Here is a 989244-nt window from a genome sequence, read left to right on the forward strand (position 1 = left end):
GGTTCGATATCAGGCCTGGGACAGGCTGCAGGGCTCCACAGGCCTGAGCTCCAGAGCCGCTGCCCCAGGATGCGCAGAACCCAGTGCGAGCTCAGATCCTGTGGTCAGTCTGTTCATTCATTTATTCACTGACTCATTCACTCTTCATTTCCCAGCTCAGCCTGCCCCATGCACTGGGCTCTATGCTGGGATGGGGCCCTTGAGGAGCCACAGTCTGGTGGACACATAGGCCTGTAACCAAATCCTGGCCACAGAGGGTGATGATGCTGCAGGAACCCAGGGTGGCTCAGAGTGGAGCAGACAGACCATCCGCCAGCAGACGAAAAGGGGCTGGAATCTCCTTGGTGAGCTATGCTCTTGCAATGCCCAAAAACGAAATTTAGAAAACAATTTTATTTACAAACAGCATCAGATAATAAAATATTTAGGAATAAATGTCATAAGAAAAGTGAAAAACTTAAACCCTGACAACTACAAAACACTGTTGAAATAAATTCAAGAAGATCTAAATAAATGAAAAGATACCCTGTGTTAATCAATTAGAAGACTTAATATTATGAAGATGAAAATACTCCCCAAATTGATCTACAAACTTAATGTAATCCCTATCAAAATTCATCCAGCTTCTCCCAAAAAAATGACAAGCTGATCACAAAATTCATACAGAAATCTAAGGAACCCAGAGTAGACAAAACAATATTGAAGAAAATCAAAGTTGGAGGATTTCCAATTTTAAAATTTACTACTGCTAACCTACATTGATTAAGACTGTGGCACTGACATAAGGATACACATTCCAATCAATGGAACAGAATTGAGAATCCAGGAATCAACTCTTGTATTTATGGTCAAATTGATTTTCAGCAAAGGTGCCAAGACAGTTCAATGAAGGGAAGACTAGTCTTTTCAAGAAATGGTATGGGGCCACTGGATAGCCACATGCAAAAGAATGAATTTGGTTCCCTGCCTCACACCATATATAAAACTCAAAATGAATCACAGATTTAAATGTAAGAGCTAAAACTATAAAACTCTTACAAGAAAGCATAAATGTAAATCTTCATGATATTAGATTAGGCAATGGTTTCTTAACTATGACATTAAAAGCACAAACAACCAAAAAATTAGATGAATTGGACTTCAAAATTAAAACTTTTGTGCTTCAAAGGAAGTGAAATGACAACCCACTGTATGCGAGAAAATATTTGCAAATCGTATATCTGATAAGGGACAGATATGTAAGATCTGGGACTTATCAGATAAGGGACAGATCTGATAAGGGACTAGAATAGATAAAGAACTCTTCCAACTCAATAATGAAAAGACAAATGGTCCAATTTAAAAATGGGCAAAGTATCTGAAAAGACATTTCTCCAAAGAAGATATACAAATGGCCAGTAAGCACATAAAAAGATGTTAGACTTAATTAGTCATCAGGGAAATGCAAATCAAAACCACAATGAGGTACAAATTCACATCCACTAGAATAGCTATAATAAAAAAGACAGACAAGCCAGGCACTATGGTGCATGCCTGTAATCCAAGCTACTTGGGAGGCCAAGGCGAGCGGATCACTTGAGCCCAGGAGTTCAAGTCCAGCCTGGGCAACATAGTGAGACCCCATCTCTAATAATAAAAAATAAAAGACAATAACAAGTGTTGATGAAGATGTGGAGAAATTAGAACCCTCACATGCCACTGGTGGAAATATAAAATGGCGTAGCCACTTTGAAAAACAGTCTGGCAGCTCCTCAGAATGTTAAACACAGAGTTCTCACAGGAGCCAGCACTTCCGTTTCTAGGTCCATACCCAAAAGAAATGAAAACACATGTCCCCACCGAAACTGGTATACAGATGTTTATAGCAGCATCATCCATAAAAGCCCCAAAGTAGAAACAACCCAAATGTCCATCAGCTGATGAATGGACAAATAAAATAAATGTCTAGCCATACCACGGAATATCATTCGGCAATAAAACGGAATGAAGTACTGATGCGCACTCTGGCATGACGGGCCCGGAAAACATTCTGCTCAGTGAAAGGAGGCAGCCACAAAAGCCCGCGTATGGTCTCATTCCATTTTTAAGGAACGCCCAGAGTAAATCGCCCTGCAGAGGCAGTATGAAGATTCGTGGTTGTCCAAGGCTGAGATGGGGGTGCAGTGGAGGCAGGGGGAGGTGGTGGCTAAAGAGTATGGGGTTTGCTTGTTTAAGTGGTGGAAATAGGTTCATATTGATTGTGGTGATGACTGCACACTCCACGGATATACTAAAAGCCATTGAAGTATGTACTTTAAATGGATGATTACATGGTAAGTGGATTATATCTGAATAAAGATGTTTATTTAAAAATCCTCTTTGGAGAGGCATTTGCAGCTCTGCCCTCTTTTCCAGGGCGCAAAGCTTCAAGGAGAGGAAGGATCACCAGCCCTGGGGCCAGAGCCCAGCAGTACCACAGACCTGCTGGGTTACCTTAGCCAGGTCTCCGCCCCTCTCTGACCTCAGTCTCATCTCTGATCATTTCTGAGGGCCTTTTGGCTCTTTGAGCTGGCAGCCCCAGTTCTGGAAATCTAGACTGAGGAGCCGTCCTCATGAAGGACAAAGCTCTATGCTCAAAAAACATTCAGCGCAGCTTTTTCTGTAATGGTGAAAAACCAGAAGCCACCTGAGTTTCCGATAACAAGAGAAGAGTTACATAAATGAGGAGGTGCAGCTGTGCCATTCTAAGCAGGGCCTGCAGACACTGGTGAGGCGGGAAGTGCTGCTGCTGGGAGGTTTGCTGAAGGCAGGACACGAAACCCAGTGGCCGAGACAGCCTGGAGCTGGCAGGACGGTGGCAGTGGTGGGACTGTGAGCATGTCCTCTTCTACTCAGAAGCCCATCACTGTAGCCTTCATGGTGTCTGTGTGCCTGCACTGCAGACTGGAAGTAGATCCCTAATGTGTGATCCATGTGTACAGGCTGCCTGTAGGCTGCAGCAGCCCGAGGGTCAGGCAGACTTGAAGCAAGGAAGCCATTCCTCAGCCGGCCTCTGAGATGGCCCGATGGGCAGAGCTACCCTGGGGCAGCTGCCATGGACCCCAGTGAGCTCCAGCGGGGAGTTCTGCCAGTACACCCCATAGAGCGTCCTCACCCAGCTGGAATGGGGCTGACATGGATTAGAACGCCCCGGGAGGAACGGGGCTCCCTCTGGAGGGAGTCACTGCCCCATCCCAAAGTGCAAACGTCTCTTAGACAAAGACCATTGTTTGTGATCATTCTCCATCCTTGTCCCTCCACAACAGCACCTCTACACCGGCACTACCTGTGATCCAGAGCATGTTCGAGGGAGTGAGGAAGAAACGTGAGGGGGAAATGGGGCCTCATGGTCCAGCCGGGGCTCCTCTTCCCAGACTTACCTGGGCACTGGCAGTGGCCTCGAGCGGCAGGCTGGGTCCTCTTTCCCAGCCACGCCAGGCTTGGCCCCATGCCCAGCTCCCCTCCAGTCCTTTCACAGGCCCAGGTCACAGCTGAGTCGGAACCATAGGTCCAGGGGTACAAGCTTTCCGCACCTGGGCCAGGTGCCACCTCCCTTCCTTCCTCCGCCCCCTGCCTCCTGTGGGTGGCTCCCTACAAGCCTTTAGGTGTCTCGCTCCCACCCCACGCTGCACAGGGACAAATGAGGGAGCCCACACACTCCTGACCCCCTGCACCTGGGAGGAAGCAAAGACGGAGGGTGGAGGGTGGAGGGTGAGCAGGAGGGAGAGCCAAGCAAGGCTGCTGTCGGCACCACCCCCAGGCTGGCTTGTGTCCAGCACTGGCCATGAGAGTCCCTTGCTCTCTGGCGGCCTCTGTTCTCATTCGGCTGTCCTCAGCTGCATCTGGTCAGCAGCTAGCAGGGGCTGCAGCGTGGCAGGTGGAGAACTGCGAGGGGCCCTGGTGCGGATTCCAGGCCTCACCTGAGTCCTGCTTGGTGCCATTTGTCTTGACAACTGCTGACACTGAGTCTCCGAGACAGAAAAACAGGCAGAAAAGGGAACTGCGGCAGAAGGGGCTCCTGAGAGAGGGGCTGTGGCAGGGCAGGGGCTCGAGTGTGCTCTGGGCCAGGGAACCTGCTCCTGAGAGTCTGGGAGACTTTTCCATTTTCCAACGCGGTTTCACATTCAGGGCCTCAGTCCGCCTCACAGCACCAGCCCCGGCCTGAGACAGGCAGGCTCAGCCTCGCTAACAAATGAAAGAGCCACTTATGGGCCCTGTTTTGTGCCGGGCTTTGCACTGGCTGCATGTGGGACCCAGTCCAGGGAGAGGCAGACAGATAGATAACTGAGAATGGTGCCGCAAGGGAAGTGCTCCAGCTGGTGTGTCCCCAGGCTGCAAGTCCCAGGCCCAGGAGGAGAGTGGAAGCTGGGGGCTCAGAAAGGCCTCCTAGAGCAGTGAGCCTAGAAGGAGGCCCAGAATGCAGCCGGCTGGGAAGAAAAGGCCAGGATAGGGAAGAGACATGCAAAGGCCTAGAAATTGCAAAATAGCTTTAAGTACTGAGGGCTTACTAAGGGCCAGGTGCCTGATGGTCCATCTTTCCCAACATTTTTCAACGTAGGCATTATTATCTCATTTCACAGACGAGAAAAGTGGTCTCATGTTACACCACTTGCACACCGTTACTCCTAAGGTTTTTGTGAGTCAGAGTAAGCGAACTGCTAGAACAAAGAATCCCAGATCTCTGCAGCTGAGCACAGGCTGATTTCTTGCTCATGTCACAGTCTAGGGTGAATCCAAGTGGTGATTCAGGGACCCAGGCTCTATTTATTCTCTAGTGCTACCATCTTTAGCTTGTGGCCTGCATGCTTGCAACAAAAGGGAAACTGAGTAAAGGATCCTGCTTGGGAGACTTTCATGGGCCAAGTGGATGTGGCGTACGTCTCTCTTCCACCCCCTTTCCATTGGCCCAACTCATGCCTAGATCAAGGGGGCTGGGAAATGTGGTCTCAGGGTGGTCAGGAAGAGGGGGACACCAGGAAGAGGGGGACACCCAGGATGTCAGGGGACTCTGGATGGTACATCCCTGAGCAGCTGATCCTGGGCCTGTGTCCTTAGCCAGAGGCTACTGCCCTTCATGCACCAGGGAGGAACTGGGCACCCTGGGGAATGGCAAGTAACTGGGGTGGCGCCTGGACTTTGTCCTGTGGGCAGCCAGGAGCCACCAACAGGCTTTCAGGAGGGAAGTGCCCTGGGCAAGCCTGGGTTGCAGAGAGATAAGACTGCCGAGGAGAGAGCGTCGGGGAGGCAGGGGCGAGGTGACCAGGCCTGCAGTTCTTGTGAGCAGCCCAGAGCCCTTGGGGACCCCAGGCTGAGTCTCTGGACCCCTGCTCCAGCGCTCATCCTCCTCCTTCCCAGCCCATCATGAAATCCTGGCCACCCAAGCCTCAGCCATGCCTTCCCAACAGGGACAATAGGCAGGACACCCAGCTCCGCCCCAGAATGCAGCTGAGGGGAAGGCCGAGGGGAAGGCAGCGGAGGGCAGACGTGAGGCTATAATTCTATTGCCAGCTTCTGGGAGCCAGCAGGGGCAGAGGCACGGATAACCACATTTGGTTCATTGCAGGCGCCGGGGACATCACTCAGGCCCGGCAAGGAGCCAGTCATCCAGACTGCATGTGCCCTGCAGGGAAACCGTCTCCCAGCAGCCTCGTTAGGGTAGGGGCTTGAACAGGAGACCGAGGGCAGACCTCGGCAGGGCCATTTGAGAGGCTGGGAGGCTGGCAGCTTCTGAGAACCACTGCCAGGAGCTGGTCCCTGACTCTAAACCCCCTCTCCTGGAGCCATGGGTCGGTCGCACGGGGCAGTGTGAAAGGAGCCAGGTGGTGGGGGTGGTGCCCTCCCCAGGGGAAGCTTGGTGAGGCAGGCAGGGAATCGGGCCCTGGATCTTGGCTTCCTTAGCTGGAGCGGAGAGGCGTTTCCTGACGTATGGGAACACCTGGTGTGCAGTTACACGCTGGCTCCTGTAAACCTCCTCGCACCCATTCCCACTCAATGCTGCCTGGTAACAACACCTCTCCCTCTTCTGTCCCCTCCAGGCCCTTCCAGGCTTTGCAAAAGGAGATGGGTGTGGCCCCTGTGGGATTTCCCCAGTGCCCAACCCTGATGGCAGCTGCTGGCTCCTCCCTGTCCTCGTCCTCCCTCCCATCACAGGCCTCCTGCAACAACCACCCCACCCCCCAGAGCTGGCCCCCAGGACATGCCTGTTTTCAGGCTTGGCTTGCACTACCCTGCCTCGTCTCATGAACCTTGTGAGCCCTGTGCTCTCCCCAATCTACAGAGGATGGCCGGCTCCCCCAGAAAGGGGAGGGAGCTTGCCTGAGGTCGCACAGCAACAGGGGGTAGAGTCAGTCCATGAACTCACAGGGGTGTCCCGCAGGAATTGCTGCCACTTCCCTCCTGCCCTGGCCCTCCTCTCTATCTTCAGACCTCCACCCTTCCCTCCCACTGCAGGGTCCCTGGAGCTGAGGATATTATAACCATGCCCCACATACACACTCTTCCTTCCTGGTGCCCCAGGAATGGTGGGAAACCAATGCCCGCCTTTACTGGCAGAAGAAGCCAGAAAGGATCCCCAAAGGGCAAGAGGGAAGCTGGCAGCTGGGAGGCTCACCTGCAGGTCAGCCCTAGAGGCGCTCTGTGGCGGCCGGGGGAAGGTGGCAGCTGGGACAGGCTTAGAAGACAGGAGAGGAGGGAAAGGCTAAGGAGGCTCATGGTATTTAGGATCCTAGTTAAGGATCTTTACTCACTCAGCCATGTAATCCAATGAAGTATCAGCTTCAAGCCAGTGCCTAGGTGAAAATTGTTGATATTCTAATTCCTTCACAAACAGCTTCTGCATGTGCCCAAAGCTGTTGCTTCATCTCCTCCATATTTGGGCCTTGCCCCACCTCTCTCGCTGACAGGGTGGCATCCTGTGGGCAGAGGTCTGGGGCAGGCCCCTGGCAGGAATAACTCCTGTAGCACTGGCCTTTCTAGGGGCAGCACAGGGGAGGAGAGGGACCCTTTGGAGTCAGAGGCCTGGGTCTGCATGTCCAGCCTCTCATTTATGGGCTGTGTGCCCCTGGGCAAGTGGCTTCCCTTTTCAAGGATTCAGTTTCCTCTTGTGTAAATGGGCTAGTGTAGCCAAACTTTCAGGGTGGTTCTGAGGATCCCATGCTGGGCAGTTTACACCACACCCGGCACTCAGCAACCGGGAGCTCCCACTGTGACTTGCCAGAGTCTCAGCCACCTTGGGGCATTTCTTCTGTCCACTGTGCCATAGCCTTTAAGTCAGCTTCTGGAAAACCGAACTCCTTGTCTTGGTCTTCACTCCAGATCCTCCACTTAACTTCCACATTTCTGACCTGAGAATGACATTCCCCTATGCTGAGGCTAAAAGCTATGAAATAATCTTTAACTTTGTCTCTTGGCTTAAGTGGCCACCACGCTTTGATTAAGCCCCTCACTCAAATTTGCTTTCACCCCTTCACCCTTCACTCCATATTCAGACCAGGGTCAGGAACAGAGGCTGTCCATGGCAAGGGCCCATTCTGTATGAGCTACAGGGTGTGGGCTAGAGGTGGGGATACAGAGTGGGGGCCCTGCCCTCTGGGAGCTTCCACTCAAATGCAGGAGGACAACTTGCCCAATCTTCACCACGACAGAGGCAAGGGGCCAACAGTGCTGCTGACCATGAATGAATGGAAAGGCCACAGGGAGGAGGGGGCCTTTGGATGGTACCATGCAGAAGGAGGGTAAAGGCGTTCCAGGCTCGAGAACACTGACTGTTCATTTGATGATATTTAAGTGCCTGTTACGTACAGGAGGAGGCTTACACCAAGTAACTAGGACAGAAGACTCTGTTCTCAGAGGGTATATGAATTCAAACACGATTAGAATTATGGGGAAAATAAAACAAGGTCATGTGGCAGAGAGTGACAATGGGAGGCCTCTCTAAGGAGACATTTCCAGAAGATCTCAATGATAGAAAGGAGCCACATGAGACTGAAGGGAGAACATTCCAGGCAAAGGGAACAGCAAATAGACATATAGACTAGTGGAGTAGAATTGAGAGTCCAGAAATAAACCCAATATGTCTATAGTCCATTGATTTTCAACAAGAGCAGCCCGAACATTCAATGAGAAAAGAATAGTCTTTTTGATAAATGGTACTGGGAAAACTGGATATCCACATGCTAAATAATGAAAATGAAGCCCAACTTCACACCATCTATAAGAATTAACTCAAAATGGATCAGAGATCTTACATTTAGTAAGTGCTTAAACTATAAAACCCTTGGAAGAAAATATAGGGGTAAATATTCATGACCTTGGATTTGGTGATGAATTCTCAGCTATGACACCAAAAGTGTAAGCAACAAAAGAAAAAATAGGTAATTAGAATTCATCATAACTAAAAACTTGTTCCTCAAAGAATACCATCAAGAAAGTCAAAAGACAACCTACAGAATGGGAGAAAGTATTTGAAAATCAAATACTTACACACCTGATAAGGATCTAGTATCCAGAATACATAAAGAACTCTTTCAACTCAATAACAAAAAGACAAAGAACCCAACTGAAAAACTGGGCAAAGGACCTGAATAGGCATTTCTCCAAAGACAATATATGAATGGCCAAACAGCACATGAAAAGATGTTTAACATCACTGTTTGTTAGGGAAATGCAAATTAAAATCACAATGAGATACTACTTCACACTCGCTAGAATGATCAGAATTTTTAAAAGCAAACAATAAAAAGTGATATTACAGAGGTGGAGAAATTGGAACCCTCACACATTGCTGTTAAGAATGTAAAACGGTACAGCCGCTTTGGAAAACACTGGCAGTTCCTCAAAAAGCTCAACATAGAATTATCGTAGGGGGCCAGGCAAAGTGGCTCACGCCTGTAATCCCAACACTTTGGGAGGCCAAGGCGGGTGGATCACCTGATGTCAGGAGTTCGAGACCAGCCTGGCCAACATGGTGAAACCCCATCTCTATTAAAAATATAAAAATTAGCTGGGTGTGGTGGCAGGTGCCTGTAATCCCAGCCACTCAAGAGGCTGAGACAGGAGAGTCACTTGAATCCGGGGGCCGGAGGTTGCAGTGATCTGAGATCGTACCACTTGCACTCCAGCCTGGGCAACAGAGCAAAACTCTGTCACAAAAAGAAAAAAAAAAAGAATTATCGTAGGACCCAGCATTTCCGCTCCTAGGTACACACCCAAGAGAATTAAAAACAAGGACACTAATGTTCATAACAGTCCTAGTCACTATAGTTGGATGCAAGCCAAATGTCCCTCACCTGCTGAACAGATAAACAAAATGTGGTCTATCCACATTTCATTGCAAAAAGGAATGAAGTACTGATACCTGCTGCAACGTGGATGAACCTGGAGAAAATATGCTAAGTGAAAAAAGCCAGACACAAAAGGCCACAAATCATGCCATTTCATACCTATGAAATATGCAGACTAGGCAAATCCATAGAGACAGAAAATAGATTAACGGTTGCCAGGAGCTGTTGCAAGGCAGAAATGAGAAGTAATGCTTAATGGGAATGAGGTTTTCTTTTACGGTGATGAAAATATTCTGGACTGAGATACGGGTGATGGTTGTACAACATTGTGGATGTACTAAATGCCATTGAATTGTACATTTTTAATGGTTAATTTCACGTATTGGTAATTTTACCTCAATTTAAAAATACATTTTCTACTTCAGGAGGCCAAGGGGGGCAGATTGCTTGAGCCCAGAGTTCAAGACCAGCCTGGGAGACATGGTGAAACCCCATCTCTACAAAAAATACAAAAATTAGCCAGGCGTCGTGATGCACACCCATAGTCCCAGCTACTTGGGAGGCTGAAGTGGGAGGATCCCTTGAGCTCGGGAGGCAGAGGCTGCAGTGAGCCATGATCGCACCACTGCACTCCAGCCTGGGCAAGAGAGTGAGAACCTGTCTCAAAAAAAAAAAAAAATTCTGAGAAACTACCAATTTTCAGAATACATAAAGAATTTCTATAAGCCAGTAAGAAAAAGACCAAATAAAACAATTTTTTAATAGGTTAAAGGCTTGAACAGACACTTCATCAAAGAGGATATCCAAATAGCCAATAAGCACATGAAAATATGCTCAACATAACTAGCCACCAGGAAAATGCAAATTAAAACCCATTAGGATAGGATGGCAATTGTTAAAAAAAAAAAAAAAAAAAAAAAAAACAGAAAGAAAGGAAAATAACAAGTATTGGTGAGGATGTGGAGAAATTGAAACCCTTTTGTTCTGTTGGTGGAAATGTGAAATGCTGCAGCCACTGGGAAAAACAGTATTGCAGTTCCCTTTTTTTTTTTTTTTTTTTTTTTTTTGAGACAGCGTCTCATTCTGTTGCCCAGGCTGGAGTGCAGTGGCATGATCTCGGCTCACTGCTGCAACCTCTGTCTCCTGGGTTCAAGCGATTCTCCTGCCTCAGCCTCCCAAGTAGCTGGGATTACAGGCACCTGCCACTATGCCCGGCTAATTTTTGTATTTTTAGTATAGACGGGGTTTAACCATGTTGGCCAGGCTGGTCTCGAACTCCTGACCTCAGGTGATCCACCTGCCTCAGCCTCCCAAAGTGCTGGGATTACAGGCGTGAGCCACCGCACCCAGCTGAAAGCAAGATCTTGAAGAGATATTTGTACACCCATGTTCACAGAAGCAGGATTCACAAGAGCCAAAAGGTAGAAGCAACTCAAGTGTCCATGTACAGATGAACAGATGAACCAAATGTGGTTTGTACATACAATGGAAGATGATTCGGCCTTAAAAAGGAAGAAAATTCTGACATAGGCTAGAACATGGATGAAACTCGAAGCATTATGCTAAGTGAAAGAAGCCAGTCATTAAAAGACAAATACTGCATGATTCCACTGACATAAGGTACCTACAGTAGTCACAATCATAGAGACGGGGAGTAGAATGGTGGCTGCCAGGGGCTTGGGGGAGGGGAAGTGGGGAGATGCAGTTTTACATGATGAAAAGATTTCTAGGGAAGGATGGGGTTGATGACTGCCCAAGTTGTGAGTGCATTTAATACCACTGAACTGCGCACTTAAGGATGGTTAAGATGGTAAATGTTGTTATGTGTATTCGACCACAACTAAGAAAACTGGGAAGAAAACACTCCCTTCTTTTCCAAAAAAAAAAAAAATACCCACAAAGAGATACTACACACTCACCAGAATGACCAAAAGCAAGAAGACCAATAACACCAAATGCTGGCGAGGATGTGGAGCAACCGGAACTCTCAAACACTGGCGGTGGAAGTGTTCATTGGTAGGCTCACTTTGGAAGATTGAATATCCACGAAAGCTAAATATTTGCTTATCGTATGACCTAGTAACTCCACTTCTAGATATTTACCCAAAAGAAATGAAAGCTTCTGTGCACCAAAAGACATATGTATGAACGTTCCTATTGGCTTTACTTATAGTTGCCCCAAACTGGAAACAACCCAATGTTCATCAACAGGGAATGGATCAACAGTGATACATCCACACACTGGCATACCACTCAGAAATGAAAAGGAATGAACTCACGCTGAAACAACCTGGATGACTCGCCTAGACATTATATTAAGCAAAAGGAGCAAGACACAAGAGACTGTTTTGATTACATTTATATGAAAGTTCTAGAACAGGCAAAATTAATCCATGTGGTAGAAATCAGAATGGTGCTCCTTCTGGGTGGTATCGACTGAGAAGGGGCATGGGGGACTTGCCGGGGTGAAGAAAGCACCCTGCCACTTGTTCGGGGTGCTGCATGCCTCTGTAAACTGTCTCTGAGCTATACCCTAAAGGCTGCCATTCATTGTCTGATCTGGGTAATCATTTGTAAAGGTCCCTCTGAGTGCAAGGTAGAGAGGCGTTTGTAGAGGTCTCAGTCAGAAACGGGGGCCCTGAAAAACTGGCACATTCATCAGCAAGCATCCCCTAGCCCCCAAACCTGGCTAGTCAGACCTGAACCCCAGGAGCAGACCCAGTGTGGACCCCAAGCAAGAAGAGGTCTTTGGGAACGTTTTTTGTCCCACCACCCTGGCCTAGATGGCAAGGCCCAGGCCCAGAGAGGAGGAGGGACTCACCCCACAGTGCAGGGCAGCAGAGCGGGGCAGAAGCCAGGTTCCCTGCCTCCCAGCCCAGGGCTCACTCCCAGCAACAGGCTGTTCTCATAAAGATGCTCTGACGAAGGTGACAGTGTATCTTTTGAAAGTCCTAAAAGCATCTTTCTGGTAGGGCACAGGAGGGCAGGAGAGGGTCATTCTGAGACCAGATGGGGATGGACAAGGCATTTCCACCCCTCCTTGGCAGAACGAGGAAGGAACAGGGTCATAAGACCAGCAGTAGCAAGCTCTGAGGTGTCCAAAGAAATTAGGGCCCTGATGGGGCCACACTCCACCCAGGATCCAGTGGGTTCTGGCTCAAATTGAGAAGAGTCTGGGGAACTTGGAGAATAACCTACTTCCCTCAGAGAAAACAGAAAGGCCCTGCAGGAGAGGGGGTCCAGGACTGGCGGCTGCTGGGCAGAGCAGGCCAGGCCTGGACCTGGGCTCTCTGTAGTCCCAGTGTGGCAGTGAGCCCTGATTAGCCCCAAGACCTGCAGCTTCTAGATGAGGGATGGGGCTCACTTCTGAGGCTCCCACCATTGCCAGGCCTCTTTCTGGGTTGATAGCTAGGTGGCAGCCACCTTCTGCCTAAAGATCCCATCAACCTCAGAGGCTGCCACCAAGCCTTCAGGGCTCTCTGGAGCAAGAGGAATGGAGAAGGGAGGGTGGGGAGAGAGTGAGAGGACCTGGAGTTTGTGGTCCCCAGCTCCCTGAAATCCTTTACCCTGGTCTGGAAGAGGCTCTGTCGATGAATCCTGGCTGTTAAAAATAACCCACCTCTCCATCATCCCGACAGCCGCGCTCCGGGACAGTGTGTTCCAAGGCCAGGCTACTCTCCAGGGACAGGAGCTGTGGGGCAGGAAGGGCTGTGGATTCTCCAGGCCAGCCCAGGCTGGGAGAGAGGCCCACAGCCCTGCATCTCAGTCCAGGCATCCCAGCCACACGTGAGTCTACCTGCCTCCCAAGACCCTGGGTGTCAGGTCCAGTGACAAGGGCCTCCGGGTTCCAAGGGTGCTGCAGCTACCCCAGAGGCTCATGTTGTTACAGGATCTGTGGGCCTCTCCCGGTGACCTGGAACTCGCTTCCCCCTTACATAGAATTCAGCAAAGAGGACACTGTGCCACGTGGCTTCCTCCTCTGATTCTCAAAAATGCCTCTGGCTGGGACCACAGGGGGCTTGACAGGAATCAAGGAGACGGAGGGACTTGGGTGTGTGTAAAGCCCACATCCTTGTCCCACAGATGCAGTCCTCTCTCTGCTGCCATCCCCTCTGCATAGCACTCAGGGCTAAGAGCCCAGGCTCTGGAGGCAGATAGACCTGGGTTCAAATCCTAACACAGCCCTAACTACAGTGAGACTTGAGAAAGTTACTTAACCTCTCTGTGCCCTGATTCTCTCATTGATAAAATAGATAACTGTGGCTCTAACCTTGTAGGGTTGCTACGAAGCTAGATGAGTTCCCAGTGTTCCTAAATGCAGGGCCCGACACACAGTAAGAAAGAATGAGGAGGAGGAGAAGGAGGAGGTGGAGGAAGGGGAGGGGGAGATGAAGGGGGAGGGGAGAGAAATGAGGAGGGGGAGAGGCAGAAGGAAGAGAAGGGGAGGGGAGGAGGAGGAATGGGAGGAGGGGAGAGGAGTAGGAGGAAGGGGAAGAGGAAGGGGAGGGGGAGGAGGAGAAAGGGGAGGGGGAGGGGAAGAAGGACAAAGAGGAGGGGGAGGGTGAGAAGGAGAAAGAGGAAGGGGACCGAGAGGAAGAAGTCGTCCATCCAGCATCCTGGTTAAGAGCATTGGCTATGGAGTGGAATTTCATGTCCCACTTCCTCTACTGACCAGCTGTGTGGCCTTGAGCCAGTTGCTTGACCCTTCTGGTCTCTAATTTCCTGAGCTGTAAAATGGAAAGATGACCCCTCCTGGAACCATTGTGTGGCCTCTGTGTGGGTGCCCTTAGGATGGTGCTGAGCAGAAGTCGGCACTGGACAAGTGTGTGAAGCCCCAGTCAGGACAGCAGGAGAGCTGGAACCCCAGAGACTGTTGAGCTGAAGCTGGGGCGGGGTTGGGGTTGGGGTAAGGGCAGCTCCCTTGGCCACACTTCTGCAAGAGCAGTTAGGCCTTCCTGGCCACGCACACCACAGAGGCTGGAAGCTCTTGGGCGTGCAGCAACATGCCCACCCTGGGCTCACCTCACCCCAGGCTGGAGAGCCCGAGGGGCTTCCTGAGGCTCCTGCAGAGCAGACCCATCCAAGGCAGCAGGCCCCGCCTGTCCCCACCAGCCACCTTCCCACAACCCCACTGCATGCAGGGATGCGGGCAGAAGGAGGGAGGGAGAGCGAGAAGGGACCGAGGGAAACCAAGAGAGGAGGCTCAGGGTCCAGGAAGAAGGAAGGAGAGAGGAGAGAGTGAGGGAAAGGGAGCGGAGAGAGACCCAGGAACACAAAGGGAGACAGAGAAGAAATTTAGAAACAGAGGAGTGATCTCTCTAAAAAACTAAAATGGGAGGGAGGAAGACCAGCTGTGGAACCCCAAGGAGGGCTGTGAGGGACAGTGATGGAGCTTGGGGAGCTGGAGACAGCCTGACCCCCCTGCAAACAGGGCTTTTATCTAAGGATGGGTAAGATGTTGTTATGACAACAGATGTAGCATTTAGGGTAATTCCTGGTGAATAACCAAGAGAAGAGGTGGCAGCTCTGGTGGGTGCTGCAGTCCAAAAACAGGGTCTCAGAGGCAGCCCCAGGCCCCATTCGCCCCTGCCTCATTCCAGACCCTTCCCTCCACCTGAGCCTAGCCAGGACCTTCCTAGTCCCTGAGGCCAGGCCACCCCAGGACAGACCTTCTGAGCCACAGCCAAGCACCCAGGTCCCACCTCCTCACCCATCCTGCCTAGGGCTGACAGCAAACCCAGGCCCTGTGCATGGACACTGCCTCCGTGACAAGCATCTCAACCTAACTCTCCTCAGGACCCTGAGAGTGAGATGCAGCAGGAACCTCATTTTACAGATGATAATATAAGAGTCAGAGAAGTTGAGTAACTTCTCTGAGGTCACACAGCAACTAAACTGCTCTACACGGTCCCACCCCAGATCATTCCCAGGGCCAAGAACTGCTCCTGGGCAGATCTAGAGACAGGCTATTCTTACAAACCTCATCCCCTAGCACTTTCTGGAAAAAGTTAGAGACAGCACTTGTGGATGAGAAGAAAAGGAGAGACAGAAAGCGTTTTCTGCACCTGGCTCTCTACAACACTACACCACTGTGGCCCTTGAGATGATTATTTCTATTGCAACCCACTGGACACTCCCAGTATTTGGGAAATACTACAGGGTAACTGTGGGGCCTGGGCTCTATTTGGTGGAATCTCTCAAGTCTGGGGGACCCTGAAGGCCAAGGCTCCCATCCAGCCCCCTCCAGCCTAGGGGAGCTCCATGAAGCCTGCGGCATCCACAGCTGCCCTTTCTCCTCTGTCCTCTGGGCCATTGGCCTCACACCCACAGAACCTCCTGGACATCCACCCCAGGACTGCCTGGTCCACGGGAGGGACGCATCCCAGCCCTAGGGAGCTCGGAGGGTAGGGAGAGGGAGCCAAGAGCTGGGGCAGCCAAGAGCTGGTGGGGGGGGCGCAGCCTCTGCAGAGGGCCTGCTTGTCGGTGGATCCCAGGCTCTGGGAGGATGAAGCCCTGGCCTTTCACATGCCTCGGGGCTCCTGCCCCAAGCCCAGATCTCTGCCTGGCTGGCATCACTGGGATGACAGAGGGGTCTCTTAACAGCCTCCAGGGTCATCGCAAGGGAGCTTCCTCAAGGACAGGACCCAGACCCCAGCACCTCCCTGAAATAACACCCTGGACCTGGAAAGGCAGGCCAGGGGTGAGGGGCGACCCAGCTGGGAGAGAAGAGAGCCCAGAGGCTGGGGGCTTCCAGGGGCTCCAAGCTGACTGCGCCTGAGGAGTGGGGCTGTTGAGCAGGAAGGGATGTGTGTGTGTGTGTGTGTGTGTGTGTGTGTGTGTGTGTGTGTGTGTGAGAGAGAGAGAGAGAGAGAGAGAGATTACTAATGTGATGGAACTGTAGTCGGTGAGGCAGAGCTGAGGAATTTTTTTTTTTTTTGAGTCAGAGTCTTCGCTCTGTCACCCAGGCTGGAGTGCAGTGGCACAATCTTGGCTCACTGCAACCTCTGCCTCCCAGGTTCAAGCGATTCTCCTGGCTCAGCCTCCTGAGTAGCTGGGACTACAGGCACATGCCACCATGGCCCGCTAATTTTTGTGAGTTTTTTTGTTTTTTGAGATGGAGTTTCACTCTTGTTGCCCAGGCTGGAGTGCAATGGCGCAATCTCGGCTCACTGCAACCTCTGCCTCCGGGGTTCAAGCGATTCTCATACCTCAGCCTCCCTAGTAGCTGGGATTATAGGTGCCCGCCACCATGTCCAGCTAATTTTTTTGTATTTTTAGTAGAGATGGGGACTCACTGTGTTGGCCAGGCTGGTCTCGAACTCCTGACTTCAGGTGATCCGCCTGTCTCCGCCTCCCTAAGTGCTGGGATTACAGGTGTGAGCCACCGCGCCCAGCCAAGCTGATGACTTTGAGCCCTTCTAGAGAATTCTTCAACAGAAGATTTGATTTAAACAAAGAGAAGAGGAGGAATTGAGGAGAGGGAGTGCAGGGAGCTAAGGTCCTGCAGGACAGCCCTTCGTGCAAGCTGCCCCACTGCGTTGGACTCCCTTGCATGCCCCTGGATGCAGGTCTGTCCCTGCAGCTGTGGATGCCCTAGGTTGACAGGGGCTGAACATCCCCAAAGAGCTCGCAGCCAGCTGTGATCAGAGTGGCGCAGGTAAACTGCAACAGGCACTCAGCGGAGCGAGAGCTGCCCTCCGTGGCCCTGCACTGAGGCTCCAGGACAGCGGGTGAACCGCAATCTCAGGCAGTCAGGGTTCACCCCAACAGAGGGAGGTGGAGGGAAAGGAGGTGCACTGGTCACAGGTGGCCCCAGCCCAGGCCTGGGGAACTGGTGTGCCCAGGGGAGGCAAGGGGCCTGGGCAGAGTGAGAGCAGCCTGCATCTTCTGCGGCTCCACCTAGGCCAGAGTATGGACATGAGAGGCTGTGTTCGAGCCACCCAGGTAAGGTCTGGAGCCAGGATGGGAAGGGGGCTCCCCACTGGCCATGAAAGGCAGAGGGCTTGGGGCCCCCACACATTTACCCCTCAGTGATATCTGGAAGCCTGGCAGGTAGGCTGAGATGGGTGTCATGTGAACCCGATGGCTGCGGGACAGCTAGGGCCCGCCTGCCCCCGGCACTCCCATCCACACCCAGAGGCCTGTTCTCACAACTGCAGGCCACCCTTCCCTCCTGCTGCTGCTCCTCATAGTAGTGTGGGCTGATGCCCCACGCAGACGGCTGTGCCCTGTGTGTGTACAGACCTGGGCTCTAGAGTGGCTCCAAGCATCATCAGACACAGGACCTGGGATACATCCCTAAACCACCTGGGCCAGATTTCTTCATTTGCAGAACAGAAGGGCTAGAAATCAAATTCAAAGCACCACGTTGTTCTCTTCCTCCAAGCAGGCTCTTGGAAACCTGGTTCCTTTTGCCTGCACTCAACGGGGTCCTGTCTCCCGCCCTCCACTGACTGGGTTTCTAAGACATTCTCAGGACACAAGGGTGCTGGGTGTGCAGCAGGGCTCCAGAAGACCCGTGCCCTTACCAGATCCAGGGGGTAACAGCCTGAGACTTCAGGCCAGAGAAAAGAAAACAAGTTTGTTGGACGCCTTCAGCTGTGACTGCTGTCTCCTCCCCTTTTCCTCCTCCCTGTCTTGTCCCCCTCCTCCTCTTCCCCCTCCATCTCTGGCTCCCCTTCTTCTTCCTCTCCCCCCTTCCTCCTCCTCCTCCTCTTCCTCTTTTTCCTTCCCTTCCTCCTCTCCCCCTCCTACCCCCTCCTCCTCCTCCTTTTCCTTCCCTTCCTCCTCTCCCCCTCCTCCCCCCCCTCTCCCCCTCTTTCCCCCTCCTCCCCCATCCCCTCCCTCTTCCCCCTCCTCCTCCTTCCTCTCCCTCCTTTCCCCAACTTCCCCTGCTCCTCTGCACTCGAGGGCAGCTCCTGACACTCATCACTCTTCTCCACTTCCTGGAGACAGGAGACTCTGATATCCTAGCTTATTTTAGTCAGCTGCCTCCTGGAGCCTGGCTGCTGGCCTGGGGCCTCGCTGGCCTGGGGCCTCCCTGCCCTGTCCCTTGCCCCTGAGGGGGCAGCCTGGGGCCAGAAGTCACCTCAGAACATGAGCAAGCCCACACCCAAGCCACAATCTGGATAGCATGCCCCCTGTTCCCCTTCTCCTGCCTGTGAAGCTGGCCTCAAGCCCTCGGTAGGGTGCCACCCTCCCACAGACCCTCCTCCCTGCTCCCCACCAAGGCCCACCCACTCGGGTACCCGCTGATCCTTGCCTTCCCCAAGGGTCACTCACGCCATCCCTCAGTGCTCTGTGCCCCTGGCACCAGTGGCTTGACCCCATCTCACAGCCAGGGTTCAAGGTGGTGTTGGCTCTCTGAGGCCTTTGAGCCTGGCATGGAGCTTAGTGCACTGGAGACTAGTGTCAAGGTAGATTTGACACAGGGCACTCTAAATTGTGTACCCCGGACCAGCGGTCCATCCTGTTTCTGCAGCTGAGATGGGTGCAGTGGCAAAGGGCACGTGCCTACCTCCAAGGTCTCCAGTAATTCCCTTCCAGCCCCAAACTTGCCCATCCTACTCAGCAACACCAACACTGTGCTGCAAGGGCACTCAGCCCTGCCGCCCTCCACAAGGGCCACTTAAGAAACAAACAGCATCTGTTGTTGTTCAAGCTTGTCTCTGGAGGCCTCAATTATTCCTCCCTCTCTGGGAGGAGATCTCATAAATATAGTTTTCTCCATCTCACCACTTTTCCTGGGATATTTTTGCACCCCTGAGAGACTGGTGTCAGGGGCCACTGACAAGCCAGGCCAGCCCTTCCATTTTCACTATTTGCTGGGCATTGTCACACATGATCCTGGGATGCACAGGGAATGAGACAGAAATATCTTGACACACATGGATGAGGGCCCCCTGTGTTGCCAGGATGGGAACTGCAGGGTTGGCCCCATTGCTGTGGAGCACTGTGCTGGTGGAGGGAATTGGGGCACAAGTTCCACTCCTGGAGCATGGGGAGCAATGATGCCCACCATGGAACCAGGCAATCAGACTCACAGGCAGCACCAGAGGCCATTCAACTGTGTGGGCTCAGGCGGTGCTTGAACCATCCTTGCCTTGCTTTCCATGCTTCTGAGAGAATAGGACCTCCAAGTGCCCCTGCCTCCCTTCACCACCCTTCCTGCCCATCTTCAGCCTAAGTCAAGGTATGCTGGCTCAAGAAGCTCTCACCCCACCAACACCTACCCTTCTCTCTGCTCACTGGCTGTGTTTCTGATGCAGGCTTCTTCAAATATCAGGGTCCTCCTGAGTGCTGACATTTGACCCCTGGATGCCCCTACTGCAGCAGCAGCACAGGAATCCTAGAGGTCTCCGGAGATGGCCCTCTTTACTGCCCTGGATGACACCCCTCACACCAGGGTGGGCAGCCCTTTCCCCTGCACCCATCAAGGACAAGGCTGGGGTTCTCCACAGATCTGAGGGACAAACAGTTTCATCTTTCACACCAGCAATTGTTTTCCACCTGGGACTCCCTGCAACTTCGTCTCTAGTCATGGAGAGAGCTCTGGGGCCCATTACTGATGTCTGGAATGGGCACAGCAAGAAGGGCATAGGCTCACATGTGGCACATTTGACACAGCTGCCTGAGAACCTTCCCCTACTAGCTCCACACTGGAGAGGGCCTGCTGAAGCTCTCCATGGGAGAGTCCTGGAGCCCATGAAAGCATGGGGTGAGAGCAGGCAGGACACAGGGCAGAGTCCACCCTCCTTCCATCAGGCCTCTGAGCAGGAGTCAGAGGACAACTGGGGCAAGGAGTTCTGCCCACCCACTTTGAAGAGAACCTGAGGGTCCAGAGGATTAAATGTAATGGGTCTGCCATTTGCAGGTGCCCGTCTGTACCCTCACACTCTATAGGAACACCTTACATGTCATCTCTACCTCTCAACACGCTCCTCAATCTTAAAGTAGTTGATGTTATCACATTTATTTATTTATTTTAATTATTTTCTCCCTCACTTTTTTTTCTTTTTGATACAAGGTCTTGCTCCATTGCCAGGCTGGAGTGCAGTGGTGCAAGCACAACTCATTACAGCTTCGAACTCCTGGGCTCAAGCGATCCTCCCACCTCAGCCCCCCAAATGGCTGGGACCCCAGGCGCACGCCACCACACCTGGCTAATTTTAAAAAATTTTTGTAGAGGTGGGATTTCACTATGTTGCCCAGGCTAGTTTCCAACTCCTGGGCTCAAGTGATCCTCCTGCCTCGGCCTCCCAAAGCGCTGAGATTTCAGGCATGAGCCACCACACCTGGCCCTTTTTCTTCTTTCTTTCTTTTTTTTTTTGAGATGGAGTCTCACTCTGCCGCCCAGGCTGGAGGTGCAGTGGCGCAATATCAGCTCACTGCAAGCTCCGCCTCCCAGGTTCATGCCATTCTCCTGCCTCAGCCTCCCCAGTAGCTGGGACTACAGGCACCCGCCACCACGCCCAGCTAATTTTTTGTATTTTTTGTAGTAGAGACGGGGTTTCACCATGTTAGCCAGGATGGTCTCGATCTCCTGACCTCGTGATCCACCCACCTTGGCCTCCCAAAGTGCTGGGATTACAGGCGTGAGCCACCGCGCCCGGTCCACGTGGCACATTTTAAATGTGAGCAAGTCAAGGCTCAGAGAGGTTTAGCGGTCTGTCTGAGACCATATATCTGGTAAGCAGTAGAGCCAGCTGTGACTCCAAAGCCAGTGCTCTTTCCATGCTGCTCCAGGAATGGCCCCAACCATGCCCTCTCTCTGCCCATCCCCTCTCTGTCGGGCCCTGTCTGAGCCTCTGCTCTCTGGGTCTGGTCCCTGCCACCACCTCTGCAGATGCCCTGGTGCATCCCGGGTGCTGTGGGGACAGTTCTCCTGCCTCTAGCTCAGCCAAGGCCAGGATGGAATTTTCCAACAGAATTTCTCTAGGAAACTATGGAGAAAACAAAACAAAACAGAAAATGAAAACCCCAAATCAGAGACACACTCCCAGAGCCCAGGGTCCCCAGCCTTAGATAACCAAGGCTGCCCCAGTTTGCTGGGAAAACTCACTTCTCCAACAAATATTTACTGGGCAGCTGCTCCGGGCCAGGCTCTGCCAGAGGGCGAGGAGCACAGGTACAGACGAGGTAGCCAAGTCCCTGCCCTCTCAGGCTGTCCTCTCAGAGGAGGTCCCTGGGCACAGACCCAGCCCTGCTGGGGTGAAAGCAGGTCTGTTGTTAGGAGCTGCATCTTCTCCTGCATCATCCTGAGCCATGACCCCATGGGAGCCCGCTTTCCCAGAGCCCACCTCCCCACTTGCCCCTCCCAGAGTATCTCACCCACTTCCTCCTCTGTTGCCCCCCAACTCCAGTGCCCCTCCCAGCCTTACTATAGACACCATGTCCCGCCCAGGCAGGTGGCCACTCCCCTCTCCCACCCGCTTCCACCTGCCCTGGGGAATGTCTTTCAAGATGACCCTTCTGGGGCTCAGCCACCTAGATTTCACCAGGACACAGGTGAGGGGTGTGACTTGAGCCCAGGTGGGGTTGGGGGATGGAGGCTATGTGGGTGCAGGCTGGAGGGCAGAGGAGGAAGCCTGGTGAGCAGGGAGGAGAGCTGCTTCCTGAACAATCAACAAGTAGAAAGGTGGGGGGAGCGGGGGGCAGGAGGCTTCAGTTTCCCCTCATCTCTCCTGGGGCAGCACCCAAAACATCATTAGAACCATGCTCCTGTCCGACCCCCTCACTTGACAAGAAGGCATCTGAAACCCAGAGAGGTGAGCAGCCTTGCCCAGGGCCACCCAGCAATTTGGTGGGCCTCCTAGGATCACGTCCTGAGCCTCTAGACTCCGAGACAGCTGAGGAATCCCTCAAAGAGCTGCCAGCTAGGTGCCCACCCAAATCCAGCTGCCAGGCCAGCAGGGGCAGAGGGGCTGCAGCCTGAGGGGATTTGCAGCTGAACAGCTGCATCAAAGCTGCACCTGACAAACAGGGACCAGTGGAGCCTGCTGCTGTGGCTGCTCCACCAGCCTTTCCCGCACTGGGAGGAGGAAAGCTGTGTTTAACCCTTGGCTCCCCAACAATTGACTGGGGAATCCAAGCAGTGGGCCCAGGTAGTCTCTCATGCTCCGTTCAAGGCTGTGGCTGGGCTGGGCTGGGCTGCGACACCAGGACACCTGGATCCCCCACACCACAGCCCAGCCCTCTTCCCTCTTAAAGCAGCTCCAGTCCCCATGGGTGGGGAGGAAATTCCATCTGAGTCCCAGCTGCTCTGAGATTGGTGGGGTCCACTCTGCAGCTCCAGAAGGGGCCTGCCCTCTCCCCGGGGAAATCAAAGGTCAGGACCCTCAGCACCTCCCCCGCCTGCCCTGCCGGAGAGCTGGGGGCCCCATGGGCTGCCACAAGGACAGAAATAGCCCTGACTTTCCAGGGAGGGAGGCTCTTTTTTGGTCTCCAGTCTGTTCCAGTCCCCTCACAGGCACCACTGCTCCATGGAGCCCGTAAGCTCAGGAAGAGCCAGGACCATCCCCCTGGGCAAGGCAGGGGTCAGGGGATCAGCAGGAGGCAACAGGAGGCTTGGAGGAGGGGGAGTCGCTGAGGACCCGGAAGTGGGAAGGGCCAGGATAGGGGAAGGGAGGAAGGGAGGAGAAGGGAGAGCAGAGGAAGTTGGGAACATAGAATCCCAGGGGGTAGTGGTGCGCAGTAAAGGGGCACCTCATCCTGAAATCACTGCTGATCAATCGCTGGCCTCAAGGCCACGCCAAGGGCAGGAGCCTTTGGCCAGGGTCAGTCCAGGGTGTGAGAAGATCAGAGCAGACAAGCCCGGGGGAGGGTGCGAGCTGACATCCAGGCCCTTCCAGCCCTGGCCTTCTGACAACAGCCTTTCCCAAGCCCAGATGGAAGAGCGGACGGATGCGGGAGCACGAAGAATCCCGGAATCTAATTTTAGCCCAGAGTTCCCCGCCTCCCCTGCTGACAGTGAGCAGAGCCTGGGAGGGTGGTAGCCTTGCACCCCCTGCCAGGGGTCCTGCTCTCGTGGAAGGGCCAGCCAACAGGGAGAGCTGCCAAGAGTGGCTGGGGTCAGCAGGTGAGGCTCCCAAGCTCACACAGGGCAGGGGCGTTGCTGGACTGGGAAGGACCCAGAGCCTGAGCTCTGGTGCTGGAGGCAGGGCTGGTGAAGAGGCAGAGGTTGATGCTGGAGGCAGGGCTGTTGAGGAGGCAGAGTGAGGCCAGTGGGTGACACCACTGAGATGAGACTGGGTACGTTTATGTCCTGGTTCTGGATAACCTCAGCCAATTGCCTCTGCCTCAGTTTCCTTGCCTGTGAAATAGGCATAGTAATCACATCAATTTCAGATGATGCGTATCCGGCCCTAGACCCTAATGTCTTAGGACTGTCATGATTGCTTTCACCACGGCATATCTCAGAGGGCCCCAAACTGATCTGTTACTCCAGAACTGGTGCTTAACTTTGTGCTGAGGTACAAAGGTGAGGAAAACACCACCGCCATCCTGCCCATGAGCCTGATGCTAAGAACAACTGATTAACTCCAGGAACCTTCATGTCTGGACCTCCCAGGGAGCTGGGGCAGGGAGTGGCAGTGGGGGGAAGGCAGAGATGGAGCCCCAAGCTGGGGAACCCTGGGGACCGCAGGGGCAATCCTGCATGGGCAGACAAGGACACCAAGGCCCAGAGAGGGACCGAGTCCTGCCTAAGGACAGCCCAACAGGTGGTGGCAGGGACAGGACATGAATCCTGAGTTCCCCACCTTCTCCTGCCCTCCCACCCACAGCAACCAGGATCTGGGAGCAGAAAGCCCCACCAGTGCCAGGGAAGCCAAAGGCTGCCCAGGTCCGACTCCAGCTGGGCAGATGCCTCCTCCCCAGCCAGCAGCAACCCCATTTGCAGGTGGGAGTTGGGCAAGGTCTCAGACCCCTTGCCAGTGGCCCCCCACACACAGGGTGGGGACCATGCAGAGGATGGGGAGAGGGTCCAGGGCCAGATGAAGCCACAAGCCTCCTCCACCTTGAGCACTGATGGCAGATCAGCTGGGCCCTCCTGCCACAGGTCCCTTCTTAAACAAGTGTCAGGAGTCCCTTCAGCCACAGTGCTCCAAAGAGGAGTTCTCAGCAGCCCCAAAGTTCTCAGCAGCTATCCCAAGGTAGAGCTGGCTCTTAAGGCCCTCTCAAGGGTATCCTTGCCAACTAAGGACCCAGGCTCTCAGAGGGGAGGTGCCACTGTGGGATATTCCTCATCCTGCTCTGCCCAGCTCCTCTTTAACTGCATTCTGCAGCAGCGCCTCCCTTCCAGCAGGGACGTCTTAAGAAAGGGGTGTCTGGAAGGATGATGTGACCGGCTGAGACAGCTCCCGTCCACCTGGTGAATTGCCAGGTAAAGCACCCCTGCTGGCCTCACACCTGCTCCCCGCACCCACCACCCTCACCTCCAGGTGACTTGCCAGGATTACTCTTGGAGGCAGAGGGCTGCACCCACCCCACTCCCGCCTCTACTGTTCTCAGCCAGCCTCATCAACCTGTAGCCCTCAGATGGGCTCAGGGCGAAATCAAAAGCAGGTCCTACTCACAGAGAGCTTCAGGAATGGAGCATGAGAGAGAAGAAAGCCTGATCGGGAGCCAGGTCCTGGGCCCAGCTCCAGCTGCACCCCGTTAGTCAAGGGGCCTGGGCAGGTGCCTGAGACTCCGCCCCCCAGTTCCTCATCTGAGAACTGAAAGAGACAGCAAAATGGGGACGAGCCCAGCACAGGTCCTGCCACACAGGTCAGCGGATGTTTCCTGAATGTGGGCCTGTTATTCCTTGAGTTCGGATGCAATTCCTTCAGTGTGAAAGTGTGGCATGATGGGCAACCTGGGTCTAGATCTAGATCTACATCCAGCTCAGCCAGCTGTGTCTGTGTGACGCCCTCTGAGGCAATTCAACTCCTCTCTCTGGGCCCCAGTCTTTTCCTTCATACAATTCAGTGGTTGGACTGAGCTGTCAGGAATGGAAAGCCTGGGACACACCTGCCATCAATTACATATTCTGTGGCATTGACAGACATGAACAATCAATCACAGCATGGTCACCTGCTGAATCCATCCACGTGCAGTTTCAGGATCTTCAGATACCCAGCGCCACTGAATGAGAGCTGGCTGAAGAGATGGAATCACAATTCTTCATCACCTGAATTTCATAGTTTTGTGATTTCAAGACCTAGAGAGGCCACTTTAAGTCTCAATTTCGTTTTTTGTAAAATGATCATTCTCAGCAAGGTTGTGAGGATTAATGAGATAATGTATTCAAAATGGGCTTGCAAACAGTCCTGCTCTAGGAGGGGTACCTTTCCACCACCATTTCCAGAGTCAGGGCAGGGTTCTCTACTCCCAGGCTCAAGGGCCTGCCCCTTGCAGACGCTTAAGCACTGGGGACAATGTGGTCAGCAGAAAGAGCCTGGGCCTGGATGACCTCAAACAGGTCATTACAGCTTTCTCAGCCTGCATTTCTCTAGTATAAAAGGGGCTGATACTTACCTTACAGTCAGGCATAAGGATTAAATGAGGTCATCAGACAAAACCAGAAGAGCCTGGATCAGTAAAAGGGAGTCAATGAACCATCCTCATCACCCACATCAGGCCTCTGGGTGTCAGCAGTGGGTGCTTCGGCAGGTGTGGGAAGCTGAGAGCAGGGCAGGGCATGTCTTTCTTGTTAAGTCCTCAGCAAAGCCCATGTCCCCGTGTCTGTCAGTGATGGTGGGTACACTGGAGGTCTCGCTGGTTGTCCCTAGCAGAAGCATGGCCCACGCCAGTATGGAGGTGGTGAGAGTGAAGATTCTGGGCCAATGTGGAAGTAGAGGGGTGGCCTCACACTGAGGACCCTGGGGCTTCACGTGTCCTCCTTCCTCCCTCCCCTCCCTGGGCTGGCCACTGGCACTGGCCCTGCCCACGGCCTCCTGCTGCCAGCCTGCCATCTGCCCCCCTGCCCATGGGAGCAGGCCCACCTGGTTCAGGCTCCAGGGACTGCCCACTCTGTGGCCACTAAGTAGGGCAGGAAGGCTGTGGCACCAGACCACCCGGGGCTAGCTTGGGGCTGTTTTCAAACCCAGCCACAAATCCACCAATCACATCCTTTACACATGCCCTTCCCCCTACCCAAAACACCCTCCCATCTTGCTTCTTGGTGTACTCCTTCTCTTCCTCCAAGACCCAACCCAAAGGCCACCTCCTCCAGAAAACCCTCCCTTTTTTTCCCTCCCAGGGAGCCAGTCTCAGGCTCCTCCAGCCACCCTCACCCATTGGCTTGTGATGATGAGTAAGGATGCTTTGTGGACAAAGGCGGGTAGGAAGGGCAGGGGCTTGGGGGAACCAGCCAGCCACATCTCGGGGAGGAGAGGACTACTGGCCCTGGGAGGGAGCCCCAGGTCATTAGGCCAGCACCCAGAGTCTGCTGTGCCAGCAGCTGAGGAATAACTGCTCCAGGCAGCCTTTGGGCAACAAGGACACCACTTACTTATTACAAAATATCCTTTATTGATAAAATAGCTCAGAGTTTAAAAAAAAAAAAAACACCACCTGCATGTCGCAATAAGAGGTCACAGGCAAGAACACTGGGGGTCCCATGGGGCGCACACAAGACCGGCCAGCAGAGGGTCACAGTCAGTCCCTCTCCTGGCCCAGCTCCCCACCACATCCCAGGGCGATACTCTGGCCTCAACAACCCACTGAGGACCAAGCTGGGAAGCCTCCCACACCCCAGGAAGGACTCTTTTTGGTCCCCTCCATTCTCTCTACACCCAGAAAACTCCCTCGGTGCCCTTCCAAATCTAGCAGGTCCATCTGGCCCATTCCCCCGACACCTGCCAAGCTAAGATGCCTACTGGCCCAATGTTGAAGCCAGGCCCTCTCCAAGGGAAGGCCGATAAACCTCCTTTCCACACTTCCAACTGTTCTGGGTGCCAGGTTTTGGGGTGGGACTGAGAACCAGGAAGCAGGGGTCCTCAATGCACAGCCCCATCAGCATTGCGGGGAGCAGCGTGGCTGGGTCCGAGGCAGTCCACAAGCACCCACCTGGGGGGATCAGTTGTGGTTCACAAGGACTCATTTGGGGCTTGGAGACCTGGCCGGGCACTCCAGTGGGAGGCTCCCCTAGGGGCGCACCAGGCTCTGATGCCAGTACCCCACCTGGGGGCGCTGCCACCTGTCACAGGCTCTCATCTTAGACTGTTGCCGAGGTGTGGATATTTTGAGCTGTCTTGGGGAGACAATTTGCCTCCTTGATGACAAAAGACTTATCCCCCACTGGGGAGACCCAAGCCACTAAAAACCCTCTTGGTGTTGCCGGTGAAATGTCGAAACGTTGTCATGTAGCGTAATAACTCAGACCTTTGCAGCCAGAAGAACACATTCTCAAAGAGATCCTTTAACTTGAAATAGTGATTCTGTCTGCCACTCCCGGCTTCCAGTTCGGGGTAGGAATTCACACACCCCAGGGACAGAACAAAAGTCTACAGGAAGACAGGTGGTGGTAAACACAGAGGAAAGGGATTTTTATATCACCATATAATCACATTTTTGGTTCTCTAGTGTGTTCCCCCACAGAGCTCAAAGCTTTCTGCAAAGCCTTTCATCTCCCTGCAGCAAGTAGGCAGTGAGCTATTGTCGCCCCGATTTTTGCAGGGGGTGAATGCCAGTGATCGGGGATCTCCCGTCGAGGCAGAGACCAGGCCTCCAAGACCGCCCCAGCGAGGCATCCACGTGGCCACCCACCTACCGGAGGGGTGCTGGGTAAGGAAGCCGATCCATTGTTCTGGCTTTCAAAGGAACCACAGATCCGAAAACAGGCAAAGGGGGAAAGGAGGGCCCAGAGACGATGCCACCCCATAAGCCCCCATCCCAGCGCCTGCCAGGGACCGCGAGTGCCTAGCGTGGGTGATCAGTCTTCGTTTCTTCCTCCCCCTCAGCAGCAGGCCCCACTGGGAAAAGTGGAAGGCTGGCTCCGTGCTCTTTGTGGGTGGGGGGGAGATGAAAAAGAAACGAAAACACCACAAGCAAGTGACCTGCCAGGAACACAAGGTCCTCAAGAAAGGGAAGCCCAGACATTGGTCTGGAGAGCATGGGGCTCTGGGAAGAAAGTGCTCTCTCTTCTCCTGGTCTTGGCTATGTTCCAGAGGATTTGAACCACCTCCATCGGCCTGTGCTCAGGGAGAGGGTGGAGAAGGGGTCCCCCACAGCTAAGCCGGCAAGGGGAAGCTTCACTGGGACCCTTGCTAGCAGCCCCCCTGCCCACCCCTCCCAAGGGGTTCCTAAGATGAGGCCTACAGGATCTGGGCAGGGAGCAGAAAGCCCAGGGGAGGCAGCCACACACAGCAGGGCAAGAAGCAGGGTGACCCCGGCGCCACCGCACCAACCCCACAGGGGCAGCGCAGGCGGGCTCACCAGGCCGTCTGGGTCCACGGGCGGCACAGGATCCTCCGGAAGGCACGGCGGAAGTCCTGGTTGAAGATGGTGTAGATAACAGGGTTCAGTGAGCTGTTGCAGTAGCCGATCCAGAAGAAGAACTGGAAGAGGCCATGGGGCACCTTGCAGTGCTTCGGGCAGATGGCTCCCAGGCTGTAGCTGAAGAAGAAGGGGAACCAGCAGAGCACAAAAACGCCAATGACCACAGCCAGCACGAAGGTGAAGCGCTTCTCCCGGGTCAGCTGCGCCCGTCGACGCCACCACTGCCCACCTATAGCACCCACGCCCCTGCCCAGGAGCACCTGGCCACGTAGGGTGGCCAGCACCCGGGAGCCCTGTGGCTGCTGCAGCGGGGGGCTGCAAGCTGAGGCCGGAGACACTGGCACTGCCTGGGGTTCACACTCTTCCTCCTCCTCCTCCTCCTCTTCCTCCTCTTCAGCTTCATCCTCTGGAGATGCCCCACAAACACCCTCCTTCTGGCCCTGGCCTGAGTTGGGAAGGGCAGCCCAACTGGGTGGCAAGGCCCGGGTCCCAGTATCTTCAGGGGTCTCCCCCTCCTCCTTCTCCCCAGTGGACTTCGAGTGTCCGTTGACCTCTCTGGCAGAAGCCACAGAGGCCAGGGCTGGCAGTTTGGCTGAGGCCAAAGCCCCACCATGGTCGGGTCGGGGCTGCTTGGACTCACCCTGCCCAGGCCCCCCCTTGGCCCTGGGACCTCTGCGGTTGCTGCGTTTGGCGATCAGGTAGATGCGCAGGTAGACAAGGATCATGATGAGGCAAGGAGCAAAGAAAGATCCGATGCTGGAGGCCAGGATGTACCAGGCCTCCTGGTTGAGCTTGCACTGGGGGCGCCCGCGCGGCTGGGGGCCCTGGTCGCCCTTGTAGATGAGGGGCGGCAGCGAGATGACGGCGGCGATGAGCCACACAGTGAGGATGATGCACTTGATGCGGCGCGGGGTGCGCTTGGAGTTGTACTCCAGCGCGCGGCTCACGGCCCAGTAGCGGTCCAGGCTGATGGCGCACAGGTGCACGATGGACGAGGTGCAGAAGAGCACGTCGAGCGCCAGGTACACCTCGCACCACGTGCGCCGGAAGTACCAGTAGCCCAGCAGCTCGTTGGCCAGCGAGAAAGGGATGATGAGCGTGGCCACCAGGATGTCGGCGGCGGCCAGCGACACCAGGAACAGGTTCTGAGGGGCGCGCAGCGAGCGGCTGGTCAACACAGCCAGGATGACCAGAGCGTTGCCGAAGATGGTAAAGAGAATGAGGAAGGTGATGGCCGCCGCTATGGCCGCTGTGGCCTGCACGGAGTAGGGGTCCTGGTGGTCCATGACGGGGCGGGAGGTGGGCAGAGGGAGCGCTGCCCGCCCAGTGCGCACCGTGGACGACAGCGCTGCCCGGCTCGGCTAGACAAGAGCGTCGCCCCTCGGGCGGCGCCGAGGGCGCTGGAGCCCCATGGCCTGGACGAGCGGGGCCTAGGAGGTCGGGAACACCCAGGACCAGCAGCCGCCCTCCTACATCCTCCTCCACCGGTGCCCGGGGTCCCTGCCGTCCGCCCCAGAGAAGTTTCCCAAGTTGTCCCGCCGCCGTCCCCGTCCCGCCCGGGACCGGAGAAAGTCGCGCCCTCCCGCCACGCGGATGCCGTACGCTCTGGGGGCGCGGGCCGGGCTGGGCCGGTTCTTAAAGGAGGCGCGGAGGACCTTGCGCCCGCTCAGCTCGCAGGCTTTCGCCCCAGCCGCGCCTGCAGGGGAGTGGGGAGCGGGGAGAGCGGCTGGAGGAAGGCGGAGACTGGAGGCGGGCGCGGGAGCGGGCGGGAGGCGGGGCGGTGGGCGGACCGAGGTGGGCTGAAGGTGCGCTTCGCGGGAGGCGTGAGCCCGGGACTTCCCGCGCCCGGACCCCGCCCAGCGCCTCTACCTGCCTTCCTCCCGGCGGCCGCGCCTCGGGAGAGCGGAGGGGCCCGGCGGCCGGGGTCTCCGGCCCCCAGGCAGGACGCGCGCAGCTGTGGAGGGGTCGGTGGGTGCCGGGAGCCGGGACGCGGAGCTAGCGCGCGGGCCGGCACCGGGACGGGACACTTCTCCCGGGGGAACCGGGCTGGGCCCGGCGCCGGTGCGCCCTGCTCTGCCTTCCGCCGCTCGGGAGCCCGCAGGGAGGGCAGGGCGGGCGTGGGGCTGGGGCGCCGGGTCGCAATACACCACAACCCCGCCCGGCTCGGCCGTGGAGACGCCCTGCGGAGAGGTGGGGGAGCGGGGAGCGGGGAGCCGGTCCCGACCCTTTCCCAGGCGCTGCCCCTCGCGGACCAGCTCCGTCGGGCCAGCGCCGCGCGAGGAGGGCGCGTCCCGGCCTGCGAGCGCCCCCTGCTGCCGCCCGCGGGCCCAGCCCGTCAGCGGCAGCCCGGGTCCCGGAGCCAGCGCTCGCAGCCTGGGTCTTAGGACTTCGGCTTCTTGTGTCTCCGCAGCTGCCTCAGTTTCCTCCATTAAGGGCAAAGGAGGTAACAGGGAAACTGGCTTGGACTCGAATCACAGCATCAACTGCGATTCAGCCAAGGGTTTGTACGGGGCACAGGGCGAGCTGCCGCCCCTTGACTAATGCGAAGGGGAGGTCCCTTCCTTGCCGTGGGGGAGTAAAGGGTGGGGACTTTGTCACACAGCTCCGAGAAAAAGCAGGTCTCAGGGGCAGCCGTGAAGAGAGGAGCGTCCCTCCGCTTCTGTAGTGACCCCGGGGGAAGGGGTTGACCCTCCCTCCCTGCTGCGGTCCTGCCCCACATACACACTGAAGCCCTTCTGGGGGTGACAGTGGAAAGAGGGTTGGGGTAAAAAGAAACTTCAGACTAAGGCCCCCCACTCGCCTTCAAAGCGCTATGAGCAACTGTTCTCCCTCAGGGCCCCAACTCACTCTCCCTGCCACACCGCCACCAGCACCAGCCTGGGCAGCCCTGAGGGCATGTTTCCCCGGTTCTGGAGCCCCTAATGTCATAAGCCCCGCCTCGAGCCAGGCCTCTTATTCACAGCCCACGACTCTGCAAGGCATCCTCTGTATAAATAAGCACCAATCCACCTCTGACAGTGGGGCTCCCCCAGGCCCCGTCCAACCTGCTGGACCTCCTCTCCTCCCTGCTCCCTCCATGGGAGCAGAGCACGTGGCCTCTCAGTGCCCACGGACAATGTCTAGCGCCTCCCCAGGCTCAGGTGGGAGGTGCCCCGTCTCAGGTACCCAGACCAGCACCCCCAGCCACGGGGGTGTGTTGGGAGTAGGTGCCTCCTTGATCCCCCCATCCCTGTCATTCTGCCAGACTCCCCAGCTTCTGGTGAGGTGCAAGTGCCCACAGCCCATGGGGTGGATGCTGCCAGGGCTGGGTTCGGACAGGGCAATCAGCCTCCTTCCCACCCCCAACCCTAGGCTTCAGCTCAAAACCGACCACTCTGCTAGACACAGTTTCCTGGATGTGTCTTTCCCACCCTCTGGGCTGGGCAGGGCCTGGGCGCCGCCTGGGCATACATAACCAGTGATGGAGAGATGCCAGTAGCTCTTTCCCTGAGGAAGGACAGAGGGTGGCCATGAGAGCCTGGGAGCAGCTACTTAGGCAGGTGCCTGCCTATCCAGGGGCTCCCAAGGCCTTCACAGTCTGGGCCTGCTAGAGGCCCACATGGGCATCGGGAGGAACCGCCTTTCCACTGTCTCCAACCACACTTGGGCTGGGGGCCAGTGAGCAGCTCCCCAGACTCTGCAGCCAGCATCAGCCTTTGTCTTCTGACCCATCTTCCTTCAAGGGATGCTGCAGGAGCTGAGACTGGGTTGCCCGTGTGCCCTCCCCACCCTGCAAGTCCCCACTGAGGACGCTTACCTGGGCCTTCCTAGAAGTGACAACTTTGGGTCTACTGAGTGCCAAGCCTTGCTAGGCATCTTTCATTGGGCCAGCTAGGCACTAGGCCAGGTGGGGACAGCCAGGGACAGAGTCTACAGCTGGCAGACCTGGGAGATGTGTGCCCTCCGGGCAGCAGGAGCTGCCTTGGCATCCATACCGCTGCCCCAGGCTGTCACCGTCTACTGCAGCTGTCTCCTCCTGGCTCCACCCCAGGATGGACAAGTGCAGCGTGGGTGCGCCAGCTCTCCACGGCCACGCAGGCCATAACATAACTCAGCTCCTGCTCCTCTCGGCGGCTCACCATCTCCCCCCGCACACACACACCTTCAGGCCTTGCCTGCTCCAACCAGCCCCATGAGGCTGCCAGGTGCAGGAATTGGAGCCTACTAGCATAGCAAGGCTTCCTTCAGCTCTTCCCAAACTAGACCTGACCTTCCACTGTCATCCTGTTCCACAGGAACGGGCATAGTTCAGTCCCAGACCAGCAACAGCCAGCAGCAGGAGCAGCCGGAGCTTTCCCAGACACATAGCAGGGGAGTGGGCAGCAGGGCACAACCTGGATCCCAGCCCTCCATCCCTGCCCCGCCAGGCCAGTGTTGGATTCTGAATGTGCCCTGGGTCTCCACTCTCTAGACCTTCCCTGGGGCTGTTTGCTCTGATAGAGATGCCCTATCACCCTTCCTTCTGTGTTTGGTGGGCTCCTACTCACATTTCAAGGCCCACTCACCAGTCACCAGGCTCTCAGGCAGAGGGAGGACCTCCATTCTCCAGGTTCCTCGACGCCAGGCGGCACCACTTTCACACTCAGCACACTGTACTAAGATGCTCTCTGATGGGTTTGTTGCATCACCTCTGCCCATCAGAGTGGACATCCCTTCTCTGTCCCCAGTACCTGGCACAAGGTCATTGGCCGTGAGGGACAGTGGCAGCAGGCAACAGTGCACTCATACACATGAGCATTCTAAGACAGATAGCCCAAATGAGGGTGCCCTGGAGGGATGTCCTTGGGAAGAGGGGCCATGGGGAAAGGACCTAGCCATGGAAGCGATCCACCTTTTCCAAAGAAGGGCAAGACTGTTGTCCCATTGCTGGCTGTGAGACCTTAGTTGGAAGCCATGGAGACACTTCTCCAGGCCTGAGAGGTGAGATGGTGCCACCAGATCTCCTGGGCTGGGGCTCCAGCAGCTCACAACGGTGCCTTCCCTCCCCTAAGGGCCCACTGGGACAGACCCCCATCAGGCCACACACCCCACCTTTCTCCAGATGTACCCCGCCCCCCACCAGCCTTTCAGTCCCTGGGACTCTTAACCCCAGACCATCCTGTATGCCCCAACCTCCCCACTTCCCAGATCCTTGGGTCGTGTCCTCTATAATAGAAGTCAGTCGTCCTCTCTGCATAAAGATCTTGACAAAACCCCAGCTCTGGTCAAACCTAAATCATCCACCCACTGCCTGCCTTTGACCAAGCAGCTGCTCTTTCCGGAGCAAAACACTCTCTGCATCGACTGGCCTCACTCTAAATTCATGACCACAAATCTCCAAACTTCCCTAGTATGCTCACTTTCCCACTTGTTAAAATCGGCATCCCTCCCTCCCTCTCCAACCTCCCAGCCACTCCTCCGCCCCACCATGCTGTGACTCTGCCTGGTACTTAGGGGGAAACGGAAGTCCAGGCAGGAACTCACCCCCGCCGCCCACCTGCATCTGGCCTCAAACTCTCTCTGCTGATTGAAGGGCAAGTCCTCAACCTATGCCCTAGAGCCCAACCCCTCTCATCTCACCCCAGGGTTCCCCCGCTTCAGTTATCCCCCTCTTATGGTCACTGCCCCTACTCTACAAAGCCAGCCCCACCCCTTAGAACTGCCCCCCAAGCCCCATCACCTTTCTGCTGCCTCCCATAGCCACCTTCCCCCCGTGTCTGTATCCAGGCACTGTGGCTGACCCCTCACATTCTCTCCTTAACCCCCGGCAGGTCATCTTCAGACCCTCCACCGAGGGTCTTCTGTGGGTCATGCCCTACTCCACATCACCAAGCACCAGGCTTATTCTGCCCTCTTTCTCAGCAGCACTTGGCACAGCAGCCCTTCCCCTGGAACACTCACAGGGTCTGTGACCGCCTTGAAAGCCACTCCTCTGCAGCCCTTTCTTCTCCCAAACTCTTAAGTCAGAGGTTCTTGCTAAGAGTGATTCTCCTCCTCTAAAGGACGTTCGGCAATGTCTGGAATACAGGGAGGGGGCCGCTATTGGCATCTGTGGGTAGAAGCCAAAGATGCTGCCAAATGTCCTGCAAGGTTCAGGGCCGTCCCCACAATAAAGAATTACCAGGTACAAAATGCTGCAACGCTGAAATTAAGAAATGCTGCTCTAAATGCAGCAACCCAGCTCAGTCCGGGGATCCTTCCTCTTCCTCTACACGTGTGGCTCCCCTCCAGATTCGACAGCACTCCCCCAGGCACCTCCTGCCCTGCTCTCCCCGCTGAACCCCAGACTCCTTCAGCCCACCTACTCTCTGACCCCTTTGATGTCGCATGGACACCTCAGACCTGACATACCCATTTCCCCCAGCCCTGCCTTGCCCCGAGGTCCTCAGTGCTGGATTCTCAGTGAATGGTGCAGCTCCCACCCAGAGCCTGTGCCCTCACCCCATGCATGCAATCACAAGTGGGGCCACTGTGACCCCTAAACACTCCAAAGGCACCTGCTCCTGTCCATCTCTGTAGCCTCTCTCCCTTGCATAACCTCAGTGGCTTCCCGGCTGTTCTGCTTCCAGCCCATTCTCCAGAATGCATCGAGGACGTTTTAAACCTTAAGTCGGATGTGGCACCATCTTCCTTCAAACCTTCCAGTAGTTGCTGCCTGTTGCTTGTGGAATAAAACCCTCCCCATCTCTGACTTGGCTGTGGGCCCCTCCCCATGCCAGTTACACAGACCCAACACACCTTGCTTTCCCCTGCCTCAGGGCCTTTGCACTGGCTACTCAGGAATTCAGGAAATTCAGTTCCTGAATTTTCACAGGCAGCCTCCTGCCATTTAGGGCTAGGCTGAAATGTCACATCCTCAGAGGGGCCCTTCCTAACCAGCAGCCTAAGGGGGTGCTCTGCTCTGCCATCATTTGCCAATGCCAGATGTTTTCTGGTTTGCTGACTTATTGTCCAACCCTCCCCACCCTGAATAAGCTCCACGAGAAGAGGAACCCACCTTGCTCACTGCTATTCCCAGCAGAACAGAGACTGCCTACCTGGTATGTTGGATGAGTGAACAAATTGAGCCTACACAGCTGCATGGTCGGTGACTGGGGAGGTGAACAAGCCACAGACCCCTGGGAGGGGATGGCTAGCCGCCTGGGCTTGGTTTACACCCCAGGGCCCTGTACCCCTCCCACCACCCAGGCTGGGGCTCAAACGACTGAACCTTGTCCCTGTGCTCCCCTTAAGCCACCAGGCTCAGACAAGTGGCATCTTCAAGAGAACAAGATCGGAGACCAAGAGACAAATCCCAATGGAGGCTGGTGACGGGTGGCCCGAGCCCCAGGGTCCTCCCTGGGTACGAAGCACAGCACCTCCTTCCACCCAACAGCAGAGGCCGAGAGGAGTGCAAGCCTCTCTACTGTCCTTGATAAATGGGGCACTGCATGTACTGCCTCTGTCCTAGGGCTGCCTCAAGGTCTCTGCCTGGAAGCCTCCCAGCGGGGCTGTCCCCTACTCCTTGGGGCATGGCCAGAGCCCCTATCCACTCTACACTCACGCAGACCCCACTCCCCCAGCCAGGAGCAAGAGGAAGAACAGCACCTCCCTGCAGTCCTTCCCTTGTGCTAATGCCTGGGACTGGGCCACTGTTCAGTCTCAGGGTTCATGACTCATGACTGAAACCCAAGGCCGACTGAAGGTAGAGGACACAGTGTCCCCTGAGTGCATCCCCATGTCCTCAATGCGGCCCCAGCACGTGACCCTCCAGAAGGCTGGCAAACAGCAACCTCTCCCCAGAACTTGGGAACTCCAAGCTTCAGCCCTGCCCTGCTGCTTCTTGGCCAGGACCCCTGGAGCACTCGCTGAAGTCTTTGTCTTCCCTGGGAGGTGGGATAGCCACCTGGGGCCCCAGAGGGCAAGGGGTGTTAAAGGCACACAGGAGGTGGGAAGGTCAGCACAGCACACTCCACTTTATTTCCTCCCCCAACATGTGGGGCTCCTGCCCCTTCTACCCCAAGCAGGGCTTCCTTGACCCTCTGAAAGGCCACCAAAACAGTACCCTTGGGGACTGAGGGGCCTCTGGCCTAGGCCCACTCATTGGCACCCTGGATGCTTTCTTCATGCCTGGGACAAACCTCATGGGGAAAGCCGGAGCTGGGGCAGAGGAGTAGGGCCTGCCTGGAGGAGGCCAGGCTGGGAGCTGGGGCAGAGGAGGAAGGGGGCTTTCCTGGAGGAGGACAAGCCAGGTAACCCCAGCCCTTTCTCCTTCCAAGGCTGCGCCTGGCTGAGCTCCAGGGAATAGCGGTGTAGGGTGGAGACAACTGAGTCCTCTGTTCAGGGGCCAGCTGAGGTTCCCATTGTGCAATCTGGTGGGGCCCCACTTCTTTCTCGTCTCCCCAATGGTGGCCACACTTGACCTACCACCTTCCTGCTCTGCAGGGGAGTAAGTTGGGCTCTCAAAGCCTCCTGGAGAGAAGGGCTGGAGGCTACACTGCTGTAGAACATTCCCCCACACTTGGGCATGTTGGGTGGGATGGGAGGCTGTTCCCAGGGTCCCAGCCACAGGGCTGCCCTGAGGGAGAGGTAGGGACACCATTAGTCCATGCTGGGGGGCAGGGCCTCAGGCACAGGAGGGATTCCAGGGTTCTGCGGGGCTGGAACCTACCTCTTCCCCACCCCTTCCAGGACCTGTCCCTGGAGAATGTCACCTCCCATTCCCAGCATCCACCAGGGCTGGGCAAAAGTCAAGAGCAGGCACAGCCAGGCCTGCCTTCCCCTGTGGCAGAGCTAGAAGAACCCCTGGCCCTAGGAGCCCTTAGGGGAACACAGTGAAGAGAGACAGGGGAAGAGTCCTGGCCCTCTGAGATGGGGTGGTAGGTTGGGGCTGGAAGACAGTGGTGTGGCCCAAAGGAGCCAAGAGGTAGACGACCCAGCTCCACTGGGCAGAGGATGCCCTCCCTACTTGGGGACAGAAGCCACAGGCTTAATCTTCGGACATCCCCTTGAAATGATTTCTAGGTACACAGCCCCCTGGCAGAGCTGGGCTTCCCTGGACAGGGACTGGCTGGATTCCTGCTTCTGAAGATGGGACTGTGGGCTTGGTGGACACTCCGGCCAGCCAGGACTGCTCCTGAGCAACACCGGGGGCACCTGCTCCAGGCCTTGATCTTGGGGAGGAAGCTAGGGTCTGAGGCTGCCTTGCCGAGGCCTCTGCACTGAGCTTTTTCAGGGCAGGGGACTCCCACCCATGTGGGCTCTCCCCAGGCCCTGCAGGAACGGGCTGGCCTCCCGCACTGGAACCACTGGGGTCGGGGCTCCTGGATTCCGCCGACAGTGCCTCCAAAAGCCGCTGCAGAGATAGGGAGGCCGGAGCGGGGCTCCTACCAGTGCTGTGGGCATGGGACCCTGCAACAGAAAAGACAGGAGGTGGAACCTCAGAACTGTAGGATGACATGTGGCCCAGCTGTGCGGACCCAGAGCTGGCTCAGCTCACAGGAGTGGTGCCCACCCATGCCACGGCCTAGTGCATCCAAGACCCAGATTCCCACCCTACCAGAGACCAGGACAATGAAGCCATCCCATCTCTTCCCTGCCTGGCCCCTGAAGTCACCATCAGAATGTCAGTCCACTCAGGCTTCCACCACTGCCCCATTCACACCCGAGACTGCTGGGACACTTAAGTCACCTGACCCAGCACCAAAGCGCCCACCTTCCGGACCCTTCACCCAGGTTGTTCTGCCTATGGCCATACCCTACCACTTGCCCCGAACCCAAGACCTCCCCTAGAACTGTTCCTGCACTTAATGGCCACATCTAAACCCTGCACCGTGCCAGGAGGTAGGTTGGGGCTTCCTTGTTCTTCACTGTCATGCCAGACTACAACTGTACCCCACCTCTTTGTGGGCACTCTTCCTCATTCAAGCCCATGTTCTCTGGCTGGCCCCAGCCCCTCAGCACTGCCTCCCATCCCAGTTCCTCCTGCGCATGCAGCGAGGGCTTCACCAGGAGCCTCTTCCCTCAGCTGACCCTGACCAAATCCTCACTCCCACACTTCAACTGGTGACTCTTCTACCAGGTCCTGTTAGCCTCACAGCCCACACCGCCCTCCAGACCTGGTCAGCACCAGGAGCTACCACCACTGCAGCCTGTTCCTGGGGGCCACCCTCCACAGTACCGCCTCCACCTGTGCACACTGAGGTAGCGCGGCTCTGCAGATACTCCCCAGACCCAGCATCATCCTACACCAGCCCTCCCCACTTCAGATCACTCCCACCTACATAGGCTTCACAGCCCCCATGGCAGTCACCCCTCGGAGGTAGCCTCAACCACCTTTCCCTGCTGTCACACCTGCCGCCAGACCCAGCCCTAGAACGCTAGCATCCCCCACCTCTACCAGGTGTCTCCTGCTCTCCAGTCAGCGGAGGCACATCTTCTCCTTTGTTTCCATCCCCTTCTCCCTACCTCTGGTGGCCTCACCTCTCCTTATGTAACAGAGTCCCCAGCATCCATACATCAAGATCCTCCTGCAGACTTGGGTCTATTCCTGTCTTCTTCCTTCCCACTAGATCCAAGGAAATGCCTCAGCTCCCACCATGTGCAGCCTTTTTCCAAACATTCTGGGTGTCCTTTCTCCCCGCTATATCCACCCCTCTCCTCCAGCAGGTCATGGTTCCAGCATCTGAATGTGCTCCCATGCTCACCATCTTGATAGACCCAGCCCTTGACCACAGGCCTTTCCACCACCTCCCAATTCCCTAGTCATGGTAGTCAAACCTCTAGAAAAATTGCATACAAGGCCAAGCATGCTGGCTCACATCTGTAATCCCAGTACTTTGGGAGGCTGAGGCAGGCAGATCACTAGAGTTTGGGAGTTCAAGACCAGCCTGGCCAACATGGTAAAACCCTGTCTCTACTAAAAATACAAAACGTAGCCAGCATGGTGGTGCTCACCTCTAATCCTAGCTACTCGGGAGGCTGAGGTGCACAAGACTCCATCTCAACAAAAGAAATTACGCACAAATTTCTCACCACATCTGTCCTTTAGGGATTTTTTTTTTTAGATGTTTAGTACAGTAAAAAAAGTGTAGGGGAAAGAATGGTGCTGGAACAACTGGCTAGTTACATGAAGAATGAAGTTGAACCCCTTCCTTACACCCTGTTCAAGGGTTCACTCCAAATAGGTCATATACCTAAATGTAAAACCTGAAACTAAGACTTACATGGAAACAGGAGCAAATCTCCATGACCTCGGGTTAGGCAAAGGCGTCATAGACACCAAAAAGGAGTGACAAAATTGGTCAGTTGGACTTCCAAATTTAAGATGTTAGTGTTCAAAGGACATTATTAAAAAGTGGGAAAAACAAAAAACATAGGAAGTGATGAAATATTTAAGGGCAACATCTGATGAGGGACATGTGTCTAGAATATATAAAGAACTCTTACAACTCAGAAGAGAGAACCCAATTGAAGAAAAACAGACAGAGGATATGAACATTCTCCAAAGATGCAGATGACCAACAAGCACATTAAAAGATGTTCATCATTAGTTATTAGGGAAATGCAACTCAGAACTACAATGAGATACTACTTCACACTCACTAGGCTGGTTCTAACCAAAATGATAGATAAGAAGTGTCAGCAAGGATGGGAGAAATCGGAACCCTCGTATACCGCTGGTGGGAATAAAAATGGTGCATCCACTTGAAAATATCTTAGGCACAGTGGCTCACACCTGTAATCCCAGCACTTTGGGAGGCCGAGACGGGTAGATCACGAGGTCAGGAGTTCGAGACCAGCCTGACCAACATGGTGAAACCCCATCTCTACTAAAAATACAAAAATTAGCCGGGCATGGTGGCACATACCTGTAGTCCCAGCTACTTGGGAGGCTGAGGCAGGAGAATTGCTTGAACCCTGGAGGTGGAGGTTGTAATGAGGCAAGATTGCATCATTGCACTCCAGCCTGGGCGACAGAGTGAGACTCCATCTCAAAAAAAAAAAAAAATCTTAGCAGTTAAACATGGAGTTATTGTAGGACCTAGCAATTCCATTCCTAGCTGTATACCCAAAAGAAATGACATGTTGACACAAAATCTTGTACATAAATGACCATAGTAGCTCTATTCATAATAGCTGCAAAGTAAAAACCCAAGTGTCCCTCAACTGGTGACTAAGTATGGCATATCTATCCAACGGAATGTTATTCAGCGATGTTATTGATACATGCTACAACATGGATGAACCTTGAAAACATTAAGAAGCCAGACACAAGAGGCTATGTGTTATGATTCCACTTATGGGAAATGTCTAGGCAAATCCGGAGAGGCAAAGTAGGTTAGTGATTACCTGGGGCTGGGGGCAGAAGCAGGTAAGGTAGTGAGGGGAGGGAGAGGGCATTTGCATGCAAGATGACCTAGGAGTAGAATCTGGGTCAGGGGTTATGTACACTTCAACCTTCCAGGATGTCAAATTGTTTTCCAAAGTGGTTGCAGCCACTCATATTCCTATCAGTAGGGTCTAGCATTTCCATTCATCACTCTATATCCTTAACAGTATTTGGTATTATTGGGCTTTAAAGTGTCTAGTTTAGTGGCTATAGAATGGTATTGTAGACTTCATTTGCATTTCCTCAATTACTGAGGTTGAACATCTTTAGTGTGTTTCCCATTTGGTCTCTGAGATGTCTATTAAGTCTCTTCCCATTTTTCTATTTGATTTTTTTCTTTGCGACAGAGTCTGGCTCTGTTACCCAGACTGGAGTGCAGTGGCACGATCTTGGCTCACTGCAACCTCCGCCTCCCAGGTTCAAGTGATTCTCCTGCCTCAGCCTCCCTGAGTAGGTGGGACCACAGGTGCACACCACTATCCCACTAATTTTTGTATTTTTTTTAAGAGACGGGGTCTTACTATATGTTGTCCAGGCTGGTTTTGAACTCCTAAGCTCAAGCGATCCACCCACCTCAGCCTCCCAAAGTGCTGTGATTACAGGCATGAGCCATCACACTCAGCTGGTTTGTTCTTATATTAATGTGTAGTTCTTTATGTATTTTGTATACAAATTATGTGTTGCAAAAAAATATATTGGGGCCAGGCACAGTGGCTCACACCTGTAATCCCAGCACTTTGGGAAGCTGAGGCAGGGGGATCACCTGAGGTCAGGAGCTCAAGACCAGCCTAGCCAACATGGTGAAACCCCATCTCTAATAAAAATACAAAATTAGCCAGGCATGGTGGTGCGTGACTGTAATCCCAGCTACAAGGGAGGCTGACGCAGGAGAATCACTTGAACCTGGGAGGCAGAAGTTGCAGTGAGCCAAGATCGTGCCATTGCACTCCAGCCTGGGCAAAAAGAGTGAAACTGTCTCAAAAAAAAAAAAAAAAAGTCTATTTGTAACCTGTATTTTCACTTTCTTTTTGGTGCCTTTGGACAAAGTTATAATTAATGTAGTTGAATTTATGAATCTTTCTAGTTTTACAATTAGTGCTGTATCTCATTTAAGTGATCCTTCCCTATCCCAAGGTCATGAAGAGATCTTACTATATATTTTTTTTCTAAACATGTTAAAGTTTTTATTACATGTGTCTTTCATGCATCCAGAGTTATTTGCGCATGATATGAGTTAGGGATTTTTAAATAGATGCTAAATGGCTCTAAGACAACTAAGTAACTTAACTGTCCTTCCATAGTGACCATCAATGGCCCTTCATCAAGGCTCTGCTTCTGAATGGAATCTGTTTCTAAATTTGATTCTGTTCCAGCGGGCAATTGTCTAGCCTTGCTCCAGTGCTATGCATTTATGTAAAGACGTTTCATGAACTAGATGACTAACATCTGCTAGGACAAGTCTTTTTAGTTTTTCCTTCAGGGATGTCTTGGCTATTATTGACCTTTCATATTCTCATATAAAAACTTTATAATCACCCTGTCAATCGGGAGGCCAAGGCAGGCGCATCACTTGCGGTCAGGAGTTCAAGACCAGCCTGGCCAACATGGTGAAACCCTGTCCCCACTAAAAATACAAAAATTAGTTGGGTGTGGTGGCACGCACCTGTAAGCCCAGCTGCTCAGGAGATTGAGGCACAAGAATCACTTGAACCTCGGAGGCAGAGACTGCAGTGAGCCGAGATTGTGCCACTGCACTCCAGCCTGGGTGACAGAGTGAGACTCCATCTTTAAAAAAAAAAAAGAAAAAAAAAATCACTCTGTCAAGATCAAACTTATTTTGAGTGGGAATTTATAGATTAATTTGGGAAGACTGAATTTTTATAACATTGCCTTCCTTTCAATAACAGATTTATCTATATTTAAGTATTATTTAACGATTTTAATAAAGGTTCATTTTTCCTCAAATGTTTGATACAGCTGTCAGATTTATTCCTTGGGACCTTTATGATTGCTATTATAATGGTATGTTTACTAACAATTGTGTTTTCTAACTGGGTGTACAGAAATATGATTTTTATATTAACTGTATTTACCTTTTCTAATTCTTATTAGTTCTAATAACTTGTTTATAGATTGTTGCTTTCAATACAGGTAATCATCTATTATGAACGATTTTTTTGCTTCCTTTCCAATCCTCGGACCTTTAGTTTCTTTGGCTCTACCTCGGTGCCCAGGACCTCCACTGCCACACAATGTGGAGTAGATGGGACAATGGTGGGAAAACTTGTCTTGGTCCCAGTTTTAATGTTTTACCCTTAACTTTTGTTCTAGGTTTTTGGTAGATGTTTATTATCTAGGCTAAGCAAGTGAGCCCTATTCCTCTTTGGTTACAGTTGAGTCATAGTGAGTGTTAACTTTCCTCAAGTGCTTGTTCTGCGTCGTTGTGGCAAGCCCCCGTGATCTCACCCTGCTCCCCCTGCAACCTCATCTCCCTCCTTGTCACCCTCCCTGACACCATTAGAGCACAGGCGCCTTCTCCAGGTTCAAGTCACCTTCCTGCCATGCCACTCACCTCTCCCACGGGGCCTGGGGCCACTTGGGCTGCAGCCGTAGAGTTTGAGGACCCGGGTGATGTCCGAGGCACTCAGGTTCCATCGCTGGCCGATGTGGACACTGGGGGCCCAAAGTGGTGTGATGGTGGGCAGCCCACGCCGGCTGAAGGCGAGCCTGGAACCCAGCGGGAGACCCCTGAGTCCAGATCACCACGGGAGAGGCTGGGGGAAGCAGAGGGAGAAGAAGGCAGGGTCCTCACCTCCCATAGTGCATCACAGAGGAGTAGTCATAGGGCGTCAGCATGTTGCTGCTCTGAGACTTGATGAAGTTGATTTCAAAGCCTAAAAATACAAAAACAATACAACTTACTGATATATAAAGAGGGCAGGCAAGAAAGGGCAGGCAATGGCTGGGAGAGTCTTCTGGGAGCTCATAACTCACCCAAGCTGAGGGGCTGAGCCCACAGCCACCATGCTGCTTCTGGTACCAGTCCCACTTTCCCAGCCCTGGGAGGATCCCCAACCTGTACTAGTTGAGGTAGAGGCACAGGGACCCCATGGCTGGCCAACCATCACCTCCTAGCTGTTCCCTCCACCCATCCTTCCTCCTTGCATATTCAGTCTGCACGGGGCTGGTCTCTGCATAAGCCACAGCTGCCACGGGTCCCACACTGCTCAGGGTCTCAGATGTCCCTCCCACCCCAGATGAAATGTCTATTCCTTGACCCAGCTTTAAAAAGCTGCCACGCTGTCATCTGCAGTGGTGATGCCCTAGTCCCCAGTCACAGGCCCACCTGTTCTTCCTGTGTCAGGCCACAACACTTCCCCAGATTTGGAGCCCATCTCCCCCTCACTCAAGTCCCCCAGGCCTTCAGAGGGATTGCTCCCCCAATCCTCCCAAATCCAGCCAGCCAGCCACGCATACACGCCACCTCGGTCACAGCAGCTTCCTCTCCATGGAGCAAATGAGCCCTCCAGCACCTTCATACCCCACCACCTGCCTAACATAGCTGCCTCTTGAGCTCTTACTTCTTTTTAAAAATTCATTAAACATACTTTTGAATAAGTAGTATATTCATTTGGTTCAAAAGTCAAATATTGAGATGTAGTAAAAGTCTATTCCATCCCCTGCTTCCTGAGTTCCCACCTCCCCGCCCCACAACAGTTAATTACTGTTATTAATGTGTCTGCCCTGGCAGTTTCTGTACATGTTAACCTAATGAGAACATATTAACCTAAATGGGAACAAATATGTTCTCATTTTTTCCACTGGGGAACCCGTGTTTTAGCCTGTTTTATCATTAGGAATAATTATTAGTGCTGTTTTCCAACTCAATTTCTGCTTTTACCTTTTGAAATTCCCTCCTGCTTTCATTTAACTTGGGTTGACATGCTCAATTTGTTCTGTTTACTGATACGTAAGTCTACACATTTTCTCTGAGCATTGCTTTAGCTGTGAACCATTGGCTTTTCTAGTCTTTCATGATTTTTTTTTAGAATTGCTGTACTTTAACTCCAGAGCTGAAAGAAAGTTTTGTTGTTTTTTTCAATTTCTGAATAGGAGAAGCTTTCGGTTTTGATGTATCGGTTTCTACTTTATATCATGATCAGAATGTTTACATTGGTCTACTTTCAGAGTTGCAGGTTTTCATGGCATTTCATGGTATATCATAAAATTATCAGGGTAAACTTTCACAACTGTTCCACGAGCATTGGGAAGGATCAGTCTGTTTTCAGGGTACAGAGTCACTTGTCACCCCCCTCACAACCTCCCCAGCCTGGTCTGATTCAATATCCATCCCCTCCCCCTTTGTGAGGTGCTACCCACGTGCCCCGTCACCCCTTTCTCTGTGACTCATGTTTGCTGAGAGCCACTGAGAAAGCGGTGTTTGGGGCCTGGGAAGGTCCTTGGGCCCAGGCAGCTTCCCTGGCTGCCTCACCTGGCTAACATGACAGCCCTGAAAGGTCTCGTGCTGGACGCCCTCCACCTGCGGTAGGCCTTCCTGCTCCAACCCCTAAGCCAGACTCCCACCCAAACCTCCTCTGCCCCTCCCTCGTGGGGCTCTTCCTGCCTCCTGAACCAGACCATCAAGCCCACAATGAGAGAGACCCCACCATCACCAGGATCTGATCCCCGGCGCCACACAGCCGCTGCCAGCACAGGAACCACAGCCCACCTGCCTCCAGCCTCCACTCTCCCATGGCCACAGTCTGTGTTCCTTCTGCCTGCTCACTGGCACCACTGGCACATGTCCCAGCCCCACAGTGCTGCCCTCAGCCCGTGGCCCAGCACTTGGCTTGTGCAGCCTGCTACCTTGGGGTCCCACTTTGGCTCAGCTCCCCAAGCTGGCACACAGCCCCAGTCCATGGTGGTGGTATCTGGTACATGAGACCGCTGCTAGAGTACTCAACAAGCAGGTATCATGGGCACTGCCTGCCCCATCGCCAGGGAGAGGACAGTGTCAGGGATGAGAAGCGAGACAAAGCAGGTGGTGGCGCCCTAGCTAAGGCACAACTACAGGTGGGTAGAGGAAGGCCTGGGGCCCAGAGCAGCACCCAGAGTACCACCTCCAGGTACCAGGTACCAGACAGAAGTGAGACCCCCACCTTCCCCACAGGAAGCAGGCAGGTGATGGGGAGGATGGATAGCCTCACCCATGGGGACCAGGCGACTTGGGCCCAAGCCGTGCTGTCCCCTCCCCGGCACCAGCCTGTCCTGCGTGTGGCCTGGCTCACCTGGCAGGATCTCGTTCCAGTTGACACGGATATAGCGGTCCCGGTCGGCCCGCGTGTGCTCGTGCCAGAAGCCCAGCACATGCATGAGCTCATGAAGGACAATGCCCCGGCCCTTCTGGAGACACGTGGGCGCCAGGGAGACCACCTGCATCCCTCCACTGCGCCCCACACTCGAGAAGCACCTGCAGGGTGATGAGAGCAAGTGGGGTAAGTGCCAGCCCAGATCCCTCCGGACATACAGACCTGGGCTCTCCCTCCCCACACAACACAAGATAGACAAACTCCCAACAGGCAGGCCCCACTCTGGGCTCTAGTCTCAGGTTCACCATTCTCCAGGCCCCTTTACTGCCTGGACTTCTGTGAAATGGCCATACCGGACCCCCATCACCAGCCTGGGCTGCAGGGAGGCTGCAGAAACTGATATATGAACACAGAGGACAGAAGCAGCTTACTAAGTGAGCACACCCTCCTGGTCAGCCCTAAGCCAAGGCTTTCACACAAATTGCCTCAGGCCCCTGACAAGCTAGGAAGCAGGTATCGCCACCACTCGCACCCCAGAGGGGACAGAAGAGGCTCAGAAGTTAGGGGACTTGCCAGGACTCAGTGACTCACGCACTGTCTGCCCCGCAAAACCTCCTCTCCTCACCACCTCATGGAGTCCCCCGGGAGAGGAGGGCTTTGTAAATGGAGGGTCTAGCACCGTTCCCATCCCTTTCCCACATTCCGCCCTGGAGGTCCAGCTCACACTTGGCAGACCCCTCAGGGTGGGCAGGGAGACTGAGCCCTGGAGGATGGGCCCAGGAATACATTTTAGACAATGGCCAAGTTAATTCCGGGCTGAACGCAGAAGCGAGCTGAGATACGCATCCTGGCCCCGGCACTTACCCATACATGGGGATGATGGAAATGAAGTCTCTCTGGTCCTGATAGGTGACAAACCTGATGCACGTGGAACGTTCAAACTCCGCAAGAGCCTCCAGGATGACCTGGCGGCTGGGCTCATCTGGAAGACACCACCTGGCTGAGCCCCCAGAGCCCTGGTGGTCTTTGAGCTCTACCTGAGGGTCTGGGAGCAGAGCTCTGAACTCACTCTCCCAAAATAGCATCAAGAAAGGGCAGCTTAGTGGTGCCAGGAAGAAGCTGGGCCCCAGACAGACCCTGGCTGTGTGGCCTTGGGTAGGTCACTGTCCTCTGCACCGCATGGTCTCAAGGGGAACCAGATCCCCACTCGACATACCTTCCCATCAGATTTTAACCCTCCCTACTCAGGAGACCTTCAGCAACAGAAGGGCATCTGTGGACAGGTTCTTCGGGTGGGGAGGTGGAAGGGATGTGATGGTGTAAGAGGAAAAGGGAAGAGAGGAACACCTGCCGCATTAGGAAGAAGGGGCTGAGGCAGGGAGGGAGCGCGCCATGCTCACTCACCGTACTTGCTGGAGAGCAGGAAGGGGACCTCCACGACACCACTACCACCCATGGGCCATTTGTTGCTGGTTGCTGACAGCAGTCGGAAGGGACTCTGAGGAGAGAGCAGCAGTTCAACCCCTGGGGACAGAGGCCACCCAAGCTTTGTGCCCCAAGGGTACCACACCCCAGGGCACCAGAACCCCAAAGATGTGGGAGTCAGGACCTGTGTGCATGGGAATGGGGGACCATTAGAGATGGGACAGAGCTGTGGAAGGCAAGGGGCCAGCTACATGAACCTTGATGCACAAGACAGTCCCTTGGCCTATGATGAAAGAATTTCAATCTCAAGCAAACAAGAGATTAGTCCCTGAGGATGTTGGCTAGGAGGCCCAGCACCCCAGGGTGCCCTGAATCAGAAGGGCTTGGGCCAGCAGCCCCACTCCAGCATGTTGACAGTGCCCCTTCCAGAGGGGAACAGCCACCAGGCTTCCCTGAACATGGGACGATCATGGGAACAGAGCCATATGGAGTGAAAGTGAGGCAGCACCCTGGCCTCGGCTGCTTACTTCTGCTCTCCAGCAACCAGAGCCCTTCGGTGCCCAGGCTCCACAGCACCCCAGCGTGCCTGTGCCATCGGCTGGAGGCATTTGATTCTGCTCCGGGTGGTCGCACACCACCTGCCCGAGCACTCACTGCATAACCCAGAGGGTCTGCCCTGCCCCCGGAGTTCCTGGGCAGCCTTGGGCCAGCCTCTGGCTCTCCTGCCCAGCCAGAGGCTGTGCCGTCAGTGGCAGCCTCCAACAGGACAGTCTTGCCTTCCCCTGGGTCACTGTCCTATTCAGGAGCCTTCTGCCATTCGCAGTTGCCTGAAACACATGGCTGCCATCCTGGGCACAGTGTTCCCTTTTCTGTTAGCAAGGCGCCCCAATCCCCAGCAACCTTCTCCCTTCAGATGCGGCCCCTCGACCACAGCCAAGATGGTCAGGCTCAACATCACTCCTTGTTCCACCATCCCTAGGTCGCCACTGCCACCAGGCCCTTTATCTGCCACTGGCCACTCTGCCAACCCTTGCTCATCTCTTCCTTTATCTGAGCACCTCCCGAGTGCTGAGCACCTCCCCTGGGCAGGGTACCAAGCTGGGTCAAGTGTTCAAACCTCCTCCTTCAGGAAGCCCTCTCAGGCTGACTGTGCCAGCACTTCAGATACCAGCCTTCCTTAGCATTCAGGCTGGCTTATTCCTATTTCCTAACAGAACAGTCGCTCTGACCTTGACAAAAAGAGGCATCTACCAAGCTATGTATGTCCCTCACACATCAGGCCCCATGGCATCCAGGGTGGGCTCAGAGGACCTGTCGCCAACTGTGGGCTTATCCGCACCCACACACGTCAGTGTGTGCACTCACCGGCCGGATGATGTCCCCCTCGATGAGGAAGCTGCTCTCTGGGGTTTCTTCCAGGATGAGCCCTGGGAAAGGAAGAAGGACGTGTTGGCCCATGTCCCCCAGAACACTGACTCGTGGGACAGGCCAAGCAAATCCCTACTTACTTAAGTCTATTCTTGTGTCTTTCCTAGTGGATTGTTACTTTTATAAGTTCTTAAATAGCCTGATAAAAGTATAGGTCATCGGCTCTCCGAGCCTGGGTGTTTAGTTAAGTCATTAGTTGATGTTTGAGAATGTCAGCCACCCTGTGCGGACTGTCTGCAGGTGTGAGGGGGCTGGAGGACAAAGACAAAGGAGACTGAGGCTTGGGGTCTGTCCCTCTCCTGACTGTGGAGCTAGAGGTTCCCTGAGCACTGAGCCTGCGTGGCCTCAGGGAAGTCACACAGTCCCTGAGTGTGCAAGGCTTCTCGGCTGGACTGCAGCCTTCCCCTGCTCAAACACAGCCCATGACCCACGCAATCCAGTCCCAAGCCCGGGTCCCTGCTGTCAGGAAGCAGTGGCTTCTTCCAGCCTGAGCCACACTCCTCAGAACAGGCCCTGGGGTCTCCTGCCCACCTCATCCCCCATCTATTCCCCACCCATCTGTTATATTCAGGCCCCTTGAGGTGGCAATTTTGTTCCACAAATTTGTTCCACCATCAGAGGCAGGCAAATACCGGCTCTCGCAAGCCCCTCTCCCCTCTTAGTCCCTCTGCTTCTCATCTCTCCCTGAGCCGGGTCTCCCACAAGTGACTCACAGGGGGAGTGAGGGAAGCAGGAGAGAAGGCAGGGAAGAACCCAGGCACAGCCTCAGCCAGATCCCATGGGCGCTCCAGACCACAAATGACACCGCTGACTTGTACCACCTTTAGGCAGGAGCCAGACTCCTGTCCCTTAGAAGTCACAGTAGGCCACCTTGGGCAGACAAGGGAGTAGCCCCCGGGCATCTCTGGCTGAGGCAGCTCCTTCTGGCCAAGGGCCAGTTTTGGGAGGCAGACAGCTGTGCAGCATTAGCCATATTCACAGTGGCTGGAGATGGGCAGGTGCTTCCCAGGAAAGCACTGGGTAAGGCACGGGCAGCCCTTATGAGACAGCCTCACCGTAGGTGATAGGATAGTTGTTGGGGTCACCAGCATTTGGGAGTTTTCTCCATTGGTTCTGGTTACCTGCAGACCACTCACGGTGATCCAGGGGTGGGATGGTGCCTGGGGCTCAAGGCTCAGCTGGCGCTGGGCTCCCAAGTCAGCTCACAGAGGAAGAAGGGGGCAGATCACACAGTGGCTACCACATCTGGTAGGATCTCACCCACCCTTAGGGCAAGGTTGTCCCCTGTTCAGCCCGATTGCTTCAACCCTGAGTGCTTCAGCCCTCATTGCTCCAACATCTGAACTCCAGTCTCCATTTCAACTGGCTTTGTTCAGGCTATTTATACACCCTCATTCCTCAGCTGACATCCCCAGACAGCAAGGCCCTGAGCCTGACTTTTGTTTTTTGTTTTTTGTGAGATGCTCTGTCGCCCAGGCTGGAGTGCAGTGGCGCAATCTCAGCTCACTGCAAGCTCCGCCTCCCAGGTTCATGCCATTCTCCTGCCTCAGCCTCCTGAGTAGCTGGGACTACAGGCGCCCGCCACCACGCCCGGCTAATTTTTGTATTTTTGGTGGGGACGGGGTTTCACTGTGTTAGCCAGGATGGTCTCGATCTCCTGACCTCATGATCTGCCCGCCTCAGCCTCCCAAAGTGCTGGGACTACAGGCGAGAGCCACCGCACCCAGCTGAGCTTCAGACTTCTTAATCACACCTGCAGACAGTCCTGCACAGGGTGGCTGACAATCTCAGACTGCGACTAACCGCTTAGCTCCACGCCCAGGCCCTTTAAGAGCTTGGTTTTTCTTATAAAAGTAACAATCCACTAAGAAAGATACAAAAAGAAAGAGTAGACTTAAGCAATTGCCCATAGAATTTCCACCCATTCACACCTGTAGTCCCAGCTGCTCGGGAGGCAGAGGCAGGAAGATCACTTAAGGCCAGGAGTTCAAGACCAGCCGGGGCAATATAGCAACACCACTCCATCTCTTAAAAACCACTTAGAGCCCAGAGTAAGCTGGTCCATTTCCTCCCAGGCTCTGCATTTCTGAGTGTTCGGTGTGGTTTTCACACTACATAACGTCGTGCCCCTCCAGGCCGTGAGAAGATGTAGTGCCCTCACCTTGGTTAATTGCAGGAATGTCCTTGTCCCCGGAGGCCTGGGTTCCCTCAGGGGTGAGGCCATCTGGGAAGCTGGTACCACAGGCTCCTGCGCAGCTGGAGGCCAGGGGCGCTCCTAGGATCACACCTGGTCCAGACAGACAGGGGCATACACAGATGCCTGGAGCACCCACCGGTGAGACCAGACAGCAGGACATGGGGTGGGTGTGGGGGATCAGACGGTAAGACTCAGTCCCTAGGAAGAGTAGGCTCCAGCACAAAGCCAAGGAGCCTTCCCAGCCTCCCTGCTCAACCCCAACTGGTGCCAAGGTCTAGATGACCTCAGGGAAGGAGCTCCCTTAGGGGGACCAAAAGGGACCATGTGCCCCACCTATGAGGTAGAGGAGGGGCAGGAAGGAAGGAGGCAGGACAGACCTCGGGTTCTGACGCCCGTGACGGGCAGGGCCAGCCTCAGACCCCACCTTATGACTCTCTCTCAGCCCAGGCTCTTGGACAATGGGCTCAGCCTGGATGACTCCCTGCCTGACCAGGCTGGAGTGGGGACTTACAGCCTACCCCCACCCCAAGACAAGTAGGCCTGGGGCACAACACTTATCTTCTGCCAGGCAGGCCCTCTGCTTCCAGGGCCTTCAGGAGGCCTCCCCTTGGCCCCCCAGGAGCTGACTTCTAGAATAACCCTGGAGAGCTCTGTGCTCTGAGCTACTGAGCTCAGCTACAATCCCTGCAGGCTCCAGCCACAACCTTCTAGCCTCTCCCCAGCTTTCTCCAGGCTGGAGCCAGCAGCAGGAGGGACAGGCAGCCAGCTTACCTGGCAAGGAGAGCAGACCCAGCACCCAAGGCCAGAGACCCCCTACACCCTCCATGGTAGAGCCCTGCTGCCCCTTCAGCAAACAAGACCAAGCCCCAGCAAGACACAGTAACCTAATTGCAGAACCGGCACCACCACCCCCTCTTAAATAGCAGCTGCTCCACCTCCCACCTTGCTCCCCTCAACCGCCTCCACCTGCAGCCCCGCCCCAACCACCTCCACCTGCAGCCCCGCCCCAACCATCTCCACCTGCAGCCCCGCCCCAACCACCTCCACCTGCAGCCCCGCCCCAACCAGCTCCACCTGCAGCCCCGCCCCAACCAGCTCTACCGGCAGCGCCACCCAAACCAGGTCTACTGGCAGCCCCTCCGATGCCTACCTGTGGTTCCCACCCCAGCCCAGTCCCCTTCCTGGCTGTAGCAGGTGAAAGACAGGAGGGGCCCGCTTGGGAGTGTGGCTCTTCTGAGGTTCCTTCCTGCCTCCAGGGGGCAGAGAAACATCGCAGAAAGTTGCTCCAGGCCTAGCTGAGGCCCCAGCCCAGGTATAGACCTATTCCTCCAGCGAGGGAGACCCCCTTTCCTACCCCGGCCTGTGCTTAGACATGGGGAAAGCTGCCTGAGACCCTGGGGCGCCCCCCGTGTATCTCCGGAAGGAGGAAAAGGTCACTGCACTTTCACAAGCTTTTATTTTAGTACACATATAGAAAAGTTCACTATCACAAGCACAGGGCTCCAGGAAATTTCACAAACTGAACAGTGTGCAGCACCCTAGAAAGCCTGCCATGTGGGAAAGGTGGAACCCCCAGATGCCCAGAGCCTCGCAGGGAGTCCACCCCCTAATCCCACAGCAGCTGGCATGATCAGTCAGTATTTATTCCCATTTCACAGATTTGGAAATTTAAACTCCTTACCTATATCCCCCCTCCTCCATACCCCTGAGCCCCAGAGCCAGGTCACTCAGGGCCCCACCTGGATTGAAATCCCAGAGGCGGAGCATGTCAGCGCTGGGCAGCATTTGGGGACACCCCCACAGTCACCTGCACCCAGTGAAGGGAAGCGACAGAGCCAAGAAGAATAGCTATTGTCCACAAGGACCTTTCAGCATTCCCACTGTGCCTGGAATCCAGAGCTTCTCCAAAGATAGGAATCAGAATCACAGGGAGACCATGATGGAGGCAGACGCCCTGCTGCCAGGGCAGGGTATTGACAGATGTCAGGATACACACCATGGATATGCTAGTTAGCTTGTTGTGGTCATCATTTCACAAGGTATGCATATGTCAAAACATCACGTTGTATACTTAAACATATACTACTTTTATTTGTCGATTATGCCTCAGTAAACCTAGAAAAAATAAGTAAAATAAAGAATAGGACCCATCAAAAAACAAATGCACAAGGCTGACCACTTAAGATGAGTGTTCAGGAGGGCGCGGTGGCTCACGCCTATAATCCCAGCACTTTGGGAGGCCAAGGCAGGTGGATCACGAGGTCAGGAATTCAAGACCAGACTGGCCACCATGGTGAAACCCCATCTCTACTAAAAGAATACAAAAATTAGCTGGGCACGGTGGCGGGCACCTGTAATCCCACCTACTCGGGAGGCTGAGGCAGGTGAATCACTTGAACCCAGAGGTGGAGTTTGCAATGAGCCAAAATCGCGCCACTGCACTCTAGCCCGGGGGACAGAGTGAGACTCCATCTCAAAAAAAAAGATGAATGTTCAGTAAAAAAAAATAAAGTAGACCGGGCGCAGTGGCTCATGCCTGTAATCCCAGCATTTTGGGAGGCCAAGGCAGGCAGATTACTTGAGGTCAGGAGTTCGAGACCAGCCTAGCCAACACGGTGAAACCCCATCTCTACTAAAAATACAAAAATTAGCCAGAAATCCCTTGAACTCAGGAGGCAGAGGTTGCAGTGAGCCAAGATTGTGCCACTGCACTCCAGCCTGGGCAACAGAGTGAGACTCTGTCTCAAAAAACAAAAGAATTAAAATAATGATAAGAAATAATCACCCTGCTTGGGGAGAGAAACAGAGTCTTTATTAGGACATGCAGTTGGTCTGAGGATATTTTGCTGAGCGAAACAAGCCAGTCACAAAAAGACAAATCCTGCATGCTTCTACCTCCAAGAGGTGTCTAGAGTAGCCCAGTGCACAGGGACGGAAAGTGGAACGGAGCTCACAAGGGGCTGGGGACTGGGGAGGGGAGTTATCATTTAATAGGTATAGGATTTCAGGTTCGCAAGATGAAAAAGCTCTGGATATCTGTGCACAACGATGTGAATACACTTTACTAAACACTTGATAATGGTAAAGATGACCAATTTTATGTTGCATTTTTTACCACAATTAAAAGTTTAAAAATTTAATAAATAGGAAAGAAGGAAAGGAGGAAAAGAGAGAGAAAGAGAAGGGCAGTTTGCTAGATGACAAGCTATAAAAAGCACGGGGAAGGAAGGAGAGGGGATTGGGGCTGGGTAGGGTGGGATGGGGTAGGGCCAAGGGTGGGGGGTGGGCAGAGGCCTCAGCCACCAGTGCAGCTGTGTGTGAGATGAGGCTGTGTGGTGTGAAGTCCCCTATGACTTAGAGCCCCAGATGTCCCCCACCCACCCAAGCTGGGCATGGGGGTACAAGTGGGTCCCAACAGATGCCTACTCAGCTCCTAAGGAAGGCAGAATAGCAACCCCGGCTCTGCCCAGTTCACACTGGAGTGGCTCACCCCACCCCTCAGACAGCAGTGGGAACAAGAATCACCCTTCATTCGGCCTCACAGAGTGAGCGCCCACCTGTGCCAGGCTCCAGGCACAAGGCTGAGTGGACCCCAGGCCCAGCCGTTATGAGTGTCCATCCTGGTCCAGATGCACACCTCGCATGTGCACACCGGCACATCAGATCAACCTCACTCCTAGGGCCGTAGTTAGCTAACATTTTCGGAGCGCCTACTATGAGCAGGCACTACATGGATTGACTTGTGTAAGTCTACATCCTCAGAGGTGGGGGCTAACAATGAAACTCCATTTTACAGACAAGAAAACTGTATACAGCAAGGTGAAGCAAAACCAGCCCCCGGACTGTCAAACTACACTGCCCTGCCCCACAAGCACACCCTCCCAGGCATTCAGAATGCCGTAAGACAGCAGTTCCCAACCTTTGTGGCACCAGGGACCGGTTTTTGTTTGTTCCTCTGTTTGAGATGGAGTTTCACTCTTGATGCTCAGGCTGGAGTGCAATGGCGCAATCTTGGCTCACTGCAACCTCCACCTCCCAGGTTCAAGCAATTCTCCTGCCTCAGACTCCCAAGTAGCTGGGATAACAGGCGCCCGCCACCATGCCTGGCTAATTTTTGTATTTTTAGTAGAGGCGGGGTTTCACCATGTTGGCCAGGCTGGTCCCGAACTCCTGACCTCAGTTGATCCACCCATCTCGGCCTCCCAAAGTGCTAGGATTAGAGGCATAAGCCACCATGCCTGGCCCAGGATGGTGAGGGGGATGGTTTCTAGGTGATTCAAGTGCATTACATTTATTGTGCACTTTATTTCTATCATTACATTGTAATCTACAATGAAATAATTTTATACAACTCACCATAATGTAGAATCAGTGGGAGCCCAGAGCTTGTTTTCCTGAGACTAGACGGTCCCATCTGGGAGTGATGGGAGACAGTGACAGATCATCAGGCATTAGTTAGAGTTTCATAAGGAGCATACATCCTATATCCCTCCAATGCAGTTCACAACAGGGTTCAAGCTCCTATGAGAATCTAATGCCACCGCTGATCTGATAGGAGGCGGAGCTCAGGCAGTAATGCTAGCAATGGGGTGCGGCTGTAATACTGATGAAGCTGCTCACCTCCGGCTGTGCAGCCCAGTTCCTAACAGACCACGGACAGATCCTTAGAGGTAGCACTGTGCAGAGACAACCCTTGGCTGGATGACACTCCAAATGGCCGAGTGTCCCAGTGAGCCTGAAGCAGGACTGGCTCCCGCACAACCATTTCCAAAGGCCTCAGCACCCCTGCTCACAGGCAGATCACAGCACCCCCTCCCGGCAGCGTCGGCAGGTACCCCTTGGCTTCTGGCGTGGGCGGGGCCCTGGTCTCAGGTCTCCACTGAACCTTAGTCCTATGCTGGGCCCGTAATTGAAGCTCGGCCAAGATGTGCTAGTTGGGTGGGTGTGCAGAGCAATGAATCCCATCCCTGGTGACAGGTCCTCTGCACCAGACACAGGGCCACATGCCTTTGGGGGACATGAAGGAGCTCTGGAACAGGGGACGCTGTGAGCCCCAGCCCTGGGATGTGGGAGAAGAGTAGGGAGGCCATGCAGGCCTGCTGTGAGGAAGTAGAGACCCACACGGCCTGGGAAGTGCCTCTTGTGTGGGCGTGCACACACGCTCCCACAGGAACACCATGCGCAACATGCAGGTGTGCATGGGCCAAGACCACCCACCCCCACAGGACCACACCCTCAGGCACACACTCGCATCCTTCCACATTCCGAAAAGGAAGCGGGGTCTGATCGGGGCAGCACTGGGCCTGGCTCTGAGTCACGGACGGGACCCAGCCTCCCAGAAACAACCCTGTTCAGCTCTGGAGCGAGGTCCCTGTCTGGGAAAAGACGCCAGCCCAGGGAGAACTGGGGCCAAGAGAGCAGCCTTTGTGGGGAGGGTCAGACCTGCCCCTTCCGGCCGCTGGCCCCTCTGCCCATTCACTTCCCAAACCCCAAGGGCACAAGGAAACGTGAGGTCCAAGCAGGCTCCCGGGTATCAGATGAGACCAGATGCTGGGTTGTTGTTTTTTAAATATAACAATATTTTATTGACATATCCTGAATGTTCTGTATAAATATAAAGTGCTAAGTTTCCAACCCCTGCCCACAGGGCTAGGAGGAAGCGGGGGAGGGAGTGTTAAATGTCAGCTGAGCACAAATAATTTTCCAGCGCCAGCACAGGTGTGAAAGGCTCACAGACAGACACACGCAACATGACACACCCATCACTTCCCAAGTCCCCAGCTTCCCCAGGAACACAGGGCTTGGGCTCCAGGCCCTGGGCAGACGAACCCACAGACAGGGCTCCTGGTTGTCACAGCTTGTTCCTTGGAGCTCTCAGGCTGCCAAGGGCTTCAACATGGTGGTGGACCAGGGAGAGTCCACGGTATAGCGTCTAGCTGATTTCTGCCAGAGGATGGGGAGGGAAAGAGCAGACACACCCTTGGTTCCCGACCCCGAATGAGGGCCAGCCTCAGTCCCCCAGCAGAAGAGCACCAGGTCGGAAAGACCAGCATGCCGGCATTCCTAGAGCCCCCATGTGGGGGCTTCTGAAACTCTGAGGAGGTAGCAGCCCTGCCAGAGGTGAGGGGACTGTGCTGGCCCAGAGGGGAGCCCACCAGTCCACAGTCAGCTCCTGCCAGCACAGTGGGGCAGGCAGGCAGAGGGGCACCACCTCAGTGACACAGCACCTGGGTCTCAAACTGCAGCAGCTGCCCCATGAAACTGAAGTTGGGGGAGATGACCCCCCGGCGCTGCTTAACGAAGTCAAAGGCCTCGTCCAGCCGCACACGGCGACTCTGCATGAGGTATGCCAGACAGATGGTGGCAGAGCGCGAGATACCCGCCTGGCAGTGCACCAGCACCCGGCCTCCGCTGTTCTTCACCCAGTCTGCAAGGGAGATGGGGGAGTGGTGTCAGACGGAATGTGCACAGCCCAGGAGACAGGTGCCCCCAGTCCTCTCCTCTGGAGCCCCTCGGGATTTCTGGGCAGAGGTGCCCCCTTACCAATGAAGCCTATGGCCTCCTGGAACCAGGCACTGATCTCCACCATCTGGTTGTCCTCCACAGGGATACTCTTGTAGCGGAAAAGGCCCTCAAAGTGGTTGGGGCAGCTGGCGGACACGTTGAGGACGGCTGTGATGCCACAGGCCTGCAGCCCCTGCAGGTCTGACGAGTGACTGCAGCTGCCCAGGAACAGGTAGGGCAAGATCTCCACAGGGCCACCCTGGAGGGAACAGAGGGGCGGTGAGGCCTTTCCAGCCCAGCCCCGGAGAGCTGGAGCAGCAGCGGGTGGAGACCCCATGGGCTGGCCGAGACAAGAGGACTCCTCAGCCAGTCCTCCTGACCTGAGACAGGTCTCAGGAATGTGCGGAGGACACACCGGGACATACATTTCCCTTCATGCTCCCAACATACACATGCAAACATACACAGACCCATACAGGCACGCGCGAGCAGCCATGCCCCACCCCCTCCCCCAACACACACACGTATAAAAGTGTGTGTATATGGGCAAACTGCTCGCATCCCCAAATGGCAGGCTCTTTCCCTAGAGGCGCCCAGTCCGCGGCGGGGAGAGAGGGAGGTTCGGGGGAGGGGGGTCAATACTCACCTGGTCGTAGACAGGAGCCCTGGAGTCGGAGCGGCTGGTTTTGTCCCCTGTTGGCGGCAGCGCAGGGGCGGGGGCCTCAGAGCACAGATCGGGACAGCAGCCCTGGAAGCCGTCGAAGCCTCCTGCAAGGAGGGGAAGAGCACGATCAGCAGGGAAAGCCGGGCTGGAGTCGGGTGGGGCGGGCCAAGGGCGGCCGGCTTGCTCACCTCGCAGGAAGTACACGGCAGTGGGCCCCGCGCGGGTCTCGTGCAGCAGCGCGGCCAGCAGCACATGAGCCGGGCTGTCGGGCCGGAGCTCCGCCACCGAGGCACTGCCCTCGTCCAGCACCACGGCCCGCGCCAGCTCCCCGCGGACCAGGCGCGTCCGCAGCGCGCGGTCGGGCAGCAGGCAGGCGAGAACGGCGGCAGGAGGGCCGCGCGCGCGGCGCCGCAGCAGCGCGTTCCAAGGCACTGGCCGCGCGGCGCGCACGTGGCGCCGGCAGAAGGCCAGGAAGGGGCGGCAGTCCAGCAGCAGCGTGCGTTCCGCCTCCCGCGGATCCCGCAGCAGCGTGCCCAGCGCCGCGCACTCCAGCTCGCGCGCCGCCTCCAGCCCCATGGCCACCGGTGCCTCTTCCTCTTCCTTTCGGTCTTTCCCGCGTCCCGGGCTCTCGTGGCGGTGGCGCTGCCCGAGCGGTCGACTCCGGGCGCCCTCCGCGGCGGCCCGGGTTAAGTACCCGTGGGCCGGCCTCCGGGGCACCATACAAGGGCAGAGCAGGAAGGCGCTGGCGCCCGCGCCCGCCCCCGCCCCTCACGTGGGGCGCAGTCTGGGCTGACCTGGAGACTTCGGGGCGGGGGGGAGGTTGAGGGGGAAGGCAGGGCGCGGGGACCAACACACCGGGAGGAGGCGGGGACCAGCGACTAAGGGAAGGGAAGGTGTTACCCGGAGTCGGAGGGACTAGCACCCCTCCGTTTTTGCGCCCACCCTTTGACCTGTCCCAAGCCACTCAGTCCTGGGGAACCCAGCTTCTCAGATGCAGGTCCCCCTTTAGGGCCAACGATGACCCTTGGAGTACCCCACCCCCTAACCCCACGCTTCCTCTGCCTTTTCCCTTTCCCTCCCAGAATTTTCCTCTTAGAAATTTGTCACCACAAACATTGACAAATGCCTGCTGCCACGGGTGATTTCTACACTGGATGATGGGGGGGGTCCCTGCTGAGATGTCCTATTTCTCATCTATTTGGAGACCTTGAGCCAGAGGGACTTTCTCTCTCCTCCCCCTCCCCACCCCCCATTGCCTGGATAAGACCAGTACTCAGGGTCTTGCAGTAGGTTGGTGGCCAAGCTAGGCCAGAACACAGTCCCCGGGGCCCAGGCCCCTGGGCTTGGGCCGAAGGGAAATGAGGGGGGGTCCCAGGGCCTTTCATGGGGAAAGCAGGGGTCTGTGACTGGTTTCCAGTTATGTGTAGGGCAAAGCTTCTTCCTCCTGGGTGCAGGGAAAGCCCCCAGGCCCCAGAGAGAAGTACTTCCCCCTGCCACAAGCCCGCCCTGGAGGGAAGTCCGCTGACGCTCCCGGCCCTCCCCAGGCCTGCGGGGATTTCAAGACCTTGGCAAGGGGAAGAGGGAGAAGCAGAACAGAACTGGCCTCCCCCATCCTAGGCCTCCCTGTCCAGCCCCGCCGGGCAGCAAAGTCCAGGGCTAGCACTGCACCCGGAGGACTGGGGGCCTGGGTATCCCCTCCATTCCGCCCTCCCCCAGCCCTGCTGCCGGATGTGGTGAGGCCCAGGTGTGCGTGGGGTGTCTGAGCCACAAGAATTGTTGGCAGTGAACTCCCAAACTCAAGCAGAGAAGTTGAGGTGGGTGGAGACAGCGTCACTGCGCTGGAGCTGCCCTCGCCCTGCCCCCAGCTGCGTGGGATTTCAGAACCCACCCTCCAAGCCCCCAGTCTCCTGAGGCCCTCCTCCGTGCCCTCTGAAAGACCCTTCCGGCTCCCCCACAGACCCCTGTGTCCAGACCGTCTTGAAGAGTGACAGCTGGGACCTGTGGAGAGCCCGCAGCCCTTCTGGACTTGTCTGCCCTGAGTTCCTCACAGCAGTGTGCTGTATGCCTGGTTGTGTGCAGGGCAGCATCGTACCTGTGCAGTTCCACTATGTGTGAGAAGGAGCTGGAGCTTGTGTGTGCTGGGGTCAGAGCCGATGCAGAGGAGAAAAGCCCCAAGGACTCCAAAGGTCCCTGGGGCCACGTCACCCTCTCAGTGTCTCCATCTGTAAGGGGAGCACATCATGGTGCAGCGGCTCTTCCACACTGGCTCCAACGCTCTAAGGCTACTCCACTGTCTGGGCAACTTGGCTGAGGCCCCGCTGTCCCTGGCAGGCCAGTCTGGAGGCTGAGGCAGCAAAGCCCACAACAGAGCCAGGGAGTCTGGGCCACAGATCCCAAAGGCTGATATGAGCCCTTATCTTTGGCATCGGCCTCCAAATGACTTAATGCTTATTCCAGGGGCAAATTACAGAGCGTGCAGAAGGACAATCAGGTCCAGTCTTGCTGCTGGGCCAGGAGCCAAAGCCTTCCAGCTCTGTGGGAGGACCCCAGCCAGGTGGGATCCCTGATTCAGGAGTGAATTCAGCTCAGCCGTGTAAGGGGCTCCAGACCCAACTCCCATGCTGGGCTGGGCCTCTTCCCCTCCTTCTGGAGAATCTGGTATACCTTGCCGGGGAGTTCTGCATGTGGGGAGAGCATTGCTGAAGGTTTGCTCTCATAGCACAGTCCCTGGGGCCTGGCACTCTTGGCCATGACCAGTGGTCTCTTTTTCTTTTTCTTTTTAAGTGACAGGATCTTGTTATGTTGCCCACACTGGCCTCAAACTCCTGAGCTCAAGTGATCCTCCTGCCTCAGCCAACAGAGTAGCTGGGACTATAGGCACGTGCCACCACCCAGCTCAGGACTGGTGATGACTGCCTAAAGTGGCTGCACATATGTCACCCCCTTGAGGCCATTTGTCTTGGGGCTGTCCCCTTTTCAGCTCTGGAACGTGGACTTACGGAGGCCCAGCTTAGCCATGAAGGAGGGCCTTCCCTTTGCCTTCTTTCCCTACTCCCAAACTGGGGAAAGCCCCACCCCCGATTACTGGGTGAAAGCCCAGGGCTGGGGTAAGAAGAGGGGGAGAGACTTACCAGCCCATGTCCCTCTCCTGCTTTTGCTCTGACAAAAGCCCCCCAAGCCTTGGATGCTGCCTGTGGTGATAATGGTGCAGGACGCCTGCTCCTCTCCGCCACCCACTCAGAGTCTCCCCAACCACCGTTCGCCAGAGCCCAGCCTTGGGAGCCACAGCAGAGAGGAGGCAGGGCATTGGGTGTAGGGGTGAGGACACAATGAGGAGGGGTCTCTGCTAGACTGGATGCCCCACAGCCTGAAGGCTCTGGAAGCAGGACCCAGTCCTCGCCACTGGCTGGGAAGGGGCTGACCCAGGTTGGGGGTCCCTGCTCAGAGCTCTCTCTGTTTTTGTTTGTTTTTCTTGGCCTGGCTCTTACAGAGCAGACAATATCAAGTAAGTTTGGGCTCAGCACTGTTTTTAAAATTGAAAACCTGTGAGACTCACCGGGAACAAATGATGATTCTGCATGTTATTCTTTTTATAACCATCTATTTTGACGGCTGTTTAAGCGTCACTGGCTCCTGCCTTTGGGATTCCAGGTCTTTCCTGGCCCTGGCAGCACATCCATCAGCCCCCTGCACAGCAGGTCTCCCTCCCACAGCTGCCTCGCTGCTGCTGCAGAGCCTTCCTTCCTCCTTCCAGCCCCCACCTCCAAGCAGATGCCTCACAGGGGGCGGGAGGTGAGTGGCTTGGCTACAGTGCTTGCGCCAGAATAGGGATGGAGGTGAGAGTGACGGGCCACCCCAAGCTCCGCCTGAGTGGTGAGTCAGGGATGACGTCGGGTTTCCTGTGCCAGGCCTCTGACGAACACACCGATGCGGCGGCCACCCCCACAGGCTCCTGCCAGGCGCCAGGCTCCAGGGACAGCCCCTCTGTGAGGAAGGCGTGTCTGGCACAGAGCAGGGTGGGGGCGGGGGTTCACCTGGGGCACCCAGCCCTTAGCAAGGCCTCCTCCTGGCCAAGGTGAAGCGGGAAGCCTGCAGCCGAAAGGGCTGGTGTCTGTTCCCACACTCTGTCATGCGTCTTGTCACGTGTGTGTGTGTGTGTGTGTGTGAGCAGGACCAGGACCACCCAGGAGCAGGGCTGCTGGGGAAGACACTCTGAGGCCTCCTCAGGGGACCCGTCGCTCAGACTAAATGCATAGGGGCCCGCGATACGCCCCAACCCTGGCCCTGCCTCTCACCCGGGTGCCACCCTGAGCTTCAGGTCCCCTGGCGTGCACCCCCAAGCAGGACATTCGGATGCTCAGACACCTTGAGGCTGCATCCAGACCAGCACTGAGGAGTCCCCAGCCATGCGCGGAGGACGTTCTGCCTTTTTCAAGTCAATCAGTCCTTCTGAGTACATCAAGAAGAAAGTCTCCACGTGGGGCTGGCGTGGCTGTAACTTCTAATACCTGCCTTTCCTCATTTTAACCAAGAGGCTTTGCGCCCCTTTCTGCATTTATCACTTACTCAACCCTGCATTCAGAAATACATTTCAAGAACCTATTATGTACCAAGTACTATTCTACGTGCTGGGGATATAGCAGTAAATCCCAAACCACTGCCCTCAAGGCGCTGACCTCATTGCTTCAACAATATATATTTTTGTGATTATGTTGTGTTCATGGTAAATGATACTAATTATCCACCTAGAGTAATCATATCTTTTCCTTTTAAAGTAAATTTTAGGTTTGTAAAAACTGAGTTGACTTAAGGAAAACTGTTGGGAACAGATGGTACCCAAACATCTTAAAAAGTGAGGTGCATGGCCGGGCGCGGTGGCTCACGCCTGAAATCCCTGCACTTTGGGAGGCCAAGGCGGGTGGATCACCTGAGGTCAGGAGTTCAAGACCAGCCTGGCCAACATGATGAAACCCCGTCTCTACTAAAAATACAAAAAATTAGTCAGGCGTGGTGGCAGGTGCCCATAATCCCAGCTACTCAGGACGCTGAGGCAGGAGAATCACTTGAACCCGGGAGGTGGAGATTGTGGTGAGCCGAGATCACGCCACTGCACTCCAGCCTGGGCAACAGAGCAAAACTCCGTCTCAAAAAAGAGAAAAAGAAAAACGTGCAGTGCAGGCAGGAGATGCCAGAATTAGGCTGTGTTGTCCAGGAAAGGATCCTATGGCCCCTTCCAGCTTTGGGAGGTACGGTGCTATGGAATCTGGTTCCCCCTTCTGCCATGGTTTCCCATAAAGAGAGGAGGCCACAGCCTGAGGAAGGGACTCTGGGAGAGCTCATTGCCAAGGCCCCACTTGCCTGTGGGCCTATCCACCAAAGCAACTGTGTTTGTCTGTGTTCCCAGATGGGCCTGGGCCTGGGCCTGGGCCTGGGGGTGGAAGGGACCTCCTCTCTGAGCTTTTCCCTGGGCACCCACCCCTGGCACACCTGTGGCCCCCAACCGATGGGGGTCCCAGTAGTGAAACCAATTCCCACCCTGCTAGCCAGAGGCACTGTGGCTTAGGCCCAGGTATCTAAGGAGGGAAGAGGAGGTTGCTAAGGAATAGCTGTGGCCGGTGGTAAGAGTTGGGCAAGAAATGAAGGAGTCTCAAAAATATGACCACACTGCGGGCACAGGGCGAGTGACAAGAGGCCTCCTGGGGCTCCCCTGTGACCAGAGCTGGGTGCACTGTTGGGGGGGGGGTGACAAAGGGACCTCCTTCCCACCTCACCAGCACTGCTGACACCTTAACTACCATCGAAGACCAGGCCATGCTCTCTGCCACCCCCCAAAACCAGCAATACCAGCACAGCAGCAGCAGCAGCCGGGGAAGCTCTGGGCATCAGTTAGCTGTGGGGGCTGTGAAGCCACCTTGCCTTGGTCAGACACAACTGGGCTGCTTCCCTATAGTGTGATCTTGGTCTCGTCCCTCATTAAAAAAGAGCAATCACTAGCACTGTGTTCAGTGCCTTGGGAGCATCACTGCATCTGGCCTCACACCCTGGAGAGCTGCCTCATTACCCTGCTCTGCAGATAGGGAAACCGAGGCCCAAAGGTGTTAGGGGGCAGAACCAAGGCCACACAGTCCATATGCAAATGAAGAACTGGGATTGGAACCTGGGCTTAACCACTAGTCTGCCCTGCCCCTGGCCAGGGTCCACATGGGTCCGCCTGTGTGGCGTCCCCAGCACACACCCTCCTGCCTGGGTCTCTTGCTTCATGGGACAACCACAACAACTGACACCGATTGTGTGCTTGCCATGTGCCCTGACTTGTCCCAAGAGCTTAACAGAACTTATCTCATTTAAACCTCGAAGAGTCCCAAAAGTGGGACCGATTGGCACTCCAAATACAAATGGGGGAGCCACGGCTAGAAAGGCTGAGGAGTTTGCCCGAGCTCTCAGAGCCACGGCTTAAATACACAATTTTGTGTCCCCTCCTGACTGTCTCCAGAATCCAGGTCCCCATCCTCCAGGCCCTTCCCATCGGCCTCCCACCCTTGCCCACAGCCCTTCTTTCTCTCGGCTGCCGTCTTGGAGGACCTTCAGGGCATTAGTGCCACCTCCCCAGCTCTGCTGAAAACCCCTTGAGGATGCACAGTGCCCAGGGCACTGCCCCTCTGAGTCCAGCGGGAAGCACAGTGCCCAGCCCTGAGTGGGGCTTGATGCATCTCTGCAGGCATGAGGACTTGCCCCTGTGCCCCCAGGTAGCCCTCGACAGGAAGCTGACACAGGAAGCTGAAATCCACAATGTGGGATGGAAGTCACTGTCAGGCTAGGCCTTCATCCCCCACCATTCCTCAAGCTCCAGGGAAAAAGAGATATCCTCAGGTGCCCAGAGCAGCAGATGGTTCCCAAGAGCAGACAACCCAGGCATGTCAGTAAAAGAGCCCACCATGAGGCCGGGCATGGCGGCTCATGCCTATAATCCTAGCACTTTGAGAGGCCAAAGGGCAGATCACTTGAGGCCAGGAGTTCCAGACCTGCCTGGCCTATATGGTGAAATCTTGTCTCTACTAAAAATACAAAAATTAGGCTGAAGGGGTGGCACGTGCCTGTAGTCTCAGCTACTCAAGAGGCCGAAGCATAAGAATCACTTGAGCCTGGGAAGCAGAAGTTGCAGTGAGCTGAGATTGCACTACTGCACTCCAGCCTGGGCAACAGAGTGAGACTCTGTCTCAAAAAAAAAAAAAAGAAAGAAAGAAAAAAAAATCCACTGTGACGACCCACTGAATGTCCTAGGTTCAAGGGCAAGCTCTACCACACACATCTCTGTGGCTCTGGGCACACTGCGAGCTTCAGGCTTCCTGCGGGTCCCAGCACTCATTCACTCACCAAGTGTTACTGAGTGCCAGGCTGCTTTCATGGTGCTAGGGATGCAGCCGTGAACAAGACAGACAAGATTCCTGCCCTTTGGGGCTGGCCTTCCAATGCAAGGCCACAGAAGGATGGAGTAAGCAAATGAATGAGACCACGGCAGACACTGGGCGATGTTATGAATGATGCCGCAGAGGGGCATGAGATGGAGCAGGGGAGAGGGCACCAGGGAGGATTCTGGGAGGAGATGGCCTTCCGCTGCAACTCCAGGGATGACAAGGAGCCTGCCAGGGCTGGGGCAGGGAAGAGCAGCGGGAGGCAGAACGGCAGGGACAAAGGCCTTGCAGCAGGAGCTCTGGTTGAGCCCAGGGCCCTGGTCAGGGTCTGATTTCATTAAAAGGACAATGGGAACCGTTGGAAGGTCCTGACTGGGGGTGGGCTAGGGAGGGAACCTGTGAGTGGAGAGTGGACTGTGGGGGCAGGAGTGGTCATGGGGAGAGGTCAGGAGCTGATGCAGTGATTCAGGGGACAGGGGGCTGACTTGACCCCTGGGTGGCAATGCAAATGAAGGAGGCTCCAGGATCAGCAGGGGCAGGGCTGTCAGGAATCGTGGGCAGATGGGATGGGGTGGACAATGAGAAAGAGAGGGGCGGGGGTGGCTCCCAGGTCTGGGCTGAGCAGAGGGCAAACAGGTTCCTGAGGAAGGAGGAGGTTCCCTCCTCTCCCCTGTCACCCCAGGCCCTGCCAGGGCTCCTCCTCCCTGAGACGGGGCCTGGGAGCAGCTGAGAGAGGCCAGCTGCTGCCCAGTTTTATAATCTGGAAGAGGGACATGTATTCAGCATAGGGTGAAGGCCAGAGAAGAGAGGTTGCCCCCACCACAGCCAGAGAGAGCTGGGGAGCTGCAGGAGGTGGGGGCGGGTGAGGGGCATGGGGAGCTGAGGCTCAGGTTTAGAGCACAGATGGCCGGGGTGACGCCAGACAGGAAGAGACTGATCAGGGAGGATCAGGGCCCAAATCCGATGATGCTTCCTCAAGAATGACTGCGCCTGGAAAAGCTGAGGCCATCACTGCTCATGGAGCCACCCAGACACCCAGAGAGGGTCAGGTGTGCACACACACGCATACATGTGTTATGTGCACACAGACTCATACACACACACCCTGCACTTACATAGCCACACTCACACACCTGTCCTCCTGCACACAGTGCTGCACGGCCAAGCCTAAGCATCCTCTCCATTACCCATGGACACCCAGACACACCACAGTGATGTGGCCTCCCTAGTCCCAGGACAGCCCTCAGAGCCCTCCGTGATTAGTCCTGCCATGGTCCCAGCGGCCCCAGGAGCCAGCCCCCAGATCCATGGGGGAGGGGCCCACCCCGGCTCACATGCCCCAGCTGCCCCTCCGCAGCCCATGAACCTGTACTCCTGACCACCAGCCCTGAGACCCACCACCACCCACCAGTGCCCTGCCCACATTTCACGTGGACACAGCCCTGCCTGATACAAGCCCCGAGTCCATTTCTCAGACAGCACAGGTGAGTGGCCCCTTCCCTACTTAGCCAGCACCACCCAGAAGGAAGCAGGTTCCTGGACGGCGGGGGCGGTCAAGCAGGGCCATTTCTGGGGCCCTGGCCTCAGCCCTCTCCTCACACACAAACACAGGATGACCACACACCTGCCACACACACACACACAACACACATACCCCAGAACACACACACCACACATTTGTGACTATGAATGAATCTCTCATTTGAGTGTTGCAACCCAGAAGAGGTCACCACCAATGTCCCCTGATTCCTTCAGGGGTGTAGCTGCTGCCCAGAGAGGTGTGTGGCCCTATCCCCAGCTCAACTCACCCAGAGCAGGGCCTGGGCAGGAAGTGCCTGCCTCTGTTTCCCCAGGGGCAGGGGCAGGACTCAGGTTTAGTCTGAGAGAGGTAAGACCCTGGAGGAGTGGCTCCCAGTGGCCACCAAGGGCATCTCAGGCTGGGCCTGGCAAAGGCAGTAGCGACCTAGGTCCAGCTTCCTAGAGCCTGCAGGGGTCAGGCACACCCAGTGCTTTGCCAGCACAGGGCTGGGAGCTGTGGCTGCAAGATCACCCAGGAGCAGGGCCGAGTGAGGGCCCCCGGGAGCAGCCCCAATGACAGCAGTCACTAAGCCAGAACCCCCAAGCCAGGAGGCTCCTTTCTGCTGGCCTGGGTGCTGAGGGCAAGGGAGAGGCACGAGGGACACAGGATGGCCCGGAGGGTGTGCTGCCCTTACCCAGACCCCGTGGGAGGACCCCGGAGAAGGGCAGGAGGGTGGTGCCCAGGGAGGCGCCCTGTGTGCCAGCAGGGAAGGCCTGCAGCTGGGGGGCCACCTGCCTTCCTCCCTTCTCTCTCCTTTTCCTCTACGTACCCACTGTCTCTTTGTTCTCCTCCTCCTCACCCATCTCTCTCCTCCTCCCCAACCCCTCACTGCTCCCCATCTTCAGGCCACCCCCCTACCCTCAGTAAATATCCCCCTCAGCCAGAGGAGGCCAAGGGAGGGGAGCTGAGCAGTGGCTGAGGCAGGGACGCTGGTCCTGGCCCATGCTGTCCAGGCTCAGGGGATGCCCTGGCAAGCCTCTCCCAGGACTCCTGCCCCTCGTATGGACTTAAAGGACTGAGGCCCCTGATGCCAGTGCCTGGCCCAAGATGAACCAGTATAGAGCCTGCCTCTCCCTGCTCAGAGACCACAGTGGTGACAGCCAATCCTCACTCAAGGGCCTGGCTTAGAGGACTCGCCAACGACCCCCATTCACCCTGCAACCCCAACTTCCACACCTCCGCTCTTGCTGTTCTCTGCCCCTGGATTGCTGGAGCCGCCTCTTCTGTGGATCCTTCTGTGTCCCAGCCCAGCCCTCCCGACTTCTCCTCCATTCTGGGCTCAAGCACGGCTGCCTCTTCAGCCTGTGATGCACTCCTGGAGGCCAGAGGAGGTGCTCCGTGACCGCTCCTGAGCACTAGGTCTGCAGACTGGCCTGCACGTGCCCAGCCTTGCCCTGGCCAGGCCTGCTGGACCAGAGAAACCCAGAGGATAAAGGCCCAAGGTCACAATGCAGGGGAGTGTCCCATGCCCCCCAGGGAAGGCGCCCAGAGCCGAAGTCTTCTCCCTCTGGGGACTGAAGCCCCTCCTTAAGGCAGGGGAACGGGCACACCACCTCAACACAGGTTGCTCACCAGGCACAATAGGATTGTTGGCTTCTGCGTGCACCAGAATTTCACCTCCCTCCACCCTTCTCCACCCACCAGGCCCCTCTGCTCAGCCTCAGACCCCAGCCCAGAATGTCCAGTTGCTAATGGCCCCAGTCAGTGAGCTCCCAGAAGCTGCTCCATGCTCCCCAGATCCTGGAGGCCAGAGTAGCCGGGGGCCTGGCTGCAACTGCCTGGGCTGGAGACCCAGAGGGTTTCCTCGCCTCTATTCCAGCAGCACCAGGCACCTGGATGTTGTCTCATTCTGGCTAAAAATAAGAACTATTTGGCAATGTTTTCCAATAACTTCCAATTACTGTGAATCTACCGTGAGCTAGCTACATTAAATCATACTTCTCAGCCAGGTGCGGTGGCTAATGTCTGTAATCCCAGCGCTTTGGGAGGCTGAAGCGGGCGGATCACAAGATTAGGAGATCAAGACCATCCTGGCTAACACAATGAAACCCCGTCTCTACTAAAAATACAAAAAGAAATTAGCCAGGTGTGTTGGCGGGCGCCTGTAGTCCCAGCTACCAGGGAGGCTGAAGCAGGAGAATTACTTGAACCCAGGAGGCGGAGCTTGCAGCAAGCTGAGATCACACCACTGCACTCCAGCCTGGGCAACAGAGCGAGACTCCATCTCAAAAAAAAAAAAAAAATCACACTTCTCATCAGTTTCACATCACTTTGCGGGACAGGAATTACTTGCTATTCCCATTTGGCGGATGAGGAATTTTTTCCCCAATGTCAAGGCAGAACTGGGACTCCCGCCCATCCTTTCCTCGTTAAGGCCCCTGGGCTCTGTGCATTAGTCCTGCCTCTCCGATGGTGGTAAGGTCCTCCAAGGAAGAGGAGGCCTGACATGCCCATGGCCGCACTGCCACCCATGCCCCTGGCACCATCTGACCTTGGTTGGAGCCCAGCAGTCCCCCACCCCCACCCAGTGGAAACAGAACAGAAATGCGTGTGTGCCCAGGACCCGGGGCATGGGACCTCACATGTGGCTACAAATTAGATGGGCTACAGATTAGTTGTGGGTTAGAACCCCAGATGGGTTCACCATCTTCCAGGGGCTGGGGAACCCCCTCCACCTTGGCTGAGAGATGAGCCCACTTCAAACACACTTTTACCTTTTACTTATTCTCCAAAATTTGTTTGGAATGATGACATAAAATATGAGAAAAACAAACAAGCACTGTTTTTTAAACCAGAAAAGCAGAGAGGTGGTTAACTCCATGCCACAAAAGGATCAGAGACCCGGCATGTCATGTGCCCACACCAGGGCCCATGTTGGGGTGACTCCAAGCAGTGTGACAAACTGGTTTGGGGGCTAATGTGAGGTTACAGCAGAGGTTTCCCAAACCAACCAGTTGGTTTCAGAATCAGCCAGGCCCTGTTGTCTCCTAACCAGACTATGATAACAGCCACCCCCAGGTCCTGGGCACCTGCCTCTGCCTCTCCCGGCCCCGTCTGCCCACCCCCTCCCATCACAGCCCAAGTCTTCTTCCCCGAGGGAAATCTGAGTCCCAGCTCCCTATAGTTGCCTCTGGGATGCATCCACACCCTTCAGCAGGGAGTCAAGGCCCCATCTTTCTTCCCCTTATTTGATTCATGTTCTTCAGCAAAGCCCAGCTTAGTTCTTCCCACCACCCTGTGCCCATGGCCCCCAAACCACCTTGCTCACAGCAGCCACTCTGTCTGCAATGCCCTTCTTGTGGACTCAGAATGCCCTCATGCCCGCCTCCCTGGGGCCAGCACCAATGCTGCCTCCTCCAGGAAGCTTCCCCGTCACCCTGGCGGAGCGTGGTGGCTCCCTCTTGGGTGCCCTGCAGCTCTGTGAAGCCCTCAGGGACTTGCTGTCCCATGGGAGCTGCTGTCATGCAGCTGCTTCCAAGCAGGCTCCACCCTCTTGGATGTCTCCCTCTGTCCTCACCCCAGGGATTCTCATCAGCCCTTCTTTACAGATATGGAAACTGAGGCTCAGAGAGGGAAAGTGAGTCATGCTTGGTGAATCCTAAGCAAGAGGCTGGAGGGGCAGAAGACATGTCCTGTACAGGCTGCCCAGAGCCATGCTGCCTTCCCCCACCCTCAGCAGAACCTGCCTGCCCCCAGGTCAGCCACCGTCCCCCCAGGAGGCCCCCATGCCTGAACACAGGGGTGGCCCCTGCCAGAGCCACACTGGGCAAGTAGGGCTGTGGACAGGACCAGTGCACAGCCATGGTTCCCACAGGGCAGAAGGAACAGGTTACAGAAAACCACTGGGCTTATCCTCAGCCATCTCCTACCTCCCCAAGGAGCCCTTGGGGCCTGGGGACAGGTCAGTAGCAGAGGAAGGACAAGGGGCTTACAAGCATCTTGGCCCTGGCATGGAGTCGAAAATGGGTGAGCAGGTGGCCACATGGGTTGGGGACCACAGGGCCAGGCAGTGTCCGGCAGCCCAGAAGCCCTGAGCTGAGGCTAAGCGGGGCTCTCCCCACACCCCACCCTATAGAGGGTGGAGGAAGTTCCCTGCTGGGTCCAGGGCTGGGACAGTGACAGGCCCCAGCGGGGAGAAGGCCCCATAGTCCCAGTCCGCCAAGGGAAATAGAAACTGCTCACACGCCAGCAGTAGGGCGCACACGGGGTGCCTTCCCCTCATGGCGTGCAAGGAGGGGTGGCCCCTCTGTGTGGGCGGCGGCAGTGCTGAATCATGTCACCCTGCCCCTGCCGCTTCACTGGGAAAGGGGCCCCAGCAGCACCACCTCACCCTGCTGTTGTCGGAACTGAATGAGCCACCATCCGGGAAGGTGTTTTGGAAGCTGTGAACGGCCTGCCATACGTAAATAATTAAAATAATGAAGGAACAACAGACTCATGAGGGCAGGCAAGTGGGCTGGCCTCCCAGCACAGGGGGCAGCCCCCACCTATAGGGAGACCCCAGAAGAAGCTTTTCTTCTGTCCCCCAGCCTCTCTCCAGGCATAGGGCTCTTCCTGGCCCCTCTGCCCATGTGTAAGCTTCTCTCACAGCCGAGGACAAAGCCTTCCCCAGGACCCTCCTGCTCTGGCACCTCTCAGCCTCCTGGCCCTTGACTCCTCAACTTTGGATCCTGTGGGGCAAGAGAGGGCAGTCAGGGAGAGCAGAGGCCCCATGGTTGTCAATTCAGGGGGAGCGTCACAGACAGTGCCCCCCTGCCCCACCTAGCTGGGCCCCTTCCTCGTGCATCTCCGGGCTGCTTATGCTAAGAGAACCTTCCTCCTTTCCCTGATCGGCAGCCCCTTCTGTAGGCTCCATGCAGCAGGTGCTGGGACAGAAGAAATCCATGCTGGTGCACTGCAGCCGTCTGCTCCCGAGAGGGCCGCCTCGGGACCTGCTGCCCAGCACGGGCTCGGGCAAGGCTTGCTGAGAGGCTCAGGGCACGGGGGATCCAGGAGTCCAAGGTGGACCCAGGGGGCCTGGCCGCCTGCACAGCCCCTTCTTGTCCTAGCTTGGCAGGAGGCCCTCAGACCCTGGCCAGTGAGGTCCAGAGAGTCTGCACTGGGACAGCCCAGTCACATCAGCGGCAAGAAGAGTCGCGAGAGAGCCAGGAGCTGGGTCACGAGAGGGTGTTGCTGACTGTTTTTGGCCCCAGCCCCTTCTTGCCCCTTCAATAAACTTCTCCTCCTCCACCCTGGAATTTCCCCAGGAGGATCACACACATTAGAGGGGCGCTGCCCAGAACTAAGACCTCCGTGAGACTCAGCCATTCAACACATATTTGTGGAGCAGCTCTTATGCGCCAGGCACCGCTCTGGGCTCTGGGAATGCAGTGGCTTTGCTGGTTACTCTCTGTCCCCTTCCCCTTCCCAGACCCGTTCTCCTCCCTGCTCTGGGCCCACAGGCTGCCATGCACGGACAGTCAGGTGGGATCTCTCACTCTCTGCTTCCTGACTACTCAGCCAGAAGGCACCAGGAGGCGAAGTGGGGAAAGAGTCTCGAGGACTTCTATCCCTGCTCCTCCTCTGCCCTGACACCAAGGTGTGGGCCGGGCTGGGTCCCTCTGGGACTCCCGTTCCCATAGCTCGGCCCCTCTTCACAGCCCTCGCTGTCCCAGACTCTGACAACATCTTCCCTCTCCTTGTTCTCCCAGCCCAAAAAAGAAGAATGGCCTTGTGGTACAGTGCAAAAATGACTACAACATTTTGACGCTCTTCTATCAAGAGGTGGAGTCCAATTCTCCACAACACATCAAGGACACAGGACAGCCCAGCCTGTGGCACAGGTGCTTTCTCACACATCCTGCCCAGACGCCCACGGTTCCTGGTACTGTGTGTTTGCCCTCGCTGCAAATATGCCCGATTTGTTCAACTACAGCTGTGTTCCTCGTGGTCTTTGGCTGGAGGGAGTTGAGAGACCCCACCTCTATCCTGGTTCCAGCCTCGCCCCTCCTCCTGTAGCATCCAGAATGAACTTTCTAAGTTTCTAAATTGCTCTGCTGGAAACCTTTCAGTGGCACCCAGGTATGTCGGTAGCAGTTCGATTTGGCTGACAGGACAGTGGCCCAGGGTTAAGTGGGGACTAGGAGCTCAGGCTGGTATGCAGGCTCTCCTCCCCAGAACTCCCAGCATATAAAAACTATAAAAACCCTAGAAGAAAACCTAGGAAATACCATTCTGGACACAAGCCCTGGCAGAGACTCCAAAAGCAATTGGAACAAAACCAAAAATTAACAAATGGGACCTAATTAAACTAAACAGCTTCTACACAGCAAAAGAAACCATCAACAGAGTAAACAGGCAACCTACAGAACAAGAGAAAATATTTGCAAACAATGCATCCAACAAAGTTCTAATATCCAGAATCTATAAGGAACTTAAATTAACAAGCAAAAAACAACCCCATTTAAAAAATGGACAAAGGGCTGGGTACAATGGCTCATGCCTGTAATCCAGCACTTTTGGAGGCCAAAGCAGGCAGACCACTTGAGGTCAGGAGTTCAAGAGACCAGCCTGGCCAATATGTGAAACCCTGTCTCTACTAAAAATACAAAAATTAGCCAGCTGTGGTGGCTCGCGCCTGTAGCCCCAGCTAGCTACTTGGGAGGCTGAGGCAGGAGAATCACTTCAACCCAGAAGGCAGAGGTTGCAGTGAGCCGAGACCTCGCCACTGCACTCTAGCCTGGGTGACAGAGCAAGACTCTCTCTCAAAAAAATAAAAAATAAAAATAATAAAAATGGGCAAAGGCCATGAACAGACACTTCTCAAAAGAAGACATACATATGGCCAACAAGCATATGAATAAAATGGTCAGTATCACTAATTATTAGAGAAAGGCAAATCGAAACCACAATGAGATAACAATTCACACCAGTCAGAATGGCTACTATTAAAAAGTCAAAAAATAACAGATGCTGGAGAGGTTGTAGAGAAAAGAGAACACTTCCATGCTGCCAGTGGGAATGTAAATTAGTTCAGCCACTGTAGAAAGCAGTTTGGAGATTTCTCCAAGAACTTAAAGCAGAACTATCATTTGACCCAGCAATTCATTACTGAGTATGTACCCAAAGGAACATAAATCATTCTACCACAAAGACACATGCACGTGAATGCTCATTACAGCACTATGCACAACAGCAAGGAGGAGGAATAAACCTAAATGCCCATCAACGGTGGACTGGATAAAGAAAATGTGGTGCATATATACCATGGAAGATTACACAGCCATAAAAAAGGAGATCAAGTCCTTTGCAGCAACACGGATGGAGGTGGAGGCCATCATCCTAAGCAAATTAATGCAGGAATAGATAACCAAATACCGCAAGTTCTCACTTATAAGTGGGAGCTAAACGTTGAGCACACATGGAGCCTACTTGAGGTGGACGAGGAGGGTGAGGGTCGAAAAACTACCTGTCTAGTACTATCCTTATTACTGGGGTGACGAAAAAATCTGTACACCAAACCCCCATAACGTGCAATTTACCCATGTCACAAGCTTGCACACATACCCTCTGAACCTAAAATAAAAGTTGGAGAGAAAAAAAACAAAATAAACTTAAAATTTTTTAAAAGTTTCTGTATGCTCAAACTCACCACAAACAAAAGTAAAGGGTGAGTGACAAACATGGAGAAAATACTTAGAAACAGGCTGGGCGCGGTGGCTCATGCCTCTAATCCCAGCACTTTGGGAGGCCAAGACAGGCGGATCACCTGAGGTCAGGAGTTCAAGACCAGCCTGACCAACATGGCGAAACCTCGTCTCTTCTTAAAAAATACAAAAATTAGCCAGATGTGGTTGCACGTGCCTGTAATCCCAGCTACTCGGGAGGCTGAGGCAGGAGAATTGCTTGAACCCAGGTGGCAGAGGTTGCAGTGAGCCGAGATTGTGCCACTGCACTCCAGCCTGGGCAACAAAAGCAAAACTCCATCTCAAAAAAAAAAAAAGAAAGAAAGAAAATATTTGAAAGCAAGTGACAGATAAAATATTATTCATTCATTCATTCATCCAGCAGTTAATTGGAGGGTGCCTATTAGGCACCAGGCATTGTCTCAGGTACTGGAAACCTTCACATGGACAAATGACAAAATCTCTGCCCTCTTGGTTCTTACATTGTAATGGGGTGGGGAGGACAAGCAATAAAGAAATAAACACATCGTACGTCAGATGGTGGTTATGGAGAAAAGCCCAACAGGAAAAGAGGACAGAGAGTGTGAAGAAAGTGAGTAAAGATGTGAGGCCTCCAAAAACAAATAAGAAAAAGTCAAACAACACAACAGGAAAGGGGCAAAGAATAACAACACAGAATTCACAGACCAAGAAATGCAAATCTCCAGTAATCCACAAAAGCCATGCTCTACCCACTGAAACAAGGCAGCGCGATGATCCACCCATCAGGTTGGCAAACATTCAAATACTGGGAAGGGTGGTGAATGAGTGAACTTGTGCTCTTTTGGTGGGAGTGTAAGTTGGTTGATAACGTGTGTTTAAAGAAAGCAATTTGACAGAACCTATCCAAATGTTTAAAGCACATGCTCTTCAACCCTGCAACCTCTCTTCTGGGTGAAGAAACTTGTCCAAAGATTTCCAAGGCAGCATTGTCTGTATTGGGAGGAAAAATGGAATACAAAGTTTTTACACTTCTATCAAGTATCTGTAAAAACAAATAATGAGGTAAATCTACACACACTGATCTAGAACAAGCTTCAAGATACAGTGAAGACAAGTGAGTTGCAAAATAAGTTCGTATAGTATGATCCCATTTCAATAAAAACAAAAAAGAGAAAGCTGTACATTCTTGTTTGTTTTTTGGTTTGTTTTGTTTCAGTTTTTTTTTTTTTTTCTTTTTTAGACAGCTCTGTCACCCAGGCTAGAGGGCAGTGGTGCGATCACAGCTCACTGCAGCCTCAACCTCCCGGACACAAGCCATCCTCCCACCTCAACCTCCTGGGTAACTGGGACCACAGGCGCACATCACCACACCCGGCTAATTTTTTGTATTTTTGGTAGAGATGGAGTTTCACCGTGTTGCCCAGGCTGGTCTCGTGGGCTCAAGCAATCTGTCTCGACCTCCCAAAGTGCTGGGATTACAGGCGTGAGCCACCGCACCCGGCCTACATTCTACATGAACATAAATGTGTATGAAAAGCTCTAGGACAAAAAGTCTGGTTACAAATCAAGGAAAAAGCGTTGAACCACCAGAAGGGGATGGTGACTCAGTGAGCCTCGTGGCACCCCTCAGTTGGGGCTGCTGGGGAAGTGGGGGGACAAGCCTTCCACTAAGTGAGACTTGACTGTGGTCTGGACTGTGAAGGAGGACCCCGAGGCTGGCTGAAGGTGTGGGGGAGCCATGGACCTGACAAGGAAAGAGAATGATGGGCCAGAGGGGAGGCTGCAGACCTCAGAGAGGAGGGATCTCAGGAAAAGCCCTGAGCAGGCCAAGGGGGGCAGGCTCAGGCTAGGTGGGCACAAAGGCCCCGGTGACATTGACCACACCACTCAGGCCGGGGGTTTCCTCTGCGCCCTGTGCTGGCCGACCTGCCCGGAATGGCTTCACCCACCCCTCCCCTGCCCATCCTTGAGACCCCTCAGGTTTCGCTTCCTCCAGGAAGGCTTCCCAGATCCCCAGGCTGAATCAAGGGCTTCTCCCAGAGCCTCCCAGAGCTTGGGCTCGCCTCTGGCCTTCACAGGCCTCATCAAGGCACCCACCCAATACTGGTGCCTCCCTGAAGCCAGCGAGTGGGCCTTGGCGGGTTCGCTTTCCCCACACCTGGCTCAGGCCTGGCCTGCAGTGTTGGCTGATGGACAGCTGGTGAGCTATTTACCCTGTTTCTCCATTGGTGGCCTTGGGTAGGTACCAGGCCTCCCTGGGGGAGCCGGGAGCCCTTATTAAGGTTTGATCCCCATCTCTCTGAAAGGCAACATCCTGTCCTTCTCTTGCCCACCATCCCAGTGCAGGGGTCAGATTCTGCCCTGGCCAACAGCCAGGCCAAATGGGGGAGGCCTGTCTCCAAGCAGGATGTAAGGGCTCCCACGCAGCCCAGGGTCTTTTTCCGTGGCTCAGAACATGCTGTACCAGGTGGCCGCCTCTGCTGGGTGTCACCTTGCTTCTCACAGCCCCCTCTCTGCTCACATCCTGTTTCCACCCCTCCAACACTGCTGGGCCCCGCGCCCCCAGCCTCCGCCCCCAGCTGCTGGGTTTTCACGTGGCCTTTCCTGGGTTGCTGTAGGGGCACAGGCCTCTTATTTTTAGCTCCTTGGGGGCTGAAGGAATTTACATCTGAGTCTGCTCTCCTGAAGAGACAGACGGTTTCAAATGTGTCTAATGTGGTCTCCCGGGCAGCCTCAGCCTAGGCCAGCACTAAGGCAGAGGGGAAGGAGTGAGACGGCCAGCCCAGCATCCGGAGGCACACCATGTGGCCTCAGGCAGGGCCCGCAAGCCAGCTGAGCCCCACTTTCCTCAGCTACTAAGTGGGAACCCTGGGGAGGTGACCCCACTGCTGTGAGCCAGGAATAAGGATGCCCATGGGATGGGCAGGGAGGCCCTGGAGATGCCCATGTCAGGGGAAGGAGCCCTCACTCTGGGCCGGAGCCTCACCTACCACACCACCCTGCACAAGTCTATCACACATTTGTTATTTTCCCTAATTATCCCAGAAATCCCCCAACACTAGGAAATTTGGAACACACAGAAAAGATGGCAGAAGACAGAAATGCGTTGCTCATAACCCATCACAGTTCCTATGTGGAGCTGCCCCTCTCTGAGCCCTTTGCAATGCCCTCAGAACGAAAGGCAGGAGGGGAGGTCCCTTACTGAAAACAAAAGCCTACTGTTAGCCCAATAGGGCCTGGCAGGGAGCCCCAGGCAGTGTCCACCAGCCCTCCTCAGGCAGCATCAAGGGACCCAAGCCCCTCTCCCCCTTCCCTTCCTCCTTCCCGGCTGATCCCAGCAGCCCTTCCCTGGTGGCGGCGCTCCCAGAGCCCTGCAGTTTTTCCCCTCCCGAGGTGGGTCCAGGGATGGGCTGTAAGGCCGGGCCTGCCCCCAGGAGACCGGAGACCGCAGCACACATCCTGCAGTGAATATGACTGGTAGTCGCTGGTCCCAACCTCCTCCCTACCAGACGCAGAGGCTTACCCTACACAGACCTCTCACACTTGGCAGAGCCATGTGACTTACTCCAGCCAATGAAACACCACCTCCAGACTCAGGCAATAAAAAGCCCTGTGCGATTTTCCCACTTGCTCATCCTCTGCCATGTCGATGGAGGAGATCTTGAGTTCTCCAGGCACCGCAGCTGCATGACAGCCAGTCGGCCGCATCCGAAGGGCTCTGCCCACTTTTCGACTGGTGAAAACCCACTCCCTGTGGCCCTGTTCCACCACACCCCCAACTTCCATCCTATTTTCCAGTCTATTAAATGGTGGTGGCCACCCCACCACCACCTAGGTCCTGAGTTTCTCCTCAACCTTCAGACAGTTAGTGACATGTACGCTGTTCACTCCACTCCCATGGACCCTATTTATAATTTCATAAATAAAATAAACTATTATGAAATTATATTTTGGCATATACAAGGAATTTTTACAAATCAAGAAGAAAACCAGGGGAACTACAGGAAAAATATCAACATAAAAATGGATATAGTCGACCGGACGTAGTGGCTTATGCTTGTAATCCCAGCACTTTGGGAGGCCAGGGTGGGTAGAACACCTGAGGTCAGGAGTTCGAGACCAGCCTGGCCAACATGGTGAAACCCCGTCTCTACCAAAAATACAAAAAATAAAAATAAAAAATTAACCAGGCATGGTGGCAGGTGCCTGTAGTCCCTCCCAGCTACTCGGGAGGCTGAGTCAGGAGAACTGCTTGAACCCGGAAGGCAGAGGTTGCAGTGAGCCAAGATGGGGCCACTGCACTCCAGCCTGGGTGACAGAGTGAGATTCAGTCTCTAAGAAAAAAAAATAAAAAAGGATTATAGTTATAATAGGCAATTCATGCAAGGGAAATCCCAATGGTTAACAAGTATGACAAGAAATATTTAACTCCATAGTAACTAGAGAAATCAAAATTATAACTGAGATATCCCTTTTATACCATCCAGATTGGAAAAACTAAATAAAAATAAAAAATAAAAGGCAGATAATATTGACCAGGCATGGTGGCTCACTCCTGTATTCCTAGCACTTTGGGAGGCCAAGGCAGGTGGATCACTTGAGGCCAGGAGTTTGAGACTAGCCTGGCCAACATGGTGAAACCCTGTCTCTACTAAGAATACAAAAATTAGCTGAGAGTGGTGGCACATGCCTTTAATCCCATTATTTAGGAGGCTGAGGCAGGAGAATTGTTTGAGCCTGGGAGGTGGAGGTTGCAGTGAGACGAGATTGTGCCACTGAACTCCAGCCTGGGTGATGGAACAAGACTCTATCTAAAAAATAAAAAATAAAAAAAAAATAATGTAGGGAAAGCAACATGACACTATTGAGTAAAAACGGAGTATACTGGCTACCCCCATATTAGCAAATCTTTCTGTCTCTTTCCTCTTAAAAAACAAAAAAACAAAAACACATTTCCTATAATGTATATGGAATAAGGCGAGGGAGAAAATAATAGGGGAGTGAGACTCCCATTCTGCCTCGTACGAAATAAGAAATAATGTTGGAGACATACTAAATGTCATCTAAGACCCTTAACTCACACCACATATAAAAATTAACTAACTGGAACAGATCAAAGACCTAAATGTAAAATCTAAAATTATGCAATGTATAGAAGAAAAACATAGGAGAAAATATTTATATCTTGAACTGGACAAAGTTTTCTTAGAACACAAAAAAGCACAGGCAGGGTACGGTGGCTTACACCTGTAATCCCAGCACTTTGGGAGGCCGAGGTGGGCAGATCATGAAGTCAGGAGATCGAGACCATCCTGGCCAACATGGTGAAACCCTGTCTCTACTAAAAATATAAAAATTAGCTGGGTGTAGTGGCATGTGCCTGTAATCCCAGCTACTCAGGAAGCTGAGGCACGAGAATCATTTGAACCCAGGAGGTGGAGGTTGCAGTGAGCTGAGATTGCACTACTGCACTCCAGCCTGGCAACAGAGCGAGACTCCATCTCAAAAAAAAAAAAAGAAGAAAAAAAATCACACACACAAAATATAAACAATTGATAAGCTGAACTTTGTCAAAATTAAAACCTTTTACTCTTTGAAAGACACCTTAAAAAAACAAAAGGCCTGCTGGATGCAGTGACTCACACCTATAATCCCAACACTTTGGGAGGCCAAGGCGGCAGATCATGAGGTCAGAAGACCAGACTGGCCAACACAGTGAAACCCCATCTCTACTAAAAATACAAAAATTAGCCAGTCATGGTGGTGCACGCCTGTAGTCCCAGCTACTCAGGAGGCTGAGGCAGGACAATCTCTTGAACCTGGGAGGCAGAGGTTGTGGTGAGCCGAGATCATGCCACTGCACTCCAGCCTGGGCAACGGATCGAGACTCCATCTCAAAAACAAAACAAAACAAAACAACAACAACAAAAAAAGGCAAGCCACAGACAGGGAAGAAAATATTACCAACACATATATCAGACAAATGATACACATCTACACATCTAAAATATATAAATACACAACTCAACAATAAAATGACAATCTGATTTTTAACTGAGTGACGGTTTTGAATAACCATTCCCTCAAAGAAGATATGCAAATGGCCAATAAGCACATGAAAAGATGCTCAACATCATTAGTCATTAGAGAAATGCAATTCAAAACCACAATGAGATAACATTTCACACACATGGGGATGGCTAGAATAAAGAACAACAAATGTTGTTAAGGATGTGAAGAAGGTGAAACCCTCACAAACTGCTGGTGTGAACGTAAAATGGTGCAGCTGCTTTGGAAAATAGTTTGGTGATTCCTCAAAAAGTTAAACATCCATTAACCATGTTACAGGTAGTTAGACAGACGTGAGCCGGGCAGAGAGGACTCTCCCTCAACCCACTAGGAATGTTGGGTTGTGGTTCGGCAGTTATTGCATTGCCTCTCTAACAGTGATAAATTGGCAGCTGGTGCCAGGGAGAGCCCATTTCCTGATGGTCCACACCTGTTGCACTAACGTATTAATTAAATGCAGGTGCCAGGGAGAAGTAACTTCCCAGGCATATGCATTAAGAGACAAAATGATGGACCTCCTGGGGGCACCCCACCAGAAAAGGGAAGAAAGCCTCAGATGGGCATGCACACAACTTCCTAAACACACTGCCCCTGCTCACTTCCCAAGGGTAAGGAGGGCACTGCGCATGCGGGAAGCCCACCTGAGAGAAGAATCATGGGAAAGGGGCACAAGACGCCATAAGTGGGCCAGCCTATAAAGTCCTAGGATCAAGGTTAAACATCACACTTGTTCTTCAAGTTCCCGGCTTGGGCCTCTTCCAAGCTTGCTTTCCTTTCTTTCCTGTTTTAAAGGCTTCTAAAATAAACTTCCATTCCTGCTCTGAAAATTTGCCTTGATCTCTTTTTCTGCCCTCAGTCGAATTATTTCTTCTGAGGAGGCAAGAATTGAGGTTGCTGCAGACCCATACAGATTTGCCAGTAACTCTGATACCTTCCACCAGTAATAACCATATGACCCAGCAATCCCACTCCTACTTATACCCAAGAGAATTATAAACATATGTCTATACAGAAGTGTGCACATGAGTGTTCATCAATGGTATTATTCATAATAGCCAAAAAGTGAAAAACAACCCAAATGCCTAGCAGTGAATGAATGGACAAAATGTGGTATATCAACACAGCAGAATATTATTCAGCCCAGTGGCTCACGCCTATAATACCAATATTTGGGAGGCTGAAGCAGGCAGATAACTTGAGGCCAGGAGTTCAAGACCAGCCTGGGGAACATGGTGAAACCTCACAGCTACTAAAAATACAAAAATTAGCCAGGCGTGGTGGTGCATGCCTGTAATCCCAGCTACTCGGGAGGCTGAGGCATAAGAATCACTTGAACCCAGGAGGCAGAGGTTGCAGTGAGCCAAGACTGTGCCGCTGTACTCCAGCCTGGATGACACAGCGAGACTCTGTCTCAAAAAAAAAAAAAAATTATTCAGCCATAAAAGGGAATGAAGCATGTATCAGTAGATACATGCTATAATATGGATGAACCCTGAAAATCTTAAAAATGAAAGAATCCAGTCACAAGAGACCACATATTATATGACTCTTTCATATGAAATGTCCCAAATAGGCAAATTCATAGAGACAGACAGTAGATTAGTGGCTGCCAGGGGCTGGGGAGAGAGGGGTAAAGGGAGTGGTTGCTAATGAATCTGGAATTTTTCTGAGGGGTAATGAAAATGTTTTGGAATTAGGTCATGGTGATGGTTTTATAACCGTAAATGTGCTTAAAAACCACTGAATTGTATATATCTTAATTTTTAAAAAAGGAGAAAAATAGAAATACTCGTGTCAAGACAAACAACCCAATACAAAATGAGCAAAAGATTTCAAATGACACTTCACAGGAAGAAGTTTTATGACCACCAATAACCACATAAAAAGATGCTAAACATCATTAATCACTGGGGAGATGCAAATTAAAGCCATAATGAGAAGACAGATCACAAAACATTTTGGCAAGGAGATGGGGCAACTGAAACTCTTATACACTGCTCATAGGAATATAAAATGAGGCAACCACTTTGGAAAACAGTTTGGCAGTTACTTTAAAATATTTGAGGCCGGGCACAGTGGCTTGTGCCTGTAATCCCAGCACTTTGGGAGGCCGAGGCGGGTAGATCACCTGAGGTCAGGAGTTCAAGACCAGCCTGGCCAAGATGGTGAAACCCCATCTCTACTAAAAAAAAAATCACAAATTAGCGGGGTGTGTTGGTGCACGCCTGTAATCCCAGCTACTTGGGAGGTTGAGGCAGGAGAATCACTTGAACCCAGGAGGCGGAGGTTGCAGTGAGCCGAGATCACGCCACTGTACTACAGCCTAGGCAACAGAGCGAGACTTCGTCTCAAAAAATAAAAAATAAATAAATAAATATTTGAACATACTTTTACCATGACTCAGGCATTTCATTCCTCAGTATTTACCTTAAAAAAAAAACCTAAAATATATATTTACACAAAGACTTGTACACAAATGTTTACAGCAGCTCTATCTATAATCCTCCCAAACTGGTAACAACTCAAATGTTCCTCAACAGGTACATGAGTGAACAAATTGTGGTACATCCATTCAGTGGAATAATACTCAGCCATGAAGAGGGGTGAACTACTGATAAACACAACATGAACGATCATAGAATCATTATGCTGAATTCAAGAAGCCATAAACCACACTACAGCACATACTCTAAGATTCCATTTATATAAAACTCTATAAAATGCAGACTATTCTATGGTGGGTATGCTCAGACAGGGCAGGGGAAGACTTGCAAGGGGTATAAGGAAACTTTTGTGGGTGATGAAATGTTCATTATCTTCATCGTGATGATGACATCACAGGTATATCACATGTGAAAATTTCTCAGGTTGTGCATTTATTTAATGAATTTAAGTAAAATTTATTAGGTTGTGCATTTTAAGTACATGCAGCTTACTGTACTTTGATTATACCTCAACAAAGTCAATGAATAAAAACTACTTAATAAAAAAAGTGAGGACCTAGGTAAAGATGACAGTGGTTACCCCCTGAACCCATGCTTGACAGCAAAGAAGGTGAAGCAAAAGGCAAACCCCACACAATCAAGGAGAAAGGAAAGAAACAGGAAACATTTTTGGAAGGTGGAAAGTATATGGTCAAAATGGCAAATGGCTTAAGACAAAGAAAAAACTGAATTCCTAGCCAGTAGTGGGGACAGTTAAGAGCCAATCCAGTTTACCCAGTGGAATGCCCAAAAGGCTCAGGCTCAGTGAGGTACCATGTTGGGTGAAGAGAAGGGATAGACTAAGAACCAGCTGAAGGTTTGTGTAACAGCCAGCCAGCCTACCCTATAATGAGGTCATGGCCGGCCGCTCACATGCTGAGAACCCCCAGTCAGAGTTTCTTAATAAGAACCAACAACCAACAGCCAAGGAAAGCCTCAATCACAAAGGAGAGGCCACTAACAGGAAAAAGTAACTTGGAGGAAACATCGTGCAGGAAGAAAAAAAATTAACAAAAATCACTCCCATCCTCAGAGAGGGAAGATACTGTACCCATAAAATAAGAACAGTTGCCACAAAGAGCAAACACTCAGAAAATAGGTCTCCAGTTATTAAAAATAAGAAAGCAGAAATTTAAAACTCAATATCAGGCTGGAGGTGGTGGCTCACACCTGTAATCCCAGCACTTTGGGAGGCCGAGGTGGGTGGATCACTTGAGGTCAGGAGTTCAAGACCAGCCTGGCCAACATAGTGAAACCCCGTCTCTACTAAAAACACAAAAATGGCCGGGTGCAGTGGCTCACGCCTGTAATCCTAGCACTTTTGGAGGCCGAGGCGGGCGGATCACGAGGTCAGGAGATCGAGACCATCCTGGCTAACACGGTGAAACCCCGTCTCTACTAAAAATACAAAAAAATTAGCCAGGTGTGGTGGCAGGCTCCTGTAGTCCCAGCTACTCGGGAGGCTGAGGCAGGGGAATGGCATGAACCTGGGAGGCGGAGCTTGCTGTGAGCCGAGATCACGCGACTGCACTCAAGCCTGGGCAACAGAGCAAGACTCCGTCTCAAAAAAAAAAAAAAAAAAAAAAAAAAAGCACAAAAATTAGCCAGGCGCGCCTGTAATCCCAGCAACTCGGGAGGCTGAGACAGGAGAATCGCTTGAACCTGGGAGGCCCAGACCCCGCGGGAATTGAAATCTTACCACACCTGCTGCAGCAGCAGAGAGAGAGATCCCAATTGCCAGAGAGGGTGAGTGGTTTTGTTTATTTTGTTTTGTTTTGTTTTGTTTTGTTTTGTTTTGTTTTTGAGACGGAGCCTTGCTCCGTCACCCAGGCTGGAATGCAGTGGCGCTGTCTCGGCTCACTGCAACCTCCCAGGTTCAAGCGATTCTCTCGCCTCAGCCTCCGGAGTAGCTGGGACTACAGGCGTGCGCACCACCACACCCAGCTAGTTTTTGTATTGTTGGTGGAGATAGGGTCTCACGATGTTACCTAGGCTGATATCCAACTCCTGGTCTCCAGTGCTCCACCTATCTAGGCCTCCCAACTGCTGGGATTACGGGCGTGAGCCACCGCGCCAGCGAGGGTGGTTAGTGGTAAGGACACAACAGGGCCAGGCATGGTGGTAGGTGCCTGTAGTCCCAGATACTCAGGAGGGTGAGGCAGGAGAATCGCTTGAATGCGGGAAGCAGAGGTTGCAGTGAGCCGAGATCGAGCCATGCACTCCAGCCTGGGAGACAGAGTGAGACTCCATCTCAAACACACACACACACACACACACACACACACACTCACAAAACCCTGGAAGACAGAGTGAGACCCCATCTCAAAAACAAAAACATACACACACACACACAACCACAACCCTGGGAGACAGAGTGAGACTCCATCTCAAAAACACACACACACAGAGAGAGAGAGAGAGAGAGAGAGAGAGAAAGAACCCTGGGAGACAGAGTGAGACTCCATCTCAGAAACAAACACACACACAAAACCCTGGGAGAGTGAGACTTGGTCTCAAAAACAAAAAAACACACACACAACCACAATCCTGGGAGACAGAGACTCCATCTCAAAAACAAAAAAACACACACATACACAACCACAACAAACTAAATAAATGAAAAACCAAGTACTGGCTCTAGGAAAACAAAAAGTCGTGCTAGAAAACAGTGTAGTGTCTTGCCTGTGATATTTCCATGCTCGTAATACTGTAAATGCTAAATAATACTGTAACTAATTCAGTATAATTAAGTACTCTGGGACAAAGAGGGGATAAGGGGGGCAAGGAGGGGAAGGAAGAGCTAAGTCATTGCGAGGGGGTGGGGATGGGAAGAAAGAGCGAAGTCTTCATATAATGCCTAAAATGAAAAAGCAAGGAGGGGCGAGATAAGCACATTATTTAGAGACCTGGAGATAAATATCAATATAATATGCTGGGAGAGGTGAAACTGGCTGTCCCTGGGGAGGGGAGATGGTGGGAGGAGTTTTCATAACAAACTTTAAGAACGATTTGACTTTTTTTTTTTTTTTAGACTGAGTCTCACTCTGTTGCCCAGGCAGAGGGAGTTCAATGGTGCCATCTTGGCTCACTGCAACCTCCGCCTCCCTGATTCAAGCCTCCGGAGTAGCTGGGGTTACAGGTGGCATAAGCCATAGTGCCCGGCCATGACTTTTCCAACTATGCGCACAAATATTTGGATAAAAACTAAAAATGGTTTTTTAGTTTTTTGGGTTTTTTGAGATGGAGTCTTGCTGTGTTGCCCAGGCTGGAGTGCAATGGTGCGACCTCAGCTCACTGCAATCTCTTCCTCCCAGGTTCAAGCGATTCTCGTGCCTCAGCCTCCCAAGTAGCTGGGATTACAGACGTGTGCCACCACGCCCAGTTTATTTTTGTATTTTTAGTAGAGAATACTAAAGAGTGCTGAGATTACAGGCGTGAGCCAACGTGCTCAGCCAGAAAAAATGTTACGTACAAATACAAGTGGAGAAAAATACACTGATGCTCTGGGTTGTACAGATTATGTAATTTTTCTTTATATTTTTATGTGTAAAAGAAATGCTTAAGTTAGGCCAGGCGCAATGGCTCATGCCTGTAATCCCGAGCACTTTGGGAGGCCAAGGTGGGTGGATCACCTGAGGTCAGGAGTTCAAGACCAGCCTGGCCAACATGGTAAAATGTCTCTACTAAAAATACAAAAATTAGCCGGGCGTGGTGGTGCGCACCTGCAGTCCCAGCTACTGGGAGGGCTGAGGCACGAGAATTGCTTGAACCTGGTAGGTAAAGATTGCAGTGAGCCACTGCACTCCAGCCTGGGTGATAGAGTGAGACTCCGTCTCAAAAAAAAAAAGAAATGCATAAGTGCATTATCTTTTAGCCTCTTAATTAATACTGTAGAAAACAAAAGAATATGAAGGCAAGATCCAAAGGAGTATCCAGAACATTCTGGGTGATGAACCAGCAGGCCGCTGGTGTAACTATGTTCGAGACAGTTGGTCTCAGGAACGGAGTCACAGCTCACCCAGTCCTACTCTGTCCTTGCTACACAGGACTGAGGCTTTGCTGGTTCTCGATGCTGGGCTGTGCAATTATGTCTAGGCCAGGGTTGTCTCCCCAGCTGCTTTATAATTCCTTTGAAAGTCCTAAAGCACACAGTGGGCCCTCAATAAGTCCTTGCTGATTATCACCCCATCACACCTTCTTTCCTAGGCACAGAAATACAGGAAGCAATAATGAGTTTCATAAGAAGTGGAGGAATCATAACAGGAGCATTGGAACATCAGACAGCTGGATCCTCCGAGTGGCCTGGCAGTCCTGGCTCCTTCCGGAGTGGCCAACCCAGCTTCCTAGGCTGAACACCGGACTGGCCTCCAGGAGCAGGAGGGTGATGAGGAAAAAGGCAGCTCATCCAAGCTGCTGTCTAGTTATCCCCATCTGTCCATCTGTCTCCTCAGCAAACACATTCTTAGTCACCACCTGGAGCCTGTGACTCTCCCAGTTATCTAAAGGGACAAACCCTTGGCCTCCTCTTCCCACTGGTGCACTACTGTGCAACCTGCACAGGCTGTGGTCATCTGACCCACTTCCTCTCTTTCATTCATAGGACTTGATGTAAATCAAGGCTCTGAGGGGACGATGGTGCCCATATAGACCCACATTGAACTGTCAGTTGTCAGGAGCTATAAAATCCTTCCAGCAGCCACGGGCAGGCTGGCAAGACTCCTAGTGGGTGGCACAGCCCTGCCCCCTGCTGCTCAACATGGAAGCTGCAGGATAGGTGACCCTGGCCAGGCTGGGAGTCTTTATGGACTCTACTGGGACAGTGGCCTCCAGACACCGGTTTTGAAAATTCATCTCTTAAATTGAGTTCTCTGCAGATCTCCCCTTGTTCTAGATTGAATTGTATCCCTCTAAAATTCATATGTTGAAGGTCTAATCCCCAGTATCTCAGAATGTGACCCTATTTGGAGATAGGGTGTTACAGATACAGTTAAGATCAAGTCATAATGAAGTAGTGTGGTCCCTAATGCAATATGACTGGTGTCCTTATTAAAAGGAAATGTGGGCAACACGTGCATGCAGGGAACACAAAGGCAGGGACTGGGGTGATGCAGCTCACACGCCAGCAACCACAAAAAGCTGGGACAGAGTTCTAGAACATTCTCCCTCACTGCCCTCAGAAGGAGCCAGCCCTGCTCACACCTTGCTTTTGGACTTCCAGCCTCCAAAAATGTGAGACAATAAATTTTTATTGTTTAAGCCACTCAGTTTGTGGCACTTTGTTACAGCAGCTGATTATGACCAAACTAATACACTCCTCGTCCAGGGTGTTCTTAGGGTAGTTGGGAGTGGTTTTAAGGCTTTACGGCATGCATATTATGAATTCTAAAGATTTCTCCGAAAACTTCGCCAAGAAATTACACAGTGGAATGGAAAATGCATTGGATCCCAGAAGACCAAGGTTCTAGACCAGGGAAGAGCTGTGTGACTTGGAACAAATGCTAAGCTCTGAGCATCGTTTATAAATGAAAGATCTGTACCTGATGCCCTCTAAAGTGCCTTTCAGCATTAAACTACATTTGTTTAAATATTGGGCTCAATCCTGTCTAGGGAAATGCAAACTGAAATATACACACATACCCTGAACAGTCCCAAGCCCCCAAAAGCAGAGAACATTTTAAGAAAAAAATTTAAAAATAACAAAGTAAAGACCGGGTGCTGTGGCTCACACCTGTAATCCCAGCACTTTGGGAGGCTGAGGCAGGCGGATCACCTGAGGTCAGGAGTTCAAGACCGGCCTGGACAACATGGTGAAACCATATCTCTACTAAAAATATAAAAATTAGCTGGGCATGGTGGCATGCACCTGTAAGCCCAGCTACTCAAGAGGCTGAGGCAGGAGCATTGCTTGAACCTGGGAGTCAGAAGTTGCAGTGAGCCAAGATTGTGCCATTGAACTCCAGCCTAGGCAACAGAGCAAGACTCCAATGTCAAAAAACAAAACAAAACAAAACAAAAACACCAGACTGCGCAGGAGCTTGCTGACGAGCTCAGAAGGTGGTAGTGGGACAAATATAGCCAAGCGAATGCTCACCTGCCTGCATGATCACCACGAAACCCTGTGATTGGGCTTCCCATGTGTTTTGCTTACAGTGGAGATGACCCTGGTCGGGCTAGCAAGGCCTGACTCATCCTGCCAGCATGTATTTCTTGGACTGCTAAATGTGTCTTTCTCTTGGGAGCCTGGTTAGACACTGAGTTCAACCAACTCTGGTCTCTGACATGGTGGAGTTTCCCAGCCCACAGAACTGAGGTGCAGCTCCTGGGACACAGAAATGCACACAGCTGACCACTCCGGAGTCACCTGGGGACACCCCAACCTGCACCCACAAAGTTTCCCATTTCTGTATCTTCTTTTTTTTTTTTGAAACGGAGTCTCACTCTGTCGCCAGGCTGGAGTGCAGTGGCACGATCTCGGCTCACTACAACCTCCGCCTCCCAGGTTCAAGCGATTCTCCTGCCTCAGCCTCCCCAGTAGCTGGAACCACAGGTGCGCACCACCAAGCCCAGCTAATTTTTGTATTTTGTTAGAGACAGGGTTTCTCCATGTTGGCCAGGCTTGTTTTGAACTCCTGACCTCAAGTGATTCGCCCACCTCGGCCTCCCAAAATGCTGGGATTACAGGTGAACACCATGCACAGCCCACTTCTGTATCTTCTGTATCTTCTGATGGAAAGGGAAGATTGAACACATCGGAAAAAAGGAAACTGGATACCAAAACAGTTCCTTCTTCCTCTCCCATCACCTAAACTTTCCAAATGAATCCTGACCTCCAGATGTAGAACCACAGCCCAGGCAACTACAATCACTTGCGTATGGAAATGGGAAGTGTGCCAGATACTTGTGTTAATCTAGACAATGCTTGTGTTCCAACAGAGGAGCAAATTAGCCAACAAAAATATCAGACACAAGACGTTTAAAAGTAGAAACAGAAAGATATAAGAAAGAAAAAAACACACACACAAATAAGGGCAGGGACAGAAAGTGGATCTAGAAATGAAGCAAAAATACAAGTGCAGCAAGGCGTAGTGGCTCACCTCTGTAAACCCAGCACTTTGGGAGGCTGAGGCGAGCAGATTACGAGACCAGGAGATCAAGACCATCCTGGCCAACATGGTGAAACCCCGTCTCTACTAAAAATACAAAAATTAGCCAGGTGTGGTGGCACACACCTGTATTCCCAGCTACTTGGGAGGCTGAGACAGGAGAATCGCTTGAACCCGGGAGGCGGAGGTTGCAGTGAGTCGAGATCGCACCACTGCACTTCCAACCTGGCAACAGAGCGAGACTCTGTCTCAAAAAAAAAAAAAAAAAAAAAAAAAGCATGCCTGAGAGTCCTATTCCGGACACTGAGGCCAAGCAGATTTCTTCAGAGGGTCCTCAACAAGGACTAAATGTCTAAATTCCTGAAGAAAGAGGCACCGCTGATTGGAGATGGGCAAAGGCTATTAGGGTTTTCAAAAAGGGGATGAATTACAGGCCAATTGGCTTGATGTCGATGCCAAATAAATTCTACATCTACTGAGTTCTAGACTACTGAAAGTTCTAAAACATCTACTGGCGATTTTTCCCTTTTTAACTGAACCATTTGGTCCTTTGAAGTGATTCATTTAAAGTTATTTTCAGCTATAATTTGGCAAAGACTCCCAGCTGTCCTCCATTTCCATTCTCCCTTTCTTGCCCAGCAAATCACCTCTGAATTTTAACTGGGCACATAGCTGCTTAAAATATAAATTATTTCCCAGCAGCTGGTGTTCTTTGAAAGTGTGGCCATTGGCCGCAGGTAAAAATGGAAAGTGTCTTCAAAGGCAGAGGCCATCCACTTCTCCCCTTGTTCCTTCCCACTGGTGGAACAGACGTGATGGCTGGAGGTGGAGCCGGTCCCGCTGGGGCACTGGGAACACAGACACTGTCCCTTCCCTGGGGATGCCTACCTTCCAGGGAACAGAAAGGGGTCTAGCCCTGGGCTCTGCATTTTAGGAAGGGCATTGACAAACTCTACTATTTCCAGAAACGTAATCAGGAGAAAAGAAGACCGTGAGAATGTATGGAGTGCTATGTCTCAGACACCAGTCTAAGTACTTTACATGTATTATGTAATCTTCACAGTAACCATACAAGGTAGGTACTCATTTCCCTTTTACAGATGAGGAAAAAGGTTCATTAACTTGTTCAAAGTCACACAACCTTTGACTCTAGCTACAGAGTCCTTATTTTGAACCCCTTCGCCAGTGCTTCTCAAACTTTACTGCACATTAGGATCCCTGAAAACTTTAAAAAAAACAGGATGCTTGGGTCCCACCCTCAGATTCTGATGCAACTGTAATTCCACCTTGGTGGAGGCTGTATGGAGAAGACAGCAGGAGCCTGGGACCAGGAGGACTGCAGAGCTATCATACCAGTCCTGGACTGGCTACACTCACAAGAATCAAGGGTAAATTTGTTTCAGCCACATGGTAGCCTCTATTCCTCAAGGCTAAACATAATCCTAAACTCCCATACACAGCAGAATTTTAAGATATGACAAAATGCATTTACTGAAAAGCATTTACATATTACTTTTTTTTTTTTTTCGAGACGGAGTTTTGCTCTTGTTGCTCAGGCTGGATGTAGTGCAATGGTGCAATCTCAGCTCACTGCAACCTCCACCTCCCCAGTTCAGGTGATTCTCCTGCCTCAGTCTCCTGAGTAGCTGGGACTACTGGCATGCACCCACCACGCCCGACTAAATTTTGTATTTTTAGTAGAGACGGGGTTTCGCTACGTTGGCCAGGCCGGTCTCAAACTCCTGACCTCAGGTGATCTGCCTGCCTTGGCCTCCCAAACTGCTGGGATTACAAGCCTGAGCCACCACGCCCGGCTCACATATTCAAACACTCAGCCTACCTTTTTAGGTATGGTTAGGCTCTTTAAAAGTGGATAATAGGCCAGGTGCGGTGGCTCACGCCTGTAATCTCAGCACTTTGGGAGGCTGAGGCAGGTGGATCATGAGTTCAGGAGTTCAAGACCAGCATGGCCAAGATGATAAAACCCTGTCTCTACTAAAAATACAAAAATTAGCTGGGCGTGGTGGCAGGTGCCTGTAATCCCAGCTACTTGGGAGGCTGAGGCAGAGAATTGCTTGAACCCGGGAGGCAGAGGATGCAGTGAGCCAAGATTGAGCCATTGCACTCCAGCCTGGGCGACAGAGCAAGATTCTGTGTCCAAAAAAAAAAAAAAGGGGTGGGGGGCAATAAGGTCATTTATAAAATTTATAAATTATCTGTTTAAAAATGTTTTAAAGTATATGTGTGGGTCACAACCAACCCTGAGGTTATTAAAGCAGCTCTGACAGTGGAGAGCCTGAGGCTCTATTTGAATGATGCTCCATCAAGTACCCGCTGAGGCTTATAGGGATAGTACATCTGCATTAAGATCACTTTCATCTACACGTTACTGCTTGATTTTTAAAAGGCTTTCAAGTTTATTCATTAGAAATCATAGTTCTCAGATTTTATTGCTATTTTCACTTTGAGAAAAATATTTAGATTTCTGTCCTATCATGGTGGGTTCAGAGACTGGTGACTTTGAAATTTAATACCTTTAGAAAACGTTATTTCAAGATGTCCCCACCCCCCATCCCTTCATTACACAGTATGGTACTGGGAGTGGTGTACATTCTGAAGTGTTCTAGAGAAAAATGATTCCAGATACTTACAGAAACAGAACTCAAACAATTGGTGAAAGAGATAAAGTTCAAGCAACTGGCTATTATACTGGATGGAACTAGAGGGTAAGAAGTGTAAACCACATAAAATTTAACACAGAAAGCAAGCCTAAACCAGGCATAGTGGCTCACACCTATAATTCCAGTGCTTCGGGAGGCCAAATTGGGAAGATTGCTTGAGGCCAGTTTTGAGACCAGCCTGGGCAACATGGTGAAAGCCCACCTATAAAATAAATACAAAAATTATCCAGGTGTGGTGGCTCGTGCTGTAGTCCCAGCAGAGGTGGGAGGATTGCCTGAGCCCAGGGAGTTGAAGACTGCAGTAAGCCTTGACTGCGCCACTGCAATCCAGCCTGGGTGACAGAGTGGGACTCTGAAAAAACAAAAGTCAAGCAAGCAGGCAAGCCTAGGCCAGGCACAGTGGCTTACACCTGTAATTCCAATACTTTGGGAGATCTAGGTGGGAGGATCACTTGAAGTCAGGAGTTTGAGACCAGCCTGGGCAACACAGTGAGACCCCATCTCTACAGAAAAATTAGATGGGAATGGTGGTGCATGCCTGTGGTTGGTCTGGGCTACTCAGGAGGCTGATGTGGGAGTTCACTTAAACCCAGGAGTTCAAAGCTGCAGTGAGATCTGATGGCACCACAGCACTCCAGCCTGGGCACCAGCGAGACTATCTCAAAAAATAAAATTTTTTAAAAAGCAAGCTCATGGGGCATATGTTCTCAAGATCTCCTGAGGGCTGTGTCACTAGCCAAAAAATAAAAATAAATAAATAAATAATAAAAAATAAAGCAAGCTATGATCCAAGCTTCCAAACAAGTCAACTACCCCCAGGGGAAAGAATCTGGCAGTATTTATAAACATTAAGTTTTAGGGGGAAAATAAAAAAATTTAAAAACATAAGTTTTAAGCCATGCTGCCAGCTGTCTTTGGAGATGTTAGAGCTAGGTCTGCATCCTGGCTGTCACTTCCTGTGTGACCCTGAGCAAGAAAATTACTTAACCTCTAATGCCATCTCTTCATTTTATAGATGAGGCACTAGCTACATACTCACAGGGCTATAGAATTAGATGAAGGCATGAAGCATGGTGCCTGGCACAGTAGATGCTCAATAATGGTGGCTATTATTGGCTAATCCCAAACTCAGCATAAGCCAACAGTATGACAAGACTTACATCAGTAGTATGCGGATCTAGGAAGACTGTTGCCTCTCTAGCCTATTTGTCTCCCTTTGATCACATTCAACATTTAACACTTGTTCATGTACACTTGCACAACACTTGCTCACCCCTAGAGGTTTCAATGGTCTGGGGTGGGGCCAGGCTTTGGGAGTTTGCAAAGCTTCCCAAGTGCAGCCAAGCTTGAAGACCACTGCTCTACATTCTATTATATGAAGCACAGGTGAAGTTACAAAAGGTAGACTACTGTTCTAGATGAAAAGTGGCCAAAGAAGGCCGGGCGAAGTGGCTCACGCCTGTAATCCCAGCAGTTTTGGGGGCTGAGACGGGTGGATCACTTGAGGTCAGGCGTTTGAGACCAGCCTGGCTAACATGGTGAAACCTCATCTCTACTAAAAATATAAAAATTAGTTGGGTGTGGTGGTGCACGCTTGTAATCCCAGCTACTCGGGAGGCTGAGGCAGAAGAATTGCTTGAACCCGGGAGGTGGAGGTTGCAGTGAGCTGAGATGGTGTCAATGCACTCCAGCCTGGGTGACAGAGCAACACTCTGTCTCACAAAAAAAAAAAAAAGTGGCCAAAGAGACAAATGCAACACACGATAATTAATCTTGGGTTGGGGAGGCTATAAAAGTCATTTTGGAAATTTTAATATGAACTGCATTATTAGATATTGTGGCATTGTTATTTATCTTGTGTGCTCATGGTATTGTGGCTACACAGAACACCTGTATTATAAAAAGCATGCTCAACTGTTTAGGGGTGAAATACCATGATGTTTGCATCCTACTTTCAAATGATCATGACACTGTGTATATAGAAAGAGAAAGCACACACAGCAGATGTTAAACACCAGCAAAGGGAAGGGTATACAACGTAGTTTCTTCGTCTTTTTCTATATATATATACATTTTTTAAAATGAAAACCTCATACTAACACTCAACCCACGGTCACCACGCTGTGATAGCTAAGCCCACGCTAGCTATTAAAGCATCACTACTTTCCTATTATTTGGTTCTCCTGTTCATAGAACACTCAGTGCTGCTGTCTCACAACATGTCTACACAAACCACACAACAAAAACTGCAAGGCCTATAGAGAAATGGGTTTAGGTGTGCAATACTCAAATCTTTGTGACACATAAAAAGGTACCAGTTTCAAATATGTCAATGGTTAAGAAATAAAGCAGTCTACCTTGACCTGCAATTTGCAGGCAGAAACACACTGGACAGCCCACCCAGCTCCCACGCGTACCACCCTGCATGAAGAGGAAGAGAACAAAAGATAAGACAAAGTGAGAGAAAACATAGAGAAAAAGAAGAAAGATTGGGCTGGGCGCAGTGGCTCACGCCTGTAATCCCAGCACTTTGGGAGGCCAAGATGGGCAGATCACGAGGTCAGGAGATCAAGACCATCCTGGCTAACACGGTGAAACCCCAACTCTACTAAAAATACAAAAAATTAGCCAAGCGTGGTGGCAGGCACCTGTAGTCCCAGCTACTTGGGAGGCTGAGGCAGGAGAATGGCGTGAACCCGGGAGGTGGAGCTTGCAGTGAGCTGAGATTGCGACACTGCACTCCAGCCTGGGCAACAGAGCAAGACACTCCATCTAAAAAAAAAAAAAAAAGAGCTATAAAATTTGCCGGGCACGGTGGCTCACACCTGTAATCCCAGCACTTTGGGAGGCCAAGGCAGGTGTATCACCTGAGGTTGGGAGTTCAAGACCAGCCTGACCAACATGGAGAAACCCCGTCTCTACTAAAAACACAAAATTAGCCAGGGTGGTGGCGCATGCCTGTAATCCCAGCTACTCAGGGGTCTGAGGCAGGAGAATCGCTTGAACCCGGGAGGCGGAGGTTGTGGTGAGCCGAGATTGTGCCATTGCACTTCAGCTTGGGCAACAACAGCAAAACTCTGTCTCAAAAAAAAAAAAAAAAAAAGCTATAAAATTTTAGCCGGGCACAGTGGCTCATGCCTGTAATCCCAGCACTTTGGGAGGCTCAGGCGGGCGGATCACGAGGTCAGGAGTTTGAGACTGGCCAACATAGTAAAAACCCACCTCTACTAAAAATACAAAAAATTGGCAGGGCGTGGTGGCAGGCACCTGTAATCCAAACTACTTGGGAGGCTGAGGCAGAATAGCTTGAACCCAGGAGGCAGAGGTTGCAGTGAGCTGAAATCGAGCCACTGTACTCCAGCCCGGTCAACAGTCCGAGACTCTGTCTCGGGAAAAAAAAAAAAAAAAAGCTTTAAAATTTTATCACCAGTGTAGTTTTGTGTATCTAACACCACAGTTGACTGTGGTGGTAGACCAGCATCGCAAGGGATCCCTGGTGTTGCTCTGGTTTGTTGTTTGGTTTTTCGAGTTTCGCTCGTTGCCCAGGCTGGAGTGCAATGGTGTGATCTTGGCTCACTGAAACCTCTGCCTCCCGGGTTCAAGCAAATCTCTCGCCTCAGCCTCCTGAGTAGCTGGGATTACAGGTACCCACCACTGTGTCCAGCTAATTTTTTTGTATTTTTAGTAGAGACGGGGTTTCACCATATTGCCCTGGTTGGTCTCAACCTCCTGACCTCGGGCGATCCGCCTGCCTCGGCTTCCCAAAGTGTCAGGATTACAGGTGTGAGCCACCCTGCCTGGTCTATGTGGTTTTTTTTTTTTCTTTAAGACAGAGTCTTGCTCTGTCACCTGGGCTGGAGTGCAGTGTCGTGATCTTGGCTCACCGCAACCTCTGCCTCCTGGGTTCAAGTGATTCTCCTGCCTCAGCCTCCTAAGTAGCTGGGATTACAGGCATGCACAACCACACCCAGCTAATTTTGTATTTTTAGAAGAGACGGGGTTTCTCTATGTTGGTCAGGCTGGTCTTGAACTCCCGATCTCAGGTGATCCACCAGCCTCGGCCCCCGAAAGTTACAGGCATGAGTCACTGCGCCCGGCCATTTCTAAATCAATCTTCCATTTCTAAAATTTTGTCACTTAAAAATGTTATAGGCCGGGCACGGTGGCTCACGCCTGTAATCCCAACACTTTGGGAGGCCAAGGTGGGTGGATCACTTAAGGCCAGGAGTTCGAGACCAGCCTGGCTAACATGGTGAAAGCCCATCTCTACTAAAAATACAAAAATTAGCCAGGTTTGGTGGCACACACCTGTAGTCCCAGATACTAGGGAGGCTGAGACAGGAGAATTGCTCGAACCCGGGAGGTAGAGGTTGCAGTGAGCCGAGGTCTCGTCACTGGACTCCAGCCTAGGCGAGAGTGAGACTCCGTCTCAAAAAAAAAAAAATTAGAGAGGTAAAACACAAATGAGGTTGAAAGAGAATAAAGAGCAGAGTGTGAGGCAGAGCCAGGATGGCCGATGGAAGGGCTGCGGCTTGCAAGCATGAGATGGGGCGTGCGGTTCTCTGGAATCAGATGGTACACCACACAGGGACGTGTGCCTTGTGTGTTCCTATGCAGCTCAGTTCAACTGGGTGTGCTTTTGTGTTCACCTAGTGCTTCCCACAGGCAAAATTACACATAAACTCATGTTATGCTCAGAGCATGCCAGCAGGACTGCCCCTCCGCCAAGAGCGCTGACTTGACCCTCTCCTCAACCTCAACCCTAGACCTCAGGCCTGCTTCTGTCCCTCCTGATTTCTACCGTCTGCTAAGCTCTAGCACTGCTCCCTCCAAAGTGATCTTTTTTTAAAGGGAAAGGATATGGGTCAGTATATCAAGCTAGGGAAGTGGACATAGGTGGTTTATTTTCAGTTGCCAAGCAGGTCACTTGGAAAGGGCTCGTGGTCTAGGCAAACTGTGTCAGCCACTATCTACCAAGAATGAACAAGCCCTGCCACTTCCACCTCCCAACTCTCAGAGTAAAATTCTTTTCAACTTTGTGATCAGAAAGAAATGGTAAGTCCAATATGCAAGATTTTTCCACCACCATTTGTCCAAAGACAAACACTTTTTTTTGTACCAATCTTTATGTATTTATTCACACATTTGATAAAAATGTCACAGTTAGGAGTGAAATCATTACAATGACATGAGTAACTGTACAGACAGACCCCAAGTGCAGAATCAAATTGCCCTAAGTCAGAACATGGAGCAACCGCAACTCCTTCGCACTTGTGCATGTGTGTGCGCTCGCAGACGCACACACACACACACATATTCTCTCTCTCTCTTATGCACACATCCATCCACATCCCAACAATTGCAGGTGCTAAGTTTGGACATAACCCAGGGACTCTTCCCTGACTTCTGTCAGGTCCTGGAAAGAAGAAGTAATAAATGAAAAGCAGCTGGGACTGCTCGATGCATCTCTCCTCTTCCAACAATGACGCGGAGAAGGCAAGACATACACTGGGGCAGCTACTTCCTTGGCACAAAAATGAACAGGCAACAAGAAGGTCAAGGAAGTGTTTAAGTTAGTCTCAGGTTTAAACCACTTTTCAACACCACAAAACAGTAGCAAGCAGGAAAACAAAAACAAAAACAAAAACAAAAACTCTGGCCCTCAAGACTCCAGAAAAAAGGGAAGGAGGAGGATTTAAAACTTGATCCCTATTATTCTAACAAATTGCAGCATGACCATAAGCAAAACCAGCTCGGTCAAACTGACAGCATCAGATTGTGACCTTATCTGAACAGTGTAGTTCACTTTTATTTTGGCTCTGAAGAGAGGAAGAAAAACTTTTTAGAGGAACTTAATGGTAACATAAACCAAATCTCCACTGTATTAGTATTTGAGACAAGATTACATCTATGCATTCACACAGCTTGTCTGTAGATCTGAGAGCTCCAAGGGAGTGGCCCAGCCCCCATTCCTCTGACTTTAGCCTTCTGAAAAGAACAAGTCAAACCTGAAATATGAAAAATAATACCTGAATCAAAATGGTGTTTTCTATACAATCGGACTAGGGTAGAATCCTGCTCAATTCCTCAACTCCTATTTGACACAAAAGTTAAAAAATTTTTAAACTAAATTTAAATGTGATGTTTTGAGCATCAAAAAGCTACTATCTAAAAGGATTAGTCTCCCAGTGTTCTTGGTAAATGGGGAAGGTTAGGAAGGAGGCAATGATCCAATGAATATAGAAGAACTGGCCGATTCACAGGAAACTTGCTTTGGATAAGGTGAGTCAATGGGTGATATTGTGCAGGCAGGGAGGGAAATTTCTTTGTACAAATTCATGTCCCTGGCCAGGCATGGCCCAGGAGTTCAAGACCAGCCTGGGAAACAGAGTGAAACTCCATCTCTACTTAAAAAAAAAAAAAATTAATAATAACTTCATGTCTCTAGAGATAAAAGCAAGGTGCGGACAAGGCACTTAACATAGCCAAGTATCGTTCACACCCATTCACATCATGATTGTTACCAAGAGCACTCCCAGTAGCCCCTCATTTGAGAGACTCAACTGGCCAACTATACTTTCCAGGTGGACCTGGAGAACTGAAGGAAATCCAAAGCGCTGCACAATCGATGGTGGGATTTGGAATGTCAGCAGAGGAAACTACTCAGAGAAGCAAATGGAGGTCATCCCCTTCTGGCCTGAGGTGAGAGGTTTGTTCCAGATTAGCTCAGTGAGATACCGAATTTCAAAACAGTTGGCCTGAGAATATGACAACACTCCCACAAATGTAGCCTTCTTCTGTTTTGATAAGAGCAATAAGGGCTCTGAATGAAATGGGACATCAGTTATTGAATTATCTTGCACTGGAAGTTACAGCAGATGCCTTCTAATACATGTGGCATGTCCCCCTTCTACAGCAGAGTGATAACGGACTGAGACAGGGCTAGAAGCACCTTGTCCCTTCTTATCCCAAAGCCTGTCAAGCATACTCAATCCGAGCAGGGCCACAGCTGCCCTCGTTCTTTCGCTCAGAGGACTGGCTGGTGGCCTTGGCTTCACTACTCATTTCCAGAGGCTTAGCTGAGATGTAGTCCTTTACTTTAATCTCCATATTCTTGGCTTTCAGAGTGGCCATGTGCAGCTTCTCCAGGAAATCTGGCATGCCTGTCAGGAGACGAGAATCAGGTTAAGCTGACATACAAACCAACAGTAGGCTCAAAATGAGAAGACCCTATTTCTTTGATGGTAGGGAACTAGTTCTTCCTTATAAAGATCACAACCTGACTAGCCTGTGAATAAGAGCTGCCTCCCGGAATGTGTTCCCAAAGCATGGGTTGTGAAAACTCTGTCTCAGAAAAAAAAAAAAAAGAAGAACCAGAAGAGACGTTTTATTTCCCCATTAGGAAATAGAGAAAAACAAAATGCTCAACCCAGGTTCCAGGCCCTGTATACTTGCCCTTACTTACCACTGGAAACCATCCAACTAACACAGTAGCGAGGAAACACCGTTTGGGGATTGTCACTGTATGTTAGTAAGTAGTCAAAGCCATTCTGGAAAAGAAAAACAGCAAAAATGAAGATCCCTGAATCACCAACCACAACCTCCATATCCAGTACCATAGAATAACTATGATCTGATTCTGGAGCAGGGAGTGTCATTTCTTTTTTCACCCTGTGCAGAAAAGAGTTAACACTGAAGGCCTGAGAGACTACTATCTATAGAAAGGTCTCCTTGCAATGTTGACCCTTGGCCAACTTCGCTCCCAGTCAACAGTTAGCTGATATGGGTGGCTCCCTGTGCATAGACTATGCAAACAACGTGGTTTATGCTGAACACAGGCTTTGCTTTGCAGGGTTTGGAATTCTGGTATGTGCTAAGCAGACGGTACTAAGTGACCAGCTCCCAATAAAAATTTTGGGTGTTAGGCCAGGCATGGTGGCTCATGCCTACAATCCCAGCACTTTGGGAGGCCGAGGCAGGCGGATCACCTGAGGTCAAGAGTTCAAGACAAGCCTGGCCAACATGGTGAAACCCCATCTCTACCAAAAATACAAAAATTAACCGGCCATACTGGCACACACCTGTAGTCCCAGCTACTCGGGAGGCTGAGGCACAAGAATTGCTTGAACCCGGGAGGCAGAGGTTGCAGTGAGCCAAGATCTAGCCACTGCATTCCAGCCTGGGAAACAGAGCGAGACTCCGTCTCAAAAAATAAATAAATAAATAAATAAATTGGGTGTTGGCTGGGCGTGGTGGCTCATGCCTTATAATCCCAGCACTTTGGGAGCCCAAGGCAGGCAGATTACTTGAGGACCAGAGTTCGAGACCAGCCTGGCCAACATGGTGAAATCCCATCTCTACTGAAAGTTAAAAAATTAGCTGGGCGTGGTGGTACACGCCTGTAATCCCAGTTACTTGGGAGTCTGAGGCAGGAGAATCGTTTGAACCGGGAGGCAGAGGTTGCAGTGAGCACAGATTGAGCCACTGTACTCCAGCCTGGGTGACAGACCAAGACTTTTTTTTTTTTTTTTTTTTTTTTTTGAGACAGAGTTTCGTTCTTGTTGCCCAGGATGGAGGGCAATGGCACAATCTCGGCTCACCACAACCTCCACCTCCTGAGTTCAAGTGATTCTCCTGCCTCAGCCTCCCCAGTAGCTGAGATTACAGGCATGCACCACCATGCCCAGCTAATTTTGTATTTTCAGTAGAAACGGGGCTTCTCCATCTTGGTCAGGCTGGTCTCGAACTCCCGACCTCAAGTGATCCACCCACCTTGGCCTCCCAAAGTGCTGGGATTACAAGCGTGTGCCACTGCACCCAGCCAAGACTCCGTCTTTAAAAAACACTTTGGGCTGGGTGTGGTGGCTCACGTCTGTAATCTCAGCACTTTGGGAGGCTGAGGCAGATGGATCACCTGAGGTCAGGAGTTTGAGACCACCCTGGCCAACATGGCAAAACCCTGTCTCTACTGAAAATACAAAGAAAAAAAAAAACTAGCCAGGTGTGGTGGCACACACCAGTAATCCCAGCTACTCGGGAGGCTGAGGCAAGAGAACTGCTTGAACCCGGGAGGCGGAGGTTGCAGTGAGCCAAGATCACGCCATCGCACTCCAGCCTGGGCAACAAGAGCGAAACTCATCTCAGAAAAACAAAACAAAACAAACAAAAACAAAAAAACAAAAAAAACACTTTGGGTGTTTTTTTTTTCTTTTTTTTGAGACAAGGTCTCACTCTGTTGCACAGTCTGGAGTGCAGTGATGCAATCTCGACTCAGTACAGCCTCCACCTCCTGGGCTCAAGCAGTCATCCCACCTCAACCTCCTGTGTAGCAGGGACTACAGGCATGCACTACCACCACAACTAATTTTTTATTTTTTGCAGAGACTGGGTCTTCCCTGTGTTGCCCAGGCTGATCTCAAACTCCTTGGCTAAAGAGATCCTCCTGCCTCAGCCTCCCAAAGTGCTGCGATTACAGGCATGAGCTACCGTGCTCAGCCAGAGTGTTAAATTTCTAATGGCCTTCCTAAACAGAAACATTGCACACATATTGCTACATTTCATTGCTGGGGAAGGAAGCTTCACATGGACTCCTCCAGACTCCTCCTGTGCCTTTTTCTCTTATGATCCAGCTGCATATCTTTACTCTGACACTGTCATAAATCTTAGCTGGGGGCTGGGCACGGTGGCTCATGCCTGTAATCCCAGCACTCAGAAAGGCCGAGGCGGGCGGATCACTTGAAGTCAGGAGTTCGAGACCAGCCTGGCCAACATGGTGAAGCCCTGTCTCTAATAAAAATACAAAAATTAGCTAGGCGTGGTGGTGCACATCTGTAATCCCAGCTACTTGGGAGGCTGAAGCAGGAGAATTGCTTGAACCTGGCAGGTGGAGGTTGCAAGTGAGCCAAGATCGCACCACTGCACTCCAGCCTGCACAACAGAACGAGACTCCGTCTCCAAAAAAAAAAAAAAAAAATCAATATTTTGTACACAGTATGCACATCCTGAAGACAAAAAGACCACAAAATTTTATTCTTCGTATTATTGGTGATCTTACTGTATTGTTATTCTGAGGCTGTGTATTTCAACAAATTAGTAGTTGTGTTAGGGTTCCTGGGAATTGAGTTCTACAGTACAGGGAAAGACAAAAGATAGAAGATAGAAATAAAAACTCCATAGTCCTGAATTTGAATTAAAAGTATTAGTATATACTTAGGATTTATTTTATCTTAAAAATAAACATACCAGTAAAATGTATTACTTGGTTCTGTCTTCTGAAAAGGCCTACAAACAATAAACGACCCAATAGCTATGAATATTCTTAGCAGCCAAATTGTGGTATTTAAATGCCATTTTCCACTAAAAGGAACCAGGACTCCCTAAAGAAATGTTAATTTCCAGGTGTAAAACTAAAAATATACAAGATGAACCTACAACATCTTGTAACACCAGAAAGCAAGACAGCTTCTGGGGTCATGTCAAAGGGGCTTGAGCCAACAAGAAGACTCCCAATGACCAAAACTGGAATCAATTTGAGCATCAATAAGGATAATATATTTAAAAACTAAGTACATTTAAGTCTGTGTCTTTTTTTTTTTTTTTTTTTGAGACGAGTCTCACTGTGTCGCCCACGCTGGGGTGCAGCGGCACGATCTTGGCTCACTGCAACCTCTGCCTCCCAGGTTCAAGCCATTCTCTCCTGCCTCAGCCTCCCAAGTGGCTGGGATTACAGACACGTGCCACAATGCCTGGATAATTTTTGTACTTTTAGTAGAGACAGGGTTTCACCATGTTGGCCAGGCTGGTCTCAAAATCCTGACCTCAAGTTATCTACATGCCTCGGCCTCCCAAAGTGCTGGGATTACAGGCGTGAGCCACTGCGCCTGGCTTTTTTATTTTTTATTTTTTTTTTGAGAAGGGTCTCAAACTGTTGCCCAGGCTGGCATGCAGTGGCACAAACACGGCTTAATGCAGCCTTGACCTCCTGGACTCAAGTGATTCTCCCAACCTCAGCTTCCCAAGCAGCTGGGACTACAGGCACATATCACCATGCCTGGCTAATTTTTATTTTTTGTAGAGACCGGGTCTCTCCATGCTGCCTGGCCCAGAGCTGTTTTACAAATTTCTTACTTGGGCTGGGCACAGTGGCTCACGCCTCTAATCCCAGCATTTTGGGAGGCTGAGGTGGGAGGATTGCTTGAGTCCAGGAGTTTGAGACCAGCCTGCGCAGCATGGTGAGACCCCATCTCTACAAAAAATACAAAAAATTAGCCTGACATGTTGGCACACGCCTATAATCCCAGCTCCTCAGGAGGCTGAGGCAGGAGGATCACCTGAGCCCAGGAAGTCAAGGCTGCAGTGAGTTGTGATTGTACCACTGCACACTAGCCTGGGTAACAGTGGGAGACCCTGTTTCCAAAAAAACCCAAAATCCTTATTTGAGATAAATACTGAAATATATAATAGAAGAACTGGGTTCTCCTACAGTAAAGCTAGAATTTGCTTCAAAATAATCAGGGGAGTGAGAAAGGAAATGGGAAAGGGTATAGATAAAACAATTTTGGCCATAAGTTGATAACTGGAGCTGGGGATGGATACAGGGGGTTCATTATACTCTTCTACTTCTGTATCTTTTGTATCTATTTCAAATTTTCCATGATAAAAACCCCCTACCTTGGCTCAAAGATCTAATTCCCATTTGGCAAATCCAAACTCAGCTACATGGTTTTCGAGTACCCTCTGTACACAGTCAATGCAATTTATCACTTCTCCCTAACCTCTACTTTCCTCTCTAAGCATGTGAGTCTCTCAGTGCATACCTGGCTCATTCCTATCTTTGTCTTTGCTTGAATCATGTCTTCTAACCCTAGTGCCCTGCCTGCTTTCCTCTCTATCCAGTGTACTTTTTTTTTTGTTTTTTTTTACAAGGACCAACTCAAGTCCTTGAGGTGGTATAAATAAAACAACTTGATGAGAATAAGAAAACTACACTAAAGAACACTGTCCATATAGCCCTAAATCGAACACAAGCAATAGGGAGAAACAAAGCCATTATAAGGTGAAGTGGAACTAAAACCAGCAGCCACTAGCATCAATATCTATACTCTCAGTGGAGATTTAGCTTAAAAAGATAAAAAATAAACACAAAACACCTCATTAGGCTGAAATAAATATTCTTTTCAAAGAAAGGTCACAGAATTTTAAAGAAGGCAGACAGCATGAGTCCAATCTTCCCATTACTCTGGCAAGGAAGCAGAAATCCAGAAAAGTTTCCATCCAGTGCTCTGCCCACTGTAGTAAAATGTTGACAGGAGGTACTCGCTCTAGTTCCTGAAGAATGCTACTGATACAGGCTAATGCGTCAGTGGCTATGATTCTTTTAACTATCTCTCAGATAAGAGGGAACCAATGGATTGCCACTACTTTGTCCTTGGGGAACTTCCAGGTACATCACCTACGTCAGGAGTTCCCAAAAAATGGTTCCCAGACCAGTAGCATCAGACTCCCCCGAGCGAGAACTGTTCCTGCGCCACACCCCCTCCTCCCTAGTTCAGGTAAGACATCCCTTGAGAAAATTCCACAGCCATGACATGTTATCTCTTGGATGAGGTAAAACTCACCTCATCAAATGACTTGTGGGGACGGATAACCATTTGGGATTCATATGATCTGACCCTGACGAATTCTGGAGACTCTGGCACACTCGGATGCTCCACAGCACTGGTAAGGAGGAAAGGAGAAGCAAACTCTTAGTAATGTCTATATATAAAACAACAGGAGAGCTAAGTTAAGGGGAAGGCCTAAAAAGCTGGCTCTGATATTTTTAAATACACAAAACAAAGGAGTCACTAAGATGAATAAATACAAACTAAGTTCTAAAAATGAAGCGAAGGCCAGACGTGGTGGCTCATGCCTGTAATCCCAACACTGGGAAGCCAAGGAAGGAAGATCACTTGAGGCCAGGAGTCCAAGACCAGCCTGGACCACACTGTGAAACCCTGCGTCTACAACAAACAAATGAATTAATTAAAAATGAAGTGAGTTCCTTTGGTAATTTACGGCTCACTAGGCTGTGGGTCAAAAACAACAGCACTTCTTTTGATTACCAACATTAAAGAACCCAAAAAAACAGTTTAACTAAAAGCTTGTATCTCTCCATTCTTTCTAGACAGTCAGAGTCCCTCATCTTCTAGCTGGATGGAAGGGGCACTGGCTGCAGGGAAGCCTGTGGGAGACTCATAGGACACTAAGAATATACAAACTCAGGTACGTAGGAATGAAGGCCACAGCTAAAGGAACTCGGCAACAGCCACAGGCAGCCATACATACCGCGACACCAACACCATCATGTTGTTTTCCTGATCCACACTATACCGCCGAACATAAACATAATCCCGTGAGTACATTGGATACTAAAGAAATGGAGGAGCAGGATTAGTGTTCTGCATCACACAAACCTGGACAGAAATAAAATCAGAAGTAAAAATACTCACAGGAAAATGGGTTACCCAGTGAAGAACCTCGGAACCACTAACCACATCCCTCTCAATCACCTCCAGCTTGATTACCAGGGCATCCCATTTTTTTCTATACTCTGTGTCCAGCTGCAGAAAGAGAAAAGACCATGAATACCCAAGAAGACCCAAAACAAAAATGCAGAAAGCTTTCCAGATGCTTTGGTCTCTGATCCAAGAATCTTATTACAAGGAGAGAGTAATCTGACCTAACAGACAGTGCCAGAGTGTGAGAGACATGGCTGTGTTTACTACAGATGTTTCTTTCAAAATCACCTTATACAGGCTAATGTCATTACACTGAATGTGAATCTTCATTAGACAAACCAAGGAAAAGTGTAACAAAATATTTTAATAGACACATCTGGGGAAAATAATATATAGTGATATGAATGTGTAAGGGTAAGACAATTCTAAAAAGTTTTAAACAACAAAAAGTCCAAAAGTATTAAGTAGACACTTCACACACAAAAATGCAAGCAGCATATTTTTTTAAATTTCTGGCATCACTAGTAACTGAAGATTTTCAACTTAAGACAGATATACCATATACATAAAACCAACAAAAATTCACTACAAATTAACAAGATCCAGTACCTCAGGGAAAGTGCACTTGCACGTTAGAGTGAGTGTTATAACCAACGAAGTAGTTATCGGAAGTCAGCAAAACAAATGAAAAATCCAGAAAGAAAAAAATTTTGTTCTAGAACTCTGGGCGATCCCACCTCCCTGTTTCATTTTTTAAACCATCTTCCCCTACAAGGAGGAAAGCAGTCTTTGAACAGATACTCTTCATCTTTATGAAATAAACATTGGGCCAACACAGTGACTCACACCTGTAATCCCGGCACTTTGGGAGGCAAAGGCAGGAGGATCACTAGAGCCCAGGGAGTTCAAGACCAGCCTAGGAGACATAGGGAGACCCTGTCTCTAAGAAAAAAAAATTTTAATTAGCCAAGTGTGGTGGCGCATGCCTGTAGGCCTGGAAGCTGAGGTGGGAGGATCACTTGAGTCCAGGAAACAAAGGCTGCAGCAAGACATGATCACACCACTGTACTCCAGCCTGGGTAACACAGCAGGACCCTGTCTCAGGGAGAGGAAAGAAAAAAAAAAACCCTCCACTATGGAAATGTTCTTGATTTGAGGTTAAACAGATGTGACAACTAAATATAATCCTATCTGTACTGAAGTGGAAAATGCTATAAAGGACATTGAGTCAACTGATAAAACTGATAAATACAAACAGAGGACTACATGAAAGTGTTCCATCAGTGTTAAATTTACTAATTTCAATAATGGTATCATGATTAGTTAAGAAATACGGCATATGGCTAGTTTTAGGAAATACACACTGGAAGAATTTAGGAGTAAAGGACTATGATGTATGTAACTTACTCTTAAGTTGTTTGGGGAAAAAAACAATAAAGCCTCATAAAATACATTAAAGTATTCATATCCATTCCTCTATCTGATATTCCCAACAGTCCTGTGGGAGGGTAAAACTGATCTCATCCCCATGGGACAGATAAAGAAATTCTAAGTCAAATGTTTACCTAAATGCTATGCAATGTGGATGACAGGTAGATAGATGGATGTACTTAAGCCAATGTCACCTGAGTCAGATAAATGATTCATGTAGACAGTAGCAATTGATATGCTAGGAGGCTCCAAATCTGGAGAGAAAAATTAACTCACCTGAACATTGAAGAACTGCCGAGGTGTCACATCTGTGTAGGTTCCAAAAACTAGAATGAAAAGAAAGAATAAGGGATGCTGGCCATACTCCAGTCACTCGCCTTGTTTCTTTCACCTAGCGGCGTTTCAGATCTAAAGTACTAAGAGATCTTAAAGGCAGGTTCAGAAACTAGAAGTCTTAGTAGAGCAACAAAGAAAGACAAAGAGGATGTAAGCAAAGACAACACTGAGACATTTGTCATCTGGGAGAAGAAAAACAATAAACAAAAAACTACGGCAAATTTTCTGAGAAACAACCAGAACAGTTTAGAGAAGTATGAAGAACAGAAATCCCATGCACCTGTGCAACTATGGAACCCAAAAGATAGCCACACTGGGCTCACCTCGGTACTGGTAAAGGTGGGTGCCTGTAATTGGGCGCCGCCACAGCTTAAAGTGTTTCTTATCCATCACCATTTCCCAACGTTGCTCTTTGCCCTCTGAATCTTCATTCCCTTCTGTTTGGGCTTTTGGTTCTGGAGGGTGGTGCTGGACTCCAGAGCTCTGAAACATATTTGACATTTCTTCCAACCGCTTCATCTCATTAATAGATCTGTAAAGGGGAAAAAGAGCCATGGTGAGGTGGTTAGTCAGCCCTGTGAAATGAAGTGTCCACACAAAGGTCTGTGCAAGAAGGTTATACAGTAAACCACAGTATGTAGTATATAAACAGGACACAGTATAGTCAATAAAAACTGAGTTCCTGAGTTTGAATCTTAGTCCAACACTCACTAACTAGATTATTATTTAACCAGTTCCTATTTCTAAATCTATAAAATGGAAATAATAATAGTACCTATCTCGAGGTTGGCTATAAAGATTACAAAGTGTCAAGTGCTGCAGGGCGTGGTGGCTCACGACTGTAATCTCAACACTGGGAGGCAGAAGAGGGTGGATCACGAGGTCAGGAGCTCAAAACCAGCCTGATCAACATGGTGAAACCCTGTCTCTACTACAAACACAAAAATTAACCGGGCATGGTGGCGCGCAACTGTAATCCCAGCTACTCAGGAGGCTGAGGCAGGAGAATGACTTGAACCTGGGAGGCAGAGGTTGCAGTAAGCCGAGATCACGCCACTGCACTCTAGCCTGGGCGACAGAGTGAGACTCTTGTCTCAAAAAAAAAAAAAAAACAAAAAACAAAAAACAACGAAAAAAAAGTAAGTGTCAAGTGCTTAATATCTATGGCCAGGCACAGAGGCTCACTCCTGTAGTCCCAGCACTTTGGGAGGCCAAGGCAGGAGGACTCCTTGAGGCCAGGTTCAAGACTAACCTGGGAAACACAGTGAGACCCTACCTCTAAGAAAAAATTTAAAAAATTAGCCAGGCATAGTGGCACATGCCTGTACTCCAAGCTATAGGCTGAGATGGGAACATCACTTGAGCCCAGGAGTTGGAGGCTGTAGTGAGCTACAATTCTGCCACTGTACTCCAGTCTGGGCAATACAGTAAGACTCTGTCTCTTTTTTTTGTTTGTTTTTTTGAAACAGAGTCTCACTCTGTCACCCAGGCTAGAATAGAGTGCCATGATCTGGGCTCACTGCAACTTCCGCCTCCTGGGTTCAAGTATTTCTCCTGCCTCAGCCTCCCCAGTAGCTGGGACTACAGGCACGCGCTATCATGCCCGGCTGATTTTTTGTATTTTTAGCAGAGACAGGGTTTCACCGTGTTACCCAGGACGGTCTCAATCTCCTGACCTCATGATCTGCCCGCCTCGGCCTCCCAAAGTTCTGGGATTACAGGCGTAAACCACCGTGCCCAGCTACACTGTCTCTTAAAAAATAAAATAGGCTAGGCGCAGTGGCTCACGCCTGTAATCCCAATACTTTGGGAGGCTGAGGCAGGCGATCACCTGAGGTCAGGAGTTTGAGACCAGCCTAACCAACGTGGAGAAACCCTGTCTCTACTAAAAATACAAAATTAGCTGGGCACGGTGGCACATACCTGTAATCCCAGCTACTCGGGAGACTGAGGCAAGAGAATCGCTTGAACACGGGAGGCGGAGGTTGCAGGGAGCCAAGATCGTGCCATTGCACTCTAGCCTGGGCAACAAGAGCGAAACTCCGTCTCAAAATAAAATAAAATAAAATAAAATAAAATAAAATAAAATAAAATAAAATAAAATAAAGCCAAGCACAACGGCTCACGCCTGTAATCCCAGACTTTGGGAGGCCGAGGTGGGCGGATCACCTGAGGTCAGGAGTTCGAGACCGGCCTGGGAAACATGGTGAAACTCCATCTCTACTAAAAATACAAAAATTAGCTGGGCATGGTGGTGGACGCCTGTAATCCCAGCTACTCGGGAGGCTGAGGCAGAAGAATCACTTGAACCCAGGAGGCTGAGGGTGCAGTGAGCCAAGATCGCACCATTGCACTCCAGCCTGGGCAACAGAGTGAGACTCCATCTCTAAAATAAATAAAAAATAAAATAAAATAAAGTGTTTGTTATCTGGCACGTAAGTAGCCCTCAAATGTTAACTATGAAGGTTTATGGTTTTAAAATGTCAATTGATATCTTTTGTCCGTTTTTTATTGGGTTGTCTTATTATAAGTATGTATGTATTTTTCCCCTTTGTTTTTAAATTGATAAATTCACATACCATAAGATTCATTCTTTTACAGTGTACAATTCTGTACTTGTTAGTATATTCACAAGGTTGTGCAACCATCACCCCTAATTCCAGAACATTTTTATCACCCCCAAAAGAAACCTCTATCTATCATTAGTCACTTCCCATTCCTGCCTCCTCCCAGTCCTAGGCAGCCACTAATCTACTTTCTGTCTCTATGGAGTTGCCAATTCTGGACATTTCAAGTAAATGGAATCATATGATATGTAGCTTTTGTGTTGAGCTTCTTTCACTTAGCATACTTTCAAGTTCAACCATGCTGTACTTTATTCCTTTTTATAGCTGAATAATATTCCATTGTATGGATAGATCGCATTTTGTTTATCCATTCATCAAATAAAATTTGTTTCCACTATTTTATTATAGTGCTATTATAATAGCACTATATTATATTACTGCTATTATAATACTGCTGGCCGGACGTAGTGACTCATGCCTATAATCCTAGCACTTCGGGAGGCCAAGGTGGGTGGATCACTCTGAGGTTGAGTTCGAGACCCAGCCTGGCCAACATGGCAAAACCCCATTTCTACTAAAAATACAAAAATTAGCCAGGTGTGATGGCAGGAGCCTGGAATCCCAACTACTTGGGAGGCTGAGACAGGAGAATTGCTTGAACCCAGGAGGTGGAGGTTGCAGTGAGCCAAGATTGCACCACTTCACTCCAGCCTGGGCGAAAAGACAAAACTGTCTCAAAAAAAAAAAAAAGAATACTGCTATGGACATTTGTGTACAAATCTTCATATAGACATGTTTTCAATTCTCTTGGGTAGATTCCTAGGAGCAGATTTGATGGATCATGGTAACTATGCTTAACTTTTTAAGCAACTGCCAAAATGTTTTCCAAACAATTACACTATTTTATATTCACATCAGCAATGTTTGAGGATTCTAACTGCTCCACATCCTTGGTTCCAATTGCCCCACTTGTTATTGTCCATCTTTGTTATTCCAGCCAACTTAGTGGGTGTGAAATGGTATCTCATTGCGTCTTGACTGGTATTTCCCTAACCTTTTCATGTGCTTATACTAGTCTTGATAGTATCCTTTCATGCATAAAAGTTTTTAATTTTGATGTTTATTTTTTCTTTGATTGCTTGTTTTTGGTGTTATAGCCAAGAAACCACTGCCTAATCCAAGGTCATAAGAACTTATGCCTATATTTTCTTCTAAGAGTTTTAGAATTTTAGCTTACATTAGGTCTTTACCCCATTTCAAGTTAATGTTTGTGTATGATAATGAGGTAGGAGTCTAAACTCATTCTTTTGCATCTGCTTCTCCAGGTGACCCAGTGTCATTTGTCGAAAAGCCTATTCCTTCCCCAGTGAACTATCCTGGCATCCTTGTTGAAAACTGACCAAAAATGTAAAGGTTTATTTCTAGACTCTCAATTTTATTCTAACAATCTAGATGTCTATCCTTATGCCAGTACCACAATGTCATTACTGTAGCTTTGTAATAAGTTTTGAAATTGGGAACAGTGAGTCCTCCAAACTTTGTTCTCTTTTTTCAAGACTGTTTTTGCTATTCTGAGTTCCTTTCATTTCCATATGACTATCAGAAGTGGCTTGCCAATTTCTGCAGAACTGCCTAGGATTTTGATAAAGACTACACTGAATTTGTAGATCACTTTAAGTGGTATTGCCATCTTAGCAATATTAAGTGTTCTAATCTAATCCATGAACACGGGATGTCTTTCACTTATGTCTTTTTAAATTTCTTCCAATGATGTTTTGTTGTTTTTAGTGTTACAGTTTTAGTTGTACACTTGTTAATTTATTCGTATGTATTTATTCCTTTTATGCTACTGTAAATGAAATTGTTAATTTTATTTTCAGATTCATTGTTAGTGTACATAAACATGACTTCCGTGTATTGATCTTGTATCCTGCAAACTTGATGAACTCATTTATCAGCTCTAATTGCTTTCTGTAGATTCCTTACTATTTTCTAAATATAAGATCATGTCAGCTGCAAATAGAGATAGTTTTATTTCTTCTTTCCAATCTAAATGACTTTCATTTCCTTATGTTGCCTGATTTCATTGGTTATGACCTCCAGTACAATGTTGAACAGAAATGGTGAGAGCAGAATCCTCATCTTGTTCCTGATCTTAGGAGAAAAGCACTAAGTCTTTTGCCATTAACTACACTGTTAGCTATGTTTTTTGTAGATGCCTTTTATCAGCTGCAAGAAATTTCCTTCTATTCCCAGTCTGCTGAGTGTTTTCTTTTTTAATCACAAAAGGAGGCTGGAATTTGTCAAATACTTTTTGTGTTTATTCAGATGATCACGCAGTTTTTGTCCTTTTTTCTATTAATATGGTGTAATAAATTGATTTTTGTATGAAGAACCGACCTTGCCGTTCCTTAAATAAATCCTACTTTTCATGGCATATAATCCATTTCATATATTGCTGAGTTCAGTTTGTTAGTATTTTGTTCAGGACTGCGAAAAGTTGTGTGGTTTTTTTTTGTTTGTTCTGAGCCCAGGCTAGAGTGCAGTGGCATAATCACAGCTCACTACAGCCTTAACTCCCCAAGCTCAGGTGATTCTCCCACTTCAGCTTCCCAAGTAGCTGGGACTACAGACAAGCACCACCACATGCAGCTAATTTGTTTTCTGTATTTTTAGTAGAGATGGGGTTGCACCATGTTGCCCAGGCTGGTGTTGAACTCCTGGCCTCAAGTGATCCACTAGCCTGGGCCTCCCAAAGTGCTGGGATTCCAGGCGGGACTCACCGGCTGCAAAAAGTTTTAAAACATGAAAAACACCACCATATATTGTACTATGTATCACTATGTATCATTCAGGGGTATATACATATGTATAAAAACATAGGGAATTATATACAACAAATTGGGATAATGGTGACATCTTGGGGAAAAATAAGAATACAACTGGAAAAAGGTACAGAGGAACCCTAAGTATACTTGTAATATCTTATTTCTTAACATAGCTGTACTTGCAACGCTCGTGTTATTATTTAAACCTTTTTTATATATCTGAAACATTTTATAATAATAATTTTTTAAAACTTGGCTTGTATTTTTCCCATAACCTCTTCTTTTTTGAGACAAAGTCTCACTATGTCGCCGAAACTGGCCTCAAATTCCTGGGCTTAAGAGATCCTTTCACTTCAGCCTCCCAAGTAGCTGGCACAATAGGCGTGTGCTACCATACCCAGCTTCTCCGTGCCCTCCACCTCACCCTACCCCCTGCAACATTTAAAGAAAGGTTACAGATAAGAAACAAAAATTGCTGGCTGGCTGTCTTATACACTCTATTGCAATTCAAGACTGAAGAAGACCCAAATTACTGCTACACTGTCTGAAATGCCTTTTCACCCTTCAAGCTTCAAAAAACCACAAAGGTAACTGCTAGGCAGAGTTAACCATACACACTGATTTTTATTCCTTTACACAGGCATATTACACTATAATTAATCTATCTTTATATCTGCTTTCCTTACTAAACTATAAATTCCTTAATAGCCCAGAATCAGTCTTTTTCATATTTGTAGTTCCAGCTCCTAGCATGTCCTGGTAAACATTACATGTCCTGGTAAACATTACATACATTACATGAATAAATTTAGTAAATCAAGAAATAATAAAATGAAAATAGGCCTCAGTAATCCAAATTTTTATTAAAAGATTGCATTAAGGCCTGGGGCAGTGGTTCACGCCTATAATCCTCAGCATTTTGGGAGGCTAAGGTGAGCAGATCACTTGAGCCCAGGACTTCAAGACCAGCCTGGGCAACATGCAAAACTCCACCTCTAAAAAAAAAAAAAAAAAATTACACAACAAATAGCTGGGCGTAGTGGCATGCAGCTGTAGTCCCAGCTACTGAGGAGGCAGAGGTGGGAGAATCACCTGAGCCCTGGAGGTCGGGACTGTAGCGAGCCAAAATCATGCCACTGCACTCCAGCCTGGCAACAGAGTAAGACTCTTAAAAAAAAAAAAAAATTGGCCAGGTGCAACGGCTCACACCTGTAATCCCAGCACTACAAAAAAAAATTAGCCAGGCATGGTGGCCTGCGCCTGTAATCCCAGCTACTCAGCAGGCTGAGGCACAAGAATCTGTTGAACCCAGGAGATGGAGGTTGCAGTGAGTTGAGATCGTGCCACTGCACTCCAGCCTGGGTGAGAGTGAAACTGTCTCAAAAATATATATATATTGCATTAATATATTGCTGCAAAAGCCAAAAATTCAAAGGTATAGTGTCAATCCAAGATTAAAAGTTTAGAGCAATTCAAAATAATGGTAAGTCTAAAGATTTGTGTTCTAGTCCTGGCTCTACAGCTGACCAGCTGTGTGATCTTATTTTATTTTACCTTTAAAGTGAGGACGTTATTTCTTGAAGTCCTATTAGTTCTAAAATTGAATTTGCTGAATTTTAAGCTTTGGACTTGGATGAAAATATTTATATAGGGGAATATTTGTCATTTTGACTGCCTGAAATCCCTTTCTATTTGGAAAGAACCCAAATAGGTGAATGCAGCCCCCCTCCCGCCCACAAGCAGTTAAAGCACAGCTCCTAATTTAAGTGAGGTTAGAGACTTCTAGAAGGGGCTTTGCATCTTGAAGATAACACAAAGGCACAGGATCTTGAGGGAGCTGGGAGTCCAGGAGTACAACCAATCTGGGGGAAAGAATGCCAGCAACACTGCTCTAAGTAGATTATTCCTGCTGCAGGTCTTGGTCAACCTGTACCCTGGCCTTGTCAATACTGAGTGACCTAATACCGTTTTGATTAATTCCTTTTTGGCTTAAATTAACCAAGACCAGTTTCTTTGTTACAACCAAGAACCCTGACCAGCTGCAAAACCATAGAGAAACAGAGAAGGAACCTTAGGATAGGCATTTAGATGTTGCAGAAGAAGAGCAAAAGCAAAACCATAGCTAGATTTGCTCAGAGAACAATCAGGCACCATAGGGCATCGATTACAGCATTTTTGAGGTCTATAAAGCATCCTTCAACAATAACTAAGCACAACTCTTGAGTGTCATTCTTTAAAAAAAATTTTTTTCTTCATTGCCCAAGCTGGCCTCAAATTCCTGGGCTCAAGTGATCCTCCAGCCTCCCAAGTACAGGCACATGCCACAACACCTGGCCCGAATTATCATTCTTGCCACATAATAAAGGGGAGCATGTTTCCACTGGTGGAATGTCGTACTAAAACATCAGAGGCTCATAAAATAATTACATAGTTAATAAAGTTTTAAGAAAATTATTAACTATAGGCAACATTTTTTCATGACCTTCTAAGAATCAAGGTGGTTCAGAGCATCTGACCCACTGCTTAATCAAGCTCTCCTATATAATTAAAGGTTACTAGGTGGCTTTGACTAAAATTATGAAAAGGGACGGAAATGTCTTGTGGAGACACAGTATGAATGATAGAGCAAGACTGCTTCACGAAAATGTAAATGATCAAGTTATTTTTTCCCAAGGTTTAGGAATCCCTGAAGGGTCTGAACTTCTAAATGCTAACATGACAAGACCCAATTAACATACAGGAGCACAAAGTCATTCACTAACATATATGTGGAGAAAAGGAAAACCTCTCATGACACATCTCTTTAGGCTGCTGTGCCCAATCTTGTTTGGATGGGATGGGTGGCTAAACCTTCACATCTTAAGAGACTTAAGAGAGGACAGAAGGACAAAAGAGATTATTCCCAAAATAGTAAAATCAGCAGATTAGAAAAAGGATCAAGAAAAGAGAGACCATGCCTTTCTTTCTCCAAAACGAAAATCATTTCAATATCTGAAAAAGGCTGGACCGAAAGCTATAGAAACTGAAAGCAAACAAACCATGAAAACAAAGTAAGTGAAACAACATTTGGTTCATCTAGGGGTCCTGCCCTCAGCATGGAGCTTGGTGTAAGGCTCCAAAATTACTTAAATGAAACCATCCCTACAATTAGGAATTTCAGTCAGACAACAGCCTCACTTCACATAATTCTCCTCCTCTTCAAATTCCAAGTTATTGTCAAAGTCAGGTTCTACTGATACGGGACACACCTAGAAATAAAAGACATAGGAGTCAGGCGCAGTGGCTTATGCCTGTAATCCCAGCACTTTGGGAGGCCAAGGCAGGCGGATCACTTGAGATCAGGAGTTGGAGATCAGCCTGGCCAACACAGTGAAACCTTCTCTTCTAAAAATAAACACACAAAATTAGGTGGGCGTGGTGGGGCATGCCTGTAGTCCCAGCTACTTGAGAGGCTGAGGCAGGAGAACTGCTTGAAACCAGGAGGTGGATGCTTCAGTAAGCCCAGATCACACCGCTGCACTCCAGCCTAGGCAACAGAACAAGACTCCATACCCCCCAAAAAAAGACATAGAGCCAGGCGCCTGGCTCTCAGCACTTTGGAAGGCCAAGGCGTGAGGACTGTTTGAGGTCAGGAGCAGGAGTTCGAGACCAGCCTGGCCAACATGGTGAATCCCCGTCTCCACTAAAAATACAAAAATTAAACAGGCGTGGTGGCACCCCCGCTGTAGACCCAGCCACTGGCAAGGCTGAGGCACGAGAATAGCTGGAACCAGGGAGGCGGAGGCTGCGGTGAGGTGAGATCACACCACTGCACTCCAGCCTGGGCGACAGAGTGAGATTATGTCTTAAGAAAAAAAAGAGTCTGGGCGTGATGTCTCATGCCTGTAATCCCAACTCTTTGGGAGGCCGAGACAGGCGGATCACGAGGTCAAGAGCTGGAGACCAGCCTGTCCAACATGGTGAAACCCCATCTCTACTAAGGATACAAAAAATTAGCCGGGTGTGGTGGCAAGCACCTGTAATCCAGCTACTCAGTGGAGGCTGAGGCAGGAGAATCGCTTGAACCTGGGAGGCGGAGGTTGCAGTGAGCCGAGATCATGCCAATGCACTCCAGCCTGGGCGACAGGGTGAGACTCTGTCCCGGAAGGGGGCGGGAGGGAAGGGGAGGACAGGACAGGACAGGACATCAATTAGCTCATTGCAGTTCTAGGGCAACTAGTTAATGGTAAAATAATGAAGACAACCTCAAAAAATTGAGATCTAATTTTATGTAGCTCTGAAGATCTAACAAGGGGTTTAAGGGTTTACCAGTAAGATACCCTGAAGTGACAATGGCCAAAAAAAAAAAAAAAAGTTCCTTTAAGGCAAAAGGACTTTATGCGGATCATTTATCTAGTCAATAACACACTGAAGTTTAACATATCCCGAATGCCCTGAAAGACAGAAAAGAGAAAATGGCCAATTTTCTTTATGCAACTTTAATGGCACTTATTTACTCAAATTTCTGGAGCAATGAACTGTAACTTTTAAAAAACTATGAGGAGGTTAATGGAACATTTTCCCCTAGCCTTTCATTTCTTAACATCCTTCCTCTCTTTGTTCCTGTAACTTTTCTTTTTAACTGTTCCAAAGCAATCAAAAACATGACTACTGTATTTTTCCATTAGATTTGCCCTGGAATCACAGAATGCCAGCTAGCACCAAAAACAGCAATCCCAAGATATTTTCGTTGTTTAATTTAAGACAACTGGGTACTAGAGCAAGTATTAAAAGATCTGATTTCTACATCTGGCCACAGCAGCCAGTCAAAATCACTTCTCAAATTTTCTTGCTGTTGCTTGATTAATAAGACGCTATTTGGTAAGATGTTCTTAAGCACAAAAGACGAGAAGACAAGTTATGCTTTGTCATTCTGAATAGGACTCAAATAACATAAGGAAAACACATGCCACTTTAAGGCACACATTCAAAAAGACACCCTGCACATTCCACCCGCTTAACCAAAACAGCTATGTTAGAATTAGTTTGTGCCAGGACAAGTTGGTACAGAATCAGCACAGATGAGCCAAAGGCTGTGATTTAGGGGCCATGTGACAATCATGCTCTTTTTCCATTAACAATGAAAGAAATGCACTTGAGACACACTCCAACTGTGCTCCATTATGGAAGCTACCCAAAAATCATCTCACTAGAACAAACGAAATCCAAGATGTTCTAAGCTAGCTATGACAACCTCAGCAGTGCCTACTTTCAAGCAAATAGAATACTTAAACACAAAGCAAATAAGTTAATCTGTACCCAGAATATTTTAATAAAATATAAACATGACAAGCTATCAAAACAAAGACCTAAGGAACCACTGTGCAACCAAGATGTAGTTGTTGAATAGCATATTTGCCTTCCTATCACATTAACAAATATTTTAAAAAGAAAAAAAATCCTCAAGATGAACAACATGATCAAATTTTAATTACATGAAAAACCAAATTCAAGCATGAACCAAACAATGAAATGTTAAATGAGGGCCTTTACTATAACAACCCTAAGAAGGGTCAAAGTGCAGCTTGAAAGTGTTCTGGAGTTCATCTGAACTCCTGAAATTCCAAAGCTGGTTAACTCAGAGCAGTCCCTCTTGAGGAGTTGGAGTAGAACCAAGAGTATTTCAATTGCCTCCAGGTTTCAGGGACAGTCTGACCAGAGGCTCAGTCATGAACTGGTCTGATCTCTCTGCCATGATAAATACTGACTAACTCAAATGCTTACTATGTTCATTTCCTATCTTTTTTCCCCACTAACTCCCCACTAACTCTGTTTAGCACTGCTAAACAGAGGCTCCAGGATCTATTAATATCATCCATAAAAATGCATAAAATAAGCCAAAGAGTGTCATCTACTACGTAAGCCCCAACACTATTCAACTCCCACCCCCAAACTCTCCTTTCCTCTCTTTTGTACCCAGTAGCCCTTTTCCTGGTCTTTCTCCTCTTACCCCAACAATTCCAACTGGAGATTTTCCTCTCAAACTTAACTGTGGAACAAGGATATTTCATCATCAAAACTGAAAATTCAAAGTTAATGATAATTTTTCAACTTAAAAGTGGAACACGGCCGGGCGCGGTGGCTCACGCCTGTAATCCCAGCACTTTGGGAGGCCGAGGCGGGCGGATCACGAGGTCAGGAGATCGAGACCATCCTGGCTAACACGGTGAAACCCCGTCTCTACTAAAAATACAAAAAAATTAGCCGGGCGTGGTGGCGGGCGCCTGTAGTCCCAGCTACTCGGGAGGCTGAGGCAGGAGAATGGCGTGAACCCGGGAGGCGGAGCTTGCAGTGAGCCTAGATCGCGCCACTGCACTCCAGCCTGGGCGACAGAGCGAGACTCCGTCTCAAAAAAAAAAAAAAAAAAAAAAAAGTGGAACACGGACATTTCATCATCAAAAATGAAAATTAAAAGTTAATGATAATTTGTCAACTTAGAAGTTTTCTTCCTATTCTTTTATTTCCCACACCCAAGAGACTGTGATTATAACCAATGGCCAAGTAGCAAAAGAATACTAATAGGAACTAGGCAAAATACCTATCACGCTTTGATAGCTTAACTTTTTTGTGAATAAGGTTGTTTGTGGTTATTATTTTAAGTTGCATTTATAAAAGTTATCTTTCCTGCTAGGAAAAGTATTCCCAGTTCTTAAGATAGACTTGCATTTACCCACAATTCATAGTGTGGCACAAATAGCTGCCTGGCATCTGGGTGTTACACCTCCCACACAGGCCATGGTATAAACTTTATTGGGGTATTTCCATTTTTAACCTAACAAAAAATGTGGAATAACAGGTTGTTTCCCTGTGGAGGAAATATCAAGAATAAACAGGCGAGTGTGGAATCTGCGGAGGGAGGGGATTGTCTCTGGTTCCCGAAATCACGGCAAAGTACTTTCTGTGCAGGGAGGGCACAGTTTAAGAATATCTGTTGCAAAGAAAATACAGACACAAGGTAAACCAAAAACCAAAGCAAAGTTTCCCCATGACATTACCTGGAAACTACAGTCTCAGAACTACAGATTAACAAACGTAATCAATGGTACTGGGCTTTTCACAGTTTTGATGACGACAGCATGACTTCAGAGTCTAATGGGACACTATTCCCAAAGTTCTAGTTAACGTCGCAAAAATCTGACCTAATTCTTACAGGTTCAAATGTCTGGGCTGCTGGTTTGTGTAACCTGGACAAAATCGCTTCCAGGCTCTCAATTTTGCCACGAGTCACGATGACAGAGGGCTCTCCTGGCTTTTCTCACAGGCCTGAGTCCCATCTGGATTGAAGTCATTTTGCAAATAGCAGCCCACCACCCTTAGGCCAAATTTAAAATTTGTTTTGAATTTGCACCTTTCTGGTTGTGTTAAAGATTACAGATTACATGAACAAGGGCCTCCATGCCTTCGCTATCTAATTGATTTCTACAGTGTTGTTTCTTTACTGTCTTGCTCGCCCCACTCAAAGTCTCCCTCCTACACACCAGCCTACACACTTTCAGTTCTATTTTATAACCCGACAAATGCAAATTGACACACAGAGACAAATAACAACGCGGTTTGCTGAAGCAGGTTCAATCGACTGTATTGCCAATTAAAAGACCACCGGGTAAACAAGGGCCAACGACCACAGGGCAGGCCCCAGGGTTCACAAGCCCCCCCACCCCACGGCCCAGAAAGAGCTCGCCGCAGCGCCCACCTCTGCAACTCCTCCTCCTGGATCCTCTCCTCGTCCCAAACGAAGACGCCGGCTAACGCCGCCATCAAGGCAGAGGCATGGCCAGGACGGCCGTGCAGCCGGCGCCAGAGGCGGCCGAGGAGAACGCGGCGTGAGCTCTCGGAGTAGAGGCGGCCGTAGAGCTGCGCGATCTGCTGCGCGCGCCGCACGCGCAGGCCCGTGACGAAGCGGCACTGATTGGCCAGAAGCGCCAGCAGGCCCCCGCCCCGCGTCCCCGCCAGCCAGGCGGCCAGCAGCCTCCGCGGGAGCATGCCGCCTCCCGCAGGGCCCGCCGCGAGCTTCCGGGGCCCAAGGAACCAGTCCGGAGGGGCGCAGGCGGTGGTCGCAGCGTCCCCCTAAATGGCCGGCCACGAACCCGTCTCACGGTCCCGCGGCCAGGAGCCGCCGCTCATCTGTCTCTGCAGCCACCGCTGAGGAAGAGTCTCCTCTGAGGGGAGAGTCGGTCATGGCAGCAGACGCCGGGATGGCTCCGCGACTGCTACACCAGGCACTCCTGGGCCCGGGCAGCAGACCAGTCAGCCCTGTGGCTCCTCGGCGACCTCCAGCGGGCGCCCGGGGCCGGGATGCAGGGCGCGCGGACAGAAACGAGACAGACAGCTCAGGCCCAGCAGCACGCAAGCTCCCGCGCCTTCCGCGACTGCCACACGCGCGGCGCGCGCGCACCCTACTTTTTCTCCGCCACCTGGGCCGTGATTGGGCGCGACCTGGGCTCCTGGGTGCTCATTGGCGCCGTGAAGTGCTCGTCACCGCCCCCTCCTGCCCCTTCATGCATGCGCGGAGGCCGCCTGCTAGCAAGGTAGGTGGCTCGGCGGCGAGAGCCGTCAAGGGCGCATTGGAGAGTGACCCTCGGACCCGGCTGCCGCCGTCGCCGCCATCTTCCGGCCGTCCCAGCCCCGCCCCGCGGAGAAACCTGGCCAGGTTCCTGTTAGAATCCTGCCAGGTGTTAACTTGTTTTAAGAGGCCGGCACGCTGGCCCCCTTCTTTATTAGAGTGCAGGGTGGGGGCGGGGCTCCGCATGTCTCTGCGGGGGCTGGGGGCTCCCAGTGATAACCGCCATTGCAGAATTAAAACTGAGACAGTGAAAGAGATCTGACCTAACCAATTCCATCTTGCTTCTGTCCTTGTTCATTCCTGAGCTTAGGTGAACTAATTTTGGGAGGAACTTAGTTTATAGTTTAAAATAAAGAGGATAACAGCCCTTTCCCAAAACAAATCTTCTTATCTGGGAACTAGACTGCCTTTGTAGGACTAATAAGTTAGCCATAAGATTGGAAATTATGGTTTAGGAGTCATGCAGCTGGAGGCTACGATATTGTGATCCCCCTAAACTGCTCTTAAGATCAGTGCTTGAGATATTTTGCTGACCCCGCACTGGTTGGATCCTGGCACCACCCAGATGGATAAACTGGCTCATCTGACCTTGTGGCCCCCACCCAGGAACCAACTCAGTGCAAGAGGACAGCTTCAATTCCCTATTATTTCATCTCGACCCAACCAGTCAACACTCTGGACTCACTGGCCTTCCCCCACCCACCAAATTATCCTTAAACACTCTGATCCCGGAATGCTAAGGGAGACTGATTGAGTAATGTTGAAACAAACTCCAGTCTCATAGTGGGCTCTGCGTGAATTACTCTTTATTGCAGTTCCCCTGTCTTGATAAATCGGCTCTGTCTAGGCAGTGGGCAAGGTGAACCCATTGTACGGTTACAAATTTGGGGGTTCGTCTGGGATACCCCTTGTGGCTACCTGTCCATGGTTCGGTAGCCCCACCTCTGGTGACAGATCCAGAGGCCAGCCTAAGCGGCCACATAGTTCTCTTGGACTAGGGGCTAACTCTGGCACCGTCTCTGCCAGTGGGGCACTGCTAGCCCAATATGCATGGACTTAATCGCAATGGAGAAATAGTCCTGGGGAGACATCCCATAACTGTAGCCCTGTCACAGGGTATCTGTAGCTCCATAGCGGGGCGCTGTAGCCAGGTCATGGAGTGTCTGTAGCTATAGCCCCATCATGGGGTGGCAGGTTGCTGAGTATCCTAGGTGCTGCCAGTGCCTCCTTCCTTCTCCGGACTGATTCTGTAGCCACATGGTGGGTGTCTGTAGCTCCACCATGGGGTGTCTGTCTCAGTTTGGCTCCTGGGGCATCCCAGTTGGCTGTCCCTAACTAGGAAGAGTCTTGGTTCGGGAGACTTCTCAATCAGGAATATTTCAGGGAGATTTGTCAGATGGAGAATAGGAGGATAGTTTGGAAGGGGTACTCTTGGAGTTCTTGGTTAGGGACCTTAATTTGGAAGGCCTTCTGTCTGTCTTGTCTTCGTGTGTGTGTTTGTATATATGGAGGGGATCTCTGAAGGAATTGCTGATGAAAATCCAGCAGGCCTAACTTGGAGAACACTCCTTATTTATCTAGTCACATTCAGTGAGCCCTGAAAGAAGTTTAACAGGCCTGATTCAGGGTGACTGCTCAGAGACCACCCATTGAATTCACGATTCAATGACCCACCGTGCCTGGCCTTAAAAGGATTTTTTCTTAGAAAAAAGAGCTCTAGGCCGGGCATGGTGGCTCACACTTTTAATCCCAGCACTTTGGGAGGCCAAGGCGGGCGGATCACGAGGTCAGAAGATCCAGACCATCCTGGCTAACACGGTGAAACCTCGTCTCTACTAAAAATACAAAAAATTAGCCGGGCGTGGTAGTGGGCACCTGTAATCCTAGCTACTCGGGAGGCTGAGGCAGGAGAATGGCGTGAACCCGGGAGGTGGAGCTTGCAGCAGTGAGCCGAGATCGCGCCACTACACTCCACCCTGGGCGACAGAGCGAGACTCCGTCTCAAAAAAAAAAAAAACAAAGTTGACTTATAGAGCCAATAAGCCAAAAAATTGACTTATAGAGCCCCTTGGGAAATCTGGCCTCATACTATGTCAACACAGTCCCTGTACGAGGTTCCTGACCTGTGGTAAGTAAAGAATGTCACTTTCTAACAGGCTCAGGAGACCTAAGTTATCTTGACACCTCAAGAGGAGAGGAATTTACCCAACTCATAGGTATTCGAGGGTACAAACCCATGGCTGGGCTTGGCTTTAAAAAGGTCTTATCTAAGATTTCTTATGGAACAGAGTTCCATCAAAGCCAATTTTAAAAGCCTATGTGAAGGCCAGGCGCAGTGGCTCACACCTGTTATCCCAGCACTTTGGGAGGCCAAGGCAGGCAGATCACAATGTTAGGAGTTTGAGACTAGCCTGGCCAACATGGTGAAACCCTGTCTCTACTGAAAATACAAAAAGTTAGCTGGGCGTGGTGGCAGATACCTGTAATCCCAGATACTTGGAAGACTGAGGCAGGAGAATCGCCTGAGCCTGGGAGGCGGAGGTTGCAGTAAGCCACGATCGCACCACCGCACTCTAGCCTGGGCCACGAAGCAAGACTTCATCTCAAAAAAAAAAACAAAGCCTATGTGAAAAATAATTATTCTTGCTTCACTTTATGCAAATCATCAGGCCAAGTACAATAAGACTGCGGTTTATTTTGTAAACAAATCAGTTCTATCATGATTTGTTTTTAGTAAAAATGGGAACTGGAGAGAGAAAAATTATGCTTCAGAAGAAAAACTGTGGTACACCTTTTGTTAACTGTTCTTAAGTTTTTTTCTGCAGTTTGAACTAAATCCTAAATTCTTTGTGGGCTACAAGTTCCCAGGCTAATGCTTTTAAATCTTTACTTTTAAAACTGGGAACTGCACTCCTTACCCTAGTACTCATTATTTCCCTTATAGTACACGGTTCCCTTAAACACAGTACGAAAACTATAGGTGGCAATACTAATGCCTTTGCCATGCAAGCCTTCGAACCCCAGTCAGGCCTGCAGGAGTACACTCAGACAGTTGCAAAGTGGTTCCACTCCTCTCACCTTGGAGTCAACACCTACCCCTCACTACACCCCTGGTTAGTAGGAAGAAGTTAAGGTCTTTGCCCTTTTTCCATCTTCATTAACAACACCTTAAGATAAAGGTGTTATAAACCCAAAGGGAGGGATTAAAACCACCATTGCAAAATTATAACTGAGACAGAGAGATCTGACCTAACCAACTCCATCTTGCTTCTAACCTCCAAGTTGTCCTTATTCATTCCTGGGCATAGGCTGAACTAACTTTGGGAGGGACGTAATTTATAGTTTAAAACAAAGAGGATAACAGCCATTTCTCAAAACAAAGGTCCTTGCCTGGAGACTAGACTGCCTTTGTAGGACTAACAAATTAGCCACAAGGTTAGAAGTTAAGGTTTAAGAGGCTACAAGATTCTGACCCTCCCTGAACTGCTCCTAAGATCAGTGCTTGAGATATTTTGCTGACCTTGCACTTGATGGATCGGCTGGCACCACCCAGATGGATAAAATGGCTCATTTGATCTGTGACCCCCAACCGGGAACCAGCTCAGTGCAAGATGACAGCTTCAATTCCCTATGATTTCATCTCGGACCCAACCAATCAGCACTCTGGACTCACTGACCTTCCCCCACCCACCAAAGTCTCCTTTAAAACTCTGGGTTGGGGCCTGGCACAGTGGCTCATGCCTTTAATCCCAGCACTTTGGGAAGCTGAGGTGGGCGGATCACCTGAGGTCAGGAGTTTGAGACCAGCCTAACCAACATGGCGAAACCTCGTCTCTACAAAAAATACAAAAATTAGGCATGGTGGTGGGCGCCTATAATACCAACTATTTGGGAGGCTGAGGCAGGAGAATCGCCTGAACCCAGGAGGCCAAGGTTGCAGTGAGCCACAATAGCGCTATTGCACTCTAGCCTGGGTAACAGAGCGAGACTGCGTCTCACAAAAAAAAAAAAAAAAAAGGTCTCTTGGCCAGGTGCAGTGCGGTGGCTCACGCCTGTTATCCCAGCACTTTGCTGGGAGGCCATGGCAGGCAGATCACTTGAGGTCAGGAATTCAAGACCAGCCTGGCCAGCATAGCAAAATCCCGTCTCTACTAAAAATACAAAAGTTACCTGGGCATAGTAGTGCACCCCTGTAATCCCAGCTATTAGGGAGGCTGAGTGAAGCAGGAGAATTGCTTGCACCTAGTAGGCAGAGGTTGCAGTGAGCTGAGATCACGCCACTGCACTCCAGCCTGGTCAACTGAGCGAGACTCCATCTCAAAAAAAAAAAAAAAAATTGATCCCCAAATGCTCAGGGACACTGATTTGAGTAATGATGAAACTCTGGTCTCCCGCACAGTGGGCTCTGCGTGAGTTACTCTTTCTCTATTGCAATTCTCTTGTCTTGATAAATCAGCTCTGTCTATGCAGCAGGCAAGGTGAACCCATTGGGTGGTTACACCAGGATGGGGTAGGGGGCAGTAAAGACACCACTGGTGAAGGGGGACTCCTCAGGCCTTCGACGCCTGCCATCAAAACCTTCCTTCGACGCCTGCCATCAAAACCTTCCCCGGCCTCCCCTCCTGGCTCTCCCAGAAGCACCCCAAACATTCCTCTCTGCTAACTCCTCGGTCCAAGAATGGACCCGTGTCACAGCCTGAGCGCCCAGGACAGTCCAGAGGGAGTCACATGGGCAGGTGGCCCGTCGCAGTCTGCAAATATGTCAGCCTTTTGGTAAAAGAGCAACAGAAGAGAGTTTGTTGGGGCAGATGCCCTAGGTCAAGTAGTAGCTGTCCCTCTCTTTTTGACCCAAAGGTGACAGTGTTGGAAGGTAAACAGATTTACTCACCTGTGAGCAACCTGGCTAAATGATCTCAAAGTGTATTAAATTACTATTCTGTATCCAGCCTCATTAAAACAAAGCTGCTAAGTTGTTTCCTTACCCTTTTAAATCTTATATTTAAGCACCTTATTGACAGAAGAAAAAATATTATAAACTGTCTTGGTGTGAAATGGACTGCTGGTTCCAAGGCATTTAGGAATTTTACTGTAGCTAAAGAGTTATGCGATTTTAGACGTTCTTAATAAAAGTAACTGTTTCTCCAAAGAGAGATTATGCTTTCCTGGGAACCGAAATTTAGGTCTTTCCTATCCAGCCTGTCCGATTTTAGGTTGGATTAATGAGGTTTTATTTCATCTGGAAAGCAGTGAAGAAGAAATGTGTATGTAACAGAAAGTAGTATTTGACACCGTGTTTAGCCAGGGGTTTTTTGTTTTGTTTTGTTTTGTTTTGAGACGGAGTCTCACTCTGTTGCCTAGGCTGGATCTTGGCTCCCTGCAACCTCTACCTCCTGGGTTCAAGCAATTCCCATGCCTCAGCCTCCCAAGTAGCTGGGATTACAGGCCCATGCCACCATGCCCAGCAAATTTTTTGTATTTTAGTAGAGACGGAGTTTCACCATGTTGCCCAGGCTGGTCTCGAACTCCTGACCTCAGGCGATCTGCCTGCCTCGGCCTCCCAAAGTGCTGGGTTTGCAGACATAAGCCACTACACCCTCTCTCTAAAAACATTTTTAAAAGGAGCCAATGAGGCCTGCGCAAGCCCCAACCCATTGGTGGTTTGTTGTTGCTATCTGCCTCATAAAGCAGAGTGGAGGGTTTGTCTTTTGGGAAGATGAAGTGTCTTCTCTAAAAAAGCCTCCTACATAGTTGGCCTTGGCATCTGCCAGGAATAGAAGGGCAGGGCTTGAGGCTTCCTGAGTCTGGGTTTTCAGTTGAGGTGGAGAGTGAATACAGTGATTGTAACCAGAAAACCCGGAGTGGGGTGGAGTTACCTCCGGAACTCATCACTGTTAACTCAGCCTGGACTTTGTGACAGTTAGAGAAGTGGATTTCTTAATAATAATAATTTTTTTAAAGGAGCACTTTGGCCGGGTGCGGTGGCTCACGCCTGTAATCCCAGCACTTTGGGAGGCCAAGGCGGGCGAATCACCTGAGGTCAGGAGTTCGAGACCAGCCTGGCCAACATGGTGAAACCCCATCTCTACTAAAAATACAAAAGTTAGCCAGGTGTGGTGGTGCATGCCTGTAATCCCAGCTACTTGGGAGGCTGAGGCAGGAGAATTGCTTGAACCTGGGAGGCGGACGTTGCAGTGAGCCGAGATCATGCCATTGCACTCCAGCCTGGGCTACAGAGGGAGACTCTGTCTCAAAAAAAAAAAAAAAAAAAAAGGAGTACTTTGTGGGTTTGATTTTATATGTATACATAAGTTTTCTACCAATATCCTATAAACCAAACGAATCCTCAGAAACTCCTGCTGAGCCTCTCTAATGCAGCCATTTTCTCCATCCTACTGCCTGTTTCCCATCAGTACATAAACATAATCGAGTTCATCTTCAAAAAAGGCTTTGGGGATAAAAGTCTTTAAAAAGAGGCTTTAACTCTTCCCCTTTCTAGATACCACTTCTCTTTCCACTGCTAAGTTGTTTTTTTTTTTTTTTTTTTTTTTTTTTTTTTTTGAGACGAAGTCTTGCTCTGTTGCCCAGGCTGGAGTGCGGTGGCTTGATCTTGCCTCACTGCAACCTCTGGCACCCGAGTTTAAGCGATTCTCCTGCCTCAGCCTCTGAAGTAGCTGGGATTACAGGCGCGTGCCACCACGCCCAGCTAATTTTTGTATATTTAGTAGAGACAGGGTTTCAGCATCTTGGCCATGCTGGTCTTGAACTCCTGACCTCGTGATCTACCCGCCTCGGCCTCCCAAAGTACTAGGATTACAGGTGTGAGCCACCGCGCCCGGCCTATATATTTTTAAAAACAATGGCATATACAGGTGGCCCTTTGTATTTACGGGTTCTGCATCCAGGGATTCAACTAATTGTGGATGGAAAATATTTGGGAAAAAAAATTGCATCTATACTAAACATGTACCCACTTTTTTGTCATTATTCCCTAAACCAGCGGTCCCCAAACTTTTTGGCACCAGGGACTGGTTTCATGGGAGACAGTTTTTCCACGGACGGGGTAGGATGGTTTTGGGATGAAACTGTTCACCTCAGATCATCAGGCATTAGTAAGATTCTCATAGCAACCTAGATCCCTAGCATGCACAGTTCACAATAGGGTTCGCTCTCCTGTGAGAATCCAGTGTCACCGCTGAACTGACAGGAGGCAGAGTTCAGGCGGTAATGCGCTGTGAGCACCCCTCCCCTAAACAATACAGTATAACAACTGTAGAGCATTTACGCTGTATTAGTTATAAGGAATCTAGAGATGATTTAAAGTATATGGGAGTATGTACATAGATTATGTGCAAATACTATGCCATTTTATATCAGGGACTTGAGCATCCACAGGAGGTCCTGGAACAAATCCCCCGCAGATACCAAGGGACAACTATATGTTTCCTGCCTCTATTTCTGTACCTCCCTATCATTTCTTCCTGTTTAGAAATTAAAAAATCAATTTTTTGACAGAATTCTGTCACTTTTTTTAAGGTTCTAATAGTACTGTCTCAGATGACCTCCCTTCAAATAAACCAACTTTTTTTTTTTTTTTTTTTTTTTTGAGACAGGGTCTCACTCTGTCACCCAGGCTGGAGTGCAGTGGCTTGATCTCTGCTCACTACAACTTCCGCCTCCCAGCTCAAGCAATTCTCCTGCTTCAGCCTCTCAAGTAGCTGGGACTACAGGTGCATGCTACCATGCCTGGCTAATTTTTGTATTTTTTTGTAGAGACAGGGTTTTGCCATGTGGACCAGGCTGGTCTCGAACTCCTGGGCTCAAGAAATCCACCTGCCTCAGCCTCCCAAAATGCTGGGATTACAGGCATGAGCCATGGTGCTCCACCTGTTATCAACAAACTTTGTTTACTTGTGTATCCCCAGAACAATGTTGAAAAACTATATCCCCACTTTGCATTTTTTAAGGTGATCCAAGATTATGAGTTTAAATGATTGCACATTACACCATTTCTGGATTGTTGTAAATATTATTTTAAAATAAAGATGTTACATCATTTTCAAATGTATCCAATGGAATCTATATCATAGCAATTTAGTACCTATCATTATTCTTTTTAACTTTTTTTTTTTCAGTTGCAGGATTTAATAGAGTGAAACAGAGCTCCCATAAAATGGGAGGGGACCCAAAGGGGGTTGCCGCTCCCTGCTCGATTGCCTGGGTTTATATCCCGATCATTGTCCCTCCCCCTGTGCTCTCAGGCAATGTATGATTTGACTATTTCTTTACCTTCTGCTTTAGCCTCATTTGTATTTTAGTGAGCCCTCTTTACTGCCTGATTGGTCGGGTGTGAGCTGAGTTACAAGCCCCATGTCTAAAGGTGGGTGCAGTCACCTTTCCCAGCTAGGCTTGGGAATTCTTAGTTGGCCTAGGAAATCCAGTTAGTCCTGTCTCTCAGTCCCCCCTCTCAACAGGAAAACCCAAGTGATGTTGGGGAGGTTGGCCGACGGCCGCTCTGCTTCCTGCTGAATTTGGGCATACTAGGGATCATGCCGTTGATATTTCCTCGGGAGGGGTGCCTTCGATGTCATTAACATCGGAGCATGGGCTAGCAGGGGTCCACAGTAGATCTTAGTCATGGACTGCATCCGGGGCTCCATTTGAAGAACGATTTGTAGTTTTACAGCTTCGATTCTGGAAGAGACAAACTTAACAAGGAGGTTAAAGATACAGGGATTGAAATGTGTAGCCTGAAGTGCAGGGGCATAAGGGTGTGGGCAGTGAAAGTGGGGTTTCCGCAACTTTAGAAAAACTCCTATACGATGGGGCATCAATATTTCCGGGAAGCCGCATTCTTCATAGAAGCTCTTGGTAAGGGGAGCTACTGGTAGTACAGCGGCATACAGGGGGTGCAGTAAGAGTGAAAGGTTTGGTGAAGGCTTTTACATAATTTCTATTGATTAGCCGCAGGCAAAAGTATTTTTCCTTCTTCAGTGGCTAGCCATCCTGAGGGGAGGAAACTATGTCCTCCTGAGGTTCCCCGTTCTATTTCTTCTGCTGAGTACTGGGGCTTGGTTTCCCGGAGAGGATTACCCCATACTAGGGATCCTTCTATAAGCATTTCTAATGGAGGGTCCTGCCTTGCGGATCTTTGGCTTCAATATCCGCTTGGCAGTTCCCTTCTATTTCCCTTTACTTTCTGATGACCCTGGCAGTGTAAGACTGCCACCTCTTTAGGTTTCTGTAGAGCCAAGAATAATCTCCTAATGGCTTCCTGATGTTTGATAGGTGTTCCCTCGGAAGTTAGGAATTCCCTTTCTCTCCATATTGCTGCATGGGCATGGAGGACTAGGTAAGCATACTTAGAGTCTGTATATATATTTACCCTTTTTTCTTCTCCTAATTCTGGTGTCCGAGTGAGGGCTATTAGTTCTGCCAGCTGAGCACTAGTTCCTGGAGTGAGGAGATTACTTTCAGGTATTCCATTATCACTGACCACTGCATACCCCGCTTTTTGAAGTCCTTTTTCTACAAAGGAATTTCCATTAGTATACAAGTTGAGGTCGGGATCAATCAAGGGAACCTCTAGAAGGTCGCCTCGAGCAGCATAGGTTTGAGCAATCACCTATTGACAGTTGTATTCTGTCTTTATTGTTAGGAAGAAATGTGGCTGAGAGTTGCACAAATGTGCATTCGCAACACTGGCCCTTCAAGTAGTAGAGCCTGATATTTAAGGAAACGGTTGTCTGACAGCCACAAGTCTCTTTTAGCAGTGAGTATGCCGTTCACATCATGAGATGTCCGCGCAGTAAGATCTCTTCCCTGTATTATTTTAACTGCTTCAGATACTAAGACTGCTACTGCCACCACTACCCGTAAACAGTGAGGCCAACCCTTTGTCACTATATCAGTTTCCTTACTCAGTATGCCACGGGTTGCAAGCTGGTCTCTTGGACCTGTGTAAGGACTCCTAGAGCTATTCCTTTTTTTGTTTGCTTTTTGTTTTTTGTTTTTTTTGAGACAGAGTCTTGCTCTGTTGCCCAGGCTGTAGTGCAACGGCACCATCTGGGCTCACTGCAAGCTCCGCCTCCCAGGTTCACACCATTCTCCTGCCTCAGCCTCCTGAGTAGCTGGGACTACAGGTGCCTGCCACCACGCCTGGCTAATTTTTTGTATTTTTAGTAGAGATGGGGTTTCATCGTGTTAGCCAGGATGGTCTCAATCTCCTGACCTCGTGATCCGTCCGCCTCGGCCTCCCAAAGTGCTAGGATTACAGGCATGAGCCACCGCACCCAGCCGCTATTCCTGTTTTTTTCTGTGACATATAAAGAAAAGTCTTACCTTGTTGGCAAGCTTAACACTGGGGCTTGGGTTAGGGCCCTCTTTAGGGCCTGGAAAGCCACTTCTGCTTCAGATGTCCATCTTACTAAATGGGTATTGGCCTTCTGAGTTTCCTTAATTAGTGTATATAATGATCTGGCTATTTTGTCTTACCTGGGAATCCATATTTGGCAGAAGCCTGTTATGTCAAGGAACCCTCTTAGTTGCTTTAGGGTTTTGGGATGAGGATAAGCCAGTATAGGCTGGTTACATTTCTTATTGAGGGCCCTGGTGCCTTTGGATAATTTTAGCCCTAAGTATTTAACCTGCTGTGAGCAGAGCTGAGCCTTTGGTTTGGAAACCTTGTAGCCACAGGTGGCGAGGAAATTTAAGAGCACTTGGGTGGCTTGATGGCACAAGGTTTCTGAACGGGCAGCTAAAAGTAAATCATCCACGTACCAAAGGACAAGAGTGTCCAGGTATTAAAACTGTCTGAAGTCTTGGGCTAATGCCTGGCCAAATAGATGGGGGCTACCCCTGAATGCTTGGGTAGCCCCTGCTTTTGCTAGAATGTCTCTCCCTAACAAGGGAGTGGGGCGTTCAGGCATAATTAGAAAAGCATGTGAAAAGAGTAAAGTTCCCCAGTCACAACTTAGTGGCTGGGAGAAGTATCTAGTGACTGGTTGTCCTAGGACCCCTCAGATAGTGACAGATCTGGAGGACAGGACAGGAGAGTAAGACTGAGAAGGCCACAGCAGTGTCCAGGAGACAGTTAACCTCCTGGCCCTCAGTGGTCAAGCATACCCCGGGCTCTGTGAGGGTGATGGCATGGGCTGGCACTTGCCCCGGGCACCCTCAGTCCTGCTGCTTGGATCATCTGGTTAGTGGCCTCTGACTCAGAGGACCTTCATCCCCTGGGGCAGTGGGCCTTCCAGTGATTCCCTTGACATAAGGGGCATGGACGAGGGGGTGGCTTATTTCTATTCGGACAATCTTTTTTAAAGTGTCCTTGAAGACCACACTGGAAGCAAGCCCTATTAGGCATTTGATTTGCCCAGCCTTTCCGTGTTCCAGAGCTTCCAAAGTCTGCTTGCCTGAGAGCCCTGACTAAAGCAGTGGCCTTTTTCTTATCCCGTTTATCCCGTTCCACATGCTCCTCCTGATCTCTATTATAAAAAACCAAGGTTGCCAAATTCAATAGGGTTTCTAAGTTTTGCTCTGGGCCTAAGGCAGACTTTAGACGTTTTTTTCTAATGTCTGCAGCTGAATGAGTGATAAACTTATCATTTAAGATTAGTTGGCCTTCAACAGAGTCAGGTTGACAGAGAGGTATGCTTCCTCAATGCCTCCCTTAGTCTCTCCAGAAAGGCAGTAGGATTTTCTTCCTTTCCCTGTGTTATGGTGGACATCATTGAATAATTTATAGCCTTCTTCCTAGTTTTCCTTAGTCCTTCTAGCACGCAAGTTAGTAAAGGTCTGCGGCACCAATCTCCATATTCTGATTCTGCGTTCCAGTGGGGGTCTACACTGGGAACTGCCTGCTGGCCTGTGGGGAATTGTTCTCTTTCCTCTGTTGTCATCCTATCATTGACCTGACTGAGATACCAGAGATCGCCGAACTCTCGGGCTGAAGTTATGGCGGCACTTCTCTCATTTGGGGTTAGTGTCTGATCTAGCAGTAACATTATATCCCTATCAAGATGCATTCCCTTAAACAACAGTTCTTATGCAAATTCGTTTCAGAGAGGGTGTAGGTAACCTTTTGAGTAAGGATTGAGATAGAGTTTTTTGATTCTGTAAGTACTTTAAGGCTTGGCTGAGTGCAAACAGCTTGCACATTTGAGCAGACCAATTATTAGGCAATTTTCCTAACTCTGCTTCCACAAGAGTCTCCCTGTCAATTACTGAATACCCAGAGTCTCCCTATCAATTACTGAATACCCATTGTGGTTTGTTTCTCAATCATCTGGGAGGAGCCATCTATAGTCCTGTCCTGAAGGGAGTTCCTCCTAGATCTGGTCGGACCTTTGTATGGTAATTGAGATTTAAATCCCCTATTAGGAAATCTGCTGGGTTAAGGGAATTTTTAGTGGTTAATGTTAAATCACCTTTTTCTAACAGAATAGCCCCATACTTTAAGATTTTTGAGTTAGTGAGCTACCTTTTTGCTTTTTTGACTTAGAATAATTCTGAACTGGTGAGGTGTGCTCACAGTGAGGTTTCCTCTAAAAGTTACTTTTCTACTTTCTTCTGTTAGCAAAGCAGTTTCTGCTACAGAATGAATGCATTTGGGCCATCCGTGGGTTCCTGGGTTAAGGATTTTTGATAGGAAGGCTACTGGTTGTCAGTGGTCTCAGTGTTTTCAGACTATGCCCTTGTTTACACTGACAACAAGTTAGTATTGGAGTGTTATAGGGTCACAAAGAAGACCTTCAATTATCAATTATAGGCTTTAAATTTACCCTGGCTTTTAAAGGAATAGGGCACACTGTTTTTTTCTTTACTACTTCTGTCTCTTTTTTTCCCTGTCTCCCTCTCTTCTCTCTTTTCTCTCTCTGTCTCTCTCTATCTCTTCTCTCCTTGACTTACTCAATTTGCTTTCATTCTGATCTATTATGTTGTCGTAGACCCAGTTCCAATTGTTAAAGTACTGGGTCATCAGTTCTAAGGCCCTGGCCAAGGAGCCAAGGCTTAGAGATTGCATTGCAGAGGGGTAAGCTGGGTAGAAATCGGGGGAGGAGAGCATCTTACACAATGGAAGAGCAATCCTCCTAGGCATTTACAAACTTGGGGCCTTGGCAAGGGTGGTAGGGAATGGGTCCCACATAACTGCCCATGTCAAGAGCTGTATGCCTAAATTGGGAGGGACACCAGGGACAAAACTCCCTGGGTTCATAGCCTAGATGCCTAAGGACACAGCATAGAGCTTCCTTAGATCCCTTTGGAGATACAACTTGCTCTAATACTTGGGAAAGGAAATGAAAGTCTGAACCATTAGTACCTAGGAGGCAGGGATCAGAGGAAGTAGATTCAGAGGTAAGGAGAATTTGGGGGCTACACTTTCAAGAAAGTCATGGTCGGGACCCAGGACGTATGGGTCAGAAGGAAAGGTAGGGGTACACGCATGGGCAACTGTTGAGTAGAGACTTCTGGCTGTGCCATGAACTCAACCGGCTAATGCTGGGAGTTTGAGATGACAGCTTTCTGCCTCTAGTAGGCCCTCAGTTTCCCCAGGAAAATTGAAAGCAGAAGCTGGTTCCAGGCAGACCAACGCTTCCAACTCAGAAGAATTGGGGGTTGTTAGAAAGCCCTTTCCCAGACAGCCTCACACCTGAGTGTTAAGTCTGGTGGCCACACTAATCGTTTTTAACTAGCCGACAGGTGCCTGGTATTTTCCTCCAATTCTAAGGAAGCATAGGACAGAATAGCAAGTGAAAGTGGTCCAATATTACTCACTGCTTTGGAGGTCCCTTCGTGGTCACCAAAATGTTACCGGGGGGGTCCTTGTTCTTAGAGCTCCCAAGGTGGTGGTGGGCCGCTTCCAAGGTGGTGGCAAGCCTCTTGTTCTCTGACCTGGGGTTCTTGGCCTCACGGATCCCAAGGAATGGAACCTTGGGCCATGCGATGAGTGTTATAGCTCTATTGGAAGCCGTGGGTCATGGAAGAGAACCGTGGAACCCAGCGACTAGTGTTCAGCTTGATTAGGACGAACCCGGGCACTTAGCCATGTAGGAACAATAGTGAGCCTTTAGCCTGATCAGGAGAGGCAATGGGCACCTCACTGGATCAGGAGCACAGTGGACACCCTGCTGGATCTGGAGGGGTGGAAGTCAGCAGCAGGTCTGCAACGGTGGCAAACAGCAGTGGGTGGACAGTGAGCAAAAGCTCAGCTCGAGCCATAACAAACACAGACCAGAAGAGTATGTGGTTGCAAGATTTAATAGAGTGAAAACAAAGCTCCCGTAAAATGGGAGGGGACCCAAAGGGGGTTGCCCTTTTTTAACTTTTTTTAAGAGACAGGGTCTCACTATGTTGCCTAGGCTGGTCTTGAGCTCCTGGGCTCAAGCAATCCTCCTGCCTTGGCCTCCCAAAGTGCTGGGATTACAAACGTAAGCCACCACACCCAACCCTAGTCATTATTCTTTTTTTAAGAGTTGCTAATTTTACTTTTCACCTTCATCTGCTTACCCCACAGAATTTTATCCTAATGAAGTATATGTACAGCATAAATTCTTCTGTTGTTTTTGTTGAGATGGAGTTTCGCTCTTGTTGCCCAGGCTGGAGTGCCATGGTGTGATCTCGGCTCACCACAACCTCCGCCTCCTGGGTTCAAGTAATTCTTATGCCTCAGCCTCCCGAAGCTGGGATTACAGGCATGTGCCACCATGCCTGACTAATTTTTTGTATTTTTAGTAGAGACAGGGTTTCTGCATGTTGGTCAGGCTGGTTTTGAACTCCCGACCTCAAGTGATCCACCCGCCTCGGCCTCCCAAAGTGCTGGGATTACAGGCGTGAGCCACCACACCCAGCCAGTATGATCTTGGCTCACTGCAGCCTCCGCCTCCCAGGTTCAAGTGATTCTCCTGCCTCAACCTCCTGAATAGCTGGGACTACAGGTGTGCACCATCATGCCCGGCTGATTTTTGTAATTAGAGATGGGGTTTCACCATGTTGGCCAGGGTGGTTTCGAACTTCTGACCTCAGAAGATATGCCCGCCTCGGCCTTAAAGTGCTAGAATTACAGGTGTGAGCCACTGTGCCCATCCATAAATTCTTTATTGATCCCCCATCATATGCTCCTGTCTCTCACACACAAAATAAAAATTAAAAATTTTTTAAAATTTCTTATAAGTCTTTAAGGGTTCATTATTTTTCTGGACTGAATTTTTATTTCTATTATTAGCATACAAGATTAAAACAAGCCAGGCGCGGTGGCTCATGCCTGTAATCACAGCACTTTGGGAGGCTGAGGTGGGCGGATCACGAGGTCAGGAGTTCAAGACCAGCCTGACCAACATGGCGAAACTCCATCTCTACTAAAAAATACAAAAATTACCCGGGCATGGTGGTGCGTGCCTGTAATCCCAGCTACTCAGGAGGCTGAGGCAGGAGAATTGCTTGAACCCGGGAGGCAGAGGTTGCAGTGAGCCGAGATCATGCCACTGCACTCCAGCCTGGGTGACAAGAGTGAGACTTCATCTCAAAAAAAAAAAAAGATTAAAACAACATGTATCTCAAATGTCATTAAAAATCATAAAAATGTGTCCAGGTGCAGTGGCTTACACCTGTAATCCCAGCACTTTGGGAGGCCAAGGCAGGCAGATCACAAAGTCAGGGGATTGAGACCATCCTGGCTAACACGGTGAAACCCCGTCTCTACTAAAAATACAAAAAATTAGCTGAGCTTGGTGGCAGTTGCCTGTAATCCCAGCTACTCGGGAGGCTGAGGCAGGAGAATCTCTTGAACCTGGGAGGCGGAGGTTGCAGTGAGCCGAGATCATACCATTGCACTCCAGCCTGGGTAACAGAGTAAGACTCCGTCTCAAAAAACAAAATTATAAAAATATGTTGGGCACTTCTCATAATGAGATAGGTAAAACTGATAATTCTTTTCAATTAGTATTATTAGTTGAATATTATTAGGCTAGAAAATACAGTGTTGATCATCAGATCTCCTATTTTTCGTTTTTATTGAGATAACACTAAGAAAAGTTATGTAAGTACTTTGTAATGAAGGATGGTTCTTTAAATTTTGTGTGTGGATGCCGTATTGTTCTATTGTCAACTTGGTCAAGCTAGGTATTTCCCAGAATTCTCCTCCACATATAGAGTTGGCCAAACAGAAACTTGTTTGGAAAGCAGAAGTGAAACAGGGCCGTTATACTTTTGGAAACTCCACAGTCAGATGGAGTGATAAATAAAGGCAGAGGTAACTGGCTCATTCCAGCTTGTACTGACTCTTCTCTGCTTTAGTTCCAGGACTTCTTCCTGTATTACGAGCCTAATGACCAGCAAGGGCCTCACACCCACAGAGGCAACAGCTTCTCAAACTTCTCTATGACTTTCCAACTCCTTGTCCTCAACTCAAGGAGTCAGTTGGCCTTCACTTGGGTTCTCTCTTCCTATGCTGCAAAAGGGAAACTCTCCAGGCAGTCAAGGGGTAATCATAGATTCACTGCCACAATTATGCTGTGAAACATTACATTACCATCATTCTGAAAAGTTCCCTGTGCCCCTTCGCAGCCAGTCCCTTTCCCCAACCCCTGGCCTTTGACAGCCATAATCTGCTTTCTATCACTATAGTTTTGTCTTTTCTAGAATTTCATATGAATGAAATCATATAGTATGTTGTATCTGGCTTCTTTCCATTAGTGTAATGGTTTTGAGATTCATCTATTTTGTTGTATCAGTAGTTTGTAGCTTACTATCCCATTGTATGAATATACTGACATTTGTTTATCCATTTGATGGACATTTGGATTGTTTCCAGGTTGGGCTGCTATGAATATTTGCATGCAACTCTTTCAGGTAAATACCTAGAAAAGGAATTGCTAGGTTTTATGGTGTTTCACTTTTTTTTTTTTTGAGACGGAGTCTTGCTCTGTTGCCCAGGCTGGAGTGCAGTGGCAGTGTTTCACCTTTTAAGAAATTGCTAACCTGCTTCCAAAGTAGTTTTATCATTTTGTATTCCCACCAGCAGTGTATAAGAGTTCTGATTATTCTGCATCCTTGCCAGTACTCCATATTGTCAGTTTTTAAATTTTATTTAGAGACGGAGTTTCGCTTTTGTTGCCGAGGCTGGAGTGCAATGGTGCGATCTCGGCTCACTGCAACCTCCTCCTCCTGAGTTCAAGTGATTCTCCTGCCTCAGCCTCCCAAGTAGCTGGGATTACAGGTGCCCGCCACCACGCCCAGCTAATTTTTTGTATTTTTAGTAGAGATGAGGCTTCACCATGTTGGCCAGGCTGGTCTCGAACTCCTGACCTCAGGTAATCCACCCACCTTGGCCTCCCAAAGTACTGGGATTACAGGTATGAGCCACCGCACCCGGCCTTATAGTAATACTTCATTGTGTTTTTTCTTTTGGTTGTTTTTGTTTTGTTTTGTTTTTTTGAGATGGAGTCTTGCTCTGTTGCCCAGGCTGGAGTGCAATGGTACGATCTCAGCTCACTGCAACTTCCACCTTCCGGGTTCAAGTGATTCTCCTACCTCAGCCTCCCAAGTAGCTGGGATTGCAGGCATGTGCCACCACACCCAGCTAATTTTTATATTTTTGGTAGAGACAGGGTTTCGCCATGTTGGCCAGACTGGTCTCGAACTCCTAACCTCAGGTAATCCTCCACCTGCTTCAGCCTCCCAAAGTGCTGGGATTACAGGCGTGAGCCACTGTGCCTGGCCTCATTGTGATTTTAATTTGTACTTCTTTGTTGAGTAGTCTTGTTAAGCATTTTTTCATGTGCTTATTGACCATTTGTTTCTCTTTTATGACTTGTTTTTTGAAATATTTTGCCCGTTTTTAAATTTAAAAAAAATTATTTTTTATTATTTAAATTGTTTATATATTCTGGATACAAGCCCTTTATTCAGATATGTTTTGAAAATATTTTCTCCAGTTCCAGGCTTGCCTTTTCATTGTCTTACTTGTGTCTGAAGAATACAAATATTTGATTTTGATGATGTTCAGTGCATCAAAAAAAAAATTTTAATGGTTTGTGTCCTATCTAAGAAATCTTTGCTTATCCAAACATAACAGAGGTCTATGTTTTCCTTTAGAAATGTTATGGTTTTCATTTTTACACTTATATCAATGATACATATTGAGCTAATTTTTATATATGATATCAGGTAAGGATAGGGGTTCATTTTTTCCCCATATAGATATCACGTTGCTGTAACATAATTTGTTGAAAAGATTATCTTTTTCTCCCCATTCTAAAGGCCTTTGCACTGTGTTGAAACCCAGTTCACCATATATGTGTGGGCCTACTTCTAGACTCTGTTTCATTGATCTATATGTCCTTATGCCAGTTTCACCCTATCTTGATTAGTGTAGCTAATAAAGTAATTAGTGTAGCTATAAAGTAAGTACTGAAATCAATTAAATATAAGTCCTCCAACCTGGTTTTTTGTTTTGCAACGTTTTTTGCCTGTTCTGAGTCCCTTGTGTTCCCATATACATTTTAGAGTCACCTTGTCAATTTCTACCCCAAAAAAATGCCTGATCAGATTTTGATTGGGACTGCATTGAATCTTTAATTTGGGGAGAATTGATGTCTTAGCAATATGGAGTCTTCCCAATTCATGAACATAGCATATCTCTTATTTATTTATTCCTCCATTTAACTTTCTCAGCCATTTTTTTAGCTTTAGTGTATAGGTCTTGCATGATTTTGTTTAATTTATCCTTAAGTGTTTTTCTGATTTTTGGTCCCGTTGCAAGTGGTATTTTAAATTTTTCAATTTCCAATACTTCAATACTAGTATATAGAAATATAAAAGGTTTTTTTTGTTTGTTTGTTTGTTTGTTTTTTGAGACAGAGTTTTGCCCAGGCTGGAGTGCAACGGAGGAGATTTCAGCTCACCTCAACCTCCACCTCTCGGATTCAAGCGATTTTCCTCCCTCAGACTCCTGAGTAGCTGGGATTACAGGCATGTGCCACCACACCCGGCTAGTTTTGTATTTTTCAGTAGAGACAGAGTTTCTCCATGTTGGTCAGGCTGGTCTCGAACTCCTGACCTCAGGTGATCCGCCCGCCTTGGCCTCCCACAGTGCTGGGATTATAGGTGTGAGCCACTGTGCCCAGCTGAAATATAATAGTTTTTATGTTGACTTTGTATTCCACAATCTTTATTTCTTTTATTTATTTATTTATTTATTTATTTATGTATTTATTTATTTATTTTGAGACAGGGTCTCACTCTGTCACCCAGACTGGAGTGCAATGGCACGATCTCAGCTCACCGCAAACTCTGCCTCCCAGGCTCAAGCGATTCTCCTGCCTCAGCCTCCTGAGTAGCTGGGATTACAGGCATGTGCCACCATGCCCGGCTAATTTTTGTATTTTTGGTAGAGACAGGGTTTCACCATATGGGCCATGCTGGTCTCGAACTCCTGACCTCAAATGATCCACCTGCCTCAGCCTCTCAATGTGCTGGGATTACAGGTGTGAGCTACTGCGCCCAGCTGTCCCACAATCTTTCTATTAGTTCTAATAGCTTATTTTGATAAATTCCTTAGAGTTTTTTATATACACAATTATGTTTTCTGCAAATAAAGACAATTTTCCTTCTTCCTTTCCAGTCTGTATGTATGAGTCCATTTTCTGTTGCTTATAACAGAATACCTGAAGTTGGGTGATTTATAGAGAAAAAGAAGGTGATGGTGACACTAAAAGCTTAGACTTCACCACTATGCAGTATATTCATGTGACTCAACTGCACTTGTATCCCTTATATTTATACACATTTTTAAAGGGAAAAAAAGAAAAAAGATTTGTTTCTTATAGTTATGGAGTTCTCAGAAGTCCAAGGTTGAGGGGGCATATCTGGTGAGAGCCTTCTTGTTGATGGGGACTCTACCGAGTCCTGAGGTGGCCACAGGGTGTCCCATGGCAAGGGGGCTGAACGTACTAATGTGCTATGCTCACGTCTCTCTTCCTCTTATAAAGTCACTAGTTTCACTCTGATGATAACCCATTAATTCATTAACCCTTTAATATACTGATCTATGAATTAATCTATTCATGGGGGTAGAACCCTCTTGATCCAATCACCCTCAAAGGCCCCACCTCTCAACACTGCCACATTGGGGATCAAGTTTCAACATGAGTTTTGGAGAGGACATTCAAGCCATAGCACTGTACTTGTTTCTTTTTCTTGCTTTATTTCACTGACTAGAACCTTCAATACAATGTTGGATAGAAGTAGTGAGAGTAGACACCCTTCACTTGTTCCCAGTTTTAATGACAAAGCATTCAAACTTTTACCCTTTTCCAATCATGTTTCTCTAATGTAGAGCTACAACTCTGACCATCTCTCCTTCTAGGTAAAATGAGCAACCACATGCACCAATCAAAGTTTTGCCCACTCGGAAGATTTCCTTTGACCACTGTTCTCAGGACCACCTTGAGTGGGGTTATAACAATATGTGATGCAGAAACATCTGTAACAAGGAACCAGACTTGAATTTTTTTTTTTTTTCCTTAGGCAGGGTCTCACTGTCGCCCAGGCTGAAGTGCAGTGGCACGATCACCACTGCACTTCAGCCTCAACCTCCTAGGCCCCAGTGGTCCTCCTGCTTCAGCCTCCCAAGTAGCTGGGATCACAGGTGCATGCCACTGCACCCGGCTATTATTATTATTATTATTATTATTATTATTTTGTATAGGTGGGATCTTACCATGTTGCTCAGGCTGTTCTCGAACTACTGGGCTCAAGCAGTCCTTCCGGCTGGGCCTCCCAAAGTGCTGAGATTATAAAATGTAAGCCACCGTGCCCAGCCAGACTTGAATTTTTTTTTTTAATTTTTACCTCCTTGGTCAACTGGTGATAGGTGATTTCCCATGAGGCCATAGATGTGGGTTGAGAGAGAATAGGCAATGTAGCAGGAGTAGTTACTCAGAGAACTTGCTTCTGCATTTAGGACCTGCTCAGACCCAATCTCATTTATACCATTTCCATTTCATAATGACTCCATCATTAAGTAGATGGAGTGCAACTTTCTGGCTTGATGAGTCATATAATACCCAATTTAATTTATCATTAATAAATAATGATATTTAGGCTTAGCTCAGGACACTTGATAATTTGGTGGCCCACAGCCAAGGGCTTTAGTGTCCACTAGGGCCAAGTGACATGCTCGAAGCTGTATCTCAAAAGGAGAATAGTTACCTGCAGAAGATAGTATTGTGTTTCTTCTGATTTCATCTTGAGGCCTCTTTCTGGAGAGTGGCTGTAAACTCTAGCCCTGTCCTGACTCCAGGGCCCCAGGAGAGCTGGCCATGGATGTTTGCAGTGCGCCATTGACAGGATACTTCATTATCTGGCAGATGGCCTAATTCCTAAGTGTCAGACCCATGACCAGGTGTCCGTCTCACAGGAAACTTGTTGATACTGGCAGACACCTGTGTGGCTCTTGTCTGACTTGTGTCCAGTTTATTCCTACCAAGATAGCCACTCTGTAGGAGAACCCTCTATGGAATGAGAGTTGGGTTCAGGTATGATGGTCAGGTGAGTTGCAGAGGAGGCAACACAGCAAAACACATGAAGTAACAGAAGCAGTGTATTGCTTACAGAGCTCTTACAGAGAAGAGGGCAGCACGCCTCTCAGGGCCAGTGGGGAGAGAGCTGGCCAGGACACACGTGCTTAGCTGGGGAGCAGGGAATGAGAGAGAAAGCAAGGGGCCTGAGGGCTAATGTCTGTATTGGGTCCAGGCCATTACCCAAGCAGGTTTCCTGAGAGGAGTTTTTGTTTTTTTTGTTTGTTTGTTTGTTTTTGGTGGGGGGGGGGTTGGTTTTTGGTTTTGTTTTTTTTGTTGTTGTTTTTTTTTTGAGACAGAGTCTCACCCTGTCACCTAGGCTGGAAGGCAGTGGTGCAATCTTGGCTCACTGCAACCTCCGCCTTGCAGGGTCAAGTGATTCTCATGCCTCTGCCTCCCGAGTAGCTGGGATTACAGGTGCCCACCACCACACCTGGCTAATTTGTGTATTTTTAGTAGAGACATGGTTTTGCCATGTTCCCCAGGCTGGTCTCAAACTCCTGACCTCAGGTGATCCTCCTGCCTCGGCCTCCCAAAGTGCTGGGATTACAGGCATGAGCTGCCATGCCCAGCGGGTTTTTGGTTTTTTGAAATGGTCTCATTCTGTTGCCCAGGCTGGAGTGCACTGGCGCTATCACAGCTCACTGCACCCTCTACCTCTCAGGCTCAAGCAGTCCTCCCACCTCAGCCTCCTAAATATCTGGGATCACAGGAGTGCGCCACCATGCCTAGCTAATTTTTAAATTATTTTTGGTAGAGACAAGGTCTCGCTATGTTGCCCAGGCTGTCTCAAACTCCTTGTCTCAAGCAGTCCTCCCACCTTGGCCACTCACAGTGTTGGGATTACAGGCGTGAGCCACTGCATCCGATAGGAGTTCTAACTGGTAAGTTTAGAGCAAGCAGGCACAAGTATCATGGGGTCATGCTGTGACTCAGAGGTGGTCACTGCAGCATGTCTGGGCAGTCCATGTGGGGCGAGGGGGTTGGAGCAAGTCACATATGTAGTATCTAGGTGTCCACAGGGAAGTGGTCATCAGGAGGTGGTTGTATAAGGCAGGTATCTAGATTGATCACACTGAGGAGCTAGGAGGAGGTGGAGAACTGGACAATGTGTCAAGGGTGACTGAGTCCTGCTTTTTATATGAGAAAGGCTAACCTGTATTTAAAACAGATGCTGAGACAACATACAATTATAAAAATTTCGCCAGGTGCAATGGCTCATGCCTGTAATCCCCACCCTTTGGGAGGCCAAAGCTGGAGGATCACTTAAGCCCAGAAGTGTGAAACCAGTCTGGGCAACATAGCAAGACATTGTCTCTACAAAAAAAAAAATTTTTTAAGTTAGCCAGGCATGGAGGCACACGCCTGTAGTCCCAGCTACGTGGGAGGCTGAGGTGGGAGAATGGCTTGAGCCCAGGAGATCGAGGGTGCAGAGAGCCATGCTTGCACCACTGCAGTCCAGCCTGGTGAGACAAAGTGAGACCCTATCTCAGAAAAAGAAAAGAAAATATCCTGAGTTGCAAATGCCCTGAATACACCTAACCTACAGGACATCATAGCTTAGCCTAGCCTACCTCAAACATGCCCAGAACACTTACATTGGCCTACAGTTGGGCAAAGTGATCCGTCCATACAGCCCACTGTAGAATATTGGTCATCCAGCCTAGTGATCCTGTGGCTGGCAGAGCTGCACTCACTGCTGCTGCCCAGCATCACGAGAGAGCATCGCACCACATATCACTCACCTAGGGAAAGATCAAAATCCAGCATTCGAAATACAGCTTCTACTGAATGCACATCGCTTTCGCATCATTGCTGAAGTAAAAAAAATTAAGTTGAACCTTCATAAGTCAGGAACTGTCATGACAATGTCATCTTTTCTTCTGGGCCCCACTCAAAACTGATAGCCTTTTAAGTTATTCAGAAAATGGGTCAGAGAAGAACATTGAAATGAGGTATACATTGCCTTCAAAATCCAAAACCACTGGGCATTGTGCCTCTTAGTGGTAGTAGGGCCCAGCTTAACATGCCCCAGACCGTTAGGCCCCCCAGAAGGTTCACTGAATGTTTGTGGGATTTATTTCCCACCCTCTGGCATACATATATCTCGTCAAGGTGGCTAGAATAGTTACTACTTCTAATCAGCATATTATCAACACATTAGATGAATGTGATGTCCTGTGGAGTAGAGAAGAGGACAAGGTCTCCACAAACTAGATGATGACAGATGACTGCGAATTGATACAGTCCTGAGTTTGGATAACGAATAGGTATTGCTAGCCCTGTCAGCTCAAAGCAAACTGCTTTTGATGGTCTTTACTAAAAATTGCTGAGGAAAAAAGCATTCATCAGATCAATAGCTGCATACTTTGCTCCAAGGGATGCATTGATTTGCTTCATGAATGAAGGCACACCTAGAATAGCAGCTGCAATTGGAGTCACAACCTAATTGAGTTTATAATAATCCACGCCATTCTCTTGGATCCATCTTGGATCTGCACAGGCTAGAGAGCTAAGCTGAATGGAAATCATCAGCTCTGTGTCTTTCAGATCATTGATTAGTGGTGGAACTAATTTCTGCAATCTCTCCAGGAATGCAGTGCTGCTTTTGGCTCACTGCTTTTATAGGTAGAGGCTAACATTTATATGGTTTGTCTTTTTTTTTTTTTTTTTGAATAGAGTTTCGCTCTTTTTGCCCAGGCTAGAGTGCAATGGCACTATCTCAGCTCACTGCAACCTCTGCCTCCCGGGTTCAAGCAATTCTCCTGCCTCAGCCTCCCAAGTAGCTAGGATTTCAGGCATGTACCACCATGCCCAGCTAATTTTGTATTTTTAGTAGAGATGGGGTTTCTCCATGTTGGTCAGGCTGGTCTCGAACTCCGACCTCAGGTGATCCACCTGCCTCAGCCTTCCAAAGTGCTGGGATTACAGGCGTGAGCCACCTCGCCCGGCCTCCATTTTTTTTCAATTCAGCATAATTTGTATTGTCTCTGAAACTCAGCTTCCTCATCTGTGAAATACAGATAATGATGCCAGCCTTACTTGTGTTCAGAGGTTGTTGTAAGACTCAAATAAGATTGTGTAAGCTAAAATACATTACAAACTGTAGAACCCTCTACAGGGTATAAGGAATAAGCGCTAGAATTATTATTACCTCCTTCCATCCCCTCTTATATAGAAAATTTAGATTATAGTCCCCTTGTTACTATTTCAATCTATGTTTTTTGTTGTTGTTTTTGTTGCAAGTACTTGGAATCCACTCAAAGTAGTTTAAGCATAAATATGGAATCGAATTTGAAAGATCCAGGAGTGTCTCAAGAAGCTCAGAATTCACAGGCAGGAAAGGCACTTGCGCATCATAAGGTGGTAGAAAAAGGAACTGAAAAGGCATTGGGAGCTGTGGCCATGAGAGTGCACTGCTCACATCTCTGAATGCAGGGGAGCGTAACATGGCCCCCTGCTGCTGGGCTATGAAATTCTGCCACTGCATTTGCACTGAGACCACCCTTCTTGTGAGCTGCTCCCACCCGGTGACTGAGTGCAGGCCTGCCATACTAAGGCAGGCCCATTTCTGGGATATGGGGACTCCTCTGACAGGTGGCTTTGGCACAAGCACACCTCATCAGCTCTTGCAGAGCTTTCTTAGAACTACACTACGTTCTAAGCTGGGCATGGTTAGGCATGTGTAGTCCCAGCTACTCAAGAGGCTGAGGGAGGAGAATTGCTTGAGCTCAGGAGTTTGAGGCCAGCCTGGACAACAAAGGGAGACTGTCTCTGAAAAAGAAAGAACTACACTGCGTTCTAACACCTCCTCAACCCAGCCCTCCTCCATTCCTGTCTCCTGGCAGGGGCTACACCTGCATTGCAGCTCTCCCAGGCTCTTCCGGCTTCCTGCTATTCGCTTCACAAGTGTTTTCCCAGCACATCTCTTGCACATTTAGTCCTATCTGGGCATCTTCTCAGAGGACTCAAACCTTAGGACAGGAACCTAAGTAATTCCTCTTTTGCAACTCCAAGTCTATGTGGACTCTTATTTTCTTTCTACTTTTCTACTTCCTTTCTGCTTTACTCTTTCACCCAACCCCTACCTAATCTTCTCAGCTTTTCCATTTATATAAAGAAAAATGTCTGACCCAGTTTCTAAATTTACAAATCCTTCCAGTTTGAGCACTAATTGACACTGATGTCTTTGAATCCTCACTTCAAGCTCCCAAAAGAAAGAATCAAGTGCCTTCACTTGGATTAGGAGCTCATCCCCGGTCCGGTTGTGGTAATTATGGCCAAGGAGACAGGTCTCATGATACAGACAGTATTACTGAGATTCACATCTCAGCTGATGACTTGCTTTGTTTAATGAGAAAATGGAAGCAACTCAGGCCAGGTGCAGTGGCTCAAGCCTGTAATCCCAGCACTTTGGGAGGCCAAGGCGGGAGGATCACTTGAGCCCAGGAATTTGAGACCAGCCTAGGCAACATGACAAAACCCTGTCTCTACCAAAAATAATTTAAAAATTAGCCAGGCAGGGTGAAGCACTCCTATGATCCCAGCTATTTGGGAGGCTGAGGTGGGAGGATCACTTGAGCCCAGGAGATTGAAGCAGTAGGAGTTAGTGAGCCATGATCTCGCCACTGCACTGGGCAACAGATTGAGACCCTGTCTCGGAAAAAAAAAAAGAAACAACTAGACCAGAACTGCCTCATTTTCCCATCACCAAATCTACCAGCCTATACCTGGACACACACTGCCTTTGTTCCTTTTAAGATGAAAGCCCACCAAATGAGTGTGCTCCCTGGGGTGATTTGTTATTCCACAGTAGATAACTAATATAACCAGCCAACATAAGAAAGAAAAGGCAGACTGGGTACAGTGGCTCACGCCTGTAATCCCAGCACTTTGGGAGGCCAAGGCAGATTGATCACTTGAGGCCAGGAGTTCGAGACTACCCTGGCCAACATGGTGAAACCCCATCTCTACTAAAAATACAAAAAAATTAGCCGGGCATGGTGGCACACACCTGTGGTTCCAGCTACTCGGGAGGCTGAGGCATGAGAGTCATTGAACCCGGGAGGCGAAGGTTGCAGTAAGCCGAGATTGCATCACTGCACTCTAGCCTGGGCAACAGAGCGAGACTCTGTCTCTAAATAAATAAAAATACTGCATCCCAGGGGAATGGCAGAGATTAATGCCACCTTCAAGAACAAAGGATGCAGGGGTAGTGTCCTCCCTCAAATCTCCACTTAATTCACCCATCTGGACCCTACGAGATCCAGGTATGTCCTGTAGTGTGAAAGTAGACTACAACAAACGAACCGAATATCCCAATTGCAGCTACTGTGCCAGATGCATCCATGCTAGAGTGGATTTACATAGTCTACACAGTGTGAGGGAACTGACCACTGATCTGGCAAATGCACAATTTCCCATCCCCACCAAAAGGAAGATCAGAAACAGTAGATTCACTTGGAATTGACAAAAGTATATATTTATGGTTTTCCTACAGGGCTGTGTTAACTCTGTCAAAATACAGTCTAAAGACATAAGAACTGTCTGAATATTTCTTAGAACTTCGTATTAGTTCCTATGTTGATGATATCATATGCATCTTGCTAATGAGGCCAGGTGAGCAAGAAGTGTCAAGTACTTTGGGTGAGACACATACACTCTAGGAAGTGGAAGAAACGTCCTATGATATACAAGAGCTTGCCTCATCAGTGAACTTTTTAGGAGTCCAGTGGTCTAAGCGTGCTGAAACATTCTAAAGCAAGGAACAAATTACTGAAACTCATACCTACCACAGGGAAGAGGGAAGCACAACTTCTAGTAAATCCATTCATATTTTAGAGGCAGCATATTCCACAACTGGGAATACTGCTTAACCTAACACCTGGTAACACAAGAGGCTGCCATCTTTGACTGGGGGGCCCAGAATAGGAGAGAGCTCTGCAGCAGGTCCGGTTGCTACAAGTGGCAGACCCTACAGTCTTGATGTTTTAATTGATCCTCATCATTTCTCTTCCTCTGCTGTCCATTTTAGATTCCCCTTAACCTCAGGAAGCACCTCTGCTAAGGCTCTGGTCATTCCATTATATTACAGGTATCCAAGGTGGAGTTTCTAGCAAGCCCCAGCAGGACAATCACAATATAGGTCTTCAGGGTTCTGGAGCAAGACCATACTATCTGCAGCAGAGAATTAGACACCTTTTGAAGAATAGCTCCTGAAGGGCTACTAAACCCTGGCAGAGATGGAACACTTCACCAAGGGGCACCAAGTGACCACGTGTCTAGAACCGTTCGTTATTAGTTAGGTTCTGCCTATCAAACTCACCAAGACATAAAGTTGAATGGGCCTAGCCATAATCCATAGTAAGATGGAAATGGTATGTCCAGAACTGGGCATGAACAGAGCTACACAGTCAGATGGCCTAGACACACATGTCACCTGCCAGTGTGGCACCAGTGCTTCTCCCTCAGCTCATGCCTGTGGCTGCACAGGGGGGCAAAGTCCCTTTATGATCAGCTGACAAAAGAGGAGAGCCTTTGCTTTTTCTTGATTCACAGATGGGTCAGACAGGTATATGGCTGCAAGCCAAAAATGAGCTGTGACTACAATACAGCCCACCATAGGCTGATCTTGACAAAGAGTGGCAAGGGAAATCCCCCCAGTGGATCAGTCCTCTCACTGGTGCATCTGTTCATCCACTTCGTATGGAAAGACATGTAGCCCAAGGGTACACTTTATATTCATTCATGGCTACTAGTAACTGCCTTGATGGGTTGATCAGGGGTCTGGAAGGAGAAAGATTAGAAGATCAAGGACAAGGATGTCTGGGACAGAGGCATGTGGATGGACTATTTGAGTAGCTAGGAAGTGTGAAGAGGACCACCAGAAAGCATCTAACTTGAAAGAAACACCAAACAACCAGCTAGACAGAATGATTTAGCCAATTTGATGTCAACCAGATGCCATCAGCCACCCCAGAACTGACACAACGGGCATGTGAAGGAGCAACTGTGGTGGCAGGGATGGGGACAAACACATGGACCGTCACTCACAAGGGCTGATGTAGCTACCACCACTGCTGAATGTTCAGCCTGCCAGCAATGCATCAGTGCTGATCCTCGGAAATGGCAGTAGCTCTCAAAGTAAATAAGTAGCCGCTTGGTAATAAGTTGACTACAATGGGTCCCTTCCATCCTAGAAATGGCAGAAATTTATTTTGACTAGAATGGACACATGGTTTACCTTTTCTGCCTGCAGGGCCTCAGCCAACGCCACTATCTGAGGGCTTACTGAGTGTTTTACCCACTGACATAGGTTCCCACGTAACATCACATCAGACCCAAGGGCCCGTTCATTGCAAGGCGAAGGAGGCATGACAATGGCACGTGACCATGGGATCACTGGTCCTGTCACATTCTGCACCACCCAGAAGATACTGGCTTGAACGAAGAGAAGAAATGGGCTGTTGAAGGCGTAGCTGAGATGCCAGCTCAGAGACGATGATACCAAGTAAGGAGGGGTTACTACCTTCCAGGGCACAGTGTACACTCTAATCAACAACCAATAAGGCGCTATGTCCCACTGGGAGGAATATATAGGTCCAGGAACCAAGGGGTAGAGATAGGAGCGGCTTCACTTTACATTAATCCCATTGGGGTATTTCTGTTACCACAACTCTAAGCTTTGAGGGTTTTAGGTTCTGGTTCCCAATAAGGAAATGTTTCCATGAAGGGATACAGCAAAAGTACACCAAGGAACCAGTAGGCAAGAAGCAGGAGCCACCATCCTGGCAGGAGTAGTGGACCCTGCCCACCAGGAAGAGATGGGGCTGCAGTTGCACAGTGGGAGCCAGAAGGAATATGTCTTTGTACTCTTGCCCCTTGCTGATGATAAATGCACAGGTGCAGCAGCCATAGCCTGAAAAGGGTGTGGTGGCCAGGGGCTCAGCTGAGGTGCTTCCTGCAGGGAGGAGAATCTAAAATGGATAGAAGCCGAGGCGGGCTCAGTGGCTCACGCCTATAATCTCAGCACTTTGGGAGGCCAAGGTGGGAGGATCACCTGAGGTCACAGTTTGAGACCAGCCTGGCTAACATAGTGACACCCTGTCTCTACTAAAAAAAAATTACAAAAATTAGCCAGGTGTGGTGGCATGTGGCTGTAATCCCAGCTACTCAGGAGGCTGAGGCAGGAGAACTGCTTGAACCTGGGAGGCGGAGGTTGCAGTGAGCCGAGATCGTGCCATTGCATTCCAGCCTGGGCGACACAGTGAGACTCAGTCGCAAAAAAAAAGTAAAATAAAATAAAATGGATAGAAGTCCAGGTGCAGTGCTTCATACCTGTAATCCTAGCACTTTGGGAGCCTGAGGCAGGAGGATCACTCAAGCTCAGAAATTCAACATCAGCCTGGGCAACATAGTGAGACCTCATCTCTTAAAAAAAATTAATTAGTTGGGTGTAGTGGCACACACCTGTAGTTCCAGCTACTCAGGTGGCTGAAGCAGGAGGATCACTTGAGCTTGGGAAGTGGAGGCTGCAGTGAGCTGTGATCACACCACTGCACTCCAGCCTGGGCAACAGAACAAGTCTCTAAATAAATAAATAAAGATAAAATGGATAGAAGAGGGAGATGGGGAGTATCGGTGAGACCTCAAGAACAGCTGCAGTGGTGGGGGCTGTGGTCATCTGATGAACCATTAGTTTGTTCCAGAGAAAGACGAGCTGCTCCCAGAACTTACCCAGAGGAGTGGATCTGAGTGGCACAAGAGGCTGTGGACGCCCTGATAAACAATCCAAATCCCCCTCAAGACAGGCTCTGCCCCAGCTGCTGGGAGGATTGCTGGCTCACAGCCCTCCTCAGGAATTGCCCCCAAGTGAAGACAGCTTCCCCACCCAATGTCCCACCACCCCTCTGGGGACAGTGTGTACCCAGTGACTGGCTGAAGCTGGGGTACAAAGGTCTGGCCCCTCAGCTCAGTGGGGGCTGGGGGCATCTGAAGCTGGGACGGCCATGAGACTTTTCTAATGCTTCAACACCTTCCATGGGTTCAGCTGAGGGGTGTGTCGAGACTGCCTTGCAGCCCAGCTTCTCCCTGTGAGCAAGTCTGCTTCCTTCCCTTCTGTAGGTGCTGAACCTGAGAGCAGCCCCAGTACACTCCCTGCATGGGAATCTCCATCTCAAAGTCAGCCTCCAGGGAGCCCGCCCTGAAACAGATTCTGTCATGGAACTCAACAGAGTATCCTGGTGCGGATAACCAGTGTTGGGAGTTAGAGCACGGACTCTCTCCACCTGCACGGTGCTGGAGCTCTGCACACCCCCTCTGCAGCCATCCCTCGCCGCTGTCCCTTAGCTGACGCCCTTGCCCTCTGTGTGTCCTTCCTCATGGCCTGCAGGTTTCAGATCCCAAGCTACAGATCATGTCTTCTAGTCTGGGCTCTGGCAGAGAGTTCGGAAGCACTCTTATTATCTTAGCAGCAGCATGTGTGGAAATCATTTCTCATTACAGCGGAGGGCAGGCATTGTGCAGAGGGTTAAGTGGGCCTGCTTGAAGTTGGTTGTTGTTAGCTCTCATGTCTATGCCTTGGTCCCTTTCCCCTCAGGACTTGGAGAGCAAGCTGTTTGAGTCTGATGCAACCCCTGGGCTTTGACTATCATGCCAAAAGGCAGCAAATAAGTGCCTTTTCTTCCCTTCAGAATACATGGACAATCCAAAGCTCTATTAGTCTATTATTCAGAATGAAAAGTGTTTACAATATTCGTCCTCTTACTCCTCAGTATGTGAGACTGTTCCTCGTAGCAGGTAATTTCTTCCGAATTCAAAAACTCCTCATGGAAGCATCTGTTTTTGTCATCAAGGAGGGGGCTGTATGTGGAATTGCAAGGCCAAAGACATCTCGGGTCAACTCTTCTCAGGACCAGATCCAAGTCGCCAGTGAGAACACACATTCAGGCAGCCTCCACCAGCGCCCTGCCTCAGGAGCGAGGCTCCCTGCTTCATGTGGGCAAGAGCTGCCCTTGTTTTCCCAGCGGGCAGTTGGGGGTCTGGAGCCTAGGAAGCAAAGTGAAGCACACACTCCTGCTTCCTTCCTTCCCTGCAGTTGGTGAGTATCTGGCTCAGTTTAGGTTAATATCATCTCTTCAGCCTGGCCCAGTTTACCACTATGGGAAGGAGCCCAGCAGCAGGGGCTGCCAGACCTGGAAATAGATCTGCTCATTGCAGTGTGGCAGGTGCAGAGAAACAGAGCCAGCTATAGCTGGAAGAGAATCTTAGGGCACAGAGATGCACCAACATGTATGAACAAGTCGAGACCCAAGTACCAAGCTGTAGAGTTACTGCACCATAGCAACCCAGGCCAGCAGGCAAGGCAAGAGGGCAGTTATTACAGAGAGCCATGGGGCAAGAGTGGAGCCACCTTGACAGTGGGGGTGACCAGAAGCCACATCTAGGAGTGTTGGCCCAGAGTCTCTGCATTTCCTCCTGCTCAGGACCTTAAGAGAGGCCCATCTTAAATGCCACTGTCTCCATGAGCTTTTGGAAACCTTACCAGTTTCCTCCCCTGTTCAGGGAGTTCCACTAGGGTAACATTCCTGCCTTCTCTCCACCCCTCTATTACTTTGCCCCAGGGAAAATAAAAGATGACTGCTTGGATAGGTAGGTGGGGAGGGGAAACTGGTCCTGTGTAGGCCAGTGGGCCCCTCCATCACCTTGGGGGTGAGCTGCATGCAGGGTATAAAATCCCACTGCTCTCGCTGAGGGGGCTGCACTCCTGCAGGACTAAAGGAGGCTTTCTCTGGTTGAGGGCTACCATGGCTGGGCGGGTGAGCCTGCCTCCTAGTGGGATTTGCATTAGCAGCTCACTTAGTTCACAGGTCTAAAGCTGTGTCCTCCAGCCCAGCCCTCTAGCAGTAATTAAGAGGATATTTTGGTTCCTGTTGCCACTCCTTTGTTTTATTTCTCAGGGCCCTCAAAGACACCCCAGAATAGATTTCCTGTCCCCTTTAATCTTGCCCTTCTTTGAGTCCCCATTGCATTTTATGGTATATTTCTAGCATGACCTTTCATTCTTTCAGTAATTACCTCCTTATTTCCTTCACCCCTGCATTTAAAAAAAAATTTTATAGATGAGGTCTCACTCTGTCACCCAGGCTGGAGTGCAGTGGTGCAATCATAGCTCGCTGCAGCCTTAAACTCCTGGGCTCAAGCAGTCTTCCTGCCTCTGCCTCCCAAGTAGCTGGGACCACAGGTGCACATGACCATGCCCAGCTAACTTTTTTTTTCTTTTTTGTAGAGACGGGAGTCTTACTTTGTTGCCCAGGCTGGTCTCAAACTCCTGGCTTCAAGCAATCCTTCCACTTTGGCCTTCCAAAGTGCTGGGATTACAGGCATGAGCCACCATGCCCAGCCTCCTTCTCTTACTAGCTGAGAACTAAGAGAAGACACTCTGGAGACAGAGGAGGAAACAGTGACGATGCCACATGATGAATACATAATGGAGGGTGAAGACAAGGCTCCGTCAGGGGCACCAAGGAGGGAAACCCAGTTCTGTGGGGAAGGTATGGGGCAGCTTCACAAGCCCAGTGTCTGCTCCCTTTGTGGGAGACGTGTTGTTTCAGCATCCATTCCCCCTTCTTTTAGGAAAAGTGCTTGAATTTCCTTTTCATGGAACCACCCACCTCCCTCTCATCCATGCATTCTATTCCCAGTATCAGGGGTAGACAAGTGACTTCAGGCTTGGCCAATTAGGGTTCTGACTCTTGGTCAAATCAGAGTGAATCCTGAGTCATTTGTAAACTCCAAGGAAAGGGCTTGCTTTGTTTTCTGTTGAATGCAGTGCTCTGAGATAGCCGGAAATGAAACTGCTCTCTTGCCACACTGAAGGCTAGAGAAGGGCCTGGCCAGGAAATGATGCCAGTGATCAGGGGTGGAGCTGGAAGAGGGGGAGTGAGGAGGCCCAGACATCTTGGGAGCCCCAAATTCACCTCAGGATTTAACTTCTCCGCTGCTCAGCCAATAAATTCCTTTCTTCCATGACTAATTTGAGTTGAGTTTTTAGTTTTTGCAACTAAAACAGCACTGACTAATACACCCTTAGGTAAGATTAGAGCAAGAATTTCCAATATCTGTGTTCTTCATCCTGAAATTTGGTGAGGATATCTAAGGTTCTTTTGTCTTTTAAAAGAATTCTGTTGCAATGGAAAGTATCAATCCATATTTTTCCATTTCTCCAAAATGTTTTAGTGTATATCTATGGGGCACAAACTTAATCTCTGTAGGCCCTCTGCCATAGTTGCTCTGTGCCACTTGATAAGGGGCTGGTATCTAGAATATATAAAAACTCTTAAAACTCAGCCGGGCATGGTGGCTCATGCCTATAATCCCAGCTCTTTGGGAGGCCGAGGCAGGCGGATCACCTGAGGTCAGGAGTTTGAGACCAGCCTGGCCAACACGGTGAAACTCTATCTCTCTAAAAATACAAAAATTAGGCGGGCGTAGTGGCTCACTCAAGACTGAGGCAGAAGAACCACTTGAACCCAGGAGTTGGAGGTTTCAGTGAGCCCAGATGGCTCCACGGCACTCCATCCTGTGCAACAGAGTGGCACAGGATGGCAAAAACAAACAAAAGCTCTTAAAACTCAACAATAAAAGACAACCCACTTTAGAAATGAGAAAAGGGCCAAGTGTGGTGGTAATCCCAGCACTTTGGGAAGTTGAGGTGTGTAGATTGCTTGAGCCCAGGAGTTTGAGAGCAGCCTGGGCAACATGGCAAAACCACATCTCTACAAAATACAGAAAAGAAAAAAAAAAAATCAGTCAGGTGTGGTGTTGCACACCTGTAGTCCCAGCAACCTGGAGGCTGAAGTGTGAGGATTGCTTAAACCTAAGGAGATAGAGGCTGCAATGAGCTGCGATTGTGCCACTGCACTCTACCTTGGGCAACAGATGAAGACGCTGTCTCAAAAAATAAGAATAAAGAAAGAAAGATGGGAAAAGAATTTATTTCTTTCCTTTTTTTTTTTTTTAGACAAGGTCTGGCTGGTCCCCCAGGCTGGAGTGCAGTGGTGCAATCTTGGCTCACTGCAACCTCTGCCTCCCAGGTTCAAGTGATTCTCCTGCCTCAACTTCCCGAGTAGCTGGTACTACAGGAGCAAGCCACCACACCCAGCTAATTTTTGTATTTTTAGTAGAGCCGGAGTTTCACCATGTCGGCTAGGCTGGTCTCGAACTCCTGACCTCAAGTGATCTGCCCACCTCGGCCTCCGAAAGTGCTGGGATTACAGGTGTGAGCCACTGAACCTGGCCTTTTTTTGCTGCTGTTGTTGTTCGTTTTGTTTTGTTTTTGTTTTTGTTTTGAGATGGAGTCTCGCTCTGTCACCCAGCCTGGAGGGCAGTGGCTCAATTTTGGCTCACTGCCACTTCTGCCTCCTGGGTTCCAGTGATCCTCCTGCCTCAGCCTGCTGAGTAGCTGAGACTACAGCCGAGACACCACCATGCCTGGCTAATTTTTTTTTTTTAAGTAGAGATGGGGTTTCAGCATTTTGGCCAGGCTGATCGTGAACTCCTGACCTCAAGTGATCTGCCCACTGCACCTGGCCTTTTTTTCTTTTTTTTTTAATAGAGATGAGTACAATGGACTTTAGGGACTCAGGGTAAAGGGTGGGAAGGGGGTGAAGGATAAAAGACTACACATTGGGTACAGTGTGCACTGCATAGGTGGTAGGTGCACCAAAATCTCAGAAATCACCACTAAACGACCTATTCCTATAACCAAACACCACCTGTTCCCCAAAAACCTATTGGAAAAAAAAAAACTCACGTAAGTAAATAAATAGAGGCCAGGAGCAGTGGCTCACACCTGTAATCCCAGCACTTTGGGAGGCCGAAGTGGGCAGATCACCTGAGGTTGGGAGTTTGAGACCAGCCTGGCCAACATGGAGAAATCCTGTCTCTACTAATAATACAAAAATTAGGTGGGCATGGTGGCACATGCCTGTAATCCCAGCTACTTGGGAGGCTGAGGCAGGAGAATCACTTGAACCTGGGAGATGGAGGTTGCAGTGAGCAAAGATCACCCCATTGCACTCCAGCCTGGGTGACGAGCGAAACTCCATCAAAAGAAGAAAAAAAAGAAAGGAAAGAAAGATGCGGTCTGGTGGTGCTGCCCAGGCTGGAGTGCAGTGGCTATTCATAGGTATGATCATAGTGCACTGCAGCCTCAAGACTCTTGGGTTCCAGTGGTCCTCCTGCCTCAGCCTCCTGTGTAGCTGGTACTACAGGCTACAGCTAAACTGCTCAGTTCCTCAGTCCTTCTTCATCTCCCACAGTGGATACAGAGCGTGGCAGCCCCCTCTCAGGAAGTCATGGATCTTTATGGCTGGCAGGACTGTAAAGTCACCCAGTTCAGCCCCTCATTTACATATAAGGAAACAGTCCTATAGAGAAGGCGTGCCTTTTTAAGTCACACATTTGAGCAAATAAATAATTATCTCCTCACACATTTAAGATTGCTATTACATCCTTTTCTCTAGAACTTTTAACCTTTCATCCACTCAGAATGCTTGCCTGGACCCTCTCCAATTTCTCAATATCTTTCTTTTTTTTTTTTTTTTTTTTTTTTTTTTGGAGACGGAGGCTTGCTCCGTCACCTAGACTGGAGTGCAGTGGCATGATCTTGGCTCACTGCAACCTCTGCCTCCCAGGTTCAAGTAATTCTCCTGCCTCAGCCTCTCAAGTAGCTGGGATTACAGGCGCCCACCACCACGCCCGGCTAATTTTTGTATTTTTAATGGAGACGGGGTTTCACCTTGTTGGCCAGGCTGGTCTCAAACTCCTGACCTCAAGTGATCCACCCACCTCAGCTTCCCAAAGTGCTGGAATTACAGGCGTGAGCCCTCGCGCCCAGTTCAACATCTTTCTTAAGTGGGCCCAAGGTTGGGGGGAAAATCTCACCGTAGAGATATTTGTTAGATATCGAGCATGTGCTGAAGAAGGCATCTGTGATGATTAATTTTATGTGTCAGTTGGACTGGACCATGGGGTGCCCAGATATCAGCTTGAACATTACTCTGGGTCCATCTGTGAGGGCGTGGGGTAGGACTGGCATTTATGTTGGTGGAGCAAGTAAAGCAGGCTGCCTCCCTAACGCAGGGGATCCTCATCCATCAGCTGAGGGCCCAAATAGAACAAAAGGCTGAGTTGGAGGGCGCCCCTCCTGCATGACCAACTTTCAAGTGGTGACATCAGCTTTCTTCCTGTTTTTGGACTTGAACTGAAACATCAGCTCTTCCTGGATCTTCAGCCTGCTGGCCTTCAGACTAGAACTACAACCTCGGCTCTCCTGGGTCTCGGCTTGCTGACTCACCCTGCAGAACTTGGGACTTGTCAGCCTCTACATTTGTATGAGCCAATTCCTTATAATGTCTTTCTGTATATATACATATATCTCCACATCTTATTGTTCTGCTTCTCTGGAGAACCCTGAGTAATACAGCATCATTCCAAGATCAGCAGAAATGTTAGTGCTTCTGGGGAATTACTGCAAAGGGTACCTGAATAGCAGCACATGCTCTCAGTACCCCCGCCTTCTGTTGTCTGCTGTTGCCTGCTCCCTCCCCACCCTTTGGGTTGATTTCAGGATAGAGATATGGGGATGGGACTGGGGTTGGGTGTGCGGTTACCCAGAACAGCCAGGATGTGTGCACGCTGTGACCCAGGAGCATCAAGCACTGCTCAAGCTGCTTGGAAAAGAAAACAAAAGTCAGGAAAGTGAGGAGCTGGGAGGGTGCTGGAAAGGAGCAGGAAGAAACGGGCAAGGGTAGGAGAGAAGCAGAAAAAACAATCCCTGAGACAGAGCTGGTGTAACCAAGGCTCTGTTTCCCCCACGGTTTGAGAGTGGGTGAGCCTGACTTCAAGGCCCAGCTCTGTTCAAAGATAGGACACTGATTTTCTTCAAGAAGGCAGAGCTGGTGAGTGGCCTCATGTCTTACCATCATGGAAAGGCGAGGGCTGGGGGAGAGAGAAGGGGCAGCCAAGGCCTCAGAGTGGTGTAGGCCTCACCCTTGTGCTCACATGTCCCAACCACTGCCAGCGGTGCCACCTCTGAATCCCAGACCCCACATGTAACCATCCTCTACCTGGACCACAGGAGGAAGCTCCACGTTCTTTGCCAGGGTTCAGGGTAAGGGGCATGATCTAAGTTGGGCAAAAGAGAGTCATCCTGTTACCTTAAAAAGGAGTCTAGGGTGAGCCCCAGTCTGCTGGTGGCCATCTTCACCACCTTTGGGGAGAGATGGCCTGAGCAGACACACAAAGCAAAGAGGTGGAGAGAAACTGTGTCTTTGTGTCATTGTTTGAGTCCCTGGACCCAGCCCAGTCCCCCCGACTACGCTGAACTTTTCAATTGTGGAAAACAATAAATTCCATTTAGTTAAGAAATTTTCAGTTCTGGGTCTTGCAGCTGTGAGCATTCTGACAACCTTGATGTTCCAGGCCCTCCTGGGCTAGGTCCATGAGCTAATTGCTTGCCCTGCACCTCCAGTGGGAAGGAGCTGCTCACATCAACTCAGTGTTCCCCAAAGCCACGCCCTTCCTTTCCTGCTTTCACACCACTGCCTACACCATGCTCTCATGAAGGCCTGCCCCTTCTCCAAGGCCCAGATCAAGTCTCTTCTTTAGGAAGTGTTCCTTGGCTATCACGTTTCGGTGTCATCAGGTTTCCTCTTTCCTGGTGGCTGGATTGGAAGGCCTTAGAGGGCAAGGATCATATGTGTTAGAATTTCTGCATCCTCCACAAGGCACTTGTGTTCAGTGTATTTGCTGAATGAATGTCACATTAAAAAGCGTGACCCAGCCGGGTGTGGTGGCTCATGCCTGTAATCCCAGCTTTTTGGGAGGCCAAGGCAGGCGGATCACCTGAGGTCAGGAGTTCAAGACCAGCTTGGCAAACATGGTGAAACCCCATTCTCTACTAAAAAATACAAAAATTAGCCAGGCATGGTGGTGTGCGCCTGTAATTCCAGCTACTCAGGAGGCTGAGGCAGGGGAATTGCTTGAACCCAGAGGTGGAGATTGCAGTGAGCCAAGATCGCACCACTGCACTCCAGCACTCCAGAGCGCACTCTTGTCCACTCGCAACAGAGTGAGACTCCACCTTAAAAAAAAATAAAAACAACAACACGACTCCTGGCCTAATGGACTGATAAGGTAAACAAGAAGAAAGACACAGGCCTGTACACATAATAGAAATTGGGTGTGTACCAGCCTGGGCAACATGGCAAGGCTCTGTCTCTGCAAAAAATAAATTAGCCAGAGGTAGTGGCTCACACCTGCAGTCCCAGCCACTCAGGTGGCTAAGGTGGGAGGATCACTTGAGCCTGGGAGGTTGAGGCTGCAGTGAGCCATGATTGCAGCACTACACTCCAGCCTCCAGACAGAGCAAGATCCTGTCAAAGAAAAGAAAGAAAAAAGAAAAGAAAAGGAAGGAAGGGAGGGAAAGAAAGGAAAGAAAGAGAAAGAGAAAGAAAAAGAGAAAAAAAGGAAAGAAATTGCATGTGTGTACATGCAAGCAAATTTCCCATACCCCGTTAGAATATGAGGAAGCAAACAGATGGAAAGAATCAATAACGGGGCAGGGCGCAGTGGCTCACCCCTGTAACCCCAGCACTTTGGGAGGCCAAGACGGGCGGATCACCTGAGGTCAGGAGTTTGAGACCAGCCTGGCCAACATGGCAAAACCCCATCTCTACTAAAAATATAAAAATTAGCTAGGCATGGTGGTGCATGCCTGTAATCCTAACTACTTGGGAGGCTGAGGTTGGAGAATTGTTTGAATCGGGGAGGTGGAGGTTGCAGTGAGCCGAGATCTTGCCACTGCACTCCAGCCTGAGCAACAAAGTGAGACTCCGTCTCAAAAAATAAATAAGAAAAAATGAATGAGACATTCTTCTTTTATTAAAATAAAACCCATCCACCACCCCAAGGTTATTCCAGAAGGAAACTCTCCACCAATAGTGGTGGCACTAGACATATACTGAGAGACCCCCAAGAGGGAAGTGAAGCCATGGGGGCATCTGGGGCTACATGGTCTATCTCGCTACACAAGGAGGCCCTTTACAAGGCTAGCTGCCATTTTCTACCAAGACAGAAGGACAGGAACCTTCCAAACAGGGCAGCCTGCAGGCCCTGCACCTTCAGGCCCCATTCTCAGACACCTGTACAACCCCTTAAGCCAGACGGACTCACAGCTGTCTCTGGAAAGTTCTTCGTTACCTGACTCTTTAGACACAGGGTTGGCTGGAGGGGCCTCTCCCTCATCTTGTACATCTTATGAAGCCCCTTACCACCCACTGTGTTGCTGTCCCACTCAGCTGAAGGGGCTGGCCAGTCCCGCATAAACCCTCCAGCTCTGAGATCAGCCAATCTTCCCTGGGCACTGCTCTCTCCCCCAGCAAAAAAGCCAAGAATTTTCCCCAAAGCTTATGGTGAGGAACCTGTGTGTGTGTGTGTGGTGTGTGTGTGTGTGTGTGTGTGTGTTTGAGATGGAGTCTCACTCTGTCAGGCTGGAGTCCAGTGGCATGATCTCGGCTCACTGCAACCTCTGCCTCCCGGGTTCAAGTGATTCTCCTGCCTCAGCCTCCCGAGTAGCTGGGACTACAGGCACCTGCCACCATGCCTGGTTAATTTTTGTATTTTTAGTAGAGACGGGGTTTCACCATGTTGGCCAGAATGGTCTCGATCTCCTGACCTTGTGATCCACCCACCTCGGCCTCCCAAAGTGCTGGGATAATAGGCGTGAGCCACCGCACCCGGCCAGAACTGATCTTAATTCTCAAACCAGTAACCCTAATGAAGCGTCTTCGTTTCAGGTGGGCTCATTCAAAACGACATTTTCAGGCTTGGTGCAGTGGCTCAAGCCTGTAATCCCAACCCTTTGGGAAGGGAGGCAGAAGGATTGCCTGAAGCCAGTAGTTTGAGACCAGCCTGGGCAACATGGTGAGACTGTCTCTACCCACCCCCACAAAAAAAACATTTTCTCTTCTCCACAAACCTCCTGCCTCCCATTAAAATGTCACTCCCCCCAAAAAATGCAGAGGAAGAGGTAAGATTGCAGGCTATTTGAAAACAGGGGCATGAAGTTTGTCAGTTCCCTTCTGTCTCCCCATAGCATCTGTGTTCCATTAGTGTAGTGGCTGAGAGCGTGGATATTTCAGGCAAGATGCCAGCTGAAGATTCTCTAGTCATCTTGGGAAAGCCGCCCTGCCCCAGATGCACCACCTCTTCCTGTGTCCCAGGGTCCTCTCCTTGCGGCCCTTCACATCCCATGGCTTCTCGTGTGCGGGCCCCTCTTCGCCTGTGCAGTTGATGCCACCTTCCAGCTGCCACGTGACAGGTGGGCAGAGACTGGGGCTCCCGCATTCCCAACTCCAGCACCTGGCTGAGACACTGGGCCCTGGGATTGACTGTGACCGCCCTCTTCCCCTTTGGCAGGTCCTGTCTCCCACTTTCAACACCCTCACTTAAGGCCAGGCAGAACCCTTCCTACTGTCACCAGTCATTAAAATAAGGTTGCATCCCTCCCTTCCCTTCTGAAAATCCTTCCTGGGCTCCTTCTGCTGTTAGTGCCTTAAATGAGCACCCCTCACCTTTCTAACCTCGGCTCTTACCACCTCCTGGCCACCAGTGTGCTTTTGCTCTTGCCATTCTCTCAGCAGGAGTGTCCCTATCCCAGTTCACTCCCACATCAAGTGTGGCTCAAGCTGCGTCCTCCAGGAAGCCTTTCATTATCACTCAGGTCAGAACTGGCTCCCTTCTGGGCACAGGACTTTTCCGAGCCGGCCGCCCACTTCACTCTGCCTTTCTGTGGACAAGTCCATCTCCTGAACTAAGGACATAAAATCCTTGCAGACAGGGTCCTGTCCGTCACTGTATATTTCATGGTGCCTAATGGTGCTTTGTCTGAATGGACATGAAATGAGAACACACTCCCAGCTTCCAAGAAAGATGTGTATTCTCCCTAACAACAACAAAAGAGACCTAAATGGGCTGCTCCCTGAAGAGAGCCCTCAGCTCTTTTACCGTGATGCACACTCGGGGCTGGGTGTAGGCTGTGTGATCAAATGTATGAAGGAAGAAGGAACGGAGAGAACGTGGGCAATCAAGGCCTGGCACTGCCCTACAGGAGGCTTACAGGTCACACTCCCAGAACTGTCTCTATCCCCATGCCTCTCCTAGTAAGATTCATTACCTATGGTTTCAAAGAAAGTGCAGTTTCTAGGGAGTGAAGGAACACGTGAAATACAGAAAATAAAGACAGAAAAACACACAAATTATTAAATAAAATTTAAACAATAGAGGGAAAAAAAGTGTAGTTTGTTCTGCAAGCCACAGCCCAAAGAAGTCTATTTCCTCCCACAGGATGGCTAGAGTTTAGGAGCCACGTTCTCCTCTATAGCTCACCAGAGGATGCAGCCTGAAGAGCTCAGGGTTTGAAGGTTGGGCCTTGGGCGGGAGTCAGCTACTATTTCTAGCTGTTCTAGAAAGACCTAGAAACTTCCTGTGTGAAAACAGGATTAGGAAGCTCTGGGGGTGAAAATGCCATGCACGGAGCTGGCCCATGCCAAGTCCCTTCTAACTATTTTAAATTACATCTTTGGCCAGGCACGGTGGTTCATGCCTATAATCCCAGCACTTTGGGAGGCCAAGGTGGGTGGATAACCTGAGGTTAGGAGTTCCAGACCAGCCTGGCCAACATGGTGAAACCCTGTCTCTACTAAAAATACAAAAAAATTATCTGGGCATAGTGGCGCATGCCTGTAATCCCAGCTACTCAGGAGGCTGAGGCAGGATAATCGCTTGAACCCAGGAGGCAGAGGTTGCAGTGAGCTGAGATCATGCCACGTTACACTCCAGCCCGGGTGACAGAGCGAGACTCTTGTCTCAAAAACAAGAAAAAGAAAAAAAAATACAGCCTCATCAACATCTCCTGCTTCTCTGAGACAAAGGGAACAAACCAAATCAGGAAAATCGTGACAGAAAAATGACAGGCAGCCATTGTCATTTCCATTCTTATTCGTGGTTTCTGGTTTTTTTGGTTTTGTTTTCCCTTTTAATTTTTTTCTAGAAAAAAAAACACAACCCGGGGAATTTATATGACAAACTATCAGTGTCAGGATGGCAGAGGGAAAGAGAAAGAAGAGGAAGGCCAAAGACATGGGGAGTGAATAAAAAGTGGGTTCCGGATCGTGCGGAACAGTCCACAGGGTCATTTACAGGTCCTCAGGAGATGACCAGTCCCTTTGGCATGCAGGTCCAGTGCCTGGTCTTCTGGTCTGCCTGCTCAGACACCCAAGGGCAGAGAGAGCTGGCCACAAGTAAACCTGCCAATGACAAACTCAGGACTTAACAGAAAGACTTAGTTCAGTTCCTTGGCTTTGTGCTCAGGCATCACATAGCAGGCAGCCTGCAGCCTTTCTTGCCTGAGAGAAGAGTCCAGAAGAGCAGGAGAGTCACCTTTGAACACACTCTGGCATCACAGCAGTGAACTGCAAGCAGCCACTGGCTCGTGTGCAGATGTGGCCCTCACCACCCATGCAGGCATCTGTCCGGACATCCCCAGTCAATCTGGCCAAAGGATGGGACATGACAGTCCCTTTCTAGCCACAGCTTCATAGTGTTGTCCATTCTCCAGTCTTGCTCAAACTATCTATCACCTTAAAGGTTGGAAGAGATTGGAATCCATTTCCTTTTCAGCTCAGCAGGGGACACTGATTCCCAAGAAGCAAGTAACTTAACAAGGACAGGTTGGCCATCTGGATCTACACTGAAGGTCTTTCAAGTTTCATCCACTTTATGCCCAGATCTCAGGGCAGAAAATTCAGCCAGACCCAGAGCAAACAAGGTGACCAGAGTGATGGCTGAGCAAGAAAGTCCCAGCAGCACACTGCAAGACCAGAGTACATTCAAGAGGGGAGAGGGCACGTGGCAAGCTGGAGTCCCGAGTCAGAGTCTAGGGCAGCACTGGGTCTGAAGGACACAGCCCGGCCTGCTGGGCTGACAGTGTGGGTCTGATGCCTCACATGATGTGGCCCCACTGGTTGTATTCCTATGTGGAGGGTGGTGGGTTCCTGCCCTGTTGTGGCCCCTGTTCCTAAACTGAGGCCAGGTTCCATCTCAGTGCTGCAGTCCTGAGGAGCACCACGCTGGCCCGCCAGCCAGGCCACAGTCCTCAGCCCCTCTGGGTTCCACGAGAAGGCCCCAGGGAGTCACCGTCACTGAGAGGGAAGGGGCCAGGGAAGGGAGGCTGCATTCTACTGGGAGAGACTCGGGGAGGGACTACCATGGGCTTGGAAGGAGCTACAGCCCCAAATATTGCAGAGCCAAAAGGAATGGGATACATGTCTAAAAAGTGACAACAGTCTTGTCCCTATTTTAAAAACAGAATATTGTTGCTGTTGCCTGGTTTCATTTTTTTCCTTTTAAAACCACTCATATTTAAAAGGTGAAGGGCTGGGAGATGTAGTCCCCTTCACTCTGGTCCTTGATAGGCACCAGGGGGCCTCAGTCTCACGCTGGCTCCTGCTCTCCTTGCCTGGGCTCCAGCCACATGAAGCAAGGGCAGAGAGGGTTGCAACTGCTCTGCCTTCCCAACAGCGATTCCCTCTCCCCATAAAACCAGGGCACACGTGAGGAGAAGTCCAAAGAGTAAAGTGCACAGAACTCCCCGGAGCAGGTGGCCTGGGGGCGGGTCACTCCGAGAAGGAAGGGGTCTGGGGGGCGTCAGCCCAGAGCTACAGCTGTGGAGCAAACACTGATCCCTGTGAAGTGAGCCTCCAGGGCACAGTCCCCTTTCCCTTGGGCCCTTTGACACTTGTTTTTGGGACTGTCCGCTCTCAGCAGCTCTCCAAGGAAAGTCTCGGTCCCAAAGATATCGCCCATGCTGGAGGAAACTTGGATGACCTTCCCTGGCTGGTAATGACTCGTGAATGTGAAGGGGGCAGGATGTGGCAGGAGGGAAAGAGTACATTATAGAAAACCAGTGGACCTCCGGTTCTGAGAGCAGGGATACTTGGATGACCCTAAAGGCAGAGTCTCTCCTGGGGAAGGTTTGGAGAAGATGGTCAGGATCCTACCAGTGAGGCCTGCTGGGGAAAGGAGCTCCTCTGGGTGCGAGAGGAGCTGCAGAGTTGAGGGAGGGGCTGCCGAGGAAGAGAGCCCAGGGCTGGCATTAGGGTGTGTAAGCAGGGGGTGGCTGGAACTGGTTGATGACCTCATATTCCGCCGGGTAGGGCTCGTTCTCTTCCATCTCTGAGAGCAGCTCCAGCGCCTGCTCCTCTTCCTCTGTGGGGTAGTGGCGCAGGAGGTTGGCTGCCGTGGCCAGGATTGAGGCTCCACCAGCTCCTGCCACCAGGTAGAAGCTAACGGCGAAGGTGACATAGACCTGGGATCCATGGTACTTCTTATGCTGCTGCTGCTGGGCCAAGATGAGTTCAGAAGCCCAATAAGAAAAGCCAATGACGGTGGCACACTGCAGAACTAGGAGACAGAGGGACAGCACAGAAGGGGAATTAGTGAGCACTCCACAGCTAGGATGCTTGAGGACCCAATCACAGCCTCTCTACCCAAACCCCATTCTCAGAGAACCTGCCTGGCCCCAGACTCTGCAAGGAGGAGCTCTCTTGACCATGGGATTCCTGGCCTGAGGTTGGGGACAGCAGTCTGACCTGATCTAGGCCAGTCAGATTCCATCTGTCTTAAGGAGCAAATAGGGTCATGCAGCTTGGGAGCTGGAGTAGGCACACCACAATTCAAACCAGCACAGCAGTGCAGGCACGAGGGAGGACAGCAGCTACATACAAGAAAAGGCGGGTCTGTAGGGAAGCAGGAAGGTGGAGAGGAGAGAATCTGACCAGGAGCTCCAGGGGAGACACGGGAGACTGCCTGGTTCCTTCTTCACTCATGTCAGGTCTGAGCTTCAAATGCCATTTTAGAGAGCTGTGAGCTTCCTTGTGGAATTTCTAGCAACATTTCCCCTCTACAGCTGGGCTGAGTGGGTTTGTGATCCTGGCAAGTTAGCAGCTAGACTGGAGCAGGCTGCTGACACCCTGACACTCTGGGAAAGACTGGAGCTTGGCACATGAGCTCCTGGAAGGGTGCCTGCTCAGAGAAACCAGAGCCCCCACCGGCAACTCAGACAGGATGCCCCCACCCTGTAGCAGTTCCTCTCCCACTGTGAGCAGGCTCACGGCTTACCCGTTAGGATATGGGCGAAGGCATAGCGACGAGTGATCTTCAGAGCAGGATGCTTCGGCCCAAAGACATCCAGAAGGAAAGCGGAGAGACTACACAGGATGCCCAGGAAACAGAAGGCGGCGATGACCCGCAGGAGCAGCACTGTCTGGGGATTCATGCAGAAATCTGTAGAGGGAGAACCAAATTTTCACGGCCCCAAGTAACACTTGGTGCAGGAAGTCCCCACCTAGAAGGAGTTTGATTCCCCTCCACCACAGTCCTGGGAGCCAGGGCAGTTCTGGAGGACGCTGTCTTAGCCCCTGCTCCTGGGTGGTCTGCAGGGTAGCTGGAGCAAATTCCACATTAGCAGAGGCCACTGCTCTCCTGTACCTCAAGTCCTTCTCTTTCCAACAGGACTAGCCTAAGTGCAGGATTCTACTTCACTGTGTATGCCATGCCCTTCTAACCATTTTTAAAGACACTGACAGTTAACCTGACATGTTAATGCATTCTGCTAAAGGATATTTTGAGCTGGCAGGAAAAGCCTGACTTTGGAGCTGAGACAGCCAGAGAGGCTAAGACCATACAGGTCAATTAATGCTGATTCTCCATTTACTCACTCATTCATTCCCTTTTTGTTCCAAAAAGAAGTTGAACTTGAAGATACTATGCTAAGTGAAATCAACCAAATGTAGGACAAATATTTTATAATTCCACTCATATGAGATACCTAGAATAATCAGTTTATAGAGACAGAAAATATAATGGTGGTTGCCAGCAGGTAGGGAGAGGGGAGAACAGGAAGTTATCATTTAATGTGCACAAAGGTTCAGTTTGAAATGATGATAGTTTTGGAAACAGATAGTCATGATGCATGTGCTTAATATCAATGAACTCAACACTTAAAATGGTTATTAATACTTTGGGTGGCTGAGGCAGGAGGATTGCTCGAGGCCAAGAGTCTGAGATCAGCCTGGGCAACATAGTGAGACCCCGTCTCTTTGAGGAAAAAAAAAAAATTAGCTGGGCATGGTGGCGCATGCCTATAGTCTTAGCTCCTTAGGAGGCTGAGGCAAGAGGACTGCTTGCGCCCAGGAGTTACTGTAAGCTATAATCACACCACTGCACTCCAGCCTGGATGACCGAGAGAGACCCTGTCTCTTAAAAAAACAAAATATTGGCCAGGCATGGTAGCTCACGCCTGTAATCCCAGCTCTTTGGGAGGCCGAGGCGGGCAGATCACGAGGTCAGAAGATCGAGACCATCTTGGCCAACATGGTGAAACCCCGTCTCTACCAAAAATACAAAAATTAGCTGGGTGTGATCGCATGCGCCTGTAGTCCCAGCTACTCTGGAGGCTGAGGCAGAAGAATTGCTTGAACCCGGAAGGTGGAGGTTGCAGTGAGCCGAGATTGCACCCCTGCACTCCAGCCTGGTGACAGAGTGAGACTCTGTCTCAAAAAAAAAAAAAAAAATGTTGGCAGGGCACGGTGGCTCACACCTGTAATCCCACACTTTGGGAGGCCAAGGCGGGCAAAACACCTGAGGTCAGGAGTTTGAGACAAGCCTGACCAACATGGGGAAACCCTGTCTCTACTAAAAATACAAAATTAGCCGGGCGTGGTGGTGCATGCCTGTGATCCCAGCTACTTGGGAGGCTGAGGCAGGAGAATTGCTTGAACCTGGGAGATGGAGGTTGCGGTGAGCCGAGATTGCGCCTTCACACTCCAGCATGGGCAACAAGAGAGAAACTCTGTCTCAAAAAAAAAAAAAAAAAAAGTTAAAATGCTAAGTTTTATGTTATGTATATTTTACCACAATTTTAAAAAAAAGTAAAATAAAGAAAAGAGGAAGAAGGAAGTTGCGGCAGTTTAGAGAAATGTGCAGCTACAAGAAAGTATTACATAGATTAGGAAAGTTGGTAGACTATATCACATTTAGTTTAGCTCCCTCCCTGAACTCTACGAGAACAAAAGAATTCTTTTAAAAGGCAACCCACACAAAAAGAAAGGGAGGTATAAAACAAGGTTCCAAAAACTGGAAAGTAAAGGGAAATAGACCTACCTAAAAGGGACTCAGCAGACTCGGCAGAGCTGGGGACAAGCCATCAACAGGAAAAGCTAGGAAGCCACCACATTTATACCACAAAAGCCCCAGAAGCCTTGGACAGTGCCAACGTGCACACGTCAAGGGCATAAATGAAGGAAAAGGAAGAGGCTGAAAGAAAAGACACAGCACTCAAGGGGTTCCTGGGGGTCATGGTGCAGGGAGAGCCCATGACAACAACCACGCAGCAGACACACAGCAACTTGTATTTCCCTCCAGTACTTTAGCCATTCTTTAAAAAAACATTTCAACTAGACGACACTACCAGGCACAGTGGCTCACGCCTATAATCCTGGCACTTTGGGAGGCCGAGGCGGGTGGATCACCTGAGGTCAGGAGTTCGACATCAGCGTGGCCAACATGGTGAAACCCCGTCTCTACTAAAAATACAAAAATTAGCCGGCCGTGGTGGCGCGCGCCTGTAGTCCCAGCTACTCGGGGGGCTGAGGCAGGAGAATCGCTTGAACCCTGGAGACGGAGGTTGCAGTGAGCCGACATCGTGTCACTGCACTCCAGCCTGGCGACAGAGCGAGACTCCATCTCAAAAACAAAAAACAAAACAAAAAAACAAAAAACTAGATGATACTGTCTGTCTCCTTTGATAACTATGCAAACTGCAAAAGCTCCCAGAAGCATAGGGTAGAATAAAGGCTGAACCAAAAAGAAACCAGGCCATGATTAAGTATTTTAAGCTTTCATAAAAAGTAGAAATGGGGTCGGGCATGGTGGCTCACGCCTGTAATCCCAGCACTTTGGGAGGCCGAGGTGGGTGGATCGCCTGAGGTCAGCAGTTTGAGACCAGCCTGACCAATATGGTGAAACCCTGTCTCTACTAAAAATTTAAAAAATCAGCCAGGTATGGTGGCGTGCACCTGTAGTCCCAGCTACTCAGGAGGCTGAGACAGGAGAACTGCTTGAACCTGGGAGGTGGAGGTTACAGTGAGCCAAGATCACATCACTGCACTCCAGCCTTGGTGACAGAGTGACTCCGCCTCAAAAAAAAAAGTAGGAAATGGGCCTTAACTTCCTCTCCTTCTTCTGTTACAGCCACTGGCAAGTTCTTCTTTTATTTAGGCCATGGGTCACCAAGTGATTTAGGAAAATTTGGAAAGGGCTGGCAAGACTCAGGCTATATAGCGTCCTTTCCTGAACTTGATCTCAGGCTGAGAGGGTGTGGGGTGTGATCATCAATCTCTAGGGCATACCCAAATCACTGTGGCACTGGCTGAAAGCGTGTTCCCAGGTCCCCAGAGAGTCCGAGTTCTAGGTCTGGAGCAGGGCCTAGGAATCTGGATTTTAACAAGCAGCCCAGGTAATCCCCATGCAGGTGATCCAAGCCCCACACTTCAAGAAACACTGGTTCCAGACCTCAGAGGAAGGTGGACTGATGGGGGAAAGTCCAGGAACCTGGGGAGGGGACCTAAACCCAGCAAAGCTGACTCAGCCCAACAGATGCCAGCATCACAGGTTCTGGGTAGAGAGAAGCCCTGAGCCTCTAGGATTGAGCACGCATACCCTGCCTCAGGCTCAGAGTTCGCCCAGCAGAGGCTGGCTGGGCCCAGACAAGGCTCATACACCTCTGTCTGGCTTTGGGTCACCCACGAAGCAGCCCTCAGAACTATCTGTCATGATCTCTTGTCTGCTGACCATCTGTTTTGGGCCCAAGCATCCAGCCTGGGTAACTGTCTACTGCCAGAAAGCCTGCCTGTGTGTGAACCCTGCCAGCAACTGGGACCAGCCTTCATTGAACCCAGCCCTGCAGAGCCATAGTGCATGGGGCCTCACTGAAAGAAAAGCTCTAGGAGACAGGGGCTATCTCCTGGCTGTATTTTAAATCTTATTAAAAGCTAAGAGAGTTCTTCTTGGGGTCCACGTGGCATGTGGCAGGGATGGGGCAGTGTTCTTATAGTGCTTCCAAGAATAACCTACCAGAGGTCACATGCCGCTCTGCAGTAGGCCGTGTCAGATTCCACTCACATTACTGATGAGGCCAGGCAGTTGGAGTAAGAAAAGTAATATGTGCAGGCTTCAAGGAGCCTGTATTGTTTCTTTGGCTGGATGGTGAGCACAAGGATGTTCATTTGATTATCCTTAAAAATGTACATCCATGACATATACTCCTATTGTCTTATGTTTCATTATACATGAATTTTACTAGTAAGGAGACATGCACATGATAAAAAGCTTCCAAGAGGACATCCCTCCCCTTGCGGATGTCCACCTGCTCCTCTCCAAAGGCAAATATTGTTGGAGGGGCCTTGTATACCCCTCCTGGAACAGCCTGTGCACACAGATGGGTGAAGTGCCCCCCTGGGGGATTTACCACACAGCTCAGATGAGGAGTCGGGGGCTCCAGAAGGTGAAGTGGCTTCCTCCAGGCCACACGCTGCAGAGCTAGATTCCAAACCATGATCAGGCTCCCCTACACTGTGCTGCTCGGAATCACTAAGTACCAGACTCGGCCACTGTATTTTTCCCTGGAGATAATCAATCAATTCCTAAAGAGTTGTGCGTGAATGAGGGGTCAGAAGCTAACAGGAATACTGTTGGAGCCATCCTCAGAGCCAGCTGCTAAGCTCACTAGAGGAACAGCTTGAAGCAATGAAATCTCTCTAAGAAGCAAAAAAGGTTTGGGTCATTAAGTCCTCACATGGGGAATTATTGGGCAAAACCTGCCAGGCATGGTGTCTAAGCTCCTGCAGCATTGCAACCATCAGAGCCTGCTCTAGGAAGTGGTCAGGACACCGGAAAGGCTTGGGACCTGGCGCCGAATCCTAGCTCTAGCAGAGACTGTGTTACTTTGAGCAAGTCCCTTGAGTGCGCTGGACCTCTGTTCTCTCATCTATCAAATGAAAACAATAACATCTGCCCCACCCACCACCAGGGCATGCTGGGTCAGCTGACACCGTGCCCATGAAAGAGCAGCCACCTGTGCTGTTATTAACCAGAGGCTGTTTCAGCTGGGCCAGTGTGTCACCTCAGCATGCCTTTCCTTCTTCTACCAAGACTTCCTTGACCACACGTCAGCCCGTGTGGACCAAGGCCTACTAAAGCCAGACTAAGGGCCTACCCTACAAGTATGACAATATGATAGAGAGAAGAGACTTTTGACCTAAAACTCCAATAGGTTTTGTTTCAATATAACTGCCTTTCCCCACTCCAAAGCTGTGAGTAAACCCTCAGGGTTAGTGAGAAAACCAAATATGAAATTCCCTTTGGGTAACGTTAACAGATACCCCAGGGGCCTGCCCCATGTAACAGGTGGGTTTTCCTCAGAGGGTCTCAGAGCACACCGGAAGAACAGGCAGTTATCCTAGACAGGCTTGGAGCCCAGCTCAGAGACTCTTCTGGAGTCAGTATCTCAATGTCTTTCTCTCCTCCCTTCCTAGACGTCGGTACAGCAGGGAAGGCAACAAGCACCTGCTCCCATGAGGGGATTGCTAAAGAAAACCCCTGAAGGTTATGTATGTAGGATTTTATTCGAGAGAGAAATGGCATGCAACGCAGGACCCTAACTTGAAATTCAAGCCAGTGGTGCAGTCCACGATGCCCTGGCTAGACACAGAACACCTCCTACCTTCCAGCTGTGCTCTGGCCTGTTGATTTTGGTAAACACTGCTTGGCGGTGCCCTCTAGTCATCAGGGAAGTAGGCAGCTGTAATAGGATCCCATGGAACTGACTTTGCTCAAGGTCACTGGTGAGTCACCAGGCTAGATTTGTTTTGAAGGTCCTGCCTCTTCCTGTCTATCTGCCCATTGCTCTAACCACTCCTGACCCAAACAGTCTGCAGGCAGAAAGGCTTAAAAGGACTTCTGTCCCACCCCGCCTCCCTTCTTGCTGGAGTCCCTCTGAATTAGAGACACTTCCCCAATGCCCCAATCCCTCTTTATGCATCTGTGCAACCTGCTCAGCGTCTCCTCACTGTGACCTTTTTAGCTTCCAGACAGGCCTGCGACACAGGCCTCTTAACAGAGCCCTCTAGTGCCCAGCCAGGTTATCCCACAGACACCAACAGGCCCCGCAGGGCCTGGCAGTGTCAGCTGCCCCAGTCACCACCTATCAGGCACACAGGCTCTCCCTGGAAGGCCCTTGATCTTCCAGTGGCTGCTGTCAATTGTGATTCACCTGACTTCTACTCCCCAACTTCCTCATTCTCCAAAGATGCTTCCTGGGGCTGTTGCCAGTGCCCTTTGGTGGCCACACTTGAGAGGCAGAAAGGCTCAGAAGAAATGACTATCTGCGGCCCCTCTTTCTGGGGTCTAGAGGTGTGAGTCTATCTCCACCCAGGGCCAGGTTGAGAGCTGTGTGAGAAGCAGGCACCGCTTGCAGGGGCAGTGGAGAAAACCCAGGATGAGGTCTTTTTTTTTTTTTTTTAAAGGAAGGGTCTCACTCTGTCACCCAGGCTGGAGTGCAGAGGCACGACGATAGTTCACTGCAGCCTTGAACTCCTGGACTCAAGTGATCCTGCTGGCCTCCTGCTTCAGCCTCCCAAAGTGCTGAGATTACAGGAGTGAACCACCACACCCAGCCCAGGATGGGTTCTTTGGAGCCAGCTTTCATTGGCTAAAGCCTCTGAAGCTTTGTGAATGACAATGGGAGAGTGGCTTTGCCCTGGGATCACCAACTAAAGCCTCAACACTGAGGCGATGAAGTTATGACAAAAAGCACAGCTTTGGCTGGGCTTATGATAAAACTCAACTAGAATAGGAAAGTGATAAGCCTCAGGCAGCTTTGATGGGAAATAAACTCGGAGCTCACTAAGGTGTTGCAGTAAGAGTATGGACTTTGGAGTCAATGTCCACTCAGATTAGCTGAGCAAACTACCTAGCTTCCCTGAGCTGGGACCTTTTGAAGTGGGGCTGAAACAGTACCTACCAAATAAAGATGCTGTTTAGGAGGAAAAAAGCAGGCATGGGGTGTGCTTAGCATAATGTCAAAATGTGGCACTCAGGCAGGGGCTGAGAAATGGTAAGGCTGCTCCAGGGCCTGCTGGCTGCCCAACTCCCATCACCGGCAGAGACCTGGCAGGGTCTGTTCTCCCTCTGGAAGTATCTACATGTGGCCAGGAGCGGTGGCTCATGCCTGTAATCTCAGCACTTTAGGAAGCCAAGGTGGGTGGATCACCTGAGGTCAGGAGTTTGAGATCAGCCTGGTCAACAAGGTGAAACCTCATCTCTACGAAAAGTACAAAAATTAGCTGGGCATGGTGGAGCACCTGTAATTCCAACTACTCGTGAGGCTGAGACAGGAGAATTGCTTGAACCCGGGAGGCGGAGGTTGCAGTGAGCTGAGATGGCGCCGCTGCACTCCAGCCTGGGTGACAGAGCAAGAGTCTGTCTCATTTAAAAAAAAAAAAAAAAAAACTCTATATGCACCACATCTGTGCTTGACAGCTCTGCTCCCTCTTGAGATGTGGAATACTCCAGGCTCTCAGGTCAGGATATCTGTTAGGCCCTGAGGATCAGCACAGTCACACAGGATACTACATGTCTGAAGGCCCACTGGGTACCAAAAAACCAGTAGGTACAAAGAAAAGGGAGAGAAGATGCAATCAAGGACTTCCGGATTCCTTACTGATTCTTCTGTGATAGCTCATGAGGCACCACTGCCAACTCTCCTATTAATGGGCACAAACTGCTCTTAGGAGATGGCCACAGGCAAGCAAGTAGAAACTATACACAGGTTAAGGTCTCTAAATATGTGAGCAAATGTAATGTAAAGGTTAAGAAAACATGCTTTGCAAAAGACAAAACGGAGCCTGAATAATTTCTTTCTTTTTAATTTTTGAGATGGAGTCTCACTCTGTAGCCCAGGCTGGAGTGCAGTAGTGTGATCTGGGCTCACTGCAACCTCACCTCCCAGGTTCAAGCGATTCTCCTGCCTCAGCCTCCTGGGTAGTTGAGGCACCAGCCACTAGGCCTGGCTAATTTTTGTATTTTTAGTTGAGATGGGGTTTCACCATGTTGGCCAGGCTGATCTTGAACTCCTGACCTCAGGTGATCCATCCGCCTTGGCCTCCCAAAGTACTGGGATTACAGGTGTGAGCCTCCATGCCTGGCCTGGCCCGAATAATTTCTTAGAAAGGGTAAATACACATGTGAACAAAGAAGAACCTGCACCAAGAATTTACTTTTTTTTTTTTTTTTGAGATGGAGTCTTGCTCTGCTCTGTTGCCCAGGCTGGAGTGCAGTGGTGTGATCTTGGGCTCACTGCAACTCCTCTACTTCCTGGGTTCAAGCGATTCGCCTGCCTCAGCCTTCAGAGTATCTGGGACTACAGGCGTGTGCCACCACACCCAGCTAATTTTTGTATTTTTAGTAGAGACAGGGTTTCTTTCACCATGTTAGCCAAGCTGGTCTCCAACTCTTGACCTCAGGCAATCCACCCGCCTCGGCCTCCCAAAGTGCTGGGATCAGAAGTGTGAGCCAGTTCCTGGCCTTTCTTTTTTTTTTTTTTTTTTTGAGATGGAGTTTCGCTCTTGTTGCCCAGGCTGGAGCGCAATGGCGCGATCTCAGCTCACTGCAACCTCGGCCTCCCAAGTTCAAGCGATTCTCCTGCTTCAGCCTCCCAAGTAGCTGGAATTACAGATGCCTGCCACCACGCCCGGCTCAAAAATTTACTTTTATTTTTAACATGCCTTCGACAAGGATGCACACCAAAGTGAAATAATTATGAGATTGCTCCTTATGACAGCTGAAGTAAAACAAAGGATAAAAACTATAAATGACACGGCATCATTTTATATTGGCATCAACAGAGGTGGGGTAGTCCCAGCTCTGCCACCCTAAACTGGGTAGCCTTGGGGAGATCCTTCATTTTTCTGAGCCACAGCTAAGCACACCCCATGCAGTGCTAGATTTCGGAGATCTAGCTTTCTAGATCTGATGGGTCTAGTGGTGGGAAGGTGGTATGTGTGCTTCAAAGAAAGCAAGTACAGGGCAATGTGCTAAAAGAAAAACCACCAAGACTCACTCAAGCTTAATGCTCTTTGTGCCATTAGCAACATGACAGAGAAAAGGCTGCATATAAGGCCTCTGTCGTGTGCATAACTTTGGCTTTAATGAGCCAACCCAGCAAAGAGTACCATTAAGGTGAAATCTGGAAACAACCAGTTGTCCCCAACCTTCTACAAAATCACCCTACAGCTTCTAAAACTCAAGAGAGATGCAAAACAGTAAGAGAACACTCAGAGAAAGGCAACATTTGGCCACAAGGATGAGGCTTTTCAGCCTAGACCTGCAGAAGCAGAGTATGGTCCGATGCACAGCGGGGAACTTGGACCTTTTCACCAAATCCCAGTGCCTGAATTCTTCAGGAGGTAACACGCAGATATCTAACAGGAAGTGCTTCTGATAGGCGGTGCAGTAAACATCTGGAATGCATCACAGCCAGGGAATAGCACAGACAGGATAGCACAGAGAGGATATAAGACCTTCAAGATGGCTCAAAAGACCTTGGGGTTGATGAACTATGCTGTTACTAAGGACTGTTTGGGGTACATTGATCATTGTTAGGGTAAAAAGCAGGTGATACAGTCCAGTCCTGTCCTCACACTTCACAATTTTTACTGGAGACAAGAATGGGCAGGATAAACTATGGGGCCCATAGGACCCTCCCATCGTCTGCTGTCTATCTGGCCGGAAAGCATGATGATGAACAAAGCAACCTTGCCTCTGTCAGGCACACCTATAATGGTTCCAAGAGCCACATTCCGACTGTTGTACTGCGGGTGGCAATGGAACGGTCTTCCGATTACCTAAAATGCCACAGATTCCCTTCTTCTCTAATACGCATCCGATTACCATAGAACTCTAAGATATCTTTTAAAACCTAGTCATATTAAAAGTTCCTTTTTCTCCATTAATCAGTCTGCCCCAAAGAAGCTTTTCCGTATTTCACAGGATCCTTAGAAGAGGCCAGCTAACTGTGATACCTAGCACCCTTATCTTTTCTCGATACACAGCGTCCTTCCTCCAGCAGAATCCTAAAATAGCAGCAGTCCGGATTAACATGGCTGTGAGGAGTAGGTGCTTAGCTGAATAACATCAGAATTAATGAGGGGCCGGACCCCAAACAGAGCCACCTGGTGGGCATGAACACCAGGCAGTTATGGGGCCGTTTCCTTCAACCAAGTGTCTGGTCCCTGGCTATCTCTGCTTCAGCCAGAACACATTCTGTCCCCCACCGAGGCTTTAAGGGCCAGCGCGCAGCACCCTCACCTTTCAGCAGGTCCGGGTGCACATAGCCCAACACGTCGGAGACCCCCAGCTCCTGGCGCGAACAGGTGCCTCCGTGGATGTGCAACCAGGCGGGCTCGGCGAGGGCAGTGCACAGCGCCGTGATAGACAGGGCGCCAGGCAGGGCCGAGGCCAGGCTACGCTCCGGCTGCTTGGGCAGAGCGCTGCCTCCCGGGCTCCTCCGCCGGCGCCCGCCGGGCAGCCCTGCGCCTCCGGGGGCGTACATGCCCGGGGCCGCCCGCCGTCGCTCCGCAGTCGCTGCTGGTCGCCGCCGACCTCCGCGGGGCGCGCAGAGCCTGACAGTCCGGTGGAGGATAGCAACGCTCCGGGTTCGCTGCAGGTGAAGCCGGGACTGGGCTGTCAGGGTTGACACCAGAGGATAGGGGGGTGGGACCCGGGGCTGACGGAGACGGGGAGGGCTGCGGGAATTCGGGGGGCGGAGACAGGAGACTCCGGAATGGGACTGCGGGACGACAACCGAAGAGGGCCAGGGGCCAGATGGGGTCTGGGCAGACTCGAGTGGGGGGCGGAGGGATCGGGGATCGGCTACTGCTAGAGCAAAGACCCGGAGTCAGGGTCTCAGCCAGAGGATGCCGAGGGGCGGAGGACCGGGCTGGGCCGCGGGGATCGGGGACCCGTGATCTGGGACCGGCGGTTTGGGGTGCGACCTGTGCGCAGAAAAGACCCTCCCCACGCCGCCCACTGTTCCTCACCAGTCAGCAGGCCCCAGGGCTGGGATGGTGCTGCTCAGCCCAGTCACGGGCTTCTCGGCTGCCGGGGGCCGAGCGTTCCCAGGCCCCAATCCCGCAACGCCCGGACAGACCCGGGGCCGATGCACTTCCGGCTTCCTCCTCCTCTGCCTCCGCCTCCTCCGGCTCCCCGCCCCGTCCCCCGCGCGCGTCACAGCCTGGGCGCGCCGCCGGCTCTGCGCAGGGCCTCACGGGACTGGTAGTTCGAGGCGGTCCCGCGATGCTTTCCCTGCCGAGGTGAGGGGAGCGACTACAACTCCCAGAGGGTATGGCGGCCGCAGCAGTGGGCAGTTGAGTTTCCGGGGCGACCCAGGTCCTCCGGCGGAAGCGGGAGCCTCTGTCGGCCGCGGAAGCCTGGAGTGGGCGGTACGCAGACGCGCGCGGTGAGACCCGCTGTCTGCTCAGCGGACTCTGCCCGCCCCCACCTCCCCCTGCGTCGGGCCGACATGAAGGACTCGCTGGTGCTGCTGGGCCGTGTCCCGGCGCACCCGGACTCCCGCTGCTGGTTCCTGGCCTGGAACCCCGCGGGGACCCTGCTGGCCTCGTGCGGCGGCGACCGGAGAATCCGCATCTGGGGCACGGAGGGTAAGGCCCAGCCTGGTTGCGCGGCCCTCAGCGCTGAGGGCTCAGCCTGCGCGTAGTGCAGGCGCTCAGCCTGCAGGGGAGGCTGAACCTGTTCCTGGCGGAGGGAGAGTGGGATGTTAGCCACGCCGAGAAGGGCTTTACAGGCAAAGAAGTCTGCGACTGTTGGGAGGAAAAACGTCAGCAGACAAGCTGAAATGTCAAGGGAATTGTGTTAGCTGCAGAGGCAGGAAAATGGGAAAAGAGAGGTGTTAGGAAAGTGGCCTTCAGAGTAACTTGCGACTGGATGGTCACATTTTATCCCGAGGGCATTGGGGAACCAATAGCAATTTTAGATCAGATTTGTTTTAGAAAGATGCCTCCAGAGGTTGGGCGCGGTGGCTCACGCCTGTAATCCTAGCAGTTTGGGAAGCAGAGGCGGGTAGATCACCTGAGGTCAAGAGGTCAAGACCAGCCTGGCCAACATGGTGAAACCCCGTCTCTACTAAAACTACAAAATTAGCTGGGCGTTGTGGCGGGCACCTGTAATCCCAGCTACTCGGGAGGCTGAGGCAGGAGAATCCCTTGAACCCAGGAGGCGAAGATTGCAGTGAGCCGAGATTGTGCCATTGCACCCCAGCCTGGGCATCAGAGCAAAAACTCCGTCTCAAAAAAAAAAAAAAAAAAAAAAAAAAGCTTCCAGACGAAGTAGATTCATTTGCATCTTTGTAAAAGCTGTGAAATACACTCCCTGAGCTTTCCCCCACTAGCTTGATTCCAGTGCTAGCCCCTGATATTGAATGGCTTCATGGTGCTGCACCCAGCTCCAGAGCCTGGCCTGCGCTCCGCCTTTAGGTGACAGCTGGATCTGCAAGTCTGTCCTTTCTGAAGGCCACCAGCGCACCGTGCGGAAGGTAGCCTGGTCCCCCTGCGGTAATTACCTGGCCTCTGCCAGCTTTGATGCTACCACTTGCATTTGGAAGAAGAACCAGGATGACTTTGAGGTACCCAGGCTGGTTGGGACCAGAATTATTGCCTGTTTCCTCCCCAGGGCTGGTTCAGGAACCTGAGCCAACCTGCGCCAGTTGGGCTGTACCCATGGGAAGGGGCTTAGGGGTGTTAGCTGCTGTTAATTCTCATTTTCTTTCCCCTTTCACAGTGTGTAACCACTCTCGAGGGCCATGAAAATGAGGTCAAGTCAGTGGCTTGGGCCCCATCTGGCAACCTCCTGGCCACTTGCAGCCGAGATAAGAGCGTTTGGGTCTGGGAAGGTGAGGCCAGGTCCCTCCAGGTGGATTGGGAACCACCTGACAGCCCCCTCTGTGTCCCTGACAGGGTCGGCTCTTGGGTCCCCTTTTTCTCTCCCACAGTTGATGAAGAGGATGAGTATGAATGTGTCAGTGTTCTCAACTCCCACACACAGGATGTCAAGCATGTGGTTTGGCACCCAAGTCAGGAGGTAAGAGTCAAGCAGGGACTCTTGTGGGAAGGGCTCTGGTGTGCAGGCTTGTGCCCAGCCTTCCTCTGCTTTTCAGCCTTAATCTAGCTTTTACGGAGAGTTCCATCTGTGAACAAAAAACATTAGTCCCTTTATAAAAACAGATCCGGCTGGGTGTGGTGGCTCACACCTATAATCTCAGCACTTTGGGAGGCCATGGTGGGTGGATCATCTGAGGTCAGGAGTTCGAGACCAGCCTGGCCAACATGGTGAAACTCCGTCTCTACTAAAAATACAAAATTAGCGGGCATGGTGGCACATGCCTGTAATCCCAGCTATTCGGGAGGCTGAGGCAGGAGAATCACTTGAACCCAGGAGACGGGGGTTACGGTGAGCCGAGATCGTGCTATTGCACTCCAGCCTGGGCAACAACAGCAAACTTCATCTCAAATAAATAATAAAATAAAATAAAAGCAGATACCTGGAACTGACCTGTCCTTTGCTTCCTGGGCCACACAGACACATGTTGGGTTTCCTTTCACTCTTCCCCCAGCTCTTAGCTTCTGCCAGCTATGATGACACAGTGAAGCTGTACCGGGAGGAAGAGGATGACTGGGTATGCTGTGCCACCCTTGAGGGCCATGAATCCACTGTGTGGAGCTTGGCCTTTGACCCGAGTGGCCAGCGCCTGGCGTCTTGTAGTGATGACCGTACTGTGCGTATCTGGCGTCAGTATCTACCAGGCAATGAACAAGGTGAGGTCCATTAGTAGAGCTAAAGAAGACCCATCTCTCAAGGGGTTCACAGTCTGCTAAGACACGTACATGAGTCAGAGCAAATGGGGGTAAAAGGTAAGATGTGCTACAAGAGGGCTCTGGATAGAGTGCTGGAAGAATCAGGAAAGTTTTGTAGAATGGGTTGTTTCATCTGAATTTAAAAGGGTATGTAGGATTTTAACATGAGAATTTCACGTGAGAATTCAAGTGAAAACTCAACAGTGTGAGTAAAGATAACAATGGCGGGAATGCTTAGACTGAGGGGTGGTAATGCATTTAAATGGGGCATAGGACGTCTGGGGTTTGGAGAGGAATAAAGTGGGTTGGGTCGGCTGGTGGGTGGCCTTCACAGGCACGCAAAGTAGTTACATACAGTCTGCAACAGAACAGGGATGTTTCCTCGGAATTCTGCTTGAGAAACGCCAGTCTGGCTATAGTGTGTAAGGCAGATAAGCAGGGATGGGGACACGAACGGAGACACAGACTCATAATCAGTTGAAGATGAGGGTGAGGGAAGGTAAGTTAGGTTCTCCTTTGAGGTGCCCAGGACATAGGAACGTTTAAGGGCAAGAGAAGTCTGTCTTGCAGGGGTGGCATGCAGCGGCTCTGACCCCAGTTGGAAATGTATCTGTACTTTGTCCGGCTTCCACTCAAGGACCATTTATGACATTGCTTGGTAAGACTCCATCCCCCCACCCCATCCCATCCCCATAAATCAGGGATTTTAGAGAAGGCATACCCTATGCAGTCCTCTGCAACCCTGGGGGAGTGCTTGGGAATTGAGGGCAGCCACCCCCATTCCTTATCAGGCCTGACTCTACCATGCTGGTTTACAGCTGGCTGGGCTGGCATTCACAGGAGCAGAGAACAGTCCCAGGCTGTGAGGGTAGCACCAGCGCTAGAGGTTCGCACAGCTCGTGCTGTCCAGAAGTTATTATTGAATCTGCATTCGTGGCTGAGGGTTTTTTTTTGTTTTTTTGTTTTTTGAGACAGAGTCTCACTCTGCAGCCCAGGCTGGAGTGCGGTGGCGTGATCTCATCTCACTGCAAGCTCCGTCTCCCGGGTTCACACCATTCTCCTGCCTCAGCCTCCCAAGTAGCTGGGATTACAGGCGCCCGCCACCATGCCTGGCTAATTTTTTATTTTTAGTAGAGACGGGGTTTCACCGCGTTAGCCAGGATGGTCTCGATCTCCTGACCTCATGATCCGCCCACCTTGGCCTCCCAAAGTGCTGGGATTACAGGCATGAGCCACCGCACCTGGCAGTGGCTGGGGTTTTTATAGGTAACACTGACTCTGGCCTTGTGGAAGCTGGAAAAGCTGCACCATTCATATAGGAGAGTAGGTTAGAGGGTAGTTCTGGCCCTGAGAATTGATCCCTAGGAAATCCAAAACAGTGAAAAAAACTGAGCACTTAAGCTTGCTTTATATTAGCAAACATTTGGGAATCACCTATTCAACAAAAGTGAACTTAAGTAAATTATGGTAGAACTCAGCTTGTTGTATCACTGTTTAAAGAAAGGGGTTAAGAATACTTTATGATGGGGCCAGGCGCTGTGGCTCACGCCTGTAATCCCAACACTTTGGGAGGCCAAGGTGAGTGAATCATGAGGTCAGGAGTTCAAGACCAGCCTGACCAACATGGTGAAACCCCGTCTCTACTAAAAATACAAAAATTAGCTGGGCGTGTTGGCACGCACCCAATCCCAGCTACTCAGAGGCTGAGGCAGGAGAATCGCTTGAACCCGGGAGGCGGAGGTTGCAGTGAGCCGAGATTGCGCCACTGCACTCCAGCCTGGTGATGGAGCAAGACTCCATCTAAAGAAAAAAAAAAAAAACTTTATGATGGCTGGGCCCAGTGGCTCATGGCCTGTAATCCCAGCACTTTGGGAGGCTGAGGCAGGTGGATCACTTGAGGTCTGGAGTTTGAGACCAGCCTGTCCAATGTGATAAAACCCTGTCTCTACTGAAAATACAAAAATTAGCCGGGCATGGTGGCACATGCCTGTAGTCCCAGCTACTCAGGAGGCTGAGGCAGGAGAATCGCTTGAACCTGGGAGGGGGAGGTTGCAGTCAGCCAAGATTGTGCCACTGCACTCCAGCCTGGGCGACACAGCAAGACTCCATCTCAAAAAAAAAAAAAAAAAAACAACTTTATGACATGGGAAACTGCTTATGCCAAGTGAGGAAAGTGCAGTTCATAATTGCATGTCGTTTTTTAGGATAATCATAGTAGGGGAAAGAACTAGATTGCAGCATCTGAAGATATAAGTGGGTGATATTTGTGACTCCTTATTAGTTAAGGAAACATTTTAATAAGAGGTTTTTAGCTGAGGCCTGAAGTTAGGGAAGAGAACAGGCCAGGAACTATGGAACAGGTCTCTCTGGCCTAATTAGTCAGGTATACCCACTGATGTCACTTTCCTTCCAGGTGTCAGCTGACAGGGGCTCTGGCCACAGCTTGTGGGGATGACGCGATCCGCGTGTTTCAGGAGGATCCCAACTCGGATCCACAGCAGCCCACCTTCTCCCTGACAGCCCACTTGCATCAGGCCCATTCCCAGGATGTCAACTGTGTGGCCTGGAACCCCAAGGAGCCAGGGCTACTGGCCTCCTGCAGTGATGATGGGGAGGTGGCCTTCTGGAAGTATCAGCGGCCTGAAGGCCTCTGAGCTACCTCGACTTTGGACAGAGTAATGACTCCCCAGAAAACGTCATATAAGACTTTACCAGCCCCTGAGAGGACCAGGAGGAGCATCCTTGACCTTCATTTAACTTGGCTCACTTCTCTTCAGACTTGGGTAGAAGTGCAGAGCCACAGAATTGCTTTCCTTCCCCGCCTTTGACATGAGGCCTTCAGTAAAGAGCTACAGAACATGAGTACATTGTTATACCACAGATTTTTCTTGCATTAGGGCACAGTGTTAAATTTTTTGGAGGTAAATATACTATTTATAATCACTATATATAGTAGGAGGGGGTATGTGTCTCAGGCTTTTCTGAAGTTGCAAGACTTAAAGAAATAATCCATCTGCATCCCAAGTCCTATTTTATAAGGATATTCATAAAAATTCCATGGTGAATCCTTGTCTGAAATAGGTCCTCCCTTCCCAGTTTCTGTGTAAGTCTTTGCATTTAAGACATCCAATCAATAATGAAGGAAATTTTTTTCTGAATGTAGGTTTGAGTGAGGGGCACCTCTGCTTTCCCTTAGCAACCCTCATATACCTCCCTGCACCGTTACGCTGTGATGGCAACTGGGGATAGAAAAAAAATGGGGAAAGACAGGAATCCTAAAAGGGAGAGTTATTACTGGCCACAAGCCCTGTATTCTCAACAGGGATGCAAATTGGTTCTTCAGTAAGGATAAAAAAAAATCACAAGCAGTTGTTTGTGGCCCTCCTAAGGCCCACAGCACATATAGTGTGTCTGTGATATTCCATTTTCATGGCAGGGAGTGATCAGGAAGAAGGCTTCCTAGGGGACTGGCGATTTAAACCAGTTGAGAAACACTGCCATCAGCAGGCAGTTTCAGACTCACTCAAGTTGTCTCTTGACAGTCACTTCTAAATGGGTTCTAATGTGACAATGGCCTCCAAAACTACAGCCTTCCCTGAAGTTTAAGCTGTGACCTTAGATTTTAGAAGGACAGTGGGGCTGTACCTAGAATAGTGGTTCTCGAAGAATGCGGCCTGCAGATCCTGGGAGTCCCAAGACCCTTTCAGGGAGGATCTGTGAGGTCAACTGTTGGCACTGTGGCATGAATCAAGGTGGTGGCAGCAAACTTCTAGTAGTTTTGATATGTCCTTGATAGAACAAATAGCAATGGTTAACTATTAAATGTTGACCTAGCCAGCGCAGTGGCTCATGCCTGTAATCCCAGCACTTTGGGAGGCTGAGGCGGGCGGATCACCTGAGGTCGGGAGTTCGAGGCCAGCCTGACCAACATGGAGAAACCCCGTCTCTTCTAAAAATACAAAATTAGCTGGGCATGGTGGTGCATGCCTGTAATTCCAGCTACTCGGGAGGCTGAGGCAAGAGAATCGCTTGAATCCGGTAGGTGGAGGTTGCAGTGAGCCGAGATCATACCATTGCACTCCAGCCCAGGCAACAAGAGTGAAACCCTGTCTCAAAAAGAAAAAAAAAGTTGACCTTGAGAATTTATAATATTCTGAGAAAACTGGAAGCATGCATAAAGCCCCTCTGCTGTGCACTGAAGTATGGGTGCCTTGAGGAAAAGCAGTTACACAGTTGAGTTGCAAGCTGAATTGGCTGTGTTCAAGGCATGCCCTTTAGAATTGAAAGAACTAGCAGATTACGGTATTTAGACTTGAATATTTGGCTGATATTTTCTGGAAATTAATGGAATGAGCCTCTCACCTCAAGGGAAACAACTGATAGTGTTGCCAGTGATAAAGCTTTCAAGCAAAAATTGGAATTTCCGAAAATCTGTACTCCACCATGAGCTTTATTGTTGGGGATATTAACAAATGTGATTTGTATAATGAAATGCATTTCATTTGGAAGAATTCAATGAACCATTTTTCCAAGTGACCAGTACGTGATGTTACAAAATCATGCATGGCTCAAAGATTGATTCAAAAGTGTAAGACAGGCCAGTGGATTTTAATGTATTAACAATATAAGAGTGCATTAAGTTTTCGGAGTCTACATTGCCTTTAAGAAACTATGACTTGTAGTAAGCCGGGCGCGGTGGCTCACGCCTGTAATCCCAACACTTTGGGAGGCCAAGGTGGGTGGATCACAAGGTCAGGAGTTCAAGACCAGCCTGGCCAATATGGTGAAAGTCCGTCTCTACTAAAATTACAAAAATTAGCCGGGCGTGGTGGCAGATCCCTTGTAGTCCCAGCTACTCGGGAGGCTGAGGCAGGAGAATAGCTTGAACCCGGGAGGTGGAGGTTGCAGTGAGTCGAGATCGTGCCACTGGACTCCAGCCTGGGTGACAGAGCGAGACTCCATTTCAAAAAAAAAAAAAAAAAAAAAAAATCACTTGTAGTCTTGGTGTGGTATCAAAGAATAGCCACAATTAGCTGAAAAGGCTATTTTAAAAACTTTTCCAACTGCGTATCTGTGTGAAGTCAACTTACTTCAACAAAAAAGTTTGGATGTAGAAGCAGCTGTAAGAATTCAACTGTTTATTATAACAAGATACTAAAGAGACTGTAAAATGCCACCCTTCTCCTTGGATTGTTTTGGAAGTTATTCTTCATAAAAAATGTTAACGTGGGCTGGGCATGGTGGCTCATGCCTGTAATCCCAGCACTCTGGGAGGCTGAGGTGGGCGGATCACTTGAGCTCAGGAATTCAAGGTCAGCCTGGGCAACATGGCTAAACTCTGTCTCTATTAAGAAAAAAAATGTTAACATTATGATTTAAAAGTGCATTAACCTTAATCTAGATAATAAAAGCTTTTTGGGGCAACCTCCAGAACTGTGAAAAATAAATTTGTTATTTAAAAAGAAAAAAAAAAAAACAAAAACCTGAGTTTCTTAGTTTTTAGTAGTGTAAAGAGGTCCTAAGACCAAATCATTTGAAAACTGCTACCCTGAGGAAACTGCCCTTCAGAATCATCTTTCAATTTTGTGTGCATTTAATCTAAAGAACAGAAGGTAAGAATTTGAAGACAGTCGGAAGATCTGGATTAGAAAACCTGTTTATTAAGACTGGGTCACATCCAGCTAGTACATTTCAGTGCCCTTTCTGGTGCTGCCTCCCAGGAGCAGACACTGCAAATTTCAGAACCCCCATCTAGAGAAACCCCTAACCTGTGATCTAGCTTCCGAGGCTCAGTGTTGGTTCTTGTGGTAGTGCTGATGTGTGGGTACCACTGAGGCCAGGCCACAGTCGCATGTACCCTCCTCTGGGCTGACTCACGAGGCTACAGGGGACAGCACACCTAATGAGCAGGTCTGTCCTCCAGACATACTCATTAACAAGCACGTTCCTGGCTAAAAAATAACCAGATCTTTTTGGCCGTGCCCTCAGGTTGGAGAAAGAAAACTTTTAATTTGGAATCACTACAAAGACAAATGGTTTCTACAAATTATTTTATTAGAATGTCAGACTCAAAAGAACTACCAGGAACATGCCTGAAAATGCTATATATGATTTATGCTTGACCCATGACACCTGCTGTCACTGGATCCAGAGTGAGCAAGGGAAAGGAAGTGGAGGTAGGCGGGGACAGCACCAGCCCTGGCTGGCCAGACCTGAGGCCCACAGACCTGGTCCCCACAACCAGGATTCCTACAATGTACACATTCCTAATTCAGGCTCAACTCTCCTTTACCCAAAAGTAAATGCCTCAGGACTCAATCTGAATCACTGTCTGTCTCAGCTTCTTTCACATCCACGCTGAATTTGTACTCCTGGTCACATCCCATGTAAGCGTCACTCATGAAGTACAGAGTGTAGTTGTGGGCACCAGTGGCTGGGGCCACAAAGTCCAACTTCACCTAGAAAGAGCAGGCAGAAATCAAGATGAGCATGGACACAGGAAGCATTCTCACCCTTCCCCCATGCCAGAACAAATGCTAGGGCCAGTGGACACACTCACCTTGGCCTTCTGCTGCAAGGTCAGCCTCTTGATGGAGATGAGGCTATTGGACTTGGCATCTCCAATCACCACCCACCAGCCCTCTTCACGTTTCTGCAGTGATCCAAAACCAAGAATTTCAGCATGTAAAACTTGATGACCATAGGCAACCATGAAAATGGTACAGTTACAAAAGAGAGAACAAAAATCAGATAGCTTTCCAAAGTTTCTTCCCGAAATACAATTAGATTTAACATTTTAATACTATCAAAAGTTGTCTCAAACAGACTTAATTTTTTAAGTAGATGAATTCATTTGTTGGTTCTGGCTCATTTCCTTGTGCCAAGGTACCTTCTCCCACTTAGTACCTGCCACTAAGTCCAAGGTACTACTATTAGAGGTCTAGTCTTTGGGGCCTAGGAGCTTTGAGTTCCTTAGAGATACTTTTAAGTACAAGGCAAATCTGCCAGATGAGAAAAAGCTTAGGCTGGGCGCGGTGGCTCACGCCTGTAATCCCAGCACTTTGGGAGGCCGAGGCGGGTGGATCACGAGGCCAGGAGATCGAGACCATACTGGCTAACATGGTGAAACTCCGTCTCTACCAAAAATACAAAAAAGAAATTAGCCGGGCATGGTGGCGGGTGCCTGTAGTCCCAGCTACTCGGGAGGCTGAGGCAGGAGGATGGCGTGATTCCGGGAGGCGGAGCTTGCAGTGAGCCGAGATCGCGCCACTGCAGTCCAGCCTGGGCGACAGAGCGAGACTCCGTCTCAAAAAAAAAGAAAAAGCTTAACACAGAGCTGAATGTGCACAGAGATATCCACAGCAGGCCTTGCAGCCCTGTCTACGGGCTGCCCCGCTGTCACAAAGACGAAGAGTCCCAGTTAAAAGCAGTCTTTACTCAGAGCCTTGAAACAATTAGTTTACAGAATTAAACATGACAGTATCTGGTTTCTGCTATCAACCTTCAATTATTCTCCCATATAAAGAGAACCAGAATTTCTTTCTGGTGGTAAAAAACCAAGCACCCAGAAGCACAGTAAGTGGCAGTGAGAAAAAAGAAGAAACAACCAGGAAAGCCCAAGTGTCCTGCAGCCATCGGAGTTAAAGACAAATGCATCTTAAAGAGTCAGAGAGATGGACAATACTACACAACTGACGGGTTTAACAATGACCAGTCATCTAAATTTTTTTTTTTTTTTTTTTTTGAGATGAAGTCTCACACTCGCCTGGGCTGGTGTGCAGTGGGGCAATCTCGGCTCGCTGCAGCCTCCGCCTCCTGGGTTCACACCATTCTCCTGACTCAACCTCCTGAGTAGCTGGGACTACAGGTGCCCACCACCACGCACAGCTAATTTTTGTATTTTTAGTAGAGACGGGGTTTCACTATGTTGGCCAGGCTGGTCTCGAACTCCTGACCTCGTGATCCGCCCGCCTTGGCCTCCCAAAGTGCTGGGATTACAGGCGTGAGCCACTGCGCCCGGCCCTAAACTGTTTAAGCAGAAACAAACAGAAAAAAAACCCCATAGCCTCAAGATTAATTCTCACCCTTGTGAGCTGATTATCAGTCTAAAGTTTCCCTCCCTCAGGGACAGTGTGCCCTTGTACCAAGCACCTAGCCAATGGATAGGGTGAGTTGACACCTGACCAAGCCAGCTACCAGGACGCACCTGCGGGAAGAGAGGCGCAATGACAGGGCCTGTGACTTCCTCCTCTCGCTCCAGCTGCACCAGCACCACAACTGGCCCGCCACTGCAGGGGGAGAGGAGGGGCGCACGTCAGTGATGGGGCAGTGGGCTCAGAGCACACTATTATGCTGTGCCCAACAGGCACCACCTCTGGCTCACCTGCGGATGCTGTCCTTATCTACCACCTCATAAGATAGTTCGATATTAGGGTAGCGGTTACAAAAGCGAGCCACATCTGCAATCTGGCTGTCAGTCAGCTGAAGCAACGCGTTCCGTTCTTCATCCTCCATCTCCATGATGTCGAAAACACTCTCCACTCCCTGCAGTGAGTATTCAGACGTCAGGAAAGAGAGAACACGGGCCAACAGCAAATGACACAGGCAGCAAAGAGCTACTAATTTTACCTCCTACACTATCAAGTCATCTAGATAAAACAGCTGCAGAAAGAACACAGCCCACAGTTGGCAGGCTCTCTAGCATCTCAACAGGGAGCACCTTCGGAGGAACCATAACTAAAAGTTTAACTTACTGAGACTCACCTCCCGCAACCCACGCTCGGTCCACAACACTGGGCTCTCAGGCTCACCCACCTGACCCTCTAGGCTGACCCGGCTCACCTTGTCTGTGCAACGTTTGATATGCTCAGAGGTGAAGTGTGGCAGCTGCTTCAGGTATGAGTCCTTGGACCACATGGCTTGGGTGACCATCTGGGCCAGTTCCATAGCTGCCAGAGCAGGGCTGAGCCACCCATTGCTGGAAAGGACATCCACGCAGGCCTGGATGAGCCGGATTGCCTGAACAGGAAAAGGAGTATAAAAGTGGGCGGAGTTGGAGCTGAGATGTTTAGAGCACCACTGACCCCTCTGCCCCACACCCACACTCTACCTTACTAAGGATTTCCTCCGTATCTGACTGCAACTCAGCACTCAGCTGCATGCGAGACAAGTGAGCCTGCAGGAGCAGGTTGGTCTTGACGTGCGGATCATTGAACTTAGGGTTATTCAGCTTGTGGGGGACCTTCTGAGCCAACTACAAAGTGGAAGAAAAATAGCTGGTGATGAACAGGTGACCCTGCCTGAGACCAGCTCAGGCCAAAGCACCACGTGGCCCAGGCTCACACAGCCCTTCAACACCCTGAGGCATGTGGGTGGTAATGGGATGGAGATGGGTTTGAGGGAGGTATGGAGCGGGAGGACATATGGCGGGGGTCGGGGGATGCGTATGGGCGTGTTGGTGGCAGGGATGCCATGTGCTCTGGGCACACAGGCCGAGTTTGTTGTTCCCAGGATGCTCTCCTGAAGTCTGCTGTCCTCACCTGCCTCAGGAGATTGTCTTCATGGTGCCGGATGGGAATGTTCTCATACTCTGCTGCATTGGAGATGATCTCGATAAGCCCTCGCACCTTGGTCTTGGCATTGAGGGACATGCTGAAGAGCTCTGACAGAAAAAGGAAATGTGAGAGAAGCTAAAACCAGGCAGAGAAGGAGCAGAACTGCCCGGGCTCCCCTGCTGTCCCCTGCAGTGTCATCCCGCTGACAAACACGGGCGCACCTCTCATCCCAGTGGGCTCCTGACCCGTGTAAAAAGGCTCCCACAGACAGGACACGGGCCATGCCGGGCCTCACCAATGGTGGTGTAGTTGATGTAATAGTAGGCGGCGATCATGCCTAGGTTCAGAGGCGCCACGTCCATCTCGTCCTCGATGCTGATGCACTTGGACTGCTCCAGGTCACTCAGGGTCTGCTCCACCAGCTCTGACAAGTGGTCCGACAAGTGACGATGGGAGATGCCTATGGAGGCGAGAGGTGAGTGGGGAGCCTCAAGAAGATGCCCAGCAAAGACTGTGAGAACCACCAAAGGATCACGTGTGCTCCCAAGCCCACTGACCCTGCAGGTTGTAGTAATTGGGGTTCTGTGTCATGCGGCGGTACAGAAAGGTCCAGGTGAGGTAGTCCACAGCATCCTGCTTGTTCTCAATGGTCTTGGTGACGATCTCAGCATTGAAGTGGTCATGCATACAGTGGTCCAGGTGAGATTCTACTGGCAATGGCTCATATAAGAACTTCTTGAAGAAATCCTGTGGGTTGGAGAGGGAGAAGGAGTAATAAAGAATTAGTGACAACACGGTCACAGAGGGCCAAGGGCAAATCAACAGGGCATGGTCCCTGTGTGAGACCTAACTAATACCAAAATGGAAGAAGCCACACATTTAGAAAGTGCATCACTGGTGACAATACGCAGTGGGAACAGAGGTACAGCAAGTCACGAGGGCAGAGCAGTGAGCAGCCCAAGGAGGAAGGAGAGAACCAAGTAGAGGGTGAAGACCTCAACACGTGGAGCCAACGGCAGCAGCAAAAGCAAAAGGCAGCAAAATTCCATGTGGGTGGCAGGCTCGTCACAAAAGAATTGTGTAAATAAGAGAGGCAGAAGTTAAGAGACTAAAGTTACTGAAGACATCTATCAAAAGAAAGATTAAAGAATCCATTCTGAGGCTACGGATCCAAGAGGCTCCATGAGTCTAGGACTGACCTTCTTGGAGCCCTGACACATGATGACACAGCGCCCCTCATCGTCCTGCAAAGGGCGGTTGGCGTGGCCCACCATCTGAAGCACGTCATAGATGGGGTAATCCACATAGCTGGTGACAGAAGCAGGGAAAGAAGGAAAAGCCACCTCAACACGGAGACCATGCTCAGGAAGCCCAACTCCCTTCGCCAAGTAAGAGTAAAATGTTAATACGGGGAGACACGGACAAATCACGGGACGACTCTGTTTATGAATCTCTGCACTTACAACTAGCTTCACTGGCTGGCCTGTATAACATTTTAGTATTCAGTGTAAGGGCCATGAATTTGCTGCTCAAGTGCCATGAACCAAGCTACAAAACTATCTAATGCCAAAACCAAAATAACTCCCTATTCGAGGATCAAATATGTAAGTCAAACTTCCCAAACTTTTCTCCTTTAATTAAAAAAAATTATTATTGTTTTTATTTGTTTTTTGATACAGGGTCTTGCTCTGCTGTCCATACTGGAGTGCAGTGGCACAGCCACGGCTCACTGCAGCCTTTACCTCCTAGGCTCAAGTGATCCTCTCACTTTAGCCTCCAGAGCAGGTGGGACTACAGGTGCATACCACCACACTTTCCAAACTTCATAGTTGTGTATTTCGTGAGTCATCAAGTCACCCAACTTTAACCCTACCTAGAAGCAGGTTCAAACATTAAAAATGAACCCGTAAATAAAATTCATTTCAAACTAATCTGCATTTCAGGAAAAAGTTATTAAGCGTTGGGCCAGGCACTATAACTCACACCTGTAATCCCAGCACTTTGGGAGGCTGAGGTGGGTGGATCACTTGAGCTCAGGAATTCAAGACCAGCCTGGGCAACATGGTGAAAACCCATCTATACAAAAAAAAGGAAAAATTAGCTGGGAGTGGTGGCACATGCTGGTAGTCCCAGCTACTTGGGAGACTGAGGCAGGATGATTGCTTGAGCCTGGCAGGCAGAGGCTGTAGTGGGCTGAGATCATACCACCGCATTCCAGCCTAAACGACAGAACAAGATTGTCTTAAAAAAAAAACAACAACAAATTATGCAGGCTTTTTTATGAGAATGACTGACTCTTCTAACTTCTTTTTTTTTGAGATGGAGTCTCGCTCTGTTGCTCAGGCTGGAGTGCAGTGGTGCTATCTCGGCTCACTGCAACCTCCGCCTCCTGGGTTCCAGCGATTCTCCTGCCTCAGCCTCCCAGGTAGCTGGGATTACAGGCGCGTGCCACCACACCAGGCTAATTTTTGTATATTTAGTAGAAACAGGGTTTCACCACATTGGCCAGACTGGTCTCGAACTCCTGACCTTGTGATCCACCCGCCTTGGCCTCCCAAAGTGCTGGGATTACAGGCATGAGCCACCACACCTGGCCCTTTTTTTTTTTTTTTTTTTTTTGAGACGGGGTACCACTCTGTTGCCCAGACTGGAGTGCAATGGCGCGATCTTGGCTCACTGCAACCTCTGCCTCCTGGGTTCAAGTGATTCTCCAACCTCAGCCTCCCAAGTGGCTTGAATTACAGGTGAGTGGCTTGAATAACAGGCACCTGCCATCAAACCTGGCTAATTTTTGTAGAGACGGGGTTTTGTCATGTTGGCCAGGCTGGTCTTGAACTCCTGACATCAGGTGATCTGCCCACCTTGCCCTCCCAAAGTGCTGGGATTACAGGTGTGAGCCACCACACCCAGGCTTTTTTTTTTTTTTTTTTTTTGAGTTGGAGTCTCACTCTGTTGCCCAGGCTAGAGTGCAATGGTGGGATCTCAGCTCACTGTAGCCTCTGCCTCCCAGGTTTAACTGATTCTCCTGCCTCAGCTTCCCAAGTAGCTGGGATTACAGGCGCCTGCCACCACACTCAGCTAATTTTTGTTATTTTTAGTAGAGACGGGGGTTTCACTATGTTAGCCACACTGGTCTTGAACTCCTGACCTCAAGTGATCCGCCCGCCTCAGCCTCCCAAAGTGCTGGGATTACAGGCATGAGCCACTGCGCTCGGCACTCCTCTAGCTTCTTACTTGTCACTATATAGGTGTATGACCTCGACCAAGTCACTTTTCCTAATCTACAAGATGTCTGAGATTAATGACGTAACGTCAAACATTCCTCCTGGCTCTAATTTCCTACCTCTCCCAGCTGCTGAATAAGGAAGCACAATGACTAAAAAGCAAATGTGAGCCTAGGTATTGAGACACAAAACTCTCAAACACTTGGCTCTGGTGGCATCTCAGCTGTTAACTTCCCTAACACCTTTTCTTCATCCTAGCTTACTTTCTGTGTATCTGCAGATTCACATTCATTTTAGGAAGGAGGTCTGTGCTAACACAGAGCACCAGTTGTACTCACGCGTGGATCTTGCCATTGTAGTACTGGGTATCCATGATGATTACCAGGTGGGCAGCCACGTTCATGCCCCAGCAGAGACTCCGAGAAGCCACCACCACCTGGATAGCCCCTGAGCAGTAGAGGGGAGAGGAAGGCTGAGGGCAGGGGTCTCCGGGTGAAGTAGGCTCACTGCCTCATGGGCAGGCCGTGGCTTACCCTGTGCTATGTTTCAGAACTCACAGCAAGGCTGGCTAGGAACAAGGTCTAACATGAATGAGAGCTAACACATTGCTATGAGGTAGCTCCACGCTGCTGGTGCCTTGCTCTGGGACTATCCAGGAGAAAACAAGTCATCATAGAACAGAACCCAAAGCCCAGGAACACCAAGGCAAAACTACAGCTGATGGACTGCTCCTCTGACCAGAAAGTGCTAACACTCATGCAGCCACGGGCTGGCTCAGCCATGCCAGCAAAACAGAGATCACTCTAAGCATGCCCCAAACAGGCAGATTCAAGGGCCAAAGAGTGACAGGAAGTGATTCTGGCAGAAGAATCTCCAATGAGGCTCCAATAAACAGTATTAAAACGTAAATCTTTGCACAAAATGCCACAGGGCAACAAGAGACAGTGGCCAGCAAGAGTGAGCTCAAGGGAGAATCAGAGCTCTCCTCTGTGCTAATCTCTAAAGTCTAACTATCTTGGTGAGACGGTTTGGATCTGTGTCTCCACCAAATCTCGTCGACCTGTAGTCTCCAGTGTTGGAGGAAGGGCCTGGTGGGAGATGACTGGCTAATGGAGGCAGAGTTCTCATGAATGGTTTAGCACCACCCACCCTTGGTACTGTCTAGTGAATGAGTTCTCACGAGATCTGGTTGTTCAAAAGTGTGTAGCACCTCCCCACTCACTCTCTCGGTCCTGACTCCTGCCATATAAGATGCCTGCTTCCCCTTTGCCTTCCCTGAGGCCTTCCCAGAAGCAGATAACACCATGTTTCATGTACAGCCTGCAGAACTGAGTCAATTAAACCTCCTTTCTTTATAAATGACCCAGTATCAGGTATTTCTTTATAGCAATACAAGAACGGACTAATACACTTGGGGAGTCTGGTATCCACGGAGAATCAGCGGTCTGGTGGCCAAAGGTCCTGGACTCTAGAAAACCAGGTTCTGAAATAGCACAACCTGATGTGTCTGCCTGTTTTCTCACCTGGCAAGTAGGGATAGTGTTTGTCTCACCTGCCTCACGAGGTTCTTGGGAGGATCAAATGAGTTAACAGCCAAGAGTCCTAAACAGTATTTTGAAAATCTCTGGTATGCTGTAGAGAAAACACTGCCACCCGCACCCCTCAAGTTTAACACCACCACTTGGTGATACCCTTGCTATGCTCCCCTTCCGTGGCCTGACTTACCTGAGCTGAAGAGCTGCTCCACCAGGCGTCGCTCCATGGGGCTGAGCCCCTCATGCAGGTAGCCCACCCCATTTAGCAGCGTTTCCTTGAGCGTGCTGTCACTTAGCTTCTCCAGGTACGGAATCAGATCCTTCTCGGTGCAGTGCAAGAACCTGTGCGGTACAGGCACTGGCTCAGCTCAGAGTAGTTCAATTCCTGGCAGACACTTTGCCAGCTGTGCAGAACCTGGCCCCAAGCAACATGGGCTAACCCCACCCTCATAAAGAGGACACCCTTGGAGTAGGCCAGCCTCACTTAACCTAACCCCAACCCCCAGACGCCAGGCCCCACCTACCTCTGCCGTTGGATGTCTGCTGCACAGGTGGTGAGGATGTCAATGGCAGTGAGGCGGGTCTGCTTGCGAGACGGCACAAAGACAATGACAGGCTTCTTGGGCGAGTGCTTGGTGATAGCATGGTACACAGGCTTGGCCATGGAGAGCAGGCGGGTTTGTGTATGGCTGATGTTGAAGCCCTGGCGACCGGGGAGAAGAAAAGACACCAAGGTTATCAGACCTGGGTCACTCAGGATCTATGTGACACCCCACAGACGGATGAGGAGAGTGGGTCCTACCTGGATGTGCAGCTCCAAGGGGACGGGACGCACATTGGGATGGAAGTTGAAGGTGGAGGTGGCACTGCAGCCCAGCCAGTGGGCCACATCCTTGGCATTGGAGAGCGAAGAGCTGAGTGCCACAATGCGAATGGGCCGCTCAATCTGGGAGGAGATGTAGCGCATTCGGGAGCAGATCACTTCTAAGACAGGCTGGAAAGAGGGAGGGAGGGAGGGTCACTGCAGGCCAAGGCTCCCATCCTCTGCCTGGAGGTCCCCTTTGTGAACAGCCCAACAGCCTCAAAATGACCTCATTCTTCCTTCTAACTAGGAGCTCTCATGTGTTTGGTTCTACCTCCTCCACGGCAGCCAACCTCCACTAAACAATACTGTTTTCCTAAAGTACTACCAAAAAAGTTAACATTGTCCCTTTGGAATAGGGCAGCAGGTAGAATCCTCTGGGGAGAAGCCCCGAGCCTCCGTCCTCAGACCCAAACATTAGGTCCAATGCCAAGGCCACTTGGTCAGTCCCAGTCCCTCATCTGTGCTGCAAGGTCACGCCATACCCCATTCTCGCCCCCGATAAGGTGGACCTCATCCACCACGAAGAGGTTGATGTTCTGCACGTTCTTGCGCTGCTTCCATCGCCGGGAAAGTATGTCCCACTTCTCAGGGGTGCTGATGATAATGTTCCCTTTGCCCAGCAGCTTCAGGTCTGTGCTGGTCTCGCCTGTCAGGAGTACCACCTTCTTGTTGAGCCTGTCCTGGAACTTCTCGTACCAGTCCATGTATACCTGGCGGGCAGAGGAGGGAGGCAGAACAACACTAGGCCATACCAGGCATCTTTCACTTATGTGAGGAAAACCTGAGATGCCAAACAGACCTGTTGACCTGCAGATCTCAAGCTACGTTCTAATCCCATAGCAGCCTCTATGCGATGCGATGGGGCAGCTTTTTCTTTTTTTTTTTTCTTTTGAGATGAAGTCTCGCTCTTGTTGCCCAGGCTGGAGTGCAGTGGTGCGAACTTGGCTCACTGCAACCTCCGCCTCCCGGGTTCAAGCGATTCTCCTGCCTCAGCCTTCCAAGTAGCTGGGATTACAGGCGCACACCACCACGCCCAGCTAATTTCTGTATTTTTAGTAGAGACAGGGTTTCACCATGTTGGCCAGGCTGGTCTCGAACTCCTGATCTCCGGAGATCTGCCCGCCTCGGCCTCCCAAAGTGCTGGGATTACAGGCGTGAGCCACCACGCTTGGCTGGGGCAGCTTTTCTTTAATACACAAACTGAGGAAATGACCCTGCAAATTTCAGGGCTTAGAAAGCCTTCATACGGAATCACAGATGAAATGCTTCTTGGGAAATTCACATGACACAGCGCCACGTCATACCTGCTCTGCCAGGGCCTCCATGGGGGTGATGTACACACAGCGCCCCTCCGAGCTCTGCAGCAGCATTCGCAGGATGGCAAACTCTGCACAAATAGTCTTCCCGCTGCCCGTGGGGGCCCCCACAAACACGTTGTCGTCACTGTTGTATACAGTGTTAAACACTGGAAACCAACAGAAAGAAGCAGTGTAAGTATCAAGAAGGAAGAAGAGACGGACTGGGACATGGATCAATTGTCAAAACAAAGGACAACATACGAAATGAAGTCAGGCAGTTCTGGAGTGCAGACAGAGGAGCTAAGGCATCCAAGCCTCTAACTCCAGGCCAGCCCTACTGTACCCCCTTACCTGCTCCCACTTAACAGTTAAAGGGGAAGAGGCCAAGATCAAGAGCCCAGGTCCCCTGGAGATGTGTGGGATGACAACAAAAGCAAAGCAAAAGAAGCCACACATTCTTCTTTGCTTCTCAGGGACTAGGATGCGGGACAGAAAGGAACTGGATCCCTTTCTCTGCCCCTTCAACACTCTCCTGCGTTTCCTAGAAATAGCCTAAGGTAGAAAGTAAGAGCCTTATCCCTGGCATCAAGACTGAATTAAAATCCAAGTTCTACTATTTATCAGTTGGTTCAACTGGGGAACCCTCTATGCCTCAGTTCCTCACCTATAAAAGGAACACTAATGGCAGTATCTCCAATAGAGATTCCTTTTAGGCTTGATGGGAGGAATAAGAGAGAAAACACCGGTGATGTACTCAGCCATGGACTGAGGAAACAGTGCCTGCTCTGTGAATGTCCCCGTTATTTATCATGATGTGGTGAGGAGGCTTCAGTGCCACCCCATGGTTCTGGTTCAATACTTGAGCGCCAGGGGCAGGCCTCTAAGCCTCCTGGGCCCGAGAAATGACCATGCCATGTAAGGCCTTGCTCTATTGCCCCTCCACAGTGACACATGCAGAGCAGCAAAGCAACCAAAGGCTTCTGACAAAGGAAAAAGTCCTGGTGGGTCCCAGCGGTCACACTGAGGAGCTCCCAGACCTCCCAAGTGCCTGAGCACCCCCACTCCCCTGCCTGCCACAGAGCACATCTGTCTCCCGGTGACTTCAAAAGCCTCCAGAGGAGGGATGGAAACACTTACCCTGGGTCTGGATGGGATTGAAGAAAGGAAATTTATCTTGGTAAAGACTCTCAAAGGCACTGTTTCTCAGAGCAGACACGGGCAAGGGCTGCAGGTCCAAAAGTTCGGTTGGAGGGGGGTACTTCTCCGGCAAGATCAGGTGCCGGAAGGAGACAGGCAGCTGGGTCTCACAAGCTGCCAGAAAAGAAACAGGAAGGATATAAGCACTGCTCTCTTTCCCTCACTGGCCTCTAGATCCCCTCCATGAACACTGGAAACCTAGGCAGCATATGTATCACTCTGTCCCCAGCAAGGGCAAGCCCGGGACAAAGTGCAAGACATTCTTCTACTGTCCTTGGAGGGACTGTTCCTGGGGACTCTGGAGAGGAGACACTCACAGAGCCAGCGGTCAGACACCACTCGGATGAAGTACTGAGGGGGCAGCGGTTCAAAGACAGGCACGAAGAATGTAATGAGGTGCTCGTCCTGGGCGTACTTGGCCTTGAGGAGAAAATACTCATGGTGCAGAATCACCTCGCTGTCCACATCCTCCACCAGAATCCAAAAAGCCTCGGATGAACCATGCACCTGCCAACAGGAGCAAGGGTAAAAGGAATGTGAGTCAACGTAGACTGAGTGCCTCCAATCCATCTCCTCGGCCCAGCAACGTAGACTGAGCACCTCCAATCCAGCACCTCTGCCCAGCAAAGCCTCACCTTTTCATCCCACTGGAAGTCTGGCGTGATGGTCAGCTCCACCTTCAGGGTGGAGCGTGTGATAGGCTGCAGGTGCACTGACAACTCCAACTTGGGAAACAGATGGACATATTTGTGGATGGTCTTCCCCATCTTTGGCATGCGGATAAGCTCCCCTACAAGGAAATGAGAGTACTGAGGCTGCAGCCCAGCCTGCCTACTATACTGCAAACTGGGCCTGAGGGCCACTGTGGGAAAGGGGTAGGGTCTTCCCTTTATGGTCAGTGGAGCCCAGGATTCCAAGTCCCCAGACCAAGGGCCAGCCTGTACTTCAGTGGGACTTGGGGAGTGAACACAGGATACTAATGCACAGGCCTAGGAACAGGAAGACTACATAGGCAAACTGGGAGAGACACCCAGGCAGTGAGGACAAGGGCGAGAGCATCCCACACACCAATCTCATTATGATTCAGGTCGTACAGACGCTCAAAGGGGAAATTCTTCTTCTCAATCTTCTTCACTACTTCCTCAGGGAGTTTCCGGAACTGGCGCAGAGGACACATGGACTGCCACCTATCCAGGAAGGAGGCAAAGCTGTTGGTCCCTTCTGCAGGGATGTGACAAACCACCCACTTCATGGCTTCCAATAGTTTAGCAGTGACTACACAAAACACAGTCATTAAAGGCAGACACTGACACTGTGCCAGCCCTGGCCTCCACCACAGAGGGCCTTCCCTCTTCTCAATGTGCACCAAGGTTCAGGTCATACTTCCGATGTCAGGTCTGGAGATCAGATGCACCCTGAGGCTTTCCCATCAGACCCTTGGGTTGGGGACCCCCACTCATGGTGACCAGCATCCAGCTCACTGGGTCCTTACATGCGTTTGTCGATCATCTTGCAGAGGTTCAGGGTCTTGTCTGTAAGCTGTGCCCAACCTCGGTTCAGGACAATTTCAAATATCGCTCGCATCAACCGGCCAGCCGACTAAGCAAAGAAGCAGCATTCCCACTGTTAAGTCTCGACTATCCCCAGGCCTCATGAGCCACTCTACACACGGTTTCATTACCTCCAGCTCTGACACAACCACCCACCCTAACTCAAAGGCAAAGTCCCCTCTGTCTTTACGCCTTTCTCCGTTCCATATAGTAGATGCTTGCCGGATGGGGAACAATTAGAAGAGTGCTGCGGCTCAAGGTCACTGCACAACATTTTAACCTAACATTCACTGCATGATTTTAAAGCTTTTGAGTCATTTAGCATTTAGAGTTCTAGGAAGAGTTGAGGGTACCAGTGACCTGTTCTTAGAGGTAAAGATGAAGAGCAGCTAATAAAACCCTGTGCCATTTTTGGATTTATTTATGAGCTGTGCAGCAACAGTGGGAAATCACTTTGCTGCTGGGAAGCAGACACTGCGTGCTGTGGCTCTTCCTGTCTCTCTGAGGGCCCGTGGAGCCTCGAAGCATTCCCTCTTAAGGTCTTACCTTTCCCACGTGCTCAAGATGTATACTACAGAGTGGCTGTACCACACATGCACCAACCAACTACCCGGCAAGAGCAGAACTAAGCACTCCTCCCATCTCACTAGGGTCGGGCCTCCTTTCCCCAGGATGCACACAGCACACAGGGATTGAACTGTTCAGGCCCCTTCTCACAGCTGCCATACAACTCCGCTCTCACCTGTGTGACATACACCATGTCAGCCATCAGTGCAAAGCCCTCCAATTTCAGCTGTGAGATGAAGGCTTGCAGAAGAACGTTGATCTGTAAAGAAGCAAAATCAGCCAGCAGGAGACCAATCACTGAACAGTCCAAGAAAGGGAATTACATTTCTGCTCTGAGCATCCAGGCCAGGTGAGATTTGCTACAGGTCTTGATTTACAAATACTAAATAATTGTTATTTCATATAAAAAGAACATGCGAGAAGGCTGCAAAAACTAGGAGAACTGAGCAGGAAACCACACATGAACCCAAATTCAAGGTTCATCTTTTAGAAGATTATGAAAACCACTTAATCCTCATCCTTATCAAAGCAAAGAGGAGAGGAGCTCACCTTAGCACTGGGTTCCTCAATGCTCTCCTTTACAGGGATAGGCACCCTCTCCAGCAACTTCTGCAGCTCCAGCTTCTCCTCCTGCCACAAGGAGGAAAAGGTCAAGGGAAAGCCTTGTGGCCGAGGAGGGACACCATTCAGTGACTTGGTGAGCACCAACTCCCCGCCCCATCATGCTGCATAGGCTCACCTCTCTCACTGTGATGTTCTTGAACTCAGAGGACAATGAGAAGACCCTGAAAAGCTCAATCTCACTCAGGGTGGGCTTCAGCAGCTGGTTGTAAGTCTGCACTGTATCATTGGTGATGTAGTAGTGGCTGGCTATACGGCCCAGTTCTGTCACCTGGAGAGAAGGTAGACTCAATCCAGTGCTGACTATTAATGAGCTCCAACCTCTAACTGTGGACCATAAGTTACTGTCCTATAGGTTTTTTGTACTTTTTTTTTGGTAAAGTATATGACCCAATGTCATTATTGTCCTAATAGGACAACTGGATGAAGTCACAGCAGTACAAGTGCCAGGCCCAGGCACATGAAGAAAAACAGCAGAATAAGCTGACCCATAGTGAAATGATGTCTGCACGGACAAGACAGCTGAATTATCCACCTCAAGTTATGGGAAAAGCTACCCATTTTTCTGCTGTTCTAAGCAACAGGTGATTAGATAGGCAGTACTCACATCAAGAGAGCAATCTGAAAAATTTTTTCCTGGGCCAACAACTTTTGCTGAGACCTTTGCCTCAAAACCCTCACCCCACGCACCTGGAAGTTGCCCGTCTTCTTGTCGTACTTGACCAGATTGTTCTTGTCCAGCATCAGGGCAGCTGTATGAACCAGATCTAGTCGGCGCTGGTCCAGCAGGGGATCTCCCTTGAGGTCATCATGAGAGATGCCATAGAGGGTTGGGGATCGCAGCATTCGGATATAGAGGTAGGCATAGCCCAGCCAGTTCACCGCATCCTACAAGACACAGCTCATGGTTCTTAGCATGGAGAAACTCTTGATGTCCAAATGACAGGCTCCCATGAATTGCTTAGAAATTAATTCCCAACTACAAGGATGCATATTACATCGTATTCTGAATGTTTTTAGCATTTCATTATTAAAAAGATCTAAGCGTCTTCTAAGATCTTGGTAACAAGGGGAACTATCTGCCAGACCCAAGATGTGGGTGCAGGGATGGAAGGCCTCGGACGCTGCTGGCCCGCAGCACAATAGGGACCGACCCACTCCTGGTGCCTTGGTGTCTGCGGGGAAAGCATGAAGCACAACAAGCAGTCCTCCCCTACCTTGGCATTCTGGACATTTCCTAGCACGATTTCTGCATTGAGCATGTCAGGAAGCTTTGAAACCATCTGGCTTTCAATAGGAAGTTGTTGATTGAGGAGGGACAGGTAGTACTGTAGCTCCCCATGAGATGTGATGAGTATGCCTTCACCCTTGGTGTCATACTGGGGTCTTCCGGCACGTCCCAGCATCTAGATCAGAGACAGCGAACCAAGAATGCTATGTCAAGAGAATGTCTGAATTTTGATGCAGGTATCTACATTACAGAACTAGACCTCTGATCTGCTAGCTTTCCAGCATCCCTGCATTTCAGGCAAGGATACTGATCCCTGCTGAGAATAAACTCAAAAGGCTCTGTACCTGCAGAATGTCCAGTGCTCCCAGTTCTGTCCAACGCCCCTTCTCTGGACTGTACACCTGGGTGCCTTTGATGATGACTGTATGTGCAGGGAGATTCACACCCCAAGCTAGAGTTGCTGTGGAAACTAAAACCTACAGAGGCAAAACAAGGTAATGAGGAGAACAGATGCCATCACCAGGGGTTAATATCCCTGGCTTCTCTAGGCAGTTGGCCTCAGAGCTTCTCTCAGGACTAGCCGGTAGGGCGCGTGGGGTCCCAGTACTTGTCAATGTGACACCAGAATAAAGAGGAAAGGTTTCCTTGGGTTCCTCATCTATTCAGTAATGAACATTTCAAGGTTCCAGAGGCACAAGTGCAGACTTGTATTAAACAACCTTAAAGTTACTAGAAAAGGTAAAACAGAGCCTATCCGGAAAGAGGGAACGACAAGGGCACGCGTGCCCCCATGAGACACTGTTTGGAGCTATCTGAAGTCACCAAAGTGCTTGCTTCACTATGCTTCTCAGACTATCCTAAACTCAAGCAAGGTGGGAAGAGTTGGGAGAGTAGCATAAGGTTCTATTTATTGTGTCCACCACAACCCTCTGACCTGGGCTAGCTGGGCCAGAAGCAATAAAGTACCAGGAGCAAACATGGCACAAACTTGACATTGCCCATCTTCTGAAGTATGTCCCACCTGCTCCTCCAAACGCTTTGCACCCCCTCACCTGAATATGTTTATCAGCAAAAAGATCCTCCACGAGTGTTCGGTCAACCCTGGTCATGCCTGCGTGATGAATAGCAAAGCCATAAGGCAGAAGATCCTTCAGCTCTAGGTTCTGTGGAACAAAGAACCGGGGATGAGGCGAGCCTTCCTGTAGGACTCATCCAAGGACTAAGGAAATCTCCTCCCATGAGACCCTGCCCCTTAACTATTATGTGGAATAGTAATAATCACATCCAGACAATCAACCTTAACCCATGGGAAACAACAATACCACAGTACAGTCCTAGAGGAGCTGTCTGGGGCCTGAGATGGACACAGCTGCCAGGTAGGAATGAGAGAACCCAGCTGGCCCCTCCTCACCTTGCACTGCTCAGCTTCTGTTCGCAGGACTTCTGTGGAGGCTGAGCCCTCCCTCAGAAACAGACCCAGAGTGTCCTTTTCTAGGCACATGTCCCGGATGGCCCTGGCTGTCTTTCCAGTCTCCTTCCGGGAGTGGACAAACACCAGCACCTAAGGAGAAGCCACAGTTTGCTACAGTCACGAGATACTCACAGCCCCAGGGCACCTGCAGCAGGAAGCAGAAGTTGCACCATCACCACCAGAAGCCAAGGTCCTGGAGAGGGGCAAGGGCAGGAATGTGTGCAGGCTCAGAGGAAGCCTAAACACGGCTGGAAAGACTTTTAAGGGAATGCACCCACCAAGTTCACAGTCCTGGAGCTGAGAAATTAAACCAACTTCAACATCCTATCTTGAACAGCAACTTTAAATAGACTACAACTACAAATTCGGGCCTCTCAACTCAGAATTTATGTTCAAGCACCTAACAAGAGTCAAAGCTGCATGAAAATGTGTCTGCAAAATAACAACTAAAACATTACACTACTTATAAAAGGATTTAGGAAATAAGTCTGAGACTAGTACACTGTTGTAGGGAATGAAGTCTTCCTAGTATTTAGTGCCAAGAAAAGATCTGTCTCTTCATATAAATTCATATGCTTCTTTTCATCAGACAAAAAGAAATACAAAACCAGTCACTTTTCCTTATTTTTTGTTAGTTAACATTGCTCAACTCGACTTTCAATTTAAAAATTCTATCACACTGTCTAGTAAAATGCCCTCTAGTTTTTCATTTTCCTCTTTTTATTGTCTTGCATTTTTAGTGTAAGTGACCCCAAATCTTTTATGGAGGGACCCTGGATAATGCGAATGCACAAAACAATTATCTGGGACTGGGGATTGCTTGCTGGGGGGATTTTTAATTCTCCAACTCTCTAATAGTTGTAGGGCTCTTCATGTTATCTATTTCATCTGGGCTGAGTTTTGCTAGTTAACTGGTAGTTGTTGGAGAACTGGTCCATTTCTTCTGAATTTTTAAAGTTATGAGCATAAAATTACTCATAGTATTCCCTTATTATCCTTCCAGTGGCTATAGGTTCTGTAGTAATATCCCATTTCATAGCTGATATTGGTGATTTATGTTGTGTCTTCTCTCTTTTAATTTCTGTCAATCTTCCCCAATTATTGGTGAATCAAACATTCGAAAGAATGGGGTTCAAGAGTAACCATAAACCACGGGCAAACCTGATTTTTTCCAGCATGTTCCATGATTTTTTCATAGACGATTTCATTCATGATCTGGAAACGCTTGATAGCTTTTTTCTCTGTGATACCCACATATGTCTGTTCCAGAGGCACTGGACGGAAGCTAGAAGTTCAACAGTTAGACAAATGAGGCTTTGGCAGAAAATACTGTGGGAATAAACAGTCTTTTTCACTGCCCCAAGAGCAATATTCCTCCTTTATGATTCACACCACATCAAAACCCAAAGGCCCTTCTAAAACCCAACCCAGTAGCACTCCTTGGAAAAGAGGAAAGAGAGCAGGATGGTCACCTTGGCAGAACTTTGCCCAGTCTTTCCTGATACCTGTTGTCAAAGTAAAAGAGACCCTTGGCAGGGTCAACACGTAGAAAGGTGGCTACATCTTCATAGTTGGGTAGGGTGGCACTGAGACCAATGAGTCGGACATCCTCTTGGGTCATCTCAATGTTTCGGATGGCCCTGGCCACTAAAGCTTCTAAGACAGGACCTCTGTCATCGTGGAGAAGATGAATCTCATCCTACGGAATTGGAGGACAGAAATTACCTCTAGCACTAGAGATACATAGTCCCTTTTCCTGGAATTGTCCCATATTGTAGGCATATAACCTAATATGCCTAAGAAAAAAGACAAGGGATCCCAAGCCACAGATGCCCAAAGGATGGAGACAATATTTCCCATGAAATACTCCAGAAAGTAACAGACTCTGACCATGAGTTGCTTTGGTACAGTTCAGTAACATACTTTGTATAAAGAAATTCTGAAACTCAGATAAATGAGTTTAAACTTTACTTAAAGGTAAACTTCTTTATGAAAAAGGATATAAATATGATCTGATCAGAAGCTTCACCTCTGGCAGTTATAGTTCCCAAGAACAAAAGCTATCACACATCAAATGATGAGTTTGAATAGTCTAAAGCAGTGCATCTCAAATTTTATTAAGTATCCCAAAGCCAGGGGATGTTGTTAAAAAGGAGATTGTATTCAGCAGGTGTGGGGTGAGGCCACAAATCCTGCATTTCTAACAAGCTCCTATTCCATGCTGCTGCTGCTATGACCCCAACCATGGATCAGGCTTCAAGTAGCAAAGCTCTAAAGCAGGGACCAGAAATGTTTTTTTTAAAAAGTCAGATGCTCCATCTCAAAAAAAAAAAAAAAAAAAAGCCGGGGGCAGTGGCTCACGCCTGTAATCCCAGCACTTTGGGAGGCTGAGGTAGGTGCATCACCCAAGGCCAGGAGTTCGAGACCAGCCTGGCCATCAGATTGGTGAAACCCCATTTCTACTAAAAATACAAAAAATTAGCTGGGCATGGTGGCGGGCAACTGTAATCCCAGCTACTCGGGAGACTGAGGCAGGAGAACTGCTTGAACCCGGGAGGCGGAGGCTGTAGTGAGCTGAGATTGCATCATCGCACTCCAGCCTGGGCAACAAGAGTGAAACTCCGTCTAAAAAAAAAAAGCCAGACAGTCAGTATTTCAGGCTTTGGCCCACGCAGCCCCTATTGCAAATACTCAGCTCTGCCATTGCAGCCAAAAGCAGCTGTAAACAATACATAAACAAATGGGTGTAACTATGTTCCAACAGAACAAAGCCAGTACCCACAGACTGCCAACCCCTGCTCCAGAACACTGAAAACCAACACGTGAAGTCTCCTTTCTTGCTTTTCCCAGACAACTTAAACTATACTCAGACTTAGTCACTAATCTCTGGAAGTTTCTGTGTATATGGAATACAATATCCTGCTTCCTCACTCATTCCCTCAGAGAATGGATTCTTTTACTTATAAAACCCTAAATGATGTTGGATATGATGGTTTTTTGTCTATCTGTTTACATTTGTTTCAAAATATTTCAGACATAGCTTCTTGGCCTTTTGGCTTAAGATCAAGTGTAGTAAAATATTTCAGACATAAAAAAATATATAAAGAATAACATGGCAGGCTAGGCGCAGTGGCTCACGCTTGTAATCCCAGAACTTTGGGAGGCTGAGGTGGGTAGATCACGAGGTCAGGAGTTCGAGACCAGCCTGGCCAACACAGTGAAACCCAGTCTCTACTAAAAATATAAAAATTAGCTGGGCATGGTGGCAGGCGCCTGTAATTCCAGCTACAGGGGAGGCTGAGGCAGGAGAATTGCTTGAACTCGGGAGGCAGAGGCTGCAGTGAGCCAAGATCGTGCCACTGTACTCAGCCTGGGCGACAGAGCTAGACTCCATCTCAAACAAACAAACAAACAAATAAATAAATAAATAAGATGGCAAACACAAGCTGACAATAGCTGTCATTATAATGTTTTGGATGGCCCTGGCCACCAAAGCTTCTAAGACAGGACCTCTGTCATCGTGGAGAAGATGGATCTCATCCTACGGAATTGGAGGACTAGTCATTACAAAGGCTAGTGCCTACAGAAAAGGCAGCAAAGAAACATTTCGCATGAAAACCCAGCAAACCCGCCCTGACACAACTGGACTCTATATTCTACGACTGCTCCCAACTCACCAGAATGATGAGCCGCACCAGCTGGGTGTAGGTGCGCTCACCACCCTTGCGGGTGATGATGTCCCACTTCTCGGGGGTGCAGACGATGATCTGAGTGGCACTGATCTCTTCTTTGCACAGCTGGTGGTCCCCAGTCAGTTCAGCAACAGTGATGCCATAAGTGGCCAGGCGCTGTGGGAGGAAAACTACATCAGGCAGGAATGCTTGAAGGGGCCTGGACACCATGCTTTCTGTTTGGGCAATTGGAGTGTAGGGCATTGGGAGCAGGTATCAACCCATCAGGTGAATACAAGGCGAATCAGATCTTATGAACATATCTTCCTCAAACAAATCCAAATTTAACTCAGGCAAATAAAGCAGACAAAAGATCTCTGGGGGCCAGGCATGGTGGCTCATGCCTGTAATTCTAGCACTTTCAGAGGCCAACGCAGGCAGAATGCTTGAGCCCAGGAGTTCTAGACCATGGTGAAACCCTGTCTCTACAAAAAATATAAAAATTAGCTAATCTAGTAGTACATGTCTATAATCACAGCTACCAGGGAGGCTGAAGTGGGAGGATCACTTGAACCTGGGAAGTTAAGGCTGCAGTGAGCCATGATTGTGCCATTGCACTCCAGCTTGGGCGACAGCGAGACCCTGTCTCAAAAAAAAAGACCTCTGGGAACTCTGTACACAAGAGGAAGAAATGGCAACTTGTAGATAAGAAGACCTACAATACACCACTAGGTCTATTATCATCCACATCCATTTGATGTTTCATAAACACTTCAATAACACAAATGATACGAACTGCAGAAAATTGCCATGGAGAGGATGAAAGAAAGATGCTAACCCTTGTAAAAGATGGCTCAGGACATTCTTACTTCAGAAACTCTGTACCTGGGTTAAGTTCCATCTTGGAAATGGGGAGAGAAAAATAAAAAATAACAACAATCCCAGGAGGCATGCCAGAGATGCCCTAATACAAGAAGCGGTGAGGTCCAGGCCTGTCCACAACACTTTCATAGGTGCACCCAGTATCCTCTGCAGGAAAGTTCTACTCCCTCACCTTTCCAAAGCTGCCCACCATCTCCTGCACCAAGGAGCGCATGGGGGCAATGTAGATAATCTTGAAGTCATCCACATTGATGGTGCCGTCCATGTTTATGTGTTTCCCAATCTCTCGGAGCATGCACATCAGGGCCACGTTGGTCTTCCCAGCACCCTACGGGAGAGGTCAGGGATGAGAACGCCTATTCACCTGGTTATTCTCACTGCCCTAACTTCCATGGGCTTATTTCCCAAATAGAGAATAGAGCTTGTCCTGGGCACTTTATCCTACTATTTAACCTCTCTTCCATCAAAGGACAAAGAATTAGGGGGTGGGGGTGGAAATAAAAAACAATCTTGCAACGGAAACTCCACACCATATTCTACAAGAAAACAGCAGGCAGGGTGGCGCTTACAGTAGGAGCACACAGCAGCAGATTCTCATCCGTCTCAAGGGCAGCACGGTAGAGCTTACTCTGGATCCGATTCAGTGTTTTGAAGCCCTCAAACCCAGCCTGGGCATACTTTGGCAGCTTTTCCACTGGAAGCAGTTGCTAGAAGAAAAGAAGTGCCATCAATATCATGTTGGCAGCATCCTTGAGCAAAACGTTATTGTGGGATTGCCAGGATTTTGTTCCCTGGCAATCTCTTTGCATAACTTTCCATTAAAGGTCAGTCCAGAGATCAATATTGTCCCCTGGGCTCAAAATCAGAATGGGAAAATTCTGTTGCAGCTTTCAGCCCTGAAATAAACTATATATGAAACAAGGCTACATTTTGGTCAATGGTTGAAATCCAAACCAGGAGGTGAACTGAGCAGAGAACTGAAGAAAGCAATTCACTTACTTCTTCTGAGCCAAAGGGCTTGGGCTTCAGAGCAGGCACATGCACCTCTTCATAGCCCTTACGCTGGCGACGGAAGGATCCATCAGGAAGCTGACAGCGTTTATTGGCCATAAAGTGGCTCCCTTGGGTAAAAACCAGGTCCTCCAAGTCCAGAACCTGCCGTGGAGCCAGTGCCTGGGAATGTGAAAGACAAAAACACAAAGGAAGTAAGCAAGCCGAGCAAGTGAGTTTTCCATCCATCAAGGCCTGGGAAATAAATCGCCCTGGATCCTACCTCTCCACCCTGGTCGAGATCCATGGTTTCCAGATCTGTGTCCATTCGAGACTGACGCACTCGCTCTCTCCGGGACCTTTCCTCCTGTAGTGGACAAAGATAAAAATCACAAAAACAATTCATCAGTATCATAGGTTCTTGTCCTTTTCTGCCCCTGCTTAGCTAATACTTGAGTCACAGGTGCTGACTAGTAAGTCGTGAAACAGAAAGACAGTGCTTTACATGGGGACCACCAGAATGATCAAAGCAAACAAACACTTTTAAAGGGGCAATGCGCAGTACAAGGATGCCACAAATACACGTTCTATAATTAAGTACCAAGGGCTACCCCTGAGGGGTCGAAGGGTGGGTTCCATTAAGCAAGTACATGTGTTCTGTTACTCTATTTTAGTAAACACCATGGATTTACTGTGTAAATAAACAATAAAGGTCCCCACAGTGCTGGTGAAAGATAGCAGCAGGTCACTGGTCTCATGACCAAACCAATGTGGATGTGTTGATTCTAACCTGTATGCACTGATAAACCCCAAAGAATTTAGGAAATTACTTTTTCAACTTCCACTTTTAACATGAATTTAGCTTCATGCTGCAATCTTCTAGCCACCGTTAGCTCAGAAATCAGACAGATAAACCAACCCAGTCCTTACTCGGATCAGATCCTCCTTCTCGGTTTCATGAAGCTGGTAGAGGAACTTGGATAGCTCTGGGTCAGCTTCCATCTTTCCCATAATCCTTTCCTTTTCAGCTTCACTTTGTGCACTGGCCAGCAAGGTACAGTATAAAACTACCCACAACAAAAGGAACAAAGGAAGTGAGGAGGAGGAAATAAGGCAAAAAACCATCCTCAGGGTAGAAAGAAGAAAAATAAAAGAAACAAGCACTTAGGCTGTGAAAACAACAGAATCTCTATGTCACACATGCACACATATGTACTCACTCTGCAGGAAGACCCCACCATATACTCACTCATCATCCTGTGCTGCCGCAACACTTTAATGAAATCAAAGGTGTTGAAACCAAGCAGCAGAACCAGCTGATTTTCACATTCCCGATCATCACTGGCCGTCTGCAGAGAGCAGGTAACACCACCATTAAGGCCAAAGCCATCTGCCACTTCATACGCTGTCCCCATGTGCTAAGATACACTAAATATACAACTATTGTCATCTTGGCCATACCTTCAAAATCTCCAATACTTCATCTGCCTTCTTCTGCGACACGATGGCATCATCATAGAAACGACTGAGCTGCCGCTGCAGCCAAAATGCATCAATATCCCGAGGGTGCAAATCCTTCTTCTTGGAACTCATCAGTTCACCTGAGGCTACGAGCTATAAAAGTAACCAGGCATTTAGCTCACCAGGTCTCTGCCAGCCTCGATCACTTTGCCACCACCCTGCAACCAAGTTCTACTTGACAATCCATAGCCCACCTTCTTGTGAGGACTTTCCAGAGGAAAAAACTCTGGAATATTGAGTTCAGAAGCACACCAGACTAAGATTTCATCAACATACATCTTTGGGAAGGAAGAAAACCGACAGAAATTTTAAGAAACTCTAGACACTAAGTGTTTATTATAGTTCACTCCAGCAAAAAGTGGCTCAATAAATGTAACAGGACCTAGGCATGGGGAAGAAGCACTAACACCCAGAAGTAACCTTGTAGCAATGAGGAAGAGCAAACTGAACTTACATTAGCCGAGAGGGTGCAGCGCACGACAGCCTCGTCCCCTTCCATGTCATCATCAGATGCCTCTTCTCGAACCTCCCCGTATACGTCTTCATCACCTTCCTGTGGAAATGACCCCAACTCAACCATGATCTGGAGCTGATCCTGCATCACCACAGAACCTCTCCCTCAAGTCACCCTAAATTAGCTCAATGGGTAGAGAAATGGCTTTGGGGTGAAACCGAGAGCCTATTGGAACCAAGGTCAGCCTTATTCCAGTGGACATAGAATGACTGCTTAGCACGACTTATTAGATATATCTACTTTCTATTTCTCACCTTAGGCTGCTACAATGGCAATCAACTGGATCATAGCCTCTCTCTAATACACACACAATCAACACTCAAAAACAGTGATCAGCTAAGGAGAAAAGAGCTATACAGAGGCATGCCTGGGAAAGCAGGTGGTGACTCCGGAATGAAGAGATCGCACTTAGCCTGCTCACCACTCTATTTACTCATACACTGCACATTAGGCGTACCTGGCATAGTGTCACAGTCAAAACAGGTACTTCAATAATGAGCACTGTTAAATGAATGAACTGCTAAAAGCAAAGCAGTTTGTTGCTACTTAAAATCATCAAATCCTATTAACTATACTGTAGGAAGAGGCTTAGCAATCACCTATTGAAATGGCCTCATTTTATAGAAGGAGAAACTGAAGCAAGATGACCTGCCAAGATACAGGACTCAAACTCAGAAGTCTTGGCTCCTAGTCCTCTGACTCTCCCCGTGCGACCCCTTCTTCCAGCCTTGGTATATATACCGGGGCTCCATTTTCCCTTTCAGGAGCCACTTCTACTCACTGAGAACTCTAAGGCACTGTAATTTTCTCAAAGTACCCCACTTATTCCTATTTAGTTATATTCAAGGAATTCTATTAGACAGTAAACATTAACCCCAGTGACTTAACCATGTACAAACTATGTCTGTGCTCTAGGGCAAATGTGCAATCTTTTAGTCAGATACAGTAATGAAAAATGGGAAAATACTGTAATAAGGTTAAAATGCAGTAAAACATAGCAGATACATTCTCAATGAAAGTATACACTGTACTTTAACTTTTTTCTTTCTTTTTGCTGATCCACTTGGTATATTTTAAATAATTATATTGTGGCCGGGCGCAGTGGCTCACACCCGTAATCCCAGCACTTTGGGAGGCCGACGGGGGGCGGATCACCTGAGGTCAGGAGATCAAGACCACCTTGGCTAACACGGTGAAACCCCGTCTCCACTAAAAATATAAAAAATTAGCCGGGCATGGTGGCGGGCGCCTATAGTCCCAGCTGCTCGGGAGGCTGAGGCAGGAGAATGGCGCGAAACCTGGGAGGCAGAGCTTGCAGTGAGCCGAGATCGCACCACTGCACTCCAGCCTGGGCGACAGAGAAGACTCCGTCTCAAAAAAAAAAAAATTATATTGCTTTACATTTGTTAGTTTAAATTTGCGGTAGCAAAGTTAAAAGATAACTGCACTTTTTTTTAAGCAAAAGAACATATAATGCCCAAGTCTGAAACCCATACAACACCATAAAATTTATCTGGTTTAAACTAGAGAGCTTGTTTACACTAGAAGGGGTCCCTTTACCTTAATCAACGTCAAAAACAAGAATGGACTGGGTATGTTTATCACTCACCTCCTCATCAGACTCAAACTGCACATTCACACCGTATGTCTCATCAATGTTGTCATCTGAAACAATGAAGGATTAGAAAAAGAGGGCAGTGAATGGCTAGTAAAACAAGGCACTCTGGAGCCAATGTCCTCCCCGACTACCTCTCCTCAGGAAAGATCTAAGTGCTAAGGACACATACAGATACTTAGATGATCAACATGAGAGAGCCACCTATGCTGCTCCTGCCAAGACCTTCTCCACCTGCCAGCCTTGGAGTCAGCCCAGCTCTGCTTGCTCAACCACTTGAGCCCCCAAGGCTCTGCCCACATTTTCTCATATTCCACACAATAAAAGGGTCTCAGAGTAAGGAACAGCTGCTGGAATCTAGGGATTCTGGTGTCCATCAATTGTAACTCTTCAAAAAACACAGAACAGATTATGGGAACTCACTGACATTAAGGTTTTTAAATGAATGATGCTAGAAGATGCATGTTTAGGGGTCAACAACAACCAATGAACATGATCAGAACATAAAGCGCGCACTTACCCATATTTTGGATTTCCTTATCTCCACCATAGTCTGTGATCTTTTTGCCCAGGTTCACTAGCACATGGTATCTGGTATCATCTGTTTGACCCAGCAGCAGGTCAATCTCCTTTCGCCTTTCCTTGTCCCGCAGCTTTTCATTCTTTAGAACAGCTAGAACTTCATCAGCTGCCCCACAAAGGATATCACGTGGCTGGTGGCAAGAAACAACCAACCAATATTGAGAACGACGACAGGCAAAACATCTTCAACCAGGTGTATGTGGCGGCAGGATGTGAAGAGCCACACCTCTTCAAAACCTGCCACATACTAGGCTCTGACCTTTCTCATTAATGCTGATGCCACAACTAAAGGAAGACTTGTCTGTTTTTAAAAAGATTAGCTAGGTGGCCTCAAGCAGCAGGACACAGCTTCCACAACAGCTTGCCACACTCCAGGTGGTAGTCACTTGGCAGACCTCCTCTAGCTTGCCACACTTTTGTAATTCTTTGTCCTCACTTCCTCTAGCACCCACCTCAACAGAGCTCCTCAGACTCATAATGGTCCCCAATCTAATCACACATGTGTAATGGTTAGGAACATGGATTCTAGAGATAAACTATCTGGATCATATCTTGGCTCTGCCAAATACTACTTCTGTGACTCGGGAAAATTACTTAACTATTCTTGCCTCACATCTCTCTTCTATAAAATGGAAAATGAATATTAACAGCACCTATTCATGGAGTTATGTAGGGTTGGGGGAAGACACGTGCTGTTCCACACAAATCGAGTGCTCAGTAAATATAAGCCACTTCTGCCAACCAGTACAGCCCACAAGAGGATCCAGAGAAAAGGTTCAGTCTCCCAGCTGTGACCCTCTCCCTTTCTGACACATGGTCTCATCCTCTGGCCACCTCACTCTGAGAATACTGAAATAAAGCAAACTTGTTTTTTTCTATACTCTCACAACAATTAACACAGAAGGCTTCTGTGACAATTCCTCCCCACCAGCAACCAATCCAAAAATTGTGCAGTGGACACAAGCTGGGGGTCCTCAAATTCAATTCCGTTCCAACACTAACTACCTGGAGATAGCGTCAGATCCCACAGACTGAGGACTCAGTCGCACAAGCCTGCCTCCCACTTCATGATGCCAGTCACAAGCACAGGTTGTTTGACCTGTGCTTCTCACTATACAGCTATAAATCGAGGTTTCCACAATCCCCTTTTGGGGTTCAACTAATTTTCTAGAGCAGATCAGGGAAACACTTATTTTTACTATAAGGCATATTACAAAAGATGCCTACCAAAAGACAACAGATGGAAGAGGTACACAGGGCAGGCATGTGGGAATGGGTGTGGCGCTACCAGGCCCTCTCAGGCGCACCACCCTCCAGAAACCTCCATGTGTGCAGCTATCCACAAACTCTCTAAACCTAGTCCTTTTGGGGTTTTTATGGAGGCTTCATTATGTAGGCATGATTGATTAAATGACCAGCCTCCATTCTGAACTACCTAAGTGCTGCCAGCCATCAGTCAACTCATCAGCATACAAAAAGATACTTAGCACTTCGAAGATTCCAAGGATCTTAGAAGCTGTATGCCAGAAAATGAAATAAAGACCTAATATATATTTCACAATATCACACTCACCTGGTCCCCAAGAGCAGCCTGGATGAAGCTGAGTAGCACCTCATAGGTCTCCCGAGTCTCTTTAGTTTTGGGCTTGTAGATGATGCCCACCATCTCATCAATGCCCTCCGACAGCAGAGTATAACCCTTCATCTTGTTGATGTCATGCCGGTCCTCATCACGCTTTCTTCGCCTAATGGACATGCAATGTGATATTGAATGGCAGAACCTTTCGTCCCCAAGGGAAGACTGGATCAAGCCCACCCTCCTCTCCTCAGCTTCATGGCAAGAAGTTAATATCTGAAAACAGGTATCTGAGCCTCAGCAAATGATTCCGTTTGGCCTTAATCACTTGCAGGAGTATTTCTTTATGGGACACAGTGACAAAAAGAAAAATTCCCTATCATCTTCTCACTAGATGCACTAAACATTACAATGAGATGTTTCTCATTTAAAAAATACAACCCTTTGGCCAGGTGCAGTGGTTCACGCCTGTAATCCCAACATTTTGGGAGGCCAAGGCAGGCGGATCACCTGAGGTCAGGAGTTCAAGACCAACCTGGCCAACATGGAGAAACCCTGTATCTACTAAATATACAAAAATTAGCCGGGCACAGTGGCGAGCGCCTGTAATCCCAGCTACTCAGGAGGCTGAGGCAGGAGAATCGCTTGAACCCGGGAGGTGGAGGTTGCCGTGAGAGAGATCACGCCACTGCACTCCAGCCTGGGTGACAGAGTGAGATTCCGTCTCAAAAAAAAAAAAAAAAAAAGTACAACCCTTCATACATTGTATGAGACTATTATATAATAGGATTTTGACTAGTTTTTCACCTCTCCAATGCATTTTCCCTTTCTAGCTAGAGAACCAAGCTCTAACAGAATCTACTGCCGTTGACTATCAACAAAGTATAACAAAACTGGAAAAGAAGATATAGCACAAAGTGGAGATAATGTATTAACTCATTTCAAACATAACTACTTTAATCAAACTAAGCCTAGGAATTTTGGAAACTTCATCATAGGAAAGGGAGCAAGACACCAAGATATTCAGGATCAAAAGATAATGATGAGGTAAAGGTAAGTTTTTGAAACATATCCCCAAGAAATCTTAAAAAAAAAAAATAAAGGAAAAAAATGCAAACTAAGAAAGAAACCTGTCTTTCATACTATGGATGCTTAAATTAGTTTGTTACAACAAAATAGGTAGAACGTGGACAAGAGTAAATGGAAAAAGTAGGGGTAGGAAGTTAGTAATGGGAAAAAAGGAAAACGAATTACTGGGACATAGGAATAGCAAGGGTCTTGAAAATACCCTGAAGAAAATTAAGATCTGTCTATGGACCAGAAACACACATGTAAGAAAAAGGTACCAACAAGTTATTTTCCACTTGAGATGCACTTGTTAAGGCCAAAAAATCTTTAAACTCTCCTGGTCTGTTTTTACCTTCACTGAATTGTTTTAATGCCACTGATCTTACACCAAGCATTCCAGCAAAAATGCTGCTCGAATGTTAAAGGGAAGAGACTTTGGATCTGAAGGAAAAAATAGTATCCCCTTGGCACTCACTTGGCTCTTCTTTCCTCCTGCATCTGCGGTTTGGTCCGTTGAGCCTTGTCTCCCATACGGGTGCCCTCCAGCTTCCCAACAAGGGACAGCACCTCTCCTGTGGGTTCATCCCGGCGGGTCCGGTCAATGAGAGAACGGTCAGCTTGGAGCACAAGATTCGAGTTCTGAAAAGATCAAAACATTATTGAAGCTTTGACATGAGCAGGGCCAATTCCTACTATCATAGTTACCCCAGCTGATGGAAAAAATCGTAGTAACTAGTTGCTTATCATCACTAATCGTAATAAAAATATATTTTCCTTAAGAATTGCATAGTATAACGCTGTGCAGAAGCGTACAGCTGAATAAGTCTTATGCGCTGTCGAATCAGCTAAACAATTCTTGTTCCTAACAGCGCCCATCATAACCCACACCTGTGAAAAGTAGTGAGTGGGTTGGGAGTGACGTGTGGAAGGGGGAGGGCTTAGCGTTGAAGGTACTCGAGAAACTCCTCCTAGAGAGATCTTAGCGCTCCCCAGACCCCAGTAGGTTATTCACGTCATCGTATAACCCCCACCTTCACCCCGATTCCATTTCCCCTTCGTTTTCGTGGCTCTCCTGTAGGCCTTCAGACTGAAACTCCCTTTTTCAGCCTCCCCCTCCCCATTGGACTCCTGAGCCTGGAATCCTTCCCCAAGACCAAACGCACCGCCTTGTACTCGTATTGCAGACTACGGGCGGTTACATCCGCCATGGCCGCGGCTGCTCGGAGGCTTCAGACCACCACGCCTCCCTACCGCAAGCTGCAAACGGCCGCAGATCTCTGCTCCCGCCGCGCCGGAACGACGCAGGAAAGACGCACTGGGGAAGGAAAAGAAACGGGTTCCCTTCCGCTTCCGGGTCGCGCCCCAGAAGTGCGGGGCGGGGCGTGTCTGGGGCGTGTCCCTGCCGTGTGCGCGCGGCTTTCCGCACCCTTCTGAGCGGGATATGTGGGCCTGGTGCGTCTGGGTCCCCGAATCCCTAGACCCCCGCACTCTGGTTCTGGCCGCCCGCTGGCACTAAGGACCCAGGGCCCGTGCTCTCCCCGACCTCAGTCTCCAGCCCCCGGCACCCCTCACATCATAACGAATGCACGGCTGCTTAGCCCCTGTCCTGTCCCAAGACCTTTCCTTCCGGTTCCTTCCTCTTTGGCAACAGTCCCATGAGGTAGGCAGGAAAAGAGGGGCCGAAAACCCCATTTCCGTTTGAGGTAACTAAAGTACCCAGCGAGCAAGGTGACTTGCGCGTGTGTCTGTGTTTGTGTGTTTTAATGATTGGCGCCTTGCTTTGGGTTTCTCTTCTGTGTTCAACAATTGAAAAAGAAAGCTACTATCCCCCACCAATCCCACCTAAACCTGTGCCCCCAAGACCCTCGTTTTCACCCAGCTGAACGAACAGGGCCGGGGCCCCCATTTGCTCCCACTTGTCGGTAACATTCTATGGTAGGGCCCTCCCTGCCGCCCAGGGAAACCGGTGAAGGCAGGGCCAAATCCTTGGTGACTATGACTTAATTTCTTCCCCAGCTACAAAGTCTTCTCTGTCCCACATTCCCCACCACTTCTCGCCAGTAGAATGGCGCCTTATGGCTGAAGGTGACCTCCCTCCTCACTTAGAGCATGTTTGCTTTTGAGAAGATGAATGAACAGGAGGATGGGTGTTAAGCCAAAGGAATTCATCCTCAATAGCAGTCCCCTAGACCAGATTTGTTCTGTAGTGGTATCGTGTTTGGCTCACTGTTGGCTCCTTCTTTAAAAATTGGGATAATTTCATGCAAACTCTGGCTCTCCCCCATCAGTTGAGATACTAGAAAATCAGCCACATGACACCCACACTGCTGCATGGCATGACCTGCTGCTGGTCAGCAGCTGCCAAGGTCAGAGAATAGGCAAGTCCTTCCCACTGCTCCTGTTTTCTCATGCCTGCCCATCTCCTTATTTTTACTTGCCCAGCCCCTGTAGGCATGGAGTTTGCTGCTTTGGTGGGTGTTTGTTTTTTTTTTAATAACTCGTCTTCCCAAGGGACAGTCGAGTCCTCATGGCTCTGCTCCTCAGTGGCTGTGTGACTTTGAAGTAGCTAGCTACCTGGCCTCTCGGTGAGCACCATTTTCCTCATCCTTAAAATTGAGGCAATTGGCTGGACACGCTGGCTCACGCCTGTAATCCCAGCACTCTGGGAGGCCAAGGCAGGCGGATCACTTGAGGTCAGGAGTTTGAGACCAGCCTGGCCCACATGGTGAAACCCTGTCACTACTAAAAATACAAAAATTAGCCAGGCGTGGTAGTGGGTGCCTGTAATCCCAGCTACTCAGGAGGCTGAGGCAGGAGAATCACTTGAACCTGGGAGGTGGAGGTTGCAGTGAGCCGAGATCAAACTCTGCACTCCAGCCTGGATGACAGAGTGAGACTCTTTGTCTTAAAAAAAAAAAAATTGAGGCAATAAAACCTTCCTCCCATTGTGATTAAATGGGATAGTGTGTTTAAAAGCACCTAGCAAAGTGCCTGACTCAAGGTGGGGTTCACTGAAAGTTATTGAAATCTGAATCCTTAAGGCTGACTTTTATTCCATGATCAGGCTGTGGCCCACCCACCTGACACGAAAGGGTCTCAAAGGTATTTCGGAGATTCCACTCTGTTTCTGTAGAAGTAGCATTCATGTTCACAGATGCAGCTGGGCTGTGGGCAAACCTGTGAAGCAAGAAAAAAAGGAAACTTTCCCCATCTTTTCTTTTCCTCTCTAATCAGGCTCTACCAAATGTAAATCCTGCATTTAGTCATTCAGATGGACTTATAAGTTTCCATAGTATGTTAGACCTGGTAGGAGCCTTAGAGATGGAGTAGTCTGGTTCCCTTATTTTCCACAAGAGGAGACTGCAGCCCTGGAACAATCGTCACACTAAAATGTAAATAAGGAAGAAAATAATTATGATTTTGAAAAGAAAACAACAGGCTGGGTGTGGTGGCTCATGCCTATAACCCCAACACTTTAGGAGGCTGAGGAAAGAAGATTGCTTGAGGCCAGGAGTTTGAGACCAGCTTGGGTAACATAGTGAGGCCCTGTTTCTACAAAAAATTAAAAAGTAGCCAGGCCTGGTAGTGTGTGCCTGTAGTCCCAACAACTTGGAAGGCTGAGGCAGGAGGATTGCTTGAGCCCAGGACTTCAAGGCTGCAGTGAGCTAGGATTGTGCCACTGCACTCCAGGCTGACCCACATAGCAAGACTCTTCCCTCAAAAAATAAAAACAATTTTTAAATTAAAGATAGAAAAGAAAAATGACAGCCGTGCTTCCTCACTCTGCGGAAGGGGCTCAGGGAAACTTCCTGGGCCAACTTGTTGAAAATGGGGGAAGGTGTCTAGTGAAGACAAGTCAAAGGAGTCACTGCCCCACATGAGAAAGGAAAGAGGAGCTGGGGTTAGACTGGGATGTAGAAAAGGGAAGAGAAAAGTCTTCAGGAAGCAAGAGAGGCCCAGGAAAATGACAGTCAGCCAGGACCTAAAGGAGCCACAAGCAAAGAGAAATTTATTTTACTTTTTTTTTTTTTTTTTTGAGATGGGGGATCTCACTGTGTTGCTCAGGCTGGAGTGCAGTGGCACGATCATGGCTTACTGCAGCCTCAATCTCTTCAGGCTCAGGTGATCCTTCTACTTCAGCCTCCCAAGTAGCTGGGACTACAGGCACACACCACACCCAGCTAATTTTTTGTATTGTTAGTAGAGATGGGGTTTTGGCATGTTGCCCAGGCTGCTCTCGAACTCCTGGGGTCAAGCGATCCACCCACCTCAGCCTCTCAAAGTGTTGGGATTACAGGCTGAGCCACCTTTCCTGGTCTGGGCAAAGAATTTGAACAGACGTTTCTCCAGAGAAAATATACACTGGCCAATAAGCACATGAAAAAATGCTCAACAGCCATGCGTGGTGGTTCACCCCTGTAACCCTAGCACTTAGGGAGGCCGCGGCGGGTGGATCACGAGGTCAGGAGTTTGAGACCAGCCTGGCCAACATGATGAAACCCTGTCCCTACTAAAAATACAAACATTAGCTGGGCGTGGTGGCGTGAGCCTGTAGTCCTAGCCACTCGGGAGGCTGAGGCAGGAGAATCACTTAAACCCAGGAGGCGGAGGTTGCAGTGAGCTGAGAGCATGCCATTGCACTCCAGCCTGGGCAAAAAGAGTGAACCTCCATCTCAAACTAAATAAATAAATAAAAATAAAAATTAGCTGGGCATGGTGGCACATGCCTGTAATCCCGGCCACTCGGGAGGCTGAAGCAGGAGAATTGCTTGAACCTGGGAGGCAGAGGTTGCGGTGAGCCAAGATCGTGCCATTACACTCCAGCCTGAGTGACAGTGCGAGACTCCTCAAAAAAAAAAGAAAGTTAAACATAGAGTTACCCTATGACCCAGCGATTCTACTCCTAGGAATCTACCCAACAGAACTGAAAACATGTCTACATAAACATTTGTACACAAATGTCCATAGCAGCACTACTCACAATAGCCAAAATATTGCAACAACCCAAATGTTCATCAGCTGATGATGGATAAGCAGAATGTGCTATTTCTATACAATACAATATATTATTCAACCACAAAAAGCAATGAAGTACTGCTGTGTGCCACAACATGAATGAATCTCAAAAACATATTAAGGCCAGGGACAGTGGCTCATGCCTGTAATCCCAACCCTTTGGGAGGCTGAGATGGGCAGATCACTTGAGGTCAGGAGTTCAAGACCAGCCTGGCCAACATGGTGAAATCCTGTCTCTATTTTTTATTTTTTTATTTTTGAGATGGAGTCTTGCTGTTGCCCAGGCTGGAGTGCAGTGGCACAATCTTGCCTCACTGCAACCTCCACCTCCTGGGTTCAAGCGATTCTCCTGCCTCAGTCTCCTCATTAGCTGGGATTGTAGGTGCGCGCCACCACGCCCAGCTAATTTTTGTATTTTTAGTAGAGACGGGGTTTCGCCATGTTGGCCAGGCTGGTCTTGAACTCCTGACCTCAGGTGATCCACCCGCCTCGGCCTTCCAAAGTGCTGGGATCACAGGCGTGAGCCACCAAGCCCAGCCCCCTGTCTCTATTAAAATACAAAAATTAGCCAGGTGTGGTGGTGCACGCCTGTAGTCCCAACTACTTGGGAGGCTGAGGCAGGAGAATTACTTGAACCTGGGAGGTAAAGGTTGCAGTGAGCCGGGATCCTGCCACTGCACTCAAGCCTGGGCGACAGAGTGAGACTCTGTCTCAAAAAATATATATTAAATTAAGGCCTGGTGCAGTTGCTCACATCTGTAATCCCAGCACTTTGGGAGGCTGAGGCTGGAGGATTGCTTGAGGCCAAGAGTTTGAGACCAACCTGGGCAACATAAAGAGATCCCTGTCTCTACAAAAAAAAAACAAAATTAATTAGTTGGGCATAGTAGTGCACACCTGTAGCCCCAGCTACTCAGGAAGCTGAGGTGGAAGGATTGCAAACCCCAGAGCTTGAGGCTGTGGTGAGCTATGATCTCGCCACTGCACTCCAGCCTGGGGCAAAGAGGGAGACCCTGTCTCAAAAAACAAAAACAAGTTTTTAGAAACCATATTAAATGAAAGAAGCCAGTCACAAAAGACCACATATTATGTGATTCCACATATATGAAATGTCCAAGGTAGGCAAGTCTATAGAAACAGAAAGTAGTGCTTGCCTAGGGTAGGAGGTTGAGGAGGAGAGTGAGGGAATAACTACAAATGGGAACAAGTTTTCTTATTGGGGTGATGAAGATGTTCTAAAATTACACGATGGGGATTGGTGGACAACCCTGAATATATGTTAAAAGCCACTGAACAGTTTATTTATTTATTTATTTATTTATTTATTTAGAAACAGGGTCTCACTCTTGCCCAGGCTGGAGTACACTGGCACAAGCCCAACTCACTACATCCTCAAACTCCTAGACTCAAGTGATCCTCCTGCTTCAGCCTCCCAAATAGCTGAGACTACAGGCATACAACACCATGCCTGGCTAATTTTTTTTTTTTTTTTTGTAGAAACAGGGTATTGCTATGTTGCCCTGGCTGGTATCAAACTCCTGGCCTTAAGTGATCCTCCCGCCTTGGCCTCCCAAAGTGCTGAGATTACAGGCATGAGCCACTGTACCCAGCCCAAACAGTACATTTTAAATGAAAGAATTCTTAGGCTGGGCACAGTGGCTCACACCTGTAATCCCAGCACTATGGGAGGCCAAGGCGGGCGGATCACAGGGTCAGGAGATCGAGACTATCCTGGCCAACATGGTGGAACCCTGTCTCTACTGAAAATACAAAAAAATTAGCTGGGTGTGGTGGCACGTGCCTGTAATCCCAGCTACTCAGGAGGCTGAGGCAGGAGAATCGCTTGAACCAGGGAATCAGAGGTTGCAGGGAGCTGAGATCGTGCCACTGCACTCCAGCCTGCTGACAGAGTGAGATTACGTCTCAAAAAAATAAATAAATAAGTGAAAGAATTTTATAGTTTATAGCTTTTATCTCTCTAAAGTTGTTTTTAGACAATTTTTTTTAAACAGGGTCTGCCTGTGTTGCCCAGGCTGGAATGCAGTGACACAGTCTCAGCTCACTGTAGCCTTGACCTCTTCTGGGCTCAAACCATCCTCCCACCTCAGCCTCCTGAGTAGCTGGGACTACAGGCATGCACCACCACACCCAGCTAATTTTTGTATTTTTGGTAGAGATGGGGTTTCGCTGTGTTATGCAGGCTGGTCTTGAACTCCTGGCCTCAAGCAGTCTTCCCGCCTCCGCCTCTCAGAGTGCTGGATTACAGGTGTGAGCCACCATGCCCGGCCTGTTTTTAGACAATTTTTAATAGAGGATTATCCTCAGGAAGCTAAAGGACTGGGGGCACCCTGGCAGTTACAGACCCCAGGGATGGCATTAGTTACCAAGATGGGCTCAGAGCAAGGGGCTTTAGCTTCGTTTTAGTCCATGTGCTGTCTCTCTCCAAAGATGACCTTCTGAATTCACTACTCCCCAGCCCCAGGCCTGCACAGGTTACCCAGACTTCTGCCTGTGTCCTGCATTTCTGTATCTAAAGACCTGTCACTTCATTTAATTACGTCTCAAATATTTGTATGTGCTCTGTGAGCACTTTTAGGGACTCAGAGAAAGACAAGGCATAGAAAAGACCCTTGAGAAGTTAAAGTCTCACAGGAGAAGTAAAACTACAAATATGGTGGTGCACACCTGTGAGGCGGAGGCAGGAGGATTGCTTGAGCCCAGGAGTTCCAGGCTATAGTGCGGTATGATCATGCCTCTGAGTAGCCACTGCGCTCCAGCCTGGGCAACGTTAACAAGAACTACATCTCTGAAAAAGAAAAAAAGAAAAAGAAAAAGAAAAAGCAGAATGCAGTCATCTGCATTCTGTGGGAAATCACTTCTGACTTAGGAGAGCCTGTGAGGCTTTATAGCTGTAATGCAAAGGGTGGCTAAGGATTTCCGTAGAGGCAGGAGGTGGGGGATTTCAAAGGGACAGAGAAAAAGAAGAAGCATGAAGGCGGGAAGACAGAGGTGTATCTTGGGTACTGTTAAGAGCTCCATTAAGCTGACTGCAGGGCAAATGTAAAGAATGAAACAATGTGATGACAGAGAGAGAGAGAATCTGTAATCTCTCTGTTAAAAAAAATGCCATTGTGAAGAGTTTTTCCTTTATTTAGGAGACAACGGGAAGCCATAGCATGTTTCTTGTCTGGGGAGTTTTATTTGTTTTTAACATCTTCATAGCATGTATTTGATTAGACAGAAGAACACTTAGATTAAGCAAAAATTTAGTGTACATGTGACAAGCATTTGTAAAGTTCCACTTTAGCATACATTAACTCATTGAATCCCCATGCAGCCCTGTGAAATATATTGATGTCCCCCATTTTACCAATGAAGAACTCAAGGCCCCAAGAAGGTATTTGACTTGTCTGGCCTCATCTGCTGCAAAGCCAGGCCTTCTGTTTTCACCCCCTATGCACGGGGGTGTCCTCACAGAGCTGAGCTTCAGAAAGGTTATTCTCACAGTGCTGGGTGTGGAGTCCTAATTAAGGAAAAGGAGTCAGGCTGGCGGGACCAAAGGAAAGCAAAAAGAGAAAACAGATAAGCCATGAGTCTGCCACTGCACCCGGCCTATCTGGTGTGTTTCTAAACAGGCTTGTTCCCTTCCAGGTCTTCACTTTAGGAGGCAATGGTCTTTTTTAACCAAGAGGCAGTTTCATGAGGTGGTTAAAAGTATAGACTCTTCTGGTAGACCATCTGGGTTCAAATCCCAGCTTCACCCCTTACTACCTGTGTGATCTTAGGCCTATTTTTAGCTACTCTGGGCCTAACAGGGATAGTTTTACCTACGCCATAGGGTTGTCTGGCACCTAGAACCATGCCAGGAAATAGCAAGTGTAAGGTTTTATCCAACAGCGCTGTTTCCTAAAAACATTTCTAAACACTCTGTGTTTGGAGGCAATTTTATGACTCACAAAGGAAAACTGCCCCATTCTTGGTCATATCTATCCTTTCTTATCCCAAATGATCTTACCCAACCTGATGGCCCTTCCACCCAGTAAACTTGGTTCTGAATGACTGCTGACTGTTTCCCAAACTCCAGGCCTCATGCAGAGATAACAGGTTGCCAGCACTGGGTATATTCAATAACATGACTAGGTTGGGTGGCTGTTCCCAGAATGCTGTCAGCTGGCCTCAAGTGATCCACCTGCCTTGGCTCCCAAAGTGCTGGGATTATAGGTGTGAGCCACCATGCCCAGCCACCACCAACTTTTTAATAAGCCAGTAAGGCTGGGCATAGTGGCTCATTCCTCTAATTTCAGAACTTTGGGAGGCTGAGGCAGGAGGATTGCTTGAGCCCAGAAATTTGAGACCAGCCTGGGCAACATAGTGAGACCCTGCCTCTAAAAAACAGTTTTAAAAAAATAAGCCAACAGACGTGGATACAGTGCCCTCCATGCACTGGTGACTGTGCCTATTGTGAAGAGGGTCACCAAGCATAAGCTCTTCTTGGAGGCAGACAGAGGCAACTGAGGGCAGGTTTAGTGAAAGCCTCAAGTGCGAATTCCTGCCAGAGCCCAACACAGGATGGGCAATCTTTGAGCTGATGGTGTTATCCTCAGTTCTCCATGCATTGTGCCTGGCACCCCACAGTTGCCTCTCATAATAGACATCTGCACTCTTCAGACAGATGACAAGTTGCCCGCCCTTCCAACAGCAGCACAGTCTAGTGGCATTGCTTCTGGCCTTAGCCAGTGCTGCAGCATTGGGGCAATAAATATTTTGTTGCATTTCACCCTGATTATTAAATGGGTGGGATTCTTTTTGAGATGGGATCTGGCTCTGTTGTCCAGGCTGGAGTGCAGCAGTGCAATCATAGCTCACTGTAACTTCAAACTCCTGGGCTCCAGTGATCTTCCCACCTCAGCCTCCACAGCCTGTAGCTGAGACTACAGGCACATGTCACCATGCCAGGTTAATTTGTTGGTTTGTTTTTGTTTGTTTGTTTGTAGAGATAGGGTCTTGCTTTGCTGTCCAGGCTAGTCTTGAACTGCTGGCTTCAAGCGATCCTCCCACCTTGGCCTCCCAAAGCACTGGGATTACAGGCCTGAGCCACCATGCCTGGCCTGAATGGGTACTTTTAAAAACGAAAACTGATGATATTAGTGAAAAAGCAAAGGTTTTATAATTTACTACGGTTGGAAGTCAATAAGCAGGCCAAAAGTAACAAACCTTTGCCACACTAGTTGGGGCTCATTGGACTTAAGCCAATCCCTAATGTATTCGGTTGGAGAGTAAAATGAGAGTATGAACAAATGATTTGGAAATGTCATTGAAGAAAATATCTAAAAGGCAAGATGTAATTAGATATTTTATATATATTTTGTCTCAGGACAAAAGAAACTTAAGGGATCCCTTCTCCTTTATAGTGTTTAAGTTCTTTTTTTTTTTTTTTTTTTGACAGAGTCTGGCTGTGGTACCCAGGCTGGAGTGTAGTGGCACAATCTTGGCTCACTGCAATCTCTGCCTCCTGGGTTCAAGTGATTCTCCTGCCTCAGCCTCCCAAGTAGCTGGGATTACAGGCATGGGCCACCATGACCATGCCCAGCTGATTTTTGTATTTTTAGTAGAGACGAGGTTTCACCATGTTGGCCAGGCTGGTCTCAAACTCCTGACTTTCAAGCGATCTGCCCACCTTGGCCTCCCAAAGTGCTGGGATTACAGGTGTGAGCCACCATGCCCGGCTGTGTTTAAGTTCTTATTCAACTAATACATGTCACTTTTTGTACATGTTCAGGAGTGTGATGTAGTCAGAACTGCCTTAATTTCTTTGACCAACTCGAATGATTATATAATTATTGGCATTGGTTGAGTTTATTATGTGCCAGGCATTTAACCTATTTTATTCTTCAGCACCGTCTGAGGTCAGTGTTGGGAAAGGCAATCTGCATGGTCCAGAGCATGCCTGCATGTTCTTGCTGGGTGTGCCAGGAATGCAAGGCCCTGGCCACACTTTCCTAGGCCCTTTCCCAGAGCTGTATGTGTAGTGGGCAACCTTGAGGGATAAGGTAATGTCTTCCATCAGGACAAAGAGAAGAATGGCCATGAAATAGGTAGTTTCCCTGAAATCAGAATTCCTTGTCTGCAATGCAAACCGTACCATGCATAGCATCCACCTGGGCCTCTCCATGTTGCCCCTGTGGGACTTGAGAGAGCAAGGAGAATTGACACAAACAGGATGCTAGTGCTGATTGTTGTGCCATGAGTCATAAATTATTCTGTCTCTGACCCAGGAGTCTTGTGTCTTCTGCCAGCATCCATGAAACAGCAACAGTAACTATCTTTTAAGTAGGGTAAAATTCCAGACTTTTGACAGTTTGGATGGAAAGGATTTAATGTTGTCATAACTATGGGGCAGCAAGCCTTGCAGCCACAGCCAAAAGGCAACATGATTGTGGGTGCTGAGTCACTGGGTCCCTAAAACTGAGACAAATGGCATCAGCAATGAGGATATAGAGCTTCCAGTGGACCGAAAGCACTGGAGCGTGCAAAATCTTGTTTATTGGAACAGAGCTGCTCTCTCCCTTTGTGCGACTGATTCTTTGGACCCCTCCCCAACCTCAGCTATGTTAAGGAAAAAGCTGAGTATGTTGGGGAACTTCACGGAAGGGGCTTTGTTACAGGAACCCAAGTCACCATCCTCCCCGGTCCTGTGGCAGGAAGCGGTGCTAGGCGCAGCTGGAGTGGTTTTAGAGCAGCCTGAAATAAAAGACACTCAGTCCCTCAGGGCCAGAATCAGAGGAGGCTGTGGCCAGAAAAATCCCAGCTACTGGATGAGCCTGAGGACAAAGCCTAGGCAGGCAAACACAGCCAGAAACTAAAGGGCATCACAAACAGGAAATCTGACGCTGGCAACATAAAGGGGTCACCACCTCAGTAGAAGCAGGGACCAGAGCCCTTCAAGAGTGAATAGATGGACACACAGACCCTCCACCCCCTCCTCATCCACATGGAGGGAACTCCACTCCCTCTACAACTCAGGGCCCCAAATTCTACATGGTTTCTGTGGAAGCAAGTCCTCATGGATCTAGTTTTAGTCCCTGGAGAGCTGGTCTCTTGGCCCCTGGATAAGGTGAAAACCTGGTAGGCACTAGAAAAGACTGCCCTTCCCTTGTTCCCCGCTATTTGTCCTTCCCATTCCCACTTAGTTCCTTTGTCTTTTCTCCATTCTACATGCTCTGTCTCAACGTGGGACTAAAATATATATTGTTATTAGTTACAGGGTTATTGATTAAGTTTTGGTTTCTAAACTTGCTCTTAAAATGCAGTTGCATTGAACATTTGATTTGCCTTTCTTTATTATTATTATTAAGACAAAGTCTCACTCTAACCCCAGCTGGAGTGCAGTGATGCGATCATAGCTCATTGCAACCTCCAACTTCAACTCCCGGGCTCAGGTGAGCCTCCTGCCTCAGCCTCCCAAGTGGCTAGGACCACAGGCACTCGCCACCATGTCCAGTTAATTTTTTAATTTTTATTTTTGTAGAGATGTCAGGGAGGGGGGTCTGGCTATGTTGCCCAGGCTGGTCTCGAACTCCTGGGCTCAAACTATCCTCTGGCCTCAGCTTCCCAAAGTGATGGGATTGCAGGTGCAAGCCACCCTTCTGACTTGTCTTCCTTCAGAAAACACTGAATTGCTTGGTACTATCTGGGTCTCCAGTACTTTATCTATAAATAGGGATAATGTTGAAAAGATCAAATTAGTTAATACACATAAAACACCTACAATGGTGACTGCTGTTGTTGCCCTTCATTGAGGTGTGATCTGTGATGTAGTCTCCCCATCCTAGAACATCCCCAGCCCATGTCATAAACAGATGGGCAACATCCCATGGGAAAGCCAAGGAGATAGGCAGCAATACCAATGCAGCAAAGAGATAGGGAAAGAAAGCAAACAGCAGGGTGCCTACCACCCAAGGACCTCATGAAACTCCTGGGGGCCCTCCCCAGTTGCTTCTCTCTCTCATCTCCCTCTACCAGGGGCAACCACTTTCTTAACTTTTATGTTAGTCATTCTCATGCTTTATGATTTTGCTATGTATGTATGAAATCTGAACAACAGACCAGCCTAGCCAACATGGTGAAACTCCAGCTCTACCAAAAAAACACAAAAATTAGCTGGGCATGGTGGCACGCGCCTGTAATCCCAGCTACTTGGGAGGCTGAGGCACAAGAATCGCTTGAACCCAGAGTCAGAGGTTGCAGTGAGCCGAGATGGCACCACTACACTCCACCCTGGGTGACAGAGTAAGACTCTGTCTCAAAAAAAGAAAAAAAGAAATCTGAACAATATATTGCTCAGTTTTGAAAAAGTTAGTAGCAAGCACAAACTCAGCATTTTTTGTGCTTGCTATGTGGGGCTATATGGCCCCATTAGATGGAGGCCCAGGAGAGGAGATGACACAGAGTTCTGCCCTGGAAGCTGGCCTCAGCATCCCTGAGAGCCTATGGGGGTCACTCCAGCTGTGAGAAGGCAAAGCCACAAAGCAGTTCCCGGAAGCACAAAGGTCAAGGCAGTCTGGCATTGGCAGCATTGCGGTATAGACCAGGACAGTTTTTTGAGAAGAGCACAAGGAAGATACTTGCTTCTGTTTGAGACCGAGTTTGGCTCTTGTCACCCAGACTGGAGTGCAGTGGTGTGATCTTGGCTCACTGAAACCTCCGCCTTCCAGGTTCAAATGATTCTCCTGCCTCAGCCTCCTGAGTAGCTGAAATTACAGGCACCCACCACCACACCCGACTAATTTTCATATTTTTAGTAGAGACAGGGTTTCGCCATGTTGGCCAGGCTGATCTTGAACTCCTGACCTCAGGTGATCCGCCCACCTCGGCCTCCCAAAGTGCTGGGGATTACAGGCATGAGCCACCGTGCCTGGCTAGATATTTGTTTTTAAACCTGGCATGGCCCAAATTGTCTTTATTCTACTCTCACACGTGTTTGATACTTTGGCTGAGTATAAAATTCTGGACTGGATACCATTTTCCTTCAAAATTGTAAAGGCATTTCTCTTTCATCTTTTTTTTTTTTTTTTTTTTTTTTTTTTGAGATGTTGTTTTGCTCTTGTTGCCCAGGCTGGAGTGCATGGTATGATCTCGGCTCATTGCAACCTCTGCCTCCCGGGTTCAAGCAAGTATCCTGCCTCAGCCTCCCAAGTAGCTGGGATTACAAGCATGCATCCCCACACCTAGCTAATTTTGAACTTTTGGTAGAGACAGGATTTCACCATGTTGGCCAGCCTGGTCTCAAACTCCTGGCCTCAGGTGATCCACGAGCCTTGGCCTCCCAAAGTGCTGGGATTACAACCATTTTGCTTTCATCTTATTCTAGTGCTGTATTTAAAAATCTGGGTTGGCAGGGCACTGTGGCTCACACCTGTAATCCCACCACTTTGGGAGGCCAAGGCCGGCGAATCACTTGAGCTCAGGAGTTCAAGACCAGCCTGGCCAAGATGGTGAAACCCTATCTCTACTAAAAATACAAAAATTAGCCCGGCGTGGTGGTGCGCGCCTGTAATCCCAGCAGGTTGTAGTGAGCCAAGATCATGCCACTGCACTCCAGCCTAGGCTGGACCTGTTTGAGACCCTGTCTCAAACAAACAAAAAAAAAAAGAGAGAGAGAGAGAAAGAAATCTGACACCATTTGTCCTGATCCTGTGTATGTGATCTGTGTTTTTTTTGTCTCCAGAAACTTGTGGAATCCTGTTTGACCTGAGTGCTCTAACATTTCATAATGAAGGGACTAAGTATGAGTTTACTCTCATCCATGGGCTGGGCACTTAGTTTCAATCTGGAAATGTCTTCCCTTTATAGGATGCTTGCTTTATTATTTCTTTGACAAGATTTCTTCCTCTCCATTTCCCATGTTCCTTCTGGGGCCACTAATCATCGAATGTTAGACCTACTGGGTTGGTCCTTGGCAATTTTCTTGACTCCAGCTCTTTACATTTTTACTCTAATTTTGGGAGACTTCCTCAATTTTAACTTTCAGTTTCTGTATGGAGTTTTTCATATTTATTATCAAGTTTTTAATTTCCAAGAACTCTTTCCAGACTCTCATTGTATCGGGTCCAAATACATCTTTCACAGTTATAAAACATTCAAATAAATATTTGTTGGGACGGAGCATGGTGGCCCACACCTGTAATCCTAGCACTTTGAGAGACTGAGGCAGGAGGATTGCTTGAGCCTAGGAGTTTGAGACCAGCCTGGGCAATATGGCAAAACCCTGTCACTATCAAAAATACAAAAATTAGCTGCATGGTGGTAAGCATCTTTAATCACAGCTACCTGGGAGGCTGAGGTGGGAGGATGGCTTGAGCCCAGGAAGTGGCAGTTACAGTGAGCTGAGGTCACACCACTGTACTCCAGCATAGGTGACAGACTCAGACCCTTTTTCAAATAAATAAATAAATAAATATTTGTTGAATGGAATGAACAAGTGATTGGGACAGATGGTAGACAGAATCTACTCATATCTTTCAAATCCCTATTTAATCAAGAGCACCTATGTTTTATCCTCCCAACAGTACAAGTGCTACATTGAGAGGAGAAAAACTATAAAGAAATATACAATAAGCAAATAATACACATTGATATGCTATTCAGATTTTTTTTCCATTTTGTGGAGAACGGGGTCTTGCTATGTTGCCCAGGCAGGTCTCAAACTCCTGAGTTCAAGCTATTTTCCTACCTCTGCCTCCTTAAGTGTTGGGATTACAGTGTGAGCCACCGTGCCCAGTGCTATTCTTTTTTTTTTCTTTCTTTTTCTTTTTTTTTTTTTTCTGAGACAAAGTCTTGCTCTTTTGCCCAGACTGGAGTGCAGTGGCACAGTCTCAGCTCACTGCAACCTCCGCCTCCTGGGTTCAAGTGATTCTTCTGCCTCAGCCTCCCCAGTAGCTGGGATTACAGGCACCCACCACTACACCCAGCTAATTTTTGTATTTTTAGTAGAGATGGAGTTTCACCATGTTGGCCAGGCTGGTCTTGAACTCCTGAGCTCAGGCAATCTGCCCGCCTCGGCCTCCCATAGTGCTGGGATTACAGGCATGAGCCACCGCACCCGGTCCAGATTTATTAAGCAATAGTGGTGCATTTCATGCACAGGTATCAGCTAGTCTAGTAATAATTCTCCTCCACAAATCATTGGGAAAAAGGCGGCAATTTTGTACTTTTCCTTTATGTTCAGAAGCATCAGCAATATACAACTCAATGTCTACACAGGTCTTTGTTACACAGCATGAGTCACAAAATGTTTGCCACCAGAGCAGGATAAGTTTTTGAGCTTGTAATAGCAAGAAACTGGTTTGAAGAAAATCTTGCAGTTATAAAATAAAGTGATTTTTTTTGAAATGTGTTGTTGAGAGAAGTGATTTGTCATGTAGTTATTTATTGTATCAGTTATTTTGCCTGGTTACCCTGATATCCCACCTCTAACCTCAAAACTAAACATTTTATTTGAGATCTGTTTATTTGCTTCTCTGATTCTTGGCCATATATCTAATTTCTACATCCTCTTGGTCAGGATTTCGTGTGCATCTTAAGCTTGCTTCCGGTAAGTTATCCCCAACTGCCAAACATCTTATACAAAAAGAAGGTACAGTCTCTATCCCACCGCAAACTCTCTCCTATTTCTCATAGCTGGATCATCCTGTCACTCACTCATTTCATAACACTTAGCACTTGCACACCAGGAATTAAGCTAGGTCTAATTTTGGTCTTTGCCCTTAAGGATCCCAGTGTGATGCTGTAAGGACCCAGTGAACACTGTTGAGCCCAGGAGCGAGGTGACTAATCCGTGAGCCAGGTGCTCTAAATATACAGTAAAGGGCCATTTAATTTTTGCACCAACCTTAAAAGAGAAGGACTTTTGTCGTCATGTTTGCCAGATTAGGAAGCTGAGGCTCAGGGAGGTTCGGAACCTTGCCGGACCGAGTTGGCAGGAGGCGAGACGAGGCTCTAAGCCCTGCTCCCAGAGCTCTTTCTCCCCCATCAAGCTGCGTCCACGCGGTTAGGAAGCATCGCTTGGGCCCTGGGGGATGGGCAGCGGCAAAGGAGAGCTTTTTCCTGTCCGCTCGGGGAAGAGCGCCCAGGGGAAAGGGGTTGTGGGTCCCGGCACGCGGCACTACGCTCCCCGTCCCCCGCCTCGTCTTTCTTCGGCTCGGCCCGTGGGGCTTCCGCCGCCCTGGGCTTGCAGCTGGGACTCATTTCCAGATCGGTCGAAGGCAGGTCTTCCTTCTAGGGACCGGTAGCTCAGAGGAAGGACCGGCGGCAACCGCTGCCCTGTCCGAAAGTGCGTCTCCTTTTTCATTCCGAAATGAAATTCGTAGTTGGTTAAAACGGGGCTTGCCAGCACGATTTACAAACAAGACGAGCGCTCGCTGCAATCACATGAGGAGAAAAGGAAAGGACTAATTCATAATGCGGTCACTAGAGCCTCGATGTGCCCAGGGGAGCGCCCGCCGAGCGCCAGCGGGAACAGCGCATCGCGGACGCTGCAGGGAGTGTGGCCCCTCCGCAGGCGCGTGCACAGGCTCGCATTCTGGAGGGCAGCGCATCTCAGCCGTGCGCCCGGTCCTTGCCACCCCAAACTCCGGCAGCGAACAACGCGTCCTGGGGGCGGCCCCGCGGCTGCTCTTGGAGGCGGCGGAAAAGGCGCGTCCGCGGCTTGGGGGACGGAGGCGGGGTCGGGGGCGAAGGGAGGCGGCTCCTGGGGCCCAGAAAGCTGGCGAGGATGAGGAACCTCCCCCCACCTCCACTCCCAGCTCTCCGAACCGTGAAGACACTGCCCCGGCGCAAAGCGTCTCTAGCGGTCCTAGGCGCACCTGTTTCTGTAGAAAACGTGTTTTGTGCTCACGAGGCACACGAGGGAGGGCTTTGGGCACACAGCCCATTCATACGCTGGACACTGCATGTTTATTTTTGTGAAAAGAATACCTCCTTATTGCTAGACACCTGCAATCAATCCCTCCACCCTCAGAAGATCACTGTAAACATTTAGGGATCCACCCTTTGAAACTTTTCCGAGGCATGTGATGCACAGACACACACACATAATGGGAGTAAGCCATAGCATGTTCTTTTTTTTTTTTTTTTCTTTTTTTGAGAAGGAGTTTTATTCTGTTGCCCAGGCTGGAGTGCAGTGGTGCGATCTCAGCTCACTGCAACCTCCACCTCCCGGATTCAAGCGATTCTCCTGCCTCAGCCTCCTGAGTAGCTGGGATCACCGGCATGCACCACCACGCCCAGCTAATTTTTTTTTTTTTTTTTTGTATTTTTAGTAGAGACGGGGTTTCACCGTGCTGGCCAGGCTGGTAGCTGGGATCACAGGCATGCACCGCCACACCCAGCTAATTTTTTTTTTTTTTTTTTTGTATTTTTAGTAGAGACGGGGTTTCACCATGCTGGCCAGGCTGGTCTCGAACTCCTGACCTCAGGTGATCTGCCTGCCTCGGCCTCCCAGAGTGCTGGGATTACAGGCGTGAGCCATCGCGCCTGTCCAGCAACCACTTTTAAAACAAATCCTTAACCATGAACACACATTTTTAAGCATATGGTTTTACAGATGCTGGTGAAAATGGGGAGAAAAGGGAACTCTGATATGCTGTTGGGTAAACTAGCACAGCTGCTATGGAGAATAACATGGAGGTTCCTCAGAAAACTACAAGTAGAACTACTCACATGATCTAGCAATCCCATTACTTAAAATCTATCCAAAGGAAAGGAAATCATTATATCAAAGAGAAATCTGCACCCTCATGTTTATAGCTGCACTATTCAGAATAGCCAATATGGAATTGACCTATGTGTCCAACAATAGATGAATGAATAAGGAAAACGTGGTATATGTACACAATGGAATGCTATTTGGCCATAAAAAAAAATGAAATCCTGTCATTTGCAGCAACTTGGATGGAATTGGAGGATATTAAGTGAAATAAGCCAGGCACAGAAAGATAAACACCACATGTTCTCAGTCACATGTGGAACCTAGAAAAAGTTGATGTAATAGAAGTAAAAGGTAGAACAGAGGATGCTAGAGGCTGGGAAGGGGAGGGGAAGGTGGTGATAGGGAGGGATTTGTTAAAGGATTCAAGATTATAGCCAGATGGGAGGACTAAGTACTAGGGTTTCACACCACTGTAGGTTGACTACAGTTAACAATAATAGACCAGGCATGGTGGCTCATGCCTGTAATCCCAGCACTTTGGGAGGCCAAGGTGGGCAGATTGCTTGAGCTCAGGAGCTCGAGAACATGGTGAAACCCCCACTCTACTAAAATACAAAAAAATTGCCGGGCTTGGTGGTGTGTGCCTGTAATCCCAGCTATTTGGGAGGCTGAGGCAGGAAAACTGCTTGACCCAGGAGGTGGAGGTTGCAGTGAGCTGAGATGGTGCCACTGCACTCCAGCCTGGGTGACAGAGCAAGACTCCGTCACACACACACACAAAATAATAATAGTAATAATATATAGTTTCAAATAGCTAGAGGGAGGATTGAACCTTCCCAACACAAAGAAATGATAAATGTTTGAGATGATGGATATGCTAATTACCCTAATCTGAAATTATACATTGTATGTATGAAACATGACTGTGCACCCTATGAATATGTACAATTATTATTTGTTAATTAAAATAATACAACTTTAAAACACATGGTCTTAAACATTATCGTTTTTGCACACTCTGAAGCATATATTTTGCATCCTGACATCATGTCATAAGTGAAAAGATAAGAGACTTTCATTATTACTGCTCCAAATGCATGAATGCTCAATAACCTGTGATCTATTTTTCATAATTCACATTTATAAAAAGTAACTTTGGAACTTCAGTCATTGTCAGCTAGCAGACAGTTTTTCCTGCTCCACAATTAAATAAGTCAGTATTCTTGGAAGTATTGTACAAGTTGTTTGGGAGCTCCCTACACATTGCCACTGGATAAGAAGACCTGAAACCCAGCCATGTGTGATGGCTTACACATATAATCCCAGCATTTTGGGAGGCCGAGGCGGGCAGATCACCTGAGGTCAGGAGTTCGAGACCAGCATGGCCAACATGGTGAAACCCCGTCTTTACTAAAAATACAAAAATTAGCTGGACATGGTGGCATACACCTGTGGTCCCAGCTACTCAGTAGGCTGAGGCAGGAGAATCACTGGAACCTGGGGCGGGTAGGCTGCAGTGAGCCAAGATGGTGCCACTACACTCCAGCCTGGGTGACAGAGCGAAACTCTTTCTCAAAAACAAACAAACAAATAAAAACCCTGAAACTTGTCTTTCAGCAGAGGGATTTTAGTGAGTTAGTATCAAGGGGTCATCACTTCCTTTTCTTCTTGGATAGCTGACACAAGACAGGAAGACTAAGGGCTCTTTCTGATATCTGAAGATCCCTTTCAGGAAACCCATTCTGTTGTGTTTCTTAAGGTGTGATAAAGCTTGTCCAGCCTCCACACCGTATAAAGTTCTCCTTTATACACCCATGTATCAGCAGAGCTGCCCTGTAGGTAGGATTCTTACTCCCACGTGGCCAGTGAGTAGCAAGCAAGGCCCCAAGTAAGGTCTTTGGGTGCTGTCTGTTCTTTCATGAGAGTCACTTTGATATGAGAAAGGGGTTGGGGAAAGATGCCTGAGTCTGGGCGTGGGCTGGGAGGGAAGCACATTTAGGGTGCTGAAACCACATCTTATTTCGTGTGCCATTTTGCTCAGGGCCAGCCCGAAGTGAGAATGGCTTTTCTCGGTCAATTCCTAGTTTTGCCACCATCATCCTTACACCCGAATCCTAGTAAGTCTGTTCTCCACTGAACTGAGCTGAGTGCAGCTGACAGCAGGCACGGCGGTGCCCCATTTGCCACCCCAGGGAGGCCGAGCAGCGGAGAGTGTGTGGCCACGGCCCCTCCACTCTCCCAGCAAACCCACGGGGGCCTCGGTGCGGACAGAGACCCGGTGTGGGGAGGCCGCTGCCCCTGCACGCTGGGCCACGGGGGTTTGGGCGGGGAGGAGCTTGTACTGGGTGGGCGGGGAGGAGCCCGGACGGCGGGAGCGGCTGCGGCGCGCGGGCGCCCTCGGAGCCGCGTGCTGGGGGTCGTAGGGGCCCACCGCGCTCAGCCAGACGTTCAGACGCTCGGACAAGCATGGTCTATAACCCAGGAAAGGGGAGCAGGGCCACTCCCGCGGGCGGCCCCAGCGATGAACCGGACGCCCCCACCCTGCCGGGAAAAAAGCAGTGGCGGTCAGGCCGCGCTGTCTCTTTAAGATCGTGTTCCTACTAACACTGACGGTGAGTAACCTGGCCCTGGGTCCCGGGAGACATCCCGAGGTAGGATGGGCCCTTGGCCTCCTACGGATAGGCGGGTGAGAGTACAAATCTCTGGGCGTGGAATTTGGGGAAGTTATGAATGGGGGGAGGGTCGGGTTCCGATTTGAGCCAAAGCCCCCAGGTACCTTGTACATTTTAACAGGGCTCCTAGAGAGGGCGGGGAGACGAAGCAAGGCCAAGTTCCAAAGGGAGGATAGGCCCAGCTGGCTTCAGCGTCCACACGGCATAGTCCTTCATGAATGTTGGTAAGCGCGGTAGCTTGTGAATTAGGGTGAGTGGCAGAAGCTCGGGCTTCACGGGTGGGTGGGGAGGCAGTGGAACTGACCACTGCCGGCTGTCAGGTAGGCCTTGGGCACCTGGTTCTGCAGACAGTTTTCTGAACTAAGAAGTGAAGCTAGCCTGCCCACACACGGGGTATCCACTAGCCCCTTAGGAGCAGAGAGGGCACCGTAGCAAGCAGCTGGCGGCACTGTGCCTCTCTTGCGCTCCCTGGGCAGAGAGGGAGAGGCTGAGTGATGAGGCTCACTTCATACTGGGTGAGCAGAATGAAGACTGTGAAGTCACAGAGGAAGTGGAATGCTACAACTGGCTGCCGGGGCAGAGGAAAGGTGTCACCCAGGCAGGTTCAGGGCTTTCTGGCTATAAAAGGGAGCCTCTGGGATCAGCAGGTCATATCTGGTGCCCATGGTTGACTGAGGAGTCGGGTGAGGCCACCCTACCACAAGGGTCCCCCTCCCCATCCTACACAGGAATGAAAACAGTCCCATGTACACTTTCTGGAAGCCTAAATACCACCCACACCATGTGGAAGGAAAGCAGGAGAGAGACTGAGTGGCACATCCTTTCGCCCTCTTTTCTCTCGAACCTCCTCCCAGGCCGACCACCCTTGCTGTGTCCAAGCCAAGCTCTGTGGGCTTTCTGTTCCTCCTGAGTAGCTGATTTTCAGAATTTGGGGTACCAGGGCTCTGGGGAATGTGAGCTAGAGAGCAGATAAGTCTGGAAGATGACCACTGACTCCTACTCTCCTACTTCTCCAGATGCAGAGGCCTCCATGGCTGTGATAAGCCTGCTGTTCTTGGCAGTGATGTATGTTGTTCACCACCCTCTGATGGTCAGTGATCGGATGGACCTGGACACATTAGCCAGGAGTCGGCAGCTGGAGAAGCGAATGAGTGAGGAGATGCGCCTGCTAGAGATGGAGTTTGAAGAGAGAAAGCGAGCCGCTGAGCAGAGGCAGAAGGCAGAGAACTTCTGGACAGGAGACACATCCAGTGACCAGTTAGTGCTGGGGAAGAAAGACATGGGGTGGCCGTTCCAGGCCGATGGCCAGGAAGGGCCTCTGGGCTGGATGCTGGGAAACCTGTGGAACACTGGCCTCTTTTGCCTTTTTCTCGTCTTTGAGCTCCTGCGACAGAACATGCAGCATGAACCGGCCTTTGATTCCAGCAGTGAGGAGGAGGAGGAGGAAGTCCGTGTTGTCCCTGTCACCTCTTACAACTGGCTTACTGACTTCCCCTCCCAGGAGGCCCTGGACTCCTTTTACAAACACTATGTCCAAAATGCCATCCGTGACCTGCCCTGCACCTGTGAGTTTGTGGAGAGTTTTGTGGATGATCTCATTGAGGCCTGTCGGGTGCTCAGCCGCCAAGAGGCTCACCCACAATTGGAAGACTGCCTGGGCATCGGGGCTGCCTTTGAGAAATGGGGAACCCTCCATGAGACCCAGAAATTTGATATCCTGGTGCCCATTGTCCCCCCACAGGGCACCATGTTTGTCCTGGAGATGAGGGACCCAGCCCTGGGCCGCCGCTGTGGCTGTGTGCTGGTGGAGTCAGAATGTGTGTGCAAGCGTGAGAAACTCCTAGGGGACGTGCTGTGCCTGGTGCACCACCACAGGGACCCCTCGGCAGTCTTGGGGAAGTGTAGTAGCTCCATCAAGGCAGCTCTCTGCACCGGCTTCCACCTAGACGTGTGCAAGACTGTGCAGTGGTTCCGGAACATGATGGGCAATGCCTGGGCCCTTGTGGCCCACAAGTATGACTTTAAACTCAGTCTCCCACCGTCTACCACCTCCTGCAAGCTCCGGCTGGACTATCGCTCAGGCCGCTTTCTCTCAATCCACTTGGTCCTGGGGGTGCAACGAGAAGACACCTTGGTCTACCTGGTGAGTCAGGCTCCTGACCAGGAGCAGCTCACCAGTGTGGACTGGCCTGAGTCCTTTGTGGCCTGTGAGCACCTGTTCCTGAAGCTGGTGGGGCGCTTTGCCCCCGAGAACACCTGTCACCTCAAGTGCCTCCAGATCATTTTAAGTCTCCGGCAGCATCAGAGCTTACCCCATGGAGCATCCCGCCCCATCCTCACTTCTTACCATTTTAAAACAGCTCTCATGCACCTCTTGCTACGGCTGCCCCTCACGGACTGGGCCCACAACATGCTCTCTCAGCGGCTCCAGGACATTCTCTGGTTCTTGGGCCGTGGCCTCCAGCAAAGGTCCCTCCATCATTTCCTCATTGGTAACAATTTTCTGCCCCTGACCATCCCAATCCCTAAGACATTTAGGAATGCTGAGCCGGTCAATCTCTTCCAACACCTGGTGCTCAACCCCAAGGCACATTCACAGGCAGTGGAAGAGTTCCAAAACCTTCTGACCCAGGTGAAAACTCTGCCTCATGCCCCACTGGCTGCAGCACCTTGATGTAAAGACCATTAAAAAAAAAACAGAGGAAGGTATTTCTAATTCCTTGGGCTACAAAAGTGTTTACTTTTCAGATATATCAGTGGTATATGTGACCTTCACCTTGCCAGTGGGGGCTATGATGAGACACCTTAAGGAGCGTGTGAGGTGGTCATGAGGATGGGCATAATGACCCTGCAGGGCCTAGTCAAGGATGGGTCATCTGAGGTTTTCTTCTGCTAACTTTCATCATGACCCAAAGAAGGTCCAGGGAAACGGATGTTATGGGAGGATCTTGCTGCTAAGGAGGTGAGATCCAGAGGGTCACTGTGAAGTTGTGTTTTTGTATCAACACTCGAAGTGAGAGAACCAGAGAATACCTTCATTCCAGCTTATTCCTTTTTGTGATTGACTTCCAGTATGTTCCTTGTGAATTGGTTTCCTTGTTGAACTGTTAGCTTAATTCTCATCCGAGCTGGTGGCACTCCATTTTATCCCAAATACTGTGATGGGCAACTTCTCATAATTTACGATCTAATTTTTCAAACCTTCACTATTTTGAAAATATAACCAAGGCCGGTTGCGGTGGCTCACGCCTGTTAATCCCAGCACTTTGGGGGGCCGAGGTGGGTGTATCGCCTGAGTTCAGGAGTTCAAGACCACCCCGGGCAACATGGTGAAACCCCATCTCTGCTAAAATACACAAAATTAGCCGGGCATGGTGGCGCGCACCTGTAGTCCCAGCTACTTGGGAGGCTGAGGCACGAGAATCACTTAAGCCCCAGTGGTGGAGGTTGCAGTGAGCCGAGATCGCACCACTACACTTCAGCTTGGACTACAGAGTGAGAATCTGTCTCAAAAAAAAAAAAATTATATATATATATATATATATATATATATATATATATATATATATCTCCAAGATGTTTACATTCCATTTTCTTAACTTAGCCCTATTTTCATATGACAATAGAGTTGTTTTTATGCATCTGAAAAAACTACCTAATTTATTCGCATTGATTCACAAATATTAAGTCAATAGTAACCTGTCTCATAATTGAGATAATGTATTTACCATAATAATGAAATGGTTAACATCTGATGACCTTTTTAAGGTGCCTGGAGGCAACATTATAAAGGCCTTCACAAGGACAATCTTTTTGGGGGCTCTGAGATGAATAATTACTTTGTTGCTTGTGGGGAGCCACTTGTTGAGTGTAAAGAAGGTTTAGCTGCCATGTTTAGCTGTGCTTTTTCTGTCTGGCCATGCCTCCTTTGTATTTTTTTTTTTTTTTTTCAAAAATGACAAAGGGATTACTTGAACTGTGTTTGTGGTTTTGAAAGAGAGGTCATCACAATCCAGGCTCACTGCCAGGTTTGTATAGGAAAGGATTGGGAAACAGTCCAACTCTAAAATTGTGATTCTAGAGATATAATTGGTGTATTTTTCCCTTTTTTCAAAACCATGGGATGCTGAGGAGGAGTGTTAAGAAATGCAACTATAGTTATGGGTGTGATTGTTTTGGAAACGCCAATGCTGTTCTATCTGCACTGCCAAGAAGATCTGCTGGGGAGGGTAACCTGTCCCCACTGAACTTGACCTCAGCAGGGATCAGATGCTGGCCCTTATAGGCTTCAGTCATAGAATACACACCCTCTCCTCCAGCAAAAATAAATTAAAAATGTCCCAAAGCCAGGTGCAGTGGCTCACACCTGTAATCCCAGCACTCTGGGAGGCTGAGGTGGGAAGATCACTTGAGCCCAGGAGTTCAAGACCAGCCTGGGCAACATGTCGCAATCCCGTCTCTACAAAAAATTAGCTGGGCATGGTGGCATATACCTGTGATCCCTGCTACTCTGGAGGTTGAGGCGGAAAGACTGCTTGAGCCCAGGAGGTCAGGGCTGTAGTGAGCTATGATAGTGTCACTGTGCTCCAGCGACCCTGGGCAAAAAAGTGAGACCGCGTCTCAAAAAAAAAAAAAAAAAAAAAAAAAAAAAAGGTTCCCAGAAGCTGATGCCAGTCAATCATTGGGGCTCCCAGTGCACAATAGCTACTGTGTTCCTGTGTTGCCTGCATCTGTCAGGTACCGCTTTCAATGCAAGATGCAATCATGGTTGCTTCCCTGCTGATGGGATTTTGGTGTTTTAGCAACATTCACATACTTTTTGTTTAGAAAATTATTTGCTGATGTTTTAAGTTAAAGTCAATAAAGGAGGCTATTTTCTGTATACATTGGAATCTATGCAGTAACACACTCAGCAGATCAGCATTCTCACATGCCTGTTCCCAAGAAGTTCATGTTACCCTGATAGCTCCATTCGGTATATCCTGGTATTTCTCAATGTACTTGGAACTAGTCTGCCTTGTGGTTTCCAAGTGGCATGGCCAGTAGCCAGAAAAGAATAAGCAACATCTAGGTGATTAATTTTCATGGTGCCCAAACCAAAATATCAGCCAAATTAGAAGATCTTAGTGGTTGCAAACAATGTGCATAAACTCTAAAAGTCTTCTCAGGTAGAAAGAAGGTGGTATGATTTCTAGGAGTGCATGGTTGTTTCTAGTCTAATAGATAAAAAAGAAAATAAAGGCCAGGCGTGTTGGCTCATGCCTGTAATCCCAGCACTTTGGGAGGCCGAGGTGGGCGGATCACTTGAGGTCAAGAGTTTGAAATCACCTGGCCAACATGGCGGAACTGCGTCTCTACTAAAAATTTAAAGAAATTTGCCGGGTGTGGTGGCACACGCCTGTCATCCCAGCTACTCAGGAGGCTGAGGCAGGAGAATCACTTGAACCCGGGAGGCAGAGGTTGCAGTGAGCTGAGATCGCGCCACTGCACTCCAGCCTGGGTGACAGAGCGAGACTCTGTCGCAAAAAAAAAAAAAGAAAAAGAAAGAAAAAGAAAACAGAAAGTTATGAGAGTGGGCAGATGATTACAAAGGGAGCAGTCAGCAAAACTTGGGTGGAGCAGAGGGTGCAAGAAAGAGTATTAAAAAAAAGAAAAAACACACAAACAAGTAGTAATGGAAAGAACAGACCTGTAGTGCTCTGGGAATACTTTTACAATTAAAGAGGAAACCTCTCCAGATAGGAAACTAAGCTTTATTCTAAAACAAAACCTGGCTAGCCCCCAGGATACAACAGCAGTTATAGTAATGGGAATGCTTAATGTTCACTGAGTTTGCCAGTGTTCAGGACACTGTTCTGATGGCTTTACATCTGGTAACTCATTTAATCTTCATACTATAACCCCATGAAGTGAGCCCTTCATCCCCTCCATTTTACATGTGAGGAAACTGAGGCGCAGAAAGGGTATGCAACTTCCCCAAGGTCATGTAGCTAGTGGCAGAGCCTGGAAGAAACTATCTGCCATTGCAAACTTTCAGCTTGGTCTTGGAAATAAAACAAGATGTAAGGGTTAAAGGGCTTTGAGAAGCAAAAAGCACTATATTTTAAAAGATGGTATGTTACTGTTTAGAAATTCTAGAAGACAGAAATTGTTGGTTCTTAGCCCAGTCTTAAGGAGGTCAGGAATTTCATATCACATGCAAACATTAAAGGCATTTGCGCCAGGTGCAGTGGCTCACGCCTGTAATCTCAACGCTTTGGGAGGCTGAGGTGGGCAGATCACCTGAGGTTGGAAGTTCGAGACTAGCCTGACCAACATGGAGAAGCCTTGTCTCTACTAAAAATACAAAATTAGCTGGGCATGATGGTGCATGCCTGTAATCCCAGCTACTTGGGGGGGCTGAGGCAGGAGAATCACTTGAACCCAGGAGGCAGAGGCTGTGGTGAGCCGAGATGGCGCCATTACACTCCAACCTGGGCAACAAGAGTAAAATTCCGTCTCAAAAAAAAAAAAAAAAAGAAAAAAAAGGCATTTGCTTGGAGGCCAAAACGAACGCAAAGCCATTTCAACTATATGCCTACTAAGTCCCAGTGACTTGATGGTTTCTATCACAGACTACATCATTATATAAGCCAGCTGCAGGCTGGAAAGTCAGGGCAAATTTGAAGCCAAAAGATTGCTTGTTCAGGTAGCCAATGGATAACACTATTGTTTCTCACCTAAACTAAGGCAGTTTCCCATTTATTTGGGGGAAGTAGAATCTCCATGAAGAGTAAAATGGGGTGGGGAAGGAAGACGACACCAGCTCTGCTTTTCTGGCAGCCTAGGATTAGTGGAGGAACCTTAACTACTTTACTTTTGCACAAACAGAGGTATTGAGCTTTGTACACCACTGAGATCAGTGATAAATCATTCACTCTTCTTTATTTATTTATTATTATTATTTTTTTGAGATGGAGTCTTGCTCTGTTGCCCAGGCTGGAGTGCAGTAGCACAATCTCGGCTCACTGCAAGCTCCGCCTCCCAGGTTCATGCCATTCTCCTGCCTCAGCCTCCCGAGTAGCTGGGACTACAAGCACCCGCCACCATGCCAGGCAAATTTTTTTTTTTTTTTTGTATTTTTAGTAGAGACAGGGTTTCACTGTGTTAGCCAGGATGGTCTCGATCTCCTGACCTTGTGATCTGCCCACCTCGGCCTCCCGAAGTGCTGGGATTACAGGCTTGAGCCACCGCGCCCGGCCAAATCATTCACTCTTTTGGCACCCTTCATAGTCCTAAAAACAAAACAAAGATGGCATTCAGAGCAGGAGGTGAAAGACCTGCCCGCATAAGGCAGCCCTGGCCCAGAGAGACACTGGGCATGGAGCTGGCTTTGCCTTCCTGCACGTGAAGCTGGAAGCAGCTCAGGTGGCTCCATTATTCCCACAGAACAGCCTCAAGGCTCACCTAGTGGGTCACTTAGTAGCTTTCCTCCCCCAGGGCTTCCAAGCTGTTCTTCAGAGGCTCCTGATTCAGTGTATCACCTAACCCTTGCTACTCTTATGTACACATGGAATCCAGAGGATCACACTTGTCCCAGTGTCCTCCCTCAGATGCATTCAGCAGAGAGAACAAGTGAGGGAGATGACAGGGACCCCAGCATATACTGACCAAGTCCAGTGCGGGGATAGTGCCTTCCCCATTTTATAGACGGGGAAGAAAATGGGGCCCAGAGAGGTTAACATGCCCAACCCAGGATTTAAAATTGTCTTCCAGATGTACTCATTGAATACATATTTAAGTACTTGCTATGTCCAGGGCCAGCACCAGGCCATGGGAAAACCATAGTGAACAGATATGGCTTCATCCTCATGGAGCTGACGGTCTATGTAGGAGACAGACATGAAATAGTCACCCTAGTGCATGGAAAATTGCAGCTGTGACAAGTTCTCCTGAAGCCTCCAGTATGGAGAGTTGTGTGTATCAGGGAAGGTCTCCTTGAGGAACCTGAGGGGAGTAGAAACCTAACTGGAGCTACGGGGGTGAAGATGGGGATGAAGAGGATCCTAGCTAGAGGAGTGTGTGTGTGCAGAGGCCTGGGGGTAGGAGCAGGTGTGATGAGAGGAATCTGAAAAAAGGCCAGGGCAGCTGGAGGGCAGGGAGCAAGGGGAGCAAGGTCCCTGAGGAGGCTGGAGAGGCTGCAGGGGTGGGGAGGCTGGCAGGAAGACCCTTCCAGGACCTTGTAGGACGCTTAGAGGTTCCCAGGGTGGTGGAACCCCTGAAGTGTTATACTTCCGGGAGGAAGTGGTGGGGGACAAGTGGGAGTGACAGCTCAGATTTGGACTCCGCATACACTACTCAGGGCCTGAGGGGGGGCCAGAGCAGGCCAGTGAGAAGGTAATGTGGATGGAAGGAGAAAGGCAGGATTGGCAATTTTTAGGAGGTGAAAATAGCTTGCTTGATGATGGATTGTGTGGGGAGAGAAAGGGAGGGAATCCCCCAGGATGACTCCTGGGTGCTGATTTGGGTTCTTGGGTGGCTGATGGTATCATTTGCTGAGATAAACAGTGTCAACCTGTTTTCTCTAACCCACACAGCCTTACGCTGAAGATTTGAAGGTGGTCACTAGAAGAACAAGTTTATACGAACAACAGATAGGCTTAAAAAGTGGTTTTCAGCCAGGCGCAGTGGCTCATGCCTATAATCCTAACACTTTGAGAGGCCAAGGCGGGTGGATCACCTGAGGTCAGGAGTTCGAGACCAGCCTGACCAACATGGTGAAACCCCATCTCTACTAAAAATACAAAAATTAGCTGGGTGTGGTGGTGGGCGCCTGTAATCCCAGCTATTCAGGAGGCTGAGGCAGGAGAATCGCTTGAACTTGGGAGGTGGAGGTTGCAGTGAGCTGAGATCGTGCCATTGCACTCCAGCCTGGGCAACAAAGCAAGACTCTGTCTCAAAAAAAAAAAAAAAAAAAGTGGTTTTCAACAAAGGGTGGCACTTTTTGATTGCCAAAATGAGCGACAGCACTGATGGCATTTAGTGGGCAAATGATGTTACGGGGGCTTAAGAGCCCACAAAGAGGGCAAACATCCTATCATGCCAAGGATTGTTTCACCCTGAATGCCAACAGTGCCCTTGAAGAGAAACACTGTAAAAGATGCCAGATATGAGAGTTACAAGAAATTCTAGGATGTGCTGGGGATATTCCAGGGAATCACCCTGGCCTTTACTCCCATAATTCAATCCTTAGGGTTAGATGAAACTGAGGGGACAGATGGCATTTTATGCTTATTTCGCTTTTTCGACCTTTATTTATTTTTTGAAGGGTGGGGGGTGTTCACAGGAAGCTATTCACAAGAATCTGAATAAAACGATGGCCTTCATCTTACACTATATTAAATGTACATTTTGTACTATATTTAATGTATACATAGCATTTCTGCATCAGTTCTTCCCCACCTGGACCGCTCCTCATTCCCACGTAGGCTCCCGCTCCCCTCCGTCCCTCTTCCCGGAGGTTTTCAGCGTTTTGCTGCCCACACAGCACAGATCTCTAAGGGAAATAAACCTCGTTTTCTCGATCATCTGCCTCCCCATTATAAAGTAAATTCCACGGGCTGAGCGCGGTGGCTCACGCCTGTAATCCCAGCACTTCGGGAGGCCGAGGTGGGCGGATCACCTGAGGTCAGGAGTTCGAGACCAGCCTGGCCAACATGGTGAAACCCCGTCTCTACTAAAAACACAAAAATTGGCCAGGCGTGGTGGCAGGCGCCTGTAATCCCAGCTACTCGGGAGGCTGAGGCAGGAGAATCGCTTTAACCCAGGAGGCGGAGGTTGCAGTGAGCCAAGATCGCGCCACTGCACTCCAGTCTGGGGGACAAGAGCTAGACTTCGTCCCAAAAAAAAAAAAAAAAGAAAGTAAATTCCACGAAAGACGGGCCTTGCTCACCCTGCTCGACGCTGGGTTCCCAAGCCCAGTCCTGCACCTAGTCCTCGAAGGAGGGGGTTTTCATACTATTTCAGGGGGTCCACCGACCCCAAGAAGCCCAATCAGACGGGGTCCTCAACCCAAAACTCACTCTGACGCCGCCCGCGGAGGCCCGAGGTGGTCTGCGCAGGCGCGCTGCTGGCCCGGCCCGCCGGCGACGTCACGCGGCCGTTACGGCGCTCAGGCGTCTCGACGCGCGCGATTTAAAACCAGCTCAGGAGACGCCAAGGAAAGATGGGACCTCCCGGCCCAGGTGAGCCGGGCGGTCGGGAGGCGCGGCGGGAAGGGCCCCTAGCGAAGCAGTACTTCGGGCGGGCAGGGCTGGCGGGCTGGCCTGGGCGGGGAGAGAGGATATGCTCAGCTCGGGTCTTGGCCCTGCGGCTGACAGCAGAGGCCGGTGCGGGGGGAGGGGAGGGCCGGCGCGGGGCGGGCGGACCTTGTGCGCTCAGCCAATCAGAAAGCGGCTTCGGCCGGAGTCGGAGAGCGCGCGGGCCCTGCCTCACACTCCTCAGTTCCCGGGCGGGCGGTGGGGCGGCCTCCTCCTTGGGCTCCTAAAGCGTGCTCGGTGTCTCTCCATTAAAATGGTGGTTTTCCTGGAATAGACGTTATTTTCAGGGCTTTGGAAGCGATGTGGTTACCGTTGTATGCTTAGCATGCATGCATTTATTTTTGCATCTATTCAAAAGTACTGAGCTCTCCCGTTGGGCGAACAAAATTGATAATATCTCTATACTGTTGGAGTTGGGGAGACAGACAGTAAACAAAAGAAATAATTACACATGAGGCTGAGTGCTGTGATTGAGTATAGCAGAGTAGGGGTGGCTCCGCCAGGGGTTCAGGGAAGATCTTTAGGCAGATACTAGGGAACGTGTTTCAGGCAGAAGGAGCAAGTACAAAAATGAGGCAGGGAAGAGCCTGGCCTGGCCTAGGACCTGACCAGAACATTGTGACCAAGCTTAGTGAGGCCTGACACGTAGGCAGGGTCTGGAGGCCTTGGGTAAGAGATTTGGAAATTGAGTTACATTTTGGACATGGTATGTGTGACTTACGGGAGAGACTCAGGTGAAGGGATCTATAATCACTTAGGTGAGAATTTGGCTCTCAGGGGAGTTATATGGACCACTCAGGGAAGTGACCCATGGATTGAGAAATAAATTTGGATACCATTATCATATAGACCATTAGACCATAAAACCATGGGAACAGGTGAGAACACTAGGAAGGCCCTGCACATCTAGGACCAACGTTTAGAAGCTGGATAGAGAAGGATGAGCTGGAAAAACTCAAAAGACAGTGGTATAGGAAGAAGCCAAGAGTGTTTCAACAAGGAAGGGACTGTCAGCTGTTTCAAATGCTGCTGGATTCCAAGAGAAAGGCCAGAAAATGACCATAGGGTTTAGGCAACATGGAAGTTATAGATGATCACGAAAAGATAGTTCTCATGAAGTTGGAATAGGAACCAGACCAGAGTGGGTTGAAAAATGAGTGGGAAATGAGGAAGTAGACATAGGAAGTGTCTTTGAGCTCAGTAACCATCGGTTGAATGAATGGATGCATAATATCAAAGGCAAGGAGAGAAACCACGGAAAGAAGATTTGGAGAATTAAAGCATGCCTCTAATTCCAAGTTTAGTTTCTCTCTTAGACAAGGTTCTCCTTAAGTGCTTCCTATTTCTGTTAAGGTATCCTCTCCAAAGGTCCAGGTTCCTTCCTTAGCCTGTAGCCTACTGTGCTCACATCCAAATACTGTCCTCATAAGTCCTCTTGATTCAGTTTCTAAAAATGTCTCTTGCCTCCTCCCTTCCTATTTTTACTTTGTTGTTTTTTGTTTTTTGTTTTTTTTGAGACGGAGTCTCGCTCTATCGCCCAGGCTGGAGTGCAGTGGTGCAATCTCGGCCCACTGCAAGCTCCGCCTCCTGGGTTCACGCTATTCTCCTGCCTCAGCCTCCCGAGTAGCTGGGACTACAGGCTCCTGCCACCACGCCCAGCTAATTTTTTGTATTTTAGTAGGAACGGGGTTTCACCGTGTTAGTCAGGGTGGTCTCGATCTCCTGACCTTGTGATCTGCCCGCCTCAGCCTCCCAAAGTGCTGGGATTACAGGCATGAGCCACCGCGCCCGGCCTATTATTTTTTAGAGACAGGGTCTTGCTGTGTTGCCCAGGCTGGAGTGCGTGGCTATTGACAGGTGCTGTCCTAGCTCACGGCAGCCTTGCTGAGCGCAAGCAGGCTCAGCTTCCTGAGTAGCTGGAACCACAGATGCCTGGCAAAGTACCCCACTTCTCAATACCACCTATATCTTTCTAATTCACTCTCTGGTTCCCTGACTCCAACAACCCTTTTTTTTTTTCTGAGACAGAGTCTTGCTCTGTCCCCCAGGCTGGAGTGCAGTGGCTTGATCTTGGCTCACTGCAACCTCTGCCTCCCAGGCTCAAGCAATTCTCCTGCCTCAGCCTACCGAGTAGCTGGGATTACAGACATGCGCCACTACACCTTGCTAATTTTTGTATTTTTAGTAGAGACGGGATTTTGCCTTGTTGGCCAGGCTGGTCTCGAACTCCTGACCTCAAGTGATCCTCCCACCTTGGCCTCCAAAGTGCTAGGATTACAGGCATGAGCCCAGCCTTGTTTTTACTTCCTATTTTATTGAAAAAAAAAAAAAAAAAAAAAAGCAAACAAAAAGGAACATCCCCAAGTCTGCCATTGCACCTGCTCCCTGCCTGCATCTGTGCCAGTGCCTCTGTCTTTTCTCCTGTTACTGAGGATGGGCTTTCTGTGCTCTCTACAAAGGCAACCTCTTTGCCTGCTTGAGTACATTGTTCAGCAAATTTTACCTTTTATTTTGGATGGTCACTGTGATAGGCTGAATAACACTTGCCCTAAAGGTGTCCAGAACCTGTGAATATGTTATCTTACGTGGTGAAAGAGACTTTGCTCATGTGATTAAGTTAAGGCTGTTGAGAAGACTATCATGGATCATCTGGGTGGGCCCAGTTTAATCACAGTGGTCCTTGTAAGAGGAAGGTCGTCGGGGTAGAGTGAGAGCAGATGTGATGACAGAACAAGAGGTTAGAGTGATGGGGGGACAGTGAGCCAAGGAATGTAGGCAGCTCTGAAGCTGCAAAAGGCGAGGAACAGATCCTCCTCTCAAAGCCTCCAGAATGAATGTAACCCTCCACAGCTGCAAGAGAACACATAAACGTGTGGGGGTTTTTTTGTTTTTGTTTTTGTTTTTTGAGACGGAGTCTCACTTTGTCACCCAGGCTGTAGTGCAGTGGCGCGATCTCGACTCACAGCAAGCTCCACCTCTTGGGTTCATGCCATTCTTCTGTCTCAGCCTCCCAAGTAGCTGGGACTACAGGCACCCGCCACTGCGCCCGGCTCATTTTTTTGTATTTTTAGTAGAGGTGGGGTTTCACCGTGTTGGCCAGGATGGTCTGGATCTCCTGACCTCATGATCTGCTCGCCTCGGCCTCCCAAAGTGCTGGGATTACAGGTGTGAACCACCGCGCCCAGCCACATGTGTGTTTAAACCGCTAGGTTTGTGGTCATTTGTGACAGCAGCCATAGAAAACTAATACAGTCTCTTTGCTTCATTCTTTCTACCATGCTGAGGTTTTTGTTTGTTTGTTTTGTTTTTTTGTCTTAAAAATTCCTCACTTCCCTTTCAACTCTCACCCTCTCATTTCTCTCCACCCTTTTACAGTAGAAGTCTTTGGGCAGGGCGTGGTGGCTCACGCCTGTAATTCCAGCACTCTGGGAATCCAAGACAGGCAGATCACGAGGTCAGGAGTTCGAGACCAGCCTGGCTAACACTGTGAAACCCCGTCTCTACTAAAAATACAAAAAAGTAGCTGGGCGTGGTGGCGGGCGCCTGTAGTCCCAGCTACTCAGGAGGCTGAGGCAGGAGAATTGCTTGAACCTGGGAGGCGGAGTTGCAATGAGCTGAGATCCCGTCACTGCACTCCAGCCTGGGGGACAAAGCAAGACTCTGTCTCAAAAAAAAAAAAAAAAAAAGAGAAGTCCTTGAACACCTTGTCATCGTTTGCTGTCTCCAGTTTCTCTTCTCCCATCTTCACTTGAACCACTCCAGTTCAGCTTTCTCCCTTACTACTCTAGGAAAACTGTTTTTGTCAAGATCACTAGTAACCCTAGGTTCTAAATCCAATGATCAGTTCTCAGTCCTCATCTACATAGTTTATCACATCCTCCTCCCCTAAAAATACTTTCTTCACCTGGCTTTTAGAATGCCACATTCTCCTGATTTTCTCCCACCTCACTAGTTGCACATTTCCCAGCTCTTTTGCTGGTTTCTCCTTCTTTATTTTTACTTATTTATTTATTTTTTGTGACAGAGTCTCACTCTGTTGCCCCGGCTAGAGTGTAGTGGCGCCATCTCGGCTCACTACAGCCTCCGTCTCCCGGGTTCAAGCGATTTTCCTGCCTCAGCCTCCCAAGTAGCTGAGATTACAGGCGCCCACCACCACGTTCAGCTAATTTTTGTATTTTTAGTAGAGACAGGGTTTCACCATGTTGACCGGGCTGGTCTCGAACTCCTGACCTCATGTGATCTGCCTGCCTCAGCCTCCCAAAGTGCTTTCCTGCTCTTTAAACCTTTAAAGTGTTCCTCTACTCAGTTATTTGGTGATCTCATCCAGTATTATGGCTCTGAATACCCTCTACATGCTGATGACTTCCCAGTGTGTGTATCTCATCTGGAACTTTCCCTAAATTCTGGGATTAGATACCCACCTATCTAACCCAGTAGGATGACTAATACTAATAAGCATCTTTTTTTTTTTTTTTTTTTTTTTTGAGACGGAGTTTCACTCTTGTTGCCTGGGTTGGAGTGCAATGGCACAGTCTTGGCTCAGTGCAACCTCTGTCTCCCGGGTTCAAGCGATTATCTTGCCTCAGCCTCCTGAGTAGCTGGGATTACAGGCGCCCGCCCCCACGTCCAGCTAACTTTTGTATTTTTAGTGGAGACGGGGTTTCACCATATTGGCCAGCTGGTCTCTAACTCCTGACCTCAGGTGATCCACCCACCTCGGCCTCCCAAAGTGTTGGGATTACAGGCATGAGCCACCGTGCCCGGTAGCCCAGGCTGTTTCTTAACTCCTGGCCTCAAGGGATCCTCCCACCTCAGCCACCCAAAGGGTAGGATTACAGGGATGAGCTACCATGTCCGGCCTTTTTTTTTTTTTTTTTTGGTTGTTATCTTTTAAGTTAAGAGACTAAGCTAGTTTTCTTGAAAACTGTCCTGCATTCTAGAGTGTTTCCTTGTGATATCATTTAACTTGTTCCTTGACCCCTTGTATTTCTTATAAACCAGAAGTTAAAGATCTAAAGTTCTTTGGTTAAATTTAGGTTAAACATGTTTGGTGGAAATATTTCCTGGGTGATGCTATGAATTTCACATTGTGTCACATGAAGAGATGAGTAACTTTCAGATTGATTTTTAGTGAGGCTACATTTGACTGGTTAATGTGGTGACTGGTAGAGTTTTTATTGTAAAAGACATTTTTCCTTTTGTAGTTAGCAAATAATCTGGATGATTCTTTGGAACATTCTATTTGTTTTACATGTTTATGTTGTTTTTCCTCTGTCTGTTTGCCAAGATATGGAGGAGCTGGAATTAGAGCCCAGCCTGTCTAACTCTATAGCCCATACCTCACCCTTGTCTCAGCATCTGTCTCTTCCTTGTCTTACCTGGCATGATGGGTTATATATGTCTGTTGTCCAGTTTGTGAGCTTATCAGAGGCAGCAATATTATATCATCCATTTTTATATCCATGCAGTACTTAAATTCACATAGCTGCAGAGTGGATATTTGTCCCAGATTAACAAAGAAGCATCAGAAACCTATGGCCTCCCCCCTGCACCTCCAAGAAACCCAAACTCTAGAGGTTCTAGCCATTAAGTATTAGAGTTGGAGAAGATCTCAGTGGACAGTGTGTGGTGAACCTCCACCCCTGTGACAGGCTCAAGACTTCTTTGGATATAGGAAATGTTCTCTTGAAGGTTTCTTGAGCAAGAATTTTGTTCCAGCACTGCCAGCCACAATGAATAACTCTTCTTCAGAGACGCGAGGACACCCCCACAGTGCCTCCTCTCCTTCAGAGCGTGTGTTCCCGATGCCCCTGCCCAGGAAGGCGCCTCTCAATATTCCTGGCACCCCAGTCCTCGAAGACTTTCCTCAGAATGACGATGAGAAGGAGCGGCTGCAGCGGAGGCGCTCGAGGGTCTTTGATCTGCAGTTCAGCACTGACTCACCTCGCTTATTGGCCTCCCCCTCCAGCAGGTGAGGTGCTCCTGGGCTGTTTCTCCTTGAGGCAGCCGCCTTGATATGGGCTGCGTAGGTCCAGGCATCTCCACAAAACTTCATGGGTCTAGGTTTTGAAAATTTAAACTATCATGGATTCTTGCCAGAGTTGTTTGTTTTTGTTTTCCATTTAGGAGTATTGACATTTCAGCTACTATCCCCAAGTTTACAAACACGCAGATTACGGAACATTACTCCACCTGTATCAAACTGTCCACTGAAAATGTGAGTATTTGCTGGTTTATTATTGAAGACGTAATCCCTTGATCACAGGGGAAATCCAGCTATCTTGTTTCTGTAGATAATGCACAATCAATGATGATAATTCTCTGGTGAGTCATCTTAGTGCTGGTGGTTTTACTGTTTACTCTGGACCCGTGGTGCACCTCCTGAGAGGCTGCCAGCTATCTGCTGTGTATCTAGAAAGGCAGCATGGCGCATGAGTTAATAGTAGAGTTCTGGAGCTAGCCTGAGTTGGAGGCTACATGCTTCTAAGCTGTGTGTGAGCCACCCAACCATTTTGCTTCCGTGTCCTCTGGAGAATGGGGGTAGTGCCTGCCTCATGAAGTTGTTTGGAGGGTGAGTCCCTTTGTGTGCAGTGCTTAGAGCAGGGCCTGCACACACTGAGCATTCAGGAATTTTGTGCCGTCATTCCCTAGCCTTGAACATGAGGACATGCCTGTGAGGATTTGGCTCTTGACAAGTGTTTTTGGGAAGAGAGATCAGTGACAATATGTGGGTATTCCTATGTAAAGACTTAGCTTCCTCTGTTAAAAGCAGCATTATTTACATGAGCCTAGGCTATAAATAACAATCCTTTCTGCAATTTTCTGTTTTCAGAAAATCACTACCAAGAATGCTTTTGGTTTGCACTTGATTGATTTTATGTCAGAGATTCTTAAACAGAAAGACACCGAACCAACCAACTTTAAAGTAAGAAGGATGTCCACTTTCTCTTGCATCTGAATTAAATGATGATGATTTCTACTACTTGGCATAACACAGTTGAATGCTGCAAATACATGAGAGACTTCTCATTTAGATGTTATGTTAGTTAATTTACTTTCTTTTCCTAAACTGATGAAATACAGAGAGAATATATATTCTGTTTATTCCCTATCAGTCATAGAGGGATCTTTGTCATTGCTTCCTTGGGGCAAGTAAATATTTTGTGAAGCTTGCTGTGTTTTACCTGTTCAGAAGTTGTTTTTTGTGTATCTTTGTGAGTGCAGCTCTGATTGTTTGACTAGGTGGCTGCGGGTACTCTGGATGCCAGCACCAAGATCTATGCTGTGCGCGTGGATGCCGTCCATGCCGATGTATACAGAGTCCTTGGGGGGCTGGGCAAAGATGCACCGTCTTTGGAAGAAGTAGAAGGCCATGTTGCTGGTAGGTGGGTAGGGATCTGGATTTAAGTGGCTCTTTTTAGGGCATACCAGGTAGTTACTTGAGTAATATACTAGAAGAAGGTCACAAGAAATAAGTGATCTCATTTTATTGAAGACAGGGCATTTTTAGAACCATATATGGTCTTACGTGAGAAGATACTCAAACACTAAAATTATATTTCCTTGAAAAAGAGAAGGGCCTTATAAAAGCGTTTATATTTTATTTAGGCCAGGTTGTGTAAACATCACCAACTAAGGAACTTCTGATCTGGGAGTCTTTGGAAATGGACTTGCGTGAGAAGCCAAATCTAATAGTTTGGTTTCTCCATAAGTTGCAGATTAAATATGCCTGATGTTTTGAGAGAACTGCGTGTTTTTTGTTTGGTTGGGGTTGGAGTTTTGTTTTTTTTTTTTTTGAAACGAGGCTCACTTTGTCACCCAGGCTGGTATGCAGTGGTGTGATCTGGGCTCACGGCAGCCTCTGGCTCCCAAGTTCAAGTGATCCTCCTGCCTCACCACCCCAAGTAGCTGGGACTACAGGTGTGCATCTCCATGTCTGGCTAATTTTTGTACTGTTTTGTAGAGACGGGGTTTTGTCATGTTGGCCAGGCTGGTCTTGAACTCCTGAGCTCAAGTGATCCGTCTGCCTCAGCCTCCCAAAGCGCTAGGATTACAGGCATGAGCCACCACACCTGGCCTCACATGTTTAAATTACGACAGGTTTTGAAGAACTTGAGTTAGTAAGTTCATCACATGCTTCAAAGCAGCCCTTGCAGTACGCAATTGTATTTCTCCTTTTAGATGGAAGTGCTACTGAAATGGGAACAACCAAAAAGGCTGTAAAGCCAAAGAAGAAGCACTTACACAGAACTATTGAGCAGAACATAAACAACCTCAATGTCTCCGAAGCAGATCGGAAGTGTGAGGTGAGGAACTGTATGCGCAGTGTGGTTTCTGACTAATTCAGAACCTTAGGGGCTGAGACTTGGCAGGGCTAAGGCTGCCTTGCTGGTATGTGCCTGTTTAAGCCTCAAGGGAGTAAAATATTCAACTGATATCTCTGCATTATCATCTTTTAGCTTGACAGTAAAGACTAAAAGTAAGTCCCTCAGTGTTTCAGAATGATTCAAAAGGAAGAGACTGCAAATTGCTGAGAAATCTAATTGATAAAAAATTAATTTTATTTCCTAGTAAATGTAGCAGTGGTTATGTTAGCTAACATTTAATGTACACATAGTGAGCACCATGTGCTTCCTTAAGCCTGTAACCTGTATTAACTCATTTAATCCTCACAACATTCTTGTATCATTTTAGGAAGAGGTAACTGAGGCACAATGACTTGCCTGAAACGACACATCTAGTAAGTGAGCTAGAAGTTGAAGCTAAGTGGTCTAACTCCAGAATCCTAGCTTTAAATCATCTATCTAGCAAATCCTAAGGAATCGGCTTAAACAAATGGTACTGGAGGCCTCATCTATAATTAGCACAGTTAATTTAAAGCAAACAGGTGTTACTACAATTTTATTTTTTAATTCTGCCATTAAAAACATTGTTTCAGTGAACATTCTAATACATATTATCTTTGCACTCGTATGGGAGAATATCTGTAAGAAAATTCTGAGACATGGATTTTAAGTTGCCCTCAAAAAAAGGTACTAATTTACTCTCCCACTAGCAGTAGACTAGATTACTTTTCTCTCTTACCTCCACAACATTCATAAATGGTAATTAAGGTCACAAAACTAGAATTGGTCACCAAGGAAATGAATGTATATGGGAAAAAGACTGGGAGTTCCTTTTCCCCAATCTTAGGAGTTCAGAGAGCTGAAAAAACATCCAGTAGGTAGGAGGAAAACCAGAAGAGCGTGGTATCCAAATGAGAAAATATTTCAGGGAGTGGGGAATGATCAACCATGCCAAATGTGGCAACCTGAGGCCACTAATGAGCTTGGAGTGGGGGCCCCTCTGAAACTCAAGCTCAGACCTCCAGGGAAGGGCTTGGCTGGTGCTAGTGTCCCTGAGTTTGAGGGAGGGGATTGTGTGCCCAGGACCCAGACCCTGGAACGGGGGCATGCTGGCTGGTGCTGGTGTCTCAATAAGGCTGGTTCTGTGAGTGTGAAAATCTGCCAGTGGGGTTCAGCTGCTGCTACAGGTGGGCTCTGCTGCAGCCGGGGTGGAACACTGCTGGGTGACGCTCTCCTAACATGCAACCTGCAGAAAGGAGCAGTGCCTTCTCTCCCTTGGAGCCTGTAGTCTCCCTCTAGTGCCCCTACTTGGTAAACCCTAACAGGGAGCTGCCGGCAAAGCTGAATGTCCCAGACCCTGCATCACAGCCAAGGAGAGAGGGTAGGCTTAGAGCTGAGAGGCAGTAGCTTAGTAACTGGGACATGGTGAAGTGTCATGAGGATTACTGACAAAAGACTCTGGGGTGGGGAGAGAGATATATATAGAGAGAGTAAATGAAAACAAATATGCAAAATGCTACCCATTGGGTAATCTGAGTAGAAGCTTTACAGAGATTCGTATTACTGTTTCAACATTCTTGTGGATCTGAAATTTTTTTTATGATAAATGGGAGGAAAGGACTGAAAACACTTGAATATAGGTAGTTGTTTTGAAGAGTTTTGCTATAATTTGGAGCAGAGTACTGGGATAGCAAATGGAGGGAAAAGTAAGGCCAAGAGTTTTGATTTTGTTTTTGAATGGGAGAAATGACAGCATATTTTGTTGATGACAGCAGTCTAGTTTGGAGAAGGGATTATTGATGATGCAGCAGAAAGGAGAATTGCCAGGCTGATGTCCTTGCGCAGGTGAGAGGTAGGGAATGGACAGCACAGGTTGGGCTCGGCTGACGGGTGTTGTTTGGGTGCACTCATGGGGGAGCCTTCTGGATACTGTCTTAAAACAGGAAGCCAGGTCATCAGCTTACAGTGAGGATAGGGAAGGAAGGCACTGGGGGCGTGAGGAGGGGAAAGGGTAGGAAAGAGTCCTCTAGGAGGTGGGCGAGTACATGAACTAGGGAGATATGGTGTGACTGTTAGACAACTTAGGGTCTACTTGAGGGTGGTGGCAGATGGATATAAAGTGAGGTCAGTCAGCATTATTTTGTGTCTCTGTCCAGCCGTGAATAGCTGTGTGGGTACAATCATGGAGTAGGCAGAAAGTTGGGTTTAATATGGGATCCTGTTGAGCTGAGTGAATGGACACAGCTGGAAAGGGACACTGGAGGAGGTGAGTGCATGTGTAAAGGTGTGGTTGCATTCACTGCTTAGGGAATTTTACCTCGGAAGACAGGGGAATGAGGGCAGTGGAAAGTAATATAATCAGTAGATTGTAGGCCTGGTGGGGTCAAAGACTTCGTGGTGTTGGGGACAAGAAGGGGTGAGCTGGAAATGTAGGAGGTGGTTGCCAGAGAGGGGCCCTAGAATTGAGGATATAGAGAGGTTGCAGTCATGGTTAATGAGTCAACTCAGAGCAGGCAAGGGAGCAAATGGCGGAGGCGGGGTAGGGGTCTTACTAGGCTGTCTTGGTGTCTTACTTGGCTGTCTTGGAGTCCTGGGTTTCTTAGGATGGAGACCATTGAAGGAGAGGATATCAACCAAGAGACAGTGTACTGGATGGATCAACATATGGATATTGAAATCAATAAGAGCTACACCAGGAATAAATTTGGAGACTAGTAATGAGCCATAAACTAATACTAAGATCTTCTGAGAAGAAGGACAGGTTGTGACCTGGGGATTGGAAGATGACTGCAACACAGATGGGCAGACAGTGGCAAAAGCTGATGTTGTACTCAGAGCTGGGGCATTAGAAATTGGGAGGGGGGATAGTTGGATGCTGCAATCACCTGGCCCACCTGTAGGCCACTGGTTTGACGGCTGTGAAGAGAAAGCAGCCACTGCAGAGGCCCGCAGGGGAAGCCTATCCTCAGGCTGGCACCATGTCTCAATTGGAGCAGTGCCCCTCAGCCTGTTTTTTTTTTTTTTTTATCACTTTTGCCCCTTCAGACCCATTTAGACATTTTGTGCCTACTCCTTCCCCTTAAAATGAAATACTAAGGAATAAGATTTTGTCAGATAGGGTAGAGATTTGGATAGGCAAACATTATTGTAATATCTAAGATTTTTCCCACCTAGCCTCTAGGAAACAGTTTTCACCCCTTGAGAGTGAAATGAGAACACCATTGAGAATACATAAATTAGAACAAGTAGGTGGAGATAATCCTCAGGAACTAAGTGGGCGATAGAGAGAATTTTGCTGATGACTGAGTCTAGAGGGCCCTGAGGAAATACCAGTTTTTGAGGAGGAGTGGGAGATGGGGGCTGTGGTGGGGTGGGAGGTGGCATCAGAGTTCTATAGATCTTAGAGTCCAAGAAATGTAGAATTGTGGGTGTCTTGGGTCTTTTTGTGTAATTAATAAATAAGCCAGATAAAGGGCAACAGTGAGATGAATGCCAGTGTTCTTACAGCAGATGGTAGTGGTAAGACTGAGTGTGCAAGGGGCTAGGGAGGTGGGGCCTTGCCATGCCCACTCTGAGTGGTGAGGTGAGCAGGGCATTGCTGTGCACGGGCAGGGAGGGGCCAGAGGAAGGAGAGTCACTGAGAATGAGGCCTAAGAGGGAGGGGAGAGGCGAGAGCAGCTGGCTCTTGTGGGGAGAGGGAGTTGTATTTTTTCCTTATGTGTGTGTCAGCATTAACCGTGGGTGATGTGTGTAGCATATCACCATGTTTAAAGACCTTGACGTAGGCCGGGTGCGGTGCTTAGCTGTTGACCTGGGAAGAGTTGTGAATCTCACTGTCATATACTATAAAAAATGGGGAACGCTGGCCCCAACCACATCTCGGTTTTATATTAGTGAATCCATTTATGCCAAGGTCTCTCTCTTTTTTTTTTTTTTTTTGAGATGGAGTCTTGCTCCGTCGCCCAGGCTGGAGTGCAGTGGCGCTATCTCAGCTCACTGCAAGCTCCACCTCCCGGGTTCACGCCATTCTCCTGCCTCAGCCTCCAGAGTAGCTGGGACTACAGGCACCCGCCACCATGCCCGGCTAATTTTTTGTATTTTTAGGAGAGACGGGGTTTCACCGTGTTAGCCAGGATGGTCTTGATCTTCTGACCTTGTGATCCGCCGCCCGCCTCGGCCTCCCAAAGTGCTGGGATTACAGGTGTGAGTCACCGCACCTGGCCTATGTCAAGGTCTTTAAACATGGTGATATGCTACACACATCTGAAGTGGTATTATTTATTAGTCATAGGGATCCAGAAAGCCCTTTCTACGTTCCCTTCCCTCCCCCAATTCTCCTTGTTTTTTCCCCTTCCCAGATAATCTGGAATTTATCTTACTGTCATTATTATTATTATTTTTTTTTGAGACAGGGTCTCGCTCTGTGGCCCAGGCTGGAGTGCAGTGGCACGATGTTGGCTCACCGCAACCTCTGTCTCCCCGGTTCAAACGATTCTCGTGCCTCAGCCTCCCATGTAGCTGGGACGCACCACCACGCCCAGCTAAATTTTTTTGTATTTTTAGTAGAGATGGGGTTTCACCATGGTGACCAGGCTAGTCTCGAACTCCTGATCTCAAGTGATCTACCCACTGGGGCTCCCAAAGTGCTGGGATTACAGACGCGAGCCACCGCTCCTGGCCCTTACTGTCATTCTTGCTTTTGATTCTATAGTGAAATGTTCAAATCAATCGGATTATTAAGTACAGGATGTTTGGAAATTCTGTTTTGTAGTCATCTTCTTTCTTACCAGGTAATCTCAATTCTGGGAGCCTGAGGAAAACGGACTATTTCCCAGGCCTGCATTAGCTTTTCCCATGATTATAAAGAGAAAAGGAGAGAGCAGCAAGTAGGGCTGATTTCGCTAAGCCTGATATTGACAGGCTGTGGTATGTTTATGCTAAGTGAAATGAATACTGTCATGAAGAAATGCCAAATACTCCAATCCTGGAAAGCTTTTTTTGCTCTGTAAGTTGCTGTAAACTTGTAATCATCAAGAGTATGGAAGATAAAAAAGAGGGATGGATTGTCACAAACAGAATTTAAAGCTTCAACTGTTTATTAAACTCTCATTTTCTTTTCTTTTTTTTTTTTAAGATGGAGTCTCACTCTGTTGCCCAGGCTGGATTGCAATGGTTCAGTCTTGGCTCACTGCAACCTCCACCTCCTGGGTTCAAGCAATTCTCCTGCTTCAGCCACCCAAGTAGCTGGGATTACAGACGTGCACCACCATGCCTGGCTAATTTTTTTATTTTTAGTAGAGATGGGATTTTGCCATGTTGGCCATGCTGGTCTCAAACTCCTGACCTCAAGTGATCTGCCTGCCTCGGCCTCCCAGTACACTTGGGATTACAGGTGTAAACTCTCATTTTCTTGGAGATCAGAAAGCAAATGTGTGGGTGTGTCTAGACCAGTTGAGAGCACTTCTTTATATATGAGCCGATCTCTTTTGGACACAGCTCTTTGGTATTTGCAGAACATTTGCTGTCATAGAGGATTCAAACATGATTATGCTTCAGTTCTTTATACCAGGAGAATACAGGTAGATGAATGCAAGGAAGGTCAAGGCACATGCTATAGGAAACCAGAGTTGGTAGGGCTCAGAGTTTATGGAAGAAGCAAGACTTGAACTGGGCCATGAAGGAAGGCTAGGTGTCTTGTCAGGTAGGCATTGCCAGGGAGGTGATTCTAAGCAGAGGTGTAAAAGCAAAAGCCATAGCACAGGAAGGTTCTGATTAGGAAGCTGGAGAGTATACGAGTTTGGCTAGCGCCAAGGATTTGCTTTTAGAAATCACCTAAAGAGATCTTGAACTTTATCATTCAGTCTATTGTAAGGCCTTTTATTGTGGTCCTTCCTTACTGTGGACCCTTGTTTCAGAAGGTTTCATCTACTCAAACTACACAGTCAGCCATAATTCATTGTCCCATTGAATTGCTTGGGGATATAAATCCCTCTGTTGTCACACATGATATAATTCTAGACACAAGTGAGGAACATTATCATAGTGCTTTCAGCTTTAATGTGGGTCAGTGTACAATTTCCATGTTGGCTCTGAAGTGCTGAGTATAGTTCCGTTAACTACCTACACAAGACTTTTAGGGGTGCAGGGCTCCAGGTGGGAAACCATTACTCTGGATAGCATTTGAGAATGGAATAGGAGTAACCTATTTTTAGGTATTTTTAGGATGGGGAAAAAAAATAGGTATTTTTAGGATGGGAATTGGGAGAGGCCAGAGATAAGGGTCATATTGCTGGCTCTGGGGATGGAAAGATGCACTGGGAGGAAACCGACTTGGACGTGTGGCTGCCTGAGGGCTAAAGGGATGGGAGAATGTGGAGATGACGAATGTGCTGCTCTGGGACAAAGAATGGTGAGATGGGTTTATGGTACGGCAGGAGCTGAACCTCAGTTCTGATGAGCTTGGACTCCGAGCTAAGGGGACCAGGGAAGAGCCAGGGAGGCACATCTGTGTTGTCCTATCCAAGCCCCTCTCTCTCCATAGTAGCCACGTTCTGAGGCATCAGGAAGACCTGTGAACCCCATACCCAACCGTATCTCCTGTCTCAAGGTCACCTGCAGAGTCCCAGGGGGCTTCTAGCCTCTTGCTGCACATGTGTGTGATTCACCCTGTCCCTGTTCTTATGCCCAGTGCCTGTTTTTGCCTTTGGGCTTGGTGTCATATGGCCATGCCATTCCTGCTCCTGACCCAGCCTTAGGGACCTTCTTAAAACCTCTCTCAGGTTTCACCCAGCCAGCTAGCCCTACTGACTCTGTCCTTTGCCTGGATATCTTGGGTATGTTCTTCCAAACTTTAGAAGATATTTCTGTTCAGAGGAACAATAGAGCCCTGTGACTAGCCCTATCATACAGGCTTTTTAAGCCAATGGCATTTGTTAGTGACTTATAGAAGGAGACCAGCAGCAAGGATACACGTCCAGATGTATTATAAAAAAGCCATTTGACACAGTGTACACTTGCCACCACATACTGTCTTCTGGAGCAGTATATGTTTATCTCCTGACTATAACCAGCCTTTCTTTTGAACCGGGATTTTATCTGCTCAATTAGAAAGCCACTTTTGTTGGGTGCGGTGGTTCACAACTGTAGTCCCAGTACTTTGGGAGGCCAAGGTGGGTGGATCACTTAAGGTCAGGAGTTCAAGACCAGCCTGGCTAATATGATGAAACCCCGTCTCTACTAAAAATACAAAAATTAGCCAGATGTAGTGGTGCGTACCTGTAGTCCCACTACTCTGGAGGCTGAGGCCCAAGAATCGCTTGAGCCTGGGAGGCAGAGGTTGCAGTGAGCCAATATCATGCCACTGCACTCCAGCCTGGGCGGCAGAGCAAGACTCCATCTCAAAAAAAAAAAAAAAAAACAAAAACAAACCACTTTTGACCATGAGTGGAGATATTTCAGTCCAGTGTATATACCTGCTAATGAGTGGGGCCAAATGCATGAGAATTTATCTTTCCCTTGGCTACATGCCGTAAATCTTCAGTTTCTTCTCTCTCTGTGTTCAGATTGATCCCATGTTTCAGAAGACAGCAGCCTCATTTGATGAGTGCAGCACAGCAGGGGTGTTTCTGTCCACTCTCCACTGCCAGGACTACAGAAGTGAACTGCTGTTTCCCTCTGATGTCCAGACTCTCTCCACGGGAGAACCTCTCGAGTTGCCAGAGTTAGGTTGTGTAGAAATGACAGATTTAAAAGGTAAGTACAAGTGATGCCTTTCACCAGAGCATTTCAGTCATTGGGGAATTTTTTTACATAACCATGGGGTACAATAAGCCCATCATGCTCTTATGTTGCTTAAATTACCCAGAAGTTTCCTCTGGAATGCCAAATTGTGTATCCTTTTGGGAGTGCCTTGCAACCCACTAACTTTTGTCTTCTCTGCGGCGTGGAGTCTAAAACGGTAAACCATCGCCTCTTGGTCTTGATGTGCCCGGTACCTTAGGTGCCCACTGTTTGCAGTCAGCTCTCCAAGTCACATTTGGGAGACCTGGGTTCCTCCTGGAGTGTCAGTTTGTTCTTGGGAAGGGGACTTAGAGAGACCTTTGCCTAGCCAGAGAGGCTTTGTTTTTATTTGCTCCCCATCCAGGGGGCCCTGAGGAGAAGAGAGCGTTGTGAATTGTTTTGAGACTCCTCTGCAGCAGTCTAAGAACTGATCTCTCCTATTATCAGTCCCCTATACTGGCTTGACAGAGATTTTAGCATCCCTCCCATATACGCCTCCACGCCTGAGTTGGGGGTTCTCCTTGGGATGTTGTAATGAGGTGCCAGCAGGTAGGGAGGCCAGGTGCGTGCAGTGCAGTAGCTACACTTGGGGTCCCAGAAGAGCTGCCCCCTCCTGCACATTTCCAATGCAGTGTTCGTACTCTCGCTGATCTTCATCTCAAGTGCGGTCATTTTTATGTGTTGAATGAAATTAATACTTCCCCTCCAGGCTGGGCAGTTGTTAGCTCCCATTCTTGTCATTTCTATTCTTGCCTCAATTTTGTTTAGTATAGTTTTTGTGCTAACGATCTATTTTCCAAGTTTGTGCTCTCATTTGGGGCTCTAATCCCCTGAAGTAAGTCTTCTCTAGTTTGGGACTAAAAATAAGTTAAAGTACCATTACATGATTGCCTATGTACTTGGTGTATTTTTAAGACGAAGCGTTTGATTTCCCAGCTATAGCATAGGTCACAGAATTCATTTCAGAATCGAATGTCTGTGCTTTAGGTTTCTCCTCTAGTATTTTACTAATTTGTGCGATGACAGTGCATAGCCTCACTCCAGCGTGGGTGTGGCCGACGCATCTGCTCGCTCCCAGAAGAGGCAGGGACACAGACTGGCAGCTAGCCAGCCACTGATGATACTTGAGCCTTTGCTGGAGGACAGTGAGGTAACTGTGCCTCTCATCTCTCGTCCCACTCAGTATCATTCTGAAGGGAGTAAGGAATGCACTTGACCCCCTTCTAATCTCTCTTTGTGATCTTGCTATCCTCTCCAGCGCCCTTGCAGCAGTGTGCAGAAGATCGCCAGATCTGCCCTTCCCTGGCCGGGTTCCAGTTTACACAGTGGGACAGTGAAACACATAATGAGGTGTGGTCAAGTTTTAGTGGCTCATGGTTTCAGTTAGTTGGCTCAAGAGTGGTCCTGCCCAATGGGAACCAAAACTGTGGCATCATCTTTATTTAGCCAGGAGTACAGAAAATATTTCCTTTGGCACTTCTGTAGGGACAAAAACCCTGAGGGAGGAGGGTAGGGTTGTGAACCCCAGCAGGACTATTCTAGAGGTAAGTGAGTTCCAGGATCAGCTTTATGTCCTCTCTTCTGCTATCCTAGGGTAAGGCGGCCCTGGCATTAATCAGTGAACATTTATAATTAGATTTACTCTTGAATGTGGTTATCCCAGTGGCCTCGAATCTCTTAGGCTGCCGTCAAGCTTGAGGAATTTCCTGCTCTTTGGGGTTGAATCCCTTGGCACAGAGTTTCCTGAGAAATTGTCATGTGTAGAGCTTTCCTCTGTGTATTTTTAGCATGGCCCCCTTTAGCCTACTTACTACAATTTCCAAAATAAATGATCTCCATGGAAAACTGTTTTCTGCAAACATGTAGTTAATGGGTACAGAATCCTGTTTCATGTTTTACAAAATGTGCCTGACAACAATGCAGCTTCCTCCTGTGCTGCACAATATAAACTTCCCCCTCACTGTACTATCGTGAGAGTCTTGGCCCAGGCAGGCAGGGGATGGGAAAGGGAAGGGTGGCTCAGGGGAAGGAGGAGGCTGGAAACTGAAATTTAAGGGTGAGAAGGCTGTCCCTCCAGTGGTGATTTGGGGTGGTTATAGGAATGAGAATTACAGAACCCTCTTTTGTCCCTCCAGTCTGTGTCGGCCCTGGTAGACAAGTTTAAGAAGAATGACCAGGTATTTGACATCAATGCTGAAGTTGACGAGAGTGACTGTGGAGACTTCCCCGATGGGTCCCTGGGGGATGACTTTGATGCCAACGATGAACCTGACCACACCGCAGTTGGGGATCATGAAGAGTTCAGGAGCTGGAAGGAGCCCTGCCAGGTTCAGAGCTGCCAGTAAGGCTCTCAGAGTCCGAAAGTGTTTCTATAGGAGTTTTCCATTGGTTCTTTTTTCTTTTTCTTTTTTTTCTAATTAAAAAATTTTTCTTTCTTTTTTTTTCCCCCCCCAAAAATAGAGACGGGCATCTCACTGCATTGCCCAGGCTGGTCTTGAACTCTTGGGGCTCAAGCAATCCTCCTGCTTTGGCCTCCCAAGGTGCCAGGATTTCAGGTGTGAGCCACCATGCCTGGGCACTATCAGTTCTTAACAGATTTCCTGCTGGGGTGATTGAATTTGATGTCTGATTGGCTGGGCTGGTGTGCTGTGTCATACACATCAGCTGAGCTTTTCAGCTGAGCCTTTCTGACTCAGAGGAATCACACCTGGCTTTGAATGTCGGCTTAGCCACTTTGGTTATAAAACTGACATTGCAAGAGTTTGTAAGGATTAGAACAATGTAAAGCGTTTGGAACAAAGCACCTGGGATCTAGTAATTACGTCAATGTGGCTGTTGTTACCACGTGCATTTTGGTAGCAGAGAGCATGCTCCCTTTGTACACATTGCTTATAGTGTGGCTGTTGGTGACTCTAAGCCACCAATTTACCACCTGAAAGGTAAGCAAGTGGGGGTTAGGCAGTGTTGGGTTACCAGATGGGCAGACTGGGGACGAGCAAGGCAGGGAAAACAAAACCAACCAATAAATTGAGAATATTTGGAGGAGAAGAAGAAGAATTGGTTTAGTAATTAAATTTTTGATTACCCTAGTAAACATCATAAAAATAATCAGAACTTGGTTGGCCTTTATGTACTTAATAGGTTAGTATTGTTTTAATTCTAAATATGATTTGGAAGCAGGGTCTCACAACACTTTAATGTCATGGTCCTGTAAAGGTCTTCAATGGGCCTGGGGGTAGGAGATTTCATGAGATTAGAGTGAACAGTCCCTCTGTTAACTCCTATGTCTGTAACAGAGCTTTGCAGAACTGGGATTGGGGACAGCCAAGCTGGTTTTGAGTAAAACCTTAGAAGTTGCTTAGTATAATTTCCCGCTATGACAAAAATCTCTTCAAGACCCTGCTCGGATGTCTTTCCTAAGCTCATTTTGTCTGCCCTTGTGGGAAACGATTAGGCTGATAATGTCTTTTAAAGACATTATCAAGGCGCCACTGCCCATCCAGGCTCAGTAGCACCCTGCTCTCCGGAATTGTACTGTTCACATGGCTGCAATTTTGCCCCATTCTCATCGTGTCTTTTTTGTTTTTATGTTTTTTTGTTTTTTTTTTTTTTGAGACAGAGTCTCGGTCTGTCGCCCAGGCTGGAGTGCAGCAGCGCGATCTCTGCTCACTGCAAGCTCTGCCTCCCGGGTTCACACCATTCTCCTGCCTTAGCCTCCCGAGTAGCTGGGACTACAGGCGCCCGCCACCATGCCTGACTAATTTTTTTATTAGAGACGGGGTTTCACCATGTTAGCCAGGATGGTCTCGATCTCCTGACCTCATGATCCTCCCACCTCGGCCTCCCAAAGTGCTGGGATTACAGGCGTGAGCCACTGCGCCTGGCCATCCTGTCTTCTAAGAAGGGAGAAATGATAGGTTGATGGGATGAACTCTTAAAAACATCATTTTCAAATGTCAGAGAAAAGCTATCACTTTCCTTAAACAGTGAGGTGACATCTGAGGGACTGACAATAACAAAGGGCTTCCATGACTTTTATTTGGTTTCTGGAAGATGTTTTCTGCTGGTTATTTTGAACAAATGTCTCCACTTCTCTCCCCTATTCCAAACAGCACAAAATCTTAGACTCTATCCTACCTAGTACATTAGGCGTGGGAGGCTGCAGTTCTAGTCTCAGATTTTACCCATCCTTAAATCCCCTCCCCTTGCCACATCGCTGGCCTTTCCTGGGAATTCAGTGAGTGTTTGATCTGGAGTAGATCTGATCTTGCCGTTACTAGCCCTGAGATGTGGGGCAATGTTATCACCTTTTGCGGTCTTTGTTTTCTCATCCATAAAATGCAAGGTTGGGACCAGTTGATAATAACAATATCTGATATTTATTGAGCTCCTTATTCTTTGTGCAAGATGCTGCGCCAGGTGCCTTATGTGTGTTATTTCACATAATTTACATAATATCTAAAATTAATTATTTTATTGCAGCAACCCTATAATTAGGTCCTATTATCCTCATTTTACAGATGAGGAAACAGGCTCAGAGAGTTTAATGGGGTGGAGCTGGTTGCCACCCAGCACCTTTGACCAGTCCTGGCCACATATAGTGAGCTTTGGATGGCAGGCTCCAGTCCACACCACCTGAGCATCTCAGTGGGTAGAGGGGGCCAGACATCACGTTACCATCCCCGGGTGATTGTGTTCTGCACCCAGGGCTGAAAACCACTGTACTCTACTGAGAGGTCTTCGGAGGCCTCTGGATGAAGGTGGGGTGGGGCAATGCTGAGTGATAAATACCAGTGTTGTGTAGATGCCTCACGTTATTGGTCTCTGCATGGCAGCACATTGACAACTGCAAGCGTAAAAGGTGGAGCTCTTTGTGCACATGCATTGGTAAGGACTGGTCTGCAAAAGTGCTTGATGTCTAAGAGTGAGCTCCCTCTCTGTGCAGCAGCAACAGCAGCCCAAGAACACTTGGAGCCAAGTGTTCTCTGGCCGACCCTTCTGTAGTACCAGCATGCTTACATAAGGCAGTTACTGTGGTTAATGACCTAGTCGGAGGTCAAAGCCCAGAACACAGCCTACTTCACGCATGCGAGAATGAAACATTCGGCTGCATGCTGCCTGATGTGCTGAGCCAGCTGGGAGGAGACCTTATCTTGCCAGTGTTAGGACAGTGGATTGAACCATGGCTAAATTGAAGGAGGGACCCTGTGATATTATGGGGAGGGGATAGAAGAAATACAGAGTTTTCCTGGAGGGACTGGAGATGTTTGAAGTGGGCAGCCTTGAAAAATGGATAGACTATTTTGGACTATAGGTGGATTCATTTAGTTGTTGAGTGGTGAAATTGGGACTGGTAGGATGCCTGCGACATAGCATTGTATGTTGAAAGAATTATTGAATTACTACAGTTCAAAAATCCTGCAGAGCCTCTGTCCAGCTCCATCACCAGAATTGGGAATGGGAGCCACTCTTCCTAATGGAAGAATATCCATCAGAATGGAGTGGGGATGCTGTTGAAACTTCTTCCTTCTACCTCTGGAGTTCACAGCACAGTGCATTTGTTACTTAATAACATGCTAGGTATCAGATTCTGTTACAGCACTAGGCCATACAGACTAGAAATGTGATTTTTTTATTGTGTATTTTATTTTTTTAAATTAGGTTTTAATTACACAATAAATGCACAAATGTAGTCTCCTGTTTTTGTTTTTTAAAATTCTGTATGTAAAGACAAAATCCCCTTTTAAAAGCCTTTTTAGCTTATTCCATATGGCTTATATAAACGGGAACTATATGTAGGCTCAATACAAATACAAGGCCACTCTTCTGAAACTTCTTGGTTACCTTACCTTCAGAGGGCAGTACAGCAGCACCAGCGTCCTTTCTGACATGTTGGAGCCCTTTAGGAGAAAGCTTGTACCTTGTGGAAAGAGTGAAAAATGGCTGGGCACGGTATAATCCTGACACGCCTGTAATCCTAGCACTTTGGGAGGCTGAGGCAGGAGGATTGCTTGAGGCTAGGAGTTCAAGACCAACCTGACCAACATAGTGAGACCCCATCTCTATTTTTTAAAAATGTAGAAAGAGTGAAAAACCAAACTGAAACTGCCATGCTGCACTGACCACTTAGACACTTTACACACGGCAAAGAATAAAGCTGGATGACCTAACAGATTATAAGGGGAGCCCCCAAAGCGTTAGAGGAACTAAATAATTAGACAAACATGTTTTTTCACTTTTAGTAGGAACTATAGCGGTATCTTTTGGAGCCCTCATTTACAGAAGGATGGTGACGAATGAGGGATTTGTCATCTTGTGTGGCAAGAAGCATGTGTGTGGAAAGACCCCGAGGCTGGGATTAAGGGACTTGTGTCCAGCTCCCAGCTCCGGCATTTTACTAGCTGTAGATTCTTACCCAAAGGAATTCTCTTTTTTTTTTGAGACGGAGTCTCACTCTGTCACCCAGGCTGGAGTGCAGTGGCGCGATCTCGGCTCACTGCAAGCTCCACCTCCTGGGTTCACGCCATTCTCCTGCCTCAGCCTCCGGAGTAGCTGGGACTACAGGCGCCCGCCACCACGCCCGGCTAATTTTTTGTATTTTTAGTAGAGACGGCGTTTCACTGTGTTAGCCAGGGTGGTCTCGATCTCCTGACCTTGTGATCCGCCCGCCTTGGCCTCCCAAAGTGCTGGGATTACAAGCGTGAGCCACCGCGCCCAGCCAAAAGAATTCTCTTTACTTTTGTCATCTTGTCTCTCAAATTAGGTAGACTAGCATTTTATGGTGCACTTTGAAACTTCCAGAGTACTTGTATAGATATGATTATATTGTTATAAAATTAAGGGAAGGAAAAGTACTTGAGAAGTAAAAGGAATTATTAATAATGAAGTTATTTGTATTGGACTCACAGAAATGCAGCTCATTTGCGGACATATGCTTCATATGTAAATACAGCATTATAATATATGTATTGTACATGTACAAATATGTGTGTTACAGGGAAGAAATGATTTCCCTTGGGGATGGAGACATCAGGACCATGTGCCCCCTTCTGTCTATGAAACCTGGAGAATATTCTTATTTCAGTCCTCGGACCATGTCGATGTGGGCTGGCCCGGATCACTGGCGCTTTAGGCCTCGACGCAAACGTATGTAATTCTAGGTGGAATTTTAAGAAAAGAAGTAGTGTAGATGACCAGCCAGTCAGCAGTTAGCCAAGGAAAAGAAATGCCAGTCACAGCCCTGTTGTGTCTCTTAATAAGCCGAGGAAGCATACAGATGAGCCAGCCTCCTGGTTGGTCAGTTTGCCTGGCCTGGGATGAAGGGACAGTGAAAATGGAAGCCTCTGAGTGAGGAGAGTGAGTACTGGAGTCAGGAGAACTGGACTCCCAGCCTCACACTGCTCCCTAGTATCCACATGACTTCACTCAGTGGTCACGGGTGGGCATGACCCCCGGGCACTAGAGGGCACACAGGAGCTACTGCACATGTTGGCATTCTGTAGAACTCCAAAGGGCTGTGCTGACCTTATGTGTTTTGCATTGTCTCTTTGAAAGAAAGGGATAAGCATCTGTTGTTTTATGTTTTGTTTTGCTTTTGAGACAGGGTCTCACACTGTCACCCAGGCTGAAGTGCAGTGGTGAATCATGGCTTACTGCAGCCTTGACCTCCTGGGCTTAAGCGTCCTCCCACCTCAGCCTTCTGAATAGCTGGGACTGCAAGGGCATGCCAGCATGCTCAGTTAATTTTTAAATTTTCCATAGTGATGGGATCCCGCTTTGTTGCCTAGGCTGGTCTCGACTCCTGGCCTCAAGTGATCCTCCTGCCTTAGCCTCCCAAAGTGTTGGGATTACAGGCATGAGCCACTGCACCTGGCCAAGCATATGTTTCTGATGTGTTTTCTTAGCCAAAACACAAATTATAAGTTTAGGATGAAAAGAGGGTGTGTGATTGAGCACTCCTACTGTTGTGATGCTCAGACACAATGCTGCCTTGTGGTTTTGATAAGCCTTGATAAGGCTGTCAGCAGATCTTGTGAAATGAGTAAATAGTTTAGGCCACAGAAGTGAAGTGCTGACGTCTGTGTTCACTCTGCAGAAGATGCTCCTTCCCAATCAGAAAACAAAAAGAAGAGTACAAAAAAAGATTTTGAAATTGACTTTGAAGATGATATTGACTTTGATGTATATTTTAGAAAAACAAAGGTTTGTACTGAATTTATTAGGATTGTGCTTACTCGTTTTTCCCTTTCAGATGTGATTTTTTAAAATTCCGTATAAATTTAACTGTTAGAGCAAACAGATGGTTTCATTCTTCCTTGTTCCTTAAACGCACTATTAAGAAATAGTCCTAAACTCAGTGGCAGAAAGAATCAAATTTAGAATAAAAAGAATAATGCTAGCAAAATCACTTTTTTACATAGAACTGTGAGACTGATGGTAGACTCATGCTGCCCAAACCCTTCCCAGACTGCTTTAAAAAAAGTAAGATGTTTTGCCCACTGTTAAAATGCCTAAAACACTTTTTTTAAAAAAATTAATAGGCTGCTACTATTCTGACCAAGTCCACTTTGGAGAACCAGAATTGGAGAGCTACCACCCTTCCTACAGATTTCAACTACAATGTTGACACTCTGGTCCAGCTTCACCTCAAACCAGGCACCAGGGTAAGCCTATTTCTTGGTTCCTTTAAGCACACAAGGTATCAAGTGGCTGATAGTATGACAGTTAGGCAGTGCCTTTGAGGAAAAGGGAGAATGTGAGGAGTGGTATGTGTTAGCCAAAGCGTGTTGCCAGGAAATCAAATAGATAAGGCAAAGAAAGCTAAAAGGAAAGGCTTATATGATGGACACACAGTAAACACTTGGAAATACCTTACCTGGCAAGAATGCTGGATACTGAAGCCTCCATGCTGAAATTCAGGGGGGCAGTGAGTGTAGTTTTTTGGTGAAGTTTCAACAGTTTTTAAGTTATTTCTTGATTCCTTTGCTTTCTCCTTTTTTTTTTTTTTTTTTTTTTTTTTGACAGAGTTTCGCTCTTGTTGCCCTAGGCTGGAGTGCAATGGTGCAGTCTTGGCTCACTGCAACCTCTCCCTCCTGGGTTCAAGCAATTCTCCTGCCTCAGCCTCCCAAGTAACTGGGATTACAGGTGCCTGCCACCATACCCAGTGAATTTTTTGTAGTTTTAACAGGGACAGGGTTTCACTATGTTGGCCAGGCTAGTCTCGAACTCCTGACCTCAGGCGATCCACCCACCTCAGCCTCCCAAAGTGCCAGGATTATAGGTGTGAGCCACTGTGCCCACCTGATTCCTTGGCTTTCTCATTGAAGTTGTGGATTTACTCACCAATTGCTTTATACAGTGAGGTTGCCTTACTCATGATCCAAGTCGAAGCGAGCCCAAGGTGACACACGGGCTCACATCCTCAGGAAGTCTCCTAGGGCTCTACAGGCTGCTGGGGCTCCTTCTGAGATTGTCACATGGAGCCTTCTGAATTACCTGGTGTTGCACCCTGATTACTGCCTCCTTCATTTGCCTGGGGCTCTTCTCACATGTCCCTGCTGACAGGGTAAGCAGTGGTTCGTGTAAACCATTCCATTCACATCCTCTGCTTACTTGCATTACTGGTTCTCCTACTCTCATGGAGTGTATTAAGACTTTATACTTTCCTCTTTATTTTGCCTGTTTTTCCACAAGATTTTAATGATATATATATATATATATACATATATATATATACACATATATATGTATATATATGTGTATATATATATATATATATATATTTTTTTTTTTTTTTCCCTGAATTGACTGATATTACACATTCTATTTGTTTTTTTGTATTTTTTTTTAGAGACAGGGTCTTGCTCTGTTGCCCAGGCCATAGTCCAGTGGTGTAATTGGAGCTCATTGTAACTTTGAACTCCTGGATTCAAGCAGTCATCCTGCCTCAGCCTCCCAAAGTACAGGGATTACAGGCGTGAGCCGTTACACCTGGCCTCACATTCTGTTTTTATAAACTAACCAAGATATGTTTTTCTTTCTGATCAATATTGTTTACTTCAATAGAAATACTCTTTTTTTTTCAGTCCTAGCTACTTGGGGGCCTGAGGCTATAGTAAGCTATGATCATGCCAGTGCACTCCAGCCTGGGGGACAAAGTGAGGCCTCATCTCAGAAAAGCAAAACAAAAAAAAAATTGTGATTCATGAGAGGGGGTCAAAATATCAACATTAACAGGAGTTTGGAAGAAGTTGATTCTGACTCTTATGGATGATTTTGAGGGGTTCAAGACTTCAGTGGAGGCCAGTCACGATGGCTCACGCCTGTAATCCTAGCACTTTGGGAGGCCGAGGTGGGTGGATCGCTTGAGGCTAGGAGTTTGAGACCAGCCTGAGCAACATGGCGAAACCCCGTCTCTACTAAAAATACAAAAATTAGCCAGACATGGTAGTGCAGGCCTATAGTCCTGGCTACTCAGGAGGGTGAGGCACGAGAATCACTGGAACCCAAGAGGTGGAGGTTGCAGTGAACTGAGATTACAGTACACTGCACTCCAGCCTGGGTGACAGAGCAAGACTCTGTCTCAAAAAGACTTCAGTGGAGGAAGTCATTGCAGATGTGGTATGCAGATGTGGTAGAAATAGCAAGAGAACCAGAATGAGAAATGGAGCCTGATGATGTGACTACATTGGTACAATATCCTGATAAAACTTGAATGGATGAGAAGTTGTTTCCTATGGATGAGCAAAGAACATTTTCTTGAGATGGAATTTACTCCTGGTGAAGATGCTGTGAACATTGTTGAAATGATAAAAAAAAAAGATTTAGAATGTTACATAGTCTTAGTTGATATAGCAGTGGCAGTGTTTGAAAAGATTGACTTTGAATTTGAAAGAAGCTCCGCTATGGATAAAATGCTATCAAACAGCATTGTATGCTTCAGAGAAATCTTTAGTGACAGGAAGAGTTGATTGATGTAGCAAACTTCATTGTTGTCTTATTTTAAGAAATTGTCGCAGCCACCCCATCCTTCAGCAACCACCACCCACCCTGACAGTCAGTAGCCATCAACATTGAGGCAAGACCCTTTAACAGCAAAAATATTACAACTCACTGAAGGCTGATATGATCATTATAATTTTTTAGCAATGAAATATTTTTAATTAAGGTATGTAAATTGTTTTTTAGACATATACTGTTGCACACTTAATAGACTCCAGCATAGTATAAGCATAACTTTTAAATTTGTGTGACTGGAAGTGCCTGTATTAAACACTGGACATTTGGCTAGGGACACCTGAGAGTGTGCCCAGAGGAGAGTATTCTAAATGAAGATGCAGTTAGAAGTTGTGTCATATGAAGAACAGTGGAAGAAAATGGGGCGTTTCTTAATTCAAGTATTTATTGTTTAGTAGTAGTTTTGGATTTGTTACAAGCACATTGTGGGTTTATTTGAGTTGTTTTTGAGGCACAGAATTATATTAAAATATTCAGTGTGCTCTTGTAAACTGTGCACATCTCCAGTCACATTTCTCCTACTTCAGAGATTTATATATCAAGTAGAAATCACTGGTCTAAGGAAGGACCTGCAAATATTTGAAAGACTGTGATCCATAGGCACTCGTAAAAGAGGAGCCTCATTCCACGAGGCTCTGGAATACAGAATGAGGATGATGGATGTAATTAGAGGGAAGAGCTGGATGTCTCTCCTTGTTGCCATGTAGGGAACAGTGGTTTCCATTCAGGAATGAGACAGGCTGTTAATTAAGGTAATGGGTTTTCCTTTTTTTTTTTAAAGACAGGGTCTCAGGCTGGAGTGCAGTGGTATGAGTATGGCTCAGTGCAGCCTCAACCCCTGGGCTCAAATGATCCTCCTGCCTCAGCCTCCTGAGTAGCTGAGACCACAGGCACACAGCACCATGCCATCTTTTTTTGTAGAGATGGGGTCTCACTGTGTTGCCCAACGCTAGTCTCAAAATTCCTAGGCTCAAGCAGTTCTCCCACCTCAGCCTCTCAAAATGCTGGGATTACAGGTGTGAGTCACCGTGCCTGGCTGGTAATGGGTTTTCTGTCAAAATTGTTCAAGTGCAACAAGGTGACTTTCAGAAAGCTGGAGGGTAGATTTTCCAACTTTTGTTTTTAGTGAAGGAACCCTTTTTCAGGTAAAACTGTGCAGAAGGCCTAATTGCCAGTCACACAGAAATAGAGCTGCTCTGGTTTATTTGGGATTGGTAGAGATGCTGAGCCCTGCTACTCCAGGTTTGCACTGTATAGTGGAAAAGTCTGTTAGACTTAGATGACTTGTGAGGGCCCTTCTGACTCTAAAATTGTATAATTCTAGGAGGAGATTGGGCATAGGAATTAAGATTTACTTCTCTAACCTAGTTCAGTAGCTTTTAACAAAATAGCTTTCTGCATTTATTCTTTCCTTTAGTTACTTAAGATGGCCCAGGGCCATAGGGTAGAGACTGAGCATTATGAAGAAATTGAAGACTATGATTACAACAACCCTAACGACACCTCCAACTTTTGCCCTGGATTACAGGTAAAGGGGGGAAAGGGGCTCTGTCCTCTCTTCTAAGCCAGGGAGTCGTTTTTCTCTGCTTCTCATGTCCCCATTTTATATGGTGGGAGACTGTTGGCAATTTTGAATCCAGTGGAGGTTTTCTGGGTAAAGGGTCTGCCTTCCACCCAGTGCAGGGAGCTGAGCAGAGTCAAGGAAACAGCCTCACCTTGGCCTGCCTTACCTCACATCCTACATGCAGGAAGCAAATGGCCACACTCAAGTGAATGCGTCGACATGTGGATGGGTGTTTAGCCTCTGCTACAAAGTACTAATCTTGGCTGTTGTGGGATTTCAAAGGAATATAAACACTTTGTCCTCTTATGAGCTAATATTTTGGCCAGGTAGACAACCAGATCACACCATATGTGATCTGGTGTGGCAAAAAATAAGTCTTCGGGGTGTATCTCAGATGACCAGATTTCTAGCTGTGAATGCAGTTCTCATATTGCAAGCTTGCTGTGAACTTGTACAAGCCACCCCCCATCTTTAGATCACGGTTTAGACTAAATAATTTCCATATCCCTTCTCTGAGTCTACTGATGAGATGGCTAATACAGGTAACAGAAACTGGAAAAATAGGCTTCATCTGTGTCCCTGTATGTGGAAAGGGGGGAACGAACTGGAAAAAAATGTATTCACCTTATTTTCTTACTTAGGAAGAGAGTTAGGCTGTTATATTTTAGTGAAAATCCAGACTGACCTCTTGACTAGTGCTTCTCAAACTTTAACTTACATACAAATCACCCAGGGAGCCTATTTAAGGACTGATTCCTGACCTGTGTCCCCCCACCCCACCCCCTGCCCGAAGATACTGATACATTCACTCTGGATGTGATCGCAAAAATGACTTTCTCACCTGCTTCTGGGTGGTATGCCTGCTACTGACCAGATGGCCCCAGGAATCTCCTGTGCTTTCCTTGGGTGATATGTTCAGGTCATATCTCCGGTATTTGAGGAATGTTTCTGTAAAATGAAATCCTAAATTTGTTAGAAGCTGAAGGGGGGACATAGTGGCAATTATGGTTATCGAATTCCTTTTAACTCCCGCTCAAAAGGTCTTAGGTTGATAACAGACACCTCTCTAATAGGGTTTACGTGAAACAGGATGATAACTAGAGGCACCTAGAAGTTCATCGTAGTGTAACTCACTGAGTGAACCATCAGATGGTCTCTTCTTGCTTTGTAAACATGGAGTCTATTTCAAGGGTGTTTCTGAGCTCCTCTGCAGCGTCCACCAAACTCGAAGAGCTGTTTCTTGCCCAGGCTGCTGACAGTGATGATGAAGATTTGGATGACTTATTTGTGGGACCTGTTGGGAACTCTGACCTCTCACCTTATCCTTGCCATCCACCTAAGACAGCACAACAGAATGGTGACACTCCAGAAGCCCAAGGATTAGACATCACAACATATGGGGAGTCAAACTTGGTAGCTGAGCCTCAGAAGGTACGGATGAAACAGCTGAGAATTACATTGTTTGCCTGAAATCTATTTAATTGTCTCTTATATGAGAGTCACGCAATCTGAGCTTGATTTCTTTTCTTCTCAGTTTTAACCTGTTGCTCTCCAAGTTTTAAATAGGGTTGTGGGAGTGAGCTGATGCTAATTAGGTTTGTGTGGAACTGACCATCTCTCCAAAGACCTTGATAAGACATGTAACTAGGGAGGAACTGGTCACCCAAATAAGGCATATGAATGAAGGCTGCAGGCAGAGAATATAAATTTATATGCTAATTCAGCAAGGCTAGCTAGCTAGCTGTGTGGCTCTGAAAAATCTTGGCCAAATTCAGTTTGTATTAAATTATCATGTATTAAACATTTATCTCTTCCATACCAGGTGGCAGGCTTTATGCTTGCCTTTATATTTGATTCATTTATCTCTTTTACACTGGAATTCCAGTTAGCCTTAATGTAGATTGCACTGGATTGAAAAGAAATTAGATTTGATATGAGGGACTCTATATAGTGTCCAAAGAGAGCTCTGGGCTGGGCGTGGTGGCTCACGCCTGTAATCCCAGCACTTTGGGAGGCCAAGGCGGGCAGATCACGATGTCAGGAGTTCGAGACCAGCCCGGCCAACATGGTGAAACCCCGTCTTTAATAAAAATACAAAAATTAGCTGGGCATGGTGGCAGGTGCCTGTAATCCCAGCTATTCTAGAGGCTGAGGCAGGAGAGTCATTTGAACCCAGGAGGCAGAGGTTGCAGTAAGCTGAGATCATGCTATTGCACTTCAGCCTGGGCAACAGGTCGAGACTCCGTCTCAAAAAAAAAAAAAAAAAAAAAAAAGAGTTTGAGACCGCGTGGCCAAAATGGTGAAATACCATCTCTACTAAAAATACAAAAATTAGCCAGGTGCCTGTAATCCCAGCTCCATGGGAGGCTGAGGCTGGAGAATCGCTTGAACCCAGGAGGCGGAGGTTGCAGTGAGCTGAGATTGCACCATTGCCATCCAGCCTGGGTGACAAGAGTGAAACTCTGTCTCAAAACAAACAAACAAACAAACAAAACAAGAGAGCTCTGTAGCTCCTTGGTTGAAACTGGATTCCTTCTTTAGTTGAACTCCAGACCTTTGTTTTTACAGTGAATTATGGTAAAAGTTTCTTTATTCTGCTTAGTTTTACTTTGTCATATACCTATTTCAGGTAAATAAAATTGAAATTCACTATGCCAAGACTGCCAAAAAGATGGACATGAAGAAACTGAAGCAGAGCATGTGGAGTCTGCTGACAGCGCTCTCCGGAAAGGAGGCAGATGCAGAGGTCAGATGCTCTTGCCTGTTCTCTAGGTGCCCAGCATGCGGGAGGGGAGTGGTTGATGTCTACAGCTGAAGACACCTCGATTTGGGCAATGCCTCCAATACAGAAATGTTCGTTCAAAAATACAAGGAGCTGGGCATGGTGGCTCACACGTGTAATCCCAGCATTTTGGGAGGCTGAAGTGGAAGGATCACTTGAGCCCAGGAGTTTGAGGTTACAGTGAGCTATGATATGATCGTACCACTACACTCCAGTCTGGGCAACAGAGAGAGATCCTGTATCTTGAAAAAGAAAACAAAAATAAAAGGAAGACTTCATGCTTCTAAGAGAGAAGTGAACCAAGTATACAAGTAGGCAGGTCACACAGACTGTGATACAAATAGCAAACTAGTGTGTAAGACGTGATTCAGCCTTGCTGGTAATCAAAAAAGACAAATGAAACAATCTTGATGCTACTTTAAAACAGCAGCAGTTTTAGTAATTAAACTGTTTTCCATTACTGAGGAGGAAAATTTGGAGTACTTATTCACTGCTGGTAGCAATTTAAGTTGCTCTATGCTATGAAATGTTTAAACCTTTTGATCTAATAATTCTGATTTCAGGAATGTATTCTCAGTAGGAAGATAGTGGAAAAGTAATTATTATACTGTCAGATTCTACTTCTTCAGAACAAGCTGAAACCTTGATTAACTTGGTCCACCTCAATGAAAGGAAGTCTCAGTTAATTAGAATCCTTCTCTCTTTCTGACTTCTGCTCAGATAATATTCTGAGTTTAGACCTTCTGTAGCTGAGAAATGAAAACTCATAAGTTGATTGAGGGCCCTGAGCTGGGTATCAGAGAAAGCTCTTCAGTCATATTTATAAAGTTTTATCAACTAGAACAGAATGGGATGCAAGTGTGTGTCTTTGTCTTAAGTGGAAAGTTTGAGTTTACTTTTAAATATGAATTTTGTGCTGCCCTTAGCAGTGTAGTCCAGTTGGAGCTATAAATAATCATGGCTTTGGCTGGGCACAGTGGCTCATGTCTGTAATCCCAGCACTTTGGGAGGCCGAGGTGGGTGGATCATGAGGTCAGGTGTTCAAGACAAGCCTGGCCAACATGGTGAAACCCCATCTCTACTAAAAAATACAAAAAATTAGCTGGGCGTGGTGGCGGGCACCTGTAATCCCAGCTACTCGGGAGGCTGAGGCAGGAGAATTGCCTGAACCCGGGAGGTGGAGCTTGCAGTGAGCCAAGATTGTGCCACTGCACTCCAGCCTGGCGACAGAGCGAGACTCCGTCTCAAAAAAAAAACAAACAAACATGGCTTTTTATTACTGCTTTTTTTTCTTGTTTGTTTTCAGGGCACCCTAGGACACTCTTTGCAGTGTGTCCTTTACCAGGGTGATGCTGGCTGTTGACATCCATGTTTACCACAATGTCATTAGAGCAGAGCTGAGGCACTGGTTCTCTTTGTAGATCCTTTTTCTTCAAAATAACTAAGAAATTTGTTTTCATTTTGTTTAGGTATAGACTTTTTGGTGACACAACTTTATTTTTGTTGCCCTTTCAAAAGTGCACTAGCCCTAACTGTCCGATGTATAAATGTGCTTCTGTTAGGCAAACCACAGGGAAGCTGGAAAAGAAGCGGCCCTGGCAGAAGTGGCTGACGAGAAGATGCTTAGCGGGCTCACGAAGGACCTGCAGAGGAGGTGCGGGCTGGCAGGCATGGGGGCTTTGTTGGGGCTCACCTCTCTGAGCTGTCCGCGTGGCAGGCCTTCCACACACAACCTGTTTCCTATGACATTTATAGTGGCTGTTCTGTTTTCTCTCTGTGTTGACAGATAATACAGACCAACTTTTAAAAAGGCGTTTTTCTGTGTCAGTGATCAGAGTGTAACAGGAGATATTTTATCTCAAATAAGAAACTAGAAAAATCTGCTTATAAAATGCATCTGAAAGATTTGTTTCTCATTAGTTTAGTCATTGCATGTGTGTATTATTCATACTTGATGAACGAGCTTTTGTTCTAACAGTTGGCAGTGACCTAAATACTTGCCCCTTTCTTTCCAGCCTGCCCCCTGTCATGGCTCAGAACCTCTCCATACCTCTGGCTTTTGCCTGTCTCCTACATTTAGCCAATGAAAAGGTAGGTAATTAAGGTAAGCATGGGAGTATTAGAGTATTCCCTGTTTATGTCAACTCATTTAGCTTTGTATTTGATCTTTCATGGGCTAACATAGGATTTCTTAAATACAGTGACTTATGTAGCACCTTCAACCCAAATGATTAGCCAGGCATCTAGAAGTAACTTAGGAAAAAGCCATCAGGTTTGATTAGCAATGAAAATAGCACAGAGGACCCAAATAGTAAGATTTTAGATGATGGAATTGTGATCGGTAAGTTCCCCAGCCTAAGAACACGAGGTGCTTTTACTTCACGGGGTGTCAAAGACTTTAAAGGCCAAAGCCTAGTAGTACCAAAGTCAAGACATATGGGAGACATGGCAGAGAGAAGAGGAGAGAAATGAGGATGAAAAGAAAACAGTTGCAGAAAGAGAAGAGTACTAAAATATGGAGGTAACAGTCAGAAAAGTCAAGCTGTGTGTCACAAGGAAGGAGAATCCTGAAGTGCCAGCTGGGTCAGCGTGGCAGACTCCTGTGCTAGGCCAGCCAACAGCTGCATAGCCATGGGACAGCTGTGGAAAGAGCAGAGGAGGGCACTCATTTTCTCAGGAGCCGAGTGGTACTACCCAGGGATACCACAGAGAGGGCAGCCAGCAGCAAGCCCACACATTTGAGCATCACTGAACACTTGGTATCCATTAGGGTCCCCAGCCAGCTGATGCACAGCCCAGCCTTTGGCACGTGCAGTAGAGGGCTATGGGCTGGGCCATGGCGTGTGCGGCAAGCACCACCCTGGGGCTGGGGCACCATGGCCATGGTGTGCACCAACACTGTCAACTCCCCAGGAGGAGGGGGTGGGCACTGGAGTGCAGTTACTATGTGAACGCCGAAATGTGGTTTTGGAGGGTGATTATGGGAATGGAATGGTAGCAAAAATGGGGTGCTGGTGGAAGCATCCAGGATTTCCTACATGCCAACATGTGACCTCTGGCCTCCTAATGAAATCAGGAGCAGTGAGGATTGGCTCCATTTTCCAGGTCTGACTCTGCTTTGGAGAGAAGTTGCCCTGGCCTGTGTGGCACAGCCATCAGCCAATCCCAGTGACCTACCACTGGAAGTCAGAGACCAATTTTTCTCTTGTCAATACCTTGCTTAGCTGACAACCTCATGAAGAAGAAGAAACTGTCCAGTTAGCAGAAGCTAGTTTTGATTCTGGGTGGGGAGCAGGTGTAGAAGAGCCACTGGGCCAGGACCAAGTGCTGTATGTCTCCAACTACTGTGCTGACCATTGGGCTTGTAACCACCAGTCTGGGTGTTCAAACCTGAGGCCTAAGTTGAAGAGCCCAGTGTAGTTCCCAAGAAGGAATGATTGTGCATCAGAGCCCTTGGGAATGGTTTTAACCCAGGAATGCTGAACTTGCATGGCTGCTGTTGGGGGGCAGTAAGGCGGTGACCGGTGACTGCGGAGAGAGGACATGCCCTGTTCACAAGCCTGTGAAGGCAGACATGCCCGTGGTTATGGGAGGTGGTAGTTCCTATACCTGACACATCCTAAAGCATCTGATATCACATGCAAACTATATGAAGAATGACTAAGAAAATAAAAAATAAATTATTATCATTGTTCTGACAAGAAATCTACAAGTGGCTCTGCTGAGGATATACCATCTGAGGTGGGTGGTGTGCAGGCCATCCATCTCTCTGACTTGAGAAGTGTCGGGGGAGGCCTGGAATCTCATTCGCACACCATCCTGGTGGAAATAGGTGCTGGTGACTCTCCAACATGGGTGCTGGTCTCCTAGCACATCAGGCTCCTAGGCTGGCCTCCAAAGCTCAGAAACCCTTCTGAGTCCAATTTAAGAGTGTTACTGCTTTCGCTCATCAGCCCCAGCCTGAAGGTCAGAGTGCTTCTCTGGGTGGTGTGTCTCCACAGAAACCTGACTTGAGAGAGCGGCTTCATGGCCCTCACTTGTTTCTTAAGGAGTCAGGCCAGGCCAACACTGCTAAGAAATATTAGTGACTCTGCGGCTTCACTGAGGTCGTGCTGCTCCGACTCCAGCTCTGCACCCCTGCTCTCAGTGGCAGTGCAGGCATGTTCATTTTGCTGTGATCAAGTCTCTTTTTAAGGGTCCCAGAGCTCTTGGTGTTTGAAGAATGGTGGGTGGCTACAGCCCATGACTTGTTGGGCTGAGCACCGAGGCCATTACTGGGGCCTGGCTTTGGGCTGTTTGAGAAAACTGGGCTTGTAACATTAGCCACAACAGTTACTGTTATAATCTACAGGGATCTGTGATAACTCAACACTTAGAGCCACCAAGAGAAATATTCTCAACGCTTCACAGCAGAACTTGACCTCCTCTTGGACTTCTTTCTCTCCATCTTTCACTCCCGTCTGGAGTCTGTTCCTCCACCACTGTGATAACAGTCTCCCCTCACATAGCCAGGCAGTGTGTGGGGCTTAGGAGCCAGTGATGGACGTGAGGCCCTCTGCCTTCATGTCTCTGCATGTTAGCAGTGTGCAACTACCAGAACCTGAGCTGCAGAAAACCCGCGAGGTGTGACTTGAGCGTTCTGTCTTTAGTGGCAAGGAAAGGTGCGAGTGACTGTTGAGCCCTGGCACATCCCATCTGCCTCCAGTGCAGAGCCAGGGCAGGCTGGTTGTGGTGAAGTTCGTCAGGAAAGGTCTCATAGCTGCTTAGTCCTGAGGGAAACACTGCCTGGGGTTGGGGAAGAGCTGGGAGGTAGGTAGGGAAAGGCCTGTGCAGAGACTGGCAGGAGGTCACTGCTGTCAGGAACTAATGGAGAGATGGGGCAGTGGGGTAGTTGAGGGGTGCCTGGAGGAGGTGCGCGTGGATGGGGTTAATACAGTAGTCCCCTAGTTTCCATGGATGGGGCATTGGGGCAGTTGGGGGTGCCTGGAGGAGGCATGCATGGTTGGGGTTAATATAGTAGCCCCCTGTTTCCACAATTTCACTTTCCATGGTTTCAGTTACCCACAGTCACCCATGGTCTGAAAATACTAAGTGGAAATCCAGAAATAAACAGTTCATAAGTTTTAAGTTGCAACTCTTCTGAGTAGTGTGATGAAATGTCACCATGTCCCGCTCCATCCTGCCCCGGATCTGAACCGTCCCTGTGTCCAACAGATCCACACTGCAGACGTGGCTCTCCCATTAGTCACTTGGTAGCCATCTCAGTTCCCAGGTCAACTGTTGGTGGTACTGCAGTGCTTGTGTTCCATTCCCTCTTATTTGACTTAATTTTTCTATTTTATTATTAGTTATTGTTAATCTCTTACTGTGCCTAATTTGTAAATTAAACTTGATCATAAGTATGTATGTATAGGAAAAAACAAGGTATATTTGTGTATACATATATATAAAAATCATATATGTGTATTTGATTTGGTACTATATGAGTTCAGGCATCCACCGGGGGCCTTGGAACACCCCTCGAGGATAAGGGGGGACGACTGACTATATGTATGTGTTGTGGCTCCTCATGACCTCCCATCTGCCTCCATTAGCATCTTCAGGGCAGACGGCTCAGCTCTTAGGCCCTTTATAGGGGGTGGGTTGCAGGAATCAGAGCCAGAGAAGGCTTGCTTTTTGCTTTTTCACCTAAGTCATTTTGTTATAACAAGGATTGGGAATCAGGTTTTTCATGCAAATTATACTTGCTATGAAACAGTTTTTCTTATAATCATGGGACAAACTTTCTTCTTTGTAGTCACTACCTTGTGACTGTGATTGGAATTTATGATTCTTTTATTCTCCGTATACCAAAGTCCATGCATGTTTTGGTCTTCCCTCAGAATCTAAAACTGGAAGGAACAGAGGACCTCTCTGATGTTCTTGTGAGGCAAGGAGATTGAGTTCACTATGGAGAAGTCAGCAGCAGGAGGCCCATCCCTTACTCAGTTGCCGGGACATCCCCAGTCTCGGGGGAAGAAGATGCCATGGGCTTATACCCAGGCTGTAGCCAACTACCAACGTGCCTGTTTGTTTGTTGCTCTTTCCTTCTCTCCATCATAGTCTGGGTGCCAGCGCCCTGAAGCTCCGTGCTCAACTGATTAAACTTTACTGCCCTATGGTGACCATCTAGGAGAGGGGAGGGCAGAGGGGGTGAGGGTACTATTCTGGATTGAGAAAACCTATATCCATTCTTTATATCAATGTATAGTTTTAGTCTCCTAAATTGATCTGTTATTTTCCAAACTATTCTCTTGTAGAAAATTTTCCAGTGGGCACTTAATGGTGCCCTTGAAGAACTTCCTAATCCATGTACATAAAATACATCATATGTACACTTATAAATGTATATAGAATGCTCAAAAATAAAATTCTTAATAATAGAACTGGCAAAATATTTGAGTGTCCACTAGATGAGTATCAGACCTAGTCCTTACCCTTAGGGGGATGCAGTCCTGGTTGTTATCCAGGATACACACCTGTCAGTATAAGGCAGAAGATGCCTAAGGGCCAAGATGGTTTGCCTCGGAGGAGAATGGAAGAGAGAGATTGCTGACTGGACATTCAGATGCAAGACTGGGTCCTGCTTAAATCCCAGGATTCTGCTGGAGGGAGCTGATAGTGATACTTGTCCCTTCTGTACATTGCTTCATGTAGCCTTCTCAGCATCCCTAGGAGAAACTTACTATTGTGACTCTCATGTTGGAGGAGGAAACGGACACCCAAGGTAGAGGAACTTGCAAAAGGGCAGCCGGCAAACTGTCAGGGGTGGCCTGAGCCTGGCAATCTGCCTCCAGAGTCTGCTCTCGGCCATTGTGCTATGTGCTACCTGGATAGGTCATACAGGCTCAGCAGTGGGTGGAGAGCAGTGCTCAGATTTGTCCATCTCCACAGAATGCAGCACACACACAAATGTACAAGTTCTTCCCCTAACCTCAGAGGAATAGGGGAATTAACTTTGCTTGCAATTTGGAACAATATTATAGATGTTGATCCAAGTAGTTCTGTTACTGGCTGGTCCTGGATCTCTGCCAGAACACCCGTCATCATTGACTGGCTAAATAGAGATCTTGGATATAGGCCAGAAGCAGTGAAGTATATAATTGGAAATTGCTCCTGATAATAACTTCCTTCTTAGCCAAAAACCACACAAAACAAAAATAATCCCCTCCCCACAGGAATATGCTTTCCAAATTGTGTCCAAAACATTACCTGCTCTGTTATATTGAGAAGGTTAGAGACTTCAGAGCATGCTTAGAAAAAGCAGTGGTGCCACAGGTGAGACTCCACACTCTGTCTTGCTGGGGCTGAAGCCTCCATCACTTTCCCAGGCCAGGTTAGTGCTGGGCTTCTTGCTTTCCTTCTATTCCTGAGAGTAGAACTGGCTAAGCCCATTCCTTCCCTCAGTCAGCCCCACTTCTCTATAGTGGGTTCTGGGGGTGGGGGGCTGAATTACCAGTAAAACTAGAAAGATTGGGACCAAGTGCAGTGGCCCACACCTGTAAATCCTAGCGCTTTGAAAGGAAGAGGCAGGAGGATTGCTTGAAGTCAGGAGTTCAAGACCAGCCTGGGCAAAATAGAACCCCATCTTTAAAAAAAAAGTTTAAAAATTAGCCAGGTACGGAGGTGTGTGCCTGTAATCCCAGCTACTCAGAAGGCTGAGGTGGGATAATCACTTGAGCCCAGGAGTTTGAGGCTGCAGTGAGCTGTGATCACACTACTGCATTCCAGCCAGGACAACAGAGTGAGATCCTATCTCTTAAACAAAAAAAAAAACTGGCGAGTTCAATACCAACTTCTACAATGAAATCCCCTTCCCCCCACAACCCTGCTTCTCCTAAGTTTCCCTCATTACATGGTTGCTGTGGGCTATGTGTGCTGTGGTCTGAATGTTTGTGTCTAAAATTCACATGTTGGTATTAAGAGATAGGGCCTTTGGGAGGTGATTAGGTTATGAGGGCAGATCCCTCGTGAATGGGATTAGTGCTCTTATAAAAGAGGCCTGAGGAAGCTTGTTCGTTCCTCTTGCCCTTCTGCCATGTAAGGATGCAATGAGAAGGCACCATCTGTGAGCAAGGAGCCCCTCACCAGACAGCAAATCTGCCGGCGTCTTGATCTTGGACTTCTCAGCCTCTAGAACTGTGAACAATAAATCTATTGTTTATAAATTAAGCAGTCTAAGTCATTTTGTTATAGCAGACAAATTGACTAAGACAGTGGGTATGCAAGATAAGTTTATTTTATATAAAATACTTTGGGAAGTAGGTGTTCTAGGACTGGTGTGACAGTTCCATGAAATTATGAGAGACCGGGGATCCTTCCAGCTCATCCTTCTGTTTCAGTGTGGCTGCTGGAATCCAGCCATCACATCCATAGTCTAAGCAGCAGGACGAAGGACTGGGGGAAAAGAGAACTGCTGCTCCCTGTTAAATCAGTTTCCTGGGGGTCGATATGAATATTTGCCACCTCAGGGTGCCACAAAGGTCCCCACCAGCAAGAAGGCTCCCACCAGATATGGACTCAACCTGGGACTTTTCAGCCTCCATAACTGTAATAAATTCCTTTGTCAGTTACCCAGTTTCAGGTATTCTGTTATAGGTAACAGAAAACAAACTAATACAAGTGGTAATGTGTCCAGCTAAAAATTTGGGTTCTGTTAAGGTTAAAAGAAAATTTGAGGTAGCCAGCAGTATCTGCCTCAGATGCTGAGAAGCCTCCTGAGATAAGAGCGTATACCATGTCCATAACTGAAGTTTTAACATTCTCTGCCAAACAGAACCAGAATTTAAGGGCAGGAGAATTTGCAAGATAGAATTTGCAATTTGCAAGAGGGAATTGCAATTTGCAAGAGAGGGGCAATTTGCAATTTGCAAGAGAGGGCAATTTGCAAGAGAGAATTGTGGGGCCCTGAGAGAGAATACATCCAAAGGAAGAGGGAACCAGGCATTACAAATTGAATTGAACAAGGACAGATATCTGAAGGGGGTTTGTAGTTCCCAGTAAAGTATGGTACAGCTAGGTGCACTTCCCTGGCCAGACCACCCTACAGTGTATGATCCCCCTGGGGAGCAAAAGGCTGCAGGTAACACTTTGGTGCCCTAGAAATTCTGCTGTGGTGCAACTATAGTGGATCACAGGCAGAGTGGGGCATTGTTCCCCTTCTTAGCACAGGATACTGGGTCATTTCAACACCACAAGGATTTGCAGCATCTGCGGCAACGAGTTTGGTGTCCTGGAGCAAGGAAAGGAACCGTTCATGGTGGCTGAAGCCAAGCTGCTCAGCACTGAGGCAGCAAGCCATGATCTAGGTCTTCGAGTAGAATTCTCAGTTTTGGTTCATTTAAAAATGTTTTTTGGGGGAATTGGGGATCATTTATGGGTACCAAAAGAAAAAAAAATGAATAAGATCTACTATTTGATAGCACAATAGGGTGACTATAGTCAATAATAACAATTGTATATTTTAAAATAAAGAATGTAATTGAAAAGAGTAAATGCCTGAGGGGATGGATACCCCATTCTCTGTGATGTGCTTATTTCACATTGCATGCCTGTATCAAAATATCTCATGTACCCCATAAATATATGCACCTACTATGTACCCACAACTATTTAAAAAATAATAAAATTTTAAAAAATTGTCTTTATGTTGCCTTTTTTTTTTTTTTTTTTTTGAGACGGAGTCTCGCTGTGTCGCCCAGGCTGGAGTGCAGTGGTGCAGTCTTGGCTCACTGCAAGCTCTGCCTCCCGGGTTCACGCCATTTTCCTGCATCAGCCTCCCGAGTAGCTGGGACTACAGGCGCCTGCCACCATGCCCGGCTAATTTTTTTGTATTTTTAGTAGAGACAGGGTTTCACTGTGTTAGCCAGGATGGTCTCGATCTCCTGACCTCATGATCTGCCCGCCTTGGCCTCCCAAAGTGCTGGGATTACAGGCTGCCTTCATTTTTGAAGGACAGCTTTACTGGATGTAGAATGCTTGGTTGATAGGTTTTTCCTTTGGCATTTGACTGTCTTCCAATGTCTTCTGGCTTCCATAGTTTCTGAAGAAAGGTAGGCATATACTCGTCACTATTCCTTTGTATGTAATTGCTGTTTTTTTTTTTCCCAGACTGCTTTCAAGATCTTTTCTATATCTTTGGCTTTCATCAGTTTAACTATCACATATCTAGGGGTAATTCTCTTTGTGTTTATTTACTTAGGATTTCTTGGGCTTCTTAGATCAGAAAATTAATACAGTGAGTTCCCATGGTAGCCATGTTCTATAAAGTCTCCGCAAGCACAGAATTAGCAAATGCTGAACCATTGCTCCTAGGTGAGATACAGGGTTAGCTTCCTGTGAGCCTCTGGTCAAAACATTTTCATCAACTGGTTAACACATAACCTTGTTTTATGTCTGCTCCTATTTAAAGACATTTAATATATCTTACAAATTAGAGGCAGTATTTATTAAAATAAAACACTAGCCAAGAAGGATTTAACATTTTCCTGGCCATGGGTAACACGACTGTAAATTTATTTGGCTTCTATCCTCACAAGAGTACTGTCCACTTAAAAAAAAAAATCATCTCATGAATCCACAAATTTAGCTGCTTTTTCATTCCATTCCATAGCTACCTCATACACTGTAGATGTCATAATACTTTAGCATTTTCTGGAATGGCTTCATGTAGTATAGATTGGCAAATTTCCTCCTTTGTACTGTACTGTTGGTTCATTAACATTGAACTCATAGCTAACAGCACTTTGAATCATGCCTGAATGAAGCCTATGTAACACACCTTTCATCACAACCTTCTTGCACTTAGCAGTACTTAAATGGGTGATCTACCCACCTCAGCCTCCCAAAGTGCTGGGATTACAGGCGTGAGCCACTGCTCCCAGCCTGGACTACTTCATATTACCCCACAGATCTTGGAGTTTCTATTTTTGCATATATGTGACAACTTTATTGAGATATTATTCATATATCATACAGTTCACCCATTTAAAGCCAGCACTTCAGCAGTACACTTAGGAGCCATTTTAATCAGCAAAATCACCAACAAAAAGAACCAAAATGGCTGGGCGTGGTGACTCACGCCTGTAATCCCAACACTTTCGGAGGCTGAGGTGGGCGGATCGCTTGAGCCCAGGAGTTCAAGACCAGCCTGGGCAACATGGCAAAACCCTGTCTCTACAAAAAAATACAAAAATTTGCTGAGTGTGGTGGTGTTGTGCCTGTGGTCCCAGCTACTCACAGGGCTGAGGTGGGAGAATCATTTGAGCCCAGGAGGTCAAGGCTGCAGTGAGCCATGGCTGCACCACTACACTCCAGCCTGGGTGACATAGCGACGGACCTCATCTCAAAAAACAAACACCAAAATGTGAAAAATATGGCACTAAAGAGACCCCAAAAGGCCACTTGTTTGCAGTATGAAAGCTGAAACAAGAAGGCAGAGTGTCACCTTGTTCAGCCTCAGATGGGAATATGTGCGTTGGGCAACTCAAAGTTCTTGCCACTCTACGTACATTCACAAATATCTGGGATTGCCAGCCAAGATGGCCGAATAGGAACAGCTCTGGTTTACAGCTCCCAGCATGAGCGACGCAGAAGACGGGTGATTTCTGCATTTCCATCTGAGGTACCAGGTTCATCTCACTAGGGAGTACCAGACAGTGGGTGCAGGACAGTGGGTGCAGCGCACCGTGCGCAAGACGAAGCAGGGCGAGGCATTGCCTCACTCGGGAAGCGCAAGGGGTCGGGGAGTTCCCTTTCCTAGTCAAAGAAAGGGGTGACAGACAGCACCTGGAAAATCGGGTCACTCCCACCCTAATACTGCACTTTTCCGACGGGCTTAAAAAACGGCGCACCAGGAGATTATATCCCGCACCTGGCTTGGAGGGTCCTATGCCCACGGAGTCCCCCTGATTGCTAGCACAGCAGTCTGAGATCAAACTGCAAGGTGGCAGCAAGGCTGAGGGAGGGGCGCCCACCATTGCCCAGGCTTGCTTAGGTAAACAAAGCAGCCGGGAAGCTCGAAATGGGTGGAGCCCACCACAGCTCAAGGAGGCCTGCCTGCCTCTGTAGGCTCCACCTCTGGGGGCAGGGCACAGACAAAGAGACAGCAGTAACCTCTGCAGACTTAAATGTCCCTGTCTGACAGCTTTGAAGAGAGCAGTGGTTCTCCCAGCATGCAGCTGGAGATCTGAGAACGGGCAGACTGCCTCCTCAAGTGGGTCCCTGACCCCTGACCCCCGAGCAGCCTAACCGGGAAGCACCCCCCAGTAGGGGCAGACTGACACCTCACACGGCTGGGTACTCCTCTGAGACAAAAATTCCAGAAGAACGATCACACAGCAGCATTCGAGGTTCATGAAAATCCGCTGTTCTGCAGCCACCGCTGCTGATACCCAGGCAAACAGGGTCTGGAGGGGACCTCTAGCAAACTCCAACAGACCTGCAGCTGAGGGTCCTGTCTGTTAGAAGGAAAACTAACAAGCAGAAAGGACATCCACACCAAAAACCCATCTGTACATCACCATCATCAAAGACCAAAAGTAGATAAAAACACAAAGATGGGGAAGAAACAGAGCAGAAAAACTGGAAACTCTAAAAAGCAGAATGCCTCTCCTCCTCCAAAGGAATGCAGTTCCTCACCAGCAACGGAACAAAGCTGGATGGAGAATGACTTTGATGAGTTGAGAGAAGAAGGCTTCAGACGATCAAACTACTCCGAGCTACAGGAGGAAATTCAAACCAAAGGCGAAGAAGTTAAAAACTTTGAAAAAAATTTAGACGAATGTATAACTAGAATAACCACTACAGAGAAGTGCTTAAAGGCGCTGATGGAGCTGAAAGCCAAGGCTCGAGAACTACGTGAAGAATGCAGAAGCCTCAGGAGCCAATGCGATCAACTGGAAGAAAGGGTATCAGTGATGGAAGATCAAATGAATGAAATGAAGCGAGAAGGGAAGTTGAGAGAAAAAAGAATAAAAAGAAACAAACAAAGCCTCCAAGAAATATGGGACTATGTGAAAAGACCAAATCTAAGTCTGACTGGTGTACCTGAAAGTGACGGGGAGAATGGAACCAAGTTGGAAAACACTGTGCAGTATATTATCCAGGAGAACTTCCCCAATCTAGCAAGGCAGGCCAACATTCAGATTCAGGAAATACGGAGAACACCACAAAGATACTCCTCGAGAAGAGCAACTCCAAGAAACATAATTGTCAGATTCACCAAAGTTGAAATGAAGGAAAAAATGTTAAGGGCAGCCAGAGAGAAAGGTCGGGTTACCCACAAAGGGAGGCCCATCAGACTAATAGCAGATCTCTCAGCAGAAAATCTACAAGCCAGAAGAGAGTGGGGGCCAATATTCAACATTCTTAAAGAAAAGAATTTTCAGCCCAGAATTTCATATCCTGCCAAACTAAGCTTCATAAGTGAAGGAGAAATAAAATACTTTACAGACAAGCAAATGCTGAGAGATTTTGTCACCACCAGGCCTGCCCTAAAAGAGCTCCTGAAGGAAGCGCTAAACATGGAAAGGAACAACCGGTACCAGCCACTGCAAAATCATGCCAAAATGTAAAGACCATCAAAGCTAGGAAGAAACTGCATCAACTAACGAGCAAAATAACCAGCTAACATCATAATGCCAGGATCAAATTCACACATAACAATATTAACTTTAAATGTAAATGGACTAAATGCTCCAATCAAAAGACACAGACTGGCAAATTGGATAAAGAGTCAAGACCCATCAGTGTGCTGTATTCAGGAAACCCATCTCAGGTGCAGAGACACACATAGGCTCAAAATAAAAGGATGGAGGAAGATCCACCAAGCAAATGGAAAACAAAAAAAGGCAGGGGTTGCAATCTTAGTCTCTGATAAAACAGACTTTAAACCAACAAAGATCAAAAGAGACAAAGAAGGCCATTACATAATGGTAAAGGGATCAATTCAACAAGAAGAGCTAACTATCCGAAATATATATGCACCCAATACAGGAGCATCCAGATTCATAAAGCAAGTCCTGAGTGACCTACAAAGAGACTTAGATTCCCACACAATAATAATGGGAGACTTTAACACCCCACTGTCAACATTAGACAGATCAACGAGACAGAAAGTTAACAAGGATACCCAGGAATTGAACTCAGCTCTGCACCAAGTGGACCTAATAGACATCTACAGAACTCTCCACCCCAAATCAACAGAATATACATTTTTTTCAGCACCACACCACACCTATTCCAAAATTGACCACATACTTGGAAGTGAAGCTCTCCTCAGCAAATATAAGAGAACAGAAATTATAACAAACTGTCTGTCAGACCACAGTGCAATCAAACTGGAACTCAGGATTAAGAAACTCACTCAAAACCGCTCAACTACATGGAAACTGAACAACCTGCTCCTGAATGACTACTGGGTACATAACGAAATGAAGGCAGAAATAAAGATATTCTTTGAAACCAACAAGAACAAAGACACAACATACCAGAATCTCTGGGACACATTCAAAGCAGTGTGTAGAGGGAAATTTATAGCACTAAATGCCCACAAGAGAAAGCAGGAAAGATCCAAAATTGACACCCTAACATCACAGTTGAAAGAACTAGAAAAGCAAGAGCAAACACATTCAAAAGCTAGCAGAAGGCAAGAAATAACTAAAATCAGAGCAGAACTGAAGGAAATAGAGACACAAAAAACCCTTCAAAAAATTAATGCATCCAGGAGCTGGTTTTTTGAAAGGATCAACAAAATTGATAGACCACTAGCAAGACTAATAAAGAAGAAAAGAGAGAAGAATCAAATAGACACAATAAAAAATGATAACGGGGATGTCACCACCAATCCCACAGAAATACAAACTACCATCAGAGAATACTACAAACACCTCTACGCAAATAAACTGGAAAATCTAGAAGAAATGGATAAATTCCTGGACACATACACCCTCCCAAGACTAAACCAGGAAGAAGTTGAATCTCTGAATAGACCAATAACAGGCTCTGAAATTGTGGCAATAATCAATAGCTTACCAACCAAAAAGAGTCCAGGACCAGATGGATTCACAGCCGAATTCTACCAGAGGTACAAGGAGGAACTGGTATGCTTCCTTCTGAAACTATTCCAATCAATAGAAAAAGAGGGAATCCTCCCTAACTCATTTTATGAGGCCAGCATCATCCTGATACCAAAGCCGGGCAGAGACACAACCAAAGAAGAGAATTTTAGACCAATATCCTTGATGAACATTGATGCAAAAATCCTCAATAAAATACTGGCAAACCAAATCCAGCAGCACATCAAAAAGCTTATCCACCATGATCAAGAGAGCTTCATCCCTGGGATGCAAGGCTGGTTCGATATATGCAAATCAATAAATGTAATCCAGCATATAAACAGAACCAAAGACAAAAACCACATGATTATCTCAATAGATGCAGAAAAGGCCTTTGACAAAATTCAACAACCCTTCATGCTAAAAACTCTCAATAAATTAGGTATTGATGGGACGTATCTCAAAATAATAAGAGCCATCTATGACAAACCCATAGCCAATATCATACTGAAAGGGCAAAAACTGGAAGCATTCCCTTTGAAAACTGGCACAAGACAGGGATGCCCTCTCTCACCACTCCTATTCAACATAGTGTTGGAAGTTCTGGCCAGGGCAATTAGGCAGGAGAAGGAAATAAAGGGTATTCAATTAGGAAAAGAGGAAGTCAAATTGTCCCTGTTTGCAGATGACATGATTGTATATCTAGAAAACCCCATTGTCTCAGCCCAAAATCTCCTTAAGCTGATAAGCAACTTCAGCAAAGTCTCAGGATACAAAATCAATGTACAAAAATCACAAGCATTCTTATACACCAATAACAAACAAACAGAGAGCCAAATCATGAGTGAACTCCCATTCACAATTGCTTCAAAGAGAATAAAATACCTAGGAATCCAACCTACAAGGGACATGAAGGACCTCTTCAAGGAGAACTACAAACCACTGCTCAAGGAAATAAAAGAGGATACAAAGAAATGGAAGAACATTCCATGCTCATGGGTAGGAAGAATCAATATCGTGAAAATGGCCATACTGCCCAAGGTATTTTACACATTCGATGCCATCCCCATCAAGCTACCAATGACTTTCTTCACAGAATTGGAAAAAACGACTTTAAAGTTCATATGGAACCAAAAAAGAGCCCACATCGCCAAGTCAATCCTAAGCCAAAAGAACAAAGCTGGAGGCATCATGCTACCTGACTTCAAACTATACTACAAGGCTACAGTAACCAAAACAGCATGGTACTGGTACCAAAACAGAGACATAGATCAATGGAACAGAACAGAGCCCTCAGAAATAACGCCGCATATCTACAACTATCTGATCTTTGACAAACCTGAGAAAAACAAGCAATGGGGAAAGGATTCCCTATTTAATAAATGGTGCTGGGAAAACTGGCTAGCCATATGTAGAAAGCTGAAACTGGATCCCTTCCTTACACCTTATACAAAAATTAATTCCAGATGGATTAAAGACTTAAATGTTAGACCTAAAACCATAAAAACCCTAGAAGAAAACCTAGGCATTACCATTCAGGACATAGGCATGGGCAAGGACTTCATGTCTAAAACACCAAAAGCAATGGCAACAAAAGCCAAAATTGACAAATGGGATCTAATTAAATGAAAGAGCTTCTGCACAGCAAAAGAAACTATCATCAGAATGAATCGGCAACCTACAAAATGGGAGAAAATTTTCGCAACCTACTCATCTGACAAAGGGTTAATATCCAGAATCTACAATGAACTCAAACAAATTTACAAGAAAAAAACAAACAACCCCATCAAAAAGTGGGCAAAGGATATGAACAGACACTTCTCAAAAGAAGACATTTATGCAGCCAAAAAACACATGAAAAAATGCTCACCATCACTGGCCATCAGAGAAATGCAAATCAAAACCACAATGAGATATCATCTCACACCAGTTAGAATGGCAATCATCAAAAAGTCAGGAAACAACAGGTGCTGGAGAGGATGTGGAGAAATAGCAACACTTTTACACTGTTGGTGGAACTGTAAACTAGTTCAACCATTGTGGAAGTCAGTGTGGCGATTCCTCAGGGATCTAGAACTAGAAATACCATTTGACCCAGCCATCCCATTACTGGGTATATACCCAAAGGACTACCAATCATGCTGCTATAAAGACACATGTACACATATGTTTATTGCGGTACTATTCACAATAGCAAAGACTTGGAACCAACCCAAATGTCCATCAATGATAGACTGGATTAAGAAAATGTGGCACATATACACCATGGAATACTATGCAGCCATAAAAAATGATGAGTTCATGTCCTTTGTAGGGACATGGGTGAAATTGGAAATCATCATTCTCAGTAAACTATCGCAAGAACAAAAAACCAAACACCGCATATTCTCACTCATAGATGGGAATTGAACAATGAGAACACATGGACACAGGAAGGGGAACATCACACTCTGGGGACTGTTGTGGGGTGGGGGAAGGGGGGAGGGATAGCATTAGGAGATATACCTAATGCTAAATGACGAGTTAATGGGTGCAGCACACCAGCATGGCACATGTATATATATGTAACTAACCTGCACATTGTGCACATGTACCCTAAAACTTAAAGTATAATAATAATAAAAAAAATCTGAAATGGCTGTGAATTCATTTGGGGGTTACAAATTTTAGCAAATAGGTGAATTTGCAAATATGGAACCCATGAATAACAAGGGTCAACTATTTTCCACCAAATTTTTGAAGATTTCAGCCATTATTAGTATTTTTTTCTTCCTCTTTCTACCCTCTCCTGCTGTTCAGTTACATGTATACTGGACAACTTCATTTTTTAAAATTTTATTTTATTTTATTTTAAGACAGAGTCTCACACTCTGTCACCCCATGCTGGAGTGCAGTGGTGTGATCTCAGCTCATTGCAACCTCCACCTCCTGGGTTCAAGCGATTCTCCCGCCTCAGCCTCCAGAGTAGCTGGGATTACAGGTATGCTCTACCATGCCCAGCTAATTTTTGTATTTTTAGTACAGATGGGGTTTCACCATATTGGTCAGGCTGGTCTCGAACTCCTGACCTCAAGTGATCTACCCACCTCGGCCTCCCAAAGTTCTGGGATTACAGGCTTGAGCCACTGCTCCCAGCCTGGACTACTTCATATTACCCCACAGATCTTGGAGTTTCTATTTTTGCGTGTATTTTACAAATTTATTGAGATATTATTCATATACAATTCACCCATTTAAAGTATATGATTCTGTGGTTTTTAGTATATTCACAGGGTTATGCAACTACCACCAACTATCACCAAAATTATTTTTTTTTAATTTATCTTTGTTATGGAGGGGGGGGTCTCCCTATGTTGCCCAGGCTGGTCTCAATCCTCGTGCTTTCAGCCTCTTGAAATGTGGGGACTCCAGATGGGAGCCACTGTGCTTGGCCCCCAAATCAATTTTTTTTCTTTTCTTTTTTTTTTTGAGACACAGTCTTGCTCTGTTGCCAGGCTGGAGTGCAGTGGCGCAGTCTCGGCTCACTGTAACCTCCGCCTCCCGGGTTCAAGCGATTCTCCTGTCTCAGCCTCCCAAGTAGTTGGGACTACAGGCGCGTGCCACCACAGCCAGCTGATTTTTGTATTTTTAGTAGAGACGGGGTTTCACCATGTTGGCCAGGATGGTCTTGATCTCTTGAGCTCGTGATCCACCCGCCTCAGCCTCCCAAAGTGCCGGGATTACAGGTGTGAGCCACTGCGCCTGGCCCCAAATCAATTTTAGAACATGTTCATCACCCCCTACAAGAAACTTTGTATCCCCTGGCCCCCTTCTCCTCATACATAGGCAACCATTAACCTACTTTCTGTCTCTAGAGATTTGCCTCATCTGGACATTTCATTAAATGGAATCGTAATACAATATGTGATATTTTGTGGCTAGCTTCTTTCACTTAGCATAACGTTTTCAAGATTCATCCATGTTGTAGCACGTTTTGGTACTTCATTCCTTTTTATGACCAAATAGTACAACATCTTGTGGTGCTGTAGTTTGGATAGAGACTGTTTGGCCCCACTGTGTCTCATGTTGAAATTTGATCCCTGGTGTTGGAGGTGGGGCCTGGTGGGAGGTGTTTGGATCATGGGGTCAGATTCCTCATGAATGGCTTGGTGCCATCATTGCAGTAATTAGTGAGTTAGTTGCCATGAGAGCTGGTTGTTAAAAGAGCCTGGTACCTCCCTCCTCTCTCTCTCTTGCTTCTGTGCTCTCGCCATGTGATCTCTGCAGTCACCAGCTCCCCTTCACCTTCTGGCATGAGTGGAAGCACCCTGAGGCCTCGCAAGCAGCAGATGCTGGTGCCATGCTTTCTTTACAGCCGGCAGAAATGTGGGCCAAGTAAACCTCTTTCCTTTATAAGTTACCCAGCCTCAGGTGTTCCTTTATAGCAACACAAATGACTGAGATATATGGATAGACCACATTTTGTTTATCTGTTCATTAGTTGCTGAACTTGAGTTGTTTCTACTTTTTGGCTATTGCAAATAATGTGGTATAAAATTAATGCACAAATTATGTGGATTTTTTTTCAATTCGTTTGTATACATAATTAGGAATGGAATGTTCAGGTCATATGTAACTAAGTTTAATCTTCTGAAGAATTGCTAGCTATTTTTGAAAGCAGCTGCCCCATTTTACATTCCTACCAGAAGTTCCCATTTCTCCACATCCTTGCCAATACTTGCTACTGTCCACATTTTTTTTTTTATTATGGCCATCCTAGTGGGTGTGAAGTGTCATCTCATTACAGTTTTGATATGCATTTCCCTGAAGACTAATATATACTCATTTTTCTTTAATCTTTTTCTTTCTGTTGTTCAGATTAGATAATTTCCATCAACTTCTCTTCAAGTTCACCAGTTCCTTTCTCTGCCATCTTCAATCTGCTCTTGAGCTCTGATATTGTTTGAATGTTTGTGTCCCCAGCAAAATTCATATGTTCAAACCTAATCCCCAGTGCAATAGCATTAAGAGGTGGGGACTTGGCCAGGTGCAGTGTGGCTCACACCTATAATCCCAGCACTTTGGGAGGCTGAGGTGGGCGGATCACGAGGTCAGGAGATCAAGATCATCTTGGCTAACACAGTGAAACCCTGTCTCTACTAAAAATACAAAAAAAAAAAAAAAAAATTAGCCAGGCATGGTGGCGGGCACCTGTAGTCCCAGCTACTCGGGAGGCTGAGGCAGGAGAATGGTGTGAACCTGGAGGCAGAGCTTGCAGTAAGCCAAGATTGCACCACTGCACTCCAGCCTGGGTGACAAAGCGAGACTCTGTCTCAAAAAAAGAAAAAAAAAAAAAAAGAGGTGGGGACTTTAGGCAGTATTTAGGTCATAAGGGTGGAGCCCTCATGAATGGATTCAAGGCCCTTATAAAAGAGGCCTGAGGGAGCTTGTTTGCCCCTTCCACCATGTGAGGTCGCAGCAAGAAGGAACAATCTATGAAGTAGAGAGTGGGCCCTCACCAGACACCCAATCTGCTGGTGCCTTGCTCTCAGACTTCTTAGCCTCTAGAACTGCAATACATTCTACTGCAATACATGTCTGTTCTTTAGAAGCTTACCCAGTCTATAGAATTTGGTTACAGCAACCCAAACAGAATGAGACAAGCCTATATAGCACAATTTTTATTTCAATTACATAGTTTTCAGCTATAGGATTTCCTTTTTTTTTTTTTTAGATAGAGTCTTGCTCTGTTGCCCAGGTTGTAGTGCAGTGGTGCAATCTCAGCTCACTGCAACCTCCACCTCCTGGTTTCAAGTGATTCTCCTGCCTCAGCCTCCGAAGTAGCTGGGATTACAGGCACACACCATCATGCCCAGCTAATTTTTGTATTTTTAGTAGAGACGAGGTTTCGCCATGTTGGCCAGGCTGGTCTCAAACTCCTGACCTCAAATGATCTGCCCGCCCTGGCCTCACAAAGTGCTGGGATTACAGGCATGAGCCACCTCATCCAGCCTTTTTTTTTTTTTAATGTAGAGACAGGGTCTCGCTCTGTTAGCTAGGTTGGAGTGCAATGGTGTGACCATAGCTCATCAAACTCCTGGGCCCAAGCAATACTCCTGCCTCAGTCTCCCTAGGAGCTACAGGAAGTAGGATTACAGGCATGTGCCACCACACCTGGCTAAATTTTTTTTGTAGAAACAGGGTTTCAGTATGTTGCCCAGGCTGGTCTTGAACTCCTAGGCTCAAGGGATCCTCCTGCCTTGGCCTCCCAAAGCTCTGGAATTACAGGCATGAGCCACCATCCCAGCCTAGGATTTCTATTTTTATTTTTATTTATGTATTTATTTTTCTGAGACAGATTCTGGTTCTGTCACCCAGGCCAGAGTGCGGTGGCATGATCTTGACTCACTGCAACCTCTGCCTCCCAGGTTCAGGCAATTCTCCTGCCTCAGCCTCCTAAGAAGCTGGGATTATGGGTGTGCACCACACCTGGCTAATTTTTGTATTTTTAGTAGAGATGGGGTTTTGCCATGTTGGCCAGGCTGGTCTCAAACTCCCGACCTCAGATGATCTGCTCACCTCAGCCTCCCAAAGTGCTGGGATTACATTTTTATTTATTTTTTATTTTATTTATTTATTTATTCTATTTTTTTTTTTTTTTTTTTTTTTTTTGAGACAGAGTCTCTGTCACCCAGGCTGGAGTGCAGTGGCGCGATCTCGGCTCACTGCAAGCTCCGCCTCCCGGGTTCACGCCATTCTTCTGCCTCAGCCTCTCTGAGTAGCTGGGACTACAGGCGCCCGCCACCGCGCCCGGCTAATTTTTTTTTGTATTTTTAGTAGAGACAGGGTTTCACCGTGGTCTCGATCTCCTGACCTCATCATCCGCCCGCCTCGGCCTCCCAAAGTGCTGGGACTACAAGCATGAGCCACCGCGCCCGGCCTTTTTTTTATTGTTTTTATTTTTAATTTGAGATTCTCCATTTCTTCATTGATTGTATATTTTCCTTCAATTATTTAAACATATTTATAATAGCTACTCGGAAGTCTTTGCTAAATCAAACATCTGGGCCCGCATAGCATCAATTTCTATTTGCCCCTTTTCCTGAATAGAGATCACATATTCCTGTTTCTTTGCATGTTTAGTAACTTTTGGTTGAACATTGGATATTGTAGATACAATGTTATAGTGACTTTGGATTCTGTCATGTTCTTCTAAAGATGCTTGGATTTTTATTCCAGTAAGCAGTTAATTGTCTGGATTCAATCTGCAAACTTCACATCCCTCACAGTGTAGTTATTGATATCTGTTCTTTTTGTGACCCGCTATTGCTTTAAGCCTGATCCCACAGGTCTTTCCTCTGCCTGCCAGATTTGGTGGCTAGCCAAGTATTTGGGCAGACATGGGGTTCATCGTGGCTGTGACTTCCTTGCTTCTAGGGATTCCCCTAATTTCCAGCCGCTCTGCCTGCTGTGTGCTCTGTCCTTAACTTCAGCTTTTTGAAACCCAAGATGCATGTGTTTGAGGCAAGGAGCATCAGACCCACAGCCCTTGTTCTGCATAGCTGTCTTTCAAGAGAAGACTCTTTCACCAGGCCCTGAGGGGTTTGCTTCACGTAGGCACAGCTGAACTGTCAGTGGAGCAAAGCAGCTCATGCCCAGAACTGTCTTGTTGTTTGCTTGTTTTGATTTTAGTTTTAGTTTAAAACTCTTCTGAGGCAGGGTGTGGTGGCTCAGGCCTGTAATCCCAGCACTTTGGGAGGCCGAGGCAGTAGGATCACTTAAGCCCAAGAATTTGAGACCAGCCTAGGCAACAGTGAGACCCTGTCTCTGAAAAAAAATCAATCAATCAATACATAAATTTTCCAGGCGTGGTGTCACACGCCTGTGGTCATAGCTACTTGGGAGGCTGAGGTGGAAGGATGGCTTGAGCCCAGGAGGTCAAGGCTACAGTGAGTTGCAATTGTGCCACTGCACTTCAGCCCGGGCGACAAAGCCAGACCCTGTCTCAAAAAACAAAAAACAACTATGGCTGAGTGCAGTGGCTTATGCCTGTAATCCCAGCACTTTGGGAGCTTGAGGCCAGAGGATCACTTTGAGGCCAGAGGATCACTTGAGCCCAAAAGTTCAAGACCAGCCTGGGCATTGTGGCGAGACCTCATCTCTACAAAAAATACAAAAATTAGCCAGGCATGGTGGCATGGGCCTGTAGTCCCAGCTACTCAGGAGGCTGAGGTGAGAGGATCACCTAAGCCCAGGAGGTCGAAGCTGCAATGAGCCGTGTTTGCACCAATTCATTCCAGCCTGGGGCTACAGAGCAAGATCCTGTCTCGAAAAAAATAAAAAATAAATAAAACTCTTCTGGTTTCTGTCTGATTTCCAGTATCTTTAAGTTTGGGGTTTTTGTTTTGTTTTGTTTTGATTTTTTTTTTTTTTTTAATACACAGAGTCTCACTCTGTTGCCCAGGCTGGAGTGCAGTGGCATGATCATAGCTCATTGTAATCTTGAACCTCTGGGCTCAAGCGATCTTCCTGCCTCAGCTTTTGGAGTAGCTAGGACAACAGGCACATGCCACTATGCCCAACTTATTAAAAAAAAAAAAAAGAAAGTTTTGTAGAGATGGAGTCTCTCTATGTTGCCAAGACTGGTCTTGAACTCCCAGCATCAAGGAATCCTTCTGCCTTGGCCTCCTAAAGTGTTAGGATTACAGGTGTGAGCCACCATACCTGGCCTTTAAGTATTTTTTTTAAATCCAGTATTTTACTGTTTTGAAAGCCCCCAGCTAAATTGGGGGTCCGGTACCACAGTGCCTAGCAACACCGCCCTAACACGAAATAAGCAGGAGCAGGATGTGGGTGTTTACACTGTGCCTTTCGTTACTTCTAACTGTGGACAGCCTGCTGCTTAGTTGTCTGATCCATGACCAGGTGTCCCTCACTGGGAAACTTGTTTATACTGGCAGACACCTGGTGGCCCTTGTCTGACCCATGTCCTGCCTGCCCATTGCTCTGATGCTAGGATCCTGACCTTGTGTTCTCCCTGGCATCCCAGGGAAAACTCCGCCTGGGGTAGCCCCTGGTTCTTCAGATGGAGGGCGCAGTACACCATAATCAGAAACAAGCTGAAAGATTTATTACTTTCAGATCCTGGGCAGGGAAGGCACAGTGAGTCAGGAGGATGTCTCCTGTCCCTGGCTCACACGAAGCAGGAACAAAGGGTCAGGCAGAAAGAGAGAGAGAGAGAGAGAGAAAGAAAGGGAGAGACAGAGAGAGAGGCAGCAACTGACAGTATGTATAAGGAGGCTCATCAGAGCCCAGGAGTATAGATAAGGAAATAGGATGTGGGTCACCTTAAGTTCATGCACAAATGCCTGAATGGTCCATTAAACAGAAGCAGCAGGAAAAGTGGGGAGCTGCTAGGTGAGAGAGCTGCTTCTAAGTTCTTACCTCTGGTCACCTGCTTGAACCATTTGGGTGTGTGGTTCTGCTTCTAATGCCTAGGCAGCAACCTTCGCTGTGTCATTCCCATGACATTTATCACTGTTGGTTTGGGGGTTGGCGTGCTCACTTAACTCCTGCCTCTACCAAATGGTCACTCTCCACCAGTTGCGTGTGTGTGTGTGTGTTTGTGTGTGTGTATTAGCCCTTGCATGTGTGTGTATTATCTTGCATTGCTGAAAAGTAATACCTGAGACTGGGTAATTTATAAAGAGGTTTAATTGGCTCATGGTTCTGCAGCCTATAGGAAGCATGACACAGGCATCAGCTCAGCTTCTGGGGAGACCTCAGGGAGCTTTTACTCACAGTGGAAGATGAAGCAGGAGCAGACATCTCACATAGCAGAGCAGGAGCAAGAGAAAGAGAGTAGGGGGCCAGGTGCAGTGGCTCACACCTGGAATCCCAGCACTTTGGGAGGCCAAGGTGGGCAGATCACTTGAGGTCAGGAGTTTGAGACCAGCCTGGCCAACATGGTTAAACCACGTCACTACAAAAAATACAAAAATTAGCTGGGCGTGGTGGTGCGCACCTGTGATCCCAGCTATTCAGGAGGCTGAGGCACGAGAATCACTTGAACCCGGAAGGTGGGGGTTGCAGTGAGTCAAGGTTGTGCCACTGCACCACAGCCTGGGTGACAGAGCAAGATCCTGTCTTTTAAAAAAAAAAAAAAGAGAAAGAGAGTGCAGTGGGGGAGATGCCACACACTTTTAAATGACCAGATCTCACGTGAACTCAGTCACTATTGCAATGACAGCACCAAGAAGATGGTGCTAAACCATTCATGAGAATTCTACACCATGTTCCAATCACCTTTCATCAGGCCCCATCTTCAATATTGGGGATTACAATTCAACATGAGATTACGTGGCATCATGTATTGAAACTGTATCAGTGTGTGATTGTATGTGTGTGTTTCCCACTGCACTCAGCACCCAAGCATGTATTGTTGACCCCACACCATCAGGTGGCCTCCGCCAGCCCTCTCCCCTCCTGTCCACTGAGCCTCCCAGCTCTTCATCCTTCCCCTGCACACTGACCTTTTATATCTGTCCCTGGAGCAAACCATGCCCATTTCCGCTTGCTGTTCCCTCTGCATGGAATGCTGTGTTCCCAGGTTTCCAAGTGTTGACTCTGCGAGAAAAGGCCACTCCAAGAAAGAGGGATCTTAAAGATTCAGCTTCCATGTTACTTCCTGGTGTGTCCTTTCCTGACCTCCCAACATATCCCCCACGTCCCTCTCACCTCAGCCTCTTTTATTGTCTCCATGGCCTTATTGCTATTGAAAATGATCTCAGTTGTTAACTCCAGAACGGTAGCTCCCTAGGGGAGGGACCTTGCCTTCCGTACCAACCGGATCTCCAGCCTCTAAAGCAATATATAGTAGGTACTCAATAAACATGTACTGAATGAGTAAGTGATCCTTTTTTTTTTTTTTTTTGACGGAGTCTCGCTCTGTCACCCAGGCTGGAGAACAATGGCGTGATCTCAGCTCACTACAACCTCCACCTCCAGGGTTCAAGCGATTCTCCTGCCTCAGCCTCCCAAGTAGCTGGGAATACAGGTGCATGCTGCCATACCCAGCTAATTTTTTTTTGTATTTTAGTAGAGACGGGGTTTCACCGTGTTACCCAGGCTGGTCTTGAACTCCTGAGCTCAGACAATCCACCCACCTCAGCCTCCCAAAGTGCTAGGATTACAGACGTGAGCCACCGCACCTGGCCAGATCCCTTTTAAAACAAAAGACAAACTGACAATTAATCAGTGAGCAACCATAGGACATAGGGTTGGAGGTGCGGGCTAGGTACTCTTAAAATTGCCTAACAGTGCAGTGCTGGACCAGACCCCTAGCCTCTGTACGCCTCAGATTCCTCATCACCAGACAGGCATAACCATCCCTGCCTTGCTTGCTTCACAGGCCTAATGTGGACCGGAGTGCTTTGGAGAAAGTTGAAACTGTACAGGTATCAAAGAATGTCTTCTAGAAGAGCTGCTCCCATAATTCTGTAGATGTATTATGCTTTTTCTTAATCCCCTGCTGAAGCAAATTGGAAGTTCATTGCTTCCTACTAGAGTTTGCTACACATTTGTTTTTCTGTAAGACCAAGACCCCAGGATCCAAGACCCTCTGATTCAGCATCAGAGTCCTGTGTCTCAGCAATGGTTCTGGTGATTAAGCAAAGCAGAGACTGTCTGCTCGGCTGCATGTCATGTGTGCTGGATGCACTGTGGACGTCTGACTGGACACAAAGTGCTCCCTTCTGGGATGGATTGTCCCCAGACTCTTCTCCGTGGATTCTCCCAACAGTCCTGAGTTCATCGAATTTTATATTTTCCATAAAAATGACTTAGGAAATAAAAGGTTGTGATTTCATTTGTATATCTTTGTAAGATTTCTCACACGAGTAAATCCTCAAATCAGTGGGGAAAAACCTTTGTCAGATTAAATGGAACGATATCGTATTTGTGTCTCTCTAGTGGGACTGCCAGGCAGTGACTCTGTCAGTGGGTTGATATCTCAACACTCTGTTCATTCTAGACTCAACGTCTCTTCTCATTTATGACGTCCCCGCCACATCTCTGCTGTGACAATTCAGACTTTGTGCGGAGTGGCAGTGGGCAGTGATGGTCGCATTTCCAATGAACATAAACGTCCTTTGTTCCGTACGGATGGTGGCTGGGAAGTTTCCTTCAGAGGCTCTGCTAAACAAGCTTATTTTATTTCCGCAGGAAGGAAATAGAACAGTCGCCCAAATTTCCCTGCTTTTCAGAAGGCTTGGGGGCAAGCTGCTCCAGGTGTTCTGACCCCAAGTTCAAAGTAGCTTTTCCAAACAGAATTTATTTATTCATTTATTTTTTTGAGGCAGGGTCTTGCGCTGTCACCCAGGCTGGAGTGCAGTGGCATAATCATTGCTCACTACAGCCTCAACCTCCTGGGCTCAAGCAGTCCTCCCACCTCAGCCTCCCAAGTAGCTAGGACTACAGGTATGTGCCATCACAGCCGGCTAATATTTTAATTTTTTGTAGAGATGGGGTTTTGTTTTGCCATGTTGCCCAGGCTGGTCTCAAACTCCTGGGCTCAAGCGATCCACCCATCTCGGCCTCCTGAAGTGCTGGGGTTACAGTTGTGAGCCACTGTGCCCAGCCAAAATCTTTTTGCTACCGTCAGAGATGGTTTTCCCTGGATAAGGATGAGCAGGATTCATTTACAACTGGGCTCCTCAAGTGAAATCTAATGATACTTCCTCAGAAATAAAAATATTGCAGAGCCAGGAGCAGTAGCTCACGCCTGTAATCCCAGCACTTTGGGAGGCCAAGGTGGCCGGCGGATCATCTGAGATCAGGAGTTCAAGGCCAGCCTGACCAACATGGTGAAACCCTATCTCTATTAAAAATACAAAAATTAGCCGGGCATGGTGGCAGGTGCCTATAATTCCAGCTACCTGGGAGGCTGAGGCAGGAGAATCACTTGAACCTGGGAGGTGGAGGTTGCAGTGAGATGAGATCGTACCACTGCACTCCAGCCTGGGTGACAGAGCGAGACTCTGTCTCCAAAAAAAAAAAAAAAAAAAAAAAAGCAGAACCAGAAAACAGACTATCCTAGAAGAGAAAGGTGAAGAACAGAGCTGACCTCCCTCTTCTAGCTGAAGGAGGAATCAGGAGGAAAGAGGGTAAGAATCTCATGGCACCCAGAGGAAATGCAGCCACTGTGGAAGAGGAATCGAATCTGCTGAGACTGAGACACTCAGCTACCCAGTGGGTGTCACTGGCAAAACACGTGAGAACTGCTACTTTCTGTCAAAATGGAAGCCCAGTTAGGGGAATCATCTATCTCCCTGTTCTTACAGATAAATGAAAGTACTGAATTAATGGCATTGCCTTAAAAGATTCCCTCTGGTCTCAGTCATCTCCTATCAAAAACAGGGATGGGTGCTGTATGATGTGAGTCTAGCCAGGAGACCGGAACCTGTGATTTGAACAGAGAATTAACTATAAAGAGTTGTTTACAGGCATAGAGTTTTTCACCACCAAAAGGACAAAGCAAGAAGTCTAAGGAATCAGGGAAGTAGCAGTGACTGGAAGAAACCACCACCTCTAGGGCTGGGAAACTCAAAGAAAGAGAAAGATTTAGAGACCTTGAAGAGCTAAAACTCCGTAGAGCTAAAACTCTGACCCTTCTGCTCAGCTGGTGCTAGTGTTTTCAAGGAGCACAATGAGGGGGGTTCTGCGAGTGTTGGGAAATCTGCAAATGGCTGCGGCAGGAAGGAACTGGCAATGCCAGGGTGAGGAAGTGTTGCAAGGGCACGCTCTCGGGGTGGGAAGCAGACAGAAAGGGTCAAGTCCCTTTTCCTCCTGCCCCACAGTCTCCCTCAAATGCCTCTTGGGATAGCCTAACAGGGAGTGTCCGGCAAAGCAGAAGTATAGTTTGCAGAGCCAGACCCAGCATCTCCCAGTGGAGAAGAGTAGGTGGGTTTGGAGCTGAGAGACAGTGACTTAATAGCTGGCACCAGGGAGGTCCCATCTCTAAGGCTGTCCCCCCGCTCTGGGCTTCTAGGACTTTTCCTGCTTTTTACCGTTTTTGAAACAGCATTTACTTATATTTATTTACCTACTGTCTTAGTTCATTTGTGCTGCTAAAACGGCATACCTGAGGCTGAGTCATTTATAATAAATGGAAATGTATTTCTCACAGTTCTGGAGGCAGGTAAGTCCAAGCAGGTTTGGTATCTGGTGAGGGTCTGGTCTGTGCTTCCACGATGATGTCTTGAATGCTGCATCCTCCAGAGGGGAGGAACACTTATCTTCACACGCAGAAGAGTCAAAGGGGTGTGGCACACTTGCCCTCTTTGAATGACCCAGGATGACAGCATTACTCCATTCATGAGAGTGGAGGCCTCATGGCCTAATCACCTCTTCACCATTCCACCTCTTAAGACTGTTACAATGCCAGGCTGGCCAACATGATGAAACCCCATCTCTGCTAAAAATACAAAAATTACCTGGCAAGGTGGGGCACACTTGTAGTCCCAGCTACTCGGGGGTGCTGAGGCAAGAGAATCACCTGAGCCCGGGAGGGGGAGGTTGCAGTGAGCTGAGATTGCACCACTGCACTCCAGCCTGGGCGACAGAGCAAGACCCGTCTAAAAACAAACAAACAAACAAACAAACCGTTACAATGGCAATTACATTTCCAACACATGCTTTTGGGGAGACACATTCAAACCATAGCATTGCTCCTGGCCCCCAAAATTCATGTCCTTCTCACATGCAAAATACATATTCCATTACGATATCCCCAAAGTCTTAACTCATTCTAACAACAATTCAAAAGGCAGAATATCGTCTAAATCAGGTATGGTTGAGACTCAATGTGTGATTCATCCCTAGGCAAATTTCCTTCCAGCTGTGAGCCTGCAAAGTTAAACAACTTACCCACTTCCAAATTACACGAGACAGACATGGGACAGGCATTTCCATCCCAAAAGGGATAAACAGGCAAGGAAAAACGGCTAACTGGCCCGGAGAACATCCAAAACCCAACAGAGTCAACAACATCAAATCTTAAGGTTCAGTAGTGTTTCTTGACTATCTGTCCCATCTCCTACACACGATGAGGTTAGGGGTTGGACCTCCAAGGTCTCAGTCAGCCCTACCTCCATGGCTTTCCTGGGCTCAGCCCATGCAGTAGCTCTCACGGGTTGAAGTCTCAGGCCTGCAGCTCTCCCATGCTGGTGTGGCACGCTGGTCTCCCAGCTCTACAGTTCCGGGGTCTTGGGGGTAGCCCCACCCCATGTCTCTTCTAGGCTTAGTGGGGGCTCTCTGTGGTGGCTCCACCCCAGCAGCAGTTCTCTGCGTGGACTCTGAGGCTCCCGGAGGCATCCTTTGCAATCTAGGTGGGAGATGCTGTGGCCCCACAGCCTGTGCCCTCTGCGCTCCTGCACCACGCGCATGCTGCCCAGACTTACAGGCTTGTGCCATCTGGAGCAGCAGCATGAGCCACACCTGGGCCTGCTTGAACCACACAGCTGGGGTGGCCAAGGGGTGCTGTGTTGGAGTGCATAGAGCAGAGACTTGAGGCAGCCCTGGGGAGGCAGCCCGGGGCAGCAAGCCCTTTCTGCCCTCAAGACCCTCACATTCTGAGTCTGTGATGGAGGGGCAGCCTTGAAGATCTCTGAAGTGCCTTTGGGGTCATTCTCCCAGTGTCGATGAGCAGCATTGGCTATAGCACATACTAATCTCCTTGTCACTTGGCCATATCCCTGCTATTCTCCCTTGAATGTACTTCTTTAATCTTTAAATGACCACGTTGTGAATTTTGCACATCTTTCTGTTCTGCTTCCCTTTTAACTCTAAATTCTGCCTTTAAATCACTTCTCTTTTCTTGCATTTTACTTCATGCAGTTAAAAGAAGCCACACTGCACTTGAATGCTTTGCTGCTTAGATATTTCTTCTGCCAGATACCCTAGTTCCCTTCCCCTTCCCTTCCCTTCTCTTTTTTCTTTTTTCTTTTTTGAGATGGAGTCTCATTCTGTCGCCCAGGCTGGAGTGCAGTGGCACGATCTTGGTTCACTGCAACCTCTGCCTCCCGGGTTCAAGCAATTCTCCCTCTTCAGCCTCCCGAGTAGCTGGGACTACAGGCGTGCGCCACCATGCCCGGCTAAATTTTGTATTTTTTGGTAGATGTGGGGTTTCACTATGTTGGTCAGGCTAGTCTCAAACTCCTGACCTCAAGTGATTTGCCTGCCTCAGCCTCCCAAAGTGCTGGGATTACAGGTGTGAGCCACCATGACTTGCCATTTTTTTTTTTTTTTTTGAGACAGAGTCTTACTCTGTTGCCCAGGCTGGAGTGCAGTGAGTGGCGTGATCACAGCTTAGTGCAGTCTCTACCTCCTGGGCTCAGACTCTTGAGTATTGGGACTGCAGGCACATGCCACCACACCCGGCTAATTTAAAAAAAAAAATTTTTTTGTAGAAATGGGGTCTCACTGTGTTGCCCAGGCTGGTCTCGAACTCCTGGGCTCAAGTAGTCCTGCCTTGGCCTCCCAAAGTGCTGGGATTACAAGCATGAGCCCTCGTGCCCAGCCGAGTTCATCATTCTTAAATTCTGCCTTCCATAATGGCCTCAGGCATGGACACAATCCAGCCAAGTTCTTTGTCACCTTATAACAAGAATGGCCTTTACTCCAATCTCCAATACCTTGTTTTCATTTCGTCCGATGCCTCATCGGAATTGCCTTTACCATCCATATTTCTCCCAACATTCTGATCACAAACACTTAAACAATCTCTAAAAAGTTTCAGACTTTCCCTACAGCTCTTCTCCACTTCTGAGCCCTCACCAGAATTGCCATCAACACTCTATTCACGGCAGTACAGGCTTCTCCCAGCATTCACTTCAAAATGATTCCAGCCTCTACTCACTACGTGGTTCTAAAGCTGTGTCCACATTTTTAGGTATTTGTTATGGCAACACCCCACTTCTCTGGTAACACACACTCACACTAACACACACACACTCACACTAACACACACACACACTCACAACCTCACACACCCTCACACACACGCACACTCACCCACCCTCACACACACTCATGCACACTCTCACACCCTCACTCACACACACAGACACACACACACACACACACCATCCCTCCTGCATCCTCCTTCTGCCTCCACTCTAGCCTAAGCCTGCCTCCACCCTGGTGTCTGGGTGGGTTCTGAGACTACTTAGCCACTCTCAGCAGGTGCAGCTCTTGCCTCAGGGTGCCGAGCTTTCCCAGAGGCCTGCTCTCCTGCTGCCTCCATCCTCCACTGGGCAGGCCCTGCTCAAGGCTGAGGAGCCAGCCCCCTACTAACATCTGCTGCTGATGGAGGGAACTCTGCCCCTAAGACAGGTCACAAGGATGCCTCCCCCTTCCCTGTCACCTACCACTGCCCACAAGGCCCTGCTCCTGACATTCCTGAAATGCCATACTCTGAAGCACAGGGAAGGATGCTGAGGCAGAGGCTGCTACCACTCACTCATTACCACCCCTCTTCCCTCCTCAGCAACAGAACCCTGGCAATGTGTGCAGCTGAAGACTGCACCACCCAGGCAACCTTGCAATTAGGTGTGGCCAGGTGACTCCATTCTGACTTGTCCCAGTGACATGTCAGCGGGACTGAGAAAAGTGCTTTGAAAGAGCCCATCCTTCCCCGCAAGGACTGCGTCCTCCCCACGGTCCAGGATGCGGGTTCCAGGTGGATCTCCAGCAGCCAGCCCTCATGACTGCAAGGCGACCTTGAGAAAGGAAGCCATGTGCTACAGACACAGAAGATACAGAAGGACAGAGAGTCTGGGTCCCTAATGCCCATGAGCCACAGGGCCAGCCTTCCATTGCCTATGACAGGATTCTTTCATATAAACAAAACAAGACAAACACATATGCAATCAAACAAATGTAACTTCATCCTTTCTGTTACATGCAGCTGGTTTAATCCTTCCTGACACAGATGCAAACAGGTGGTTAATCCCCGGGGGAAGGAGAAAGGGCTGCTGCCCAGGTAGGAGGCCATGCAGCAAAGGGAGAACGCTGTCGGGGAGACAGATAACATCAGGGATTGGCAAGGAGGTGGGGAGACTGGTACTTGCCCCCCACCAATGCTGGTGGACAATGTTGGCAATATTTACAATATAAATGCACACGCCCTCCAACCCAACAATTACGTTTCTAGGTCTTTATTTTAGAGACACACTCATCCAGATGCACAGAGAGGCTTGTAAAGAATGTTCTTGGCAGGGTGCGTGGCTCATGCCTGTAATCTCAGCACTTTAGGAGGCCTAGGTGGGAGGAACACTTGATTTTGAGTATTTCAGACAATGCTGTGAAGAACATTCTATATTTCTTTGGGGTTAGAACAGCTCTTAGAATGTTCTTGGCAGCCTTGTTTGAAATACTCAAAGTAGCTGAATGCTTACTGTTAAGGAATTGTTGAACAGCCACACCATGTACTAATATACAGCAAAAACAAGCTCCTGAGGTGGAAGGAGCCCCAAAACACACTATTTTTCACTTTTTTTTTTTGGACAGAGTTTCGCTCTTGTTGCCCAGGCTGGCATGCAGTGGTGCGATCTCGGCTCACTGCAACCTCCGCCTCCTGGGTTCAAGCGATTCTCCTGTCTCAGCCTCCTGAGTAGCTGGGATTACAGGTGCCTACCACCACACCCAGCTAATTTTTTTGTATTTGTAGTAGAGATAGGGTTTCACTATGCTGGGCAGGCTGGTCTCAAACTTCTGACCTCAGGTGATCCGCCTGCCTCGGCCTCCCAAAGTGCTTACAGGCGTGTAATCCCCAAAGGGATTACAGGCATGAGCTACCATGCCCAGCCTATTTTTCACCTTTTAAGTGAAAAAAAAAAAAAAAAAAAAGCTATAGAAAAGCATACCACTTATGTAAGAAAAACAGAATATGCATACTATATACTTTTGTATAACCTTATTTTAACTTGATCATCTGCACCTATTTCCAAATAAGGTCACATTCACAGGTACTGGGGTTAGGACATTAACATGGTTTTGGGAACATGATTCAGCCCATAACACATATACTCATAAGGTTATTAGGGTGAGCTTTAATCCAATATGATTGGTGTCCACCAATTAGGATGGCTACTGTCAAAAAATCAGAAAACAGCAAGGTTGGTGAGAATGTAGAGAAACGGAAACCCCTGTGCAATGTTGCGGAGAGCATAAAATGGTACAACCGCTAAGGAAAACAGGATGGAAGTTCTTCAAAAAATTAAAAATAAAACTACCATATGACCCAGCAATTCCACCTCTGAGTATGTACGGAAAGAATGGAAAACAAGGTCTTGAAGAAATATTTGCACACCTGTGTTCACTGTAACATTATTCACAATAGCCAAATGTGGAAGCAACCTAAGCACCATCGATGGATGAATGAACAAAATGCGGTCTAGACATATAATAAGATATCACTCAGCCTCAAAAAGCGAGGAAATATTGACATACGCTAAAACATGGATGACTCTTCAAGACATGCTGAGTGAGATGAGCCAGTCACAAAAGACAAATTCTGTATGATTCCACGTATATGAGATATCTAAAATAGTTAAATTCACAGAGACAGAAGAATGTGGTTGCCAGAGGCTGGAGGAAAGGGGAGACTGGGGAATTAGTGTCTCATGGGTATAAAATTTCCACTTTGCAAGATGAAAAGAGTTCTGCAGATGGCTGGTGGTGAGGGTTGCACACAGTGTGAATGTACTAAATGCCACTAAACTGTATACTTAAAAATAGTTAAGATGGTAAATATCACAATTAAACATAATACATTTTAAAACGGAAATTTGGACACAGAGACACACACAGATGGAAGATGATGTGAAGACACAGGGAGAACACCATCCACACTCAAGAAAGGCCAGAGGCTTACAGAGGCTGGAGGGAGGCCTGGAACAGATCCTTTTTTTTTTTTTTTTTTTTTTGAGATGGCGTCTCGCTGTGTCACACATGCTGGAGTGTAATGGCACAATCTCAGCTCACTGCAAACTCTGCCTCCCGGGTTCAAGCAATTCCCCTGTCTCAGCCTCCCGAGTACCTGGGACTACAGGCGTCCGCCACCACACCGGGTAGTTTTTGTATTTTTAGTAGAGATGAGGTTTCACCATGTTAGCCAGCCTGCTCTCAAACTCCTGACCTCAAATAATCCCCCCGCCTCAGCATCCCGAAGTGTTGGGATTACAGGTGTGAGCCATGATCCACCCGCCTCAGCCTCCCAAAGTGTTGAGATTACAGGTTTGAGCCACCATGCCTGGCTGGAACAGATCCTTTGCTCAGAGGCCTCAGAAGGAACCAACCCTGCTGCCCCCTTGACCTGGGACTTCAGCCTCCCAAACTGTGAGATGATGAACGGTGAGAGAATGCATTTCTGTTGTTTAAGTCCACAGGCTGTGGTCCTTGTTACAGCAGCCCAAGCAAATGAACACAATTTGTATAGAAATACATAGGCGGCCTACTCCAGGCATGAGCCACCGCTCCCGGCCCTATATATTTCTATACAGAGTGTGTCCGTTTGTTTGGGCTGCCATAATAGTGCCTTGCCTGCAGTGTCTCTGATAACAAATCTTTTTTTTTTTTTTGGTGGGGGGGACAGAGTCTTGCTCTGTCACCCAGGCTGAAGTGCAGTGGCACCATCTCGGCTCACTGCAAGCTCCGCATCCAGGGTTCACGCCATTCTCCTGCCTCAGCCTCCCAAGTAGCAGGGACTACAGGTGCCCGCCACCACGTCCGGCTAATTTTTTTGTATTTTTAGTAGAGATGGGGTTTCACTGTGTTAGCCAGGATGGTCTCAATCTCCTGACCTTGTGATCCGGCCACTTCGGCCTCCCAAAGTGCTGGGATTACAGGCGTGAGCCACCGTGCTCGGCCAACAAATCTTTGGCTCAGGAGTTTGAGACCAGCCTGGGCAACAAGGTTGAACTCCACCTCTACAAAAAATACAAAATCAAAAAATGATAGACAGGCATGGTGGCACGTGCCTGTAGTCCCAGCTACTTGGGGGGCTGAGATGGTGTCACAGGATACTTGCGGTGTTGCTTTTCTGGCCAGAAACCTCTGTGGCCTGTGCCTGAGTTTTGCTCAGGCTTGCTGAGCTTGTTCCACCCACTTGGCCTGGCAGGCTGCACTCAGCTCACGTTACTGACTTGGATCCCATGCCTCCAAGGGCAAGCCAGACATGGACTGGCAATGGGTGTGTGAGTGAGTGAGCATGGGATCCAGCCACTGCGCACTGTCAGGCACACTGGCTGCTGCAGTGGGATGGGCAGCTCTAGGTGCCAGCATGGGGACCAGCTCACTGCAAGGCCATGGCTGGACCAGGTGCACCGCAAGGAGATTCCGTGGTTAGCACCAGGCAAGGTGGTGATGCTCAGAAGCTTGCAGACTCCAGAAACTGCAGGGATCCAAAGAGGGAGTCGCAGACTTGGCTCAGGGAGCTCCCAGGTCTGGGCTCCCCGAAGGGCCGCAACTCTTCTCTCCTTCTCTTCTCTCGCAATGTGGTAAGCGAGGGGTGTGTTTCAGTCCCATTTGTGTTACAGCTCTTTCAGCCCCACCATTCAGCAGGTCCCAAGTTTTTGTCCTGTGCCGAGGAAGAATGAGGAAAACAGACAAGTGGAGGGTGAACAAGGCAAAGAGGAGCTTTACTGAGCAACAGAATGAGTAGCAGGGAAGTGGGTAGCTCCTCTCCACAGGCAGATTGTCCTGTCAAGTGTTCAGCTCTCAGCAGAGAGGAGACCCTAGGTTGGGTAGCTCCCCTCTGCAGGGAGGTTGTTTCATCTTCTCTGTAGCTCTCAATAGAGAGGAGGATTTGGAGTGGGTAACTCTTCTCTGCAGGCAGGTTGTCCTGTCATCTCCCAAAATATGGCTGAGTCCAGGGCTTTTTGTGAGCCTCAGAGGGGGGGAAGTGCATGCTGATTGGTCCATGGGCGGCATGGGCAGGCCCAGGAAAAGGTGCCACCAGTTCCCCCTCCTCTCCTTGGGGCTGGCAGCCTGGCCCTCAGGCTTCAGGCCTTCCCCAGCCTAAAGGTGAGGCTTCACTGGGGACCCACCCCTTTCCGCCCCAGAGTCTGTCTGTTTCCTATTGCTTTCTATGGCGCCCATGCTGTTTGTGCCAAGGGGCACCTACAGGCCAGCACCAAGCTGCCCTCAGTGCCCCCTCAGCCTCCCTCCCCTGCTCATCAGCACTCAAAGTCCAGAGGGGGCTGAGGCAGCAGGGGGGAGGTGTTTCAGCACTGCCCCAAGCATGCGCACACCTGGCCAGGCTGCGATAGCACCCAAGCTTGACCCCAACCTTGTTCTGAGATCAGAGCAGGCACTGGGAGCAGGGAGAGGCCAGGCAGTGGGAGCAGACACCTGTGAGCCTGCAGGAACAGTGAGGGTTTCCTGGGCCCCCAAGAGTGCAGAGATGCCCAGGTCGACAACCACAGCTTGGGCAGCTGCACCTGCACCCAGGAGTGTGGGACTCCTGACTGCTCCCAGCCCCCTGGAGCACAGGGAGGCCCGGGTCCACAGCTGAGACTTAGGCAGCTGCCGTTGTGCCCAGGGAGCTTCCACTCTGCTAACTCGGAAGGGGTGGGGCTCCCGCTTGTCCCTGGTTCCAGCTGGCTCCATGGAGTGTGTAGCCCTGGCCACACCTCCCCTCTGTAGCTGGCATCTTGGCAGCAGCCGATCCAATGGGAGGATTGTGTGAGCCCAGGAGGTTGCAGTGAGCTGAGATCGCACGACTATACTCCAGCCTGGGTAACAAAGTGAGACCTGGTCTTAAAAAAAAGAAGGAAATATATAGCAAAAGTCTGGAAGACTGGATCCCTTTGAGGGGGACCTGGATGGGTTTAATAAGATGGGAGAAGAGCTTAATAAGAATCTCTTATTTGTATAATTAAAAAGAAAATGTTAAGATACATTTTTAAAACAAAAGATTCTTCATCTAATTTAATCCCCATCTCATCCCTCACAACCACAGCAGGAAAACTGAGTCCACATAGCAATTTCTCACCCTCTTTTCATTTTTATTTTTTGCCAGAATAAAAGGTGTCAGTGTTGCTCTGGCCACTGTTGTGGTTAGCAATGTGAATTCTGTGCCTTCAGTGCCTCTGATGGGAATCCTGCTTTGGAGGATGTGCCTCCTTCTCCATCCAGGGAGGAATTCCACCTGTAGCTTAAGACCCTCCCTCTGTTTAAATTCCTGGAGATTTTGCTGGAAGGAGTTGAAGGCAGGTTTCCTTTTGTAAGAGGCCATCCGGGCCACAATCTCAGGCCTAGAAGGGCTCTGAAATAGAGTTAGGGTGCCCCTCCATCCCCTCCTGCTGGAACAGTCACCAGACACCCCAGTAGAGGCCGTGTCTTCCCGACACCCTGCCCACCGAGACCCAGGAGGCTGGACTGCCAAAGACCCCATTTCAACAAGGGGAGCATCTGGATACTGTGTGGGCTTTGACAGGGAATAAAACAGGGTGTGAAACCCTTTTGTCCAACCCTGACTTTGGCAGGTTCTAAAACAGGTGGGGAGGCGTTGTAACACTGCTGGCTCTCCACAGTCAGCCTTGTCTTCCTTCTTTGCCCATCTGGCCCACAGGCTCAGGGAAGGTGACCAGAGTCCCATCTCCAGCTCAGCCCAATCTGATTGACTGAACCAGTCACAGTGGCCCCATTCCCCTTGTCCATTGTTGGTTTACAAATGGGCATGTGATGCAGCTCTGGCCAATGAGATGTACAGGAACATTTGCTGGGGGATAGTTTCTTAGTTTCTTTTTCTTTTTTTCTTTTCTTTTCTTTTTTGTTTTTTTAGATGGAGTCTCGCTCTGTCCCCTAGGCTGGAGTGCAGTGGCGCGATCTCGGCTCACTGCAAGCTCTGCCTCCTGGGTTCACGCCATTCTCCTGCCTCAGCCTCCCGAGTAGCTGGGACTACAGGTGCCCGCCACCACGCCCGGCTAATTTTTTATGTTTTTAGTAGAGACGAGGTTTCACCATGTTAGCCAGGATGGTCTCGATCTCCTGACCTTGTGATCTGCCCGCCTAGGCCTCCCAAAGTGCTGGGATTACAGGCATGAGCCACCGCGCCTGGCCGATGGGGGATAGTTTCTTAAAAAAACTCACAGCGAATCTTCCCCGCAGAGCTGGGAGTCTGCGTGGGCCTGCAGCTGCCATCTGGCAGGCATGGGAGGTGGGGCCAGGCTGTATGCTGAGGATGGCTGAGGGGGAAGGACTCTTTTTTCGCTCCTGTTTTTTTAAAGTTGTACATCAATATTTTATAATTGTATAAATTGTTGGAGTACAAAGCGATGTTATGATTTATGATTCTTTTTTTAGAGAGTGGGGGTCTTGCTCGGTTACCCAGGCTGGATTTCAGTGCCATAATCATAGCTCACTGCAGCCTCAAACTCCTGGCCTTAAGCGATCCTCTTGCCTCGCCTCTCAAGTAGGGGGGAGTATAGGCATGTGCCACCACATCTCTACACATTTTTTTGTAGAGATAGGGTCTTACTATATTGCCCAGGCTGGCCTCCAACTTCTGGCTTCAAGTGATCCTCCCGCTTCAGCCTCCCAGAGTGCTGGGATTACAGGCACGAGCCTCTGTGCCCATCCATGATTTATGATTCTTGATGGTACCAAATTGAGCTACTAAAGTAGCTGACCCGGAGTTGCCTTGCCTTGGGGCTGCCTGTGATGTGGGATGACAAAGCCTCCTTGTTTAGGTCATTGGAATTAGGTTTCCTGTTGCTCATGGCTGCAAACATCCTAACAGATATGTGAGGAGACCACCTCCAGCTCACCAAATACACCCCCTCTCCTTTCTTCTCAATAATCAGTGAAATTTGCTATTTCGTGCGCGCTGTGTTCCCTACCGCCGCTTGCTCCTGCTCAGGTGGGGTGAGCCTCCTCCCAGCCAATTACTGGAAATTTCTGCCAAGGGGCATCTTGGAGCCTCTCTCACCCCCGTTCTCACCAAATACAGGCACTTCCTCTGAGAGGACGGCAGAGGGCGCAGATTTAGCTTCTGTCCTGCGAATGAAGCACGCAGTACAAGGTTCCAAACTGCAAGTCAACAGCAAGCACGAAGCAGCCACACTGGAAATGGGGTGCCTCCATCGCCTGGGGCTGTGGGCTGCCATCCTCTGCCAAGCGGATGCTCTGCCACCAGCTCCACTGACATGGGCAAGCCACTTCCTGTCGCCCTGGCCCCCAGCTCCTCATGTGTAAACATGGGGGTTGAATGGGCCTCTTCCAACTAGCTGGGTTTCATCTGTTGGCTGAAAACAACGGTCCCAGTGTGCCAGCCAAAAGCAAGCCTTTCACGCCCAGACTCAGCCTCAGGGACTGCAGGGGCCAGCTCCCCCAGAGGGGCCCGGGGACAATGATGTCAAATCTGTGACATCAACACCCACACAGAAAGGATCCAGTCCTTTCAGCCTCTCAGACTCTCTCAAACTGTAACGAAATGGGTGGGGTTTTTTTTGTTTTGTTTTATTTTTGTTTGTTTGAGACAGAGTCTTGCTCCATTGTCCAGGCTGGAGTGCAATGGCGCGACCTCGGCTCACTGCAACCTCCGCCTTTCGGGTTCAAACGATTATCTTGCCTGAGCCTCCTGAGTAGCTGGGATTACAGGCTCCTGCAACCTTGACTGGCTAGTTTTTGTATGTTAGCCAGGCTGGTCTCAAACTCCTGACCTCAAGTGATCCTCCTGCCTCGGCCTCCCAAAGTGCTGGGATTACAGATGTGAGCCACTGTGCCTGGCCCGAAATGGTTATTTGAAAGGATACAAGGAGTGGCGTAATCACAGAACCAGACCAAACTGAGCCTACTCTGTTGATAAGAGAATGTCAAGTTACCTTGTAGGTATAACCAAGCCAAAACTGCGAGTCATGTAGTCCAGGCACAATAGAAAAAGCTTTGACCTCTAACAACACCGGAACCAATGATTTCTTCCTGCAGAGCCAACAGGACTGGGACATGACCAGAACCTGAACACTGGAACCCTTTCAAAAGGAAGGAGTCTATGGGCCTGGAAGATCTGGGGCTAAAATCTGCCTCAACATACCTTACCACAAATGGTTAAATTTGAAGCCCTCCAATCAGACCCTGCCAAGCCAACATTCCTAAATACTTTCCCTTGCCCTCTGACCCCTTAAAACGTGCCCCACACCCCAAATTGGAGAGAGAAGTTTGAGCTGTGCCTCCTGTCTCCTTGCTGGTCTGCCTCACAATGAAGCTTTTCTTTTCTCAAAGCTGGAGCAGCAGTGTTGGCTTCTGTGCAGTCAGGCAGCAAGCCCATTTGCTCGGTAATAGCTGGAGTGAGAGTACTGAGACAGTAGAGATAAGACTTGGCTTCAGCTCAGCCCCACTACAGCATTCCCACGGATCACAAAACCCACACCACTACCCCACGATGCCATAATGTTTAACCATGCCGCTTACTTAAAGAACTCTGGCCAGGCGCAGTGGCTCACATGTGTAATCCTAGCATTTTGAGAGGCGAGGCAGGCGGATCGCTTGAGTCTGTAAGTTTTAGACCTGCTTGGGCAACATGACAAAACCCCGTCTCTCCAAAAAAATACAAAAATTAGCTGAGCATAGTGACAAACACGTGTAGTCCCAGCTACTCAGGAGTCTGAGGTGGGAGGATCACTTGAGCCCAGGGAGGTCAAGTCTGCAGTGAGTCATGATGGTGCCATTGTACTCCAGCCTGGCAACACAGCAAGACCCTGTCTCAAAAAAAAGAAAAAAAAAAATTCCAGGAACTGGCCTGAGGAGATAACCAAGGTTGCACAGTGTCGCATCCCAGGAAGGAATTCTGAACAATTGATTTAAAGCTTTGTTGCTACCAGCCAGACCACCAGGTGGCCCATTATTATTAATGGGTCATGGTTATCCTGACCATGAAAACCATGGCAATCAAATATGCTGACCTGCACACCCTACCCCTTATGAGGTCTGCCCGGCTCAGCCTGCTCGCCCTACCCCTGATATTAGTTCCTATGCTTTGTCTAATAAAAAAATCTCCACCAGCTCTTTTTGGAGAGTCAGTCAGGAAATTCTCTCTCTCTCTCTCCCTCTCTCTCTCTCTGTCTCTCTCTCTTTCTGTCGCTCTCTCTGCCTTTCTCTCACTGTCTTTCTGTCTCTCTCTGTCTCTGTCCTTCTGTCTCTTTCTCTGTCTTTCTGTCTTTTTCTCTGTCTCTGTCTCTCTCTGTCTCTCACTCTCTGTCTCTCCGTCACTCTCTCTCTCTGTCTCTCTATCACTCTCTCTCTCTCTCTCTCTCTCTCTCTCCTCTCTAGTGCTGCCTCCCTTATGTCCAGGCATAAGCTCTAATGAAGCCTCGTCTGGGAAAACTCTTTTGGCCTCATGTCAATTTCTTTTACATCCAGAGCCAACAGCCTGTGGTGGGTAATCGTCCCTTCTCTAATTACTTGCCCAGCATCTACCAAGCAGGCCCTGTCAGCGGGAGTCCTGCCTGCACTCCTCCCGGGGCGGATGCTCTCCTCTTGGCTAGCCCAGACAGGTGCCCTTGGGGCTCCCCGCCAGGCAGGCACTGACCTCCCGCGGTCCAGCCACCTCCTGCTCTCAGGGATGCCCCAGCCGGATCTCAGCCCAGCAATCCCGGGTCTCCAGCCTGCCGCTCCACCCTGGGCTGCCTCCTGACTGTTAACACATGACATTGACAGGGACTGTCTCTGTTATGGGTTGAATGTTTGTGTTCCCCCAAAGGAAACGAGAATATTTCACCCCAAAATATACCTCTTTGGCTTATTTTGAGATGGCTATTCAGAGAGGCTGCAAACAGAAGAAGGACTTTGAAAAGCTGCCTTTCGTGAGGGAGAGTTGCACCTGGAGAGAAAATCTATGTTAGTGAAATCAATGCCCAGGCTTTCCCTGAGGACCCTGTAAGCAAGTGGGGTGCAGGGGTGAGGGGGTTGGGGGATCTCAAAGGATTATAGGAATTTAATCAACTTAAGCAATCAGCCTGTTTTGGGTTTTTTTGTTTTGTTTTGTTTTTTGTTTTTTTTGAGACAGAGTCTCGCTCTTTCACTCAGGCTGGAGTGCCAGGCTGGAGTGTGATCTCGGTTCACTGCGAACTCCACCTCCCTGGTTCAAGGATTTCTCCTGCCTCAGCCTCCCGAGTAGCTGGGACTACAGGCTCGTGCTACCACGCCCAGCTAATTTTTGTATTTTTAGTAGAGACAGGGTTTCACCATGTTGACCAGGCTGGTCTTGAACTCCTGACCTCAGGTGATCCACCCACCTTGGCCTCTCAAAGTGTTAGATTACAGGCTTGAACCCCCACGCCCAGCCTATCAGCCTGTTTTACAGCCTCCTGCCCTGCAGCCTGTTTCTTCCAAGCCCTGTTTAGAATGCAGTCACCCACTTGATTCAAACCAGCTCCCAACAGACCCTAGCAACTTACAGATGAACCCAAGTGACCTTTCTTGTTACCATGCTAAAGTCTCCACCCCAGGAAGGGCTGCAGCTCAGCTCCATCACCATCACATGCGACCTATGTGCTGGCATGAGGATCACTGCGTCTGCACCTCTGGGACCCCTCCTCCACATGCGAAGACACATCCTCTCCCCCTCCATCGCCCCATGAAACCCTCCTGTCACTTTCCCTCAGGGGACACTGCCTTGGAGAATACTCCCAGGGTTCTACCTACTTGGGCCAGGTAATAAAACTTTTATTGATCAAAACCTGCATCCTCATGGAGAGTCATTTGTTACTCACCAGGCAAACAAACCCGGTTTTGGGGGTAATGCCTCCCTTATCTGAATCTAGGAAAGATTAACTCAGGAAAATAAACACTGAAGTCTGACACTTTTAAAGGTCTCAGAGAGAATCTTTTACCAAAGGCCACCATCTATTCTTTCTGAGGGCAGCTCTGAGTTTACCTGGGATTTTTTTTTTTTTTTTTTTTTCTCTTTTTCGGGACAGGGTCTTGCTGTGTTGCTCAGGCTGGAGGGCAGTAGTGCAATGAGAGCTCACTGCAGCCTCAAACTCCCAGGCTCTATAGATCCTCCCACCTTAGCCTCCTGAGTAGCTGGGACTACAGGTGCACACCACCATGCCCAGCTAATTTTTAAAAATTATTTTCAGAGATGGTATCTCGCTATGTTGCTAGGGCTGGTCTCAAACTCCTGGGCTCAAGCGATTCTCCTGCCTCAGTCTCCCAAAGTGCTGGGATTACAGGCATTAGCCACAATGTCCGGCTGAGGGATATTTTCATCTGCACCACAAGACAGCCTTTGTTAGACACACTTTCCCATAACCTGTGTCCCTCTATAACCTCAGGATGATGTAAAAACTTCAGTGGCCTGGCCCCTTCTTTGAGTCTTATATTTTGTATGTGTCTCTTCTGTTCATATGCATGTCAATAAATTTGTACATTCACACCAAAAAAATTATATTCCTTTTTTTCCTGTTTTGTTTTTTTTTTTTTTTTTTTTTTTTTTTTCAGACGGAGTCTTGCTCTGTCACCCAGGCTGGAGTGCAGTGGCGCAATCTCGGCTCGGCTCACTGCAACCTCTGCCTCCCCGGTTCAAGTGATTCTCCTGCCTCAGCCTCCCTAGTAGCTAAGATTACACGCCCAGCTAATTTTTGTATTTATAGTAAAGATGGGGTTTCACCATGTTGGCCAGACTGGTCTTGAACTCCTGACCTCAAGTGATCCTCCCTCCTCGGCCTCCCAAAGTGCTGGGATTACAGGCGTGAGCCACTGAGCCCAACCGTTTTTTCCTATTGATCTGTCTTTTGTTACAGAGGTGTCCCAGCTAGGAACTTATGAGGGTTGAGAAAAGAAATTATACATTTTTTTCTCCCCTTCACCTCCAAATTCCTATGTTGATGCCCTCACCACCAATGTGACTACATTGGGAGATAGGGCCTATAAGGAAGCAATAAGGGTTAAACGAGGTGAGGTCGAGGGTGGGACCCTGTTCTGCAGGATTAGTGACCTTGTAAGAAGAGACACCACGGCTGGGCACGGTGGTTCACGTCTTTATTCCAACACTTTGGGAGGCCAAGGGAGGAGGATCGCTTGAGTTCAGGAGTTTAAGACAAGCCTGGGCACCATGCTGAAACTTCATCTCTACTAAAAAGTACAAAAATTAGCTGGGTGTGGTGGCATGCACCTGTAACCCCAGCTAGTCAAGAGTCTGAGGCACGAATATCGCTTGAACCTGGGAGGCAGAGGCTGCAGTGAGCTGAGATCGCACCACTGTGTCAGAGGCGTGTTAACCAGAGCAACTCCATCTTGACTAAGAGCTGGGTAAAATGAGGCAGAACCCTACTGGGCTGCATTCCCAGGCAGTTAAGGCATTCTAAGTCACAGGATGAGATAGGCGGTCAGCACAAGATACAGGTCATGAAGACCTTGCCGATAAAACAGTTTGCAGAAAAGAAGCTGGCTAAATCCTACCAAAACCAAGATAGCCACAAGAGTGACCTCTGGTCGTCCTCACTGCTACACTCCCGCCAGTGCCATGACAGTTTACAGATGCCATGGCAACATCAGGAAGTTACCCGATATGATCTAAAAAGGAGAGGCATGAATAATCCACCCCTTGTCTAGCATATCATCAAGAAATAACCATAAAAATGGGCAACCAGGAGCCCTTGGGGCTGCCCTGTCTATGGAGTAGCCATTCTTTTATTCCTTTACTTTCGTAGTAAACTTGCTTTCACTTTGCACTGAAGACTCGCCCTGAATTCTTTCTTGCACGAGATCCAAGAACCCTCTCTTGGGGTCTGGATCAGGACCCCTTTCCTGTAACAACTGCACTCAAGCCTGGGTGATGAAGCAAGACCCTGTCTCTAAATAAATAAATAAGAAGGAAAAAAGAATAAGCTCCTTTATTCCTTCTCGTGTTTCCGCTTTAACAGTGCCACTTAGAGGACAAGAGCCAGAGGCTTGGTTTGGATAGGGTGTGTAGTCGGTGAACAAACAAGAGACAGGCTCTGGCTGGAATGGGGTGGGTGATTGGTCCAAGCCCAACAATTTTTCCTTAACATATGATACTCACTGGCTCCAAGTGCTGGGTGCTGTACACCCAGCAGACACATGGGTCCAGAAGACAGAGTTACAGGGAGGTTTAGAGAAGCGAGGGACAGGTGAATGGGGCAATGTCCAGGGCTGGGGGCCAGGCAGGGCATTCCACTGCTGCAACTGTAGTCCTGTTGATTGTTCCCCTAGGATTGGCCAGAGAAGCCCAATCTTAGCATTATCTTCCTGTGGCCCCATAACAATTTGTATAGTGGTCATAACATGTGTATTAGATGGGAGACTAAGATATGCCATCCCAAAATATACTTCTTTGACATATTTCAAGATGGCTATTCAGAGAGCCTGCAGGCGCAGGGATAGCTCTGAAAAGCTGTCCTTTCGTAAAAGAAATTTGCATCTATAAAGGAAATCTACATTAATCAACAGCGGACGAAAGCAGAAGCTTTCTCTAAGGGCCCCTTACCTGTCTAGAGTCAGAGCTAGGAAGGATCATATCACAGAAAGAGACTAGGCACCTGCCCAGACAGAGACTGTCACAGGCTATCACTATTCTGCAGGCAGTTCGAGATTACCTGAGAATTTAGCTGCATAATAAGACTTTTTTTTTTTTTTTTTTTTTTGAGACAGGAGCTTGCTCTGTCACCCAGGCTGGAGTGCAGTGGCATGATCATAGCTCACTGCAGCCTTGAACTCCTGAACTCCTGGGTTCAGGCAATTGATCCTCCTACCTCAGCCACTTGAGTAGCTGGAACTAGCGGCATGCACCATCATGCCTGGCTAATTACAAAAGAATTTTAGAGATGGGGGTCTCACTGTGTTGCCCAGCCTGGTCTTGAACTCCTGGGCCCAAGCGATACTCCTGCCTTGGCCTCCCAAAATGTTGGGACTACAGGCCTGAGCCACTGCACCCATAAGACATTTTATTCACTGTGCATTGCTTCCCCAACCCTCTCATAGCTTGTCACCATCTTCACCATCTGCCACCATCTGGTGTCATAACTCACTGCAGCCAGAAGTTCAAAACCCTATTCCAATGCTATAAAAACTTCAGGGCAGGTGTGGTGGCTCATGCCTATAATCCCAACACTTTGGGAGGCTGAGGCAGGTGGATCACCTGAGGTCAGCAGTTCGAGGCCAGCCTGGCCAACATGGTGAAACACTATCTTTACTAAAAATACAAAAATTAGCTGGGCGTGGCGGCGGGTGCCTGTAATCCCAGCTACTTGGGAAGCTGAGACAGGAGAATTGCTTGAACCCGGGAGGTGGAGGTTGCAGTGAGCCGAGATCGCACCGTTGCACTCCAGCTGGGCAACAAGAGAGAAACTCCGTCTCAAACAAACAAACAAACTTCAATCTTCTGGCCTTTCTTTGAGTCCTATATTTTGTGAGATTCCCGTGTGTATGCATGTAATAAATTGGTATGCTTTTCCTCCCATTAACCTGTCTATTGTCAGGTGTTTTTATTTTTCTCAGAGACTCAAATATCAAATCTTCAGAGAGTAGAAGGAAAATTGTCTTCTCTCCAGTAGTTACTATTCTAGAGTCTGAGAAAATATCATCACCACAAATATACTCAGGGAAATAACACAAAAGGAAAGAATTCTTTTCACAAAGGAACTCTTTGTAAAGAGAAATTAGAATCAAGCTAGTGCCTGAATCTAGGAAAATGTGTTAATCTTCTCAGGCTGCCATAATAAATATCACAGATTGGGTGGCTTAAACAACAGAAATTTGGGTGGGTGCAGTGGCTCACGCCTGTAATCCCAGCACTTTGGGAGGCTGAGGAGGGTGGATCACCTGAGGTCAGGAGTTTGAGACCAGCCTGACCAATATGGTGAAACCCCGTCTCTACTAAAAATACAAAAATTAGCCAGGTATGGTGGCAGGTGGCTGTAGTCCCAGCTACTTGGGAGGCTGAGACAGGAGAATTGCTTGAACCCAGGAGGTGGAGGTTGCAGTAAGCTGAGATGGCGCCACTGCACCCCAGTCTGGGCGACAGAGCGAGACTGTCTCAAACAAACAAACAAACAAACAAAAACAGAAATTTATTTTCTCCAGAACCATCTTCCCAACTAGGCCTTGACTTTTAGGTCTCTGTGTTCATCTCTGCATTGTCCAATTTTAGCAAGAACCCTGCTAAGTTGGTTTAGCCAGAACCCCCTCCCTCATTATCTGATCACCCTTGATGTCAGATCAGGTTCCTCATCCTCACCAACCCCAAGGCGATGTCCCATCACGCTGGCCTGTGAGGTGGGTTTAGCCAGAAGCCCTCTGACCCCCGAGGCTTCCTCTTAGTAGTTTTCCAGCCACTGAACCCCATCCACCCTGGGAGGCTGTACATTTCCCTTTTCCTTGTTATGTTTGGAATTGGGCCCACTCTCTCATCCCTGCTGCAGAGGCCCATTGCAGTAGTGCCTACACCTATACCCTGAATAAAAGAAACAGGTCTTGAATAAAGTCTACCTTCCTGCCTTGAACAAGCACCATTTATTAATTTTTAACAATTAAGGTGCTGTGATTCAGATAGGATCAGTGTATTAGTCTGTTCTCACACTGCTATAAAGAACTGCCTAAGACTGGATAATTTATAAAGGAAAAAGGTTTAATTGATTCACGGTTCCACAGGGCTGGGGAGGTCTCAGGAAATTTACAATCATGGTGGAAGGGTAAGAAAACACATGTCCTTCTTCACATGACAGCAGCAAGGAGAAGTGCAGAGCAAAACTGGGGGAAAGCCCCTTTTAAAACCATCAGATTTCATGAGAACTCACTTACTATCATCAGAACAGCAGCATGGGAGTAACCACCCCCATGATTCAATTACCTCCCAACGGGTCCCTCCCATCACACCAGGGGATTACAGGAACTACAATTGAAGATGAGATTTGGGTGGGGACACAGCCAAACCGTATCAATCAGATTCATCATTGGACTCCCAGGCTTCTCATCCAGCATCCTAAGTGTGCATCACTGAAGCCTTTAGTCTTCACTCCTGATTGATTTGGGATCCATTGGTGAGTCAGACTCCTGAACCATTGCTCCAGTCAAATGACTGTCGAAGTTAGTGAGTACAGATTCCTTTTTTTTTTTTCTGTTTTTGTTTGTTTGTTTGTTTAATCTTTTTTTTTCTTCTTTAAGTTCTGGGATATACGTACTGAACATGCAGGTTTGTTACATAGGTATACATGTGCCATGGTGGTTTGCTGCACCTATCAACCCATCATCTAGATTTTAAGCCCCGCATGAATTAGGTATTTGTCCTAATGCTCTCCCTCCCCTTGCCCCCCACCCCACAACAGGCCCCGGTGAGTGATGTTCCCCTCCCTGTGTCCATGTGCTCTCATTGTTCAACTCCCACTTATGAGTGAGAACATGCAGTGTTTGGTTTTCTGTTGCTGTGTTAGTATGCTGAGGATGATGGTTTCCAGCTTCTTCCATGTCCCTGCAAAGGACATGAACTCATTCTTTTTTATGGCTGCAGAGTATTCCATGGTGCGTATGTGCCACATTTTCTTTATCCAGTCTATCTATCATTGATGGCCATTTGGGTTGGTTCCAAGTCTTTGCTATTGTAAACAGCGCTACAATAAACATACATGTGCATGTGTCTTTATAGTAGAATGATTTATTACCCTTTGGGTATATACCCAGTAAAGGGATTGCTGGGTCAAATGGTATTTCTGGTTCTAGATCCTTGAGGAATCACCACACTGTCTTCCACAATGGTTGAATTAATTTACACTCCTATCAACAGTGTAAAAGCATTCCTACTTCTCTGCATCCTCACCAGCATCTGTTGTTTCCAGACTTAATAATTGCCACTCTAACTGGTGTGAGAGGGTATCTCATTGTGGTTTTGATTTGCATTTCTCTAATGACCAGTGATGATGAGCTTTTTTCATATGTTTGTTGGCCACATGAATGTCTTCTTTTGAGAAGTGTCTGTTCATACACTTTGTCCACTTTTTGATGGGATTGTTTGTTTTTTTCTTGTAAATTTGTTTAAGTTCCTTATAGATTCTGGATATTAGACCTTTGTCAGATGGATAGATTGCAAAAATTTTCTCCCATTCTGTAGGTTGCCTGTTCACTCTGATGATAGTTTCTTTTGCTGAGCAGAAGCTCTTTTGTTTAATTAGGTCCCATTTGTCAATTTTGGCTTTTGTTGCAATTGGTTTTGGTGTTTTATTCACGAAGTCTTTGCCCATGACTATGTCCTGCATGTTATGGCCTAGGTTTTCTTCTAGGGTTTTTATGGTTTTAGGTTTTACGTTTAAGTTTTTAATCCATCTTGAGTTAATTTTTTGTACAAGGTGTAAGGAAGGAGTCTAGTTTCTGTTTTCTGCATATGGCTAGTCAGTTTTCCCAGCACCATTTATTAAATAGAGAATCCTTCCCTGATTGCTTGTTTTTGTCAGGTTTGTGGAAGATCAGGTGGTTGTAGATGTGTGGTGTTATTTCTGAGGCCTCTGTTCTGCTCCATTTGTCTATATATCTGTTTTGGTACCAGTGCCATGCTGTTTTGGTTACTGTAGCCTTGTAATATAGTTTGAGGTCAGGTAGCATGATGCCTCCAGCTTTGTTCTTCCTTTTTGCTTAGTATTGTCTTGGCTATACAGGCTCTTTTTTGGTTCCATATGCAATTTAAAGTAGTTTTTTCTAGTTCTGTGAAGAAAGTCAATGGTAGCTTGATGGGAATAGCATTGAATCTATCAATTACTTTGGGAAGTATAGCCACCTTTGACAATATTAATTCTTCCTATTCATGAGCATGGAATGTTTTTCCATTTGTTTGTGTATTCTCCTATTTCCTTGAGCAGTGATTTATAGTTCTCCTTGAAGAGGTCCTTCACGTCCCTTGTAAATTGTATTCCTAGGTATTTTATTTCCTTTGTAGCAGTTGTGAATGGGAGTTCACTCATGACTTGGCTCTCTGCTTGTCTATTACTGATGTATAGAAATGCTTGTGATTTTTACACACTGATTTTGTATTCTGAGACTTTGCTGAAGTTGTTTATCAGCTTAAGGAGCTTTTGAGCTAAGACAATGGGGTTTTCTAAATATACAATTATGTCATCTGCAAACAGAGACAATTTGACTTCCTGTCTTCCTATTTAAATACCCTTTACTTCTTTCTCTTGCCTGATTGCTCTGGCCAGAACTTCCAATACTATGTTGAATACAAGTGGTGGGAGAGGCATCCTTGTCTTGTGCCAGTTTTCAGAGGGAATGCTTCCAGCTTTTGCCCATTTAGTATGATATTGGCTATGGATTTGTCATAAATAGTTCTTTTTTTTGAGATATGTTCCAATAACACCTAGTTTATTGAGAATGTTTAGCATGTTGAATTTCATCAAAGGCCTTTTCTGCATCTATTGAGATAATCATGTGGTTTTTGTCATTGGTTCTGTTTATTTGATGGATTATGCTAATTGATTTTCATGTGTTGAACCAGCCTTGCATCCCAGGGATGAAGCAAACTTGATCATGGTGGATGTGCTTTTTGATGTGCTGCTGGATTCAGTTTGCCAGTATTTTGTTGAAAATTTTCGCATAGATGTTCATCAGGAATATTGGCCTGAAATTTTCTTTTTTTTGTTGTTTCTCTGCCAGGTTTTGGAATCAGGATGATGCTGACCTCCAAAAATGACTTAGGGAGGAGTCCCTTTTTTTCTGTTGTTTGGAGTAATTTCAGAGGGAATGGTACCAGCTTCCCTTTGTACCTCTGGTAGAATTTGGCTGTGAATCCGTCTGGTCCCAGGCTTTTTTTTGGTTGGTAAGCATTAATTACTGTCTCAATTTCAGAACTTCTTATTGGTCTGTTCAGGGATTCAACTTCTTCCTGGTTTAGTCTTAGAGGGTATATATGTCCAGGGATTTATCCATTTCTTCTAGATTTTCTAGTTTATTTTTGTAGAGGTGTTTATAGTATTCTCTGATAGTAGTTTGCATTTCTGTGGGATCAGTAGTGAGCTCCCCCTTATCATTTTTTCTTGTGTCTATTTGATTCTTCTCTTTTCTTCTTTATTAGTCTGGCAAGCCGTCTATCTATTTTGTTAATCTTTTCAAAAAATCAGCTCCTGGATTCATCGATTTTTTTGAAGGGTTTTTCATGTCTCTATCTCTCTCAGTTCTGCTCTGATCTTAGTTATTTCTTGTCTTCTGCTAGCTTTTGAATTTGTTTGCTCTTGCTTCTCTAGTTCTTTTAATTGTGATGTTACAGGGTCAATTTTAGATCTTTCCACTTTCTTATGTGGGCATTTAGTGCTATAAATTTCCCTCTAAACACTTCTTTAGCTGTGTCCCAGATTCTTGTACATTGTCTTTTTGTTCTCCTTGGTTTCAAAGAATTTTGTTATTTCTGCCTTAATTTCGTTATTTACCCAGCAGTCATTCATGAGCAGGTTGTTCAGCTTCCGTGTAGTTTTGCAATTTTGAGGCAGTTCCTAAATCCTGAGTTCCAATTTGATTGCACTGTGGTCTGAGAGGCTGTTTGTTATGATTTCCATTCTTTTGCATTTGTTGAGGAGTGTTTTACTTCCATTTATGTGGTTACTTTTGGAATAAGTACTATATGGTGCTGAGAAGAATGTATATTCTGTTGATCTGGGGTGAAGAGTTCTGTAGATAGCTATTAGGTCCACTTGGTCCAGAGCTGAGTTCAAGTCCTGAATATCCTTGTTAATTTTCTGTATTGTTGATCTGTCTAACATTGAGAGTGGGGTGTCAAAGTCTCTCACTATTCTTGGGTGAGAGTCTAAGTCTCTTTGTAGTCTCTAAGAACTTGTTTTATGAATCTGGGTGCTCCTGTATTGGGTGCATATATATTTAGGATAGTTAGCTCTTCTTCTTCTTTTTTTTTTATTATACTTTAAGTTTTAGGGTACATGTGCACATTGTGCAGGTTAGTTACATATGTATACATGTGCCATGCTGGTGCGCTGCACCCACTAACTCATCATCTAGCATTAGGTATATCTCCCAATGCTATCCCTCCCGCCTCCCCCAACCCCACAACAGGCCCCAGAGTGTGATGTTCCCCTTCCTGTGTCCATGTGTTCTCATTGTTCAATTCCCACCTATGAGTGAGAATATGCGGTGTTTGGTTTTTTGTTCTTGCGATAAGTTAGCTCTTCTTGTTGCATTGATTCCTTTACCATTATGTAATGTGCTTCTTTGTCTTTTGATCTATGCTGGTTAAAGTCTGATTTATCAGAGACTAGAATTGCAACTCCTACTTTTTTTTTTTTTTTGCTTTCCATTTGCTTGGTAAATATTTCTCCATCCCTTTATTTTGAGCCTATGTGTGTCTTTGCATGTGAGATGGGTCTCCTGAATACAGCACACAGATAGGTCTTGACTCTTTATCCAATTTGCCAGTCTGTGTCTTTTAATTGGGGCATTTAGCCCATATACATTTAAGGTTCATATTGTTATGTGTGAATTTGACCCTGTCATTATAATGCTGGCTGGTTATTTTGTACACTAGTTGATGCAGTTTCTCCAAGTGTCATTGGTCTTTACATGTTGGTGTGTTTTTGCAGTGGCTGGTACCGGTTGTTCCTTTCCATATTTAGTGCTTCCTTCAGAAGCTCTTGTAAGGCAGGCCTGGTGGTAACAAAATCCCTCAGCATTTGCTTGTCTGTAAAGGGTTTTATTTTTCCTTCGTTTATGAAACAGTTTGGCTGGATATGAAATTCTGGGTTGAAAATTCTTTTCTTTCAGAATGTTGAGTATTGGTCCCCACTCTCTTCTAGCTTATAGAGTTTCTGCAAAGAGATCTGCTGTTAGTCTGGTGGACTTCCCTTTGTAGGTAACACGACCTTTCTCTCTGGCTGCTCTTAACATTTTTTCCTTTGCTTCAACCTTGGTTGTCTTGAGGTTGCTCTTCTCGAGGAGCATCTTAGTAGTCTTCTCTGTATTTTCTGAATTTGAATGTTGGTCTATCTTGCTAGGTTTGGGACCTTCTCCTGCATAATATCCTGAAGTGTGTTTTCCACCTTGGTTCCATTGTCCCCGTCACTTTCAGGGACCCCAATCAACTGTAGGTTTGGTCTTTTCACAATAGTTCCATATTTTTGGAGGCTTTGTTCATTCTTTTTCAATCTTTTTTCTCTAATCTCATCTTCATGCCTTATTTCAGTAAGTTGATATTCAACCTCTGATATCCTTTCTTCCACTTGATCTATTTGGCTATTGATAGTTATGTATGCTTCATGAAGTTCTCTTGCTATGTTTTTCAGCTCCATCAGGTCACTTATATTCTTTTCTAAACTGGTTATTCTAATTAGCAGTTTCTGTAACCTTTTGTCAAGGTTCTTAGCTTCATTGCATTGAGTTACAACATGCTCCTTTAGCTCAGAGGAGTTTGTTATTACCCACAGTCTACCTCTGTCAATTTGTCAAACTCATTCTCTGTCCAGTTTTGTGTTCTTGCTGGAGAGGACTTGCAATCATTTGAAGGAGAAGGGGCATTCTGGTTTCTGGAATTTTCAGCATTTTTGCACTGGTTTTCCTCATATTTGTGGATTCATCTACCTTTGATATTTGTGGCTAATGACCTTTGGATGGGGTTTCTGTGTGGGGCTTCTTTTTGTTGATGTTGATGTTATTGCTTTCTTTTTGTTAGTTTTTCTTCTAACAGTCAGGTCCCTCTTCTGCAGGTCTGCTGCAGTTTGCTAGAGGTCCACTCCAAACCCTATTTGCCTGGGTATCACCAGCAGAGGCTGCAGAACAGCAAAGATTGCTGCCTGCTCCTTCCTCTGGAAGCTCTGTCCCAGAGGGGCACTGGCCTGATGCCATCTGGAACTCTCCTGTATGAGGTGTTCGTCAACCCCTGTTGGGAGGTCTCTCTCAGTCAGGAGGCACGGGGGTCAGGGACCCACTTAAGGAGGCAGTCTGTCCCTTAGCAGAGCTCAAGTGCTGTGCTGGTAGAACCCTTATTGTCAGGATCCACTGCTGTCTTCAGAGTCGGCAGGCAGGAACGTTTTATTCTGCTGAAGCTGTGCCCACAGCCATGCCTTCCCCCAGTGGCTCTGTCCCAATGAGATGGGAGTTTTATCTATAAGCCCCTGACTGGGGCTGCTGCCTTTCTTTCAGAGAGGCCCTGCCCAGTGAAGAAGAATCTAGAGAGGCGGTCTAGTGTGAGCACAGATTTCTATTCTTAAGACTGAGTATAAGCTAAAAGCTGAATTAGAGTCTCAAGATTCTCTCTCTGTAAGAAGCTGGGTTACAGTCAAGTTTGTTTTGTTTTGTTTTGTTTTTAGAGACCAGGTTCTTGCTCTATCACCTAGGCTGGAGTGAGCAATCATAGCTCACTGTGGCCCTGACTTCCTGGCCTCAAGTGATCCTCCCACTTCTGCCTCCTGAGTAGCTGGAACTACAGCTGTGTATTAGTCTGTTCTCATGTGGCTAATAAAGACATACCCGAGACTAAGTAATTTATAAAGGAAAGATTTTTAATGGACTCACAGTTCCACATGGCTGGGGAAGCCTCACAATCGTGGTGGAAGATGAAGGAAGAGCAAAGAGACGTCTTACATGGCAGCAGGCAAGAAAGCTTGTGCAAGGGAACTCCCATTTATAAAACCATCAGATCTTGCGAGACTTATTCACTACCATGAGGACAGTATGGGGGAACCAGCCCTATGAGTCAGTTATCTCCACCTGGCCCTGTTCTTGACACTTGGGGATTATTACAGTTCAAGGTGAGATTTGGGTGGGGACAAGCCATATCAAGGTGCATGCCACCACACACACCTAACTTTATTTTATTTTTTAGAGATAGGATTGGCCCAGGCTGGTCTCAAACTCCTGGGCTTAAGCAATCCTCCTGCCTCAGCCTCTGGAAGTGCTAGGATTACAGACATGAGCCACAGTGCTAGGCCCAAGCATCTTTGATTGGAAGCTGCCTGCTGTACTGGAAGTCCCGCTCTTTGTTTGCAGTGGAGATGATTCATTCATTCTCTGACTCCTAGGCCTGGCTCTGGGCTGGTAAATTCTTCCTCACTTTGTTTCAAGTGGGGATCCCCTCCCCAAATCCTGGGCTGGAAGATTCTTCCCTGGCTCTTCATGAAGGCTCTCTGTTCTCTATTTGGCCCTGCTCCTCCCACGGGAATCTTTCAGTCCACTGAAACTTCCTTCTTGAACCCTGGCTAACTATATGCTCCACCAGCTCTGTCCATCTTCTTAGTGCATGAGCTGGCTGAGGATAATTTAGAACTTGATTGGTCTTTCTGGGAAACTTAAGACCTCCCCAAAACGGCCCCTCTAAGACCTCCGTCTTCCCATTATTTCCTCCTCCTTCCTCCTCCGACCACCTTTGATCTTCCCTTCAGCTCCCTTGAATCCTTTGATGTGTCCCCTTTAAACTCCTCCCCCTCCTGCCTCTGTCCACCCCCACCAGACATTTCTCTTTCCCAGCCCTTGGCTCCCTCAGCCATTTCAGTCCCCCTGCCCCAATCAGGGGCTCTCAGGGGACTCATGTTATCCCAAAAGCAACTTCCTGAAGCTGAAAAGAAAAAAGCTGATTGGAATTAGATTAAATTTTTATCCACTCACGTGGGCTGTGAGGACATTCAGGCAGCCCCCAGCATCTCCTTAGTAACATGCTTGAAATGTGATCCACAGGCTCCAAGGGATTACATAACAGGGCAGAAGGAAATCTTAAAAATCTCCCCCACAAACACATACACATACACAAAAGCAACACACAATTCAGATACAAATATCAAAGATAAGAGTGTATTAAAATTTTAGAATGGGCCTTGTGCAGTGGCTCATGCCTGTAATCCCAGCACTTTGGGAAGCCGAGGTGAGCAGATCACTTGAGGCCAGGAGTTTGAGACCAGCCTGACCAACAAACTGAGACCCAGTTTCTACTAAAAATACAAAAAGTAGCAAAGTGTGGTGGTGCATGGCTGTAATCCCAGCAATTCAGGAGGCTGAGGCATGAGAATCACTTGAGCCAAGATCAGGCCTGCACTCCAGCCTGGGCAACAGAGCGAGATTATCTCAAAAAAAAAAAAAAAAAAAGGAACGGAAAGCTGTAAGATCTCTATTTGCATTTGTCCATGTATGTATGTGATGTACATGTGATAGTTTTCTATCTCCACATGGTGTTGCCAAAATTAATTAATAAAAGAGCTCTGTCCAGTCTCTACCAAAAATACAAAAAAATTAGCCGGGTGTGGTGGCGGGCACCTGTATTCCCAGCTACTCAGGAGCCTGAGGCAGGAGAATCACTTGAACCTACGAGGCGGAGGTTGCAGTGAGCCGAGATCGTGCCATTGCACTCCAGCCTGGGTGACAGAGCAAGACTGTGTCAAAAAAATAAAAATAAAAATAAGTACTTATATAATTTAAATATTCCTAAAACTCTCAGAAATAAAGGAACTATATTGCTCTTCAAGTTTATATGACTTAGGTAAATCTTTGATATGTAAGATTAGTTTAATATTATTGGCTTAATAAAAACAGTTGTGTCTTCTGAGTTCCAGCATTAAATGTAATATGAGCATACATTTCTATTCAACTTGGGTTTACTAGTTAAATAAGCTAATATTTTATCTACTGGATGTTTAAGAATATGAAAATTGTTAATATAATATGAGAACAAATGTACGAGTAAAGATGCAGTAAAAGTGAATTGCTTGAAGTCCATTATTTCACTTATATCAAACACAATAGTAAAGCAAACACAATAGTAAAGCAAACACAATAATAAAGCAAACACAACAGTAAAGCAAACACAATAGTAAAGCAAAAGCTCTATGTATTTAATAATTTAGGTTTTTATTTTTATGATATTTGTTTAACATGCATGTGCTGTAAAAATAGTTAACAGAGGAAGAATTTGAGATGATGGCTAGCTTTCTTTCTTTTCTTTTCTTTCTTTCTTTTTTTTTTTTTTGGTAGGATCTTGCTCTGTTGCCCAGGCTGGAGTGCAATAGCATGATCACAGGCTACTGCAGGCTCAAACTCCTGGCCTCAGGCAATCCTGCTGCCTCAGCCTCCTAAAGTGCTGGGATTATAGGCATGAGCCACTACACTTGGTGCTAGCTTTGTTTAATACCTGAAAACAATTTTCAAAATCTTTTTGGTAACTTGCAACCTTGGAGTTATGCTAAGTTAAATTAAGTAACAGAAATCCATTAAATGTCTACATTGTTTCTAAGTACAATAAACTACCAAAACATTCATGGCTAAGTGTATTAGTCCATTTTCACACTGCTATAAAGAACTTCCCTGAGACTAGGTAATTTATAAAGGAAAGAAGTTTAATTGACTCAGAGTTCCACATGGCTGGGGAAGCTTCAAGAAACTTAAAATCACGGTGGAAAAGGAAGCAGGCACCTTCTTCACAAGGCGGCAGGAGGGAGAAGAGGGAAAGAGGAACTTCCAAACACTTATAAAACCATCAGATCTCATGATAACTCACTCAGTATCATGAGAACAGCATGGGGGAAATCACCCCCATGATCCTATCACCTCCCTCCCTCGACACGTGGGGATTACTATTTGAGATGAGATTTGGGTGGGGACACAGAGCCAAATCATATCATTAAGATTAAGTTTAAATTTATATACTTTGGAGTTTTTCTTTTTACATGGTATAGGTAGATAAAATACATTTGGATCTGTTAGTAAACATTCTTTTTGTCATATTGAAAAATTTTACTATAAAGAAACAGTATATGTCTCTAGAAATTGTCAGATAGTATATTCATAAAACACTTGTTAGTATTTGTATAGTATTTTGCTAATCTGCTATAGAATACTGGTATGTGATGACAGTTCACAATTGTATGCTTCCTAGTTTTCTCTGTAAAAGAAAGGTTACTAATAGTTAAAATTATAATTAATATATGTAATTAAAACTATTAAAAATAATAAAGCTGGAGGAAAACAACTGCATATGAAAAGTATGCAAGGAAAATCGGATGTGTATGTATGCAAAGAAAGTAAGATGAAGGTATGTTTTTTTGTTAAGAGAAAGAGGGTAATTTTATTTTAATGTATTAATAGAACATCTAGTTGTTCCAGAATGAGAAAGGAAAATGTGGGGCAGGAGGTGAGGGGACCTGAATGGATGTAGAAGCGTTGTGGAAAAGGAATCTTGGAAAAGGAATTTTATGTATGGTCAAGCTGGCTAAGATTTGAATGGATTTATTTATGTTTTTTTAAGCCCTAATATCAGAAGTACGTTGGTGCAAAACTAAAATTTGGTTTTTCTCTCTGTTAAAACAACAAAGTTTTCTTAGAAAGAGGTTGTAAAAGGTTTTTCTTCACCTTTTAAATAATCTGTCTAGGAAAGCAAGATTTTACATATTCTCAGAAGAATCTCCTGTGCTTTATGTTAATCTTTGTCATGTCCTTGATTATTTAAGAGTACCAACACTTGTCACTTTTAAAAGAGCTGAAGTTTTTTTTGTGTGTGTGTGTGACAATTTTGCCTTCCCAAAAATCAAATCCTAAATGAAATCTTGTTCTCAAACTGACTTTGAGATTTCCCAGAGGGCTTCTTGAAAATCTTCAAGGATTGGTTCTTTAATCTTGTAAAAAGAGAAAATATAAAAATAAATTGGTGTATTTGATATGTTTAATGCATGAAAAGATGTTGTCACATAAGAAGGGATGCTTATCCTTTCCTGTGTTATATTTAGGGACATGAATAAGCTGTGGGGTCCTAATAAGGGAAAAAGAATCAGGCTGGTGGGAGCAGGAGAAAGCAAAAAGAAAAGGCAGATAAGCCATGCGTCTGTCCTTCTTCATGGTCCAGGACACACAGTCCTCCTGTACAAATAACTCACAATCTGCCTGTGCCCAGCTATCACCAGACCCTTGCCTGACAGAAAAATGCAAGCTAGCTCACTGCAACCTTGGTATTATCAGTATTGCACGCAGCCCTCTCCATCACAAGCACCATCCTATTAAATCCCCAGCAGTCAGCTCCTCTCTTGCTGATCTGCCTGTTGCTTTCTTGCAATGTATTTTCCTATTTTCGCTAAAAAATTTGCCTTTCTGTACCGACAATTGTCTTGGTAAATTCTTTTACCACCCACACCACCAGCCCCAGCTAGTTGCTATCCATGACATTTGGGTGGCCCATATGAAGACTCTCTCTTCTTACAGGAAACCCTCTCCCCTCTCTCTTTCCCAACCCAGGGCCCTCGGTGGACAGCGTCTAAGCATGGAGACAACTGAAGGTCTCTGGCCGAAGTTACACTCTGGTGGGACTGAAAGGTGTCCATATGAAAGTGTCTAACTGCCACCACCCATCAGGTGAGGGACCTAAGTTTATTTTCTCTTTTCAGTCTTCCAGCAGCCGGCTGCTAGTATCCCTCTAGCAACTAACAGCAACCAGCTGGGGCTGCTACTCAGTGTTGCCTAAAGGCCAAAGGGTGAACAGGGTTGGCTGCCTTGCCTGTGATGGAGGAAAATTCCCTCTTCTCTCTTTTCTGGCCAAAGGTCCCTAATCCCTATGTATGACATGACTGGCAGCGGTAGCTCATTCAGAGTGACTTCACACACATTTTGGGTGACTCATATCCTCTCTTTCTCACTCTAAATTCTCCTGTGGAGTCACCCAGTCATCTTGCTCTGGATGTTGCTAAATCAGGTGATCCCAGACAGCCTCAGAATGGTACATCTTTCTTTACCCACCCCCTCTCCTGGACTGGCACCAAGCCAAGTTGTTCCTTTACCCTTTTTCCTCATACCTGGGTTAATCACCCAGCATAACAGCATACCTGGACTGGCCATCTGGCATAAGGCACCAGCATGAAGAGGTCTTTTCTAATGGGTGGGACACCCCTTTAGAAAGTGCACCTGAGGCCAGGCGAGGTGGCTCACACCTGTAATCTCAGCATTTTGGGAGGCCGAGGCAAGCAGATCACGATGTCAGGAGTTCAAGTCCAGTCTGACCAACATGGTGAAACCCCATCTCTACTAAAGATACAAAAAATTAGCTGAGCGCGGTGGCGTATGCCTGTAACTCTAGCTACTGGGGAGGCTGAGGCAGGAGAATCACTTGAACCCAGGAGGTAGAGGTTGCAGTGAGCTGAGATCCCCCCATTGCACTCCAGCCTGGGTGACAAGGCGAGACTCCATCTCAAAAAAAAAAAAGAAAGAAAAAAAGAAAATGCACCCAAGTCCCTAAGCAGACATGAGTGAAACCCTTTTCCTCAGTGGGATGCCCCAAGAGAATGTGTGGTTCATGTCCCCAGGAGATGTTAGCCCTGAGTGGCTCATTTTCCAGTCCTTCCGTCGGACCCATCTATTCCTTCAAACTCACTTCTAGGCTGCATTCCAAAGCACTGGGACAAATTCAACCCCCAAACCCTCAAAAAGGAAGGTCTAATTTTCTTGTGAAATAAAGCATGGCCCCTCTGCAGAAAATCCTCAAATTAGTCTCCTCAGTCTTTTGTAACCAAGAGCAGAATAAGGAGGACAGGGCTAAGGAGAAAGAAAAATACAGGGACAAAAGGCAAGCTCAACTGTTGGCTGCTGTACAAGCCCCAGCCCCTCCCCATAGCTCTAAGGAAACTTCTCCAGGTAGTTGCCAGGCCACTGGAAGGCAAACTACCCCAATGGGATAAATGGGAAAAAGCTCTACATGGCTCTGCCACAAGCTCAGCCACTGGAAATGAAGCTTCCTTGAGGGCTGAAGTGCCTCCAGGATGGAATTCCAACCCTTGGTGGCCTTGAACTGAAGGGGCTCTCTGCTCCAGCTGCTTCCAAATCAGACACCACCATCAACACAACAAAACCAAGGGCAACTCTGAAGGTGGCAAGTGAAATTATAAATTTCCCTTTTAAGTTCAAAAGCTACTTACTCTGTACTAATCTTCCCTGAACAACTCTCCTCCAAATTCTGTCAGGTAATGAGGGCAAGCAGCACCTGCTCCCTCCCCCAAAAAATTCACACCCCTTTATATTACTTAAGGAACCAACGACCTTTCTCCCAACAGTCCCTATAGTATCTAAATAACCCAAACTCCTTTGGGACAAAAATATACTTTCCAAAATGGGTGCCTGCTTAATATTTACCCAACTTCTGAATTCATCTTTCCCTCTAATAGCCCTATTTCTCCCAGGAATGCCAGCTAAATCTTTAACCAATAACCTTCACCTAGATAGTCTTACCTCCAGGGTTAAAAATAGCCCACACTTATTCAGACAAACCCTAGCAAGAAATCTAACCAAGCAATCTCTAAGGGGGACTAACTTCTACAGTGTGTAGATCACCTCCTCATTTGCTCCCCCTTCACAGAACTCACACAGCAATGTGCAGTACAAACCTTAACTTCTTAACTAAAGGAAAATAATTGTTGTCTAATCCAAAAGCTATTTAAAAGTTATAGTTGTTCTAACATTGGTTCCCTACATTGAAACAAAATTTTCTTAAGGTATTAATGATGGCAGCAGTGGGCCATCTGGAGTTGACACTGCCATCACACAAGCTGCAGCAGGGAGGCATGGCTGGGGCTTCATGCTCAATGAAGCCAGTAAAGTGGGGGACAAGCAGGAGCCCTACCCCTTCTGAGTTGAAGCAGGAGCTCCTTGGATGCAGCTGCAGCCACCCAAGACACAGTTCCAGTTCCAGACATCCCTGTGCTCCCACTCCATGGAGCAAGCAAGAGCCCTGACCCTGGGATACAGCTGCAGCTGCCCAAACTACACCTGTGGACCTAGGCATCCCTGCACTCTTGGGGGCCCAAGAAGGCCCCCACTGCCCTTGCAGGCTTGGAAGTGCCTGCTCCCACTGCCTGGCTTCTCCCTGCTGTCAGTGCCTGCTCCAATCTTGGAGCAAAGTTGGGGCTGAGCCTGGGCATTGTTGCAGCCTGGCTGGGTGTGCACACACTTGGGGCAGTGCTGACACACCAGGCCCCTGTTACCTCAGAACCCTCCAGATTTTGGGTGCGGATGAGCATGGAAGGGAAGCCAAGGCAGGACTGAGGCCAGCTCAGCAGCGCTGGCCTGCAGGCAGCCTTTGGTATGAACAGCCTGGGCACCATGAACCACAGCAGGAGGCAGACAGCCTCCTGGGCAGAAGGGGGCAAGTCCCAATGAAGCCCCACCTTCAGTCCAGGGAGGGCCTGAAGGCTGGAGGCCAGGCTGCCAGTCCCACGGACTGGAGTGGGAACTTACAGTGCCTTTTCCAGGCCTGCCCATGGCCACCCATGGACCAACTGCTGTGCACTTCCTCCCCTGCAGGCCCATAAAATCCCCAGGCTCAGCCAAACTTGGGCAGATATCAGTATGACCAGCTGCAGAGAGGAGCTACCCACTCCAGGGCCTCCTCTCTGCTGAGAGCTGGGGAGATGACGGGATGATCTGCCTGCAGAGAGGAGCAACCCACTCCAGGGCCTCCTCTCTGCTGAGAGCTGCAGAGACAATGGGATGACCTGCCTGCAGAGAGGAACTTCCTATTCCAGGGTCCCCTCTCTGCCAGGAGCTGAACACTAGTGGGGACAGCCTGGTTGCAGAAAGGAGCTGCCCCCTGCTCATGTGGGAGACTGAGTTGTTCTATCACTCAATAAAGCTCCTCTTTGTTTTGCTCACCCTCCACCTGTCTGTGTACCTCATTCTTCCTTGTCACAGGATAAGAACTTGGGACCTGTTGAATGGTGGGGCTAAAAGAGCATTAACACAAACAGGCCTGAGACATGTCCCTTGCTCACCACATCACGGGGAAAGAGAAGGAGAGAAGAGCTGTGGCCCTTTGAGGAGCCCAGACTTGGGAGCTCCCTGAGCCAGGGCTGTGACTCCCTCTTTGGGCCCCTATGGTTCTTGGTGTCTCCAAGCTTCTGGGTGCCACCATGTACCCTGATGCCCACCATGGAAGTTGCCTGCAGTACACCTGGTCCAGCTGTAGCCTCGCGGAGAGCTGGCCCCCATGCTGGCACCTGGAACTGTCCATCCTGTTGCAGTAGCTGGCATGTCTGACTGTGCGCAGTGGCTGGACCCCATTCTCACTCACACACCCCTTGCTGTTCCATGCCTGACTTGCCCTTGGCAGGCGTGGGACCCAGGCCAGTAACATGAGCCGAGTGCAGCCTGCCAGGCCGAGTGACTGGAACAAGCCCAACAGGCCCAAACAAAACTCAGGCAAAGGTGCCACCAGCCACAGAGGTTTCTGGCCAGAAAAAGCAACACCCCAAAGATCCCATAACATTAATCTACTCTTAATAAAATTGCAAGAAATTTTAGTTTTAATTTTATAAATTAAAAGTATAAATTTTATAAATGTCTTTTTAAAACTTCTCAAAATTATATTTCAGAAGTTCAACTTTTGCTATATCTTGCTGCTTTCAGCTTTTTCTCCTCTGAAGAAGTCTTAAGATAATAACTCCTTCAGTATTTGTCAGGTCCTGTAACTTTTTCTTTCAGTTCTCACTGTTATAATGGCCTAATGCTAAGAAGTTTCATCTTAAAGGTCAAAATTAAGCAATATTCTCCTCTAATATAACTTAATCTTGTACTCTTGGCTTTTCTTAATATGTCAAAATTTGCAATTTAATAAAAACTTTTTATGCTGTTTCTAAAATTCGTGTATTGCCCTGCTATATTCATAACCCTGAACACACTCTTCCTATGTCTATTTACATTCAAACACTTTTTCATAGAGTTTAACTTCCAGGTTATCCAAATGGGCTTCCAATAAGGAAAAACAGTCACACTGCAAGAGGTTTTTCTTTGCTTTTTCGTTAACTTGTCAAATAAACTCCCGTCATATCTTTAAAAGCTCACAGGTTCATAAAACTGCTAACTCAAGATCAAGCAGAACAATTAATTACTTGAGAATTACTAAATGAACTGATAGAGAGGATGAACATATCTTTGTTTGGAACATCACTAGGTTTTTAATGTTCCTTTTTTCCAGATATGAAGAACGCTTTATCCATTTTCTTCTAAGTTATCTGTAACTTACAACTATATAAGAGATTATACTGGCTGGGCATGGTAGCTCACACCTGTAATCCCAGCACTTTGGGAGGCTGAGGCAGGTGAATCCCTTGAGTCTAGGAGTTTGAGACCAGCCTAGGCAACATGGTAAAACCCTATCTCTACCAAAAAAAAAAAAAAAAAAAAAAATTAGCTGGGTATGGTGGTGCATACCTGTAGTTCCAGCTACTCAGGAGGCTGAGGTGGGGGATCACCTGGCTTGGGGAAGTCCACGCTGCAGTGAGCTACGATCACACCACTGCATTCCAGCCTGGGAGACAGAGTGAGAACCTGTCTCAAAAAAAAATAGGTTGTACCTTTATAAACAAGAAATCAAAATTTTTTTCTCCCTTTCTTATCCCTCTTGAGCTTGGAAACTCGAATTGAGTATTCTTTATTTTATTTTATTTATTTATGTTTTTTGAGAAAGGGTCTTGCTGTTTCCAAGGCTGAAGTGCAGTGGTGCAATCTCAGCTCACTGCAATCTCTGCCTCCAGGGTGCAGGCATTTCTCATGTCTCAGCCTCCCAAGTAGCTTGGATTACAGATGTGTGCCAACACACCTGACTATTTTTTGTATTTTTAGCAGAGATGGGGTTTCACTATATTGACCAGGCTGGTCTCAAACACCTGACCTCAAGTAATCCATTCACCTCGGCTTCCCAAAATGCTGGGATTACAGGCATGACCACTGCACCTGGCTTTATTGAGTATTCTTATTTTCACAGATAATATAATTATTTGCACAATTTCAGTAAGAATCTGTTCTCATAAAAGGACAAAATTGAAAGCATTGGTTATATTACCAAGGCTTTGACTGGAGTGTCATAGTTGAGAATGATGATAGCATCAGAAATGACCAGACAGTTTTAAGAAACTACAATTGATCTTATCGAGCCAATGCTTACAAAACCCCTTGGAAAAATCTGCCTGGTACCTGGCTTACAGGGCTCCCAGTACTGCAGATGTAAGGAAGGGCACTTCCTGGCAGGCTCAGGAAACTTAGGATATTTTGGGAAATCCAGGAAGAGAGAAATTTACCCAAATCTGTAGGTATTGCAGGAGAAATCTGGTGGTGAGTTCTTGGCTTGGCTTCTTATCCTTGAGAGGCTGTCAAAGTCTCATCTGAGATTTCTTGTGAAAAGTTCCAGCAAAGCAAACTCAAAAGGCCCATGTGGTCAATTACCACTTTGGCTACACTTATATAAATAATCAGGCTGAATTTAATGAGACCAGACATTTTGTAAACCAGAATCAGAATGTAGGTGATAGTGGAGGGAATTTTTATGTTTTAATGGAAAACTCTAGAGTACCCTAGTAGGTTCCTTCTTGCAAATTTTGCCAGTGCTTAGTAAATTCCCAATCCTTCTGTTTCCTCCAATGTCTGCCTACAACTCTCCAAACCAATGTTTTCCATTTTTCTTCCACCATCCTAACTTGGAATTCCTGAGAAATCAAACTTCCCTTTTTCCCAAGCCCCACAGACTGAAGCTGGATGACTTGATACAGACGTCAAAAAAAAAAACAATCACCTTTGTGCCTGCTGCCATGTGGGCCACTCAGAAAGTTCACTGAAACACCCAATGCTGTTGCCAAAGAGATCTAAACTGCAAACAAGAAAATTCATCAGATTATGACTGCCCTTTCCACCTCACCATCTAAAGGTGCTTTGATCTTAAGTCTAGAAATCTGTCTGGACTCAGAAACAGTTTTCAACTATTCATCTTTGTATTTTTCTTCTGTTCTTTTTCATTTTTCTTTTCTTTCCTGTTCTTTTTGTCTTTTTTTTTTTTTTTTTTTTTTGACAGAGTCTTGCTCTGTCACTCAGGCTGGAGTGCCGTGGTGCAATCTTGGCTCACTGCAACCTCTGCCTCCCAGGTTCAAGCTTCTCATGCCTCAGCCACCCAAGTAGCTGGGATTACAGGTGTACACCACCCTGCCAGCTAATTTTTATATTTTTTGTAGAGATGGGGTTTTGCCATGTTGGCAAAGCTGGTCTTGAACTTCTGGCTTCAAGTGACCCACTGCCTTGTCCCCCCAAAGTGCTGGGATTACAGGCATGCACCACCACACCCAACCATGTATTTCTTACATTATCTGGATATCTTCAATATATGATTGGGTCCCTCATACTCCACCATCTAATCCATCTGGTTGATGTCTGGTCATCCTGGCCTGTCTTTAGCAATAATCCTGTTAGGTTGGTTTAGCCAAAAGCCCCCTTACCCTTGATGTTCCCTCTTAGTAATTTCCCATTCACTGAGCACTGACCCTGCTCCTTGACTATAAATTCCCACTTTTCCTTGTTGCCTTTGGAGTTGAACCCAGTCTCTCTCCCCAACTGCAAAACACTATTGCAGTAGTCCCCTCACCTATCACAATAGTCCTGAGTAAAGCCTGCCTTACCTCTTAATGAGTGTCATAAATAACTTTTTCTTTAACAGTAATTACATATAATTTTTTCTCCTGACCCAGAAAACTTCTCCACAATGATAGTAGAGAAAGAAAACAGTTTTCTTATTTAGTAAGCATTAAACCAGAATGTGATGCATATCCAAGGCAATCTACTAAGAGATTACAAAGACAGAAAGTAACTCTACCCCCTTAGATGGTGCTGGGGCTCATGACAATGTAACCGTCCAGCAGGTTCACCTTGCCCACTGCCTAGACAGAGCCAATTTCTCAAGACAGGGGAATTGCAATAGAGAAAGAGTAATTCACACAGAGCCAGCTGTGCAGAAGAACAGAGTTTTATTATTACACAAATTCATCATCCTGAGGATTCGGAGATCAAAGTTTTTAAGAAAAATTTGGTGAGTAGAGGGTCAGTGAGTTGGGAGTGCTGATTGGTTGTGTCAGAGATACACAGGGGGTCGAAATGAGTTTTTCTTTTTCTTCTTCTGTTTTTTTTTTTTTTTTTTTGAGACTGAGTCTCGCTCTGTCACCCAGGCTGGAGTGCAGTGGCACGATCTCGGCTCACTGCAACCTCTGCCTCCTGGGTTCAAGCAATTCTCCTGCCTCAACCTCCTGAGTAGCTGGGACTACAGGCACGTGCCAGCACACCCGGCTAATTTTTTGTATTTTTAGTAGAGACGGGGTTTAACCATGTTAGCCAGGATGGTCTCGATCTCTTGACCTCGTGATCCGCCCGCCTCGGCCTCCCAAAGTGCTGGGATTACAGGCGTGAGCCACTGCGCCTGGCCCATTTTGAAAGGGAAATTTACACCTGCAGAGGAAATCTTCATTTGGAAGGATGTCTCCCTCTCTGTACCAGGAAGAGAAAGAGGATAAATCATCAGAGGCTTATCAGTGAAGAAGGCACCACATGAATCTTCAGGACAAACCTCACCTTTATTTAAGGTGCTTATCCTGGCACCTCATCTTAAATGGGCCTTTCTCCACACCCTTTTTTATTTGTTTTGACAAATAATGGTATTTAAGTCCAAGGCTCCAGCTCTTTACTCTGGATATTTACTGATTTATCTGGTTTTCTCCCATGTGTATAGGATGTCTACATGTTAAGAAACTTCTATTTGTTTTTCTCTTGTTAATCTGTCTTTTGTTACAGGGAGTTCCGGTAAGGGTGGAGAGAAAATTATTTTTCCTCCCCTGCAATAGCCAAACAGATTTGATTGAAACCACCTTTGCAAAAATTGTAACAGTGAGAAAATTATGACATTGAAAGAGAGCTGATCTAATCAACCCCCACCTTGCATTTATTTATTTAGTTAGAGATGGAGTTTCACTCTTGTTGCCCAGCTAGAGTGCAATGGCACGATCTCAGTTCACTGTAGCCTCTGCCTCCTGGGTCTAAGCAATTATCCTGCCTCAGCCTCACGAGTAGCTGGGATTACAGGCATGTGCCACCATGCCCAGCTAATTTTGTACTTTTAGTAGAGATGGGGTTTCACCATGTTGGCCAGGCTGGTCTCGAACTCCTGATGTCAGGTGATCCACTTGACATCCTCAGCCTCCCAAAGTGCTGAGATTACAGGCAAAAGCCACCACACCCAGCCCCCCAACCTTGCCTTTAACCTCCAAACTGCCCTTATTCATTCCTGGGCCTGGGCCAAGCTAACTTTGTGAGACATTTAGTTTATAGTTTAAGCCCGTATTCATTCCTGGGCCTGGACCAAGCTAACTTTGCAAGACACTTAGTTTATAGTTTAAATGATAATGGCCTGTCCCCCAAAGTAAATCACGTTTGTAAAGCTAATGAGCATCCACCATGTTAAGAGGGTGAAAGGAACCTGAATTCTGCTAAGGTATAGACTTAAGTGATTACCAGCCATTATTCTGAAAGTCACTAGATTTGCAACTGCCTCAATTACTCCTGCAGATAACATCACTCTTGGAGAACCTAAGATTGGCCTTTTGAAATATCTTTTCAGGTTTCTGCATTTCTGATGGCCAATGGCTCCACCTGGACCCACCAACCAGTCTTGTGGTCCCCACTCAGGAACTGACCTAGCTTTGACTCCCTATGATTTCATCTTTTACCCAATCAATCAACATTCCCCACTCTCGGGCCCCCTACCCACCAAACTATCCTTGAAAAAGCCTGGTCTCTGAAATTTGTGGTGAGACTGATTTGAGTAGTAGCACTCTGGTCTCCCACTCAGCTGGCTCTGCATGAATTAAACTTTCTATTGCAATTCCATTGTCATGATAAATCGGCTCTATATAAGCAGCAGGCAAAATGAATCTGTTGGGCCCTTAAAGAACCCATTACATATGTCAACCTTAAGCAATTGAAAGGATCACAATCCAGTTTAAAAGAGTTTATTCAAGTGCAAAGCTGAGAATAGCCATCCTGGTAATACAGACTCCAAAGAAATGGGGTCAGTGTTCAGAAGCTGAAAAGTTAAGGTCTTGCTTATATAGGCAAAAAATAAATTTTACAGATTATAACATGTTCCATAAAAGGTTGGTTTATGAGTTACCGCAATTTGACTAATTACAGCTGTTTTCTTTTCCTTTTCCAACTTAAAAGGTTATATTTGACATTCCATCTTAGATGATGTGACAGTCATGAGGTCTTTGTGTAAGAGAAGTAAGAGGAAAGTTAGTCTATTATGAAGACGGACAGTGATATGGTTTGGCTCTCTGTCCCAACCCAAATATCTTGAATTATAATCCCCACACATCAAGGGAGGAAGGTGATTGAGTCATGGGGGTGGTTTCCCCCATTCTGTTCTCATTATAGTGAGTGAGTTCTCACGAGATCTGATGGTTTCATAAGTGTTTGACAGTTCCTCCTTCACATGCTCACTCCTGCTGTCTTGTAAAGAAGGTGTCTACTTCCCCTTCTGCCATAATGGTAAGCTTCCTGAGGCCTCCCTGGCCATGCAGAACTGTGAGTCAGTTAAATCTCATTCCTTTATAAATTACCCAGTCTCAGGTATTTCTTTAAAGCAGTGAGAAAACAGGCTAATACAATAAATTGGTAACACAGAGAGTAGGGTACTGCTGTAAAGATATTTGAAAATGTGGAAGTGACTTTGGAATTGGGTAAGAGGCAGAGGTTGGAACAGTTTGGAGGGCTCACAAGGAGACAGGAAGATGTGGGAAAGTTTGGAACTTTCTAGAGACTCATTGAATGGTTTTGACCAAAATGCTGATAATGATGTGGACAATGAAGTCCAGGCTGAGGTGGTCTCAGATGGAAATGAGGAACTTCTTGGGAACTAGAGCAAAGGTCACTCTTGCCATGCTTTAGCAAAGAGACTGGTGGCATTTTGCCCCTGCCCTAGAGATCTGTGGGAATTTGAACTTGAGAGAGATGATTTAGGGTATCTGGTGGAAGAAATTTCTAAGCAGCAAAGCATTCAAGATGTCACCTGGATTATTCTGAAAGCATTCAGTTTTATGCATTCTCAAAGAGATGGTTTGAAATTGGAAATTAGGCTTAAAAGGGAAACAGAGCATAAAAGTTTGGAAAATTTGCAGCCTCACGATGCAATAGAAAAGAAAAATTCATTTTCTGGGGAGAAATTCAAGTCAGCTGCAGAAATTGAAACTTTTTTAAACTATGAGAATGCTTTATTAGGCAAAACCACATACTATGAAAATGCTTTAAAATGCAATAGGATATGATGAGAAGACACAAAGAACAAGTGCAGAGTGACACATGGCTATCAGAACACACTAAGAATCCACACCACTTCCATGAGTAACAAGCAGCCAAATGTTAATCACCAAAACAATGGAGAAAATATCTCCAGGGCATGTCAGGGGTCTTTACGGCAGCCCCTCCCATCACAGGTCTGGAGGCCTAGGAGGAAAAATGGTTTCATGGGCTAGGCCCAGGGCTCCCACTGCTCTGTGCCACCTTGGGACATGATGCCTTGCATCCCAGCCACTGCAGCTTCAGTTGTGGCAAATAGGGGCCAAGGTACAGCTCAGGGTGTTGCTTCAGATGGCACAAGCCCCAAACCTCAGTAGCTTCCAAGTGTTTTGGGGCTTACAGGTGCACAGAAGTCAAGAATTGAGGTTTGGGAACCTCTGCCTAGATTTCGGAGGATGTATGAAAATGCCTGGGTGTCCAGATAGAATTATGCTGCACAGGTGGAGCCCTCATGGAGAGCCTCTGCTAGGGCAGTGTAGAAGGGAAATGTGGGGTTGCAGCCCCCTCACAGAGTCCCCAGTGGAGTACTGACTAGTGGAGCTGTGAGAAGAGGGCCACCTTCCTCCAGAACCAAGAATGGTAGATCCACTGAAAGCTTGAACCATGCCCATGGAAAAGCCACAGACACTCAATACCAGCCTGTGAAAGCAGCTGGGAGGGAGGCTGTACCCTGCAAAGCCACAGGGGTGGAGCTGCCCAAGACCATGGGAGCCCATCTCTTGCATCAACATGACCTGGATGTAAGACAGGGAATCAAAGGAAATTATTTTGGAGCTTAAAGATTTAATGACTGCCCTGCTAGATTTTGGACTTGCATGGGGCCTGTAGCCCCTTTGTTTTGGCCAATTTCTCCCATTTGGAATGGAGGCATTTATCCAATGCCTGTACCACCATTGTATCTTGGAAGTAACTAACTGTCTTTTGATTTTAAAGGCTCCTGGGCAGAAGGGACTTGCCTTGTCACAGATGAGACTTTGGATGTAGACTTTTGGGTTAATTCTGGAATGAGTTAATACGGTGGGGGAGTGTTGGAAAAGCACGATTGGTTTTGAACTGTGAAAAGACATGATATTTGGGAGGGGCCAGGTGTAGAATGATATAATTTGGGCTCTGTATCCCCACCCTCCCAACTCATCTAGAATTGTAATCCCCATGTGTGAAAGGAGGGACCTGTAATCCCCATGTGTCAAGGGAGGGAGATGACTGGATCATGGGGACGGTTTCCCCCATGCTGTTCTCATGATAGTGAGTGAGCTCTCACTAGATCTGATGGTTTTATAAGTGTTTGACTGTTCCTCCTTCACACACTCACACTCTCTTCTGCCACCCTGTGAAGAAGGTGCCTGCTTCCCCTTCTGCCATGATTATAAGTTTCCTGAGGCCTCCCTGGCTATGCAGAACAGTGAGTCAATTAAGCCACTTTCCATTATAAATTACCCAGTCTTGGATATTTCTTTATAGCAGTGTGAAAACAGACCAATACAGACAGTGAAGAGGGAAGGCAGGCTTCTCTGGTATCCTTTAGTCTTTAACAACATTTTACAGAATAATGTAGGTAGAGAAAAGTTTATAATCAGAGGAACAAAGATTACAGCTGCCTAGGTTACAACAGCCCAAGTTACAGCTGTCTGTTATGTGGCCCAGGTCCCCAAATCACATTCCTTTAAAGCTCAGAATAATTTAAAGTTCCAATATCTTTGATTTTGAATTGCTTGTTTTTATACATACATGTTTTTGAAACCACCATTGCAAAATTATAACTGAGACAGTGAAAGAGACCCAACCAATTCCATCTTCCTCCTAACCTCCAAGTTGCCCATGTTCATTCCTGGGCATAGGCTGAACTAACTTTGGGAAGAACTTAGTTTATAGTTCATAGTTTAAAACAAAGTAGATAATAGCTTTTTCTTAAAACAAACCTCCTTCTTGCCTAGGGACTAGACTGCCTTTGTAGGACTAACAAATTAGCCACAACATTAGAAATTATGGTTTAGGTGTCATGCAGCTGGAGGCTACAAGATTCTGACCCTCCCCAAATTGCTCATGGTGATAACATCATTATTGTAAAACCTAAGATCAGTGCTTGAGATAATTTGCAGACCCTGCATTTGCTGGATCAGCTGGAAACACCCACATCAATAAACTGGCTCATCTGATCTTGTGGCCCCCAACCACGAACTGACTCAGTGCAAGAAGACAGCTTCAATTTCCTATGATTTCATTTCTGACCCAACCAATCAGCACTCCCAACTCACTGCCCCACCCCCCTCTTCCCACCAAATTATACTCAAAAACTCTGATCCTTGAATCTAGAACTAGAAATACCATTTGACCCAGCCATCCCATTACTGAGTATATACACAAAGGATTATAAATCATGCTGCTATAAAGACACATGCACACGTATGTTTATTGCGGCACTATTCACAATAGCAAAGACTTGGAACCAACCCAAATGTCCATCAATGATAGACTGGATTAAGAAAATGTGACACGGTGGGGAGGAGCCAAGATGGCCAAATAGGAACAGCTCCGGTCTACAGCTCCCAGCGTGAGCGACGCAGAAAAGACAGCCGATTTCTGCATTTCCATCTGAGCTTTGAAGAGAGCAGTGGTTCTCCCAGCACGCAGCTGGAGATCTGAGAACGGGCAGACTGCCTCCTTAAGTGGGTCCCTGACCCCTGACCCCTGAGCAGCCTAACTGGGAGGCACCTCCCAGCAGGGGCAGACTGACACCTCACACGGCCGGGTACTCCAACAGACCTGCAGCTGAGGGTCCTGTCTGTTAGAAGGAAAACTAACAAACAGAAAGGACATCCACACCAAAAAGCCATCTGTACATCACCATCATCAAAGACCAAAAGTAGATAAAAACACAAAGATGGGGAAAAAACAGAGCAGAAAAACTGGAAACTCTAAAAAGCAGAGTGCCTCTCCTCCTCCAAAGGAATGCAGTTCCTCACCAGCAACGGAACAAAGCTGGACGGAGAATGACTTTGACGAGTTGAGAGAAGAAGGCTTCAGATGATCAAATTACTCCGAGCTACGGGAGGACATTCAAACCAAAGGCAAAGAAGTTGAAAACTTTGAAAAAAATTTAGAAGAATGTATAACTAGAATAACCCATACAGAGAAGTGCTTAAAGGAGCTGATGGAGCTGAAAACCAAGGCTCGAGAACTACGTGAAGAATGCAGAAGCCTCAGGAGCCGATGAGATCAACTGGAAGAAAGGGTATCAGGGATGGAAGATGAAATGAATGAAAGGAAGCAAGAAGGGAAGTTTAGAGAAAAAAGAATAAAAAGAAATGAGCAAAGCCTCCAAGAAATATGGGACTATGTGAAAAGACCAAATCTACATCTGATTGGTGTACCTGAAAGTGATGGGGAGAATGGAACCAAGTTGGAAAACACTGTGCAGGATATTATCCAGGAGAACTTCCCCAATCTAGCAAGGCAGGCCAACATTCAGATTCAGGAAATACAGAGAACACCACAAAGATACTCCTCAAGAAGAGCAACTCCAAGACACATAATTGTCAGATTCACCAAAGTTGAAATGAAGGAAAAAATGTTAAGAGCAGCCAGAGAGAAAGGTCAGGTTACCCTCAAAGGGAAGCCCATTAGGCTAACAGCGGATCTCTCAGCAGAAACTCTACAAGCCAGAAAGAGTGGGGGCCAATATTCAACATTCTTAAAGAAAAGAATTTTCAGCCCAGAATTTCATATCCTGCCAAACTAAGCTTCATAAGTGAAGGAGAAATAAAATACTTTACAGACAAGCAAATGCTGAGAGATTTTGTCACCACCAGGCCTGCCCTAAAAGAGCTCCTGAAGGAAGCGCTAAACATGGAAAGGAACAACCGGTACCAGCCACTGCAAAATCATGCCAAAATGTACAGACCATTGAGACTAGGAAGAAACTGTATCAACTAACGAGCAAAATAACCAGCTAACATCATAATGCCAGGATCAAATTCACACATAACAATATTAACTTTAAATGTAAATGGACTAAATGCTCCAATTAAAAGATACAGACTGGCAAATTGGATAAAGAGTCAAGACCCATCAGTGTGCTGTATTCAGGAAACCCATCTCAGGTGCAGTGACACACATAGGCTCAAAATAAAAGGATGGAGGAAGATCCACCAAGCAAATGGAAAACAAAAAAAGGCAGGGGTTGCAATCCTAGTCTCTGATAAAACAGACTTTAAACCAACAAAGATCAAAAGAGACAAAGAAGGCCATTACATAATGGTAAAGAGATCAATTCAACAAGAAGAGCTAACTATCCGAAATATATATGCACCCAATACAGGAGCATCCAGATTCATAAAGCAAGTCCTGAGTGACCTACAAAGAGACTTAGACTCCCACACATTAATAATGGGAGACTTTAACACCCCACTGTCAACATTAGACAGATCAACGAGACAGAAAGTCAACAAGGATACCCAGGAATTGAACTCAGCTCTGCACCAAGTGGACCTAATAGACATCTACAGAACTCTCCACCCCAAATCAACAGAATATACATTTTTTTCAGCACCACACCACACCTATTCCAAAATTGACCACATACTTGGAAGTGAAGCTCTCCTCAGCAAATATAAGAGAACAGAAATTATAACAAACTGTCTCTCAGACCACAGTGCAATCAAACTAGAACTCAGGATTAAGAAACTCACTCAAAACCACTCAATTACATGGAAACTGAACCAACCTGCTCCTGAATGACTACTGGGTGCATAACGAAATGAAGGCAGAAATAAAGATGTTCTTTGAAACCAATAAGAACAAAGACACAACATACCAGAATCTCTGGGATGCATTCAAAGCAGTGTGTAGAGGGAAACTTATAGCACTAAATGCCCACAAGAGAAAGCAGGAAAGATCCAAAATTGACACCCTAACATCACAGTTGAAAGAACTAGAAAAGCAAGAGCAAACTCATTCAAAAGCTAGCAGAAGGCAAGAAATAACTAAAATCAGAGCAGAACTGAAGGAAATAGAGACACAAAAAACCCTTCAAAAAATTAATGAATCCAGGAGCTGGTTTTTTGAAACGATCAACAAAATTGATAGACCACTAGCAAGACTAATAAAGAAGAAAATAGAGAAGAATCAAATAGACACAATAAAAAATGATAAAGGGGATATCACCACCGATCCCACAGAAATACAAACTACCATCAGAGAATACTACAAACACCTCTACGCAAATAAACTAGAAAATCTAGAAGAAATGGATAAATTCCTGGACACATACACCCTCCCAAGACTAAACCAGGAAGAAGTTGAATCTCTGAATAGACCAATAACAGGCTCTGAAATTGTGGCAATAATCAATAGCTTACCAACCAAAAAGAGTCCAGGACCAGATGGATTCACAGCCGAATTCTACCAGAGGTACAAGGAGGAACTGGTATGCTTCCTTCTGAAACTATTCCAATTAATAGAAAAAGAGGGAATCCTCCCTAACTCATTTTATGAGGCCAGCATCATCCTGATACCAAAGCCGGGCAGAGACACAACCAAAAAAGAGACTTTTAGACCAATATCCTTGATGAACATTGATGCAAAAATCCTCAATAAAATACTGGCAAACCAAATCCAGCAGCACATCAAAAAGCTTATCCACCATGATCAAGTGGGCTTCATCCCTGGGATGCAAGGCTGGTTCAATATACGCAAATCAATAAATGTAATCCAGCATATAAACAGAACCAAAGACAAAAACCACATGATTATCTCAATAGATGCAGAAAAGGCCTTTGACAAAATTCAACAACCCTTCATGCTAAAAACTCTCAATAAATTAGGTATTGATGGGACGTATCTCAAAATAATAAGAGCTATCTATGACAAACCCACAGCCAATATCATACTGAATGGGCAAAAACTGGAAGCATTCCCTTTGAAAACTGGCACAAGACAGGGATGCCCTCTCTCACCACTCCTATTCAACATAGTGTTGGAAGTTCTGGCCAGGGCAATTAGGCAGGAGAAGGAAATAAAGGGTATTCAATTAGGAAAAGAGGAAGTCAAATTGTCCCTGTTTGCAGATGACATGATTGTATATCTAGAAAACCCCATTGTCTCAGCCCAAAATCTCCTTAAGCTGATAAGCAACTTCAGCAAAGTCTCAGGATACAAAATCAATGTACAAAAATCACAAGCATTCTTATACACCAACAACAGACAAACAGAGAGCCAAATCGTGAGTGAACTCCCATTCACAATTGCTTCAAAGAGAATAAAATACCTAGGAATCCAACTTACAAGGGATGTGAAGGACCTTGTCAAGGAGAACTACAAACCAGTGCTCAAGGAAATAAAAAAGGATACAAACAAATGGAAGAACATTCCATGCTCATGGATAGGAAGAATCAATATTGTGAAAATGGCCATACTGCCCAAGGTAATTTACACGTTCGATGCCATCCCCATCAAGCTACCAATGACTTTCTTCACAGAATTGGAAAAAACTACTTTAAAGTTCATATGGAACCAAAAAAGAGCCCGCATCGCCAAGTCAATCCTAAGCCAAAAGAACAAAGCTGGCGGCATCACACTACCTGACTTCAAACTATACTACAAGGCTACAGTAACCAAAACAGCATGGTACTGGTACCAAAACAAAGATATACATCAATAGAACAGAACAGAGCCCTCAGAAATAACGCCGCATATCTACAACTATCTGATCTTTGACAAACCTGAGAAAAACAAGCAATGGGGAAAGGATTCCCTATTTAATAAATGGTGCTGGGAAACCTGGCTAGCCATAGGTAGAAAGCTGAAACTGGATCCCTTCATTACACCTTATACAAAAATTAATTCAAGATGGATTAAAGACTTAAATGTTAGACCTAAAACCATAAAAACCCTAGAAGAAAACCTAGGCTTTGCCATTCAGGACATAGGCATGGACAAGGACTTCATGTCTAAAACACCAAAAGCAATGGCAACAAAAGACAAAATTGACAAATGGGATCTAATTAAACTAAAGAGTTCTGCACAGCAAAAGAAACTACCATCAGAGTGAACAGGCAACCTACAAAATGGGAGAAAATTTTTGCAACCTACTCATCTGACAAAGGGCTAATATCCAGAATCTACAATGAACTCAAACAAATTTACAAGAAAAAAACAACCCCATCAAAAAGTGGGCGAAGGACATGAACAGACACTTCTCAAAAGAAGACATTTATGCAGCCAAAAAACACATGAAAAAATGCTCATCATCACTGGCCATCAGAGAAATGCAAATCAAAACCACAATGAGATACCATCTCACACCAGTTAGAATGGCAATCATTAAAAAGTCAGGAAACAACAGGTGCTGGAGAGGATGTGGAGAAATAGCAACACTTTTACACTGTTGGTGGGACTGTAAACTAGTTCAACCATTGTGGAAGTCAGTGTGGCAATTCCTCAGGGATCTAGAACTAGAAATACCATTTGACCCAGCCATCCCATTAATGGGTATATACCCAAAGGACTATAAATCATGCTGCTATAAAGACACATGTACACATATGTTTATTGCGGCATTATTCACAATAGCAAAGACTTGGAACCAACCCAAATGTCCAACAATGATAGACTGGATTAAGAAAATGTGGCACATATACACCATGGAATACTATACAGCCATAAAAAATGATGAGTTCATGTCCTTTGTAGGGACATGGATGAAATTGGAAATCATCATTCTCAGTAAACTATTGCAAGGACAAAAAATCAAACACTGCATATTCTCACTCATAGGTGGGAATTGAACAATGAGAACACATGGACACAGGAAGGGGAACATCACACTCTGGGGCCTGTTGTGGGGTCGGGGGAGGGGGGAGGGATAGCATTGGGAGATATACCTAATGCTAGATGACGAGTTAGTGGGTGCAGCGCACCAGCATGGCACATGTATACATATGTAACTAACCTGCACATTGTGCACATGTACCCTAAAACTTAACGTATAATAATAAAAAATAATAAAAAATAAAAAAAAGAAAAAGAAAATGTGTCACATATACACTGTGGAATACTATGCAGCCATAGAAAAGGATGAGTTCATGTCCTTTGTAGGGACATGGATGAAGCTGGAAACCATCATTCTGAGCAAACTATTGCACTGACAGAAAACCAAACACCGCATGTTCTCACTCATAGGTGGGAATTGAACAATGAGAACACTTGGACAGAGGAAGGGGAACATCACACACCGGGGCCTGTTTTGGGGTGGGGGAAGGGAGAAGGGATAGCATTAGGAGACATACCTAATGTAAATGACGAGTTAATGGGTGCACCACACCAACATGGCACATGTATACATATGTAAGAAACCTGCACAATGTGCACATGTACCCTAGAACTTAAAGTATACTAATAAAAAAAAATTGGTTTATGATGTGCCTTGGAGTAGTTTTCTTTATGTTTTTGACTTGATATTAATTTTGTTTATTGGACCTGTAGGCTTAGAGTTTTCATCAAATTTGGAATTTTTTCATTATAATTTTTTAAAAATATTTTTTCTGTCCTCCACTTTGAAGACTCCAATTGCAGGAGTCAAGAGTTTGAGAACAGCTTGGCTAACATGGCGAAATCCCTTCTGTACTAAAACTACAAAAATTAACTGAATGTGGTGGCAGGTATCTGTAACTCCAGCTACTCAGGAGGCTGAGGCAGGATAATAACTTGAACCTGGGAGTCACAGGTTGCAGTGAGCCAAGATTGCACCACTGCACTCTAACCTGAGTGACAGAATAAGACTCTGTCTAAAAAAGCAAAAAAAAAAAAACAACAAAAAAAGCTCAGCTGGGCTTGGTGGCTCATGCCTGTCATGCCTGTAATTGCAGCACTTTGGGAGGCCAAGGCGAGCGGATCATGAAGTCAGGAGTTCGAGACCAGCCTGACCAACATAGTGAAACCCCATCTCTACTAAAAATACAAAACTTCGCCATGTGTGGTGGTGCATGCCTGTAATCCCAGCTACTCAGGAGGCTGAGACAGGAGAATCACTTGAACCCAGGAGGTGGAGGTTGCAGTGAGCCAAGATCGCACCACTGCACTCCAGCCTGGGTGACAGAGCGAGACTCCCTCTCAAAAAGAAAAAAATCATACATAGTGTATTTTTTTTATATCAGACCTTGTAATTTTCATCTATAGATGTACAGTTTACATTCTTTCTGTGCCTTCCATATTTCCACTTAACAGGATCAGTCTTCCTTCTTCCTTTTTGTACCTGTGGAATACAGTGATAATTATAGTTTTTAAAGTTGCTTTCTACTAGTTGCATCATCTGTGTCATTTCTTGATTAGTTTTGATTGAGCAATTTTTCTGTTGATTAGGAGTATAACATTAAGTAACTCAAGCTTAAAATAATTCAAACTTAAAGCTATTGGAACTTTAAATTATCCTGAGCCTTGCAGGCCTTTGGCTACACAGCCTCAGTGAGGCAGTATGCAGCTGCAACTCCTGCCTTTTTTTCCCTCTGTAAGTAATTAAGACCAAACGGCACCAGAAATCAGACCCCGTCAAATCACTCCTCCCCGTCATGGAGTAATGAAGAATCTTCCTTGGAATGTAGCAATCTGCACCAATCAAATCACTGTGGCATCTGTACCTGGTCTCGTATGGAAACTGCAATCCTGCTGGAGCTTTTCTGTCTCTGTCCACTTAAGCAAAACTGTAACTCTTCCACTTTGGAAACACTGACTCCTTTTGTGTGGAGTTGGTGCTTTCCTGGGTGGATATCCTCAAGCTTTGCTCTTGAATAAACTCTGCACTTAATTAGATTCTGTAAATCTCATTATTTAAGATCGACAGAAGTCATATTTTTATTGTTTCTTTTTGTGCCTGATAAATTGTGATTGGATGATAGACATTTTGAATCTCACGTTGCTAGTGGCTGGATTTGTTCATATTCCTTTATTTTATTTTTAAATTGTTATGTTTTAAAATCTCTAGCCCTGGTTGAGCGTGGTGGCTCACGCCTGTAATCCCAGCACTTTGGGAGGCCAAGGTAGGCAGATCACGAGGTCAAGAGATTGAAACCATGCTGGCCAAAATGGTGAAACCCTGTCTCTACTAAAAATACAAAAGTTAGCTGGGCGTGGTGGTGCATGCCTGTGGTCTCAGCTCCTTGGGAGGCTGAGGCAGAAGAATCGCTTGAACCAGGGAGACTGAGGTTGCAGTGAGCTGAGACTGCACCACTGCACTCCAGCCTGGGCATGCAGCCAGACTCCGTCTCAAAAAATAAATAAATAAATAAATAAAATAAAATAAAATAAAATAAAATCTCTAGCCCTATATTATAACACATTCCTTTAAATATTCTCCCATTGTGTTTTGGGATGCACACAAGTAACATGGAAACAGTTGTTTTTTTCCTTTTATGCTTGATTAAGTGTGGCCAGCAGCTTTTAGTCTAGGTCTAATTTTGCCCCACTCAGTTAAAGACCTTCTGAATAATTTACCCAATCCCTCATGAATTATGAAGTTTTATATTCTTGCTGGTGGGAACTGAAACTCTTTCTGACTATATTATCCCAGGACTGTTTCCTGTAATCCTTTCTGGTGGTTCTTTCTAACACTTTTGGAGAGAAGAAAGCTATACATGAAATTACAATTACACATGTAAATTTCTTACATGCACGCACTGACCAGTGCTCAGACCTCCAGAGCTCTATGTCTTTCTCCCTTCCTACTCTGTCCTGTGAATTCCAATCTGCTCAGATTCCCAGCTCAGTCCTCTCAATTCTAGGAGCCTTGGATCCTATCTGGCTTCCTCCTTCCTGCATGAGGCCTGGAAACTCCGGGCAGTCAGCAGGTCAATCACAGGGCTCATATCTTTTATTTTTTATCTTTCAGGGATGACTGTCTTTGTTGTCTGATGTCCAACATCTTCCAAGCCTTTGTTATCTGTATTTTTGTAACCACAGGACCAGTTCTAATGCCCTATGTGGTCTCCCAACTGCAGGGACATTTCTAGCTAGCCCTATTGTGTTGATAACAGGTTGTCAAGTTACTTTACAAGCACAGAGTCAAGAAAGTGCACATCATGCAGCCAGAGTGCGGGCAGAAAAGGAGACTTCAACCTCAACACCCAGAACTAAAGCCTGGCCACACTCCCTAGAAACCATAGATCAGGACATAGTTGGAACCCCAACATGGAAAGCTTTGAAAAGCGAGCGGTCCATCAGAGCCCAGGAATGTCTGGTGATAAGACCTCTCCTCGTGCCTTCCCATAAATAGTCTTGTTTGAAGTCTTTCCAATCAAAACCTGCCCTGCCAGTGCTTCTGCATACCAACCTGTCCTCTGTAGTCCACGAAAGCTGCCCCAAACCACAAACTGGGGAGACCAACTTGAGCCCATCTACTATCTCCTTGCTCAGCTGCCTTCCGATAAACCTTTCTCTCTAAAAAATCTGATGCTTTGGTGCTGGGCTTTCCATTGCAAATGAGCAAATGGAGCCCGTTCAGTTCTGCAATATTTTGAATATTTTGTCTCTTTTTTGTTTGTTTGTTTGTTTGTTTGTTTACATTGTTTCTGGAGGGAGGGTAATCTAGTCCCTGTTATTCCATTTTGGAAGCATAAGTCTCCACTGGTTGATGTTAACCAAGCCAACTAAATTTGCTAGAAAATGATTCCAAGTACAAATGAGTAGTCCTATCGGTCATGGAGGCCCCCTGTGCTGGAAAACACTGCCTCCAAGAGGGCTTCCTTCTGCTTAGTCTCCAGCCACTGCCCCCTTGAAGTTCAATTTCAAGGTCTCAGTGATGTCAGTGTTCCAAACTCAGAAATGAATCTACTGAGTAGCCAGCCATAGCTACCACTAGTTTGGCTTGATTCTATGCCTGGTCTTAGAGTGTTCACATGTATTAGCTCATTGTTTTAGTCTGTTTTATGTTGCTATAAAGGAATACCTGAGACTTGGTGATTTGTAAAGAAAAGAGGTTTATTTGGCAGATGGTTCTGCAGGCTGTACAAGCATGGCATCAGCATCTGCTTGGCTTCTGGTGTGGCTTCAGGAAGCTTTTACTCATAGTGGAAAGTGAAGGGGAGCAGGAGTGTCACATGGCAAGAGAGAGAGCAAAAAAGAGAAAGGAGGTGCTAAGCTCCTTTAAACCACCAGCCCTCACGTGAACTAATAGAGAACCCACTCATCACCAAGAGGATGGCACCAAGCCATTCTTGAGGGATCCGCCCCCATGACCCAACATCTCCCACCAGGCCCCACGTCCAGCATTGGAGATCACATTTCAACATGAGAGCTGCAGGGACAAATATCCAAACTATATCACTCATGAACTCTCACAATATCCTCAAGATGCAGATACTGTTATGTATTTATTTTCAACTGAGAACACTGAGCCTCAGAGGGGCTAAGTAACATGATGGAGGTTACATGGCTAGCAACCCCAGATCTGCCACTTCCTAGCTATGTGCCCTTCACTGCAACAAGGTGTGCATGTCATAGGGTTGTGAGGACAAGGTTAATTCAGTGCTTAACTCATAGTTGGTGCTCAGTAAATGCTAGTTATATCATTACTGCATGTGGCTGCAAGATCAAGTCCATTAGGTAGACTGTTAGAGCAGGGGACTTTTGGACTATCTGTGCCAAGGAGTCCTAATGAGACTTGCAGCCTGGGAAGGTCATTTTCCTCTGGGAACCTTCCACTGGGCTCTAAAGACCACCTTCGGTTTGCACCCTTTCACTCCCTCCTCACCCTCATGCTCCTAAGAGCTCACCCTCCCAGCCTCAGCCCAGAGCCCAGAGTGTGCTACTCCCCATCACCTCAGTCCACTGCTCCTGGGCCTGACAACCTTGGCCTCACCTTCTGGAACAGCTGCCTCCCAGGGCTTCCACCTCTTTGTATCTGTTCCCTGCTTAACCTCCCTCCGGCAGAGTTCCAGTCTCAGGCATCCTTGCCGTCCAGCTCCCAGCATGCCACGGTAGCCTTAATAACAGCTTCATTGAATGAGTAATTGGGAACATGTGTACTGAGAAGTCAAGCCCTCCCGCCACTGAGGACAGTTCAACCCTCATGCACTCTGAGACACCCATTTCCCTGAGACCCCACCTCCCTGAGGGCCCCGACCTCTGCAGCCAGAGCACTTGACAGCATAGCCTGAGAGTGGGCACCATGTGCTTCTCTGGACACCATGCTGTGACAGCATAGCCTGAGAGTGGGCACTGTGTGCTTCTCTGGACACCACGCTGTGACAGCATAGCCTGAGAGTGGGCACCGTGTGCTTCTCTGGACACCACGCTGTGACAGCATAGCCTGAGAGTGGGCACCATGTGCTTCTCTGGACACCATGCTGTGACAGCATAGCCTGAGAGTGGGCACCGTGTGCTTCTCTGGACACCACGCTGTGACAGCATAGCCTGAGAGTGGGCACCGTGTGCTTCTCTGGACACCATGCTGTGCACACTGTAGGCACTAAAGAAGCATATGCTGAAGGGATTGGAATGAAATTGGATCATAGAGAGCATAGGCTTCCTTAAGCCTCTGGTAGGAGCCATTAATTGCTAGGACTCTGGCCGTGGGCTGTCGTGTTCTAGGAGGAGGTTGCTGAGCGGTGCCAGATATGCAAGGAGCTTGACCCTGGAGTAAGGGCAGGGCAGGGAGGGGACCCAGTGGAAAGAAAGAAAAATGCCATGGCATAGTTCCCACTTACCCAGTGGCCTACACTTCTCGCTCTTCAAACTCCTCTAGGATCTGTCTTGACTTCACCAGCAGCTGTGGCATGACCTGTCCATTACCCGTTAACAGATCCGAGATTGTTAATGTCAATTACCCATTAACAATTACTCATTAGCCCAAACTATTAATGGGTTGGGAGCACATGTGCTTGGAGCCCAGTGGCCTGGAAGGGCACTCAGTCCATGCAGGAGCAGCATCACCACCTCAGACCACTCACCCAAGCTTCAGAGGCCCCGTCTGTTAGCCACTTTGAGGGGACAAGGAGACATGTCTGAGGGTGGGGGTTGTGGGCTGGCCTTCCTGATGTGGTTTGGCTGTGTCCTCATCCAAATCTCATCTTGAATTGTATGTAGTTCCCATAATCCCCACATGTTGTGGGAGGGACCGGGTGGAGATAGCAGAATTATGGGGGCAGTTTCCCCCATACTGTTCCCGTGATAGTGAGTGAGTTTTATAAGGGGCTTCTGAGATCTGATGGTTTTATAAGGGTCTTCCCCCTTTTGCTTGGTTCTCATTCTCTCTTCTGCCGTCCTGTAAAGAGGTGCCTTCCGCTGCAATTGTAAGTTTCCTGAGGCCTCCCCAGCCATGCAGATCTGTAAGTCAATTAAACCTCTTTCCTTTGTAAATTACCCAGTCTCTGGCAGATGCTTATAATAGTATGAAAACAAACTAATACTCCCCCCAACGCTGAAAGCTCATGCTCAGACACCCCTGCCACCACTTCTAGGCACTTGTAGACCTCTACTCAGCATCCGTCCTGCGACAGTGACTGTGCTGTGGGTGGACATGTCCCTGCGCCTGGGGCCACTTTTTGCAGGGTGTCTGCTGTGTTGATGCATGGGCTGGGGTGGTCAGACATTTGCTTGTGAGGCCCTTTGTGGTATAGGACATGGTGCAGACTGGTGTAGGCCATGGCTGAGGGCTGGAGCCAGCTTGTCCCACCCCACTAGGTTCCTGCAAGGAAATCCAAGGAGTCCAAGAACTCCAAGATTTGACTTGGCCTTCTAGGCCAGATGATGGCATATTTGTCAAGGTGGTAGGAGAGGAACATATTTCAATAACTTGTTAGCTAGATAGAACACTTCAATGTCTAGACCTAGGGTGTGTGGGCCTGGGCCCCACAAACATTAGGAAAGGGGCTGAATAACTGTGTGACTGCCAGCTAGGTAAATAGTAACCTGGGCAGGCAAGTTACTGCTTCTTCCTGCACCTCAGCAGCCTCTTCTGTGAGTGGGGCTTGTTGAAAGGATTGAGTTTATCTTTATGAAGTGCTTAGCACAGCTCCTGTCACACAGTAGGTGACTGATGAATGTTTATTATTGTTATCACAGTGGATGCTGAGATCAGACCAACACCAAACTTCTAGGGACTCCACTGGTGGATATGGGACTCTGGCTTCTGAGTCTACCTCACTGCGAGCCCATGTTCCCAGAAAAGTCCTGCATGTGGGAGAGATGAGAGGTGGCCACCACAAGGAGGTAGACTGGAAACCCTCTAGGACAGTGAGGACAATACAGAATAGTAGATTTGGTAGGAATATTTATTTCCCGTCTCTATCCCTCATGACGTGATGATTCAGGGGCTTGCCTCTCTGCAAAATGGCAGTCTTGGTGATCCAGTGGTCCCAGCACACTGCTCAGCAGCACTCCCACCTCTGCCACTGACAGCCTCTGCCACCTGGGGAGCTAGGAGGTAATGAAAATGGGAGGCACCAGTTCCCCTGGGACAGGACAGTCCTGCCCAGGCTTGAGGCTAATACAATGCTTTACAGCCTCTGAAGGAGATACTAGCAGAAGGTGTTTTTTACCAATAAATTACAGTCATGCCTCATTAGTAGCCATAGTTCAGTTTTATAAAATCACCTCAACCGCTGAATTAACAAATACAGAGCCATCGCTCCTAGGAAAAATTCAGAGGTAGGTTCCTGCAAGCCTCTGGTCACATTTTTGTCAACTTATCAACACAAAATCTTGTTTTATGTGCATTTCTGTTGAAACACACCTTATTTACTATGTATTGTTGATGTACTAACATTGAACACAATAGCCAACAATACTATAAATCATGCCTGAATGAAGTTTACTTAAGACATGTATTTTGGGGGACCTGGCAAGATGGCCAAATAAGAACAGCTCTGGTCTGCAGCTCCCAGTGAGACCATCGCAGAAGGTGGGTGATTTCTGCATTTCCAACTGAGGTACTGTGTTCATCTCACTGGGATTGGATAGGCAGTGGGTGCAGCCCATGGAGGGTGAGCTGAAGCAGGGTGGGGCTTCGCCTCACCCAGGAAGTGCAAAGAGCCAGGGGTTTCCCTTTCCCAGCCAAGGGAAGCCGTGAGGGACTGTGCTATCCAGCCTAGATACTACACTTTTGCAATCCACAGACCAGGAGATTCCCCCTTGTGCCTGCACCACCAGGGCCCTTGGTTTCAAGCACAAAAACTGGGCAGCTGTTCAGCAGACACCGAGCTAGTTGCAGGAGTTTTTTCTTTCAAACCCAGTGGCACCTGTAACCCCAACAAGACAGAACTGTTCAATCCCCTGGAAAGGGGGCTGAAGCCAGGGAGCCAAGTGGTCTCACTCAGCAGGTCCCCCTCCCATGGAACCCAGCAAGCTAAGAACCACTGGCTTGAAATTCTCACTGCCAGCCCAGCAGTCTGAACTCAACCTGGGACTGTTGAGCTTGGTGGGGGCAGGGGCATCTGCCATTACAGAGGCTTGAGTAGGCGGTTTTCCCCTGTCAGCACTAAGGAGGCCTGGAGTTCAGATTGGGCGGAACTCAACCCAGTGCAGCAAAGCAGCTGTGGCCAGGCTGCCTCTCTAGATTCCTCTTCACTGGGCAGAGCGTCTCTGAAAGAAAGGCAGCAGTGCCAGTCAGGGGCTTATAGATAAAACTCCCATCTCACTGGGACAGAACACCTGGGGGAAGGGGTGGCAGTGGGTGCAGCTTTGGCAGACTTCAACATTCCTGCCTTCTTGCTCTGAAGAGAGTAGCAGATCCTGACAAGGTGGGCTCTCCCAGCACAGTGCTCAAGTTCTGCTAAGGGACAGACTGCCTTCTCAAGTGGGCCCCTGATACCCATGCCTCCTGACTGGGAGAGACCTCCCAACAGGGGTTGACAGACACCTCATACTGCAGAGCTCCAGATGGCATCAGGCCAGTGTCCCTCTGGGATGAAGCTTCCAGAGGAAAAAGCAGGCAGCAATCTTTGCTGTTCTGCAGCCTCCACCGGTGATACCAGGCAAATAGGGTCTGGAGTGGATCTCCAGCAAACTGCAGCAGACCTGCAGAAGAGAGGCCTTACTGTTAGAAGAAAAACTAACAAACAGAAAGCAATAACAACATCAACAAAAAGGAACCTCACCTAGAAACCCTATCCACAGGTTATCAGCCTCAAAGATCAAAGGTAGATAAATCCATGAAGATGAGGAAAAACCAGCACAAAAATGCTGAAAATTCCAAAAACCAGAATGCCTCTTCTCCTGCAAATGATCACAACTCCTCTCCAGCAAGAACACAGAACTGGACAGAGAATGGTTTGATGAATTGAGAGAAGTAGACCGTGGGTAATAACAAACTCCTCTGAGATAAAGAAGCATGTTCTAACTCAATGCAAGGAAGCTAAGAACCTTGACAAAATGTTGCAGGAACTACTAACTAGAATAACCAGTTTAGAGATGAACATAAATGACCTAATGGAGCTGAAAAACGCAGCACAAGATGTTTGTGAAGTATACACAACTATCAATAGTGACATCGATCAAGCGAAAGAAAGGATATCAGAGATTGAAAATCAACTTACTGAAATAAGGTGTAAAGATGAGATTAGACAAAAAAAATTGAAAAGGAATGAACAAAGCCTCCAAAAAATATGGGACTATGTGAGAAGACCAAACCTATGCTTGATTGGGGTCCCTGAAAGTGATGGGGAGAATGGAACCAAGTTGGAAAACACTCTTCGGGATATTATCCAGGAGAATGTCCCAAACCTAGCAAGACAGACCAACATTCAAATTCAGGAAATACAGAGAACACCACTAAGTTACTCCTTTAGAAGAGCAAACTCAAGACACATAATCATCAGATTCTCCAATGTTGAAGTGAAGGAAAAAATGTTAAGAGCAGCCAGAGAGAAAGGTCAGGTTACCTACAAAGGGAAGCCCATCAGACTAATAGCAGATCTCTCTGCAGAAAACCTACAAGCCAGAAGAGAGTGGGGGCCAATATTCAACATTCTTAAAGAAAAGAATTTTCAACCCAGAATTTCATATCCAGCCAAACTAAGTTTCATAAGTGAAGGATAAATAAAATCCTTTACAGACAAGCAAATGCTGAGGGATTTTGTCACCACCAGGCCTGCCTTACAAGAACTCCTGAAGGAAGCACTAAATACGGAAAGGAAAAACCAGTACCAGCCAGTGAAAAAACATGCCAAATTGTAAAGACCAACGATACTTGAAGAAACTGCATCAACTAATGTGCAAAATAACCAGCCAGCATCATGATGACAGGATCAAATTCACACATAACAATATTAACCTTAAATGTAAATAGGATAAATGCCCCAATTACAAGACACAGACTGGCAAATTGGATAAAGAGTCAAGACCCATCGGTGTGCTGTATTCAGGAGACCCATCTCACATGCAAAGACACATATAGGCTCAAAATAAAGGGATGGAGAAATATTTACCAAGCAAATGGAAAGAAAAAAAAAAAAGCAAGGGTTGCAATCCTAGTCTCTGATAAAACAGACTTTAAACCAACAAAGATCAAAAAAGACAAAGAAGGGCATTACATAATGGTAAAGGGATCAATGCAACAAGAAGAGCTAACTATCCTAAATATATATGCACCCAATACAGGAGCACCCAGATTCATAAAACAAGTTCTTAGAGACCTACAAAGAGATTTAGACTCACACCCAATAGTAGTGGGAGACTTTAACACCCCACTCTCAATATTAGACAGATCAACAAGACAGAAATTAACAAGGATATTCAGGACTTGAGCTCAGCTCTGGACCAAGCGGACATAATAGACATCTACAGAACTCTCCACCCCAAATCAACACAATATACATTCTTCTCAGCACCACATCACACTTATTCTAAAATTGACCACATAATTGGAAGTAAAACACTCCTCAACAAATGCAAAAGAATGGGAATCAAAACAAACAACCTCTCAGACCACAGTGCAGTCAAATTAGAACTCAGGATTAAGAAACTCACTCAAAACCTCACAACTACATGGAAACTGAACAACTTGCTCCTGAATGACTACTGGGTAAATAACAAAATTAAGGCGGAAATAACCAAGTTCTTTGAAACCAAGGAGAACAAAAAGAAAACATATCAGAATCTCAGGGACACAGCTAAAGAAGTGTTTAGAGGGAAATTTATAGCACTAAATGCCCACATCAGAAAGTGGGAAAGATCTAAAATTGACACTCTAACATAACAATTAAAAGAACTAGAGAAGAAAGAGCAAACAAATTCAAGAGCTAGCAGAGGCCAAGTAATAACTAAGATCAGAACAGAACTGAAGGAGATAGAGACACAAAAATACCCTTCATAAAATCAATGAATCCAGGAGCTGGTTTTTTGAAAAGATTAACAAAATAGATAGACCACTAGCCAGACTAATGAAGAAGAAAAGAGAGAAGAATCTAATAGACACAATAAAAAATGATAAAGGGGATATCACCACTGATCCCACAGAAATACAAACTACCATCAGGTAATACTCTAAACACCTCTATGCAAATAAACTAGAAAATATAGAAGAAATGGATAAATTCCTAGACACATACACCCTCTCAAGACTAAACGAGGAAGTTGAATCTCTGAACAGACCAATAAGAAGTTCGGAAATGAGGCAATAATTAATAACCTACCAACTAAGGAAAGCCCAAGACCAGACAGATTCACAGCCAAATTCCACCAGAGGTACAAAGAGGAGCTGATACCTTTCCTTCTGAAACTATTCCAAACAATAGAAAAAGAGGGACTTCTCTCTAACTCATTTTATGAGGCCAGCATCATCCTGATTCCAAAACCTAGCAGAGACACAACAACAACAAAAATTTCAGGCCAATAAACCTGATGAATATCAATGTGAAAATCCTCAATAAAATACTGGCAAACCGAATCCAGCAGCACATCAGAAAGCTTGTCCATCACAATCAAATCGGCTTCATCCCTGGGATGCAAGGCTGGTTCAACACATGAAAATCAGTAAGCGTAATCCATCACATAAACAACAAATGAAAAAAAGACCACATGATTATCTCAATAGATGCAGAAAAGGCCTTTGATGAAATTCAACACCCCTTCATACTAAAAACTCTCAATAAACTAGGTACTGATGGAAGATATCTCAAAGTAATAAGAGCTGTTTATGACAAACCCATAGCCAATATCATACTGAATGGGCAAAAGCTGGAAGCATTCCTTCTGAGAACAGGCATAAGACAAGGATGCCCTCTCTCACCACTCATATTCAACATAGTATTAGAAGTTCTGGCCAGAGCAATCAGGCAAGAGAAAGAAATAAAGCATATTCAAATAGGAAGACAGGAAGTCAAATTGTCTCTGTTTGCAGATGACATGATTGTATATTTAGAAAACCCCATAGTCCCAGCCCAAAAACTCCTTAAGCTGATAAACAACTTCAGCAAAGTCTCAGAATACAAAATCAATATGCAAAAATCACAAGCATTCCTATACACTAGTAATGGACAAGCAGGCAGCCAAATCATGAGCGAACTCCCATTCACAATTGCTACAAAGAAAATAAAATACCTAAGAATACAACTTACAAGGGACGTGAAGGACTTCTTCAAGGAGAACTACAAACCACTGCTCAAGGAAATAAGAGAATACACAAACAATGGAAAAGCATTCCATGCTCATGGATAGGAAGAATCAATATGAAAAATGGTCATGCTTCCCAAAGTAATTTATAGATTCAGTGTTATTCCCATCAAGCTGTCATTGACTTTCTTCCCAGAACTTGAAGAAAAACTACTTTAAATTGCATATGGAACCAAAAAAGAGCCTGTATAGCCAAGACAATACTAAGCAAAAAGAACAAAGCTGGAGGCATCATGCTACCTGACTTCAAACTATACTACAAGGCTACAGTAACCAAAACAGCATGGCACTGGTACCAAAACAGATATATAGACCAATGGAGCAGAACAGAGTCCTCAGAAATAGCACCACACATCTACAACCATCTGATCTTCAACAAACCTGACAAAAACAAGCAATCAGGAAAGGATTCTCTATTTAATAAATGGTGCTGGGAAAACTGACTAGTCATATGCAGAAAACAGAAACTAGACCCCTTCCTTACATCTCATACAAAAATTAACTCAAGATGGGTTAAAGACTTAAATGTAAAATGTAAAACCATGAAAACCCTAGAAGAAAACCTAGGCCATAACATGCAGGACATATTCATGGGCAAAGACTTCGTGAATAAAACACAAAAACCAATTGCAACAAAAGCCAAAATTGACAAATGGGACTTAATTAAACAAAAGAGCTTCTGCTCAGCAAAAGAAACTATCATCAGAGTGAACAGGCAACCTACAGAATGGCAGAAAATTTTTGCAATCTATCCATCTGACAAAGGTGTAATAACCAGAATCTACAAGGAACTTAAACAAATTTACAAGAAAAAAGCAAACAACCCCATCAAAAAGTGGGCAAAGTGTATGAACAGACACTTCTCAAAAGAAGACATTCATGTGGCCAACAAACTTATGAAGAAAAGCTCATCATCACTGGTCATTAGAGAAATGCAAATCAACACCACAATGAGATACCCTCTCATGCCAGTTAGAATGGCGATCATTAAAAAGTCTGGAAACAACAGATGCCGGTGAGGATGTGGAGAAATAGGAACACTTTCACACTGTTGGTAGGAGTGTAAATTAATTCAACCATTGTGGAAGACAGTGTGGTGATTCCTCAAGGATCTAGAACCAGAAATACTATTTGATGCAGCAATCCCATTACTGGGTATATACCCAAAGGATTATAAATCATTCTACTATAAAGACACATGCACACATATGTTTATTGCAGCACTGTTTACAATAGTAAAGTCTTGGAACCAACCCAAATGGTCATCAATAATACATAGACTGGATAAAGAAAATGTGGCACATATACACCATGGAATACTATACAGCCATAAAAAAGAATGAATTCATGTTCTTTGCAGGGACATGGATGAAGCTGGAAGCCATCGTCCTCAGCAAACTAACACAGGAACAAAAAATCAAACATTACATGTTCTCACTCATAAATGTGAGTTGATCAGTGAGAACACATGGACACAGGCAGGGGAACAACACACACCAGGGCCTGTTGTTGGGTGGGGGCAAGGGGAGGGAGAACATTAGGACAAATACCTAATGCATGTGGAGCTTAAAGCCTAGATGATGTCCCTCTCCCTCTCCCTCTCCCTCTCCCTCTGTCTCCCTCTCCCCACGGTCTCCCTCTCATGCGGAGCCGAAGCTGGACTGTACTGCTGCCATCTCGGCTCACTGCAACCTCCCTGCCTGATTCTCCTGCCTCAGCCTGCCGAGTGCCTGCCATTGCAGGCACGCGCCGCCACGCCTGACTGGTTTTGGTGGAGACGGGGTTTCGCTGTGTTGGCCGGGCTGGTCTCCAGCCCCTAACCGCGAGTGATCCTGCCAACCTCAGCCTCCCGAGGTGCCGGGATTGCAGACGGAGTCTCGTTCACTCAGTGCTCAATGGTGCCCAGGCTGGAGTGCAGTGGCGTGATCTCGGCTCACTACAACCTACACCTCCCAGCCGCCTGCCTTGGCCTCCCAAAGTGCCGAGATTGCAGCCTCTGCCCGGCCGCCACCCGGTCTGGGAAGTGAGGAGTGTCTCTGCCTGGCCGCCCATCGTCTGGGATGTGAGGAGCCCCTCTGCCTGGCTGCCCAGTCTGGAAAGTGAGGAGCGTCTCAGCCCGGCCGCCATCCCATCTAGGAAGTGAGGAGCGCCTCTTCCCAGCCGCCATCACATCTAGGAAGTGAGGAGCGTCTCTGCCCGGCCGCCCATCGTCTGAGATGTGGGGAGCGCCTCTGCCCCGCCGCCCCATCTGGGATGTGAGGAGCGCCTCTGCCCGGCCGAGACCCCGTCTGGGAGGTGAGGAGCGTCTCTGCCCGGCTGCCCCGTCTGAGAAGTGAGGAGACCCTCTGCCTGGCAACCACCCCGTCTGAGAAGTGAGGAGCCCCTCCGCCCAGCAGCTGCCCCGTCTGAGAAGTGAGGAGCCTCTCCGCCCCGCAGCCACCCCATCTGGGAAGTGAGGAGCATCTCCGCCCGGCAGCCACCCCGTCCGGGAGGGAGGTGGGGGGGGGTCAACCCCCCGCCCGGCCAGCTGCCCCATCTGGGAGGGAGGTGGGGGGTCAGCCCCCCCGACCGGCCAGCCGTGCCATCCGAGAGGGAGGTGGGGGGGTCAGCCCCCCGCCCGGCCAGCCGCCCCGTCCGGGAGGTGAGGGGTGCCTCTGCCCGGCCGCCCCTACTGGGAAGTGAGGAGCCCCTCAGCCCGGCCAGCCACCCCGTCCGGGAGGGAGATGAGGGGGTCAGCCCCCCGACCCGGCCAGCCGCCCCATCCGGGAGGGAGGTGGGGTCTGCCCTCCGCCCGGCCAGCCGCCCCGTCTGGGAGGTGAGGGGCGCCTCTGCCCGGCCGCCCCTACTGGGAAGTGAGGAGCCCCTCTGCCCGGCCAGCCGCCCCGTCCGGGAGGGAGGTGGGGGGGTCGGCCCCCCGCCCGGCCAGCCGCCCCGTCCGGGAGGGAGGTGGGGGGGTCGGCCCCCCGCCCGGCCAGCCGACCCGTCCGGGAGGGAGGTGGGGGGGTCGGCCCCCCGCCCGGCCAGCCGCCCCGTCCGGGAGGGAGGTGGGGGTGTCGGCCCCCCGCCCGGCCAGCCGCCCCGTCCGGGAGGGAGGTGGGGGGGGTCAGCCCCCCCGCCCGGCCAGCCGCCCCGTCCGGGAGGTGAGGGGCGCCTCTGCCCGGCCGCCCCTACTGGGAAGTGAGGAGCCCCTCTGCCCGGCCAGCCGCCCCGTCCGGGAGGGAGGTGGGGGTGTCAGCCCCCCGCCCGGCCAGCCGCCCCGTCCGGGAGGGAGGTGGGGGGGGTCAGCCCCCCCGCCCGGCCAGCCGCCCCGTCCGGGAGGTGAGGGGCGCCTCTGCCCGGCCGCCCCTACTGGGAAGTGAGGAGCCCCTCTGCCCGGCCACCACCCCGTCTGGGAGGTGTGCCCAACAGCTCATTGAGAACGGGCCAGGATGACAATGGCAGCTTTGTGGAATAGAAAGGCAGGAAAGGTGGGGAAAAGATTGAGAAATCGGATGGTTGCCGTGTCTGTGTAGAAAGAAGTAGACATGGGAGACTTTTCATTTTGTTCTGCACTAAGAAAAATTCCTCTGCCTTGGGATCCTGTTGATCTGTGACCTTACCCCCAACCCTGTGCTCTCTGAAACTTGTGCTGTGTCCACTCAGGGTTAAATGGATTAAGGGCGATGCAAGATGTGCTTTGTTAAAACAGATGCTTGAAGGCAGCATGCTCGTTAAGAGTCATCACCACTCCCTAATCTCAAGTACCCAGGGACACAAACACTGCGGAAGGCCGCAGGGTCCTCTGCCTAGGAAAACCAGAGACCTTTGTTCACTTGTTTATCTGCTGACCTTCCCTCCACTATTGTCCCATGACCCTGCCAAATCCCCCTCTGTGAGAAACACCCAAGAATTATCAATAAAAAAATAAATTAAAAAAAAAAAAAAAAAAAAAAACCTAGATGATGGGTTGATGGGTGTAGCAAACCACCACAGCACATGTATACCTATGTAATAAACCTGCATGTTCAGCACATATATCCCAGAACTTAAAGTAAAAAAAAAAAAAAAAAAGACATGTATTTCATCACAGATTTCCTGCGTGTAATGATATTAGATAGAACTTCAGCACTATGCTTAAGGGACTTCCTTTTTTTCTTTTCTTTTTTGAGACAAGGTCTCACTCTGTCGCCCAGGCTGGCCTTGAACTCCTGGGCTCAGGTGATCTTCCCACCTTGACCTCCCAAAGAGCTGGGATTACAGGCATGAGCCACCATGTCCAACCTTTAGGGGCCATTTTTAAACAGCAAAATCACCAAAAAAAAAAGCACAAAAATGTGAATAAATATGATACTAAATAGATCAGGAAAAGCCACTTTACAGTATGAAAGCTGAAAGAAGGCGGTAGAGAGGCTCACCTTGTTTGATTTCAGCTGGGAACGGCAATCAATTCAGATTTTTCTCTGCTCTGCAAATGACCGTAATAGTGCCATGATTATTAATTCGGGGGTAACAAATTTTGTTGGTAGGCAAATTTACAAACTTGGAATCCATGAATGATGAGGACTGACTATTCCATTCCTCAAATCTCTGTAGTCACATACACACTCCCTTAAAGGAGTCTTCCAAGAGTTTTCAGAGAGGAGGCTTTGTGCTGGAGGTGAGGACATGAGGCTGCCCTCCAGGAGGGGGGCTCTGGGGGAAGCAGAGGCAGGGCTGGACCATGACGAGATGTAGCAGACAGGATCAGGGGTATTGTGCCCAAGGGAAATTAGCAAAAGCAGGCAAGGAAGGGAGTCTAGCTTTACTGAACCTAAGCATGGTATAAAGCTGCAGAAATTAAAACAGTGTGGTATTGGCGAGGAACAGACCGACAGGGGGATACAGCAGAGAACAGAAATGGATCTAGTCCCTAAAGGAATCTGACAGATATCAAAATGTTTTGTGTTCAGTCTGCTTGGTCAACCCAGAGCCTACAGAGGCCAGGCCGAGGAACCAGGGTTGACTCAGTCCTGGAGGCAGGTTCTCTCCTGCTTCAAGGGCTGATCTGTGTGTGTACTGAGCAATGGCCAGCCCTCTCACCCTAGCTCAGGAAGGCTCTGAAGGGTCACTCCAGCTTCAGAGCTCCCTGTGTAGCAGCTGAGGCCGCCAGGGGAGAGAACCCAGCCTGAGTTCTCCCTCTGCGCAGTCCTGTCCCTGCCTCCTCCTGCCACCAGTGTGGTTCCCCAGAATGCTTTCAAATAAACCTTTACACACTAATCCCTTTCCCAGTCTATTTTTCCAGAAAACCAAACTTATGACAGGCCCAGTCTAGGTGACTTTTTTACCCCTCATGTGTTAGTGATCTATTGCTGCATAACAAATTACCCTAAAACTCAAGGGTTTGAAACAATAAATATTTATTATCTCACACAGCTTCTGTGAGTCAAGAATTTGGGAGCAACTTAGCTAGGTGCTTCTGGGTAGGCGCCTTGCATGAGAATGCATTTGAGATATGGCTAGGGTTGCTGTCTTCTCTCTGAAGACTTGACTGGGGACTGTTGGGCTCACTAACATGGCTGTTGGCAGGAGGCTTCAGCTTCTCTTCATGTAGACCTCTCCACCGGGGCTGCTTGAGTTTTCTCACAATGTGACAGCTGGCTTCCTCAAGGGCAGGTAATCCAAGAGATTACCAAGGGCAGGTAATCCAAGAGACAGTGGGGAGGAAGCAGCCATGCCTTTAATGACCTAGTCTTGGAGGTCATGCCCTGCCAATTCTGGATGATGGAGCCATTAGTTGATGACACCTGGAAGAGGGCAGGTTAGGAGAGTCTGTGTGTAGGGGGCAGTATTCAAGGTGAGGTTCGAGGAAGGATTTTCCAGATGCAGCATCTCTCAGGCCCTTTGGAAAGTGTGCCATTCATGAAAAACCTTGTGACTCGTAAGGCTTTAGTTGGCAAGAGAGATTTTTGTGGAAAACTATGCATAAGGGAAAAGCAATGGAAACATCAAACAGACATTTATTTATTTATTTTTATTTTACTTTAAGTTCTGGGATACATGTGCAGAATGTGCAGGTTTGTTACATAGGTATACATGTGCCATGGTGGTTTGCTGCACCTATCAACCCATCATCTAGGTTTTAAGCCCCACACACATTAGGTATTTTTCCTAATGCTCTCCCTCCCCTTGTCCCTCATGCTCTGACAGGCCCTGGTATGTGATATTCCCCTCCCTGTATCCATGTGTTCTTATTGTTCAAGTCCCACTTATGAGTGAGAACATGTGGTATTCGGCTTTGTGTTCCTGTGTTAGTTTGCTGAGAATGATGGCTTCAAGCTTCATCCATGTCCCTGCAAAGGACATGAACTCATTCTTTTTATGGCTGTATAGTATTCCACAGTGTATATGTGTCACATTTTCTTTATCCAGTCTATCATTAATGGGCACAACCAGACATTTAAAATCCGCTGTGTTAAAGTTCTAGTTTCCAAGCAGATCAGATTCTCTGATATTTAAAACCTACATTCCCTTTGTTCAAATCAATTTCTTCAATGGTCCAGGAAACCCCACCAAGTTCCCCCAGGCTCTCCACAGACTCTTTAAAGACCTGCAAGGTGGTGCCCTTGCCGCTGCATTTGCTCTTCATATGGTTCAGCTCAGGCTGCCTTAATAAAGCCCCATCGACTGGGGGCTTAACCACATACTGATTTCCTACAGTTCCTGAGGCTGGAAGTCCGAGATCAGAGTGCCAAGATGGTCAGGTTCTGTTAAGGGCCCTCTTCCTGGCTTGTAGGTGGCCTTTCTCACTGTGTCCTCACATGGCAAGAGAGGAAGATGAGTTCTCTGGTGTCTCTTTTTATAAGGATATTAATCCTATTTTGTATTGTTTCTGTCACTTTCAGTCCATGCTGATGGCGTTTCTGCCAACCATTTTCTTAAAACCTTTGTGAGTTTCTTGTAAATCTTAGTGGGGTTCACTTCACTAAAGACAAAAGTCACCCTTACAAAGCTTTCTGTTTGTTTGTTTTTGAGACGGGGGTCTCGCTCTGTCGCCCAGGCTGGAGTGCAGTGGTGTGATCACAGCTCACTGCAGCCTTGACCTCCTGGGCTCGAGCAATTCTCCCACCTCAGCTACCGAGTAGCTGATGCTACAGGTATGCACCACCACACCTGGCTAATTTTTTTTTAAGTTTTTTTTTTTTTAACTCTCAGAGCCCCAGCTCTGCTCTGTAGACATAGGGTCTCACTATGTTGCCCTGGCAGGTCTCCAGCACCTGGGCTCAAATGGTCTGCCTGTCTCAGCCTCCTACAAACCTTTTGGATAAGCCCTTCTCTACTGTGGACTTCTACTGAGACTGTAGCCCTAATTTTGCATAAATAGTTCTCCAAGGCACCTCCTTTAACTACCTTAAAAAGCAGTTCCATCATATCCTGTTTCTCTTTCTTTTAGAGACAGGGTCTTTCTATGTTGCCCAGGCTGGCCTTGAACTCCTGGTCTCAAGTAATGCTCAGGCCTCAGCCTCCTGAGTGGGCCTATGGGCACGCACCATCGCAACTGGCTTCCAGAACCTTTATTTGTCTCAGTGTGGTTTCACTCTGTGAATAGCTGTTCTGGGGTCTCTAGCCAATGTCCCATGTGTTCAAAGAACTCCCCGTTCTTTGGCTGGTAGAAACTTGAATAGTTCCTGGCTCTGTGTAAGATGTGAGAATTATTTGGCATGCAGTCATTGTTCTTTCCCAGGTAGTTGGGTTTTTTTTGTCTGGCTTTATGGAGTTTTCGCCTTATTCATTCACATACTGATATTCAGCCAAAAAGCTTATGTGACCCCTATTAGTATTTCTGGAGCTTTTCTCCACCTGGATTCTTTGTCTCTGGTACTCTGCTTTCCAAATTCTGATTACCACAGCCTAGCAAACACCGATTCCATTGTCCTCTACTCAGCAAGACTGCCACACCTTGCTGGGGATGCCCTTTCTATACTACACTCTGGGAACTGCCTCCAGGTAGGAAATTGGAGGTCACAAAGCTCACTCCATTGGCTTTCTTTCTCTCCTGTCCCGTGCTGCTCAGCCTCTGCAGTTGTTTCGTGTATTTTATCCAATTTTCCGACTGTGTGTTTGTAGTGAAAAAAATTACCAACGTGTCCATTGAGATTTGGGTCAGGACTTTTCTATGTACTTATATCAAAGGACCTGGTCCAGTGACAGAAGTGGTAAGTGGAAGGGTTTTCTCATGGCTTGAAATAGAACTCGCTTTTGGACAGAGTGGCAGATTTGGGTTCAAGCCCGAGCTCTGCTCTGTAAAGGGTTTGTGGCCAAGGGCAGTGGCAGAGCCTCTCTGAGCCCTCCCCTTGACCCTGAGGTCAGCTCTGGGCCCCACTCTAGAGTGCTGGGCCATGGGCCTTCAGCCAGCACTGAGTTGGGGTGCTCCCCTGTCCCTAGTCACTGGGTGAGAAGGGGGCAGTTCTCCAGTGGCATTCACCAAAACTTCCCTGGTTTAAAAGAAAAAAATGTTCTTTTTTTTTTTTTTTTTTTTTTTTTGAGACTGAGTCTTGCTCTGTCGCCCAGGCTGGAGTGCAGTGGTACAATCATGGCTCACTGCAACCTCCACCTCCCGGGTGCAAGCAATTCTCCTGCCTCAGCCTCCCAAGTAGCTGGGATTACAGGTACCCACCACCATGCCTGGCTAATTTTTGTATTTTTAGTAGAGACAGAGTTTCACCATGTTGGTCAGGCTGGTCTCGAACTCCTGACCTCAGGTTATCTGCCTGCCTCGGCCTCCTGAAGTGCTGGGATTACAGGTGTGAGCCACCGTGCCCAGCTGGAAAAAAAAAAGAATGTTCCTTATTGATGCCTTTTAAATTCCAAAAATGAAAAACATCCTAGTAGCCAGTGAAACCAACCCAAAATGTACAGAGCCAAAGCCTATCACCTCCATTGAAGTCAATGCCTGACCCGGTCCTCTGCCCTTGGAGGCAGACAACATTGGCAGCCAAGGCTGTAGGACCTTTCTCCTCACTCACCTACATGCTCACTCATCCCACTTGTGGGATGGGGAATGGCTGCTTTAGCCAAAATTGTGTGTACACATATGGGTGTGAGTGGGTGGCATGTACACATATGTGGGCATGTGTGTGTGTATAAAACCGCCCCTTGCCCATGCCACTGCACAATATGTGTCATGGGCCTTGCTACCATTAGTAGATATAAAGTTATATCTTTTTATGTCTCTGAGCATATATTTACTACATAAATAATGTTACACAAATTAAAATATATAATATATGCTTTTGTCTGTCTACTGTGAAGATTTTTTTCCTTTTACCTGCCTGCCTTTTTCCTTTCAAGCCTCTCCTTCCCTCCCAGCTCCCCATTCCCCTTCCTTCTCCCCACCTTCTCTCTTTTGTAATTTTTTCCTTTATTTTTGTTTTTAGTAGAGACACAGTCTTGCTATGTTGCCCAAGCTGGTCTCGAGCTCCTGAGCTCAAGCATCCTCCTGCCTCAGCCTCCCAAAGTGCTGGGATTACAGGCGTGAGCCACTGCCCAGCCCCCATCTTCTCTCTTATGTCCTTCCTCTCTCTTTTCCATTTCTCCACCCCACATTGCCTCACCCCACACATGTAACCTTGCCCATATTCTTTCAGAACCTTCTCCATACTGATATAATCATATGAGGCTTACATGCCCAGGTGTGTGCGTGCACGAGTGTGTGTGTGCACGTGCATGTGTGTGTGTGCACGCGCTTGTGTGTGTACACAGACATGCATAGGAGATTTTGGCCCTTATTTGTTTTACAAAAGTGGAATTCTATTAAACATACATCTTTGCAAATACCTCGTAGAAAGCCTACAAGTTAAAGAGCAGAGCTCCAATTTTTTCATCTCATTGCTTCCTGCCACTCACCTTGAGGACGCATCTTAATCCACCCACCTCCTCATTGATGAGCGCTCCGTCTGTGCTCCGCCTCTATTCACAGTGCTGCCATTGACAACTTTTTTCATGTGTTCTGATGTGGTGGTGTGTCTGTTTCTAGAATTACAATAGTGAAAAGTATGCGTATGTTTTATTTTAGTACAGGTTGCCAAATTGCTGTTTACCAAAACCTGAAGCAGTGCCCTGTAAGGGGAAAACTCCAGCCACAGCTCTCATGGCTGCCCTCCATGATAACAAATGATACAGCATTGTGACTTTAATTTGCATTTATTCAACCACCAATACACTTGAGAATGTTTTTATAGTTGAGTGGCCATTTGGATTGCTCTTCTGTGAATTTTCTGTTTGTGTCGTTTGTCCACTTTTTAAAATTGTGTTATCTTTTCTTGCAAATTTGTAAGAGTTCTTTGTATACTACGCACTGTATTCTAGAGAATGATCCTTTGTCCTTTGGGTTATGAGATAGTATTATTAGATAGTATTTTCCCAATCTGTTTCTTTCTTTCTTTTTTTTTTTTTTTTTTGAGACGGAGTCTCACTCTGTCACCCAGGCTGGAGTGCAGTGGCGCGATCTCGGCTCACTGCAAGCTCCGCCTCCCGGGTTCACGCCATTCTCCTGCCTCAGCCTCCCGAGTAGCTGGGACTACAGGTGCCCACCACCACGCCCGGCTAATTTTTTTTTTGTATTTTTTTAGTAGAGACGGGGTTTCACCGTGTTAGCCAGGATGGTCTCGATCGCCTGACCTTGTGATCCGCCCGCCTCGGCCTCCCAAAGTGCTGGGATTACAGGCTGAGCCACCGCGCCCGGCATCTGTTTCTTTATTAAATTTGCTGATGGTATTCTTCACCATGCAAAGTTTTAAAATTATTATATAAGCAAACATGTCTGTCTTTTATAGCTTCTGAATTTCCTATTTTGGCTAAGAATCAGTCTCCTAGGTTTCTTCAGTTTTGCTTTGGTTTGGTTTTGGCTATTTTAACATTTATAACGTCATCTAGAATTCAGTTTGGGATTGTGGTGTGTGAGAGGGTCCAGTTTATTTCCTTCTGATGGAGAGACAGGTTGGCCAGGGCCATTGAGGGGACACGCTAGCTTTTCCCTCTTACTTGTAACGCTTCCTTTTTAATCCGTTAACCTCGCATATACTGGACTCCCTTCCTGAATTGTCTCACTGTTCCAGGAATCTAGTTGTCTCTTCCCACATAGACACTATATCGGTTGGTTACAAAATGTCCTCATTTGGTTCCGCCGGCTGCTGTTTTTCATGCTTATCTTGCAGACCTTGGTCATTTATTTACCCATGCAAAAATATTCCTATGCAAGAATGTGATATGCCTTCCATCTGTTCAGATTTTCTCTAATGTCCTAAGGCTGGTTTTATAGTTCTCTTCCTAGGGTCCTTCCCTTTCAAACGAAAGTCTCCTGTGTATGATTTATTTCCTTAAATCACTTCAACAAATGTTTATTGAACACAAATAGTCAGACGGAGCCCGAAGCTGCAGGGTCCGCGGTACTAGGAGCCTGCAGGCTGGAGGGGAAGGGGCAGAAGAAGACTGGGGAGGCAGGATGGGACAGGGCGGGAACAGGAAGGAGACCCCTTGAGGGACCTGCGCAGGGTTCCAGCCCCGCGACCCACCGGCAGAGGGCGGTACCAAGGAGGGTCCGTGCGGGCTTCTCGGTCCCTGGCAACCCGCTGGTCACTGTCTTCCAGGACTGGTAGAGGGCGGCCTTGGGCCCCTGCAGGCGGGAGGCAGGAGACGGGGCCTGCCCACCTCGCCCCAGGCTGCTGTGCCGCACCCAGGGTGGCCCAGAGCCGCGGTGCCAGCGGTGCCAGCCTGAGGCAGGGTGCAGTATAGGGACCTGGGCCAGGCCCCAGGGGAAAGCGCTTCCCTCCAGCCGCGGACACCCCAGGGGCCACGGCGGGGTTGGCGGGAGTCCGGCCAGGAATCCGAAATCGGGTTCCAGGAATCTGGGGCCGCGGCCTGGGTCCAAAAGACCCCTCCGCTTGTTCCTGTGGGGCGGGTAAAAGCAGACCCCAGGGAGTACATGGATAGGCAAAATCGTATGATTCAAAAGGAACAAAAAGGGTGCACAGTGCCCCTCGCCCCCATTCCATCAATTCAGGACCTTTGTCAGTCTTATAGATGAAAACGCCTACTAGAGATTTAATTCTCATTTTCTCTTACGAGTGAGTTCTGGCATCATTTCATGTTAAAGCCCTTTGTAATAATCATATGATCCAGCAATTCCACTTCTAAGTATACATACATCCAAAAGAATTGAAAGCAGGGACTCGAACAGGTATTTGTACACTCATGTTCACAGCAGCGTCACTCATAATAGGCCAAATGTGGACATAACCCAAGGGTCTGTCTGCAGATGAGCGGGTAAACAAAACGTGGTACAGTAGTCCCCTTTATCGGCGCATGACAGTTCCATGACCCCCGGTGGATGCCGGAAACCATGGATAGCATTGAACCCTACCTACATATGCCAAGGGTTTTTTTCCCCCTTTTCCGTGTGTGTGTGTGCGTGTGTGTGTGTGTGTGTGTGTGTGAGAGAGAGAGAGAGAGAGAGAGAGAGAGGGTTCTCACTCTATTGCCCAGACTGGTCTTAAACTCCTGGGCTCAAGAGGTCCTCCCACTTCCACCTTCCAAAGTGTTTTTCAGGAGTACAGGCCTGAGCTACAAGGCCCAACCCTGTTTATTTCGTATACATACATCCCTATGATAAAGTTTAATTTATGAATTAGGCACAGTAAGACATTAACAATAACGAATCATAAATAGAACGGTTAAGTAAAATAAAGATTGCTTGTACACAAATGCCGCAATACTGAGATCACCAATATGATAACCAAGCTGGGTACTAAGTGACTAACAGGCAGTGGCATAGATGCGGGAAATTTTGTCACACTACTCACAGCAGTGAGAAATTTAAAACTCATGAATTGTTTATTTCTGGAATCTTCTGTTTAATATTTTCCGACTGCAGTTGACCCCAGGTAACTTAAACCATGGAAGAAGAAACCCCAAAAAGGGGGGAACTGTTGTATATACATACAGTGGTGTATTATTCAGCCTTAAAAAGGAATGAAATTCTGACACGTGGTATAAACATGGACAGACCTCAAAGGCATTATACTAAAAAATAAGCCAGACACAAAAGAACAAATATTGTATGACTTCACGTATATGAAATATCTAGAATAGGCAAATTCACAGAGACAGAATCATGGTTGCTAGGGATTGGGGGTGGGGGGGTATAGGGAATTATTTAACGGGTACAGAGTTTCAGTTTGGGGAGATGAAAAAGTTCTAGAAATGGATAGTGGTTAACCACAATATGAATATATTTGTACTACAATATGAATATATTTAATGCCACTGAATTTTATACTTAGAAATGGTTAAAATGGTAATTTTTACATTATATATATTTTACCACGATAGAAAAGAGAACTAGCCATTTAAATAAAAATATTAACAGGTCGGGCACGGTGGCTCACACCTGTAATCCCAGCACTTTGGGAGGCTGAGACAGGTGGATTGCTTGAGCTCAGGAGCTGGAGACCAGCCTGGGCAACATAGTAAGACCTTGTTTCTACTAAAAATAAAAATTAAAAACTAGCCAGGTATGGTGGCACGCGGCTGTAGTCCTAGCTTTTGGAGCAGGGGTGAATGTGTACATGGTGCCCAGGGCTGCACACCTACAAGGTGCCTGTCTTGCAGCTGGCTGCACCCCAGGGTGCACACACGCAGCAGTGGATCCCACCAAGGGGCCTCAGAGAGGAGGCGGGGGGCTGAGAGTGGCATCAAGACCCTGCTCAGGGAATCAGCTCATTCAATCCACAGGAAGGCTGTTTCTTCCTTAAGAGAGGCCAGGCCGGACGCAGTGGCTCACACCTGTAATTCCAGCACTCTAGGAGGCCAAGGCAGGTGGATCACTTGAGCTCAGGAGTTAGAGACCAGCATGGGCAACATAGCAAAGAGTGTGGTGGCGCTGTGGTCCTAGCTCTTTGGGAGGCTGAAGTGGGAGGATCATCGAGCCCAGGAGGTTGAGGCTGTAGTAAGCCATGATTGTGCCATTGCACTCCAGCCTGGACAACAAAGCGAGACCCTGTCTCAAAAAAAAAAAAAAAAAAAAATACTAACAATGAAAAGAAGCCATTTTTATTGCCTTTTCTGTGTCTTAGTGTCATGAAAGAGATTTTGCATTGCAGGTTAAACGGTTTATTTCTAAAATTTACATAAACTTCTGCAAAAAAGAAATGATTTACTTATTCCTGGAAAGTCTACATTTTATTATACATTGGTTGGGTTAATCATATCAGTCAATGGTGTCATAGTCAGTGGGTTAAATATTATGAACTGTAACAATTATAGTTAACTCCAAAATACAAACAGTCTTCTACAACATGTTAACCTTTACCTTTTCCTCTTATAAACCTACATTATAAACACCTTAAGATAACAGTTTTGGGTTAAGGGTGTCAAAAGGCAAAATTACAACTAACTTAGTTATGGATCTAATTGGCTTTTTGAGATTCATGAATTGCAGCCGCCTCCATTCTACAAACTAGTATGAGAGCTCCCACTGGGTGGGTTTTGTAAGATGGGAATAAAGAAATAGGATTTTAAAAAGCTGATTGGTTATCAGGTTACTTTTTTGTGAGAGTTAAAACAGAGGAGACTCCCTTATTAGCCTGGCTCAGGTAGACTGAAATCTCCTGTTTTCAGAAAAAACTGTTCTGGTTGGTGATCTACCTATCTGCTTCCTTAAAGTTTCAATTAGATTATGTGACATTTAGCATGAGTGACTCCATTTCGGTTAGGTGTGGCCTTTTGGGGCCTAGTGCAGCAGCTCAGTCCAAAACAATAGTTTCCCATAATCTTTGTTTAACAGAGGTTACATCTGATAAGAGATTAACAATAAATATTTCTTATTGACTAATTTATCATTGTTGTCTCATGCAAAGTTCTTCCCTTGTTTTATTTATATTTTAAATTTTGTTTATATATATGTATGTGTGTATATGTATATATATATATATACTTTTTTTTTTTTTTGAGTGGTGCAATCATGGCTCACTGCAGCCTCTGCCTCTTGGATTCCAGCAATCCTCCCACCTCAGCCTCCTGAGGAGCTAGAACTACAGGTGCCCACCACCACACCCAGATAATTTTTGTATTTTTTGTAGAGACAGCATTTTGCCATGTTGCCCAGGCTGGTCTTGAACTCCTGTACTCAAACAATCCATCCTCCTCAGCCTCCAAAGTTTTGGGATTATAGTCATGAGACACCGTGCCTTGCCCTTTGTTAATATATGTATTTGCATTTACCCCAACTCCTTTTCCATTCTCCCCATAGGCAACTGCTCCAGTGTCTTTAATGTGTATCCTTTTGCATGTTTTCTAGCCAGTGTTTTCTGTACATGCATTTTTAATTTATGACAATAACATTGCACTATATAACTCTGCTTCTTTTTTTTTCCTCCAGCAGCATGTTTTCACGATCCATTTATGTTGTTCTGTGCATATCTAATCTGGGGGCTGTCCACTCTCCCCCAGCAATGCCTGGAGATTCCTACATCCCTACAACCCCAACAATAATTTCATGATTCAGCTTTCTAATTTTTGCCAGTTTTTAGATGTAGGGTAATTTCCTCATTGATATTTTAATTTACCCTTTTCTGGCTGGGCGCGGTGGCTCATGCCTGTAATCCCAGCATTTTGGGAGGCCGAGGCAGGCAGATCACCTGAGGTCAGGAGTTCGAGACCAGCCTGGCCAACATGGTGAAGTCCCGTCTCTACTAAAAATACAAAAATGTGCTGGGCCTGGTGGCACATACCTGCAATCCCAGCTACTTGGGAGACTGAGGCAGGAGAATTGCTTGAACCCTGGAGGCGGAGGTTGCAATGAGCCAAGATTGTGCCATTGCACTCCAGCCTGGGCAACAGGAGTGAAACTCTGTCTCAAAAAAAAAAAATGAAGAAGAAGAAGAAGAAGAGGAAGAGGAAGAAAGAAGAAGAGGAAGAGGAAGAAAGAAGAAGAGGAAGAAGAAGAAGAGGAAGAGGAAGAGGAAGAAAGAAGAAGAAGAAGCAGCAGCGAAGGAGGAGGAGGAGGAGGAAGAGGAAGAGGGAGAAGAAGAGGAGGAAGAATTTGCCCTTTTCTGAGCATATCTTTTTATATTTACTAGTCTTTAGGGTTTTCTCTTGGATTGCTGGATATATCCTTTGCCTATCTTTCTGTTGTGATTTCTATCGTGTTCTTGATGATTTGTAAGAGTTCCTTTATGTTCTAGACCTGCACTGTCCAACAGGGTAATCACTAGGCAAATATGGCTATTTATGGTTAAATTAATAAAAATGTAGTTCCTAATTCACAGTAGCCGCATTTCAAGTGCTCAGTAGCTACATGCAGCTGGTGCACCGAGCAGCTATAGAACACTTCCCTCACTGCAGAGAACTCCACCAGACGCACTGGTCTAGACTAATGTTCTAGATGTCAGCCCCTAGAAATTACAAATATTTTCCCCTAGTCTGCACCAGTCTTAAATTTGTCCATAGAGCCCTTGGTTGAACATAAATTTTCATATTTGATGTAACCAAAATTATAATTTTTTCCTTATAACTTCTGCTTTTGAAGGTTTGGTTAAGTCCTTCCATAGCCTTAAGTCTCAAAAGATGTTCTCTTACATTTCTGTCTGTTAGTTTTATAGCTTTAAGTCTTTATTCCATGTGAAGTACAGCATTTTTCTATGGTGTTAGGTAGAGATTTGGCTTTATTTTTTTCTTTTTTTTTTTTTTTCATTTTCTGAGTCACTTTCTCAACACCAAATACTAGACAGTCAGTGCTGAATGCTCGTGAATATAGACGTCTGCCTCCAGTGTCTCTATTCTGGTCCATGCCCTGGTTGACTGTTCTTGTTCCAGCACGGCACTCTTCTTAGCTGTATATTTGGTAGCGTGTTTTAGATACTTGTGGATCTTTCATCTCCTAGATAAATTTCAGAGGGAGTGCCCTAGTGCTGCTGGAATGAGCTACCACAAACGTGGTGGCTCAAACCAATGGAAAGTATTCTCTGCATTCCAGAGGCCGGAATTCTGAAATCAAGGTGTTGGCAGGGCCATGCTCCCTCCAGCCCCAGGAAGAACAGTTCCCCACCTCCTCCTGGCTTCTGGGGACCTTGGCATTCCTTGGCATTTTTTAGGTTGCAGCTGTATTGCTTCCATCTCTGCCTCGGTCTTCACACAGCTTTCTTAGAAGGATACCAGCAGCAGTATGACCTCATCTTAACTAATTACATCTGCAAAGACCCTATTTCTTAAAAAGGTCACATTCTCATGTTTTGGGTGGGCATGAATTTCAGGGGGAAACTACTTAACCTAATACAGCAAGTTTATCAACTTAAAAAAAATTCAAATTTGCTTTGGAATTGTATTGAATTTACAGATTGAAATTTGTAAGAATTGATATCTTGTCATATTAAACCATCCCATTCAAGGGTATGTCTGTCTCTTCATTCATTGAGATCATCCTTATTACAGTCTCCGACTTACAATGGTTTGACTCATAATTTCTCAACTTTATGATGGCGGAAAAGCTATATGCACCCAGTATAACCTATACTTTGAATTTTGAGTTTTGATCTTTCCCTGGGCTAGCAAATTACAGCGCGATACTCTCTTGTGACGCTGGGCAGCAGTGGTGGGCACAGCTCCCAGTCAGCCTCTCAATCACAAGGGTGAACACCGATGCTGTGCTCTCCAGTGTACATATTCAGTGAATTATACAAGATATTCAACACTTTATTATAAATAGGCTTAGTTGTTTTGTGTTACACGATTTTGTCCAACTATAGGCTAATGTAAGTGTTCTGAGCACATTTAAGGTAGACTAGGCTAAGTTATGACAGCCTAGTCCATCTTGTGATAGATTTATGATAGCCTAGATGATGATATTCAGTAGGTTGGGTGTATTAAATGCATATTTTCAACTTATGATGGGTTTATAAGAACATAATCCCCGCATAAGTCAGGGAGCATGTGCAAATGTCTTTTATTAAAGTTTTAAAGTATTTTTCATACACATCTCATATATTCTTAGTTAATTCTTTGATACTTCATGGTTTTGTAAATGTTAAAAATTGTATCTTGTTTTTTATTAAAACTTTTAATTGACTGTTGCCAGCACTGGTTGATCTTGAATCCAGCAAACTTAATAGTTGCTAAAGATTCTTCCTGATCTGAAAGTTTGTCTGTTGATTTTTTTTCCCTAGGGAGATGTCATATCATTTACAAATAATGATAGTTTATTCTCTTTCCCTTCAATTCTTATCAATTTTATTTATTTTACTTTTCTTATTAATGCTGTTGGTCAAAATTGTTTCTGATCTTTATGAAAATCCATGTAAAATTTCTCTACTAAGTATATTAATCTATGTCTTGTTATTTCTACCTTTCTTCCTATATTTTATTTGTATCTTCTGTTTTTCTTGATCAGTCTTGCCAAAAACATTATTAGTCTTTCTAAAGACTAATACATTATTAATTATTAATTCTAACGACTAATTAATTCTAAAGACTAATACATTATAGACTAAAGACTAATAATGTTTTAAATTTGTATTAACCTTCCCTATTTCATTGTTTTCAGCCCCTATTTTTATTATTTCCATCATTTTTCTTTCTTTGGTATGCTTTGATGTTCTTTTCCAATTTATTGAATTGAACATTTAGCTCACTTTTTTTTAACCTTTCCTACTTCCTAATGAACATATTTTAAAGTTACAATTGCCTTCTGTGCACAGCTTTAGCTGTGTCCCATAAACTTTGAAACGCAGTGTATGATTTCTTTCTGTTCTTTTCATTCAGTTCTAATACTTCTTTTATAATTTCCTTTCTAACCTAAAGGTTATTTAGAAATATGTTGTTTAGTTTCTAAATAGAGAGATCCCACCATAACTATTTTGAACATCTTCAAACATGCAGAAAAGTTGAAACAATGGGACAATGAATGCTTATACAGCTTACACTTCATTTCAAAAATTGTCCATATTTTCCCACTTTTACTTTATCACTATTCCTATCTCTCTCTTCATTTCCCTTCCCTTTCCTTCCTCTCTTATATTATCTCCCTCCCACTTTCTATCCTTTGTAAGTGAGCCTTTAAAGGTTAGTTGCAGACATGATGACATTTCACCTCAAAATATACTGGCATGAATCTTCTAAGAATAAGGATATTCATTTAGGAATTTTTAAAGCTAACCTTTCCCCCCAATTACATTGCAGTCTAGCTGGGTGCTGTCCTCTAAATCAGGTATCCTTCTATCTGATGGAAATGTCTGCAATGATGAAAATGCTCTTCACTGCCTAATATGGTAGCTGGTGGGCACAAATAGTAATTGAGCATGTAAAATTCAACTAGTGTCACCCAGGAACTGGATTGTGATTTGTAATTAATTTTAATTTAATTTAGACAACAACATGCAGCTAATGGCTACTATAGTGGATGGCACAGTTCTGAAGGGTATTGATCTTTTGGAATTTATTGAACCTTCGTTTATGGCCTAACACAGTCTATTCTTGTAAATGTTCAACAAATGCTTGAAAGAATGTAAATTTTCTTAGTGGCTGTTGAATAGTAAGAGTTACCTACATATGATAGCTTGAGCTTATTAGTAAAATTGTTTCAATCTTGTATTCCTTGATTTTTGTTTTTTTGCTCTGCCAGTTTCTAAGAGGAGTGTGTTAAAATCTCTAATCATAGATACTGATCTCCTTCCTATGGTTCTTTCACTTGTCGCTTGGTATATTTTAAGAGCATATTCTTAGGTGTATTTAGGTTTATAATGGTTTGGCTTCTTGTTCTATTGCTTTTATTTTCTACCATTATATAATTTCCTTATTTGCCTCAAATTCTATTTTATTATATATTAAGTTTGCTACCTCAGATTCTTACTTATCTGGTGTATATTTTTCTACCATTTTACTTTAAAATGTTTCATGTCTTTTTGTTTTAATTGTGTTGTTTGTAGTTCATCCTTCCTTTTTCTGGATGAATTATCTTCCATTGTTATACTATACCACATCTTCTCGATCCATTCATCAGTTGACCGACATTTGTGCTGTTTCCATCTTTTGGCTGCTGTGGGTGGTGCTGCTATGAACATTCATCTACAAGTATTAGTTTGAGTACCTGTTTCCAATTCCTTGGAGTACCTATCTAGGAGTAGAATTGCCAGGTCATAGGGTAATTTTTCATTTTTGAGGAGCCACCATACTGTTTTCCACAATGGCTGTACCATTTTACATTTCCACCAGTAATGCACAAGGGTGGAAACATTTCCAGTTTCTCCGCATCCTCACCAACACTTGTTATTTCATTTTTGTTTTGTTTTGTTATGGCCAAGCTAGTGTATATAAAATGATATCTCATTGTGGCTTTGATTTTCTCTAATGACTAACAAGGTTGAGCATCTTTTCATGTCCTTTGCCCATTTGTGTGTGTGTGTGTGTGTGTGTGTGTGTGTAGTTTCACTCTTTGTTGCCCAGGCTGGAGTGCAGTGGCGCAATCTCGGCTCACTGCAACCTCCGCCTCCCAGGTTTAAGCAATTCTCCTTTCTCAGCCTCCTGAGTAGCTGGGATTACAGGCGCCCGCCACCACATCCAGCTAATTTTTGTATTTTTAGTAAAGACAGGGTTTCACCATGTTGGCCAGGCTGGTCTTGAACTCCTAACCTCAGGTGATCCACCCGCCTCGGCCTCCCAAAGTGCTGGGATTACAAGCGTGAGCCACTGCGCCCTGCACCCGTTTTTTGTTTTTTTTTTTAAGAGACAGTGTCTTGCTCTGTCACCCAGGCTGGTGTACAGTGATGTCATAATAGCTCACTGCAGCCTCGAATTCCTGGACTCAAGCAGTCGTCCCCCACAGTCTTGTCAGTAGCTAGGACTGCAGAGACACAACATCAAGACCAGCTTCCTTTGCCCATTTTAAAACTGGGTTGTTTGGCTTTTTTTAAAAAATTGAGTTATAGGAGTTCTTAATATATTATTGACACTAGACCCTTACCAGATATATAATTTGCAAATATTTTCCCTCATTTTGTGGGTTTATCTCTTCACTATATGGGTAGTGTATTTTGGTGATCAAAAATGTTTAATTTTGATGGAATCCAGTTTATCTTGTCTTTTTTTTTCTGTTGCTTGTGCTTTTGTTGTTTTATATATATATATGTGTATATATATATTTTTTAAATCCTGAGACAGGGTCTCGCTCTGTCTCCCCAGGCTGGAGTGCAGTGGTGCAATCTCAGGCTCGCTGCAACCTCCGCCTCCTGGGTTCAAACCATTCTCCTGCCTCAGCCTCCCAAGTAGCTGAGACTACAGGCATGGGCCACCACACCCAGCTAATTTTGTGTCATATCTAAGAAACCATTCTCTAATCCAAGTCATGAAGATTTAACCCATGCTTTTTCTAAGAGTTTCATAGTTTTAGCTCTTACATTGAAGTCTTTGATTTATTTTGAGTTAATTTTTAAATGTGTTTTTGCATATGTAGGGCTCCAACTTCATTCTTTTGTATGTGGCTATCCAGCTGTCCCAGCACCATTTGAAGAGACCATTCTTTTCTCTATTGAATTGTTTTGGCACCCTTGTAAAAAATCAATTAATCATAAATGTAACAGTTTATTTCTGGATTCTCAATTTTATTCCATCAAACAATATGACTATCCTTGTGCCATTACCACACAGTTTTGATTACTGTAGCTTTATAATAAGTTTTGAAATCAAGAAGTGTGAGTACTCTAACTTAGTTTTTTCTTCTCAAGATTATTTCAGCTAGTTTGGATCACTTGAATTTCTATTTGAATTTTAGAATCAACTTCTCGATTTCTGCAAAATAGACAGGTGGGAAATTTGGTGAATCTGTAGATCAATTTTGGGGAATATTGCCATCATAGCAATATTAGGTTTTCCAATTCATAAACATAGATGTCTCTCCACTTACTTAGCTTTTCTTTAATTTATTTTAGTGATTTTTTGGGTAGTTTTTAGAGTACAATTCTTGCACTTTTTTGGTTAAATTTATTCCTAAATATTTTATTCTTTGATGCAATTGTAAATGGAATTTTTTAAAATATAATTTTCAGATAGTTCACTGCTAGTGTATATAAATACTAATGATTTTTATTACAACCAATTTTTTATATTGAGCATATATCTTGTGACTTTGCTGAATTCCCATATTAGTTTTTAAGAGCTTTTTTGGTAAATTCCTTAGGATTTTATACATAATCAGGTTGTCTGAGGAAAAAAGACAGTTTTGTTATTTCTTTCGAATATCTCTGCTTTTCCTTTGTTTTCTCTTTCTTTTTTCTTTTTCTATTTTTCCTTTGCTGGGGGGACCTTCTGGCATAAGTTAGGACTCTCCCAGCACAATGTTGAACAGAAGTGATCTTTTAATCTTTAACTATTCACTGGGATGTTAGCTATAGATTTTTTTCAGAGATATCCTTATCCAATTGAAGTTTCTCTTTCTAATATTCTGAGAGATTTTTTTTTTTTAATTATGAATGCAGCCGGGAATGGTGGCTCATGCCTGTAATCCTAGCACTTTGGGAGGCTGAGGCAGGCGGATCACTTGAGGTCAGGAGTTTGAGACCAGCCTGGTTAACATGGTGAAACTCTGACTCTACAAAAGATACAAAAAGTAGCTGGGCGTGAGGGTGCATACCTGTAATCCCAGCTACTCGGGAGGCTGAGGCAGGAGAATTGCTTGAACCTGGGAGGCGGAGTCTGCAGTGAGCCGAGATTGTGCCACTGCACTCCAGTCTGGGCAACAGAGCGAGACTCTGTCTGGAAAGAAAGAAAGAAAGAAAGAAAGAAAGAAAGAAAGAAAGAAAGAAAGAAAGAAAGAAAGAAAGAAAGAAAGAAAGAAAGAAAGAAAGAAAGAAAGAAAGAAAGAAAGAAGGAAGGAAGGAAGGAAGGAAGGAAGGAAGGAAGGAAGGAAGGAAGGAAGGAAGGAAGGAAGGAAGGAAGGAAGGGAAGGAAGGAAAACAAAGAGAAAGAAAGAAAAGAGAGAGAGAGAGAAAGAGAAAGAGAAAGACAGAAGGAAGGAGAGAAGGAAGGGAGGGAAAGAGAAAGAATGAAAGAGAAGAAAGAAAGAAGAAAAAGAAAGAAAGAAAAAGAAAAGAAAGAAAGAAGAAAGAAAGAAAGGAAGGAAGGAAGGAACGAAGGAAGGAAGGAAAGAAAGAAAGGAAACAAAGAAAGAGAAAGAAAGAAAAGAAAGAGAGAGAGAGAGACAGAAGGAAGGAGAGAAGGAAGGGAGGGAAAGAGAAAGAATGAAAGAGAAGAAAGAAAGAAGAAAAAGAAAGAAAGAGAAAGAAGAAAGAAAGGAAGGAAGGAAGGAACGAAGGAAGGAAGGAAAGAAAGAAAGGAAACAAAGAAAGAGAAAGAAAGAAAGAAAAGAAAGAGAGAGAGAAAGAGAGAAAGACAGAAGGAAGGAGAGAAGGAAGGGAGGGAAAGAGAAAGAATGAAAGAGAAGAAAGAAAGAAGAAAAAGAAAGAAAGAAAAAGAAAAGAAAGAAAGAAGAAAAAGAAAGAAAGAAAGAAAGAAAGAAAGAAAGAAAGAAAGAAACCCATCTCTACTAAACATACAAAAATTAGCTGGGCATGGTGGCATGCATCTGTAGTCCCACCTACTCAGGAGGCGGCTAAGGCACAAGAATCGCTTGAACCCGGGAGGCAGAGGTTGCAGTGAGCCAAGATCGCACCACTGCACTCTAGTCTGGGCGACAGAGCCAGACTCAGTCTCAAAGAAAAAACTTTTCACCTAGAGCCAGATGGACCTGAGTTCCATGGTGGCTCCTCCTCTTCCAGTAACCTCGGTTTTCCTCCAGAAAAGGGGACAGTTGTGAGGATGAAACGAGAGCTTGAATGGAAAGGGCCCAGCACACAGTAGGTGCTGCATTGCCATTTCTCCCTGTTGGCTCCCAGCCTCGCGGATAGGCACAGGTGGTCCTCAGCCCACCTGGCAGCCTCGCCTCCTGGCCCTGGGCAGCCCCTTCATTCCCCACCCAGAAAGCACACAAACAAGCCCTCCTGGCCACTGTGAGGCCTGGTGCCTCTGATGTAATTCAGCTAAAGAATTCATGACTAGGTCATGCCCCTCCCAGACACTCCATCTCTTCCCACGACCCTTTCCCAGCTTTTGTTGGCATGAAGGACCTTAAAGCCAGAGAAAACCATGAGCAAGATATGGACACTACAACAATAGCAATTAAATATCTAAGGAAGATGTGGCCTTCCAGACAGGAAAACAGAATTAATCAGGAAATACAAATGACGGCGACGAAAGAAGCTAGCGATACAGCAGGAGCAACACTCAATGTTTTGCGCTTGTTTAATGCTCACAGTATCATGTGATGAAGGAGGCATTATTGTCATCCCCATCTTACAGATGAGGAAATCAAGGCACAGTGAGGTGATTTACCTAGATATTTTCATCTGCAAAGTGGGGATGATGCTGAGTGTTGGTGTGAGCATCAAATGCGTAACTACGCGTGAAGTGCTTAGAGCAGCTGGTGGGTTGGGAGCAGGGATCTATCTGAAGCCCCCTTCTGCGATGTGGTTTTTCCAGTTAAACATGATATTTTTGAGATTTGTCTATGTGACACTCATAGCTCTAGCTCATTCACTGCATGACCACACGGCAGTTCATCCATTCTTTTGTTGGACACTGTAGAAGTTGGGTCTTCCCAGAAGCAGATACCAAGACGAAGTTGGACATATGAGACACTGACTGGGGGAAATGCCTATGAAGGAGACAGGGGGGTGAGCTGGAGAATGTTGCACTCAGATGCCTGGGAAAGGAGAGGGGAAGGAAAGAGGGTGGACAGGAAGAGTCTAGGGCTGCAGGGCCATTCTGGGAATTGTTGGGCCAGGCTGATAAGGAGTCCTCTAAACAATGTCACCATTACAGGCATCCCACATCCCCCAGGAAAGGGGATGCCCAGATACCGCCTCCCTGTACTTCTATCTGGTGCTCCCACATCAAAGATTGGAGAAGCATGGCGTCAGGAAGGATGAGGCGGAGGGAAGCTCACGACAGGCTGGGTCTGTCAACTGTGCTCCTCACAGCAGGAGTCTGAGCAGGGCCTTTCTACAGCTGCCATGGGCATGTGGGCTGTTTCACACTTCTCTCGGCTTTACCCCAAGGAGTAGGGGTGACAGCTGCTCCCACTGCGTGCTGACAGCATCGAATTTCTGGGCCTCATACATTCACTGGGGGTGAAAAAGCCAGCCTTGGGCCTCTCAGAGGCCAGCCCCCAGTCTATCCCCCAAGAGGACACACACTTCCTGACATCTCCTTGTGACTGGGAGAACACACATTTGCTACACAGGTATGGGACCCTCTCTCCTCACAAATATTTTAAAAGGGTTCTACCTTAGGGTAACCCAAGGGCCTGCCTCCCCCCATTTTAGCCAATGGTCATATCCTCTTAGTCTCAATTTAGGGAAAGGACAGGCAGTCTATTCCCTCCAATATAATACTTGGTGCTGTGGTTGAATGTCCCCTCCAAAACTCATGTTGAAATTTAATTACCATTGTGAAGACCTTAAGAGATGGGTGATTAGGCCATGAAGCCTCTGCCCTCATGAGTGAAACAATATTGTTATTGCAGGAGTGAGCTAGTCACTGAGGGAATGGGTTCCTGATAAAAGGGTGAAGTTCAGTCCCCATCTTCCCTCCTACCCTCCACCTTCCACCTTGGGATAACTCAATATGAAGGCCCTCGCTAGATGCCAGAGCCATGCCCTTGGACTTCCCAGAGCTATGAACCAAATAAACCCTTTTCTTTATAAATTGCCCAGTCTGTGGTGTTCTAACAGTAAAAAACAAACAAACAAACAAAAAAAGGAATAAGACACTTGGGCTTCTCCTTCCAAGTCCCTGTCAGCCCCAGGACTGCACATACTCCTGGGGGGAGACAGGCAAGGAGCCAAAATGTATTTGATCCTTTAAGTCAGCGGAATCCAAGAGCATTTGAGGGAGTCAGGAGGGGTCCTGAACAGAAAGCCAGGAAGATGTTTAGGGCCAGAAACGGGGATTAGGAAGTGCCCTCCTCTCGTGGTCAGTCTCCATCTCAATCACTGTGTCCAAGTTGGCCCTTTTTTTGTTGAGAACTTTGTGGGGAATGGGGACTGTTCAGGTGATCCGCCTCCATGTCAAGCCATAAATGGCTCAGCTTGAGGCAGAAGGGAGTCTTGGCTGGGATTCAGCGATTCCAGATCTGGTCCCAACCATACCATGGGCTGCTGTGTGGCTGCAGGCAAGTCACACAAAGCCTCTGCGCCTCAGTTTCCTGGCTATAAAATGAGAATGTCACCCCCTGCTGTGCCCCTCGCACTTCACACAGATCTGAGAGAAACAAGCTGGCTGCGCCAGAAAACCACAGAGGCACCACCTCTAGATTCCTGTGGAGATCCTACCACCCATTCCTTCAAAGGAAGGGACTGGGGAGCAGGGCAGCTGGCAGCAGAGGCTAATCTGCTGTGCAGGTCTGTGGAGGAAGGGACCGTGCGCGGTTCTCTTCCCTCTGCCTCCAGGCTTAGGAGTCATCCCCCACACGCGGGACCCCCAGTCCCCACTGTAGACTTCTTCCAAGTGGAATTTCTTCAACAGTTGATCAGCAGGGGGGTCAGGGCGTGCAGTGCAGGGGTGGGGGTGGGGGTTGCGAGAGGAGTGCCATCAGGGAGTAATGCTGGCGAGGCCTCATGAGGACAGCACGCTGGGGCCCTGTGTGCGATGGGCGCCAGGGGCAGGTGACATGGTGGACCCGGTCTCCCCCTTCCCTCTCCAATTGATCTAACAGAAAGCCTGATGTGAAAGTCTGGACGAGGGAATTTTCCCATATCTGCAGGAAAGCCCCGTAGCAGGTCCCTGGAGCCAGCCCGGGCAGGCCTCCGCTTACAGGACGCTAAAGATCCCTGGTTGCAGTTCTACTTTCTTTTTACTGCGTGTATTCTGCCCCTGTGATAATGATTCATTACACGCTTCCTCCATTGTTTTACTCCAGTGACCTCACGTCAAGGGAACCTGTGATCTCAGGCTTCTAGGAAAGCGAAACTTAGCCGCAGCCTGCCTCTCTCCCAGCCTGCCTTACAAGCACTGTGAGTTGCTGGCTGGCCGAGGCCCTGGCAGATCAGACCTCCTGCAGCCCCAGGGATGGCACGGGCACCGCCACTCACGCAGCCGGTAGAGCGCTCCTAGGGCAGGCCCATCTCGCTTCCCTCTCGCCTCTCCCCCCCGCTTTTGCTTGGGCCAATCCGACCTCCTCACCTCCTCGTAGCTCCCCCAGCACACCTTGCCTTTGCCATCTCTGCATGTGCCGCGCCTGCTGTCTGGAAGACCGGCATCCATTCCCCTCTGCCTTCCAAACTCTCCCTGTAGGACCAGCTCAAAAGGCATCTCCTCTTCAGCTGTTCCTGCTGCCAGGGCTAATATCGTCTTCCTCTTTTTTCCCCACTAGCGCTTCTTTGTCTATTTTGGAGAGGTTTTGTTTTGGATAACTTTTTAATTGAGATGTAACTCACATTATCATAATATTCGTCTTTTTTAAATGCACAGTTCAATGGTTTTTAGTATTCTATTCACAAAGTTGTGCAACTATCAGCATAATTAATTTCAGGATATTTTCCTCACCCTAAAAAGAAACTCCGTACCCTTTAGTTGTCACTCCTCATTTCTGCCTCTCCCCAGCCTCTGAAACCCACTAATCTACTTTCTGTTTCTGGATTTGCCTATTGTAGACATTTCATATGGATGGAATCGTGCATATATGGCCTTTGGTGACTAGTTTCCTTCTCTTAGCATAACATTTTCAAGGCTCATCATGATGTAGCCTGAATCAGTATTTCATTCCTTTTTAAGGATCAAATAATATTCATTTCTACCTTGGGGCCATTATGAATAATTCTTCCATCAACATTTGTGTACAAATTGTGTGTGGAAGTGTTTCCAATTCCCTTGGGTATATATGTAGGAGTGGAATCGCTGGCTCATACAGTCCTTCTGTGTTTAAGTTTTTGAGGAGCCACCACTGTTTCCCAAAGCAACTGTTTTTGGCTTTTTAACCAATATGTAAGCTCATTCTCATTGTTAAAAAAAAAAAAAAAAAAGTCCCCACATGCCAGTGAAATGTTCAAGTCCTCCCAATCACATCCCCATCCCAGTCCTTTCCCAGGGTCACTTCTCTTACCCTCCTGGACCCTTTGCCATTCATATACCAACACACACACACATTATTTTATGCATTTTTATATTCATGACATTTACTGTATGCTACATCCTGTATGTCAGAAACATAATGAAAACGTATTCCTTGGGCTGGATGCAGTGGCTCACACCTGTCATCCCAACCTTTGGGAGGCTGAAGTAGGAGGATTGCTTGAGCCCAAGGAGTTCAGGACCAGCCTGAGCAACACAGCAAGATCCTGTCTCTACAAAAAATTTAAAAAATTAGCCAGATGTGGTGGTGCCCACCTGTTGTCCCAGCTACTTGGGAGGCTGAGGTGGGAGGATTGCATGAGCCCAGGAGGCGGAGGCTGTAGTGAGCTATAATCACGCCACTGCACTCCAGTCTGGGTGACAGAGTGAGACCCTAGTTCCAAACAAAATAAAGTAAAAAAATCAAAAAATAAAAACTTATTCCTTGGAACCACAGCACAATGTTCTATAATATGGATAAACCATGGTTGATATAACCACTTTCCTATTGGTAAATATATAAAGTTTGTTTCCAAGTGCTTTCCTGTCATGAGAATTGCTGCCAGGTCATTCTTGCAAGCAGTGAGTGACTTTCTGGAGTAGACACTGGTGGGCGATAGTGTATGAATAGTTTAAATTTTAGTAGATAATGCCTCCAATGTTTTTGTGTAATTGATTTCTTTTTTGTTTGTTTTTGATTTTGTTTTGAACAGGGTCTCACTCTGCCATCCAGGCTGGAGTGCAGTGGCATGATCATAGCTCTCTGCAGCCTCAATCTCCTGGGCTCAGGCAATCCTCCCACCTCAGCCTCCCAAGTAGCTGGGACCACAGGCACAGGCCACCACACCTGGCCAATTTTTTAATTTTTTTGTAGAGATAAGGTCCCCCTATGTTGCCCAGATTGGACTTGAACTCCTGGGCTTAAGTGATCCTCCTGTCTCAGCCTCCCAAAGTGCTGGGATTACAGGCCTGTGCCACCTTGCCCGGCAGTGTAAAAGTTTTCTAACTGAAATGTTGTACCCTTTCACCATTTCACCATCCAACCAAGTTCTATTTTGTTGGTGTCTTGCTGCTGTCTTAATTTGCACTTCCCAGGCTCTTGCAAAGTTTATTCTCATGTTTATTGACCCCATAAGTGATTGGATTGATTTCTCCGTATGTGATCTTGGACACTCACTGTGAGCTATCTGTGCTTTTCTTATTGATTGTAGGAGTAAGTGTTTTGTAAGTTTCAACATCATTCCATTCTGTTATATGTGTTGAAAGTCTCTACTTCCCATCTATTATCTTGCTTCTTAGTTTTATTCATGGTATCTTTTGTCACACATAAGCTTTTAAAAAAATCCTGCGTAATCAAATTTATCAATCTCTCCTTTATGGCTTTAAAAAATACATGTGGCCAGGCGTGGTGACTCACACCTGTAATCCTAGGACTTCGGGAGGCCGAGGCAGGAGGATCACCTGAGGTCAGGAGTTCGAGACCAGCCTGGCCAACATGGTGAAACCCTGTCTCTACTAAAAATACAAAAATTAGCTGGATGTGGTGGCGGGCGCCTGCAATCCCAGCTACTCAGGAGGCTGAGGCAGGAGAATCGCTTGAACCCAGAAGACAGAGGTTGCAGTGAGCCAAGATCATGCCACTGCACTCCAGCCTGACCAACAGAGCAAGACTCTGACTCAAAAAAAAAAATATATATATATATATATGTGTGTGTGTGTATATATATATGTGTGTGTGTATATATATGTGTGTGTGTGTGTCTCTTTACTTCATTCTGCTCTGTTAAGCTATGATTGACAGATAAAATTGTATATACTTAAGGTATACGATATAATGTTTTGATAAATGTATATATGATATATGTATATATTGTGAAGTGATTACCATAATCAAGCTAATTAACATATCCATCATCTCATATAGTTACCATTTTGGAGGTGTGGTGAGAACATTTAAGATCCACTAGCCTAGCAAATTTCAAGTATACAATACCTTATTATTATTAACTATAGTGGCCATGTTATACATTTAGGTCTTCAGAACTTACTCATCTTATAACTGAAAGTTTGTGCCCTTTGATCAACATCTCCCCATTTTCCCCACCACCATCTCCTAGTAACCACCCTTCTACTCTGTTTCTATGAGTTCAGCTTTTTCGTGTCTGGCTTATTTCATTTGGCATAATGTCCTCCGGGTTCAACCATGTTGTTGTAAATGACGGGATTTCCTTTTTTTAAGGCTGAAAAATAAATACATAGATATAACATTTTCTTTATCCATTCACCTATCAATGGACACTTAGGTTGTTTCCATATCTTGACTATTGTGAATAATGCTGGAGTGAACATAGCAGGGCAGCCATCTCTTCAAGATCCTGCTTCTATTTCCTTCAGATACATACTCAGAAGTGAGACTGTTAGATCATATGATAGTTCTATTCTTAATTTTTTGAGGAACCTGCATACTGTGTTCCTATTTTTTAAGCCATGCAATTGGAAACGCACTGTTTTTCATAATGACTGTAGCAGTCTGTATCCCCACCAGCAGTATATAAGGGTTCCTGTTTCTTCATATCCTCACAACCACTTGTTATCTTTTGACTTTCTGACATTAGACATTCTAACAGGTGTGAGGTGATATCTCATTGTGGATTTTATTTGCAGTTTTCTTGATGATTAGTGATATTGAACACCTTTTAATATACGTATTGGCCATTGTTATGTCTTCTTTGGAGAAATGTCTATTCAGGTCTTTTGCCCAGTTTTAAATCAGGTTATTTGTTTTTCTAATATTGAGTCATATGAGTCCCTTATATATTTTGGATATTAACCCCTTATTGTATACAAAATATTGCAAATATTTTCTACTGTGGCCTTTTCAGTTTGTTGATTGTTTCCTTTGCTATGCAGAAGCTTTTTAGTTTGATGCAGTCCCACTTGTTTTTGCTTTTGTTACTCATGCTTTAGATGTCATATCCAAAAAATCATTCTTCTAGGAGTTTTACGGTTTCAGGTCTTACATTTAAGTCTAATCCATTTTCAGTAGACTTTTGTGCATAGTGTAAGATAGGGTCCAATTTTATCCTTTTTCATGTGGCTATCCAGTTTTCTCCATACCATTGATTGAAGAGACTGTCGCTTCCCTATTCTGTATTCTTGGTGCTTTGTTGAAGATAAGTTGATCATATATGCATGGGTTTATTTCTAGGATCCTTATTCTGTTTTATGGATCTATTTTTCTGTTTTTATGCCAGTACCATACTGTATTGATTACTATAGCTTTGTAGTATAATTCAAAATCAGAAAGTGTGTTGTCTCAGCAGGTGCAGTGGCTTGCACCTGCAATCCCAGCTATTCAGAAGGCTGAAGTCAGAGGATCACTTGAGGTTAAGAGTTTGAGACCAGCCTAGGCAACATATTGAGACTCAGTCTCTACAAATAAAAATAAAAAATAAAACAAAATAAGAAGCCAGGCATGGTAGCACATGCCTGGAGTACCAGCTGCTTGGGAGGCTGAGGCAAGAGGATAGCTGGAGCCCAGGAATTTGAGGCTGCAGTGAGCTACGATTGTGCCAGCCTGGATGACAGGGCTAGACTATATACATTTTTAAAAATCCTTTTATCCAATTTCCTGACTTTTGTTGGGATGCAGGAATTGAAGTTCTATTATTTTCACATGATTTGGAATTTATATATTTTATTTGTAGTTCTACATTTTGTTTGTATGTTCTTTACCATACAAATTAAACTTATTTTTTTCTCATTTATATTGTTAAAAATAACTTCTTCCTAGCCAGGTGTGGTAGCTCACACCTGTAATCCCAGCACTTTGGGAGGCCAAGGCGGGCAAATCACCTGAGGTCAAGAGTTCAAGACCAGCCTGGCCAACATGGTGAAACCTTGTCTACTAAAGATACAAAAATTAGCCAGGCATGGTGGCAGGCACCTATAATCCTAGCTACTCGGGAGGCTGAGGCAGGAGAATTGCTTGAACCCAGGAGGCAGAGGTTGCAGTGAGCCAAGATCATAATGTTACACTCCAGCCTGGGCAACAAGAGCAAGACTCTGTCTCAAAAAAACTAAAAAAATTTTAAAAACCCTCTTCTTGATAAGAAAAGAACCTTAGCATGCTTTTTATTTTTGCCATTCCACCCATGTTGATATCATCTGTGGTTTTCATTTCAAATTATTATTAATTTTTTACAATTAACATTTACTTAGATTCAACTTTTTTTGCTTTTAATGGTTACAATCATACTAATTTTTCTTGTTTTTTCTTTTTTCTGAAGTGATTCTTCTAATAATTTGCCTATAAAGTATCTGTTAAATGATAAACTTTGAGTCTTTTTATATCTGAATATTTCTTCATTTTACGCTCACCTTTGAATGAGAGAGTCGCTGTCTGCAGAATTTTAGATTTCAAAATTATTTCCTCATCAAAATGGGGACTTAAGATCTGTGCATAGGCCAGGCACAGTGGCTCATGCCTATAATCTCAGTACTTTGGGAAACCAACACAAGTGGATCACTTGGGCCCAGGAGTTCAAGACCAGCCTGGGCAATATTGCAAGATCTCATCTGTACTAAATATTAAAAAATTAGTCAGGTGTGGCAGCATGTGCCTGTAGTCCCAGCTTACTCTGAAGGCTGAGGTGGGAGGATCACCTGAGGCCAGGGAGGCGGAGGCTGCAGTGAGCCATGATTGTGCCACTGCACTCCAGCCTGGATGACAGAGTGAGACCTTGTCTCAAAAAGAAAAAAAAAAGATATGTGCATATTATTATAGTAAATATGCTTCAATTAAAGAAAATCCCCCTGAACTTTGAAGATATTGTTCTATTGTCATTCTGTACCAAGTATTGCTGAGAAAAAGCCTACTGATAATGTGATTCTAATACTTTTGTGTGTGATCTGTTTTGGGGTGTTTTTTTTTTCTTCTTGGGTTTTCTGTTTATCCCTGGTACTCTGAAATGTCACCAGTATGTGTCAAAATGAAAGTCTTTTCTTCACTTATTCTGTTTGGCAACTGGGGGGCTTTTTCAATCTGAAAAGCTATGTCTTTCTTCAATTCTGAGAAATTGTTCTTTTATTTTTATTTCTGGTAGAGATGGGAGTCTTATATGTTGGCCAGGCTGGTCTTGAACTCCTGGCCACAAGCGATCCTCCCACCTTGGCCTCCCAAAGTGCTGGGATTATAGGCATGAGCCACCATGCCCAGCTCTAATCTTTCTTTGAGTTTCTCTTTTGTCCATTTTCTCTATTTTTTTCTTCTGGAATTCACATTGGATGGTTATTTGAACTTCATCTATTCTGTTTATTCTCTTTTTATATATTTCATCTCTTGTTAATTTTGGAATGCATTCTGGTTGATTCCAGATCATTAATACATTTTTCAGCTACATACTTTCTGCTACTCACTCTATCAAATAAGTTATTTTAAATTTTAATAGTCAAGCTTCTAATTCCAAAGGTATCTAGATTTTTCAATGCAATATCCTTTCATATGTGATTATAGTTATCCTAAAGCCCAGGTTTGTATGCTTTATTAACCCTATTTTTTCAGGTATGAACTCCTTTTGCTGTCAGTCCTTTCCATCATGATATTCACTTTTTTCAAATATTTGGCTTTTCTTGGCTGTGAGTTCACCTTTGGATCTGAAATTCCTTGTTAGCCTAAGTGGCCTGCTTGCAGACAGGTGCAGGACATGCAGCTATGACTTGGTGTACCTGTGTAAAGTGGAATGAAGGGATGGGATGTGCTGCTGGGCAGCATGAGCCAATGGTGAAACTTCCAGATGTGGAAGCTTCCTGCTATCCTTGGGAGCTGTTAATCTCTGGGGCTTTGTCTTGCCTCACACCCAATTGTTCACCTCTCACTGATCCTGCCCATGGGAAGACACCTCTGTGACTCACTGTGTGGCCTGAGGTGAACATTCCTGGCTGTCTATTCTGTGAGCCTCTACCAGTCACGGTCAGTCGATCATGGACCACCTGCGGTTCCCAGTTCACAAGTCCTGAGTTTGAAGCATTCCTAGAGCTGCTCTCACCTTTTGCGGCAGTCCTCTCCTCTGGCACGGTTTCCATATTTAATCTGATCCCACCTGTTTTCCACCTTTTATTGTGGTTTTAGTTCACCAGATTTTCCCTATATTGTTTTATAGGGAAGAAATATATTTGTTTAAATCATTCTGAGCAATGTATAGAGACTTGGAATAAAAGGAAACAACTACATGTGCTCAGTCTATCATCTTGAAATGGAAGTTGAAAAGCTCTTAGTATAGGCTTTTTTTTTTTTTGACAGAGTCTCACTCTGTCGCCCAGGCTGGAGTGCAGTGGCATGATCTTGGCTCACTGCAACCTCTGCCTCTCAGGTTCAAGCGAGTCTTCTGCCTCAGCTTCCTGAGTAGCTGGGACTACAGGCGTGCGCCACCACGCCTGGCTAATTTTTGTATTTTTAGTAGAGACAGGGTTTCACCATATTGGCCAAGCTGGTCTCACACTCCTGACCTTGTGATCTGCCTGCCTCAGCCTCCCAAAGTGCTGGGATTACAGGCGTCAGCCACCGCACCCAGCCAGTATAAGCTATTCTAACACTTACCACATTGAATATAATTATTTATTCCCCAGTATTGCTCCCAAGGACATAGGCAAGTCTGTGCTCATACTAAGATGGCTTCTAGAGTCAGATGTTTCAATATTCTTGGAATTAATTTGATGAATGAAGAAATGATTGCATCAGTGTGGTTATAACAAGGATCTAATTCTTATCCCATCATTTATAAGATGATTCCTTCTACCTGCCCCTCAGTTTTCCTATCTATAAAATTAGAGAAATGTTAGAGATCATTCCTTTCATTTCAGTCTTAAAGAAATATGGGAAAGAAATATGGGAATATTTCTTGTAGAGCACATGTACTGGTAATGAATTTTCTGTTCTTGTTTATCTGGGAATATCTTAATTTCTTCTTCACTTTTGAAGGACAGTTTTGCTGGATACAGAATTTTTGGTTCACAGTCCTTTTCCTCCAGTACTTACATCATTCCACTGTCTTCTGGTCCCCATGATTTCTGATGAGAAGTTAGTTGTTATTGAGGATAACTTGTATGCAATTAAGTGGTTTTTTTTTTTTTGAGGCTTTAAAGATTCCATTGTCTTTGGTTTTTGACAATTTGACTACGATATACCTTGGTGTGGATCTCTTTCAGTTTATCCTTCTTAGGGTGGAGGCAGAGTAGCACATTAGAGTGAGGACCAGCCTTTAAGTAATCCAACTTGGAGTTCATTGAGCTTCTTGGATGTATAGATTAATATTTTCAGAAAATTGGCCAGGCGTGGTGGCTCACGCCTGTAATTCCAACACTTTGGGAGGCTGAGGTAGGTGAATTACCTGAGGTCAGGAGTTCAAGACCAGGTGGGCCAACATGGTAAAACCCTGTCTCTACTAAAAATACAAAAATTAGCTGGGCCTCGTGGTGCACACCTGTAATCCCAGCTACTTGGGAGGCTGAGGCAGGAGAATTGCTTGAACCCGGGAGGCAGAGGATGCAGTAAGCTGAGCTCTCACCACCGCACTCCCACTTGGGTGACAGAGTGAGATTCTGTCTCAAATATGTACATATAGATATATATATAGATTTTTTTTCCCCTAGAAAATTTGAAAACTCTTTGGACTTTACTTATACAATTTCTTTCTTCCCCCTTATCTTCCTGTTCTCTTTCTGGTACTCCCTTTACATGTATGTTGGTGCATTTGACTGTGTCTCATAGGTCTCTGGGGCTTGTTCATTCTTCTTTTTTTCCTTCTATACCTCAGACTAAATCATAATCATCTCTATTAACCTGTCTTCAAGTTCATTGATCCTTTCTCCTGCCAGCCTAAATCTGCTATTGGACCCCGCTGGTATTAGTGAATTTTTCTTCAAGTATTGTACTTTCCAACTCCAGAATTTCTATTTGGTTGGTTTTTTATCTTTCTGATAGATTGATATTCTGTATTTGGTGAGACATGATTGACATACTTAAAAAAATTTTTTTAGACATGGCTTCCTTTAGCTCACGGAACATATTCATAACAGCTGATTTAAAGGTTTTGTCTAGTAAATCTAACATCAAGGCTGTCTCAGGGACAGTTTCTAGTGACTGATTTTTTCCTGTGCATAGGCAATACTTTCTTATTTCTTTGCAGATCTCATAATTTTTCTTTAAAAACTAGAGCTCTTTAGGTAATATAATTTGGAAGCCCTGATAATCAGACACTCACTCTTCCAGGGCTTGTTGTCGTTGCCAGTTTGTTGCTGCTGTTTCTGTGGGGCTTTTGTTGTTGTTGTTTTTCTGTTGTTTTTTGCTCACTTTCCTGGACTAATTCCGTAAAGTCTACACTCCTCGTAATGTGTAGCCAACTGAAGTCTCTGCCCAGTTAGATTAGTGGTCAGCTAATGATCAGACAGAGATTTCCTTAAATGCCTTGAGCTAGTAAATCTTCCACCTTTTGACAAGGAGCTCTGTTTGTGGGTTGGGGCACACCTTCAATGCTCAGGAAGTTTCTAACTCTGCCTTACCCTTCGCTTCCTACTTTCACAGGGCCTCAAGGTCAGCCAAAGTGAGAGATTGGGGTCCTCTTAGTCTTTCCTGAGTGTGTACACAGTCTTGTAGATACCCAGGAGTATATCATAACTTTTCAAAGTTCTCTACGGACGTCTCGTTTCACAGATCTTCCTTTTAAATCTCTGGCCAGGCTCTTGTTTGCCTCAGCTAGTATCACAGACTTAGGCAGCTGTAATGTTAAACAATTGAAACTGATTATGCTTGGCAAATGTCCCAGGGATAGGGGTTTCCCATGGAGAGGGCCCCAAGTAGGGTTAAAGAATGACAACGCCCTGTAAATGAAACTTTTCCAGAGAACGAAGATGTAGTTCAGATAGTGACAATAGTCTAGGGATGGAGCTTCCCGAGGAGCTCCCAACTGAGTCTGTCCATCCACCCTGAGTGGCTTCAAGGCTGCTGGTTTTCAGGACTACTGTGGAGCTAGAGGCAGAGGGATGGGAGGAGTTAACCACACAAACCCCACTGTTCTTACCAAAGTACAGCAGTTTATCTCAGATAAGCATCCTTCAGATTATTGTTAGCCTCTGGTTAATTTCTAGAGTTCTGAAAAAGTTGATTTTGGTAATTTTGCCAGTATTTTTGTTGTTTTTATGGAACAATGGGTTTACAGAAGTCCTTCCTTACTCCACCATTCCAGAAGGTCCACCTCTGGTTAGAGATGTTTTCTAAAATCAGGCTTTCTAGATGTTACCTAATAAGGTAGTGTTCACTGGAATTAGGATTAAAGTACTGCCCTCACCTTGAAGCTGTCTGGGCATAGGGGGGAAAAATAAGACATTTAAAGGATGAAAATACTTGCTTTAGGATCCATAGAAATCATTCCAAAGTATTGGGGTGATTGGAGGCCCTTGGTAAAAGTCAGTGGGCTACCGGGACTCACACAAGGCCCCTGACAACCATTCCAGTGCACTCTTGGGAACTTCCCCTGGGAGATGCCTTTTCCAGGGAAAGGGAGCTGCCAGTTTTGAGTCCTTCTTCTAAGTTAGAAGTTGAATGTTCATGCTCCTCACAACTTACCAGCAAGAAAATTATCCTACTTCCATTTTACAGATGATGAAACTGAGGCTCACGGAGGTCAACTCACATGCCCCAGGTCAGAGCACTTGTGGGTGGTAGTGAGGGGATCCCACTCCAGAGTGAAAGATACTCAGGTGTCATCAAATCCAGCATCCTGACCTTCTGTTTGGCTATGCGATGGGCAGAAAGGCAGTGTGTGGAGGTGCCCATACTTTCCATTTGGGGCACAATAGGTTCGGATTCCCTTCACATAGCCCTCTCCCCCAGGAGTGGCCTCCACAGCAGCCACAGAGCAGGGGACAACAGCAAAGTCACAGGCACAGCCTGCCACTGCCAGACACCTGCTGAGGTGGGCTCCCAGGCCGGCCAACTCCTGCCTTCAGTCGGGGGTCAGAGCCTCCAGGCAGTGCCCCAAAATCAAGGGTGGCAAGGGCAAAAAGTCTGGTTGGGACTTAAGGACTGGGATTATAAGACTACCCCCTTCATGTGCTCAGTCCATGGGCCCGAGCGCCCAGAGGCCCACCCAGGCCACCTACAAGCCCAGATTGTGGGGAAGACAGAATGGCATGTCTCCAAATGCTGCATCATCCCGAACAGCCCACAGCTCCTACCCCACTCCCAGACTGCAAGCAAGAGGATACAGGCACTACAAAATCATTCAGGAAACACAAACTTTATTTTGATATCTCAGAAACTGGCAAGGAAATTACCACAGTGACAACAATACACTTTCATGTTTTAAATCATCTTCAGATGCATGGTCTCTCTGGGACCTCATGACCACCCTGAAAGGGAGGCAGGGCGGGTAACTACAGATCCACTCTACTGGGGACTTGTGGGAGGCAACCCAGCTTCCATGTGGAACTTTATACATTCCTTGCAGATACCTCCTGCTTCAAGTCCAGGTTCTTCAATACCCAGGAGGTACAGGGCTTCACCAGTCACAACAGATACCTGAACTCCCTCAGATGTAAAACTGATTGGGGATTGGGCCACCCCATCTCTAAACAAAGCACCCCATCAGAAGGATAGTTCTGGCATGGACAGAAAGAGGGGTTTTTCCTTGCTATCCTGTTGGGGAACAGGTGGAGGCAGCAGACAGCACCTCCCTGCCTTCCTCTCTCTGCCGCACCTCTTGCTAATCAGCCTTTCTGACTCTTCCCCAGAAAGAAGGTAGGGCTGCGCCTCCTTCCTCTCTGCAGGGGCCAGACTCAGATCTAGGCCCGGGCTGCCACTCATACTGGGAAGCCTCCTTTCATGAGCCTTCCTCAACCCTCAGAGCAGGAGGGCCCTGCGCAGGGGCTACCGCCTCTATCTGCCAGCGGCACACAGGGCACTTGGCCGTATCGCTGAAGACCCGCCAGGCACAGTATCTGCAGAAGTATGTGTGGCCGCAGGGCACAAGGCGGGTGTTGGCAGCGTGATAGAAGCAGATGGCACACTCCTCTCCTGGTGTGGCTGGAAGAGGGAGCAACACAGGTCAGGGCACATGGGGGAAGGGGTGGGCAACCCGCTCACAATGTGACCACAGAGAATGACAGAGAAACATGTAGCTATATTTTGAAGAATGTTACCTAGTGAGGAAATGCTTACAGTGTAATCAAGTGAAAAAAAGGGGGAAGAAAACCATTTTTTATATACATATATTCCAATTCCAATTTAGAGAGAAGGAAAACGCAGCACAGACAAGTCCCTATATACACACGTCTATATCGATGACCGAAAATACTGGGAGGAAATCCACCCAAGAGGTAATGGGTGCTTTTTTTTTAACTTTCCTCTTTATCCTTTAATCTTTTTTATTTTTTAGAGACAGTCTCACTCTGTCATCCAGGCTGGAGTGCAGTGGTGTGATCACAGCTCACTGCAGCCTCAGCCAGCTGGGCTCAAGCCATCCTTCCACCTCAGCCTCCCGAGTAGCTGGGGCCACAGACATGCACCACCACACTCAGCTAATTTTTGTACTTTTTGTAGAGACAGGGTTTCGCCATGTTGCCCAGGCTGGTCTCAAACTCCTGGGCCCAAGCGATCCTCCTGCCTCGGCCTCCCAAAGTATAGGGATTACAGGTGTGAGCCACTGCACCCCACCTATCCTTTCATCTTTATTTCCATTGGCAAAGCATTTACAATGAATGTGGATGATTTTTTAAAGCAAGAACAAAATAACACTGTCTGTTCATAAAAGTGCTCTTATAACTCACAGAGTAGGCAAATGCTCTCGAAGGCAGAGATGCCAGGTTGCTTTTAGGTTTCCAGTAGGCAGAGCCAAATCTTTTGGCCCAAAGCCTGTGAGAGACTTGAATGAACAACCAGTAGGACGTGGGGCTTCTCCCTCCACTCCCAGGTGCTGGATTCCCGGGGAGTCCCTGATTCTTGGGAAGGCACTCACCTTTGGGCTCAGGCACAGCCTTGTTGCTGAGGTCCCATGGCATGGGTGTTGGGAGCCGGCTGGCTGTGGGATCTGAGGCAGAGAGAGAAACTCAGGTCCAGGACGGCAAGCCCAGGTGCCCCCCCATCCCCGCCCCTGGCCCCGCAGCAAAGTGTCCGGTCTCCTTTCTTTCCTGGGTTGCAATGCTGAGCCCCCATCCCCAAATTTTAAGACCCTGTCCTGGCCATCCCTTCCCCAGCTTGACCCAGCTGAGAATCCGAGAATCCTTGGGGCTGGAGATTCCTCCTCCTGAGCCACCTTCCTTCAGGCCCCTCTTCTTTGCCCTCCAGCCGCTGCCTGAGTGGAGACCCTCGGCCGAGCCACATTCCCAACCCAGATGGGCATCAACATCTCCCAAGAGCCTGGACAAACACAGGTTCAGGGCTCCACTCCAGACCCAGCAAATCAGGTGCTTCAGGTGTGAGGCGCTGGCAGCTGTGACAAATGGTTTTAACAAATTTGCTGGCAGGAGGCGGGGAGTGGACCACCACCCGGCCCAGGAATGCCAATATTTCTTGTTATGGGTATTACTGCCTCTCTGTGCTCTCCTGAAATCCACCTTCTTCTGGGGTGGCTAAAGGGATGGCTCTCTTTTCCCCCCCACTGACTGAGAGGCTCAGCTTTCTCCCTGCAGGCACTCTCCATGCGCACCTCTAGCCTCACCTGTGTGTTCCCTTTGCTTGCCACCTTTGTATCTAGTGAACTCCTATTTAGGCTGCAAAGCCAGCCCAAATGTTTCTTCCTTTGTAAAAGGAGATGGACACTCTAACAGGTGTTTGAGTAACAGATGGTGTGAGTGCTGGTCCTATCTGCTTATCATTCTTTAGGGACAAGACTGCCCTCCCTACGACTGAGCCTTGTCTATCTGGCGTCTCCAGTGCCCATCTTCACAGCTAACACTGGGCAGGGGCTGATGGAATAACTGAATGTGAACGTTCTTCCTGTGGCTCTGGATCGGTGTGGGGTGCCACTGGAGCCCCCATCTCCCCACCTCCCCTGCGGGGTCCCCATGGTCGCCTCACCCAGCAGCTCGATGGCCTTAGTGGTCCCATACACGTCCATCACGGCCCAGAGCGGGGCGCCGACGGGCACGCCCTCACGCAGCAGGAGCCGGCAGCCGGCGTTGACCTTGGCGAAGAGGCAGCCGCGGCGGTCCACCCAGAAGCGGACCAAGTCCCCAGTGAGCGCGCAGCCCTCAGGCAGCACGGCCGCCCACGTCGGGCTCTGCTCCTCCAGGTCGGGGCACAGGAAGGGCGGCAGGCTGGGCACGGACACGCACGCGGGGTCCAGGCGCGTGAAGCCCACGCGGAGGCCGCCGCACCAGCCGCTCTCCTCCCGCAGCACTCGCAGCGCCACACGCTCGCCCAGGCGCACCGGCCGCTGGCTGAACACGATGCCGTCGTGGAACGTGGTGCGCCTGTGCGCGATGCAGCCACGCGTGTCCAGACGCACCTGTGCGCCCTTGGCCTCGGCATGGAAGCGAAGTGCCTCTCGGGGCGCCTTGGCGTCTGTGGGTTGAGGATGGGGAGTGTCAGTGCTAACCGGGTCTGGACCCACCAGCTCCCCAGAGAGCCCCCAGTATCCCAGAGTCCCTCACACCTGGGAGCACCTTGACCTTCCCCTAGGGACCATTTCCACCTCTCTCGGTTCCTGCAGGGTTGTTATGAAAACTATAGGAACTGATGTCTCTTTGTACTCTTCCTGCGACCAATCTAGTAATGGTTATTATTGTTCAAGAGAAAGAGTAGGGTTAGTCAGGCATAAATATCTATATGTTTGTTATACACGGTTTTTTTGTTTGTTTTGTTTTGTTTTGTTTTCAGAGATGAGTTCTTGCTGTGTTGCCCAGGCTGGTCTTGAACTCTTGGCCTCAAGTGATCCTCCTGCCTCTGCCTCCCAAAGCGCTAGGATTACAGGCATGAGCCACTGCGCCCAGCCCATACATTTATTCCATATGCACCTAAAAATGACGGAAGAGGAGACAGACAGATTTGCTGACTGTGGTCTGCTCCAGGAGGCTGTCTGCTATTCCCTCTCTGCTTGTCTCTCTTGTTTTCCCATGGGGAACTGCATCACTTGTGAAGACCATGGCCCCCAGCAATGGTGACATCCTTGTCCTGGGAGAGAAAGGGGCTTGGCTGCTCCCCACAGAGTATGGGTGCAGGCTGGAGAGGAAGTCCCAGGTTAGCCCCTCAGAATCCTGGGTGGGGTCCAGCCTGGCTCTGGCATGGGCTCTGAAACCAGGGGACTTCCCACAGGACTCTGCCTGGCAGTCAGAAGGGGAAAGCACCTCACTGAGCAGCCCTTCCTCTCCACTCAGCCTGCAGGAAGCTGGTGGGGCTTCCTACCCCAGAACTGCCTTAGCCGGCCTTGCCCCTCCCCTCCTGGTCCTGCTCTTTCTGGGCTGGGGGAGGGAGGCTGGCTGGCTGTTTGCTGTTGAAAATAAAAGGCGAATTCAATCAGAACTTAAGCCAGACCCCATCCTAAGGAGCAAGGCCACTCCCCTCCCAGATCAGGTCACACTCCCCTGGCAAGGCAGGCACTCTGACTACACACAGGTTTACACCCTCTAGCAGAGCCCAGGGCCAGGAGGCTCCATCTGGTCAGGCACCAGGACACGTTTGCGGTGACAGTGACTCTGTCCCTGACTTCCACAGGCCAAAGGTAAGCCTACCTGCAGTGACCTTTCCCCAGCATTAAAGACCAGTGCTCACCGTGGCCTTGGGACTCTCACAGAGCCCTGTGTATCCGCATTCACCCCTCGCCTGCGCCCCGCCCGTGCCTTCCCATGATGCACTCATCCCTTCCTGCGAATCCCAGCAGGCCTGCCCAGCTCCCTGTGCCTCAAGGCTGCACCTAGGCAAGGAGAAGTCCCAGAGCCAGCACACATGGAGAGCCGGAGCCATGCTGGGGTCCCTGACATCAGTGAACCTGACCTTGTGCCCATGGTTGAGGCTGCTCCATGGAGGGCAGTGGGATACCAGCTGGGCCATGGCTAACACCCCCATTCCAGGCCTGCCCTGCTGCTGGCCCAGGCAGGTCACTGTCCTCCAGGGCCCAGCCTCCTCACCTACAAACGGCAGTGAAGTGCATGTCCAGCAAGGCCAGGAGTCTCAGGACACCTGTCTGGAGTCTTGTTCACTGCCTACCTGGCCAGGCATGGGGCTGGGGGTGACAGGGCAAGTGGGGCCTCTTGGCACAACCAGCCACAATCTAGGAGGGCAGAGGCCAGCCCTTTGGCTGGGTCACTGCCCATCCCTGAGGTGGGAACTGGAGAGAAGCCCTGGAGTGGGCTTGGCAAGAGGCTGGAGCAATGGCCCTGGACGAGGGGCGGTGCCGGAGATGGTGGCCGGCATCCGAGCCCTCTCTACAAACTGCCACACCCAATCCTGCTGCCATCCTAAGAGGCAGACAGTGGGCAAGTGGCTAGCCCCACCCCACAGCAATCAGGGGCAGAACTAGGGTTGATGAGGAGTTCTCCCAGCCTCACCCAGTGCAGCCCCTACAGAGAAAGGGGAACCCCTGGGGTCAGGGGAGCTGGAGCCCTGTCATGCTCAGCACCATGGGCCTAGACGGGAACCAGCAGAGATGAGCCCGTGCTCATTGGGGATGGAGTTTCCACCCTACCCTCTAGGCAGGTGCCCGGGACAGAGGCTGGCTCCATGCAGGACTGGCTCTGGGGGCAAGGAGGGGTGGAGGACGGCAGGTGACCTCACTCCTCCATCCACTTCCTGGAGGGAGTAGGGAACTGGCTGGCTGGAGGCAGTCCAGGGAGGAGGGGAACTCCCCCGGAATGGCCTTGAGGGTGCATGAGGCCCTGGGAGCCCTTGAGAAGCAGGCCTTGCCCTGGAGGATAATTTGACAGTTTGCAAAGCTCCCCGATCCCTGCTTCAGGAGCCTTCTCAGCAGCCCTGTATGGAGCTAAGTCCTCATGTCACCAGGGCTGGTGGGTGCCGAGGGGACGTGGTGGCTGCACAGGTCATTCCGCAGCCGGGGCATCTAAGCAGCCTCCTCTGTGCTGCTCACTCAGGCTCCACCCCCTACCTCGGGCAGCCCCCTGGGACCTGGCAGGGCAGCAAAAGGTCCCTTAGGGCACAGCCTCTCATCTATGAAGACTCTTGGTCTGTCTGCATGGTCATGTCAGCTATTCACTGTGCACCACCAAGGCTGAGTGGGGCCGAAACCCACCCCCGACCCACCAGCCTGGCAAGGGCCCACAGGACCGTGTCCACCGACTTCATACAGGGCTCTGTGCCTGGGTCTGGAGCAGGGTCGGGGTGGCCTGACGGGTGTGATCACCACCTCCACTCCACCTGCCTCCTCCCACGAGGCCTGCAGGGGTCCTCCCACACTTTGACCCAGGCAGCCCGGGACACCCCACTCCCAGGGTGGGGAGTGGCAGAGGTGGGCATAGGCCACATGTGGCTCTCCAAGCAGACCTGTCCCCAGTGGCTGGGCTGGCACAGGGTTCAGATCATCCTGGTGCCCAAGCACCCTCACACCTAGAGGCAGCCGCTCTTTCTATGGGTCCTGTTTGCAGGCAGGACCCTGAGCTCAGAGAAGCTGAGTGCCCTGCCCATGGGCGATCGCTCCAATTACTCCACCTGCCCCGGGGTCCCCACTGCTGAGGGGGTGGACTGCCTGCGGGCTAAGCAGGGCCTCTGGGGTGTCTCTACTCCAGGACAGGTAGAGTCAGATTCCAGATTCTCTAAGATCTTGGAATCTGAGTGGGGCAGGGGCGGCCCCTTGCTCAGCAAGAGCCTCTAGGGATCTCCATCCTCACCACTCCTCCAGGTGTCAAGCCTTTCAGGGTGTCAGGCACCCATAAGCACTTTGCAGCCTCTTTTTCTCCTCATCCCGCCTCGGGGAAGCCCTCAGAGCTTGAGAAGGCTGTGCTAGTCATCTGTGTTTTTGCAGCCAGAAAGTGGGGGATCCCAGCGCTGCTCCTGGCTGCTTCACTCTCATGCCACCTCCTTTAAGGCCCATCATTTCCCTGCCAAACACCATTACTGTGACAGCAGCAGTGGCTCTTGGCACAGCCAACTACTAGTCTGTGAGCCCATGGTGCCCACCAGGGGACAGAGGACCCTGAGCCCAGGCTCCCAGCTCTTTACCTGGGAGGGTAGGTCCAGAGATGCACAACCCCAATAGCTGGTGCTGAAAGACCAGGTCCTCAAGGCCGGGTGCGGTGGCTCACGCCTGTAATCCCAGCACTTTGGGAGGCCGAGGCGGGTGGATCACGAGGTCAGGAGATCGCGACCAACCTGGCTAACATGGTGAAACCCCTTCTGTACTAAAAATACAAAACAAAATTAGCCGGGTGTGGTGGCGGGCGCCTGTAGTCCCAGCTACTCGGGAGGCTGAGGCAGGAGAATGGCGTGAACCCAGGAGGCAGAGCTTGCAGTGAGCTGAGATCACGCCACTGCACTCCAGCCTGGGCAACAGAGCGAGACTCCGTCTCAAAAAAAAAAAAAAAAAAAAAAAGACCAGGTCCTCTATCTCCCCCACATATGGCTCTTCCACTACGGGACACCTGTGGCCTCAGGTGAGGCTTGCAGAGAACCTTTGTGCCTATCACTCTTTTGATTTGTGCGTTTGATTTTATAAAGATCCCTGTAAGCCAGCAGGCATCGTCCCTGGCCTGGAGATGTAGAAACTGAGGCCCAGGGACAAAGTGACTTACCCAAGGTCCCATAGCTCAACTTGGCAGAACTGGGACCCCACCAGCCCCCTAAACTTTACACTGACCACATCTCTACTCCAGCAATGACACAGAGCACCCTCTGCTACCTGTACCCCCAGTCCAGAGACCAAGCTCCAGGCTTGCAGGAGGTCTACTTACTGGCCTCGAAGCAGAGCTGGGCACCCATCAGTCTAAGGTCCTCGGGCACAGGTCCCCAGGTCTAGAAGGAACTGCCTGGAGAAGGCCAGTGGACAGGTTACCAAAGATTCAGCAGGTCTGCTTTTTATGGGCCAGAGATCACGTTACAAAGTTGATGATTAATTCAATGGTGCTGTCATGTGTTACTATATCCAGGGGATTTCCCAGTGATTTCTCCTGACTCGCAGACTGACCTGCTGGAGCTGGCCGGCCTAAGAGAAGGAAACAGGAATGGGGGTCTGGCCTGGGTAGGTCTTACGGTAGCCTTCTTTCTCACTTCTGACCAATCTCAAGCTGGCTGTGCATTGTAATGGTCCAAGCATGTTAATAAATACCTATGTCCAGCCCCGCCCCCAAAGACTCCGGTTCCACTGGCCTAGGGTGGAACCCAGGCATCAGGAGTTTACAGAGCAACGCAGATGATTCTAATGTACAGCCAGGATGGAGATTCACTGCAGCAGACCCTGGCACACAGAAGGAACTCAATCTGTGTTGCTGAAGCAGATTGAATTGCATTTGCTGTATCCCAGGACCTGGGAAATTGTGCACCTCCAACAGAAAGGAGGGGTAAAGCAGACAGAAGAGGAGAGGAGCTGATGGTCCCTCCAGCCTTTCTCACTGGAATTTCTGGGAATTCCACTTTCCCAGAACTGCCACAAAATGCAAATAGCCCTACAGACAGTCACTGCAAAGGTCTAGCTCCCAATGTGTTAGCACTGGAAAAGAAGCCAAAGGTATTCTAGCCCGTCAATATTTATTTCGGTTAGGAAAACTGAGGATCATGGAGGGAAGGTGGCTTACTCTAACCTAGTGCTCCTCACTCACATTGCAACATACTCTCAAATCTCCTGGGGATCTTGTTAAAATGCAGATTGACTCAGAAAGCCTGAGGCCCTACCTGAGATAAGTGGACCCGACTTTTTTTTTTGAGACAGGGTCTCACTGTCATTCAGGCTAGAGTGCAGTGGTGTGATCATGGCTCACTACAACCTCAAACTCCCAAGCTCAATTGATCCTCCCACCTCAGCCTCCTGAGTAGCTGGGACCACAGGTGCATTCCACCATGCTCAGCTAATATTTCTGATATTGTGAAGACAGGTCTAGCTATGTGGCCCAGGCTGGTCTCAAACTTCTGGCCTCAAGCAGTCCCCCCATCTTGGCATCCCCAGGTGCTGAGATTACAGGCATGAGCCACCGCACCTGGCCAAGTGGACCCCACTTTCGGGGGCAAGGGCCTGGTGGGTTTGGAGCCTTGTGAGTGCCCTGACCCTCAACCTGTGGGCTAAGCCCCTCCCAAGACCCCAGATCAAGGCCACAATCAGTGACTGCTCGGCTAAGGGATGGCTAGTGCCAGGTACGTCTCCACCTTAGTGCAGGCTGCCTTGGGTGGTTCCCCAGAGCGCTGCAGCCATGCATCTTGTTAATAAATCACACTCTCATGAGAGGTATGTATGGCATCTTATTAGGGAAGTCAACTCTGAGCCTCAGACTGTCTGGAAAATTACCTGGCAAGCTATGGCCCTCAGGCCACCCAAAGCCAGCAGGCTGGGGTGGTATAGTTGCATCAGTGGGACCTTGGGCCATGAGGCAGCTGGGGGGCAGAGGAGGTCATTCTGAGGAGCTAAAAAACCTGCCTAAAGCCTCCCGTCCAGGGTACAGGCATACCCGCCACACACTCTGTGTTTGTTTATTGAACAAACTGCCAGGGTTCAGGACATGCCACCCCAAAATATGGCACTTTGGCATTTAAGAAAACAGCAGAAGCAGGAAGGCCTCGCTCACCTTCCCTTTGCCCGAATCCCCTGAAGTAGGGCCATGAGGCCATAAGACCCATCCTTACCTCTGAAGACACAGGGACAGAGAGAAGAATCTGAACAGGCTGGCCGACTCTCCCCGGTTTATTACCCCTTCCCCCTTTAGCCAATCACTTCTCCACGATGCCCACTCTTCATGAAACCAACGCATAAAAATACATGTCCCCATTTCTTTGGGTCTTCATTTCCAAAGGCCCCTGTGTCATGTAAAATTTACATGAAATAAATTTGTGTGCTTTTCTCTTGTTGACCTGTCTTTTGTTATAGGTGTCCTAGCCATGAACCGAGCAATGGGTGGGGAAAGATTTTACTTTTGTACTTTTCCTCCCCTGCAGAATGCTACCGTTTTTGTTGTTGTTGTTGTTGTTTTTGAGAGGGAGTCTCGCTCTGTGGCCCAGACTGGAGTGCAGTGGCACGATCTCGGCTCACTGCAACCTCTGCCTCCCAGGTTCAAGCAACTCTCCTGCCTCAGCCTCCCAAGTAGCTGGGACTGTGGCGCTCTCCATGATGCCCAGTTAATTTTTGTATTTTTAGTAGAGATGAGGTTTCACCATGTTGGCCAGGATGGTCTCGATCTACTGACCTCGTGATCCACCCGCCTCGGCCTCCCAAAGTGCTGGGATTACAGGCGTGAGCCACCGCTCCTGGCCCGGAATGCTACCGTTCTAAGTCCAGAACTTACCTGACAGTCCTCATGGCAACTCCTCAAAAAGGTCCTGTTTATTGTAATCATTTCCATTATACACGTGGGGAAACTGAGGCACACGACAGTTACGCAGCTTGTTCAGCTCACTAGGCATGACGTGACAGGCTGGGATTGGCCCAGGTATCGTGGCTGGAGACCGTCTGCCTTGCGCCCCTCCACGGCCACTCGCCGCGGAGACTCCGCCCCTTGGAAGTGCCCCCTAATTAGGAATATCTCCTCCACTGGACTGCGCGGGCACAGAGCAGGAGATTTGTAGATAGGCCTAACTTGCTGCTGAGTGTCAGGTTGAGGCTGCCCCGCAGTAGATGTCACCCGCCAGCCCCGCTGCAAACCTTTGCTCTGAGAGGGGCGGGCCCGTGCCCTCAAGCGCGGGGCGGTCTCCGCTGTGCAGAGACTGAGGCGGCCCCTGCTGGCGGCGGTCAGTACTGCAGGAGGCGCCGAGGGCCCGGGAGCCCCCAAAGCCGGGAGGGGCGCCCCAGAGGGAGGTGAGCGGCGCCGAGGCTCACTATACCGCAGCTCCCACACACCCGTCTCCCAGGGTGGGTGGTAGCCTCACTGGGACCCCTCTGTTGCAGTCGGCCTCTCTTGCCCAGAGCCCCATCACTACACATGTCTTCACGCAGGTTATCTCTCAAGACTCAACCCGCGCTCCGGGAAGAGCCTGGCACACGAGGAAGCCACTGCTGCCCCGCGCCCACTCCAGCGTGCGGCCCAGCGGGACCGGGAGCCCAGCCCAACCTGGGGCACTGTCAGGCAGCCCGGTCCCTCGTGGGCCCTGCCATTAAGGCCCAGGGACGCCTACCTATGACACTTGCCAGCCCTCATCCGTTCCCCGCCGGGCCAAAATCTCAGAGGGCAGGGGCTGCCCTGCCTAGAAACCAGCCCCAGAACATCAGGGCCGCGGGCGCTGTGGGCGGTCGGCCAGGGCGCGCAGGGGCCAAACAGGGCAGCGTTGGGAGCTTTTGCACAAGGCACCCCTCTGCCAGCCTCATGGCCCAGCCATGCCACCCCCGTGAACCAAGTGTGCTGGCCCACAGCAGCGCTCTGCACAACAGCCCCAGCCTGGAAACAAGCGAATGTCCACTGCTGTCCACCTCACACTCAGCTGGGGGAGCTGAACTGCTCAGATCCCCGGGAATGCAGGGCCCATTCCCCGGAGGCCAAGGCCAGTGTCCCACCCACACCCAGTCCAGGCCTATGCTTCCCCGGGTCTGCCGCCTAAGCAGCCCTGTCCCTGATCTCTGTCTCAGAGGCTGCTCCCGGCCCAGCTTCCCACAACCATCAGCAGGACCTAAACTGCCACATATGCGCGCCATGGAATACTGTGCCAATGACAACAAATTACTGCTACCTGCAACGACGAGGATAAACCTCACAGCCGTGAGGCTGATGTAAGGGAAGACCCAAAGAGCACCGCGTGCTGCCATTCATAGGAAGTTCAGGCAAAACCCATCCGTGGTGTTCGAAGCAGGACAAGGCTGCCTTTGGGAGGTAGTGATCGGCAGGGACACGGGAAGCCTCTGGGGAGCTGGAAACGTCCTGCACCTTGATCGTGGTCACACAGGTGTGTAGATGTACAAAAAAACCCTTCCAATCGGACCCTCAAATCATACATAAATTGCGTCTTCGTGTTATGTTGGCTAAGCCCTTCCAGCCCTAACAATGTCGTTCTGGCGGAGCTGGTGAGTCAGGGAGCATCCACGCCGCCTGGGAAGACCGGCTCTGGAGGCTGGAGGGCTTGACCAGCACTGCCACCCGGTGGCCGGCAGCGGAACTGACCACAGGCCTGGTGCCCTGGAGGGAATGGGCCACAAACGCTCCGCCAGGACTGCACCTGTGTCCTAGGCGCCGCCCTCAGCCACCAAGTCGGCCTGCCTCTCGAGCACCCAACAACTCCAACAAGCCCTCTGGACCAATAGCTGCAGCCCCCACGGGGCCTTGGGGGTGGGAGGGAGGAGAGGGAGGCCAGCCTGTAGCACAGTACCAGCCCAGAGTTATTAACAGGTCTGTGCTGTCACTTCCGCTCTGCTGCGGTCCTCCTGGGTCCTGATTCTGCCGAGCGCCTCCACAGCCTTCCTCCCTCCTGGTTCTCCCCGCCAGCAGCCAGCACGGGAGCGCCCACTGGGCATGAATGGGGAGCCTGCCAGAGAGGGGAGCTGGGGGAGAGAGGCACAGCTTCCAGGCCTGGCGTGGCTGCTCATGCCTGTGCGTGAGGGAAGGGTCAAGGGAAAGGTGTGCCCTCTCTTCTTTTGGTTTCTTGTTTTCCTTTTTCCCGTGCCCCCTCACCCCATACACAACTGTCAGGGTGTCTGTCCTGGAAAGACACCTGGTACCTGCCCTGGTGGTGCCTGCCCTGTGTGGGGTGTGTGTATGCGTGTGCATGCGTGTGCATGTGTGCATGCATGTGTGTTCAACAGGAATTGATTTAGTGCCTGCTATGTGCCAAGCACTGTCCCAGTTCTGGGTAACCAGAGATTGAAGGAAACCCAATCCTCATCCTTCAGCCACTTTGTGCATGCCCTGGAATTTAGGTAAGTGCTACAAGAGGGCCAAACTGAGGGCTGGGAAAACCAGCGGTGTCGAGGGGTTGTTATGCCCAGGGAATGGGTGAAGGTTTTGTGGAAGAAGAGTTATTAAAATTGTGCCCTGAAAGGTAAATAGGATTTCAACAGCCAAGAAAGGAATGAAAGGCATTTCAGGGAGAAGGAATACACACACAAAAGCATAGGAAAGGAGACATGATCTGTGCTGTATGGTTGTATCAGGTAGGATTAGGATTGCTTGCATGCAAGAGAATGTCCAAAAGGACAGTGGCTTGAGCAAGGCATGTTCATTTCTTTTTCACATAAAATAAGCTGAAGACAGGCAGTCCAGCTAGTCATGACACCTCTGCAGCCATAGGGGACCCAGGCTTTCTCCGCTGTTCAGCTCCACCATTCTAGCACTGGCCTCAAGGTCACGTCATGTACCAAAAGTGCTGCTGGAACTCCAGCCAGTACATCAGAGCTCCAAGCATCAGGGAAGAGAAAGACTCAAATGGGCACTCCTCTAAGCTAAGCCAAGCCAGCTTGCAATTAAGCTGATTTACTGGAGGGCCTATGTAACGTTTTCATTTATAGCTCATTGGCCAGAACCTTGTCACATGGCCACAGCTAGCTGCAAGGGAAACTGAGAAATGTGGTCTTTATCGGGAAGAGCAGCTAAAAATTGGGGTCTGTCACTAAGGAAGAAGGAGAAACTGGATGTTGGTGGGAAGCCAGCACTGCCTAGCCCAGGGTAGAGTGGAGCAGTGGTCCTTCAACTTGTGGGGAGGGGGGCAGGAAGGCAGCCTGATCACAGGGGCCGTGCCGTGGAGGGGCTGGACTCTTCCATAGCAAATAGGGGATTGCTGAAAGATTCTCAGCAGGAGCCAAGGGTTGAGGAACCTGGAACTGTCTGCTTGGGGGAAAGAACCATTGGGCAGAAAATGGAAGCATGCAAGGAGGGGAAGGGAACTGTGAGAAGTTAATAAGGGCACGAGGCAGGGAAGGGCACCCCAGGAGAGCCAAGGCTAAGCCTGGCAACAGTGGGAGGTGATGCCAGGGCCCCGGGGAGGGACACAGATCTACTGAGGGTAGTCTGGGAGGAACACAGTACTAGCAGATAGCTGTGTCTGAGGCAGCTGTTAACCATCAAGTCAGGTGGCTCAAAGGCAACTGAGAATCCAAGTGGAAGCTCAGGTGAGATGACAGCACTGGGAACATAGATGAAGCGATCAGTCATACAGTGGTGGATGGGATCAGCCAGGCAGGGATCCAGTCGTTCAGCTGGAGGACTCTGATGGATCTTTCGGAGTTACTGGGGAAGGAGAACAATGGAGTGACCAACTGCATAAATTTTGAAGCCAGAGCTGGGTTCAAATCCAGACTTTAACAGCCATAAGCCTGTGGGCTGGCTAACAACACTTTCTAAGCCTTAATTTTCTCATGTGCAAAATGGAAATAAAGAGGCCTTCTGTGCGGGCTGATAGGAGGGCTGAATGAGTAATGAGTAGCACATTCCCACACAGGGAACTGCACTAACCAGTAAATACCTGCTCTTACCAGTAAACCACCCCCCCGCCCCCCACTTACTGAAGAGGACATCAGTGCCTTTCTTGGGGCCATTCACTGTGCCCGACAGTCCTCTCACTGCAAGGTGGGGCCCGTGGAGCCCTGTGTGGGATCGCTCAGGTGAGGTCACAAGCACTGTGCCTCTCCAGGACCCTGAGACCTCCAACCCAGCATGGCTAGGGCAGCCCCTGGCTCTGCCAAACCTCCTGGACAGGGGCATCTGCAGCCCCAGACAGGTGGGTCAAGAGAAGTGTTATGCCTCCTGCCAGCAGGGAAAAGGGGCCAGAGTAGGCCATGGCATGCCCCTTTCCTTAAAGGGCACAGCCAGAAAGAGCACACATGGCCCAAACTTCAGCTTGAATCCCATTGACCAAAGCTTAGTTGTGTGGCCACATCCAGCTGCAAGGAACTGGGAAGTGTAGGCTTCATTCTGGGCAATCATGTGCCCAGCTAGACAGAAATTGGAGTGTTCCAATATTACAATAGAGAAGGAGAGAATGGATATTGAGGGAAAACAGCAGCCATAGGGTGCAGGGAAAGAGAGAGGGCATGGCACCCTGGGTGCAGGGTGGTGGGAGGCTCTGAGCGCTGGGAGACCCCATGCCCCTGGGACTCACATGTGCTGCATGCACATCGCCTGGCACCCAGCCCGCAGGAACTCAGCTGTGGGGGCACTGTGGGTGGGTGGGCAGGGGAGCTGTTGTAGCTGAGAACCACCTCTACTGGCCAGAAGGACAAATCACCAACTTCTCCAGTAGAATTTTTCCAGATCCCTGGAGTTCCTTCTGGTCCCTCACCAAAGCCAAAATAGCGCAGAGAGGAAGAAAATATCTTCCTTCCACTCCTCTGAGTTTTTGCCCATTGTCAAAGCTCATTGCAGCCATTGTCATTGTCTCTACTGCCCAGGCCTTGGGCACAGTCCATCCTCCACAGGCAGGGATTGACCATTCCCTAGGTCTCCTGACACCCCCTCCACCCTGGCAGAGCTAGGGCCAAATGTTCCCTGCCAGAGTGGAGTGGACTCCAGCCCATTCTGTCTTAAGGAGCCTCTCCTCTCCCAACTTGAGCTTTTTTTTTTTTTTTTTTTTTTTGACGAGGTCTAGCTCTGTCAAGAGGGTGGAGTACAGTGGCACGATCTCGGCTCACTGCAGCCTCTGCCTCCCGGGTTCAAGCAATCCTCCCACCTCAGCCTCCCGAGTAGCTGGGATTACAGGGGCATGCCGCCATGCCAGGCTAATTTTTGCAATTTTAGTAGAGATGGGGTTTCACCACGTTGGCCAGGCTGGTCTCGAACTCCTGACCTCAGGTTATCTGCCTGCCTTGGCCTCCCAAAGTGCTGATATTACAGGCGTGAGCCACCATGCCCAGCCCCCGACTTGAGCTTTGAGAAGCAAGCTAAGAGTCAACCCTTCCCTCTGAAGCGAAGCACTACCTCTGCCCTGACTGGGCTGCTGCTGCCTCTCTCTGCTCCTCCTTGTGTGTGAAGATATTCGGTGGAGGGAAGAAAGACAGGGTCCTCAAATCCTGTCAGTGTATCTGAGTTGTCTTGGCTTGGGTTAGGCTCTGTGTCTTCCAGTAGCTAACCTGGAGCATGGGTCCCCGGCGCCACACGTGCATGCACACCGTCCTTATGCTTTCATTCCTTTCATTGTGACTGGACGAGTACTTACCTTCTGGTTTGTGCCTTCATGGGGGACTTTAGTGTCTCATCAATCCTTTCAGCCATACAGTCAGCACACACTGGGGGCCCATGATGTGCTGAGCCTTTGCAAGTGCCATGAAATAGCCTAGCACAGTCAGCAGCACAGAGTGGGGACTCTACCACCCACTGGCTGTGGGACTGGGGTGTATTACAGATGGGGACTGGGGCTCAGAAAGACTGAGTGACTCGTATAGGTCAAACCAGGACTGACCCCAAAGTTCTCCACCGTTTTGTTAATTCTAAAACAAAGATGAGGCCGAGCATAGTGGCTCATGCCTGTAATCCCAGCACTTTGGGAGGCGCCAGGTGGGTGGATTGCTTGAGGCCAGGAATTTGAGACCAGCCTGGACAACAGGGCAAAACCCTGTCTCTACAAAAAAATACAAAGATTAGCTGGGTGTGATGGTGGCACACGCCTGTAACGCCAGCTACTCGGGAGGCTGAGACACGAGAATCGCTAGAACCCAGGAGGCAGAGGCTACAGGGAGCCAAGTTCATGCGGCTGCACTCCAGCTTGGGTGACAGAGCAAGACTCCATTTCAAAAATAAAATAAAAAATAAGGCCAGGCACAGTGGCTCAGGCCTGCAATCCCAGCACTTTGGGAGGCTGAGGCAGGCGGATCACCTGAGGTCGGGAGTTTGAGACCAGACTGGCCAACATGGCAAAAACCCATCTCTACTAAAAACATAAAAATTAGCCTGGCTTGATGGTGCACACCTGTAATCCCAGCTACTCAGGAGGCTGAGCAGGAGAATCACTTGAAACCTGGGAGGCAGAAGTTGCAGTGAGCCAAGATCAGGCCACTGCACTCCAGCCTGGGTGACAGAGACTCCATCTCAAAAAAAATAAAAATAAAAATAAAAATAAAAATAAAATAAAGATCAGGGTCCTGAGTGAAATCTCACATGTCCTTTGAAAATGTGCAAAAGTACAGTACATGTACTGGGCGACATGTATCATTTTTAAGCCACACTTCTTTGTTCTCAGGTTTGTTCTGGATCATCCAGGTGGCTAAGTCAGAGGCTACTGGGTGGGTGTGGGGCTGCAGGCTTTGGATGGAACTGCAGACATAGCATGCATGTTTGCATGAGTCACTCCGCGTGGAGGCTGCAGGTGAGTGCATTAGCTGAGGGTAGTGTGCTATTTATTTGAGCCGAAGTAAGGAGACTGCCTGGATCCTCTGGATCCTCTTTCTCCATTCAGAGAGAAGCCCACTGCCTCCTGCTCAAGGGCTCCAGGGACTCCAGGGTGGATGGGGTAAGCAAGGCTCCATTTTCATGCTGCCGATAAAGACATACCCGAGACTGGACAATTTCCAAAAGAAAGAGGTTTATTGGACTTACGGTTCCACATGGCTGGGGAGGCCTCACAATCATGGTGGAAGGCAAGGAGGAGCAAGTCACATCTTGCATGGATGGCACCAGGCAAAGGAGAAAGCTTGTGCAGAGACACTCCCGTTTTAAAAACCATTACATCTTGTGAGACCCATTCACTATCACAAGAACAGCACGGGAAAGATCCCCCACGCCATGATTCAATCATCTCCCACTAGGTCCCTCCTTCTCCTTGTCTCCTTTCCTGCGGATGTTTTCTTCCCTGCAGCCCAGTGCACCCAGGTAGCCTCTTTCCCCTTGATTTTACTCAGGTAGCACTGACACAGACATTTGTGAGCAACAACTTTTACTGAAGGTTTAGGGTCACACAAAGTGTGAGCAGGGAGGCAAGGCTTACAGTGCAGCTCACAGCACAGAGAACCAAGTTAAACTGAATCTCAGGCAACCATTATTTATTTTCTCTCTCTCTTTCTTTCTTTTAGAGACCCGGTCTTTCTCTATCACCCAGGCTGGAGAGCAGTGGTGCAATCATAGCTCACTGCAGCCTCGAACTCCTGGGCTCAAGTGATCCTCCTGCCTCAGCCTTCTGAGTAGCTGGGGCTACAGACACCTGCCACCATGCCTGATAAGTTTTTTAAAAAACTTTTGTGGAGATGGGGTCTCACCATATTGCCCAAGCTGGTCTTGAACTTCTGGGCTCAAGCAATCCTCCTGCCTCAGCCTCCCAAAGTCCTGGGATTCCAGCTGTGAGCCACCATGCACCCCCAACCCCTATTTTCAAGGGCCCTGCAATATTTGTGTCAACATGACATCACACTGTTCATTCTTCATAAGCCAGAGCCTTCCTCCACCCCCAGCCCCCTCATTCTCCCTCTCTTGGAGCCAATTCAAATCTCCTCACCCCCAAATCTATTTCTCATGCAGAGCAGTACAGCTCCCCCTCTGAACTAATATTATCCCCAGGCCTAACTTTGCGTGCCCCCAAATCTCCCTGAGGTGCTCTGCTAAACATCAAGACCACTGACTTCAGATTCTGGCAACACCATGGACTCAGCTAATGCTGATGCCACCTCCCCTGCCAACACTGAGAAACTCAGTACCAAATATAAGTGAAAGATGTTAGAACAACAGTGGAACTTGAAAAAGGAGTGGAGAAGCATTGAGGTGTCGAGTGTACAGAGAGAACTTAGAGCCAGATTTGGGCTTTAACCCAGGGGGCCCAGTGAGAAACTGGACATGGACGGGGGCCCCACCAACGGGAGCTGAGGGTTCAACACCCACTAGGATCCAGAGGTGTGGCCTTGTGGAGAACTGGAACTGAGACCTCTGTATAAAGCAAGAACCCTGGAAGGATGGCCCCTCAGAAAAGAATTACCCACAAAACTAGGAGGTGACACATGAATTTTGTCTTTGCCCAGGCCTCTGGGTGGAAGAAAAGTTTCCTGGGAAAAATCAAAACTGAAAACCAAAACTATTCATGAAGGTGGCAGCCAAATTTATGATATCCATATGGCAAAGAATTCCCAAGATGAAAAATTACACAAAAATGCTCCCCCATGAGCCCTTGGGAGCAGTTGTCAGAAACAAATACAAAACATCTCTGAGGCCATTTTCACAATCCAGAATATATAGGACTCCCATGGAACAAAACAACTCCACTGCAGATGAGTTCACAAACAACAGCTACAAATCACATGAAGAAACCATCTGCCATGAAGGAGAGCCAGCAGGCACAACACACAAGAAAATCATTAACTCCAGCTGGGCGTGGTGGCTCACGCCTGTAATCCCAGCACTTTGGGAGGCTGAGGCAGATGGATCACGAGGTCAGGAGATCGAGACCATCCTGGCTAACACGGTGAAACCCTGTCTCTACTAAAAATACAAAAAAATTAGCCAGGCGTGGTGGCGGGCACCTGTAGTCCCAGCTACGGGAGTCTGAGGCAGGAGAATGGCGTGATCCCGGGAGGCGGAGCTTACAGTGAGCCGAGATTGCACCACTGCACTCCAGCCTGGACTACAGAGTGAGACTCCATCTCAAAAAAAAAAAAAAGGAAAAAGAAAATCATTACCTCTAAGAACCTGAAATAATAGGACAAGCCAAAAGAGATATAAAATTAGCATATTAAAATGATTAAAAATACAAAGGAAGGAATAAAAATGATAAAGAACAGGATACTGTGTAAAACAACAGATTTGGAAAAGAACCACAGAGACAAAAGAATATGGTTATTGAATTTGTAAACACAATATACTGGCAAGCCAGCAGATTAGACACAGTTGAATTGAGAATAGGTGTACTGGAAGGCAGATCTGCAGAAATTCACCAGAACTCTGGCAAAGAGAATATTTGAAAGAAAAGCTAAAAGACATGGATAATAAAACGAGAAAGTCCAATATACCACTAATAGGAGTTCCAGAAGAAAAAGTCAAAATGAATCAGAAAGTGATAATATTTGCCACATTCAAACAAATAATGCATGAAGTTTTTCTAGAACAAGAAATAGCCATAAATCTTCAGATTGAAGAGGCCCATTGATTACTGAGCATGATAAAAATAAATATACAAATAGACATTGCAGAACACCAAAGGTAGATCTTAAAAGCAACTAGGGAGAAAATACAGCTTAATTTAAAAGGATCAATAATTAGATTGGAGACAAATTTTCTTAATAATATCTGCCAAAAACAATAAACATAAATATATTCAATGTGCTGAGGGAAGACAACCATGAACTTCAAGTTCCAGACCCATGAAAATTATTATTTAAGAGTAAGGGGGAAAAGATATTTGCAGACAAAAACAAGTTTTATCACTCAAGATCCTCACTGAAATAATTACTATAGGAACTGTAGGATATATATTGGTAAGATGGAAATGGAACCCACAGGAAATATATGCAATCGAAGTGTCCCAGTTATTTTTTGGGGGTATAACAAGCCACCCCAAATTTAGTGAAGTAAAAGAACAGCCATTTTATTATGCTCACAGGTTTTGTGGGTTAGGAACTCAAACAGATACAGCAAGGATGGCTCGACTTTTTTTTTTTTTTTTTGAGATGGTGTTTCGCTCTTGTTGCCCAGGCTGGAGTGCAATGGCACAATCTCAGTTCACTGAAACCTCCACCTCCCAGGTTCAAGCGATTCTTCTGCCTCAGCCTCCCAAGTAGCTGGGATTACAGGCGTGCACAACCACGACCGGCTAATTCTTGTATTTTTAGTAGAGACGGGGTTTCACCATGTTGGCCAGGCTGGTATTGAGCCCCTGAGCTCAAGTGATCCACCCACCTCGGCCTCCCAAAGTGCTGGGATTACAGGCATGAGCCACCAAGCCCAGCCAGCTCAACTTTTTAAATGATGTCTGGGGCTCCAGCTGGAAAGTCCTGAATGGCTCATGTGGCTGAGGGCTGGAAGCACCTGGAGGCCCCTTCACTCACATATCTAGGATCTGAGCTAAGATTATTCAAAGACCATGCTGAGTGAAGACTGTTGACTGTAACATCTACAAATGGCCTCTACATGGGAGTGTCCAGAGAGCAAGTGCTCCAAAGAACTAGGAAAGATGGGTGACCTTTTCTAATCTGGTCTCAGAAATCACACACCACATTCTACTGACTAAAACAAGTCACTAAGGTCATCCCAAATTCAAAAGCAGACGAAATAGATTCCATCTCTTGATGGGGGGTGTCGAGTTCATATTGCAGAAGAGCATATGAGATGGGAGCTATGGTTGCTTCTATCTTTAAAAAAATACAAACTGCCACAGTAAACAAAAATGTTATCCATTATAAACCTAAGTAGTCGTTGAGCTGGGCCTGGTGACTTGAACCTGTAATCTCAGCTACTCAGCAGGCTGATGCTGGGAATTACTTGAGGGCAGGAGTTTGAGACCAGCCTGGGCAACATAACAAGACCCTGGATCTCTACAAAAACATTAAAAAAACAAAAACAAAAACAAAAAAGCTGGGCATGATGGCACATGCCTGCAGTCCTAGGAGGCTGAGGTGGGAGGATCACTTGAGCCCAGGAGTTGGAAGCTGCAGTGAACTATCATTGTGCCACTGCACTCCAGCCTGGGCAACAGAGAGAGACCCCCATCTCTAAAAAGAAAAAAAAAGTCATTGATTTATACCAACAACAACAAAAATGAATAATTTGGGATGTTAAAAATAAGATGAAAATAAAACATTAGATAATAATACATGGAAAATGGAAGGTGTGTAATTGGAGTTGAAGCTTTTAAGATCTTTGCTTGGGAGGGGCATAAAGATATAAGCCAGGTAGAGAGGCTCATGTTTGTAATCCAGCACTTGGAAGGCTGAGACAGGAGAATCTCTTGAGATTAAGAGTTCCAGACCAGACTGGGCAACATAGCAAGATTCTGCCTCTACAACCAAAAGTTTTCTAAACTTAGCCAGGCATGGTGGTATGCACCTATAGTCCTAGCTACTTGGGAGGCTGAGGTGGGAGGATCCCTTGAGCCCAAGAGTTTGAAGCTACAGTGAGCTATGATCATGCCACTGTACTCCAGCCTGAGTGACAGAGCAAGATCCCATCTCTTAAAAAATAAAATTATATGAATTAAATATACTGATTAATTTATCCCTTGTTAAATCAAATACACATGATAGAAATATAAGTTAACTACTAAAAGAATCAAAATACAATGTATAATTTTCAAACCAGTATAAGGAAAGGGGGTGGAGATAAAGAAAATTTGATTAATATAGTAGACACTGGCAGGCCGGGCATGGTGGCTCACCCTGCAATCCCAGCACTTTGGGAGGCCAAGGTGGGTGGATCATCTGAGGTCAGGAGTTCAAGACCAGCCTGGCCAAAATGGTGAAACCCCATCTCTACTAAAAATACAAAAATTAATTGGGCATGGTGGTGTGCACCTGTCGTCCCAGCTACTCTGGAGGCTGAGGCATGAGAATTGCTTGAACCCGGGAGGAGGAGACTGCAGTGAGCCAAGACTGCATGACTGCACTCCAGTCTGGATGACAGAGCAAGACTCCGTCTCAAAAAAAAAAAAAAAAGATACTAGCAAAGGGAGGAAAGAAGCAAAGCAAAATCATGGTAAATATAGGCCAGGCACAGTGGCTCACACCTGTAATCCCAGCACTTTGGGAGGCCAAGGCAGGCAGATCACTTGAGGCCAGAAGTTCGAGACTGGCCTGTCCAACATGGTGAAACCCTATCTCTACCAAAAAAAAAAAAAAAAAATTAGCCAGGTGTGGTGGCACATGCCTGTAGTCCCAGCTACTCAGGAGGCTGAGGCAGGTGAATCACTTGAATCCAGGAGGCAGAAGTTGCAGTGAGCCGAGATTGCGCTGCTGCATTCCAGCCTGGGCAACAGAGCGAGACTCCATCTCAAAAAAAAAAAAAAGAAAACATGGTAAATATAAAATAAGTAAAATTGCAGAATTAAATCCAAATATATAATAATAATAAATGTAAATGGACTCGATTTTTCATTCAAATAACAGAGAATCTCAGATTATATTTTTAAAATTCTAGCTATATGCTATTTATAAGAGATACACCTAAAACATAATGACACAGAAATATTGGGAATATTTCTATACTAAGCAGATGCTAACCAAAAGAAAGATGGTGTAGCAATATTAGTATTAGGCAAAATAGACTTTAAGGCAAAAGCCATCACTAAGAAAAAGGTGTCATTATATAATGATAAAAGGAATAATTCATCAATAGGATAAAACAATGTTGAACCTGCTTGCAACTAATAACTCTAAAATATATACAGCAAACAGTTACAGAATTACAAGAAAAAACTGTCAAAGTCACCATCATACTGAGAGATTTTAAACAAAGGGTTATCAACTCCAGGCCTACGTGTTAGAATCACAGATGCTTTAAGATTACAATCATTCCTTTAACGTGGTCTAATTCTAGACATGATTTCTTCACCCGCCAGTCTGTGTAAACTGAAGGAGGCAGTACAGAGGTTTGTCCTCATGCTGGCTGAATAACTGCACACTTGTCAGGCAGCAGAAATGTGCACAGCCAGATGTTTTTTACTAAAATAATCATTTTTTTTTCTACCACAAATACATGAGCCTCAAAGAGTGGCAGCTGTCCTAAATTGATTTATTTTAAATCTACTGGAGCACCTACTTTACACTGAGGGTGGCTGTGCTCCTTAAGACATTAGGTTATAGTAATCTGAGTTTTTGTCAATTAAATCATATTTCTCAACCCATTCACAGACGCTTGTATGTGTATTATATGTTCACATATTATAAATTAGCAAAGTAGAATGCTTAAAAATGTTTTTATCTCATTCAGCCTCTGGTTTACAGATAAGGAAACAGATCCAGAGACAGTAATGAGTTTCCAAGAGCCTTAAACTCCTGTTTAAGCACCTGCCGCCTGATTCCACCTCAGCCTCGCTCCACCTTCCCAGAAGAAGAAAAAAAGGAAGTGACAACAAGGAAGGGGTGAGGCTTACACCAGGAAAGTCTACCTCCCAGAAATCCCCAGCTAACTTCTACTTACATCTCATTGGCCAGTACTGGATCCTAAGCCTACCCCTAGCTGCAAGGGATGATGGGAAGTATAATTTGTTTGCCAATCCCATCAAAATCAGGGTTCTGCCACATACTTAATTAACAACAAATTAACCTACATTTGCTAATTGGCTACTGTTTTAAGGACGTGGCTCAAGTCTTTATCTCCAGATACCTCCAGATTAGGGATACTTCCCCCTAATGTTGGCCTTGCTGCACTGTATCATAGTTATTCACAACTTTCTCCAGTAACTAAATTATAAGCTTTTTGAAGTCAGGGACTATTGTGGCGAGGATGAAAAGCTAGTGTAGGAAAGCGCTTGTGAAATTTTCTGTGCTGTGCATACACAGAGTGATATTTTCATTATCGATAGCAGGAATGCTTTTTGCGCAATCTCACCCACCCCAGCTGCTATGGTTTGAATGTGTTCCCCCAAAATTCATGTGTTAGAAGCTTGTCCTCATTCTGATGGTATTAAGAGGTGAAACCTTTAAGAGATGATTAGGTCATGAGGGCTCTGCCCTCATGAATGGATTAATGCTATTATGCAAGAGTGAGTGAAGCGTTATCGCCGAGGGGTGGGCTCCTGATAAAAAGGATTAATTCAGTCGATTTCCTCTCTCTGTCTCTCCTGCCCTTGCTTTCGCCTTCTGCGTGGCCCTTACCAGATGCTGGCACCATGCTCTTGAACTTCCCAGCCTCCAAAAGAGTAAGCCGAATAGATTTCCATTCATTGTAAGTTACCCAGTCTGTGGTATTCTGTTACGGCAGCAGAAAATGAACTAAGAGGCCAGTGGCACTGTCTTTGCACACAGTATATGCTCAGCATGTGTGCACTCTATCATTCAATACAACGTTTATACATCCTCCTCCCCCGCTCCCACCCTCCAGCTTCTGCTGGGTGTGCAGGAGCTCAGGCACCATGGTGGGCCTCTATGTGCCCCAGGATGCTGTCTCCAGGTGGACAAAAGTGAGTCTAAGGGGAGTGGGACATCAAAGCAAGCACTTCCTCATCCTATTGCAGGCCCTGTGCCAGCGTGGCAGGTCTCCGTATGAAGGCTGGGGGCCTGGGGCAGGCTATGGGGAAGAAGAGAGAGAAGTGAGAGGCAGGGACAGACTGAGCTGGAGCGAGAACGAGGAGGGACTGCATACAGATGTGGTCTAGAGATAGCCTTTGCCCCCATCCCAGAAACCAAAGCCTACAATGCTCTACCCTCAGTCTACAAGGCTCTGTCCAGCCCAGCACCAGGTGCTCCTCTCAGCAGCCCTGAGCAAAGGGCAGGAGGCAGGTTGTAAGCCTAGGGACTGCACCAGGCTGACTTTTCACACACTAGTCTCATTGCATCTTCATATCATCACCCAAAGGTAAGTATTTCCATTTTACAGGTAAGGAGAGTGAGGCCCAGAGATCTAAGTGGGCTGCCCAAGGCCATCCAGTAAGGGACAGGGCTGGGGTTGATCTGACTCTGAACTCCATGCCCTTTCACAGGACTGTACCTCTGACACAGGGCACCAGCAGGCACCCAGGCCTCATCCCTGGGCGGATAGTGCTACACCTGTGGGGGCAAGGCAGCGGCCCTGCAGGGGTAGGTGCCTGGTTGCCACCCTCCCCATCTGTGGCTGCTTCCTCCCCCTCCACAGCCAGCAGGAGCAGTTTCATGGAGCTGGGAGTCCCGTGGGCTCCCCACTTCCAGGCAGCTCCTCAACTCTTCAATCTGGATCTATCTGGGGGTGGGTCAGAAAAGGCTGCCTCTTGGACCAGGCGCAGTGGCTCACAGCTGTAATCCCAGCACTTTGGGAGGCCAAGGTGGGCCGATCACTTGAGGTCAGGAGTTTGAGACCAGCCTGGCCAACATGGTAAAACCCCATCTCTACTAAAAATATACCAAAAAAAAAAAAAAAGAAATTAGCTGAGTGTGGTGGCGCATGCTTCTGCAGTGGCAGCTACTCAGGAGGCTGAGGCACGAGGATCGCTTGAACCCAGGAGGCAGAGGCTGCAGCGAGCCAAGATAGCACCACTGCACTCCAGCCTGGACAACAGAGTGAGACTCCATCAAAAAAAAAAAAAAAGGAAGGAAGGAATGAAAGGGAAGGAAGGAAAGGGAGGGAGGGAGGGAGGGAGGGATGGAGGGAAGGAAGGAAGGAAGGCAGGCAGGCAGGCAGGCAGGCAGGCAGGAAGGAAGGAAGGAAGGGAAGGAAGAAAGGGTTTCCTAGAATGCACCAGGCCAAGACTAAGACCCAGACCCCTCCCCAGCTATCCCAATCTCCCTGTAGTTGCTGGGGATCCAGAGCCTGTCCTGCTCTCCCCCAGCCCAGGGTGCCCTTCCTGCCTTCTCAGTGGCCGGGGTGCCCCTTTCCCTGTCTTTTTCCTGGCGTGCCCTCTGGCAAGGGAGTGGGTCCTGAGCTGTGTGCAGGGTGCATGCGTGACACAGAGTGGGGTGGAACAGAATCCCAGGAAGGCTGAGCCCAGGCCCTGCCCTTCATCCCCTGGCCCTTTCCCAGAGGAGGCACAACAAACTCAAAGAGAACGTATGGGCTCCAGACCAAAGGTCCTTGGTTCATTGCATGCAGCTCCCACGGCTGCAGCGGCTTTTATGAGAAAGCAGCAAATCATAAGAAAACTATCTCCTTGGGAGGACTTAATTGGGACAGAAACTGCAGATGGATGCCAGATGTGCAACGGCATCCAAACCCGAGTCCCAAATCCCCACAAAGATCCTCAGTCGACTCTCCCGATCCTTTGACCAGGTAATAAGAGTCCTAATAGCAGTAGCAATGGCTCCATTTCTAAAGCACACACGGTATGCTATGCACTGCTTTTATTTCTAGTTCCTTTCATTACCTAGAGAGGCATTGCTCTGCACATTTTACAGATAAGGAAACTGAGGTTACTGAGGTTAGGTAACTCAACCAAGGTCACATATTTAGAAAGTGGTGGAACTTTTCAAAATACTAAGTTGGGGAAATGCTCATCATTTGTAGAAAAATTTTCAATAAGGCATAAGAACACAGGTTTCCAGTTAACCCTCAGTTACCCAGAAAAGTAAATTCCCCAGAACGTCCTGCACATCGTGTATGCCTGTGTATGTGCATGCACTTGAATATTCTGATTAGCAGAGCTCGTGATAAACAGGCCAGACTACAGGGGAAAAAAATGTGCAGAAACCAGCAACCATATTCTCCGAATTCATCGCATGCTTGGAGATCCCCAGGTAAAAAGTTAGCAAAACATACCTTGTTCAAAACAACTGGCCAAGGACGGGATGTGAAGCAGCCACTGCTGCTAGGGGCACAGCATCCATTGGAGTTCCCTCCCCACCCCTAACTGCCCGAGGGCAGCAGATCCAGGGTTGCCCGGCCACCTCCCTCTCCTGACTGCAGTGTGGGAAGAAACGCAGGACGCTGGCAGGCACCAGACCGTGCCCCGCCCCTGATCCACAGTGTGGCTTTGAGCACACCACTTTCCCTCTCTGGGCCTTGGTTTTCCCATCTGTAAAATCAGGGCACAGTGAACTGTAAAGGGCTCGGAGGGAAATTTCATGGACTGGTTGATGATCCCAGGCTGCCGCCCTTTAGGAGAGGTCCTCCCTCCAGAGGGCTCTTGGACCTTGGGGATCCCAGGTGGGAGCCTTCATGGGAAGCGGAAGTGAGCCCTGAGACCTCTGCAGGCTTCTCTCCTACCTCTGAAAGACTGAGCAGGCAGCCTGGTGTCTCAGACACTCCTCATTTCCCTACTTCCCTTCAACAGGGTTAGAGTTCCTACGAAAGCTTTGCTGCCATGCAAGAAGGCAGAATGCTCTCCCACATGGAGACGCACCCAGACAGTCCACGGGACACATGTGTGCATAAGCCCGAGTGTGCTCAAGCCCCTCCATACCACTGGCATGGCACTATGGCACTCTAAGCAGGAGCTCAGAGGACTTCTGGGCCAGACCTAGGGCAGCCCTTGCCACTCCTGAGTGACAGACCTAAGTCTGGGTACCAGGGCAGTGAGGACTTCCAGAATGTACACAATATAGCAGGACCCACTCTGCTTCTTGTCCTTCCTCCAAGTGCCCACTCAGCATCTTAAAATGGAGATGTAGCCTGGTGCAGTGGCTCACGCCTATAATCCCAGCACTTTGGGAGGCCAAAGTGGGTGGATCACTTGAGCCCAGGAGTTCAAGACCAGTCTGGGCAACATAGCAAGATCCCACCTCCATAAAATTTTTTAAAAGATTAGACAGGCATGGTGGTGCATGCCTATGGTCGTGGCTGCCTGGGAGGCTGAAGTGCGAGAATCACCTAAGCCTAGGAGTCCAAGGCTGCAGTGAGCTGAGATTGCACCACTGCACTTCAGACTGACCCTGTCTCAAAAAAAAAAAAAAAAAAAAAACAGAGAGATGCTCCCAGCTTTCTTCCAGGAGCGAGGTATTCCCTTCATCCCTTGGGATTAACAGTCAATGCCACCCCCTCTAAGCCACTTATTGTGATATTGACATACTTCAGTGTCAGTACTAGGGACTGCTCCAAGTCCCAGCATGGCTGGGACCACCCTGGTGCCTTCCCCCTCTTCAGACTCCCCAGCAATGTGACAACTGAGTGGGGGGTGACACTAGGTCCTCTGGTAGGTCAGGAGCTGTAATGACCCAGTCCTGCCGGGCCACCCTGTAGCATCACGCTGTGGCAGGGAGGCAGGGATTGCAGGCACCTGAGTCCTCCTCACACGCTCAGCTGACCCCGCAGGTCCCTGACCTAGGCTGTGTTTGGTGCCTGTCCTTGCATATGGCGGGCAGCAGCCAGGCTTTGTGTGCAGCACTGTGTCACAGCCGTCTCGCTGTCTGCAGGACTGTTACCGGTGACAGCAGCTATGTGCCTGGCCCTTCTGGGAGCTCAGGAGGGTCCTGCTTACAGGGCGAATTTTGTGCTGAGACAGCTGAGAGGCCAGGTGTTCTGGGCGGCCCAGGAAAACCAGCCGTCAGCATCTCCTGCCCACACCTGTCCTGAGGTCAGAATGAACTTGAGTCCAGCAGGCTCCCAGAGCCAGAGAGCTTCTGCACCTGCAAAGCCCGGCTCCCTGCTTCAGACTGAAGGTGGGGACCTGAAGAGAATGCATACAGGCACCTCAGACTGGACACAGGGGTTGCGGGGGGAGCGGAGGGGAGCCCCTGGGCCCACCCCACCCACTCCACCCTGGCAATTCAGCTTGAAACAAATGATTAGCCTCTCTGTATAGATCCATGTTTCTCTCCTGGGCATGTCGGTTCGGTAAAACCCCGTTCATTTGGGCCTCACTGTGACCTCTAGGACGCTGGCCAAAGGGCAAGCGCCGCCAGGCCAAGGGGCCTGGGAGTGAAATCGTGGGTGAGGATAGGTGACAGGGGTGTTGAATCGGCCCGAGCGGTTCTTTCTTTTCGAGTTAATTTCGCATTGGTCTCTAGGATGCAAGCTTGTCCAACGCGTGGCCCAAGGGCGGCATGTGACTGAGGAAGGTTTTGAATGCGGCCCAAATTCATAAAGCTTTCTTAGAACACTGAGGTATTTTCGCGATTTTTTCTTTTAGCTCACCGGCTGTCGGTAGTGTTAGTGTATTTTACGTATGGTCCAAGACAATTCTTCAACTTCAAAAGACGGAACGCCCCTGCAATGGGACGCCAGACACCTCTAAGAGTGGGTGTAGGCCTCCAAAAGTGTCCACATGATACTTCCAGAAAAACTTCACATGCGGAGGTGTGCAGGAATGTGCGTGCTGCTAGAAAAGAGGCCTAAGGGGTCTGCCCAACGTCCTGAGAACCCGAGAGAGCAGGGCCCGCTGGGACAGGCAGGGGAAGGCCTCGGGAGGGACACGACGGTCCGGCAGCAGAGCCTGCGGGGCTGGAGGAGGCGCCCTCCTCTCAGCTGCTCTTCCTGCCCCTTTCGGTGGCGAAGATGGATGGGGCCCGGGGCTTTCGGCGGGGCCCGAGGGGCCGGCGAGGCTGCGGCCCTGGAGCCCCCTGCCTGGCAGCCATTTGGGCCCCAGGGAAATATCGGCGCTTTGGCTAACCGAATTATTCTTTCGGTTTGAGCCAGCTCCCCTTTTTGAGTCAGATCCGGCGGCAGGGCCAGAAAAGCGCTTTCTGAAACCCCAGCGCGGTCCTCGGTGGGGGTGGAATGGGGTGGGGTGGGGGGCGCGGCCGCGCCGCTGGGCGCCCTCCCCGCCCTCCCCCCTCCCCACCCCCAGTCCTCCCTCCGCTGCCCGCCCCCCAAGCCCGGTGTCGCCCCCTCCGCCCCCTGCCGCATCCCCGGAGCCAGTGCCCACAGGGGCCAGGCAGCCCGCAGGGGTCGCTCACGGCTGGTGTAGGGGCTTGGTCCACCACGCTAGTACTTCGGGCACCAAAATAGAAAAAGAATAACGCTTGGAAAGAATCTGATGTTTCCGAAGGAGCATCGAAAATCGCCGTTACGGGAAAAGTAAAACTCTTGAGGGACTTCCTTACACTAATTTAACTGTCCCGGGTTGTTTTTATTTCTAATTGTGCTGGGGGGATGGGCATCATGATCTGTTTTCAGGGCTTAATGCCCCCTCCACGGTCCCTGGGGGACCTCTGGCCTTGGTGCCTCTCCAGGACATCCTGATGTCTCCGAGGTCCCATTTCAACTCCCTGGGGTCCCGGGCTGCCCAGCTGTTATTTTGCAGAATTTCTCTCCCACAGTGTCACCAGTAGTTCTGCTTATCGCTCCTGCCACTGAGTCACAAGGGGAGGAGGGGATTTCTGAGCTGTTTCAACACTTACCCAGAATATTAGGGGTTTCATGCAGCCCTTGTTTATTTAAAAAAAAAAAGAAAAGAAAGAAAGAAAAGAAAGCCCCAAAGCCAACAAAATATGACACACACGTACAGAAGGAGGGAAGGCAAGGGGGTGGGGGCCTTGCAGAACCAAATGGCCTATCTGCTGAGCTGGGGCTGGAGCTGGAAGTCAGGTTTCCTGTCCCCACTCCCCCAGCCTGGGCCCACCCCGTGCCTTCTGTTTCACCCAGGGCTGTGGAAACCAGCTAATGTTTATGGAGCACTTCCTCCCGCCAGCGGGCACAGTTCTAAGCCCTTTATAAGAAATAGCTCATCCAATGCCCGTAACTGCACCCGGAGGCGTGAGGGCTGTTATTGTGCCTGCCAGCCGGTTTCATAGATAGGAGACAGCACGGAGAGTTCAACTGCACTGGGGTACTTGGGTTTCCTGTGGAGAAAAATTTGCCCATCGCTTTGGCACAGAATCTGTGCCAAGACAGATTCTCAGCCAAGGCAGGCCTCAGAGTCCCCAGAGTCCAGCTACAGGATGCCCAGAACCTCCCTCCAGCTGAGACAAGCTGGCCAGGGGCTTGGGACCTCTGAGCTCCTTGGGGAGCTGAGGGGGCGCTGTCCTGGAGTCCAAGACCTGGGCTGTGTTCACTACCCCTGGCCAGGATTCAGCAGCAACACAGATAACCAGGAAAGGGGCTGTGGCCTGAGCAGCCAGCCTGCAGCCATAGGGAGGGTGTGACTCCAGCGAAACTCCAGCAAGAAGGGCCGCATGTGAGGTCAAGTCCCCAGCATCTAGAATGTGCTGCCCTTGACAACTAGGAAGCGCTAACCCCTGGGGAAGAAAGGGCAGATGTTGCCTGGTGATGGAGGGAGATGTGGGATAGGGGTGGAGGTGGGTGCATGGCCTCTTCCTCCTCCCTCTCCTCCGTGCCCTTCATTCTCCTTCTGTGGATCTTCATTGAGCACCTACTGTGCACCTGCCCTCAGTGGCCTCTCACTTCCTCCTCTTCCTTCCCAATTCCTTTACCAACTGTGAGATCTTTTGAAGCGACTGTGAGACCTTGGATAAGTCCCTTCCCACTTAGACCCTCAGTTTCCTCTTCTGGAGGAGCAGTGGCCGGGGTTCTGCGGCCCTTTCAGCAGCGTAGTGTGGGCAGATAGTAAAGACCACTCCTAGCTGGAGACGAGAGGCTCGGGAGCTGCTGGCCAGTCACACAATGGCATGGGGCTGACCACAGGAGCACGATGTGGCACATGCCCTGCTGGAGGTGTGTGTTGAGACCCCTGGGTATCTGCCTCAGGTGGGCCCTTGAAGGATGAGCAGAAGCTCACTAGGTAAATACAGTGGGAACTGCCAAGCCCGGGAAGGTTCCTCCAGGCCAGAGGGTATAGCCCATGCACACACACAGCTCCAGAAACAGCACCAGGCACTGGGGCAAAGCCCTCCCAGTGTGGCTATATTGCCGTATGTGCCAGAGAGGGGGGATGCCAACCTACCTCCATGTCCAGAGCTGTCTTTACCCAGGCCCAAGGCCCAGCCCTCTGCCTTCAGCCTCCACGCAGCCCTCTGTCTTCAGCCGTGGCCACTACCACTCAGGAAGGTCTGGAAGAGCCTGCTGAGGCCAAGGCAGAGAGAGCGAAGGCAGTTTTAACAGAGCAGAATCCCTCAGGCAGGCCCCATGGCTGAAGACACCATGGCATAGGTGGGCAGCTGGGGTGAGGGAGGGGGGCTGGACAACCCTGTGTCCTCTTCTAGGAGTCCAGGGCAGGCCAGGGTGCCCCAGATGTGGGGAAGAAAAAGCTTCAGGGGCTTCTTGTAGGCTCTCTGGTGAGTTAGTGTATACATATGTTTGTGTGATCCTATGTGTGAGCTGTGGGCTCCTGGCAGGCAAGACCCATGCATAGATGCACAGGCGTGTGTACACAGCTTTGCACACTCACATCTGGGCGTGCAGCAGCAGAAAGGATGCACAGCAGGTGCGGGGAGAATGAGAGAGCTCTTGGGGTGTAGACAGAACCACGTATACCTGGGTTCACCTTGGGTTCTCCCTGCCAGGTACTGTTTCCAACAAAGGTAGTTGGGATGTCAGGCAGGGAGGGTAGCCCTGCCTGTGGCAGGTGCCTGGTGGATGATACCACGATGATGAAAGCAGGGGCCTGGGCTTCAGGTCGGGGCTGCAGTGTGGGGGAGCCACAGCAAGAGTATGAAACCTCTGGGGGATCTGGGTTCTTGGAGCCAGCTGACCCCAGGCCATTGCAAGGCTGAAAGCTTTAGTTTTCATATTCGCAAAGTCCCATGAGTTCATCTGGGGAGGAGGAATTAGAGCAGTCCCTCCCCCAAAAGCCTGGGCTTCCAGTATTGAAGGGGTTAGTGGGGCCTACTCAGATTGGAGATGAGTCACTGACTTCCCCCATAATTCCTCCCTTCATGCCCGCATCCTGGCCAGAGCCTAGGACCCCACCAGGAACCTCGGGAGGGCTTTGCAGCTGCTACCCAAAGACCTGGAAAGCCCGATCGGGAGTGGGGTCTCAGGGCCCAGCCCCAGGTCATCAGGGCAAGGCCTGAAGAGTGCAGAATCCACCCTGCAGAAGTTCTGATGCCACCGGCGAAGGAGGCTGTTCTCAGGTAGCTGCCACAATAGAATGACCAGTTGTTGAAGGCTTATGTTATTTCTCACCCTCACAGTAATCTTGCAAGCTAGGTATTGCTAACGCCATTTCACACGGGAAAACTAAGGGTTGGAGACAGTGAATAACCCATCCCAGGTCATACTACCTGCAAGGGAGGGTACCCGGATTGCAAACCAGTCCACCTGACTCCAGAGCCGGGGAGGTTTCTGTTCTCTGGACTGGCTGAGAAGCTCCCAGGGAGGCATGGACCTCTCCTAGCCTGTCGCTGCAGGAGTCAGCATGTGGTGAGAGCCTGCCTCAAGTGTTTGGGGCCCGCCACCATAAACCTGAGTGATTCCACACGGCCTAGGAATGGCTGGGAGGCCATTAGGAAGTCTCCGGGCCTCTTTAGGGCTACAGAGGGTGAGATGACGTCTGTGTCCTGCTCACAGCTGAGACCCAATTCACATTGTGGGTCCTGGCTCAGAGGGTAGGCATTATAATGAGCCTGAGGGCATCTTTTTTTTTTTTAAGTTGGGGTCTCGCTCTGTCGCCCAGGCTACAGTGCCCTGGTGCGATCATAGCTCACTGTAGCCTTGAACTCCTGGCTCAAGAGATCCCCCTCCCACCTCAGCTCCGGAGTCACTGGGACCACAGACTTGCACCACTGCCTCCCACAAGGGTCAGCTTCATGATCAGCAGCTCTCCCCAGGTCACCATAATCCTGCCCCCAGGATGCGGAAAGTGGCGCTGGCAGTCACCACCGCCTCCATAAGTCTGGCAGATTCCCAGCCCTGCGTTCTCCAAATACAGGGCAACTAAAGGGAAAAGGGGGAAATAGGAATTAAGGCATCACCCCTCACCACTTTCCAGTTAGTCTAGGGGGAAATCGGCACCTCTCCAGAGGTTTGGGGACCCCTCTTTCCATTCCCTGTGTCCCCAGGCCGATCCCCAGCCCTTTACTCCAACGGTAGACCTGAAGCTGTCGAGATATCAACTCAACATCTTAGGAGGGAGGGGAGACACTGAAGAAAAAAAAAACAAAACAGCTGCCCCCAGGAGGGACAACGATTCTCCCAAGAGCAGGCAGTCCCGAACTTCTCCCAGCACCCTGAACAATGAGGTAAACGGAGGTGTGGCGGGCCGCTCCCCCTACCCCTGCTAGCTGGATGCCAGCCCCCACCGCAAGCCCAGGGCTCAGCTGGCAGGGCCCCGCATGCAGCCCCCGCCGGGGGCAGGGCTGAGTGGCAGAGCGCAACAGCCGTGCCCCCTTCCTGGCCGTGCTCCTGCCTGGGCCTCTGGAGCCTGCCTCTCCCCCTCTGATGTAAGCTGATATTTTAATTCTCTTACAAGGAATGGTGTTTAGAGAAATGACTTAACCAGATTACTCATCGTCTCTAATGACTTGGCCCGACTCCAGCGCTATTCCTAGACGTGACGCTTGAGGCTTCGATTCTTTCTCTCTTTCCTTTTGCTCCTTTTTTTTTTTTTTTAAATACCAAGAAATTACAGCCCTGCCTACGCGGAGGCCCAGCCCCTACACGCCCCCTTTGCATGGTATCCTGGGAGATGGAGTTCTGTCCTGGCCCCAGTCATGCCCCCATCCCCAGCCCAACTCCTCGCCCCTCTCCCGCCTCATCTTGGTGGGAGATGGGCAGGGTGTGGCTGGGCAGAGGTCATTTAATCTCTACATGCCTTGGTTTACTCTTCTGTCAAATGGAAGGGTCACCTGACATACAACAGAGAGTGGAAGTGTCAGTTGAGACCTTATTTTAAGTAAAAGTGTCACAGAGACCCAATGGTTTTAAGAGATTTCTTGTCCAGTGCATTTTGTGCTAAGCACCAGTCAAGACTCACACAGAGCTTTAGTTACCCTGACCCTGGGACTTACCAGGGCCTGGCCCTCACCCAGCCCAAACTTACTCCTTCCTGTCTGTGGACGAGTCTGTGGGCTTGTCCAGCACTTACTCTCTGGTTCTCAATTGTAATAAGGGGATAGATATAGATACAGCGCCCACTTCAGAGGGCTAGAGTGACATTGAAAGAAATACTCCATGCAAGATGGTGCAGTGTGTGTTAGGGTCCGCCCTGGTCCAAGGCATTTTCACCCCTTTCAGCACAAGGCCTTGGCTGAGTAGCTGGAGCGGGGACTGATTCTTAGTAGCCTGTGAGGTTGGCAAGGGCCACATCTTCTGCTCCACAAGGATACGGACTTCTTTCTGGTTGTGGCTACATCCCAGGTCTAGCTCAGTGCTGGCACATAGTAGGACCACACAACACATGTTGGATGAGTGGATGACTGAATAAGTGGAGCATTATCCTGCTTTCCACGGGAGGGGCCTGAGGCCCTGACAGGTTAAGTGTCCAAGGCCACACAGCTGGGCTGTGTCTGAGTGGGAATGAAACCCCCAATTTTCTCTCCTTGCCCTCCGTTCCCCTCCCCCAGGGGAATTCAGCTTCCACCCTTCAGGCTCAGGAAGTTCAGAACCATGGGTTTCTACCCTGCTGGGACACACTGGGGAGATGTGGGGTGGAGAGGGGAAACCAGCCCAGCCCTGGCCCAACACAGGAAATCTTTCCAGATTGGCTGGAGGTTGGAGGGAACCTAGAGCCAGGTGCAGATGCAGCTTCCAGTGTGGACAAAGCTTGGGAAGCTGGTTTACACGCGCCCTGGGGTACAGTGGCCAAAGCTCTTTCAGGCAGGAAGTTGGCCCTTGGTGATCTGGGACTCACAACCACCTCCCCACTCCTTCACCCCCAGCAGTTCCCCAAAGGCCAAAAGCTATTCTTGTCTTTTTCTAAAAGAGGCATTTGAACCATGAGCCAATTTTTTCCATTCCTGAGCTTGGGTATCATCTATTTCGGGCATTTGTTGTTTTCCATGAGTTGCAAATGCTGCTGTGAAGCTGGCCTTTCCTGGACAGCTAGCACGGGGAACGAGGAGTTAGGCAAGCAGGGCGGGGCCGCGTTAAAAATACTTCCCCACTTCATTTCTCCTTTGAAAACAAACCCCCAGGGGCCTTTGGCAACTGCTGAGCCTGGGAACTGAGCTTCCCAGGATAGAAGACTGGCTGTGCATTCTGTTTCCTGAGGGCACTGGATGGGTTTGCAGGTCCCAGAAGAAACAAAAGCACTGATTTTGCTGTGTGACTTTGGACAGTTTGCTTAACCTCTCTGGCCTGGTGACCTCCTTTCTAAAATGAGACCAGGTGGACAGATGATCTTGAATGGTCCCTATATCTCTGAGAGCTCCAGGATGAGAACCACCCCCAGGGCCAGATTTTCTTCCTAGAAATGGGCTAACAAGAGGTGCTAGGACATGGAGGTGGGAGTTAGAAAGCAGCTTTTAGCTCAGTCTCTGGGAACACTTTGTGAGCTCCTTAGCCCTGGAACTGTTCTAAGGGGGTCTATAATGTTCTCAGCAGGATTCATGTAATTGCAAAAAGATTAAACGCTATCAAGAGGAGATTAAATACACTGTGCTGGGCACACAGCCCAGCAGTTCCCAAAGAAGCAGATCTGTGTTCCAACAAGGAAAGTCTGTAAGATCTAGCGGTGATCGAAAAAGCAAGTTTCAGAATGGAGCAATGAGAATTGTATCGTTTCTTTAAACACACACATAAAACAAAGCTATCTATTTTTCTATACCATGGATACATATATAGTTTTGAAAATACACATAGGGAAAGTTCTGGAAGACTTCACCCAATCTGATGGGTCTTTACCTCTGGGGCAGGGAGGGAACTGGATTTGGTGTAGCATCAGAGAGGGCTGATTTACTTGCATGTTTTTACAGGACGAATGTGTTTATTTATAAGTGATGGTTTGTTTTTCTTATTATTAAGACACACAGAGAGACACCAGGACACTGAGGGGCTAGCTGACCCCCTCTGTAGGCACAGAGGCGTCCTGGCCTGGGATCCTGTGGTTGGAGGGTGCAGAGGAGGGTGGCTTTGGGCCGGAGTGGAGGTGTGTGAGATGGAGGCTTGAGCAATGGAAGTGTTTATGCTTTTAGCCAGATGAATGGAGATGTCTGTTTTCTGCAGGATTTACTGGCCATTGTAAATTACTTTCTATTGCAAACAGTTGCCTCAGGAAGCAATTAAATTTAGATCCTATCGTTCCCAGGCTGGCACAGGCAGGTGTTGACTTGCTGAGGCTTTGCACAACAGCCCTTGTCTGTCAGAATGTGCCCAGCTGCCCGGATGGCAGAATAACCCTAACTCTTGGTGGGATGAGCTGCTGTCTTATAAGATAGTGAGTTCCTTGTCATTAGGGGTATCCAACCCACAAGTGAGGGGTTGGCCTAGATTGTGACCCCGGGGGCTGCATCCAGAGCTCCATCCCCAACCTTGGGCATAGTGCCTGCCAATCAATGCTTCCAGAATGTACAAAGGTGCTTCCTGATGGCATCCCATCATAGTGTCTTCCACCACAGCCTTAGCTTTCCTGGAGGGGAAAGTGGCTTGTAAACTTGCCAAAGTGGGATGCATTGTTATAATTACCATTATGATTGTTCTGGGTGTCTATTACCAATTCTACAGGTGCTGGCTCTTACAAGCCAACCCATTATGAGGTAGACAGGGGATTTATCCTGCAGAGCCCACAGGGTCGTCTGCTCTAGACTGAGCCTGCAGACATCTTCCATCCCAGGGCCAAAGGGTAAGGGCCAGGGTTTCAGGTTCACCAAACTGCAGCCCTGGTCCCTTCGTTTAGTGTGAGGAGGGGCACCAGTATGATGAGTGGTTAGTAATGGGTGCAAAGCGGGTGGGGGGATGCCTGGGTATGAGGGCTCCTCTTCCTGGGTCTAGCTCTGGCTCCAACACCTACCAGCTGTGCTACTTGAGCTAATCTCTCAGACCTCAGTTTTACGCTATAAAATGAGGACAATGATGGTGTCAAGTGCATAGAGCTATTATGAGTATTAAAATTCATCAACAAAGATTTTTGTGTAGCTTCTATGTGCTAGGAACAGGGTTCCCATCCTAGCTAGCCACCTGCTGAGACTGAAACCCTGAGCCTCCATTTCTTCCTCTTTGGCCTGCACAGGTCCAGGTTGCTGCTATGGCTGGCTGGGCACCTCCTCCTGCCTCCATTCGCCCTAGGCCTCATTCCCACCTCCCACAGCCTGAACTCATGCCCCTTCTTTGGACTACTCAGCTTGTAGCTGCCACACTCTGTCTGCATTATGTGTGTGGACATTGACTATTACTGGCAGGCCTGGCCACAGAGCCTAGGCCAAGGATTTACTAGTTTGGTCCTTGTCTAGCTCACACTAACCACCTCTCCTTTTTTTTTTTTTTTTTTTTTTTTTTTTTTTTTTTGAGGCAGGGTCTCCGTCTATTGCCCAGGATCCAGGATAGAGTGCAGTGGTGTGATCAAAACACACTGCAGCCTCGACCTTCTGGGCTCAAGTGATCCTCCCGCCTCCGCCTCCCAAAGCAGGGATTCCAGGCGTGAGCCGCCGCTCCCGGCCTCACCTGGCCTTCTTTGTTGGGCTAGGTGGGGACTGGGAAATGCACAGGGCCACTTTCAAATCAAAGTCAGAAGCACTTTGCTCGCTCCACAGAGTCCTCAGTGCTCTGCTGAAAGCAAGGAGGCTTTTTCCAAGGCTCTAGTTTTGCCTCCAGGGAAACTGAGGCACAAGGCAGCAATGATTACTGAGGGTCCTGCCTCCGCTCCTCTAGGTGAGGAGCCTATTCCAGGGGCTCCAGTCTGAAAGCCTAGAGGCGAGGGGCGCGCACTACAATTCCCAGAGGTCCCCGGACTCAAGGGCGGTCCCCGCCCCCCGCCTTCTCCGCGCGACGAAGCCGGGCTTACCAATGGGAGCCCGGAGTGGGGCGAGCAGGGGCGGGACGGGGCGGGACTGCGGGGAGGTGGCCGGCGGGCCGCGCCGCGAGCCAGTATCTCAGAGAGCGCGGGGTCCGGACAGCCGCGCGCTGAGGGTCTCGGGGCGGGCGCCGCGGGACCTCTCCGGGCCATGGGTAAGCGGCTCTGCGGCGCGGCCCGGACAGGGGCTCGGCGGCCCTGCAGGGAGGTTCAAGGTGCCGGCGCCGGGTCCCCTCCAGCCCTCGTGGCAGTCGGTGCGCTGTGTGGGGCGGAGAGGGGCCCGGGGTGGGTTTCGGGGCGCGGGCCAAGGGGAGCGAGCCCGGCCCGCGGCTTCAGCGCTCCCCGGCCGGCGCGGAAGGGGTGAGGCTGGGCGTCCGCGCGAGCTTCGAGAAAAGGAAAGACAAAAAGTTTTGGCGGCCAGGGGCTTCCCGGGCGTTTATCTCGAAACTCTTTTCGCCGTCTCTTGCCTGAAATATGCCGAGCCCGGTACGGCTCTGTCGTCCCACTTCCTGCTGCGGTTTCCACCTCGAGCTGGGCTCAGCTAATTTGTTGTGACAGCTGTCGGCAGCCGCCCCTCCGCCCCGTGACATCCCGCAGGTTTCAGAACCGCGGCGCCGCCGGGCACAGACTCCGGGTCCAGAGCGCGCGGCCCTTTCCTCTGCGGCCGCCGTTTCCTGAAAGGGGCTGCGCGGGTGTGAAGAACTTGCTCAATGCGCTTTGTAGGATCCACTGTTCCTCTTTCGGCCGCGGGCTGCGCCGATGGTCCGGGGAGCCCGGCTTCTCGCCCCCTGCCCCTTCCTTCTCTTCCCTTTTCTCTTTTCCTCTCCTGTCTCTCCGCCCACCCGCCGCAGCCCCACAGGAGAGGGGTCGCTTCCCTGGTTGCTCTCCTCTCCTGTCCCTTGTGTGTCCCCTTGTCTTCCCTCGGTCTGCAGAAGGGACGGGGTGGCGGCTGGGGAGCGTCAGGGGAAGAGGGCAAGAGCGTGGGCTACGAGCTTGCAGGCGATGCCCGGCTTCGCGCTCGGCGGGAGCTGCGGGCCAACCCGGGCCCGCGCTCCGTCCCTCCGCGGTGTCTAGGGGTCGCCCGGGCTGGGGTCGCGTCACCCTCCGCCCAGCGCCGGCGTGGTGGGGCTTGCGCGGTGCAGGACCCCCGAGGGCCCAGGGGGTCCCAAGGCGCTGCGGGTCCAGTGTCCCTTTGTTTGCAGAGTCTTGGGCCAGTAAGGAGTGCTCCGCGGGCCCCAGGGGAGGACAACAGGTGCCTCTTGCCCCACCCGGGCTCCTCTGGTGGGAGCCCACACGCACGGTGGCGTCACTGCGCCTACAGGCAACGCTAGAGCACAGGAGGGGTGGGAGGTCGGGGCTCGAGGGCTTCACCCCGCAGCAGAGCTCAGAGCCCAATCCAGGCCTTAGGGACCCGCCTGGGGCCTAGAACTTGGTGTGGCAGAGGTAGAAAGGGCCTCCGATAATCTGCTTCTACAGTTGAGAGACGTCAACTGGCACCTCTGAGCCTCTGCCCCGTAGGTGAAATGGGAACACACGAAACCATCTGAGGAGCTCTCACTGTCCGTCACCACCAAATGTGGCCCAGACTCCGTGGGGAGGGACAGTCCCATCCTGGAACTGGGGCTTTTAGGACATCCCAGAGCCCGGTAAGAGGGACAGGGAGAATGGGGCTTGGAAGTTGGTAGCCTCACATTCAGTGTCCCCCGCACCTCCTTCCCTTTCTGTACCCTCTGGTGGCTCTTGTGGCCTCAGCTGCCCCCAGACCCTGTCTCTCTCGCCCTCCCCCAAGCTGAGGTACTGAGGTTGGGCTGTGGCTTGAGCTGCACCTGTGCCCTGTTAGGGAGTGGGGGTCCCAGGCCCATCGCGTTTCTTCTCACTGCTGGCTCCAGCTCAACACTTGGCAGGCCCCCCTCCCCAAACTGCTGGAGCAAGCTCGCGTAGACTCGGCCTGGCCGCCGCTCCCGGGCTGCCGAGTGGACCGGCCGTTTCGCCGCTTCAAAGGCTGTCTTTGTTTTGCTCCAGCTCAAGCTTAGAGAAACTTAAGCCAACAACCTCAGCCGAGGGGGCGGGGCGGCGTCTGCTGGTTGTTATTGAGGCTGCTGTTACCATTATTGTGGTAATTGACGCAGTGTTCCCAGTCGGTGACTTTTCATGAAAGGAAGTGTCACTTCCTTCCCATCACACCCAGGGTGAGTGGGGCGGGCAGCAGAAAGATGGGGAGGGAGAGAAGGAAAGGGGTGTGTGCCTCCAGCAGACCCTTAAACTTGAGAGCTGTGTGGCCTTGTACTAGTCACTGCCCCTCTCTGGGCAACAGGGGTCTGTAAGTCCATTGCGCTCATCCTGCACCCAGGAGGCTGATGTTTCCGGAGCACCTGCTGGGCAGCGAGGTGCCTTGGGGAGGGAGCAGGACAGGCAGGCCTCTGATCTTCTCACTGAGCCTGGCTGTGGTTTGTGGGGGAAGCCTCCTTTCTCTTCTCACTTTTTTCTGCTGAGAACATTGGGCACATTGAGTCTAGCACGCCCATCTTGTAGATGGGGAAAGGGAGATACAGAACCAGTGACCAACTTGGTAAGAGGTGCAGCCATGCAGTGCTGGAACCCCTTGCCCCATCTGTCCTCTTGGCCCACTTTCATCTGCTTCCAGCTTGATGTCTGGCAGGGCAGGGGCCCACTGACTTCCCCGCATCCACCCACTGCCTGGCCCCATAGCTACCTTCTAGTCCTGGCTAAGCCCCGTGAGACATCTTAAGTTTGTCTTCAGTGACTCTCAACCACCGCCCGACTGCCTTCACCTTCCTGCCTTTGCATACCTGCCTTTGCTTCGCCAGGTTGGTTGGGCCCTGGCCAGAGCTGGCCCCCTACTCTCTCAGGTAACAGGTAGCAGTTTTTTAAATGGAATCTCAGTAGGTATCAACAGGTCTTTCCTCCTTCCTCAAGATTATGGAGATAACACCCCTTATTCAAAGATGGTGGGTCCTCTGGGCCCTCCCCGACCCAGGCCAGGGAAGTTGATTCATAGAGTGTGGGGGCCATGCCCCTTCCCGGCCCTCCCCCTCTCCCCGCTGCTGCCCAGCTCTCTGACCAGCCCCCTCCCATCCCTGAGCCTGGATGCCTTAGCAGTCAACACAGACCTGCTCTTGTTAGCAGAGTGACAGGAGCGATGTGCTGGGAAACTGCACATCTACTTGGGGAAAGGGGACAAGTTTGCATCCTCTGAGCACAGATAAGGAACTTGAGGTCTCCCTGCTCCCATTAGAAAGAAAAAAATCTCTAGCTCTCAGGGATCAGCGTCTCTCAGGAGTCAGACTACCCTGGTTCTGAATCCCAGCTCTGCCATGGATAAGCTCTGTGGCCCCAGGCAAGTTACTGAACCTCTCTGAGCCTCAGACATTATATCTGTTATATCTGGATGGCTGGGAAGATTCAGCAATGCAATGTTGTATGAGATGCCTAGCCCACACCAGCCAGGGCACTGATTTGAGTCGGTGGAGCATGTAACTTGAGAACAAGTAGACCTATGGGAGCATCCTCTACTGGAGGCAGTGACAGACTAACATCTTCAGTGCTGGAGTTTTAGGATCTGGGAGTTGAGCTTGACTCAGACAGGAGCTATGGAGTTGGAAAGAAATCAGACTCATAGCACAGGAAGAGCCTCAGGCAATCCTCCTGCCCAGCACCCTGCCGCACCCCCTCTCTGCTTAGTAAGGGACTGGGTCACTAGGAGCCCAGGCTCATCTTCTGGCGCAGCCACCTAGCCTGCCTCGGCCCTCTTCCCAGCAGTGAAATGAGGAAATCGCAGGGGGGCTTTTGTGGAGTGAACTACTGTTATCAGGGTTTTTCTAACACCATTTTCTAGCTGCACAAAACTCAAGGAACAAACTAGGAATAAACCTCCCCAAGAAAGCACAGGGGCTTTTTAAGAAGGAACTTCTGAGGACTGCAGAGGGAAACCTGAATTATGGAGACACATGGTCCTGAAAAGAAAGATGCAATACTGTAAAGGTATTATTTCTCCTCAAAGTAGTTTCTAAATTTAAATGCAATCAAAGCCCCAGTAGTGGGGGTTTTTTGTTTGTTTGTTTGTTTGTTTTGGAGACGGAGTCTCTGTCACCCAGGCTGGAGTGCAGTGGCCTAATCTCAGCTCACTGCAACCTCCACCTCCTGGGTTCAAGCAATTCTCCTGCCTCAGCCTCCCGAGTAGCTGGGATTATTGGCGTGTGCCACCACGCCCACTAATTTTTGTATTTGTAGTGGAGATGGGGTTTCACCATGTTGGCCAGGCTGGTCTCGAGCTCCTTACCTCAAGTGATCTGCCTGCCTTGGCCTCCCAAAGTGCCAGGATTACAGGCGTGAGCCACCGCACCTGGCCTTTTTTTTTTTTGAGAAGGAATCTCGCTCTGTCGCCAGGCTGGAATGCAGTGGCGCGAGCTCAGCTCACTGCAACCTCCACCTCCTGGGTTCAAGCGATTCTCCTGCCTCAGCCTCCTGAGTAGCTGGGACTACAGGCATGCGCCACCACCCCCAGCTAATTTTTGTATTTTTAGTAGAGACGAGGTTTCACCATGTTGGCCAGGATGGTCTCGATCTCTTGACCTCATGATCTGCCCGCCTCGGCCTCCCAAAGTGTTTTTGTTTTTGTTTTTTTTTAAAGGGAATGTAACAGAATTATCCCAAAGTTCAAATGGAATATTTTTAAAAGATGAGTAATATTGGGCAACTTGCCCTCTGGATAGTAAGTTGTTTTATAAAGCTACAAAAATTAAAACAGTGTGCACAGGTCCTAGCATCCCACTGTGGATGAGACAGAATAGAAAGTCCAGAAATAGTCCCAGATGTGTTCCTTATAAGCACTGACATTATGGGGAAAGTAGCATTTTACACCATTGGAGGAGGAGGCTACTCACTGGGGCCCCCAACCAATGAGGGGAAAGTATGGCTAGGATCCCTATTTCATCCTGTATACTGGAATAGATTCCAGATGTGTTACAAGTGAGTAATGAGACAATAATCACCATCATCATCATTATTGCTTGCTGGATGGAGAAAGGTGAAGTCTGGATGACATTCTTATGGAGAGCAGTTTTCTTTTTTGCATTTGATCCCCCACTTCTGTTACAAATAAAACATGTAAGGCATTGTGCCAGAAAAGAATCTGCACACACAGGCTGGGAACAAGGCAGTAGTGCGGTGGCTCACAGCAGCAGCAGCAGCTATCAGGGGCAAGTGGGTTTCTCCTGCCTCTGTGGGCTGAGTGGGGCTGGGAGACGGGGCCTCCAGCTCCATAAGCCTTTTCCCTCCTCCACAGAGCCAGGAGAGGGCCCACCCCACCATGCAGGTCCTGCCTGCCTGGCTCCCAGCTCTCTACCTCCCAACGCTGGACCTGCATGGCCCAACATCTATGGCAGCGGGTTTCAAGCTTATTTTTTATAGCAGAACCCCTTTTACAAATATAACCCTGATCTGTGAATGATCAGGGAAAGGGAGGGATTAGGGCAGCCAGGGACAAGACAGAGGGCACCCTGGAGACCAAGGGGGAGAGGACTCTCCCTTCTTGCTCATCTAATGCTGCAGAAGAGGGGGCCCAAAGGCCTGCAACCCAGAGGGCCCTGGCAGGACAGAGCACTAACCCTGAGAATGGAGACCGAGTTCATCTGGGGACTCAGCTGGACACAGAGATAGAATGTTTCCCTTTGTGGCTTAAGGCGAACAGCTCTAATCCCTTTCCCATCTGGGGTTAAACAGCTCGGATTGGTGACCTCCTTTCCAGGTAACACGAGCACCCAACTCCAGGAGATTTTCCCCTGGTGTGGTCCAGGCAGAGCTTGCAAACTCTGAACCATGCAGAAGGGACTAGGGCCCCTCTCGCCCTGTGGCTCACAACCTGGCTGCCCACTGGGATGCCCTGGGGAGCTTTAAACCCTGCTGCCCCACCTTGGACCTTAAATCAGACTCTGAGGATGGGGCCGGAGCATTATGCTCCTCCAGGTGATTCTGATGGGCCCTGTCTAACCACTGTATTTTTCTGAAGCCCAAGGTGCAGCGACTTGCCAAGGGTCACATAGCAAGTCTGTGACTTAAGAAGCCCCAGTCACACCAAGGAAGACATGGAGAGGGTCTGTCGATGCTGAGGCTCTGGGGCAGCAGGAATGAGGGGAGGGGATGTGTGAGCTGAGGGTAGCAGGCAGTGGGAGAAGAGCCAGTGGAGGAGGTGCTTCTGGACCTGGAAGACTTCAGGAATTCACGGATAGCTAGCAAAGAACTCAAGGATCTTCCTCTCCCATTTCATAGCAGGGAAGACTGAAGCACAGAGTCACAGAGGACTTGGTTGGAAAGGCATCAGTCTGCTGGGTCACTTGTTAGTACCCAGGATTTCTGGAGACTGGTGGGTCAGAGGCTAGCCCAAGAGGGTGGCCCTGGTCTCTTTCTCTTTGACAAGCCTTAGGACTGGTTTCTCTCCAGGCTTACTTGGACTCTTCATGAAGGCCTTGCAAATGTTGATAACCACAGCAGCCACTGGACCAGAATCAGACTTTGTTTTGAATCCTGGTCCCCCAGGGAGGCAAGCAACTTACCCATAACCATTCTGGCTTCAGATTCCCCCTCTTTAAAATGGAATTCCTCCGGGACTGAGGGAGAGAATGTACAGGCACACCTTGCTCTATCATGCTTTGCTTTATTGTACTTCACAAATACAGCATTTTTTACTCATTGAAGGTTTGTGGCAACCCAGCATCGAGCAAGTCTATCGATGCCATTTTTTAACAGCACGTGCTCACTTTGTGTCTCGGTGTCACATTTTGGTGATTCTTACAACATTTCAAACTTTTTCATTATTATATCTGTTATGGTGATCTGTGATCAGTGATCTTTGATGTTCCTATTGTCATTGTTTTGGGGTACCATGAACCCCACCCACAAAGACAGTGAACTAAATCGATAAATGTTGTGTGTGCTCCTCCTCCACCTGCTCCATCGACCAGCATTCCCCATCTCTCTTCCTCTCTTTCTCTTCTTTGGCCTCCCTGTTGCCTAAGGCACAACAATATTGAAACTGGGCCAATTAACAGTCCTACAATGGTCTTTAAGTGTTCAAGTGAAAGGAGGAGTTACAGGTCTTTACTTTTAAATAAAAAAACTAGAAATAATTAAACTTAGTGAGGAAGGCAGGTCGAAAGCCCAGATAGGCCGAAAGCTAGGCCTCTTGCACCAGTTTGTCAAGTTGTGAATGCCAAGGAAAAGTTATTGAAGGAAATCAGAAGTGCTATTCCAGTGAACACGCATGGTAAAGCAAAACAGCCTTATTGCTGATAATGGAGAAAGTTTGAGAAGTCTGGATAGAAGATCCAACAAGCCATAACATTCCCTTAAGACAAAGCCTAATCCAGACCAAGGCTCTAAATCTCCAATGCTGTGAAGGCTGAGAGAGGTGAGGAAGCTGCAGAAGAAAAGTTGGAAGCTAGCAGAGGTTGCTTCATGAGGTTTAAGGAAAGACGCCATCACCATCACATAAAAGTGCAAGGCGAATCAACCAGGGCTGGTGTAGAAGCTGCAGCAATTTATCCAGAAGATCCAGCTAAGATCACTGATGAAGGTGGCCACACTACCACAGATTTTCCATGTAGATGAAACAGCTTTGTATCAGAAGAAGATGTCATCTAGGACTTTCATAGCTAAGGAGAAGTCAATGCATGGCTTCAAAAGACAGGCTGACTCTCTTGTTAGGGGCTAATGCAGCTGGTACTGGTGACTTTAAGTTGAAGCCTGTGCTCATTTATCATTCCAAAAAACCTAGAACCTTTAAGAATTATGCTAAATCTACTCACTCTGTGTTCTAAAAATGAAATAACAAAGCCTGGATGACAGCACATCTGTTTATAACATGGTTTACTGAGTATTTTAAGCCAACTGTTGAGACCTACTGCTCAGAAAAAAGGATTCCTTTCAAAATATTATTGTTCATTGACAAGGCAACCGGTCATGCAAGAGCGCTGATGAAAATGTACCAGGAGCTGCATGTTGTTTTCATGCCTACTAGCACAACATTTATTCTAGAGCCAAGGATCAAGGAGTAATTTTAAGTTTCAAGTCTTATTATTTAAGAAATACATTTTGTAAGACTGTAGCTGCCATAGATAGTGATTCCTCTGATGGGCAAAATACATTGAAAACCTCCGGAGAGCATTTCAGGTACATTTGTGGTTCGTGGGAGGAGGTCAAAATATCCAAGCATTTGGGAGAATTTGATTCCAACCTTCCTGGATGACTTTGAGGGCTTCAAGACTTCAGTGGAGAAGACACTGCAGATGCAGTGGAACCAGCAAGAGAACTAGAGTTAGAAAGCAGAGCTTGAGGATGAGACTGAATTGCTGCAATCTCATGATCAAACTTGAGTGGATGAGGAGTTGCTTTTTATGGGTGGGCAAAGAAAGTGACTTTTTTTCTTCTTTTTTTTTCTTTCCTTTTCTTTTCTTTTTCTTTTTCTTTTTTTTTTTTTTTTTTGAGACAGAGTCTTGTTCCATCGCCCAGACTGGAGTACAGTGGAGTAATCTCAGCTCACTGCAGCCTCCGCCTCCTAGGTTCAAAGGATTCTCCTGCCTCAGCCTCCTGAGTTGCTGGGACTACTGGGACCTGCCACCACACCCAGCTGACTTTTGTGTTTTTAGTAGAGACAGGGTTTCGCCACGTTGGCCAGGCTGGTCTCAAACTTCTGACCTCAGGTGATCCACCCACCTTGGCCCCCAAAGTGCTGGGATTACAGGCGTGAGCCACCGCGCCCATCCTAAAGTGGCTTCTTGAGGTGGAATCTACTGGCGAAGATGCTGTGAACATTGTCAAAATGACAACAAAGGATTTAGAATGTTACAGAAACTTAGTTGATAAAGCAGCAGCAGGGTTTGAGAGGAGGGACATCAGTTTTGAAAGTTTTGCTGTGGATAAAATGCTGTCAAAAATAGCATCACATGCATGCCATGGAGAAGTCTTTCATGAAAGGAAGAGTTGCCAGGTGCAGTGGCTCATGCCTGTAATCCCAGCACTTTGGGAGGCCGAGGTGGGTGGATCATGAGGTCAGGAGTTTGAGACCAGTCTGGCCAATATGGTGAAACCCCGTCTCTACTAAAAATACAAAAATTAGCCGGGCTTAGTGGCACGCACCTGTAGTCCCAGCTACTCGGGAGGCTGAGGCAGGAGAATCACTTGAACCTGGGAGGCGAAGATTGCAGTGAGCCAAGATCACGCCACTGCACTCCAGCCTGGGCAACAGAGCAAGATTCTGACTCAAAAAAAAAAAAAGAGTTAATGGATGTGGCAAACTTCATTGTTGTCTTATTTTAAGAAATTGCCACAGTCACCCCAGCCCAAGAAACCACCACCCTGAAATCAGTCAGCAGCCATCAACATGGAGGGAAGACATAAGAACACCTACCAAAGCAGGACCACTCAGTGGCCAAGGATTCTACCCTGTGCCTCTGAGTACCACTGGCCCCTGGCTTACGCTGGTTTGGGTTTCTTGTTCCTGAGGAGATTCTTTTTCTGTCTGGGATGGAAGGGAAATCTCATAGGTTCCTAACAATAAGGATGTCCTGGGAGGGAGTGAACCAATTCATACTTGATTAACAAAAGAACAAAGGACAGAAAGAAAAGGTTGTCAGAAGATGTGGGTTCCTGGTCTGGTATCTGCTGCCAGCCTGCTGTGTGGCCTCAGGCAGTTTCCAGTGGTTGTGGTTTTTGCAGTGGCAGAGGTGTTGCGTTTTTGCAACCATCAGCACATGGTGGTTCTTAGTAAAATACAGCCCATGGCTTCTCCTGCCCACCACGCAGGGTTGTTGTGAGCCTTGCTCATTCCAGCTTGGCACCTGCTGTGTGGGGTATGGGAAGCCTCACCGAACTATCAGGGAGCCCCAGGAGCCACAGGCAGTTCAGCCAGGATGGCTGTGAGTAGCCTAGGGCGAGGGAGGAGCTGCCCGTGGCCAGGGGCCAGAGGAGGCCACCCAGAGGAAGGCACTTGTCAGCAGAGACCTGAGGGGTCACCAGGACCCTTGTAGGTGAGGAGAGCATGTGGCCTTATTAGGGCAGTTAGAACTCTGCAGATGCTCAGGGAAAGGTCAGATATTCCTGAATATTCCCAGAGGAACTACTACCCAGGGACCCCTGTGTTGCTTTGGGGCCACAGCCATGGGATCCTTTAGCTCTCCAGTGAGACTAAGCTGCTTCTCAACTCTGTGTCTGAGCATGGGGCAGATTTTGGAGACAGGATTTCCCCAAGCACCACAGCCCAACCCCGGCCTCCTGTGACTTGACCTCAAGGTGGTTTTGCGTTTCCTTCAAAGATGTGGGGAGATAGTTGGAGCAGAGGAAAGAAAAGGGACAGGTGTGGAGCGGATGCAGCGGGTTGTCGGGGAGCGGGGAGGAGGGCCTGTGTGTGTGTGTGCATGTAGCCTATGTGCAGCCAGGGACACACCCCTTCCCCCTGGCCAATTCTTTTTTTTTTTTTAATAATAGAGACGGGGTCTCACTACGTTGCCCAGACAGGTCTTGAACTCCTGACCTCAGGTCATCGCCTGCCTGGGCCTCCCAAAGTGCTGGGATCACAGGAGTGAGCCCCTGCACTGGCGCCCTCTGGCAACTCCAATTGGGAGTAGGGAGAGTGCTCCTGTTCCTCCCTGCTTGCATCTCATATGCTCTCTCCCCACCCCTTCCTCCTTACTCCTTCCCTCTCTCCTTGCAGCAGCCCCTGTCAAAGGGAACAGGAAGCAGTCCACGGAGGGTGACGCCCTAGACCCACCTGCATCCCCCAAACCTGCTGGCAAGCAGAACGGAATCCAGAACCCCATCTCGCTGGAGGTGAGTTGACTCCCTCTGCTGACTCCCTGGGCACTCTTCCCTGCCACCCTCACCTGTGCTCCGCCTCCAGGTGAACCTGGACACTCCCCAAGCTCTCAGGAGGGAGATATGTTCCTACCCTGGCCCTGCCCAGCAGCCAGGGGACTTACTTGTCATCTGTGGCAGAGAGTTTCAATCTTGGTTTTTGTAGCAGAACCCTTTTTTGAAATGAAGATGACCTACCACCCTGATCCATTAAACAGACAAAAGCTCCAGCCCATGATGTAAAACCACATTCACATCCATTCATTCAGATGCATAACATGGGCGTATAAAGTCACTCGGTGAGACCAGCAAGACTGTTTCGATGAGCACAGAATCTGAAGGGGGAGCTGCAGGCAGCTTTTTCGGAGCACAGTCGGCCCCGGCTTTCATTCATTTTGGCCATTTGCTTTGGTGGCACAGTCTGGAAAAATATCCTGATTCATGCAGAAAAGTGGTTGCAAATGGTAGTTGTCTTTAGCAGCTTGCCAGGAATTCAGAATAGAGGCCTGGAGGAGCAGATTGACTTGAGCAGTTATGAGAGAGCCTTCCTTCTGAGGTCTGCACAGACCAGCCCCAGGGCCCCAGCATGTTATGATTTCATGGGTGATATGTGAGTTCCTATGTTGTTTCTTCTTAGAGGTCTTTAATACCTTAAAAACACTGAGCTATTACAGAAGCTATTTACAACTAACAAAAAAAGTAAAAACACTGAAATAAACTTGAATCAATTATTATTTTTTTTTTTAGACAGAGTCTCACTGTTACCCAGGCTGGAGTGCAGTGGCACAATCTTGGCTCACTGCAACCTCCAGCTCCTGGGTTCAAATGATTCTTCTGCCTCAGCCTCCCGAGTAGCTGGGATTACAGGCATGCACTACCAGGCCTGGCTAATTTTTGTATTTTTAGTAGAGATGGGATTTCCCCATGTTGGCCAGGCTGGTCTCAAACTCCTGACCTCAAGTGATCTCTCTGCCCACCTCGGCCTCCCAAAGTGCTGGGATTACAGGAGTGAGCCACCGTGCCCAGCTGGATCAAATATTTTTGGAACACATGGCTGTCTGCGCTGTCCTAGTCCAGATGGTTTATGTCCTGGAAGCTGTCTGTTCTCTGAGCAGGGTATGGGCCCTAGGCTCTCTGCCCCGAGCCACTCGCTGGATAAACGGCATCAGCAGAGATTGCCCCTCTGGGACCCGCAACCAAAAGTCCTGTGCCCCTGACAGCAGTGCGCAATTGAAGCCCAGAGCTTCACCTCCCTGTGCTCAGCACGGCAGGCTGGGGCCACACAGAGGCTCGGGGAACATGGGCCTCACAGAGTAACCCCAGGGCACCAGAAAGCACCAAGCACCTTTGTTCCTTCAGCTTTTCCCTCTGCGGTTATGGGGGAGTCCCAGGGACACTGAGCCTGCCCTCCTGGAGTTCCTAGTCTGGCGGAGGAGCTGACACAAATAGGACAAATCAAGAACAAGACAGAGAAGTGACCCTGGCCTGGAGAAGGCTGGGGACTGCTCTCGTGGCAGCCTCTGGAGCCAGCTGCTCTGGGGTACCCAGCCTCCGGGGAGGTCCTGGACTCTAGCTCCTGTCCTGGGGCGCTGAGAGCTGACACCTGTGTCTGCCGAACCCAGGAACAGTCACTCCCTCCCAGAACAGTGGCTAGGTGTTCTCTGGGAAACTGGGGTTGGGGTAGGTACCTTATTCCTCCTGCAGCCAGTGGTTTCTGCACATCCCCAGCAGCCAGCCACCAACTGGGGCCCATCCCAATGCCTCCTGTTCTCTCCCCAGGACTCCCCCGAGGCAGGCGGGGAGCGGGAGGAGGAGCAGGAGCGGGAGGAGGAGCAGGCCTTCCTGGTCAGCCTCTACAAGTTCATGAAGGAGCGACACACGCCCATCGAGAGGGTGCCCCATCTCGGCTTCAAGCAGAGTGCGTCCCTGGGGTGCAGGCAGGGAGGGGGGCCCAGCAGGGGACCCCGCCCAGGCAGGGCATCGGGCAGGCACTCCCACTCTGGGTGACCCAGGTTGCAGATAGAAAGGAGGCCTCCCTCCAGGCTGCCACTGGGCCAGGGGTGCACAGGGCACAGCCTGCCCGTCTATTGCAGTGGCCCTGGCTGGGTGTGTGCTGGTCTGTGCCTGGCCTGTCAGGGCACCAGGAAGGGGTGGCATGCTGTCCCCACCTCCCACAGAGACTGACGGCCAGCCTGCTCTTCTCTCCCCCAGTTAACCTGTGGAAGATCTACAAAGCAGTGGAGAAGCTGGGGGCCTATGAGCTGGTAAGGAAGGCACCTCCCAGTCCTTGCCAAACTGCATATCCCTGGGGTGAGCCTGCAGCGCTGTCCTTGCCTCTGGACAGAGGAAGAGCCAGGATCCCCAGTCCTACCCCTGCGTCCCTGCCTCCCTGCCTTCCCCGCTGGTACTCTGCTGCTCAAAGCAGCTTTTCAGCCTTCCCCATCTGTTCTGCCCGCCCCGTGTTGGGAAAACTGCTTGGGCCAGCAGTCCATGGCCCTAGGAGAGAGAATCGGCTGGCCGCTGCTGGAGCCGCAGAGCAGCTGCCAAACTGCAGTCCTTCGAGTCCCTGCGAGGGCGGCCGGAGCTGCAAGGACCCCGCCGCCAGGGGGCGCCCGCCGGCCGCGCCCTCACGAGGTGCCCTTGCAGGTGACCGGGCGCCGCCTCTGGAAGAACGTGTACGACGAGCTGGGGGGCAGCCCAGGCAGCACCAGCGCGGCCACGTGCACGCGCCGCCACTACGAGAGGTACGGCGGGGCGGGCCCGGGTGCTGGACGCCGCCTACCCTGCGGGGCTTTGGCCGACCTTGCCGGGAGGGCCGGGTGGACTCTGCCCGGAGCGGGCAGGGTATGCGCCGTCCTCAGAGCTGCGGGAGCCCAGGCTGGCTGGGCGCACTCACTGAGGGAGCTGAAGCTTTGGGACCAGGAGAGGGCCTTCCTCGGCGCCGGCGGGGAAGGGGGCTCAGAGGAGGCTACAGAGGCCCAGGGAGGGGATGGGCGCCGGCCTCCTGGGGGACATGCGTGGTTCCTCACCAGGCTGGTCCTGCCATACGTGCGGCACCTGAAGGGGGAGGATGACAAGCCGCTGCCCACCTCCAAGCCCAGGAAACAGTACAAGATGGCTAAGGAGAACAGGGGGGATGATGGGGCCACCGAGAGGCCGAAGAAGGCCAAGGAGGAGCGGCGCATGGACCAGGTAGGCCTGCGGCTGGCTGGGGCCACCCTGTCCCTTGCCTCTTGTAGCCCCCTACCCCACAACTCCCTGTGGCCGCGGAGCTGTCTGCTCAGAATACACAGAACCTGCACCCAGGGCGGGACTTGCAAGGTTCCAGGTTCTCCACAGATGGTTGTGCAAGTGGACTCTGAACTCCAGCCTGCGCCCACCCACCAGGCACCTGAGGCTGTGTCCACTCAGAGGACAGGGCACCTTTGGAAAATTCTGTACAGAGGACTGCAGGGGCTGGCGGGGGACCTGGGCAGGCCTGAAAGTGCCACCTCTTGCTCCTCAGGTCAGGATGTGGGGCTGAGGCAGTCCTGAGGCAAGACTTTCTCTCATTCCAGATGATGCCAGGAAAGACCAAAGCAGATGCTGCTGACCCAGCACCACTTCCCAGCCAGGAGCCCCCCAGGAACAGCACAGAACAGCAGGGCCTGGCCTCTGGGTCTTCTGTGTCCTTTGTGGGTGCCAGCGGCTGTCCTGAGGCCTACAAGCGGCTCCTATCCAGCTTCTACTGCAAGGGGACACACGGCATCATGTCACCACTGGCCAAAAAGAAGCTCCTGGCCCAGGTGAGCAAGGTGGAGGCCTTGCAGTGCCAGGAGGAGGGCTGCCGCCATGGGGCAGAGCCCCAGGCGTCCCCAGCTGTTCACCTCCCAGAGAGTCCCCAGAGCCCCAAAGGGCTGACTGAGAACTCCAGGCACCGGCTGACCCCTCAGGAGGGATTGCAGGCCCCAGGTGGCAGCCTCAGAGAGGAGGCGCAGGCAGGCCCCTGCCCGGCAGCCCCCATCTTCAAGGGCTGCTTCTACACCCACCCCACCGAGGTGCTGAAGCCTGTCAGCCAGCACCCCAGGGACTTCTTCTCTAGACTTAAAGATGGGGTGCTATTGGGGCCTCCTGGCAAAGAGGGGCTGTCAGTGAAAGAGCCCCAGCTGGTGTGGGGCGGAGACGCTAACCGCCCTTCTGCGTTCCATAAAGGTGGCTCCAGAAAGGGCATCCTCTACCCCAAGCCCAAAGCCTGCTGGGTGTCCCCCATGGCCAAGGTCCCAGCCGAGAGCCCCACGCTCCCGCCCACCTTCCCCAGTAGCCCAGGCCTGGGCAGCAAGCGCAGCCTGGAGGAAGAGGGTGCTGCCCACAGTGGGAAGAGACTGCGGGCCGTGTCTCCCTTTCTTAAGGAGGCGGATGCCAAGAAGTGTGGGGCCAAACCTGCAGGGTCCGGCCTGGTCTCCTGCCTTCTGGGCCCAGCCCTGGGGCCTGTGCCCCCAGAGGCCTACAGGGGCACCATGCTGCACTGCCCGCTGAACTTCACTGGCACCCCGGGCCCCTTGAAGGGCCAGGCTGCACTCCCCTTCAGCCCCCTGGTCATCCCGGCCTTCCCGGCCCACTTCCTGGCCACCGCAGGCCCCTCGCCCATGGCCGCTGGCCTGATGCACTTCCCCCCAACGTCCTTCGACAGTGCCCTCCGCCACAGACTTTGCCCGGCCTCATCTGCCTGGCACGCACCACCAGTCACAACCTATGCAGCGCCCCACTTCTTCCACCTCAACACCAAGCTGTAGGCCAGCCCATGGTGTTGTGTACACTGTGGAGTCGACAGGGGCCTACAACAGGCAGGTACTGCTGCCAGGGGGCTCTGAACTAGTGCCTGCTACCCAGGACACCCGGGCCATGCCCCTGGCTGGGCAGCCTGGCACAAGTGAAGAAGAAGGCAGTGGGAAAACTGGGTTTATCTCAAGGCAGCAGCCTGAGCCCAGGAGCAGAGGACCCAGTTGTTATAAGGCGCTGGGAGAGGATGGGCAGCTCCCACTGCCCCAGAGCGGAGCTCGAAGCACCCAGGTTGCCCACGGAAAATCCAATAAAAAGACACCAGTGTGAATCCACGTAGCCCTGAGGTGTGTGTGGTATGGGCCTTTGCAACGGCAGGCAAGGCGGGGGTGAGCTTGTGGGTGGGGCTGCCATTAGGGGGCCAAGGAGGTGGACCTGAACGCCACTACCCCACTGAAGAGCGGGCCCAAAGCAAACCCCAGCCTCTGCCGTTTAGGCAGCCTCTAACATCTGTCCTTGCCTTCAGTCCAGTTTCCTAGTTGAGCTTCAGGGAATGCTTGCTGCCTTCCTCATTGTGGAGATGGGGATTGGAGGTCCTGGGAGGGTCGGTGACTTGCCCAGGTTCCCCTGGCAGGAGGGGCAGGGGAGGGCTGCACAGGCTGTGTGACTCCCGTGCTCTGAGCGGGACCCCAGGCTGTTACCAGTGCCCCTGGGGGGTTGGGGGTGTGACCAGGAAGCCTGAGTTGGTCTGCGTTGGTGGTGGATGTAGATTTCTGGGGCCTGCAGCTGAGCCCTCTCTGCAGCCCCACCCCACTTGCCTGAACCGCATGGACAGACCAGAATGACCACTGGATTGAAATCACCGGAGGTGCCTGGAGGGAAAGGGGAGCAAATCCACTGGTCTGGGCCTGGGTGTCTGCATCGGTAACAAGCCCCTGCAGTTTCAGATGTGGTTGCCCCAGGGCTCATATTAGAATCCCTGCGGCTTGACGCCCTGCTTCCTGCAGGCCGGATGGGAGCAGGGCCTTGGCTCAGGAGGAGGGAGGGTGGGTTCTTTTCAGAGGCACTGTCCCCTCCCTCCACAAGCAGCCTGCACCCAAACAGCTTCACATGTAGTCCTGGAAAAGTGGGGCTACTGCTGGCCAAGCAGAGGGCAGATGTCGGGGCTACAGGTGTGAGCAGGTCAGTGGGTGACACGCACCACTGGAACTTACCCTGGCCGCTGGGGCTGGGATGCTCATGAACTCCGGCCATGGGAAGGGCCCCCATAGGTTGCAGGTAGAGAGGCCAAGGCCGGGGATGGGCAGGGTCTTGCTTGCCCAAGGCTACCATCCACGATGACAGAACCCAGACCAGGGAACGTGCAGCATGCCTGGCACCAGGGAGTGGGTGGCCAGGCCAAAAGGGCACCCTATCCAGCCCCTGCCCCTGGCCACCTCCTTCAGGAGCAGCCTGTGGAGGAGAGCTCAGGCACCTTCCAAGCGAGGCCTGTGACGGGTGGAGGGGCAAAGAGTGGTGCTCCCTGCTGTTGAGAGCACTCAGGCTCTGCAGGGGCATCTCCCAACCTTCCACCTCTTTCCTTCTGAGAGATGCCAAGATGTCAGCCTGAGCACCTGGAGTGACCAGCCCTGAGCTCCGCACTGCCACATGCGCCCGTGTGCAGTCCATCTCTCCGAGCTGTGGAGGCTCAGTGGATGATAAAGAACGGGGAGGGGCTGGGTGCAGTGGCTAACACCTGTAATCCCAGCATTTTGGGAGGCCAAGGGGGGTGGATCACCTGAGGTCAGGAGTTTGTGACCAGCCTGGCCAAGATGGTGAAACTCCATCTGTACAAAAACTACAAAAATTAGCCAGGCATGGTGGCGGGCACCTGTAATCCCAGGTACTTGGGAGTCTGAGGCAGGAGAATCACTTGAACTCGGGAGGCAGAGGTTGCAGCGAGCCGAGACTGCGCCACTGCACTCCAGCCTGGGCAACGAGCAAAACTCGGTCTCAAAAAAAAAAGAAGGGAGGAGCTGAGTTCTGCCCACCCTCCAGGCCCTGGGTGCTGGGCCACAGATCACTGGGGTCGGATCCCCTGCCTGGATAAAAGGGGAGGTGACCCTGTTGTGTGCAGGGTCCTGCCCAGCATGGGGCAGGGTGCCCTTCATCTACGAAGCAACATTGGCCTGGCCCTGGCACAAAGATGGGCAGGCGGCCCGTCAGCAGGACTTGAGGGCAGGCAGCTCAGCGCTGCGATCACGGCGCCCTCTGGAGGCCGATCTGAAGAATGCACTTCCCGTGGGACGTCTGTCCTGGGCAGGTGGGCGCCCTGGGCAGGACGCAGGGGACCCTGCTTTGGCACAGATGCTAGAGCCGGATGTAGTCATGCTTCCAGGGCACCCTCTGGGCCCAGTGCCCCACAGCCCGGTACTAGCTGTACCCGATTCTCGGAGGGTAGCGTCCTGGCTCACAACCCGCCTGAATGGTGGGGTCCCGTCAGTGCCTCTGATTCCTCAGTGAGCAGAGACTGAGGACAAGTACCAGGGCTGGAGACCTGAGGTTGAGGGGAGGAGGGGACGAGAATGAGTGATCTCAGACGGGAGCACCGCCATGCCCTGGGGCCTCTGGGAAGCACTAGGTTCCACCTGAGGTTGGTGGCACGGGTTTTGGGTTTCGGCGGGACCAGGCCACAAGCTGTGTGACGATTCGGAGTAGGGGAGAGTCAGGTTCCACCGAGGAGGCACTGGGCCGGGACAGTCTGGCACAGCAGAGCGGGACAGGGAGCTGAGGCGAGTGCAGGGAGCCAGGCCAGTGGAAGGCCTGGAGTCCAGGCTGGGTGCGGGGAGCCAAGGACGGTTGGCGGGACTGATGCAGCGCAGTGGGGCTCCGAGAACCGCAGGACTCAAGGAGGTGGCCTGGGGATAAGAGGCATGGCTGACGTTCCCTGTACCTGGGTGCACTCGTGGGAGTGAGTGGAGGAGAGCAGGCCAAGGAACGAAGGGGCTGGGGCGTGGGAATCCTTGGAGTCACCGCCTTTGTGCCAAGGTCAGGCAAGAAGTGGGGAGGAGGGGCTCGGGGTCCACAGCAAGGCCACGATGCAGGGGCAGCAACATGGGCTGGCAGCAACCCCCACCTCGGGACAGCGTGGAGAAGCGACCTGCACTGGAGGGAGCTGAGGGAGTGGTCTCAGGGTGGGCACAGCCATGGGCTGGCAGGGGAGGAAGCAGAGGGGCAACTGGGAGCCCAGGCAGGGAAGTGAGAGACCTCCACCACTCAGCAAAGGTTTACCCTCAAAACCAGAGGGTGGGCCAGGTGCGATGGCTCATGCCTGTAATCCTAGAACTTTGGGAGGCCAAAACAGGCAGATCACCTGAGGTCAGGAATTCGACACCAGCCTGGCTAACATGGCAAAACCCCATCTCAACTAAAAATACAAAAATCAGCCGGGCGTGATGGCATGCACCTGTAGTTCCTGCTACCAGGGAGGCTGAGGCAGGAGAATCACTTGAACCCAGGAGGCGGAGGTTGCAGTGAGCTGAGATTGTGCCATTGCACTCCAGCCTGGGCTACAAGAGTGAAACTCTGTCTCAAAAAAACAAACAACAGAGGCTGCTGACAGTGGCCTGAGATGTGTTTAATTTTTTTTTTTAAGAGATGGGGTCTTGCAGTGTCACCCAGGCTGGAGTGGTGCTGTGGCTATTCACAGGCAAGACCATCATGCATTGCAGCACCCAAACTCCTGGACTCAAGCAGTCCTCCCACCTCAGCCTCCCAAGCAGCTGGGACTACAGGTGCATGTCACGGCAGCCAGCTAAATGTTTTTAAATAGTTGCCAGAATTTAAAAATCAGATTTCACATAAAAATGTGGGTATCAGGCTTCTCTTTAAAAACCAGAATTTTTGGCCAGGCGCTATGTCTCACGCCTGTAATCCCAGCACTTTGGGAGGCCGAGGCAGGCAGATCACCTGAGGTCAGGAGTTCAAGACCAGCCTGGCCAACATGGTGAAACCCCGTCTCTACTAAAAATACAAAAATTAGCCGGGCGTGGTGGCAGGCGCCTGTAATCCCAGCTACTCCGGAGGCTGAGGCAGGAGAATCACTTGAACCTGGGAGGCAGAGGTTGCAGTGAGCCAAGATCGTGCCATGCACTCCAGCCTGGGCGACAGAGTGAGACTGTCAAAAAAAAAAAAGGAAGAAAGAAAAGAAAGAAATCAGCACGTGCTACACATCAGGGCTCCCCCCGCCCCCAGCCAGGGGTCAATCACCTAACAGCACGCACTGCCGACTCAGCTCCAACTGCCTTCTCTCCCTGGGGTCCCGCTTCAGGATGCATTGTGAGGGGAGAATCTTATCTGAGGCCTCTGCTTACCCGGTAACCTCTGAGGCTGTTACCTCAGAGGAGGTGTGTCTTCCGTAGACCAAGACAGTAGCTGCTGTGCTGGGTGACGCCAGGTGCATACCCTTCTCTTGGCCTCCATTCCCTCACCTGTGATATGGAAATGAGTCACTCCTACCTCAAGAGTGGTGGGCATTTAGTGAAAGTGCTCTGTAAACTAAAGTTCTGATGAATGTGGATCATCACCTCCTTCCCCACCAGCAGTTCTGCTCTACCAGCCTGACCGCCCCGTGCCCTGCCCTTTACCTCACTGCTTTTTAACATTCCCGCTCTCCCGCCTGGCTTCTGACTCACAGTCACACTGAACTTTGGATCCTGTCAGCATCTGAGTCAAGTATGGCAAGTCACTTCCCCCCAGGTATCAACTTTGACTGATGGTGGCTGTCTGCAGCTTGGGGCTGACTCAGTGTGACAGTGATGCAATTGATTAGTAATGTCTGCCAAGGCCACAGGCAGCGGTGCGGAGGCTCACCAGCCACTTAGTTGCCATCTCTGTCTACATGCATGATGATCTAATCGTGCCTGATGATGGTCTGTCTGATGTAGGTCCTGACCTCACTGCCACATCTTAGCCACAGCTCCTGTGCAGAGCTGCCTAGTTTCTCTCCCACATGAGCAAGGGTTGTGGAGGAGCAGGTCTTGGATTGGGCAGTCAAATCCTTGGCCTTGAGCTACAGAGTTTGATCCCTGGGTAGTCGTCAGGGAGGCTGCCTCTTGGGAGAAACCCAGGTAGGCTGTCCAAAAACCAGAAAGGTCTTTCCACAGCAGCTGGAGAGGGATGATCTAGGATCCACACCAATAGGATAGAGTATAAGTGGAACAATTCTGGTGTCATTTGTAGAGTAACTGCAGTGCTTTTGAGCTGGGGCCTGTGGCCTTGAGTATGGGGATAATCAGTAGATGATAAATTTTTTAAATCATTTCAAGGCCGGGCACGGTGGCCCACGCCTGTAATCCCAGCACTTTGGGAGGCCGAGGTGAGCAGATTGCCTGAGGTCAGGAGTTTGAGACCAGCCTGGCCAATATGGCAAAACCCCGTCTCCATTAAAAATACAAAATTTAGTTGGGCATGGTGGTAGGTGCTATCAGCTACTTGGGAAGCTGAGGCAGGAGAATCGCTTGAACTTGGGAGGCAGAAGTTGCAGTGAGCCAAGATCACGCCACTACACTCCAGCCCGGGTGACAGGGCGAGACTCTGTCTCAGGAAAAAAAAAAAAAAAAATCATTTCAAAGTCCAGCTCTGATCAGCTCACCCCTCTGCATAAACCTGGTCCATGACCTTCCACTGACCTCAAGTTAAAACCCAAATGCCTCAGTCTGGAAGGCTCTTCATGGGCTCTGCTTCCTTCCCCAGGCTCCTGGCTCACCTCCACCCCACCCTCCACCACCCACAGCACCCAAACCCCTGCAGTTTCTGTCTTGGCTGATCCCTGAGGCCCCACTCCAGCTCCCTGGCCTGCCTGGCTGTCCCTCAACTATAGAAGGACATGCCACTCCTTTCACCCGAAAAACATGTCACTGCTCCCACTTTTCCTTCCAGCCTCTCAGAAGTTTCTTCCTCCAGGAAGCCTTCCTGGCTTAGGTACCCATCCCGTGTGCCCCTACAGCATCCAGTGCTTCTCCACCCGCCACTGTGGACCCATGACTTCCTGCATCCCTGCCTTCCCAGACTGTCAACTCCCTGAGGGCAATTCACGATTCCCGTTCACCACCAACCCCAAGTTATACCTAGCCCCATACGACAGGGGTCCCTTCCTTTCTTTTCTTTTCACCTAAATTATTTTGGTACATGTGCCCACTAGCAACATTCAGAAACATCCCTGGTATTCCTCCGCGTCCCAGTGGTTCCCAGAGGGCTCCTGCATGCTCAGGAGGCAGCCCCAGGTTCTTTCCCACTGCATTTGCCCAGATCGCTCTGGCCCTGGGGAGGAGCGGCTCTTCCCACCAATAACCTCCGCCACATTCCCATCTGGCTTTGGAGAAGGGAGAGAACCCGCCCTTGATTCTTCCTTCAGAAATACAGCCACACCCCGTCCCTTCCCCTCCCCACCCTGCACACACCCATGAGACCGAGCAGGGACATTTAATAAGGTTTTACTAAAGTTTCTGGAAAGCAGCAGAAGGGACTCAAAACAAGGACACAACCCACAACTGCTTCTTGAAGCTGCCTCAACCCCAGCTATGCAGCACATGCCACACCCAGTTCCTGACGTGGGTCCGCATCAGAGTCTAGACCTCCAGACACCACCTGCAGCTCCAGGAGGCTCCACACGTTGGAACTCACTACTCAGAGAAAGGAGGAAGGCTCGTTTTCCTCCACCCTCATTGGGGGCTTTTCTCTAAATCCTCATTTCTAGGATCGACCTCCTAGCTGTTGGTCGACAGTGCCTGACCAATGGTGAAAATGCTTGAATATCTCCTCTGCTGAGAAGCAGCCATCCAAATCAAAATGGTGGGTTTGGGTTGACTTCTGCCACTCCCCCACACTGACCCCCGCAATATGTTGAAGTCCTAACCCCCAGCACTTCAGAATGTGGCCTTATTTGGGAATAGGGTTGTTGCAGGTGTAATTTGTTAAGATGAGGTCACAGTGAAGTAGCGTGGACCCTCATTCACTATGACCGGCATCCTTGTAAGGAGATAGCCGTGTGAAGACATGAACACAGGGAGAGTGCCACGTGAAGACAGGACTGGAGCGACGCGGCTGCAAGGAATGCCCGAGATTGCCAGCAAACCAGCCGCAGCCAGGAAGAGGCAAGGAAGGATTCCCCTCCAGGAGCATGGCTCTGTCAACACTGTGGCCTCCAGAACTGGGAAAGTAGAAATATCTGTTGTTTTATTGATTTACTTTTGAGACTGGGTCTCGCTCTGTTGCCCAGGCTGGAGTGCAGTGGTGTGATCTTGGCTCACTGCGGCCTCAACCTCACAGGCTCAGGTGATCCTCCCACCTCAGCCTCCTGAGTAGCTGGGACCACAGGCATGTGCCACTACACCTAATTTTGCATTTTTTTTGTAGAGATGGGCTCTCACTATGTTGCCCAGGCTGGCCTCAAACTCCTGAGCTCAAGCAATCCACCCACCTTGGCCTCCCCAAGTGCTGGGATTCCAAGCATGAGCTATGCACCTACCTCTGTTGTTTTAAACCACCTGGTTTGAGGTACTTTGTCATGGCAGCCCTGGGAAACAAGTGCAGTGATATTCAAGGGATGACATACCTGTCTGCAGGATGAACACGAATCACAATCAATACCACTTTCCAGGAGGCAACGAGAATGCACATAGGCAGGACAATAATATTTATTCCGTACTGACTTTGCTCCAGGCTTGGTGCTAGGCAGGTCCCAGGAGTTATTTCTTCTCACAGCCCCCTTAGGAGAAAGTTCTGTTCTCATCCCGGGTTCCACAGGATGAGGCTAAGGGAGATTGAGTTGCCCGAGGTCACTGGCAAGAAAAGGGACAAGATCTGAACCCCAAGAGCCCAGTGCTTCACAATGCTAAGATGCAGGGACTGTGGCTCAAGGACGATGGGCTAGTAGGAGAAGCCAGAGAGGGACTTCAGATGGTCTGCCATGGCTGGATTCTTAGCTTTCCTCCAGTTTAAGTGTGTTGGCAGGATCTGCCCTTTTCAGCCCGTCTTCAGTTTCTCTATTCTGCTTCTCTGAGGAGGAGCTGAGGAGTAAACTGCTAATGCGTGCAAGCGTGTGTGTGCTGTGCGTTTGCATGTGTAGCTGTAACATCGAATAAAAGATTGTCCATTTTGGCCAGGCGCCGTAGCTCATGCCTGTAATCCCAGCACTTTGGGAGGCCAAGGCGGGCGGATCACCTGAGGTCAGGAGTTCGAGATCAGCCTGGCCAACATGGTAAAACCCCATCTCTACTAAATATACAAAAATCAGCCGGACGTGGTGGTGCATGCCTGTAATCCCAGCTACTCAGGAGGTTGAGGCAGGAGAACTGCTTGAACCCAGGAGGTGGAGGTTGCAGTGAGCTGAGATCGCGCCACTGCACTCCAGCCTGGGTGATGCAGTGAGACTTAGTCTCAAAAAAAAAAAAAAAGATTGTCCATTTCCCCCATCTCCCTTCTTACCACATCCCCACAGTTCCCAAACCAGAAAACTTGGGGACATAGTTTGACAGGAATTCTCTAATTTAGGAATTGAGATATGTGAAAAGAAAAAGAAAACAACATTTTCTTTCTTTTTAAATTACAAATATATAGTGAGATGGAATTTAAAAAAAAACAGTGCTACACATTGCTGTTGAGAGTATAATTTACCACAGGCCTCTTGCATATTTCAAGAGCTGTAAAAATATTCATCCCATTTGACGGCAGTCCCGCTTCTGGGAATTTATTGTAGAAAATGATTGGAGATGCTCAGCAATGGAAGAAGGGGTGCAGAGGTGACAACCAAGTCTCGGGTAAGAAGACTGCATTTGTGGTGTTGAAATTATGAACAGGAGGACTATGTAGCAAAATGGAAAACATATATATATTATATATACACACACACACACATACACATTCATAATATATATCATGTGTTATTTCTATTACTTTTAAAGTGAGCATTCAGCAGTAGTCGTTGAATGCAAGCAGCAAGAACCATCTGGGTAATTTAAGCCAGAAAAAGGGGATGTGTAGGGAGTACACAGTGTCTCACAGTCTTGAAGGACTGGACAAAGATCAGGCCTTGGAAAGCACAGGCCAGATCAGTGCATGGAGATGGAGGGGCAGAGATGGGGCAAGTCTCCTTGGGGAGGTGGGGTCAGAACGAATTGGTGCCCACCATCTCTGCCCTGTGTCCCTAGGCTCAAGGAGTGTGACTAGACGCTTGGTCAGGAGCATCGCTGGGGACAGTGTGGCAGACCCTGCTAACTGTCCATCTCACATCCATTTCCCACTTTGTCCTTGCTAACAGAATCCCAGCTTGGTTCAGAGCACGACCCCAGGTAACAGGACATGAGTGGTGGAGGCCTCACACGGTTTGGCCAATCATTAACAATTCTGTCCCCCACATCCCCCACCACCTTGGCAGCTAGGAGCCACATGGCCCAGCTCCAGCCAGTGAGATGTTATGGACCAAACTGTGTTCCTCACAGTCAGATGCTGAAGCCCTAACCCCTAATATGGCTGCATGTGGACTTAGGGCCTTTAACAAGGCAATTAAGGTTAAATGAGGTCATAAATAAGGTTAAATGGGGCCAAATCTGATAGGACTGGTGTCCTTATAAGAAGAGAAGACACCAGAACTCACTCTCTTGCACATGAGCAGAGAGGACGAAGCAAGAAGGCATCTGTCTGCAAGCCTAGAAGACAAGCTTCCTCCAAAACCAACCCTGCCAGCATCTTGAACTTACACTTCCGACTTCTAAAACTATGAGAAAATAAGTGACTGCTGTTTCAGCCACCCAGTCTACGGTGTTCTGTTTGGCAGCCCGAGCTGACTAATGCAAGATCTAAGGGATATCTGCTGGGAGGGACTTCCACATTCCGGGGAGCTTTATCCCATGGAGAATCACTCCCCAACGGGTGCACGGGTGCATCCTCATCAAGGAGCCTCCAACACTCACCCCACTGAATTTCAAAGCTGCCAGGGACCAGTGGCTCTTAGGTGCCTCCCGCGTTCCCCTTTTTGAATAGGAATGTCCACTGCAGTTATCCTATGCCGGTCCCACCACTGTGGTTGAACATGTCAGGGATAGATAAAAATTCCTTTTAGTTCACAAGTCTTTGGATATAGAACTACTATACTTGAGAAATTATGCCCAAGAAGCCTCATCCACATCTGGTGACATCTTCAGGTAAATGATGACATCCTGGATTTTAAGCCAATGCTGGAAAGGGTAAGGCTTCTGGGGAATCTTTAAACAGGGTGAGTATATTCTGTATATGGGACTGTAGGCAGAATAACAGCCTCCTAAAGATGTCCACATCCTAATCCCCAGGACCTATGACTATATTAGGGGGCATGGCAAAGGGGAATTCCGGTTGCAGATGAAATTATGGTTGCTGGATATGAATAGACTATCCTGGATTGTCAAGAAAATACTGGGTGGGCCCAATGTCACATGAGCGTCCTTAAGAGTGGAAGAACAAGGTGGGAGAAAGAGACTCAAAAGGCAGCAGAGGAAGGACTTGGCCCAGCATTGCTGGCTTTGAAGACAGAAGAAGGAGCCACAAGCCAAGGAATGTGGGTGCCTCTTAGAAGCTGTAAGTCAAGCAGACAGATTCTCCCCTAGACCCTCCAGCAGGAACACAGTCCTACTGACACCTGATTCTAGCGCTGTGAGACCCATACTGGACTTCGGACCTCCAGAACTGCAATATAATAAATTCGTGTTGTTTTAGGTCACTAGGCTTGTGGTAATTTATTAGAGCAGAAATAGAAGACTAATACAGTGAGGGGTGTAAATAATCTGTGGCCAGCAGGCAGACTGTGGTAGCGGAAAATATGCCCACAAAATCTTGTACTCCTTTCAGAAAGTGGAGCCTAATTCCCTTCCTCTTGAGTGTGGGCTGGAATTAGTGACTCATCTAACTAATGAACTGATAAAATAAGGCAGAAGTGATGGTGTGTGACTTCTGATACCAGATCACAAAAGGAGCAGCTTAATGGAAGTCTGGGACAGCTCCCCATGCCATCGTGGGCTCAGAAATGGACGTACTAACTTAGGGACACCCATGTCAAACAAAGACCACACCAACAGCTTATGAAAACCAATGAGTGATTTGGAAATGATCAGAGGGATCTGATGAATGGTTTGTTTTACAACTTACATCACTTGGCAAGCAGTTTTATAAGAAATAGTTGTCCCTCAGTATACATGGGGAATTGGTTCCAGGACTCTCCCCCCATACCAAAATCCGTGCATGGCCAAGTCCAGAAGTTTGCCCTGCAGATCCCTCCTATATAAAAATTCTGCCCTCTGACGAGGCGAGTTTTTGCATCTTGAGAATACTGCATCTTCCACCTGTATTTGTTTGCAGATAGGGAATCAGTAAATACCAAGAGCCGACTACATCTTTTGAAAAAAATCAAAATATAAGCGGACCCAAGCGCTTCAAACCCATGTTGTTCAAGGGTCAACTGTGTTTATATTATTTAGAGAATAAAAAATATATATTTTATATTTAGATTATTGTAGTTATTACATATTTGACCATCACTCCTATGTAAATATTTCTTCCTTTCCAAACCCCTTGTTTCATCCCCTTCCTTTCCTTTTAAGCACTGGTCTCTGTGCACAGAATGCCAGGGATAGACTAACACAAACTGTCGTGAGAAACAGAAAGAAAAGCTGGCTGCTTCTCAGCACTTGTCAGTGGGACAACACAGGGCCATCCTTTGCCCTTTTTGGGAAGAAGGGAGGTCCTGAGAGTAGCCTTCTATGCAAATTGAGAACTTTGAGAAGTGGGTTGGTGGAATGATGTCCCTGTCCCTCTGAAGCAGGGTCCAGTCTCAGTGCCACAGTGCCCACCATGGAAACATGGCCCCAGGCCCATGACACTAGGACATGTCTCCTGCCTGGTTCCCTGGAGGGCGAGGCTGGGCCGTGACCGCCAGCTGTAGCATTCAAGTCTGGAAGCCTGGACCAACAATAGGTTTTGTGCCTGGTTTTGTGTGAATTTGCATCAACCTTGTTGCAGACTCCTTGACGCCTTCCCCTTCAAACACAGATGCCTGAGCCTTGGCCAGCTGATCAAATGCTTCTTTTGATCACTGACATCTTTGTGGCTGCAGTAGCCAGCCCATGGCCATCTCCAGAGTGGTCCAGTACTACCCGACCCCTGCCAGGGAGGGGCACCATCTAACTGGACTAATGGCGCTCAGTCAGGGTCATCGCTGTGCTCCGGGGAGACCCTGCATATCCCAGAGGATCCTAAATGTTTTCTGGAGTTGGAGAGAATTCCGAGAATCCTCCTCATAAATCCTTCTTTGGATATAAGCTAGCCAGATGTCGTTTCTGCCATTTGCCACTCCAACACCATCAGCCAGATATCCAGGTGTCCCAGATGGTGAACATTCAAGAGCCCCAGCCATGGGTCCAGGCAGCAGAGGCACGTCTATGGAGATAGGCTGGGCCTTGTCCCCTGCCAAGTCAGTGATGAGTGGGAGGACTCACTGGCCCTTGCACTGAGCAAGGCCACCTGACAGGCCAGCCTAATCACCCCCCTGTGGCCAATATAAGGATATTGATCTTTAGTGGCCAGAATCTCTCCTCCATCACTTTTTATGTATTTTGTTGTTGGTGGTGGTGGTGGGGTGTGTGTGTGTGTGTGTGTGATTTTCTGCCGAGTCCTTCATCTTGGATCCTCCACCACTTTTGCCAAGGAACACCTTCCAGCTCACAGGTAAGGGAAGAACTCTTTCCAGACAATAAGTCAGGAACCTCTGACTTGTGATGAGGAGAGGAGGGCTTGCCACATAGTGTAGAATTTAAGTCACTCCAGAATTTTCAGGACGATGGCTTTGGATCCAGCTACACTCAAGAACTAGGACCAAGAAGCAGATCTGATTGGTATTCCCTAGGGAAAACCTAGCCGTCATTTGCATGCAAACAATGCCTGGCATGTACGAGGCAGCCCTTTCAGGCTTCTCTGCCCCGTTGTTGGGCCCTGTCAAACCTGTGCTTGTATAGAAAGCAATGGGATGCTAAATCAGATAGAGTGGGATTAGAATTTGCATGAGAGAAAGGGAAAGGGAGGGGCAGGAACGAGGGAGAGAGCTGAAATCTGTCCTCCCTAGGAGAGTGGCTTCCATTGACAGGCAGGGAGAATGAGGGAAGGTCATCAGAAACACCAGATGCAAGTCTGTCACTGATGGCTACCCAATATCCTTGAGGGCATCTGGACCGCCCCCATTTTGGTCCTTTCCTATATTTTGAGTACCATCTTCCCAAGGGACAAGCTATAAAAACCTGCATTCCCAAACTCCCTTGCTGCCATTGAGCAGGCATGTGACTGAGATACCAACCAATCAGACATGCACACAGACTGGCAAAGGAGACACTGGAGGAAGTAGCCAAATGGATTTAATGGCCCAGAGGTCATGTCCTGATGGGTGAATGACAGCACAGCATCTAGTTTTCTATTCTTCTCTGCTTGTCTATTTGAACTCAAATTAATTCAGAATTTGTACCCTCTGGGAAAAGAAAAACTCACTGATATGAAATGTTTGAAAACTGTGAGTTTTCTTTGTTTATGCTTTTATTTATTTATTTATTTATTTATTTATTTATTGAGATGGAGTCTCACTATGTCGCCAAGCAGGAGTGCAGTGATGCAATCTTGGCTCAATGCGACTTCCACCTCCCAGGTTCAAGCAGTTTTCCTGCCTCAGCCTCCCAAGTAGCTGGGACTACAGGTGTGCACCACCATGCCCAGCTAATTTTTTAATATTTTCAGTAGAGACAGGGTTTCACCATGTTGGCCAGGATGGTCTCTATCTCTTGACCTTGTGATCTGCCCGCCTCGGCCTCCCAAAGTGCTGGGATTACAGGTGTGAGCCACCGCGCCCGGCCAAAGATGTGTTTTATCAGAATACTTTCCTATGCTTTATGTTGACTTTACCATGTCCTTAAGTAAGAAGAGAAAGTCTTACCACTTTTATAAAGAGCTAAGGTTCTTTACAATCATGTTACCTCCCATGTTTACTTTTAAAATATTTTCATTGTCACTTTAGCTAAATGGGGTAGCTAAGTATTGTTTCTCAGTAATCTATGACCCTAACTTAAGTATTCAAACCTCCTGACAGCTTTTGATATTCTACCTTTCCCAAATCAAATCCTAAATGGTATCTTTCACACCTACAACTGTCTTTGAGATTTCCCAGAGGGTCCCTGGAAAATCACTTAGGATTTGTTCTTTCACCTTGTAAAAGGAGAGGTACTAGAAGTAATTCAGCTTATCAGATATGTTATTAATAAATTGCATGGGAAGCTTTTGAGGTAGGAGGCAGGATTAGACTCTGGGGGTGGAGACTTGGACAAGAACGAGATTGAAGACTAGCTAAAACAGGGCCAGCGCAGAAGCAGCTTTCCATAAGACTGGCACACCCAAAGGTTACTGCCCCTTTCTGTGGCAACCACCCAACGACCCAGAAGTTACCACTCTTTTCTAGAAATGTCTGCATAACCCACCCCTTAATTTGCATATAATTAAAAGTGGGTATAAATACGACTGTAGAACTGCCTCTAAGCTGCTACTCTGTGCACACTGCCTATGGGGTAGCCCTGCTTTCTAAGGTGCAGCACTTCTGCTGCCGCTGTGCACTGCCGCCTCTATAAAAGTTGCTGTCTCACCCCACCGGCTCACCCTTGAATTCTTTCCTAGACAAAGCCAACAACCCTCCTGGGCTAAGCCCCAATTTGGTGGGGGTGGGAGGGGGCTCGCTTGCCCTGGATCACTTTGTCAAATCAGAAGAGATGCTTTTTTTTTTTTTTTTTAAGACAGAGTCTCGCTCTGTGGCCCAGGCTAGAGTGCAGTGGTGCGATCTCACCTCACTGCAACCTATGCCTCCCAGGTTCAAGCAATTCTCCTGCCTCAACCTCCCGAGTAGCTGGGACTACAGGCATGCAGCACCATGCCTGGCTAATATTTGTATTTTTTGTAGAGACAGGATTTCACCATATTGGCCAGACTGGTCTTGAACACCTGACCTTGTAATCCACCCACCTCGGCTTCCCAAAGTGCTGGGATTACAGGTGTGAGCCACTGCACCTGGCCTTTTTTTTTTTTTTTTTTTTTGAGTCGGAGTCTCACTCTGTCGCCCAGGCTGGAGTGCAGTGGTGCGATCTCGTCTCACTGCAAGCTCCACTTCCTGGGTTCAAGCGATTGTCCTGCCTCAGCCTCCTGAGTAGCTGGAATTACAGGCATGCGCCACCATGCTTGGCTAATTTTTGTATTTTTAGTAGAGATGGGGTTTCACCATGTTGATCAGGCTGGTCTCAAACTTCTGACCTTGGCCTCCCAAAATGCTAGGATTACAGGCGTGAGCCACCGCGTGCTGGCCTGGGCTATTATTAATATAAAATTTTCAGAAATTGTATGCTTTATGGGAAATTTCTAGACAATCATCAATGTCTTTGCTGTCCATGATATGTTTATGATTCCTGGTGCTCCTTTGCCTAATATTAGACAAAAACAGTATAGTGCTATCAGTTATAATTTGTTAGTTTTTAAAATGTTAACTTGGTTGCAGCTTTAATTCTCTAATGTGAATCTACTATCTTCTGGGCCAGGGTTTTTAATTGAGGATTCACATCACTTAACTATGGAGTTTTATTAATATACAGGTGTCTAGGACCTAATCCAGATTTGCTGAATCTCTTTCCTCAAGTCAAATAAAAACAAACCCAGACTACGTAAGGAGACTTTATTGGAGCAGTTATTGCAAGGGGGTGTGGTAAGGAACTATTGCCGGGGGAGGTTGCTCTGACCATAAGATCTGCAAGTATCTGAGAGGGTGGGCAAAGTGCTTTTATTTTGTAGAGAGGAGTAAATAAGGCTAGAAAGATCCAGGTATGGGAAAGTGGAATGGGAGGGTGGCATTACAGGATAGCAGACCCAAGAATGTCTTATCCCAAAGCCAGTCTATTTTCCTCCCACTCCGCCCCCGCTTTTTTTTTTTTTTTTTTTTTTGTGTGTGAGTCTCACTCTGTCAGCAAGGCTGGAGTGCAGTGGCATGAATATGGCTCACTGCAGCCTCAACCTCCTGGGCTCAAGTGATTCTCCTACCTCAGCCTCCTGACTAGTTGGGTCTACAGGCATGCACTACTACATCTGGCTAATTTTTAAATTTTTTGTAGAGATGGAGTCTCACTTTGTTGCCCAGGCTGGTCTTGAATTCCTGGGCTCAAGAAATCCTCCAGGCTCGGCTTCCCAAACTAAGGGGATCACAGGTGTGAGCCACTGCACCTAGCCCAGTCTGTTTCCAGAAGTAGCAGGACTGCCTGCTGGCTCAGGTTGAGGGTGGGCCAATACTTAGGAGCCTTGGGGGAAGCAGAGAATATGAACCAAAGATTTTGATTTTGTTCCCATTTTGTCCAGTGGGGACAAAAGAGTTCAGCTAATCATTTATGAGGCAAAGAATGGGAATTTGGAGAGTCTGTCTGACTTGGTCAAGGGTAAACAAGGAGCATTTGGGAGTCTTATCCAAGTCATATAGGGAAGGGTGGTCTTCACAGTGAGCTGTTTCCTGGAGGGCAGAGTGCGGGGATTTCTCAGCCTTTGCCGTTTTCCAGAAACACAGGGCTCTCACAAAACTTAACACTGTCATTTGTTATATACTTGGTATATTCATGATATATTATGTCCATGTTTGTTATGTTTTATATCTTAAGATTTTTTTCCCTGAAAAGGTTCACTAATTTTTATAAATTAGATATAACATCTACTTTTCTTTGAAAATAGGGTCAATCATTATATTCATAGATATTTTGCCTAAAAATATTTTGACTGACTTCATCTTGTTTTGCATGCCCCAAAAACTGCAAATATTCTTGAGTTGCATTATCTTTGTAATGAACTCTCATCATGCCTTTCACTTTTGATAATTATAAGCAGTATGTTAACCATAGTCATTTTAAGTCTTCTGTTATCTACCAATAGTGTTCTGTTTTACTCTGATGCTTCTCTGAAAGGACTTGAAATCACTTCAATAAAGAAGGACTGTCTCAGAGCTCCGTGGAAAAGGACTATGCCAGGTACCTTTGGGTATAGACTTCTGATGGCACTACTTAAGCAACTTTGAGACCACATAATTGAACTGAGTCAGGATTTCTAAAACTCTAGTTGAGAAACAGATGGATTCATGAGACTACTAACCTAAGATTGAGCAGAACAGGAATTAATGACATAGGACTGAATGAACTGATGGGGGATGGTTGTGGGTTTTGCTTGGACTATTGTTGTTTTAATGTTCTATTTTCTGAATACATAAAGAGCTCCTTTATCTTAAGCTATCTATAACTCATAACAATTTAGTAGACTATGTTCTTTAAAATGAACATTTGTGTATTGGTCCATTCTTACACTGCTATAAAGAACTATCTGAGACTGGGTAATTTATGAAGAAAAGAGGTTTAATTGACTCATAGTTTGGCAGACTGTACAGGACGCATGGCTAGGAGGCCTCAGGAAACTTACAATCATGGTGGAAGGCCAAGAGGAAGCAAGCATGTCTTACCATGGCGGCAGGAGAGAGAGAGAGTGATGGGGGAAGTGCCACACATTCTCAAACAAACACACCTTGTGAGAACTCACTCACTATCATGAGAACAGCAAGGGGGAAATCTGCCCTCATGATCCAATCATATCCCATCAGGCCCCTCTGCTGACATGTGGGAATTACAATTTGACATGAAATTTAGGTGGGGACACAGAGCCAAACCATATCAATTTGCAAATGGTGTATTTTTCTTACTGCCTGATCCTTCCAGAATTTGGAGTATTCTTAATTTCATTGCAATATAATTATTTGCACAGGTTCAATAAGAATCTGTCCTCCTTGTTTACGGGACAGAATTAGAAACATTGGTTATGCAACAAAGGCCTTTAAATCTTTTGTCATCTACAGATAGTTTTTTTCTTTTACTCTGGTGCCTCCCCGAATGTCATGTTTGAGAATGATGCTCATTTAATCAGCTATGACCAGATACTTTAAAGAACTAAGGTTGACTTTTTGGAGCCAATGTTTACAAAATGCTCTTGGGAAAACTGGCACTGGAGTACATGGTTTCAGCCTTACAGGTGAGTAAGAAAGGTCACTTCCTGACAGTACCAGGAAGCTTAGGATATTCTGGAGACTCAAGAAAAGAGGAATTTGTCCAAATTTATAGGTACTGCATTTAAAGTATGATGGCAAGTTCTTAGCTTGGCTTCCTAGCCTCAAGAGAATTTTAAAAGCTCAGTCTGAAAGTCCTGATGAAAACTTTCAACAAAGTAAACTTAAGAAGACCTGTGTGGCAAATTACCATTCTTACTCTACCTATGTGAGTAATCAGACAAGTCTAATGAGACCAGCCTTATTTTGTGATCAAGTGTTGATCAAGAATAATAGTTTTTTGTTTGTTTCTTTGTTTGTTTTTTTGAGACAGTCTCACTCTGTTGCCCAGGCTGGAGTGCAGTGGCATGATCTTGGCTCACTGCAACCTCTAGCTCCTGGGTTCAAACGATTCTCGTGCCTCAGCCTCCTGAGTAGCTGGGACTACAGGCACATGCCACCACGCCCAGCTAATTTTTTTTTTTTTTTGTATTGTATTTTTAGTAGACATGAGGTTTCACCATGTTGGCCAGGCTGGTCTCGAACTCCTGACCTAAAGTGATCCGCTTGCCTCAGCCTCCCAGAGTGCTGGGATTACAGAAGTGAGCCTCCGCGCCAAGAATAACAGTTCTTTGAGATTATTTTTTATCAAGATGGAAGTGACTGTAGAGAGGAATTTTGTGTTTCAATGGAAATCTATGCACACCCATCTGGGTTATCAGATTCTGGCTCTGGTCATTGCTGTTCATTTTTTTATAAATCACAGGTAACTGATGGATATGCAAACTGTTTTGTATGGTAAAGATTTAACTGACTTCCTTTCACCCTATGGAAAAAACAATTTTAGTACTTACCTGCAAATTGGACTGGATGCTGTCACCTTGCCTAAATTGTGGATTCTTATCAAATTTTCAATTCTTCCAGATGTCATCATTATCTGGCTATGGTTATCCAAACTAACATTTTTAATTTTCCTACCTCCTGCCTGACTCAGCATCACCAGGAACTGAATGAAGGCTCACCATCTAGATTCTACGTCAGGATTCCAGGTACCCTTGCACTGGCTCTTTGTCCAGGATCTGCAGAACCCCCTATAACCTACAGCCCAAAGACTTGATATAAACCTCAAAGGACTCATCACCATGGCAGACCATGCAGGGGCTGAATTCTCCCTGCACAGGCCACTGTCTGGACTACTAAGGAAGACCAGTAAAATGCTTGTATATGCATGTCTCTATATGAGCAAGAACCAAGACTGACCAACACCAAGAGCATCACCATCCTAGCTTGAGCTTCAAGAAACTCAAGAAGCACTGCTGCAAAACCAAAAGGTTTTCTTCCATTGACCACTTGGAATCCAGTAAACAGGTTACCCTCAGGCTCTGTACTTCAATTCAACCATTGATATGAATATTTCTCTTTTACATTTCAGTCATGCTTCTTTAAAGATGCCAGATTTCTAGCACTCTAAAACAACTGATCTTTGCCACCACCTTTCATCAGATGGCTCAACTGACTCTGCAAAACCACCACCAACAAGAGCCCTTGGGAGGCCATTTCTTATACCTGCTTTGCCCCTCTAAAGCTTTGCGATCACCTCTTAGTTGTTCAGTAATGAATGATATTCACGAAAAAAGAAGGGACTGACAACAGTAAACTCTGCCTGAGCCTCATATGCCTAAAAACAGCAACAGTTAAGAAATTTCCCTATCTTTTTGTGGCTCAGGAAATGGCTAACTGCAAAGTTCTGCCCTGCTCTGGCATATGCCAAGATAAGACCCATCTCCATCCTTCTGCATGACTTCCATAAGATTTACAGAAGATACAGATGGCTCCCTTGTCTAAGTGCCCCCATAAAACCCTAGGTCTCCCCGCTCTTCTTTGAGACTGTCTTCATTGCTCAATATTCTTCCTATTAATTAAGCATTCCTCCTTAATTATCCACTGCATTTTGTCTTTCATGCCAGCTTTCTACATCTTAGGTAGAAGAGGAACCCTAGTTTTGTTTTTAATATGGAGAAGATGTAAACATTTTTCTAGGCCAAGGTGAGAAACATCAGTAAAGAGGGGAAAAGAGGAAAAGTATAGGTGAGAGGAGAGAACGGAATTACTTATACACTCAACAAATGTTGAGTGTCATACCAGCTACTAAGATCAATACAAATGTAAATAATATATAATTTCTTCCCTTAAAGAGCCTACAGCCAAGGAAGGCAATGTGGCATGAACATAAACAACTATAATACAAAGCCATATGTGCTGAGTGTTAGGTTAACAATATCATTATCTTCCAAAATGAAAAAGAAGCTCTGTGGAATTACAGTTTGGGTGAGGGGGACAACAAAGAGAACTGGAAAGGGAAGCAGACAGAAGCTGACACAGAAGAAATTTCAGACGATGAGAACTTGGTAACAAAAGTATGCAAGCAGAAGGCCATGGGAGGCATTAAGGACAAAGTTAGTGGTGCAGTTTAGTAGGAATATAAGGTAAGCATAGGGGTTCAAGACCCAGTCATGGAAGGACAAGGGCTAGACCTGATAACATAAGCACTGGTGGAAAAGTAAAGGCTAATAAAGATTTGGGGGTAAATTACATAGTAGGAGCCACATAATAAGACTACTAAGCTAACTGCAGGGTGGAGGATGGACTGATTATAGGGGAGAGTGGCAGTTATAAGGATGACGGAATGAGGTCCTGAATAAGGGGGAATGAGTGTATGCATGAGATTAGAATACTCTGCAGACAGAACCTGGGCTCAGTGATTGAACGGAGGTCTGTGGGCCTGAATCACTCACTGATGTAATGGTTTTATCTTTAGAAACAGTGAGCCCAGCGAGGGAGTGGGCTGAGAAAAGGGAGGCAAGGACCACCTGGTCAGGGCAAGCAGCAGTGTCTAGGAGGAAGACAGAAACGCATGTTTGGAGGCAGATGCATGGTCAGGACAGGAGGCAGAGTCTGAGGAGTCGGCCTCCCTTGACTATAAGGCTCTGTGAGGCGAGAAATCACGTATTATTTACCTTTGATTTTGCCTTAGTAGCTGCATGGTATTCAACCATTTGTTGAGTGTGAAGTCCTGGAAATGTATGAGGTGGCCACAGAAGAGCAGAGCCTGAGAAGAGGAGCAGCAACAGCAGAAGAAGGTGCCAAAGCCAAACATGGCAGGGAGAGGTGGAGGCATGAGTGCAAGAGAGACAGAAGAAATCCAGGCATGCACCAGTCATGGATATGAAGGAAGAGGAGAACGCTGACATGCAGGAAGCTCTCAGTGCTTCTTATAGCTGTGTGTGGACCCCCAGGGCTCTGAGTACACCACTGTGGGCAGATCCAGGAAACCTCTTCCATCCCAGCCTCTTCAAGGCCAGCCATGCTGCCCAAAATTTCTAAATCTGGAATTCCTACTGTGCCTATTAGCTGTTGGTCAACAACAGCAGAGTTGGTCTCAAAAAAAATAATTTTTTGATAGAGATATGAGGAGAAAAAGCATGTGCCAGTTATTATTATATCACATATATAACACATAGCATATATAACACACAGCATATATATTATATATATTTCACACAGCATATATATTATATATATATGATATGCAGCATATATATTACAATTGGCCCTCCATATCTGTGGGTTCTGCAGCATATATATTACAGTTGGCCCTCCATATCTGTGGCCCTCCATATCTGTGGGTTGAATCCTTGGATTCAACCAATCGTGGGTCAAAAATATTCAGGGAAAAACTGTCTGTACTAAATATGTACAGACTATTTTTTTGTCATTATTCCCTAAACAATATAGTATAACAACTATTTATATAGCATTTACATTATGTAAGGTATTGTAAGTAATCTAGAGATGATTCAAATGATACGGGAGGATATACATGGGTTATATGCAGATACTACGCCATTTTGTACTAGAGACTTGAGCATCTATGGATTTTGATATCCACAAGAGGTCCTGGAATCAGTCCCCCTTGGATACTGAGGGATGGCTGTATATGGGAATAACATATAATGCATATATGTATCTCAGCTGCAAACCTACATTTTCTATTCTGGTTTGTGATATGGAACTCTACAAACCTCATTTCTGCTTTGTGATATGCTTCCCTGTGGGTCTTTGCTAATAGAGGCCACCAGAGGGAGGCTGCAAAGATGGAGGAGTGAGAAGGGACTTGCATCTTCTACTCCACTTCTCATAGGCTTCTCCTCCCTGTTCCTGTGTTACCGATGAGCAGGCGATAAATGGACTGAGTCCAAATTTGAACTACAGTGGACCCAGGACATCTGTAGATCCATGCCTGTGGTTGAATTCCCAGTTCCTGAATGTATAATCGGCATAGATATACTGGCAACTGGCTGAATCCCTCTACGCTGGCTTACAGTAGGAAAGGGCCAAGTGAAGCTCCTGAATAGTAATACTGCATCCAGGGGGAACTGCAGAAACCAGTGCTAATATCAAAGACTTGAAAGTTGGAGGGATGGAAGTACCTATCACATCTCCTTCTAACACACCTTTTGGACTGTGAAGAACATACTTAGATCTTGGGTAATGGCTGTGGATTATCATAAAATTAATCAAGTGGTAGGTCTGACTGCAACTCCTGTTCTGATGTAGTATATTTACTGGAACAAATCAACAAAGCCCCTGACACCTGCCATGCACCTATTGGCCTGGAAAATGTTTTTTCCTCCATTCCCCTTGGTAAGAACCATGAGCTTTTACCTGACAAGACCTTCATAGTATTGTGAATTCTCCTCCTAACATAACACAGTGTGTGGAGATCTTGACATTATACCCATCTGCTAAACTGACATTTATACTGATTGGATGTGATGAGCAGAAAATGCAAAATAGTTTAGATATCTTGGAGGCATGCACGTAAACAGAGGGTGGGAGATAAACCCCATGAAAATTCAAAGGCTTATGATCTCAAAGCTTCCAGAGATCTAGTGTGACGAGCTTGTTAAGATTGCCTCTCCAAGGCAAAAGACAAGTTGCTGTACTTTGCATCACCTACAACTAAAAAATAAAGAAAATCCTTGGTGGATCCTTCTTGGCATTTGGAGGCAATGCATACCAAACTTGAGTGTGTTATTTCAACCCATTTACTGAGTAATCAATTTTGAGCAGAGACTAAAGCAATCTCTTGCTCTGCATCAAGCCCAGGCTGAAGAACAAGCCTTATGACCCCACAGATCCAATGCTAGTAAAAGTGCCTGTGACAAACAGGCTGGTCTGTGGAGCCTGTGACAAGCATTAATAGGACAATCACAGTACAGAACTCTGGAGTGTGGAGGCAAATCCATGCCCTCTTCTCCAAGTAACTAATATCTGTTTGAAAAAGATTCTGCTTTTCTACTGGCCCTTAGTAAAGAATAAACACTGAACCATGAGATATCAAGTAACCTTGTGACCTGAGCTTTCCATCATGAATTTATAGTTATTGACACACCTAGCCACAGATTAGACCTGTGCAGCAAAAATAGAAAAGGCTGGACTCAAGCAGGTCCAGAGGACAGAAGTAAGTCAGACTCCTTCGACACTGACTCTGGCTGCATTGCCTCCTCCCCCTCAATCCTCATCTATGCCTGCTGGGAGTTCCTTATGACTAGGTAGCTGAGAAGGAAATAATCTGGGCTTGATTTGCAGGCAGTTCTCTATATGTTGGAACCAACAGAAAGTGGATGGCAATATTACAATCTCACTTGGGTGTCTCTGAAGGACAGTGATAAACAGAAGACTTCCTATTCAGCAGAACTTGGAGCTGTTTGGTTATCCACTTTGTTTGAACTGAGAGATGACCAGAAGTACAGATCTGCTGACTAAAGGAAGATTTCTAATTAATGACTGGATGGTTATGGAGGGACAAGGGTTGGAACATTGGTGATGAGATCTGGGGAAATTATATAGATAAACTTCTCAAACTGGGCACAAAGGGGAACAGATATTTGGGTCCCAAATATCTGATGTGGATACTCACTGGAAGGCATGCATTACAGAGGCTTGCAACAATGGGCTTGTGGTTCATGAAACTCATTGGTCTTACCAGAGATCCCATCGTGAAGAGGTCAGTCTGAACAGTGGGATGGCCTACTAGATAATTACCTAGGGCACCAGATGGGAGTCAACACCCTGAAAGAATAGGGTTTTATCTTATAGGATGCAATATATCCTTCAAATCAAAGACCTATTCATAGTGCTGTCTCTTCATGGGCCCAGGAAGCAAGAACAGAAAAGAAAGCAGGTCTTCCCACTAGCACACATAATGACCAGTCACTTCTCATCTCCACAATTTTGAGCTCTGCTTGCTTGGAAGGTCTTGGTTCCCAAGGGAGGACTATTTCCACCAGGGACCCAACAATGGCTCCATCAAACTGGAAGCTGAGACTGCCTCCATTTAGACATTTTTGGGTGCCTCATGACATTAAATCAAAAAAGAGCAGTGACTTTGCGGGCTGAAGTGACTGACCCCAATTATCAAGGGAAAATTGGGGTTATTACCACACGATCGTGGCAGAGGACTAGGTCTGGAACCCAGGGGATTTTCTGGGGCTCCAATGAACACTTCTAGCAAAAGTTAGTGCTGGCTTCTCCCCCTGCCACATGCACGAATATTTTCCCTTTTGGCTGTGCATTATTTAGTGGCTTTAGGACTAAACTGCTTAGGAAGAGAGGGAAAAAGACAAACCTACAGATTTGAAATTATTGTCCCTTGTTCCAGTTTTCCCTCTCCTTTGCATCTTTTGCTGCTCACCCTTCCCTGTTCTAACTCTCCACTTTTTTTCCATAGGGACCATCTGGTCTAGAATGACTGCTGACCTAATCTGGAATCAATCTCATTTGGTGCTGGGCATGATCCACATAAGAAGAGTCCCACTCCCCACTGCCTTGGTCTGCTTCTCCACTCTCGGAGAGGGCTCACCATGAGAAGCCCTGGCTTAGATCCTCCAGGACAGGTGCTCTCTAGGGAAGTCTGAACACATGGACCAAGAACCAAGTGGTCAAGCCTGGTTTCCACCTTCCTCAGTAATCACTTTAAGCCTGACAAGTTATGGGAAAATGGGATGCCCAGCATTGCCAGAGCCTACGACACCCATGTAGGAGCCATCTACCCATCCAATTAGCCAGACTGTCAATTCAACATGACATACAATTCTTCCTCAAAACCAGATTTGGTACAGATACTCCCTCTTCCTTGCCTGTTACCACCCATATTTGGCACCTCCCACGTGGTCTCTGGGCACTGTGAGCAAGCACAGTGTGTGCTTTTACAGGCCATTTAGATAAGAGGTTTGCAACCAATCAACCCTTTACCTATCATGGATAGGCCATGAGCTACTATTCAGTTTCCGAGCACAGCAGGCTTACCCACCACAACCCTGAGAGCCAAGTCATTGCGATTAGAGATTGCTTGAGAGTGGGCTTTGCAGTGGACTGCCAGAATTCGGCTATGGTTCTGCCACTTACCAGCTGTGTGATTTGGGCAAGTTACTTAACCTCTCTGTGCCTCAGTTTTTCCCTGAACTATAGAATACCAGTAATGATGGCCTAGGATAAAGCTTGAATGTAAGCATTGTTATTGTTCTCCCTACTTGGGGGAGGAGGGGGTGGGTGGAATCAATGCCAAGATGCAAGCAGGACTCAGAATTAACAAATGACACAGAGACAGAGCTGAGAATGGGGGCCAGGGTCCTAATTCTTTTTTTATTTCTTTTTTTTTTTTGAGACAGGGTCTTGCTCCGTCTCCCAGGATATGGAGTGCAGTAGCTCAATCATGGCTTACCGAAGCTTTGAACTCTCGGGCTCAAGAAACCTTCCCACCTCAGTCTCTTGAGTAACTGGGACTACAGGTGCATGCCACCATGTCTGGCTAATTAAAAAAAATTTTTTTTTTGGAGACAGGGGTCTCACTATGTTACCCAGGCTGGTCTTGAACTCCCGGTCTCAAGTGATCCTCCCTTCTCCTGAGTAGCTGAGTTTACAGGCGTGTACCCGCCTGGCTAATGAGTCCTAATACTTTTTTTTTTGAGACAGTGTCTCGCTCTGTCACCCAGGTTGGAGTGCAGTGGCGTGATCTCGGCTCACTGCAAGCTCCACCACCTGGGTTCAAGCTATTCTCCTGCCTCAGCCTCCTGAGTAACTGGGACTACAGGGACCCGCCACCACGCCCGGCTAATTTTTTTCTATTTTTAGTACCGACGAGATTTCACCGTGTTAGCCAGGATGGTCTCGATCTCATGACCTCATGATCTGCCTGCCTCGGCCTCCCAAAGTGCTGGGATTACAGGTGTGAGCCACCGTGCCCGGCCTAATGAGTCCTAATTCTTAATCCTTGGCCTTTCTCTTCAAGTTGCAAGTTGGGGCAGGAAACAAAGGTCAATGCAGGGCAGAGAATTTCTCCTCACGTGCCCCTCCCTTTTTATCAGGAGGAAACCCTTCCCAGTAGCCTCTGGCACAGTCCCCTTAAAATTCACTAGCCAGGACTGGGCTACATGCCCATCCCTCCCTGAGAAAGGGATCTCCCCCAAGTCTTCCACAACACTGTAATTCTAGTGGTATGAAGAATGGGAGAATAAGTCATCAGTTTTGTAGGCCATTCTTAACCTGCCCCTTGGCCACCCTGCCATCAGGATGCTTCCCTAGCCACCTTCTCTTCAAAAGCACCAGTAAATATAAAAAAATCCACTCTCTCCTACAGAGATATTAACCATCCTTTGCTTGAGCTACTAATACCTTACAGTCAGAGCCATCTCATCTATTCCAGTTTCTCAAGGAACCTTCCCCAAACCAAAAGCTCTCTTCCCCAAGAGGAATTCTGGTGCCAACTCATTACAAAAACTAATAAAAAACTACATGCATGGTGTGATTCCAACTACTGAAAAATATGTATGGAAAAGGACTAGAAACAAACACACTAAAATGTAAACAGACAATGCTTCTGGTTGATGAGATTATAGATATTCTTTTTTTTCTTCTTTATGCTTTTCTATACTGGCCAACATTTCTACTCTCAATATGTATGCCTTTTCCAGCTGAAAAATACATCTATCAGGTCAGATATTCTGGTTGCCCCTCCAGATCCATCCTTCTCCCTCACATCCCTGCTTTGCGCCCTAGGAAACTACCCCAGGAGGCTGACCTATAAGAACTGCATTATCCTCTGGCTTCCAGCAGGTGATGAGAGGCAAGAGAAGACATGGAAGTATTTATTTCCAACCTCCCACTCACCCAGCTCTCTCTGCAGCCTCTCCATGGCTACAGCTCTCCCAGAACCTAGTAACACTGCTCCTTCAGGCCTATGGGTGCAAGGCCTGTGGGAGCCCAGGGGGCTCTGAGAGGACAGGTGTGCTTATGTAGGCTGCAGGGATGGCGCCTGGTGGCGAAGGCTGCTCCTACCCACTCCTCCCTGCTTCATGAGCTCACTGAGGCCTTGCTGAAGCGTTGAGTGTGTGTCCTGGGAGCTTCAAAGCCCCGTTGTTTTCCTTCACTCTGTCTAAATTGTCCCTTCACCAATTCTAATATACCCTTTGAGTCTGCCATCTTTTCTTGCCAAGATGTGAACTAATGCATCTGTTAATAAAACTCTGAAAGACACACCTGTCCACTCAGAGTGGCAGAGACTTGAAAGTGTGTCAATTCACTTAGATGTGCACACTGATATGCATATGTAGCTCTTGGCACCTAAATAGGAACAGAACCTATCCTACAGCCTGCTGATGGCTTCCAGAGTAACTTCCTCCTTAGCTGAAGTGCCACTAGAGGAGGAATTCCAATTCTCGTTTTACTGGAACATAGGCTCCTTGACATGAGCATATCCTGCAACCCAACAACTCCATTCCTCCAACAGAAATGTGTGCATGTATTAACCAAAAGGCATGTACATAGTTGTATTATTTGCAATAATCCCAAACTATCACATGAAATAACATTTCATAAATGTTATATAACATCTCAAATGAACTATTACATACAACATGGATGTAATAGATGTTGTATGTAATACATCTATATACTTTCATAATGTTGAAAGAAGCTAGACATGCAAAAAATACATAATTCCACCTTTATTAAGTTTAAAAATAGGCGAAACCAACCTATGGTGGTAGAAGTCAGGAAAGAGGTTGTCCTGGAGCAGAAGGATAGTGTGGTAATGTTCTATTTCTTACCTGTATGTTGGTTAAACAGGTGTGTGTTGTTTGTGAAAATTCATTATACTGTATAGTTTCTATTGGTGCACTTTTATGCATATACATTATATTTGAATATAAAAGTTTGCATTTTAAAAAGTGTCATGTGTGGAATCCCTGCAAAACAGAGACATCATAGAGCCAAATAATGTTAGGTTTCCTATGCCTACAGTGGGCTCCACAGGAGGTACAAGACTTTTGTCTCTGCATTCCAGTAACCAGGATTCCAGCCCATGAGATAACTGCACTCCCTGAGTGAGGCCAATCCAGAGAAGCAGTAGCAAGAACTCAGAACCAGTGCTGCCACCTCCTGTTAGGCCAGGACAGTGAGACAGAATGAGCCCTTCTAGAAAACATCTGGCTCTTTCCCAGCCTTCAACCAGCGGCTGTGCAGCCCTGCAGACTCTCTGTTTTGAGTCTCAGGTCCCTCCTCTGGGAATTGAGGAGGATGCCTGAGAAGAGAGCCCCAAAGCCTAGTGCTTTAGTTTCCCCGCTTTAAGAATCACCTAAGGGGCAGGGCACGGTGGCTCACGCCTGTAATCCCAGCACTCCGGGAGGCCGAAGCAGGCAGATCACAAGGTAAGGAGCTCGAGACCAGCCTGACCAACATGGTGAAACCCCATCTCTACTAAAAATACAAAAATTAGCCAGGCGTGGTGGCACATGCCTGTAATCCCTGCTACTCAGGAGGCTGAGGCAGGAGAATCGCTTGAACCCAGAAGGCGGAGGTTGCAGTGAGCCAAGATCATGCCACTGTACTCCAGCCTGGGCGACAGAGCAAGACTCCATCTCAAAAAAAAAAAAAAAGGTTTAGATTATATCTTTGTTCTTAAGGTGGTTACTGGTATATTAGCATTCATTCTTATCTTCATATACTATTATAAGCTTCTTAAATTTACCAATATATTTCCACGAGTGCTTCAACATGCTGCTTTTTATCTTTTGCTCCCTTACCCCATCCTCATATTGATATTTAGAATTTTAGCTGTAGATGGCTACAGACTATATTTTCTTTGAGGCTTTTAAGGTAACAACAAACTTTATAGATACTTAACCACCCTCACTTTCTATATCTCTGTCTACTTCATCTGGACTTGTGTCTGAGTACTTCTAAATGTTTCTTTCAATATAAATGTTTTGTTTTGAGGATTTTGTTTTTTAACATTATAAAAAATTTCAAACACAGAGAAAAAAATGGCAAGACTTGTACAGTGAACATCCATATCCTATCACTGAGGCTCAAGGTTAACTGAGATTCTTGAACCTACAAATTTTGTCTTTCACCAAATATAAAAATACTTCAGCTATTATTCATTTAAATATTTTCCTTGGGGGGCCTCTTTCCTCTTGTCCTTGGACTTTAAAAATTATTTGTACATTAGATCTTTTGATATTGCCCTAAGGTGTTATTCACTATTTTCAATTTTATTTTTCTCTCCCCCAGATAACTTGTTTTTGTTTTAAAAGTCAGTAACTCGGCCAGGTGCGGTGGCTCACATCTATAATCCCGGCACTTGGGAGGCCAAGACGGGCGGATGACTTGAGGCCAGGAGTTTGAGACCAGCTTGGCCAAATGGTAAGGCTGGTGAAACCCCGTCTCCACTAAAAATACAAAAATTAGCCGGGCATGGTGGCACACGCCTGTAATCCCAGCTACTCTAGAGGCTAAGGCAGGAGAATCGCTTGAACCCAGGAGGTGGAGGTTGCAATGAGTGGAGATAGTGCCACTGCACTCCAACCTAGGGAACAGAGTAAGACTCTGTCTCAAAAAAAAAAAAGAAGAAAATCAATAACTCTTTTGTAACTTCCAATCTGCTATTAAGCCCATCCACTGAATTTTCTATTTCAAGTATTTAATTTTCCAGTGACAGAATTTCCATTTGGCTTTTTCTAGTTTGGACTTCTCTTCTGTACTTCTTACCACTTTCTTCATTATGAGCACTTTCCTTTACATCCTATAGCGTAATATTAAGAGCTGCTTTAAATTCCTTGCTTGCTAATTCCAATGTCTGCATCATCTCTGGGTCAGTCTCAATTGATTGCCTTTTCTCTTGAGCATGGGTAATATTTGCCTCTTTACTGAATAATTTGGGATCATATTCTGGACATATCATATGTTCCAAAAATGTTGGATTCTATAATGTTGCTGAAAAATACTGATTATTCATGCTAATAGGCAGGTAAGTTTACTAGACTCAAACTGCATATTGCTTGCCTGCAGTTGAAGGCAGCTGAAATTTCAGTTCAATTCTTTTAGCCTTAGCTGGACTGCTGGAAGTCTAACACACACATGTGTAGTTTAGGAGCTACAGGAAGGTTTGGACACAGTGTGCAGAATATCTGAGGCTCACTCTCTTCTTCCTGTGAGTATCCCCTCACTTTCCAGCTGCAATGGTCAACCCAACCTCTGCTATTTTGTTCTGCAAGCTGGACAGAATGGTTACAGCAGCACATTTCTGAGTTTTAGCTGCTCTGCATGGTACAGACTATGGTTTGCCCTCAGACTACAAGCCATACAAACAAAATTCACTGTTTTACTCTATCTAAGTGTCACCCACCTTCCCATTATCTGTCTGATTCTGTGGCTCTCCAGCAGCTTATGGGAAGTTTTCTATTTTTTTATTTATAGTTATTACATGTGCATGGAATGGTCTGGTAGGAGCTACTTGGCTATTACCAGATGTGGGCCCCTTCTCACTCAACTGAGTCTCAACATTTGTATACATCCTTGTAATGTCCATCCAAAACAAGATATAGAACATTTCCCCCCGACGGAAAAAGTCTCTGTACTCCTTTCTGGTTACAGTCTCTCTCAATCATGATCTGACTTCTATAACCGCAGACTAGTTTTGTTCAAATTTGGATTTCCTATCAGTGGAATCATACCGTGTAGTCTTTTGGGTCCAGCTTCTGCCATTCAGCATGCTATTGAGATTCATCCAGGTCATTGCATGTCAGTGGTTCTTTTCATTACCAAATAGTGTTCCACTATATGAAAATACTGCAATGTGTATATCCATTTTCCTATTAAGGGACATTCAGTCTATTTTCAGTTTTGGGCTATTATGAATAAAGCTGCTATGAATGTACTTGTAGAAGTCACTACTTTTGTGGACGTAAGTTATCATTTCTCTTTTGTATATACGTAGGAGAGGAATTGCTCAAACAGTTCTTCAAAGTGGTTTACTATAATAGACTACCACCAGCAATGTCTAAGAGTTCCAGGTGTTCCTTATCCTTGCTAACACTCGGTATTGTTGTTAATTTTAGCCATTCTAGTGAGTGTAAAGTGGTATTTTATTGGTTTAATATTGCATTTTACTCATGACCAGTGATACTGAAAACTCTTTCATGTGCACATTGGCTACTTGGATATCTTCTTGTGGAATGTCTCTATTTAAGCCTGCAAATATTTATTACATTTAAATCATGATTTGTAGTAATTCTTTTATGTATTCTGGTTATATGTGTGTCCTCGGTCAAATACATATTACAAACATTTTATCTGAGTCTGTGGTGTGTCTATTCTTTTTTCACTTTTATTTTTAGAGACGCTCTTGCACAGGCTGGAGTGCAGTGGTGACTCATGGTGCCCTGCAGCCTTGAATTCCTGGGCTCAAGAGATACTCCCACCTCAGCCTCCCAAATTGCTTAGATTACAGGCATGAGCCACTGCACTCGGCCAGCTTTTATTATTTTTAACTGGCATATAATTGTATGTATTTATGGGGCAGAGTACAATATTTCAAAGCGTGTATACAATGTGTAATGATCAAATCAGGATAATTGGCATATCCAGCACCTCAAAACATTTCTCATTTCTTTATCCTGGGAACATTCAAAATCTGGTTTTCTAGGAATTTGAAAATCTATAATAAATTGTTAATTATAGTCAGCCTATAGTGTTATAGAACACTAGAAGTTATTCATCCCACCTACACTCCCTACTTCTATAAGATCAGCTTTTTTAGCTCCTACCTGTGGGTGAGAACACGCAGTATTTTTCTGTCCAGACTTACTTCACTTAACATGTCCTCCAAGTTCATCCATGTTGCTGCAAATGACAGAATTTTTTTTTAACTAGGTAGTATTTCATTGTGTATATATATATCCCATTTTCTTTATCCATTCATCTGCTGATGCACACTTAGGTTGATCCTCTATCTTGGCTGCTGTGAATGGTGCTGTAATAAACATGGGAGTGCACCAACGAGTCTTTGTGTGTCAGATCTTCTGAAGCTGTGTATGCCTGAGAACATTCTTATAATGTCCTAACACTTAAATTCCATGTTCTGTCCTCCACTATGTTAAAAACATTAATGACTTCTTGAAGCGAAGATTCATGTTGTGATGTCTCACATTAGTCTGATTCTGGCTCAAACGCTGCGGTGGATGTGGATTTTCTCTATGGAAGCCTTTAAGATTTTCTGTCTTTTGTTGGCTTAGGTAAAGAGTTAATGACCAAGAGCCCAAAAGCAAATGCAACAAGAACAAAAATAAATAGATGGGACCTAATTAAACTAAAAAGCTTCTGCACAGCAAATGAAAAATCAGAGTACACAACAACCTACAGAATGGGAGAAAATATTCACAAACTATCCATCCAACAAAGGACTAATAACCAGAATCTACAAGAAACTTAAATCAGCAAGAAAAAAATATGTAATCCCATCACAAAAAGGGCAAGGGACATTACCAGACAATTCTCAAGATATGCAAATGGCTAACAAATATATGAAAAAATGCTCAACACCACTAATTATCAGGGAAATGCAAATCAAAGCCAGTGTGAAACCACCTTATTCCTGCGAGAATGGCCATAACTAAAAATTTTAAAATAATAGATGCTGGCATGAAAAGGGAACACTTTTACACTGCTGGTGGGAATGTAAACTAGTACAATCACTATGGAGAACAGTATGGAAATCCCTTAAAGAACTAAAATTAGAACTATCATTTGATCCAGCAATCCCACTACTGGGTATCTACCCAAAGGAAAATAGTCATTATATGAAAAAGTCACTTGCACACACATCTACAGCAATACAATTTGCAACTGCAAAAACATGGAACCAGCCTAAATGCCCATCAACCAAAGAGTGGATAAAAAAAAAATGTGGTATATATATACCATGGAATACTATTCAGCCATAAAAAGAAACAAAATAATGGCATTTGCACCAACCTGGATGGAGCTGAAGACCATTATTTTAAGTGAAGTAACTCAGGAATGGAAATCCAAATATTGTACGTTCTCACTTAGAAGTGGGAGCTAAGCTATAAGGACACAAAGGCATAAGAATGATATAATTGGGCTGGGCGCGGTGGCTCATGCCTGTAATCCCAGGACTTTGGGAGGCTGAGGCGGGCGGATCACTTGAGGTCAGGAGCTTGACACCAGCCTGGCCAACATGGTGAAACCATATCTACCAAGAATATAAAAATTAGCTGGGCGTGGTGGCGGGCACCTGTAATCCCAGCTACTCGGGAGGCTGAGGCATGAGAATCACTTGAACCCGGGAGGCGGAGCTTGCAGTAAGCCAAAATCGTGCCACTGCACTCTAGCCTGGATGACAGAGTGAGACTCAGTCTCAAAAAAAAAAAAAAAAAAGATATAATTGACTTTGAGGACTTCGGGGTAAGGGTGGGGGTGATTAAAATACTACACATTTGGTGCAGTGTACACTGCTCAGATGCCAGGTGCACCAAAATCTCAGAAATCACCACTAAAGAACTTACCCATGTAACCAAAAACCACCTCTTCCCCAACAACTACTGGAATCAAATTTAAAAATAAGAAAGATTTTCTGTCTTTAATTATAATGTGTCTAGATGTGGGTTTTCCTTATTGCTCCCAGTTGAGACTCCATGTGAATGCTTTCAAACTGAGGCCTTTCAATTTTCTCTTAATTCTTAGAAATTTATCCTCCATTATGTAAAAAATTACTTCCTTGTTTTTTATTTCATTTTCCTTTCATGGCTTTTAAAAATTGAAAAAGAAAATTGAGAGACAGGGTCTTGTTGCCCAGGCTGGACTGCAGTCGCTATCCACAGGCCTGATCATCGCACACTACAGGCTTCAACGCCTGGCCTTAAGCAATCTTCCCGAGTAGCCAGCTTTCCCTTCATGACTCTTAATTGTGTTCTACTGCTTCTACTTCTGTCCTCTATACTTCTTGGCTCTTTTGATGCCTTCTGAGAGAATTCCTAATTCTAATCTTCCAGTTAATTAATTCTTTAGCCATATCCCTTCTACTTTTTATCCCATAATTACCTTGTTTTAGCTATTATATTTTCTATAACTAGTATTTCTGGGTTTTTAAATAACAGTTTCCTGTTGTTTCATATCAGTATCTGACCAACCATAACTCCTTACATATATTAGTCACATATTAACTTATCTCTTCCAATAATTCTGCTTCAGAAAGTATATGTTGTCCACTGTTGCCTTTTGTGAGGTGGCTGTCTCCTCAAATGTTTAGTTTTTGGGGGGTGGTGTTGAAGTAGGCCAAGTGGGAAACTAAAACTTCAATCCCAATGAGTGGTAATAAAGCTCCCAACCCCCACTCTTCTTGTGCCATTAGAGACCATGTGGTTAGCCTGGAAATCTACCCACCTGGCAATAAGACACAACCCTGTCCCAGCTTAGGTGGCATCAGCAAAGACCTAGTGAAGAGTCAGGGCATTTACCTCTGCCTAGAAACAAGAACATGTGAGAAAGACCAACAAGGTACTCCTGCCCTTCCAGCTAGGCTGGCTGGCAGCAGCAGAGGCCAGGTGGGGAGCCAAAACTCCCACCTCCACCCAGCAGTAAAGACTCCACCCCAATGTCAATGAAAGCCAAGTGGGGATCCTAGACTTCCACCCCATCTGGCAGTAACAAAGTTCCCCTATGAGAGCAGTGTCAGATGAGGCCTGCTAAAACAGAAGATTTAAAGAAGATCGAGTTTCATAGATAACACTCAAAATGTCCCAGTTTCATCCAAAACCACTCAAAGAATATATCAAGAACCAAGAAATTCTCAACTCAAATAAGAAAAGACAACCAACAGATGCCAAAATTGAGAAGACACAGATATTAGAACTGTCTAACAAGGATTTTCAAGCAGCCATCATTTAAAATGCTGCAATGAGCAATATCACACTAAGACAAATGAAAACAGAAATCCTCAGGAAGGATACAGAAGACATAAAGAACAAAACAAATTTGAGAAATGAAAACTAGAATAACCTAAATGAAAAAAATCAATGAATAGGCTCAACAGCAGAACAGAAGGGACACAAGAAAGAATCCGTGAACTTGAAGACAGAACAACAGACACAATCTGAAAAGAGAACAAACCAACAGAAAAAAAACAAAAGAACAGAGCCTGAGGGTGCTGTAGGGCTATACCTAAGATCTAATAGTCATGCCACTGGGGGCATGATGCAGAGGAAAAAGAAGGAAGCACTGAAAAAATAGTGGCTGAAAATTCCCCAAATATGGTAAAAAGGCTTAAGCCTATACAGGTTCAAGAAGCTGAGCAAATCCTAAACAGAAAAAAAAAACCAAAATCCATGTCAAGATGCATCATATTCAAACCTGAAAATTAAAGAAAAAGAAAAAATATTGAAAGCACAAAGAAACAACACCTTATCTACAAACGGGAAACAATTTGAATGACACTGAATATCTCATCAGAAAACAAGAAAGCAGAATTTTCCAAATTCAAGAACAGAATTCTGTGGTCAACACAGAATTTATCTAGCAAAACTATCCTTCATTAATGAAAGGTAAAATTCAGACATTCTCAGACAAAGGAAAATTAAAAGAATGTGTTGCCGCTGACAACAAAGAAGACTGGCTAAAGAGAGTTCTCTAAATAAGAAGGAAATGGTAAAAGAAGGAATCTTGGAACATTAGGAAGAAAGAACAATGGAAAGAGCAAAAATATGGGTAACTACAATAGACTTCCCTTTTCTTTTCTTTTTTTTTTGGAGACGGAGTCTCGCTCTGTCACCCAGGCTGAAGTACAGTGGTGCAATCTCGGCTCACTGCAACCTCCGCCTCCTGGGTTCAAGCAATTCTCGTGCCTCAGCCTCCGGAGTAGCTGGGATTACAGGCGCCCACCACCACACCCAGCTAATTTTTGTATTTTTTTGAGTAGAGACAGGGTTTCACCATGTTGGCCAAGCTAGTCTTGAACTCCTGACCTCAAGTGATCTGCCTGCCTTGGCCTTGCAAAGTGCTGGGATTACAGGCTTAAGCCACCGCACCCAGCCCTTTTCTTAAGTTTTCTAAATTATATTTGAAGCAAAACTTACAACACTGTCTAACGTGGTTCTCAAAGTACATAGATAGTTATACTAGAGGTGGAAGAGGGTAATGTGGATACCAGGAGACTGTGGTAAGTTACATATATATAAAGTAACATTTTGGAGCAACCACTAAAAAACTATACAAGGAGATACAACTCAAACCGCTATGAATAAACCAAAATTGTATTCTAAAAAAAGTGTTCAAGTAACCCACTTACAGGCAGGAAAATGAAAACAAAAAATGGAAAACAAAAACTAAAATGGCCAACTTAAGGCCTAACATTACCTATAATTACATGTAAGAAAACAGTCTAAAAACTCTAATTAAAAGAATGATATTGGTATAGAAGAAAAATCATATGCTACATGCAGTCTACAAGAAATTCACTTGAAATATAATGACATAGGTAGGGTGAAAACAAAAGAATAAAAAATATGTCATGCAAACATAAATCAAAAACAAGTAGAATGGGTATAGTGTCAAATAAAGTAGACTTCATGGCAAAGAAAACCAACAGGGACAGAGGGACATTACATAATGATAAAAGGGTCAATCCACCAAAAAGACACAGAAATCCTAAAAGTGTATGTACCAAATAACAGAACTGAAAAATATGTGTAATAAAAACTGACAGAACTGAAAGGAGACATAGACAATTCCACAATTATAGTTGGAAATTTCAACACCACTCTTTACAGTTGACAGAACAACTTGACAGAAAATCAGCAAGGATATACAAGAACCTGACAACACCATCAGCCAACAATTTTATCGACATTTATGGAACACTCCACCCTACAGCAGAACACATTTAAGCACCCACAGAATACATACCAAGATAGATCACCCCTGGGCCATAAACCTCAACAAATTTAAAAGACCACAATGAGATACCACTACACACCTATTAGAATGGCTAAAATAAAAAATAAAAGAGGCCAGGCGCAGTGGCTCACACCTGTAATCCCAGCACTTTGGGAGGCTGAGGCGGGTGGATTACCTGAGGTCAGGAGTTCAAGACCAGCCTGGCCGACGTGGTGAAACCCCATCTCTACTAAAAATACAAAAAAAAAAAAAAAATTAGACAGGTGTGGTGGTGGATGCCTGTAATCCCAGCTACTAGGGAGGCTGAGGCAGAATTGCTTGAACCTGGGAGGCAGAGGTTGCAGTGAGCCAAGATTGCGCATTGCACTCCAGCCTGGGCGACAGAATGAGACTCAGTCTCCCAAAAATAAAATAAAAATAAATAAATAATAAAAGAGACAATATAGAATGCTGGCAGGAATGCCGAGAAAATGAATCTCGCATACACTGCTGATAGGAATGTAAAATAGTACAACTACTCTGAAAAACAGTGGCAGTTTCTTTTTTTTTTTCTTTAGAAACAAGGTCTCACTCTGTTGCTCAGATTGAGTACCATGGCACGATCACAGCTCACTGCAGCCTTGACCTCCCAGGCTCAAGCAATCCTTCCATTTCAGCTTCCCAAGTAGCCGGGACTACAGGTGCGCGGCATGACACCCGGCTAATTTGTATTTTTGTAGAGGCAGGGTCTATCTATGTTGCCTAGGGGGTTTCAAACTCCTGAGCTCAAGCAATCCTACCATCTTGGCCTCCCAAAGTGCTGGGATTACAGGTGTGAGCCATCAGGCTGGGCTGGCAGTTTCCTAAAAAATTAAAAACTTAACATATGACCTAGTAATCACACTCCTGGTTATTTACCAGAGAGAAATGAAAACTCATGTTCTCATTTTAAAAACTGCATACAATTGGCTGGGCACAGTGGCTCACACCTGTAATCCCAGCACTTTGGGAGGCCGAGGCAGGAGGATTGCCTGAGGTCAGGAGTTTGAGACCAGTCTAGCCAACATGGTGAAACCCTGTCTCTACTAAAAATACAAAAAAATTAGCCGGTCCTGGTGGTGTGTGCCTGTAATCCCAGCTACTCAGAAGGCTGAGGCAGGGGAATTGCTTGAACCAGGGAGGTGGAGGTTGCAGTGAGCTGAGATCGTGCCACTGCACTCCAGCCTAGGCGACACAGCAAGACTCCGTCTCAAAAAACAAAACAAAACAAAACAAAACAAAACAAAACAAAACCACTGCACACAATTGCCACAGTAGCTTTATCTGTAATAGCCCCCAACAGGGAACAAACTAGATGTCCCTCAATAGGTGAATGAATTGTTACACAAACTGTGCTAAACCCATACCATGAAATACCACTCAGCAATAAAAGGAATGAACTACTCATATACACGTAACAACTTGGATGTGTATCAAGGAAATGATATTGAATGAAAACAAGACAATCTCAAAAGGCCATGCACTGTAAGATTCTATTTATACATCAACCTATTTAGGACAAGTAGAAGAGATTAGTGGTTGCTAGGGTCAGGAATGGTGGGGAAGGAGATGGATGCAACTATAAAGGGGTGGCATGAGGGAGATCTTTGTGCTGATGGAACCATTCTGTATTTTGTTTATGGTTACAGCGATAAAATGACATAGAACTATACACACACATTGTACCAACTTCCTGGTTTTAATTTTGTATTATAGTTAAGTGAGATGTAAGTACTGGGGAAACTTGGTGAAGGGTGTTATACTATACTACAATTGCAGGTTAAAAACACACATATCTAACAGTCCAGCAGTGTTTTGCTTTGTTTAAATCCATCTACTTCTCCTTAGAAAAGTAATGATATGAACCACATGACTTCATCTTCTGGATACTATGATTGGACTGGGTGGGAAGAGATAAGGAGAACCAACCCACAAGTGAGAGTGAGCCAATCAGGCTGTCTTCAGAATTTGAACTGAATGAAAGAGACCAGCCATCCATAAAGGGTTCTGCAGCTAAAAAGTCCTGTGACAATAGGATCAAAACTGGATCCCGGCAAGTCCAAGCCACTTGAGGTCACGAGGCAAGTACCAAAACCGTGAGGCTCCTTGTCTATAAAAATGCCTAATGAGAGAATATTCCCTTTCAGAGCTATTTTGGTGGTGAATAGGTTTCTCCTTCTTGCAGCCATCAACCCTGACCAAAATGTGTGCTTGAAAAAGACATAAAAAGGTAAAAAAGACTTGTCTGCATCATTATTTGCTATGGCCCTGTCCCCATACCCCTGAAGTTTCAGAGAGCTGTCATTTTAACAATCTAATCCTCATCTCGCTTGACCTGACTGCTCAAGTCAGTGAGACTAGAGTTTGAGGGAGAAGACAGCAAACCAGATGTCTACTAAGGAGGGTAACACGATGTGCCCAGGTATACTGGACACTCCAAGCAGCATACCAGAACTATGGCCTCCACCCAGAGGGCTCCAATGCCAAGGGTAGTGACCTGGAATTTAGGGGTTAGAAGGAAGGTCCTCCTGAATACAAGTTAACAAATAATCTAGAGGTTGGAATTCATTCATTCATCTCTAAATCTTTATGTATTTATTGGCGGTGGGTGGAGGTATAGGAAGTGCGAAAGGATACTGATCTTTCAGGATCAAGGTTGAGGGACCCCACCTACTGACGTAGGCTCAGCCAAGAGCCCCACCATATCAACATCAATTACTCTTGGCCTGGTGGGAAGTAAACTGAAAAGGTCACGTGCAGGCCAAGCCACCATCTCCTCACCTCCTGGGTTAATCTCTACCTCCAGTCTCCCATCTTAGAACCCTAGCACAATGCAGAGTAGAAAAGACACTGACATCAGACTGTCTGGGTTCCAGTACTGCTTCTGCCATTTCCTGCTGTTTTGACTGCTCTGTGCCTGTTTCCTCACTTATAGAAAGGAAATTACAGGCTGGGTGTGGTGGCTCACGCCTGTAATCCCAGCACTTTGGGAGGCTGAGGCGGGCGGATCACAAGGTCAGGAGTTTGAGACCAGCTTGGCCAACATAGTGGAACCCTGTCTCTACTAAAAACACAAAAAATTAGCTGGGCGTGGTGTCGGGCGCCTGTAATCTCAGCTACTTGGGAGGCTGAGGCAGGAGAATTGCTTGAACACAGGAGGCGGAAGTTGCAGTTAGCCAAGATCGCGCCATTGCACTCCAGCCCAAATAACAATGCGAGACTCCATCTCGAAAAAAAAAAAAGGAAATTACAGTACCCCCTCATACCACCTGGCATTGGTGAGGTGATGATCACTGGCCTTACAATATCTTAGCTCTACCTTTGGTGCCCACTTCATTGGGTGGTTTCCAGAATACATATGAGAAGTCAACTGAAAAGAAGCTGAAGCAATCCAAATGTTGTTTTTGGTGTTTTTAATTGTTTTTGTTAATGTAAAAACAGAACCATCACAGCCGCTCAGCTCTATAACCCATCCAGCCCAAGACTGTTCTAGTGGTGAAACCAAGAGTAGACAGGTCTTCCTACCTCAGTGACCTCAAAACACAAGGACATCTCCATAGGGCATCAACATGCATCTGTCATCCAAGAATCTAAGAACTTCCTGATCCTTCCACATTTTCTATCAATAATATTGCCTTCTGAGGTTATGGATTCCAGGTCTTCTATGAAATAGGTAAAGCTTCCTTTCGCGTTCCAAGAAATATAGTTTGCGAAGGGAACTGGAAAACGTGACTCTAGGCCTCAGCCACTTCCTCTGTTACCCTGTGCAAGTTGTAGAACAATCCACGTTCTCACAGCTCCCCTTCTTCAGTTGTGGAGTTCTTCAAGGTGGACAGATCACACCTCAGGAAGTCATCCCTTGTAAGCACACTAGAATTTATCATAAAGGCAGGTCGGCTTGTTAGTTTTTCTTTGTCCCCAGCATACACTGAGCCAACAACTTAAGTCATGAATGGGTTGTTTAGGGCTCTGTCTGTCCTAAATGATTCCTAAAAGCTTCATATAGCTCATATAGTCTTATTGTCCACTGCTCTTTTGGTGTGGTATGATCCTACCTGTAAAGCTATCAAACCCCTGGGTCCTGGATGCCTCCTCCAGATTTCATACCTTCCTCAAGTTTACTAAATACTTTCTGAATTTAAGAATTTTGAGAAAGTCACCTACCAGCTAATGCAAAAACACAGCCTAATTCTGTGTGAATCCCTGTTGAGATCAGCTTTTCAGGTCAGGGAGGGAAGGTATGGGGTTTAGGGTACCCTCTCCTATCACACACATCCCCCCTGCCCACAGTACCCTGACCTACCTTGCCTGAGACTCCTAGACACTATGAGCTCCCTTCTGGCTGCCACTCAGACTGGCCAGGAAGGCTCCCAGATTGAACACAGGTGACCTGGTATAGATACACACTGTACTGTGGGCCAGAACCATGGACTACATTTTAAGCCATGTTGTGGGCCCTTCCTGCCTACAGAAAAGGACACTTGAGTGGAGTCACACTTGGGTTGCCTAATTTATTACCTTAACTAGAAACATTCTAAGTATGGGAGCCTGTTCTGGAGGATAGCTTCTAAACCAAATCTAAAACTATCTTTGCACACAAGTGTTGTGAAGAGGTAAGCAGGGGATCAGAGCTCCATCTTCTGTGACCACTTCTCCAGGGACTGCCACCTATAGGGCTCAGGTTGGTACCAACAGCCCTGCATAGTAGAGTCACTGTCAATCATCTTCCCACTTGTAAGCAGGAAGACAAAAAGTCTCATGAAATAGAAACGAAAACACTGAAGCATGGCCTTCATCGTCCTAATGCCACAAGTTTCCTGGGATGGCCAAGATACTACCTTAGCTTATTGTCCCTGCTTCACCTCCAGAGACTGGAGACAGAGGATTTTCCGGGGTTGGGGTTTCTTCTCTGACTTGGCAAATTCTTCTTTTTATCTCCAGCTGAACCACCAGTTCCTTGGGTAGCAGAGCAGAGACCTAAGCACAAACCACAGGGCTTACTAGCACATCCTTCAAGCCACTTCCTTTGCTGTTCTATTACTCTTCTTCAGCTTATCTGAACCTGCGGACTCTCTGGATACAGAAACTGCCCAAAGCATGGTGAAAAAGACAAAGGGCCCAGGTTTCACCTGGCAACCACTGCTCCCAACATCTAGAGTAAGTCAAAGAGGCTGAAAGATGACAGCCTAGTTCTCTTTGCCTTCATTATGATACTAACAAAAACCAGAAGTTTCCAGGAGTCAGCAAGCTACTCAGTATCTGACGTGGTTTCTAAGGTGGAGTTGCATGGGGAGCACTCTCCCGTGGCTGCTGAGTGAAGGCAACAGTGATGTCCAAAACAAGCCCGTCCGGCTCTGAACCACCAGTTGGCAGGCCAGGATGACTCCAGTCTTTAGCAAAGAGCTTTCCATTCTAACTCCCGAAATCCCAGACCAGATGGATGTCTCCTCCCAACTAGGCGCAGAGGGTAGCACAGACTTCCAAAAGGAAACACCTTCATTAAATGCAGCAGGCAGTCCTATATGCTGACCCTTGGGTCAAACCACAGCTTAAGCGGGGGAAGAAGTGGTTCTGATCCATGTACAGCCAGATCTGCTGAGGAGTCTGGGGTTCCCAGGAACCAGATTTGCAGATCCTGGACGATGGTGCTTCCCTTGCTGGCACCGTATCACCTAACCTAATGGTTTCTCTGAAGACAGTTGGCGGAGAGGCAAAAATGACTGTCTTAAACAGGTCTTCCGACACGTGGACAGCTCAGCAGGACCACACACCTGTCCAGGGCCCACCATGAGGCAGCCATCACCAACTTGGTAAGGAGGACATATCACACAGCATCTTCAGGGTGCTGGAGGCAGGCGCTGTGGCAGGAGAGGTAGTGAAGAAGGGTCAAAGCTTTGACAGGTTATCATCATATTCAGACCCTCTATCCCAATTATCCCAACTCCTGAGAATTTATTTTAAAGAATTAATTCTCAATAGGAAAGAAGTTGGATACACAAGGACACATGTTCTAGCTGCCAAGTGGTTAACAGAACATGGACTCTAGAGTGAGAGACTCAACTTTCCACTTTTTAAGGCAAGTGCCTATGTTCTCTGAGCCTCCTTTTCCTCGCCTGTAAGAGGTAGATGACAGCATCTACTTTCCAGGGTCACCGTAAGGATTAAATGAAATAATCCACATAAAGCTCCTGAGTTTAATCTGTGCTCAACAACAAAGGTCACCTCATATTATTACACATGAAGACAGAAAAGGAATGCAGAAAAAAGGAAATAGGTGAGTTTTTAAGGGCAACAGAACAGAAGGGAAGATTTCCGTGACTTCTGATTTTGAGGCCTTAGACATGTAGGTGTGGGGGGATGCCATCAATGTTGAGCCCTGCAGCTTAAGAATAAGGAAGCAAGTAGAGAGGGTGGCCTTTTTTACCAACGCTTTCCCCACTTTTCTAAATTTCCCCCTTGGGAAACTCCTAAGAGGTCTCTGAGAATGTAGTAAAGGAGGGAAGGCCAGGCGAGGTGGCTCATGCCTATAATCCCAACACTTTGGGAGGCCAGGCAGGAGGACTGCTTGAGCCCAGAAGTTTAAGACCAGCCTGGGCAACTTAGCCCATCTCTACAAAATTTTTTCAAACATTAGGTGAGCATAGTGCTGCATGCCTTATAGGCCCAGCTACTCGGGAGGCCGAGGCCACAGGATTGTTTGAGCCCAAGAGGTTGAGGCTGCAGTGAGCCATAATCACACCAATGAAGAGGAGTTTGACAATCAAACCTCATGACTTCAATCCCAGCACTTTGGGAGGCTGAGGTGGGAAGACTGCTGGAGCCCAGAGTTCCAGACCAACCTGGGCAATATAGCAAGACCCCATCTCAATCAAAAACAAAAACAAAACCTCATGGGCTTCCCTGCCCAAAGGCAGGGCTGTACACAGATGATCACTCTGTTCTGATTATGAATACACCTTAGAGTGAGCCAGCTTGCCCACAGCCTGCTACAAGGCTACAGTGAGGCCCACTGCCAGAGGCCTCCAGCTAGAGGTGCTGCTTGCCAGGCTGACAAGGTCCTGGTATGGCCAGCAGGACAGAGAGGAGAGAGAACTTATAACCACAGGCAGGGAGTCCATTTTTTGGACCCTGATGCAGGGCACAACATAGTCTCTGTCTGTCCTCTTCCTCCCTGCAGCTTCTCAGCTGTGATGAGTACACAATAGTCCATTCCCATGAAGGAAACACATAGTAAACACCAATCAGTGCCAGAAACAAAACAGATAATTAAGTGCTTATACAGATCTTAGAGAAGTCTAGTTGGTGTTCACTTTTCTTTTTAAATTCATTCCATCCAAAAATATTGCAGTATGGAACCCCAAAATAAAAAATGACTGTTTTAAAATCCTAACAATACCATTATCACACATTAAAAAGGTTAACAATTCCGTAATATCAACAACTATCCAGTCAGTGTTAAAATTTCCAATTGCCTCATAAATGTCAAAAAAATGGGTAGTTTGTTTCTAAGCATTAAAAAACGTCGGTTTCCAAAGCCTGAGGAGATTCTGATCCTGCCACCACAACAGTCACTGAATTAAGTCAACTTCCTCTCTAAACCAGGTAAGAAAACCAAAGCCCAGAAGGATAGGTGATTTGCCCAGGATCACACAGCTGGCTGAAAACAGATGACCTGACCCATAGTCCAGTGCTCTGTCTGGCAATCTGAACAGAGCTATTAGAAGCTTCTGAATCAGCAAGAAGCCTTAATCTAATAACATCCCCTTGCTTGTTGGAAAAGAATCACCACCTGACTCCTCCTAGCAATTACATATCCACTTTATTTTATTTATTTATTTTATTTTTTTGAGACAGAGTCTGGCTCTGTTGCCCAGGCTGGAGTGCAATGGTACAATCTCAGCTCACTGCAACCTCCGCCTCCCAGGTTCAAGCAATACTCCTGCCTCAGCCTCCCAAGTAGCTGGGATTACAGGTGCACGCCACCACATCCAGCTAATTTTTGTATTTTTAGTAGAGATGGGGTTTCACCATTTTGGTCAAGATGGTTTCGATCTCTTGACCTCGTGATCCACCCGCCTAGGTCTCTCAAAGTGCTGGGATTACAGGCGTGAACCACCATGCCCAGCCTACGTCCATTCTATTAAGATGAAAACTAATCTCATGTTAACATCATCAGTTAGAAGGCCAGACCTTGATCTTTATTCTGTGCTTCAACTGAGCTCCAGAAAAGGGGGATTCTCAATGACCTCTACTCTCTTCTCAATGGTAACTGGCTGGCCCAGGCCATGGCAAGCTGAGACGGATTACCTAACACAGGAGGAAGGGATCACGTGGCAGGATCTGTGTTCTAGTTGTCCATCAACATGGCATCAGCAAACGAAGACACCCTAAAAACAGGCCCAAATGGCTTTGTAGGTCACTTCTATCAACCCATCAAGGAACTATCATTTCTGTACTATAAAACTGTTTTAGAGTATGAGAGGGGAAAAGCACTTCCCATCTCATTCTACAAGGATTGAATTACCCCTTTTACATAACTAGACAAAGGAAAGCACACACACAGAAGTAGGGGGTGGAGGGGAAGAAAACTATGGGCCAAAGCCTGAGGAGATTAATATAGACGCCAAAATCCTAAGTAAAATAAAAGCAAATAGAATAGACATGCTTTTCTTTTGAAATGCTTAGCTTCTTTCTTTTTTCATTTCGTTCTTTTGATAGGGTCTTGTTGCCTTTGTATGTATAATAAAAAGAATAGGACACACTGAAAAAGCCACTGCATCTAGAATTCACACAGTTTGATATTAGGAAACCTATTAAAGTAACTCATCATTTTAACTGATTAGAAGGAAACGTTGGCCGGACATGATGGCTCACGCCTGTAATCCCAACACTTTGGGAGGCCAAGGTGGGTGGATCACTTGAGGTCAGGAGTTCAAGACAAGCCTGGACAACATGGTGAAACCCTGTCTCTACTAAAAATAGAAAAATTAGCTGAGGGTGGTGGCATGAGCCTATAGTCCCAGCTACTCAGGAGGCTGAGGCAAGAGAATAGCTTGAACTTGGCAGGCAGAGGTTGCAGTGAGCTGAGATCGTGCCACTGCACTCCAGCCTGGGTGACAAGAGTGAGACTGTCTCAAAAAAAAAAAAAAAAAAAAAAAAAAAGGAAATGTTTATCCTCATTCATTTCATGTGATTCTAAAAGAATAATGGAAAAAATTCAAAACTATCATGAGAAAGGAAAAGAATGAAGATTATCTTAGCAAACTAGAAACAGAATTGACACTCCCTTAACTTCAAGATCCATACTATCAACCCATAACAGAAGGCCAGCGTAGGATAGACAAATTCAAAACTACAGAACAGGCCCATATGTGTTCAGTACTTTAGAATGTGACAGCAGTGGATTTTAGATGAGTGGAGGAATGATGAATGGACTCATCCTTACCTCACTTAACATACAAAAGTGAACTATAAGGAATTAAAGGAAACAAGCAAAAGCATTATAAGAAAACACAAAGAGAGAGTTTCAATATGGGATGACAGAAAAGTTCTGGAGATGGATGGTGGTGATGGCTGTACCACAATGTGAATGTGCTCAATGCTACTGAACTGTAAGCTTGAAACATGGCTAAAATGGTACATTGTATGTTATATATGTTTTACCACAATTCAAATTTTAAAAACAAAAAGGATTACTTTTATATTCTTGTGATAGGGCTAGCTTTCTTAAGGCATAAAACTTTGGAGCTATAAAGGAAAATATTTGAAGATTTTACTATATGAAACATTTAAATGGCTGTATGATCTAGAAATAAAAGTTAAAAGACTGACTGACATTCAATGAATGCTTCAATAGAAAGAAAAAAAAATATGAGCCACTGACAGGAATAACATATATGTAATTTGTGTAACAGATAAAGATTTAACATCTGAATATACAAAGCCACTATAATTCAAAGAGTATGACAAACATTTCATAAAAGACATAAAACTTCTTAAGTAATCAGGAAAATGCACATTAAAACAATTTCATTTTTCACCCAGATTAATAAAGTTAAAATTTTGATTTCCACAAAATATGAAACATATTTTCATCACCGTGGCTAGAATTGTAAAGTAGCAAAAACTTTTTGAAGGGCAGTTAGTGAGCAGCTGCCCAGATATTAGAGGTACACATCCTCTACTTATTCTCTGGCCTGGAGAAATGCTCCCAGAGGTACACAAGAATAAACAAGTGTTCACCAGAGCATTATTTAAAATATCAAAAACCAAAATAGAACCCAGCTATCTACCTAACAGAAGGTGGTGAAATACATCTTCATACATCTACTCAGTGAAATACTAGCCAGCCTCTGAAAAGACACAGACAGGGAAACGTGTCACGACATGATTTATAAAAAAAGGCAAGTTACAAAACAGTCCATACTCTGTAATCCCATATTTGTACAAAATAAATAAAATAACATACTTTGTGTAGAAAAAAAAATTTGAATGGATCCATATCAGGCTATTAACAGTGAACATCATCTCTAGGAGTAGCATCATGGGAAACTTTCCCTTTCTAAATTAATTATTTCTATAATGTTTGAATTATTTAAAATAAGCATAATCATTTTTATAATTGAAAAAATAAGAAATAAGATAAAATTAAAACATTTCCATCCCTCTGCAAAAAAAGGTAGCTATGATCCCAACGAATGTCAGGTGTTGACCTCTGTGCAGTATTTTCCCTAAAGAGGAAGAGACAGAAGAGCTTTTAGAATGGCTCAGGAACTATCACTGCACCTCCAGTTCACAAGCAGGTTGACATGGTGGAAAGGACAGGGAGACACAGGAAGGCCTTGGCTGTATAGCGGATACTGAAGGAAAGCACACTCAGTACTAGACTCAAACTGTTTTTTGGCTTAACTTCTAATCTTTGAGTGGCTCCTCAGATTACCATTTTAAGATTAGAAATATTTGACTTGAAAAGGTCACAGGGGAAATTAGATCAGCTAAGAGAAACTAATCATGACTTCCTGGGTGAGACCTATAAAAACCTAGCTGTGCCCTAAAAAGACAGCAATAAATGCTAAGATATGGGAAGGCACAGTGCTAGAAAGCCAATGTCAAAGAAAGAGTATTATACTTGGGGGCCGAGGCGGGAGGACCACTTAAACCTTGGAGTTCAAGGCCAGCTTGGGCAACATAGTGAGATATCTCTGTCTCCATGTCCTTAAAAACAAAGAAAGGGCCAGGAGCGGTGGCTCACACCTGTAATCCCAGCACTTTCAGAGGCCGAGACAAGTAGATCACTTGAGGTCAGGAGTACGAGGCCAGCCTGGTCAACACAGTGAAACCCTGTTGTAGCCGGGCATGGTGGCGGGCGCCTGTAATCCCAGTTACTTGGGAGGCTGAGGCAGGAGAATTGCTTGAACCGGGGAGGTGGAGGTTGCAGGGAGCCGAGATCACACCCCTGCACTCCAGCTTGGGCGATAGAGCAAGACTCCATCTCAAAAAATAAAAATAAAAACAAAGAAAGAGCATTAGCCAAGTAGCCTCTACTCATAACCTCTGAAGGATGAAACCAAGGATGAGAAAAAAATGAAACGAAAGGAAAAGTAAACAAAAACATTAAATACTAGACACTGCTACCCACTTGAACATATGTACTCTTCACAATATCAAGGGAGGGATGTAGAAGAGGAAGCTCAAAGATGTCCATGATTCGCTCAATATTATAAAGCCACAAACTCCAGAATACAGATTTGAATTTGAATCTGAATCTCGTCTGTCCAGTGCATGGGCAGCCCCTTCAATCAGCCAGTCAGCTGGTCTTAAACTTCCCAATAATGAAGCCCATGTCCTCAGTCCTTCCTGGCAGACTCACCTGTGAGCTGGAGGGCAGCACCTGGGAAGAGGACTCCTCGGATGGGGCTGCTCCTGAGCCCATAGGGCTCAGTGTAGTGATCCTGCTCGGCTGGCCACGAAGTGTCAGAGTAATGGTGGTGGGGACCTTCAAGCCTGAGATAAAGAGAGAGAAGCAGAATTTTTGAGTCACACTCTCCACCTTCTACTGAGGCTTTCCTTTCCTGGAGAGCTTCTCCCCCACATAACACAGTCCCTTGGCCTCCTCCCCAGCTGGGTCATCTATGCCCTATCAGTCAATCTGAAAGGCAACAGGAAACAGCCTGTGTTCTCTCAACCTCTCTGGGGGATGGGTCCACACAGCTGAATCCAAAGGTCAATGCCAGGACCCTGTGGGACTGGTTTCAACATCATACCTTGCCCACATGAGATGGGAAGGTCCTGGGGGAAAGATCCCAGATCTGGGAGTCCCCACAGTTCTCATGAGAGACTCACCTGATGCTTGGTTAGAGATCTGAGCCAGGCCAGGGAGGCTGCTTGCCAACTTAGCGAGGCCCCCATTGGTCAGCAGCTGGTGGATGGCTGTGGGCTTCCCACCAGGAGTGGCACCCAAGGAGGAGAGAGTGGTGGCCACAGGAATGGTACGGACAATGGTGCTGGTGCCCGTGGTGATGGCACCCAGGCTCTGCATGGGGGTGGGCAACTTCACACTGGTGGCCTGTGGGACACACAAGCCCAGGTGATCAGAAGCTGTCGCCCAACAGCAACATTCGAGCTTGGAGGGCCCACAGCATATTATTAAAGGCTAACATGTATTGAGTGCCTACTACATGCAAGGTACTCTTCCAGGCATTTTGCATATATTATTTCATTCTTATAACAACTCTATGAGGGAGGTACTATTATTACCTCATTTTATAGACAAAGAAACAAAAACAGAGTGGTCAAGAAACTTGCCCAAGGTCACACAGTAAATGATAGACCTTAACTTTTGTAAGTTCCCTGCTATGTAGCTAGAAGGCTGTTTGTCCTTGATCCACTGACTCCAGACCTAGTTTCCCTGCCAAAACCAACTAAGCTGAGGAGGCCTCCTCCCTACACCTGCCCAGCCCAGCAGATGGCAGATGTGCACCTGTGGGGCTGGTCCTGGGGAGGGATTTGCTGGAAGGCCAGAGGTCTTGCTGCTGATATCCTGCAAGCTGAAGCTGAGGCCTTGGAGGAGGCTGCTGGCTGATGTGGCCCCTAAGAGAGGACATAGCAGGAATCAGTAGAGACTCAATCACTTGCACTATCCCGAGAGCAGCCACATCCATCCACCCTCACCACCAACTAAAACACCAGTGGTGCTTGCCCTTGGACACCCGTCCTCAGAGAGAAGGCAGGAAGCTCTCCCCAACTAGGCACACACGCAATGGATGCCACACAGGAAAGGTACTGTGCCAGACACTGCCCCGGACTTGCTCTGCACCTGCTGCAAACCATCAGTCATACATTTTAGACCATTTTGAGAAATCCAAGTTTGTTCCTTTCTTTCCAGGGAAGAACTTTTTAAGCCAAAAGAATTATAAATATCCAACTTTCACTTCGCCTCACACAATCAAAGCAGTAAGGAAGTAGCCTCAAAGCAATAAGAAAGGTTCTCTTAAAGGAAAAGGGTTTATTTTATTTTATTTTTTTTTGAGACGGAGTTTCGCTCTCGTTGCCCAGGCTGGAGCGCAATGGCACAATCTCAGCTCACTGCAACCTCCACCTCCTGGGTTCAAGCGATTCTCCTGCCTCAGCCTACCAAGCAGCTGGGATTACAGGTGCCCACCACCACACCCGGCTAATTTTTTGTATTTTTAGTAGAAACGGGGTTTCACCATATTGGCCAGGCTGGTCTCAAACTCCTGACCTCAGGTGATCCACCCACCTCGGCCTCCCAAAGTGTTGGGATTACAGGTGTGAGTCACCATGCCTGGCCAGGAGAGGGTTTCTGCAATGCCTTGGCCCTGCTGGGCTCAGGCAACAGGCCTTTCAAAGTAGGGTTAGTGGGTAGGACAAAGAGAGAGACAAGCACAGACAGAAAAATGTCTCATTTTGCTAATGCCCAGTGTAGCACCATTTCCAGTTTTATTCAGGCAGATGTGCTTAAAACAGCAAAGTAAAACCACAGTCAGCTCTCAATTATCTGTGAGCTTCACAGCAGATTTGCAGATTCAAACAACCACGGATAGAAACCTGTGGATATAGAATTCCAACGGTATGACATAATTTCATATAAGGGACTTGAGCATCCATGGATTTTGGTAGTGGTGAGGGTCCTAGAACCAATCTCCTGTGGATAAGAAAGGCTGACTATACATATATGTCCTATCGGCTATTTCTCCTTACAGTAGAGGATACAGCACCTGTAGACTGGAACATTTACTCACTTGCAGACCAGGACATTTACTCACTGCATTTATTCAAGGCCAAGGAATCCCTCTGCCCAAGCTAATTCCAGCTTCACGTCAAGCCTCTATGATCACTCTAAGACCCAGAGGCCCATCCTATGGATTTAGCTCCAGGGATGCTTTCCCAGGACCACCCAGAAGCAGCAGACCAAAAATTCTGTGTTGGAAGGGGAGAATGCTGGGCCACAAGATACCTGGGAGGGAGCTGCCAGGAGATGTGGCCACCAGGCGGCTCTGCAGTGTGTGCAAGGCACTGGGTGCAGTGCTGCTGGAGACCACTGAAGGGACTGGGCTGGCTGAGACTCCACCTTCAGAAGAACTGGACCTGGAGACAAAGGAAGGAGCTCTGTTATCCAAAGGTCACAGGACAGCAAGCCCTAGCAACACTGGCAGGGTACAGAGTGGGGCCCAGCAAGGCTTTCAGCAGCAGACATACACCAAAAACCTTCAGCTTCTTTGTCCCACTTTCTGTACCTGGCCTCTAGTCTTCTAAAAGTCCTTACTTACAGGACTTATAGCAAAAGCCAGGGGACGATTTGGAGTCTTAAGTAAAAGTGAACTCTGGGTTGACTCAAAAGCAAGACAAAGATCCCAATCAGAAGTAAGTCACATTTCCAAAACTGACAAGAATCCAGAATCCATCATTTTCCAAAGCACTAAATAAACCAGAAACAGAGGGAAGGGAAAAAAGGAATAGACACAGATGGTCCAATAAACACTCACTTGGCTGTGGTGAGAAGTCCTGTGAGCTCCTTGGCCCCTGCTGAAGCCTGCCCCAGTGTCATGGTGATGGGCTTCCCACCTGCAGCTTCAAAACAGAAAACCCCAAGGCCCCTGGTCAGTCCTATTTGGCCTCTATGTTTCCAGGTTCCACAGCTTAGGCTAAATGCAAGATATTACGGACGAAAACTGGAAAATGAAAAAAGATGAACTATGCTAGAGTAGGGAGAGTTGGGGTTATTTTTTCCTTCTATTTTCTAAACTTCCTGAAATATTCTGTACCTTTAATTGAAGCCAACAAAAAAAGAACAAAATATAGGATGCTTTGAACGATGGCACAGCTTCCTCTCATATTCTGCCTGCCTGGTCCTCATTCAGATGGACTCATGCCAACTTTACCCACATGTACAGACTCATGTCTTCTTTGCTCCGGGCATCTCTCAAAATAAAGCAAAGGCTGACATGCTGGTGAATGGCCACCAAAGGGCAATGCTGTGTACCTGAGAGAGCTCAGTTCTCATTTAACGTACCAAGAGAAACTCACCTTCTGGAGCACTTCCTTGGGAAGGAGCACAAGGCCCTCCAGCTGTGTCCCCTTGGGAGATAAGGGACACCTTGATCTTCGGTCGTTTGGAGGTCTTACTGCCAGGAAGGGGACTCGAGGGATGGTGTCGCTTCAGCTGAACCCTAAGATCCTCTTTCTCTCCTTCCTCTGGTGGTTCTGATGAAATGGGAACTAAGACATGGAGCTGAGTTGAGATCCTCCACAATCCAAAAAATCCCAACAGACACTCAGTCAATACCAGCACCAACACAGCCATGTGTAGAATGTAGAACACACAGGATAACCACTCTACGTACAGGGCCACCCCTCAAAGGAGACTGCCCATGCTTCAGGACCACTTCACTCAGGCCCTGTCCGTGGGGGACCCCACTTTGCCCTTCTTAGAGGATGGCACCCTTCTCATCCCTCATCCTGCACTGGAATCGGAAGAGAAGGGGCCCTGAGTTGGTAGGAATTAAAAGACAGAAGACATCCTGACCCTGCCTAGCCAAGGCCAATGGCAACAACAACAAAAATAGAGGATTCAACAGAATGAGTAAACAGTCCTTCTCAGACTCAAAAAATGTGATCATCTTCCTGTCTGAAGCCCTCCCCACATCATCACACAGTTGGAGACATCAAACATTCTATGAGAACTCATGGAGGAGCAGGTCATCCAGTCCTCTCTAAAAAGTAGAGTTTTCCAAAGGCTCTCAAGAGTCCCACCCTGCCCTAAGAGCCCACAGTTGAGGATCCACTTGCCAAATGGAGGCAATGAAGAGGAGTGTCACCAGGACTAAAAGCTGGCTATGAGTAGCTACTAGGAGAGAGAGTACCTCAACCAGGCAACCTCACGGCTCCCACCCAAAAGTAACAGGGCAACACTGGCCCATGTCACAACCTAGTCCCCAGGTCATGTGTACTAGTACAGACAAAGGCCATCTGTTCACACATGGGCTTCCACTTCCACTGAATCAAACAGGCTCATCATGTATACAGCCAAGCTTTTTGGACTCTTAGGTTATCTTTCAAGCTTCCTCAAAGATTCCCTCCTCTTTAAACCCAGAAGTCCACCCTAGTCCTCTTGTAGCACAGGGAAGCAAAGACTGGTGTGGGGAGGAAGGTAGCAGTCACATGAGGAGGGAGGAGGGGTCCTGGCATGAGGCAACAGTCAGGACATAACCAGCTAGAAGGATTGCTTAGGGGACAAATGCACTGGCTAAAATCAGAGTAGGAAGGAGGGTGTAGGGGAAAGGAGTTTCAGGTTCTATGCTGATATGTGGCTGGTAGGCTTGTAGCCACCAGATAAACACAGGACAGGAGGCAGGGAGAAAAACACACAAGGAAACTGAGACTCAGGCAATGCCACAGACATACAAAAAAGCAGCAGAGCCAAGACCGTAGTGAAAGAAAGAACCACACTAAGAGACAAAAAAGAAAACACCATGAGAAGCAAACAAAAGAATGGAAAAAGGGCAAAGACTACAGAGTAAGCAAAAGGGGTCAGCAAAACAAAAGAATACAAAGAAAGAGAGAGAAAAGAACAGGAGGAAACCAAACTGAGGCAGATGAGAGGCAGAGATGGAAAATAAATAAGGGGTTGAGGAGCAGAATGTAGTGGACGAGCAGGCAAGAAAGAGTAATACTCACCAAAGAGACAGGAGGAGGTGCCAGGAGGAAGAGCTTTCCTCACCAGCATATTTTGTTTCAGAAAAGCAGCAAACTGTGCTGGAATGAATCAGAAAGAATTACAGAATCACAGCCAGCCAGAGAAGGGAGAAAAAGAGAGGGAATAAGAAAAAAGGTTGTAGAAAATGGCCAATAGGGGCTCCTTCTGAAATTACTGCATGGCAACCTGACTCTGCCACGGAGTCAGTCTGTAGAAGCATCTAAAACTGAATAGTACTATCTGCCTCATGGGGCCATGCCAAAACTCAACAAACTACAGCAATGCGAGTGCCATGAAGAAGGCATGGCACACAGCAAGGACTCCATATATGTTCGCTATTAGTATTCCCCGTTTGCCCATCAGCTCTGCTAAGCCAGGGTTCTAAAGCTGCTACTCTCCCCCATGACACCCTAGATCCCCATTTCAAACCCAGCTCGCCAATCAGCCTTCCAAACTCCTTAGATTCTCAACTAATCACCCTCTGCAGAAGCACAGCAGACCACCAGCTCTGTCTTCTTCAGAAGTGTAAAGACACACTGTCCACACGGGACTTGGCTCTGGCCACCACTCATGAAGATCCATGGCAGAGCATCCGCGCAGACCCTTGGGGCCTGGCCTCATTTCTCAACTCCTCCCATCCACTCACACTTCTACTCCTTGTTAGTACTACTCTTATAAGCAAACTCACAAGAGGTCTGGGTTTCGGTTCTGATCATTTGGCTCCACTAAAAGAAACACAGGGAAAGTAAACAGATGAGCCTCCTATCCCCTCCACGTCTGTCTGCCAGACAGCCAGCTCTGGCTGCTGCCTCTTCCCAGGCACCCCTATTCCTGAAAAGCTCAGGTGACATGCTCCTGGACACATCGTTAAACACCAATGCCCAAGAGGCCTTACCTCAAGGCCACCCAACTGGATCAATGTGGGGGAAGGGGGACAGAACCACTGTTTCTTCTTTCCCTACCCAATGAACTCTCCCTTTTCTATAGCTCCTTTCATAGCACTCGCAGCTCACCAAACTCTTACTTTCGACTATAGGAATACTTCCCAGCTTCATCTGAAACCTGTATGCAGAGAACCCTGATAAACTTCACTGAAAGTCTCAGTGTGAGAATCTTAACGCTTCAAGGGTCAAACAAAGAAAGGGCATGATGCCAGGTGAGTTACCCTAGAATCTGATTAATAAAATCAATCACCCAATACATATGATTGGAGAGCCCCGACTGGAGGAGTGGCTGGCAAGGTAGAAAAAAGTTTAGGCCAATATACATGTTCATAAAGCCTAGCCTCCCCAGAACAGCAAGACAAAGCTATAACTAGTGATCACAAAGCCCCACTAACTCAGAGGCCTTGGCATTCATTTCAATAATTAATTTTGAATTTTGCCTGCACAGAAATGTGAGAAAGGGCGCCTCTCACATCCCCCTGAAAAAAGCCATAGATATCAATACTGTGCAACTGCCATGTGACATGAACTACAGAAGACAGACCCAAGAGGAGCCACTGGCCAAGTGCCTATACCTTGAGCTTGTTTGTGGGTCAGCACAGCTTCTGTCCGCTGCACATGTCTCTTCAGCAGCTGAGAACTTCCAATCTGACTGGACTTCTGGGCAGAGGTCACTGTGGTCACTTTGGTCTTGGGACTGGAGGTGGGGCTGCTGGACACACTGGAGAGATCCTGAGTAAGGTGAGAAGGTCAAGAGATGAGACAATGTTACTAGGATCTGACCATGAGTCAGCATGTCCCTCTGGAATTCCCCTTGTAGGAACTCACAGGCCCATGGCACTAATAAGACAGAGGCATCCCCAGGAAATTAAGGAACCAACTCTGTGGTGCTGATTCCCCAGCAAAAGCGCTCCCTCCCTGCTCACACTACCTCTGAGCCTGAGGGTGAGGCGGGCAGCTTGGCAGCTGGGGAGGCAGGTCGACTGCCCCGCTCAGGGACTTCAAAGGCCAAGTCTCTGCGGGCCACATCGCGGGGCTTCTTCTTCTTCTCAGCATCCTGATCCCGAGGTTCAGAGCCCATGTGACCCTCAGCACGAGTGAGCACTCCAGTCAGAAAGTCCACAATCTCATCCTAGTGTAGAGAGGAGCCAACCAAGGCCTTTTAGTCCTCATCTGGAGAATGGGAACCTCTCATATACTTTCCAACTAAAACAGATTCTCCCTCAGCTCTGGCATCCGCATGTGCCAGTCCTTCCCCACTCAAACAAGGTCTGGCGCAAATCCCAGGCTTCTGAGCAACTGTGGTTCAAGAAGACCAGCAAGTGCCTCTGTCAGGGGGAGCTCTGGGGTGGTCACATTCCACCACTTTTCCAACACTCTCCCCCGTGATGCTTTGCTTACATTAATTCACCACTCTCATTTTTCTTTTCTTTGCTTATGACTGAGACCTACCAGAGGCCCCAGTGGAGGCCTTAGAGCCAAAGAGACCACTACCAATAAGACCAAACCTAAAAGGCTACAGAAAGGCAAGCCTAGCTGAGAAAAGCACACAAAACAACTGTTTACCTGAATACATCTGTCCACCATGCTCTGAGTCAACCCTTCTGATTTCTTCTTTGCTTTGCTTATTCTAAGAAACAAAAAGGATGACATGTTTACTTCTTACACATTGCACGGCATCCTATGAAAATAAGAACGTATTTCTTTTCTGGGTTGTTTATTTTCTAGCCCCAGAAGGAGGGCCATGTTAGCCTTAGGCAGGTAATGCAACCTCTCCGAACCTGTTTCCGTGTCTGCAAAATGGGGAATCATAACATCCCATTCATGGAGTTGTGGGGATTAAACAAAATAACATATGTAAAGAAACCAAGCACAGTGCCCAGGACAGTCCGCTCCAGAATTCCTATACCTATAGCTTAATAGATCAACTCTATCCAGAACTCAGGAGGCGGAGGTTGCAGTGAGCTGAGATTGCACCACTGCAGTCCAGCATAGGCGACAGAGCCAGGCGCCACCTCAAAAAAAAAAAAAAAAAAAAAAAAAAAAAAGCTCAAGGTCGTGAAAGACAAAGATGGAGGAACTCTATCAAATTAAAGGAGACTGAGGAGACATGGCAACTAAATCCAAGTGTGATCCTGGGCTGGATGCTGGACCAGAAAAATGACATTAGGGAAACAACTGATGAAACATGAGTCTGTAAATTACAGTATCATGTAGATGTTAATTTCTTGATTTTGAGAATTACACTTTGGCTATGTAAGATGTTTAACATTTAGAAAATCAGGTGAAGGGTATATAGGAATTGTTTTGTACTAGTGTTATAACTTTTTATAAATCTGAAATTTCAAATATTAAAAAAGGTTTTTTTAATGCTGTCTTTTTTTAATTTTTTTTTTTTTTTGAGACAGAGTCTTGCTCTGTCACCCAGGCTGGAGTGCAGTGGCGGGATCTCGGCTCACTGCAAGCTCCGCCTTCTGGGTTCACACCATTCTCCTGCCTCAGCCTCCCGAGTAGCTGGGACTACAGGCGCCCGACACCAGGCCTGGCTAATTTTTTGTATTTTTAGTAGAGACGGGGTTTCACCGTGTTAGCCAGGATGGTCTCAATCTCCTGACCTCGTGATCCGCCTGCCTCAGCCTCCCAAAGTCCTGGGATTACAGGCGTGAGCCACCGCGCCCGGCTAATGCTGTCTTTTAACTGAACCAGACTGGTCTGTAGTTACATTGCCAGCTTCCAGGCTTATCTCTAACACTGTAACACAGCTCTCTTGCAGCTCTGGGAGAATCCACCCACCTGAGATTGTCATCAGCTCCCCCAACCACCACCAAGCTGTTCTCAGCTCGAATCTTCTCCCGGAAGTCCTCCATGGCTTCAGGGTGACATTGAAGGGAATTCTGACCAATGACAAAGAGGACTGGAGTCTTCATATCCAAGAGGGGATCATCTACATCCTAAAACAGGTATAGGTTTTAGAATCGGCTTCTTCATATTCACAAAGCACTGACCCAGAAACTCCACTAAGGAGGATCAGCCATGCAACTGCAGTCAGCCTCAGCATCAGCTTGGACAAGGCATGCACACTCGCGCTCCCACTGCCAATGACCCAGCACTCAGCTTTACCACATTCTTACCCCTCTGGGGCCATCCACAGTAAGCAGAGGAAACCCAAGGCAGACAACTGCAGTGACATACTCCATTACTGACACCTGTAAATAACAGAACAGTTTGTCTAAACGTCAACTGAGTTCATGGCACCTCAGCCTACCCAGAATCCAGGAGTGGTCCAGACCCACCAGACAGTCTCACCTCTTCCTCTCCTGTCCTAATATCCGGGTGCATCTTCTGCCACAATGGCAGCAGTAAGAGCACAAGACACAAGGTATGTCATTCCATAAGCAGCCACTACCTAGAGAACTGGGGCCCTAAGAGGACCCCAGCAGGTGGCTGAACCATAGGATAGAAGGTTCAGTATTCCTACCCTGTCAACCCCCTCAACTAGAGCCCTCCTGCTCCATTTTTCTCCACAAATAGTAAATATAGTCAAGAGAACACAATGTTGCCATTAACCCTTAAGTGAAAAAAAATTCTCTCTATTGAACTTAATGGATAGCTACCAGACAGCCTAGATTTCTTGGAGCAAACTGCTAAGGCCTAACACCCTGGGAGCAGGGACTATGGGGACCTTCTTCCTCTCATAGCTATCACACTTGATTGGACTGCATGAAGCAAAATTAAGGGTTTGGACATGAGGGACACTTACACAAACTGACAGACATACAAATATATGTAAAATACGAAAAGATTCCTTGATGTCTTGGAAAAAGACTGAAATGAACACAGCATCAAATTCCAGAGCTATTAATATTTGCCAGCTACAATTACTGTTGTTTTTTAGGTGGGAGAACAGTATGGTACTTATGTTTAGAGAAAAAAAGGGATCTTTTTTTTTTTTCCACAGATATATACCCATATGTGTGTGTGTGTGTGTGTGTGTGTGTGTGTGTGTATGTGAAAATGCTATTATATTTGGGATTTTCTTCAAAACAATCTAGGGGAGAAAGAAAATGAGCAGGGTGAGATGAAACAAGCCCAGCCAAGAGTTGATCACTGGTAAAGCTGGGTGAGGATCCGGGGGTTTATTATACTACACCTGCTTTTGTTTCTGCTTAAAGTTTTCCAAAATAAATTAAAAATTGTTTTAATAAAATTTGTCTTCTACAGTTTAAAATGTAATTATATAGGTAAAGTATCTAGCGCAGAGCCTGACACACAGTAAAGGACTCAATGGTAGCTATGATTAGTGGTATTCCATCCCAGGACAACCTCCAAATAAGATAGAAATTACTTACATGACAGGCCACCAAAGCTCCTGTGTTCCAGCCAATCAAGATAATGGGTTTGTGTGGGAAATGGCTGTGAATCTTCATGGGAAGAGAAAGAAGACAGTAAGACAGGAGGCCAAAGATAGGTGCAGAACAACCCCAGAATGCTGGGTATGCCACAATGTACTGAAATACGGGCATTCTCACCTCCAGCACTTTGCTTCTCACTGCCCCAATCATATGCTCGAGACACTGTAGAACTCCTACCCCACTGCCATTGTTCAGCAGATGGGTGGCTACAGGGATGACCTGAAGGAAAGAAGTAGCCCCCACACCAGCAGAGGTAAGTTTCAAATCTTTCAATTCTGTTTAACCTAACCTAAACCCAAAACCTTGGAATTCCACATGAAAGAAGGATTAGAGGAGGCTCCACATGAAAGAAGGGTTAGAGGAGGCTCCACATTCAAGTTACCCATTTTGACCTCCTCCCACATATTCTTCTCCTCAATCCTCCAAGACTATATTCCCTGCCAGGAAGGAGTTCCTCTTGCCCCCACACATACCTTGCCCAAGCAGGACAGCTGAGATTGCCAGAAGCGGTGGCGGCGTGAAGTGGGAAACACAGAGCTGGAGGGACCAGAGGAGGCGATGAGAATCAGCGGAGAGCCAGGGAGTTTGCTCTAAAGAGGAAGAATCCCACCCAAAAACCAGTGAGTGAGAAGTGTCCTTTCATGAAATTCCAAGTATCCCAATACCTTTCTCATCCCAACCAATGCTCCTTTGCTTGTGAAATTATGTTAAGCACTATGTAAAATAAATTATTAATAATAGTTAAAGAAGCTGGCCAGTCATGCTGGCTCACACCTGCAATCCCAGCACTTTGGGAGGCCAAGGCAAGTGGATCACCTGAGATTAGGAGTTTGAGACCAGCCTGGCCAACATGGTGAAATCCTGTCACTACTGAAAATTAGCTGGGCATGGTGGTGCATGCCTGTAATCTCAGCTCCTCAGGAGTCTGAGGCAGGAGAATTGCCTGAACCCAGGAGGTGGAGGTTGCAGTAAGCTGAGATCGTGCCACTGCACTCTAGCCTGGGTAACAGAGCAAGATTCTGTCTCAAAAAATAATAATAATAATAAATAGTTAAAGAAGCCATTTATCCTCCTGCCAAGGTTCTAAGGCTTGAGTCTAAAATTTTTATGTACCATTGTTAAGTCCTGAGCCATCCAACTTACTGGTTTGTTATGAGAAAGCACACCCACAGCAGGGTCCCAGGGCCTCTTCAGTAGGAGAGACAAGGCCTCAGCTCCTGCAGCCCCAGTCTTTGTGTTGGATGACACAAGCATCCGGTCAATCAAGGTTGGGATCTACAAAGAAGAAAGAGCAAAGATGACTCCAGTGTAAAGCAGGAGACCTTCCACCACCAGCAATCAAGCAGAAGAACAGAGCCCCACTATAAGCCATAGACAGACTTCAACTAAGCCTCTGAAAACCTCCTAAGGATCAAGAATATATATAAATAAGCGGGTGAAAAGTATGCTCCCACCATGAAAAGTGAATGTGTACAATCCTTTGGAAAGCAGTCTGGATATGCAGCAAGGGACTTAAATGTATTCCCATCCCTTTTCCAAATGTTTCTACTTCTGAGAACCTTTCCAAAGAAAACGTATCAGAAACAAAAACACACACAAAAGGATGGGGACAATTATGCACAGAGACAAATTAACTATGAATAATAATAAAGTAAAAACAATTTAATATATATGTGCATATGTAAGGGAGTAGTTTAGTCAACTATCTACCTAATTGGATATTAAAGATTATTTTCGAATATTTACAAGAATTTATTTATTTATTGAGACAAAGTCTCGCTCTGTCGCCCAGGCTAGAGTGCAGTGGCCTGATCTTGGCTCACTGCCACCTCTGCCTCCCGGGTTCAAGCGATTTCTTGTTTCTCAGCCTCCCAAGTAGCTGAGATTACAGGCGTGCACCACCATACCCAGCTAATTTTTTGTATTTCTAGTAGAGATGGAGTTTCACCATATTGGTCAGGATGGTCTTGAACTCCTGACCTCAAATGATCCACCCGCCTCAGCCTCCTCAAGTGCTGGGATTAAAGGCATCAGCCACTGCACCCAGCTTTCAAATATTTACAAGGATATATAATAACACACAGAAATAATTTTGCTAAAATGTTACAGGTAAAATAGAAAATATAAAGATTATCTCTACTCAAAGCTGGGCTCAGCGACTCATGCCTGTAATCCCAGCACTTTGAGAAGCCAAGGTGGGCAGATCACTTGAGGTCAGGAGTTCGAGATAAGCCTGGCCAACATGGTGAAACCCTGTCTCCACTAAAAATACAAAAATTAGCCAGGTGTGGTGGCGCACACCAGTAATCCCAGCTACTTGGGAAGCTGAGGTCCGAGAATCACCTGAACCCGGGAGGTGGAGGTTGTGGTGAGCCAAGGTCATGACACTGCACTCCAGCCTAGGCAACAGAGTGAGACTCTTCTCAAAAAAAAGAAAAAAAAAAAAAAGAAAGAAAGAAAAAAAGAAAAAAATTATCTCTACTCCCCTAATGCTAAATGACGAGTTAATGGGTGCAGCACACCAACATGGCACACGTATACATATGTAACAAACCTGCACGTTGTGCACATGTACCCTAAAACTTAAAGTATAATAATAAAATTAAAAAAATAAAAAAAGATACATTAAGTGGGATAAAACAGATTTCTAAACAATGAATATAATAGAATCATATTTTAAAGAAAATATGCTGCACACCTGTAGTCCCAGCTACTCAGGAAGCTGAGACACGAGAATCGCTTGAACCCAGGAGGCAGAGGTTGCAGTGAGCCAAGAGTGTGCCACCGCACTCCAGCCTGGGAAACAGAGGGAGACTGTCTCAAAAAAAAAAAAAAAAAAAAAAAGACAAAATGTTAATAATGATCTCTATGGAGTTTATGGGTGACTTTTTCCTTTACAGATTTCTATGTTCCCTAAATTTCCTCAATGAGTATCAGTTGATTTTATAATATTTTTAAATCTCCATTTTCTTCTAGAGTACTGCCTTCAAGCTGTGGTGTACTAAATAAATCTGTTATTATGTACAAAAATATATATCCTGCTATACTATATACAGTGTACTTTATCTCATGTCTGTTTTTTACTATCTACCAGAAATGTGACATTACAGATGTGCAAATATAGGTTTCAGACATGTTGATGCTTACACTGAGAAGAAATATCTGCGAATTCCATGCTACCCACAAAAGGTCAAAATGACCTAGGGGAAAGGAAAAATGTTTAAATATTAGAGGCAGTTTTCAGAGAAAGAAAAAGGTTTTGAAAAATTGGAGAATAAAAAGTACTACGGTTTGATGCAAGTTGTAAAACTCCAAAAATAGCAGAAGATAAGTTGCTCTTAATTTAAAAACAGGGACACTAAAAGGATTTCTGTATGAGAAATTAGAGAATTATAACCATTAGACTTTCTCAGTTTAACTCAGGAAAGAAATATTCGTGCAACTGCTTTTACAAGGTACCAGGCTAGTACTGCAGAGGAATTTAATCTACAAGAGGTAAGGAAGACAAACACACAAATAATGGTGGGGGACAGGAATAGGGAAAGACCGATAACTGCCATGAAAGAAACAGAAGCCCAAACTGCTATGATTCAAACCACCCAATGGAGAAGAAGTTAAGAGGCAATTTTCATCTAAAGATACAGCATGTGAAATGAGACAGGCTCTTTGGAACAGGCAGGATTCCAACAGAAGATGAGAGAAAAGCCTTCCCATCAGAGACACCAGCAAGAGGCAAGAATGTGTAGAGCTTATTCCAGGCACAGATGGACAAAAGTCAAGGATGCAAGTAAGGAAGGAGGAGGATGTAAAAAGCCAGTAGGAAGGATAGGACCAAACCGCAAAGGATAAGACCAAACTGCAAAGGATCTTCATGTTCTTTGTAACTCACTCTAGAACTGTGAGCCACTCAACACTTTGAGGCAAAGGATGTGACCCTGGGTTAAGCTTTATCTAACAGTAGTATATAGCTTTGAAACCAAAAAGCCTTGACACTTGCTTCCTGTCAACAAGGGATAAAAAATCAATACTGACTTTTCCACTTGGAGCTGGGAAGACCAAGCTTCCCTGGCCCTTCCAGCATTGCATTCACTCTCAACAGCCAATTAAAAGGCTAAGGTCTATACCTTCTCTGCCCTCTTTATCATAATGGATCTAATAGTGAAAGTAGCTGGGTGAAGAGCATGATCCCATCCACCTGCGCTTTCACATCCAGCAGGCACTTTAAAAGTAAAACAATCCTATAATCATTTATATCCTTTGGGAAACAACCAAAGTATTTGTTGTGAATCTAAATATAGTCATGGGAAAATAAGAGTCCGATGGCAGAGGAACCACTGCGGAGAGCACAGCCCAGAGAGGATGTTGCCTTGAGTCTGAGGCCCTTGCTGACTGGTGTACCAGCGAGCCTTCCACTATTCCAGTCAACCCACACCGTGGCCCAGCAGCATGGGAGGAAAACACCCAACTATGCATGCTATGGAGTCCCCCCAGTGGTCTGCCATGCTCATAATATCCGACATGCACCCAGGAGATGTCCAGTCAGTAACTTAAATAGGGCAGCAGTACAAATTCCTCCTTAAAGGGAAATTATGCTAGCCACAGTGAGTGAAGCAGGGTCACCAGAGAACTGAGACCCTGGCCACTACCAACACTCATCTCCTACAGTGTATTCACCAATGTTACACTTTTACCGTAGGTAGAATGCTGAGGAGAACATATGTGAAGATGCCTACGATACTTCTGGGCCACCACTCTCTGTCTGCCAGGATCCAGTCTGGGCCCCACACTCTACCTGCCCACCACTCACCTCCCGGGTCCAGGGTTTCTACTACAGGGGAGCAGTACAGGGGAAAGTCTGGGACTCCCTTTTCATTTGTCTCTTTCTTCACTAGAAAATACACTCCACCAGAGAAGGGACCAGTTTTGTTTTGCTCACCCCAGTACCTGACACACGTAGGGCCCAAAATAAGTATTAGTTAAACAAAAAAACTAGTGTCAAATTTCCTACCATGAATATCATTAATGTATCTAGTCCTGAGTTTTATTTCAGCACTAAACCAGTCTTCTAACAAACTTGGCACCCTTTAACTTAAAAACACATAAGAAACAATGAGTCTGCAAGTTTTGGGGATGTGGCTGAGGGAACGTGTTGGCCAGGCAACTTACAGCAGCAAGATGAGCCAGCTTCCTGTGAAGCAGAAAGTAAAACTATTAAAAAAAAAAAAAAAAGTGTCAAAAACTGAATCATGCTTATGCCTGTAATCCCAGCAATTTGGGAGGACAAGATGGGAGGACTGCTTGAGGCCAGGAATTCAAGACGAGCCTATAGCAAGACCGTCTCTACAAAAAAATTAAAAATTTAGCTGGGTGTGGCAGGGCACGGCAGCTCACGCCTGTAATCCCAGCACTTTGGGAGGCCGAGGCGGGCGGATCACGAGGTCAGGAGATCGAGACATGGTGAAACCCTATCTCTACTAAAAATACAAAAAAAATTAGCTGGGCGGGGTGGCACACGCCTGTAGTCTCAGCTACTCAGGAGGCTGAGGCAGAATTGCTTCAACCCAGGAGGCAGAAGTTGCAGTGAGCCGAGATCGTGCCACTGCATTCCAGCCTGGGCGACAGAGTGAGACTTTGTCTCAAAAAAAAAAAAAAAAAAAATTTCTTTGCTGGGTGTGGTGGTAGCACACACCTCTAGTCCCAGTACTTGGGAGGCTGAGGCAGACGGATTGCTTGAGCCCAGGAGTTCGAAGTTATAGCAAGCAATGATAGTGCCACTGCACTCCAGCCTGAGTGAGAGAGGAAGATCCTGTCTCCAAAGAAAAAAAAAAAAGGCCTCAGACAACTTGGATTGATTTGGTTCTTTCTCTTCTCTCTCTCTCTCTTTCTTAGAGACAGGGACTCCCTCTGTCACCCAGGCTGGAGTGCAGTGGTGGGACTGAACTCACTACAGCCTCCTCCCACCAGCCTCCTAACTAGCTGGGACTACAGACGTGTGCCACCATGCCTGGCTAATTATTTTATTTTTAGTAGAGACAAGGTCTTGCTATGTTGCTCAGGCTGGTCTCAAACTCCTGAGCTAAAGCGATCCTCCTGCCTCAGCCTCCCGAAGTGCTAGGATAATAGGCATGAGCTACTATGCCCGGCCGTGAGGCCATTTTGTATTGGAGCAAAACACCCCAAATATTTCAAGAACCTATGAGGGTACTACTTAAATAACTGTTAATATTAGTAATAATAATTACTGTGGGCTCACTGCTTACTATGTGCCCAATTTTGTGTTAAGCCCCCTACCTGAATTAACTAATTTAATTTTCATAAAAATCCTAGATAGCTATTATTATCAGCCACATTTTAGAGATGAGACACCAGTCCAAGCTTACACAGCTAATCAGTAACAAAGCTGAGATCAGCCAGGCAATCTGCCTCCAGCATCCGCATTCTACCACATTGACGATAGCCTGATGCAATCACTGGAATCACCAAGAAAAACAGTTTAACTTTGTGCAATACTAAGTAAGAAAGCAGGGAACTATAATGATATGTTTGTACTGAATTATAAAAGTCTAAGTGTTGCTACTAAAGGCTCATGCCCTGGGGAGCAGAATTGAAGGCATCACGGCACGTTCCTGCTCTGCAATCTCCCAGTGCTCCGAGCACCAAGGGTCTGCTTCTGTCACCTTTCTCAACAAACTCTTCCCTGGTAAACCCTTCGTCTCCTTCATGATAATTCAATTCAGCCATGACTCAAACCACAAGCTGCAAGGCTAGGAAGGCTAAATGTATACTCTGGTTTTCAGGCCCCATACCTCATCCTGGAGCCAGCAGGGCTGAAAACGTTTACACCAGACACAAATGTGAAATGATACCCTGTCTCCCAATTTTAGTACCAAACCCATTAGTTTTGGCCATGCACTCCAGACCGACCAGATAATTACTTTGCCTAACCCCACATCCTGAACCCACAGGGGAGGATGGCTATCCCTAGGACAGGGCAGACCCCAATCACAGCCTTACCTTCCCCTTCAGCGTCTGCAAAGCATCCAGGTAGGCTGCCAGCATGGGCAGACTCAAGGTCTCCACAAGGGTGGTGTGCAGCCACTGGATCAGCTTGGTATCCCAGCTCACACTTGCCAGAGCCTGCCGCACTCTCCTTGCACACTTGTCCACAGCAACACGGCGCAGCACTGGCTCATTACAAGCCTGAAGGATGTAAGTGGAAGTAATAAAACATGAGGACTACCTGGTTAACAAGCAGGGGGACAAGTCAGTCAGCCAGTGAGGCCTGAACTACGAAGAGCCCACTGTGGGCGGATTGCTGGTGTCTTACCCCTTCGTTGGCCAAGCGGGCAAGCCGGTCAGACTGCAGGGCTTTGAGGATCTTGTTGAATAGCTTGTTCTGGGCCATTGTCCAGCCAGTCCTATAAGGGAAACTCTGAGGAATTATAGTCAAACCCTGGGGACGCTCCCCATGTATGTACACCATATAAAGAAGATTATGCCATAGTTTTATGTCTCTGCTAGGGAACAGTAAAACGAAGTAGCTTAGTCTAAGACCACTGACCTAAAACACAAGACCTAGATTCTTCTGGTCTCAATCCTACCAAATCAAATCGTCACAGCACACACTTGTATTAATAATACACACATACACACAATAATATACACAGTACAAGTCAAGACTAGTCATGAAAAAAGTCTTTCAGGCTAGCAAAGCTAATTACTTACTTAGTAGCTAAAATTATTCCAATCATAAATAAACGCACAGCACCACTGAACAGACGACATATTTGAATTTCATAAGTTTTATATTTCACACAAAAAGGCAGACAGGATCAGCAAGCATTTTAATGTACTAAAATCTCAGACTGAGGTAAGAATTCTATTTAAACTAGGCTTAAGAACAAAAATATAGCAGAAATATAACCAATAAAGAGGCTATTCTTCCACTCCTCAATATTCTACCCCACACTAATCTCTCTTTTCCATATATATTTTTTGTATTTTTTCTATATGCCACACAATTAGCAAATTTATTTTTGAGAGGCCTGCTCCATATAAGCTAATATGTTATCATCCCAGCATACGGCACTGGTATTCACACATCTACCTTATTGCTTATTGCTTACCTATTACTTACTGAGGCTTTGTGTGTTGCAGACATCTATCCTACTGTTCTTATCTCCACCTCATCACACCCAGTTTAGTGATATGGAGCTTATTATTGTCCCCCTTCACCCCACTCCCAGCAATCTTAATTACTCAGATGCTCTAACTCTGGCTAGTGACCTTCCTAAAGATACCAAAAGAAAGGCAATTGAAGATGCTCTATTAATATGTGTTTTCCTATTCTCCCTGCCTTAAAAAAAAGCTGATGGTGGCCAGGCGCAGTGCTTCACGCCTATAATCCCAGCACTTTGGGAGGCCAAGTGGAGTGGATCGCTTGAGTCCAGGAATTCAAGACCAGTCTGTGCAAATGGCAAAACCCCATCTCTAAAAAAAATACAAAAATTAGCTGGGCATGGTGGTGCGTGCCTGTAGCCCCAGCTACTCGGGAGCCTGAGGTGGGAGAATCGCTTGAGCCCAGGAGGTTGAGGCTGCAGTGAGCCGTGATCATGCCACTGCACTCAAAGCTTCAGTGACAGTGAGGCCTTGTCTCAAAAAAAATAAAAATAAAAATAAAAAATTACCTGGGTGCTACACCCAAATGAGACCCTGGAATGGGATCAAGGTAGCATTTCAAATCAGTCTGGATAAAGTCCCTAAATGTAGGGCTGAGACAACCACAACTGGAAAAAGAAAATCTGATCCCTACATATCATTCTACATCAAATTTCAGATGGAAGAAAAAGAAGACATAAAAGGAAGAAAGAGAAATGTAACTACATAAAAATTTCAAACTTTGGCCAGGAGTCTGTAATCCCAGCACTTTGGGAGGCCAAGGTGGGTGGATCACGAGATCAGGAGTTCAAGACCAGCCTGGCCAATATGGTGAAACCCCATCTCTACTAAAAATACAAAAATTAGCTGGGCGTGGTGGCATGCGCCTGTAGTCCCAGCTACTCCGGAGGCTGAGGCAGAAGAAGCACTTGAATCCAGGAGGCAGAGGTTGCAGTGAGCCGAGATTGCGCCACTGCACTCCAGCCTGGGTGACAGAGTGAGACTCTGTCTTGAAAAAAAAAAAAAAATTCAAACTTTAAGCCAGGCGTGGTAGCATGTGCCTGTAGTTCCAGATACTTGGGAGGCTGAGGCAGGAGGAGTCCAGAAGTTCAAGTCCAGCCAGGGCAACATGTCTCTCAAAAAATAAAAAACAAAAAAAATTTAAAAAGTATAAACAAGGTCAAAACACAATGGGAAAATGACTGCCATTTCATTAAAATAGAAAGAGGCTCTAGAAAATTAATAAGAAAAAGATGAAATACTCAAAGGTCAAAGAACACAAAAAGGCAGGTCACAAAAGAAGTAAAGTCAACTCTACTTCAAAATTAAACAGGCTGGGCGTGGTGGCTCACGCCTGTAATCCCTGCACTTCAGGAGGCCAAGGCAGGCGGATCACAAGGTCAGGAGTTCGAGACCAGCCTGGCCAACACAGTGAAACCCTGTCTCTACTAAAAATACAAAACTTAGCCGGGTGTGGTGGCACACGCCTGTAGTCCCAGCTACTTGGGAGGCCGAGGCAAAAGAATTGCTTGAACCTGGGAGGCGGAGGTTGCAGTGAGCTGAGACAGTGCCATTGCACTCCAGCCTGGGCAACAGAGAGAGACTCCAGCTCAAAAAAAAAAAAAAAATTAAACAAATGCAGCCAGGCAAAGTGGCTCACGCCTATAATCCCAGCACTTTGGGAGGCTGAGGCAGGAGGACAGCTTGGGCTCAGGAGTTTGAGACCAGCTTGGGCAACAAAGTGAGACCTTGTCTACTGAAAATCAAAAAATTAGCCAGGCATAGTGGCAGGTGCCCAAAGTTCCAGCTATTCAGGAGGCTGAGGCTGGAGGATGGCTTGAGTCTAGGATATCAAGGCTGTAGTGAGGTATGATCATGCCACGGGGCGACAGAACAAGACCTCGTCTCAAAAAAAAAAAAAAGAACCAACAAATGCAAATTAATAAAGTATTATTTTTCACCTATCAAATGGGTAAAAATTAAGAATTTAATAATTCTCTGTTGTTGTGAGGGTACAAAAGAACTCTCTCTGTATTCTGTTGATGGAAATATAAATTAGTACAACCTTTTGGAAAAGCCAATTTGGAAAAATTAATTGAAAAACCTAAGTCAGATCATGTCACTCCTTTGCTCAAAGTCCTTCAGTGGCCCCAGTTCAATCAGCTAAAAGCCAAAGTCCTTGCAATGGGCTGCATGGACTCCATGTCTTTCAGATCTTATCATCCATGACTGATCCTCACTTACTTCAGTCACGCCGCCTTCCCTCACAGCACCCTCTACTCCCCTGCCCTTGCACACACAACAGGCATGCTCCTGCATCACAGACCAGGGCCCTGCCCTTCATTACGCCAACCTGAAACAATGGCTCCCTCTCTCATCTCCTTCAGGTTGTTGCTCAAATGTCACCTTCTGCTGAGGCTTGCTCTGACCTATCCCTATTTAACACTGTAACCCTCCAGTCTTACCCTAGGATTCACTAAACTGCTTTCCAGCCATACCACTACCTCATATTCTATCCATGCTATTTATTTGTTTAGTTTGTTTCTCTCTGCCAGGGTGTAAAAGGCCAAGATGGCCAGGACTTTTGCTAGTTTTAAGTGCTATATCCCCAGCACATAAAACAGAGCCTCACAAATACTGGGGAATTAAACATCTGCTGAATAAATAAATGGATGAATTGTGTGCACACTGCATTCTAAGTTCTGTAAACAGCCAGGTCCCTATCCAAACCCTCAGACTCCATACCATATTAATGCGGAGGAGCAAAGAGGAACACAGGCACATGATTTATGTCTTTCGCCATACCAAGACAGTCAAACTGCAAGAATGCTGCTTGAAACATCAACAATCTCAATTTCTCTGGCTTCGTAAGAGACCAGCATCCTTTCCATCATATCCCACCCCACAAGATACTCTAATTTCTACAGGTCATTGTTCTAGGAACACCAACAGTATGGCCCAGTGAGTATGCAGATGGAGGACAAATTACCCTTTGTTATTCACTTTGTACAACTATCTAAATGTCCCTGGATAGAGCAAATACCCTCTAGAAAGGAGGAAAACAATGGTCCAACTCCTTTTCCTTCTGTAAAATAAAATCTCCACCTACCACATCTCCAGTTTTACAACTTAACCACAGTTACAGGATCCAGGAGAACCCTACCTAGGGACAAGGGTTCTATCCCACCCTCTAATAAAGAGCTATGTGCCCTGAGTCTTCTTGTCCATAAAATAGATACAGCTAGATTACCTCTAAGTTCCTTCTAACAATAAAAAAAAATTCAGGTTAGCTATGATTACTGACAGCAGCAAAAGTTGAGAGCAGTCGAAATCCGAGATTAGAGAAACAAAATGGGATGACTGTCTTCTTCAGAAGCGCCCTCCATCTTCAGAAGCTTTCCTTGCTAGAGCTAAATCCCCTCTTAACTGCCAAAGCCACCCATCCTTTTGTAACCCCCTTTTGGGGGTACTAGAAGCAGTCTGAGGTTTCTTGGAATTGTCCTGTTTCTTATTCCTCCCTAGTTATCTTGGCTTAATCTCTGCTACTTCATCAGGATCCAGTTTTTGTGGTTTGATATTCAGAGATTCTGGACTTCAAAGCTGAAGGGATGAAAGCCTCAACTCAATGTTGGGACTCAGGATGCCTTGGAACTGGGAAGGTTTGTTGAGACCGGAAGCTCCAGCCCCACTGGTTCATTATCCTGTTTTCTGTCCATTACTTAGATGCACAGCAGACTCACAAGAGTAGTAGCTCTCTTATGTACAGTGATTCTCAGGTGGGCTTGAGAATTTGATGGTGGTAGGAGGAGACAGAGGATGCTTACAAGTCATTTGAAAAAGCTCTCTGGAAACATGGATATATCTCCATGTTAATACACCTCTTTGTTTTCAAAGGCTAAGTAAGTTCTACCTTATTTGTGGACATTTAGGTTGTGCATTTTTTATTGCAATTTATAAGCCACTGCAGTGACCACCCCTCCCTTCCTCAAATATATACATACATATCTATCTATATTTTATTATTAATTCTTCTTGTTGTTGAGACAGTCTTGCTCTGTCGTCCAGGCTGGAGCGCAATGGCGTGATCTCGGCTCACTGTAACCTCTGCCTCCCAGGTTCAAGTGATTCTCCTGCCTCAGCCTCCAGAGTAGCTAGGACTACAGGTGCCCGCCACCACGCCCAGCTAATTTTTATATTTTTAGTAGAGGCGAGGTTTCACCATGTTGGCCAGGCCGGTCTCAAACTCCTGACCTCAAGTGATCTGCCCACCTCAGCCTCCCAAAGTGCTGGGATTACAGGTATGAAGTCACCATGCCCAGCCCTATCTATCTATATTTTATATACTCATACAAGTATCTCTGTAGGATAATTTTCTTCAAATGGAAATAACCAAAGGCTATCTGTGTTATAATCTCTGGATAAGGCCAGGAATGGTGGCTCATGCCTGTAATCCCAGCACTTTGGGAGGCCAAGGAGGGCGGATCACCTGAGGTCAGAAAGGAGGTCAAGACCAGCGTGGCTAACATGGCGAAACCCCGTCTCTACTAAAAATATAAAACTTAGCTGGGCATGGTGGTACGAGCCTGTAACCCCAGCTACTCGGGAGGCTGAGAGAGGAGAATCGCCTGAACCCAGGAGGCAGAGGTTGCAGTTAGCTGGGATCGCCCCACTGTACTCCAGCCTGGGTGACAGAATGAGACTCCATCTCAAAAACAAAACAAAACCAAAAAAACAAAAATCTCTAGATTTCCAGTTCTTTGAAAGTAATAGGTATAAAGGACCTGTAGCATCTTGAAAGTAGTAGTATACTGCAGCCTTACCTCTAGCAATCATGCTAATTTATAATCAACCAGGTTAAGCAACGAATACAATTTTTCATGTTCAACAATCTCTGGAGCTTTCTCAAAGCCTATTGATCACGTTGCAAACTTTAATTCCAACAACAGAGAATAAGGTATAATTTATTTATGAAATATCAACAGCATTTCCAAAATTATCCTGTTTTTATTACATAATGATGCTTTCCCTATTTGTTTTTCTTACTCTGTATTAATTCTGCAATCCAAAATTATGGGAGTAAGGAAAATGATGTGAATGCAAGATGCAGAGGGTTAGAAAGCTATTTAGAAATTATTACCATACACCAATGACAGCTGAAATTAAATTTTAAAACCACAACGTTGAGAGTCCAAAATCCCAGAAAAAGTTCTTAGGATTGCTGCTGGATATATAACAAAGTGACTCCAAGAATTGAAACATGATCTCTATATTTTGTCAGCTTCGTGGGAGGCTAGAAAATTAAGTGGGCAGAAAAAAAATGATCTAAACCAAGATTAAGATAAAGAGCATGCAAGAGATATAATTAGCAAAAATTTTAAAAACAGGAGACAGAATTTTAAATACAAGCCTAAACAGTCAAATAGCTGATGGGAACTGTGGTGAGCCAACTGGCACTCCCCACCCCGTGCCCCACCCGCCTATTCAATTTTCATGAGGGCAAAAATGTCTTTTCTTCCTTTCTTAGATGAGATCAGAAAATCTTTTGTTCTCCCTGCTCTGACTGAACCTGAATGATATGCTGACCTCTGGCTCATTCTATTCAAAGCAGCCAAAATATAACATTGGTCCTGAAAATATCTGGTATTTTCAAAGGTAATCATTATTTTGGATACTGTTTCAAAGAAGACTAATTAATTCAACATTAAAATATCTAAAGGATTTTTTTTTAACCAGAAGTCAAACAAGGAGACACAAAGTACATCAGATAAACTCAACAGTCATACTTTCCTTTTTCAGATTATAAAATTCTTTGTCTAAACACTAGAAGAAGGGAAGGAATGAAGGAAGGGGAAATAAAGAGGGTGGGGGAGGGGAAGGAGGGACGATAACTCAAAGACCTTGGACTTAAAATTTCAAACATCCAACCTAAGATTTATACAGATACATACAATATTGAATATAAAACTAAAGAAGGCTCAGAAAAGGAAAATGGGGTGTTTTTGGCTGGAATTCAGAAGTTCTGATTTCTAAGATAAGAAAGCCTGCTTTTGGATACTACTACATTCTTTCACTAAAATGTTGGAAATGTCCTAAAATCCATTTGAGCAATTCTGAGAAGTATCATGTGTCAGGAAAATTTTATTAAATGTCTTTCAAAAGCTATGCAACTAATGAAACTTCACATTTGACAAACATCTGGAGGGAAAAAAAAGCTGGCCCAACATCTTCAGGACTACATCACTATGCCAGCAAATAGAAATCATTTTCAAAGGTCCTCTAAGTCACATGCCATGGCACGCAGACACAAGAACATGACCCAGGAAGCTCACTTTTTCTATAAGAGGCCGGACAGAAAATGTTTTAGGGTTTCCAGGCCATATGGCTTCTGCCACTATTCAATTTTGTGGCTTTACTGCAAAAGCAGCCATGGATAATACCTAATGAATATGACTGTATCTCAATAAAAGCTTATGCACACCGAAATTTTAATTTCATGTGTCATGAAACAGTATTAATTTTTTTGCAACTATTTAAAAATGTAAAAATCATTCCACACAAAAACAAGCAATGGGCCAAATTTAAATCAGCCCACTGTCATAGTTAGACAACCACTAATGCAGACAATTAAATAAGGTAGTAATATTTAAACCATTTCACAAAATATCAGCCATTAATAAAGAAAGCCAGAGTCAGGGGCAGGGAAGGGAGGAACATGCTTCTTTTTTTTTTTTGAGACGGAGTCTTGCTCTGTTGCCCGGGCTGGAGTGCAGTGGCACGATCTCGGCTCACTGCAACCTCTGCCTTCCAGGTTCAAGAGATTCTCCTGCCTCAGCCTCCCGAGTAGCTGAGATTACAGGCGTTTGCCACCACACCAGCTAATTTTTACTATTTTTAGTAGAGACGGGGTTTCACTATGTTGGTCAGGCTGGTCTCAAACTCCTCACCTCAAATTATCTTCCCGCCTCAGCCTCCCAAAGTGCTGGGATTACAGGCGAGAGCTACTGCGCCTAGCCTATATACACAAAGCTATCTGAAGACAGTTTCTACTGAAATCATTCAAGAGAGAGGAAAAAAGCTCTTAACAAGGAAATTAAGTTTCTGCCTCCACAGACAAAGAGCAATCAGTAAACTCTCCGGGAAAGAACTCCAGAGTTCTAGGGAGCCGACCTACACCGTTCATGGAGCTCTTGATGTGGCAAACTAATTTTACATGACTTTATATAAGAAGAAAGGAAGCAGCAATTTAACAATCAAGTCAGGGAAAGAATGGCAACACGATGATTATAATCAGAGCAGAAGGAACTGCAAGCTCCAAACAGGCTACAGATTCAGGGACAGGGTCATAAAATGGTGGTATCTGAAACTGAAACTAATAAGTTATCATAAATAATAAAATCGGCTATGTACAAAAGTTACCTACCAAAAGAGATGGTGTGTAAGCCTGCTGCCAATGAGAGAAGGCCTCCAAAATCTCATCAGACACTAAGAAAACAAATAATCTGATAAATTGAGCTTTAATGGATTACATCAATCTGTGGCAATGTGGCAATGTCATAACAGAAGGGTGGTGGTCCACAAGGAGACTGGAGAAAGATAAGCCAAAGACAAGAATCTGTCAGTGTTTCTCTAAAGGACAGGCAGGAGAAGGTGCACACTGGCCTATTCCGTGGACTCATCTTGCCTAGAGGAAAGATGTGTACATCCAGCTATTCTGCTGTGCCTCCTGTGTAGACTCTCCACTCATCTATTCACTTCTGAAATAAAATGGTTTTCCAGACTTTCCTGCTGAGAACAGACACTCTGGCCAGGCCACCCCAGTGTCTCTTATGCTTTGCAGTTATATCTCTCCTTATAAATTAAGAAACTCAGCCAAGTGCAGTGGCTCACACCTATAATCCTAGCACTTTGGGAGGCAAAGGTGGGCAGACCACTTGAGCCAGGAGTTTGAGACCAGCCTAGGCAACATGGTGAAACCCAATCTCTACAAAAACTACAAAAATTAAGAAATGGTGACGTACTCCTGTAGTCCCAGCTACTTGGGAGGTTAAGGTTCCCACCCGGGAGAATCACCTGAGTCCTGGAGGTCAAGGCTTGTAGTGAGCTGAGATCGTGCCACTGCACTGCAGTCTGGGTGACAGAGTGAGACCCTGTCTCAAAAAAAAGAAAAAAGAAACAAACTGGTATTTATAGTATTATTAAGTCTCTAATGACTTTGATAAGTATGAATTGTCCACAAAAACCTCTTAATCATAACCATGGATAAACTGACAAAAAAAAAAAAAATCACACAGTTCTCCTATGTACTTTCTGAAATTGCAAAGGACAAGGTAGTAGAAAATACCACAAAGGGATACATAACCATACCAGGCCACCTTGTTCAGCCACCACTAACTGGTCTTAATCTCTTCTTACTGCCCTTAATTAAGGCAGAGGGTATGGTAGTTGAGAACACTGGGTTCTGGAGTCAGGCTGCTTGGTTTGAACAAAATCCTTCTCCATCACTTCCTAATTAAGGTTTCTTAAACACCCTGAGCTCAGTTTCTTCATCCTGTTGAGCAGAGATGAAGGGGGGATATACCTCCAAGAGTCATTGGGAGGATTAAGAGACAATGCATTTGAAGAGACATTGATACAATGTCTGGCACCTAGAAAGCACTCAACAAACGGTAGCTCCTTTTTGTTATTACCATCGTCGTTATTTTTTATTATTAACTGTAAAAATAGTGATAAATCCTTTTGCTGAATATACTGACTCTAGCAATATTCCAGTAGTTGATCTTCATTCGTAGCAGTTTTCTTCTTTATCTGAAGCTCAAAAGAGCTTTTTTTTCTTTTTTTGAGATGGTGTTTCACTCTTGGTGCCCAGACTGGAGTGCAATGGCACGATCTCGGCTCACCACAACCTCCGCCTCCCAGGTTCAAGTGATTCTCCTGCCTCAGCCTCCCGAGTAGCTGGGATTACAGGCATGCGCCACCACACCCAGCTAATTTTGTATTTTTAGCAGAGACAGAGTTTCTCCATGTTGGTCAGGCTGGTCTTGAACTCCCGACCTCAGGTGATCCACCCGCCTCAACCTCCCAAAGTACTGGGATTACAGGCGTGAGAAAAGAGCTTCTTAAGGCACTAAATTAATTCCAATGCAAGACCCCAACCAACTTCTTCACAAGCTTTTTCAACCAAGGTGCAGAACTGCTCCTCCCTCAACAGCTGCTGTTTTGATCACACAAGCACACCTGTTCAATCTCATTCCCAACTTCCAACCAGCTTCAGAAGTCATGTCAATCACCTCAAACTTTCTACCCCTCTTTCTCTCTATTATAAAATAAGGGTTCTCCAAAATTATGGAAAGTTACCACCTACCAACTCCTGATATAAGAAGTAACATTTCCTTATATATATAGTAGATATATGGATACACAGACAAAAAGCCATCAACAAAATATAAGTTGAAACCACAATGAGATGCCACTTTACACGCAGTAGAATGGTTATAATTTTTTTAAAAAAGAAGAAAATCAGTAAGTGTTGGCAAGGATATGGAGAAACTAGAACTCTCATACACTGCTGGTAGGAATGTAAAATGGTACAGCCACTTTGGAAAACAGTCTGGCAATTCCTCAAAGGTTAAATACAGAGTTATCATATGACCCAACAAGTCCACTCCCAGGTATATAACTAAGAGAATTAAAAACTTAGATCCACACAAAAACTTGTATGCAAATGTTCATAATAGCATTATTCACAATTGCCAAAAAATGAAAACAATCTAAATATCTATCAACTGATTAATGAATAAATAAAATGTGGGCTATCCATACAATGTAATGTCATTTGGCAATAAAAAGCATGAAGTGCTGATACACGCAACCACATGGATAAACCTTGAAAACATCATGCTGGGTGAAAGAAGCCAGTAGGAAAAGACCACATATTGCATGATTCCATTTATATGAAATGTCCAGAATAGGCAAATCTATAAAGACAAAAGTCAATTAGTGCTTCCTAGGGACCAGAGAAGCTGGGAGGAAACGGGAAGTAACTGTTTATGGGTAAGAGGTTTCTTTTTAGGATGATGAAAATGTTTATCAAATTGATAGTGGTGATGAATATACAACTCTGACTATACTAAAAACCAATGACTGTACATATTAAATAGCTGAATTGTATGGTATGTAAATAATATCCCCAAAAAGCTGTTATGTAATTAGGTAAATGTTTACCAAATGAACAGGGACAAATAACCAGGAGAGGAGTGCTGAGTCCCCTGGGGGCAGTAGAAAGCTTGGGAACAAAACTAGCCAGTATACTCGTGAAAATAGGCTTCAGTGTGCCCTCCATAGCCTGCAAATCTATTTTTAAAAGCCACTCAAACATCTGTTAGCTTTTCATGTGACTTCACAACTTCCATCATCCTAGTTATAAACCATTTAAACACAATATCTTACAAATGTACATTTCATTTTTTTGCAGTTTGGGTAACCCCTATATCATAACTTATACAACAGAAGCTACTACAGAGCTAGTCATATGTATCAAATTTAATTCACTTATTTATTCAACAAACATTATATGCCTACTGTGTGCCAGACAACGTCCTAGTGTGAAGTATGCAAAGATGGCTGAGATGTAAGCCCTACTCTCAAGGAGCTCACACACAGCATGGTGAACTGAGAGTTATAATGTGAGACTTTGGAGAACACTCTGACTTGTGTTGCTGCAAATGAAATAAGGTCCTAATAAGTGTTATTTCAATGAAGATGATACAAAATAATTACAGGGCAGTGATCATCCTCCTGATGAGCAGCCTACCTGTTGACATGCTCCTCCCAGTCCTCTGGTGGAGGAGGGGCATCTGCATCAGTCCTGGCAAAGATGACATGCCGTTCACACTCATTCATCACGCTGCGTGCCTTCTGATTGTCATAGAGTGGCATAGGCGTTGATGTGACCGTCTCCACATCTATTGGGACGTCTGATTCACTGTAAACAGGTGAGGAAATAGGACCGGGCCACACATACTTCACAGGTATTTAACAATCATCTGGTTGACAAAAAATGTATCTTTAATACAGTCAGCTTTAAATTACGCATAAGCACATTATATTCACAAGAAAATTTTGATCCAAAGTCATCTTTCCCACACTTGTCTAGATCTCTGCCCTCTCAGACATGATGGTATGTACTGGAAGAACACAAAGTCATTTTTTCAATGAGTCTATATAAAAAATGATAAACATCTATTTTTTTTTTAAGATAAATATGGGCCAGGTGCACTGGCTCACACCTGTAATACCACCACTTTGGGAAGCCGAGGCAGGTGGATTGCTTGAACTCAGGAGTTCAAGACCAGCCTGGGCAACATGAGGAAACCCTGTCTCTACCAAAAATACAAAAATTAGCTGGGCATGTGGCACACACCTGTGATCCCAGCTACTAAGGAGGCTAAGGTGGGAGGACTGCTGGAACCCGGGAAGTCAAGGCTGCAGTGAGCCATGATTGCATCACTGCACTCCAGCCTGGGTGACAGAGCAAGACCTGGTCTCAAAAATAAATAAATAAATGACAAATACAGCCAGACACAGTGATTCACACCTGTAATCCCAGCACTTGGGAGGCTGAAGCAGGAGGATCACTTAAGCCCAGGAGTGAGCTGGTCTCAAAAAATAAATAAATAAATGACAAATATAGCCAGGCACAGTGATTCATACTTGTAATCCCAGTACTTTGGAAGGCTGAAGGAGGATTGTTTAAGCCCAGAAGTTCAAGACCAGTTTGGCAATATGGCAAAACCCCGTCTCTAAAACAAACACAAAAATTAGCCAGGCATGGTGGTATGCGCCTGCAGTCCCAGAAACTGAAGTGGGAGGATGGCTTGCTTGAGCCCAGGAGGTTGAGGCTACAGTCAGCTCTGATCATGCCACTGCACTCCAGTCTGGGTGACACGGCAAGACCCAGTCTCAAAAAAAAGGACAATATATTCCATAAGCAAGTTGATTTGGCTCAAGCTAATATTTTTAAAAGATCACTTTCAATTTTTGTTTAGTAGGCTACAGCTCAGGAGTGGAATTTAGAAGACCAGCTAGGCAGCCACTGCAGTTGACTGAGATGGGCCAGAAATCATGAGAGCTCGTTTAGGGACAAGAACAGTACAAATGGAGAAAAGTGGCTAACAAGTTGATTGCCTAGATACTGTTCAATACAGTAGGTATAAGCCACACACGACTACTTAAATTGAGGCAGGTGGATCACGAGGTCAGATCGAGACTATCCTGGCTAACATGGAGAAACCCCGTCTCTACTAAAAATACAAAAATTTAGCCAGCCATGGTAGCAGGCATCTGTAGTCCCAGCTACTCAGGACACTGAGGAAGGAGAACGGTGTGAACCCAGGAGGCGGAGCTTGCAGTGAGCCGAGATTGCGCCACTGCACTCCAGACTGGGAGACAGAGCGAGACTCCATCTCAAAAAAAAAAAAAAAAAAAAAATTACTGGGCACAAGGGCTCACAAGGGCTCAGGCTTGTAATCCCAGCACTTTGGGAGGCCAAGGTGGGCAGAACACTTGAGCCCACAAGTTCAACAGTGTGGGCAACATGGTGAAACCCCGTCTCTACTGAAAATACAGAAATTAGCTTGTGGTCCCAGCTACATGGGAGGCTGAGGTGGGAGATCAACTGAGCCTGGGAGGCGGACGTTGCAGTGAGCCAAAATTGCACCACTGTACTTCAGTCTGGGTGACAGAGACCTCGGCCCAAAAAAAAAAAATTTAAATAGAATTAAATATTCAGGCTGGGCGTAGTGGCTCGCGCCTGTAAACCCAACATTTTGGGAGGCCAAGGCGGGTGGATCACCTTAGGTCACGAGTTCGAGACCAGCTTGGCCAACATGGTAAAACCCCATCTCTACTTAAAAAAAACAAAAATTAGGGTGTGGTGGCACGTGCCTGTAGTCCCAGCTACTCAGGAGGCTGAGGCAGGAGAATGGCGTGAACCCGGGAGACGGAGGTTGCAGTGAGCCGAGATCACACCACTGCACCCCAGCCTGGGCAACAGAGCGAGACTCTGTCTCAAAAAAAAAAAAAAAGGCCGGACATGGTGGCTCATGCCGGTAATCCCAGCACTCTGGGAGGCAGAGGCATGCGGATTGCCTGAGCTCAGGAGTTTGCAACCAGCCTGGGCAACATGGTGAAACCTCGTCTCTACTAAACACAAAAAATTAGCTGGGTGTGGCAGCGTGCACCTATAGTCCCAGCTACTTGGGAGACTGCAGCAGGAGAATTGCTTGAATCCGGGAGGCGGAGGTTACCATGAGCCAAGATTGCACCACTGCACTCCAGCCTGGGTGACAGAGCAAGACTCCGTCTCAAAAAAATAAAAAAATAAAAAATTCAGTTCCGTAGTGACGTTAGCCACATTTCAAGCATTCAACAGATACACGTGGCGGCAGTTACCACACTGGACATCCCAGGTATAGAACATTCCTATTATTACAGAGAGTTCTGTTAAACAGTGCTGGTCTAGAGTTTTAAATTCATACAAACTTTCCCTTTCATTAGCAAGTCAACTGGTAGTTATTTAATATATACTGTAAAGTCTATGATTTCCTTTCTGTATGATTATCTAAGACAGATGACCTGGAATGCACATACCTTAGCTACTTAGCTCATTTTGTACAGAGCCTAGAACAGAAACAAATATAAATGAACATCTAAAGGTCTTTCATATTTTAAAATGAGATCTAGCTGGGCATAGTGGCTCACGCCTGTAATCCCAGCACTTTGGGAGGCCGAGGCAGGTGGATTGCTTAAAGTCATGAGTTCAAGACGAGCCTGACCAACATGGTGAAACTCCGTCTCTACTAAAAATATTAGCCAGGCATGGTGGCGGGTGCCTATAATCCCAGCTACTTGGGAGGCTGAGGCAGGAGAATTGCTTGAACCCAGGAGGCAGAGGTTGCAGTGAGCCAAGATTGCGCCATTGCGCTCCAGCCTGGGCAACAGAGACTCCGTCTCAAAAAAAAAAAAAAAGAAAGTAAGAAACAAATCCTAGTGCCCCAAGGGTCCTTCCCCACTTTATGATACATTGCACCAACTTTGTCACCCCAAATACTATGCCAAACAAACTGGTCTAGTGGCTACCTGCCAAACTTTATGTTAACTTTTTGACTTCAGTGACCTTACTGCATCCATTTCCAATGACTGAAATAATTACATCATTATGAAATGAAATGAAATCATGTGCAGCTAGATTTGGTGGTGGGCAAAAGAGCTGATTATCTTCTCCAGGCCAGACATTGAGCTAGTACTTGGATATGTGTAGCTAAAAGAGAACTCTTGATTTCACCATCACAAACCTATCCTCCTCCAGTCTTCCCTAACTCATGGCACCACCCAACTGCTCAAGCCAGAAATCTGTCATCCTAATTTTACCTTTCCCTTTAACCCTGGTTCTTGCTCTTCCTTCCAATTCACCATAGCAGATCCTATTAACCTATTCACTCTACCTATGAAATACATCTCAAAGTCATCTATATTTCTCCATTTGTACTGTTCCTGCCCTATACAAGATATCACGATTTCTGGCCCATCTCAGTCCATTGCAGTGGCAGCCTGCAGCTGGTCTTGTAAGTTCTACTCCTGCACTATAATATACTCAACAAAAAATCCAAAATGATCTTTTTAAAGTATAAATTGAATCTCTAGTTTAAGATCCTTCAGTGACTTCTTACCACTCTTAGAATCAAATTCCTTCACGAGGTAACCCTTGCCAACTTCTCCCTACCTCCCACTTATACCCCTACTGCTATTATATTCTGGCCACACTGGCCTAAAAGAGTTCTTACAGCATGCCAAATTCTCACTTTCAGGGTCTATATTTGGAGACAGAGATTATAAAAGGAAACAATTTTCTAAGTACCAAAAGAACCAAGTCCACAGAATCTCACTTTAAGAAAATGTCATGAGATGTGGACACAGGAGTTTTAATGTCAGCAAGAAGCTAATATGCAGCAAAAAAGGAAAAGACTTCAACTACTATTTAAAGGAGCTTTTCAGTTATGCCCTAGGCCAGAGGCATCAAGATTATGCTAAATTATTGCCTAAAGTTACAGATTTTATCTCCTGTACACCAAAAAAGCCAACAAAATTATAAAGTCATTGGGAAATGAAATAAAAGACACTATTCTGCACATGTTTAAAACACACAGTGGGTCAGGAGCGGTGGCTCATGCCTGTAATCCCAGCATTTTGGGAGGCCGAGGCGGGTGGATTGCCTGAGGTCAGGAGTTCGAGACCAGCCTGGCTAACATGGTGGGTGGAAACCCTGTCTCTACTAAAAATACAAAAATTAGCCAGGCACAGTGGCACACGCCGGTAGTCCCAGCTACTCAGGAGGCTGAGGCAGGAGAATCGCTCAAACCCAGGAGGTGGAGGTTGCAGTGAGCCAAGATCACACCACTGCACTCCAGCCTGGGCGACAGAGCAAGACTCCATCTCAAAAAAAAAAAAAACCACACACACACATTGTGGTATCTCTAACTCATTAGGTCATTAAGTCTCAATTCCAGGAGGGGTGACTCTAAAGAAGCCTCTACAAGGGCTCTAACCCCCAACAAAATTAAAACCAGTGCTTAAGGAAAGATTAAACATTAGGTCAGATTAAAAACAAACAGACAAAACTCTTCTCCAAAAGTTTACAAAATTATTAAGGACATGATTTGATCACCATAACGGAATATATCAACACATCATGAAACATAATTAGAATGCCTTAAAGTGCAAAAGAACTGGCAAACAGGTTTATTTAGACCAAATGTAACTGTATCACTCATCAGGTAGTCAATTTATGAAACTTCCTTACCCTATAACATAGGCTGGGTGAAAATATCATTAGACATAAGAAGGGTTTAGATTAACCTATGGATAGCAGCTCTGTAACAAGGGAAGAGAAAAAGCAACGTCTTGGGAATTGGCTCCTAACCTTCGTGTGTGAAACCAAGAAAAGCAAAATGCATTACTATAAAAAGGCTATTGTTGCCACTGTCAAGCAACCCAGAGCACTGGACTAATGTGATAAAAGAGTCGTATCCTGTGGGTAATCTTTTAAAATCAACTTTTCAGTCTTTTTCTTCACCAGTTAAATAACCCTCTACGATTTTCCCCTTTCCACACGTCCTACTATCTAAGTGGAATAGGTTGTCTGCTTTTCATTTGCACGTCTTGCTTTCCTAACTCTTGTTAGCTGTCTCACAGAGATAGCCACATTCAAGCCTGCTATCCTTATGCTGCTTAAGAGATGCCTGAATTTAACATCCAAATGCCTCATACAATCTCCCCCAGTCAATCCTGAGAAAATCCTCTCTAAATTCCCATCTGATCACTGCCCAGTGAGGTTACCAGCAGCCCTTAGAAGCCCCAACTCACATGGTACTTTCGTGCTGCCGCCGGGGAGTGACAAAGAGCATGCGGGTGGGGCGGGCACTACTGGCATCTGGGTGGGCACTCCAAGGCTTGGCATAGCTATGATCCAGAAAAACCAGGTCCAGCTCCCGTTCATGCACTGAAAGCTGGAAGAGCAGCGAGGTGCCCATGCGTCGAGCTGAAGTCTGGAAGTCCCTCTCCCCACCCCGGTGGGCCATGTCAGTGGAGGGGCAGAAAGTCAGAGCATGGGTATCTGCATGCTAGTCACCTGCAGTGAAAAGTTTCAGTTTAGGTCAATTCCAATATCCTAAATTTCTCCCAATCTACACCATCTAACATGCTTACTTTTGTAACCTACTATCATTCCTATTGAGTATCCATTTCACGGCAGACCTCTGGTGGGGACGGTTCGTGGAATCCCACACCAACACCAAAAAAAAAGAAAAAAAAAACTATGGTGCCACGAGTTGTCCCATACTCAACCTCTAGCGAACTGAAATTACCTAACGGGAGAGCTCACCGACCCCAAGGTTCAGAAAGACCTCGCGTGGACAGACAGTAAACTTGCTTGGCCAGCACCACTTCCTAGGTGGGCAGGAAGGGTTTTGACAAACAGGAAATCACAAATATGAATTCGTTGAAAGCTAAGGATCTCTGTTGCTTCACACCATCCTCTAACGACAATGCGAAGGGAGCCGGGGCCGCAGCTAGAGCGTGGGCACCCCTAAAGGGCAGGGCAACGCCGGCCTCAAAAAAGCGAATCCCAGCTAGGGCTCCACTTCTTCAAGCCTCTCGTATTGTGCGAAACAAAAGTTCTGTTAAGTACTTCGTAATATTCCAGAGTTGTTTACATAAAAATGAAAACTGCCCCCCCAACAAAGCCTGTGACAAAATGATCCCCGTGGAAGCCCTTTCACCCTCACCCCCAGTGAGGCGTCCCTAGCAAACCGCCCAGGACCCCGGCTGCCCCGCAGGCGTTCCCGCCACTGAGCCTCCACACGGCCCATCTAGGAGACAGGGCTATGACTCGCATTTTACAGACGAAGTCGCCAGCTCGGGGAACTGAAGCGATTTGGCCAAGGTCATCCAGAGTTCGCGACGAGGAGGAGCCGCCTGGCCCCCGCCTCCCGCCTCCCGCTCCCTGGGGCAGGGCTCGGCGTCCGCGTCACGGAGGCCCAGACGCGGCCCCTGCCAGCCCGCCCCCGGCCCGACCCGCCCCGCCCGACCAGCACCGGCAGCCGGCCCTAGCCCGGGCCCCCGCATGCCCCGGGAGCCCTGAAGCCCTCGCCGAGACCCCCGGCCGTCCCAACCACGGCCGCGATCCCCACGGCCCGCCACTCCCCTCGAAGCCAACGCTGCTCTCACCCGCGGTCTTACGGCCGCGCGCTCGGCCACGGCCGGATCCCTAAGCGCGTGCGCGTTAACGCCTCCACGCCCCGGCGCTGCGGGCACCGAGTAAAACGCGGAAGCGGGTTACGGCCTGGGAAGGGAGAGGCGGTGAGCGGCAAAGCCCGGAACGGATGAAGCTCCGGCGCCTCTGTCCGGAAGAGGAGAGCCAAGAACACGCGAGCATGTCCGAAGCAGAAAGTCAACAACTAGGCTGGAGTTTCCCCCTCGCGCATATTCAGTAGGGAAAGCGAGGGCGGAGGACTAGGCTGGCTTCTACGGCCCCAGTTCTCGCCACCCCCACCGTGTTGGTCCTTTGTGCCCTCTGGGCGGTCGAGCACCCAACGGTCCACCTCCACCAGGGCAGCCACCTGAATTTACTCATTAAGAATTTACCTAATGTGGCTCACGCCTGTAATCCCAGCGCTTTGGGAGGCCTAGGCGGGAGGACCTCTTGAGCTCAGGAGTTTGAGATGAGCCTGGCCAATATGATGAGACCCCCGTATCTACAAAAAATTTTAGAAATTAGGTGTGTGTGATAGTGGTGTATGCCTGTAGTCCCAGCTACCCGGGAGGCTGAGGTGGGAGGATCACTTGAGTCTGGGAGGTCCAGGCTGCAATGAGCCATGGTTGCACCACTGCACTCCAGCCTGGACGACGGAGTGAGACTACGTCTCAAAAAAAAAAAAAAAGAATTTTGTTACTGACCCTAGATTGTTTTGTGTGGTTAACTTTCCTATGTGTTTTGTGTAGAGAGAGTAGATCCTCAAAATCAGGGACATTAACCTTTGTATCCTCCAGAGAACATACACCCAGAACATAGGTAATTGTTCAAATGTTGACTGATCAATAATTGGTTATTTGGTTGACTGACTGACAACATGACATCAAGAGACATGAGACAAGACAGCAAGAGACATGGTTCAAGATGATAAATCTCACCCGGGATCTGTGGCTCATGCCTATAATCCCAGTACTTTGGGAGGCCAAGGTGGGAAGATTGCTTGAGCCCAAGAGTTCAAGACTAGCCTGCACAAAACAGTGAGACTTCGTTTCTATTTAAAAAAAGAAATGGCCGGGTGCGGTGGCTCACGCCTGTAATCCCAGCACTTTGGGAGGCTGAGGAGGGTGGATCACGAGTTCAGGAGTACAAAACCAGCCTGGCCAACATAGCGAAATCCTGTCTCTACTAAAAATACAAAAATTAGCCAGGTGTGGTGGCGCATGCCTGTAATCCCGGCTACTCGGGAGGCTGAGGTGGGAGAATCTCTCAAACTCAGGAGGCAGAGGTTGCGGTGAGCCAAAATCGCGCCATTGCACTCCAGCCTGGGCGACACAGCAAGACTCTGTCTCAAAAAAAAAAAAAAGATAGGTACAGACATGCAAACACTCGAAACATTCAGAAAGCCACTCAAAGCTGTGTTCCACAAAGATGAGAGGGTAAACTGAGAAGACGGAAGGCATAGGATCGGGGAAGCAGGGTCTAACACAAGAAGCAGACGAGGAATTCTGAAGGTGATGGCAAAGAGTATCCCAGGACAATAGCTATGCTGCAGGACTGGGGACCACTAGTCTCAGCTGGGGGAGAAGAGAAGACCAGGAGGGAGAGCCCCGGGGAAAACAATAAAACTGGGAAAATGCCTCATAGATTTGAAAAAATCAAGGAATGCTATTTAAAAGTGCTGTTTAGAAATATGGAGCTTAAGGCCATAGAAATTATCACAAATAGAGCAGCCCCTGCCCCACCTCTCCCTACCCTTAACTTTGTCTCCTGGGCGCTTGTTTGGGGCCAGGGTTCTGCTATTTCTCTACTTATATTCCCATTCCCACTAAAAACAGATTTGTATCTTTTCTCTGCCCCTTCCTTTCCTCAGCACACCACGTTTATCATTTTGTTTCATTCTTTGCCAATTTAAGAGGTGATAAATGGTATCTTATCCCATTTATTTGCTTATTAATGAGTTTTTTGTTTTGTTTTGTTTTTGTTTTTTTGAGACAGAGTCTCTCTCTGTCGCCCAGGCTGGAGTGCAGTAGCGTGATCTCGGCTCACTGCAACCTCCACCTCCCTGGTTCAAGCGATTCTCCTGCCTCAGCCTCCCGAGTAGCTGAGACCACAGGCGTGTGCCACCATGCTCGGATAATTTTTTGTATTTTTAGTAGAGACGGGGTTTCACTGTGTTAGCCCGGATGGTCTCGATCTCCTGACCTCGTGATCCGCCCGCCTTGGCCTCCCAAAGTGCTGGGATTACAGGCGTGAGCCACCGTGCCCAGTGAGTTTGATTTTTTTTTTTTACATCTTTTTTGGCTTTTGAAACCAATTTGGCAAAGTCATAAATTGTATTTCATTGTATTTCTTTGATTATTAACAAGACTGAGGGTTTTTTAAAAAAAATTTTTTTTTGTCATTTTGGGCAATTATCTGATAGGAGCTTTGCCTTTGTTTTCCTTTGGGATAGTCATCCTTTTCTTATTAAGAGCTTGCTCTATAAACATTTATTAAATAAACTGTTGGACATTAAGTATATTGAAAATGTTTTCCCTGCTTTGATATTTGTCTTCTAGCTTTAAGGCATAATTTCTACATAGGAATTTTTTATTTAATACAGTCAAATCTGTCAGCTTTTCACTTACAGGGTCTTTTGTGTCACGCTTACTTTGAAAAGCCATTCACAAAGCGAAAAGCACTGTGTTGTGTTTAGATTTCAAGAAAAACTTCCAAGAAGCACTTTTTTTTTTAATCTGCTGCACTAGAAAGCAATCAGCACCCTGATCACTGACCCAGCGTTTCAGTCTTTGAATCCATTCATCTCTTAGACTGCGTGGTACGCTTACTGCTAAGTAGTTGTTTCATTAACTAATAGATTGTTCTTAAACATTGTTTTTTTTTTTTTTTTTTTTTTTTTTGAGACAGTCTTGCTCTGTGGCCAGGCTTGTGTGCAGTGGCGTGATCTCGGCTCACTGCAACCTCCGCCTCCCAGGTTCAAGCGATTCCCCTGCCTCAGCTCCGGAGTAGCTGGGACTACAGGCGCGCAATACCATGCCCGGCTAATTTTTTGTATTTTAGTAGGGACGGGGTTTCACCATGTTGGCCAAGATGATCTTGATCTCCTGATCTCGTGATCCGGCCGCCTTAACCTCCCAAAGATCTGGGATTACAGGCTACAGGCGTAAGCCACCACGCCCGGCCTTTTTTTTTTTTTTTTTGAGACAGAGTCTCGCTGTGTTGCCAAGGTTGGAGTGCAGTGGTGCAATCTTGGCTCACTGTGACCTCCACCTCCCAGGTTCAAGCGATTCCCCTGCCTCAGCCTCCCAAGTAGCTGGGATTGCTGGCACGTGCCACCACGCCCAGCTAATTTTTGTATTTTTAGTAGAGATGGGGTTTTGCTATGTTGGCCAGGCTGTTCCCGAACTTCTGGCCTCAAGTGATCCGTCCACCTTGGCCTCCCAAAGTGCTGGGATTACAGGCATGAGCCACCAATCCCAGCATTTAAATATTCATTAGTTTTCATTCTAACTATTGGATAAGATGTAATTTATACGATGTTCAACCCTAAAGCCTAAAAAGCCTTGCTGTGGACAATAAGAATAGGTGCCCCAGCTCCATCTTAATGCACAGAGGCTCAGACAGCCATAAAGACAGCCACTTCAAAACCGCATTGTCTTCTTTGACCTTCCATATGAGCTCATTAATTCAAAAGCTAATTTCCTTTTGTCAAAGAGGGTCTCGTATCTAAACTTAGGTTTTTCTTAGTAAAAAGGTTTCCACGTTAGGAAGAACTTTCCCTGAGACCTCACAGAAATAGTCCTTGATTTTCCTATCCCTTTTCTCAGGTCACTTCACTGTTTTCTTATTTTCTCATCTACATTGTGTGACTTTGGCAATGATTGGCTCCAGACAACTTGCTTGTACAAGGAGAAAACATCAACCTTATGTCTGACCTTGAAATCAAAAGGACGGCAAGGAGGGCAGGTGTGGGGTGGGCAAAAAAAAATTTTTTAAGGCCAGACTTGGTGGCTCACGCCTGTAATCCCAACACTTTGGGAGGCCGAGGTGGGCAGATCACCTGAGGTCGGGAGTTCGAGACCAGCCTGACCAACATGGAGAAACCCCATCTCTACTAAAAATACAAAATTAGCCGGGCGTGGTGGCGCATGCCTGTAATCTCAGCTACTCGGGAGGCTGAGGCAGGAGAATCGCTTGAACCAGGGAGGTGGAGGTTGCGGTGAGCTGAGATCGCACCATTGCACTCCAGCCTGGGCAATAAGAAAAGGGGGTGAAAGCAGCCAGGTGGTTTTGTTTCTACAGGCCCAGTCACCTATACCCTGTTCCTCCTCCCCCTTCTCTTTCCCATTAATTCCTCTCCAGAACCAAGAACCGCCCACCTTTGTGACAGCCTGTCTGTTGCTTAGCAACAGACAGGAAGTGGGGCTCCACTCACCCCAGGATCGCTGGGAAAAGTCTTGGACTGAGGAGCTCCAAAAAGGAAGCTGTGGCGCTGCGTAGGGAAGGAGGGAAGAAAGTAGGTCTCCGAGATGCTGCGGCTTGTGGTGCAGTCGGCCAAGATTGACCCACCACTAGCCCCACTACCCAGGCCCTGCATGTCCATCGACTTCAGAGGTGAGAGCCTCCCTGGGTCCACATGGGAGAGAGAAGCCCCCAGAGGCAACATGGATTCAGTGAAAAAAGAGGTGTATGGCACCCCACTACATAAAAGATGCCCTGTGTAACACAAAGTGAAGTAGACGTTGTCCAGCTCTCTCAAAACTTATTGCTATCATTTGATTATGACTTCTCTGCCTCCCACTTTTGCTAGGGAATGGCTATGGAAAAAAGAGAGGACTAGTGCTTCTGGACCTTCTTCCATGACCTGGAGCTGTGCCATAAACTAAGGTTTAAAGAGAAAGTCCCTGCTTCCTCAGATTGATGCGGGAGTTTAAAAAGATAATATGTGTATAGCCCTTAGTACAACTTTTAGTAATAACTGCTTGATCATATTAGTTTCATTTGCATGAGCTTTACAATTGACAAGGCATTATTATTATTTTTTATTTTTTATTTTTTTTGAGACAGACTGTCACTCTGTCACCCAGGCTACAGTGCAGTGGTGTGATCTCGGCTCACTGCAACCTCTGCCTCCCAGGTTCAAGCAATTCTCCTGCCTCACCCTCCGAAGTAGCTGGGACTACAGGCACATGCCACCACACCCAGCTGATTTTTGTCATTTTAATAGAGACGGGGTTTCACCATATTGGTCAGGCTGGTCTTGAACTCCTGACCTCAGGGGACCCACCTGCCTCGGCCTCCCAGAGTGCTGGGATTACAGGCGTGAGCCACCGCGCCCAGCCTACAAAGCCTTTTCATATGTACAATGATGTCTGCTCCTCACAGCAATTCCAGAGGTAAATGAAGCAAGTTTTATTATCTCCATTTTTTTTTTTTTTTTAGGTAAGAGAAAAGAATCCCAAGAAGGAAGGGAAAGAAAGGGGAGAAAGAATTTGTGAGAGAAAATGAGAGATGTTAGGTATATTTAGATATCAAAGATCTGGCAGCTAAAAGGAAAGAAGTAAAAGAAAAAAGGGTGAAAGGGCGGGGCACGGTGGCTCACACCTGTAATCCCAGCACTTTGGGAGGCTGAGGCAGGCAGATCACTGGAGGTCAGGAGTTCAAGACCAGCCTGGCCAACACGGTGAAACCCTATCTTTATTAAAAATATAAAAATTAGCCAGGCATGGTGGCAGGTGCCTGTAATCCCAGCTACTTGGGAGGCTGAGGCAGGAGAATCGCTTGAACCTGGGAGGCGGAGGTTGCAGTGAGCGGAGATCGTACCACAGCACTCCAGTCTGGTCAACAGATCGAGATGAGGTGCCTTCAAAAAAAAAAAAAAAAGAAAGAGGCTGGGCATGGTGGCTCACACCTGTAATCCCAGCGCTTTGGGAGGCCGAGGTGGGCGGATCACGAGGTCAGGAGATAGAGACCATCCTGGCTAACACGGTGAAACCCCGTCTCTACTAAAAATACAAAAAAAAAAAATTAGCTAGGCACCATGGTGGGTATTTGTAGTCCCAGCTACTTGGGAGGCTGTCAGGAGAATGGCGTGAACCCGGGAGACGGAGGTTGCAATGAGCCAAGATAGCGCCACTGCACTCTGGCCTGGGCGAAAAAGCAAGAGTCTGTCAGAAAGAAAGAAAGAGAGAAAGAGAGAGAGAGAGAGAAGTGTAGAGAAAAGAGAAAAAAAGGTGAAAGTATGTAGGTGGAGATACAGGACGGTGGATACAGGCAAATAGGTTTTACAGGGACCGTCAGCAGGGAGAAAACCGGGCCCAAGAGAAAAGAGGACACAGTAGTTCCTACAGGACATATGAGTAATGAATGGAATTTCTTTATTTTATGCTGTTGTTCTGTGAAACTATGCTTGTTGAACACAGCAATATTCAGAGATTGAACATTTGGGACTCCAGGCTCACAGGGTGATGCATGCTGATGTCCTCAGTCTGCAGGTTTCAAGAGGGGCGGTGGGAGTTCAGGATGTATTTGCCCTGATTGACTAATTTTCCAGTTAGCCAGGCAAGGGCCTGGCAGTTCTTCTCTGATTCTGAGCCATCTTCCCCACCACCTCATGGGCACCATCTTTCTCATTCCAGAAATATCTCCCACAAAGATGCCTAAAACTCAGAACCCTGTTTGAATACAAACAGATTCTTCTGATTGTATGTTTATGTTTGACACTTTGTATTCCTTTTGTCCTTCCCAGCCTCTTCCTTCATATGCCATCCACTAACCTGCACCCCTTCCCACTGCTTGGAGGGCCTTTTACCCATTATGGATGTTTCAGGATGTCTTCGTTAGGGTACACTGGGCTTTGCTCCGGCAATAAATAAACCCTTAATTTTCAGTGGGTTAACAATAAAAGTTTACCTCTTGCTTACACAAGTCCTGCATGGATGGTGCTGGTCACACAGCTCTCCTGGGTAGCTCCTACAAATGGTAGTTTAGGGACTAGCCGCTTGCCCCTTGTGGCTGCAAAGTTAGCAGGTCACAAGGGTGGCTATGGGGAGAGGAGAGAGGAGAATGAAGAATCTCATGGAAATTAAGAACCAGACCTGGCAGTGGCAAATATCATACCCATATCCCATTGGCCAGAGTGAGTCACACAGCCCCGCTTAGCTGCAAGACACTGAAAACTCTGGAAGAAAATGAAATGGGCCGAGCGCGGTGGCTTTAGCCTGTAATCCCAACAATTTGGGAGGCCGAGGCAGGCAGATCACTTGAGTCTGGGAGTTTGAGACCAGCCTGGGTGACATGGTAAAACCCTGTCTCTACAAAAAATACAAAAATTAGCCAGGTATGGTGGCCTGTAGTCCAAGCTACGTGGGAGGTGGGAGGATGACTTGAGCCTGGGAGACAGAGGTTGCATTGAGCCCACATCATGCCACTGTACTCCAGCCTGGGTGATAGAGTGAGACCTTGTGTCACACACACTCACACACACACACACAAAAGAAAAGTAAAGAAAAAATAAAAAGAGAAACAAAGAAAGAAAATGAAATGAACATAGAGCATTATCTGTCACACAGTGATAAAATCAAGAAATGTTGAACCCACACAAGAAAAAAAGAAGTGATGCCATATCACACCTGCCACCTGCCTTGACTTGAAGGCAGTGCCTGCCACTTGCCTTGACTTGAAGTTTTCTTTTTTTTTTTTTTTTTTTTGTGACAGAGTCTTGCTCTGTCACCCAGGCTGGAGTGCAGTGGCGGGATCTCAGCTCACTGCAAGCTCTGCCTCCTGGGTTCACACCCTTCTCCTGCCTCAGCCTCCCAAGTAGCTGGGACTACAGGCGCCCGCCACCACGCCCGGCTAATTTTTTGTATTTTTAGTAGAGATGGGGTTTCACCGTGTCAGCCAGGATGGTCCTGATCTCCTGACCTCGTGATCTGCCTGCCTCGGCCTCCCAAAGTGCTGAGATTACAGGCGTTAGCCACCATGCCCGGCCGACTTGAAGTTTTCTTAGAGTGTCCTACTTCTCTTTACCCCACTCCAACCCAGACGTTGAAATATTTCCTACCATCAATGCCAGCCTCTTGGTTTCTTTGCAGATATCAAGAAAAGAACTCGTGTGGTGGAAGGGAATGATCCCGTGTGGAATGAGGTAGACAACAGGGCAAGCCCAGAAGAGGAAATAACAACCCCAACAGCAAGGGGGCAAGGGTGGGGTCCAGGAAGGTGCTCAGAGGTCTAGGGAGAGGACGTGCAACCTCACAGGCTTTCCTCAAGGCTGGGCATCTTGGCCTGGGAGTAGCAGCCTCTGACCCGACAAGGCTGTGAAGGCCACACCTGCCCACGACTGTTCGTGGCCCTTCTCCCCCACTCCGAGGATGGACCATGGTATGGCCTATCAACCATCCAGCTGGGCCATCTTGATGTTCCTAGAAGCCTGAAGCAGAGTGAAGGCTCCCTGTGCATGACTCCCTCTCATCTGCCATCACTCCATGCTGCCCCTCACCCCATTCCTAGTCCCCAAACCCTTAATTCCCAACAGGCCAATGATACTGCAGTTCAAGTCACAGAAGCCGAGTGGGATGCCCACACCTTGGTGAAAGGTAGCAAACGCCATCTCCTGAGGAAATTAGACATGAGGGAGGTTCCTCAGTCTTAGAGAAATGCAGTGCCAGCCCGTTCCCCACGTCTTTCCTCATTTCCTAGAAACATGGGATGGGAAGGGCAGAGGGAGGATGCTGACCTCTCTATGCCCCCCACAGACCCTAATCTGGCACCTCTGGAACCGCCCCCTGGAAAATGACTCCTTCCTGCAAGTCACCCTTCAGGACATGGGCTCACAAAAGAAAGAAAGGTGAGGCAGAGAGAGGCAGGAGGAGCCTAGCTCCTGACCAACGCAGCAGCAAGTTATGTGATCCTTGTCTCTAATCCATAACTCACTCAGATGAAGGAATGGAACCCACTCCAGCCAGCTAAAAAGAAAAAAGAGGGGTGGGTACTGAAAGGGTAGCCAGGGCAAGACTGCAAATCAGCTGGGACAGGAACTTGGGAACCCAGCAGCAGCTCTGTCCATCTGAAGCCACGTATCTCAAATTTCTGCTTCTCTCTGCCCAACCCCGGCTTCTTATCACAGCCTCATCTAGTGCCCAGCTGAGACTCACATGCCCTGAGACTGAGGCTATGCCATCCCAGGTCAAAATTCCTAAGACAGAGAATCCTATTGGCCCAGCTCTAGCCAGGTGTCCATCCCTGGTCCAATCAACTGTTACTTGCCTCGGAGCCCCAAGACAGTTCTCAGAGCCAGAAGCCCTGTGCCCTGTCATGGATACCCAGCCCCACTGCATTCTTCTCCAGCCTCTCTCTGAGGACAGCACAGCCCTGGGAGGAAACCGTCTCTAGCTAAAGCCCTGCCCGGGAGAGAAGAGGACACTCTTTCCCCTGGCTCAGGATCTCACATCTGCTCCTTGTCTCCCCAGATTCATTGGCCTGGCCACAGTACTGCTCAAGCCATTGTTGAAACAACCAAGTGAGGTCCTTTTTGTGAAGGACTTGACCCTGCTCAACCATTCCATGAAGCCCACAGATGTGAGTCAGGCCCAGGAAGGCCCAGGCAGGGTGGCTGGAGGAATGAGGGGAGCTGGTGAAGCGGCCCACACCACAAGAGTGCTTCCTGCTTGGGGGGCCCCATCACACTGCCTTCCTCTCCTGACCACCTCCCTTGCCATCATCTGCGCCCCCCTCCCCAACGCATCTATTTAGATGAATTGACCGCCTTGCATTGGGAGTCAACCACTGTGCCAGGCCCTGTGGTACAAAATTGCCTTAAGCCCATGGTCTGTTGGAGTAGGCTCCACTCACAGTGACAGGCGCTCCAGCACCCGTGAGACAAGGTTCAGTAAAGCAAGGCCACTGGCTCAGGTCAGGAGGGAGTGAACAATTTGTCTCAGGAGGTCATGGACAGATTTACAGAGGGGGTGATGTTTAAGACATTGGAAATGTAGGGAGACCATCCAAATGAGAACAAGCAAAGGCTATTTTTTCAGAGCTTGTGCTAGCAAGGGACTCGGTCATCGTCATTTGTGTTTTGGCAGAGACTCAGAGGCAGCCAGGGGAGCGGGAGAGCTTCACAGTGGAAAGAAGGGAAGGCTGCAGATGTGCCCTGATTGGAGGCTACGGGGGAGCCCAAGGCGGGCCTCCCATGTGATTGGTTAGAGGGGCATGTTTGGCTCTCTCTGGTTGGTCCTAAGTTGGAAGTGGGGACAAAAATTAAGGCAGCTGCCAGTTATTAATCAAGGCCTGGCCATTTGGAGCTGATTGTTATTGTTTGGCTTCCTGGATTATTGCTAGAGACAGCAGTCTGACCTCCTACAAGTCTGACTTAGAGCAGGCTGGCTTCCTGGGCTGGTTACTGTAGATAACAGGTTGGTTCCCTGGGCTGGTTGCTGCAGATGGTGGATCTGAGTCTTATTTTCTATGTGGTTTGGCCATTGTCCATTTGTATGCAGACAGTCTGTGACTTACAATGGATGGACACACAATATTGTTGACTTACAATGCGTTTATCGGGATGTGATCCCATCATAAAGTCAAGGCACATTCAGTCTGTCAGTTGAGTTGTAAGAAGAGGCTTGAGTTTTCCCAATGGACAGGAGTGGAAGACCAGCCCAGGCAGGGGCATAAAGTGGGTGGAGCAGGAGGCAGGGTGAGGGAGGGTGTACTGCACTTTTGTCACACGGTGGGGGGGTGGGGTGGAGGTGGGAGAGCTTAGGTTGCATAAGTGACCAAGGGCTAGAGGTCAAGGGCCTTGTGGTCCACGCTGGTGAATTGTGACTTAACTTTGATCATTTAGACACTTGGGGTGTTCAGGGGGCCATCCTGGTGATGGTCTGGAGGCTGGGATGGTAATGGGAGCATATGAAGGAAGGAGCTCAGTTAGAAGGGAGGAGTGTGCAGGGCCTCCCACATGAGTTCATGAGATGTTGGGCTAGGGGAAGAGCTGCTAGCATCTGTGTTCTGGGCTCAAGTCACCTCTCCCTCTCCTCCCCACCCTCCTGCATCCTTTTCTGCCACCATCACCACCATGTGGCTGCTTTAATCTACAAACATCCCCTCCACTGTAACCCATTGCTCTCTCCTCACCCATTTATAACCTCCCTCACCCAGACTGTGCAGATGCCCATGGTGTGGCCCCATCCCATGACTAGCATCACGGCCCCCACCAGGAGGACCAGGTGTGAACCCAACCAGGCTGTGCAGGGCTTGGGTGCTGTGTCCAAGGATGGCAGGGTCTGGCTTACAGCTCCCTTGCCTTTGTCTTGCAGTGTACTGTCACCCTACAGGTGGCCCACATGAGCAACCAGGATATTGAGAAGACAGGTATGTCCTTCCCTGGAGCTTACCCTTAAGGGCCTACCCTGCCTTTCTGCATGCACAGCTGGATGGGTTCTTGGGGACCTTCAAAACCCAGCCCTTGAGGCCTACAGAAGGAATGTGACCAGGCTAGGGTCCCTGGAAGCTACAGGGTCTAGATGCCAGATCTCCAGACATCTGGCTGAGGCCATCCCAATATGCCTATTTGTCATCTCTAGACATAAGACCCATGAGATATAAGACATAAGTCTCCAAGGGGCTGCAGAGAGACAAGGATGGTCATCTCCAAGAGCCCCAGTGTGTGGAGCAGGGTCCAGGGATCCATAGTTCCTGAGCATGAAGGGGCCCATGGTAATGTTCTGGGGAGGACATATGTCACTGTTGGGGCCTCTTGGCCATGCTTTTAGTCAGGAGATGGTCACTGGGGACAGAATGATGGAATGGGGAAAATACCTCAAACCTCCTGGGCCCCAGGCCTCTGACCCCACCCTGCACTGTGTCTCCCCAGGAGCTGAAGACCACCTGGGCATAACGGCAAGAGAGGCAGCCAGTCAGAAACTGATGGTCCCTGGCTCCACTGCGCACAGGGCTCTGTCCTCAAAGCCTCAGCACTTTCAGGTGAGGACCTTCCAGGTTGCAAGTTCATGGGACTCACCTGACACTCTTGTTTGCTGTGTTCCCAGGCCACCTCACCCCTCCCCAAGGTCATGGTAGAAGGGCAGAGCTTCAGACCCAGCTTCTGGCCCTCAGATCCTTGCCACATGCCCTGCTCCTCCCATGGCCGTTCTGGAAACTTCTGCCTGTAGCTGAAGCCACAGAGCTCCAGTGAGGTAGTAGGAGAGCCAGCTGTGCACTGGCAGGCCCTGGTACCTGCTGGGGAAGCAGCGCAGATGAGAGAGATCCTGCCCTCTCAGAGTCCTCAGGTTGTTGGCAAAACAAAGTGGGGCACAGGCAAAGTTAAATTAACTGTACAGGAGAGGCTGGGGAGTGTCTGATCTGAGGGGACCTATGGAAAGGTCCACATTTCCATGTGAATTCAGGAACCCTCATCCCATGGCTTATCAACTTCCCTCTGGCTTCTAGCCCGTGGCCTAACATTCCTGCCGTGGTTTTACCTGCTCCCCAGCCTGCTCCTCGCGCAGCAGCTGGGAGTCTCCTGGACCACTCCTCTTCCTGCACCCAAGCAGTGGCCAAGTCCTAGCTCTTAACGTCACCCACTGCTCCCATTTCCCCCTCGCCACTTCTGTTCCCTGGCCTGAGCCACCACCACCTCTTCCCTGGACCACATCAGAAGGCTTCTCCTGAACCCCCCAGCCTCCAGCTCTCTCCTGTCCATTCTCCAACCAAAGTGTCCTTTCAAAGATGTCACTCTTATCATGCCAAGCACCTTCTTCAAAAGCCCCAGTGTCTTCCACACAAGATCACAAGATCCAGTTCCTTTTGCAATGGCTTCCCGGGCCCTTGATAACTCAAGCCTGTGTCTCCAAGTCCATCTCCTCCTAGCCTTCTCCCAGTGGATTGTCTGTCTCCACTGTGGCTAGGGCTACAACTTTCTTTCTTTCTTTCTCTTTCTTTCTTTCTTTCTTTCTTTCTTTCTTTCTTTCTTTCTTTCTTTCTTTCTTTCTTTCTTCTTTCCTTCCTTCCTTCTTTCTCTCTTTCTTTCTTTCCTTCTTTCTTTCTTTTTCTTTCTTTCCTTCCTTCCTTCTTTCCTTTCTTTTCCTTCCTCCCTCCCTTCTTTCTTTCTTTCTTTTCCTTCCTTCCTCCCTCCCTTCTTTCTTTCTTTCTTTTCCTTCCTCCGTCCCTCCCTCCCTCCCTTCTTTCTTTCTTTCTGTCTTTCTTCTCTTTTTTGAGATGGAGTCTTGCTCTGTTGCCCAGGCTGGAGTGCAGTGGCACGATCACAGCTCACTACAGTCTAGACCTCTGGGCTCAGGTGATCCTCCCACCTCAGCCTCCTGAGTAGCTGGGATTACAGGCATGCACCACCAAGCTCAGCTAATTTTTTTGTAATTTTTGTAGAGACGGGGTTTTGCCATGTTGCCCAGTCAATCTGGTCTCGAACTCCTGGGCTCAAGCGATTCTCCCACCTCGGCCTCCCAAAGTGCTGGGATTACAGGCATGAGCCACTCATTGCACCTGGCCTAGAATGTTTTCTTATCAGAACAATGTTGTCCCAGCTACAGAAGGCCCTCAATATCAGCTCCCCATGTGTTCCGCCCTTAGGTTCGAGTGAAGGTGTTTGAAGCCCGACAGCTCATGGGCAACAACATCAAACCAGTGGTGAAGGTGTCCATCGCAGGCCAGCAGCACCAGACACGCATCAAGATGGGAAACAACCCTTTCTTTAATGAGGTGGGCTGAACGGGGCACATCAGGCAAGGAGCCAGCCAAGGGCTGGGCATCCCCGGTGGGCAGCCGGCAAGCTTGCTCCTTGACTAGGGTGTCTTCATGTGTTTGTTCCACAAGCATTTACTGAGTGTCTACTGAGGGCCAAGCACTGAAAATACAGAACAGTATAACTCAGAGCCCTGTATCTGAGGAGCTGGTGGGCTGGTGGGGGCACAACTCATGAATCCGTAAACAATTACAACAGAGCAGATCCTGGTTTACAGAGGTCTGGGAGTATTGCTATTGGAGGTTCGAAGCACAGACCCAGACCATGTATGTCTCATTGCTGCTGGAGCCCCAAATTGTAGCACTGTGCCTGATACACAGTAGGTGCTCCATAAATACTTGTTGAATTAATTAGTAAATGAACAAATAAAAGATAAAAGCACAGTGGAAGCTGGAAGGAGTAAGTGAGTAATGAGGCTGGGGGTGGCGGAGAGGACTCAGAAGGGCTCCAGCAACCCTGAAGGAAGATTTTACCAGGGAAAGACAGACAGGATGGGAAAAGATAATTCAGGAAAAAGTCATGGTGTTTTCAAAGGCCTGGAACCAAGCAAGCCGCAGACTTGACAGCAGAACTATAGCTATGGGTGTGGCTGGAGGAGACTGGCTGGAGGGGAGCCTACAGTGTGGGCTGGGGTCCCATCCTGGACACTACTCAGGAGCCATGGAGGACTTAAGCAGAGGAGTGACAGGCCTAGGTTTGCATTTGGGAAAGAAGTTTCTGGCTGCCACGGGGAGCAGGGACAGAGTGGACTGGCAGGGCAACCTAGAAGGAGGTGTGGGCTCAAATCTCCATCCTGGGCAGCTAGCTGGGCCCTGAGTTCTCCAGGAATCTCCTACCATTCCCCATTCTGGGCAGAAAACCCTCCAGGAGGCTGGGCTTGGTGGCTCATGCCTGTAATTCCAGAACTTTGGGAGACCGTGGTGAGTGGATCACCTGAGGTCCGGAGTTCGAAACCATCCTGACCAATATGGTGAAACCCTGTCTCTTTTGTAAAAATACAAAAATTAGCCACATGCAGTGGCAGGTGCCTGTAATCCCATCTACTCAGGAGGCTGAGGCAGGAGAATCGTTTGAACCCGAGGTTGCAGTGAGTTGAGATTGCACCACCACACTCCAGCCTAGGTGACAGAGCGAGACTCCGCCTAAAAATAGGAAACCCTCTAGGAGCCCGGGAGGCCTCTGCTTCTGGGGGAGCATGAGAGAAGTGGCACAAGTTGAGTATCCCTTACCCAAAATGCATGGTATCAGAAGTGTTTTGGATTTCAGATTTTTTTTGGGAATCTGGAATATTTGCATTGTACCAGTTCAGCATTCGTAATAATGAAAATCTGAAACCCAGAATGCTCCAGTGAGCATTTCCTTTGAGGGTCATGTTGGCACTCAGAAAGTTTCAGATTTTGGAGCATTTTTTATTTCAGATTTTTGGATTAGGAATACTCAGCCTGTACTTGTAAACCCATTGAAATGGGTAAAGTTGTGGAAAGAAGCACATTATTCTGAGCTTTCAGGTTTACTGAGTGCTTGGGTGAAGTGGCGGAAGAAATCATCCACTCTACCCCAATTCTCTTTGCCTCAGATCTTCTTCCAGAATTTTCATGAGGTTCCTGCAAAGTTCTTTGATGAGACCATCTTAATCCAGGTGAGGAGCCAAACTGGTCCCCAGCAAGGTGGGTTTCTTGTCCCACTTCAATACTGGGAAGCACTACAGCTCCAGCCCCCACCCTTAGAGCCAGGGGCACTTCAGATTGTCTTCCTGATCCCCACCACTTTCTTCACCCCCTGGCACCCAGATTATTCATTCATTTACTCATTTATTCAACAAATGTTGTGGATTGCCAACTGCCAGGCCCTGAACTGGGCGCCAAGGTGAACAAGGCAGCCCCTTCCCATGTGCCAGGATTTTCAAGCCACCAAAGGCCCCTCCAAGTAGAATACTCCATTCCCTAACCAAAGGGAGCCAGTAACAATGTGGAACATGTGGTTATCAGGTGCCTACTATGTGCCCAGCACAGGGCTAAGGAGAACAAAGAGGCCTCTTCCTTTGAAGAATTTACTGTTCTTGGGAACAAAGGCACAGAGGAAACAACCAGGAGAGCATGTAATGGATAACGTTGAGTGCAACACCTTGCTTTGTGTTGACTTGGGGCAAGGAAATTGACCTCTCTGATCAATTTCCTCATCAGTAAAATGGAATTAAAAATCTGAACCTCACAGGGTTCCTCTGAGAGTGAAATGAGAACACCCATGTGCAAGTGTCTGCCCCATTAGGAAGCATTCAATACGTCAGGAGGATCCTGGTTGTGCCTTTGCTATACCTCTTACAGGGGCTGAGGGAAATTGGGATTGTGAATAATTAAAATATTTCTGGGAACTCCCTTGCAGGTGGTGAACTCCTCAGCAATGAGATACAAAGCAGAGATCGGGAGATTTCAAGTGAGTACTGTACATGGGAGGAGGTTCAGTGAAACAGTTATTAAAACAGAGACCCATGCTGGGCTCCATGCCCAAGTCTAGGGAAAAGGACTTGGATTTTCACACAGAAAGATCCAGACTTGGCCGGGTGCAGTGGCTCGCACCTGTAATCCCAGCACTTTGGGAGGCCGAGGCCGGTGGATCACGAGGTCAGGAGATCGAGACCATCGTGGCTAACACAGTGAAACCCTGTCTCTACTAGAAATACAAAAAATTAGCGGGGTGAGGTGGCGGGTGCCTGTAGTCCCAGCTACTCAGGAGGCTGAGGCAGGAGAATTGCTTGAACCCAGGAGGCGGAGCTTGCAGTGAGCCGAGACCGCACCACTGCACTCCAGCCTGGGCGACAGGGTGAGACTCCATCTCAAAAAAAAAAAAAAAAAAAAGAAGAAGAAAGATCCAGGCTTGTATCCACCTACCAACTGGGTGACTTAAACAAGTTATTCTGAACCTCTACTTCCTCATCTTTAAAAGGGAGATGATAATATACTCGATCTGGGGGGTGATTGTGAGGATTAAAGTATATATAACGTTTATGAAAGCTCAGGGCGCCATGTTGAATTCCACACTCCCATGATACTGTGGACACAGTTCAAATCTCTGCCTCCAGGAAGTAGAAGCAGAGGATCCAAAAGGTCAGCCTACATGTTAGGGAAACTCAGAGAAATATTGCTGCCTGTGAGGACAGAGTGAAAAGATGTGATTTGGGAAGACAGGCTGAGAGATTAGGAGAGTTTACAGTCATGATGGGCTAAACTAAGATTCTCCAAATCCAAAAAGATCAGGAAAAGGTAGGTTGCTAGGTTAAATACAGGATGCCTGGTTACATTTAATCTTAGATAAACAAAAAATACATTTTAAATATAAGTATGTCCCAAATATTACATGGCTTCTCACCAAATATTGCAGGGGACGTATGTGTATTAAGAAAGTAGTCATTGTTCATCTGAAATTTTAATTTAAGTGGGCATCTTCTGTTTTTGTTTACTAAATCTACAATGTTAGGAAACGGGCACCACCCTTGGAAAAAAACATAGAGAGACAGAGATTCTAGAAATGTTAGATGGTAGGAGGTGAAAAATGTTGTGCTCTTGACAAAGGCCACCGCATGATTTCTAGACAGTGACCAATGACATAAGCTAAGTTATAGAGGTCAGAGAAAACCTGAGTTTAACCAAGCTTCTTCTTTTTTTTTGAGACGTGATCTTGCTTTGTCACCCAGGCTGGATTGCAGTGGTGCAATCCCGGCTCACTGCAGCCTTGAACTCCTGGGCTCAAGCAATCCTCCCACCTCAGCCTCCCGAGTAGCTTGGACTACAGGTGTGCACCACTGCACCTGGCTAATTTTTAAAAATTTTTTGTAGCGAATGGGTCTCACTATGTTACCCAGGCTAGTCTAGAACTCCTGGGCTTAAGCCGTCCTCCCACCTCAGCCTTCCAAAGTGCTGGGATTACAGGCGTGTGTCCACCACACCCAGCCGAGCTTATTTTTTTATTTCTTTTTATTTTGGTATCATGAACTCCCATATCCTCATCACTCATCTTCATCAATTCACAGTCAATTGTGTTTTACCTACACCTAGCCCCCTTCGCCTTCACCGCTGGATTATTTTGAATCAAATCTCAAGCATCACATCATTTTATCTTTCTACATTTCAGTATGTATTGCAAAAACATAAGGATTTTATTAAGCATAGCCACATACAATTATCACATCTAAAAACTTTTATAATTCCTAGGTAGCATTAAATACCTAGTCAATGTTCAAATTCCCCTAATTGTTTTACATATTTCTTTTACAGTTTTTCAAATAAGGATTCCAGGCTGGGAACGGTGGCTCACGCCTGTAATCCCAGCACTTTGGGAGGTCAAGGCAGGCGGATCACCTGAAGTCAGGAGTTCAAGACCAGTCTGGCCAACATGGCCATCTCTACTAAAAATACAGAAATTAGCTGGGTGTGGTGGCACATGCCTGTAATCCCAGCTACTCATGAGGCTGAGGCAGGTGAATCATTTGAACCCAGATGGTAGAGGTTGCAGTGAGCCAAGATTTTGCCACTGCACTCCAGTCTGAGCAAAAGAGAGAGACTCTGTCTCAAAAAAACAAAAACAAAAAACAAATCAGGATTCTAAACCAGGTCCACTCATTGCAAGTGGTTAATATGCATTTTAGTTTCCTTTTATTCTGTTGGTCCTCTCTGCTCCCCCACTTCCTCTTTTTTTTTTTTTTTTAATTTGCAACTTATTTGTTAAGGAAACTGGGTAGTTGGACCTGTAGTGTTTTCTCTGGTCTGGGTTTTGCTGATTTCATCTTCAGGGAATCATTTTGCATTCCCCCACCCCATTTCCCTATCTAGAGTTTAGATTAGTCTGAACCAATTTGTTGGCAAAGTGACTTTAGCAGAAGGCACAGAATGTCTGCTGGTCTCTCATTTTATGTTGTTAACAGCTAATGATGATCATTGCCTGGATCTGTTGCTTCATTGGGAGTGACTGAATTTCTATTCTGTTTTTTTATTTTTATTTTTTAATTTATATATATATATATATAGTTTTTTTTGAGACAGAGTCTTGCTCTGTCACCCAGGCTTGAATGCTGTGGCACGATCTTGGCTCATGCATCCTCTGCCTCCCAGGTTCAAGCAATTCTCATGCCTAAGCCCCCCAGGATAGCTGGAACCACAGGCACGTGCCACCATGCCCAGCGAATTTTTGTATTTTTAGTGGAGATGGGGTTTCACCATGTCGGCCAGGCTGGTCTCAAACTCCTGGCTTCAAGTGATCCGCCCGCCTCAGCCTCCCAAAGTGCTGGGATTACAGGCATGAGCCACCATGCCTTGCCCTGTTTTTTTTATGTTATGGTTTTATTGAGGTGTCATTGACATACAATTAATGGTACATATTTAAAATGTACAATTTGATATATTAAAAATATGTGCACACCCAGAAGAAAACATCATCACAATTAAGATAATGAATATACTCATCACATCTGTCACCTCCAAAAGTTGTCTGATGGACCTTGGGAATCACTCCGTCTCATTCCCATCCCACCCCCTCCATCCGCAGACAACCACTGATCTGCTTTCTGTTATTATATGAACATTTCTTTCCTAGAGTTCTTATTAATAGATAAGTATTTCCTAGAGTTCATATCAATAGAATCATACATTCTCTATCCTTTTGTGTCTGCTTTCTTTCCCTCAGCATTGCTGTTCTGAGATTCATCCATGTTGTTGCACTTGTCAGCAGTTCATTCCTTTTTATTGCTGAGTAATAGTCCAGCATATGGATGTACTATAGTTTAATTATCCATTCCCTTGTTAATGGACATTTAGATTGCTTCCAGTCTGAGGCTGCTATATTGGGGCCGTGTAAACATTTGTGTACAAATCTGAGTGTGGAAGTTTTAATTTCTCTTGGGAAAATATGTAGAAGCAGAATGACTAAATCATATGGTAGGTATATGTGGTATATGTTTAACTTTCTTTTTTTTTTTTTTGAGATGGAGTCTTGCCCTGTTGCCCAGGCTGGAGTGCAATGGCGTGATCTCGGCTCACTGCAACCTCCCCCTCCTGGGTTCACATGATTTTCCTGCCTCAGACTCCCGAGTAGCTGGGATTACAGGCACCTGCTACTACGTGTGGGCTAATTTTCGTATTTTTAGTAGAGACAGGTTTTCACCATGTTGGCCAGGCTGGTCTTGAACTCCTGACCTTGTGAGCGGCCCACCTTGGCCTCCCAAAGTGCTGGGATTACATGCGTGAGCCAACGCACCTGGCCAACTTTTTTTTTTTTTTTTGAGACAGAGTCTTGCTCTGTCATCAAGGTTGGAGTGCAGTGGCGCGATCTCAGCTCACTGCAGCCTCTGCCTCCCGGGTTCAAGTGATTCTCCTGCCTCAGCCTCCCGAGTAGCTGGGATTACAGGTGCACGCCACCATGTCTGGCTAATTTTTGTATTAGCCCGCCTCGGCCTCCCAAAGTGCTGGGATTACAGGTGTGAGCCACTGCACCCGGACGTGTATGTTAAACTTTTTAAGGAAAATTTCTAAAAGTTTTTTTTCCAAAATTCCAAACAGGTTCTGCCACTGTACATGCCCACCAGTAGTGTATTAGAGTTTCAGTTGCCCCACATTCTCCACAATACTTGATCTAGTCCATCTTTTTTATTTTAGCCATTCTAATGGTGTGTAGTAATATTTCACTGTGATTGTAATTTAAACCTTCCTAACGACTAACGATGTTGAGCATCTTTTCATGTGCCTGTCATCTGTATATCTTCTTTGGTGAAGTGACTGTTCAAATCTTTAGTTTGTTTTCCTTGGATTGTTTGTTTTCTAACTATTGATATATGATTTGCAAATATTTTCTTCCAGAGGATGACAGCCCATTCATTTTCTGTTTTGTTTTTGTTTTTGTTTTTGTTTTTTTGGGACGGAGTCTCTCTCTGTCACCCAGGCTGGAGTGCAGTGGTGTGATCTCCGCTCACTGCAAGCTCCACCCCCTGGGTTCATGCCATTCTCCTGCCTCAGCCTCCTACAGGCGCCCACCACCACACCCGGCTAATATTTTTTGTATTTTCAGTAGAGACGGGATTTCACCGTGTTAGCCAGGATGGTCTCGATCTCCTGACCTCGTGATCCGCCTGCCTCAGCCTCCCAAAGTGCTGGGATTACAGGCGTGAGCCACTGTCATTTTCTTAACAGTGTCTTTCAAAAGCAGACTTTTTCATTTTGATGAAGTCCAATTTATCAAGCTTTCCTTCCTTCCTTCCTTCCTTCCTTCCTTCCTTCCTTCCTTCCTTCCTTCCTTCCTTCCTTCCTTCCTTCCTTCTTTCTTTCTTTCTTTCTTTCTTTCTTTCTTTCTTTCTTTCTTTCTTTCTTTCTTTCTTTCTTTCTTTCTTTCTTTCTTTCTTTCTTTCTTTCTTTCTTTCTTTCTTTCTTTCTTTCTTTCTTTCTTTCTTTCTTTCTTTCTTTCGAGACAGAGTCTCGCTCTGTCGCCCAGGCTGGAGAGCAGTGGCGCAATCTCGGCTCATTGCAAGTTCCGCCTCCCGGGTTCACACCATTCTCCTGCCTGAACCTCCCTAGTAGCTGAGACTACAGGGGCCCGCCACCACGCCCGGCTAATTTTTTGTATTTTTAGTAGAGACAAGGTTTCACTGCGTTAGCCAGGATGGTCTCGATCTCCTGACCTCTTGATCCGCCTGCCTCAGCCTCCCAAAGTGCTGGGATTACAGGCGTGAGCCACTGCGTCCGGCCAATCAAGCTTTTCTTTGATGGGTTGTGCTGTGTTGCTGTATCTAAGAACACATTATGGGTGGCCATAATGTTCTGTGGCAGCTTGCCCCACATATGTCACCTTCCATCCTGAACCACATTCCTCAAACCTCTGTGTCAGAAACTATCTCCAAGGGGAAAGAGAAAACCCGTAGTTTCTTTGTCAACTCCTACCTCTTACCTTAACCATCCTCTTCCCCAGGACCGGTGAGCCCTTCCCTGACCCAGGAGTAGGGTAGAGTTGGGCTGCTTTGGCCGAGAGGGTGGCACAGTGCAGTGTTGAGGAGCTTTTCCATGCAGGCTTTCTCACTGACTGGTTGTAAGACTTTGGGCACCTCTCTCAAACTCAGTATCTTCCTCTGCAGAGTAGAGGTAATAATGGGCCTACCTCTCAGGCTGCTGTAAAGATGAAAGGAGTTAGGGCAGAGAACATACTGAAGCCCCAACAGCTAGCAGTTGGGTCAGGTTAGTTGGTATTACAAATCTTGGCTGCAGGCCCTAACTAATCCTCACCCCACTGTTGTCTTTTCAGACAGATATTGGGTTTATCTACCATTCTCCAGGTAGGTAATACTTATGGCAAATATGTATGTCTTCTGAGAAAAATCAGGCCAAGGGTCAGAATATCTTAAAATCCCCATATGTCCAACACATGGGTGGAGGGGAGTATTAGAGATTGTAAATTATTTTCTGTATTTGGTAATATTTCACTGTACATTGTGGTATTTTATTTTACCTTATTTTTTAATTTAATTTTATTTTTTGAGATGGAGTCTCACTCTGTTGCCCAGGCTGGAGTGCAGTGGCTCAATCTTGGCTCACTGCTATCTCTGCCTACTGGCTTCAAGCAATTCTCCTGCTTCAGCCTCCCAAGTAGCTGGGATTACAGGCATGTGCCACCACACCCAGCTAATTTTTTATTTTTAGTAGAGATGGGGTTTCACCATGTTAGCCAGGCTGGTCTCGAACTCTTGACCTCAGGTGATCCACCCGCTTCAGCTTCCCAAAGTGCTGGGATTATAGGCATGAGCCACCACACCTGGCCTATTTTAATTTATAGTAATAGCATTTTTCTCTGAAAAACTCAGGGCATCCCTTTGGGTCAAGTGCTAGCCTTATATTACAATCCTGGGTTAGATTTCTATTTTTTGAGGCCAGTATTGGAAGATTAAAGTTTGAGAGGAAATTTCCACCTTACCTGGCTATAACATACACTAGGTTGAGGAAAATGCTTGCCTCTACAGTGCCTGGTTCCAGACCAGGCCACAGTGAGAACAGTAGGTTCCCAAGGCATAAACAGGGGTCCCTGTTTCCTAGAGGCAACAGCTGGCAGCCTTGTGAGCACGCTATCATTGCTTCGTGGTACGAGTGACTCCCCTTTTCCTCTGCCACTGGATAGAAAGCAGGATGCCTGAGACCTATTTCCACCTTCCCCTCCTGCTAAAACAAAGGCTGGTTTCAGGGGAGAAGGAAGGAGGCTGCAGGCAGATCTCCCATGGCCTTTCTGCCTCTCTAGGTCACACACTCCTAAGGAAATGGCTAGGCCTCTGCCAGCCAAATAACCCTGGCAGTGGTGTGACAGGCTACCTGAAAGTCACCATCTATGCCCTCGGTGTGGGAGACCAGGCCCTGGTGAGCTGCCCCTAACCCCGGAAACTTTCCTATCCTGGCTGCCTCCTGGGGGCACCCCTGGGCCTCACCCTGGATATTGACCATCACATCTCTCCTTTGTCCGCTGCGTCACTGCAGGGTTGTCCCATCCCCCCTGCACCAAGTGGGAAGTTGGAGAAGCAAAGTCTGGTGTCCTTGCCTGTGACCTCCCCATTACCTTGACTATATCAGCTCTCTGGTCTCTCCAGATAGATCAAAAGCTGCTCTATGGCACCGATGACACCGATATTCAGATCTTCAAGTCAGCGGTAGTCCCGATCAACATGGCTTACTTACAGCTCTTCATCTACTGCGCAGAGGACCTTCACCTCAGTTAGAGTCTGGGTGCAGGGGAGGGAGCAGCCCTGAGATTCCCTACACGGTGATACCCTGGATCCTCATGGAGTTTCCTCATTCCTTTTGGCACTAAACTACTGTTTGGGGTAGGGGGGACAGGGTGAGACTGGAATTGCTCCCAGACTTGTCCTGTGGAGGTGCCATGGACACCCTTTCAAACGGGTCTCACACCCCCAGCCTGTCTATGATGGCCAGATGCAAACTCAAGGCTCCCTATGTCCCCCCACCCCATGCCATTGTGTGGAAGAAGAAGGGGCATGGTGGGAACTGGAGACAGGTCTGCCCAGGGGGCACCCCTCTAAATTATAGGGGAGGGTTTTCAGTTGTTCTGTCGCCACCCTATTTCCTCCTCCTGAAAAATGCTGCTGGCTCAGATATCTTTTAACTTGTTGTTCATAGAGAAACACCAGTCAGTGAATCCTCAGTTGGAGGTGGAACTAATTGGGGAAAAGGTAAGTGTAGAAATATTCTGAGACCCAGAGAGATTGGCATCTAGAGAAAGTAGTTTGGAGAGGAGGGTGGCCTGGTGGGCAAGACCACAGGAATCATCTCCCAGTCACCCACTGAGAGAAGTATGCACCCCTGCACCTGGAACTCTGTGCAGGCGGAGGCCACGTCTTATTCTCTGCATGCCAGATGCCCCCCAAAAACCAAATACACGTGGAAGAATGAGTGCGTGAATGAAACATGCCAATGAGTGAACACCATCGAAACTGTCGCCACCCCTCAGTTTCTTCATGTGTAAACGAAGGTTCTGGGCAAGAGAGTTGCTGACATTCCATGAACCTCTATGAATACGGAATAGCATTTTCCAAAGTGTGCTGATGGGTGTCATGGGTAAAAAAGGGTCCTATGTTCAAATTCGGACAATGCTAGGTTACAGTTAAACAGATATTTTCCATATTTGCCAAGCAGAATTTCTACCATATTCTATTTGTTGCAAGCAAGTCGTTAAATCCAGCCCACACATAAGCGGAGAGAAAATAATGTCTATCTTTTGAAGGGAGGAGTACCAAAGAATTTGTGAACATATTTAAAACCACCATACTGAGTATTTCCCAGTGAGTGGTTGGGTACCCCCAAAGCTAGGTGAAACGTTCTCAGGTGGTAAGTGACACGCAGTTCTCAAAAATTTTGATACTTCTGTGTTCATCTTAGTGTACCTTAAAAAGTTTAATAAGGCCAAGTAACACTTGATTCCACAGATACCACTGCTTACACATAAACTCAACTGACGGTTTTAAAACAGGCATGCTGCTGCCATTAGCTGTGTTTTTGCCCATTTTTCTTTTGGGATCTCAGAATTTATCTAGCAAAATATATGTCTATACACTCATATAGTAAGGTCAGTAGCCTTATATCTATTTAAAAATGAAGTCTATTGAAAGCTGACTTAAGGAAAAATATGAGGAATCTGAATCTGGCAAACACCTCGGGTAAGTACACAAAGGACTGGCGCTGTTGCTGCTGAGAAGTTGTGCAGGTGTCTTGAGAGCAGGGATTAGCCCAAGCACCTCTGTGCTGTGGTGTCCACTGGGAGGCTGGACAGGAAGAGCTGGAAGGTGAGGTCAGTGGAGGGAGGAGGGGGCAGGCTGGCACCAACACTGCTTTGGGACATTCCAGCTCAGGACACACATGCAGACCCAAACCGACAACCCGATATGGAACCAGATCCTGACCTTCCGGATTCAGGTATGGCTCCTCCATCATGCCCACCCTTCTCCCACATCCCCTAACATAGAAGGGAAGTTTGGATGATTGTGTGGGGGTGAAGACAGAGGGTGGGGGCCAAAAAGCATGGCAAGGGGGACTCTGCCTGATAGGGAGCATGAGGAAGCCCAGGACATATTATGGAAAACTTTACCTTTTACAGCTTACTGAGTTATCATTGACGTACCTATGTCAATGGTATGTATGACTTGTAGATATTTAAAATGTACAATTTGGCTGGGCACGGTGGCTTACACCTGTAATCCCAGCACTTTCGGAGGCTGACGTGGGCAGATCACTTGAGCTCCAGAGTTTGAGACCAGCCTGGACAACAGTGGCGAAACCAGACTCTACTAAAAAGATAAAAATTAGTCGGGCGTGGTGACATGCGCCTGTAGTTCCAGCTACTCGGGAGGGTGAGGCAGGAGAGTTGCTTGAACCCCGGAGGTGGAAGTTGCAGTGAGCTGAGCCGAGGTAGTATCACCTACTTATTTGAGCAAACACTTCAGCTAAGTAGGTGATAACAACCTGTTGCCCAAGCCAAGCCACTGCACTCCAGCCTGCACAACAGAGGGAGACTCAGTCTCAGGAAAATATAAAAGAAAAAAGAAAAGAGAGAGAGAGAGAGGAAGGAGAGAGGGAGGGAAGGAGGGATGGAAGGGGAGGGAAGGAAGGAAGGAAGAAAGGAAATGTACAATTTGATACATTTTAAAATATGTACACATCCAGGAAACCCATCATACAATCAACATAATGAATATATCTATCACCTCCAAAAGTTGCCTAATGCCTCTTGGGAATCCCTCCCTGTGATTCCTATTCCACCCCCTCCCATCCCCAGGCAACCAACAATCTGCTTTCTGTTACTACGTATTAGCTTGCATTTCCTAGTGTTTCATAGAAATGGAATCGTTCAGTAAGTACCCTTATTTGTCTGACTTCTTTCACTCAGCATAATTATTGTGAAATTCATTCATGCCATTGCTGTGTATCAGTGGTTTATTCCTTTTTGTTGCTAAGTAATATTCCATTGTATGGATGTACCACAGTTTGCTTATCCCTTTCCTTGTTTATGAACATTTCCGGTTTGGGGCTGTTACAATGAAGCTGTAAACACTTGTGTACAACCCTTAGCATAGACATATGCTTTCATTTCTCTTAGGTAAATATGTAGATGCAGAATGACTAGATTCTATGGTAGATGTATTAAGCAATGAGTGGGTCATACAACTGAACTTTCCAGAGAACTTAAATGTGCCCTTTCACCCACATATAAAAACAAAACAAATCCCTTTAAAGACACATTTTAAATGATAATATACATTTTCTTATCTTCTCAGCAACTTTGCCCTGAATATAATTAGAGCTTTTTGTTGATGGCCTGGAGCCATTATGGGAACATAGTTATTATCCTGGGCTATCTGCAGTACCGGGCTACTTGTTCCTGCACTAAATGGCTCTGAGATGCTTTCTTTTTGGGGTTCTGTAGTCTGATTTTGATCGCCTTTCAATCTGTCTCCGTCACCTATCAGCTGTTGTGGATGACAGTTCTCTTGAAGGCGGAGTCTTACTGGCCTTTTGACTCTAAGTCAGGCTTCTAAGAGCAGTGTGTAAAATAAGAACACAGTTCTGAGAGAGAACTTGAGCTGAGAGATAACTTGAGCTCTCTCATAAGTGCAGGCACACAGGAATTTGTGTGACATGGACTTGGCAACCCAGAGAATGTTTTGTTTCCTCATACCTTACATTGTGAAATACAAAATTAGCTAATGCGCTCCCCTTCTCCCTCCTGTGAACTCCCCTCCTTGCTGCTTCTAGTAGCTACCCAGTCTGCCTTCCTGTGAGTCATCACTTTCAACCATTCCTCATAATCCCTGCCTCCTTGGATGATTTTATAGACTCTGAAAGTAGGAAGACATTTCAGAGGAGGCCTAGTCCATCCCCCATCCTTGCCAAGCTCCCTCCCACCTTTTCCGGCCTGTGATGAGGGCACAGGGCTGGGATCCTCAGATGTTCTGTGGCTGTTCAGAGCCTTGGGAAATCTTCTTTTTTCATCTTCTGTTCATCTTCTTTGTTCATCTTTTTTTTTTTTTTCTGAGACAGAGTTTCATTCTTGTCACCCAGGCTGGAGTGCAATGGCGCGATCTCGGCTCACTGCAACTTCTGCCTCCTGGGTTTAAGCTATGAGTAGCTGGGGCTACAGGTGCCTACCACCAAGCCTGGCTAATTTTCATATTTTTAGTAGAGACGAGGTTTCACCATGTTGGCCAGGCTGGTCTCGAACACCTGACCTCAGGTGATCCACCTGCCTTGGCCTCCTACAGTGCTGGGATTACAGGTGTGAGCCACCATGCCCGGCCCTGTTCATCTTCTTACAGGCTCAGAACCAATGGCACAGGCCAGGCCCTCCCTCATCCCTGAGAGAGGCCTTCCAACATTTGAAGATGTTCAAACACCCCTGGAACCTCATCCATTTTCCCCAGAACACAGTCTCCAGGGTGGGGCCCTTTGGATACTGGCCTGATTGCCTTTAGCCCTTTGGAAATGCAGCAGGCAGGTGTGAACCTCTCTCTGAAGAGGCAGAACAGCCAGCCACACAGATGGCAGCATCTGAGGCCAGGTGGTCAGAAGGGGAGCAGAGCCCAGGGCACTGCAGAAAACTGGCCTGTACCAATGGTCAGTCCGAGGGCCCCAGGGCAGAAGGGGAGGCAGCACACTAGATGAGGAACCAAGAAGCAGGAGGAGAATTATTAGCAGGATGGATGGAAAGGTGGTTCCGCCATAAATCTGAACTTGGAGGACTCCTAACTTTGGAAGACCTGGATGCCTTCTGGTGCCGATCTCTCCCCTTCCAATGTCCTTCCTTAACCTGGGCAATTTCCTCCTTTCTTACTGACTAGCTGCTCACCTGGAAAGCCCTTTCCTCTTCTCCTTGGCCCCTTAGCTGTCAGGACCCAGGGAGAATGGGATGAAGAAAATGGAAAGCTGGGAGGTTCCCAGCCACATCCCAAGAACTGCTGTAAGGAGAAGAGGCCCCAGCTGAGAGGATTGAGGATTTGGGGTCCCACTCTGGCCTCAACCCAGCAGCTCTATTTTACACATGGACACATGGATTTTTTTCTTTTATTTATTTATTTTTTTTTTTTAGACAGTCTTGCTCTGTTGCCCAGGCTAGACTGCAGTGACGCAATCTCAGCTCACTGCAACCTCCACCTCCTGGGTTCAAGCAATTCTTGTGCCTCAGCCTCCTGAGTAGCTGGGACTACATGCATGAGCCACCATGCCCAGCTGATTTTTTGTATTTTTGGTAGAGATGGGGGTCTCAATATGTTGTCCAGGCTGGTCTTGAACTCCTGGCCTCAAGTGATCCTCCCACTTCAGCCTCCCAAGTACTGGGATTACAGGCATTAGCCACCGCATCTGGCCTCTTTTCTTTCTTTCTTTTTAAAAATAATTGAGGAAACCATAATGCAGAGTGGAGATGGGACACAGAAGCTTGGGTAGGAATCCTGACTCCACCCCTTACTATGTGACCTTGAGCAAGTCCCTCTGCCTCTCTAGGCCTGATTCCCCATCTCTTTATAGGGACAATCACAGTCCTCAAGGGGTTACAGCAGAGTGGTTTTGGCAACTGCATGTAGCATGAGAACTTCAGGAACTCAACCTCTCTGATCTCAGCTTTCCCATATGAAAATGGGAATAATAATAGCACCTGGTTCATGAGGTTTTTAGGAGAGCCCACTCAGCTGGTCTATGGAATTTGTTTAGCACAAGCCAGGGGCAACAGAAACCTCCTAAAGAGGCAGCTATTATTATTTATTCTTTTTTTTTTTTTTTTTGAGACGGAGTTTCGCTCTTGTTGCCTAGGCTGGAGTGCAATGGCACGATCTCAGCTCACTGCAACCTCCTCTTCCCGGGTTCAAGTGATTCTCCTGCCTCAGCCTCCCGAGTAGCTGGGATTACAGGCATGCGCCACCACACCCGGCTAATTTTGTATTTTTAGTAGAGACAGGGTTTCTCCATGTTGGCCAGGCTGATCTTGAACTCCTGACCTCAGGTGATCTGCCCGCCTCGGCCTCCCAAAGTGCTGGGATTACAGGCATGTGCCACCATGCCTGGTTTATTATTTATTCTTTGAGGAGACAGATATACTGCTGTTTAAAAAGTTGATGGCTAGACATGATGAAGACATTCTAGGCCCACGGCCTCTCCATGAGATGGTTTGGTGAATGTGCATTCAGACTGCGAGGGGCTGTATGAGGACAGTAATATCTACCAGCCCACAGTCAGGGCAGACTCAGGTGTCAGAGGGGCCTGAAGCTTATGCAATTAGGGGACTTTTTTTTCTTTTTTGAAACAAGGTCTCACTCTGTCACCCAGGTTGGAGTGCAGTGGCACGATCATGGTTCACTGTAGCCTCAACCTCACGGGCTCAAGCAATCCTCCCACCTCAGCCTCCTGAGTAGCTGGGACTATAGGTGAGTGCCACCACACCCAGCTAATTTTTGTATTTTTTGTAGAGAGAGGATTTCATCATGTTGCCCAGGCTGCTCAAGTGATCTGCCCGCTTCAGCCCCCCAAAGTGCTGGGATTACAGGTGTGAGCCACCATGCTTGTCCAGAGGGCCATTTTAAAGACAAAAATACAAAACGATCATGTGACAAGTTCCAGGCCCCTCTCAGGACCTTGCAAGGGGCCTATTCAAATGGGAGGCCCAGCTGGGCGAGGTGGCTCACACCTCTAATCCCAACATTTTGAGAGCCCTACGCAGGAGGATTGCTTTTGCCCAGGAGTTCGAGACCAGCTTGGGCAACATAGTAAGGCACCTGTCTCTACAAAAAAAAAAAAATTGTTTTTAATTACCTGGGCCTGATGGCAGGTGCCTGTAGTCCCAGCTACTCAGGAGGCTGAGGCGGGAGGATCGTTTGAGCCTGAGAGGTGTAGGCTGTAGTGAGCTATGATCATGCCACTGCACTCCAGTCTAGGTGACAGAGCAGCACCCTGTCTGAAACAAAACAAAGCAAACCCCCAGAAAACAAGAGGCCCTAAAGCCAAAGCTCGATTCGCTTGGTTCAAAATCCAGCTTTTCTATGATGAAGTGGCTCACTGGTAACTGAGCCAGGACTTGCTCCCAGACCCGCGACTCCCTACCTGTTCTTAAAATCTCCACGAGGGCCAGACCATCCCAATGTGTACCCACCGCACCTCTCTCCTTCCCTCCACAGCTACCCTGCCTCTCCAGCTACATCAAGTTCAGAGTCTTGGACTGGTGAGCAACCTGGTGGAGGCTGAAGCACACAGGGAAGGAAGAAATGAGAGCTGGGCCGGGGGCTCAGCCTGAGGAGTGTGTTTCTCTCTAGCCGCAAGAAGGACTGCCCGGATGAGATTGGGACTGCCAGCCTGTCCCTCAACCAGATCTCGTCCACCGGAGAAGAGATAGAAGGCAAGCAAAGCCTCGAGCCCACTTCCTACACCCCTCGTCCTGCGCCCGACCCTTCTCACTCTCTCTCCTTCCAGGAGTGTACTCCGGCTTCCTGCCCTGCTTTGGCCCCAGCTTCCTGACTCTGCATGGGGGTAAAAAGGCCCCTTTCAGGATCCAGGAAGAAGGCGCTGTAAGCTTCTCACATCAGCTCTAGGGTACAGTGGAGGTAGAGCTTCCCCATGTAAAGCACTAGGGCCTGGGACGTGCCCCGAGGCCCCGGCCCTGGTTTCTGTCCCTCGGGGTCTTGTGGAGGACGTGAAGCCTGTCCATGAGCAGCCACGTGCATGTGGGACAGGCGTGGGGGCACAAGAAAGGAGCAAGCGGAAGCTCTGGGCTTTCCCTGAGGAAGGGGCTTTGAGAGGAGACCATGGTAAGATTTTCAGCAGGTGGGAAGGGCGCGAAGGACGGAGGACACAGCACAGGCAAGTGTGAGGAAGCATGAGGTTATTCAGGAATGGCGGTAAATGCCAGAAACCCGACTCGAACAGGCTTAAACCCAGGGAAAAACAAGAGCCCTGTCCGCCCGGATCTACTGTGGATCCCAGTTTCTGACTGTGCAAAGAGGCCCTGGGAAGGAACGAGGCAGGGAAGGATGCTGAGGAAGAACCACAGGCATTGGTCCTCAAGGCCACTAGGAGGTCCTCACTCTCCTTCCCCCCTGCCTCATTCCCTCCTGCCTCAGTCAGACTTCCCGGCTGGGAACCTCACCACACAGCCTCCAGCAGGGAAGGCCAGGGAAGCATTCTAATTGTCCTCCTTAGGTCATGTGTGCTCCCCGTGGCTCACAGTTGCCAAGGAGGCAGGGCAGGCTCTGATTGGCCAGGCGGGTAGTGCAAACTCAGTGGTAATCACAGTTACCACCCAGCCTGAAGCATGGTGGGAGCACGGTATTCCATGGGGCAGGCAGGATCCCAGGGTGCAGAAGAGGGCTCAATGCCCAGAGGTTTCCCGGCGTGGAGGTTTCTGGAATTCTTCTCCGGGATTGTGGTTGCAGTAAGCCCCGGGCAGGCAGTGACTGGACAACCTTGTCTTTGCCTCAGGGGTTTCAAAGGAGATTGGCCTGTTCTTTTTCTCTCACCCCTTTTCTCCGTTTTCCTCTCGCTTGCCCTAGTGTATTCCCGACTCTGTTAGGGATGGTTTAGCTTATCGAGGCCGAGTCTTCCTGGAGTTAATCACCCAAATCAAGTCCTATCAAGACTCCACGATAAAGGATCTCTCCCATGAAGTGACCAGGATAGAGGTAACTGCGGGAAACAGGTAACCCAGGGAAAAACAAGAGCCCTGTCTGCCCCGGATCTACTGTGGATCCCAGTTTCTGACCGTGTAGAGAGGCCCTGGCCACTGGCTGTTGAGTGTGTAAGGATGCCTGATCAATCGGCCTGATTATTTACTAAGGCCCTGCTAGTGGCTTCATGCTGCACCAAATCCCGGTGGTTGGGGGACCCTGATGGAAAAGATAAGGTTTCAGTTTAAGAAATGCCTAATCTGGGCAAGGTGCGGTGGCTCACGCCTGTAATCCCAGCACTTTGGGAGACCGAGGAGGGAGGATCACTTGAGTCCAGGAGTTTCAGACCAGCCTGGGCAACATGGTGAAACGCTGTCTCTACTAAAAATACAAAAAAAAAAAATGTAGCTGGGCATGGTGGTGCACGCCTGTAGTCCCAGCTACTAGGGAGGCTGAGGCAGGAGAATCACTTGAACCTGGGAGGCGGAGGTTGCAGTGGGCAGAGATTGTGCCACTGCACTCCAGGCTGGGCAACAAAGCAAGACTCCGTCTGAAAAAAATAAAAAATAAAAAATAAAATGCCTAATCTGTGCCGGGCACGATGACTCACACCTGTAATCCCAGCACTTTGGGAGGCTCAGGCGGGCAGATCACTTGGGGTCAGGAGTTTGAGACCAGCCTGGCCAATATGGCGAAACCTCATCTCTACCAAAAAAATACAAAAATTACCCAGGCATGGTGGCTTGCGCCTGTAGTCCCAGCTACTTCGGAGGCTGAGGCAGGAGGATTTCTTGAACCCAGGAGGTGGAGGTTGCAGTGAGCCAGGATCATGCCACTGCACTCCAGCCTGGGTGACAGAGTGAGACTCCATCTCAAAAAAAAAAAAAAAAAAAAAAGGAATCCCTGATATGGTTAAGGAGAAATTGTGTTAATTCGTGACCTAGTTTCTCAGGGCTTTGTAAAACAATCTAAGGGATTTGGGTTTCTTCCTGAAGCCAGTGGAGGGCTACTTACTGAGGCAGGAAGGGGCAGGAGGAGCAGTAGCAATGGACTGGAGGAGAGTAAGTTGGGGTCACCCAGTCAAGAGAAACAGGAATACAGCCTTGCTGGCAGAGAGCTAGAGAGGAGGTGGGTAGGTTTCAGAGACCCTTTGGAAACAGAATGGCCAGAGCCAGTGACCAACAGAACGTAAGTGAGGCTGACTCCCCTTACTGAGGCCCATTTTCTGCCATGGGTGACGAGGTGGTCAGGGGTGCAATGCACCAAGGTGGGCTCTCTAAAGAAGGAGCAGATATGAGGGAAATGATGAAACCCATCTCTGACATGTGATGTAAGACATCCACATAGACCAGCTCTGGAGCCTACTAGACACAGGGATGTGACATCAACACACCAAGGTTTGAACCTGTGGTAGTGGAAGAAATTGCCTGAGGAGAGTAGGTGGAATGAAAGGAGAGGGAAGCTATGAGGATGCCACAGTCTAAGAGGCAGGTGAAAGAGGAGAAGGGATTTGCAGAAGCGGTTGGACAGGAGCCTGCAGAGGCGGACTCAGGAGTGGAGATTTGCAGAAAGGAGTGACCAGCAATCTTGAATGTGGCAGAGAGAAAGGGCGAGGACTGAGAGATATCTGCTGGTTATTAGGAAGATGTCAGTAGCCTTAGGTCAGGAGAGAAGCTGGGCTGCCATAGATGGGAGGGAGAGGTAGGAGCCAGTGCACAGAGACAAACCTTCTAAGAAACCTGATTGAAAAGCTGGGCTTGGGAGGCTGAGATAGGAGGATTACTTGAGCCCCAGGAGTTTGAGACCAGCCTGGGTAACATAGTGAAACCACATCTCTAAAAAAAAAGTAAAAAAATTTTTTTTGAGATGGAGTTTTGCTCTTGTTGCCCAGGCTGGAGTGCAATGGGGCGATCTCAGCTCACCACAACCTCCACCTCCTGGGTTCAAGCAATTCTCTTGCCTCAGCCTCCTGAGTATCTGGGATTATAGGCATCCACCACCACGCCCGGCTAATTTTGTATTTTTAGTAGAGATGGGGTTTCACCACATTGGCCAGGATGGTCTTGATCTCTTGACCTTGTGATCCGCCCGCCTCAGCCTCCCAAACTGCTGGGATTACAGGCATGAGCCACCACGCCTGGCCTCAAAAGTAAATTTTTTTAACGTGAAAGGAAATGAGAACAGGTGGTAGCTAAATAGGGGTTCAGATGGGAGAAGGAAAGTTATTTTTTTTCAATAGGGGAAACCTGAGCTAGTGAACAGACCGGGGGAATGCAAGAATGGGGCAGAGGTTGGCAACAGAAACAAGAGGGGCTGATACAATGGACAGGAGGCCCAAGAAAGCACTTGGTGAGAACAGCCGAAGTTGGGGGCATAGTGGGCAGCTGGAGCAGGAAGTGGGAAGGTTCAACCTTTCTGGGAGTATGAATGTGTGTGTGTGTGTGTGTGTGTGTGTAAAACCTCAGCCCTACACCCCTATCCACATTGTGTCTTCTGGGGGAAAGGGTTTAGGCAAAAAGGAGGAAGCATCTCTACTTGGAATGGGGATGGGGTGGCCCAACTCAGAGCCTACCCTAACAAGGGAGGAGACCACCCCCCTCCCCAGCCACCTGATTTCAGGAAGGGAGGGAGCCAGGGCTGGCTGGGTGGAGGGGCCAGATGATGGAAGTCCTGGAGGAACTGCCCTGGATCAGCAGGGTGCGAGGGAGCCTCTGAAGGCCTTTGAGAGGGAGAGAAGGGAAGATGGCTTTGAAAGAAAGATACCTCATCCTTGCCTCCCTGCCTGTCAATATAACCCTTGGCTTATGTACTGGGTATGGGGGGTGGGGGCGGTTATTGTTTCAGAAGCACCAGAACCGCCAAAAGTATGGGCTGTGCGTCATCTTCCTTTCCTGTACCATGATGCCCAACTTTAAAGAGCTGATCCATTTCGAGGTCAGCATCGGTCACTATGGGAACAAGATGGACCTGAATTACAAGCCTCTAGTCTCAAGCACACCGTACAGCCCAGTGATATATGATGGTAATTGTCAGATTCAGGCAATAAGTAGAGAGCAGCCACTGCATGCCAGGCCCTGTGCTAGGCTCTCTCAGGGGTATTAGCTCATGGAAGATTCATAGGCATTATTTACCTATATTTCACACATGAAAAAATGAGGTTCAGGGAGGTGAAGTCATTTGCCAAACTATAGCTAGCAGGTGGTGAACCCATGAGTTGAAACTAGGTCTTGACATGAAGTCCTTCTCTACACTGCTTTCCACACTACAACTTCACCAACCCCATCTTTTCCCCTACTCTGAACCACCTCTCATCCATCCATCCTCCACCCACCAATTCACGCATCCATCTATTTTTTATCCATCCATTCAGCCACTCAACTCCCACCCACCCACTTACCCCAACATCCAACCAACTACCCCTCCAGCCGTTCATTCACTCATCCAATATATACTTATTGCACACCTATATTGGGCACTATAGAGCAGCGGCTCTCAGAGAGCAAGCCCTGGGCCAGCAGCATCCGCATCACCTGGAAACTTGTTAGAAATGCAGATTCTTGACCCCACGCTAGCCCTAGAGAATCCAATAACCTGGGGAAGAGGCCCCACAGTCTGTGTTTTATCAGGCCCTGCAGGTGACTGGGGTGCATGCTCCAGTTTGAGTACCACTGCTGCAGAGCACTGCTGTCTCACTTTCATCTTTTTCATCTTTACTGTCTCATCACCCATTCTGAGCCTTTCTGGGCATCCCACTTCCCTACCTGTCTTTTAAAAAAGCTTTATTGAGATATAATTCACAAGCCATACAATTTGCCCATTTCAGTTTGTACAATAGTTTCTTAGTATATTCACAGAGTCGTACAACCATCACCACAATCAATTTTAGAACATTTCCTCATCCGGAAAAGGAACCCTATGCCCATTGGCAGTCACCCCCCATTTATCTCCCACCTCCCCAGCCCTAGGCAACCACTAATCTTTCTTCTGTTTTTTGTTTTGTTTTGTTTTGAGACAGAATGTCTCTCTGTTGCCCAGGCTGGAGTGCAGTGGTGCGATCTCGGCTCACTGCAACCTCCGCCTCCCGGGTTCAAGCGATTCTCCTGCCCCAGCCTCCCGAGTAGCTGGGACTACAGGCACATGCCACCACGCCTGGCTAATGTTTTGTATTTTTAGTAGAGACGGGATTTCACCATGTTAGCCAGGATGGTCTAGATCTCCTGACCTCAGGTGATCCACCCATCTCGGTCTCCCAAAGTGCTGGGATTACAGGCGTGAGCCACCGCACCCGGGCATCTACTTTCTGTGATTGTAGATGTTCCTATTCCAGACATATCATATATGGAACATATAATATGTGGTTCTTTGTCAATGGCTTTCACTTAGCATGTCTACTTGATTTTAGTATTATGAAATATTTAAAAAAAAGCATATGAAATGTGTATGTATAGTTTAAAGAAGAATAATAAAATGAGGGAGGCTGAAGTGGGAGGATCACCTGAGCCTGGGAGGCAGAGGTTGCAGTGAGCCAAGATCGCACCACTGCACTCCAGCCTGGGTGACAGAGTGAGACCCTGTTTAACCAAAAACTAAAAAAAAATAATAAAATGAGTACCCATGAACTCACCACCCAGCTTAAAATATAGAAAACTATCAGCATCTTAGAAAGGGTCCCTGTTTGCTCTTCCCAGATTCCTTCACCCAACAAGTAACCATGACCCTGACTCTTGTATTAATCACCTTCTTGCTTTTCTTTTTAATTCTTCACCTGTGAATGAAATCCTAAACATGATACTGTTTTTATATTTTACATAAATGGACTCTTTCGGTCTGTATTCATCTGTCTTAAATCTTCTGCTCAACATTAAACTTTGTATGTGGGTATGTGTACTGCAGTTCATTTTCACTTCTGCATAAATTCCACTGTGTGATTATACCACAAAGTGTGTGCTATATGTAGGCATTTAGGTTGTATCTTTTTTTGCTATTATAATAATTTTGTTATAAACATTCTTGTGCATGTCTCCTGGTTACAAGTGCAAGACTTCCTCTAAATTATATACCTATGGGTGGAAAAGAAACTCAAAGCAAAAGTGATTATACCAAATTACACTCTCCTCAGCATGGTATGAGAGTTCCTATTACTCTACCTTCTCACCAGTACTTGATATTGCCCAGCCTTTTTTAAAAAAATAATTAATTAATTAATTTTTTTGAAATGGAATCTTGTTCTGTTGTCCAGGAGGGAGTGCAATGGTACAATCTCAGCTCACTGCAACCTCTACCTCCCAGGTTCAACCAATTTTCCTGCCTCAGCCTCCCAAGTAGCTGGGATTACAGGCGCCTGCCACCATGCCCGGCTAATTTTTGTATTTTTAGTAGTGATGGGGTTTTGCCATGTTGGCCAGGCTGGCCTTGAACTCCTGACCTCAAGTGATCTGTCCGCCTTGGCCTCCCAAAGTGCTAGGATTACAGGCGTGAGACACTGTGCCCAGCCTATTTTTAAAATTGTTTATGGAGACAGGGTCTCACCATGTGGCCCAGGCTAGCACCACTACGCCCAGCTAATTTTTCATACAGGTGGGATTTCACCATGTTGCCCAGGCTGGTCTCAAACTCCCGAGCTCAAGCAGTCCACCCCACTTGGCCTCCCAAAGTGCTGGTATTACAAGTGTGAGCCACTGCGCTCAGCCCGGTTGATTATCAATTTTATAGTTAGTAGATTATGTGGTCTAAGAAATATCTGTCTATCTCAAGATCATGAAAATTGTCTCCTCTGTTTCATTCTACAAGCTTTATCGTTTTATCTTTTTTGTTTGGGTTTATGATCCAATTTGACTTAATTTTTGCATATGGTATGAGGGAGGAATTGAGATTATTTTTCTCTATACAGATAACCAGTGGAGCACCATTTGCCTGAAAGTAATTCAGTAATTCAGTCCCACATTGAATTACTTTGCCACCTTTGTTGAAAATCAGTTAACCATATTATTGATCTATTTGCCTATCCTTATCCACCACAACCTCCGCCTCCTGGGTTCAAGCAATTCTCCTGCCTCAGCCTCCCAAGTAGCTGGGATTACAGGCATGCGCCACCATGCCTAATTTTGTATTTTTAGTAGAGATGGAGTTTCTCCATGTTGATCAGGCTGGTCTCAAACTCCCGACCTCAGGTGATCTGCCCACCTCAGCCTCCCAAAGTGCTGGAATTACAAGCGTGAGCCGCTGGGCCCGGCCTAGTTGTTCTTTTACAAAATAATTTTGGCTATTGTACAAGTCTTTGGGTTGGACTTTTGTTGAAAATGGGTTACTTCCCATTTTCCTATTTTAGCATAAGCTCAACAATTTCTACAAAAAAGGCCACTGGAATTTCCTGTGTTCGTTTTCATCAGGTATTTTTTGTTTTTTTTTTTTTTTAGTATTACATTCTATCTATTGACAATATGTATCTTTGGATTATTTTTAGTGGTTGCTCAAGGAATTACAATATTGACCCTTAACTCATCATAGTCTACTTTGAGTTAATAATATGCCACCTCACAGAAATAATTGTTTTATTATATGTAATATACCATGCAATTAATTACAGTATAATTGCATTGATACCTTACATTATCTTTGTTATACCTTTTTTTAAATATTTTTGGGACGGAGTCTCACTCTGTCGCCCAGGCCGGAGTGCGGCGGTCTGCCTCTTGGGTTCCCGGGTTCAAGTGATACTCCTGCTTCAGCCTCCCCAGTAGCTGGGATTACAGGAGTGTGCCACCACGCCCAGCTAATTTTTGTATTTTTAGTAGAGATAGGGTTTCGCCACGTTGGCCAGGCTGGTCTCGAACTCCTGACCTCAGGTCATCCGCTCGCCTCAGCTTCCTAAAGTGCTGGGATTACAGGCGTGGGCCACGATGCCCGTCCTATCTTTGTTATACATTCTGGAATTGGCTTGCTAATATTTTGTTGAGGCTTTTGCATCTATGTTGATGAGTAAAATCTTATTTTGTTAGTAATCTATTTAATGATGTAATTTACATACCACAGAATTCTCTTGCTTTGTAGTGACTCCCCTGTCCCCACCCCCAGGTCCACACAACTATTAATCTACTTTTGTCTCTGCATATTTACTTTTCCTGGATGTTTCATATAAATGAAATTATACAATATGTCATCTTTTGCATCTGGCTTCCTTCACTTGGCGTAATGTTTTCCAGGTTTATCCATGATGCAGTGTGTATCAGTTCTCCATTCCTTTTCATTGCCAAATAGTATTCCATCGTATGGGTGTACCATCCATCATTTGTTAATCCATTCATCAGTTGATGGGCATTGTTCCCACCTCTTAGCTATTAAGAATAAAGCTGCCCGGGCACGGTGGCTCACTCCTGTAATCCTAGCACTTTGGGAGGCTGAGGCGGGTGGATCACCTGAGGTCGGGAGTTCGAGACCAGCCTGACCAACATGGTGAAACCCCGTCTCTACTAAAAATACAAAATTACCCGGGCATGGTGGCACATGCCTGTAATCCCAGCTACTCAGGAGGCTGAGGCAGGAGAATTGCTTGAACCCAGGAGGCGGAGGTTGCAGTGAGCTGAGATCACACCATTGCACTCCAGCCTGGGCAACAAGAGCGAAACTCCGTCTCAAAAAAAAAAAAAAAGAATAAAGCTGCTGTGAACATTCGTATACAAGTCTTTAAGTGGAATGGCTTTTTAAGAAACTGCCAAGCTTTTCCAAAGTGGCCACACCATTTTATATTCTCCTAGAAATGTAAGATGATTTCAGTTTCTCATTTATCATCTGTCTTTATTTAGTATAGTAGGCACACAGTGGCAGCTCATCGTTGTGTTAATCTGCATTTCATGTAATGACACTGAGCACCTTTTTTTTTTTAATTTTTATTATTTATTGATTTATTTTTTGAGACCGAATCTCGCTCTGACACCCAGGCTGGAGTGCAGTGGGGCAATCCCAGCTCACTGCAACCTCCGCCCGCCCCCCGGGTTCAAGCAATTCTCTTTCCTCAGCCCCACCAAGTAGCTGGGACTACAGGCATGTGCCACCACGCCCGGCTAGATTTTGTATTTTTCGTAGAGACAGGGTTTCACCATGTTGCCCAGCCTGGTCTCAAAACTCCTGGGCTCAAGCAATCCACCCACCTCGGCCTCCCAAAGTGCTGGGATTACAGGTGTGAGCCACTGCACTCAGCCTATTTTTATTTTCTATTCTTTGAGACAGGGTCTCGCTCTGACACCCAAGCTGGAGTGCAGTGGTGCAATCACGGGCTCATGGCAACCTGTGCTTCCAGGGCTCAGGTGATCCTCCCACCTGACTCCCAAGTAGCTGGGACTACAGGCACGCACCACCACACCTGGCTAATTTTTGTATTTTTAGTAGAGACGGAGTTTCTCCATTTTGTCCAGGCTGTTCTTGAACTCCTGGGCTCAAGCAATCCACCCACCTTGGCCTCCCAAAGTGCTGGGATTACAGGCATGAGCCATTGTGCCTGGCCACATCTTTTCATGTGCTCATTAACCATTCATTTATCTTCTTTAGTGATATGTCTATTCAAATGTGTTGCCTGTTTTTAAATTGCATTGTTTCTCTTATTATTGAGTTGCAATAATTCATTATATATTCTGCATACAAGTCCTGTACCAGATATGTGATTTGCAAATTGTCTGTGGCTTGTCTTTTCATTTTCTTAGTAGTGTCTTTTGAAGTGCCAACATTTTTAATTTGATAAAATCCAATTTATTTTTTCTTTTATGGTGTTATAGCTAAGAACTCTTTGGTTAACTCATGATTGTGAAGATTTTTCTCCTATTTTTTCTTCTAAGTTTTCTAGTTTTGGCTGGGTGTGGTGGCTCACGCCTGTAATCCCAACACTTTGGGAGGCTGAGGCAGATCACTTGAGCCCAGGAGTTCAAGACCAGCCTGGGCAACATGGCGAGATCCTACAGAAATTTTTTAAAAAATTAGCTGGGCATGGCGACACACACCTATAGTTTTTTTTTTTTTTGAGATGGCGTCTCGCTCCCTCACCAGGCTGGAGTGCAGTGGCACAATCTCGGCTCACTGCAACCTCCACTTCCCAGGTTCAAGCAATTCTCCTGCCTCAGCCTCCTGAGTAGCTGAGATTACAGGCGCGTGTCACCACGCCCAGCTAATTTTTCTATTTTTAGTAGAGACGGGGTTTCACCATGTTGGTCAGGCTGGTCTCGATCTCGTGACCTCGTGATCCACCCGCTTCAGCCTCCCAAAGTGCTGGGATTACAGGCGTGAGCCACCGCACCCGGCCACACCTGTAGTTTTTACAGTTTTACCTCTTACACTTATCTGTATGATTCATTTTGAATTAATTTGCATGTGAATATCCAGTTGTTCAAGCAACATTTGTTAAAAAGACCATCCTTTCCTCATGTGTTTTCCTAGGTTACATGTTAAAATACTTACTCTGTTCCATTGTTTAATTTTCTACATCAGAGGCTCCATTTATGGGTTTAGTGATTCTCCTTGGTTTTATCTGTATCTGTCATTTTCTCCCTGATCCTTTTTTGACCTATTCTTTCCATTTCATTTCGGTTACTTTTCTTATTTCTATCCTTATTTCCATGCCCCTCACTGAATTGTCTGCAGCATCTAATCTCCCGTGGACTACTTATGTTACCTTCCCATCTCTGTTTTTGTTTTTTCTTCTACTTGTTTTCTGAAGTTTACGGGCTCACATTGCCTCATAAGCTCCTGAGCTCCTTCAGGGAGTGTGTTTTTGCTGGCACTTTCTGCAATCTGCCCCTACTCAGCATGCTTCCCGCTGTCTGTCTTGCTAGTCGTGTCCCGCAGGTGGCTGCTGCTGCTGCGCTTCACCCCTTGGCTTCGGTGGCGGTCACAGTTGCTTTTGGCAGTCCTTACGTGTATTTTGAGTCTGCAGATTATATCTGTCTCCTTGGTTTGCTGAAAACTGAGTTATTTTCCTTCTGCTTGTTGCTTTTGTAAGTTCTCCAAGAGTAGGAGAGGAAAATTGCTGTTGTGTATCCTCACACTGAGAGCCCCAGGCATGCATCTCTGCTTATTTATCATTCCAGTCTTTCACTCAAAGGCCAGGGTCTGAAACTAGTGTCTTCCAAAAATCCCGGAAAACTATATTTTCCCTTTGAAAATTACCTCTTCCCCACTGTATCTCCTTCCGGAACTCACTCTGTCCTCTGTGGACCTTCTCATTCTGTCCTTCATATTTTTAAATCTCTTCCATATTTTTCATCTTGTCCTCTCTCTGGGCTGCATTCTAGATGATTTCTTCTAGATCTTCATAGAAAGTCCTTAGGTGACCATTCTATTTAAATTACTCGGCATCTCCCTTTTTCCCTTCCCCACTTATCTCCTTAGCATTTTCCATCTTTGACACACTGTATTTTACATACTGATTTTGGGTGTTTTGCCCCACTGTTTTTTAATTTCTTAAGTAAACTTTCAAGTAGAACATACCTATGGAAAAGTACACAAACCAAAGTGTCAAGCTCAGTGAATTATCACAAAGCAAACATGCCCTTGTAATAGCACTCAGATCACGGATCTGGAGCACTCCAGAGGCCCCTGTGCCCACCCCACCCCACCAAGGCCCTCTAGATCATTTGGATCAAAAGGAACAAGTATCAAGCACACATAAATGCAGCCCAAAACACTTTGCTTAACTACAGCCACTCCTCACCTCCATGGCATGACCATAGTTCACTGCAGCCTTGAACTCCTGGCCTCAGCCTCCCAAAGCATTGGGATTGCAGGCGTGAGCCGCCGTTGCCCTGCCTCTTTAAAAAATAATTATTATTATTATATTAAAAATCATATGGTGTATTCTTTTGATATCATGGTTTGTATATATATGTAGCCTGTGTAGCCTGAAGAGTGTCCAACAAAAAATTTAATTTAAAGTGGTCTCAGGTAGTTTGTTACCAGCCTGGGTAACACAGAGAGACCCTGTCTCTAATTAGCCAACCATGGTGGCTCATACCTGTAGTCCTAGCTACTCAGGAGGCTGGGGTGGGCTTGAGCCCAGGGGTTTGAGGCTACAATGAGCCGTGATCATGCCACTGCATTGCAGCCTGGGTGACAGAGTGAGACCGTGTCTCAACCAATCAATAAAACAAAGTGGTCATAAATAAATAAATAAAAATAAAGTGGTCCCTGCTTGGCAGTGTCCCAGGTAACTGGAAGAAGCAAGCCAATCCTCTCTGGAGAATGAAACTTTAGCCAGACCTCAGAGAATGCCTACGAAGTTCCAAGAAAGTGAGCAGCTGAGAACCAGTGTTCTCTTTAAAAAATAATAATTATTATTTTTTAAAGATAATTTGTACATTTGATATATGGTTTTGATATGATATAAAAAATCATATCGTGGTTTCTTTTGCTCACTGTTCTATTTGTGCAGTGTGTTCATAGATCCAGATGACATAGGGTATAGTCATAGCTCATTCACTGACTGCTGTGTATTATTCTATTGTGTGAACATACCATAATTTATCCTTTCTACTACTGAGAGATTTTTGAGAGATTATTTTATTTATTTATTTATTTATTTATTTATTTATTTGAGAAGGAGTCTCACTTTGTTGCCCAGGCTGGAGTGCAGTGGCGTTATCTCGGCTCACTGCACCACCTCTCGGGTTCAAGCAATTCTCCTGCCTCAGCCTCCAAAGTAGCTGGGATTACAGGTGCACACCACCACTCCTGGCTAATTTTCATATTTGTAATAGAGACGGGGTTTCACCATGTTGCTCAGCCTGGTCTTGAACTCCTAACCTCAGGTAATCTGCCCACCTCGGCCTCCCAAAATGCTGGGATTACAGGTGTGAGCCACCATGCCTGGCCCTTTTTTGTTGCTGTTTTCGAGGTGGAGTCTGGCTCTGTTGCCCAGGCTGGAGTGCAGTGGTGCAATCTCGGCTCACTGCAACCTGTGCCTCTTGGGTTCAAGTGATTCTCCTGCCTCAGCCTCCCAGGTAGCTGGGATTACAGCTGCCCACCATCACACTCGGCTAATTCTTTTTTTATATTTTTAGTAGAGACAGAGTTTCGCCATGTTGGCCAGGCTGGTCTCAAACTCCAGACCTCAGGTGATCCTCCCGCCTTGGCCTCCCAAAGTGCTGGGATTACAGGCGTGAGCCACCGCACCCGGCCAAGAGATTTTTTGAGAGATATTTTGGCTGTTTCCAACTTTTGGCTATTATGATGAGAGCTGCTATGAACATTTTCTCCATGTGTCTCACTGATGCTGTATATGCCCTTCTGTTGGGCATATACAGGAGCGGAGTTGATGGGTTAGGACTATGTACACTGGTTCTCAGCTGCTCACTTTCTTGGAACTTTGTGGGCATTCTCTGAGGTCTGGCTAAAGTTTCATTCTCCAGAGAGGATTGGCTTGCTTCTTCCAGTTACCTGGGACACTGCCAAGCAGGGACCACTTTATTTTTATTTATTTATTTATGACCACTTTGTTTTATTGATTGGTTGAGACACGGTCTCACTCTGTCACCCAGGCTGCAATGCAGTGGCATGATCATGGCTCATTGTAGCCTCAAACTCCTGGGCTCAAGCCCACCCCAGCCTCCTGAGTAGCTAGGACTACAGGTATGAGCCACCATGGTTGGCTAATTAGAGACAGGGTCTCTCTGTGTTACCCAGGCTGGTAACAAACTACTTGAGACCACTTTAAATTAAATTTTTTGTTGGACACTCTTCAGGCTACACAGATAACATAAGCACCGAATGCCAACATCCGTGAGGCCCCACTTGCTACAACTTTTGGGGAAGATTTTCTTCCCCTTCACCCAGAGAGCCACACTGGAGACAGGCAAGCTTCCCCACTGTCCCCTCCTGTGTGATGGGTCAGTTCTCATTCCCCGGCCCCAACGGCTTAGGGTTTGGAGTTCGTGATCTGCATGGTGTATGACTGCTATAACAAAGTACTACAAGCCAGGTGGTTTTAGACAACAGAAACTCATTCTTTCATAGGTCTGGAGGCCAGAAGTTCAAAGTCAGGGTGTCAGTGTTGACCCCTGCCGAGGGCTCTGAGGGAGAATCTGGCCATTGGTTTCTGGCGGTTGCTGTGGTCCTTGGTGTTCCTGGGCTCACAGCTGCATCCTGCCTCTGCTCTCGCACAGTGTCTCCCTGTGTCTGTCCTCACTCAACTGCCATCTCTCTGTCTCCCTTCTTATAAGGACCCCAGTCCTTAAGGGCCCACCCTGCTCCAGTATGACCTCATCCTAACACATTACATCTGCAAAGCCCCCACCCCCCGCCCAAATAAGGCCAGATGCTAAGGTCCTGGGGTTTGGGACTTGAGTATGCCTTTCCGGGGGGGACACAGCCAGTCTGTAGCACATGGGTCCCTGTTAGACTGCCCACCTGGTCAGCCCTAGGCTTTCTCTTCTGCCCCCCATTCCTCCCATAGTCGCCAAAGAAAAGCACAAGTTCTCCAAGAACTTTCCAGAAATTTGGAGAACAAAAGTCAGCTTTGGCTTTCGCTTGCCTCACAGATTTTCTGCATGTTAAATGTTCGTTTTCTGTGGATTTCTGCCTCTAAGGCCAACTCGGCAGCAGTGCGGTTCAGAATCCTCTACGTTTGGTCTCACTTCCACCTCATTTCAATAAGGAACATGGCAAGGGAACCCAGTCTGTGGCACCCATCGGGGGTGTTTATCTGTACTTGTTCCCCCTGCCCCCGTCCCACCCAGAGGCGTGCCCCGTGCCCCTACACCTGGCATCTCGCTTGAGGTTCAGAACCCAGGGCTCTGGAGCTAGGCGCCTGCGTTATGACCGCCTGGCTATGCCACCTCAGGGAAACTGCTTCCCATTGCTAGCCTGGATTTTCCCACTGGAAACTGGGGACTCTGGAAGGCCATGTGACAATGAAGGGTCAAAGTGCACACATTCTCACATTCTCAGTTGGGCCCCAGCCCAGCCTCCCAGCTGGAGGGCTCCAGTCAGCATTGTTAGCAGGTCACATCTTTGAGGGTGCAGTGGTCCAGAGAGGTCCTCGGAGGGAGCACAGTGAGAAGAGACCTCCCAGAATCCCCCAGACACCCCATCCCTCCATGTGTCTCTGTGTCTCAGGGAACATCTACCATTATGTGCCCTGGTACAACACCAAGCCTGTCGTGGCCGTGACCTCCAACTGGGAGGACGTCAGCTTCCGCATGAACTGCCTCAACCTCCTCCACTTCACTCGGGACCGCCTGGTGAGTGGTGCGGGAGCCGATGCTGGGAAGACACCTGTTTCAGAGTGTGGCTGGGAGACTTGGGAAACTGCATCACAGTGGCAGGAAACTGGTCACACAGCTCATTCATGCATTCATTCCACACTGTTGAGAAGAATGTGCCAGAAGCAGGGTAGGCACTGAAGACACAAAGATCATTAAACACAGTCCCTGTCCTCACTGTCTAGGGAAGTTAGACATGCAGGCAGTGACTGTGCAGTGCAACTAGGGCTATGATGGAGATGCAGGTACCAGGTGCTATAGGGTCAGAGAGAGAAGATGGGGAGAGGAGAGGAAGAGTGGATAGTCAGAGGAGGTGTGCACAAAGGAGATGACACATCAGCAGGGTTTTGAAGAATGCATAGGATTTTGTTGGGGGCTGGGTGGGGGTAGAAGGGAATAACCTGCAAAGCCGCGGCAATGTGCTGGTTTCTGAAGTTCGGCAGGATCTGGGGGAGGCATGGAGGTGACATGAAGATAAGACCATAGAAGCTGGAAGGAGTGAGATCAGAAACTGTCTCAAGTGCCTGTTGGGAGTGTAGTTCTCGGGAGCCACCTGGGGCTGGCACCTCTGGCATGACTTTCTCATGCCTATGTGGAGGTCAGGGCTCTGCACTGCTTTCCCAGTCTTACCCCATCCCGGCTTCTTGCCACCTGTTTCTTCTGTTGGGAAGCAGGAAGGATGTGGGGGGTTCCTAGCCTCGGAGTTGTGGACAACCTTGAACTGATATCACCAGGTTATCCCTCAAAGTTCCCAAGGTCGTGGCTGAAAACATCTTGGGCCAATCAGCCCTGTGGCCTGTCCAGCTGGGCTCCATGCTGAGGCGGGCTCTCTCACCATTTCTCTCCTGCTGGGCAGAAAGCCAACCTGGACACCCTGAAATCCACGCGGAATCCGAAGGATCCAGCTCTCCTCTACCAGTGGGAGAAACTGCTGAGGGAGCTGGCAGAGGACTGCAAGTAGGAGTAGGGGCACTCCGGGATACAGCTGGCCTGGAGCTGAGCCAGATCTGGGCCTGGGGACTCAGCGCAGTGCCCTGAACACCTCCCCCCGCCCTCCTCGGGGAGGAGCACTGCTCAGACCTCTCCCCAGCGGGAAACCCCAAGAGTCGCTTCTCCCTTCCCATTCAGGCCCCCTGACCGCCCCATCAGAATGGTCCCTGCTACCCCACACCCACACCCGAGGCTCCTCTTAAGCCAGCCTGTCCTCTTCCTCCAGACAAGCCCACATAGCCCCACCTCCCTGCAGGCCCTGGGAGGAAGGGAGAGGACTGGATGAGAACCCAGGGCTGGACACACAGCGAGCAGGCTTCCTATGGAGCAGTGGGAAGGGCTCCTGGGCCAGGCTAGCAGCAGATGGGGGCAGGATCTTGAGGCCAGGAGGGGCACGCTGGCCTAAGGCAGGGCAGGAATGGTGACACTGGGAGGCAGTAGAGAGGTCCAGCCCCTGCTACCCTGTCCTGGCCACAGGCGCCCTCTGCCCTGCATGACCTATCAGCCCAAAGCCACCAGCCTGGACAGGAAGAGGTGGCAGCTCCGCAGCCTCCTCCTGCAGGAACTGGCCCAAAAGGCCAAGCAAGCCAAGCCCAAGGACATGGTGGCCACAGCGGAGGACTGGCTGTACCGCCTCAACACCGTGCTCCCTGAGGTGGGTGCTGCACACACTGGCCTGCAGCAGGGCTGGGAGCCAGCCGCGCAGGGCCTGACATTCTCCCACCTCGGCAGCCCCAGATGGGCCTCCCTGACGTGATGATTTGGCTGGTGGCCAAGGAGCAGCGAGTGGCCTATGCACAGGTGCCTGCCCACTCCGTCCTCTTCTCCCCGGCAGGGGCTCTGCACTCCGGCAGGCTCTGTGGGAAGATACAGACACTCTTCCTACAGGTGGGAATCAGGGACTCCTCAGGGGAGGACAGGGCTGAGAAATGCCCCCAGGGGAGCCCCCTGAACTCGCAGGGCAGCCCCTATGGGGCCTGTTTTCCTGGTCCCTTAACCACATGGAATGGGGTTGAAACAGTCCCCAGAGGAAGAGAGGGGTCTGTGGCTGTCAGCATGTTGGGTGATGCCAAGTCCATGTACCTCCTAAATGTTCCCCAAATCCACCTCCTCGCTGGGCACGGTGGCTCACAGGTAATCCCAGCACTTTGGGAGGCTGAGGCGGGTGGATCACCTGAGGTCAGGAGTTTGAGACCCAGCCTGACCAACTTGGTGAAACCCCGTCTCCACTAAAAATACAAAAAAATTAGCTGGGCATGGTGGCGCATGCTTGTAATCCTAGCTACATGGGAGGCTGAGGCAGGAGAATCGCTTGAACCTGGGAGACGGAGGTTGCAGTGAGCTGAGATCGTGACACTGTTCCAGCCTGGGTGACAGAGCGAGACTCCGTCTCAAAAAAAAAAAAAAAAAAAAAAAACAGAAAACAAATCCACCTCCTCTATCATCCTCATGGCCACCATTTGGTCCAGCCCCTTGTCATCTCTTCCCTGGACCGTGACGGGGTGATCTCCAAAATATTTAATGTCTATAAGGTTTGGTACCAGCCCATCATATCAGATGCAAGCTATAAATAAGACTAAACACCCTGACCACCACCCCCACCCCTGGCTGTGACAGTGGCCTCCCTGCTTCTAATCCTCCCTGGGGGGACGTGGGGGCCACTCCCTCCCCCTTCAGAGACTCCCTGGCTCCCCACTGCCTCCTGGAGAAGGTGCCGCCTTGCCACCTGGCCCCTGGCCCCTGTTCCTGCATCCATTCTCTCTGGCCCATACTCTCAACAGTAAGGACACTCTGGGCTTTCCTGGCCCCAACTGTACCTGCCCTTTGCCCTCTCCACCAACACGCAAGGCTCCTTCCATGACCACCAGAGTCCTTCGCATCCCGCAAGAGCCCCTGAGACATGAATCCTGGCTCTGTGTGGCCCTAGGCCAACTCCTGGCCATGCCCAGCCCTCAGCATGCTGCTCTGTAGAATGGGCCTGGCAATCACCATGCCCTCTCATGGTGGGGTGTGAGGATCCAGGACTATGATGCACACTGGGCAACTGGCACAGTGCCAGCCCATAACAAGCACACAAGGAATGTCCATCAGTCCCATTGTCAACATCCCTGCTACTCCCTCTGTGAGGCACTCCCACCCTCTCTGCTTCATGGCTCCCAGGGTGGAGCCACCCCACTCTGGAGGGCAGAACAGAACTCCATGCCATTCACTTACAGCTCCAGCACTCAGCTCAGTGAGGGCCCCGCTCCCAGGGCTCAGGGGGGAAGGGGCAGGTACAGCCCACTTGGGGGGTGGCCGGGGTGGCGTTCAGGGTGTTTAGTGCCCCTGTGGGACCGATCGGCCTCTGGCTCAGTACCCAGAGGGTGAAGGACAGAAGGATGTGCTCCCAGCTCACCTCCGGGTCTGCATGTGGCTTGGCAATGTCACAGACAGCAAGGACCTGCAGCTGCTCCGCCAGGGTGACACAGCGGTGTACGCCGAGATGGTGAGTGGTGAGCGGCAGCCCAAGGCCAGGGCAGGCACGCGGGGGTGGGGGTAGGGTGGCCTCGTAGGGAAGAGATGGCCTCCCTGCAGGGGATTTGGCGTGAGAAGGGAGGGTGTAGCTGCAGTAGCCCTGCACTGAAGAGGAAGAAAAAATTCCTGACCGAAACTGAGGGCTAGGAGATAGTCTGCTGGAGGAGGCAGAGATTAAAGCAATCTCGGACACTGCCAGCTCTGGTCTCTTGTTGATGCTCCATACACGTGTGGAGACAAAGGGGGCGACTAAGTGACCTCCGGGGCCTGGTCCCCCTCTCCCTGATGCAGGTTTATTCCGAGCTTTCTCCTAGTTCATCAACAGCACGTGAAGTGAGCAAGGCTCTGACTTGCAGGGGCCTCACCCATCACCAACAGGGCAGCCCGGGACCCCTGCAGGCCCCAGTGGGGTCCCAGGAGGTGAAGGCCTAGAATGGTAGAGGAGTAGGATCTGAGGCATCTGCCCACAGAACCATCAACCTGGGGAGTGGGCGGGCGGTGGCCAGGGACTGCTCTAGAACCAGAGGAGGGGAGATGTCCTTGGCTCCCCGGGGGAAGGACATGGCTCAGGAAGCCACATGAACAGCAGAGGGGAAATAAGGTTTGAGCGTCAGGCTTTTTAACTTACTGAATTAAAACATACGTTTGCAGTGTCTAAGTTGCATGTGTAGATGGATACATCATAATATGTCTAACCAGCTCCGTAGGTCTTGGAGGCGCAGAGGTGGAGAGCAGTTCAGGGTGCGGGGCAGGGAGCAGGGCCTGCATGCTCAGCGGGCACCGGAGGACTGGGCTGGTGCCTTTGATGCCAGCTCCCTGCTCCCTCGTCACTGCAGACCCTGGGGAGCCTAGCCCTCCTGCACCACTTGACCACCATTGCTGCCTCTGGGCCTTTTCAACCACACTCTCCCTGCTGAGCACTCAGGCCCTGCTCCCTCCCCTTCACCCCAGACCCCTCTCCACCTCTGTGCCTCCAAGCACTACATAGATGTCTTATGATATCTCTGTCCACACATGCAGCATCCACCCCACTCTGCCAGCTGAATGATCCAGGGCAGGGTTGACCTCTGGGCCTCAGTGCCCTCACCTGTGCAATGGGGACATGGCCCTTTCTTGCCTGGCTACCACATTTTTAGGATGCCCCTGCAGCCCAGAGTCAGGGGGCCCAGGGGAGGCCCATGTCCCCGCACTTTGTGCTAGAGGAGGCGGCCGCCCTGACAAGCTTCCCTCCCCTAGTATGAGAATCAGGCCAAGTATAAAGACCAGTGGGGGCAGCAGGGGCTGTATCACTGCCCCAACTTCTCGGATGTCATGGGGAACAAGACCCTCCCCATGACGGATTTCCAACCACCCCTGGGATGGCACTGGCAGGACAGCTGGACAGTGGAACCTCAGAGAAGGTAAGGCCAGAGGGGGCAGGCCCCACCAGAGGGGACACTTCACCTGGGAGGGCCAGTCCGCGGCAGCCCAGAAAGATGGGTACCTAGCCCCTAAGCCTGGTGCCAGAGGGCCGAGGTGCACCAGGCCAAGGGCCCTGCCCACCACCCTGTCCTGCCCAGAGCAGGTGGGGATGGGATGCCAGGTATGGGAACGCTTGGCCAGCAGAAGACGGCCCTAGGGGCTGCTTGGGGAGTTGTGCTGGGAACTTGGGGTCTCATTACCCCCAGGCTCCTCCTGGACATAGACATCAACAAGAGCCAGGTGCTGGAGGAGGTATATGAGAACCAGGGCCGTGACACCAGAGGGGCCTGGGGGCCTGCCGCCATCCCAAACACAGACGTGGTGAGCAGGGCCGAAGCTGCCTCGGGTTAGGGGGCAAGCAAGGCCACCAGGCGGGGCGCCTTGGAAGCTGGGGGTCCCAGTGGAAAGGGTCTGAGCCCTATGCCCTGCACTATGTGTGGGGCCCCGGGTGAGCGCACCAGCCCTCAGGCACTCTCTCTCAGCACTGATGGGGTGAGGGGTTTGTAGAAATACCTTAAATAAGACTGAGAAACAACAAAAGGGAGGCAATGTTTCTTCCTAGGCCTCCTTCAAAGGTGCTGCTTACCCCGAAGGAGAGAATCTGCTTGGGGTAGGCTAACCCAGCACTGTCCAGTAGAACTTTCTGTGATGATGGAAATCTTCTATATCTGCACGTGTGGCTATTGAGTGCTTAAAATGGGGCACTAGTGAGATGAAGGAATTAAACTTTGAATTTTAACTCATTTAAGCTAGAGTAGCCCCAGGCGGCTGGTGGCTACTGTATTGGGTAGTGTGGGTTTAACTGATCTCAAAAGCATGCTAGTCTCCCCTTTACAATGAGGAGGAGCAGCTTCCAGCGCAGAAAGGCAGGTCCTTGGAGCATATTCAGTGATGGCTCTGGTGGTATGAGGTGTGGCAAGCACAGTCTGGCCTGGAGTGGGAGGCTGCTGCGGCCACAGCAGGCACGCACACAGGTGTGGGAAGAGGGAGGGAGGGCAGCCTCCTCCCAGCTCATGTGCCCCTCGCTCGCCCTCTCTGTCCACCTGCAGAATGGACAGCCCATGGAGGCCCGGGAGAACGTGAAGTGCCCCCAAGGCTGGCACTTTAAGAAGGACTGGGTGGTGGAGCTGAACCACGCAGTGGACAGTAAGGGTCAGTCGTTTGGTCAGGGTTGGGATCGGGAGAGACCAGGGCCTCAAAATAACGGCAGCCAGCAGGGTGGGATCAGAGCAGCCAAGCCCTCCATGGTATACGCCTAAATTCCTGGGGCCCCCTGGCCTCCAGAGCTGGGTCTCCAGCGTTTCCTTACACATAGGCCCCAGTTTTGAGACAGCACAGGCCCTCAGTGTGTCCTGAAGCCTGGCCCAGAGCAAGGCGTGGCAGATGCTGGTGAACAGGAGGCTATCACGTGATGGCTGAATTCACCCACAGCAGCTCCAGGGCAGGAATGATGATGGGCTGCAAGTCTCAAGGTCCGGGCTCAAGATGCAAGCTTTGCTGCTTATGGGCTGTGTGGCCTTGTGCGAGTCACAGGACTTCTCTGAGTCTCACCTGCTTCATTTGTAAGTTGGGCAGCTGGGCCCAGGCCACTCAGGTGACACAGTGTAGCCACACTCTCCTTTCCACACCTCAGGGCCAGAGACCTGGATGTGAGGGAAGTAATGCCCCTCTAGGGCCTGTCTCCCGGGTTTGTCCAGGCCTCCCAACCTGCGGGCACCTGAGGACTCAGAGGCCATGGTCCACCCACCGCAGGCTGGGAGTATGGAGTGGGGATCCCACCGTCGGGCCTGCCCCAGGTCTGGAGCCCGGTGGAGAAGACCTACCACTCGTGCCGCCGCCGGCGCTGGGCGCGTGTGCGCTTCAGGAACCATGGGGAGCTGAGCCACGAGCAGGAGACCCTCTCCTTCCTGCAGCTGGTGAGGGGTCGACGGGCGCCCTGGCTGGGACTGCGGGCAGGGCCGCCTTGGCTGCTGCAGGAACACAACCCTGCTCTCCTCCCCACCACAGGGCCTGGCCAAGGGCGAGGAGGAGGGCTGGGAGTATGACACCTTCGGCTCCAAGTTCCACCTCAACCCTCAGCCCCAGAGCCGGTTCCGCCGCCGCTGCTGGCGCCGCAGGCTGGCCCCCAACAAGGACAAGGGCATCGCGCCCATATTCCTCCTGGAGGGGTCCTTGGTAAAGCCTCACAGGCTGGGTGATGCCTGCCTGTAACCCCACCTCCCAGAGAAGCCAGGGCCTGGCCTGGCTGGGGCGCTGACTGCGGAGGAAGGGCCTCTGTTCCTCAGGCTTGCGAGGGTGGCAGTGTGAGGGAGGAGGGTGACTGGGCCTGGGCTAGAGGAAACAGGAGCAGCACCCAAGAGCCTCAGGGGAGACTGTCCTGGGTACAGGCTATGGATCTGAAATACCACGCTGGGAAGGAAGAGGACAGCAAGACATGGCCATGGGGTCTGGACAGACAGTTCAGGGACCCCCAGAGGCAGGACACCCGGCCCCCCAACTTGCCCTTCATCTACTGCACCTTCAATAGTAAGCACTGACTTGGGAGTCTACTTGAATGGCCCCAGAGGCCAGTACCCGAGGGCGGGGGGGGGGGACAGGGTGGGGGCAGTCAGAGGGAGCCGCTGGGGTCCTGGGGCAGGTGACAGGCATGGCTTCTCTTTCCCCAGAGCCCCACTACTACCAGCTCTTCTGCTACATCTACCAGGCCCGGAACCTGGTGTCCAATCAGATCCTGACATTCCAAGGTAGGTGGCAGGCAGCCTTGTCCCCAGCTGAGGACAAGGCCTCAGGGAGGAGAGCAGGGTTGTGTTCCTGCAGCAGCCAAGGCAGCCCTGCTTGCAGTCCCAGCCAGGGCCCCTGCCTGTCGGCCCCTCACCAGCTGCAAGCCTTGTCCCTGGGTCCTGGTGTCAGCTGCTCAGCAGTGTAAAGACAGGGGCATGGATGAGGGTGACAAAGACGCAGACCCCTCTCCCAAGCAGCTCATGGTCCTGGTTTGGGGAAAAGACACAAAACAAAGACTACGAGGCAGGGCTGCTCTTGAGGCGTGACCCCAGTGCTGTGGAATTAGAAGTGGGAGCTGAGAGGGCTCCATCCCAGTGGTGGCCACTTAGCTGGGCATGGAAGAGGGAGGAGCTTGTCTGGCAGTTACTAGTGGGGCATGAGGGCAAGAGAGAGGGCAGTATGCTTGGGAACCATGTATCACTCGTGTTTGGACAGAGGCGGAGGGGCCTGTGGGGAGGGCCTGTCCTTGGTCCTGTGAGGACGCCCCAGTGCAAGTTTCAGGAGACAAGCCATGTGCTCCAGCCTGGTCCTTATTGCTGTTTGTAGGGAGTGGGGACAGTAGGTGGCAGGGCTCCAAGGGAGCTGTGTCCCTTGGGCTTCACCACCCACATCGAGAGGCCCATGTGACGCTCCCTGATGCCAGGCCACTTGCTGCTGCCATGAAAGGGCAGCCACAGAGCTGGGCGCGGTGACTCACACCTGTAATTCCTGCACTTTGGGAGGCCAAGGTGGGCCGATCACGAGGTCAGGAATTCGAGACCAGCCTGGCCAACATGGTGAAACCCCGTCTCTACTAAAAATACAAAAATTAGCCGGGCGTGGTGGCGGGCGGCTGTAATCCCAGCTATTCGGGAGGCTGAGGCAGGAGGATTGCTTGAACCCAGGAGGCAGAGGTTGCAGTGAGCCGAGATGTGCCACTGCACTCCAGCCTGGGCGAAAGAGCGAAACTCTGACTCAAAAAAAAAAGAGAAAAAAAAAAAAGGGCAGTCACAAGTGGCCTCGTCCCTAGAACTCCTCCAGAGGATCCCCTGCCCTCCATCTCTGTGAGGCCCAGGCTTCAACCCTGGGAGGCATACAGAACTCGTGGATGGGACCAGATGATGCCTGGCCTCTGGTGACAGGCCCCGGTGCTCTGCAGCTGACTCTGAGGGGGCCTCTGGGAGGCCTCAGTGGCTGCCCTGCCTGACCCTCCTGGGCCCCACTGGGTCCAGTGGCTGCAGCAGCAGAGGAGAGGAAAGCCCCTCTTCCCAGCTCAAGACACTGCTACCTTCTCCTCTACCCCTCCAGGGCCCTTCATTCGGGTGGTCTTCCTGAACCACAGCCAGTGCACCCAAACCCTGAGGAGCTCTGCAGGCCCCACATGGGCCCAGACACTCATCTTCCAGCACCTCCTTCTGTACGAGAACCCACAGGACACCAAAGAGAGCCCACCGCTTGTGGTGCTGGAGCTGTGGCAGCGTGACTTCTGGGTAAGTTGGGCTGGGCAGAGCAAGGGGAAGAGGACCTACCTCACAGAGTGGCTGAGGGGATTTATTTTAGATGAAAATGTATGGAAAGTGCTCCCATGAGGCCTGACGTGCAGACAGCACCATGGAAATTCACCTGCCAGCTGTTGCCCTTGCCTTGAGAAGCCCAGACAGAGCTGGGCCCTGCCAGCATGGCCTCCATGCTTTGTGAACTTCCCCCCTCCAGGGCAAGGAGAGCTTGTGGGGACGGAGCGTGTGGCCCCCAATGGTCTGGCTGGATCTCCAGGACCGGATCCTGCCCCCCATGAGGTGGCATCCCCTTGTAAAGGAGTTGGGGAAGGAAGAGGGCGAGATCTTGGCATCCTGTGAGCTGATCCTCCAGACTGAGGTATTGGGAGAGAGGGCCTGGCTGGGAAGTGTGGCACTCAGTGCCCCTCCCCGTCCCACCCCCAGCCAGCGGGGGCCAACTCCACCCTGTCAGGAAATGCCTGGGGCCCAGGATCCCGAGCTGTGGGCTTGGTGACGCTGGCCTGACCAGCCTCTCCCCTAAGTCCCCCTGCCAGCCCCTACCCATGGGGCTCTGGGCTCGGTGAGGCCTCTGAGGGACCTGCTTGAGGTGAGGGTGAGGGCAGCAGGACCAGCCCAGAGGGCCTCATGCTCCCTGCCCTCCCCCAGAAGCTTGGAGAGAAGCAGCTGCCTATCTTAAGCGTTCCCTGGAAGAATGGGGCATACACACTCCCCAAGAGCATCCAGCCCACGATAAAGAGGATGGCCATTGAGGTGCTGGCGATGTGGGATGGGGACGGTGGGCAGGACAGGCGGGGGTGGTCTGGAGTGCGCTGCAGCCTTCTGCTGGTCCTCCCTGACTACTGGATCCAAAGCTCACACCCCGAAAAAGACTACCTGGGAGGTGGAGGGAGACAGGAGAGAAACGAAGAGGTTCTGGTGTAACACTGGAAATCATTTTACCACAAACCTCTGCAGTGAGGAGTAGGCAAAGGGCTGTAGCATGCATGATCACTTGTGGGACTCACGCTGCCCCTGCGCAGTAGCAACTACTTTGCAGAGAAGGAAATAGAGGCTCCAAGAGATAACACATTCCACGCACAGTGATGCAGGGACTAACTGACAGGGCCATTTAGGCCCAGCCCTGTCTGACTGCAGATGCCAGGATGTTGCTCACCTCTCTTCTGAGAGTAGCATGAGGGTCCTCATTCAGAAGCTGTGTGCCCTGCCGCAAATGTGGCAAAGAGCACAAGACGGTCAGGCCTCTGGGACTGAAGGCTTCCCCAAGATCAGGCAACTTGGCTGGTTCCCGCTTTAGGCCCCGAGGAGGCCCAAAGTCAGGGTGCAGCTATTTCCTGGCAGGATGCCAGGTCACTGAATGGCCATGGGGTCCTCAATGAGCTAGACGGCACAGGGGCCCTGAGAAATCCAGGCACTTCCTGCTTCTTCAGGCCTCAGAGGCAGTCGGCTTCAGGAACTCCTACCTGAGAACTGATGAGGCCAGACAAGGCAGCGGGTGAGGAGGGGCAATGCCTGCGGGCTATGGAGGTCAGTGGAGGATGCAGCCAGTGGCCAGAGGTCACCTCCCTCATGGGTTGGGGGACAGCGTCCCAGCCCCGAGGGCAAGCACTGATCCCTCACAGGACGGGGAAGCCTGTCCTTGTGCGCCTTCAGACACTGGCTCCTCTGCAGCCCCATTCCCTGGCCCTGCAGGCTCCTGCTGCACCGCTATTGCCCCTCAGCCCCCTTCTCTGGCCAGGACCCCATTACAGAGGCGCTGCCTGCCCCTTGTCCTGCCCTCCTTCTTTGTTCTGGTAGATCCTGGCCTGGGGCCTTCGGAACATGAAGAAGGCGAGCTCCCCCCAGCTCCTGGTGGAATTCGGGGAAGAGTCCCTGAGGACAGAACCCATCAGGGACTTTCAGACCAACCCCAACTTCCCCGAGTCTGAGTCTGTCCTAGTCCTCACAGTGGTAAGAGGCCCCAGGGCAGGGGCTGGGCAGCCCTCTTCTTCTGTGGGTCTCACGCTCCCCACGTCTCCTCGGGATTGCAGCTCATGCCGACGGAGGAGGCCTATGCACTGCCCCTCGTGGTGAAGGTGGTAGACAACTGGGCCTTCGGCCAGCAGACCGTGACGGGCCAGGCCAACATCGACTTCCTCCAGCCCTACTTCTGTGACCCCTGGGCTCAAGACTATATGCACCCAAAGCTTCCAAGTACGGCCCTTCCTCCGTGCCTTTCCCCAGGCCTCACAAGCGAGCCTGCACTGGGAGTGGGGCAGGCCCTGCTACCCCGTGGGGTTGGTGCTTCCTCCTCAGCCCTCTCCCCATCCTGAGACTCGTCCCTGCGCTCTCCCCGCACAGCGCTGTCTGAGAAGAAGCACCAAGACGTAAGTAAGGGCTGCAGGCCCACCTTCTCCCATACTGTTGACGGGGTATAACCCTTGGGCCTAAGGAGGGGTGTCCATTAAACAGTCTGGATACCCGTGCCCAACTGTGAGGCCCACCTCGCTCTGTAGGGTCCTCAGCCTATAGGGTCTCTGTAGGTCTCTAAGCCTGACTGCATGTTAGAATCATCTGAGAGTTTTTGATTTTTTTAAACTTTTCAATCTTTTTTTTTTTGAGACACAGTTTTGCTCTTGTTGCCCAGGCTGGAGTGCAGTGGCACAATCTTGGCTCACTGCAACCTCCGCCTCCCGGGTTCGAGAGGTTCTCCTGCCTCAGCCTCTTGAGCAGCTGGGATTACAGGTGCCCGCCACCACGCACGGCTAATTTTTTGTATTTTTAGTAGAGACAGGGTTTCATCATGTTGGCCAGGCTGGTCTCGAACTCTTGTCCTCAGGTGATGCACCCGCCTCGGCCTCCCAAAGTGTAGCAATTACAGGCGTGAGCCACCATGCCCGGCCTTAAATCTTAAAAAAAAATTTTTTTGGCTGGGTGCAGTGGCTCACATCTGTAATCCCAGCACTTTGGGAGGCTGAGGCGGGCATGTTACTTAAGGTCACGAGTTCAAGACCGGCCTGGCCAACACGGTGAAACCCCATCTCTACTAAAAATACAAAAAAAAATTAGCTGAGCATGCTGGTGCATACCTGTAATTCTAGCTACTATGGAGGCTGAGGCACAAGAATCGCTTGAACCCCAGAGGTGGAGGTTGCAGTGAATCAAGATCCCACCACTGCACTCCAGCCTAGGCAACAGAGTGAGACTTCCATCCCCCACTTAAAAAAAAATTTATAGAGACAGGGATCTTGCTATGTTGCCCAGGCTGTTCTTGAACTCCTTAGCTCAAGCGATCCTCCCACCTTGGCCTCCCAAAGTGCTGAGGTTACTCAGCCTCACCTGAGAGTTTTAAAACTCCTGAGGCCTAAGCCACTGATCTATCAGAATTGCTGAGGTAGGACCCAGGCATCAACATTTTTTCCAACCCCTTCCACACAGGTGATTCCAATGTGCTTTCAGGGTCCCCAACTATTGCTCTAAAGTGGCACTTGTCAAACCTGAATGTGCAGGAATCCTCCAGACATCGTCACCAAAAGCAGACTCTTAGTAGGTCAGGGTGGGGCTTGAGGTTCTGTATTTCTGAGCCCCTTCCAGAATCCAGAATCCAGAATCCAGAATCCAGTCTGCAGCTATGGGCAATGAGGACATTGAACTATCTGTCCCCTCCTTCTTGCTCCCTAGATCCCATTTCTAAAGACCCCTGAATTAAAAGGTCTATGTGAAAGGCAAGGGCAAGGGCACCAGGGAAGCTCTGGCCTCAACCCCCCTCTCCTCTCTGAAGTCAGAGCCCATGAGTGAGCTATGGCTTTCCCTTGCTCACCCTCTCCTTTTTCAGTTCCTAGGCTACCTCTACAGAAAGTTCTGGTTCAAGTCCAGTAAAGCAGAGGTGATGAAGGCTCAGCCCCATTCAGTGCAGGGAGGTGGGGGGCTGCCCCTGCCCGAGGCCAGAATGATCCTCTTCTCTGCCAGGATGAGTATGAGCATGAGGTGGACTGGTGGAGCAAGCTGTTCTGGGCCACAGATGAGCACAAGTCCCTGAAGTACAAGTACAAAGACTACCACACCCTCAAGGTTTGAAGGAGGGAAGAAATGGGATGGAATCAAATCTCCCACTGGAGGAGGCCAGCAGAGCTAGCCTTGATTCCTCTGGGAAGCCTCAAGTGGGAAGGTTCCCGCACTGTCTCCCAGAGACAGCTCCAGCTGCCACCCTGTCTGAAGCACACAGTGCTGGCCCCAGGGCCGCTGACTGCCAGATGCTTTGGAGTGAGACCTGGGAGCTGGTGGTCCCTCCATCTCCTAATCACGGGAACAGTCTCCACCAGCCAGGGTTCCACACACCTCTGCAGGTGTATGAGTGTGAGCTGGAGGCCGTGCCAGCCTTCCAGGGCCTGCAGGACTTCTGCCAGACCTTCAAACTCTACCAGGAGCAGCCCAAGTTGGACAGCCCCGTGGTAGGGGAGTTCAAGGTGTGTGTCCACCCCAGCTTAGCTGCCCCTGTCTCCTTGTGCACCTTCTGTCCCTGGAAAACGAATAAAAGCCCTGGCTCTATATGCTCATTGTGAAGATGGAGCAGGGCTTGAGAACGTTCTGGGAGTGGAGGAGCAGAGATTCGCCTCCACAGGAACTCGGGGAGCGCTCCCCTTCCCCTCCCCACCCTGGCCTATGCTGGCCTCCCAAGGCTGCAAAGCCACAGAGAACAAGCCCGAACCTGAAGGGATAGATGGGGTGGAATGAGTCCACAGCGGCACAGACGGGGAACTCACCTACTGACTGCGGTTCCTTTGCCAACACCCTGTTTCAACATAGTGGGCCCTGCTGAACACCTTCTGTACCTGCCTCCACTGTCCTCATGGCCTTCTATCCCTGCCACCCTCAGCCCAACCCTCTCTCTCCTGAACATGGGCTGGGGCACCTCCCAGAGGGCTTTACAGAGCTGGCCAGCACTGCCAGGCTGGGCCCCCAACACCCTCCCCCCGCCAGGGCCTTTTCCGCATCTACCCCTTTCCTGAGAATCCAGAAGCCCCAAAGCCCCCGCTGCAGTTCTTGGTTTGGCCAGAGAGAGAGGACTTCCCCCAGCCGTGCTTGGTGCGGGTGTACATGGTACGAGCCATCAACCTGCAGCCCCAGGACTACAATGGCCTGGTAAAGAACAGTACCTGCCCCACACAGGTGCCCCGCACGCTCCCCTCAACCCATCTCTGGGAGCCCCCTCCGACTGCTGACACACAGAATGCCAACTCCCCATAGGCTCCGTGTGGTGCGAGGGGCTTGTTTCCACCCTCCTCCCACCCTCCCTGACAAACCTGGACGGCCTCCCCAGTTCCTATCCTTCCCCCACTTGTATCTGACCCCAGTGTGACCCTTATGTGATCCTGAAACTGGGCAAGACAGAGCTTGGCAACCGGGACATGTACCAGCCCAACACTCTGGATCCCATCTTTGGCATGTGAGCTGCCCCAACCCCCAAGACCCCTTCTCCACTCCTATCCACACCACACTGGAAGTCGGCCGGAGAAGGCACAGAACTCTGGCACTCCTGTCCAGCCTCCAAGTTCCCACCACAGCGTCTTACATGCCCTGGTGCTCAACAGATAGAAGACAAATATATGGGTGGGCCGGTTCTACCCTGTTTCTCACTCTGGCTGGGAGGGGAGCTCAGAGCCCCACACCAGGCCTATCCAAAGTTATTTTCAACCATAACCAGGGGATGGCGATTGGCAGAAGGCAGCCTACCCCATGCTCTGCTCTCCACAATCTCCATGAACAAACAAGGGGCCTACGGGGCCGAGACACCGGTGAGGGAGGGGGGCACAGAGACATTGCCCACATCCTCTGCAGTCTCCAACACCTCACCCCTAGGATGTTTGAACTCACCTGCAACATACCCCTGGAGAAGGACCTAGAGATCCAGCTCTATGACTTCGACCTATTTTCACCTGATGATAAGATAGGAACCACAGTCATCGACCTTGAAAACCGACTCCTATCTGGCTTTGGAGCTCATTGTGGGCTCTCCAAATCCTACTGCCAGTGAGAGTGGGCCCGTCTGGGGGAAGGGAGTCAGGTGGGGTGGAAGAGTGAGCCTACAGCTCCCTTGGGAGAAGCCTGCATCCTGGGCGGGAACCAGGGCCCAGACCTGCCCAGTCTCCACCCAAGCTTCCACCCGTGGTCAACCTGCAGCTCACAGCAGTGTTCTTCAGGACCCAAACCTCCAGACCTCTTCCTCTCACATCCCCCACAGGTCAGGGCCCTTTAGATGGCGGGATCAGATGCCCCCAAGCTACCTCCTAGAACGCTATGCCAAGCGGAAAGGGCTACCTCCGCCTCTGTTCAGTCCTGAGGAAGATGCTGTTTTCTATAATGGGAAAAAGTTCAAGCTGCAAAGCTTTGGTGAGCAGCGCAGAACACTAGCAGAAAGCACAGACACAGGCCTCTGGAAGCTGTGAGGCTCCAGAATGGAAGAGCTGCAGACTTGGGGGAGAAAGGGGAGGACAAGGAAAGAGCTCCCTGGAGCCAAAGAGCAGCCCATCCCTTTCCCCTTCACTCCTACCCAGGCTGCGGTCGGGAGGGTAAGAGCCTACCTAGGAGATAGGAAGGCTAATGACCTCGCAATCCCCTCCTTCCATCCCCCTCCAATCCAGAGCCCAAAACCCCTACTGTTCATGGTTTGGGACCCAAGAAGGAACGCCTTGCACTGTACCTCCTGCACACCCAGGGGCTGGTACCTGAGCACGTGGAGACCCGCACACTGTACAGCCACAGCCAGCCAGGCATCGACCAGGTATGAGACTGGAGGGGCCACTCCTGGCTCCTACAGGAGGAGCTAGATCAGGAGACAGAGATGCCTGTCCACCCAGGACATAGTCCACGAGAGGAGAAGGACAGGCCAAACATTTAGTAATGTACATGCACAGAAGACAAGCATGCTGTGCACATTAATAAGCAAGAAGTTCTGGTGGTGTCACTTAGAATGGAGAATTTCAGAGCTGGAAAGGTCATCTACAAGAAACAGAGGCCATGCGCCAGCTGTGGGAGGCACCAGGGAGCCCTACCAGTCAATGTCTCCATTGCCTTAAGTCTCTCCCGAGGGGTGGGAAGGTGGCGCTCAGGTCAGACAGCGCAGACATGACAACGCGGGTTCTGGCTGTTAATTGTAGGCTGTGTCTTCTTCACAGCAAATAACCCCAAACAGAGAAATAAAAATCCCCAAACGCACCTAATTATCATTCACTCTGCAGCCACCATAATGGCTCATCTCATTCTCTAAACTTCTCAAGCTCATACCACATTCCAGACAGAAAGTCCTCTGCTGAGCAAAATTTTTAAAAAACCATTCCCACAGGCCAGGTGCAGTGGCTCACGCCTGTAATCCCAGCCTGTGGGAGGCTGAGGCGGGCAGATCACTTGAGGCCAGGAGTTTGAGACCACCCTGGCCAACATGGCAAAACCTCTTTACTAAAAATACAAAAATTAGCTGGGCATGGTGGTGGGTGCCTGTAATCCCAGCTACTCAGGAGGCTTAGGCACGAGAATCGCTTGAGCCTGAGAGGCAGAGGCTGCAGTGAGCTGAGATCATGCCACTGCACTGCAGCCTGGTGACAGAGGGAAACTCTGTTTCAAAAAACAAATAAAAAACCATTCCCATTAAACCTGTTTTCTCAAATGGGTCAACTTCAGAAGAATATAATGAGGTCAGGTGGTCTGAAAGGCAGAACGTATTTGTGTATTCTTCAATGTTGGCAGTTCTCCCCTTTTCTTTCCTTTTCTCCTCCTTCTCATCCCTTACCTTCTTTCCTCTGTATGTGTGGCTAGCTTAATACCCTTAGGTTGTAGTTCATAACATAAAATGACCTGAAAATCTGGACTGGTATCTAGTTTCCTCATACTCGAGGCTATCAAGCAACACCAAGCTGCTTGATAAATGATGCCCCAACTCCGATCTGGACCCCTGTCCAGACAGGCCATCTAGCATGACCTAGGGAGTGGCATTCACCCTCCAGACCTGTCGTAAGTGGAATCCCAGCACCATGCCATCAGCCCCAAAGCTACCGTGTCCCAATCTCCCTGCACTACTCTCTCAGCCAAAAGAAAGGGGGAAGCTGGTGCGTGGTCACCTGCGGCCTCACAGATATCTCTGTACCCCACCCCTCGGTGTTGGGAACACAACCTCAACAGACCTCAGAACCTGGGACAGGGAACCCCAGGCCAGCCTGCTGAGAACAGAGGCTAGCAACCCCCAACCAGTCAATGTATCCCGGCTCTAGGGAAAGGTGCAAATGTGGGTGGACATCTTCCCCAAGAAGCTGGGGCCTCCTGGCCCCCAAGTCAACATCAACCCCAGAAAGCCTAAACGGTGAGTGACAGCCCACTTCCCAACTGCTGCATTTCACAGTTCAGAACTCCCCCAGTGCAGGGCACCACTGTCCTCAGGTACTGAGCTGCAGTAATTCGTTTCTCTATTGGGAAGAGAGGAAGCTCTACTGGGAGCTTTCTTCCCCTGAATTCCCCACACTGAGCAAAAACACACAGGGCAGCCTCCCAGGCTTCTCTGCCCTCACTGAGGCTGCAGCTGGGGAGCTCCTCCTCAGCAAAGCCTCAGAGCACAGTGGCCACAGGTATGAGCTGCGATGCATCATCTGGAAGACTGCCAATGTGGACCTGGTGGATGACAATTTAAGTAGAGAGAAGACGAGCGACATCTACATCAAAGGGTAGGGAAGAGGAGTCAGGCTCCGGCAGAGCCCCTCAGTTCCCCAGTTCTGTCATCCTGCTGGCACGGCCCAGTCCTGAATGGGACACCTCTCCATCCAGCTCTGCCTGGCGTCGGCTGGGCAGCCCTTCCCATGGGGCTCCAGCTGGGGGATGGGGCCAATGCACATGAGCCACAGGTGATAGGACTCTGGCCCCAGGTGGTTATACGGGCTGGAGAAGGACATGCAGAAGACAGACATCCACTACCACTCGCTGACTGGGGAGGCCGACTTCAACTGGCGGTTCATCTTTACCATGGACTACCTGGCGGCGGAGCGCACGTGTGTCCAGAGCCAGAAGGTAACAGGCCTGGGGCGTGAGGGGCAACAGGCCACAACAAACAGACCCAGGCTCCTGGAGCTCCTCCCCCCACCCCTCCAGAGGCTTGCAATCTGTCCCAGAACATCAGAAACATGTCCTCAGGTGGAAACCCTCTTCCTTGATAGTCTATCACTGCTGGGTGGAGGGCCACTGAGGGGTGCAAGGGAAACGTCCAGGAGACAGGCCGGTAACACGCCCTTCCGCCATTTCCCCAGGATTACATATGGAGCCTGGATGCCACGTCCATGAAGTTCCCAGCCCGACTTATCATCCAGGTCTGGGACAATGACATCTTCTCCCCCGACGACTTCCTAGGTGAGGTCCTGACACAGGGCTTGTGACCACAGGACAGGGAGCTCCTTCTTGCTGATGTCATTTTTCTGGGCTCAGGGGTCCTGGAGCTGGATTTGTCTGACATGCCCCTCCCGGCTCGGCACGCCAAGCAGTGCTCCATCAGGATGATGGACGCCGACCCCAAGTGGCCCTATTTCATCCAATACAAGCACTTCTCCCTCTTTAAGAAGAAGACTGTGACTGGCTGGTGGCCTTGCCAGGTCCTCGATGGTGGCAAATGGCGCTTGTCGGTAGGAGCTGGGGAGTGTCTACTGATTAGGGCTGCTATGCCACATGTCCTGGCTCTAACAGACATCTAGGGACCTAGCTAAATCCCTTTTCCTTTCTTGATCCCGGGAAGAGGTCCTAAAACTACCCGGCTCCTGCTGTCTGCACTCAGCCTCCCCCTCACCCATGGTGTTCCTAGGGCAAGGTGAAGATGAGCCTGGAGATTCTGTCAGAGAAGGAAGCCTTAATCAAGCCAGCCGGGCGAGGCCAGTCGGAACCCAACCAGTACCCCACACTTCATCCTCCCCTGTAAGGGTCCTTGGGGCAAAAGCACCAGATCTTTCTTGCTCCTCAGTGTGTATGGGGTGGTGACCAGTGGGCCTATCATGGAGAGGTGGTAATTACCTCCCACCCCACAGCTCTGTGCTCAGTTACAATCAGCAAAGAACAGACTTGGGGTGAGGGTTGGAGTAAGCAAAAGTTGCCTTTTTTTTTTTTTTTTTTTTTTTGAGATAATTGTCTCACTCTGTCACCCAGGCTGGAGTGTGGTGGCACAATCTCTGCTCACTGCAACCTCTGCCTCCTGGGTTCAAGCGATTCTCCTGCCTCAGCCTCCTGAGTAGCTGGGATAACAGGCACATGCCACCATGCCCGGCTAATTTTTGTATTTTTAGTAGAGACGCGGTTTCACCATGTTGGCCAGGCTGGTCTCAAACTCCTGACCTCAGGTGATCCACTCACCTCGGCCTCCCAAAATGCTGGGATTACAGGCGTGAGACACTGTGCCTGGCCCAGTAGTTGCTTTTTTAAAAAAGAAAGCTCTTTGCATCAGATTACTTGACCTGAAGGTTCTCCCTGCCATTCTCTGACATCTCCCTGGCTCCTGGACAGACGCACCAACACCTCTTTCACGTGGCTGCGGTCACCAGTTCAAAACTTCTGCTATATTTTCTGGAAACGCTATCGCTTCAAACTCATAGCCTTTATGGTCATATCGATTATAGCACTTATGCTGTTTAACTTCATCTATTCAGCTCCGGTGAGTGGCAGCCATGGGGGCAAGGACAAAGGTGGTCTCGGGATGACTCTGGGGACAGCGTCTTCAGCTTGCCACCCCAGGCTAACTGTTGTCTGTTCTCTCTAGCACTATTTGGCCATGAGCTGGATCAAACCTCAACTTCAGCTGTATCCTCCCATTAAAATATTCAATATCATCAATTCACTAAACACCAGCAACGCCAGCTCTTCCATCCTTCCCACCCAGGATCCAAACCTAAAGCCTACAATAGACCATGAGTGGAAACTCCACCCAGGACCCACAAATCACCTGAGTGATATTTTCCCAGAACTTCCAGCCCCAGGAGACTAATTAGTCCATGCTGCCTGGCTTTCCTCCTGCTACCAACAGCCCTCCCCTTGGGCTGGCTACCAGTTCTTTGTTTCTATCTTCTAGAATATATGCAAGATGCTAGGAATATTCTGGCTATTGTGTTCAGAAATCACTTTCAACAAGACGAGCAGAGCTGTAATTTTCCACTGAAATAAACAAGTTCTATAACAGAGAGCCATCTTGTAATTTGGGGGCGCTGAAGACAACATGAAAGGCTGAAGATGCCAGCCCTTCAGACAAGACTCACAGGGACAGGGAGTGATGTCATCTTTATATACCACCTCTAGTCCACAGGGTCTCTTCATGCTAAGAGGCTCGGAATCAGAGGGCAATGGAGGGAAAGGGTGATTGTGAGAAGTGGCCCTTATGGGTAAGCAGCAAGCCGAAGCACTGGCTCTCACCCACAGCATGCATGTACAGAACAGCCCTACCACGGACCAGGCATCTCCCTCCTCTAGCACAGCTAGGATGACACTGCCCAGGACAACATTCCACCCATTCATGATGGGAAACATTTGTTTCTAGAACAAAAAGCAAGAACCAAAGCAGGGCATCCTATGCCAGGTCAGGTGGTTTTCTTGCACCATACATTTCTCTAAAGGACCCCAAGGCAGGTGGGGACTGCATTTCATGTCTTCCCTGCCCTCTTTAAAAAGCCTCAAGGTATTCATGAGCTGGAATCATACAAACCCTACAGGTTCCATCTCTCTCACTCTGCCCCTCCCCTCTGATGAGACCCCTTCCACCTGCACTGCTGCCTTGGCCATCTCAAGAGCCCACCTAGGTCCTCCCACGGGTCCATACAATCTCCCCTTCAACTCAAAAAAGACAAAACCACCATTTTCTTTTTCAGTTCTCCCTGCTCCAAGGCCAAGCTCTAGGTCAGTTTGTCCTCTGGCACCCTGGAGCCATTCTACTATTGTGGAGGGGAGGTGGGAGGAAGATGCCTCCACCTGAATCCCACCTGCAGGAGAGCACTATAGCCTGTGCTGTTTAAGTGCATGGGAAGGAAAGAAAGCCTGAAGAGACAGAGACCTCTGCCTAGCCAAGGTGACCCCCTTTCCTTCTGAGCTGAGCTGAGGGCTTTTCCAACCCAGGAGAAGGCAAAACAACGGTTGATGGGCTTGAAGCTCAAAAAAAAGGCCTGCTCAGAATAAAGGCCTGAACTTTCCCCAAACCCACTCCTAGAAGAAAGAACACAGTCAGAAGCTCATGTTTGGTTCCATCGGTGATTTTAAGAATTTCATTTAGGCTACAGAGGTTCATAGGAGGACTCAGAGTTCCAGGCCCTCCAAGGAGACTCTGGCCTGTAACTGATTTAATCCCAGGGCAGTAAGGTGAGCAGCATGTAACCCCTTGTCAAATAAGGCAGTGGAATAAGGGTTGACAGAGGCCAGCACTCAGGCTGTGCTGCTCAATGACAGTGAACTCTTCCAGGCACAGATGATGAGGGTCTGTTGCTCTCAGACTTGGAACATGAGAACAGCAACTGTCTCTTGTCCATTAAGAAAAAAAAAGCCAAATTTCTTCTCTGGGCAATATCCAAGCCCAAGGTGTAAGAAGAAAGCTTCCTTACACTTTCAGCACTCAAAGTGGGATTCCAAAAATCGTAACTACAAAACATGCAGCTAAGCAGGCTCTAGCAAGTCCAGAAACATCTCCACATGGTCAGACCACATGACAAATGTTGCTTTTGGTTTGATCAAACCTGGAGCTGGTCAGTTGCACAGCTAATCCATGGCATCCATGATGTCTTCCAGGCTTCTCTTGATTTTTACACCAACCTTTAGCCAAACTTCACTGAGGGCCTGAAGAGACTTGATTGGGAAGGCCATGGACATGCCAATAGACCCAAGACCCATGCTAGGGAACAGTGATCCAAAGCAGAAAGCCATCTCCCTAGGGCCACCTAATGAAGGCCAGTGAAACGCAGGTGTGTTCTGCAGCCCCAGGCCCCAACAGAGAGGCATCCAAATGCCTTTCCCAGCTCAGGTTGCACACAGAGAGGACAATGAATGGAGTGAAAGGAAGGTAAGGCAGGGAAGAAGTTTCCATCCTGGTTTCCAAAGAAAGCTCCTCAGGTAGGCAGAGGGTTGGGTCAAATGCAAAACCCAACGAATGGATGGTCAGAAAGCCTGTGGTGTTACCAGTTTTTAATTCTTTGTGGATTCAAAACTGAAGTAGAAGGGCCTTCTGAGTCAAACAACACGGCAGCCTGGGCTATGAAATTCTGTTCTGTGATTTTGGCATCACAACCACGTAAATTCTCTTCACACCTCTGCTCCCACATGGAAGGACTGCAGGGAAAGGCACATCACAGCAGCATTGCCCTGGGGTGGGTGGCTTCCCAGACCAGAGTTAGATGTCCCCATGCACAACCATGGGAATGCGGGGTCCCTGCATTCAAAACTCCAGTGACAGAATATAGTCCCCAACCAGCTGCTAGAGACAAGAACACTCTCCAGGCTGCATGCTCAGGCCAGTGCCTGCTCCTTCCATACCTCATGGGTGACAGTCACAAAAGTGGTGGCAGCAGGAGGGCTCAGTAGAAGCGCTTTCGGCTCTGTTCCTGCCATTTGTTGTAGAGTATGATACCAATGACTATGGCAAATACAGAAAACACCAGGGAGAAAAAGACGATGAGGAAGAGGGCCAGGCCACTCAGGGGCGGCAGTGGAGCTGTCACTGAGGAAGCAAGAGAGAAGCAAGTCAGAAAACAGGGAGCCCACCCAATAGGGAAGGATCAAACTATAGGCTGTCCGGCCCCCAGTTTCTGACACCTACTTCTGGGAAGCCAGAGCTTAGACCCCCTCTTTCCAACTGAGAAACAAAGCGGCCCTCCTGCTGCTCATCTGTAACTTGAAGGGGAAAGGCAGATGAAAGTGCTCCCTACCCTTCAGAAGAAGAACACAGAGCAGAGACCGCCCTGTGAGCTATGGGTACAGCACTGCAAGCTCCTCCCCAACTATGGGACCATTTCCCGCGGGCCCCTGTGCTCACTCTCAGGCAGCTTCATATTGTCCACTGAGGGCAAGAACACATCTCGATGGAGCTTTTCCTCTTCTGGGGTTCTCTCCACTGTCAGTTCAAACAACTTCAAGGAAATGACATCATGATTATCTGAAGAAAAATGGAAGAAGGATGACTTGTGCCACTTGAAAAAGAGGTATGTTTCTTGAAGTCAGTATCTTAGTTCAAGCCTCTGATCCACAGCTAACCAGCAGTGACCTTGAAAAAATAATTGAAACCTCTCCATTTTGCAACTAAAAATAAGGATGGGGAACAAGGCATATTCTATATCTTCTGTATTTAAGTTTTTATCAACAAGCATGCATTACCTGTATAGAAGATCGCTGACTTAAAATGGTTCGACTTACAATTTTCCAACTTTATGATGGTGTGAAAGTAATCTGCGCTTAGCAGAAACCATACTTCAAAATTTGAGTTTTGATCTTTTCCCAGGCTAGCGATGTGTAGTACAACACTCTGTACTGAGGCTGGGCAGCAGCAGTGAGCTGTAGCTCCCAGTGAGCCACACAATCACAAGGGTAAACAACCAGTACTGCATCGTGTACTGTATTCCATACGTTACATCAGACATTCAACACTTTGTTACAGAATAGGCTTTGTGTTAGATGATTTTGCCCAACTGTAGGCTAATGTAAATGTTCTAAGCACATTTAAGGTAGACTAGGCTAAGCTATGATGTTCAGTAGGGTAGGTGTATTGAATGCATTTTCAACTTACAATATCTACAACCTACAATGAGTTTATTGGGACATAACGCCATTGTATGTCAAGACGCATCTGTATAATTAAAAAATTTGGAGATAAAACCACAATTAAATCCCATATGTTAAACCTTCCAGCACAGTAAGAACAGACAAAGTAGGACTGCAGCTTCCCCGCTGGTGAAGACCACACACGTGCACACACACACACGTACAACAGGAAAAGGTCTCATGGCCGCTGTTTAATGGGCCATGGGCAGGGCACAGCTATGGGCATGGGATACACTGCCCTTCTAGACTATGCCTGTTTCTCTGTGGCTTCTTGTACTTGTGACTCTTAATCTCCCTAATAATTACCAGAGAGAAGATCAAGCAATTAGGGACTAGATTTCTCTCTTTAAAGTATCATTATAAACTCCTACATTTAACCATATCTGATGTGTTGCAATGCACTGAAGTTAGACTTTTTTTTTTTTTTTTTTTTTTTGAGACAGAGTTTTGCTCTTGTTGCCCAGGCTGGAGTGCAATGGCACGATCTCGGCTCACTGCAACCTCTGCCTCCCAGGTTCAAGCAATTCCCCTGCCTCAGCCTCCCAAGTAGCTGGGATTACAGGCATGCACCACCACGCCCGGCTAATTTTTTGTATTTTTTTTTTAGTAGAGATGGGGTTTCTCCATGTTGGTCAGGCTGGTCTCGAACTCCCAACCTCAGGTGATCCACCTGCCGTGGCCTCCCAAAGTGCTGGCATTACAGGCGTGAGCCACCGCGCCTGGCCTGAAGTTAGATTCTTATTGATGCTCAACTCACCTGTCTTTGTCAAGTAGGAGCCTATTCAGTTTGGCTCCTGCGTCTCTTTACATAAACCCAGAAGTTTTTTATAACTTCCTTGCTTTTCTGGGAAGTTCCAACTTATAGATTTCCTACCTCAAACCCTGCATCAGCCATTTCTCAAGGAAGCTGCAGTTCCTTTTAGGGGGAATTGGTATTTAGAGACCACAAATCTGAGTGCTAGGGGTGCTCATTGCTACTAGGTTGGTTACTGACTGGGGCCTGGATTTCTGGTCATTTATAAGGAGAGCATCCACAGCTGCTTGGACTGCTAGAATCTTTAGCAGATTCCCAGGTAGTGAAAAACTGGATTCATCTTCTGTTGGAAAAATGTTAACTGTCAGAGCTCAGTTTAAACCATGGGACAGGATAAAAGGCCAGGGCAATGCTCCTCATGCAATGCAGGGCATTAAAGCCTGGAACGGCTGGGAAACATCCTAACTTTCTCAGCAGTTTTCAACAACCTACTATACAACAAGTAAGAGGATGGCAACAAGAAAGACCTCAAAAGAAAGAAACAACTTGCATTTAGGGATACCCTATGGGCAGAGAACACAGACTTACTAACTTGGGTATTCTCACTAAAGACCTAGGGCAAAAAACTTAGACTAAACAAAAAATTATTCTCCCCTGCCATTTCTGACAGTTGGGGACTTTCCATTAAAAAGTACGTCAGGAGGTTAACCCAGAAACCTGTAAGCTCAAAGGAAAATGTGTAGTCATATAATGAGATTATATAGCAAAGATCTCCAGCCTATGCCTCCTATCCCCCTGCCGAGACTAAATTTTTCCCACAGGTCTGGCCTGCTCGGTACTTAGAACCTAATTGCCAAAACTAATCTCTCTGCATGACAGAAAGCAGATCAATGGTTGCCTGGAATCCAAGAAGGGGAGGAATACTGCAAAGGGGGATAATAAGGCTTTTGGCAGGTGATGGAAACATTCATATCTTAATTGTGATGGTGACTACATAGGTGTAAATATTTGTCAAAACTCTTCAAACTGTATTCTTCTGTTGTATGGAAAGCACACCTCAGTAAAGTTGATTTTAAAAAAATCAGATGCCAGAGTTTTAAAGATCAGCAGATTGCATTTTAAAAATCCAGATTATCCAGGCTGGGCTCAGTGGCTCATGCCTGTAATCCCAGCACTTTCGGAGGCCAAGGCGGGCGGATCACAAGGTCGAGATGGAGACCATCCTGGCCAACATGGTGAAACCCCGTTTCTACTAAAAATACAAAAATTAGCTGGGCGTGGTGGCGCGCCTGTAGTCCCAGCTACTTGGGAGGCTGAGGCAGGAGAATCGCTTGAATACAGGAGGTGGAGGTTGCAGTGAGCTGACATGGCGCCACTGCACCCCAGCCTGGCGACAGAGCGAGACTCCATATATATATATAAAAAAAAATCCAGAATTCCAACTGCTCTTGAAAAACTGGAAGATTTAGCCTCACTGAGCTGACATTTCCTTTTAGCTACAATGGCTGGAGCTCACTAGCTGTCGGCTTTTTCAGATGGGTATCTGCCTTTCTATTTTGCCACAAGAAACTTCTATTCCAAACTAGCTTTATCCAGAACAAATTATATTAATCAAAAGAAACAGAAGTTCAGTTCCTTTTCTCTTCCCAAAAGATGTTATGATTGGGGTTCAAGCAAAGAGAGTAAGTGTATAAACGAGAAGCTACGAATCAGGCATAAGTAGAAAAAGAAACAAGAGGAGATGGAAAAGTAAAAGAACCAGGTGCTGTTAATGTCACATAAGTCAAGAAGGCAAGAGTTTCAGGGTAATGGGTTAAATGAGCTGAGGAGGACAAAGGGTGAGAACGAGAATAGAGTACTGAATATGGCAAGGAAACAGAATGACCTTTCATGAGAATGGTGTTAGTGTACTAGCAAGATAGAGCACAGGTCTGAGTCAGCATGTTAAGGAGGTGGACAGCTAGGAAACAAAAGGATCTGTACACACAACACATTCAAAAGTCTCAGCAAAAGGAGAGTCTGGGGTCAGAAGAGGGACGGCAAAGTCAAGGAAAAGCTTTGTTAAGGAAGGGGAACGGGGAACATTAGTGGTTGGAAGGAGAGGAGCCTGACAGCAGAAATCAGAAAGCAAGGAACTCACGATACAGGCTAGAAGAGCCAGCTTAATGAAGGGACAAACACTGCTTTCTATTAGCACCAACCATCTTCTAGTGACAACTGTACTAGGAAAGCCTGGCGTGGGTTTTTAAGGAATGTGGATATAAGAATGCAGAAGGAGAAGCAGTCTTGAGGCACCTCCTTCCAGAGCACCGCTCCTCTGGCTCTCCCCTGTGAGAGGCCTCAATGAAGTGTGGGTATTGAGAAGAGGCCTCAGTCAGGGCAAACCAAGAGTGCGCGTGGCAGTACCTGAGAGATCCCCAGTGATGGAGGAGGTGCCGAAGTAGTAGCCGCGGGGCAGGCGGACTCCGGGCACTTCAATGCAGTCCCTCCACTCATGCTTGCCATCAATATCCATCATTATCTAGAATAAAAAGAGAGATAAATCAGGGTCAGGCCATGGGAGCAAGAGCGACACAGCCCACACCACCATCTGGTCCAGGACAAGGACTCTCACCGTCAAATGCCTCTTGACGTAGCGAATCACCAGGAAGGTGTCGTAATGAAGATTGCGGACAATGGCTGTGCAGCCTCCCAGCTCTGTAGGCCGCCCATCCCGCTCATGATCATAGCTGAGGGAGCCGTTGTTCACCATGGCTGAGATGTAGGGGAATACCCGCTGGAAAGCAGAGAGGGGGAAGCAGACACTAAGGAAGAGCACATAGGAACGCCTGTACAAACAGCAACAGGAATTCAGCACATACAAGTTGAGCCCCTTACAGCAGAATAGGCAGCCACTCGACCTCATTGTCAGCAGCCCCTGAGAGCCCACATTCAGATGGTCTCTCAAGGGAAATGGGCCCAGGAAGCGACTACACTTGGTATTTGCCTTCAGTAATTCTCTTGGCTCCTGAACTGGGGTGGGCCTGAAGTGGTCCTCCTAAGACGCTGGAGTCTGACTTGAATGCCCCAAGGTCACCATTTGGCACTTATGTGCCGCCTAATACCAGGGGTTTCCTTTTCGTGTATATGTACCTATCTCCCCAACTGCCACATAAGCTTCTTGAAGAAAAAATTCATTCATCACGTCTTCATATGTCTAAACTTCAGCCCCATCTCCTCCCAACCATGGTTCTGCACACAGCGGGTATTCTGAAAATACCTGTTTGAGCAGGGGAATCTTTCCATTCAGGATAGCTCTTTTCAATTCTAAAATTCTATAAGCATATAAGGCTAAATGGATTAGAACTCAGAACATGGAACGGGGTTGCTGGATGGGCTCAGCCAGCCACAATGACTGTCCTTAGTCAAAAGACTTTCCAGCCCACTTAAGCCTCCTCCACACGTAACTTCTCCGAATAATAATAAGAGGGCAAGGTTCTCCCTTAACAGGGAGAAAATTGCAAGTTTTCCCATAAGCCACTCATTTTCCCATCTATTTCAGGGGCCCTCTCTCCCCAGTAGAGTTGTAGGAGCAATTCTTCCTTAGAAATGGCGAACTAATCATTCCAGAACAAGCCCAATGCCAAGGCAGTGCAAAAAGGCAGGGTAGTGAGGTGGTGAAGGGGTAACATGAGGCATGCCACTCCTTTGGGGAGTATTTGTCCCTTTGTCCCAAATGGTTAACATGCAAGATGGAGATGCAGTCGAGACCAGAGACCGGGGACTCCTGAGACAACCACATGGACTTGAAACAGCAACAAATGTTGGATGGACACATGGGAATGAGGGATGCTCATGATGAGCCAAGAACTGAGTACCTGGACTCCTGGAGAATATCGCCTCTTCTGGGCCTGAGAGGGTCCAGCAGGTTATGATAAAAACAAGAGAGGGCACAGAAGACAGGAGACCAAGTCAGAAAGACACAGCCACAGAAGAGCTATGACCCAGCTGTGATGGATGAACAAACCAACTTAAATCCCCAAACAGAATTTTAGGGTCCCTGAAGGGCATCCGTGAAGTCTTTGCACCCTCAAGATGATAGGCAAAACCATATGCACGGGTGCTTGTACATTTTTCTGAGGAGAGGGTCTGTTACTATATCAGATTCTCAAAGGGGTCCCCTAGGAAGACCGCTCTAACCCATAGAGGGTCCTGAAGCTTTTGGAAGGCACTTTATAAAACACATAGCAGTACGCTGTCCAGGCACGCCGCACTTATGTCTCTGGGAGTCAGTCTCAAGTTTGTCTGTACCCAGCCTACTGTATTTCTATAGCAAGGGGAAAGAGGAGACAACAGGGCTAAATTCTTCCAAATTCAAGACATCCTTTACTATCCAGGATCTCAGGAAACAGCTCCTGCCCAGAAGACCAAAATCTTGCCACTTGAGAGACTATGAAACTAACTCTAATCCAAAGGGATCACTTACCCTCTAACTGAGCCTTATGGTCATATATTCCCAAATAACTATTGTCATTCTAACCTACCACACATAGGCAAGGAAGAAGCTCCATGGAGGCATTGCAGAATGACAGATTTAGAAAATCATCAGGCGTGAGGGTATTAAGCTCTGCTCCAGCAAACAGCTGCAGTTCTAAGCCATTAGCGACAAGAGGTACCTACACAAGCTCAGCTCAGCTCTGCCCTGTGGGACAGGTAGGCGAGGGTACAGAACTCAAACCCTTCACTCCTTTAATACGGTGAACACCTACTACAAGCCAGGTACTGTTCCAGATGCTGAGGGTCCAAAGAGAAACAAGACAGACAGGAATGGAATTAAGATCAGAGTGGAAGAAACAAACAACAAAGAAGCAAATAAAATTATTTCAGATAGTGAAAAATGCTATAAGGAAAATAAAATAGGTAATACAAGGGATGGGCAAGGGAACCTCTCCCTGAGGAGGCAATATCTGAGCTGAGACTCAAGTAATTAGAGGGAGTCCACCAAAAGATCTGAGGGCACAAGAAGCATGAGGGTGGCACATTCAAGGAACTGGAAACAGATCAGTCAGAATCACAGCTTGTGAGAAGAGGCTGCCATGAGGCAAGGCAGCACCCACGGCACTGGGCTCCATGGGCCACAGCCAGGAGTCCGAGGCTGCAGTGCAGATCCCCTGCCGTCCTCCTCTTAACACCACTGGCAGAATTCATACAGGACACAGAAAGGCATGACATCAATCCGTGGATGATTAAACTGGCATGAAGTTAATCTTCAACAACTACCATTTAGAACAAGGAAATGGTGAGCATGTTATCAAGCAGTTTACAGAAACTGGCATCTGAGAGTATGCTCATAATTTCAGTGACAATTAAGAAAAAGGGATTAAAAATGCCCTGTGGAGCTCTGATGAGCCCAAGGCTTCCTTCACTCATCACCTCTAGTAACCCTGATTAGAAGTTTAAGTTGCAACTTTAAAGAGATAGCAATCTCCTATGTTAGCTTGCTTAGAAAATAAACAAATAATAAAGAGACAGCAATCCTTAGCCTAAGGGTGCCTTACTCTTCCCAAGGCTGGTGTGGACCCAGTTCCAGGTAACAGCCAGAGGCATGCTGGACCTTGGGAGCACCTGAAGGAGCTTGTTAACTGCACGTATACATGGGTCCCTCAGTCAAAGAGTCTCATTCGTATGGCTAGAGTGGGGTGCAGGATTGTTTTTTGTTTGTTTTTTTGAGATGGAGTCTCACTCTGTCACCCAGGCTGGAGTGCAGTGGCGAAATCTTGGCTCACTGCAACCTCCACCTCCTGGGTTCAAGCAATTCTCCTGCCTCAGCCTTATGAGTAGGTGGGATTACAGGCGCTCGCCACCATGCCCAGCTAATTTTTGTATTTTTAGTAGAGATGGGGTTTCACCATGTTGGTCAGGCTGGTCTCGAACTCCTGATCTCGTGATCTGCCCGTCTTGGCCTCCCAAAGTGCTGGGATTACAGGCGTGAGCCACCGCACCCAGCCAGGATTATGTATTTTTAAAAAGCACCACAGAAGGCTGTGATGTGCAGCCAAATTGAAGAAACGCTGCACCAGACAGGGAGCCTCACAGCTTTGCAACTACAGAGAATCTGTCTACTTCGGCAACACGAGTTGGCCTTCAACTTTTAACCTCACATTAGTGTAAGTCACTAAATGCCATCTTATTTTCTACGCCTAGTCAAGAGTTCCTGGAAGTATTTCTTGGATAACCACTAATTTCACACAGGAGCAATTTTGTTTTTCCCCTAGAAAGCACTCTGTAAGTTAGAACCAAAGATTGAAGAATCACACTGGTTCAGGCAAGGTGGTAGTTTTATTCCTAATTTAAGAGTCACCAGAAAGGAGAAACTCTCACCTGTTTTATCATCCAAAGGACTGTTGTTTAAAGGGTGGAGAAATGTTTTCAACTTTTTGTACTACAAGACTACTTTTAAAAAAGTGTTTTTTGAAGACCTCTACGGGATAACTGTATCTTCAGCATATTTCGATGGAAAAGACACCCATTAGCTTGTGGATTTATGGATTCTAGGCTAAAATTCCAAATGGCCTCTGTAATTAGGGAGACCTGAGTTCTAACTGCAGTTATGTCACTTATAGCTGTGTAACCCTTCGGTGGATTACATCACCTCTTTGAGATTCTATTTCCTCACTGTAAACAGAACAATACAAAGCTCACAGGGTTCATTATGAAGATGAAATGAGATATGCGAAGCATTTAGTACAATGTCTTGGTGTTCAGGAGGGAGTCAATAAACATTCAATCAGTGACTAGTGTATTTCTAGATACAAATATCGTTCACAGGTACTCATATATATATAAACACAAAGCCAAACATACATCTTCTAAAGCACGAATTCCCAGACCACTGGCTGTGATCAACCATTAATATTTCCAAAAATATTTTGGAGAGTATTAGATTTGGCTTCTTTTTATTGCCTACTAAAAATATTAAAATACAATAATGACAGAACAATCATCTATAATAAACATCATTTTACAAAGGGACACTTTAACACCAAAAGATGAGAGAGAACAATGTAATTTCATAATGAAACAACTGAATACATTTAGCACTTAAGAAAAAGAACTTCATTATTATGATTCTTGCACCAGTGAAAACTCTGTTACCACACAACTGGAGTTCATACACTGGCATCTAGGAGCCACTCTTTTAGAGCAGTGTTTCCATCTCAAACCATACCATTGTCTAGTAAGCTGACCATTTGCTTTTGGGAACCCAGATGTGAAGAAGTGAAGGAGGGGAGAGGAAGAGAGAACAGAACTAAGATGTTTGCAAAATGTCCCTTAGGAATCCACTGAATGGTGTGAATAATAGCTGGTGTTTATTGAGCACTTAGTCTGTGCCAGGCACTGAACTCAGTAATGAGCCCTTCTGCATTTAATTCTCACAATCCTATGAGGTAGTATCAGTACTCCTCATTTCACAGGTAAAAAACTTGTCCAGGATAACACAGGCATTAAGTAGTGAAATCAGGATTTGAAACCAAGTATTCTGGCTCCAGAGCCCTGACTCAATCACTGGGATACACTGCTTTCAATATCTCTCAATATGGAAAAATGTTTCATATGTATTATTTTTTTAAAATCAGGTCTAAACAGTATGTACTCTGAAGCACAAAGAGAACGCTGAGAATAGTTCCAGATTAAAGGAGAGTAACAACTGAATACAACACAGGATCTGGGACTTTCTTTCATTATAAAGGACATATTGGGACAATAGGTGAAATATGAATAAGGCCTGCAGATTAGATAATGGTATTGTTACAAATGTTAACTTCCTGATTTTGATCACTGTGCTGTGGCTACATAAAATAACTTTTTTTTTTAAACACACACACACACACAAGTATTTAGGATTAAGGAGACATCATGAGAGCAATTTACTCTTAGTTCAGAAAAAAAGACACACAAGCACAAACATACACGCAAGACACATACACACAGACACACACACACAAAGAAAGAGGTTAAAGAAAAGGATGGCCAGGTGTGGTGGCTCACACCTATAATCCCAGCACTTTGGGAAATGAAGGTGGGAGGATTGCTTGACCCTAGGAGTTTGAGACCAACCTGGGCAACATGGCAAAACCCCATCTCTACAAAAAGATAGCTGGGCTTGGTGGCATGCACCTGTAGTCCCAGCTACTTGGGAGGCTGAGATGGGAGGCTCTATTGAGCCTGAGAAGTTGAGGCTACACTAAGCTGTGATTGTGCCACTGCACTCCACCCTGGGTGACAAAACCAAACCCTGTGTCGGAAAAAAAAAAAAAAAAAAAAGGACGGCCAGGCGCAGTAGCTCACACCTGTAACCCCAGCACTTTGTGAGGCCGAGGCAGGTGGATCACCTGAGGTCGGGAGTTCGAGACCAGCCTGACCAACACGGAGAAACCCCGTCCCTATTAAAAATACAAAATTAGACGGGCATGGTGTCATATGCCTGTAATCCCAGCTACTCAGGAGGCTGAGGCAGGAGAATCGCTTGAACCCAGGAGGCAGAGGCCACAGTGGGCCAAGATCGTGCCACTATACGCCAGTCTGGGCAACAAGAGCAAAACTCTGTCTCTAAAAAAAAAAAAAAAAATAGGGACAAAGCAAATGTAGTAAAACATTAACATTTTCGGAAATCTGGGTGAAGAACATTCCAAAATTCTCTTGTTATATTTTTTCCCCCTAAAGGACCAACTTTTTTTTCTTTTGAGATGAAGTCTCACTCTTGTCCTCCAGGCTGGAGTGCAATGGCGCGATCTCGGCTCACTGCAACCTCCACCTCCCGGGTTCAAGCGATTCTCCTGCCTCAGCCTCCCAACTAGCTGGGATTACAGGCACCTGCCACCAAGCCCGGCTAATTTTTGTATTTTTAGTACAGACAGGGTTTCACCATGTTGGCCAGGCTAGTCTCAAACTCCTGACCTCAGGTGATCCACCCGCCTTGGCTTCCCAAAGTGCTGGGATTACAGGCGTGAGCCACTGTGCGTGGCCGGTTGTATTCTTATAACTTAATCATAAGCACAAAATTATTATCAAATAAAGATTAATCTGAATCTAGTATTTACCATACAATTTTTCTGCTTTTCTCAATTTTTCTATATATCTGCAATTTTTTAAACATTTAAAAAGGTTTTAAAAACAGTATTTACAACATGATACAATGTCTTTGTTTTTAAAGATGTTTGTACGCTTTTGTTTTTTCAGCATTTTCTAATTCTCCTGTAATGTATATAAAAATAATTAACAAAACAAATGCCTTCTACTAGATGCTACTAAATGTGAAGCATCTCCCACCACACCTCCATTTCATCCTCCCTGGGATCACTAGCGGAACACACTGTCACTTACACACGTAGACCTGTCACTTTTTCAAAGCTGTATAAGCTGCTGGTCCTACAATAATCTTCATCTAGCCCTTTATGCAGAAATCCAGACAAAGAGGAGACAATACCCATCCTATTTAAAGTGAAAAGAAGATCAGTGAGATTCGTTACACATTACTAGGCAGCCTGAGAAGGCCCTTGCTCTGTAAGCCCCCAGACTCCCACAAAGCTATGCTAGGGACTCTGTCCCCAGGACTCACAGCTTCTCAACTGGAGGACACAGAAAAGTGGCACTTCCAGGTCTGGAAACCTTCATATAATTGAATATCATCACGCTCTCTTAAGAAACTCACGGAATGATCTCAATCTCATTTATCTTAGTCCTCAAATCAAGTAATTTGAGGACTTCAATAAAGAGTACTCCAAAATCAGGAGACTAAATTTGAGGTGTGCCCCAAGCACTGACCTTTATAACCTACCCACCCAGATTACAAGTACCAAGTTTCAGAATAGAGCCCATTATGTATGTCTTTATTTCACTGCTGACCATCATTCTGATAGTATGTCAATACTTCTTGTTAATGAGAAGAGCCATCAATTCTATAGAACAGGAGATCTTCAGATCTCCTAAAATCATGTCAACTCTTCTGTGTACATGCCTCTTTCTTGGGTCCAACACTTTAATCAGAGTCTCGAAAGGGTCAAAGCCCAAAGAAAAGAACTAACCCAGGAATAAGCATCCTCTGGAGCACTGGCCCTTGCTTTCTTCCTTTCTCCCTCTTTCACTGTCTCAGAAAAGAAACATGTTAAAATTCTCTCTGCCAACAGTAAAGAGACCACTTTGGGATCAGTGTCTTCATCAAGACAAAGACTTAAGGGGACTGAGTGTGGTGGCTCATGCCTGTAATCCTAGCACTTCGGGAGGCCAAGGGAGGAGGTCACTTGAGTCCAAGAGTTCAAGACCAGCCTTGAAAACATAGCAAGACCGTATCTCTACAAAAAAAAAAAAATTTTTTTTCTTTTTTTGACACAGAGTCTCACTCTGTTGCCCATGCTGGAGTGCAGTGGCGTAATCTCGGCTCACTGCAACCTCCGCCTCCCAGGTTCAAACAATTCTTCTGCCTCAGCCTCCCAAGAAGCTGGGATTATAGGCATGCGCCATATCCCAGCTAATTGTTGTATTCTTATTAGAGACAGGGTTTCACCATGTTGGCCAGGCTGGTCTCGAACTCCTGACCTCAAGTGCTGGGATTATAGGCATTGGCCACTGCACCTGGCCAAAAAAAGTAAAAATTAACCTGGCATGATGGCCACCTGTAGTCCCAGTTATTCAGAAGGCTGAGGCAGGAAGACTGCTTAAGCCTAGGAGTTCGAGGCTGCAGTGAGCTATCACTGTGCCACTGCACTCCATCCTGGGCGATAGAATGCAAGACTCAGTCTCAAAAGAAAAAAAAAAGACTTGAGGAAATGTTTTTTTAACTGGATGGCATGGTATTGTTAAATTTTCTTCCAGTTCAAAGGAGGAAAAAACAATCATCACATCAAAAAAAAGTATGAGGAGTATCTCAAAGTATGGGGAATACCTCAAAAACAACTCCCAAGCTCTTCTCCCCACTCTCTAGCTATTTCTGCCTCCCCAGGGGTGAGGCCCAAACATCTCACAGAAAAGAATGAAGGCCAAGACCGCAACGGTTACACTCTGTGCTCTCATTCCAGGAAGGCCTCTTCTCATTCATTACGCTCTGATTTCAACGGAAGCACATTGTAGCTCCAAGATTGCTACTGACTTCCCTGCAACTTTTCACCAACATCTGGGTAGGTTTGTGTGAGAAAGTGATGATCATCAGCTGATGACTTGATAGTGCAAGATAATCAGGTTATCTTTACCTTTTTTTTTTTTTTGATTTTTTGTAGAGATGAGGACTTGCTATGTTGCCTAGGCTGGTTTCAAACTCCTGGACTCAAGCTATCTTCCTGCCTTGGCTTCCCAAAGTGCTGGGATTATAGGCACGAGCTACTGTGCCTGCCCACTGGTGATCTTTTAATCAACATTAAAAAATAACTACAATACAGCCAGGCGCGGTGACTCACGCCTGTAATCCCAGTGCTTTGGGAGGCTGAGGCGGGCAAATCACAAGGTCAGGAGTTCGAGACCAGCCTGGGCAACATGGTGAAACCTCGTCTCTACTAAAAATACAAAAATTAGCCAGGCGTGGTGGCAGGCACCTGTAATCCCAGCTACTCGGAATGCTGAGGCAGGAGAATCACTTGAACCTGGGAGATGGACGTTGCAGTGAGCCAAGATCACGCCACTGCACTCCAACCTGGGCGACAGGGTGAGACTCAGTCTCAAAAAAAATAAATAAAATAAATAACTACAACACTGAGATATAATTCACAGTCCACACAATTCACTTAAAGTATATAATTCAATGGCATTTAGTATATTCAGAGTTAAGATTATGATTACCACAACCAATTTTAAAACATTTTCATCACCCCAAAAAAAAATCTCATGCCCACTAGTAGTCACTCTCCTCATCTCCACCCCACATTACCCCAGCCCTAGACAACCACTAATCTACTTTCTGTCTCTACAGATTTGCCTATTCTGGACATTTCATATGCATGGGATCATACAATGTGTGGGTCTTTTGTGACTGGCTTCTTCCACTTAGCATAGTGTTTTCATGGGTCATCCATGTTGGAGCACATATCGATACTTAATTTCTTTCAGTCTTTTTTTTTTTTTTTTTTTTTTTTGAGACAGGGTCTTGCTATGTCACCCAGGCTGGAGTGCAGTGGTGTGATCAAGGCTCATTGCAACCTCGAGGTCCTGGGCTCAAGTGATCCACTCACCTTGGTCTCCTAAAGTGCTAGAATTACAAGTGTAAGCCACTGTGCCTGGCAATTACTCCTACTTTGTTTTTTTTTTGAGACAGTCTTGCTCCATCGCCCAGGCTACAGTGCAGTGGCAATCATAGCTCACTACAGCCTTGACCTCCTGGACTCAAGCAATCCTCCTGCCTCAGCCTGCAAAGTAGCTGGGACCAGCTAATTTTTTTTGTTTTTTGTAAAGATGGGGTCTCCCTATGTTGCCCAAGCTGATCTAAAACTCCTAGACTCAAGCAATCCTTCCACCTTGGCCTCCCAAAGTGTTGGGATTATAGGCACGAGCCACCACACCCAGTGATACTTATTTTCATTGCTGATATTTCCATTATAACAATATATCACATTTTGTTTATCCTCTAATCCAGTAGTCCTCAACCTTTTTGGCACCAGGGACTGGTTTCCTGGAAGACAATTTTTCCATGAACCGGGGAGTTGGAGGGGGGGTGGTTTCGGGATGATTCAAGCACATTACATTTATTGTGTACTTTCTTTCTTTTTTTTTTGAGACGGAGTCTCACTCTGTTGCCCAGGCTGGAATCCAGTGGCGCGATCTTGGCTCACTGCAAGCTCCGCCTGCCAGGTTCACGCCATTCTCCTGCCTCAGCCTCCCGAGTAGCTGGGACCATAGGTGGCCGCCACCACGCCCGGCTAATTTTTTTGTATTTTTAGTAGAGACGGGGTTTCATCGTGTTAGCCAGAATGGCCTCAATCTCCTGACCTCGTGATCCGCCCACCTTGGCCTCCCAAAGTGTTGGGATTACAGGCGTGAGCCACCGCACCCGGCCTGTGTACTTTATTTCTATTATTATCACGTTATAATATATAATGAAATAATTATACAGCTCACCATGATGTAGAAATCAGCGGGAACCCTAAGCTTGTTTTCCTGCAACTAGATAGTCCCATCTGGGGGTGATGGGAGACAGTGACAGATCATCAGGCATTAAATTCTCCTAAGGAGAAAACTAGATCCCTCGCATGCTCAGTTCATAAGAGGGCTCCTGCTCCTATGAGAATCTAATGCCACCACTGATCTGAGAGGAGGCGGAGCTCAGGCAGTAATGAGAGCAATGGGGAGCAGCTGTAAATACAGATAATGCTTCACTTGCTCGCCCACCATTCACCTGCTGTGCAGCCTGGTTCCTAACAGGTTGGGGACCCCTGCTCTAATCAGTTGATGGACATTTAAGTTGTATCCATTTCTTGGCTATTATGAATAATGCTGCTATGAACATTCATATAAAAGTTTTTGTGTAGGCCGGGTGCAGTGGCTCATGCCTATAATCCCAGCACTTTGGGAGGCCAAGGCGGGCGGATAACTTGAGGTCAGGAGTTTGAGACTAGCCTGGCCAACATGGCAAAACCCGTATCTACTAAAAATGTAAAAATTAGCCAGGCGTGGTGGCAGGCGCCTGTAATCCCAGCTGCTTGGAAGTCTGAAGCAGGGGAATCACTTGAGCCCAGGAGGCAGAGGTTGCAGTGAGCTGAGATCACGCCACTGCACTTCATACTGGGCAACAGAGCAAGACTCCATCTCAAAAAAAAAAAAGTTTTGTGTAGATGTTTTCATTTCTCTTAGGTACACACCTATGAGTGGAATTGCTAGATCATGTAAAGTCTATGTTTAGTCATTTGAAGAAATGTCAAACTTTTCCAAAGCAACTACACCATTTTACATTCCCACCAGCAGTCTATGAGGGTTCCAATTACTCCATATCCTTGCCAACACTTCTAATCTTTTTTATTTTAGCCATTCTAGCGGGTGTAAAGTAGTGTCTTATGGTTTTAATTTGCATGTCCCTGATGGCTGATGATGCTCAGCCTCTTTTCAAGCTTCTTGGCCACTTGTATATCTCTTCTAGAGAAATACCTATTAAGATCTTTTGCCCATTTTCTAATTTGGTTGTCTTACTATTGAGTTGTAATAGTTCTTTACGTTTCAAACAAATCTCTAATAAGATATGATTTGCATATATCTTTTCCCATTCTGTAGGTTCTTTACATTTCCTTGATGATGTCCTATGAAACACGTAAGGTTTCAATTTTGATGAAGTTCAATTTATCCTTTTCTTTCGTTGCTTTTTCTTTTGGTGTCACATCTAACAACTGCCTGATCCAAAGTCAAGAAGAATCAATCCGATATTTTTTTTTTCTAAAAGTTTTATAGTTTTAATTTTTACATTTAGATCTTTCATCCATTTCGAGTTAAATTTTCTGTGTGGTGTGAAATAGGGAATAACTTCATTATTTTACACGTGGATAACTAGTTGTTGAAAAGATGATTCTTTCCCCATTGAATTATCTTGTGGAAAATTAATTGATTAGACCGGGCACGGTGGCTCACGCCTGTAATCCCAGCACACTGGGAGGCCGACGCGGGTGGATCACGAGATCAGGAGATCGAGACCATCCTGGCTAATATGGTGAAACCCCATCTCTACTAAAAACATATATATTAAAAAAAAAAATAGCCAGGCGTGGTGGCAGGCACCTGTAGTCCCAGCTACTCGGGAGGCTGAGGCAGGAGAATGGCGTGAACCCAGGAGGCAGAGCTTGCAGTGAGCCGAGATCGTGCCACTGCACTCCAGCCTGGGAGACAGAGCGAGACTCTGTCTCAAAAAAAAAAAAGAAAGAAAAAGAAAATTAATTGATTAAATGTGACGTTTTATTTCCAGACTCTCAGTTCTATTCCATTGATCTGTATGTCTACCCAGATGCCAGTAGCACACTGTCTTTATTATTGTAGCTTTGTAGTAAGTTTTGAAATCAGGAAGTGTGAGCATTCCAACTTCACTGTTTGTCAAGATTATTTTGGTTATTCTGAGTCCCTTGAATTTCCATATGGATGTTAAGATCAGCTTGTGAATTTTTGCCAAGAAGCCAGCTAAGTTTTTGAGAGGTAGGGACTGCATAGAGCAATGTGGGGAGTACTGCTATCTTAACAATACCAAGTCTTCCAATCCATGCCATAGAACATCTTTCCATTTACATGGATCTTCTTTAATTTCCTCCAATAATTTTTTTTACTTTATTTCATTTTTGAGACAGGGTCTTGCTCTGTTACTGAGGCTAGAGTGCAGCGATGCGATCGTGGCTCACTGTGGACTCACCCTCCTGAGCAAACCTCCACCTCAGCCTCCCGGGTAGCATGCATCACCCACCACACCAGGCTAATTTTTTTTGAGACAGAGTCTTGCTCTGTTGCCCAGGCTGGAGTGAAGTGGCGCAATCTCAGCTCACTGTAGCCTCCGCCTCCCAGGTTCAAGCAATTCTCCTGCCTCTGCCTCCCGAGTAGCTGGGACTACAGGCGCACACTGCGAAGCTCAGCTAATTTTTTTATTTTTATTTTTATTTATTTATTTTTTTTTTGATGGAGTCTTGCTCTGTCGCCCAGGCTGGAGTGCAGTGGCGCGATCTTGGCTCACTGCAAGCTCCGCTTCCCGGGTTCATGCCATTCTCCTGCCTCAGCCTCCCAAGTAGCTAGGACTACAGGCGCCGCCACCATGCCTGGCTAATTTTTTTGTATTTTTAGTAGAGACGGGGTTTCACCGTGTTACCCAGGATGGTCTCGATCTCCTGACCTCGTGATCCGCCTGCCTCAGCCTCCCAAAGTGCTGGGATTACAGGCGTGAGCCACAGCGCCCGGCCTATATTTTTAATAGAGACGGGGTTTCACCATCTTGGCCAGGATGGTCTTGATCTCCTGACCTCGTGATCTACCCGTCTCAGCCTCCCAAAATCCCTCCCCTGTTGGGATTACAGGTGTGAGCCACCACGCCTGGCCTAATTTTATTTTTTGTAGAGACAAGATCTTGCTGTGGTGCCCAGGCTCATTTCAAACACCTGGCCTAAGGTGATTCTCCCACTTCAGCCTCCCACAAGTGCTGGGATTATAGGTGTGAGCCACCACACCTGGCCCCAACAATATTTTGTAGTTGTCAAAGTTTTTCTATTAAATTTTCTTTTTTTTTTTTTTTTGAGACGGAGTCTCGTTCTGTCACCCAGGCTGGAGTGCAGTGGCGTAATCTTGGCTCACTGCAACCTCCACCTCCCAGGTTCACGCCATTCTCCTGCCTCAGCCTCCCAAGTAGCTGGGACTACAGGCGCCCGCCACCATGCCCGGCTGATTTTTTTGTATTTTTTTAGTAGAGACGGGGTTTTACCATGTTACCCAGGATGGTCTCGATCTCCTGACCTTGTCATCTGCCCGCCTCAGCCTCCCAAAGTGCTGGGATTACAGGCGTAAGCCACCGCACCCGGCCAAATTTACTTCTAAGTATTTTATTCTTTTTGATAACACTGCAAATGGAGTTGTTTTCTCATTTCATTTTCAGATTGTTCACTGAAAATATATAGAAATAAACCTGATTTGCCAGGCGCGGTACCTCACGCCTGTAATCCCAGCACTTTGGGAGGCCGAGGCAGGTGATCATGAGGTCAGGAGTTCAAGAACAGCCTGACCAACATGGTGAAACCCCATCTCTACTAAAAATACAGAAATTAGCCAGGCGTGGTAGCACGTGCCTGTAATCCCAGCTACTCTGGAGGCTGAGGCAGAAGAATCACTTGAACCCAGGAGGCGGAGGTGGCAATGAGCAGAGATCATGCCACTGCATGCCAACCTGTGTGACAGAGCAAGACTCCGTCTCAAAAAAGAAAAAAAAAAAGAAATAAACCTTTTTAATAATATTTTATAATATTTTTGCATATTTTATAATATTTTTGCATACTGATCTCGTATCCTTCAACCTTGCTAAATTCATTTAGTAGTTCTAATAGGTTTTTTTTTGTGGATTCCTTAGGATTTTCCATATTCTGTCATCTGCAAATAGAAATAGTTTTACTTCCTTTCCAATCTGAATGTCTTTTATTTCACTTTCATGTCTCTTGCCCTAGCTAGGTCCTCCAGTACAACGTTAAACAGAAGTGATAAGAGTGAATATCCTCATTTTATTCCTGATCTTAGAAGGAAAGAATTCAACTGTTTACCACTAAATATGTTAGCCGTGGGTTTTTCTAGCCAAGCACAGTAGCTCACGCCTGTAATCCCAGCACTTTGGGCGGCCGAGATGGGCAGATCACCTGAGGTCAGGAGTTTGAGACCAGCCTGGCAAACATGGCAAACTCCCGTCACTACTAAAAATACAAAAACTTAGCTGGGAGTGGTGGTGGGCGCCTGTAATCCCAGCTGCTCAGGAGGCTGGGGCAGGAGAATTGCTTGAACCCAGGAGGTGGAGATTGCAGTGGGCAGAGATCATGCCACTGCACTCCAGCCTGGGTGACAGAGCAAGATTCTGTCTCAAAAAAAATAAAAAGGTTGGGTGCAGTGGCTCACTCACACCTGTAATCCCAGCACTTTGGGAGGTCGAGGCGGGCAGATCACTTCAGGTCAGGAGTTCAAGACTAGCCTGATCAACATGGTGAAACCCCGTCTCCACTAAAAACACAAAAATTAACCAGGTGTGGTGGTGCACGTCTGTAATCTCACCTACTTGGGAGGCTGAGGCAGGAGAATTGCTTGAACCCGGGAGGCAGAGGTTGCAGTGAGCCAAGATCACGCCACTGCATTCCAGCTCAGGTGACAGAGCGAGACTCTATCTCAAAAAAACATAAAAATAAAAAATGTGTGTGTGACACACACACAAACACATATATATATATATTAGCTGTGGGTTTTTTCATAGATGCCCTTTATCAGGTTGAGGAAATCCTCTTCTATTCCTAATTTGTTGAGTGTTTTTATTATCAAGAGGTATGAAATTTTGTCACTTTTTCTCTATCTATTGAGATGATTATATGTTGTTTGTCCTTTAGTTTACTAATGTGGTATATTATACTAATTTTCAGATGTTAAACCACAGTTGAGGGGCCGGGTGCGGTGGCTCATGACTGTAATCCTAGCACCTTGGGGGGCCAAAGCAGGCAAAGCACTTGAGCATAGCAGTTTGAGACCAGCCTAGGCAACATGGCGGAACCCTGTCTCTACAAAAAATACAAAAATTAGCCAGGTGTGGTGGCGCATGCCTGTGGTCCCAGCTACTGGGAAGGAGGCTGAGGTAGGAGGATTGAGCCTATATACTGAAGTCTCTCACCCTCTTCTCAGATGCATTACTGGTTGCTATGATTTTCCCAATATTTTCTCATGAACAAATGTGGTAAGAGGTTGAGCAACAGGGTCATGTGGACTCTCGTGACAAGGAAACAAGAAACCAGAAAAATGTTTTTACCACTGTCTTGAGGAATTTCATGAATTGTTCCACACGCCCTCCTACCTGCTCCTTGTCTTCCTTGTCTAGGACATCTTCTGCACACATACCACGGTCATTTGTAAGTTCTCAAAAGGTACAGTATTTGTCACCCTCTTTTAATGAGCTCAAAATAATAAAGCAATAATAATCAGACTGGAGTCTCTGGAGTCAGACCCACTACGTGTGTGACACTAACAAGTTCTGTAACCTTTCTACATGCACTTCAGTTTCTTACCCACAAAATAGAGATAATACTATCATCTACCCCAAAAGGTTGTTATGATAAGTAAATAATGTATGTGAAAGTGCTTAGAACAATGCCTGGCGCCTTTATGTATATTGAAGTAAACCATGCCACTGACAAACACATTTGATTTTACCCTCTTAGATAGTTGTAGGGTGTTGGGATGTAGAAAGGAAGATACTTTCCATACTCTCTGGACTGAATATAAGATCTAAGAACTGAAATTGCACTGGCCAGGCGCGGTGGCTCACGCCTGTAATCCCAGCACTTTGGGAGACCGAGGCGGGCGGATCACGAGGTCAGGAGATCGAGAGGAGATCGAGACCATCCTGGCCAACACGGTGAAAACCCGTCTCTACTAAAAATACAAAAAATTAGCCGGGCGTGGTTGCAGGTGCCTGTAGTCCCAGCTACCCAGCTATTCCGGAGGCTGAGGCAGGAGAATGGCCTGAACCCAGGAGGCGGACCTTGCAGTGAGCTGAGATCGCACCACTGCACTCCAGCCTGGGCAACAGAGCAAGACTCCGTCTCAAAAAAAAAAAAAAAAAGAAATTGCACAGGACAGCATATGAACATAATATTAACAGGCTGGGTGCGGTGGTTCACGCTTGTAATCCTAGCAGTTTGGGAGGCCGAGGCGGGTAGATTACTTGAAGTCTGGAGTTTGAGACCAGCCTGGCCAACGCAGTGAAACGCCGCCTCTACTAGAAATACAAAAATTAGTCAGATGTGGTGGTGTGTGCCTGTAATCAGCCAGACTGGGTGGAGTGTGCCTGAAATCCCAGCTACCCCAAAGGCTAAGGCAGGAGAATCACTGAACCCAGGAGGCGGAGGTTGCAGTGAGCCGAGATCATGCCACTGCACTCCAGCCTGGGTAACAGAGCAAGACTCCATCTCGAAAAATAAAATAAAATAAGGCCAGGCGCAGTGGCTCACCCCTGTAATCTCAGCATTTTGGGAGGCTAAGGTGGGCAGATCACGAGGTCAGGAGATCAAGACCATCCTGGCTAACACGGTGAAACCCCATGTCTACTAAAAATATAAAAAATTAGCTGGGCGTGGTGGCAGGTACTTGTAGTCCCAGCTACTCAGGAGGCTGAAGCAGGAGAATGGCGTGAACCCGGGAGGCGGAGCTTGCAGTGAGCTGAGATCGCACCACTGCACTCCAGCCTGGGCGACAGAGCAAGACTCTGTCTCAAAAAAATAAATAAATAAAATAAAATAAAACAAAATAATAATAATAAATGTCTCTATTCTCAAGAAAGAAGTCAACCTGACAGAAAAAAAAAAGGATGGGAGCTGGTAGAACATCATAGATAAAAGCACAGCTTCTGGAATCTGGTGGACCTGTGCTTCACTTTATATCGACTATTACCTTGAAACAGACACTTAACTTCTCTAAGCCTGTTTACTCACTGGTAAAATGGGAAAAATACAGACTATAAGGAGGTTTGACGAGGATTAAGACAATATTTGCAAAGTACCTGGCACACAGCAGCCATCTAATAAACAGCAAGTGATTTTATTTTTTTTTTAATGGCTTTTTTTTTTGAGACAGAGTCTTGCTCTTGTCGCCCAGGCTGGAGTGCAAGGGCATGATCTTGGCTCACTGCAACCTCCGTCTCCCAGGTTCAAGTGATTCTCCTGCCTCAGCCTCCCAAGTAGCTGGGACTACAGGCGCCCGCCACCACACCTGGCTAATTTTGTATTTTTAGTAGAGACAGGGTTTCACTATGTTGGCCAGGCTGGTCTCGAACTCCTGACCTTGTGATCTGCCCGCCTCAGCCTCCCAAAGTGCTGGGATTACGGGTGTGAGCCACCGCGCCCGGCCTTAAATTTAGTTTTATAAGGATAAAAGGAACCCATGTTAGTCCAAGGGTTCTCAACCTCGGCTATACATGTGAATCTCCTGGAAAGCTTTAAAAGAGGAAGGCTGCCTAGACTGCACTTCAGACGAACTGAATCAGAAGCTCTGGGGTTGGGACTGGATGTCAATATTTTTAAAAGTTCTCCAGGGAATTACAATGTGCACTTGGAAGTAAGAACCACAATAGCTAGCCAGAAAAGATGTCTCAATTTTTACCATCTAAAATAAATTTTTTTTAATTAACATCTACAAAATCCTTACAAAATAAACCCAAGTCAGAATTTCTACTTTCTCAAACCAGAATTACTACTATCTCATGGTGAAATGGAAGCTAACAGAGTTTGAACAATTTGTTTCTGGAAGAAACAGAGAGACAAGTTTAAAACTCTTGTCAGGCCCTAAAGCTGATAACTCTTATTCAGATCCATTTCTAACTACCACTATTTCCTCAGCATGACTACAAATCCAGTCATGATCCTCTCTTCAATAAAATCCTTTAATGTACCTACCCCTTCAGAATCAAGTCCAGACTCCTCAACAGGAACACAATCCTTCAGAACTTGGCCCCAAGTGGTATATGGTGAGCATGAGTCACATACATTCAGTCTGCTCTGGCTCTCATCTAAACAGTTCAGCCACCAACCACCCAAGCAGATGCCAGTCAGTCTCAGCGGCTAGTTAACATGCCGAGGCTACAGTGTTAATATTGTAGAATGCAAGGTGAACAGCAGCCCTAGGAACTGTGCAACATAACAAGACTACTGGCCCTGCTTTTCATTCTAGCCTCATCTGTCTCTGATTCTACTTTATTTCCACACACTCATTATCCCCTCTCTCTCTCTTTTTTTTGAGATGGAGTTTCACTCTGTCGCCCAGGCTGGAGTGCAGTGGCGTGATCTCAGCTCACACTGCAACCTCCACCTTCCAGGTTCAAGCGATTCTCCTGCCTCAGCCTCCTGAGTAGCTGGGACTACAGAAGCATGCCACCACACCTGACTAATTTTTGTATTTTTAGTAGAGACGGGGTTTCGCCATGTTGGCCAGGATAGTCTCGGTCTCCTGACCTCGTGATCCACCCGCCTTGGCCTCCCAAAGTGCTGGGATTACAGGCATGAGCCACTGCACCCAGCCTCATCATCCCCTCTCTTAACCTTAGGACCTCGGCTTTTTTCCCTCTGCATGGGACACGGGTTCCTTACTCTGCAGACCTCAACCTAAAAGGCACTTCCTGGAAGAAGCCTTCCCCACTACCACCAACACTACTGCCCCACTTCAGGTTAGAAGCTCCTGCTGTGTCCTCCCATAGTGCCCCAGAGTTCCCCCATCAGCATTCTCAGTGCTACTGAGTACAAGGACCATGTTATCTTGCTCACTAATTCCCAGGGCCTGGCACCTAGAAAGTGGTTAATGTATGTGGAATGAAGAACAGCCCAGAAGGAACACAGAGAAGCAGCTGTAACTGATCCACAACAAAAGGTTATTCTCCTAACTCAGGTCTCACATTCCACCACCTTTAAAGTGAGCTCGCTGGGCACAGTGGCTCATACCTGTAACCCCACCACTTTGGGAGGCCAGGGTGGAGGAATCACCTGAGGTCAGGAGATGGAGACCATCCTGGCCAACATGGTGAAACCTTGTCTCTAAAAATACAAAAATTAGCTGGGCGTGGTGGCGTGTGCCTATAATCCCAGCTACTCAGGAGGCTGAGGCAGGAGAATGGCTTGAACCCAGGAGGTGTATGTAGGTTGCAGTGAGCCGAGATTGCACCACTGCACTCCAGCCTGGAGACGAGCGAGACTCCATCTCAAAAAATAAAAAAAATAAAAAATAAAAAGTGAGTTCTGTGGGAAATGTTAACAGCTGTTGAATCTAAGCATCACAGATACAATGATCATTCTCTATTCTTCTAATTTTTTTTGTTTATTTTGGTGACAGTCTTGCTCTGTTGCCCAGGCTGGAGTGCAGTGGTGTGATCTCAGCTCACTGCAACCTCCGCCTCCTGGGTTCAAGCCATTCTCCTGACTCAGCAACCTGAGTAGCTGGGATTACAGGCTGCAGTGCAATGGCGTGGTCTCAGCTCACTGCAACCTCCACCTCCCAGGTTCAAGTGACTCTCCCACCTCAGCCTCCCAAGTAGCTGGGACTACAGGTTAACACTAATACTAATAAAAATACTAATTTTTGTATTTTTAGTGGAGACAGGGTTTCATAATGTTGGCCAGGCTGGTCTCAAACTGCTAACCTCAAGTAATCTGCCCACCTCGGCCTCCCAAAGTGCTGGGATTACAGGCGTGAGCCACCATGCCTGGCCTTCTAATGTTTTTTAAGTTTGAAAATTTTCATAATAAACCTTTGAGGAAAAAAATAATGTGACCTTTGCCTCTATTTCTAATCCTGATTTCCTCGCTAGGTACTTAGCTACAGGATACCCAGCAACAACCTGTCATAATTTCCCACCATCTGATGGCAGTGCCGTAGGACATAGAGAGAGTACAAACCCACTGTCAATATAAGAAAGCAATAGCCGGGCATGGTGACTCACGCCTGTAATCCCAGCACTTTGGGAGGCCGAGACAGGCGGATCACGAGGTCAGGGGTTCGAGACCATCCTGACCAACATGGTGAAACCCCGTCTCTACTAAAAATACAAAAGTTAGCTGGGTGTGGTGGCATGCGCCTGTAGTCCCAGCTACGCGGGAGGCTGAGGCAGAAGAATAGCTTGAACCTGGGAGGCAGAGGTTGCAGTGAGCCGAGATCGCGCCACTGCACTCCAGCCTGGGCGACAGAGTGAGACTCTGTCTCAAAAAAAAAAAATTAAAAAAAAAAAAGAAAGCACTAAAAAACTCTTAGGTCAGGTAACAAAAAGGCCTGCCAACAGCCAGATACTAGGTTCCAACAAAATGCTGGGCTTTCATCAGTTTCCTTCTCGTTATAGCCTTTTCTTTCTTTCTTTTTTTTTTTTTTGAGACAAGAGTCTCACTCTGCTGCCCAGGGGGGAGTGCAATGGTGTGATTCTCTTGCCTCAGCCTCCCGAGTAGGTGGGATTACAGGCACCCACCACCACACCCATCTAATTTTTATATATTTAGTAGAGACGGGGTTTCACCATGTTGGCAAAGCTGGTCTCGAACTCCTGACCTCAGGTGATCTGCCCACCTCGGCCTCCCAAAGTGCTGGGCTTACAGGTGTTAGCCACCACACCTGGCCAATTATAGCCTTTTCTATAGGCGAGGAGAACTGTTCTTCAGGTCTGAGAAGAAGAAGAAGAAAAAGAAGCTGAAAAGTGTGTGCAAGTTGCAGAAGAGAGCACAGCACTGATGGATTAAAAGTCAGGGGAGGCTGAGTTACGTAAATTCAGCTTGCTCTGGTGCTGGTCTAGCAGCCAAATCACCAATCAACCAAACATGCTCAATTTTAGTGGCTATCTAATAGGCACAAGAGAGAACATGATTATCACTAAAGAAAAAGCCCCTGTTCAAGACAGCTATTCCCAAAAGACTGTGCACTCCTAAATAGTCCCTTTAGAAAAAAACACTGACAAGGACATTAACTTTCAAAGTTCAACAGATGAAGAACCCCTCACTTTCTATCTCCTTTGTTCCCTCCTGTACAACATTCCTGAGGCAAAGAACTGTGATGTCAGTGTAGCTGACCTAGGCTCTGACACTTGCCATTACCTCTTGCTGCTTCTCCTCATTGGGGTAGGTGTCTACAAATACTCCCAGCCCCACAAATTTGTCCATGTTTCCAAACACAGGCCCTAGAGAGAGAGAACAGATGATGAACAATGAAATAAAGCTAAGAGTTGATAAAGGAATAATATATCACTATGATGGAGGAAAAAGTAAAATTCAAATGACTCCCAAGCCTCTCTCAAGATGAGAAAACACATGTTTAAAAGTACCCAGCAAAGTGCATGGCCTGTAACAAGTGCCCAGTAAATATCTGTAATTGTTTGTTGTTGGAGGCAAGGGAAAGAGAGAAGGCCACTGCAACCTTATTTAGCACTCAGGCAGCTTCCTGATCCAAACTGGTTGCTAAGGTGCCCCTACAGAATTCTGCTTTACAAACAATTGGTAAAGACTATGCCCCCAAGAGAGAACTGAATTCCCTAGTTCTCCTTCTTGTTGCAAAAGAGATCAGGTCAAATCAGGTTGAGCCTGCCATCTACATGGAGCAATAATAGCTCTAACACAAGGAAAATAGATAACTCTTCTCTTGACTCAGCAGTGCTGAGATCATTCACTGTAAATGTTCAGAAGAAATCAGCTCACCCAATCGTCAGCGTTCAGGAGAGCCAGTGCTTTCATCCAGCCAACAGGCCAGGTAGTTTCACAAGGAAACTCAGAAAGAAGTAACAAGCAAGCAACTGCCTCAGGATGAGTCAAATTCAGCTGCTTATGAGGACTCAGACCCGTTCTAGAGACTAGAAGGGCCAGTGTTCATCCACATACATTAAGGGAGAGGGAAAACAGCTGGCACTGTGGGGAAGGAACCTTTTCAAAAAGAGGGCACATGAAAAATCAGGCTGTCACACCCACACAAGAGTAACACAGGCTCCCAATACCTGGCTGCATCCGATCCTTTGTGTACCAGATTGCCAAGCCATCCCCATGCAGATTCTTCTTTCCTTGTCCATGGATTTTGAAGTGCACCTGCAACTCCCAGTCTCTCAGGAAACATGGCTAAAGTGAGAAAGACATTAGAATCAATGAGGAGCATGAAATGCAAAACCCCTCAAGCCCACATCAGCAATCAACAGACTTGGAAAACACAAATGCAGGTAACACTAGACTAAGGGTTAAAACTTAAATCTAAGACTTGCTATGTGTTCATGTCATAAAATTAAACGGATTGAACCATTCAACTGTTTAGAGATTTAATATGAAAATGAATAAACCTCCCGATTATCTTCAACATTTCCCAACAGAAACAGGACAGAACTCCAAAGTTGGAAAAGACAAGAGTGTACCAAACTCCACTCCTGTGATCCTACACCCACCCAGCAAAGTAGCTCGGCTTTTAGAGTACAGATGGCTGAATTCATACTCATTTACAACTCAAGATCACCCCTCAGACAGAAAGACTCTGAAAAGCTGGATTTAAAGAAAGGTCAAAGCCTAATTTATTACAGTAGAAAAAGAAAAGCTAAGCTGTTATGCAAACGTTTCCAGGAATAATTAGCAGATACTACAAACAACTCTAATTAGCTAGACCTGGCCCTCTGCCAAGCTGAGGGGTAAGCCAGAATTCTCACAAGAAGAGCAAGTTACAGTCCCCAAACCCTCCCGTCCATGGCCAAGAAGCTTAAATGCACTTGAAGATGGATGCAAGTGGATGGTTAAGTGTTTTAAATAGTTGAACGGTTTCAAGAAAAAACCAGAGTGGGTAGTTGATTTAGGGAAGCTTCTGGTTAAAAGTCTACTGTGAAGAAAGAAGTGAAGGAAGAACAGACAGACCAGCTGGGTTCAGCCAAAGGCTCTCCAAATAGACTGTTCTGGGCAACTATTGCTAGATCATTTTCAGTTTTCATTCTTTATTTCTGGGATATTTTCCAACAGTGTTCATATTAGAAGTACACAGTCAAAATGAAAGGGGATTGGGTACTCCTGCATTGAGCAAGGGGCCTGAAATCTCCTACTCTATTGAGCCAGTCTCTGTCTTGTCACTCTGGATTCTTATCTCTCTGCTGTTTCATTACGATTTCAGAGAAACGGCCCAGCGCGGTGGCTCACGCCTGTAATCCCAGCACTTTGGGAGGCTGAGGTGGGCAGATCACAAGGTCAGGAGATCGAGACCATCCTGGCTAACACGGTGAAACCCCGTCTCTACTAAAAAATACAAAAAATTAGCCGGTGTGGTGGTGGGCGCCTGGAGTCCTAGCTACTCAGGAGGCTGAGGCAGGAGAATGGCGTGAACCCAGGAGGCAGAGCTTGCAGTGAGCTGAGATCATGCCACTACACTCCAGCCTGGGCGACAGAGCGAGACTCCATCTCAAAAAAAAAAAAAAAGATTTCAGAGAAAGGCCAGGCACAGTAGTTCACGCCAGTAATCAAAGCATTTTGAGAGGCTTTGGTGGAGGATCATTTGAGCCCAGGAGGTCCAGGCTGCAGTGAGCTGTGATAGTGCCACTGCACTCCAGCCTAGGCGACAGAGTGATGAGACCCTGTTTCAAAAAAATAGCTTTCAGAGAAAGAGTGAAATTCAGTGGGGCAGGAAGCTGCCAGGAGGTAGGTATTATGCCCCTGGGAAGAGGGCAGAGTCACAGAAGTTCCCAGTGAGCCAAGAGGTGTCTGTCACTGATTCCTGGCCTCCTACAGCACAATGCTATACTGTTTTGCTCAGGACCATGTCTAATTGTGGTTCTGAAATTCTGCCACACACTGGATTCACCTACGGAGTTTTAAAAAATCCCAATGGCCAAGCTGCACCCTATTCCAATTAGATCAGAATCTCTGGGGATGAGACCCAGGCATTGATTCCAATGGATAGCCAAATTTGAGAACCACTGCTGAAACAAATGCATCCTATTCAAATAACTCAGAAACAAGCCCATAGTCATGGTGATAGCCAGATAACAGCGAATACAGGTATCAGAAGTCGAAAAAGGGAAGAACTAGAGGCTATACTAGAACTGCTGCTACAAGTTATGTAGAGACAGACAGCCAGCAAGACAGCAGCAGAGTATCAAGCCTTGAACATAATCATCCGGTAACCCACAAGAGCCCCATCAACAAACCTGTAGAAGTGTAATAACATAACACATATTTCTATAACCATTTTAACTTGCCACAGTCTTTTCATGTCTATTGTCCTATTTTATTCTCACGACAACCCCAGTGGGCAAGTAAAACAGGTATTCTGAAGCTCATTTATCAGATAGAGAAACAGAACTAAGAAGTTAAATAATCTGCCTAGGGCTCACAGGAGGACTGTGACAGAGCTGGACCGAGAATCCCAGTCTTTCAACTGTCCTTTATCTCTGCTACGAAAACACAATGCTCTGTACTCTGTCCAAAAATGAGCTCGGCACTATGATCTAGGTTAAGGGGCCAGTTTGTGCAGATAGCTAATGTAGAAATTTCTCTTGCCCTCCTGAACAGGGAAAAGAAATCGTTCTCTTTTCTGAGATTCGCTTATCTACAACTAATGAGAAAAGCCACGTAAAAAAGTAAGTTCTTAGTTTAAGAGAATTCCAGAGAAAGTATCAAAGGATGCCAGAGTCATGCCCAAAAGTAAACTGGTCGTAAAAGATTTAGAAAGCCCTGGAAACAGAAAAGAAAGCATCATCTTACACTTGTACAAAATCACAGTGCAGCCACACCAGGAATACTGCATTCACTTCTTGTCGCCATACCTCAAGGAAGACAATGCAGCTAGAAAAGGTCCAGAGAAGGACAAATAAAATGACCAACAGCTCAGAGTGGCTTTCACATGAAAATAAAATTTTATATCAGACTCTTCAAATTGAAATAACAAGATGGGGATGCTGGGATAAGGTTTGGGATCAATTTAAGAGTACTCTCAACCAGGACCGGTGGCTCACACCTATAATCCCTGACCTTTGGGAGGCCAAGGCAGGAGGATTGTTTGAGACCAAGAGTTTGAGACCAGCCTGGGCAACATAGCAAGACCCCATCTCTACAAAAAACGTTTTAAAAATTAGCCAGGTGCAGTGGCACATGCCTGTAGTCTCAGCTACTCAGGAGGCTGAGGCAGGAGGAGCCCTTAAGCCCAGGAGTTTGAGGCTGCAGTGAGCTATGATTGTGCCACTGCACTCTGGTCTTCTTATAATCTTCTTACAAAGTGGTTAAGCAGGAGTTAAGTTATTATTAAACCCTAAGAAGTAGTACTATTGGGCCAATCAGGAATTAACGACATTTCAGGAAAAAAAAATGAATTATTTGCTATAATTAAATAGAGAGCATTTTCCTAAATACCTGATTTATTTATTATCAAGGTCAGAATAATCTCAAAAATAAAGATCCTTGATATCCACAGAAGATAGAATACCAGGGGGATAGACAGTAAAATTAAATCAGTATGCCACTGCTGAACTTTTTAGGCCTTTCTGGGTCACCAACACAGGAGGGAGAAAGATTCTTACCACCCGGTTCCACAAGGCACCCTGTTTACTTTGCATATCTGGGGTAAGGCGGATATACTGGGTCATCACCATGGCATTGCCCATCAGATTCCACAGTGAGGAACTGCCTGTGCCCACACCTACAGGAAGGAAGTAGATCAGTTCATACTTTTCAACACCAATCCATTCAGAAAGCAGCCACCACAGAGCCTCTGAAAGCTGAGCCATCATCTTTTTCCCCCTTTAATGTCACTCAATCTCCTATCTTCTCTCAGTCATGAATCTTACCATCTCTACAGCTTTCACAAGGCCTTTATCAGGTAAGGACCCCAAAGCACATCAGAACTCTCACTTTATGCATGTTACAGTAACCATAGCTCACATCCATTCTTCCCGTTTTATATGTGAGTAAACTTCAGCATCGTAAAAGAAAAAAATTTTCCTGAGTTATATCAAAAAGAGTTTGACAGGCCAGGTGCAGTGGCTCACCCATGTAATCCCCACACTTTGAGATGATGTGGAGGGAGGGCATCTTGAGGTCAGCAATTTGAGACCAGCCTGGGCAACATAGAAAGACCCTGTCTTTACCAAAAAAAAAATTAGCCAGGTGTGGTAGTCCTTGTCCATAGTCCTAGCTACTCAGGAGGCTGAGTTGGGAGCATCGCTTGAGCCCAGGAGATTGAAACTGCATGAGCCATGATTGTGCCACTGCACTCCAGCCTAGGCAACGGAACAAGACCTTGTCTCTAAAAATATATAAATATAAATAAAAAGAGTTTGACCCTCAGGCCTCCGGGGCTTAGTCACATTCTTCCTTTTTTTTTTTTCTTTGAGATGGAGTCTCGCTCTGTTGCCCAGGCTGAAGTGCAGTGGCATGACCTCGGCTCACTGTAAGCTCTGCCTCCCGGGTTCACGCCATTCTCCTGCCTCAGCCTCCTGAGTAGCTGGGACTACAGGCGCCCGCCACCACACCTGGCTAATTTTTTTGTATTTTCAGCAGAGATGGGGTTTCACCGTGTTAGCTAGGATGGTCTCAATCTCCTGACCTCGTGATCCGCCCACCTCGGCCTCCCAAAGTGCGGAGATTACAGGCGTGAGCCACCGCCCCAGCCGTCACATTCTTTCTTTAAACAATCCTTAAAGTGTGAAGCTACTCCCTGTACCCTCACCTATAAACTTCTTTAAGAATGAAAACTTTGTGTCTGCAAACCCATAAGCATTAGCAAAGAGACAGCACAGAGGCACTCCAGGCATGTAAGTGAATAAATGATTACCCTTAGTAGTAGAGTATACTCTTGCACTTTGAATTGTTTTCTGTCCCACTACCTACGCCTTAGTGGGGAAAGACTTGTGTTAGTTAAGCCATCTGCACTGGTTTGTCATCGTTTTGTGGCTAACTGCATTAATTTTCTGGCTGATAAGCTGTGCTTAGAGTTCTGTGAACCCTAACCTCTTTCACCAACAGGGCCCCTAGGCTGGAGAAGAGAAGGTGGTTCTACCCAGCAACATAAATTTATCATCTTCTCATTTCGTTCAAGTTCTACCCCAGTTCTTCCTCCTGCTTTATTTCTAGCACATCCACAGGTCCATCTGGAGACTGGCTCATTGCTAGTAGCCCTCAATCACTCCTCACCATTCTCAATTCTCTCCCCTTCCCAAACTCCTCCTGTCTAACTCCAGGCCTAGTACTAGTGGCACCCGACAGCCCTGCCTTTACCTACTGGAAACTTCCAGAGCTTGGCAGGCACACCTAACTCCTGCCTTTCAGACCTGTGGCTCCCAAACGCGGAGGGAGTCTCCGTGGGCCCCACCACCGCCAGCAGTTTCCTCCGGGCCACGAAGCCCTTCGCCGCCCCCGCCTCTACCCCTGAAATCAAGTCCCGAAGCCCGCCCCACTGCACGACCACCTCACCCTGGGCGCCTCACCCTGGTAGGGCTTCGACAGCGAGTGCTCCCGTTTCAAGTACTCGAACGTTTGACCCGCCCCGACTTGCTGTGGCCCCTGCCCAGACCCCAACAAAAGAAGAAGGAGTAACATCCTGGACCCATCCCGAGCCGACAAACATCGCCGCCACTGCTGCCACGACCCAAGGGGTCCCAGAGTCGCCGCCATCTTTCCCACCAACGACCCTTCATCAAAAGCCCGCCCCGTCGCCCAACCCATTGGCCCGAAGAGCCATCTGCCCTGCGTCCTATTGGCTTTCGTCAAGCCCCCGCCCCTGCAGGTGACTATATCACCGATTGGCTGGCTTCTGTATCAGTTGCCTTGCCAACCCAGAAAAGGGGCGTAGCCGAATGCCCAGCCCCCCCCCTTATTTGCATTTGCCCTGAGTTCCACTAGGCTTGCTGGGATACGTAGTTTATTTGTATTTTGTTTTCTGCGTACGAGAGTAAATTTAAAGAGATAAAACGTTTCTTCTGGTCCCAAACATTCTATCCTCTCTGCAATAGTACGCTCCTGACTGCAGCTCTCTGAATCAATTTGGAAGATATAGCAGTGAAAGGAGAAATAGACAAATCCGTAAAATAGCTGGAAAACTATCAATTTATAAAAGACTTGAACAGCACTACCAACTAACTTGACCTGATGATATTTATAGAAACTCCACCTAACAACTGCGGAAGACACATTCTCTTCAAATGCAAATGACTCCTTTGCCGTGATAGTCTGGGCCATCAAGCAACCTACAGATATAAAAGAACTGAAAGCACACAAATTAATTAATTCTAAAAGCCATCACCTCCTTTCCTCCCTTCCTCTTTTTTTTCTTTTTGGTTTGAGACGAGGTCTTGGCCAGGCGCGGTGGCTCACGCCTGTAATCCCAGCACTTTGGGAGGCCGAGGCAGGCGGATCACCTGAGGTTGGGAGTTCGAGACCAGCCTGACCAAGGTGGAGAAACCCCGTCTCTATTAAAAATAAAAAAAAAAATTAGCCAGGCGTGGTGGCACGTGCCTGTAATCCCAGCTACTGGGAGGCTGAGGCAGGAGAATCGCTTGAACCTGGGAGGCAGAGGTTGCAGTGAGCCGAGACCAAGCCATTGCACTCCAGCCTGGGCCACATAGAGCAAAACTCCATCTCAAAAAAAAAAAAAAAAAGAGAGACAAGGTCTTGCTCTGTTGCCCAGGCTGGAGTGCAGTGGCACAATCTCAGCTCCAGCCTCTCCCTCCCTGGCTGAAGTGATCCTGCCACCTTAGCCTCCTGAGTTACTGGGACTACAGGCACATCCCTTCGTCTTTATCCGGCACCACAACATGTGTCCAGACTGGTCTCCACGTAGCCACTAAAGTGATCCAAACTATCTAACCATGGTAAGTGTCAGGGTTAAATGAGTCAATATTGGTAAACCTCTTAGAACAGTGCCTTGCGTGTAGTAAGCACTATTTCTTTCTTTTTTCTTTTCTTTTTTTTTTTGTTTTTGTTTTTGTTTTTGTTTTTGAGACAGGGTCTCTCTCTGTCACCCAGGCTGGAGTGCAGTGGCATGACCACAGCCTCAACCTCCTGGACTCAAGGGATCTTCCCACTTCAGCCTCTCAAGTAGCTGGGACTACAGGTGTGTGCCACCTCACCTTGCTAATTTTTATTTTTTGTAGCTATGGGGTTGTGGGGGAGGTCTCACTAAGTTGCCCAGATTTGTCTCATACTTCTAGACTTCAGTGATCCTCTCTCCTCAGCCTCCCAAAGTGCTGGGATTAGAGGTGTAAGCCACCGCACCAAGCCATAAGCGCTATTTCATCATCATCATTCTTATTAACCGGGCCTTTGATGGCTCACCATCACCTGTGGGGAGGAGATTCAAGCCCCTCAATTTGGCACACAAAGCCCCCTGCCATCTGGCCCTGGCCTTATTGCCCATGACTCTTTTCCTCCATCTTTATGCTCCAGCTTCCCTTCCCTCTTTTTTTTTTCTGCAGTCCACTTCCTTCTGGAGGTCCTTCTCAAACCTCTCAGGCAGGGTAGATTCTCCTGTCTGAGCTCTCAAAGTGTTCCATGCACATCTCATATAGAGCAATTGACAGATCTGTGTTTATGTCTTCCCAATAGACTTAACCAAAGTTAACACTCTCTTGCTTTCCTGAGCATGAATATATTTAATAAGATAAACATAATTATGAGCCTACTTTACAGGGGATCAACTTTTTAAAATTAAAGCTGTCACAGCTATTTTTTTTAAAGAGATGGGGTCTTGGCTGGGCACGGTGGCTCAGGCCTGTAATCCCAGCACTTTGGGAGGCAGGCGGATCACCTGAGGTCAGGAGTTCAAGACCATCCTGGCCAACATGGTGAAACCCCATCTCTACTAAAAATACAAAAAATTAGCCAGCCGTGGTGGCACACGCCTGTAGTCCCAGCTACTCAGGAGGCTGAGGCAGGAGAATCACTTGAACCCAGAAGGCGGAGGTTGCAGTGAGCCGAGACCGCACCACAGCACTCCAGCCTGGGCAACACAGTGAGACTTCGTCTCGAAAAATATATATATACATATATATACAAAAATTAAATGGGCGTGGTGGCAGGTGCCTGTAATCCCAGATACTTGGAAGGCTGAGGCAGGAGAATCACTTGAACCCAGGAGGTAGAGGTTGCAGTGAGTCAAGAAGATCCCACCACCATACTCCAGCCTGAGCAGCAGATCCGTCTCAAAAAAACAAAAAAAAGAAGAAATGGGGTCTCAATCCATCAGGCTGGGGTGCAGTACTGTGATCATAGCTCACTACAGTCTCAAACTGCTGGGTGAGCCTCAGCTAATTTTTAAAATTTTTTCTAAAGATGGGGGTCTCTATGTTGCCCAGGCTGGTTTTGAACTTCTGGCCTTAAGCGATCCTCCCACCTCATCTCTCAAAGTGCTGAGATTACAGGTGTGAGCCATGGTGCCCAGCCTGTCACTGCCATCAGTCTTTGACACCCTACAATGTCAAATGTCTGGTGCTAAGACTTTAGGAATTGCAATGAATCTGTTCGTGTCATACACTGGCTTTAAAACCATTCATAACTCCCAATTACCAAAATCCAAAGTCCTTAGTGTAGCATTCAAAGCCCTTTGCATCCTGACTGAAATCAGGCGCTACGCATGTGTACTGTAATGTGTGTCACCTGGAATTATGGAGCTCAATTAACAGATTATGGGTTTGTCTCCGCAGCAAGGCTGGGAGCTCCAGGACCACAGGAAGCAGGTCTTACTCATTTCCTAACTCAGGCCCCACCCATTTCCCCAACCCCAACCTATCACCCAGCACATAGTAGGGGTTCTAATTGTTTTGAATAAATTATTTCCATTGCATTTCTCTGCAAGATGAATTTTTAATTGTAGTAAAATGCACATAAAGGCCGGGCGCGGTGGCTCACACCTGTAATCCCAGCACTTTGGGAGGCCGAGGTGGGTGGCTCATCTGAGGTCGGGAGTTCGAGACCAGCCTGACCAACATGAAGAAACCCCGTCTCTACTAAAAATACAAAATTAGCCGGGTGTGGTGGCGCATGCCTGTAATCCCAGCTAGTTGGGAGGCTGAGGCAGGAGAATCGCTTGAACCTGGGAAGTGGAGGTTGCGGTGAGCCAAGATCGCGCCACTGCACTCCAGCCTAGGCAACAAGAGTGAAACTCTGTCTCAAAAAAAAAAAAGAAAAAAAATACATAAAATACAGCGTATAATTTTTAAGTACAGATGGTCCTCAACTTACAATGGGGTTACCTACAGAAAAACTAAACCCATCCTAAAGTCTAAAAATCCTAAGTCAAACCATCATTAAGTCAGGACCATGTGTGTTCAGTTCAAAGGCATTAAATTCATTCGCAGTGTCATGCACCCTGTCAGCTGAATTTCTGATAGATTGACACAAGCAGAAATCTCATTGTAAAATTCTGTGTGATGAGGAAAAGGGGAATAAAGGAGAAGGGTGTGAAAGGTGAGATGCACTGGACTATAAATCAAATCATTTTGTTCAGACTGTTGCAATAGGAAGAATGCTTATTAATGAGGAATGTATCAAAGAAAAGGAAGAGCCAGGCCCGGTGGCTCATACCTGTAATCCCAGTACTTTGGGAGGCTGAGGCGGGTGGATCATGAGGTCAGGAGTTCGAGACCAGCCTGGCCAATATAGTGAAACCCCATCTCAACTAGAAATACAAAAATTAGCCAAGCGTGGTAGTGCACACCTGTAGTCCCAGCCACTCGGGAGGTTGAGGCAGGAGAATCGCTTGAACCCAGGAGGAAGAGGTTGCAGTGAGCCAAGATCATGCCACTGCACTCGAGCCTGAGCAACAGAGTGAGACTCCATCTCAAAAGAAAAAAAAAAGGAAAGGAAGGACAGGCGGGGCTCGGTGGCTCACACCTGCAATCCCAGCACTTTGGGAGGCCGAGGTGGGGGTGGAGGGCGGAATCATTTGAGGTCAGGAGTTCGAGACCAGCCTGGCCAACATGGTGAAACCCTGTCTCTACTAAAAATACAAAAATTAGCCAGGCATGGTGCCTGTAATCCCAGCTACTTGGAAGGCTGAGGCAGGAGAATTGCTTGAACCCAGGAGGCGGAGGTTGCAGTGAGCCGAGATCACGCCATTGCACTCCAGCCTGAGCAACAAGAGTGAAACTCCATCTCAAAGCAAAACAAAAGGAAGGAGACCTGGGGTAATCCAGGTAAACAAGGGATCTTTCGTGAGAGGAAGGATGGAGAGGGTCTTATCTGAGTCACTGAGGAAGGGTGGAAGTGGGTCTTATCTTGGGATATTCCAGAGCAGGGTAGTCCGTTAAGACAGCCATCTCTCAGCTGGGCGCAGTGGCTCATGCCTGTAATCCCAGCGCTTTGGGATGCTGAGGCGGACAGATCATATGTCAGGAGTTTAAGACCAGCCTGGCCAACAAACATGGTGAAACCCTGTCTCTACTAAAAATACATAAAAAATTTGCCGGGCATCATGGCACGTGTGTGTAATCCCAGCTACTTGGGAGGCTGAGATATGAGAATCTCTTGAGCCTGGGAGGCAGAGGTTGCAGTGAGCCAAGATCGCGCCACTATACTCCAGCCTGGACAACGGAGTCTACAAAGTGAGATGGAAGGAAGACAAAAGGATGGGGAATTTCTTTACTGTAGGTGCTTTTCAGAAGCACAAGCTTCAGCTAAGTTCAACACAGTCAAGGTGTTGAGGGGTGGTAGTGGGAAAGAGAACAAGTAGCCATGGCCCCTTCAACGCCACCTTTTACTCACACGCAGAGGCACCTCCGAAAGCTGGCTCAGGTCTTGCGCTACCATCCTTTCAGCTGCCTAGTGGTCCCCTTTTTCTCTGTGGAATCATCTATCTCCCACGATCTAGGGCTGCACAACTTCAGGGCCGGGGTATTCATATGCAATGTGAGTTGTGCATTCCAGCAGTTCTGCATGATTCCTCTACCTTCCTGTCTTCCAAACCAAAGAGCAGGGCTGGGCGCAGTGGCTCATGCCTGTAATTCTAGCACTTTGGGAGGATCGCTTGAGCCCAGGAGTTCAAGATCAGCCTGGGCAAGATGTTGAGACCCTGTCCCTTTTAAAAAATTAAAAACAACAACAACCAAAGAAGTACCTCCACTCAGGAGCACCTTGAAGCCTGATGCCCCTTCACCCCATGACAGAGGCTCCAGGGCAGCCTCTTGGCCTATTCTTTCCACTGCTTCTCACCCTTCTTTTACAAACCTTGCCATTCAATTCTGATCCACCCCCTCCCAGGACAGAAGCAGCCCTCCCTAGGCCAAGTACAACCATCCATCCATCCTCAGGTATCCAGTGTGTCAGGTCCATCTTCAGCCCAATAGTCACAGCTGACCGGGTCCTACCAACTGTACCTCCAGTTCCCCAGGTAGCCACTGAAGCATACAAGAGGATAGCAGCTCCAACACTAACTAGCTAGCTACTTCCCAGCGGTGACTTCTCAACATTGGACTCCTGAAAGCCACAGTCAAATATCCTGGGGTAGGTACCTTTGCCTGAGCCCTACTGCCAGACACGTGACTCAACAAGTGTAGGGATTTAGCTTTGAAGAAAAAAAAATAAAACCTGGAGAATTTAATTTTTTTTTTTGAGAGAGAGTCTCACTCTATCACCCAGTGGAGGGCAGTGGTGTGATCACAGCTCACTGCAACCTCTGCCTCCCAGGCTCAAGCCATCCTCCCACCTCAGCCTCCTGAGTAGCTGGGACCACAGGCACATGCCACCACACCCAGCTAAATTTTATATTTTTTGTAGAGACGGGGTTTCACCATGTTGGCCAGGCTGGTCTCGAACTCCTGGGTTCAAGCAATCCGCCCACTTCAGCGTCCCAAAGTACTGGGATTACAGGCGTGAGCCACCATGCCTGGCCTTTTTTTTTTTCTTTTAAGAGATGGGGTCTTGTTCTGTCACCCAGGCTAGAGTGCAGTGGTGTGAACTGCAGCCTCAAACTCCTGGGCTCAAGGGATTCTCCTGGCTCAAACTCCTGGGCTCAAGGGATCCTCCTGCCTTAGCCTTCTGAGTAGTTGGAATACAGTCAGGTGTCACCATGCCTGGCTATTATTTTATTTTTTGTAGAGATAATGTCTTGCTATTTGCCCAGGCTGGTCTTGAACTCCCGGGCTCGAGGCATCCTACTACCTTGGCCCTCGAAAGTGTTGGAATTATAGGCATGAGCCATCGTGCCCACCCCACCCTCCACCAGAGAATTTAATACGCAGCCCAGTTTTCAGAACTACAGCCCTTTCACATGCAGTATCTCATTTTGACCTCACAATGACTTGTTGTGGTAATCTTTAAGATTAGGACAGGCTGGGCTCAGTGGCTCACACCTGCAGTACGAGCACTTTGGAGGCCGAGGCAGGAGGATCACTTGAATTCAGGAGTTTGACACCAGCCTGGGCAACATAGTAAGACCCCGTCTCTAAAAAATACAAAAAATACAAAAAATTGTCTGGGTGTGCTAGTGTGCGCCGGTAGGCCCAGCTACTTGGGAGGCTGCGACATTTTACCCCGGGGGTCAAGGCTGTAGTGAGCCATGATCAGGCCACTCCACTCCAGCCTGGGTGACAGAGAAAGACCCTATCTCTTAAAAAAAAAAAATGACAAGAACAGTTCATAGAGGCTCCAACTCCTGAATTTAAAGATAAGAATTAAAGATTTGCTTTAAGATACTCTAGAGGAATATCGTGTGTGTGTGTTTAGAAGGGTAGGATGGATAAACAAAAAAAGCATCAGGATGTTGAGAACTGCTGCAGCTGAGATAGGGGTGCACAACACTCCCTCCAGCTTCATGGATGTGTGAGAGTTGCCGTAAGGAAAAGCTTCTCAAAGTCTCCCGTGGAGATGATGAGGAAATATGCTGGGTATGCATTTGTGGTGTTTTCTAAATTTCCCTGAGGGAAGGAAAACTGTAATTAACTATAATCTAGTAAAGTTCATTGTGACCCATCCAATATAATGTTGTCATAACTAAAGAGAGAGGCGTCTGCAATCTAGAAAAAGAACAGTCAAGGGATGAAAATAAGTCAGAGTTGTATCAGTTCTGTCCAGGAAAGAGAGTGCTTCTAAGCAGCCTGTGTTAGATCTCCATATAACTTTATTCAAATAAAGCCTATTTTCTGAGCGTATTTATAAAGACTTCCAGCCTAACGTTCTAATCCTCTTAGCAGTTTAATTTTTCTGTATAAATTAAGAAATTAGTGTGTATTTGGGTTTATCACTTAGTTATTAGTTTAGCCAGAGTGACTTAGCCCTCCCAGTCTGTTTATTTGCAGGGGAATTGATAAAAACCAGTATCCTGAGGACCAGATCTCAGATCTATGGTGGCTCTCCTTGCAGTGGCAGAGCTCCCACAATTCAGCAATGCCTCTGGGGATCCAGATGCTTGCTTCCCACAGAGTTAGGGCATAAGATTCGCCAAGGATCGTAGAATGGGGTGTGGTGAAGGAGGAGAACTCTGGCATATCTGATTGGAGTTGGAATGAAACTTCTGCCTTTTGAGACCCAGCTGTACTGTATGATCTCAGGAAAATTACGTAATCTCTCTGAGTCTCAGATCTTCTGTCTGTAAAATGAGTGTGATGAAACCCACCACACTGGACTTCTGAAAGCATGAAATGAAAGACTGGGCTAGGCACAGTGGCTCACACCTGTAATCCCAGCACTTTGGGAGGCCAAGACAGGCAGATGACCTGAGGTCAGGAGTTTGAGACCAGCCTGGCCAACACGGTGAAACTCCGTCTCTACTAAAAATACAAAAATTAGCCAGGCATGATGGCACGCATCTGTAATCCCAGTTACTTGTGGGGGCTGAGGCAGGAGAATCGCTTGAACCCAGGAGGTGGAGGTTGCAATGAGCCGAGATCACGCCACTATACTCCAGCCTGGGCGACAGAGCGAGACTCTGTCTCAAATAAATAAATAAAAGAGATGGAGAGTCTCTGGAAGGTTTTGAACAGAGGAGGTTGTAATCTAACCTATATTTTTAAAGGATCACTCTGGCTACTGACTTGAGGAGTGACTGTAGAGTAGAAAGGGTAGGAGCAAAGAGAATAAGCAGGCAGCTGTGCGGTTACCCAGTGGGAAAGGGAAGGGCTGGGGGCTGGGTGGGGCTACTGGATGGGTCTTAGATATATTTTCAAGGTACAGCCAGCAGGGTTTGCTGATGGGAAACACAGAGGTCTAAGAAAAGGAGAGGAATGGGCCAGGCACAGTGACTCACGCCTGTAAACAACACTTTGGGAGGCCCTGGCGGGCGGATCACCTGAGGTCAGGAGTTCAAGACCAGCCTGGCCAACATGGTGAAACCCCATCTCTACTAAAAATACAAAAATCAGCCAGGTGTGGTGGCACATGCCTGTAATCCCAGCTACTCGGGAGGCTGAGGCAGGAGAATTGCTTGAACCCGGGAGGCGGAGGTTGCAGTGAGCCGAGATCATACTACTCCATCATTCCAGCCTGTGTGGCAGAGCGAGACTCTGTCTCAAAAAAAAAAAAAAAAAAAAAAAAAAAAGAGAGAGAGAGAGAAGGAGAGGAGTGAAGGATGACTCCAAGATTTTGGGCCACAGCAACTGGAAAGATGGAATTGCCATATACTGATAGAAGGGAAATTATGGAAGATATGTCTTTATGGAGAAAAGATCAGTAGTTTCATTTTGGTGATAATAGGTTTATATTTCTATTGGACATCTAAGCAAAAAACAAGTCCTCAGAGCCATACCATCACCCCAGTAAGACCAAATTTTCAGTCTTTAAGAGAAGCTAGAAAGTCTCTCTAAGCCTTCTCTGGCTGAGGAGGCTGTCCAATTACAAAAAAGAGAGAGAGAAGCTGTTGGGTCAGGGAATGGTGGCTTACACCTGTAATCCCAGCACTTTGGGAGGCTGAGGAGGGAAGATGGCTTGAGGCCAGGAGTTCGAGAACAGCCTGGTCAATATAATGACACCCCATCACTACAAAAACATTGAAAAAATTAGCCAGGCATGGTGGTGAGCACCTGTAGTTCCAGCTACTCAGGAGGCTGAGGCCAGACGATCACTTGGGCCCAGGAGTTTGAGATTACAGTGAGCTATAAACGTGCCACTGCACTCCACCCTGGGTGATAGAATGAGACCCTGTCTAAAAAAGAGAGAGCGGGCCAGGCGTGGTGGCTCACGCCTGTAATCCCAGCACTTTGGGAGGCCAGGGCGGGTGGATTACCAGAGGTCAGGAGTTCGAGACCAGCCTGACCAACATGGAGAAACCCCATCTCTACTAAAAATACAAAATTAGCCGGGCATGGTGGCGCATGCCTGTAATCCCAGCTACTTGGGAGGCTGAGACAGGAGAATCTCTTGAACCTGGGAGGCAGAGGTTGCAGTGAGCCAAATTGCACCATTGTACACCAGCCTGGGCAACAAAAGCGAAACTCCATCCAAAAAAAATAAAAGAGAGAGACAGAGAGAAGCTGTTAGGGGTCAGGATGGCGGGAAATTTATCAGTGGATCAGTGCTCAGTAAAGAGAATTTTCCCTCACATCTTGTGATAGTCACTTCCAAGTGGCCCCCATGATTTCCCCTCCTGCTATTCATGCCCTTGTGTAGTTCTTTCCCACACGATATTAGGTTGGGTCTATGTGACCAATAGAATATGGAAGAAGCAGTGATATGGCATTTCTGAAGCTAAGTCATAAAAGACATTGCGGTCTCCACCTCAGTGTTTTTCTCCTCGGATCACTTACTCTAGGGAAAGCCAGCTACAATATTGTGAGCAGCCCTTCATGCAGGTCCTCATGGTGAGAAACTGAAGCCTCTTGCCAACAGCCACGAGAGTGAGGTTGGAGGTGGATCTTCCAGCCCCAATTAAAGCCTTCAGGTGATTGCAGCCCCAGCCAACATTGACTGCAACCCATGAGAGAGTCTGAGCCAGAACCACCCAGCTAAATTGCTTCCTAATTCCTCCCCACAGAAACTGTGACATAATAAATGCTTATTGTTTTAAGCCACTGAGTTTTGGGCATACTTTTTTATACATCAATAGATAACTCACGCCGGGCGCGGTGGCTCACACCTGTTATCCCAGCACTTTGGGAGGCTGAGGTGGGCGGATCACCTGAGGTCGGGAGATCGAGACCAGCCTGACCAACATGGAGAAACCTTGTCTCTACTAAAAATACAAAAATTAGCCGGGCGTGGTGGCACATGCCTGTAATCCCAGCTACTCGGGAGGCTGAGGCAGGAGAATTGCTTGAACCCAGGAGGTGGAGGTTGCGGTGAGCCAAGATCATGCCATTGCACTCCAGCCTGGGTAACAAGAGTGAAACTCTGTCTCAAAAAAAAAAAAAAAGATAACTCACATACCTTTCCAAGTCAAATGAAGGGGATGTTCCAAAACAATTTGGAGGCTCCTGCAAAGAAGGAAGACTGGCACCTCATGCCACAATCAGACCTCTGCTCAGGCAGTGAACTTGCTCTCCTGCCCTCCTCACTCTTAGAGCAGAGGGAGGAGAGAATTAGAGAGAGAGTTGGGCAGAAAGAGGGGTTGGTGGCAGGGTGCACTGGTGCATGCCTGTAGTTCCAGCTACTCGGGAGGCTGAGGTGGGAGGATCACTTGAGGCCAGGAGGTTGAGGCTGCAGTGAACCGAGATTGCACCACTGCGCTCTAGCCTGGGCAACAAAGCAAGCCCTGTCTCGAAAATTAAAAAAAAAAGAGGGGTTGGCCCTGGAGTGGTCTCTACTACAACCCTTGGGTAGGCTCCCCAAAGAAGGGTACCCTCCAGGCAAACGGGACCCCAACAGTGAGAAGCAAGAAGCAAGGAGACCTGACAGGGGCTGAGCCTCCCACTATGAGAACCAATATCTGGACACCAAATCACACTCAGTCAACCAGTAACAACCACAAAAGGAGTGGCGATTAAACTGTGGGAAATTAAGTAAAGGGAAATTACCCTTCTTCTCTCTCTTTCCTCAACACTGGAAAAGTTAGACCTGAGAAGGAAGGGAACGTGTACCAGGACCATCCCATGACCGCCTACACTCAACACCAGGCACAAGTGAACACACAAATATATCCCCCTCCAGCCAACTGCAGCAAATGGAGGGGTGAAAGGCTGACCAAAGCCCTTCCCCACATCCAAGTCCCTGCAGCAGAAACTGATCCCCAAGCCTGGAGAAGGATGACAGGGCGGGAACACAGATGATATATATCAGAAATGAGATGGCAGGGGTTTTTGTTTGTTTTTTTGTTTGTTCGTTTTGTTTTTGTTTGTTTTCTTTCTTTCTTTCTTTTTTTGAGATGGAGTCTCGCTCTGTCACCCAGGCAGGAGTGCAGCGGCACAATCTCAGCTTACTGCAACCTCCTCCTCCCGGGTTCAAGAGATTCTCCTGCCTACTAAGCCTCCCAAGCAGCTAGGACTACAGGCATGCGCCACCATGCCTGGCTAATTTTTGTATTTTAGTAGAGACAGGGTTTCGCCATGGTTGCCAGGCTGGTCTCGAACTCATGACCTCAAGTGATCTGCCCGTCTCAGCCTCCCAAAATGCTAGGATTACAGACGTGAGCCACCGTGCCCGGCTTGTTTTGTTTGTTTGTTTTGTTTTGTTTTGTTTTTGAGGCAGGGCCTTGCTCTGAGGTTGGAATGCAGTAGAGCAATCATGACTCACTGCAGGCTCGACCTCCTGGGCTCAAGCGATCCTCCAGCCTCAACCTCCCAAGTAGCAAGGACCACAGGTGTGCACCAGAAAGCCTGGCTAATTTTTAAGTTTTTCACAGAGATGGGGTTTTGCCATGTTGACGAGGCTAGTCTTGAACTCCTAGGCTTAAGCAATCCTCCCTCCTCAGCCTTCTACAGTGTTGGGGTTACAGGCCCTGATTGGGCTTTTAACGCTAAAAGTCATAATAAAGCTATGGAATCTATCCAAGACCTCAAGAAGGATACAGAAAGGGAAATGTGACAGAAATGGGTTAAAAGCCTTGAATGGAAAAGAAATAAAACCGTGTCATGTTAAGTCCCCACTGAGTTGAGATCGCTGATAAAAAGGTCATAATTTTTTTTTTTTTTTTCTCTGAGACGGAGTCTTGTTCTGTCACCCAGGCTGGAGTGCAGTGGCCCAATCTCGGCTCACTGCACCCTCTGACTTCCCGGTTCAAGCAATTCTCCTGCCTCAGCTTCCTGAGTCGTTGGGATTACAGGCATCTGCCACCACACCCAACTAATTTTTTTTTTTTTTTTTAGATGGAGTCTCACTCTGTCATCTAGGCTAGAGTGCAGTGGCGCGATATTGGCTCACTGCAACCTCCGCCTCCCGGGTTCAAGCGATTCTCCTGCCTCTGCCTCCCCAGCAGCTGGGATTACAGGCGTGCGCCACCGCACCTAGCTAATTTTTGTATTTTTAGTAGAGACGAGGTTTCACCATGTTGGCCAGGATGGTCTCAAACTCCTGACTTCAGGTGATCCACCTGCCTCAGCCTCCCAAAGTGCTGGGATTACAGGCGTGAGCCACCACGCCCAGCCTATTTTATTTTATTTTATTTTATTTTATTTTATTTTATTTTATTTTATTTTATTGAGACAGAGTCTTGCTCTGTTGCCTAGGCTGGAGTGCAGTGGTGCAATCTCAATTCACAGCAACCTCTGCCTCCCGGGTTCTAGTGATTCTCATTCTTCAGCCTCCCAAGTAGCTGTGATTACAGGTGCCCACCACCACGCCCAGCTAAGTTTTTGTATTTTTAGTAGAGATGGGGTTTCACTATATTGGCCAGGCTGGTCTTGAACTCCTGACCTCAGGTGATCCACCCACCTCTGCCTCCCAAAGTGCTGGGCTTCAGGCGTGAGCTACCATGCCCGGCCTATTTTTTAACTTTTGTAGAGATGGGGGCGGGGGCGGGGGTGGGTTGGTGGTAGTGGTCTCACTATGTTACCCAAGCTGGTCTCAAACTCCTGGCTTCCCAAAGTGCTGGGATTGCAGGTGTGAACTGCTGCACCCAACCCTGAGAAGGATTCTTAACCTTTCCAAATCTCTATTTGGAAAATGAGACTAAGAATGGTACCCCTCCCAGTCTCCTTGCAGGGCTGAGGTGAAGGGGGACAGAAGCAGTGCATTCAGCAGGTAGAGGGGACACTGTAGCTGACAGCTTGAGGCTCCCATAACCTCCATTTAGGGATCTCCTCCTTGTATAAAAGCCCCAGTCAGACCCCTGATCAACCCTTCTTGGTCTCCTCCCCACTGTAGATGAACCACAGCCAGGGGTGCTTTGATTGTCCATGCCTGGGCAGTTGCCCATTCCTACTGGAACCCTTGGAAATGGGGGAGGGTCAAGTCTCCAGAGAAAGGGGAGGTACCGTGCCTGGAAGAAAGAGGACAGGAAGCTGGACAGATCCAAACAACAGGTGCCCACTACATCCGATGATGCTGATTTTGCCTTCACCTTACAGAGGTCAGTTGCAATTCTTTCCTGTGTTGCCCAGGAAGAATTACACATCCAGGAATTTAAATCAGCATTGAACCTGTTTATCTGATCCAGTCCTCTTATGTTAAAGATAAAGGCCCCGAGGCCCAGCAAGTTGAGCTGGTTGCTAAATGTCTACAGGTAATTGGCACCTTGGCAATTGTTTGGGACAAACCTGAGAAAATCTGAATACTTGGGAATGAAGATCTCAAAGGCTCTATGGATTTCTGGGTGAGTTGGGACACGATAAGATTGAGGAATCAGGAACTTGCCTCATTAGTATGCCCGAGGTGATTTATTGCCACATGTGAGTTGTGCCAAGTTCTGTAGGTGTGGGTGCCGCTTACATAGACTGGAGCCTTCTAATGCCCACCAGTCCCTGCAGCCTTCCTCCCAGAGGAATTCCACTGGGATACCCACGAGCAATATATGAGACCAGTATTTTTCAAATGTGGATCAGTCAAGAAATCAGTTTAGTTGGATCAAGACACAGATTTAAGAAAAAGAACATAACTTATATCAATACATATAGTCTCTGGAAACTGAATTGTAATTTTCCATATAAGGCCACTGGCCAAGTGCTTCCCACTCATTTCCTACCCCTGGGCCCCAGAAGTATTATTCCTACTCCACTTTATTTTTTTTTTTTAGAGATGGGGTCTTGCTGTGTTGCCCAGGCTACAGTACAGTGGCTAATCACAGGACTAATTGTAACATGCTGCAGCCTCAAACTCCTGGGCTCAATTGATCCTTCTGCCTCAGCCTCCTGAGTAGCTGGGATTATAGGTGCACACCACTGCATGCTCATACCTTTTTTTTAAGGGAAGTCCAATTCATTCCATAAATGCATATGGAATGCTGGGCATTCCTGATACAGAGATGACTAGGATACAGTTTTTGTCCCCAAGGGATTCTAAACCCAATAAGAAATGGCCTCTAGCCCAGAGTACGGTAGAGAAGAAGGCAGACGGTGGCAAAATACCTAACAGAAAAATAATCCCTGGGCACTGAGATGAAGGGGAAGGAGGACCAACGTCTTCTACTTTATACACTGTGTTATTTGAATTTGTTGCAGTGAACATGTATAACGTTTGCATTTTAGAAGCCCAGTAAAAATAGAAAATTACACAAATGATCAAATGATTGAAATGTAATTGAAAATCTTGGACTGGGGAAGGAAAAGGAACTAATATTTATGAAGCAGTGCTTTCAAACTCTGGCTCATTTCGTCCTTTTGATGCAGCGAGAAGGGTCTCTTGATCCCCATCTTATTTATATATTTATTTATTTATTAATTTTAATTTTAATTTTTAATGTTTTTGAGATGGAGTCTTGCTGTGTCGCCCAGGCTGGAGTGCAGTGGCACAATCTTGGCTCACTGCAACGTCCGCCTCACAGGTTCACGCCATTCTCCTGCCTCAGCCTCCTGAGTAGCTGGGACTACAGGTGCCTGCCACCACGCCCGGCTAATTTTTTGTATTTTTAGTAGAGACGGGGTTTCACCGTGTTAGCCAGGATGGTCTTGGTCTCCTGACCTCGTGATCCGCCTGCCTCAGTCTCCCAAAGTGCTGGGATTACAGGCATGAGCCACCACGCCTGGCCTCCCATCTTATTTTTTAAATTATTTATTTTTATTTATTTTATGGATGTATTTATTTGTTTATTTTAGTCTTGCTCTTGTCGCCCAGGCAGGAGTGCAATGGCACAATGTCGACTCACTGCAACCTCTGCCTCTTGGATTCAAGCAATTCTCCTGCCTCAGCCTCCTGAGTAGCTGGAATTACAGGTGCACACCACCACACCTGGCTAATTTTTTTATTTTTAGTAGAGACGGGGTTTCACCATGTTGACCAGGCTGGTCTCGAACTTCTGACCTAAGGTGATCCACCCACCTTGGCCTCCCAAAGTGCTAGGATTACGGGTGTGAGCCACCACACCCGGCCTTTTTTTTTTTTTTTTTTTTTTTTTTTGAGACAGAGTCTCACTCTGTCGCCTAGGCTGGAGTTCAGTGCTGTGACCTCGGCTCACTGAAACCTCTGCCTCCCAGGTAATCCCCATCTTAAAAATGGAGAAACCAAGGCCGTAAGAGGTAAAGCACTTTGCCCCAATTCTCTGGTTAGCAAGGGACAGAGCCCTTGATATTTTTGCTATAGACTTTTATTCATTTGCCAACTCAGAAAAAGGGTCAGAAACTAGGGACAATGATTCCAAGCACTTTGTTATTAGGCCTTTATAAATACTCAGTGTCTGCTATCTTGTTCTTTCTTGTTTTTCTCTAGTGATTTATAGTTAATGTCTTAAAATAACGGTCTTTGTGTTTTTGGAGGTGGAAGGAAAAGCTTCCTGGGGTAGCCAGTCTTGGGGACAGAGGACGGGAGGATGGTGGCATGAGAGAGGGCAGGCCGAAGGACTCCCCCCCCAGGCCCTGGTACTAGCAGGGGCTTCCCAGGCAGGCCTTGCCTAAGGGCTTGCCAGGTGTCTGACACCGAATGAGAGGCTTCCCTCTCTTCCTGGCTTCCCCAGCCTTTTCAGCTTGAGCCCCTCTGTGCTGTGAAAACCTTTCTTAGGCTCTCTTCCAACAGGTTTCTCCTCCACTCCCGCCTCCTTTCTGTCCTCCCGACGGAGGCCCAAGGGTCCAATGGGGTCTTGCTTAGTCCCAGGTGGCCTCCCCCTCAGCCTCCCTTCTTCCCTCATCATCCACACCTGGTGTTCTCCCTCTGGAAGAAAGGGAAGAAAATGAACGAGAAGACTGTGGCTGCAGGTGGATGGAGAGACACACTGGAGCTAAGGAAATTTACAAGTGTCTTCTAAAAATCCTGGCTGTGGGTCTGGGTACAGTGGCTCACACTTGTAATCCCAACACTTTGGGAGGCCGAACTAGGAGGATCACTTGAGACCAGGAGTTCGAGACCAGACTGGGCAACATAGGGAGAACCCGTCTCTACAAAAAAACAAAAAAAATTAGCTGGGCATGGTGGCGTGCGCTGGGACTGTGGTCCCAGCTACTCAGGAGGCTGAGGTGGGAGGATTACTTGGCCTAGGGAGGTTGAGGCTACATTGAGCCATGATTATGCCACTGCATTCCAGCCTGGATGACAGAGCAAGACCCCGTCTTAAAAAAAAAGAAAAAGAAAAAAAATGATCCTGGCCACATCATTTTCATCATTATCATGGTGACTGGGCATGTTTATTGAGCTCTTACTATGGGCCAGGCACTTGTGAAGTACTTATGGCTCATCATTTCACTCAACACTCGAGAATGTCCCAGAGTCCCAGGTCACACAGGCAATCAGCAGCCAAGCCAGCCCCCAGGGTCCTTCAAAGCTGTGCTCTGAACCTCCATGGTGGGGTATCCTGCCTTCCATGGTCCTGCTCCCAAGAAAAACAATTTGTCCTATGGCCAGAGGAAGCTTGAAGCCCACTTACATAGTTAATACAAACCCCTTCACCTTTGCTGCTCTGGCATTCGACTTCCTTGGCCTGGACCCACTGATGTGATGCTCTCACTCCCTCCTCTGGCTCAATTAAACATTTGTCTCAGGCAGAAATCATGACATCCTCCTATCCAAGTCCTCATGCCCCCACTTGCTGGGATGACCTGAGTTGGGATTTGAGCACCACCCTAGCTAACTCCACGCTAACTCTGTCCTTCTGTAGAGGGTTGACTGCTCCTTCCTTCCTGAGACAATTTAACTGCATGGATGAGTCCTGCAGATGTTCAGGGCTATCATAGTAGACTCATGGGCAGCCGGTGAACAGGCCACTGCATGTACTGACGACGGGCATAGCTCACCCTGAAAAGATGTCTCATGGTCCCCAACCAGGTTCTCCAACCCCGGGGCCCACGGTGCACCCAGAGGGATTCTACCCATTGTGGGGCCAGGGCAGGCCTCAGGCTCTGAGCCCCACTAGCGGAAGGGCAGCTTCTCTGCCAGCAGCTTCTCTGCCAGCAGCTCCTCTGCCAGCAGCACCCCATCTTGGAGACCCAGAGGGTGAAGAGGGCTAAGAAGCTAGCCTGGGAGGATTAGATCCCAGGTTACTAATTCAGGATCCTTGTTCATCATCGGATCTCCAGCATCAGCATGATGCCAGGTACAAGTGAAGGGGCACTAAGCCTTTAAGACTGTTTCCCTGCACAGAACCAGAAGGGAGTGGGCTCAATTATGGGAGGTGTAGCCATGTTGCCATAGGGCTTACACCTGGAAAGAAGCAGTGAGCTCCAAGGATCTCATGACTAGGGTGCTGTTACATGCTCAGGGGTCCAGGATCAGGACTCCTCTGGGCAATTTCTACTTGCAAATAGAAGCAACTAGGTAAGTAAGGACTTGCCACCTTGAGGCAGAGAAAACAGGTTTGATCATGCCTTTATCTGCCCCCAAAGGAGAGAGGCTCCTCGCTTGCACGTTTGCTTTCTGCCATTCTCACCGCCTGGCTAACAGAGAGCCACACATGCATCCAAGCTTCCTGACTCAGCATGTTAATAGACTGCTATCTCCATGCTGTCCCTACGGTGGGAGAGGTATTTCGACATGGCAGATGCAGAAAAGGCAGACTCCCTAACCAGGGTTGCAAGCTGGCAGCAAATGAACCTGGACTTCGGCCTGGGCCCCGTGTGCCTTCTCCAACAAGTGATACTGTGTTTATCTTTTTATTTTTATTTATTTATTTATTTATTTATTTATTTATTTATTTATTTTTTGAGATGGAGTCTCGCTCTGTCACCCAGGCTGGAGTGAGTGGCGTGATCTCGGCTCACTGCAACCTCCGCCTCCCGGGTTCAAGTGATTCTCCTGCCTCAGCCTCCCGGGTAGCTGGGACTACAGGCGTGCATCACCTCACCTGGCTAACTGTGTATTTTTAGTAGAGACGGGGTTTCATCATCTTGGCCAGGCTGGTCTTGAACTCCTGACCTCAGGTGATCTGCCCGCCTTGGCCTCCCAAGGTCCTGGGACTACAGGTGTGCACCATCATGCCAAGCTAACTTTTTATTTTTTAAATTTTTAGTGGAAATGAGTTTTTGCTATGTTGCCCAAGCTGGTAATCCCACATTTAACCTAAATATCTAAAAAACTTATTTTTCCTTTTCTTTATTGGCTTCTGTCATTAGACTCAGTGCATATGAACAGAGCTTCTGAGTGTAGACAGCCTGAAAAGGGTAAAATAAAAGGAGCCAATTCGTACTTAAGCAGAAAAAAGACATAATAGAGAAAAAAATAAAATCATAAGAAAAAGGGAAAAAATAGCCAATTGATTGATAATAGAATGGGAAAGTTTCTAAGTATGGGAGGTGGGGGTAGGGGTGGAGCAGGGCGCTGGTGTTACAGCTCACTAGGAGATGAGGAGAGCTGGGTTTGCTTTGAGGCAATTCAGGTAGCTCTTCCTGGTTGGTGGAGACAGGGAAGGAACAGGCAGTCAAGGTTCTGCTTTTGTTCTGTCTCAGCCAGTGCCCATTCCAAGGCTCCTATTCCTCGAAAAAACTGACCTGCTGGGCACTCACTGCAAAGTATCCGCTATGAGTGGGGCCCCTACTAGCAACATACTTCTCCAGGCTGGCCTAGTTTACAGAACCCTCAATCCCAGCTAACAGGGCTTTCTTGAGTCAGGGCCTCTCTGCTACCACACCTCCTCCCACAACATTGTGTGATCCTTTCTGTTTAGGCTCCTTCCGTTTGGTACTGATTGCTGCTTTTATTAGCAAACATTACACCAAAATGAAAATAAATACAAGTGTCAGTGCGGGAAGGGAGTAAAGTGGGTTCTGTGTCTTCAGTACTGGCAAAAGATTTGCTGTGAGACCTGGTGGTCAACCCAGTACCTGATCTTCTCTGTGCACCTGTGCAATTATTGTAAGGATGTTTATCTGTCTGTCTTCTTCCCCCTCACAGGGCGGGCAGCTGTGGTCTTCCTTATACACCCTACTGACACAGGGCTAGGGCCATTCAGGAAGCAGTCATTTCAGGGATAGGCCCACTGCCGCGCCTGCCTGCTCATGTCCACAAGCAGCTGCCCAGCTGATCAATCACCACAATTTGGGGTTAGGAGTTTGGTCCTGGAAGGCAGGTAGCAACAACTACTACCTAGCCAAAGAATATTCTAAAGAGCTGTCCTGTCATGTTCAATGTCTAGGTCCACAATCCCGCAAGCTTAGCGAAGTAATGCTCTGTCATTCTTACCCCCATTTACAGATGGAGAAATGGGCTGGGAGATGACAGTATGGAGGCACCAGGATTTTTGTCTCGGCTCAATTTCTGCATCTCTAAATGGAAATAATTCTACTAACTCTGAGGGTTGTTGGGGGGATTTAATGAATATATGTGTTTACTTGTTTATCTCCTGTTTTCTGTTCTAGACTGTAAACCCCAATGGGCAGCGACTTTGGCTTGTTCACTGCTCTATTGTCAGAGCCTAGAACAAGTGCCTGGTACAAAGTAGGTGTTCAATAAATATCTATGCCTAAATGGAAGAGACAGGAGAGAAGTCTAGGCCAGAGCCTGCCCCTTCTATAACCTTAGTTCCCCAGATTTGCCTTCCACATCAGGCAGCCACTGGTTGATGGAAGCATCGTCGGGCTGGGGCTGGGGCTGGGGTAACCTACTTCTGGCCTTAGGACAAGGTCGGCAAAAATCTCAGCAGTGAGGAGGCCAGAAAAGTCTCCAAGGGGCAGGCTGCAATGCCAGCCTAAGCCCTCAGGTTTCCTTTTTCTTTTTCTACATCAGGAAAAGCACTTTTCTCGCCCTGCCTGCAGAGCGGGCCACCCCTAGCTGCAGGTGAGGGACGGGAGAGGAGCCTCCCACGTGCGGCCGTGCGAGGCCGAGGAACAGGAACGGCGTAGCTAGGAGACCAGGTCCCGGAGAAGGAGAGCTGGCCCCACTGGCAGAGAAAGGCGGGGAAGGGCGCGGAGGCGGAGCACTGGGCGGGTACCCGCTGGCGGCTCTCGCGCGGCGGCGCTGCTCCACCTTAAGCGACTGTACCCCCTTAAGGGCGGGCGCTCAAGCAGCGAGCCCCGGGGGCGGGGCCTCCAATGCAAATGAGGGGCGTGGGCAGGCGGGGCGGGGCGGGCGGGGCGCTGACCTGACGTCAGGCTCGCGGCCCGGGCAGTTGGCTCGGCGGCAGCGGAGCGGCCGGAGCTGCGGTGCGGACCGGGGCCGCGCGGCGTGGCGCGGGGAGCGGCGGCGGCGGCAGAGCCAGAGCAACATGGCGCCGGTGGGCGGGGGCGGGCGCCCGGTCGGCGGACCGGCCCGCGGGCGCCTCCTCCTGGCGGCGCCGGTGCTGCTGGTGCTGCTGTGGGCGCTGGGGGCCCGGGGCCAGGGCAGCCCCCAGCAGGGCACGATCGTGGGCATGAGGCTGGCGAGCTGCAACAAGTCGTGTGGGACGAACCCGGATGGCATCATCTTCGTGTCCGAGGGCAGCACCGTGAACCTGAGGCTGTACGGCTACAGCCTGGGCAACATCTCCAGCAACCTGATCTCCTTCACCGAGGTGGACGATGCCGAGACCCTCCACAAGTCCACCAGCTGCCTCGAGCTCACCAAGGACCTGGTCGTCCAGCAGCTGGTCAACGTGAGCCGCGGGAACACGTCCGGCGTGCTGGTGGTGCTCACCAAGTTCCTCCGGAGGAGCGAGAGCATGAAGCTGTATGCACTGTGCACCCGGGCCCAGCCCGACGGGCCCTGGCTGAAGTGGACGGACAAGGACTCACTGCTCTTCATGGTGGAGGAGCCTGGGAGGTTCCTGCCTCTCTGGCTGCACATTCTCCTAATTACGGTGCTGCTGGTGCTGTCGGGCATATTTTCTGGCCTCAACCTCGGGCTTATGGCCCTGGACCCCATGGAGCTGCGCATCGTGCAGAACTGTGGCACCGAGAAGGAGAGGCGCTATGCCCGCAAGATTGAGCCCATCCGGCGCAAGGGCAACTACCTTCTCTGCTCGTTGCTCCTAGGGAACGTGCTGGTCAACACCTCCCTCACAATCCTTCTAGACAACCTCATCGGGTCCGGCCTCATGGCGGTGGCCTCCTCCACCATTGGCATTGTCATCTTTGGGGAGATCCTACCTCAGGCCCTGTGCTCCCGACATGGGCTGGCTGTGGGTGCCAACACCATCCTTCTCACCAAATTCTTTATGCTACTCACCTTCCCCCTCAGTTTTCCCATTAGCAAGCTCCTGGACTTTTTTCTGGGCCAGGAGATTCGCACTGTTTACAACCGGGAGAAGCTGATGGAGATGTTGAAGGTGACGGAGCCCTATAATGACCTCGTGAAAGAGGAGCTCAATATGATCCAGGGTGCCCTGGAACTACGGACCAAAACTGTAGAGGATATCATGACCCAGCTCCAGGACTGCTTCATGATCCGCAGCGATGCCATCCTGGACTTCAACACCATGTCGGAGATAATGGAAAGCGGCTATACTCGCATCCCGGTGTTCGAAGACGAGCAGTCCAATATTGTAGATATTCTCTACGTCAAAGACTTGGCCTTTGTGGACCCCGATGACTGCACCCCCCTCAAGACTATCACTCGCTTCTATAACCACCCGGTGCACTTTGTCTTCCATGACACCAAGTTGGATGCCATGCTGGAGGAGTTCAAGAAGGGTAAGGCCAGATGTAGTTCCCCTGGTTCAATTTCCTCTTGACGCCTCTTTTCCCCTGGCGTGTTTTGTGTCTGCTGGCTTTAGTGTTCTGTTTGTGTGACTCTGTGTCCCTTTGCCTATCGCTTCCTATGCTTCTGAGGTGAACGATTTTGGAGCGGTAGACCCATTCTCAAGTGTCTGCCGTCTGCCAGGTAGTGTGCTGTGTGCTCCTGATGAATCAAAGCTGAATAAGACATACTCGCTCCCTTGGAGGGCTGGAGCAAGACCTCAGGGAGCTATTGAAGCAAGACAGAGTAAGACAGATGCCTGAAAAGAGGCCAGGGCGATGGAGATTTAGAGTATGGGGTGGAGTCAGGAAGGGGCTGGGAAATTGGGGAATCCACAGGGGAAGGAGCATTTGAGGAGAATCTTAAAAGGTAGAGAGGCTTGCTGCTTGAGGCAGAGGGAACCCCGCAAGCAGAGAACCGGAGTGGAGAAGCAAAAGTGTGCTTGTGGCCCAGCAGGTGGTCCTGTTTGGTGGGTATAGTGGCTCTGATGCTTAGTGGTCAATGGCTGGAGTAGTTTGGGGCCCGGTGGTGGACGCTAAGTTTGCTCCCAGCTTGGGAGCTACAGGTTTTTGAGCAGGGGAGTCATGTTACTGGAGGTGCTAGCCCACAGAAGCAGAATTGGGAGGTCTCTAATTGGCTCGCTTCTCAGAACAATGCCAAGTAGCGCTTTCGACTATTCAGCAGAAGCAAGCAGATTAAGTTTTGGTAATTGTGGCGCCAGCGTAAGCTTCCCTCCAGTGGTCTGCTGGAAATCTTCAGCTGCCTTGCACTGCCTTGTGTTTTTTTCTCACCTGGGTTCTTGGCCATTTCGCAGGTAGTTAGAGAGGCATTTGGAGGGTTTACTCATCAGCCTCAAAGCTCAAGGCACACACTCCTTTTCTTCCAGCAAAATTTTCCTCCCATCTCTGCCATTCAGAAACCCTCAAAGTGGCAGTAAACAAGCCAATTATGGAGTGGAACCCTCCCAGGCTGAAGGAAGTGAGGAGGCAGAAAGGGAAGCTCTTTTTTAAAGGAATGGGGGTGAGGGGCTCATCCTAAACTTGGGGACTTTGCTTTCTAAACATGCTCCCAGCCTTCATTCCCATAGGAGAGCTCCTACTGGCTGAGGCTGCTCAGGCCGACCTAGGGCTTGGAGGGACTTCGGAATCCTAGCAGGGAGTGAGCTGGCAGGTGTTTCTGTAACGGAGAGTGGAGGACAGCTTTGGAGTGGGATAGGGAGGAGCTGGCTTTGCCAGGTTTGGTCTGAAAAGATGCTGGGGTCAGGGCCAGGGTGGTGGGTTGGTACCCTCCTAAGTTCAACAGACTGAATCTTAGTATCGGAGCTGAGGACCACTTGAGTAAAGTAAGCCAGAGTCTGGGAGAGCCCCAGGGAAGGTGGCCTCCCTGCAGAGACTGGAGAGACAGACCCCTAGTGGTGAAGGCAGAGGCTGCGGTGGGGTGGGGGTGGGGGCGGCTTTGGGAGTGCAGACCCAGGAATCAGGTTTTCCCAGGTACCCGAGCCTGGGACAGAAAAGCAGTGAGGATCTGTGCCCCACCCCCACCCTAAGCCTTGGGACCTGAAGACTTCTCCTATTGCTTAGTTGGGAACCTGATTAGGACCCTCCAGGGCAACTTCCTCCTCACTGCCTCTGTGGTGTTTGGGACTATGGTTTGTGACACACCCAGTAGCACCTTCCCATCAGTTCATTTGGAATCTGGATCCAACCAGTATGGATTGGTCTGACCAGTCTCCCAGTCTTGATCAGCAGGGCTGAGCTCTCTTGGGTTGGAGCCTCCTGGGTCTTGAGAGGGCTGTCTTTGGGCTCTGTCTTGTCAAGTGCCCTTTCATTAAGTTGGGAAAACAGAGCTAGCATCTCTTAGGCCGTAGCAGAGCTCTGCTGAGCCAGAGTCCCCAGGTTCAGTTTACTCCGGGAAACTCTGCTTAACAGAGGCCAGTAGCCTGAGGCCAAGCCCTGGAGCAGTGCTGGTAAACCCAGGGAACTGCACACAGGCTGCCCAGCACAGCAGGCCGCCCTGGAGATGGTGATAGTCCCCCCTCTCTACCCACCCCCGACAAATGAACAGGCCCTGCGGCTTTATGCCATCACTTACTTCCCCATTCTCAGAGGTCTTGGAAAACCAGTTTTAACTCATTGCACACCGGGTTCCCTGCAGCGTGGCCTCTTCCAGACCTTCCAATCTGGCGTCCACCTTCTTAGTCTGAGATTACCCAGGACACAGCACACACCTAGTGTACATCTGCAATTTAAGAGTTTCTTGGCCAGGCGCGGTGGCTCATGCCTGTAATCCCAGCACTTTGGGAGGGCGAGGCGGACAGATCACGAGGTCAGGAGATTGAGACCATCCTGGCTAACATGGTGAAACCCCGTCTCTACTAAAAATACAAAAAATTATCCAGCCGTGGTGGCACATGCCTGTAGCCCCAGCTAGTCAGGAGGCTGAGGCAGGAGAATCGCTTGAACCCGGGAGGCAGAGGTTGCAGTGAGCCCAGATCGCACCACTGCACTCCAGCTTGGGCGACTGAGCAAGACTCTGTTTCAAAAAAAAAAGAGTTTAGGAGTCTGGTGTTGGGAATGGTTTTTTTTTTTTTTTTTTTTTTTTTTTTTTTTTTTTTTTTTTGCTAAGAGAAACAAGTGAGCAAAGTTAGAACAGCTGGCATTGTTTTATTTGTTTGTTTGTTGTTGTTTTTTTTTTTTGAGACGGAGTTTTGCTCTTGTTGTCCAGGCTGGAGTGTAATGGCACAATCTCGGCTCGCTGCAACCTCTACCTCCCGGGTTAAAGCGATTCTTCTGCCTCAGCCTCCTGAGTAGCTGGGGTTACGGGCATGTGCCACCACCCCTGGCTAATTTTGTTTATTTAGTAGAGACGGGGTTTCGCCATGTTGGTCAGGCTGGTCTTGAACTCCCGACCTCAGGTGATCCACCCGCCTTGGCCTCCCAAAGTGCTGGGATTACCGGTGTGAGCCACCCTGCCCAGCCTTTCAGCTGGCATTGTTAACAGCACCAGAGTCAGAGCTGGGGCAACTGTCTAGCCCAGCATCTCTCTCTGAGGGTCTGTCCTGGACCCTCCTCCACCCCAGGTTGGGTGAGGGTCCTGAGCCTAGCTTTGCCAGAGTCCTTCTGCCCCACAAGTAATCCTCTTTTAGGGCCTTTGTATTCTTTCTTTCCCCTTTCCAGCATTATAAGCTCCTTGAGGGTAGAGGCCATGCCTTCTTAGTGTTTTCACCACTCAGTGCTTGGTAAAGAGACGGGTCTCCAGTAAGTGTTGGACAAATGAATGAACAATGGATGACTCTCTGGCAAGCCCCACTGGCCTTTTTGCTGTTCTTTTTTTCTTTCTTTCTTTCTTTCTTTTTTTTTTTTTTGAGACGGAGTTTCGCTCTCATTGCCCCGGCTGGAGTGCAATGGCACCATCTCGGCTCACTGCAACCTCCACCTCCGATTCTCCTGTCTCAGCCTCCCGAGTAGCTGGGATTACAGGCGCCCGCCACCACGCCCGGCTATTTTTTGTATTTTTAGTAGAGATGGGGTTTCACCATGTTGGCCAGGCTGGTTGCGAACTCCTGACCTCAGGTGATCCACCCACCTCAGCCTCCCAAAGTGCTGGGATTACAGGTGTGAGCCACCACACCTGGCCTTTTTTTTTTTCTTTTCTTTTTTTTTTTTTTGAGACAGAGTTTCACTCTGGCATGATCTCGGCTCACTGCAACCTCCACCTCCCAGGTTCAAGCTATTCTTGTGCCTCAGCCTCCCAAGTAACAGGGATTACAGGTGCATGCTACCACATCTGGCTGATTTTTGTATTTTTAGTAGAGATGGGGTTTCACCATGTTAGCTAGGCTAGTCTTGAACTCCTGACCTCAAGCGATCTGCCCACCTCGGCCTCCCAAAGTGCTGGGATTACAGGTGTGAGCCACCGTGCCTGGCCCTTTTTGCTGTTCTTAAACACACCAGGATGCTCCCACCATGGGGCCTTTGCCCTGGTTGTTTCCTTGGGCTGGAATATTCTTCTCCAGAAGTCAGCATGGCTCACTGTCTTCCCAGGTCACCTCTCAGTGGGGCCTTCTTGCCACCTTGTTTAAAACTGCACCCACCATCCCACCCCAACTTCCTAATCTCCCCTGCCCTGTGCCGATTTCTTCTCTTCTCGTAGCACACATTGCTCTCTAGCATCTATGTAATTTGCTGATTTACTGTGTTGTCTACTGTCTGTCTCCTCCCACTGGCATATAAGTTTCAAAGGGCAGGTCTCTTTGTTTTGCTCATCAATGTATCTCTAGCCCCTAGAATGGCTCTTGGCACATAGTAAGGCCTCCATCCATGGCACTGAGTGAGTAAGTGAGTGAATGAATACCTGTCTGTTTTGGCAGAGGATCATTCCCATTTTAATAGTGTTAGAATTCTGAGGAGCTGATGAGTGCAAAGAAAAATGGGTGTTGTGCACTTACCGGGTTCAGAGTTCCAGCCACACAGGACAGACAGGAGGAGTGCCTGGGATGACATGTCAGGGACTGAGAAGTAGAGTTTGGGGCCTTGAGTGTGATGCATGGTTCCTCTCCATGTGCCTCAGTTTCCCCACCAGTAAGTGGTCTTTGGCCACTGGGGGTTTACACAGCTTCCCTCATTAGATGAGTCATGAATGTGCTCCTACACACTTAGAGACGGGCTAGGGGCATCGATGCAGAGGTAGGGGCCGAGTGTCCCTAGGAGTAAGGCAGGGGTACAGCCTTGCAGCACTTCTGTCTCCCAGCTCACGGCAGTTAGTGCCAGATATCTGTGGAACCCCATGCTGCGTGCAAGACGTGATGCTAGGTGATGCAGGACCACAGGAGTAAGATCATCGAGTTGGTGAGACAAGCCCTCAGGCCTGAGAGTCTCCTGTGATTTGAACCTTGGCCCTTCCGCTTAAACCTCGCCTGGAACTGTTTGCAGTACTGGGTGTTGTGGGTGGGTTTGTCCACCTTGGAATCTCAGAACAAAGCCACCTCCAGCTCCTCCTGCCCCAGTTTGTGTTTTGCCTTCACCACTCTCCCAGACCCTGAAGCTAAGTAATGAAGGAAGAGGGCAGAGCTCTGCACCCCCCTTGCAGCCCACCTTCCAGCTTCTAGCTGTGCCTCACCCTCTGGGACACTCCTTCCCTCCCAGGTACTTAGCTCATCTTTAAACACCTTATCTTTCCCCACCCACCTTATAACCACCTAGACCCTGTATAGACCTGGGTGTAACTCCAGCCAGCCTGGTCACTGACCTGTGAGGTGGCCTTGGACCTGTTACTCCTCCTCTCAGCAAGGTAGTGCAGTATAAATTGGTGGGGAAAAGCTAGAAATATTTTCATTAAAAAAATCCTCCTGGCTGTGGCTCACGCCTGTAATCCTAGCACTTTGGGAGCTCTTTGGGTGGGTCACTTGAGGCTAGGAGTTCGAGACCAGCCTGGCCAACATGGCAAAACCCCATCTTTACTAAAAAAATGCAAAAATTAGCTGGGTATGATGGCACATGCCTATAATCCCAGCTACTGGGGTGGCTGAGGCAGGAGAATCGCTTGAACGGAGGTTGCAGTGAGCTGAGATTGCACCACTGCACTCCAGCCTGGGCGATAGAGCAAGACTCTGTCTCAAAAAACAAAACAAAACGAAACAACAACAACAACAAAACACCCATATTTTCATCTAGGCTGTGTCAGATTTTCCCACTGACTTAATTTTATTCCCGCAACAACTTTATGAAGTTGAGAAAAAACACTGCATGATTTTTGCATTCACTTTTGGTTCCTCTTATCTGACACACCTTAAGTAACTTATCCTCCACACCCCACCCTCCCATCCGCACCTGCTTATTCATCCATTTGTTCAACCAACAGTGACCGTTTTGAAGCCTCTGTGTCAGACACTGTGCAGGCTGTTGGGAATCAGAGATGAATAAAACTGCCCTGTTCACAGAACTCACAGTCTACCAAGGAGAGAGACACGTGAACAACGCCTAGCTGCACAGAGCTCACAGATAGGGTGCCGTGGGGCTGAGGGAGGGCAGGCCTGTGAGATGCTTCTGAAGTGAGAGTAACTAGACTCGTTGATCCTTGTGGAGATCTGGGAGTCAGGGCCCGGAAGTAGTTGTGAAAGTCTGAGGTTTCTAGCTTGGGATTCAGGTTGATTATGTCATTTAACTGCAATCGGGAAAGGGGGACGAAGAGACAGTTTAGTGAGGGCAGAGGGAGGTAAGTGGTGGTCATAATAATGGTGTGACCCGTTGCTGAGCTCCTTCTCCGTGCCCAGCATTGTTTACACTGGAGCTTCTCACACTCGACTGCCTGGACATTTTGTTGAAATGCAGACTTGAACTCAGTGGGTCTGGGTGTGGCCCGAGAGTCTGCATTTCTGACAGGTTCTCAGATGATGCCCATGCTGCTGGCCCTGGACCACACCAGTGTGCAGTAACATCTAGGCAGGCATGCAGGGGAAAATGCCCACGTGAGGCTGAGGAGCAAGGCCAGGACAACGCTAAAAGGTTTAAGAGTCAGCCAAGAGGCCGGGTGCGGTGGCTTACGCCTGTAATCCCAGCACTTTGGGAGGCCGAGGCGGGCGGATCATGAGGTCAGGAGATCGAGACCATCCTGGCTAACACGGTAAAACCCTGTCTCTACTAAAAATACAAAAAATTAGCTGGGTGTGGTGGTGGGCGCCTGTAGTCCCAGCTACTCGGGAGGCTGAGGCAGGAGAATGGTGTGAACCCGGGAGGTGGAGCTTGCAGTGAGCCGAGATCGCGCCACTGCACTCCAGCCTGGGCAACAGAGCGAGACTCCGTCTCAATAAAAAAGGAGTCGGCCAAGAGCAGGCAGAATGGAGAGCTGCTGGGCACAGTGGCTTTGTAATCCCAGCACTTTGGGAGGCTGAGGCAGGTGGATCACCTGAGGTCAGGAGTTCAAGACCAGCCTGACCAACATGGTGAAACCCCGTCTCTACTAAAAATACAAAAATTAGGCGTGGTGGTGGGTGCCTGTAATCCCAGCTACTGCGGAGGCTGAGGCAGGAGAATAGCTTGAATCGGGAGGCGGAGGTTGCAGTGAGCCGAGATCGCGCCATTGCACTCCAGCCTGGGTGACAGAGTGAGACTCTGTCTCAAAAAAAAAAAAAAAAAGAATGTGTGAGAGAGGAAAGGACAGTGCAGGGGGTGTCAGTGTGTAAAAGCCAGGCTGAGGCGACTCCTTGATGGAGACGAAGAGAACCAAGGGGGCACGCTATTCGGGAGCCTCCTTGGAGGGTCAGATGGGGTGAAGACCATGCACAGACTGTGGGATGGGACCTTAGGCTGTGGGGTGCCCAGCGAGAGCAGCCTCGGACAAGTGGTGCCCGAAGGCAGCTTTGCACCGGTTCTCCGTCAGCCCTGCCTGGTAATAGCCTCAATATGGTGATTTGATCTCAAGAAGCTGCCTGGGGGCAGGTGTATCTGAGAGTGACAGGAGCTGGTTAATACTCCGGGTGCAGGCAGAGGTCCCAGCAGGGACAGCTGACAGAGCTGTGGCCAGGCTCCTTCTCACTTTCCCTTTAGTGCAGTGCTGTGGGAAGGGAACATGAGCACGTGGAGGGGCCTGGTGCGTGCCAGCCAGTGGGCAGCTGCACCTCCTTCCTGGCTGGCCCCATGCAGCCTATGGGCGGGTTCCCAAAGAGGAGCCAGCACTGAGAGGACACTCACGTGTCTTCACTTGACAGTTCTCTTCTCAGAGCTCTTGTTTGTGCAATGGAAGGCAATGCTGTGCATCGAGGCCCTGATAGGTTCTTAGTTATTCTGGTGTTTACTTTTCAAAGGTCTCGTATTTTTAACTAGGAAATCCCGCTCCAGTGTTTTTCTGCTCACCTCTGGTCAGGACGGGAAGCACCGAGCAGATGTTTAACCTTGAAAATGGGTGAATACACAGGAGCACAACATCAGGGAATGGCCCTACAGGATCAGCAGGGGGCCCTTGGGAAGGGGAGGCCTGTCTCGTAAGTAAAAGTCTGGGAAGACATTTCAGCGGAATTTGCTAGGGCGGGTAGACATGGCGTTTTCCACTCTGGTACGTGTTGCCCTGGGAGAGCTTGGACAAGACCCGAAGGCTGAGAGGTGAGCCTCACCGTCCTTCGCAGCAGCTTTGGGGGTGTGGCTCAGGCCTCCCGGGCTGCTTCCCCTCCTTTTCTAGACGGACTTGGCGGTGCGGATCCCTGGGTGCCTTCTCTCTGCACCCCTCCCACATGAACCTGGTTGACTGAACAGCAAGGACATCTTTGAGGGGAAGGAAGCCTGGCCCCTCTGAAGGAGTCGCTACTACAGGCCTCCAGTCTCCTTGAGGGCAGGGGCCAGCATGGTTGTCCTGCACTGAGCGCTGGCTCCTGAAAGGCCGCGCAGCCATGGAGAGTGTGTATGGAAAGGCAGCCTGGGCCAGGCCTCTGTCGCTGCCTTGGTGACTGATTTTCGCAGAGCCTCCTGGTTCCTTCTCCCCAGCCCGTGGGGGATGGACAGGCTGTCTCAAAGCCTTCCTGTGGTCTTAGGGATTCTTGGAACTCCTTAGCAGAACTGACTCTGAGATGTGTGAAGGTGCTAGAATTTCCAGAGGTACCCGGCTGGCCCTCGGCTGAGGGGGTGGGAAGCAGCTGTCTGGCCGGTAGCTGCCATTTGCTCCAACCTGCTGCACTACAGCTCTCAGCCCCTGTGTCTGCTGCCACGCCTGCCCTGCGCCTCGCTTACCCCTCTCCTCTCACCAGAATGTACTGTCGTGGAGAGGGTCAGAAGCTCCATAAAGGGCCCCTGGCTTATGTCGTAGGCTAGAGCCTGGACTCCTTACTTCTGTGCTTATTCCACTGTTAGATGATTTTCTTTTTTTTTTTTTTTATTTTGTTATTAGTGTTTATTATTTTTCCGTAGCCATAAAAGAGATACATCTCATTGCTGGAACTTGTCTCTATTAAAAACAAAACAAAACAAAAACCTTATAACAAACAGCATGGCTGGATGCAGTGGTTCACACCTATAATCCCAGTACTTTGGGAGGCCGAGGCGGGTGGATCACCTGAGGTCAGGAGTTCAAGACCAGCCTGGCCAACATGGTGAAACCCTGTCTCTACTTTTTAGACAAATACAAAAAATTTTAGCCGGTCGTGGTGGTGCATGCCTGTAATCCCAACTACTTGGGAGGCTGAGGCAGGAGAATTGCTTGAACCCGGTAGGTGGAGGTTACAGTGAGCCAAGATCGTGCCACTGCACTCCAGCCTGGGCGACAGAGCCACACTCCATCTCAAAAAAAAAAAAAAGAAAGAAAAAAGAAAGAAATCCTTGCTTTTTGGAACACAGTTTAGATGGGTTCTTCAGATTCCCTGCTGATAAGAAATTAAATCCTTATCCCCATCATCCTTTCGGAGTCTCTCAGAGAATCTGCACCAGGACAAGGGCTGGGCAGTGCTGTGCGCCTCTGCGGGAAGGTGAGCCCAGAGGCTGGGTGTACAGCTGCTAGTTTGTTTTGCTGGGGGTTAAACTTGGTGTTGCTGGAGCATTCCCCAGAGGTTACGATCAGAATTGCTTCCATGCTGCAGGGCTGATTTACTGTGAAGGGGTAGGGTTGTTGCAGGACTGGTTTCCCAGGCTCTCTGGAACGCCTGGTCTCTGGCCAGGAGGCAGCCTGGAGCCTCAGTGCAAGGAGGATCCCTCCCCTACCCCAGGTAGGGCCACTCCCACACATGTGCACACCCACACTCATACCCCACATAGGCACAGGCAGGCTTACTCCCACCTATGCTCACACACACACTCATACCCCCACAAAGGCACAGGCAGGCGCTTACACACCCCATGCGCGCACACACACTCATACCCCCACATAGGCACAGGCAGGCTCTACTCCCACCCGTGCGCACACACACTCATACCCCTCACATAGGCACAGGCAGGTGCTCACACACACGTGCGCACACACACTCATGCCCCCCACGTAGGCACAGGCAGGCGCTCACACACACATGCGCACACACACTCATACCCCCACATAGGCACAGGCAGGCTCGCTCTCACCCATGCACGCACACACACACTCATACCCCCCACAAAGGCACAGGCAGGCACTCACACACACATGCGTGCACACACATACACACTCATACCCCCACATAGGTACAGGCAGGCGCTCACTCACACATGCGCACACACACTCATACCCCCACATAGGCACAGGCAGGCGCTCACACACACATGCGTGCACACACACACACACACTCATACCCCCACATAGGCACAGGCAGGCGCTCACACACACATGCGTGCACACACACACACACACTCATACCCCCACATAGGCACAGGCAGGCGCTCACACACACATGCGCACACACACACACACTCATACCCGCACATAGGCACAGGCAGGCTCACTCCCACCCATGCTCACACACCCACACTCATACTCCCCACAAAGGCACAGGCAGGCTCGCTCTCACCCATGCACGCACACACACACTCATACCCCCCACAAAGGCACAGGCAGGTGCTCTCACACACTTGCACACACACACACTCCTACCTCCCAGATGCACAGGCAGGGCCACTCACACATGTTCACACCCACCTGCTAACCCCCCATGTGCACACACAGGCTCGCAAACGCCCACATTTATGCATACATGGACTGTCACCAGGAGTCCTGCCTTAAACCGAAACCTATTTCTCATGAAACTTTCCCAAGAGTTAGAAGTCAGTTTCAAAAATTAGTAAATGCTTGTACAGTGTGATTTATTTCATGAAATGCTCAAAATAGTGACTTTCTCTTCAGCTGCTAGTGATCTGGTCATCCACATTGAAGACTGTGTCCCCCTCAGACCTCATGGTGAGGACTAAGTGAGGTAAGGCGTGCAAGGTGCCGAGCCCTGTGCCCGGCACTGCGTAATCATGCTGTAAATATTAGTTATTTTTAAAATTATTATTGCTATTATCCAAAGGTGCCCCAGTTGACACTGATGCCAACCTGTGGCCACAGCAGTTCTCATACACTGTCTCCGTTGGCAGGCTGCCCTGCTGTTCAGGGTGGTGTCATTTTTGGAATTATAAATACACTGACACCTACCATGTACCCACAAAAATTTAAAATTAAATGAAATGGCAAGGCGCGGTGGCTCATGGCTGTAATCCCAGCACTTTGGGAGGTCGAGGTGGACAGACCACCTGAGGTCAGGAGTTTGAGACCAGCCTGGCCAACATGGTGAAATGCTGTCTCTACTAAAAGTACAAAAATTAGCTGGATGCGGTGGCGTGTGCCTGTAGTCCCACCTACTCAGGAGGCTAAGACTGGAGAATTGCTTGAACCCAGGAGGTGGAGGTTGCAGTGAGCCAAGATCATGCCACTGCACTCCAGCCTGGGTGACAGAGTAAGACTCCATCTAAAAAAAAAAAAAAAAAAGTTAATTAAATATAGAAAGCTTATTAAAAATAAATAAATAAATAAACTGAGCTCAAAAGAACCCTCTATATAATTATATGCTAATTCAGATGCCATCTTATCTGAACCCCAGTGTATATAGTCAGGGTAACAGAAGGCAGAGCTCAAGGGAGAAAAATGAAAGTGAAAGAGGAAATTCACCTCATTTACTTAGTTTTCCCCCCTTCCAAATTGGGGAGAGTTAAACCCACCGTCCTGACCGCCAGCGCATCCATGTTCCGACTGCAGGAGCGTCATGTGAGGGCTGCCCTGTGGGAGGGGGCAGGGGAAGGAAGGAGCACAGCTCTATTTGCCAGTCACGTGTTTTCATTTCAGCTTCACTGGTCCTCTGCTGCCTCCCAGGTGTCTCAGGGAGGGAGGGAAGAGGCCACCAGGTGAGTCTCTGTTCCCTTGGAGCCCCATCTTGCCTCCGCAACAAAGATCTTTGGTCACTTGGAGGCCAGGAGTTTGAGGTTACATGAGCTATGATTGCACCACTGCGCTTCAGCCTGGGTGGCAGAGCGAGACCCTGTGTTTAAAAATTTTTTTTAAATTAAAAAGTTAAAAAAAAAGAACGAACAGGGGAAATGCCTGTGCCTGTGTTAGTGGTTAACATTTATGAAATAATTATTTAATCCTCCAAGTGCTGTAGATGGGAAACTGAGGCTTAGAGAGGCCAACAGTCTTTCCCAGTCACATGACAGCTAAGTGGCAACCTCAGGCTGTGTGGCCCTAGCAGCCATGCTCTGAAGCACTATGCAGTGTCTCCTTGCAGTGAGATTGTAGCTGTTAAGAAAGAGAGCAGGCTGGGTGCAGTGGCTCACGCCTGTAATCCCAGCACTTTGAGAGGCCAGGGCGAGTGGATCACCTGAGGTTAGGAGTTCGAGACCAGCCTGACCAACATGGCAAAACCACATCTCTACTAAAAATACAAAAATTAGCTGGGTGTGATGTGTGCCTGTACTCCCAGCTACTTGGGAGGCTGAGGCAGGAGATTCGCTTGAACCCAGGAGGTGGAAGTTGCAGTGAGCAGAGATCATGCCACTGCACTCTAGCCTGGGAGACAGAGTGAGACTCCATCTCAAAAAAAAAAAAAAAAAAAAAAAAAAAAAAAAAAAAAAGCCAGAAGATTGGGAGATTCCAGTAAGTTCAGGCTAAAAAATGCTAAAAAATGTACTGTCAGTTTTAGATTTTTTTTAGGTAAACTTTTTGTTGATGCATAATATAGAGAAAAGTGCATAAATCATAAGGGTACAGCCTGATAGCTTTTCACAAAACAAACACCCCTAACTGCCACTGAGCTCCAGTAATAACACATTATCCACACCCTGGAAGCCCACCCCTGACCCCATGCACCCTCCCAGTCCCTGCCCTGCTCCCTCAGTCATTGTGGGTCAAAGTTTTTCTGTTTATAAACTTTTGTAAGTGAATCATATCATATATACACACTTTTGTGTCTGGCTTCTGCTGAATGTTAAGGGTCTGAGCTTCATCCATGCTGTGTGTAGCTGTCATTCATTCCTTTTGGTTGCTGTCATAATATTCCCTTATATAACCAGTAATATTGTTGATGGACATTGCATTGTTTGCAGTTTGGGACTATTACAAATGATGCTGCTAAGAACACTCTTGTGCATGTCTCTTGCTGAACGTATGAAGGCATTTCTGTTAGGAATATGCCCGGGAACGGAATTGCTAAGGCACAGGGATGGTAGAGATGAGAGTTTTACAAAGTGCTTGTATCAGTGTTCACTCCTATCCCTACCAACTCTGGTATTGTTAAGTATGTGTATGTGTGTTTAATGTTTGCCATTAAGGTGTGTGCATGGTTGTGTCTCACTGTGTTTTGTTTTTGTTTTGTTTTTGTTTTTGTTTTGTCTCTCTGTCATCCAGGCTGGAGTATAGTAGCATGATCACAGCTCACTGCAGCCCCCACCTCCCAGGCTCAAGCAGTCCTCCCACCTCAGCCTCCCAAGTAGCTGGGACCACAGGTGTGGGCCACCACGCCTGGCTAATTTTTAAATTTGTATAGAGAATGTGGTCTTGCATTGTTGTCCAGGCTGGTCTCGAACTCCTGGCCTCAAACCATCTTCCCTCCTCGGCCTCCTAAAGTGCTGGGATTACAGGCCAGAGCCACTGTGCCATTGTGGTTTTTTTTTTTTTTTTTTTGAGGTGGAGTCTCGCTCTGTTGCCCAGGCTGGAGTGCAGTGGCGTGATCTCAGCTCACCACAACCTCCACCTCCCGGGTTCAAGTGATTCCTCCGCCTCAGCCTCCCAAGTAGCTGGGACCACAGGCCGCACACCACCACGCCTGGCTAATTTTTTATATTTTAGTAGAGACGGGCTTTCACCGTGTTGATCAGGATGGTCTCGATCTCCTGACCTCATGATCCACCTGCCTCGGCCTCCGAAAGTGCTGGGATTACAGGCGTGAGCCACTGCACCCGGCCGCCATTGTGTTTTTTTTTAATTTACTTTTATTGATACATAATAGCTATTTTCACAGTACATGTGATAATTTGATAGATTCATGTAATCAAATCAGGGTAATTGGGATATTCATCACCTTGAATAGTTATGTGTTCTTTATGCTTGGAACATTTGAATTATTCTCTCCTAGTTATTTTGAAATGTAAAATTGACTAATGTTAACCATTATCACCTACTGATCTATGGAGCACCAGGTCTTATTTCTTCTAAGTGTATATTTGTACCCATTAATAAACCTCTTTTCATCCCCCTCATTGTGGTTTTGAGATGGAGTCTCGCTCTCTCGCCCAGCCTGGAGTGCGGTGATGCATCTCGGCTCACTGCAACCTCTGCCTCATGGGTTTAAGCAATTCTCCTGCCTTAGCCTCCTGAGTAGCTGGGATTACAGGCATGAGCCACCATACCAGGCTAATTTTTTTGTATTTTTAGTAGAGATGGGGTTTCACCATATTGGCCAGGCTGGTCTCCAACTCCTGACCTTGTGATCCCCTTGCCTTGGCCTCCCAAAGTGCTGGGATTACAGGCGTGAGCCACTGCGCCCCACCTCATTGTGGTTTTAATTTAGATTTCCCTAGTGAATTATGATATTGAGCACATTTTTATATGCTTATTGTCCATTTGACTATTCTTTTTATTTGTGTCTTAACTGTTTTCTTTTTTTTTTGTTTTTGAGACGGAGTCTCACTCTTGTTGCCCCGGCTGGAGTGTAATGGCGCAATCTCAGCTCACTGCAACCCCCGCCTCCTGGGTTCAGGCAATTCTCCTGCCTCAGCCTCCCGAGTAGCTGGGACTACAGGAGCGCGCCACCACACCCAGCTAATGTTTGTATTTTTAGTAGAAACAGGGTTTCACCACGTTGGCCAGGATGGTCTCAATCTCTTGATCTTGTGATCTGCCCGCCTCGGCCTCCCAAAGTGCTGGGATTACAGGCGTGAGCCACTGCGCCCGGCCTGTTGCCTGTTTTCTAGGAGGTTTGCCTTGCCTTTTTATTTCTTTTTTGAGATACAGTCTCTCTGTCACGTAGGCTGGATGCAGTGATGCAATCATGGCTCACTATAGCTTCAACTTCCCAGGCTCAAGCAATATATTCCACTTTACAACCTCCTGAGTAGCTGGGACCACAGCTGTGCGCCACCACACCTGGCTACTTTGAGACAGAGTCTTGCTTTATTGCTCAGTCTGGAGTGTAGTGGCACGATCTTGGCTCACTGCAACCTCCACCTCCTGGGTTCAAGTGATTCTCCTGCCTTAGCCTCCTGAGTAGCTAGGATTACAAGCGTGTGCCACCACACCCGGCTAATTTTTTATATTTTTGGTAGAGATGGGGTTTCACTGTGTTGGCCAGGCTGGTCTTGAACTCCTGACCTCAGGTGATTCACCTGCCTTGGCCTCCCAAAGTGCTGGGATTACAGGAGTGAGCCACCACGCCTGGCCAACTTTGTGTATTTTTTGTAGAGAGAGGGTTTTCCCTGTGTTGCCTTGGCTGGTCTTGAACTCTCTGCCTTTTTTTTTTTTCTGAAACAGGATCTTGCTTTGTCACCCAGGCTGGAGCACAGTAGTGCGATCTTGGCTCACTGAAGCCTCGACTTCCTGGGCTCAAGAAATCCTCCCACCTCAGCCCGCCAAGTAGCTGGGATCACAGGCACATGCTACCATGACTGGCTAATTTTTGTATATTTTGTAGAGGTGGGGTTTCACCATGTTGCCCAGGCTGGTCTTGAACTCTTGAACTCAAGTGATCTGCCCACCTTGCCCTCCCAAAGTGCTGGGATTACAGGTGTGAGCCACCGTGCCTTACCCTCTCTGCCTTTTTCTTAACCATGTTTAGGAGTTATTTATATATTATTTATTCTATATATTCTTTATATAGTTATGTATATCTGGACCCTTTAAAAATTTATTCCTAGGGGCCAGGTGCAGTGGCTCACGCCTGTAATCCCAGCACTTTTGGAGGCCGAGGCAGGCAGATCACAAGGTCAGGAGTTCAAGACCAGCCTGGCCAAGATGGTGAAACCTTGTCTCTACTAAAAATACAAAAAAATTAGCTGGGCATGGTGGCGGGCACCTGTAATCCCAGCTACTCCGGAGTCTGAGACAGAGAATTGCTTGAACCCGGGAGGTGGAGGTTGCAGTGAGTCGAGATGGCACCACTGCACTCCAGCCTGGGCGACAGAGCAAGACTCTGTCTCAAAAAAAAAAAAAAAATTATTTCTATGTATCTTTTTTTTGTAGCTATTGTAAGCAGGATTGCCTTAAAAATTTTTTTTTATATGAGGGTCTCACTATGTTGCCCAGGCTGGTCTTGAACTCCTGGGCTCAAGTAATCCTCCTGCCTCAGCCTCCTCAGTAGCTGGGACTATAGGTGCATGCCACTTGTCCCAGTTAATTTTTATGAACCCTTTATCAGACATATGTATTGCAAATACATTCTCCCACTCTGCGGATTTTAGCCTTTACATAGCTTTTTTATTTTAAGCATTTAATTGACAAAAACCATATATATTTGTGGTGTACAACAAGCTAATTAATATGTATGTGACCTTATCTACTGTCTAAGTCTGGTTTGTGAGACTGGGTGATTTATTTATTTTATTTATTTATTTTTTTGAGATGGAGTCTCGCTCTGTTGCCCAGGCTGGAGTGCAGTGGCGCGATTTTGGCTCACTGCAAGCTCTGCCTCCTGGCTTCACGCCATTCTCCTGCCTCAGCCTCTTGAGTAGATGGGACTATAGGCGCCTGCCACCATGCCCGGCTAATTTTTTGCATTTTTTCAGTAGAGACGGGGTTTCACCGTGTTAGCCAGGATGGTCTCGATCTCCTGAGCTCGTGATCCGCCCGCCTCGGCCTCCCAAAATGCTGGGATTACAGGCGTGAGCCACCGCGCCTGGCCAATATTCTTTCTTTAAAAGCTGTATGGAATCACTTGAACTCAGGAATTTGAGACTAGCCTGGGCAACATGGTGAAACCCTGTCTCTACCAAAAATACAAAAATTAGCTGGGCGTGGTGGCATGCACCTTTGATCCCAGCTACTTGGGAGGCTGAGGTGGGAGGGTTGTTTGAGCCTGGGAGGCAGAAGTTGCAGTGAGCTAAGATTGTGCCACTGCCCTCCAGCCTGGGTGACAGAGCAAGACCTCGTCTCAAAAAAAAAAAAAAAAAAAAAATCCATATGATACCCAGGACTTTGTATTGAGAAGATCCCTTTTCTCACTGGACTGTGGTGCACATGTGGGTCTCTCTGGACTCTTAGATTTAATTGATCTGTTTCTTTTTCTTTGCTCCAGTAACCATGTTGGCATAATTGCAGTAACTTTATAAGTTTTGATATCTGGTAATGTTAAGCCTTTTGTTCTTCAAGATTGTCTTAGCTATTCTTAGCTTTTTACCTGGGAATTTTATGGAATTGCACTGAATCTACAGATCAACTCAAAGACTTGACATTTTTTTTTTTTTTTTAGACGGAGTCTCACTTTGTCTCCAGGCCGGAGTGCAGTGGTGTGATCTCGGCTCACTGCAACCTCCGCCTCCTGGGTTCAAGCAATTCTCCTGCCTCAGCCTCCTGAGTAGCTGGGGCTACAGGCACGTGCCACCACACCCAGCTAATTTTTGTATTTTAGTAGAGACGGGGTTTCACCATGTTGGCTGGGATGGTCTCGATCTCTTGACCTTGTAATCTGCCCGTCTTGGCCTCCCAAAGTGCTGGGGTTACAGGCAGGAGCCACCGCGCCTGGCCAGACTTGACATTTTATAGTAGTGAATCTTCCAATCTGTGAACACGATGACCTTTTCATTTGTGTCCTCTTAGTTTCTTTCAAAAATATTTTTGTGTGGAAATCTTACACATCTTTTCTTGAGTATATTCCTAGTTATTTGGTGATCATAAATGAGGGCTCTAAAATTTGATTTTCCAAAGTTTGTTATAGGTTGTTCCATCTCCACCCCAGCTGGGGTGTACTGTAGTTTAGTTCTGGCGCCAGCTGCCTGGAGTTAGCATCACTGGATTCCACAGGTTTAAGGTTTCTGCCCTCCCCAAGACTGCCCACTTGCTCTCCCTTTTTTTTTTTTTTTTTCTTTTTTAGAGACGGGCTTCACCGTGTTGTCCAGGCTGGTCTCAAACTCCTGACTTCAAGTGATCCTCCCGCCTTGGCCTCCCAAATTGCTGGGATTACAGGCGTGAGCCACCATGTCCGGCCTCACTTGTGCACTGCTAACCAACAGACTCTGTGTATGGGGGTTCTCATGACCTCAGGTTCAGTAATTCATTAGAACAACTCACAGAACTCAGGACAGTGCTACACTTAGGATTACAGGTTTTTGTTTTGTTTGTTTTGTTTTTTTAAGAGACAGGTTTTTTTGTTTGTTTTTATTTGTTTGTTTGTTTGTTTTTTTGAGATGGAGTCTCCCTCTATTGCCCAGGCTGGAGTCCAGTGGCACGATCTTGGCTCGCTGCAACCTCTGCCTCCTGGGTTCAAGCAATTCTTCTGCCTCAGCCTCCCCAAGTAGCTGGGACTACAGGCGCGTACCACCACACCCAGCTAATTTTTTTTTTTTTGTATTTTTAGTAGAAATGAGGTTTCGCCATGTTGGCCAGGCTGATCTCGAACTCTTTTTTTTTTTTTTTTTTTTTTTTGAGATGGAGTCTCACTGTGTTGCCCAGGCTGGAATGCAGTGGCACAATCTCGGCTCACTGCAAGCTCCGCCTCCCGGGTTCACGCCATTCTCCTGCCTCAGCCTCCCGAGTAGCTGGGACTACAGGCACCCGCCACAATGCCCAGCTAATTTTTTGTGTTTTTTAGTAGAGACGGGGTTTCACTGTGTTAGCCAAGATGGTCTCGCTCTCCTGACCTCGTGATCCACCTGCCTCAGCCTCCCAAAGTGCTGGGATTACAGGCGTGAGCCACCGTGCCCGGCCTGATCTCGAACTCTTGACCTCAGGTGATCCACCTGCCTCAGCCTCCTGAAGTGCTGGGATTACAGACTTGAGCCACCATGCCCAGCCAAGAGACAGAGTCTTGTTCTGTTGCCCAGGCTAGAGCGCAGTGGCACAATCATAGCTCACTGCAGCCTCAAACTCCTGGGCTTAAGTGATCCTCTACCTTGGCCTCCCAAAATGCTGAGATCACAGGCTTGAGCCACCATGCCCGCACCTGATTATAGTTTTATTTTGAGGGATACACATAGGATGAGGCTTTGTCGGTCCTAGAGGAGCTTCATGCCCTCTGCCTGTGGTGTCAGGGCACTCTGTCTAGATATGTTAATGTATTCACCAACCAGGAAGCTCAGTGAGCTTTGGGGTCCAGAGTTTTTATCCAGACCTCATTACATGTTTGATTTAAGTCATTCACCACAGGATTGAACCCAATCTCTAGACCCCTCCCTTCCCTGGAGGAAGGACAATTCAAAGCCCAACTGGGTAATCACCTGCTTAGTCTTCACCATGTTGCCCAGGCTGTTCTGGAACTCCTGGGAAGGCTTTCAAAGTTGATCATTTTGTATGATTTTGGTAGGGTTTTTTGTAGATTTCCTTTACCAGATCAAGGAAATTCCCTTCTCCCCTTAGTTTGCTAAGAATTTTTATGATGAATAGGTGTTGAATTTTGCCAAATGCTCTTTTTGTATCTGTTGAGATGATTGAATAACCTATTTTCTTTATTCTGAAATACACTGATTGATTTTTTAATGCTAATCCCAAATTTATTGTATAACCGGAGTAGAACTAACTTAGTGTCATTATTCTATTTACACACCACTGTATTTGATTTGCCAATATCTTTATTTAGGATTTTGGCATCGGCCAGGCGTGGTGGCTCATGCCTGTAATCCCAGCACTTTGGGAGGCTGAGACGAATGGATTGCTTGAGCCCAGAAGACCCTGTCTTTACTGAAAATAAAAAAATTAGCTGAGTGTGGTGGCATGAGCCTGTAGTCCCAGCTACTTGGGAGGCTGAGGTGGGAGGATCATTTGAGCCTGACAGGCAGAGGTTGCCGTGAGCTGAGATTGCACCATTGCACTCTAGCCTGGGCGACAGAGTGAGACATTGTCTCAAAAAAAAAAAAAAAAGAATTTTGGCATTTATGCTCATGAGACAGATGAGACTATAATTGTTTTCCCGCTGTTAAACTGAAGAAAGATACCATATCATTTTTTTTTCTTTAATGGCAGGAAAAATAATTGTTTGATAGTGAGCAAGTAATATTCTTGTCCTCTTCCTCCCCTTCTGTTCCTACACCTAACAACCAGTATCAGCCTCTGGCATCACCTCAACTGTTGCTATAGTTTTCCTCTCTGTTTGACATCAATGATTCCTTGGAATGATTTTAGTAGTTTGTAAACATTTGGAAACAGTATATGATGACCAGGAACCAACTGGGGTTTACTAAGGGGAAAAAAAGCTAATTTTCATTTCTTTTGTGTATGTTGGGGAGGGTAGGATTACTAGGTTAGTGCAATGGAAAGCTAGTCCCAGAATAGATGTATTTCAGCAAAGTATTTAACAGAATTTCGGTTAAGTCTTTAGGATCAACATGGGACCTGTGGGCTCTTTAATAGTGGTCCACGCTGGGAATGGGGGCTCACACGTGTAATCCTACCACTTTGGGAGGTCAATGCGGGAGGATCTCTTGGGGTCAGGAGTTCAAGACCAGCCTGGTCAACATGTGAGACTCTGTCTCTATTTTAAAAATTATAAATAAAAAAAAATTAATGGTCTCACTTTTAGGTTGATTTGCCTGTGGATTATTAGCTGGTTGCCAAAAAGGTTCAAAGAATGGAGCCTCACAAGGCCATGAGTGAGCTGTGCCTCTCTGTAAGCAATTGAGCAAAGGTACAGCGGGGAAGGGGTTCCCTGCCACCTCTGGTAGGGGATGCTGGGGCAGGGGCGAGATGGCTGTGAGCCATGCTTCCAGCTCTGCAGTTCCAGGAGAAAATGCCAGAGGTGCTTCTGAGAATACGGACTGGGTGGAAAGGAAGAAGCAGTTTGCTGGAAGGGTCTGAACTCAGAAGGACGCTGATGGTGCTGGTAGGACTGCTGGGACCCCCTGCACCTCCTGGCCACGGAGAGATCCTGCTCCCAGGGACCAGCGTCTGGGTGGGACACAGTTCACTCCTCTCTCCACTTCATGTTCTTTTTCTTCAGCAGATGGCTCAAGTTCCTTGTTTTTCTCCTTGCTTTCTGACAGCCGTAGCTTCTGAAACCTGCCATTTTTGGTCTCCTGATGCCTGATTTCCTAATTGTCCTGACTGTGTCTTCTAGGAAGCATTAAGTCTGAACTGACTTATTAGGGAACTTCAGAAAGTTAAACACACAAAACCCTTTCTTTGACTCCTATCTTAAGGACATGGAGATACAGTTACATATATTTATACACAAGGATATTCATATGGCAAAAACGGGGAGAAGGCACAATTTAAGAGCCCAATGGGGACTGGGATTGTGTATGCATCTGTACAATGACATGTTATGAAGTCATTCTGTTTTTTATAAAACTTTTTAGTGACATGGGAAAATACAAAGAATGTAAAGAATTTAAAAAGCAGCGTACAAAACAATATATGTGATCCAATTTGTGGTGGAAATATTTTATCTATATATATCCATTTTAAAACACCAAAGAAAATACACAGTTAACAGTAGTTATCTTTGGAAGGCAGGATTATAAGTGATCTTAGTTTTCTTCCTTCCACTTTTGTTACCGATATCAGAAAAAAACTCTGTCTCTACGAAAATAAAATAAAATGAAATAAAATAAAATTAGCTGGGTGCAGTGGCTCATGCCTGTTGCCTCAGCTCCTCAGGAGGCTGAGGCGGGAGAATCACTTGAGCCCAGCAGGTCGAGGCTGCAGTGAGCTAGGATCGTGCCACTGCACTCTAGCCTGGGTGGCAGCAAGACCTTGTCTCAAAAAAAAAGAAAAAAAAAGTCCTTATCTTTTAGAGATACATATTGAAATACTAAATATTTTCAGGTAAAATGTATACATGTTTACAGATAAAACCTGGGCTTTGCTTCAAAATCAGTGAGTAGAGCAAGTGGGAGTAGCGAGGAAGAAAGGCTGGTCATGAGGAGCTGTTAATTGTTAGGTGAGGGTGTAATTAGATTATTATCTCTACTTTTGTAGATGCTTGATATTTTCCATAGTAAAAGCTTAAAAATCTAGAGACTACTAGCTAAATGGAAAATCAGAGGCATAAAGACCTGTCCCCAGGGTGAGGGGCCAGTCTTAGAGTCCCCATCATCAGTTTGTCAATAGCTTCACCCACTATGGGCTTGTATTAAAGGAAGAAGGCTATCTGTAGCAGAAGTCCCATTTCTGTATCCCAGCCTGATCACCCCTTGGGGTGTGACCCTGGGCATGACTTCTCTGGGCCTTAGCTTCCTCCTAGGAAGAGTGGGATTGACAGTAGATGTAGGGCAACTCTCTCCTGGGAACATGGTCACCCAGACAGGTTGGTGGCAGGGGGAGGTTGACCATGTCCTGTGCGAAGAGGCAACTGAGGCATAGCTATCTTTATGGGGCTATTTTTTCTTTTTGAGATAGAGTCTGGCTCTGTCACCCAGGCTGGAGTGCAGTGTTGCAGTCTTGGCTCACTGCAACCTCTGCCTCCCGGGTTCAAGCGATTCTCATGCCTCAGCCTCCTGAGCAGCTGAGATTATAGGTGGGCACCACCACGCCCAGCTAATTTGTGTGTTTTTAGTAGAGATAGGATTTCATCATGTTGGCCAGGCTGGTCTCAGACTTCTGACCTCAGATGATCCTCCTGCCTCAGCCTCCCAACGTGCTGGGATTACAGGCATGAGCCACTGTGCCCAGCATTTACGGGGTATTCTAAAGGGAGCTCTTCAAGCTTTTCATCTTGCCCCTATTTTAAAACCTTTTTTTTTCTTTTTAGTTTGTGCCTCCATTCAATCAAAAATTATGTACATGTGCTGTTATACTAGTACATGTATTATAGAATGAACACAGAAAAAATTTAAAGAAGTAAAACCGAAGTCCAGGTGCAGTGGCTCATACCTGTAATCTTAGCACTTTGGGAGGCTGAGGCAGGAGGATTCCTGTAGCCCCAGAGTTTGAGACCAACCTGGGCAACATGGCGAAACCCCATCTCTACAAAAAATACGAAAGTTGGCCAGGCATGATGGCCTGTAATCCAGGCTACTTGGGAGGCTGAGGTGGGAGGATCAGTGGAGTCCAGGAGGCCGAGGCTACAGTGAGCTGTGATCGTGTCACTCTGCACTCCAGCCTGGGCCACAGAATGAGACCTTTGTCTCAAAAAAGAAAACATAAAAAAATTAGCTGGGCGTGGTAGCATGTGCCGGTAGTCCCAGCTATTCTGGAGGCTGAGGTGGGAGGATTATTTGAGCCCAGGAACTCTAGGCTGCAGTGAGCTATGATTGTACCACTGTTGTCCAGCCTGGGCAACAGAGAGAGACCCTGTCTCTAAAAAAAGATAAAAATGCCAGGCGCAGTGGCTCACGCACTTTGGGAGGCTGAAGCGGTGGATCACGAGGTCAGGAGATCCAGACCATCCTAGCTAACATGGTGAAACCCCATCTCTACTAAAAATACAAAAAATTAGCCGGGCATGGTGGCGGGCGCCTATAGTCTCAGCTACTCAGGAGGCTGAGGCAGGAGAATGGTGTGAACCCAGGAGGTGGAGCTTGCAATGAGCTGAGATCACGCCACTGCACTCCAGCCTGGGCAACAGAGTGAGACTCTGTCTCAAATAAAGAAAAAAAAAAGATAAAAATAATTTTTAAAAAGTAAAGATAGGCCTGGCGCGGCAGCTCACGTCTGTAATCCCAGCACTTTGGGAAGCTGAGGTGGGTGGATCACCTGAGGTAGGGAGTTTGAAACCAGCGTGGCCAACATGGCGAAACCCCGTCTCTACTAAAAACACAAAAATTAGCCAGGAATGGTGGCATGCTCCTGTAATCCCAGCTACTCGAGATGAGGCAGGAGAATTGCTTGAACCTGGGAGGCAGAGGCTGCAGTGAGCCAAGATCGTGCTATTGCACTCCAGCCTGGGTGGCAGAGCAAGACTCTGTCTCAAAAAAAAAAAAAAAGTTCTTAAAAAGTAGTGTATTAGAGAAACTTAGAAAAGTGGAAAATGATTAAGAAATGAAAGTCACATGGCCAGGTACGGTGGCTCATGCCTGTAATCCCAGCACTTTGGGAGGCCCAGGTGGGCAGATCACTTGAGGTCAGGAGTTCCAGACCAACCTGGCCAACATGGTGAAACCCCGTCTACTAAAAAATACAAAAAATTAGCTCAGCGTGGTGGCAGGCACCTGTAATCCCAGCTATTTGGGAGGCCGAGGCATGAGAATGGCTTGAACTTGGGAAGCGGAGGTTGCAGTGAGCTGGGATCGCACCACTGCACTCCATCCTGGGTAACAGAGCAAGACTCTGTCTCAAAAAAAAAAAAAAAAAAAAAAAAAAGTCACTCTTATCCCATCATCCAAAATGTGGATATTTTGGTGTATTTTCTTCTACCAAGTCAGCAACAAATGATATTGCTTCTCCCCCAATATGAAAATAGTGTCTAATTAGAAGAGTAAAAATAAAAAATAGCATGTGAAGTATAAAATGCATTAAGCAAAAGTGAAGGAAACCAGCAGTCCTTCCTACTCTACTGTTTTGGAACTTTTTACTTTACACAAATAGTGAATCACCGTCTCTTGAGATAAATTCATGTCTGAGTCAGCCTTTTTAAGAGCCCTGCAATATTGTTACAAATAACATTGGCAGGCCCTCCTGGGCACACCTTGCATGCTGGCCTGGGTGTTTCCTTTGTATTAAGGTCACTTCCTAGGGTTGGGAGAAATGGCAGAGTCCAAGGTCTTGCATATTTTACATTTTGGCACATACTGCCAAATTTCTGAAGTAAAAATTGAACTTCCAACGGTGGGTAGTTCTCCTGCCAACACTGAGAGTACCAATCTCTGAAATCTTGACTAATATGATAGGTAAAAAATGAGTTCATTTTGAAAATTTGTATTTCCTTATATTTTGTTTGTATTTATTGTATTTCTATTTAAAATTAAGCTAGTGGTTTTTCTTAGGGATTTATAAGTCTGGTATAAAACAGTGACTTTGGACCAGTTAGCCCAGTAACTTTCATTGAATAATCTCTCTTTTCTCCTGCAATTTAATATACCAGATTTATTATATACAGTATTCCCAATTTGTTGGAGTTTATTTCTGTCCATAAGCCAGGCATGGTGACTCACGCCTACAGTCCCAGCATTTGGGGAGGCCATGGTGGGAGGATCGCTTGAGCCCAGGAGTTCGAGATCAGCCTGGGCAGCATAGTGAAACCTCATCTCTACAAAATTTTTTTTAAAAATTAGCTGAGCTTAGTGGCATGCCCTATAGTCCCAGCTACTTGGGAGGCTGAGGTAGGAGGTTCACTTGAGCCCAGGAAGTCAAAGTTGCAGTGAGCTGTGATTGTGCCACTGTACTGCAGCCTGGGTGACAGAATGAGACCCTGTCTAAAAAAAATTGAAGTAAAATAAATATTTCTGTCCATTGTTCTCTCCAGTACCGCACTGTTTTTGTTTTGTTTGCTTGTTTTTGAGACAGAGTCTCGCTGTGTTGCCCAGGCTGGAGTGCAGTAGTGCAATCTCAACTCACTACAACTTTAGCCTCCCAGGTTCAAGTGATTCTCCTGCCTCAGCCTGCTGAGTAGCTGGGATTACAGGCCTGTGCCACCATGCCTAACTGATTTTTGTATTTTTAGTAGAGATGGGGCTTCACCATGTTGGCCAGGCTGGTCTTGAACTCCTGACCTCAAGTGATCCGCCCATTTTGGCCTCCCAAAGTGCTGGGATTACAGGCATGAGCCACAGTGCCCTGCCCAGTACTACACTGTTTTAATCGCTGTAATCTTTTTTTTTTTTTTTTTCTGGAGACAGGGTCTCACTCTGTCTCAGAGTCTAGCGAGTATAGAGTGTATGGCCTGCCTGCTGGGCCACCGCAGCCTTCTGGTCTTCTGGCCTTTGCCTGGACTGACTGCCCTGACTGCCAGCTGTGTCTCTGGGAGGAAGGGAGCAACATAGATGAGCCCTGTTTAGGATTATGGATGAACCCAGCTGCCCTCCCCGAGGCTAGAGGGCAGGGGCTTGTCACTCTGGCTGGTTCCTCTCCTGCCCTGGCTCTGCCTTCTTGCTGGGCTGGCTGCCACTCATCCCGGTGGTTGAGGTCAGCACTATTAATAGCCAGCTTAATCCTGCGGGAGCTTGGGTGAAGGGAGGAAAGAGCAGAGAATCGCCAAGAAATCAGGGTGCTCAGCTATCTGCAGGTGTGGACCCAGGGCCCAAGCCTGTGGCTTCCAGTCAGTCCAGCCCGCACCTCTCCCATGGGAGGGCCTGAGAGCGCGGGAACATCCTGGGCCCCTGGGATCTCAGAGGCTGGACCTTCCTGGGAGACTCATTGAGTAAGATGCAGAGGACTCCTTCTTGGGTGGTGGGAGTCCCTGGTCTGCTCTGGGGCCCCTGGCTTTTCCCCATGAGAAAAAGCAGCTGGAGCTGGTGAGTAGGGCCCTCTCATGGCCCCTGTGGACTTTGTAACCCAGCACCTATAATACGGTTTTCTTAAGGACTTCAAGGGGCTGTAAAGTCTTTTTTTATGGAGGGCGGGGAAGGAGGACGCAGCAGTTTGCTAAAATGGGCATTGTGCAGGGTGGGGCCATCCTTTCTGTATCCAGCAGGGGTGTGGAGCACCTGCTGTGCTAGGCATAGTGGGAGGGGTTGGGGTAGCATGGCGAGGAGCGAGGGCACTACTCAGGCCTCGCCAGGCTGCAGCCTGGTCAGTGGGAGATAGACGCCGGTCAGCCGATGGCACAGAGCTGTGAAGGGAAGAAATGGGTCGGGATCCAGGGCCCTAAAAGACAACATGGCTAACACCCAGGGCTAACGTTTGAGCCCAGGGCAGAAGGATAAAGAGGTGACACGGAGGCTGGGGAGCAGGAGGAGCTGTGAGGGACTCAGGCAGGGCTGGGATCCTCCTTGCCCTTGTGCCAGCTGTGAGGGAGGCTGAGGCTGGCACCTGTGGTCTGCCCAGCCCTCCGGGGTTTCTGGAGGCCTCACATGGTGTTCTTTGACTGTGGAGGGCACGGTCCCACCTGGCTGCTGCTGGACAGAGGTCGCTGGAGGGCAGAGTGGGCAAGCATGCCGCCAGGCAAAGCCTGGAGAAGACAGTGGGGACAGCCAGGGTGCCAGGAACCTTCTTTCTGGACCCCCTTTCTTGCAGTGCTTGGAAAGGGCTTGGGGAGGCTCAGGAACCCTGAAGTCCCAGAGGAAGCGGTATTAGAATTTTATTTTATTTTATTAGTTAATTTTTTTTTTTTTTGAGACAGAGTCTGTGTCGCCCAGGCTGGAGTACAGTGGTGCGATCTCGGCTCACTGCAACCTCCGCCTCCTAGGTTCAAGTGATTCTCCTGCCTCAGCCTCCTGAGTAGCTGGGATTACAGGCCCGCGCCACCACGCCTGGCTAATTTTTGTATTTTTAGTAGAGACGGTGTTTCACCATGTTGGTCAGGCTGGTCTTGAACTCCTGACCTCGTGATCCACCCACCCCCCGCCCCCGGCCCTCCAAAATGCTGGGATTACAGGCGTGAGCCAACACACCCGGGCTAGAATTTTTTTTTTTTTTTTTTTTTTTGAGACGGAGTCTTGCTGTTGCCCAGGCTGGAGTGCAGTGGCGTGATCTCGGCTCACTGCAGGCTCCGCCTCCCGGGTTCACGCCATTCTCCTGCCTCAGCCTCCCAAGTAGCTGGGACTACAGGCGTCCACCACCTCACCCGGCTAATTTTTTGTATTTTTAGTAGAGATGGGGTTTCACCGTGTTAGCCAGGATGGTCTCGATCTCCTGACCTCGTGATCCACGCGCCTCGGTCTCCCAAAGTGCTGAGATTACAGGCGTGAGCCACCGCACCCGGCCTAGAATTTTTTTTTAAAGTTAATTTGATGGATGTGTTTTTTTGTTTGTTTATTTATTTGTTTTTTTGAGACAGAGTTTAACTCTTGTTGCCCAGGCTGGAGTGCAATGGCACGATCTCGGCGCACTGCAACCTCCACCTCCCAGATTCAAGCGATTCTCCTGCCTCAGCCTCCCGAGTAGTTGGGATTACAAGCATGTGCCACCATGCTTGGCTAATTTTGTATTTTTAGTAGAGATGGAGTTTCTCCATGTTGGTCAGGCTGGTCTCAAACTCCCCACCTCAGGTGATCCGCCTGCCTCGGCCTCCCAAAGTGCTGGGATTACAGGCATGAGCCACCGCGCCCGGCCTAATGGATGTGTTTTTTTTTTCTCATTATGAGATTAATACTATTGGCTGGGCATGGTGGCTCACCCTTGTAATCCCAGCACTTTGGGAGGCCGAGGTGGGCGGATGGATCACTTGAGGTTGGGAGTTAGAGACCAGCCTAGGGAACATGATAAAATCTCATCTCTACTAAAAATACAAAAATCCAGCTGGGCACAGTGGCTCATGTCTGTAATCCCAGCACTTTGGGAGGTTGAGGCGGGTGGATCACCTGAGGTCAGAAGTTCGAGACCAGCCTGGCCAGTATGGTGAAACCCTGTCTCTATTAAAAATACAAAAATTAGCTGGGCATGGTGGCCTGTGCCTGTAGTCCCAGCTACTCGGGAGGCTGAGAGAGGATAATTGCTTGATCCGGGGAGATGGAGGTTGCAGTAAGCTGAGATCGCACCACTGCACTCCAGCCTGAACAACAGAGTGAGACTCTGTCTCAAAAAAAAAAAAAAAAAAATTAAAATACAAAAATTAGCCAGGCATGGTGGTGCATGCCTATAGTCCCAGCTACTCAGGAGGCTGGTGATCCACCTGCCATGGCCTCCCAAAGTGCTGGGATTTCAGGTGTAAGCCACAGCGCCCAGCCCGTAAAATTGTATTTTAATGAGCTACCTTATGTTATTATTGGTGTCCATTCAATTGGCTGATTAGATTTTGGGGGTGGCATCGGCTGGGTACAGTGGCTCATGCCTGTAATCCCGGCACTTAGGGAGGCTGAGGTGGGTGGATCACCTGAGGTCAGGAGCTCGAGACCAGCCTGGCCAACATGGTGAAATTCCGTCTCTACTAAAAATACAAAAAATTAGCTGGGTGTGGTGGCGGGCGCCTGTAATCCCAGCTAGTCAGGAGGCTGAGGCAGAAGAATCCACTGCACTTGAGCCTGGGCAAAAGAGAAAGACTCCGTCTCAAAAAAAAAAAAAAGAAAGAAACATGGAAATTAAAACAATACATCTACAGCTAAAAATCCACATTTTTCAAAGTAGTCCTTAGTCAATGAAAAATGACTGAGGAAATATAGCAAAATGTTAGTATTTGCTTGAGCCATATAAAATTGCTGATATTCAATTATATTTTACCAAAACCAGCAATTCATGTGGCTTAATCTACATATGGGGGATTCAGGATGGTTTCTATTTTCTGTTTTCTTTTTATATTTTCCTATATAAAAAATTCCAAATTTTTCATAATCAATAGTATTAATTTCTTTTTTTCTTTGAGATGGAGTCACTCGCTCTGTTGCCCAGGCTGGAGTGCAGTGGCATGATCTTGCCTCACTACAACCTCCACCTCCTGGGTTCAAGCAATTCTGCGCCTGAAATCTCAGCACTTTGGGAGGCCGAGGTGGGCTGAACACTTGAGATCAGGAGCAGGAGAGTAGCCTGGCCAACATGGTGAAACCCCATCTCTACTAAAAATACAAAAAATTAGCCGAGTGTGGTGGCAGGTGCCTGTAATCAGGCAGACTGAGGTGGGAGAATCACTGGAACCTGTGAGGTGGAGATTGCAGTGAGCTGAGATCACGCCACTGCACTCCAGCCTGGGTGACAGAGTGAGACTCCAGCTCAAAAAAAAAAAAAAAACCACACACACACAAAAATACAATTTTATTAGAATTTATACAATGAGAATCCTAAATATAAGCCCTAAATTGATCTGCTTATTTTAGATGTTAAATCAGTTAGCAATAATTTCCGAAGTATAGAAACTTCTAAATTAGTAAAATCTAAAATAATTCTTTCCATCTTCGGCCTCCCTTCCCCTTCCCCGCTCCCCTTCCCCTCACTGGTTACTTTTCTCCTCCTGCTAAATGGATGTAGAGGCACAAAGAAAGACAGGAGGGACTGGTCACGGTGGCTCACACCTGTAATCCCAGCACTCTGGGAGGCCGAGGAGGGTGGATCACCTGAGGTCAGGAGTTCGTGACCAGCCTGACCAACATGGTGAAACCCCATCTCTACTAAAAATACAAAAAATTAGCTGGGTGTGGTGGCGGGCGCCTGTAATCCCAGCTACTTGGCAGGCTGAGGCAGGAGAATCCCTTGAACCTGCTAGGTGGAGGTTGCAGTGAGCTGAGATCGCGCCACTGTACTCCAGCCTGGCGACAGAGCAAGACTACATCTCAAAAAAAAAAGAGAGGAGGTCAGGCTCACCGTCCCATGGGCCTGATAACTGGGACAGAGCTGCCCTAAAGGGAGACAGGAGTGTTGGGGGGATGGGCATGAGCTGGGTTTTGGCTGCGTTAATTTCAAGGTATTAGTGACGTCAGGCAGCACTTGGATAGAGGAATCTGGAGGGCACGGGAGAGGACAGGGCTGCAGAGATTTATTTGGGACACTTGTACACTTGTATTTAAAGTTGCTAGGCAAGGGACCAGGTGTACAGACTGAGTTCTGAGTCTCTCCAGCATTTAAGTGGTCAGGGAGAAGCAGTGACTCCTGAGGTCAGGAGCACTGGGAGGGCTGTGCCCTGGAAGCCCTGGGCAGAAAGGGCTTCCAGGGGAAAGGAGGGAGTCACCGTTGGTCAGCAGGTCATCTGAGAATAACACTCCACCATGAAAGGTCATTGGTGACCTTGACCAGAGGCTCTCTGGCCCGGGGAGGGGAAAATTCTACCAGGACAAAAAGATGTCCCCTCTGGACAGACAAATTAGAAAATAGGAAAAACAGCCCAGGGGCCCAAAGCTCACCCTGCAGAGGGTGACTGACTGGCCCCTTAGGCTGGAACCTCTGTACGGAACCCCAGTTGGCCAGCCATCAGGCAGTGCCCAAAGCTCAGCTTGCAGAGGAGGGGTGAACGTGTACATGGTGCTCAGGGCTGTACACCTACAAGGTGCCTGTCATGCAGCTGGCTGCCACCCGAGGGTGCACACACACAGCAGTGGATCCCGCCAAGGGGTCTCAGAGAGGAGGCGGGGGGCGGAGAATGGTATCAAGACCCTGCTCAGGGAATCAGCTCATTTCATCCGCAGGAGGGCTGTTTCCACTATAAGAGAGGCTGCCAGGCCGGGCGCGGTGGCTGACATCTGTAATCCCAGCACCCTGGGAGGCCAAGGCAGAATGATCACTTGAGGTCAGGAGTTCGAGACCAGCCTGGCCAACCTGGCGAAACCCCGTCTCTACTAAAAATGCAAAATTAGCTGGGTATGGTGGCGCACACCCAGCTACTCAGGAGGCTGAGGCAGGAGAATCGCTTGAACCTGGGAGGTGAAGGTTGCAGTGAGCTGAGATTGTACCACTGTACTCCAGCCTGGGCCACTCCAGCCTAGGCTACACAGTGAGAGTCTGTCTCAAAAAAAATAAAAACAGAGAGAGGCCAGCAGCCTTTCACTGTGAGGGAACCTTTCGTTGGTCAGGATTTGGTCTGAGCCTGTGGAGTAATTAGGGATGTGAATGTAGTGGAGAGGTTGTTTTCTGACTTTGGGGGTCTGAACAAGGTTCTGCTCACTGAACCTTGTCAAAGAACACACCCCCATTCCCTGGGGCTCGATCTGTGGCAGTAAAAAGCACAGAGGGCCCTTGTCCACCCTAGAGACTCTCACCAGTTTCCCTTTGTTCTCCTTAATTTTGTTTTCCCCCTTAATTTTGTCTCAGTTTTGTTTTTAAATTATAAAAGTAAAACATGCCCATCAAATATAACAGTATAGAAGGGTATATAGAGAGGCAAAATAGCCTCCTCCCCAAACTCCAAATACCCCCAAAGGTGACCACTCTTACTACTTCTGGACGCTTCCAGGGCAGTTCAAGCCCACACACGCCTTTGTTTCTGTGAAGGCAGATGGCTCCATGCATTCTGTTCCGTGACTTGCTCTTTCACTAATAGCGTATCTTGGATTTCGTTCCGCGCTTTATTCATCCACCTCTGCCGTGTTCTCCCTTGAGTAGCTGTGGCCCCTTTTGAGTCCCTGTGCCCTATTGCTATTGCTTTAGGTTGTTTCTGGTTTGGGGCTGTTAAAAAGAATGTTGCCAAGAGCCCCCTTCTCTTGTGTCTTTTGTGAAGGTTGCCTCTCCCTAGGGTGAGTTCCTAGAAGTGGACCTTCTAAGTCCAAGGTTAGGAACCCTTGATTTTGTGACATCCTGACCAACTGGCCCCCTGAAATGTACCCTTTTACCTGGCCACCAACCAGATACATGTGAGGGCCTGTTTGTCTTCCCCATCCTCCACCATAACTGGGCATTACCAGGCTTTTTAGAGGGTGCCCATCTGGAAGGGGGTACAGGTTGGGCATCCCGAATCCAAAAATCCAAAATCCCAAATGCTCCAAAATCCAAAACTTTTTGAGTACCAACATGATGCTCAAAAGAAATGCTCATTGGAGCATTTTGTAGTTCAGATTTTCAGATTTGGGATGCCCAATGGCGTGTATTCTGCAAATATTCCAAAATCCAAAAAAATCTGAAATCTGAAACACTTCTGATCCCCAGTGAGGAATAAGGGATACTCAGCCTGTCAAAGCTGCCTTGCTTTAATTCCCATCCCCATGTGGTGACATGGTTTAGCTAGATGCCCAGGCCCTTCCAGGCACTGTCTTTCTGGAGGGCACTCCTGTATGGACAGCCTCCAGCAGGCACAGAGGCCTGGGGGCGGACCCCAGGGTCCCGGCCTGGCCCGCTGCCGCCCTGCTGGAGGGCCTCACAGATCTCTTGAACTTGTTGGCTCATCTCTAGGAAGATACTGGGGTATTTTCAATCGAGTCCAGCCATGGCTTTGTCTAGCAAGACGCTAAATGTTTTTTGACCAGAACCTGTAGTGGGAAATACATATATCATAGCCCCTGGCATGTGTGTGAAAAACTTTCACAATGCAGTACCCCCCCCCCCATCACATGGGGTGTATTGTGAGAATTTTTACTTTAGTCATGAGACCTCACATTCTCTCTGCTCTCCCTAAGAGGCCCTTAGAAGTTCTTAACAGCCCATCTTGGGCTGGGGGATTTTCTGTGGCCTTAAAGACCTGGAAAACATCCTCCACCGAGGGTATTTAGGATGAGTTCTTTAGTCCCTAGAGCGAGGCCCTTGGATTGTGAAGGGGAAGCCATGCAGAAGACCCTGACTTGACCTTCCCAGATTTCCGGGGGCCTTTCTTCCTAGGCTGCTCCAAACCTGTGTTCCTGCGAGTGGGGTATGGCACACAGGACTCATTCCACCTAGACTGTGGACCTAGCCCTTCTTGGCTGGACCCTCTTGCCACTCATGGGGCTGGGGCCATAAGAACAGGGTGTGGCCTTCAAAAAGGGGTCTGGGAAGACCCACCACCCCACAGGGTTTCTGTGGAGGGTCCTGCCCCATGCCAGCCTCCTTCCCTCACTTTGGGTTGAGGGGGTGGCCCCTCTCTAATTGTAGTCTCTGCCCCACCTAATCACAGTGCTCGGCCTCTCTGTGCCCTTGTCAGTTTGGGTCTTTCCCCTCCCCAAGAGTTCCAGAAGCCCCTGATAAGTGATACCAGACAGGGTCTTTTTTTTTTTTTTTTTTTTTTTTTTTTTTTGAGACAGAGTCTTGCTCTGTTGCCCAGGCTGGAGTGCAGTGGCGTGATCTCGGCTCACTGCAACCTCTGCCTCCCGGGTTCAAGCAATTCTCCTGCCTCAGCCTTCCGAGTAGCTGGGACTACAGGTGTGTACTACCACACCTAGCTGATTTTTGTATTTTTAGTAGAGATGGGGTTTTACCGTGTTGGCCAGGCTGGTCTCAAACTCCTGGCCTCAAGCAATCTGCCCGCTTCAGCCCGTCCAAGGTGCTGGGATTACAGATGTGAGCCATTGCTCCCAGCATTGCCATTTTTATCCGATTTAAACAAGTAGTCCTGGCCTGGCGTGGTGGCTCATTCCTGTATTCCCAGCACTTTGGGAGGCTGAGATGGGAGGACTGCTTGAGCCCAGGAGTTTGAGACCAGCTTGAGCAACATAGCGAGATCCATCTCTACAAAAAATAAAAGAGTTAGCCAGGCATGGTGGAGCACACCTGTGGTCTCAGCTACTCGGGAGGCTGAGGTGGGAGGATCTCTTGAGCCCAGAAGTTGGCGGCTGCAGTGAGCTATGATTGCGCCACTGCACTCCAGCCTGGGTAACAGAGCTAGACCCTGTCCTTCCTCCACAAAAACAGAGAAAAACAAAAAAGTGGTCCTTAACGACATGCTTTTAAAAATTACTTTTAGTTTTCCTTTTCATAAAAGCAATGTCTGTTTGCAGTAGAAACGTCAGGAAAGATGGAAAAGATAAAAACCACCATGACCCCATCCTGGTGACTTATGACCCTACGTCTAGAGTTAATGTTTTGGTTGAGGGAGTCTCATGACTGGCCTCTGGGCTCTTGTCTGACTTGCTGCATTGTCCCACAGGGAAGTCCCACCTGGCCATCGTGCAGAAGGTAAACAACGAGGGTGAGGGTGACCCCTTCTACGAGGTCCTGGGCCTGGTCACCCTGGAGGACGTGATCGAGGAGATCATCAAGTCGGAGATCCTGGACGAGTCCGACATGTACAGTGAGTCCAGCCTTCCACAGGGCCCAGGACCCCTTTCCTGCTTGGATCGAAACTTGGTGTCCCTAGCTGGAAGGGCCATAGTGCAGGGACACAGGAGGCCTAGCATCCAGAGGCCCAGTGGCTGGGTGCCCTGCACTGGCCGGGGTGAGCAGGGAGCAGGTTGCTGAGAGCAGTGCCCGGAGGCTGCCTTCACCCTCGGCCTTTGTGCCTCGGCGTCAGCCCAGGACCCTGCCAGCCAGAGCCTGCTGCTCCTGCGTGGGACTAGGGGCTGGAGAGCAGGAGCTGCGGGGCGGGTTCCAGTCTCTTCCTAAGTCCTCAGGGGTCTGTGTTCTCAATTCCACGCTCTTCTTCCGGCAGCTGACAACCGAAGCCGGAAGCGGGTGTCTGAGAAGAACAAGCGTGACTTCTCTGCCTTCAAGGATGCGGACAATGAGCTCAAAGTGAAAATCTCCCCGCAGCTCCTCCTGGCCGCTCATCGCTTCCTAGCCACAGGTAGCATGAGGAGGACCTTCCGGTCTTGGTGGAAATACGGTCACGGGGGAGAAGTCCTGGGTTTCCGGCTGCTTTCCCCCCATAGGACGAGGGCTGCAGCAGGTGAGGGGTGCAGAGACAACACAGCCACCCCTGGAAGGGGCCGGGTATCTGCTCCACCCCTGGGGATCTCCCTGCGATTCATTTGCCATTAATGGGCGGCTACTGCAAACTTCTAGGAAGCATCCAAGTTACTATATTTAATAGTTTGGGAAATAATGACTAGGCACTATGGCTTATACCTGTAATCCCAGCACTTTGGGAGGCCGAGGCAGGAGGATTGCATGAGCCCAGGAGTTCGAGACCAGCCTGAGCAACATGGCGAGACCCCATCTCTACAAAAAATACAAAAGCCAGGCATGGTGGTGCCCTCCTGTAGTCCCAGCTACTTGGGAGGCTATGAGGTGGGACAGTTGCATGTCTGTGGTCCCAGCTACTCAGGAGGCTGATGTGGGAGGACCGCTTGAGCCCAGGAGTTTGAAGCTGCAGTAAGTTGTGAATGCACCACTGCACTCAGCCTGGGCCACAGAACAAGATTCTGTCTCAAAAATAACAAAAAAGAAAATAACCACTGAGGTGGGCCCCTAGGCTGGCCAGGCCCATCAGGGCTTGTGGAATGGGAAGGAGAAGGGACGCTTCCCCTTCTGCAGGCCTGCTGGGTGTGGCTGGACCCCTCGTGTGCTCACCCACTCTGAGGAGCTTGCATCCAGCTCTGCTCTTACTCTCCAGCTCTCCCCTTTGCAGACGTGTGCTGGTTCCCGCAGGAATTCACTTCTAGTTCAGAGACATTTCTCTCTTTTCAGCCCTGATTCAAAGCTCCACTGGGGACTTGGGTGACAGGTTCTGCTCTGCCCGCTCTGTCCCCCTCTTCCCCTGGCCCAATTCATCTTCCTTCCCACCCCTTACTTGCTAAAGGGGTGGCAATTCCCTCTCCATTATTTTTCCTGTGGGATATTGATGCTGATGCAATAATTATAGTCTATATATTTTAGTATATATGGACAGCACATATATACTAAGTGCTGTCCATGTGCTATCCCATTCACCCTCACAACCACCCTGTGAAGCTTTTACCCCCATATTACAGATGAGGAAACTGAGATGCAGGTTAAGTAATTTGCCCAAGGTCATGTGCTGTTCTTGCAGGAGCCACTGTTCAAGCCCAGGCAGGCAGGCAGCCTTGTATCCAACCAGTCAGAAGCCAAGCGTGCTCCCTCCCCAGGGAGGTGCAGAACGAGGGCCGGCCGAGCAGGGCGGGAGTCGTCTGAGCACAGCGTGGCTGCTGTGGTTGGGGTGGAGGCACAGCAGTGATCGAGCTTTAGGGCCACCTGGCCAGCCCCGTGTGAGGTCTCTTCTCTCTCCTCCTACAGAGGTCTCTCAGTTTAGCCCCTCCCTGATATCAGAGAAGATCCTGCTGCGGCTACTCAAGTACCCAGATGTCATTCAGGAACTCAAGTTTGACGAGCACAATAAGTACTACGCCCGCCATTACCTGTACACCCGAAATAAGCCGGCCGACTACTTCATCCTCATCCTGCAGGTGAGCCCGCTCAGCCCTGGGCCTGCCACCTGCTCCCCCTGGCACTGCAGCAACCCCCAGGCCCTCTCTCCCACCTGCTGCGGAGGTGCATGGCTTCCCTGCCTGGGGAGCCTGCTGCCTGCCCTTGAGCCCCGCCTGCCCCACGTGGCCATCCTCTCCCTGAGAGGCCACTCTTGATCTCACAGGTCAGGCCCCTGAGCTCTCCAGGGCTCCAGTACCGGCCCTTCCTCCTGCCCCACTGTCCCTTGTTCCTCACTCCCCATCCTGCCTCATCCTTTGTTTCCTCCCTCACTTGGTCTCTAACTCCAGCCCTGTGTTTTTTCAGGGGAAGGTGGAGGTGGAGGCAGGGAAGGAGAACATGAAGTTTGAGACGGGCGCCTTCTCCTACTATGGGACTATGGCCCTGACCTCGGTCCCCTCCGGTGAGTTGTTGGGCATGGTCTTTGCTGCCCTTTGGCCCCCCTGCAGCTGGGGAGCCATGGACCGACACCAGAACTGAGCATGGGCCCGAGAGCTCATAGCCAGCTGGCTGGGGCAGAGGGAGGCTGGTGAGGCGGGAGCCGCCAGGGCCTGGAGCGGGTGGTGTGGAAGAGCAGAGGGAGCTGCCACTTTGGATGGGGTCCAGAAGCTGGAGGGGAAAAGAGGAGTGAGGGATTTTAGAGTAAAGGCCTGGAGGCAGCGGAGGGCATGTCCAGAGGTTGTGAGGAGACCAGCCTGCTTGGAGAGGAGGCCTGTGGGGAGGAAGGCCCAGGGCCCTGCTCCTGAGGACAGGAGGGGAGTCTGAGCATCCAAAGTGACTGGGGTCAGGAGCCAGGCCAGGGCCTGTTTGCCAGGGCAGGCTGCAGATGGGTTTGGCTTTTCGGAGGACGCGGCTACTGGGTTTTGGTTAGAGGTCAGCTCCGATGGAATAAAGGGCCTTGGGGACAGACAGAAGGGAGACTGGGCACCCTCCGAGAGGTGTTATGGAAGGTCCGGGGATGCGCCACTCTGGCCGCCCCAGTGCCCTCTCCTGTGCTGAGTGGCTCAGGCTTTCCCCGCAGAGCCCCACAGACAAGGCCCCGCAGGCCCAGGTCTCGCCAGCTCATCTCCTCGCTCCTCTCCAGGCTTCGGTCCTGGGGCGAGGTTGCTGCAGGGTAGAGAGAGAAAGTCCACTTTGGTGCTGGAGAACAGGCCACGCCAGTGGGGTACGAGCTGCAGCTCCCAGAGAACCTCTGTGCTGTGCCTCTCACTGTCCTTTGACAAAAAGGACCCCGAGGGGGAACGGGGGTAGGGCACCCATGAATACTGACACCCAGCTTGGCTTATCCACCATGTCCTCGGCCCCTCCACCAGATGAGTGGGGCATGGCAGGCTCCCTGGGCAGGGGACAGACAGGGCCCCAGAGCGGGGCTCTGAGCAGGTTAACCCTATCAGATGCCTCAGGCCTGGGGATGACTTCCTGTGCCTCCAAGAGCAGCTGTTCTCTGTTCAGTTTGAGGAAATCTCATTCAGAAGGGCGGGCAGGCACGGGAGGCTTCCCCCAGGCACTGTTTGTGCAGTGAAGCCTCAGAGGCCCGGTTAGGGCCCAGGCTCTGTCCGTTGACCCATAGTCTCTCTGTTCCCACTTGGTGTGGCCAGAAGAGAGGGGAGATGACTGGGCACACTCAGCCAGCTTCTGCCTGTCTCCGCACAGGGCTCACCGCTGTGCCCTGAGCACCCTTCCCAGCAGAGCCATGTCCCTTTCTCCACTGGGCCCATCTCTGCCCAAAGCAGCCTGGCCCCGTCAGGTCTGCCTCTGTCCTGTGCCTGTGGTTCCGTGTCCTGTCTCCTGACTGCGCCCATCACTGACCTTCTCTTTTGCTCCAGTGCCTTCAGTCCAGGTCGGGTGTCCGCCTGGCAAGCGGAACTCCCTGCTCTGCTGGCTCACAGGTAACGTGGCACAGCTGAGGGTCACGCTGCCACCTGCTGCCTGTGCCTGCACACTGCAGCTGCATTAACCTCCCCACATGGACCCGGACCCCCGCCTGCTCAATGTGGGCCGCCAGACCTCAGTGGCTCTGCTTGGCTGGGGCCCAATTTCTAGGCAGCTTTGCTGCCTCAGCTCTAGAAGGGGCCCCCAAAGATCTCTTGGTGCTTGAGATCACACACTCATAGACACATACACACAGAGACACACAGAGAGATACACATACAGATACACATAGCCATAGATACACGCAGAGACACACACAGTGAGAGACCACATGCAGAGAGACCGCACACACAGAGAGAGACCACACACACACAGAGACCACACACAGAGAGAGACCACACACAGAGATAGCACACACACAGAGAGACCACACACACACAGAGACCACACACAGAGATAGCACACACACAGAGAGACCACACACACAGAGACCACACACAGAGACCACACGCAGAGAGACCACACACATGCAGAGAGACCACACACACACACACACAGAGACCACACGCAGAGAGACCACACACACGCAGAGAGACCACACACATGCAGAGACCACACACACCCAGAGACCACACACCCAGACACACACACAGACAGAGATACTACAGACACCCATAGACAGAGATATCACACACAGAAACACACATGCAGATACACCCATAGACACACAGATGCCACAGAGGCATACACAGAGAAACACCCGTAGACACACCAGGATACACATACACACATAGATACACCACTCATAGACACACAAACACACACCCATAGGCACACACCCATAGGCACACACACAAAGAGACACACACAGACACACACCCATGGACACACACACACACAGAAGCACCCACCCATAGGCACACACACAGACACACACAGATACACATCCATAGACACACAGACACACAGGTATATATACACAGATACACCCATAGACACACAAACACAGAGACACACAGATACCACACACAGACACACACAGATACACCCATAGACACACACACACACAGATACCACACACTGAAACACACATCCATAGACACATACACACAGAAACACAACCACAGACACACACACATGCACACCCAGAGGATAGGCTGGGAGTGGAGGGTTGCTCCTGGCCCAGCCAAGTGAGCACCGGCCAGCCTGCTGCCCTCCACGGCCAAGAGGAGACGCACCCCAGCGGGTAAGCACTTCCTGCTCCAGGCCACCCACACACCGTGTCAGGGTGACTTGTCATCTCATCAGCTTTCTCTAAAAGACTTTCCGATTTTCTTCACAAGCTTTGCTTCCCGTTCAGCTGCTGGCCCAGTAGGCAACTGCGAGGCCATGAGGGGCATGGCCCCGGGTCAGACTGCCTAGTCAAGAGCCACCTCCACAGTTGCTGGCTAAATGATAGTCTTTGTTTCTGCTTTCCCCTCTGTGAAATGGGAACAATGCGTGTACCCCCTTCATAAGAGTTATCAGGAGAGTACGTGAGAGAATTCATGTAAAATGTTGAGTTAGAGCTCAATTATTATTATTTCTGTTTTTTCCTGATTACAATGAAAATGTGGTGTTCCAACCAGAAAGTCTTTCAGGAAAGGCCAGTGCCATATGCTGCTTCTGGCCTTGGATGTGTCATGCTCCTGATGCCTGTCCGGGGAGTCGGTGGGAATAGGGTCAGACTCATTCAGCTTGAGGCTTGCTGGGATTCCCGTGTGCAACCAGGCCGCAGAGGGCACAGGACGGTGCTGGTCTCATCAGGTGTGGCCTGTGCCCATCAGGAGCAGCACCAGCATCTTTCAGCTCCTCACACCCCAACTGCCCTAAAAACCCGTCACCTCAGCCCGGGGATATCCATTTTACATTTGTACAGCTGGGCCTTCTTCCATCTGAACTGTTCCAAGGTATACTCTGCTATTTTGACCCTCTGTTTAATAAATAAATAAGTAGATGAAAAGGTGACTTAGAAGCAGTTACTCCCTGTCCCTTTCAAACCTCCCCAGTGTGACCTCAGCCTCCCTCCCCTCCTCTGGGCTTGCTCTGGTTTCATGGATGGCCGGGAGGTGATGCACCTGTGGTTTGAATCCTGAGAGCAGGTGTGCCCTCATTGATTAATTCTCCACTTTACGCTTTATGCATATTCATGGGGGTCTTTATTATAAACAATACCATGATATAAACTTTTTTATGCAAAAAAGCAAAAAACTTTCCCTGTGTTTAAGGTTATGTCCTTAGGATATCCTTTCAACAATGAAATTACCAGGTCAAAACCTTGCAGTTGGCCGTGCGCGGTGGCTCATGCCTGTAATCCCAACACTTTGGGAGGCCGAGGTGCGTGGATTGCCTGAGGTCGGGAGTTCGAGACCAGCCTTGGCCAACATGGTGAAACCCCATCTCTACTAAAAATACAAAAATTAGCCGGGCGTGGTGGCAGGTGCCTGTAATCCCAGCTACTTGGGAGGCTGAGGCAAGAGAATCGCTTGAACCCAGGAGGCGGAGGTTGCAGTGAGCTGAGATCGTGCCATTGCGCTCTAGCCTGGGCAACAAGAGCGAAACTCTGTCTAAAAAAAAAAAAACCTTGCAGTTTTTGTTTTATTTATTTTTTGCTTTACTCATAAAAGTAAGGTAGCTTATTGGGAAAATAGAAAAAAGTCTTGAAAAAATTAAAAAGTATCATAATTTCATCTCTCAGAGACAAAATGGATTTTGGTGAATTTTTTCTAGGACCTCTGTTTTTTTGTTTGTTTGTTTTAAGAGACACGTTCTTTCTCTGTCACCTAGGCTGGAGAGCAGTGGTGCAATCATAGCTCACTGCAGCCTCAACCTCATGGGCTCAAGTGACCCTCCCACCTCAGCCTCCCAAGTAGCTGGGACTACAGGCAGGTGCCACCATGCTGGGCAATTTTTTTTTTAACTTTTTGTAGAGATGGGGGTCTCACTATGTTGTCCAGGCTGGTCTCAAACTCCTAGACTTCCCCCACCTCAGCCTCTCAAAGCACTGGGATTACAGGCATGAACCACTGCACCTGGCCGGACCTCTAATCTTAATAGGTCACGTCACTAATTTTTTTTTTTTTTTTTTTTTGAGATGGAGTCTTGCTGCGACGCCCAGGCTGGAGTGCAGTGGTGCGATCTTGGCTCCCTGCAACCTCCACTTCCCGGGTTCAAGTGATTCTCCTGCCTCAGCTTCCCGAGTAGCTGGGACTACAGGCGTGCGCCAGGAACCCCCAGCTAAGTTTTGTATTTTTTTTTTTTTGAGATGGAGTCTTGACCCTGTCGCCCAGGCTGGAGTGCAATGGCGCGATTTCAGCTCACTGCAACCTCCACCTCCCAGGTTCAAGTGACTTTCCTGCCTCAGCCTCCTGAGTAGCTGGGATTACAGGCATGCACCACCACCCTTGGCTAATTTTTTGTATCTTTAGTAGAGACGGAGTTTCACCATGTTGGCCAGGCTGGTCTTGAACTCCTGACCTCGTGATCCACCCGCCTCGGCCTCCCAACGTGCTGGGATTACAGGCGTGAGCCACCGTGCCTGGCCAAATTTTGTATTTTTAGTAGAAACAGGGTTTTGCCATATTGGCCAGGCTGGTCTTGAACTCCTGATGTTAGGTGATCCGCCCGCCTCAGCCTCCCAAAGTGCTGGGATTACGGGTGTGAGCCACCGCACTCTGCCCATGTCACTAATTTGTGTTGGTTTTAAATTCAGTCTCTTGGCCAGGCTTGGTGGCTCATTCCTGTAATCCTAGCACTTTGGGAGGCTGAGGCAGGAGGATCGCTTGAGCCCAGGAGTTTCAAACCAGCCGAGGTAACATAGCAAGACCCTTTAAAAAATAATAATAATAAAATAAATTCAGTTGAAAAAGAAAATAAATTGTTTATTTTAAAAATAAAATTCAGTTCCTGTTTCTAGAGTGTTAGCATTAATTAAAAGCATTCCATCATTCAGATAGCTATGTGAAGTATTAAGTAATACCCCTAGTATTTCTGCTTTTCCTAGAACTTAATCAGAGATGTTACTCATTAGATACTTGCACTTGATCCTCTAATGATCCTCTAAAATATTTCCTGTTCTTGCATGGGAATACCACAACCTCATCATAGAATGGCCAGTTTCCTGAGAAACTATAAACTATAAACTGTAAACTAGGAAACTGTAGTTTCCTAGTTTTATAAATAAAAATCAAAGCTTTACTTAAGCACAAAGATAGAGTATTACTCAGTTTAGTCTCTGTTGTTATACCCTGGCTTCTTTTCAGTTTTTTTTTTTTTTTTTTTTTATTATTTTTTTTTAAATTTATTTTTTTATTGATAATTCTTGGGTGTTTCTCACAGAGGGGTATTTGGCAGGGTCATGGGACAATAGTGGAGGGAAGGTCAGCAGATAAACAAGTGAACAAAGGTCTCTGGTTTTCCTAGGCAGAGGACCCTGCGGCCTTCCGCAGTGTTTGTGTCCCTGATTACTTGAGATTAGGGATTGGTGATGACTCTTAACGAGCATGCTGCCTTCAAGCATCTGTTTAACAAAGCACATCTTGCACCGCCCTTAATCCATTTAACCCTGAGTGGACACAGCACATGTTTCAGAGAGCACAGGGTTGGGGGTAAGGTCACAGATCAACAGGATCCCAAGGCAGAGGAATTTTTCTTAGTGTAGAACAAAATGAAAAGTCTCCCATGTCTACTTCTTTCCACACAGACACGGCAACCATCCGATTTCTCAATCTTTTCCCCACCTTTCCCGCCTTTCTATTCCACAAAGCCACCATTGTCATCCTGGCCCGTTCTCAATGAGCTGTTGGGTACACCTCCCAGACGGGGTGGTGGCCGGGCAGAGGGGCTCCTCACTTCCCAGTAGGGGCGGCCGGGCAGAGGCGCCCCTCACCTCCCGGACGGGGCGGCTGGCCGGGCAGGGGGGCTGACCCCCCCCAACCTCCCTCCCGGAGGGGGCGGCTGGCCGGGCGGGGGGCTGACCCCCCCACCGCCCTCCCGGACGGGGCGGCTGGCCGGGCGGGGGGCTGACACCTTCTTTTCAGTTTTATGAAAATAATTAGATGTTTTAGGAACATGAAATTACTAGCTTTCCAGCTAAAATGTTCTCAAATCTACAAAATACAGAGCTACATAAACATGAAACCACTTTTGATAACGTCAGTCATAAAGACTTGAACTCAGACTTCTCTCTCTTTTTTTTTTATTTAATTAGATCTTGGGTTCAGAGTTGAATTAATGATTATCCTCAGTTCACGACCCACTAAGACCTTACCAGGTCCCTCTTTTGTCTCATTTAATTTTTATTTTCCCCTTTGTTCTTCATCTCTACTCTTCTTCCTTCCCTAGCTATCCAACACACACACACACACACACACACACACACGCGCGCGCGCGCGCGCGCCCTTAGTTAAAAATTGTATTGGTCATTGAGTCACTAGATTCAGTATGTTTGTTCTCTTCACTTGGCAATTTGTTAGAATGGCTAACTTAGTAACTTAATAGTTAAATAAGCAAATCAGCTTAGTCCGCTTCCTGTTTGTTTAAAACCATCCTGCATGTCTTCACAATTAACTTCTTTGTGCGTTTCATGGTTTCCTGTGTTCTCAAAAACAAGTTAATGATATACAGTAACGTATATCATTTGAAAAAGCAGTTTCTTTTTCAAAATAAGAAGCCCATTCTTCCTTATTCAAGATTGTTACAACTCTTATTCGAGATTCGAGATTGTTACAACTCTGCCTCATGAGAGGGGAGAAGCGCCTGTCACCCTGACCCGCCCCGGCCAGGCTGGCTGGGTTGCAGGTGGAAGTGGGTAGGACTGTGTTTCACGCTGAGTAGGTTGTGTGCAAAACACACTTTTGACTCCATAAAAGCATTTTCTTTTTTGGGTGTTCGGCGGGTGGACAGAGTGTAGTGGTACAATCTCGGCTCGTTACAACCTCCGCCTCCCAGGCTCAGGTGACCCTCCCACCTCAGCCACCCAAGGAGCTGGGGCCACAGGTAAAAGCCACCACGCCTGGCTAATTTTTGTATTTTTTGTAGAGATGCGGTTTTGCTGTGTTGCCCAGGCTGGTCTTGAACTCCGGCTCAAGCAATCTGCCCGCATCGGCCTCCTAAGGTGCTTACAGGTGTGAGCCACCTCGCCCAGCCCCTGATAAGAGCATTTAAGAGGTGACAGGGCTGGCAGGGCCATAGTGGCTCACACCTGTCTGTAATCCCAGCACTTTGCGAGGTTGAGGCAGGCGGATCACCAGCAGTCATAAGATCGAGACCATCCTGGCTAACACAGTGAAACCCCGTCTCTACTAAAAATACAAAAAAAAAATTAGCTAGGCATGGTGGAATGCGCCTGGGTGACAGAGTAAGACTCCATCTCAAAAAAACAAAAACAAAAACAAAACAAAACCAAAAAAACAAGAAAAAGAAAAAAAATTATCCAGGCGTGGTGTTGGGCACCTGTAATCCCAGCTACTCAGGAGGCTGAGGCAGCAGAATTGCTTAAACCTGGGAGGCGGAGGTTGCAGTGAGCCAAAATCATGCCACTGCACTCCAGCCTGGGTGACAGAGTAAGACTCTGTCTCCAAAGAAAAGGTGTGACGGGGCATCTTATGTGTGGGGTGTGTATTCACAGAGAGAGAGTGCAAACTATACATTCTTCCTTTTAATGCATATTTTTTATTTAAAAGTATGCAGTTTATGTCACTTGATACAAGCTGGTATTGAGACAAGGATGGCAGTTTGCTTGTTTGTTTTGAGACAGAGTCTTGCTCTGTCACCCAAGCTGGAGTGCAGTGGTGCCAGCTTGGCTCACTGCAATATCCACCTCCCAGGTTCAAGCGATTCTCCTGCCTCAGCCTCCCAAGTAGCCGGGATTACAGGTGTTTGCCACCATGCCTGGCTAATTTCTGTATTTTTAGTAGAGATGGGGTTTCACCATGTTGGCCAGCCTAGTCTCCAACTCTGACCTCAGGTCATCCTCCTGCCTCGGCCTCCCAAAGTGCTGGGATTACAAATGTGAACCACTGTGCCCAGCCTAAGAATGGCAGTTTGCCTGTCCTGCTAGGATGATCATTGTGTTGCCCTTGACTGATTGGTTGTTGTGGGAAACGAGAGATTTTGTAGCCATAAACTTTCTAAGTCTGTGGTTTTTATTTTCTGTTTGGTTGATTTGTTTTGGTAGACTTTTTAATACTTGTTGCACAATAGTTCTAAACAAACTAATTCATTTGCTTTAACGAAGTCAGACCTTATGCAGTCAGACCTTCTACATGCTTCTGTTTGTCCCTAAGAATGACTTCCTGTTCCTGGGTGGGGTGTCCCTGGGCTTCCATGGGATGAGGTGAGACATGAGGGTGAGAGTGGGCATCGGAGTGGCCTTTGGCATGACAACCTCTGCTCTCCCTGCAGACCGTTCCCCAGCACACCCCACCCCACTCAGCCGCTCAGCCTCCCTCAGTTACCCAGACCGCACAGACGTCTCAACTGCAGCAACCTTGGCAGGCAGCAGCAACCAGTTTGGCAGCTCTGTCCTGGGCCAGTACATCTCTGACTTCAGCGTCCGGGCACTCGTGGACTTGCAGTACATCAAGGTGAGTGCCTCACTGCCCTGTCTGGGCAGTGCTATCTTCTGCTCAGGAATCAGCTACTACTTTCATCCACCAAACCCAGCATGGTGGGCCCAAACCCGAGATGCCTTTTTCTTCTGGAGATGGGGTCTTGCTCTGTCGCCCAGGCTGGAATGCAGTGGTGTGATCATAGCCCACTTCAGCCTTGAACTCTTGGGTTCAAGGATTCCTCCCACCTCAGCCTCCTGAGTAGCTGGGACTACAGGTGTGCATGTGGCTTCGGGTTTTTTTTTTTTTTCCCCTTATAGAGATGGGGTCTCACTGTGTTGCCCAAGTTGGCTTGAGACTCCTGGGCTCAAGCGATTTGCCCGCCTCAGCCTCCTGAAGTGCTGGGATTACAGGTGTGAGCCACTGTGCCCAGCCCTGAGATGCTTTCTTCTCTTGTTCGTGCACCTTGTTCTTTGTAAGGGCTTCCAGAGACGCTGACTGGTCATGTTCTCTCTCAACTCACAGCCTCAATCCTGGCCCTGTTTCTCCAGGCCTGGTGATAGGGTCTGCCTCCCAGCCCCTCCCTCCATGAACTCATCCCTTCCTCATGCAGATCACTCGGCAGCAGTACCAGAACGGGCTGCTGGCTTCTCGCATGGAGAACAGCCCTCAGTTTCCCATAGACGGGTGCACCACCCACATGGAGAACTTGGCCGAGAAGTCTGAGCTGCCTGTGGTGGACGAGACCACAACTCTTCTCAACGAGCGTAACTCCTTGCTGCACAAAGCCTCCCACGAGAATGCCATCTGACAGGAGGGCCCGGGGCCCCCTGCCCACCCTGCGGGGGCCTCCCCAGTGGGCCCACATGAAGAGAGGGAACCTGTTAGTCCAGAAAGGATACGGATAGATAGCCTGTCTGACTGAACAGCCAGATGGCCCCCAGCCTATGGGGGATCTGGCCTCTGCCAGGGACCTCTGAGTAGCTCTGAGGTGGCACTGTCCAGCCCTGGATAGGGGGGGCAGTGGGCCAGCTACCGTAAGCAAAGGCTGTTTTTTACTGAGAGAATTTCTAAAGTAGGCTCATCACTTTTTTTTAAATATCATTTTGGGAAGGGAAGACAGGGTTAAGGAACTTTATTTAAAAAAAAAATATTTTTTTCCTAAAAACTATAAAAGAGGAAGGGTTTCTTGTCCCGGGAAGCAACGGACATAATCTGTTCCCAGCCATGGCCTTCCAGCTTGTGTCCCTGATTCAGGGAGCTCTCCCTTCCTCCTCCTCCTCCTCCTCCGGAGGTGGGATCCCAGAGCCTGCCAGTGGAGGCTTATCTGTTGGGAGGAAGACAGCTCTTCACAGAAGCAAAGAACAAAATGGCATGGAGATCAGCTGCCTGAGCACCTGCGCTGTAGCTTATCTGACAACGCTGAGGCCACGAGCTCCTGGGTAGCTGTGATCAGGGACATGATAATCTGAGCTATGCAGAGGAGCACATCTGTTGTCAACTGCTGTACCCAGAAATCTAGAACTCTGCCGACAGCCTCTCCTGGTGAGTCGGGACTCAGCTGAGGACACATCCCCACCCTGCCTCCCATCTGGCCCTTTGGACAACTGGCCCTTTGTGACAGGGCTGACTCAAGTGTTAGGCAGGGTCTCAGGCCTTTGATTGCTCACCCCTGCTCCCCAGGCCCTGCCCTCACTTTTACCAAAGGTTCTCCCTCGGCGGGAGGGCATCTGTGTTGGAGGTGATTTGTCTGGGTTCTTCCTTTTGGTTCCAGAAGGAACTGTCAGTCATCAGCATCTGCGTTGTTAGCAGTCAGTACCACCCCCGCCCCACAATGACAGTCAAGGCTGACTTGTTGACTGAAGCCTTTTTCCCAGACCCCTTATTTCGAATCCCCAAGCTTCAGTCCCTCTTGGGGGTGGAGACAAGAGGACATGTGGGAAGCCACGGAAGCAGGTTCTTTATGTCCTCTCCTCTGTGGCTGGCAAGGCTCACCTGGCCTTATCCACCCACTTATGGAACCTCAGGAGAGGAGGGCTCCTCCTAAAGGCATGCAGCTTGCAGCCCCTCTTTCTCACACGTGTGATCCTAGCGTGAGAGGTCATCCTGCCCTTGCTGAAGTTAGTAGTACTGTACTAAGAGCTCTGCCCTCATGTGAATTCCTGCCCTGGCGCCTCTTCCCTGGGGCTGAATCAGGCCCTGCTGCAAAACTCCAGGCTTCCCAGGGTTGGGGAGGCTGTGGGACCAAGGTCCATGTTGGTCCTTCCACTGGGTGCAGCAGGAGCTGGGTCCCGAGAGCCTGGCAGGTGAAACTCTGCAGGCCTTCCGCCTGATTATTATTTATTCACTCCTTTCCTCACCCCAAGTGCCCTGCTCTCCAGGTGCCTAGAGTATCCTAACTCTTAGGACCAGGGATTGTCTTGCACCAAGTATGCCTACCCCTGGCCAGTCTGAGGTCTCCTAGCCATAGAACTGACTCCTGGAAGCCTGGAGAGAAGGTGGTGACACCCATGGGTTCTCAACTGTAAGGAAAAAAGACACCAGACTTTTGTTCCCTAGTGGGGGAAAGCCCTTAGTCTTGTACAGGAGCAGCTTGCTCCCAAGTCCTTTTGGAAGCTGGCAGAGCTATATTCCTGACAGCCCTGACTGCCAGGTAGAGCAAAAGACATTGGTGGGGGTATGTGAAGCAAAAGGGGCAGGTGCACACACCTCCACAGTGACCTCTGTGCACACGGTTACCACCAACTGGCTGGCCCTCCTCCTCTTCCCTGGCCCATTGATCATCCCTTCTCACAGAGGGTCATCATTATTTCCAAATATTGTTTGTCTGATGACTTCCTCTTCCCAGTGCAATTTTTCCCTTCCTATTTCAACCTCTGGTTCCTGGGATGAGCCATACCCTGGAACTGGCCCACCCACTGTGTCTTCCACGTAAGGGAGACCTTTGCAAAGGGCATCCAAATGGGTAGGCAGGTGACAGCCGCCGTATTTATTTTGCATAATATTTTAATTTGTATATTTTTGTGATTTATTTTGGCGTTATGAGTTTGACTCTCGGGGAGTTTTGTTGTTATGACTCTTGTGTCTTTTGTCACAAAACAATGATATTTGCTAAACGATATATGGAATTTATTTTTGATTGGTAATAAAAAATCAAATATGTATAAATCCTGGTGAATCTACAACTTGCCTGTTTGTTCTGTCAGTATTCAGTATGTTGTTGAGATAAAAGTGGCTGTGGCTGGCTGTCTCTTGTGATGGGACAAGGGCAATAAAGGATTCTAGGACCATTCAGCAGTGAAATGCAATCAGAAATGGAATTTCTAAATATAGTCAAGGCTGTCGTCACAGGAGTGAGAGGGACGTGGCTGCTGGCAGACATACAGGACAGATGTGCTCAGCTGCCATAAGCATGAGTCCTGTGAAACAGATCCCATAGGGCCCTTGGCTTGTGAGTACTGGAAGGGCAGTGGGCTTCAGCAAATTGCCCCTCCTCCCTACCCATGGGACTGAAAGAAGCTTGATCCAAAAGTATGAGTAATATTGTTTTATAACATGCAGCTGCCTTTTCGTCCACACCTACAGGCTAGTGGTTTCAAAGTTGGAGTGTTCATCCCTTGAAGAACCTGAGTTACGTCACTATACCCACTCTCAAAGTTGCAGCTCTGCAGGGGACTCCCATGGTGCTGTACAGGTGCTGCAGGCTGGCTTGTGCGATTGAGTGTGCTGAGGCCAGGGGCTCCAAGCATGCAAAGTTCAATGGAGTAGACAAACTGGGGGCATCTATGTAGGCAACAAAGAAAAGAGGATATTCCAGATAAAAGAGGTACACATGCCAACGTCTGTGTCTGGGGCAAGATTTGTAAATTATCTTCATCCATCTGTTCCACACGTTTAAATCCCTTTCGCACGCCAGGTACTACCAACCCCTCTGTGAATTTAATGAAGAACCTTCCCACCACCCCAAGGGGGACAGTCACACACAGCTTTTCCATTTGCTGTCTCCCTGACCTGGGACACATCTCCTAAGTCTTGGCGAGGCTCACCCCTTATTTCATTTAAGCCTCAGTTCAAATGCCATCTCCTTGAGAAGGCTTCCGATTAGCCCATCTCAATCAGCATCACCCCAGCATCTGTCTCTTTATCTTGCCTTTTTCCCTCCATAGCACTTACTACCAAATATTGAAATATAGACTTGGGTATTTTCTATCGTCCTTGCGCTAGAATCTAGCCTCACAAGGGTAGGGACTTAATTTTATTCCCACTACAGTCCCAACACTAGAACAGTACCTGCTACACTGCAGGGACTCAATGCAGGAAATACTTGTTGAATGAATAAATGAATACATGTTACAACAGGGGATGTACTGGATGATATGGGGAGAGCACATAGCTCCAATAACCTTGAGCCAACCTAGTCGAGGGTCAAGGAAGATCACTCGGAGGGAGCAGCATATGAGCTAAGGCTTGAGAGAGAAGCAGGAATTAGCCGGTGGGTTTAAAACTCAAGAATAAATATTTAGATATAACATGGAAATGTCTTGATCCAAAAGACCAGTAAGGAAAACGGCCCAGGGAGGGCCAACAGTGGTCTGAAGGTCAAGTGGCTGTGTCTCCACTGATGCTAACCAGGGGTGGGGTAAAGAATGGCACAGCCACAGGAGAAGCTGGTCAAGGACTGTTGAGGCCTCTACTGCAAAAGGGAAACCACTCCAGGAGCAGCTTTGCGTGCCCCATATTGGATTTTTTTGTATCTTTGGGTACTGACAATTTAAATGACCACTTACGTTTTCCAAGTTTGATCCAATTGTTCTTCCACCTGAAGCTTTACTCCCAGAAAGTTAGTTATAGGTTGTTTTCCAAGGAAGCCTGAGACAAGGAAAAAGTAACCTGTTGAAGGTGAGAGCTCTGTCTCTAAATCCATGGGGAGTTTTTCCTGGCTTTTCTCTGGAACTGTTGTTTGTTAATGACTTTTCAGGCACATGACTCATTTCAAGCATGTCATCCATTCTATTTCAATGTCAGTATTTTATCTTGACGTGGAGACAGAAGTGAGAACTAAAGGAGCTGAATCTATTGTAATGTTTGCACTTTTTTTTTCTTCAGAGGCATGATGTTGCAGTGCAAAGGCCCAGTAATGTCTTTATTGCTTCTGCTGGCGGCTTACTCTGTAATCTGCAAAAGTAAGGTAAACTCAAAGGGCACAGAACATCACCTGAATAATAAAAAACACGGAGATGCCCCATTGGCCTAGTCACAGCTCTGAGTTTACAATGCAGAAGAGACACTATTACCATCTTTTAAAAATACACTATTACCTTTTTTTTTTTGAGATGGAGTCTCGCTCTGTCACCCAGGCTGGAGTGCAGTGGTGCGATCTTGGCTCACTGCAACCTCCGACTGCCTCCCGGGTTCAAGCGATTCTCCTGCCGCAGCCTCCTCAGTAGTTGGGACTACAGGCACCCGCCACCAAGCCCGGCTAATTTTTTGTATTTTTCGTAGAGACGGGGTTTCACCGTGTTAGCCAGGATGGTCTCCATCTTCTGACCTCGTGATGTGCCCGCCTTAGCCTCCCAAAGTGCTGGGATTACAGGCATGAGCCACCGCGCCGGGCCACTATTACCATTTTTTTTTTTTTGAGACATAGTCTTGCTCTGTCGCCCAGGCTGGAGTGCAGTGGCGTGGTCTCAGCTCACTGCAAGCTCCGCCTCCCGGGTTCACACCATTCTCCTGCCTCAGCCTCCCGAGTAGCTGGGACTACAGGTGCACGCCACCACACCTGGCTAATTTTTTGTATTTTTAGTACAGATGGGGTTTCACCATGTTAGTCCGGATGGTCTCGATCTCCTGACCTCGTGATCCGCCCGCCTCCGCCTCCCAAAGTGCTGGGATTACAGGCGTGAGCCACCGTGCCCGGCCAGCTATTACCATCTTTTAAAAAGTTTTTTACAGGCCGGGCGCGGTGGCTCACGCTTGTAATCCCAGCACTTTGGGAGGCCAAGGTGGGTGGATCACGAGGTCAGGAGATCGAGACCACGGTGAAACCCCGTCTCTACTAAAAATACAAAAAAATTAGCCGGGCGTGGTGGCGGGCGCCTGTAGTCCCAGCTACTCGGAGAGGCTGAGGCAGGAGAATGGCGTGAACCCGGGAGGCGGAGCTTGCAGTGAGCCGAGACTGCGTCACTGCACTCCAGCCTGGGTGACAGAGCGAGACTCCGTCTCAAAAAAAAAAAAAAAAGTTTTTTACAAAGCCTTTTCCTTTGGTCACTCACCACCAGCTTACTCATTTTTTTTTTTTTTTGCACATTACCTTCCACACAAGTTTTACTTTGTGGCCACAATGTGCATACTTTTTTTGATTGTTACTTTCATGACATAGCAAATTGTTTCTATAGAGTCTTTATAAAGGTCATTTAAAATGACATGTGCAGTAAGTCAAAGTCTTCTTGTGCTAGGAAATTTGAAAAAACAAAAGTGTAGAGAAAAATACAAAAATTACTGAATCTGAACATCTATAGAGAAGTGTTGTTAGCAGTTGGTTTATTTCCTTCCAATCACATACAGATCATATCTGATGGGTAAAGAATATTCCATACTGTCAACAGACCACACTGTCTTCTAAAATCGCTTCAGCAGTGAGGATCCTCTGGAATAGATCTTGTTAATCCTGAGGAATTATTCTCCCAGCGGTGAGCTATGAGAAGTGGAATCACCAGATGTAGTAATTCCTGACAGAACTGCCGCCTGCTTGTGTGGCTGAGATGCTGACCTAGGTATCAGGCTGGTCGCGCCGGAACCCAGCACCCACGCTGAGTCTTTCTGAGCTCCACTCTGCTCCTGTTAGATATTAACCACCTGAGGTAGCTGTCCAGATTCAAGGCGGTAGTGATTTTGTGTGTCTGTGTATTTATCACGGGGTCCGCGGCGGGAACGCAGGGGCTGTGTCCCACGTCCCCAAACCTCTAGTAGGGTACGGCGCGATGAACATCTTCCATAAACCTTAAACCTCCCGGCGCTCAGTCACTGGTTCTTATTTCAGCCCTCTTAGCCCCGTAGGTCGGCGCGCTGAAAACCTTTCTGGTACCTGGGGCCTTTCCTAAGAAAAAGGCACATGTCTCGCACATTTCAGTCTGGTCTGCAACTTCAGGCGCGCCAGCACCCGAGGTTCTTCCGACCGGCCGCTCCGCTCCCAAGCCGGGAACTTCCCAGAGAATTGGCTCGGCCTCCGGGCGCGGGGGACAGCATCGGGAGGAGTGGGACTCCGGGCGCCGCGCACGGGCCGAGGACAGCCGGGCTTGGGAGGCCCTGCCCGCCGCCCCGCGTCCTCCCGGCCACTGCCACCCCGCGCATCCGGAGCCGCAGCAGACTCGGCGGGGCCCGGAGCCCCACGCCCCCGGCCCGCCCCTGGCCGCCACTTGTTTACTCCCCGGCGCAGCCTAGTCCGACCCTGGGGCCCGCCCCCGCCCACCGCCTATTGGCCGAGGAGGCGCGAAGAGCCGTAACGATTGGCCCGGGGAGGCGCGGGGCGAGCGGGGTAGGCTGCGCGAGAGGCCGAGAGGGGGCAGCAGGCGATGGCGGCGGCGGTAGCTGCGGCGGGTCGGTTAGGCTGGTTGTTCGCCGCGCTCTGCCTGGGCAACGCCGCGGGGGAGGCCGCGCCGGGCCCGCGAGTGCTGGGCTTCTGCCTGGAGGAGGATGGAGCGGCGGGCGCGGGTTGGGTACGCGGAGGGGCGGCGCGGGACACGCCGGACGCCACCTTCCTCCTGCGCCTCTTCGGCCCGGGCTTCGCCAACAGCTCTTGGTCCTGGGTGGCCCCGGAGGGGGCGGGCTGCCGGGAGGAGGCGGCCTCCCCCGCGGGCGAGTGGCGCGCGCTGCTGCGCTTGCGCCTGCGGGCCGAGGCCGTGCGCCCGCACTCGGCGCTGCTGGCGGTGCGCGTGGAGCCGGGTGGCGGGGCGGCTGAGGAGGCGGCGCCGCCCTGGGCTCTGGGCCTGGGGGCGGCCGGGCTGCTGGCGCTGGCAGCGCTGGCGCGAGGCCTGCAGCTGAGCGCGCTGGCGCTGGCGCCTGCCGAGGTGCAGGTGCTGCGCGAGAGCGGCTCGGAGGCGGAGCGTGCGGCGGCGCGGCGTTTGGAGCCCGCGCGGCGCTGGGCCGGCTGCGCCTTGGGCGCGCTGCTGCTGCTGGCCAGCCTGGCGCAGGCGGCGCTGGCGGTGCTGCTGTACCGCGCGGCCGGCCAGCGTGCGGTGCCCGCCGTGTTGGGCAGCGCGGGGCTCGTGTTCCTGGTGGGAGAGGTGGTGCCGGCCGCCGTGAGCGGGCGCTGGACGCTGGCGCTGGCGCCGCGAGCGCTCGGCCTCAGCCGCCTGGCCGTCCTGCTCACTCTGCCCGTCGCGCTGCCCGTGGGGCAGCTGCTGGAGCTGGCGGCGCGGCCCGGGCGGCTGCGGGAGCGGGTGCTGGAGCTGGCGCGCGGCGGCGGCGACCCCTACAGCGATCTCAGCAAGGGCGTGCTGCGCTGCCGGACCGTGGAGGACGTGCTCACGCCCCTCGAAGACTGCTTCATGCTGGACGCCAGCACCGTGCTGGACTTCGGCGTCCTGGCCAGCATCATGCAGAGCGGCCACACGCGCATCCCGGTGTACGAGGAGGAGCGCTCCAACATCGTGGACATGCTCTACCTCAAGGACTTGGCCTTCGTGGATCCCGAAGACTGCACGCCGCTCAGCACCATCACTCGTTTCTACAACCATCCGCTCCACTTCGTCTTCAACGACACCAAGCTGGACGCTGTCCTGGAGGAATTCAAGCGAGGTAACGGCCCGGGCATGGTGCAGGGGACGCCCGTGCGAGTGCCCTCTCCCTGAAAAGGGGTGGAGAGTTATGGAAGCCTTCTGGAAAGGGTCCCACCCCTGTGGAGAGCAGTGAGACCTCTAAGGTCCCTTTTCAAGACGGTATTGGCCTTGCAGCTTGGAATGACCTTTTGAAATACTTAAAGGCCATCGATCAGAGTGGGAGGAATCCTTTAGACAGCGAACACTTTAACCCCCGCGTCAGGATAGCCCCCCCCCCCCATTTGCAGGGAGGGGTATGTCCGCTTGTCCTCTAATCCCCCAGCTCTTTCCCTCTCCCAGAGTGTTTCTGTGTGCTTGACTTTGTAGCAGGTCCAAATTTTTGGATAGAAACTAGAAGAACATAGAAAAGATGGTAGTCTCCAGGTATCTGGGATATTGTTGTGTGCACACATGTAATATCAAATTGACTGGACCTGTAATGTTTCCTTCAGAGCATTCTTAAGGTCCCTGGCGTTACTGCAGATAAGGGTATTTAGGTGTCAATCCCTTATCTGCGGTAAAGTCAGGGAAACTTAACACTTTGCTTTCACCAAAAGTAACTCCATTTATGCTGACTTAGTCTCCCTTTCTCCCAGCTCTGTCGCGCAGGCTGGAGTGCAGTGGCCGATCTCTTATCACTGCAACTTTCGCCTCCCAGGTTCAAGCAGTTCTCCTGCCTCAGCCTTCGAGTAGCTGGGACTACAGATGCACCCCACCATTCCGGGCTAATTTTTGTATTTTTAGTAAAGATGGGGTTTCACCACGTTGACCAAGCTGGTCTTGAACTCCTGACCAGGTGATCCACTTGCCTCGCCCTCCCAAAGTGCTGTGATTGCAGGCGTGAGCCACTGTGCCCGGCCCTTTTTTTTTTTTTTTTGCTTTTTAATCTCCTGTTTTTTAAAATTTTATGTAGAGACAGGGTCTCACTATTTTGCCCAGCCTGGTCTCGAACTCCTGACCTCAAGTGATCCTCCCACCTTGGCCTCCCAAAGTGTTGGGATTACAGGCGTGAGCCACCGCGCCCAGCCTCACCTCTTCTTTTCTAACCCTAAGGTCTCAAGTTCTCCCTTAACTCCACATTTTCATCCCTCCCTTCACTGTTTTAGCTGAGCAGTTCGGAGATTGAAGGTAAAACCAGTACCCTCCGGATGTGAAGGTGTGGTTTCTTCTGCAGTCCTCTCCAACATCATCCTTAGTGGTGCTCCCCAGAGTTTGGTGCTCAGACCTTGGTTAACAGCCATGCTTCTCACACCTGCACTCCTGTAGGGTGAGGGTGGGAGCACCCCAGGGTGTTGGATGGACTTGACCCTAAAGGCTGCCAGCTGTAAGGCCAAGAAGTGGCAAAGCCCCCTGGTATTTGTGGCAGGATGTTTCTGGCACCGTCTGTTGAGAGCCCCTGGCCTGTCGTTGCAGGAAGCCAGGCTTTGTGATAATGACCGCTACTCCTGACTGAGCACTGCCGTGTGCCAGGAGCTGATGGGCACTTTCTGTGTAATCTCGTCCCTCATTCCTTGCAGGAGGCCTGGGTGCTAAGTTACTGTTACTGCTGTAGCTCAGGAATGGGTGGGAGGCTTGGGTGGGCAGCTCTATTCTTTTAGACTCTTGGGTGCTCCTGGCTGTGTCCCTAGAACATGGCCATGCCACCCTGCCCTGGGGAGGGAGCCTGGGTTTGGGTCCAGACAGAGCCTCGCGGTGGTAAGTACTCCCATCTGGGCTGCCAGAGGCAGCCCCTGAGGCAGGGGTGGTTCTCCTGGTGTGGTGGCCAACATTGCAACCCTGGAATCAGCGGAGTAGGTTCCATCCTGCCCTTGCCTGCCCCCAGGCCCTGAAGGCTGCTCAGCCTCTTGTGGTGCAAAGTCCTCTGCTGTTAGTGATAAGAGTGGGTAAACAGACCTGCGGGGGGAGACTCATCAAGCACTTTGGCCAGTGCCTGGCGTGCATATGCTGTGTGCTTGGCGTTAGCAGGTGGTTCTTACTCCGGGACAGGCTCTGCTGGTAGGTGAGCTGTTTGCCAATCCAGGAGCAAGGGGTGAATCTGGAATTGCAGATTTCTGTTCTTCTAGGCAGGTCACCAGACTTCCTTTTTTTTAGGGAAAAAGTGGAAGACTGTAGCTGTCCTTTTGGTGTTCAAAGCACTCACGTTTCTAGATTCTTTAAGAAAAAGCTCACTCTGGTGTCTGGCTTCAGCTGGCTGCTGCTTTCAACAGTTGAGCAGTCACCAAGCAGAGATTTGGAGCAGCGGAGATGGAAGGGTTGTCCTGTTCAGAACTAAAGGCAACTTCTGTAGTTGGTCATGATGCTCAGGATGAGGCTGGTGAAAGTGGTCTTTCATTTTCCAAACCGCCAGTGTCAGGATCTTCGCTGCCATGGTCTTGTCTTTCAGATGCGATGGATGAGCTTGGTCCAGGGTGGTTGGGGATTCCACTTGGGGAAGAATAAAAAATGTTCATGTTCGTTGGGAAGGAGCGCAGAGGCAGGATGTCCCCTGGCGGGGGGGCTTGTGTGCTGTGTAAGGAACTTGTACTTGATCACCAGGGCCATGAGCATCAAGCAGCAGCATCAGTTATTTTTACAGATCAGTAACAATTGTGGACACCAGCGCAGGGAGACCAGCGGTGTGAGGGATCCAGGTGAGAGGGGATGATAACCTGAACAAGGTTCATGGCAGGCCTGGAGAGGAGCCCCAAGAGGGCAGCAGAGGTGGAATTGGGAAGATTGGTATCTGGCAGCAGGGCTATGCAACAAGGAGGAGCAGCTGAGGATGAGGCCCAGATTTCTGGCTGTGTGGTGGCGGTGCGCCTTCACTAAGGGCCGGGCGTGGGGAGCAGGTTTTGGCCATTGAATTTGTGTCTGTGCAGTGTCCCAAGAGGCAAACTCCTAGCAGGCCGTTGATGTGAAATGCAAGTGGGAGGCAGAATAGGAGTGTCTCTCAAGTCATGGGAGGGAGGCAGAGAGCCTCAGCCTCCTAGGAGCACAGGTGTGTCAGGGGCAAGGGAAGCCCAGGAGAAGCTGGCCAGGAGGAGGCAAGACCAAGGAAGGAGGAGTTCCCGAGATGCGGAATGTCCTGGAAGCTAAGGGAAGAGACCACTTTCCCAGGGAAGGTGAGTGACAGGAGAGGAGGCCAGCAAACAGGATGCCGTTGACCTTTGCAAGAGCAGATTTGGTGCCACGGCAAGGGAGCCATTTGGGGAATGAATGAGGTGTGGAAAGGTACGAGAACCAATGTAGACAGCCCTCCACAGAGTGTGGCTGCAGAGAGAAGTGACTGGCAGAGGATGTGGGACAGGGGAGGAGGCCTTCTGCTGTTTGGTTTTAAGATGGGCAAGTCCAGTAGGTTCAGATTGAAATGCAGGTTGAAATGTAGCTAGGAAGGAAATTAGAGAGGCCAGGGTCCGGGCTGCTCCTGTTCTGGGCTGGGTGGCCTCCAGGCAGGTCACAAGCAGCCCGATGCAGGAGGATTTGGGGTTGAGTGCCTCTGCTTGAAACAGACCTTTCTAAAAGCTGCCTGACAACATGCTGAAAAGGATCCCCTTGGAAGACAGTGGGGGAGGTTTTTGGAACCTGGAGGTTAAATGGGGAGCTCTTTAATCCCCCTTGACTTCCCCGCTCCTGTGGTGAGTGAGGGCCATTCGTGGGCAGACTGGCCATGTCTTTCTGGTGACATCCCGGAGCTTTTTTCTCTGCTTCTCTAGTTCAGTGCAGTCCTTTGGCAAATATCTTTATTTTTTCCGTGTTAAAGTCCTTTTTGTCCTTCCTAACCTTCTTAAGCATTCCTCCACTTAGGAACAAAGGGCATATTGCAGTCTTTGTGGCGTGTGAGGTTTTAAAAATCGATTCCCTTTCCATCTCTCTGCCAAGCTAATGAGCCTCTGAATTTCGTGGAGCTGGAGTCCCTGCCATCTTGGCAGCTTTCATTCCGGGTCTTGTTTCTTTTGCTGTGTCTGCTAGGGAACTTTGTAGTCTGGGGGCAAGGTAACCTCCCCAGCAAGGCGCCCCTCAATCAGTGCCAACTTGAGATGACGTGCTGATTATTTTGTGCAGACGTCACCAGGAAGAGTGAGTGCTTTGGAGCCATAATAAATAACTTGGACAGCTGCTCCTTGACTTACAAATGGAGTTATGTCCTGATAAACCCATTGTAAGTTGAAAATACCTTAAGTCAAAAATGTGTTTGATACATCTAACCTACCAAACCAAATAGTTCAGCCTGGCCCACCTTAAACATGCTCAGAACACTTACTTTAGCCTGCAGTTGGGCAAAGTCATCTAACACAAAACTATTTTAAAATAAAGTGTTGAATATCTCATGTAATTTATTGACTGCTGTACTGAAAGTGAAAACAGAATGGTTATATGTGTTTGAAGTATGGTTTCTACTGAATGCATATTGCTTTTGAACCATCAAATTTGAAAAATTGTAATTTGAACCATTGTTAAGTAAGGGACCTTAATGTACAAAAGAACATTATTATTATTATTATTATTTTTTTTTTTTTTTTGAGATGGAGTGTTGCTCTCTTGCCAGGCTGGAGTGCAGTGGCACAATCTTGGCTCACTGCAACCTCTGCCTCCCGGGTTCAAGTGATTCTTCTGCCTCAGCCTCCTGAGTAGCTGGGACTACAGGCGTGCACCACCACGCCCAGCTAACTTTTTTATGTTTTTAGGAGAGATGGAGTTTCACAATGTTGGCCAGGATAGTTTCGATCTCTTGACCTTATGATCCGCCCGTCTCGGCCTCCCAAAGTGCTGGGATTACAGGTGTGAGCCACTGCGCCTGGCCAAGAACATTATTATTATTATTTTTGAGACAGAGTCTTGCTCTGTCACCTGGGTTGGAGTGCAGTGATGTGATCGTGGCTCACTGTAGCCTCTACCTCCTGGGCTCAAGTGATCCTTCCACTTCAGCCTCCTGAGTAAGCTGGGGCCACAGGTGAACACCACCATCCCCAGCTAATTTTTAATTTTATGTAGAGATTGGGGTCTCCCTATGTTGCCCAGGCTGGTCTCAAACTCCTGGCCTCAAGCGATCCTCCCAGCTCAGCTTCCCAAAGAGATGGGATTACAGGTGTTTCCCACTGTGCCTGGCCGCAGTCTCTGCTTTAAAGGAACCCAGCTCTGGTTTCCTGTCTGCTGGGAGCCAGATGATTGCCATGATGCGGAAAAGAGTCTGACCAGCTCCAACAGCAGTGAGGAGCGTCAGCACACTACTTTTGTCTTTCTCACAGTATTCATTCATTCACTGAGGTGCTTTAGAAAACAGAAGAGAGAAGGTATTCCAACTGTTATTAACATCATAGAAATTGGGCATTATGAAAGGGTACTTTGGCATTCAAATAATTGGGGTACCCTGGAGCCTGCTAACTAAAATTAAACTTGAAGCTTTTCCAGGGCTTTCTGCTTGACGTTGGCAAGACACACTGTGAGCTGCTCGTGGCTCCTTGGAGCTGGCCTGTGGGCAGGCATCAGTGTGAGTGGTTCCACTCTGGTGGCTCAGCAGATGAGAGGTGACCTTGAGTCCCTGCAGCTGCCCTTGCTCTGTCCCTCTGCTGTCATCTTTGGCTGCCATCTAGACCCCTCAGACATTCTTCTTGGGATTCAGTCACACGACCACTGTTCCAGGGGATCTTCCAGGGCCTGCTTTCTTCTGTTCGTGATAGAATCATCCCAGTGTGGCAGGCCATGGAGAATTGTGTGCCTTGTTCTAGAGAAGTTTGAAAGCAAAGGAGTGAGTCCCTTTCTGTAGGAAACCTGCCAAAGGGGCTGGCTTCCTGGGAGAAGGGAGCCGAGATGAGGCCTCTCTGCGCCGAGGTGGCCATTTAGATCCTGGGCTTTGGTGCTGGAATCCAAGACATTAACCAAAACCACATGTCGCACTTGGCCTTCCTGGCCTGGCCTGGCCTGACAGGTTTGTACTCTGGTGGGGCAGCCGTGGCCCATGTAGAGACGGCACCCAGCACAAGCACTGAGGGTTAGAAGGTGTCTAGAAACGCGGTTCAGCAGGGCTGAGTGGCAATCTCCAGGGGCCCTAGCCTTCCTCCCGGAAAGCGGGGAGACGATTCATGTGGCCATTTCCAGCTTTTTGTCCAGGGCAATGCAAGCATCCTGGAGAACTGTGCTTTATTTAATCAAGCCCATGGGATGTAAAGTATGATCCACACAACAACACAAACTTGACTGTTTGATTTCCCAGGAGAGTCTTGAAGCAGATACCCCCTCACAGGCAGGTCCAGGCCAGTTACCCCTCAGCGTTTCCACTAGTGACAAACGAGGGCCTGGTTGAATGAGTTGCTCCCATCCCCCTGTCCTGGACCTGTGCCGCCCAGGCCGGCAGCCCCCTCCACCTGGGGCTGTGCTACCTAAAGGTGGAGTCTGAGTTGAGATGTGCTGTGAGCATAAAACACACCAGATTCAGAGAGTGCAACATAGACAAAATGTCTATGAATATTTTTTGTATTGATTACGTATTGAAATGCTATTTTGACTATATTGGGTTACTTACAATATATTATTAAACTTAATTTTATGTGTTTCTTTTGACTTTTTTAATGCAGCTATTCAGATTTTAAATTACTTAGGTGGCTTGCATTCTGTTTTTTTCAGACGGGTCTAACGTAGTGTGGATGAAAAGCACTTATCTGAGACATAGTAAATTCCTGAAGCCTCCCCAGCATTCCCCAGCACTCTGAGACTTGGGCTTTTTTCCAAGCTTACATTCCCTCACTAAGCAAACAAACCAAATAGGAAGCTAACCTGAGAAAGACATATAGGGTAAGGTGGAAAATCTCAGCCTGGTGCTCCTCCTCCCTGCACAGCTTGGCTCCCGAGTGGCCAGCTACCACTCTTCTCATCCCCTAGTTGACAGCCCCTAATGGGCAGCTTTAAGAATTAGGAAAACCAAAAGATACACAGACACACACACATACACACAGTCTATCTGTCTGTCTGTCTATCTTTCTATCTCTTTCTAATTTCTATCATAAAGAAGGACAAGAAGCCATGCACATTTATGTAGGATGGACAGCATATATATTTACTTTAAGAAGAAAAAGACTTAGGAAATCCTCCCAAGGACAGTCAGGCTGGGTGGCCCCACTCAGCTGCCCCGTGTGGACTGTCGCAGGAGAGCCTGTGTTTCCAGAGTCAGTGCCCTTGTTAGCCTGCATGTGCAGGCTGGCTGATGTGTGAGGCATTTGTGTTCTCCACTGGAGGGAGGCATCCTTGTCTAAACTGCATCCATGTCATGGAGGTGCACGGACCTGGAGCTGGATCCCAGCTCTGCCAGCTCTGCCTGGGGGGCCTTGTGCAGATGGGCATGAGCCCACTGCTTCATTTTCAACCTGTGTGAAAATAAGGCCAGTTCTCATAATCACGCTGGGAGTCTTAAGTAAAAACCTAGAAAAGAGTGTGGCTCTGTGCCTGGCACGTTGTAGGAGCATGAACGTTAGCCGTGTCCTTTTGGTGGGCCTATACCAGGGGAGATGAATCAAACTGGGGGGGGCCCAGCAAGCTGTTCCATGAGTGTCCTCCCCCCACAGGGAAGTCCCACCTGGCCATCGTGCAGAAGGTGAACAACGAGGGTGAAGGCGACCCCTTCTACGAGGTCCTGGGCCTGGTCACCCTGGAGGACGTGATCGAGGAGATCATCAGGTCCGAGATCCTGGACGAGTCTGAAGACTACCGTGAGTCCAGACTCTTGGCAGTTCTGTCTCCGCTGGGCCTGCACACTTCCCCAGGCGTATGTTGCGTCAGAGGCCAGTGGGCCTCTGTGCTGCTGGAACCCAGCAAGATCCACAGCCAGGCCCCCTTCTGAGCCCTGCATGGGTGCTGGCAGAGAGCCCCCTTGCAGGAGGGCTCACGCCTGCACCTCCACACAAGCATGGTTGCCTGTGCCAGCGGTGGCCTTGCAATCCCAGGGCTCACCTGGGGCTCCATTAGCAGCAGTCCTATTAGTTTCCTCCATTACTGAGAGAGCTCTGCCCTTCATGGGCCTTTCCCAGTCTTCTGTCTCCCTAGGTGCTTTTGTTTTTGCAGGTTCTTTTGTACATTACAGAAATGTCCCCTGAAAGAACCCACTGTTTGCCATGAAGAAAGTCTTCCTGGCTGGGCGCAGTGGCTCACGCCTGTAATCCCAGCTCTTTGGGAGGCCCAGGCAGGCAGATCACGAGATCGGGAGTTCGAGACCAGCCTGGCCAATATGGTGAAACTCCATCTCTGCTAAAAATACAAACATTAGCTGGGCGTGGTGGTGCGTGCCTGTAGTCTCACATACTCAGGAGGCTGAGGCAGAAGAATCGCTTGAACCTAGGAGGCAGAGGTTGCAGTGAGTTGAGATCACGCCACTGCGCTCCAGCCTGAGAGACTGGAGGGGGTGGAAATAAGTCTTCCCAAAGCAGCTGATCCCGTGCCCTTGATTGCATGGTAAAAGTGTCCGCCTGTTAGCATGGTGGCTGAGGTCTGCAGGGCTGTACAGAGTCTGTGCGTCATGGCCGGGCCGCCTGCCCTGCATGCTTCCAGAAGTATCGCTTTAATCATGCGTCGATTTTCAAACATAGCATCTCTAGTTCCGTTCTTGAGACTGCCATAGGCATGGGGTCTCCAGGTTAATTGCTGCCCATTTGCATTGGTAATCCTTGAATACATGCTTTATAGTGAGAAGTTTTTCAGTGGCCAGAGAGGCTGTTATTATTTTTTAATTTTTTTTTTTTATTTTGAGACGGTCTTGCTCTGTCATCCAGGCTGGAGTACAGTGGCGCATTCATGGCTTACTGCAGCCTCAACTTCCCAGACTCAAGTGTTCCTCCCACCTCAGCCTCCTGAGCAGTTGGGACTACAGGCGCATGCCACCACACCCGTCTAATTATTTTATTTTTTTGTAAAGACACGGTCTCTCTATGTTGCCTAGGCTGGTGTTGAACTTCTGGCCTTAAGTGATCCTCCCGCCTCAGCCTCCTAAAGTGCTAGGGTTACAGGTGTGAATCACTACATCTGGCCTAAATTTAAAAAAGTTTTTAGTCTACATCCAGTGACCTATCAGGGATGCTTGTTATTTTATACAAGCTGCTTTGTTATCATATCAGCATTCTCTTCAGCCAGCTCCAAGGCAGATAGTCACCCCTCTCTCTGTGTGGTTGGGGTGGGAGCAGGCCCCGTGGAGGGAGCGGTGCTGAGGACATGTCCCTGGCGTTCCGATGCTGCTCCATCGAGGACCCCCTGGCCTCAGGAGGAAGGAGCAGGCGATGCAGCCCCTTAGTGTGGTCGTGTTGACTGACAGGTGGCTGATGCCTGAGCGCGCCCTCTTCTTCCATCTTAGGAGACACCGTGGTGAAGAGGAAGCCTGCTTCTCTGATGGCCCCTCTGAAGCGGAAGGAGGAGTTCTCCTTGTTCAAGGTGTCTGATGATGAATATAAAGTAACAATCTCGCCTCAGCTGCTCTTGGCCACCCAGCGCTTCCTGTCCCGAGGTGAGGCGGGAGGGTGGTCCATGCCCCCTGCTCTCCTCACCGTTCTGTGGGTCAGGAGGCCGCCCAGGGCCGACACTGACTCTGCTCCCCACTCCTAGCAGGCGGGTGCGTCTTGAGGACTTCTGTGTTCTCTGCAGCCCTGCCAGCATCTTGGGTCATGGGAGAGACACCTCCTCTCTGCCAGATGACCAAGAGCAGGGCCAGGCCAGTGCCACGCCTGGTGCACCACAGCCAGGGGGCCTCAGCTCTCAGCTGGGCGGATGTGGGGTGCCCTGCCCAGTTCTTTTTTTTTTTTTTTTTTTAAAGATAGGGTCTCGCTCTGTCACCCAGGCTGGAGTGCAGTGGCACGATGTTGGCTCACTGCAACCTCCGCCTTCTGGGTTCAAGTGATTCTCCTGCCTCAGCCTCCCAAGTAGCTGGGATTACAGGCGTGTATCACCACGCCCAGCTAATTTTTGTATTTTTAGTAGAGGCGGGGTTTTGCCATATTGGCCAGGCTGGTCTCCAACTCCTGACTGCAGGTGATCCACCTGCCTCAGCCTCCGAAAGTGTTGGGATTACAGGCGTGAGCCACCGCACCTGGCCCCTGCCTAGTTCTCTTGTGTTGAGGTGTTAGGGGCAGCTGCTCACAGGCCACCCGGGAGATCCCTGGTGGGCACAATAACTTTAAATTGCCTACAGTGTTGGGTGTGGTTCCACTGGCCACTAGGCCCCAGTGGACACTGTCCCTTTTTTCCACCACGTGCAGAAGTGGATGTATTCAGCCCGCTGCGCATCTCTGAGAAGGTCCTGCTGCACCTGTTGAAGCATCCCAGTGTCAACCAGGAAGTGAGGTTTGACGAGAGCAACCGGCTGGCCACACACCACTACCTGTACCAGCGCAGCCAGCCGGTGGATTACTTCATTCTCATCCTGCAGGTAGCTGTGGGTCCCAGGCCTGGAGTCCCTCCTGCTTCCTCAGGCCAGGGAAGGGTCTAGGAGAAGAGGGGAGCAGGGGCATGCGGATATGCACCCTCCCACCCCAAACAATTGAGGTGGTGGGTTTCTCCTTCCGCTGTCTTCTGACGGGAAAGGTAATCTGGCCGCATCTGTTTCTCTCCTTGCCACTCCTCCCAGGGCAGGGTTGAAGTGGAGATCGGGAAAGAGGGTCTGAAGTTTGAGAATGGGGCCTTCACGTACTATGGAGTGTCGGCCCTAACTGTGCCATCCTCGGGTAAGCCACGGCCCTGCTGATGCTGAGGGCCAGGGTGGAGGCTGCAGAGCCTGTCCCCCATCATCACTTGGGCTCTCAGTGCCCCTCCTCACCTCTCCTTCCACCTGAGCCCACCACCCCACAAGGTGGTGTAGCCCCTGGGCTTCCAGGAGGGAGGGCAGCATTCTTCATCGCTCAACTTTGTGGCCCACTCCACCCCTGCAAAACCTCTCCCGGCTGTGTTTGTCCTTCTCTCCCAGCTTCCCATGCACATTGCCTCTCCAGAGTGATTGGTGGGGTGGGTCTTCGAAACTGTACAGTTGTCCCCACCAGGGGAGGAGGCTCCCAGCTGCCAGCATGGCTCCTGCCATCACTGATTGTTCCTTTGATAGTTCACCAGTCCCCGGTGTCCTCGCTCCAGCCCATCCGCCATGACCTGCAGCCCGACCCAGGTGACGGCACGCATTCATCTGCGTATTGTCCCGACTACACCGTGAGGGCGCTCTCTGATCTGCAGCTCATCAAGGTGACTGCCTGGGCTGCTTGTGGGTGCTGGCTTTAGCCGACTTTGTGTCACCGGGGGCTAGACCAGCTGGTCTGAGACTGCCCGGAACAAGGCCTTCCACTCATCCTGAGGGACACAGACCTTTGCACCCAGTTTCCAAGCAAGGTCTTAAAAACACTTGACTCAGTTGCTCTTCTCTGCCCTTAACTAGCTTAAAGTTGTGCCTCTGTCCTCTTCGGGCACGGTGTCACCTTTCCTGCCTACCTTCTGCATCTCGCTTCACCAATTGGGTCCCAGTAACGCTGTCATCCTCCAGGTTACGCGACTGCAGTACCTCAATGCACTCCTGGCTACCCGAGCCCAGAACCTGCCACAGTCCCCTGAGAACACCGACCTGCAGGTTATTCCAGGCAGCCAGACCAGGCTCCTTGGTGAGAAGACCACCACAGCGGCAGGTGAGTGCCAAGTGGTACATCGTGCATGGTGTCTGGACCTGAGGGCCGTGAGCTCACACACACAGACTTGCACTCTCGCCGCCCCCCCACCCTCTGTCTTTTTTCTCTCTTTTCTCCCCATCCTTTTCCCTTCTTTATATATATATATCTATATATAAATAATTTTTTTTTTTTTTGAGATGGAGTCTTACTCTGTTGCTCTGTTGCCCAGGCTGGAGTACAATGGTGTGATCTCGGCTCACTGCAACCTCCGGCTCCTGGGTTCAAGCAGTTCTCCTGTCTCAGACTCCTGAGTAGCTGGGAATACAGGCGCCCACGACCACGCCTGGCCAATTTTTGTATTTTTAGTAGAGATGGGGTTTCACCATGTTGGCCAGGCTGGTCTTGAACTCCTGACCTCAGATGATCCGCCTGCCTCACCTTCCCAAAGTGCTGGGATTACAGGCATGAACCACTGTGCCCAACCCCCTTCTTGCTTTTTTTTTTTTTAATTCATTATTCAACTTGAACTTCTTGCTGTCTTTAATAGCATGGATGACACCAAACTATAGACTAACTGGTATTTAGAGTAGAGTATAGTAAGTCGGTATTTCTCTCAAGGACGTCTTAGAATGGATTGACTTAATCAGAGATTTGTTGGGAAGTGGGAATAAGTTTTAGTTCAGACACTCTTTTGGCCATTTAAGATTAAGTTTAGGTCACTTTGAGTCAGCAGTGGCCCTGGCTTAGAGGGTGTGTGGCTGGCAGACACCATCCTAGACACTAGAAGGGCATTTGTGAAGAGTTTGGTCAGTTCATACTAATATTTAAGCGTGGCCCATCCAGTGCTCCACTGCGAGCAGGAAGATTGTGTTGGAAGAAATTTTGCAAATCGAACTAAAGGTTGTGGGATATGGAACCCCATCCCCACACTGCAAGGAGGGAGGTGAAAGAGTCTGAAGTGTAGGCTGTGGGTAGGAGTGGTGAAGGGTTTCTTGTTCTTGTTTTTCAAGAAGATACTTTAATTCTGATTGCGTTCCTAAGGTTGGGGTCAGAGATATGCCTGAACTTGAGATTCCTGGAAGAGCTGGTGGGGCTGTGGAGGGAGCTGCAGGCTTGCCTCCTCCCACCCCCACCTGCCCCACCACGAGGAAGACAAGCTGTTATCAGCACTTCCTCTGCCAGGCACTGTGCTAGGAGCTTCCATGTCTAACTCTGCTAACCTCCCCGTGGCCAGAGGGCTGCTAGCTGTTCTGCCTGTTCTACAGGGCAGGAATGAGAGCCAGAGAGAAGGCCCAGGGACTCTGACCTGCTTCCTGTAGGCCTCCCGTGGAGCCACTGTGGCTGCTCAGACCCACACTCGAGAGCACAAACATGTTTTTCTAATAGTCCTTTCTGAATTGTGAGGTCACATGCAGGTGCAAGGGACAGAAATCCCACCCTGGGCCATGTGGATGCTTCAGCCCCTGTGGGCTCCAGATCTGGGTGTTGGCAAAAAGGCAGCGGGTGAGGTCGTGCTGCTTAAGTCTTGGATCTGGGGATGGGTTGCATCTCTTCCTAAAGAGATCTCTCTAAGGATGGTGCTGCACTTTTTTTTAAGAGATAAGGTCTTGCCATGGTGCCCAGGCTGGCTTCATACTCTGGGCTCAAGTGATCCTCCTGCCTCAGCCTCCAAAGTAGCTGGACGAGTAGCTAGTGCCGCACCTTTTAGGGTTGTTGAGGCTTCTGTGCTTACCCACTGTGATGGTTTCTTATTGTATGGGGTGCCCCTTCTACAGAAGTTCACATTGTCACATTACACTGGGGTCTCAGAGGCCAAGGTTTTAAAAATGGGAGTCTTTTGGTTTTGGTTCTCCCACATGTGAGCCTTTTTCTGGCTCACTGCTACTCAGACTGCACGTGTTGTAGTGAAGATACAGACCTAATCCCAAAATAATGCTCTTCCCATCACTGCACACCCGGAGATTTTTAAATAATCTTCACTGGGCCGTCCTGTAAGAGAATAGTTGATAGTGGCTTTGTGGGTCATTTCCTCTTTGTAATGGATTATTCTCTAGACACAATGTTGGTTATTTTCACTTAAGTACAACCTGACAGTTGCTTCAGTGAGGCTGGCCTGCTGTCTTTCTGTTTCTTGCCTGAACTCGGGTTGTCCTGCATTTTGTCCCGTGAGCTTGGCACTTCACTGTCCGGAGGAGCGTAGGGCCGCTGCACACCTGGAGATTTTGGTGGGGCACTGCTTAAATCATGCAGATGAGAACCAGTTTCTGGAGACCTTGGCACTAGACGCCCAGCAGAGAAGTGCCTTTTTTGAGACTTGGAAGACACAATAATTTTAAATTGCCTACAGCAGGGGTTGGCAAATAGTGGTGCAAGGGCCACATCTGGCTAGCAGCCTATTTTTGAGAATGAAGTTTTATGAGAACCCACACATCTGTTTGTAGATTGCTATGGCTGCCTTTGAGTTACAGCAGTGGAGCTGAGTAGCTGTGACAGAGACTATATGACCTACAAAAACTAAAAATATTGGTCCTTTACAGAAAAAGTTGTCTGACCCCTGGCCTACTATTTCAAATCCTGGGTAGGTCCTCCACGTCAGTTCTTCATGGAACTGTATTGCCGAGGGAAAGGCAGTCCCCACACTGTGCAGCCCTCCATGCTGTGCTCCTGGCTTTCTCTGCCATCCTGAGCCGCAGGCTGTGGGGCAGCGCAGCACCAGCACTGCAGCTGCCAGCTCTCCCTCAGCTTCCCCTGCCCGGGGCACCGGCCCTCTCCATGGTGCTGCCCGGAGCCAAGAGGCACAACCATTTCTGCTCAATAGCTTCTCCTCTTCTTTCTCTCTCTGCTCTCTTTAGCCTTCCCAGTAGACCTTTCCCTCTTTGGCACAGTTGGAAACTGCAGTTGATAAATGACTGTGGACTAGTGCGCGTTTTTTGTTTTCAGAGCACACGTAAGGTAAATATCTTCCCTCTCCCTGCCCCTTCACTTCCCTTTCCTGGCCCTTCAGCTGAGGGAGGAGCAGAGCCCATGGCTCCCCAGGCTGGGGGGCATTTTTCTCCAGGGGTGTGGGGTGGGCGCTCCCTTCCATCCTTCTGGAAGACAGGAGGGGTCATGAGACTCCTCCACTGTGGAAAATGGTGCTTCCTTCCAGCACAGGGTGCTGTATCGTCCCGGGAAGGTGCCTCTTGTTCAGCATAATGACCTGGGACCCTCGGGGCCAGAAATCCACAGCCCCAGCTTCCCCGTCTCCCAGGGAAGGCATCTGTTGGCTGACCATCTGCTAACCAGTCGCTCCTGTTTCTGCTCTGATACTTCCCAAGGCATCCCGAAGCACCTGTCTTAGCTGCCCCTTCCTGTCCCACAGAGGATTTGGCACTTGGTTTTGACAGGATACTTTACCAGCTTTGATGTTAATTCTCCTTCCCTTGTCTCCTGTAGGGTCCAGCCACAGCAGGCCCGGCGTCCCGGTGGAAGGCAGCCCTGGGCGGAACCCAGGCGTTTAACGGCTCACTAGGCAGCCCCAGATCTGGGGAACAGATGAGCACGTGGGGAGCTGGAGTGAGCTGAGCAGAAGTTTTGTGCCCGCCTGCCCCCATCCCCTCCAGGCCACGTTTTAGATGGCCCTTGTAGTTGCGGGTCCTGGGTGTCCTCAGAACTAGACATCAATGCCTGGATCCTTCAGCCGGCCCTGCCCTCCTTTAGGAGACAGGAGTCACCAGGGCACAGCCCTCCAGGCCCGCCTCAGGAAGGAATGAAAGGAATGCCATCATCTCTAGTTCCCAGGGCCCAGCCTTCCCCTTCTCCCCCGGGGCAGGGACAGTGCGGCATATTCAGATTCAGACCTCTTTGGGCTGAGCCACCTTGTGAGTGCAGTTACTGCCTTTGTGTGGCCGTGACCTCTATTTGTTTGCTTTTAATTTGCCAACCTATCGCTGCTGGCAGCACTTTTTGAGCAAGCCGAGAGCACCCATTTTGGCTGGGGGTTCAGATCGATGGCCTTGTCCATGTTGTCCTTTCTGGCTTCCCTGATGGTGTCATGTTTCAGCGCATGCGCCCCAGCCTTTCCCATGTGCCAAACCAGAAGCTCCACTGCCCGTAGGCTGTCCCTGTAGCCCTGCTCCCTCCCTGGAGGCTGCTCTTCTGATTCTGAGAGCTGGCCTAGTGGTGCTGAGGGCCCCTTTCTGCTTCTCTGCCCACCTGCTGAGTTGCCACTCGCAGTGTTGTCAGTTCCCGTGTTCTGAGAAGAGGTCATGCCTGGGAGGAAGGGATCGTCATGCTGCATCGAATCCTCTCTCCGCCGTGTGGCCCCCAGGAGAGTAGCTGCCTGTTGCACCTGCTCCACACCTCCCCACAGCCTCCCTGCAGGTGCTGTGTGGCCGTGATGTGCAGAGAGCAGTGAGGGAGGGTTCATGAACCAGGTGGATCCTCTTTAAAAAAAAAAAAGTTTTTGTTATATCTCTAGAACATTTCAAGTCTTTTCCTTTTTTTCTGTTCCTAGCTATGGGGTTTTAGAGAAGTGGGAACAGGAAGGCATTTGTCTTTTTCTTCTAGTTTACTACATTTTCCTTCCGTAGTTCTTCAGCTGTGTGGAAACGGGCATCACAAGGACATAGGATCATAGATTGGGTAGGGAGGGAGGAGGATTTCTGGAACTTTTCTCAAAGGAATTTGGACCCTTATAAATGGGACTGAAGGTCAAAACAACAGTGATATCCTTGCTTAGAAATTGTCCTCAAGGAATAAACTCTGAGAGCAAGCCCGGGTTGGAAACAGATGCTTTAAAATCCTCTCTCCAGAACAGTGGTTTTTTGTTTGTTTATTTGAGATGGAGTCTCACTCTGTCACCCAGGCTGGAGTGCAGTGGTGAGATCTTGGCTCACTGCAACCTCCACCTCCCAGGTTCAAGCCATTCTCCTGTCTCAGCCCCCTGAGTAGCTGGGATTACAGGTGCCCACCACCACACCCGGCTAATTTTTGTATTTTTAGTAGAGATGGGGTTTCACCATGTTGGCCAGGCTGATCTTGAACTCCTGACCTCAGGTGATCTGCCTGCCTTGGCCTCCCAAAGTGCTGGGATTATAGGTGTGAGCTAAGATCAGGGATTCTTAACCTTGGCTGCACACCAGAATCACCTGGCAAATTAAAAATACGTGGACCTGCCACCAGAGCTTGTGATTTAATCAGAGTCGGCATCAGAGTTTTCAATTTTTTATTTATTTATTATTATTATTATTATTATTATTATTATTGAGACAAGATCTTGCTCTGTCGCCCAGACTGGAGTGCAGTGGTGTGATCACGGCTTGCTGCAGCCTCGACCTCCCTGGTTCAGGCCATCCTGCCACCTCAGCCTCCTGAGTAGTAGGGACTACAGGTAGGCACCACCACACCCAGCTAATACTTTTAATTTTTTTTTGTAGAGATAGGGTCTCATTATGTTGCCTGGGGTAGTCTCGAACTCCTAGGCTCAAGCGATCCTCCTGCCTCGGCCTCCCAAAGTGTTGAGATTATAGGCGTGAGCCACCGTGCCCAGATTCACAGAAGTTTCATACACCTTTCACCCAGGTTCCCCTAATGTTAACAGCTTACATATAACCTTGGTACATTTATCAAAACTAAAGGTGCAATCATACTAATAGCTAGAGTTTATTTGGATTTTACCATTTTTCCCAATGTCCCTTTTCTGCTGCAGCAGCCAATCCAGGATGCCATACTGCACTTAGAGCTGTTGCTTTCTTTTTTCCTAACTTTATATTTTGAAATAATTTCAGATGATAGGAAGTTGTAAAGGTAAGGGCCCCACGCACCCTTCATCTAGTTTCCCTCCATGGTTACATCTTATATGGTTGTAATGCAGTATTCCAACAAAGACTCTGACACTGGTGCGATGTGGGTGGACAGTCCAAATCATTTGTCACATGTACATCTGTGTAACTACCACTGCAATCAGGATAAAGAAGTCCCATCCCCACAAGGATCTCCCTCCCCACCTTCCCTAACTCCTGGTAACCACTAATCGTTCATCTCTTCTTATTTTGTCATTTCAAGAATGTTGTATAAATGGGAGCATAGTGTGTAAGCATTCGGGATTGTCTTTTTTCACTCGGCGTCATTCTCGGGAGATCATCCAGGCATTGCATGTGTCAACAGTTTGCTCCTTTTTATTGCTGAGTGGTATTCCGTGGTGTATGCATTGGCCCCCTGAAGGACACCTGGGATGTTTCCAGTTTGGGGCTATTCCAAATAAAGCTGCTACGACTATTCATGTACAGGTTTCTGTGTCAGGATTAGTTTTCGAGGAGTGTAAATGCTTGGTCATAGGGTTGTTGCATGTTTCGTTTTTTAAACAATCAAACTTTTTTTTTTTTTTTTTGAGACGGAGTCTCACTCTTTTGCCCAGGCTGGAGTGCAGTGGCGCAGTCTCGGCTCACTGCAAGCTCTGCCTCCCGGGTTCATGCCATTCTCCTGCCTCAGCCTCCCCATAGCTGGGACTACAGGCGCCCGCCACCACGCCCGGCTAGTTTTTTGTATTTTTAGTAGAGACGGGGTTTCACCATGTTAGCCAGGATGGTCTCGATCTCCTGACTTCGTGATCTGCCCGCCTCAGCCTCCCAAAGTTCTGGGATTACAGGCGTGAGCCACCGCACCTGGCCACAAACTGTCAAACTCATGTCCTCACCGGCAACCTAGGATGATCAGTTTCCCTGAATCCTCCACAGCACTTAGTGGTGTCCACATGTTTTTACTTCAGCCGTTCTGACAGGTGTGTCGTGATGCCTCACGGTGGTTTTTCATTTGCATTTCCCAGTGGTGGACACCTGTGTTTCGCTTCAGTGGAATATTCCTGTCTTTCACCCATTTTCTGATTGGATTGTTTCTTCTGTTGAGTTTTGAGAGTTCTTTGAGATTCCTTTATGGGATTTTTGGTTTCCATTGGTCTGTAGCTTATCTTTTTCACCCCTCCCCCTCCCCCCCTTTTTTTTTTCCTGAGACAGAGTCTCACTTTGTCACCCATGGTGGAGTGCAGTGGCACAATCTTGGCTCACTGTATACTTGACTTCTGGACTCAAGCAGTTCTCCCTCTTCAGCTCCCCATGTAGATGGGACTATCACCACACCCAGCTAATTTTTTTTTTTTTTTTTTTTGAGATGTAGTTTCACTCTTGTTGCCCAGGCTGGAGTTCAATGGCGTGGTCTCGGCTCACTGCAACCTCCGCCTCCCAGTTCAAGTGATTCTACTGCCTCAGCCTCCCGAGTAGCTGGGATTACAGGCATGTGCCACCACGCCTGGCTAATTTTGTATTTTCAGTAGAGATGGGGTTTCTCCATGTTGGTCAGGCTGGTCTCAAACTCCTGACCTCAGATGATCTGCCCGCCTCAGCCTACCAAAGTGCTGGAATTATAGGCATGAGCCACCATGCCCAGCCTATGCCCAGCTAATTTTTTATAGAGATGGGGTTTCACCATGTTGCCCACACCTGGTCTCAAACTCATGAGCTCAAGTGATCTGCCTGCCTCAACCTCCCAAAGTACTACAATTACAGGTGTGAGCCACCGTGCCCGGCCATCTTTTCACCCTCTTAACAGGGTTTTATACAGAGCAAAAGTTTTCAGTTTTGATAAAGTCCACTTTACTGATATTTCCTTTATGGACTGTTGCTTTTAGTGTTGCATTTAAGAACAACTCTACCTAGTCTTAGATCCCAAAGGTTATCTGTTTTTTCCTAAAAGAAGTTTTATAGTTTTAAATTTAAGTATGCATGTGAGCCATGTTAATTTTTGTATAATGTGTAAGACTTAGGCTAAAGTTCTTTTTTTTTAATCCTATAGCTGGTCCAGCTGCTCCAGCACCGTTTGTTGAAAGGCTGTCCTTCCTCCATTGAATTACTTTTGCACCTTAAAGTCAGCTGGGCATATTTGTGTGGTCCTGTTCCCGTGATGATCTCGGCTCTGTCGATCTGTGTGTCTGTGCCTCTGCCAGCATTGCACTCTTGGTTCACATAGCTATATAGTAGATCTTGAAATCAGCTGGACTGATTCCTCCTCTCACTCTATTCTTTTTCAAAATATTTTTGCTATAAATTTGTATATGAATTTTAGAATAACCTTGTCTACATCTACAAAACATCTTCTAGGATTTTGATAGGAACTGCATTTAACCTGTATGTTAATTTGAGGAGAATTGATATCTTTACTGTATTCTGTCTAGCAATCCATGAACATGGCATGTCTATTTAAATCTTTGATTTCATCACGTTTTATAATTTTCAGCATACAAGTCCTTGCATATTTTGTTAGATTTAAACCGAAGTATTTCCCTTTTTCAGCAATTGTAAACAGTACATATTTTTAACTTTTGTGTCTACATGTTCATTTCTAGGAGGTAGAAACAGGTTTTTGTGTGTTTATCTTGCACCCGAGATTTTGCTGGACTCCCTAGTTGTCTGCTTTCTGTAGATTCCTAGGATTTCCCACATAGACAAGCATGGCCTCTGCATGAGAATACCTGGATCCTCCCCTCAGGGCTTCTGACTTAGGGTCTGGACATCAGGACTTTTTAAACCTTCCTGGTGATTCTGATAAGCAGCTGAGGTGGAGAACCACTGCTCTTTGACCTTGTCGTCAGTGAGCAGAGGTGCCTTAAGCACAAAAGCCTAGTGCCAGGACCCCGCATCCCGCCCACTCTGCACTCGGCCTATCTTGCTGTCGGCCGGCATGGCTAACAGGCGTGGGCCCTATCAGACAGTCCCTGGTGACTGAAGCATGGGCTCCTCTCGGCCCAGGAAAGACGGCTAGGCTGTAATGGATAGCCAGTTTTAATGAACAGAGGATACTGATTGGTATAAAAAGGTGTGTTTGTCACTGAGGTGTCCTCATTTTCTAGATGAGGAGTTGTCTTCTCCATGGTCTTGAACGCCTGCTTCGCCATGGCACCAGCGTCTGGGTGCACGCTGGCTGTCGCCACAGGGCAGGAGCTGCTCATGGAAAGGTGTGTGCCCCTAGTGTGCAGCACTGGTCAGCTTTTCCACATAGTAACAACAGCCTTGTTCTGGGCCTGAGAAGGCCCCCAAAGGTAGACGAAAAGGAACCATGGCCAAATGCCTATCAATCAGCCCGGTACCTAATGTAACCCAGGACCCATGTGAGGGAGGCTGAGCCTTCACCTTTCAGCCCTTCCCTCAGCATGTGGTTCTCAGTTTAGGGCAGAGCTTCTTAAGATTCACTTTCTGGCGTTTAGGGGCCCAGCCCCACCAGCAGTACAGGCCTACACCAGTGTAATTTGAAACGTACAGACGGTGGAAGAGGAAGTCTAGGGAGCTTGGGTCCTTAGACCACCAGGGAGCAGGGAAGGGATGGGAAGGGCTGGGGGGCGGCGGGGGCTCACCTTCCTCTGCTTCCCTGTGGGCTGGGTTCAGAGCTCCTCAGTGTCCTGGCCTCCCAGGTGGGATCAAGCAGGGTGGGTGCAGCTGCAGCGTTCCAGGCAAGAGCTCAAGCTCCAGTACCAGGAACATAAGGGGACATAAGGGCCTCAGGCAAACTAGGGTTACGGGCCACTGCCCCAAGAGTTGAGTGGGCCACAAGCAATCCCCAGTGCCCAGGCGCTTCCCCATGAGAGCCGCCAGCAGGCAACGGTGTGCCAGGCCGGCCTGAGCGGGGCCAGTACACAGTGGGTGCGAGGCTTCTCTCAAATGCGCGCTCCAGCTCATCAGTCTTAGGGCTTCTGAGGCAACCTAGTGGGTCCTGGACTTCTGTTGCTGTGGGGCCTCAAACCTGTTGAGTAGCCACCTCAGATGACCAGAACCCACCTCCAGAGTTCCTATGACCAAAGTTGTCTAGAGCCGCTCCGGACACTGCCAGGGTTGCTACTGACAGGAATGGGGTCCCCAGAGAAAGCCATGCCCACAGGCATCCACCAGCTGCAGACAGGCCCGGCCCCTGCATGGCCTGCCTTGGCTGCACCTTGTACATCCTGGATGGCATCTGCCGGCCACGGGCTGAGTCCCCACACACACAGACTGGCCCTGGAGAGAGCAAGGCAAGCCCCCTAACCTGGGACAAGTGGACACTGAGGACTCCCAGACCCAGCCCTGGGTGGCTCCAGCTTGGGACTGCTCCCTTAAGGCTCGTTCTTGGCCCTCACTCTCCTCCCCTTCCTGGCCCTCATCTGGACCCGCGCTTTCTGCTGCCTTGTGGTCCTCTGCTCCAGCCCTGGGAGGGAACGCGGCTCCCCTGACACTCGAAGCCAGGGAGGCCTCTCTCTTTGCCTGCTGGGCCCGGTGCCGCTCTTCAGTTCTGCCAGGGCTGCTGAGGCGGCACAGGCCAGAGAGGGAGGAACCAGGGCTGAGGGCAGGAACCACAGAGGTGCAGACGCGGGGGCGGGGCACAGGATGGAATGGTGGCAGTGCGAAAGGCGCGGCGGGGGGCGGTGCTGCGGTCAGCACCGGGTGCGGGGATGCGCCACGTGGGCCTGCAGGGCCTCCCGGATGCCGCGCTGCCAGTCTCGAGCCAGCTGCACCGGGGTCACGGAGGCCTGGGAGCAACGGTGTGGGTCAGTCCCTTGCAGGCGCTCCACCCGCCCTCGGGTCAGGAGCCAGGGCTGCGCCCACACTCACCGCGTTCCGCACCCCCAGCTCGGCCCCATAGAGCAGCAGTAGCTTCATGGCTTTGTAGCTGCCGTGCCGCACGGCCTCGTGCAGAGCCGTGTCCCCTTCCTGCTGAGAACGCAGGCAGTCAAGCTTCTGCCTCCGCGTGCTGCCCTCCTCATGCAGGAAGGTCAGGGCTGCTGTCACCGAGCAGACAGCACCTCTGGTCCTGGCTGGGGCTCCTCAGTCCCTGCTCCTCTGGAGCTGTCCGAGCCGGAAAAGACCAAGCGCCTGCCTTACCTTATCCTGTGCGTTCAGGTGGGCGCCACACTCGATGAGGTGCTCCAGGCAGTCGGGGTGCCGGGTGCGCACTGCCACGTGCAGGGGGGTGCTCCCGATCTGAGAGCAAGTGGGGGTCAGTGCTGGGTCTGGATTGGTGAGGCCTCCCTAACCCATGGGACTACGTGCTCTCTTCTCCAGGAACAGCGTCTGCTCCCGTGTTCCCGACAGGCCCCCAAAGCACCGTGCCCCTCACCTTGTCCCGGGCATTGACCCGGGCTCCCTGGTTAAGCAGCTGTTTGAGGATGACCAGATGTCCTCCGCGGCAGGCCCAGAACACAGGTGTCCTGTCCAGCTGCAAAACAAAAGCACCCAAGCACTCAGCTGCTGGGATGTGAAGCTGGGCGTCGACCAGAGGCTGGGCCTTTCCCCATCCTCACCAAGTCTCGCGCGTCCACTGTGGCACCTGCCACCAGCAGCTTGTTCACCAGCTGGCTGTGACCCTTCAGACAGGCCCAGTGCAAGGCGGTGCGGTGGAGCTGAGGGCAGAGATGGAAGATTAGGCAGAGGGAGTGCAGCCACCCCTAGAGACCCCACGCGGTCCCCTTCCCAGGGCCAGGTCCCTGAATGGAATTGCCACTTCCCCCACCACGCGATGGGCCGCTCCCTCTCCTCCGTCTGCAGGTGCCACTGGATTCATGCCCATAAGAGTGAAAATCCCTGCAGCCTCCTAGGCCAGGACTTGAACACACTGAAGGCAGCGCTCCTGCAGCTGCAGCTGCTGCCAGCCGACTCACCCAACCTGTGCTACCTTGTCATGGGCATTGGGGTCCCCTCCGTCTGTCAAGTACTTGTCAATCAGGTACTCCTGGTTCTCAGCAGCTGCCTTCAGGAACATCTCCAGGCCCACAGGCTCCACCTGGGCCTGGGACTGCGGCTGGTTCAGTTGAAGACAAGACCAAATCACTCCCGAAGGCCGCAGGTGCCCAAGATGTCACAGCTTCACCAGTCTGGCCCACGGGTCCCATGCAGCCCACCAAGGAACACTGCTGGCTCGTACTAATGCAGTTTCTTATTCTAATCCCACGCCAGGAGATTGAATAGACTGTGTGTGTGTGAGCGTGTGTGTTATGGATTGACTTGTATCTCCCCAAGATTCGTATGAAGTACTAACCCCAGGTACCTCAGAATGTGACCTTATTTGGAAACAGAGTCACTGAGGATGTAATTAGTTAAGATGAGGTCACACCGGCGTATGGTGGGCCCCTCACCAATATGACTTGTGTTAAAGTGGGCTCTAATCCAATGTGACTGATGTCCTTATGAAAGGGGACACGTGGGCCGGATGCGGTGGCTCATGCCTGTAATCCCAGCACTTTGGGAGGCTGAGGCGGGCAGACCACAAGGACAGGAGATTGAGACCATCCTGGCTAACACGGTGAAACCCCATCTCTACTAAAAATACAAAAAAAAATTAGCCGGGCGTGGTGGCGGGTGCCTGTGGTCCCAGCTACTCGGGAGGCTGAGGCAGGAGAATGGCATGAACCCGGGAGGCAGAGCTTGCAGTAATCCGAGATCGTGCCACTGCTCTCCAGCCTGGGCAACAGAGCGAGACTCCGTCTCAAAAAAAAAAAAAAAAAAAAAAAAAAAGTTGGGGGAGACACATGGACACAGGCATGCACACAGGCAGAACGCCCAGCAAACATGAAGGCAATAGTTGGGTGATACATCTACAAGCCAAGGAACGCCAAAGATCACCAGCATCCACCAGAAGCCGGAGAGGCATGAAGGGATTCTCCCTCACCACCCTCAGAGGGAACCAGCCTCGCCAACACCTTCCTGTTAGCCTTCCAGCCCCCAGGACAGCGAGGTGACACATGCCTGCTGTTGAGGCTGTCCAGGCTGTGGGACTTTGTTATGGCAGCCCTGGCGGACACATCCGCGGGGGCTCTGGAGTGGATTTAATGGGCTCCCCAGGCACTGGCTGTGTGGTCCTGGCCTGCAGTGCCCACTCTGCCCCAAGCCCTTCCTCTGGAACTGGAGCCCTGGTGTGTGCACTGCCCTAACCCCGACCTCCCACTCACCTTAACCAGGGGCTCAGGTTTCCTGGGGGGGACTCTGTGTCTCAGTCGCTTTTTCCGTCTTTGAACCAAGTTTTCCAAGTCAGCCAGGTTATCCAGATTAAATCTGGTACTGTTAAATCTTTCAAGCTGGGGCAGAAGACAAGACCATGCCAGCCATCAGCCGCTGGTCAAGAGATCTCTCTGCCCTGCCGACAGGAGACACCAGCTGCTCAGGCTGCCCCACCAGAGTCCCTCCAGGCCTCACTGCTCAGCCGGCCTCAGGGATTAGCCACTGCCCCCAACCCCGGCCCCCGCCCCTCTCTCACTTTCTTCTTCTTCTCTTCTTCCAATTTCAGCTTCTCCCGGGCCACAGCCTCTTGGGGGCCCCTCCTCCAGTCACTAGGCCAGGCTCCAGGGTCAGGAACTCCATGTCCAAATCCCAACACTTTCCCTTCAACTCTTTCTCCACTTACCTGTAGGAACAGGATATGAGTACTGAGTTGGGAAAATTGGAGGAACCCTTAGAAAACAGAGCTGTGGAGTAGCAGGGAGCTGTCTTATAAGGGCAGATGTCACAAGGCTGGTGCCCGGGATGGGAGCCGGCCTCAAAGCTCCTGCAGTCCAGAGTGCTGGCAAGCTCCCTCACCCTGTGGGTGCTGCAGGCTCCGCAACTGTGTCATCAGCTGACACCCAGGGGGACAACGGATCCCCGCCTACCCTGCTCCTGTCAGCAGGAACACAGCTGGGGGGACATGAGGCCACAACCTATTTATACTGCTGGGCATTTGCCCAGGTAGCCTCAGGGCAGATGACACCTTAGCTTCCCCCATGTTGTTAAGATTCCTACCAGATCATACTGACTGCCACCTGACTCCAAGCTCAGAGGGACAGAGAAGTCCCCCCGGGGTAAAATTCTAAATGCCTGGGTTCAGTTCTCGGCTCCTTTTGAAGCTACATTTAAGCTCAAACACTTAAGGCAATTGCCTAAAGGAGTTGTGAAGGTTATGAGTTATTGGGACCTGTGCCTGGGGCAAAGCCTCCGTAGCAAACACCCATGCTTCCTCCCACCGGGCCCCACCTCAGGAGTTCAGGAGCTGGGGAGCACTGAGGAATCAGCCTGTTGTGGGGAAAGAACAGGGTGGAATGATAGGGTAACAGATCCTAGGACTTTCTAGTCAGGTAGAACCATATTCCTTCTAAAGAACTCTAGCAACCTAACACCTCCCTGCCATTTGCCTCCCGCCAGAGGCTGCACCAGGCTGGGGCCAGCAGCCCACAGATGGGCTTGCTGGGCCTCACACCCTCCAGGCCCCTCGTCACTCAAACCGACATCCCTAAGAGTCACTGTTTCCCTCACTGCCCAGGGAGCGAAAGAGCACCCTTCCCTATCCCCAAGGCAGCCAGGACCTCTGGCCATTTCCAGAGCAACAACTATCATGGTGCTTAAGCTGAACTACAACCACCACAGCCACACTTGCATCTTCCAAAGTAACCTGCCATTTCCTGTTCCTCTTTCACCATCACTATCCAGGGCAAAACTCACTGAACTCAAGGATTTTCATGTCTTCTTTCCCATTCGACTTCCCTCTCTTGCTCCCTAACCCCCTCACCACCTCACATGAGAACCGAGCAGACACACCAGAAAGAACCGCACGCTCAGCCGGGTGTGGGGGTACACGCCTGGAGTCCCAGCTACTTGGGAGGCCCAGGTGGGAGGATCACTTGAGCGTGGGACTTCAAGGCCAGGCTGGGCAACACAGCAAGACTCCGTTTCAAAAAATACAGATTTTTATAAAAGAACTGCATGCTTCCCTGCACCTAAGACTTGACCCTCACACCACAGAAAGAAGCTGCCAGCCCTCTCTAGCCAGCCTCCTCCTATCAAGCCGGTCCCAGGGTGCCTCCCACCTCCGTCCCACATCCTTACCAACTGCTGAATGCTGATGAAGTCCATGGTCCCCCCTGTTCCTCACACCCCCCAGTGAGAAGAGCTGAACTGCTCAGCCCTTTATAGGAGCGCCTGGAGACGGGCAGGGGTGGACAGGGAAGGACTGGCGCAGGTGCAAGCCCCTGGGCCAGATGACTCTGGGACTCTGTCACACCAACTAAAATACCAGTCTGGGAATGCAGCCCACTGGGGAAAAGAAAAGGAGCTGTTTGGAGATGAGTTGGCTGCATCCTCGGACACCCACTCCTGCACCTCTGCCATGCCCCACACCTACTCAGGGGCCATTTAACCAACACACTGCTAGCCCAGATTCGGGTGAAACGTGTTCCCCTCTCCTAAGTTTAGATGCCACTCCTGAAGAAAGCCCAGCCTGGGCCTCCATGTTGTAGGGCCGGCTGCCTGTGAACCTGAAAGCCCAGCCTAGGTGGCTGAGCAAGGAGGCTGGAAGCCTGAGGGGGTGGTCGGGAGGGGCAGGAGCGGCCAGCCTACAGCCTCAGCCCTCATGGTGGCCACGTGAGGAAACCGTGATCTCCCAACTTGCAGTTTCAAGGCTGCCCTTCCCTTCCCTGTGCTGTGGGTTTCTCGCCCCCGGGCTCCCCCGCTCCTCCCTCAGTGCTCTGAGAGCACATGGCAGCTGCCCCAGCCCCGAAGCCAAGCCTGGCGCCTGTCCTCGGGCCTCTGGAAGTCCTCCCCGCCCCTCTACAAGCCCCTACCAGACGCTCTCCAGGGACGGAGTGTGCCCCTCCAGCCACAGGAAAGGGGAGACTGATCCGCGTCAGGTCCCGGGATGGAATAGTAACCATGAAATCCAGCCGCAGAGCAATGTGTCTCAAGCCATCAGTCACCCTTCCTAATTCTCAGGAAGCCAGGCATGCCCTTCACCCAGCTGAACCTTGAACTCCGCCTTGGCCTTTGCAAGGAAATCAGCCAGTAAATAAGACCCCAAAATCGGAGCAACCTGAGAAGACATGACCAGGGTACAAGGAGGGAGAACTGTGGCCAAGGATGGCCACAGGCCCCAGATGGCTCCCCAGCTCCCAAAGAACTGGCCTCTTGGAAGGGCTTCCACATTTTCAGAGAACTCAGGAAAAGGCAGAGCTTTCTTAGAAAACTCAGTTCTTGGCCCGGCAACAGTGAGACTCCGTCTAAAAAAAAAAAAAAAAAAAAGTTTTCTTTTTTTTTTTAATTTTTTGAGACGGAATCTCGCTCTGTGGCCTGGGCTAGAGTGCAGTGGCGCGATCTCAGCTCACTGCAACCTCCACCTCCCGGGTTCAAGCAATTCTCCTGCCTCAGCCTCCCGAGTAGCTGGGATTACAGGCACCTGCCACTATGCCCAGCTAATTTTTTATATTTTTAGTAGAGACGGTGTTTCACCATGTTGGCCAGGCTGGTCCTGAACTCCTGACCTTGTGATTCACCCGCCTCAGCCTCCCAGAGTGCTGGGATTACAGGCTTGTGCTATCGCGCCCAGCTGAAAACTTAGTTCTTAGGCTAAATTTAGGGTGCTTTTTTCAGACAAAGGTGTTCCTTGCTTTTTTTTTTTTTTTTCTTTTTGAGATGGAGTTTCACTCTTGGTGCCCAGGCTGGAGTGCAATGGCGCGATCTTGGCTCACCGCAACCTCCACCTCCCCGGTTCAAGTGATTCTCCTGCCTCAGCCTCCCGAGTAGCTGGGGTTACAGGCACGTGCCATCACCCTGGCTAATTTTGTATTTTTAGTAGAGATGGGGCTTCTCCATGTTGGTCAAGCTGGTCTCAAACTCCTGACCTCAGGTGACACCCAGCCTGTTCCTTGCTTTTGGTTATGAGGAGGGAAAGAGTCATCTAAAATGAGGGCAAAGGGGCCGGGCGTGGTGGCTCACACCTGTAATCCCAGTACTTTGGGAGGCTGAGGTGGGCAGATCACCTGAGGTCAAGAGTTCGAGACCAGCCTGGCCAACATGGTGAAACCCCGTCTCTACTAAAAATATAAAAATTAGCCAGGCACCTGTAGTCCCAGCTACTTGGGAGGCTGAGGCACAAGAATCACTTGATCCCTGGAGGTAGAGGTTGTGGTGAGCCAAAATCGCACCACTGCACTCCAGCCCGATGACAGAGCGGGACTCGGTCTCAAAAAAAAAAAAAATAAAATGAGTGCAAAGAAACAAGAAAAAGTAAGACTGGCCACCACTGTCCACTCCAACTCACAAACACCCCTCAGCACGTGGCACTGGAGGAGCGGCGTTTTGCACCCCCAGGCTTCAGGGAAGTTCTCAATAGAAAACCCATTAGTTGTCTCATATGACTGGTATTAACTCTGACTTAAAAAAAAAAATCAAGCCAGAAACAGTGTGTTGAGCAAGAAAGGAAAAAAGATTCCTTATTAAAAGTTCAAACATAAACAGAAGGCTCAGGACCTCCTTGACTACCTCTCTTGCCACGTGGCCCAGGAGAAACCATGGCTGGCAGTTTAACAGCCACCCTCCTGCTTCTGCTCTGTGCATTTTGTGGATGCACATCCACGTTTTTCTTTTCTTTTGAGACAGGGTCTCACTCTGTTGCCCAGGCTGGAATGCAATGGCGCGATCTCGGCTCACTGCAACCTCCACCTCCCGGGTTCAAGCGATTCCCCTGCCTCAGCCTCCAGAGTAGCTGGGATTAGAGGCACCTGCCACCACATACGGCTAATTTTTGTATTTTTAGTAGAGACAGGGTTTTACTGTGTTAGCCAGGATGGTCTCGAACTCCTGACCTTAGGTGATCCTCCCACCTCGGCCTCCCAAAGTGCTGGGCTTACAGGCGTGAGCCACTGCTCCTGGCCTACATCCACGTATAGATCCATACATTTATACATGATCTTAGCCAAAAGGCTGAGAGGCAATCACATTCTACAGGCATGTTCTGTGTGAAGGGGGTCCCACTGTGGACACGAGCAGCAATATCCTGTCAGCACGCTGCGCTCTGCTGTGCAGCCGAGAACTTGGATCTGCAGAACTCAACCACTCCCTATCAGGGAGGAGTCGGTTCTCTCTTTTTTTTTAACATTACTCCCCATGCTCCAATGCACATATTTGTAAATGCTCCTGTAAATAAACATCTTTGTAACCATGGAAGAACATCTCTCTACATAGCTACAGAGAAATCAAATTATTGGTTCTGCTCATTTAAATTTAAATAGATACTGTCAAACTGCCATCTACAGTAGCTGTACCAATTCCCATGAATGGATATCAAGAAACAAAGACAGCACTTTGGGAGGCCGAGGCGGGTGGATCACGAGGTCAGGAGATTGAGACCATCCTGGCTAACACGGAGAAACACCGTCTCTACTAAAAATACAAAAAATTAGCCGGGCCTGGTGGTGGGTGCCTGTAGTCCCAGCTACTCGGGAGGCTGAGGCAGGAGAATGGCGTGAACCTGGGAGGCGGAGCTTGCAGTGAGCCGAGATCACGTCATTGCACTCCAGCCTGGGTGACAGAGCGAGACTGCGTCTCAAAAAAAAAAAAAAAAAAAAGAAAGAATAAAAGAAAGAGCATAAAAGAAAAAAAGGGAAAAAATTAAATGTACATATATAGAACAAAGGATCAGGATCTAGAATATCAACACTCCTATGAATCAATAAGAAGTGTTTCTAAAATCGGCATGGGTAGGCAGCTCACAGAAGACACAGGTGCTCAACCTCACTAGTAACCAGCAATGAAAAACGAAACAGATGAAACAGCACTTTTCTCCCATCGGACCGTTGCAATCAATGAAATCATGGTATGCGCAAAGTGCTGATGAGGAGCTCGGGAAGCGGGCCTCCCTCAGGCTGCTTGCCACGTGCCAGGCACTCTCTCGAGGGCTCTCCCAGTGCACACTGACCTCCTCCCACAATGACTCTGAGGCGGGCCCTATGATAACCACTCTCATTACAGAAGAGGAAATGGAGGGGCAGACAGCTAAAGTGACTTTTACCAAGGGCATTCAGCTAGAAAGCAGCTTCTCACATAGTCCCTACTTTCTTCTAATACTTACATAGTTTTGTGTTTTTATATTTAGATCTTTAATCTTGCAATTTATCTTTGGGTGTGGGATGAGGTAAGGATATAACTTTATTTTTTTCCAAATAAATAGATGTCTCATATGAACTAATTTAGAATATGATCATCTGTCCAGTCTTAAACACTTTTAGCCACACCAAATCTACTCCCTCGCTTCCACAGTGACCAGACTGGGGCTCTTCCTGGGTGGTCTGGCCTCAGTTCCCTGCCCAGCAGCATGGATGCTGACCAAGGCAGGGGCTTGGAGAACTGGTCTGTGTACCCTTTAAAGGCAGCTGGAGATAGGGTGGCGGCTCAGCTGGATAGCAGGTCCCGCAGGTCACTGTTGCAAGGCAGCAGGTCACATGCTAGCCGTGCCTTTCGGTCCCGGATGGCCTTCAGGGCTGGGCTGTGTTGCAGGAGGAGGGAGCAGATGTCCCCGTGACCCCTCTCAGCAGCCTGTGGAGAGAAAGGCTGGAATCAAAGGGCATACCCCCCCACTGGGCTCTGCTCTCTCTTGTTCCACTTTCAGTGGTTCTTCCTTCTAAAAAAGAGGCCTCTCTGGGCGCAGTGGCTCACGCCTGTAATCTCAGCACTTTGGGAGGCCAAGGCAGGCGGATCACAAGGTCAAGAGTTCAAGACCAGCCTGACATGGTGAAACCCCATCTCTACTAAAAATACAAAAATTAGCCAAGTGTGGTGGCACGTGCCTGTAATCCCAGCTACTCAGGAGGCTGAGACAGGAATATCGCTTGAACCCGGGAGGCGGAGGTTGCAGTGAGCTGAGATCATGCCATTACACTCCAGCCTGGGCGACAGAGCGAGACTCCAACTCAAAAAAAAAAGAGGCCTCATGGAAATAGACACAGCTGTTTGAGTAGATTTCTTCTAATTCCTACCAAATCCCAGTGACTTTATTCTGATTTGTGGAGTATCCCAGTGCCATTCTCGCAGTTAGCTTGAGTTTTTCTTTCTTGTGTCCTTTGCCAACTGTCTTTGGCCAGACCTACACATTAAAAACAAGTACAGCACCTTGTATCTCCAGGCATCTCTCACAAACCTGCACACATCACCTAGAGGGTGCTGTGCACTGTGGGCACAGGAGGCACCAGACACGGCCCCTACCCATTGGGAATTTTATTTATTTATTTTCTTATATTTTTAAATTTTTATCATTGCATTTTAGAGACAGGGTCTCACTCTGTTGCCCAGGCTGGAGTTCAGTAGTGCAATTATAGCTCACTGCAGTCTGCAATTCCTGGGCTCAAGCGATCCTCCTGCCTCAGCCTCCCAAGTAGCTGAGATTGCAGGCGTGCACCACTACACGTGGCTAACCTTTTTTTAAAAAATAATTTATTTTGAATTTTTAAAAATAGAGACAGGGCTGGGTGCAGTGGCTTATGCCTGTAATCCCAGCACTTTGGGAGACTGAGGTGGGCAGATCACTTGGGGTCAGGAGTTCGAGACCAGCCTGGCCAACATGGTGAAACCTCATCTCTACTAAAAATACAAAAATTAGCCAGGCGTGGTGGCATGTGCTTGTAATCCCCGCTACTCGGGAGGCTGAGGCACGAGAATCGCTTGAACCTGGGAGGCAGAGGTTGCAGTGAGCCGAGATCGCGCCACTGCACTCCAGCCTGGGGGACAGAGCGAGACTCCATCTCAAAAAATAAAAATAAAAAAAAATAAGAGACAGGGTCTTGCCATGTTGCCCAGGCTGGTCTCGAGCTCCTGAACTCAAGCTATCCTCCCACCTTGGCCTCCCAAAGTGCTGGGATTATAGGCATGAGCCAAAGTGCCTGGCCAGGAAACTTTTAGATTGGCAGGGAAAGACTGGGGCCTAGTTCCCTGTGTTCTCTTCTTCTCTTTTAAGGTAGGAGACCCCAATCCAGATGTCAATTTCTAACCTACCTCCCCCCAAAAATAATAGAGTTAAGTGATTTACATAGACTATCTTATTTAACTTTCAAAATAGCCCTCACAGGCAAGAATCATCATTATTCCCATTTTACAGATGAAGAAATGCAGGCTTAATAAATGCCTTGCCCAAAGTCACAGGGCTAACGTGTCCACCTGGGATTCTAAACCAGGTTTGCCTGAACTCTTATTAACTCTGTGAACCACTATTATTTCCTACTCCTCCCAACAGACAAATTGATAGACTATAGGGCTTTTGAGAGGTATCAAAATTAACACTAGTGGCAACCACTATCCCAAATTGGAATCCAAATCTTTACTCAGCTGGTCCTCCTAATGAGTACAGACACAAAGCTCTCAATTCCACTGCCTTAATTCAGGCAGTGGGATGTTGTCAGCAGTTGTGAGATGCATCCCAAATAATTTTTACAAAAAATAAAATACCAGTGTTTGCAAATAGTTTTAAAAGACACATACGCAGGCCAGGTGCGGTGGCTCACGCCTGTAATCCCAGAACTTTGGGAGGCCGAGGGAGGGGGGATCACCTGAGGTCAGGAGTTCGAGACCAGCCTAGCCAACATGGTGAAACTGTCTCTACTAAAAATACAAAAAATTAGCCAGGCGTGGTGGTGCGTGCCTGTAATCCCAGCTACTTGGGAGGCTGAGGCAGGAGAATCGTCTGAACCCAGGAGGCAGAGGTTGCAGTGAGCTGAGATTGTGCCACTGCACTCCAGCCTGGGCAACAGAGCGAGACTCTATCTAAAAAAACAAAACAAAACAAAAAAAAAAACAAAAACATACACAATAAAGAAAAATTCACATATCTCACATTTGCATTATCTGCATGAGAGAAAAAGGGATGGAGATGCACCTAACTATGGGTAACACCAGCCAGGTATACCCACAACAGCATCCTGGCTGTTTATATCTGTCATGTGAGTTGTAGCAGTAAAACGTCTGAGCAACACCATTAAAAATAAACAATCTGTCTATCCAATTGGCAATGATTTCTTTAAAAACCCAACATTTAGCTGTTCACTCAGCACGTATTCACTGGGCACCTATGCCCTATGCTAAGTGCTAAGGCTGCAATGTTTTTTTGGGTTTTTTTGAGACGGAATATCTGTGTCACCCAGGCTGGAGCCCAGTGGTGTGATCTCAGTTCACTGGAGCCTCCACCTCCTGGATTCAAGCGATTCTCGTGCCTCAGTCTCCTGAGTAGCTGGAATTACAGGTGTGTGCCACCACACCTGGCTTTTGTTTTTTTTTTTGAGACAGAGTTTCGCTCTTGTTGCCCAGGCTGGAGTGCAATGGCGCGGTCTCGGCTCACAGCAACCTCTACCTCCCAGGTTCAAGTGATTCTCCTGCCTCAGCCTCCTGAGTAGCTGTGATTACAGGTACGTGCTACCACGCCCGCCTAATTTTGTATTTTTAGTAGAGACGGGGTTTCTCCATGTTGGTCAGGCTGGTCTTGAACTCCCGACCTCACGTGATCTGCCCGCCTCAGCCTCCCAAAGTGCTGGGGTTACAGGCATGAGCCACCACACCCGGCCTAATTTTTGTATTGTTAGTAGAGATGGGTTTTGCCATGTTGCCCAGCCTGGTCTCGAACTCCTGGACTCAAGCAATTAGCCTGCCTTGGCCTCCCAAAGGGCTGGGATTACAGGTGTGAGCCTTTGTGCCCAGCCAGGCTGCAACAATTTGAACAGGACAAAGCCCCAGCTGTCTCTACTGAGATACGCAGACCCCAAACAGGGAATTTCCAGGGGTACAGGAATTAGGAAAAGTTGAGTCCATGGCATACAGCTAGGCATACATCCAGGTGAGCTCACCATGTCTAGGGATCAGGAAAGGCTCTCGTGGGGTGTGATGTGTAAGCTGAGATCCAGAAGAAAGGGTAGAAACAAGCCACATAAAAAACGGGAGGGGAGAGGCACCCAGACAGGGGCTAACTTGTTAAATATGGCTCTGGGGGGACAGAGTAGTAGGTTCAAGAAAATTAAAATGGCTGGATGTGGTAGCTCATGCCTGTAATCCCAGCACTTTGGGAGGATTGCTTGGGCCCAGGTGTCGAGACGATAGTGAGAGACCCTGTCTCTACTACTACTACTAATAATTTTAAAAGCCTGGGCAATGTGGTGAAGCTGTTTTTAGAAAAATTAGCCAGGCATGGTGGCATGCACCTGTAGTCCCAGCTACTTGGGAGGCTGAGGTAGGAGCATTGCTTGAGCCCAGGAGGTCGAGGCTACAAGTGAGCTGTGATTGTGCAAGTGTACTCTAGCCTGGGTGAAAAAGTGAGACCCTGTCTCAAAAATAAAATAAAATAAAATAAATTAGCTGGTCATGGTGGTGCAGGCATGTATAGTCCCAGCTACTCAGGAGGCTGAGGTGGGAAGATCACTCAAGCCCAGGAAGTCGGGGCTGCAGTGAGTTATAATCATGCCACTGTACTCCAACCTGGGTGACAGAGTGAGACCCTGTCTCAAAAAAAAAAAAAAAAAAAAAGAGAAGAAAAAAGAAAAATTATTAGTAGGGCCTCTGAGTGTAAGAGACCAGGGGACAAGAGCTCAGGAGAAAACTGGAGGGGTGGGGAAAAAAGACAAAAAAGACAAAAAAAAAAAAAAAAAACCTGGAGAAGGGGGCAGGAGCAAACCCCAGGAAACCTTCACAATAACTCATGGACCTGGAAAAAGCAAGCCTCAAGGACTCCAAGTGGGGGCGTGGCATGATCAGAACTGCTTTAAACAATCGCTCCAGGAGAAAATCAAAGAAGGGGCAAGAGGGGACTAGATTTACACATGATTTACACACATATATGATTTATACACATATGCCACATATGCATAGACCGCCTCTCAAAGGTGCCTGCAAACTCAGTAAAGTGGCCGAGCAGGGTAGCTCACACCCGTAATCTCAGCACTTAGGGAGGCAGAGGCAGGAGGATCAATTGAGCCCAGGAGTTTGAGACCAGCCTGGGCAACACAGTGAGACCCCATTCCCCACAAAAAAGGAAAAGCAATCGGTAAAGTGAACACCTCAAAGGACGGGCCTAGAAGGCTGAGGGATGAGGAGCTGGGTGGGAGGGAAACTCGCTTTCATGGCATGCCCTTGTAGACTCTTCAGATTGTTTACCATGTGCAGGTATTTCCAGCTAGAAAGAGTTTAATTAAATGATCACTCCGGCTAACATATAGCAAGTGGACTACAGGAACAGGCAAGAGTATGTATAAGTTTCAGAAAACTATATGGAAAAGGCTTCATGACATGTCTCTAAGGGAAAGAAAACTAAAGTGCCACTGTACATTTTAATTTACACGCTCAGAAAAAAGGCTGGAGAATTACCCATTAGTCCTAAAGTGATGACAGGTGAGCAAGGGAATTACAAATGATTTTAACTGTCTTCTCTCTGATTTCCTGTTTTCCCCATGTTTTCTACATGAACATGTTATAACTTTAAAAATAAGGAAACGACATTTTTGGAAGGGGGAACGGGCCCACCTTATGCAGACTGGTCATGCCGTCGTCATCCACCACCCTGGGGTTGGACCCATGTGATAGCAGGAGCCGCGCGATTTCAGTGTGCCCGCAGTAGCTGGCTCGGTGCAGAGCAGTGGCACCCCCGTGGGTCTGGGCATCACACTTAGCTCCGCTTTCCAGCAGGAACTGGCACACAGCGTAGTGCCCATTGCGGCTGGCATAGTGCTGCAGGGAACAGAGACCGAGGTCAGATGGGAGAAGCCAGGCAGGTGACAAGGGTGGTATAGAGGTGAGAGCATGGCCTCCCTGCAGCGAGGGGCCTGGAATCATCTCAGGTGCCAACCCCAGCAGTCGTGTGACCTGGGCAAGCTTCTGCGTGACTAACCTGAGTTTGTTCAATTGAAAAATGGGGAAAATGATCATTCCTATCTCAAAGAATTGTTACGAAAATAAAACTAAATCATTGGCTGGGCGCAGTGGCTCATGCCTGTAATCCCAGCACTTTGGGAGGCCGAGGCAGGCGGATCACCTGAAGTCAGGAGTTCGAGACCAGCCTGGTCAACATGGTGAAAACCCATCTCTACTAAAAATACAAAAATTAGCTGGGTGTGGTGGCACATGCCTGTAGTCTCAGCTACTCAGGAGGCTGAGGCAGGAGAATCGCTTGAACCTGGGAGGCGGAGGTTGCAGTGAGCTGAGATCGCATCACTGCACTCCAGCCTGGGTAACAGAGCAAGACTTCATCTCAAAACAAAACAAAACCTAAATTATTGATGTAAAGGTCTCACACTAATTTAAAAAATCCAGGTTCATATGATGCTTAAAAAGAGAAATTTTGCTGGAAGAGAAGAAAGGGAGGGAGGAGGTAAAAGGTAACCATCAGTCCCCCTCCTCAGAGAGCAGGTGTCTCCTGAGTTAACGCTTCTGTCTCCTGACCCTGTGCTCCTCCCTAGCTCACCAGCGCAGTGTAGCCGGCCGAGTCGGGCTGACTTGGGTCCTCGGCCTTCTGGATTAAATGCTTCACTCGGCCCAGGTCTCCATTCAGGGCTGCCGACCAGATTCCTGCAGAAAGGCAACCAAAGGACTGAATGATGCTGAATGGGAGTTTCAGTGCTTGCTTTGCCTCTTGACCTCAGTTTTCTTGTCTATAAAGTGAAGAATATTCATTCCTTCAACAAATATCAACCGAGCACCTCCTCTGTGTCAAGGTTTGTTCTGAATGCTGGTGACTTAGCTGTGAACAAGACAGATGGGCACATCTCATCAGGACAGTAGGACTGGGCGGACACAGACATCTCCATCCCACTTCAAACACAGAAGTGCTGGATGAAGTAATGTTTAAAATGTTTGGATCTAGAGTGAAATTCAGGTCGGGCTGGGATTACAGGCGCCCACCACCATGCCCAGCAAATTTTTCTATTTTTAGTAGAGACAGGGTTTCACCATGTTGGTCAGGCTGGCCTTGAACTCCTGACCTCAAGTGATCCATTTGCCTTGGCCTCCCAAAGTGCTGGGATTACAGGCGTGAGCCACCGTGCCCAGCCAGAAACAACTTTTAAAAAATATAATGATGCCTCCAGAAGGCTGCCAAGGCAGTGTGACAATCTCCCACAGAAGAGGATCTCCCTGGTGAGCACAAAGACTGAAAGTTGCAAAACAAGAAGCAATCTGCTGCCCTAAGAGACAATCAGCAAATATAGGTGAGATGAGGGGAGTTCGGGGAGTTCAGGGTGGCATGGCGACAGACAACAACTAGCAAATACAAGTGGGAACACGCATGCCTCCAAAGTGAGCCATTATTGCACAATCCAAAAAAGACCTTAAAACAACAACATTGAAGGTGTTCACAGAGACAAAGGGATAGAATCCACAAATCAACAGAACATTAGGAAAAACAAAACAGCCAGATCTGAAACAGGAAAGTTGATAAATTAAAAAACAGACTCATTGAAACAAAACAACAACAATAGATGGGTCAAAGAGTACTGCAGACCTAGTCAAAGAGAATTAGTGATTTGGAATTCACCCAAAATGTAGTACAAAATGATAAATAGAAAAATATTGGCCAGGCGCAGTGGCTCACGCCTGTAATCCCAGCACTTTGGGAGGCCGAGGCGGGTGGATCACGAGGTCAGGAGATCGAGACCATCCTGGCTAACAGAGTAAAACCCCGTCTCTACTAAAAATACAAAAATTAGCTGGGCTTGGTGGCACGCGCCTGTAGTCCCAGCTACTCAGGGGGCTGAGGCAGAAGAATCGCGTGAACCCAGGAGGCAGAGGTTGCCGTGAGCCAAGATCGCACCACTGCACTCCAGCCTGGGCGACAGAGCGAGACTCCGTCTCAAAAAAAAAAAAAAAGATATATTACTGTGCGGATCACGAGGTCAGGAGATCAAGACCATCCTGGCTAACATGGTGAAACCTCATCTCTACTAAAAATACAAAACAAAATTAGCCGGGCATGGTGGCGGGCGCCTGTAGTCCCAGCTACTTGGGAGGCTGAGGCAGGAGAATGGCGTGAACCTGGGAGGTGGAGCTTGCAGTGAGCCGAGATTGCGCCACTAAAGCCTGGGGACAGAGCCAGACTCCGACTCAACAACAACAACAACAACAAAACAACAACAACAACAACAAAGAGTTACTGTAGTGAAGCGGATTAACAAATCTCACAGTTTCTTTTATTTGTGACAACAGTAGCTAAAACTGGCTTATCAAATACACTCTTCCCATTAATGTTTTAAAGAATGTATTTGTTTGCACAAAAAAATGAGGAAATTGTTTGCGGTAAAAATTGTTTTTTATGAAAGCAAGATGCCGGGTGCGGTGGCTCACGCCTGTAATCCTAGCACTTTGGGAGGTCAAAGCGGGCAGATCATGAGGTCAGGAGTTCCGAGATCAGCCTGACCAATATGGTGAAACCCCGGTCTCTACTAAAAATACAAAAACTAGCCGGGCGTCGTGGCACACGCCTGTAATCTCAGCTACTCAGGAGAATAGGAGAATCGCTTGAACCCAGGAGGCGGAGGCTGCAGTGAGCCGAGATTGCGCTACTGCACGCCAGCCTGGACAAAAGAGGGAGACTCCATCTCAAAAAAAAAAAAAAAAAAAGCAAGATGATGGATACATCAGAGTAACTGGCCTAACTTTGGATAAGGCAATGTTTACTTCTTAACAGCACAATTGACACTTACGGGCCGGATGATTATTGTAGCGAGCTGTCCTGTGCATTGTACCATGTATACAGCATCTCTCATCTCTACCTACTACACGCCTGTAGCACCCTCCTGATTGTGACAACCCAAAATGTCTCCAGATATTCAAAGTCCCTTAAAGGGCAGAACTGCCCCCAGTTGAGAACTGGGGTGTTTAGGGAGGGTCTCTGAGGAGATGACATTGGAGCTGGGATCTGAAGAAAAGCATCAGCTAGCTTAACGGTTGTAGGAAGTTCATTCTAAGGAGATGGGACAGCAAGTCCAACGGCCTTAACTCAGGAAAAGGTCTTGCATATTTGAGACACCAAAACAAGACCAGTGTGGCTGCGGCGTAGTGATTGGGGGAAGAAAAGCATGAGAAATAAAATGAGGAGGAGAAGTAGAACCGGCAGGGGTGGGTCTACAGAGCTTTGTAGGCCATAACAGGGAATGATGTGATTTCTAATTTTCAAAAAGCCGCTCTGGCTGCTATGTGAGAGTAGAAAACCCTGTAGGAAGGCAAGCGTGGAAGCAGAAAGACCCTCTGAGGCAACCACTTCAGCAGTGCAGAGGACAGCGGTAGGAGGGGCGGAGGGAAGTAGGCAGGTGCCAGAACCACGGTAAAGGAAGAGTTCCATGAGAATGCTTACACAGCAGTGGCAATCGAGGGCTGCATCCGCAAGGGCAGATGACACAGCACAGTGGTTCCCAACGCTCACAAGAAGCACCCTGGTTTCCCGCCTTCCTCTGTTCCTATTGGCACCATAATCTCTGTATAATCTGGGCCAAACGTGTTACCTCTCTGGGTCCCACAGATGAGATACTGTGCCCTGCCTCGAAGGCTGCCCGTGCGAAGCTCTTGCCATCTTTAAAGCATGCAGGCTGCCTGGCACCCGGGGCTAAACAAAGGCCACTGCTCTCCTTCACCGCGCAGCCCCCAGGCCTGCAGCTCCATGCCCCTCAGGTTGGGTGCAATGCCCCTGGTGCAGATTCTGCTCCCCGGGCCCTCTCTCAAACACCTGAGCAGGCTTGTGTCTCCCAGGGGAGGTCGTCCCCCGCTACTCGGGAGGGTTACGGAAACCAGTGCTTCCGCTTCCCCGCCGCCCGCGGGACAGGTGTCTCCTGGCCGAGCTCGTGCGGGGCCCTGGGAGGCTCTCAGTACACGGGAACCGTGGGTCCCGCCCGCCTTCCCGCACCAGGCCCCAAGCCCCAAGCCCCAAGCTCTCGGGGCCCCGTTCATCCGCCTCTCCTTGGCCCCACGCCTCCTCCTTGGGCCGGGGCCTGGTGAGAACCACGAGGGCCGCGCGGCAGCCTCACCCCTCTCGAAGTCCATCTCCTCCAGCGTCTGCTGTACGCCGAGCACCGCGCTGGGATGCGAGCAGCAGGGCCCGTCCGCGCAGGGCCGAGGCGTCGCCATCCCGGCCCCGGCGTCAGTCGATCCGCCCCGGGTCTCAGGCTCAGCCTCGGCGGGAGGGGCGGACGCAGGGCCCGCCCCGCGTCCCTGATCTGGCCGCTCGGCGTCCGCGGCTGTCGCCCTAGTCCCGCCTTCTCGCCAAAGCTGACCAATCAAACGCCTAGGCCTTAGCTCGAGAACCAATTGCAACGGTAGGGCGGGGCTTGTTGCGCCCGGCCGTGCCCCGAGGCCTCCGCGCGAGGGCGTCCAAGGCCAAGCGAGGACTGAGGCGCTGGGTTCCGGGAGCCGCGCGCCGCTGGAGGGCCGCCGGGCCGCCTGGCCTTGCAGGGTGTGGGGATGAGGCAGCTGGGTCCGGTCGGGAGCTTTCCCGTTACCTTCGCCATGACCCAGCCGTCCAGCGACCTCGCAGCCTCCTCTCTTTACCGCCCCTAGTCCCTAGGGCAGGGAGGCGCCACGCGCTCCGCGGTCTTTTTTTTTTTTTTTTTTTTTTTTGAGACGGAGTCTCGCTGTCACCCAGACTTGTGTGCAGTGGCGCGATCTCGGCTCACTGCAACCTCCGCCTCCCGGGTTCAAGCGATTCTCCTGCGTCAGACTCCTGAGTAGCTGGGACTACAGGCGCCCGCCACCACGCCCGGCTAATTTTTTGTATTTTTTAGTAGAGACGGGGTTTCGCCAGGATGGTCTCGATCTCTTGACCTCGTGATCCGCTCACCTTGGCCTCCCAAAGTGCTGGGATTACAGGCGTGAGCCATCGGGCCGGGGCGCGCTCCACGGTTTTTAGCCCCTCTTCCTGGCACCACCCCGGACCAAGGCCGACCGCCCCCGGGGCAGCGGCAAAGTGACGGCTGGAAAGGCCTCGAGACGCCCCTCCCCGTACCCTGCTCTTCCTTACAAGTCCAGCAAGGGGCAGGTGGCCACAACTTGTCCTGCCTGTAGCTCCACCTCAGGGCAGGGGCAGGGCCTTGGTTTGTGCAGAACCCCCTGGCCCCACAGTGGGCGCTGAGTTTACGGAATCGGTCTTCATGATCAAAACCCACCGGGAGGCCGTCTGCGGACCGCGCACCTTCGCAGCGTGCTCCTCAGCGGACCCCAGCCTTCTCAATTCCCAGTTAAAACCCAGGCAGCTGCCTGCTCAAGCCACGATCAAGTGTACAGGGGAGACCGCCTGATCGGCTTAGAAAGAGTGCATGAACGACAGAATGCAGGTTGGGTTCTGTGCCAGTCCCTCTCCAGGACAGTGGTCTGGTGCACACTGGATGTAAGTTCCTTCCCCCGCTAGTTGGGGCACGGAAGACCCTAGCATTCCTGGTGGGTAGAAGGCTGGAAGTCGTTTCTCCTCCCCTAAGCAGGTTGAGAACCCCATCCTCACACAAGCAATGATCTCATCTCCACAACCTTCCACTCCTTTGGCCCCTCATTCCCACTACCCGTCTTGAGTTCTGGGAAGGCACCCCCCCCACCACTCCGCTTCTCCCCTGGACTCCCAGTGCCCTGACTTCTCCTTCTGGCCAGAAGCCAAGGCTGGCTCCCAAGGGGCTATGGCCATGGTCTCGTTCCCAGCCCCGCAGCCACCACTGTGGGAAAACACTAGAGCTGGGCTGTCCCCTCCCACAGGCAGGCAGGGACCACAAAAGTGGTGGCTGCCCTGGGATTGTGGGGGAGGCCCAGTCCAGCCTCCCTCCACCCAGAGAGCCTTCCCTCTTGGTACCCAGAAAGGCTTTAGCCCAAACATCTTAGCCCCATCAGAGCAATCGTTTCATTTTCTCCATTTTATTTGTCAATATAAAAATACTCAAATATTTACAACAAATAAATACGCGGGGACACAATAAGTTACACTGTTAGGAGCCCTCCTCCTAGGGCTGGAAGAGAGTATGCCATTGTCCACAGCAGGCCCACCCTCTCCCTTCTCTCCCCTCACACAGCCTTTCCCAGCCCTGTACAGGAAGAAGGCAAGTATAAAATACCACTGAACCCCGGGGCCAAGTGGGAGGCCCCACCCACCCTTCCCCCCAAACACACAGGAGGCTCCATCTCCCTCCCCCCACCCTGAAAACATTCACAGCCCTAGGAGCAGGACTAGGCCCACCCCAAGCCCTGCACTCCCTCTGAAGGGGCACAGCACCCTGTCCACCCCACCTCCATATGTACATCGCTGCCCGACACTCGGGGCAGTGGGGGTAGGAGAGACAAAGTGATACGACCCCTTCCCCTTCATAGCTCCAATGACTCACCAGGAGGACCCAGGCCAAGGGAAGACTTGACAGAAACAGGAAGGCTATGCCACAAGCGCGCACGCGCGTGCACACACACATACACACACACACAAACACATGTGCAAATACAGACAAACACACATCTTGAAACTTCTGCCTTGAAAAGTTTTGGCGGCTGGGGTCCCGCGTGTCTGTGATTCACAGAGAGGAGGAAGATGCCTTCTGCGAGGCTGGTGCCCTGGTGAGCCACACCAAGTGGCAGTGCCCGTGCTGAGCAGAGCAGGTCCTCATGGCCGGGTGGGTGCTGGGCAGTATCTGTCCCAGACAGAGCAGGTGCCCGTGCCATGTCCCTGAGGTAGCTGGTGCCTGTGCAAAAGTAGGAGCTACACCTCCCACGCTTCCCGCCGACGCGGTGGGGGTTCCCCTCATACTGATGACTCCTCGGGGTTGGAGTCGGGCAGTGGCTGGCGTTGCTGCAGTTTGCGTCTCAGTTCATCCGCGAGCTCAGGCAGGGGGTGCCCGAGCCCTCCCCGGTCCTCCCCTCCTAGTTGTAAGCGCACGTAACCATTGGCATTTGAGTTCCGCCCACCCCCCAGGTGAAGCCGAGTTGGAGAAGGCAGAGGCTGGCCTGGGATGCCTGGAGGTGGCGAAGGGGGCCCCCCACCGGGCTGGCACCGGGCATGCCCAGGTACTATCTTAAGGGAGCCATCTGAATAGTAGTAACCGACAGGATCCCAAAGTTTCTCATCTGGTTCAGGACAGGGCCGGAAGGGGGGACTGGTGGGCTCCTTGGGCAGCTCCAGGGGGTACACCAAGGTCCTCTCAGTAGCCTTGGCCCCTTTCTCCAGCTCTTCCCGCAGCCGCCGGCGCAATGACAGCACCAGCAGCAGCAGCACCAGGCACACAGCCCCCAGGGCCACCACCGCCAGCCACACCAGCCCCAGGTTTTCCAGGGGGGCCCGGGCCTCCAAGGTCACCGACGGGCCTGCCACGACAGCCACAAGGTAGCCTTCAGCAGCCAGCCGCGCCCCCTGCTCCTCTGAAAAGCAGTGGTAGGCCCCGGCATGGCGGGGCTGGGCAGCCATCACAACCAGGGCCTGGAGCCGGGCATCGTAGAGGAAGGACCCGGGCTGTTCCGCAGGCAGGTCCCGGCCCCCAAAGGTCCAGCGGGCATGGGCCAAGTTGGAGGAGAGGTGGCAGGGCAGCACCAGGTCTGTGCCCGCCACCACCGTGATGTTTTTGGGAGTGGGCCTGACTGTAGTGGCAGAGAAAACAGAGTGCATGTTAGTGCAGGAAAGCAGGGCTGGGGAAGAGGAGAACAGAAACTCCAGCTCTGGTCCAGGGCTCAGCCCGATGCGACGGGAATGAAAAAGCTCACCTTTCTTACTGCCACGGAGGTTGCAGATGCCTGAAGTGTCCGAGGTCATCACATGCTGGATCAGTAGAGATCTGGTAGGGGATGTAGGGTACATCAGCAGCCTGGCTCCAACCACCCTGAGTCCCTGGAGGTCCTGGCCTATGTAGAGCCCAACTCACCCAGAGTGGCCACCCACGGCCACACAGCGGCTGGTGTTGACGCTCCAGGCGCAATAGGGGTCCCGGGCGAGGACACAGTCTGCACAGGAGCGATACTTCATGCAGTCGGCCACGGGCAGCTGCACCAGCTGAGAGCGGGAGCCGGCAAAGAGCAGCTTCTGCGAGAAAAGCGGGGCGCAGGAGGGGGGTCGGCCAGGGCCACACCACGGGAGGGGCGGCCGGACCAGAACGCAGCATGGGGACAGCTTGGACTCCTGCAGGGGGCACAGCACGGGGCGCCAGAAGGAGGAACAAGGGAACAAGGCAGAGCTATAGTGCTGAAAAGGGAACTCTAAGAACCGCAGAACTCAGAGGGCTTACACAGGCCAGATGCAATCCTAAGCCCCTTATCGACGTGACGTTATTAGAAAGGGATGATGGGGCTGTGAGGCCAAAAAGTATAATCACACACACTCACACACACATAGTGCAGGAAATACATTTCAAGGCCCATCAGCCCTCACAACAGCAGCAGCATAACATAAGATGTTTTCCTGTTTCAACGGTGGATGCCAATCTGTGTGTTTATTCAACCACACACTTTCTTTCTGCCATTATTCCATGTTCTAGGGGACAATTTTGAGTCATAATAGCTGGTAAAAGGCAAACAAATCAAAGTTCAGGAGGTGTAGCAAACATGCCACAAGAGTATTGCACAAGGCAACTAGGAACAGCAGGTCATGCCTGGAATCCCAGCACTTTGGGAGGCTGAGGTGGGCAAATCACTTGAGGTTAGGAGTTCAAGACCAGCCTGGCCAACATGGTAAAACCTTGTCTCTACTAAAAATACAAAAATTAGCCGGCTGGCCAGGCGCAGTGGCTCACGCCTGTAATCCCAGCACTTTGGGAGGCTGAGTCGGGCGGATCGCAAGGTCAGGAGATCGAGACCATCCTGGCTAACACGGTGAAACCCCGTCTCTACTAAAAATACAAAAAATTAGCCAGGCGTGGTGATGGGAGCCTGTAGTCCCAGCTACATGGAAGGCTGAGGCAGGAGAATGGTGTGAACCTGGGAGGCAGAGCTTGCAGTGAGCCGAGATTGCGCCACTGCACTCCAGCCTGGGTGACAGAGCGAGACTCCATCTCAAAAAAAAAAAAAAAAAAAAAAATTAGCTGGGCATGGTGGCACGTGCCTGTAGTCCCAGTTACTTGGGAGGCCGAGGCAGAATTGCTTGAACCCGGGAGGTGGAGGTTGCAGTGAGCAGAGATCATGCCACCGCACTCCAGCCTGGGCGACAGAGTGAGACTCCATCTCAAAGAAAACAAAAACAAAAACAAAAAACCTTTAGCTGGGCATAGTGGCAGGCACCTGTAATCCCAGCTACTCAGGAGGCTGAGGCATAAGAATAGCTTCAACCTGGGAGGTGGAGGTTGCAGTGAGCTGAGATCGCGTCACTGCACTCTAGCCTGGGTGACAGAGTGAGACTCCATCTCAAAAAAAAACCAAAAAGAGTATTGCACAAGGGTATAATGCAAGCACTTCAGGGAAACAGTCACGGAAATGGGGGCTGGAAGGAAAACCACCATGGTGAGGGCATCATAAACATCTCACAGCCTGGGAGGTCTGGTCACAGGGGCATGGTCAGGGAAGAGGCCAGAGCCAGAACCACAGCACAGCTTGGAGGGTCTGAAAGAAACATGGGAGCAGTTGCCAAGGCTTGATGCTGGGAGCGCAGCCCCGTGACCTGGCTATATATAATGGCCCTGTGCAGTGCAGATTCCATTCTGTTTTCATTCTCGTTTCCAGGAACCCACCCCAAGTTAGGCAAGGTGTGCATCCACATGTGTGTGTGTTCCTAACTCTGCACTGGCCAAGCACATAGGCCCAACTGGGAGAAGCAGCCAGATGGAGAGAGTGAGATGGGATAGTGCTGGGGACAGTGGCAGATAGGGCCCAACTTACTACCTTGCTCTGAGATAGCACCAGGCTTCTCATGGGCTCCTGGTCAAACAGCTGCAGCTCCTCAATCAGGTGAACCCAGGGCCCCAGGCTCACAGCCTTGAGCAGCCAGCCGTCTCCTGGGGGGTGCAGAGGAGAAGGTGTAAATGAGAGGGCACAAGGCCGTGGGGCAGCTCCAAATCTCCCTGCCCTGGGCACACGGGCTTCTGCCCAGCCTTGAGCAGCCATGCCTGCATACCCATGCACCCACCTGTGCCAATGAACAGCACTGTATAGGTGGCTCCATCAAGTCCTGTAACCCGGTCGGCCACCAGGTGGGTGAAGTTGGTGCCCTTCTTCACGAGCAGGGGGCGGCTCCACCGAGGCCCCACCTGCTCCTCCATCAGCGGGTGCTTCTTGACGAAGTTGAGGATGTTGTCGGGTAGCTCCAGGGAGCTGGTGTAGCCGTGGCGCCGATGCCAGTTGTTAATGCACTGGGGGCAGGGTGTGGGGGGCAGGCCATCAGCAGGGTGGGATGGCACCGCAGCTGGGTGGGGAGATGCATCCCTGCCCTAGCACTCACCGAGCCAGGCCGAGGGCTGGGTACAGGGTCAGTGTAGCGGTCCCACTTCTGGGCTTCCTCATGGTACTCCTTATAGGGGCCCTCAAACACCCGCTGGATCTCTTCCAACTGGTACTCACAGATGGCCGACAGGTACATGTCACCCCTGTCACAGCGAGAGGGAGCCCAGGGTCAGGTACCCACCTTATCTCTTCCCACCCCAGCTAAGGGCAAGCAGCAGGAAGGCAGGGCCTGGCACAAACTGGCCATGGGTACCAGAATGCCCTGGCAGCTCAAGTGCCACCTGGCATGGGGCCCTGCCCCTTCACAGGCAGCTCTGAAAGGGGCAGGTGCCAGCATTCTCCTTGGCTTCTGGACACCTGGCTTCCGGGACTGCCTCTGAGGCCTGGTCCAGGCTCCCACCCATGCACCGTCCCTGACCTGAACCCCAGCTCCTCCCCACTCTGTGGGAGCCCTGGCCAACTCACCACTGTGCTTGAAAAACCCCAAAGAAGGTGGTGTTGTGCCAGGAGGTGTCCTGCAGGGTGTGCATCGCCTGCAGCTGGTTGAAGTAGAGCTGCCAGTTCGGGGCAGAGCATGCCAGCCGCGCCTTCAGGAACGTGGTCCACTTCCTCTGCAGGGTCCGTGCGCCCCCCATATCGCCCTGGCAGACGGCAAGGGGACACTGCCGGTCAGCCCCGCTGGGCCAGCAGGGCTCCCAGGGCCCACCGCTGTGAGACTCGGTACCTTGCAGACACGGGCCACACGAGCCACCACCTGCTCGGCATAGCAGTCGGACTCCACTGCCCGCTCCCTGAAGAAGAAGTAGACCTTGTCGTCGTCCCCCGTGAAGCTGCCCACACTCTCAGGTACATAGGCAGAGCCTACAAAGTGAGGTTCTGTGGGAAGGGGAGGAGGTCAGCAGGGAGGGGCTGGGCCCCGGGGGACCTCCCACCCATGGCTCCCACAGGCCCCCCGGTGGCTCACCGTTGAGCCAAAAGGCCAGGTACTCTGTCTTCATGGAGTGGTGGGGCCCCATGTTACGCAGGATAATGGGTTCCGTGCCCAGGAAGTTGTTGAGTGTGGCCGAGTACAGCTCACCATCTATGGGAGACAGAGGTCAGCTAGGCCACACATGAGGTATGGACACATCCGGCCAACACAGACCCAAGTGGAACCAAGCCCCAAGGACTCACCCAGCCTGCATGGGGGGCAGCCACTCACCCACAAGAAGGCCAGCATGGCCCTTAGCTGGGTCATAGGGACACTTGCCCTTCCCATCTTCAAACTCTCCATGCTCCAAAGTGAAGGTGAGCATGTTCTAAGGACAGAGAGAGAGGTGATGAGGAGATGCTTAAGGGCAGGGCTCTGTGGGCCACATCCACGAGTCCAGAGAAGGGTGAGGAGGGCGGGGGGCTGGGGACACCGAGGTAGGAGGGCAGCACTCACGACGTAGGTGCACTTGGGCTGGAAGGCGTAGGTGCCACAGACGTACAGGTGGGAGGCATTGTAGGGCTGCAGGAAGCGGATGAAGTTGAAGCACTCGGTCTGGGGGCAGAAAGGTGTCCGGTTAGTGAGAGCGCGAGGGCCAGAATGGGAGGAGACGTCCTGGGGTGAAGGCAGCACCAGGAGCAGCGTCCAAGCACCCACCTGGTTGTTCTTCCCTTTCTGGATACACTCAGTCTTCTTCTCCACGGGGGCCTCCCAGGAGATCTGGGGAAAGGGAAGGGGATGTCAGCCACGTTACAGGTACGGACTGAGCACGTGTCACAAGCACAGCCTGCAGCAGCAACACAGGGACGCCCAGTGCAGAGGCATGGTCCCTATTCTCTGGGGACTTCCTTTAGTACAGAATGGAAGCCCCAAACCACCCCACTACACAGAATTCAGTAAGTGCCAGAGAGGAGAGGAATGCCGCATGCTGACCCCAACCAGAGGGCAGGCCCCGGATGCCCAGCAGCACTTCTGTGGGGGCAGCCAGGCTGAGGGACCACCTAGCCAAGCACAGCCCCTCTGGGCCTTGCCCTCTGGCAGGCCCGACTGCCTCCCACTGCCCCACCTCTCACCGCTCCTTGCAGCTCCAGGGCCTCCATGCTGAAGGCAAACAGGGCCTCTCGGGCGCCCACGTACAGAAGCCCAGTGGGCTCCGTCAGCGTCAGTGTCAGGAAGTCCTGGATGCCGGTCTGGGAGAACCGCCGTACTACCGTGGCCAGCTCTGCAGGGGTAAGCATGGCTGCTGATGGGCAGGACCCCTGGGGCTCGACAGCCCTCAGTCTTGCTCCACGAGAGCCAGCACCCCATGCCACAAGCAGATGCCAGCCAAACCCCCTGATTGGCAATAAAGGACACTTTTGAAACAGCCTTTGGCCCTGACAGCCCCACCTGGGCCTCCCTAGCCTTTCCCAGCCTGGGAGGAGGCAAATCCAGGCTGCTGGGAGGAAGGAAGGATATCTCAGCCACAGCTTCCGGCCAGAGGAAGCCATCAGACTGATGGCTCTTGCTCTCAGGGTCAATGGCACCTCCGGCCGCAGGGCTGGGCACCCCCACCCCACCTTCGCTTCCTCGGCGGCTGCTTCCTTCTTTGCCCTGCTGCCCACTGCCTCTATCAGAGTCCAGCAGAGCAGGAGGCACAGACGGCTATGAGTACTCCCTGCCTCAGGAAACCCTTCACTCCAGCAGGACCCCAATCCAGGCTGCCAGAGATGCGAGCACAGCAGGCCACTAGGACAGGTGGGGATGGCAGGAGGGGAGCTGGGCTGTGAGCCAGGCCAGGGAGGTCCGGAGAAACCAGAGGCTCAGAGAGCGGAGATGGGGCTGGGGCCTGGGAAGTCTTGCTGCCACCCGGCATGCAGGGCACTACGACATTTATACAGTCACGTGATTCCTACATCAGCTGCCAAATATGGCTGCCGACCTGTCCTCAGGGTCCCCCCAAACCAGCCTTAGTCTTTGCAGGCAACAATGGATCCAGACACAGACCGGCATGGCAGGGCTTCACTGGCACCCGAGTGGAGCCTGTGGGAGGTGAGCTCATCCCAGGTCCCCAGAGCGCACGGCTGATACAAACACCTGACATCACCTTTCACACGGGTGTGTGCACAGGGAGCACTGCTGGGTCCCCGCTGTGCCCCGGCAACCATGCGAGCATGTGCACATACACACACACTTCCAGGGCCACCAGAGTGTATGATGTGTACAGGGCAGTAGGAGGTCTTAGGGGGGCCTGGGGAGCCAGGGGAGAGAGCCTCCAGTTTATATTTATCCCGGTTCCAGTTTCTCTTTAGGCTCCCAGCGCCAGTGACAATTCAAGAAGCGAGGCGTGGAGAGGGCGAGGCAGAAGGCTCTCCCCCTCCCACACCTGGGCAGGCAGTCTGGGGTGGGGAGTTGGACAGAGCTCCCCCAGAGGAGGCTAATCCCAGGTCCCAACCCACACTGCCCGTTCTTCCAACTCGAGTTTCTTAGAAAGCTGTGCCACACACGTGAGAATAAAGCCAGCACACTATGGGGGCAACTCCTCAGCAGCCTGTCCCTGACTTCCTCCTCACCCCTCCAGGCACTCACCCCCAGAAGACACTGTCTTACGCGGCACAAGGTTCCACCACACCTCAGCCCCAATGCCCAGGCCCCACAGCCTTGCTGCCAGCAGCCAGACAGCCCAGTGTGGGGCCATGGCGCACGCCCCGGCTCTGAGCTTCAGGCCAGCTGTCCTGCTGAGGGAAAAGACATGGTCAGAAATCACAGCCAGAGAAAGCAAACCAGAGGGGCCCGCAGCAGGAGAGGCCACAGGACTCCTCATCAGGCCTTCCAGGAGCCCCGGTGCCCTCCTTCCCCTTCTCTTTGGAGGTGGACCTAAGTCCCCACACTTGGCCTCTGCCTAAAAGACCACAGGTCTCCCTGGGAAGCGGGGAGGAGTTGAGTTGGCTGAAGGCTAAACAGGCTCCGGGAAGCCCTCCCTGGCCTCCAGACCCACCACTACCTCTGCGCAACAGGAAATCATTTGAGAAATAAAAAGGGGACCCCCGCCCAACATACACACTCAGGCCTAAGAGGTTTGAGTTTCTTGAAAGAACCTCAGGCAGCAGGCCTTGCAGCCACTGGGGCTCCGGACCCTGCCAACACCTAATTCTGGGAGGAAGACTCCTTAGGGCGACGAGGGCATGCGGTGGGGTAGGCGGTCGGGAAAGCCCCAAAGGGGAAACCTGGTGCGGCCGGCTGCGAGCGGAGGTCCCGGTCCCGGCCTGTCCCCTTCCCCAGCGCAGACAATAGCCCTGCAGAACCCCAAACCCCGTTCCACATCAGCAGGGCAGGAGTGTGAGAAGGGCCGGGAGCGAAGGGGCCCAGCTTCCCGAGGCCCCTTTGTTGCCCAAGAGGGAGGCAGGAAGTGGGTGGGATGGGCGTGGAAATGACCAGGGCCTCATCCTGTTCCTCGCACTGCCTCCTCCGAAACACCAGCCCTCTGGCGGAGGGGCGGTGGGGGGACCGAGCTCGGGTCGAGTCGGGGACTCCGGCGGCGCGCGCAGGCGACGGGGGGAGGTAGGGGCGGGGACGCGAGGGGGTTCCTCCCGGGCCGCTGGCAACGCGCCGCGCACGGCCGGCACCCGCTGCGCTCCCGCGACTCTGACGAACCTTCCCAACTCGGGGACTGCGCCCCAGGGACCCTGGCCTGGGCGGGCCAGCGGGATTGGCTTCCCCTGCTCCAGCCTTCCCGTGCCAGGGGCGGAGACGCAGAAGCTGGGGACCTGCTCACCCCCAAACAAAGGGTCCCCGCCAAGACCCCGTCCCGGGTCCCCCCGGGTTCTCCCCTCCCCCAGCTCCAGGGATTTGAACGCAAACAAAGCGGCGGCGCGGGGAGCGTGGCGAGCCCGGCCTGCGGACGCCCCCTGTCGGCCCAGAGCCCCGGCGCGGGAGAGCGGGGGCTGCGCCCCAGACCAGCCCCCCAAAACGCCCGCGGCCTCATCTCGGCTCCTTACCCGAGGATCGGGCCGCACCCCGTGGCGTGCTCCGAGGATCCGCCCGGCAGCGGTGCTCCCACCCGCAGCTCCCCCCAGGGCGAGGAAACGGGCAGCCGGGAGGAGGGGTTGGGGGGAGGGGTGCGGGATCCAGGCGGGGCACCCCACACCCTCGCCCACCCCGAGCGGCCAGCCGTGGACCGCGGCCCTCCCTGCAGGGCGAGCGCTCCAGCCGGGGACGGCGCGGCCCGGCTCGGCCCGGGGGCCTGGCTTTCCGGGACAACCCGCCTCCCCAGCGGAATGGGCGGGCGGGCGGGGGGCCGCGGCAGGGAAATCCGATCCCACAACATCGGCCTCCCTCCAAGCCCGCCCCAAACTTTCCATCGGGGGTGGGAGCGCCGAGGGCAGTCCAGGAGCCTGGCGAGGATCCCGGCCGCGGACCGGACCGCGCGAGGAACCCTCGCTGGCGCGCCCCTCCGGCCCCGGGGCTGCGGGGCTGCAGGTGCTGTGCGCCCCACTCCCGAGACCCTGCGAAGCAGCCGCGGGGGTCGCAGGAAGGATCCCCGCGTACAGCCGTCTCCGCCGCCGCGGCTCCCCGCGCCCCAGCCCCTGTCCCTCCCGCGTCCGGCAGCCCCTGCCCAAGCAAAGGGACAAAGCGGCGGCTCCGGGGCCCCGCGGCTCCAGCCTCACGCAAGCCCGGCCTCGCTCACCTATTGCGCGCAGCTCCAGTCCCCGGGCGCCGCCCTCGCGTTCGGCTCTGACCGCCGTCCACCCCTGCCCCCGCGTCGCCGCCTGCCCGCGCTCGCCCGCCAGCCCTCCGCGGCCTCTCTGCCACCGCCCCTCCGTCCCCGCCCGGCTCCGCGCCCCTAGGCTCGGGCTCCCCGCGCCACCACGGCGGGCGCCGGCTCTTTCTCCAGCGCGGCCGCGGCTCTCCGCCCCCTTCCCCTTGACGTCAGGCTGGGGGGGTCGAGCGGAGGCCGGGGGCGGGCCGCGAAGGCTCGCTCAGGAGGGGGCTGCGACCCGCAGCGACCTGTGGACCCGCCCGCTCTCCGCCCGGGGGCTCGGACCTCCGCCTCTCTGGGTGCCCGGACCTCAACCCCTCCGGGTGTCCAGCAGCCCCGGGGCTCGGAGTCGCGGGCTGCGCCACAGCGCCTGGAGGGAGGTGGGGCGGGGGAGGGACTCCGGGTATGGCCACGGGGGAATCACACTCACCCGATCTTTCTGAAGTGTCCCCCGAAGACTCCGGGCGGGCTGGGCTGGGGAGAGGGACTCCCGACCGTGCAGTTGCAGGAACGACCGCGGGCGAGCCACGTCGAGGCGAGTATCCAGGGGAGGCACGCTGGGGGAACCGAGGCGTCTTTTGGGGCGGACCAGAGGGGTCTGCCGTTTGGCCCCCAATTCTGCCTCTTTCTAGGCCCCGAGGACCACTGGTCCCTGCCCTCAAGTCTGGAAAGGGCTTCACCAGCCAGGAAGACCCTTCAATCAACAGAAAGGGCCTGCTCCTGCTTCTCACGCTTTGGGCAAAGCGCCTATCCCCAGAAAATGACTCCTCGTGCCACTGGAAGGCTGATTAACAAGTGGCATGAGCCCTACTGTTCAGATGAAAGGGGCTGTGGGGAGCCACGCTGCAGAACCACCGCCACCTTCAGAACCACCAGCCTCCGCCCACAGCCACTCCTAGAAGCAACTTGTAGCTCTGGCCTCATGGGCGGTGCAGCGTCTTTCCTGCCAGCTGGTCCTCTGAGCTGGGCAGGTGGTTAGAAGAGGTGGTCCTCATGGAGGACACCCCACGGGCACCTGGAGACAGATGCTACCTCCTGGCTAGGGGCAAAAGGCAGAGGTGAAGGGGCTTGACGTCCTGAGGTTTGGAGGTAACTTTAAGCCAGGGTGCAGTCCTGGAGGGGAGGAACACTTCAGGCTGCGTCAGCAGATCTGGATTATAAATCAGTCCGACAGCAGCTTTTGTTCTGGGTTAAAACTTGGCATCTGAAAAGTGGAGACCAGAAAAGTGGTGGAGATAATTGAGAAAAGCAGCCCAGTTTGGTTTCAGTAACAATCGGGTCTTTGCTGGTACACATAATGGCCCCTTCTCCCTTGCTGGCCAAAGCCACGTTTCCCAGCTCTTTTCCACTAGGAAAAAGAAAAAAAGCTGTGGCCTTGGAGATGCTGGAGATAATGACCATGGGGTGGGCAGGGAAGGCCTCCTGCTTCAGCTGACAAGGTGGGAGAAGGTGTGTCACCCTCGTGTTTAGTTTATTCCCCGTATCTATTCAAGCGGAGGGTAAACTGAGATGCAAGTGCCCTCACTTGTGTTCTGTGCTTTAGATTTTTGCAGCTTGTCTTGATGTACATTTTCTTACTTCACCCTTATGACCACCCTTTAAAAAGTAAGTAATTTGGGAGGCTGAGATGGGAGGATCACTTGACCCCAGGAGTTCAAGACCAGCCAGGGCAACATACTGAGACCCTGTCTCTACAAAAGAAATTATTATTATTATTTTTTTTTTGAGACAGAGTCTCACTCTGTCACCCAGGCGGGAGTGCAATAGCGCGATCTCGGCTCACTGCAACCTCCACCTCCTGGGTTCAAGTGATTCTCCTGCTTCAGCCTCCCAAGTAGCTGGAATTACAGGTGCCTGCCACCAGACCTGGCTAATTTTTGTATTTTTAGTAGAGACGGGGTTTCACCATGTTGACCAGGCATGCGCCACCATGCCCAGCTAATTTTTGTATTTTTAGTAGAGATGGGACTTCGCCGTTTTGGTCAGGCTGGGCTCGAACTCCTGACCTCAGGTGGTCCACCTGCTTAGGCCTCCCAAAGTGCTGGGATTAGCCACTACGCCCAGCCCCAAATTAAAAAAAAAAAAAAACTAGCGGGGCGTGGCGGGGAGGGGTGGCTCACGCCTGTAATCCCAGCACTTTGGGAGGCTGAGGCAGGCGGATCACGAGATCAGGAGATCCAGATCATCCTGGCTAACATGGTGAAACCCTGTCTTTACTAAAAATACAGAAAAATTAGCCAGGCGTGGTGGCGGGCGCCTGTAGTCCCAGCTACTCGGGAGGCTGAGACAGGAGAATGGCGTGAACCCAGGAGGCAGAGCTTGTAGTGAGCCAAGATCACTCCACTGCACTCAAGCCTGGGCAACAGAAGGAGACTCTGTCTCAAAAACAAACAAACAAACAAACAAACAAACCAAACTAGCGGGGGCGTGGTGGCATGCATCTGTAAGTCCCAGCTACTCAGGAGGCTGGAGTGGGAGGGTCGCTTGAGCCCAGGAGGTTGAGGCTGCAGTGAGCTGTGATTGTGCCATTGCACTCCAGCCTGTAGAGCGAGACCCTGCCTCGACAAAATTAAAAAAATAAGTATTGTTGCTCCCCTTTTGGAGATGAGTCAAAAAGATTAAACAACTAGCCCCAAGTCATGGAGATAATTAAAAAAGATTAAACAACTAGCCCCAAGTCATGGAGATAATTAAAAAAGATTAAACAACTAGCCCCAAGTCATGGAGATAAAAAGGTCAGAATTTCTTTTTTAGAAACGGGGTCTTACTCTGTTGCCCAGTCTGGAGTGCAATGGCACAGTCATGGCTCAATGTAACCTCAGACTCCTGGGCTCAAGCGGTCCTCCCACGTGAGCCTCCCAAGACTACAGGTGCACACCATCATACACGGGACAGGGTCTCGCTATATTGCTCAGACTGGAAAGTTCAGATTTTTAAATCAGGTCTTGGGACTCCCGATTCTGTTTTTCCACAGAGTCACCATCTATCCTGACAATGCTCCATTTCATGCTGTTTTTCCTCACCTTCAATACTGCTCCCCCATCCCCCCACCTCTAGGTGTGAAGGTTACCAGGAGAGACCTGAGCTCGCTGGCTCTGACTCCAAGGTGGCCTCAGTGGAAAGTTTCAAAAGGCAACCGGTTTGGTTTCACTGGCAGGGCAGCGGCAGGCGTTTGGGTTCTGGAGGCCCAGGAATGTAGAAGCCTCCAGCTAACAGACTCCACGCGCCTATCCTCCCAAACGCTCTCGGAGATAAGCTCCCAGCTCCCTCCCCTTTTCCACCTTCATGCACTTCCTGCTGTATTCTGTCCATTCCAGCACTGGCCCTTTCTGTGGGTGGGTGGGCAGAGGATACAATTTCCTGCATGACTACTTGCTCATGATTCATACTTCTAAATGAAAGTACAACTGATATAAAAAAAAGATTTCTGGGTCTTCAATTAATAAAAAAATTACTAATACAGGTACCGGGGGTGGGGGGAGGTGCACGTACCTGACTAGTCTCCCTAGGGCCTAGCATATCTATGGAAGGTATCCACACTTTGGGACTCAGGCCTTGACAACTGCTTGTGGTCGTGTCAAGGAAAGACACAGAAATTGTGCTAAATGACTCTCAAGGGTCTTCAAAGATCACCCAGCAGCTCAGGCCAGCCCCTAGAGATGACCTAAAGAGTCTTTCCTGAAAAGCAAGTCCCCCTTCCCATCTCTTGATGTTGGTTGGGGGCCACACTGCCCTTCATTTGAGCTACTCACCTACTAGCTCTCCTGAGGCAGCCAGAGGGAGGCCCTGGGTGGACACTGGGTTCTCTGGTGAACGCTGCCTGGTGGATTTCCAAGGCAGCCAGGACTGCCGTCATCCCACAGATGGGGAAGTGAGAAAGCTTGGGTCAGCGCGCCTGGGGACCGAGGTGACTAGGGACATAGGAAAAGGACTCTCCCTCCCTACTTCCTCCAAAGGAGAGTTATCAAAGCTGCCCACCTGGGATGTCTTTCCCTTCCCAGCCCCTCCCTGTCACCAGTACCAAAAGGAAGCAGGAAAACATCCGTCATCACAGCCCCGGATGCGGATTTTCCAGTGGCTCCTATCAGGATATCCCCCAGCCTTTTCCCAAGGGCTTAGGGATCTGGAAAAGTCAAAGATCTGGAGGGCAAGTGGTCACATTGCCAGCACCACTGTGAAAATCTGGACCTTGGGGAGGCTGAGTCTCTAACCGATCCCAGACTAGTTTTAGAAGATCTGGTCAGCTCCCAGCCAGTCCCAGAGAGGGCCCATTACACACCCCAGGGGACAGCATACGCCCTTGGGCGACCTCACAGTGCACACCTCTGCTCGGGTTACAGCCAGGTCTCTGGAGGGACTGAGTCGTCACCGACACCTCCTCTCCCCTTGGTATCTATTTCTCTCTTGGGGATGGGTATGTTTGGGGAGCAGTAGAGGAGGGGACAGTGGACAAGAGCCAGGACTGGGGAGGAAGGCTCCAGTTATCGACGCTGATGGACAGCTCGGCTCCTTCTCAGAGCCAGGTAGGGCCACCTTCGAGAACTGGAAACTCCCCCTGTTTAGCTTCTCAGGCCTCCCTACTTCCTCTTTGCCCTTGGCAGTAAGAACAAAGAAGGGAAATTTCAAAGGTGATTTCCAGGTTTCCAGAGAAAAGTGAATAGCTACAGATGAACTGTCAGTGCATGCAGTGTTGGAGCAGGGCAGCCCGAGGGCGGGTGAAGGAGGCTGGCTCACCATAGTCCCTGCTCGTTCACTGGAGGATCTGAGGTTGACCTGATGCTGCCGGGGCTTCGGGGGTGCCCGGGCCATGGGGGCATGTGACGCAGCCAGGAACAGAAACTTGAACTGTCACGGAGGTCGCTTGGCATCTAAGTCACCCTGGCCGAGGGTTTCTTCCCCCTCTCATTTGGCAAAGGCTGCTAGGCAGAAAGGCGTCCTGTGTGGTATCCAGCACTGTGCTGTGCGTGTGCCCGTGCCCCTGAATAATAGATGCCCCCAGCTCCTAGCATTCTGGGGATGCAGTGAGGGAGGCAGCTGTGTCTGAAACAGCCCCAGGAACTGGTGAACTCCACTTTGGGTCTGCATGTTGAGCCACTTAGCCTGAAAGTCCTTTATTTTGGGGGAGTCTCTCTCCTAGTTAGCCTGCCCACCCTATCCCTGTGCATGAAAGCCGGAGAGGGAGGGGTACATAAAAGCAGAAGAGTTGTACACAGCCGCCATGGGAGAATTAGCAGACAGCCAGGGTTGAGTTGAGGAGTGGGCACAGTCCAGTGTGGCAGGGGCAATCCTCTGCCACTGCCTAGCTACCTCTTGTGTCACCTGCAAAACCCCATCCAAACCCAGGAAGGGTCAGGAGGGGCCGGGGACTAAATGTGGATTCTCAGGGTTGGAGGAGTGGGCAAAGTAGATCTCCTGGAGCACAAAGGGACCACTCCCTTCTCAAGGGGTTCAGGTCAAAGATACCTAGGACCCTATTAGGGATCAGGTCCCATGAACTCATCTGGGGCAAGTCGGAGGAAAAGCAAAAGCAGCATCTGGAAGTGTCTTCTGAACTGCCCCCACTCCTGAGGCTGGGGAGTTGATTTCAGAGCTCAGCACTAAATGGAATTAAGTGTAATTACAGCCCTGATCCACATCTCACTCTGTGCGTCCTCCTCAGCAGGGGCGGGGAATGGGGAGTGGTCCCAGACTGGGTCCAAACAAACGTCCCATTCCTGGGTTTCTGACAGCTCTTGGGCCACAGTGGGCTGTAGGGAGCACTGCCCCTCCCCGGGGACTTGCAGACAGCCCTCTGCTACAGGCAGGACCTGGGCCTGGGCCCCAGTGCTGTAACTGTCGAGCTAAGAACCCAGCGAAACACAGGCAGAGGCATCAGGAGACTGGACGCTGGCATGAGCCCTCGGGACAGGGACTGAAGGAAGTGTTCTAAACCACTGATGCTGAAAGAAGACTTTAATGTGCACAAAGAAACCTCACATTAGTGACAGGGAGACAGAGGAAGGAGGGTGGGGAGGACTGAGGCCCAGGGAAACCAGAGCTATGGAGACAGAGGCCTTAGGGAAGAGGAGATGGCTGGGAGGAGGGCTGAGGGGTGGGCGAGGCAGAGAGGCCCATCCCTTGCTGAGAGGAGAGGGGGTCGGGGCGGTGGCAGAGGCAGGCTCTTGCAGAGAGGAGAGGGGTCGGGGCGGTGGCAGGGGCAGGCTCTTGCCTCATCAGGCTGGTCAGCATGTGGCCTCCTCTGGCCTTGATGCTTCGCTTCCTCCAGTTCCCTGAGCCTGTTCACTTCCTGCTGAAGCCAGGAGCCCTGGGCTGCCCTGACCCTGTCCCTTTAGATGTCTTTCCAGGGGCTGAAATACTGGGCCTGCGGCGAGGAGAAAAGCAGGCTGTGAGGGCCTGGGCCCAGGTGCTGCCCACTGCCCTGCAGCTCCCCGGGCTGGCGGTGTCCATTCAGCACCCATCGCAGGCTCATGCCAGGGGCCGAGTGAGCAGGATGCCTGGGTTCACACTACTGGCGAGGACACAGCGGTCATCAGGCTACGTGACCGTATAAGTGGTCTCCCAGGGCCCCTCTACCAGGCCCTGAATCACTTTTCCTTCTTCTCGTGACAAGCACACTGCTCCCACCAGAGGCTGGTGAGATCTAGTTCCTTGGGGAGTGAGGGTGAGGTTTGTTCTCCAGCCTTCTCAGAGACTTGGCGAAATCTGAGACCCAAACCACAGCCTGTGGCCAGTGTGTCAGACCTAAGTCAGAGGTTATAGGGGAAGGACAAAAGAGGAGTCAAGAAGAGGCAGGCTAGGAGAGGAGGGGCACTGGTGGTGGGGTGGGGGGTGGTCCTCACCAGGTCCTGTGCCCCTCCATAGAGGACTGGGGGCTCAGGAAGGGAGGAGACCCCGAGCCAGCCCAGCAGGGTGCTGTTTGTTGGAGAGATGGGGCCGGAAGGGAGGGCACCAGCACAGGGGCTGAAGTTGGTTAGGTCAGAGGCTTGGGAGTCAGGCTGGCTCATGCCCTGATTCTGACATTCACACAAGCTGCCTGCGTGATGGGGGGCAAGCCACCGAGCCTCTCAGGGCCTCTGGTTAGTCTGCTCATCTGTAAAATGGGCTCCTGACAACACCTGCCTCATGGGGGTTGTGTGGGTTCTTGAGAAACGGATCTTCATTCAAGAAACACTAGCTGTGACTATCACACCTACAGGCTCTGAGAAAACTCGGCGGGGGTAGGGGGTGTAGTGGAGAGGACCAGGGCAGCCTGGGAGCCTTCCTCCTAACACAGCAGGAGACCAGCTTCAGGCCCACAGCACAAGTGAACAGCTGGGGCCCCTTCCTGGCACTGCTCATGAAAGACTGGCACTCTGGGTCCAGACTTTTCCCTCTCCAGGGTGACTTTTCTTTGCATTTCCTGAGGACTGCGCTTCTCTGTGTCCCCTTCCCTCCGCACCCACCCTGGGCACTGGATTTTTTTTTTTTTTTTTTGAGATGGAGTCTTGCCCTGTCGCCCAGGCTGGCGTGCAATGGCACGATCTGGGCTTACTGCAACCTCCGCCTCCTGGGTTCAAGGGATTCTCCTGCCTCAGCCTCCAGAGTAGCTGGGATTACAGGCGCACACCACCGCGCCCGGCTAATTTTTTTAATCTTTGGTAGAGACGGGTTTCACCATGTTGGCCAGGCTGGTCTCCTGACCTTGTGATCCGCCCGCCTCAGTCTCCCAAAGTGCTGGGATTACAGGCGTGAGCTACCACGCCCAGCCTTTGGCACTGGATTCTTGATAAGAATGATGAAGGCCCCTCAAGGCGTCCCCACCCTTCCCCCACATGCCCACTCCACCCATATCCCTGCCAGGAGCTCAGCAGCTGCAGCGGGGGTGGATGTGCTGGTGGCTCTGGCCAGCCCTGCCTGACCACTTCCCGCCCCTCCCAGGTCTGGGGGCTAGAGGGGGCACCACCTGGGGCTGGCAGTGGGTCAGCAGCTCCTGCCAACGGATGTAGGTCTGGGTAGCCAGGTCCTTGAGCATGGTGCGGTGCATGGCCTGGGGGCTCTCCCGGATCTGCGTGCTGATGTGGCGGTCCAACTGCATGCACAGCAGCTGCAGCTCGCCCTGTGGAGGCGGAGGGAGGCCAAGAAGCGGGTGTAGCACAAGCCAGGCACATCCAAAGCCGGGCAGGAGGAGAACAAATTCAGAGAAAGGAAGGGGCACATTTGAGTGACTGTTCAGAAGTTGAGGAGGAAAAGGAGGATGGGGCCAGCACAACTGTTGGGGCTCGGGTCAGTGTCCCTTGGGAATGGCTCAGCTGGTGGGACACTGTGGGGAGGAAGAGGCCCTGGCTCTCCCACGCTGGCTTCCCTCTCAGCCTCCCACTCTCTGCAGTTCCTAACAGTGGGCTGGGCGCCATCCCAGCCAACCCCCGCCGCTTGGGGGAGAAGACACAGCTGGGCACCCCCACCACAGCCCTGCCCCTTGGGAGACTCACCCACTGGTCTGGAGTGATGTCCTGGCAGCTAACAACTACCCCGGCCAGCATCAGCAAGCTGTGGCACAGGTAGCAGGCCTGGAGGGAGAGCACAGGGAGAGCTGCTTCTCTAACTCCACCCAGGGCAGCATGGCGTGCCCTCCACCTGCACACTCCCCACTCTCAGGCTTGGCAGGCCAGGCAGGGGCTCAGTCACCCCTAGGCTTTCAGCAACAGTTTCCAGGGAGGCATCTTCAAGGGGACCTGGGTGAGCCAGGCTCTGGGCTGGCACTCACTTGGAGCTGTGACTCCCTAGCAGGCACTCCCAGCCTGCCCTCTGATGAAGGGCCAACCTCCCTTCCTCTAGAAAAAGGAGTCAGCCATCCAGAAACACACACTGTCCCCCAGCCTTGTGCTGGGGCAGCAGAACGCACCTTCTGGGGAGAGGGGCCTATCCACTCTGATCTCTGCAGTCTCTGTTCCCTGGGACACCAAAACGGGTGCAGCCTGCCTGGACAGTCGCCTTGCTGACCCGAGGAGGCAGATGGAGAGATGGGAGCCGAAGGTTTTGGCTGAGCGTCTGCACATCTCGCCTCCATCCTCATTCCTGCCAACTGCACACTCTCAGCAGTGAAAACAGGACGCAGGCCTGCTCCATCTGGCCCGAGAACAATTTGATCTTGAGGCACCCCTGGACTCTTGGTACCCATTCACTTATGGGATACGTGCTTGCTGTTTAGAGAAACCGAGCCATGGGGAGCATCCCAGGGCGTGAGGCTCCAGAAGGGATGCAGCCTGCCCTGGATTCCCAACTGCTGCCCGCAGGTGCGCCCCTCCACTCAGAGGGCCCTGCTGCCTTGTCCTCTCGGCTCTCTCTTCATGTCTAGGATCAGGAGGTGGCAGATGACCAGCCCCGAGGACGAGTAGGGGTGGGAGAGGCGGGCTCTAGAAATGCCGGCAGGTGACAATAGGCTGGAGCTCAGAACCAGCCCACGGCCCCTGTGCCCCAGCTTCCCCTGCCCTCATCACCCGGCCCTCCCAGGGCGCCAGGCAGTGCCCCAGCAATGGCTGCAGCTTCTTTGCACAGGCCCAGGAGTCTCCTCAGGACAGAAGCCAGACCACTTCTGAGGACATCAGATTTGGTACCATCAACTGACTTCTTAAACCCAAATACCGCAGTGCAAAATCCTGAGGTCGAAGGCCACCTGGGGCTCCCACCAGCAGCGCCCACCCTGCCTGGGACGCAGCCTGTTCTCCCACACAACGGCTAAGGCCCACGGGTGGTCTGACTCCACAGGCTGACCAGGTGGCCTTGCACACGGCAGGCAGAGAAGACACAGTGGGGGAAACCGAGGCGTGCCTCCAGGAGAGCTGCCCTGGGGTGGGGAAGACCCAACCTCTCTGAAGCCCAGCTCCCTCTGCCTGCCGGGTCCCTGCAGCGGCCTGTGGACGCCCGAGTTGCCCGGCCCAGCTGGCCTGCTGGCGATGCACTGCTGGCTCCCTGAGCTCCCCTTCCCTCCAACCTGGCCTTGCCTTTGCGACTCTGTCCAGCCTTTGCAGTCTTGCAACAGCTCACTGCCCCCTTGTCATAAAGCAAGTCTGGGCCTGCGTGCCGGACACTATACCTTGACTGAGACATGGTGACATGAAACAAACTCAGACATGAGAGGGAGAAAGATACTTCAGGAGGGCAACCATTCGGTCAGGAAATAACATACCTCTGCTTCTGCACAGACCAAAAGGAGAAAGGGCCCTTCCAGGGTTTTTTGGGGGATGGCGAGTACAACTTAGAGGCTTCAGGAATTGACTAAGCTGAAGTGGGCCTCAAAGGAACAGTAGGATTCGAGGCAAAGATGGCCCTGTGCAGGCAGAGGAGGGCTGATGACAGACCCTGAGGGCGGTTCCAGAAACAGAAGCCACAGACCCTGAGGGCGGTTCCAGAAACAGAGGCCAGTACAGGTGCAAGGGAGTGGGGACAACCTGGGGGGCAGAGTTGTGGGAACAGGCTGGGGGTGCCTGGGGGAGGCAGGTGATAGAATGTGGCCACACTGGTGTGCTGGAATGTACTAGGTAGCAGGAAAATGAGCTCTCTCTGGGAGAAAGGATTACAGGGTATCCCTACCTTTCCTTTTTCCTTTTTTAAGATTATTTCTCTACAATGTGTGTACTCATACAAGGAGAATACAATGAGAGTTGGTTTAAAACATTTTTTTTTTTTGAGACGGAGTCTCGCTCTGTTGCCCAGGCTGTAGTGCAGTGGCGCAATCTCCGCTCACTGCAAGCTCTGCCTCCCGGGCTCACGCCGTTGTCCTGCCTCAGCCTCTGGAATAGCTGGGACTACAGGCGCCCGCCACCGTGCCCGGAGAATTTTTTGTATTTTCAGTGGAGACGGGGTTTCACCGTGTTAGCCAGGATGGCCTCGATCTCCTGACCTTGTGATCCGCCCGCCTCGGCCTCCCAAAGTGCTGGGATTACAGGCGTGAGCCACCGCGCCCGGCTAAAACTTTTTTTTAACAAGATACTGCCAACGGTAATTGGCTGAACCTAACTGGGTTTGGGGTGGGTGTGAGGCATGGGAGCGGGACTTGGCCATGAAAAGCAGCCGAGACCCAGGCTGGGCAAGGTGGTTCACGCCTGTAATCCCAGCATTCTGGGAGGCTGTGGCTCAGGAGTTTGAGACCAGCCTGGGCAACATAGTGAGACCCCGACTCCACAGAAAACAAAACCAAAAGGTTATCCAGCATGGTCACCTGGATTCCCAGCTACTTGGGAGGCTGAGGCAGGCATATCACTTGAGCCTGGGAGGTTGAGGCTGTAGTGAGCTGTAACTGTGCCACTGCACTCCAGCCGTGGGCAACAGAGCAAAAGCTGGTCTCAAAAAAAAAAAAAAAAAAAAAGGAAGAAGCTGAGGCCCCTCTTTGAGAGGGCAATCTAATGATGAGAGGTGGCAGGGGATGCCGAAGAAAACATCCAAGGGTTATCAGGGCCGTCACTGAGGACAGCTGGGGAAGGCACCCTGGGCTGTCTGCGAGGGAGAATGTGTGGGACTGGGAGGGGCGAAAGGGGGCCTGTCCCTCTCAGACCTTTCACTCCCCACTGCTGATGGCGCAGCTCACTGGCCTGCTCCACCCATGGGCTCTCGGGGGAGTCTCTTTGTCTGGAGGAGGCCCGGCTGCAGAACTTCCCCTCCTAGAAGGAGTCGTGGGGAGGGTCTGAGATCTGAGGAATGCCCTGGAGGAACATCAGGGAGGAAAAATCTGTCAGTGGACTTACCCCAGGCAGTGGAGAGTTACTGGTTTCACAACTTGTTTCTTATGCTAATTCCCATAATTGAATCTGCAGGGGGCAGGGAGGGGGGAGGGGAATCCCAGAAAAACTATTCCGAGTGTTTGGGTGGATAGTGAGTAGGAAATGGCAGTCCTAGAGAAAAACCCTGTTAACCACATTTTATAAGTTGTTTTTCCCAAAGGGAAAAACCTAAACCTGCCACTGCCTGGAGGCTGGGTGGCTGGGTGCATGTCTTCCTTGCATTTGAGGTGCTTCCTATAAGGAAGACGTTGACCCAATTTAAGGAGATTGGTGGCTGTGCAGATGCCCTCCCTTGGGACATCTCTGGGAGCTTGGCTGAAGCTGGGTTCCCAGTAGGGATTTTGAAAAGAAGCCTTCATTATTGGCATAGGAAACACCCACACTTCCATCTCCTCCCTGCATTTCCCCAGGACTCTTGGTCTCAGAGCTGCAAAGAGGTAAGAGAGAGTCTGATCCTGTCCAGACAACAAGCAAGGTGTCCCCACCCTCCCACCAGACCCCTCTCTCTGTGTGAAGGTCAGAGGAACAAAACCTCAGTGGAAACTGGGAACTCTGTAGCCAGGAGCAGGCAGACCCTGAGTCTCCCCATCTAAACCGCCAGCGGCTGTGGACACCCGATTCGCCCAGCTCAGCTGGCTTGCTGGTGATGCACTGCTGGCGGCTCCCTGAGCTCCCTTCCCTCCAACGTGGCAGGGGCAGGCACGGGAGTGGTGCAGGGCAGGCAGGGGTGGGCGAGTGAGGGGGCCCTTCCCAGCAAGACAAGAAGGGCCAGGTGTGAGAGCTGCGCTTCCTGCTTCCTTCGCAGTGTGACCAATTCCTGAACTTAGCAAGCCTGCTCCTGTCCTGGCTGGCACTACAGAGGCACGGTTCATCTTCCCTTCCACGAGGCAGGAGAGAGAGGCTGAGCCCAGGCTGCACTCCCTGCCTTACCTGCTTCCTCTCCCTTTGGGAGCACAAGGTGGCCCTTCTATACGCCAGAGGGAGGCCCTTCCAGGTCTCTTAGAACTGCTTGGTGCGGTGGGGATGTCATTGTGGCCTCAGGGTTAGCCCTCCTTGGGTGCTGGGGGGCTACACTTGTCCAGGCCTCAGAACCTTGTCTGAAGACGGGACCCAGCTCCTGCCCCATGGCACGTTAGTCAGGCTGGGAAGCCCTAATGGGAAATGGGACCCCGGAAACCTCAGTCAACATCATGGGGAAAGGCAGAGTCTGAGGGCATGCCCGGACCCAATACTGACAAGAAAAGCCCAGCCCATCCCTGCGGCCGCTGCCAGCAAGGGCCGAGCTCCCGTTTTCTGGGTCTTTCCCCAGAGTCTGGTGGGCTGGCTCTTCTGAGAAGTTCCATGCAGGAATGCCTCACTCCTGGCTCTACAGCCTTCAAGGGGGCCGTGCCCTCCCCCTGGGGAAGGAATGACAAGGCTGAGTGACAGCAGACAGCAGACTGGGACTGTCACCAGAGGAAGGGAGGTCAGCATCTCCATGTTCTGGTCCAGCTAGTTCTGACCCCAGGCTCCCCCAGCCAAGACTCCCAAGTCAACTAGGAGCCATTAGCAGCGCTTTTGTCATAGACGAAAGGGAAAAAGGGTGGACATTTCCCAGGAACTTCATCCTTTAGAAAATTCCCCTCTAGCCAATGCCAAGGGAGCGGGCTGTGGCCTGGGCTATTTACGCTGAAGGGGGGCAGGAAAGGAGGACGGAGAGGCTCTCCCAGGAAGCCACTCGCTCTGGCCAGAACATATAACCTTTCTCCCCCATCAGGTCATGACCAAGAATCCAGTCTTAACCCCGGGCAAGTCTTCCCAAATCCAGCTCTCTCCTGGAGGCTGCCAGACCGGGTGGGGAAGGCAGACCTGTTTCTGGCAGGAGGACCCTGCGGGAGCAGGTCCAGCTAGGCTCTGGGGCAGCTACTGTGTGTGTGTTGGGGGGAGAACCAAGGCTGACCCAGGAACACCTGCTGGGAAGGACGAAGATGGACCCAAAGGGCACGGCTCTCCCAGCCAGGCTGCTGAGGCCCAGGGGCTCACCCCCAGCCGTCCCTGCCTCTCACTCAGGAAGCTGGCCCTGATGTCTGCTGGTGCTGGGATTCTGGCCTGGGGTACCAGGAGCCAGGGGGGGTCCTCTTGCTTTCTCCTTTCCATGCTCACAGCCCTAGCCTGGCTGGGCTGCTCTCAGCCCAATCTCGAGAGCCTAGAGGTCCAGCCCAGCCCAGGAGAAGCATTCTGCCTTGGTATCATCATTGCCACACACGAGTCCTCTCAGGACAGAGGTGTAAGCACACGGACTGAAGATCGACTCTAGAGCTAACGGAGTCTGGGAAAGGCTGAAGCTGTGCTGGTCTACCCTGGGCCCTTTCAGACCCGAGGCTGGGGCTGGGCCACAATCCTTTTTTTCCCTTTTTTGTGCAATTTAAACCTATATAGTACCACTTCACGGCATCCTGATCCAGTAGCGCACACAGAGAGGGCCTGGGACCCCGCCTTCAGCAGACATGGAAGCTGCGGCATGGGGAGGGTTCCTGATGTGCACGACCCTGTGTCCAGGAAGGGCAGGTCTGGCCCAAGAGCAGATGTCTGGGCTCTCAGCCTTCAGCAGGACAAGCTCCCCGGGTGTGCGTGGATGGTGGTGGGGTCTCTAAAGAGGATTCACACTGTGGACATCCCCCTTGGGAAACAGCAAGGGTCCACGGGCCTCCTATTGGAAGGATAGGGCGAGGCTGAGGCTGCTCCCCCAGGGTGGAGGAGGAAAGCCCTTTGCAGGCTGGGCCCCCGGGGCACGGTCTAGGTATCCACACAGGTTGGGCACAACAGCGATGAATCATGAGTAATCTGAGGTAGGGCTACTCAGGCCCCAGGCCAAGAGCCTCAGTCTGGGGAGGGAGACAGAGCTTAGGTGACTGGTGTGTCCACAGGACACCAGGCGAAAGGGGATGCATTTTCCTAGCTACGTGCCTTCTGAGCCCCAGCAGTGTGGCACTGGCCACCAGGACGAGGCTGCCATGTCTTCCCTGCCCCATGAGCAAACCGCACAACCTCTTCCCCTTGGCCAGGCAGCTTCTGCTCCAAGGTTGCACCTCTGAGCCTTGGCTTTGGCAGACACTAAAGAAGGAAGCAGAGGGCGGTATCGAAAGCTCTGTTCCCAAAGGCAAGCTGACTTGGGAAGTGACTCTGACCAGGACAGGTCGCCGGTCATAAGCCCTAGTGAGGAAGAAATGAAGACATATAACCGACCACTAGGAAATGAGGCGGGTGACCTAAGACCTCTTCCTAACCTAGGGTCCCAGAAGACACAGGGCCAAGAGGCCAGAGAGCAGACGTCTTAGCCAGAGAGCAGACGTCACTGGTGGGGCCTGCCAGGCAAGACACCCAATTCTGTCAAAGTGCCTGCTAGGGCAAGGGGTGGGGGTGACCCAAACACGGTCCCTAAACACGGAGCAGGGATGAGGCCCATTTAGGGTTAATGGGAGACAGGCTGGCAGCAGCTGGACAGGCAGGACTTCCGGCTCTGCTGCAGTGAATGGCCATTGAATGGAAGTTTGCTTTTGGGCCCTGCTGGGTAGAGAGGTGGGTGTCTCTTTCCAGGCTGCAGAGGACTCGGGGCCCAGCACGTGCCCACACCCTCCACGCCCTCAGAACAGGAGCTCTCACCTGCACCTCTGGCTTCCTGGAGAGTGAGTTCAGAGATCCGAGACCCTTCACAGCGGGGATCTCTTAAGTTCTATCTCTAGCTGGGGCCTGGGGCCTGGGCCCTGAGCAGCCCTGGCTCCTGCTCGTGGTACTGAGGACAGGGAGGGAATGTGGAGGCCATGGCGCATGGGGCTGGGGAGGGAAAGAGATGGAAGGCTGAGAGCTCCAGATTCCTGCAGACCTGCCGTGGGGAGGTTATCTCAGAGCGTCTCCCCATTCCTCCATCCGCCGGCTGGTGGCAGGAGCCAAGGCACTGGAGGCAAATCCTTGCTGGAGGGCGGAGGGCTCCCACCCAGTCCACCTTCCTCTCTGGCTTCCTGCTGGTGGGGGTCAGGGAGATGACAGGCAGGGATTGGCGGGGTCTTCCTGCTGCTCCAGCTGGGACCAGAGACCTTGACACCAGGGAGATGTGGACCAGAAAACCTAGCTCTGCAAGCTACCCAGAGAGGGACAAGATTCTCGGTGCCTATGTGTAAGAGTTCACGCCAGTACACGTATACATCAGTGCATATGTGTCAGTGTGCGTGTGAGCGTGTAGAGTGGAGGGGGTCACTGACACCAGCCAGGGCGTTGCATAACCACCTGACAGAGCAATGGTTTCCCCATGGCTTCCCCTTCTTGTCTCGCTTTTTCACTTACTGAATTGTCTCCGCGGTGTTGGCACGTCTGGCCAGAGCCTGGGACTGCCCTCCTCATCCTTCCCACCAACACCAGAGCACAAGGCCACTGCCCGTGACTGAACCACAGGGATGCTGCACACGTCCAGGGATCCTGTCCTTTCCCTTCCTTTGTAAGAGTGTCCCAGCCTCCTGTCCCCTACACTCAGACCAAACTGTTCCATGGTGGTGACTCCAGCCCTGACTCGAGGGGTGAACGTGTATCCCAGGCTGGCCATTCACTGTATGCTAGCTTGCCAATGTGACTGGCTTAGAGACGGGCACCTGACCCAAACCAAGCCAATGAGACGCCATTCTGGTTACGATTCGAGGGCCGAAGCTCTTTCTTGTCCAGGAAGAGTTAAAGGATGAGGAGACCCAGGTAGAGTGTTAGGTTAGAAGCTGAGTCACTTGCCTAGGGCTGCTGAGGGAAGGCTGTTGAGCCTGGAGGAGGGGAGAGCCTGCCTGGGAAGGCGCCAAGGGCCAGAGCCCGGAGGAGGAGGGTGTGACACTGAGGTTTTTTGACACTGTTTAGCCCTTGGGTCCCTCTAAGTCTGATGAACTGTCCCAGGGCTTTCCAGGATTTGTGTTTGTGTTTCCGTCACTAAAAACTCCTGGCAAAGACAGGGAAGAAGGGACAGAAAACGTGATGCGCAGAGAGCACTTGAGAAGGCCATGGTCGGCCTGGGAGCTGTTCCTGCAGACTGAGGATGGCGTGTAAGGGACCTTCCCCACTGTGCTTGGCCGTCTTCGGTGCACAGCTGGGAGCCTCAAACACTGCAGCCTTGAACTTCTGGGCTCAAGCCATCCTCCCGAGTAGCTAGGACCATAGGCGTATGCCACCGTGTCGTGTTAACACCAAACCTGGCTCATTTTTAAAAAAAAACCTTTTGGCCGGGCGCGGTGGCTCACGCCTGTAATCCCAGCACTTTGGGAGGCAGAGGCGGGCGGATCACGAGGTCAGGAGATCGAGACCATCCTGGTTAACATGGTGAAACCCCATCTCTACTAAAAATACAAAAAAATTAGCCAGGCGTGGTGGTGGGCGCCTGTAGTTCCAGCTACTCGGGAGGTTGAGGCAGGAGAATGGCGTGAATCCAGGAGGCGGAGCTTGTAGTGAGCCAAGATCATGCCACTGCACTCCAGCCTGGGCAACACAGCGAGACTCTATCTCAAACAACAACAACAACAACAACAACAAACCGTTTGCAGAAATAAGGTCTCGCTATGTTGTGCAGGGTGGTCTATGAACACCTAGCTTCAGATGATCCTCCTGCCTCAACCTCTGAAAGTGCTGAAATTACAGGCTTGAGCCACTGTATCTAGACAGGGTGAGGCATTTCAGGGGGAGCCATGGGGGTTGTGCCTGAGGTGAGACTCTGGATTGACCCTAAAAGGTAGCTGTTCAAGTATGTGAAGCAAGATGTAAACAAGCCACGGGTTGAGCCATGCCCGTAGCAATCCAAGGACGGGAGAGACAGTCTGGGCTCCGCAGGAAGGAGGGACAGCAGGAGCAAAGACGCGGCGTTGAGAACAGAGCGTTTCTGGGAGAGCATCACTGCTTGGATTCAAATGTCGCAGTGTGATGTGCAGCAGTGAAGCCATGCATTGGGCCAGCTGGCGGAGGCTCTGGATTGCAGTTTCATACGATGTGACAGGCACTAGAGTCTATTTTCCTAACTCAGAACGAGAAGAAGATAATCCACAGCGTTGTCCAGGAAGAGTTAAAGGATGAGGAGACCCAGGTAGAGTGTTAGGTTGGAAGCTGATGAGTCACTTGCCTAGGGAGAGAGGCCCCGAAGGGTCTCCGGGAGGACTGGGCCTGGGTGGGGTGGGGCAGGGAGCAGGCCCGGGTGCTGCCAAGGCCCTGAGCAAAAGCTGGCTGAAGAATGCAAGCCTGCCTCCGCAGCTTAACTCTCTCACTTCAAGCCTGCCTCCGCAGCTTAACTCTCTCACTTCAAGCCTGCTCGTACACTTGCAAAGAAACCAGAATTTCTGGGACCCAAACAAAGCTGGCCTGAGCCTGGGCCCTGCCTGGCTTTGGGATGCCCAGAAGTACTGGCCTGTCCCCAGATCTGTAGAGGTCCCCCTCTCCTGGAGGGTCAGCTTCCCAGAGGCCATCTCTTTGAGGTTTATTTTTAAAGATGTCTGATGTTCTGTACTTTGGAGGAAGTAAGACAGAACCAACCACAGATTAGACAGGAGAGGAACTCACAAGTTCTGAATATCCATTTTCTGTTCCTCAAAACCAGTCGGTTTCCTCCCAGCCCTCCTGACCTTGGCCTGACCAAGGTCCCCAGCCCAGTGGGGCAGTAAGGAAGAGACAGACACTTCCAGGTGGGAAGGCAGAGAGCATGGCGAGAATGGAGAAAGAGGCTCCACCTGCCTTTCAGGGGGACAGAGGGTAAGTGGCCTGTGCCCAGGGGAACACATGTCCCATTGCTGGAGTTGAGCATGCCAGCAAGAGAGGGCAGAGGCAAGCACACAGCTGCCAGAGGGCAGCGGCCCCCTCCCTGCCTAGCCCTGCAGTGAGAGCCAGGCCTTTCTCCACAACCTCCCATTAAGGCGGCCCTTGGCAGGGTCACCCAGCACAGGGACAGACAACTGCAGTTACAGCAGCGGGAGCGAAGCAGTAAAACTTGTTTGCCAACTCTATCAACACACGCGGCACACCACAAGGATATACAGGAGATGTGCACAGCACGCACTTATGCACAAACACACAGCAGAGGCCACACCCTCTGCAGAACATGAGCAGAGCTACTCAGAATGAGCATGAACGCAGTGGAGTTGGCACAGCTGGGCTGAGTTTATCCCAGAGCATCACCCAATCCCTGGAGCACACCCCCCCTCCCCGCCAACAACTCCATTCTGTACAAATGCACTTCTCCAATAAACAAGCCACACATCCCCAGGCCTCAGGAGCATGAGCTGGGGACCTTAAGTGGTGTGCACCTCGAGAAAGCTGACTAGAGCCACTCGCGCTCAGTCGGGGGCCTTGATCTGGGTGGTGCCCCCGCAGGGACCATAACAGGTGCAGAACCCACAGACTGCCCCTTAGCTGTTATCCACTGGGGACATCATCTGGCTGGGAGGAGGACATGCCCAGAGGGCAGCTGGGGAGATGGGGACCAGGCTCCTGGTGCCTGACTCTGCCCCAGCTCTGGGACCATCCCCCTTTGTGGTCCTTAGTTTCTTTCCATACAATGGGAAATAATTAACAACTTCACAGTCCCCAAATTTAACCAACCGGGAGAAAAACTTCCATCCCACCATAAAGATCCTTGTACTATATGCCTCCCAAATCCCTAAGGGGAAAAACAGAATTAAAAAACCTCATCAATAGAACATCAGTAGGCCCGGTGCGGTGGCTCATACCTGTAATTCCAGCACTGTGGGAGGCCGAGGCAGGTGGATCACCTGAGGTCAGGAGTTTGAGACCAGCCCGGCCAACATGGTGAAACCCCATCTCTACAAAAATACAAAAATTAGCCGGGCATGATGGTGGGCACCTGTAATCTCAGCTACTTGGAAGGCTGAGGCAGGAGAATCGCTTGAACCTGGGAGGCAGAAGTTGCAGTGAACCAAGATTGTGCCATTGCACTCCAGCCTGGGTGACAGAGCAAGACTCTGTCTCAAATAAATAAATAAATAAATAAATAAATAAATAAATAAATAAATACAAAAAAAAATAGAGCATCAGTAGAGCAAAAAGAAAAGCAAGAAATGATAAGGAAGTGTGGTAACGAGGAGTATAATATGCAATAGCAGGTTTTGACAGCCAAAATATCAATAATCTCGATGGAATTGAATTGGGGCCCGTTGAGATGGCTCATGCCTGTAATCCCAGCACTTTGGGAGGCTGAGGTGGGAGGACTGCTTGAGCTCAGGAGTTTGTGACCAGCCTGGGCAACGTGACAAAACCCCATCTTTATTAAAAAAAAAAAAAAATTGGCTGGGCGTGGTGGCTCACACCTGTAATCCTAGCACTTTGGGAGGCCGAGGTGGGCAGATCACCTGAGGTCATGAGTTCGAGACCAGCCTGGCCAACATGGCAAAACCCGTCTCTACTAAAAATACAAAAATTAGCCAGGCATGGTGGCACGCGCCTGTAATCCCAGCTACTTGGGAGTCTCAGGCACGAGAATCGCTTGAACCTGGGAGGTGGAGGTTGCAGTGAGCCGAGATCCAGTCAGTCACTGCACTCCAGCCTAGGCGACAGAGCAAGACTCCGTCTCAATCAATCAATCAATCAAGCAATATAAATAAATAAATAATTAGCCCGGTGTGGTAGCATGTGCCTGTCCCAGCTACTTGGGACGCTGAGGTAGGAGGATCTATTGAGCCTGAGAAGGCGAGGCTGCAGTGAGCCTTGATGGCGCCACTGCATTCCAGCCTGAGCAATAGAGTGAGACAGGCCCTGTTTAAAAAAAAGAGTGAATAGGCCATGACCTCCATGACCCTGAGCCCTGAGGCTGGATAGAACACACCAGAAAACATCTGGCCAGATATGGTTTATACAAGTCAGCTACGAGGAAATAAACTGCCCCAAGAAGACCCTGGTTCTGGGTTGGTGGGCTCAGGTGGTAGCTTGGAGAGACAGTGGCAAATTGAGTCAAGTTATGCAATGTTTTTCTGCCTGCGGCCAAAAGAACAGTCTCCCTTGATTGCCTGGGAAGGCAACTGGGGCGAATTGGTATCCATGGGCCAAAGGGAGTACTTAGAGGCCAACTCTAAGTATTAAACTCTCCTGTGTTAACTCTCCCACAGGAAAACACCCTCTACCACTGTCAGCCAAATAAGCCCTCTGCCTCTCACATGGCTGTACCAGACCCCCAAGCATCACTCCAAACCAGATGTTTACTCTTCTCTGAGAATAAAGCCCAGATCAAACCAGGCATGCACAGGGCCATAGATAACCAAAAGCGGCTCAGCTTTGTTTTCTTTATCCAGAAGCTCTTCAAAATGCTAAAAACGTTATCAGCTCACTAAGCGGGATAGTCCACAGAAGCTCTTATAGTCCATATAAGCTCTGCCTGCTCAGCTAGGACTGTGGTCAAAGCCAGGACACACGGCCAGTGCAGGCATCTATGTTGCCCCTGATTCACTCCAGTTCCTGACCCCCATGCACAGCTGCAGCAGGAGCTCATGGCTTCCTTTGCTGAAGTACTTGGTGCTTTCCCAGGCAGGACCTCACTAGCTTATAATTACAAACGATGTGCTGGGATTGGTTCTGCCACATGCAGGTAATACTTCTTTAGTCCAGAGCCTCCTGCAGGAGAAGGCCAGGCTATAAGCTCTTGTGGCCTTAATGATACAAAGACCTTAAGAGACAAGGGGACCACGATGCAGAGGCTGGTCAGATGGCACACAGGAGGCAGCAGGTTTCCAGAATGGGGGCAGGAGAGCGAACAGCGAATGCCAGAACAGAATGGAAGAAGGGAGTTCAGAGAAGGACAAAGGAATTAAAACTGGATTCATTCGTTCACCTAGTGCCAAATGTGGGACGCAGTGCTAGAGACACTGCATGTGCCCACAGTCTAGCTGGACAGGGGGCAAGCAAAGGGACAACTTTACTTGCCAAGGGATCAGTGAGGAGAGAAAGTTGTGCCCTGGACACCAACAGCAGCTCTCTCAGCCTCTTCCCAGAGGGAGAGGCTGGGCCAAGGCCTGAGGCAGCCAGAGGAGGTGGGGAAGGAGCTGGGCAGAAGTGTTTATTTGCAGGGCTGGAGGAGGGCTGTGACCCAGCCGCACAGGGCAGGAAATCTCCCAGACAGGAGTGAGAGGGCCTGGGGGATGGGTAGGCGTCAAAAGGCAGAGGCTCAGCTCAGCAGCCCCAACGCTGGGAAAGTAGGCATTTCCTCCAGGCTGGGCCGCCTCAGGTCAACCCTACTCTGGCCTCAGTTTCCCCATGGCACTGAAGGGAAACGAAAAGGCAAAGACTTTGAGCTCTGGGGATGAAAGGCTCAGCCACGGCTCAGACCACCACTCCTTATAAAACAGGGTGGATGCCGCCGCTGTTGTTTTTGGCTGGTGAGTGGCCCATCTAACCTCTTTGAAGATGAAACATGCTGAGGCCTAATGAGGAGTCATCCGGCCGGGGTGGGAGTGGAGCCCAGTCACCTGCCCCACCTGGCCCCTCCCAGTCAGAACAGTGCCCAGCCCAGGGGACAGAACCCAGCCCAGGGGCCTGTTTCACACTTCTGTGCCCATGTACCCTCCTTGGCCTGGGGCTCCCTCACTCAGAGGCAGAGGTGTAGGGGAGCGCAGCAGAGGGGGTCTAAGGTGGTCTCGGGCTGCAGTGAAGGCTTCTGAGAGCTGCCTGGGACTCGCCTGCCTCTCCACTGCCCTGGACCAGTGCACCCTACCCCTTTGGGGCTCTGCCGAGCTGCACGGTGCCTCCATGTTTTCAGGCCAAACAGGTCATTTCCAATATGGCGGCCAACCAGGGGGAGGCTTTCAAACCTCCTTTAGGTGTGTGAGAATAGTCCTCTAAAGAAAAGGCATCCTCAGCCTGCTCACTGTCCCTCTTCCCCAGCTGTTGAAAGAATGTCTTCTGCCACCTGGATAGCCTCTGTACCAGAGTGAGCCTGGCAGGAATCACACCTCTGCTAGGTGAGGCCCAGGACTGGCCCCCAAGGTGCCTGCAGGCCACACTCTCCGCTTAGCCAGACCAGACGTGACACTCTTTCCTCTCTCTCACCACTCGCCTTCTTGTTCCTTGCTCCCTGCCCAGGCCTCCCTGAGTTCTGTTTAGACAGACCACCCCAGGACTGACCCCCACCTCCTCTCTAGAGGCCCCATAACCAGCCCATAACCAGCTCCAGTTTCTGGGGAAATACTTGGCACAAGAGAAGGGGCATGCAGACAGCTCACGCTCTCCTGGGAGGCAGCAGCCTCATAAACGCACTAATATTAGGCACAACTGAAAGACAACCTTCCCCACATGTTCCAGAAGAGGAGCGTGCACCTGGGGATTAGCATATCTCTTTAATGGTTCATTTGTGTTCATTAAGTAATTAATTCATTTATCTGATTTGCAGAGTGATGCCCAAAGGTTGGACTTCTGTATCAACATCCAGCCTCCGAGTGAGTTTCTGGAATTACCATCTTCCCCAATTATAACGATCCCTATCTCCATTCTTCATTCCCGAGTCCCCAGGGGCAGCAGAGTACATCGAGGTTTAAGCCCTGCTCCCCAGGAAGCTGAGCCCGGGATGCCCACTCTGCAGCCCTCACACCCACCACATCCCTGCTCTGACATTCACCCAGGGACTCATAGGCCTCACTGTTCCAAACTCCACAACCTGCAGGCCCTGGGGCACCTTGTTGCTCCTGACTCCCACCAGAACTTGGCTTTCAGGAAAGCTGGGCAATGTCTGGAAAGTCAATTAGGAAGAACTGGGGACAGGCCAAGGACTCAGACTCAGTGACAACCACAGTGAAAATGAACAGGGAGGCTGGGCCCAGCTCTGCCTACAGAAGAAGGGATGCCCTGCACGTCGAGACAACCCTGCGCTTATCCTGATGTGCTCCCATCCCCTCCCTGGCATCCAGCTCCTGCATCCTCCCTAAACCATGCTGTAAGGCTGACAACCCCAGATCAACAAAAGGCACACAAGCAGGGACAGGCAGACATTTGGCCCCTACACCTGCGCACAGGGCGTCCCCAGCGCCTGCGGCACGGGTAACAGCACTAATTACAGGTGAGATGCTGAGCACCTCTGCTCAACACAGGGAGGCAGCCTGTTGGTCTCTGCCCTGGCATGGCCCTGGGGTTCTGGAAGGACCCGCAGGCCATGCAATGTGGACAGCCCTGCCTTTCCCTGCTACCTGTGGTGGTGGCACCGTGGTGGAGGCAGGCGGGTGCTGGGTGCTCACTCACCTTGTGGTCTAGCTCGGCACTAGCCTTTGGCTGTTGCTCCTGGCAGGGTGGCAAGGGCACAGAGTCCAGGTATTGCCTGAGAGATGATGGCCTCATGAGGCCCAGGAGCCGGCTGAGCGAGGACAGCTGGGGAGGAGAAGGGAGGCTGTCACTCACAGAGGGTGGTGGCCAAGAGCTCAGGGTGCTCCCGGGAATCGGCCTGGACACCTCAGCTGGTGGCAGTGTGTTAGGGCACTGGCTTCTGAGACACAGACCCACCTCTACCTTATGAACTGTGGCCTCTCGGATCCTGAGTGTTCTCATCTGTAAAATGGATCACACATACTTCCCAGGAGAGGAGGGGTACCCAAACATACCCAGCTCCCCCACGCCCCACCCACACACACACAGACCCACACACACTCTTCCCCCCACAGACCTGACACCCACCCACTCACCCACCCACTCATCCTCCCCACACCCACACATACCCAGGCCTCCCACCCCCCACCCACTCACCCACGTACACACAGACCCACATCCACACCTACTCACCCCCTCCACAGACCCCACATCCACACCCACCCATTCACCCACCCACCCACATACACACAGACCCCCCCACACATACCCACTCATATCCCCAGACCCCCACACACCCCCACCCACATCCACCTACCCACTCACCCACATACAGACCTACATACACACCCACTCACCCCCCCACAGACCCCCCACCCACAGATCCCCACCCACACCCCCCTACAGACCCCCACACACCCCCACCCCCATCTACCTACCCACTCACTGACATACACAGACCTACATACACACCCACTCACCCCCCCCACAGACCCCCTACCCATAGATCCCCACCCACGCCCACTCACACACACACTCACCCACATACACAGACCCCCTATACACCCCCACCCACTCATCCCCCCACACAGACCCCCACCCACACCCACCCAGTCATCCCCCCCACAGACCCTCACCCACACTCACCCACACCCATCCCCACCCCCTGCACTGCCGCTCTGCATCTGTGGGCCCACCCTCCCTTGCATCCCTCTCTTTTGGTTTAACTCTTCTCTGTGGAGGTTTGGAACACCATGAAGAGAGACCATGGACTAAGTCCCCAACAGTCCATCACCATGAGCAAGACCACCATCATCTTCATTCCGCCTGGCCTGTGTCTTCAGCCCCTGCCTTCCACTCCCCTTCCCGCTCTTTTCCTTCCAGGGGATTTTAAAGCAAATACATCGTATCGTTTTACCCATAAAGAGCTTCTACAGAAAAGATAAGGATTTCCCCCCAATCTAATCATAATACCATTTCTTTCCTAACAGAATCAACGAGACTTCCTTATCATCATCCAACACCTGTGTTCAGTTTTCTCTGTCTCTAAAATGTCCTCCAACAGTTGGTCTGTTTGAAGGGAGATTCAACACAAGGCCCACACACTGCTTTTGGCTGACTATGGCACCTAAGCTATTAGCCGCCCCAGCCCCCATTTAGTTTTTGAATAAACTGCCCAACCTCTCTGAACCCCTCTGGAGGGAATGTGACCTGCGTAAGTCCAGGTGTCTACAGTTAGCCGCTCCTTCTGGCCCAGTGCATGCACTTGATTCGGGTAGCCTGGGCCCAGCCCCAGCAAGGACTGCCCAGCTGCCCTGAAGCTAACTCTTGGCTGGGGCAGAGGCAGGCAGGCTCCCAGCCCTTGGCCTCTGTGAGGCCACAGCAGCCCTGGGGGCAGGGCGGGGAGTAAGTGGGAGCAGATCCAGGGTAGTTCACAAAAGCACCATCTCTTTAGATGGCACAGAAGCAGGGTGGCCATGGGCTAGGGGCTTGAGCCCTGCAGCCCAGCCCCCCTCTTGAGCTTAGCCTGGCTGGCACACCTGGCTTCCTCCGGTGACTCACCTACCACCTGCTCAGCACATCAGCCGGTTATGGGCTGAGACAGCCCACAAGAGCAGCTGGGCTGGGGGCTAGGAGTCAGGCCCAGGGCCTCAGCTTCTGGGAGGCGGCCAGGGCTTCTCAGCCTAGTTTCTGATCCTTTTGGGAGGGGGGAGGAAGGTTCTGGGCGAAGGGAGGCACCATCTGGGGCTTCACCCAAACCATGGCTGTGCCACCTTCCTCAGGCTTCACAAGTCAAGATAGTTTCCAGAACAGTTCTGCCCACTCAGGGCTCACAGCTGTGCAAGCATAGGGTCAGGCTCTGCAGCCCACACCCCCAGCGTGGCCTTTGGGCAGGCCTCGCCCAGCCGGGACCCTCCCTGCTACGGGAGGCCTGGGTGGGGCTGGGCAGGGGCGCACAGGACAGCACTCTTGCGATGCTTGCTCTTGTGTTTTTCCTCTCACTCATGAAAACAGCTTGGCTGTGCTCAGTGCAGCAAGCTGCTGCCCCTGCGATCTGCCTGTGCCGTTGTGCCTTCCGATTGTTTATTCCCTTTTGTTTCCATCTCTGGATGCTCCAGCCAGCCTCTCCCCCACACACAAACCCCTCTCCAGGATAAGGGGTTGTTTGGGCCTTGCAGGAACCAGCGGGGATGGGCCAGACCAGAACTCTCCCTACACCGACATCACTGCTGGCAGCTGGCTCTACAAACACTCGGCCGCTTAGGGCAGACACCTAGGGCGAGAAGCAATGATCCCTCAGGAAGACAGGCCTCCACCAGCCTTCTCAGAGGCAGGGAAGAGGTGGTGGAGGCTGATTTCCAGAGAAGCAACTGGCCACACAGCATGTTGCTCCTGGGTGCAAATCCTGGCTTCCTCCTCACCTAGGACAGGAAGCCAAGATCTTAAGTGTCTGCAAAGACCCAACGACCTGCCTGCTGCTTCCTGGAGCTGGTGCCCTGCCTGGGCCTTCTGACCAGACAGCACCTGCCTCTCTCTTCCTTCCAGCCGTTGCTCCACACCCACCTTCTCAGTGAGGCCCACCTGCCCAAGTTCCCATCTGTCTGCCTATCTATCTATCTAAACAGAATCTTGCTCCGTCCCCCAGGCTGGAGTGCAGTGGCACAATCTCTGCTCTCTGCAACCTCCACCTCCTGGGCTCAAGCAATTCTCCTGCCTCAGTCTCCCGAGTAGCTGGGATTACAGGCGGCCACCACCACGTCCAGCTAATTTTTGTATTTTTAGTAGAGACAGGGTTTCACCATGTTGGCCAGGCTGGTCTCGAACTCCTGACCTCAAGTGATCCACCCACCTTGGCCTCCCAAAGCGCTGGGATTAGAGGAGTGAGCCACAGCGCTTGGCCCCTTTGCAATTTACTTGCTTTTTATCACCTATTCCCCCCCACTCCCTGGAATGTAAACTCTCTGAGGGCAGTTTTTTCACTGCAGAGTCCCCAGAACCTAGCACCGTGCCTGGCACATGGTACATGTCTAGTAAGTATCTGTCAAATGAACAAATGATTGAATGAATAAATGAACAGTCAAGACTGCAGCTAACATTTTCTGAGTAGATGCAAACCTTTATCCCCGATTTGAGCCACCCGAAGCCCACGTTTTCCAAATCCCAAACTGGAAGACACACTTTGACAAGAGGTTTACTGTGTTGCAAGAAGTGCCCCAGGATAAGAAGCAAACTCCTGATTTCCTCCCCAAACCTGCTCCAGCTGCGTCTTGCCTAGGGTAGGCAAAGGGCGTCTCCATCCCGCCTGTTGCACTGACCTAGAGTCCTTGTCTCTGTTCTCTTGCATCGCACATCCCACTGTCTGTACTTGGGAAATGCACCTACAACCTGACCACTTCTCACCGCCCACGCTGCTGTTTCTCCAGGCCAAACCACTGTCATCTCTTGCCAGGATTACTGCAATCACCTCCTTCCTCTCCACTCCCAGTAATCTCTTCTCAACACAGCAGGCAGAGTAATTTTTAAACGTTGTATAAATCAGATTTTGTTTCTTCTCTGCCCAAATCCTTGCAGGGGCTCCCCACTTCTGCGCAGAAGTCAAAACCCTCACCGTAGCCTTGAGGCTCTGGCTAACTGAGCCTCCACTTGCCTGTGTGACCTCAATGCTGTAAGTCCTGTCCTTCAAGTTCAGTTCTCCAACGTGTGCTTCTGCTCCTGCTCCATGGGGCCTCCGCTGCAGCTTGTGGGAGATACAGAGCCCAGCAGCTTGGCCATCAGGGACTCCTGCCCAGCAGTGCCCTGCAAATTGCTGTGCCCAGATCCAGCCCCAGGTCCTCTGCTCCTACACCAGTCAATTCTAAACCCCTGTGCCCCCTTTTACAGTGAATCGATTGATAGGATTTCTCCAGCACTTGTGCACTGATGAGGAAAGGGAGGGACGGCCCTTGTCCTCCTGTCTGTGAACCGGGACTAAAGCCCAAGGACCCAGCAGGGCACTTCACCATGAAGTGGCGGGTGTGGTCCAGGATGTCCAGAGGCAAGGAGAGAGCTGGACAGGCTAAGGCGGTGCCCTGCAGTGGTCAAGGGCAGGACTTTAATCTCAGCTCTAGGCGGGGTACAGTGGCTTATGCCTGTAATCTCAGCACTTTGGGAGGCTAAGGCAAGAGGATCACTTGAGCCCAGGAGTTTGTGACCACCCTTGTCAACATGGCGAAACCCTGCCGCTAAAAAAATACAAAAATTAGCCAGGTGTGGTGGTGCACGCCCATAGTCCCAGCTACTCGGGAGGCTGAGGTGGGAGGATCACCTGAGCCAGGGAGGTTGGGGCTGCAGTGAGTCGTGATCACACCACTGCACTCCAGCCTGGGAAAGTGAGACCCTGCCTCAAAAATAAAATAATCCCGGCTGTACCACTTCCCTGTTGGGTGACCCTGGAAAGTTCCCCTATCTGTAAAATATGGATGACAGTAAGTCTGAGGGCCTTGGGCTGCTAGGAGGGGCGAGCACTGAGGACAGCAGCCAGGACACAGCTGTGCTGTTGTACATGGGAGCTGCCACTACTGCGGGTCGGGGGTGACAGGTGGAAAGGAAGAAGAGGCCCAGACACAGCAAAAGCTGTGTGCAGAGGGCAGGCAGGGCCTGTGAGGAGGCCCGATGAGAACATGCAGCACTGGCAAGCCCCGTGGAGGAGACATTGGGAAAGGGGCATGTGGGCTGAGTGGGTGGCTGTGGGGACGAGGTGGCCCTTTGAAGGAGTGTTTCAGGAAGGTCTGACAGGCCAGACTGGAAAGGGGAGTGCCTGGCAGCCTGAAGACCTGGGAGGAGGCTGTGAGCAGCCCTGGGCTTGCAGTGGAGATGGGGAAGGAGCTCCAGGAAGGCCATGGGCAGGCCCCTGCCAGTCCTTCCTATCCCTCCAGTCGCCATGAATCTCTCACTCCCTTTCTCCTTTTTGCAGTACAAGCACTGACTCAGCCTCCAAGACCTGGCTCAGGGCATCTTCTCTAGCAGCTGCCGCACTGTGCCTGGACAGAGTTAGTCACTATGGCCGTGGCCGACTTGCTCACCCCTCTCTTCTGAGGTCATCTGGTGCTGTCTCCCCAGTGCCAGTACCTGGCACAGAGCCTGGCACTCAGGTTGCTCAGCTAGTGTCTAATAAACACATGGGTGCATGGTGGGCATGCAGCAAGTGGGCTGGACCTGGCTTGGCCCTGACAGGCTGCAAGACCCTGGCCCCTGGGGAGCCTGGGAGACCTGCCTGGCCAGGATCTCTCAAGGGGAGGCAGCGCCACTCCATGTACTTTAAAAAAAAAAGAAAAAAAAAAGCGGGTCTTGCTCTGTCGCCCAGGCTGGAGTGCAGTGGAGCCGTCATGGCTCACTGCAGCCTTGACCTCCAGAGCTTAAGCCATCTTCCCACATCAGCATCCCCACCCCAAGTAGCTGGAACTAGAGGCACATGCCACCATGTCCAGCTAATTATTTTACTTTTTGTAAAGAACTCCAGGGCTCAAATGATTTTCCCACCTCAGCCTCTCAAAGTGCTGAGATTACAGGCCAGAGACACTGCCTCCCGCGCCCCCATTCCCCACTCTTTTTTTTTTTTTTTTTTTTTTTTAAGAGAAGGTGTCTGGCTCTGTTGCCCAGGCTGCAGTGCGGTGGTGTGATTATAGCTCGCTGTAGCCTCCAACTCCTGGGCCCAACGACCCAGCCCTTCCTCCATGACACTTCCCCTCTGCCACTCTGACCTCCACCAGGAAGGCAGCCCCACCAAGCTCTCCTCACTCTATGCACAGCTGCTGGCCAAGAAAAAACAAAATGAAGCAAAATGCCAAGCCTTGAACTGGCTCTAACTCTCTCTCTGGCCACCTGTGTCGCGCCCCCTCTGGCCTCCACTCTGCGCTGGGCCTGTCCGTCAGCCTGCATCCCAGAGCCCTCCCAGGCACCCCATCTTGTGCTCCCCCCTGCCTCTAACTGCTGGCTGTTCCCAGCAACACCGCTGGGTCCCTCTGTTCTTCCTTCCTCACAGAGACCATCTATGAAGTAACCTCAGCACCGGTCACCTCCTCACTGCCCCTCCCAAGGTCTCAGCTGGGGCACGTTCTCCCCATGCACCCCGACGACCCACCTGGGTGCCTGTCCCTTCCACAAGCGTGCACTGCCTTCCCGGGGTGTGCCAGGCACCGCCAGGTGCCGAGGGGCAGCAGGGGCCAGAAACTACGTGTTCCCTGTTCTTCAGGGGCTTATTTTCTGCTTGGGGGTAGGGGATGGAAAACACAGATGCTGAGCAAACAAATAGGAAAAGATCAGGGGGTGGCCACCAGGAGTGACTTAGGACAAGATGACAGCCAGTGCTGGGGCACTCTGGATTGGGTGGTCAGGAAGGCCCCTTGCAGAGGTGACATTTTGGCTGGAGTGGGAATGACAAGAAGCTCCAGTTCTACTAAGGCCTGGGGGAAGCATTCAAGGCAAAGGAGGCATCTGAGGCAAAAGCCAGGCCGAAGCCGCTCAGACAACCCAACCCCACCGGTCACCTCTCTGAACTCCCTCCTTGCAGTCACAGCACCTGGGACTCAGACATATGGTCCACCTCACCCAGGGATGTGCTGGAACATTGTCTCAGCCCTCTGGGCAAGGGGTTATGCTGCCTCAGTGGCTAGAGATGCACAGCCTCTAGCCAGAGCACCCCTAGTGTAGCTGAGCTGGAAGGGTCAGTTGTACCCAGCAGCTCTTCTCCCAGGATTCCAGGAAGATTACTGCGGAGGTGCGGGCGCGCTCAACCTCCCTTCCATCCATCCTTGGGCTGCCAGTGACCCCTTCATCACCCCGTGAAGTGACGTCCTCTGAGCTGCCAGGAGCCTGCAGTCAGAGCTTTTTGGAGAGAAGAGGAACAGGACAGGAAGGCTGAATTCTTTTTTCTTTTTTTTTTTTTTTTTTTAGAGTCTTGCCCTGTCGCCCAGGCTGGAGTGCAGTGGCGCGATCTCGGCTCACTGCAACCTCCGCCTCCCAGGTTCAAGCAATTCTCCTGTCTCAGTCTCCCGAGTAGCTGGGATTACAGGCGCCTGCCAGCATGCCCGGCTAATTTTTTGTTTTTTTAGTAGAGACGGGGTTTCACCATGTTGGTCGGGCTGGTCTCGAACTCCTGACCTCAAGTGATCCGCCCACCTCGGCCTCCCAAAGTGCTGGGATTACAGGCGTGAGCCACCACGCCCGGCTCAGAAGGCCGACCTCTTAATGCCCTTGCTGCCCCAACAATACCTAACCCTGGGGACTGAGGGGACACCAGAGGGAGTAGTTTTAATTTAATAGTATTTGTTTTCATCTTTACAAACAGTATTTGTTTTTATGCTTTACTATAAAAAATAAACAACAACAAAAAAATGGGCTGTGGGCACTGTTGGGGGGTTGTGTTTAATGAGTGTGGAGTTTCAGTTTGGGAAGTTGAAAGAGTTATGGAGATGGATGGTGGTGATGGCTGCACAACACTGTGAATGAACTTAAGGTCCCTGAATTGTACACTTAGAAATGGCTGAAACACTATGCTTAAGAATGGTTAAGATGATTACAAAAAAATTAAATAAATGAATTTAATTCATTTATTTGAATTAAATGCTCACTGCAACCTCTGCCTCCTGGGTTCAAGAAATTCTCTGCCTCAACCTCCCAAGTAGCTGAGATTACAGGTGCCCGCCACCATGCCCAGCTAGTTTTTGTATTTTTAGTAGAGACAAGGGTTTCACCACATTGGCCAGGCTGGTCTCAAACTCCTGATCTCAGGCGATCCCGCCCACCTCAGCCTCCCAAAGTGCTGGGATTATAGGTGTGAGCTACCACACCCAGCTTTTACTACAATTTTTTTTTTTTTTGAGATGGAGTCTCGCTCTGTCGCCCAGGCTGGAGTGCAGTGGCGCGATCTTGGCTCACTGCAAGCTCCACCTCCCAGGTTCACGCCATTCTCCTGCCTCAGCCTCCCGAGTAGCTGGGACTACAGGCACCCGCCACCACACCTGGCTAATTTTTTGTATTTTTAGTGGAGACGGGTTTCACCGTGTTAGCCAGGATGGTCTTGATCTCCTGACCTCATGATCTGCCCGCCTCAGCCTCCCAAAGTGCTGGGATTACAGGCGTGAGCCACCGTGCCCAGCAACTACAATTTTTTAAAAAGACAGGCTCTCAGCTCACTGCTCTGTCCTCAGCGCCTAGCACATGGCTGGCATGCAAGCGGTAATTCTTGATGAAAGAACATGAGTAGAGAGTTCAGAGCCAGCTTAGCTCTGGGGCCTGATGTTCCTGGCCTTTGGGGAAAGCCTCCAGAGCCCGCAGGCCATGGCCTTCCTGCCCAGGCCTGAAGCAAACACTCACCTGGGTCTTCTCTTGCCAGAGAGGGAGCATCTCCTGCTGGCCCAGCATTCGAGCAATGACCACAAGGCTGAGCTGGCTTCGAAGCCGCCTGGGGGAAAAGCGACAGCCTGAGAGAGGGTGTGCTGGAAGTCGGGGAGCCCGAGCAGGGGGCAGGATACCCATGGAGAGGGGACTTTGGGGGAGCCACCCTCCATCTGGGGTACCCCAGCAAAGGGCTTTCTCCATTGGCTTACAGCATTATGTATTCTAGGAGGAATGAAACTCTCATGATCAGAAAATTAAATAATAAATCCACACAAAAACTCAAGTCCCTGGTAATTTCAGAGGCCCACAGAGCTGGGCTTTTCTTAGTTTTTTATCCCCTCTGCCGATACATATCCATGGATCCATAGAGGCAGCAGCACTGAACTGCTTATTTTATTTTATTTTATTTTTTTTGAGACGGAGTCTCGCTCTGTCGCCCAGGCTGGAGTGCAGTGGCACAATCTCGGCTCACTGCAAGCTCCGCCTCCCGGGTTCACACCATTCTCCTGCCTCAGCCTCCTGAGTAGCTGGGACTACAGGCGCCCGCCACCATGCACGGCTGATTTTTTGTATTTTTAGTAGAGACAGGGTTTCACCATGTTAGCCAGGATAGTCTCGATCTCCTGACCTCGTGATCCGCTCGCTTCAGCCTCCCAAAGTGCTGGGATTACAGGCGTGAGCCACCGCGCCCGGCTGAACTGCTTTTCAATACGCCTCTGCCTCTTCTTTCCTTTGTGGCTCCACCTCTGCAGGGTGGGGGAGGCTGGGGGACTGACTTGGCCTCAGCAGGCCAAACTTCATGGTTTTCTTTTCACCCAGTATCCACTGGGCTTTCCTTTGGGAAATCCATCTCCTGCCAGGCTCCCAGGACAGGCACCTGACCCAGTCACTGAGAGGTGGCCTCGGGCTGTGGCTGAACTATCAGCAAAGTGCAGGCATGCAGGCCTTTCCAGCAGGGCCGCCACTACAGCCACTGGTGGCCATCCTGCCTCCTGGAGGGAGAATCAGGAAGAGGAAGCCACAGGGAGGCAAAGAGGCTGAAACAGAGCCCTGAGAATGCCCAGAGACAGCTGTGCCTGGAACCCCTGGCCCCTGGACCTCTCACCCCAGCCTTGCATGCAGAGAGGCTCCCTGGGTGAACGGGAACTGAGGCAGGAATGGCTTCCTCAAAGCTCCGGTGAGGCTGGGATCACAGAGGCATTAATCTAGGGTCTAAAATCCTGGGGCACTTTTAGATTTTCTTAGGAAAGAGTCAAGAAAGTCAGAGGACTCGACAAAGCAGCGGACTCTTGGATTTTTCAAAAAGCAGAACAAGCAGCAGCAGCACCGCACCCCAGAAGAGCCAACACGAGCTGGGGCCATGCCAGGTGCTGGTGGGGGCGCAGGGTTATGGGCACTCACACACAGCTGGCAGGATATTGATGGGTGCGCCACTGCCCAAAACTGGCAAGATCTACTAAAGATGTGTAGATGCCCACCCCATGCCCAGCAATCCTACTCCTAGGTACAAAGTTGCAAAAAAAGGAGAGGCACTAGAAGGTTTGCACAGCAGCAGCAGCAGCAGCAACAGCACAGTGGACAGACAGATCAGGCTGTATCCATACAGCTCAGTCCTACGGGGGGGTGTTGTGATTATGAATGAACCACAAGTACCTCCAACAACATGAACGACCTCCAGTGTGGTAGGAAAGCAGCCAGACACAAAAAATGTATCTGCATGGTCTCATTTTTTGTTTTGTTTTGTTTGAGACAGAGTCTCGTTCTGTCACCCAGGCTGGAGTGCAATGGCATGATCTCGGCTCACTGTAACCTCTGCCTCCCGGGTTCAAGCATTTCTCCTACCTCAGTCTCCCAAGTAGCTGGGACTACAGTCACGCACGCGCCACCATGCCTGGCTATTTTTTTTTTTTTTTTTTTTTTTTGTATTTTTAGCAGAGACGGGGTTTCACCATGTCAGCCAGGCTGGTCTCAAACTCCTGACCTCAGGTGATCCAACTGCCCTGGCCTCCCAAAGTGTTGGAATTACAGGCATGAGCCATTGTGCCCAGCCAACAGGGTCTCATTTATATGAGGTACAAACATGGGCATGCCAGCTACAGTACTCCACGCCTGCAGTCCCTGCTACTCAGGATGTTGAGGTGGGAGGACTGCCTGAGCCTAGGAGTTTGTGGCTACCTTGGGCAACACAGCAAGACCCCAACTCTTTTATGCCCGGGTTTAAGCGATTCTCCTGCCTCAGCCTCCCAAGTAGCTGGGATTACAGGCGCCTGCCATTACGCCCAGCTAATTTTTATATTTTCAGTAGAGACAGGTTTCAACATCTTGGCCAGGCTGGTCTTGAACTCCTGACCTCATGATCTACCCACCTCAGCCTCCCATAGTGCTGGGATTACAGGCAACCCCAACTCTTAAAAAAAAAATGCAAATGGCAAACTTCAGCTGTTGGAAGTCTGGATACTCATGACCCTGGGGTGGGGGTGGGGGGCAGGTTCTGATCATGTTTCATTTCTTGACCTGGGTGCTGGCTTCACGTGCATTGGACTTGTGAAAATGCACTGAGCCATACACTTAACTGTCTTTGCTCTATTGTTTGTATATTGTAGTTCAATAAAACAATTAAGAAAAAAATTCAGGCCAGGCACAGTAGCTCACGCCTGTAATCCCAACACTTTGGGAGGCTGAAGCGGGTGGATCATTTGAGGTCAGGAATTCAAGACCAGCTGGGCCAACATGCTGAAACCCCATCTCTACTAAAAATACAAAAATTAGCTGGGCGTGGTGGCACACACCTGTAATCCTAGCTACTCGGGAGGCTGAGGCAGGGAATTGCTTGAACCCGGGAGGCAGAGGTTGCAGTGAGCAGAGATCACACCACTGTACTCAAGCCTGGGCGACAGAGCGAGACTCCATCTCAAAAAAAAAAAAAGAAAAAGAAAAAGAAAAAAAAAGTTCAGCTGGAAGGGAGATAGGATTGCTAGATTTAGCAGATTAAAATATAAGATGCCCAGTTAAGTCGGGTGCGGTGGCTCATGCCTGTAATCCCAGCACTTTGGGAAGCCGAGGTGGGCGGATCACCTGAGGTTGGGAGTTCAAGACCAGCCTGACCAACATGGAGAAAACTCGTCTCTACTAAAAATACAAAATATATATACACAAAAATATACATATATGTGTGTATATATATATATATATATATATATATATATATATATATATATTTTTTTTTTTTTTTTTTTTTTTTTTTTGAGATGGAGTTTCTCTCTTGTTGCCCAGACTGGCATGCAATGGTGCGATATCGGCTCACCGCAACCTCTGCCTCCTCGGTTCAAGCGATTCTCCTGCCTCAGCCTCCGGAGTAGCTGGGATTCAGGCATGTGCTACCACGCCCAGCTAATTTTTTTATTTTTAGTAGAGACGGGGTTTCTCCATGTTGGTCAGGCTGGTCTTGAACTCCCTACCTCAGGTGATCCGCCTGAGTGTTCTGCCCACCTCAGCCTCCCAAAGTGCTGGGATTACTGGTGTGAGCCACCGCGCCCAGCCAATACTTTTTCTTTTTCTTTCTTTTTTTTTTTTTTTGAGCAGGAGTCTTGCTCTGTTTCCCAGGCTGGAGTGCAGTGGCGGCATCTCAGCTCACTGCAAGCTCCGCCTCCTGGGTTCAAGCGATTCTCCTGCCTCAGCCTCCCAAGTAGCTGGGATCACAGGCATGTACCACCAAGCCCGACCGAAAATAATTTTTCTGGCATAAGTTTATCCCATGTGATATGTGCATCGTGTCTAGCAACCCTGAGAGGGACCAACCATTCCCCTCCATGCCTGACTGTGAAGGCCTGATGTGAACCATCGTGGGGGTGCCCTGACCCTGGGCCCCTTCAGCCTCAACCCCCTCCTGTGCAGCACCACTGTGTACTCACTCAACACTTCCCACTTCCCCCACACTGAGCACTGAGGAAAGGCAGCGCCCACCCGGACTGAACCATGGGATAACTAACAGAAGCCCCTTATCCCCTCTCTACGGCCCCTACAACAGACCCCCGTGGGTGCAGGCCACCCCGTGGCCCCACACCCAGAGCCCCAAGCTTCAGGTTCTCCCCCACGCACAGGCCTTCGCCTCCCTGTCAGACAGGGCCAGCTTTCCAGCTGTTTGGGAGCCCCAGCAGCAGCTGGGCCGGGAACACAGTGGGAGGTCAATGGCCCCTCTGAGCTGCTCCACAGTGAACTCAAAGCCAGTCAGAAGTCTGCATCTGGGCTTCATTAATCCAAAACTTGAGGCCTGCGCGGGAGCTCGTTTACTCGTTTACTCACAGCGGGCGAGGAGGGCCTGCCCGGCCCGGGGGTGAGGGGAGCAGGCAGGCCGGCAAAGCAGTGCCAGGGGTGGTTCCAGAAGGGAAGAGGCGGGCAGGGTGGGTCAGGATGGGGCTGTTATCCAGAAATGAAGAAAAGCACCACAAGAAGCACCAAGAGGGTGCATGGATGAAAAGAAACCCACATGTGAGTGGCGAGCCCCCTTGCTGTCCCCGCCTGCCCACTGCCTTTCATCCTGATGGCCCTCCCCGCCTTTTAAACCCCGTCCTGCATTCTTAGTTCCCACTGGGACACAGCAAGGAGGGGGCAGGGGGCGGGGCGAGACCATTTTTTTATTTTACAGACTGAGAACTTATTCCATGGAGAAGAAAAAGAAAAGCCTCACCCCACCACCACCCAGACTGTGCAGGGCACAAGCAGAGGGGCTGGCTGAGGCTGGCTGTGGGCTCTCCCTCCCATAGAAGAGGCCTGACCCCACCTGGCAAGGCCTCCCCGGAACTCCAACCAGGTTCAGAGGAGGAGGCAGAAGCCATGGGGCCATCCCAGCCACTGTCATATAAGGCAACAGGCTCCAGCCCTGGCGTGCACCAGCCAGGCCAGGCTAGGCCAGGCCAGCTTCTGCCTCCGCCCTGTCCCCCTCCACCCACCAAGGGCCTCCACAAGACCAGGACACTGGATTAGCACTCAGAGGAGTCGAAGGCACTGAGACATTCACAAATGACTTTTCCAAACCCGCAGCAGGGCCAGAAGTGGAATGCCAGCGCTCTGCTTCCTAGCCTCCGCAAGGGGCACCCAGGAAGGCAAAGGCACCAACCACGTGGGCTGCTGGGATGTCGGGCAGTGACATAGGCCAGCACAGCCCCTCTGGAGCCCCTTGTCTTCACTCCCTGGGAGGAGAACTGGGCCCTGCCAAGACTGAACTGCCCTAAAAGGCTGTCAGGCACCTGGCCAAAGGCATGAGCTGCCTTTTCCAGTCTCCAGGGCAGCTCAGGAAGCAACGGCAGTGGCCTGTTCCACCGTGGCAATGCTGCCTGACATGCTGCCTCAGGGCGTCCGCCTGGCTCGCACCCCGGGCCTCTTGTCCATCAGGCTGCCTGTCAGCCACCTGCTCGGCACTCCTTCCCTGGACTCTTCATTGCGCACTTGCCAGGTGGGAAGAACAAGGGGGTGGGCTTAGAAGCTGGTTGTCCCTCCCGGGGGTCTGCAAGCCCACAGCCACCAGACTGCCTGGTCATCCACAGACCAGTCTGAGCACACAGAGTGTGGACGGGAATAGACGGCGGGACACAGTCGGCCACAGACCCAGACGAGTGGACCACCACAGGGCAACATGAGGAACCCGTCTATATATAACCACGCACATTGACGTGGAGAGGCCCCACAAACCAGGTGTTGAGCCAAGGAAGCCAGACCCAAGGGAGAATGCTCTGCATGGTCCCATTTATATAAATGTTTAAAAACAGGCAAAATTGGGCTAGGCACAGTGGCTCACACCTGTAATCCCAGCACTTTGGGAAACTGAGGCAGGAGGCTCATTTGAGGTCAGGAGTTCGAGGCCATCCTGGGCAACATAGGGAGACCCCATCTCTCAAAAACCAACCAACCAACAAAACAGGTAAAATGAATCTATGTGATGGAAGCTGTGAAAGTGATTACCTCTGCAGGAGGGAACGCCTGGCAGGGGCCTGATGGGGCTTCTGGGGAGCGGCAGACATTCTGTCCCATGGTCAGGTGGTACATGGATGATCTCTTTTGCAAAGGGCACGAAGTGTCCACCTATGATATGGGTCCTTCCATTCACACGTATTATAAGTAAATTAAAAGGTACACATGAACAATCATACCAACTTCCATTCTCATCTCCCTCTTTGTATGATAAAAATCACAGAACCTCAGGCTTAGAAAACACCTTGAAGTCTGCTGGGCGCAGTGGCTCTCGCCTGTAACCCCAGCACTTTGGGAGGCTGAGGTGGGAGGATCACCTGAGGTCAGTTCGAGACCAGTCTGGCCAACATGGTGAAACCCCGTCTCTACTAAAAATACAAAAATTAGCCGGGTGTGGTGACAGGTACCTGTAATGCCTGCTACTTGGGAGGCTGAGGCAGGAGAATCACTTGAACCTGGGAGGCAGAGGTTGCAGTGAGCCGACATCACGCCACCGCCCTCCAGCCTGGGCGACAGATCAAGACTCTGTCTCAAAAAAAAAAAAAAAAAAGAAAAAAGAAAAAAGAAAACACCTTGAAGTCACCTAATCTAGCTTCTGCATAGTTATCCATTTTAATTCTCTTTGCCACACCCCCAATAAGTGTTCACTTCAGCAAAGGAAGTGCAGTATCTGCCAAGACAGCCCAAATTCATTTACCGGACTAACCAAAGGAAATCGTTCCCATATTTTGCCAAAACCTGCCCTTCTGGGACTTCCACTCAAAGCTTCTGGATCCTGTCCTCTGGGGCCTCCAGGAGGGAGCTCTCCGCCAACCTAGGTCCTCTACGCTTGGAAGAAGTTGCCACATTCCCGTGGCTGCCCCTTCCTGCAGGTGCCACAGCCCCCTCATTCCCATCTTTTTGTATCTTTTTTTGCCATTTTGGTTTGGGTCCTCTGACGGCCCTGGGGGTTGTCAATGTTCCCTTTCAAGTGCGACACTCGGAGTTGAGGCTGATGCTCATTTTCTTGGCAGCCCCACAACACAACGCAGTTAACAGATTGAGCCCAAAGTCTTTTTTTTTCACACGTCTTGCTGTCAAATCCCATTTCCCAGATCCTGTTCTTAATTGTGCAGCTGGGCCTCCCTTTTCAACTCAGTCCATCATTACAGTCTGTTGAGATCTTCTGGGATCTTCGGTCTGCTGTCAGTTGTATTCATGTCATCTGTGAATCTGACCATTGTTCCATTAATAGCCTCATCCAAAACACTGGGCCTGCCCTGGCCAACCTGTGAGTGGAGACAGAACTCGGGGTGGTGACAGGGCCTGCCCTCTGGGCACACTCTGATGGCCAGCAGCACCTTTTGATAATGAGCCCACTTCATTCTGTCATCATTTGACCCGCATTCCTTCATGCCGAACCCAGCCTATGGTGACAGCCTCTACCAAATGCCCAGGAAACCTACATACAGGCACTGCACAGTCCTCTCTGGAGTATGATTCTGGTTGACCTGTGGAAAAGTGAGGCTTGCCTGGTATGATTTCTTGTTAGGACTCCTAGAAAGCAGTGTTTCCTTTTCTACGTATGTGCTCCCAAGCCGGAATCCCCTAGAGAATAACCTGGAGGAGCACATCAAGCACCATTGCCCCCATCTCCTGGAAGCCCTCCGCCTCCAAAAGTCCCCATGGAGCCACGGCCCCAACTTCATGTCTCCCAGGAGCAGTGAGACGCCGTCCCACCGGGGAGACGGCCTCCTCTGCACAGTGAGGTTGGTCATGCAGCCTCCCACACTCTCTTAGGCTTTAACCCCCTTCGACGACCAATATTTGATTCCAAATGAAAAACTGTTCTCCTTGACAAAGACGGCAAAAGCAAAATACGAATTGTGTAGTGTTGTTCCGTCTGCATCAGGGCTAACGTTTTACTGTCAGCCCCAAACCGCACTCCTTGCTTCAAAAGTAACTACACAGAAACTCCTTTTATGGCCTTCGGCATTTCCCAACAACACTCCCGCTGGTCCACGCCGTTTGTCCGGCTACCTTACTTTGGTGCCCTTCTTTCCAAACCTGAGACCACGAACAAGCTCTGAGGGGAGCCCCTGCAGCCTTTAATGCTTCCCTTCTTTTCCTCACTGGGCTCCTTTGTAATCCATATTCAAAGCTTCAGTGCAAGATCTCCCAGCCCACCTGAGACATCTCTCTTCTTAATTTTTTTTTTTTTTTTTTTGAGACAGTCTTGCTCTGTCGCCCAGGCTGGAGTGCAGTGGCGTGATCTTGGCTCACTACAACAACCTCAGCCTCCTGAGTAGCTGGGACTACAGGTGCACACCACAATGCCCGGCTAATTTTTGTATTTTTAGTAGACCCGGGGTTTCACCATGTTGGCCAGGCTGGTCTTGAACTCTTGACCTCAAGTGATCCACCTGCCTCAGCCTCCCAAAGTGCTGGGATTACAGGTGTGAGCCACCGTGCCTGGCCCTAGAATCTTTTTTTTTAAGTTCTACCTCTTTATGCTTCTTTGAAATCTACCCTCCAGAAGCAGACAAAGCACGAGTGTGCTGAGTGAGTCCCCCTGCCATGCCAGGCTCTGTGGACTCAGGGAGTACGGCCACAGCACCTGTCCCTCTGATGCTCACGGCCCGCGTCAGTGAGGGGGACAGCCTGATGGGCCTGCAACAAGGGCTGCTCGAAGAGGAGATGCCTTGGCCGGAGCCTCGTCTTGAGGCTGAAGAGATGTGAACCAGGCAGAGGAGGACAATGGGAAGAGGCCTCTCCAGGAGGAGACAGATGCGGAAAAGCTTGGAGGCAAATGATCATCTTGAGTTGGGGTGGCTGCCAAGTTCTAGGACGCGGCAAAAGCGTGGAAGCCTGCAGGGAGCAGGGTGGCATGTGAGCCTGGGAAAGGGGGCACCAATGCCCTCCAACCCCAGGCTGCACCGTGGCATTTCACCCTGAGGGGGAAAGTCTGAAAGATTTTATGCACATCAGCAATGCGAACACATGAGCATCTGAAGGACGGTCACACTCCGGGACAGCACAAGGTGGAGCTGGTGGAGAAAGCCTGGAAAGAGACAGTGGGATGCTCTGGCGGAAATCCAAGGGGGTTGCAGGAAGAGCTGCACCAAGGCAGCGACAGGGAGGGTGAGGAGGAATGAGCACTGTGGGAGATTGGGGAGCTCCAGGGCACCGAATCTGTCCATAGGACTCCAGGCCTGGGCAGTGGGCAGACACTGGTGCCACTCATGGAGCCATGGAAGACAGGGAAGGGGTCCTCCTGGGAAGGCGGTGACTCCTGCTTCCCACATGCTGAATCCCAGACATGTGCCACACAGATAGGTGCTCAGCAGCAAAGTCTGGCCACAGGTATTCATTTGGGAGCTGCTAGCATGTGCCTGGAGCTGAGGCCTCGGGTGCAGATGAGATGGTGTCTCAGGCTGGCTTCCCCAGAAAGTAGGCTCTGAAATGGATATTAGCAAGCAGGGAATTTACGTAGGGAGAGAGGATGCAGGGAATTTATGCGGGGAGAGACAAAGGAAACCAGGCTGCCACGCAGCCAGTGAAGGCCTCAGCTGACCCCACAAGGACTCCGGAGCCAGCAGGGTCCTTCGGAGACATCCTCAACTAAGGCAACGGGGAAGATCTTTGTGTCTCAGCACTGGGCTGCTGCCAAGGAAGGGGCCCAGCCCTGGTAAGGTGACCACCTTTGGCAGAGGTGACTCCTCTGCCACCCCCAGCAGTGGAAAGAGTGCCCCAGTCCTGGATCGGGGCAAGTGGGGGGCACCTAGCACCCCCGACTTCATGGGCCTGTGTCACAGTAAGGGCTAGGGTGGAATCCTGAGGCCCACCAAGACTCGAGGGCTGGTGGGGGAGGGGTATCCCTGAGGGCAGCTGAGGAAGCCAGGAGGGCCCTGGGAAGCCCAGGGAAGGAAGTGCTGGTTGCTCATCAGGAAGAGCCCGAGAGGTCCCTGGTGACGGAGCAGCTTGGCTGGAGTGCCTGGTGCCCCAAGAGGTGTCTCCTCAGCTCCTGGCCCTTTAGGTCCTTCAGACATCCCACCTGAGAGGGAGCCGCGTCCTCTCCAGCCATGTCCCCCTCCTGGCGATCATGGCCTGACCGCCGCCCACCTTCACGCTGCTGTCTGCCTCCCAGCTCCAGCCCAGGCTCCGGATGCGACCTTCATCTTGCCTCTTGTTCCTTCCTCCAGGTTTGGTGCCCTTCTGAAATCTCCAGGTTGACTGGGCCTTGACTGCCTCCTTCCAGACCTTCTGGCCTCACCCGCCCACAGTGAGAGCTCTCTGTGACACTCTGAGCTCCGAAGAATCCAACCTGCCCGAGGGTGGGCAGGATTCAGCCATGAGTGAAAGAGAACTGGGGGAGGAAGCTTGGAGCTGCGGCAGGAGCTCGAGGGAGATGTGGGTGGAGACAGAACGGCTGTTTTAAGGTAGGAGACGCAGGAACGCATTTATTTGCTGCAGAGAAAGCTAGTGAACAAAAAGCAAACGGTACAAGAATAAGGGATGACTGCAGAAGGTTTTGGGAGAGGCAGGACTGCCAGGATCCAGAATTAAGGGTGCAGTGGGCAGCAGGGAGGTGAGAACTGAGAGCACTGCGTTTGTCTAGTGGGGGTGGCTGTTCGCTGGGAGTGCAGAGGCTTCAGCAGCAGGAAGCATGGAGTCTGCTAAGGTCCCCAGGAGGCTGGCCAGGAACTCGCTGTGGCTCCGGGCAGCCTGAAGGGGTCAAGAGCCAAGGTGGGGACAAGGGACATGCATGTGGCATCACTGTTTGGCCGTGCAGTTTCAAGTCTGAGAACAGGCAGGCAGGGAGTCCACAGTGGAGAAGGGGTCCAGGAGCTGACCCAGGGCCGGGCAGTGGTAAGGGGAGAAGGAAAGGTGGGGCCCTCTGGCCCCACAGTGAGGAAGTGAACAAAATGGGAGGGAAACGAGGGTTTCGAGGGAAGCCACGGTGCATCTGCGCCTGTCCCAGCTCTTATCCCCAGTGCGCAAGGACCTGACGAGCGTGAGGCTGCTCTCTCCCTAGCCTGTCTGCACTTCCGCTCCATCAGTCAGTTCCTCCTTGGTGGCCACACAGAACCTGCTTGGCTGGCTGCTCCAGACATAAGAACACTGAGAGGATCCTGGGGTGCTCCAGAATTCACAGGAAGATGGAGAACCTGGCCAAGGGGTGTGGAGCAGCAGGGTCCCTGGCCAGAAAAGCCTGTGAGGACTGCCGTCCCTGAGTCCTTTCCTCAGGAGCATCCAAGTGGTTAGGCCTGGGTCTCGCTCCCAGAGGTGGAACAAAGGAGTGCCTGACTCCCGGCTTCTGTGCAGAGGAGGGTGCGAGGAAGACGCCTCCTCAACACAGGAAGGAAGCCCACACCCCCCGCAAACCTCAATGTATTTCCATCACAGGAAGAGATCAGAAGAGAGCCAAACATTGTTGGCTTTTACTTATTTGCCAAATATTTACTCAGCACCCGTGATATTCTAGTCCACGCTCTGTTCTGGGTGCTGAGGATGCAGACATGGGGGAGATGGACGGGGCCCTCCCGCCCAGGGAGCTCATACTCATGGGGAGGGCTGGTCATAGTTCACTTCTGGTCCTGGTAGTCCGTGGAGAAAAATGAAGGAAAGGGAGGTTGTGCAGAGCCCTGAGGTGGCAGCTCATTTGGAAAAAAGGATCAGGTGAAACCTCTCTGAGGCAGTGACATGTGAGCAGAGACCACCATGATGAGAAGGGGGGAGTCTCCTACCAACGTGCGGGCATGAGGGAGGGTGGGCATCAAGACACAAGTGCCCAGTGCACCGCAGGGACAGGGAGAAGAAGAGCAGAGGGCAGGGCCACACCGCAAAGGGGCCTTAGCGGCCACCTTAAAGACTCCAGGCTTCCTTCCAAGATGATGCAAAGTCTTGGAAGATTCTGGAGCAGGGAAGTGACTCAATTGCTTATGACAGTTCTTTTATGGTTCAGTGTTTTAGGTGTCATCATAATGTTGTAATTATGTTTTAAAATACCCACCAAGGGCTGGGCACTGTGGCTCATGCCTGTGATCTCAGCACTTTGGGAAGCCAAGGTGGGAGGATCACTTGAGCCCAGGGGTCTAAGACCAGGCTGGGGAACACAGGGAGATCCTGTCTCTACAAAAACTTAAAGAAGTTAGCTAGGTGGGATGGTGCATGCCTGTAGTCCCAGCTACTCGGGAGGCTGAGGCAGGAGGATCACTTAAGCCCAGGAGGTCGAAGCTGCAGTGAGCCTGGATGGCACCACTGCACTCCTGCCTCGGCGAAAGAGATTCTGTCAACAACAAACAAACCACCAAGACCTTATCTTTTTAGAGACACGTACTGAATAAAATAAGTCTAATCATTTGCTCTGATTCACAATGATGTGGGGCAGGGGTGGGGGGCAATGGGTGAGGGAAGGAGGAGTCTCCACGGCTGTGTTTGCTGAGATGGAAAATGGGTACATGGAGTCCATTTTACTAGCCTCTCAACGTTTGTATATGTCTTGAAATTATCTATAACCAAATTTTTTTTTTTTTTTGAGACGAAGTCTCACTCTGCCTCCTAGGTTGGAGTGCAATGGCACAATCTCGGCTCACTGCAACCTCTGCCTCCCGGGTTCAAATGATTCTCCTGTCTCAGCCTCCTGAATAGCTGGGATTACAGGTGCATGCCACCATGCCCAGCTAATTTTTTTTTTTTTCTATTTTTAGTAGAGACGGGGTTTCACCATGTTGGCCAGGCTGGTCTTGAACTCCTGACCTCAAGTTATCCACCCACCTCGGCCTCCCAAAGTGCTGGGATTACAGGTGTGAGCCACCGCACCCAGCCAACAAAACTTTAAAAACTTATTAAATAGAAGTGATTCTGGCTAATTGGTGAGAACTGGCTGTGGGGGTAAGAGCAGGAGCTTGGAGGCCGACAGGGTCTTTAGAAAGGGGAAATAAGAGGATGGGCACGGTGGCTCACGCCTATAATCCCAGCACTTTGGGAGGGCGAGGCGGGCAGATCACAAGGTCAGGAGTTCAAGACCAGCCTGCCCAACATGGAGAAACCTCGTCTCTACTAAAAATACAAAAATTAGCTGGGTGTGGTGGCACGCACCTGTAGTCCCAGCCACTTGGGAGGCTGAGGCAGGAGAATCGCTTAAACACGGGAGGCGGAGGTTGCAGTGAGCTGAGACTGTGCCATTGCACTCCAGCCTGGGCGACAGAGTGGGAAAAAAAAAAAAAGAAAAAGAAAAAAAGAAAGGGGGAAATAAGCCCTAGGCAACCAAAAACACTCCTATTAACCTCACACCCAAAGATGGCCTTTCTTTTCCCCTAAACAGAATTGGCATCACACTTTACATATGGCTTCAAAGCCTTTTTTCCACTCAGCGTATTTCATTAACTTTCCCATTTTCCTGTGACATCATTTTTAGGTACCATATAATACTCCGTAGCACGGGCAGAACTGAATCGATGGTGGGGCACTGAGGCAATTTCCAGTTCTTCACTATCATGACATTGCTATGCCAAACATCCTTGTCAATGAATCTTTGCCATCTAGTTCCCCAGAAAACGATCTAGCTTTTTGAAGGGTGTGCACATTTTAAAGTCATTTGCTTGATTTTGCCAAACTGGCCTCCAGAGGGACTACTGACCGCATCTCATGAGCAGGGAAGCATATGCCTGTTTCCTCACATCCTGCCAACACTGGGCAGCACTGTCCTTTCGGATTGATTCTGGTCTGCCAGGCAAGGAACTCTACGTCATTGTCAGGGCTGGTTTCGTGAGCCGTTTTACGCAGGCTTTGTCCATTCCTCCATCTGACCAGGCAGCCTGCGGGAGCTGGCTTCATCTGACCTTCTGCTTTGAAGCAGCGCACACAGGATGTTTAATGAATAGCCGCAGGCAGTGAAGGAAGAGGATCCCCAGAGCCTGGGACATCAGCTTTCAGTAGAGTGCAAGCAGTTGCAGGAGCCCTGAACAGAAGTGGGGATGGCATGCTGCTCTTCCCAAAGCTGCCTGAGCTGCCCCAATGGCGCCACCTCCCAAGGTGGATGTTCCTCCAAGAACCTCCTCTTCCCCTTGGCTCTGTTTCAGGTGGTCTGCCTTAGTATTCACTTTCATTTTTCATGGTTAGGCCCAGCTCTTCCTTACATTTGCAGTGCATCCCATGAAGTCTTGAACGCTGAGGCAGGGGCTGCGGGTGTACTGCATGAGTGTCAGCAGGAGTTCTCGCTTTGTGCTTAACCAGTCAGTCGAGCAGACAAAGAGTGTGACAGCCCTTCGTACACCAATCTGCCCTTCTTCCTGGGGTCAGTCTGGGCACAGAGCCCAGTGGGGCAGCCACCAGTGAAGGCAGCCAGTAAGCTCTGTGGCCGCCGCGGGAAGCACAGTGGAGCAGCAGCTCACTGAAGACCCACAGTGAGTACAACGCGGCAGGAAAAAAGAATTAGGAGCCCTTTACAACCCAATCAGGGATGACGGCCAGAACACACCCTGAAGAGCAAAGAAGGTGCGGAAACGGCGGGTACGTGCACACGCAGACAGAGGCTGGCGGCCAGCCAGGTGGCTCTGGCTCAGGGGAAGAAGCGCATTTTCAACATCAAATTTGAAAGGAGTACTTTCAAAAAGGTACTCCTTGGTACCTTACGAATTTTGTTTTATTTGAATGCTTTTATCTATTTAGAAAAATAAAATCAATAACACTGATCCCGATAAGGCACCCTCCTTCCTAGTAAAGCTCTTGGCACAAAGCATCACCCTGCTGACGTGGCTGCCTGAAAGGCAGGCGCAAGATGCTCTGTTTCATTCATTTCCTGGCATTTAAAGGGCAATTGCCATGGGCCCTGGAGCTACCCACAGATTCCACAAAAGACACTGATTCATGAAATCACAGTTTAACATGGCTAGCAGATGAAGGAGTGAAGTCATAAACTTAGGATATGGAGAAGGTAGCTTCAAATCTGTCTTGAAAGGATGAATTATTAAGACCAAAAAGCTGAGGCATGGTGGCTCACACCCGTGATCCCAGCAGTTTGGGAGGCTGAAGTGGGAAGATCACTTCAGCCCAGGGATTTGAGATCGGCCTGCACAACATAGGGAGACCTTGTCTCTACTAAAAATTTAAAAATTAGATGGGTGTGTTGGCATCTGTCTGTAGTCCTAGCTACTAAGGAGGTTGAGGCAGGAGGATTACTTGATCCCAAGAGGTCGAGGCTGCAGTGAGCCATGATGGTACCACTGCACTCCAGCCTGGGTGACAGAGTGAGACCCTCTCTCAAAAAACAAAACAAAAGGCAGAAAAATTGACGTTGGGTCCCCACTGGCTGTTTGGGGATGGAAAAAATCAAGTTAGATCCTTCTCTCATACCAAGGACAAACAGATTTGAGTTGGGATTAAGAGCTGATGGACACAAAGTAAAGCCAGTCCTGAAAGAGAAGAAAGCACACTATCTTTATGGTCTTGGTGGGGAAACCCTTCGTCTTCCACATGGAAAGATTACATTACACAAAAATCCCAATCAATTCTCTGCATTATCCATAAAACTGTCCTGTAAATCTAAATCTATTCTAAAATAAAAAAAAAAAGGACTGAAAAAGTAAAAAAAAAAAGAAAAAAAATTCCAGTTCACTGAAAGGTACCATACATAAAGATTTAAAAAGGACAATCTATATAACCTTTGGAGAAAACATACTGTAACATAATAAGCAACATGAAGATCAACAGAGTTGATAAGAAGATAAATTAACTGATAGGAAAGTGGGTAAGAAATACCAAAAGGTAATTTACAGTAAGAGAAACACAAAAGGCCAATAAATACATGAAAAGATACTCAGTTTCACTGGCAATCAGGGAAATGAAAATTAGAACCACAGGATGATGTTTTCCACTCACCAGATTGACTAAAACTCAAAAACAAAACTGGGAATATGTAGTATTAATGAGAATGCAGAAAAATATGCACTTTCATACCTATTTGGTGGTGTTACTAATAGGTCCAGCTTTACATACTTTAGGGTTGCAATTTCACATCAAGGAATTTATCTCATAGAAATATCTGCACAGACACTAAACAGTCACTGGAAGAATGTCCAGTATTAGTAAGGGAGGACACCACCCCTCATGTTATCTTATGCCCAATTTCTGCCTCAAAGAAAAAGTAGGAGTTAAAGAAAAGAAAGAAATGAAATCAGTAGTCAGACAGCCCAGTGCTGCGTTCCAGGCCTGGTAGTTACAGACTGACCCCTGACTTAACCGGTTTATGTTATCTATAGATTCCAGACATTACACGGGACAGCACTGTGAAAAACCCTGTCCTGTTCTGTTCCATTCTGATTACCAGTGCATGCAGCCCCCAGTCACGTACCCACGGCTTGCTCAATCGATCACGACCCTCTCACGCGGGCTCTCTTAGAGTTGTAAGCCCTTAAAAGCGACAGGAATTGCTGACTCAAGCAGCTCGGTTTTTGGAGACGTGAGCCCGTCAATGCTCCCAGCTGAATAAAGCCCTTTCCTTCCACAACTTGGTGTCTGAGGGGTTCTGGACTGTGGTCGCCCTGCTACATTAGGAGACTACAGTGGCACACACACTAGGGAAATACTATGCAGCTGTGAAAAGAGTGAGGTTTATTGTGTGTATGTGTGAGAAAAACAACCACAAACACCATGCCCTGGATGGAGCAAATGAGAAACTGGCTGGACGAGGTGGATGAGGGGGCCTAGGGACCAGCCTAAGAATTTGCACCTGGCCCTGCAGGCAATGGGGAGCATGGTAAGGCAGAGACGTGATCATCACAGGAACCCCCAGGCATCTACAGAGCAGGCAGACTTTGGAGAAGAGGAAGAAATGCCTCTGCCACCCTCCAGGTGAGCCGGTGAGATGAAAGGAGGTGACTGATTTACGTGAGCCAGACATGGTCCTGGCTGTCACGGAGTTGGATTTAGGATACAGAAGGCAGAAAGGACAGGATTTAGGGACGAAAGGGGTAACAGGTGGGGATGGCAGAAACCTCTAGGACTGTAATTTCCAGCTGGCAAAGCAGAGTGGATGGGCGGTCTGGGGAGAACAGGGAATCAGGAGGCAGGGTCGGCCTCTCCATCCCATGAAGAAATACCAGGCTGCTGGGCTGCAGGCAGCCTCCCTCACTGAGGCCCCTGGAGTCCTCTGACAGAGCTTCCAGAAGTCCCATTCTTTCAGAGAGAGGATGAAACCTGCCCTCTCCCAACTGTGCACAGGCTGCCTCTCTGCCAGCCAGATTCCCAGGAAAGACAGAAAGAGATGGGACTGCCTGCTCAGCACTGAAGCGGAGCCCAGGACAACTGAAGGTAACTTAGTCAACAAGCAGAGCCTCTACCAGGCTGGGCCCTGGGGTGTGAGGCGATTCAAACTCCAAGCCGGCTCCCAGAGACCACCCTTGGAACAGTGCAGGGGAAGGGAAGGGGTCCCAGTGGAGGGTAACACAGAGGTGTCTGCCAAAGTTGAGGGGTAGGAAAGGAGTCATTCTAGGCAGGAGGAGCTGCAAAGGGACAGGCCCAGAAAGAGAAGGGAAGAGGGAGAGAGAAGAGCAAGGCGAGTGGATGGGAGTGGTCTGCTCCGGAAAGGGCAGGCAATCCTGTAAGACCGTAGCCAAAAGTGGGAGAAGGAAAGTGGAGAGAGAAGCCGGGCCAGATTCAGCCAATGGGCCTTATCTCCTCCTGGGCTGAGTTTGTTTACCCACTTCATTCATTCGAAAAGAATTTACAGGCCAGGCGTGGTGGCTCATGCCTGTAATCTCAGCACTTTGGGAGACCGAGGCAGGCACATCACGAGGTCAGGAGATTGAGACCATCCTGGCTAACACGGTGAAACCCTGTCTCCACTAAAAATATAAAAATTAGCTAAGTGTGGTGGCGGGCGCCTGTAGTCCCAGCTACTCGGGAGGCTGAGGCAGGAGTATGGCGTGAACCCAGAAGGTGGAGCTTGCAGCGAGCCGAGATCGCACCACTGCACTCCAGCCTGGGTGACAGAGCAAGACTCTGTCTCAAGAAGAAGAAAAAAAAAATTTACAGAGCGCCGAACAGCACGCTAGGCACTGTTCTAGATCTGGGACAATATGGCAGTGACCCTGACAAGGTAGCTGTTCTGGTAGAGGTAACTTCGAGGAAAGCCACAGCCATAAACAAGGAAACAAAGAGTAACATAATTTCTGGCATGGGTAAATGCTAGGCAGAAAAGAAAACAGAAGGATGAATCGAGAGTGTGCGAGTGGGAGTCGGGTGATCAGGGGACAGAATTCAGCTGAGGTCTGAATGACGAGGAGGAGCTGAAGACTGGGGAGGGAGCCCCAAAGAAAGGAGAGTGGGGGCCCTGCAGGCAGGAGCTAATTGCACAAGGCAATTGTTTTGCTAATAAGACCATGTTAAGAAAATTAAGCTTTTTTTCATTTGTAAAGAACTCATTAGTGAGTTATATTTTTAGTTCTCCCTCCTGGGGATTAGAAATTGGGCAGGGGAGGTTTGTTGGGGCTGATGGGGAGGACTCTGGATCCCTACAAGACCCCGAAGAGATGCGTGTGAGAGGGAGGAGGCAGCGGGGGAGCAGCACGCACCTGCTCCGGGAGGTCATGTCTGGGAAGAACTGCACGAGGGCCAGCAGGTTGTGGTGGTGGTCAGACACCCAGCTCAGGGTGCAGCACAGTTCCTGGAGCTGCAGGAGAACGGCACCCCATGGGCTACAGGAGGACACCGCCTTCCCCTTGCTCTCGCCACCCAGCCCGCACAGGGGAGTAAGTGGGCAGTCACGGAGATCAGGGACATTCCGATGACCTCCAGGCAGTGCCATCCCCACCCAGGGCACTCTAGGGGCCACCTTGGTCCCTAGTGATGAAGCTGTATGAGGACCAGGCTCTGGGCGTCTAGTACCTTCCCTGGCCACTCCCGGATGTTCTCCAGGAGCAAGAGGAGAAGCTGCTGGAGGTCAACTTTGGGCAGCAGGCGGAGCCCCACGTCCAGGCTGGTGCGGCACAGCAGCTCAATCAGTCCCATGAGGTTCTCATCAGTGTAGGCCCCCGGCTGGGCCTGGGCACACAGCGCCAGAAACTGGAGAGAGAAAAGAGGGCAGGGGTGGCCAGGGCATGGGGGAACGGGAGAGTACTTCGAGGACCAGTTCCCTGGGAGACACTTAGGCAGAAGGGATGGTACTGTGAGCCCCGCGGCCATGTTGGGTAGGAGCTCAGGAAACAGTGAGGCCCCTGCAGGGTCCTGGGTGGCAGGCACAGGTGTGGAGAGTGTGCTTGTCAGAGGCGTTTGAACCAGAGCAACTCCATCTTGAATAGGGGCTGGGTAAAACAAGGCTGAGACCTACTGGGCTGCATTCCCAGGAGGTTAGGTATTCTTACAGGATGAGATAGGAGGTTGGCACGATACAGCTCACAAAGACCCCGCTGATAAAACAGGTTGCAGTAAAGAGGCTGGCCAGATACCACCAAAACCAAGATGATGACCAGAGTGATCTCTGGTCGGCCTCACTGCTTATTATATGCTAATAACAGTGAATTAGCATGCTAAAAGACACTCCCACCAGTACCATAACAGTTTACACATGCCGTGGCAATGTCAGGAAGTTACCCTATATGGTCTAAAAAGGGTAAGAACCCTCAGTTCTGGGAATTGCCCACCCCTTTCCCAGAAAACTCATAATCCACCTCTTACTTAGCACATAATCAAGAAATAACCATAAAAATACTACACCAGCAGCCCTTGGGGCTGCTCTGCCTATGAAGTAGCCATTCTTTATTCTTTTACTTTTTTTTGAGACAGAGTCTTGCTCTGTCACCCAGGCTGGAGTGCAGTGGCGCCATCTTGGCTCACTGCGACCTCCGCCTCCCGGGTTCCAGCAATTCTCCTGCCTCAGCTTCCCAAGTAGCTGGGATTACAGGCACGCGCCACCGCGCCCGACTAATTATTGTATGTTTAGTAGAGACGGGGTTTCACCATGTTGGCCAGGCTGATCTTGAACTCCTAACTGCAGGTGATTCACCCACGTTGGCCTCCCAAAGTGCTAAGATTACAGGCATGAGCCACCATACCTGGCCTATTCGTTTACTTTCTTAATAAACTTGCTTTCATTTTACTCTATGGATTTGCTTCCAATTCTTTTTATTTTTGAGATGGAGTTTCTCTCTTGTTGCCCAGGCTGGAGTGCAATGGTGCAATCTCAGCTCACTGCAACCTCCACTTCCCAGTTTCAAGCAATTCTCCTGCCTCAGCCTCCACGCCTGGCTAATTTTTGTAGTTTGTGTAGAGACGGGGTTTTGCCATGTTAGCCAGGCTGGTCTCGAACTCCTGACCTCAGGTGATCCACCCGCCTCAGCCTCCCAAAGTGCTGGCATTACAGGCATGAGCCACTGCATCCAGCCTTTTTGTTTTTTTGAGATGGAGTCTCGCTCTGTCGCCCAGGCTGGAGTGCAGTGGTGCCATCTCGGCTCACTACAACCTCTGCCTCTCAGGGTCAGGCAATTCTCCTGTCTCAGCCTCCTGAGCAGATGGGACTACAGGTGTCCGCCACCATGCCCGGCTGATTTTTTTTTGTATTTTTAGTACAGATGGGGTTTCACCATGTTGGTCAGGCTGGTCTGGAACTCCTGACCTCAAATGATCCACCTGCCTCAGCCTCCCAAAGCGCTGGGATTACAGGCATGAGCCACCATGCCTGGCCCCAATTCTTTCTTGTACAAGAACTCTCTCTTGGGGCCTAGATCAGGACCCGTGTCCGATAACACAGTTTCTGTAGCATCCGGCCCACAGCCAGCACAGTGCCTGCCATGGTGCTGAGCTCGCCGGAGATTCTCCGTGATGCTCCTGGAATTTAGCTGCTGAATGGGTCTGAACTGTAAGCCGAGAGTGCCCTGCATGAGGCAGGCGGCTTGACTCACCTTGTAGATGTGGCCCAGGCTGATGTCCAAGGCAATCTCTTGGGGAGCGTCCTGCTCCTCATTCTCATTCAGGCCAGCCTCGCCTGGAAGCACCCTGTGGTAAGACAACAACAGTGACGATGGGAAACCCAGGAGGGGGCACAGGGGCAGGAGTGAGGCGCAAAGTGGGACACTGCTGCCCTGAGGCTGCTCATCCGCTGGACACAGCAAATTCTTCCACACAGATGATCTCATGAGTTTCTGAGGGCCAAGAATCCAGGGCAGCTCTGTTGGGTGGTCCTGGCTCGGGGGTCTCTCGGATGTTGCCCTCAAGATGTTGGGTGGGGCTGCGGTCACCTGAGCCTACAGGCTGGAGGGCCTGCCTCCCGGCTCACTCACCTGGTCACTGATCCACAGGCCCCAGGGCCTCTCCACAGAGTTTCTCCACATGGCCGCTGGTTCTCCAAAGCCAGTGGTGAAAGAGAGAGGGAGAGAGAATATGCCCAAGACAGAGCCACAACCTTCCACAACCTAACCTCGAAAGTGACATCCCATCTCTTCTACTGGTCACACAGGGCCGACCTGACTTGGTGTAGGAGGAGGCTACAGAACTATGTGAACTCTAAGAATGGGGGACACATGGAGGGGGGCTCCTTGGGGACTGGCTCCCACATGCTACCGTTCAGGTGAGGCCTCGAGCTTTAGTTTTCCAGGACTTGGAAACCAGAAAATCACACTTCCAATCCCCCCAAAGTCCGTGAGTTCTCCCTGGGTCCGTTCGACAAGGGTGAGCCTGCATACACTGCAAAGTGCACCACGTGGTAGCTGACACGGGCTGGCTCACAAGCCAGCAAGTATGGGGGAAATCAGAACAAAACATCCCTGAAAACCCCCTCCAAAGGTGTCACCCTGAGCTGATGTGCTGTCTGCTGATAAGACCTGCATGGCCAGTTTCCCCGAGTGACGGACCCAATCTGGCTGAGCACCAGATGATGTTAGAGACCAGGGCTGGGGAAAGAAAAATCCCCCCCTTTAAAGATCAAGCCACACGCAGGGTGGTGAGATGCTTACGGTGAGGGGGACCTCGGTGGGGCTTTGTGGATGGCAGTCTCATCACCCTTTCCACAAGCCTCCCTCCCAGGCACGCGCTCACAGGACGAGAGCCTGGGCGGGATCACCTTCATCGTATGGCCGAATGTACATTGTTGATTTCAAGTATGTTAAGTGAGCTTATGATGAGGGTCCCCTCTGCTGTCTCACCCACTTCTCCACTCTTAAGAAACGGCTTAAGGTTCCTGCTAACAGTGGTAAGTGAAGATATTGATGACAACCACACTGCTGATGACAGCAGGCTCCAGGCAGCCCCCTGGCACAGGGGAGGAAGAGCACTGTCCTACAGCTCCTGTGAAGTCTCTGCTCTTCTCTGCTTGGCACTGGCGCTGGGCTCAGAGGGGAAGGAGGAGAGATCTGTCTCCGAGGTACCAGGAAGTTGGTGCCGACAAACCAAACTTGGTGGGGGAGTGGAAACTGTGGCTGGGCTCAGTCCTTCTTCCAGATTTCAGCATTTATTAGGGCCCTAACTGAATGGGTAAGGCTGGCATTTGCACATCTGGGCGCAGGCTGGGCCTGCGCCAGTACGTGAGGGGAAGCTCTGGTTCGTACCAGCCTTGAGCGTGCAACACGCGCAGCCATAGGTGGGTGTGCTTTCAGGTTTCTCAGCACGGGGCACTCAGAGTCGACTACAAACATCTGCAGAAGAGAGACGCTGCCAAGGGGAGAAGGAACATTGAAGGTGTGAGGTGGTTACATGTGTTTTTTGAGCTGCAGAGAGGAGTGTGGCTGTGGGGAGAGCCCTGTCCTCCTTGGAAAGAAATGTCAGCCTTCCCAAGTGAATGCCTGGCTGGTCAGAGTTCCAGAACTTTGTGAGCCCATGGACTAATGGGCAACATAATGGGGGTCCTCTAATCCTCGCTTTTCAGAGGAATCACTTGACTAAACTGCTGGCATCTGTGGCTGCTGTTCTGAGCTGCAGCATCAGCTGATCCCCGAAACTCCACCACTGCTGCCAGCAAGGGGCCACAGCCCGGGAATTCAACGGCCTATCTATTATCCCTGCTCCCCTCCTGGGCTTAGCAGGTTAGAGTGAGCTGATGGTCCCACCATTGGACTCTTATGAGCAAAGCAGCTTCACTGGTCCCACGCCTGGCTCCAGGGTCTGTGGCCAGCACCTAGGAACTGGGTTTCTGTCTCGGAGACACCGTTCAATACTCATTAACCTTACAAGGGGCATGTCACTGGCCTCTACCCAGGTCTCCGCATCTTCTTCCCCCAAAAGTTGAAAAAATAATAAAGTTACCATCTGCATGGCATTCTGACATTCTCAGAGGGAAGATGGCAGGTACAGTGTATGAGCACCACTACCACCTTAACCAAGAGCTGCCTCTTTAATCAATTGCCCCCTCACTTGATAGGACGCCCTGTCAATGTGTTAATTGTCATGTATTTACCCCTTTGGTCTCTGCACCAGGCTGCTCCTTTGAAAACCAAGTGGCTGGCGGGGCATGGTGGCTCATGCCTGTAATTCCAGCACTTTGGGAGGCTGAGGTGAGTGGATCACCTGAGGTCAGAAGTTCAAGACCAGCCTGGCCAACATGGTGAAACCCCATCTCTACTAAAAATACAAAAATTAGCAAGCATTGTAGTACGCACCTGTAATCCCAGGTACTCAGGAGGCTGAGGCAGGAGAATCGCTTTAACCCGGAGGCGGAGGTTGCAGTGAGCCGAGATGGCATCACTGCACTCCAGCCTGGGCAACAAGAGTGAAACTCTGTCTCAAAAAAAAAAGAAAAGAAAACCAAGTGGCCAAGGCTTCTGGCACCAGGAAACAGCTCCAGACTTTTGGTCTTCAGCGGCCAGGCCTGCGCATCAGAGCAGGGCTCTAACTTCAGCTGGGCTTGGTAGCAGGAACAGCCTTGGAGGACCATGCACAGCTACCTAAAGACCTCCTTTGTGCTCCTGGGGGAGATGGGGGCACCTGGCAAGTCCCATTCTGTGTTGCAGCGTGGGCATGAGCCCCTCTGAGGATGCTGATGAGCTCCCCCACCACCCGCTTCCCATTCATATCCACGCTCCATCCTTTCCTTGAAATGTCCTCCTGTTTCCCCTCCCCAGTCTCATCATTGAGCAGAGGGCCACTGTTTCCAACAAGTTGGATGCCAGGAGATCTGCATGGCCCAGCTGCGGAAGGACTGCATCTTTCTGAAAGGAAATCTGGAAGCGCTAGATGGGAGATGGTGATGGCTTTTAAGGAAATCCGAGATTAGGAAGAAATGTGGGAAGACTTGTCTTTCTCAGAGCAACTAAAGAGACAGCCCAGTTACGGTGGGGACATGCACAGATGTCTGAGGCCCTCATTTTGAGCCCTGGCCATTGTGAGGCACTGTGGGTAGCCCAGGAGAAGCCCCAGAGGTATCCGTTCCCCTGGATGGAGGCATCCCTGGAAGTCAGCAGAAAAAAGATGCCTGGGCGGAGCCAGCTCGCACAAGACAGCCTCTGAGTTGGTGAGGAGCCAGGACGAGAAGGAACACAGGGAGAAGATAGCCTGCCGTGGGGTTTCTCTTGTGGCCCATGCATCCATGAAGGATGCCATACCCTTGGGGAGGAGATGCTGGAACCTCCTTGATGCTTCCCGAATACTCCGGAGGGGTCACCCTCCAATCCATGACACAACGCAGCAGCCCAGGAAACCTACCCAGGCATTTTCGCCATCCTCCTACCCCGAGGAAGACATGGGGAGGGGCTCCAGGCAGGAAAGCCTCCCCAGCCCTGAGGGGCTTGACCGGTGGTCCCCAGCCTGCTCCCAGAGCCAGGAGCAGGGAAATCAGCCCTGCGGCTGTCAGCCAGGTCCTCGAGGGTAGTTCTGAATCCTCTGATGGGAAATGGTGTCAACGCCAGGCCAAGGTCTGGGGCCCAAAAGAGGTAGATGTTAAAACGGTGTGTCTGGGACACGACATGAGGCCCTGGCAGCTCCCTGGGCCCGATCTAGGACAACACAGCCCTGCTTTCCTCCCACACAAGGCTTAACTGCGCCTGGGAAAGCTGAAGTCTGCGTGCCGGGGTTTGTGTCCCAAAGTACTTGAGATGATGTGTTTAAAGGGCCACAGTTCTCATCTCTCCTGCCCACTCTGCCTCTGGAGACAACGGATTTGTCACGCAGCATGAAGGGCAAGCCGCAGTCAAATCCTGGGAGAACCGGGAGGCAGTGGGGGAAGCAGCTCTTTGCAGAGCAGAGCGAGACCCAGTGGCTATGTCTCCAGTGCCGCCTCCCACTCCCAGGAGGACACAGGGACACTCATCACAGCAGTCACAAGTGGCTCTTCTGGACTCCACGGCCCCTGCCTGCCTCAGACGTTCATTTGTCTTTCTGAGTGTAATTCTCTCCCCCGCTCATCCAAGACGGTGTGCGATTGCAGCTCTGTGCCAGGAGGAGGCAAGTGGCTCATTACACCAGACATGGAGCTGCGAGCTCCGGGAGGGAAAGGGGCAGGAGCACGGCAGGCTGGCACATGTGTGGGGTATTTATAGCAGAGCTGAGTGTGGTTTGGCTTGGCAGACAATTGCTAAACACAGTCGTGGAACAGGTTCTTAGGAGAGCTCCCACTTTCCATGCAGAGGAACATCTGCCCGCCGAGGCGAGGGAAGGGGGGCCTGGCACCTCCTGGCGCTGACGGATTGTCAGCGGGAAGCATGGGGGGAAGTCCTATACAACAGCCCCTCCAGGCTTCAAAACACTCTGTTCCATCTCAAATCACCTTCTTCAAGGGTTCTCAAGAGAGTTTGGATGTGCTAAAATTTGTAGAACAAGATGACGATATATAACACTTTTACGACCTTAAGCTAAGTCGCCATCCGCCCACCAGAGCTATTTATGCATCACGTGGCACTCCTCCCCACAGGCAGGGACCAGGCATAGGCAAATGATCATGACTGTCCACGAGCAAGTCAGCCCGGGGCTCAACGGGGGCACTCATGACACAAAACTGAGGGTTGTGGGAACATAAAAGCATGCCCTGCTGTTCCTGAGTGGATATTAGGTAACGGGCCAAACAAGCGGCTTGAAGAGACTCAAGGGACTGGGACGTGTCTGCAAGGATACTAACCAGGCTGTGAAGTCTGGGTTTCACCAGAGAGTGGGGGCAGCGGGGGCTGAGTCAGGAAGTGCCAAAAACAGGCTCATCCATCCTGGGGGCTTCCCATCTCCCTGAGGCTGGGAGCAAGGAAATTCCTTCCTGGTGTGATACTCAGATCCTCAGGCGGGGGTGTGTGGTTGTTCTGTAATTCCCTACACATGGGATACAGCCTGAGTCCAGCAACTTCCAAACAAACAAGAGAACAGGTGGCTGGGCATGGGGTGGCTCATACCTGTAATCTCAGCACTTTGGGAGGCCAAAGCAGAAGGATCGCTTGAGCCTAAGAGTTCAAGACTAGCCTGGACAACGTAGGGAGACCCCCCCCCGCCACCTCTACAAAAAATTAAAAAATTCGCCAGGCGTGGTGGTGCGTACCTGTAGTCCCAGCTACTCAGGAGGCTGAGGTGGGAGGATCACTTGAGCCTGGGAGGTGGAGGCCGCAGTGAGCTATGATTATACCCCTGTATTCCAGTTCTGAGTGACAGAGAGAGACCCTGTCTCTTAAAAAATATGAAAGAAAAAGGCAGTGAGGAAGCAGAAGTACTCACCTGCCACCGTGCCAAAAGGGCCCCAGAGGGTACAGGGCAGGACTGTGGGCACCCAGGCTGTGGAATGCCTCCCTGACTTCTTGCAGTGAGGGGCACCACAGGTGCTTGTCTTCATCTGTCAGGCCAAAAGGGAGCAGAGAGTTAGAATGGGGAACGGAGGGCAGGGTGCACCACTCCCACTGAAGGGGCTGGCCGTGACCCCTGGCCCAAGATAACCAGTTTTTGCCTTCTCTGACACCACAGGTGTTATCTGGGGAAATGAAGCAACTGGTGGTTTCCAAGTACTTCTGGGGCTTTGTGAATTTCAATGTTTTCTTGAATATTCTCTTACCTGGTCTTCAAGGTATGGCTGCACTTGGGTCAACCACTCCCTGACCATCTGGCCATCCACATCAGGCAGTAGTCAGGGTGCTCGGCTGCCCACAGCCAAGTGACACGAAGAGTCCTGTGCCAGAGGCCCCGAGCTACAAGGCTCACTGGACACCAGGCTCACGTCCTTAGACTCTCTTGCTGCAAAGCACCGAGGCTGACACTCAGCCCACTGCAGCCTCTGCAGCACTCTTGCTGCTGCAACATTTGGGCATCCCTAGTCCACCATCCCTGCTGGGAGCACACCTCGCCTGCCTCCCACAGCCTGGGGCGTGTCTCCTAAGCAAGTGTGCGCTATGGGGACCAGTTTCCCTTGCCCAATTTAACCAAACATTCATGATAAAGTCTGACCACATCGGCCGGGCACAGTGGCCCACACCTGTAATCCTAGCACTTTTCAGAGACTGAGGCAGGCAGATTGCCTGAGCTCAAGAAGTTCGAGACTAGCCTGGGCAACACGGTGAAACCTCATCTCTACTAAAATACAAAAGAAAGTAGCCGAGCATGGCGGCATGAGCCTGTAGTCCCAGGATAATTGCTTGAACTTGGGAGGTGGAGGTTGTAATGAGCTGACATAGAGCCACTGCACTCCAGCACTCCAGCAGCCTGGGTGACAGAGCGAGACTCCGTCTCTCCAAAAAAAAAAAAAAAAAAAAAAAAAAAAAAAAAATCTGACCACGTCAGCAAACAGGGAGAACCTTACATACTCAGGTACTCAGGGCCTTTTTTTCTGTCAGACTACTTAAGGACATTTTTATAAGTGGGAGAGTAGAAAGATAAAAAAGAATGGGTCCAGACGTCTTCTCCAAGGATGGCTGCCCAAGACCTCCTGCCCCATGTGTTCTCTGCACCGTGAGCTCCCACACCTCATCCAGGGACAGAGCCTATGTTTCCACTCTGCTCTCATTCCTCAGCATTGTCCGACTTAGCAGTTGACTTGCTTCTCCTTCTGTCTCTCCCCGGTAGAACAGGAGTCCCACGAGGGCAGGGGCCACATCTGTGTTGGTCATCTCTACAGGCCCCATGCCTAAAAACGTGGCCGGTGCATGGAAGAATTAGAATGAATGAATGGAGAGAATCCAAAACAAATCTGACCAAGTACTACACAGCTAAGAGGGTGCTATGTTCTGAGTGTTTATGTATAGCCTCCAAAGCTCATATGTTGAAATTTAATCCCAAGTGTGATAGCATCAAGAGGTGGGGCCTTTGGGAGGAAAATTAGGTCATGAGAATGGAGCTCTCACAAATGGGATCAGTGCCCTGATAAAGGAAGAAGGCCTGAGGGAGCTGGTTGCCCCTTTTACCCTTCTGCCACATAAGGAATTGGCCAGAAGACCTCCTCTTTGGGGCAGAGAGCAGCTCTCACCAGACACCAAATTTGCTGGTACCTTGATCTTGGACTTCCCAGCCTCCAGAACTGTAAGCAATAAATTTCCCAGTTTATAAATTACCCAGACTAAGGTACTTTGTCATAGCATCTCAAATGGACCAAAACAGGGAGACTGAAAACAAGTCATAAGATGGGCTGGCAGTATCCAGAAGGCAGATGTTAAATTTGACAATGGGTGGGGCATCAGATTCAAGAACCTGGAAGCTGGGTTAGGGATACATCAGAAGCACATACGTGAGACTTCACCATTCTAGAGGGTGAGTGTCCCACCCTGAGGACCCACTTCAGCACACTCCACTGTGTTCAGGAACTAGCTAGGTGTGGAAGATAAAAAGGCAAGCTAGAGGAGACCTTGACCTCAAGGAGCTCATGGTCTAGGAGGAACAGAAGCCAGATCAAGAAATACAAGTGAATGTCTTTATGCAAAAATCAAAGCAGGTAAAAGGTACAGAGCCTTCTCAGAGGAGCAGGTGTTACTTGGAGGTGGTGAGCGGACAAGACAAGGAATATGAAATGTGGAAGGTGGAATGGGAATGTCTCTTTTCTGACACAGAGACAGAAAAGACGGAGGCAGGGCAGCACAAAGCAGCATGGCATGTCAAGACTGGAGGCAGAACAGGCACAAAGCAGGGAGGGCTGCTGCGGGGTGGGGACTTCCGCAAGGACCACCGTAAGAATCAGTTTCCTAAGCTCACTGAAAAGTGCTGGCAACAGTCCTGCCCAGCTGCAGTGCTGGCAGACGGCAGGATGGCGGGCAGAGGGTCTCTGAAACCTGCCCAAGGACATTTCTTCGGCAGGCATCGAGTATCCCTCTTTGGAAATGTATATGGGTTGAGACTCACCAAACAAGTAATTAGACTCTTGGAGGAGGAAAAACTTTCTTGTTTGTTTGTTTTTTTTTTTTTTCCTCTCTTGGGCAACTTAACAAGTAAAGAGTGGTAATGATACCCCTTACTCGCCTCACAAACGAGCTGGGAAGAATGAAGTCTGCAAAACACAATGAGACTCCACTGGAAAGAGAGAACTGTTCACCAGGGCCTTCAGGGGACTGTGCACGTATGTGCATGCACCTGTGGGCGGGCAGATGAACTTTCCAGGGAGGGGAAGACAATCAACCTAGGGCGAGGCCCCGGGAGGCCCAGGTGGGTTGGAACCTCCCGCCAGCAGCCTCAGACCCCAAGGAGGTTGTGCCCGCCTCCCCTTGAGATCCCCACCCCAGCCCACACAGAGGCATCTTCTGCTGTGAAACCTCCTGACTCACAGGCAGCAGTGCCCACTCTGCCAGCCTCCAGCTGGGCATCATCCCTTCTCCCCTCTCCTACCCAGCAACTGCTCCACAGCACAGCACGACCCAGGCCAAGGTGTCAGGAGCAGTGTCAGAGGAGGGGCCTGGGAGGCCTCGGGACAGTTAAGTCCCTATCAGCAGCCGTGGAGGCTGGTGACTTGAGGACAGGAAAATACCACCCCGGAGCCCATAATTAACACTGCCTAGAAGTGGGCCATGCACTCAGCTTTTCCTGAGCTCTGTTTGTCCCCGATGAGGGCTTTCTGGAGAGCTGACACAGAGGAAACTCAGATGTCAGGCTGCCAGGCTCCAGCTCCCCAACTCAGTTCCTCCAGACACAGAACAGTCATTTTAGGTGATGCCCAGGGGAGCACCGGAACACTGTGTCTTTTAAAATGCCAGCATGGGCCGGGCATGGTGGCTCACGCCTGTAATCCCAGCACTTTGGGAGGCCGAGGTGGGTGGATCACCTGAGGTCAGGAGTTCGAGACCAGCCTGGTCAATGTGGTGAAACCCTGTCTCTACTAAAAATACAAAAAAATTAGCCGGGCATGGTGGTGGATGCCTGTAATCCCAGCTACTTAGGAGGCTGAGGCAGGAGAATTGCTTGAACCCAGGAGGCAAAGGTTGCAGTGAGTTGAAATCGTGCCACTGCACCCCAGCCTGTACAACAGAGTGAGACTCCGTCTCACAAAAAAAAAAAAAAAAAAAAAAGCCGGGCGTGGTGGCTCACGCCTGCAATCCCAGCACTTTGGGAGGCTCAGGCGGGCAGATCACAAGGTCAGGAGATCAAGACCATCCTGGCTAACACGGTGAAACCCGGTCTCTACTAAAAATACAAAAATTAGCCGGGCGTGGTAGTGCACGCCTGTAATCCCAGCTACTTGGGAGGCTGAGGCAGGAGAACTGCTTAAACCCAGGAGGTGGAGGTTGCAGTTAGCCGAGATCGCGCCACTGCACTCCAGCCTGGGCAACAAAGCGAGACTCCGTTTCATAAAAAAATAAAAAAAAAAATTAAAAAAATTTGCCAGCATGAACAGCCCAAAGACTCTGGGCTCTGTGTAAGAGGCTGTGAGTCTGCAGGCGTCCCTTTAGGTTACCCTTCTGGGATGGAACTGACACTTGGGGGTATGGGGGGAAGATAGAGGAAGAAAATCATCAGGCCTAAAATAAAAGTGGCTTTTCCATCTGTGTCGTGGAAGAAGCTGTTAATTCACTACCGTTCTCCTGGCACCTCTTACATGGAATTGGAAATCCATGCACATCCCAAGAACCTCTTCGGTCACTGGAAGCGCCAGCCTCAGCTCCAAGACCTGGCTCCTGCCCCCCTTCTGGGCCTCCCTCGTGCCCTGAGTCCTCAGCCTGGGCCTTAGGGCTTTGGCGGCAGGAGACTGGGTCTGCAGGCTCCATTCTTATCCTCCCCAACCCCCAAATCAAACAGCTAATGAGCTCTGCTGGGTGGCTGCACTGGGAGGGCCAAGCAGCACCATCTGCCTGAGTTCTAGTTCCCTGAATCCGAGATACCACAGGAGGAGGGGAGGTCCCCATCAGCCTTAATGGGCAAGGGGGCAAGAGGGCCAGGAGGCTGGTTCCTAAAGGAAAGCAAGCTACCCATCCCACTGAGTCCGATCTTAACTGGAGTGCGGGGCTCACAATGTTTACGGGAGGCTTAAAATCCAATTCTTTCATATCCTCCCAAATCTAATCACTTATCTTCCCGCAGCACTTTTCTACTTAAATTTAAACTTGTTTCAATATTGCCAGCTTTAGTCAATTAGCTTTAGCTTTAGTCATTTCAACCGTGCATTCACTCAGCAAATGGCAAGCAAACACCAGGTGCTGTTCTAAATGCCAGGGACCCAGTGGTGAACAAAACACAAAGCAGCCCTGCTCTCGGGTTGTTGGTGTTGGGTGGGGGACACACAACGCACACATGAAAGATACATAAAGCCCAATGATGCTGGGTGGCATCCGTGGCTGGGAGGAAGGGTGGTCAGGGGACGCTGGAGCACCCTGAGTGACTTGGGGAGCCTGGCAGAGACCTGAGGCCAGGGAGCACGGCTGTCTTCTAGGTTGAGCAAGGAGCCCAGGGTGCTGGAGTGGGTGCAAGGCCAGGGGCTGGAGGTGAGGATGGAGAGGCAGATGGGGGCGAGAGAGAAGCAGATCAGCTGGCCTGGAAGACTGGGGCAAGGACCAGGGATGAAGGGAAGCCACTGGACTTGTAAACAGGGAGTGTCATTACCAAAGGGAGCCAGGTCCTCAACAACAACAACAAAAAAATCCTGTATCCCCACACTATGACATATCCATTTCCTATTTTAAAAACATGCACATTTTGTTGCCCCGATGACAGTGTAAGCACAGGATGCAGGCAGACCGGCGTTCTCCCAAAGAGTGCCACTGCCTCTCCTGAGAAAACCGTGTGTCTAGGGAGACACTGCGAAATGCTGACCGCTTGCTGTTCCTGGTCTCTCTCTCACCGGCTCTTTTCCAGATCTGCACCCACATTCTTTTGGAACCTTCTTTTTGTTTCTTCTCTACCCTGCAGCCAGCTCTGAGGGTGCCTTTCTTTCCTTTTTCTCCCCACTCACCCTGAGCCCAAGGCCTTTCCTGTGGTGCCCCTGACAACCTCCCTACCTGGCTATAACCAACTCTGCACCCGCCAACACCATCTCTATAGGCCCCTGGCCTGCTTATTCACAGAAATGTGTACAGGGCAGGTGATGCCATCCCCAGGGCACCTCTCCTTTCCCCTGCCCTTCTGTAACTCACACCACTGCCTGGTGTCACCTAATACCAGCAAGCACTCGAGGCCCCCGGTATGCGTGACAGAGCGACATTGTGCCAAACCACAGAACCACTCATATCTGCTAGAATTAGGTTTGGCTACAAATAACAAAATGGAACAAAATTAAAACAAACAAACAAACAAAAACAAAAACAAAAGAAAAAAACCCACCCGGCCTTCAAAAAGAATTTTATTCTCTGACAAAAAAGAAGTCTGCAAGTAGGCAGGTCACAGCCGGTGCAGAGACCCAACTGTACCTGCAGGATCTCAGGAGCCCGTCTCTCAGCTCTGCTGTTCTTAGCATGTGCCTCTCATGCTCCAGGTCACATCACGGTCCAGCACGGCTGGTAGAGGCCCAGCTATTACGGCTCAGCTCCAGGCAATCGCCTTCTCACTTGGCCACCTAAGCATGCATTCTTGGTTGTTTTTAAGGATACAGGGCTCCCTCAGCACGACTCAGGAAGGTAGCAGTAGCAAACTACCCTTCCAAGTTTGGAAAGCAAAAGGTTGAGACTGGTTTAGACTCAACCTAAGAGTTTCCCAGTAATGTCCCTAAATGAATAATCTATCAGATTCTCTCCCAGTTTGGATTTTCAGGTTTTAATTTTTGTTTGGAGACGGAGTCTTGCTCTGTCACCCAGGCTGGAGTGCAGTGGCACGATCTCGGCTCGCTGCAACCTCTGCCTCCCAAGTTCAAGCAATTCTCCTGCCTCAGCCTCTCAAGTGGCTGGGACTACAGGCATGCACCACCACGCCTGGATAATTTTTGTACTTTTTTAGTAGACAGGGGGTTTCACCATGTTGTCCAGGCTGGTCTCGAACTCCTGACCTCAGGTGATCCACGTGCCTCGGCTCCGCAAAGTGCTGAGATTACAGGCGTGAGCCACCACGCCTGGCCATTTGTTAAAATCCATAGAACTGCACAACACAACCCTAATTTAGGCTATGGACTTCAGTTAATAATGTATTGATATTGTAACAAATATACACACTAACATATGATGTAAATAATAGAGGAAACTGGTGGGTGGGTGGGAGTGGAGAATGAGTATACAGAAACTACTTTCTGATCAAGTTTTCTGTAAGCCCAAAACTGTTCTAAAAAATAAAGGCTATTAAAAAAAAATACAACAACAAAAGTATTCTTCTTTTTATTTATTTATTTATTATTTATTTATTTTTGAGACGGAGTCTCGCTCTGTTGCCCAGGCTGGGGTGCAGTGGCATGATCTCTGCTCACTGTAAGCTCCACCTCCCGGGTTCACACCATTCTCCTGCCTCAGCCTCCCGAGTAGCTGGAACTACAGGCGCCCGCCACCACGCCCGGCTAAGTTTTTGTATTTTTAGTAGAGACGGGGTTTCACCATATTAGCCAGGATGGTCTCGATCTCCCGACCTTGTGATCTGCCCGCCTTGGCCTCCCAAAGTGCTGGATTACAGGCGTGAGCCACCACGCCCGGGTTTTTTTTTTTTGGTTGTTTTTTTTTTTTGAGACAGAGCTTTGTTCTGTCCCCCAGGCTGGAGTGCAATGGCATGATCTTGGCTCACTGCAACCTCTGCCTCCTGGGTTCAAGCGATTCTCCTGCCCCAACCTCCCAAGTAACTGGGATTACCAGCGCCTGCCACCACACCTGACTAATTTTTTGTATCTTTAGTAGGGACGGGGTTTTGCCATGTTGGCCAGGCTGGTCTCGAACTCCTGACTTCAGGTGATCCGCCCACCTCATCCTCCCAAAATGCTGGGATTACAGGCGTGAGACACCACACCTGGCTAACAAAAGCGTTCTTTAAAAAAATAACAACAGGAGGGGGGTCTCCACACACCATTTCTTGGGCAGCACAGCAGACCCGGCACTGGAAGGGATGATGGTGGTTGCTCTCATCTCAATCAAGGACCCAGCTGAGAGCCTAACACAGTGGTTCACTGCAGCCTCAACCTCCTGGGCTCAAGCTATCCTCCTGCCTCAGCCTCCAGAGTAGCCAGGACTACAGGCACACACCACAATGCCCAGGTTTTGTTGTTGTTGTTGTTGTTTTAGTAGAGACGAGATTTCACTATGTTGCCCAGACTGGTATGGAACTCCTGAGCTCAAGCAATCCTCCTGCCTCTGTCCTCCCAAAGTGCTGGGATTACAGGTGTGAACCACCACACCTGGCCTGTTTGCACATGTTGGAATCACTTAGGGAGTGTCAAAAATTACTGCCACCTGTGCCCTACCCCCCAGCAATTGTGGTTTAATTAGTCTGGGGTGTGGACTAGGCTTTGGAATTTTAAAAAATTTCCAAGTGATTCTAATACACAGCCAAGTTTGGGCTCCACTGAGCTAGGGAAAGCTGTGGCCCTGGCTCCGGAGCATTACTCAGGGCCACACTCCCGTGCTCTGGTGGATGATGAGGGTGGTGGGGGTGGGCAGGAATCCTCAGATGCCAGCCCCGGCTCCCCTCTCGCCGCACCTGAGGCCAACTGCCCGTGGCTCAGTAGCCCAGGGGCTCTCAGTTCTGGATGCCCACTGGAATCAGGAGGGGAGGCTTTAAAATGCTAATGCCCAGGCTGTGCCTCAGACTGATCTCAGAGGGTAGGACACAGACGTCATACTTTTTAACGCTCAGCCATAGCTGAAAATTGCCAGGGCCGGAGGCTCAGTACTGGGGGAGCTGCAGCCATCCTCTGATCAGAGTCTAAAAGTCAAACATTAAGAAGTGTTGGGCTGGGCGCGGGGGCTCACATCTATAATCCCCACAAGTTGGGAGGCCCAGGCAGGCAGATCGCTTGAGCCCAGGTGTTCGAGACCAGCCTGGGTAACACAGTGAGACCCTATCTCTACAAAAAATACAAACAAATTAGCCGGGCGTGGTGGCACGCACCTGTAGTCCCAGCCACTCAGGACGCTGAGGCAGGAGGATCACCTGAGCCCGAGAGGTCAAGGTCATGGTTGCAGTGAGCCCTGATGCCACCACTGCACTCCAGCCTGGGTGACAGAGTGAGACCTTGTCTCAACAACAACAAAAAAGTGCTCTCCGAGTTTAAGTCACTTAAATTTATTTTGCACCTCATTTTAAAAGTGGGGGTTGAGAGTCCTGAGCTAAAGTGGTGGGCAAAACCCCCACTATTGCCTGGCCACCTCTCCTGCAAGAGGTCTGTGCACTTGGCCAAAGTTCTCAAAACCTGGAGCATCTCAGCCCCAGCTCCACATAAAAATCACCTGAGAGCTTTAAAAATTCCTGATGACAGGTACTGTCCTAAGGGAACGAACTCACCTGGGCCTCACGAGCTACTAATGGCGCAGTACCTGAGGGTCCCCTTGTATAGGTGGTGGAATGTAGTGGTGGGGACAGGAGCTGAGTGCGCCACAGGCAGGGAGACTCTGGAGATGCCTGCTGAGCTGGGGTAAAGCATGCATGCCTGCCCCCACAGGGCCAACAGACCTCAGGGCTTGAAGCTGGAGGACCAGAGAGCACATCAGAGCTTCTCTGGTACACCCAGCTCCACAGCTGACTGGCCACAGGATCAGAGCAGCTATCTGGAAAAGATGCTGCTGTCCACCGGGAGACGCAGTGTTTCTGGAGACCCACCCACTCATTCAACAAAAACCACCTGGGTCCTACAGTGTCCCTGCTCACACAGCTGCCAGGAACCCAACAGATAACTAAAACTAAAAGCAAAACAAAAACATGGTCCCCGTACTTTGGAGCTCACGGCCCATTGGGAGAGACAATATTAATCAAAGAACCCACCATCAACTATGACTAAAGCCACGAGTGGAAAAGGGAGCCAAGCGTAGAAGCAAGGAGGCGGCACACGCCCGCAGGGCAGGCCTCCTTGAGCAGGTGATGCCAGAGAAGTCCATAACAGAGAGGAAGAGATGGAGTTAAGAAGAAAGTCAGGCCGGGTGTGGTGGCTCACACCTGTAATCCCAGCACCTGGGAGGCTGAGGTGGGTGGATCACTTGAGGTCAGGAGTTGGAGACCAGCCTGGCCAATATGGCGAAACCCTGTCTCTACTAAAAATACAAAAATTAGACGGGCATGGTGGCACGTGCCTGTAATCGTAGCTACTCGGGAGGCTGAGGCAGGAGAATCACTTGAACCTGGGAGGCAGAGGTTGCAGTGAGCCAAGATCATGCCACTGCGCTCCAGCCTGGGCAACAGAGTGAGACTCTGTCTCAAAACAAAACAAGGCCAGGCGCGGTGGCTCACCCCTGTAATCCCAGCACTTCGGGAGGCTGAGGCGGGCGGATCAAGAGCTCAGGAGATCAAGACCATCCTGGCTAACACAGTGAAACACTGTGTCTACCAAAAATACAAAAATTTAGCTGGGTGTGGTGGTGGGCGCCTGTAATCCCAGCTACTCGGGAGGCTGAGGCAGGAGAATGGCGTGAACCTGGGAGGCGGAGCTTGTAGTGAGCCGAGATCGCGCCACTGCATTCTGGCCTGGGCGACAGAGTGAGACTCCATCTCAAAACAAAACAAAACAAACAAATGAACAAACAAAAAAACAAAGGCAAAGTCAGAGAGCTGCTGAGGGGAAGGAGGAGAGTATGCCAGGTAAAGAGGCTGGCACATGCAAAGGCCCTGTGGCAGAAGGAAGATGGAAGAAAAGAAATGCAGAGAGGTCGCAGCACAGAGAGTCAGAGAGGGTGAGGTAAAATGAGCTGGACAAGGGCTGGCTGACCACAGAGGAGATGGCACGCATTGCACACACAGTAGGAGCTTGGGCAGGCTTTCCAGCCCCCAATTACCTATAACATGGGACAATAATGGTATCTACTTGTAGGGTTGTTGTGGTGATTAAATGAGATAGGCCAAGCCCTGGGCTTGGTGCCTAGCACAAATTAAGCTCTCTGGAAATGTCACCTATTATTTTCAATTAAACTGCTTTTATTATCATATCCAAGAATAATGTTTTTAAAAAACAGAGATCAATTATGACGCTGAATTACTGTTATCAAATTCTAATTGGAGACTTTGAAAGGACTATGCCAAGCACATGACAGCTCTGAGGGAGCTGGGCCCTGGGGTCTCCTGGGTGGTCCTCCAAGTGTTTTCCTGCCCATTTGGGTCTAGACAACATTCTCACAGCACCAGCACGGGGACTGAGTGCAGCTGGCGTGGCAGACCTGGATCCCAGCCCGCCTCTCTGGGCCTGAGGACAATGGGACCAGCCCTGTGGAATCAGGGAGTAAAGGGCACCCGGCATGAGAACGGTATGGGGTCCAGGGCCCAGGCACTTAAGTGCTCCACACATATGGGCAGCTGCTGCTGCCACCGCCACAGGAGACGCGACCTGCAGATGAGAAGGTCGTGGGGCCTCCACTCCAGGGGCTCTGACTGGCTCGCTTCCCACCTCCTGCAGCAGGAGGCTGTCCTGCAAACCACAAGAGAGGCAGATCGGGTGGGGCGAGGACATCTCCTAATAAGATGGTGAAGAACAGAGAGTGTCAACCTGATAGACTAAAGACTGCTTAAATTTCAAAATAATTATTCCGTGTGAAATGTGCCAGACCCTCCCCACCCACAGCCCACAAAGAGTACCTACTGCATAATTCCATTTATATAAAATTCTAGAGAATACAAACGAACCTGTAGTGACAAAGTAGATCAGTGGTTTCCTACAGACAAGAGGTGGAGGAGAGATCAATCATGAAGAGGCATAGGGAAACTTTTGGGGGCCATGGAATATATTCACTAGCTCAATTGTGGCAATGATTTTACAGGCACATATGTAAGTGTATACATTATACACTTCAAATGTCTGCAAGTTAATGTATTCAGTTATGCCTCAATAAGTTTTTTTAAAGACGGATGAGCTAAAACAGAAATATGTATTAATTTTTTGTTTTTGCACCCCAGTGGCTCATCCCACCTCCAGGACCCTCACTCGGCGGACCTGTGGTCTAGAAAGCCCCACCTGACCTGCCTTGTGCAGGCTGTGGCCTCTCCAGACACCAGTGGGGAGAACTGGGAAACTCTGGGAAGAGCAATCGGCACTGGAGGTAATTTCAGATGGATACTAATGTGGCGAAAGAAATACGGTATAGATAAACATATAAACATACAAATATAGATGAAATGTGTATTGTGTATTCATTTTGTGCCGGGAAATAATCACAAGAAACTGTACTAATGAGTACTTGGGAGGAGGAAGTGGTTGTGGGGAGTGGCTGGCAAGAAGACTTTCACTCTTTATTTTGCATCTTTCTCTATTATTTAAATTTGCTAAACTTGGTACAGAGAGTAGTTTAAAAAATAACAACAGGGGTTACCTGGGTGGTAAGATTGCTGGCCATCTTGTTTCCATTTTATTCCTTTTACAAGAAGCAACTTTATGAATGCTTTCTGAGAGGAGGAGTGGGAAGGAGGAATAAAGAAAGGAAGGGAGAGATGAAGGAAAGAGAATGCAACAGGCAACGGCAGAAAAGAAAGTAACCCACAAAATGAGGCCTGTACGGAAACCCAAGGCCCCAGTGGCCACGAGGCCAGAGCTCGAGGAGAACAAAGGGAAAAGCATGATCAAGTGAGGAAGAACAAAGTGTCCTAAGACCCTGCTCAAGAACGTGAAATGAATTCTGTTCTTGGAGCTGAACGTCTCGCCCACTTTCAAAATATCCAAAGAATGTACTGGCCAGGGTCATTCTATTTTATTATATCCCCCTCCTCCTACACAAATATTATAGAAGCCAACAGAGAATGAAATGGGTAGGTAAAAATGGACAATTGTCTTGGAAGCAAATGGAAAAGAACCTACGCAAGCTCTACTCCTTTCTAAAGCGTTTTGATCTCGCTGATAGAGCTCCTTTTCCGAAGACATTGCTTCAAGACTGGCACTAGGTTAACGGACAGTCATATACCAGCTCAGCTAAAACATTTTTGTTAAAGAAACTTGAGGTCATTTCATTTCTCTTAATCAACTAGTTGCACAAGAGTATGTTTGCCTTCGAAACCAAATTCTACCACAAAAAAACTATCACAGCTAATAAACAAGTTCAGCAGGTTAATATATACAAATCTGTATTTCTACACATGAGCAATGAACAATTTGAAAAGGAATTAAGAAAACATCTCTACTTATAACAGCACCAAAAGAATAAAATACTTAGGAATAAATTTGACCAAAGAAATGTAAGACATGTACACTGAAAATTACAACACATTGTTGACAGAAATTAAAGAGGATCTAAATAAATGGAAAGACATCCCATGTTCATGGATTGGAAGACTTACTATTAAGATAGCAATAGTACCCAAAAGTTATCTATAGATCCAAGACAATCACTATTAAAATCCCAGCTTTCAATGTTGCAGAAATTGACGAGCTGGTCCTAAAATTCACATGGAAATGGAAAGGACCCCAAACAGCCAAAACAATTTTTTTTCAGACGGAGTCTCGCTCTGTCGCCCAGGCTGGAGTGCAGTGGTGCGATCTCGGCTCACTGCAACCTCCGCCTCCTAGGTTCACGCCATTCTCCTGCCTCAGCCTCCGGAGTAGCTGGGATTACAGGTGCCTGCCACCATGCCCGGCTAATTTTTTTTTGTATTTTTAGTAGAGACGGGGTTTCACTGTGTTAGCCAGGATGGTCTTGATCTCCCGACCTCATGATCCGCCTGCCTCGGCCTCCCAAAGTGCTGGGATTACAGGCATGAGCCACTGAGCCTGGCCAACAAATTTTTAAAAAGTATAGTTAGAGGACTCATACTTCCCAACTTTAAAACTTACTACAAGCTATAGTAATAACAAATTTAGAGTACTAGCATAAGGGTAGACATATAAACCAATGGAATAAAATTGAGAGTTCAAAAATAAACCCTTACATTTATGGTCAAATGATTTTCAACAAGGGTGCCAACAGAATTCAATAGGGAAAGAACAGTCTTTTCAACAAATGGTGCTGAGACAACTGGATATCCATAGGCAAAAGAACCAAGCTAGACTCCTGTCTCAAACCACATACAAAAATGAACTCAAAATGGATCAAAGACCTAAATTTATGAGCTAAAAGTATAAAACTCTTAGAAGAAACCATAGGTGAAAATTTTCATGACCTGAGATTAGACAATGATGTCAGTAATTTTGACACCACAAAAGAAAAAAATAGATATGTTGGACTTCACCAAAATTTTAAAATTTTGTACATCAAAGGACATTATCAAGAGATTACAAAGAAAACCCACAAAATGAGAGAAAACATTTGCAAATCACATATCTGGTAAAAAAGAGACCTCTTACCCATCAGCAGTCACTCCCCATTCCTTCTTCCCCTATCTCCTGGCAACTGTTAATCAACTTTTGGTCTCTATGGATTTGCCTATTCTGGACATTTCAGAATAGGCATGAAATTTTCGTATCCATTTTCTTATCAGCGCTTTCAAGGTTCATGCATGTTATAGCATATGTCACTCCTTCCTTTTTTATGGCTGAATAGTATTCCATTTTATGGATATAGCACATTTTAAGAGGTTTCTTTTTGGGGAGATGAAAATGTTCTGGAAGTAGACAGTGGTGATGATTCAACAACTCTGAGTATACTAAAAACTACTGAATCTTACATTTTAAAAGGGTGAGTTGTATGTTATGTGAATTGTATCTTTAAAACAACCAACCATTCCATCCTGGTCTTGACAAATATTAATAAAGCTCCATTGTGCCTGCAATGGCCCCCACTATCCTTCAAGACCTGGCCTTCAAGACCTCGTCTTATTTCCTCCTCTGCTCCCTTCAAGGAAAGCCCCTACTCTTCCACCTCGTCTTTGTTCCCACTGCTCCCTGCTTCCCTTGCATCCCTGTATACCCTGATACTCCGCCCAAAGGCTGCAGATCAGTGGTCTGAATTGAATGGAGTCTGCAGATGGGTTCGCGGTGGTTTTTTCTTGTTGTTTTAACTGAGTTAGTTACCAACAGGACATCTCACATAAACATCTATATCCCAGCTGGGCGCGGTGGCTCACACCTCTAATCCCAGCACTTTAGGAGGCTGAAGTGGGTGGATCACCTGAGGCCAGGAGTTCGAGACCAGACTGGCCAACATGGTGAAACCCTGTCTCTACTAAAAATACAAAAATTAGCCGGGTGTGGTAGCGGTGCCTGTAGTCCCAGCTACTTAGGAGGCTGAGGCAGGAGAATGGCGTGAACCCGGGAGGTGGAGCTTGCAGTGGGCCGAGATTGTGCCACTGCACTCCAGCCTGGGCGACAGAGCAAGACTCCATCTCAAAAAAAAAAAAAAAAAAAAAAGACTGGAAGAGTAAATCTCATGCATTCAACCCTAAAGGGATAGGATTCATGAGGCTGGAAATTCTTCAGACATAGCCGTGATGTTCAAAGGGCACTGGACAGACAAACAACATGGCAAGTGACCTCTAAAGCCCGTGACCCCAGTTCTAATGAAACAAAATGGAAAAACTGTTCTGATAAAAAGAGGGGAAAGTATGAGAAGCAGTGACCTCGTATGTCCCATCCTTTCCTTTGCTGCCTTGAACACTCTTGTCTCCTGAGAACACAGTGGTGGTGGCAGCTACGGCAGCCATTCTGCAACCCGGAGAGGAAGTAGTGAGAAGACACATGCAGAATCCAGAGCCCTGAGACTGCGCATCTACTGAACGTGTCACAGAATCACCTGCCTCTGAATTCCTTGTCATGTGAGCTAACAAACTGCTCTTGGTATTTGTTATCAATAGTCAAAATACGACCTAACTAAAATGTGGCTTCTCTTGAAAATGAAGAGGTTTGGGAATACCAGACCTGCGTTTACCTGCACCAAACCTGATGTGGACAGCCCCTTTACATCAGGCAGGAGCTCTCAGACTTTGCTCACTCAGTCCCCGTAGGCAACTGAGTTTGCAGTCTCTGCTTTCTGGTACAGATGGCTCAACTGTCTCATCTTCTACAAAGCACTTCCTGGTTCCTGCCTCCCCACATCCCAAACCTACCTGACTACAAGTAATTCCTCTTCCCGTTGCCTCCTTTCTGTCTCTGATGGTCGCTGCTCATTTAATCCCCTCCCACCTATTAGCCTCCTGAGAACAGGACTTTATTAATCCCTGATCCTCTCTTTGCCATCTAGCGAAGTGCTTGAGGAAGGAGGTGCTCAATGTGTCTTTGCTGAATAAATGAATGCTCACTGCAATGAGGCATGGCAATGTGCCAGAGTATCCCTTCTCTGAGTGCACTGAGCTCTCTGCACAGCTGACATGTACACGTGTTGCTTCTCAATCCAGGAATACAATTCTCCGTTACCGCCCCACCCCCCACACACACACTAGAGTGCCCTGGGACACTCGGGCCCTCAGCCCCAGTCACTAGAGCACACCCGTAATAGTCAATGCTCTTAAGTCCTGGTCCCCTCAACTCTTTCCTTACTCAGCAGGTTGGGATAAAGGCAAGTGCGTAAGAATCTCCCTAGGATAGTCTGGGAAGAACTGCTGGTCACCACAAACTCCAGGAAAGGATGGAAGTTTACACACAAACAAATCTCCTGTTTACATATGAGAAGCGGCTTGAACACACACACACAAACACACACGTGCGCGCGCACACACAAATCATAGATACGGGTGAAGGGAGGCAGCCCCAGTCTATCCTGAGCTCTGTGCCCCAGAGGCCTGCTGTCCTCTCAGACACTCAGAGCCCTAGGCTATTAGTGAAACCCTGAGGAAATGACTTCCTTCTGCATCAATCCTGGATCTAATTTAACCTTAGAAATGCTTCCTGAAATGGCAGTTGATCTTTAGTCCTGACTCCTGGCAGATTCTCTCTGGGCACCTGGCCCTTTTGCTCTTGACCTAGCTTTTTTTTAAGTTGTGGTAAAATACACATAACATAAAATTTACCATCTTAACCATTTCTAAGTGCACAGTTCAGTGGTAGTAAGTACATTCACGCTGTAGTACAATCACCACTACCATCCATCTCCGAACTCTTTTTTCTTGCAAAACTGAAACTCTGTACTCATTAAACAGTAACTCCCCACTCTCTCCTTCCCCTAGCCCCCGGTAACCACCATTCCACTTTCTGTCTCTATGAATTTGACTACCCTGGGTACCTCATATACATGGAATATGAATTTGACTACCCTGGGTAACTCATATACGTGTTTGTTCTTTTGTATGTTATTTCACTCAGCGTAATGTTTTCAATGTTCATCCATCTTGTAGCATGTGTCAGAATTTCCTTCCTCTTTTTTTAAAATAATACATCATGGACATTCAAAGAATTTCCTTCCTTTTTTAAGGCCAAGTAATATTCCACTGTATGTATGTACCACATTTGGTTTATCCATTCACGGGTGGACACTTGGGTTGCTTCCACCTCTTAGCTATTGTGAACAATGCTGCTAAGAACCTGGGTACGCAACTATCTGCTCAAGTCCCTGCATTCAGTTCTCTAATGGACCGGGCCTCTCACTTTCCCCATACCAGTTGAGATCCCGACCCCAGGCATGGAATTCTGTAGGCCAGTCCCTGGTCCCCTGGGCAGGGAAACACAATCCCAGGCTGGGCTCTCAGGTAGTGGCCACAGGAGATGCTCTGGAGTTAGAAGAGCCAGAGCTAAGCTGACAGGGGACTCAAGAGCTTGTTTCTGATCCTTCCTAATGGGGAGCGCATCAGAGACAACGTGGCAAGAAGCAAAGGAGAGTGGGGCATCCCCTCTGCCTCAGCGGAGGAGACACATACCACTGCAGGGAGCAGGACAAGGGAAGCCTCTGTTCCCCTAAAGGGCAGGCATGCCGCAGAGGCGGCCCCTGGGGCTCCAAAGTGCATCGGGGGCTACAGGGGCAGAGGTTACGAAAAGGGAGAGGGCACTGAGACTGGTGCTACTCAGAAGACCTCGCTTAGAGGGCTCCATGGAGGGCAGGGGCGGAGGAGTCTGGAATGCTCTAATTTGACAGATGGCTCCAGCTCAGCCAACTCCTGAAGCAGAAGAGGCACAAAAGCAGAAACTTAAAGGGCTGGGGGCTCATGGTACATCCTTGGCCTTGGCCTTCAGGGCCATGTGCTTTCTTGCTCTGGGGTGAGCAGCCTACAGCTGGGGCAGAGGCGGGGTCTGACCACCTGGGAGTCCCTCTTACTGTCTGCTTAAGCAACTTTCAACTGGTTACATGATATTTTTTGGTGCCAAAGTGTCTAGGTTCAGGTACCAAATGATGACAGTCTAGGGAGGGTGCAGCCACTAGGGGGGGAAATTAATTCCTTCTGTGGAACTCTGAACATCCAAAAGCATTATAAAGAGGAATTAAATATACCTCCTAAATGCCACAACCAAGGCACCAGCTTGAGGCTCTCATTCCCACCCAGACCAAACTCAGGGGCACTGTGGATGTCCTATCAGCCAAAGAAGGCTGTCAGTGAGGGAGACAGCTTCAGACTCTTCCCTTTGGTGACTCCAACCCAAGGAGCACCCTGATTTGATGCGGATATTCCTGGAACCCTCTCAAGCTAACCGGCGCTTTCAGGAAGGACTTGGGGGTGAGCTGTCCCCTCAGACCTAGAGACTGTCTCAGTCTGAACCCACTGTCCTGGACTGCTCTGGGATCCCAAGAGCCTGTGAGGTCAGCCTGGCCGTGGCCACAGGGGCTGAGATCTGAGGCCAGTTCAAGGTGCCGAGGAGCCTGTTGGTTCAGCTTTTTACTAATGCTGGAGCCTGAGCCAAAGATGGCCTGATGCCTCTACACCCTGGATGCAATGTCCCACCAGCATCTCGCCTGCAGCTGGGCTCTGGGCACTGAGAGTCACGTATCACAGGCTTGGGAGCTCAGTGCGCCAATCTCCACCCTGCATCCCAGTACTGACCAGGCTGAAGGAAGATTCCATCCACAATGAGATCCCACAGAAGACCAAAGGCTCCCAAAGATGTTTCTGGAGGCCATGTCAGCAGCTAGGTGGAAAAAAAAAACAAAAACAAAAACCTGGTGAGCTGGGTCATTCCTAAGAAGCAATAGTAGCAAACTTCTATTACTCCACGTTAAATAAATCCCATTTAATTCTCATAAGTCTGTGTGGTAGAAGGACATTGTCATTGTTGCCAATTAGAGGATGGAAAACCAAGCTCAGAGAAGTCAAACAACTTTGCCAGAGTCACACAGCCTTGAGCGGCAAAGCCAGCACTCAGGCCCAGACACCCAGGTCTGTGCCACTTGAAACCTCCTACTCCGTCCACCTCCTGGCATGGGGGTCTTGGTCCCTCTGCCCCTCGCTCCCTGTGGTCATAGCCATGCCCCTCCAGGGCAGGGCCCAGCGTAAGGGGAGAGAAAGCATGCCTGCACTCATCACAGGCAGCAGGACAATCACAGGGTGGGCCCTCTCTGTGATCCTCAAATCATTTCCAGGTCAGCGCCTTAACACACTGTCATCTGAGACCACCAGCTTAGACGGTCCTTGGTACTGAACACAGGTCCTCAAACAAGGGCAGGGTGGTCATTTCTGGGATCCTTATCTGAATGCTCCTGGAGCCTGACAGTCAGAAGCTGGGGTTTGGAAACATGCAGAGAGGCTGACAAGGGAATAAGCAATGGGACAGCAGCAGCCCACAGGTGCCATCTGGTCTAGGGGCACTCACCAAGTTCACGACAGTGGCAGCCATGCTGTGCATGACATCGTTCCTCCCCAGTACCCAGAAAAGTTTGCCTTGTGGGCACTGTGGGCACATCTCCTTTCAGGACTGAGGCTCTTGTTCCTCCAGGGGCTGGGCAGTGTCGCTGCCAGGGCCCTGAGCCCAGGACCCTCTCTGAGCCTTGACCTTGGAGGGAGCACCTAGTGCAAGGTCACAGCCCTCACCAAGTGTCTGCGTCTGATAATTGGCCGAGGCTGGAGACCTCGCCTCAACTGGGTCAACTCTAAAGGGGTCACCGGGCTCCAGAGCCCAGTGGGACTCCTGGGGGCAAATACTCTCCCTCCCTCACAGGTGTGGTTCCCAAGCACGCCCCCCCCAGTAAGCCTGCGTGGATGCCCTCCGGTCGGCATCTAGAACTCTGCCTTTCTCCTCCTGTTGTAACTTCCTACAACATTTTCATGGCTGAACACTTGAGTCTCTCCCAACAAGAACATACATTCATTGAGGGTGTACACCTCCTGCTGATGTCCACTCTCCCGGCAAGGCTGGCCCACACGAGGGCACAGCTCAGCCAGTGCCCATGCACACCCTATTAAAGCCCCAGGGAGGAGTACACGGGATCGAGTCCCTGAGAGAGAACTCAGGCTGTCCTTTCCAAGAACATCGAAGGAGCAGGGTTGGAGCAGTCTGCCCCCCTCACCCACGCCCTGGCTCAGTAGGGACCCCAGGTACAGGCATGGCCCCAGCAGCCCTGGGACCCCACTTCCCGAGTTGCCTTTGACTGGACAAGGGGACCACTTAACCCCTCTTAGCCTAACCAGATTCTCCTTCCTGAGGAACCAGATTTGGGAAAAGGGTCTGGCCTTACTTGGCCATGGAACCTGCAGGGAGACAGCAGCAGAGGCCAGTCCTAGGATCCCAACCCTTCCCCATCCCTGGGTCCAGCTCCTCCTGGGGCCCAGCATGCCCCTACCCTGGGACCTCAGGAACCACCCTCGCACCTGCAGAAGGGAGCCCCCATGGGTTTCTGCCTCCCACAACCACAGTCCCCAGTAACTGCTCGAGGTTCTAAGTCCCCTGAGGACACTGCCCAGAAGGCCCCCCAAAGCCAGTGCACCCCTTTCATGGATCTGGATTCAGCCATGGGGGATGGGAGCTTTTGTCTCTCCTTCCTGCAGAATGTGAACTGGAACTCTGCACTAACAGCGTGCCTCACAGAGGACACCCAGGCCCAGAGCAGAGCTCTGTGGGGGCACAAGGACAAGGCAGCTCACGGATGTCCCACTTAACTCCACATGGGCCCATCAGGCCTGGCTCCGAGGCACAGAGCTGATGCTAAGAAACCTGTCTGTAGCGACACAGGAGTAGGTGGCAGGGCCAGAACTCACACCAAGTCTGTCTGTCTGACCTCAGGGCTGGGTCCTGCACTCCTCTCCCCTCCAGCCCCCTCGCAGCATGATGGAGACGGGGAAAGAGGCAGGGGAAGGCTCGTCTGTGCCTCCCAGGATGGGGGTCTCTGAACCTGGAAGAAACCGACACGCCCCCGGGAAGGCACTCCACGCCAGTGTCAGGGTGACGCAGGGCCCCTCTGTGGGTGCCGTCTCAGATGGGTCCTTTGTGCCTCCCAATGCTCGATTGTGTGTTCCGTCACACACTGTGCAAGGAGCAGGGGCTGCACCGCCAGCGTGGGGAATAATGGCCCCACTGTTCCCCATTACTCACCCACTGCTCCTTCTGGGCCTTGGGTGGGGGATTGGGGGCTGACAAGGTTAGCAGCTACATACCAGGGCCCCAGAAGCTGCATGTCTTCCTCCTCCGGGGTAAGGAGGAGCAAGGTGAAGGACCCAGAGCACGAAGGGAGAGCTGGAGGGCTCTCTCTGGACTGCAGCCAGCCTGCCGAGGCCAAGCAGTTCCTGGAATAATCCGCCCCACATGATGGCTCTGATTTACAGCTGGGGTCCAGGCTCCAACTGGCAGGAATGGGACCAGCTGGAACTTGTGACCCACCTGTCCCCAGACAGGGACGATTCTGGGTGGGGACCAAGGCCAGGACGGCATCCTTATGCCTGGCATTCAGATCACAGCGGTTGGCTCCTGTCCCTGCTGGCTTCTCACTGCCTCTCTCTGTGCAAAGGTGTCAAGCCCTGGGCAAAATGTATGTTCCCCTATGGCAAAACGCTCTAGCAGCAACCAGGAGGGAAAAAACAGCACAGCCAGAGCAGCCGTTCCAGGTTTTCCCAGCCAAGCTACAACTGCACACAGGAAGCACACGCTCAAACGCCCAAGCACCCTCGGCTCCAAATTCACGAGGGATCCAAACCAGGCACTGCAGGATTGCCGTGGGCCCTGAACGGCCCTCCCGCTGCGTATGGGATGAGGGACCTGTGATCGCTGGTGAAGAAATTAGCTTTGTTGCATAGGAAGCACTTGTTGAGGGGCTTGGACCGATTCACTGAGAGGTTAGACCGTAAGTCCACTGGGTACACCAGGTCCCTCAGGAAAGCCACGTGAGGGCACAGGCAGCACCCAGAGACACACACCTTCGGGGGAAGCAGAGGCTCCCAGCGCTCGCCGCTCTGGGAGACCACAGGCGAACCCCCTGCACCTCCCTGGCCTTGGCATTCTTAGCACCATTGTGGGGATCGATGCCCAATCAGCTCTCCTCCCTCCTCCCAGCCTGAGCCCAGCCAAGCAGCACCTAAGGCAAGAAGAGGTGAAGTGCCCACCCCTCAGCCTGTGGGCCTGCCGGGCCACCAGACTGCAGCGCTCCCGCCACCTAGTGGCAGGCCTGCGGTCCTCACCTGGAACAGCCACTGGAGCAGGGATACCGGGCAGTCAGGCATGTGCAGGTAGAGGATGTTCAGGAGGCCACTGCGCAGGAAGGAGAGCTGTTGGGCTGGCGGGGAGCTGGGAGGCAGAGGGCTGAGGTTAGGGGAGGCCTCTGTGCCAGCACACTTGTCTCGGTGACACCGCGGGAGGCTGTCACTACCCAGCTTCACTGGCTGTTGGGAAGCATATCTGTAACGCTAGAGACAAATGTGCTTTTCAAGCCCTCAGTGCATGATCTGTCAGAAGGAAAAGAACCCAGGCTAGCATCAGAATCACCTGCTCTTCTTGAATGTTGCGTGAACACACCTCATGGTGTTTAAAACACATGGCGGGTGGCTGGAGGCAGTGGCTCACGCCTGTAATCCCAGCACTTTGGGAGGCAAAGGCGGGTAGATCACGAGGTCAGGAGTTCAAGACCAGCCTGGCCAACATGGTGAAACGCTGTCTCTACTAAAAATACAAAAATTAGCCAGGCATGGTGGCATGTACCTGTAATCCCAGCTACTCGGGAAGCTGAGGCAGGAGAATTGCTTGAACCCGGGAGGTGGAAGTTGCAGTGAGCCAAGATCATGCCACTGCACTCCAGCCTGGGCAACAGGGCAACACTCCGTCTCAAACAAACAAAAAAACATGGTGGGGCAGTGCAGTCTGCCCTTTCCATTTGACCACAGGGGAAAGTGGAATATTTGCCAAGGGTGTGGAAAGGTGAGGAGTGAGGCCAGGAGTGGGTGTCTTAGCCTCGGGTTCCTCCAGCTGCAAGGGGCGGGCACGATTACCCCCACGAGGCCAGCGTCTCGCGATCTGGTTACACAGGGCGTTTCTGCTCTGCCTTATGTTTTTCAGATACAAAGGGGACACCTGAGAAGACCGGAAAATAACAGAAAGGGGCCCGGGATGAAGACATTCTGGGAAGGAAATACCAAACAAGAGTTCCATAGAGGATTCTTCAGAAACCATGTGAGCTGCAAGTGTCCCAGATTCCAGGGATGGGGGCGTGCTCAGACCAGCCACGCGGCTGTGGCTGTGACCGTGTGCCCATTCACACCACCCCCTCGGGCCTCTTCCTCCTAACAGGAGCTCTCAAAATCGGCGCTGGTGTGGAGATGAGCCCTGCCTTGGGGACCACTGACCCGGTAGATCACCTTGACCTACAAGATTCCAGATCTTTGCAAAATGAGTTGTTGAAATGTTTCATATGGTTGTAGGGCCTCTGGTAGAAGGTGCTTCAGAAGTCATTTTATAGGGGGTTGGCTGGACTTTGTCACCGTTCCTGAGCTCCTGGTCATCCCCAGAGAGCCTGGGTTTGGGGTAGGATTCTCCTACGTCCTGCGCATTTTGTGACCACCATCTTTGCTTGCTCTCTCTAGACCACGTCCCAAAGATCATTAACATGGATTCCAGGAAATGAAAACGTAAGTCACATTTGTTCTTCTTTTTAATGGCCCAAATGCATGCAAAGAACATTTCAGAAAGTACTTAACGTTGCCACCCTAGATAAAAAGTTTTTCAGTCAGCCCAACCTCCTCCTTCTGCTTCTCCTCCTTCTCCTTTAAAAAGGACATCATTTTTTAATCTGCCAGGAACAGAATGCTACAAAACAAAGATTATCCTCTGAGCCAAGCTGCTGTCTCTCTGAGAATGTCCAGGCAGTTTACAAATTGCATGTTTTTTCTCTAAGTCATTTAAGTTCAGAGGAGAAAGCAGCTTTGTTCCTGTGGTTGTGAAGTTTACCACCCTGAAATAGACCTTCGTTTGTACATACAAATACACGTGCACCCCAGGACTGCTGGCATGCTCCATTCTATCCACGTGCCCGGTCACATGGAGACTTTCAGGGACTGACCCCAGCAAGACGCATGGTTCAAGAACATGCACAGCAGCCCGAACGCAGACAATACCCATGTAAACAATGTCTGGAGGACCTTGCAAGTTGGCAGAACCCCGACAAGGGCCATGTGGTGAGGAGGCTGGCGCTTCAGGGACTCTGAGGAGACGCTGGCTCTGGCATTCTGCTGGAGGGGGCACCCCGCCAGTTTCTTAGTGGGAGAATTGATTGTACAAGGCCCTGTTGGCTCAGATCAACACATTTCTAACTGCTGCTCCAAGGGAGAGACCCCACAGTTGCAACATCTCCCTTCTGCTATGTGGGCTTTGCAGTTTCTGCCAGAGAAATGATTGATTGGCCTCTGAGTTCATTGCTGCTGAGAAAATTTTGTCTATGGGACCAGGAGCAACAGAAAGCCAGAAAGGACATAGTCCTGCTCTGCCCTGAGGTGACTGGCTTTCAAGGAATTCTGTGTTTAGGGTTAGAGGCAAGGACTCCCCTCTGCAGGCCGAGTGCATGCTCGGTGGGACGGGAGTGCTGCTTCTCCTTGGCTCAGCCACAAGCCCTTCCACGCCCTTCAGGTTATCACAGGGTGACCTCAAGCTTGGCTGCTGGGCAGGGAATGGGCCTTGTGCACAGACAATGCCTTAACTCTGGGGAAAGGAGGAGGATCCCAACAGCAGCACCTGGGCTGGGAAGCCTGGAGGAAAAGGGAAAAAGGAAAGGGGGTGGGAGGTGTGTGCAGTGAAAGCTCAAACGCCTTGGGTGACAGAATTGGCTGTTGTCAGAGTCACGTCCCCACATCAAGAACACGGATGCTGGGTCCAAGGGGGTGCCTCTGTCCACGGCCAAGCCAATGCTGAGGTCCGAAGTTATCCTGAGAATGTTGGAGGGCCCTGGAGGGAGAGACAGAGGGACAGAGCCTCCATCGGCAGCAGATACCATGCAGGCCTGGCTGAGTGGGAAGCCCCCAGCTGTCAGACCTGAGGATCCCATGAAGGGAGGTTCCCATCGGAGTCCTCAGCTGTGACTAGAGATGAGGAGGGAGCTGCTAATCCCCAGCCATGACAGCAATGACAGTGGGCAGGTGTCTGCCTCCACCCTCGCCGCCCACTGGAGCAGAAGGAAGCGAGGGAAGGACATCAGCTACAACGGGGAAACCCGCAAAACCAGTGACAGGAAATGGGGGCAGCTGGGCTCAGCACACGGGCCTTCCTAAGCAGAGCTCTGACCAGCTTCATCTTGGAATTTCTGTTCCTTATCACACCCAAGGGAAGATTCTTCCCGCCTCAACCTCCTCATTTATTTTATGGGCAGCAGTCCCAGAGGGCAAGGTCTCTAAATGCCTTTAGAATCCCAAGTGATGGCCGAAGGATAAACACCAAGTGTAGTTATTTATACGTATCAGCTCCTGGGCCTTTGCCAAGTTACTCAAATCAGTCTGAATAAAATGCCTAAATACAATAGAAACCAATAGCAACCAAAGCGTTCACCTATGGCCTTTTGCTTTCTCTTTCTTTGTTTAAACATAAGAGAGGCCAGATGCAGTGGCTCATGTCTATAATCTCAGAACTTTGGAAGGCCCAGGCAGGAGGATAGCTTGAGGCCAGGAATTTGAGACCAGCCTAGGCAACACAGTGAGACCCTGTCTCTAAAAAAAAATACAAAACTTAGCTAAGCATGGTAGTGCACACCTGTGGTCCCAACTACTTGGGAGGCCGAGGCAAGAGGACCTCTTGAGCCGGGAGTTGGAGGCTGCAGTGAGCTGTGATCGTACTACTGCACTCCAGCATGGGCAGCAGAGCATGGGCCTGACTAAAAACAAGAAAAAAATGAAATAAAAATGAGTGTTGGCCGGGCATCGTGGCTCATGCCTGTAATCCCAGCACTTTGGGAGGCCAAGGCAGGTGGATCACCTGAGGTTAGAAGTTCAAGACCAGCCTGGTCAACATGGTGAAACCCCGTCTCTACTAAATATACAAAAATTAGCCATGCGAGACCGGGTGCGGTGGCTCACGCCTGTAATCCCAGCACTTTGGGAGGCCAAGGTGGGAAGATCATGAGGTCAGGAGATCGAGACCATCCTGGCTAACACAGTGAAACCCCGTCTCTACTAAAAAATACAAAAAATTAGCCAAGTGTGGTGGTGGGCGCCTGTAGGCCCAGCTACTCGGGAGGCTAAGGCAGGAGAATGGCGTGAACCCAGGAGGCGGAGCTTGCAGTGAGCCAAGATTGCGCCACTGCACTCCAGCCTGGGAGACAGAGCAAGACTCCATCTCAAAAAAAAAGAAAAAAAAAATTAGCCGTGCGTGGTGGTGGGCGCCTGTAATCCCAGCTACTCAGGAGGCTGAGGCAGGAGAATCGCTTGAACCTGGGAGGCAGAGGTTGCAGTGAGCTGAGATTGCCCCATTGCACTGCAGCCTGGGCAACAAGAGCGAAACTTCGTTCCAAAAATAAATAAATAAATAAGCGAGTGTTACCACAGGCAGAAACTCAGGGATCCCATAATGGCCCTGCTTGCTACCTCCGCTTGCTCTTTATTTTGGGGGGCAGATGCAGCCAGCTGGAAGGCTCAGCCCTCTCCATACTTCAGAACTGCTGGGTTTATTGCACCTGGGCTTCAACCCTGGCCTGTTCCTCCAGGAAGAGAAGCTAGTGGCAAAACAAGAGGCGGGGCTGCCGGGCCTCCGGGAGAAGCTGAGCCTCATCCACCTCCTTCTTCCCCTGCCTGCTGGATATTCATGGAGGAACGGCCTGGCCCATGCATCGGGCTTGTGGAAAGCACGCTGGTCCTCGCACCAACAGTGGCAGATGCACCCAGAGGACAAACGCACACCCCAATGTCCTTGCAAATACTGTGAGGGGCCTATGACTAACTGAGCAGGGCAGACAAACTCCACCCTTCCAACTTCCGCCCCCGAGTGGGATGTGGGCTTTGGTCCTGACACTTTTCCATGCAGGAGCATTGGATTTCCTTTTGAATTACTGTCAAGGGTGGAGGAAAAAAGTTCAGCTCCTGCAATCAGCTGTTATCAGCTTCCGTCATAATGACATGTGACTGTGGTGGCAGGGGACTGACCCTGGGATGCACAGCTAGCTTGGTGATGGATGAGCAGGTCATCTGGACCACATGCACTCCCAAGGCAGGCTCCCCGGGAAGAGGGTTCTTGCACATAAACCTGGATAGGTCCAACAGGACAGCTGCTGGGACGCAGACGCCAAGCCCACCCAAGCTCGCTCTGCAGTCTGAAACAAACTGCTTAATTTGTGCTATTGCCTACTTTGTTCAGAGGGAAGAAAGATATTTTCCCCCTTTCACAGAAAGGTAAGGAGAAGTGAATCTATTTCAAGAGTTGATTTTTTAAAAAATGGCATTTACTTTCCTCTCTTCTAATGATAAAAATGATATACGTTCACTGTAGAAAGTTAGGAATATAAAGGTGGTATAACGAGGAAAATGAAAACCTAGCTGTCAGCTCCCACAGCATGAACTTTCTCCCACCCAAGTACTAACCAGGCCGGGCCCTGCTCAGCCTCTGAGATGAGAGAACATCCAGCATGTTCAGGGTGGCATGGCCACAGACCACAGCAGCAACTTTGTGTATGGAATTGGACTGACAGCTTTTTATTTATTATTATTTTTTGAGACAGGGTCTCACTCTGTTGCCCAGGCTGGAGTGCACTGGCATGATCACGGCTCACTGCAGCCTCAACCTCCCTAGGCTCAAGCAATTGTCCCTTCTCAGCCTGCTGAGTAGCTGGGACCACAGGTGTGCTATCACCCATGGCTCATTTTTTTTTTGCATTTTTTTGGGTTGAGACGGGGTTTCTCCATGTTGGCCAGGCTGCTCTAGAACTCCTGAGCTCAAGCGATCCTCCCAAAGTGCTGGGATTATAGGCATGAGCCACCATGCCCCGGCTGACTGCTTCTTAAGAGATCCCCTTGTCACCCGCCTCCATGGCCATGTTTCTGGCTGAATATGGTAAGGTTATTATTGAATGACTGACTAGTGTTTTCCCACTCTTATGTCTGGCCTTGAAGTCCTTGGCACAAGGAGGAAATGAAAGATGACCCAGGGCTAAATGGTGACCTCCAGGAAGTGGGCCTCGCCACTGCCCGGCAGAGGTCCCAGGACTGAGACCGAGTCACACAGCGGGCATTCCCTCCAGAAAGCCCAAAGCCGATTCCCAAGACTGCAGATCTGAGGCACTGGCAACACCCTCTCTACTGAGCCTCATTAGCATATCTGAGGGAGGAGGGTCTGAAACCCTCACTCCAGGGAAGCTGGGCAGCCACCTGGCCCCATTTGGCAGGCCTGCTCTGATCCCAGGTCACCGCTCCATGGGCCATCTCATCTGTCAAACACTTCCTGCACGCCATCCACTCTAGGACAGAAAACCTGCTGTCGGCACAAACTCCAAGGCTGAAGCAGCCCAGGAAGACGCCTTCCTTTCTCCGCTGTTCACCTCAGTTCCTGCCCAGACATTCTTTGGCTCTCTCCTTTCTCCAGCTCTTTCTTCTTTTCACCATCTATCTATTTATTAAATACCTTTCCAACATGGTGATGTGAACCCTTACTAATGTTCTTACACTCAGACCCAATAACCTCACACTGCAGCTATGAACACATTTTAGACCTCCAGACAAATACTCCCCAATATTCCCCGCCGTATTATTTATAATAAAGGAAGGTTGGAAAAAACTTTTATGTTCAAAAAATGAGAAAATGGTTAAATATGTTAGGGCATCAATGTAATAAAGTATTAGTTCATTATTAACATTTTATCATCTAATTGGAATGTTTGGACATTGTTCAGATTCTGATTTGAAGAATCTTTTTTTTTTTTTTTTTTTGAGATGGAGTCTCGCTCTGTCCCCTAGGCTGGAGTGCAGTGGCACGATCTCAGCTCACTGCAAGCTCCGCCTCCCGGATTCATGCCTATTCTCCTGCCACAGCCTCCTGAGTAGCTGGGACTACAGGCGCCCGCTACCACGCCCAGCTAATTTTTTTGTATTTTTAGTAGAGACGTGGTTTCACCGTGTTAGCCAGGATGGTCTCGATCTCCTGACCTCATGATCCGCCCGCCTCGGCCTCCCAAAGTGTTGGGGTTACAGGCGTGAGCCACCACGTCCGGCCTGAATAATCTATTAAAGACATCTAAAGAAAATTGAAGGCCAGGCGCAGTGGCTCACATCTGTAATCCCAGCACTTTGGGAGGCTGAGGCAGGAGAATCACTTGAGCCCTGGAGTTCAAGACCAACCTGGGCAACATGGCGAGACCCCCATCTCTACAAAAAAATACAAAAATTAACCTAGAGCGGTGGCACACACCTGTAAACCCAGCCACTCAGCAGGCTGAGGTGGGAGAATTGCTTCAGTCAGAGGGGCGGAGGTTGCAGTGAGCCGAGATGGCGCCACTGCACTCCAGCCTGGGCGACAGAGTGAGACTCCATCTCAAAATACTAAAAAAAAAAAAAAAAAAAAAAAAAAAAAAAAAAAAAAAAAAATTGAAATCTGAGCATTAACTGATATTAGCACTATTAAGAAATTACTATTTCTTCAGGTATGATAGTAATATCGAAGTTATGTCTAAAAATAGAGTCTTATGTTTTAGAGACACAAACTGAAGTATTTGTAGATTAAATTTTCTGTGTCTGAGGATTTGCTTAAAAGTATTCCTGAGGTGGCTGGACACGGTGGCTCATGCCTGTAATCCCAGCACTTTGGGAGGCCGAGGTGGGCAGATCACAAGGTCAGGAATTCGAGACCAGCCTGACCAACATGGTGAAACCCCGTCTCTACTAAAAATACAAAAATTAGCCAGGCATGGTGGCAGGTGCCTGTAGTCCCAGCTACTCAGGAGGCTGAGGCATGAGAATCGCTTGAACCCAGGAGGCGGAGGTTGCAGTGAGCCGAGATCACGCCACTGCACTCCAGCCTGGGTGACAGAGCGAGACTCAGTTTTGAAAAAAAAAAAAAAAAAAAAAAAAAAAGTAATCCTGCAATAATGGTGTTGGTAGGCAGAGGTTGAGAGGAAACAAGATTGGCTTTGAGTTGATCCTTGCTGAAAGTGAGTGATGGGTGTGTGGAGGGACGTTATATGGTTCTCTATACTTTGATATGTGTTTGTTAACTTTCCACGATAAAAACTTTCAAAGGAAGCATATCAGAATGTTAACAGTAATCTTTGTATCATACAATAAGACGGACTTGGAATTCATGAAATAAACATAAGCCCTGTATAACTGGAAAAGAGAGCAAGACTCTGGCATTCAAGTCCTAAGGTGGCCGAAGAGACCACAGCAGCAGCTCCACCTCTGTGTTCCTCACCAGGTGGGCAAGGACAGCCCCTTCTCCACCGCCCTGGCCTCCAGCCCCACAGGGCACCAGCCTGTGTGAGCACCCAGCAGACGCCGCTGCACTGAACCCTGAGGACTTTCTTTCCTCTTCTTCTTGGATATATTAGCTCATAATTCCAAGTGTTGGATAAGGTTGTGGTAAATCTTTTAAAAATTCTCTCAAAAAGCAATATAGTCAATGGTTACGTGATAATGATCATGCATTTACTCCCAAAAAGAATAAGACAGCTGTTGTATTGTTAGAGCATGTGCCTGCAGCTGGGGACACGCTTTTCAGTGTCTGCATCACACACACACTGAAGTGCCTCCAACAAGTATGTGGAAGGGCCCATCACGTGCCCTCGATGGCCCAGGAAGGGGCCAGTGCTGATGGAGACACAGCCCCAAGGCACTCATGGTGAGTCTGCTGTTCTGTGACACTGGGGTGTAGGGGAGGGAAAAGCAACATGAACCTGTAAATGCACAACTGGCTATCTGCTATAATGTGGGAATTTTTTAATTATGTGCAACAAAATTAGTAAATGAAATACTGTAAGTAGACAATGTCACCTATATCTCTAAAAACTGACACATTCAAATTGGCCTGATCACCTCTTCGAACTTCCCCCTTTGGGGTGGCCCTTATCCCTGGACTCCAGGAGGGAGGGGTCCTGGACAGGCTGCGCCACCCCCTCACCCCTCCTCCCCACACTTACCTGAGGAACAGCCCTTCCAGGTGGCTGCGTGGCTTCAGGAGTGAGGAGTCCAGGATGCATGGCAGGGGGTGACACCTGGGCAGAAACACAGTCTCACCTGGATGGACCGGCGGGATGGTCTGCAGGGACACTGAGTACTTTTCCACCAGCATCCTGGCAAGGCAAGGGGCAGGAGGGCCGGGCATCAGCAGATGCACCTCGGCCTGAGGCATGGCCATTAGCCCAGGGAAGGATAGAGGGGGGCCACGGGCTCCCTGCCTTGCAGTCCTTGCGGCAAACCAAGGGGACAGCGCCACCTGCTGATGGAGGAAGAGCCCACCTAGGCACGCAGGAGCCCTTCAGTCTCCCATCAATAAGGCCTATCCCTTGCTCAGGGCACCAGTCCAGCAGCCAGAAGACCCAACCCCACCCACTGGATCTGTCAGGTCAGACTTCCACTGCACACCTACAATGCCAGGTACGGAGGGTGAGTCAGGAATGGACCACCCAGGAAGGGCATAAACAAATCACGGCAATCCCCTCTGGCGAGTGGACAGAGAGGCCTACAGGGCGGCTCCATAAGGGCCCAGGAGAGGAGCGCTGGGTGCGGCCAGTGTCGGGGACGGCATCCTGGGAGGGGCAGGAAGGCTGGCAAGCAGGTGGCATGGGCGTGGGCGGAAGCAGGAGGGTCTTGAGCCCATATGAAGGAGCCTGATTCTCTCTCAGGGCCAGCAGTCCTCAAGCTCCAGGGCTCTGAGGACCACCCAGACAGCTGCTGCAATGCAGATCCTGGGCCCGGTCCGGCCCAGAGAGTCTGATTTAGTGGATGGGAGCTGGCCCCATGGACAAAGAAGGGACGAGGAGAAGGGATACATTTCAACAGTATCGGAGAGAGGTGAAAACTGTCAGGACTTAATGACCCATTGAAATGAGGATGGGGAAAAGGGAGGCAGCGAAGATGTTTCCCAAGAATGAGCTAAATCTACATAAAGAAGGACTGGCAACGTGGCTGAGCCCAAGTTCTTGGGTGAAAACAGCAGCAGAGGGTGTGTGTGTGTGTGTGTGTGTGTGTGTACACACACACAAGCCTACACACATATGCACGGACACAGACATGCTCAGACACGTGCAACGCCCACCCCCAGCATATGACATATCCCACTACAACTGAGGGTCATCCCAGGGAGCAGAATCAGAGGGAGGGGAGAGGAAAAGAGGGCAACTTCCTCTTTACTTCATATAACTATGTTCTGCTTCATTTTATAGCAATATAACACAAATTTAACAACAGGAACAATAAAATAAAACAAGCTCTGGACACTGCCTCTCTTCCTCTAATCAGGAGACGGCCCATTCCCTGGTTTCCGGCTAGGCCCACTGTTTGGGACAGCAAACCCAGGGGCAGAACAGCCCAGGGGCCCCCTTAGGATCTGGACATGAGCAACTGGCACTGGGTGTGGTGTGGCGTCGCCTGCAGCCCACCAACCTAGCACATGGAACCTGTCTCACTTTCTGGCCAAGTGACCCAAGGTACGGCCCTGACCCACATCACAGGGTGGTCCTGAGAATGAAATGGCACAACAAATGGGAACGATGCTGCAGACCCGGGAGGACTCTGACCCTGCGGGCTTCAGGAAGCATCTCACCAAACCACCACACAAACGGTAAAACAATTTCCTGTTTGGTTCATGTCTTTGCCATTAGTTTTGTATCTATTGCTTAAATTGTTTTTTAGTTTGAAAAAATGAACAAATTATTAAAAGCCTAGGCCAGGTGCGGTGGCTCAGCACTATGGGAGGCTGAGGTGGGCGGATCACCTGAGGTCGGGAGTTCAAGACCAGCCTGGCCAACATGGTGAAACCCCGTCTCTACTAAAAATACAAAAATTAGCTGGGCGTGGTAGCCGGCACCTGTAATCCCAGCTACTTGGGAGGCTGAGGCAGGTGAATTGCTTGAATCTGGGAGGTGGATGTTGCGGTAAGCCGAGATTGCACCGCTGCACTCCTGCCTGGGTGACAGAGCAAGACTCCATCTCAAAGGGAAGAAAATACAAAAGGGAGGCTGAGGCAGGAGAATTGCTTGAACCTGGGAGGTAGAGGTTGCAGTGAACCAAGACTGTGCCATTGCACTCCAGCCCTGGCAACAGTGCAAGACTTCGTCTCAAGAAAAAAAAAAAAAGAAAGAAAGAAAGAAAGAAAAAAAAGCCTATAAGAACTAGGCTAATCTACAAAGGGGTCCTGTCCCTGTCCCTAAAACCATCTTTTAAAGGGACTTCTGTGATGCTGGCTGTAATGTATGTGCATTATTAAGAGTCCTGAGGCGACTCTTATACATCTAATTGGGGATTTCCTGTGCAGCCTAGAGCTGAGAATAAAGGATGATGTTGTGGTTTAAATATCTGCCTCTGCCCCAGGCTCAGCACACACGCAAGGTCTTTTAACTTTAAGAAATGGAGAATTGAGGATGTCACCCATTCAAGATGCAAGCCGATTGTTAGAGCATGCACAGATGCTTGCTCGGGACTGTCAGGGGTCCTTTCTGTGACGGGCAGTTGTGGCAATTAGATGACGCCTTGTCTGGCAGGCAGTGGTCAGCCCCCACCCTAAGCATCCCTTCCTGACCTGCACCCCCTTCCCTGGCCCTATTCAGGGATGAAGAGGCTGCTGGCTTTGTACACTGGTGAATGACTTTTGTAAAGCAGAAAGCTGAACAGTCCCATCCAGATGATCCCACATCAAAACCACCACCTCAAAGTGGCTGCTGTCAAAGAGGCTTTCTCAAAGCACCACTAGAAAACGTCATGCGCCCAGCAAATTACCAGTGTTTTCAAAGCCAGGACTACCTTCTGCGTTAAGCTGGTTGCACAGATAACTTCCTTTCTGTGAGGAGTTTCAAAACATCCAAGCCATGACTTCCGGAATGCTGGAGGTACTCAGTAGAAAGATACAGAGCTGGAAGAATTACTCTTGCTGCAGAGATTTTTAAAAAGGTTTTAAAAGGTTTGATTCCATGGCTATGTAGCTAGTGAGTGGAGAACCTGGAAACCAAATCCATGCACCTCAGCTCAGAGAGAAAGTTGCTTTCATCAAATATAATGCTGCCAAAGTGCTCTTGCCGAGGAAGGCCTTTGGCCCTAAACACGCTAATTAAATTCAGTCTACATGCCCCACCATGCCCATCCACATGCTTCCTGCAACATCAGACAGGAAGCAGCACCTGCCTCGTGGGAGTCCATGTGGGACGTCATGGCCGGCTGCCTTTCCCTGGAACTCTGGGCAGTGTGTGAGGAGCTCTCTTTGTCCACCTGGGACGGCTGCTCAAATCCCAACACATTCCTAAACTTTCACCATAAAAACTGGCACCAGTCAGGAGGCAGGGGTCCTTCTAATTTGGGCCAGGCAAAGTACAGCCTGCAGGCCGAGTCCTGTGTGGGGCCTGTTTCTGCAACAAGGGCTCACTGCAGCACAGCCATGCGCCTTCATTCACCCAGCATCTGCAGGAGCCTCCTGCTGCAGCAGCAGAGTTGACAGAGACCACCTGGTCCTCAAGGCCTAAAATATTTGCTATTTACAAACTTTTCACAAAGTTTGCTGATCCTTGATTTAGTCAAGAGATGATTATCAGGCTGGGCACGGTGGCTCACGCCTGTAATCCCAGCACTTGGGGAGGCCGAGGCAGGCAGATTGCTTGAGCCCTGGTGGCCAGGTGTTCAAGACCAGCCTGGCCAATGTGGCAAAATCTTGTCTCTACTAAAAATATAAAAATTAGCCAGGTGTGGTGGCCCACACCTGTAGTCCCAGCTTCTCGGGAGGCTGAAGCATGAGAATCGTTTGAACCTGGGAGGCGGAGGTTGCAGTGAGCCAAGATAACTCCAGCCTGGGCGACAGAGTGAGACTCCATCTTGGGGGAAAAATAAAATAAAAGAGAGAGATGATTATCAGAAAAACTTCAAAAAAAAAAAAGGTAAATGGCCAGCCCAGGTGTGACTCATAACTATCTCTGGGCACCCATGTAATGTGGGGATCCTAAAAGCAGGCCACATCCCTCCACCAGGAACTCTGTGTGTTATCACTCAACAGGCCTTTAAAGAGTGAATGCAGAATGCTAACCTAGGGCGTGCAACTGAACTTCGCCCATGTGGTGCTTAGACCAGCACTAAATAATACCTCGGCCAGGCTCACAGAAGCAGCAAGGCCCAGGTGGCAGAGGAGACGGGGTGTATTGCCTGACCCACCCTGGCCACACAGCTGGGGCCACCTCCTCCCCTGCAGCCCAATGCACATGTTCTTCAAGTTTCCCCTCCAGCCTCCCTAGCATCGATTCCCCGCTCCCTTGGTCACTACCATTGGCCTACAGACGTGCTGTTACTCTATCAAAGAAAGAGAAACAGAAAAGCCAGAAAGAAACCACCCCACTGATCTGACCCCACTTCCCTTTTCAGCTACTGCCCATTCTTCTCCTTCGTCCCTTCTTGTTCTTCCAGGAGCCCACTCCAGTCAGGTTAGCCTCCAGCAGAGCTGCTCCTGTGCAGGGCACTGTGACCTCTAAATCATACGTCAATCATTCCCACTCTGGGCCAGCAGCCTGGCACCCAGGCATCTGGCTTCCCTGCAACCTGCTCCATCTCCTTTGCCATCTCCTCCTTGTGGCTGCCAAATGCTGTGGGCTCCATACCCTTGGGCCCCTGCTGTTCTCTCTCCCCAGGTGATCATCCGGTTTGGTGGCTTTATTTATTATTTACTTTTATTTTTGAGACGGAGTCTCGCTCTGTCGCCCAGGCTGGAGTGAGGTGGTACGATCTCAGCTCACTGCAACCTCCACCTCCCGGGTTCAAGTGATTCTCCTGCTTCAGCCTCCTGAGTAGCTGGGATTACAGGTACGCGTCACCACGCCCAGCTAATTTTTGTATTTTTAGTAGAGACAGGGTTCAGGGTTTCACCATGTTGGCCAGGCTGGTCTCAAAACTCCTTGGCTCAAGTGATTCACCTGCTTCAGCCTCCCAAAGCGCTGGGATTACAAGATGAGAGCCACCATGCTCTGCCCTGGTTTTGTGGCTTTAAATGTCATACGTACACAGTGACTCCCAAGCTTGCCTCTCCAAGTAGCCTCCCTGATCTTGCCCCAGGATGCCCCAAATGAACCCTTGATTCCAAGCCCACCCTACCCGCAGCATGTAGCGCAGTCAATCAGTCTCCCCCCATTTTTTTTTTTTAAGAGATAAGGTCTTGCTGTGTCACCCAGGCTGTGGTGCAGTGGTGTGATCACAGCTCACTGCAGCCTCAACCTCCCCGGCTCAAGTGATCCTCCTATCTCAGCCTCCCAAGTAGCTGGAACTACGGGCATGTGCCAACACATCTGTGTACTTTTTAAAAATGTTTTAGGACAGACAAGCTCTCCCTGTGTTGCCGGGGCTGGTCTTAAAACTCCTGGGCCCAAGCAATCCTCCTGCCTTGGCCTCCCAAAGTGTTGCAATTACAGGCATGAGCCACCGTGCCCAGCCTCCCCCAATTTATTTAAAGATAACTCCAACCTTCCAGTTGCTCAGACCTAAGCTCCGGGGGTCCCTTTTGAGTCCTCTCTTACTCCTAGACCTTCCATCCATTTGTCAGCAAATCCTGTCACTTCTACCCTGAAAATACACCCAGAATTTGCCCACTCCTCAGTGTCCACCCCATCCTCAAGCACCGTCATTACTTTTGGATTCCTGCCAAGGCCTCCTCTGCTCCTGGTCCCCTCCCTCCTGCCCTGGCCTCCACACCTAACTGGTCTATCCTCAACACAGCGGCCAGAGGGTCCTATGCAGACATGTGTCCAATTAACTCAGAGGAAAGCCTCCAAGAGCCAGTGCCTGCCCCTGGCCTCCCTCACCTCCTATCCCCCACCAGCCCCCTCCTCCAGGCTCCCACACGCCAGGTGCACTCCCACAGCAGGGTCCCTGGAACTGGCTCTCACCTCCTCGAGGTGCTGCTTAGAAGACCTGCTCACAAGGCCTTCCCTGAGCCCTCATCACAGCCCACACCCTTCCCAGAGCCCACATCCCTTCATCATCAGAGCCCACACCCTTCATCATCAGAGCCTTCATCATCAAAGCCCACATGATTAGAGCCCACATCATCAGAGCCCACACCTTTCCCAGCACTCCTTATGCCCCCAGCGTTAGCCTTTCTCAGGAGCCCTTGCAGCACAACTTCACTGATCTTATTTACTGCTTGTCTCCGGAAGGAAAGCTGAAGCAGTGGGAAGGCAGAGATTGTCTGGTTTTGTTCCTGCCACATCCCGAAGCTACAGCAGAGCCTCGCACATAGTTGGCACTCGATAAATGTCTGCTGGGTGAGTGGATGGATGGACACATGGACAAATGGGTGAATGGATGGTGTTACAGGCTTATGTTTGTGTCCCCCCAAAATATATGTGTTGAATCCTCACCCCCAGGGTGAAGGTATTAGGAAGTGGGGCCTTTGGGAGGTGATGAGGCATGAGGGTGGAGCCTTCATGAATAGGATTGGTACCCTTATGAAAGGGCCCCAGAGAGCTCTCTTGCCTCTTTCTGTCACGTGAGGACACAGAGACTTAGGCAGTCTGCAACCTGGAAGAGCGCTCTCACCAGGACCGACCCTGCTGGCTCCCGGGTCTCAGACCTCCAGCCTCCATAACTGTGGGAAACAGACTTCAGCTGCTTAGAAGCCACCAGTCTATGGCCCTTTGTTCTAGCAGCCCCAACAGACCAAGACGGATGGAAAACAGTGTGCCCTGAAGATGGATTCGGTTGTGGCCCTGGGCATCTCTGATGCTCCGAAGTAGAGATGAAGCCAGCCCTCCCTCCAGCCAATGGCCCAATTAAATCAGGGCCCCCACTCAGAGCTACTTTCTCTTCTCCAGTTAGGGGAAGATGAAAAATCTCACATGGTCGTAACCTCCCCTTGAAAGCAGATTTCATTTAGATTGTGGTTTTGTGTAGTTATTTTCCCGAGATCTGTTTCTAAGAATTTGGGCAGATAATTGGGGCAGAACAAGCTGTGTTTTATGATCCCTGTGTGGCAAAGGCTCAAATGAGACCCTGATGCACAGTAGGTGATCAGATCTTTCTTGAATCAATGAGTGAATGTGGCTTTAAGAGAAAGAGGTAGCTTTAGAATTCACAAATAGTACACAAATCACTGTACCATGTTGGTCAAAACTCTGTCCAAAACCAGAGGGGGTTGGCACCTCAGTCTTTCCCCTTCGGAGGCTGGTGCCAGGCCCCTGCCCCTCACCTGTGCTCGGGTGTGAGTGGCACTTCCTCTTCATCAAGATCCAAGGAGTTGAGATTGAGACACTCCTGCAGAAGCAGCCTCTCTCGCTCCTGCTCCAGGGCCTGTTCCCTATAGGAAGTCGAGGGCCAGAGCCGGGGGTCAGTGTTGTTCCCCATCGTGCAACCCTGTCACTGGGCTGCAGGTGTTGCCACCAACACAGCAAGACCAGAGGGCTGCGCCGTCCTGGCTGGTCTCCTTGTGAAGCCGCTCACACAGATTTTTAAGGCAATGGGGACGGGTTGCATTACATAGACTGTGCTTTCCCCAAATGAGCAGAGAGGAGCAAGCAGGCCAGAAGATGGTTCTCACCACACAACTTCCAATGCATCTTTACTTGTGTACCCTGTTTGGTCTTTTTTTTTTTTTTTTTTTTTTTTTTTGATACCAGACATCACTGTGTTGCCTAGGCCAGAGTGCAGTGGCTTTTTACAGATGCAACCAAAGTGTATCGCAGCCTCAAATGCCTGGGCTCAAGCAATTTCCCACCTCAGCCTCTCAAGGGACAACAGGCAAGCACTCGGATTCGTTCTTTTTTTTTAAACACACCAAGGCCTAGGGCTAGCCCTTCTGCTCCTCAGCCACGTGACCAGGAAAGATCTCGTGCCCTGGCTCCTCGGCATCCCTGACACGTGCATGGCCTGACTCTGCAGCCACTTAGGGCAGCCCCTCTGCTCCTGCTCATTCCCTTTCTCTCTTTAGCCTTCCGGCCTCACTCCTGGGGCTCTGTTTTCCGCCACCAGCCCCTGCGCGCCTCACTTCAACTGGCCCCCACAATAGGCCCCACACACCTGTTACCTTGCCAGAGCCCCAACCCCTACCCTCCTCCCGCCCTGCAAACCAACACAGCCTTCCTTGTCCTTGCGCCCAGGCTGTGGAGAGAGCCCTGGGAGCCTCCCCAGCCCCTGTCTGGTCCCTCCAGGTGCCCACCCTGGTTGGGCCCATGGGTCCTCAGTTCTCTAACATTTTCTCTCCACCCCAGGCCTGTCGTGAGCTCAGATCCTGCTAGCCAGCCACTCACTGAGTGATTTCTAGCTGAATGTGACTGGGCCCCTCCAATGACCCATGTCTACCAGCCAGGCCACCAGACCCACCAGAAGCCCCATCACCCTCCTCCCAGGGGCCTCCTGGCTGTGAGCCCGTCCCAGGCCCCCTCAGCCCCTCATCACTGTCCTGCTCTTGCCCTTCCCATCCCTTCTCCAAATGCAGCCTGCAGTTTCTTAAACAAGAGAAAACATATCTCTGCCTGCTTCAGTTTCTCCCATGACTCAGCCTTGTGTCCAACAAGGCCCCTCAGGCTCCAGCCCCATGCACATCTCATCTTGGCTGCATCTTCTGCCTCGCCCCTCCAACCCCTCTGCACTGAGAATTTGGGTCCTAACCGGCACAGTCTGTCTTATCCACCTTTACATGTGCAGTCATCCCCCTCCCACCAAACAAAACTTCCTTTCTTGCAAGGTTCAGTGACAAGGATACATCTGGGAGCCTTTTCCGACTCCGGGTTAAGTTAGGTGTCACTCTTCTGGGCTCCTCCACGGCAACATGACAGTGTGGGTAGTATGAGATCATTATGCTAAATTGCCAGGGAAGCAGGGGCTGCACCATCAGCTCCACTATCCAGAGCCTGGCATGGTGCAGCACACAGCGTCCTATGGACTAAATGTCTGTGTCTTCCCAGAATTCCTATGTTGAAGCCCTAACCCCAGTATAGCTATATTTGGAGTAAGAAAGTAATTAAGGTAAAATGAGGTCATAGGACAGGCCCTGATCCCACAGGATTAGTGTCCTTAAAAGAAGAGACACCAGAGAGCTTGTGCTCTCTCTGCCACGTGAGGACACAGCAAGAAGCAAGAAAGAGTGCCCTCACCAGGAACCGACTGACCAGAACCTCAATCCTGGGCTGCTGGCCACCAGAACTGGGAGAAATAACTGTATTGTTTAAGCCCCCAGTGTGTGCCATCCTGTTACAGCAGCCCGAGCTGACTAGCACAGAGCAGGACCCTCCCAATGCCAGGCACACCGACAAGCAGTCACGAGGAGGCCCCAGCTGCTCATTTTCCTGCCAATATTTTCAAGCGTCTACTAAATGTACATCACCATGCTGGGCACCGTGGAAATATATAGGCATGGTCCCTTCCCTAACGTACAATCTAATGGGAGAAAATCACTCAGGTGAAGGAGCTGAACAACACAAGTTCCCGGGTCGGAGGAGCCCAGAGGGGCTGCACAGCAGAGGCAGATGAGATGACTCCAGGGCGGGCCAGAGGGCCAAGAATGGACCAAAGAATAATTCATCCCAGTGCATGAGGAGCTCTCTGCCAACAGGGCTGGGAACTTTGAGGAGGGTGGAAAGAGTGGGTATCAGTCCTCCCACCAGGAGAGCTGGGTGTTCCAGGGTGGCATCGCCCCCGCCCACACTTAACTTCTGCAAACACAATGGACATGCACTGAACAAAAACAACACAACACAACAACGGGAGAGGACAAAGACTCAGGAAGTGTGAACAACCTGCTCACATGCCACCAAAGAGCATGCCCCCATGAAGACGACCCCTGTCTGTCCCCAGCCACCTGCACCTCCCTAGGGATTTCCAATCTCATCAGACGTGACTGTTGCCTTCAGCGGTCCGTGGAAACTACTTATGGCAGACAGGGAGAGAGCTAGTTAGAAGCTAATATGCTGGGAGAAGGCAGGTGTGAAACTCAGAGAGGATGGGAAAATGGGCAACGCGTGCCTGCACACTGGGGTAGAAAGCAGCGGCAGAAATGTTAGGAAGTCCCGTCTGCCCAGCATGACCCTCCAGCCACAGCCAGGCTGTAACCCTCAGCCACAAAACAGTCTGCTTTTCCACTTCCCTCTCACATAACCCTTGAGTGGGAGGAGACACCCTCAAACTGGCAGGAGTTGGGCAGAATGGAGCCAAGGTGGAGAGGGGACCCAGAAGGAGGGCTCTGTTCGTGGTGGGAGTCTGGGGGCTCTCTGCCTTGGTGATGCCACCCCCTGCCCTGGCGACCTGCCTGTTACTGATCAGAGCACACAGGGCAGGCTGAGTCTGGGTGGGAGGCCGCTGTACTCCGACCAGACTCTGCAGTGAGTCCCGGGACTGCTGCCAACCCTGCAGAAATAAGCACCCCATGACAGGCCACGCCCTGTGCTCACCTCTTCTCCTGCAGTAAGTAGTCCAGGTTGTTGAAGTAGCTTCCTGAGCCCCCCCAGGAAAACTGGAGAAACAGGACATGGGAATGAGGACGACAGAGAAGTACAAAGATAGAGGAGAAAAAAGAAAAAAAACTAAATTAAGCCCTTTATTTATTTTGTTTGCTTTTCTGAAAAGATACTATGTTTACAGGATTAAAAAATCAAAAAGTATAAAGGCGCAGGGTAAAATGTCTCCCTGCCCCCATCCCCACCCCCAGCCACCTGTTCCCTCCCCACAGGTGCCCATGGGATAGGCATTCCTCATGTGCTTTCAGAGACACTTCACACAGAGACAGCAAACAACACCACATCACAGGCGCCAGCACACCACACCACACAGCTTATCCTGCACCAGGCTCTATCCTGCACCACACACTTTTCAATCTCAATGATCTGACATCATTCCCTATCAAAGCCAAAGAGCTTCTCTCCCCCTCCCTATCTGCTCCCTTTCCCACTGTGCCCCTCCCCATTGCCCTCTCCTCCTCTCCTCTCCCTCCCTCCCTCTCTCTCCTTCTCCCCCTCCTTCCCTCTCTCCCACCTCCCTCTCTCTCTCCTTCCCTCTGTCCCCCTCTCCCTTGTGTCTCTGTCTGTCTGTCTGTCTGTCTCTCTCTCGCAGGCTGTTACAAACAGCTGAAACCCATTCTTAGAATAACTGTTCTCGATCCACAGCCTGTAAATGTCCCACAGTCTACCTAGCAGCAGGAGCTTACTCCCAATTTGAAGTTCATCATTGAAGTTCCATTTAGGACTCCCGATCCACTGGACCAGAGTCAGCTTGAGTCTCTACAGACAACCAAGCCCAGACCTCAGCTCTGAGATCCCTCCTTGCTCCGGGGCCATAACCCTAACCTCAGCCATGAAAGCCTCAAGGGGCCCCATGAAGTGGCATCGAATTTGTTGCCACCCAAAGCCATTTGTCAGCAGGAGTTACTGGTGGAGACACAGGGCGAGGTGCATCCTGGCCTTGGGGGCCTGCGCTTCCAGCCATGAGGGCCCAAGGGCTGAGCAGGGATGGTCAAGGTGAAGTGTCCGAGGAAGAGCAGCTGGGGCGTGGCTCAGGAGAGGGTGGCCTGGGGTGACTGTAAAAGGGTGGCTAAAGATGGGTAGCCAAGGAGAAGAGGCCAAGGGTGGACACAGGCTCACCTCTGGGGCCGCAGCCTGCTGGCTCAGGCCTGACGTGTTCCAGAACAGCTTCTCTGGCAAGGCCAGGCCCCTCTTCGGGTCCAAGTCCAGGTGTTCCTGCTCCAACTCCTCGGGCAGCTCACCAGCCAGTCTCCTCAGGCCCTGGGGGCCCACCACACCCACCCACCTCTGGGCCGGGGCCTCCCGACTGGCCTGCAGCACCCTCGGGTTGAGGAATTCCACGGGCGGGGGGCTCCAGTCAGTGGGAAACGTTTCCCCAGGTGCCTGTATCTTGGGCTTCTTTGGCGATGTGGGAGCTGGAGCCGAGGCAGGGCTGCAGGGCCGCCGGGCAGGGCAGCGGGGCCCCTGGTCCAGGGGATGGTCTGACAAGCCATCCTCCAGGTTGTACAGGAGGATGGGCACGGTGGCGGCAGCCTGCACCCCTGCAGACAGGACAGAATACTGTGGTCCCTCTGCCCACCTGCCACTGTCCCAGACGTCAAGCCACACTGGGTAAGGAGAGCAGCAAATGGGTGAGAGAACAACTTGGGGTTGCTGTGGGAAGGATGCAAGGGAAATCCTTCAGCCATGGGCTCTCCACTTCCTCTCGCCCCCAAACCTCAGTGGGGATTTACCTGTGCAGGTGAGAGACGCCTACCTTCTCTCAGAGGAAGGGCTAGCACCGTCTCCTGGGGCCCAGCCATCTGCAAGCCGTGGGACATCTGTCCTGGAAGGAAGCGCCTGTGAGGGCAGGTGAACCTCCAGAAGAAAGCTAAAGGTTCTAAACCCCGTGATTCCCACAGAGGAGGGCCTGGGCCCACTGTGCCCAAGAGGGTCCGCCCTGAGGACTGGCCTTCTGATCCCACCAAGGTCAAGTTGCTGAGATGGAGAGAACAATCTGACTTCTCATTTCAAGGACATGATGGGCAAATGTGAGGATATCAATTTTCTTTTTTTAGACGGAGTCTCACTCTCTCGCCCAGGCTGGAGTGCAGCGGCGTGATCTTGGCTCACTGCAACCTCTGCCTCCTGGGTTCAAGCGATTCTCCTGCCTCAGCCTCCCAAGTAGCTGGGATTACAGACATGCGCCAAGGTGGACGGATCACCTGAGGTCAGGAGGTCAAGCCCAGCCTGGGCAACATGGTGAAACCCGTCTCTAGTAAAATAAAAATAAAAAAAATTAGCCGGGCGTGGCGGCGTGTGCCTTAGTCTCAGCTACTCGGGAGGCTGAGGCAGGAGAATTGCTTGAACCTGGGAGGTAGAGGTTGCAGTGACCCAAGATGGTGCCACTGCATGCCAGCCTGGCAACAGAGTGAGACTCCATTTCAAAAAAAAAAAAAACCAAAACCAAAACAAAACCAGCACAGCTCAGCAGAAAAGCTATGTTCTGAGATGACGCCCCACCCATCTTACTTACTTGGTGCCACCCTGTAAGTCTGTTTGTTCACAAGGTATGGAACAGGGATGTCTGGTTCCTGCCATTTCCCAAGCACCAGCACAGACCTGGCCCACAGTAGGTATTTGTGCATTTTCGCTGAATGAATGAGTGATTTAAGAGGCCCTGGGGCTGGCCCAACAAGCGTCCTCCAGTAGGAGGAACTGCCTGTCTCCAGTCAAGATGGACCATGGCACACACACAGACATCTCCCATTGGATCGGACCCAGGCTCAAACTGCAACACAGATGAAAGGCTAATAAAGAGTCTAATGATCAAAGGAAATCGCAGTTTACAAAAAACAAACAACAAGATTCAAACTCAATAGTGAAAGAAATTCAAATCAACATGACTATGACACATGGTCAATAAATAATCAAAACATTAAAATTTTATAATAATGAGGCTGGGTGCGGTGGCTCACATCTGTAATCCCAGCACTTTGGGAGGCCGAGGAGGGTGGGTCATCTGAGGTCAGAGTTCGAGACCAGCCTGGCCAACATGACAAAACCCCATCTCTACTAAAAATACAAAAAAAATTAGCCAGGCATGGTGGCACACGCCTGTAATCCCAGCTACTCAGGGGGCTGGGGCAGGAGAATCACTTGAACCCAGGAGACGGCAGTTGCAGTGAGCCAAGATTGCACCACTGCACTCCAACCTGAGCAACAGAGTGAGACTCTGTCTCAAAATACATAAATAAATAATAAATAAATAAATTTAAGATATGAATTATAATCTCCAGGGTAATCACTAAGGAAATAACTTAAAAATATACAGAAAAGGGGCTGGGCGCAGTGGCTCACGCCTGTAATCCCAGCACTTTGGGAGGCTGAGGTGGGCGGATCATGAGGTCAGGAGATCGAGACCATCCTGGCTAACACAGTGAAACCCCATCTCCACTAAAAATACAAAAAATTAGCCAGGTGTGGTGGTGGACGCCTGTAGTCCCAGCTACTCAGGAGGCTGAGGCAGGAGAATGGCATGAACCCAAGAGGCGGAGGTTGCAGTGAGCCAAGATCGTGCCACTGTACTCCAGCCTGGGCAACAGAGCAAGACTCCATCTCAAAAAAAAAAAAAAAAAAAAAAAAGGAAATGAGGAGGCAATTAAAACAATATACTACAAGAAAATAAACACAAAAGGCATTAATGGAAGAAAAAGAAAAATATATAGAAAACAAATAGCAAAATGGCAGAAGTCATTCCTTATCAGTAATTAGTTCAAATATAAACGGATTAAATTCTCCAATCAAAAGACAGAGATTGGCAATATACATTTAAAAAACATGATTCAACTACATTATGATATGTGGAAGACACAAATAGGTTGAAAATGCAAGTATGCAAAAAGATATTCCATGCAAATAGTACTAAAAGAAAGCTCGGGTAGTTACACTAATAACAGACTTAAGTGACTTTAAGTCACACAAATAAACTTTAAGTCAAAAAGTACAAGAGACAAAGATTATATATTGACACAAGAATCAATCATCGGCCAGGAGCAGTGGCTCACACCTGTAATCCCAGCACTTTGGGAGGCCGAGGCGGGCGTTATCACTTGAGGTCAAGAGTTCGAGACCAGCCTGGCCAACATGATGAAACACCGCCTCTACTAAAAATACAAAAATTAGCTGGGCTTGGTGGCATAAGCCTGTAATCCCAGCTACTCGGGAGACTGAGGCAGGAGAATCGTTTGAACCCGGGAGGCGGAGGTTGCAGTAAGCCTAGATCGTGCCACTGCACTCTATCTAACCTGGGTGACAGAGTGAGACTCTGTCTCAAAAAAAAAAAAAAAAAAAAAAAAGAACCAATCATCAAGAAGCTATAACAGAGATGTAGTCAAAGAACAAAAAACTTCTGTCAGATGGGGGAATGAATTCCAGAGTTCTACTGTATAACATGACAGAATAACAATGTACAGTATGTATAGTTATGCACTATGTATAGTTATGTATAGTACACTGTATAGTAACATATAGTATTCTTGAAAATTGTTAAGATAGGAGATTTTAAGTATACTCGCCAGAAAAATATGGTTAGTATGTAAAGTAATACATATGTTAATTAGCTGGATTTACCTATTCCACAGTGTAAGCATACTTCTTTCAAAAATTGTTTTAATTGATGCATAACAGATGTACATATTTTGGGGGTACATTTGATAATTTAACACATGCCTATAATTCGTAAAGATCAAATCAGTGTAACTGGGATATCCATCACCTTAAATGCTTGTCTTTTTGCTCAAAACATTCCAATTATTCTCTTCTAGCTATTTTGAAATATACAATAAATTATTGTAAACTATAGTCACCCTACTAATCTACTCAACACTAAGCCTAATTTCTTCTATCAAGCTGTATATTTGTACCAATTAATAAACCCCTTTATCTTCCATCTACACATTTCAAAACATGTTACACTAAATGTACCATAGAAAAACATGTTACACTAAATGTACCATAGTTCCCCCTTATCGATTTCACTTTCCAGTTTCAGCTAACTGCAGTCAATCACAGTCTAAAAATAACAAGCGCAGAAGGCTTGCCTTGGCCTCCCAAAGTTTGGGAATACAGGCATGAACCACCGCGCCCGATCTAATATACTACTTTCAATAATAAAACAACTACACAGAAGGCCAAAAGAAGGTAGGGGAATTGAACAACACTATAAACCAACAGAACACTTTACCCCACAACAGCAGAATACACATTCTTCCTAAGTACACATGGAATATTCTTCAGGATAGACCATATGGTATATGATAGGCCATAAAACAATTCTTTTTTTTTTTTTTTGAGAGAGAGTGTTACTCTGTTGCCTAGGCTGGAGTGCAGTGGCACAATCTTGGCTCACTGCAACCTCCTCCTCCCAGGTTCAAGCGATTCTCCTGCCTCAGCCTCCGAGTAGCTGGGACTACAGGTGCGTGCCACCATGCCCGGCTAATTTTTTGTATTTTTAGTAGAGATGGGGTTTCACCGTGTTAGCCAGGATGGTCTCAACCTCCTGACCTCATGATCCACCTGCCTTGGCCTCCCAAAGTGCTGGGATTACAGGCGTGAGCCACCATGCCTGGCCAAAACAATTCTTAATAAACTTAAACATTGAAATCATATAAAGTATCTTCTGACCACAATAAAAACTCCTAGGTATAATATCCAAAAGAACTGAAAACAAATATCCATACAAAATCTTGCACACAAATATCCACAGCAGCATTATTCATAATAGTCAAAAAGTGAAAACAGGGCTAGGCATGGTGGCTCACGCCTGTAATCTCAGTACTTTGGGAGGCCAAGGCGGGCAAATCACTTGAGGTCAGGAGTTCAAGACCAGCCTGGCCAACATGGCGAAACCCCATCTTTACTAAAAATACAAAAAAAATTAGCCAGGTATGGTGGTGGGTGCCTGTAGTCCCAGCTACTCAGGAGGCTGAGGCAGGAGAATTGCTTGAACCTGGGAGGCGGAGGTTGTAGTGAGCTAAGATCATGCCACTGCACTCTGGCCTGGACAACAAAGGGAGACTCATTTTCAAAAAATAAATAAAATAAAATAAAATAAATAAACACATAAAACCTTCTAGAGAAACTCGATGTGGGCTGGGCACAGTGGTTCACACCTGTAATCCCCAGCACTTTGGGAGGCCAAGGTGAGTGGATCACCTGAGGTCAGGAGTTTGAGACCAGACTGGCCAACATGGGGAAACCCTGTCTGTACTAAAAATACAAAAATTAGCTGGGCGTGGTGGCAGGCACCTGGAGTCCCAGCTACTCGGGACGCTGAAGCAGGAGAATTGCTTGAACCCGGGAGGCAGAGGTTGCAGTGAGCCAAGATCACGCCACTGCACTCCAGCCTGGGTGACAGAGCAAGACTCTGTCTCAAAAAAAAAAAAAAAAAAAAAAAGTAAAGAAAATACAAAAATTAGCCAGGCGTGGTGGCATGAGCCTGTAATCCCCGCTATTCAGCAGGCCGAGGTAGGATAATTGCTTGAACCCGGGAGGTGGAGGTTGCAGTGAGCCGAGATCACACCACTGCACTCTGGCCTGGGCGACAGAGCGAGACTCCGTCTCAAAAAAAAAAAAAAAAAAAGAAAAACAACAACAAAAAGAAAAACGTGAACGACCGTGCCTTTTGGGAATTTTTTTTTTTTTTTTTTGGTGGGGAGGGTCAAGAATTAAAATTGCTCTTTAAACAAACTTTTACTTAGGGATCTCAGATGAGTCTGGAACATTTGCCAAAGACAAGAAAACTCTACCAACTAAACCAAGCAAACGTTTTAGTGTTGCAAAGTCCATAGGGATGGTAAGAATAAAATAGGAGAAGCAGCAGAAACTGCTGATGCACCAAGAAGAATTCCATACAGCAAAGGCTGCACGCAATGGGGGAGGGGGAAGGAGGGAAGGATATTTCCTCCTTTTTAGATCAGTTTCTTTTCTGAGCACAAGTGCTTTCTGTGTCATCCTAACAATGTAAGAGCCCACTAAGTTTAGGACGCATAATACCGGCCTTTGTTCTACTCCAGCGTTGACGGTTTTTGCTGTTCCAGTTTTGGCTGCTTCTCAAGATCACGAAGCCCAGGGCACTCTGCAAGGGTTTCTGCAAGTTCAGCAGTTCATCGCTGGAGGGTGGGGCGGGCGGGGGAGGGGGGCGACCGGCAAGAGGGAGCACTTTGAAGTCCATCAGAGGAGAAAACGTCATTGCTAACGGAAAAAAAATGACACAACTTCTCAACTATTCCTCTTCATCCTCACATGCGTCTTCTCCACACTGATGACTCAGTTCTCTTCTTTCCTCACCTTAGTGCACGGAAGTCGTCTCATCTCAGCATCCTAGCACTCAGCCCATGGCCTGATGCAGAATGGATTCTCAGAAAATTAGGTGTTTGGCACTACTATACATTGACATGCACCATACCAAATGTTTGAATGCTTCTATGAACATCATCTTCCTTGACTTTTACATACACAAAATCACACACACATTTTTAAAAAAATAGATTCAGAGGGTACATGTGCATGTTTGTTACATGAATATACTGCATACTGGTGAGGTTTCGGCTTTTAGTGTGCCCATCACCTGAATAGTGAACATTATACTCAACAGGTAATTTTTCAATCCTCACCCCGCTTTCAACCTCCCCACTTTTGGAGTCCCCAGTGTCTGTGGCTTCCTTCTGTACATCCAAGTACACCCAGTGTTTAGTTCCACTTGTAAGTGAGAATATGTGGTATTTGACTTTCTGTTTCTGAGTTATTTCATGTAGGATACAGGCCTCCAGCTCCATCCTTGTTGCTACAAGAGATATGATTTCTTCTTTTTTTTTTTTTTTGAGACGGAGTCTCACTTTGTCACCAGGCTGGAGTGCAGCGGCGTCATCTTGGCTCACTGCAAGCTCTGCCTCCCAGGTTCACGCCATTCTCCTACCTCAGCCTCCCGAGTAGCTGGAATTACAGGCGCCCGCCACCACGCCCGGCTAATTTTTTCGTATTTTTAGCAGGGACGGGGTTTCACCATGTTAGCCAGGATGGTCTCCATCTCCTGACCTCGTGATCCGCCCGCCTCGGCCTCTCAAAGTGCTGGGATTACAGGTGTGAGCCACTGCACCCGGCCGATTTCATTCTTTTTTATGGCTGCATAGTATTCTATGGTGTATGTATCACTTTTTTTTTTTTTTTTTTTTTGAAACAGAGTCTTGCTCTGTTGCCAGGCTGGAGTGCAGTGGTGTGATCTCAGCTCACTGCAACCTCCACCTCCCAGGTTTAAGCAATTCCCCTGCCTCAGCCTCCTGAGTAGCTGGGACTACAGACACACACCACCATGCCTGGCTAATTTTTTGTATTTTAGTAGAGATGGGGTTTCACCACGTTGGCCAGGATGGTCTCCATCTCCTGACCTCGTGATCTGCCTGCCTCAGCCTCCCAAAGTGCTGGGATTACAGGCGTGAGCCACTGCGCCCAGGCATTTTTTTTTTTTTTTTTTTCCTGAGACAGAGTCGCACTCTGTCATCCAGGCTGGAGTGCAGTGGTACGATCTTCACTCACTGCAACCTCAATTTTTGTACTTTATTAGTAGAGACGGGGTTTCATCATGTTGGCCAAGCTGGTCTCAAACTCCTGACCTCAAGTAATCTGCCCGCCTTAGCCTTCCAAAGTGCTGGAATTACAGGCATGAGCCACTGCACCCATCCTATATCACATTTTCTTTATCCAATCATCTGTTGATGGACACTTAGGTTGATTCCATAACTTTGCTATTGTGACTAGTGCTGTGATAAACATATGAGTGCAAGTGTCGTTTTGATATAACAATTTATCTTCCTTCAGGAAGATACCCAGTAGTGGGATTGGTGGGTTGAATGGTAGTTCTGTTTTTAGTTCTTTGAGAAATCTCCATACTGTTTCACATAAAGGTTTGACTAATTTACATTCCCACCAACTGTGTATAAGTGTTCCCTTTTCTCTGCATCCTCACCAACATTTGCTATTTTTTGACTTTTGAGTAACAGCCATTCTGACTGACGTGAGTCGGGATTGCACTGAGTCACATTTCTGTTGAGAATGTACCTACATATCATATTGATGGGTCACAGGGAATAGGTATGTCCATTATAGTAGATAGGGCTAAACAGTTTTAAAGTTTTATCCTCCTACTAGCCACATGTCAGAATTCTCCTGTTCCATCCTTGTCAATACTTGAGATTGCTGGTATCTTAAATGTTTGCCATTCTAGTCAGCGTGTAATGGTGTTTCTTTGTGGGGTTTTTTTGTTTGTTTTTTTGAGACAGAGTCTCTCTCTGTCACCCAGGCTGGAGTGCAGTAGTGCGCAATCTTGGCTCACTGCAACCTCCGCCTCCCCGTTTTAAGCAATTCTCATGCCTCAGCTTCCCAAGTAGCTGGGATTACAGGCATGCACCACCACACCCAGCTAATTTTTGTATTTTGAGTAGAGACAGGGTTTCACCATGTTGCCCAGGCTGGTTTAGAACTCCTGAGCTCAAGTGATCCTCCCACCTCGGCCTCCCAAAGTGCTGGGATTACAGGTGTGAGCCACTGTGTCCGGTCTCCTTATGTAATTTAAAATTTAATTTTAAAAAGAATTTTGGAGATGAGGTCTTGCTCTGTCACCCAGGCTGGAGTGCAGTGGTGTGATCATAGCTCACTGCAGCCTAGAACTCTTGGCCTCAAGCAATCCTCCTGCCTTAACTTAGCCTCTTGTGTAGCTACAACTACAGATTCATGCCATAATGCCCAGGCAATTTTTTATTTTTTGTAGAGGTGGAGGTCTTTCTATGTTGCCCAGGTTGGTCTCAAACTTCTGGGCTCAAGTGATCCTCCCACCCTGGCCTCCGAAAGTGCTGGAACTACAGGCATGAGCAACCGAGCCAGCCTCCTTGCATTTTTTAATTTGGGTTTCCCTGGTTCTAATGAGGTTGAGCACCTTTTCATATGGAGTCCTGACCTAGATATCTTTTTTTTTCAATTTTTACATTTTAAATTTTTGTGGGTACCTATAGACATCTTCTTTTGTAAAGTGCCAATTCAAGTCTATTGCCCATTTTAGATCTGTGAAGTATTCTTTACACAGTCTTGAAATGAGTCTTTGATCAGTTATATGCGCTGCAAATATTTTATTCCACTGAATGGCTTCTCTTTCATTCTATTTATTTTTTTTCTTTGAGACGGAGTCTTACTCTGTCACCCAGGTGGGAGTGCAGTGGTGCGATCTCAGCTCACTGCAACCTCCCGGGTCCAAGTGATTCTCCTGCCTCAGCCTCCCAAGTAGCTGGGATTACAGGCACCCGCCACCATGCCCAGTTAATTTTTGTATTTTTAGTAGAGATGGGGTTTCACCATGTTGTCTGGGCTAGTCTCGAACTCCTGGCCTCAAGGGATCCACCCACCTCAGCCTCCCAAAGTGCTAGGATTACAGGTGTGAGCCACCGCGCCCAACTCACTCTTTTTTGGTAATCTCAAATGGGTAATACGTTGACTTCGTAACGAGGTCTCAGGGTGGCACATCTCACACATGCACGTGAACACTCAATCATCATGCTTATGAACCACAAAGGATCATTTCACTCTATTAATGGTATATTTCGATAAAGAAAAGTCCTTAACTTTAATGTAGCCCAATTTATCAACATTTTCTTCTGCAGTTGGTGCTTTCTGTATCCTGTTTAAGAAACTGTCCTCTTTGGGAGGCCAAGGCAGGCAGATCACGAGGTGAGGAGATCGAGGTCACCCTGGCCAACACGTGAAACCCCATCTCTACTAAAAATCAGCCAGGCGTGGTGGTGGATGCCTGTAGTCCCAGCTACTCGGGAGGCTGAGGCAGGAGAATGGCGTGAACCTGGGAGGCGGAGCTTGCAGTGAGCCGAGATGGCGCCACTGCACTATAGCCTGGGTGACAGAGTGAGACTCCGTCTCAAAAAAAAAAAAAAAAAAAAAAGAAAGAAAGAAACTGTCCTCTAGGCTGGGCACAGGGGCTCACACCTGTAATCCCAGCACTTTGGGAGGCTGAGAAAGGCAGATCGCTTGAGTCCAAGAGTTTGAGACCAGCCCAGGCAACACAGTGAAACCCTGTCTCTACAAAAAAACGCAAAAATTAGCTGGGCATGGTGGTGTGCACCTGCAGTACCAGCTACTTGGGAGGCTGAGTGGGAGGATCATCTGAGTCCAGGAGGTCAAGGTTGCAGTGAGCTGTGATCGCACTACTGCACTCCAGCCTGGGTGACAAAGTAAGACCCTGTCTCAAAAAAAAAGAAAAAATCTTCGTTTATTCCAAAGTCATGAACATATTTTCATATGCCAGCTTTGAGAATTTTTATTATTTTGTATTTCACACTTGGATCCATAACCCACACAAGAAACATTCTTCACTTTTTAATTGATGTATAACTTACAGTACATAAATATATATATTCATATAGTATATGTACATACTTTATATATATTATTATTTTATTTTAGAGACAGGGTCTGGCTGTGTCACCCAGGCTGGAGTATAACGGTGCAATCTTGGCTCTGCAACTTCTGCCTCCCAGCGTCAAGTCATCCTCCCACCTCAGCTTCCCGAGTAGCTGGGACGACAGGCGTGCACCACCATGCCTGGTTAATTTTTGTATTTTTTGTAGAGATGGAGTTTCACCATATTACCCAGGCTGGTCTCGAACTCCTGAGCTCAAGCAATCCACCCGCCTCAGTCTCCCACAGTGCTGGGATTACAGGCATGAGCCACCGCACCTGGCCTAATTTATTTATTTATTTTTGTTAGAGACAGAGTCTGTCTCTGTCATGTAGACTGGAGTGCAATGTCATGATCACAGCTCTCTGCAACCTTGAACTCCTGGGCCCAAGCAACCCTCCTGCCTCAACCTCCTGAGTAGCTAGGAGTGCAGGTTCACACCACCATGCCCAGCTAATTTTTTTTTTTTTTTTTTTTTTTTGTAGAGACAGGGTTCTTGCTATGTTGCCCAGGATGGTCTTGAACTCCTGGGCTCAAGCAATCCTCCTGCCTTGGCTTCCCAAAGTGCTGGGATTACAGGCGTGAGCCACTGCACCCAGTCTAATTTATTTTATTTTAGAGATATAGTCTCTCTCTGTCACATAGACTGGAGTGTACTGTCATCATCATAGCTTCCTGCCACCTTCAGCTCTTGAGCCGAAGCAATCCGCCTGCCTCAGCCTCCCGAGTAGCTAGGACTGCAGGCACACACCACCATGCCTGGCTAATTTTAAAATATTTTTGTAGAGACAGGGTTCTTGCTACCTTGACCAGGTCAGCCTTGAACTCCTGGGATCAAACAATCCTCCTGCCTCAGCCTCCCAAAGTGCTGGGATTCCATGAGCCACCATGCCTGGCTCTAAATGCACAAATCTTAAGTGTTCAGCATGATTGATTTTTATGTACATATGTGTACATTTAGTATAAATGTGTGTCTGTGTGTGCATATATATACACATATACATACATATGGTAACCATTACCAGATCAACATATTGAATATTTCTTACATTCTAGAAGTACCTCCTCCAGTCAATAACCCCAAAGGTTATACTACTCTGCCTCTATCACCACCGATTATTTTGCCTGTTCTTGAACTTCACATACATAAAATCATATATATATATTTTTGAGACATAGTCTCGCTCTGCTGCCCAGACTCGGATGGTGTGATAACAGCTCACTGCAGCCTCAACCTCCTGGGATCAAACAATCCTCCTGCTTCAGCCTTCTGAGTAGCTAGGACTACAGGTATGTGCCACCATGCCCAGCTAATTTTTATATTTTTCTGTAGAAACAGTTTCATTGTGTTGCCCAGGCTGGTCTCAAACTCCTAGGCTCAGGTGATCTGGTCACCTCAGCTAACAAAGCGCTGGGATTACAGGCGTGAGCCACTGCATCCAGCCAAATCATCAATTTTGTGCACTTCTGCATATATTTTATTCAACATTATGCATGTGAAAATCATCCACGAACTACTGCTAAATGTATGTTGTTGCATGCTATATGCCTGTAGCAGTAGTTCATGCAGCAGTTCAGTAATCTTTATTACTATACAATATTTCATCATATGAATAACTACTACTTATTTATCCATTCCGCTGTTGATGAGCATTTGAGTTATTTCTTGTTTCAAGGTATTATGAATAAATCTGCTATGAATTTTTTTTTCCAAGACAGTTTCGCTTATTGCCCAGGCTGGAGTGTAATGGCACAATCTCGGTTCACTGCAACCTCCGCCTCCCGGGTTCAAGCGATTCTCCTGCCTCAGCCTCCTGAGAAGCTGAGATTACAGGTAGGTGCCACCACACCCAGCTAATTTTTAGTAGTGATGGGGTTTCACCATGTTGGCCAGGCTGGTCTCGATCTCCTGACCTTGTGATCTGCCGCTTCAGCCTCCCAAAGTGCTGGGATTACGGGTGTGAGCCACTGTGCCCTGCCAAAGTGGTACATAAAAACTTTCACTCCGCCACCAGGAAGACAATTTGCCCAACCTGTTCAATACAGTTCCCGCTCAACAAACCCCAATTTAGCATCTTCTATGTGTCAGGCAGTATGCTGAGCATTGGGACCTCAAGGATGAGGAAGATGCAGTCTCTGCCCTAGAGGAGCTTACAGCAGCAGGAAGTTTCTGTCATAGGACAGACCCAGGGCTCACCAAGACTCAAGCAGATGATGAAGCCTGGGGCTCACTGGCCCAATCAGCGTATTCAGACTGGCTGGCTGCTTATGAGGCTCTTGGGCCAGGGCTGCCTGCTCAGTGGGCAGCTGACTCTAGCTGCTGCAAAATGCCTTTCACTCAAAGGTGCTATCTACCAGTGATTATATGGCATTCCAATTTTACCTGGAAGGGAGATGCAGCTACCAGCTGTTTCTTCCCTCTCCCAACCACAAAGTAACACATTTTTCATTTGTCTATCTGTTGTTTCCAGGTTTTTGCTTTTGCCAATCCCCTCCCTCACATGCCTTGAAACAAGCACTTTCAAAGACAAAGACATAAACAACAAAAGGGTGCAGGCTGAGGTGGGTCATCTTCTCTGCCTGCGTCTCCAACTCTGGATCCTGCAGTTACTGGACTCAGGCCATGGCTGACTCCTTCATCACAGCTAAGATGCTGCTGGGTTTAAGGCACTGTGACTTTCTGTGCCACTAAGACCGACAAAAAGCTGCCAAGTGAACGATGACACAAAGAAAGACACAAACTGTGGGACCCAGCCCAACTTCAGAGCTGCTAAAATGTGAACAAAAATGCATCCCGGAATGGATGGAAACCGATCATTCTAGTTGGTGTGACCTGCTCCAGTGCCTACAGTACGTGTCCTGACAGCGTGGGAGGGGATATGAAGGCCCCCCAGTCAAACAGGAGACAGCGTTAGTCTCCAAACTTAACTTTGTTATCTCTTTCCCTCCTGGGGCCCAATACCCGCCAGCCAGGACCTGTTTCTCCTCCATCTCACATTCTTTCCAGGTTCAGGACTGAAGTCGTCTTGTTCAGCTCCTTGACTTGGCCATGCTCACTCTACAATGCAGCCCATGGATGGCGCCCCCTCTGCCCAGCACATCCCTCTGCCTGGGCTCTTGTCTCCCCGAATCCTGCAAACCCCAGCCCCAGCCTTTAGCGTTCAGCCGCCCTCCCCGCTTCCCTCATCCTCCCTCGCGTCCTCGCAGTGAGATTTCAACATGTCATCTCAGTTTTTTTGTTCTTTTACTTTCCTGACTACAAGAAAAATAAAATAATCTGTCTTAAAGTGTAGCATGAGGCCAAATAATTACGGAATCCCAAGTGCTTTGGGCCCTGATGTCAAAAGAGCCAAGATGAATTCAGAATATTACAATGGTGCTGTTTCTGCGAATACTGCTTTTTCAAGACGCCTTATTCCTAACATCATGTTTTATATCCATCCTTTTAAACAAATATTTAATAGCTTGGGAATGCTGGCGAGAGCAGCGGCTCCTGTCAGCAAGGACTGAGCTCACAATTTGAAAGATGAAAGGAGATGCGTTCTACCCACAAAGAAAACGGTCTCCAGCATCATAAACTCCACATCCATCAAACCGGGCAGGGGCTGGGAATAGAAAGCCTTTCTGGAAAGAAAACACCAGCTACCCTTTGCACCCTGGGGAACATTAAAAATCAAAACAAAACATGCCACATCAACCAAAACATAAACCAGTTCTCAAACCAATCTAAGGTTCCACCCCACCAAGGCCGGCCGCGCAGTGGCCTGTGGAGAGGAGGGCCCGGCTCACGTCGGAACCCGAACCACGCGGGGTCGCAGGAACCTGAAAAGCGCCAGAGTAGCCCGGCGGCCGCACCGGGGCTGACCTGCAAGGCCTGGACCAGCCAGGAGTCCCAGGGAAGTCGAGTGCTCTCTGAGCGCTAACCACGCGCCCCTGCGGTTCCTCGGCCTCAGTTTCCTTACCTGTAAAATGGAGCCGCTGATCCTGCCTCCTGAGTTGTGGAGCGAGGCCCGCACCTGGAAGCCTTGGCCACATAGGGCGGGAAGGGCAGGGCTCCGGGGTGAGGGAGGGTGGCGGGAATTCGCACGGCCTCAGAGGACGGGGCCAGCTAGCCGGGAAAGGAAGCAGGAGCAGGCTCCCCAGGCGGCGCAGTGGGAGGACCCCAAGAGTTGCGTCCCTAGATCCAGGGCCGCCAACGTGGAACCTAAAGATCCAGTTCTGGGGATTGAGTTCCGACTCCAAACCAAGCGGCCAGCTCACAGCCGCCGCCGCCGCCAGCTGGGGAGCTCGCCGGCCAAGTGCGCACCCTCTTCCTGTTAGCCCTCCACGTGCGCGCCCTCTTCCTGCTCGCCCTCCACGTGCGCATCCACGTGCGCGGGAATTGGCTGGCGGAAGCTCCTGCCCCCAGGCAGTCCTGGGTCACGCGCACTTGTAGTAGCTTGCATTTACCAAGACAGTGAGACAGTGGCCTGGCGCGGTGTCTCATGCCTATAATCCCAGCACTTTGGGAGGCTGAGACGGGACGATTGCTTGAGCCCAGGAGTGAGAGACCTGCCTGGGCGACATGGCGAAACCCCGTCTCTACTAAAAATACAAAAATTAGCCTGGCGTGGGCAGGGCGCGGTGGCTCACGCCTGTAATCCCAGCACTTTGGGAGGCCGAGGCGGGCGAATTGCCTGAGGTCAGGAGTTCCAGACCAGTCTGGCCAACATGGTGAAGCCCTGTCTCTACTAAAAATTAAAAAACATTAACCGGGCTTGGTGGCTGGCGTGCGCCTGTAATCCCAGTTGCGCGGGAGGCTGAGGCAGGGGAATTGCTTGAACCAGGGAGGTGGAGGTTGCAATGAGCCGAGATCGCGCCACCGCACTCCAGCCTGGGCAGCAGAGCAAGACGCCGTCTCAAAAAAAAAAAAAAAAAAAAAAAAAAAAAAAAAAAAAAAAAAAAAAAAAAGCCGGGCATAGTGGTGCAGTGCCTGTAGCCCCAACTACTTCAGAGGCTGAGGTGAGAGGATCACTTGAGCCTGGGAGGCGTAGGCAGAGGTTGCAGTGAGCCGAGATCGTGGCACTGTACTCCAGCCTGGCGAAAGAGCAAGCCCCCATCTCTAACACACACACACACACACACACACGTGTGAGATAGCTGTGTCTGTTTGGCAGTGATGAGCTTCCCTTTATGGGAGATTTACATAATTATTCATAAAGGAGCGGGAATGGGCATTACTGTTAAGCATGTTACGGGGTCTCCCAGATGTGCATGTGCGTGCTAGTACACCACATCACATGTCTCATTAGCATTTTAATTCCTCACCCAGGGGTGTGTTTTTTAGCATTAAAATGAGCATAGGTCATTCCAAGGACACTCTAATCATGGGTTTCTGCACTTGTGTGAATTTGGGGATTTTCCCTTCTGCTGTTCATCCTCTTCGCTGCAGGATGTTCTAACTAGGAGCCTGATGCAGTTTATGCACCAGTGGGCGGTTTGTTCTCTACATCAATCTGGCAAGTTCATTCCCCTTTAAAGGAGGCTATGACCACTGTATCTAACCGACCTCATTTTCCCCCTCAGAGACTTTGGGTCCATGTTCTTATGAAATGTGGAGGGCTGGGTCATTTTTTCTGGAGCTGCTTCGTGCTGAGACAGGACCAGGGCCCGAAAGTCTCTTCTTGCCTGATTTAAAGTGATAGGGGTCATATCCTCCACTGGGATAAGTTGAAATCCTTGCATAACTATCAATCTAGGAATTGTTGTAACCTAGAAGACACAGACTTTAAAGGAGCTTAAACAAGCAAGGACCAAAGGTCAGTAGTAATAAGATGGCTATTGTAGGTCCCATGAAAGGTAGCAGAATGAAGCATCACATCATTATTCAGCAAGCAGAAGAACAAAAAGAGCTCCTACAAATAGGAGACCTGAGATGGGACTACCTTATGTTAAAGTAATATTAATCTCTTTATTTGGGGTGTTGGCATCTTTTCTTGAAAATGAATGTTAGGTCTTCTATAGGCTTACAAAAGGATTTTTAATTTTTAGTTGTTGATGTAGAGTCCTGTGGAAACGTAAGGGAAACAGTTTTTATCCTAGAGAGATGCACCCAGCTGGCAATGTCCTGGATTCTCTGGACTATGGTGTGTTATGGTGGTCAGCTGGGCTTTTGAGAGTGCTCCTATGAGAAGGGGTTCAGTTGGTTTCATTGGTTTTAAAGAAGCCCCCAACGAGGGTAGCAACAAGGGAGTTAGGCATTCACGTCCTTGAGTCTGCAAATTAAAGGTTGGGTGGCTGGGCACGGTGGCTCACGCCTGTAATCCCAGCACTTTGGGAGGCCGAGGCAGGCGGATCACGAGGTCAGGAGATCAAGACCATCCTGGCCAACATGATGAAACCCCGTCTCTACTAAAAATACAAAAAATTAGCCGGGCGTGGTGGTGGGCGCCTGTAGTCCCAGCTACTCAGGAGGCTGAGGCAGGAGAATGGCATGAACCCAGGAGGCGGAGCTTGCAGTGAGCCGAGATGGTGCCACTGCACTCCAGCCTGGGCAACAGAGTGAGATTCCATCTCAAAAAAAAAAAAAAAAAAAGGTAAAAAGGTTGGGTAAAGTATCTGGTCCGGGTTTTTCATCAATTCCCGTGGCAGTGCAGTGTTTGGCCTATTTGGCCTACTAGGGTCGACGGCAGAATGTAAGGACTGACAGGCTGGTCCCTGTATGTAATAGAAAATTAGCTACACCTGCCACGTGCAGGGTCACTGGATTCCTCTGTGGTAATGGGGACTGAATGACAGCCAGTGTTAGCCTTGGGTCTCCTCAGTCTTTAGTCAGGGCCATCAAGGAATTGGAAGCCCCTGTCTCCCTACGGAGTTGGGGGCAGTCCTGCTTCCGGTGACTGGCATCTCTGCATTGTGGATATGGTCTAGGTGGAGCGGACTTTTGGGCATTTTGTCCCTTGGTCTGGCAGTTTTGGGGCCAGTGTCCTGGTTTTAAGTGTAGCAGGTGTCCCCAGATTGGGGCTTGGTCTGGACTGGCTTGTTCTCTCTGATAGCAAGGGCCAATAATCGGAGGCCTGGTTTATGTCTCTTGCCTCTTCCCTCTTTCACTTTTTAGCCTCTTCTACTCTGTCTCATTATAGAAGACTTCAAAGGCTACATTAATTAGCTCATTCATTGGTGCCTGGGGACTTACAGCCAGTTTTTGTAACTTTCTCTTAATATCTGGAGCAGATTGACTAATAAAATGAGTCCCCAGAAGAATTTGACCTGCCTCAGAGACAGCATCTACATTGGTATATTTTTCTAATGCCTTTACAAGGCACCCCTGTGAAGACTCAAAAGGACCATATAATATTTCAAAGGTGCTGGGTTGCAGATTGGTCTTGGGAGCCGCTCTTACTTGGAGGAACGCTAGAGGCAATCACTTTAATAAGGACTCAGAAGTCTCTTGCCAGAGCTTCGCCAGAGTTTTCTTTACAAGTAGCTTTTTCTAGCTTTCCTGAGGATGGAGGTCTCCAGGAAGCATGTAAATGATCACTTACTCCTAGAGTGGTAGCACTTGCTGGGTTATTTTGGAAACAAAGGAGGGGCCATTGTCGCTTTGGAGTGACATAGGTAGCCCAAATCGGGGAATGATTTCTTTTAAGAGGCACTTGTGCCTTTTCTGTTTTGGTGGAGTAGGCTTCAATCTATCCCATGAAAGTATCTGTAGAGATCAGTAAGTGCTTAAATCTTTATACTGGTGGAACTTAGGGAAAGTCTAACTGTCTGTCTTCCCCTGGGTACCTTCCTCTCCTCTGTACTGGCATCAGTAATGGAAGTGGCCTTATTTTCCTTTCTGGGTTATTGATAGAGTAAAGTGGTCTCGCTGTAGTGTGTGCTTTTACAGTAGTAGCTAAGCCTGTTCCCTTAAGGGTTCATGTGACCAAAGCGTTAGAGAGCCCCTTCCTAGGTGTCTGTAACCCCCTTTGATTAATTTGCATTGATGACCTTGAGGTATTAAAATTTTTGAATTTTGGGGCCGGGCACGGTGGCTCACGCCTGTAATCCCAGCACTTTGGGAGGCTGAGGTGGGCAGATCACGAGGTCACGAGATCGAGACCATCCTGGCTAACACGGTGAAACCCTGTCTCTACTAAAAATACAAAAAAATTAGCCAGGCGTGGTGGCGGGCGCCTGTAGTCCCAGCTACTTGGGAGTCTGAGGCAGGAGAATGGCGTGAACCCGGGAGGCGGAGCTTAAAGTGAGCCGAGATCGTGCCACTGCATTCCAGCTTGGGCGACAGAGCAAGACTCCATCTCAAAAAAAAAAATTTGAATTTTGGGTCCACCATCATTAGGGTCTTGGTATTATCCCTGTTCAGTTGCCCACTCCCTTTCAGTTTGTGTGTGTGCAGGCACTAGCTCAGGAGCCATAGTTTCTGGGATGGGAGCCCCTGCTACAAATGGAAGGGACACAGCCTGTTGAGCAGTTGCATTTGCTAAATTATCATTTTTTTTTTTTATTGTTGTAGAGTTCCCTCTTTGGTGTCCCCTGCAGTGCATAACATCAACTGGTAACTGCTTAGTCTTTGGGCTAAGTCTGACATTGAGAAAAGAATGTGAACTCGAATGGTCCCTGCCTCTTTGTTAGTTAATTCCCTACGAGGGAGTAGCCTGTTTTCTGGTTTGAGTGGGTGTCCTAGCGCGACTGGGCCCTTCTGGGAGTGCTGGGTGAATGGGTTGATATGGAGGAGGTGCAGTAGAAGACTGCAAGTCTGGTGAGGAAGGACCACTAGAAGGAGTAGAGGCTCTAGAGGTTTGAGGAATGATCCTTGGACTAGATTTGAAGAAGGAGAGCTGTTAGTGGGAGGCATACTTCCTAATACAGTGTCATGAATTACATCAGATTCCCTTGAACCCTTCTGAACAACATGGGCATAACACATTTGTCACTGGTCTCTAAGACACTTGTGGGTTTTAATTTTTTTTTTTAATAGAGATAAGGCCTCACTATGTTGCCCAGGCTGGTCTCCTGAGCTCAAGACAGCCTCCCACCTTGGCCTCCCAAAGTCCCAAAGTGATTACAGGCATGAGCCACTGCGTCTGGCAGAGACTTGTCTTAATGTAAAACCGTTTGGTTAGAGGGAGGAATAATGTCAGGTTGCCCTGGGCCCTTGGGGAATTTCTGACCTTCCTTTCCTTTTATAAAAAGGTTTAATTATAAAATGGTATTGTTGGGCCAGGCACGGTGGCTCACACCGGTAATCCCAGCACTTTGGGAGGCCGAGGTGGGCGGATCACGAGGTCAGGAGATCGAGATCATCCTGGCTAACACAGTGAAACCCCGTCTCTACTAAAAATACAAAAAATGAGCCGGGTGTGGTGGTGGGCACCTGTAGTCCCGCTACTTGGGAGGCTGAGGCAGGAGAATGGCGTGAACACGGGAAGTGGAGCTTGCAGTGAGCGGAGATCGCGCCACTGCACTCTAGCCTGGGCGACAGAGCGAGACTCCGTCTCAAATAAATAAATAAATAAATAAAATGGTATTGTTTGGGGCCATGCTGTATTACAAAAGAAGAGAAGTCTCTTTTTTTTCTAGTCCATTCAGTTTAAAATAAGACCAATTTTGGAGAATGCATCTGAGGGGGCAGTGAGCAGAGGGTTGGTTACTGTATTGTTCCGCTCTCATACCGCTATAAAAACTACCTGAGACTGGGTAATTTATAAAGAAAAGAGGTTTAATTGACTCACAGTTCTACAGGCTGTACAGGAGGCATGGCTGGGGAGGCCTCAAGAACTTACAGTCATGGCAGAAGGTGAAGGGGAAGCAAGTACATTTTCACATGGTGATAGGAGAGAGAGAAAGAGAGTGAAGGGGGAAGTGCCACACACTTTTAAACCATCAGATCTCGTGAAAACTCACTATCATAAGAATAGCAAGGAGGAAATAGCCCCCATGATCCAATCACCTCCCACCAGGTCCCTCCCTGAACATTGGGAATTGCAATTCAACATGAGATTTGGGTGGGGACACAGACCCAAACCATATCAGTTACCCATCTTGATTAGTAGCCTAATGTCAAAAAAAAAAAAAAATGAAGAAGGCTCTAAGCCTGAAGAGACAAAATTTAGCTTGGGCGTCCCCTTACTTTCGCTTGGGCTTCCCAGGCCCTGCTGTCCCTGGTGTCAAGCGTACCTTGATGGCCAGCTGACAGTCTTCCCAAAAGTGGTTTTACCAGTTTTCCCACAAGGAGAGGTACCACTTCTAGTCCCTGTCTTTACAGTTATTGGTGAGTGACCAATGTGGAATGAGGCAGATAAACTTCTTTTCCTCATTTAGCTGAGGGAGTCTTTTCCTGGGCTTAGACTCTTCTGGCCTTTTCTGTACATCTGATGTTCTCTTATTAAAGGCCCAGGACTTGGGTGGGCAGCCCTAGAGCTGACATTTCTATGGTACCATGATCTCTCTACATCCCATTTTCCTCTCTTAAAGAGCAACTGTATGAAGGGAAAATGAAGCAGGGGAAAAAAGAGCAACTTAAGGATCTGGAAAACAGCCAAGCCTACTAGGGTTGGGGGAGCATCAATTGATTGAAAGGCCCGTTTTCGGCGAGGTGCGTGGCTCATCCCTGTAATCCCAACACTTTGGGAGGCCAAGTTGGGCAGATCACCTGAGGTCAGGAGTTTGAAACCAGCCTGACCAACATGGAGAAATCCCGTCTCTACTAAAAATACAAAATTAGCCAGTCATGGTGGCGCATGCCTGTGATCCCAGCTACTTGGGAGGCTGAGGTAGGAGAATCGCTTGAACCAAGGAGGCGGAGGTTGCAGTGAATCGAGATTGCACCATTGCACTCCAGCCTGGGCAACAAGAGTGAAATTCTGTCTCAAAAAAAAAAAAAAAAAAGAAAGAAAGAAAGAAAAGAAAGGCCCATTTTCTATTTGCCTGATCTTTGCTTTAAAACATTGACAAAGTTGTCTGATTAGGGATACAAAAAGGCTGAGATCCCCAGTTTTGAGATCTTTTACTTGGTCACGATAAGAATGTTCATACAATCTAATGTGTTCCTGACAGACAAGACATTTGACAGGATTCACCCAAGAAACCAATTGGGAGATTAAGGAATAAAATTCATCGCCCCACCCGTAAGGGATTAAAGAACAAAAGTAATAGTTATCATCAGCAGCAGAAGACGGATTGAAAGGTCACCTGGCATTATGCAGCCTGGGCTTTTTCCCCATCACTTTCATATGTGCCAGCTGTCTGGCTGGACTAAGACAGCCACAAGCTACTTGGGGAGAGTCTAACTTTCCCATCTCCATGAGTCACCCACAGGTGAACTGGAAACCAGTTGGATGGAGCATGACAGTCTTAGCTGAAGGGAATTCTCAGGTGGCCAAAAGGAGGATATAAAGAGAGGAGGAAGATTAGACCTGTAGCCATGAGGTGGTGAGATCATTCTTACCTCTTGACTCAGTTTACCCAGGTCCTGCTGCAGTTGCCAACTTACAGTGTCATTGGGCCGATTCAGGTTCTTGACTGCTGCACAAAAGAATTTGAGAGCAAGTACAAAGCAAAAGTAGGTAAAGAAGTTTATTGCAAAGCGAAGGTATACTGGGACGGCTGGGCCAGAGCGGGCTGCTTAGAAGTGAGACAGAGTTGTCTGGCAGTGAGGTGCTTCCCTATATGGGAAATTTACATGATTATTCATAAAAGAGTGCGAATGGGCATTGCTGTTAAGCATGTTGTGGGGTACCCTCGGTGTGCATGTGCTATTGCTGTACATGCTAGTACACACGTCTCATTAGCATTTTAATTCTCCACCCGGGGTGTGTTTTTTATTTATTTTTTTGAGACAGAGTCTCGCTCTGTCACCAGGCCGGAGTGCAGTGGCACGATCTCAGCTCACTGCAATCTCTGCCTCCTGGATTCAATCAATTCTCCTGCCTCAGCCTCCCGAGTAGCTGGGACTACAGGCGCCTGCCACCACGCCTGGCTAATTTTTGTATTTTTAGTAGAGACGGGATTTCACCATGTTGGCTAGGATGGTCTCAATCTCTTGACCTCGTGATCCGTCCACCTTGGCCTCCCAAAGTGCTGGGATTACAGGTGTGAGCCACCGCGTCTGGCCTGTGTGTTTTTTAGCATTAAAATGAGCGTAGGTCAGCCCAAGGACACTAATCATGGGTTTCTGTGCTTGCTTGAATTTGGGGATTTCCCTTCTGCTCTCCATCCTCTTTGCTGCAGGATATTCTAACCAGGAGCCTGATGAAGTTTACGCAGTTGCCAATCGGTCAAGTTCGTTCCCCTTTAAGGGAGGCCACGACCACCCTATCTAACCGACCTCAGTCCGACAGTCAGATCTTTCCATGGTGGAGACACTGCAGATGTGTGTATTGAGAACCACTCTGTGTATTGGGAACAACTCTGCTCAGAACCACCAGCCATGAAAATCATTTTCCACGTTTTGCTTTGAGAAGAGATCTGTCCTGGGCATGTTTCTCTCTCTCTCTCTCTCTCTCTCTCTCTCTCTCTGTCTCTTTCTCTCTGTGTGTGTGTGTGTGTGTTTGTGTGTATGTGTGTGCACATGCATATTCCCATTAGGAGATTTCAGCCCTCAGATTCACACTCAACAAATACTGGTTGAGCCCCGGCCCTGCACCTGGCATTGAGTTAGGCTGCTTATACAAATTATTTTGTCTTATTCTAAACCAAGCCTGCTATCACCAAAAACTCACACCCTAGACTTCTGGGGAACTGATTTTTAATTAGGCATCACAAATAACTAATTAATGATCCTCCTGTGTGGTTCTACAGGAAAGAGGGCAGTAGAGCTGAACTGAGCTTTGCCGGAGTGTGGCTGGGATGGCTGTCCCCTGAGGAGCCCCTCTTCTGAGGCCAGGATATGATGGGTGGGAAGGCAGCCACCTTGGGGGTTGGCAGTCTCTTCCCAGCAAGGGGAAGGCCCCTGGAAGGAGCAGAAAATAATTACTACTTTGCCTTTGCTTCTTTTGATAAATTCCTGCGGGAGTTTGGGCCCATTCATTCATCTGACTTCCAGTTGTCTGTCAAAAGGACTACTGACACCAGGACATGGTGGCATACGCCTGTAATCCCAGCACTTTGGAAGGCTGAGGCAGGAGGAGGGCTTAAGTCCAGGAGACCAGCCTGGGCAACATAGTGAGACCCCATCTCTACAAAAAATTAAAAAACTAACCAGGTGTGGTGGCATGTGCCTCTGGTCCCAGCTACTCGGGAGGCTGAGGTGGGAAGATCACTTGAGCCCAGAAGGGCGAGGCTGCAGTGAGCTGTGATTTCACCACTGCACACCAGCCTGGGCAACAGAGCTAGACCCTGTCTCAAAAAAACAAAACAAAACAAAAGGCTGTTGAAGATGTAGAAAGAATCCCCTCCAAACTCCTTACTGTTCTTTGCAGAACTACTGCGATTTAAAATGTTTTAAATCTATATAGGTAGGTCCATTTTAATATGTACCATTTGAAAGTTTAATATAAAGAGACAGAGCCAGCTCCAGGCAAAATTGGATAATAACTTACTCAAGAATAACCCTCGTTCAGTGTGCAAATTGCCTCCAGAAACCTGACCTCATTTGATCTTCACAGCAGGCTGGAGGGCACTATTACTAGATTCATTTTTCAAATGAAGAAACTGAGGCTTGGCGGCCCCTCTGCCAGGTTCAGGGCCAGGCACTGGGTTATGAGAGCCGGGATTCCAGCCTGGGGCTCTTGTTGCTACTGGCCTGTCTCTCCCCTCATCTCTCGGGGTTTTGCCCTCACTTTAGGGATCCACTGCCCTAACTTCTTTGTGTTCAGGCTCTGTGTCCTTGAGACCCTCCACATTCCTCCCAGAAGACCCTGGAAGGAACAGAAAAGGAGCTTTGGCAAACAGGGCTGCTTTAGGTAGTACAGCAACCCCAGCACAGAGGACCCTTGCAGGGCCTGGCCACATCCAGCCAAGGACCTCCCCGATCTCCTCCTCTTCCTCCTCCTCTCCCTCCATCCCTTCCCTTCTCCTCCTTCTCTTCCTCCTCTTAGGATCTCTCTTCCCTCTGCCCTGCTCTGCGGAACCACGTGCTATATGTGCCCACTCCTGGTGAGCTGATCTCTCAGCCCAGTTAAGAAGGCATCTTTCAAACGGTCCCTTGGATAGTGATCCTAGTGATGGGACCGACTTGGGGGAGAGGGGCTGCAAGTTGGCCTTGCTCCTTCCCAAGTCATCCCATGTGAATGGCTGCTTATTCTTCCAGAGGCCAGCCTGGAGTGACACTTTCAATTTTTTTTTTCACTTATAGCCCCACTTTGTGTAATCATCATGTTTTGATCCTCTACTATGTGCTATATACAGTACATACATTTTAACGTATTCCCTATAATCACCCTATAAAAGGGAAATTGGGGGTTCAGAGAGGTTAAGTAAATTGCTCAAGTTGCACAGCCACGAGGTGCAGGGCCATTTGAATGCATGTTTCTCTGATTACAGAACCCATTCCTTCCCCTCCATATTCCACTGCCTGATTTCAAAGAGGTTACTAGAGAAAAGATAGAAAATCAGAACCAGAAAGAGGAGGAAAAGCCAAATTCTGTTCAGGAAGGCTAATGTGATTATTGTGAATGAACATTAAACCTGGCTCTAAGCTTCTTGGAAGCAAGAGAAGAAGAGAAGCGGGTGGGGAACACAAAGGACTCCATGCTTCTCTTTATAACATAGAGTTTCTACAATAGAAGGAAATAACGTGTTTTTCCTTATTTTCAATTCCAAAAGTAATTTCTCATGTGTGATTTTATACAAGGACATTATGTAACAAAATGGATGTAGGTTTGAATAACCAGGTATATCAAAAGATGGAGAAACAATTGTCCTGTATAATGCACCCTTCATTATGCAGTCATTCAACAAAGACTGAGCACCTGCCACACTGCCTAGACTCAAAACATGTGCAAAAAGATAATAACCTTGCCATGTACTCAACCCCACAATGGAGGTGTGCCCGGAGGCTGCAGGAGCACACAGAAGTGACATGGGGACCCTGCCTGGAAGGGTCCGATGACCTCAGGCAAGGTAACATTTGCCCAAAGTCTTGAAATTTGAGTTGGAATTTACTATTTATCTCCAAGAGGAGAAAAAGCATTCAAGGAAAAGGGAATAAAATGTGCAAAGGCATGAATGCTTGAGGCCTGAGATGTCGCTTATCAGTGGGCAAGTGCAGGACTCCTAGGTGTCAGCCAGCCTGAGGAGGACCTTACAGGGCAGGACAGAATCCAGTTCAGGTTCAGGACTCAAGGAACAGAGGCCAGAGACAGGAGGGGTGCGAAACAGGGAGTCCCAAAGGAGGTGGTTGTAAAATTGAGTGTGGGAGTGGATGTCAAGGCCCTTAATAGGGGCCACTCCAGGGACTATTGCTGGGGAAGAACCGACAGACATGAGAGAGAGACGGGAGGGGGATTCCACTGTGTTAACTCAGAGGATGACCCCATTTACAAGGTGAGTGGGGTGAAGGTGAGCTCAGCTGGAAGCCATGCCAATTTTGTTTGTTTACTGCAAAAATACTTTATTTTATATATCACTAGCTGTGAATTTTTGTCATTAGTTGTTGTATGAATGCTGCCTAGTGCCATTAACCAAATGGCATGACCATTTTACGTCCACAATTCACTTCTGTATTGACAGAATTTTCTCTCTCTTTTTTTTTTTTTGAGACAGTCTCACTCTGTTGACCAGGCTGGAGTGCAGTGGCGCCATCTCCACTCACTGCAACCTCCACCTCCCAGGTTCAAGGAATTCTCCTGACTCAGCTTCCCTAGTAGCTGGGATTACAAGTGCTCACCACCATGCCCAGCTAATGTTTGTGATTTTAGTAGTGATGCGGTTTTGCCATGTTGGCCAGGCTGTTCTCAAATTCCTGACCTCATGATCAGCCTGCCTCGGCCTCCCAAAGTGTTGGGATTACAGGCATGAGCCACCGTACCCAGCCTACAAACAGAATTTTCATGATTGATGTAAGTAAACCTGTCAGTGAAGATTTACCATTGAGATGCAGTCTAACATCCGTAACATCTGATGTTTTGCAGACAGCAATGTAGGAGAGACTTTTTTTTTGAGACAGAGTCTCCCTCTGTCGCCCAGGCTGGAGTGCAGTGGGGAGATCTCGGCTCACTGCAAGCTCCGCCTCCTGGGTTCACGCCATTCTCCTACCTCAGCCTCCTGAGCAGCTGTGACTACAGGCGCCCACCACCACGCCTGGCTAATTTTTTTGTATTTCTAGTAGAGACCTGGTTTCACTGTGTTAGCCAGGATGGTCTGGATCTCCTGACCTCGTGATCTGCCCACCTCGGTCTCCCAAAGTGCTGGGATTACAGGCCCGAGCCACCGCACCCGGCCGGAGAGATGTCTTTTTAATCACCTTTCATTTAAGTGCCCTTATGTAAAAAAATAAATAATTTGGAAGTTCTAAGTCTCCAAAGGACATTTTTAAACGTACATATAGAAATGGTTACAATGGGCTGGGCACGGTGGCTCACGCCTGTAATCCCAGCACTTTGGGAGGCAGAGGCGGGCGGATCACGAGGTCAAGAGATTGAGACCATCCTGGCCAACATGGCGAAACCCCGTCTCCAATCATGGATTTCTGTGCTTGCTTGAATTTGGGGATTTCCCTTCTGCTCTTCATCCTTTGTATTTTTAGTAACTAAAAATACAAAAATTAGCTGGGCGTGGTGGCGCCTGCTTGTAATCCCAGCTACTCGGGAGGCTGAGGCAGGAGAATCACTTGAACCTGGGAAGTGGAGGTTGCAGTGAGCCGAGATCGCGCCATTGCACTCCAGCCTGGCAACAAGAGCGAAACTCTGGCCGGGCACGGTGGCTCACGCCTGTAATCCCAGCACTTTGGGAGGCCGAGGCGGGTGGATCACGAGGTCAGGAGATTGAGACCATCCTGGCTAACACGGTGAAACCCCGTCTCTACTAAAAAATACACACACACACAAAAATTAGCCGGGCGTGGTGGCGGGCGCCTATAGTGCCAGCTACTCAGGAGGCTGAGGCAGGAGAACGGCGTGAACTCGGGAGGCGGAGCTTGCAGTGAGCCGATGGCGCCACCGCACTCCAGCCTGGGAGACAGAGGGAGACTCCGTCAGAAAGAAAGAAAGAGAGAAAGAGAGGAAAAAGAGGAAAGAAAGGAAAGAAAGGAAAAGTTCCAATGGGCCAGACGCAATGGCTCATCCCTGTAATCCTAGCACTTTGGGAGGCTGAGGCGGGTGGATCACCTGACTTCGGGAGTTTGAGACCAGCCTGACCACCATGAAGAAACCCCATCTCTACTAAAAATACAAAAAATTAGCTGGGCGTGGGGGCGCATGCCTGCACTTCCAGCTACTGGGGAGGCTGAGGCAGGAGAATCGCTTGAACCCAGGAGGTGGAGGTTGCAGTGAGATGATATCACCCCATTGCACTCCAGCCTGGGCAATAAGAGCGAAACTTTGTCTCAATAAATAAATAAATAAATAAATAGAAATAGTTACAATGAAAGCTGGGTGCGGTGGCTCACACCTGTAATCCCAGCACTTTGGGAGGCCAAGGCAGGTGGATCACCTGAGGTCAGGAGTTCGAGGCCAGCCTGGCCAACATGGTGAAACCCCGTCTCTACTAAAAATACAAAAATTAGCTGGGCATGGTGGCAGGTGCCTGTAATCCCAGCTACTCCGGAGGCTGAGGCAGGAGAATGACTTGAAACCGGGAGGCAGATGTTGCAGTAAGCTGAGATCGTGTCACTGCCCTCCAGACTGGGCAACAGGGCGAGACTCTGTCTCAAAAAAAGAAAAAGAAAAAAAAAGAAAAAAAAAAAGAAATGATTACGAGCCTTTTTTTTTTTTTTTTTGAGGCAGGGTCTTACTTTGTTGCCCAGGCTGCAGTGCAGTGGCATAATCACAGTTCACTGCAACCTAGACCTCCTGGGCTCAAGGAACCCTCCCACTTCAGCCTCCCCACTCTTGACATCCCCACACCCCCACCCCAAGTAGCTGGGTCTACAGGGGTACACCACCACATCTAGCTAATTAAAAAAATGTTTTGTAGAGAAGGGGGGTCTCAAACTACTAGCCTCAATCAATCCTCCCACCTCAGCTTCCCAAAATGCTGAGATTATAGGCATGAGCCGCCATGCCCAGCCTACAGACTTTTAAGAGATATTTTCCATGTCCACAGCCTATTGTAATTGCTGTACCACTTTCTCTTCCAACTGCTTTCCTTTGCCTGCAAGAGGAGCTTGAATAAGATAAATGTTTTGCTTGACTTCTTTGATGTCCTGGATTTTCTGTAGCTCTTTATTTTTCTTCAATCTGTTCATTATACATTTAGCTTGGCGTTTCTTTTTTTTATTATTTTAAGTTCTGGGATACATGTGCAGAATGTGAAGGTTTGTTACATAGGTATGCATGTGCCATGGAGGTTTGCTGCACCCATCAACCCGTCATCTAGGTTTTAAGTCCCTCATGCATTAGGTATTTGTCATAAGGCTCTCCCTCCCCTTGCCCTCCACCCCCTGACAGGCCCCAGTGTGTGATGATGTTCCCTCCCTGTGTCCATGTGTTCTCATTGTTCAACTCCCACTTATGAGTGAGAACATGTGGTGTTTAGTTTTCTGTTCCTGTGTTAGTTTGCAGAGAACGATAGCTTCAAGCTTCATCCATGTCCCTGCAAAGGACATGAACTCATTCTTTTTTATGGCTGCCCTTTTTTTTTTTTTTCTGAGACAGAGTCTCGCTCTGTGGCACCCAGGCTGGTGTGCAGTGGTGTGATCTCAGCTCCCCACAACCTCCGCCTCCTGGGTTCAAGCGATTCTCCTGCCTCAGCCTCTTGAGTAGCTAGCATTACAGGTGTATGCCACCACACCCAGCTAATTTTTGTATTTTTAGTAGAGACAGGGTTTCACCATGTTGGCCAGGCTAGTGTCGAGCTCCTGACCTCAGGTGATCCACCCACCTTGGCCTCCCAGAGTGTTGGGATTACAGGCGTGAGCCACCATGTTTGGCCATCTTGGCATTTCTGTTTAATCTCTTCAGCTCTCTTCATTGCATCAGTAGTTTTATTCCACAGGGTTTGCTGGTGTTTGATAGGTTCATTTCTAAGTTTTTCAAACTCAAATGAATGATCCACTGTAAGCTCTTTACCAGGAATGTTTTAGTCCACTTGACATTGCAGGAATTGCATCTTTTTTAAAGTTTTTATGACATTTGGGTTTTCAAAATCTGAACACATTGTAGTTGTTGAGAACAAACATCATGCTGTGGCCAGAGTAGATGAACCCCAAACAGAAATACCACTTTTGATACACGTGTTGAACCTTCGTAGGTCCCCAGTGACCACAAGCCAAGTTTGAGAGGAGTCTTTTTTTTTTTTTTTTTTTGAGACGGAGTCTTGCTCTGACGCCCAGGCTGGAGTGCAGTCGTGCAGTCTCGGCTCACTGCAAGCTCTGCCTCCCAGGTTCATGCCATTCTCCTGCTTCAGGCTCCCGAGTAGATGGGACTACAGGCGGCCGCCACCATGCCCAGCTCATTTTTTGTATTTTTAGTAGAGATGGGGTTTCACCGTGTTAGTCAGGATGGTCTCGATCTCCTGACCTCGTGATCCGCCCACCTCGGCCTCCCAAAGTGCTGGGATTACAGGCGTAAGCCACCGCACCCGGCCTGCCCTTTTTTTTTTTAAACCATGTAGGGAGATGATTTGAGCTCATGCTCTCTGATGTCATTTTTTGGAGGGGAACCTTCTTAAAGTTTCCTTCACTGAATATTCTGCTCACTGATCAGGACTGTTGTTTGAGACAAATGTTCATTCAGAGGATGTGTCCCAATAGCTCTGCAGATTCATTCACTTATTTCTTGACTGTATACCCATGTGTATGTGCTGATCTATAATGTCTTCCCCTTGGCTTACAAAAAAATAACATCATTGTCTCCATGCAGTCAGTGGGATTTATGGAACACTTACTATGTGCTAAGCCCCATGCCAGGCACTTGGATAAGAGATGAGTATGTTCTTGGGGGTCCTTCCCTTGAGGAACTCACATTTAGGAGGAGGGAAAGGTGGACCCACAAGCCCCTATGAGCACCAGAGGCATCAGAGCCACTTCCCACATCTCACCTGTTGCCTCAACTAAGACCCTGCAAGGTGAACCTTCCTTGCTTGCTTGCTTGATGCTTGAAGTGTACAATTCAGTGGTTTTTAGTATATGCACAAGGTTTTGCATTCAACTCTCAGATGAGAATGCCTGTACCCATCAGCAGCCACTCTCCATCCCTCTCACACAGGCCCTGGCAACCACGAATCTACTTTCTAGCTCTATGAATTTGCCTATTCTAGACATTTTGTATGAAATGAACCATTTGGCGGGCTGCAGTGGCTCACGCCTGTAATCCCAACTCTTTGGGAGGCCCAGGCCGGTGGATCGCTTGAGCTCAGGAGTTCAAGACCAGCTTGGGCAACATGCTGAAACTGCATCTGCACAGCAAGTACAAAATTTAGCTGGGCGTGGTGGTGCATGCCTGTAGTCCCAACTACTTGGGGAGCTGAGGCAGGAGGATTACTTGAGCCCAGGAAGTTGAGGCTGCAGGACTCCAGACTGGGTGACAAAGTAAGATCCTGTCTCAAATAAAATAAAATAATTAAAAATAAAAATAAAAGGAACTCTACAATATGTAGTCTTTTGTGTCTGGCTTCTTTGATTTACTGTAATTTTTTAAGGCTTATCTATGTTGTAGCACATACCAGTACTTCATTCCTTTTTATGGGTGAATAATATTCCATTGTATGGTTGTTTCATGTTTTGTTTATCTATTCATCAATTGATAAATCTTTGGGTCATTCCCACCTTTTGGGCATTGTGAATAATGCTGCTATAAATATTTGTGTACAGGTTTCTGTGTGAAGACATTTTCAGTTCTGTCCCTGTATACGCCTAGGAGTGGTATTGCTGGGTCACATGGTAGCTTAATGTTGAACTTTTTTAAGAGCTGCAAAGTTGTTTTCCCAAACAGTGACACGATTTTATATTTCAATCAGCAGCATATGAGGATCTGATTACCCCCATATCTTTGTTAACATTTATTATCTTTTTTTTTTTTTTGAAACAGGTTCTCACTCTGTACCCCGGGCTGAAGGGCAGTGGCGTGATCATGACTATGGTCCACTATAGCCTCAACCTTCCAGGGCTCAGGTGATCCTCCCACCTCAGCCTCCCAAGTAGCTGTGACCACAGGTGCACACCACCGCACCCAACTAATTTTTGTATTTTTTGTAGAGATGGGGTTTGCTGTGTTGCCCAGGCTGGTCTCAAACTCCTGGGCTCAACCCATCTGCCCACCTGGGTCTCTCAAAGTGTTTGGATTATAGGCACAAGCCATGGCACCTAGACTGATCTGTCTTTTTTATTTTAGCCATCCTAGTGGGTATAAAGTGGTATCTCATTGAGATTTTGATTTGCATTTCTCTGATGATGAATGATGTTGACCATATTTCCATGTGCTTGTTTGGCCATTTAAAAACATTACTATTATTATTTTTAATAGAGATGGCGTTTTGCTGTGTTGCCCAAACTGATCTCGAACTCCTGACCTCAAGCAATCCACCTGCTTCGGCCTCCCAAAGTACAGGCGTGAGCCACCATGCCCAACCCTATTGGCCATTTGTATGTCTTCTTTGGAAAAATCCTATTCAAATACTTTACCTGCTTTTTTTTTTTTTTTTTTTTGAGATGGAGTTTCACTCTTGTTGCCCAGGCTGGAGCGCAATGGCCCGATCTCGGCTTACCACAACCTCCGCCTCCTGGGTTCTAGCGATTCTCCTGCCTCAGCCTCCCGAGTAGCTGGGATTACAGGCATGCGCCACCACGCCCGACTAATTTTGTATTTTTAGTAGAGACGGGGTTTCTCCATGTTGGTCAGGCTGGTCTGGAATTCCCAATCTCAGGTGATCTGCCTGCCTCAGCCTCCCAAAGTGCTGGGATTACAGGCATGAGCCACTGCGCCCAGTGTTTTTTTTGTTTTTTTTGTTTTTTTTTTTTTTTTTTTTTTTTTTTTTGAGGTGGAGTCTTGCTCTGTCGCTCAGGCTGGAGTGCAGTGGCGCGATCTCCGCTCACTGCAAGATCTGCCTCCCAGGTTCACGCCATTCTCCTGCCTCAGCCTCCCGAGTAGCTGGGACTACAGGCATCCACCACCACGCCCGGCTAATTTTTTGTATTTTTAGTAGAGATGGGGTTTCACTGTGTTGGCCAGGATTGTCTTGATCTCCTGATCTTGTGATCTGCCTGCCTTGGCCTCCCAAAGTGCTGGGATTACAGGTGTGAGCCACCACGCCTGGCCTTTTTTTTTTTTTTTTTTTTTTTTAAGAGACAGGATCTTGCTCTGTTGCCCAGGCTGGAGAGCCATGGTACAATCATAGATCGTTGTAGCCTCAAATTCTTGGGCTCAAATGATCCTCCTGCCTCAGCCTCCTGAGTACCTAGGACTACAGCCAGGTGGCACCATGCCTGGCTTTTTTTTTTTTTTTTTTGAGATGGAGTTTTGCTCTTGTCACCCAGGCTGGAGTGTAGTGGCCCAATCTCGGCCCACTGCAACCTCTGCCTCCTGGGTTCAAGTGATTCTCCTGCCTCAGCCTCCTGAGTAGCTGGGATTACAGATGCCTGCCACCACGCCTGGCTAATTTTTTGTATTTTTAGTAGAGACAGGGTTTCGCCATGTTGGGCAGGATGGTCTTGAACTTCTGACCTTGTGATCCACCCACCTCGGCCTCCCAAAGTGCTAGGATTACAGGTGTGAGCCACCCGCGCCCGGCCAATTTTTAAAATTTTGTAGAGATGGGGGGTCTCGCTATGTTGTCTAGGCTGGTCTCAAACTCCTGCGGTGTGGTGGTTCATGCTTTGTAATCCTAGCATTTTGGGAGGCAGAGGCAGGAGGATTGCTTGAGGCCAGAAGTTTGACACCAGCCTGGGCAACATAGCAAGACTCAGTCTCAACAACAAAAATAGTAATAACTAAAAAAAAAAAAAAAAAAAAAAAAAAAAAAAAAAAAAAAGACAATGAAACTAAGGCAGAAAGAGGTTAAATAGTGTGCCTGAGTGGTTAAGCCCAATTCACATCCCTGAGGAAGTACAAATGATCAGTAAACATCTGAAAAGGTGTTCAACTGCCTTAGAGGTCAAGGAGCTGAAATGTACACACCAACAGCACTAACAGCACTCATTTTTCTTTCATCCAGTGGGGCTAAATTTGCAAAGGTTTGGAGGTGGGGACTGATACTCACATGCCCTACTGGTGGGTGCATGAATTGCTCCAAACTTTGGGAAAGCAATCTGGCAGAATGTATTATTAAAATGTTTAGCACATACACCCTTGACCCTACACCTCAGAAACAAAATCTCTGGAATATAAAGTTATATGTTAGCTCTTATAGAGCTAACATAAATAATTATTTAGATGTCTGTAGTTACAATAAGCTTTATATGATGGTGTTTAGAAATATCTATAAAGCAAGCCCTGGGGATAATTCTAACACATGCTACAGTTTGGGGATGTAAGCTCAAACTGTCATCCATCTAGTGACTTAAAGTTTGTCTTCTATTCTAAAATATATCAACACACACACATATATGTGCACATGTAAATATATACAAATAAAATATTGTAGTGAAATAAAATACCTTTTTTTGTTTGTTAGTTGGTGTTGAGAAAAGCTCTAGCTCTGTTGCCCAGAATGGAATGCAGTGGAACAATCATGGTTCACTGCAGCATCAAACTCCTGGGCTCAAGTGATCCTCCCGCCTCAGCCTCCTAAGTAGCTGGAACCAAAGTGTGTGCCACCATGCCTGGCTAATTTTTTAAAAAAATATTTTTATAGAAATGGAGGGTCTCAGTGTTGTCCAGGCTCATCTTGAACTCCTGGATTCAAGCCTTCCTCCTACCTCAGCCTCCCAAAGTGCTGGGATTAAAGGCATGAGGCACTATGTCTGGCCTTGAAAGGAATTTTTATTCAGTCTTTTCCAGATGTTTTTGCTTTTTTCTGGTGCTAGTCCTAAGAAAATTAAGAAGTCCTAAGAAAACTCTTCCCAACATGTAAAACATGCATTCGTTGGTTATTATGGCAATATTCCCTGCATGAGTAATTTTGGTGGTTAGCTTCTGTCTCATCATTTCTAGAAAAAATTTTATTTCTGTCATAACCCCTAATGCTTAGTAAAAAGGCTCTTTCTTTGTATGTTGGTCTTCTTCTTGCAAATTAGACACCCAGTATCAGCTAGTATTTCATTGTTGAGGACCAGCCCTGTACTGTAGAACTCTGGTTTCAGGGCCGCTACTTGCCATGGTAGCTCATGGCTGTGCTCTTTCTTTCTTCCTTGTTCCACTTCACAACATCTCACACAGGACAAAAACAGAGCAGATATGTTTAGATCCTCTGATGTTAATTGAGGCCACTTTGCTTTTTGAGAAATACAAAATTTGGCCCCAAAACATCCATCCAGATTGTATACAGAGTCTATAGTGACCTCTCCAATATGACCTCCTGCTTTAACAGAATCAGTTCAGGTTCTGGATATTTTTACCAAACTCAAGTTAGCTGCAACTGCTCGAGTTTTCATCAATTCAGATACAAAACCATTTACTTTCTTTGATTTAAACAATAAGAATCACAAAACTAGATCTTACATACAAAGTACACCTCACTAAATTGGGGGATTGGTAAATAAATTAAATTAAAAGTGGTTATTATCTATTGCCATTTATATATTTCCTTGTAATCATTTCCAATCTTGGTACCCATCCCTCATCAGATGGTGCCTGGCGCTCCTCTGTGCAAATGTCCTCTCTTCTCTTTCCACAAAGGCAAAATGCTGTTTTCTATATTTAGGAATACTATCAACTTGTTGTTACTGTTGCCATTACTTCATAGTCACCTACTCATATGTACAGTTTCTAAACTAAAATATGGCAAGAAACTTGTCAATGAAGACAATTCCATGTAAAATTTTAGGCGTGTTTCTTTTTCTGCAGAGTAATTGACTGATTCTCAAATTTTACGGGGCTAGTTTAGGCACAGCTCTTCCCTCTGAGATCTTCATTTTCTGAGAAACTAACTCTGAATCTGTGTCCTGATGAGGATCTGCCGTCACACATACCACAAAGTGCCACCCGTGTCAATCATGAAAGTCCGCACTCAAACTGACACCCAAAATTGATATCACAGCAGAGAAACAAGGACATAGAGCACAACTGAGAGGAAGAGCTGTCTCAGCCATGCAGCCAAATGCTTAGGACCAAATAAGGAATCCACACCTCACACGCTCTGGGTTGGAGAAGATGGGACCGCATTAGACAAGTTGGTTTTTCGTTTGTTTGTTTGTTTGTTTGTTTGTTTGTGAGATGGACTCTTGCCCTGTTCCCCAGGCTGGAGTGCCCTGGCACCATCTCGGCTCACTGCAACCTCCGCCACCTCTGTTCAAGCAATTCTCCTGCCTTAGCCTCCCAATTGGCTGAGATTACAGGCATCCACCAACACGCCCGGCTAATTTTTTATTTTTATTTCTAGTAGAGACGGGGTTTCACCAGTTGGCCAGGCTGGTCTTGAACTGATGACCTCAGGTGATCCGCCGCTCTCAGCCTTTCAATGTGCTGGGATTACAGGCGTGAGCCACCGCACCTGGCCTAGATAAGTACTTTTGAGGGATAAGATGGAAATATCTGAAATGTTTGGCTAGAGATGTTCTTTATATTGTTTTTCCTTCCATCTCTCTGCCTGTTACTTGTATCCTAGACTAACAACCAAGGCTCCTTTCGATGGAAATTATTCTACTCTCTTAGCTGTTGCCTCTTTCTGCCTATAGAACATCTTGCACACCACTACCTGACCAGATTTTATAACTCAGCATTCAAGTGAAGCTCCTATCATAGTCCAAACTCTTCCTTATGGTATCCTTGCTTTTCAGTACTAATCTGAGATACTCCTGCTGCTTTTCTTCAGAACAAATAGCTCTTTCAATAAAGCTAATGTCAGGAAACTTGCCATGCAAATAAACACAACATATAAATTGAAACATAATCTATTTTATTTTTTACAATAACAAACCTCTTAAGTGCATTTATGTCCTTAATGAAAGAGTTGTTTGCTTTTCCAAGTTCTGCATTTTCTTTTCTAAATTGTTCCCATTTTCCTTATACTTTCTACAATATTCTCATGATGCTTCATTGTTTCTTTTCGGGCCAGCCTCTCTCTCTTCTCCACTGCCTTTTGAAAAGCTGAGCAGTTGGACCTTGGAAAGATGCCCTACCAGCTCCAGGCACAATGCTGATAGAGGATGCCAATCTGGGATGATGGCACATTTTCTGTGACAGCTAGTACGACAACCTGGTTACTGGCTGCTAGCATTCTCTGCCCATCAGTGGTCTCTAGATAGTGCACTGTGTACGTCACCAGCAATAGAGTGGCTCCTCTAGTCCATTATCTTTTCTGCAGTCCCTGTGCACCAAGAGTATCATTACTAGTTAGTTCTAAAGCTCCTCACTGAGTAATGGCAGTGTGCTGCCCACTGATAGTTTGGTAAGCTGGAGCTTGTACCATCACTGCAACAACAGCAGATGACACTGCTTTCTCATCTTCATACTTTTCTCTAATTCCTGGCTTTCCAGGTGCATGGAAGGATACACTACTCAATATTATCCTGTTGGAAATGCTCTTGGACAGTATCTGTCTTACCTGTTAAGAATCAGATATCCATGAGCTGTATTCTGAGAATCTTTACCCTTTATACTTATGAAGATGTGAGTTGCAGAAAAACACTTCTTAAATCTTTGGTAGAATTCTTCTGGACCACTCTCGATATAAGAAGCTTTCCTGAATGACTCCAGCTCTGTGGAAACCATGTCGATCCTCCATGCACGATGCTACAAAAAAAATCACAGAAATTTGTCTTGATCATCCTTTTTGATTCGTACAGGCTTCTTCCTTCCTATTAAAGTGATTGTTTTATTAATAGGATTAGGGTAATGTAGTGTTCTCTGTGCATGTTTCCCGAATATGTTTGGAAATAAACTACAGGTGAGGGAAGAGACTCACAAGGGAATTCCAGGTGGCTGGGATTAAAGAATGGGTGAGTGAATAAATGATCTGTTTCCAAGATTGGATTAAAAGAAAAAATTGCCACTGATCTCTTTTCCACATTGTGATTATATTGCCCTCTTCTCTCAGTTGTCTCTAGATTTTCTGCCTATCTCCCAGATTATTCTGCCTATCTCCCAGAAAATTCAGAAAGAAAGATATTTTCTTTCTGAAATTTTCAAGTAATAAAATAATGAATTTAAGCTCCCCCTATAAAATAAGGTCATGTGTGTTCCTAAAAGTTAGAAAGGTTAGAAGTATAAAATTCCAGTATGTATTAGGTGACTGTCCTCAGCCATTTTAAGGAAACCTCAGAAGAATAACAAGGATAGAAAATTAAATCCTAAAATACTATAAAAATGTGAGATAAATGTAAAAACATTCTGTTAATTCAAATTTTTAAAAATGCCATTTATTTGGACTATGCCCCAACAGACCAAATCAAAATGCAGCTATTCTTGCTAAAGTTCTGCATCCCTGAGTTTTTAATTACATTGTTTACCTGACTTAGTAAAAAATCAGGACGGATGCATAATAGCCAAATGCTAAAACAGGCCAGCTTTAGCCAGCATGATAAGGAAGTCCTCCATTCTTTCATCTATGCAAGAAGAGTAACCTGATGTTAACCATTTCGTTTGTTGTATTATTTTGTTTCTTTGTTCCTGTTCAAGAAACCTTACAAAAACTGGCTCTTGTCCCATATCCAGCACAGAAACTCTCTATTTTTGGATGAGATATTTCCTGATTTTTGAATCACAGTTAGAAGCCAATTTGATCATTTAGCTAAATTTGCAAAAATTTTGTCTTTTCATATCTTCAAATATACAATGAGAAAACCCAAAGAGATATGAGAAAATCTGGCCAAAATCACACACACACACACACACACACACACACACACACACACATCAGGAGTTAAACTGAGAACAGAAATAACATTTTCTGATTTGAAGGCAGTCGAATTTTTATTGTCTAATAACAGTAAATTTATTTTACATAATCTTGAATTTTTGGTTACTAGCAATGAGTCAAAGGGAAGCTCACGGGAGGACACCTGGGTAGACATTCCTCTCTGAGTCTGCAGCATCATCAGCTGTAGTTAGTTGAAATGATAAATTAAATTATGCCGGCTAAATTGAGAACACAAGACAAGAACTCTATGTATGCTACTATTATGCATTTGCTTTATTTTGCCACAAATAATTTTCCTTTCTTTTCTTTTCTTTTGAGACAGAGTCGTACTCTGGCACCCAGGGTGAAGTGCAGTGGCATAATCTCAGCTCACTGCAGCCTGCACCTTCGGGGTTCAAGCAAGTCTCCAGCCCCGTGTCTGAAGTAGCTGGGATTACAGATGCCCACCACGTCTGGCTAATTTTCGTAATTTTGGTAGAGACAGGGTTTCACTATGTTGGCCAGGCTTGTCTTGAACTCCTGACCTCAAGTTATCTGCCCGCCTCAGCCTCCCAACATGTAATTTTCTTTTTTTAACTATATGGTTAACACATGTTAGTTCCTTCCTGGGCTCATATTCCTTGATGTGATCTTTATGCTATGGCTTTCCCAGAATTTCATCATAGACTGTGATCTCTTCTCATTTTGTATACTCTTCCTTAAATTTCATATCACTTCTCTGGTTTGAACTACACACATACTATGTTTCCACATCAGTTTTTAATTTTATTTCTATGAAGAATTTTACTTCTGCCCCCCAAAATGTGACAAGGCAAATGGATCAATAACCTCTTCAGGAGGTGAGAAGGAATCTTAGGTTTCTGATATAACTGGCAAAGTTCCCAGTGTCTTACCTTAATTTTATTTCTGAATTTTAGGAATGTCCCAGGCGAGAATAATTATAATAGAAGTTATCAAAACAGAAGAATGTAATTAATTTTTGGTTTAATGGCTGAGAAAATTTACCAACCTATATCTTAAATGTCCTTAGTGGCTAATACCACTTGTATGTACAAGTAAATCTAAGCTAAATAAGATTAGCTACAAAATTTTCTTTGAATAAATGACAAACAAAATTGGTAACAAGGTAATATTGAGAGTGTAATGGCTGCTGCTTATGGAAATTTTAGTGTCAATAGAGAACGCTCAGGAACTTTACATGGAAGCAGAAAGGAAAATTGGGTTGAAAGCCCAGAAAGTAAAATTCCACAATGTGAGATCACTTGGAGAGACACAAATTTCAGAAGGTAATAGACTTCTCCTGTTACCTAGTAAAGTGCTACAAAAAATGTGTGGGAGGAGAAGAGAGAAAGTTAACTAAGCAGTCTAGGTAGTACAGACAGAAAGAATAAGGAAGCATTGCTGATAAGTATTTTCATAATTTGGATAATCACCTTGATTTAGCCATCAATTTAAGAGATTAAAAGACACATAAGATCCTTCTTGCCATATGATCCTTAGTTAGCCAGTTGCTGAATGGGGAAACATCGGGCACCTAGACAGTGGTAAAAAGCAGGGTTTACTTATTCCTGAATACTCATTCCCGGTTCGAACTAAAAGCAACTCTTTAGTAAAGGATCACCTGATTTTCATTGAACACAAGCTCTGGGTATTTCTTCTGCTCTGTCTGTCATTGAATTTTTTTTTTCTTCTAAATCAAAGAAAAAAAAAAGAAAAAGAAAAGGCCAGACCCAGTGGCACATGCCTCTAATCCCAATGCTTTGGGCGATTGAGGTAGGAAGGTTATTAGAGTTCACAACTTCGAGACCACCATGGGCAACACAGCAAGACCTTGTCTCTGGCAAAATAAATAAATAAATAAATAAATAAATAGATAAAAATAAATAAAATAAAATAAAGGAAATAAAAATAAACATTTAATGTGTATTCAGCATTTCCAGATACATCTGGCAGCTCAGTGTGCTGCATGCCTTAGCTTGAAGGAAGAGGATGGGAACAGAAGTATTGTAGAAAGCACCATGTCATTTCCTTACATTCAGGTCCTCTTGCTCAGGATGTTTTTTCAGTTTTCTCGCTGAACAGCAGATGGCAACAAATTTCACTTTCTTGCAAATAAAGATGAAATCCAGTTGTTGAAAGTAACAGTCGTTTTTTTGATTACCTCCTCTTTTTAGATAAGTAGATGAAAAAATATAGCCCCCATTTACTTAAAATTGGGATCTTTATTAGAGTAAATTAGCCTGTGCCCTAACTGATCCCATGAGAGGTTTTCGCTGATACTGGGTATCTGTGAGAAATGTACCCTCAGGTTTATGAGACTGAATAAATTACAGATGATACAAATTCTTTACATATTAGTCATAATTGATCTCTTGTTTATAATCCAAGATATTTTCTTTCCTCTTTTTGTTTTAACATAGGTTTCTCAATTTATTATAAAAATATGCACTCTCTATCATCTGTATTCCTCTTTATAATGTAAGTGTGTTTTGTATATTTCTACAGTAAATGAGATGGAAATCATTTTATTCTTAGTGAGTAGCTTAATATGTATGTCAATTTAATTCCTGACAGTCTCCATCATTGTAAGTCCTTTTTTATATTTTCTTATCACTAAGAATCTTCGTATTTTCCTGGTACATGTTGGCCATCCTCAGAAAATTTCAAAATCAACCTTATAGAATAAAAATAAGATACAATTGTTTCAAATATATAAATAATGAAAGTTCATTAGCATGTGAATCTTGACACTAATCTTCTTATGTTTTTTGACATTATCCTTTAATATTTTCTATCATATTATGCTACCCATATTTTGGGAAATTTTCCTAATTCTATTACAGAAAAATATTTGTTTATATTAATTCTTTTATTCTTATGTAAGGAGAATATTAAGAACTTCATATATCCAGAGCACAACAATCCAGGTCTGGAACAAAGCCGGCATTTTTGTAAACATATATTCACATATAATTTTTTTTTTTTTGAGACGAGGTCTCATTCTGTCACCCAGGCTGGAGTGCTGTGGTGCAATCTTAGCTTATTGTAGCCTTAAACTCCTGGACCGACGTGGTCCTCCCACCTCAGCCTTGTGAGTAGCTAAGATTACAGGTGTGAGCCACCACGTATGTCTTATATATACATATATATTTTGTAGAGATGGGGTGTTACTATATTGCCTAGGCTGGTCTCAAACCTCAAGCAATCTTCCTGCCACGACTTTCCAAAGTGCTGGGATCACAGGCATGAGCTACCATGCCAAGCCATAAAAAACTTTAAATTGTGTTTTCGTGTAAACAGTTGAAATGCGGTGATGAAGGGTGCTATTAAGGTTATGAAAAAAATGGCTTTGAGCCTAAATATAAAAGATTACATAAACTCCATTTTATTGACAAGATGAGATGCAAAGTCATCTCCTGAGAAAGAGAAGGAGGATTGGGCTTGTTGTTACAGTAAAGTTATAGATTATTCAGTGATGAGATGGAGTGAAAGTGGTAAATTATGTGGTAAATATTATTTTTATTAATAATATTTTAATATTACAGCAGATATTTATTTTTTATTGTGTTAGGTATTATAATAAACTCTTTAGTGGCACTGAGAAATGACAACATGCTAGCAGCCCTCGCTCGCCCTGGGTGCCTCCTCAGCCTCGGTGTCTACTCTGGCCGCGCTCCAGGAGCCCTTCAGCCCGCCGCTGCGCTATGAGGGACCCCTCTGGTGCTGGCCTAGGCCAGAGCTGGCTACCTCTGCTGAAGGGGAAGTGTGAAGAGAGACGCGCCAGCAGGAGCCTGGGCCGCGCCCATCTCTTGCGGACTAGCGAGGGTTCGGCAAGTCCCGCACTCAGCGCAGCCCGTCGGAGCCTGCTGGGCTTGATAGGAGGCTGAATCCCGTGAATAGACCCCCGTTCCCTCTTCGCGGGATCGTTGGCCACGATAGTAGGTCTCCGTCTCTTTCTCGCTCCCCCTCTTTTCCTCTGGATTGTCTGGGACGAGCTCCCTCTGGGATGCCAGAGTGCCCGGGCTAGGTGCCACAAAGTCCAGCGGCAAGTGCCAGTGAGAGGTGAAGCCAGCTGGGCTTCTGGGATGGGTGGGGACTTGGAGAACTTTTCTGTCTAAAGGATTGTAAACACACCAGTCAGCACTCTGTGTCTAGCTAAAGGTTTGTAAACACACCAATCAGGGCTCTGTGTCTAGCTAATCAGATGCGGACATGGAGAACTTTTCTGTCTAGCTAAAGGATTGTAAAAGCACCAATCAGCACTCTGTCAAAATGGACCAATCAGCGCTCTGTAAAATGGACCAATCAGCAGGATGTGGGTGTGGCCAGAGAAGGAATAAAAGCAGGGCACCTGCGCCAGCAGGCGCAACCTGCTAGGGTCCGTTACCACACTGTGGAGGCTTTGTTCTTTTTGTTATTTAAAATAAATCTTGCTGCTGTTCACTGTTTGGGTCCACCCCGTGTTTATGAGCTATAACACTCACCTCAAGGTCTGCAGCTTCACTCCTGAAGTCGGTGAGACCACGAACCCACCAGAAGGAAGAAGCTCCGTACACATTTGAACATCTGAAGGAACAAACTCTTGACACACTATCTTTAAGAACTGTAACACTCACCGCCATGGGCCGTGGCTTCGTTCTTGAAGTCAGTGAGACCGAGAACCCACCAATTCTGGATACAGCATGATGTGACCTGACTCTCAACCAGTGGTCGTTGGAATGTTGGTCTATTACCCACATTTCATTGGAGACGGCAACACACTGCAAAATGAAGAGTACAGATGTGGGAGACTAGTTGCCTTAGTTCAGATCTGTTAAATTTCCCACAGTTCAGTTTTTTATTGTAAATATTGGACTATAGAGGTTTTTATATTTGAAGCATTTAAAACACATGCGTACCACATGATAAGTTCTCAATAAATGTAAGCTTTGTAAGCTCTCATCACTAGGCTTGATAATTAACAACACTTTGGCAAAGTGAGTCTAGCTCAATGCAGGGCAGGTGAGCCTCAAAATGGGGCTTAACCTTTGAGAGTCCTTGACTTTGCCCAGGAAAGGATTCAAGGGCAAGCCAAAGGTAGAGGTAAACAGCTTTATTGAAGCAGTAGCGTTTCAGCTCTGGTGATGTTACAGCTTTGTGGCTGCTCCCACAGAGCAGGGCTACTCCATGGGCAGAGATTAGCAGCTCACAGCAGTTTTGCAGTCATGGTTACACCTACTTTTAATAGCATGTAGACTAAGGGGTTTATGCAGAAATTTCTAGAGAAAGGGTAATTTGGGATGTCAAGTCATTGCCATGGAATGGGTGATAACTCCTGGGTGTTGCCATGGCAATGGTAACCTGCTCTGGCGCACTGGTGGGCGTGTCTTTTGGAAAGTTGCTTCTGCCTGGTCCCTGTTTTAGCTAATCCTCAATTTGGTTTGGTGTCTGAGCCCTACCTCGAAAGTCAAGTTTAGCCTCCTACCTTGAGGAGACTTGTTCAAGACCCCACAGCAACACTCATTCCCCGGTATGGAAGACAGTGATGTTGACCAAGCTTTAGGTTTTGTTTTTTTTCTGTTAACAAGCATTTGTTAATTTCCACAGTATACTGAAGAAGTACGTTTGATAGTGGAAACACACTAGTGAATGTGTAATTAACTGTGGCAGAACAATTATTAAAACAAAAACCAAGGGGATATTGTATGATGGTGAAATGAGAATAGAAAGAAGGGAGTATATATCTACATTTTGTTCTTCTATTCTCCCATCTCTTCTCTTATGGCCTGGGGGATGACCTCAAATTAAATTAAAATGAAACAAACTGCCAGGCATGGTGGCCAGCTTCTATATTCCTGACTACTCCATAGGCTGAGGGAGGAGCATCCCTTGAGCCCAGGAGTCTGAGTTCAGCCTGGGGAACACAGTGAGACCCTATCTCCATTTTAAAAATTCGGTCTATCTCTCTATCCATATATATATATATAATAAAATAAATAATGAATAACTGCCATGACTTTATCACACACCCACACATTAGGCTTCTGTGCTAATACACTCTCCATACTCCCTGCATCCCAACAAACATAGGAAACTTTCTAAAAAAATGAAAAATGGATGAGGTTTAAAACAAGCTTCTAGAATTTAATTGGTTTTCACATCAACCTAAAATCCTAAAAAATGCAAACCATTAAATTAATGCTCCTATCTTTAACATCAAAGCTTTCAAATCTCTCTAATGCATTTTTAAATTTAATTATTGAAATACTTGTTACATTTCTATTATGTGCTAGACATTATATTAACTGATTAAGTGTTATTATTTCCTGGAGTATAGTAGTAAATAAAAGTGACATTTCTTTAAGTTTTAGATTTTATACTATTATAAAAGAGAAGCACCAGTGGGCTTGTGTTACAGTGTGGTCTTTTAGCTTAGCTGTCCACAGCTGGCTTGTGTTAAGCAGCTCAGTTAGACCCTCTGCCTTTTTGCAAGGACAGAGGGCTTTCTGTATCCTGGGGTTGTTGCCTGAGTGTACCAGAAAACTCGGATCATATGTGGGCTTGGAGAATGAGTGCAAGATTTATTGATTGGTGAAAGCAGCTTTCAGCAGATAAATGGTGTGCCAGAAGGGGGATGGAGTGGGAAGGTGGTGTTCCCCTGCAGTAAAACATCTCAGCAGCAGGGCTCACCTCCAAGGGCTCTCGGCTGATTTCCATGTCGTTCTACCATTAATGGCTGCCAGCATCTGCTGGTGCCTGTCAGTGTGCTCTTCTTCTTTAGTGCCAGACTTCTCTAGAGGCTTACAGGCTTCTAACCCTTTACAGTTTGTTTAATCTATTTTTCAGAACATCAACTGATTATATATATGTGTATGTGTGTGTATATATATGTGTGTGTGTATATGTATATGTAAACAACAAATCATCCACACTTTCTCACTTCTAAAATACTTTCCCCTTCTCTCTCCTGCTGCTTCCCCTGGTGACTTTCCCACCATCCAGGAAACAACAGTTTATCTTTCACCTATCCGGGATTTGGAGGTATAAAAAAAATCAGAAATTGAGATGCTTGTTTTCTTTCATTCTTTTTTTGTTTATTTATTTATGTATTGGTGTTTGCTTCTTCTCCTTTTTTTTTCCAATACTTTCTTTGCATCTGTCCAGTAAAATCACTGAGTATGGCGACATAATAGATGACTACATAAGGTGGGGGAGCGAAAGTAGATCCAGGAAAAAGTAATATTAATATCTTGATCATGTATGCCTTCGCTTTAGTCGATCCTGTTTGATATTTCTGGAAACTGAAAGAATACCTGCTAAAATCTAGGTACACACGCACCTGTGTAATATGTCTCCAAACATCTGTAAAAAAAAAAAAAAAATAGAAAGGGTTTGTGCTTTCTACAAGATGATTCTTCCACTAAGTTCAGTGTGAGATCTGTAGGCAGTTTCTGAAAATATTATTTTCCTGCCATTTTCCCTTCTGGAAAGCATTTTATATTTCTTCTCTAATGAAAAACCTAGTCTATCATATTGTTATGAATTAATGTCCTAGTGAAGTCGGAGTCTTGAAGACATTCTTTACACAAGTGAAGGGAGAAAAGGCCCAGAGAGTCTATCTTCTGCAGTAACCATGAAGAACCTATCCAGTCATCTTCCCTAGGCCCTATTATAAAAGTGAGTGGATGAAAAATAATATTTAGATTCCCCAAACTCCCAGTCTTGCCACGTCTCCAAACAGACCTAATGTAAATGAATTGCTCACTATTTTATAAATGTTCAAAAAGCCAAATATATTATTGACTGTGGATGGGGAATATTTATTAGGGCTGTTACCTTGACCATTCCACAAAGTTTTGTCGCTGGTGGATAAAGTAAGTGGGACCTTTTTTCTGGTAAAATCCCTGGGAGGGGCTATACTCTACCCACAAAGTAGCATGAGTTATGGAAATGTGTTTCTGGAAAGAAGTCGTGGAAATACAGGGAAGAAAGCATTTCAGGAAAGAGGAAGAACACCTGTGCACATGAATGTTCCACATCCTGATACCCCATGGTCAGTCAGTACCTGGATTAGCTCCACATCTGGTTTATGGGACTTTTCCTTCAGCTCCTCATACATTCCTTTTAAAATCTCCCTCTCATGGGCCATTCTGGCATCGCTTTTATGGAGTTGCTAAAAATTGTCTTCGTCCTCCTTTTGAAGCATCTCCAAGTGATGTTGCTGTTCTTCATGGAGAAATGCAGGCATCTTCTGATATTCAGCTCTGATTGCTTCTATCTTTAAATTCACATAATCCTGCAGTAACAACGGGTTAGTCAAAAACAAAACCGACGTACTCATCTCCTATTGAATCTCACTGATTCCTCTTTGTCTCTTGAACATCCCATATTTTAACTCTTAGTCTTGCCAATTCTCAGACTATACGAAATTTTACTCTGTTTTCTTTTCTGCATGAAGATCAACGAACATAGATGTATCTAACCAAATATATTCACTTTATTCGTGATAAAGTGTTTTTTCTAAGATAGTCATAAAGAAGAAAAACAAATTGGATTCCTCTTTTCCAACTCATATTTATAGAAAAGTAAGACAGTTCGGGCTTAATAGTTAGACTCTAGAGCTATATTGACTAGAAAGGGAATAATTATTTTCATTTCTGAAATTTGGGGCAAGTTATTTAAATTCATTATGTGTGAAATAGCCTCAGACTAGCATGCTCAACTCAATGCATTTCACCAAGCAAAACCTATGCTAATAAGGCTTCATTTATGATCTGGCCTTCTTTGTCTCTCTAATCTCATTTCTTTCCATTGTTTTTCATACTGACTTTAACATAAAACATAGACTTCTTTGTGGTTCCTCAGCCCTCAAAATAAACACAAACTCAATATTACTGCACATGTTGTTTTCTTCACCTAGAATTCTCTCTGCCTCTCTTTCTCTCTCTAAGCATACACACACACACACAAACACACACACACACACACACACACACACATTGTGTTTGCCTTCCTCTTCAAGACGTTGTCTCAATATGAATTTTTCATTGAGGCATTTTCTGACCACCCTGTTTAAAACTCAAACTCTCGCCTCCAGTCCATGGCCTCTGTTCTCTTTTTCTAAGACCTTGGTATTTCAAATGAGCTAAGGATTTCTCATTTGAAATTGTCCAGTTGGAAGTCCTCTCTGACAGTTTCCCTTACTTGTGATTCAGAAATCCATCCACAGTCTCCTTTTAAAAGTTACTTTTTGGATTTATAAAAAGTTGCATTCCACAAATGCACTTTTAACTCACCCCTCGATTTTTCTGGACCATCAAAGCATTGCTCATCTGCTGAGAATCACAGGTATCGAAAACCACCTTAGACAGAAAATTCTCCCTTATGCAGGCATTTTTCTGAACCTGGACAACTGTTACTGTTTATTCACCTGGAAAATTTCCATTCATTCTTCAAGACTGAAGCAAACGATTTGATCTTTGATTCTATATGTCCAATAGATAGAGATTTGTGGCAGTTTCCATGTTGTACTGGGATTGTTGCTTTACTAGTGTGTCTGTTACTTCTACTAGATTGTGAGGTCTGGTTGAAAGAACTTCTCCTTTATTGTATCTCTGCCTCCACTCTCATGGCCTGACCTGGATTTTACCATTATAGAAAACTGCTAATCACAAAGTCTGCAATCAGAAAGTCAAGAATCTTGCTTTATAATCAATGTTTCCTTTCTTTTTAGATTGGTTTTTCTGTATATGAGTTTAAATCTGTCTGATTACCTTTGGATCACAGTTTATTACTCTCTGTGGTTCTTGCAATTTGGGGGCTTCATCTTTTTTAACACTTCTCTTACTTCAGATCTTCTAGTGCATAATTTCAAAAATTTAGCACAAAAGGTAAGAAAGCAGAGTGCAGTGGCTCATGCCTGTAATACCAGCCCATTGGGAGGCTGCAGTGGGACGTTTCATGATTCAAGAAGTTTGAGACCAGCCTGGTCAACATTGTGAAACCTCATCATTACAGAAAAAAAAATTTACTCGGGTGTTGTGGCAAGCACCTGTAGTCCCAGCTACTGGGGAGGCTGAGGTGGGAGGATTGCTGGAGCACAGGGTGTTGAGGCTGCAGTTAGCTGGAATGCCCATTTCTGCATGCCAGCCTGGGTGACAGAGGAAGACCCTGTCTCAAAACAGACAGACAAACAAAAAAGTAACAATACAAAATATCTTACTAACGTTTGTAATGTTAATCATGTCGAAAACTATTGGATATATTTGGTTAACAATTTTTATTAAAATTAATTTCAGTTGTTTCTTATTGTTTTATAACGTAACTAGAAAATGTATTCCCACTATGCAGCCATAAAAAATTATTGGATCATGTCTTTTGCAGGGACAGGGAAGGAGCTGGAGGCTATTATCTTTAGCAAACTAACACAGGAACAGAAAACCAAATAGTGCGTGTTCTCACTTAAAAGTGGGAGCTAAATGATGAGAACATATGGACACATAGAGGGGAACAACACACGCTGGGGCCTATAGGAGGGTTGGGGGTTAGAAGACAGAGAGGATCAGGAAAAATAACTAATGGGTGCTAGGCTTGAGACCTGGTTGATAAAATAATCTATACAACAAATCCTGATGACACAAGATTACCCATTTAACAAACCTGCACATGTATTGCTATACTTAAAATAAAGGTTTAAAAAAGTATTTTCTTCTCTTCCTTTACAGTTTCTCTGCAAATGCATGAATTAAAGAAAAGCAATGAATATATTTTTCATGGGATAATATTCAAGATATATAGAAACAAAACTTCTGAGATTTAATTGAAACAATGTTAAGAAGAAAATGTATAGCATTATATTCATCTGTTATTTACCAATAAAGGTCTATCCCAAAGAGCCAGATAAACAAAAGTAAATTCATGCCAAAATCTAAAACAATAAAAAAATTGTAGAATATTGATTAAAAAGCATACAGTAGATAAAATCAATGAAGTCAAAAATAGGATTTTTTTTTTTTTTTTAATTTGAGACAGAATCTCACTCTGTCACCCAGGCTGGAGTGCAGTGGTGCGATCTCGGCTCCTTGCAACCTCTGCCACCCAGGTTCAAGTGATTCTCCTTCCTTAGCCACCCGAGTAGCTGGGATTACAAGCACGTACCATCACGCTTGGCTAATTTTTGTATTTTTAGTAGAGCTGGGGTTTCACCATGTTGGCTGGGCTGGTCTCAAACTCCTAACCTCAAATAATCCACCCACCTCGACCTCCCAAAGTGCTGGGATTACAGGTGTGAGCCACCACACCCACCAAAAGTAGGCTCTTCAAATAGATCAATTAAATTGATAAATTCTTAGTGAGACTCAATTAAAAAATGGAGAAGAGGAGTTCAAATAAAAAATAAATAGGCAAACACTTAGGTCATCCACAAATTAATATGTTAATAAGAAGATTTTAAGATGACTTTTATGCTCATACACTTGATGATTTAGATGAAATGAGAAATTTCCCTGAAAAACATATCTGACAAAAACCAACAGAAGAAACCATAGACAAATCTAAGATACGATTTAGATTCTAAAAATTTACCCTATTATTTAAAAAACAAAACTTCTCCCAGCGAAAAACCTGGTGATCTTTTTCAGTGAAATATTCACAACATTTAAGAAAAAAAATCACACACTTTTAGACAAACCCTTCTAGAAAACAGAAAAAAGCAGTAATACTTCCCAACTTGTAACTTTGCTTTTCTGTTGTGTTTTTCTTTTACTTTTTGTAAACAGCTTCTCTCTCTGTTGCCCAAGCTGAAGTGCAATGGCAAGATCATAGCTCACTGAAGCCCAGAACTTCTAGACTCGAGTGATCCTCCTGTCTTGGCCTCCCAAAGGGCTGTGATGACAGGCTCTAGCTGCTGTGCCAAGCTCCAACATATAATTTTGATATTCGATCCTGATAAGTGTGTTACAAGAAATGCAAATTGCAGTACAGACACTAAAATAAATATAGGTGCAACAATTCAAAAAAGTTAGCTAGCTAATCAAATCTTGTGAGAGATAAACTCATATCATCTCCAAGTGGAGCTTATTCTAGAAAGGTTGACTAATGTAACATCAGAAAATGAAATAAGTAATCACGACATGAACAGGATGAAATACATATCATTGTTCCTGTAAAAAGAGGAAGAAAATATTTGATACAATGAAATGGTCATTTATGATTTTGAAAGCACTATTAAAAACACTTAAATAGCCATAAACTTTCTCTAATAAGAATATAATAACTTAGAGCCAGTACCATATTTAATGGAGAATTTGAAAGATTCTACCCAGGAATGGGAATGAGATATAAATCCTGTTATCATCACTTGTGTTCAACACCTTGCTTGATCTCCTTTTCAATGCAACTAGACAAGAAAAAGAAGTAAATAATGTGAGGGTTGAATAGAAATAAAGATATCATAATTGCATTATCAGCAAAACGTGACAGTTCAGTTAAAAAATAAATCTCTAAACCATTAGATATATTCATGAATTGAAAAACAAATTGAATCATGCATGCTTCTAAGACAATAATTAAAAGTGAGAATAAGCCAGATGCATTGGCTGACACCTATAATCCCAGCACATATATATATATATATATATATATATATATATATATATATATATACACACACACACACACACACAAACACACACACACAATTACTGTGAATATACAACTACTATATTATATAAAAATATGCCTAACACACCCATACACCCCACACCCACACACAAGGCTTTGAGAAGGGCACTTTGTTCTGGGAAGGAGGCTTATGAGCAGTGAGTTTGGGAATCAAACCCAGGCAATTTAACTTCAAGACATTACTCTTAACCATGATACCATATTACTCTCAGCTGACTTTTTCATAGTGGGTGATAATACTCAGTAGCCTCACGGCAATTCCAGGAAATGTAAGCACTCAAGAATTATTTTGAAATCTGCAGGAAATGTTGCTTGCTGTCTTCTTTATCCCTTGTTCTCTACAACTTTGCTTTTCCTCACCAAGGGTTATTTTTCTGACACATTTATGGGTGCATTCCGTTAAAGAAAGAGTTTTACTTGGTGTCAGGCACTGACAGAAGCTCTCTTTCTCCATATATGCCTGAACTTGACTGTCCTCCTTCTGTTCCAATTATTTAACCCTGAGTACCTTTTATCCTTTTAGATGTCACAAGGATGTGACTGAGCAGTTTCAAGGGCACCAACTTTTGCTTTCTCCTCCTCCCTTAGAATCCTGCATCTGCATTGCTGGTCTCAGACAGAACAGGCAACCCCTATTTCCCATTCTGGGATATTTTAATGATCAACTCTTCTTATGTTGTGAATTTGAAGGGCATGGACAGATCACTGGAAAGCGGACAGACAGGGACCTGTGTTCTGAGAACTGGGCCAGAAGACTGACAGAGGGGCAGAAGAATTTCAGAGTGATTCTGGCAGGCATCATGGTTCAGTAAGGGCCAGAGGAGTGGAACATATGGGCACAGTTTGAGAGGACTGAGACAAGACAGGGCCTATCTCTTTTGCAGCAGACTGTTAATAGATATTATATTTTAGTAAACAGAGGACATTTCTCTGAGTCATCATCAAAAACTTTCACAGTCTGGAAGAATGAATAGTCACAGGACCGAGCCTCACCTTCCCTTCTGAGTATGAGAGGCTACAAGGCAGTGAGAATGGAACAGCTTTTATCTGAGGTTAAAGCCAGTGTCTCTCTCTTCAGCCCACACTTACTGGTAAGGTCCAGTGGATGACTCAGCTACAGGTTTCTGAATTTCTGGCTTTTGAGGGAAAGACTTTGTCACCTTCTATGCTGAAGGTATTCTACGTACTATGAACTCCAGTCAGTGGCTCTTAACATCAAGAAATCTTGGGAAGTACAAGGCATTCAGAAGGCCTACATGAATAGTTTGCAGCCGCGTATAGACATCAGAAGGCGGTTCCTGACAAGGATGCCCTGACCTTTTTCATCTCACTGACGTAGAATTACTGTGTCTGTCCCTGGTCATCTTGAAGGAGATGGACCACCCCTTCCCCCCCTCTACTCCAGTGTCATGTGCATCTTCCTCAGTGATTTTGCTGTGCTGTGTTCATAATGATTGTCCAGTTGATGCCAAATCTTGAAGAAAATTTCCAAAAGAATATTTACCTGGTCAATTGTCAATTGCCCTTTTCCAGGAATCTGGAACTTGAATGGTGTTTCTATAAGGGGCTCGTTGGATCTCATGTTTTACAGGACCCCCAGTCTCTGGATATAGATCCTCAGTGTCCACTTCTTAGGAAGAGTAGGTGTAGTAGGTTATATTCCTCCCCCACTCTCTCTAAAAGAGTGCTAAAATATATATTCCATCCCACATTGTTTTTCTATGATGTAACTTCACGACTGCTACTGCTGTGTGTGTGTTCTAGTCCCTTTACTTTGGGTAGGGTTGTGACTACAGCTGATGTTTTACTCTCTGGAATAATGGTAGTATACAATTCTCCTGACTGTATGGGAATCTTCAGTGTGGAAAGTTATCTACCATGCTGTGAGCAAGCCCAAGCGGCTACCTGGAGAGGCCGTTTGAATATATTCTAGGTAACAACTCCAAGCAAGGAACCTCAGACATCAGCCAGGATCATCTGCTGGACTGGAAGTAGAATGTTTCCATTATTTAATCAGTGATCATGAAAATGACCATTTGGTGGGTAGACGGACTCAATGGACTCACTATAAACAGGGTTTTCATCAGAACTGGGTTTTGTTTGTTTTGTTTTTTGCTTTGATTTAATTTAGTTAGTTTATTTTTTATTTATTTTTTTACCTGATACTAATATGTTTCCAATGTAACATGAGGTGATGGTTATGTCTGGTCTCTAGGTTGTCAATGAGAATTCACAGTCTGTGTGAATTGGAAATATAAACACGTTTTAAAGCAGACAGTCTGCACATCTATTATTCCCTGGATGATGCTGTTTGCTTTATTAAACAGCTGCAGAATTCAATGTGGGTTAAACCCTTTTGGTTCTTGCTCAGACATCGCTAGCAAATTCTCAGAAAAGCAATAGGCTGTACCATTAGCCTATGTCTGTAGATGAATATACTATCTAGGTTTTTGTAGTGTGTTCTGATGTTCACACAATGATGAAATCGCCTAACAATGCATTTCTCAGAATGTATTTTGTTGCCATAGGATGCATGACTGTTAAATTCCTGTTCTAGCCCAAAGATTCTGTGAAAACTTCTGTGTAAAATAAATTTTTCCCCCCAAAGTGATGAGGTGTAGAATTTACTGTATTAATAGGAGGGAACTCTCACACTTACAAGTGCATTGTACAAAACCCCGTCTGCCCATGATGTACAAAAGTTGTTCCTGAATGAGATCATTAAGTTGGAATCACACACCCACATATTTCCAGAATTCCATCCAATAAATTCACAAACACTTGAAAATCACAATACGTATTTTAGGTAATGGGCCATAAGGGATTATTTTAATTGTAAGAAAATGTACAAAAAATTTGCTTTTTACAAATTTTCTATTTAATAGCAATAAAATGAAGTGACACTAAAGTACAAAAAAGCCTGAACAGTATGATTTCTTTGTATCAACAGTGAAGGGCTCCCTTGTATATGGAGTTCCCAAACAGTAAGTTTTCTTAATCCTGATCATCTGTGGCCAGTGTAAAAGAAAGGCCTGACAGGAAAAGTTAAGGAGCCAGCTGGGTAACTCCATATGAGGGAACTCTTGGTGACATTCAAAAAACTCACACTTCCACTTTCAAAATCAAGAAACACACCAACCCGGCCCAGAGGTTTCTCTATATAGTGAGGAAACTCTGGGGAGGTGGTCAAGAGACTGAAATGATTATCCACCTTCAGACACAAAAGAAGAAATATGTCCTCAGAGTTAACCATTGTGCTATTCTTCCTTATCCAGGAGTCGTTACAGACTCCCAGAGCCCAGTCACAAGAGTTGTCCACATCCAGCTCCCAGTAGTGTTTCCCAAAGGAGAAGACCCTGGCTCCCCATGCAGCAAAATAGTCAGATCTGTCAGAATTCAAAGGTCCACGTCTAAACATCCAACTTCTCACATCCTCAAAGAGCCTGATATTGTGATTGGTTACTTCACAATGGAAGGAAATTTCCACTGTAGAAAAAAGAGAATATTCCAGTGAAAAGCAGTTTACAAATTCTTATGTTCAGATAAGAAAGAGATTCTCACTAGAAAACACAGGTCAAGATTAGAAAGAAACTTCTGTCTGGAAAAATGTTGGAATCAAAGGGTGTTAGGAGATCTGCACAAGTAAATGGCTAAACTAGGATGATCACAATTTCCATAAACTCAAAAAGTATAAAGGGGAGGAAGGTCATGTCTATGTCTCGTTAGCGACCTTTCATAACAACTGAAAAACTGGAAGCTCCTGCACTGCAGCCAAGTCCATAGCAATAAAATTAACCTTCATTGTCTCTTCTCTGTCAGGGCAGAGCAGGAGGCTTTGGACAGGAGATGAGGTGGGCAGCCATTCTTAGTCCCAAATAAAAAAGTTATCACTTTCCAGAAATATTATGATCTGCCACTTAACCTAGCAAATTCATACTTAAAGAGAAAATCTGAATCTGCCTTCTGAAAAGTGCAGATTCCTTGCAAGAATTATCTGACTTTCATGCCAGATTCAGGCACAGACTTCTTTTATTCTGCTGGATTTGTCATGATCTATCCTGGAGTTCTATCTAAGACCTCGTCAACCACCAAATCCTGTTCCTATTGTTGACAGATTCTCAGTTTTTGCATTGTTATATAAGTTACTCATGTATGCTTTAGTTGATTAAAAACATGATTAAAATTATAAATGCTATGAAACTTCACCTAAAAATGTATTTAAAAAAAACACTGTCACTCAAATCAGTCGTTAACTGCACTGAATTTGAAATTGAAATGTCCTGAATTCAGTTCTGTATACTTCATGTAATAATTGTATACATGAAATTGTATCAGAGAATGGTTCCTAAAGTCCTAAAGAGCCCTTCTGCATGTTTTATTTTTCTAAGAAATTTGTTATATGGCTGATTCCTATTACATTTCACCAGCTTTTATTTTGTTTTGTCTGTTTGATGATAGTGAAACTATAAATACCTATTCACAGGCTATTCTCTTCTTCTAGATGAAAGATCATTACACTGGGAAAGCTGCCCATAGAAAACCATAATTGAAGGCATTGCATGGGGATCCCACCAACAGGGCCACACTCACCTCGGAAGCGGTTGAGCCTGTACACCAGTCCAGTGATGGGCCCTGCTGTGAGCTCTGGATTCACAGGCTGGGGCATGTGCAGCAGCACGGGCTCACTCCTGCAAGGAAGTAGGTTGAGTTGGTTAACTTTCTGATGTCTGTGTTTAAGAAACAGATTACAATAGAAAATGCTTCATTCAAGCTCACTTCTGATACCGTAATGTACCTCCACAACGCTAGGTTGGGTTTGTGGCTCTTAGGGAATCTTTCTAACTATTCACTCCATTTCTAACCTACTGCCACTGAAAGATAAATGCCTCTCTCCCTATCTGCCACCAAATAGTTTATCTCTAATTATGATTCTGAATCGCAAAAAGAGGCAACTGTATTCTAGCAACCTCTGCATTGCACTCTTCAAAACATAAACCCCTGAGTCACCTGGGAAAGTAAGAAAAGATTAATATCTGATAAAAGGCATAGGTGACATTCATCATACCACATAAACACATGAGTACACACACATACACACACAATCACACTGACACATTATGGTGTTAGTAAATTATGTTTTCACTTTGTTGGAAACAGCTTGATGTTTTTCATAGCATGCCTTGTGCTCCAGTTTGCACTGGTGGCCAAAAACATACCTTGCCACGATGTCTCCCAAATCCTGTAGAGAGAGAGAGAGAAAAAAAAAATGACTTCTTTAGAAAGTTGTTATTCTTGTTGGGTGAGGTGGTTCACACCTGTAATCCCAGCACTTTGGGAGGCCAAGGTGGGTGGAACACCTGAGGTCAGGAGTTCCAGACTAGCCTGGACAACATGGCAAATCCCATTTCTACTAAAAATACACACACACACACAAATAGTGGGGTGTGGTGGTGCATGCCTTTAGTCCCAGCTACTAGGGAGGCTGAGGCAGGAGAATTGCTTGAACCAAGGAGGCAGAAGTTGCAGTGAGCTGAGATTGGGCCACTGGACTTCTGTCTGGGTGACAGAAGAAGACTCTGTCTCAAAATAAACACACAAAAAAGTTGTTATTCTGCCTATCTGGTCTTCAGGTTTTGAAAACTTTAGAATTACCACATACTATCACTGCAACTATTTTAAAATGTATTCTTATCTCTAACAATTATACCAGTAAGACCTATTGACAATATGGATTTCTGATAAATTAAGGACCCTAAATTTGAGTGAGAGAGAAAGGTGTGAGTAGTGACTGCGCATTGCTGCAGCTGTCTACAACGTGGTCTTTTTCAGGGCTAGTCCCCAAAGTGTAATGTGGCTCAAATCAAGAGCATTTCAAACCTAGGACTTCCCAAAAGGAGGAAGAAGGAAATGTCAGTTTTTCCATAATTTCTATGTATTATCCATTGGAGTTAAAAATAGAATTTTCACATGAAATTTTTTCTTCCAGAGTTTTAATGAAATGCGCTGGAGGAGGAAGCTTGTGGTAGAAAATGTTGTATGGAAAGCTAGTTGCACAATTCCATAAAGCTTTATTTCCATTATATAGGGTAGGAGTTATAGTTTATCTCTATAACCGGTGGGAATGACTCTCATCGTCAGTGCAGGAAACGAAGAAATAATGTCTTTGGTACCCAATGGAAGGCAAAGATGTAAAGGTCAGCTAACACAAAGTGTCTCAAGGGGCATCCTCCGTTCTTACCTGGAGCAGCTCCACATCTGGTTTATGACACATTTCCATTAGTTCCTGATACATTTCTTTTAAGTGTTTACTCTTTTGATCCATTTTGACCCAGCTTCTCTGGAGTTGCTGAAAAATCTCTTGGTATTCCTTGTTCAGTCTCTCTAAATGTTGTTTTTCTTCCTTATGGAGAACCGGATGCAGCTTCCTATACTCATTCCTGATCATCTGTGCCCGTAAAACCACATCGCCCTGTAGGGATATGAATTTTGTAGGTTATATACCCAGGCCTACTTCCACATCACAGAACCCACAACTTCATCCTCCTCATTCCTTCTTTTATTTTCCATCCTTTACAAACAGGATGATGAGTTAAGCAAGACCTTCCTTCAAAATTTGTGTAATTCATCAATTCCCAAACATCTGCAAAAAAGCCCTTTGGATTTAAATGTTTAAATCTATGTCCTCTCAAATCGGAAATACCATTAGAAAACAACTAAAATTTATGATTGATTGTTCAGTTGTCATGGATAATACACATAATCTTTGTTACTCAATTAGGTTGTTGTTTCAAATCTCTGTACTTCACAGCCTGAACAATCACTCTTAGTAGAAATGTTTTTAGTATATTATAATCAGGATCAGAAGCCATCACACAAAAAAGATCTTAGTAAAAAATTTAACCCCCATCTCTCAAACCGACTACCTCTTTTCTGTCTCCTGTCTTTCTTCTGTCAAATCCATAGACTCTGTATTGCACTGCCATTCTAAGAACATTAATCCCCATTCCATTGTGTTTCTCCTCTCAATAATGACATATTTATCCTCTCACTGCCCCAGTCATTTTTTATCCCTTCTCCTCAGCTTTTCCTCACGTTGCATTTTCTCCTACTTGGACTGGCATCATGTGGGTCCTTTGCTATCAGATTTCACCAGCACAGGCACATTTCTTAAATTACTGTTCCCACCCGATTTCTTCCCCCTGGACAATATCATATTCACCAATAAATGCCTTTATTTCTCAATTATATACTATTTAATCAACATTTCATAATTAATTTTATACAGAAAACTCTGTCTGAAATACTTATTAATTTTAAGCACATACTTGCCCTTCAGAATTTATATTTATTTTTTACTTATCTGAAAAGCATTTACAGAAAACCTGAACAATCATTATATTGAACAGTCTGGTTGTTTTCCAGCCTATGAATAAACACATGACAAAATCTGGCATATGAGAATTTCAACTCAAGTTGCTAATATAAATGTTGTCAGCATGCCTGTCTCAAGCTGGTCAGGAGGACTCACGGTCTCATACTCACCCTCCAGAGGAAGGCTGTTCTTCTCTCCTCATATAGATTTCTCTGATTTTCTTGAATCTTTTTCCATAAAATCCTCATTTGCTTTAAGAGTTTCTCCTGCAAAAGAATTACAAGGTTGAACAACAGAAAGTCAAATACCAAAGATTCCACAATCTGAGTGGTATACACAGGCAAGGGATCTAATATATAAATACATTAGTGAGAGGAGAAAAAACCAAAATTTTTCATTGCTCATCCTTAATTGATATTTTTCAGTTTGAGGTTTCAGAATGTAGAACAGTTTAGGGAACTGAAGAATGAAGATTTCCTGTAACCCAGCTAAATTAGTTCAGGGAAACATCCTGCTTCAGAATCCACTATGCTAGCCCCTGATTTTGTAGCGTGCTACTCCCATACTCATTTGTCCAGTAATATTAAATATATTTCCAAAATACATTTCTTTGCACTGGTAGCTTTGGTAGCTTTTCAATGTCATTAGCATTGAACTGTAGAGTCAATAATAATGACATTTACTTAATCAGTCTCTTTTTGGGTGCAAGCTCCATGAAGGAAGGTAGAGTTGCACATTTTATTCAAAATGTCATCATTGGTACCTAGAACAGCACCTGGCACTCAGTAAAGAATGGAGTAATCACCGTGATTCTCATCATCCTTCTAATCTCTTTAACTCTGCCACCCTCCAGCTTTCAGGTGATCACAGAGCTATCTCTTACCCGGTGTTCCTCAGCTGCCTCTTCGATGGGATAGTGTTTGTGAGCCCCGTGCTCCTGAGAGTTGGAGCACAGCAAGCAGAGGAGACTCTTGTCCATGTCACAGAACATCTTCTTTGTTTGCCTATGGGTCCCACATATTTGTTTCTCAGAGCTCAGGAATTGCCAGAGACTGGCTTTTCTGGCAATGGTCACTAAATTCTTCAGAAGAATATTGGTTTTGAAGTCCTTTTTCTGTGATGGTTCCCTGCATGCACGGCAGTTGGCAGGACTTTGGGCTTCCTCCCAGGAAAGGCAGAGAGGGCCTGCAGAAGCTGTGCCCACAGCAGATGGTGACAGGGTCTACCAGGTAGTTCAAACAGATGACACAGGCGAGTTCCTTCTGGAAGGCATGTGAGAAGTCTGAGTCCATTTTCCTAAGGAAAGAAAACCACAAGAATTTAATCTTCTACCCTGGAGAGACAAAGATCCAAACAAAGTTTGAATCGGATTGTGATAGAATAATATCCTTTCTTTCTAGAGAAGTATAGGCTTTAATTTGCAATGACAGAAATAGGAAAAATAGAAAACTAAGGCACAAAGAGACATCAACCTCTAGAAAAAGTGACTGTTCTCCAATTAACACATGACCAGCTTTCCAAACTCTACTTTCTTGCATGGAAGAATGTTGGATTTTTTGAGGTGTTAGTATCCACCAAATTGCTTGGGCTTCAAGGGTTTCATCAACCTGTAAACTCAAGGTTTGAGTCTTGAATGGTCTGAAAGTCAGTAACACTCTTAATTGCCAGTGATTGGTTTAGAGAAGGAAAGCTAACTAAGCTCTTCTACTCTCATTATTTTATTTAACTATAACAACCATCCATAATGACTTTTCCAGAAGGACATTGCTTGAAATTGTTAGAGCAGAACTCATACTTTGACCCAAATCAGAAAAAGCTAGCCTTTACTCTCCAAGGAAAAACAGTCAAATCAAGGTAAGGTACCTCTCCAAGGTAAAGCTAAGAATCATTGTTTTTCTAGGCTGCTATGTTAATTTAATCAACAAAAACTTTCTGGCATGTTTACTGTTCCTGGACAGTCTGTTAATTTGGGGATATACTGGTTAATATTACAACATCCTTAAAAGACAGACAATTAATTAAATTTACAAAAAGATAATGATAATTGAAGCATTATCATTACTCTTTCACACAATCAGGAAAAGAGTAAGTATCATGCAATAGAGGCCGGGCACGGTGGCTCACGCCTGTAATCCGAGCACTTTGGGAGGCCGAGGTGGCTGAGGCGGGCAGATCACGATGTCACGAGATCAAGACCATCCTGGCTAACATGGTGAATCCCTATCTCTACTAAAAAATACAAAAAATTAGCCGACTGTGGTGGCAGACGCCTGTAGTCCCAGCTACTCTGGAGGCGGAGGCTGGAGAATGGCGTGAACCCGGCAGGCGGAGCTTGCAGTGAGCCGAGATAGTGCCACAGCACTCCAGTCTGGGTAACAGAGCAAGACTCTGTCTCCCCCCAAAAACAAAAACAAAAACAAAAACTAGGCACTAGACAGTAAGTCAGCGTTTTAAATGTATGTTTTGCTAAAATACAAATAAAAATAAAAACCAAGCCAGGGAAGGTGATTCAAGCCTGTAATCCCAGCATTTTGGGAGGCCAAGTCAGGCAGGTTTTTTGAGCTCAGGAACTCTAGACTGGTGACACGGCAAAGTGTCTAGATCATCCTGTCTCTAAAAATACTTATATAAATTTAAAAAAAAAAGGCCGGGCGCGGTGGCTCAGGCCTGTAATCCCAACACTTTCAGAGGCCGAGGTGAACGGATCACAAGATCAAGAGATGGAGACCATCCTGGCCAACATAATGAAATCCCGTCTCTACTAAAAAAAATACAAAAATTAGCTGGGCGTGGTGGTGGGCACCTATATTTCCAGCTACTCTGGAGGCCGAGGCTGAAGAATCGTTTGAACCTGGAAGGCGGAGGTTGCAGTGAGCCAAGAGCGCCGCTGCACTCCAGCCTGGCAATAGAGCGTGATTCCATCTCAAAATAAATAAACAAACAAATAAATAAATAGCTGAACATGGTGGCCCATGTTTAATCCATAAACCTATGGATTATGTTTAAAATAATTTTAAAAAAGAAATGGAGCCGTTTTTAAAACTCAGAAAATGAGATCATTTCATCTAAAAATAATCTAAGCTTGCAGATAAATTAAAGTCCCCAAATTTTGTTTTGGTTTGTAACCTAATAGTAGCTCCTACTCTGGAAATTGTGTACTTACCTCAGAAATATATCTATGTTCTCACCAAAGCTTGCTGTCGAATCAGATGAATTCAGCTCAGGGATGAGAGTCTCACAGTGCAGTGCTGGTAGCTTTCGGAAGTCCCCAAAGCCAGTTGCAAAGCTACTCTGTGGGCTCTGGAGAAGAATGAGCTTGGCTCCTGAAGTGTCGGTTTATAAATCTCTGAAGACCACACCCCTTTCTTCCAATTGATTGCATTTCACAGGGCGTAGGTGGGTGTTAACATAGATGATTAAGTTTCTTCAAAACAGAAGTTTTACGTTTATTTATTTATTTATTTTTTGAAAGGAGTCTGGCTCTGTCGCTGGCTAGTTTTTTTCTTGCATTTTTAGTAGAGGGGGGTTTGATATAATTGATATAATAGGAATTGCAAATAGAGAAGCCCACACAAGCTAACCAAATTAATTCTAGTTTATTGGATAAATGGCATGATATGTATTCTAGTTCAAATTTGAAGGTGGGTATAAATCTTTTCAGACACTGGAGATGAGACATTTCACCAAAATTGGGTGTGAGGAAGAGGAAAGAAATAGAATAGTATATAAAATAGTATATAGAGTAAAAATATAGTAAAAGGAAAAATCAATCTGCATAATATGGTGTATGGCTAAATGGTTTTTAACATTTAGGCGAATCAGACATGGAAAAATCCTAAAAGGGAGATTAATAGAGGAGATAATTGACTCAGTAAGAACTGTGAAGAAGCATCTCAGGAAGAGAAACTAGAAGTCTTTATATAGGTTTTGATTTAAAGAGGGAGAGAGAATAGGAACATTGAAAAAGATGGACAGAAAGAAATAACAAATATTCAAGACTCCTTGCAAGAGTGAGGCAGAAAGTTTATAGATTGCTTGATTACACCCAGCATATAATTATTTGAAGTTTTCTGTTGAGAGTGAGAGTATGTAATCCTTTTAACCAAATGTCTCCGCAGAACTATGTGTCATTAAGTAAGGTGATAATCAATATTCAATATCAAAAGATGCGTCTATTTCTCGATGAGGAGAAGCAACTGCATCTGCAGGCACTGGACAGAGAAGCAAAAGGGCTTTTCCAACAACTACAAGACAGTCAAGTGAGAATGACCCAACATTTAGAAAGGATGAAAGACATGTACAGAGAGCTGTGGGAGACGTGCCACATGCCTGACGTGGAGCTGCTCCAGGTGAGGAGGGAGGGTCCATCCCCAAAGAAAGGAAGCCTTTGCTGGACAATGCTGCCAGGACATGCGAATGTCACCTGCATATGTCACTGCTCTCAGCTTAGTGACACATGCTGTCTGACTCCCACATTACATTTGTCCAGTTTTTCAGAAAAAAGCTACAAAAGAAGCTTATTAGAGGGGAATATTCCCTGTGGTCAGTGTTTGATAAAGGGGAATATAAAATTACATCCACTCAAAGATTCCAAAAAAGCTTGCTTGTTCATGGTTAGGATAAGAATTACATTTCACCTATGTTATTTCTATTTGGAAAAGTTCCTCCCTCTTAGAAGCAGGAGATACATATATGATATATATTATATATATATATATATATATATATATATATATATATATATGGTACATATATATGTATACACACATACATATATATACACCCCCCCACACACACATATCTATGGTGTTGAATAAATAATATCACCTAAGCCAGGGGTGTGCAATCTTTTGGCTTCCCTGGGCCTCATTAGAAAAAGCATTGTCTTGGGCCACACATGAAATACACTAAGATTAACTATAGCTGGTGAGCTTTAATAAAATGACAAACAAAAATCTCATCATGTTTCAAGAAAGGTTAGGAATTTGTGTTGGGCCACATTCAAAGCCGTCCTTGGCCGTATGTGGCCCACGGACCGTGGGTTGGGCAAGCTTGTTGTAAGGTATGAACTTCAAATACTACAAAAATTTTTAAGGCATATTATTGGTTCTTTCCTGGAGCAGCTCCACATCTAGTTTATGGCACATTTTTATCAGCTCCTTATAGATTTTTCTTAGGTGTTTTTTTTTTTTTTCTGAACCATTTTGTCTTTTTGCTTTTCTTAAGTTGCTGTAAAATCTTTCTGTCATCATCTGTAAGTTTCTCTAAATGTTGTTTTACTTCTCATGGGGAACTGAATGCAGCTTCCTCTACTCAGCTCTAGTCATCTCTGCCCGTAGCTACACATAGCACTGCGGGGACCTGGATTTCCTAGATGACATATTTACTCTGAATTCATCCTCCTCCACTTATACCTCTTCTATTCACTTTGACTCATTTTCTTTTCTTTATCTCTTTCATCCTTTCTTTATAATAAAGATCAGGGTCTCACTATGTTGATGGCCAGGCTGGTTGGAAACTCCTGGTCTCAAGTGGTCTTCCCAAATTATTGGGATTACAGACATGAACCACCGAGCCTATCCTGACTCATGTATTCTACCAATAAGCTAAGTACATAAACTCGTGTCTTCCCACTTGACAGAACCATGAAATAAATCATTCCTGTCTTCCTTTCATTTATTTGTATTGTTTCTTAATAATACTGACAGCCAAATTCATTCTTTCCTCAAACCACTTTCATTCATTATATGACTTCCTAAAACACCTGAAGAAAGGTTATTATTGATCGTTTCTTCAATATATATCCATTGATATCTGAAAGCCTACATGAGAGCCATTGGAATTTATGGTTGATTCACAAATAATTTTTTGCAGTATTATGATCTCTGTGTTTTTAAATTAGTTTTTAGTACCAGGTCTTCCTACTCCATAGCCTGACCACTCTCTCTGAGCAGTAATCAATGCTGCATTGTACCCTCAGGATTGGAAGCCATGAGAAAAATCTTCCTCAAATCCTACCAAGATGATTTCCATTCAAGTGATAAGTGGATACATTTCTAGCATGTCTGTCTGAGGCTAAATCTGAGGGAAAAGGCCTAATACTTACAATCCACTGGTTGGTTTTCCTGCTTTCCTCATTTAAATTTCTTTGGTTTTCTTGAATTTTTGCCCACAAACGTCTCATTTGCTTCATAATCTTCTCCTGTAAAAGAACTATGAATGTGAACATCAGAGAAGCAAATCATTTTAGGTTTCAGACCCTCAGTGATAAAGAAATCAAGGGATGAGATATGAGAGAGATTTGGGAAGATCTCGGACTGTAGAACCACAACGTGTAACGCAGCAAGTTTAATAGGAAAATCATAGGCAGGGCTAATTTACAGATAATGTGGCACCTTGCATCAGAATTGGAATCTACTGACACCGTGCCTTGCTAATTCTAGCGTGTTTTATTCTATTATTTCCAGTGTTGGTAAATAGGTTTCTTATAGAAAAGACTTTTTAACTTGTAGTTTGGATAGCCAGAAACTCTTCTGATATTGAGCTCTTTACAGTGCCTTGAACACTGCATCAAGTAGTCAAATTATTACAATGATTATTAACTTCATCACTCCCTCAGTGAAATGTAAGCTCCAGGAGGGAAAGTACACTCAGATTATATTTATTATTTTATCATTGATACCTAGGCACTACATGACATCCAGTACAGAACAGATTACTCGTCATGCTCTTCATCTTCCCCTAATCTCTTTACCTGTGCCATCCTCCAGCTTTCAAAGTGCTCTCAGAGCCATCACTTACCCAGTGTTCCTTAGCTGCCCCTCACAGTGTGTGTGAGCCCCATGCTCCTGAGAGTTCCAGCACAGCAAATGAATCAGGCTGTTTTTCCACCTCTCCAAATATCTTCTTTGTCTCCCCATGGGTTCCATACATTTGCTCATTAGGACTCAGGAATTGCCAGAGACTGGCTTTTCTGGCAATGGACACTAGATTCTTCAGAAGAATATTGGTTTTGAAGTCCTCCTGCTGTGACAGTTCCCAGCATGTGGGCAGCAGGTAGGAATTTTGGTTTCTTCCTAGGAAAGGCAGAGACAGGGCCTACAGAAGCTGGGGCTGCAGCCTGTGGCGATGGGGTCTACACATTAGTTCAGACAGAAGAGGCAGATGGGTTCTTTCCGGAAGGCTTGTGTGATGTCTCAGACCACTTTCCTGAAGGAAGGAAATTAGGAAAGGTATGATACAAACTTCTTCATCTTATGCCCTGAGAAACAAAGACCAAAGCAAAATTTGACTCAGGTTGTGACTCAATGATAAACTTCTGTCTAGAGTAGAATAGGCGTTATTTTGCATAAGACAAAAATAGAACCTGAGGCACAAAGAGAGCTCTCAGATCTGTAGGTAAAATTGTCAGATGCATGCATAACTCACAGGGCACTACATCCTACCCTTTTCTTTTGCATAGAAAAATGAACCTCAGAGAGGCCAGATATAGTGGCTCACACCTGTAATCCCAGCACTTTGGGATGCCAAGGCTGGTAGATCAGGTTGGAGACCAGCCCAGCCAATATGGGGAAACCCCATCTCTACTAAAAATACAAAAACCAGCCAGGAGTAGTGGCACATGCCTGTAATCCCAGTCACTCAGGGGACTGGGCAGAAGAATCGCTTGAACCCTGAGGTTGCAGTCAACTGAGATTGAGCCACTGCTCTTCAGCCTGGGCAATAAAACAATACCTGTCACAAAAAGAGAGGAAAAGAAGGAAGGAAGGAAGGAGAAAAGAAAAGAAAGAAAAGAAGAAAAGAAACCTCAATTTTGTTGAGTTTTGACTTTACTCCAAAAAGCTTGAGGTTTAAGAGTATGAAATTAGGACCAATTTATACCATTAGACGATGGGTCCTGAATACTCTGAAAACCATTCTTAATGCTTATTGTGATTGGTTTAGGAAAGATCGATTTAGTACAAAAGAAAAAAAAGTGATTGGTTTAGGAAACTGTATTTCACTGAGATTTTACTCTCATTATTTCATTTTGATGTCATAATTTTCTCCTTTAAAGTACTTAGAAAAATCTCAATCACAAGCCACCACTGCAAAATAATTTCTAAATAAATAAGCAATATTTATTTACTGAACATTTGTTGAAATTTCATCAGATCAGGTTTCACCCAAAATTTGATCAGATTTCACCCAAAAATGCTAAAGAGGCATTTGGTATACTCTAAAACACAATATTACCCTCAAATTATTCAACATATTACCTAAGTTGTATATTATAGAATATTTTGTCTTGTGCATATATTTATGTGCCACCTTTAGAATTGAAGGTAATACATTTATACACAACATATGGAATAAAATATTCTCAATAAAATTTAAGATATACAACAAGTATAAAATTGCAAGATATCTGAAAACTATTTTCTGAGTTCTTAGAATACATAGGAACAACTAATGAATACATAAATGATACAAGTAAAATTAATCTTCACTGTAGTTCACAAGTATGTAGGAAGACAGGATAACAAAATAAGAGTAAAAACATTTTTACTAATTAAGCAAATGACATCATTTCATAGAAACAAGCTCAGTTTGTTGAAAAATTCAACGTAGGGCAGTCTGTTTTGGACTGGAAAACTAGCAGGAACTCCTCCTCCGTTAGCTGTGTTCTCACCCTAGAAATATACTTATAGTCTCACTGATACTTGCTGTAGAAGTAATAATATAAAGTCTGATCAGGGATCAGGGCCTCGCCATATAGTGGCAGTAGCTTTCAGACATCTTCACAGCCAGTTCCAAAGCCACTCTGTGTGTCCCAGAGAAGAATGAGCTTGGCTCCTTGTACCTCTTTATCTTGACTCTCTGAAAAATCACACTCATTTTGAAAAGGCTGTACATTTCTTGGAGTTTAGGATAGCCCTTAGGGTTCTTGATTAGATTTCACCACAAGAGAGGAAATGATTGATTCAACACCTTGGCTAATCTCCATAAACACACTTTAAACTTCCTCTCATCAAGAACCTCTGAGTTTATAACAAATGAACCCTCAAATACCAAATTTGTGGATAATTTTTGGAGTATTTTAATATTTTACTCATCAAAAGATGGGAAAGAGGATACCATCAATTTATGATTTTAATAAATGTCTTCAAAAGTCTGGAATTTTTTTCTCATTTTTCTTTTTTTTTCTTATGTTTTTGGAAATGTTTTGCCTGAAGTTGGCTTTAATTCTAATAGTCACTGAGCTAGACTGGAAATGCACTTTGCTGTTGCTTTTAAGACTTGATCTCTGGTTTTAATGTATTAATGTATTACTGTCAATTCATATATTATATATATATTTTCTGGCTCTGTAGCCCAGGCTGGAGTGTGGTGGTGGAATCACAGCTCACTGCAGCCTTAAACTGCTGGGCTCAAGTGATCGTTTTGCCTCATTATCTCAAAGAGCTGAAATTACCGACGTGAGCCGCTGCACCCGGCCTATTAATTTATGTTTTTAATAAAAGCATAAGAATTATCCTTATTATAAATTAAGAAATAGAATATCTTTAAGAAAATATTTTTAAGGAAATATAATATCTTTAAGGAAAAATGAAATCTCCAGTAGCTATAGACTGCTATGAAAACCACCGTTACAATAGCAATTTTGTGTATGTCTATATAACACATACATATGTAAATACATTTAATATATACACGAATTTTTTCACATTTTCCAGTCATTGAAGAATAAAAATTATAATTTATATTAATAAAAAGTGAAATAAGTAAAATTTGCTGTTTAGTGAAAACTTTGCTTAGCAACTTAAATGAAGCTGCAGAAAATGTGACTTGGATAATAGATGTAAAAAAATGTCATGAGGGCTTCACAGATGGACAATTAGAGGTAAACTAGGGAGTAATAGTGACATATGGAGGATGGGAGTATCACGTATGTCCTTTATAAACAGCATCATGTGTGATTGACTGTAGCACAAAGGGGAACTAAGTAGAGAAGATGAGGAGAGTACATATTCAAGGATATAATGTTTGATTTGATAGTTTTTTCAGAGTAAACAAATACATTATTGAATTCAGGAAGCCAAACAATCCCCATTTTGGATGTGTAAAACATAAATTTACTTTGTTTTGAATGTGCAAAACAATATATTTTGGCTGATTTTTAGTATTTCTCTGTCTTTGGTGGCCGATTCATTATGATATTTTAAGTTTGAAACCACCACCAAAGATGAAGAATCTCTTAAAAGCAACCAAAATAAACTGTTTCATTGTGAGGGAACACTTAATAGAGTGACAACAGACTGCTCCACAATCATAAATCATAAATGTAAGTATAAGACAGTGGACTAATATTTGTAAAGTGTCAAAAAATGTAACTGCAACCTTGTAAATGCAACCTTGACCTCCTGGGTTCAAACGATTCTCCTGCCTCAGCCTCCTAAGTAGCTGGGACTACAGGCACCCACCACCAAGACCGGCTAATTTTTGAATTTTTAGTAGAGACGGGATTTCACCATGTTGGCCAGGCTGGTCTCAAACTCCTGGCCTCAAGTGATGCACCTGCCTCGGCCTCCCAAAGTGCTGGGATTACAGGCGTGAGCCACTGCTCCCAGCCACCAACAGCCTTTTAAAATCACAAGGCACAGCTTCCTTTACTGGAGCATGCTGCTTAAACTCTTGATGAATCAAAATAAATCTTTCAAGATTTTCTATTTTTTTACATGGTCATGAAATTTATGTTGGTGTGTATTTTCAAAATCGCACGTTTCCTTCATATTTGATCATTTCCTTAGTTCACAAGCATGGGCATAATGACTTTTTGTGGTTATGTAGCTATCACTACATTGTTCTCTGGGAACAGAGTTTGTAAACTACATTGCTGAAGCAAGCCTGATTTTTATCTCTGAAAAAAGAACCTCCCTTAGATTTTGGTTTTTTATTGGATCCTGATTTTTTAACATGTAAAAATCACCTGTATGTTTGCTACCTAATTTTGCCTAGATTTCCGAGTCTGTTAAATTTGCACTCATGAATATATAACAGAGGCATAAATATTTTAAATTATGTTTCTCTTTATCACCCCTGTTCTAATGACTAGTATATAGGGAAATATTTCCTTATTGGGTTTGACTTTCAATCCTGTTTTTCTGTCTGTTTCACTCTTTCTTTTCTTTATTTAATCTCATATACCTCTACTTCATGAACTGAGACTGTTCTTCCAACTTTTATATTACTTCTTTGCTCATTGGCAGGGCCGGTTCTGGTTGCTATGGTCCCGCCCCTTAGTTGCTTTTTTAAACAAGTACATTTAGATTTTTATTTTCTCATGTATCAGCAGTGTTGATAGATTACCTTTTCACTCGTTACATCTGAGTGAAATGAGTATGAATAAATATGTTCGTTCCATTTTCATCCGGGTCCTGATATTTTTTCTTCATTCTATTGATTACGTAAAATATTTTGTAGAAATTTTCTTTGAAAATTGGCAGGGTATTTAATTTTGTTTTTTTCTCTCTAATCTTTTAAAAATCAAGCAATTACATTTGTTTATTTCAAATAATAATACTCAACAATGATAATCTGTTAATTATAATGTCTTGATCATGACGCAGTTTCATCTATGGCTATTTGTTGTTTATTTATTCGAAACTCAGTCATTCATTTGGTGATTAGTAGCAATGTGATAAGCTCCTGTGACTCTAACTCACAAAATGCAAGTTGGGGCAATAACTTATATCTCATTTGAGGTTATCCACAATCGCACATTCCTATCTCCTAATGCAGTTTATTTCTTTTATATGTATGTATCAGTTAACATTTTGTCATTTATTTCTTTAAAGCTACAAAAATATGTTAATGCAAACTAATTTATTAGTCTTTTCTTTCATGCTTAGTGCTTTGCATATTCTCTTTAAGAAATCTTTCCTACATGCATATTCATGAAATATCTTTTTACACTATTTTCTAAAAGCTTTTTTCTTTTGCCTTTCACATTTCAGTTTCTAATTTAGAGTTGATATTTGTATCAGTGTAGAAGTAAAATGAAGAGGTTAAGATTCATTTTGATGTAATATGGATATCTAATTGATCCAATATAATTCAGTTATTAGAATTTTTTTCTACTACATCACTGCTATGGCCTGAATGTCTGCGTCACCTCCAAAGTTCCTGTTAAAACTGAATCTCAAGGCAACAATATTAGAAAGTAGACCCTTTGGGAGGTGATTAGGTCATGAGGGCTCAGCACTGGTGAATGAGATTCCTGCCTAATAAGGTGGCTTTACACAGACTTGCCACTTTTGCCTTTCCACCTCCAACATGTGACAACACAGCCACAAGGTGCAATCTTGGAAGCAGGAACAGTCCTCACCAGACACCGAGATTGCCAGCATCTTGACCTTGGAATTCACAGCCTTTATAACCATGAAAAAAATAAATTTATGTTGTTTGTTAATTATCCAATCTAAAGTGTTATTTTTTGTACAAATGGTTTGAGACAATTGCTGTAGCACTTTTATTGTAAATTGAGTGACTATATGTACATGCAGATCTGGTTTTAGTTTCTCTGACTCATTGCACAGGGTTATCTGTCTCAGCCTTCACCGATACCATACTGTTTTGATTCCTGTTGCTTAATATAAGCTTCAATATTGGGAAGTGTTAATCTTCCAATCTTGTTCTTATTATGTAAGATTACCATGGTTGTTTTTGTTTGTTTGTTTTCTGCCTCTTCGCATGTCCATCTAAGTTAGAAACAGCTTTTAAATTTCAACAAAATTCACAGGGATTTTGATTGTCACAGTATTCCATTAATTTGGAGAGAGTTATTATATTCACAATATTAAGTTTCCTAATACAAGAACATGGTAAAACCTTTCGCTTATTGAGTCTCCTTGATTCTCTCTCAGTAACCTTTTGTACATTTGCACATACTCTTTATAACTTTTTATTTTACCATAATATCAAACAGTGACAAGTTGGAAAAACACTGTAAGAAATATAAATTGGACCCAGATTCATCTACTGTCAATAGTTGACTTTCTACTTCCATATTCCTTCTGTAAGTTGGTATTCTGGGTACTATTAATGCACAGGAAACAAACTACCCACCAACTTAATAACACATGAAAACTGCAATCAACTGCCTATCATCTCTATGGTTCTGGATGTTTCCTGGGCTCCACAAGGTTCCTGCCAGGCTTTCCTAAGGATGCAGTCAGTGAGTGGCTAGGGTAGGCATCATCTCAAAGGTGGATGACATTAGACGTAAGGTTCTCAGCTGGAGTTGTTTGCCAATTCATGTGGCTGCTTGGTTTACTTGAAACTTCCAGAGGAGGAGCAGGCAGAAGTTATGCAGCCTCGATGACCTCTTATAGCCTCAGAAGACAAACAGCATTGCTTCTACACAGTTGCATGCCTACCAAAATTCAACAGAAGGAAGCATAAGGCAGTAGGTTCAATGGGAGGAGAGTCAAGATTACCCTGTTAGAAAAAAATGTAGGATAGGAGATCTTGTCACAGCCTTGTTGGAGAATACAACAGGCATCAGTCCACCCTGTGACCAAAGCAATTCACATTCCTCCCACATGCTAAACACTCTAATTCTTACCTGAACATGCCCAAGTATTATCCCATGATAGTGTTACCGCATCATCAAAATGATGTCCTCGGGGAGTGATATCAGCAAAATGACTGACTAGGAGACACCAGCCTTCGCCTGCCTACCCCAAAAAATACAAACACAAAAACAAAAGCAAGACCAACAATGGGACAGCTATCCAAGATGGAAAATAGCCCTTGGAGTGTTCAAGAGCCCAGTTAAGAATGTGCAGGAACACAATTAGAAAAAACGCCCAGAATAACCATACAGAAAGCATCGCCAGAAGACGGCATGCCTGAGAGTCCTGAGACCTCTAAAATGAAAGAAGCAGGAGGCAATTGTTATCAGCCAGGAGGCAGGGTCACTGCACTCCCTATGGCCTGCTCTGTGGAGGACGCTGCAGCCTTTGCAGCTAATGACCTAAGTAAACCCCCAGGCAGCCCCGACCCTACAACATTCCCAGTGGATGCCCATTAGGATTCATTGTTGAGGATTACAGCAGCCTGCTCCAGAGGACACTGGTGCTTTTGGCATTAAGGTAACCTGCAGCTATAATCATATCACCCCAGAGAGGAAGATGCTGTGAAACCCTCCTCCCACACTCTCTCAAGAAGCAACCCCTCCTGTGCTGCCTAGGATGGGGCTTCATTGCCCTAAACCCAGGCTCCAGGGCCTCATCCACGGCTGGCAACTCAGACACCGAGCCACCTCCATGTGGACCAGCCCAGGCCCATGCCCAGATTTGCTGACACTCCCAACTTCACTGTCACTCCAAGTGCACCAGCAGCCTGCCCTGTGGCTGCTGTGGAAATTGCCTAAGACATAAAACAATATACAGCCACACAGTGGAGTGAAATGCAGAGAAAAACCACACAGAAATGATCACTGGGAGATGGCATACTTGAGAGTGCTGAGAAATAATGGCAAATACATCAAGAGTAATAAAAGATGTTGGTCTATAAGATCAAGACAAAAATCACTGAAAAAATAATGAAACTTATTCAGGATAAATGCCATGCATTATCCTAAATGCTGGTGTAACCATTCAGGATAAACTACAACTATACATATTATATAACTATACATATTTTATAATTATTATATTATATAACAGATAGTGTAACCACTCAGGATAAACTACAACTATACATATTATAGTTAAAACGCTGAACCAGACAAAGAGAAAATCTCAATTGTATCAAGAAAAAATGGGCTCATTATACCAGAAAAACAATAATAGAATAATTGGCTAACTGTTCACAAGACTGATAGAGGCTAGAAGACAGCGGGATTACATATTTAAATGCTGGGTTCGGGGGACTCAGCAAAGGGTTCAATATCCAGTTAAAACATGTTTCAAAAATAAAGGTAAAGTAAAAACATTTCTTTACTAAAAAATGAAGAGAAATGATTACTTGCAGAGATATGTTCTATAAAACATTCAAGAGGAAATTCTTCAAAATCACAGGAAATCACAGCAGATCGTAGCTTGAACGCACAGCGAGAAAAGAAGACTTCAAAAATAATAAAGAAACAAGAAAGAAGCAAGAAACAGCCTAACAAAAGTGTTCACTTCTATTTATATGAGATTGTAGCACAGGGAAAACCAAATTATTATAATGAATATCTGAATACCAGTTACCTTGATTGGGATGGGGGAGCAGTTGATGCCTGGGAAGGTGCACAAGGGATGAATCTGGAGAATTTGAAATATTCTAGAGATTCATCTGGATGGCGAACATACGTAAAACTTAGTTGCATATTTAACATTTCCATCCTTTGTGAGTGTTTTATATCAATTAAAAAACGTAAGAAGCCAATCCTGCATGCTTAATCCAATATGTATTAAAAAATAAGAATCATCATATGTTTACGGAATCTTAACCTTGCTAAGGAGAAGTGAGAAATGCACCTGGGAAATTCTAAGAAACAAGAAATCTAAGAGAGAAGACAAAGAGAAAAGGGAATTTATCCTACTCATGCAGCACAGATTTTATCTCTATTGGTTTCTCTCTAAACAGAGACAATCTTTAAGTCATTTTGCCCTCAAGAGAGGCTCCCAGCATCCCCTTGGCTCTTTCCACCCCACTGCACCCATCAGGGGATTTGCATATTGTCCCCTAGGGAGGACCTTCCATTGTGAGTCTGAGATAAAAGCTCAGCTCTAACCTTGCCTTGACTGATCAGGACTCCTCAGTGCACCTTCTCGCAATGAGGCTCCCTGCTCAGCTCCTGGGGCTGCTAATGCTCTGGGTCCCTGGTAAGGACAGCAGGGAGATGAGGGAGGAGAATGGGGTGGGAGGGTGAGCTCTGGGGGCCCAATGCCTCCCATGTGTGTTCAGTCCACGTGTTAGATGTGCAGGTCTTGTTCTGCAGCATGAGGCATATGATGTACTGATCTCTGAGAGGGAGGAAGATTTTAGAAGGAAGGATATGTGCCCTGAAGAAACGCAAGTCTTAGAAAGAGGATGATGGTATGGGAGACCACTTTGTGCCTTGCATCTGTTGAGTTCTTTTTGAAATTGGATATTCTTGAAATTGCAAAGAAATTATACAGGCTGAAATAATAAATGGAAAATTATGAGCATAACGCATAATATTTGTACATAACTTTGCCCTTTTCTGTCATCATTCCAGGATCTAGTGGGGACATTCTGTTGACCCAGACTCCACTGTCCCTGTCCATCACCCCCGGAGAGCCGGCCTCCATCTCCTGCAGGTCTAGTCGGAGCCTCCTGCATAGTAATGGAAACACCTATTTACATTGATAGCTGCAGAAGCTAGGCCAGCCTCCACAGTGTCTAATCTACACGGTTTCCAACCGGTTTTCTGGGGTCCCAGACAGGTTCAGTGGCAGTGGGTCAGGCATTGATTTCACACTGAAAATCAGCCCGGTGGAGGCTGAGGATGTTGGGGTTTATATTACTGCATGCAAGCTACACACTGGCCCCCCACAGTGCTACATCCTGGAACAGAAACCTCTCTGCTGGGATTGCCCAGCTGCCCACATGTGCTGCTTGTCTGGGGAGCAGCTCAGCAGGGTTTCTGAGTCTGCAAAAGGGGAGGCTGTTGGAGAACTCAGGGGCAGGTTTGCTGTTGAGGACTCTGGGCCATGAATCCTCAGCTGTACCTCAAGCACTACCTGTTTATTTACTTCTTTATGTTTTCAAGACAGGGTCTCACTCTGTTACCCAGCATAAAGTGCAGCGGTGTGATTATGGCTCATTGCAACCTTGAAATCTCAAGCTCAAGTGATTTTCCTACCTCAGCCTACGGAGTAGCTGGAATCACAGGGGGCGTGCCACCAAACCTGATTAATTTTTGTATATATTTTTGGTAGTCACGGGGTTTCGCCATGTTGCCCAGGCTGCTCTTGAGATCCTGGGCTCGAGTCATCCACTCAATTCGGACTCCCAAAGTGCTGAGATTAGAGGCATGAGCCATCGGGCCCAATTCCTGCTCTTGCTGATGTACCTGTCACCTGACACAGCCTTGACAGTCATAAGTAACAGGGTTATGAGGAGGTTCTAGGGCCCTGTGAGTTAAAAATCAGGATGAAAGGGAAAGGAGAATGGAAGCTCATCTTCATCCTCCCTCCTTGCCTACAGTTGTTTATTAAATTTATTCAGCAAAACAGCCAGACAATTGATCATTTCTGGCAAGACACACTGAATACATCTTAGGGTTTAACAGTTTGGGATAGATGATAGATAGATAGATAGATAGATAGATAGATAGATAGATAGATATAGATATAGATATAGATATAAATATAGATATAGACATAGATATGGATAGATATAGATTTTTTTTGAGACAGAGTCTCCCTCTATCGCCCAGGCTGGAGTGCAGTGGAACAATGATCGTAGCTCACTGCAACCTCTGCCTCCCAGTTTCAAACGATTCTCCTGCCTCGTCTCTCAAGTAGCTGAGATTACAGGCTCTCGCCAACATGCCCAGCTAATTTTTGTATTATTAGTAGAGACGGGGTTTCACCATGTTGGCCAGGCTGGTCTCCAACTCCTGACCTCAAGTGATCCACTGGGCTTAGCCTACCAGAGTGCTGGCATTACGGCATTAGCCAGCACACCCGGCCATATTTTTAAGAAAATATTTGGTTATATTTAAAATTGGCATTTTCCTAGTTTGTTTTAACTTCCGCTTCTTCTATTTAGCACTCATTGCCCACTCCATAAGACAGGAGAGACAGCATTCTCCACTAGTTCTCCTCAGAGGGAGCTGGCTGAGGACAGTCAGTGAAATCTTGGTAGTGAGCGTCAAATAGATTTTGTAATTTCATAGCAGATACAAGATACTAATACTGAACCTTTTTTTAATTACAATTATCTCTCACGGATAGAAAAAGGGAGTTCTTGAAACTCCAAGAGCTGGTTTTGGAAATAAAAAGCAAATCCTGGAAGATGTAGTATACTAAAGATGTAGTATTTTCCATGGATTACTGGGAAAATAAAGGATGATGGAAACTTTTTTATTTCCCAAAGTTCAGAATTCAAGATTGGACAGACTGCAGGAATAGGGGCCTGAGGGGATACAGGAGAGGTCGGCTATTGTTCAATTAAACTGCCCTTGGTTTACGGTGGGTGGGATGTGGATGGTGGTGGTGATGGCAGTTGATGTGGACCCACCAAGAGCCAAATATGTTTCTTGCGAAGAACCACAGAGTTGAAGGCACTGCTGCGTGGCTTCCTGGGCGGAGCCTGTGCCACTGGGAGTCTCACAGGAAAGTAATGTCGCGAGTAGGGCTTTAGGTCTGTAATCACCAAAGGGTTAGTGAAGTCCCTGTACAAGGAGACCTGAGGTCATGTCACTCAGTCTTAGTGAAATCACAGCAGCCAAGCAGAGCTTCTGAAACTTATTCTATCCTTGGAGGAGGTCTAGCAGAGACCACTGTCTGCATCTGGGAGATGTCAGAAGCACTGACATGCTGAGCAGAAGGCCCAGCAAAACGTAATCCAGCAGGTTTTGATAAATGACAATTTTGATATTAAGTTGTCATAAAAAACAATAAAAGGTTTTGAAATAAGTAAATGTATTATTTTTACACAATGTGGTCATTGCCTAAAAATAAATCTGATTTCCATATTCTAACAGTAATGGTATAGAAAAATGTATGATTTGCATATAGTCACTTAAAATAATGCTCCAAAAATATTTATGAATTATTCATGAGCATGTCTGTCACTGCCATGAGGTGATATGATTAAAGTAATATTCGTATCAAAAGGACAAAATATCTTTTTTTCTGGTTAAAAAAATGAATCACATCAGAAATTATTGTCTATTCTAAGATGATGGATCCCATTGTGAATGAATTTAAAATTGTATTTCCAAGCAGAAATGTCAAAAAAAAGGAAATCATGAAATTTAGCAAGTAATTTGTCACACGTACAAAGAATGACAAGTCTTTAGAGTAGTTTTCCATTCATGAGTGAGAACACACATCCAACCCAAAATCTATTGGTCTCACTCCCATAATCACCAGTGTGGAGACTAAAGGTAGTGCAATTTAAATCACATTCCTAACCAAAAAAAAGGTTCAAAAACAAAGAAAGGATGCTTCATAGAAAATATCTTGCAAAACAAAGAATGACATGTCTGTAGAAGGTATTCACAAGCAGGGACTCACATCTAACCAAAATTCTAGGGATTTCACCATCACAAACACTACTTTGGAGCCTGGAGATGCTGCACATCCTCCTGTGAGCAGAACACTCACTGGGACCCTGCACAGTGTGATGGCCCCAAACATAAAGCTCTCAAGGAAGCTCCGCCTCTCAGCGTGGAAGGAGAGGCTGCGGTGCCAGGGGATGTGTCCACAGAGAGTCGAGTCAGGTGGGCTCAGGCAGTTGCCTGGAGAGTCTTTGAGGAAGAGGACATGAGGCCTCAGTCACAGGTACATGCTCCTCTTCTGTGTGAACAGGGGCCAGGTCTCTCCAGGGCACCTTCCAGAGCCTCTTCCTTCCTAACTCCTTGGGGTGCTCAAGCCCTACAGACCCTCCAGTGTTGGCTGCCACATCCTCACTGGACCAGCCGCTAAGGTTTCCTGCTGTCGTCATGGCTGCAGGGATGCTCAGTCACATCACTGGGAGGAGACCCTAGTGTGTCCCATCCTCAACTGCTACAGGCATACTTGACTTGAACTATGTTTGTTTTGCTCCATTGAACATTTTATGTCACATTGTTCACAGTAGAGACATAACCCCTCCACCATTGACCCTTTCCACACTGCTGCACCCACCAGGTGATTTGCATATTGCACCCTAGGGGAGGACCTTCCCTTGTGAGTCTGAGGTAAAAGCTCAGCTCTAACCTTGCCTCGACAGATCAGGACTCCTCAGTTCATCTCACAATGAGGCTCCCTGCTCAGCTCCTGGGGCGGCTAATGCTCAAGATAGAAAAAATATGAGGTGGGAAAATGGGGTTGGAAGGTGAGTGCTGGGTGCTCCATAGCTTCCCCTATTTATTTCAACCGTGTGTTAGAGGTACATGGTCTATGCTCCAGGAAAGAGAATTCATATTTTTGTCTTAAGAATAATCAGGATTCACCTCCAAGGAACAATGACCTCTGATTAAGATCTTGAAAATAAAGAGTTCCCTGCTGGCTGGTAAATAATGGGTTCATTTTAGAAAGTCTACTTTCCATGATATAAATCAAAACTTGAAAATATATGTAACTGTAAATCAGTATCATAGGGAAATCATGAAAGCTGCTCATAATGTGTCTATACAACCTTGCACTTCTCTGTTATTATTTCAGGATCCAGTGGTGATATTGTGATCGCCCAGACTCCACTCTCCTGGCCTGTCACCTCTGGAGAGCTACCCACATATCCTGTAGGTCTAGTCAGAGCCTCTTGTCCAGTGATGGATACACCTATTCGTATTGGTTCCTGCAGAAGCCAGGCCAGTCTCCACAGCTCCTGATCTATTTTGTTTCAAACCGGGCCTCTGGAGTCCCAGACAGGTTCAATGGCAGTGGGTCAGGCACTGATTTCACACTGAAAATCAGCCGGGTGGAGCTGAAGATGTTGGGGTTTATTACTGCATGCAGGCTCTGCAGCTTCCTCCCACAGTGGTACAGCCCCATAGAGAAACCTCCCTTCTGGGGTGTCCCAGCTGCTCACATGCACTGCTTGTCTGGGGAGCAGCTCAGCAGGGTCTCTCAGTCTGCAGAAGAGGAGGCTGTTGGAGAATTCAGGGCAGAGTTTGCTGCTGAGGACTCTGGCCCATGAAAGCCTCAGCTGCACCTCAGTCCCACATGTTAAGGCTCCATCGGCTGCCACATGTAGCCACCTGCTCTGGGAACAGCCAGCTCTGATGAAGGAAGAGTGAATGAAGCTCATCCTCACCCTCCTTGTCTGGCCCACATTTGTTGCATCCATTTATTTGCAGAACAATCAGATCATGGATGCAGATTAGTGGTAACACAAGTGAAATGCATGTTGCAAACGACTGGTCTGGGGATAGTTTTATACATGGTAACAGTTGTTCATGTTGAGAAATTGCTATCTTCCCACTTTCCAAACTTTCTCTCTCCTTTACCACTCACACGAACCTGCCCTCCCTAGTATTATGGTGGAGAAAGCATTCTGCACCAGCTATTTTCACGGGAGTATGGCTAAGAATAATTAGTTATAATGTTTGATTTTTTTTTTACTTCTTATAGATTTTTAAAATCCAGGGGAAATATAAATCCTAATCCCGAAATAGTTTGATTTACCTCAATTACCTTTTGCTGACTGAAAATGGAGTTCTTACAATTCCAAAAGTGGGATTTGAAAATAAACAAAATAACTCAGAAGGAAAACATAAAGTTTATATAACGTATCACAGGAACAATGCAGAATTGCATGAGATTTTTATTTTCTTCTCAAATTCTTAGAATTTTAAAAGTATTTTACTGACATAGTACTTTAGAGAGGAAATATCTAGTACTATGTTGTCATAAGAAAATCATTCGAAGAATGAATAAATGCATTATTTTTACATGACCCTATTTTTTTCCTGAAAATAAATCTGAATCGTCTATTTTAGTTGTAAATGCATAGAAAAATTATGCCCTTAATAGATTCTATTAACTCGTCATTTAGCATTAGGTATGTCTCCTAATGCCATCCTTCATCCCTCCCCCCACCCCACAACAGTCCCCGGAGTGTGATGTGCCCCACCCTGTGTCCATGTGTTCTCATTGTTCAATTCCCACCTATGAGTGAGAGCATGCGGTGTTTGGTTTTTTGTCCTTGCCAGAGTTTGCTGAGAATGATGGTTTCCAGCTTCATCCATGTCCCTACAAAGGACATGAACTCTTCATTTTTTATGGCTGCATAGTATTCCATGGTGTATATGTGCCACATTTTCTTTATCCAGTCTATCTTTGTTGGACATTTGGGTTCGTTCCAAGTCTTTGCTATTGTGAATAGCGCCGCAATAAACATACGTGTGCATGTGTCTTAATGGGTGCAGCACACCAACATGGCACATGTATACATATGTAACAAACCTGCACATTGTACACATGTACCCTAAAACTTAAAGTATAATAATAATAAAATAAAAATTAAAATAAATAAATAAATAGATTCTATTGACAATAATGTTCTAAATTTATATGCTTTCTTAATATGAGGGCTACGGTCTGATACATACCTGTATACATTTTGCCATGGAACTTTTAAACCTAACAAATGCTTTCCGTTAAAAAAGCAATAGTGCTTTCTTCACCATAATACTAGAGAGGGCAGTTTCGTGTGAGTGGTAAAGGAGCAAGTTTGGAAAGTGGGAAGACAGCAATTTCCCAATATGACCACCTGTTACCATGTATAAAACTATCCCCAAACCAGTCGTTTCTAACATGTATTTCACTTGTGTTACCACTTGCCTGCTTCCGTGATCTGATTGTTCTGCCAAATAAATTTACATGAACCCGAGTAATGAGTGATGTCTTTTACATGTGAAAACACTGTGTAGAGACACAAAAGGCTCATTGAATCTGATGCAGGCTAACAGCTTAAATTATACTTGAGATGATTTATGTCAAGATAACGGATTCCACAGGAAGTGCAATTAAAATTCCCATGTGTCATTTCTGTTGGGTTGAAAAGTTGCATGGCAAAATGTATATAGATGTTTAGTAGACCATAGCCCTCAAATTAAGAAACATAAGCACTTAATATGTTATTCAAAAATACTAATTAATGTTTCTTTGAGCCTAAATGTTATTACAGAACGCAGTAAAAGAAAATAAGATGTAAGTAGCAACAGCAGGAGATACAGCAATTCCGTTGTCACTTTAGCCCTCCTGTGATTGACAGCACCTAGTCACCTTGAGTTTCTGCTTTTCTGTGAGACAGAAGATAAAATCAAAACCCATTCAAGGCGGTTAGATATATTCTTAGGAAAAGCAAACAAATGTACAACCTACCTGATGCTGATATCGCAAAGGTCTATATTCTCAAGTCAAAATGGTGAAAAGTAAATGATTCCAAATCTGAAAGGAGAGAGACACAAGGAGAATCAGAGCATAATTAAATTTATTACAAAGAAACCTCAAAATATGGTGGACTAAATGTGACAAGGTTTCTGTGTCTGTGCCATGGCAGTGCAGAGGCAGGCACGTGGCCTTGGTGGTGTGGGTGGCTCTGCTCCATGAGGTCACTCAGGTGGACAGGAGGCACGACCACCCTGAGAGCACAGCCTTCCTCCTTCCTCACAGTCACTGCCCCCATGGTCATCCTCAACAGCATGAGGTGGAACTGAATGGAGAGAAAGCTGTTTTCTTCTAAGGATCAAAAATAAATACAGAAACAAATAAAACCTCTAGCTTTCCATCAGGGACAAATGTACTTTTGACTCAGTCACAGATTTGAGAAATTTTCCATTGAGCGGGTCTGCTGGTAAACCCACGTTCATTGTTTGTTTGTTTTAATCTGAAAATGTGTTTACATGATTCTTGAAGATATTCTTTGACAAGAAACTTCCATATGTGGTAGCCTATTTGAAGTTGTCATTTACTATTTCATCATTGCTGCTAAAAAGTCATTTGTTTAAAAATCCGTGACTCTAACTGTTCTTGTTTGAAAGGAATACGTCTTTTTAAGATACTCAGATTCCTTTTAAGCTCTTCATCTGGCCCTCCTTTTTTCTGATTCAATGTATTGTTTAATTTTTTACTTATGACTAATTAATCAATTAATTTTCACAATCACAGAATCAAATGTCCGATAAGTTGCTATGTCAAAGACCTGTCTGAAGATGGCAAAAACACTCCACAATAAACAAAAGACAACACCATGGTCTCAGGAACACTGGGAAAGTAGGAGTGCTGGTGTCCCATTCTCAACAGGGAGCCCGAAAGGTAGAGGCGGGTCTTTCTTGTGACCTGGGCACCGGGAAGGAGCCACCCATGTGCTGAGTTGTGGGAACCTGCCCCATTCTCTGAGACTGGAAGCAAGGCCCTGGCTGTGTCCCACCTGCTATGGACTGAATTGTGCCCTCAGATTCATGTTGAAACCCTAATTTCAATATGACTGTAGAAATTAGGACCTCTAAAGATGTAATTGAGGTCATAAGGGGGGTCCCTGATCCAGTAGAATTCGTATTTTGTTGTTGTTGTTTTGTTTTGTTTGTTTGCTTGTTTGTTTTTGAGGCAGAGTCTCGCTCTGTCGCCCAGGCTGGAGTGCAGTGGCGCCATCTCAGCTCACTGCAAGCTCCGTCTCCCGGGTTCACACCATTCTCCTGCCTCAGCCTCCCGAGTAGCTGGGACTACAGGTGCCCGCCACCACTCCCGGCTAATTTTTTGTATTTTTAGTGGAGGCGGGGTTTCACCGCGTTAGCCAGGATGGTCTCGATCTCCTGACCTCATGATCTGCCCGCCTTGGCCTCCCAAAGTGCTGGGATTACAGGCGTGAGCCACTGTGCCTGGCAAATTCGTGTTTTTATAAGATGCAGAGAGCTCTCCTTTCTCCCTTCTCTCTCTAATTGCCTTCTGCTCTATGGAAAGGCTGTGTGAAGACACCGTGAGAAGGTGGCATCTGCAAACCAGGAAGAAGGTCTTTACCAGAAAGCAAACCCTGCTGGACATCGATCTGGGCTATTCCAGGCACCAGAAATATGAAAATTAAATTCTGTGGTTTCTGCCATCCAATCCAGTTTTTTTGGTGTGGCAATGCAAGCTGACTCATCCACTTTTCCCACTCTCTCTGAGCAGGATCAGCCTCAGGAGACCCTCGTGGACGTGGGGACCTGGTGTTGCTCCTCTTCCTCCTGCTTTTCCAACTCTCTGGTGAAGAGGGAGAACTCGGGCTTCACCTTCAGTTTCTGTGCATTAAACATGAATTTAATGCAGTTTCTTTGCATTAAACATCCTTCAAGATGAAGTCTGTCGCCCATTTTGCTTGTTCATCAGAATTTAGTCAAACTGAATGAAGTAGTTATTTAGAATTAACATTTGGGGCTGTTCATAATTGTTCCCCACTTATGTGACTGTTGGGATATTGTGCGGTGCTCATCTCCAGGCCCCTCCCTGTGTTCCAGGAGACAGGGTCACTGTCACCAGCAGAGCCAGTCATGGAAATAACAGTGTCCTAGCCTAGCTCCACGGGAAATAAGGGCTGACACTGGTCTCCTGCTGGCTCCCACTGCCCCCTGGACACGATGCCCGCCTGGGTCAAGGGGGTGAGTCTGGACAGATGTCACTCTGGCCATCAACAGCCTAACTACCTTCATGACTTCCCATTGTGAACAGAGTCCCAGAAGTTGCTTGAGCCATGAAAGTTGGACAGAGAAATCCCACATCACTGCAGTCAGAGGGGGGCTGTGAAAAGACCGTAGGGGGGGGTTTCATACTATGATCACGCAGTACTGAGCCATGGCTGCCACTCTGTCTGACGGGAGCCCCCGGGGGAAGATCCACTCACACTGTGCTCTAGAGGTCGTTTTTGTCACCATCTTGGTTCTAGCTGGTTTGTGCCAGTTTCTGTAGCGCATCCTCTTTTGTCGAGATCCTGTTCCGGTCAGCGTTGTCATGACCAATGTTGGGATCGGTGCTCAGAACACAAGTCCTGATGATCTCCTACCTTACACTCGCTGCCTTCTGTGAATCAGATATTCTGATAAGGATCCTGTTGGATCCTACTCAAATCAGGGGCCACACAGACCCTCACTGAGGGCTGAGGACCACAGGCATCTGAAGATAAGCAGAGGTCCAGAGAATGATAGCCCCTGACTGTCCTCTGTGAAGACAGCTTCTCCCCAGATGGCTGAGGACTATCTTTGGCTGTGTCCTTCTTTCTGAGTGATAATGAGGGATAGAGCAGGTCTCTAAGCAAAACCACAACATTTCAGGGACAATGATACCTATGCAGGCCCTCCTATGTGTGCTGCTCTAACCTAGACATAGGTGGCACTAGATACGCTTAGGGAAGTGAGGAGATTTATAATCAGAAGGAAGAAAGAGAGAACGAGAGGAGGAGAGAGAGAGAGAAGAGCGTGTGATGTGTGTATAGTACCAACACTGAAGAGTCATTCTATAATGGTTTAGTGCTGAGTATGGTGCTCAAATGATCAGGCTGTATTCCATGGAAACTATACAGATACCTTTCACAGGAAAAGAGCCTTTGCACATGAAATTAAGGATCATAAAACGGGCAGATTATCCTGTATTGACCAGGTGGGCCTTAAAGGGGCCTGTCTTTGTTAAATGTCATTTTTAAAAATCCTGCAGAAGAGAAGACCATCTGAAGACAGCAACAGAGATTGAAATGATTTGGACTCAAGCCAATGAAAGCTTAAACCACCAAAAGCTCAAAGAAGTAAAAAAATAGACTTGCCCCTGGAGCCCCTGTAGCAGCTTTGTCTGATGACAGCCTGCTCCTGGCTGCTGAAACTGATGCTGGACTTTTGGCCTCCAGAACTATAAGAGAATATATTTCTATTTCTTTAAGCTACCAAAGTTTTGGTAATTTGTTATAGCAGCCCAAAAATACTAATACAAATGGGGCTTAGAATAAATCCAGCCTAAAGGTAGTATAATGATTGGGAATCTCCACGTTCCATTCTCTAATGTTACACATATTAGAAGATTTTATGAGGAAATAGCGTACAGGAAACCGCACAGTGTATACTGGAGCATCTGTTAATTATATAATAAATGTTGATAATTCTTAGTAGAGCATGACATCTGGGTAGTAATATCTTATCTAGAATCTTCATTCTAAGATATTCAAGGATGCAGAAAAGGGGCCCTAAGTAGTCTTTTCATACATATATATGCATAGATACATTTCCTGGTGCATCAACTAGAGAAACCTTCAGGACAGCCCTTGATATCCTTGGTGCTACTTTTCACAGGTGAGTAAACTGTTCATCAGAGCACAGGGGTGGTTTGCCCAAAGATACACGGCCAGCAATTATCAGGGCTGAGCTTGGAACCCAGCTTAAATATGTCGCTTCCACATGGCCACATTTGTTCCATGGAGGAATGAATGTCTTTTAAACTCAGAGAAGAGACAAAGCCGGAAGGGTGGTGTGGAATTCTCAGCAAGCGCCTTGCTACCTCTGAACCTTGCCATGATTACCACAATTATAAACTCAGGCCTTTCTGCAGTTTTGTCCACATAGCAAAACTTCCTCCAAGTCTTTAAAATTTAAATGTCTTTCTTTCAGATTTGAGGGCAGGAGCACATCTCGCATTGCCCTGAACACTTTGTTTCTTTTCTACCATCCTCATCTCTCTGAGCCGGCTCTTCCCTCTCAAAATGTGTCCTATCAATCTGATTTCTTCTCCTAATGTGAAAACAAATGAACAAATAGTCCCCTACTTTTGTCATCTCCAGAGAACACAAGAGCTAATCACATACCCAGAGACTATGAGAGTTTAAAGGATTTATCCAAGAGCTTTTACACATAAGAAGTATTCTCCTGCTAGCCCTCTTCACAGTGAAATGCCTGTGTGTCTTGTTAAAACTGACACTAAAAAATGACAAGATAGAGCCATTTTGAAGAACTGAGGGTGACCATTCCAAGATAATTCAGGTGTTTCCTAAATTTTCTGAATATCCCTATGCATTAAAAAAAAAGATGTGACAAGAATTCAGACCATACTGTCCAAGAAAGAATGTTTTTCCGCTTTCTTAGGTTGGCTCTTTCAGGGATAATGATGCCTATGCAGGCAGCATATTTATAATGCACAGGAAACACGGGGAGGAAACAAGGCAGTGAAGGAGGAAAGAAAGGAGGGACTCCAAAAGTCTCCTCAGCAAAGAGCTACCGCTGAGGATGGCTGGAGCTCAAGCCCACGTGGAAACAGGGGAAAATGTCTCAGTATTATTCCAGCTGAAAAGAGAGGGAGCTGGGGTATATACACCTCTCCTGTCCTCACTGATTGAGGGCTTTCTGAGAGGATGCTCATTCCAGGTGCTGTGAAAGGCCATGTGTGCAGGCAGGGCTGCCTTCTCCAGTTTGACATAGAGCAGTGAGGAACAGATATGGCCTTGGGGAGTCAGCAGAAGTACAGCAAAGGGGAAAGGCAAAGGGTAGCAAGAGTGACTGCTACATTCACCTCCCCGCACAAAAAAAATGTGTGTATTTCAATCCAGAGCTTCTTCTCTCTGAACCTAAATCTTAGCAAGCAGTTTGCCAGTAATTTCCCTTGAAATTCAGGCCCCTGGAAAGCAGCAGGAGATCTGGGTACAGGCTATACCACTGTGGTCTGCTCACTCTTAGTGATGCGTGAGTAATGCTCCCTGGACTCCCCAGGTTCTAGTCTTCTCATGTCGATGTAGTTGATTCCACTTCCCTTGCTGCACAACCAGGCTGGGATGCCTGGGCAGAGGCAGACATGTGAGGTAGAGGGGTTCAAATCTGTTTCCAAGTTTTATCCAGATTCAAAGTATTTCTTCACGTACATGGGCGGTGGCTTGGCAGGAGATGCAGATTCTCTCTCCTGGAAGTGAGGCAAGGAGGCTGGCGTCTGGGTAAGGATGATGTCCCCACATACTGCTAAAGAGTCAAAGAGGAAAGTGGCATCGATGGTGCAGGGCAGAGACATGCACTGAGTAGCTGCTGCCCTCACTGAAGAGAAAGTGTTCACTGACTTGGCCTTTCCCCAGGACCTCTCCCTCCCCTGCTTTCCAGAAAGCCCAGTTTTTTGGGAGCTGTACCTGAACACCTGGGAACATTCCAGTGGGAAAGGCAGCTCAGAGCATTAGCAAGGGTAAGTTACCTTGTTCTTCTTCCTGTGGAGACAATTGATCATATGGGTCAGCAAGACGTAGGTGCTGTCCATTTAGTCCCTGGTTATTACAGAGACCTATAGCTCTGGATTATGGAAGATCTGTGAGTGGCACAGGCATTGAGGAATCACAGCATCATTATTGTGCATCTGCAGGGAATGGCTTGAAAATAGACTGGTAATAACAAATGTTTCAGGTCACTACAAAATACCTTTGAATATTTAAATATGCTTCTGACAAAGACTTTTTTCCCACATGAAACAATGGGAGCAACGTGACAATCACAGAGGTGTTGTTAGTATAACAAAGGGATTGTCGCTCCCACAATGTCCACTTAAATAACTTGAAGACCTGATAGCCCCATTCTCTAAGACATTATCAGACATTCCCTACAAATGATCATACTCTCCTATATACTCCCGATACAACTCTAAAATATATGACTCCATGTAGTCCCTAGGTTTGTATTAAATTTTGACTTTTTTCTCCCAAAATATCTCTTGTCGAAACAACGGATGTAGAGAGAAATACATTCCCTCCAGGCAAATCTGTCAGGCCTGGTCTGACCTGGGACCCTGCGGACACTGCCCCTTTGCTGAGTTACCGAGATGAGCCAGCCCCGTGGCTGTGCCCAGCCTGCCCCATCCCCTGCTGATTTGCGTGTCCTAGAGCGCAGCCCCCTGCCCTGAAGACTTCTTAATAGGCTGGTCACACCCTGTGCAGGAGTCAGTCGCAGTCAGGACACAGCATGAACATGAGGATCCCCGCTCAGCTCCTGGCCTTCCTGCTGCTCTGTCTCCCAGGTAAAGAAGGAGAACACTGGGAAGTTAGCCACCCAGTGTGCTCAGTACAGCCTGGCTCTTCAGGGAAATGCTCGCATAACATGGTGAAAAGTGTAAATATTTGTTTTTGTATTTCCAATCTGAGATGCCAGATGTGACATCCAGATGACCCAGCCTCCATCCTCCCTGTCTGCATCTGTAGGAGACAGAGTCACCGTCTCTTGCCAGGCTAGTCAAAGCATTTACAACTATTTAAATTGGTATCAGCAGAAACCAGGGAAAGCACCTAAGTTCCTGACCTATAGGGCATCCAGTTTGCAGAGGGGGATGCCATCTCAGTTCAGTGGCAGCGGATATGGAAGAGATTTCACTCTCACTGTCAGCAGCCTGCAGCCTGAAGATTTTGCAACTTATTAATGTCAACAAGAGAGCATTTTCCCTCTCCCAGTGCGACAAGTCATAACATCAACCGCTAGGATAGCAGATGAGTGAGGCCGGGTTGCCCTAGATGCTCCTCCTGGTGCCTCAATCTGCTGAGTTGTTTTCCAGATGCAGCCAAGTTTTGAAGGTCATCTGGAAATTTTGGTAAATTGTGATGAGGTGGCTCCTTTGCACCCACTCTCTTTCCTCCTCATCCCCAGAAGCAAAGACATGAAATGCGAGTCCTGATTTAATAAAGAGATTTAACCACCTGAGGAGTCTGTTATGGGATGATTGGAATTCTTGTAGCAAAAGAGAAGCCACTCTAGCCCTTCCAAGCAGGAATTGTTTTAATTTATGAAATCAGTGTCTAAACTACAGCTTTTCAAGGCCTGGTTGATGTTAGTCACGGAAGCAGATACTAGAGACATGATTCTCTGGTGCTCCTGCAGAAACCAGGGTGCACCCTACCCTGCAGGTGTGAGCTGCCTAACCACATGGTCCTTGGTTCTGTCTGAGAAGCCCAGAGTGCAGGTGCTGATGCTCTCAGCCTCCTGCAGTATGTCTCTAGGTGATTCTCTAGTTCTCAACTAAGTCCACTTGTCTGTCTGCAGGTGTCAATGAGCATTGAATCATTCTCTTCTGACTTCCAAATCTTGTGGAAGGACCCCTCAGTGAACAACTCTACAGGAAAGTATAGAGGGAAAGGTGGTTCTGACGAATGCGCTTTCAGAAGTGATGGTGATAATGAGGAACTGACAGCTGAAAGCCCAACATGGTCAGTATTTTCACAAAATAGTGAAAACTTTTGCCAGTTATGCATGGCCTCAGAATACATTTGAATATACTTGCACTTGTCACATAGCAACATAACTTTATTAAGTCATAGACACAGCTTAAAAATCAGGAAATTGTATGACATACATAACAATCATTTTACAAACAAATGAAAAATATTTCTTGACAAAGAAACCAAAACAACAGAAAAACCTGAACATTGGTGTAACCTTTTTTAAATTATGAAAATTCTTTGCTACTCAACATGTATCCAGAATCCAGCAGGATCATTAGCACACTGAGAGCATGATACACATGCTAAACAGCAGAACGACCTTCAGTTCACTGAATGAGAACCTTTGTTTAGCCATGGTAGTTGATAACAGGTGACCTATAAAAGGTTTAAGAAGCTATGTTCTATGTGATATTTGTTTCAGCTAAAGAGATACCGTGGTGGTGGGCACCATTAGCCCCAGCTACTAGGGAGGCTGAGGCAGGAGAATCACTTGGACCCAGGAGGTGGAGGTTACAGTGATCCAAGATCATGTCACTGCCCTCCAGCCTGGGTGACAAGAGCAAACTTCTGTATACTATTATGGCAATGAGGCTATTTTTAAAAATTTCAATGGAAAGCCACATGTTGCAACCACACCCAGCTTTATTTTCTAATCAATGCAACATGACATTTGAAAACAATTGGAAGATTGTAAAGTTGGAGAAACATAATGATCTGTCCATGGAATAATAAAATGCTTTGATGTTTAAATGGAGGAAAAGTTTGTAGGAACCATAATAATTACCAAGGTGAAAGAATAACTTAAAATTGTGTGTATCTGTGTTCAAAATTATTAGACTTCATTCACCATTTCAACTTGGTTTGGGGAGGTTGCCCACTCCTGCTGCCTTCATCAGAATATGGTGCCTGGGTAGATACTGCCCTTTAGCCTTGACCTCAGATGAACACAATCCATAGGTTAGAGACAAGCTCTGCTCCCTGCAGCAAAACCACCCAGCTGAGCCCTGTCTTGAAGAGTCATGTTAATACTAAAATGAACATCCAGAAACACGATAAAACTTGATGTAATACACTGACTTTTAAGTAGTTGGTTATCAATCATCATTGTGCAAAAAATGTGACCAATGTAATACTTACACATTCACCCATATAAGATGTATCTTATTATGATTAGTGGCAGAAGTATAAATATTTGGTAATGTATTTATAAAGCTACCAATGAGAAATTTAAAAAGAAATTTAAAAAATTATATATAAATAAAAAGTGTAAAATTTACCTTATTTATGGAAACTCCACATATATATATATAAACATTAATGTAGGTACATATATATATTTATTTGATAAATAGTTGGGTGCGTGTAGTTCCATATGCATATATTCATGTCTAAATAAGGCCATTTACATATATATAAGAAACATAGGCATATTTACAAAATGTTTTAATAAATTAAATCTCTTAAGATAATTCTATTTATTCCTCATCAAAATAGTTGGTTTCTAGAACCAGATATAGTACCTGCTCTGGCTATAGGAATGTCCTTTGCAAGTCCTTGAAATTTGATGTATTTCTAAACACTCACCAAATTCATGTGTCACCTTAAAATATTTTTCTAACTTACTTGAGGTGCCAAAGAGTATGAATGGAGATGATTTTCCCTAATGTTAAAAGTTACATCCTTGTCTCCTAGGTAAGTCCTCATTCTTTGTATGTCTACAATGATGCTATTTTGGACAGAGTTCTATCCATGGATGCTGGACTGATGTCACATCATTCTCACAGTCAAGGATGGCCTGGAGAGTAAAAATCATAACAGTGAGCAAAGTGCAAGTGTTATATCCTTGTTCATTTTGCAAAGAGAGATCAGCCATTCAATGACATTGTCTATGGGTTTGAACAAATCATCAGACCTTAGAAAAAACAGAACAGAGGATTAGAGACAAAGTCATTGTGGAAGAGCTATGAGTGGAACTTTCAAAATGGGCCAAAAGTTGCCTAATCTATGGGTTAGAGAGCAAGTTGATCATGTAACTTGCTCAGGAAGAGCTTTTTGGGGTTGTGAAAATACTTTATATCTTGACTTTGGAGGTGGTTAGAAGGATTATTTATTTGCAAAAATTCATAAAAACTGTACATTTAAAAATCAATGTGATTTATTTTAACTATTATTATCCTCAATAAAGATAGTTAACTATATGTAGTCAGGGAGCTCAAGGTGCAACTGAGTAATGCTGTCCTCACATCTTCTATTCTTGCAGTGGACTGCAACTGTGTGAGCAAGAATGTCTGGGAGATTGCCTCAGATCTAAGAGTAAAGAGCTGTGTCTCTCTGGCAAGAGCCCAATTTTCTTTTTACTTTGATTTTGTCTTCTATTGGATGAGAATTTAAATAATTCTCATAGATTAGATCAAAGTAGCAGGCTTTTTCATGTACACTTATTATTTATTGAAGCTAAAATTCCAAGCAAAATAAAAACTTATTCCAAAAGTGAAGAAAAGTTTTCACCTGTGAATTGCCACTACTCTTCAGCTTGGGAAACACAGCAAATCCTTGTCTCAAAATTAAAAGAAAAAAGGAAAATAAAACATTTAAATAAAACAATATAAATTTTTTTCTAAAATTAGTTAACTAAGCCTGTCATACCTTTCGTTTTATGACCATCACTCAGAAATTGCAATTATTAAAATTTGCCTGAGTTTTAAGCATAAGAGCTGTAATGTGGCTTGCTATATCTGTTTATTAAATAGATAGATATATACTGACATTCAATTTTATAGGCATACATAATTCAATATAGGGCTACATACATATGTAGCTATATACAGATATGCATTCATATATACATATATGTGCATTAACACACATATATGTACATTTACATGTATACAGATATAGATATATTTAGATATCTATAAATACTTATATAGCTATAGATAGATAGATATTTCAAATATGTATATATATATATGAACTACACATTACACATATATGTGCTTTTTATGATTTTACATCTCTGTTCATGTCAGATGCAGGAATTAATTTTCTGTTTCTAATGCTTTTATTCGTTTTGGAAATGAAGTTTATTGTGACCACATATAATAATTCTGGAAGCATTTCCTTCTTTTTAATTCTCTTGAAGTTTGTGTAATTTTCACAAGGTTGGTTCCAGTAAATGAAATATAAGATGGAAATTTTCCTTATAGAAAAGTTTTCATTATAGAGTTCCTTTTAGTTTAGTCAAAATAGTTGCCATAATTTATTTCATTGTATTCTACTTTTATGTGTTTGCTATCCTGGGCTCTGTAATAATTTTCCCTTTTTAAATTATAGATTGTGTATTTTGCATCTTTTCTCTGTCTTTTTTATCCACCTTTCCTGCTTCATGAAGCAGCCATGGGGTTTAATTCCTTCCGGGTAATTTTTCTGAACTTTTACGCTCTGCTTCCCTTTTAAACGTAAGTTCCAATTCCAAACCATAACTTTGTAAGTGCATAAAACTGAAGGCTTTAAAGGGCACCCAAGTCATCACTTGAAGGTTTTGCTGCTTTGAAATTTCTTTGGCCAGATACCTTAAATTAGGTCTCTCAAGTTCAAAGTTCCACAGATATTTAGGGCAGGGGCAAAATGCTGCCAGTCTCTTTGCTAAAGCATAGCAAGAATCATGTTTATTCAAGTTCCCAATAAGTTTCTCATCTCCATCTAAGACCACCTCATCCTGGACTTCATGGTCCATATCACTATCACCATTTTGATCACAGCCCCTCAACAAGTGTCTGGGAAGTTCTGAACTTTGCCACATCTTTCTGTCTTCTGAGTCCTCCAAACTGTTCCAACCTCTGCCCATTACCCAGTTCAAAAGTCGCTTCCACATTCTCAGGTATCTTATAGCAATCCCCCACTACCTTGATACCAATTTACTGTATTAGTTCATTTCCATGCTGCTATGAAGAAATACCTGACACAGAGTAATTTATAAAGAAAAGAGGTTTAATAGATTCACAGTATGACCCAGGAATTCCACTCTTCCCTATAGACCCAAGAGAACTGAAAACATATAGTCAAATAAAACTTGCACATGAATTCTTATAACAATGTTATTTATGATAGCCAAAAAGTGGAAACAACCCAAATGCCCATCAGTGCATACATGCAGCAATGTGGATGAACCTTGAAAACATTAAGTTAAATGAAAGAAGCCAGTCGCCAAAGGTCCCACAGTAAATTATCCCATCCATATGAAATGTCCAGAATAGGCAAATCTATAGAGGCAGAAGGTAAATTAGTGGTTGTCAGGGGCTAGGAAGGAAGAGGATGGGAAATGGCTGCAAACAGCATGAGGTGTTTTGGGTGGTGATGGAAACATTCTGCAGTGACATTGTGATGATGGCTACACAACTCTATAGTAAAAGCCAACGAGTTGTTTACTTAAAGTGGGTGAACTTTATGCCATACAAATTATATCTCAATACAGATTTCTTTAAGTCTTCAAGAAGCCCTCTGGTAAAGAAATCAGCCTAACCCAGCCCTGAACTCATCTGACCACCAAAGCTTTTCCTCACATTGGCACCCTGAGAAACTGGTATTCTGAAGAACGCGCTTTAGGAAAAACTGCTTTAGACAACAGGAATTTGGTAAGAAGAACTTTGTTTCTGTGAACACATATTTGCATGTCAGGGTACATCCTTTTGTATTTTATTTATATTTAATGTGTCTATGTCTTGTCTTCTTGGTAGCTTTATAAGAATTTCGAGGAGAGAAAGTATGATTTTGTCTCTTTGAATTCCTACTTCTCACCACCCATAATGTGGTGCACACATAAATATCTGTAAATATGCAGTTAGAACTTTGCATCACTAATGAGTTAATTAAACTATTCAACAAAGCCAAAAATACATATCATGGACCCTCGAGTGCCAGGCACAGTTTTGGGCACTGGGCATACAAAAATAAGGGAGCTTACGGTTTAGTCTGAGACCAGGCCAGGAGCCACGCAGTAGAGGCACCTCTCCCTGGGGTGTCTGAAATCATTCCTGTGAACTCTAAATACCTGAGACAGGGCTCAGTCAATTTAGGAAGTTTACTTTGCCAAAGTTAAGGATGCTCCTGTGACACAGCCTCAGGAGGTCCTGACGACATGCACCCAAGGTGGTCAGGGTACAGCTTGCTTTTACACATTTGAGGGAGACACGAGCCATCAATCAATATGTGTCACATGTACATTGGTTTTGTCTGGTAGGGTGGGACAACTCAAAGTTGGGGCTTCCAGGTTAGAAGCAGATAAGAGACAAAAGGTTTCATTATTTTGCATACTCGATCAACCTTCCACTGAATACACAATTTAGTCTGGCTCAGTGAATCTGCATTTTTACATCAACAATAGGGCAGAGGAAGCAATTAGATATGCATTTGTCTCAGGTAAGCCTCAGAGAGATGACTTTGAACAGAATGGGAAGTAGGTTTGCCCTAAGCAGTTCCAAGCTTGACTTGTCCCTTTAGCTTAGTGACTTTGAGGTCCCAAGATTTAGTTTCCTTTCACATTCCCAAAGCACATTTGTCATGTAGTTGAAATTATTGAACACCTTAATGGAGGCACCGTGTTTGAGATTCACTCCCTTGCTATTGAAAAGCAGACACAACCAATTTCTTCTTCATTGTTGGAAAAGGTTGCTTTCCCTTTGGTTGGGCACCAGTGGAAGACTTGCACTGAACAGCTATTTTGGCCAAAACTATGTCTCTCAAAGGTGAGTCCCACTGGGGCAAATCCAGGTGCTCCTGGTCTGAGCAGCTTATAAGAAGGACAGGCACAGATAGAGCAAGGGATGCACACTCCTCTACCCTCCACTCTGCATCCACCCTGTGATACATCTAGGGTGGCACACAGAATGACTGGCACTGTCTAACTTTTTCTTTATTTAAAAAATTTACTGCATTTGCTTAAGCATGTACATGAGCTTGTCCTGTGACTCCCCAGTCCTGAAGCTCAGCCGAATATCTGAACACTGGGCTTTGAAAAAAAGAAAGTGACCCTGGAGACCAAAAGGACAGCTGGCTCACAGGAAAGCTGCTCATGGCAGGCAAAACTGGAGGACAGAGAAATGCACTAACCTTGGTTGATACAGTTTAGATATTTGTTCCCTCCAAATCTCATATTGAAATGGGATCCCCAGTGTTGGAGGTGGGCCCTGGTGGGAGGTGTTTGGGTCATGGGGGAGGATCCCTCATGAAGGGCTGGGTGCCCTCCCCATGGTACTAAGTCTTGTTCTACTTGTTCCTGCAAAATTGGATTTTTAATCTGGTACCTCCATCCTTCTCTCTCCCGCTCCCTCTCTCACATGTGACATGCCTGCTCCCCTTTGGCCATGAGTAAAAGCTTCCTGAGTCCTTACCAGAAGCAAATGCTGGTGCCATGTTTCTTATACAGCCTTCAGTACCATGAGCCAAATAAACCTCTTTTCTTTATGAATACCCAGACTCAGGTGTTCTTAGCAACACAAACAGACTAATGCATTGGGTCTCCCAGTGAAACGGGAGAGTACCCTGAACCCCTTGCAGGACTTGTGATGGGGTGTGGCTTGTTTGCTGGCTGCTCAAACCCCTTATGGGAAGGGGAGCATGCAGATGGGTAGGTGCAGGAGCTGGGGTGAGCGCTTTTGGGCTCCAGCCCCATGGTAGTGTCTAGGAGCGTGTTACAATTCATGCTGTTTTAGCAGCTGCTGTCCGTGGATGGCAAGTCTTAAACCAGCTCAGTGGAGAGTCAAGATGACAGTCTTTTACACTCTGCCTTCTTGGTACCTGGGTCCTTGTCTGGCATCTAGGAAGAATTAGGTCACTCAGACTTGTAGGTTGGTGAAGGCAGGGATTTTATTGAGTGACGGATAAATGGGATATCTCAGTGGGATGAATGGGGAGCTGGAAAGGGGATGGAGTGGGAAGATTATCTTCCCCTGGAGTTCAGCTGTCCTGCAGCCAATCTCCTCTCTGACTGTCCCCAGCTGAACTCCTTTCAACATTCAGATGCTCCTTCTCTTCTCTCCTTCTCTGCCACTCCACTCTGCTGCTCTGCTGCTCTGCCACTCTTCTGCTCTCCTGTAACTCTGCTGGTGGAGCTTGAGGCTTATATGGGCACAGGATAGCGGTGTGGTGGACCAGAGTGTTCTTGGGTCCACCCCATTTGGGCATGAAAAAAAGAAAGTGACCCTGGAGACCAAAAGGACAGCTGACTCACAGGAAAGCTGCTCATGGCAGGCAAAACTGGAGGACAGAGAAATGCACTAACCTTGGCTGATACAGTTTAGATATTTATTCCCTCCAAATCTCATATTGAAATGGGATCCCCAGTGTTGGAGGTGGGCCCTGGTGGGAGGTGTTTGGGTCATGGGGGAGGATCCCACATTTGGGCATGAAAGTACAAATGCCTGTTCCCATTTAGGGCTGCGGGTTTCCAGACTTGAGGGTGGGGGCGTTTGCCGGGGAACTGCCCTCCTCTACCCAGTATTTCCTTGCCTCTTGTCTGTATCACCAAGATAACACACTACAAATATGGGAAGGAGCTTGGAAAGAACCATGGGAAGAAACTTGATGTGATCACAGCACCCCCAGTGAGGGCAGGCGCTCAGCAGGGCAGCTGTCTCTGAGTTAGCAGCATCAGGAAGCCTCCCCTGGAAGACACTGGCTGCAGGATGAGGCTGCCAGCCTCCACCAGGGACATCTGGACGCCACTCCTGCTGGCTTCTGTGGAGGCCAAGGGCAGCCTTCTTGGCAGGCTGCCAGCTCTCTGGAGGCTCTTGGGGCCCATCCTACCCTCAGGGGACCTGGCAGGAAGGTCAGCTGACTGCTCCTGGGTCACTCACGGATGCCCCTTTTTATGCCCCAAAATGAATCTGAAGAGAAGAAATCCTAGCCTCTGCCAAGCGCTGTCGCCCAGCATTGCAGCCTGAACACATCCAAGGGGCCTGATGAGCAGCACCTGGTCCCCCACTGGCTCAGACGCTTGAAGCTACTGAATTTACATGTAATTAAAGACTCAAGTGCAGACCGCATTTCAAAACAGACACTTGGTCAGAGATAGGAGGCCTTCCCCATCAGATGGTTTTGTTTTGCTTTTTCTCTGCATATGGGCCTTATAATTTGCCAAGGTAAGGTTACAGGGGCCACAGTTGTTTTGTTTGGAGATGAGAAAGCTCAAGAATGACCTAACTCTGTCTTCAAATATGCGGAGGCATTTATTACAAGGAGGGAATGGTTGGCTGTTTTCTTCTTGAACTGCAAGAAAAGGTGGCTCAGCTGAAATCCTAAAGACCTGCACACACGGCCTGCCACACTCAGCCCTTCCCCAGAGCACCTTGCATGTAGGAAGCACTTCTTGCCCTAAAGCCTAGGACTGCCTGCCTTTGAGAAGGAAGCTTAGGCCTTGACCATGGTTGAGGAAGGAGGCCCCAGTATCTATTTTGGAGAAGTCTGGTAGGTTCTACCTGGTGGCTGGCAGCCAGGACACTGACTTTATGGCAGAGGCTTCATTATTTTAAAAAATTAAGGATCCTCAGTGAGGGAGGCCTTATTCATGGCAGGGCCCTTTGTGTGGCTGATAGGTGGGGCATCAAAGCTCTGGCACAGACGTGGCTGAGCTGAACTCCTCTGAATCATAGAGGTGGGGAACATGGAAGCCTATAGCTATGAGAAAGTCCAGGAGGAGACAGGAGAAGCTTTTACCCGTCCAGAAGGAGGGGCAGCCGAAGGAAGGAGAGAGGGAAGAGGGTGGTCCAGTGCAGGCACAGAAGGTTCCAAACAGGCTGCACCTGCACTGGACCACCCTCTTCCCTCCTTCTTTCAGCTGCCCCTCCTTCTGGACAGGTAAAAGCACTTCCATCTTTTCAGTGTCATGGAGGGAGCCCGAGAAGAGCAAACATTGACATCACCACCGCTGCCCACAGCAGTGACACCACGGGCACACTTTTAAAAGGGTCGTATCCTGGACCGGCACTTCCTTGACTCTCTCTGTCCTAAAGCCTCTGGAGAGCCCTTAAATTTGTGGTCCTTGAAGCTATTGTAAAGGTAAGATTTTTTTTTCTCCCCAAGTCCTACCCATCCTGACTTTAAGTTTGTGGTGTCTCTGATAATCTCTGCTCCTGTTCTTTGAGACCATCCCCGTCACCCTCCACTCTCCCACGTGACACCTGTAAAGTCTCTTCCAGGGATCTGGGGCTACATTCTAGGGTCTCTTTGCTCTGAGCTCTCTGAGGCCTCAGGCTGTCATAATAAATCAAATGGCAGGGATCTTCTCCAACATCATCCTTCTTCCTTCTGCTTTCCTACGAGGGTGGCAGGTTCAACGTGTCTGTAGAGGCCTCGCTGTGTGAGGGTCTGAAGAGAATTTCCAATTTGATGCAGGGGAAGGAAGGGAGAGAGAGACTAAAAATTGGTTGATGGCCACCATGTGCCAGGTGCTCCCAATACAGTCTCAAACTCATGACATCTCCCAGCCAATGGATTCACTCCCTTTACCAGTTCCACCTGGAGCTCCATCTCCCAGACAAGCAAAGGCCATGTTGGGGGGCTTTGCAGTCAGCTGCCTGCCATTTCATCTCAGGTGTTACCGTGGGAAAGTTGTTTAACCTCTTTGAGCCTCAGTTCCCTCACATGTAAAATGGACCTACGAGTTTCTCACACAGGGTTGCCCTGGGGCCAGGATTGCCAGATAAAATATAGGATGCCTGGTATAAAAGTTGCATGGGACAGACTTATACTAAATATGCTCCCCAAATTGTTATAGCTCTAAAATATTATGGCTCCAAATCAAATGTCTGAACTCTATGAGACAGAGCAAAAACCACGAACACAAAGAAGTAACAGGGTCAAGAGAAAAGAGCATGCACTTGGAGGGCAGACATCCAGGAACACCATCTCTGCTCTGTGTCAAGCCAGGCTGTCACTTTAACTGATAATTAAATGCTTCTGTGCCTCGCTGACTCCTCTGTGCCATAGGGACCTAAAGAAAGGCCCTACCTCCCTCACACAGCACAGCTAAGTACTTTGAAAACATTAAAAGCATGAAAACAGTATGTTTTACTCTCTATCCGGGATGGGCCAGGAGCAGTGGCTCACACCTGTAATCCCAGCAGTTTGGGAGGCTGAGGCAGGCAGATCACTTGAGGTCAGGAGTTCACGACCAGCCTGGCCAATATGGCGAAACCCTGTTTCTACTAAAAATACAAAAATTAGCTGGATGTGGTGGCAGGCTCCTATAATTCCAGCTCCTCAGGAGGCTGAGGCAGGAGAATCGCTTGAACCTGGGAGGCAGAGGTTGCAGTGAGCTGAGTTCGCACCACTGCACTCCAGCCTGGGTGACAGAGAAAGACTCCATCTCAAAATAAGTAAATACATAAATATAAATACACAGGATGTGTGCAGTGATATGCCAGGAAGTTCATAGAGTGTCAGTTTTCATCTCTCCCTCCTGCACCAAAAAGCAAACTCATCCATCTAAGAGCACTCAAGACTGAAGGAAACCTTTACAGAAAAATCTAGCCTGTTCCTTCTAATCAGCAGGACTGCACTGAAACCGTCATGGAGATTGGCATCCTTTTCTCTTTCTGAAGACCTCTGGGGAGGCAGATTCTACAAACAGCCTTGGCAGCTGATGTGCTAGCACAGTGTAGGATAACTTATAAATACAGTCAGAGCCAAGGAGGGCCTCCAGAATGCAGCCCAGCATGGTGTGCACTCGTGGAGCCCTGACATACAGCTAAGGAACATTCTGAAAACTCAAGCCATCCCTCTCATCACTCCTCTTCCTTTTAATTGCAATTGACCCTTCAGAAATCAAGTAAATTAAGGGGGAGGGGAAAGAAGAATTTGTGCTAGTAAGACAGATTCCGAAGAATGTAAAATGAAATAATACCAAACACACAGAAATAGAATACTTTAGGCAGAAAGAAAGGGATGAAGAGGTAGAGGGAAGCATTTTTCCTCCCAGTACATAGTAGGTCCTCAATAAACATTTGTTAAATGAGTGCATTCTTAGGAAGGACAATCTCCTCATCCATATGAATGAGAAATGTTTTGCTGATACACTATTTGGAAGTGACTGTACTACAGCTGATTTAATGGTAAAGCCATCAAGTCTGCATTTCATCCTTCTACCTGGGTACTGGCTCCAAGAATCTGTTCTCTATCAACACATCAAGACCCTTGACTTAGAGAGCCTCATATACACAGCAGGAATAAAAGGAGAGGAGAAATAGAGAATGAAACTCAGCCTAACCTTCCTCATCTAGCCCTTTTCTAATTCATCCGGTACCTTTTCTAATTCTTCGCAAAGACACTGCGTAAGTTTTCAGAAGCTTTAGCTGGGCCACACCTCCAGGCTTCCAGGATTTGAAGAATTATGTCAATATAGAAACCAGTTTCTGGACAGCGAATAGCAAATCCAAAATCACTCTAAATTGGTGATTGTCAACCAGGATGGTTTTGCTCCTAGGGGACATTTGGCACCACCTAGAGACATATTTTTAAATGGTCACAACTAGCAGTTCTTATTGGCATTTAGTGGGTAGGGGCCAGGGATACTGCCAAAGTGCCTGTAATACACAGGACAGTGGCCCACAACAGAGAATTATCTCAATATCTCAGCAAGGAATTATGTCAACAAAGCCACAATTGAGAAGCACTGTGCTAGATTCAAATCTCTTCTACCGTGTCTTCTCAGACCAAAGTCTTACCTGTGACAACTTATAGTAACCTCTCTGCTTTGGTGTCCACACCTTAATCTACCAAGTCAACAGATATGTACCAAATGCCTATAGCTCTCTACCAGGCATGCAAGCAAGGAAAAAGCAGCAACTTTCCTCAAAATAAAACCATAGAAGTTAGTCAGAAAAGAAAGTGCAAAACAGTGGGTACCTTCTCAAGGAAATAAACCAAACAAAAAATCCAGACAGTAGCCAAGCACAGAAATGCACATAGTGTTTTTGTCATTTCTGAGGAAACAAGTTAGAATATGGATGGCTCAGGCCTCCTGGGTTCAATCTGAAGTCTTTTGTTTTTTCTTTTCTTAAGGAAGCTAATAGACAACAAATTGAGAAAGAATGAGTGGAGGCCGTTTGGTTTAGTATGTTCTCTGCAACACTGTTGCGTTTCCCCTGTAGAAAGTTTACAAATGGTAGTTCAGTTCCAGGTCAGCCCAGAAGAGCTTACTGGACAATAGTCCACCTGAGGTGCCAAAACCACAGGAGTCCAGGGATACACAAGCCCTGAGTTTTCTTGGAAGAAAGAAGGACAAAGGGATTATCTGTTTCTTTTCTCCTTAGACTCCCTAAGTCCCCTGCTCTACACCACCTCTCTCAGAGGTAAGAGTAATCCTAGAAAACCTTTAACTAGTTTTTTTAAAATTTATAAGCAAAGTACATCCTGGAAAAAAAAATCCCACCTCAGACCCATATCCCCAGGCTCTTTTCAAAGAGACAAAGTCACTGTTTATTACATTTCTTCCAGAAATACTCTCTGCATATACTCAAACGTATGCATGCATATATCACCTTTCAAATTATAGGCAGAAATGGAAGCATGCAGTCTGTTGTGTACTTTTTTTTCAACTATTTTAAGTTCAGAGGTACACGTGCGGAATGTGCAGGTTTGTTACATAGGTAAACGTGTGTCATGGTGGTTTGCTGTATAGATCAACCCATTACCTAGGTATTAAGCCCAGCATCTATTAGCTGTTTTTCCTGATGCTCTCCCTTCCCCCACCCCCGTGAAAGGCACCAGTGTGTGTTGTTTCCCGCCCATATGTCCTTGTGTTCTCATCGTTCAGCTCCCACTTATACATGAGAACATGAGGTATTTGGTTTTCTGTTCCTGAATTAGTTTGCTGAGGCTAATGGCTTCCAGCTCCAACCATGTCCCTGCAAAGGTCATGATCTTGTTCCTTTTTATGGCTGCATAGTATTCCATGGGGTATATGTAACACATTTCCTTTATCCAGTCTATTATTGATGGGCATTTGGGTTGATTCCATGTCCTTGCTATTAGGAATAGTGCTGCAATGAACATACGTGTTCATATATCTTTATAATAGAATGATTTATACTGCTTTAGGTATATACCCAGTAATGGAATTGCTGGGTTAAATGATATTTCTGCTCCTAGATCTTTGAGGAATGGCCACATTGTCTTCCACAATGGTTGAACTAATTTGCACTCCCACCAACACGTATAAAAGCATTCCTTTTTCATTGCAACTTCTCCAGCATCTGTTGTTTCTGGACGTTTTAATAATTGCCATTCTGACTTGGCATGAGATGGTATCTCATTGTGGTTTTTAATTTGCATTTCTCAAATGATCAGTGACATTGAGCTTTTCTTCATATGTTTGTTGGCTGCATAAATGTCTTCTTTTGAGAAGTATCCATTCATGTCGTTTGCCCATTTTTAATATTTTTTTCCTTGTAAATTGGTTTAGGTTCCTTGTAGACCCTGGATATTAGACCTTCGTCAGGTGGAAAGATTGCAAAATTTTTTCCCCATTCTTTAGGTTGTCTGTTCACTCTGATGATAGTTTCTATTGCTGTGCAGAAGCTCTTAAGTTTAATTAGATCCCATTTGTCAGTTTTTGCTTTTGTTGCAATTGTTTTTGGTATTTTTGTCATGAAATCTTTGCCCATGCCTATGTCCTAAATGGAACTGCCTAGATTTTCTTCTAGGGTTTTTACAGTTTTGGGTTTTACATTTAAGTCTTTAATTCATCTTGAGTTGATTTTTGTATAAGGTGTAAGGAAGGGGGTTACAATTTTCCACATATAGCTAGCCAGTTCTCCCAGCACCATTTATTAAATAGGGAGTCCTTTCCCCATTGCTTGTTTTTGTCAGGATTGTTGAAGATCAGATGGTTGTAGGTGTGTCGTCTTATTTCTGAGTTCTCTATTTTGTTCCATTGGTCTATGTGTTTGTTTTTATACTAATACCATGCTGTTTTGGTCACTGTGGCTCTGTAGTATAGTTTGGAGTTGGGTAGCATGATGCCTCCAGCTTTGTTGCTTCTGTTAGGATTGTCTTCGCTATTCGGGCTATTTTGTTTTGTTTTGTTTTGTTTTTTTGGTTCTGTATGAATTTTAAAATAGTCTTTTCTAATTCTTTGAAGAATG

The 989244-nt window shown here is 48.3% G+C and overlaps 21 protein-coding genes, 5 long non-coding RNA genes, 3 other non-coding genes and 5 pseudogenes across 179 annotated transcripts, besides 170 other annotated features; 13 read left to right on the plus strand and 21 right to left on the minus strand.

Annotated features, from left to right (window-relative positions):
- Positions 6159-6674: an enhancer, noted in NCBI's record as "H3K4me1 hESC enhancer chr2:96757989-96758504 (GRCh37/hg19 assembly coordinates)". NCBI's record gives its function as "activates a minimal SCP1, AML or CMV promoter by ChIP-STARR-seq in primed H9 embryonic stem cells {active_cell/tissue: H9 hESC(primed)}" and the evidence as "EXISTENCE:reporter gene assay evidence [ECO:0000049][PMID:30033119]".
- Positions 22689-23676: an enhancer, noted in NCBI's record as "H3K27ac-H3K4me1 hESC enhancer chr2:96774519-96775506 (GRCh37/hg19 assembly coordinates)". NCBI's record gives its function as "activates a minimal SCP1, AML or CMV promoter by ChIP-STARR-seq in primed H9 embryonic stem cells {active_cell/tissue: H9 hESC(primed)}" and the evidence as "EXISTENCE:reporter gene assay evidence [ECO:0000049][PMID:30033119]".
- Positions 26794-30489, minus strand: ADRA2B (adrenoceptor alpha 2B). The gene has a single exon (NM_000682.7). The coding sequence runs from the start codon at positions 30065-30067 to the stop codon at positions 28715-28717; it is 1353 nt and encodes a 450-aa protein (NP_000673.2). The 5' UTR covers positions 30068-30489; the 3' UTR covers positions 26794-28714.
- Positions 30389-30478: a silencer, noted in NCBI's record as "silent region_11747". NCBI's record gives its function as "represses an Ori minimal core promoter by ATAC-STARR-seq in GM12878 lymphoblastoid cells {active_cell/tissue: GM12878}" and the evidence as "EXISTENCE:reporter gene assay evidence [ECO:0000049][PMID:35858748]".
- Positions 30579-30738: a silencer, noted in NCBI's record as "silent region_11748". NCBI's record gives its function as "represses an Ori minimal core promoter by ATAC-STARR-seq in GM12878 lymphoblastoid cells {active_cell/tissue: GM12878}" and the evidence as "EXISTENCE:reporter gene assay evidence [ECO:0000049][PMID:35858748]".
- Positions 30749-31208: a silencer, noted in NCBI's record as "silent region_11749". NCBI's record gives its function as "represses an Ori minimal core promoter by ATAC-STARR-seq in GM12878 lymphoblastoid cells {active_cell/tissue: GM12878}" and the evidence as "EXISTENCE:reporter gene assay evidence [ECO:0000049][PMID:35858748]".
- Positions 31249-31318: a silencer, noted in NCBI's record as "silent region_11750". NCBI's record gives its function as "represses an Ori minimal core promoter by ATAC-STARR-seq in GM12878 lymphoblastoid cells {active_cell/tissue: GM12878}" and the evidence as "EXISTENCE:reporter gene assay evidence [ECO:0000049][PMID:35858748]".
- Positions 34193-34242: a silencer, noted in NCBI's record as "silent region_11751". NCBI's record gives its function as "represses an Ori minimal core promoter by ATAC-STARR-seq in GM12878 lymphoblastoid cells {active_cell/tissue: GM12878}" and the evidence as "EXISTENCE:reporter gene assay evidence [ECO:0000049][PMID:35858748]".
- ASTL (astacin like metalloendopeptidase) lies at positions 36736-52482 on the minus strand. 4 transcript variants are annotated; one of them, NM_001002036.4, is made up of 9 exons: positions 52300-52420; positions 51493-51618; positions 49269-49330; positions 47883-47976; positions 47343-47460; positions 46458-46639; positions 43982-44063; positions 43742-43896; positions 36736-38189 (listed from the first exon to the last, which is right to left on the minus strand). In NM_001002036.4, exons 1-9 carry the CDS (start codon positions 52352-52354, stop codon positions 37768-37770), a joined length of 1296 nt encoding a protein of 431 aa, NP_001002036.3. In that variant the 5' UTR covers positions 52355-52420; the 3' UTR covers positions 36736-37767. The 4 variants fall into 4 exon arrangements, with proteins under 4 accessions (NP_001002036.3, XP_011509509.1, XP_011509507.1 ...); XM_011511207.3 differs by having other exon boundaries at positions 43742-43842; positions 51493-52482; XM_011511205.3 differs by having other exon boundaries at positions 51493-52482.
- Positions 45248-45477: an enhancer, noted in NCBI's record as "active region_16188". NCBI's record gives its function as "activates an Ori minimal core promoter by ATAC-STARR-seq in GM12878 lymphoblastoid cells {active_cell/tissue: GM12878}" and the evidence as "EXISTENCE:reporter gene assay evidence [ECO:0000049][PMID:35858748]".
- Positions 46480-46980: an enhancer, noted in NCBI's record as "H3K4me1 hESC enhancer chr2:96798301-96798801 (GRCh37/hg19 assembly coordinates)". NCBI's record gives its function as "activates a minimal SCP1, AML or CMV promoter by ChIP-STARR-seq in primed H9 embryonic stem cells {active_cell/tissue: H9 hESC(primed)}" and the evidence as "EXISTENCE:reporter gene assay evidence [ECO:0000049][PMID:30033119]".
- Positions 48534-49033: an enhancer, noted in NCBI's record as "H3K4me1 hESC enhancer chr2:96800355-96800854 (GRCh37/hg19 assembly coordinates)". NCBI's record gives its function as "activates a minimal SCP1, AML or CMV promoter by ChIP-STARR-seq in naive H9 embryonic stem cells {active_cell/tissue: H9 hESC(naive)}" and the evidence as "EXISTENCE:reporter gene assay evidence [ECO:0000049][PMID:30033119]".
- Positions 49885-49934: an enhancer, noted in NCBI's record as "active region_16189". NCBI's record gives its function as "activates an Ori minimal core promoter by ATAC-STARR-seq in GM12878 lymphoblastoid cells {active_cell/tissue: GM12878}" and the evidence as "EXISTENCE:reporter gene assay evidence [ECO:0000049][PMID:35858748]".
- Positions 52275-52344: an enhancer, noted in NCBI's record as "active region_16190". NCBI's record gives its function as "activates an Ori minimal core promoter by ATAC-STARR-seq in GM12878 lymphoblastoid cells {active_cell/tissue: GM12878}" and the evidence as "EXISTENCE:reporter gene assay evidence [ECO:0000049][PMID:35858748]".
- Positions 53235-53324: a silencer, noted in NCBI's record as "silent region_11752". NCBI's record gives its function as "represses an Ori minimal core promoter by ATAC-STARR-seq in GM12878 lymphoblastoid cells {active_cell/tissue: GM12878}" and the evidence as "EXISTENCE:reporter gene assay evidence [ECO:0000049][PMID:35858748]".
- Positions 55298-55347: a silencer, noted in NCBI's record as "silent region_11753". NCBI's record gives its function as "represses an Ori minimal core promoter by ATAC-STARR-seq in GM12878 lymphoblastoid cells {active_cell/tissue: GM12878}" and the evidence as "EXISTENCE:reporter gene assay evidence [ECO:0000049][PMID:35858748]".
- Positions 55408-55457: a silencer, noted in NCBI's record as "silent region_11754". NCBI's record gives its function as "represses an Ori minimal core promoter by ATAC-STARR-seq in GM12878 lymphoblastoid cells {active_cell/tissue: GM12878}" and the evidence as "EXISTENCE:reporter gene assay evidence [ECO:0000049][PMID:35858748]".
- Positions 56508-56577: an enhancer, noted in NCBI's record as "active region_16191". NCBI's record gives its function as "activates an Ori minimal core promoter by ATAC-STARR-seq in GM12878 lymphoblastoid cells {active_cell/tissue: GM12878}" and the evidence as "EXISTENCE:reporter gene assay evidence [ECO:0000049][PMID:35858748]".
- DUSP2 (dual specificity phosphatase 2) lies at positions 57087-59358 on the minus strand. Of its 2 annotated transcripts, NM_004418.4 has the most exons (4): positions 58885-59358; positions 58679-58800; positions 58072-58291; positions 57087-57955 (listed from the first exon to the last, which is right to left on the minus strand). In NM_004418.4, exons 1-4 carry the CDS (start codon positions 59270-59272, stop codon positions 57741-57743), a joined length of 945 nt encoding a protein of 314 aa, NP_004409.1. In that variant the 5' UTR covers positions 59273-59358; the 3' UTR covers positions 57087-57740. The 2 variants fall into 2 exon arrangements, with proteins under 2 accessions (NP_004409.1, XP_016859035.1); XM_017003546.2 differs by having other exon boundaries at positions 58679-59358.
- Positions 58288-58337: an enhancer, noted in NCBI's record as "active region_16192". NCBI's record gives its function as "activates an Ori minimal core promoter by ATAC-STARR-seq in GM12878 lymphoblastoid cells {active_cell/tissue: GM12878}" and the evidence as "EXISTENCE:reporter gene assay evidence [ECO:0000049][PMID:35858748]".
- Positions 58740-59241: an enhancer, noted in NCBI's record as "H3K4me1 hESC enhancer chr2:96810561-96811062 (GRCh37/hg19 assembly coordinates)". NCBI's record gives its function as "activates a minimal SCP1, AML or CMV promoter by ChIP-STARR-seq in primed H9 embryonic stem cells {active_cell/tissue: H9 hESC(primed)}" and the evidence as "EXISTENCE:reporter gene assay evidence [ECO:0000049][PMID:30033119]".
- Positions 58740-59727: a biological region, named in NCBI's record as "H3K4me1 hESC enhancer GRCh37_chr2:96810561-96811062".
- Positions 58968-59727: a silencer, noted in NCBI's record as "silent region_11755". NCBI's record gives its function as "represses an Ori minimal core promoter by ATAC-STARR-seq in GM12878 lymphoblastoid cells {active_cell/tissue: GM12878}" and the evidence as "EXISTENCE:reporter gene assay evidence [ECO:0000049][PMID:35858748]".
- Positions 60038-60917: an enhancer, noted in NCBI's record as "active region_16193". NCBI's record gives its function as "activates an Ori minimal core promoter by ATAC-STARR-seq in GM12878 lymphoblastoid cells {active_cell/tissue: GM12878}" and the evidence as "EXISTENCE:reporter gene assay evidence [ECO:0000049][PMID:35858748]".
- Positions 61328-61497: an enhancer, noted in NCBI's record as "active region_16194". NCBI's record gives its function as "activates an Ori minimal core promoter by ATAC-STARR-seq in GM12878 lymphoblastoid cells {active_cell/tissue: GM12878}" and the evidence as "EXISTENCE:reporter gene assay evidence [ECO:0000049][PMID:35858748]".
- Positions 61480-62369: an enhancer, noted in NCBI's record as "H3K4me1 hESC enhancer chr2:96813301-96814190 (GRCh37/hg19 assembly coordinates)". NCBI's record gives its function as "activates a minimal SCP1, AML or CMV promoter by ChIP-STARR-seq in naive H9 embryonic stem cells {active_cell/tissue: H9 hESC(naive)}" and the evidence as "EXISTENCE:reporter gene assay evidence [ECO:0000049][PMID:30033119]".
- Positions 61678-61757: an enhancer, noted in NCBI's record as "active region_16195". NCBI's record gives its function as "activates an Ori minimal core promoter by ATAC-STARR-seq in GM12878 lymphoblastoid cells {active_cell/tissue: GM12878}" and the evidence as "EXISTENCE:reporter gene assay evidence [ECO:0000049][PMID:35858748]".
- Positions 62528-62727: an enhancer, noted in NCBI's record as "active region_16196". NCBI's record gives its function as "activates an Ori minimal core promoter by ATAC-STARR-seq in GM12878 lymphoblastoid cells {active_cell/tissue: GM12878}" and the evidence as "EXISTENCE:reporter gene assay evidence [ECO:0000049][PMID:35858748]".
- Positions 62758-62847: an enhancer, noted in NCBI's record as "active region_16197". NCBI's record gives its function as "activates an Ori minimal core promoter by ATAC-STARR-seq in GM12878 lymphoblastoid cells {active_cell/tissue: GM12878}" and the evidence as "EXISTENCE:reporter gene assay evidence [ECO:0000049][PMID:35858748]".
- Positions 62938-63017: an enhancer, noted in NCBI's record as "active region_16198". NCBI's record gives its function as "activates an Ori minimal core promoter by ATAC-STARR-seq in GM12878 lymphoblastoid cells {active_cell/tissue: GM12878}" and the evidence as "EXISTENCE:reporter gene assay evidence [ECO:0000049][PMID:35858748]".
- Positions 66641-67234: an enhancer, noted in NCBI's record as "H3K27ac-H3K4me1 hESC enhancer chr2:96818462-96819055 (GRCh37/hg19 assembly coordinates)". NCBI's record gives its function as "activates a minimal SCP1, AML or CMV promoter by ChIP-STARR-seq in naive and primed H9 embryonic stem cells {active_cell/tissue: H9 hESC(naive and primed)}" and the evidence as "EXISTENCE:reporter gene assay evidence [ECO:0000049][PMID:30033119]".
- Positions 68122-68191: an enhancer, noted in NCBI's record as "active region_16199". NCBI's record gives its function as "activates an Ori minimal core promoter by ATAC-STARR-seq in GM12878 lymphoblastoid cells {active_cell/tissue: GM12878}" and the evidence as "EXISTENCE:reporter gene assay evidence [ECO:0000049][PMID:35858748]".
- Positions 71189-71278: an enhancer, noted in NCBI's record as "active region_16200". NCBI's record gives its function as "activates an Ori minimal core promoter by ATAC-STARR-seq in GM12878 lymphoblastoid cells {active_cell/tissue: GM12878}" and the evidence as "EXISTENCE:reporter gene assay evidence [ECO:0000049][PMID:35858748]".
- Positions 71458-71996: an enhancer, noted in NCBI's record as "H3K27ac-H3K4me1 hESC enhancer chr2:96823279-96823817 (GRCh37/hg19 assembly coordinates)". NCBI's record gives its function as "activates a minimal SCP1, AML or CMV promoter by ChIP-STARR-seq in primed H9 embryonic stem cells {active_cell/tissue: H9 hESC(primed)}" and the evidence as "EXISTENCE:reporter gene assay evidence [ECO:0000049][PMID:30033119]".
- Positions 71458-72228: a biological region, named in NCBI's record as "Sharpr-MPRA regulatory region 4518".
- Positions 71808-72102: an enhancer, noted in NCBI's record as "tiled region #4518; K562 Activating DNase matched - State 5:Enh". NCBI's record gives its function as "activates a minimal TATA promoter and a strong SV40 promoter by Sharpr-MPRA in K562 cells {active_cell/tissue: K562}" and the evidence as "EXISTENCE:reporter gene assay evidence [ECO:0000049][PMID:27701403]".
- Positions 71819-72228: an enhancer, noted in NCBI's record as "active region_16201". NCBI's record gives its function as "activates an Ori minimal core promoter by ATAC-STARR-seq in GM12878 lymphoblastoid cells {active_cell/tissue: GM12878}" and the evidence as "EXISTENCE:reporter gene assay evidence [ECO:0000049][PMID:35858748]".
- Positions 72389-72528: an enhancer, noted in NCBI's record as "active region_16202". NCBI's record gives its function as "activates an Ori minimal core promoter by ATAC-STARR-seq in GM12878 lymphoblastoid cells {active_cell/tissue: GM12878}" and the evidence as "EXISTENCE:reporter gene assay evidence [ECO:0000049][PMID:35858748]".
- Positions 72537-73074: an enhancer, noted in NCBI's record as "H3K27ac-H3K4me1 hESC enhancer chr2:96824357-96824894 (GRCh37/hg19 assembly coordinates)". NCBI's record gives its function as "activates a minimal SCP1, AML or CMV promoter by ChIP-STARR-seq in naive H9 embryonic stem cells {active_cell/tissue: H9 hESC(naive)}" and the evidence as "EXISTENCE:reporter gene assay evidence [ECO:0000049][PMID:30033119]".
- Positions 77516-77795: an enhancer, noted in NCBI's record as "active region_16203". NCBI's record gives its function as "activates an Ori minimal core promoter by ATAC-STARR-seq in GM12878 lymphoblastoid cells {active_cell/tissue: GM12878}" and the evidence as "EXISTENCE:reporter gene assay evidence [ECO:0000049][PMID:35858748]".
- Positions 78676-78725: an enhancer, noted in NCBI's record as "active region_16204". NCBI's record gives its function as "activates an Ori minimal core promoter by ATAC-STARR-seq in GM12878 lymphoblastoid cells {active_cell/tissue: GM12878}" and the evidence as "EXISTENCE:reporter gene assay evidence [ECO:0000049][PMID:35858748]".
- Positions 78986-79065: an enhancer, noted in NCBI's record as "active region_16205". NCBI's record gives its function as "activates an Ori minimal core promoter by ATAC-STARR-seq in GM12878 lymphoblastoid cells {active_cell/tissue: GM12878}" and the evidence as "EXISTENCE:reporter gene assay evidence [ECO:0000049][PMID:35858748]".
- Positions 88574-88623: a silencer, noted in NCBI's record as "silent region_11756". NCBI's record gives its function as "represses an Ori minimal core promoter by ATAC-STARR-seq in GM12878 lymphoblastoid cells {active_cell/tissue: GM12878}" and the evidence as "EXISTENCE:reporter gene assay evidence [ECO:0000049][PMID:35858748]".
- Positions 89908-90087: an enhancer, noted in NCBI's record as "active region_16206". NCBI's record gives its function as "activates an Ori minimal core promoter by ATAC-STARR-seq in GM12878 lymphoblastoid cells {active_cell/tissue: GM12878}" and the evidence as "EXISTENCE:reporter gene assay evidence [ECO:0000049][PMID:35858748]".
- STARD7 (StAR related lipid transfer domain containing 7) lies at positions 98777-122745 on the minus strand. Of its 2 annotated transcripts, none has more exons than NM_001385622.1 (8): positions 122457-122745; positions 109259-109467; positions 108876-108925; positions 107160-107270; positions 106996-107078; positions 106287-106386; positions 101135-101219; positions 98777-100832 (listed from the first exon to the last, which is right to left on the minus strand). In NM_001385622.1, the coding sequence occupies exons 2-8, from the start codon at positions 109452-109454 to the stop codon at positions 100648-100650; spliced, it is 810 nt and encodes a 269-aa protein (NP_001372551.1). In that variant the 5' UTR covers positions 109455-109467; positions 122457-122745; the 3' UTR covers positions 98777-100647. The 2 variants fall into 2 exon arrangements, with proteins under 2 accessions (NP_001372551.1, NP_064536.2); NM_020151.4 differs by having other exon boundaries at positions 122063-122745.
- Positions 122162-122421: a silencer, noted in NCBI's record as "silent region_11757". NCBI's record gives its function as "represses an Ori minimal core promoter by ATAC-STARR-seq in GM12878 lymphoblastoid cells {active_cell/tissue: GM12878}" and the evidence as "EXISTENCE:reporter gene assay evidence [ECO:0000049][PMID:35858748]".
- On the plus strand, positions 122334-156541 carry STARD7-AS1 (STARD7 antisense RNA 1). Its single transcript, NR_046322.1, has 4 exons — positions 122334-122897; positions 151823-152017; positions 153631-154606; positions 155795-156541. It is a non-coding gene; the product is annotated as an STARD7 antisense RNA 1 (long non-coding RNA).
- Positions 122439-123029: an enhancer, noted in NCBI's record as "NANOG-H3K27ac-H3K4me1 hESC enhancer chr2:96874259-96874849 (GRCh37/hg19 assembly coordinates)". NCBI's record gives its function as "activates a minimal SCP1, AML or CMV promoter by ChIP-STARR-seq in naive H9 embryonic stem cells {active_cell/tissue: H9 hESC(naive)}" and the evidence as "EXISTENCE:reporter gene assay evidence [ECO:0000049][PMID:30033119]".
- Positions 122772-122991: a silencer, noted in NCBI's record as "silent region_11758". NCBI's record gives its function as "represses an Ori minimal core promoter by ATAC-STARR-seq in GM12878 lymphoblastoid cells {active_cell/tissue: GM12878}" and the evidence as "EXISTENCE:reporter gene assay evidence [ECO:0000049][PMID:35858748]".
- SNORA112 (small nucleolar RNA, H/ACA box 112) lies at positions 128557-128680 on the plus strand. Its single transcript, NR_145789.1, has one exon. It is a non-coding gene; the product is annotated as a small nucleolar RNA, H/ACA box 112 (small nucleolar RNA).
- Positions 139029-139323: an enhancer, noted in NCBI's record as "tiled region #4718; K562 Activating DNase matched - State 5:Enh". NCBI's record gives its function as "activates a minimal TATA promoter and a strong SV40 promoter by Sharpr-MPRA in K562 cells {active_cell/tissue: K562}" and the evidence as "EXISTENCE:reporter gene assay evidence [ECO:0000049][PMID:27701403]".
- Positions 147940-148009: an enhancer, noted in NCBI's record as "active region_16207". NCBI's record gives its function as "activates an Ori minimal core promoter by ATAC-STARR-seq in GM12878 lymphoblastoid cells {active_cell/tissue: GM12878}" and the evidence as "EXISTENCE:reporter gene assay evidence [ECO:0000049][PMID:35858748]".
- Positions 148020-148169: an enhancer, noted in NCBI's record as "active region_16208". NCBI's record gives its function as "activates an Ori minimal core promoter by ATAC-STARR-seq in GM12878 lymphoblastoid cells {active_cell/tissue: GM12878}" and the evidence as "EXISTENCE:reporter gene assay evidence [ECO:0000049][PMID:35858748]".
- Positions 155752-156011: an enhancer, noted in NCBI's record as "active region_16209". NCBI's record gives its function as "activates an Ori minimal core promoter by ATAC-STARR-seq in GM12878 lymphoblastoid cells {active_cell/tissue: GM12878}" and the evidence as "EXISTENCE:reporter gene assay evidence [ECO:0000049][PMID:35858748]".
- Positions 156032-156081: an enhancer, noted in NCBI's record as "active region_16210". NCBI's record gives its function as "activates an Ori minimal core promoter by ATAC-STARR-seq in GM12878 lymphoblastoid cells {active_cell/tissue: GM12878}" and the evidence as "EXISTENCE:reporter gene assay evidence [ECO:0000049][PMID:35858748]".
- Positions 162432-179915, minus strand: TMEM127 (transmembrane protein 127). 4 transcript variants are annotated; one of them, NM_001193304.3, is made up of 4 exons: positions 179787-179915; positions 179056-179407; positions 168751-168915; positions 162432-168033 (listed from the first exon to the last, which is right to left on the minus strand). In NM_001193304.3, exons 2-4 carry the CDS (start codon positions 179297-179299, stop codon positions 167726-167728), a joined length of 717 nt encoding a protein of 238 aa, NP_001180233.1. In that variant the 5' UTR covers positions 179300-179407; positions 179787-179915; the 3' UTR covers positions 162432-167725. The 4 variants fall into 4 exon arrangements, with proteins under 4 accessions (NP_001180233.1, NP_060319.1, NP_001394212.1 ...); NM_017849.4 differs by having other exon boundaries at positions 179056-179430; NM_001407283.1 differs by lacking the exon at positions 179056-179407.
- Positions 171882-175270: an enhancer, noted in NCBI's record as "VISTA enhancer hs1919". NCBI's record gives its function as "enhancer in: heart[8/13]" and the evidence as "EXISTENCE:transgenic organism evidence [ECO:0001131][PMID:17130149]".
- Positions 171882-175384: a biological region, named in NCBI's record as "VISTA enhancer hs1919".
- Positions 173519-174452: an enhancer, noted in NCBI's record as "H3K27ac-H3K4me1 hESC enhancer chr2:96925339-96926272 (GRCh37/hg19 assembly coordinates)". NCBI's record gives its function as "activates a minimal SCP1, AML or CMV promoter by ChIP-STARR-seq in primed H9 embryonic stem cells {active_cell/tissue: H9 hESC(primed)}" and the evidence as "EXISTENCE:reporter gene assay evidence [ECO:0000049][PMID:30033119]".
- Positions 174453-175384: an enhancer, noted in NCBI's record as "H3K27ac-H3K4me1 hESC enhancer chr2:96926273-96927204 (GRCh37/hg19 assembly coordinates)". NCBI's record gives its function as "activates a minimal SCP1, AML or CMV promoter by ChIP-STARR-seq in primed H9 embryonic stem cells {active_cell/tissue: H9 hESC(primed)}" and the evidence as "EXISTENCE:reporter gene assay evidence [ECO:0000049][PMID:30033119]".
- Positions 174858-175107: an enhancer, noted in NCBI's record as "active region_16211". NCBI's record gives its function as "activates an Ori minimal core promoter by ATAC-STARR-seq in GM12878 lymphoblastoid cells {active_cell/tissue: GM12878}" and the evidence as "EXISTENCE:reporter gene assay evidence [ECO:0000049][PMID:35858748]".
- Positions 179175-179484: a silencer, noted in NCBI's record as "silent region_11759". NCBI's record gives its function as "represses an Ori minimal core promoter by ATAC-STARR-seq in GM12878 lymphoblastoid cells {active_cell/tissue: GM12878}" and the evidence as "EXISTENCE:reporter gene assay evidence [ECO:0000049][PMID:35858748]".
- Positions 179535-179744: a silencer, noted in NCBI's record as "silent region_11760". NCBI's record gives its function as "represses an Ori minimal core promoter by ATAC-STARR-seq in GM12878 lymphoblastoid cells {active_cell/tissue: GM12878}" and the evidence as "EXISTENCE:reporter gene assay evidence [ECO:0000049][PMID:35858748]".
- Positions 179755-179804: a silencer, noted in NCBI's record as "silent region_11761". NCBI's record gives its function as "represses an Ori minimal core promoter by ATAC-STARR-seq in GM12878 lymphoblastoid cells {active_cell/tissue: GM12878}" and the evidence as "EXISTENCE:reporter gene assay evidence [ECO:0000049][PMID:35858748]".
- Positions 180035-180224: an enhancer, noted in NCBI's record as "active region_16212". NCBI's record gives its function as "activates an Ori minimal core promoter by ATAC-STARR-seq in GM12878 lymphoblastoid cells {active_cell/tissue: GM12878}" and the evidence as "EXISTENCE:reporter gene assay evidence [ECO:0000049][PMID:35858748]".
- CIAO1 (cytosolic iron-sulfur assembly component 1) lies at positions 180143-188091 on the plus strand. Its single transcript, NM_004804.3, has 7 exons — positions 180143-180407; positions 181239-181387; positions 181543-181654; positions 181754-181842; positions 182375-182576; positions 183186-183273; positions 185029-188091. The coding sequence occupies exons 1-7, from the start codon at positions 180269-180271 to the stop codon at positions 185267-185269; spliced, it is 1020 nt and encodes a 339-aa protein (NP_004795.1). The 5' UTR covers positions 180143-180268; the 3' UTR covers positions 185270-188091.
- Positions 180455-180734: an enhancer, noted in NCBI's record as "active region_16213". NCBI's record gives its function as "activates an Ori minimal core promoter by ATAC-STARR-seq in GM12878 lymphoblastoid cells {active_cell/tissue: GM12878}" and the evidence as "EXISTENCE:reporter gene assay evidence [ECO:0000049][PMID:35858748]".
- Positions 181332-182531: an enhancer, noted in NCBI's record as "CDK7 strongly-dependent group 2 enhancer chr2:96933152-96934351 (GRCh37/hg19 assembly coordinates)". NCBI's record gives its function as "activates an origin of replication core promoter dependent on BRD2, BRD4, P300/CBP, MED14 and CDK7 cofactors, with strong dependence on CDK7, by STARR-seq in HCT116 cells {active_cell/tissue: HCT116}" and the evidence as "EXISTENCE:reporter gene assay evidence [ECO:0000049][PMID:35650434]".
- Positions 188256-219464, minus strand: SNRNP200 (small nuclear ribonucleoprotein U5 subunit 200). Its single transcript, NM_014014.5, has 45 exons — positions 219311-219464; positions 218623-218786; positions 217077-217248; positions 215442-215634; positions 214916-214971; positions 213247-213345; positions 212733-212885; positions 212521-212620; positions 212202-212338; positions 211555-211638; positions 211281-211454; positions 210851-210988; positions 210454-210609; positions 209406-209576; positions 207234-207427; positions 206890-207013; positions 205669-205818; positions 205310-205420; positions 204602-204733; positions 204244-204432; positions 203717-203914; positions 203145-203297; positions 202955-203035; positions 202581-202664; positions 201781-201887; positions 201357-201475; positions 200924-201078; positions 200606-200795; positions 200229-200402; positions 199098-199258; positions 198276-198503; positions 197731-197922; positions 197453-197631; positions 197119-197270; positions 195732-195840; positions 193369-193477; positions 192727-192916; positions 192465-192629; positions 192155-192276; positions 191725-191868; positions 191457-191633; positions 190999-191159; positions 190822-190903; positions 189175-189267; positions 188256-189073 (listed from the first exon to the last, which is right to left on the minus strand). The coding sequence occupies exons 1-45, from the start codon at positions 219353-219355 to the stop codon at positions 188930-188932; spliced, it is 6411 nt and encodes a 2136-aa protein (NP_054733.2). The 5' UTR covers positions 219356-219464; the 3' UTR covers positions 188256-188929.
- Positions 192700-193899: an enhancer, noted in NCBI's record as "BRD4-independent group 4 enhancer chr2:96944520-96945719 (GRCh37/hg19 assembly coordinates)". NCBI's record gives its function as "activates an origin of replication core promoter dependent on BRD2, P300/CBP, MED14 and CDK7 cofactors, and independent of BRD4, by STARR-seq in HCT116 cells {active_cell/tissue: HCT116}" and the evidence as "EXISTENCE:reporter gene assay evidence [ECO:0000049][PMID:35650434]".
- Positions 219329-219623: an enhancer, noted in NCBI's record as "tiled region #61; HepG2 Activating DNase unmatched - State 1:Tss, and K562 Activating DNase unmatched - State 1:Tss". NCBI's record gives its function as "activates a minimal TATA promoter and a strong SV40 promoter by Sharpr-MPRA in HepG2 and K562 cells {active_cell/tissue: HepG2 | K562}" and the evidence as "EXISTENCE:reporter gene assay evidence [ECO:0000049][PMID:27701403]".
- Positions 219873-219952: an enhancer, noted in NCBI's record as "active region_16214". NCBI's record gives its function as "activates an Ori minimal core promoter by ATAC-STARR-seq in GM12878 lymphoblastoid cells {active_cell/tissue: GM12878}" and the evidence as "EXISTENCE:reporter gene assay evidence [ECO:0000049][PMID:35858748]".
- Positions 220545-221173: an enhancer, noted in NCBI's record as "H3K27ac hESC enhancer chr2:96972365-96972993 (GRCh37/hg19 assembly coordinates)". NCBI's record gives its function as "activates a minimal SCP1, AML or CMV promoter by ChIP-STARR-seq in naive H9 embryonic stem cells {active_cell/tissue: H9 hESC(naive)}" and the evidence as "EXISTENCE:reporter gene assay evidence [ECO:0000049][PMID:30033119]".
- Positions 229946-229995: an enhancer, noted in NCBI's record as "active region_16215". NCBI's record gives its function as "activates an Ori minimal core promoter by ATAC-STARR-seq in GM12878 lymphoblastoid cells {active_cell/tissue: GM12878}" and the evidence as "EXISTENCE:reporter gene assay evidence [ECO:0000049][PMID:35858748]".
- Positions 233520-233589: a silencer, noted in NCBI's record as "silent region_11762". NCBI's record gives its function as "represses an Ori minimal core promoter by ATAC-STARR-seq in GM12878 lymphoblastoid cells {active_cell/tissue: GM12878}" and the evidence as "EXISTENCE:reporter gene assay evidence [ECO:0000049][PMID:35858748]".
- Positions 234743-234852: an enhancer, noted in NCBI's record as "active region_16216". NCBI's record gives its function as "activates an Ori minimal core promoter by ATAC-STARR-seq in GM12878 lymphoblastoid cells {active_cell/tissue: GM12878}" and the evidence as "EXISTENCE:reporter gene assay evidence [ECO:0000049][PMID:35858748]".
- Positions 235803-236062: a silencer, noted in NCBI's record as "silent region_11763". NCBI's record gives its function as "represses an Ori minimal core promoter by ATAC-STARR-seq in GM12878 lymphoblastoid cells {active_cell/tissue: GM12878}" and the evidence as "EXISTENCE:reporter gene assay evidence [ECO:0000049][PMID:35858748]".
- Positions 239150-239399: a silencer, noted in NCBI's record as "silent region_11764". NCBI's record gives its function as "represses an Ori minimal core promoter by ATAC-STARR-seq in GM12878 lymphoblastoid cells {active_cell/tissue: GM12878}" and the evidence as "EXISTENCE:reporter gene assay evidence [ECO:0000049][PMID:35858748]".
- Positions 239235-244425, plus strand: ITPRIPL1 (ITPRIP like 1). 6 transcript variants are annotated; one of them, NM_001008949.3, is made up of 3 exons: positions 239235-239483; positions 239665-239767; positions 240560-242271. In NM_001008949.3, exons 2-3 carry the CDS (start codon positions 239758-239760, stop codon positions 242215-242217), a joined length of 1668 nt encoding a protein of 555 aa, NP_001008949.1. In that variant the 5' UTR covers positions 239235-239483; positions 239665-239757; the 3' UTR covers positions 242218-242271. The 6 variants fall into 6 exon arrangements, with proteins under 6 accessions (NP_001008949.1, XP_016858916.1, NP_001156995.1 ...); XM_017003427.2 differs by having other exon boundaries at positions 239235-239767; NM_001163523.2 differs by lacking the exon at positions 239665-239767.
- Positions 239422-239922: an enhancer, noted in NCBI's record as "H3K4me1 hESC enhancer chr2:96991242-96991742 (GRCh37/hg19 assembly coordinates)". NCBI's record gives its function as "activates a minimal SCP1, AML or CMV promoter by ChIP-STARR-seq in naive H9 embryonic stem cells {active_cell/tissue: H9 hESC(naive)}" and the evidence as "EXISTENCE:reporter gene assay evidence [ECO:0000049][PMID:30033119]".
- Positions 249157-249998: an enhancer, noted in NCBI's record as "H3K27ac hESC enhancer chr2:97000977-97001818 (GRCh37/hg19 assembly coordinates)". NCBI's record gives its function as "activates a minimal SCP1, AML or CMV promoter by ChIP-STARR-seq in naive and primed H9 embryonic stem cells {active_cell/tissue: H9 hESC(naive and primed)}" and the evidence as "EXISTENCE:reporter gene assay evidence [ECO:0000049][PMID:30033119]".
- Positions 249157-250078: a biological region, named in NCBI's record as "H3K27ac hESC enhancer GRCh37_chr2:97000977-97001818".
- NCAPH (non-SMC condensin I complex subunit H) lies at positions 249684-291009 on the plus strand. 8 transcript variants are annotated; one of them, XM_005263908.5, is made up of 18 exons: positions 249684-249766; positions 255560-255812; positions 255968-256058; positions 256674-256766; positions 257084-257222; positions 258023-258147; positions 265749-265938; positions 267224-267315; positions 268101-268306; positions 272963-273111; positions 274061-274167; positions 274506-274628; positions 278399-278509; positions 279794-279976; positions 281175-281291; positions 282890-282981; positions 283343-283431; positions 287210-291009. In XM_005263908.5, the coding sequence occupies exons 1-17, from the start codon at positions 249748-249750 to the stop codon at positions 283428-283430; spliced, it is 2178 nt and encodes a 725-aa protein (XP_005263965.1). In that variant the 5' UTR covers positions 249684-249747; the 3' UTR covers position 283431; positions 287210-291009. The 8 variants fall into 8 exon arrangements, with proteins under 8 accessions (XP_005263965.1, NP_056156.2, XP_006712451.1 ...); NM_015341.5 differs by having other exon boundaries at positions 283343-283418; XM_006712388.5 differs by having other exon boundaries at positions 279887-279976; positions 283343-283418.
- Positions 249759-250078: a silencer, noted in NCBI's record as "silent region_11765". NCBI's record gives its function as "represses an Ori minimal core promoter by ATAC-STARR-seq in GM12878 lymphoblastoid cells {active_cell/tissue: GM12878}" and the evidence as "EXISTENCE:reporter gene assay evidence [ECO:0000049][PMID:35858748]".
- Positions 249999-250840: an enhancer, noted in NCBI's record as "H3K27ac hESC enhancer chr2:97001819-97002660 (GRCh37/hg19 assembly coordinates)". NCBI's record gives its function as "activates a minimal SCP1, AML or CMV promoter by ChIP-STARR-seq in naive H9 embryonic stem cells {active_cell/tissue: H9 hESC(naive)}" and the evidence as "EXISTENCE:reporter gene assay evidence [ECO:0000049][PMID:30033119]".
- Positions 335746-336247: an enhancer, noted in NCBI's record as "H3K27ac hESC enhancer chr2:97087565-97088066 (GRCh37/hg19 assembly coordinates)". NCBI's record gives its function as "activates a minimal SCP1, AML or CMV promoter by ChIP-STARR-seq in primed H9 embryonic stem cells {active_cell/tissue: H9 hESC(primed)}" and the evidence as "EXISTENCE:reporter gene assay evidence [ECO:0000049][PMID:30033119]".
- Positions 341374-342573: an enhancer, noted in NCBI's record as "P300/CBP strongly-dependent group 1 enhancer chr2:97093193-97094392 (GRCh37/hg19 assembly coordinates)". NCBI's record gives its function as "activates an origin of replication core promoter dependent on BRD2, BRD4, P300/CBP, MED14 and CDK7 cofactors, with strong dependence on P300/CBP, by STARR-seq in HCT116 cells {active_cell/tissue: HCT116}" and the evidence as "EXISTENCE:reporter gene assay evidence [ECO:0000049][PMID:35650434]".
- Positions 376320-377067: an enhancer, noted in NCBI's record as "NANOG-H3K27ac hESC enhancer chr2:97128139-97128886 (GRCh37/hg19 assembly coordinates)". NCBI's record gives its function as "activates a minimal SCP1, AML or CMV promoter by ChIP-STARR-seq in naive H9 embryonic stem cells {active_cell/tissue: H9 hESC(naive)}" and the evidence as "EXISTENCE:reporter gene assay evidence [ECO:0000049][PMID:30033119]".
- Positions 384687-384916: a silencer, noted in NCBI's record as "silent region_11766". NCBI's record gives its function as "represses an Ori minimal core promoter by ATAC-STARR-seq in GM12878 lymphoblastoid cells {active_cell/tissue: GM12878}" and the evidence as "EXISTENCE:reporter gene assay evidence [ECO:0000049][PMID:35858748]".
- Positions 399340-400032: an enhancer, noted in NCBI's record as "H3K4me1 hESC enhancer chr2:97151159-97151851 (GRCh37/hg19 assembly coordinates)". NCBI's record gives its function as "activates a minimal SCP1, AML or CMV promoter by ChIP-STARR-seq in primed H9 embryonic stem cells {active_cell/tissue: H9 hESC(primed)}" and the evidence as "EXISTENCE:reporter gene assay evidence [ECO:0000049][PMID:30033119]".
- Positions 399340-400367: a biological region, named in NCBI's record as "H3K4me1 hESC enhancer GRCh37_chr2:97151159-97151851".
- Positions 399718-400367: an enhancer, noted in NCBI's record as "active region_16217". NCBI's record gives its function as "activates an Ori minimal core promoter by ATAC-STARR-seq in GM12878 lymphoblastoid cells {active_cell/tissue: GM12878}" and the evidence as "EXISTENCE:reporter gene assay evidence [ECO:0000049][PMID:35858748]".
- Positions 406894-407553: an enhancer, noted in NCBI's record as "NANOG-H3K27ac hESC enhancer chr2:97158713-97159372 (GRCh37/hg19 assembly coordinates)". NCBI's record gives its function as "activates a minimal SCP1, AML or CMV promoter by ChIP-STARR-seq in naive H9 embryonic stem cells {active_cell/tissue: H9 hESC(naive)}" and the evidence as "EXISTENCE:reporter gene assay evidence [ECO:0000049][PMID:30033119]".
- Positions 410771-411771: an enhancer, noted in NCBI's record as "H3K4me1 hESC enhancer chr2:97162590-97163590 (GRCh37/hg19 assembly coordinates)". NCBI's record gives its function as "activates a minimal SCP1, AML or CMV promoter by ChIP-STARR-seq in naive H9 embryonic stem cells {active_cell/tissue: H9 hESC(naive)}" and the evidence as "EXISTENCE:reporter gene assay evidence [ECO:0000049][PMID:30033119]".
- NEURL3 (neuralized E3 ubiquitin protein ligase 3) lies at positions 411564-422027 on the minus strand. Of its 6 annotated transcripts, NM_001285486.2 has the most exons (6): positions 419177-419275; positions 418449-418627; positions 414357-414842; positions 413296-413367; positions 413108-413192; positions 411564-412364 (listed from the first exon to the last, which is right to left on the minus strand). In NM_001285486.2, exons 3-6 carry the CDS (start codon positions 414394-414396, stop codon positions 412175-412177), a joined length of 387 nt encoding a protein of 128 aa, NP_001272415.1. In that variant the 5' UTR covers positions 414397-414842; positions 418449-418627; positions 419177-419275; the 3' UTR covers positions 411564-412174. The 6 variants fall into 6 exon arrangements, 5 of the variants coding, with proteins under 5 accessions (NP_001272415.1, XP_011510481.1, XP_011510480.1 ...); XM_011512179.3 differs by lacking the exons at positions 413108-413192; positions 418449-418627 and adding an exon at positions 421712-422027 and having other exon boundaries at positions 419177-419251; XM_011512178.3 differs by lacking the exons at positions 413108-413192; positions 418449-418627 and adding an exon at positions 421712-422027 and having other exon boundaries at positions 419177-419427.
- Positions 411772-412771: an enhancer, noted in NCBI's record as "H3K4me1 hESC enhancer chr2:97163591-97164590 (GRCh37/hg19 assembly coordinates)". NCBI's record gives its function as "activates a minimal SCP1, AML or CMV promoter by ChIP-STARR-seq in naive H9 embryonic stem cells {active_cell/tissue: H9 hESC(naive)}" and the evidence as "EXISTENCE:reporter gene assay evidence [ECO:0000049][PMID:30033119]".
- Positions 415430-415479: an enhancer, noted in NCBI's record as "active region_16218". NCBI's record gives its function as "activates an Ori minimal core promoter by ATAC-STARR-seq in GM12878 lymphoblastoid cells {active_cell/tissue: GM12878}" and the evidence as "EXISTENCE:reporter gene assay evidence [ECO:0000049][PMID:35858748]".
- Positions 422034-422373: a silencer, noted in NCBI's record as "silent region_11767". NCBI's record gives its function as "represses an Ori minimal core promoter by ATAC-STARR-seq in GM12878 lymphoblastoid cells {active_cell/tissue: GM12878}" and the evidence as "EXISTENCE:reporter gene assay evidence [ECO:0000049][PMID:35858748]".
- Positions 438266-438785: an enhancer, noted in NCBI's record as "H3K4me1 hESC enhancer chr2:97190085-97190604 (GRCh37/hg19 assembly coordinates)". NCBI's record gives its function as "activates a minimal SCP1, AML or CMV promoter by ChIP-STARR-seq in naive H9 embryonic stem cells {active_cell/tissue: H9 hESC(naive)}" and the evidence as "EXISTENCE:reporter gene assay evidence [ECO:0000049][PMID:30033119]".
- Positions 441118-441457: a silencer, noted in NCBI's record as "silent region_11768". NCBI's record gives its function as "represses an Ori minimal core promoter by ATAC-STARR-seq in GM12878 lymphoblastoid cells {active_cell/tissue: GM12878}" and the evidence as "EXISTENCE:reporter gene assay evidence [ECO:0000049][PMID:35858748]".
- Positions 441608-441707: a silencer, noted in NCBI's record as "silent region_11769". NCBI's record gives its function as "represses an Ori minimal core promoter by ATAC-STARR-seq in GM12878 lymphoblastoid cells {active_cell/tissue: GM12878}" and the evidence as "EXISTENCE:reporter gene assay evidence [ECO:0000049][PMID:35858748]".
- Positions 441858-446224, minus strand: LOC105373496 (uncharacterized). The gene is made up of 3 exons (NR_135564.1): positions 446145-446224; positions 443652-443767; positions 441858-442101 (listed from the first exon to the last, which is right to left on the minus strand). It is a non-coding gene; the product is annotated as an uncharacterized LOC105373496 (long non-coding RNA).
- Positions 442568-442717: an enhancer, noted in NCBI's record as "active region_16219". NCBI's record gives its function as "activates an Ori minimal core promoter by ATAC-STARR-seq in GM12878 lymphoblastoid cells {active_cell/tissue: GM12878}" and the evidence as "EXISTENCE:reporter gene assay evidence [ECO:0000049][PMID:35858748]".
- Positions 444928-445719: an enhancer, noted in NCBI's record as "H3K4me1 hESC enhancer chr2:97196747-97197538 (GRCh37/hg19 assembly coordinates)". NCBI's record gives its function as "activates a minimal SCP1, AML or CMV promoter by ChIP-STARR-seq in primed H9 embryonic stem cells {active_cell/tissue: H9 hESC(primed)}" and the evidence as "EXISTENCE:reporter gene assay evidence [ECO:0000049][PMID:30033119]".
- Positions 445720-446509: an enhancer, noted in NCBI's record as "H3K4me1 hESC enhancer chr2:97197539-97198328 (GRCh37/hg19 assembly coordinates)". NCBI's record gives its function as "activates a minimal SCP1, AML or CMV promoter by ChIP-STARR-seq in primed H9 embryonic stem cells {active_cell/tissue: H9 hESC(primed)}" and the evidence as "EXISTENCE:reporter gene assay evidence [ECO:0000049][PMID:30033119]".
- Positions 445938-446017: a silencer, noted in NCBI's record as "silent region_11770". NCBI's record gives its function as "represses an Ori minimal core promoter by ATAC-STARR-seq in GM12878 lymphoblastoid cells {active_cell/tissue: GM12878}" and the evidence as "EXISTENCE:reporter gene assay evidence [ECO:0000049][PMID:35858748]".
- Positions 446218-446267: an enhancer, noted in NCBI's record as "active region_16220". NCBI's record gives its function as "activates an Ori minimal core promoter by ATAC-STARR-seq in GM12878 lymphoblastoid cells {active_cell/tissue: GM12878}" and the evidence as "EXISTENCE:reporter gene assay evidence [ECO:0000049][PMID:35858748]".
- Positions 450589-450948: a silencer, noted in NCBI's record as "silent region_11771". NCBI's record gives its function as "represses an Ori minimal core promoter by ATAC-STARR-seq in GM12878 lymphoblastoid cells {active_cell/tissue: GM12878}" and the evidence as "EXISTENCE:reporter gene assay evidence [ECO:0000049][PMID:35858748]".
- On the plus strand, positions 450670-466556 carry ARID5A (AT-rich interaction domain 5A). 13 transcript variants are annotated; one of them, XM_017003183.2, is made up of 9 exons: positions 450670-450748; positions 452070-452239; positions 454450-454595; positions 461320-461435; positions 463239-463377; positions 463671-463723; positions 463947-464203; positions 464492-464651; positions 465017-466556. In XM_017003183.2, exons 3-9 carry the CDS (start codon positions 454562-454564, stop codon positions 466229-466231), a joined length of 1974 nt encoding a protein of 657 aa, XP_016858672.1. In that variant the 5' UTR covers positions 450670-450748; positions 452070-452239; positions 454450-454561; the 3' UTR covers positions 466232-466556. The 13 variants fall into 13 exon arrangements, with proteins under 13 accessions (XP_016858672.1, XP_047298956.1, XP_011508801.1 ...); XM_047443001.1 differs by lacking the exon at positions 450670-450748 and having other exon boundaries at positions 451797-452239; positions 464106-464203; XM_047443000.1 differs by having other exon boundaries at positions 450670-454595.
- Positions 451629-451838: a silencer, noted in NCBI's record as "silent region_11772". NCBI's record gives its function as "represses an Ori minimal core promoter by ATAC-STARR-seq in GM12878 lymphoblastoid cells {active_cell/tissue: GM12878}" and the evidence as "EXISTENCE:reporter gene assay evidence [ECO:0000049][PMID:35858748]".
- Positions 452109-452228: an enhancer, noted in NCBI's record as "active region_16221". NCBI's record gives its function as "activates an Ori minimal core promoter by ATAC-STARR-seq in GM12878 lymphoblastoid cells {active_cell/tissue: GM12878}" and the evidence as "EXISTENCE:reporter gene assay evidence [ECO:0000049][PMID:35858748]".
- Positions 452446-452991: an enhancer, noted in NCBI's record as "NANOG-H3K4me1 hESC enhancer chr2:97204265-97204810 (GRCh37/hg19 assembly coordinates)". NCBI's record gives its function as "activates a minimal SCP1, AML or CMV promoter by ChIP-STARR-seq in primed H9 embryonic stem cells {active_cell/tissue: H9 hESC(primed)}" and the evidence as "EXISTENCE:reporter gene assay evidence [ECO:0000049][PMID:30033119]".
- Positions 465874-465933: an enhancer, noted in NCBI's record as "active region_16222". NCBI's record gives its function as "activates an Ori minimal core promoter by ATAC-STARR-seq in GM12878 lymphoblastoid cells {active_cell/tissue: GM12878}" and the evidence as "EXISTENCE:reporter gene assay evidence [ECO:0000049][PMID:35858748]".
- Positions 467727-468252: an enhancer, noted in NCBI's record as "H3K4me1 hESC enhancer chr2:97219546-97220071 (GRCh37/hg19 assembly coordinates)". NCBI's record gives its function as "activates a minimal SCP1, AML or CMV promoter by ChIP-STARR-seq in naive H9 embryonic stem cells {active_cell/tissue: H9 hESC(naive)}" and the evidence as "EXISTENCE:reporter gene assay evidence [ECO:0000049][PMID:30033119]".
- Positions 478226-478726: an enhancer, noted in NCBI's record as "H3K27ac hESC enhancer chr2:97230045-97230545 (GRCh37/hg19 assembly coordinates)". NCBI's record gives its function as "activates a minimal SCP1, AML or CMV promoter by ChIP-STARR-seq in primed H9 embryonic stem cells {active_cell/tissue: H9 hESC(primed)}" and the evidence as "EXISTENCE:reporter gene assay evidence [ECO:0000049][PMID:30033119]".
- Positions 478797-479297: an enhancer, noted in NCBI's record as "NANOG-H3K4me1 hESC enhancer chr2:97230616-97231116 (GRCh37/hg19 assembly coordinates)". NCBI's record gives its function as "activates a minimal SCP1, AML or CMV promoter by ChIP-STARR-seq in naive H9 embryonic stem cells {active_cell/tissue: H9 hESC(naive)}" and the evidence as "EXISTENCE:reporter gene assay evidence [ECO:0000049][PMID:30033119]".
- Positions 494412-552230, minus strand: KANSL3 (KAT8 regulatory NSL complex subunit 3). Of its 57 annotated transcripts, none has more exons than XM_047444998.1 (22): positions 552201-552230; positions 550839-551103; positions 545230-545400; positions 533590-533680; positions 533277-533462; positions 527406-527537; positions 526736-526852; positions 526380-526481; positions 526200-526271; positions 524982-525056; positions 524644-524801; positions 523417-523480; positions 522782-522982; positions 522426-522582; positions 520888-520965; positions 519238-519429; positions 518697-518781; positions 518168-518298; positions 516671-516780; positions 516034-516256; positions 515561-515694; positions 494412-498603 (listed from the first exon to the last, which is right to left on the minus strand). In XM_047444998.1, exons 2-22 carry the CDS (start codon positions 551051-551053, stop codon positions 498592-498594), a joined length of 2706 nt encoding a protein of 901 aa, XP_047300954.1. In that variant the 5' UTR covers positions 551054-551103; positions 552201-552230; the 3' UTR covers positions 494412-498591. The 57 variants fall into 57 exon arrangements, 46 of the variants coding, with proteins under 46 accessions (XP_047300954.1, XP_047300986.1, XP_047300980.1 ...); NM_001349261.2 differs by lacking the exons at positions 494412-498603; positions 533590-533680 and adding exons at positions 507090-509549; positions 529410-529462; NM_001349258.2 differs by lacking the exon at positions 494412-498603 and adding an exon at positions 507090-509549 and having other exon boundaries at positions 518697-518775.
- Positions 521908-523107: an enhancer, noted in NCBI's record as "MED14-independent group 3 enhancer chr2:97273727-97274926 (GRCh37/hg19 assembly coordinates)". NCBI's record gives its function as "activates an origin of replication core promoter dependent on BRD2, BRD4, P300/CBP and CDK7 cofactors, and independent of MED14, by STARR-seq in HCT116 cells {active_cell/tissue: HCT116}" and the evidence as "EXISTENCE:reporter gene assay evidence [ECO:0000049][PMID:35650434]".
- Positions 549890-549999: an enhancer, noted in NCBI's record as "active region_16223". NCBI's record gives its function as "activates an Ori minimal core promoter by ATAC-STARR-seq in GM12878 lymphoblastoid cells {active_cell/tissue: GM12878}" and the evidence as "EXISTENCE:reporter gene assay evidence [ECO:0000049][PMID:35858748]".
- Positions 551950-552159: a silencer, noted in NCBI's record as "silent region_11773". NCBI's record gives its function as "represses an Ori minimal core promoter by ATAC-STARR-seq in GM12878 lymphoblastoid cells {active_cell/tissue: GM12878}" and the evidence as "EXISTENCE:reporter gene assay evidence [ECO:0000049][PMID:35858748]".
- Positions 556682-618801, plus strand: FER1L5 (fer-1 like family member 5). Of its 20 annotated transcripts, none has more exons than XM_011512110.3 (53): positions 556682-556839; positions 560319-560371; positions 560982-561073; positions 561696-561804; positions 563541-563595; positions 564098-564207; positions 565810-565938; positions 567558-567620; positions 568364-568414; positions 574259-574289; positions 575243-575358; positions 575586-575709; positions 576133-576185; positions 577357-577425; positions 582669-582712; positions 582804-582886; positions 582961-583055; positions 584037-584165; positions 586995-587172; positions 598245-598369; positions 599247-599347; positions 599858-600035; positions 600113-600268; positions 601734-601865; positions 603131-603294; positions 603562-603676; positions 604405-604507; positions 605108-605271; positions 605363-605530; positions 605743-605881; positions 606022-606099; positions 607424-607605; positions 607829-607990; positions 608278-608382; positions 609427-609579; positions 609660-609822; positions 609970-609995; positions 611444-611494; positions 611578-611679; positions 611955-612074; positions 612589-612750; positions 612963-613054; positions 613468-613638; positions 613850-613998; positions 614250-614389; positions 615873-615961; positions 616197-616319; positions 616518-616659; positions 616896-616995; positions 617071-617264; positions 617441-617550; positions 618133-618280; positions 618386-618801. In XM_011512110.3, exons 1-53 carry the CDS (start codon positions 556755-556757, stop codon positions 618608-618610), a joined length of 6201 nt encoding a protein of 2066 aa, XP_011510412.1. In that variant the 5' UTR covers positions 556682-556754; the 3' UTR covers positions 618611-618801. The 20 variants fall into 20 exon arrangements, with proteins under 20 accessions (XP_011510412.1, NP_001280012.1, XP_011510413.1 ...); NM_001293083.2 differs by having other exon boundaries at positions 616224-616319; XM_011512111.3 differs by having other exon boundaries at positions 609427-609576.
- Positions 574981-575481: an enhancer, noted in NCBI's record as "H3K27ac hESC enhancer chr2:97326800-97327300 (GRCh37/hg19 assembly coordinates)". NCBI's record gives its function as "activates a minimal SCP1, AML or CMV promoter by ChIP-STARR-seq in naive H9 embryonic stem cells {active_cell/tissue: H9 hESC(naive)}" and the evidence as "EXISTENCE:reporter gene assay evidence [ECO:0000049][PMID:30033119]".
- Positions 575482-575982: an enhancer, noted in NCBI's record as "H3K27ac hESC enhancer chr2:97327301-97327801 (GRCh37/hg19 assembly coordinates)". NCBI's record gives its function as "activates a minimal SCP1, AML or CMV promoter by ChIP-STARR-seq in naive H9 embryonic stem cells {active_cell/tissue: H9 hESC(naive)}" and the evidence as "EXISTENCE:reporter gene assay evidence [ECO:0000049][PMID:30033119]".
- Positions 599836-600561: an enhancer, noted in NCBI's record as "H3K27ac-H3K4me1 hESC enhancer chr2:97351655-97352380 (GRCh37/hg19 assembly coordinates)". NCBI's record gives its function as "activates a minimal SCP1, AML or CMV promoter by ChIP-STARR-seq in naive H9 embryonic stem cells {active_cell/tissue: H9 hESC(naive)}" and the evidence as "EXISTENCE:reporter gene assay evidence [ECO:0000049][PMID:30033119]".
- Positions 607638-608139: an enhancer, noted in NCBI's record as "H3K4me1 hESC enhancer chr2:97359457-97359958 (GRCh37/hg19 assembly coordinates)". NCBI's record gives its function as "activates a minimal SCP1, AML or CMV promoter by ChIP-STARR-seq in naive H9 embryonic stem cells {active_cell/tissue: H9 hESC(naive)}" and the evidence as "EXISTENCE:reporter gene assay evidence [ECO:0000049][PMID:30033119]".
- Positions 608858-609402: an enhancer, noted in NCBI's record as "H3K4me1 hESC enhancer chr2:97360677-97361221 (GRCh37/hg19 assembly coordinates)". NCBI's record gives its function as "activates a minimal SCP1, AML or CMV promoter by ChIP-STARR-seq in primed H9 embryonic stem cells {active_cell/tissue: H9 hESC(primed)}" and the evidence as "EXISTENCE:reporter gene assay evidence [ECO:0000049][PMID:30033119]".
- Positions 609403-609946: an enhancer, noted in NCBI's record as "H3K4me1 hESC enhancer chr2:97361222-97361765 (GRCh37/hg19 assembly coordinates)". NCBI's record gives its function as "activates a minimal SCP1, AML or CMV promoter by ChIP-STARR-seq in primed H9 embryonic stem cells {active_cell/tissue: H9 hESC(primed)}" and the evidence as "EXISTENCE:reporter gene assay evidence [ECO:0000049][PMID:30033119]".
- Positions 619847-653982, minus strand: LMAN2L (lectin, mannose binding 2 like). Of its 11 annotated transcripts, NM_001322352.2 has the most exons (10): positions 653772-653982; positions 651867-651985; positions 651055-651135; positions 648327-648444; positions 647437-647519; positions 627025-627057; positions 625782-625943; positions 625574-625688; positions 621632-621751; positions 619847-621316 (listed from the first exon to the last, which is right to left on the minus strand). In NM_001322352.2, the coding sequence occupies exons 4-10, from the start codon at positions 648334-648336 to the stop codon at positions 621174-621176; spliced, it is 666 nt and encodes a 221-aa protein (NP_001309281.1). In that variant the 5' UTR covers positions 648337-648444; positions 651055-651135; positions 651867-651985; positions 653772-653982; the 3' UTR covers positions 619847-621173. The 11 variants fall into 11 exon arrangements, with proteins under 11 accessions (NP_001309281.1, NP_001135764.1, NP_001309276.1 ...); NM_001142292.2 differs by lacking the exon at positions 651055-651135; NM_001322347.2 differs by lacking the exons at positions 651055-651135; positions 651867-651985.
- Positions 652358-653297: an enhancer, noted in NCBI's record as "H3K27ac-H3K4me1 hESC enhancer chr2:97404177-97405116 (GRCh37/hg19 assembly coordinates)". NCBI's record gives its function as "activates a minimal SCP1, AML or CMV promoter by ChIP-STARR-seq in primed H9 embryonic stem cells {active_cell/tissue: H9 hESC(primed)}" and the evidence as "EXISTENCE:reporter gene assay evidence [ECO:0000049][PMID:30033119]".
- Positions 653298-654235: an enhancer, noted in NCBI's record as "H3K27ac-H3K4me1 hESC enhancer chr2:97405117-97406054 (GRCh37/hg19 assembly coordinates)". NCBI's record gives its function as "activates a minimal SCP1, AML or CMV promoter by ChIP-STARR-seq in primed H9 embryonic stem cells {active_cell/tissue: H9 hESC(primed)}" and the evidence as "EXISTENCE:reporter gene assay evidence [ECO:0000049][PMID:30033119]".
- Positions 674258-674307: an enhancer, noted in NCBI's record as "active region_16224". NCBI's record gives its function as "activates an Ori minimal core promoter by ATAC-STARR-seq in GM12878 lymphoblastoid cells {active_cell/tissue: GM12878}" and the evidence as "EXISTENCE:reporter gene assay evidence [ECO:0000049][PMID:35858748]".
- Positions 674638-675057: a silencer, noted in NCBI's record as "silent region_11774". NCBI's record gives its function as "represses an Ori minimal core promoter by ATAC-STARR-seq in GM12878 lymphoblastoid cells {active_cell/tissue: GM12878}" and the evidence as "EXISTENCE:reporter gene assay evidence [ECO:0000049][PMID:35858748]".
- Positions 674638-676045: a biological region, named in NCBI's record as "H3K4me1 hESC enhancers GRCh37_chr2:97426686-97427275 and GRCh37_chr2:97427276-97427864".
- On the plus strand, positions 674820-725792 carry CNNM4 (cyclin and CBS domain divalent metal cation transport mediator 4). Of its 8 annotated transcripts, none has more exons than XM_047443911.1 (8): positions 674820-676319; positions 710930-711073; positions 711431-711565; positions 712975-713144; positions 713470-713566; positions 714990-715052; positions 722479-722660; positions 723150-725792. In XM_047443911.1, the coding sequence occupies exons 1-8, from the start codon at positions 674918-674920 to the stop codon at positions 723348-723350; spliced, it is 2394 nt and encodes a 797-aa protein (XP_047299867.1). In that variant the 5' UTR covers positions 674820-674917; the 3' UTR covers positions 723351-725792. The 8 variants fall into 8 exon arrangements, 7 of the variants coding, with proteins under 7 accessions (XP_047299867.1, XP_005263971.1, XP_047299868.1 ...); XM_005263914.5 differs by having other exon boundaries at positions 723238-725792; XM_047443912.1 differs by lacking the exon at positions 714990-715052 and adding an exon at positions 721114-721199 and having other exon boundaries at positions 723238-725792.
- Positions 674867-675456: an enhancer, noted in NCBI's record as "H3K4me1 hESC enhancer chr2:97426686-97427275 (GRCh37/hg19 assembly coordinates)". NCBI's record gives its function as "activates a minimal SCP1, AML or CMV promoter by ChIP-STARR-seq in naive and primed H9 embryonic stem cells {active_cell/tissue: H9 hESC(naive and primed)}" and the evidence as "EXISTENCE:reporter gene assay evidence [ECO:0000049][PMID:30033119]".
- Positions 675181-675364: a silencer, noted in NCBI's record as "fragment chr2:97427000-97427183 (GRCh37/hg19 assembly coordinates)". NCBI's record gives its function as "represses an EF-1alpha promoter that drives an FKBP-Casp9 reporter gene in an ReSE screen in K562 erythroleukemia cells {active_cell/tissue: K562}" and the evidence as "EXISTENCE:reporter gene assay evidence [ECO:0000049][PMID:32094911]".
- Positions 675328-675577: an enhancer, noted in NCBI's record as "active region_16225". NCBI's record gives its function as "activates an Ori minimal core promoter by ATAC-STARR-seq in GM12878 lymphoblastoid cells {active_cell/tissue: GM12878}" and the evidence as "EXISTENCE:reporter gene assay evidence [ECO:0000049][PMID:35858748]".
- Positions 675457-676045: an enhancer, noted in NCBI's record as "H3K4me1 hESC enhancer chr2:97427276-97427864 (GRCh37/hg19 assembly coordinates)". NCBI's record gives its function as "activates a minimal SCP1, AML or CMV promoter by ChIP-STARR-seq in naive H9 embryonic stem cells {active_cell/tissue: H9 hESC(naive)}" and the evidence as "EXISTENCE:reporter gene assay evidence [ECO:0000049][PMID:30033119]".
- Positions 677736-677785: a silencer, noted in NCBI's record as "silent region_11775". NCBI's record gives its function as "represses an Ori minimal core promoter by ATAC-STARR-seq in GM12878 lymphoblastoid cells {active_cell/tissue: GM12878}" and the evidence as "EXISTENCE:reporter gene assay evidence [ECO:0000049][PMID:35858748]".
- Positions 678116-678165: an enhancer, noted in NCBI's record as "active region_16226". NCBI's record gives its function as "activates an Ori minimal core promoter by ATAC-STARR-seq in GM12878 lymphoblastoid cells {active_cell/tissue: GM12878}" and the evidence as "EXISTENCE:reporter gene assay evidence [ECO:0000049][PMID:35858748]".
- Positions 678486-678585: an enhancer, noted in NCBI's record as "active region_16227". NCBI's record gives its function as "activates an Ori minimal core promoter by ATAC-STARR-seq in GM12878 lymphoblastoid cells {active_cell/tissue: GM12878}" and the evidence as "EXISTENCE:reporter gene assay evidence [ECO:0000049][PMID:35858748]".
- Positions 683355-684289: an enhancer, noted in NCBI's record as "H3K4me1 hESC enhancer chr2:97435174-97436108 (GRCh37/hg19 assembly coordinates)". NCBI's record gives its function as "activates a minimal SCP1, AML or CMV promoter by ChIP-STARR-seq in naive H9 embryonic stem cells {active_cell/tissue: H9 hESC(naive)}" and the evidence as "EXISTENCE:reporter gene assay evidence [ECO:0000049][PMID:30033119]".
- Positions 687114-687243: an enhancer, noted in NCBI's record as "active region_16228". NCBI's record gives its function as "activates an Ori minimal core promoter by ATAC-STARR-seq in GM12878 lymphoblastoid cells {active_cell/tissue: GM12878}" and the evidence as "EXISTENCE:reporter gene assay evidence [ECO:0000049][PMID:35858748]".
- Positions 687964-688023: an enhancer, noted in NCBI's record as "active region_16229". NCBI's record gives its function as "activates an Ori minimal core promoter by ATAC-STARR-seq in GM12878 lymphoblastoid cells {active_cell/tissue: GM12878}" and the evidence as "EXISTENCE:reporter gene assay evidence [ECO:0000049][PMID:35858748]".
- Positions 712196-712271, plus strand: MIR3127 (microRNA 3127). The gene has a single exon (NR_036074.1). It is a non-coding gene; the product is annotated as a microRNA 3127 (primary transcript).
- Positions 714629-714958: an enhancer, noted in NCBI's record as "active region_16230". NCBI's record gives its function as "activates an Ori minimal core promoter by ATAC-STARR-seq in GM12878 lymphoblastoid cells {active_cell/tissue: GM12878}" and the evidence as "EXISTENCE:reporter gene assay evidence [ECO:0000049][PMID:35858748]".
- Positions 715199-715278: an enhancer, noted in NCBI's record as "active region_16231". NCBI's record gives its function as "activates an Ori minimal core promoter by ATAC-STARR-seq in GM12878 lymphoblastoid cells {active_cell/tissue: GM12878}" and the evidence as "EXISTENCE:reporter gene assay evidence [ECO:0000049][PMID:35858748]".
- Positions 716321-716370: an enhancer, noted in NCBI's record as "active region_16232". NCBI's record gives its function as "activates an Ori minimal core promoter by ATAC-STARR-seq in GM12878 lymphoblastoid cells {active_cell/tissue: GM12878}" and the evidence as "EXISTENCE:reporter gene assay evidence [ECO:0000049][PMID:35858748]".
- CNNM3-DT (CNNM3 divergent transcript) lies at positions 726157-727575 on the minus strand. Its single transcript, NR_149141.1, has 2 exons — positions 727412-727575; positions 726157-726407 (listed from the first exon to the last, which is right to left on the minus strand). It is a non-coding gene; the product is annotated as a CNNM3 divergent transcript (long non-coding RNA).
- Positions 729333-729452: an enhancer, noted in NCBI's record as "active region_16233". NCBI's record gives its function as "activates an Ori minimal core promoter by ATAC-STARR-seq in GM12878 lymphoblastoid cells {active_cell/tissue: GM12878}" and the evidence as "EXISTENCE:reporter gene assay evidence [ECO:0000049][PMID:35858748]".
- Positions 729793-730772: a silencer, noted in NCBI's record as "silent region_11776". NCBI's record gives its function as "represses an Ori minimal core promoter by ATAC-STARR-seq in GM12878 lymphoblastoid cells {active_cell/tissue: GM12878}" and the evidence as "EXISTENCE:reporter gene assay evidence [ECO:0000049][PMID:35858748]".
- Positions 730186-751384, plus strand: CNNM3 (cyclin and CBS domain divalent metal cation transport mediator 3). 8 transcript variants are annotated; one of them, XM_011510957.4, is made up of 8 exons: positions 730186-731420; positions 738976-739119; positions 740751-740900; positions 741649-741818; positions 742017-742113; positions 742485-742618; positions 742914-743052; positions 750862-751384. In XM_011510957.4, exons 1-8 carry the CDS (start codon positions 730196-730198, stop codon positions 750912-750914), a joined length of 2112 nt encoding a protein of 703 aa, XP_011509259.1. In that variant the 5' UTR covers positions 730186-730195; the 3' UTR covers positions 750915-751384. The 8 variants fall into 8 exon arrangements, with proteins under 8 accessions (XP_011509259.1, NP_060093.3, XP_016859289.1 ...); NM_017623.5 differs by lacking the exon at positions 750862-751384 and adding an exon at positions 746470-749300; XM_017003800.3 differs by lacking the exon at positions 750862-751384 and adding an exon at positions 745887-747492.
- Positions 730783-730922: a silencer, noted in NCBI's record as "silent region_11777". NCBI's record gives its function as "represses an Ori minimal core promoter by ATAC-STARR-seq in GM12878 lymphoblastoid cells {active_cell/tissue: GM12878}" and the evidence as "EXISTENCE:reporter gene assay evidence [ECO:0000049][PMID:35858748]".
- Positions 730933-731042: a silencer, noted in NCBI's record as "silent region_11778". NCBI's record gives its function as "represses an Ori minimal core promoter by ATAC-STARR-seq in GM12878 lymphoblastoid cells {active_cell/tissue: GM12878}" and the evidence as "EXISTENCE:reporter gene assay evidence [ECO:0000049][PMID:35858748]".
- Positions 742570-743070: an enhancer, noted in NCBI's record as "H3K4me1 hESC enhancer chr2:97494389-97494889 (GRCh37/hg19 assembly coordinates)". NCBI's record gives its function as "activates a minimal SCP1, AML or CMV promoter by ChIP-STARR-seq in primed H9 embryonic stem cells {active_cell/tissue: H9 hESC(primed)}" and the evidence as "EXISTENCE:reporter gene assay evidence [ECO:0000049][PMID:30033119]".
- On the minus strand, positions 743689-748307 carry LOC124907859 (uncharacterized). The gene is made up of 2 exons (XR_007087143.1): positions 747229-748307; positions 743689-746557 (listed from the first exon to the last, which is right to left on the minus strand). It is a non-coding gene; the product is annotated as an uncharacterized LOC124907859 (long non-coding RNA).
- Positions 746214-747413: an enhancer, noted in NCBI's record as "BRD4-independent group 4 enhancer chr2:97498033-97499232 (GRCh37/hg19 assembly coordinates)". NCBI's record gives its function as "activates an origin of replication core promoter dependent on BRD2, P300/CBP, MED14 and CDK7 cofactors, and independent of BRD4, by STARR-seq in HCT116 cells {active_cell/tissue: HCT116}" and the evidence as "EXISTENCE:reporter gene assay evidence [ECO:0000049][PMID:35650434]".
- Positions 746214-747695: a biological region, named in NCBI's record as "BRD4-independent group 4 enhancer GRCh37_chr2:97498033-97499232".
- Positions 747076-747695: an enhancer, noted in NCBI's record as "H3K27ac-H3K4me1 hESC enhancer chr2:97498895-97499514 (GRCh37/hg19 assembly coordinates)". NCBI's record gives its function as "activates a minimal SCP1, AML or CMV promoter by ChIP-STARR-seq in primed H9 embryonic stem cells {active_cell/tissue: H9 hESC(primed)}" and the evidence as "EXISTENCE:reporter gene assay evidence [ECO:0000049][PMID:30033119]".
- Positions 751243-751799: an enhancer, noted in NCBI's record as "H3K4me1 hESC enhancer chr2:97503062-97503618 (GRCh37/hg19 assembly coordinates)". NCBI's record gives its function as "activates a minimal SCP1, AML or CMV promoter by ChIP-STARR-seq in primed H9 embryonic stem cells {active_cell/tissue: H9 hESC(primed)}" and the evidence as "EXISTENCE:reporter gene assay evidence [ECO:0000049][PMID:30033119]".
- Positions 751800-752354: an enhancer, noted in NCBI's record as "H3K4me1 hESC enhancer chr2:97503619-97504173 (GRCh37/hg19 assembly coordinates)". NCBI's record gives its function as "activates a minimal SCP1, AML or CMV promoter by ChIP-STARR-seq in primed H9 embryonic stem cells {active_cell/tissue: H9 hESC(primed)}" and the evidence as "EXISTENCE:reporter gene assay evidence [ECO:0000049][PMID:30033119]".
- Positions 751830-757939, minus strand: ANKRD23 (ankyrin repeat domain 23). Its single transcript, NM_144994.8, has 9 exons — positions 757884-757939; positions 756283-756429; positions 755978-756103; positions 754705-754830; positions 754334-754432; positions 754150-754248; positions 753915-754013; positions 753645-753743; positions 751830-753562 (listed from the first exon to the last, which is right to left on the minus strand). The coding sequence occupies exons 1-9, from the start codon at positions 757908-757910 to the stop codon at positions 753467-753469; spliced, it is 918 nt and encodes a 305-aa protein (NP_659431.5). The 5' UTR covers positions 757911-757939; the 3' UTR covers positions 751830-753466.
- Positions 753494-753553: a silencer, noted in NCBI's record as "silent region_11779". NCBI's record gives its function as "represses an Ori minimal core promoter by ATAC-STARR-seq in GM12878 lymphoblastoid cells {active_cell/tissue: GM12878}" and the evidence as "EXISTENCE:reporter gene assay evidence [ECO:0000049][PMID:35858748]".
- Positions 753694-753793: a silencer, noted in NCBI's record as "silent region_11780". NCBI's record gives its function as "represses an Ori minimal core promoter by ATAC-STARR-seq in GM12878 lymphoblastoid cells {active_cell/tissue: GM12878}" and the evidence as "EXISTENCE:reporter gene assay evidence [ECO:0000049][PMID:35858748]".
- Positions 755386-755991: an enhancer, noted in NCBI's record as "H3K4me1 hESC enhancer chr2:97507205-97507810 (GRCh37/hg19 assembly coordinates)". NCBI's record gives its function as "activates a minimal SCP1, AML or CMV promoter by ChIP-STARR-seq in primed H9 embryonic stem cells {active_cell/tissue: H9 hESC(primed)}" and the evidence as "EXISTENCE:reporter gene assay evidence [ECO:0000049][PMID:30033119]".
- Positions 759130-759319: a silencer, noted in NCBI's record as "fragment chr2:97510949-97511138 (GRCh37/hg19 assembly coordinates)". NCBI's record gives its function as "represses an EF-1alpha promoter that drives an FKBP-Casp9 reporter gene in an ReSE screen in K562 erythroleukemia cells {active_cell/tissue: K562}" and the evidence as "EXISTENCE:reporter gene assay evidence [ECO:0000049][PMID:32094911]".
- ANKRD39 (ankyrin repeat domain 39) lies at positions 761908-771934 on the minus strand. Its single transcript, NM_016466.6, has 4 exons — positions 771806-771934; positions 768256-768359; positions 767319-767522; positions 761908-762362 (listed from the first exon to the last, which is right to left on the minus strand). Exons 1-4 carry the CDS (start codon positions 771903-771905, stop codon positions 762219-762221), a joined length of 552 nt encoding a protein of 183 aa, NP_057550.3. The 5' UTR covers positions 771906-771934; the 3' UTR covers positions 761908-762218.
- Positions 771595-771764: a silencer, noted in NCBI's record as "silent region_11781". NCBI's record gives its function as "represses an Ori minimal core promoter by ATAC-STARR-seq in GM12878 lymphoblastoid cells {active_cell/tissue: GM12878}" and the evidence as "EXISTENCE:reporter gene assay evidence [ECO:0000049][PMID:35858748]".
- Positions 771795-772464: a silencer, noted in NCBI's record as "silent region_11782". NCBI's record gives its function as "represses an Ori minimal core promoter by ATAC-STARR-seq in GM12878 lymphoblastoid cells {active_cell/tissue: GM12878}" and the evidence as "EXISTENCE:reporter gene assay evidence [ECO:0000049][PMID:35858748]".
- On the minus strand, positions 773636-784748 carry SEMA4C (semaphorin 4C). Of its 13 annotated transcripts, none has more exons than XM_047444831.1 (15): positions 784296-784748; positions 781696-781844; positions 780201-780349; positions 779785-779847; positions 779584-779682; positions 779359-779455; positions 779122-779238; positions 778882-779033; positions 778623-778798; positions 778156-778300; positions 777844-778066; positions 777600-777712; positions 775655-775812; positions 775497-775567; positions 773636-775373 (listed from the first exon to the last, which is right to left on the minus strand). In XM_047444831.1, exons 2-15 carry the CDS (start codon positions 781802-781804, stop codon positions 774544-774546), a joined length of 2502 nt encoding a protein of 833 aa, XP_047300787.1. In that variant the 5' UTR covers positions 781805-781844; positions 784296-784748; the 3' UTR covers positions 773636-774543. The 13 variants fall into 13 exon arrangements, with proteins under 13 accessions (XP_047300787.1, XP_011509682.1, NP_060259.4 ...); XM_011511380.2 differs by having other exon boundaries at positions 781696-781841; positions 784296-784407; NM_017789.5 differs by lacking the exon at positions 784296-784748 and adding an exon at positions 783794-783998 and having other exon boundaries at positions 781696-781841.
- Positions 779926-780587: an enhancer, noted in NCBI's record as "H3K4me1 hESC enhancer chr2:97531745-97532406 (GRCh37/hg19 assembly coordinates)". NCBI's record gives its function as "activates a minimal SCP1, AML or CMV promoter by ChIP-STARR-seq in naive and primed H9 embryonic stem cells {active_cell/tissue: H9 hESC(naive and primed)}" and the evidence as "EXISTENCE:reporter gene assay evidence [ECO:0000049][PMID:30033119]".
- Positions 782292-785041, plus strand: LOC124908044 (collagen alpha-1(I) chain-like). The gene is made up of 3 exons (XM_047446878.1): positions 782292-782336; positions 782503-782667; positions 782946-785041. The coding sequence occupies exons 1-3, from the start codon at positions 782292-782294 to the stop codon at positions 783951-783953; spliced, it is 1218 nt and encodes a 405-aa protein (XP_047302834.1). The 3' UTR covers positions 783954-785041.
- Positions 782521-783140: a silencer, noted in NCBI's record as "silent region_11783". NCBI's record gives its function as "represses an Ori minimal core promoter by ATAC-STARR-seq in GM12878 lymphoblastoid cells {active_cell/tissue: GM12878}" and the evidence as "EXISTENCE:reporter gene assay evidence [ECO:0000049][PMID:35858748]".
- Positions 783191-783350: a silencer, noted in NCBI's record as "silent region_11784". NCBI's record gives its function as "represses an Ori minimal core promoter by ATAC-STARR-seq in GM12878 lymphoblastoid cells {active_cell/tissue: GM12878}" and the evidence as "EXISTENCE:reporter gene assay evidence [ECO:0000049][PMID:35858748]".
- Positions 783671-783770: a silencer, noted in NCBI's record as "silent region_11785". NCBI's record gives its function as "represses an Ori minimal core promoter by ATAC-STARR-seq in GM12878 lymphoblastoid cells {active_cell/tissue: GM12878}" and the evidence as "EXISTENCE:reporter gene assay evidence [ECO:0000049][PMID:35858748]".
- Positions 783791-783860: a silencer, noted in NCBI's record as "silent region_11786". NCBI's record gives its function as "represses an Ori minimal core promoter by ATAC-STARR-seq in GM12878 lymphoblastoid cells {active_cell/tissue: GM12878}" and the evidence as "EXISTENCE:reporter gene assay evidence [ECO:0000049][PMID:35858748]".
- Positions 783891-783990: a silencer, noted in NCBI's record as "silent region_11787". NCBI's record gives its function as "represses an Ori minimal core promoter by ATAC-STARR-seq in GM12878 lymphoblastoid cells {active_cell/tissue: GM12878}" and the evidence as "EXISTENCE:reporter gene assay evidence [ECO:0000049][PMID:35858748]".
- Positions 784031-784320: a silencer, noted in NCBI's record as "silent region_11788". NCBI's record gives its function as "represses an Ori minimal core promoter by ATAC-STARR-seq in GM12878 lymphoblastoid cells {active_cell/tissue: GM12878}" and the evidence as "EXISTENCE:reporter gene assay evidence [ECO:0000049][PMID:35858748]".
- Positions 787157-787657: an enhancer, noted in NCBI's record as "H3K4me1 hESC enhancer chr2:97538976-97539476 (GRCh37/hg19 assembly coordinates)". NCBI's record gives its function as "activates a minimal SCP1, AML or CMV promoter by ChIP-STARR-seq in naive H9 embryonic stem cells {active_cell/tissue: H9 hESC(naive)}" and the evidence as "EXISTENCE:reporter gene assay evidence [ECO:0000049][PMID:30033119]".
- Positions 788224-788283: an enhancer, noted in NCBI's record as "active region_16234". NCBI's record gives its function as "activates an Ori minimal core promoter by ATAC-STARR-seq in GM12878 lymphoblastoid cells {active_cell/tissue: GM12878}" and the evidence as "EXISTENCE:reporter gene assay evidence [ECO:0000049][PMID:35858748]".
- Positions 788324-788633: an enhancer, noted in NCBI's record as "active region_16235". NCBI's record gives its function as "activates an Ori minimal core promoter by ATAC-STARR-seq in GM12878 lymphoblastoid cells {active_cell/tissue: GM12878}" and the evidence as "EXISTENCE:reporter gene assay evidence [ECO:0000049][PMID:35858748]".
- Positions 788958-789718: an enhancer, noted in NCBI's record as "H3K4me1 hESC enhancer chr2:97540777-97541537 (GRCh37/hg19 assembly coordinates)". NCBI's record gives its function as "activates a minimal SCP1, AML or CMV promoter by ChIP-STARR-seq in naive H9 embryonic stem cells {active_cell/tissue: H9 hESC(naive)}" and the evidence as "EXISTENCE:reporter gene assay evidence [ECO:0000049][PMID:30033119]".
- Positions 789719-790479: an enhancer, noted in NCBI's record as "H3K4me1 hESC enhancer chr2:97541538-97542298 (GRCh37/hg19 assembly coordinates)". NCBI's record gives its function as "activates a minimal SCP1, AML or CMV promoter by ChIP-STARR-seq in naive H9 embryonic stem cells {active_cell/tissue: H9 hESC(naive)}" and the evidence as "EXISTENCE:reporter gene assay evidence [ECO:0000049][PMID:30033119]".
- FAM178B (family with sequence similarity 178 member B) lies at positions 789803-900498 on the minus strand. 3 transcript variants are annotated; one of them, NM_001122646.3, is made up of 17 exons: positions 900159-900498; positions 886456-886524; positions 885819-886240; positions 884634-884695; positions 881438-881545; positions 874206-874358; positions 865297-865402; positions 861736-861820; positions 843124-843238; positions 837408-837501; positions 835396-835572; positions 835083-835180; positions 816538-816625; positions 807844-807969; positions 792334-792411; positions 791808-791960; positions 789803-790226 (listed from the first exon to the last, which is right to left on the minus strand). In NM_001122646.3, exons 1-17 carry the CDS (start codon positions 900229-900231, stop codon positions 790194-790196), a joined length of 2040 nt encoding a protein of 679 aa, NP_001116118.2. In that variant the 5' UTR covers positions 900232-900498; the 3' UTR covers positions 789803-790193. The 3 variants fall into 3 exon arrangements, with proteins under 3 accessions (NP_001116118.2, NP_057574.2, NP_001166138.1); NM_016490.5 differs by lacking the exons at positions 816538-816625; positions 835083-835180; positions 835396-835572; ... (8 more) ...; positions 886456-886524; positions 900159-900498 and adding an exon at positions 811832-812051; NM_001172667.2 differs by lacking the exons at positions 816538-816625; positions 835083-835180; positions 835396-835572; ... (8 more) ...; positions 886456-886524; positions 900159-900498 and adding an exon at positions 808979-809086.
- Positions 795960-796515: an enhancer, noted in NCBI's record as "H3K27ac-H3K4me1 hESC enhancer chr2:97547779-97548334 (GRCh37/hg19 assembly coordinates)". NCBI's record gives its function as "activates a minimal SCP1, AML or CMV promoter by ChIP-STARR-seq in naive H9 embryonic stem cells {active_cell/tissue: H9 hESC(naive)}" and the evidence as "EXISTENCE:reporter gene assay evidence [ECO:0000049][PMID:30033119]".
- Positions 801520-802075: an enhancer, noted in NCBI's record as "H3K4me1 hESC enhancer chr2:97553339-97553894 (GRCh37/hg19 assembly coordinates)". NCBI's record gives its function as "activates a minimal SCP1, AML or CMV promoter by ChIP-STARR-seq in primed H9 embryonic stem cells {active_cell/tissue: H9 hESC(primed)}" and the evidence as "EXISTENCE:reporter gene assay evidence [ECO:0000049][PMID:30033119]".
- Positions 804810-805104: a silencer, noted in NCBI's record as "tiled region #12522; HepG2 Repressive non-DNase unmatched - State 20:ReprD". NCBI's record gives its function as "represses a minimal TATA promoter and a strong SV40 promoter by Sharpr-MPRA in HepG2 cells {active_cell/tissue: HepG2}" and the evidence as "EXISTENCE:reporter gene assay evidence [ECO:0000049][PMID:27701403]".
- Positions 812651-812795: a silencer, noted in NCBI's record as "fragment chr2:97564470-97564614 (GRCh37/hg19 assembly coordinates)". NCBI's record gives its function as "represses an EF-1alpha promoter that drives an FKBP-Casp9 reporter gene in an ReSE screen in phorbol 12-myristate 13-acetate-treated (for megakaryocytic differentiation) K562 erythroleukemia cells {active_cell/tissue: K562(+PMA)}" and the evidence as "EXISTENCE:reporter gene assay evidence [ECO:0000049][PMID:32094911]".
- Positions 817606-818105: an enhancer, noted in NCBI's record as "H3K4me1 hESC enhancer chr2:97569425-97569924 (GRCh37/hg19 assembly coordinates)". NCBI's record gives its function as "activates a minimal SCP1, AML or CMV promoter by ChIP-STARR-seq in naive H9 embryonic stem cells {active_cell/tissue: H9 hESC(naive)}" and the evidence as "EXISTENCE:reporter gene assay evidence [ECO:0000049][PMID:30033119]".
- Positions 820590-821185: an enhancer, noted in NCBI's record as "NANOG-H3K27ac-H3K4me1 hESC enhancer chr2:97572409-97573004 (GRCh37/hg19 assembly coordinates)". NCBI's record gives its function as "activates a minimal SCP1, AML or CMV promoter by ChIP-STARR-seq in naive H9 embryonic stem cells {active_cell/tissue: H9 hESC(naive)}" and the evidence as "EXISTENCE:reporter gene assay evidence [ECO:0000049][PMID:30033119]".
- Positions 827154-827841: an enhancer, noted in NCBI's record as "H3K4me1 hESC enhancer chr2:97578973-97579660 (GRCh37/hg19 assembly coordinates)". NCBI's record gives its function as "activates a minimal SCP1, AML or CMV promoter by ChIP-STARR-seq in primed H9 embryonic stem cells {active_cell/tissue: H9 hESC(primed)}" and the evidence as "EXISTENCE:reporter gene assay evidence [ECO:0000049][PMID:30033119]".
- On the plus strand, positions 833024-839755 carry LOC101927053 (uncharacterized). The gene is made up of 3 exons (NR_110209.1): positions 833024-833361; positions 833693-833820; positions 837962-839755. It is a non-coding gene; the product is annotated as an uncharacterized LOC101927053 (long non-coding RNA).
- Positions 840910-841623: an enhancer, noted in NCBI's record as "H3K27ac-H3K4me1 hESC enhancer chr2:97592729-97593442 (GRCh37/hg19 assembly coordinates)". NCBI's record gives its function as "activates a minimal SCP1, AML or CMV promoter by ChIP-STARR-seq in primed H9 embryonic stem cells {active_cell/tissue: H9 hESC(primed)}" and the evidence as "EXISTENCE:reporter gene assay evidence [ECO:0000049][PMID:30033119]".
- Positions 863940-864581: an enhancer, noted in NCBI's record as "H3K4me1 hESC enhancer chr2:97615759-97616400 (GRCh37/hg19 assembly coordinates)". NCBI's record gives its function as "activates a minimal SCP1, AML or CMV promoter by ChIP-STARR-seq in naive H9 embryonic stem cells {active_cell/tissue: H9 hESC(naive)}" and the evidence as "EXISTENCE:reporter gene assay evidence [ECO:0000049][PMID:30033119]".
- Positions 864582-865221: an enhancer, noted in NCBI's record as "H3K4me1 hESC enhancer chr2:97616401-97617040 (GRCh37/hg19 assembly coordinates)". NCBI's record gives its function as "activates a minimal SCP1, AML or CMV promoter by ChIP-STARR-seq in naive H9 embryonic stem cells {active_cell/tissue: H9 hESC(naive)}" and the evidence as "EXISTENCE:reporter gene assay evidence [ECO:0000049][PMID:30033119]".
- On the minus strand, positions 870626-870733 carry RNA5SP101 (RNA, 5S ribosomal pseudogene 101; annotated as a pseudogene).
- Positions 874330-874624: a silencer, noted in NCBI's record as "tiled region #7419; HepG2 Repressive DNase unmatched - State 12:CtcfO". NCBI's record gives its function as "represses a minimal TATA promoter and a strong SV40 promoter by Sharpr-MPRA in HepG2 cells {active_cell/tissue: HepG2}" and the evidence as "EXISTENCE:reporter gene assay evidence [ECO:0000049][PMID:27701403]".
- Positions 895200-895302, minus strand: LOC124906158 (small nucleolar RNA U13). The gene has a single exon (XR_007088746.1). It is a non-coding gene; the product is annotated as a small nucleolar RNA U13 (small nucleolar RNA).
- Positions 899535-900055: an enhancer, noted in NCBI's record as "H3K27ac-H3K4me1 hESC enhancer chr2:97651354-97651874 (GRCh37/hg19 assembly coordinates)". NCBI's record gives its function as "activates a minimal SCP1, AML or CMV promoter by ChIP-STARR-seq in naive H9 embryonic stem cells {active_cell/tissue: H9 hESC(naive)}" and the evidence as "EXISTENCE:reporter gene assay evidence [ECO:0000049][PMID:30033119]".
- Positions 900056-900576: an enhancer, noted in NCBI's record as "H3K27ac-H3K4me1 hESC enhancer chr2:97651875-97652395 (GRCh37/hg19 assembly coordinates)". NCBI's record gives its function as "activates a minimal SCP1, AML or CMV promoter by ChIP-STARR-seq in naive H9 embryonic stem cells {active_cell/tissue: H9 hESC(naive)}" and the evidence as "EXISTENCE:reporter gene assay evidence [ECO:0000049][PMID:30033119]".
- LOC100420569 (ribosomal L24 domain containing 1 pseudogene) lies at positions 914363-915502 on the minus strand (annotated as a pseudogene).
- Positions 922373-922929, minus strand: LOC100421288 (cAMP responsive element binding protein 1 pseudogene; annotated as a pseudogene).
- Positions 939689-945564, minus strand: TRIM43CP (tripartite motif containing 43C, pseudogene; annotated as a pseudogene).
- On the plus strand, positions 963965-965068 carry IGKV2OR2-2 (immunoglobulin kappa variable 2/OR2-2 (pseudogene); annotated as a pseudogene).

Source organism: Homo sapiens, chromosome 2 (genome assembly GCF_000001405.40).
Source record: "Homo sapiens chromosome 2, GRCh38.p14 Primary Assembly".
In the NCBI taxonomy this organism is placed as follows: domain Eukaryota; kingdom Metazoa; phylum Chordata; class Mammalia; order Primates; family Hominidae; genus Homo; species Homo sapiens.

What these genes read in the sequence shown, in the direction of transcription:
- CIAO1 (NM_004804.3), top strand. Translation starts at nt 180,269, where the DNA reads ATGAAGGACTCGCTGGTGCTGCTGGGCCGTGTCCCGGCGCACCCGGAC. An exon ending in GAGCGTTTGGGTCTGGGAAG is followed by an intron (nt 181,655 to 181,753) that starts GTGAGGCCAGGT and finishes TCTCTCCCACAG; the next exon opens with TTGATGAAGAGGATGAGTAT. An exon ending in TCTACCAGGCAATGAACAAG is followed by an intron (nt 182,577 to 183,185) that starts GTGAGGTCCATT and finishes TCTGTCTTGCAG; the next exon opens with GGGTGGCATGCAGCGGCTCT.
- FER1L5 (XM_011512110.3), top strand. Translation starts at nt 556,755, where the DNA reads ATGCTGCGGCTTGTGGTGCAGTCGGCCAAGATTGACCCACCACTAGCC. An exon ending in ATTCCATGAAGCCCACAGAT is followed by an intron (nt 561,805 to 563,540) that starts GTGAGTCAGGCC and finishes TTTGTCTTGCAG; the next exon opens with TGTACTGTCACCCTACAGGT. An exon ending in AAGTTCAGAGTCTTGGACTG is followed by an intron (nt 582,713 to 582,803) that starts GTGAGCAACCTG and finishes GTTTCTCTCTAG; the next exon opens with CCGCAAGAAGGACTGCCCGG.
- ANKRD39 (NM_016466.6), bottom strand. Translation starts at nt 771,905, where the DNA reads ATGGCGACGCCTCGGCCCTGCGCGGACGGGCCCTGCTGCTCGCATCCC. An exon ending in CGGCCGGCTACACTGCGCTG is followed by an intron (nt 767,523 to 768,255) that starts GTGAGCTAGGGA and finishes TGTTCCCTGCAG; the next exon opens with CACTATGCCAGCCGCAATGG. An exon ending in GCATGACCAGTCTGCATAAG is followed by an intron (nt 762,363 to 767,318) that starts GTGGGCCCGTTC and finishes TTCTCTCCACAG; the next exon opens with GCTGCTGAGAGGGGTCACGG.
- ADRA2B (NM_000682.7), bottom strand. Translation starts at nt 30,067, where the DNA reads ATGGACCACCAGGACCCCTACTCCGTGCAGGCCACAGCGGCCATAGCG.
- LMAN2L (NM_001142292.2), bottom strand. Translation starts at nt 653,958, where the DNA reads ATGGCGGCGACTCTGGGACCCCTTGGGTCGTGGCAGCAGTGGCGGCGA. An exon ending in AAAGGATCGGATGCAGCCAG is followed by an intron (nt 647,520 to 648,326) that starts GTATTGGGAGCC and finishes CTCTCTCTCTAG; the next exon opens with GGCCTGTGTTTGGAAACATG. An exon ending in CAATATGAAGCTGCCTGAGA is followed by an intron (nt 621,317 to 621,631) that starts GTGAGCACAGGG and finishes TTGCTTCCTCAG; the next exon opens with TGACAGCTCCACTGCCGCCC.
- FAM178B (NM_001122646.3), bottom strand. Translation starts at nt 900,231, where the DNA reads ATGTGGCCAAGGCTTCCAGGTGCGGGCCTCGCTCCACAACTCAGGAGG. An exon ending in TACTTACTGCAGGAGAAGAG is followed by an intron (nt 881,546 to 884,633) that starts GTGAGCACAGGG and finishes GACTTCCTATAG; the next exon opens with GGAACAGGCCCTGGAGCAGG. An exon ending in TGACCCACTGCCAGCCCCAG is followed by an intron (nt 790,227 to 791,807) that starts GTGGTGCCCCCT and finishes TCCTCGCCGCAG; the next exon opens with GCCCAGTATTTCAGCCCCTG.
- ARID5A (XM_047443000.1), top strand. Translation starts at nt 454,562, where the DNA reads ATGGTCCTGAAAAGAAAGATGCAATACTGTAAAG. An exon ending in CCATCTCGGCTTCAAGCAGA is followed by an intron (nt 463,378 to 463,670) that starts GTGCGTCCCTGG and finishes TCTCTCCCCCAG; the next exon opens with TTAACCTGTGGAAGATCTAC. An exon ending in AGCTGGGGGCCTATGAGCTG is followed by an intron (nt 463,724 to 463,946) that starts GTAAGGAAGGCA and finishes TTGGGCCAGCAG; the next exon opens with TCCATGGCCCTAGGAGAGAG.
- ITPRIPL1 (NM_178495.6), top strand. Translation starts at nt 240,526, where the DNA reads ATGACCACTGACTCCTACTCTCCTACTTCTCCAGATGCAGAGGCCTCC.
- STARD7 (NM_020151.4), bottom strand. Translation starts at nt 122,352, where the DNA reads ATGCTCCCGCGGAGGCTGCTGGCCGCCTGGCTGGCGGGGACGCGGGGC. An exon ending in CAGGAGGAGGAGTTGCAGAG is followed by an intron (nt 109,468 to 122,062) that starts GTGGGCGCTGCG and finishes TCCCCTTTACAG; the next exon opens with ATCTATTAATGAGATGAAGC. An exon ending in CCACCTTTACCAGTACCGAG is followed by an intron (nt 108,926 to 109,258) that starts GTGAGCCCAGTG and finishes TTTTCATTCTAG; the next exon opens with TTTTTGGAACCTACACAGAT.
- DUSP2 (XM_017003546.2), bottom strand. Translation starts at nt 59,272, where the DNA reads ATGGGGCTGGAGGCGGCGCGCGAGCTGGAGTGCGCGGCGCTGGGCACG. An exon ending in GGGCTCCTGTCTACGACCAG is followed by an intron (nt 58,292 to 58,678) that starts GTGAGTATTGAC and finishes TGTTCCCTCCAG; the next exon opens with GGTGGCCCTGTGGAGATCTT. An exon ending in GGAGGCCATAGGCTTCATTG is followed by an intron (nt 57,956 to 58,071) that starts GTAAGGGGGCAC and finishes TCTCCCTTGCAG; the next exon opens with ACTGGGTGAAGAACAGCGGA.
- ANKRD23 (NM_144994.8), bottom strand. Translation starts at nt 757,910, where the DNA reads ATGGACTTCATCAGCATTCAGCAGTTG. An exon ending in ACCTGAACGCACAGGATAAG is followed by an intron (nt 753,744 to 753,914) that starts GTAAGGCAGGCG and finishes CGTTCTCAGCAG; the next exon opens with GAAGGGGACACGGCTCTGCA. An exon ending in AGCTGGGGGTGCGGAACGCG is followed by an intron (nt 753,563 to 753,644) that starts GTGAGTGTGGGC and finishes CGTTGCTCCCAG; the next exon opens with GCCTCCGTGACCCCGGTGCA.
- ASTL (XM_011511205.3), bottom strand. Translation starts at nt 51,688, where the DNA reads ATGTCCTGCTGTCTGGTCTCACCGGTGGGTGCTCCAGGCATCTGTGTA. An exon ending in CATTCCTGCAATTAACCAAG is followed by an intron (nt 49,331 to 51,492) that starts GTGAGGGCACTA and finishes TTCCTTTCCCAG; the next exon opens with GGCTCATCCTGGAAGAAACC. An exon ending in CCTGCTCTCCAGCAAGTACG is followed by an intron (nt 47,461 to 47,882) that starts GTGAGTGAGCAT and finishes GGTGTCTTCCAG; the next exon opens with ATGAGCCCAGCCGCCAGGTC.
- SNRNP200 (NM_014014.5), bottom strand. Translation starts at nt 219,355, where the DNA reads ATGGCGGATGTAACCGCCCGTAGTCTGCAATACGAGTACAAGGCG. An exon ending in CATCAACTACACCACCATTG is followed by an intron (nt 192,277 to 192,464) that starts GTGAGGCCCGGC and finishes TTTTTCTGTCAG; the next exon opens with AGCTCTTCAGCATGTCCCTC. An exon ending in TCAAACGTTGCACAGACAAG is followed by an intron (nt 191,160 to 191,456) that starts GTGAGCCGGGTC and finishes TACTCACTGCAG; the next exon opens with GGAGTGGAGAGTGTTTTCGA.
- TMEM127 (NM_001193304.3), bottom strand. Translation starts at nt 179,299, where the DNA reads ATGTACGCCCCCGGAGGCGCAGGGCTGCCCGGCGGGCGCCGGCGGAGG. An exon ending in GCACCCGGACCTGCTGAAAG is followed by an intron (nt 168,916 to 179,055) that starts GTGAGGGTGCTG and finishes CTCCCTCTACAG; the next exon opens with ATTTCTGCATGAATCCCCAG. An exon ending in CTTCGCCCATATCCTAACGG is followed by an intron (nt 168,034 to 168,750) that starts GTAAGCCGTGAG and finishes TCTGTCTCCTAG; the next exon opens with TTCTGCAGTGTGCCACCGTC.
- CNNM3 (XM_047443913.1), top strand. Translation starts at nt 730,196, where the DNA reads ATGGCGGCGGCGGTAGCTGCGGCGGGTCGGTTAGGCTGGTTGTTCGCC. An exon ending in GGACGAGTCTGAAGACTACC is followed by an intron (nt 739,120 to 740,750) that starts GTGAGTCCAGAC and finishes CTTCCATCTTAG; the next exon opens with GAGACACCGTGGTGAAGAGG. An exon ending in CCTAACTGTGCCATCCTCGG is followed by an intron (nt 742,114 to 742,484) that starts GTAAGCCACGGC and finishes TTCCTTTGATAG; the next exon opens with TTCACCAGTCCCCGGTGTCC.
- KANSL3 (XM_011511454.4), bottom strand. Translation starts at nt 551,053, where the DNA reads ATGGCCCACCGGGGTGGGGAGAGGGACTTCCAGACTTCAGCTCGACGC. An exon ending in TGAGAAGCAAAGTGCTGGAG is followed by an intron (nt 526,272 to 526,379) that starts GTGAGAATGCCC and finishes CTTCCCATGAAG; the next exon opens with ATTCACAGCCATTTCCCACA. An exon ending in GGAGCTGATGACAATCTCAG is followed by an intron (nt 523,481 to 524,643) that starts GTGGGTGGATTC and finishes TTTGTTTCTTAG; the next exon opens with AATAAGCAAAGCAAAGAAGA.
- LOC124908044 (XM_047446878.1), top strand. Translation starts at nt 782,292, where the DNA reads ATGCGGTGGGGTAGGCGGTCGGGAAAGCCCCAAAGGGGAAACCTG. An exon ending in AGCCCCAAAGGGGAAACCTG is followed by an intron (nt 782,337 to 782,502) that starts GTGCGGCCGGCT and finishes TTGTTGCCCAAG; the next exon opens with AGGGAGGCAGGAAGTGGGTG. An exon ending in CGCGCAGGCGACGGGGGGAG is followed by an intron (nt 782,668 to 782,945) that starts GTAGGGGCGGGG and finishes CCCCTCCCCCAG; the next exon opens with CTCCAGGGATTTGAACGCAA.
- NCAPH (NM_015341.5), top strand. An exon ending in TCAAACTGTCCACTGAAAAT is followed by an intron (nt 256,059 to 256,673) that starts GTGAGTATTTGC and finishes TTCTGTTTTCAG; the next exon opens with AAAATCACTACCAAGAATGC. An exon ending in ACAGTGAAACACATAATGAG is followed by an intron (nt 267,316 to 268,100) that starts GTGTGGTCAAGT and finishes TTGTCCCTCCAG; the next exon opens with TCTGTGTCGGCCCTGGTAGA.
- SEMA4C (XM_017004393.3), bottom strand. Translation starts at nt 781,930, where the DNA reads ATGAGGAGTCCTGTGGCCTCTCCTGCTGCGGGCCCCTCTGGTTTGCTT. An exon ending in CCCTGGAGCTGCAAGGAGCG is followed by an intron (nt 779,848 to 780,200) that starts GTGAGAGGTGGG and finishes CCCTTTCCCCAG; the next exon opens with ATCTCCTGGGAGGCCCCCGT. An exon ending in GTGTGGCCCGTGTCTGCAAG is followed by an intron (nt 778,799 to 778,881) that starts GTACCGAGTCTC and finishes GCCGTCTGCCAG; the next exon opens with GGCGATATGGGGGGCGCACG.
- CNNM4 (XM_047443911.1), top strand. Translation starts at nt 674,918, where the DNA reads ATGGCGCCGGTGGGCGGGGGCGGGCGCCCGGTCGGCGGACCGGCCCGC. An exon ending in GGACGAGTCCGACATGTACA is followed by an intron (nt 711,074 to 711,430) that starts GTGAGTCCAGCC and finishes TTCTTCCGGCAG; the next exon opens with CTGACAACCGAAGCCGGAAG. An exon ending in TCATCGCTTCCTAGCCACAG is followed by an intron (nt 711,566 to 712,974) that starts GTAGCATGAGGA and finishes CTCCTCCTACAG; the next exon opens with AGGTCTCTCAGTTTAGCCCC.
- NEURL3 (XM_011512179.3), bottom strand. Translation starts at nt 419,204, where the DNA reads ATGGGTGCCCAGCTCTGCTTCGAGGCCA. An exon ending in CCAGCTCTGCTTCGAGGCCA is followed by an intron (nt 414,843 to 419,176) that starts GTAAGTAGACCT and finishes CTCAACCCACAG; the next exon opens with ACGCCAAGGCGCCCCGAGAG. An exon ending in GGCTGTGCCTGAGCCCAAAG is followed by an intron (nt 412,365 to 413,295) that starts GTGAGTGCCTTC and finishes TCCCTCTTCCAG; the next exon opens with CCACACCAGGAGAGGAGTGT.